The 1,153,433-nt window shown below is 35.4% G+C and overlaps 5 protein-coding genes, 2 long non-coding RNA genes and 2 other non-coding genes across 13 annotated transcripts; 5 read left to right on the forward strand and 4 right to left on the reverse strand.

Moving 5' to 3' along the window:
- Positions 1–171,403: 171,403 nt before the first annotated feature.
- LOC146996092 (uncharacterized) lies at positions 171,404–177,174 on the forward strand. Its single transcript, XR_015041939.1, has 4 exons — positions 171,404–171,540; positions 172,640–172,749; positions 174,863–174,900; positions 176,950–177,174. It is a non-coding gene; the product is annotated as an uncharacterized LOC146996092 (long non-coding RNA).
- A 73,737-nt stretch (positions 177,175–250,911) lies between these two features.
- On the reverse strand, positions 250,912–254,829 carry LOC118205127 (uncharacterized). The gene is made up of 3 exons (XR_015041859.1): positions 254,497–254,829; positions 252,801–252,838; positions 250,912–252,225 (listed from the first exon to the last, which is right to left on the reverse strand). It is a non-coding gene; the product is annotated as an uncharacterized LOC118205127 (long non-coding RNA).
- A 41,912-nt stretch (positions 254,830–296,741) lies between these two features.
- Positions 296,742–790,360, reverse strand: LOC118195454 (A disintegrin and metalloproteinase with thrombospondin motifs 6-like). Its single transcript, XM_085819861.1, has 26 exons — positions 789,686–790,360; positions 731,947–732,308; positions 568,683–568,836; positions 554,450–554,637; positions 546,846–546,935; positions 522,606–522,736; positions 517,063–517,212; positions 512,247–512,393; positions 504,678–504,822; positions 486,767–486,859; positions 477,871–478,016; positions 465,191–465,254; positions 447,516–447,621; positions 428,195–428,322; positions 418,386–418,506; positions 406,590–406,831; positions 402,520–402,649; positions 387,966–388,092; positions 364,447–364,669; positions 360,878–361,027; positions 357,467–357,713; positions 348,255–348,475; positions 315,051–315,221; positions 314,791–314,937; positions 312,880–313,030; positions 296,742–300,607 (listed from the first exon to the last, which is right to left on the reverse strand). The coding sequence occupies exons 1-26, from the start codon at positions 789,768–789,770 to the stop codon at positions 300,441–300,443; spliced, it is 4,086 nt and encodes a 1,361-aa protein (XP_085675987.1). The 5' UTR covers positions 789,771–790,360; the 3' UTR covers positions 296,742–300,440.
- Positions 631,493–631,565, forward strand: TRNAA-AGC (transfer RNA alanine (anticodon AGC)). The gene has a single exon. It is a non-coding gene; the product is annotated as a tRNA-Ala (tRNA).
- Positions 765,816–765,888, forward strand: TRNAA-AGC (transfer RNA alanine (anticodon AGC)). Its single transcript has one exon. It is a non-coding gene; the product is annotated as a tRNA-Ala (tRNA).
- A 65,087-nt stretch (positions 790,361–855,447) lies between the features above and the next one.
- LOC118181789 (dnaJ homolog subfamily B member 4-like) lies at positions 855,448–913,854 on the reverse strand. 3 transcript variants are annotated; one of them, XM_085819864.1, is made up of 4 exons: positions 913,665–913,854; positions 900,419–900,688; positions 881,546–882,009; positions 855,448–858,059 (listed from the first exon to the last, which is right to left on the reverse strand). In XM_085819864.1, exons 2-4 carry the CDS (start codon positions 900,666–900,668, stop codon positions 857,829–857,831), a joined length of 945 nt encoding a protein of 314 aa, XP_085675990.1. In that variant the 5' UTR covers positions 900,669–900,688; positions 913,665–913,854; the 3' UTR covers positions 855,448–857,828. The 3 variants fall into 3 exon arrangements, with proteins under 3 accessions (XP_085675990.1, XP_085675989.1, XP_085675988.1); XM_085819863.1 differs by having other exon boundaries at positions 900,404–900,684; positions 913,665–913,853; XM_085819862.1 differs by having other exon boundaries at positions 900,404–900,688; positions 913,665–913,852.
- Positions 913,855–947,264: 33,410 nt separating this feature from the next.
- Positions 947,265–1,029,403, forward strand: Hmt-1 (ABC transporter ATP-binding protein/permease Hmt-1). 3 transcript variants are annotated; one of them, XM_035372922.2, is made up of 20 exons: positions 947,267–947,895; positions 953,779–953,926; positions 959,002–959,203; positions 959,964–960,053; positions 965,608–965,710; positions 968,857–968,946; positions 972,856–972,977; positions 974,598–974,707; positions 974,910–974,975; positions 977,171–977,373; positions 987,994–988,057; positions 992,415–992,500; positions 992,593–992,650; positions 998,507–998,611; positions 998,989–999,062; positions 1,007,331–1,007,431; positions 1,007,981–1,008,093; positions 1,017,426–1,017,520; positions 1,020,318–1,020,386; positions 1,029,207–1,029,403. In XM_035372922.2, exons 1-20 carry the CDS (start codon positions 947,399–947,401, stop codon positions 1,029,286–1,029,288), a joined length of 2,478 nt encoding a protein of 825 aa, XP_035228813.1. In that variant the 5' UTR covers positions 947,267–947,398; the 3' UTR covers positions 1,029,289–1,029,403. The 3 variants fall into 3 exon arrangements, with proteins under 3 accessions (XP_085675991.1, XP_035228813.1, XP_085675992.1); XM_085819866.1 differs by having other exon boundaries at positions 947,722–947,895; positions 953,859–953,926; XM_085819865.1 differs by lacking the exons at positions 992,415–992,500; positions 992,593–992,650 and having other exon boundaries at positions 947,265–947,895.
- Positions 1,029,404–1,033,578: 4,175 nt separating this feature from the next.
- LOC118200931 (protein phosphatase Mn(2+)-dependent 1K-like) lies at positions 1,033,579–1,072,505 on the reverse strand. Its single transcript, XM_035372921.2, has 6 exons — positions 1,071,918–1,072,505; positions 1,061,628–1,061,836; positions 1,055,252–1,055,415; positions 1,053,730–1,053,879; positions 1,037,219–1,039,399; positions 1,033,579–1,033,920 (listed from the first exon to the last, which is right to left on the reverse strand). The coding sequence occupies exons 1-5, from the start codon at positions 1,072,223–1,072,225 to the stop codon at positions 1,039,133–1,039,135; spliced, it is 1,098 nt and encodes a 365-aa protein (XP_035228812.1). The 5' UTR covers positions 1,072,226–1,072,505; the 3' UTR covers positions 1,033,579–1,033,920; positions 1,037,219–1,039,132.
- A 36,325-nt stretch (positions 1,072,506–1,108,830) lies between these two features.
- Positions 1,108,831–1,112,023, forward strand: LOC146996094 (uncharacterized). Its single transcript, XM_085819867.1, has one exon. It carries the CDS (start codon positions 1,108,859–1,108,861, stop codon positions 1,111,709–1,111,711), a length of 2,853 nt encoding a protein of 950 aa, XP_085675993.1. The 5' UTR covers positions 1,108,831–1,108,858; the 3' UTR covers positions 1,111,712–1,112,023.
- Positions 1,112,024–1,153,433: the final 41,410 nt, after the last annotated feature.

The raw sequence follows: 1,153,433 nt of genomic DNA on the forward strand, positions 1-1,153,433 counted from the left end.
TTCCCTTCCCTTCTCCCTTGTGGTTTCTTTCTACGGAGTTTGGGGCTCGTCACGAGAGGCTGGAACAGACCTTGTTTCTAGTTCTCGAGTGGCGAGAAAACTGCCCACGTGTTTGCCGTGCGTGGAGACCCGTGTCGCTGGAAAGGAGGGTCCTGGTAGTTGAGGGGCGAGGTACTGTCCCCAACACACTGCTTTGGCCTCTGCTTCAGCTAAACGGGAGGCACCTTAGTCGTCCTCACGGGTGTCAATCGGCTGGTCACTAGTCCTTGTGTCAGTGGCTTGGGGTCAAGCTCTCGGGAGTACCTGCTTTCGGGAAAGCCGACTGTGGGGCTTCAGTTTGCGTATAGGTACGGTTAGCCCTAACACAGGAATCTGTGTTCCCTTGTTGGGATCCGTGGTGGGCGGGGCCGTCGGACCCGAATCTTATATTTTCTATCATGGCCTCCCTTTTCATTTAAAAAAAAACCTGAGTCAAATGACACCAATCAAGATATTGAAATCATAGACAAATCAGTGAGCAAGAAAATTCGTACCGATGCAAATGCCAAAGTAACTTCTGAATGTCCTCGCTTTGTTGTTGTTTCCAGTGCCTCTGAAGAATTTAAAAAGATGTCTCCTTTTCTGATAAACAAATATATCCATTCTTGCGTAGGCGAACGAAAGAACATAAAGCGTCTCCGTACTGGAGACCTGCTTATAGATACTGTCTCGCAAACCCAATCTGCTTCCCTTTTGTCACAAACGAAACTTGGAAATATAGCTATAACTGTCACAGCGCATAAATCTTTGAATTTTTGTAGAGGTGTGATCTCGGAAATCGACCTTCTGTGTGTTTCAGAAGAAGAGTTCGTTTCCGAGTTAGCCGACCAAAAGGTCTGTGGTGCTAGGCGGATCAAGATGCGTAAGGAAGGTCAGTTGATTGACACAAAACACGTGATCCTGACCTTCAAATCGCCTGATCTGCCGAAAAATATTAAGGCTGGATATCTAAATTGGCGCGTAAGGCCATATATTCCAAATCCCATGCGATGCTTCCAGTGCCAGCGTTTTGGCCATTCCAAGATGTCCTGTCGTGGGACCCTGACGTGCGCTCGATGCTCGTCGGTTGGCCACGATAGCGAAAATTGCACCGCTGCAGCACTGTGTATTAATTGCAAGGGCAACCATCCAGCATTTTCCCGTTCCTGTCCAAAATGGAAATTAGAAAAGGAAGTTCAGACCATAAAAGTCTAGAAACATTTCCTATGCCGAAGCCAGAAGACAAGTTCAGTCAAACAAATCATATGCCGGCGCCGTTAAATCAACACGCACTATAGCCACTCAAACTTCCATAAGTACACAGACTCCACCAAATAAAACCCAACAATCTGCAAACAAGAAAAAGGAAAATGCAACACATGTCGTACAAAATAAAGAAATAGTTATTCAAAGCACACCAAAACATATCCCTCCAAAACCAATTAACAAAAATAGAAGTCCCAGCAATAGTTCTGTAAATGAAACGGTCTCTGAATCCGCAGATTCAGACAGTATGGAAGTGGAGGATGGATTGGAAATTCCAGAACATCTGCTCCCGCGCAAAACTAAAAAGGAACACAGGAAGGACAAACATCAATCATAATGGCCACCCTCGTCTCATGGAACTGTCGCGGTTTCCACCGAAATTTCCTTGACATCAAAGCTATGATCAATACTTATCATCCTGTGTGGTTCGCAATACAAGAGGCGAATCTGAAACCAGATCAACATGCAAAACTTCGGAGATTTTCTCTCGTCAGGAAGGATAACCTTGCAGGTGAGCGTGCCAGTCGAGGTGTATGTCTCCTAACCTCACTGGACTATCCCTCAAGTTCCTTTCCTTTGACGACTTCTCTCCAATTTGTCGCTGTGCAAGTAAACTTTCATATTGTACTTTCAGTCGTTTCTCTTTATTTGCCTCCTAATGAGCACATTGATCAGCAAGATTTAAATGATCTTTTAGAGCAGCTGCCTGAGCCTTTCATAATAATAGGAGATTTTACCGGCCATAGTCCGCTCTGGGGTAGTAAAGATACTAATTGCCGTGGAAGACAAATTGAGCAGATGATCGAAGATCATAGTCTTTGTCTCCTGAATAATGGGCAGAATACTTACTTCCACGAGCCTTCAAGGACATTCCATGCTCTCGACCTTGCCATCTGTTCACCATATCTGCTGCCATTTTGCACGTTTAGTGTGGGAAATGATCTTTACAACAGCGATCACTATCCCATTTTTATATCTCTTCCACGAAGAGGAGCAAACCCCATGTCGAGATCCCCTCGATTCATACTCGATAGGGCAGACTGGGAACTCTTCTCTTCCTCCGCAGAGCTGACAGAGGAAATGGTAGAAGATGTGCATATCGATGACGCTGTGGAAGCTTTTACTAATACTATTATTCAGGCAGCTATGCTTTCGATTCCTAGAACATCAGGAAAAATAATAAAATATTCGACACCGTGGTGGAATCGCGACTGTCATGAAGCACTGAAAAAACAGAAAAAAGCATGGGGTATTTTTCGTAGATATCCTACTCTGCGAAACCTCATAGCCTTTAAAAAAGCCAAAGCAAATGCACGCAAAGTAAGAAGGCAGAGCCAAAGGAATTGTTGGGTTTCATATGTGTCGTCAATAACATCCTCCACGCCTAGTAAGCGGGTTTGGGAAAGAGTTCGAAAAGCATGCGGCTTATATAAAGACAACTCACTTTCCTTTTTGGAAAAAGATGGCCGAGTGATTAGCTCCATAGAAGAAATTGCGAATACTATTGGTGAGACATTTGCTGCCGTTTCTTCAAGCAGAAACTATTCACCTGCATTTCTCTCTATCAAGCAACACTCTGAAATAAATCCCATCGCATTCAACTCTTCCAAATCTGAGCCGTACAATAGAGACTTTACTATGGTTGAATTAAGGAGAGCTTTATTGCAGACACATACGTCTTCTCCGGTTTTGATGGCATAAATTACGAAATGCTAAAGCATCTGTCCTATAAGTCACTGACTGCCCTTCTCACTCTTTACAATAGAGTGTGGAAGGAGCGTATTTTTCCCAGTGCATGGAGGAGAGATGTTGTCATTCCCATTGCTAAGCCAGGGAAAGATCCAAGGAATCCCTCCAACTATCGACCAATTGCCCTTACGAGTTGCCTCTGCAAACTGTTTGAAAAGACGGTAAACAGCCGCCTAGTCTACTTCTTGGAAAAGAATGATATTATATTTCCTTATCAGAGCGGTTTTCGAAAGGGAAGAACAACTGTAGATAACATGCTCCTCTTAGAGACATCTATTCGAAAAGCATTTGTAAAAAGAAGCCACCTTGTCTCGATATTCTTCGACATTGAGAAAGCTTATGATAAGGCATGGAGATACGGTATACTCCGGGATCTTCACGAGAGTGGCTAGCGCGGCAACCTACCAATTTTCATTCAGAATTTCTTGAACAGTAGAACTATTCAAGTAAGGATTGGCTCTGTTTTTTCGGATGTTTTCCAACAGGAAGAGTTTGTGCCTCAAGGCTGTGTGCTTAGTGTAACGCTGTTCAGTTTAAAATTAAATTCTGTATTAAAAGAACTTCCTCCTACCATCTTGGGATCACTATATGTAGATGATTTACAGATTAGCTGTCGAGGAGCAGACATGAGATACATAGAGAGGCAATAGCAGATGGCTCTGAATAAGATCCAAGAATGGTCAGACAAACAGGGATTTACCTTTTCGAAACAGAAAACTGCGTGCGTGCACTTTTGTAGGAAGCGAGGTCTCCATCCTGAACCTGAGTTATATCTAAAAGGTACAATTATTCCAGTTGCCCCCGAAGTGAAATTTTTAGGAGTGACGTTCGACCAGAATTTGACTTTCCTTTCTCATGTTTTAAACCTGAGAAAGAAGTGTCTAAAAACACTAAATATTTTAAAAGTGTTGGCGAACACCTCCTGGGGTGCAGAGCGTTGCTCCATGCTTCGCATTTACAGAGCGCTTATCCGCTCTAGACTGGACTATGGCTCAGTGGTTTATGGATCCGCTCGCTCATCTGTTTTGTTAAAACTGGATCCTGTTCACCATCAAGGTTTGCGGATTTGTTCAGGAGCTTTCAGAACTTCTCCTGTCCAGAGCCTGTATGTTGACTCTAACGAACCGTCACTGTATCTGAGGCGTGAGCAATTGTCCCTATTGCAATATTTTAATATTCTATCACAAGCTGAACATCCCAATAAGCTCTGCTTACTTGATAATGAGTGTAACACTTTATTTGAAACACGTCCACCCCGTGTTCCTACCTTTCCTTTAAGACATCGCCTTATCATTGAGAAACATTCCCTCTCTGATATGCGCCCCCAAGCAGTACAGAACTTTGAAATCCCACCTTGGGAAAATTCACGGATTCAGCTTTTTGATGTTTTCAAACATCACGTCAAGGCAAGCACTAATGAGATCGTTTACAGACAACTCTTTGCTGAGCACAGGCACAAATATAGCAGTTATTATCTGATATACACAGATGGATCAAAGTCAAATGATCATGTCGGGATGGCTTTTGTATTTGAAAATTACATAGAGGGCAGATGCCTGCACCATGCTTTCTCAGTCCTAACATCTGAACTAACTGCAATATATTATGGTCTTTTGTACATCTCAAAGCTCTGCCACAAAAAGTTCATAGTTTACACAGACTCGTATAGTGCTGTTAAATCCTTGGAAGCTTTTCCCAACGCTCAGAATCCTGTGGTAGTGGATGTTCTCAAAATTCATATAAATTTAACGATTCGAGGTTATGAAGTCCTGTACTGCTGGGTTCCTGGACATGCTGGAATAAAGGGAAATGAGCTTGCAGGTATCGCAGCCAAATCTGCTGTTGAACTGTCCAGTCGCCTTATCCCTTTTAGAGATATCTAGTGTCATCAAGGAAAAGGTCCGAAAAAATGGCAGCAATTTCGGGATGTTCAGCATCACAACAAGTTGAGAAACGTCAAGCCTAGATTTGAGCATTGGGATTTTGTTGGAAATCGTAAGGAGGAAATTATTTTGACTCGCCTCAGAATTGGTCACACTAGAGTCACACATAACTATCTTCTCAAAGCTCAAAATGAGCCTGTTTGTTTTAATTGTAATGTTTGTTTTTCTGTTCGTTATATTTTAATTGAGTGTCCATGTTTTAATAGTCTTCGCCAGAAATATTTTAATACCTGTGACTTACCTCTCGACCGTTTAATCGGAAGAGAGGTCAATTCTAATTTATTTTATTATTTAAAAGAGATTGGCTTTTATTACCAAATGTAATTTGTTTTGAAGACTGTGTCTTGAATTTTAATATGTGCTTTTAACTTGTGTTTATATGACTTCATCCTCTGGATTTGGTACATTTATCTACTTGTTTTTATTTATTGAATTTTAATGTCATCAGTTGTAATCATCTCATCTTTTGTTTGGCGCGTCATAATCATCTCTGGTTTTTGCGCCATAATCACTCACTCACTCTTTAACATACATAATTTTATATTTATGAAACGCGTAAGCCCAAAGTGATTATTTTTCAGATATATAAAATTAAAACCATGGGTTTAAAATGAGCAGCAGTAAATCCTCTCCTCTAAGAAACTTTAATGGGTACATGTTACAATAATATATGGATGTGAAAAAAATTTGTTTTATTTAAAACATTTTGACGTTTGGAAAATAAAATAAAAGTAGCGAATACTGTATCAAGGGTATCGAAAGACGTATACAATTTTAAATGTACCGTGAGGTATTTTTCATTCTTTAAGCATAACATTTTTCTTAAAATCTATATTTTTGTAGTGCAACAGCTTAGAATTTTATAAAACAAATTCATAATCAAAATCGCTGTTGTTAGTTATCGAAAAATAACCAAGATGTGATTTTTGCGTAAATGTCACTAAACTATACAAATTGCTATTATCCATCACACTATGAATGTTTCTTTCATGCGAAAGTGTCCCTTTTTCGATTTCTATGGAACTGTCGTGTGTCGAAATACTATCAGAATCTTGTCAAGCGAGCTTCTGAATGTAAACAAAGACCACCCCATCTGGTGACCCAAGCTTCAAAGCAGTGCTTCACTTTTAGCGCGGGTTGGCCCCTCCTCCCTTTGCTACCTCCATGGTGAATTTGGGGGGGGGAGTTAGTCCATTCTGTTGAGGCGAAAAGTTCTCTCACCTCCTGCGGAGAACCGTGAGGTTTGTTGACTGTAGGATTAACTGGAGAAATTTTTCTAAGAGCGTTGGAAACTGTGAAAAAGACGGAGAATCTTTTGGGAGGAGTTAACGGGTTGAGCTTTGAGCTAAAGTGGTTTAAGTAGAAGGTAAAAATAGTGGAAATTAATAGGGAGAAAATATTTTAAGGGCAGTATTAAGTTCAAACTTTATTTTTATGAATTAAGTTAAATAAGGATTATTAAGTTAAGCTTTTAAAATTAAATAAGAAAGTTAAAATTAAAATTTTTTAAAATAGAAATATTTTAATGTATTGAGTTAAAACATTTTTTATAGTTAAGCTAAAAATGGATTAATAAGTTAAGCTTTAATGAATTAATTAAGGAAGCTAAAATTACGAATTAAGCTTTTTTCCTATTATGATTTTAATTCCTAATTGTCTGGACCGTGATATGTGAAAAGGTGAGGTCTTGGCAAATGGAGGAGCATAATATGGTTAGCAGCACGGGTAAATATGCCGGTTGAACGAGACCGGATTAGGTCCGGCGGGTAATTAGAGATAGTTAAGGGTCGCCGGGTTAGGCCCGTGAAGTGCTAGTTGTAATTTAATTTAGAAAGAATTCCTAGTCAAGCAAACACCTCCGCTTGGGCTTCCTAGGAAATCTGTTAAATATTCTATCTAGAACGCTCCTAGGTCGCTTAGCAGAGCTGGGCTCTGCTGGATCATATACAGGAAGTGGGTTTTCAATCTGTGATAATCTATTGAAGAACTTGGCCGAATTTTGCCGAAAAAAGGCATCAAGGGGTAAAATTTTGAGGTCATTATGTAGCACTTCATTACGGACGAAATAATGAGCATTTGTCAGAATACGAAGCGCGACGCTTTGGAATACTTGGATTTTCTTCAGGTGGCTGTTGGCTGCGGTGGACCAGACGACGGCTGCGTACGTCAGGATAAGAAGGATGGTGCTCTTGTACAGGAGGATCTTATTGTTGAGGGAGAGGTTGCTGGTTCTATTGATTAATGACATCAGTTGGGTCTGGGTATTTCCGGCTTTGGAAATGATATAGTTGATGTGTGTATTCCAGAGCAGCTTCGCGTCTAGATATACTCCCAGATATTTGTAGGAGTTGACTATGGACATACCTCTTTCTGGAAAAGAAAACTGGCGGCACTTTTGGCGACATTAATTTTGATTTTCCAGGTAATGAGCCAGGACTCCAAGTCTGTCGAATACAGCTGAAGTGTGATGCAGTGCTGAGTGCTACGAAATGATGGCTGTGTCGTCTGCATAAAGTGCTAGATCGACACTAGATGACTGTAGTATGTCAGTTGAAGAGAAAAGGACTAATTAGTCCTCCCTGCGGGACGCCGGCCAGGATAGGACGAGGAGAAGAAACAGAATACTTAACTTTAACAGAAAAGGTACGATTAGTGAGGTAAGAGTGCATTAAGTGCCCGAAATTTCAAGTCGCATGAGCTTGACTAAGATTCCGATATGCCAACACCTGTCGAAAGCCTTTGCTACGTCTAAATAAACGATAGCTGTAGGCTTTCCACTGCGAGATCCTGTGTGAATGATTTCTGCTACCCTTAGTAGCTGGGTCTGAGTTGAGTGTTTAGTACGAAAGCCGAATTGTTGAGGAATAATAATATTTCGGCTTCGGAAGAAATTATTCACGAATCTAAGCAGTATAGCTTCGTAAATCTTACTAAGTGAAGACAGGAGGCTGATCTGTCTGTAATTTTGAGGGACGTTTGGGTCCATTCCAGGTTTTAGAATAGGAATGAAGGAAGCATTCTTCCAGCTATCAGGATAGTATTTTAACCTTAGCATTGAGTTGATCAAAACTGCTAGGTAAAATATAAATTTGACTGGTAAGTTTTTAATCATGCGATTAGAAATCCTATCCAGACCAGGCGCTTTTCAAGGTTTGAGATTTTTGACAATAGTAGAAATCTCAGACATTGTTGTGGTAATGGGTTCCTCAGTGTGTGTATCTGAGGAGAGAAATTCTTCAACTTGGTGTTGAACTTCATGCGTGTGCTCTGCACAGGAATCGAACATGAGTCCAGTGTTAGGTGAAAATTGTGTTTGAAGACTGTCCTCAATGCGTTCAGCCTTCTCAGTGTCTGTTAATGCCATCCGGTCATTGACCGTGCCCATTAAGGGGGGAATGTCGTCTCTTGGTTTGCGGAGCCGAGCGCTAGCTTCCCAAAGGCTATTGTCAGAAGTTTTTAAGGACTTAAGATAATTTGAGTATTTGTCGTCTGCGTACTTCTTAATATCAGACTTGATCTCATTCTGGAGTCTTCGCAGTTGAACTCGAAAGTTTTCCAAACGTGTATTTTGCCAATCTCTGCGAAGACGTTTTTTAATTTTGATTTTTTCTTTAATGAAATCAGGCAACTTCTAGTGATTATGTTATATAAAAAAAATTATTTGGTGTTTAAATACCTTTAAACTTTAAACTTTGCTGCAAGGTGCCGGACAAAATTAACAAAAAAAAAAAAAAAAAAAAATCAAATATCAAATAATTCAAAACATTCAAAATCTATTTCATAATAATCAAATATCATATCGACATTCTTATAAACATTCGTATAGTAAATCTATCAATCAATCAATCGTATATCATATCTATCAATCAATCGTATAGTGGTATAGTACAATTTACTTTTAGGTTTGCGTTGTGAGTAACCTATGTAAAGGAAATATCAATAACTCCAAATTCAATTAAACTCCATGTTTCTAAAAGCCTCCCGGCTCGAAACAAATGGAGGGACATGACAGACCACAGTAAATTATACGCAGCATAAATACACAAATGCCATTAAATTTTAAACACACATTTATTAAATTCTTGACTATTTTATATAATTAAATAATGGATAACTGATCAGTATCCTACCACATATTTTCCAAGTCAAAATAACACATAATACTACACCAAATCACAGCTTACATTAATTAAGATTAACATTGGTTTTTTTTCGAATTAATTAGGTGTAACAAAATTTAATCCTCCAAATAACAGGTTCTTATTAATTAGAAAGTAACGTTTTTCTAGCTCACAAAATTCAGTAGGTGAAAAAAATTTTAATCTTCCCAAAACTGGCATTCACTTGAAATTATATATAACTTCTCAATTATTCTAACTGTAATATTTAATTTATATAAGTAATAACAATATGCTGGTAGATAAATCACTATTAACCGTTCTGCATTCGGGAAAACTAAGAAAGAGAGAGAGAGAATATATACTTAAGAAAAATTTCACTCACAGATGGAAAACAGTTTTTCCTGATTAGCCGGATCCTTAGTGTCCAATCCACATGAAAATGAGCCAAGCCCATATTTCTTTACTGTCCATTAGGTGGGAACCAATAGTCCAATTTAGAAGATCTTTTATCTGTCCATTAGGTGGGAACCAATAGTCCAATTTAGAAGGATCTTTTATCTGTCCGTTAGGTGGGAACCAATAGTCCAATTTAGAAGGATCTTTTATCTGTCCATTAGGTGGAAACCAATAGTCCAATTCAGAAGGATCTTTTTTCTATTCAATAACAGGTAGCTGAATATACACTAGTTTTTTAGCACAATCACGTGCATCATCGAAGCGTCGAGGCAACATTTATGCTGAATGTTTCGGAAAAAGGCTCTTGGAGATTAACCGGCGATTCAGGTGAAGAGAGAAAACCTGTGCTAAATTTTCTTGGTAGATTTTTCTCTATACTTCTCAATCAGCTCTCAGTAAAAATGCTCTTTGCAGCTCTCACACAGTTCTCCATACATCACGCAGGAAAATGTTCCTTGCATCTCGCACAAAACTTTTAAATATCTCGCAGAAAAGAAAACGGTACCCGGTCCCTCTTGCACAGGAAGCCCGCAGCAGAGCAAAGCGCCCCACGATCTTTCTTTCTCTTTCACATCGCGGCTGCTCAAAATTCACTCAAATCAAACTCCGCTACAACATCACCGCAGCCCGCTTGTACAAGTCGCTCGCCCCGCAAAACTTTCTGCTTCTCCTTTCCTTTTCGCTCAGAAATCTGAATCAGAAAGATCTCTAGCCTGGTGCAAGCACCCAGGAAAACTCGGTTTCTCCGCCTCTGTGAGTTCATAGGCTTTCAAAAAAATCATAACATTAAATCTTACCAATCCCGGAATTTTATGTTATCTAAATTGAGAAAATGACACACCCATGACGAATCAAACACCAGAAAATCTGACAATGAAATCCGAAAAACATCTGCACTCATAACGGGAGAAAAAAAATAGACCCCCCAACTAACAAGTGAAACTAAGCTTTTACGAAAATCCAATTACCAGCCACCCCCACTGTCTTGAAGTAATAAAACTGCAAACTTACAAAGCGACAGGAAAGCGCTTTCCGTTTCACACGCATTAGCTAAAAAAGACCCTACTGCCTCCATTGTTAGTAGAAAAAAGGCTATAACCAATAAACCAGATGTGTTTCCTTGCAACCGTCTCTCGCCTCTGTTACAATTCCTACTCAAGAATAATGAGTTAAATAAAACCTTAAGAGCTTAAGAATACTTTTTTCCGGATTAAAATACACATGAATACAAATAAAAATATTAGAATAATAATAACTTGAAACACATATTAATAATTGAAATTCTCGACATAACATATTAGACCTGAATTTGGGCTTGGAAGCAGCCGTGAACGCACTTCCCAGGGTTTGGTTGAGCCTGTCAATGGCTAAATAAACCTCCTGATTATCGTTAATTTTGATATGGGGGAGAATACCATTTTCCAAAACAAACCGAAAGTTGTCCCAATTTGTAGAGACTTGCGCCTGTAAATTTTGATTAATTTTGGTAGTTTTAAGGGTGAGGTGAACCGGATAATGGTCAGAGGACAATTCTGGGATCACTTCGATGGAATAATCTGCAGGAATATTTTTGAATAAAGCAAAATCAATAATAGAAGAAGCACCTACCCCCCCCCAGGATACTGGAAATGGGTAGGTGAGTTCGGCGCAATAATTTGGAGATGGGCGTCCTGAGCCCAAATTTTGAGTTTATCGCCATAGTTGTTGGCAGTGACACAATCCCAACTTCTATGGCGGGCATTTAAATCTCCTGCGATAATCAAGTTATTTGCAACACCAGAGTTTTCTGAGATCAGAGATAAATGCTGGTCCCTGTCTCGGAGCCTTCAGTGGTGGCGTGGGAATCCCAAAATGTTTTAAAGAGCGTTTTACATAAATGCTAGTACTGCCACTAGCACGAACAGTGTCACTGATGCATACCTCTCTATCATTTCGGTAGCAGAAATAATTCGCGATGTTCGCCCAAAGTCCCTCAACCAGATGTGTCTCCTGTACGAGGAAGAGGTCCATGTAGTGCTCATTATTATATGTCGGACTTCGTGAATCTTCTTGATCCCGATGGCGTTCCAGAAAGAGATCAGGAGGCTGTCATCACTCGCTGGACAGTTGAACTTGAGGACGTTAATTTAAGAGGCCACAGTATGCCTCATAGATGTAAAACGCACTCTCAGGCCCCGTGGAGACATTTCGGAGCTTTCGGAGAGCATTTCGAAAAGCCTGGAGGAGTATTTGGTGTTCAATTCCAAATTCAGAAGAAATTTGGAACACACTCCTGAGGGTATCTGTGCAGCTGGCATCATCTACGGTTGGGGCTGGAGCCTGGGCCGATGGTTTTGGCTGGAAGGCAGTTCTGCTTCTGCGCTTGCTTCGGAACTTGCTTCAGTGCAGGGGCTTGCTTCTGGTCCTTCGGAGATGATGGAAGTCCGGGATTTTTCCGTCCGGTAACGATTTCACTAAAAGAGGGATCCGTGCTGCTAAGAGGAGCTTTAGGCGGAGCCGGTACAAATTTTGATTTCCCGCTATCCGATCGAAAGGGGTGATTTTTATTTTTATTCGTAGGGTTTCCAGTGCAATGAAACCAGTTGGCTGCGTGGCGCCTAAGGCAGTTCGCGCAGGTGTTAGCTTCTTCTGGATCTTTAGTGCACTGATAAGCGTAGTGCGGCCCAGCACACCGCAGATACCTGATCGGCAGTGTAAACACTGCGGAACTGTGAAAGAAGCCCTGGCAGCGCCAACACTGGCTCGGACCCTTCTTCCCTATGTGTTTCTCAACTTTAATCTCAACCCCGAACATCAAAGTTTCCTCAAAAATATCATAAACATTGAGCGAGGGGTTGAGCTGTATCAGAAATAGTGGCATAGGATAGCGGGATCTGTGCCTACGGAGCTGAGTAACATTTATTACAGAATAACCCAGCATCTGCAATTCATTTTTGATTTTATCCTCTTTAGCGGTGTTAGGTAATCCACGCAGAATAGCCTTTACGGGCCGATCGTGTTTAAGGTTAAATGATTTATATTCGGCGCCCTGATTAGTGAGTATTTGGGCTACCGAACGATAATCCTGTACATGTGCATTTCTATCCTAAGAAACTTGCCTTTCATGCGGCAAATTGCCGTAGACACAGTGGCTTGAACTAGAGAAGTGAGAAATTGAAAATCCTTTGGTTTCACAAAGAAAAAAGGTATTTTTCTTTTACTATTGTCAGTGCTTTCAGTTGGGGATTGCTCCTCGGAAATTTCTTTCTCCCTCTACTGAGGGGGGTGATCAACAGGTTGTGTGGGAGGCAATTCCTCCTCTGTCCTTTCTCTTCAAAATGGAGGGATGTTGTTACCAGAAACCTGTTTATCTGGCGAATTTGGCGCACCTCGTGTAACGAGATGGCGAGGAGGCCGCTGAAACCCTTCTTCATCAATTTTTCGAATTTTTTTGGTTTTGGGCAATTCACTATTTTCCCTACTATAGATAGATAATTTTTGAATTTTTTGGTGCTATTAATTAATTTTTCCGCTTGTAATTTTGCGGGCTTTAATATTGGTTTAGAATTTTGAGTTTTGGCCGAAGTAGTGGATTTTTGAATAGTATTTTCTTTAGCATCGCAAATTTCCCTAGCTGAATTTAACAATTTCTGAATACATTCTTCTTCAGTAGGTGGTATGGCAAAAAGGGGCAAATTAAGGCGCTTGGCAAGCGTGGTAAGAGATAAAAGCGTTACCTGGCTTTCTTGCTTGACGCACTTCATGTCGAAGCTGGCGAGTGGCGTGGCTCTCCTGGCTCGACTCAGATTTTGCTCCAGGTCCGTAAATCTGGCTTTCAGTAAATACAGCTGCTTGATCTGTAGAAGGAGATCATCAGGATTCAATTCTTGGTCTGGATGGCTGGAATCAGAACTAGAGACTCCCCCCCAAACTTGCCTTTCATGCGTATTCTTTTCCTACCCCCATGAGGGTCACCCTGCGAATCACGTACCATGGAGCGTCGATAAGGATTCTTAAGGCCCGTTCCCACTAGGGTTTATCTGAGCTAACGAACACAACTAGCGTAGTCGACCCATCCCCAAAACCAGTTTTTTTTTCCATAGAGCAGCCAGTTGAAAAATCTGAATTGCAGGCACAGCGGAGCTAGTCGACACAGGGAACTGACTCCGTTAGCTCAGATAAACCCCAGTGGGAACGGCGCTTTAGGAGTATATTTTGCATTCGTTGAAGAGTTTGCCTATTATTTCTTGAAGTTGCTGCCTAGACAGGCGCAGCGTAGAGCAAGATTGGGCGAATGGCCTGTAAATAAATAATTCGTTTCGTGTTGAGGCTGAGGGATGAATTTCTTCCTATTAACGCGTATATTGCCATGAATGCTTGGAAGACTTTATTTCTGATATTAAGGATGTGGTTTCGGAAAGTAAGACGGTAATCAATATAGACTCCTAAGTATTTGATGATATTGGTTCTGGGAATATTTTGCTCTTCAATTTGTATGTTTCTTATATCTCTTCGAATGACGGTTCTTCTAAAATAGGTAAGTGCTGATTTAAAGGTATTGATTTTAATTTTCCATGCTCTGAAATATTCCGCTATTATATTGATGCTTTCTTGGAGGGTTTTTCGTGCGTTTTCAGGATTTATTGACTTGCTGAGGAGTGCTGTGTCATCGGCGTAACTTGCTATTAGTGTTCTATTGCAGGGAGTGATATCATTGATGTAGATACTAAATAAAATTGGCGAAATTACCGAGCCTTGAGCGACTCCAGCTTTGGTAATTCTGTTAGTTGAAAGGATATTTTTGATTCTGACTTGGAACGTACGATTTCGGAGAAAGTTGGAGAGTAAAATAATCATGCCTGGCTCGATATTGTAATTTATGAGTTTGATGACTAGCCCATCGATCCAAACTTTGTCGAATGCTTTTTCAATATCTAGGAATATACCGGCTACGGTTTCATTTTTGTTGAAACTTTCGCCGATATATTCTACAGTACGTGAAATTTGATGTGTCGTGGAGTAACCAGGTCTGAAACCGAATTAGTTATTGTTGATTATATTATTAGAGAAGACATAGGATTTGATACGTTCAGCAATTATTTTTTCAAAAATTTTTCCTATTGTAGGCAGCAGAGAGATAAGTCTGTAGCTTGTAGGTTGGTTGGGGTCTTTGCCAGCTTTCTTTAGGACAAAAATGATTGCATGTTTCCATGCAGCAGGAAAGTGATTTATTCTCAGGCAGGCATTAAAAATATTTGTGATGAGTACTATTGTTTTGGAGGGTAGATTTTTAACAGGGTTCGTAGCGGTCCGTACAAGTGCTTATAAGTCCTTATATTTGAAAATAAAATATAAAGGCCTTTATAGGTGCTTATTTTTTCTTTAAAGCCCTTATTTTTTTGTTTTTAGTGCTTATTTTTTGCTTTTAGTGCTTTTTTTTAATGAACGCGCATTTTTTCCCCGTACCAAAGCCGAAACTAAATAAACAACTTTTCTTCCTTCTGTGCATCGTTCTATTGGTCAAAGAATTGTGAAAACGGTATAAAATTCCGATACATTCAGTATTCTTTTCCTCCCACCCAAATACTACACACGTTTGAATTTCTATCAAGATTTTAATAATTTGCATTCTCTTTCCGCGTGGTCAGTTCATATTCGTGTTTATTATGATCATTATGCTTATATAATGAGCATATGAACGAATATTTATAATAATATAGTTGCAATAACTGTTGATGTATAGAAAAATTTCCAAAAATGGGTGTGTTTTCCAAAAATGGGTGTGTAGATTAGCTTTCTAAGGAATAATATTCGGAATGGCTTAAATAAAAGTCAAACTAATTTTTTTTTTTTTTTTTTTTTTTTTTTTTTACCAATATATTATACAGTACGGAGGTTGGGAGGTTCTCCCCTTTCTCCGCAAAATCTCTTAATATTGAAGCAGCGGACTTTTTTTTTTTTTTTTTTGTCACTGTCCAATCAGGATTGAATAGGACGGAAAAGTTTTTGCGGTCTACCCAACCCAAGCGAAGATTGATTATATTCCGGAAATTTAACGCAGTCGGTCGAAAATTAGAATCAGAAACACCTCAGATTAGTAAGTCTCTTTCTTTTCTTTTATTTAGTTCTTTATTCTCCGAATACTGGCAGCTGTTGATTCCGATTGCGTAATATCACATTTGGAAGAATAACGCCGCACGTACTGCGCAAGAACGTTTGCGGTATTGTGCAGAGATAATTAATTTTGATGTTCAGTCCAAGAATTGTTTATGGACACTTAAAAGAGTTTTATTATGCTTTCTAAGCAGAATATTTCTCAGTTCCGTTGGTCTATTTTTATATGATGTACATATTGAAATGTGAAATGTCAAAATGATTTAGTTAGCCGAGAAATCTAAAGAACGGCTACAATCTCCCCACTCCTCTTTTTCCAGTTACTATCCGGAATATTCGGCAATTTCCGAGTATGAAGGTTAGTTAAGCTTTTACTGTTAAAGGATGGCTGCATGAGGCAATTTCCCGTCTTCTGATTTCAGAAATGTGCCTCTTTTTCACTTAAATTACTTTGCTTGGAATATATGTTAAGGGAAAACTATTATGCAATGAAAATTTAGAAAATGTTCAGAATTTTGATTTAAGTTAAATTATTTAAATATTAATATGAGTGGAAAAATAAATTGTATTTATTATTAGCTGCCAAACGAATACAATTAATATGGCTTATTATTATTTATTTTCTATATTTTGAACTGAAATTCCATTACTCATTCCCTTAATAAATATTGCATTACTCTTATTTTAAATTACAAGTCTAATTTTTCTTTTAAGGTTATGCAGTTGTATATAATGTAATTAGACAGGTGCTTATTTTTTCCTTAATATGTGCTCTAAAAGTGCTTATAGGTGCTTATTTTTTTAACTAAAATGTGGCTACGAACCCTGTTTAAGTGCTTTATTAGAAATTTGATCGTACCTGTTGCTTTTTTGACATTTAGACTCTTTATGATGATTTGCACTTTTCTGGGGCTGGTAGGAGGGTTGAAGTTACTAGAGTTTTCTTGGATAAAGTTGTTGACGTGATTTGAAATATTGCAATCATTAGCACTAGGGTAATGATTATTGGAAAATTGCTCCTCGTTGTTATTAGGAAAAACTTCTGCTATTTCTTCGGGTTTGTTGATGACAAAATTATGAATTTTTATAGAGCCAATGCTATTATTATTATTTTTTAAGGGAAGTCATCACCTTTACGCAACGCAAAAAGTGAGAATTTTGGCTGATGTTCGAGTTTCAATAAGTTAAATTGTTTGAATAATAAATGTATGAAATTTTCAAAGATACATCTGTATACATAGATGATTATATTCCTTCATTTATTTTACTATTAGTATGTAAGAATTTGTTTTATACAGAAGAAACAAAATATAGTTACTGAAAATTTCAAATCTGTACCAAAGCACTGCGCGCAAACTTGCAGTAATCCAAATTTAACTACAGTAACAATTTTTACAATTTTGTGATGAAAAGTCATTAGGTATAATTCTTCACCTAATTAAATTTTAAAATATCAAAGAAAATTAATGTAATCACTATGAAATCTTAAAAAACAGCAATAGCATATAAAAAAAAATTAAGTCAAATTATATAAATAATTAAAAAATAATTTTTCAAAGAAAAAGATAGGTGCAGTTTTTGAATAATACCATCATGTACTTACCCTGAAATTTTTAAATGCTTTTCTATAATAGATTTTTTTAAAGAGTGCGCGCAAGTATGAAAATCACCATTTTGAGAAAAACGGTTTTAAAGTTTAAAGTTTCAAAATTATCAGTATATATTATTTCAAGTAACATTAAAACCGTTTAAAATTGTCCAGCTGCATATACCATTCCTTCCTGTTCTTCAGCAACTATTACTGCAGCCAGTTTGGCTCTTTTCCTTGCTCTGCGAGCATCTATTGTAGACATCTCTGCCTTTATTTCGGCTGATTGAATACGACGCTGATCAGTGTTTGCTGCAAACTTAATTGCATTATCACCAATTCTGTATCCAAGCGCATTCATAGTTTGTAATCTCCCAGGTTGACCATCGTTGTATATAATTACTGCCTCATTCACCGCTGTTTTAACAGTATTATAACCACATCCAGAATTTTTAGGACACAATTTCCAAATTAAAGCATTCAGGGATTCATTCGGATTCTGTGTGTGTCCTCCTAAGCACTTTTTTAGCAATGCTGGCATGCTAAGGTCTTTAAATATATCTTTGATTGCATCCATTACAGGTGGTGGAATTGAATTTTTATGTTTATAGGATTTTAGATTTCCAACTGCACTCGCTCTTTGATATTTACACCATGAATCCTCTCCTGTTGGGCAAAAATTATGAATAGGTTCCATGTCTGTTGAACGTTTGTGATAAAAAATTGCCCACACTGCCTTTTGCATATCTTTTACCGAATTGCAATGTTTCCTAATAGCATTTCCATAATAAATTGTCAACTGGTTTATTGCGTCCTCCGTAAAGCGACCTTTCCCACTGAGAGTCTTACCATCACTTAGTTTCTTCCCCTTCATTTCTTGCTTTCGTTTTCGTAATCTAGTGCCCATTCTTTTCTGAATGTGTCCGACACATTCAATTTTACCAATTGCTATATCTCTGCCATAAGGTTCTGATTGTTGAATAGCACTGAATGTTTTCGCATCACCATCACCAATATACTGTGTATACTGCACATTATGTATAACATTGGAACGATGAAAAATTCGCTGCATTCCAATAACCTCCATCATTGCTGCAGAACCTCTGTGGTTTTTTTTGACATTTACTGGAATGTTCTGCCTGCCACTTTTCATACTCTTCTCCAGATTTCGCACCTTTTGAATAATTGCAACCTTTGCAAAGGCCCACCAGCGGCCGAGCGGTAAAGTCTCTGAACACTGGTAGTTCGGTCCGAGGTTCGAATCCCGCGAACGGGCTGGCTGCATGGGCGTTTTCGTGGTTTTCCCCATGTGTAACGTGTATACGAGCCAGTTTCCCTTAGAAAGTCCTCCATGAAGGCATCCCTCCCCTTAGGCAGATAGCCCTCGAGGCTTTGCCATAATTACACAAACCAAACCAAACCAAACCAGCAACATTTGCAAAATGACGAAAGAACTTGAACATCAATCACTTTTCCACACGATGCTCCTATCACTGTACACACTCCAACTAAAGAAGTATGGCCACGGGTCTTCCAGGTACCATCTCCACTGACAGTCAAATTCGAATTATAATTATTATATTTAATTTCTTCTTTGACAGCAGAAGACATGCTTTTTTTAGCTACTATAAAAGAAGCATCTTTTATGTGTTTATTCACTGAGTTATAAGCTTTCAGTGTAATAGGTGGAGACAAATCCATTATTCCACAAAATGTTTTTGCCCCTGATAGTCCTTGACCCAGAGCACGCATAGCATAAATAAATCTGGAATTTATTTCTGCCAATTTTTTTTGTTTTCCTAGCATTGTTGAGTTTCGTGTTAATGACAGTTCACCGCAAAAATCACAAGAAATTCTAATTTTTAGACAGTCCGCCTATAATATTTGATGATATGATAACCTTTCCACCACAAATTTTGCATACAGAGTCTTCTATCATTTTGAAAACAATACTTTTATCAGTAAGTAAATAACCTGTAAAATCTGTATCATTCTACATAATAGGAGAATTATCTAATTTTTTACTGGAAGCACTGAGTCGTTTTTGAGAAGAGAACTTTTTAGTAAACTGGTTTCCACGGAACCTATATTTCTTAGGTCTACATCCAGACTTTCGCTTGTTTTGTTTATCATCCATATTTATAAATTAAAATGTCAGAAACTGTATCAATTTTAAACAAGTAAAATGAATGATAGCGCGATAAGCAAATCAAAGAACAAGCACTGTTTCAGCACGTAAATAGTAAACAAACACTCGAATGCACGTTTTTAAAAGTTGAGTTGTACGAATCCTGTTCATAGAAGAACATTTTAAAATAATAAACGTGGAGTTAACAGTAAAAATTAAAGCAATCTAAGTGTGAACATTCATAAACAGCTGCGGGTACAAATGTAAACAAACGTCAGGTGATAATTTAAATGGCCGATCTGACAATGTTGACTTCAGAATAATTTTTTTATTTCATAATTTTAAGGGTTCTAATTCGGCTATCATAACGCGGTTTGTTTTAACAGACTCAGAAATGTCTAAAACTCCTAAAAATGCAAAAAATAAATAAATAAATAAATAAATAAAATAAAATTCGATTTTTTGAATGTGTAATGGTGATGACTCCCCTTAAAGCTTTGCGATGCGCCAAACCGAGTGATCGTCATGTGACAGACTCTGCACAAAACTTTTCCAAGCTTGGTCTGTGTAATCTTTCATAATTTTCTTGAGGGATTTGTAACTTCTGTTGTAATTTCTCGTATCGTTGGGTTGTTGGGTGCTTTGTGCAATTTTCCGAAGTGTGTTCTTTTCTCTGATTTCTTGCCTAATATAGAGAGGAAGGGTAATGGAATTTTCTTTTTTGTGCATTTTGGAGTTATTAATAGCAGTGTGGATTTGATTATTAAATTGGAGTATTGCATCATTAATTTCAGTGGTATTGATAAGTTTGGTAGCAGCATTGGTAGAATTTTGCATGATATATTTGAAATTACTCCAGTTGATTTTAGTCTTCAGGGGGCAGACCGTGCTTTTAATCCATAGAGAGTGAAGTGAAGCGGCAGGTGATCAGATGATAAATCGTTGGAAACATGAGCGAAAGGAGCTTGAGAGATTTTTCTGGTAATTATGATGTCCAGAACGTCGGGTCTTCCTCGTAGGTTAGTGGGTATGTAGGTAGGCTCATTAGGTGCGTGAATTTCTATCTGGCTATTGAGGAGATAGTTTTTGAGGATTATTCCGTTAGCATTCGTGGTGGAGCTGCTCCAGTTCGGGTGCTTGCAGTTAAGGTCGCCTGAGATTATTGTAGGGTAACCGAGATTAATGATGTTGTTAAGATCTGTAATGCTGAGTATGTTATAAGGAGGTTTGTAGACAGACTATGAGATGTTCAGTATTATTGCTTTTCAGGATGCAGCCGCAAGCTTCTATACTTTGGAGGGGTGGTAAATTCTCCAGGTAGCAGTTTAAATATTTTTTCGTAGCGATAAGCGTGCCTCTGCCTCTGTTATGGAGTCGGTCGGATCGAAAAACATCATAATTTGGTAATTTGATAATATCTGTGGCTTTGAGGTGAGTTTCATTTAGAAGGAGTATGTCGACGCTGTGCTGGATGAGATAATTTTTGATTTCAAAAAGCTGTCTTTTCATGCCGTTGCAATTGAAGGAGACAAATTTGGCGTAGTTGATGTGTCGATAAACTGGGGAAATGCTGTGATGTGTACTATACATGATGTAATTCAAAAACCAGTAGTGCCTTTAAGGCGATATCTAATTTGGTATCCAAACTATTTGATTGCTTATAGTTGACATAGAGATTGTGTAGTGTTTTGATAAAGGCGCTGAATTCTTCGAAGGATTTTTCTTCGTTGCTGTTATTATTTGTTTTGACGGGAGCTTTTAATAGAGGGCTCGTCGGTTGCTTAGACCCAGAAATTACTGCTGCGTAGGATTGGCTATTGTAGATTGGTTCGCTGGCTTTTGATTGGCTACTAGGATATATAACGGTTTCTTTGATATTTTTCAGTTTAGGATCGGGCTTATTGAGAGGATGTTCAGGACATTTTTGTCACATGATGCGTGTGAGCCTTGACACAGGACACATTGTGGTGTGAAATTCTTTCCTTTATGTGGGCATTCGAAAGATTGGTGCATTTCTAAACACCTTACACATCTTGGGGGGTTATGGCATGCTTTTTGCGTATGCCCGTACCGCTGACACTGAAAGCATTGCGTCGGTCCGGCCCTACCTCTGTATGGTACAATTCTAACTTTCATATCCATAAGATATTTAATGTCAAATATACGCTTTCCTGCTGGGTTATTCGGTGCTTCAATATAGTACATCGGAAGTTCAGTTGGGATGCCATCTCTCATTCTAACCATTCTGATTAGTTTTATTATGGGAATTTGCAATTTCTTTATTTCTTCTTTAACCACTTCCCTGAGTGTTCGGGTACTTGGAAAGGGGCCTTCCCTGTTTTGCCCGAACGCCGCTCGTGCGACTGATTTTTTTCCTCTCTTGCAATGATTTGCCCGAATTTTATGCTTGATTAGTTTGCAATGCTTCTAACAGATGGCTCTAGTAGTCCAGGAAAGATCTGATTGCAAATCCGGTTTCTAGTTTATCTTTTACGCGGGAAAGTTGTCATTTGGTTTTGATTCAATCTGCTTACTATACAGCTTACATATATTTCTTTTGAAGCTGAAAAGTAGAAGAATGAGTGATTTTGAGCATCTCATAACAGATGATAACTCTTACAGTGGATCAGACAGTGAATCTGAAATTTCTATAAATGATTCTGGAAGTAATGAAAGTTCGTTTTCGGACTTTTCAAGTGATGAGGAAACGGAAAGTTCGGATGACCTAACTCAAATTCGAAACTTTTGTGAACTAGATGTAACAAATCCTCCTTTACCTCCACCTCGATTTCCATTCACAGCAAATCCAGCTGTTCATGTAAATATTGATCTAAGTAATGGAACTCTACAATTTCTTGATATTTTCTTTGATGATAATCTTCTTGAAATTATAGTTTCTGAAACCAATAAATATGCAGATCGGACCATTCGGAGTAGTAATCTACGAAGGAAAAGCGGAGCAAAAAAATGGGAACCAACAACAAAGCGCGAAATTCAAGTGTTTCTTGCTTTGAATATTTTACAAGGAATTGTGAAAAGGCCTGAAGTCGAGCAATACTGGAGTAAGAGACATTCAACATCAACTCCATTTTTTTCCAAAATTATGTCTTACCGACGCTTTTATCTTATTCACCGGTATTTACATTTTTCTGATGATACCGAATTTGATGCTAAAACACATGAGTGTCCAAAACTGCAGAAACTGTGCCCGATCATCAAGCATTTGAATACTCGTTACCGAGAAACTATCACACCTGAAAGAGATGTTACAATCGATGAGAGTTTGATGCTGTACAAGGGAAGATTACACTGGAAACAGTATATACCTCTAAAGAGATCACGATTCGGCATAAAAAGTTTTATTTTATGTGAATTGAAGTCAGGTTATGTGTATCAACTTATTATATACACTGGGAAAGATACACTTTTTGATGATAATTACCAGCATTTGTGCAAGTCCTCTCAAGTAGTGATGACACTTATGCAGCCACTGTTGAAAAAAGGTTACTGCCTAACGACAGACAATTATTACACATCACCAGAACTTGCAGATATCCTTATCAACCATCAAACAGATATATATATGGAACCCTCAAAAGTAGTATTGGCCCCACTGCGTCGGCGGAAGTGACGTCAGAGGTCACGTGGCCGAAAGTGCCGCCATTTTATTGAGTGGAGTTGAGTTGTTTCGAAGTGAAAGTAGAAGTGTTTGTTTTGAAAGTGGAAGTAGAAGTGCATGGATATTTTTAGGATTTAGGTATTTTGGATGGCAACGAGGATTTGGGGGGGGGAAGTTTCGTTTTGATTTTCTGGCAGCGACGATTTTACCTTGAACCACGTGTTTGGGGAAATATCCCTTTTTAATTATTTAAATCTAACAATTGAATATTAATTTATTTTTAATCTAACGATTGAATATTTATTTATTTTTAATCTAACGATTGAATATTAACTTATTTTTAATCTAACGATTGAATATGTAACGATTGAATATTAATTTATTTTTAATCTAACGATTGAATATTAATTTAACAAATATTGAATATAATAACAAAGACCATATACCTATAGATGATCCATCTTTAAAATTTGATGTAATTACGATAAGAAATCCTAGAGGTGGTGCCCATCATAAGCTGGTTAATGTTAATACTGATGGATTAAAGAAAATCAGTATAATATCTATACCTTCAACAGATGAGAACTTGTGTTGCGCGAAAGCAATAATTGTTGGTAAAGCAAAATTAGAAAATCATCCCCAGTTTAAGTCGATTCGGGATGGCCGAAGAGCCTTACAACGAAATATGGCACTGAAACTACATGCTGAGTGTGGAGTAAATTTAGGACCATGTGGTTTCGAAAAAATTAGGAAATTTGAAGATTATCTTGACATACAAGTACATGTGGTTTCTGCAGATGAGTTTAACAAGGTAAGTGTTCGTTTATGTTAATTAATCTGCCATTCATTTTCATTAATTAAATTTCGATATTCTAATGAACTCTAATGAATCTTACCTACACGAATTTTTTTTATTTTTATTTTTTTTTAGGTTATCTATCGAGGGCCATTGCGTTCTGCAAAAATATTTTTGTATTTGCATGACGGACATTTCGATTTGATAACCTCAATGAAGGCTTTCCATGGTAGAAAATTCTACTGTGAGATATGCGATAAAGCATACGATCACGTTCAAAGGCATAAGTGCGTATGGTATTGTAACGTTTGTTTCAGTAGAGAATGTGAGAGTACTATTCAAGAAAGACTTTGTAATGAGTGCAATCGGATTTGTCGCTCTGAGGAATGTTTTATCAGGCATAAAAACAGTAATGATAACGGAGAAAGTTTCTGTAGTAAATTTTATGAATTCAAATCTTGCTATAAGTTTCTAGTTATAAAAGAGAGACCTATCAATCTACATAAATGCTTCGAACAATATTGTACCATTTGCAAAAATTATTTTCAGATGAACATCAATGTTTTCTTCGTAATATTCCTGCAAGAAAGCATAGCAATAATTATATTTTTTTCGATTTTGAGACGCAGCAAAATACAGGGGAACACCAAGTAAATTTTGCAGTTGCCCAGTACAGAGATGAACAGGAATTCATTTTCAGAGGCAACAATGCCCTCGAAAAATTTTGTACATTTTTGTTTAAGAAAGAACATAAATCATTCACAGCGATATCCCATAATTTGAAAGGTTTCGATGGACAGTTTATTTTAGGATACTTGCTGAAAAATGGTCATCAACCAAAAATTGTACCAAACGGGTCCAAATTAATGAAAATCTGCCTGCCATCATTAGATATACGTTTAATAGATAGTTTCAACTTTTTACCTCTACCCTTAAGCAAATTTCCGAAAACATTTGGTTTTGAGGAACTCAGCAAAGGTTACTTTCCACATCTATTCAATATTCCTGAAAACGAATTTTATAGAGGTCCATTACCTGATGCCAAGTATTATAGCCCGGATACAATGACTGTTGAAGGCCGGCGCGAATTTGTCGTGGTACAAAAGCAGGAAAGAATACTTTTTCGACTTTCGGGAAGAAATTTACAAGTATTGCAAGTAAGTAAACTTTACAGTGTATAATATTTTTATTTTATTTTTATTTATTTACTTATTTTTAGACTTCTTTATCTATTTCTACATTTTTAGAATATTCTTTTTTTTATAGATCTGATGTAGACATTTTGAGACGGTGTTGTCTCAGTTTTACAGAGGAATTTATTTCTGCAACGAAGATCGATCCCTTTCAGTACACTACAATAGTTTCAGCTTGTATGGCTACTTACAGATCACAATATATACCTCCACAGACAGTTGGACTGCTGCCAGTTCATGGTTATGTAAATCGTACAAATCACAGCATATCAGGAATTCAGTGGATAGATTTTATTGCTTTAAAGGAAAAAATTCAGACCAGACATGCTCGAAATGGCGAGCAAAAGATTGCAAACATTTCTGTGGACGGCTTCTGTGAACCCCTCAGGGGGCTCACTTTTGTGAGTACGGGTGTGGCAATCCCGAGGTACCCTAGCCCTTCAGGGGATCATCTTCTTGGTGAGACGGGTGTCACGATCCTGGAGCCCCAGTCATCTTTCCTCTTTTCCGTCTCCTCTCCTCTTGGCTGGAACTTTTCCCCTTCCCTTCTCCCTTGTGATTTCTCTCTACGGAGTTTGGGGCTCGTCACGAGAGACTGGAACAGACCTTGTCTCTAGTCTTCGAGTGGCGAGAAAACTGCCCACGTCTTTGCCGTGCGTGGACACCCGTGTCGCTGGAAAGGAGGGTCCTGGTAGTTGAGGGGCGAGGTACTGTCCACAACACACTACTTTGGCCTCTGCTTCAGCTAAACGGGAGGCACCTTAGTCGTCCTCACGGGTGTCAATCGGCTGGTCACTAGTCGTTGTGTCAGTGGCTTGGGGTTAAGCTCTCGGGCCCCTCAGGGGGCTCACTTTTGTGAGTACGGGTGTGGCAATCCCGAGGTACCCTAGCCCTTCAGGGGATCATCTTCTTGATGAGACGGGTGTCACGATCCTGGAGCCCCAGTGATCTATCCTCTTTTCCATCTCCTCTCCTCTTGGCTGAAACTTTTTTCCTTCCCTTCTCCCTTGTGGTTTCTCTCTACGGAGTTTGAGGCTCGTCACGCGAGACTGGAACAGACCTTGTTTCTAGTTTTCGAGTGGCGAGAAAACTGCCCACGTTTTTGCCGTGCGTGGAGACCCGTGTCGCTGGAAAGGAGGGTCCTGGTAGTTGAGGGGCGAGGTACTGTCCCCAACACACTGCTTTGGCCTCTGCTTCAGCTAAACGGGAGGCACCTTAGTCGTCCTCACGGGTGTCAATCGGCTGGTCACTAGTCCTTGTGTCAGTGGCTTGGGGTCAAGCTCTCGTACCTGCTTTCGGGAAAGCCGACTGTGGGGCTTCAGTTTGCGTATAGGTCCGGCTAGCCCTAACACAGGAATCTGTGTTCCATTGTTGGGCTCCGTGGTGGGCGGGGCCGTCGGACCCGAATCTTTTCATCTTAAATATGGCTAATTCTCAAATCTTCTTAATTAAAGACTCCGAAGTCAGTCCCGTCACTCTAAGCTCTAGATCCGAAAAATCTGCTAAAAAAGTATGTATAGATGCAACTGCTAATAATCCTAAAAATAGTCCCCGTTTCCTTGTTGTCTCTAGTCCTTCTGGCGAGCTTCAAAAGATGTCTCCTTTTGTTATAAATAAACATCTATTCTTGCATTGGTGAGCCTAAAAATATTAAGCGTCTCCGCTCTGGAGACTTGCTGATTGATACAATTTCGGCCACCCAGTCTGCTTCCTTACTTCAAATAACCAAACTTGGTAATGTAACGGTCACTGTAACAGGGCATAAGACATTGAATTATTCTCGCGGCGTAATCTAGGAAGTCGACCTTCTGTCTGTTCCTGAAGAAGAGTTCGTTTCCGAGTTAGCTGATGAAAAGGTTTGTGCTGCAAAGCGGATCAAGATGCGTAAGGAAGGTCAGTTGATTGACACTAAACACGTCATCCTGACCTTCAAGTCGCCTGATCTGCCGAAGAATATCAAGGCTGGATATCTTAATTGCCCCGTGAGACCGTATATTCCAAATCCTATGCGATGCTTGCAGTGCCAGCGTTTCGGCCATTCCAAGATGTCCTGTCGTGGGACCCTGACGTGCGCTCGATGCTCGTCCGTTGGCCACGACAGTGATAAATGCACCGCTGCAGCACTGTGTATTAATTGCAAGGGTGACCATCCAGCATTTTCCCGATCATGCCCAAAATGGAAAACAGAAAAGGAAGTACGGACGTTAAATGTCACTAGGAACATCTCATATGCGGAAGCCAGAAAACTAGTGCAAAGCACACAGCCTCAATCAAACAAGTCATATGCTAGCGCCGTTAAATCAACACGTTCCATTGCCACACAAACCTCAATAAGTACAGACAGCACATAATAAAACCCATCAACCTGCAAGCAAAAAAAGGAAAAACCAACACATTCCACGCTCTCGACCTTGCCATCTGTTCACCATCTCTGTTGCCATTTTGCACTTTTAGTGTCGGAAGTGATCTCTACAACAGCGATCATTATCCCATTTTTGTGTCTCTTGCCCGAAGAGGAGCAAACCCCATGTCTAGACTCCCTCGGTTTATACTAGATAGGGCAGAGTGGGAACTCTTCTCTTCCATTGCAGAGCTGACAGATGAAATGGTAGAAGATGCGCACATCGATGATGCTGTTGATGCTGTTACAAATACTATTATTGAGGCAGCTATGCTTTGCATTCCTAGAACATCAGGAAAAATATTTAAATATTCGAAACCATGGTGGAATCGCGACTGTCATGAAGCACTGAAAAAACAGAAAAAAGCATGGGGTATTTTTCGTAGATGTCCTACTCTGCGAAACCTCATAGCATTTAAAAGAGCCAAAGCAAATGCAAGAAAAGTAAGGAGGCAGAGCCAAAAGAACTCTTGGATTTCATATGTGTCGTCAATAACATCCTCTACGCCTAGTAAGCGAGTTTGGGAAAGAGTTCGAAAAGCATGCGGCATATATAAAGACCACTCACTTTCATTTTTGGAAAAAGATGGCCGAGTAAATAGCTCCATAGAAGAAATTGCGAATACTATTGGTGAGACATTTGCTGCCGTTTCTTCCAGCACAAACTATTCACCTGCATTTCTCTCTATCAAGCATCACTCTGAAATAAATCCCATCACATTCAACTCTTCCAACTCTGAGCCTTACAATAGAGACTTTACTATGCTGGAATTAAGGAGAGCTTTGTTGCAGACACATAAGTCTTGTCCGGGTCTGGATGGCGTTTATTATGAAATGCTAAAGCATCTGTCCTATAAGTCACTGACTGCCCTTCTCACACTTTACAATAGAGTGTGGAAAGAGCGTACTTTTCCCAGTGCATGGAGGAGAGCTGTTGTAATTCCTATTGCGAAGCCAGGGAAAGATCCAAGAAATCCCTCCAACTATCGGCCAATTGCCCTTACCAGTTGTGTTTGCAAACTCTTTGAAAAGATGGTAAACAGCCGCCTAGTCTACTTCTTGGAAAAGAATAAAATTATATCGCCTTATCAAAGCGGTTTTCGAAAGGGGAGAACTACCATAGATAATATGCTCCTTTTAGAGACATCCATTCGAAAAGGTTTCGTAAGAAGGAGTCACCTTGTCTCGGTATTTTTTGACATTGAGAAAGCATATGATAAGGCATGTAGATACGGTATACTTCGCGATCTTCACGAGAGTGGCTTGCGCGGCAACCTACCATTTTTATTCAGAATTTCTTGAATACTAGAACATTTCAAGTAAGGATTGGCTCTGTTTTGTCTGATGTTTTTGAACAAGAAGAGGGTGTGCCTCAAGGCTGTGTCCTCAGTGTAACTCTTTTCAGCCTAAAAATAAATTCTGTATTAAAACAACTTCCTCCCACCATTTCAGGGTCTTTATATGTTGATGATTTACAAATTAGCTGTAGAGGTGTGGATATAAGACATGTAGAGAGACAGCTCCAGATCGCCTTGAACAGGATCCAGGAATGGGCAAAAAGACAAGGATTTACATTTTCGAAACAGAAGACTGTCTCTGTGCATTTTTGTAGAAAGCGAGGTCTCCATCCTGAGCCTGAATTATACCTTAATGGGTCTGTGATTCCAGTAGCATCTGAAGTAAAATTTTTAGGGGTGATGTTCGACCAAAAATTGACTTTCCTTCCTCATGACTTAACTTGAGAAAAAAGTGTATAAAAATTTTAAATATTTTAAAGTCCTGGCGAACACCTCCTGGGGTGTAGAGCGTTGCTCCATGCTTCGCATTTACAGAGCTCTTGTTCGGTCTAGACTAGACTACGGCTCAGCTGTTTATGGATCCGCTCGGTCTTCAGTGTTGTTAAAACTAGACCCTGTTCATCATCAGGCTCTACGGATTTGTTCTGGAGCCTTCAGGACGTCTCCTGTCCAGAGCCTTTATGTTGACTGTTACGAACCATCACTCCGTTTGAGGCGTGAGGAGTTGTCTCTTTTACAGTATTTTAATATTTTATCTCAACCTGACCATCCTTATAACTTGTGTATATGTGACAATAGCTGTGACCTTTTATTTGAGGCACGTCCATCCTGTGTGCCTTCTTTTCCTGTTAGAGTTCGTCTCCTCATTGAAGAATTCTCCCTGTCTCATATTTCCCCACAGGCAGTACAGCATTTTGAAATTGCACCTTGGAAAAATGCACAAATCCACATTCTTGACATTTTCCACAAATACGGAAAACAACTACTAATGAGAGCATCTACAGACAAATTTTTGCTGAGCACAGGCATAGTTACAGGAGTTATGTTCCGATATATACGGATGGCTCTAAGTCAGCTTGCCATGTTGGCATGTCATTTATAATTGGTGACCATATGGAAGGCAGACGTTTACACGACGCTTCCTCTGTCTTAACCTCCGAACTGACTGCCATATATTATGCGCTTTTGTACATCTCAACGCTGCCCCATCGAAAATTCATTGTATATACGGACTGCTACAGTCATTCAAAGCTTTAGAATCCTTTTCTAGCACTGAGAATCCTGTGATAGTGGATGTTCTCAAGTTGAATATTAAATTGACATGTCGTGGATTTGAACTTCTGTACTGCTGGGTCCCCGGACATACAGGAATAAAGGGCAATGAGCTGGCGGATATCGCAGCGAAATCTGCTGTTGAAATGTCCGGCCGCCTCATCCCTTTTAAAGATATCCGTTGTGTCATAAAAGAGAAGATCCGAAAGAAATGGCAGCAACTTTGGGACCTTCAACTTCATAACAAGTTGAGAAGGGTGAAGCCTAAAATAGAGCATTGGGATACTACTAGCAATCGCAGGGAGGAAGTTCTTTTGACTCGCCTTAGAATTGGTCACAGTAGAGTGACACATAACTACCTTCTGAAAGCTGAGAACGAGCCTATTTGTGCAACTTGTAATGTTTGTCTTTCAGTTTATCACATTTTAATTGAATGTTCATATTTTAATAATCTTCGTGAGAAGTATTTTAATAGCTGCGATCTGCCTCTCGACCGTTTAATCGGAAGAGAGGTCAAAAATAATTTGTTTCACTACCTCAAGGAAACAAGTTTCTATTATTTAATTTGATTTTTTTCCTGAGATTTTATGTTGGAATTTTAATTAATCAGATGTTTTAGGATTTTATATCTATACTGCATATCTCATTATCAAAGTTATAATCAGCATTTTCATCCCATCATTTAAATATATTTTTACTTGCCTCGATTTTAAAAGTGTGCTGTTGTCTTTATATTTTTTTGTTCCTTTGGTTTGTATGTTAAAAAAGAATCTTGTGTTTGGCGCATATGGCCTATTGAGCTTTGCGCCATAAATCTACTACCACCACCACCAAGCTCTCGGGAGTACCTGCTTTCGGGAAAGCCGACTGTGGGGCTTCAGTTTGCGTATAGGTCCGGCTAGCCCTAACACAGGAATCTGTGTTCCCTTGTTGCGCTCCGTGGTGGGCGGGGCCGTCGGACCCGAATCTTTATTCTTTCACTATGGCTTCTTCTCATATCTACTTAATTAAAGATTTCGAGGTAACTCCAGTCACTCAAGTCACTCCAGTCATTCAATCTAGTTCTGAAACGTCTACAGCTAAACCAGTCACTCAACCTAGTTCTGAAACGCCTACTGCTAAACCAGTCACTCAACCTAGTTCTGAAAAGTCTACTGCAAAAATTTACGTACAGATAAAAATGAAAAAAATCATAACAATTGTCCCCGTTTCCTAGTCATCTCTAGTCCTTCTGGCGAAATGCATAAGATGTCTCCTTTCGTAATAAACAAATACATCCAGTCTTGTATTGGTGAGCCGAGAAATATATAGCGTCTCCGCTCCGGAGACCTGCTTATTGATACAACCTCAGCCACCCAGTCTGCTTCTTTACTTCAGATAACTAAACTTGGGCAAGCGAATGTCACTGTAACAGCACATAAGACACTGAATTATTGTCGTGGCGTAATATCGGAATTCGACCTTCTGTACGTTCCTGAAGAAGAGATCGCTTCCGAGCTATCCGACCAAAATGTCTGCGGTGCTAGGCGGATCAAGATGCGTAAGGAAGGTAAGTTGATCGATACGAAACACGTGATCCTTACCTTCAACACGCCTGATCTGCCTAAGAATATTAAGGCCGGATATCTAAGTATTCCTGTAAGACCTTATATTCCAAACCCTATGCGATGTTTCCAATGCCAGCGTTTCGGCCATTCTAAGACGTCTTGTCGTGGCAGCCTCACATGCGCCCGATGATCACAGATTGGCCACGATTCTGAAAATTGTACCGCTGCGCCTCTTTGTATAAATTGCAAGGTTCAGCACCCAGCATTTTCACGCCTCTGCCCAAAATGGAATTTCGAAAAAGAAGTGCAGACCGCAAAGGTTACGAGGAACATCTCATATGCCGAAGCCAGAAGATTAGTTCAAAGCACACAGCTACGACCAAATACATCTTAGGCCAATGCGCTTAAAAGATCTCGCACAGTTGCCACCCAAACATCAGTTAGTATGCAGACTCCACCATTTAAACAAGAAGAAAGAAAACCCAACCCATACTGTACAAAATAAAGAAATAGTAATTCAAAGCAAACCCAAAACTACCACACAAAAAGAAACAAATAAAAATAGAAGTTCCAGCAATAGCTCTCTTGATGGAATGGTTTCTGAATCTGCGGATTCAGGCGGTATGGAAGTTGAAGAGTGTCTGGAAGTTCCCAAGCATCTACTTCCACGAAAAACCAAACAAGAGCACAGAAAGAACAAAAACTATTCATAATGGCCACCCTCGTATCATGGAACTGTCGCGGTTTCCACCGAAATCTGCTCGACATCAAAGCTATAATCAACGTTCATCAACCTGTATGCTTCGCAATACAGGAAACAAATCAAAAACCGGAACAAGCAAAACTTCGGAGGTTTTCTTTCGTCAGGAAGGATAACCTTGCAGGTGAGCGTGCCAGTGGAGGTACAGGTCTCCTCACCTCACTGGACTACCGCTCAAGTTCCTTCCCTTTGACGACACCCCTCCAAGTTGTCGCTACTCAAACAAATCTTGATATTGTTGTTACAGTCATTTCCCTGTATTTGCCTCCAAATGAGCATATTGATCAGTAGGATTTAAATGGCCTTATAAAGCATACTGTACAACTGCCTGAGCCTTTCATCATAATAGGTGATTTTAACGGCCATAGTAAGCTCTGGGGTAGTAAAGATACAAATTGCCGAGGAAGACAAATTGAGCGATTGATTGAAGATCATAGCCTTTGTCTCCTAAATGATGGGCAGGATACTTACTTCCATGAACCTTCAAAGACATTCCACGCTCTTGATCTAGCCATCTGTTCACCATCTCTATTGCCATTTTGCACCTTTAGTGTCAGAAGTGATCTGTACAACAGCGATCATTATCCTATTGTCTCGTCTCTTGCAAGAAGAGGAGCAAACCTCATGTCGAGAATCCCTCGGTTCATACTGGATAGGGCAGACTGCGAACTCTTCTCTTCCTCTGCAGAGCTCACACGGAACATGGTAGAAGATGTGCTTATCGATGATGCAGTGGAAGCAGTTACAACTGCTATTACTCAGGCAGCTATGCTTTCGATTCCTAGAACTTCAGGAAAACTTCTAAAATATTCGAAACCCTGGTGGAATCGCGACTATCATGAAGCACTGAAAAAACAGAAAAAAGCATGGGGTATTTTTCGTAGATATCCTACTCTGCGAAACCTCATAGCATTTAAAAGAGCCAAAGCAAATGTACGAAAGGTAAGGTGGTGGTGGTGGTGGTAGATTTATGGCGCAAAGCTCTATAGGCCATATGTGCCAAACGCAGGATTCGTATTTCGCATAGAAAGTATAAAAGAAAAAATCTAAAGCAACAGCACACTTTTAAAATGGAGGCAAGTAAAAAGATGGTGAAATGGTGGGATGAAAATGTTGATTATGATTCTGATAATGAAATATGCAATATAGATATATAATCTTTAAATATCTGATTCATTAAAATTCTAACAAAAAATCTCAAGACAAAATCAAATTAAATAATAGAAACCTGTTTCTTTCAGGTAGTCAAACAAATTGGTATTGACCTCTCTTCCGATTAAACGGTCGAGAGGCAAGTCGCAGCTATTAAAATACTTCTCACGAAGACTATTAAAATATGGACATTCAATTAAAATGTGATATACTGAGAGACAAACATCACAGTTTGCACAAACAGGCTCGTTTTCAGCTTTCAAAATGTAGTTATGTGTTACTCTAGTGTGACCAATTCTAAGGCGAGTTAAAAGAACTTGTTCCTTACGATTGCAAGTAGTGTGCCAATGCTCTATTTTAGCCTTCACCCTTCTCAACTTGTTATGTATCTGAATGTCCCAAAGTTGTTGCCATTTATATCTGATCTTCCCTTTGATAACACAACAGATATCTCTAAAAGGGATGAGGCGGCCAGACGTTTCAACAGCAGATTTTGCTGTGATGTCTGCCAGCTCATTGCCTTTTATTCCTGCATGTCCAGGGACCCAGCAGTACAGAATTTCACGAGCATGCCGTTCTTCTCGCATCAAGCACGTTTCTTCTTCTCGTTGCCAGATTTTCCCCTCTCCTTTCAGATAAACTGTTTATTCATACGAGCATGCCGTCCTCGCATCAAGCACGCTTCTTCTTTCCGTTGCCAGATTTTCTTCTCTCTCCTTTCAGCTATAAGTCTGTTCTTCCGGCAGGTTTGGTCTGTAGCATAGAGTATGTGCATGACACGCCCCTGCCAAGAATGAAATTTGTCCTTTCTTTGGGACGTATTTCATTAATCAATATCCAAGCAAATTTTCTGTACATTACTTTTACACAATACCAACCTCTTACAGTATTAAATAAAACAAAACAGAACAAGCAATAAATTATTACAATCATACAAATAAACAAAGAAAAAGAAAAAAACAATCAAATTATATTAATCATATCATATTAGATCCAGACGTGAGAGTGCATCTGCACTTTGGTGCTGGATCCCTGGCCTATGAGTAATCCGTAAGTTCCATTTCTGCAATGCCAGAGCCCACCTTGGGACTTCGAGGAGTAGTTTCATTCAAATATCTGAGAGGGTTGTGATCCGTTATAGTTTCTACCTGAGCCCCATAGATCCATTTATCAAATTTATTCAGGCCAAATAAGACTGCCCAAGCTTCCTTCTCAATGCTTGCCCAATTTTTCTGAGTTTGAGAAAGCTTTTGACTTGCAAATGCAATAGGACAATAGTCACCACTCTCGTCTATCTGGGTTAAACAGCAACCTACCGCCAAATTGGATGCATCACAATGGATCTGAAATGGTTTTCCTATATTTGGTGTGGCCAGAGATGTCACTTGGCACAAAGTATCCTTTAATTTGTTAAAAGCATTCTGTTCCAACTCCCCCCATAGAACAATATTGGCTTGCCTCTTCGTCAACTCTGTCAATGGTGCCGATATTTCTGCGTAACTGGGAATAAAAGATAGATAAAATCCCATTAATCCTAAAACCGATCTCACATTTTTTTTTGTGACTGGCCTGACGAGTTTTCTAATTGCTTTGACCCTTTCTTCATCAGGATCATGCTTGCCTCCTCCAATTATATGCCCCAAATATTTGATTTTTTTAGCTGCAAAAGTACATTTGTCCAAACGTACAGAAAATCCTAATTTTTCTAAAGTTTCCAGAACCAGAGAAATGTGTTTCAAGTGTTCCTCAAATGTTTTCGAGAAAATCACCACATCATCTATATATGCCTGAGCATAATCACTATGACTCTGCAAAGCACAATTCATTTCCTTCTGGAATGTCCCTGAGGCTCCTGATAAGCCGAAAGGCATTGTTCTCCACTGGTACACTCCATTACATGTTGCAAATGCAGTCAAAGGTTTGCTCTTTTCATCCATTCGGATTTGCCAATACCCTTTTCGAAGGTCGATGCTTGTCAGCCAGTTCGCTGCACCCGCCACAAAAATAAATTCCTGCATGTCTTTCATGGGAAATGTTGGAGTTTTCGTTACAGCATTCAATGATCTAAAATCTATACACATTCTAACTGTAGCATCTTTTTTCGCCACACAAACTATAGGATGAGCAATTTCTGACTCAGAAGGTTCAATTAATCCTAATTCTAGCAACTCACGTATCTGCTCATCTACTGCTTTGCGGTATGCCATGGGTATTCCATAGCAGTGGTTTTTCTTCCTAATAGCAGTAGGAATAAGTTCGATCTTGTGTGTACCTACTCGTGCTGGTTGCACTGGACGTGTAAATAATGTTTGATATTTCCTCAGTAGCCCTAAAAGTTTACTCCTTTAGACTGAATCTAAATTAGACATTTCTAATCCTTCCAGAGATTCAGAAAAACTCTTTTCTCCCTTGTTGACAGGTATAGATTCAATTTCCCCAAACTCTTCTTCCCCCTCCAAGATAACATTTACTGCTTGGGATCTAACTACATAAGGTCTAATCTTATTCTGATGGACATGTCTTGGTTCCATCGGGCATTTGTACTACAAATGAGTGAGAACTTCTCTGTTCCAATATATTTGCAGGACCCTGCCACCTAGCATAAAGCTTGTTATTAGAATCGGGAATCAAGACTATCACCTTATCTCCCACCTTAAATGTTTTTATGTTAGACCTTAAATTATGATAGTGTGCTGTCCTCTCTTGTTGAATTTTAGCTGTGAGCTTTGCCTGCTCCGCTGCCTTCTCAAACCTAGCCTTTAGATTTTGTAAATATGTATAAACAGGAGTTGCATCTAATTGTAAATTTTCATGTTTCCATGTCCATGATGATTTTAATATCGACAGAGGTCCCTGAGGTGTCCTGCCGTACATGAGTTGAAATGGAGCCACCCCAGTTGTTGAGTTGGGTACTTCTCTATAGGCCCACAACACATAAGGAATTTGCAAATGCCACCCTCTACCTTCTTCTCTGATGACATGATGCAACATTCTTTTTAAAGTACCATTAAACCGTTCAACTAATCCATTAGCTTGAGGATATCCAGGGGTCGAAAACTTAGGACTGGCCCCTATTCGTCTCTCAAGTTCTTGAGTCAAATCTGCTTTAAAATTTGTTCCATTGTCACATGCAATTACATTTGGAATACCCGTTCTTGAAAAAATATGTAATAACTCTTCAAAAGTCGACTTGGCGGAGAGGCTAGTTAGAGGTATTGCTTCTGCCCATCTGGTATGCTGATCAACTAAGCATAATATATACTTATGACCCTTAGAATTGGGAGGATCAATCGGACATATGACATCAATGTTTACAATTTGGAAGGGCAGATCTGGCCTCGTTACTGGGGTGATTGGTGTCCTATCAACAGTTTTAATTGGTCTAGTCAACTGGCACTCTTTACATGCCTCGCAAAATTTCTGAACGTCTAACCTCAGACCTTCCCAATAAAAAGAGTATCTAATTCTCTCCACAGTTTTCTTTACCCCCCATGTGGCCACTAAACACCGAGCAATGTGCTAACTGCAAGACTTCCTCCCTTCGACACTTAAGGTACAACTAATTGCTCCACACTTTCTCCAAGAATTTTGTCCTTATGAAAGAGAAAGTTATCCACTGTATAATAATTTCCCTTTCCTTTCTGAGCATTCTCCCATGCTCCTACCAGAGATTCACAAGTCTCCTGCTCTTTTCTAAATACATCCGCTGTACATAGTCTTCCTGGCTGAGGTTCTTGGCTTTCACTTGATTCCATCTTCCCTTTCTCATTGAGATTCCTTCCCATACTAGCGTTTCCTTTTAGTTTCCCTGTGTTTACCTTCACAGACTTTTCCTTTCTGCTAACCTCTGGGATGTTTGTGGTTTCTTCAGGTAAGTTTTCCACCCCTTCACCTGTGTCATATAACCGACCTCCTAACATGGTGAATACTTCCGGAGGAAGCAACACGTCCTCTGCCAGCGATTCTGCAACTGCACACAAAATCTCTTGATGTGTAACATTGGCACTTTCTCCTACAGTAATACTCAGTGGAATGCTTACCAAAGGGCATTTAACAGCTGGACCAAATATACCTTTCAAATATATACTAGATCCTTCCTTCAGTTGGAGACTTTTGGTTAACTTTTTCTTAACCACCATAATTTCTGTTCCTGAATCAACGAGGGCCTTTCCTATTGTTCCATTTACACTAATAGGAACCCTTTTCAACTCACACAGCTTATAGTCGTTTACATCCCCTGACTTCTTCAAAGGATCCACACGAGCTACCACAAATTTGTCCTCTAGGATATCATTATCCTGATCTTTCTTTACCCAGTTTACCCTGGCTTTATCCTTTTCCTCATTTCTGTTATACTGCCTAGAACCTCTAATCTGAGGACAGTGCCTTTTAAAATGTGAAGCTGAACCACATACAAAACATGTTAAACCTTTAACGTTCCCTGTTGTTTTCCCTATGGTTTCTGACGTATGCCGACTGCCTCGTCTTTCTTCAACCCTAGGTTTCTCACCTACTGCCCGATTTAAAATCTTAGTTTCACAAGCTTCCCTACGTACGTTGTAGGACTTCCCTTTAGCGGCAAAGAATATGTCACACTCCTTTCCAAGGTCTCTTGGCTTGAACCACGAGTCTCCCTGCCTTATACCTATGTGTACTGCAGTTTCCGTATCAAGGGTCTGGTAGATTTTGTCCGCTACCACCAACTGATTAAGACCTTCAAAGTCTGTCACCCCCCTTGATTTCACATAATTTTCCCACATGGCAGTAACTCTAGTAGAAAACTGGCCAAAGGTCTCTTCTGAACTTCGTCTTCCCTTTCTGAAATTCTCCAGGCATACCTGAGGTGAAGGTTTAAATTCTTTCAACACAGTTTCCTTTATTTCCTCACAATTCCCATACTTATCCTCGCTTATCAATGTTAATAAATTTGCCGCTTTATCTCCCAAAAGGTAAATCAGAATTTTGGCCTTATACTCATCAGGGACATTTTCATTGACATAAGCTCTTTCTAAACTGGAGAAGAAATAGTCCCAGCCATCTGCTTTACATGGAACCTTTACTGTCAATAATCTGATTGTCCTCGTTAACTCTTCTACTGATCTTTCCTTCCCATTCTCCCCCCGTTCGGGTGTAGTACTCCTATTCGAGTAACGAGCCTGGCAATCTACCTTATACTTCTCAATGGCAATCCTCTCCTCTGGCTCTCTATCTGTAATGATAACACTCAGAAGATCCTTTGCTACTTGCTCCTCATAGCTTTCACTAGCAAGAATCTTTTCCCTCAAGTCCAAAATCCTAAATGTAGGCAACACTTCAACACCAAACTCTTGTGCAAGGGCGACTAGATCAGCCTTTCTAGATTTGGCGAAAAATGACATTATGTGACTTTATGTTCATCTTAATTAAAATAACAGAAAATTAAAACTAAATTTCCTTACATAAAATTATACATTAAGTTAAATCCTTAACTGCTGTTGAATCATAAACACATAGTATCTGCATTAAATATGCACAACATCCAAATACTCAATAAATAAAAAAACATGTATGTTTATATATAAGCATTTGAAAATTAATGCAATCATATCTCATAAATTAAACACAAGTATTACTTAAATTAATAATCATTCACTCATATAATAAAAGGTAAATGCACTTGCAAGGTAATTCAAGTCTCATATGATAATCACACTGATAATTTTTGTCTTATAAAATACTTGTTCAAGTGTACCTTTACATTAACAGCAAATTTTTCATAAACAGAAAAACATAAATAAATCACTTAACGAGAGAACCTGGTAGATGATAACTATTCCACTTAATAAGCTTCGCAGCATCCGTAAGGAATTCACTTGAGCTTTTTCCGAGTCGACAAATATACATCCGACCAGCTGCCACCAGATCACTTCAATTCATCTTTGTCGGTTCGTTTCCATCCACTTATGAATGTTATTAGTCAACTATATTTGCAGGAAATAAACTGGGACACTTATGCAGGTTTAACAATAACATGAGCTATATTTTAATTTTGTAAATACAGTTTAACTTTTCACAAAGTATTGCTTTTATTCACATTTACATCAAACGCACAAGTAATACATTGCATCTCTCAGCTCTTAACAAAAAAAAGCAAGCTAACTTTTCTCTCGGAATACAGTCAAAACTAATTTCAAATTTTTTTTTCACGAGCATGCCGTTCTTCTCGCATCAAGCACGTTTTTTCTTCTCGTTGCCAGATTTTCCCCTCTCCTTTCAGATAAACTGTTTATTCACACGAGCATGCCGTCCTTCTCGCATCAAGCACGCTTCTTCTTTTCGTTGCCAGATATTCTTCTCTCTCCTTTCAGCTATAAGTCGTTGGCTTTCAGCTATAAGTCGTTGGCTTTCAGCTATAAGTCTGTTCTTCCGGCAGGTTTGGTCTGTAGCATAGAGTATGACAGTACTTAAAGTAGATTTTCTATTTAATAGAGGCCGCAAGGCCATTTTTGCAGCTGTGGCTTTTCAGAGAGAATATTCCACTTGATTTTTAAAAAGTAATTGTTAATCGAAATATATTCCAAGATATTTAATATTTGAGACTTCATTAACTGGCTGGTTATTAATTTTAATATTCATTTGAATAGGAGTATTTTTTGGTATCTTCGGATGATTAATACTTGAGTCTTTGAGGGATTAACTTTAATTTTCCAAATATTATAGTAGTGGGTTATTTGATTAACTGCAAGTTCCAGTTTGTCGGCTGTTAATTGTGGCTTTAAGGATTTAGTGACTATTGCAGTGTCATCAGCAAACTTGAAAACTTCAGAGTTAAGAGGAATTGCCATATCGTTAATGTAGATGTTGAAAAGGAGTGGACCTAAAACACTGCCTTGTACGACGGCGCTTTTAATTTTCTTCTTACTAGAGGTGCATCTGTTATCTTTCACTTGAAAACATCTTCCTTTTAAAAAGGATTTCAATAATTTGATAAAGTTGATAGGCAGTCGAGCAAGGTATAGCTTGTAGAGTAAACCCTCATGCCATACCTTGTCGAAAGCTTTCTCTAAATCTATGAAGCAGCTGGCTGTTGTATTCTTTTTGGAAATTGCTTCTGCCATGTATTCAGTTACGTTCAAAAGTTGGTGCAGGGTGCTATGCTCCTTTCTGAATCCGAATTGTTCTTTTTTGATGATATTATTGATATCCAGATGGGTAGTCAGATGTTTAACAAGTACTGTGAGTATTGCGTGTTTCGATTGCCCGGGGAAGTAGTTAAGACGAATGAAAGTGTTGATGATGTTGGTGAGCAGAACCGTGTATCTATGGGGGAGAATCTTAAGGATTTTGTTTGTTATACCATCATAGCCAGGAGCTTTTCGAGTCTTGAGGTTACTTATGATCTTTTTGATGTCTGCAGGGGTGGAAAAGGGAAGCCGTGTGAAGCTATTAAGCTGGTTAATAAATTTTTTACCTCATTTTCAGTCTCTTCGTCTTGGTAATTGTGGGTGGTAAAAGTGGTTTCAAAATGCTCAGCTAATGCTTCTGCCATGTCAATATCCGAATGAGCTGTCCTTGAGCCTGCATTGATGGGTCCGAAAGTAGTGTTGGCTTTTCTGAGTGATTTAGCAATTTTCCATACGGTATCTTGGTTTATGGCCATAGACTCTAAAAGTAGTTCCCAATTATTTGATTTATATTCGCTCATAAGATTTTTAATTTGCCTAATTTTCCTGTTTAAAATATTTTTGATTCTGGGGTCTGCTGTGATCCTCCATAATTTGGCTGTTCTATTTTTATCTTTAATTTTGTTCAAGATATCTTCGGGCAGCTTAGGTTTTTTTGTAGTCTTCATATTTGGTGGCGTGATAAAGGGCAGTGTTTACGCTTCTTGTAATTTGAAGCTCAATATCAGCAATGTTGGATAAAGCCGGGCGTGCTGGTAGTTTTTCTAGTGTGATCATTATAGGTGATATTATTATTGGGTGCGCTGTAAATTGAGATAAAAATAATAGGTTCATCTGTGTGCGAGTGTACTATTATTGCACAACATTCTAAGTTAGTAATTCCTGTTATGCTGTAGCTGGTAGCTTGAATGTGCGTCTTCGTAAGTATCATGGTACCCCCTCCACGATTGTATCTTCGGTCCGATCTGAAAGTATTGTATCCTTGCAGCTTAAATTTGTTGGCAGCACGTAGATGTGTCTCATTGATAAGAAAAATATCTATGTCATGTTTCGCGGTGAATTCTTGAATTTCTGTGCGCTGGTGCGCAACACCATTAGCATTGAAATATGCTACGTTGAGGCTGCTGGGTACAGCAGTATGAATATAGTTAAGATTAATAAGATTATTAATTATCACAAGTGGTAAGTAATTCAAAGGCTTCCCAGCCTATTTGGAATCTCTCCATTATGTTTTTAGCTTTGAAAAATCTTTCTAATAAAGATTCTCCCTTTTGGAATAGATTTTTTATCCACATGAACATGTCAGAGGTGGTGGTGGTATTTTTTGATAATTTCTTCAGGAGATTGGAAGCTTCTGCACCAGTAAATATTACTTTGCTAGGTAGATGGAATTCTGGATTTGTAACATCAACCTTTAATAAATCATTATAAGATGTGCACTCTATATTTTCTGGCTTCATAAAAAAAGAGAAAAATTTTGCCATCAATTTATAAATACTGGAATGTATTAAATGAAGCATTGGTTTTTTTTGTTTCAAATAATTTAATATATGTGTTGAACTCTGGTAATACTGCTGAATATAATGCCATATGCAATAAAGTTTTGTTTTGCATAAATAACCCATTTAGTATTCTTTTTTTTTCTGAGCTAAAGCATCCTTTGTGAGTTGTTGGGAATGCAAGCAAGAATACACCACTTCAACAATTTTTTTTCTGAGCTGCAGAAATATTTCTTTTATTGTATACAGTTTGAACATAAGAAAAATAATCCTCTTTATCAGTTTTATCCAAGTAGTGAAAATAAAATGCAATAAGAGCATCCCACAGATCTTTCATTCTTTCTAAAACACATAAAATGTACACCCACCTATGGTCTGGTCTCATCAAGGGCGTAAGTTTTTTAATGGCAAGAGATTCACAGATTTTGAAAAAATTTTCTATTTTACTGCAGCTTTTCATATCAAAATAGATGTCATCAAACAAATCTTCTAAGTATCTATCAAAACATGAAGCACATTTTTTTGCACAGTTATTAGCTGTGTGACATGTGTCACCATCAATATCTAATAAGTGGGGTGCTTTGTTTGATCGTAGTCTGGTTTCAACACCCTTTTTTTTCCACGCATGGTGTTACATGAGTCCATTAATACACTAATTAAGTTTGCCCATGGAATATTATTATCTTCAATAGTATTAATTGCTTTAAAAACAGCTTCTGAATTGCAAGATTCCATCTTTAGAGATGCAAAATGATGAACTACAACTTCATTTTGATTGTTGTCATAAAACTGCACCAATATTGCCAGTATACTTTCTTGAGCATTGCTAGTACTTTCATCCAAATTTAGAAAAAATGGAGTCTCCTTTAAAGTTTTAATGATATTTTCCTTAATAGTTTTTGCGAGCCCATATTTCATCTTATAACATGCAGTAGTCCTGGACATTTCCAACGAGTTTAGTGCCGTCTGATCGTGGCTCAACTGTTTGCAGAGTTCAATTAAATTTGGAGCTACATTGAAAGAAAGAGAATTCTCGGCGATAAACGAAGTTATTAATACCTCTTGGCGTGCTTTTCTTGTCACTATATCCAATGGCCGAGCATTAGTCTCCATCAGTATTTTTTGAATTAGCATAATTACTTAAAGTCATTGAATGTCTAATGCACTTTGAATATTTTATGTGCGTCACAGTTTTAGAATGATTTGTGAAAGCCTTGAATCCTTCCCCCACCCTACTTCAGCAGTGAGTTACAAAAAACACAATATGCTTGTCCAGCAACATTTATTTTCTTGCACCATGTGCCGATGGTATCCCCCGTTACCATCTCTCAGTTCAATCCTATTCCACCTAAATGCATTCCGGACACCTTCTTCTAATTGTATAATATCACTATTTATATCGAGAAATTTCATAGTGAAATTCACTTGCGTACATAAATAAAAAAATATTTCAATAAACGAAACGAAAAATTTACACGTGCATCAATAAATGAAACGAAAATTTTACACAGCGGAGAAAAAACAGTGGAAAAGCGATCAATGACAAATAGCTAATACGGCGAAAAATCACAGGCGTCTCAAGACCAGAAGAGGAAAATGCTTATCTTCACTGTCATTGGCTGTATACCACGTGACACTCCCGAAACGTTTAGGCAAAGAGATTCTTTGGTTTTAGGCGCTATTTCTGGTTTTTCGCCAACTGCAATTGTGTTTCTCGCCAATTGTTAGCGGTTTGTTTAAATCAAGGATATTGCTTTTTTTTTTTATTATCAAAATGGATATGTTTAAATGTAAATCTTGCAGTTCATCTTTTTATGCGAAAAGATATTTGAAAGCGCATGCACAAAGAATACACGAATTTAAATAATAAAGTTGCACCATTTTCGTGTACGTATTGTACGAAGCAATTTTGTACAAAAAATTCTTTAGCTAAACATAGGATACGTATCCATAATATAAGGCGAAGTAATATTAAATGCGGCGAAGACGAATGCCGGGAACTATTTTCTACTACAGGAGATTTAAGATCTCACTTAGAGACTTGCCATAATTACAGCAATATGACCAAATGTATAAAACTGGAGTTTCAAAAAAAAAAAAAAAAAGCAAGGTATGCAATGAACTTTTTATTATTTTGTTTTCCTAGTTCAATTATAAATAAGCAAAATATATTGCGTAACTTCTGTATATAGCCCTTAATCTTTTTACATTAAAATTAAATAGCTTCATTAAAGCTAGTTCAGCAATACATTTATTTGAAGAAACACCATATATATGGTATTATTAATTTAAGCTGTTTCAGCACACAAATATGCATTTATTTGAAAAAATTAACAAGTTAATTACTTTGAAACATGTAATTTCAGAACACTATAGTTTTAACAATTAAGATTATTTTTCTGTGTGGCTGCAATCTGCATATTTTTATTTACTAATCAGATACCCTTATTATGAAAATTTATACATTTATTTATTTATTAGACTTTTATTCATGGCTATCGGATGAAGAAAGAAAAACAAAGACTCATTTTGTAATAGATTCATCTGGGCAGAAACATAAAAATTACACCAGGACGCTGTTTTGCTGTAATAGAAGTGGGACATACAAAGCAAAAGGCAAAGGTGAAAGACAGCTAAAAGCACAAGGGACTTCCAAAACAGGTTTCTCTTGCACAGCTACTGTCATACTAAAAGATTTTGGCAATCGTTTTGAAGCTGTATATTTTAAAGAACATTACAAGCATGAAAAATCCCTTTGTCATCTCCCTATTCCTAAACAAGAAAAGCAAAGTATAGCAGGCAAGTTATGTGTTAGACCGTATTTTGATTGTATTAATTTCTCTTAAATAAAACTATAATTACTTATGCAGTTGGAGCCTTTCTAGCTGTCATTAATATACAGGTGGTTCAAAATTCCAAAAGTGAATGAATTTTAATATTAATGAAGTTGATAACGAAAATCATTCATGGAAAATTCAGATTGGGAGAGAAACACGCGAGTGTGAAATTTAAAATTAGGCTTAACAGCAGACTTAATTTGCATAGATTTTAAATAAAATTATCAGCTTTGAGGACAATCAGACACAGGTATCTCTTCAGGAGTACAAAACTTTTGCAAAATGGAAGGAGTGGGTAGAGCAAAGTAAAGATGAACGTAACACTGTCTGCTGTGGAAAATAATAATGAAGCATGTAAAACCAAGATATTACAATTCTAAATGTGTTATGAAGGAATTAACACATTTATAATTCTAATATCTTAATTTGTTATATTTCATTACTGTTTTATCTGAATGGTTCAATGTTTGTGTTTCTCTGTCAACTGCTTTTAATATAAATTTGGATAATTCTGTTGAAGAAGAGGGACCTTGAAAATGCTGAAGTTTGATTCAAAATCTAGATGAAACTAAGATTAATATTTTGCCTGATTTAAAATTATGGTAAATTGTTTTCTCTTGTATTTATGAACAGCATATTAAATATTTATATAAAAGTGATTAATTATCTATATTTAAGTAACCTGAGATTTGTAACAATTGTTTTTCTTATTATTAAATTAAGTATCATATTTCTTACTAATCTACTGTATAGGCATATTTGTAAATTTAAAGATACTTTTTTTATTCCATTAGTTAAGCTTTTTCCTATACAATGCTCTAAGTATCATCTACATGTTCTATTGGCAAGTAAGCTAAGGCAGAAATCATTCTACAGACATGTCTTATATCTTATATGTCTTTATATTCCTTTATTACACCCATTTCTCCCCATTCGTCTTATGTCACAAACATTGATTAAAATGAAAGTTACAACCGAATATAGTCAAACTGGGAAATTCTAACATACAGCTATTGATGGCTGCGGCTTCAAAATCAAATTTTATAATGTCCGGCTTCTACTTAGGGTACCAACATTTCACTTCCTGAAACATTGCAACTTACGTTGCTTGTGTCTTATAAGGCAGAAATGCAAAATGCGCTGGATAAATATTGGTCTCAGTTGCTGTACTCCTTAAGTTGATGTTCAAATTTCAAAACACTTACTATTTTATATATTGTTGAAAGAACTGATTAGGGCAATGAAATGTTCATTAAAAAAAATTTCAGTTGCAAGCTGATATTCTAATATCATACCATTGTTTGCATGGAATTCATATTTAGTAGGTATAAAATAATATAAAATTTTCTTTTCAAGTTCATATAAATGAAAAACTTTCTTTTGCATATAGTATATATAATTTTTATCTCCTAATTATCTTTTTAAATTATTGCAGGGGGTGGAAGAGAAACGAATTTTGCAAGATGCAAGATTCTCTTCGAGAGATGATATCGAAACAAAACAGTTAATAACGAGAAAAGACCTGCATAACATTAAGAGGGATTTTGGTCTGAGCATTAATTCTAAAGGATTAATTTTAACAGATGATGAGACAAGTCTCTGGTCCTGGGTTAATACGATGTCGCAAATGGAATTCAACCCCGTTCTGATGTATAAACGTCAAGGAGAAAAATATGCAAATGTAAACGAAAATGATTTCACGTTAGCAATAATGACAGAATTTCAAAAAAAAAAAAAAAAATGTTGATAGAATTTGGTAATGATAGAATCTGTATTGATTCTACACATGGAATTTCTGCTTATGGATTTGAACTTGTAACATTGCTTGTCGTTGATAAGCATGAAGAGGGCATACCAGTTGCTTTCTTAATATCATCAACAGTATCAGAAAAAATTTTGGTAAACTTTTTTAACTGCATCAAAAAGATCATTGATATCAAGCTAAAGGTTTTCATGAGCGATGATGTTCCCATGTTCTATAATGCATGGGAGCATACATTTGGTTCTTGCCAAAAATTATTATGTGCTTGGCATGTGGACAGAGCATGGAAAGGTCATTTGAATTCTGTGCCAAAACATAAAAGACAAGCAGTGTACAAAACTTTAAAAACTTTAATGTATGAATTAGATGAAGAAATGTTCAACAAAATGTTAGAAACATTTTCTGAGCAACTATGTGAAGATGAAGACATGCGAGAATTCCATAAATATTTTATGACATACTATTTTGAAAGAGCCAAAATGTGGGCATACTGTTTCAGAAAAGGGGCTAAAATCAACACCAATATGTATGTTGAAACATTTCATCGGAAATTAAAATATATTTATTTAGATGGGAAGACGGGAAACGGGTTGATAAATGTATCATCGAGTTAATTAATCTTGTCAATGATCAAAAGTTTGACACTTACATAAAATATCAGAAAGGAAAAATAACAAAGAAGACAACAAAAACATTTCAACGTCATAAAGCTGCTGAGCTTTTAAATGCTAACTGTGTAAAAAAAGATGATGTATGGGAAGTTTCATCAGAACTGGGAGAAAATTCTTATAAAATTATCAGAGATCATGTTTGTAATGATTTATGCCTCATAACTTGTAGACTTTGTTCATGCTGTTTAAAAGCTTATAAATGTACATGCCATGATTATTCTATTTTAAATAATATGTGTAAACATATACATTTTGTAATCATGTCTGAAAAAAAGACAGAACCTTATATAGGCCCTCTAAACAGAATACCTACTAGGAATAATTATGAATCTTTAACAGTAAGTAAAACATGCATTAGTGAACTTATTCAATCTTCATTTTCAATTTCTGAAAAATTAAACTGCATTGAAAATATGGACATTAATCTTGCTACACAAATAAAAAAAGCATTTAAATGCAATTGAACATTTATTAGAAGTTCCTTTGTTAGATAAAGCACATGCTTCAGTTTCAAAAGAACCAACAAATAAAAAAATTGTTCCCCAAAAGAGATTTTATTCAGTTAAAAAACGAAAAGTGTGTAAAAAAGTACAGTTTGGAAATCCTTCAACAGCAGAAAAAAATAATACCAAACCTATTTTATTAAATCAATTAATTGTTAATTCAGATCCCAGCCATGATCATTTGTATTGCAGTGAATTGAATGCCAAAAGTTTAAAAGAAAAGTCACTAAATAATGTTTCAGAAAATTATGCTATTTAAGTATTTTTAAAATTTGTGTATTTATAACAAATTATTTGATTTTTATGTAACTAATCTGGATGTCTTATTTTAATTTAATTATGTATCTTATTATAAATTTAATAAAATTGTTATAACTGTTCTACTGTATATCTAAGCTATGCATTTATCCTATACTTAATCTATGCATATATTAAATCTATTTATAAAGTCATGTTTTATAATAACTGTTCTACTGTAACTGTGAATTACGCATTTATCGTATATACGTAATCATTGTCCAGTTAGGTGATAGGATTGTTGATGTTTTTCTTTAAATAATGAGTCCAGATAAGCAGACATGTAATGAACAGTTTATTAGGAAAATAGGCACAATACTATTACACACAGAACAAAAATGGCTGAAAACAAATCAAGGAGAATTGGGATATTTAGCCATTCACTTTTAGCTCACGAAATAAATTCTAAAGTTTCCTAAATCACTCTCTCAGGATAAACACTAACTTGTAATTCAGCTAACTGCAAAGTCTGGCACCTGATTCACAAGCAAACTCTCTTGTTCTCAAACCCGTATTTATACTCTGCAGGATGCATTATGCAAGATAAATGCAACGTTCCTTATGACACGAAAACCTATTTTCGAAGCCCTGTGACCAATTCATCCAGAAGTTTCTAGAGCCATGCTGCAACAGGCATCTCAAGATAGATAACGCAAAATGCTTATCTTTACTGTCATTGACTATATCACATGACAGTCCTGAAACATTGTTGGCTCTATTTCTAGTTTTCCTCCAACTGCGTATCTCGTCAATTGTTAGCAGTTTGTTTAAATCAAAGAGCTTGCACTTCGCTTTCTTTCTTTTTGCTTTTATTACTGAGATGGATATTTAAACATATCCATATTATATAGATATTTAAACATAATGCTAACCTTGCAGTGCATCTTTCTATGTGATGAGATATTTAAAAGCACATAAACGTATGCACAAAGGTACCGTCGCTAAAGTTACGCCATATTCGTCATCAATTTTAAGCAAACACAGAATATGCATTCATAACGTAATGTGAAAAAAATATTAAATTCAGTGAAGTAGGATGTCTAGAACTGTTTCTCATCACAGGAGATTTAAGATCTCACTTTTAAGTTAGTTTTAAGTCACTTTAAGATTAAGATTAAAGACTCCCCATAATTATAATAACATGATAAAATGTATGAAACTTAGAGTTCCATAAAAAACAAGGTTTGTAATGATCTTTTCCTTATTTTGTTCTTTAGTTCAATTATAAATAAGAAAAATATATTACGTGACTTCTGTATATAGCCCTTAAACTTTTTATATTCAAATTAAATAGCTTAATGAATACGGTGTTATTCATTAAAGCTATTTCAGAACACTATAGTTTTAACAACTAAGATTATTTTTCTGTGTGGGTGCAATTTGTATATTTTTATTATAATGTCTTATAAAAATTTAACAAAAAACGCAACTTATTTTTTTTTATCTACTGCCATGTATAATTTGTTGTACTACTTGTTCCTTAATATGCAAAAGTTGTTATAAAAGTGAACACAGTATGGCTCATAATTTGATTTCAATGTCTCACTTTAACTTTTTTTTTTTTTTTTTTTTTTTTTTTTTTTTTTTTGTCTTTTGACCAGGAGAATTTATTATATTATGAATTATTATTATTGTTTTACATATATTATTATTAGTTACTGATGAAGATCAATAATGGTTTTGGTTTGGTTTATTTAATTACGGCTATCTGCCTAAGGAAAGGGATGCCTTCGTGGAGGACTTTCTAAGGGAAACTGGCTCGTATACACGTTACACATGGGAAAAACCATGAAAACGCCCATGCAGCCAGCCCATTCACAGGATTCGAACCTCGGACCGAACTACCAGTGTTCAGTGTCTTAACCGCTCGGCCTCTGGTGGGCTATATGAAATAACGAAAATTTGCTATCTTTGCTTTATTTCCAGCATAAATGCAAGTGTTTATTTTAGGAAAATAAAGCTGAGTAAAATTTGTATATTTTTGCTAATTTTTTGAAAGATAATTTTAACTATTTCATTTGTATTATGGAGAATAACGAGAATGAAACAAGTAAAAACCTTTCATCAGATAACAAATAAGCGAAGATGCCAAATTTGAATATTAAGCGATAAAAAATTTTGAGAGCACACTACTCATACTTATCTCAGATGTTAAAAATCTGTTGGTTTATATAAAAAGTTGACTAATTCTTAATACAGAATACTATAACAATGCAAGCACTGACATAGTTTTCATAACCCTACATTTAAAAAACATTATAATTTAAAGATATAGCTTTTCCTGAAAATACACCATAAAGTACCACATTTAACCAATTTGTTACAAGCTTGATACCATGTGAGCAAACTTCAAACTGAATATCAGTTAGATTAAAAATGAAGAACAAGAACTGAATATGAATAAGGTACTAAATTTTTAAAAGTCTATAATATAAACAGGCTAAATGAAATAATGCATAAGTGTATATTTAAGTATTTATGGTATTAATTTTAGAAAAACACCTATTGACTCAGGAAAGTTTCGTGAAATTTAAACCAAGTACTGAAGTTGCATTCATGCCAAAATGAAACCACACTTTTTATATGCTCATATTTTATTGTGGAATGTAAATACAAGTAATCAGGAATACAATGAATTCACAATATTAAAAAATCACAGGTGGACATGAAGAATAATCTTACGAACACTCTATAAAACTGCTTTTAATTTTTATACAACATATGAAATTACCTTGAATTATAGAAGAAAGGTAGTTGAACAAATATGAAAATGAGATTTCATAACCAGGATAACTTCATGCAAAATTAAGAAAGCAGCTGCTAGAAATATTGATACTCTTCTGTGAAGAGGATTGATTGTATGTATGTATATATATGTGCATGTCTATTTGTGTGTGTATGCATACATATATATATGCACATGCAAAATATATATACCAATTGTGGCCAATGTGCGGCTCGCGAGCCTTATACGGCTCTTGCAGGCAATTTGTGCGGCTCATGCATATAAAATATATGTATGAAATATGGTAAGCTAAAACTATTCAGTGTCCAAAAAGAAGTAATTAATTAGTTTAGACTCTTTTTACAAAGTTATCAGGGATTTCTTTCTATTTAGAACTTCCTCCACTACTTCTACGTATAATGATGTAAATATGAACTTGTGGCTTTTAGAAAATTTAAATGCAGCTCTCGAACATTCCTGAATTCAAATGTGCTTACTGAAATGAAGTTTGGCCAACTCTGATATATACATTTCTGAATCTGGTTCCGATAACAGAACAGGGCCAAAATATCTTGTGAAAGAATATATATTGAAATGCCTCACATTATTTATTAAGTGAAATGGATTTGAAAAAAAAAAAAAAAAGGTACAAAAGTTGTATCTTTAAAATAAACAATATGTTAATATGTAATTCCTTAACATCAGAAAACATACTGACAAATTATCAATAACATAAATGATATTCTAATGGAAATTATAAGTAGATACACTTATAACTATTAAACCAGTCTGCAGTTATAAAATATAGCAATTTTAATTTTGACATCAGTTGCAAAAGTATTGCATAGTAGAAATATACTTTAATTCACAATGGCATTACCATAATATTCCTGTCATTGCAACTTTTTTATTATAATACAAACCCAGTTATTTCAAATCAATTTCTATATAATTCCTGTGTAATATAGTACTTCAAATATACTGTTTGGTATGCCTGTTCACACCTTGAATTCTTAATTTTGTTTTATAAATCTTTAATTATGACCGGAGAAATGCATGCAAATAATTCCACACGTTATAAAATGCGTTATATATTCCATTTTAATGTGATCATATCTTTACTTTGAACATCAAAATATGATTTTAGTCTTTGAAATATATTCATCTCATAAAGTGGTAAACAGCACATCGCAAACTAATGAACTACAATATAATATAAACAGTGTTAAATAAACAAAATGTTGTATTAACATTTAGGCCTGACTCTGGCTCACTTTGAAAAAACTGACACCACTTCTGAACCTTAATGTAAATTTTTAAGCAAACTGTTGCTCCTTTTAATATTCCCCATCTTACTAATGAATTATTTTGGTAATTCATCACAAACGATGCAACTAGCAATTATGATATGGCGTTTTTATTTTGGCGATTCTAAATATTAAATTTTCGCCAAAAGTGGTAAACTTACACAGTTAAGTTCTAGTGTTAATGCTGACGTCCAAAGGAAAGAAAACCACGTGACCTGCAATAACCAATCAGCATTAGGTTACGCATTTTCCTCTTCTGGTCTTGAGACGCGTGTGAAAAATCCCCCTTCTCTACTTATTGGCGCCACGCCAGGAGAGAATATTTGAAATTAAATAACCTTTGAACCCAGAGTCACGTGATCGCACATCTGGTCGAAGGAAGTCTCTCCGTTTTTTTTTCTACCGCGCCTACTTGCCGAAAAGAATCCAGAAGAGAATGTCCGAGAACCGGGGGAATGAGTCATAACTCGCAATAAGGAAAGAACAAAAAAGAAGTTTCCCCCCCTTTTCATGCATTATCACTGCCTTTGGAAAAAGAAAAGAAAAGTTTTCACGACACACACTCACCGTGCGTTTTCTGCTTTCAAAGCAAACAAAATTACCCAGATCAAAATAAATAATTCATTATTATTCCTACTTCCTTTTATACGACGATCCCCGGAATTTCCGGGTATCGAAGTTCAAAATCCCCGGAATTCCGGGGTTTCCCGGAGCACAAACACCCCTGTGGATTTCAAGTGTCGGGATGACACGTTCCACGCAAGCAGAATATATCCAATGGAGGGTGTATGAACATCAGTTAGGGCGGCTTTCAGATTCAAATTATTGGAGAGGGAACTCACAAGAAGCACATTATCCCGTGTTGGAAACCAAGCCAGGGCGGCTATATTCCCAAAATTTATTGGAAGTGTCCGGTTGACACGCTTTCACTTTTGGTTCGTAGAGCAGTTGGGCGCCATTTATGCCCCTTGTGTTGTGACGAGACTCTTGATAAACATTGCAGCAAATGAAAATAACCATTTTTAGGAGCAGATATATTTTAATTAGATTTTAAGCTCCACATTCACAAAACTTAATAAACACGCGGACATAACAAAGAAACAAAATTACACTAAAACAAAACATAACTGATCGCTATGACTACATTAAAACTGACCGGCGTCTAGAAACTGAGAATCTGAAAGAGTGAAGTCACATTCACTACGGGAACTTTAGAAGTTGAAAGAATCAGATGGCGCCCTCTAGTGGGAGGAAAAATCGTTTAAGATGTCTAATCTGGGAAAAAGGGAGTACTGCTTTGTACAATCATTAATTATTATTTTTATTTAATTTTATAGAAAACAACCTGATTTAACATTATAATTCAGAATGTTAGACAACATTTTGTTAATTTTTACATTAGCTAGTTTAATTTTTATTTTTATTGAAAATTCTTTGAATTAAAAAAATAGATAAATATCATTTTAAAAAAATCATACTTAAATATCTTATATAATGCTCTTTAAATTAAAAAAAAACATAAAGCTAACAGGTTAATGTTATGGAAAATGATCAACAAATATTAAAATAAAAAGTTAATAATAAAAGCATTGTTTAAGACAGTATTTATAAGAAAAACAAAGTATACAAAATGTTTATATTATGATCAATATGTCGTAAATGAAATAATAATTGAAAAATGCAAATAAAATGCTATATGTAAGCAACGCAAGCGATTGTGGAACCGCAGACTACAATAATTTACTTAACAATAAAGTATCACAGAAGTTATACTAAGATTGTAAAGCAATAAATGATTTTTAAAAAGTGGAAATATTAATGGTTACAAGATATAAATACAGAATACAGTTGTAGGTTACTAACAAAATGCTGATTGCAACTATACACATTATTCTGGAACTTAGAATACTACATTTAAAAACATTATAAATATTCACAAAAGTTATACTAAAATTAGAAAACAGTAATGATTTTAGTAAATGATGTTGGAGTATTTAATTTTATAGAAAGTACCCTGATTTAAAATTATAATTCAGAATGTTAAACAACATTTTGCTAATTTTTACATCAGCTAGTTTAATTTTCATTATTAGTGAAAATTCTTTGAATTAAAAAAATAGATAAATATAATTTTTATAAAAATGATACTTAAATATCTTATATAATGCTCATTAAATTAAAAAAAAAACATATAGCTAACAGGTTGATGTAATGGAAAATAATCAACAAATATTAAAATAAAAAGTTATATTAAAAAGAAATAAAAATATTTATGATCTGAGCTCTTATAATTTTTAAAGCATACAAATATTTAAGAAATGTGTAATGTATTTATGGAAATAAATGGCTTAATTAAAAAAAACATAGTAATATTGAATAAATCATGTTTAAAATAATAATTTAAATATCACTTTCTTCTTTAGAATTTGAATTCTTGTTCATAATAAAGATAAGGCTATATTTTGTTGTTCAATAGGATTTGGTTTTACAATTGGATTTCTTGGTTTTTTACGAATTCTACGTGTAGAGTACAAAGGTCTCTGACAGGTAATGTTTTTGTTTGCAGGGACATTACCTGTTTGTTTTAAGATTATCTTGTGACGTAAGTGAACAATTGGTTGAAGTAATGGCATATAAAGTCGGTTCTATTGGTGAAATTAGTCTTTGAACTGCTTCAAAGTAACTATCTGATGATATAGAATCAATAATACTTGTAATTTTTTTTTTTTTTTTTTTTGAGTTTTTGTTTTTTAAGAGATAGGTTTAGGTTTCATACAGGGAAATCATTTTTACTTAGCTCAAAAAGTAATGAGTCTGACTCTTTATTTTGATCAGCAACATGCATATGTAATGTGGTATCATCATCGTTTAGAAGAATTACTTCTTCAGAATTATTTCCAGTGTTCATGGATTTTACTCGACATATTAAATGGATATGTTTGCACATATTCCATTTTATGCTGGAATCTATACAAGTACAAGTATAATTGTGAATACATGGCTTGCACTCCAAGCAAGTTAATTGGCATTTGCAATCAATGCCTGATTGCTGTACAAAATACACCTCTTGGATTTCTGATGTTGAAATTACATTCCAGCCATTTTCAGTTTTCGAGACTAATTCATTAGGAAGCTTTAAGCTAAGTCATGTCTCTTACGTAGCTCAATTAACTTATTTGTGAGCTTTCCTTTATGCATGATTATTAGTCTATCAAATAATTTGTCTTTGATAAATTGAATAAGTATGTTTATCGATTTATCCAATCTTTTTATGTGTTTACCTCGTAAGTAAACATGCTTGATTGTGCGATGCATACTTTCAACATGCATATTGGTATTCATACCACAGTGTAACCTGTGACAATATGCCCATGTTTCCACGCAGTTTGCATTATTAGATACAAAATATTTTCCAATATTTTATCATCATTTAACATCAACGAAATAGCTTCTGTTAACATTATATGAAAAGCAGTGGAATCTCGCTCTTCCAAAAGTGTGCGTACTATTTTAAACACCTCCAGTTGCTTTTCTGTTGAATTAATTTTTTTAAGATTATTTCTCCACGCACGGTCTACATGCCATGTATAAAATAATCTTTTCTTTGGAACTTCCATAACGTGGCACCAGGCACTGTAAAAAAGAGTGTGCCATATCAGACATAAAGATATTAGCCTTAACAACTCCAACTTTATTTTTTATGTATTTGAAAAATATCGAGAGGCAAATTTCATCAGTTCTATTGCACATGGAAAGCCTTGTCTGATATCATCGAGAACAAGAATTGTTATCAATTCAAACTGATATGCATTCAATCCGTGTGTCCCATCCACACAAACACAATCTGAGCCGTATTTTTTTTTTTAAATTTCAGATTGAGCATCTGTCATTATCATTAACACAAAATCTTAATTTTTTAATTCACTATGTTGTTGCCCCTCAGGGGGCTCACTTTTGTGAGTACGGGTGTGGCAATCCCGAGGTACCCTAGCCCTTCAGGGCATCATCTTCTTGATGAGACGGGTGTCACGATCCTGGAGCCCCAGTGATCTTTCCTCTTTTCCGTCTCTTCTCCTCTTGGCTGGAAATTTTTCCCTTCTCTTCTCCCTCGTGGTTTCTCTCTACGGAGTTTGGGGCTCGTCACGAGAGACTGGAGCAACCCTTGTTTCTAGTTTTCAAGTGGCGAGAAAACCGCCCACGTGTGTGCCGTGCGTGGAGACCTGTGTCGCTGGAAAGGAGGGTCCTGGTAGTTGAGGGGCGAGGTACTGTTCCCAACACACTGCTTTGGCCTCTGCTTCAGTTAAACGGGATGCACCTTAGTCGTCCTCACGGGTGTCAATCGGCTGGTCACTAGTCCTTGTGTCAGTGGCTTGGGGTCAAGCTCTCGGGAGTACCTGCTTTCGGGAAAGCCGACTGTGGGCCTTCAGTTTGCGTAGAGGTCCGGCTAGCCCTAACACAGGAATCTGTGTTCCCTTGTTGGGCTCCGTGGTGGGCGGGGCCGTCGGACCCGAATTTTTTCTCTTTCAATCATGGCTTCTTTATTTATTGTTAAAAAACCCGAATCGAATGAAACCAACCAAGATATCGAAATTGTTGACAAATCTCTTAACAAGTAGATACGAACTGAAGCAAATGACAAAGATATGGAAATTGTAGACAAAACGATTAGCAAGAAGATCCGTACCAATGCAAATGCCAACGAAACTACTGAAAATCCTCGCTTCCTTGTTGTCTCTAGTCGTTCTGGTGAACTGCAAAAGATGTCTCCTTTTCTCGTAAGCAAATACATTCAATCATGCATAGGTGAGCCAAAGAACATAAAGCGTCTCCGTTCTGGAGACCTGCTTATTGACACCAAATCGGCCACCCAGTCTGCTTCTCTTTCTCGACAAACCAAACTTGGAGAAATATCTATAACTGTGTCAACACACAAAACACTTAATTCTTGTAGAGGTGTGATCTCGGAGATCGACCTTCTGTGTGTTTCAGGAGAAGAGTTCGTCTCCGAGTTAGCTGACCAAAATGTCTGTGGTGCTAGGCGGATCAAGATGCGAAAGAAAGGTAAGTTCATTGACACGAAACACGTGATCCTTACCTTCAACTCGCCTGTTCTGCCTAAGAATATTAAGGCCGGATACTTAAATTGTCCTGTAAGACCTTATATTCCTAACCCTATGCGATGTTTCCAATGCCAGCGTTTCGGCCATTCTAAGATGTCTTGTCGTGGCAGCCTCACATGCGCCCGATGCTCACAGATTGGCCACGATTCCGAAAATTGTACCGCTGCGCCTTCGTGTATAAATTGCAAGGGTCAGCACCCAACATTTTCACGCCTGTGCCCAAAATGGAAATCCGAAAAAGAAGTACACACTCTTAAAGTTTCCAGGAACATCTCGTATGCTGAAGCCAGAAAACTAGTTCAAAGCACACAGCTCCAATCAAACAAATCTTATGCCAGTGCAGTTAAAACAACACGTAGCATTGCCACCCAAACATCAATAGGCACGCAGACTAAACCAAATAAAACCCAACCGACTACATCGACCAAGAAAACAGAAAAGTCAACTCATTTAATACAAAATAAGAAACAGTCATTCAAAGTAAACCCAAAACTGCCACTAAAAAGTATCAAATAAAAATAGAAGTTCCAGCAATAGCTCTTTTGACGAAATGATTTCTGAATCTGCGGATTCAGACACTATGGAAGTAGAGGAGGGTGTAGAATTTCCCAGGCATCTACTTCCACGAAAAACCAAACAAGAGCACAGAAAGCACAAAAACCAGCCATAATGGCCACCCTCGTCTCATGGAACTGTCGCGGTTTACACCGAAATTTGCTCGATATCAAAGCCATAATTAATACTTATCATCCTGTATGCTTCGCAGTACAGGAAACAAATCTAAAACCAGAACAACAGGCAAAACTTCGGAGGTTTTTCCTTCGTCAGGAAAGATAACCTTGCAGGTGAGCGTGCCAGTGGAGGTGTAGGTCTCCTCACCTCACTGGACTATTCCTCAAATGTGCTTTCTTTGACGACATCCCTCCAAGTTGTCGCTACTCAAACAAATTTAGATATTGTTGTTACAGTCCTTTCTCTGTATTTGCCTCCAAATCTGAATATTGATCAGCAAGATTTAAATGGTCTTTTAGAGCAGCTGCCTGAGCCTTTCATCATAATAGGAGATTTTAACGGCCATAGTCCGCTCTGGGGTAGTAAAGATACAAATTGCCGAGGAAGACAAATTGAGCAGATGATCGAAGATCATAGCCTTTGTCTCCTAAATAATGGGCAGGATACGTACTTCCATGAACCTTCAAGGACATTCAACGCTCTCGACCTTGCCATCTGTTCACCGTCTCTGTTGCCATTTTGCACTTTTAGTGTCGGAAATGACCTGTACAACAGCGATGATTATCCCATTTTTGTATCTCTTGCACGAAAAGGAGCAAACCATATGTCGAGACTCCCTCCGCTTATACTAGACAGGGCAGACTGGGAACTCTTCTCTTCCTCCGCAGAGCTCGCAGAGGAAATATTAGAAGATGTGCATATCGATGACGCTGTTGAAGCTGTTACTAATACTATTATTCAGGCAGCTATGCTTTCAATTCCTAGAACATCAGGAAAAATACTAAAATATTCGAAAACGTGGTGGAATCGCGACTGTCATGAAGCACTGAAAAACAGAAAAAAGCATGGGGGTATTTTTCGTAGATATCCTACCCTGCGAAACCTCATAGCCTTTAAAAGAGCCAAAGCAAATGCACGAAAGGTAAGAAGGCAGAGCAAAGGAAATCTTGGATTTCATATGTGTCGTCAATAACATCCTCTACACCTAGTAAGCGGGTTTGGGAAAGAGTTCGAAAAGCATGCGGAATGTATAAGGACACTCACTTTCCTTTTTGGAAAAAGATGGCCGAGTGATTAGCTCCATAGAAGAAATTGCAAATACTATTGGTGACACTTTTGCTGCCGTTTCTTCCAGCAGAAACTATTCACCTGCATTTCTCTCTATCAAGCAGCACTCTGAATTAAATCCCATCGCATTCAACTCTACCAAATCTGAGTGTTACAATAGAGCATTTACAATGCTGGAATTAAAGAGAGCTTTATTGCAGACACATAAGTCTTCTCCTGGTTTTGATGGCATAAATTAAGAAATGCTAAAGCATCTGTCCTATAAGTGACTGACCGCCCTTCTCGCTCTTTACAATAGAGTGTGGAAGGAACGTATTTTTCCCAGTGCATGGAGGAGAGCTGTTGTCATTCCTATTGCTAAGCCAGGGAAGGATCCAAGGAATCCTGCCAACTATCGGCCAATTGCACTTACCAGTTGCGTATGCAAACTGTTTGAAAAGATGGTAAACAGCCGCCTAGTCTACTTCTTGGAAAAGAATAATATCATATCGCCTTATCAAAGTGGTTTTCGAAAAGGGAGAACAACCGTAGATAACATGCTGCTCTTACAGACATCCATTCGAAAAGCTTTTGTAAGAAAAAATTCACCTTGTCTCAATTTTCTTCGATATAGAGAAAGCTTATGATAAGGCATGGAGATACGGTATACTTCGGGATCTTCACGAGAGTGGCTTGCGCGGCAACCTACCAATTTTCATTCAGAATTTCCTGAACGCTAGAAATTTTCAAGTAAGAATTGGCTCTGTTTTTTCGGATGTTTTTCAACAGGAAGAGGGTGTGCCTCAAGGCTGTGTGCTTAGTGTAACCCTGTTTAGTTTAAAAATAAACTCAGTACTAAAAGAACTTCCTTCCACCATCTTGGGATCTCTATATGTTGATGATCTGCAGATTAGCTGTCGAGGGGCAGACATGAGATACGTAGAGAGGCAGTTGCAGATAGCTCTGAATAAGATCCAAGAATGGTCAAACAAACAGGGATTTACCTTTTCCAAACATAAAACTGTGTGCGTGCACTTTTGTAGGAAGCGAGGTCTCCATCCTGAACCTGAGTTATACCTCAATGGTTCAATTATTCCAGTTGCGCCCGAAGCAAAATTTTTAGGAGTCACGTTCGACCAGAAATTGACTTTCCTTCCTCATGTTTTAAACCTGAGAAAGAAGTGTCTAAAAACACTAAATATTTTAAAAGTGTTGGCGAACACCTCCTGGGGTGCAGAGCGTTGCTCCATGCTTCGCATTTACAGAGCCCTTGTTCGCTCTAGACTGGACTATGGCTCAGTTGTTTACGGATCCGCTCGGTCATCAGTTTTGTTAAAACTCGATCCTGTTCACCATCAAGCTCTGCGGATTTGTTCAGGAGCTTTCAGAACTTCTGTCCAGAGCCTGTATGTTAACTCTAATGAACCATCACTTTATCTGAGGCGTGAGCAATTGTCCCTATTGCAATATTTTAATATTCTATCACAACCTGAACATCCCAATAAGCTGTACTTACTTGATGATGTGTGTAACACTTTATTTGAAACACGTCCATCCTGTGTTCCTACCTTTCCTTTAAGAGTTCGCCCTATCATTGAGGAACTTTCCCTCTCTGATATGCGCCCCCAAGCAGTACAGAATTTTGAATTCCCACCTTGGGAAAATGCACGGATTCAGCTTCTTTATGTTTTCAAGCATCACGTCAAGGCAAGCACCAATGACATCATTTATAGAGAACTCTTCGCTGAGCACAGGCACAAATATAGCACTTACCTTCCAGTTTATACAGATGGATCCAAGTCAAAAGATCATGTCGGGATGGCATTTGTAATTGAAGACCACATGGAGGGCAGACGCTTGCACCATGCCTTCTCTGTCTTAACATCTGAATTAACTGCAATATATTATTGTCTTTTGTACATCTCAAGGCTCTGCCACAAAAAGTTTATAGTTTATACAGACTCCTATAGTGCACTGAAATCTTTAAAAGCTTTTGCTAACACTCAAAACCCAGTCATAGTGGATGTTCTCAAGATACATATAAACCTAACGAGTCGTGGATATGAAATCCTGTACTGCTGGGTTCCCGGTCATGTGGGAATTAAAGGGAATGAGCTGGCAGATATCACAGCGAAATGTGCTGTTGAACTGTCCAGTCGCCTCATCCCTTTTGGAGACATCTGTTGTGTTGTGAAAGAGGAGATACGAAAAAAATGGCAGCAAATTTGGGATGTTCAGCGTCAAAACAAGTTAAGACATGTAAAGCCTAGAATTGAGCATTGGGATTTTGCTGGAAATCGTAAAGAAGAAGTTCTTTTGACTCGCCTCAGAATTGGTCACACAAGAGTGACACATGGCTACCTTTTAAAAGCAGAGAATGAGCCTGTGTGTTCAAATTGTAATGTTTGTCTATCTGTCCGTCATATTTTAATTGAGTGTCCATATTTTAATAACCTTCGTCAGAAGTATTTTAATAGCTGTGACTTACCTCTCGACCGTTTAATCGGAAGAGAGGTGAATTGTAATTTATTTTATTATTTAAAAGAGACTGACTTTTATCACCTAATGTAATTTGTTTTGAAAATTGTGTCTTGAATTTTAAATGTGTGATTTTAACTTGTTTTTATATGACTTCATCCTCTGGATTTGATACATTTGTCTACTTGTTTTTATTTATTGTATTTTAATTTCATCAATTGTACTCACCCCATCTCGCGTTTGGCGCACTATAATCAACTTTGGTTTTGCGCCGTAATCTCTCACTCACTCACTCACTCATTCACTATGTTGTTGATCAACAGTTCCCTGAGGTTTATAATAAAGGACAATGCTTTCATTGCTTCTCATTTCATTTACCCGTGCATTTACACTTGTACTATCATCTTTGTTTAGTATGGGTTAAATTGTAGCTATTTTCAATGTTCAGCAGATCTTTCCTTGTTGTGAGATGAATTCTGTCCAAGTTACAGCCAGATACCGTGTTTCGAATAACATTAAGGATAACATTCAATGGTATGTTTGAAACAATTTTTGTTGCTAGAAATTGTTTTTCCGTCTTTGATAAAAACACGTGTTTAAGTTCACTTTCGTGACCGATGTGTGTTTTCATAAAATAAACTTTGCATTGACCGTTGGCCATTTTGATAGCTTTTATTTTTGATGGACAATATGAATTGATTTTTTTACTTCCTTGTAATTTTAAATGTCTTTTACCCAAAGATTTTGTTGCAAAATGACTTGAACAGTGCCAACTGAAATAGTGATATTCTATACCAGATGAAGTTTTTTTAATTCGACAGTCTTTTATATATACATTTTTTGTTTCATTTTCAACACTGAGCTTCCATGCTTCAAACGCTTCAAAAGACGAAAACAAAAAATGTTTACATTCAAGCCTAATATCGTGTTTGGAATCGAAATGGGCTTCAAAATTTGTTTTCAACCCTGTAAAATCACACAAAGGACACTCAAGAGGCTTATTATCTTTCTCTTTATGCCCTAAGTGCGTTTTGCAAAAGTGCACTTTGCAACTCCCATTTGAAGCCACTGCGCATCGGTGGTTTTGAGATTCAGTGGTAATCCAAGTTTGTCGAACGTGATGGTTCAGGAAAACATATCACATCTCATATCAATAAATCAAAATAAATAATCACCAATCAATAAAATATAAATTGATTTAATTAAATATAATAATATCTCAATTTCAGAAATCGCACATCCTCCATCGAGCAACTTCCATCGAGTCTCAGAACACATTCTCAATGGCGCTCTCAGCGCCTTCTAGCGTTAGGCGGGTCTTACCAGCTACTGTTAACTTTATTGATGATGGGCAGTACAAATTCATTTTCTTCGTTTCATTTTCAGTATTATCTTTAACTCTCTGTTTTGAGCAATTACACACAAAATAAAAGTATTGACTACCCACTTTATTTTTCTTACTTCCACCACAGTCTTTGATGAAACATGAATTCGTTACACTTTCTAAGTTTGCTTTAAACTTTTCGAATTCTTCAAGTGAAGTGAACTCTAAATCATCATATTCAAGAGTAATGTTATGCTCGTTACACAAATGAATTTTAATCTCTTCCATTTTAGGACAGAAGTCACACAAACTGCATTTTATTTCCACCATCTTTGAAAATAGCGGGAAAAATATGATATTCTATCTTATTTTCACAATTTCCCCCACTAGAGGGCGCCACACTAAAATTCGGGTAGTGGATGTGACGTCAGTTTTTCAGATTCTCAGTTTCTAAACGCTTATTTAAACTAAGGAGGTTAAAATAGACTATTCTAACCTCCTTGATTTAAACAGGCGTCTCAAGACCAGAAGAGGAAAATGCGCAATTAATGCTGATTGGTTATTACAGGTCACGTATTTTTCTTTCCTTTGGACATCAGCATTAACACTAGAACTTAGCTGTGTAAGTTTACCACTTTTGGTTATTACAGGTCACGTAGTTTTCTTTCCTTTGGACATCAGCATTAACACTTGAACTTAGCTGTGTAAGTTTACCACGTTTGGCGAAAATTTAATATTTAGAATCGCCAAAGTAGAAACGCCATATCGTAGTTGCTAGTTGCGTCGTTTGTGATGAATTACCAAAATAATTCATTAGTAAGATGGGGAATATTAAAAGGAGCAACAGTATGCTTAAAAATTTACATTAAGGTTCAGAAGTGGTGTCAGTTTTTTCAAAGTGAGTCAGGTCCAATTGTTAATACAACATTTTGTTTATTTAACATTGTTTATATTATATTGTAGTTGATATGTTTGCGATGTGCTGTTTACCACTTTATGAGATGAATATATTTCAAAGACTAAAATCATATTTTGATGTTTAAAGTAAAGATATGATCACATTAAAATGGAATATATAACGCATTTCATAACATATGGAATTATTTGCATGCATTTCTCTGGTCGTAACTAAAGAATTATAAAACAAAATTAAGAATCCAAGTGTGAACAGGCATACCAAACTGTATATTTGAAGTACTATATTACACAGGAATTATATAGAAATTCATTTGAAATAACTGTTTTGGGTTTGTATTATAATAAATAAGTAAGTCGCAATGACAGGAATGTTATGGTAGTTTGTGAATTAAAGTATATTTCTGCTATGCAATACTTTTGCAACTCATGTCAAAATTAAAATTGCTATATTTTATAACTACAAACTGGTTTAATAGTTATAAGTGTATCTACTTATAATTTCCATTAGAATATCATTTTTGTTATTGATAATTTGTCAGTATGTTTTCTGATGTTAAGGAATTACATATTAACATATTGTTTATTTTAAAGATACAACTTTTGTACCTTTTTTTTTTTTTTTTTTTTTTTTCAAATCCATTTCACTTAATAAATAATGTGAGGAATTTCAATATATATTCTTTCACAAGATATTTTGGCCCTGTTCTGTTATCGGGACCAGATTCAGAAATGTATATATCAGAGTTGGCCAAACTTCATTTCAGTAAGCACGCTTGAATTCAGGAATGTTCGAGAGCTGCATCTAAATTTTCTAAAAGCCACAAGTTCATATTTACATCATTATAGAAGAAGTGGGGGAGGTTTTAAATAGAAAGAAATCCCTGATAACTTTGTAAAAAGAGTCTAAACTAATTAATTACTTCTTTTTGGACACTGAATAGTTTTAGCTTACCATATTTCATACATATATTTTATATGCATGAGCTGCACAAATTGCCTGCAAGAGCCGTACATTGACCACACTTGGTATATATATATTGCATGTGCATATATATATATATATGTATGCATACACACACAAATAGATATGCACACGTATATACATACATTTCTGTACATACAATCAATCCTCATAAGAGAAGAGTATCAATATTTCTAGCAGCTGCTTTCTTAATTTTGCGTGAAGTTATCCTGGTTATGAAATCTCATTTTCATATTTGTTCAACTACCTTTCTTCTATAATTCAAGGTAATTTTATATGTTGTATAAAAATTAAAAGCAGTTTTTATAGAGTGTTCGTAAGATTATTCTTCATGTCTACCTGTGATTTTTTAATATTGCTGCTTTTTAATATTGTGAATTCATTGTATTCCTGATTACTTGTATTTACATTCCACAATAAAATATGAGGATGTAAAATGTGTGGTTTCATTTTGGCATGAATGCATCTTCAGTACTTGGTTTATATTTCACAAAACTTTCCTGAGTCAATAGGTGTTTTTCTAAAATTAATACCATAAATACTTAAATGTATACTTATGCATTATTTCATTTAGCCTCTGTATATTATAGACTTTTAAAAATTTAGTAGCTTATTCATATTCAGTTCTTGTTTTTCATTTTTAATGTAACTGATATACAGTTTGAAGTTTGCTCACATGGTATCAAGCTTGTAACAAATTGGTTAAATGTGGTACTTTATGGTGTATTTTCAGGAAAAGCATCTACAGGTTTTATGGTCTTAAATACTTTTCACAGTTATATAGCTTTAATTTATAATGTTTTTAAAATGTAGGGTTATGAAAACTATTTCAGTGCTTGCATTGTTATAGTATTCTACACTCATATCCAAAACTATGTTTACATGCATAAATTCACGGATTTCTCAGAGACTATGACTTATAATTTAATGAATTTTCGTGGAATCGTACATAACATTATGACACAGAAATGCAAAAGAAAAAAAATTGAAGATCACCTCATATGATATAAAATTGTAGCATGAAACAATAAAAATGGTAATAAAGTGTGACAAAGAGAGTTAAGAAAAAAAGGAATGATTCAGAAAAAGAATTAAGTCCTACGAATTTAATATGGAATATGATCTCCCCTGACTTGTACACACATATCACAACGTGTTTTAAGGCTGGAAATAACGTTGTTAACCACAGTTTGGGGAATTAATCACCACTCTTTCAGCAATGCCGTCTTCAGAGCATTTACATCTCTAGGAGGAGGATGTATACGTGCAATTGCTCTTCCAAGGTAGTCCCATAAGTTCTCTATCGGGTTAAGGTCAGGAGAGTTTGGTGGCCAAGGTATTCGCTTAATGTCTTCACTTTCAAGGAATTCATCAACGAGGTTTGCTCGATGTGGACGGGCATTATCATCCATAAATAAAAAGTCAGGTCCATATGCACCCCTGAAAAGTCTTACATAAGGATCTAAGACCTCATCTCGATATATCTAGCCTGTCACAGATCCGCTGCTGAACACGTGTAGGGGCGTACGTCCATCGATCATTATTCCACCCCATACCGTCACACCTCCACTACCGAAACAGTCACGATCCACAATGTTCGAGGGATCATTTCGTCTTCCAGACTCCCTCCAGATGTAAACACGTTTAGAATCACCAGTTAAACTAAACCGCGACTCATTAGTAAAGAGATCATGGGACCATTGATGTTCAGTCCAGTTTTGATGTTCTTTACACCAATTAAAGCGATCCCTCTTTTTCTGTGAAGACATTCCATTCCATTGACGGAAGACGCGAGCACTGTACCTTTACCATAGGGTGAATCAGTTCAGCACCGCGCCCCCCAAGATCTATAGCAGCCAAAGAGGCCACATGAGAGCCGCGCACAGAGAGACCAAGCCCAACGCCGGATCCACCCAGGGCAGTTCAACTAAACAAAGGTCCATAGGGGACCCACACGCCGTCACCCAGGCGTCAGATTTATAAAAGAAATATTTACATGGCCAAACAAGGGCATAGAGAGATACAATTAAGTACATTAATAATATATAAAGGATTGTACAAATTTAACAATAAGAGGTAAAGATTACAAGATAAAGCAAGTTACAGGAAAATGAGTACAGAACACAGAGGGCGTGTTATAAGTTAAGGGCATCACGATAAGACAGAATAGGCCTATTACTGGTTAATGACATCACAATAATACTAAATCTGAATCAAAATTAAATATATTAAATGGGCCAGAGTACATTAGGGAGGATAAAGTAATGGCATGGGTACATAACAAATACAAATCAAAGATATGAGTGCATGTGAGTAATAGAAATATGAGTAAGTATAAGGGCAGTACACTAAATGCGTTACCAATTCAGTATAGAACAATTCAGTATATGATAATGCAGTTAATATTAATCAGCACATAACCGATACAATAAATAAATAAATAAATAAATAATAATATAAAAAGTCAGTATAAATCAGGTAATACAAAGTCAATGCGTAATAAATAGAATCAGAATGGATCAGCCCTTAACCAATACGAATAATATAAATATAAATAGTACACTACAAATGGCAATATGCAATAGATAACAGGTAAATCAAATTCAATGCTGTAGAAATGCAATCAAGATAAAACCGCACAGAACAAATACGAATAAAATAAATACAAATGCATTATAAATTCAGTATAGAACAAGTAATACAAATATAATAAGTGATACAAATTCAGTGCATAATTAATCTAATCAAGATGAACTCATATAAATGCAATATATAACAGGTAATGTAAATTCAGCGCAGATGCGATACAGATTTAGTATATGAGAGGTAATACAATTCAGTATGTAATAAATGCAACCAAGATGAATCAGCACATATCTAGTATGAATAATATAAATAGAAAGATAAGGGTAGTACACTACAAATGCAGTACAAATACAGTATATAACAATGTGATCAATAGAATTCAGCACATAACAAATACTGTGAATAGAAATATATACAGATTCAGTATATAATATACAATACAAAGTCAGTGCATATTATATGCAATCAGGATGAATCAGCACATTATAAAAATGAAGAATATAATATGAGGATAAGGACAGGACACGACAAATGCATTACTAATTCAGTATGTAACAATGCAATCTATATAAATCAGCACATAAGAAATACAAATAATACTATTAAATATGAATGCAACACAAATTCAGTACAGAACAGATGCATATATTATGAACCATTACTTAACTAATACAGATGATATAAATATTAGTACAAATGCAATATTTGAATATGAGTGCAATATAATTCTATATGCTATTAAATATGCTATTATAATATGCTATTAAATATAAATGCAACACTAATTATTGAAGATAAATGCAACACAAATTATTAAATATAAATGCAACACAAATATGAATGCAACACAAAAATTATAATATGCTGTTAAATATGAATGCAACATAAATTCAGTACAGAACAGATTCATTTATGATGAACCAGTACTTAACTAATACAAATGATATAAATATGAGTACAAATGCAATACAGAAAGAACTGCAAATTAAGTATGCAGTAAATAATATGTGCAAGAAATAGAAATCACAGATAAATTGTATTACATAGTGCAGCACTCGTGCGATACTTTGTGGTGCACGAGGATTTCTTTTTCTTTAAATAAAAAAAAAATAGTGCAGCATAATTCGTATTACTAACAGTATTGAAACAACACTCGACAATAAATGACAACATACTAATTCAAAATGCAAAGGATATGGTAACAATACAGCTAAATTAATTGATAAATGCAGTAAATGAAACAATTTGACATATAATATAGAAGGTGTAGGAACAGTAAGTAATTAGACAGGTTCACATAAGTCGGTACCAAGATGCATAAGTTTTGACATGATGGCAGTCAGTTTCCGAACAAGATGTCGTTGTTTGATTAAAAACTTACTAAAAGTCTGCTGATGTTGAGCAGGAAAAGGGATATGCAGTTCTCGTGTAAGTTCACAAGAGGATACATAATGCTCAGGCGTACCCGCCTGGCCACAAACACATTGATCAGTTGATGTGATGTTAAAGCGGGCAAAATATACGGGAAAAGGCCCGTGACCTGTGACATATCTTACCAATTGTGAATTGGCAAGAAGACGAGTCTCATCAACATAGCCCAGGTGATAATGCGCTCTGCGGCCAGTATCCTCTGCATCCCAGACGACCTGCCATTGCATAACTGACTGTAGGTGCAGTTTCCGAAGAAAATGTGATATGGGCCAAGCTAAAGGAGAATTAATAGCATCATCGTTCATGGCCGCTTGCTTAGCTAATTCATCAGCAAGTTCATTTCCAATTGTGCCCATATGAGCACGTGTCCAAAACATTTGAATATTAAGGTGAGCACCTAATCGAAGTAGTTCTTGAAGTTGCGAAATTATTATTGATGGATGCACAGGATTCATTGCAGCAGCCAAGACCGACTGACTGTCCGTTACAATGCAGCAGTTCAATATTTGATGTTCCAGAATATATTTAGTGCATTGACGATGGCAAAGGCCTCTCCCTGGAACACGCTGTTATGTCCATGGAGATGTGTTTTCCATTGATGCAATAAAGTGCCATGGTGAAAAACTGCAAAAGCACAACCAGTATTATCTTCTATTTTTGACCCATCAGTGTAAATGTAATAATCACCATCAGGCAGTTGTGTAGATTCACGTAATGTTACATGAACACCAAGTCCATAAGCAGCTGGATGGAGACGTAGTCGATTGTAGGGTCGTTCATAATCTTCAGGAGAATAATGTTCGCCATAGAAGGTGACCTGTTGATTTAGAAATTTAAGTAGTTGTCGTACTCCCTCCTGTTCCGTTCGGAGATGGAGAGGCAGAAGACCAGTTATTACTTGTAGGGCACTAGTTGAAGTCGTTCGAAAGGCTTTAGATATATTGAGAAGAAAAGAACGTTGGATTGATTGGAGAGACCTTACTTTACGGCCCTGCATTGGTTGACTCCAAACAGCTGCCCCATAGGTCACAATGGGGACAATAACCGTTTGGTACAGAAGTTTCTGTATATGGGGGTCAAGCCCCCACTGAAAACCACTCATCTGTCGGAGCCTATATGCTATGTTATAAGTTTTCTTTTTAATGTGCAAAAGATGTTGAGCCCAGTTCAATTTATCGTCAAAGACGATGCCAAGGTATTTTAACTGACGAACAATCTTTATTCTTTTATTATTAATATCGATGCGGGGTCGACGTGCCAGAGATCCACCCTTTTTCGGGATCAGGAGTATAAAAGATTTATCTTCAGAAATCTGTAGATTTATATTTAGACATAGTCTAGAAAAAAGGTTGCACGTTTCTTGAGCATGGCGTTGAAGCTCTTCTCTTGTTTTGCCACGGAAAATAAAAGCTACATCGTCGGCATAGGCATAAGTAGATATATGTGCAGGCCATTGTGCAGCTAGAATTTGATTGAAAGTGAGGGTCCATAAGTCAGGTCCCGCACAGGAGCCTTGTGGACAACCTCAATTCTGCAAACGATGGACTTGACCATTATTATGGACAAAAATAAGAGAGCGTTCCGACAAATAATTGCTGAAGGTCTGGAAGAGATTAACAGGGCACTTGGCTTGTTGCAAGGCTTGAATAATGGCCGGCCACCACAAGGTATCGAAGGCGCACTTCAAGTCGACACTGATAAAGGCCGTGTGGTAGCCAGCCAGTTTATTCGAATATATAGCATCGGTAACATCCTTCAGAGCATGCAATGTGGTCTTACCAGCACGAAAACCGTACTGTCAATCGGAAAGAAAATTGGTGTTATGAAGAGGATGTTTAAGGCGTTGTACTATTAGCCGTTCAAACACCTTGCCCATAGCAGACAAAAGGCAAATAGGACGGTATGATGTTGAGAGACGGGCATTCCTGTTCTTCTTCAAAAAGAGAATAACTTGACCAACCTTAAATTCAGGTGTAAACGTACCAGTGCGGAATAGCTTGTTAAAGAAGTCACGGAAGAAGGATAAATTAGATAGGATAATTACTTTAATAATGCCATAATCCACACCATCCAATCCAGGTGCTTTCTTCTTTGGAAGATGATTAACTACATAAGAGATTTCTGAAAGCGTGAAGTCAGGATCTGGTGTATTATTAGGAGGAGATGTATTCCGGCGAATGTCAGCTTGAAGATGTGTATCTGCTGAAGCATCATCCATTGGGAAATGTCATGCAGAAGGTTAGAAATCATTTCCTCCGTAGAGCAGATCGTAGGTGAGGCTTGTGATGGTGGAGGAAAATGCAAAACCGGAGGTTTGAATAATTTATCCGATGCTAACTTATGATGTAAACCATAAGTTTCGGTATTATTGGTGCAAAAATCACGCCAAGATTGAAGCTTAGCCTGTAGAATCATTTTTTTATATCGAGCGCGTTCGCGCCGGTAAACTTCTAATAGTCGGTCTGAGGTGCCGAGACGTCGCAATTGCTTGAGCTTCCGTCTCAAAGATCTGCATTTCTGCTGTTGTTGTCCTAAGGAAGAGTTCCACCAGGTAATTGATTGCAATTTCTTTGTATGTCGTTGCGGCAAAAGATCATTACAAATTGCCTGTATCGATGTCATTAGATGGACTGTGAATTCATTCAACTCCGTTGACGTCGTGCAACGATGCAAATGTGGAACTAAATTGCGAAGACGTGCAGTAACACGACGACGAAAGACAGCAATTTTATGCCCAGGCAGCCGATAGCGACGGACAGTAGATGTACTGGTTGTATGCTCTAATTGAAAGAGAATATACTTATGATCTGATAGGCCACTGATATCATCAACCGTCCAATTTTGTACATAGACAGCTGTTGGAGGCGTGGATATAGTGAGATCAGGCCATCCATATGTAGAAGCTTGTTCAAAGATCGGAGGAGCATCAATAGTGTTATGGGACTAGGTTATTTGAGTAAAGAAAATCCTCTAGAAGACGACCTCTAACATCTGTTTGAGGATAACCCCATATTGTACTATGGGCATTAAAATCGCCCGCTATAATATTATGTGGCACTGGATAATGTTGCCGGATATATTCTAGAAATAGAAGTACTGATTCCAATGACGCTGTTGGTGGAGAATAAATGGAATAAAGGATAATTTTAATATCAATTAATTCCAGTAATACAGCCACATGGTCACGATCAGTCTTGAGAACAAGTGGAGACCATAAGGGATTAAGAATTACGATTGCTGCTCTAGGAGGCTCTGCTTTATTTGCATGTTGATATATCGACCAGCGTAGTGGAAAGCCCACAATCTTACCATCCCTCGTGGAGGGTTCTTGAACAATTAATATATCGGCTTTAGCATTAACTGCGTAATCAACAGCATGTGCAGTAGCAGCACGAGATTTTTGTAAATTGATCTGGATAAAATTAATACGTTCAAGAGCTGGAGTAAAGTCTAGATTCAGGGTTGCCACGCTACCTGGAGAACCGGGAAAAGTCAGGGAATTCGAAAATTGACCAAAATATTCAGGGAAAAGTCAGGGAATTTAAGTATTTTTGTCAAAATCTGGAAAAGTCAGGGAAGTTCATACAACGATCCAGCCAAAAAAAGCGATTTTTGCGCCGACGTCGGAAGAGGTAACTTTTTTGGCGAATTATGTATCAGGTGAGTGTCATTCGGATAGCTGGCATAGAGCCAATTTTCGCAGCTCCAATTTGATTGGCTTTTAGAAAGGCAAAGCAACTTTTGGTTTCCAATATTCTCGAGAATCGCATGTGCAGTGCATGAACTAAAGAAAGTACCTGTTCTCATATAAAACAAAATGGGTTTAATCTTAGTATACGGTACCATGGAGGTTAGAATCAAAGAATATGTATTGTAAAGAAGGAAAACCTCTCTGCAACAGACGTGGCTGTGGCTCCGTTCCATCATAGAGGGAAAACAGCTGTGCATGTCTGATATATCTGTTGCCAAAGCTCGTAACCGGTGTCGAAGTTCGAAGGTCACGTTATCAAGAGTTCATAAAATGAATATCGTTTAAAATTTCTTTAACCACTTGCGCTAAAAAGACGTGCCACGCACGTCAAGATGCTTTTGTCTCAAACCGCGAGCGACGTGAACACGTCGATAAGCATTTATCGCAAAAATGAAAATAACGTGGTGCACACGTCGCCTAACAACGAGATTGTTTATTTCTCGAGTTACAGCTCTGGATTGCACTCGCAGATGCGGAGCGGCGTAAATGAGACACTTTACCGCTTGTTATATTGTAGCGCACGGCACCGCAACCGTGAAGTTTAGTCTTAGCGCAAGTGGTTAAACTCTAAAGGAAAAGAAAATATTTTTTGGCGCAAGTAAATTAATTCATGGATTAGTTATTTTCAGGGAAAAAAAAACTACGAAAATCCGTTTTTAAAATTATTGCGAAAAATCCAAGAAGAAACGTCCTTTGATAAAACGTTTCTTCTTGGATTTTTCGCAATAATTTAAAAACAGATTTTCGTAGTTTTCTTTTTGTCAAAAAGCGTTTCTTAACACGTGTTTCTCAATTTCCTGTACACATCGCGGAGAGGGAAATTCTGGCCGCTAGGTTCCGTCGCCAAATCCCTTGGCAAATTTTCCTTCCGCATTCTAGCGGCGTAATAGCATTTTACTGGTATGGAACCTTTTCTTCTTTACATAGACGTTCTTTGGTTAGAATAATAATGGGATTTGGCGACATCTTGATGCGCAGTAAACGGGTCATTTTGGTCTTGGCGACAATTTTCAAAATCGTGCCAAAGCCTTACCGTATACTAGAATTTTACCGCAAAATCTATTTAAACCTTTTTTTTTTCTTTTTAATAAATACCTTGCCGTTTTTCAGTAAAATAAAAAAATAGTAATCAGTCATCTAGGCTAGCCATGTAATATAACTATATTCGCTAAAATATCGTTGATTATTCTAATTCAATTTTTAAGTAATTATTTTTATGTTATTCATATAATTTAATGTCGCTTCTTCCCTCTAAATTTATTTATTATTAGTAAATAATATTCCCAAATTTCAGGAAATTTTCTCTGGCATAATCCTGAAATTAATTATAGCAGTATGATGACATACCAAATTTAATACAAATTTAATGCACACATTTTTTCCTTATGTATGCTGTGAAATAAATATAAAATACCTCAATTTATTAAAATAGATTTCTTTCTTTCGTTTAGCTGCATAATGTCTGCAAAAAAAGCCTTATTTTATTCCAGATTGGGAAGATTCTAATTTCAATCTTCAGTGGAGAAAACAACAACTATTATAATTATATTTGTGTTTTCAAGTGTTAAGGTGCCTTTTAAGAACATACCTCACGCAAATTAAATTTACCTAAAATCTAACCTAACTATTTAGCATTGCATTGTGATTTATAAGGACCGGATTAGCCTTGTGTTGAACTGGTGATGATCATGAGTAATAATTAAATAAAACATACATTTGTTATCCAATATATATATCTTAAATTTTATTAAGTTTCTTAAGTGGAAAACTAAACAAAATTATCAAACAAAGTATACCAAGAATAATTAAGAATAAATGTCCTCTGGGATTTATTAAATAATTAAGTGAATTTGCTACACAATACAAGTAATACCATAATTAATTTTACCTCTTAGTACAGCCAATGTACATTACGCGGATAGACTGGAATTTTCTTGAAACACACCTGGAAAACCTGGAAAAGTCAGGGAATTTCATTCTCCTGTTTGAGTGGCAACTCTGTAGATTCATGGCAGAACTTTTGACACCAGAAGGAGTAGAGGAATTAGCATTACTGTGTGAAGGCAGTGTATTAGAAATTGTAGAAGAGCTGGTAGAAGTACTTCTAGTATTGGGTGATACTTCGAATGTATTCTGCTGTGCGTTGATATGATGCACATTCTGAAGCATAGGTAGGGTGTCGGTAGTCATACAAGGTGCCATGATGGTGGTTGCTGTCTCGACAGTTGATACACTCCGGTAGTTCGGCGTGACAGTCTTTGAGACTGTGGGGGCCAGCGCAATAGGCACAGAACACGTTTGGTGATGTACAGCGCCCTTGCGTGTGCCCATAGTGCTCGCACTTGTAACATCTGAGGATGCCCAGAAATTCCGAGATGGGAAGTGCATTCCAACCGAAGATGAGCTTTCGAACTGCGATGACTGCCTGGAAAGTGGTGGAGTCACATTCGACAATCCAGCGTACTCTTTTAGGGGTACGTTCTTTAAGTTTAAACAAAGGTCGGATTCCATTGTTTTGTATATGAGCAGCTGCACTTAATTCAGCTATCAAATCGTCAGATGAAAGATCTTCAGAAACATTTTGAATCACACACCTGAGCTTACGACGCTGGCGACGTGTTACAGCAGTGTCCAGATTTGTATCTTGAAGTTTATGTTCAAGGCGAGAAATGTCAGATGGAGATCGACAAAAGACTTCTAAACTATCTTGAGGAAGAGAAGTACGTTGGACAGCAACTTGAAGCTTATTAAGCGGTGCGTGAACCTGTAGGTCCTGACGCAGTTGAGCAGCTGTTTTCTTTGATTTGGATTTTATTATAATGCTAGGTTGTACTGGCTGTCGAACCACTTCTGCAAAAGTAAAAACTTATTGGGCTGAATAGACAGCAGATGATGCAGGTGCTACAGTCGAGGCAGAAGCCAAAGATTTAACAGGCGTGAGAGTAGTGGAATCGTGTGTAGTTGCAATAGGGAGAGGTTGTTGATGCAGAAGTTCACAACACACCAAAGTAGAAGTATTTACTTCCGTGTCAGCTGTAGTCGGCGGAGGTATGTAATCCGGAACCTGTAAGGCAAGCTCTTTCAGAGCGTCTAAAGACCGGGTCAATTTATCTCGTAATTCAGATCGTAGAATATGCTTACCACCTCGGAATGTAGTAGCAATAGAGTGTATACAAGTGTACAATAGATTAACTTTATCACAATACAATTGTTCGGTAGTAATCAGTTCAAATGGGTCAAAGTCCTCAATAGGTACTGTGTCTACATGTGCAACAGATGATCGTGACATTGTTACACATATAAATCAAAATCTATATATATCGCATATAAATAAAAATCTATATATATCACTTATAACACAAAGTATATAAGAACTCAAGCAAAAGTAAAAGAAAACTATGATGTTAAGCATCGTTACAACGATATAAAACAATAAAGTCTAATAAAAACAATTAAATGACATAAGAAATACAGTTCATAAGGAATAATATAAAACAGTCAAAAAGTCAATAAATATGCTGAAAACACTATTTTTATTAATATAAATGATAGAAAACAAGATTTCGACAAAAAGTTTTGGTTCTCGACAATGTTCAAATATTGACAAAAATGAAGTGCCAAAAGGACAAACCCTTTGGAGCTAACATAAATTAAAAGTAGAGTTAAGCCTAGTATACAGGGTGCAAGGTAAATCGGAAGTAGACATAAATATAAAATTTATGACCTAACTCGTTAAATATCAATGATACAGTAATATAAATATTATACAAAGGAAGAACTTTTAATTTTGATCATTTTGATGAAAACCATGTAAAAATAACATAATTAGATAATTAGATAATTAATAATTCGATAATTGTTGTTTTGACTTCTGAATTAACATAATTAGATGCTGAGAAATTAATTTTTTAAAAACAATTGACCAATTTCTGGACTTCCATCGAAAAAGTTAGGCCTACCTCGGTGCCACGTGTTTGGCCAGCGGGAACCTTCCGTAGGGAGGCGGCAGGGGATGTGCACAAAAGTCCGCTAAAATTGCAGCAGCCTGAAATCCTTTGTGAATAACACAAAAACACAATTTCACAGAGAAATACTTAGCGCACACACATAAACGATGTATCAATCGATGCACTGCACATTCACGCACACTTTAAAACTAACGGCGCACTTCCGGCGGCACTTTGAACACTCGAAAAAGCACAAAAACCAGGAGCAGAACTGACACACGTCCGACGGCGTTGGTAGTCCACACGGCTGTCTTCTGTGAAGACAGTAAAACACATAGCCTTGGCTTTCTGGCATAAAGCCCTTTTAAGCCTTCTGTATATTGTTTGCCGTGGTGCAACAGTTCCAGTGGCGGCTGCAAGCTCTGAACTTAACTGGCGAGCAGTAGCCTTTCTGTTACGACGGGCAGTTAATGCCAGATACCGATCTTCAGAAGCAGTTGTCATTCGTTTCCGACCTTGTCCAAGCCTCCTTACAACACTTCCATCATTTTGAAACTGTTTCCATAGCTTAGAGACTGTCTGTCTTGAAATATTCAGACATGTGGCTGTTTCCATGATTGACTGCCCTGCTTCTAAACAGCCGATAATTCGCCACTTTACAGATTCTTCCAAATGATACTTCGAAGCCATAACAAATCGCTTTGAGTCCTTACACACTGAAATCAAACGCTATGTTGCAGAAATTCACTCAAATATTCAGTTTGCGCAAAGCGCTTCATTCACCCTTGGATGACGTAACGCCTAGATTTGCATATCACAAACCGTTTGATTACTTTTGATTGGATAATGCTAATTAGGCTTGGTTTTCACACATTCCCTGCAAATACGGATCACATTGATTCGATATTTCATTGAATATCATCATTTTTGGGTATGTAAAGATAATTTTGGACATGAGTGTATATTAAGAATTAGTCAACTTTTTAACCAGCAGATTTTTAACATCTGAGATAAGTATGAATAGTGTACTCTCTAAATTTTTTATCGCTTAATATTCAAATTTGGCATCTTCGCTTATTTGTTATCTGATGAAAGTTTTTTGCTTGTTTCACCCTCGTTATTCTCCATAATACAAATGAAATAGTTAAAATTATCTTTCAAAAAATTAACAAAAATATACAAATTTTATTCAGCTTTATTTTCCTAAAATAAACACATGCATATATGCTGGAAATTAAGCAAAAATAGCAAATTTTCGTTATTTCATATAGCCCACCAGCGGCCGAGCGGTTAAGACACTGAACACTGGTAGTTCGGTCTGAGGTTCAAATTCCGTGAACGGGCTGGCTGCATGGGCGTTTTCATGGTTTTTCCAATGTGTAACGTGTATACGAGCCAGTTTCCCTCAGAAAGTCCTCCACGAAGGCATCCCTTCTCTTAGGCAGATAGCCGTAGTGTGCTTTGCCGTAATTAAATAAACCAAACCAAAACCATTATTGATCTTCATCAGTAACTAATAATAATATATGTAAAACAATAATAATAATTCATAATAAATTCTCCTGGTCAAAAGACAAAAGACAAAAAAAAAAAAAAAAAAAAAAAAAGTGAAAGTGAGACATTGAAATCAAATTATGAGCCATACTGTGCACTTTTATAACAACTTTTCCATATTAAGGAACAAGTAGTAAAACAAATTATACATGGCAGTAGATAAAATAAATAAGTTGCATTTTTTGTTAAATTTTTATAAGACATTAGAATAAAAATATACAAATTGCACCCACACAGAAAAATAATCTTAGTTGTTAAAACTATAGTCTTCTGAAATTATAAGTTTTATAGTAATTAATGTATGCTAATTTTTTCAAATAAATGTATATTTGTGTGCTGAAACAGCTTAAATTAATAATATCATATATATGGTGTTTTTTCAAATAAATGTGTGTGCTGAAATAGCTTTAATGAATAACACCGTATTCATTAAGCTATTTAATTTGAATATAAAAAGATTAAGAGCTATATACAGAAGTCACGTAATATATTTTGCTTATTTATAATTGAAATATAGTACAAAATAAGGAAAAGATCATTACAAACATTGCTTTTTATGGAACTCTAAGTTTCATACATTTTATCATGTTATTATAATTATGGCGAGTCTTTAATCTTAAAGTGACTTAAAACTCACTTAAAAGTGAGATCTTAAATCTCCTGTGGTGGGAAACAGTTCTAGACCTCCTACTTCACTGAATTTAATATTTTTTCACTTTACATTATGAATGCATATTCTGTGTTTGCTTAAAATTGATGACGAATATGGCGTAACTTTAGTGACCATATCTTTGTACATACGTTTATGTGCCTTTAAATATCTCATCACATAGAAAGACGCACTGCAAGATTTGCATTATGTTTAAATATCTATATAATATGGATATGTTTAAATATCCATCTCAGTAATAAAAGCAAAAAGAAAGAAAGCGAAGTGCAAGCTCTTTGATTTAAACAAACCGCTAACAATTGACGAGATACACAGTTGCAGTTGAAGGACAACTAGAAATAGAGCCAAAAACGTTTCAGGACTTTCATGTGATACAGTCAATGACAGTAAAGATAAGCATTTTACGTTGTCTATCTTGAGATGCCTGTTGCAGCATGGCTCTAGAAACTTCTGGATGAATTGGTCACAGGGCTTCGAAAATAGGTTTTCGTGTCATAACGAACGTTGCATTTATCTTGCATAATGCATCCTGCAGAGTATAAATACGGGTTTGAGAACAAGAGAGTTTGCTTGTGAATCAGGTGCCAGACTTTGCAGTTAGCTAAATTACAAGTTAGTTTTTATCCTGAGAGAGTGATTTAGGAAACTTTAGAATTTATTTCGTGAGCTAAAAGTGAATGGCTAAATATCCCAATTCTCCTTGATTTGTTTTCAGCCATTTTTGTTCTGTGTGTAATAGTATTGTGCCTATTTTCCTAATAAACTGTTCATTACATGTCTGCTTATCTGGACTCATTATTTAAAGAAAAACATCAACAATCCTATCACCTAACTGGACAATGATTACGTATATACGATAAATGCGTAATTCACAGTTACAGTAGAACAGTTATTATAAAACATGACTTTATAAATAGATTTAATATATGCGTAGATTAAGTATAGGATAAATGCATAGCTTAGATATACAGTAGAACAGTTATAACAATTTTATTAAATTTATAATAAGATACATAATTAAATTAAAATAAGACATCCAGATTAGTTACATAAAAATCAAATAATTTGTTATAAATACACAAATTTTAAAAATACTTAAATAGCACAATTTACTTAAACATTATTTAGTGACTTTTATTTTAAACTTCTGGCATTTAATTCACTGCAATACAAATGATCATACCTGGGATCTGAATTAACAATTAATTGATTTAATAAAATAGGTTTGGTATTATTTTTTTCTGCTGTTGAAGGATTTCCAAACTGTACTTTTTTACACACTTTTCGTTTTTTAACTGAATAAAATCTCTTTTGGGGAACAATTTTTTTATTTGTTGGTTCTTTTGAAATTGAAGCATGTGCTTTATCTAACAAAGGAACTTCTAATACATGTTCAATTGCATTTAAATGCATTTTTATTTGTGTAGCAAGATTAATGTCCATATTTTCAATACAGTTTAATTTTTCAGAAATTGAAAATGAAGACTGAATAAGTTCACTAATGCATGTTTTACTTACTGTTAAAGATTCATAATTATTCCTAGTAGGTATTCTGTTTAGTGGGCCTATATAAGATTCTGTCTTTTTTTCAGACACGATTACAAAATGTATATGTTTACACATATTATTTAAAATAGAATAATCATGGCATGTACATTTATAAGCTTTTAAACAGTATTAACAAAGTCTGCAAGTTATGAGGCATAAATCATTACAAACATGATCTCTGATAATTTTATAAGAATTTTCTCCCAGTTCTGATGAAACTTCCCATACATCATCTTTTTTTACACAGTTAGCATTTAAAAGCTCAGCAACTTTATGACGTTGAAATGTTTTTGTTGTCTTCTTCGTTATTTTTCCAAACTTTTGATCACTGACAAGATTAATTAACTCGATGATACATTTATCAACCCGTTTGGTTTTCTTCCCATCTAAATAAAGCCGCTTTTCTGAAACAGTATGTCCACATTTTGGCTCTTTCAAAATTGTATGTCATAAAATATTTATAGAATTCTCTCGTGTCTTCATCTTCACATAGTTGCTCAGAAAATGTTTCTAACATTTTGTTGAACATTTCTTCATCTAATTCATACATTAAAGTTTTTAAAGTTTTGTTCACTGCTTGTCTTTTATGTTTTGGCACAGAATTCAAATGACCTTTCCATGCTCTGTCCACATGCCAAGCACATAATAATTTTTGGCAAGAACCAAATGTATGCTCCCATGCATTATAGAACATGGGAGCATCATCGCTCATGAAAACCTTTGGCCTGATATCACTGATCTTTTTGATGCAGTTAAAGAAGTTTACCAAAATTTTTTCTGATTCTGTTGATGATATTAAGAAAGCGACTGGTATGCCCTCTTCATACTTATCAACGACAAGCAATGTTACAAGTTCAAATCCATAAGCAGAAATTCCATGTGTAGAATCAATACGGATTCTATCAACATTTTTTTTTTTTTTTTTTTTTTTTTAAATTCTGTCATTATTGCTAACATGAAATCATTTTCGTTTACATTTGTATATTTTTCTCCTTAACGTTTATACATCAGAACTGGGTTGAATTCCATTTGCGACATCGTATTAACCCAGGACCAGAGACTTGTCTCATCATCTGTTAAAATTAATCCTTTAGAATTAATGCTCAGACCAAAATCCCTCTTAATGTTATGCAGGTCTTTTCTCGTTATTAACTGTTTTGTTTCGATATCATCTCTCGAAGAGGATCTTGCATCTTGCAAAATTCTTTTCTCTTCCACCCCCTGCAATAATTTACCTTAAATAATTTTAAAAGATAATTAGGAGATAAAAATTATATATACTATATGCAAAATAAAGTTTTTCATTTATATGAACTTGAAAAGAAAATTTTATATTATTTTATACCTACTAAATATGAGTTCCGTGCAAACAATGGTATGATATTAGAATATCAGCTTGCAACTGAATTTTTTTTTTTTTTAATGAACACGAATACTATCATTTCCCTAATCAATTCTTTCAATATATAAAATAGTAAGTGTTTTGAAATTTGAACATCGACTTAAGGAGTATAGCAACTGAGACCAACATTTATCCAGAGCTTTTTGCATTTCTGCCTTATAAGACACAAGCAACGTACGTTGCAATGTTTCAGGAAGTGAAATGTTGGTGCCCTAAGTAGAAGCCGGACATTATAAAATTTGATTTTGAAGCGGCAGCCATAAATAGCTGTATGTTAGAATTACCCAGTTCGACTATATCCGGTTGTAACTTTCATCTTAATCAATGTTTGTGACATATACAAGAAATGGGTGTAATAAAGGAATATAAAGAGAACGAAGATATAAGACATGTCTGTAGAATGATTTCTGCCTTAGCTTACTTGTCAATAGAACACGTAGATGATACTTGGAGCATTGTATGGGAAAAAGCTTTTAGCATTGACAAACTTACCACATTCATTGATTCTTTTGTCGATTAGTGGATGGAAAATCCAAATATGCCCATTAAAATACAGAATGTACATGGACAGCATCATAAGACAAATAATTCTGTTGAAAGGTGGAATTCTAAATTAAACACAATCACTGGCAGAAACCAGCCTATTGTGCACTTACTAGTTAAAATACTAAAAGAAGAAACACAAAAAAGTGTCTTTTAATTTGAAAGCCAAAGAATTAGGCGATCCTGTAAGTTTTGTAACTAGGTTGGACTAAATTGTAAATTATATTTATGCCTTTATAATAAAGGATAGCTAGTATTTATTTACTAGTATCTGTTTTGGATATTTTACTTCTAATATTTATTTTTACTTACATTAATGCAGCTAATTAATTTTATGGTAACTGCACCTGTTCTAATATTTGACTCTAAAATACAGTTTTCCACAAAATCCCTGAAGTTTTTATTTTTATTACATTTTATATTTACACAAAAGTTTTTATTTTTTATTACATTTCGCTATGTTTAAAATGCATTCGCACTATAATATCATAACAATTTAAATACATATAAATAATTCAATATGATTGGCAAAAATGTATTTATCCTTGTAATTCGATAATCGAATGCAAAAACAGAAAACGTCGGTAAAAGAGATTTGCCACTTAAAATACTGTTTTAAATTATATTTGTGATTTTTAAAAGTATTTATTTGCTTATTTATCTGCACCCTTTATCTGTTCTAAGATGGGGAAAAGATGTGCAGCTCTAACCACGATGAGTTTCGAAGTGTCCGCTCCCCTGATCGCGAAATTGTATGTGTCCGCTCTGGCAACGTCCGCTGTAGCCACACCACCTGTTCACAAATGTGAAAATAGATTACTGGCGAAAACTCTAAACTGACTATTAGCTCATTAGTATAATATAGTTACTGAAAAATGTAAATATCATGACAGAGGTATCTTATATACTAAAAACTAATGGAATAAAAAAAGTATCTTTAAATTTCCAAATATGGACTATACAGTAGATAAGAAATATGATACTTAATTTAACAATAAGAAAAACAATTGTTACAAATCTCAGGTTTCTTAAATATAGATAATTAATAACTTTTATATAAATATTTAATATGCTGTTCATAAATACAAGACAAAACAATTTACCATAATTTTAAATCAGGCAAAATATTAATCTTAGTTTTATCTAGATTTTGAATCAAACTTCAGCAGTTTCAAGGTCCCTCTTCTTCAAGAGAATTATCCAAATTTATATTAAAAGCAGTTGAAAGAGAAACACAAACATTGCACCATTCAGATAAAACAGTAATGAAATATAACAAATTAAGATATTAGAATTATAAATGTGTTAGTTCCTTCATAACACATTTAGAATTATATCTTGGTTTTACATGCTTCATTATTATTTTCCACAGCAGACAGTGTTACGTTCATCTTTACTTTGCTCTACCCACTCCTTCCATTTCGCAAAAGTTTTGTACTCCTGAAGAGATACCTGTGTCTGATTGTCCTCAAAGCTGATAATTTTATTTAAAATCTATGCAAATTATGTCTGCTCTTAAGTCTAATTTTAAATTTCACACTCGCGTGTTTCTCTCCCAATCTGAATTTTCCATGAATGATTTTCATTATCAACTTCATTAATATTAAAATTCATTAACTTTTGGAATTTTGAACCACCTGTATATTAATGACAGCTGAAAAGGCTCCAACTGCATAAGTAATTATGGTTTTATTTAAGAAAAATTAATACAATCAAAATACGGTCTAACACATTATTGCTTGCTATACTTTGCTTTTCTTGTTTAGGAATAGAGAGATGACAAAGGGATTTTTCATGCTTGTAATGTTCTTTAAAATATACAGCTTCAAAACGATTGCAAAAACCTTTTAGTATGACAGTAGCTGTGCAAGAGAAACCTGTTTTGGAAGTCCCTTGTGCTTTTAGCTGTCTTTCACCTTTGCCTTTTGCTTTGTATATCCCACTTCTATCACAGCAAAACAGCGTCCTGGTATAATTTTTATGTTTCTGCCCAGATGAATCTACCACAAAATGAGTCTTTGTTTTTCTTTCTTCATCCGATAGCAATGAATAAAAGTCTAATTAATAAATAAATAAATGTATAAATTTTCATAATAAGGGCATCTGATTAGTAAATAAAAATATGCAGATTGCAGCCACACAGAAAAATAATCTTAATTGTTAAAAGTATAGTGTTCTGAAATTACATGTTTCAAAGTAATTAATTTGTTAATTTTTTCAAATAAATGCATATTTGTGTGCTGAAACAGTTTAAATTAATAATACCATATATATGGTGTTTCTTCAAATAAATGTATTGCTGAAGTAGCTTTAATGAAGAACACCGTATAAGCTATTTAATTTTAATGTAAAAAGATTAAGGGCTATATACAGAAGTCACGCAATATATTTTGCTTATTTATAATTGAACTAGGAAAACAAAATAATAAAAAGTTCATTGCATACCTTGCTTTTTTTTTTTTTTTTTTTTTTTTTTTTTTTTTTTTTTTTTTTGAAACTCCAGTTTTATACATTTGGTCATATTGCTGTAATTATGGCAAGTCTCTAAGTGAGATCTTAAATCTCCTGTAGTAGGAAATAGTTCCCGGCATTCTTCTTCGCCGCATTTAATATTACTTCGCCTTATATTATGGATACGTATCCTATGTTTAGCTAAAGAATTTTTTGTACAAAATTGCTTTGTACAATACGTACACGAAAATGGTGCAACTTTATTATTTAAATTCGCGTATTCTTTGTGCATGCGCTTCTCATGCGCTTTCAAATATCTTTTCGCATAAAACGATGAACTGCAAGATTTACATTTAAACATATCCATTTTGATAATAAAAAAAGCAATATCCTTGATTTAAACAAACCGCTAACAATTGGCGAGAAACACAATTGCAGTTGGCGAAAAACCAGAAATAGCGCCTAAAACCAAAGAATCTCTTACAGATTCTTTGCCTAAACGTTTCGGGAGTGTCACGTGGTATACAGCCAATGACAGTGAAGATAAGCATTTTCCTCTTCTGGTCTTGAGACGCCTGTCTTATTTAAAACTGTGCTCTCAGAGGATCATGGGAGTGGCGCTAGCTGGCTAAGAATGTAGCGCCCCCTAGTGCGTCAAAAGAGAAGGTATTAGTAAATATACCCGTTATTATAATACAATTTTTTAAAATGTAATGTAATCATATCTAGCACTTTCGTGCATTAAGCTGCTGAAAAATATCAGGAAAAACATAAAGTAAAAAATATAGAACCAAATTTAGAAAGACCAAAATTTATGTATATATAGTAAAAAATTTACATTTAATTGTAAGTATGTAATATAGTAAGAAATTTAGAACCAATTTTTCACAAATCCCAAAAATTGAAATTCATAACTAATAAATTTCAAATATTCCTATAATCCCGAGGTAACCTAGCCCTTCAGGGGATCATCTTCTTGGTGAGACGGGTGTCACCATCCTGGAGCCCCAGTGATCTATCCTCTTTTCCGTCTCCTCTCCTCTTGGCTGGAACTTTTTCCCTTCCCTTCTCCCTCGTGGTTTCTCTCTACGGAGTTTGAGGCTCGTCACGAGAGACTGGAGCAGCCCTTGTCTCTAGTTTTTGAGTGGCAAGAAAACTGCCCACGTGTTTGCCGTGCGTGGAGACCCGTGTCGCTGGAAAAGAGGGTCCTGGTAGTTGAGGGGCAAGGTACTGTCCCCAACACACTACTTTGGCCTCTGCTGCAGCTAAACTGGAGGCACCTTAGTCGTCCTCACGGGTGTCAATCGGCTGGTCACTAGTCCTTGTGTCAGTGGCTTGGGGTCAAGCTCTCGGGAGTACCTGCTTTCGGGAAAGCCGACTGTGGGGCTTCAGTTTGCGTATAGGTCCGGCTAGCCCTAACACAGGAATCTGTGTTCCCTTGTTGGGCTCCGTGGTGGGCGGGGACGTCAGACCCGAATTTTTCTCTTTCAATTATGGCTTGTCTTTTCCTCCTAAAAACCTGAATCAAATGACACCAACAACGATATAGAAATCGTTGATAAATCTATTAATAAGAAGATACGTGCTGATGAAAATACCAAAGATATTGAAGTTACTGACAAATCCATTACCAAGAAAATCTGTACCAATGCAAATGCCAAAGAATCTACTGATTGTCCGCGCTTCCTTGTTGTCTCTAGTCCTGGTGAACTGCAAAAGATGTTTCCTTTTCTCGTAAGCAAATACATTCAATCATGCATAGGTGAGCCAAAGAACATAAAGCGTCTCCGTTCTGGAGACCTGCTTATTGACACCAAATCGGCCACCCAGTCTGCTTCTCTTTCTCGACAAACCAAACTTGGAGTAATATCTATAACTGTGTCAGCACACAAAACACTTAATTCTTGTAGAGGTGTGATCTCGGAGATCGACCTTCTGTCTGTTTCAGAAGAAGAGTTCGTCTCCGAGTTAGCTGACGAAAATGTCTGTGGTGCTAGGCAGATCAAGATACAAAAGGAAGGTTGATTGACACGAAACACGTGATCCTTACCTTTAACACGCCTGTTCTGCCTAAGAATATTAAGGCCGGATACTTAAATTGTCCTGTAAGACCTTATATTCCTAACCCTATGCGATGTTTCCAATGCCAGCGTTTCGGCCATTCTAAGATGTCTTGTCGTGGCAGCCTCACATGCGCCCGATACTCACAGATTGGCCACGATTCTTAAAATTGTACCGCTGCGCCTTCGTGTATAAATTGCAAGGGTCAGCACCCAGCATTTTCACGCCTCTGCCCAAAATGGAAATCCGAAAAAGAAGTGCAGACTGCGAAAGTTACCAGGAACAACTCGTATGCTGAAGCCAGAAAACTAGTTCAAAGCACACAGTTCCAACAAAACAAATCATATGCCAGTGCCGTTAAAACAACACCTAGCATTGCCACCCAAACATCAATAGGCATGCAGACTGTACCAAATAAAGCCCAACCGAACACATCCAACAAGAAAACGGAAAAGTCAACTCATTTAATACAAAATAATGAAACAGTCATTCAAAGTAAACCCAAAACTGCCACTAAAAAAGTATCAAATAAAAATAGAAGTTCCAGCAATAGCTCTTTTGACGAAATGATTTCTGAATCTGCGGATTCAGACACTATGGAAGTAGAGGAGGGTCTAGAATTTCCCAGGCATCTACTTCCACGAAAAACCAAACAAGACCACAGAAAGAACAAAAACCAGCCATAATGGCCACCCTCGTCTCATGGAACTGTCGCCGTTTCGACCGAAATTTGCTCGACATCAAAGCCATAATTAATGCTTATCATTAAATATAAAATTATAATAATTATAATAAATTATAATAAAATTATAATAATTAATTATAAAATACAGAAAGAAGCATGGGGTATTTATTGTATGCTTCGCAGTACAGGAAACAAATCTAAAACCAGAACAACAGGCAAAACTTCGGAGGTTTTCCTTCGTCAGGAAAGATAACCTTCCAGGTGAGCGTGCCAGTGGAGGTGTAGGTCTCCTCACCTCACTGGACTATCCCTCAAATGTGCTTTCTTTGACGACATCCCTCCAAGTTGTCGCTACTCAAACAAATTTAGATATTGTTGTTACAGTCGTTTCTCTGTATTTGCCTCCAAATCAGAATATTGATCAGCAAGATTTAAATGGTTTTTTAGAGCAGCTAAATGAGCCTTTCATCATAATAGGAGATTTTAACGGCCATAGTGCGCTCTGGGGTAGTAAAGATACAAATTGCCGAGGAAGACAAATTGAGCAGATGATCGAAGATCATAGCCTTTGTCTCCTAAATAATGGGCAGGATACGTACTTCCATGAGCCTTCAAGGACATTCCACGCTCTCGACCTTGCCATCTGTTCACCGTCTCTGTTGCCATTTTGCACTTTTAGTGTCGGAAATGACCTGTACAACAGCGATCATTATCCCATTTTTGTATCTCTTGCACGAAGAGGAGCAAACCCCATGTCGAGACTCCCTCGGTTTATACTAGACAGGGCAGACTGGGAACTCTTCTCTTCCTCCGCAGAGCTCACAGAGGATATGGTAGAAGATGTGCATATCGATGACGCTGTGGAAGCTGTTACTAATAATATTATTCAGGCAGCTATGCTTTCGATTCCTAGAACATCAGGGAAAATACTAAAATATTCGAAACCGTGGTGGAATCGCGACTTTCATGAAGCACTGAAAATAAAGAAAGAAGCATGGGGTATTTTTCGTAGATATCCGACTCTGCGAAACCTCATAGCCTTTAAAAGACCCAAAGCAAATGCACTAAATGTAAGAAGGCAGAGCCAAAGGAATTCTTGGATTTCATATGTGTCGCCAATAACATCCTCTACGCCTAATAAGCGGGTTTGGGAAAGAGTTCGAAAAGCATGCGGAATATATAAAGACCATTCACTTTCCTTTTTGGAAAAAGATGGCCGAGTGATTAGCTCCATAGAAGAAATTGCAAATACTATTGGTGAGACTTTTGCTGCCGTTTCTTCCAGCAGAAACTATTCACCTGCATTTCTCTCTATCAAGCAGCACTCTGAAATAAATCCCATCGCATTCAACTCTACCAAATCTGAGTCTTACAATAGAGCATTTACAATGCTGGAATTAAAGAGAGCTTTTTTCCAGACACATAAGTCTTCTCCGTGCTTTGATGGCATAGATTACGAAATGCTAAAGCATCTGTCCTATAAGTGACTGACTGCCCTTCTCGCTCTTTACAATAGAGTGTGGAAGAAGCGTATTTTTCCCAGTGCATGGAGGAGAGCTGTTGTCATTCCTATTGCTAAGCCAGGGAAGGATCCAAGGAATCCCTCCAACTATCGGCCAATTGCACTTACCAGTTGCGTACGCAAACTGTTTGAAAAGATGGTAAACAGCCGCCTAGTCTACTTCTTGGAAAATAATAATATTATATCGCCTTTTCAAAGTGGTTTTCGAAAAGGGAGAACAACTGTAGATAACATGCTTCTCTTAGAGACATCCATTCGTAAAGCTTTTGTAAGAAGGAGTCACCTTGTTTCGGTATTTTTTGACATTGAGAAAGCTTATGATATGGCATGGAGATACGGTATACTACGAGATCTTCACGAGAGTGGCTTGCGCGGCAACCTACCAATTTTCATTCAGAATTTCTTGAAGACTAGAACTTTTCAAGTAAGGATTGCGTGCATTTTTGTAAAAAGCGAGGTCTCCATCCTGAGCCTGACCCCTCAGGGGCTCACTTTTGTGAGTACGGGTGTGGCAATCCCGAGGTACCCTAGCCCTTCAAGGGATCACTTTCTTGGTGAGACGGGGTCACGATCCTGGGGCCCTTAGTGATCTTTCCTCCCTTCCTTTTCATCTCTCCTTCTCTCTACTATATTCATTTTTCCCGCCCTTGTGGTTTTCCTTTACGGAGGTTCGGGCTCAAAGTGCAATCCTGTCACATCCCTTTGTTTATAGCTTCTCACGGAGAGAAAACCACCTACGCGTTTGCCGTGCGTTGTGACCCGTAAGGTTGGAAAGGAGGGTCCTGGTAGTTGAGGGGCGAGGTACTGTCCCCAACACACTGCTTTGGCCTCTGCTTCAGATTGAAACGGGAGGCACTTAGTTGTCCCCACTAGTGTCAATCGGCTGGTCACTCGTCCTTAGGGTGAGTGGCTTGGGGATAAGCTTTCGGGAGTTTCTGCTTTCGGGAAAGCTGACTGTGGAGGCTTCAGATTGCGTATAGACCCGTTTAACCCTGTCGCAGTTATCTGCGTCCCCTTGTTGGGCTCCGTGGTGGGTGGGGCTGCCGGGTCCGAATCTTTTTTCATCTTCAATATGGCTCTCTCAAATTTTCAAACTTCATCAGAACATAGTTATGCGTCAAAAAGAGTAAAAACAAATGAAAATGCCAATGCTATTCAAAGCAAGATTCAACCACGTTTTGTTGTTATTAACGATCCAACAGGCGAACTGAAAAAAATGTCACCATTTGTAATAAATAAATATATTCAAGGAATTGCTGGAGAACCAAAGTTTATGAAGCGGCTACGACCCGGTGACCTTTTAATAGAAACTATATCTCCTATTCAGGCTGTAACACTTCTTGGCATAACAAGGCTTGGAAATCTAGATGTTAGTGCTTCAGCGCACAAAACTCTAAATCACTGTCGTGGAGTTATCTCGGAACTGGATTTTCTCTCTGTTTCAGAGGAAGAATTCGTCACAGAACTCTCCAGTCAGAATGTCTGTGCTGCTAAGAGGATTAAAATGCGTAAAGACGGTCAGTTGATAGATACCAAACACGTTATCCTGACCTTCAGTTCGGCTGATCTGCCCAAAAGTGTCAAGGCCGGGTATCTTCGTTGTCCAGTAAGACCGTACATCCCGAACCCCATGCGATGTTTCCAGTGCCAGCGCTTTGGTCACTCCAAAATATCCTGTCGAGGTAAGCCCACGTGTGCACGCTGCTCCGTGGAGGGCCACGACAGTGACAACTGTAACGCTGCGCCACTATGTATCAACTGTAAGGAGGAGCACACAGCATATTCACGTTCATGCCCAAAATGGAAAGCCGAGAAAGAAGTACAGGCATTGAAAGTTACTAGAAACATCACTTATGCAGAGGTTAGAGAAATTATTGCTAGTACACAGCCACGTTCGAATGTCTCTTATGCTAATGCTGCTGCAAAATCCGTTAAATCCGTTGCAATACAAACCAATCTGACCCTTAGAGGTAAAAAAGAAAATAGTGAACCAGTAAACTCAAATAAGAACAAACTTATACAGACTAATGCAACTAAAAATGTATCAGGAAGCAATATCTCAAATAAAAACATATTAAATTAAAAAAATACAGCCACGGAAAACCTTTCTATTACAAAGAAAAAACAGGAAGATATTCAAAACATTAAACATGGGAATCAAAGTTACAGCTCCCTCGAAAGTATGAGCTCGGATTTTGATGATATGGAAGTTGAGGCGGGATTGGAACTTCCAAAAAATCTCCTTCCGCGACAGACAAAGCAGCAGCATAGGCAAGACAGACATTCATAATGGCCACCCTTATTTCATGGAATTGTCGTGGTTTCCACCAAGGTCTCCTGTACATCAAGAACATGATCAATATTTATCAACCAGTCGGCTTCGCTTTGCAGGAAACATTTCTAAAACCTGATAACCAAGTCAGGCTTAGGAGGTATTCCTTTACGAGAAAGGACAATGTTGTTAGTGAACACGCCTGTGGTGGTGTAGGTCTTCTCACCTCACATGACTATCCGTCAACTGTCCTTCCGTTAGCAACATCCGTTCAAGTGGCTGCTATACAGGTTAATATCAAAGGATTAGTTTCCATCGTTTCCATCTATCTGCCTCCAAATGAAGCCGTTAATCAGAAAGAGCTGGACGAGTTGGTAGACCAGCTGCCAGAGCCGTTTATTATTATTGGAGACTTTAATGGACATAGTCAGCTTTGGGGAAGTAGTGATACAAATCCTCGAAGTAGACAAATTGAGCAGTTGATCGACGATCATTGCCTTTGTCTCCTCAATAATGGTCAGGATATATACTTCCATGAGCCGACAAGGACCTTTCACGCCCTTGACCTTGCCATCTGTTCGCCCTCTCTCTTGCCCTTCTGTACGTTTAGTGTTGGAGATGATCCTCACAATAGTGATCATTTCCCTATATTTGTTACATTTACAAGAGAAGGAATGAATCCCGTCATAAGACCCTCACGTTTTATATTTGAAAGGGCGGACTGGGAGCTTTTCTCCTCTCTTGCCCACATTACAGAAGAAGTAGTGAATGATGTGCCGGTCGAGGACGCAGTGAAAGCTGTTACTGACATTATCATCCAAGCGGCCACAGCCTCTATGCCATTGAGCTCTTCAAAACCACCAAAATACCCAAAACCATGGTGGAACCACGAATGCCAGGAAACTCTGAGAACACAGAGGAAAGCCTGGAGACATTTTCGAAGATGCCCCACTCTATCAAATCTTATTGCTTTCAAAAAAGCTAAAGCAAACGCCCGAAGAGTGCGACGGCAGAGTAAGAGGGATTCCTGGATATCGTATGTGTCTGGGATAAAGCCTTCAACACCCAGTAAACGAGTATGGGAAAGAGTAAGAAAAGCATGTGGAATATATAATGACCACTCACTTTCCATCCTGGAAAAAGATGGCCAAGCGATCAGCACTGCGGAAGAAATTGCCAACACACTTGGTGAAACATTTGCTGCAATTTCTAATGGCAGCAATTATTCCCAATCATTTCTGTCCGCTAAGCAGCGCGCTGAAAATATCCACATCAAGTTCAACTCTGACAACTCGGAACCTTATAACTGTGAATTTTCCCTCCTGGAATTAAGAAGAGCTTTGTTACAGACACATCGGTCATGCCCTGGTCCAGACGGCGTTAGTTATGAAATGCTAAAGCATCTTTCCTGTAAATCATTGAATGCCCTTCTCGCTCTGTATAATCGGGTGTGGAAGGAGCATAATTTTCCCAATGTATGGAAGAAAGCTCTTGTCATTGCAGTACCTAAGCCAGGGAAAGATCCGAAGAATCCTAATAACTACAGACCCATCGCCCTTACAAGCTGCGTTTGCAAGCTTTTTGAGAAAATGGTGAACTGCCGCTTGGTCTATTATTTAGAAAAGAACAATGTAATTTCCCCATATCAAAGTGGTTTCCGTAAAGGCAGAACGACTATTGACAATATGCTCCTTTTGGAAACCTCCATTCGTAAAGCCTTTGTCAAAAATAACCATCTTGTATCTGTGTTTTTTGACATAGAAAAGGCATACGACAAGACATGGAGGCATGGGATTTTGCTTGATCTTTACACCTTGGTTTACTCGGCAACTTGCCAATATATCTGCAAAATTTCTTGAAGGGTAGGACTTTTCAGGTGAGAATTGGCTCTGTAGTCTCAGATGTATTCTCTCAAGAAGAGGGTGTGCCTCAAGGTTGTGTGCTAAGTGTTACTTTGTTTAGCTTAAAAATTAATTCTGTTCTGAAAGAACTTCCTCCTACGGTTTCAGGTTCTTTATATGTTGCTGACCTCCAAATATGCTGTCAAGGTGCAGACATGAGATATGTAGAGAGGCAGCTGCAAATCGCTCTTAATAGAATCGATCATTGGTCAAAAAAGAAGGATTTATTTTTTCAAAACAGAAGACTGTATGTGTCCATTTTTGCAGAATGCGTAATCTTCACCCTGACCGTGAACTATATATTGGAGAATCAATGATTCCAGTGGAGTCTAAAGTAAAATTTTTAGGAGTGATGTTTGATCGAAAATTGACCTTCCCCCCACACATCTAATACCTAAGGAAGAAGTGTTTGAAGACAGTGAATCTTTTGAAAGTCCTGGCTAACACCTCCTGGGGCGCGGACCGTTGCTCGTTACTCCGGGTTTATAGAGCACTTATACGCTCTAAACTTGATTACGGGTCAATTGTTTATGGTTCTGCAAGGCATTCCATATTACTAAAACTAGATCTCGTTCATCATCAGGCACTACGTATATCTTCTGGTGCGTTTAGAACATCTCCAGTCCAGAGTCTCTATGTTGACTGCCACGAACCATCGCTTTGGTTAAGACGTGAGCAGTTGTCTCTCTGCTACTATTTCAATGTTAAGTCACTTCCTGACCATCCAAACCATATTTCTTCCTTCGATGACAGTTACAAACTCTTGTTTGAGGCTAGACCATCCCATATGCCTTATTTCTCACTTAGGGTTAACTCTCTAATTGAGAAATACCACATGACAGATCTCTCTACCCAGGCAGTAAAGCATTTCGAAATCTCACCTTGGGAAGATGCTCGGATTTCACTATTAGACCTTTTCCAGCATTTTGCCAAGCAAGATACTAACGAGTTTGTGTACAGACAACTTTTTTCTGACCACAGGCGCAAATACAATAGTTACGTCCCTGTATACACAGACGGATCAAAAGCAGCAGGACACGTTGGTGCATCCTTTATTATTGAAGACCACATTGATGGTAAAAGACTGCATGACGCCTGCTCGGTCTTCACCTCAGAATTAAATGCTATATATTATGCTCTTTTGTTCATTTCTAAGCAATATCGAAGACAATTTATTATATATACAGACTCGTTTAGTGCTTTGAAATCCTTAAATTCAAGTTATAAGGCTCAGAATCCCAATGTTGTTGATATTTTGAGCCTTAACCTCAAATTAAGAAGCCGTGGGTATGATATTCTTTACTGTTGGGTTCCAGGACATGTGGGTATTAAAGGGAACAAGCTAGCAGACATCACAGCCAAATCTGCAGTTCATTTTGCGCATCGCCTCGTCCCGTTTAATGACATCCGTAAAGTCATCAAGGACAAGTTGTTGTTTAAATGGCAGGAAGTCTGGGATACTCAGCGAGCAAATAAGCTGAAAAGTATCAAACCAAAAATTCAATGCTGGGAGTCAAATAGGAGCCGGAAGGAGGAAGTTTTGCTGACCCGTCTGAGAATTGGTCACTCATATATTACCCATAGTTATCTGTTAAAAGGTGAGAGTGAACCGGCGTGTCCAAACTGTTTTGCTGTAATGTCAGTTCGTCATTTCTTATTAGAATGTCCAAATTTTAAAAATCTTCGTTTGAAACTTTTTAAGAAATGTGACTTGCCTCTTGACCATATCATAGGAAAAGAGGTCAATCCAAATTTGTTTCAGTTCCTGAAAGAAATAGGTATGTTTTATCTAATATAATTTGTTTTTGTTGTATTACCTTATTGTTTTTAATAAGAAGTTTTGTAATTGAAATAATTATGTGATGTGTGTAGTATTTTATTTCAAACATTTTATCATTGTATTCATTAGCATTGTAGATAATCCCATCATTGTATTTTAACCTACTCTTGTGATTTTTATGTTATCTGTTTGTTTATATGTCTGTTGCTGTTAAAAAGTTTCTTTGACATGTGTTTCTTTGACATGCGCAGATAACCATTGAGGTTTTGTGCCAAGAAACCCATCACCATCCTGAGCCTGAATTATACCTCAATGGGTCTGTAATTCCAGTTGCACCTGAAGCAAAATTTTTAGGGGTGATGTTCGACCGAAAATTGACTTTCCTTCCTCATGTCGTAAACTTGAGAAAAAAGTGTACCAAAGTTTTAAATATTTTAAAAGTCCTGGGGAACACCTCCTGGGGTGCAGAGCGTTGCTTCATGCTTCGCATTTACAGAGTTCTAATTCGCTCTAGACTGGACTATGGCTCAGTTGTTTACGGATCTGCCCGGTCTTCAGTGTTGTTAAAACTCGATCCTGTTCGTCATCAGGCTCTGCGGATTTGTTCTGGAGCCTTCAGGACATCTCCTGTGCAGAGCCTTTATGTTGACTGTCACAAGCCATCACTCCGTTTGACGCGTGAATAGTTGTCCCTTTTACAGTATTTTAATATATTGTCTCAACCTGACCATCCTTACAAACTGTGTTTATTTGATGATAGCTGTGACATTTTATTTGAAGCACGTCCATCTTGTGTGCCTTATTTTCCTATCAGGATTCGTTCTCTAATTGAAGAATTCTCCTTATCTGATATGTCCCCACAAGCAGTACAGCATTTTCAGATCCCACCTTGGGAAAATGCACAAATCCAGCTTCTTGACATTTTCCACAGTTACGGAAAAACAACGGCTAATGACACCATATACAGACAAATTTTTGCTGAGCACAGGCGTAATTACAGCAGTTATCTTCCCGCATATACGGATGGATCTAAGTCAACTTGTCACACTGGGATGTCCTGTATAATTGGTGACCACTTGGAGGGCAGACGTTTACACGACGCCTCCTCGGTCTTAACCACTGAACTGACTGCTATCTATTATGCGCTTTTGTACATGTCAACGCTATGTTATAGAAATTTCATAATATATACAGACTTCTACAGTGCAATGAAAGCATTAGATTCCTTTTCAATCACCGAGAATCCTGTGATAGTGGATGTACTGAAGCTAAATGTTAAATTAAGAAATCGTGGATATAAAATTCTGTACTGCTGGGTCCCTGGACACACAGGAATAGAAGGCAACGAGCTGGCAGACATCACAGCAAAATCTGCTGTTGAAACGTCTGGCCGCCTCATCCCTTTTAGAGATATCTGTTGTATCATCAAAGGGAAGATCAGATATAAATGGCAACAACTTTGGGACATTCAGATTCATAACAAGTTGAGAAGGGTAAAGGCTAAAATAGAGCATTGGCACACTACTTGCAATCGTAAGGAACAAGTTCTTTTAACTCGCCTTAGAATTGGCGACACTAGAGTAACACATAACTACCTTTTGAAAGCTGAAAACGAGCCTGTTTGTGCAAATTGTAATGTTTGTCTATCTGTCTATCACATTTTAATTGAATGTCCACATTTTAATAATCTTCGTGAGAAGTATTTTAATAGCTGCCACCTGCTTCTCGACCGTTTAATCGGAAGAGAGGTCATTACCAATTTGTTTGACTACCTGAAAGAAACAGGTTTCTATTATTTAATTTGATTTTTGTCTTGAGATTTTACGTTAGAATTTTAATGAATCAGATATTTTTAAGATTTTATATCTATATTGCATATGTCATTATCTGAATCATAATCAACATTTTGATCCCGCCATTTCACTATCTTTTTATGCTGAAATACGAATCCTGCGTTTGGCGCATATGGCCTATAGAGCTTTGCGCCATAAATCTACCACTACCACTACCACTTTTTACGGGTATTTGGCCTACAGGTACCCGTAGAGCCGTGCAGGTTTCTTTCTATGGGTTTTTACGGGTATTTGGCCTATGGGTACCCGTACAACCGTATGGGTTTCTTTTTATGGGTTTTTATGGGTATTTGGCCTACGGGTACCCGTACAAATGTACGGGTTTCTTTTTATGTGTTTTTACGGGGATTTGGCCTATGGGTACCCGCAGAGCTGTACGGGTACCCGTAGACCAATTCCCCATAAAAAAATTTTATGGGTTTCTACGGGGCATTTTTAGCAGGGATAAGTCGCTATTGTATGAATAATTTTGCATATTTTTTCCATGGCCGCTCTGTTCTTAGACAGGAATTTGCGAAAAGCCGTGACGTTGTTTGCAGGATGTGGCAGGTTTTAGTTCGCCGTCAAGGGACATTGAAAGAGATAATGATCCGGAGTCCCTTCGTCCCCGCATACGCAGTTGTCTGTGTTGGAAATACCATGTCGATAGTAGTAACTTGGGAAAGGGCCGTTCCCCGTTATAAAACATACGATCGGCGGGATGGTCATTAAGCGCTCAGTAGAGACTTTCGAGTAGAATTCAAAAGTTCTTCGGCCAGTCACTTCTTGCTCCCAATCTTGCTGCCATGTTTGCATTGCTTTCCTTCTCAGATTCTGTTTGAGGTGTGAAGGAGGTGCAGGTAAAGTAACTGCTCTGCCATTGTTCTTGGCCGCCTCCTTTGCAAGTGCGTCTGACGCGTCGTTCCCGACATTACCGTCATGGGCTTTGACCCAGATCATGTCGATGTGAACTTGTGGGTTGCTTTGCAAAGTCCTCTGAAGGTTGGCTATAAGCGGGGAAGGGTGGCTGTAATTGCTTAATGCGTATAGAGCAGACATGCTGTCAGTGAACAGCTTGGCATTTTCTAGGTCGTTGTGAATGACATACTCAGTGGCGCTCGTAATGGCCACCACCTCAGCCTGAAAAACGCTATTGTAAGAGTTCAGGACCTTTTCCATTCCTGTCTTACATCTTCACAGCACAATGAAGGCTAAATATAAATCATATAAATACATGAATATTGAAACATGTGTGAGTTAGTTATTGCCCCCTGTAACATTCAATAAATAATACACCCAAAACACATTAATTTTACTGCCTTTTGAAATCAGGAAGAGTGACTAATGAGAAAGTACCTTGAAATTCCTTAAGTCGATACATGCTAAAGCAATAATGAGTTTGCACTGTGTGTTTAAGTGACCAAATATTATACATACTGTTAAATTTCTTGTTATTCATAAGTCATGTATTCTATGTAAATCATACATATGATATAATAATGTATTACTCCAAAAACAAACAGTGTACACTCTTTAGTATCGATGTTCATCAGTTATTTTTTAACTGTGTATTACATAACCAGCATAATATGCAAAGAACTTATCAGTACAACTGCTGTCAACTACATGATCATTGAGTGTATGAATTAGAAGTGACTTTAATTATACTTTTTGCCAATTTTCATTTTCATATAAACGTATAAATACACATCTAATAATTCATATATTTACATATACATAAAGATACGATAGTTTGTAGTTGTTCATGTATGTCTATTAATATAAAAGGAGATTTACATTAAAGAATGTATGTACAAATGCTTTTAATCATGTATTGATACACACAATTGAAATGTATCAATATGTAGAATTTACAATAAAAATACAGTTTCTTATGGATTTATAATCTAAAAAGTATTTTATTAATAACATAAAAAATAATAGTACACAAATTTAATGAGTATTGTTATCAATTTTTTTCATGCATCTTTGACGTTGTTTACATGTTTCTTATTATGCAGTAAACAGTTAAAAAGGTATTTAGTAGAAATATGAAGTCGTGCACATATAAAAAGATTTTCAAAAATTGTTCACATTAAATTTAGTAAAATAAAATTCAATAGTAAAGCTAACATTTCTACACGGTATCGCATTCCTGTCGCTGAGCCAAAAAGAGACGAAAGAGGAATTTCTCAGCTCCCGTGTCAGGTTTTGTTTTGGTGTATGCTTTTCGCTGCATTACGCTGTGACTCGCCCTCGTTTTGGATACTATCTCGAGGATACGTTCTGAATTACGGATAGAATCTACTGATCTGGATGTATCGGTAAGATTTCATCTTTTGCTCTTTCTTGCTAGTCAGGGTTTATACCAGGTTGGCAAACGGTCAAATTCCTACTCAACTAAATTTCGACTTTTCGCAATTTGGAATCAATGATTCCCACATTGAGGAATTTGGTCTTAATTCTACGGAAGATATGCAAGCGCTTTGTATGATCGGAGCCAGTATTAGCACGCCGACATTTGATAAAGCATGCCAATTAAAAGATCAGCTCCTAACTGAGAAAAAAATTCTAAACGAAGCTCCCACAAAAAATGCACAAATAATTTCTGATATAAATTTAATTACTTCCAAACTAAAAGTGTGTGATTTATTTATACGCATATACAACTCCTAATTCAAAAGATTGTGAACAACTCAAACGAAGCAATAGCAATCCAATACTAAATGTATCAAAAAATAAACAAACTGAAAACCAGCCCAGTAAATCTGCTAGCAACTCTCCTAAAAAAACCGCTAAAACCCAAAAAAACAAAGATGTCAAAACTGATCCCTTGGCCGCCTCTCCAAAAAACAGCACTATCAAACGAACAAATAGCGATAAAATTAAAAAGAAAAGAAATCGAAATAGATAACGAAGGCTTTAAAACTCCTCGAATTACTAACAAACGTACTTTCTCAGAAACTGATATCACCCCCCCCACCTCCTAAGCTACAAAATAAATTCGAAAAACTAAACAATGAAGAACCAATTGATAAGACTGTGACGATAATGAAAGCACGGAAGAAGAATTCATTTTTCCAAAGAAAACCGCTTCACACATCCCACCCATTGTTTTGCAGGATTTCACTGCAAATTGAGATAAAATGAAGGAAAAATTTGAAACAATCGGCATAAAGAAAATAAAATGCAACCTTTCAGGGGTCACCCTTACTATCAGGGTCTTTGACCCTGAAGATTATAGAATCGCAACGGAGTTATTGCACAAAAGGGAAATTTCCTTTCATACCTTCAAACTAAAACATGAAAAACCGTTGAAAGCAATTATTAAAAAATTTGCCGAGGACGTCAAATCCAGACTTAATTCAACAAGACATTGCGAATATGGGCATACCAATATTAAAAATAAAACAGGTGCAAAAATTCGAAGACGGAAAAATTGTTAAGCTCCCAGACTTCCTCGCTGAAGCTAAAAGGAACCCAGAGGGGAAGAAAATATTTGACATCAAGACTCTACGAGGTTTAGATGGATTAGTATGCACTTACAAAAGCCGCCCTCGCCCGGTACAATGCCATAAGTGCCAGCGATATAGCCATATAAAAGATAAATGTAACTATAAACCTCGTTGTCAAAAATTTGCGGAAACAAGATAAAAATCTCCATTCTGCTAAATGTGCTCTTTGTGGTCTCGACCATGTAAGCTCTTCTAAAATATGCAAATTTTACCCAGAAAACGTTAAAAAAGAAGAGGAAAGAAGAAAAATGGAAAAAACACAAAAGAAGAAGCCAGAATTCCAGTTAAACCAAGAAGAATTCCCTGCTCTACCTATCGTTAACCAAACTACCAGCGTACAAGCGGATGTATCCGCTCCTACGACCCAAACTAAAAACGAAGAACCGCCTTCATTCTTTGAATGGATTAAACTGCAGCTTTCAAAAGCTAAAGAATTTTTAACCCGCTTTAAAGAAGCAGAGAATATTATGACCAAAATAGAAGTCGTGATGGTAGCGATTGACTACTTTACCTCTTTAAATTATGACTTTTAATCTCACTCCGGACTACCATAAAATTATCGCAGCAAGTAATTGTTTTCTTAAAATTGCGTTTTTCAATGCAAATGGTGTGCATAAGCAAAAAGGAGAAATTAAAAACTTTCTGGTCAATCATAATATCGACTTCTAATCGAAACTCACCTACGTAACTCACACAGACTTAATTTCCCAGGCTATAAGACTCTCCGGGATGATAGAAGCCATAACAGAGGCGGGGAGTACCGCAATTATTATCAAAAACCATCTAAGATTTGCCAAATATGATATCCCTAACACAGGAAACATCGAAAAAACTGCTGCAATTATCTATAGTAGTCTCAACGAAGCTTATCTTTTCATATCAGTCTAAAATCCTCCCCATAATCGCCGAAACTCTACAGATTTAAATAGTCTCACTTCGTCTAATTTCCCAGCAATCATTGCAGGAGATCTGAATGCCAAGAATCAGGCTTGGAATTCCAAGTATAACAACACCAATGGAATTTTTTTAAATAATTATCTTCTAAATCAAGATCTCAAAATTGTTGCACCCACCTCTCCTACGAGAATTCATCATGACGGCACAAGAGACATCCTGGATATATTCTTAAAAACATCAATCAGTGCCTCGACTTGAACTCAGACCACCTTGTCTTGTTCGATTTCTACGGTTTTTACCCGCCACTCAAAATACATCTCACCAAAACTAACTGGAATCAAGTTACAGACCTTCTTAATGAATATAATTGCAATAATCACTTTCCCCATGGCTGTGCTATTGAAGAGGAAACTCATAAATTTACTAAAAATATTCAAAATGCCATCACCAACTCCTCCTTTCCTGTGAAAGATAAAAACTTTCAAACGCTTCCTAACTATATTAAAGATATTATCAAACAGAGAAATGAAGCAATTAAAATTTTGCAACTTTCTCGCAACCCTGCAGAAAAACGGCACCTTAATTATCTTAATAGGAAAATTAAATCAGAAATACAGGATTAGAGGACTAGAAAATGGGACTTTTTACTGGAATACCTGGAACCTAATCATGACAATGTTTGGAAGATTGCTAGATCTCTGAAAAATAACAACTCCAATAATCAACATGCAATAGAATATTTAGGAAATACTATTTTGACCAGGATATTGCTGAACTCATGGCTACAGAACAGGAAAAAATTTATCAACCTCTCATACTCTCCTCCCCCCAATACAGAAGCTACTGATGCTACCAACTTCATTTGCAATAGTTCTCCACAAAGGCACATCCAGTTCGCTTACCCTATACTGAAATTAAAAATATAATTAAATCTCTAAAACCCAAAAGAGCTAAAGGTTACGGTTAAATCGATAATGGAGCTTTAAAAGCCCTTCCGCACGGTTACAGCCGAAAACATCGCGGCAAAAACATCGCAGACGAAAATGTCGCGGAGAAAACAACGCAAGGCGAAAACGTCGTGCTACAAAACATCGTGGGAGAAAACATCGCAGTTCTAAAACATCGTGGTACAGAACATCGTCGTCGAAAATAAAGCGGTTCAAAAACATCGCAGTTTAAAAACATCGTCGTTGAAAATATCGTGGTAAAAAATAAAGTATCTACAAATCATCGCATGACGATAACATCGCAGACATGCTTTTTTCAGGCATGCTTTAATAAGTGTAAAGGGATATTCCCATAATGATTTGTGAGCGCAAGATGGAAAGAAGGATAATTTTTACTTTCATATTTTTTATTAATTAATAAATTTTTGCTGAGAAAATAAATAGGAAACTTAAGCATAAAAAATTAATGCAACTTATAGCACTTAATAGAATTTTAAACCGACATACTTAACTAACAAAGGCCATTAATAAATCATTTTTATAAAGTTTTACTGGTAATATTTCATGAAAAGTATAATCTATAAGTTACATTTAATTTTCTATGCTTAAGTTTCCTTCTTACGTTGTCAGCAAAAGTTTATTAGTTAATAAAATATGTGAAAGTAAAATTTATCCTTCTTTACACCTTGCGCTCACAAATCATTATGGGAATATCCATTTACAATTATTAAAACCTGAAAAAAGCATGTCTGCGATGTTATCGTCATGCGATGATTTGTAGATACTTTATTTTTTACCGCGATATTTTCGACGACGATGTTTTTAAACTGCGATGTTTTTGAACCGCTTTATTTTCTACGACGATGTTTTGTACCACGATGTTTTAGAACTGCGATGTTTTCTCTTTGCGATGTTTTCTCCCACGATGTTTTGTAGCACGACGTTTTCGCCTTGCGTTGTTTTCTCCGCGACGTTTTCGTCCACGATGTTTTTGCCGCGATGTTATCGGCGGACACCTTCCGCACAGATGTATAGTAAACCTATGTAACATTATCAATGGTTGTATAAGACTCTCGTACTTCCCTCAACAATGGGAGTACTCTATATTATTTTCCTCCTTAAACCGGTAAAAATCCAAAAGAAATATCAAGCTACAGGCCGATCAGCCTCCTTCCGGCTATGGGGAAGATCTATGAGAAAATCCTTAATTCAAGACTTAATGATTTCCTTGAAAAATATGATATTATTGACAACCTGCAATTTGGGTTTCGCAAAGGTCATTGCACTACTCACCAAGTACTTAATTTAGTAGAAATCATAGCCTTAGCCTTCCAGAAAAAAGTGCAGTCGCTGCATACTACCTCGATTTTGAGAAAGCGTTTGATCGAGTGTGGCATGCAGGACTTATTTATAAGCTCATTAAGTTATCACTTACTAATAATCTCATCAAATAATTTATTCGTTTATCAAAAACAGGACTTTCCAAGTACGGATTGGCAATATACTTTAAAAAAGAAAAGGAATGTTTTGTGGCGTGGCTCAAGGTAGCGTCCTGAGTCCGAAACTTTTTAACATCTATGTCAATAATTTGCCTCATCCTCTGAACGCAAAAGTCCTTAAATACGCTGATGATGCTGTTGTACTTGCTGAGTCTATGAATCCACAAATGGCTATCAATAACCTGCAAATTCATATAAATAATATCGCACACTGGTGTTCAAGATGGAAAATTAATCTTAATGCTAATAAATGGTGCATTGTACTTTATAGAAAATACAAGAAACTTAAAAGAGTAAACTCAGAAATTAAAATAAATAGTGTTCCTATTCCGCAAGCAGATGCTTATAAATACTTGGGAGTCTACATTGACAAGCAACTTACTTTTAAAAATCATCTACAATACATTGCCAATAAAGGAAACGCTGCCTACATGGCAATTTACCCTCTCATCGGCAGAAACTCTAAGTTAAATTTACATACCAAAAAAGTTCTCTACGCGTCACTTATCCGACCCATTCTGACCTACGCCACCCCGGCATGGGCAATCGGAAACAAAAGTGAGAGGGAAAAGATTAAAATTTTACAAAATAAGATCCCCTTCGATCGATAACAAATGCACCTTGGTTCGTTAGGAACCGGGATATTCAGAAAGACCTCAAAATACAACCTCTCATGGATTACGTTCTTACTATTTCTCATAACTTTTTTGAAAATATGAGGAAAAGCGACTATTCTACCATCCAAAGTATCACTGATTACGATCCATCTATTAAATATACGGTTAAAAGACCGAGAACAATTCACCACAATCCCAAGTGGTAATCATGTAAATATTGTATATATATTTCTATGTTTATTTAATCAAGAATTTTGCTTAATCAAGATTTCCATTTCCTAAATTGTATTGTATCATGTGACCTACCTGGTCAAATCAGGACTTTTGGATCATAATAATCTTATGTGACCTCTGTCACTCGCAGTCGAACTTAGAGCTCCGCTATCATTCAGTGGATAGTCGCCGCTAAGGTAGGACGTTGTGCATCGCAGCTCCACTTTTCTCATATTTATTGCAACTTCCAGATGCTTTTATGGACTGTCTTTTGCTATTCTGGACTGCATTGCTTGCTGTGTCTCAGATTATGACCGTTTGCCTATTCTTCTAAAAATTTCCTGACTACAAGACCGCATTTCGATCTTAGCTTACCTCGCACCGGCACTGCCATTGTATTGCTTCATTGGAAAATGCCATTCATGCCAATTGCTTATTAATTGCCATCTATGCTTGTCAAAACTGCTTTCTTGACCAGAAAAAACCGCATGAGATACTTTTGCCATATTCGCCTTCGGATGAGGTGTGTATGCACTGTTGATTTTCTTATAAACAGGCCATAGGCACGATTAAAACCGATAAGATGAAGACTCCTCGTAGTCAAGGCCTAATTTGTAACAGTGAAAGATCCGATCCAACACGGTATCAGATCGCTTAGCAGAAATGTGAGAATTTGGCGACGAATAATTTGTAAACAAGTCATCGAAAGTATTGACAATAAAAATGTCATAAAATACTGTCTACTCTGAAGCGTCTACGATTATGCCTTTAATTAGTATATAAACATTCTTAAAATGACTAGGCAGTTATATAATAAAAACTCAGTATTTTATATATACTATAAATATACATATATAAATTTTTGACTTACCATATTCAAAGTTTCGGGCATATTCCGGCCATCTTTGCTTCAAATTTTCTCCTATTTCGTCTGACTTTTTTTAATGTCTTCCTAGTGTAATAAGGATGTTTCACATAGCATAAATGTGGCTTTTTTTAAATTTCGTCAAAAAAATTGGCTTCTATTTCCACCGTCCACGGTCGTACTGTTCCCGCCATCGCCATATTGGAAGTTACCCGTGATCCTTCAGAAGCAGAACTTTCGTCTGATTGGTTGACTCTACCCGGGACACGAGACATTTTCGATCAGATTTGAAAAAATCCCTCGTAGCCGCAACACCACTTCGTAGCTAGGCGGGACTTCGCTTCAGGCACGGCTCTTTTTTCTAAGAATCCTCCCGGTTAAATCAGTGCTTCCAGAATCTCGTTTCTCAGAAAAGTCCCGTCTAGCCGGGACTGTAGCCAAGGGTGATAAGGGTTTTAGGAAACGCGAGGTAGAAGCACTGGAAAAAACGAAATGGCGCTAGGCCGCACGTGCGATGGTCGAAAAAAAAAACCGGTCCTTCGCAGCAAGTTGAAAACACGTCCTAAAAGCTAAGTCCGCACGCTAAGTATACAGCTAAGTCCGCACGTCCAATCAATAGGTAAATGAAGGTACAGTGAGGACTACACATGCTCTTAATAAAGAAGAAAACAAAGACAAAATATTGTGAGTACAAACTACAGTACCATTTCATCACAAGTACAGGCAATTATATAAAACATCACTGTGCAAATAGTAATGCTTTACTGATTATGCCAAAGCATTCAACCAGTTGATTTATACATATATAATGGAGCGAAAATTTATGTTGGGAGGTCCTTTGCAAATAATTAGCATACTTGAAATGAAATAATGGCTATATAATGACTGATAATAGAATATCACAAATAGCATGCTTTCTTAGATGACCATTCCCATACAACAAATCTATTTAAGTAAGAGGTTATTCTCTTTGGAAAGTAAGTTTTCCTGCATTTTCTACAAAAAAGCACACACTGTTTTGCATATCATTACATTAGTCTATATCTGTGTTGATAGCAAAAACTGAATCATAATATTAAATGATGAGAAATATGCTCAAGTAAATTGCAATACAGTTTAACTAATTAAATGGATGTACAAGAGAAATATAAAATTGCATGTTTCCACATGTTTCATAAAATTGCATGTTTCCACGAAATATAAAATTACAATAGAAATATAAAATTGCAAATTTCATTAAGAAATAAGAGCTAAAAATTCAATAATAGCGGACAGCATGCAGTTGTCATGAAAAATTTCACAGTTTATAAGCACTGTGTGAGACAATTTTGAGGAATAATAAGTACGAAAGTTTTTCTCGTCATCATATTCGAAGACATATGATGAGACATATGATGACATATGAATTTTTTTTTATATTTTGTACTTGGATCTGTTTGGGGAAGTGACTGATTTTGCCATCAGTAAAAGTTATCCTGCTTAAAACAGTTCATTATTGTGTTTTCTGAAACATGGTTTCAAGATGTGTATTTAGTAGATGCAGAAAATGCATCAAGGAGGTCAGTCCTTATTAATTAATTTGCACTTTCATCCAAATTTTCCACATTATGAATAATGCAGCTCATCTCACGAAGATCATAGTCTTTCATCGGTCTATAATAATTCGTTAATCACAAACTGGAATAATAGATATCATGTTTTCTGCAAGGAATGAAACTTCAGCATACTTTATGGGGTATGTTTTGTGACATGCAGTGTGAATCAGATCAAAGGTAAAATTCTTTTCATCATACAGTTTCTAAACTCATTCATTAAAAATTTCTGTCATCATCTACACCATACGTTATTTTTTCGCAATTTCATATTCATCAAGGAAAAAAATCAAATACATTGCAACATTTTGCTCACATTAAATGACATAACAATTACAGTAAACGATTAGGCAATTTCCGATGTTTTTGTACAAGTGCCGATGGAACGTTGACATTTTGATACGCTTAAAAACTCACAAAATATAATAAATTTTGATTACAGAGGGAGAAAAAATTTTAAAAATGATCACATTTTAATTTGGTGCATTCGCTTCACAAATGATGTTGAGTTATGCGAAAGTGCAGTCATTTTACGATTAACTAAATTATCAACAGAAAAAATGCGTTTAAAATTCAGTATTAAAATAGTATTTTTAAATATGTTAGTGTTTTTATTTCAGTGGTTTCAAAAAAAAGAAAAACTCAGTTTTGTATCTTATTTAATAGTTTTAAATCAATATGCACAAATTTTTTTCATACCACTAAAAAAAATGATATGAAGTGCTAACAGAGATATTAAAAATTGAGATTATTTTGTTCTTTTATTTATAATATTGTTACAGTTTTTCTTTTTATCCCACTTCTGACACCAGTTGTTACGTTATTTTCTTCCTTCACGTTCGTTCGGGGTTCGTAGATTTGGAGTGAATAACGACGACACTTGAGGAAGTATCGAAACACACTTTATTTACCAATAGTCTCAGGACAGCTCCAAAATCAGTTTTTACAGTCGTCGAAGATCTGCTATAAATACGCTGGAACAAACAGCGACACAGCCTTCACACTGTCAGGCAATAACGGTGAAGACAGCTTCACCGCAAAGCACCAGAGTACAGCTTCCGACTCTGCTTGGTCGTTCTCGGAACTCCACGTACTCTCGAGACTCTTCACGTGATTCACTCGACGATACACAAGAGTATAGCTCTCTACTCAGCACAGTCTAAGACAAAACTCGACGATTCACTAAAATACTCTCGATGCACTCAACGACCAACTCGGCGCTAGACTTCGAGACACTCGCTCAACGACTATCACCTCGCTAGACAAGGCACACACGCACTCGATGAGAGACGCACCCTCGATACTGACTAACTCTCCGCGTACCAGCAGCGTTTATAATAGCTCTCGGCTTGTGTTTGGGAACATTCTGGGGTCAACCGGTAAGAATTCGTTCCAGAAGGGCCCTCAGGGCCTCACTTTTGTGAGTACGGGTGTGGCAATCCCGAGGTACCCTAGCCCTTCAGGGGATCATCTTCTTGATGAGACGGGTGTCATGATCCTGGAGCCCCAGTGATCTATCCTCTTTTCCGTCTCCTCTCCTCTTGGCTGGTACTTTTTCCCTTCCCTTCTCCGTCGTGGTTTCTCTCTACGGAGTCTGGGGCTCGTCACAAGAAACTGGAACAGCCCTTGTCTCTAGTTTTCGAGTGGCGAGAAAACTGCCCACGTGTTTGCCGTGCGTGGAGACCCGTGCCGCTGGAAAGGAGGGTCCTGGTAGTTGAGGGGCGAGGTACTGTCCCCAACACACTGCTTTGGCCTCTGCTTCAGCTAAACGGGAGGCACCTTAGTCGTCCTCACGGGTGTCAATCGGCTGGTCACTAGTCCTTGTGTCAGTGGCTTGGGGTCAAGCTCTCGGGAGTACCTGCTTTCGGGAAAGCCGACTGTGGGGCTTCAGTTTGCGTATAGGTCCGGCTAGCCCTAACACAGGAATCTGTGTTCCCTTGTTGGGCTCCGTGGTGGGCGGGGCCGTCGGACCCGAATCTTTATTCTTTCACTATGGCTTCTCATATTTACTTAATAAAAGATTTCGAGGTAACTCCAGTCACTCAAGTCAATCCTGTCACTCAAGTCACTCAAATCACTCCTGTCACTCAACCTAGTTCTGAAACTTCTACTCCTAAACCAGTCACTCAACCTAGTTCTGAAACATCTACTGTTAAACCAGTCATTCAACCTATTTCTGAAACGTCTACTGCTAAACCACTCACTCAACCTACTTCTGAAAAGTCTACTGCAAAAAAATTACGTACAGATACAAATGAAAAAAATCATAACAATATTCCCCGTTTCCTAGTCATCTCTAGTCCTTCTGGCGAAATGCATAAGATGTCTCCTTTCGTAATAAACAAATACATCCAGTCCTGTATTGGTGAGCCGAGAAATATAAAGCGTCTCCGCTCCGGAGACCTGCTTATTGATACAACCTCAGCCACCCAGTCTGCTTCTTTACTTCAGATAACTAAACTTGGGCAAGCGAATGTGACTGTAACACCCCATAAGTCACTCAACTATTGTCGGGGTGTAATCTCAGAATTCGACCTTCTGTATGTTTCTGAAGAAGAGATCGCTTCTGAGCTATCCGACCAAAATGTCTGCGGTGCAAGGCGGATCAAGATGCGTAAAGAAGGTAAGTTGATAGACACGAAACACGTGATCCTTACCTTCAACACGCCTGATCTGCCTAAGAATATTAAGGCCGGATATCTAAATATTCCTGTAAGACCTTATATTCCAAACCCTATGCGATGTTTCCAATGCCAGCGTTTCGGCCATTCTAAGACGTCTTGCCATGGCAGCCTTACATGCGCCCGATGCTCACAGATTGGCCACGATTCTGAAAATTGTACGGCTGCGCCTCTTTGTATAAATTGCAAGGGTGAGCACCCAGCATTTTCACGCCTCTGCCCAAAATGGAAATTGGAAAAAGAAGTGCAGACTGCAAAGTTTACGAGGAACATCTCATATGCCGAAGCCAGAAGATTAGTCCAGAGCACACAGCTTCGACCAAATACATCATACGCCAGTGCTGTAAAATCATCTCGTACAGTCGCCACCCAAACATCAATAGGCACACAGACCCTAGCAAATAAAACCCATCCGTCTACATCCAACAAGCAAAAAGAAAATGCAACCCATATAGTACAAAAGAAAGAAACAGTTATTCAGAGTAAGCCCAAAACTTCTACACATAAAATATCCAATAAAAATAGAAGTCACAGCAATAGCTCTTTTGATGAGATGATTTCTGAATCTGCGGATTCAGACTTTATGGAAGTAGAAGAGGGTCTAGAAGTTCCCAGGCATCTACTTCCACGAAAAACAAAAGAACAGCACAGAAAAAACAAAAACCATTCATAATGGCCACCCTCATGTCATGGAACTGTCGCGGTTTCCACCGAAATTTCCTTGACATCAAATCTATAATAAATGTGTATCATCCTGTGTGCTTAGCAATACAGGAAACAAATTTGAAACCCGAACACCATGCAAAACTTCGGAGGTTTTCTTTCGTCAGGAAGGATAACATTGCAGGTGAGCGTGCCAGTGGAGGTGTAGGTCTCCTCTCCTCACTGGATTATCCCTCAAATGTACTTCCTTTGACGACATCCCTCCAAGTTGTCGCTACTGAAATAAATTTTGATATTATTGTTTCATTTGTTTCTTTGTATTTGCCTCCAAATGAGCACATTTATCAGCAAGATTTAAATAATCTAATAGAGCAGCTGCCTGAGCCTTTTATCATAATAGGAGATTTTAACGGCCATAGTCCACTCTGGGGAAGTAAAGATACAAATTGCCGAGGAAGACAAATAGAGCAGATGATCGAAGATCATAGCCTTTGTCTCCTAAATAATGGGCAAGATACGTACTTCCATGAGCATTCAAGGACATCCCACGCTCTCGATCTTGCCATCTGTTCACCATCTCTGTTGCCATTTTGCACTTTTAGTGTCGGAAATGACCTGTACAACAGCGATCATTATCCTATTTTTGTGTCTCTTGCACGAAGAGGAGCAAACCCCGTGTCGAGAGTCCCTCGTTTTATCCTGGACAGGGCAGACTGGGAACTCTTCTCTTCCGTTGCAGAGCTGACAGAGGAAATGGTAGAAGGTGTGCATATCGATGACGCTCTTGAAGCTGTTACTAATACTATTATTCAGGCAGCTATGCTTTCGATTCCTAGAACATCAGGAAAAACACTAAAATATTCGAAACCGTGGTGGAATCGCGACTGTCATGAAGCACTGAAAAAACAGAAAAAAGCATGGGGTATTTTTCGTAGATATCCTACTCTGCGAAACCTCATAGCTTTTAAAAGAGCCAAAGCAAATGCACGGAAAGAAGGCAGAGCCAGAGGGATTCCTGGATTTCATATGTGTCCTCAATAACATCCTCTACGCCTAGTAAGCGGGTTTGGGAAAGAGTTCGAAAAGCATGCGGAATGTACAAAGACCACTCACTTTCCTTTCTGGAAAAAGATGGCCGAGTGATTAGCTCCATAGAAGAAATTGCAAATACAATTGGTGAGACATTTGCTGCCGTTTCTTCCAGCCGAAATTACTCACCTGCATTTCTTTCTATCAAGCAACGCTCTGAGAAAAATCCCATCGCTTTCAACTCTTCCAACTTTGAGCCGTACAATAGAGACTTTACTATGGTTGAACTAAAGAGAGCTTTGTTGCAGACACATAGGTCTTGTCCGGGTCTGGATGGCGTGTATTATGAAATGCTAAAGCATCTGTTCTCTAAGTCACTGAGTGCCCTTCTCACACTTTACAATAGAGTGTGGAAGGAGCGTACATTTCCCAGTGCATGGAGGAGAGCTGTTGTCATTCCTATTGCTAAGCCAGGGAAGGATCCAAGGAATCCTGCCAACTATCGGCCAATTGCACTTACCAGTTGCGTATGCAAACTGTTTGAAAAGATGGTAAACAGCCGCCTAGTCTACTTCTTGGAAAAGAATAATATCATATCGCCTTATCAAAGTGGTTTTCGAAAAGGGAGAACAACCGTAGATAACATGCTGCTCTTACAGACATCCATTCGAAAAGCTTTTGTAAGAAAAAATTCACCTTGTCTCAATTTTCTTCGATATAGAGAAAGCTTATGATAAGGCATGGAGATACGGTATAATTCGCGATCTTCACGAGAGTGGCTTGCGCGGCAACCTACCAAATTTCATTCAGAATTTCCTGAACGCTAGAACTTTTCAAGTAAGGATAGGCTCTGTTTTGTCTGATGTTTTTGAACAAGAAGAGGGTGTGCCTCAAGGCTGTGTGCTCAGTGTAACTCTTTTCAGCCTAAAAATAAATTCTGTATTAAAACAACTTCCTCCCACCATTTCAGGTTCTTTATATGTTGATGATCTACAAATTAGCTGTAGAGGTGTGGATATGAGACATGTAGAGAGACAGCTCCAGATCGCTTTGAACAGGATCCAGGAATGGGCAAAAAGACAAGGATTTACGTTTTCGAAACAGAAGACTGTGTGCGTGCATTTTTGTAAAAAGCAAGGTCTCCATCCTGAGCCGGAATTATACCTCAATGGGTCTGTAATTCCAGTTGCACCTGAAGTAAAATTTTTAGGGGTGATGTTCGACCGAAAATTGACTTTCCTTCCTCATGTCTTTAACTTGAGAAAAAAGTGTACCAAAGTTCTAAATATCTTAAAAGTCCTGGCGAACACCTCCTGGGGTGCAGAGCGTTGCTCCATGCTTCGCATTTACAGAGCTCTAATTCACTCTAAACTGGACTACGGCTCAGTTGTTTACGGATCTGCCCGGTCTTCAGTGTTGTTAAAACTAGATCCTGTTCATCATCAGGCTCTGCGGATTTGTTCTGGAGCCTTCAGGACATCTCCTGTGCAGAGCCTTTATGTTGACTGTCACGAGCCATCACTCCGTTTGAGGCGTGAGGAGTTGTCTCTTTTACGCTATTTTAATATTTTATCTCAACCTGACCATCCTTATAACTTGTGTATATGTGAAAATAGCTGTGACCTTTTATTTGAGGCACGTCCATCCTGTGTGCCTTCTTTTCCTGTTAGAGTTCGTCCCCTCATTGAAGAATTCTCCCTGTTTGATATTCCCCCACAGGCAGTACAGCATTTTGAAATTGCACCTTGGGAAAATGCACTAATCCACCTTCTTGACATTTTCCACAATTACGGAAAAACAACTACTGATGAGAGCATCTACAGACAAATTTTTGCTGATCACAGGCAGAGTTACAGGAGTTATGTTCCCATATATACGGATGGCTCTAAGTCAGCTTGCCATGTTGGCATGTCATGTATAATTGGTGACCACATGGAAGGCAGACGTTTACACGACGCTTCCTCTGTCTTAACCTCCGAACTGACTGCCATATATTATGCGCTTTTGTACATCTCAACGCTGCACCATCGAAAATTCATTGTATATACGGACTCCTACAGTGCATTGAAAGCTTTAGAATCCTTTTCTAGCACTAAGAATCCTGTGATAGTGGATGTTCTCAAGTTGAATATTAAATTGAAATGTCGTGGATTTGAACTTCTGTACTGCTGGGTCCCCGGACATACAGGAATAAAGGGCAATGAGCTGGCGGATATCGCAGCGAAATCTGCTGTTGAAATGTTCGGCCGCCTCATCCCTTTTAAAGATATCCGTTGTGTCATAAAAGAGAAGATCCGAAAGAAATGGCAGCAACTTTGGGACCTTCAACTTCATAACAAGTTGAGAAGGGTGAAGCCTAAAATAGAGCATTGGGATACTACTAGCAATCGCAGGGAGGAAGTTCTTTTGACTCGCCTTAGAATTGGTCACAGTAGAGTGACACATAACTACCTTCTGAAAGCTGAGAACGAGCCTATTTGTGCAACTTGTAATGTTTGTCTTTCAGTTTATCACATTTTAATTGAATGTTCATATTTTAATAATCTTCGTGAGAAGTATTTTAATAGCTGCGACCTGCCTCTCGACCGTTTAATCGGAAGAGAGGTCAATAATAATTTGTTTCACTACCTCAAGGAAACAGGTTTCTATTATTTAATTTGATTTTTGTCCTGAGATTTTATGTTGGAATTTTAATTAATCAGATGTTTTAGGATTTTATATCTATACTGCATCTCTCATTATCAAAGTTATAATCAGCATTTTCATCCCATCATTTAAATATCTTTTTACTTGCCTCGATTTTAAAAGTGTGCTGTTGTCTTTATATTTTTTGTTCCTTTAGTTTGTATGTTAAAAAAAAGAATCCTGTGTTTGGCGCATATGGCCTATTGAGCTTTGCGCCATAAAACTACTACTACTACTACTACTCTTAGATGACCATTCCCATACAACAAATCTATTTAAGTAAGAGGTTATTCTCTTTGGGAAGTAAGTTTTCTTGCATTTTCTACAAAAAAAGCACACACTGTTTTGCATATCATTACATTAGTCTATATCTGTGTTGATAGCAAAAACTGAATCATAATATTAAATGATGAGAAATATGCTCAAGTAAATTGCAATACAGTTTAACTAATTAAATGGATGTACAAGAGAAATATAAAATTGCATGTTTCCACATGTTTCATAAAATTGCATGTTTCCACGAAATATAAAATTACAATAGAAATATAAAATTGCAAATTTCATTAAGAAATAAGAGCTAAAAATTCAATAATAGCGGACAGCATGCAGTTGTCATGAAAAATTTCACAGTTTATAAGCACTGTGTGAGACAATTTTGAGGAATAATAAGTACGAAAGTTTTTCTCGTCATCATATTCGAAGACATATGATGAGACATATGATGACATATGAATTTTTTTTTATATTTTGTACTTGGATCTGTTTGGGGAAGTGACTGATTTTGCCATCAGTAAAAGTTATCCTGCTTAAAACAGTTCATTATTGTGTTTTCTGAAACATGGTTTCAAGATGTGTATTTAGTAGATGCAGAAAATGCATCAAGGAGGTCAGTCCTTATTAATTAATTTGCACTTTCATCCAAATTTTCCACATTATGAATAATGCAGCTCATCTCACGAATATCATAGTCTTTCATCGGTCTATAATAATTCGTTAATCACAAACTGGAATAATAGATATCATGTTTTCTGCAAGGAATGAAACTTCAGCATACTTTATGGGGTATGTTTTGTGACATGCAGTGTGAATCAGATCAAAGGTAAAATTCTTTTCATCATACAGTTTCTAAACTCATTCATTAAAAATTTCTGTCATCATCTACACCATACGTTATTTTTTCGCAATTTCATATTCATCAAGGAAAAAAATCAAATACATTGCAACATTTTGCTCACATTAAATGACATAACAATTACAGTAAACGATTAGGCAATTTCCGATGTTTTTGTACAAGTGCCGATGGAACGTTGACATTTTGATACGCTTAAAAACTCACAAAATATAATAAATTTTGATTACAGAGGGAGAAAAAATTTTAAAAATGATCACATTTTAATTTGGTGCATTCGCTTCACAAATGATGTTGAGTTATGCGAAAGTGCAGTCATTTTACGATTAACTAAATTATCAACAGAAAAAATGCGTTTAAAATTCAGTATTAAAATAGTATTTTTAAATATGTTAGTGTTTTTATTTCAGTGGTTTCAAAAAAAAGAAAAACTCAGTTTTGTATCTTATTTAATAGTTTTAAATCAATATGCACAAATTTTTTTCATACCACTAAAAAAATGATATGAAGTGCTAACAGAGATATTAAAAATTGAGATTATTTTGTTCTTTTATTTATAATATTGTTACAGTTTTTCTTTTTATCCCACTTCTGACACCAGTTGTTACGTTATTTTCTTCCTTCACGTTCGTTCGGGGTTCGTAGATTTGGAGTGAATAACGACGACACTTGAGGAAGTATCGAAACACACTTTATTTACCAATAGTCTCAGGACAGCTCCAAAATCAGTTTTTACAGTCGTCGAAGATCTGCTATAAATACGCTGGAACAAACAGCGACACAGCCTTCACACTGTCAGGCAATAACGGTGAAGACAGCTTCACCGCAAAGCACCAGACTACAGCTTCCGACTCTGCTTGGTCGTTCTCGGAACTCCACGTACTCTCGAGACTCTTCACGTGATTCACTCGACGATACACAAGAGTATAGCTCTCTACTCAGCACAGTCTAAGACAAAACTCGACGATTCACTAAAATACTCTCGATGCACTCAACGACCAACTCGGCGCTAGACTTCGAGACACTCGCTCAACGACTATCACCTCGCTAGACAAGGCACACACGCACTCGATGAGAGACGCACCCTCGATACTGACTAACTCTCCGCGTACCAGCAGCGTTTATAATAGCTCTCGGCTTGTGTTTGGGAACATTCTGGGGTCAACCGGTAAGAATTCGTTCCAGAAGGGCCCTCAGGGCCTCACTTTTGTGAGTACGGGTGTGGCAATCCCGAGGTACCCTAGCCCTTCAGGGGATCATCTTCTTGATGAGACGGGTGTCATGATCCTGGAGCCCCAGTGATCTATCCTCTTTTCCGTCTCCTCTCCTCTTGGCTGGTACTTTTTCCCTTCCCTTCTCCGTCGTGGTTTCTCTCTACGGAGTCTGGGGCTCGTCACAAGAAACTGGAACAGCCCTTGTCTCTAGTTTTCGAGTGGCGAGAAAACTGCCCACGTGTTTGCCGTGCGTGGAGACCCGTGTCGCTGGAAAGGAGGGTCCTGGTAGTTGAGGGGCGAGGTACTGTCCCCAACACACTGCTTTGGCCTCTGCTTCAGCTAAACGGGAGGCACCTTAGTCGTCCTCACGGGTGTCAATCGGCTGGTCACTAGTCCTTGTGTCAGTGGCTTGGGGTCAAGCTCTCGGGAGTACCTGCTTTCGGGAAAGCCGACTGTGGGGCTTCAGTTTGCGTATAGGTCCGGCTAGCCCTAACACAGGAATCTGTGTTCCCTTGTTGGGCTCCGTGGTGGGCGGGGCCGTCGGACCCGAATCTTTATTCTTTCACTATGGCTTCTCATATTTACTTAATAAAAGATTTCGAGGTAACTCCAGTCACTCAAGTCAATCCTGTCACTCAAGTCACTCAAATCACTCCTGTCACTCAACCTAGTTCTGAAACTTCTACTCCTAAACCAGTCACTCAACCTAGTTCTGAAACATCTACTGTTAAACCAGTCATTCAACCTATTTCTGAAACGTCTACTGCTAAACCACTCACTCAACCACTCACTCAACCTACTTCTGAAAAGTCTATTGCAAAAAAATTACGTACAGATACAAATGAAAAAAATCATAACAATATTCCCCGTTTCCTAGTCATCTCTAGTCCTTCTGGCGAAATGCATAAGATGTCTCCTTTCGTAATAAACAAATACATCCAGTCCTGTATTGGTGAGCCGAGAAATATAAAGCGTCTCCGCTCCGGAGACCTGCTTATTGATACAACCTCAGCCACCCAGTCTGCTTCTTTACTTCAGATAACTAAACTTGGGCAAGCGAATGTGACTGTAACACCCCATAAGTCACTCAACTATTGTCGGGGTGTAATCTCAGAATTCGACCTTCTGTATGTTTCTGAAGAAGAGATCGCTTCTGAGCTCTCCGAACAAAATGTCTGCGGTGTAAGGCGGATCAAGATGCGTAAAGAAGGTAAGTTGATAGACACGAAACACGTGATCCTTACCTTCAACACGCCTGATCTGCCTAAGAATATTAAGGCCGGATATCTAAATATTCCTGTAAGACCTTATATTCCAAACCCTATGCGATGTTTCCAATGCCAGCGTTTCGGCCATTCTAAGACGTCTTGCCGTTTCAGCCTTACATGCGCCCGATGCTCACAGATTGGCCACGATTCTGAAAATTGTACGGCTGCGCCTCTTTGTATAAATTGCAAGGGTGAGCACCCAGCATTTTCACGCCTCTGCCCAAAATGGAAATTGGAAAAAGAAGTGCAGACTGCAAAGTTTACGAGGAACATCTCATATGCCGAAGCCAGAAGATTAGTCCAGAGCACACAGCTTCGACCAAATACATCATACGCCAGTGCTGTAAAATCATCTCGTACAGTCGCCACCCAAACATCAATAGGCACACAGACCCTAGCAAATAAAACCCATCCGTCTACATCCAACAAGCAAAAAGAAAATGCAACCCATATAGTACAAAAGAAAGAAACAGTTATTCAAAGTAAGCCCAAAACTTCTACACATAAAATATCCAATAAAAATAGAAGTCACAGCAATAGCTCTTTTGATGAGATGATTTCTGAATCTGCGGATTCAGACTTTATGGAAGTAGAAGAGGGTCTAGAAGTTCCCAGGCATCTACTTCCACGAAAAACAAAAGAACAGCACAGAAAAAACAAAAACCATTCATAATGGCCACCCTCATGTCATGGAACTGTCGCGGTTTCCACCGAAATTTCCTTGACATCAAATCTATAATAAATGTGTATCATCCTGTGTGCTTAGCAATACAGGAAACAAATTTGAAACCCGAACACCATGCAAAACTTCGGAGGTTTTCTTTCGTCAGGAAGGATAACATTGCAGGTGAGCGTGCCAGTGGAGGTGTAGGTCTCCTCTCCTCACTGGATTATCCCTCAAATGTACTTCCTTTGACGACATCCCTCCAAGTTGTCGCTACTCAAATAAATTTTGATATTATTGTTTCATTTGTTTCTTTGTATTTGCCTCCAAATGAGCACATTTATCAGCAAGATTTAAATAATCTAATAGAGCAGCTGCCTGAGCCTTTTATCATAATAGGAGATTTTAACGGCCATAGTCCACTCTGGGGAAGTAAAGATACAAATTGCCGAGGAAGACAAATAGAGCAGATGATCGAAGATCATAGCCTTTGTCTCCTAAATAATGGGCAAGATACGTACTTCCATGAGCCTTCAAGGACATCCCACGCTCTCGATCTTGCCATCTGTTCACCATCTCTGTTGCCATTTTGCACTTTTAGTGTCGGAAATGACCTGTACAACAGCGATCATTATCCTATTTTTGTGTCTCTTGCACGAAGAGGAGCAAACCCCGTGTCGAGAGTCCCTCGTTTTATCCTGGACAGGGCAGACTGGGAACTCTTCTCTTCCGTTGCAGAGCTGACAGAGGAAATGGTAGAAGGTGTGCATATCGATGACGCTGTTGAAGCTGTTACTAATACTATTATTCAGGCAGCTATGCTTTCGATTCCTAGAACATCAGGAAAAACACTAAAATATTCGAAACCGTGGTGGAATCGCGACTGTCATGAAGCACTGAAAAAACAGAAAAAAGCATGGGGTATTTTTCGTAGATATCCTACTCTGCGAAACCTCATAGCTTTTAAAAGAGCCAAAGCAAATGCACGGAAAGTAAGAAGGCAGAGTCAGAGGGATTCCTGGATTTCATATGTGTCCTCAATAACATGCTCTACGCCTAGTAAGCGGGTTTGGGAAAGAGTTCGGAAAGCATGCGGAATGTACAAAGACCACTCACTTTCCTTTCTGGAAAAAGATGGCCGAGTGATTAGCTCCATAGAAGAAATTGCAAATACAATTGGTGAGACATTTGCTGCCGTTTCTTCCAGCCGAAATTACTCACCTGCATTTCTTTCTATCAAGCAGCGCTCTGAGAAAAATCCCATCGCTTTCAACTCTTCCAACTTTGAGCCGTACAATAGAGACTTTACTATGGTTGAACTAAAGAGAGCTTTGTTGCAGACACATAGGTCTTGTCCGGGTCTGGATGGCGTGTATTATGAAATGCTAAAGCATCTGTCCTGTAAGTCACTGAGTGCCCTTCTCACACTTTACAATAGAGTGTGGAAGGAGCGTACATTTCCCAGTGCATGGAGGAGAGCTATTGTCATTCCTATTGCGAAGCCAGGGAAAGACCCGAGGAATCCCTCGAACTATCGGCCAATTGCCGTTACCAGCTGTGTTTGCAAACTGTTTGAAAAGATTGTAAACAGCCGCCTAGTGTACTTCTTGGAAAAGAATAATATTATATCGCCTTATCAAAGTGGTTTTCGAAAGGGGAGAACAACCGTAGATAATATGCTCCTCTTAGAGACATCCATTCGAAAAGCTTTTGTAAGAAGAAATCACCTTGTCTCAATTTTCTTCGATATAGAGAAAGCCTATGATAAGGCATGGAGATACGGTATAATTCGCGATCTTCACGAGAGTGGCTTGCGCGGCAACCTACCAAATTTCATTCAGAATTTCCTGAACGCTAGAACTTTTCAAGTAAGGATAGGCTCTGTTTTGTCTGATGTTTTTGAACAAGAAGAGGGTGTGCCTCAAGGCTGTGTGCTCAGTGTAACTCTTTTCAGCCTAAAAATAAATTCTGTATTAAAACAACTTCCTCCCACCATTTCAGGTTCTTTATATGTTGATGATCTACAAATTAGCTGTAGAGGTGTGGATATGAGACATGTAGAGAGACAGCTCCAGATCGCTTTGAACAGGATCCAGGAATGGGCAAAAAGAGAAGGATTTACGTTTTCGAAACAGAAGACTGTGTGCGTGCATTTTTGTAAAAAGCGAGGTCTCCATCCTGAGCCGGAATTATACCTCAATGGGTCTGTAATTCCAGTTGCACCTGAAGTAAAATTTTTAGGGGTGATGTTCGACCGAAAATTGACTTTCCTTCCTCATGTCTTAAACTTGAGAAAAAAGTGTACCAAAGTTCTAAATATCTTAAAAGTCCTGGCGAACACCTCCTGGGGTGCAGAGCGTTGCTCCATGCTTCGCATTTACAGAGCTCTAATTCGCTCTAAACTGGACTACGGCTCAGTTGTTTACGGATCTGCCCGGTCTTCAGTGTTGTTAAAACTAGATCCTGTTCATCATCAGGCTCTGCGGATTTGTTCTGGAGCCTTCAGGACATCTCCTGTGCAGAGCCTTTATGTTGACTGTCACGAGCCATCACTCCGTTTGAGGCGTGAGGAGTTGTCTCTTTTACGCTATTTTAATATTTTATCTCAACCTGACCATCCTTATAACTTGTGTATATGTGAAAATAGCTGTGACCTTTTATTTGAGGCACGTCCATCCTGTGTGCCTTCTTTTCCTGTTAGAGTTCGTCCCCTCATTGAAGAATTCTCCCTGTTTGATATTCCCCCACAGGCAGTACAGCATTTTGAAATTGCACCTTGGGAAAATGCACTAATCCACCTTCTTGACATTTTCCACAATTACGGAAAAACAACTACTGATGAGAGCATCTACAGACAAATTTTTGCTGATCACAGGCAGAGTTACAGGAGTTATGTTCCCATATATACGGATGGCTCTAAGTCAGCTTGCATGTTGGCATGTCATGTATAATTGGTGACCACATGGAAGGCAGACGTTTACACGACGCTTCCTCTGTCTTAACCTCCGAACTGACTGCCATATATTATGCGCTTTTGTACATCTCAACGCTGCACCATCGAAAATTCATTGTATATACGGACTCCTACAGTGCATTGAAAGCTTTAGAATCCTTTTCTAGCACTGAGAATCCTGTGATAGTGGATGTTCTCAAGTTGAATATTAAATTGAAATGTCGTGGATTTGAACTTCTGTACTGCTGGGTCCCCGGACATACAGGAATAAAGGGCAATGAGCTGGCGGATATCGCAGCGAAATCTGCTGTTGAAATGTCCGGCCGCCTCATCCCTTTTAAAGATATCCGTTGTGTCATAAAAGAGAAGATCCGAAAGAAATGGCAGCAACTTTGGGACCTTCAACTTCATAACAAGTTGAGAAGGGTGAAGCCTAAAATAGAGCATTGGGATACTACTAGCAATCGCAGGGAGGAAGTTCTTTTGACTCGCCTTAGAATTGGTCACAGTAGAGTGACACATAACTACCTTCTGAAAGCTGAGAACGAGCCTATTTGTGCAACTTGTAATGTTTGTCTTTCAGTTTATCACATTTTAATTGAATGTTCATATTTTAATAATCTTCGTGAGAAGTATTTTAATAGCTGCGACCTGCCTCTCGACCGTTTAATCGGAAGAGAGGTCAATAATAATTTGTTTCACTACCTCAAGGAAACAGGTTTCTATTATTTAATTTGATTTTTGTCCTGAGATTTTATGTTGGAATTTTAATTAATCAGATGTTTTAGGATTTTATATCTATACTGCATCTCTCATTATCAAAGTTATAATCAGCATTTTCATCCCATCATTTAAATATCTTTTTACTTGCCTCGATTTTAAAAGTGTGCTGTTGTCTTTATATTTTTTGTTCCTTTAGTTTGTATGTTAAAAAAAAGAATCCTGTGTTTGGCGCATATGGCCTATTGAGCTTTGCGCCATAAAACTACTACTACTACTACTACTCTTAGATGACCATTCCCATACAACAAATCTATTTAAGTAAGAGGTTATTCTCTTTGGGAAGTAAGTTTTCTTGCATTTTCTACAAAAAAAGCACACACTGTTTTGCATATCATTACATTAGTCTATATCTGTGTTGATAGCAAAAACTGAATCATAATATTAAATGATGAGAAATATGCTCAAGTAAATTGCAATACAGTTTAACTAATTAAATGGATGTACAAGAGAAATATAAAATTGCATGTTTCCACATGTTTCATAAAATTGCATGTTTCCACGAAATATAAAATTACAATAGAAATATAAAATTGCAAATTTCATTAAGAAATAAGAGCTAAAAATTCAATAATAGCGGACAGCATGCAGTTGTCATGAAAAATTTCACAGTTTATAAGCACTGTGTGAGACAATTTTGAGGAATAATAAGTACGAAAGTTTTTCTCGTCATCATATTCGAAGACATATGATGAGACATATGATGACATATGAATTTTTTTTTATATTTTGTACTTGGATCTGTTTGGGGAAGTGACTGATTTTGCCATCAGTAAAAGTTATCCTGCTTAAAACAGTTCATTATTGTGTTTTCTGAAACATGGTTTCAAGATGTGTATTTAGTAGATGCAGAAAATGCATCAAGGAGGTCAGTCCTTATTAATTAATTTGCACTTTCATCCAAATTTTCCACATTATGAATAATGCAGCTCATCTCACGAAGATCATAGTCTTTCATCGGTCTATAATAATTCGTTAATCACAAACTGGAATAATAGATATCATGTTTTCTGCAAGGAATGAAACTTCAGCATACTTTATGGGGTATGTTTTGTGACATGCAGTGTGAATCAGATCAAAGGTAAAATTCTTTTCATCATACAGTTTCTAAACTCATTCATTAAAAATTTCTGTCATCATCTACACCATACGTTATTTTTTCGCAATTTCATATTCATCAAGGAAAAAAAACAAATACATTGCAACATTTTGCTCACATTAAATGACATAACAATTACAGTAAACGATTAGGCAATTTCCGATGTTTTTGTACAAGTGCCGATGGAACGTTGACATTTTGATACGCTTAAAAACTCACAAAATATAATAAATTTTGATTACAGAGGGAGAAAAAATTTTAAAAATGATCACATTTTAATTTGGTGCATTCGCTTCACAAATGATGTTGAGTTATGCGAAAGTGCAGTCATTTTACGATTAACTAAATTATCAACAGAAAAAATGCGTTTAAAATTCAGTATTAAAATAGTATTTTTAAATATGTTAGTGTTTTTATTTCAGTGGTTTCAAAAAAAAGAAAAACTCAGTTTTGTATCTTATTTAATAGTTTTAAATCAATATGCACAAATTTTTTTCATACCACTAAAAAAAATGATATGAAGTGCTAACAGAGATATTAAAAATTGAGATTATTTTGTTCTTTTATTTATAATATTGTTACAGTTTTTCTTTTTATCCCACTTCTGACACCAGTTGTTACGTTATTTTCTTCCTTCACGTTCGTTCGGGGTTCGTAGATTTGGAGTGAATAACGACGACACTTGAGGAAGTATCGAAACACACTTTATTTACCAATAGTCTCAGGACAGCTCCAAAATCAGTTTTTACAGTCGTCGAAGATCTGCTATAAATACGCTGGAACAAACAGCGACACAGCCTTCACACTGTCAGGCAATAACGGTGAAGACAGCTTCACCGCAAAGCACCAGAGTACAGCTTCCGACTCTGCTTGGTCGTTCTCGGAACTCCACGTACTCTCGAGACTCTTCACGTGATTCACTCGACGATACACAAGAGTATAGCTCTCTACTCAGCACAGTCTAAGACAAAACTCGACGATTCACTAAAATACTCTCGATGCACTCAACGACCAACTCGGCGCTAGACTTCGAGACACTCGCTCAACGACAATCACCTCGCTAGACAAGGCACACACGCACTCGATGAGAGACGCACCCTCGATACTGACTAACTCTCCGCGTACCAGCAGCGTTTATAATAGCTCTCGGCTTGTGTTTGGGAACATTCTGGGGTCAACCGGTAAGAATTCGTTCCAGAAAGGCCCTCAGGGCCTCACTTTTGTGAGTACGGGTGTGGCAATCCCGAGGTACCCTAGCCCTTCAGGGATTCATCTTCTTGATGAGACGGGTGTCATGATCCTGGAGCCCCAGTGATCTATCCTCTTTTCCGTCTCCTCTCCTCTTGGCTGGTACTTTTTCCCTTCCCTTCTCCGTCGTGGTTTCTCTCTACGGAGTCTGGGGCTCGTCACAAGAAACTGGAACAGCCCTTGTCTCTAGTTTTCGAGTGGCGAGAAAACTGCCCACGTGTTTGCCGTGCGTGGAGACCCGTGTCGCTGGAAAGGAGGGTCCTGGTAGTTGAGGGGCGAGGTACTGTCCCCAACACACTGCTTTGGCCTCTGCTTCAGCTCAACGGGAGGCACCTTAGTCGTCCTCACGGGTGTCAATCGGCTGGTCATTAGTCCTTGTGTCAGTGGCTTGGGGTCAAGCTCTCGGGAGTACCTGCTTTCGGGAAAGCCGACTGTGGGGCTTCAGTTTGCGTATAGGTCCGGCTAGCCCTAACACAGGAATCTGTGTTCCCTTGTTGGGCTCCGTGGTGGGCGGGGCCATCGGACCCGAATCTTTATTCTTTCACTATGGCTTCTTCTCATATCTACTTAATTAAAGATTTCGAGGTAACTCCAGTCACTCAAGTCACTCCAGTCATTCAATCTAGTTCTGAAACGTCTACAGCTAAACCAGTCACTCAACCTAGTTCTGAAACGTCTACTGCTAAACCAGTCACTCAACCTAGTTCTGAAACATCTACTGCTAAACCAGTCATTCAACCTATTTCTGAAACGTCTACTGCTAAACCACTCACTCAACCTAGTTCTGAAAAGTCTACTGCAAAAAAATTACGTACAGATACAAATGAAAAAAATCATAACAATAGTCCCCGTTTCCTAGTCATCTCTAGTCCTGGCGAAATGCATAAGATGTCTCCTTTCGTAATAAACAAATACATCCAGTCCTGTATTGGTGAGCAGAGAAATATAAAGCGTCTCCGCTCCGGAGACTTGCTTATTGATACAACCTCAGCCACCCAGTCTGCTTCTTTACTTCAGATAACTAAACTTGGGCAAGCGAATGTCACTGTAACACCACATAAGTCACTCAACTATTGTCGGGGTGTAATCTCAGAATTCGACCTTCTGTATGTTTCTGAAGAAGAGATCGCTTCTGAGCTATCCGACCAAAATGTCTGCGGTGCAAGGCGGATCAAGATGCGTAAAGAAGGTAAGTTGATAGACACGAAACACGTGATCCTTACCTTCAACACGCCTGATCTGCCTAAGAATATTCAGGCCCGATATCTAAATAATCCTGTAAGACCTTATATTCCAAACCCTATGCGATGTTTCCAATGCCAGCGTTTCGGCCATTCTAAGACGTCTTGCCGTGGCAGCCTTACATGCGCCCGATGCTCTCAGATTGGCCACGATTCTGAAAATTGTACGGCTGCGCCTCTTTGTATAAATTGCAAGGGTGAGCACCCAGCATTTTCACGCCTCTGCCCAAAATGGAAATTGGAAAAAGAAGTGCAGACTGCAAAGTTTACGAGGAACATCTCATATGCCGAAGCCAGAAGATTAGTCCAGAGCACACAGCTTCGACCAAATACATCATACGCCAGTGCTGTAAAATCATCTCGTACAGTCGCCACCCAAACATCAATAGGCACACAGACCCTAGCAAATAAAACCCATCCGTCTACATCCAACAAGCAAAAAGAAAATGCAACCCATATAGTACAAAAGAAAGAAACAGTTATTCAAAGTAAGCCCAAAACTTCTACACATAAAATATCCAATAAAAATAGAAGTCACAGCAATAGCTCTTTTGATGAGATGATTTCTGAATCTGCGGATTCAGACTTTATGGAAGTAGAAGAGGGTCTAGAAGTTCCCAGGCATCTACTTCCACGAAAAACAAAAGAACAGCACAGAAAAAACAAAAACCATTCATAATGGCCACCCTCATGTCATGGAACTGTCGCGGTTTCCACCGAAATTTCCTTGACATCAAATCTATAATAAATGTGTATCATCCTGTGTGCTTAGCAATACAGGAAACAAATTTGAAACCCGAACACCATGCAAAACTTCGGAGGTTTTCTTTCGTCAGGAAGGATAACATTGCAGGTGAGCGTGCCAGTGGAGGTGTAGGTCTCCTCTCCTCACCGGATTATCCCTCAAATGTACTTCCTTTGACGACATCCCTCCAAGTTGTCGCTACTGAAATAAATTTTGATATTATTGTTTCATTTGTTTCTTTGTATTTGCCTCCAAATGAGCACATTTATCAGCAAGATTTAAATAATCTAATAGAGCAGCTGCCTGAGCCTTTTATCATAATAGGAGATTTTAACGGCCATAGTCCACTCTGGGGAAGTAAAGATGCAAATTGCCGAGGAAGACAAATAGAGCAGATGATCGAAGATCATAGCCTTTGTCTCCTAAATAATGGGCAAGATACGTACTTCCATGAGCATTCAAGGACATCCCACGCTCTCGATCTTGCCATCTGTTCACCATCTCTGTTGCCATTTTGCACTTTTAGTGTCGGAAATGACCTGTACAACAGCGATCATTATCCTATTTTTGTGTCTCTTGCACGAAGAGGAGCAAACCCCGTGTCGAGAGTCCCTCGTTTTATCCTGGACAGGGCAGACTGGGAACTCTTCTCTTCCGTTGCAGAGCTGACAGAGGAAATGGTAGAAGGTGTGCATATCGATGACGCTGTTGAAGCTGTTACTAATACTATTATTCAGGCAGCTATGCTTTCGATTCCTAGAACATCAGGAAAAACACTAAAATATTCGAAACCGTGGTGGAATCGCGACTGTCATGAAGCACTGAAAAAACAGAAAAAAGCATGGGGTATTTTTCGTAGATATCCTACTCTGCGAAACCTCATAGCTTTTAAAAGAGCCAAAGCAAATGCACGGAAAGTAAGAAGGCAGAGCCAGAGGGATTCCTGGATTTCATATGTGTCCTCAATAACATCCTCTACGCCTAGTAAGCGGGTTTGGGAAAGAGTTCGAAAAGCATGCGGAATGTACAAAGACCACTCACTTTCCTTTCTGGAAAAAGATGGCCGAGTGATTAGCTCCATAGAAGAAATTGCAAATACAATTGGTGAGACATTTGCTGCCGTTTCTTCCAGCCGAAATTACTCACCTGCATTTCTTTCTATCAAGCAGCGCTCTGAGAAAAATCCCATCGCTTTCAACTCTTCCAACTTTGAGCCGTACAATAGAGACTTTACTATGGTTGAACTAAAGAGAGCTTTGTTGCAGACACATAGGTCTTGTCCGGGTCTGGATGGCGTGTATTATGAAATGCTAAAGCATCTGTCCTGTAAGTCACTGAGTGCCCTTCTCACACTTTACAATAGAATGTGGAAGGAGCGTACATTTCCCAGTGCATGGAGGAGAGCTATTGTCATTCCTATTGCGAAGCCAGGGAAAGACCCGAGGAATCCCTCGAACTATCGGCCAGTTGCCCTTACCAGCTGTGTTTGCAAACTGTTTGAAAAGATGGTAAACAGCCGCCTAGTGTACTTCTTGGAAAAGAATAATATTATATCGCCTTATCAAAGTGGTTTTCGAAAGGGGAGAACAACCGTAGATAATATGCTCCTCTTAGAGACATCCATTCGAAAAGCTTTTGTAAGAAGAAATCACCTTGTCTCAATTTTCTTCGATATAGAGAAAGCCTATGATAAGGCATGGAGATACGGTATAATTCGCGATCTTCACGAGAGTGGCTTGCGCGGCAACCTACCAAATTTCATTCAGAATTTCCTGAACGCTAGAACTTTTCAAGTAAGGATAGGCTCTGTTTTGTCTGATGTTTTTGAACAAGAAGAGGGTGTGCCTCAAGGCTGTGTGCTCAGTGTAACTCTTTTCAGCCTAAAAATAAATTCTGTATTAAAACAACTTCCTCCCACCATTTCAGGTTCTTTATATGTTGATGATCTACAAATTAGCTGTAGAGGTGTGGATATGAGACATGTAGAGAGACAGCTCCAGATCGCTTTGAACAGGATCCAGGAATGGGCAAAAAGAGAAGGATTTACGTTTTCGAAACAGAAGACTGTGTGCGTGCATTTTTGTAAAAAGCGAGGTCTCCATCCTGAGCCGGAATTATACCTCAATGGGTCTGTAATTCCAGTTGCACCTGAAGTAAAATTTTTAGGGGTGATGTTCGACCGAAAATTGACTTTCCTTCCTCATGTCTTAAACTTGAGAAAAAAATGTACCAAAGTTCTAAATATCTTAAAAGTCCTGGCGAACACCTCCTGGGGTGCACAGCGTTGCTCCATGCTTCGCATTTACAGAGCTCTAATTCGCTCTAAACTGGACTACGGCTCAGTTGTTTACGGATCTGCCCGGTCTTCAGTGTTGTTAAAACTAGATCCTGTTCATCATCAGGCTCTGCGGATTTGTTCTGGAGCCTTCAGGACATCTCCTGTGCAGAGCCTTTATGTTGACTGTCACGAGCCATCACTCCGTTTGAGGCGTGAGGAGTTGTCTCTTTTACGCTATTTTAATATTTTATCTCAACCTGACCATCCTTATAACTTGTGTATATGTGAAAATAGCTGTGACCTTTTATTTGAGGCACGTCCATCCTGTGTGCCTTCTTTTCCTGTTAGAGTTCGTCCCCTCATTGAAGAATTCTCCCTGTTTGATATTTCCCCACAGGCAGTACAGCATTTTGAAATTGCACCTTGGGAAAATGCACTAATCCACCTTCTTGACATTTTCCACAATTACGGAAAAACAACTACTGATGAGAGCATCTACAGACAAATTTTTGCTGATCACAGGCAGAGTTACAGGAGTTATGTTCCCATATATACGGATGGCTCTAAGTCAGCTTGCCATGTTGGCATGTCATGTATAATTGGTGACCACATGGAAGGCAGACGTTTACACGACGCTTCCTCTGTCTTAACCTCCGAACTGACTGCCATATATTATGCGCTTTTGTACATCTCAACGCTGCACCATCGAAAATTCATTGTATATACGGACTCCTACAGTGCATTGAAAGCTTTAGAATCCTTTTCTAGCACTGAGAATCCTGTGATAGTGGATGTTCTCAAGTTGAATATTAAATTGAAATGTCGTGGATTTGAACTTCTGTACTGCTGGGTCCCCGGACATACAGGAATAAAGGGCAATGAGCTGGCGGATATCGCAGCGAAATCTGCTGTTGAAATGTCCGGCCGCCTCATCCCTTTTAAAGATATCCGTTGTGTCATAAAAGAGAAGATCCGAAAGAAATGGCAGCAACTTTGGGACCTTCAACTTCATAACAAGTTGAGAAGGGTGAAGCCTAAAATAGAGCATTGGGATACTACTAGCAATCGCAGGGAGGAAGTTCTTTTGACTCGCCTTAGAATTGGTCACAGTAGAGTGACACATAACTACCTTCTGAAAGCTGAAAACGAGCCTATTTGTGCAACTTGTAATGTTTGTCTTTCAGTTTATCACATTTTAATTGAATGTTCATATTTTAATAATCTTCGTGAGAAGTATTTTAATAGCTGCGACCTGCCTCTCGACCGTTTAATCGGAAGAGAGGTCAATAATAATTTGTTTCACTACCTCAAGGAAACAGGTTTCTATTATTTAATTTGATTTTTGTCCTGAGATTTTATGTTGGAATTTTAATTAATCAGATGTTTTAGGATTTTATATCTATACTGCATCTCTCATTATCAAAGTTATAATCAGCATTTTCATCCCATCATTTAAATATCTTTTTACTTGCCTCGATTTTAAAAGTGTGCTGTTGTCTTTATATTTTTTGTTCCTTTAGTTTGTATGTTAAAAAAAAGAATCCTGTGTTTGGCGCATATGGCCTATTGAGCTTTGCGCCATAAAACTACTACTACTACTACTACTCTTAGATGACCATTCCCATACAACAAATCTATTTAAGTAAGAGGTTATTCTCTTTGGGAAGTAAGTTTTCTTGCATTTTCTACAAAAAAAGCACACACTGTTTTGCATATCATTACATTAGTCTATATCTGTGTTGATAGCAAAAACTGAATCATAATATTAAATGATGAGAAATATGCTCAAGTAAATTGCAATACAGTTTAACTAATTAAATGGATGTACAAGAGAAATATAAAATTGCATGTTTCCACATGTTTCATAAAATTGCATGTTTCCACGAAATATAAAATTACAATAGAAATATAAAATTGCAAATTTCATTAAGAAATAAGAGCTAAAAATTCAATAATAGCGGACAGCATGCAGTTGTCATGAAAAATTTCACAGTTTATAAGCACTGTGTGAGACAATTTTGAGGAATAATAAGTACGAAAGTTTTTCTCGTCATCATATTCGAAGACATATGATGAGACATATGATGACATATGAATTTTTTTTTATATTTTGTACTTGGATCTGTTTGGGGAAGTGACTGATTTTGCCATCAGTAAAAGTTATCCTGCTTAAAACAGTTCATTATTGTGTTTTCTGAAACATGGTTTCAAGATGTGTATTTAGTAGATGCAGAAAATGCATCAAGGAGGTCAGTCCTTATTAATTAATTTGCACTTTCATCCAAATTTTCCACATTATGAATAATGCAGCTCATCTCACGAAGATCATAGTCTTTCATCGGTCTATAATAATTCGTTAATCACAAACTGGAATAATAGATATCATGTTTTTCTGCAAGGAATGAAACTTCAGCATACTTTATGGGGTATGTTTTGTGACATGCAGTGTGAATCAGATCAAAGGTAAAATTCTTTTCATCATACACCCTTCAGGGGATCATCTTCTTGGTGAGACGGGTGTCACGATCCTGGAGCCCCAGTGATCTATCCTCTTTTCCGTCTCCTCTCCTCTTGGCTGGATCTTTTTCCCTTCCCTTCTCCCTTGTGGTTTCTCTCTACGGAGTTTGGGGCTCGTCACGAGAGGCTGGAACAGACCTTGTTCCTAGTTTTCAAGTGGGGAGAAAACTGCCCACGTGTTTGCCGTGCGTGGAGACCCGTGTCGCTGGAAAGGAGGGTCCTGGTAGTTGAGGGACGAGGTACTGTCCCCAACACACTGCTTTGGCCTCTGCTTCAGCTAAACGGGAGGCACCTTAGTCGTCCTCACGGGTGTCAATCGGCTGGTCACTAGTCCTTGTGTCAGTGGCTTGGGGTCAAGCTCTCGGGAGTACCTGCTTTCGGGAAAGCCGACTGTGGGGCTTCAGTTTGCGTATAGGTCCGGCTAGCCCTAACACAGGAATCTGTGTTCCCTTGTTGGGCTCCGTGGTGGGCGGGGCCGTCGGACCCGAATCTTTTCTTATTTCAATATGGCTAATTCCCAAATTTTTCTGATCAAAGACTTCGAAGTCACTCCAGTCTCTCAACCTAGTTCTGAAACGTCTACTACTAAACCAGTCACTCAACCTAGCTCTGAACCACCTACTAATAAACCAATCATTCAACCTAGTTCTGAAAAGTCTACTACTAAACCAGTCACTCAACCTAGTTCTGAAAATTCTGCAAAAAAATTACGGACAGATGCAAATAAAAAAAATCATCACAATAGTCCCCGTTTCCTAATCATCTCTAGTCCTTCTGGCGAAATGCATAAGATGTCTCCTTTCGTAATAAATAAATACATCCAGTCTTGTATTGGTGAGCCGAGAAACATAAAGCGTCTCCGCTCCGGAGACTTGCTTATTGATACAAACTCAGCCACCCAGTCTGCTTCTTTACTTCAGATTACTAAACTTGGGCAAGCGAATGTCACTGTAACAGCACATAAGACACTGAATTATTGTCGTGGCGTAATATCGGAATTCGACCTTCTGTACGTTCCTGTCGCTTCCGAGCTATCCGACCAAAATGTCTGCGGTGCTAGGCGGATCAAGATGCGTAAGGAAGGTAAGTTGATCGATACGAAACACGTGATCCTTACCTTCAACACGCCTGATCTGCCTAAGAATATTAAGGCCGGATATTTAAATTGTCCTGTAAGACCTTATATTCCCAACCCTATGCGATGCTTCCAATGCCAGCGTTTCGGCCATTCTAAGACGTCTTGTCGTGGCAGCCTCACATGCGCCCGATGCTCACAGATTGGCCACGATTCGGAAAATTGTACCGCTGCGCCTTCGTGTATAAATTGCAAGGGTCAGCACCCAGCATTTTCACGCCTCTGCCCAAAATGGAAATCCGAAAAAGAAGTACAGACTCTTAAAGTTACCAGGAACATCTCGTATGCTGAAGCCAGAAAACTAGTTCAAAGCACACAGCTCCAATCAAACAAATCTTATGCCAGTGCAGTTAAAACAACACGTAGCATTGCCACCCAAACATCAATAGGCACGCAGACTAAACCAAATAAAATCCAACCAACCACATCCACCAAGAAAACGGAAAATGCAACTCATTTAATACAAAAAAAAGAAACAGTCATTCAAAGTAAACCTAAAATTGAAAGTCACAAAATAATTAATAAAAATAGAAGTCCCAGCAATAGCTCTTTTGACGAAATGATTTCTGAATCTGCGGATTCAGACACTATGGAAGTAGAGGAGGGTCTAGAATTTCCCAGGCATCTACTTCCACGAAAAACCAAACAAGAGCACAGAAAGAACAAAAACCAGACATAATGGCCACCCTCGTCTCATGGAACTGTCGCCGTTTCCACCGAAATTTGCTCGACATCAAAGCCATAATTAATGCTTATCATCCTGTATGCTTCGCAGTACAGGAAACAAATCTAAAACCAGAACAACAGGCAAAACTTCGGAGATTTTCCTTCGTCAGGAAAGATAACCTTGCAGGTGAGCGTGCCAGTGGAGGTGTAGGTCTCCTCACCTCACTGGATTATCCCTCAAATGTGCTTTCTTTGACGACATCCCTCCAAGTTGTCGCTACTCAAACAAATTTTGATTTTGTTGTTACAGTCGTTTCTCTGTATTTGCCTCCAAATGAGCATATTGATCAGCAAGATTTAAATGGTCTTTTAGAGCAGCTGCCTGAGCCTTTCATCATAATAGGAGATTTTAACGGCCATAGTCCGCTCTGGGGTAGTAAGGATACTAATTGCCGAGGAAGACAAATTGAGCAGATGATCGAAGATCACAGCCTTTGTCTCCTCAATAATGGGCAAGATACTTACTTCCATGAGCCTTCAAAAACATTCCATGCTCTCGACCTTGCCATCTGTTCACCATCTCTGTTGCCTTTTTGCACTTTTAATGTGGGTAAAGATTTTTACAACAGTGATCATTATCCCATTCTTGTGTCTCTTGCACGAAGAGGAGCAAACCCCATGTCGAGATCCCCTCGATTCATACTGGACAGGGCAGACTGGGAACTCTTCTCTTCCATTGCAGAGCTCACAGATGAAATGGTAGAAGATGCGCATATCGATGACGCTGTTGAAGCTGTTACTAATACTATTATTCAGGCAGCTATGCTGTCGATTCCTAGAACATCAGGAAAACTACTAAAATATTCAAAACCATGGTGGAATCGCGACTGTCATGAAGCACTGAAAAAACAGAAAAAAGCATGGGGTATTTTTCGTAGATATCCTACTCTGCGAAACCTCATAGCGTTTAAAAGAGCCAAAGCAAATGCACGAAAAGTAAGAAGGCAGAGCCAGAGGGATTCCTGGATTTCATATGTGTCGTCAATAACATCCTCCACGCCTAGCAAGCGGGTTTGGGAAAGAGTTCAAAAAGCATGCGGCATATATAAAGACCACTCACTTTCCTTTTTGGAAAAAGATGGCCGAGTGATTAGCTCCATAGAAGAAATTGCGAATACTATTGGTGAGACATTTGCTTCCGTTTCTTCCAGCAGAAACTATACACCTGCATTTCTTTCTATGAAGCAGCACTCTGAAATAAATCCCATCGCATTCAACTCTTCCAAATCTGAGCCTTACAATAGAGACTTTACTATGCTTGAATTAAGGAGTGCTTTATTGCAGACACATAGGTCTTCTCCGGGTCTTGATGGAGTGAATTATGAAATGCTAAAGCATCTGTCCTGTAAGTCACTGAATGCCCTTCTCACACTTTACAATAGAGTGTGGAAGGAGCGTACATTTCCCAGTGCATGGAGGAGAGCTGTTGTCATTCCTATTCCTAAGCCAGGGAAAGATCCAAGGAATCCCTCCAACTATCGGCCAATTGCCCTTACGAGTTGCCTCTGCAAACTGTTTGAAAAGATGGTAAACAGCCGCCTAGTCTACTTCTTGGAAAAGAATGATATTATATCGCCTTATCAGAGTGGTTTTCGAAAGGGAAGAACAACTGTAGATAACATGCTCCTCTTAGAGACATCTATTCGAAAAGCATTTGTAAGAAGAAGCCACCTTGTCTCGATCTTCTTCGACATTGAAAAAGCTTATGATAAGGCATGGAGATACGGTATACTCCGGAATCTTCACGAGAGTGGCTTGCGCGGCAACCTACCAATTTTCATTCAAAATTTCTTGAACACTAGAACTTTTCAAGTAAGAATTGGCTCTGTTTTTTCGGATGTTTTTGAACAGGAAGAGGGTGTGCCTCAAGGCTGTGTGCTCAGTGTAACCCTGTTTAGTTTAAAAATAAATTCTGTACTAAAAGAACTTCCTCCCACCATCTTGGGATCTCTATATGTTGATGATCTGCAGATTAGCTGTCGAGGAGCAGACATGAGATATGTAGAGAGGCAACTGCAGATGGCTCTGATTAAGATCCAAGAATGGTCAGACAAACAGGGATTTACATTTTCGAAACAGAAAACTGTCTGCGTGCACTTTTGTAGGAAGCGAGGTCTCCATCCTGAACCTGAGTTATACTTGAATGGTACAATTATTCCAGTTGCGCCTGAAGTAAAATTTTTAGGAGTGACGTTCGACCGAAAATTGACTTTCCTTTCTCATGTTTTAAACCTGAGAAAGAAGTGTCTAAAAACACTAAATATTTTAAAAGTGTTGGCGAACACCTCCTGGGGTGCAGAGCGTTGCTCCATGCTTCGCATTTACAGAGCGCTTATCCGCTCTAAACTGGACTATGGCTCAGTTGTTTATGGATCCGCTCGGTCATCTGTTTTGTTAAAACTGGATCCTGTTCACCATCAAGGTCTGCGGATTTGTTCAGGAGCTTTCAGGACTTCTCCTCTGCAGAGCCTATATGTTGACTGTAACGAACCATCACTTTATCTGAGGCGTGAGCAATTGTCCCTTTTGCAATATTTTAATACTCTATCTCAACCTGAACATCCCAATAAGCTGTGCTTACTTGATAATGAGTGTAACACATTATTTGAAACACGTCCATCCTGTGTTCCTACTTTCCCTTTAAGAGTTCGCCCTGTCATTGAGGAACTCTCCCTCTCTGATATGCACCCCCAAGCAGTACAGAATTTTGAAATTCCACCTTGGGAAAACTCACGGATCCAGCTTCTTGATGTTTTTAAACATCACGTAAAGGCGAGCACTAACGAGATCGTTTACAGACAAATTTTCGCTGAGCACAGGCACAAATATAGCAGTTATTATCCGATATACACAGATGGATCAAAGTCAAATGATCATGTGGGGATGGCTTTTGTATTTGAAAATTACATAGAGGGCAGATGCCTGCACCATGCTTTCTCTGTCCTAACATCTGAACTAACTGCAATATATTATGCTCTTTTGTACATCTCAAAGCTCTGCCACAAAAAGTTCATAGTTTACACAGACTCGTATAGTGCTCTTAAATCCTTGGAAGCTTTTCCCAACGCTCAGAATCCTGTAGTAGTGGATGTTCTCAAAATTCATAGAAATTTAATGATACGAGGATATGAAATCCTGTACTGCTGGGTTCCCGGGCATACGGGAATAAAGGGAAACGAGCTTGCAGACATCGCGGCAAAATCTGCTGTCGAACTGTCCAGTCGCCTTATCCCTTTTAGAGACATCTGCTGTGTCATCAAGGGAAAGATACGAAAAAAATGGCAGCAAATTTGGGATGTTCAGCATCACAACAAGTTGAGAAACATCAAACCTAGAATTGAGCATTGGGATTTTGCTGGAAATCGTAAAGAGGACGCTCTTTTGACTCGACTCAGAATTGGTCATACCAGAGTTACACATAGCTATCTTCTTAAAGCTGAAAATGAGCCTGTTTGTTTTAATTGTAATGTTTGTTTATCTGTTCGTCATATTTTAATTGAGTGTCCATGTTTTAATAGTCTTCGCCAGAAATATTTTAATAGCTGTGACTTACCTCTCGACCGTTTAATCGGAAGAGAGGTTAATTCTAATTTATTTTATTATTTAAAAGAGATTGGGTTTTATTACCAAATGTAATTTGTTTTGAAGATTGTGTCTTGAATGTTAATATGTGCTTTTAACTTGTTTTTATATGACTTCATCCTCTCGATTTGGTACATTTATCTACTTGTTTTTATTTATTGAATTTTAATGTAATTAATTGTAATCATCTCATCTTTTGTTTGGCGCGTCATAATCATCTCTGGTTTTTGCGCCATAATCACTCACTCACTCACTCACTCTTTTCATCATACAGTTTCTAAACTCATTCATTAAAAATTTCTGTCATCATCTACACCATACGTTATTTTTTCGCAATTTCATATTCATCAAGGAAAAAAATCAAATACATTGCAACATTTTGCTCACATTAAATGACATAACAATTACAGTAAACGATTAGGCAATTTCCGATGTTTTTGTACAAGTGCCGATGGAACGTTGACATTTTGATACGCTTAAAAACTCACAAAATATAATAAATTTTGATTACAGAGGGAGAAAAAATTTTAAAAATGATCACATTTTAATTTGGTGCATTCGCTTCACAAATGATGTTGAGTTATGCGAAAGTGCAGTCATTTTACGATTAACTAAATTATCAACAGAAAAAATGCGTTTAAAATTCAGTATTAAAATAGTATTTTTAAATATGTTAGTGTTTTTATTTCAGTGGTTTCAAAAAAAAGAAAAACTCAGTTTTGTATCTTATTTAATAGTTTTAAATCAATATGCACAAATTTTTTTCATACCACTAAAAAAAATGATATGAAGTGCTAACAGAGATATTAAAAATTGAGATTATTTTGTTCTTTTATTTATAATATTGTTACAGTTTTTCTTTTTATCCCACTTCTGACACCAGTTGTTACGTTATTTTCTTCCTTCACGTTCGTTCGGGGTTCGTAGATTTGGAGTGAATAACGACGACACTTGAGGAAGTATCGAAACACACTTTATTTACCAATAGTCTCAGGACAGCTCCAAAATCAGTTTTTACAGTCGTCGAAGATCTGCTATAAATACGCTGGAACAAACAGCGACACAGCCTTCACACTGTCAGGCAATAACGGTGAAGACAGCTTCACCGCAAAGCACCAGAGTACAGCTTCCGACTCTGCTTGGTCGTTCTCGGAACTCCACGTACTCTCGAGACTCTTCACGTGATTCACTCGACGATACACAAGAGTATAGCTCTCTACTCAGCACAGTCTAAGACAAAACTCGACGATTCACTAAAATACTCTCGATGCACTCAACGACCAACTCGGCGCTAGACTTCGAGACACTCGCTCAACGACAATCACCTCGCTAGACAAGGCACACACGCACTCGATGAGAGACGCACCCTCGATACTGACTAACTCTCCGCGTACCAGCAGCGTTTATAATAGCTCTCGGCTTGTGTTTGGGAACATTCTGGGGTCAACCGGTAAGAATTCGTTCCAGAAGGGCCCTCAGGGCCTCACTTTTGTGAGTACGGGTGTGGCAATCCCGAGGTACCCTAGCCCTTCAGGGGATCATCTTCTTGATGAGACGGGTGTCATGATCCTGGAGCCCCAGTGATCTATCCTCTTTTCCGTCTCCTCTCCTCTTGGCTGGTACTTTTTCCCTTCCCTTCTCCGTCGTGGTTTCTCTCTACGGAGTCTGGGGCTCGTCACAAGAAACTGGAACAGCCCTTGTCTCTAGTTTTCGAGTGGCGAGAAAACTGCCCACGTGTTTGCCGTGCGTGGAGACCCGTGTCGCTGGAAAGGAGGGTCCTGGTAGTTGAGGGGCGAGGTACTGTCCCCAACACACTGCTTTGGCCTCTGCTTCAGCTAAACGGGAGGCACCTTAGTCGTCCTCACGGGTGTCAATCGGCTGGTCATTAGTCCTTGTGTCAGTGGCTTGGGGTCAAGCTCTCGGGAGTACCTGCTTTCGGGAAAGCCGACTGTGGGGCTTCAGTTTGCGTATAGGTCCGGCTAGCCCTAACACAGGAATCTGTGTTCCCTTGTTGGGCTCCGTGGTGGGCGGGGCCGTCGGACCCGAATCTTTATTCTTTCACTATGGCTTCTTCTCATATCTACTTAATTAAAGATTTCGAGGTAACTCCAGTCACTCAAGTCACTCCAGTCATTCAATCTAGTTCTGAAACGTCTGCTAAACCAGTCACTCAACCTGGTTCTGAAACATCTACTGCTAAACCAGTCATTCAACCTATTTCTGAAACGTCTACTGCTAAACCACTCACTCAACCTAGTTCTGAAAAGTCTACTGCAAAAAAATTACGTACAGATACAAATGAAAAAAATCATAATAGTCCCCGTTTCCTAGTCATCTCTAGTCCTTCTGGCGAAATGCATAAGATGTCTCCTTTCGTAATAAACAAATACATCCAGTCCTGTATTGGTGAGCAGAGAAATATAAAGCGTCTCCGCTCCGGAGACTTGCTTATTGATACAACCTCAGCCACCCAGTCTGCTTCTTTACTTCAGATAACTAAACTTGGGCAAGCGAATGTCACTGTAACACCACATAAGTCACTCAACTATTGTCGGGGTGTAATCTCAGAATTCGACCTTCTGTATGTTTCTGAAGAAGAGATCGCTTCTGAGCTATCCGACCAAAATGTCTGCGGTGCAAGGCGGATCAAGATGCGTAAAGAAGGTAAGTTGATAGACACGAAACACGTGATCCTTACCTTCAACACGCCTGATCTGCCTAAGAATATTCAGGCCCGATATCTAAATAATCCTGTAAGACCTTATATTCCAAACCCTATGCGATGTTTCCAATGCCAGCGTTTCGGCCATTTTAAGACGTCTTGTCGTGGCAGCCTCACATGCGCCCGATGCTCACAGATTGGCCACGATTCCGATAATTGTACCGCTGCGCCTTTGTGTATAAATTGCAAGGTTGAGCATTTTCACGCCTGTGCCTAAAATGGAAATCAGAAAAAGAAATGCAGACTGCAAAAGTTACCAGAAACATCCCATACGCCGATGCCAGAAGATTAGTCCCACCAGCACCCAGCATTTTCTCGCTTGTGCCCAAAGTGGAAATTGGAAAAAGAAATCCAGACTACAAAAGTTTCAAGGAACATCTCTTACGCCGAAGCCAGAAGACTAGTTCAGAGCACACAGCTTCGACCAAATACATCATACGCCAGTGCTGTTAAATCATCTCGTACAGTTGCCACCCAAACATCAATAGGCACACAGACCCTACCAAATAAAACCCAACCGCCTACATCCAATAAGAAAAAAGAAAATGCAACACATATAGTACAAAAAAAAGAAACAGTTATTCAAAGTAAGCCCAAAATTGCCACACAAAAAACATCAAATAAAAATAGAAGTCGCAGCAATAGCTCTCTCGATGAAATGATTTCTGAATCTGCGGATTCAGACTTTTTGGAAGTGGAAGAGGGTCTGGAAGTTCCCAGGCATCTACTTCCACGAAAAACAAAAGAACAGCACAGGAAAAATAAAAACTATTCATAATGGCCACCCTCATGTCATGGAACTGTCGCGGTTTCCACCGAAATTTGCTCGACATCAAAGCCATTATTAATGCTTATCATCCTGTATGCTTCGCAATACAGGAAACAAATCTAAAACCAGAACAACAGGCAAAACTTCGGAGGTTTTCTTTCGTCAGGAAAGATAACATTGCAGGTGAGCGTGCCAGTGGAGGTGTAGGTCTCCTCACCTCACTAAACTATCCCTCAAATGTGCTTTCTTTGACAACATCCCTCCAAGTTGTCGCTATTCAAACAAATTTTGATATTGTTGTTACAGCCGTTTCTCTGTATTTGCCTCCAAATGAGCATATTGATCAGCAAGATTTAAATGGTCTTTTAGAGCAGCTGCCTGAGCCTTTCATCATATTAGGAGATTTTTAACGGCCATAGTCCACTCTGGGGTAGTAAAGATACAAATTGCCGAGGAAGACAAATTGAGCAGATGATCGAAGATCATAGCCTTTGTCTCCTAAATAATGGGCAGGATACGTACTTCCATGAGCCTTCAAGGACATTCCACGCTCTCGACCTTGCCATCTGTTCACCATCTCTCTTGCCATTTTGCACTTTTAGTGTCGGAAATGACCTGTACAACAGCGATCATTATCCCATTTTTGTATCTCTTGCACGAAGAGGAGCAAACCCCATGTCGAGACTCCCTCGGTTTATACTGGACAGGGCAGACTGGGAACTCTTCTCTTCCTCCGCAGAGCTCACAGAGGAAATGGTAGAAGATGTGCATATCGATGACGCTGTGGAAGCTGTTACTAATACTATTATTCAGGCAGCTATGCTTTCGATACCTAGAACATCAGGAAAAATACTAAAATATTCGAAACCTTGGTGGAATCGCGACTGTCATGAAGCACTGAAAAAACAGAAAAAAGCATGGGGTATTTTCCGTAGATATCCTACTCTGCGAAACCTCATAGCATTTAAAAGAGCCAAAGCAAATGCACGAAAAGTAAGAAGGCAGAGCCAGAGGGATTCCTGGATTTCATATGTGTCGTAAATAACATCCTCCACACCTAGTAAGCGGGTTTGGGAAAGAGTTCGAAAAGCATGCGGCATATATAAAGTCCACTCATTTTCCTTTTTGGAAAAAGATGGCCGAGTGATTAGCTCCATAGAAGAAATTGCTAATACTATTGGTGAGACATTTGCTGCCGTTTCTTCCAGCAGAAACTATACACCTGCATTTCTCTCTATGAAGCAGCACTCTGAAATAAATCCCATCGCATTCAACTCTTCCAAATCTGAGCCTTACAATAGAGCATTTACTATGGTGGAATTAAAGAGAGCTTTATTGCAGACACGTAGATCTTCTCCGGGTCTTGATGGCGCGAATTACGAAATGCTAAAGCATCTGTCCTATAAGTCACTGAATGCCCTTCTCACTCTTTACAATAGGGTGTGGAAGGAGCGTACCTTTCCCAGTGCATGGAGGAGAGCTGTTGTCATTCCTATTGCTAAGCCAGGGAAAGACCCAAGGAATCCCTCCAACTATCGGCCAATTGCCCTTACGAGTTGCCTCTGCAAACAGTTTGAAAAGATGGTAAACAGCCGGCTAGTCTACTTCTTGGAAAAAAAATAATATCATATCACCTTATCAAAGCGGTTTTCGAAAAGGGAGAACAACCGTAGGTTACATGCTCCTCTTAGAGACATCCATTCGAAAAGCTTTTGTAAGAAAAAATCACCTTGTCTCAATTTTCTTCGATATAGAGAAAGCTTATGATAAGGCATGGAGATACGGTATACTTCGCGATCTTCACGAGAGTGGCTTGCGCGGCAACCTACCAATTTTCATTCAGAATTTCCTGAACTCTAGAACTTTTCAAGTACGAATTGGCTCTGTTTTGTCAGATGTTTTTGAACAGGAAGAGGGTGTGCCTCAAGGCTGTGTGCTTAGTGTAACCATGTTTAGTTTAAAAATAAACTCAGTATTAAAAGAACTTCCTTCCACCATCTTGGGATCTCTATATGTTGATGATCTGCAGATTAGCTGTCGAGGGGCAGACATGAGATACGTAGAGAGGCAGTTGCAGATAGCTCTGACTAAGATCCAAGAATGGTCAAACAAACAGGGATTTACTTTTTCCAAACAAAAAACTGTGTGCGTACACTTTTCTAGGAAGGGAGGTCTCCATCCTGAACCTGAGTTATATCTCAATGGTTATATTATTCCAGTTGCGCCCGAAGTAAAATTTTTAGGAGTGACGTTCGACCAGAAATTGACTTTCTTTCCTCATGTTTTAAACCTGAGAAAGAAGTGTCTAAAAACACTAAATATTTTAAAAGTGTTGGCGAACACTTCCTGGGGTGCAGAGCGTTGCTCCATGCTTCGCATTTACAGAGCCCTTGTTCGCTCTAGACTGGACTATGGCTCAGTTGTTTACGGATCCGCTCGGTCATCAGTTTTGTTAAAACTCGATCCTGTTCAACATCAAGCTCTGCGGATTTGTTCAGGAGCTTTCAGAACTTCTCCTGTCCAGAGCCTGTATGTTGACTCTAACGAACCATCACTTTATCTGAGGGGTGAGCAATTGTCCCTATTGCAATATTTTAATATTCTATCACAACCTGAACGTCCCAATAAACTGTACTTACTTGATGATGTGTGTAACACTTTATTTGAAACACGTCCATCCTGTGTTCCTACCTCTCCTTTAAGAGTTCGCCCTATCATTGAGGAACTTTCCCTCTCTGATATGCGCCCCCAAGCAGTACAGAATTTTGAATTCCCACCTTGGGAAAATGCACGGATTCAGCTTGTTGATGTTTTCAAGCATCACGTCAAGGCAAGCACCAATGACATCATTTATAGACAACTCTTTGCTGAGCACAGGCACAAATATAGCAGTTATCTTCCAGTTTATACAGATGGATCCAAGTCAAAAGATCATGTCGGGATGGCATTTGTAATTGAAGACCACATGGAGGGCAGACGCTTGCACCATGCCTCCTCTGTCTTAACATCTGAATTAACTGCAATATATTATTGTTTTTTGTACATCTCTAGGCTCTGCCACAAAAAGTTTATAGTTTATACAGACTCCTATAGTGCACTGAAATCTTTAGAAGCATTTTCTAACACTCAAAACCCAGTCATAGTGGATGTTCTCAAGATACATATAAACCTAACGAGTCGTGGATATGAAATCCTGTACTGCTGGGTTCCCGGTCATGTGGGAATTAAAGGGAATGAGCTGGCAGATATCACAGCCAAATCTGCTGTTGAACTGTCCAGTCGCCTGATCCCTTTTGGAGACATCTGTTGTGTTGTGAAAAAGAAGATACGAAAAAAATGGCAGCAATTTTGGGATGTTCAGCGTCAAAACAAGTTAACACATGTAAAGCCTAGAATTGAGCATTGGGATTTTGCTGGAAATCGTAAAGAAGTAGTTCTTTTGACTCGCCTCAGAATTGGTCACACAAGAGTGACACATGGCTACCTTTTAAAAGCAGAGAATGTGCCTGTTTGTTCAAATTGTAATGTTTGTCTATCTGTCCGTCATATATTAATTGAGTGTCCATATTTTAATAATCTTCGTCAGAAGTATTTTAATAGCTGTGACTTACCTCTCGACCGTTTAATCGGAAGGGAGGTGAATTGTAATTTATTTTATTATTTAAAAGAGACTGGCTTTTATCACCTAATGTAATTTGTTTTGAAAATTGTGTTTTGAATTTTAAATGTGTGGTTTTAACTTGTTTTTATATGACTTCATCCTCTGGATTTGACACTTTTGTCTACTTGTTTTTATTTATTGTATTTTAATACATCAATTGTACTCACCCCATCTCGCGTTTGGCGCACTATAATCAACTTTGGTTTTGCGCCATAATCTCTCACTCACTCACTCACGTTCCAGAAGGTTCTCCAACCGTCCATGGTATATCGCCAATTTTGTCGCCAAATGTGGCAATCCTGCCCTCCTTGCTATTTTATGGCAACCCTAAAACTGCATTGTGGGGAAGCTATCTTACCGCGCCTATTCTGAACGCTCATTCTGAACGAAAGTGTAAATAATACAGGAAAGGGTAACTTAAAAATAAATTTGGTTAGTTTAAATTAAAACCTTATATTCTTCCCGCCAGAATTGGCGAAAGTTGAACTATACTAGTCCAAACGGACCTGATTGAAACTTTGCGATTCTAAAAAAAAACTAAATCTTCGCTTCTCCTAACCTAGGCCAATCTTTTACAGAAAATAGAATTTTCTACAATTTACAGACGAATGAACTGGACTTTACATACATCTTCATCTGTTTTGTGTTTATCTCTTTCGCATATTCCTTCCAGCAATATCTGGAAGGAATTTGCTTCATTATGTTTTACTAAAGTATCTTTCCTTCCAGCAATATCTGGAAGGAAAGATACTTTAGTAAAACATAATAACAATAAGTGCTAGGTAACAAAGACTTGTTTTCTTACCCTGTAACTTCACACACATAATCATTCAAGCAAAAATTTTAAATTTTTTTCAATTCTCTCCACCGGTGTTGGATGAAAAGCGAACCGCAATTGCGAGGGTTTTGTCTGGGGGTGTTCGACTCTACCACCTACGTTCGACTTAACATTAGTTAGAATTTGACATACGAAGACCTCAGAAGACACCCTATAAACAGCTAAACATGATGTTCTAACTAGCTTCAATTCTAACACTCTATGTGTATTTGGTGGAGAGCCTTCTGTTAACTTGCATACTATTGCTTCTAGCGCACATTTTTTCATGCGTACCATTCCTAGTTTACATAAAATTTGCTTCATTCCAAAATTAAATTTGCACCTAACGTGCATTGATACAATAAATCTATTTTGTTACAACATTTCATAACCTGTCTGGACCCCTCGGTGGATTTTTCCTTTGCTCCTGGAACCTCGTTCGTCGTTGCTCCGGCCTCCTGCTGTATTCAGGAACTGAATTATCAGGCTGCAACCGGGGTTGCTTGGTTTTCAGGCTCCTTTCTGACATTTCCGCCCCCATCTTTACTGCCTTGGCTTGGCCTTGTCCATTATTCTTTAGTCTTTTATTTCTGCTCGAAGTCCTATTCCCTTCGCTCTTCCTCTTTATTCCTTGGTCCACGGCGACTTTCGTCCTCTTATTTCTTGTACTTTGTTGACAAGGTGCTTTTTGTTTCTTATCCCTCGTTGCAATTGTTGCCGGTTCTGGTTCTTGTCGCAGAGATAAGTCCTCCGTGGAAGTCAGTCTACCCGGATCCAAAGCTTGCAGTTTTTCGTTCTCTTCTGCCGGCAAATGCTGTAGATCAAGCTCTGGGGGCTCATCGTCCTTCTTGTTAAGTGGTTGCATCGTGACTGTTAGCTTGGCTCCCTGAAAGTCAATTGTGGCTTCTGCCAATCTGAAAAATTCCACACCAAGGATAACACGTTTGCAGGTGTACTTGATTCTAAACTAATAAATGGACTGTATAGCAAATGAACTAACTAATTTATTAACAGTAATTAACTATTCAGATCTAATACATGCTCTGACATGTTGCTTAGCCGAATCTAGATGGCCAAGTGAGAGTTTCTCTACTTATCCAATAGGTGGCGCTGTATTCTAACTTAACATGCCGCCGCCCGTTGAAATTACAAATTTCAACATGTAAATTACAAGCAAACATACAATTTAACAATTCAAGAAAAAACTAATTCTACAATACAATATGAAAGATGATAGATAATTTCATCATGAATATAATATAAAATAATGCAACATTTTAAAAACATAAACATTCACTATGCTACAATCGAACTTATTCTTTAAACAGTTCCATTTTAATGTAAAGCACAATTTTCAATAAGAACATAATAATGTAAGCTAAGCATTATTATCCTGGATAGGTAATGAACAAATTTTACTAATACATCGAATATACACACCATTTGATGTTTTCATTTTAACAACTCTGGCCTTATTATCTTTACCAGGTAAAACTTCTAGAATTCTAGCTAAAGACCATTTAAATGGCGGAAGATTATCTTCCTTTAACACAACTAACATACCTGCCTTTAAATTTTCTTTATTAATAAACCATTTGGTGCGTTGTTGTAGATGATTTAAATAATCAGTTTGCCAACGTTTCCAAATAACTTGAATGAACTTGGTAATAACTTGCCATTTAGAAAGTCTATTATCTGTAAGATGAGACAAATCTGATTCAGGATATGATGTAATGGAACGTCCAATTAAAAAATGACCCGGCGTTAAGGTTTCAAAGTCGTTTGCATCTGTTGATAAGGGTAAAATTGGACGAGAATTGAGAATACCTTCAATCTGTGTGACAACAGTCCAAAATTCTTCTAAAGTTAATTTATAACTGCGGATTGTACATTGAAGATGATATTTAAATGACTTAATACCCGCTTCCCATAAACCACCGAAATTTGGTGCTCTAGGTGGAATTAGTTTCCAATTTATACCTTCAGATGTTAAGAAATCTGCTATATCAGAATTAGATTTAAGGACTAAACTATGCAATTTTTTCAGTTCCGATTTTGCACCAACCATATTAGTACCGTTATCTGACATTATGGTATTACATTTTCCACGTCTAGCAATAAATCTTTTAATAGTAGCAAGTAATGAATCTGTGGTTAAATCAGTCACTACCTCTAAATGTACTGCTTTAGTAGCTAAACATATGAATATAGCAACGTACACTTTTGCATAATTACCCTTTCTCTGATTTTTATACTTAATGAGGAATGGACCAGAAAAGTCGAGTCCACAAGTATTAAATACAAAATCTGGATTAACTCTCTCACCAGGTAAATTTCCCATACGTTGTTCACATACAATTGGTTTAATCTTAAAACATGTTACACATTCATGTACAACCTTTCGAGCTACATCTCGACCATTAATAACCCAAAATTTACTACGAACCTGATGCAATAGTGCTTGAGCACCAAGATGTAAATATTTAACATGGTAATAATGAAAAATTAATCTAGTAAATACATGATCTTTTGGCATTACATAAGGAAACTTTTGGTTGTAATTAAGATTACTATTGGCAAGTCTGCCTCCTACTCTCAGAAGAGAATCATTATCTAAAAATCGACATAAAAATTTTAACTTACTTTTGGAAGAAACACAATTCTTATTATTTAAAGATAGAATATCCTTGCTAAAATGTTGTAACTGTACATACCTGATCATGATTTTCTCAGCGTCATCCAATTCTTTAACTGTTAGAGAACCTATTAAATTTTTTCCCTTACAATTGGCTATAAATCTACAAACAAAACTTAGCACACGAATAATACGAATATAGTTATTACTAATGTTAAGAATATGAATATGATCTAAAACAAGGGAATTAGAGTTCACATTTAGATTATTCATTATCCTTAAGTTTGAGTTCTTTGACGTATTCCACATTATCCATATCATATGAAATTAATTCACAAGGATTAGTCAAAAACCTCTCCTTAGTCAAAAAAGTTGGTCCATACCACCATAAATCATTATGAAGAAGATTTTTAGGTTCAGCTCCACGTGATATCAAATCAGCTGGATTATTGTGAGTGCTAACATGGTACCACTCATGAACCGCAGTCATGCTTCGAATAACAGATACTCTATTAGCAACAAATGTCTTTAGTTGATAAGGTTCCTTCTTAATCCATGCTAATACTATTGACGAATCAGTGAAGTAATACACCTTGACAATAGGTAGCTGAATGGCCTCTAATATTCTTCTCATTAGTTTTACCAACAGAACTGCACCACAAAGCTCCAAACGAGTAATGGTAATTGACTTCAGAGGTGACACACGAGACTTGCTGCACAGAAGTCTTGATGAACATTCATTTGAAAATGACATACATTTCACATAAATTGCAGCACCATAGGCTTTCTGACTAGCATCACAGAATCCTATAATTTCTATTTGTTGTAATCCATTGGCTAGAACAAATCTAGGGATGCGATAATCGTTGACTATCTTGAGACTATGCAGAAATGCCTTCCATTCTTCGGAGTAATTTTTAGGAAGAGGTGTATTCCAATTTAATTTTAGAAGCCAAAGTTTTTGTAGAAATATTTTAGCTTTTGTCGTAACAGGTTTAATTAAACCTAACGAATCAAACAGGCGGCCTATCGTTGATAAGACATCTCTTTTCGTGCCTGTTTCTTCAAAGTCAGGTATCTTTAGATCGTAAGAAAAACAGTCTGTAGACGTATTCCATGACATTCCTAAGGCTTTTGTAATCTGAGGCTTATCCGTAACTTGAAAGGAGTAATCCTGAGTAGCACTTTCTTTATTCTTCAATAGTTCTGGATTGTTTGAACACCATTTGTGTAACTGCATTCCACCACGTTCTAGAAGACAGGTTAACTGTGCCTGCAACTCCTTGGCTCCTTGCATCGTATTAGCTCCAGTAATAATGTCGTCCACGTAACAGTCCTTCAGTATGGCTCTTGAGGCATGAGGAAAGTCTGTTGCTTCATCCATTGCTAACTGCTTCAGGACTCTTGTTGCAAGGAATGGTGCACTTGCTGTTCCGTATGTTACAGTCCTTAGACGGTAAGTCTGCACAGGACTACCAACTGATTCCTTCCACAAGATCAACTGCAGGTTTCGTTGAGATGGCTCAATAAGTATTTGTCTGTACATCTTCTGAACATCAGCTCCTAATGCATAGTTGTACTTTCGAAATCTAATAATAATAGAAAATAAATCTTCTTGAGGTATTCGCCCTTTCATTAATATTGAGTTCAGTGACTTTCCATTGCTAGTAGCCGCGGATGCATTAAACACAACGCGAAGCTTGGTAGAGGTTTTCTCTGGCTGATAAACTCCATGATGACTAAGATAATTGCAAGTCGATGTTTCAATTTCTTGAACTTCTTCCATGTGATTTAGATCCTTATATTCTTTAACAAAATTCTTATATAATGTTTTCATATTCGAATCACTTTCTAGTAGATTCCACACTTGATGCAATCTTTTCTCAGCCAGCGTTTTCGATTCTCCTAATTCTACACCTTCCCTTATGGGTAACTGAACTACGTATCTTCCATCATTTTGTCTATAGTGAGTACGCTTGAAATGTTCTTCACAGTATTTTTCTTCTTCACTCAAAGCATCCTCGATATTTTCAATGGATTCAACTTCCCAAAATCTTTGCAAAATTTCTTCAACTCTTTCTTCACTATTTTGAACTAAACCACAATAATTTACTTCTGAGTCACTCTTGCATGCACCAGACGCATTATATCCAAAAACTGTTTCTTGGAATATCAACGGTTGATTTTCTAATTGAAATTTTCCTTGTTTTAAAGTCTGAAAGAACAATCCGGCCCCTAATAACATATCTATTTTGTTAGGTGTTCCAAATTGCGGATCCGCTAATTCAATATCAATGGGAATATTTAATGACTGCACATCTAAACACCTTGATGGAGTTACATTGGTTATTTTAGAAATAACCAAGCAATTAACTGATCTTACATATGTTAAATCCTTATTCGAAATCTTTACGTCTAGTTGATAATTAATATTTATAACGTTCTCATTAATTCCGGATACAGATGCATAAATTCTTTCTTTCCTTATATTTAACAAATTAGCAACTCCTTCACACAAGAAACAACTCATGCTGCTGTTATCAAGTATTGCGCGAACTGGGATTCTTTTTCCTTCGGAATTGCAAATATATATTATTGCAGTCGCCAATAACACGTTTTTTTTGCGTGTCAAAAGACAACTTGATTGATTTTTATTAGAGACATCTGCGTTCTTGTTTATAATTTCGTCACTCGTTGCTTCCGTTTTTGTTTTGTCTAACTTATGTTGAATGGCGCCATTTCTGAGCAGGCGATGTATTAATGAATGGTGTTTTTTATGGCATTCCGAACACCTGAACTTAGAATTGCATTTTGCGATTAAATGCTCGTTACTGAGACAGTTTAGACACAATTTATGGGTTTTAACTATTTCATATCTTTGATTTGGATTTAATTTCAAAAATGAATCACATTTATGCAGTGGATGATTATTATTTTTGCATATAACACAAATCGAAACACTATCGGTTTTAACCATCAGAGCCTTTGATTTCGAACTTTTTTCTAACGGATATTTCATTTTATTAATACTACGGTTAATGTTATCCAATAACTGAAATCTTTCCTCTAAAAACGAAATTAATTCATCAAACGTAGGAACTTCCGTAGCATTAATGCTTAGTTCAAATTGTTTGCGCGTTTCAAAATCTAGTTTCTGAAGTACGATATTTAATAACAGAATATCCGATAAATTATTTTTCTCATATTTTAAAACATTCAAAGCCCTAACGTTTTTAGTAACATTGTCTATTATATATCTTATTCCTTTAGACGATTCGAATGTTAAAGTACGTAAATCCATTATTGACTTTATATGCGTCTCAATTAATATTCTTTTATTTTCATACCTATCTTGAAGAGCTTTAAATAGAGAACTAAAAGTATCATCAACAGTTTCAAGATTTTTTGCTTCATCAGTTAATGCAGCCTTTAAATAGTAGAGTTTCTGAACTCCTGTTAATTGCGTGTTATTCACTATGATGTTTTCGAATTGAAGCTTAAAATTATTCCATTCGGTATATTTACCAGAAAACTTAGGAATTGGTAATTCTGGCAAACGTATTTGTACTTTAGGATCAAATTTATTAGTCATTTTCATTTTCAGAATGTGCGATAGATGATAGAATTTCCATAATTCTTACCTCGAGTACTTCAGTTCTTTCTTCCATTTCGGCGATTTCTTCATCAATAGCTGTTACATCTTTTTCATCAACGCTTTCGAAATATCTAATCCTCAAGTTTCTAATATCCATTTGAATGCTTTGTAGCGATCTATACTTTATTTTAATTTCATTCTTATTCGAACTATCATCATATTCCTTCACTACATTTTCTAACCTAGTTAGTTTCGCTTTTAACGAAGTTTTGTTTCTATATAATGCCAGCATTTTGTTCATTTCTCCGGTTCTGCTGACCATATACTATGATTCTAAACTAATAAATGGACTGTATAGCAAATGAACTAACTAATTTATTAACAGTAATTAACTATTCAGATCTAATACATGCTCTGGCATGTTGCTTAGCCGAATCCAGATGGCCAAGTGAGAGTTTCTCTACTTAAGCCAATAGGTGGCGCTGTATTCTAACTTAACAGTAGGTTTCGCACAATATAAAATAAAATTTTTACCTGCTTATACCTTTAAATTTTGATACGCACAAAAAGTGACACTTTTCCTAGATATTTACACTTCTCTCTTTGGACCGCTATAACATTCGTGTCTTTCGCACTAAAAATTCTATAACGACGGAAGTGTTTCTTGAAAAAATTTTCAGAAATGAAGCTGTTTTGCGCACCTCTATCCAAAAGAGCCGTCGCCGGTATATTATTTATTAGTTAAATTCCGAGAATTATTAAAACTTCAATCTTCGATAAAGTTAAAATTTTTAACGACTACGGTGTTTAAACTAATCGCGGAAGGATTTTTCAGGACTTCGGTGTGTGTGTGTGAGTGAGAGATTATGGCGCAAAACCAAAGATGATTATTGTGCGCCAAACACGTGATGGGGTGAGTACAATTGATGAAATTAAAATACAATAAATCAAACAAGTAGACAAATGTATCAAATCCAGAGGATGAAGTCATATAAACACAAGTTAAAACCACACATTTAAAATTCAAGATACAATCTTTAAAACAAATTACATTAGGTGATAAAAGCCAGTTTCTTTCAAATAATAAAATAAATTACAATTGACCTCTCTTCCGATTAAACGGTCGAGAGGTAAGTCAGAGCTATTAAAATATTTCTGGCGAAGACTATTAAAACATGGACACTCAATTAAAATATGACGGACAGATAGACAAACATTACAATTTGAACAAACAGGCTCATTCTCTGCTTTTAAAAGGTAGCCATGTGTCACTCTTGTGTGACCAATTCTGAGGCGAGTCAAAAGAACTTCTTCTTTACGATTTCCAGCAAAATCCCAATGCTCAATTCTAGGCTTTACATGTGTTAACTTGTTTTGACGCTGAACATCCCAAAATTGCTGCCATTTTTTACGTATCTTCTTTTTCACAACACAACAGATGTCTCCAAAAGGGATGAGGCGACTGGACAGTTCAACAGCAGATTTGGCTGTGATATCTGCCAGCTCATTCCCTTTAATTCCCACATGACCGGGAACCCAGCAGTACAGGATTTCATATCCACGACTCGTTAGGTTTATATGAATCTTGAGGACATCCACTATGACTGGGTTTTGAGTGTTAGAAAAAGTTTCTAAAGATTTCAGTGCACTAGAAGAGTCTGTATAAACTTTTTGTGGCAGAGCCTAGAGATGTACAAAAGACAATAATATATTGCAGTTAACTCAGATGTTAAGACAGAGGAGGCATGGTGCAAGCGTCTGCCCTACATGTGGTCTTGAATTACAAATGCCATCCCGACATGATCTTTTGATTTAGATCCATCTGTATAAACTGGAAGATAACTGCTATATTTGTGCCTGTGCTCAGCAAAGAGTTGTCTATAAATGATGTCTTTGGTGCTTGCCTTGACGTGATGCTTGAAAACATCAAGAAGCTGAATCCGTGCATTTTCCCAAGGTGGGAATTCAAAATTCTGTACTGCTTGGGGGCGCATATCAGAGAGGGAAAGTTCCTCAATGATAGGGCGAACTCTTAAAGGAAAGGTAGGAACACAGGATGGACGTGTTTCAAATAAAGTGTTACACACATCATCAAGTAAGTACAGTTTATTGGGATGTTCAGGTTGTGATAGGATATTAAAATATTGCAATAGGGACAATTGCTCACGCCTCAGATAAAGTGCTGGTTCGTTAGAGTCAACATACAGGCTCTGGACAGGAGAAGTTCTGAAAGCTCCTGAACAAATCCGCAGAGCTTGATGGTGAACAGGATCGAGTTTTAACAAAACTGATGACCGGGCGGATCCGTAAACAACTGAGCCATAGTCCAGTCTACAGCGAACAAGAGCTCTGTAAATGCGAAGCATGGAGCAACGCTCTGCACCCCAGGAGGTGTTCGCCAACACTTTTAAAATATTTAGTGTTCTTAGACACTTCTTTCTCAGGTTTAAAACATGAGAAAGGAAAGTCAATTTTCGGTCGAACTTCACTCCTAAAAATTTTACTTCGGGCGCAACTGGAATAATTGAACCATTGAGATATAACTCAGGTTCAGGATGCAGACCTCGCTTCCTACAAAAGTGCACACACACAGTTTTTTCTTTGGAAAAAGTAAATCCCTGTTTGTTTGACCATTCTTGGATCTTATTCAGAGCTATCTGCAACTGCCTCTCTACGTATCTCATGTCTGCCCCTCGACAGCTAATCTGCAGATCATCAACATATAGAGATCCCAAGATGGTGAAGGAAGTTCTTTTAATACTGAGTTAATTTTTAAACTAAACAGGGTTACACTAAGCACACAGCCTTGAGGCACACCCTCTTCCTGTTGAAAAACATCCGAAAAAACAGAGCCAATTCTTACTTGAAAAGTTCTAGCGTTCAGGAAGTTCTGAATGAAAATTCGTAGGTTGCCGCGCAAGCCACTCTCGTGAAAATCGCGAAGTATACCGTATCTCCATGCCTTATCATAAGCTTTCTCTATATCGAAGAAAATTGAGACAAGGTGATTTTTTCTCACAAAAGCTTTTCGAATGGATGTCTCTAAGAGGAGCATGTTATCTACGGTTGTTCTCCCTTTTCGAAAACCGCTTTGATAAGGTGATATAATATTATTTTTTTCCAAGAAGTAGACTAGCCGGCTGTTTACCATCTTTTCAAACAGTTTGCAGAGGCAACTCGTAAGGGCAATTGGCCGATAGTTGGAGGGATTCCTTGGATCTTTCCCTGGCTTAGCAATAGGAATGACAACAGCTCTCCTCCATGCACTGGGAAAGGTACGCTCCTTCCACACCCTATTGTAAAGAGTGAGAAGGGCATTCAGTGACTTATAGGACAGATGCTTTAGCATTTCGTAATTCACGCCATCAAGACCCGGAGAAGACCTATGTGTCTGCAATAAAGCTCTCTTTAATTCCACCATAGTAAAGTCTCTATTGTAAGGCTCAGATTTGGAAGAGTTGAATGCGATGGGATTTATTTCAGAGTGTTGCTTGATAGAGAGAAATGCCGGCGAATAGTTTCTGCTTGAAGAAACGGCAGCAAATGTCTCACCAATAGTATTTGCAATTTCTTCTATGGAGCTAATCACTCGGCCATCTTTTTCCAGAAAGGAAAGTGAGTGGTCTTTATACATTCCGCATGCTTTTCGAACTCTTTCCCAAACCCGCTTACTAGGCGTAGAGGATGTTATTGAGGACACATATGAAATCCAGGAATCCCTCTGGCTCTGCCTTCTTACTTTTCGTGCATTTGCTTTGGCTTTTTTAAAGGCTATGAGGTTTCGCAGAGTAGGATATCTACGAAAAATACCCCATGCTTTTTTCTGTTTTTTCAGTGCTTCATGACAGTCACGATTCCACCACGGTTTCGAATATTTTATTATTTTTCCTGATGTTCTAGGAATGGAGAGCATAGCTGCCTGAGCAATAGCAGTTGTAACTGCTTCCACTGCATCACCGATAAGCACATCTTCTACCATTTTCTGTGCGAGATCTGCAGAGGAAGAGAAGAGTTCCCAGTCTGCCCTATCCAGTATAAACCGAGGGAGTCTCCACGTGGGGTTCGCTCCTCTTCGTGCAAGATATAAAAGAATGGGATAATGATCGCTGTTAAACAGATCACTTCCGACACTGAAATCGCAAAATGGCAAGAGAGATGGTGAACAGATGGCTAGATCAAGAGCGTGGAATGTCCTTGTAGGTTCATGGAAGTAAGTGTCCTGCCCATTATTCAGGAGACAAAGGCAATGGTCTTCAATTACCTGCTCAATTTGTCTTCCTCGTGAGTTGGTGTCTTTGCTTCCCCACAACGGACTATGGCCATTAAAATCACCCATTATGATAAAAGGCTCAGGCAGCTGAGCCACAAGGTCATTTAAATCCCGCTGATCAATGTGTTCGTTAGGAGGCAAATAAAGAGAAACGACTGAAACTACAATATGAAAATTTACTTGTACAGCGACAACTTGGAGAGATGTCGTCAAAGGAAAGGAACTTGAGGGATAGTCCAGTGAGGTAAGGAGACATACACCCCCACTGCCACGTTCATCTACAAGGTTATCCTTCCTGACGAGAGAAAACCTCCGAAGTTTTGCATGTTGATCTGGTTTCAGATTTGTCTCTTGTATTGCCCAGCACACAGGATGATACGCATTGATCATAGCTTTGATGTCAAGTAAATTTCGGTGGAAACCGCGACAGTTCCATGAGACGAGGGTGGCCATTATGTTTGATGTTTGTTCTTTCTGTGTTCCTTTTTAGTTTTGCGCGGAAGCAGATGTTCGGGAACTTCTAGACCGTCTTCCACGTCCATACTATCTGAATCTGCGGATTCAGAAATCGTTTCATTTACAGAACTATTGCTGGGACTTCTATTTTTGTTAAGTGGTTTTGGAGGGATATGTTTTGGTGTGCTTTGAATAACTATTTCTTTATTTTGTACGACATGTGTTGCATTTTCCTTTTTCTTGTTTGCAGATTGCTGGGTTTTATTTGGTGGAGTCTGTGTACTTATGGAAGTTTGGGTGGCTATAGTGCGGGTTGATTTCACGGCATTGGCATATGATTTATTTGATTGAGGCTGCGTGCTTTGAACTTGCCTTCTGGCTTCGGCATAGGAAATGTTTCTAGAAACTTTTATGGTCTGAACATCCTTTTCTATTTTCCATTTTGGACAGGAACGGGAAAATGCTGGATGGTTGCCCTTGCAATTAACACACAGTGCTGCAGCAGTGCAATTTTCGCTGTCGTGGCCAACCAACGAACACCGAGCGCACGTCAGGGTCCCACGACAGGAGATCTTCGAATGGCCAAAACGCTGTCACTGGAAACATCGCATAGGGTTTGGAATGTATGGACGTACAGGACAATTGAGGTATCCAGCCTTAATATTCTTAGGCAGATCAGGCGATTTGAAGGTCAGGATCACGTGTTTGGTGTCAATCAACTGACTTTCCTTACGCATCTTGATCCGCCTAGCGCCACAGACATTTTGGTCAGCTAACTCGGAAACGAACTCTTCTTCTGAAACAGAGAGAAGGTCGATTTCCGAGATAACACCTCTACAAAAATTCAGAGTTTTATGCGCTGACACAGTTATAGCTACATTTCCAAGTTTGGTTTGTGACAAAAGGGAAGCAGATTGTGTTGGCGAAACAGTATCTATAAGCAGGTCTCCAGAACGGAGACGCTTAATATTCTTTGGCTGACCTATGCATGAGTTAATGTATTTGCTTACTAGAAAAGGAGACATCTTTTGGAGTTCACCAAAAGGACAAGAGACAACTAGGAAGCGCGGATTTTCAGTAGTTTCCTTTGCATTTACATCAGTACGGATTTTCTTACTAATAGGTTTCTCAATTATTTCTATATCTTGTTTAATTTCGTTTGGGTCAGGTTTTTTTAGTATGAAAATTGAAGCCATGTTTAAAAGAGAAAAATTCGGGTCCGACGGCCCCGCCCACCACGGAGCCCTACAAGGGAACACAGATTCCTGTGTTAGGGCTAGCCGGACCTATACGCAAACTGAAGCCCCACAGTCGGCTTTCCCGAAAGCAGGTACTCCCGAGAGCTTGACCCCAAGCCACTGACACAAGGACTAGTGACCAGCCGATTGACACCCGTGAGGACGACTAAGGTGCCTCCCGTTTAGCTGAAGCAGAGGCCAAAGTAGTGTGTTGGGGACAGTACCTCGCCCCTCAACTCCCAGGACCCTCCTTTCCAGCGACACGGGTCTCCACGCACGGCAAACACGTGGGCAGTTTTCTCGCCACTCGAAAACTAGAAACAAGGTCTGTTCCAGCCTCTCGTGACGAGCCCCAAACTCCGTAGAGAGAAACCACAAGGGAGAAGGGAAGGGAAAAAGTTCCAGCCAAGAGGAGAGGAGACGGAAAAGAGAATAGATCACTGGGGCTCCAGGATCGTGACACCCGTCTCATCAAGAAGATGATCCCCTGAAGGGCTAGGGTACCTCGGGATTGCCACACCCGTACTCACAAAAGTGAGCCCCCTGAGGGCTCAGGACTTCGGATTTCTCCACCTTCCTTAAAGAAATCCCCCTTAGTTTAAATCTTGCTTAGCCGAATCCTTCTTTAATTTCCCCAGTTTCTGAGTTTTTCCCTGCTTTACGATGAAAATTTCGTCGGTCGTTTTGGGGGATCCATCTTTCTTCGGCCATTGCTTCGCTTTGTTTCCGTAATTCTGTTGTTGCTTCTGTTGCTGTCTTGGCGTATTTCACTGAATTCTTCGCTCAAATTGGCGACGTCTTTCGTTGTCTGCAGCTCTTCGACTTTCAAACTGCACGTCGAGTTCCAATAATTTATCCAAAGTCGTTGGGTTTTTGAGCTCGATGAAATCTTGAACTTGGGGCAGTAGTCTAGGGATTATAACTTGAATGATTTCAGGATCCGGGCGACTTCCACACAAAAGCTTAAAAACTTGAATCTTTCTTAAAATAAAATTTGACAAATCTTCGATTTTTTCTTGATATCTGCTAAAAAGTTCCGCCTCTATTCTGGCTCGATCTCGTACGATCGGGAGTGCTTTCACCAAAGAACTTTTAAAATTTTCATACGTATAGGTGGGGCTTCCTGGTTCACCCAAAAGATTCTTTCCAATATATTTAAACCAATTTAGCGCTTGGCACTTGGAAGCGCTGGTGGCACGCGTGACTTTCTGAAACTCGTGGACTGAATATAACATAAAATGTGCATCCAGTTTTACCAGGAAATTAATTACGGCTGTCCTGCCGTCGAAACTTGCTGCTGGTTTCATGGATGCCCGCATGGTTTGCACAATGTAGTCAAATCCTTCTAGGGCAGGAGGTGGTAATTCCGGGTTCTGTACAGGTACTGCTGGTACCTAAGGTTCATCTTCTTATTTTCCTTCGAGCGCCAGTATCAGGACTATGTGTACTGTGCATAATCTTGGCAAACATATTGGTGACAGTATCAAGGTCCTGTTCTCGAACAGTGAGCTGAATACAGCTATGTTCTTGTGAGTGCTAGTAGAACTACAACGTAAGAAGGGTGTAAAATACGCTTTTATTTAAATCACTATTTACAGCAACTCCCAGCTCGAGAGTTATAACCAAAAAATAATGACCGCACTTGTTTCTAAACTGAACTGAACAATCAAACAATTTAAAGTAAAGTAGAAATTTAAATAGTCGCTGTTCTCAGAGCTTAAACGCGAGATTTGGCCTATCTATGGTGCGTAGCAAGCCTTAGCTAAGTACTAACGCACTTAAATCATTTCAATAAGTATTAGAGTAATAGCGCTAAAGCCTAAGAATTTAAATACTAACTAGTCTGGCGAACGTCCACCGAACCGAAGTGGTCTGAGACTAAAAGCTCTCTCACCCTTGAGAAGTTTCTCACTAACCTTTTAAATACAAAAAACTTGGCTCCAACACAAACTAGCATAAAGCTGAACCGCGCGCTCATTCTGAAAGGAAGTTGAAATAAAAGTTTACAGGAAAGGGTAACTTAAAATAAAAAGAAATTTGGTTAGTTTAAACTAAAATTTTACCAGATGTTTAAGAAAACTTTTACTTCTTTTCAAATGCAGATTATATTATATTTGTCTTGTTTGTCTGATTACATCCAGTACAACTTTCTTAAAAATTTCATTTCTTTAGGAGAGTATTAAAAAAAATAAATACAAAGTGAATGTAACTTGTAAGTCTGAAATCAGTATGTTTATTTTCTTATGCAAATCAGAATCTTTATCCATAATTTGGAGGGCAAAAACCGCATGTTGCTATTTACCTTTTAAAGCAAGAGCACTTCTGATAGTTGATTAAGCATTACCCTGAGATACCTACCTCTAAAGGTGATAAGTATTTCTGTGAATATAAATAATGATACAGCATATCACTTCTTTAAAATGACCATCTTTATGTAAGATCCAATTTATCTGTAAATGCAAGCTATCACCTTGGAAGTTGTTGTCTGTAAATATGTATGATTAATTTTATTTGATAAGCTTAACATAATTTTCTCATTAATCTAATAGGAAATGTTTTAAATGATGCTGATATTGTGCACACTAAGACAATGAACCAATTTAACTACACATAATTTTTTTATTTAGTGGAGTTTCGATTATTAAAGATAAGTAATATATACAGATAAAATATATTTAAAACATCAATAACATTTAAAAGAATTAAATTTCATGTTTAAGTACATGTTCTTAAATACTTAGGTCAAATAAAAAATCTATTTAAAAATATTACCTTTTCCAATATAGCAGCTGCAGCTACATATTTAAAATATTATGGTTTTATAGCTTTTATTTCTTATTTTATGTCTTTACTGTCAAAATAATGACTATATGCATATGTAAAAATAAATAACACAATGTAAAATGCCTCTTACATATCCACTGACTAATTCATGGCACAATATATGTATATACAACACTATTATACACAATAAATAACACTATTTACATAGTAGTACACAGGTGTGTTATGCTCAATACATGGAGATGATATAAAATATACTTACTGCAAAATTAAGTCCAAATTTTAAGTATATGAGATAAAGTTTGTATTCATCATCACTAAAAACAATACACATTTAGATGCAGCTTATAAACTTGTATCGTATAAATTTCTTAAACCCAGTAAATACATGAAAACTATAAAAAATAAACATGAGCAACATTAGAAATACAAAATAACATGATGATGCAATTTAAACATTAACAGAAAAATTTATTAACGTTTGATACTCACAGAATCAGTTCTCATAACACCTGAGTGTAGATATCAAATACGCAAGTAAAAATTGTACATTCAATTTATTTTTACTACAAAATATGTAAATTTTTATTCAGACAACATTTTAATAAGCTATGTACATTAAATTTATTATACTACAAAATATATAACTTTTGATTCTGGCAATATTCTTATAAGCTATATAATTCTTGATTACAGTAGAACTGTATATATAAATTTAATACAAAAATAGAAAGCATAAACTATATAACAAAAATCATGCATTAACAAAACAGAAATATTTAGAATGTACCGGTGATATAAAGTTAATTTATTGCTAAAACTGAACATATAACTTACTATCAATGTGCAAAAATTGGAAATAAAATAATTGGAATAAAATGGTGACATTATATATTAGTAGATAAATTCATAAATAATAGAAACAGGTTTTATCGAGATTCATTATTACCGAAACTAAAGTGCACGTTAAAATTAATTAATTACGTAATGACTTTTTCATTTTTTTTTACTGCTTTGCGAGATGCATCTGTATCAAATACACTTTTGTGTTTTGTACCTTTCTGTACACTTTTCACATTCATTAAATTATTTAAATATTTAATTCGTATAAATGTCCTGATTTTTACATATGTCTGGATTATTTTCTCGTCAAGTTCTGGAAAATTTAATTTTAATTTTTCAACAATGTCTTTTATAACTTTGCCACCTTTTCGAAACTTTTCACCATGATAAAGTATGAAGAACTGTTCCATTTCATGTACAAATTTTGTCCATTTTTCTGATGGTTAAATAAGTCCACCATATGTTAGCTGGCATATCCATGATGAGATACTATATGAATGATCATTTATCATTTCATAGGTGTGGTTGTCAAGCGAAGGCTGATTTTTTTTGTGCTTTTTGGCAATCCACCCAGCTACATATGCAAGACCATCGTCTTCCATTTCAGTTCTGGTATCAGATATGCAGTAATCACCATGATAAACTGATATATCATGTGGCATTAAGGTATGGTACAATTTATCTGGCAGTCTGAATCATCTATATTTTGCCCCTCAGGGGCTCACTTTTGTGAGTATGGGTGTGGCAATCTCGAGGTACCCTAGCCCTTCAGGCGATCATCTTAGTGAGACGGATGTCACGATCCTGGGGCCCAGTGATCTATCCTCTTTTCCGTCTCCTCTCCTCTGAGCTGAAACTTTTTCTCCGTTCCTCTTCGGAAGTTGGGGCTCGTCACGAGAAATTGGAACAGCTCTTGTTTCTTGCTTTCGTGTGGCGAGAAAACTGCCCACGTGGTTTGTCGTGCGTGGAAACCCATGTCGCTGAAAAGGAGGGTCCTGGTAGTTGAGATAGGGTGTGGAAGGAGCGTACCTTTCCCAGTGCATGGAGGAGAGCTGTTGTCATTCCTATTGCTAAGCCAGGGAAAGATCCAAGGAATCCCTCCAACTATCGGCCAATTGCCCTTACGAGTTGCCTCTGCAAACTGTTTGAAAAGATGGTAAACAGCCGCCTATTCTACTTCTTGGAAAAACATAATATTATATCACCTTATCAAAGCGGTTTTCGAAAGGGGAGGACTACCGTAGATAATATGCTCCTCTTAGAGACATCTATTCGAAAAGCTTTTGTAAGAAGAAGTCACCTTGTCTCAATATTTTTTGACATTGAGAAAGCTTATGATAAGGCATGGAGATACGGTATACTTCGCGATCTTCACGAGAGTGGATTGCGCGGCAACCTACCAATTTTCATTCAGAATTTCTTGAACCCTAGAACTTTTCAAGTAAGAATTGGCTCTGTTTTATCAGATGTTTTTGAACAGGAAGAGGGTGTGCCTCAAGGCTGTGTGCTTAGTGTAACCCTGTTTAGTTTAAAAATAAACTCTGTATTAAAAGAACTTCCTCCCACCATCTTGGGATCTCTATATGTTGATGATCTGCAGATTAGCTGTCGAGGAGCAGACATGAGATATGTAGAGAGGCAATTGCAGATGGCTCTGAATAAGATCCAAGAATGGTCAGACAAACAGGGATTTACATTTTCGAAACAGAAAACTGTCTGCGTGCACTTTTGTAGGAAGCGTGGTCTCCATCCTGAACCTGAGTTATATTTGAATGGTACAATTATTCCAGTTGCGCCTGAAGTAAAATTTTTAGGAGTGACGTTCGACCGAAAATTGACTTTCCTTTCTCATGTTTTAAACCTGAGAAAGAAGTGTCTAAAAACACTAAATATTTTAAAAGTGTTGGCGAACACCTCCTGGGGTGCAGAGCGTTGCTCCATGCTTCGCATTTACAGAGCGCTTATCCGCTCTAGACTGGACTATGGCTCAGTTGTTTATGGATCCGCTCGGTCATCTGTTTTGTTAAAACTGGATCCTGTTCACCATCAGGGTCTGCGGATTTGTTCAGGAGCTTTCAGGACTTCTCCTGTGCAGAGCCTATATGTAGACTCTAACGAATCATCACTTTATCTGAGGCGTGAGCAATTGTCCCTTTTGCAATATTTTAATACTCTATCTCAACCTGAACATCGCAATAAGCTGTGCTTACTTGATAATGAGTGTAACACATTATTTGAAACACGTCCATCCTGTGTTCCTACTTTCCCTTTAAGAGTTCGCCCTGTCATTGAGGAACTCTCCCTCTCCGATATGTACCCCCAAGCAGTACAGAATTTTGAAATTCCACCTTGGGAAAATTCACGGATCCAGCTTCTTGATGTTTTTAAACATCACGTAAAGGCGAGCACTAACGAGATCGTTTACAGACAACTTTTCGCTGAGCACAGGCACAAATATAGCAGTTATCATCCGATATACACAGATGGATCAAAGTCAAATGATCATGTCGGGATGGCTTTTGTGTTTGAAGATTACATTGAGAGCAGATGCCTGCACCATGCTTTCTCAGTCCTAACATCTGAACTATCCGCAATATATTACGGTCTTTTTTACATCTCAAAGCTCTGCCACAAAAAGTTCATAGTTTATACAGACTCGTATAGTGCTCTTAAATCCTTGGAAGCTTTTCCCAACACTCAGAATCCTCTGGTAGTGGATGTTCTCAAAATTCATAGAAATTTAACAATACGAGGATATGAAATCCTGTACTGCTGGGTTCCCGGGCATACGGGAATAAAGGGAAACGAGCTTGCAGACATCGCGGCAAAATCTGCTGTTGAACCGTCCACTCGCCTTATTCCTTTTAGAGACATCTGCTGTGTAATCAAGGGAAAGATGCGGAAAAAATGGCAACAAATTTGGGATGTTCAGCATCACAACAAGTTGAGAAACGTTAAGCCTAGAATTCAACATTGGGATTTTCCTGGAAATCGTAAGGAGGACGTTCTTTTGACTCGCCTCAGAATAGGTCGCACTAGAGTCACACATAACTATCTTCTCAAAGCTGAATAATGTTTGTTTATCTGTTCGTCATATTTTAATTGAGTGTCCATGTTTTAATAGTCTTCGCCAGAAATATTTTAATAGCTGTGACTTACCTCTTGACCGTTTAATCGGAAGAGAGGTCAATTGTAATTTATTTTATTATTTAAAAGAGATTGGCTTTTATTACCTAATGTAATTTATTTTGAAGACTGTGTCTTGAATTTTAATATGTGCTTTTAACTTGTGTTTATATGACTTCATCCTCTGGATTTGATACATTTATCTACTTGTTTTTATTTATTGAATTTTAATGACATCAATTGTAATCATCCAACCTTGTGTTTGGCGCGTCATAATCATCTCTGGTTTTTGCGCCATAATCAGTCACTCACTCACTCACTCACCCTGGTAGTTGAGAGGCGAGGTACTGTCCTCAACACACTACTTTGGCCTCTGCTTCGGCCAAACCGAAGGCACCTTAGTCGACCTCACGGGTGTCAATCTGCTGGTCACTAGTCCTTGTGTCAGTGACTTGGGGATAAGTTCTCGAGAGTACCTGCTTACGGGAAAGCTGACTGTGGGGATTCAGTTTGCGTATAGGTCCGGCTAGCCCTAAATCAGGAATCTGTGTTCCCTTGTTGGGCTTCGTGGTGGGCGAAGCCGTCTGCTTCCACGCAAAACTAAAACTCCGCACCTAAAGAACAAACGTCTAGCATGAGTAAGGTAACACTTTGATTATTATGTAGGGCGGCGCCGACGAACTGTGCCAGTCTAACCAGTTGTTTGCTGGTGCTAAGTTTCTTTTAAAACCCGAATCTTTTCCTTTTTCAATATGGCTAACCCTCACATTTACGTAAGTAAAGATTTCGAAGTCGTTCAACATAGTTCTGAAAAATCTACTGTTAATAAACTACGTACAGATGTAAATACCAATAATCCTAATAGTGATCCCCTTTCGTTGTTATATCTAGTCCTTCTGGCGAGCTGCATAAGATGTCTCCTTTCGTAATAAATAAATACATACAGTCTTGTATTGGTGAGCCGAGAAATATAAAGCTTCTGCGCTCTGGAGACTTGCTTATTGACACAGTTTCGCAGCTCAGTCTGCATCATTACTTCAGATAACCAAACTTGGACAAGCGAATGTCAAAGTAACAGCAAATAAGACACTGAATTATTGTCGTGGTGTAATCTCGGAATGGGACCTTCTGTATGCTTCTGAAGAAGAGATCGCATCCGAGCTGTCTGACCAAAATGTCTCCGGTTTAGGCGGATCAAAATGCGTAAGGGAGGTAAGTTGATCGATACCAAACACGTGATCCTCACCTTCAACACGCCTGATCTGCCTAAGAATATTAAGGCCGGATACTTAAATTGTCCTGTAAGACCTTATATTCCAAACCCTATGCGATGCTTCCAATGACAGCGTTTCGGCCATTCTAAGAAGTCTTGTCGTGGCAGCCTCACATGCGCCCGATGCTCACAGATTGGCCACGATTCTGAAAATTGTACCGCTGCGCCTTTGTGTATAAATTGCAAGGTTGAGCATTTTCACGCCTGTGCCTAAAATGGAAATCAGAAAAAGAAGTGCAGACTGCAAAAGTTACCAGAAACATCCCATACGCCGATGCCAGAAGATTAGTCCAAAGCACACAGCTTCGACCATATAAATCATACGCCAGTACTGTTAAATCATCTCGTACAGTGTCCACCCAAACATCAATAAGCACGCAGACGCCACCAAACAAAACTCAACAGACCACAAGCAACAAGAAAAAAGAAAACCCAACCTATATAGTACAAAAAAAGAAACAGTAATTCAGAGCAAACCCAAAAATGTGAGTCAGAAAATAATAAATAAAAATAAAAGCCCTAGCAATAGCTCTTTTGATGAGATGATTTCTGAATCTGCGGATTCAGATAGTAAGAAAGTAAAGAAGGGTCTGGAAGTTCCTAAGCATCTGCTTCCACGCAAAACTAAAACTCGGCACCGAAAGAAGATAGTAAGAAAGTAAAGAAGGGACTGGAAGTTCCTAAGCATCTGCTTCCACGCAAAACTAAAACTCGGCACCGAAAGAACAAACGTCTAGCATGAGTAAGGTTGTCGACGAACCGTGCCAGTCTAACCAGTTGTTTGGTGGTGCTAAGTTTCTTTTAAAACCCGAATTGCTCCGGAGGAATCCTACTAAAATAAGGCTCTATGCTTTTAAGTATTATTCGTTCAAAAATTTTGCTGAAACCTGGAAGAAGGCTGATGGGTCTGACCCCATCAGGCTTGGTAATATCTTTTCCCGGTTTGGGAAGTAAAATCACATTCGCCGTCTTCCATTTACTTGAAAAGTAATTATTTTCAAGCCAAGCATTCAGAATACTTGTAAATTGTGTGATGATATTAAGAGGTAAATTTTTATAGTGACATTCTTGATCTCAGGTTCAGGTTCAAATTCAGGTGGAAATGTAGTAAGACACCCAGTGTTTACTAAGTAATGTAGGTATAGTCCCACTACACTTCGGTTTATTTTTAAAGTTAATATTCAAAATAGTACATAGTATAATATAACATAATATAAAAGTACAAATAGTATATCAACATTTTGATTGATATCATATCTATTAAATATAATTATAGTAGTTATAATAGGTATAATAAAAGTCCCCTCAGGGGGGCTTACTCTTGTGAGTACGGGTGTGGCAATCCCGAGGAACCCTAGCCCTTCAGGGGATCATCTTCTTGATGAGACGGGTGTCATGATCCTGGAGCCCCAGTGATCTATCCTCTTTTCCGTCTCCTCTCCTCTTGGCTGGAACATTTTTCCCTTCCTTTCTCCCTTGTGGTTTCTCTCTACGGAGTTTGGGGCTCGTCACAAGAGACTGGAACAGACCGTATCTCTAGCTTTCGAGTGGCGGGAAAACTGCCCACGTGTTTGCCGTGCGTGGAGAATTGTGTCGCTGGAAAGGAGGGTCCTGGTAGTTGAGGGGCGAGGTACTGTCCCCAACACACTGCTTTGGCCTCTGCTTCAGCTAAACGTGAGGCACCTTAGTCGTCCTCATGGGTGTCAATCGGCTGGTCACTAGTCCTTGTGTCAGTGGCTTGGGGTCAAGGTCTCGGGAGTACCTGCTTTCTTAAAACCCGACTGTGGGGCTTCAGTTTGCGTATAGGTCCGGCTAGTTTAGTTTAGTGACGGAGGACGCGAGCACCATCTCTCTACCATAGCGGTTAATTGGTATAGCACTGCGTCCCCCTTTATCTAAAGTAACCCAAGATGGTATGGGGAAGGGAGGAGGCCGCACGACATCCCCAGAACAGTCGCCGAGACCCAGCATATATTTTGAATGTCATGTAATAGAAATAAATAAATAAAAAAAAAGATGAATTAAGATAAAATTAAAATTTAAAATTTAAAAAAAAATGCCAAACAAGGGCCATGGCAGATAAGTACTTTGCTAGAATTAGTGCTTTAAGTGACATACATATGCAGTATGGTATTATATGAGACATTCAATGATACATGATATGTGATATTACGTGAAATATTACTGGATGAAACTCAATGGTACTGACATTGGTTAGTTGTATAAGTATAACATTTAGACTGTTGCATACCACACGATACATGAAATCTATATATTACATGAATCTTGAAGACATGACTATATACTACATAGGGACTACAGACCACATACTACATAGAGGTTAAAGGCTACATACTGCAAAAGGACTACATATTACATGATATAAGAGACTAAGAGATGGCAATAATTAAAATAATAATGATTTTGCACGATATAACATATTGCTGCATTATATATGGTATAAAGATATAAAGCTATATGAAAAGTAACTTTGAATGATATACATGATGCAGGATAACTTATTATGCCTGATACCATATGATGCGAATGATACCAAAAGTAATGTGCTGTATGACACCACGGAAGGCATAATGCAACATGGTAGATAATACTAGTGATACTATAATACAGCATGATTCTACATTATTCTACAAATACATTTATACTGTATAATTACATGATTATATGATGCCACATACATAGAATAACTTAGTACATGATATGTACTAAATAACAGGCGATTCCGTTGACACTATGTTGCTATTTGAAACTACTTAACAGACATGATGCATTTATTACTGCATAAAAATACGCCGAAGAGAGTATAACCTAGCATAATACACAATAGACATATCATAGTACAACATAATACTACATAAAATAATGCAACATAATACCACATAATACTAAATGATACTACACAATACCACATGATACATACAGGATACTTCCATTACCACGCATTACTTTGTGTGACAACAGGATTGTATGGACGATACCATGTTCCTACATAAAACTAATGGCATAACGTTATATGATACTACATGATACATTTTGGGTGATAGAGAATACATAAAGAGATACAAATCAATAATGTGTCCAATATTAGCATCATGATATTTATTACACTTTGTTGGAGTACCATATGTTATTACGTAAAACTAATGGCATAACATTCTATGACACTGCATGATACATATGGGGTGTTAGAGAATACAGAAAGACATATAAGTATGGGGAAGGGTGAGGGGCCACATGAACCCCTGACACCAGTCACCGATTTAAAATAGAGTGCCATACAAGAGCCTTGGCAGATAGTACATTGCCATACGATAATATTTTGATTCATACAGCATGTTACAGATGCGGTACATATTATGTATGATGGTGTATTACAAATAAGGTACACAGTACATAATCTTACATATACAAAGACAAATACATTTAAAATATGCATATTACATTACATTAATTTGATTATGTGCATGGGAATATTTTAGATATAGGAAATTATATTAAGATTTACATGTGATCCAAGGGCAATATCGTGTTGCAATGGTTCGTATGTCTTACATCAGAACTTATGGCATGTAAATTATGCATACACTATACGTTACATACACTATACTGATACATTATACACTATACTGATACATTATGCACTATACTGATACATTATACACTATGCTGCTATACACATTATACTATATATTACATACACTATACTGAAATATACATAATACTGATATATTATACATTTAGCTGAGATACATAGCACAGTTGACTTTTTATTATATATACATGGTTTTATACTGATCATTTATACACTAATATACTCACAATAACTCAATGTGTACTCAATATATGTACATTTAATAATTGTGCATGTTAGAAATAGCACGAAATATACTCTGTCTTGTTTTGTATCGACCTGAATAGTATGTTTGTATGCTGCTGCACACCTTTAGGCTGTTTGACACAGATCTGTGCCAAGCGCAGAGAGTTTATCCATTACTTTTGTTAGTGTGTATATGAAATGACGTTGCTTTATAAGAAATTTACAGAATGCTTGGCGATTGGTCTGCGAGATGGGTATATGTAGTCCAGTTGTTAGTGGACATGTTGTGACATAGTGTTCTGGAGTTCCCACTTCTCCGCAGCTGCATATATCCGTCTCACTGATGCCGTGTTTTGCAAAGTTCTCCGGGAAGGGACCATGCCCCGTAATGTAGCGTATGAGCTGTGGATTACTTATAGCCTTCCCGGATCAACATATGATAGGTGATAGTAAGTTCTGCGTCCTGTCTCTCCTTGGTCCCATTCTTCCTGCCATTTAGACGTAGCGTGGAGTCTCAAGAATTTTTTGAGGTGGTATATGGGCCAGGGGATGTTAACTGGACCTGAAGTTCCACCTAGAGCCGCGTCCTTAGCTAGACTGTCTGCCATCTCATTTCCGTAATATCCTACATGTGCCTTAGTCCATTCCAGCATGTACGACTGTTCATTGTTCTCTCGCAATCTTTGTTGTATGGATGCTATGGTGGGTGATGAATGTTCCGCATTATTAATGGCGTGTAAAACGGATAGACTGTCTGTCTTAATGGTTGCTTCCCTAATTTGTTTTTTTGTTGTAGATATTGTATGGCCTGTTCCATGGCTATAGCTTCACTTTGGAAAACACTATTAAAGTCCCTAAGGTCTCCTTGCCATTTGTGTATTATTATTGGTGGACACAAAGCAACGAAGTCACTGCCCACTTTGTTGCCAATTTTAGAGCCGTCAGTATACACTGTGATATCTGACGGTTGTTCCAATACCGTAGTGATACCCTTGATTCGGACGCCTCCGCCCTTCGTGCTAGGATGAATGTGCAGGTGTGTGGCCTGTGGTTCGAAATCCTCTGGTAGAAAAAGCTCGTCGTCGAAGGTTGCTGGACGTTTCAGTTGTTCGACGAGCTGCCGTGCGGCTTCTTCTTCGATACGTATGTGTAGAGGAAGCAATCCTGCTACTGCGTTTAATGCGGATGATGATGTCGTGCGATAAGCTTTAGTAATTTTAAGGGCGAAAGGTCTTTGTACTGTAGATAGGTGCCTTATCTTTCTGCCTTGCATGGGGTAGGCCCATATCGCTGCGCTGTAGGATGCTATTTTCTCAACTACTGTAAAGTACAGCGTCTTTTGTATGTGGAGGTTTAATCCCCATTGAAAGCCTTGATGTCAACGTAGTTGTTTTGCGATGATGGTCGTACGCTGTTTGATGTCTAATATGTGGAGTATTCACGTCATTTTTTCATCAAATATGAGCCCTACCCAGGCAGCACGTCTCCAAAAATATACGTATAATTTTGGTGAAATAAGGGTATGGTATTTTTTGCACGTTACTTTTACGAAATTTATACGAATGAAAAAGGCTGAAGTTACTGTTGACTCTTGATCGTTATTTTCCACACGTTATTTTTACGAAAATTATACGAATTTGAATGTACTGATAAAACTACCGCCGTGATGGTATATTTTATTCGTCACTTTTACGCATATTATACGAATCCGAATGTTCTGAAAGAAACTACTGCCTTTATGGTATATTTCATTCACCACTTTTACGGATATTATACAAAGTCTAAAAAGATTGAAAATGAAGTTTATTAATTCAAAATATTTAGTGTATTTCTGGCATTTCACTTTGTTTTCCTTGTCCACGAACATGAAAAAATGGGCATTCATATATGAGGCTAAAATTTTTCTATAAATTTTAACATGTGAGCTAAATTTTTACGTGCATTTTTACAAAAAATTATATTTTCTTAATTCAAACATCTTCAAAATAACTTATTTATTTTCTTATATCAAATTTGTTATTTTTATTCATAACACTTACATTAATTTACACAATTTAATTTCTTTTATGAAAATCCTATTACCCATTTAACTGGAATAAGCTGTATATTAAATTTGTGTACTTACTGAGTTTGGTATAATACTCGCCTTATTTTATTTAGCAAATGTGGGCAATTAAATTGGAATAAGACTAGCAAATCTTTCATGTCGAGGAAAAGAATAATAAATACAGCAGAAGATGCTAGAAAACGTTTAACTTCTTGAACAATAGTTTAATGTAGACCAAAGGATCATTAATTATAATCAAAGATATACTAATATTTTTTATTTAATAATAATAACTCTACGAAATTGCAAGCTGAATCCTGATATTTTACATATATTTCAGTTCCTTTAATCTTTGTTATAAAAATCATATGAGGCTAATTTTTTTTTTATTTTGTTTAATGTACGGAAAAAATGATATAGCGATTTTAGTAATTTTTATATGAGGAAAAAATTAATAAATAATGTAAATAAATAATTATATTATATTTTATATTTTTCCTGAAACAGTTAAAGACATTCTTAATATGGAGATCTACAGAATAAGTACAAGGGTCCAGTTAAATGAACTCAAAATTTGCATAGTTAATTTTACGCTAACTTTTAAAAATTAACCGGATTTACGATTATACACTGAGCATGCGCATACGCAGACATTTCTATTTTTCGTAGAAAAATTTAATTATTACCTTAAGACAGAGATGCTGTGAATATAAATTTATATAATGCAAAAGTAAGTTTATTTCATATGCTAATTTAGAGGCTTTCTTAATATGTTTAATTATAAAGAAAAAAAAAAGCGTTGCAATTCTTGTTCACTGACCAATCGCAAAGCAGACACTTTCTACTTCCGGTTGTGGCGGGATATTTGTGAAGTCAGCACTCAGCAATGGCGGTCGAAAAGAATGGTAAAGTCGCAAAGAATACTGTTTGTTCGTGGATTGGCGTTTGTGACTGAATCCATCGAAGTTACTAATTATTTGAAAGTAAGTGAATATTTTATATTTTCAGTGTTTAATACTCGTACTTTCTTCACCTATATAAAATTTTATAAATAGCGTCTGTGTAGGAAATGTGATTTTCCATGTGTTGTTCTTTTGTGTACGTGCGTAATGATTCATTTTCGGGATTTGATACTGTTAATGACATAGAATACCAAATCAATAAATTGAAAAAAAATTTGCACTAGTCTGTTTCTTACTGTTTGTGTCACTTCTGTTTGTATGTGTCTCACCTTTTTATAGTTATATTATTTTTACTCAAACGTTTTAATATTTATCTTAAAGCATACTGTAATTAAGCAGGAAATAGCTTTTAATGGAAAAAGAAAGGCAATATTAACATGACAAATTGTTCAGAAATCTGTTATGGAAATGTTATCTACCTTATGCCAAAAAATAAAGCATGTAACTTTCATTTATTTATGAAATTCAAAATTTTTTATTTGCTTAGTGTTTTCCCTAAAAATAATTTAATTTCTTATTTTTGAATTTAGTTTTATAAATTTGCTTTAATATATAATCTTTAACTCAAAGATATTGTGCTATTAAAAAAGGAAATTTTATGCCATAGAAACACAGGTACTTTGTTCCAAATCTGTGTTCATTTTTTTTTTTTTTTTATATATATATACTGAATTTTTATGCACTTGTAATTACTGAAATATATCCTTTTATGAATAATAAATAAGTCCTTTCATGAATGCATTTCTTTTTTGTTTGTTTGATTTTGTTGTTTTAAAAGATCTGCCATAGTTAATGAAAGAAAATAAAGTAAGAATACTTTACTTTCAGTTTTGAATAAATTTATTACTATTTACTGCAGCTTCAAGTTTCTCTAAACATAATTTTCGAAGTCAAAACTTGATAGTTATGTTGATTATTAGACTTGCATGAAAAAATTAGTATTTGATCTAAAATACCTTAAATTATTTGAATTATATTTTACTAAATCATGTATTTTGATATAACTAGATAGTTAAAAAAATTAAAATTGTAAATGTGCAGAAATGCTTATATAAAACCAAGAAATTGTTTATATCTTTGTTGCTTTTTCCCTTGTAAATTAATTATATATATATTACAGTCTGGGGAGTCAGCACCCTGCTGAATTGTAGTAAACGAGACGTCCAATCTACTAGACCATCAAAGATGCAGATTTGGATTTTCTATTTCATAGTTATTGAAATCATAATGGTATGTTTGTTTAAATTAGTACTGTTTATGAATGTGATAAAAATAAATTCTGATAAGCTAAGAAATTATTTATTTTCTATTAATTATGAACTGTAAATAATGTAACCAATTTTCTTCATAGTATTTACTAAACATTTTTTTTTTTTTTAAAAGGGAGGTAGTCTTATTTATACAATTCTTGCAGAGATACCAAGAAATAAAACATTTCAGGAATTTTCACTCAGTATATCTTGATGTGTAAAATCGTGTTGTTCAATGCCATATTACTTTTTCACAGGAAAGTAATTTTGTTGATCTAACATCTGCATAAATCAAACTTTTTTAAGAATGATTACAGTTTCTAAGCTAACATAAAATTTTCAGATTTAGAAAATATATGTTTAATGTAGCATTAGTTTTCCATGGAATAGAAAAGGTTTTCAAAATGTTCAGTTGTTAGAGGGAAATAATATAAATGAGATTGTCCTGATACAGTTTCAGCTGGAAATGAAACTGAATTTTCGGATAGTGAAGATTTCATTTAAGAATTCTAATAAAACTGATTAATGTAAATCCTCTGCATTTAAAAATTCTAATAAAACTGATTAATGTAAATCCTCTGCATTTAAAAATTCTAATAAAACTGATTAATGTAAATCCTATGATTCATGTAGGTATTCTTCTGTTATCAGGATCAGATTCAGAAATGTGTGTTTATATGCATGCATTTTTAAATGTAGGTGCTCGTGTGTGCATGTATATATTTTTTATGTATGTATGTGTATACTTTACACATATATGCGCATACATGCATATACACATGCTTACATATCTACAGTGGAACCCCGAGATACGAGTTTAATTCGCTCCAGCATTCAACTGGTATAGCGAATTTCTCGTATCTAGAAACAAGCTTCCCCATTGAAAATAATGGAAATTCCGTTAACCCGTTCCACACCCCAAAAAATATCAACATTTTAATATCAAGTCAATTTTTCCTAATAAATAACACTGGTAAATAATATAACAATAGTTTAACTTTGTTACCAACATTTTAACTCCTTCTCATTAATCCACACCAACAACAGCATCTCAATATGTTCTCTTTTATGTTGCTTGGAAGAAACGATAATTCCTTTGGCTACATCAGGTTTCTTAATTTCTTCCTGCTTCTTCAGAATAGTATAGATTTTCGATGTTGAAAGGCCGCAAGTCTTCGCCAATTCCGTCACCATGCTTATGTTTATCTATGATTTCTTTCTTGATATCGACGGCCATGGCCTCCTTATTTTTCTTTGCAGCACTATCTGAGGCAACAATCTTCTTGCGAGGCATCTTGAAATAATTATTTTCACGTTAAATGTCAAAACAATTAACTTACAAGTGCACAAACACGTATATAAAAGAACACTGAGTGATCTGTCGAGGGGATTCCCCGAGTTGAGCCAGATAGGGGATATGGCGCCACCCGTACCAACAGCCTGGCTCGCTACTGGAATTAATGCTCGTATTTTGCTCATACTTTCCTTGTATCTCGAGGTTTCATTGTACATTTCTGAATCCCGTCCTAATAACAGAGGAGTACCTTTGCCAGTATTGCAACAGAGCTAGAATGAATTATTGTGTTAAATATGTGGAAAATGCATGCTTAAAGTACTGTTATTTTCTAAAAATTTTCTGTATGTCTATTTTTTACAAGAAGAAAAAATAGCTAAAAGCTGTTAATTTACTTGTATTTATTAGTCCAAAGAGGCTTTGTCCCTAAAGAACTATTGTTTTTGTTTTGCATTGGTTCACTATAAATATGTTTCACTTTTCAAACTGTTCCTACCAAATATTAGAGTCCCTAGTGTGGGATTAATACTCTCTATCTTAGTGCCCTCTATAACCTATGTTAGGGTTAACCTGTATAACCTACAAGGATTGCCAGTTTAGGCGAGATATCTAGGTAGTCATCATAATACATACCTTATTTTTTATTATTTTTAAATTAAATTGAAAGTAATAAACTAGTTTTTAAGAATGGAGTTAAACTAGATTTGCATTCAACTCTGGTTTATTGTGTTAATGATGTTTTGCTGTAACAAATATGAATTTTTTGTTTAAGTATAATAATTTAAAATGTTTTTTCTAGAGAATGAAGTCACTAAGGTAAAGGTGCTAACTTGCAAGGTAATTTTCTATTCTACATTAACTCAATCTTTATGTCCTGTTACAGATATATTGGCAGAAATAACGAAAACCTGACATTCAAAAAGAAAAATAATAACGTTGAATGTAGTATATTAGATGGTTAACTGCGGTTTGGCAGCTCATTAATAATCTTACGCATACTGAGTACGAATAACTTTGACAATTACCGGTATTTTCAATAGTATAAAATTAGGCAAGAAAGCAGCTTTAGCTTAGCACCGATTTTAAATACAACTCTCTTACCAATATTGGTTTGACGAAGGTAAAATATAATTGAATTTAATAAGTTGGAAATACTGTCTGTCTTTCCATGAGTTAAAAAATAATTTCAAATAAAATTTCTTTTTTCAGTTTTTCATGTTATTTGTTTAATGTTATTATAATCTGATTTATCATATTTAGTCACATATTCCATCCCTCTGCACTATAGTATATAATTCAAAGGACTTATCAGTTTCAGCAATATTTTTTTTACCAGTATACATTTTTACCATAACTCTGTTTCTAAATCATATCCTGAAAAATTAAGGAGTAAAGTACACAAAGAAGGAAAATATGCAAGTAAATAATGGCATTTAGTGTTGTTTATGTGTCTAATATTTGTACTAGATTGTAAAAGTTATAAAATTCTATTAGCTTTTTTAAATTGAGATGCTTCTTTGCACCCAAATGGTTAAAGCCCTAGTGTGACTTTGGTACTTTGATCTAACTTCTATTCCTAATAAATAATCCAGCTGCATATAGTTTACTCAATTTCTGCCATGTGTAAGGTAAACAATATTAGCTTTTTTTAAATATATCTTTTACAACTATTCCATCAGGTAGATTTCTTTCATATTTTGCCTTAATTGAGTCATCCTGCTAATTAAGAATTTATTAAAGTTAATATGTTAAGTTTTTGTGTGTATAATTCATTTTAAGTATGTGCAAGCAAATGCATACATTAACAGTTATGTAGAATTATGTTTTAGGTATCAAATTCAGAAATTTTGGGGCTGTTTTTAGAAGATTTATTAATGATTTATACTATATTAATATTGGTAAAAAAATTCTGTGGCTTTTATATGAGAGTATATATTTTAAAATAGCTGCATGATATGGTAGAGGTAAAAAGCTTCATGTGGATCATAAATTAATATTATGTGGGAATTTTTCATTTATTTAATAAAGAAAATATTCAAGCCACAATTAAAATTTTTTCACTGGATTATTTGCATACAAAGTTTGCAGCAAATATTTCCTGCAACGGAAGTGACAATTTTTATTTTGCCAAGACAGGAAATTTAGTTAGTGTAAGCAGTAACTATTTTGAGATGTTAAACAGGAAGGCAAATTTTTTAATTTAAATTAATTTTTGAAGGAAGACTTCATTTTGTCTTGCTATCATTCTACGTGGCTCTTAACTTTTTTATGGTATTTATAATTTTATTGTTATTCAGCTTTCTGTTTGCTTATAATGCACATGAATGTAGACTTGAAATATTTTATATTGCAAACTGAGATGCCATTGTTATCATAATTAAAGATTTTTGCTCTGATTTTGGAGGAATTTACTGATAATACTTTTGATTGTGTATTGGTTTCTGGTTTATTGAAATGTGTAAAATAGCCTGTTAATGCATATACGTATGTTAATGACATGTATATGTTTATGAAGTATTCTGTTATATGTGTATAGTGTTGTGATTAGTTTTCTGCTTACTCTTTATTTAAGAAAAAGTTATCTGTAAGAAAGCGAATATTCTTTACTATATGTAGGAGTAAAATGAAAAGGCTAATGCAATATAATTAATACAAAATTAAGTTTTTTCTCATGTACTTAAATACTAAAGACTTTCTCAACCTTGCAGTTCTAAACAAATCTTAAGTATTTTTTACTTGAAATTATAGGCATTGTGTAAGGTATATAATTGAAGCTTACTGTGTGATAGTATAAAATTAAATTTTTAATTACTGAAATGTAAATTTTTAAAAACTGAAAACATCTGAAGTGTGAAATTATTACAAATTTTTCTTTTTCTTGTTTAGGAGCTGTTCTCAAAACATTGGGTGACAAAGAATTCACTTTTATAAAAATCGAGCAGGATATTAAAGACAGCGAACTATAGAACAAATATGGCGAAGCTGCATGAAGTCTATGTGGAATTTTATTATTGAAAAAAATATGTTCTTCAGATTTAATGTTAGTTTTTATTGTTTAACAGTAATTGCAGTTTTCGAATACCTGTAAAATAAACCTAATTCTTAAATTAATTTCATGTGTATTTCTTTTGCAAGTATTACAGTTCATAATACTTCAAACAACTTGAAATTTTATACTTGTTAATTTATGTGGGATATGTTCATAATAATTTTATAATTTAAATAACTCATTGTCATCTTATGAGCATAATCTACAATGCACAGCATTTGACAACAAATTAATGAAAAATTAGCCAACTTCTAATTGCTTTCTTTTGTCTAGTTGCCTCTTTTTAAATCATTTAATACCATAAAGCTATTTGATGAAAAAAATAATTGGTATGTGCACATCAACATGTACATTTATAATGATGTTATAGAAAAAGTCACATGAGATAAATATTTAAAAACTTAAATATTCCTAAACAAATTAACTTTTTAAAATTTTATCTGGTATATAAGATAAAATAAAGAACATATTTAGGTAATTTTGAATTTGCATAATTTTATGAACTTATTTATGAAATTAACAGTTACATTGTAAAAGGGAACTTTTTAAAAATACCTCAATAAAGCATTTCTTTTGTAGAGGTGAACTTTTAGTACTGATCTAATATAAGATTTTAAACTGAAAAAGACAATAATAATAGATTACAATACATTGCAAGATTGACTGATAAATGTAAAATTTTTACATATCATAATTATGTGTGTAATTAAAACAGAAGTTACTCGATTAACTTGCATGCAAATTAATATTTTCTTTAACATGTTTGGGATAAACTGAATTTTAATAAATAAATATGTATAGATTTGTGTATTATCTGAAGATATGAATGAAATATTTGTGACATTAAACATTCATCTCCAAGGAAAATAACAAAGTCAACTTGGTAAACTATTGGAAAAGGTAAGTTTTCTACAATTTCCTGGTCTATATTTAACAATTTTAAAATTTAGCACACTCATTCAAATAATCTAAACAAATTCAAATAATCAAAAAATCTAATTCAAATATCTAATGATGTTTTCTTTTGTGCTACATTCGTTTACTGAATTTGTTAATTAACTATATTGTACTTTAGATAGAAATTAACGTAGATATTCCCTGTATTTTACGGTACAAAAACTTATATATTTGATAATAATTGACCTAAATCTTCCCTATGTTTTCTGTGCATATACGAATGACTCTGGTAAAAATTTAGTCCGATGTCTTCTCCTCTTTACTGTGTATAAGTGCACATTTTTGGTAAAAAATTTGCATAAATCTCCAATTACCTATTTACTGCATTTTTCGTAAAATGTGCTTATTTTAATCTCTTATTTTTTATAGAAATCTATGCAAAAATGTTCTGCATATTATGATTAAAAGATAAAATTAATATCAAATTTTTACATATCCAACTTTTAGGTATGTACAGCAATATGGAATATATATAACTGGAAAATTTAAATGCAAAAAAATTAATTTCTATTCAAAAATTCCATAACACTAAAAGGCTGAAAATCACTTTGAATATTTCATTTCAAAGTGACTACAAAATATGCAATAAATTTTGTAAACCTGAGTTCTATGTTTTAAATCAATTAATGCTATCGTTCATTTACATGGCATAAGAAAATGCCCTTCAGAAAAGCAAATAATTTATTTAAAGTGTTATTTAGTAAACAACTGTTTGCTACAGTTTTTTACTAAATTTTAATTTATAAAATGAATTTAGTAAACAAAAATGCAAATGAACGATGGCATTAATTGATTTAAAACACAGAATTGATGTTTACTAAATTCATTGCATATTTTGTAGTCACTTTGAAATGAAATATTAAAAGTCATTTTCAGCCTTTAAGTGTTGCGTAATTTTTTAATAGAATTTTTTTTTTTTTTTTTTTTTTTTTTTTGCATTTACTAGTGCATTTAAATTTTCCAGTTATATATATTCCATATTGCTGTACATAACTAAAAGGCAGATATGTAAGAATTTGATATAAAAATTATTTTACCTTTTAATCATAGCATACAGAACGTTTTTGCATAGATTCATATAAAAAATATGAGATTAAAATAAGTACATTTTATGAAAAATGCAGTGAAAAGGTAATTGGAGATTTATGCAATTTTTTTACCAAAAAATGTGCATTTATACACAGTAAAGTGGAGAATACATCGGACTAAATTTTTACCAGTCATTCGCATATGCAAAGAAAACATAGGGAAGATTTAGGTCAATTACTATCAAATATATACGTTTTTGTACCGTAAATTACGGGAAATATGTACGTTAATTTCTATCAAATATATACGTTTTTGTACCGTAAAATACGGGGAATATCTACCTTAATTTTTACCTAATATAAACGTTTATATACAGTAAAAAATCGGGGAAATTTACGTAAATTTTTACTAAATATATACGCATACGTGAAGCAAAAATTTGAGATTTACGTATATGCGATAAATATACGTAAATTTTTACTAAAGATATACGTAAATCCCTGAAATTTACGTATATTATACGTAAAAGTTGCGAATGAACAGTAGTCTCTCGCGTAAATATACCTAAATTTTACGTAAAAGTTACGTATAGTATAACGTAAAAATATACGTAAATATTTAGTAATTGCCACTGGACACTTTTTATGATATTTTTACGTTCAACTTGAACGTTTTTTATACGAAAGGCCATTCGTAAATTGCACGTATTTTTCTCGTGCAATTTACGAATGCATGCTGCCTGGGTAGATACTTCAAGGATCTTACTATGGGTATCCATTGATCGTTGATAGTGATCCTTGGGCGGCGTGTCAGAGAGCCTCCTTTTTTAGGAATGAGAAGTATTTTTGATTTCTTATCTGCTATTTGCAATTTTTGGGAGTTGCATAGTGACTGGAATTGTCTGCAGACTTCGTTATGGTGTGTCTGCAATACTTCTCTTTTTTTCCCGCTGACCACAAGTGCGGCGTCGTCGGCATAAGCGAATACTTTTGTGTGCGATGGCCATGATGTTGTAAGGACGTTATTGAACGTGATGTTCCATAAATATGGTCCGGCACATGAGCCGTGTGGGCAGCCTCTTGTTTGATCTTTTTGGATGATTCCGCTGTTATGGATTACTATTAAGCGGCGTTCTGTGAGATAGTGGCACAGTGTACGGTAGATGTTGGATGGATAGTTTGCCTTGCGCAGTGCATGCTTGATGGCCGGCCACCATAGAGAAGCGAAAGCGCTCCGAAGGTCGATACTTATCAATGCTGTATGGAGGCTGTTGTGTCTGTTATGCAAAATTGATTCTTTGATGTCGTGCAGTGCGTTCAGTGTTGAGGATCCCGTTCGAAATCCGTACTGCCTTGAGCTGAGATTCCATTCCATTCCATTGACGGGAGACGCGAGCACTGTACCTTTACCATAGGGTGAATCAGTTCAGCACCGCGCCCCCACAAGATCTAGAGCAGCCAAAGAGGCCACACGAGAGCCGCGCACAGAGAGACCAAGCCCAACGCCGGATCCACCCAAGGCAGTTCAACGAACCAAAGGCCCATAGGGGACCCATACCCCGTCGCCCAGGCGTCAGATTTGTTAAAGAAATATTTACATGGCCAAACAAGGGCATAGAGAGATACAATTGAGTAAAGTACATTAATAATATATCAAGGATTGTACAAAGTTAACAATAAGAGGTAAAGATTACTAGATTACAAGATAAAGCAAGTTACAGGAAAATTAGTACATAACACAGAAGGCGTGTTATAAGTTAAGGGCATCACGATAAGACAGAATAGGCCTATTACTAGTTTATGACACCACAATAATACTAAATCTGAATCAAAATTAAATATATTAAATAGGCCAGAGTACATTAGGGAGGATAAAGTAATGGCATGGGTACATAACAAATACAAATCAAAGATATGAGTGCATGTGAGTAATAGAAATATGAGTAAGTATAAGGGCAGTACACTATAAATGCGTTACCAATTCAGTATATGGCAATGCAGTTAATATTAATCAGCACATAACCGATACAATACAAAATATATATATATATATAAAGTCAGTATAAATCAGGTAATACAAAGTCAATGCGTAATAAATGCAATCAGAATGGATCAGCACTTAATACGAATAATATAAATATAAAGAGTACACTACAAATGACAATATTCAATAGATAACAGGTAAACAAATGCAAACAAGATAAAACAGCACAGAACAAATACGAATAAAATAAATACAAATGCATTATAAATTCAGTATAGAACAAGTAATACAAATATAATAAGTGATACAAATTCAGTGCATAATTAATCTAATCAAGATGAACTCATATAAATGCAATATATAACAGGTAATGTAAATTCAGCGCAGATGCGATACAAATTTAGAATATGAGAGGTAATACAATTCAGTATGTAATAAATGCAACCAAGATGAATCAGCACATATCTAGTATGAATAATATAAATAGAAAGATAAGGGTAGTACACTAGAAATGCAGTACAAATACAGTATATAACAATGTTATCAATAAATTCAGCACATAACAAATACTGTGAATAGAAATATATACAGATTCAGTATATAATAGACAATACAAAGTCAGTGCATAATATATGCAATCAGGATGAATCAGCACATTATAAAAATGAAGAATATAATATGAGGATGAGGCAGGACACGCCAAATGCATTACTAATTCAGTATGCAACAATGCAATCTATATAAATCAGCACATAAGAAATACAAATACTATTAAATATGAATGCAACACAAATTCAGTACAGAACAGATGCATATATTATGAACCATTACTTAAGTAATACAGATGATATAAATATGAGTACAAATGCAATATTTGAATATGAGTTCAATATAATTCTATATGCTATTAAATATGCTATTATAATATGCTATTAAATATAAATTCAACACAAATTATTGAAGATAAATGCAACACAAATATGAATGCAACAAAAAAATTATAATATGCTGTTAAATATGAATGCAACACAAATTCAGTACAGAACAGATGCATTTATGGTGAACCAGTACTTAACTAATACAAATGCTATAAATATGAGTACAAATGCAATACAGAAGAAACTGCAAATTCAGTATGCAGTAAATAATATGTGCAAGTAATAGAAATCACAGATAAATTGTGTTACATAGTGCAGCATAATTCGTATTACTAACAGTATTGAAACAACACTAGGCAATAAATGACAACATACTAATTCAAAATGCAAAGGATATATTAACAATACAGCTAAATTAATTGATAAATGCAGTAAATGAAACAATTTGACATATAATATAGAAGGTGTAGGAACAGTAAGTAATTAGACAGGTTGACATAAGTCGGTACCAAGATGCATAAGTTTTGACATGATGGCAGTCAGTTTCCGAACAAGATGCCGTTGTTTGATTAAAAACTTACTAAAAGCCTGCTGATGTTGAGCAGGAAAAGGGATATGCAGTTCTCGTGTAAGTTCACAAGAGGATACATAATGCTCAGGCGTACCCGCCTGGCCACAAACACATTGATCAGTTGATGTGATGTTAAAGCGGGCAAAATATACGGGAAAAGGCCCGTGACCTGTGACATATCTTACCAATTGTGAATTGGCAAGAAGACGAGTCTCATCAACATAGCCCAGGTGATAATGCGCTCTGCGGCCAGTATCCTCTGCATCCCAGACGACCTGCCATTGCATAACTGACTGTAGGTGCAGTTTCCGAAGAAAATGTGATATGGGCCAAGCTAAAGGAGAATTAATAGCATCATCGTTCATGGCCGCTTGCTTAGCTAATTCATCAGCAAGTTCATTTCCAACTGTGCCCATATGAGCACGTGTCCAAAACATTTGAATATTAAGGTGAGCACCTAATCGAAGTAGTTCTTGAAGTTGCGAAATTATTATTGATGGATGCACAGGATTCATTGCAGCAGCCAAGACCGACTAACTGTCCGTTACAATGCAGCAGTTTAATATTTGATGTTCCAGAATATATTTAGTGGCATTGACGATGGGAAAGGCATCTCCCTGGAACACGCTGTTATGTCCATGGAGATGTGCTTTCCATTGATGCAATAAAGTGCCATGGTGAAAAACTGCAAAAGCACAACCAGTATTATCTTCTATTTTTGACCCATCAGTGTAAATGTAATAATCACCATCAGGCAGTTGAGTAGATTCACGTAATATTACATGAACACCAAGTCCATAAGTAGCTGGATGAAGACGTAGTCGATTGTAGGGTCGTTCATAATCTTCAGGAGAATAATGTTCACCATAGAAGGTGACCTGTTGATTTAGCAATTTAAGTAGTTGTCGTGCTCCCTCCTGTTCCGTTCGGAGATGGAGAGGCAGAAGACCAGTTATTACTTGTAGGGCACTAGTTGAAGTCGTTCGAAAGGCTTTAGATATATTGAGAAGAAAAGAACGTTGGATTGATTGGAGAGACCTTACTTTACGGCCCTGCATTGGTTGACTCCAAACAGCTGCCCCATAGGTCACAATGGGGACAATAACCGTTTGGTACAGAAGTTTCTGTATATGGGGGTCAAGCCCCCACTGAAAACCACTCATCTGTCGGAGCCTATATGCTATGTTATAAGTTTTCTTTTTAATGTGCAAAAGATGTTGAGCCCAGTTCAATTTCTCGTCAAAGACGATGCCAAGGTATTTTAACTGACGAACAATCTTTATTCTTTTATTATTAATATCGATGCGGGGTCGACGTGCCAGAGATCCACCCTTTTTCGGGATCAGGAGTATAAAAGATTTATCTTCAGAAATCTGTAGATTTATATTTAGACATAGTGTAGAAGAAAGGTTGCACGTTTCTTGAGCATGGCGTTGAAGCTCTTATCTTGTTTTGGCACGGACAATAAAAGCGACATCGTCGGCATAGGCATAAGTAGATGTATGTGCAGGCCATTGTGCAGCTAGAATTTGATTGAAAGTGAGGGTCCATAAGTCAGGGCCCGCACAGGAGCCCTGTGGACAACCTCGATTCTGCAAACGATCGATTTGACCATTATTATGGACAAAAATAAGAGAGCGTTTCGACAAATAATTGCTGAAGGTCTGGAAGAGATTAACAGGGCACTTGGCTTGTTGCAAGGCTTGAATAATGGCCGGCCACCACAAGGTATCGAAGGCGCACTTCAAGTCGACACTGATAAAGGCCGTGTGGTAGCCAGCCAGTTTATTCGTATATATGGCATCGGTAACATCCTTCAAAGCGTGCAATGTCGCATTACCAGCACGAAAACCGTACTGTCGATCGGAAAGAAAATTGGTGTTATGAAGAGGATGTTTCAGGCGTTGTACTATCAGCCGTTCAAACACCTTGCCCATAGCAGACAAAAGGCAAATAGGACGGTAAGATGTTGAGAGACGGGCATCCCTGTTCTTCTTCAAAAAGAGAATAACTTGACCAACCTTAAATTCAGGTGGAAAAGTACCAGTGCGGAAAAGCTTGTTAAAGAAGTCACGGAAGAAGGATAAATTAGATAGGATAATAACTTTAATAATGCCATAATCCACACCATCCAATCCAGGTGCTTTCTTCTTTGGAAGATGATTAACTACATAAGAGATTTCTGAAAGCGTGAAGTCAGGATCTGGTGTATTATTAGGAGGAGTTGTATTCCGGCGAATGTCAGCTTGAAGATGTGTATCTGCTGAAGCATCATCCATTGGGAAAATGTCATCCAGAAGGTTAGAAATCATTTCCTCCGTAGAGCAGATCGTAGGTGAGGCTTGTGATGGTGGAGGAAAATGCAAAACCGCAGGTTTGAATAATTTATCCGATGCTAACTTATGATGTAAACCATAAGTTTCGGTATTATTGGTGCAAAAATCACGCCAAGATTGAAGCTTCGCCTGTAGAATCATTTTTTTATATCGAGCGCGTTCGCGCCGGTAAACTTCTAATAGACGGTCTGAGGTGCCGAGACGTCGCAATTGCTTGAGCTTCCGTCTCAAAGATCTGCATTTCTGCTGTTGTTGTCCTAAGGAAGTGTTCCACCAGGTAATTGATTGCAATTTCTTTGTATGTCGTTGCGGCAAAAGATCATTACAAATTGCCTGTATCGATGTCATTAGATGGACTGTGAATTCATTCAACTCCGTTGACGTCGTGCAACGATGCAAATGTGGAACTAAATTGCGAAGACATGCAGTAACACGACGACGAAAGACAGCAATTTTATGCCCAGGCAGCCGATAGCGACGGACAATAGATGTACTGGTTGTATGCTCTAATTGAAAGAGAATATACTTATGATCTGATAGACCACTGATATCATCAACCGTCCAATTTTGTACATAGACAGCTGTTGGAGGCTTGGATATAGTGAGATCAGGCCATCCATATGTAGAAGCTTGTTCAAAGGTCGGAGGAGCATCAATAGTGTTATGAAGGACTAGGTTATTTGAGTTAAGAAAATCCTCTAGAAGACGACCTCTAACATCTGTTTGAGGATAACCCCATATTGTACTATGGGCATTAAAATCGCCCGCTATAATATTATGTGGCACTGGATAATGTTGCCGGATATATTCTAGAAATAGAAGTACTGATTCCAATGACGCTGTTGGTGGAGAATAAATGGAATAAAGGATAATTTTAATATCAATTAATTCCAGTAATATAGCCACATGGTCACGATCAGTCTTGAGAACAAGTGGAGACCATAAGGGATTAAGAATTACGATTGCTGCTCTAGGAGGCTCTGCTTTATTTGCATGTTGATATATCGACCAGCGTAGTGGAAAGCCCACAATCTTACCATCCCTCGTGGAGGGTTCTTGAACAATTAATATATCGGCTTTAGCATTAACTGCGTAATCAACAGCATGTGCAGTAGCAGCACGAGATTTTTGTAAATTGATCTGGATAAAATTAATACGTTCAAGAGCTGGAGTAAAATCTAGATTCATGGCAGAACTTTTGACACCAGAAGGAGTAGAGGAATTAGCATTACTGTGTGAAGGCAGTGTATTAGGAATTGTAGAAGAAGAGCTGGTAGAAGTACTTCTAGTATTGGGTGATACTTCGAATGTATTCTGCTGTGCGTTGATATGATGGACATTCTGAAGCATAGGTAGGGTGTCGGTAGTCATAAAAGGTGCCATGATGGTGGTTGCTGTCTCGACAGTTGATACACTCCGGTAGTTCAGCGTGACAGTCTTTGAGACTGTGGGGGCCAGCGCAATAGGCACAGAACACGGTTGGTGATGTACAGCGCTCCTGCGTGTGCCCATATTGCTGGCACTTGTAACATCTGAGGATGCCCAGAAATTCCGAGATGGGAAGTGCATTCCAACCGAAGAAGAGCTTTCGAACTGCGATGACTGCCTGGAAAGTGGTGGAGTCACATTCAACAATCCAGCGTACTCTTTTAGGGGTACGTTCTTTAAGTTTAAACAAAGGTCGGATTCCATTGTTTTGTATATGAGCAGCTGCACTTAATTCAGCTATCAAATCGTCAGATGAGAGATCTTTAGGAACGTTTCGAATCACGCACCTAGGCTTACGACGCTGGCGACGTGTTACAGCAATGTCCAGATTTGTATCTTGAAGTTTATGTTCAAGGCGAGAAATGTCAGATGGAGATCGACAAAAGACTTCTAAACTATCTTGAGGAAGAGAAGTACGTTGGACAGCAACTTGAAGCTTATTAAGCGGTGCGTGAACCTGTAGGTCCTGACGCAGTTGAGCAGATGTTTTCTTTGATTTGGATTTTATTATAATGCTAGGTTGTACTGGCTGTCGAACCACTTCTGCAAAAGTAAAAGCTTATTGGTCTGAATAGACAGCAGATGATGCAGGTGCTACAGTCGAAGCAGAAGCCAAAGATTTAACAGGCGTGAGAACAGTGGAATCGTGTGTAGTTGTGGCAGAGGTTGTTGATGAAGAAGTTCACAACACACCAAAGTAGAAGTATTTACTTCCGCATCAGCTGTAGTCGGCGGAGGTATGTAATCCGGACCCTGTAAGGCAAGCTCTTTGAGAGCGTCTAAAGACCGGGTCAATTTATCTCGTAATTCAGATCGTAGAATATGCTTACCACCTCGGAATGTAGTAGCAATAGTGTATACAAGTGTACAATAGATTAACTTTATCACTATACAATTGTTCGGTAGTAATCAGTTCAAATGGGTCAAAGTCCTCAATAGGTACTGTGTCTACATGTGCAACAGATGATCGCGACATTGTAACACATATACATCAAAATCTATATATATCGCATATAAATAAAAATCTATATATATCACTTATAACACAAAGTATATAAGAACTCAAGCAAAAGTAAAAGAAAACTATGATGTTAAGCACCGTTATAACGATATAAAACAATAAAGTCTAATAGATACAATTAAATGACGTAAGAAATACAGTTCATAAAGAATAATATAAAATAGTCAAAAAGTCAATAAAAATGCTGAAAACACTATTTTTATTAATATAAATGATAGAAAACAAGATTTCGACAAAAAGTTTTGGTTCTCGACAATGTTCAAATATTGACAAAAATGAAGTGCCAAAAGGACAAACCCTTTGGAGCTAACATAAATTAAAAGTAGAGTTAAGCCTAGTATACAGGGTGCGAGGTAAATCAGAAGTAGACATAAATATAAAATTTATGAGCTAACTCGTTAAATATCAATGATACAGTAATATGAATATTCTACAAAGAAAGAACTTTTAATTTTGATCATTTTTATGAAATCCATGTAAAAATAATATAATTAGGTACTGAGGAATTAATTTTTTAAAAACAATTGACCAATTTCTAGACAGAAAAATTCCATCGAAAACGTTAGGCCTACCTCGGTGCCACGTGTTTGGACGGCGGGAACCTTCCGTAGGGAGGCGGCAGGGGATGTGCACAAAAGTCTGCTAAAATTACAGCAGCCTGAAATCCTTTGTGAATAACACAAAAACACAATTTCACAGAGAAATACTTAGCGCACACACATAAACTATATATCAATCGATGCACTGCACATTCACGCACACTTTAACACTAACGGCACACTTCCGGCGGCACTTTGAACACTCGTAAAAGCACAAAAACCAGGAGCGAAACTGACACACGTCCGACGTCGTTGGTAGTCCACACGGCTCTCCTTGAGCTGAGATATTGCATTTGGTGTAGGTGGTGTCTTAGCCGGTTCATAAGTAGCTTTTCATAAATTTTTCCCAAGGCTGCGAGTAGACATATCGGCCGATATGAACCAGGATCTGTGGGGTCTCGGTTTTTCTTTAAAAAGAAGACCACCTGGCCGATCTTAAAAGCTCTGGGAAAGGTACCTGTGACCAGAAGTTTATTGAAGTAAACTACGAAGAACGTGAGATGTGCCGTCATGACGACTTTTGTAATGGCGTAATTAATCCCGTCTGGGCCGGGAGCTTTCCTTCGTGGGAGTTTGCGTAATATTTGTTTGATTTCAAGGTGATTGAATTCTGCATCTGCTGGAGCTGTTGTATTGGTGTCGCTATTCCTTATTGCTGCATGCTGAACAGTGTCATCCGCCGCATTGTCCTGACTAAAGACTGTGTCTATAACTCTTTCCAACGTATCTGTTTTGAGGTTATCCGATATATTTGTTGTGGAGAGGAGATGAAAGTGCGTCGGTTTGAAAAGTTTTCCTGTTGCAATTTTATGATGTATTCCGTATGTATTTGTGGTTGTTATGCATAAGTTCCTCCATGCATTTATCTTGGCCTGTATAATCATGCGTTTATAGAAAGCTCGGTTTCTTTGAAATGTAGAAAGGGTGTTTGTGGCTTGATTATTTCGCCGTTCCTGCTTGAGGCGTCTCCTTAGAGCCCGGCATTTGCGCTGCTGTGTGCGCAGCTCTCCTGACCACCAGTTTAGAGTATGCAGTCGTTTTGAGGTTCTGACTGGAAGATGTATTTCACACGTGGCCTGGATGGTTTCCATTATTTTGTTTGTGAGCCTTTCCATGTGCTCTTGTGTATAAGCGTGATCCAGCAGGGTTTCTAGGGACTTGAGTTTTGTGCGAATGTCTCGTGTAAATGGGCGAATTTTCCTGCCCGAAAGGTTATATCTTCTGACGATGGTGACGGAAGTGGCATTGTCAATATTGAAGGTAATATAGCTATGGTCTGATAGGCTGATTTCATCTGCCACCGTCCAGGCTTGGACTAGACGTGTTGCTGATGAGGTAGACATCGTGAGGTCTTGCCAGCCTTGTGCGAATAATGTGTCAAACGTTGGTGGAGCGTTGAGTGTGTTATGCACTACGAGGTTTTGTGAGGAGATGTAATCCTCGAGCAGACGGCCTTTTGAGTCTGTAGTAGCATAACCCCAGCCAGTGTTATGTGCGTTGTAGTCTCCTGCCAATAGTAACTTGGATACTTTAGTGTGATTTAGGATCTTGTTGGTCGATTCCAGAAGGATGTCTAGGTCTTCTGCTGGAGATGAGTACTGTGAGGCTAATGCTATTGTGAGACTATTAACTTCTAGTAGAATAGCTACATTGTCGCGTTCTAAGGTTATTATCATAGGTACCCAGTCAGGGTTGCAGCAGATCAATATAGCTCTTGGGGGTTGTTCGGGGTTCGGTTTCTGGAATTTATGCCATTGTAATGGAAAGCCCACTGCCTGTCCATTTCGGGTATAAGGCTCTTGTATGAATAACAAGTCTATATTTTGCTCAGTTGCGAAGACAACTGCTTGGGCAGTTGCGGCCTTTGCCCGTTGTAGATTGATTTGGAGACATTTGATTGGCTGAGGGTTAGTTTTGACCATCCTGTTAATGATGTTTTGCTTAGCTGTTTGAGGAGATGAGGTATCTTGTGGCTGTCTCCGCAGTATCTGGACAGGCTGTGGCTGGGTATTAGTATTCTGTGGTATCTCGTATGATCTGCTTCCTTCGGTTGTATTGTGGGCAGTTTGGGTGGTATGCTGGATGGTCGAACCTGTGCCTAAGGCCGTAGCGGGAATTGGCGTCTCCGCAGTTAATGCACTGTGGCTGTTCTACATGGCAGTCCCGGACTCCATGATTCCCTGCACAGTAGGAGCAGAATTGTCTAGAGCTCTTGCATTCAGACTGCATATGTTCGTACTGCTGGCATCTGTAACATCTCTTGATGCCAGTGTACTCTGTAACTTTGTGGCCTTTCCATCCGAGGAAGATTTTGTTATCCTGCGTGAGAGCTGGGAAGCTCGTGGGCTCACACTCGAAAATCCACTTGACTTTGCCGCTGTTGCGTTCTTTGAGGCGATGTAACGGTTTGAAAGTGCTGCTGGGCATATTTGCTGTCGCACTAATTTCTGCGAGGACTTCCTCTGGAGGTATGGACTCTGGTAAATCATGGACTGCGCACCTTGGCTTGCGTTTGGGTGGTCTGCTTGTGTTTGCTGGGATATCCTGTTGTATAATCTGTTTTTCGAGTTCTTCCACATCCTCGTTGGAATTGCAAATTACTTCCAATCCTCCTTTGTTGTACTTAATAATCCTGTCTACCCCGACCTGTAGTTTGGAGATAGGTACTTTGGCGTTCAGTTGTGTGCGGAGCTCTGTTTCCGACACGTCTTGCTTTGGGCGGATGATGAGGCTAGGTTTCTTAACTTTCTTTATGATTTCTGCAAACGTCAGTCGCGCAGCAGATGCTGATGGTGCCTGATGTTGTTGCGTTTGCTGATATGTTGACTGAAGTTGCTGTGTTAGCACTGGTACGGGGTGCACTTGTTGTGGGTGTGCAAACTCACTGCAGAGTACTGTGGAGGTGTTAACACCTATTCCTCTTGTGGCCGGTTTGACCGTGAATTCTGGACCTTCGATTGTAAGTTCCTGTAGTGCCGCTAATGTGTTTAGGAGTCTTGTGCGGACTACCGTGGTCAGGAGTTGTTTCCCGCGTCTGTTCGTAGTCGCTATCTGTTTTATATCTTCGCATAAAATAGTAACTTTCTTTATATGTGGAAGATCTGAGGTTAGAATATCAGATGGGGAAATGGCACTATGTGAGTCTGATGGATCACTGTCAGTTGGTAAAACTGAGGAGCGGGACAGGATAAAATAACAATGGTGGATAAAATAACAACGTGGAGCAGTTCACTGCACGCGAGACACTTTCTATGTTGTCTGTGGGATCTCTGCGTGTGCAAGAAGTAATGCAAATCGCTTATTTGGTGCTTCGTATTAGACACTTCTTATACACCAGTATGCACTTAGTAGATACTGTAACAGCTTTAAATAATATTAAAATTTTGTAGTTTAAACAATTTAAATAGATGAACATTAAGGTATTTGTGTAGGGCAATATTTGAAACCAGACTCGAGTGCCACGTGCGACTCTCGCACGAAGAATGTAATTTATTTTTAAATGAATATGTTTTCTCTTCTTGTTTGTTTCAGAATATGTTTTCTCTTCTTGTTTGTATGTCGCCATTTTTGAGTGTTAAATAAAAGTTATTGCTGTGTTCCATCATTGGAGTTGCTTCATATCGCCAAAGAAGTATCACAGTCTTGATTATTTTGGAGGCACCGACCAAGATCGAATAATCGTACGTATTTTTATTTTATTAGTTCATCACTGAACATAATATTAGTGATACCAGATTATTACTTCCTGTTAATATTGAATTGCTTTATTTTATTAGTTCATCACTGAACGTAATATTAGCCATACCAGATTATTACTTCCTGTTGATATTAAATTGCCTTATTTTATTAGTTCATCACTGAACGTAACTTCCTGTTGATATTGAATTGTCTTATTTTATTAGTTCATCACTGAACATAATATTAGTGATACCAGGTTATTACTTCCTGTTAATATTGAATTGCTTTATTTTATTAGTTCATCACTGAACGTAATATTAGTGATATCAGGTTATTACTTCCTGTTAACACTGAACTGCCTTATTTTATTAGTTTATCACTTGAATACTTAACTTAGTGATACCATTTTAATGCTGTCTCTACTAGAGCTCAAAAGAAAAGAGAAATAGCTGAAGAGAAGATCTTGGAACCGATGAAGGAAGAAAATAAAGCATCCAGAGATGTTTTTGAAGAAGAAGATAATTTACCGGAGCTAAATTCGGAAGATGAAACTCTCATGAAACTGGTAAACATTGACTCAGAAGATATTGTACAACTTCAGCTTGCTGATGAGGAACTGTCTAAAATCATCCAAGAAGTTAAGGAAGGTACATGCAAAAATGAGAACTATAGTTTGACAGGAAAAGAACTTTTAGTTAAAAAAACGACGGATAAAATGGGCTTTGAAAGACAGCTTGTCGTTATACCTGAAAAACTCAAGCCGTCAATTATAAAGATGTGCCACGAAGAAACTTCTGGTCATTTGGGTGTCAAAAAGACCAAAGACAGACTTGCTAGATATTTTTACTGGACGAGGTTTTACAAAGAAACTGAAGATTTTGTAAGAACCTGTGATGCTTGTCAGCGCGCTGGAAAAGGAAATGACAAAAAGAAGGCTCCAATGACATTAGTACCAGTAATTTCCGAAATATTCACTAAAATAAATGTCGATGCCGTTGGTCCGCTACCTATTTCAAAGAGTGGAAAAAAATATATTATTACAGCTCTGTGTATGTCGTCCAAATATCCAGATGCTGTTGCGGTGACAGACATTTCTTCGCCATCTGTGATTGATGCTTTCTTACAGATTTTCACTCGTATGGGTTTCCCAAAAGTGATCCAAACAGATCAGGGGACCTCTTTCGTCAGTGCTTTGACAGAGGAATTTTTGGAGCGTTTCGGCATTAAACATGTAAGAAGCTCTGTGTATCATCCGCAGAGTAATCCCGTTGAGCGATTCCATAGAACGCTAAAAAGAGTGTTAAGAGTCGTATGTATAGGAGCGACTTCAGATTGGGAGAATTATCTACCATCAGTTCTTTTTGCTCTCAGAACAGTCACATACGAAAGCACTGGTTTTACACCAGCAGAATTAGTTCATGGCAAAAATCTACGAACGCCAGTCACTTTACTTTATGAGCAGTGGCTAGAACCGATTGAAGAAAGTAATAATGGTGTCAGTTACGTTTTCGAACTTATTAATCGAATGAAGAAATGCCAAGAACTTGCCGTGGAAAACATGAAAGAAGCTCAACAACGGAGGAAAACATGGTACGATCAAAACGCAGTGAAAAGAGAATTTGCTAGAGGAGATTTAGTTCTTGTTTTATCAACGAATCGTCAAAATAAACTAGAAGTACAGTGGAAAGGACCTGGAAAAATAGAGGAGAAAATTTCAGAAACCAATTATATTGTAAGTTTCGAGGAACAAAATGAGCCAAATCAAGTATATCACATTAACATGCTTAAACCATATTACAAAAGACCAGAAATGATTAATATGATAACTGAAGTGGAAGGAGACTTAGAAATGGACATTCCTCGTTTACCTTTCAATCCAAGTATATTAAATTTTTCGGACATCATAGAGGAGAATGAACTCGAGAAAAGGTTGAAATCCGAGCAAATAGAAGATTTACGAAAGATTTTATGGAAATATTCTGGTTGTTTTTCAAATAATCCTGGACTAACAAACTTAGTTTGTCACGATATTGAGCTATTAAATAACGAACCAATACAAATAAAGCCATGCAGACTGTCACCCCGACAGACTGGGATTTGGTGCATTTGTCCACTTATTTTTATTTATTGTATTTTAATTTCATAAATTTGATCATCTCACCTTGTGTTTGGCGAGTCATAATCATCTTTGGTTTTGCGCCCAAAACTCCACTCACTCACTCACCCCGACAGACTGAAATTCTCAAAAGGGAAATACAGAAAATGCTCGATCTTAAAATTATAGAGCCGGGAGAATCGGACTATACATCTCCCATGATTTTGATAGAATCTTCATCAAAGGATCCTCGGCCTTGTATTGATTATCGTAAACTCAGTGCTGTTACTAAAACTGAATACTATCCTTTGCCTAATATTGAAGAACGTATCGAAACTGTAGCAAAAGCAAAATATATTACTTTATTAGATTTATCTAGAGGCTACTGGCAAATTCCGTTAACAGAAAGAGCCCAAAGATATGCAACATTTGTAACTAGTTTTGGAAGTTTCAGGCCTCTACGTTTACCCTGTGGATTAAAAAATGCCCCATATTTTTTTAGCAAAGTTATGACTAAAATCCTGGCTGGATGCGAAGGTTTCGCTGTACCATACCTGGATGACATTGCCATTTACTCAGAAAACTGGGAAGAGCACCTTAAAAACTTAACTTCTGTTCTAGAGAGAATACAGAAGCAAATTTACGACTAAAACCATCAAAATGTAAATTTGCACAAGATCAAGTGAGATACCTAGGCCATGTTGTGGGACAAGGACAACGAACCCCGGATGAAGTAAAGATCCTGGCTGTAAAGGAGTATCCTACACCTAAAACCAAAACAGAAGTACGTGCTTTCTTAGGACTGGTAGGGTATTATCGCCAGTACATACCGAGATTTTCGGAAATTGCTTCACCCCTCACGGACGCTTTGAAGCGGGTAACAAAAAAAAATATACAATGGTCTGAAATATGTGACAAAGCTTTTAAAAATTTAAAAGAGTTGCTATGCAAGAAACCAATTCTGTATGCTCCCGATTTTGATAAAAGGTTTATTATACAAACCGATGCCTCAGACAATGGCATGGGTATAGTACTATGCCAATTAGATGATGAACAACGTGAACATTCTATCTTGCATATAAGCAAAAAATTTACTAAGTTTGAAAAGAATTATTGTACTACTGAAAAGGAGTGTGCTGCTATCATCTACGCTATCAAGAAACTACATTTTTATCTGGATGGTCAGCAAGAATTCTTGATTCAAACTGATCATAATCCTTTGGTCTGGCTACAATCCAACGCCAAATGTAAATCTAGATTGATGCGCTGGGCACTCTCATTACAACCTTATAATTTTAAGGTCATTCATCGCAAAGGATCTTTTCACAAGAACGTAGATGTTCTGAGTAGAATTAAGTAATGTAATAATTCTTAGTGTATGTAACTACGTTCAGAATTTATTTTATTATTTAATGTATGATCAACTGATGTATTTGAACGTTCTCCATTTTTTTCTTTTTAAATGTGGTGTAAAAGTATTTGTTTAAAACTTTAAATTTTTTACCTGAAATCTGGAAACTTATGAGAGAAGTTACCTTTTCTCTTTAAGCAAATGAGAAAGCCGAGCTTATTAAACTGTCAAATTTTACAGAACTTTTCCCTTCGGAAAAAGTCTCTCCGTTGGGGGAGAGGTTGTAACAGCTTTAAATAATATTAAAATTTTGTAGTTTAAACAATTTAAATAGATGAACATTAAGGTATTTGTGTATGGCAATATTTGAAACCAGACTCGAGTGCCACGTGGCCCTCAGGGGAATCACTCTTGTGAGTACGGGTGTGGCAATCCCGAGGTACCCTAGCCCTTCAGGGCGAAATCTTCTTGATGAGACGGGTGTCACGATCCGGGAGCCCCAGTGATCTATCCTCTTTTCCGTCTCCTCTCCTCTTGGCTGGAACTTTTTCCCTTCCCTTCTCCCTTGTGGTTTCTGTCTACGGAGTTTGGGGCTCGTCACGAGAGGCTGGAACAGATCTTGTTTCTAGTTTTCGAGTGGCGAGAAAACTGCCCGCATGTTTGCCCTGCGTGGAGACCCATGTCGCAGGAAAGGAGGGTCCTGGTAGTTGAGGGGCGAGGTACTGTCCCCAATACACTACTTTGGCCTCTGCTTCAGCTAAACGGGAGGCACCTTAGTCGTCCTCACGGGTGTCAATCGGCTGGTCACTAGTCCTTGTGTCAGTGGCTTGGGGTCAAGCTCTCGGGAGTACCTGCTTTCGGGAAAGCCGACTGTGGGGCTTCAGTTTGCGTATAGGTCCGGCTAGCCCTAACACAGGAATCTGTGTTCCCTTGTTGGGCTCCGTGGTGGGCGGGGCCGTCGGACGCCAATCTTATTTTCTTTCACTATGGCTTCTTTATTTATTCTTAAAAAACCCGAATCGAATGAAACCAACCAAGATATCGAAATTGTCGACAAATCTCTTAACAAGAAGATCCGAACTGAAGCAAATGACAAAGATTTTCAAATTGTAGACAAAACGATTAGCAAGAAGATCCGTACCAATGCAAATGCCAACGAAACTACTGAAAATCCTCGCTTCCTTGTTGTCTCTAGTCCTTCTGGTGAACTGCAAAAGATGTCTCCTTTTCTCATAAGCAAATATTTCAATCATGCATAGGTGAGCCAAAGAACATAAAGCGTCTCCGTTCTGGAGACCTGCTTATTGACACCAAATCGGCCACCCAGTCTGCTTCTCTTTCACGACAAACCAAACTTGGAGAAATATCTATAACTGTGTCAGCACACAAAACACTTAATTCTTGTAGAGGTGTGATCTCGGAGATCGACCTTCTGTGTGTTTCAGAAGAAGAGTTCGTCTCTGAGTTAGCTGACCAAAATGTCTGTGGTGCTAGATGGATCAAGATGCGAAAGGAAGGTAAGTTGATTGACACGAAACACGTGATCCTTACCTTCAACACGCCTGTTCTGCGTAAGAGTATTAAGGCCGGATACTTAAATTGTCCTGTAAGACCTTATATTCCTAACCCTATGCGATGTTTCCAATGCCAGCGTTTCGGCCATTCTACGATGTCTTGTCGTGGCAGCCTCACGTGCACCCGATCCTCACAGATTGGCCACGATTCTGAAAATTGTACCGCTGCGCCTTCGTGTATAAATTGCAAGGGTCAGCACCCAGCATTTTCACGCCTGTGCCCAAAATGGAAATCCGAAAAAGAAGTGCAGACTGCGAAAGTTACCAGGAACATCTCGTATGCTGAAGCCAGAAAACTAGTTCAAAGCACACAGTTCCAACAAAACAAATCATATGCCAGTGCCGCTAAAACAACACGTAGCATTGCCACCCAAACATCAATAGGCAAGCAGACTGTACCAAATAAAGCCCAACCGAACACATCTAACAAGAAAACGGAAAAGTCAACTCATTTAATACAAAATAAAGAAACAGTCATTCAAAGTAAACCCAAAACTACCACTAAAAAAGTATCAAATAAAAATAGAAGTTCCAGCAATAGCTCTTTTGATGAACTGATTTCTGAATCTGCGGATTCAGACACTATGGAAGTAGAGGAGGGTCTAGAATTTCCCAGGCATCTACTTCCACGAAAAACCAAACAAGAGCACAGAAAGAACAAAAACCAGTCATAATGGCCACCCTCGTCTCATGGAACTGTCGCGGTTTCCACAGAAATTTGCTCGACATCAAAGCCATAATTAATGCTTATCATCCTGTATGCTTCGCAATACAGGAAACAAATCTAAAACCAGAACAACAGGCAAAACTTCGTAGGTTTTCCATCGTCAGGAAAGATAACCTTGCAGGTGAGCGTGCCAGTGGAGGTGTAGGTCTCCTCACCTCACTGGATTATCCCTCAAATGTGCTTTCTTTGACGACATCCCTCCAAGTTGTCGCTACTCAAACAAATTTAGATATTGTAGTTACAGTCGTTTCTCTGTATTTGCCTCCAAATCAGCATATTGATCAGCAAGATTTAAATGGTCTTCTAGAGCAGCTGCCTGAGAGTTTCATCATAATAGGAGATTTTAACGGCCATAGTCCGCTCTGGGGTAGCCCCTCAGGGGCTCACTTCTGTGAGTACGGGTGTGGCAATCCCGAGGTACCCTAGCCCTTCAGGGGATCATCTTCTTGATGAGACGGGTGTTACGATCCTGGAGCCCCAGTGATCTATCCTCTTTTCCGTCTCCTCTCCTCTTTGCTGGAACTTTTTCCCTTCTCTTCTGCCTCGTGGTTTCTCTCTACGGAGTTTGGGGCTCGTCACGAGAGACTGGAACAGTCCTTGTCTCTAGTCTTCGAGTGGCGAGAAAACTGCCCACGTGTTTGCCGTGCGTGGAGACCCGTGTCGCTGGAAAGGAGGGTCCTGGTAGTTGAGGGGCGAGGTACTGTCCCCAACACACTACTTTGGCCTCTGCTTCAGCTAAACGGGAGGCACCTTAGTCGTCCTCACGGGTGTCAATCGGCTGGTCACTAGTCCTTGTGTCAGTGGCTTGGGGTCAAGCTCTCGGGAGTACCTGCTTTCGGGAAAGCCGACTGTGGGGCTTCAGTTTGCGTATAGGTCCGGCTAGCCCTAACACAGGAATCTGTGTTCCCTTGTTGGGCTCCGTGGTGGGCGGGGCCGTCGGACCCGAATCTTTATTCTTTCACTATGGCTTCTTCTCATATCTACTTAATTAAAGATTTCGAGGTAACTCCAGTCATTCAAACTAGTTCTGAAACGTCTACAGCTAAACCAGTCACTCAACCTAGTTCTGAAACGTATACTGCTAAACCAGTCACTCAACCTAGCTCTGAACCATCTACTAATAAACCAATCATTCAACCTAGCTCTGAAACGTCTACTATTAAACCAGTCACTCAACCTAGTTCTGAAAATTCTGCAAAAAAATTACGGACAGATGCAAATAAAAAAAATCATAACAATAGTCCCCGTTTCCTATTCATCTCTAGTCCTTCTGGCGAAATGCATAAGATGTCTCCTTTCGTGATTAACAAATACATCCAGTCTTGTATTGGTGAGCCGAGAAACATAAAGCGTCTCCGCTCCGGAGACTTGCTTATTGATACAAACTCAGCCACCCAGTCTGCTTCTTTACTTCAGATTACTAAACTTGGGCAAGCGAATGTCACTGTAACAGCACATAAGACACTGAATTATTGTCGTGGCGTAATATCGGAATTCGACCTTCTGTACGTTCCTGAAGAAGAGATCGCTTTCGAGCTATCCGACCAAAATGTCTGCGGTGCTAGGCGGATCAAGATGCGTAAGGAAGGTAAGTTGATCGATACGAAACACGTGATCCTTACCTTCAACACGCCTGATCTGCCTAAGAATATTAAGGCCGGATATTTAAATTGTCCTGTAAGACCTTATATTCCCAACCCTATGCGATGCTTCCAATGCCAGCGTTTCGGCCATTCTAAGACGTCTTGTCGTGGCAGCCTCACATGCGCCCGATGCTCACAGATTGGCCACGATTCGGAAAATTGTACCGCTGCGCCTTCGTGTATAAATTGCAAGGGTCAGCACCCAGCATTTTCACGCCTCTGCCCAAAATGGAAATCCGAAAAAGAAGTACAGACTCTTAAAGTTACCAGGAACATCTCGTATGCTGAAGCCAGAAAACTAGTTCAAAGCACACAGCTCCAATCAAACAAATCTTATGCCAGTGCAGTTAAAACAACACGTAGCATTGCCACCCAAACATCAATAGGCACGCAGACTAAACCAAATAAAACCCAACCAACCACATCCACCAAGAAAACGGAAAATGCAACTCATTTAATACAAAAAAAGAAACAGTCATTCAAAGTAAACCTAAAATTGAAAGTCACAAAATAATTAATAAAAATAAAAGTCCCAGCAATAGCTCTTTTGACGAAATGATTTCTGAATCTCTGGATTCAGACACTATGGAAGTAGAGGAGGGTCTAGAATTTCCCAGGCATCTACTTCCACGAAAAACTAAACAAGAGCACAGAAAGAACAAAAACCAGACATAATGGCCACCCTCGTCTCATGGAACTGTCGCGGTTTCCACCGAAATTTGCTCGACATCAAAGCTATAATTAATGCTTATCATCCTGTATGCTTCGCAGTACAGGAAACAAATCTAAAACCAGAACAACAGGCAAAACTTCGGAGGTTCTCCTTCGTCAGGAAAGATAACCTTGCAGGTGAGCCTGCCAGTGGAGGTGTAGGTCTCCTCACCTCACTGGATTATCCCTCAAATGTGCTTTCTTTGACGACATCCCTCCAAGTTGTCGCTACTCAAACACATTTAGATATTGTTGTTACAGTCGTTTCTCTGTATTTGCCTCCAAATGAGCATATTGATCAGCAAGATTTAAATGGTCTTTTGGAGCAGCTGCCTGAGCCTTTCATCATAATAGGAGATTTTAACGGCCATAGTCCGCTCTGGGGTAGTAAGGATACTAATTGCCGAGGAAGACAAATTGAGCAGATGATCGAAGATCATAGCCTTTGTCTCCTCAATAATGGGCAAGATACTTACTTCCATGAGCCTTCAAAAACATTCCATGCTCTCGACCTTGCCATCTGTTCACCATCTCTGTTGCCTTTTTGCACTTTTAATGTGGGTAAAGATCTTTACAACAGTGATCATTATCCCATTCTTGTGTCTCTTGCACGAAGAGGAGCAAACCGCATGTCGAGATCCCCTCGATTCATACTGGACAGGGCAGACTGGGAACTCTTCTCTTCCATTGCAGAGCTCACAGATGAAATGGTAGAAGATGCGCATATCGATGACGCTGTTGAAGCTGTTACTAATACTATTATTCAGGCAGCTATGCTCTCCATTCCTAGAACATCAGGAAAACTACTAAAATATTCAAAACCATGGTGGAATCGCGACTGTCATGAAGCACTGAAAAAACAGAAAAAAGCATGGGGTATTTTTCGTAGATATCCTACTCTGCGAAACCTCATAGCCTTTAAAAGAGCCAAAGCAAATGCACGAAAACTAAGAAGGCAGAGCCAGAGGGATTCCTGGATTTCATATGTGTCGTCAATAACATCCTCCACGCCTAGCAAGCGGGTTTGGGAAAGAGTTCAAAAAGCATGCGGCATATATAAAGACCACTCACTTTCCTTTTTGGAAAAAGATGGCCGAGTGATTAGCTCCATAGAAGAAATTGCGAATACTATTGGTGAGACATTTGCTTCCGTTTCTTCCAGCAGAAACTATACACCTGCATTTCTTTCTATGAAGCAGCACTCTGAAATAAATCCCATCGCATTCAACTCTTCCAAATCTGAGCCTTACAATAGAGACTTTACTATGCTTGAATTAAGGAGTGCTTTATTGCAGACACATAGGTCTTCTCCGGGTCTTGATGGAGTGAATTATGAAATGCTAAAGCATCTGTCCTGTAAGTCACTGAATGCCCTTCTCACTCTTTACAATAGGGTGTGGAAGGAGCATGCCTTTCCCAGTGCATGGAGGAGAGCAGTTGTCATTCCTATTCCTAAGCCAGGGAAAGATCCAAGGAATCCCTCCAACTATCGGCCAATTGCCCTTACGAGTTGCCTCTGCAAACTGTTTGAAAAGATGGTAAACAGCCGCCTAGTCTACTTCTTGGAAAAGAATGATATTATATCGCCTTATCAGAGTGGTTTTCGAAAGGGAAGTACAACTGTAGATAACATGCTCCTCTTAGAGACATCTATTCGAAAAGCATTTGTAAGAAGAAGCCACATTGTCTCGATATTCTTCGACATTGAAAAAGCTTATGATAAGGCATGGAGATACGGTATACTCCGGGATCTTCACGAGAGTGGCTTGCGCGGCAACCTACCAATTTTCATTCAAAATTTCTTGAACACTAGAACTTTTCAAGTAAGAATTGGCTCTGTTTTTTCGGATGTTTTTGAACAGGAAGAGGGTGTGCCTCAAGGCTGTGTGCTCAGTGTAACCCTGTTTAGTTTAAAAATAAATTCTGTACTAAAAGAACTTCCTCCCACCATCTTGGGATCTCTATATGTTGATGATCTGCAGATTAGCTGTCGAGGAGCAGACATGAGATATGTAGAGAGGCAACTGCAGATGCCTCTGATTAAGATCCAAGAATGGTCAGACAAACAGGGATTTACATTTTCGAAACAGAAAACTGTCTGCGTGCACTTTTGTAGGAAGCGAGGTCTCCATCCTGAACCTGAGTTATACTTGAATGGTACAATTATTCCAGTTGCGCCTGAAGTAAAATTTTTAGGAGTGACGTTCGACCGAAAATTGACTTTCCTTTCTCATGTTTTAAACCTGAGAAAGAAGTGTCTAAAAACACTAAATATTTTAAAAGTGTTGGCGAACACCTCCTGGGGTGCAGAGCGTTGCTCCATGCTTCGCATTTACAGAGCGCTAATCCGCTCTAAACTGGACTATGGCTCAGTTGTTTATGGATCCGCTCGGTCATCTGTTTTGTTAAAACTGGATCCTGTTCACCATCAAGGTCTGCGGATTTGTTCAGGAGCTTTCAGGACTTCTCCTGTGCAGAGCCTATATGTTGACTGTAACGAACCATCACTTTATCTGAGGCGTGAGCAATTGTCCCTTTTGCAATATTTTAATACTCTATCACAACCTGAACATCCCAATAAGGTGTGCTTACTTGATAATGAGTGTAACACATTATTTGAAACACGTCCATCCTGTGTTCCTACTTTCCCTTTAAGAGTTCGCCCTGTCATTGAGGAACTCTCCCTCTCTGATATGCACCCCCAAGCAGTACAGAATTTTGAAATTCCACCTTGGGAAAATTCACGGATCCAGCTTCTTGATGTTTTTAAACATCACGTAAAGGCGAGCACTAACGAGATCGTTTACAGACAAATTTTCGCTGAGCACAGGCACAAATATAGCAGTTATTATCCGATATACACAGATGGATCAAAGTCAAATGATCATGTCGGGATGGCTTTTGTATTTGAAAATTACATAGAGGGCAGATGCCTGCACCATGCTTTCTCTGTCCTAACATCTGAACTAACTGCAATATATTATGCTCTTTTGTACATCTCAAAGCTCTGCCACAAAAAGTTCATAGTTTACACAGACTCGTATAGTGCTCTTAAATCCTTGGAAGCTTTTCCCAACGCTCAGAATCCTGTGGTAGTGGATGTTCTCAAAATTCATAGAAATTTAATGATCCGAGGATATGAAATCCTGTACTGCTGGGTTCCCGGGCATACGGGAATAAAGGGAAACGAGCTTGCAGACATCGCGGCAAAATCTGCTGTCGAACTGTCCAGTCGCCTTATCCCTTTTAGAGACATCTGCTGTGTCATCAAGGGAAAGATACGAAAAAAATGGCAGCAAATTTGGGATGTTCAGCATCACAACAAGTTGAGAAACATCAAACCTAGAATTGAGCATTGGGATTTTGCTGGAAATCGTAAGGAGGACGTTCTTTTGACTCGACTCAGAATTGGTCATACCAGAGTCACACATAGCTATCTTCTTAAAGCTGAAAATGAGCCTGTTTGTTTTAATTGTAATGTTTGTTTATCTGTTCGTCATATTTTAATTGAGTGTCCATGTTTTAATAGTCTTCGCCAGAAATATTTTAATAGCTGTGACTTACCTCTCGACCGTTTAATCGGAAGAGAGGTCAATTCTAATTTATTTTATTATTTAAAAGAGATTGGCTTTTATTACCAAATGTAATTTGTTTTGAAGACTGTGTCTTGAATGTTAATATGTGCTTTTAACTTGTTTTTATATGACTTCATCCTCTGGATTTTGTACATTTATCTACTTGTTTTTATTTATTGAATTTTAATGTCATCAATTGTAATCATCTCATCTTTTGTTTGGCGCGTCATAATCATCTCTGGTTTTTGCGCCATAATCACTCACTCACTCACTCACTCACTCACCCCGCTCTGGGGTAGTACAGATACAAATTGCCGAGGAAGACAAATTGAGCAGATGATCGAAGATCATAGCCTTTGTCTCCTAAATAATGGGCAGGATACGTACTTCCATGAGCTTTCAAGGACATTCCACGCTCTCGACCTTGCCATCTGTTCACCGTCTCTGTTGCCATTTTGCACTTTTAGTGTCGGAAATGACCTGTACAACAGCGATCATTATCCCATTTTTGTATCTCATGCACGAAGAGGAACAAACCCCATGTCGAGACTCCCTCGGTTTATACTGGACAGGGCAGACTGGGAACTCTTCTCTTCCTCCGCAGAGCTCACAGAGGAAATGGTAGAAGATGTGCATATCGATGACGCTGTGGAAGCTGTTACTAATATTATTATTCAGGCAGCTATGCTTTCGATTCCTAGAACATCAGGAAAAATACTAAAATATTCGAAACCGTGGTGGAATCGCGACTGTCATGAAGCACTGAAAAAACAGAAAAAAGCATGGGGTAATTTTCGTAGATATCCGACTCTGCGAAACCTCATAGCCTTTACAAGAGCCAAAGCAAATGCACGAAAAGTAAGAAGGCAGAGCCAAAGGAATTCCTGGATTTCATATGTGTCGTCAATAACATCCTCTACGCCTAGTAAGCGGGTTTGGGAAAGAGTTCGAAAAGCATGCAGAATATATAGAGACCACTCACTTTCCTTTTTGGAAAAAGATGGCCGAGTGATTAGCTCTATAGAAGAAATTGCAAATACTATTGGTGAGACATTTGCTGCCGTTTCTTCCAGCAGAAACTATTCACCTGCATTTCTCTCTATCAAGCAGCACTCTGAAATAAATCCCATCGCATTCAACTCTACCAATTCTGAGTCTTACAATAGAGCATTTACAATGCTGGAATTTAAGAGAGCTTTATTGCAGACACATAAGTCTTCCCCGGGTTTTGATGGCATAAATTACGAAATGCTAAAGCATTTGTCCTATAAGTCACTGACTGCCCTTCTCACTCTTTACAATAGAGTGTGGAAGGAGCGTAATTTTCCCAGTGCATGGAGGAGAGCTGTTGTCATTCCTATTGCTAAGCCAGGGAAGGATCCAAGGAATCCTGCCAACTATCGGCCAATTGCACTTACCAGTTGCGTATGCAAACTGTTTGAAAAGATGGTAAACAGCCGCCTAGTCTACTTCTTGGAAAAGAATAATATTATATCGCCTTATCAAAGTGGTTTTCGAAAAGGGAGAACAACCGTACATAACGTGCTTCTCTTAGAGACATCCATTCGAAAAGCTTTTGTAAGAAGAAATCACCTTCTCTCAATTTTCTTCGATATAGAGAAATCTTATGATAAGGCAATGAGATACGGTATACTTCGCGATCTTCACGAGAGTGGCTTGCGCGGCAACCTACCAATTTTCATTCAGAATTTCCTGAACGCTAGAACTTTTCAAGTAAGGATTGGCTCGGTTTTTTCGGATGTTTTTCAACAGGAAGAGGGTGTGCCTCAAGGCTGTGTTCTTAGTGTAACGCTTTTCAGTTTAAAAATAAATTCTGTATTAAAAGAACTTCCTCCCACCATCTTGGGATCACTATATGTAGATGATTTTCAGATTAGCTGTCGAGGAGCAGACATGAGATATATAGAGAGGCAATTGCAGATGGCTCTGAATAAGATCCAAGAATGGTCAGACGAACAAGGATTTACCTTTTCGAAACAGAAAACTGTGTGCATGCACTTTTGTAGGAAGCGAGGTCTCCATCCTGAACCTGAGTTATATCTGAATGGTACAATTATTCCTGTAGCGCCCGAAGTAAAATTTTTAGGAGTGACGTTCGACGAGAAATTGACTTTCCTTTCTCATGTTTTAAACCTGAGAAAGAAGTGTTTAAAAACATTAAATATTTTAAAAGTGCTGGCAAACACCTCCTGGGGTGCAGAACGTTCCACTATGCTTCGCATTTACAGAGCCCTTGTTCGCTCTAGACTGGACTATGGCTCAGTTGTTTATGGATCCTCTCGGTCATCAGTTTTGTTAAAACTCGATCCTGTTCACCATCAAGCTCTGCGGATTTGTTCAGGAGCTTTCAGGACTTCTCCTGTCCAGAGCCTGTATGTTGACTCTAACGAACCATCACTTTATCTGAGGCGTGAGCAATTGTCCCTTTTGCAATATTTTAATATTCTTTCACAACCTGAACATCCCAATAAGCTGTGCTTACTTGATAATGTATGTAACGCTCTATTTGAAACACGTCCATCCTGTGTTCCTACCTTTCCTTTAAGACTTCGCCCTATCATTGAGGAACATTCCCTCTCTGATATGCGCCCCCAAGCAGTACAGAACTTTGAAATCCCACCTTGGGAAAATTCACGGATTCAGCTTCTTGATGTTTTTAAACATCACGTGAAGGCAAGCACTAACAAGATCGTTTACAGACAACTCTTTGCTGAGCACAGGCAGAAATATAGCAGATATTATCCGATATACACAGATGGATCAAAGTCAAATGATCATGTCGGGACGGCTTTTGTATTTGAAGATTACATTAAGAGCACATGCCTGCACCATGCTTTCTCAGTCCTAACATCTGAACTATCTGCAATATATTATGGTCTTTTGTACATCTGAAAGCTCTGCCACAAAAAGTTCATAGTTTACATAGACTCGTATAGTGCTCTTAAATCCTTGGAAGCTTTTCCCAACACTCAGAATCCTGTGGTAGTGGATGTTATCAAAATTCATATAAATTTAACGATTCGAGGTTATGAAGTCTTGTACTGCTGGGTTCCTGGACATGCTGGAATAAAGGGAAATGAGCTTGCAGATATCGCAGCCAAATCTGCTGTTGAACTGTCCAGTCGCCTTATCCCTTTTAGAGATATCTGCAGTGTCATCAAGGGAAAGGTCCGAAAAAAATGGCAGCAAATTTGGGATGTTCAGCATCACAACAAGTTGAGAAACGTCAAGCCTAGAATTCAGCATTGGGATTTTGCTGGAAATCGTAAGGAGGACGTTCTTTTGACTCGCCTCAGAATTGGTCACACTAGAGTCACACATAACTATCTTCTCAAAGCTGAAAATGAGCCTGTGTGTTTTAATTGTAATGTTTGTTTATCTGTTCGTCATATTTTAATTGAGTGTCCATGTTTTAATGGTCTTCGCCAGAAATATTTTAATAGCTGTGACTTACCTCTCGACCGTTTAATCGGAAGAGAGGTCAATTGTAATTTATTTTATTATTTGAAAGAGATTGGCTTTTATTACCTAATGTAATTTGTTTTGAAGACTGTGTCTTTAATTTTAATGTGTGCTTTTATTTTGTATTGATATGACTTCATCCTCTGGATTTGGTACATTTATCTACTTGTTTTTATTTATTGAATTTTAATGTCACAAATTGTAATCATCCCATCTTCTGTTTGGCGCGTCATAATCATCTCTGGTTTTTGCGCCATAATCACTCACTCACTCACTCACTCGAGTGTCACGTGCGACTCTCGCACGAAGAATGTAATTTATTTTTAAATGTTAGAATATGTTTTCTCTTCTTGTTTGTATGTCGCCATTTTTGAGTGTTAAATAAAAGTTATTGCTGTGTTCCATCATTGGAGTTGCTTCATATCGTTAAAGAAGTATTACAATACCCTCTGTATAATCACTATGAAACACTAAACAGTTCACTTTTCACTAAACACTAAGCACCTTGCTTTCACTAAACACTTCACCTTTCACTGTGCACTACTTAAACACAGAAACGCCGTAAATTGTGCACTATTTAACTGTGCGTAACGTAACTTTTCACTGTGGGTATTAACGTATTTTTTACTTTCCGAACTTTTCACTGTAACGTAACACTTCACACTGTTTAGAACACATAAACCGTATATTGTAAATTGAAAGACAGACTCACTTACACTATATATCAAACATACGGTCCTAATAAGCTAAGGAAGAGTATATTGGCTGAGGTGTTGCTGTCCTACTAACACGCAGAAAATTGCTCTGAGTGCGTATTATGCTGATATAAATACTACATGTAAACAGAATGCCAGTAATTATTACACTTGTGCTGACACAGATTGACACTCGTTAGTACTCAAAGTAGGTTAAAAATGCAGAAAGGCTGTAACAGGGCCTGACTGTTCTAACGGAAAACAATAATGATAAAAATAGTCCAGATAAGCCTTGATTGGAGCTTAAGTAGCCAAATAGATGTTTATAATACAACCAATTGCTGCAGTACAAGAAATACTTGCTTCACCAAACCCGGTGTAGAAATTTACGATAAGTGTTGTATAGAAAGCTTATGAGTAGGGAAGTGACAAGCTGATGTTGTTTAAGTCGGGCGGTAAAGGGGACAGGGGGGCGCAGCAATTACACTTGGTTCAATGAGACATGGTTATGCACATAAAAATACATAATGCAGTGTTTAATTATAAAGATATGGAATGCACATTTACACACAGTTATTATACCGCTGTAACACGGTAGATACCAGTTGTAATCTGGTTTGAATCAGAATTTACAATATTTCAGAACAGTTAATTTGAAAAGTAATTAATCTTTCTATTAGTATAAGATAATTAAATCAAAAATCAAATCCTGAGAAGGTACACAGTTAAACATAGTAAATACATAGTTAAACTTAATACACAGTGGAACTTATGCACACTAAAACACAGTTATTAGATAAATAATTGTAATTAAAGAATAACCTTTTTAACAGTATAAGAAAAATAATTATGAAAGGTCTATTCCAGAGTATCTTGCGGGTATTTATGAAGCATTCATGTTAGCTTTGAAAAATGCAATACAGATGTTAAGCTAAAATACATTGCATACACGCGCTGCAGAATTAAATATTGTGGAACTTAATTAGGAGCAATTAAGTATGTATAGATTAATTAACTGGAATTACATTGAAAACGTTGTACTGCCACTCAGTTTGTTGCAGGATAGCTTTTAATTTAAAACTGACTTTCACTAGAGCTAGTAATTGAACTATATGGGATGTTAAGTAGTGACTCACTTATTGCCGAGTTAATTAAAATAATTAATTAACTTATAGAGGGTAATGCAAGTGCCTACCTTGGCAGTCAGTCTTCTCTGTTTTTCGCCTGTGCCTTTTTTGTGTTATCCATAGGGTAATGCACTAGTAAAAACACATACAAAAAACACTGTAAACACACGCACAGGCGATGAAATTTCCAAGTGCAATTAATTCGCACTAATTTGCTATCTCGGGAACTAATTGGCCGACGGGCTTCAAATTTAGAAACTTCTATCCGCGGGCTATTCTTAGGAAGAATGGCGATGATCTCAAGTCGATTCAAAGAAAAACTTCTTAATTATCCGTCTAATTGAAAATGCCCACTTGAAAGAAAAATTCCCAATTTGCAAATGTCCTTGAGGATTTCCTCCTGTCCTTGGGGGGGACGATTGTTGACAACGGTCACTCCACCGGTCGAATTCTTGGGAAGCAAAAATATGCTAACTTAAAATGGAAATAAATTCATAAAAAATTAGCCAGTTGTCCAAATCCGATGAAACCACTTTGTCTTGTAGTAAATGAGTTGCTCTTTCCAATGATGTAAGAATTAATCCACTACGTTGGCCGACGGTGTCTCGACGGAGCTTCAAAGTTGGCGATAGCTCAGAAAATGGCACTGAACAATGCGAGAAAAAATTAAAAACATAAAAAATTAATATCTCCCGAAACACTGTTCATAACCAGAAAAATCTGGTACCTGCGTGTTCCTTACACTCTTGCCTACACACAGCAACTACTTTTATGCTTCTGCGATGAAAATTTTCGCAGTTAGAGGCGAAAAACCAGGAGCTCAAAAGGAGCGTCAGTCAGTTACATAACATGTCAGTCCCCCCGGAACACAGTTTGAAGATCACTTCTAGGTCCGGCTAGCCCTAACACAGGAATCTGTGTTGCCTTGTTGGGCTCCGTGGTGGACGGGGCAGTCAGACCCGAATTTTTTCTCTTTCAATTATGGCTTCTCTATTCATTTTTAAAACACCCGATTCAAATGACACCAATCAAGATATAGAAATCGTTGAGAAATCAATTAACAAGAAGATCCGGACCGATGAAAAAGCCAAACATACTGAAATTATTGACAAATCCATTACCAAGAAGATCCGTACCGATGCAAATGCCAAAGAATCTACTGATTGTCCGCGCTTTGTTGTTGTTTCCAGTGCCTCTGGAGAATTGCAAAAGATGTCTCCTTTCCTGGTCAGCAAATACATTCATTCCTGCGTAGGTGACCCAAGGAACATAAAGCGTCTCCGTTCTGGTGACTTGCTTATTGATACCCTTTCGGCCACTCAGTCTGCTTCACTTTTACGTCAAACCAAACTTGGACAAGTAGCTATAACTGTCTCAGTACACAAAACACTTGATACCTGTAGAGGCGTGAACTCGGAGATCGATCTTCTGTGTGTTTCAGAAGAAGAGTTCGTCTCCGAGTTAGCTGACCAAAATGTCTGTTGTGCTAGGCGGATCAAGATGCGAAAGGTAGGCCAGTTGATTGACACGAAACACGTGATCCTGACCTTCAAATCGCCTGATCTGCCGAAGAATATAAAGGCTGGGTATCTTAACTGTCCCGTAAGACCATACATTCCCAACCCAATGCGATGCTTCCAATGCCAGCGGTTTGGTCACTCTAAGACATCCTGTCGTGGCACCCTTACGTGCGCCAAATGCTCGTTGGTTGGCAACGATAGTGAGAATTGCACCGTTGCGCCATTGTGTGTTAACTGCAAGGGTGATCACCCAGCATTTTCTCGCTCTTGTCCAAAATGGAAATCTGAAAAGGAAGTTCAGACCATAAAAGTTTCTAGGAACATTTCATATGCCGAAGCCAGGACACAGGTTCAGAGCACACAGCCTCAATCAAACAAACCATACGCCAGCGCCGTTAAATCAACACGCACTATAGCCACCCAAACTTCCATAAGTACACAGACTCAACCAAATAAAACCCAGCAACCTGCAAACAAGAAAAAGGAAAATACAACACATATCGTACAAAATAAAGAAATAGCTATCCCGACCAAACCCAAAACTGTGCGTCCAAAAATAGTAACAAAAAATAGAAGCCGCAGCAATAGTTCTGTAGATTGTTTGAATTCTGAAGCTCTAGATTCAGACAGTATGGAAGTGAAGGATGGATTGGAAATTCCTGAACATCTGCTTCCGCGCAAAACTAAAAAGGAACACAGAAAGAACAAACATCAAACATAATGGCCACCCTCGTCTCATGGAACTGTCGCGGTTTCCACCGAAATTTCCTTGACATCAAAGCTATGATCAATACTTATCCTCCTGTGTGCTTCGCAATACAAGAAACTAATCTGAAACCAGATCAACATGCAAAACTTCGGAGATTTTCTCTCGTCAGGAAGGATAACCTTGCAGGTGAGCGTGCCAGTGGAGGTGTATGTCTCCTCACCTCACTGGACTATCCCTCAAGTTCCTTTCCTTTGACGACTTCTCTCCAAGTTGTAGCTGTACACGTAAACTTTCATATTGTAGTTTCAGTCGTTTCTCTTTAGCTCTCAGTCGTTCTAGAGTGACACATAATTATCTTTTAAAAGCTGAGAATGAGCCTGTTTGTTTAAATTGTAATGTTTGTTTATTTGTCCGTCATATTTTAATTGTCCATATTTTAACAGTCTTCGCCAGAAACATTATTTTTTATTTTAACAGAATTTAATAGCTGTGACTTGCCTCTCGACCGTTTAATCGGAAGAGAGGTCAATTGTAATTTATTTTATTATTTAAAAGAGACTGGCTTTTATTACCTAATGTAATTTGTTTTGACGATTGTGTCTTGGATTTTAATGTCTGCTTTTACTTGTTCTTATATGACTGCATCCTATGGATTTGGTACTTTTGTCCAATTGTTTTTATTTATTGTATTTTAATTTCATAAATTTTGATCATCTCATCTTGTGTTTGGCGCGTCATAACTTTGGTTTTGCGCCAAAAACCCCACTCACTCACTCACTCACTATAATAAAAGTAGGCTAAAAGTGATAATTTATAACAGGTCATAACAGTTCCTTGAGATAAAATTTATTATACGAATGTGTATCTTCTTCCTCTTCTTTTCCGTTTTTTTACTAGATCATTATTATTGCAAGGGTTTATGTTTAAGATAATTAGGTAATAAAAGTTTTAGATGACTTGCAGCTTTAAAAAATGAATTTTGACATTAATTACGTTATTGCTCACATAAATTTTTGTCTATTGAAGATAGATATTTGATTGTATTTTCTATTTTATTTTTTAAATGTATGTTGGTAATTGCAAAATGAAGGAAGGCATTGATATTTGAATTAGGCAATTTAATATGAGTTGATTTAGTTAAAGGACATTGAGTAATATAATTGATTGGATCACCTTTATTTCCATATACACATTGCTCATAGTTTGAGATGTTCATTCTGAAGAAGTATGTGGGAAATGTCCCACATACCCCATGTCCCCATGTCCAGTTAAACAGGTAAGCGGTTTATATAACCATTGACCATTGTACATGTATCATTTACATGAGTTTCTATTTGATGTAATTGTCTTCCTGTATTTATTGTTGTCCATTTTTCTTCCCACATTTGGAGGCTGATTGTATGTAGATATTTCTTGAGGTATGATTTCGGCCAGGATATTTTTCTTGAAGGGATATTATTGTTGGAAGTAGCTGATTTGGCTGCTGAATCGGCTTCTTCGTTACCAAGAACTCCAACGTGAGCCTTTATCCAATAAATGTTTGGTGATATTTGAGGATATTGGATAATTTTGTTTAAAATATGTTGAATTATTTCATATGTGTGTTTGGGATTTTTGTAGAGCTAGTATTGCTGATTGACTATCTGAGAAAATATTGATTTTTTGTAAATTATTATCGATTGAGTATTCTATTGCCATTCGAATTGCTTGTAATTCTGCTTAGAAAATACTATTTTCCTTGGCGAGTCTATTAAAGAATTATTTTTTGGGTTTGATCTATTTGTATTATACATGGACAGCCAACTCCTATGTCCATTTTCGATCCATCTGTATATAGTATTAGTGGAGATATATGACTGGTTGGAGGTTTTATTGTGCTATACATTTTAGGATTAGAAGCACGATGTCTTCTGCAGGGGTTGACTGAAATTTCAAAATTCATTGTTGATCTCATCAAAGCCAGGGGCTTTTCTATTTTTTAATCTACGGGTAATCTTCTGCATTTCTCTGGGTGACGTATAATCAGTTTTGTTCTTCGCACTTGGATCGCTGAGCCAGTCTTTTATAAAATAGCGCGTGTCGTAAGAGTCAGAGCAATGATGTTATTACCATAAAGGGGTTTATTACACGCCTGCTTCCTTTTAAGATTCTTAGCAAAAGACCAGAAATAATTATTTGACTCGTTAAAACTGCTCATTTTCTCATTCCATTTTTCAGTCCTGAATACGCTAATATCTTTTTTAATCTCTTTATTTAACTTATTTAAGTTTCTTTTAATATTCGGGGCGCAGGAAGTATCAAACCTTTTACGGAGTTTATTCCTCTCTTTAATTTTATCTCGAATGCAACGTGGTAGTTTGTCAGAGTCATGATCCCAGGGGATTTTCTTAGTGGCGGCATTGTATGCGCTGAGAATGGAATTTGTTAAATTTCCAATCACATGGTCAATATCCTTTATGGCTTTATGTCTTTCTCACCGCAGGTGTGCAACTACTACGAGTTCTGACCTGTTCATTCAGTATCCGCCTATAAAGGCCATTCGCAGTATTAAAATCATTAGGATGCTACTGCACCACGCCCGGGGGCGTGACTTTGAAACAAAATTCAATCAGTCCGTGGCAAAGTCAAATTGTACTCACGAAAATTAGCGGAAAGGGAAATTAGTTCGTAGAAAATTCAAAAAGCATCCAGTTTTCAGTTTCAAGTTCAAATTCATGCATAAAACATTGTTACGAGTTTTTCTCGTTCGCCGGTTATTGTGTGGTGCAACATTGTCGCACAGTTCGTCATGTCATTGAAAAATTCTCCCTTTCTCATATGTCCTCACAAGCAGTACAACATTTTGAAATCCCACCTTGGGAATCCAGCTTCTTGATATTTTCCACAGTTACGTCAAAAGTTTCACTAATGAGAGCACGTACAGATAAATTTTTGCTGAGCACAGGCATAGTTCCCCTCAGGGACTCATTCTTGTGAGTACGAGTGTGGCAATCCCGAGGTACCCTAGCCCTTCAGGGGATCATCATCTTAGTGAGAGGGTGTCACGTTCCTGGAGCCCCGGTGCTCTATCCGCTTTTCCGTCTCCTCTCCTCTGACCTGATACTTTTTTCTTTCCATGCTCTCTTGTGGTTTTACTCTTCGGAGGTTGGGGCTCGTCACGAGAATTGGAACAGCTCTTGTTTCTTGTTTCCATGTGGCGAGAAAACTGCCCACGTGTTTGCCGTGCGTGGAGACCCGTATCGCTGGAAAGGAGGGTCCTGGTAGTTGAGGAGCGTGATACTGTACCCAACGCACTGCTTTGGCCTCTGCTTCAGCTAAACGGGAGGCACCTTATTCGTCTTCACGGCTCTCAATCGGCTGGTCACTAGTCCTTGTGTCAGTGGCTTGGGGATAAGCTCTCGGGAGTACCTGCTTTCGAGAAAGCCGACTGTGGGACTGTTGCGTATAGACTCGTTTAACCCTGGGGCAGGTTTCTGCGTCCCCTTGTCGGGCTCCGTACTGGGTGGGGCTGCCGGGTCCGAATCGTAATTTTTCATTCAATATGGCTCAAACAACTTTAATAAATACAAATGAGCATAATTTTGCATCAAAACGCGTAAAAAACAAATGTAAATGCAAATCCAGATATGAATCCAACAAGCCCACCGAAATATTTTCTTGTCATAAATGATATCACAGGCAATCTTAAAAAGCGGTCACCATTCGTAATTCAAAAGTACATCCAATCTTCGATTGGAGAACCGAAGAATATCAAACGGTTACGCTCTGGAGGTCTTCTTGTTGAAACTTTATTAGATACTCAGTCGGCAACACTCCTTGGATTGAATAAACTTGGAAAGTCGATGTTAAAGTGTCAGCACGTAAAACACTCAATGTTTCTCTTGGTGTTATCTCAAAGATTGACCTCCTCTACGTTTCAGAAGAGGAAATTGTCTCTGATTTGTCTGACCAGAATGTCTGTGCTACCAGCCGGATCAAGATACGCAAAGAAGGTCAGTTGATTGATACAAAGCATATAATCCTGACCTTCAAGTCGCCTGATCTGCCAAAAAGTATTCAGGCTGGGTACTTACACTGCCAAGTAAGACCTTATATACCGAAACCTTTGCGATGTTTTCAATGGCAGCGCTCTGGCTATTCGAAAATGTCCTGTCGTGGCAAAATCACATGTGGACGCTGCTCTGTTGAAGGCCTTGACAGCGAAAATTGCTATGCTGAGCCATTGTGTGCAAATTGCATAGGAAACCACACAGCTTTCTCACGACAATGTCCCAGGGAGAAATCAAAAAAGGAGGTGCAGACAATGAAACTAATGAGAAACATATCTTATGCAGAAGCAAGAAAATTGGTAACAGATGCACAGCCCCGAAAATGTTTGTCCTATGCCGGTGCATTAAAATCCTTTAAATCTGTAATTACGCAAACAGCAATAGGCTTGCCAAATAAACAGCCAATCTAGAATATGCAAAAAAAAATCACAAAAACCAGTATCAACAATTACAGCTCAACAGAACAAAGAAAGAAAAGATAACCAAGGTAAAAACAGTAAAGAAACTAGGAAAATTTTAAAACCTCTCAGAGATCCAAGTTTTAGCTCCTTTGGGAGCATCAGTCCCGATAGTATAGATTCTGAGATGGTTGTGGAAGAGGAACTAGATGTCCCAAAACAAAAACAAAACAAAAAAAACATAAGCCCACGAAAATCTAAAACAGCACCGAAAGAACAAACAAGCATAATGGCCACCCTCATCTCATGGAATTGTCGCGGTTTCCACCAAAATCTTGAAAATATTAAAAATTTGATAGATTTACATCATCCTGTGTGCTTGCCAGTTCAAGAGACTTTACTAAAACCTGTTCAACAAGCTAAGCTTCTGAGGCACTCTTTCAAGAGGAAAGATAATCTTGTAGGTGAGCAGAGTACAGGCACAAATATTTCAGTTATTATCCGATATATACAGACGGTTTCAAGTCAAATGATCATGTCGGGATGGCATTTGTATTTGAAAATTACTTGCTCTATCCTGAGCCGTAGACAATGAAGCCACACAAGCTCCTCGCACCGAAGCCCACCCAGAGCGCTGTCAAGTGCGCTGGGTGCGAAGGACCACCCAGAGCGCTGTCAAGTCGACCAAAAGCGCACTCTGGAGACAACTCAAACAAGGCCCGGGCGTTTATTAAAAATTAAAACATAATACATTGCTAAACAAGGGCTAAGTATTACATCAGTATAAAGTTGAATTAACATTACAAGTATGAAATAATAATACAGAATTTTGAAAAATAAAATATAGAATTAATACAAAAGAAATGAAAAACTAAAATTAATACAAAATAGATGAAGAATAATAAAATAAGTTATATACAGATGAATATTCGTAAAATGGAAACCTGAAGTTATTTATAATACATTGTACTTGAAATGGTACAGGATAAGATAAGTAGGAATCTTCACTATATAATAGAAGTACTACAACAGACACATTCTTTGTTAAAAAATCAAGGTTATACATACAACGGCAATATATGATACCTTAAATTCTATAATTCGAGAGTGAAAGTTTAATATACTGTATTGGGTAGAAACATGGTGACATACATATATTAATGAGTATTACATTTAGCATACTACCACATTACTCAAAATAATATAACATAGAAATGCCAAAGAAATATCAAAGAGAATTGTATAATAATTCAATATCGTCTACAAGTCAGTACCAAGAGCAAGTAAATATTTTCAACAAAGATATAATGCAATTCTAAGAGCTACAGGAAACCAAGTCATGGGAATACAATTTACTGCCTGTATACAGTAAGAATAAGTTCAGTACTATTGAGATACGAAAGTACAAATCATGGTGATAATACATATATTCTAAATAATAATGATAATGAAATATTGTACTTGATAGAAGTATGTTAAGGATTATAGTCAGATACACATTTTGTTGATTATAACATTCAAAATAACATTTCATTGCTCATAAAAGGATATAAGAGATAATTGAATAACAATTTGATGCTGTCTACAATGAGTACTATAATCAAGAGAATATATAGAACAGAGATTATACATACAATAGCAATATATGATACCTTAATCTCTATTTTTCCATAGTGAAAACTTAGTATACTGTATTGGGTAGAAATATGTTAACATACATATATTAATGAGTATTACATTTAGCATACTACCACATTACTCCAAATAATATTATATAGAAATATCACAGAAGTATCAAAGAGAACTGGATAATAATTCAATAATGTCTACAATTCAATACCAAGAGCAAGTAAATATGTTCAACAAAGATATAATGCAATTCTAAGAGCTACAGGAAACCAAGTCATAGGAGTACAATATACTGCCTGTTAGCAGTAATAATAAGTTCAGTACAATTGAGAGACGATAATACAAATCATAGTGATAATACATATATACTAAATAAGAATGATAATGAAATACTGTGCTTGATAGAAGTATCTTGAGGATTATATTAATATACACATTTTGTTGATTATGACATTCAGTATAACATTACATTGCTCATAATAGAATATAAGAGATAATTGAATAACAATTTGATGCTGTCTACAATGTAGTACTATAATCAAGAAGGTATAGAAAACATAGATGCAGTTCAATTATAGGGACTACAGAAAAACAAATCAGATAAGTACAATTTACCACCTGTCAGAAAAGCAAATCAGATGAAACGATTTACTGCATATATAACACTGGAAGATACAAGAAACAGTAAGATAAAATGACTCCAGGATATGTGATTGACTGGGTAATAAATGTTACATATATTGAAATACAACAATTTGTAGTACAGGATCTATAAGTAGAATATAAGTCTCTAAATTACAGCAAAATCAAATATAAATGTAGAATATTAACAATTATATAGCATTAAATAAGACGTGCAAATAAAAGATACAATGTAGTAACTGAAAGTACATAAGGATACTAAATATATGGCATACATGGCATAAAAAGAAAAAGATATAACTTAAGTAACTTGACATAAATCTGTGCCTATATCAAACAATAAATCCATAATTCTGGTGAGTTTTAGCACTAAGTACCTTTGTTTGATAAGGAATCTGTTAAAAGCTAATGTGTTTTTGGCAGGAATAGGAATATGGAGACGCTGAGTTAGAGAACAAGCTTTACATAATGTTCCGGATCACAGATGTCTCCACATACACATACATCAGTATTTGTAGTTCCAAATCTGTTAAAATAACTAGGGAATGGGCCATGCCCTGAAGCATAGCGTACCACTTGAGGATTAGTGATGTGCCGTTTAACATCGACATATAATAAAGCTGTATGTCCGATGACCAGTGTCAGAACTGTCCCATTCAGATTGCCATTCTGAAAGAGTTTTTAAAAGTACAGTAAGTTTTAAAAAGGAATGTGGCAGCAATAGGTGTAAATTATGTACAGTATAGTTTCCTGTTGTAATGCCTATTGCAGCCTCTTTAGCAAGTTTATGCTATATTGCCTACATCAGCAGCATGTCCTTTTGTCCATGCAAGCGTTATCTTAAGAGGAGTGGCCGAGAGCAATTCCTGTTGAATTTGCGTTATTGTAGGAGTATGTCTGAAATTTTGAATAGCAGATAAAGAGGAGAGACTATCTGTGATAATTATGCTTTCAGGCTCACCAGAAGTTTTGATAAATTTGACAGCCTGAAGAAGTACCTCTGCCTCGGCTTGAAATACACTATTGTGGGTTCTAAATTTACATAACCATTGAAAAATTTCTTCATTATCGTAATACGCGACCAATGCACAACCAGTGTGGTCATCATGTTGTGATCCATCTGTATAAAGTCTTAAATTAGGCATCGTAGGAAGACAATCATCTTTTAGAAAAACAGAAATACCACGTCCTTGTAACGCTGGATGTACGTCAAGAGGATTACTAGGTAGTTCAAATTCAGTTGGGAGAAAGATGTGATAAGGTCACATAAAAGAAGAAGAGACTGAAGATTAATATGGACAAGGATGTCTCGTGAGAATAAATTGAAAATTATTATTTTTTAACTTACAAACACGTTTTCAATAGTTGTTAAAATAGTCTTTATTAAAATAATTAAATCGTTGGCAATGTTAAAAACGCAAGCTTTAGAGCCACGAATTGCTCTCGCACGTAAAATGTATAGAATTTGATTTTTGAAAGAGATAGGTTTTTCTCTGCAGAATTGTATGTAGCCATTTTTTTAGCATTCAATAAATTTTATTATGTTTTGTTTTGTTTTCAACCTGATGTCACAACCCAGGTGTAACGGAAACTAGTATAAAAAAAAATATCAGAACTACGCCGAGACTACCCGTCAACAGTTGTTCTGCACAGGTTCTTAATATATACGTATATAAACCTTAATAATAATTAGACACAGTGAGTCTACTATTAGAATATCTGTTTACAATTTCAATATTTATAGAAAAAGAAATAAATCTTATCTACTTGAATTCTGCACATGCCTTCTTGACGAATGACCATCAGCATTAAAACAGTTTCTTTGAAGTAAAGCAGGAACTAGGATATTATTTAATAAACAGAACACAAATACAATATATATCTCAATTCAATTCATATCAACACTAAATTCATAGAACACTTCTATCACTAAGCAAACACGGATTAGAACGTGCATGGCAACGCCAAAACTGATGCCATCCACAAAAAAAGGATACATAAAACTCGCTTCATTAAAACATTAATACATTAAAAGTATCGTGTTCATTCAATAAAGTTATTCATAAAACTGTCTCGTGGATATTTTCCGAAGTTTATTGACGGCATTACGTAACATCCTCCCACCTTGATTTGCCACCTTCGAGGTAAATCAACAAAGTTCGAAAGTTCAGTAGCCCAGTCTCTTAGGTATCTTGATTACTCTGCCGGTTCTTGACGTCCGAGGAGCTGCTGAAACATCTTTCTGAATTGGAATGTCATTCTGTGATGTTGCTGGTGGGTCATTAGTAGTATGTTGATCTGGTATAATGGGATCTCCAGAAGAATTAACTTCTAGAGGGTAAATTATTTGGACTGGACCAACGAGATGACCAAGTAGTTTTGACTTTGACGACTCTCACATGGCCGTCTCTCCCTAATACAGTTCTTCAATCACTGCAAGTGGCCAATTAAGTCTCTTTTGGTTTTCAGAACCAACAAGGACCACTTCTCCAACTTTAAAAATTTTGTCAGATGTGCCAGCTTTTTGCACCAACTGACCTAAGTATTCTTTCCGGAATCGTCGCCTGAATTGTTCACGCAGTTCTTGGCAATAACGTTCTCTCTTTACTACCAGTTTGTTCCTATCCAAATGATCAAGATCAGCCGTTCCAATCTCTTTTACATCTTGGAGAAAGTTGGATGGTGTTAGAGGCCTCAACTCATCTGCATCGTTGGAGATGTATGTTAATGGGCGGTTGTTAACGGTGGCTTCTGCGTCGCAAAGAACTGTGAGCAGTTCCTCATACGTAACCGACGACTTACCAAGAACTTGAACAAGTATATTTTTCACTATGCGAATTAGTCTCTCCCACCAACCGCCCCACCATGCTGCGGTTGGGGGAATGAATTTCCAGTTAATTGGATTTAGAGTTTCAAGAGCAGCTATCTTTTGCCACTCAATTTGGTTCAATGCACCAGAGACACCGATAAAGTTCGTGTCGTTTTCACTATATATAACTGTCGGACGGCCTCGTCGAGCGATAAATCTTCTCAACGCGAGTGCACAGCAATCTGCACTTAAGGATGTCACGATCTCGAAATGTATTGCTCTGTAGACTGCACATGTAAACAGCACCACCCAGGCTTTAGTCCTTTTCCTAAGAATAAGGGGACCACACAAGTCAATTCCGGTGACTTCGAAAGTTCGAGCGTCCCGTACTCTATCTAAAGGTAAATGAATAGGTATGGTTGAAGGACACTTTCTTCAATCTCTTGCAGGTAATGCATTTCTTGATTATTGATCTAATTGTTTGTCTAGCTTAAATAATCCAATATTCTTCTCTAATCATTGACATGAGCATTTGAACACCGGCATGAGAATTCTTTTTATGGTATTCGAGCACTAGACTTTGCACAATATGATGCTTTGACGGAAGTAGAATTGGATATTTAAATCCAAATCCATCATCTCTTGCGAGAATCTTTGTTTTCACTCTTATCAGTCCTATTTCATCTCTGACGACTGAAAGACCATTTATTACATCTCCAGTCTGAGAAAAACTTTCATGTTGAACTAGTAGACTCAAAGTTTTCTTTGAAACTTTTAACTCGGTTGCAGACAAGAATTTTGCTCTATTTACAGATTTTGCCTGACAGCGTCTAATAAATCTTAGAACCCATGCTAAAATTCTTACAATTGCTGAAAATTTAGAATATTTTTCATACCACTTAGATGTATCAGTACTCACACTAACGTTTAATACTACAGTTTTCTTTCTGATTTCGGAAGAAATTAATGCCTCATTGGGTTTAAGTTCAAGGCGTGGCCAACTATCCATCGGATTCTTTAACCAGTTAGGACCCTCCCACCATGAATTCTTTAGAATTTGATGAGGGGTTCAACCACGAGATGGTATATCAGCTGGATTTAACTTGCTTGGCACGTAAGACCACTGATTTTCCTCTGAACGTGCACAAATCTCTTTGACACGATTTCCTACAAAAGTTCCCCATTGATCATTGCGCTTGATTGGTGGAATCAGACCAGTAATGTTTTTCAATTTCGTCTAAGGATAATGCCTCTACAACATACTTCGCTAGACGTACTCCTAAAATACAGGCTAAAAGTTCAAGACGTGGTATTGTCATCTTTTTTAAAGGTGCAACACGAGATTTTGCGATCAGAAAATTTACACTTGTGTCACCATTGTTTTCGCAGCGTAAGAAAATCACGGCCGCGTAAGATCTCTGGCTCGAGTCACAAAAAACATGCAAAGTCCAAGTTTGCCTGTTTCCATATCCTGTTCTGAGGGATATTTTGAAATCTGATAAGATCTGTAATTCACAGAACCATTTCAAAAATTTCTGTTTGACCTCTTCTGACAGTGGAGAATCCCAATCTGCTTTAATAGAACAAACTTCTTGAATCAATAACTTAGCCGGTTATAATACAGGAGCTAAGAACCCTAGCGGATCGAAAATCCCATGTGTTAATGACAAAATCTCTCTTTTTGACAGGTTGTCTAGATTTCGCACAGGCTTAATATGAATAGAAAGGCTATCACCCGTTCTGTCCCATAGAATACCCAAGACTGAAATCTGATTCTTAGATAGAGATTCCGAATTATCATTCCTCGAAATTTTATTAACGTCGTTTATAGGACCGAATGTCCACATCCGTAGGTCCATCTTAGCTTCTGCCAAAATGTCAATTGATTTATCCATAAAATCCTTCAACTCTTCCTCTGTGTCAAGAGACGTGACACAATTATCGACATAAAAAGAATTTCGAAGCTTTTCTGCTACGTGACTTTGGTCTTCATTTCTACCAAAGGAGCCTAAAAAATTTTCACAAGCAATATCTTCTTCCGCGTTCTTTGTAGAATTACTGCTGGAATCTGAAATTCCTCTTGTCTCTAAGTTCCAAAGATCGGATACGTTTAGGTCCCGAAACGTCGGACTTACATTCAGAGTAGATATACCACTACTTTGTGGTTCAGAATGCTCCTTAAGTCGACCACAAACAATCCATCCTAATGTAGTGTCAACTGCAGTCAAACCTTCATCGAGCTGTTTGACTTTCCCTGTAAGAGTTGAACCGTAAATGTCACTGCCGATTAGCATCTCTAACTTCGGGCAACCTATTCCTATGTCTGAAAGCCATATCTTTTTATACTTAAGTTCTTTTAAAATAGGGCCCTTAGGTACGCGTGCTGTATTTCCACATATAGCTTCCTGATCCAAAAATAAAAATTCCATTTCTTTTCTCATATACGGATTTAGAGAGCGTAGCTTGATCCGATACTTTTTATGTACGTTCGGTTCAATTTTAACCCCTTCAAAAAGCGTGTGAGCTACAGTTTCCTCGGCAATAGGAGTTAGTCCTAATTCCTGTACCGTAGACTTCAAAATGTATGATTTTTGTGATCCGCAATCGAGAAGAGCACGTACTTCTCTTGTGCCTGATTTTCCTAACACATTGACTTTAATTGTCATGAGAGCTACCTCCGTAGAACACATCTGTCCCGCCGTAGTTGCCTGAATGGTGTCTGGCTTTGTTGCCTTTTCCTGCGTTTCCTGTATCTGCAGATCCGGGCAGAGAGAAATTGCGTGAGCCTTACCACACACATAGCAACGTACAAACTGTTTACACGACTTAGCAACATGTCCAGGCGAAAGGCACTTTAGGCAACACCTCTTAAGCCTAATTTTACTCTTTTTGTCATCTAACGACAGAGAGCGTGCTTCGAAACAGTCCTTACTATCATGCAGTTTATCGCAAAAAATACAATTGTTATCTTTCGTCGTAAGAAACCCTACCGCCGTAGGGACATTGGTTAACTGTTTCGATTTAAATTTGCTTTTTAATAATCTTTTCGATTTATTGCAATACTTGTCTTTTCCCCCAAAAATGTCAAATCCACTCCGCGCTAACTTAAGTCTTTCCTCCCCTTCCACTTCACATCTCAAAAATTTCATCAAATTAGGCGAGAAATATTCTGACTTTCCTTTACTTCTCCAAAAAGCGGACTTCTTTGCCAGGCTCTGGGGACTTCCTCCGAGAGGCATGATTCTACCATGGGATATAACTTACAAGCATTGCTTTGCGTTTTAATATCTAAGGATTCGAGAGCTCTTAGTTGTGCTTCAGTCTTATCAAATAATTGCGGCAATGGTAATTTTTCACTACTGCCTGTCTTAACATTCGTTACAATCAACTTTACAAGCTCTCTCACGTATACCTCAATTAATAAATCCTGATTCCCGAAACTTTCCTTGAGAGCACTAATAGCTTTTGAATAATTTTTCGCAGACATTGGGTAACTGTCAATAAAATCTCTAGCACGCGTCCCTTGTTTCATGCTTTGCACAAGGTACTGAAATTTGTCACTTTCGTGCAAATCAGGGTCCTTGTGTATTTTTTCGAACTGAGACCAAAACGGAAGCCAGTTCAATAATTCTCCATCGAACTTCTTAAGCTCTATTTTCGGGAGCTTTAACGATCTAGTATTACGAGGTGAATTACTAGAAATACTACCTTGCGACCTAGTTTCTAAATTTATCTGTTCTAAGGCACTTAATTTCTCACTAACTAAGCGAGAAATGGTAATAAATTCATCCTTATAAATATCCCAGCTTTCCATTTCATCGTTAACTTTTTCAGGCGTTACATCAGTCGAAATTATAAAATTCAAAATCTGCTCGTTAAGTTCCTCAATATCTTTCTGTAACATTTGCAACTTTGTAAATTTATCTTTAGTTATACCTGCTGAAAAATCATCCTTACCGATTTCGCTTTTCAAAACATTCACAGTCTTGGTAAAGGAAGAAAGCAATCCTCCGCGTTTTGCAGTTAAAGGATTCATAATAAAACGATGAATAAAACCAGCTTTACTTCACAAAATAATATTCAACAAAATAATTCTAACAGAAACCTCACTGCGTCCTGTCACGGACGCCACTTGTAACGGAAACTATTATAAAAAAAAAATATATATCAGAACTACGCCGAGACTACCCGTCAACAGTTGTTCTGCACAGGTTCTTAATATATACGTGTATAAACGTTAATAATAATTAGACACAGTAAGTCTACTATTAGAATATCTGTTTACAATTTCAATATTTATAGAAAAAGAAATAAATCTTATCTACTTGAATTCTGCACATGCCTTCTTGACGAATGACCATCAGCATTAGAACAGTTTCTTTGAAGTAAAGCAGGAACTAGGATATTATTTAAAACAGAACACAAATACAATATATATCTCAATTCAATTCATATCAACATTAAATTCATAGAACACTTCTATCACTAAGCAAACACGGATTAGAACGTGCATGGCAACGCCGAAAACTGATGCCATCCACAAAAAAAAACGGTACATAAACCTCGCGTCATTAAAACATTAATACATTAAAAGTTTCGTGTTCATTCAATAAAGTTATTCATAAAACTGTCTCGTGGATATCTTCCGAAGTTTATTGACGGCATTACGTAACACCAGGGTTAGCATAGCGGTTTCGGCCACTACATCACAGCAGTAAATATTAAAAGTTGGTGGCAGCTTTTAGGGATTGTTCCTGAGAGTAAATTTAGGAACGGACTTTTTCGCCTGTGAACTTGAGTTTTATGTTAACAGTCAAGACTTTCTTCTCTTCAAGAACGATCTAATTTTGCGTGCAAGGACAGTTCGCGTGGTGAAGCCTCTTCAGTGACAAGTGACAGTGTGTCAGAAGGGAACGCCGGAGGAAGCGTGATCTAGTGCCGCAAAATAGAATTAGTGCCGCAAAATAGAATAGTGCCGCAAAAAATTCCCGGAAGAATATCCAAGTAGTGCCAGGAGAGTCAATCGAAGGCGTCTTCAAAATTGGTGAGTACCATTTTTGTGATTTTGGAGAAGTTATGCCAGTTATTCGAGACTAGGCTTATTTTGGATATAGAGCAGGAAAAGGTTGCTCTTAATTAGCATTTTTTATATACGCTTTGTTTGTAGGCATAGGTATTATCATTAAGTGTTGTAAGGCAATTTGTGTTCAGAATTGTTAGGGAATTATTCAGTTTTGGAGAGATAGACCTGTTGTTGTTTTTGTGTTATTGTTTTTCGAGGTAGGTTTTTTTTTTTTAATTTTTTTTTTTATTTTCCATAATGGGTGAGTTTATGAGGAAATTTACTAAAGCTCTGCTATTGGGGTTAGCGGAGAAGTTTGAAACAAATGTGTCTCAGGCAAATAGAGTAAGAGAAATTAGGCAGGCTATTCTAAATGCCGAGGACTATAAAGAAGAAGGTGCGAAAGAATACGCAGCAAGAATTTGGGCTGCGGCTTGCAGAGAAAAGCAGAAGAAATAGCCGAACAAGAGAGAGCAGAGCGGGAACGTGAACAAGAGAGAGCAGAACGAAAACGTGAACAAGACAGAGCAGAACGGGAACGTGAACAAGAGAGAGCGGAACGGGAACGGGAGCGAGTTTTTGAATTAGAAAGGTTAAAACTGATGAATGTGGTTCAGACTAATAGCCTAGCTTCCACGGTTTCGAAAGTTGAACAATCTAGAGAAAAAAAGGTTAATTTGAAAGATCTAGTACCGCGTTTAGAACCGAGTAATATAGATATTTCATTATTCTTTATGCTATTTGAGAAACAAGCTCAAAAAGAGAACGTTAATGAGATTGATTGGGTCTCGCAATTAATTCCTTTACTACATCACGATGTAGCCCAGTTAATAGTGAAAGAACCAGCGGATAAAAGGGATGATTATCAGCATGTTAAGAAATTACTCATGCAGAGATTCAAGCTTAGTTCTTGGGCACTAAAAACAAAATTTGAAGAACATTCTAGAAAAAACGGAATGTTATGGGTGGATTTAGTGTATGAATTGAGAGTGTATATAGAGAATTGGTTGGATTCAGTAGAAGTTCAAGATTTTGAAAGTCTTAAGGAACTTATGCTCACTGAGCAAATTAAGCGGCGAGTCCCTCTAGAAATAAGACAGCACTACTTAGACAATTGGGAAGAATTTAAAACAGCTTCCATTTTAGCAGAGATGAGCTGGCGGACATCGCAGCGAAATCTGCTGTTGAAATGTCTGGTCGCCTCATCTCTTTTAAAGATATCCGTTGTGTCATAAAAAAGAAGATCCGAAAGAAATGGCAGCAACTTTGGGACCTTCATCTTCATAACAAGTTGAGAAGCATGAAGCCTAAAATAGAGCATTGGGATACTACTAGCAATCGCAGGGAACAAGTTCTTTTAACTCGCCTTAGAATTGGTCACACTAGAGTAACACATAACTACATTTTGAAAGCTGAAAACGAGCCTGTTTGTGCATATTGTAATGTTTGTCTATCTGTGTATCACATTTTAATTGAATGTCCATATTTTAATAATCTTCGTGAGAAGTATTTTAATAGCTGCGACCTGCCTCTTGACCGTTTAATCGGAAGAGAGGTCAATACCAATTTGTTTGACTACCTGAAAGAAACAGGTTTCTATTATTTAATTTGATATTTGTCTGAGATTTTATGTTGGAATTTTAATTAATCAGATGTTTTAGGATTTTATATCTATACTGCATATTTCATTATCAAATTCATATTCAGCATTTTCAGCGCATCATTTAAATATCTTTTTACTTGCGTCGATTTTAAAAGTGTGTTGTTGTTTATATATATATATATATTTTTCATTTTAGTTTATATGTTAAAAAAGAATCCTGTGTTTGGCGCATATGGCCTATTGAGCTTTGCGCCATAAATCTACTACCACCACCACTACTACCACCACCATTTTAGCAGAGAAATACGACAAGTATGAGGCTTTGCGAAGAGATACGAGGAAGTTAGAACAGAGAGCGGGGTTAAAGAAACCATTTTAGAAAGATAGAGAGCGGTATGTAAATTCTAACTGTAGTTATAATCAGAAAAGTAGTGGTCATCAAAGAATTAAATCAAAGGAGCATAGAAAAGTGGAGGCTCCTAAAAAAAGCAAGTTTTCAATGAAGCAGGTTACGAGAAACAGCGGAAAATAAGGTGTTACCAATGTGGAAAGGACGGACATATCCGACCTAACTGTCCATCGCTGGAAAAGAATAAGACCAATCTGGTGAATAATCTAGGAACGGAGAGTTTAGGAAAATGTTTTGAGCCGTATTTCAAGAAAGGAGTCATTAATGGGATAGAGAGAGAATATCTGAGAGATACTGGAGCTGATATAGATCTGTGTAATAGTACTTGGATTAATACTAGTGACTTATTAGGAAAAACTGTATGGGTGAAACAGCCTTTGGACGCAGAATGTAAATGTTTACCTTTGGCGAAAGTCACCATTGAAGGTGATTTTGGTGTGGTAACCACAAAGGCAGCGGTTACTCCGGTAGAGTTAGAGAAAGAATAGTATTTGTTAGGGAATAAAACTGCACAGTTGATTGAGGAAATTAGGGAACGACCGGTTGTCTTGAATGCTGTGGAGACTCGTATTCAGGCGCATGTGCGCAGGAGTTTAGAGAGAGCGAGTGCAAAATACTTAGATTCCAGATGGGAAGAAAAGAAAGAGATAGAAAGTGAAAGGGCCGTCAATAATGAGCATTCGGAAGAAAGGAAGTTAACCAGTAATACGGAGGTGGACATTAAAATTCCAGACATCAGTTTAGAAGAAAGGACTATCCTTGCGGATGTTTCGCCAGCAGAATTCTCGGAAGCACAAGCAACAGAAAATCATGATAATGTTCAAAACCAAACAAAATTCATTATATCGCATACTGAAGGAACACAAGACCTGCAGAATTCGATATTCGAAAAACCCACTTCTATCAAGACGTTTTCTTCTAAGAAATTGCTTCCAAATAACCTTGCTGTAAAAATGATGTTCAATTATAATGCTGAACCAAATGCATATGCTATATGGCGTGCAATGTATAAGGAGACATTACCAGCCATTGGCGAGTTTTCTTTGGATGAACTGACAAATCATAAAGTCCGGAAAAAGAAATTGGGACCTCATCCAAATATAGTTGTAAATGTTGAAGAGTGTCCTATCTCAGTTAATAGTGAAAGTGGTTATTCGAGATCAGATCTACGAACAGCAGGAACTTTAACATATGAAGTATATGGAGGAGCCAATCCTTTTTGTTCTGTAAATTGTTGTTTGAAAAATGATTTTTGTATCGTTTTGGAATTATATTTTTGTAGATTTAAATTTGTTTGCATAGTGTGTTTCATTTTCAAAATGGTTAGAATCAAATGTTTAAGTATTAGCATTTTATAAACTGAAAAGGTACTTTGTGTAGATTCAAAAGTTAAATCTTTTTGTTGTATTTTTGCATCTATGTTATCTAGAAATAAGTGCAGGGTAATGTAACTGGCTTCTCTATTATCACTTAAATGGTTACCACTTGTGTTTTGAAAGCAGTAAAAAAGTATTTAGAATTTTTCCTTCCATAGTCAAGAAAAATTTCTTTATGAGGGGAGGAGTTGTGATAAGGTCACATAAAAGAAGAGACTGAAGATTAATATGGACAAGGATGTCTCGTGAGAATAAGCTGAAAATTATCATTTTTTAACTTACAAACACGTTTTCAATAATTGTTAAAATAGTCTTTATTAAAATAATTAAATCGTGATGTCACAACCCAGGGTTAGCATAGCGGTTTCAGCCACTACACTACAAAGAGTTCATTGAAGAAAGTAGCAGGTTTACGCAATAATAAAATTGCTTGAACAAAAGCTTCTTGTTGCGCACGTAAATGCAACGGTATAAGTTCTGCAGGAACGTTTAAAGCTTCAGAAGAGGTAGTGCAATAAGCACGAGTCATTTGCAAAGCGAATGGTCTTTGAATACTTTGTAAAAGTCTAATTTTTCTTCCTTGCATGGTATCAGCTCATATGGCTGCTTCATATAGTACCATTTTTTCAATCACAGTCTGATATAGGACTTTTAGAATAAATCATCCCCATTTATAACCTTGCATTTTACGGAGTTTATTAGAAATAATGCTCGTTCGCTTTTTAAGATCTTGTAGATGTCTAATCCAATTCAACTTCTCATCAAATATGAGACCGAGAAATTTTATATGAGTTTTTATACTGATACGCTTTCCATTGAATGTCCTCTCATCAACGAACCGCCCTTTTTTGAATAAGTAAGATCTCGGATTTTGTCTCAGAAATTGTAAGTTTATTACAAAGTTCATAGAATAAATTGCACGTTTCTTTGGAATTTTTCTCCAGGACTTCCCTTGTATGTATTGACAATAAAAGCAGTGTCATCAGCGTAGGCATAGAGTTGGGTATGTGTGGGCCATGCTGATGAAAGAACATAATTAAATGCTAAATTCCACAAGTCAGGCTAAGCACATAAACCCTGTGGACAGCCTCTATTATGATCTTTTAGAATAATGCCCTTGTTAGTGACATATATAAGTTTGCGGTCCTTTAAATAACTACAGAAAGTGCGAAAAATATTTTAGGACAATCTGCCTTACGTAGAGAATCAAGAATAACAGGCCACCACAGTGTATCAAATGCATTTTTTTAAATCTATACTGATGAAGGCACTGTGGCGACCATGATTCCGGTTATTGTCAGATTTTATTGGATGATATTTGTAAATATCATCCATGATTTTAGAGAGAATTTGGATTGTTGATCGACCCGGCCTAAAGCCATACCTGAAGATCACTTATTCTATGTTGCTTATGTAGATGATGTTTTAGGCTATAAGTCTTTCATACACTTTTCATACACTTTTGATAAGTCTTTCATACACTTTTCATACACTTTTGATAAGTCTTTCATACACTTTTCCAAGTGCTGATAATAAGCAGATTGGCCGATACGAATCAGGTTGAAGTGGTTCTTTGCCCATTTTGAGGAGTAGAACTATTCTGCCAAATTTGAAAGCTTTTGGGAAGACTTATTGAAGCAACTTTTTGAAATAATATAGAAAAAAGTAAAGATGAGAGTTGATTAATGCTTGTACAATTGTATAATCTAGTCCATCGGGACCAGAGGCCCGCTTTTTTGGAAGACCTTTAATAGTTGTTTTGATTTCTGTTATAATTATGGCCAAATTATCCGCAGTATCTGGAAGAGTAGTATTTCCTCGCAATGCCGATTGTTTTGATGTATCACTTGATGGGTTGTCATCAGGGAAAACAGTTGTAAGGATAGTATTAATAGTATCGTCAGTAGGTTGATCATGACTTGCATAGGAAGCCGGTATAAAAGTCTGGAGAGGTGTGAATAAGGCTGTGACCCTACGGATACTTTCAACCTGATACCTGTAGCAGGAGCAGTTGCTGGAAGATGTTGAGTGGTCGACCGGGATTGAGCTTCGATTGCTGTTATTATAGTCGATGCAATTGATACATCCTGGTAATTCTGCGGTACCTTCTTTGGTATCATGGTGTCCGGCGCAGTAGGCACAGTAATGTTGACGTCTGCAGTCCTTCTGCAAGTGTCCGAATCTTTGACACTTATAGCACCTTTTGATATTGAAGATTTGCCATCCGAGGTGTAGTTTAGGTGATCGCATGAATGCATAGTATGCCCTTGGGCTGCACTCGACAACCCACTTAACATTTTTTCGTTGTTTCAAACGAAATATTAATCGAAAGTCGTTTTGTTCAAGATCAAATTCAGAAGAGAGTGCTTCTTGTAATTCTTCTATTTTGAAGTCTGCATGAATATTTTGAAGGACAACTAAAGGTTTCTTGGTTGCTAGATATTTTATTTCAACAATAGAGGAGGCTTTTTCCGATGTTAAAGTGTCCTCAATCTTTTTACGATCAGTTTCTGTCTGACAAACTACAGCAAGTCCACCTCTTTGTATGGATCTTATAGTGGTAACGTGGGCTCCTGTTTGCGGCAATAGAAATTCCTTTGAAAGTTTTTTGTGTCATCAAAGAGAAGATTGGAAATAAATGGCAGCAACTTTGGGACATTCAGAGTCATAACAAGTTGAGAAGGGTGAAGGCTAAAATAGAGCATTGGCGTACTACTTGCAATCGTAAGGAGCAAGTTCTTTTGAACCGCCTTAGAATTGAGCACACTAGAGTGACGCATAGCTACCGTCTGAGAGCTGAGAATGAGCCTGTTTGTGCAAATTGTAATGTTTGTCTCTCAATGTATAAATATGTTCTATTATTAAAACATATTTATACATTACAATGAGATATGCGTGTTCTATTATTTAAACATATTTATACATTACAATGAGATATACATATCGCATATCTCATTGTAATGTATAAATATGTTTTAATAATAGAAAGTATCAGATGCATAATGGTAACAGTAAAGAAGAATTTATAGTATGGAATGTTTAGAACTGAATGTTTAATATTAAATGTGTTTTCAACGTAGAATGTATAGCATATATAATGTAACGGAAAATGGTATAAAATAGGAGTATCAATGGTAAAACAAACAGAAAGTATAACGTATCTATTTACCTCACGAATGAGTAACTAGTATAATATGTATAGCACACTCATAATCAAGTAAAGCGTATTTAAATCATGTATATTGTACCTAATGTAAAAGTTCATGTTCTGTCTGTATCTGGATTTAATAATAATGTATATCGCTATAGTATATCTAATGTAGAATATACTTAATACAATGTCAAGTTTACTATATAAGTAGATTCTGTGAATTTAGCTCACTGTATTAATAAGCAAGAGTGTAGGTTGTAGCAAGTAGTTCAAATAAGTTTGTTTTACGTGAATTATGTACAGAGTAACTGTAATCGCAATGCAAAGTAATGTATATATAGCTATGGTGCCTAAGTGAAGAGTATACTGTAATCGCAAGTGTTCCTTATCTAACACAATGTAAAGTATTTATGCATTTTTTTTTGTATATACTTATATTCCAGAGTTATTAATCTAGTATTATTTGAATGTAATGGATGTAAAATTAGCATGTCACAAAGGGCCCTATATCACCATGTTCTTATGTTTCTCTTTCATTTCAATAATTACTGTAGCCCGGGCAGCTGGATGGCACCGAAACATATCGAATGCTCTGGATAATGGTGGACGTGGTGCTGTACTGATTAACCACTATGGTAAAGGAACAGTGCCCACGTCCTCCTTCACTCTCAGTCTATCACATTTTAATTGAGTGTCCATATTTTAACAGTCTTCGTGAGAAGTATTTTAATAGCTGCGACCTGCCTCTCAACCGTTTAATCGGAAGAGAAATCAATACCAATTTGTTTCACTACCTGAAAGAAACAGGTTTCTATTATTTAATTTGATTTTTGTCCTGAGATTTTATGTTGGAATTTTAATGAATCAGATGTTTTAGGATTTTATATCTGTACTGCATATTTCATTATCTGAGTCATAATCAGCATTTTCATCCCATCATTCAATATCTTTTTACTTGCCTTTATTTTAAAAGTGTGCTGTTGTGTTTATATTTTTTTTTCTTTATCTAAGAGCTATAGTTTATATGTTGAAAAACGAATCCTGTGTTTGGCGCATATGGCCTGCAGAGCTTTGCGCCATAAATCTACTACCACCACCACATGTAGTATGATAATGACATTACAATCAACTTAGTATACTAAATACATGCTAAATAATACAAAAATATCAAGGTATTACATTATTTCTAAGTTCACAAGAATTCAGCTGTTTAAATCAAAATAGATAATTTTGTTACTGGTCGTTTCAACAGACCATTTGAAGTTCGAACAGTGACTATTATATTGCCATCAGTTCCAGGGAAAACCTCTATAATACGACCAAGGGATCATTTATGAACGGGAAAATGATCCTCCTTTATCAAAACTACAAAATTGATTTTAACATTCTGCTTTTGAAGCTGCCACTTTTTTTTTTTTGTTTTGTTTTTTTTTGTTGTTGTTGTGGGGTGATTTAAGTAGTCATTACTCCATTTTTTCCAAAAACCCTGAACAATTTTTGTAATTTTTTTGCCAGCGGCTTAATCTGTTCTGTAATAGGCTTCTCTAAACGTTCTGGTTCTGGAATCGCTGTAATAGGTCTAAAAATTAAAAAATGGCCTGGAGTTAGAGCTTCAATACAATCGTCATCTGCCGGGAGTGGTGGGCCTAGAATTTATAATATACCTCCTATTTGAAGAGTCACTGTCAGAAATTCCTCATACGTAAGTTTGTTTCCCCTACGACACGTTTAAGGTGATATTTAAATGATCTGACGGTCTACTCTCATTGTGTTATTGTAAACCATAACAATTTTTGGTTTCTGTTTCGTTTCAGAGCGGACCTGTATTTCTACCTTTGCAGTATTATGAATAGTAGACAGTAATGAAACATTCTTTTTGTCCATCCACTTCATAACAGTAACTTTTCCTCTCTGAAACGCAATGATTTCTCCTTTTTTTAGTTTTTTCTTTTGCATTTCCTTTGGGACTTCTTTTTTCTTTAGATTCAGGGTGCCATATGTATCAGTTCGACACGAAATTAATTTATCAGCTAATTCTGGCGACGAATAATAGTTATCCGTCGTAAGACAATATCCTTTATGCAGTAACGGATGCATCATTGTCATAACAACTTGTGACGAAATACATAGATTTGAAAACTCTGGTTTCAGAATCGTGTTTTTGCCTGTGTATATTATTACAGAGCATACGTAACCAGAAATCGATTCGCACAGCATGAAGCATTTTATTCCAAATCTTGCTCTTTTTAGGGGAATATACTGCTCCCACCGTAATCTTCCTTTGAAAAGCATAAGGCTTTCATCTATAGTTACATCACGTTGTGGTGTCACCGTCGAGCGAAACTTCTCATTCAGATGTTTCGAAACTGGCCACAATTTCGCTAATTTTGGGCATTCGTGACTTTGTGCATCAAATGCTGAATTATCCGAAAAATGTTAAGTATCGTTGCAAAAGGTGAAATCGACGATGAGTCATTATTTGGGGAAAAAAAGGCGTGTACGTGGAATGTCTTTTACTTCAGTACTGATCAACTGCGAACTTCCTTATAATTCCTTGCAGTATAACCAGAGTAAAAATTATATGCATCTCTTCCTGAGTTGTTTGTTCCCAAAATTTACTTCTTGAGAATTTTTTTGCAGTGCTTGACTGGATGCACTGTGTCGCATATCTGTTTGTTTCTTCCACAATTTTATTCATCAAAGAAGAATCAATAAATGCTTCATAAAATTGTAGTTCATCAGAAGTATCATCAATTTGTATATTTACTGCTGGAACACCAGTAAAATTGAACCTGGGACACGGAAGAGGCGGGTTTTCTACATCAATTTCAATAAAATTTCTAGCAGAAGTCAAGTCTTCATCGGAGCTGATCTCACTACACGTGTCATCTGAAGAAATATCCAGAACATTACAAGACAGTTCTGAATTTGTATCCGAATCATCAGAAGCATCTAACAATAGAGTATCATCATCTATTGTATCATCCATAACTAAAGAGCTTTGAATTCACAACCAAAAAACCGTGTAGCAAAACTTTCAAGAACCAAGAATGCGAAATATTTTCGACTTCCGGTAACAAAAGAAAAAACTGGTTAGAATGACTTTAAATAGTATGGACAAGCTACGCCATCTATTGAAATCTTCTAATACTAAAGCCTCTCTTTCAATATATTAAAAATACGGGCAAATCAAAATAAGAAAGGGGAAAATATCGATGCACGTAACACCGTACGGGCAAACCAGATGTGCCCAATGATCAGTAGCCCGTACACTGTACGGGCAAACCAGTTAAGGGGTTAAAGGGTGCACATATTCTCACCCGCTCCTGAGGAAGATGTCCCATTATTTGCTAGACTAGATTTTTTAGCCCTTCTACAAACTACACAATTGTGCATAATTTGTCGTGACAATTTCCGACCTCTAAGAGGCCAAAACTTTTGTCTGGCACAATTCAACAATGCTTGTGGACTTATATGCAGATATTTCTTATGGTAATGTTCCATTACTAATTTAGTGAACTGATGATTAGCTGGTAGAATAATGGGATACTTCTGTGTGAAATTTAAATTAGAAATTTTGCAAACGTCCCTCTACTTTTAGCAACTGATTTTCATTAAAAAATGGATTCAATGATTTCAAACAGCTTTTACCTGTAACCTGAGATGTCCCCTTCAGGTTTTTAATATCCTCCAAAAATATTTCACTTTGAGTTACCTTAATCAGATAGAACTCTGCCCCATTGACCTCCTCTACTGATAAAATTCCCCTTCTTTTTTCTTGGTTTCGACAGTTATAAATGAAACTGAAAATATAACTTACAATATGCAATAATTTAGTATAGTTATTTGTAATATTTTGAATATTATAAAACAGATCATTAGTTAATGGTTCGACTAGAAAGTTTTGCAAATGAGTTGAATTAAAGTCAAGTTGAGAGTCATTATTCACTGAAATTGTTTGATTAGATAGCTGCTTTAGTTCCTTGTGGTAAATCTTATCTAAATCTGACTGAGACACGGTTAGGGACAAATCAACTACTTCTGTTCTTAAGAATGAAGGTCCATTCCAACAAAGTTTAAGATGTTCAATTTGATCTGAGCTAACACCTCTGGAAATCAAGTCAGCAGGGTTTTCTTCTGACTTTACACATGGCTATTGAAACTCGTGTGTAAGTTGCTGAATTTTGGCAACTCGGTTAGCTACAAATGTCTTTAGCAGATGTGAAGAATTTCGAATCCATTCAGGAACTACAGATGAGTCACACCACATGTATATCTTATCTAAATTCAAGTGCTTTTCGCACCTTGTTCATTAACTGCGATAGTAACACTGCACCACAGAGTTCAAGTCTTGGGATAGAATCTGATTTTAACGGCGCGACTCTTGATTTACTGCGCAAAAGAACTGAACTGGAACCCGATTGCAATATCCATTTGACATAAATGCATACTCCATAAGCAAGCTAGATTAGCGAACCATTTATGAAGCTTCATGCCTCATCTACTTAAAAGATCCACTAACTGATTTTGCAGTTCCTTAGCCTTTTTGTAAATCTTCTGCTCCTGACAGAACGTCATCCATATAAAAATCTTGGAAGTGTGACTGAAACAGCCTAATGGGAATTCCCTTAATCTTTAACTACTTGTCGTAGGATTCTAGTAGCAAGGAAAAGGGCGCTAATAGTGCCATATGTAACGGTATTCAGCTGATATGTCTTGATTTCTTCTTGGGAATTTTTCTTCCAAAGAATTCGTTGAAATTTCCTCTGGCCTGGATCTATTAAAATTGGACGATACATTTTCTCTATATCAGCAATGAATGCGAAAGTGTGTTTCCCGAACCTTATCATGAGAGAAAACAAATCTTTCTGTACTATGCTTCCATTCAGTAACTGCTCGTTTAAAGATGTACCAGAAGCGTCAAATACGACTCTTAGTTTTGTCGAACTTTTGTCTGGACGATATATTTCATGATGCGGAATATAATATTTACATCTTCGTGTACTTCTTCCATATGGTCTAACGCTTCGTATTCTTTGAGAAATTCTTGATACAAGGATAGTAATTTTGGTTCCTTCAGCAGTTTGCTCCATAACGAATTTAATCTCTTTCACGCGGTATGTTTAGAATTTCCTAGACGTAAATGTCCTTCGCTCTACATAGGCATCTGGACCACATACCTTCCGTTTTCATCTCTGGAATGTGTTCTTAAGAAATGATTTTCGCATAATAATTCTTCCGGACTCTTCACATGTTTATCTTCGTCTATCCTTTCAATTTCCCAAAAATTCTTTATGCTTTGATTCAAATCGTCCAGTTCTTGGATTAATCCACAATATGCCGAATCTTCATGTTTCGTAGTGCTATCAATTTTTCCACTGATAATATAGCCAAATACTGAATTTTGAAGTATAAGACCAGAGTTTTTCAGCGCAATTTTTTCGCATTTTAATAAATCAAAAAGATTTCAGCACCTATTAGCAGATCAATCTTTCGAGGTCTGTAAAATTCAGGATCAGCAAGTTGAACAGAATTCAAATTTCCTAAGGATGTAATATCCAATTTCTTGGTAGGCGTAATATTAGTTATTTTAGGCACTATTAAAAATTCTAAGTTTCTGTAATATTCTTCTTCTTTATTAAGCCCCTCAGGGGGCTCACTTTTCTGAGTACGGGTGTGGCAATCACGAGGTAAACTAGCCCTTCAGGGGATCATCTTGGTGAGACGGGTGTCACGATCCTGGATTCCCAGTGATCTTTCCTCTTTTCCGTCTCTTCTCCTCTCTGCTGAAACTTTTTCCCTTCCCTTCTCCCTTGTGGTTTCTCTCTACGGAGTTTGGGGCTCGTCACGAGAGACTAAAACAGACCTTGTTTCTAGTTTTCGAGTGGCGGGAAAACTGCCCACGTGTTTGCCGTGCGTGGAGACCCGTATCGCTGGAAAGGAGGGTCCTGGTAGTTGAGGGGCGAAGTACTGTCCCCAACACAGGAATCTGTGTTCCCTTGTAGGGCCCCGTGGTGGGCGGGAACGTCGGACCCGAATTTTTTCCCTTTCAATCATGGCTTCTTTATTCATTCTCAAAAAACCCGAGTCAAATGAAACGAACAAAGAAATTGAAATTGTTGACAAATCTATTAACAAAAAGATCCGTACAGATGCAAATGACAAAGATACTGAAATTATTGACAAATCCAGTACCAAGAAGATCCGAACCAATGCAAATGCCAAAGAATCTACTGATTGTCCACGCTTCTTTATTATCTCTAGTCCTTTTGGTGAACTGCAAAAGATGTCTCCTTTTCTCGTAAACAAATATATACATTCATGTATAGGTGAGCCAAGGAACATAAAGCGTCTCCGGTCAGGAGACCAGCTTATTGATACCATGTCGGCCACCCAGTCTGCTTCTCTTTCCCGACAAAACAAATTTGGAGAAATATCTATAACTGTGTCAGCACACAAAACACTTAATTTTTGTAGAGGTGTGATCTCGGAGATCGACCTTCTGTGTGTTTCAGAAGAAGAGTTCGTCTCCGAATTAGCTGACCAAAATGTCTGTGGTGCTAGGCGGATCAAGATGCGAAAGGAAGGTAAGTTGATCGATACAAAACACATGATCCTTACCTTCAACACGCCTGATCTGCCTAAGAATACTAAGGCCGGATATCTAAATCTTCCTGTAAGACCTTATATTGCTAACCCTATGCGATGTTTCCAGTGCCAGCGTTTCGGCCATTCTAAGATGACTTGTCGTGGCAGCTTCACATGCGCCCGATGCTCACAGATTGGCCACGATTCCGAAAATTGTACCGCTGCGCCTTCGTGTATAAATTGCAAGGGTCAGCACCCAGCATTTTCACGCCTGTGCCCAAAATGGAAATCCGTAAAAGAAATACAGACTCTTAAATTTACCAGGAACATCTCGTATGCTGAAGCCAGAAAACTAGTTCAAAGCACACAGCTCCAATCAAACAAATCTTATGCCAGTGCAGTTAAAACAACACGTAGCATTGCCACCCAAACATCAATAGGCACGCAGACTAAACCAAATAAAACCCAACCGACTACATCCACCAAGAAAACAGAAAATGCAACTAATTTAATACAAAAAAAAGAAACAGTCATTCAAAGTAAACTTAAAACTGAAAGTCACAAAATAATTAATAAAAATAGAAGTCCTAGCAATAGCTCTCTTGACGATATGATTTCTGAATCCGCGGATTCAGACGGTATGGAAGTAGAAGAGGGTCTAGAAGTTCCCAGGCATCTACTTCCACGAAAAACCAAACAAGAGCACAGAAAGAACAAAAACCAGTCATAATGGCCACCCTCGTCTCATGGAACTGTCGCGGTTTCCACTGAAATTTGCTCGACATCAAAGCCATAATTAATGCTTATCATCCTGTATGCTTCGCAATAAAGGAAACAAATCTAAAACCAGAACAACAGGCAAAACTTCGGAGGTTTTCCTTCGTCAGGAAAGATAACCTTGCAGGTGAGCGTGCCAGTGGAGGTGGAGGTCTCCTCACCTCACTGAATTATCCCTCAAATGTGCTTTCTTTGACGACATCCCTCCAAGTTGTCGCTATTCAAACAAATTTTGATATTGTTGTTACAGTCGTTTCTCTGTATTTGCCTCCAAATGAGCATATTGATCAGCAAGATTTAAATGGTCTTTTGGAGCAGCTGCCTGAGCCTTTCATCATAATAGGAGATTTTAACGGCCATAGTCCACTCTGGGGTAGTAAAGATACAAATTGCCGAGGAAGCAAATTGAGCAGATGATCGAAGATCATAGCCTTTGTCTCCTAAATAATGGGCAGGATACATACTTCCATGAGCCTTCAAGGACATTCCATGCTCTCGACCTTGCCATCTGTTCACCATCTCTGTTGCCATTTTGCACTTTTAGTGTCGGAAATGACCTGTACAACAGTGATCGTTATCCCATTTTTGTATCTCTTGGACGAAGAGGAGCAAACCCCATGTCGAGACTCCCTCGGTTTATACTCGACAGGGCAGACTGGGAACTCTTCTCTTCCTCCGCAGAGCTCACAGAGGAAATGGTAGAAGATGTGCATCTCGATGACGCTGTGGAAGCTGTTACTAATACTATTTTTCAGGCAGCTATGCTTTCGATTCCTAGAACATCAGGAAAAATACTAAAATATTCGAAACCGTGGTGGACTCGCGACTGTCATGAAGCACTGAAAAAACAGAAAAAAGCATGGGGTATTTTTCGTAGATATCCTACTCTGCGAAACCTCATAGCCTTTAAAAGAGCCAAAGCAAATGCAGGAAAAGTAAGAAGGCAGTGCCAGAGGGATTCCTGGATTTCATATGTGTCGTCAATAACATCCTCCACGCCTAGTAAGCGGGTTTGGGGAAGAGTTCGTAAAGCATGCGGCATATATAAAGACCACTCACTTTCGTTTTTGGAAAAAGATGGCCGAGTGATTAGCTCCATAGAAGAAATTGCGAATACGATTGGTGAGACATTTGCTGCCGTTTCTTCCAGCAGAAAGTATACGCCTGACTTTACTATGCTTGAATTAAGGAGTTTTTTATTGCAGACACATAGGTCTTGTCCGGGTCTTGATGGCGTGAATTACGAAATGCTAAAGCATCTGTCCTATAAGTCACTGAATGCCATTCTCACTCTTTACAATAGAGTGTGGAAGGAGCATACTTTTCCCAGTGCATGGAGGAGAGCTGTTGTCATTCCTATTGCTAAGCCAGGGAAAGACCCAAGGAATCCCTCCAACTATCGGCCAATTGCCTTTACGAGTTGCCTCTGCAAACTGTTTGAAAAGATGGTAAACAGCCGCCTAGTCTACTTCTTGGAAAAAATAATATTATATCACCTTATCAAAGCGGTTTTCGAAAGGGGAGGACTACCGTAGATAATATGCTCCTCTTAGAGACATCTATTCGAAAAGCTTTCGTAAGAAGAAGTCACCTTGTCTCAATATTTTTTGACATTGAGAAAGCTTATGATAAGGCATGGAGATACGGTATACTTCGCGATCTTCACGAGAGTGGCTTGCGCGGCAACCTACCAATTTTCATTCAGAATTTCTTGAACCCTAGAACTTTTCAAGTAAGAATTGGCTCTGTTTTGTCAGATGTTTCTGAACAGGAAGAGGGTGTGCCTCAAGGCTATGTGCTTAGTGTAACCCTGTTTAGTTTAAAAATAAACTCTGTATTAAAAGAACTTCCTCCCACCATCTTAGGATCTCTATATGTTGATGATCTGCAGATTAGCTGTCGAGGGGCAGACATGAGATATGTAGTTTAGTTTAGTGACGGAGGACGTGGGCACCATCCCTTTACCGTTATGGGTAATTGGTAATAGCACCACGTCCACCCTTATCTAGAGACTAGTGGGACTACAGGTCATACTTTACAGTACTTACGATATCGTACAATATAAATAAACCATACAATTTCCTACATATGCATGATACAGTATATAATCAAACAGGATTATTAAAGCATAATGCTGGTGCGTATACAGTTAAAATGCAAAAGTTAAGATGTAAAATACTAAGTATCGTTTTAAGTTATATGACTAAATAATATTATATTATTCATGCATAAAAACCTTAAAAAAATAAAATAAAATAAATAAAAATAAAGAAAGAAAGAAAATTAAAAAAAAAAAAAAAGAAAAGAAAAAAAATACAATATCCTACATATGCATGATACAGTATATAATCAAACAGGATTATTAAAACACAATGCTGGTGCGTGTACAGTTAAAATGCAAAAGGTTAAAATGCAAAATACTAAGTATCAATTAATTATATGATTAAATATTATTATATTATTCATACATAAAAACATTCAAAAAAATTAATAAAATAAATAAATAAATAAATAAAAATAAGTAAATAAATAATGCGCTGTATATATATATATATATATATATATATACATAGAATATGCCATACAAAATAATACACATACACATTAGGAGCAGAATGTGGAATATAGGATCATACAAATACAGGATCAAGTCGTGAGGATCATTGAAAAGTACATACTTAATGTGCTTCACAAATTCAGCCATAAGTATCATTCATACAAATGTAAGCATTCTGGAACAACAAAAACCAATAATGGTGTACCCTCATATTTGCTACAATACACTACACTGGTACAGTAATTTCTTATGAAATATTTTACTTTTACATTTCAGAGACACAAAATTTGATAGAATTTGTACTGAGTGACTATTTGAAAGGGTACGTTAAGACTGTGGTAACTAATAAGCAAAGTAAACATATTGTTTTTCATAGGGGGTGCATAAGATACAGTACAATGATCATTTCATTATATCAGTCCGTTATAAGAATATCACTAAAATTTATAAATGTAGCATTAAACCAGAGTTTACCACGAAGATTATGTACTTTGCATCAATGCATTATGCCTATGAATGCTACACCTGGCACAGGTCTATTCCATGACCTTTAACCTTTTCCATAACCTTGTTAATTTTATTAATCAAGTGCCTCTGCTTGATTAGAAATTTGCAAAAGGCTTGACGATTTTGCGAAGGGAATCTGATATGTAAGCCTTCTGTAAGAGGGCATTTTTCAAGGTAATGCTCCGGAGAGCCTAACTCTCCGCAGGTGCAAAAGTTGGAATCGCTTATTTTAAATCTCTCAAAATAAAGACGAAAAGGGCCATGCCCTGAAATATAACGTGTCAGATGGAGATTTCCACAGCATCTATCTTGTGTAACGTAAGAAATATGGTAATAAGTACGACGACCAGTGGTACTATAATCCCATTCTTCTTGCCACTTACTGATTGCTTTGAGACGTAATGCAGATTTCAAATGTGAATGCGGCCAAGGTATGTGAATTTGTTCAGCAGCAATTCCTAAAGCGGCCTCCTTGGCGAGAGTATCTGCAACTTTGTTTCCATATTCACCCATATGTGCCTTTATCCAAGCTAAGTGGATGTCATGGCGTTGATGTTTTCTAAGGTCTTGTTGAATATCTCTAATGATTTTGGATGGGTGTTCTGGATTACTAATCGCATAAATAGCTGAAAGGCTATCAGACTTTATAGTAGCCTTTAGGATTTGGTGGGTTAGCAAGTAGCGAATAGCTTGCGCTATTGCTACTGCTTCCCCTTGAAAGACACTGTTATTGTTAGCCAAATGGCCCTTCCATTGTGCAATGACACTATTTTTTTGTAAGACAGCAAATGCGCTCTCCACATTTCCTTCAATTTTAGATCCATCCGTATAAATTACTATACTCGAGGGGCTACGGTATTCTGTAGGCGGGACATGTAGTCTAATGCCAACACCATAATCCGCAGGGTGAATGCTGTCAGATGTTAGTTTGGTTTCATATTCATCCGAAGTAAAATTTTCTTCAGCAAATGCTGAAGGCTTGTGTAGCTGTATTAACATTTGTCGTGCTGCTTCCTCCTCAGTTCTAATATGCAGTGGGAGCAAACCAGCCAAGACATTTATCGCATCAGTGGAAGTAGTAATATATGCCCGAGTTATTCCTAAGGAAAAAGGGCGCTGAATAGTAGAGAGATGCTTGATTTTTCTCCTCTGCATAGGGAGAGCCCAAATTGCTGCTGCATAAGTTACTAACTTTTCTACAACCGTTATGTATAAGATCTTTTGAATGTGGTGGTTCAAACCCCACTTGTATCCATAAAATTGTCTTAGTTGCTTGGCAATGGCCAGGGTACGCTTTTTAATAGAGAGAACATGAGGAATCCACGTAAGGTTTTCATCAAAGGTAACACCAAGATATTTTAATTCTTTTACAATTTTGAGCCTCTGACCATTGAGTACAATACGCGGTCTCCTTGCCAAAGAGCCTCCCTTCTTAGGCACCAGTAAAATTTGACACTTATTTTCTGCTATGACTAATTTCAGTTCGTCACAATTTCGCTGGAAAATTTGACAGGCCTCATTGCAGTTCTTTTGCAATTCTTCACGAGAATGTCCCTTGACAACCAAGGCCGCGTCATCGGCATAGGCAAAAATGTTCGTATGCGCAGGCCAGGAAGCATTGAGTAGCTTATTGAAGGTTAAATTCCAGAGTTGAGGACCTGCGCAGGAACCCTGCGGGCATCCTCTCGTCTGTGACTTTTCAATAATTCCCGCTGAATGTATAATCATTATTCTTCGATCCTGTAGATAATGATTTATAGTATTAAAGATATTGCTTGGGCAGCCAGAACTTCTTAGAGCCTGCAAGATCGCTGGCCACCATAAGTTGTCAAATGCGCTCTTCAGGTCTAAGCTGATGAGTGCTGTATGGAGACCGTGATATTTGTTGTCCATGATAGCCTCTTTGATATCATGCAAAGCGTGTAAAGTGGAAGTTCCTGGCCTAAATCCATATTGCCTGGGACTGAGGATATTATTAACGTGTAGATAATAGCGTAGTCTGGTCATAAGGAGTTTTTCAAACAGTTTACCAAGAGCCGGAAGTAAACAGATTGGTCGGAAAGATGTGGGTTCCGCTGGATTGCGATCTTTTTTCAAAAACAACACCACTTGTCCGATTTTAAACGATTTCGGGAATGTACCCGTAGCTAGCAATTTATTGAAAAAGCTAACAAAGATTGTTGGCTTGGCCAAAACGACTGTTTTAACGATTGCATAATCAATGCCATCAGGGCCAGGGGCCTTTTTCTTTGGCAAATGCGCTAATATCTGTTTTAGTTCTTTCAATGTAATATCCCTATCCGGTGGCACGTTGGTAGACATCTGTTCTGTACGTGTAGTTGCTTGTTGCTTAGAATCTTCGGTTGGGGCATCCTGACTGAAGACGGAATCCAGGATCTGTATTAATGTTTCCCTTGTGTAGTCCTGAGTAACATTTATTCGTGTAGGGATGTGTAACTGCGCAGGCCTAAACAGCTTTCCAGTCATAATCCTATGATGAATACCATAGATGTTTTGTGACTCTGTACAAAAAGCATGCCATGAATTGATTTTAGCCGCAAAATTGAACGTTTGTACTTCGCTCTTGCCTGTCGATAAATTGGGAGGGACTTAGCTGGAAGGTTTAGTCTACGCTCAGTCTTTAACCTTCGACGTAATGCGCGACATTGCCTCTGCTGAATACGAAGTTCACTACTCCACCAATTGATCGTAGTCAGTTTTTTAGTACTACGCTGTGGCAATATGTCATCACACGCTTGCTGTATACACTTTTGTAGAGTCACTGTGAAATTCTCCAATTCGTCTCTAGAGTTCGCTTGAGTTAGCTGTTGTTCAATACCTTCAAACAAATTCTTGACTCTAGTAGTAAAAGCACGTTTACGCCTACCAGGTAGGTTGTAACGACGAATAATATTAATTGTCGTCGGTTGCTCTATTGAGAAAGTAATGTAACGATGGTCGCTTAAGTTAATTTCATCATTAACCCTCCAGTTTTGTATTAATGGCGCAGCTGAGGCTGAGTTGACCGTCAAATCAGGCCAGCCTTGTGCGTAGATTCTGTCATATGTCGGAGGAGCGTCTGCTGTGTTATGTAAAACAAGATGATTAGCAGACAGAAAATCCTCCAGAAGGCTTCCTTTGTCATTCATAGAAGCATACCCCCAAACCGTGTTGTGGGCATTATAATCGCCTGTAATTATTTTAAGAGGAATTTTAATCTTTTGCAGAGTATCTGTAAGAAACTGTGTAGTAGCCAAAATATCTGCAGAAGGTGGAGAGTATTGTGAGATAAACAGTAAAGATGCTTCTTGTGCTTCTATAATGATTGCAACATTATCGTGTTCAATTGCAACGATAGCCGGAGACCATTTTTTGTTGTAGTTAATAATAATGGCCCTAGGAGGATATTCTACATTTCCTCCTAGGGATAAATTGTTGATTGTCCTTGTTTTGTCCTTGTTGATAAATTGTCCATTGCAATAGAAATCCCACTGCAATTCCGTCTCGCGTGTAAGGTTCCTGAGCCATTATCAGGTCAGCACCAAATTCTGCTGCAAATTGTGCTAGTTGAGCAACTGCTGCTTTTGCTCGCTGTAAATTTATTTGTATACATTTGATAGATAATGTACTGCATATTGTATCTTTATTTATGACGTTTGGTAAATCAAGATTAGCAGTATTCTGTATTATCTCGGATTGACTGTACCTTGCGCTGGTATTGTGGGCATTCTGGAGCATAGGCTGGATGGAAGTAGCTGTATTTGGTGCCATAGCGGGAGTTGGCCTCACCACAGTTGATACACTGTGGTTGTTGGGCTGTGCAATCACGGTTCCCATGTTCTTCTGCACAGTAGGAGCAATATTGTTTTCTACTTCTGCAGTCAGCTTGCTTAAGCCCATATTGCTGGCATCTAAAACATCGCTGGAGGCCAATATGCTCTGAGACTCTTATGAGCCTGCCAGCCGAGGAAGATTTTTCTGTGCTGCATGATGGCTGCAAAGCCTGTCGGCTCACACTCAAAAACCCACTTGATTTTGCCTTTACGACGTTCTTGTAATCGGAATAGGGGTTTAAAGGTGGTGCTAGGCATTCCAGTGACGCCGCTGAGTTCTGCGAGTACTTCTGATTGTGTGGATACCGGCAAGTCATGGACGGTGCATCTTGGCTTACGTTTCCATGGACGGGTGACTTCCGCTGGGATAACTTGTTGAAGCTGTTGTTCGAGAATTTCGACATCTTCAGTGGATTTACAGACAACCTCGAAACCTCCTTTGTTGAGCTTAGAAATTCTTTCTATACCTGCCTGTAGCTTGGAAAGTGGTACTTTAGCGTTTAGCTGCGCCTTTAGCTCAGTCTCTGTGACGTCCGCTTTGGGACGTATGTATAGACTTGGATTCTTATGTTTCTTTATAATCTCTGCAAAAGTTGGTCGAGAAGTTGTTGGCAAAGGTGGAGGTGCCTGTATCAGGTGGTTGTTGTGCTATCGGTAGAGGCTGAGAGCGAGCACATTCACAGGAAAGCACTGTTGATGTATTAACACCTGTGTCTATCTTTGTTGGTTTGGCTGCTAATTCTGCACCTTGCAAGGCCAGCGTCTGAAACGCAACCAGGGAATCTAATAGTCTGGTGCGAAGAACTGTAGGTAAAAGATATTTAGTACTTCTGGTGGGGGCCGCTACCTGTTTAATATCCTCACACAAAATAGCTACTTTCTCTGCGTAAGGCAAATCAGAGGTCAATAAATTAGTGGCGTCTACGTCACTTTGTGAATGCGCGGAATCACCGGCAGTTGGAATCACTGATTGACAGGACATGCTGTCCAAGAACTTTCTCAGAGTTGCAAATTATCACACTCGTAGTGTAACTCTTTATCAAATACTTAACGTAAAATAGCTATTGCTTATTGCTGTATAACAACCAATATATGATAAAATTTGGTAACAATAGGTCCCTTTCACACCCAGTAACAAGAAATTACAGTAATTAAAACATGTAGTAGAATAAGTAAGATACTAAACATAATTAACAGATGATCTATGACTAAAAATTCTCTAAATACAATCAAACTGACTGATTTTTAAGTGCAAGTAGAAACATAAAAATACAAGTAATTAAAATACAGCAATTAATACAGTAATTAAAAGATTAAATAAACATTTCAAGTAATTAAAGGTAAAATACAGAGTGCATAAAGATCAGTTCTCATGTAAAACACATCAAAAGCACGCAACTAGAGCTTTAAAACTAAATTTTTAGAGTTTGTCGAATAGTGTTCAAAGTTATCGAAAAGTTATTCGACGACGAGAGCTATAATGTCGAAACTGAAGATGAAAACAATGGAATTAAAAACACTATGCAAATCCTGTAAAAATGTTAAACATTTTGAAAAAAATAAACATACCAGTTCTTGAAATTCCTGGTTGCAATGGATCCGGAGATGTATACATATATTTTAATTAAAAATTAATTTCTGGACATGGAATATTTGGGGGCGAATTCAAGTGCAACGCTTGTCATGGTAATCGCACTTGCATTGCAAAACCGAATTCAAGTGCAACGCTTTTCGGACACGCCTACTGAAAATACGTCACTACCATAGAGGAATTTTGCGGCTACTCCTGACCTGCCGCAAACTCTTAACAGCGACTGTAAACAAGATGGATGAAGTGATTTTGCTCAGACCTTTAAGAAATCGGAGAAATGCTGATCGAATCCCTTGGCATTTAAGAGACAGTCGTAATGCTTTTGAAATGGTGGAGCGTGAATTCATCAGTTGATTCAGATTAAATCGGTTTGCTTCAATGAATTGAAACCTTTTCTGAAGGCAACTGCCAATGGATATTCTCTGCAAAAGCAGGTTTGTTTTTACTTCAAATTATGAAAACTGAAATACTTCTGGAAATGTTTCCGAATCAAAGACTATGCTTAAATGACCTATTTGAGAATGTTATATATTTTTATGCGTAAACACACAAATTTTTAATGTTATTGTATCAGGATTCTTTCTTTTTCAACCCCCTTTTTTTTCTATAGTAATGATCGAAATCGTTAATTACTGCGAATTTTGGAATGCAGTAATAATATCACCATTAATTTATTTTTTTAATTACTCTAAAACGTAATCTCGGAGAAATTGTTTTTCTAACAGAAATTATGCATATGCCTGTCTTTGAGATATATATATATATATGTATATGTTTGGGATTAGTTTTTTGGAATATTATATATTTTTTCATGGTTTTAGATACGTGCATTTAATTTACATATGCTCTCAGAATTTCAGTGATATAGTAAATTAGTTTGCAGCAATAATTAATCTTTGATATGTATGCAATTAAAATTTCATAATTTAAATTAACTTTATATGAATAGAGAATATTTGTTAAATTCAAATTTCATTCTTTGCAGTAATGGCACATGAGAATTATTTAAATTTAACTTTACTTTTTATTCTTATGAAACAATATATATATATATTCTGTAACTGTAGGGGGAAAAACCATGAATTTTTCTCAGCTGTTTAAACAGTTCCCATGTGTAAAATAGTATTTCATCCCCCAAAATATTAGTTAATTTTTTCCTAATGTATAATGTCTTGCCTGTTCGTACAGTGTGATTAATGTCATGATAATTTTGGATACTTTCTATAGATCTTGCATAATAACTACACATGTAAGTTATATACACATTCATAAATCTCTTATGATATGAAAAGTTATTGCAGACTTTCACATAACTATTAATAACTTGATATTCTCGATAACAGGTGACGTACCTTACTTCCGTAGAACATGATCAGAATTAAATAAACTTATAAGGTTATCATACTAAATTACACGAAAAGCAGCATGACATAAATAAATACAAAGAAATTAAATGTATTTACTGTACTAATAGATTATTATATTACATGACATTGGTTTTGCCCATGTATAATGGTAATGAAAGCCAGTTTTCCATAGAAAGTCCTCTACAGAGGCATATGTTTTCTTAAGCAGATTGCTGTTACCACATTTCAGTGACCTTGATTTAAGTATGAAACTGGATAATATTTTCTTTCTGCATGAAATGTGTTAACTGAGTTTTAGAAATATAAGCCATCTTGCAGTTACTGTGATAATACTAATTTTTGGTACCTCCATATTATACCATCAACCATGAAAGTTGTGCTAATTACTGCTGTGGAATTCTGAGCCAGATATTTGTATACAGCAGTTACAACAAACCATACAACAGTCTCTCTGCAGAATACATGAAATAACCCTGCTGTGAAAGTATTGGACCCACTTCGTGAAAAAACATTCGTTCATTACTACTGTTTTATTTGCGGTTAAATTTTACCAAAAGCTCATTTTAGAATGCTATGAATACAAGTTGTCCACAGGTAATTGTTCCAATTTCTTACTGTTTTGTTCGCTATTTCCACATACAGTAGATGTTAATTCTTTCGACCAGCTGTAAAAGAACTGGAGTGCAATCACAAATGTGATTCTACCTAGCTTACCAAGAATTATTTTGGGTTACATACAAATGAAACCGCAGATGTTGCGAGTGTGGTGATATTAATTTTTGTTTTGTCTTCCTTAATCGGAAAAATAAATTTTCCATTAATGGTGAAAAGGTAAGAAATATATGATAATAAGTATAATATTATAGTCATTTCAAATTACTGCAAGAATGTTTCATTATTCAAATAATAATAACAAAAAGCTATCTATACTATAATTATAGTGAAGTATAGATATTAAATAATACAAAATATTAAATAAATTTTAGAATCACCTATTTACTATAATTACTACAATTTAATAAAAAAAAAGGTAGCTGTAATGTTTTTGTGTGTGTGTGTGTGTGTGTGTGTTTTTTTTAACGTTTTATTGCATATTTTTTAATAATGAAAAAACAGTGACATATTTTTGTTAAAAATGGAAAGTATACTCCTTAAAAAGACTGATTTATTAATATATCAACTATATTTAATGTTAAAAATCTGTATATTAAAATTTCAAATGAAACTTTCTTTTGACTTAAGATTTATGTTTTTCTAGGTATGGAATGCTGGTCTGAGGGTTCTCTATGCTATAGGACAATGGCCAGGCAATACTCATTATGCATTTATATGGAGTGGACTGAAACAAAATCTAGATAGTATTTTGTTGCATCGTGCATATCTTTGGGAGATAGTGGATTATATTTCCATTTTATCACGGGAATATCTCTATAATGAGAAGCACAGAAAAGTTCGTGCAGCTATAGAGATCAAATCAAAATTTAGGGTACTGCACGATACTGGTGGAACACTATTGTATTCACAAAGTAAAATATGTAAAATGGTCATCTATGTAAAATGATCATTATATCAAATCTGTGAATTTCTTTTAAATAATTTTTATAATCACAAAATTTTATAAAATTAAGAAAGTAGTAAATTTTACAATTAAAATATGAATCCCACACTGCAGAAATACATACAAGAATGAAAACACTGTAATATTTGAAATGCATGATTTATTTTTTTAATAAATTAATAATTATATTTTGATTTTCTATGACAGCAGACTGATTTGCAACTGATTGCTTATACAAGTCACATATTTCACACAGTACATTAATATATTCTTCTGCGTTTTAATTATTTCCTTTTCTGCAGCTGTAATATCATCTCTCTTCCTTTTTTCTCTTCGGTCTCCTGTTTCAAATAGTTGAGCTTCTATCTGAGGGAAAATTTTAAAATATTCATTCAAATACAAATATTCTTAATTTTTATATTTCATAATGTAAAACACTTTTTATAATTAATTAAACAATGAAACTTCTCTAAAAAGGAACAATTCATAATATTGATTTCTTTAACTTTCAATTTTTTTCCCTTTATAATTTTTAAGACTGTTTATAGATCAAGAGGATTTAATGATTATTATTTTAAATTCTTAAAATCTTGTTGTTAATAAAAGACATACTTTGTATATAATGTTCGCAATAAAGAATTGAAATAACTCTTTTGTATGAGAAATATTAATTTACATCTGTTATAATTAATTTATACCAGCGGTTCTCAGCCGGTGGTATGCAAAGAAACAAAATATTTTTAACTATGAAATTCAAAAATCTCATAAAGAAAAGAATAGTTAATAGAAATTTCCTTTGATCGAAATTGACTTGAAGATTTAGAAAATGACACACTTGTTAACTTTTGGCTGAACCGAAAAAAAGAATTTAAAGGCATTTCAAATAAAGCTATCAAATTTGTATTGTCTTTTCGCACAACCTGTTTGTGTGAAAAATGATTTTTTCCATGTTAAATTTGAAATATAAATACTCATCAAAATAAAAAGTGGATCCTAATTTACCATTAAATGAAATAACAGCAGACATAAAAAAATTAAATATTAAAGTATTATAACTGAAATTTTGATAATCAAGTGAATAATTATTTTAATTAAATTTAATTTTGATAATTAAGTAATCATCAGTTTTTAATCTAATAGTTCTTTATGTGTACATATTTAATACAAAGAGTGTGCAAATGGCAATATATATATATATATGTTTTTAATATTTCTATTGAGGAATTGAAAAATAATCATTGTAAAATTAGTGGTAGTCTTAATGTTTTTCAGTTTTTGCTTAGATGGTACACTACAGTCAAAAGGTTGAAAACCGCTGATTTATACCATTAAAGTTTTTCTGTCGGGAGGAAAAGGAAAAGAAGAATGCAGAAAACATTAGATTTTATGTAATAGATACAAACTTGTCATTTCTAAATGCCATTGCAGATTTCCTCGTGATAAAGGTGTGGAATTTTCTAATGTAAAAAAGAAAAAAGCATAAAATAAGCACAATTTACTCAACAATCTTGACTGAAATATACATGCTTTCAGAGATAGCATAAAGCAAGAAAAGTTTACTCAACAATCTTGATTGAAATATACATGCTTTCAGAAATAATATACAAAGCATACTGCATAATCAAAGTTATGAGTTTATATACTATGAGATACTATACATGTTTATAATATACCACGTTCCTGTACACCTAACACCTCGTCCACAATTTTCTATACAATTCATTAAAGATAGTTCCTGAAACATAACTGACTTAAGAGAAACATGCATACTTCTAATTTATGCACAACAATTTGACAAACATTAATTTCAGGTAATGAGCTACATGTATTATATCAAAGAAAGAATGAATAAGCGTAATTTGCCTTTATCCTACAAATACTTAAAAACATTTACATTAAAAAAATGAATTATACATAATGGTAGCAAATTTTTAATAAAAAATAAAACAAGAGTTGAAAACTTAATGCAGTTTTTGTCAATATTTTACTCTCTTAAAATTTATATAAATGTATAGAAACTTGAAATGCATACCGCATTTGGCTGGAAAACTTGTGGTATTGTACTGCACTCTAGGGAAAGGGAAAAAGTATACAATGACGCAATCATAAGAATAAAAGATATTTGCATATTATTGAAACCAGCTTAATAAAAGTTACCAAATTTTCAAAAATGTGCCAAACTCTGACAACGATTATGTATCAAAATTTTTCAGGTAACATGCTCATGACAATTTTTCATTCAAGCAATGTCACCATTTTCATATGTGTTTCTTATGTTGTATTTCAAGTTCCAATGGATTTTAGATACGAATAGCTGTTTTAGATTAATTTCAGATTTAAAATACTGCTTGTGGAGCTTACCATCAAAAGACGAAGCTGTGTTAAAAGTTCTGCAGGAATAGAACATTTTAGTACAAAAATTTCTAATGGAAACAACTATGAGATGAATTTGGTACATAGACAAGGCATGCAGTATCAAGTTTATGTAATTCTCTGATTTTTTTTTTTAAGTGAAAACAGATCACTTGGCACAAGTGCTAAAAAATTAGACAAAAAATTTGTGGAAAATGTATTTTTTTAAACTATCATATATTTTTTATTTAATAATTGAAATTAGTATTTTAAAATTTGTTGAATGTTTTTTCCTTTGATATGTTGATAACATTTTGCCAACTTAGATAAATATTGATAGTTTGGTTATGCTAAAAGCAAGCTGCAAAAACAACGTACTTCTCCTGATAAGTATTTTTCTCTTTTCATTTATAAAGACCACCAAACTGATCCAGGTGTTTGTGTTAATACGTTAAGTACCAAAAAATATTGAAGAATGCACAATGAAAGATGGCAACCAGTATGGTAAAAGATATAATTAATATATGCAATGAAAGAAATCTTATTAAAAAACGACTTTCATTATCAGCAGAGAAGCATGACACAGTTACAGTAAAGAAATTAAGCTTTTGTTTCTGCACTTGTAGCTTTTAATAGCCAAAAATTGTTTTTTGAAATTTTATGAAATAAATAAATCTGAACATAACTGATATCAAATGAGAATGGGTCCAAACTTTCACTTAAGAGGAAGAAAGTGTACTGTAAATGCACAATATAATGAGCAGAACACAAAGCATAATTTATAAATTAACCTTTACTCTGGATGTATATATTACATTAATATCACATTAGAATTATCAGGGTTTCATATAATTTTTTATTTATTGTATTACATTGAAATACCTTTAATTTCATTTTTATATTTTCCCAACGATGTACAATATAAATCTAAAAATTGCTCTTAACTGTTTCATCACATAATGAATGTCTAAGGGAAGGAATGCCTGCGTGGAAGACTAAGTAAAACTTAGTATTCATGTTATACATTGAAAAAATGAAGAAAACACTCATGCAGCCAGCTTTTTCACCTGGATTTAAAGAGAGACTGGGATAGCGGTGTTCAGCAGGCTTATCTGCTTGTAGATAGATGGGCTTATTAATTTCTATGTAATTCAAGAACTAGTTAATTTTCATATGGTAAACATGCCTACTGTGACTGAAGAATCATGCATCTGCATTAAACAATAAAAATATAACACAAATTTGAATTGTAAATTAAACTTACTATTAGAAGAATTAAAACCAAATGCTGTAATTTGAAAATGGGAAAAAAATTTGGTTTATATTTGAAAAAGCAAGGATTTTTGTATGAAAAGTAAAATATATTTTACACACACCTGTTGCTGTAGTTTACTTTGGAGGGAATTTTCTATAGGATAAAGTAAATAAAGTTGTACACATTAAATACATGTTGTACACATTAAAAGAAATATATTTCTTTCGTTTTCAGGACTGGAACAATTCGTTACACAACACTACAACGCAGTAAACACTTGACCATAAGCTCAGAGAAATCATGGGAACTGATGTTTTTTGTTTACATCGACACGCAGTCTCATTGGATATTGATGTAGTTTATCGGACAAGCTCTCCTGGCACGAGAGCAAACCAGCTCCCCATTGCAATTTTGACGTCATCAGTTACCAGAGCGGTAAAGCGTTGCACTTGAATTCGACTTTAGGAGACGATAGCAGGAACGCCTCTTGCGAGCTAACATTTGCAATTTATCAGAGCGTTGCACTTGAATTCGCCCCTTGGCCGATTTCCTAGGCCTATCAGGGGAACCACGTGGTAGCTAGGCGAGACCCTTCCGTTGCTGTAGCGGCAGAAGTGGTGAACAAAAACACGGGAAATTGCGACTGCCTATTTTCTTTTGTTAGAAGCACTAAAACACAAAAATCTGGAGAAATATCACTCACACACACTTAAACGATGTATTCAAGGATGCAGGAGATATTCACGCACATTTGATATAAAATACACACGTCGCACTCAAAACCTTCCACTGAAAATTGGGCAAAAACCAAGAGTTCGGCCTGATGGCGTGTTTCCTCGTTGCATGCTCCGGCGTCTCTACATGAGATATGTAGAGAGGCAACTGCAGATGGCTCTGAATAAGATCCAAGAATGGTCAGACAAACAGGGATTTACATTTTCGAAACAGAAAACTGTGTGCGTGCTCTTTTGTAGGAAGCGTGGTCTCCATCCTGAACCTGAGTTATATTTCAATGGTACAATTATTCCAGTTGCGCCTGAAGTAAAATTTTTAGGAGTGACGTTTGACCGAAAATTGACTTTCCTTTCTCATGTTTTCAACCCGAGAAAGAAGTGTCTAAAAACACTAAATATTTTAAAAGTTTTGGCGAACACCTCCTGGGGTGCAGAGCGTTGCGCCATGCTTCGCATTTACAGAGCGCTTATCCGCTCTAGACTGGACTATAGCTCAGTTGTTTATGGATCCGATCGGTCATCTGTTTTGTTAAAACTGGATCCTGTTCACCATCAAGGTTTGAGGATTTGTTCAGGAGGTTTCAGGACTTCTCCTGTCCAGAGCCTGTATGTTGACTGTAATGAACCATCACTTTATCTGAGGCGTGAACAATTGTCCCTTTTGCAATATTTTAATATACTATCCCAACCTGAACATCCCAATAAGCTGGGCTTACTTGATGATGTGTGTAATGCGTTATTTGAAGCACGTCCATCTTGTGTTCCTACATTTCTTTTAAGAGTTCGCCCTGTCATTGAGGAACTTTCCCTCTCTGATATGCACCCCCAAGCAGTACAGAATTTTGATATCTCACCTTGGGAAAATGCACGGGTTCAGCTTCTTGATGTTTTTAACTATCATGTGAAGGCAAGCACTAACGAGATTATTTACAGACAACTCTTCGCTGAGCACAGGAACAAATATAGCAGTTATCTTCCAGTTTATACAGATGGGTCCAAGTCAAAAGAACATGTCGGGATGGCATTTGTAATTAAAGACCACATGGAGGGCAGACGCTTGCACAATGATTTCTCTGTCTTAACATCCGAACTAACTGCGATATATTATAGTCTTTTATACATCTCAAGGCTCTGCTACAAAAAGTTTATAATTTATTCAGATTCTTATAGTGCTCTTAAATCATTAGAAGCTTTTCCTAATACTCAAAATCCAGTAATAGTGGATATTCTCAAAATACATATAAACTTAATGAATCGTGGATATGAAATCCTGTACTGCTGGGTTCCCGGGCATGTGGGTATAAAGGGAAATGAGCTGGCAGCTATCACAGCAAAATGTGCTGTTGAACTGTCCAGTCGTCTCATCCCTTTTGCAGACATCTGTTGTGTTGTGAAACAAAAGATCCGAAAAAAATGGCAGCAACTTTGGGATGTTCAGCTTCAAAATAAATTAAGACATGTAAAACCTAGAATTGAGCACTGGGAATTAACCAAAAATCGTAAGGAGGAAGTTCTTTTGACTCGCCTCAGAATTGGTCACACTAGAGTGACACATAGCTACCTTTTAAAAGCTGAAAATGAGCCTGTTTGTTTTAACTGTAATGTTTGTTTATCTGTTCGTAATATTTTAATTGAGTATCCATGTTTCATTAGTCTTCGCCAGAAATATTTTAATAGCTGTGACTTACCTCTCGACCGTTTAATCGGAAGAGAGGTCAATTGTAATTTATTTTATTATTTAAAAGAGATTGGCTTTTATTACCAAATGTAATTTGTTTTGAAGACTGTGTCTTGAATTTTAATATGTGCTTTTAACTTGTGTTTATATGACTTCATCCTCTGGATTTGGTACATTTATCTACTTGCTTTTATTTATTGAATTTTAATGTCATCAATTGTAATCATCTCATCTTTTGTTTGGCGCGTCATAATCATCTCTGGTTTTGCGCCATAATCACTCACTCACTCTTCTTTATTAAGGATAGTGGCATTAAATTTTTGTTTTATATTGTAGTTTCTATCATTTAAGCAAGCAACCGAAACTTTAATTTTCTCGCGATCTGCACAAAGTCTGGTTGAACATTCAGTCATGAAGTTACACATCGAACCGCTGTCAATGATTGCTCAGCAAGGACAAAGTTCACCGTCTCTGTTCGTGATGTAAATTACAGCTGTCGCCAGCAAAACAGTTTCGAAATTCTTTCGGACGAGGGAAGACATCTGAGAATCTACTTCCGGTCGGGGATCTGGAGTGCGGGAATCCTTCTGAATTTCTTTTTGCGCGTCGACGGCGAATGTTTTCCGCTGAGGAAAATGCAACAGGCTATGATGGCGTGAATTGCATAAGCTGCACCAACTGTTTGATTTGCATTCTGTCATATTATGCGATGTTTTAAGGCAATTAATACAAAGATCAAATTTTGTACAGTCTCAAAACGCTTGTTGACAGCTAAATTTTTGAATTCATCACACAAATAAATTTCATGTGTCGATTTACATAATTTGCGACTGCTGGTTGAAGTACGTTTCGAATTAACTAAAAATCCCTTTGCCTTGATATTAGGAGTGAAAGGCTTGGAATTTGAATATGTAATTTTACTTGTGTTTTCAAGAACTTGACATCTTTTTTCAATGAATGCGATAAAGTCTGCCCAGTTAGGAGGCTCAGTAGTGTTCAAACTCATTTCGAATAATTTACGAGTTTCCTTATCTAATTTAGGGAGAATTAAATTTATCTGTATGAGATCCGAAAACGTATGCCATTCAATGCTCCAATGCTTAAGAACTCAAATACTTTGAGGAACATTATCAATTAACTTTCTGAGCTCGACCGGCGATTCATGATTTATTTTTTCCATGTTTATAATGAAATTAATGTGTCTGTCAGCAATTAAGCGCTTATTTTCAAAGTGATTTTCTAATGCTTTATATAATGACTGAAAGGATTCGTCTTCTGTTTCAATCTGTTTTGCTACACCTCGTAGAGACGATTTCAAATAATAAAGGTTTTCAACTTCCAATAAGTGAGAAATGTTAGAAATTATGCTATTAAATTAATTTTAAAATTGTTCCAATCCTCATATTGGCCAGAAAATGCTGGCAACGGTATATCGGGTAATTTAATTCTACTGCCAGTATCTTTAACAGTTGAATAATTCTGACTTTCTATTATTAGTTGCTGTCTTAACGACGTTCTTAACAGTCTGTTACGAATTTCGTATTTAAACAGCTAATCTTAGTTCAATTATAAATTAAATGGTTTTATTTCTCGCGCAGTGCAGTGCGTGACGAATATTAAAAGAAAGCTAAGCTGGAAAATTGAAAATACAAGAGCGCGTGCATTAAATAAATAAATATCTCTTTTTGATTTCGAGAAAGTACTGGAAAATTCTAGCGCGTGATTTTAAAATCTTATAAAAGGAGGAAAACATCTCAGTTTGCAGTAGTTGCTTAGTTTGTTGTTTAGAAAACTGCTCTTGTTGATTGTAGCGAATTCGCGGATTAGCTTTCTTTAGCTGTTTTGAATTACGTTCTATTGGACATTTGAGTAGTTAAAAGATAACTACTGTGATATATTGTAATACTGCATGATAATTTGAGAAAATTTAATCATTTTGTTGTGATAATAATCAATTTTTGTTCATTTTTCATCGGACTTGTGCATTCATTTCATAACGAACCCGTACGCACGCAACAAGTCTATGTGCTTGTCTAGTATTCTTTCTTTATACTGTTCTGTTCTATTAATTTCATCTTCCAAATCATCAATCGCAATAACTTTTTCTATTTCGCTGTTCTACTAAATATAAGGCTTGCTCTTTAGCTACTAACTGAGCAAGTAGTTCTTCAGTAACCTCACTGTTTGGATTTGAGTTTTCAGTTTCGATTTGGAGTTTATCTAATATCTTCGTGGTAATAATTCGCAAAGATGCCCTTTTTTTCTTTCTTTTTTCTATTTTCATATTGAATAGTCAAATAAAACAATTTTTCAGACAGTTCGAAAGTTAAAGCAATATATAAATTAAACAAATGCAATGATTAGAATACTTAAATTATACAGTTTTTAACTGAAAACAGTAAAATCAAAGTTCACTTACCCATTTTTCTCAGGGTAACGACGAGCTGATCACTATATAACGATATCCAGAGACAAAGAATTCTCAACAAAGCGAAAGTTCATCCATATCCAATGAGACAGGGAATTCTTAACGAAACTAAAGTTCTACACAAAATCTTCACGAGTCAATTCCAAGCTCCGGCTCGACTTGCCAAAAAATGTTGGTGTCGATATGTAGATTGTATGAGGCGATAATGTCTTTTACTAGTTTTATTAAAACTCAACAATAATATACGTGATACATTACTTAGAACCGAAGTTCTCGTCAAATGACACCGATGCGACTTGGTGTCTGCCGACGAACGAACTGACAATTTTCTCGCCTAGTTGGCGGCATTCAGTTTGAATTGTAAGATCGCCAAGTTTGGCGCGATTACAGTTAAAGGCAGCAACAGTCGTCACCATCGAGATAGATCAAGGAGGTTAGATAAGGCCTGCGCGCTGAGCTACTACGTCACTGCTAGGGGACCGGTCTTCGTGCAGTTTAGCTGCCTTGCTAAACACCCGTTTTTCTAAACTTATTCTAAGAAATTGATATCTCATACTATAAAATCAGTCTAAAACAGAATTACAAGCGGCAATATAATGTTTTACAAAGCTTATACGAACATGAAATATTTTCATTTTCTTTTGTTGGTATTTAGTTTCAAAACAAAATTATTTGAGAATGGTGTGGTGCTTTTAAAAGCAAATCATTTCTTTGAAGGAAAAATTAGTTTTAAAATTCAAGTAGCAAAAATTTTTATTTTTATTTTTCTGTACTGTCTTTGTGTCTCTCGTTGATTCTCACCACCGCATCAAATTTTTTGTTTCACCCACTACTTTAACAAAATGTTTGCCAGTGGGAACACATATTATCTCTTAATCTATAATTATTGCATATTTTTATTTATATCTATCATATTAATGTAGCAGGATTATAAATCATCAAACGAATGCAAGAGACTACTTAATATTTAGACTAACATTTAAATGCCTTATATCAGTCAGAAAATTTTTCTGAATGTAATAAATTACTAAATAGTCTATCTTTAAAATTATTTTTTACTTACATATTGTATGTTAATCTGTATTACAGTTAATGTTTTCCTCTTAATGCTACATAATTATTCGACAGAATCTGTAGTTTAATTGAGATAATGTTTATTACATAGCTCTGAAGACTATCAATATTAAAATTCCAAATAAGACAGGAAAAAAGTTTTTTAAATAAACTTATACACAAGTTTTTTTAAAATATTTTTTAAATATATGAAATACTTAAAAAAATTTTAGAAACTGAAATTTCTTGCAAATATTTACATTATATTTAGTTAAATATAAGCGTTACCTCTGTTCTGAAAATATCTTTTCTATTAATATCCACATGAAAAGAAAATATAAATCCTAACAACATGTTCAAAACTTTTTTGTATAATGTAAGCAGTTTTTTTAAACTTACCTTACATATCCTTTTGGTGGTGCCATGTACTCAACTTAAAGATTGTAATTCAAAAGATAATTAGAAAAAAAATTTTTTTAATTGCATTAAATTGAAATACAATGAAAACAAGTATGTCTACATATGAATTCAATTACTACTGCTTCTTCAATAACTGTACATTTTTAAAATTTCAGTTTGCAGTTTGGCAATTTAATTACCTTAATATGTATCTTACATACATTACTTTAGAAACTTTTCTATCATTCTCAGAAAGATTTATATTGCATAACAAATTTTAAACAAACTGATTGCATGGTAATAACATATATAGAAGTGAACAGAAGCTATATTAGCTAAACATATGCATTTAAGTTTCATCATGATAAAATGATATTTAATTATGTAATGAAATAAGTATTATGCTTTTAACCCCTTAGGACAGTTATTTCCTATAAAATTAGTTTCTAATTAAAATGAATAATCATAAATTTTGCTGACAATTTTTATATTACTAGTCTTAGTAATTATTACAAGGGATGATGCTTCAGATGTCAAAAGTAAACATAAATTCATCCCTTAAATCATAATGAATAAAAAATTACAACTTATAAAAGCCAAGAAAAAGTTTAAAAATAAATATGCAATAAAATAATTGATACTTTTTAAATTCAATGGAATGTTTTCTAAAATATAAATACCTTATTTTAGATATTTGCTTTCTGTAGTGTTTTTAGTTTTCTTTTTAAACAGGGTTTTCTTATAGTTATCATTTTTTTTTTTTTTTTTTTTTTTTTTTACAACAGTAATTCTTAAGTAAAATGTTTATGCACACCCACAAAATTTGCTTCACACAATACTCAGCAGTATGACCTAACTCACATATATCAATTGAATTAAATAATTCTAGCCTGTTTATAATAGAAAATACAAGAGTCACTGCAAAATTTCGTTGATTTTGAACTACTATATAGCAATGCACAATAATATTCACAATGTCTGGGTGAGGATACTTTAAACATCTTCTATCCATACTTAATATTAAGCGATATGAATCTTCGCATATCTGTTCTTTATCAATTGATAACTGTGACATACATGATTAACACTTCTGTTTTTTGCATATGGCATAAACACAATATCCTGCAAGGTATGTCAAAACTGGTATTACACTTTCGATGCCTAAAATATCTTCATTAGTTACATCAATAATCAAGTAATTAATTACTTCATCTTCCTTTTCACATGAAGACACGGCATTAAATTCATCAATAGTAATTTGACCAAAAGTTGCAGATCTCAATGAAAAAGTTTTTGTAATCTGAGTTTGGACTCGCATTCAAATATTTGCCTCACTGAGACATGATATTGCGATCCGGCTAAAAATCTATACTTTCCGAATTTCTCTTCTAAAGAATCAGTTTGTATTTTTCCATAGAGAAAATATTTCATTTTCAGCTCTTCGATACAATACTCCTTCATTTCCAACAAAGCATGAGTTGTGTGAGTAAGAGCATGATGATTTTCTTTGGTAAAATTCCCTGTAGTGCATCCCATGCTTTTCCAAACATCCAGCCAATTCAAAAATTTACTTAAGAACTTCACGTTTTCATCGTCAGGCAAATTAGTTAATGGATTCATAGTTTCATTTCTTAGTCGTATTCCTTTATGGGGACTTTTTACATTTATAATGCACCACCAAACATAAATTATTTTAATAAAATTTCCGCAATTTCTTTCTTTGGCAAATTGCAGTTTCTTTTTTTTTTTTCTTCTAGTTCTACTAGAGCATTCACTACATGTTCATTAAAAACTTGCAGTTCCAGTTTGACATTCTTCCTCTCTAAATTCGATGGGTTAAGAGGTTTAAAAGTCAAAGAACGCGTAAATGTAACGAAATTCTTTCTTTTCAGCTTCGTATAGTTTTTTGAGAGTATAAAAAGATGCAGTTTTCATAATAACATTATTTTCAAATGTTTCAAAATCTGGGTATTGAAAACACTGATTCAAGTTTTTCTGATTCAACCAGTTATTTCGTATACATTTTAATATATGTACTGCATCAATTACATAATATAAGGGTCTGTCTGTATTAACTTGATGAGGATAAACGATACTCAGTTTTGGTGTATTTGAGAAATAACACATAGCTTTACGATTGAGTGAATTATTGTCACTTACTACACAAGCCACGAAAAATCCTATTACAATCTTTTTAAGTATAAAGTGCAATATATCCGCTGTTATGGTTTTCACAAGTAAAATATGCACAACATCTTTATACTGGGAGAGTAAGCTCTGGATTCTAAAAACATAATTACTTGTTGCTGCATCCTGAGTGTTAAAAGAAGAGCCAACAATATTACCTCCTCTGAAATCTAAATATGGTTTAATATGAATTTCATCCATCATTACAGAAACAATTCTTTCATGAGGTTGAAGTTCCACAAATTTCTCTGTCGCATAATGAAGGAAGTTTATTTCAAATTGCTCTTTAAAGGGACTTGCATTAAAGTGAGTACAAATTCTTCTAACTGTTGCTGGATGGGAAAGAATTATATGTCCCGAATGTCGTAAAAACTTATACGCGTGTGGAGATATGGAATGCAATAAAGTTGGAAATATTAGCATTTCTGTTGAGTATCTCCGTTTAACTTTATTGACCGAGAAAAGTGAAACTTGCTCCACCAAAAAATTAATAACAGTTTCTTCGACTTCATCATTCAGTTTAAGAAGGCCCAATAATTCCAAAATTGTATCCAAAATTGACTGAATATCATTTGGAGCTACAGGTATTAACAGAGACTGTACACCATCTAGTATTTCTTGGAGGTTTCTGATATCTCCAACTTTCACAGGAAAGTTACGTTCTTTGCATGATTTTATTGCAGCATTACCAATAAATGCTGAGACACTTAAATCATATTTAAGAACAACAGAGGCTTCAATAACTGCTGCTGCTTGAGTATTGATGGGAATAAATAATATCTCATCTTCCTTTCTGATTATAGACCAAAGTAACGGGATTTGCTGAGTCTCTAAGCACTTTAAAAAGTTTGCATATGTTGAAAACATGTATTTTACTTCTTCTAATTTCGTTTTCATGCTTTTCTGTAGAGCTAAATGCAGTTGCTGATTTTGTAATCTTATTTTTTCATCATACGGAGATTCTCGATTCTGTTTCTGATAAGATAAATATGCAGGGAAACCCGGAAATAAAGATGGTATTGCTTCTTTCGTTAATCGAGAACGTGAAAGAGATGCACTTATTTTTTTTTTTTTTCAGAGGATGGATCATATGCACTTGTCTCCATCTCAATATCTTCATCTTTGAAATTCGCAAACTTTTTAAGCTTTCGTTAATTTAAAATTGCTCCGAGGTATAGCTTTATTTCCTTTGCATTGTCACTTACTACACAAGCCACGAAAAATCCTATTACAATCTTTTTAAGTATAAAGTGCAATATATCCGCTGTTATGGTTTTCACAAGTAAATATGCACAACATCTTTATACTGGGAGAGTAAGCTCTGGATCCTAAAAACATAAGCACTTGTTGCTGCATCCTCAGTATTAAAAGAAGAGCCAACAATATTACCTCCTCTGAAATCTAAATATGGTTTAATATGAATTTCATCCATCATTACAGAAACAATTCTTTCATGAGGTTGAAGTTCCACAAATTTCTCTGTCGCATAATGAAGGAAGTTTACTTCAAATTGCTCTTTAAAGGGACTTGCATTAAATTGAGTACAAATTTTTCTAACTGTTGCTGGATGGGGAAGAATTAGATGTCCCGAATGTCGTAAAAACTTATACGCGTGTGGAGATATGGAATGCAATAAAGTTGGAAATATTAGCATTTCTGTTGAGTATCTCCGTTTAACTTTATTGACCGAGAAAAGTGAAACTTGCTCCATCAAAAAATTAATAACAGTTTCTTCGACTTCATCATTCAGTTTAAGAAGGCCCAATAATTCCAAAATTGTATCCAAAATTGACTGAATATCATTTGGAGCTACAGGTATTAACAGAGACTGTACACCATCTAGTATTTCTTGGAGGTTTCTGATATCTCCAACTTTCACAGGAAAGTTACGTTCTTTGCATGATTTTATTGCAGCATTACCAATAAATGCTGAGACACTTAAATCATATTTAAGAACAACAGAGGCTTCAATAACTGCTGCTGCTTGAATATTGATGGGAATAAATAATATCTCATCTTCCTTTCTGATTATAGACGAAAGTAACGGGATTTGCTGAGTCTCTAAGCACTTTAAAAAGTTTGCATATGTTGAAAACATGTATTTAGCTTCTTCTTCTAATTTCGTTTTCATGCTTTTCTGTAGAGCTAAATGCAGTTGCTGATTTTGTAATCGTATTTTTTCATCATACGGAGATTCTCAATTCTGTTTCTGATAAGATAAATATGCAGGGAAACCCGGAAATAAAGATGGTATTGCTTCTTTCGTTAATCGAGAACGTGAAAGAGATGCACTTATTTTTTTTTCCAGAGGATGGATCATATGCACTTGTCTCCATCTCAATATCTTCATCTTTGAACTTCGCAAACTTTTGAAGCTTTCGTTAATTTAAAATTGCTCCGAGGTATAGCTTTAAGCCATTTCTTTTTTAAATTTCATTAGATGGAAAACTGTAGACTTTCACACGAGGACCATTATCATAATTTCCTTTGCATCCAGGAACAATACAATGGGAAGGCATAATGCTGATAACACAATTTCGCACGATAATATGCAGAAACAAAAATGTATCAATCAACTTGCAAAAGCAACTTGTTCAGCAATCAACTTGAAAAAGCAATGAATAATGCACAAATGTTAATAAAACTAACGAAATCTAAGCATCTAACAAGAGCGTGTGAAGTATGTCTAACAGTAACAGTTAAGTATGTCTTGCTAAGAGGCAGGTGGCTACTGGTAACAGCGTTAAGAGGTAGGTGGACAAAGAATACGGAGAAAGTTTCGGGGAGTGTCATTGTGTGAGTTATTGCTGAGGGTTCCTTACGAGGCCTACGTGATATAGAGGCCACGGCGCGAAACGGAGTTTTGCGTGTCACGTGATCAAGCAAGGCTGACTGAGAAGACTCGCCTTCCGCAATGCTCGATCGTTTCTATGAGACAGTTGCAACTTGCGATATTTTGTTAGCCTTTTTTTTTCCTTTCCTTTAAATACTTCAGCAATAACGCTTACACATAAAAAAATTTCCGCAATTTTATATTTATTTCTATATTTTTAACATTATTATTCTCTGGATTTGCATTTCTGCTGTCATTGCATTTGCTGAAAAATAGTTTTTTAATATTCTCTCATGATTTATATATATGTAAAACAAGCGAATATTTTTTCTTTTTTCCTCTCCTGAAACAAAGTACTGGTATTATTTTTATTTTATTGTATCTGAAATAACAGATAAGAGTTGTTTCAGATGAAAGAATATTAAAATTATTAGCGAATGTTTAACAGTATTTCAGTTCGTAACCTTGCTAATAAACATAACTGAAAACAATAATTAAATATTTTTTGGTATGAAATATTTAGTTCATTGATTCTTGATTTAATTTCCAGTTATTTTAAGAATTCAAATTACTGTATGTAATTAAGTGCACCTGATGAGAAATTATATTAAATTTTATTTTCAAAAGCATTAAAAACACTAATATAGACTATGTATACTTTTATTCCAAAATAACATTTCACACATTACAAGACATAAAACATTTTTTTCTACCTTTTAAGACCCCTCAGGGGGCTCACTCTTGTGAGTACGGGCGTGGCAATCCCGAGGTACCCTAGCCCTTCAGGGGATCATCTTCTTGATGAGACGGGTGTCACGATCCTGGAGCCCCAGTGATCTATCCTCTTTTCCGTCTCTTCTCCTCTTGGCTGGAACATTTTCCCTTCCCTTCTCCCTTGTGGTTCCTCTCTACGGAGTTTGGGGCTCGTCACGAGAGACTGGAACAGACCTTATCTCTAGCTTTCGAGTGGCGGGAAAACTGCCCACGTGTTTGCCGTGCGTGGAGACCCGTGTCGCTGGAAAGGAGGGTCCTGGTAGTTGAGGGGCGAGGTACTGTCCCCAACACACTCCTTTGGCCTCTGCTTCAGCTAAATGGGAGGCACCTTAGTCGTCCTCACGTGTGTCAATCGGCTGGTCACTAGTCGTTGTGTCAGTGGCTTGGGGTCAAGCTCTCGGGAGTACCTGCTTTCGGGAAAGCCGACTATGGGGCTTCAGCTTGCGTATAGGTCCGGCTAGCCCTAACACAGGAATTTCTGTTCCCTTGTTGGGCTCCGTGGTGGGCGGGGCCGTCGGACCCGAATCTTTTCTCTTAGAAACATGGCTTCACTTTTTATCTTCAAAAACCTGACTCAAACGAAACTAAACAAGAAATAGGAATTATTGACAAATCCATTACCAAGAAGATTCGTACTGATGCAAACGCCAAAGAATCTATTGATTGTCCGCGCTTTGTTGTTGCTTCCAGTGCCTCTAGAGAATTGCAAAAGATATCTCCTTTCCTGGTCAGCAAATACATTCATTCCTGCGTAGGTGAGCCAAGGAACATAAAGCGTCTCCGTTCTGGAGACTTGCTTATTGATACCCTTTCGGCCACCCAGTCTGCTTCACTTTTACGTCAAACCAAACTTGGACAAGTAGCTATAACTGTATCAGCACACAAAACACTTAATTCTTGTAGAGGTGTGATCTCGGAGATCGACCTTCTGTGTGTTTCAGAAGAAGAGTTCGTCTCCGAGTTAGCTGACCAAAATGTCTGTGGTACTAGGCGGATCAAGATGCGAAAGGAAGGCCAGTTGATTGACACGAAACACGCGATCCTGACCTTCAAATCGCCTCATCTGCAGAAGAATATAAAGGCTGGGTATCTTAACTGTCCCGTAAGACCATATATTCCCAACCCAATGCGATGTTTCCAATGCCAGCGGTTTGGTCACTCTAAGACATGCTGTCGTGGCACCCTTACGTGCGCCAGATTCTCGTTGATTGGCCACGATAGTGAGAGTTGCACCGCTGCACCATTGTGTGTTAACTGTAAGGGTGATCACCCAGCATTTTCTCGCTCTTGTCCAAAATGGAAATCCGAAAAGGAAGTGCAGGGGACAAAAGTAACTCGAAATGTGTTTTATGCTGAAGCCCGGAAAATAGTACAAAGCTCACAACTGCGCCCAAATTCATTTTTTGCAAATGCTGTTAAGTCCACAAGATTAGTTGCCATCCAAACATCTTTCATTTCATCAACAAAAAGCCAAGAGCCTCAAACTAATAACAAAAACAAGAAACACCCACTTCAAAGAATCCAGAAGAAAGAAAGTAATTCAAAAAAATCCAAAAACAAGCCTACAAAACACAGCTAAAAAAACCGAAATCTGAGCAGTAGTTCAACTGACGATTTAATATCTGACACCCTGGACTCGGATAATATGGAAATAGATGAAGGAATGGAAATCCCAAAACACCTGCTCCCTCGAAAGACAAAAAAGTAGCACCGAAAAAATAAACAGGAGACATAATGGCCACACTTATCTCTTGGAATTGTCGCGGTTTCCACCGAAATTTGCTTCACATCAAAGCTATAATCAATACCTATAATCCTGTGTGCTTAGCAATACAAGAAACAAATCTCAAACAGGAACAACAAGCAAAACTTCGGAGGTTTTCTATTGTCAGGAAGGATAACCTTGCAGGTGAGCGTGCCAGTGGGGGTGTAGGCCTCCTCACCTCACTGGATTATCCATCAAATGCACTTCCTTTGACGACATCCCTCCAAGTTGTCGCAACTTACGCCAAATATCTTACTGTTATCTCAGTGGTTTCTCTGTATTTGCCTCCAAATGAGCACATTGATCAGCAAGATTTAAATGATCTCATAGAGCAGCTGCCTCACCCCTTTATCATAATAGGAGACTTTAACGGCCATACTCCGCTCTGGGGTAGTAAAGACACAAACTGCCGAGGAAGACAAATTGAGCGAATGATCGAAGATCATAGCCTTTGTCTCCTGAATAATGGGCAGGATACGTACTTCCATGAGCCTTCAAGGGCATTCCACGCTCTCGACTTTGCCATCTGTTCACCATCTCTGTTGCCATTTTGCACTTTTACTGTCGGAAGTGATCTCTACAACAGCGATAACTATCCGATTCTTATATCTCTTGCACAAAGATGAGCAAACCCCATGTCAAGATCCCCTCGATTCATACTAGATAGGGCAGACTGGGAACTTTTCTCTTCCACCGCAGAGCTCACAGAGAACATGGTAGAAGATGCGCACATCGATGATAGTGTTGAAGCTGTTACTAATACTATTCAGGCAGCTATGCTTTCGATTCCTAGAACATCAGGAAAAATACGAAAATATACGAAACCATGGTGGAATCGCGTGTGTCATGAAGCACTGAAAGGACAGAAAAAAGCATGGGGAATTTTTCGTAGATATCCTACACTGCGAAACCTCACAGCATTTAAAAGAGCGAAAGGGAATGCGCGAAAAGTAAGAAGGCAGAGCCAGAGGGATTCCTGGATTTCATATGTGTCATCAATAACATCCTCTACGCCTAGTAAACGGGTTTGGGAAAGAGTTAAAAAAGCATGTGAAATATATAAAAACCACTCACTTTCCTTTCTGGAAAAAGATGGCCGGGTGATTAGCTCCATAGAAGAAATTCCGAATACTATTCGTGAGACATTTGCTGCCGTTTCTTCCAGTAGAAATTACTCACCTGCATTTCTTTCTATCAAGCAGCGCTCTGAGAGAAATCCCATCGCATTCAACTCTTCCAAATCTGAGCCTTATAATACAGACTTTACTATGCTTGAATTAAGGAAAGCTTTGTTACAGACACCTAGGTCGTCTCCGGGTCTTGATGGCGTGAATTACGAAATGCTAAAGCATCTGTCCTGTAAGTCACTGAATGCCCTTCTCACGCTTTACAATAGAGTGTGGAAGGAGCGTACTTTTCCCAGTGCATGGAGGAGAGCTGTTGTCATTCCTATTACTAAGCCAGGGAAAGACTCGAGGAATCCCTTAAACCATCGGCCTATTGCCGTTACCAGTTATGTTTGCAATTTGTTTGAAAAGATGGTAAACAGCCGCCTAGTCTAATTCTTGGAAAAGGATAATATTATATCGCCTTATCAAAAAGGTTTTCGAAAGGGGAGGACTACCGTAGATAATATACTCCTCTTAGAGACATCCATTCGAAAAGCTTTTGTAAGAAGAAGTCACCTTGTCTCGGTATTCTTTGGACATTGAGAAAGCTTATGATAAGGTATGGAAATACGGTATACTTCAGGATCTTCACGAGAGTGGCTTGCGCGGCAACCTACCATTTTTTTTAAGAATTTCTTGAATACTAGGACTTTTCAAGTAAAAATTGGCTCTGTTTTTTTCAGATATTTTTGAACAGGAAGGGGGTGTGCCTCAAGGCTGTGTGCTAAGTGTAACTCTGTTCAGCCTCAAAATAAATTCTGTATTAAAAGAGCTTCCTCCCACCATTTCAGGATCGTTATATGTTGATGATTTACAAATTAGCTGTAGAGGTGCGGATTTGAGACATGTAGAGAGGCAGCTCCAGATCGCTTTGAACAGGATCTAGGAATGGGCAAAAAGACAAGGATTTACGTTTTCAAAACAGAAGACTGTGTGCGTGCATTTTTGTAAAAAGCGAGGTCTCCATCATGAGCCTCGAATTATACCTCAATGGGTCTGTAATTCCAGTTGCACCTGAAGTAAAATTTTTAGGGGTGATGTTCGGCAGAAAACTGACTTTCCTTTCTCATGTCTTAAACTTGAGAAAAAAGTGTACCAAAGTTTTAAATATTTTAAAAGTCCTGGCGAACACCTCTTTTGGGTGCAGAGCGTTGCTCTATGCTTCGCATTTACAGAGCTCTAATTCGCTCTTGACTGGACTACGGCTCAGTTGTTTACGGATCTGCTCGGTCTTCAGTGTCATTAAAACTAGATCCTGTTCATCATCAGGCTCTGCGTGTCACGAGCCATCACTCCGTTTGAGGCGTGAGGAGTTGTCTCTTTTACAGTTTTAATATATTGTCTCAACCTGACCATCCTTACAAACAGTGTTTATTTGATGATAGCTGGGTCCTTTTATTTGAATCACGTCCATCCTGTGTGCCTTATTTTCCTATCAGGGTTCGTCCGCTCATTGAAGAATTATCCTTATCTGATATGTCCCCACAAGCAGTACAGCATTTTCAGATCCCACCTTGGGAAAATGCACAAATCCAGCTTCTTAACATTTTCCACAGTTACGGAAAAACAACCACCATCATATACAGACATCATATACAGACAAATTTTTGCTGAGCACAGCAGTTATCTTCCCGTATATACGGATGGATCTAAGTCAGCTTGTCACGCTGGGAGGTCCTGTATAACTGGTGACCACTTGGAGGGCAGACGTTTACACGACGTCTCCTCGGTCTTAACCACTGAACTGACTGCTATCTATTATGTGCTTTTGTACATCTCAACGATATGTTATAGAAATTTCGTTATATATACAGACTCCTACAGTGCACTAAAAGCTTTAGAATCCTTTTCAAGCACCGAGAATCCTGTGATAGTGGATGTACAGAAGCTAAATATTAAATTAACAAGTCGTGTATATGAAATTCTGTACTGCTGAGTCCCTGGACATACAGGAACAAAAGGCAACGAGCTGGCAGACATCACAGCAAAATCTGCTGTTGAAACGTCTGGCCGCCTCATCCCTTTTGGAGATATCTGTTGTGTCATCAAAGAGAAGATCAGATATAAATGGCAACAACTTTGGGACATTCAGATACATAACAAGTTGAGAAGTGTGAAGGCTAAAATTGAGCATTGGCATACTACTTGCAATCGTAAGGAACAAGTTCTTTTAACACGCCTTAGAATTGGTGACACTACAGTAACACATAACTACCTTTTGAAAGCTGAAAACGAGCCTGTTTGTGCAAACTGTGATGTTTGTCTCTCAGTCCATCACATTTTAATTGAGCATTGGCATACTACTTCCAATCGTAAGGAACAAGTTCTTTTAACACGCCTTAGAATTGGTGACACTAGAGTAACACATAACTACCTTTTGAAAGCTGAAAACGAGCCTGTTTGTGCAAACTGTGATGTTTGTCTCTCAGTCCATCACATTTTAATTGAATGTCCATATTTTAATTGTCTTCGTGAGAAGTATTTTAGTATCTGCGACCTGCCTCTCGACCGTTTAATCGGAAGAAGTCAATACCAATTTTTTGACTACCTGAAAGAAACAGGTTTCTATTATTTAATTTGATTTTTGTCTTGAGATTTTATGTTAGAATTTTTAATGAATCAGATATTTTAAGATTTTATATCTATATTGCATTTTTCATAATCTGAATCATAAGCAACATTTTCATTCCATCATATCAATATCTTTTTACTTGCTTCGATTTTAAAAGTGTGCTATTGCTTTAGACTTTTTTCTAATATACTTTATATGCTGAAATACGAATCCTGTGGTTGGCGCATATGGCCTATAGAGCTTTGCGCCATAAATCTACCACTACCACTACTACCACTACCTAATATCACAGGTGCAACATTTACACTTATCAGAGAAATGTGTAATTTTTCAGAATTTTGCTGAACATGCCATTTACTTGGGAACTCTTTTTCATTTAATAATTTAAAATGTGATAAAATACCAGAAACTTCTTTTATAGCTTGTTTTTCTTCATAATCCTTTTTTCCCTCAGGGGGCTCACTTTTGTGAGTACGGGTGTGGCAATCCCGATGTACCCTAGCCCTTCAGGGGATCATCTTCTTGATAAGACGGGTGTAACGATCCTGGAGCCCCAGTGATCTATCCTCTTTTCCGTCTCCTCTCCTCTTCGCTGGAACTTTTTCCCTTCCCTTCTCCCTTGTGGTTTTTCTCTACGGAGTTTGGGGCTCCTCACGAGAGGCTGGAACAGACCTTGTTTCTAGTTTTCGAGTGGCGAGAAAACTGCCCACGTGTTTGCCGTGCGTGGAGACCCGTGTCGCTGGAAAGGAGGGTCCTGGTAGTTGAGGGGCGAGGTACTGTCCCCAACACACTGCTTTGGCCTCTGCTTCAGCTAAACGGGAGGCACCTTAGTCGTACTCACGGGTGTCAATCGGCTGGTCACTAGTCCTTGTGTCAGTGGCTTGGGGTCAAGCTCTCGGGAGTACCTGCTTTCGGGAAAGCCGACTGTGGGGCTTCAGTTTGCGTATAGGTCCGGCTAGCCCTAACACAGGAATCTGTGTTCCCTTGTTGGGCTCCGTGGTGGGCGGGGACGTCGGACTCGAATTTTTTCTCTTTCAGTCATGGCTTCTCTATTTATTCTTAAAACCCCGAATCGAATGAAACCAACCAAGATATCGAAATTGTCGACAAATCTCTTAACAAGAAGATCCGAACTGAAACAAATGCCAAAGATATTGAAATTGTAGACAAAACGGTTAGCAAGAAGATCCGTACCAATGCAAATGCCAACGAAACTACTGAAAATCCTCGTTTCCTTGTTGTCTCTAGCCCTTCTGGTGAACTGCAAAAGATGTCTCCTTTTCTCGTAAGCAAATACATTCAATCATGCATAGGTGAGCCAAAGAACATAAAGCGTCTCCGTTCTGGAGACCTGCTTATTGACACCAAATCGGCCACCCAGTCTGCTTCTCTGTCTCGACAAACCAAACTTGGAGAAATATCTATAACTCTGTCAGCACACAAAACACTTAATTCTTGTAGAGGTGTGATCTCGGAGATCGACCTTCTGTGTGTTTCAGAAGAAGAGTTCCTCTCCGAGTTAGCTGACCAAAATGTCTGTGGTGCTAGGCGGATCAAGATGCGAAAGGAAGGTAAGTTGATTGAGACGAAACACGTGATCCTTACCTTCAACACGCCTGTTCTGCCTAAGAATATTAAGGCCGGATACTTAAATTGTCCTGTAAGACCTTATATTCCTAACCCTATGCGATGTTTCGAATGCCAGCGTTTCGGCCATTCTAAGATGTCTTGTCGTGGCAGCCTCACATGCGCCCGATGCTCACAGATTGGCCACGATTCTGAAAATTGTACCGCTGCGCCTTCGTGTATAAATTGCAAGGGTTAGCACCCAGCATTTTCACGCCTGTGCCCAAAATGGAAATCCGAAAAAGAAGTGCAGACTGCGAAAGTTACCAGGAACATCTCGTATGCTGAAGCCAGAAAACTAGTTCAAAGCACACAGTTCCAATCAAACAAATCTTATGCCAGTGCAGTTAAAACAACACGTAGCATTGCCACCCAAACATCAATAGGCACGCAGACTAAACCAAATAAAACCCAACTGACAACATCCACCAAGAAAACAGAAAATGCAACTCATTTAATACAAAAAAAAGAAACAGTCATTCAAAGTAAACCTAAAACTGAAAGTCACAAAATAATTAATAAAAATAGAAGTCCTAGCAATAGCTCTCTTGACGATATGATTTCTGAATCTGCGGATTCAGACGGTATGGAAGTAGAAGAGGGTCTAGAAGTTCCCAGGCATCTACTTCCACAAAAAACCAAACAAGAGCACAGAAAGAACAAAAACCAGTCATAATGGCCACCCTCGTCTCATGGAACTGTCGCGGTTTCCACCGAAATTTGCTCGACATCAAAGCCATAATTAATGCTTATCATCCTGTATGCTTCGCAATACAGGAAACAAATCTAAAACCAAAACAACAGGCAAAACTTCGGAGGTTTTCCTTCGTCAGGAAAGATAACCTTGCAGGTGAGCGTGCCTGTCTGCTCACCTCACTGGATTATCCCTCAAATGTGCTTTCTTTGACATCCGTCCAAGTTGTCGCTACTGAAACAAATTTTGATATTGTTGTTACAGTCGTTTCTCTGTTCAATTTCTTGACAAATTGAGCAGATGATCAAAGATCATAGCCTTTGTCTCCTAAATAATGGGCAGGATACGTACTTCCATGAGCCTTCAAGGACATTCCACGCTCTCGACCTTGCCATCTGTTCACCGTCTCTGTTGCCATTCTGAACCTTTAGTGTCGGAAATGACCTGTACAACGGCGATCATTATCCCACTTTTGTGTCTCTTGCACGAAGAGGAGCAAACCCCATGTCGAGACTCCCTCGGTTTATACTGGACAGGGCAGACTGGGAACTCTTCTCTTCCTCCGCAGAGCTCACGGAGGAAATGGTAGAAGATGTGCATATCGATGACGCTGTGGAAGCTGTTACTAATACTATTATTCAGGCAGCTATGATTTCGATTCCTAGAACATCAGGAAAAATACTAAAATATTTGAAACCGTGGTGGAATCGCGACTGTCATGAAACACTGAAAAAACAGAAAAAAGCATGGGGTATTTTTCGCAGATATCCGACTCTGCGAAACCTCATAGCCTTTAAAAGAGCCAAAGCAAATGCACAAAATGTAAGAAGGCAGGGCCAAAGGAATTCTTGGATTTCATATGTGTCGTCAATAACATCCTCTACGCCTAGTAAGCGGGTTTGGGAAAGAGTTCGAAAAGCATGCGGAATATATAAAGATCACTCACTTTCGTTTCTGGAAAAAGATGGCCGAGTGATTAGCTCCATAGAAGAAATTGCAAATACTATTGATGAAACATTTGCTGCCGTTTCTTCAAGCAGAAACTATTCACCTGCATTTCTCTCTATCAAGCAGCACTCTGAAATAAATTCCATCGCATTCAACTCTACCAAATCTGAGTCTTACAATAGAGCATTTACAATGCTGGAATTAAAGAGAGCTTTATTGCAGACACATAAGTCTTCTCCGGATTTAGATGGCTTTAATTACGAAATGCTAAAGCATCTGTCCTATAAGTCACTGACTGCCTTTCTCACTCTTTACAATAGAGTTTGGAAGGAGGGTATTTTTCCCAGTGCATGGAGGAGAGCTGTTGTCATTCCTATTGCTAAGCCAGGGAAGGATCCTAGGAATCCTGCCAACTGTCGGCCAATTGCACTTACCAGTTGCGTATGCAAACTGTTTGAAAAGATGGTAAACAGCCGCCTAGTCTACTTCTTGGAAAAGAATAATATTATGTCGCCTTATCAAAGTGGTTTTCGAAAAGGGAGAAGAACCGTAGATAACATGCTCCTCTTAGAGACATCCATTCGAAAAGCTTTTGTAAGAAGAAATCACCTTGTCTCAATTTTCTTCGATATAGAGAAAGCTTGTGATAAGCATGGAGATACGGTATACTTCGCGATCTTCACGAGAGTGGCTTGCGCGGCAACCTACCAATTTTCATTCAGAATTTCCTGAACGCTAGAACTTTTCAAGTAAGGATTGGCTCTGTTTTTTCGGATGTTTTTCAACAGGAAGAGGGTGTGCCTCAAGGATGTGTGCTCAGTGTAACCCTGTTTACTTTAAAAATAAATTCTGTACTGAAAGAACTTCCTCCCACCATCTTGGGATCACTATATGTAGATGATTTACAGATTAGCTGTCGAGGAGCAGACATGAGATACATAGAGAGACAATTGCAGATGGCTCTGAATAAGATCCAAGAATGGTCAGACAAACAGGGATTTACTTTTTCGAAACAGAAAACTGTGTGCGTACACTTTTGTAGGAAGCGAGGTCTCCATCCTGAACCTGAGTTATATCTAAATGGTACAATTTTTCCAGTTGCGCCCGAAGTAAAATTTTTAGGAGTGACGTTCGACCAGAAATTGACTTTCCTTTCTCATGTTTTAAACCTGAGAAACAAGTGTTTAAAAACACTAAATATTTTAAAAGTGTTGGTAAACACCTCCTGGGGTGCAGAACGTTCCACTATGCTTCGCATTTACAGAGCCCTTGTTCGCTCTAGACTGGACTATGGCTCAGTTGTTTATGGATCCGCTCGGTCGTCAGTTTTGTTAAAACTCGATCCTTTTCACCATCAAGCTCTGCGGATTTGTTCAGGAGCTTTCAGGACTTCTCCTGTCCAGAGCCTGTATCTTGACTCTAACGAACCATCACTTTATGTGAGGCGTGAGCAATTGTCCCTTTTGCAATATTTAAATATTCTGTCACAACCTGAACATCCCAATAAGCTGTGCTTACTTGATAATGTATGTAACACTTTATTTAAAACACGTCCATCCTGTGTTCCTACCTTTCCTTTAAGACTTCGCCCTATCATTGAGGAACATTCCCTCTCTGATATGCGCCCCCAAGCAGTACAGAACTTTGAAATCCCACCTTGGGAAAATTCACGGATTCAGCTTCTTGATGTTTTCAAACATCACGTGAAGGCAAGCACTAATGAGATCGTTTACAGACAACTCTTTGCTGAGCACTGGCAGAAATAGAGCAGTTATTATCCGATATACACAGATGGATCGAAGTCAAATGATCATGTCGGGATGGCTTTTGTATTTGAAAATTGCATAGAGGGCAGATGCCTGCACCATGCTTTCTCAGTCCTAACATCTGAACTCTCTGCAATATATTATGGTCTTTTGTACATCTCAAAGCTCTGCCACAAAAAGTTCATAGTTTACACAGACTCGTATAGTGCTCTTAAATCCTTGGAAGCTTTTCCCAACACTCAGAATCCTGTGGTAGTGGATGTTCTCAAAATTCGTATAAATTTAATGATTCGAGGTTATGAAGTCCTGTACTGCTGGGTTCCTGGACATGCTGTAATAAAGGGAAATGAGCTTGCAGATATCGCAGCCAAATCTGCTGGTGAACTGTCCAGTCGCCTTATCCCTTTTAGAGATATCTGCAGTGTCATCAATGGAAAGGTCCGAAAAAAATGGCAGCAAATTTGGGATGTTCATCATCACAACAAGTTGAGAAACGTCAAGCCTAGAATTGAGCATTGGGATTTTGCTGGAAATCGTAAGGAGGACGTTCTTTTGACTCGCCTCAGAATTGGTCACAATAGAGTCACACATAACTATCTTCTCAAAGCTGAAAATAAGCCTGTTTGTTTTAATTGCAATGTTTGTTTATCTGTTCGTCATATTTTAATTGAGTGTCCATGTTTTAATAGTCTTCGCCAGAAATATTTTAATAGCTGTGACTTACCTCTCGACCGTTTAATCGGAAGAGAGGTCAATTGTAATTTATTTTATTATTTAAAAGAGACTGGCTTTTATTACCTAATGTAATTTGTTTTGAAGACTGTGTCTTGAATTTTAATGTGTGTTTTTAACTTGTGTTTATATGACTTCATCCTCTGGATCTGGTACATTTGTATACTTGTTTTTAATTATTGTATTTTAATTTCATCATTTGTAATCATCCCATCTCGTGTTTGGCGCGCTATAATCATCTTTGATTTTGTCCCATAATCTCTCACTCACTCACTCTCTCACTTCATAATCCTTTTGATCTAATAAACTCTGTCTTGCAGCTAAATCGAAATTACTTTGTTCAACATCCACCAAACGACGAGACGGTTGACTATTCAAACTCAAATATTTTGGTAAATTGGGGAAAACACTTGGAATAGCATCATCTTTCAGTTTAGGAACTTTTCTAGAATATTTTTTAATATACCATTTACACGTACTTCATCCACACGAATAATGTTACATTCACGAAAATGTTCGATGCACACAAATGGATTTCTCAATCCTGAAAAATCTGTGGGTATATTCTGCAGCCACTTTTTTTTTTCTTTTCATCATCTTATGTTGGTGAAAACAATGTTTTATATTCTTTTTCTGTATCATAATTTGAACTACACCCAGCAACACTACACTTGTTTGGCATGACGAAGTCTCTGAGAAGAAGGAAATTAAATAAATAAATAAAAGAACACTAAAGAATAAAAGTTAGTTAAATCCTAAGCTTAACGATTTATTTATTTATTTATTTATTTTTAAATAACTGTTTAATACCTTTTTCTATGTTCGTAGTGGTTTTAACTGTTTGTTCAAATAAATTGCTAAAGAACAATTATTCCATATACAGAAACACGTACATAGTGTTTGTTGACAATGCTTTAATGAGCAAGTCTTAGTTAATATATACCTTTATCTGCACGCAGTTATGCTTTGTCCTTTCCGAATTCCAATAGCTTAAGTAATTTTAAATGTTTTAAAAATCAAAATGAAATAAAGAAAGGTTTACATACGGTTCAACATGAATACATTTATTGTTAATTGAATGAAATCATATTTTACTCATCTTAACTATTTTAGTTATTCCAATTAACATGAATTAAAAACTTATATAAAATGTACGCAGTATATAAACATGAAAAGAAAATTAAAAAGAATAAATTACTTATTAAAATGATATTTCAAGACGACGTAAATTTTCTTATTCCAACTGAAGACAAGTTCAAATCATAGAACAGTACAATCATGTATAAAAAAAGGTTATTAACCACACTAAGCTTACACGTTACGTTTAAGTTTGTTTAAAATGTTAATATTGAAACAGATTAAACAAATTCTAACTAAAAATATGTTTAATATAAATTATATAAACAGCAGGACAATACACGCATATAACAGAAGATGGAAGCTTGCCAGCCTTTCTCGATCACGTGACTTTTTCGCGCCGTGGCCTGTCTATCACGTAGGCCTCGGTCCCTTAACCGTGACGTCACAAGCCAGTTTCGATTCAGAGCGCAGGCCTTATCTACCTCGATGGTGACGCAACAGTTGGCGTGGCTCACCTTTACAACTACTGCAGTGTTGACGAAAAACTAGATATTGATAAAAGCTTAAAAAGTATGGAAGAGCTCGACTTATCAGTGGATAATGTGGAGGTAAGAATTAAATACTTTCTTTCAAATTAAATTACATAATACTTCAAAACTTAAAGATGGTGGTGTATCAGTTCATAATAAAAGTGAAACTTTCTGTACTTTAAAATTACCTGAAATTCCACTGCCAATATATACGGGAAATTATGAAGACTTTAGTAGCTTTAAACAGCAGTTTATTTGTTTAATTCTCGATAATAATAACTTGAACGATTTACAAAAGCTCCATTATTAAAGGTCCGCCCTAAGGGGAGAAGCGAAACAAATAGAAACAGATGAAGATAGTTATAATTCACTTTTTAAAGCTCTAGAAGCTCATTTTGAAAATAAATGAGCAATTGCTAATCCTCACATACAAAATATATTAAATCATGAAAAAATCAACGATGAATCCCCCAGGGAATTACGCCATTTATTGGATAATATAAAACGAAATTTGCGCGAATTAAAGGTTTTGAAATTTGAAAGAAGTAACTTATCTGATGCTATTTTAATGAATATATTGCTTCAAAAAATCGATAAGGAAACTTGTAAACAGTTCGAATTAAAACAAAAGAAATATCCGCTTTAGATGAATTCTTAAAGTTTCTGGAATTCTGGAATAGATGATTTCTGGAAAACAGAACTGTAGCATTAGAAAGTTTGTATAAAAACACTAATCAGAAACCAATACTGCGTAAAAATATTATTTCAGGTCAAGAGAATATAAAACCTATCATATGAATTTTGAAAAGAGTTTAATTCTAAATACAGCGAGAAAAAATATGAAACCCTGTATTCTCTTTAACGTGGAACATTCCTTACACAGATGTTCTAAATTCCTTAATACGAGTGTCTCGAAAACATAATGAAATAATTCAAATTTACTATGTACGGTATCATTATTTAATGAAACCAGGGGAAAAAGTAAAATTAAAAGGAAGATTGGACTGTGGGCGCAGTTGCGGCTGATGCTCTGGAACTAAATAAGCAAAAAATTAAATACAACCATAATGGGAATAAGTGGAGGAGAATATTTTGTGAAAAACAAAACAACCGGAAAAATCTCAAATGAAGATGGTGATTTGATGTAGGACTTTATCTTTTTTTTTTATTGTACCTCGTATTACGGGGCTTGCACCTACAAATAAAATTGATATTTCTAAAATAGATTTCCCAAAAGAAACTAAACTAGCAGATCCTACATTTCATATGCCTAGAAAAATTCATATATTATTGGGGTGTGAATTATTTTTTGAATTGTGAAAAGCAGAAAGATTAAGGTCATTTGATGGTACACTGGTGTTACAAAATAGTGTGTTTGGTTATTTAGTGACAGGCTCGATTAAAAATTCAAATTCTTATCATTTTTCTGGGTTGATTTCAGAAGATCATTTAGATAAGTCTGTCAAACAATTCTTTGAGTTAGAATCTTTTCCTGGTGATCACGCTAAAAATGTAAGCGATAAAACCTTTGAAAAGCAATTCTGTGAGGAGCATTTCATTTATACATACAAGATAATTGAAAATGGATAGAATATTAAGGTAAGGTTACCAGTAATTGAAGATAAACTGCGGACGTAGAGAGCATCGAAGGAAATAGGAGAAAGGCGATTAAACTTACTTTGAAGAAATTAGATAAAAATAAAACCATGGCAACATTATATAAGGCATTTATGGATGAATATCTGTCCCTTGATCGCATGGAAAGAATTAGAGACGATGAGTGTCCTCATATAGAATATTATATCTCCCACCATGCCATTTTTCGTCCTGAGAATATGTCAACTCCCCTTCGCGTCGTCTTTGATGCGTCTTCTAAATCAAGTAATGGGGTTTCGCTCAATTCTATGTTGTTAAATGGAGGAACTGTACAACAAGAGTTATTTTCTATTGTAGCTAAAATTCGCACTCATATGTACGTATTTAGGGCAGACATCAAGAAAATCTACCGTCAGATACTAGTGGATGGAGCTGATAAAGATTTACAACGGATATTGTGAGAGTCTGCTCCCTGGAGACATATAGATTGAAAACAGTAACTTATGAAACATCATGTGCTCCATTTTTAGCAACTAGAACACTGGGAGCATTAGCGGAGGATGAACAAAGGAAATTTCCTCAGGCACTAATTAACGACACATACGTTGATGGCATTTTATCGGGATCTAATAACTTAGAAGGACCAAAGAAATTGCATTTTGAGTTACAAAGCCTCTTAGCTGCAGGAGCTATGGAATTACATAAATGGGTTTCGAATAATCTAAATTTGGTAAATGACAGTAAAACCGAGGAATACAAATTCTCATCAGACGAACCTACAGTTAAGACTCTTAATTTATTATGGTGACCTTCGTCAGATTTTTTAAATTTAAGGTATCTGAACAAAAATTGTCCAACAATTTTACAAAACATGAATTCCTTTCAACCATTACTCAACTCTTCGAACCATTGGGCTTTGTCGGACTAGTTATTACCAAGGCCAAAATATTTCTTCAAGAAATGTGGAAGAATAAACTCAATTGGAATGATTCCATTCCATTAAGTGAGTTAAAAGTCTGGTTAAAATTTCTAAAGCAGCTACCAGAAATTAATAAAGTACAAATTCCTAGATTCATTCTTGTACCTGAGACATCAAAGCTATGATCAATACTTATCATCCTGTGTGCTTCGCAATACAAGAGACTAATCTGAAACCAGATCAACATGCAAAACTTCGGAGATTTTCTCTCGTCAGTAAGGATAGCCTTGCTGGTGAGCGTGCCAGTGGAGGTGTATGTCTCCTCGTCTCACTGGACTATCCCACAAGTTCCTTTCCTTTGACGACTTCTCTCCAAGTTGTCGCTATACAAGTAAACTTTCATATTGTAGTTTCAGTCGTTTCTCTTTATTTGCCTCCTAATGAGCACATTGATCAGCAAGATTTAAATGATATTTTAGAGCAGCTGCCTGAGCCTTTCGTAATAATGGGAGATTTTAACGGCCATAGTCCGCTCTGGGGTAGTAAAGATACAAATTGCCGTGGAAGACAAATTGAGCAGATGAGCGAAGATCATAGCCTTTGTCTCCTGAATCATGTGCAGAATACTTACTTCCATGAGCCTTCAAGGACATTCCACGCTCTCGACCTTGCCATCCGTTCACCATCTCTGTTGCCATTCTGAACCTTTAGTGTCGGAAATGACCTGTACAACGGCGATCATTATCCCACTTTTGTGTCTCTTGCACGAAGAGGAGAAAACCCCATGTCGAGACTCCCTCGGTTTATACTCGACAGGGCAGACTGGGAACTCTTCTCTTCCTCCGCAGAGCTCACAGAGGAAGGGCAGACTGGGAACTCTTCTCTTCCTCCGCAGAGCTCACAGAGGAAGGGCAGACTGGGAACTCTTCTCTTCCTCCGCAGAGCTCACAGAGGAAATGGTAGCAGATGTGCATATCGATGACGCTGTTGAAGCTGTTACTAATACTATTATTCAGGCAGTTATGCTGTCCATTCCTAGAACATCAGGAAAAATACTCAAATATACGAAACCATGATGGAATCGCGACTGTCATAAAGCACTGAAAAAACAGAAAAAAGCATGGGGAATTTTTCGTAGATATCCTACCCTGCGAAACCTCATAGCATTTAAAAGACCCAAAGCAAATGCACGAAAGGTAAGAAGGCAGAGCCAGAGGGATTGCTGGATTTCATATGTGTCCTCGATCACATCCTCTACGCCTAGTAAGCGGGTTTGGGAAAGAGTTCGAAAAGCATGCGGAATGTATAAAGATCACTCACTTTCCTTTCTGGAAAAAGATGGCCGAGTGATTAGCTCCATAGAAGAAATTGCAAATACTATTGATGTGACATTTGCTGCCGTTTCTTCAAGCAGAAACTATTCACCTGCATTTCTCTCTATCCAGCAACACTCTGAAATAAATCCCATCGCATTCAACTCTTCCAAATCTGAGCCGTACAATAGAGACTTTACTATGGTTGAATTAAGGAGAACTTTGTTGCAGACACATAGGTCTCGTCCGGGTCTGGATGGCGTGTATTATGAAATGCTAAAGCATCAGTCCTATAAGTCACTGAGTGCCCTTCTCACACTTTACAATAGAGTGTAGAAGGAGCGTACATTTCCCAGTGCATGGAGGAGAGCTGTAGTAATTCCTATTGCTAAGCCAGGGAAAGACCCGAGGAATCCCTCGAACTATCGGCCAATTGCCCTTACCAGTTGTGTTTGCAAACTGTTTGAAAAGATGGTAAACAGCCGCCTAGTCTTCTTCTTGGAAAAAAATAATATTATATCACCTTATCAAAGCGGTTTTCGAAAAGGGAGAACAACCGTAGATAACATGCTCCTCTTAGAGACATCCATTCGAAAAGCTTTTGTGAGAAGAAACCACCTTGTCTCGGTATTCTTCGACATTGAGGAAGCTTATGATAAGGCATGGAGATACGGTATACTTCGCGATCTTCACGAGAGTGGCTTGCGCGGCAATCTACCAATTTTCATTCAGAATTTCTTGAACGCTAGAACTTTTCAAGTAAGAATTGGCTATGTTCTGTCAGATGTTTTTGAACAACAAGAGGCTGTGTGCTTAGTGTAACCCTGTTTAGTTTAAAAATAAACTCTGTATTAAAAGAACTGCCTCCCACCATCTTGGGATCTCTATATGTTGATGATCTGCAGATTAGCTGTCGAGGGACAGACATGAGATACGTAGAGCGGCAATTGCAGATGGCTCTGAATAAGATCGAAGGATGGTCAAACAAACAGGGATTTACATTTTCGAAACAGAAAACTGTGTGCGTGCACTTTTGTAGGAAGCTTGGTCTCCATCCTGAACCTGAGTTATATCTGAATGGTACAATTATTCCAGTTAAGCCTGAAGTAAAATTTTTAGGAGTGACGTTCGACCGAAAATTGACTTGGAGGGCCTTTCTCATGTTTCAACCCGAGAAACAAGTGTCTAAAAACACTAAATATTTTAAAAGGGTTGGCGAACACCTCCTGGGGTGCAGAGCGTTGCTCCATGCTTCGCATTTACAGAGCCCTTGTTCGCTCTAGACTGGACTATGGCTCAGTTGTTTATGGATCCGCTCGGTCATCTGTTTTGTTAAAACTGGATCCTGTTCACCATCAAGGTTTGCGGATTTGTTCAGGAGCTTTCAGGACTTCTCCTGTTCAGAGCCTGTATGTTGACTCTAACGAACCATCACTTTATCTGAGGCGTGATCAATTGTCCCTTTTGCAATATTTTCATATTCTATCCCAACCTGAACATCCCAATAAGCTGTGCTTACTTGATAATGTGTGTAACACATTATTTGAAACACGTCCATCTTGTGTTCCTACTTTTCCTTTAAGAGTTCGCCCTGTCATTGAGGAACTTTCCCTCTCTGATATGCGCCCCCAAGCAGTACAGAATTTTGAAATCCCACCTTGGGAAAATGTACGGATTCAGCTTCTTAATGTTTTTAAGCATCATGCGAAGGCAAGCACTAACGAGATCATTTACAGACAACTCTTCGCTGAGCACAGGCACAAATATAGCAGTTATCTTTCAGTGTATACAGATGGTTCAAAGTCAAAAGATCATGTCGGAATGGCATTTGTAATTGAAGATCACATGGAGGGCAGACGCTTGAACCATGCTTTCTCTGTCTTAACATTCGAACTAACTGCGATATATTATAGTCTTTTGTACATCTCAAGGCTCTGCCACAAAAAGTTTATAGTTTATACAGACTGTTGTAGTGCACTTAAGTCATTAGAAGCTTTTTCCCATACTCAAAATGCCGTCATAGTGGATATTCTGAAGTTACATATAAACTTAACGAGTCGTGGGTATGATATCCTGTACTGCTGGGTTCCCGGCCATGTGGAAATAAAAGGGTATAAGCTGGCAGATATCACAGCGAAATGTGCTGTTGATCTGTCCAGTCGCCTCATCCCTTTTGGAGACATCTGTTGTGTAGTCAAAGAGAAGATCCGAAAAAATGGCAGCAACTTTGGGATGTTCAGCTTCAAAACAAGTTAAGACATGTAAAGCCTAGAATTGAGCATTGGGAATTAACTAGAAATCGTAAGGAGGAAGTTCTTTTGACTCGTCTCAGAATTGGTTACACTAGAGTCACACATAACTACTTTCTCAAAGCTGAAATGAGCCGGTTTTTTTAATTGTAATGTTTGTTTATCTGTTCGTCATATTTTAATTGAGTGTCCATGTTTTAATAGTCTTCGCCAGAAATATTTTAATAGCTGTGACTTACCTCTCGACCGTTTAATCGGAAGAGAGGTCAATTGTAATTTATTTTATTATTTAAAAGAGACTGGCTTTTATTACCTAATGTAATTTGTTTTGAAGACTGTGTCTTGAATATTAATGTGTGCTATTAACTTGTGTTTATATGACTTCATCCTCTGGATTTGGTACATTTATCTACTTGTTTTTATTTATTGAATTTTAATATCATCAATTGTAATCATCCCATCTTATGTTTGGCGCGTTATAATTATCTTTGGTTTTTGCGCCATAATCACTCATTCACTCACTCTTGTTTAAAGAGGAGCAATAGTATTAAGAATAGTAAATTAAGTAATCTGAACCCATTTTTGAATGAAAATGAGATCGTGTAAGTAGACGTTTACAAAATGCAGACTTTGATCAAAAGAAAAAGCATCCTAAACTGTTGCCTTCTAGGCACAAACTTACTAAAATTATTATGGAATCCTTCCATAAGAGATATTTACATACAGGTCCTGAAACGTTATTACATTGCGTGAGGCAGAAAGTTTGGCGAGTAGGAGGAAAAAATTTGGCTCGAAAAATTGTAAATGAATATATAACGTACTTTGAAAATAAACCCAGATCCTCTAAGCAACTTTTGGGAAACTTACCTGCAGAGAAAGTTAACCCTAGTCCTCCATTTTATAACTGTGTAATCGACTTCTGTGACCCATTTTTTATTAAACACAAGGGTCAGCGCAAGGGCAGATTTAAAAAAAATTATGTCTCAATCTTTGTTTGCTTTGCCACTAAGGCTATTTATTTAGAGTTAGTGGCAGATTTATCTACAGCCGCATTAATTGCAGCTCTAAAACGCTTCTTCGCAAGACGAGGAAAATCTTCTTGCTTATATTGGGATAATGCTCGTAACTTTGTTGGCGCAAATTCAAAAATAAACATGTTGCATAATCTATTGAGCTCTTTCCCAACCATTGTTTGTTTCCAGTGAATGATTGAATTTCCATTTTGCATTGATTGTGATAGTGTAATTGCATCGGTATATGTTTGTATTTTTTTTTACATATTTGACTTTATTCACTTAATTTCCGTATTTTTTTTAATGTGCATTTCTTTGTTAATTGTATCAATGTTGAACTGTGATGTAAATGCAAATTTGAAATTGAAATTTCAATGCGGGGTGTATATGTTACGTCATTAGCAACACCTACACGTCTAAGCCCTCCAGCGGCATTTTCTGTATATACTTAGGAGGAAATAAAATTATTCATTAGCGGAATACAGTCCAGTGACACTGAATAAGTAATGTCTTGAAAATATTATTAAATAATTTTTGAAAAATCATAATAATATGGTGTGTATGTGCATTTTATGTATATAGTCATCAATTTTAGAAATTATTAGAGACAGAAAAAAAGCATTAAAATTTTTAAGCTTCAGAAAATTTTATCCCAAATAATACTTTATATAACGTTTGTTGTAGAGTAACAATAAAACTTTATTTTGTTGTCCCCCCTCAATTCTTGCACTCATTTACTTACACTTTCTGTGAGCACGGGTGTGGCAATCCCGAGGTACCCTAGCCTTTCAAGGAATCACTTTCTTGGTGAGACGGGGGTCACGATCCTGGGGCCCTTAGTGATCTCTCCTCCCTTCCTTTCTAGCTCTCCTTCTCTCTACTATTTTCATTTTCTTTCGCCCTTGTGGTTTTCCTTTTCGGAGGTTCGATCTCAAAGTGGGATTCTGTAACATCCCTTTGTTTATAGTTTCTCACGGAGAGAAAACCACCTACGCGTTTGCCGTGCGTTGTGACCCGTAAGGCTGGAAACGAGGGTTCTGGTAGTTGAGGGGCGAGGTATTGTCCCCAACACACTGCTTTGGCCTCTGCTTCAGATTGAAACGAGAGGCACTTATTTGTCCCCGATAGTGTCAATCGGCTGGTCACTTGCCCTTAAAGACAGTGGCTTGGGGATAACCTTTCGAGAGTTCCTGCTTTCGGGAGAGCTGGCTGTGGGGGCTTCAGATTGCGTATAGACTTGGTTAACCCTGACGCGGACTTCTGCGTCCCTTTGTTGGATTCCGTGGTGGGTGGGGCTGCCGGGTCCGAATATCTTTATTTTATTATGAACTCCTTAAGGGATCAGGTACCTTTTGAATGGTAAAATATGTCAAAAAATTACTCAAATTACAAGTGATGTATCTCCAAAACTAATAGTTCCTTAGAAATGAAATTTCTAACGCATATAGTAGAACCCCTACTTATTTGTTTAAGATTACTAAATAAGTCATGTGCATTAGTAAAACTTTTAAATAAATATTTTAATGTAGAGCCCCTTTTTATAGCTAATATTTGGACATTCACTGCGCGCAGCATTGCAACTATATAAAGCATAAGAGGAACCCAATTTTTTTTCATATGGTAGAAAAATAATGTATCTTTAAAATGACGAAGATTTATTTTATTCAAATGTTCCTTTCCTGGAAAAATAATTTTTTAAAAACAAAATTCAAATTTTTATCAAATTTTTTAGGCATAAATTAGCTACAATTTTAAAAGTTTTTACATAAGAACCATTTTGGTTCGTCATATTAAGCATATCTAGCACATAAACATCCATGTAAAATTTAGTGCACTTTGGATTAGCCGTTTCAGAAAAATGCTGCGCTCAGTGAGTAAAATCATAGTTTTGAGAAAATTGACTTCAAAGGTAAAAGTATGTGTTTGCCAAACAAATATGCATTATTTAAGAAAACTAAGTGTTCATATTAAATCAAATACATGATATAATTATTTATATATGGATACTCAAGTATAAAAACATCTAAAAACAAAATAAGTTCACACAACTCATGAAAATATGAAACGAAAACTTTAACGCGATGACGAGAAAATTTACAATTTTTACACAAATTCACTTTTTATTCAGGCTAGTCATTTGGAGATTAATTTTTTTTTCATACTGAGTGGTATTTGAATAAAATTACTTAAAATTCTCTAAAATTATATAATACAGGCTGTAAAAATGGACAATATAAGTTACTGTCTAAAAAAAAAAAAAAAAAAAAAAAAAAAAAAAAATGTAAAGCGTATATATTTAAAATGCACCAGGTGAATATGTTTTGCCTTCATGTAACAACACATTCTTTGCAATAAGCCTTTTGTTTATTTCTCTTTTTCTTACGCATTTCTTTTGTGCTTTGCAAATGGCGTAATTTACTAGCTTTCACACGTTGCTCGTCTAATTTACATAGACATGCTCGACTACACGAACCAACTGACAGCCCAAGTTCCGCCATAACTTTTAATCTTCCCTGATTACCTTCATTGTAAAGTATTGTGGCCTCACTCGTTGCTATTTCAGCAATTCTTCTTCCTGAACCAAGGGTCTTGGGACACAATTTCCAAATCAAATTATTTTAAGATTCATTGCAGTTTTGTGTCTTTCCGCCAAGACATCTTTGCAATAGTGTCGGTTGTGATAAATCATTAAATATTGGTTTAATAACATCCATAACACAAAAAGGAAGTGTTGGTTTATGTCTGAATTCACTCACAGTTCCATTAGCTACAGCTTTTTGGTATTTACACCAAGTATTGGGACTTATTAGACAAAAAGTATGCAGCGGTTCGACATCAGTTGACCGTGTGTGAAAATAGATTGCCCATATAGAATTACGCATTTCCGCCAAAGAAGTTTTGTGTTCTCGAATTGCATTACCATAGTAAGCAGTCAATTTGTCAATTTCTGTATCACTCAAGCGACCTTTTCCTCCAATAGGTTTTTCATCTGCACATTTTATACCTTTCTGTTTCAATTTTCTGAGCCGCGTTCCCATTCTCTTCTGAATATAACCAACACATTCGATTTTAGAAACGGACACATCAGAACCATAGGGCTGGGCCTCCGTTATAGATTGAAACGTCTTGGAATCTCCATCGCCTATGTATCCAATATATTTTACATCATGCTTCGTTTCTGACCGCTGGAAAATCCGAACCATACCGACGACCTCCATTTTACTCGCAGAACCATTGTGATTCATAAGACACTCCGCTTCATGTTTTATTTTCCAGTTATCGTACTCTGGTGTACCTTCCATGGAATTCCATGTATCACATGCCTTACAAAAAGATGAAAGAACCTCTTTGTCGAGAACCTTACCACTTTTGTCTCCAATAACGGTACACACACCTATTCGTGATGTGTGTCCCCTGGTTTTCCATGAACCATCGCCGCTAACTACAACATTTGAAGAACCCGTTAGCTGAACTTCTTCGCAAGCAGCATTTTTCATGGATTGTTGTGCCACATTACTTGAGCACGTCATAAACTTCTTTACTGTAGCATTGTATGCTTTTTTTGATACTGGGTGTGGAAGATCCATAATGCCACAAAATAGTTTCATTGCTGAGTAGCCCATTCCAATTGTTCGCATGGCATAAGCATAACATATGCTAATTTCAGCAAAGTTGTTCTTCTTACCAATCATTTTTGAACTTTTAAATGTACGCAGTTCTATACAATTTCCACAATTTAAAGAAAATTTCGAACTTAGTCCTCACACAACTTCTTTTATAGTGACATCACTGCCACATGTTTTGCAGCACAGTTCTTTTTCGAAAAAAAGAAATCATTACGTTCAAGTCCAAGATCCTAAAACCTTTAAAATCATCATTAGTTTCATTTTCCAACTGCTTATTAGAAAGTTTTATTTTCTTTGCAGAAGCACTCACCTTCAGTTCTGCAGTAGAGGACTGGCAATGCTTTCGCGTGTGGATATTACCAGTAAATTTTCTCTTTTTATTTCTACTGCCAGATGATCGTTTAGGTGTCAATCTACATTCTATCGTATTCATGTTGATCTTAGGAATGACTTTTCAATATCAATATTTATTTATATTATTAAATGAAGGGAAATATAAGAAGAAATCTATCACAGAATACAGAACACGTTGTAAAATTCGCAAGCAAAACAAACTGAATGAATGAATAAAAGTTAAAGTTAATATATTGCTTTCTTCTTCTAGAAAAAGCAATGAGAATTAAATAATTATTAAATATATCTATTTCCAAGCCATCACAAGAAAAAAATGTTAGATTGCTTTTATAAACGGAATTTATCGCCACTCTTCACGAGCGCAGCTGTAAATATCCAGCTGTCAAAACAGGTAAACAGACGCCTCGATCCTGACTTTTGAAAATTGGGCTTCGGTTCTTCCTCGATATCTTTCGTTCTAGTGGGAATTTTTTTATGCGGTTTGTTTTAAAATGTTGCTATTAGTTAGCTCTTTAATATAAAACGATGAAAAAATTATTTTTTTACCCTAAAAGGGTACTTGACCCCTTAATTGAACCTTGTGTGCCAGAACAAAAAACAAATTGTACAAAAAAATAATAAAGACATGTATAAATGCTAATGAGGATGAAAGAAAATTGATACCTTGATTTGTTGTTATAGATAACACAACAGATGAAATTTAAAAAATGTCACCTTTTTTAATACAAAAACTTATAAAGTCATGTGCCGGAGAACCTAAAAATATCAAAAGACTTCGCTCAGGTGCTCTTCTAGTCGAAGCTGTACCTTCCGGCCAATCTGCAACTCTTCTCAGTTTAAACAAATTAGGAAATGTAAATGTAACAGTATCACCTCACAAATCCTTAAATTATAGCCGTGGAGTAATATCAGAGTTCGATCTTCTCTGCGTTTCAGAAGAAGAATTCGTGAGTGAACTCTCCCATCAAAATGTCTTTGCTGCGAGGCGAATCAAGTTGCGCAGAGAGGGTAAGTTGATCGATACCAGAAACGTTATCCTGACCTTCAACACACCTGATTTGCCAAAAAGTGTAAAGACCGGGTATCTTCATTGCCCAATAAGACCTTACATCCCAAACCCCATGCGATGTTTCCAGTGTCAGCGCTTTGGCCACTCAAAAATGTCCTGTCGAGGCAAACCCACTGCTGTGCTCGCTGCTCCGTGGAGGGCCATGACAATGATAATTGTAAAGCTGTGCCACTGTGAGCATCAGCCAGTTTGCTTCGCTTTAAAGGAAACACGTCTCAAAGGTAATAGCAAAGCCAAACTTGGGAGATCTTCATTTACGAGAAAGGAGAATGTTAGTGAACGCGTCTGTGGGGATGTGGGCCTTCTCATCTCACATAACTGTCCGTCAACTGTCTTTTTGTTAGCAATATCCCTTCAAGTGGCTGCTATACAGGTTAATATAAAAGAATTAGTTTCTGTCATTTCCATATATCTACCTCCAAATCAAGGTATCGATCAGAGACAACTAAATGAGTTGATAAAACATCTGCCAGAGCCGTATATTATCATTGGGGATTTTAACGGACATTGTCAGGTATGCGGAAGTAGAGATACAAATCGAGGTAGACAAATTGGGCAGTTGATCGAAGATCACTGCCTTTGTCTTCTCAATAATGGTCAGGATACCTACTTCCATGAGCCAACAAGGACATTTCACGCTCTTGATCTTGCCATTCGTTCACCATCTCTTTTGCCCTTTTTTACTTTTAGTGTTGGAGATGATCCTCACAATAGTCATCACTTCCCGATATTTGTTACTTTTGCAAGGGAAGGACTGAGTCCCGTCGTAAGGCTCACACTTTATATTTGAAAGGGCAGACTGGGAGCTTTTCTCCTCTCTTCCGGAGCTCACGGAAGAAGTAGTGAACGATGTGCCAGTCGACAATGCAGTGAAAGCCATTACTTACATTATAATCCAAGCGGCTACAGCCTCTATACCTCTGACCTCAACAAGGCCTCCAAAATACTCGAAACCGTGATGGAATCGCGAATGCCAGAAAACTCTTAAGACATGAGAGAAATACTACCAAATCGTATTGCTTTCAAAAACGCTAAAGCAAACGCACGGAAAATACCACGGGAGAGTAAGAGGAATTCCTGGATACCTTATGTATATGGAATAACAGCCTCAACCTCCAGTAAGCGAGTATGGGAAAGAGTTAGAAAAGCATGTGGAATATACCGAGACCACTAACTTTCCATCCTGGAAAAAGATGGCCGAACGATCAGCACAGCGGAAGAAATTGCAAACACCTTTGGTGAAACGTTTGCAACCATCTCTAATGGCTGCAGTTATCCCCCATCTTTTCTGTCTGCTAAGCTAGCTGCATGCTAAAAATATTCCCATTAAGTTCAACTCTGCCAACACAGAGCCTTATAATTGTGAATTTTCCCTTTTTGAGTTAAGAAGAGCTTTATTAACCCTGGAATACTATACTGGGGTACTAGATTCCCCAGATCATTTAGTTTTTCGGATTTTCAGGAGATGGGAGCACTTGTCTGATTGTGGTTGCAGGTATTCTCCTAACTCACAAACATCTATTCAGTTGCAGGTTTGTACTTGTTTTAGACGGTTGTGTTTCTGAATAATCGCAGTCAACGGGCACTCTATTCCCCAGTGTAGTATTCATGTAAGTATAATAGAGTATAGTTTTTTACGTTTTATCATTCAGAACTGAAAGTTGACTACATACAGCTGCTCAAGAAAGACTAGAAGATGGCCTCTATGTCTGTTCTATGGACTTATGAATATAGCTGCGGTGAATGTTGCTATTATTTATAATACTAATATGGCTGTAAAAGGAGAGCAAACCATACCAAGAAAGACTTTTCTTTTGCAACTAGGACGTGAACTAGTAATTCCGTGGATTGATCAGTGAATATATATATGATCAGTGAAACCGACATTACAAACAAAAGTTCGACAGGTGATAAATGAAGTATTGGGAATTGAAAGTACCCAGAAGGACAATTCAAATGGCAATCAACTAGCTGCGCAGGTAAACAGTGAAAAGAAAGCAGGACGTTGCAGTGTTTGTCCTAGAAAAAATGACAGGAAAACTACAGTAAAGTGTGAAAGATGTAAAGAATTTCTTTGCAACACATATAAAATTAGTTTATGTCCAAAATGCAAATGAAACTCATAGTTGTTCAGAAAAATCCTATCAATGTAATAATCAATATTGTATTTAAGTGTCATTATTAATGAAAGAGTGAGTATATATAATACAAACCTAATAAAAATGTTTTTTTACTCTATGGGGGTATAGAGTTCCCCAGTGTAGTATTAGTGTCCTCAGCAACTACTATAGTACTCCAGGGTTAAAGACACATAAATCTTGCCCTGTTCTAGATGGCATGAGTTACGAAATGCTGAAGCATCTTTCCTGTAAGTCACTGAATGCCCTTCTCACTTTGTATAATCGGGTGTGGAAGGAGCATAACTCTCCCAATGCATGGAAGATAGTTGTAGTCATTCCGATACCTAAACCATGGAAAGATCCAAAGAATCCCACCAACTACAGACCCATCGCCCTTACCAGTTGGGTTTGCAGGCTTTTCGAAAAAAATGGTAAACTGCCGCATGGTCTATTATTTAGAAAAGAACAATGTAACATCCTGATATCAAAGTGGTTTTCGTAAAGGCAGAATGACTATTGATAATATGCTTTTTTTGGAAACCTCGATTCGTAAAGCCTTTATCAAAAAAAAAAAAAAAAAAAAAAAAAAAAAAAAAAAAAAAAAAAAAACACCTAGTCTCTGTGTTTTTTGACATAAAAAGGCGTGCGACAAGGCATGTAGACATGGGATTTTGCTTGATCTTCACACCACTAAATTACGGTGTGAGTCCGGAATTCGAATTTGGGCCCTTCGGTGCGGCAATCAGCGTCGCTAACTGTTATCCCGGTTGGGCGGCACTTTATTTTGCGGCTGTTAATTTTCAAAAAGTGGTCAGTCAGAATACAAAAGCTAGAGAGAAGCAGAAGTTAATAATCCGTGCATGTAAAATTTCTGTCAGCATCAATACTGGAAAATAATTTGTTGTCCCAGTGTTTGTGAATAATGGAAATAAGCCAATTGATGATAATTCATCCGAAACTTTTTTTAAAAAAACATTTTTAAAATGAAATTTTAACTAATTTTAGTAAAACTAAATTTATAGTTTAATTTTTTTCTAGATGAAAATCTTGATACAGTGTCAGAACAGAAATTTCAGTTAACTTGCTATTTTAAATATGCTTAATATCGGTTTTTTTCCCTGTTCAGAAATGGGAAATATTTCAAAGAATATGTTCATCTGGGAAAAGTTTATGAGTGGATGTGTGCAGAATTAAAGTAATCGATTTTCTTTAAAAAATGTATTTGCAGTATTTTGTTGGAATACCAAGTTTTGTATTATTTTGTTGAAACCTTTTAATATATCTTATTGTTTGATTGAAGCCTTTTTGAAACATTATTTAAGCTTACCTTTTAAAGAGCAATATTGTTGGATAAAGATGTATTGAAGTGTTATTTAGCCATGTTGCCAAATTTTCTGTTTGAATGTATGGTTATTTGGTCAAACTTGCTCTTTAAAAATTTCTATGTTCATATAATAATATATATTGAAACTGAATAGTTTAATATATATAAGTATATATTATCAGCTAATTTTAGCAGTTATATATATTAAACTATTCAGTTTAATATATATAAGTATATACTCTACCAAGCTGCTAAAAAATTACAGATTTTGCTCTAAATATTGATTTGCCTTTTCATCAAAATGCAGCAAAAGTTGTTTTTTAAGAAATTCTTCAATGCCTTCAACACAGCTAAGCCAAATCCAAGAAGAGTGAGACGCAAAAGCCAGAGGAATTCCTCGATATCCAATGTGTCTGGAATAACATCATCTACGTCAAGTGAAGAGGGTGAGAAGAAGATAAAAAAGCATGAAGACTATGAAAGTTAAAAAAGGATGCGGACGATATAAATATCATTCACTCTTTCAGGAAAAAGATGGCCGAGCTAATCGTACAATAGAAAACAACGCAACTGCAAATACAATTCCTGAGGCTTTTGCTGTCGTTTCTAGTAGCAGTAACTACCCGCTAGCATTTCTTTCTTTCAAGGACGCTCTGAAAAAGCTCGCATTGCATTCAACTCTTCCAATTTTGTGCCATATAATGGAGAATTTACCATGCTTCGTTTAGAGGAGCTGTGATTAGGTAGTCCGTAAGTCTAGTCCGGGATTAGACGGTGTGAATTAAGAATATTTTATTTGTAAGTCATCGAATGCCCTCCTCACTCTTTACTACAGAATGTGGAAGGAGCATATTTTCCTCAATGGATGGATGAAAGCTGTTGTCATTACCATAGCTAAGCCAGAGAAAGATCCGATGAATCCTTTAAGTTATCAATTTATCGCATTTACCAGCTGTATTTGAAAACTATTCAAACACATGGGGAAACGCCGCCTTGGCTACTATTTAGAAAAAAACAAGCAATCTCGCCTTATCAGTGCAGTTCAAAAAAGGGAGAACGACTATCGATAACATCCTTCGTTTGGGAAACCTCTCTTTGTAAAGCCTTTGTTAAAAGAAACTATCTTGTATCTGTCTTCTTTGGCATTGAAAAGGTTTACGATAAGTCGTGGAGCTACGGTATTTTGCACTTTCTCCGTGTTAGTAACTTGCGAGCAGCCTACTATTTTTCAATTAAAACCTTTTGATGCCGAGGATATTTCAAACAAGGATTGACCTTTTTTTGTCCGACGGCTTTGAGCAAGAAGAGGGTGTGCCACCCGGTTGAATGCCGAGTGTTTATTCAATATAAAAATAAATTTTGTATTAGCGAGATTTCCTCCAACCGTTTCAGGTTCCTTATCTGTTGATTATCTCCAAATGAATTCTCACGGAGCAGATATGAGTTATGTGGAAAGACAGTTGCAAATCGCCCCACTTCGTATTCCATCTATACGGATTTTCGCGTCTTGTTAATTACATTCTCTGATAGAATTACTACATAAGAGACCATGTTGTGCAATGTATTTTCATTAATTTATTCTGGAATTTTATTAAGAAAGTTTCCATTTAAATCACAAAAATCAGTTATGTACGTTAAGCAAATTGTAATTTTTTTAATTGAAGAGCATTTATATTTAGTGCATTCACATCCAAAATGCATAAATTTAGCAGTTATCTCTTTGAAATAATTTGATATGCATTGTAAGAATATTTTCAGCTCTTGAAGTCACTATGAATGGACAAAACTGTGTAAAAATAAGAGGAAAACACAATCTAATTTGATAAATAATTTATTAGAACATATCTCGAGATGCGTCACATAAGGTAATTTGACACATTGCTCAGGTCTTTAATAAGCAATATATTTATACAACGCGACATATCACAAGCAGAATTCACCGGTTACTTTATATGGTACTTTTTGTCATTTGATAGTTTGCGTACATTTAAGAGCATGTATGTTCCTAATCTGAAATTCATAAAGAAATTTCTAATCTGAAGTTGATAAAAATTGAGTATCATCCAACTTTTTTCCCTTTCAAAAGGTAGATAATTTGTTAAACTCGTACACTGAAGTAAATGCTGAGTTTTTCGTGTTCTTAGAATTTATACAGTTAAGTTTACCTTACGTGATTCAGTATAATGTCAACTGATTTACCAGGTATAACATCCGCGATTAATTCAAAACCACAATTAACTTGACAGAAATGAATTCTTGGATTTTTGGGACGTTTCACAAATAAATAACTAAATAAAATAGTCTACTAAATATTGTTTATAGGTGTAGGAAACCTTCCTTCGAACATATTAATCAATTCCTACTTGAGTTGTAAAAACTAGGATGCCGTAGCAATTGCCAGCATTTGATCTCAAGGTAAAATATCGTTTATGTATATTATTTTACTAAATTATTATATTTATTTATAATTTTATTAACATTTATTGTACGTGGAATTTTTTTTTTAAAAATTTTCTTTATTGTCAAGCAAAGCAGATCTTTGCATTTTTCGCACTGGATACTCAAACGTCCTCCATAACTTTCCAGTTTACAGCGCTTGATAGTTGTGTGATTATGTAGGCTATCTACTGCAATACTTACCTGCTCACATGAATGAGCTCCGCAATGGGCACTGTGAAGAGAAGTTACATGAAGTAGTTCTCCAAACAAGATATCAGGAGTTCAAAGAATTGAAGCACTTTGTTTTGAGAGAGCTGAGAAAAACAATGACCTAGGTGGCAAATGTGTCTCCATCTCAGGCAGAGACACTTGAGCTGCACTGGAAAATCAGACTGAGGTTTGAATTCTGGGAACGCGGAACTGAGAGAGGTGTCAGAAGCTGGCATCCATTTCTGAACACGGTGAACATTATTGAGCACAGTAGTGATGCAGTGCGAAATGGCCTAAACACACAAGGTGTACTATGATGAATAGTTTACAGCGCTGTTCGTGTTCATCTTTACATATGGGCCAGTGTATAATGTTATCATATATTAGGACATGTACAGGAACTACGCGGAGCTTCTGACGTTTTTTTTTTTTTTTTTTTTTTTTTTTTTTTTGCAGTGATTAAATTCCTAAAACTGGATATCTTCTGATTGCAGTCTATCTAGTCTTGATGGAATTTTGACAACGAACTCAGAAAATGTTGAAGTTTTAGCAATTGCTATAGTGAATTGTAATTTGAATTATTCCGAGATATTGTGTTATCGGAAACAATTCTTTACTACCGATAAAATAGATCTCTACACATGACAGTCACAGACCAGCAGGGCAGAAAAAGGTAAAAATGCAGAGGAGAGAATAACTCATATTATAGGTAGCATAAAAAACGATTAGCAATTTACATGTATTTCCAGCGTATTAATCTAGAGAGTTCATTTGGTTACTTAAATTAAAACTTTGTTCAATATAAAAAGATGCGCTTTAAATAATGGATGAATAAATATTATTAGAAATGAAGAACCTAAGTAACATTACAGAACAATATTTTTGAGGAACTTGAATAAGTTCAAATTCGTGGAGACAGCCGCATATAATGTGCTGTTTTTTCTTGTGTTATGTTTGTAAATTCTGCATCACGTGCGATTAAATTACATAGTGTTGTGGGTAAAAATAGCGACCAAATGCTATGACATCCTTTGTTATTCTAGTGTTATTACATTAATTTTCCTTTTGTTTTCGGTATTTTCTGCTGGCAGTTTCTTACGCAGATGGTTGGCTTACAATCGCAATAAATAACCATAAACTTTTTTTTCTAAGACAGGACCAGATTAATTTAATTAGGAGTTGACCACATCCTTATTCGCTGCATCTATTCTGCTGTCTTCATGCCTGATACAAGAGCTGTAAATATTTTAATATTCTTTTGTTTACGTAGAACAAAAATACCTTGATATAAAATTTATGCGTAACATTAAAGGTTCCGTTTTCGAACGTCCTTTTTACGAATTTTCAGTATTCTTTATTAACTCCACCAATTTTCAATAGTATTAATTGAATCTAATTGCATGCAGTATCATGAAACAAATGACTAATGTTTGACACAGAAATCTCGTCATGAAAGAATAAACGGAATTTGATTTTTAATTATTAGAGATTTAATTTTTATTATCAATGATCTGATGATTAATAAAGGGAATATTATATATCAGTTTATTAAGATATATAGCACTCATTAAGCTTATATTTTTTAATTAAAACAAAAAAAATATGTGAAAATTTTATAAAAACAATTAAAGCAATTGAAGACCATGCACATAATTAGTTTTTATCAAATAATCTATTCAGATTATTCTTAACTGAATAATCTGAATAGATGAGTGAAACCTTTCTTTCACAGATACTCGTAAGATGTAATCTTCAATTAGAAACCACAGCAATTCAAAAATTGAAATGAACATTTCTTTAATAATTTTAGAAAAATATTTATGGCAAAATAATTCCATTAATGACACAAATTTTGGGCGAAATATGAGGAGAGACAACTTAATATTACCGTTATCAATTTAAAAAGAAATTATCTTAAACTCTTATGATACATATTGCAAATGCAGTGGTATTAATTCCTTATTTTTTAAAGAAATAAATTTTTCCTTGCAAAACTTTTATGTATTTTTCTTTTTTCATAAGTCAGAAATCTGTTATCGCTAACCTACTTAAGAAACTATTTGCTTTTTATATGGCATTGTCCTCACAAAATTACTCTGAACGTATTCTGTTTTACAAAGAGAAAACAAATTTTACTGCATTAATTATTACGATGAATACATTACATTCTTTTTTCTTTTATTTTTTCTATGAATAGCAATAAGAAGCAATAAGAAATAGAAGAAGACAGACATCCTAGAAGTAATAGACAATAACAAATGATTTAATTAATGTAAATATATTTAAGAATTTTTACTTATTTTGTTGAAGTATTTAATCTAAGAAAATACTGAATTTTCGAGATGGAAGTAGAACTGTATATTTTGAATAGCTGATATTTACAAGAATTGTTAAAAATGAACTTGAATGAAGTTTAACGATAAATTTGAATATCAGAAGAATTTAAATCCAAACTTTTTCCTAAAAATATATTACAATTGCGATATAACTAGCATACATACATATCTATATAAATATACTACAGTGTATGCTGTTGTATATGCTCCTATGACGTTTGCTTACATCAAAGAAACAGATACCTTAATTTCTTTTGTATTTTAAATGCAAACGCGTGAAACTAAATATAAACTTTTTAAATCTAACAATACTTTACTCATACATGTAAATTTTTACATCAGATCTATTTACATTGCAAATACATAAAAAGCTAAGCGACTGCTATAAATTTCAAAACACCTGAATATGTGGGAAATTCTACCGATTTTTTACTTCAAAAATAGCGTTTGTTCATCATTAGAAATTTATTTTTTACTAGAGACTGGAGAAAAGAGACAAATGCTGCGGCTAGAACATGCAAACTCATTGCTACGAATGGGAATGCTTGCGGTCCCTTAAATGGTGCGAAGGCCTCTTTGCTTTATTCTTCCTCATACAAGTAAGACAGCATTTCTCCTTAAAGTACCACGTGCCACACATATGACGTAATGATTTACAGAGACCACTCTCCATCTTGTCACGACATTCGCTGAAAGCTGAAAAATTTAGAAGATATGCAATAAGTTTAATTAATAACACAAAATCATTGCAGAATACAAAAATTGGATAAAAAATAGTAGCAATACGTCGATAGTTTCAAAACGACTTTATAATAATAGATACAAAATTTGCAGTATGTACTGTACACGCTCACGTAATGTCCGCACTTTTTTTACTAAAATTACATCACTAAAATGCAGGTGCTGATATTACACGGGTCGTTCAAATGTCGCGCTTTTTCTCGTGAGTAATTTTGGGTGTAAATTTCATTTCAAACAGCCAAGTTAAGTTCTATTCTAAGTGGAAGAAAATGACATAAGTAATAAAAATATCGTAACCCTGGAAAGGAGGGTCCTAGTAGTTGAGGGGCGAGGTACTGTCCCCAACACACTACTTTGCCCTCTGCTTCAGATTGAAACCGGAAGCACTTAGTTTTTCCCACTAATGTCAATCGGCTGGTCAGTGGCTTGGGGATAAGCTTTCGGAAAAGCTGACTGTGGGGCTTCAGATTGCGTATAGACCAGGTGAACATTGGCGCAGATTTCTGCGTCCCCTTGTTGGACTCCGTGGTAGGTGGGTCTGTCGGTTCCGAATAATTTCTCTCTTAAATATGTCTAATTCCAAAATATATTTAATTAAAGACTTTGAAGACAGTCCCGTCGCTCTAAACGCTAGTAGTTCTGAAAAATCTGCTGAAAAGTATATATAGATGCAAATGTAAATAATTCTAACAATAGTTCCCGTTTCCTTGTTTTCTTTAGTCCTTCTGACGAGCTGCAAAAGATGTCTCCATTTATGATAAATAAAAACATCCGTTCGTATATTGGTGAGCCCAGAAATATTAAGCGTCTCATCTCTGGAGACTTGCTTATTGATACAACTTCGACCACCCAGTCTGCTTCCTTACTTCAAATAACCAAATTTAAAAAAGGAACTGTCACTGTAAAAGGGCATAAGACATTGAATTATTGTCGCGGCGTTATCTCGGAAGTCGACCTTCTGTCTGTTCCTGACGAAGAGTTCGTTTCCAAACTCTTCGCCAGGAAAGACCTTATATTCCAAATCCTATGCGATGCTTCGAGTGCCAGCGTTTCGGCCATTCCAATATTTCCTGTCGTGGAAACTTCACGTGCGCTCGATGTTCGTCGGTTGGCCACGATAGCGATAATTGCAGCGCTGCAGCACTGTGTATAAATTTCAAAGGTCACCATCCAGAATTTTCCCGATCATGCCCAAAATGGAAAACAGAAAAGGAAGTACAGACGGTAAAAGTCACTAGAAACATCTCATATGCAGAAGCCTAGTTGAAACCACGCAGCCATTGCCACACAAACTTCAATAATTACACAGACTAGTTCAAAACACACGGTTTCAGTCAAACGAATCACATGCCAGTGCTGTTAAATCAACACGTACCCTTGCCACCCAAACTTCAATAAGTACGCAGACTCCACGAAATAAAACCAGCACCCTTCACGCACGAAATAGGAAAAATCCAACACACGTCGTACAAGATAAGGAAATAATTATTCAAAGAAAACCAAAAAATGTCCCTCAAAAAGCAATTAACAAAAATAATAAATTAACTGAGCAATAGTTGAGTAGATGAAATGATTTCTGAATCTCTAGATTCAGATAGTATGGAAGGGGAGGAGGGACTGGAATTTCCCAAACATCTGCTTCCGCGCAAAACTAAAAAGCAACACAGAAAGAAAAAACATCAGTCATAATGGCCACCCTCGTTTCATGGAAATGTCGCGGTTTCCACCGAAATTTGATCGACATCAAAGTTCTAATCAATGCTTATGATCCTGTATTCTTAGCAATACAGGAAACAAACCTGAAACCAGAACAAGAGGCAAAACTTCGGAGGTTTTCGTTCGTCAGGAAAGATAACCTTGCAGGTGAGCGTGCCAGTGGAGGTGTAGGTTTCCTCACCTCACTGCACTATCCATCAAATGCACTTTCTTTGAAGACGTTCCTCCAAGTTGTCGCTACTCAAGTAAATTTTGATATTGTTGTTTCAGTCGTTCTGTATTTGCCTCCAAATGAGCACATTGATTAGCAACATTTAAATGGTCTTATAGAGCAGCTGCCTGAGCCCTTTATCATAATAGGAGATTTTAACGGCCATAGTTCGCTCTGGAGTAGTAAAGATACAAATTCCGGAGGAAGACAAATTGAGCAAATGATTGAAGATTACAGCCTTTGTCACCTGAATAATGGGCAGGATAATTACTTCCATGAGCCTTCAAGGACATTACGCGCTTTCGACGTTCCCATCTGTTCACCATCTCTATTGCCATTTTGCACTTTTAGTGTGGGAAAAGGTATTTACCACAGCGATCATTATTCCATTTTTGTATCTCTTGCACGAAGAGGAGCAAACCCCATGTCAAGATCCCCTCGATTCATACTCGATAGGGCAGACTGGGAACTATTCTCTTCCACCGCAGAGCTCACAGAGAACATGGTAGAAGATGCGCACATCGATGATAGTGTTGAAGCTCTTACTAATACTATTATTTAGGCAGCTATGCTTTCGATTCCTAGAACATCAGGAAAAATACGAAAATATACGAAACCATGGTGGAATCGATTCATCCTTGATAGGGCAGACTGGGAACTCTTCTCTTCCACTGCAGAGCTCACACAGAGAATGGTAGAAGATGTGCAAAATAATGACGCAGTTGAAGCAGTCACTAATACTTTTATTCTAGCCGCTATACTCTCTATACCTAGAACATCAAGAAAGATGCTAAAGTACTGAAAACTATGGTAGAATCGTGACTGCCTGGTAGCGGTGAAAAAGCAGAAAAATGCATGGGGGATTTTTCGCAGATATCTTACTTTGGGAAACCTCATAGCATTTTAAGAGCCAAAGCAAGTCCATGAAAAGTCAGAAGGCAGAGCCAGAGGGATTCCTAGATTTCTTATATGTGCTGTCAATAACCTCCTCTACGCCTAGTAAGCGGGTTTGGGAAAGAGTTAAGAAGCGGATTATATAAAGACCGCTCATTTTCCTTTTTCGAAAAAGTTGGCCAAGTGATTAGCTCCATAGAAGCAATTGCGAATAAAATTGGTTGGACTTTTGCTGCCGTTTCTTCCAGCAGAAATTATTTCCCTGCATTTCTTTCTAATCAAGCAGCGCTCTGAGAGAAATCCCATCACTTTCGACTCTTCCAACTTTGAGCCTTATAATATTTTACTATGCTAGAGTTAAAGAGAGCTTTCTTACAGACTCATAGGTTTTGTTCGGGTCATGATGGCGTGTATTACGAAATGCTGAATCATCTCTCCTGCAAGTCACTAAATGCCCTTCCCACTCTTTAAAATAGGGTGTGGAAGGAGCGAACTTTTCCCAGTGTATGAAGGAGAGCTATTGTGATTCCCATTGCTAAGCCAGGGAAAGACCCGAGGAATCCCTCGAACTATCGGCCAATTGGCTTTACTAGTTACGTATGCAAACTGTTTGAAAAAATGGTAAACAGCAGCTGAGTCTATTTCTTGGAGAAGAATAATATAATTTCGTCTTATCGAAGTGGTTTTCGAAAGGGAAGAACAACGATAGATAACATTCTCCTTTTGGAGACATCTATTCGTAAAGCTTTGTAAGAAGAAATCACCTTCTCACAATTTTCTTTGATTTAGTAAAAGCTTTTGATAAGGCAAGGAGATACGGTATACTTCGTGATCTTCATGACAGTGGCTTGCGTTGCATCCTTCCATATTTCATTCAAAATTCTTTGGGAGCTAGAACGTTTTAAGTAAGATTTGGCTTTGTTTTGTCAGAAGTTTTCAAACAGGAAGAGGGTGTGCCTCAAAACTGTGTGCTTAGTGTAACCCTGTTCAGCCTAAAAGTAAATTCTGTATTGAAACAACTTCCTACCACCATTTCAGGATCTTTGTGTGTTGATGATCTACAAATTAGCTGTCAAGGTGAAGATTGAGACATATGAAGAGGCAGCTCCAGATCGCTTGGAACAGGATCGAGGAATGGGAAAACAGACAAGGATTTACGTATTCGAAATAGAAGACTGTGTGCACATTTTTAGAAAGCGAGCTCTCCATCCTCAGGCTGAATTATATCTATATGGGTCAGTGATTCCAGTTGCACCTGAAGTAAAATTTTAGGGGTGGTTGTTCGGCCAAAAACTGACTTTCCTTCCTCATGTCCTAAACTTGAGAAAAAAGTGTACAAAAATTTTTAATATTTTAAAATTCCTGGCGGACACCTCCTGGGGTGCAGAGCGTTGCTCCATGCTTCGCATTTACAGAGCTCTTGTTCGCTTTAGACTGGACTACAGCTCAGCTGTTTAAGGATCCTCTCGGTCTTCACTGTTGTTAAAACTAGATACTGTTCATCATCAAGCTCTGCGGATTTGTTCTGGAGCCTTCAGGACATCTCCTGTTGACCTGTCCAGAGCCTCTCTGTTGACTGTTACGAACCATCACTCCGTTTGATGCATGATGAGTTGTCTCTTTTACAGTATTTAATATATTGTCTCAACCTGACCATCCTTATAAACTGTGTTTACTTGATAATAGCTGTGACCTTTTTGAGGCACGTCCATCCTGTGTGCCTTCTTCTCCTGTCAGAGTTCGTCCTCTCATTGAAGAATTGTCCCTGTCTGATATGTCCGCAGAAGCAGCACAGCATTTTGAAATCCCACCTTCGGAAAATGCACAAATCCAGTTTCTTGATATTTTACACAGTTACGTCAAAGCAATGACAGCATCTACAGACAAATTTTTGCTGAGCACAGGCATAGTTACAGCAGTTATGTTTCCATATGTATGGATGGATCTAAGTCAACTTGTCATGTTGGGATGTCATTTATAATTGGTAACCACATGGAGGACAGACATTTACGCGACGCTTCCTCGGTGTTAACCTCCGAACTGACTGCCATACAGTATGCGCTTTTGTACATCTCATCGCTGCAGCATGGAAAATTCATTATATATACAGACTCCTACAGTGCAAGTGAAAGCTTTAGAATCCTTTTCCAGCCCCGAGAATCCTGTGATAGTGGATGTACTCAAGTTGAATATTAAATTAATAAGTTGTGCATATGAAATTCTGTACTGCTGGATCCCCGGACATACAGAAGAAAAGGCAATTAGCTGGCGGACATCACAGCGAAATGTGCTGTCGAAATGTCAGGCCGCGTCATCCCTTTTAGAGATATATGTTGTGTCATCAAAGAGAAGATCAGAATAAAATGGAAGCAACTTTGGGACATTAGCTTCATAACAAGTTGAGAAGGGTGAAGCCTAACATAGAGCTTTGGGATACTACTAGCAATCGTAAAGAGGAAGTTTTTTTAGGCTCGCCTTAGAAATGGGACACTAGAGTGACACATAACTATCTTCTGAAAGCGAGCCTGTTTGTTTAAATTGTAATGATTGTCTCTCAGTCCATCACATTTTAGTTGAGTGTCCATATTTTAATAGTTTTCTTGAGGAGTATTATAATAGCTGCGACCTGCCTGTTGACTGTTTAATCGGAAGAGAGGTCAATACCAATTTGTTTCACTACCTGAAAGAAACATGTCTCTATTATTTAATTTGATTTTTGTCTTGAGATTTTGTGTTAGAATTTTAATGAATCAGATGTTTTAGGTTTTTATATCTATACTGCATATCTCATTATCTGAATCATAATAAGCATTTTCATCCCACCATTTCAATATCTTTTTACTTACCTCGATTTTATAAGTGTGCTGTTATCTTTAGACATTTTTCTTTATCTAAAATTTGTAGTCGAGTTTGTACGTTGAAGAACGAATTCTGTGTTTGGCGCACATGGCCTTTAGAGCTTTGCGCCAAAGCTCCATTACCACCACCAACACCACATCTAGCTACGTCACTGGAAAGCCTAACACGTCATCTGCATTCACCCCTTCCTCAAGATCTTGACTTTGAGATGTGCTGAGGATCTTTACTTTTAGATGTTCTGAAAACGTTTATCCTCAGATATTTTAATGGCATTGTCATTTAGCATTCTGAGGATTATTTTCAGAGAATTCCTTTGTCAAACATTCCCAAGACGTTTATCCTATGTTATTCTATAAATTTATGTGTTTTTTTTTTTAAATTCACTTGAAGGTATCCTAGAGATATAATTTGATATCATTTTAAGCGCACCGAAATATATTGATCATGCAGGGCTATGCTTGCCGCGCAGGAAATATATCGCCAAAATTGCTCGCGTCAGATGTAGCTGTTTTTGACACAATCGGTTTAGCGATCAAACAAGTACGACACTTAGAGTCCGGAATTGTATGGTTCACAGGCGTCCTATCTTGGAAAATATCGCCTGAAACCCTAAAGTGTATTTCTTCTCCTAATAGCATAACCGTTGAGATTCAAGGTAACATAAAAACCTAAAATAAAAAACATGTCGGTTGCATCTTCATCTGTTCATGAACGTACGGAAGTTGTTGTGAATGAACGCGCTGATATTCTTGCAAAGGCTGCCACCAAGCACGAAATTAACATTCTTATAAATATCCCTAAATCCTTTTATAAGAAGGTCTTGAATGATAGTGTTATGGAGTCGTGGAATCAGGAATCCATACTTCAAATCTAGGAAAATTAACTAAGAGATTTTTCCAGTCCATCAAAATGAAATTGTCATGCCCTCATTGTTTTAAATACGAGTATTATGAAATGACCCAGTATATTACTAGCCCCGGGAACATTAAAAGTTACCTGAGCAGATTTAAATTGGGTCCAGAGCCTTTTTGTGATTGCAACGTTGGTGGAAATCTTGAAACTGGTACTGAAAAATATTAATATTAATTGGCCTTCACATTTTCATGAGTTTACTTCCCAGAGAACTGCCCTTGACTATTTTAGTCAACTCGTAAATTTCTGTAATCCTTCATACTTCTGTTTCAAATTTTTCCTTTGCTGTATTTCTTGGTATTGTTTTTCATACTTCTAATGCCCCATGTGATACTTTGTGAAACACTGGGAATTCTTTGTGTTTTTAATTTTTAAAAAATGCATGCATTCGTAAGAAATCTTTCTGAAGCTTTCATTGAATTTCTATTTAACAAAAACCGCGGGGGGGGGGCAATAATACACTCACCGACTCACCTCCATTCCAGTCTAAAACAGGAAAACTTAAACTGCTGGCCATTAAAATTGCAACACCATGAAGGAAAGTAAATACGAAAAAGATATTTATTGCACTTAAACACTATGGCATGAAGACTAAATGATTAAATTTGTAAGCACTTTGAAGGTTTACAGGGATGCGAAATTAGTAGAAACAACTGCCGCCCCTGGCAGCTAAAATGGCATTTACAACATTAGGCATGGTGTCATACTGGTCTTGGATGAAAAATGGGCAATTCATTCCATGCTGCTTCAAGTCTGTGCGACACTTCATCAACCGTGTTTGTTGGAGACGGGTGGCTGGCCAGTCTCTCAGCAACATATGACCAGTTGTTTTCAGTGGGTGTCAGGTCTGAAGACCCTGCAGGCCAGGGCACCATTCGAATACCCTGTATATCGAGAAAGGTCAGAACACGACGTGCAACATGTGGACTTCCATTATGTTGTTGGAACATTGCGTGGTCTCCATGCTGATAGTCCACGCTGCTGCGAACGTCGATGCACCTTACGAACTGATACTGAGCGTGCTGAAAACATGACCATTTCCTGACTAGTAGTCCGTGATGTGATCGTACGGTTTTGCAGGGCTGACCTCACAATATGTCTGTCCTCTCTTGCGTTAGTCATGGGAGGGCATTGAGGTCCTGCATGCCGTTCAGTATGAACCTCAGCAATTGATTCCATATTCACATGACAGTGGCTGGGTGCCGACTAGTTCGACGGACGGTATCACGCAAAGAATAATCTACATTTGTATATCCCAACTTCTTCCTTTTATGTGATTTTGACGTTCATCAAATCATTCCTTCGTGGTGTTGCAATTTTAATGGCCAGCACTGTATTTTTTGTCAGATTATCAATCTGAATTTAAGAAATTTTTAGTTCATGATCTGAGCATACGAGATAATATTTTAGTCATAGCTGTTACAAACCTTTATAATATATCCTGATACTTCGAGAAATAGCCGAAGAGAAACTGCAGAAAGAATGAGAGAAAATTACACATACGAAAAAATTCTGAGAAGATTCAGATTTTAATTTCTTTCCAAAGGTTTTGCTGAATTTGATGCTTTTTCAAAGGGTTTGCTGAGTTTTATGCTTTCGATCAGCTCGCAATTAACCAATCTACTTTGGATGGCTTCTGCTAACACAATTTTTTTTTTCTTTTTAACTTCATTATTAAATATCACTTTTTTTTGCGTAAAAATTTTCTTTGCATTTTTGCGACGTAAAATTCAGCAGTAAAATCACCATCTTTTGAAAAGCAGCATATTTTTAGAATTTTTGATGCAGTGTTAAGTGTTGCTATTAATACTTTCTGTTTTTTCTCGTTTACTATATCAATGTTCATTTTTTCTTAGTAAGATGACTTACGGAACTTTTTCTGCCTTTTTATTATTAAAGTTTGGTTTTTTCAAACTTTAGATTATTAAAAATTATTAAACTATTATTAAATATAATTTTCTTCGCATTTGCGCTTAAGAAAATGCAACGGAAAATTGCAAAATACTTTAAAAGCAGCATATTTTTGGAATTCCTCATAGAAAAAAGTCATATGTATTTTTATATTCATTTTGTTATTTTAAAAATAATACAAGACCATAACATTTGGTGGCAACATCCTCTTATTTGTGTTGACATACTTTTTATATTCAATATATTATTCCTTAGAAAATAATACATAGTGATAACATTTGTTGGTAACAACGTTTTATTTAAAAAGTGATAGGGACACAGAAGTGTTATGGACAACAAAGTACGGATCGAGACTAATAATAAATACCTTTAGTACTAAAAAGTAAAACCGAACGTAAGAAAAACTATATTAATGGCGTAGATTTTATTTTAATAGAAGGATTTTTACAGTTGTCTTTTTCATCATCGACTAAACATTGTTATTTTCTTCATCCGCAACGAAATGAAAACAAGTACCACAAAGAGAAGGAGAGCAATCAATTTTTTATAACTTAATAACTGACGAATTTTCAGAGCTTACTAGTATCGCTATCAATGATGTCCAGTGTTACGTCCGACTACTAGTAAGTATTTAAAAATCCATTACAGTACCTGCCGCTTATTCAAATCACTTCAGTTCCAAAATACATCCGAATTTATTAAATAGCTGAGTTTAATGAACAGAGATTTGTATACTGCAAATTGTGATAACAATTTTAAACTCTTCAAGTAAAATTATAACTAACAATTAATTGACTAATTCAATCCTAAAATAATAATTAAAAATTAATACTGAAATTAATACTGAAAAATATTTACGCAATTTTAAAATTTATTTATTTTATTTTATTTTTATAAAACGTACTTTTATAATTACGTTCTTGGTGAAATTCAGTCTCTTACGTGTTTGTTTCAAATTATTCAGGAACAGTTTTTTAATTTCATTCTCAGCTTCGTAAAACTGTTGGAAGCTTTTTTACTCGCGTTCAGGAATCTTCTTTCAGTTCAAGTACTTCCAGTGATTTTTGATTGATGACGGTATATTATCGTATTTTTTCTCTATCACTTTCGCGGTCAGTCTCTGTAGTTAACACTTTCATATTCAGTTATTATTATTATTGTGTTTTATCATTGTTTTGAATTTACACATATTTTAAAAACGAATCTCTTAACTTCTGTTACTGATATCTGAAACATTAGCTTGGAGATTAATCCCTTGCATGGACTCTAATACAGGGTGTCTCAAAAGATCGTTGCCAAACTTAACATGCTAGTCTGTCGTACCATGACAAACAAGATTTACATAGTAACTTGCGCCCGAAAATGCACACGAGGACTGCTAGAAGGCAAGTTCGCAGGTCTAAGAGGGAGAGAAAGAAAATAAGTCCAAATAGGTTTTAATATGATTTTTATTAAAGAACATGGTTAAATCACAGCAGATTTTCAAAACTCCTTCCATTTGCCACAATGCATATCACATCGTCGACGCACGGTTTCACGGACACGTTCAAAATGGGCAGGTCTGTTACGGACACATGCTGCCGCTTCCACGATCCTAGCTTCGAGATTTATGTTCGATGTTGGTCGTCTCATATACATTGGACTTCATCTATCCCCACAGATAGAAATTCAAGGGAGTCAGGTCGAAGGCTTGCGGTGGTCATGCAACTCGCCCGCGGCAACATTAGAGTAATACATATCAGCAAATTCTGAGTTAGTAAACCGATTTATCCTTGTCCTGCAATGTCCTAGCCTGAAAATGATCCCGCTTCCATTCTCCCATAAGTTTGCGAATGTTGCCCTCTAGCTGTCTCCGTTCGCATTTTTGGACACAAGTTCCTGTGTAAATCTTGTTTGTTATGGTATGACAGACTAGTGTGTTAAGATTGGTAATAACCTTTTGAGACACCCTGTATACATATCCTCTAAGAGATATGGACTTACTTACCTCCTTCGATGTACATGCATTTTTATAAAATTATTTCTGTTCATCATTTACTAAACATCTTTCGTATAGTATCATGTGAAAGCTTATGATACCCTATACTGAAGGACTGAATGTTAAAAGTTGTATTTGCAGAAAGAGACACTAATGTTTTTCAGGGAGAGATGTGTGAGCTGCACAATTATCTAAATAATAAAGCTATGTTTTTCATTTCTCAGTTTGCTGTCCCTTTTAAAAAATCAGCAAAACTACTACTCGTCATCCATGAGTTCTTGTTGTTATGGTAAATTAGCAGTAAATTTTATATTTCTTTCAGTCATCAAGATGTTTCTGCTTTTATAAATAACCAATGCTGTCTGCTTAAATGCTGTGTCTATATTGTACATTAATAAAACAGTAAATTCCTTCCGTTTCTTAAACCAACTGCTGTTTCACTTTTAAATATCAATATGTGTTCTTACAACTTTCTGTTACGCAGTTCAGTTTCGTCTGTATTATAAACTCGACGTTTCATTTAGCAGCTTAAGAAAATGTCTTTTATCCAGTTCAGCTGCATGGTGATCCGTTTCTTCTCATCATGCATTTTCTGATGAATAATGTTGGACTTCTCTTTTCAAACTTATGAGCTATATGTCAGTTGGTATAAAATCCTCTCCTCGCATTTAGTGAATTAGTGATAAAGCTTTAGAAATGGAAACATTATTTATCTTTATAGCCTGAAAAAATTCTATAAAAGCAGTTCACAACTTCTCTCGACTTTTTGTCTGTTCGCTGCTTCCTGGAGATACTTGCATGCTGTATCATTTCTTCATTAATTATAATTCCTTTTTAAGTAAATTGCACAATGGTATTGAGAAATTCCTACGTTAAATATAGTTCTCGTCTGGCTGTAATTAATTTCCAAGAATATTAAAATCTTTTAACAATTTTTTTTCAGACTTAAATCTTTTCGCTCGACATTTCGGCCAGTTATAAGTTAAAGCACACAGCAAATTTTTAAAAAAATTCTTCCAGTGATTTATTCATATTTCCAAATTTACAGTTCTAGCCAGTAGAAAGCTTGCCCTTTGTCTGCTTTGTCGATCTTCCATTTCATAGTCAGCAGAAATTTTGCCCATTTTGTATTTAATAGATCTTCCACTCCATTATTACAAGCATGACAGATACTTTTATTACTTTCTCTTCAGCCTACAATTACCACTCCCATTCCATTGAATGCTTAGAACCATTTCGTGAACTTCTTTAAAGCTCTCTAAGAACATAATATATCTGTGTCAAGCGGTGGATTTTGTAGGTGGAAACCTTAAAAGATGGGATAAAGAAGTTGAACTTATTATCATCTGGTATTCGAGAAGGTGCCCTCACTCATTTTTAATGTTTCCAGAGATTTGCTTTTGTTAACCTTTTGAAAGGTACAAGTAGGTTATTCTGGCATTGAAGAATCGGTCTTTTGCCAATCTAAGTTTAATAAGCGGCGGAGATGAATTTAATAAACGATTGTTTTGCTATTAATTAGTGTATATTTATTTTTTGATTTCTGGACATTTGAATAAGCGTCGGGTACTGCACTCTGTTTTTGTTCGTGCTTTCAATTAAATGCAGCTGAAGAATGCGATTTGTTCAGCGATTGAAAGCACTTCTGCGAAAACAAAATTTTGGCAATTAAAATTTTTTTTCCATTCAGTAAAAAGAGAAAATTAGATATGATGAAACGGTGCATACATAAAACACCCTACATACCCGATTTATTCTCCGGACATGGATCGAGATTACAAGGCTGTCGATGATTAGGTTTAAGCTCCAAAGAACATCCGGTGGCTGGATTTTGAGAAGTCAGGTTGACGCATTTAACATGCCGTATTTGGACACCATCGCCGCAAGTGGTTGAACACTAAAATATAATAAAACTGAGTGAAAAAATTAGCAGTTATTCAGAATTTATTTATTAACCAATATGAAAATATAATGAAATGTATATATAATGAAATATATATGAAAAATATAATGAAAATATAATGAAAAATATAATATGCTACTTTTAAATTTATTGTTCTTTCAAAATGTTCCAGGTAAACAAACAGCGGATTGAAGAATATTATTTCTGTGCTTCCCAAAGTGAAATATTCATATTCCATATTAAGAAATTTTGTGAAAAGCTTGGTATTAAATTTTTGAAGTGCAAAATAAGCAACATTATTAATCACAAAGGGAAAAACCGTCAGTCGTTGCTTCTGCATGGGACGAAGACTCAAAGCGAATACCCGAAAAGGGTACGTACTGCTTCTAATGTTTCTAAAGTTAAACCGTTTGTAACACCCGTTGATAAGAGAAAGTCTGCTGATGCAGAAATCAATTGCAAAGTCTTTAAATGCATCTGTAGCAATGAAATAATAAATCAAGATTTACAACTTAAAAACGGTAAAAAACGTAATGTTCACCAGCGTTTGCCGAGACATGTGACTCAATGCAGAACGGTTTGTAGAACACTCTATGAAAACTATTTATCAGGATAAAAATGCAAACAAAAAAGGTGTATTTATTATCGAAAACGAAGAGAATAAAATGTAAAAACCTGGTGCCGTCAATACAAAAGATGTTTCAGTAAGGGGTTTATGATTGCCGCAGTATTCTTTTACAGGGGAAGAAAACCAGCTCAACGTAGTATGAAGATTTTATGCCCATTTCATTTCTTTACCCCAATGACTTTCAAAGAGTGAAACTTCATCAAGACAAGGCAACAAGTCATACTTCGAAATGTACCATGCATTCCATGAAAAAATGAAGACTCATAGGATTACTGCATATATACCTTTTCAACGTATTCTTGCGAAGTCCCCTTGTGTTTCACGTATCCACTGTTGCACATTTTCTTAGAAAGAGCTCTTTATAAGCGCAAAGCCACCACGATGGATGGACTCTGGCAAGTAGTGGAAGAGGAACGGAAATCAATACCGCCGAAAATTTTACGAAAAGCCTTTCTGTCACAAAAATCACGAAGCCACTTACAGTATAAGAAAAAAAAAAAAAAAGCTATCAAATGAAACATTTAAAAAAATAATCTTTACAATTTAAGCATTCGTTAAAGGTCCGTGAATCCATTCTAAAACTGTTTGAACACCCTCGACCACGCCTATGATCAATCAAAAGACCCTTATATTCACAAAGTGTCATGAGTTTCAAGTGTGGAGACTGAAAAACCGAGGCTTTGCGAAACGATATCAATCGCTAGTGACGGTAGAAGACAATCATACAAGACAAAGTATAAAGAAATGATTTAGCTCCCGACTTTTGAAGAAAGACATAAGGAATCTAAAGTATGAAATTAAGAATCCTGCCTATGCTTCAAATTATATATAGTAGAAAATAAGGAATTTTTAAAAAATATTTCAATTTTTAACTCTTTTAACTATTGTTGAAAAACATGAATCACCATGCTGAGCGCACATTCCTATTTTCACTTCTGCAAATCAAACCCTGACTGTGTTAGTCAATCTAAACGCAATTTTTGTCTACTCGAAACTACTACAAGAATACATTCAGAGTTCATAAAGCTTCAATGTATAATTTCAGATGATTTTTTATAGCTGATCTAGTTAAAACAAATGAAATAATACTTTTTTAGACATATTTTAATGCGAAATTTGTTGTCACCTTGCTCCATGGTCCTTCTACCCAATCAATGCATGGTCTCAAAATGCATTTGGCTTTTTCTTCGGGTTTAGTGTCTGGATTACAGTGGTGACTCTTTGGACAGGTAACTTCTCGATGCATTTCGCCTTCATTGCATTTCGCTGAACACTGAAATGAAGGAAGGAAAAGAACATAGATTATTTAATGATTTACTGATTATAAACTGGAAAATCTAACTTCGAAACATATTTCTTGTGTACAGAAATTCTGAAATCACACACCACGCTCCATTCGGAAATTATCCAATCTAAGCAGGGTTCTGTGTTACACGCTTCAAGTGTATCCGGCCTCCGATAGGGGTCGCAGAGTTCTTCAACGACTACGTGCTTTGAAACTGTGTCCAGACAAACTGCCTCGCGTTTGCGGGAACCACCATCACAACGACTGGAGCACTGCAATTAGAACATAAAAGAAAATGTTTGGTACTAGGGAAGGGGGGGAGTATACATTTGCAAAAAGGAACTAAATCCTGATAACTGTAAAAATAAATGTTAATCATTATAGCGAAAGAAGTGAAATAAATATTCTGCATGTTTTGTTCTGTAAATCGGGAACTATACTTATAATCTTTCGCTGTTAAAAACATATTTTCCTATCATTGCCAGTAACGTATGAAGCTTCCTCTGAATGGTTCTTCAATCAAGAAATGGCACTTGAAATACCCGTTGCTATCACGCCTCAGTAATGAGGCACCTACACCTTAACTACAATCGTACTCACCCCGATGATATTGTAGAAGCATTCAGCAACTAAATAGCGCTGTAAACGGAACTATTCCTCAGCATAATAAGTGGTATAATGTATAAAATATGTAAACTAAATTTTTAATGCTGCAGCTTATTTCACGGTTCATAACGCATTTATTTTTATATAGATGATAAAACTTCGTTAAAAGCGCTTTGTTTAGTATTTTTCCGGTTTCTACTCTATGGCGCAACTAGAGCAGAAACTGTTTCTTAGGAATTATCGAACAAGGTATTAGTATAAACGAATCAAATCGTAACAATGAACAGCTGTACTTATTCGTTTCTGGTGATAAACATTTGCTTGGGTGTTATGAAAAAAAAAAAAAAACACTTATGGTGAGTGGCTGTTAATAAGCTTAAATTTAAAAGTTGTTATAGTTTCATATGTCCATATATTCAGCGCCTCGTGGAAAAGGGAAAAAAAAAAAAAAATCTGGTATGGCCAGCACATGGTGCACCAGTTCAACGTTTTAAATAACAAAGCGCTTGAAGGAAAGTATCAAATACTTTATATAAAGCTTATTGCTATTTAAAGCATTGAACTAGTTATTTATAAATAAAAGTTATATGTTTACACACTTTTATGAAAATTTAATATGTTTACACACTTTTATGGCTTACTGTTAATTAATTAAAAATACTATTCGTTTTTTATTATTCATTTATCCCATACAATGCAAAATAACAACTACTGATAATGATGTGCTCATGTACATATGCGTTCTCATACTTTTATTTGAAAATGTCGTGTTGGTCATAGTATATATCCTCTAGTGATAGAAAGTTTCGCGGTCACAAATCAATGACTTAACAATAAAAAAATTTTTAAAAGTTGTAGAGTCGTTAAGTTGTTTTGAAGCAGGAGATGCGAAAAATGCACTATGCCCTCATCCAGCTTAGAATTTCGGACCTTCCGATTGCTAACCGGACGTGCTTTCCAGTTACACTCCGATGGCACCTGATAAGGAGGAAGAAAATACTTTATAAAGTATCATATTAAAATTCTCGATAGTGTGTTAAATGTTGTGCTACATTTTTTGCCATACGCTTTTTTTTATTCGCTATACTATTTACATTTACAGTATTATTTCTTTAAAAATTATACATAGCGATAACATGCTGTTGTCAATCATATACATGTTTTAAGTACCAAATTTGCGAAGTTTTCGATTATCTCATATGTTTTCAGGAAAATCTGTTCAGAATTTTAAGTAAAGTATCTCCGCTGATTTATCATTCTAAGTCAAAATGTCTATTTCGGTGATACTGAGTTGATTTTTGACATGGATTGGGGAGCAGATTTAGTTACTATATCGCATGCTGTTTATGTAAATGCTTTGGTTTTTTTTTTTTTTTTTTTTTTTTTTTTTTTAATCTCCTGCCTGATTTTAGTGTTAAAGTTAGAAGTCTTTAACACTAAAATTTAAAAGTTTTGTATTGCATTCTAATAGAGATTTTTATTAAAAACTCTTATGGGCTTTAAATAAAATGCTGTTTCCGGTTTACATTTTACTTGCTTCATATAAAGTACCGCTTCTGTTTGTAGAATTTTACCAAAATCTAATAAACTATTTATACGAATGTAGAAAGCTTAAATACGAAAAATGGAAATTTTTGAAAGTTTCATATAAGATATATCGTTCAAGGAAAAATCATCACACATACACCGACAGAGAAATCATTGTAAAAATAATCAAAACATCTTGTTTGGACCCTAATTCGTACTTATTGAATCAAAATTAACTATTGATTTTTTTGGACAGAAAGCATTTCCTCTCTTACCTAGGTAAAAGGTTGGCAGGAGGTTTAAAAAACCAAAGCATTTACATAAACAGTATGCTATAGCAACTAAATCTGCTCCCCAATCCATGTCAAAAAAACAACTCAATATCACCGAAATTGCATAGCAAGGATATACAAGGTTTTTCCGGGAGGTAGTAGGACTGATTTATTCCCTGCTAAAATGGGGTGAAGAAGGGGGTGTTACTGCGCTTGTTGAGTTGTAGAGGATCTTAGCTACCACCGCACCAGTCGCCTGTTGTCTCCAAGCCTTCACGGAGTATAGATCGAGTTTAAGGTGAACCCCTTTCAAGATTCCTTATCATCTCCATTATGAACCGTTTGTTAAAGTGGTGAAGAATTAGTTTTGCTCCAAACTGGATAAACCTGCGAGTGAGACCCATGTTTTGATTAAAACTGCTTATGATAGTAAAGCCATGGGTCGATCAAGTGTTTTTGAGTGGCACAATTTGTTTCTAGAGGTAAGAAAGCAAGTTGAAGATTAGCAATGGTCAGGACACCTTTCAAAGGCCAAAAAAATGTGACGAAAACTTAGCGAAAGTGCGAAATCTTTCAACTGTTACCGCCTCAGACACAGAAAGTCGCCCGCGTCCTTCCAACAATCTCTGGCTCATGGATGCTCCATCACGACCAATGCTCCGAGCTACACCGCCTTTGTTGTCATGGAATTCGTAACCAAACATGGATTCCTCTTTCCCCAACTTTAAAAGGTCATGAAAGAACAGCACAATGGCTCCGTCCAGGCCATTCAAAAGGTTGTACCGAGGGAGCTGAAGAGCATTCCAGTTTCAGCGTTCCAATGAACCTTCAGTGACTGGAAAAACGCTGTGTTGATGTAGAAGGGGCATATTTTGAAAACTATTAAGTCGATGTATCAAATTTTTGAATAATAATTTTAAAAAAATCAGTCCTACTATTTTCCGTACAAGCCGTGTATTTTTATGCGTGCATGACTGTAACGCGAAAGGAAGATTAAATTAATTTTCCTCTAACCTTAAGGAAACCCGATACTGTCAAAATGTTAAATGCATATAAAGAGAGTGAAGCTGTTCTGTTTCTGTAATACCGTTTCTTACCATAGTGAAGCTTGTAGGAGCACTGAATGAAGTCATGATGCAATGGTACATAAAGTTACTTCAGTTACGCATTTTCGTTAAATCGAGTTCTTAGTTCGATTTCATTTTATACTTGTCAGAAATATCAAAGCATAAAATAAAGTTATAATAAAATATGATGTGCCGATGCATCATGTAGACATGGAACTGACAAAATAGCAAGGAGTATTAACCAAACCAAGCCCCTCAGGGGGCTCACTCTTGTGAGTACGGGTGTGGCAATCCCGAGATACCCTAGCCCTTCAGGGGATCATCTTCTTGATGAGACGGGTGTCACGATCCTGGAGCCTTAGTGATCTATCCTCTTTTCCGTCTCCTCTCCTCTTGGCTGGAACTTTTTCCCTTCCCTTCTCCCTTGTGGTTTCTCTCTACGGGGTTTGGGGCCCGTCACTAGAGACTGGAACAGACTTTGTCTCTAGCTGTCGAGTGGCGGGAAAACTGCCCACGTGTTTGCCGTGCGTGGAGACCCGTGTCGCCGGAAAGGAGGGTCCTGGTAGTTGAGGGGCGAGGTACTGTCCCCAACACACTGCTTTGGCCTCTTCTTCAGCTAAACGGGAGGCACCTTAGTCGTCCTCACGGGTGTCAATCAGCTGGTCACTAGTCCTTGTGTCAGTGGCTTGGGGTCAAGCTCTCGGGAGTACCTGCTTTCGGGAAAGCCGACTGTGGGGCTTCAGTTTGCGTATAGATCCGGCTAGCCCTAACACAGTAACTGTTCCTTTGTTGGGCTCCGTGGTGGGCGGGGCCGTCGGACCCGAATCTTTTCTCTCTTCAATATGGCAAACTCTCATATTTATCTCATAAAAGATTTTGAAGTCACTCCTGTCACTCAACCGAATTCTGAAAAGTCTACTCCTAAACCAGTCACTCATGTAGACAGAACTCACTAAACCAGTCACTCATGTAGACAGAACTGGCTAAACCAGTCACTCATGTAGTCCTGAAAATTCTACTGCAAAAAAAATACGATCAGATGCAAATGCAAATAATCCTACTAGTAGTCCCCGTTTCCTAGTTATCTCTAGTTCTTCTGGCGAGCTGCAGAAGATGTCTCCTTTCATAATAAATAAATATATTCATTCTTGTATTGGTGAGCCGAGAAATATAAAGCCTCTCCGCTACGGAGACTTGCTTATTGATACAAACTCAGCCAACCAGTCTGCTTCTTTACCTCAAATTGTAAGGATCTTAAGTTTTACTAACGTTTATTTTATTTTAAATCTTTACTATCACTTCTTATTTTCTACTTCCGGCCAGAATTATAAGCGTGAAGGATTTTATGCAAAGTTGTCTGGCGAACGCCAAGTATTTAAGTGTGGCCTTTTTGCCAAGCAGGGGAGAGGAAGCAGTGAGTTCGAAGCAGGCCGCTTACCTTAGAAGTTACGCAGTTGCTATTTGCCTTCCAGGCCAGAGGTTTTAATCCTCTTGATAAATTAAACGTATTGTAGTGTTCACAGTCTCTGTGCTACATACGCTTCCTGTTATTATAAGGCCAATCTTATTCTAAAGTTAAATTAGAGTTTAGTTTTATTTTTATACCTTTTACGTTAGACCCCGAGTGGAGGGTCATTGTATTCCGAAGTACGGAAGTCATTGTATATAAAGAAAAATAAAGGGTCTTGTATACCCTTCGTCTGTATCCTGTCTACTTACTACAATTAGTGAACATAGCTTTAGTAAGCTCTCTGTTCCTAGTCAGGTCATTGTATGTTTCCGAAGAAGGTTAGAAGAAACATTGAACCTGATAGTGGCGCCCGACGAAGAATAACCATGGCCGAATTTCAAGAAGAACCTGTGCTGCCTGCAGAAACGGCTCAGAATCCAGAAATGCCAGCTGCCGCTCTGGAAGGATTTGGGTACATCGTCCAGACCATGCGCGCTTCGATGAAACCAGAAGCAACGTTTAATGGAAACTCACAGGTAACCAGTTTTTTGGAAAAATTGGATGACCACTTCATGCTCTACCCCGTGCACGAGTTTCAAAAAGTTACCTTAGCTACCAGCGCTTTGAGGGGCCAAGCGATTAACTGGTTCAAATGTATCGGCAGAAGTCTCTTGGGTCAAGCAGGAAGTCCCACCTATACTTACGAAAATTTCAAGACTGCCCTACTAAAAGCCTTCCCTGTTGTAAGGGATCGTGCGAAATTAGAAACAGAACTTTTCAGTATATATCAACAAAGAATGGAAAACCTCTCGAGCTTTATTTTAAGAAAAATTCACGTTTTCAAGCTCTTGTATGGAAACCGTCCGGATCCTGAAATAATTCAAGTGATTTTGCCGAGGTTACTACCCCAAGTGCAAGACTTTATTGAATTACGAAATCCGACTACACTGGAAAAGTTATTTGAGCTAGCAATGCAGTTTGAAAGTAGAAGAACGGCGGACGTCGAAAGAAGACGCCAATATCAACAGAGAAACCAATTTGGTACGCCAAGACTACAGCAAACTCAAGCACATGGCTACGGAGAAAAAGCGAATCAGTGGGCAAGGAAACCCGAGCATTCAAAAACAGCCGGCGAACGTCGACAGTTCAATAGCAACCCAGGAAAAAAGTCTCAAGGCCAGTGGAGAAAGAAGGAAAGCACCGAAAGGAAAAATAATTTAAACTAAAACGGATTTCTGCTGACGAGAGGGTGCGGAAATCTGAAGGCTATGAAAACCCCTCTTCCTACAAGTTAAATACAGTAATGGTGAAAAATTTAACTCTTCCGAAGATTGAAGTCTTGGTAAATAATATCCCGGCCACCGCACTCCTGGATACCGGCGCGCAGTGTTCCTGTGTGGCAGAAGTCTTTTTTAGAAAGTATTTTCGCAAATACCGCATATATAATGCGGATAATACAACAGTATTAGCGGCGCAAGGAGAACAATGTAAGTGCGTAGGTAAAGTACCTTTGTACATCCGTATCAAGGACGAACAAGTAAAGGTGATGTTTTTTATAGTAAAGAATTTGCAAGCAAATTTAATCCTAGGAATAGACTTTCTTTCAGACGCACAAGCTACACTGGATTTTAATGCAGCGTCCCTTAAGCTGACGATGAAACCAGTGCGTGTAGAAAAGGTTGAACCGCCAAGGTTAAATCTTGACCACCTGCCTAATGACGAGCAAGATAGAATCCGACAAGTGGTAAGTGAATTTGCTTCCTTATTTAGTGATATTCCAGGATTTACTCAGGTTACTAACCATAGTATTGACACCGGAGATGCATTGCCGGTTCGTCAAAAACCATACCGGTATGATAAGAATAAGGAAAAAATTATAGAATGGCATATTACCGATATGCTACCTAAAAAGATCATAACGCCTATCTCAAGTAGTTATGCTAGTCCGGTGGTTTTATGTAAGAAAAATAATGATTATGCTTTGGAGCATCCAAAAAGGTGGAGATTCGCTATTGATTACCGTAAATTAAATTCCATAACGAAATATCCGGTATATCCGTTACCGATCATAGAAGAAATTTTAAGGAACATAAAATCAACCAAATTTATGACGACTTTAGACTTAACGAATGGTTATTTTCAAATAGGGGTCAGGCCTGAGGACGTGCCTAAGACTGCTTTTATAACCAAGTCTGGCACTTATGCATTTTTGCGTATGCCGTTTGGCCTTTCAGGCGCCCCAGCAACATTTCAGCGATGCATGGACATTGTGTTAAGACCTGTTCTTGGAAAGTCCACATTTATCTATTTAGACGATATCATTATTACTAGTGATAATCTCGACCAACATATACAGGATTTAAGACAGGTGTTTTCTTTATTAAATGAGGCCGGTCTAAAAGTTAATGTCGAAAAGTGCAAATTTGCAGCCCCTGAATTAAAATATTTAGGTTACAAAATATCGCAAAAAGGGATCGAGACAGATGAATCACAAATAATCGCTGTACAAAAGTATCCGACTCCAAACACGGCAAAGAAGCTCTCTTCTTTTCTAGGACTTTGTTCATATTATAGGTCCTTTATAAAAGATTTTGCGGCTATCGCTGAGCCATTGTTAAAATTAAAAAGGAAAAAGGCAAGATTCTCGTGGACGGCTGAAGCCAATAGTGCTTTCGAAAAATTAAAACAAGCATTAACGCAAGCCCCTGTGTTGAAATTTCCTGAAAAGGATGAAAATTTAGAAATTTCAGCGGATGCTTCGGATTATGCGGTAGGAGCGGTACTTTCGCAAAATCAGCAGCCCGTGGCATTTTTTAGCCGAACTTTAAATCAAACACAAAGAAACTATTCCGCGACCGAGAGAGAGGCACTTGCAGTTCTGTTAGCAGTGCAAAAGTTCCGAGTCTATTTTGGAAAGGCGCCGATAACAGTATATTCTGATCATGCGGCGGTAACTAGATTGTACTCAGGGAAAAATTTATCCCCAAGGTTAATAAGATGGGCACTCAAGCTGCAAGAATATAATCTGGTAATCAAGCATACCCCCGGAAAGGAAAATATCGTAGCAGATGCCCTATCACGAATTAAATTAGACGAACAGGGTAATACCGTAAAAGTTGCAATGCTGACAGCGTGTACAATAAATTCCCGAGAAACTGTAATAACCGAACTGGGTAAGAATCCTGAGTTTGGAAGTATTTATGAGTATTTGAAGGATCCTGAAAATTTTAGCCACCAAGATATTGTGGCGATAAGAAATAGGGCGGCCCATTACGAACTAATAGATGGTCTATTATTCTACACAAAAACTACGAATTCCAACAACGAATTTCGACCTGTTATCCCAGCTAGTCTTAGATTAAATATCCTGCAAGAGCTCCATGACAGCCCTTTAGCTTCTCATGCTGGTATTCGAAAAACTATCCAACGCGTACGCGAGGCAGTCTACTTTCCTGAACTGCAAAAGTTAACAAGGGCGTATGTCCAGTCCTGCCCAACATGTCAAGCCGTTAATTATATTAATTTCCGCGCGGCCGGGTTTCTAAATAGTATTAAATCCGAATTTCCAAATGAAATAATCGGCATCGATTTATTGGGCCCTTTCCCAAAAAGTCAGTTAAACAAAAGTCGCTATCTCCTTGTTATGGTTGATCATTTTAGTAAATGGACCGAAATTGTTCCCTTAAAACGAGCCTCCGCGAAATTAGTTACTGATTCTATTTTAAATAAATATATTTTAAAATACGGGGCGCCCCTAAAAGTTATATCGGATAATGGTCCTCAATTTGTAAGTAATATATTTGAAGACATGTGCCAAAAACTGGGCATACGTCATTTAAAAATGGTCCCGTATCGGCCGCAATCAAATATAGCGGAACGGGTCAACAGAAATATAGTGAAAATTATCCGTAGTTATGTTAAAAATTTTCATAAAAGCTGGGATAAGTATGTCAATGAATTTGCTTTCGCCCTTAGGACCGCAAAACATGATACAACGGGCAAAACTCCTGCTGAGTTATTTCTAGGCAGAAAGGTTATAACACCGTTAGATAAACTATTTTATGTGCAACAAAGAGCCCCAGAATTTAAAATGGGTGATATAGAAAAACTAATAAAAGAAGCAAAAAAGAATACGGAAGTAGCACAAAGAAAACAGAAGTTATACTATGATCTGAAACGACGGGGAGTAACTTATAAAGTAGGGGATGAAGTTTTAAAAATCAAGCATTCACTTTCTTCAGCACCAGAAGATAAAACTGCCAAATTTTTTCCACGCTTTGAAGGACCATATGTTATAGAAAAAATAACTCACGCTGTTGTAGTGTTAAAGGCAAGAAATGGTGAAACCTGTTCCGCAAATATTGATCAAATTAAACCCTACTTCGATCGTAATAAAATGAAAATCTTTTCAGATCTTTTGCAGGATCCGGTACGGCAGACACCGCAGGTACAAGTTCCAGAGGTGGAAAAACGACAAGTAAAAGGGCGAGCCAATGAGAGACAGAAGCAAGTGAAAAGAAAATTGCCCCGCGGAAAAACTGAAGGTAAAAAGAAAAAGAAGCCGTTCCACCGTCCAGAAAACAGAGTGCACGAACACCCCCAGAATGAAGAAGGGAGAAGGACGACGTATGTGGAAAGGACCGGGAAAAAGGACGGCAACTATAACCCGGCTGTGAAACGGAAGATTGACTCATCCGACAGAACTCTCCGCAGCAAAAGTCGCCGAACTGCGGAAGGGCCATCAGCGGCGGAGGAAAAAGTACAAGAAAAATTTGAACGGCCAACAACGAGGTCCAAGCAGGATCACGACAGAAGTTTCCCGGTTCCACCAAGACCAGCTGCCTTCAAACGGCCAAGACCACAAGCAGAGCACAAAAGGAAGGTGTTCAAGGGTGGCCGTACTGGTGAAAAACGGAAGCTTCCAGAGGAAAGCACTGAAGGGCGAGCCCGTACAAGAAGGAGGATCAACCAAGCTACTATCAGCTATACCTTTAAAGACTGGGCCCAGAAAAGGATGTCTGAATATTACAAAGATAAGTAAAATTTTATGTTACTTTACAAACTTAAGTTAATCTTTCATTCTTACTGCAAGTGGCAGATTTCAAGAAGTTTTACCTCATGCGAGGTCTACCTTTATCGCCAAAAGGGTGAGAAATGAGTTGTGACCGATTTTCTTATTATGTTTTTCAATTACTCGCGCGTAAAACTAAAGTTGATGTATAATAGCGTTGTGTAAAGACTTAAATATTGTAAAAAGTTATTGTATAAATTTTATTTAAAACATTCTAGCAAGAAAGAAGTTTTAGTCTGAAAGACTTTTTGAAATGTAGTATTATTTCAATGTAGAAAGAATTGGCACTTGCTTTGAAAAGAATAGAAGTTAACAATGTACTACTAATGTATGTTTTCAAATGTGTAAAATTAACGGCATGTTGATATGTTCTTGTATACATGTGAACTGTTATTTTGAATGTTAAGAAATACCGTGATATGGTAAAAGTGAAAGTAATGTTAAAAATTTGTTATTCGTGTGACTGTAAAGATTAAATGATGGTGAATATGTGTTAAAGGTTGAATGATGTAGTTAGGCTCTCTGACGCTACACTTTAGAGTTAACCACTTTCAGAATAGTACCTCAGGGTTTAGAGTTGAAAGTAGGGTGTGTTAAGAGGTCTCGTATGTTGAATTGTAACACGTTAGTGTTTTGATTGTAGGAGGAAGTGTGGCACACGTAGACAGAAACACATACGTGTTTGGTGTTCTTTTACAACACATGTCAGAGAGCACGGGGAGAGATAATTAAAATAGTCATGAATGAAATAAGAATGTTAAGAGAAGTATATTCTACTCGTATATGTTAATTGCAATGTCATTCTGTAACATTTCATTAAACTAGTTTTCCTTCCAGATCTCTGGAAGGAACCAGAATTGAATAAAGCTCCTGTTTAGATGCAGTAGAGATGAGAAAAAAAAAAAAAAAAAAAAAGATTGTTGTATATCCCGGGAGCTGCTATTGTAACAAATTTCTTTCTTTTAAATTTTCTAGTTTCTAGCTAAGTTATGATTGTAAAAGGTTGGCCTCGCGTTAGTTTTTAGAGCTAAAAGTTTTCAACAAGGTCGTTTTAGACCTCAGTTTCAAACAAATTAACTCTGGCGGGAAGTATGTAAGGATCTTAAGTTTTACTAACGTTTATTTTATTTTAAATCTTTACTATCACTTCTTATTTTCTACTTCCGGCCAGAATTATAAGCGTGAAGGATTTTATGCAAAGTTGTCTGGCGAACGCCAAGTATTTAAGTGTGGCCTTTTTGCCAAGCAGGGGAGAGGAAGCAGTGAGTTCGAAGCAGGCCGCTTACCTTAGAAGTTACGCAGTTGCTATTTGCCTTCCAGGCCAGAGGTTTTAATCCTCTTGATAAATTAAACGTATTGTAGTGTTCACAGTCTCTGTGCTACATACGCTTCCTGTTATTATAAGGCCAATCTTATTCTAAAGTTAAATTAGAGTTTAGTTTTATTTTTATACCTTTTACGTTAGACCCCGAGTGGAGGGTCATTGTATTCCGAAGTACGGAAGTCATTGTATATAAAGAAAAATAAAGGGTCTTGTATACCCTTCGTCTGTATCCTGTCTACTTACTACAATTAGTGAACATAGCTTTAGTAAGCTCTCTGTTCCTAGTCAGGTCATTGTATGTTTCCGAAGAAGGTTAGAAGAAACATTGAACCTGATAGTGGCGCCCGACGAAGAATAACCATGGCCGAATTTCAAGAAGAACCTGTGCTGCCTGCAGAAACGGCTCAGAATCCAGAAATGCCAGCTGCCGCTCTGGAAGGATTTGGGTACATCGTCCAGACCATGCGCGCTTCGATGAAACCAGAAGCAACGTTTAATGGAAACTCACAGGTAACCAGTTTTTTGGAAAAATTGGATGACCACTTCATGCTCTACCCCGTGCACGAGTTTCAAAAAGTTACCTTAGCTACCAGCGCTTTGAGGGGCCAAGCGATTAACTGGTTCAAATGTATCGGCAGAAGTCTCTTGGGTCAAGCAGGAAGTCCCACCTATACTTACGAAAATTTCAAGACTGCCCTACTAAAAGCCTTCCCTGTTGTAAGGGATCGTGCGAAATTAGAAACAGAACTTTTCAGTATATATCAACAAAGAATGGAAAACCTCTCGAGCTTTATTTTAAGAAAAATTCACGTTTTCAAGCTCTTGTATGGAAACCGTCCGGATCCTGAAATAATTCAAGTGATTTTGCCGAGGTTACTACCCCAAGTGCAAGACTTTATTGAATTACGAAATCCGACTACACTGGAAAAGTTATTTGAGCTAGCAATGCAGTTTGAAAGTAGAAGAACGGCGGACGTCGAAAGAAGACGCCAATATCAACAGAGAAACCAATTTGGTACGCCAAGACTACAGCAAACTCAAGCACATGGCTACGGAGAAAAAGCGAATCAGTGGGCAAGGAAACCCGAGCATTCAAAAACAGCCGGCGAACGTCGACAGTTCAATAGCAACCCAGGAAAAAAGTCTCAAGGCCAGTGGAGAAAGAAGGAAAGCACCGAAAGGAAAAATAATTTAAACTAAAACGGATTTCTGCTGACGAGAGGGTGCGGAAATCTGAAGGCTATGAAAACCCCTCTTCCTACAAGTTAAATACAGTAATGGTGAAAAATTTAACTCTTCCGAAGATTGAAGTCTTGGTAAATAATATCCCGGCCACCGCACTCCTGGATACCGGCGCGCAGTGTTCCTGTGTGGCAGAAGTCTTTTTTAGAAAGTATTTTCGCAAATACCGCATATATAATGCGGATAATACAACAGTATTAGCGGCGCAAGGAGAACAATGTAAGTGCGTAGGTAAAGTACCTTTGTACATCCGTATCAAGGACGAACAAGTAAAGGTGATGTTTTTTATAGTAAAGAATTTGCAAGCAAATTTAATCCTAGGAATAGACTTTCTTTCAGACGCACAAGCTACACTGGATTTTAATGCAGCGTCCCTTAAGCTGACGATGAAACCAGTGCGTGTAGAAAAGGTTGAACCGCCAAGGTTAAATCTTGACCACCTGCCTAATGACGAGCAAGATAGAATCCGACAAGTGGTAAGTGAATTTGCTTCCTTATTTAGTGATATTCCAGGATTTACTCAGGTTACTAACCATAGTATTGACACCGGAGATGCATTGCCGGTTCGTCAAAAACCATACCGGTATGATAAGAATAAGGAAAAAATTATAGAATGGCATATTACCGATATGCTACCTAAAAAGATCATAACGCCTATCTCAAGTAGTTATGCTAGTCCGGTGGTTTTATGTAAGAAAAATAATGATTATGCTTTGGAGCATCCAAAAAGGTGGAGATTCGCTATTGATTACCGTAAATTAAATTCCATAACGAAATATCCGGTATATCCGTTACCGATCATAGAAGAAATTTTAAGGAACATAAAATCAACCAAATTTATGACGACTTTAGACTTAACGAATGGTTATTTTCAAATAGGGGTCAGGCCTGAGGACGTGCCTAAGACTGCTTTTATAACCAAGTCTGGCACTTATGCATTTTTGCGTATGCCGTTTGGCCTTTCAGGCGCCCCAGCAACATTTCAGCGATGCATGGACATTGTGTTAAGACCTGTTCTTGGAAAGTCCACATTTATCTATTTAGACGATATCATTATTACTAGTGATAATCTCGACCAACATATACAGGATTTAAGACAGGTGTTTTCTTTATTAAATGAGGCCGGTCTAAAAGTTAATGTCGAAAAGTGCAAATTTGCAGCCCCTGAATTAAAATATTTAGGTTACAAAATATCGCAAAAAGGGATCGAGACAGATGAATCACAAATAATCGCTGTACAAAAGTATCCGACTCCAAACACGGCAAAGAAGCTCTCTTCTTTTCTAGGACTTTGTTCATATTATAGGTCCTTTATAAAAGATTTTGCGGCTATCGCTGAGCCATTGTTAAAATTAAAAAGGAAAAAGGCAAGATTCTCGTGGACGGCTGAAGCCAATAGTGCTTTCGAAAAATTAAAACAAGCATTAACGCAAGCCCCTGTGTTGAAATTTCCTGAAAAGGATGAAAATTTAGAAATTTCAGCGGATGCTTCGGATTATGCGGTAGGAGCGGTACTTTCGCAAAATCAGCAGCCCGTGGCATTTTTTAGCCGAACTTTAAATCAAACACAAAGAAACTGTTCCGCGACCGAGAGAGAGGCACTTGCAGTTCTGTTAGCAGTGCAAAAGTTCCGAGTCTATTTTGGAAAGGCGCCGATAACAGTATATTCTGATCATGCGGCGGTAACTAGATTGTACTCAGGGAAAAATTTATCCCCAAGGTTAATAAGATGGGCACTCAAGCTGCAAGAATATAATCTGGTAATCAAGCATACCCCCGGAAAGGAAAATATCGTAGCAGATGCCCTATCACGAATTAAATTAGACGAACAGGGTAATACCGTAAAAGTTGCAATGCTGACAGCGTGTACAATAAATTCCCGAGAAACTGTAATAACCGAACTGGGTAAGAATCCTGAGTTTGGAAGTATTTATGAGTATTTGAAGGATCCTGAAAATTTTAGCCACCAAGATATTGTGGCGATAAGAAATAGGGCGGCCCATTACGAACTAATAGATGGTCTATTATTCTACACAAAAACTACGAATTCCAACAACGAATTTCGACCTGTTATCCCAGCTAGTCTTAGATTAAATATCCTGCAAGAGCTCCATGACAGCCCTTTAGCTTCTCATGCTGGTATTCGAAAAACTATCCAACGCGTACGCGAGGCAGTCTACTTTCCTGAACTGCAAAAGTTAACAAGGGCGTATGTCCAGTCCTGCCCAACATGTCAAGCCGTTAATTATATTAATTTCCGCGCGGCCGGGTTTCTAAATAGTATTAAATCCGAATTTCCAAATGAAATAATCGGCATCGATTTATTGGGCCCTTTCCCAAAAAGTCAGTTAAACAAAAGTCGCTATCTCCTTGTTATGGTTGATCATTTTAGTAAATGGACCGAAATTGTTCCCTTAAAACGAGCCTCCGCGAAATTAGTTACTGATTCTATTTTAAATAAATATATTTTAAAATACGGGGCGCCCCTAAAAGTTATATCGGATAATGGTCCTCAATTTGTAAGTAATATATTTGAAGACATGTGCCAAAAACTGGGCATACGTCATTTAAAAATGGTCCCGTATCGGCCGCAATCAAATATAGCGGAACGGGTCAACAGAAATATAGTGAAAATTATCCGTAGTTATGTTAAAAATTTTCATAAAAGCTGGGATAAGTATGTCAATGAATTTGCTTTCGCCCTTAGGACCGCAAAACATGATACAACGGGCAAAACTCCTGCTGAGTTATTTCTAGGCAGAAAGGTTATAACACCGTTAGATAAACTATTTTATGTGCAACAAAGAGCCCCAGAATTTAAAATGGGTGATATAGAAAAACTAATAAAAGAAGCAAAAAAGAATACGGAAGTAGCACAAAGAAAACAGAAGTTATACTATGATCTGAAACGACGGGGAGTAACTTATAAAGTAGGGGATGAAGTTTTAAAAATCAAGCATTCACTTTCTTCAGCACCAGAAGATAAAACTGCCAAATTTTTTCCACGCTTTGAAGGACCATATGTTATAGAAAAAATAACTCACGCTGTTGTAGTGTTAAAGGCAAGAAATGGTGAAACCTGTTCCGCAAATATTGATCAAATTAAACCCTACTTCGATCGTAATAAAATGAAAATCTTTTCAGATCTTTTGCAGGATCCGGTACGGCAGACACCGCAGGTACAAGTTCCAGAGGTGGAAAAACGACAAGTAAAAGGGCGAGCCAATGAGAGACAGAAGCAAGTGAAAAGAAAATTGCCCCGCGGAAAAACTGAAGGTAAAAAGAAAAAGAAGCCGTTCCACCGTCCAGAAAACAGAGTGCACGAACACCCCCAGAATGAAGAAGGGAGAAGGACGACGTATGTGGAAAGGACCGGGAGAAAGGACGGCAACTATAACCCGGCTGTGAAACGGAAGATTGACTCATCCGACAGAACTCTCCGCAGCAAAAGTCGCCGAACTGCGGAAGGGCCATCAGCGGCGGAGGAAAAAGTACAAGAAAAATTTGAACGGCCAACAACGAGGTCCAAGCAGGATCACGACAGAAGTTTCCCGGTTCCACCAAGACCAGCTGCCTTCAAACGGCCAAGACCACAAGCAGAGCACAAAAGGAAGGTGTTCAAGGGTGGCCGTACTGGTGAAAAACGGAAGCTTCCAGAGGAAAGCACTGAAGGGCGAGCCCGTACAAGAAGGAGGATCAACCAAGCTACTATCAGCTATACCTTTAAAGACTGGGCCCAGAAAAGGATGTCTGAATATTACAAAGATAAGTAAAATTTTATGTTACTTTACAAACTTAAGTTAATCTTTCATTCTTACTGCAAGTGGCAGATTTCAAGAAGTTTTACCTCATGCGAGGTCTACCTTTATCGCCAAAAGGGTGAGAAATGAGTTGTGACCGATTTTCTTATTATGTTTTTCAATTACTCGCGCGTAAAACTAAAGTTGATGTATAATAGCGTTGTGTAAAGACTTAAATATTGTAAAAAGTTATTGTATAAATTTTATTTAAAACATTCTAGCAAGAAAGAAGTTTTAGTCTGAAAGACTTTTTGAAATGTAGTATTATTTCAATGTAGAAAGAATTGGCACTTGCTTTGAAAAGAATAGAAGTTAACAATGTACTACTAATGTATGTTTTCAAATGTGTAAAATTAACGGCATGTTGATATGTTCTTGTATACATGTGAACTGTTATTTTGAATGTTAAGAAATACCGTGATATGGTAAAAGTGAAAGTAATGTTAAAAATTTGTTATTCGTGTGACTGTAAAGATTAAATGATGGTGAATATGTGTTAAAGGTTGAATGATGTAGTTAGGCTCTCTGACGCTACACTTTAGAGTTAACCACTTTCAGAATAGTACCTCAGGGTTTAGAGTTGAAAGTAGGGTGTGTTAAGAGGTCTCGTATGTTGAATTGTAACACGTTAGTGTTTTGATTGTAGGAGGAAGTGTGGCACACGTAGACAGAAACACATACGTGTTTGGTGTTCTTTTACAACACATGTCAGAGAGCACGGGGAGAGATAATTAAAATAGTCATGAATGAAATAAGAATGTTAAGAGAAGTATATTCTACTCGTATATGTTAATTGCAATGTCATTCTGTAACATTTCATTAAACTAGTTTTCCTTCCAGATCTCTGGAAGGAACCAGAATTGAATAAAGCTCCTGTTTAGATGCAGTAGAGATGAGAAAAAAGAAAAAAAAAAAGATTGTTGTATATCCCGGGAGCTGCTATTGTAACAAATTTCTTTCTTTTAAATTTTCTAGTTTCTAGCTAAGTTATGATTGTAAAAGGTTGGCCTCGCGTTAGTTTTTAGAGCTAAAAGTTTTCAACAAGGTCGTTTTAGACCTCAGTTTCAAACAAATTAACTCTGGCGGGAAGTATGTAAGGATCTTAAGTTTTACTAACGTTTATTTTATTTTAAATCTTTACTATCACTTCTTATTTTCTACTTCCGGCCAGAATTATAAGCGTGAAGGATTTTATGCAAAGTTGTCTGGCGAACGCCAAGTATTTAAGTGTGGCCTTTTTGCCAAGCAGGGGAGAGGAAGCAGTGAGTTCGAAGCAGGCCGCTTACCTTAGAAGTTACGCAGTTGCTATTTGCCTTCCAGGCCAGAGGTTTTAATCCTCTTGATAAATTAAACGTATTGTAGTGTTCACAGTCTCTGTGCTACATACGCTTCCTGTTATTATAAGGCCAATCTTATTCTAAAGTTAAATTAGAGTTTAGTTTTATTTTTATACCTTTTACGTTAGACCCCGAGTGGAGGGTCATTGTATTCCGAAGTACGGAAGTCATTGTATATAAAGAAAAATAAAGGGTCTTGTATACCCTTCGTCTGTATCCTGTCTACTTACTACAATTAGTGAACATAGCTTTAGTAAGCTCTCTGTTCCTAGTCAGGTCATTGTATGTTTCCGAAGAAGGTTAGAAGAAACATTGAACCTGATAAAATAACTAAACTTGGGCAAGCGAATGTCACTGTAACAGCACATAACTCATTAAATTATTGTCGTGGTGTAATCTCGGAATTCGACCTTCTTTACGTTCCTGAAGAAGAGATCGCTTCCGAGCTATCCGACCAAAATGTCTGCGGTGCTAGGCGGATCAAGATGCGTAAGGAAGGTAAGTTGATAGACACGAAACACGTGATCCTTACCTTCAACACGCCTGATCTGCCTAAGAATATTAAGGCCGGATATTTAAATTGTCCTGTAAGATCTTATATTCTCAACCCTATGCGATGCTTCCAATGCCAGCGTTTCGGCCATTCTAAAACGTCTTGTCGTGGCAGCCTCACATGCGCCTGATGCTCACAGATTGGCCACGATTCTGAAAATTGTACCGCTGCGCCTCTTTGTATAAATTGCAAGGGTGAGCACCCAGCATTTTCACGCCTCTGCCCAAAATGGAAATTGGAAAAAGAAGTGCAGACTGCAAAGGTTACGAGGAACATCTCATATGCCGAAGACTGAAGATTAATCCAAAGCACACAGCTTCGACCAAATACATCTTACGCCAATGCTCTTAAAAGATCTCGCACAGTTGCCACCCAAACATCAGTTAGTATGCAGGCTCCACCAAACAAAACTCAACAGACTACAAACAACAGGAAGAAAGAATACCCAGACCATACAGTACAAAATAAAGAAATAGTAATTCAAAGCAAACCCAAAACTATCACACAAAAAGAAACAAATAAAAATAGAAGTTCCAGCAATAGCTCTCTTGATGGAATGGTTTCTGAATCTGCGGATTCAGACGGTATGGAATTAGAAGAGGGTCTGGAAGTTCCCAAGCATCTACTCCCACGAAAACAAAACAAGAGCACAGAAAAAACAAAAAACATTCATAATGGCCACCCTCATCTCATGGAACTGTCGCGGTTTCCACCGAAATTAGCTTGACATCAAATTTATAATAAATGCGTATCATCCTGTGTGCTTAGCTATACAGGAAACAAATCTGAAACCTGAACAACATGCAAACCTTCCGAGGTTTTCTATCGTCAGAAAGGATAACCTTGCAGGTGAGCGTCCCAGTGGAGGTGTAGGTCTCCTCTCTTCACTGGATTATCCCTCAAATGTACTTTCATTGACGACGTCCCTCCAAGTTGTCGCTACTCAAATAAATTTTGATATTGATGTTTCATTTGTTTCTCTGTATTTGCCTCCAAATGAGCACATTTATCAGCAAGATTTAAATAATCTAACAGAGCAGCTGCCTGAGCCTTTTATCATAATAGGAGATTTTAACGGCCATAGACCACTCTGGGGTATTAAAGATACAAATTGCCGAGGAAGACAAATTGAGCAGATGATCGAAGATCATAGCCTTTTTCTCCTAAATAATGCGCAGGATACGTACTTCCATGAGCCTTCAAGGACATTCCACGCTCTCGACCTTGCCATCTGTTCACCATCTCTGTTGTCATTTTGCACTTTTAGCGTCGGAAATGACCTGTACAACAGCGATCATTATCCCATTTTTGTATCTCTTGCACGAAGAGGAGCAAACCCCATGGCGAGACTCTCTCGGTTTATACTGGACAGGGCAGACTGGGAACTCTTCTCTTCCTCCGCAGAGCTCACAGAGGAAATGGTAGAAGATGTGCATATCGATGACGCTGTGGAAGCTGTTACTAATACTATTATTCAGGCAGCTATGCTTTCGATTCCTAGAACATCAGGAAAAATACTAAAATATTCGAAACCGTGGTGAAATCGCGACTGTCATGAAGCACTGAAAAAACAGAAAAAAGCATGGGGTATTTTTCGTAGATATCCTACCCTGCGAAACCTCATAGCCATTAAAAGAACCAAAGCAAATGCACGAAAGGTAAGAAGGCAGAGCCAAAGGAATTCTTGGATTTCATATGTGACGTCAATAACATCCTATACGCCTAATAAGCGGGTTTGGGAAAGAGTTCGAAAAGCATGCGTAATATATAAAGACCACTCACTTTCCTTTTTGGAAAAAGATGGCCGAGTGATTAGCTCCATAAATGAAATTGCAAATGCAATTGGTGAGACATTTGCTGCCGTTTCTTCCAGCAGAAACTATTCACCTGCATTTCTCTCTATCAAGCAGCACTCTAAAATAAATCCCATCGCATTCAACTCTACCAAATCTGAGCCTTACAATAGAGCATTTACTATGCTGGAATTAAACAGAGCTTTATTGCAGACACATAAGTCTTCTCCGGGTTTTGATGGTATAAATTACGAAATGCTAAAGCATCTGTCTTATAAGTCACTGACTGCCCTTGTCACTCTTTACAATAGAGTGTGGAAGGAGCGTATTTTTCCCAGTGCATGGAGGAGAGTTGTTGTCATTCTTATTGCTAAGCCAGGGAAAGATCCAAGGAATCCTGTTAACTATCGGCGAACTGCCCTTACCAGTTGCGTATGCAAACTGTTTGAAAAGATGGTAAACAGCCGCCTAGTTTACTTCTTGGAAAAGAATAATATTATATCGCCTTATCAAAGTGGTTTTCGAAAGGGGAGGACTACCATAGATAATATGCTCCTCTTAGAGACATCCATTCGAAAAGCTTTTGTAAGAAGAAATCACCTTGTCTCAATTTTCTTCGATATAGAGAAAGCTTATGATAAGGCATGGAGGTACGGTATACTTCGCGATCTTAATGAGAGTGGCTTGCGCGGCAACCTACCACAATTTTCATTCAGAATTTCTTGAATGCTAGAACTTTTCAAGTAAGATTTGGCTCTGTTTTGTCAGATGTTTTTGAACAGGAAGAGGGTGTGCCTCAAGGCTCTGTGCTTAGTGTAACCCTGTTTAGTTTAAAAATAAACTGTGTATTAAAAGAACTTCCTCCCACCATCTTGGGATCTCTATATGTTCATGATCTGCAGATTAGCTGTCGAGGGGCAGACATGAGATATGTAGAGAGGCAACTGCAGATGGCTCTGAATAAGATCCAGGAATGTTCAAACAAACAGGGATTTACTTTTTCCAAACAAAAAACTCTGTGCGTGCAGTTTTGTAGGAAGCGACATCCTCAACCTGAGTTATATCTAAATGATACAATTATTCCAGTTGCGCCCGAAGTAAAATTTTTAGGAGTGACGTTCGAACAGAAATTGACTTTCTTTTCTCATGTTTTAAACCTAAGAAAGAAGTGTTTAGAAACATTAAATATTTTAAAAGTGTTGGCAAACATCTCCTGGGCTGCAGAAGGTTCCACTATGCTTCGCATTTACAGAACCCTTGTTCGCTCTAGACTGGACCATGGCTCAGTTGTTTATGGATCCGCTCTGTCATCAGTTTTGTTAAAACTCGATCCTGTTCACCATCAAGCTCTGCGGATTTGTTCAGGAGCTTTCAGGACTTCTCCTGTCCAGAGCCTGTATGTTGACTCTAACGAACCATCACTTTATCTGAGGCGTGAGCGATTGTCCCTTTTGCAATATTTTAATATTCTGTCACAACCTGAACATCCCAATAAGCTGTGCTTACTTGATAATGTATGTAACACTTTATTTAAAACACGTCCATCCTGTGTTCCTACCTTTCCTTTAAGACTTCGCCCTATCATTGAAGAACATTCCCTCTCTGATATGCGCCCCCAAGCAGTAGAGAACTTTGAAATCGCACCTTGGGAAAATTCACGGATTCAGCTTCTTGATGTTTTCAAACATCACGTGAAGGCAAGCACTAATGAGATCGTTTACAGACAACTCTTTGCTGAGCACAGGCACAAATATACCAGTTATTATCCGATATACACAGATGGATCAAAGTCAAATGATCATGTCGGGATGGCTTTTGTATTTGAAAATTACATAGAGGGCAGATGCCTGCACCATGCTTTCTCAGTCCTAACATCTGAACTAACTGCAATATATTATGGTCTTTTGCACATCTCAAAGCTCTGCCACAAAAAATTCATAGTTTAAACAGACTCGTATAGTGCTCTTAAATCCTTGGAAGCTTTTCCCAACACTCAGAATCCTATGGTAGTGGATGTTCTCAAAATTCATATAAATTTAAGTCCTGTACCGAGGATATAAAGTCCTGTACTGCTGGCTTCCTGCACATGCTGGAATAAAGGGAAATGAGCTTGCAGACATCGGAGCCAAATCTGCTATTGAACCGTCCAGTCACCTTCTCTCTTTTAGAGACATCTGCTGTGTCATCAAGGGAAAGGTCCGAAACAAATGTCAGCAAATTTGGGATGTTCAGCATCACAACAAGTTGAGAAACGTCAAGCCTAGAATTGAGCATTGGGATTTTGCTTGAAATCGTAAGGAGGACGTTCTTTTGACTCGCCTCAGAATTGGTCACACTAGAGTCACACATAACTATCTTCTCAAAGCTGAAAATGAGCCTGTGTGTTTTAATTGTAATGTTTGTTTATCTGTTCGTCATATTTTAATTGATTGTCCATGTTTTTATAGTCTTCGCCAGAAAAATTTTAATAGCTGTGACTTGCCTCTCGACCGTTTAATCGGAAGAGAGGTCAATTGTAATTTATTTTATTATTTAAAAGAGATTGGCTTTTATTACCTAGTGTAATTTGTTTTGAAGACTGTGTTTTGAATTTTAATGTGTGCTTTTAACTTGTGTTTATATGACTTCATCCTCTTGATTTGGTAAATTTATCTACTTGTTTTTATTTATTGAATTTTAATGTCATCAATTGTAATCATCCCAATTTTGTGTTTGGCGCTTCATAATCATCTCTGGTTTTGCGCCATAATCACTCACTCACTCACTCACTAAACAAACCATGATATCCTGTTGTTCTTTTTTAAATAAAATCTAATTTGTTTATAAACTTTATCCCTGATCGTTAATTACATGTAGTATTCGTTTGCTTATAGTCTCTTCGCGCATACAATGGACAATGATAGCTATATGTGTTCATGTTGCATGGGTTCTCAATGCTTAGTATGAATGTATCGCACCGATCGTAGTAATCCTCTGGTGTTTCGGATTCATAAATTGATACTTAACGATCACAAAATGATATAAAGTAGCATAACGTTAGAATTTCTGATACAGTGTTAAAATGTTGCCACATATTTCTTTTTCAGTCTTTTTTTAATTTATGATATCAGTGTTCAGTTTCTGTAATTAAGATAACCAACTCTTTTTACTTGTCATTTTAGTTTTATTTACGAAACATCACTTTTTTCGCACTTACGCCACTTAAAATTCAACAACAGAATCACAAAATTTTTTAAATCAGCAGACCTTTAGAATTTTCAATCGAGTGTTATTTGTCGTTAAAACTAATGCATAGCGATAACGTTCGGTGCCAGCATTCTTCTATTTGAAAAGTGATTCGACATAAAAGTGAAAATAACACTGTCATGCACATACTCGGTAAGGGGATGCTACTGACCAAGCTTAGCGGAATAGCAGTTAAGCCAACGACTTATAGCTGAAAGGAGAGAGGAGAAAATCTGGCAACGAGAAGCGTGCTTGATGCGAGAAGGACGGCATGCTCGTTTGAAAAAAACAGTTTATCTGAAAGGAGAGAGAAAAATATCTGGCAACGAGAAGAAGAAACGTACTTGATGCGAGAAGGACGGCATGCTCGTGAGAGGAAATTTGAAATTAGTTTGGCTGTATTCCGAGAGTGGAGGTTTTTTTTTTTTTTTTTTTTTTTTTTTTTTTGTTAAGAACCGAGAGATGCAATGTCTTACTTGTGCGTTGGATGTAAATGTTAATAAAAGCAATACTTTGTGAAAAGTTGATGTATATTTACAACATTAAAATATAGTTCATGTTATTGTTAAACATGTATAAGTGTCCCAGTTTATTTCCTGCAAATAGTGTTGACTAATAGCATTCATAAGTGGATGGAAACGAACCGACAAAGATGAATTGATCAAAGGATCGATTTATGACAGTGGTGGCAGCTGGTCGGATGTATATTTGTCGACTCGTGAAAAGCTCAAGTGAATTCCTTACGAATGCTGCGAAGCTTATTAAGTGGAATAGTTATCTTCTACCAGGTTCTCTCGTTAAGTGATTTATTTATGTTTTTGTGTTTATGAAAAATTTGCTGTTAATGTAAAAGTACACTTTAACAAGTATTTTATAAGACAAAAATTATCACTGTGATTATCATATGAGACTTGAATTACCATGCAAGTGCATTTATCTTTTAATATATGAGTGAATGATTATTAATTAAGTAATGCTTGTGTTTTATTTATGAGATATGATTGCATTAATTTTCAAATGCTTATATATAAACATACTTTTTTTTTTTTAAGTATTTGGATGTTGTGCATATTTAATGCAGATACTATGTGTTTATGATTCAACAGAAGTTAAGGATTTAACTTGATGTATAATTTTATGTAAGGAGATTTAGTTTTAATTTTCTGTTATTTTAATTAAGTTGAACATAAAGTCGCATAATGTCATTTTTGGCCAAATCTAGAAAGGCTGATCTAGTCGCCCTTGCACAAGAGTTTGGTGTTGAAGTGTTGGCTACATTTAGGATTTTGGACTTGAGGGAAAAGATTCTTGCTAGTGAAAGCTATGAGGAGCAGGTAGCAAAGGATCTTCTGAATGTTATCATTACAGATAGGGAGGCAAAGGAGGAAAGGTAAGAAAGGGAATATAAACTAAAGTTAGAGGCAGAGGAGCGGATTGCCATTGAGAAGTATAAGGTAGATTGCCAGGATCGTTACACGAATAGGAGTACTACACCCGAACGGGGGGAGAATGGGAAGGAAAGATCAGTAGAAGAGTTAACGAGGACAATCAGATTATTGACAGTAAAGGTTCCAAGTAAAGCAGATGGCTGGGACTATTTCTTCTCCAGTTTAGAAAGAGCTTATGTCAATGAAAGTGTCTCTGATGAGTATAAGGCCAAAATTTTGATTTACCTTTTTGGAGATAAAGCGGCAAATTTATTAACATTGATAAGCGAGGATAAGTATGGGAATTGTGAGGAAATAAAGGAAACTGTGTTGAAAGAATTTAAACCTTCACCTCAGGTATGTCTGGAGAATTTCAGAAAGGCAAGACGAAGTTCAGAAGAGACCTTTGGCCAGTTTTCTACTAGAGTTACTGCCATGTGGGAAAATTATGTGAAATCAAGGGGGGTGACAGACTTTGAAGGTCTTAATCAGTTGGTGGTAGCGGACAAAATCTACCAGACCCTTGATACGGAAACTGCAGTACACATAGGTATAAGGCAGAGAGACTCGTGGTTCAAGCCAAGAGAGCTTGGAAAGGAGTGTGACATATTCTTTGCCGCTAAAGGGAAGTCCTACAACGTACGTAGGAAAGCTTGTGAAACTAAGATTTTAAATCAGGCAGTAGGTGAGAAATCTAAAGTCAAAGAAAAACTTAGGTCGACGAGGCAGTCGGCATACGTCAGAAACCATAGGGAAAACCACAGGGAACGTTTTAGCATGTTTTGTATGTGGTTCAGCTTCACATTTTAAAAGGCACTGTCCTCAGGTTAAAAGTTCTAGGCAGTATAACAGAAATGAGCAAAAGATTAAAGCCAGGGTAAACTGGGTAAAGAAAGATCAGGATAATGATATCCTAGAGGACAAAGTTGTGGTAGCTCGTGGGGATCCTTTGAGGAAGTCAGGGGATGTAAACGACTATAAGCTGTGTGAGTTGAAAAGGGTTCCCAATAGTGTTAATGGAACAATAGGTAAGGCCCTCGTTGATTCAGGAACAGAAATTACAGTGGTTAAGAAAGAGTTAACCAAAAGTCTCCAACTGAAGGAAGAATCGAGTATATATTTGAAAGGTATATTTGGTCCAGCTGTTAAATGCCCTTTGGTAAGCATTCCACTGAGTGTTACTGTAGGAGAAAGCGCCAAAGTTACACATCAAGAGATTTTGTGTGCAGTTGCAGAATCGCTGGCAGAGGATGTGTTGCTTCCTCCGGAAGTATTCACCATTTTAGGAGGTCAGTTATATGATATTTATTAACATTGATAAGCAAGGATAAGTATGGGAATTATGAGGAAATAAAGGAAACTGTGTTGAAAGAATTTAAATCTTCACCTCAGGTATGGCCCTCAGGGGGCTCACTTTTGTGAGTACGGGTGTGGAAATCCCGAGGTACCCTAGCCCTTCAGGGGATCATCTTCTTGATGAGACAGGTGTCACGATCCTGGAGCCCCAGTGATCTATCCTCTCTTCCGTCTCCTCTCCTCTTGCCTGAAACTTTTTTCCTTCCCTTCTCCCTTGTGGTTTCTCTCTACGGAGTTTGGGGCTCGTCACGAGAGACTGGAACAGACCTTGTATCTAGTTTTCGAGTGGCGAGAAAACTGCCCACGTGTTTGCCGTGCGTGGAGACCCGTGTCGCTGGAAAGGAGGGTCCTGGTAGTTGAGGGGCGAGGTACTGTCCCCAACACACTGCTTTGGCCTCTGCTTCAGCTAAACGGGAGGCACCTTAGTCGTCCTCACGGGTGTCAATCGGCTGGTCACTAGTCCTTGTGTCAGTGGCTTGGGGTCAAGCTCTCGGGAGTACCTGCTTTCGGAAAAGCCGACTGTGGGGCTTCAGTTTGCGTATAGTTCAGGCTAGCCCTAACACAGGAATCTGTGTTCCCTTGTTGGGCTCCGTGGTGGGCGGGGCCGTCGGACCCGAATTTTTTCTCTTTCAATCATGGCTTCTTTATTTATTCTTAAAAAACCCGAATCGAATGAAACCAACCAAGATATCGAAATTGTTGACAAATCTCTTAACAAGAAGATCCGAACTGAAGCAAATGACAAAGATATTGAAATTGTAGACAAAACGATTAGCAAGAAGATCCGTACCAATGCAAATGCCAACGAAAGTACTGAAAATCCTCGCGTCCTTGTTGTCTCTAGTCCTTCTGGTGAACTGCAAAGATGTCTCCTTTTCTCGTAAGCAAATACATTCAATCATGCATAGGTGAGCCAAAGAACATAAAGCGTCTCCGTTCTGGAGACCTGTTTATTGACATCAAATCGGCCACCCAGTCTGCTTCTCTTTCTCGACAAACCAAACTTGGAGAAATATCTATAACTGTGTCAGCACACAAAACACTTAATTCTTGTAGAGGTGTGATCTCGGAGATCGACCTTCTGTGTGTTTCAGAAGAAGAGTTCGTCTCCGAGTTAGCTGACCAAAATGTCTGTGGTGCTAGGCGGATCAAGATGCGAAAGGAAGGTAAGTTGATTGAGACGAAACACGTGATCCTTACCTTCAACACGCCTGTTCTGCCTAAGAATATTAAGGCCGGATACTTAAAATGTCCTGTAAGACCTTATATTCCTAACCCTATGCGATGTTTCCAATGCCAGCGTTTCGGCCGTTCTAAGATGTCTTGGCGTGGCAGCCTCACATGCGCCCGATGCTCACAGATTGGCCACGATTCCGAAAATTGTACCGCTGCGCCTTCGTGTATAAATTGCAAGGGTCAGCACCCAGCATTTTCACGCCTGTGCCCAAAATGGAAATCCGAAAAAGAAGTACAGACTCTTAAAGTTACCAGGAACATATCGTATGCTGAAGCCAGAAAACTAGTTCAAAGCACACAGCTCCAATAAAACAAATCTTATGCCAATGCAGTTAAAACAACACGTAGCATTGCCACCCAAACATCAATAGGCACGCAGACTAAACCAAATAAAACCCAACCGACTACATCCACCAAGAAAACAGAAAAGTCAACTCATTTAATACAAAATAAAGAAACAGTCATTCAAAGTAAACCCAAAACTGCCACTAAAAAAGTATCAAATAAAAATAGAAGTTCCAGCAATAGCTCTTTTGACGAAATGATTTCTGAATCTGCGGATTCAGACACTATGGAAGTAGAGGAGGGTCTAGAATTTCCCAGGCATCTACTTCCACGAAAAACCAAACAAGAGCACAGAAAGAACAAAAACCAGCCATAATGGCCACCCTCGTCTCATGGAACTGTCGCGGTTTCCACCGAAATTTGCTCGACATCAAAGCCATAATTAATACTTATCATCCTGTATGCTTCGCAGTACAGGAAACAAATCTAAAACCAGAACAACAGGCAAAACTTCGGAGGTTATCCTTCGTCAGGAAAGATAACCTTGCAGGTGAGCGTGCCAGTGGAGGTGTAGGTCTCCTCACCTCACTGGACAATCCCTCAAATGTGCTTTCTTTGACGACATCCCTTCAAGTTGTCGCTACTCAAACAAATTTAGATATTGTTGTTACAGTCGTTTCTCTGTATTTCCCTCCAAATCAGATCATTGAACAGCAAGTTTAAATGGTCTTTTAGAGCAGCTGCCTGAGCCTTTCATCATAATAGGAGATTTTAACGGCCATAGTCCGCTCTGGGGTAGTAAAGATACAAATTGCCGAGGAAGACAAATTGAGCAGGTGATCGAAGATCATAGCCTTTGTCTCCTAAATAATGGGCAGGATACGTACTTCCATGAGCCTTCAAGGACATTCCACGCTCTCGACCTTGCCATCTGTTCACCGTCTCTGTTGCTATTTTGCACTTTTAGTGTCGGAAATGAAATGTACAACAGCGATCATTATCCCATTTTTGTATCTCTTGCACGAAGAGGAGCAAACCCCATGTCGAGACTCCCTCGGTTTATACTAGACAGGGCAGACTGGGAACTCTTCTCTTCCTCCGCAGAGCTCACAGAGGAAATGGTAGAAGATGTGCATATCGATGACGCTGTGGAAGCTGTTACTAATACTATTATTCAGGCAGCTATGCTTTCGATTCCTAGAACATCAGGAAAAATACTAAAATATTCGAAACCGTGGTGGAATCGCGACTGTCATGAAGCACTGAAAAAACAGAAAAAAGCATGGGGTATTTTTCGTAGATATCCTACCCTGCGAAACTTCATAGCCTTTAAAAGAGCCAAAGCAAATGCACGAAAGGTAAGAAGGCAAAGCCAAAGGAATTCTTGGATTTCATATGTGTCGTCAATAACATCCTCCACGCCTAGTAAGCGGGTTTGGAAAAGAATTCGAAAAGCATGCGGAATATATAAAGACCACTCACTTTCCTTTTTGGAAAACGATGGCCGAGTGATTAGCTCCATAGAAGAAATTGCAAATACTATTGGTGAGACTTTTGCTGCCGTTTCTTCCAGCAGAAACTATTCACCTGCATTTCTCTCTATCAAGCAGCACTCTGAAATAAATCCCATCGCATTCAACTCTACCAAATCTGAGTCTTACAATAGAGCATTTACAATGCTGCAATTAAAGAGAGCTTTATTGCAGACACATAAGTCTTCTCCGGGTTTTGATGGCATAAATTACGAAATGCTAAAGCATCTGTCCTATAAGTCACTGACTGCCCTTCTCGCTCCTTACAATAGAGTGTGGAAGGAACGTATTTTTCCCAGTGCATGGAGGAGAGCTGTTGTCATTCCTATTGCTAAGCCAGGGAATGATCCAAGGAATCCTGCCAACTATCGGCCAATTGCACTTACCAGTTGCGTATGGAAACTGTTTGAAAAGATGGTAAACAGCCGCCTAGTCTACTTCTTGGAAAAGAATAATATTATATCGCCTTATCAAATTGGTTTTTTAAAAGGGAGAACAACCGTAGATAACATGCTCCTCTTAGAGACATCCATTCGAAAAGCTTTTGTAAGAAAAAATCACCTTGTCTCAATTTTCTTTGATATACAGAAAGCTTATGATAAGGCATGGAGATACGGTATACTTCGCGATCTTCACGAGAGTGGCTTGCGCGGCAACCTACCAATTTTCATTCAGAATTTCCTGAAGGCTAGAACTTTTCAAATGAGAATTGGCTCTGTTTTTTTGGATGTTTTTCAACAGGAAGAGGGTCTGCCTCAAGGCTGTGTGCTTAGTGTAACCGTGTTTAGTTTAAAAATAAACTCAGTACTAAAAGAACTTCCTTCCACCATCTTGGGATCTCTATATGTTGATGATCTGCAGATTAGCTATCGAGGGGCAGGCATGAGATACGTAGAGAGGCAGTTGCAGATAGCTCTGAATAAGATCCAAGAATGGTCAAACAAACAGGGATTTACTTTTTCCAAACAAAAAACTGTGTGCGTGCACTTTTGTAGGAAGCGAGGTCTCCATCCTGAACCTGAGTTATATCTCAATGGTTCAATTATTCCAGTTGCGCTCGAAGTAAAATTTTTAGGAGTGACGTTCGACCAGAAATTGACTTTCCTTTCTCATGTTTTAAACCTGAGAAAGAAGTGTCTAAAAACACTAAATATTTTAAAAGTGTTGGCGAACACCTCCTGGGGTGCAGAGCGTTGCTCCATGCTTCGCATTTACAAAGCCCTTGTTCGCTCTAGACTGGACTATGTCTCAGTTGTTTGCGGATCCGCTCGGTCATCAGTTTTGTTAAAACTCGATCCTGTTCACCATCAAGCCCTGCGGATTTGTTCAGGAGTTTTCAGAACTTCTCCTGTCCAGAGCCTGTATGTTGACTGTAACGAACCATCACTTTATCTGAGGCGTGAGCAATTCTCCCTATTGCAATATTTTAATATTCTATCACAACCTGAACATCCCAATAAACTGTACTTACCTGATGATGTGTGTAACACTTTATTTGAAACACGTCCAACCTGTGATCCTACCTTTCCTTTAAGAGTTCGCCCTATCATTGAGGAACTTTCCCTCTCTGATATGCGCCCCCAAGCAGTACAGAATTTTGAATCCCCACCTTGGGATTATGCACGGATTCAGCTTCTTGATGTTTTCAAGCATCACGTCAACGCAAACACCAATGTCATTATTTATAGACAACTCTTCACTGAGCACAGGCACAAATATAGCAGTTGTCTTCCAGTTTATACAGATGGATCCAAGTCAAAAGATCATGTCTAGATGGCATTTGTAATTGTGAGGCCACATGGAGGGCAGACGCTTGCACCATGCCTCCTCTGTCTTAACATCTGAATTAACTGCAATATATTATTGTCTTTTGTACATCTCTAGGCTCTGCCACAAAAAGTTTATAGTTTATACAGACTCCTATAGTGCACTGAAATCTTTAGAAGATTTTTCTAACACTCAAAACCCAGTCATAGTGGATGTTCTCAAGATACATATAAACCTAACGAGTCGTGGATATGAAATCCTGTATTGCTGGTTTCCCGGTCATGTGGGAATTAAAGGGAATGAGCTGGCAGATATCACAGCCAAATCTGCTGTTGAACTGTCCAGTCGCCTCATCCCTTTTGGAGACATCTGTTGTGTTGTGAAAAAGAAGGTACGAAAAAAATGGCAGCAATTTCGGGATGTTCAGCGTCAAAACAAGTTAAGACATGTAAAGCCTAGAATTGAGCATTGGGATTTTGCTGGAAATCGTAAAGAAGAAGTTCTTTTGACTCGCCTCAGAATTGGTCACACAAGAGTGACACATGGCTACCTTTTAAAAGCAGAGAATGAGCCTGTTTGTTCAAATTGTAATGTTTGTCTATCTGTCCGTCATATTTTAATTGAGTGTCCATATTTTAATGATCTTCGTCAGAAGTATTTTAATAGCTGTGACTTACTTCTCGACCGTTTAATCGGAAGGGAGGTGAATTGTAATTTATTTTATTATTTAAAAGAGACTGGCTTTTATCACCTAATGTAATTTGTTTTGAAAATTGTGTCTTGAATTTTAAATGTGTGGTTTTAGCTTGTTTTTATATGACTTCATCCTCTGGATTTGACACATTTGTCTACTTGTTTTATTTATTGTATTTTAATTTCATCAATTGTACTCACCCCATCTCGCGTTTGGCGCACTATAATCAACTTTGGTTTTGCGCCATAATCTCTCACTCACTCACTCACCTCAGGTACGTCTGGTGAATTTCAGAAAGGCAAGACGAAGTTCAGAAGAGACCTTTGGCCAAATTTTAAAGCAGATTTGACTCAAGAATTTAATAGACGAATAGGGGCTAATCCTAAGTTTTCGATTTATGACAAACACAAAATATAGTGAGGTTTTTTTTAAAATTGAAAATCACAGCTTGTTCTGCTTCTCGTGGTCTCGTTACTAGATTGCTATATTAGATAAGAGTTCTTTGACTGCATTATATTTGTCGATAACTGAATTCCACGCCGGTAAAATTTTGAGCCAACTTTGCGTTAAAGTGATTGCATAGCCTTCAGCATATGGTTTATTTGACTTTAAATTTATATTTGACTTACTTTTACTCAAGTTATCTCGCCACAAGTGGTTGGCTGAGTTGTAAGCACGACCTGTGCCTTCGGTTCTTATTCAATTATAAATAAAGGGTCTTTTAAACGTATCTCAAATTTCAGTTGTTACATAGCGATAATTCACTTAACATCTACCCAGAGTTCGAACACTTTGGATGATAGCTAAACATGCAAAACTGTATGCTTTAAAATGCTTTATAACGAGAGCTCTTGGAGCTTATTCTCGTTGCATTTCGCGTAATTCAAAGAACATTGAATGCTTACAAATATAATATGTTATTCTCAAACATACTTATTTCAAATACCAAATTTGAGAAATTTTATTTTATATCTATGTATATATATTTTACGAAAATAAAAGAACTTTAAAAGAAAGAATTTGGAACTTCAAGTAAAACATCATTTCCGATTTATCAATTTTAGCGGAAATTTAATACAATGAGATAAAAGTCTTACATACTAAAATTAAAAATTGTGCATTATATTTTAATTGTTATAGTCTTCAAATAAACTACTGTAATTCTGGTTGTTCATTAAAGAGTGCTATAGACTTCTTGTAAAGTACTATTTCTGAGTGTCATATTTTACCCCAAATCTAACCAACTTTAGGAGAACTCAGAACGTTTAAATGCGGAAAATGAAAATTTTCGGAAATTTCATATAAGAATAACATTCACTAAATAATCGGCACACTCATACTCACAGAAAGAACTGAGAAATAGTCAGAATGTGTGTGAACCCTAATTCATGCTTATTCATTTAAGACTCACTACAGAATTTTTAAACCGAAAACATTACCTCCTTTGCCCAAGTATATAGGTTGGCGGGAGATAGATATAAAGTGCTTAGTAAAAAAAGTACTCAGCTTTTTAGAATTATTTTTGGAATAATAATTAGAATTCAAAATTATGAAAAACATTTCTAAGAATTTTCATTATGTATTAAAGTAAAATCAACTAAATAATAACAGAATTATGTTACTAACAAAACAAAGCTTTAGATGCAAACGAATTTTTAAGAATATTTTTATCTATTCTATTTTTATTTTTCTGTGGCGCTATATTGTTGTAAAAGAAGTTACTTTTGCTAAGAAAACTGACCTTGGACCAAACGCTCACTTTCCATGCATATTTATTCCCACCTTCTTCTGGATCATTTTCATCATCATCATCATCATCGTTGTTATCTTCATCGAAAAAATAAGGGATAAGGGCTGGTTCTTTTCTGATTATTGGAGGCCCGATTTCGTTGTCGATTTCACTATTTTCGTTGTCCGTTTTTGAGTCTAGATCCATCTCCACAATTGGAATAGGCATCACATCTGGGAGAAAATCATGAAATGTTTTGTTTAAAAATTGGCCGTGTAATTAATTAAATGTACATGTTAGAAAAATTATTACAAATTACAAGAAAAGATTAAATTAATATACAAATTTCGAAGAAATGTTCTTTGAGTAAACTGCTTTTACTAAATAAACACTTGTTAGTCTTTATTTTTATGACAGAATATGGCTCCAGTATAGAATATTAATATCTACAGCATGTTTTATCTAAATTAGCATAAAAAATGTTCAGATGGAAGAATTTTATTGAAGAATAGTTAAATAAACAAAAGTCATTAGCATAGTTAAAATAGCGTGAGCGTTATGGTCTGTTATGGTAATAGCTGATAATTGGTTTAACAGCTATACAGCATTTCAATATATTTTTGAAAACTTATAGCTTCAGTAAACATAATTCCAAATCACACTCTAAGAAAACCAGAGATATAATGTATGAAAGTTGTTAACTATAACCTGACGTCATGAAAGATAATTTCAAATAAGGATCATAATCTGTTGGCACAGCCGTAGCTAGGGTTCTCAGCGCCTGGAAACAACTGAAGATTTTGCATTCCTTTCTGTGTGCCAAGAGTGAGTAAGTGACGAGGGACCTGGGCACCATTCCTCTACCATTGTGGTTAATCGGTTTAGCGCCACGTCCACCATTCTCTAATACATACTTGACGTGATATAGTACTTGACACAATACAATATTTAATGCATGCTTGACATGATATAATGCTTGACATAATACAATACTTAATACATACTTGACGTAATACGATACTCACTTAGCTCTTGCTAATATTTGACAGTAATGCCTGACATAATATTTGCTTCTAATACGTATTCTTGACATAAATACTGGCTTCTAAGAAGGTCTTGAGATGTTAGTGCACTTGACACAGGTCTGTAACTATATCTGATAGTTTGTTCATTATCTATGTGACTTGCCTATGTGTCTTTGTTTGATCATATATTTACTAATTGCCTTCGTGTTTGTTTGAGGCATTGAGATATGCGTGCTATTTGTTATAAGACAGTCCAGTATATAATGCTTAGGGATGCCAGTGTCACTGCAGGAACATTGGTCTGTATTTGTAATAGCCACCCGCAAGGGTTGACTCAGGCGAACGCCTGGGAAGTACTGGTTAGGATCTGTACCTAAGCAGTCTCAACCACGGGGGCATAATAACAGACTTCACAGAAGGCCTGAGGACTCTCGAGACAGAGTAAGGCTCGGCAGAGACCGTACTGGTACTGCCTTGTCTGCCCTTGCTCTGTGGGGTCGCAACATTGTGAATTGATCAAGGGCTGGGCGGCATTTAATTCCGATTGGCGCCTATTAGGGCGCATTAGGACGGAAGCTGCCCGTTCCATCAGCGTTGAATTTGTAATAGCATGCTTAGCATAGTACATAAGAAAGGGACCGTGTCCTGAGATATATCTGATGAGCATTGTATTCATATAAATCCTGTCCGTGTCGCATAGGTGATATGATCGTAGGTACGACGGCCAGTGTCACCGATGTCCCATTCTGCCAGCCATATTGATACTGCCTGAAGTTTAAGTTGCCTTTTGAGGAAGGAAATTGGCCAGGGGATTGCACTATGTTCTGCTTCCACATTCATTACTGAGTCTTTCGTGAGGAGGTCTGCTGTTTCGTTTCCGTGGCCTCCTGCGTGCGCTTTTATCCATTCCAGCCTTGTTTCCAGGTGCTGTTTTTGACATAGTTTCCATGTGTTCTGGCTTTGATGATCGGAAACCTGTGTGAAGGTTCCAAAAGTGCATAAAGACTGTCCGTTTTAAGAAGACTGTTTCTCAAATTGTTGTTATTGAGATCTGTATTGCTTTTACTATTGCAGTGGCCTCCCCTTGAAAGACGCTATTATGGCTATCAAGCTGTCCCTTCTATTGATACACAACGTTGATTTGTCATAGTTCCACTAAAGCATATCCTACATTGGTACCTACTTTTGATGCGTCCGTGTAAATGACCGTAACTTTATCTGTCAGAGTATTTGATGGAGTCTTTTCCTTCAACTTTACTGTAACTTCGATTCCCTGAAGAGACGGATGGGTGTCGAGGCAGCTTACCATTAGTTCATAGTTTGTGGGGACGTAGTGCATGTATCCGAAAGATGCATTCTTGTATAGTTGTTTCACTTGCTGAATGACTGCTTCTTTTCCGCCGTTGTATATAGTGGAAAGAGCCCTGCAAGAACTTTAACGGCAGCGGTCGAAGTTGTGCAAAATGTCTTCGTTATGCTTAGGGCAAAAGGCCTTTGAATACTTAGCAGGTGTCTGACCTAGCACCCCTGCATAGGCTGTGCCCAGACTGCTGCACAATAAGTGACTGTTTTCTTTACTACAATTAAATATAATGCTTTTTGAATGTGGGGATTGAGACCCCCAACTGTAGCCCTGTGACCGGCGCAGTTGCTTTGCTATTTGTGTAGTCTTTTTCTTAAATTCCAGAATATGGGCGATCCAGAAGAGATTCTCATAAAAGACTAGAACAAGGTATTTAAGATGGTGGACTATACTTCGTCTATTTCCATTTAGAGTGATGCGTGGCCTGCGTTTAAGCAACCTCCTTTTGGGGGGATGAGAAGAACTTGTGACTTGTGTTCTGCCACTTGCAGCTCCAAGTTTTGCACCAAGTGTAGGAGATCGCGCTGGATTGCTCCGAGTTTGCTTGCAGCTCATCTCTAGTGCGGCCTTTTACTGTTAGGACGGCATCGTCCGCATAAGCAAAAACGCGTGTGTGTTCTGGCCACGTATCGGTGATCACACTGTTGAATTTGACATTCCACTGGTACGGTTCTGCACAGGACCGTTTTGTACAGCCCCGCATCTGTATCTTCTGTATAATGCCATTGTTTTGTACTGTTATTAGTTGTTCTGTGAGGTAATGCTGCAAGGTGCTGTATATATTTCTGGAGCACTTTGCTTCTCGTAGTATGGCTTGCCACCACAACGTATCAAAGGCCCTTTTCAGCTTTTTTTTTTCAATTTATAAACGCTGGATGGTGGCCGTTGTTCCTATTATCCAGTATTTGATTTCAGATGTCGGTAACAGCGTGCTCGGGGGAGCTGCCGGACCTGAACTCATACTAATTTGTACCTAAAAAATGGGCGGTGCTTAAATGATGCCTAAGCCTGTTCATTAGAATTTTTCAAACAATTTGTCAAGTGTTGATAGGAGGCATATTGGACGGAATGAGCTGGCTCTAGAAGGGCCTCGAATCTTTTTCAAAAACTGAATCACTTGTCCGATCTTGAAAATCTTGATCCACCTAGAAAAAGTGCCGGTGACTAGAAATTTATTTAAGTAATTTCTGAACAGGCTTAAGTTTTTCTGTGCTATTCATAATGCTGTACGAAATCCCGTCCGGAAATGGCGCTTTCTTGTGCGGAATTTGTTTGAGAATATGTTTGATTTCTAGAGTAGTGATGTTAATGTCATTCTCCGTCTCCAGGTCTGTCGGAAGGTCTCTTACTTGTGCATGTGTTAGAGAGTCTTCTGTATAGTCTTGCAAGAAAACTTCATCAAGAACTTGTTGTACTGGCAGATGCTCTTCGCACACATCTTGGATAGTAGTCGTGAGAACTTCCGTAAAATTCTCTAAATCATCTTTTGTATGTGCTTGACGTAGCTGGTCTTGTAGTACACGGAATTTTCCTTGTATTTTTCTGAGTAATGATTTAATTTTCCTTATTGAAAGATTCAATCTTTTAATTATGGTTAGGGTGGTCTGGCTGGCAAGTTGGTATGTGATGAAATTATGATCTGAAAGAATACGCCTTCAAGCACCTCTTATTCTTGAATAAGATGAGCTGCATGCGGCGTTGTGATTATAAGATCGGGCCAGCCTTGAACATAAATGCGATCAAAGGTGGCGGGTGCGTTCGTGGTGTTGTGAGTGACCAGGTTATATGCTGACAGGAAACCTTCCAGGTGTCGACCCTTGATATTCATTGTGAAATAGCCCCAGCTGACGTTATGCGCTTTGAAATCGCCTGCAAAGATCATGTTGGGTCTTTGATATTTCCTAATCAGTTCTGAATATTCTTCATCATCTGTCGTAGGAGGTGAGTAAATTGAAGTAAAGACTAGACTAAATTTTATACCTCTAGAAGCACTGTAACGTAGTTCTCTCTCCTGTTTGATGATGATCAGGGACCAATTTCAATTACAACAAAAGACAAGGGCACGTAGTGGGTGTAGTTTGTCTCTAAATGTGAACCCTATAAGGCGATAATGTCTCTGTTAGTTTTATTAAACCACAACAATAATATATGCGATACATTAGAACCGAAGTTCTCGACAATTGACTCCGATTTGACGTAGTGCCTTAGACGAACGAACTAACATTTTCCCCGCCTAGTTGGCGGCGTTCGGTTTAAAGTGCAAAATCGCGAAGTTTGGCGCAATTACAGTTAAAGGCAGCAACATTCTGCCCCCCCCCTTTCAATGATTTCATTCAACAAATAATGTACAAGTAAATGTCAATTCAGTTATAACGGTAAATACGTTTTACATAATATTCCGTACTGCTTGTAAAACATAACAATAAACATGCATGATAACGACATTACAATCAACTAAATATACTAAATATATGCTAAATAATACAAAAATATCAAGCTATTACACTATTTCTAAGTTCACAAGAATTTAACTGGTTACGTCAAAATAAATAATTTTGTTACTGGTCGTTTCAATAGACCATTTGAAGTTCGAACAGTGACGACTCTTACATTGCCATCAGTTCCTGAAAAAACCTCTACAATACGACCCAGAGACCATTTATTTAGGGGCATAATTAATTTGAACATTATTTTTGAGTGAGTGATGGGCCTAGAATGTTTGGAGTGATGGGCCTAGAATTTAATATGCATTCTCTTTGAAGACTCACTGTCAGAAATTCTTCATACGTAACTTTTGTTTCCCCTACGACACATTTAAGGTGATACTTAAATTATATGACTCCTGCCTCCCAAAAATCTCCAAAATTGGGAGCTCTAGGAGACAAAAAGTTCCATTTTACTTCTTCAGAGGTCAAGTAATTTCCTAAAGATTCATCTGGGTTTTTAATAAGATTATGCAGTTTAGTAAATTCTAAAATGATGTTTAGTAAATGATCGAGCTTCTACCCCTACGAGAGAGGAATCTTTTTAATGCAGCAATGAAGGCATCAGATGACAAATCTGATACTAATTCAAGTTGTACTGCCTTAGTAATAAACAAACAAAAATAGCAACATATATCTTTTGAAATTGTCCCTTTCATTGATGTTTATATTTTATATAAAATGGGCCGGAAAAATCGATTTCTGTGTAATTAAAGGGTGTACTTATTCTCACCCGCTCCTGAGTAAGAAGCCCCATTATTTACTCAACCAAAATTAGTTTATCCCTTCTACAAGCTGCACAATTGTGCACAATTTGTGGTGCCAGTTTCCGACCTTCTCTAAGAGGCCAAAAACCTTTGGCTGACACAATTCAACAATGCTTGTGGCTCTACATGCAGATATTTTTTATATTAATGTTCCATTACCACTTTAGTGAACTGATGATTAGCTGAATAATAGAATAATGGGATACTTCTGAATGAAATTTAAATTAGCATTTTGCAACAGGCCCCCTACTCTTAGCAACTGGTTTTCATAAAACAATGGATTCAGTGGATTTCAGACAGCTTTTACCTGAGATGTCCATTTCAGGCCTGTAATATTCTCCAAAAATATTTTACTCTGAGTTACCTTAATCAGATACAACTCAGCCCCTTTGACTCTACTGATAAAATTCCTCCCCCTTTTTTTTTTCTTGGTTCCGGCAGTTTTAAATGAATCTAAAAATATAACTTACAATACGCAATAATTATTATAGTTTTTTGTAATATTTAGAACATTATAACGCAGGTCATTAGTTAATGGTTCGACTAGAAAGTTTTGCAAATGTGTTGAATTAAAGTCAAGTTGAGAGACATTATTCACTGAAGTAGTTTGATTGGATAGCTGCTTTAGTTCGTTGTGGCAGATCTCATTTAAATCTGACTGAGACTCAGTTATGTACAATTCAACTACTTCTGTTCTTAAGAATGAAGGTCCATTTTACCAAAGTTTAAGATGTTCAATTTAATCTGGGCTAACACCTCTTGAAGTCAAGTCAGCTGGGTTTCCTTCTGATTTCGCATATCTCCATTAAAACTCCTGTGTAAGTTGCTGAATTTTGGCAACTCGGTTAGCTACAAATGTCTTCAACACATGTGGAGAATTCCGAATCCATGCAAAAAACTACGGATGAGTCACACCACATGTATATCTTGTCTAATTTAAATTTAAGTGCTTTTAGCACCTTATTCATTAACTGCGATAAAACACTGCACCACAGAATTCAAATCTTGGTATAGAAACTAATTTTAACGCCACGACTCTTGATTTACTACATAAAAGAACGAACTATTTAGGTGGAGCCTAATTGTGATATACATTTGACATAAATGCAAGCTCCATAAGCCAATTCTGAAGCATCAGAAATTCCACGTAATTCAATTGTAACAGCGTTGCTAGACAAGATTTTTTTATTAATAATCACACCTTTAAATTTAGGCATCGCCATGATGAAATTCTTCCACTAACGAGATTCCTTTTCGGGGAGGACATCATTCCAGCCAATTTTTTAGAAGCCGAAGCTTCTGTATAAAAATTCTGGCTTTCGTAATTAACTGGTCCAATTAAAGCAAGTGGACCAAATATTCGAACAATAGTTGATAAAATCTGTCTCTTAGTATAGTAATCATGCAATTTTGTAGTTACATTGAATGGGAAAGAATCTGAATCTGGATTCAATAAAATATCTAACACCTTCCTTTCATTTTTTATTTCATTACACAACGAATAATCTTCAGCCTTAGTATCAACATTAATCAGCAAGTCCCTGTGATTAGCGAACCATTTATGAAGCTTCATGCCTGCTCGACTTAAAAGATTCACTAACTGATTTTGCAATTCCTTAGGCTTTTTGTAAATCTTGTGCTCCTGACAGAACATCATCCATATAAAAATCTCGAAGTGTGACTGAAACAGCCTAATGGGAATTCCTTCCCTCAATCTTTAGCTACTTGTCGTAGCAAGGAAAGGGGCACTAGTAGTGCCATATGTAACGATATTCAGTTGACACGTCTTGATTTCTTCTTGGGAATTTTTCTTCCAATGAATTCGTTGAAATTTCCTCTGGCCTGGATGTATTAAAATTTGACGATATATTTTTCCTATATCGGCAGTGAAAACTCGTATGTAAATCTAGAAGTTGAAAATGTCAAAATTCATTTTAAAATTATTTTTCAATGGGTGATCCGATTTCTTAGGCAATTATATCGCTATGTTGTATTTGAGCAGAGCTTTAAAACACTGTATAATACGATGAGGTGTAAGTATTTATTCCGCAATTCCAAAATTGTAATCCAAGAGCTCAATAAAAGGCGTCATGCACTGTTAAAAACTAAAATACGTTATCTGTGTGTCAAGAATAGAAAACATAATGCATGAAATTATATCCAATTATGTGTATTCTCTATCAAAGATTATAGGAAAGTTACAAAAGTTTTAAAAGCAGCATATGTTTAAAACTTCTGATACAGTGTTAAATATCGCCATTACGTTTTTCGCTGTTTTTTCAGTATGTTATATATATGTTCAAGTTTCTTAGTAAGATGACTGACGCATGATTAACTTATTGCGTTTTTAATGAAACATCCCTTCTTCGCACTTACGCCTCATCATAAAATTTAAGAACAAAATCGCAAAATATATAAAAGCAGCATGTGTTTAGAATAGAATAGCTTTTGGAGTGTTGTCATACGCTTTTTTATAAGCGCTCATTATTTTTCAAAAGTAATATATAGCAATAAGAGTTGTTAGCGACATCTTTTAATTTCAAAAGTAATAAGAACAAAATAGTGAGAATCCTCTACTAAAAACTTTCTTATACAGCTAATTAATATTTGTAAATTAGAAGCACCTCTAAAACTTAATTTACAGAAAAGATATTTTTCTGTGTTTTCAAAATTCTGTATATCATTTGATTAAGGTTAATGATCAGTATTGTGCACAACTATTTGTGAGAGCAGAAACAACTTCTTTCAAACAAATCCATCAAGGAGAGCATTTCAAACACCAGAGAATGAAAAGCGTTTTAAATTTGGAGAAAAATAAGGCATTGCTTTAGAAGGGAGTAATATGAAATATTGTCTAAAGGAGCAGTAGTATACAATGAAGAAAAGCTTCAATTCTACTGAATTCGGAGCGAGAGGGAACTAAAGATTCGTCTTGATAAGGAATAAGACTCATTTATAATTTTTCAAAGCCAGGAAACCGAAAAATCTGCAATATCATCGCCGGAACTCTAAATCTGGACCTACAGATTGTTAAACTGATGTGCTTCCAATTACACCACGACGGCATACTGTAAGTAGGCAGAAAATACCTTACATTCTGCCCTGCTTAAAGGTCGTCTGGGAAACCCAAGAATCAGTCTCGAAATCCTAGTGGTGGCGAATTATGGTTCACCACATCTTAAATGTATCGCCACTTGAAGAAAAATTTAGAATTTTTGGGAATACGAAATGTAAGAAAACGAGCGACGGATTCGCCGGGATTTGAGCTCAGGATCTTCCGATTGCTAACCGAACGTGCTTCCAGTTCATCGCGAAGGCGCGCGGGAGGGAGAAAATAGTTTACAGGATTGTCTAAACAAAGGCGACATACCGACGGAAACCATGTGCGTTTTAAAAATAAATTTAGACTAGTTCCGTATGAGCTACATTATTGTAAATTGATAATATATATAAAAACTGGTGTAGATTAGGAGGCAAAGCCTGAATAAGTACTGTTTAAGCTAATAATGTTTGCCATCTCCTGCAAAACGATAACGGTAGCAAAAGTTCAAATATCACATATGAGGAGAAATAAATGGACAAAAACCTTTAGCAACGAAGCGTGGTCTCGAGCTTTTCTTAGGATTCGATTTCTGGTCGTGGCCGTGTCTGTGCTTGTGTTTTTTCGGATATTCTTCGTCGACAGGTATAAAATTTGAATCTTCGTTGGGTGCGGGACAAGGTACACTATGACATATTTCCACAGCCGGAGGCTCCGTCGCTCTATGACACTGTGACCCTCCACGACATGTCACATTACGCTTTCGAAGACCTTGACCACAAGAAGCAGAACACTGAAATAAAAAAACACTCTGTCAAACTGTTAAAGTCAAGCATGAGTCTACACATTAGGTAAGAATTTGTAATACAAATTTTATTTCAAGAACTATGATACTTTTACCTTAGATTTGAGAAATAAATTGTAATACCTAGTTGAAATAAAATAAGCACTTCAGCTTTTTTAATTTAACTTTAAAAGTATATTTGTCATCAACAGATCTCATTTGAGATTTTACTTAAAATTTATAGTGCAACTTAGAAAATCTTTGCTTATAAATGAAAAGCGTAGGTTTTTACTTTATGTTCCCAAGAGCTACTTTTATTTTATAACAAGCCTTTTCCTTCTCCTTCTAATTTCCCACCTACTTTTCCCTTGACAAAATAAAGTTTCAGTATTACGATTTATGCAAATAAGGTAGAAATGAGTATTTAAGCTCAAGTCTGGGTTACTTCAATAAGAGAGTTTGTTCTGCCCTATCGGCCACGTTGTTGCTATTAGTTAAAGCTTGCTATCCTACGGCCGTACGTATACGTGCCGGTTATCCTGAATTAAAGGCCAACTCCACGAGTTTGATTCTGTACAGCTCCGGCTAATTAAATTTTATTTAGCATTAGATTAGTTTATATTTTCTATGTTGAGTTAAAGTCCCAGCAGAGGCTTCTTTTACGGCCAAGAGGGGGGCCATCTGTAAATTTATTTTGAGTCTGAATAAAAGAATAACTTGAACCCTTCTCCGGAGTTGTGACTTGGATAAAAGTACTCAGCGAATAGTCGCTGCATAGTTCTTCAGTATTCTAACTTTCAAAGAACTCTGTTTTAGCCAGGATGCTGCAAAAGAATTGTATTTTAACTTTGCGAAATTAAAAAGCCTATTTAAGATGCATTTAATCAAATATAATTCATTAATGCTGATTCAAGATGCCTTTAGAAAAAAGGTTTAAAAACAAAGGGGGGGAGAAAAAACACTTGCAAACCTGCTCTTGAAATTCTAGTCCAATATACCAAAAGGACCGCTACTTAATTAGCTTTAGATCAGGATTTATTTTTTCCCAGCTTCTCATCGTATCTTTTTTGTTTGATACATTAATTTTTACGATATTCCTGTAAATTTTCGTAGAAGCCCCATTTTACGATATCTATTCTTGTGCTTTGACTTGCAAATGAGGGCCATACTGGTTCAAGAATCTAAGTGCTAATCTGTAATTCCCTGTGAACTTCCACTGAAAATTCTGTACGCATTTTACCTTAACTTCATTTAACAATAATTCCTGAGTGCTTGTCTCAATAATAGTGAACATAAGTGCCATTTACAAACAGTGCAACTATTTCTATGACTAAAGCAAACATTATACAGAAGATTGTTCGCACTTTATGGAAAGATTTTGATAATGAATTTTTATGGAAAATGGAACTCATTTCTTGTGACGGTTTGCTTTTATCTGACAGCCTAAAGCTCTAGCTTGAATTTTTCATGAAAGGATACTTTTTCTTAGCAGTATTACGCCAGTTTTATCCCACGCCTCTTGGCTCATTTTCCAACGTCCATACGAGAAGCATCAAGTGATTTGACAGGTATTTCTTCAAGTAGGATAAATTTTATTCCTGTTTCTGATTTTTCCCAAGTACTCGGCAGTTCACTTAAACATGTGACATAAGGATGTAGGCTCTAACCTGCGTCCTTTATGAAGTTCAACTTTATGGATATCCTTTCCATATATGAATTATAGTACAGTGAATTAATTTTAGCTTTACATGAGATTTCTTTGAGTTTGTCGTTATAACAAAGTTCTGCGGCTATAATGCCTTCCTTTGGGAACTCCTCTGTACATCGACGAAACCATTTCCTACAGTCATTTTCGTCAGCTGAGTAATGGAAAACTGGTCTTTTTACTTCCTGGTCCGAATTAAGTATTGTAATTGCGAAAAAATTTCGGGTATCGTATTTCAATGAAAATATCCATTTCAACCGCTCTTGAAACCATTTGAATGATGTTTGGGGGTGATATCTGTACATACGGACAGAATAAAGGACTGCTTTTGCCAAAAAAAAATTGTAAATTGGATTTAAAATGGATTCACAAAAGATTTTATTCTTGCCGTTTGTACATACGTACTTACTTACATATGTATGTATCTTGCATAATTCAAGAACGGTTAGCCGTAGAACGTTGAAATTTTGTATAGGACTTCTACAACTTGTAGTTATGCACTTCCCTTTTTCTTTGCAATCGGCTGCACCAATCGTATATAAATATATCTATTTCCGCTCTGTTGCCTGGTTCAGTGAGCTTAGTTTTATTATTTTTATATGTTGGTAAATTATGCTTTTTTTTTTTTTTTTTTTTTTTTTTCTTTAAAAGTAATTGAATTATGTAGTTTTAACGTTCTGGTTAAGATTTTTTTTGCCGTTAGTCAAGCTACATGCAATAGTTGTAGAATTATCAATAATTCAAATGTTAAGTCGAGTGGCGAGTTAAGCCTATCGAACCGCCATTTGTTTACATTTGAAACTCGGTAGAATAGTAAGAAGAATACAGTTTCTGCATCTTCAGTGTCTTTTTGCCAAATGGGTTCAAAAGTAATCTTTCATTTTTGTGCTCCGAAAAGTCTCTCTTCTTGCCTGCTGTCCGAATTGCTTGTTTTTGCGTAGAAAGTCTAAATATATTAGTAAAAATTGCCTTTTAACTGTATTTGGTGTTTTATATTTTGCTGTATTTTGCAATTTTTAATAAAAATGTTTTGAGATTTTAAATATTTTTGCTTTGTCGCGAAATGACAACTGAATTAATTGAATGAGAAACATATCTCTAATAAAATTCGAGGAATAAGTTTAAATGAAATGGAGCAAAAATATATAGGCCATACAAGGCAATCATGTGGTTTTCACATCAGGTTTTTTATTAGTGATTTTACTGCAGTTTTTTTTTTTTTTTACGGTGAACGAATTTTAGATCATAAAGTGCGACCTGCGTATAACTGTTCTTTCCATGATGAAAGCATCGTATTTATATGATTGCTATTTCAACAACATTTGCTTCACATTTTTATCACAAATATAATTTCATCTAAAACTGATTAAATATGCAATTATGTAATTAATTCCCTTCTCGCTCCTGGTCTTTTAATTAGCATATCATGAATCAGCAAACTTTGATATTTTTAAACTCATAGACTCACTTGTGACCAATTTCCAACAACCCATACTCCGCAAGTAACATTAGCACATGGTCGGCGTGTCTTTGGTTTTTCCTCTTCTTTACACTTGCCATCTGGATGGCTACAGTATACGTGTCGATTTTGGAAGTTGCAAAGATCTTTGCTGCAAGCCTGGAAACATAAAAGTTAAAAACATTATAAACATTAGTCCTCCACTGCAAATGGACAGAATAAGAATCTTTAAAATTTTATGACATTTTCCTACCACCACTTTAAACTCGCGATCTAATTAATTTGTTAAACTGTATGTGAACTATTAACGAATTAACAATAAAAGTGATGGTGAACAATTAAATATCAAAGACTATAGCCTCTTTTCTCTTCTTTATTCAACTTCTGCAGAATGCTGAGAAAAAAAAGCCCTTAGAAAACATACAACAAGAAAACATAGAAGCAAATAAGAAATGCAGTATAAAAGAGACAGCATAAATATAAAAGAAATACAACACAAAACATAGATACAAAATACCAAAAAACGAATAAAATCACAAAATTCATCATGTGGTTCCTCGCTTCCCAGAACGATGTAAAGAACTATGGCAAAGGGAGTAGTACAGCTGATGGCAGGAGGAGACACCATAATTCTACCAAAGGCTTAACTGGTATTGTCTCGCATTCCCGCATACCTAAGATTAGGAGATACATCAAATGATATTCTTAGATATTATTACCATCGTGGTTCAGAACATAACGACCAGGAAGCACTACAATGTGCAAAATTGAAGGTGTTCATTAATGATTCCTACAGAAAGAGCACGAAAACAATTTTAAATAAAAAGAAAAAGGCGGAAAAGCAATCGTGTCTAGTCTGCAAACGAAAGGCATTGCTACATGACGAGAATTTAAATGGTTTTGTATGTTGAGCAGCCAGTTTTCTGCTCAGAATCCATTCTTACAGGAAATGTCTTACATATGTTCAGAATTCTTTGGCAAGAAATGGCAAATGTAAATTGAAAAGTGATATTGCTAGATTAATTTGTTTGCTGAAAAATTACTAGGGATTCCAGAAAGAGAAATAATCCAGTATTTGCAGTATATCGATTGATTTGCTTCCTGGTAGACCACCTTGTGAAAAATATTTTGCTGCTAAATAATCTATTTAAATCTTTGCAGATTTTTTTTTGGGGGGGGGAAAGTAAATTTCAGTGTAAAAAGATTACTATATAATAATTCAATCATTGACAGTTTATATATGCTTAAATCGCAAATAATAAAGAATTATCCTCTTGCTCTGACCTAGAGTAAAATAATCATGGAAATTATAAGAATGGTATTAGGAAAATATTAATAGCAAATATATGCGCCTGAACATTTAAATTTCAGTTCACTAATTGATATTTATAATGTTATAATTTCGTTTCAATTATTTTCAGCGTTTGATGAAAGATAATTGAGGTTTTGGATGATGGAGAGGGCCATCAGTGCTCACTTTTGCTTTGCCTAAAATAAATATTTATCGTAATCATATGACTTAAGAACATTTTAGAAGATAATATATCCATCTTGGCATTTACATTTCATACCTGTAACTGTAATTTGCATTGTTTCGGCTTTGTTTCAATTATTTACGTGACTCAATTAAAACTGTTTGAGGCATTATAACCTGAAATCTTTAAAGGGCTTTAAAATAATAATAATAAATAACATAAAGAAAAGGGGCAGTGCCCCCTTTTATTTTTATGACAGAAAATAAAAATATAAAAAAATCACATCTGAAATGTGACTCTTAAGAGCCTAAGGCATAATCAGGCCCTGATTATCCCTCCGAATACACTTTTCGAATACCATCAGTGCTTTTAGGACACAAGTGGAACCTAAGTTACCGACGTCTTTTATCTAGTGGCGCCATTTGCATTTTGTGAACTGAATAGACTGACCGAGTATTAAGTCACCCTGTACCTTTGCAGCAAGACTGTCGGTTTTTAAACAGGAACTGTTAAAAACATATCGTAACACGTTTAATTAAGTGCACTTCATAAATTTATAAATGCCACTGAATAAAGACAGCATCATTCATATAAATTCTGGCCTGCAGGCACGTGGATACTAATTTGTTACTTTAGTAGCCATTCATAAAAACAGCAGTCCCAGAAGAGCCTATCTGATACGTCAGGCTTAAAGAGTGTAAAAAAGAGCAATAGCTGTAAAAATGTGAAAGAAGTGTATGCTAAAGGCGTTTTGAATACTGTGAATGCCAACAATACTTCTCTACATTTCGACATGGCGACCTTGGCTGGAAAGTTGCCTGCCCCTGTGGGCACCTTGTCTTTTTTCAAAAATGATGTGTTAAAAGCTTCAACGGGAAAAAAAATCCTTACGCAATCGTTGAAACGTTGGCAGAAGAGATTGAATTCGCAACCATCAGCTGTATATCGTTGTTTCAAGTAATTTGGAATCGGGACTAAGCTTGGCAAGTGGGTTTTACATGAACTTACTGACACACTACACAAAGAAAATGTGCGACATCTGCACTCCTCTTCATTCACGTGAGAAAAATTATCCTTATTTATTACCGTCCAGTGAATAATTGTTCGCAGTATTTTATTGACGAAAAATGAATGCAAATCCCATGAAGCACTTGAAAAGGGACCTTCAAGATTTTATTTCCAATAATCTCATTAATTTCTTTAAAAACAGCATAAGAAACCCTATTTATTACTGCGCTGAAAGAATGTTATTGATTCAGGTGAAAAATATACAGTTGCTTAAGTTAACATCTTACTTACTTTTAATTTATTTAATATCTAACGCAAAAAATAATATCACATATTAAATGTTAAATTAGTAACACAACAATCTTGAGTTTGACGTAGATTAATGTGCAAGATCTGAATTGATTTCGAGGGCAAACAGGTACAGGTTCCTCTTCGTCAGGAGCTAGATGTTACCTTCTCGTTTCCTTTCATTGTGAAGTACAAATATGACCATTGTTTTCCAGTTTTGCATATTTCTTTACTCCGAAGAGGGGCGTGTACCTGTTTGCCCTCGAGATTGATTGAGATTTTGTTCTTAAATCTACGCCAAACTCAAAGTTTCTAATTTAATGATTCACGTGGCGTGTTTTTATTCCGTTTCCACTTATTCTTATTAAATGACCACCTGATAAGTTTTGCTTTCGTGAGATGACACCATGATAAGGCTGGTAGTCGATAATTATTTTCTAATCCTCAAAAACAGACTTTTGGATGCCTTGGATCGCAGTTTGATGGAACAAAAACTATCTCTAGCTTTGCCCTTTGCTAAAAAAACCGATATAATTCAGATGATGCAATATTGCTGTGTTAGCCGCAAGAGCAAAATTCACACTATTCAATGGAACTGGTATCACATCTGATGGGTAATATCGTTACATTATCTACAAGGGTAGAATCTGTAGTAGAAGTGATTAAGGAAACATTAACTCCTAGACGAAAAGCACTTTAAGATATCGATAAATGTAGACGAGCTGGTAGCCTTAACACTGACTTAATTTGTAATGAAGATTCAGCCGAATTCTGTATTGATGAAATAAAAGCTTGAAGACAACTTACATCTGACCACTGTGATGCAGACCATGTCTCACGGCCGCCGTGGCAAGGTCTCTTGTGAGGACAAGGTTCAGAATCGGTAGGCCTCAGTAATGGGTCGCAATCTTCATCCAGCAAAGCAATCTGTTGATCTTTACTAAGCGAGCGTACACAAATAACGGTTCTTTTGCGAATTCCTCGTTGACCACAACTGGTTGAGCAATGCTGCCAGGGCCCTGACCACCATCTATAAAGAGAGGAACAGTTAATGATATATAGAGAAAAAGTTGTAGTCGGAACCCGCTGTAGTAAAGCTGGCTTACAACGAACCTTGGATATAACGAACGAAGTCCTGTCCTATTTCCTATACACTTACTGTTATTTTATACTGCTTTAGCGAACTTCGTGATATATGAAAATCGGATATAACGAATTATATGGATATTTTCGATTAAAACATTTTTGTATTTTTCGTATTTTTTCCAAATTTCTGCGAAAGTGCGAAGTTTTAACGAAAAAATTACTATCCCTTAAAATCATCCATATGTAGGATGTAAAGATTCACATTCTGTCAGTAAAGGAAAGCATCTTTTTTGCATTGCTGTTCTTTTATGCACAACCCCACTTTTCTCTGAGTTCTAAACAAAGAATTTGCAAACCAGGTATTGACGCCCAATATAATAAGCAAATCTTAGGACCTATATGGCGTTCATTGTATGTGGTGCATGTAACGAAAAACATAAAATTAGAGTCAAAACAACATGCCGAATATTGATTATTAGAGAAGCAACAAGAGCCAGATTAACATTCATAAAACTGCAGAACTAGTTTCAAAGTTTAAATACAGAATCTTTTTCTTATCTTTCGTCTTTTGCATTTCTGAAGCCGAAGAGGAATATTCGGTATTTAAACCTTCGAGCCTAATCCTGCAAATTTATGAATATTGCCCTGATCCTTGTTGCATTAACTCCTCCAATAATAAAAGAACATAAGTAGGTTCTATGATTCCATTCAAATTCTTTGACTGTGTTGTCAAATAAAGCTCTATACAAAGCTGATGTTGCGATGGAAATTTTCTTTAATCAAGGCAAGAGGAAGTAGGGACTTGTCTGAGTCGCAACAGTTAATTCATGTATTAAGGAGTGAAAATATTTTATCTTTACCTCTTTTTGGTTTGAATATAAACACTACCCACATTCTGTCCTCCAAATGGGATGAAAAACATACGATATTCTTTACTAAAGTTATTTAATCTTTTCATTGCAGTGATATATATTTAAAAAAAAAATTAAAGGAAAATTCGTCCGTATTTTTTGTTGTTTGTTTTCGTACAATTATAAAAACACTGATTTTATATTTCTGTGAGACTACTTCTGTATACGTAAAGTAAATAAACTGTATACTGTAGATACGAATGAATTGGTTTGTGCTTATATTTCTTGCCAAGGCTAAAACATACTAACTACCGTTTCTCGGCAAAACTAATATAACCGACCAAGTACTCAATTAACCATCTGATTTTTTTTTATTTCATCTATGTTTTTTATTGCTTTACCGAATTTCGGAATCATTCAGAGGGTAAAAATTATATTTCTTAATAACCATGTACAGTATGAAACAATTTTTTTATCAAAAGTATTCGTCAATTAATAGGTACTTACGCATTAACGCAACTATTTTGACTCCATCTGACAATTTTTACAGATAAAAAATATTTGCTTATCAAATGCAAGTTCGCGATACTGTTTTTCGAAAAAGTTTCTAAACTATCGATATTTAACGTAAGTCTTCGGATATTATCTAAATGTCAAAAGAGAAACACACATACAACTCTTATTTAATAGTTAAAATTTGTATTTAATAGTTAAAATTTGTATTTCAAATTTTAACTATTAAATAAGGATTTTATGATACATAAAAAGTAAAACAGATTTTTCGCGAAACTCTTCTGTAAATTTTTGCTCTTTTCTTCTTCCCGTCTACACAGCTATCTGTTTTCAAGGGGGAGGAAATTGCACAAACTCGGCATTTCTAATAGACTCTCTATGAAGTGAATCTCATCATTGTTCGATTCACTGAATTTGTGACAAAATGCTGTATTTCTTTAGAAACTAGATTGAAGCTTCTTCCATTGCTCATAAATTCCACATTTTAAAATTGAGATTAAGGCAAAAAAAAATCATTATTTATCTGTAAAAACCGTTAGAACATTGAACATAACAAAAGAATGCATATGGAAATGGCGACATCGCTCAACTGAAAGATTGTTATAACTATGGTTATGCGCATAATTGCCAGACTTTGGCATAGTTGGAAAATTTACGACTTGTAATAAGGTGGTTGCGGTAACACGTAAGTACAAAACGCTTTTTTGTGGATTTGAGGTTACGATAATTGCATTTAGAAGGTAATCAAAACGTTCTTGCCGTTTTGGGCAGTCATAAAGAAAAAGGTCATAAAACAAAAAATAATCACCGCTATTCTCAAAGTAATCACCATCGGTATCCACTATCTTTTGCCAACGAACGGTTAGCTGTGCGATGCCATTCCGGTAGAACTCAGGAGTCTTGCCGCAAAGAAGTCCGTGAGGGTCTTTTCGAGGTCTCCCCCGGTTATTGAAGAATTTCCCACAAAGATGGTTGTTCAGCGAATGGAAATGGTGGTAGTCTGTTGGCGCGAGGTCTGTGGAATATGGTGGATGGGGTAGTGCCTCCCAGCTCGGTCGCTGGATCATCTCCCTGGCCTCCCGAGCCACATGCGGCCTCGCATTGCCATGGAGGAGGAGTACCCTCTTACGATTGACCAATGCTGGCTCTTTATGCATCAGTGCCTGATGCACACGTTCCAGTTGCTGCGAGTGCAGGCGTGCCATGATGGTTTCGGGTGGAGGGAAGGTCTCGCAGTGTTAGAATTGTAAGAATTGGAGGCTCCCTTCAGCCCATTTGGACACGAGTGTCCCCATAGCTCAAAAGAAGGGGCTCCGTATCTCCACAAACGAGGGCAGCCAGTAACCCAGCCACCCCCAAACAACAAACAAAAATACTAAATCAAAAATAAGTAAGCACATCTAACACAAAATTACAGACCAACAAACAAACAAAAAAATCCATAAACACAAATTCACACCATAGAACAACCACAGATATCTAAAACCCACAAATACAAAATTCAATTTTAACAGAAGATTCCTACCAGCGCCCTATTTTCATTGATAAACTTTATTAGAGCAATAGAATATGATTTAAAAACTTTAAAATTAATGACATTTACATTAAAGTCAGTAATATTAAAAATCTGTCTAATAGGGGCTGTTAAACTACAATCAACCACGAAATGCCTAGCATCACCATCATCCTGACAACTATTACATAATTTATTTTCCTTCAGATTAAATCGGTTGAAATAGAAAGGTCTCGCAGTGTGACGTACAAGGTCCCGTGGTGATAACCAATGTGTGGAACTGTTGGGTGTGTCATATTGGACCCACTTTTCATCGTTGGTGAGTACTCGATCAAATTTGGATGCATTGCAGTGCCGAGTAAGCAATGACAAACAGGCAGCGGCACGCTGTTGCTTGTTTGCATCGGACAGTGTGTGGGGTACCAACTATGCCTTTCCTAGGTGGTGCAAATGGAATCTGATCGTACCTGGAAGTGTGCAGCAAGTTCACCACATGTTTTCCGCGTGTCACTCTCTATGGCTGCTTTTAGGGCCATATTGTCAGTGCTTGTGGACGAACGCTTGTGGTGTATTACTAAGAAACATATTCCCTGACCTGAACTTATGGAACCATTGCCTAACAGTTCGTACGTGAACGGCATCATCCCTACAGGCCATGCAAGTTCGGCGACTTGATTTTGCTCCTGACAGGCCCACTTAAAAATCATACAGCAAACAACTCCGAACGAGCGCCTTTGACTCCTACATTTCAATTAGTCGCTGTCTGAGTTATGTTTGAAGTGAATTGGCGGTGAATAACAGTGAGTGAGAATATTCGGCCTGACCGCCTTTACTCCAAACTTATTTAACCTGCTAAATATTCGTAGTATGAAATCGTAAAGTCCACAAGTGGAACGCAAATGTGGCGCCATCTATGGGCACATCTATGTGCAGTTGTTCAATTTAGAGATGGCTATTGTGTCGCCATCTGTAGCCAATTTTGTGTAAAGCAATTATTTGAAGGTAGCACATATCTTGATGATGGATGAAAAATAGTAAATAAGATTGTAATGTTGCACGCTCCCAACCTGCACGCAATAATAGTGGTGACTGCTATGAACTGGAAAGTATACAAAGTCTTGAGAAGGGTTTAAATCCCTTTTTATTCAACTTTAGAAATTACAGATGCGTGCTCTTGACGCTCACAAACTACGCCGACCCGGCGGTAAAATAAAAATAAGCAACTAAAAATGAATAATAACCAGTGACTACCTACGAGGCTCTCTAAAACGTAACTAACCTAACCACGTTCTAAGATACCGCTGACAATTCAGCAAACTTCTGAATATTACGTTGAAAAATTTAACTATCTGCCGAGGCAAGCACACAGGCCGAAACGCGTGGTTCTTCAGTTTCTACCAAGCCACCTCCACGCTCGTGAAGCAAGAAAGCACACTTTCGAACTCGTTTCCCTTCTATTTAACTCAGATTACTTCCGCTGACAATTTTGAATACTTTGCGCGTTCTACTAAAATTTACATACTCTGGCATTGGCAATTCCAGGGGAAAGAAAGGCTTGACAGGAAAGATAGTTTAAACTTAAACTAAATGTTAGTTAAAATAAATATAAACCCTACATTTGCCGCTGCCAGAATTTGGTAAACTTGGAACCAGGTCCTAGAAACGACCTGTTGAAAAGTTTCCACAATTCTGAACTAAAATTTAAGAGCCTCGTTTACATAAAAAAACTGTTTTCTCACAAAAGGTAGAATAAATTTCTGTAGATACTTATTTAACCCTCTCTTCTTACAGCAACCTTTCCTGGACTTCAGCAATCAATCTGTTCTCTTCCTTCCAGCATTTGGAAGGAATAAGTATCAGTATCTTTCTAAATACATTATAATTTACACTTTCATGACACTGAATAAGTTTTTGTTTTTGATCGATTTATTTTCCTTAGTTACTGCTTAATTCACATTCATTCAAAGATTCAAACATGAATTTAACTTTACCCTGGCTCTCCACCATGTGTGGTGTCAAACGGGAATATTCGTGTTTTAGTATTTTAGTATTGCAACACTTCCCCTAACCACAATGATTTGTTAGAATTCAACGACCAAAAGACACACCTTACTCGACATTATAAAACTCGATGAGCTATTTTAACATTCTTAAAATTCAAGTGTAGGTGGAGAACCCTACAAAACACATTCATTCTAAATTCCCCCTCATTCATCTTTAGACATGCAGGCTTTCGCTCTAAAGCATGATTTTATCTACAGTTTAATACTTAAATTTTGAATTCATTGCTTTTGAGCATTTTACTTTTAGCATCTAAAATTTTATGCTTCTAGACTAAATTCTACTTTTACATAACTTTCAAGTATTTACGTATATTTACAAAATTCTAATACATATGATTTTTACAATTTACCATAAAATGAATAAGAGAAAAATAAATTTTTCCTTCACGCATTCTTCGCCAACCTGGCGGCATTGAAACTAAATTTCTTATTAATACAAGAATACGAAGTTATTTTTATGTTCGGGCAAGTTTTGGCTTTAACATAGCAGAATTAGTCTTTTGACCAACAGAAACTGCTTGTTCTTAGATTTTATACTTAAAGAAAATAATACTTTTGCCTTAGCTAAATAAAGTAAAACAAAACTAAGTCTCAACCGAGACAAATTGACTTCCGTCAAAACATAGGACTTTGTATTTACGCATAACATTTCGGAACAAAAGAAAAAAATTTTATAGAAGATTTTAACTTATCTTTGAGTATTCGATGATTGGAACTCCGACATCCTCTTCTGGCAGAACTGCCTCCACGATATGGAATTCATCGACGTCAGTCGTCTCCTTTGTGTCCTTCGAGTGTCGTCGATGCTGATATTTCTTTTTCGCCCTCTGCATGCGGGCCTCTTGGAGTGGTAGTCGTCGGGTTGCTGTCTTCTGTTGGTGGTGGTCTTTTCGTTCCTCCTGCTGACTTTTCGTTCTCGGGAATGGCGGCCTTGTTTGCACCTGACACTCTGGCCCTGGAAGCGTTTTCCTCGATGCAGAATTTCTACTGCGATACGTTGTAAGTGGTCTTTTCCTCTTTACCAAAGCTTCTTTACGCGGCGGCGTTGCTTTCTTTTATTTCTTAAATGCTGGAATCTGAACGTTTTCATTTCTTCTTTTCGGTACCGTCGCATTACTTGTAGAAGGGCTAGGTTTCTCTTCAGTTCTCTGGTTCTTGGGTGGTGGAGCGGGTGACGTTACTTCTGGACCTTCTACTTCTTTTACGCTTGAGTCCTGCAAGAAACTTTTAAGGATTTCAAAATCATTTTGATTATAATATTTTTTCACCTCGTCGGGACTTGCTATGCAGATTTCCCCTCTCTCGTTCTTAAGGTACAATACGACTCCCTTTATTTCCTGAATTACATAGGGGCCTTCAAATTTTGAAGCTAACTTTGCAGTAAAATTATCTGGGGCACTTGATAAAGAAAATTTCCGTTTCAACACTTTATCCCCAACTTTAAAATATGCTTCACGGCGTTTTCTATCATAGTATAATTTTTGTCTATTTCTTGCCGTATCCGAGCTTTTAACCGCCTGGTCAATGAGTTTTTGCACATCTTTTTGTTTAAATTCTTGCTCTCTTTGTTGCACGATATAACTGCCTCCACGATATGGAATTCATCGACGTCAGTCGTCTCCTTTGTGTCCTTCGAGTGTCGTCGATGTTGATATTTCTTTTTCGCCCTCTGCATGCGGGCCTCTTGGAGTGGTAGTCGTCGGGTTGCTGTCTTCTGTTGGTGGTGGTCTTTTCGTTCCTCCTGCTGGCTTTTCGTTCTCGGGAACGGCGGCCTTGTTTGCACCTGACACTCTGGCCCTGGAAGCGTTTTCCTCGATGCAGAATTTCTACTGCGATACGTTGTAAGTGGTAATAATTTATCTAATGGCGTAATTAACTTCCGTCCTAAGAATAATTCTGCTGGAGTTTTTCCCGTAGTATCGTGATTTGCCGTTCTTAAAGCATAAGCTAACTCATTTATGTAGCCATCCCAGCGCTTGTGATGTGTGCTCACGTAACTGCGAATTATTTTTACAATATTTTTATTAACTCTTTCTGCTATGTTTGCCTGTCGTCTATACGGAACCATTTTGATATGGCGTATGCCAAGTCCAGTGCAAATATTTTCAAATATTTGGCTAACGAATTGTTTACCGTTATCGCTAATGACTTTTATCGGTGAACCGTATTTTAAAATGTATCTGTGTAAGAATGCATCTGCGACTGTTTTGGCTGACGCGCGTTTAAGTGGAACAATTTCTGTCCATTTTGAAAAATGATCTACAATTACTAAAAGAAAACGATTTTTATTTATTTCACTCTAGGGGAAAGGACCAAGAAGATCTATGCCTAAAATTTCATTCGGAAATGTGTCGCGAATGCTATTTAAGTACCCGGCCGGGCTGTAATTAATATCATTTATTAACTGACATTGATTGCAGGACCTGACATACGCAGTTACTATTTTGTATAATTGCGGGAAATATACCGCCTCGCGTATCATTTTTAAAGTCTTTCTGACCCCTAAATGACCCGCTGTTTTCGCGTCGTCTAATTGCTTCAAAATGCTTAATCGAAGCGAGGCTGGGATGACTGATTTGTACTCGAGATTTTCGTTTGTTGTTTTCGTATAAAATAATAAATTATCTATTATTTCATAGTTTTCTGCTCTATTTCTTATCGCATCGATATCTTTGTGCTCAAATCTTTCGGGGTCTTTCAAATATGCATAGATACTTCCAAATTCACGATCAGCTTTCAATTCAGCAATAATTGTTTCTCTGGAATCTAAAATTTTTGAAGTCAACACAGCGAGCGCATTTGAGTTCATTTCCTTCATCGTCCAGTTTTATACGAGAAAGTGCGTCAGCTACATTGTTTTCCTTACCCGATTTATATTTAATTATGAGATTATATTCTTGAAGTTTTAAAGCCCATGTTATTAACCTGGGCGTTAGGTTTTTCGCCGAGTAAAGTCTACCAACAGCCGCATGATCTGAAAAGACTGTTACTGGCGCTTTGCCGAAATAAACTCGAAATTTGTGTACAGCCATTAATACGGCTAATGTTTCTCTCTCTGTAGCTGTATAATTCCTTTGTGTAGAGTATAATTCCGTTGTGTAAAAAATGCCAAAGGATGGCCATTTTGCATGAAAACAGCACCTACAGCATAGTCCGACGCATCTGCTGCAATTTCCAAGTTTTCGTCCCCCTCCGGGAATTTCAAAACAGGGGCATTGATGAGCGCTTCATTTAACCTTTCAAATGCGGTATTTGCTTCTGCTGTCCACGTGAATTTACTTTTCTTTCTTTTAATTACTAACAAGGGTTCAACAGTATTAGCAAAATCTTTTATGAATGACCGATAATAAGAACATAACCCAAGGAAAGAAGAAAGTTTCTTGGCGGTGTTGGGAGGTGGGAAATCCTTGATGGCTTTTATTTTTGAATCTTGAGTTTCTATCCCCTTTTGCGAAATTTTATAATCCAGATATTTAAGTTCTTTATTTGCAAACTTGCATTTTGAGGCGTTAATTGTAAGACCGGCCTCTTTTAATAATTTAAAAACTTCTAGGTCTTTAATATGTTGTTCCAACGTACTACTCGTTATAATTATATCATCTAGATAGATTAAAGTCGATTTTCCTAGGACAGGCTTTAGATCAATATCCATAGCTCTCTGGAATGTTGACGGGGCCGCACACAACCCAAAGGGCATGCCTAAAAATGCATAAGTGCCCGATTTTGTTATAAAAGCGGTTTTATGTATGTCTTCGGGTCTCATAGCTATTTGATAGTAGCCAGACGTTAAGTCCAACGTAGTCATGTATCTTGTAGATTTAATCCTTCTAATAATTTCCTCTATAACCGGCAAAGGGTAAACCGGAAATTTAGTAATACTATTTAGTTTTCTGTAATCGATAGCAAATCTCCAAGCCCTTTTATCCGAAGGAGGAAACTCGTTCTTTTTCCTACATTGTACGACTGGACTCGCGTACTCACTATTTATGGGCGTTATTATTTTATTCTTTAACATTTCCTGAATATGTTCTTCTATGATTTGCTCTTTCTCTTTATCATAGAGGTAAGGTTTAGTCCTACAGGGTTTGTCGGCAGTTAACGGTATCTCATGCGTAACTATTTGACAACTACCAGTCCGTTCTGAAAACAAGTTTGAAAAAGTACTCACCACTTGCTGGATGGCTTGGCTTTCATGGTCATTCCAATGGCTAAGGTCGACTTGCGTTTGTTTAACTGGTTCCACCACCCTCCGATCCATCTCCAGCACAATAGAACTTTCCTGAAAATTCAGTTTGGCCTTCGCGGCTTTTAAAAACTCCATACCTAAAATAAGTGGACTTTGCAAGTTTTTTACTACAAAAATTAATACTTAAAGGCTTTCGTTTTCAACCTGTATTTTTAAAGATAATTTTCCAATACAGTGACAAGTTTGTCCTGGCGCTGCTATGATTTCTGTGTTTTTATTTTTAAATAATCGTAACATATTAAAATTCTTCTTAAAAAAATCACTCATAAAATTACCTTCTGCTCCTGTATCGATGAGGGCTTTTACTGGTACATCGCCAACCAAGACTTGTATAATTGGTAATTGTGAGTTTTTTACGATGACCGTATTTAAGTATCTTCTTGAGGGTATTTTCAAAACTTCCGGGGTCTGGACCGTCGCTTTCACAGGCCCCTCTACTCGTTTAAAACTTTCCTTTCAACTTCTGCCTTCTGGGTACGCGGACGGTGTTTTTCAAATTTCCTTTTCGGGCCTTGACCTTCGAGCTTCGATGAGTTAGCTTGATAGCTCTTTCCCTCATAAGAGCGGTTTGCATTTCTGGTCTGCTCATTTGAAGATTGCCTTCGGATACTTTGAGAATACGATGCCCCTCTAGCTTTTTCCGCTATTCTGCGATTATGGAACTTGACCGCCCATTCGAAGAGCTCCTGCAATGTGCTTGGGTTTCTAATTTCGAAGTAATCTTGAGCAGCAGGTAGCAATCTTGGTAAGATTATTTCAATAATCTCCACGTCGGGTTTCTTCCCATACAGCATATCCGTCAGCTTAATTTTTCGCAGAATAAAGTCCGTCAACTCTTCTATATTCCATTGATAGAAACTATATATTTCGGCTTCTAGCCTTGCTCGATCTTTCACTATGGGGAAGGCCTTTAATAACGATTTTTTGAATTTTTCAAATGTATATGTCTAGCCTCCGAATTCCCCTAATAAAAATTTGCCTATATTCTTCCACCATAGCGAGGCCTGTCCTCTTAGTGCAGATGTGGCGATGGCAACTTTTTGTCATTCAGACACAGGGTAGAGCTGGAAGTGGTTTTCGAGGCCTTCTAGAAATATCGCCACCGAATTTTTCCGTCGAAATTGACGTTTGGCTTGATTGACGCTCTCATCTTCTGGACCAGGTATCCAAATCCTTCCAATTGGCTTGCCATTTCTTGTTGTTGTCCAGCAGCTTCCATCCAGTTTTCGGCCGTTTCAGTTCGACAAGTGTTCGGGCGCCAATGTAATGTTGCGCGCTCCCAACCTGCACGCTACAATAGTGGTGACTGCTATGAACTGGAAAGTATACAAAGTCTTGAGAAGGGTTTAAATCCCTTTTTATTCAACTTTAGAAATTGCAGATGCGTGCTCTTGACGCTCACAAACTACGCCGACCCGGCGGTAAAATAAAAATAAGCAACTAAAAATGAATAATAACCAGTGACTATCTACGAGGCTCTCTAAAACGTAACTAACCTAACCACGTTCTAAGATACCGCTGACAATTCAGCAAACTTCTGAATATTACGTTGAAAAATTCAACTTTCTGCCGAGGCAAGCACACACGCCGAAACGCGTGGTTCTTCAATTTCTACCAAGTCACCTCCACGCTCGTGAAGCAAGAAAGCACACTTTCGAACTCGTTTTTCTTCTATTTAACTCAGATTACTTCCGCTGACAATTTTGAATACTTTGCGCGTTCTACTAAAATTTACATACTCTGGCATTGGTAATTCCAGGGGAAAGTAAGGCTTGACAGGAAAGATAGTTTAAACTTAAAATAAATGTTAGTTAAAATAAATATAAACCCTACAAGATGATGATAAGCAAGTAATAGATCATACAAATAAATATTTACAAGTCGCATAATTTTCTGCATTCGCATGAGAACGCACAGTAATTGCGAGTTGAAAACAGCTAATCAAATTTTTCCCTGTATGTCATGTGAGCGAGAATTAAATACTATTTACAATCATTACTCTGAGATCCCCTCAGGGGGCTCACTTTTGTGAGTACAGGTGAGCAATCCCGAGGTACCTAGCCCTTCAGGGGATCATCTTCTTGGTGAGACGGGTGTCACGATACTGGAGCCCCAGTGATCTATCCTCTTTTCCGTCTCCTCTCCTCTTGGCTGGAACTTTTTCCCTTTCTTTCTCCCTCGTGGTTTCTCTCTACGGAGTTTGGGGCTCGTCACGAGAGACTGGAACAGACCTTGTCTCTAGTTCTCGAGTGGCGAGAAAACTGCCCACGTGTTTGCCGTGCGTGGAGACCCGTGTCGCTGGAAAGGAGGGTCCTGGTAGTTGAGGGGCGAGGTACTGTCCCCCACACTGCTTTGGTCTCTGCTTCAGCTAAACGGGAGGCACCTTAGTCGTCCTCACGGGTGTCAATCAGCTGGTCACTAGTCCTTGTGTCAGTGGCTTGGGGTCAAGCTCTCGGGAGTACCTGCTTTCGGGAAAGCCGACTGTGGGGCTTCAGTTTGCGTATAGGTCCGGCTAGCCCTAACACAGGAATCTGTGTTCCCTTGTTGGGCTCCGTGGTGGGCGGGGCCGTCGGACCCGAATCTTTCTTTTCTTCAATATGGCAAACTCTCATATTTATCTTATAAAAGATTTTGAAGTTACTCCAGTTGATGTATCGCTATTTTAGGGGATCTCATATTCGGAATTTTAGTATTTATCAAGTCTGCTGCCTTTTCTATGTTCTTGATGATGCGTTCTAATTTACAACGTCCTCTTCGGTGTTGCATCTGATTGCCAGACCTCCTTGTTTTATGGGAATAATCTTTTTGTTTTGTGCTTGCACTTTTTCTATGGGTAGGATTTTCTGGAGGTTGTCTTGGAGTTTAGAGACACATCGAGCATCTTTGGCGTAAACTATGTTGGTGCTTTTTCTTTGGCGTAAAATGTTGGTGCTTTTTCTTTGAAAAATGGATCCTTGTGGTGAACTTGCAGCTATATTAGTAGTATGAGGCTGAGAGTTCTTTTGTTCTCTTGTAGTTGGCAGTTCTTGATTGCATGCACGATCCTGGCAGTGTCTCTTGACATGTTGGTGTCGTCTCGCTGCTGTCTTTAATGACGTGATAAAAAAGTGAAGTGACGACTATGTCGTTTGCGTAAATTAAGACAGTTTTCTCATTCCTATTCTTAGCTAAATCCTCTGGAGTTTCTACTTGACCAGAATTATGCTTGTTTTGAAGGCTGTCATGACTTGTTAATAGTGGTTGTTCATTGGTAGGCGTCGCGGAATTAACTCCTTGCTGTTGGGATGTGTGCTGTACCTTTTCGGTAGTGGGAGTTTCATGTGTGCCATCTTTTATATAACAGGCGGCGAGATCTCGAAGTGTGGTAAATAGAAAGATAAGCTCTTCGCGAAGCTCTTGCGGTATCATTGGCTTGGAGCTAAATCTTGTATTACAAATCTTCAGGCAACGTGCGTGGATTTCGTCAACATTTGTTGGATCAGATGTGAAATCCGTGTTGTATGGGACGTCGTGAATAATTGTTCCATTTAAATCAAGTTGGACGTTCCGGGATTTAGTGGGGGTGCCTTCTGTGTAAGTGTGTGTTTGTGATCTTGTGTTAACAGGCATATTTAAGCAAGTAAAGGAGCTTATACACTACAATATTAATTAACACCCAAATAATGCACAATGTTACCAAATAAACCGTACAGTAGTAATGGAGAAAGTAAATTGCTCAATATCGGTTAAAAACTAATTTTGACTAATTAATAAGTTAAAATATATTAAAATACAATCAATCAATACAGAGGGTGGAATTAAAGTCCTAATGGGGGAGAATATGCGGAAGAAACAGGTAGAAGCAATTAATTAAGGACTGGCATTACGCCGACTGGGTTTATACATATACACTGCAGAAACATTTTAAAAGCATAACAAAACGTATACAAACAAAATACTTATAAAAAATCACTTTTACAAAGTGTTGAAGCAATTAAGTGCGTAAGCTATGAATAGCAAAATAATACGCCGCACTGAAATGTGCAGCTAGTAGTAAAAATTAATTATGCGAATAGAATTAATATTATAACATGAATATCCGAATAGTTATGTAATAGAATAGAATTAATATTATAACATGAATATCCGAATAGTTATGTAATAGAATAGAATTAATATTATAATATGTGGGAACTTGAACGCAATTAAGTATCACTTTAACAAAATGTTACAGCAAATTAAGTGCGCAGAAATGATTGGCTAAATAAAGATTGGTACTGTAAAATGCAGTTAATATTAAAGTTAATTAAGCAGTAAAACAATCAAATAAAATTATTCTTGAGGGAATTGAAACGCAATTCAATATCGCTTTTACAACATACTACAGCAATTTAAGTGCGTAAGCAGTGAATAGCAGAATAAAACGTGGTACTGAGAGATGCAGCTAATAGTGAAACTTAAATAAGCAGTTAAAAAATATAAATTTGAGGGAATTGGAACATAATTAGAATTGAATATAACAAAAGACGTGTTAAATTTGGAAAGAGGTGGTGAACAGAGCATTTAAGTTATGTTAATTACACAGTGTAGAACTGTAGAAATTTGAACTGGAAAATGTTACATTAATTAATTTTTTAAACATTACATCCTACCTTGGAAGTGTTGCATTTTCTGTAAATTATCTGTAACGTTAGGTGGCATCCATTTAAACACATTACGATTAGTTCACAAGCACTTAAACCACACACACTGTTTAAGTATGATTATCTGTTAAAGAAGCTGAAAATTCTAGGTCCGTATAAATCGGTGAAAAGTGATAGAATCCGTACTAATTATCTGATTTCTCTGAAATTTTGAAACTTGAGACTGCCGGAAGATGAAACAGTGGATGGAATTATTCTGGAGGATATATGATGATTACTTTGGAAGATACGCAGATGCTGATAATTAGCCCAGTAGCTATTGTTGGTGCGAGGTCGAATGGTCATGAATAGCACTGTTAATGAATGAGAATCCGTTGAAGAAGCTGAAAAATTTTGAGTCCGGAAAAATCGGTGAAAAGGTGGTAAAATCCGTACTAATTGACCGATTTCTTTGAAATTTAGAAATTTGGCTTCGCAAGGCAATGAAACAATGAATGGAATTAATTAGGAGCTTCTATGATAATTACTTCGGAAAATATGTAGCTGCTGAATGTATGCCCAGTGCTTATTGTTGTTGCAAAGTCGAATGGCCTTGAGTAAACAGGATGTTGGTTTGAATGGAGACTTGACTGTTGGAAGCTAACGCTCAGTGAGCCGACCTCGTGCTTAATTCGTAATTCGATTAACGCTAAAGACATAAAAGTACTGTTTTCGTTGTTGTCTCACGCATACGATGATATAACTCTCATGCGAATCCAAGCATCGACTGAGCCGTTATAAGATGAGATCTGCAGAGATCAGCGACTTTGCATTGTTAGCAAAGTGCAAAAACTGAAATATCAATAACTTTTGATCTATTTAACATACGTCTAAAAGTTTTCGCTGACATAGGTAGCTGAGCGTGCTCTTTCAGGAGATATATGATTTACGATGGTAATTGCAGACATTCCATAGTAAAGAGGTTGATTTGCGGAGCAACGATAATGTGTCTTACTCACACAAGTGATAGCCACAATATACACCTATCATGATAAAGCCCCCAAACAAAATCAAACAAAATGTCTATCTGAAACAACTTGCCACTCAATCCTCTACTAAATTTTACAGCAAAATTAGCGGCGAATTTCTTAAAGTCTTTCCAAACACTTCTGATGACCACAGAATACTCACTACATATCTTAAAAGTCACTCAGTCGAACATTAGCTCATCAATGCACAACACAAAAAACCAATTAAAGTTGTAATTCGAGGATTATCTATCGACATGGACACCACAGAAATTAGTGACATTTTAACATAACAAGGATATAACTCTCACAAAGTAGTTCAAATGACACGTTTACGTACACAACAACCCATGCCACTGTTCCAAGTTCAAATTCTTCCTATACCCAACATTGATTCTATCTATAACATCACACATTTCTCACTTTTCATAGTAGAAGTTGAAAGATAAATACACAAAAATCTCATTTCACATTGTCACAACTGCCAAAAATGGCACCACTCCTCAGAAAATTGTTTTCTAGCCCCACGCTGCGTTAAATGCGCAGAACACAAAACTTCACTTTGCCCTAAAAAAGGTTTCCTAGAAAATCCTATCTGTGTAAACTGCAGTAATTCTCACCAAGCGTCTTATCGTGGATGTTTAAAATTCCCTAAACCAAAAACTAATAATGCAAATCAACACAAAAAATCTTACTCGGAAGCAATACTAAATAAACCACAAAATAATAAGACTCAGCTACCAGAACTTAACTTAAATCAACCTAACCTCACTTCCACCGCATCCAAATCTAGTCAAACTCAAAAATTTTCGAACAACTCCCCTTCAGCCTTTCTAGAATTTTTCAACGCATTAAAGAACTTGAAGCAATTTTCGGTATTCAACTATCCAAATTAACACTTCTCATCAACCAAAAACTAAATGAATTAAGAAACGGTGAAACAATTATGGAAAAATTTACATATTATTTCTAATGCTTGGTGAAGCAAATAACTCAAATTCTAATTAATTAAATATTCCAACAAATAGTGAGTGAGTGAGCGCCACTAAGGAAGAACACTGACCTGGCCTTAGCCTCACAGTGTGATATCTTCCTGGCAGAAACCATCTACTCTCTGCTCCACCTTGCTCCGGGAACGCAGCCGAATAGACGGCTAAGAGCCTCATAAAGTCTACATGTAAGCTTGGAAGTTGTTGTACGGGGAAAGAGTATCCTGTTAGGAACTAATTAAAACTAAGCAAAGAAGCAATCAATAGACTGTTAAGAATCGCTGTTAGAATAGACTCTTAAGATAACTTGTGTTAGATAAAGTAAAGATAGGAGGACTCTGCCTGAAAATTTAACTGCCGTGGATTATCTGGACTTGCTAAATGTCTACATGCGGGTGCTAATCCTGACACAACTGTCATATATTTATGGGGCTTTTGTAAAAGTCGTTGTTCCTGCATGGAGGAAATATGTAAGTACCTGTTATCACTAAGATAACAAATTCCTGCATAATTTAAATCTTTGAGCAAACTTAAACTGGAAACCACTGCGCAGGACACATCTCGCTGGGATTTCTGCTTTACCTTTGATGGGACATTGGTAGCTTTGATGAGATTCTAGGCAACGAACACATCTAGGAGTGTTGTGGCAAGCTCTCTGTGTGTGTCAATAGCGTTGGCATCGGAAACATTGTATCGGCCCCGGTCTGCTCATGTAACCAACGATGCGGATTCTCATATCTGCTATGTGAGTGATATTAAAGACTTATTTTTCCTTAGCATTTCTAGGAGTTTTTAAATAAAATACAGGGAGCATGGTTGGGACGCCATTACGCATACGCCGTAACTGGTGCAGTTTAAATACGGTTATACTCTGATATTTAAGTTCTTCCTTAAATTTCTTCTATTGGCGTGTGGACTGTAAGCTCCTTAATTACAGATTTGAGGTTTTTCATGTATGAAATGGAATGGGTGCTTTCTCCAAATAATCTTGAACAGTACGGAAATCATCTTCGCTAAAAAGCTGGATCCTGATGTTGTCATCTTCTACTTTGCTTTCTAAGTTGGTTACCTTTAATTCTCTTTTATGTTCTTTCTAAGCTCATGCCAATTTATTTCTTTATCAGTAATAATAAGTGGAGGAATAGATCTTTTTTAATCTCTTTCGTAATTTTTTTGTGGTTTTTTAACTGTCTCATTGGTCTTTTGACTTTCACTAGTTTTAGTGACATCCTCTTCCATTCTGTCATAAAGCAATTCCTCATTATTGAGGGAGTCAAAACGCGAGTTCGTACTAAGTGTTTGTGATTCTATTGAAGAACGGCTATCATGTCTGGATCGTTTACTACGTTTAACCGTAGTCCACTCTTGTGTATTGGAATTGCTCGTACTGTGTTGCGGGAGCTGCCTGAAAATCTTATCTATCGCTTTCATAGGCATATGCGTCATCAGAAGCGATTCCTGTATTTTAAGCTCAGCTTGCAACGATCGTCGGAATTCCTACGCTTTCGCGAGAAATCGGCATTTTTTTAACTTCGGTAACTGCATTACGGAGTTCTGCAATTCGTTGTAGAACAGAATCATTTTCTTTAGGGTCATGAGCTAATTCTTTTGGTTTGTTCAAGCAATTGCCTGCGTTATCGATATCTCCTGTCGTATGTTTCGACATCTCAGCTGGCTAGTCGCATATCAAAAGTCATACTTACAAACAAGAGAACAATTAGGAGCGCAGAGAAAAGGAACCATCTCCTAGAGTTCAAAAGTTCCTGATCACTGATGATCTACACAACAACCGATGAAATGCGCTCTTGGTCAATGTCCGGACTCCCATCCTAACCACTTCATCGCCAGGTTTGCCAACGATTTTTATGTTGGGGTTCATTCTTCCAGTGTCATATCAGAAACGGCAGGAACATTTTTGGTTACCTTGCATTTTTAAGATACTGCAGGTGATCATTTAACAGGTAATCTGTACTTAAAATTATACTTACGATAGCGAACCCCCCATAGTAAGATAATGAGGTTTTTTTATTTATATTTCTGTTTTATTTACTTACTTATTAATAACATTTGGTATTTGTAATTTTATTTTTTATTAAATTTACGTATGTATTACATGACAACAGTTATAACTCACTCTATAGCCATTTCACTTTTAGCATTTCTTTGTGCCGGTCCTTTCTGCTACTGATAACTAAGTATTTATTGCTTCAGTTAGAATAGTTATCAGGTTATTAAGATAAAGTGATAATATATTGTTGCGTGCGTACGGGTTCGTTATGAAATGAATGCACAAGTCCGATGAAAAATGAACAAAAATTTATTATTATCACAACAAAAATGCTTAAATTTTCTCAAATTATCATGCAGTATTACAATATCTCACAGTAGTTATCCTTTAACTACTCAAATGTCCAATAGAACGTAATTCAAAACAGCTAAAGAACGCTAATCCGCGAATTCGCTACAATCAACAAGAGCAGTTTTCTAAATAACAACAAACTAAGCAACTACTACAAACTGAGATGTTTTCCTCCTTTTATAAGATTTTAAAATCACGCGCTAGAATTTTCCAGTACTTTCTCGAAATCAAAAAGAAATATTTATTTATTTAATGCACGTGCTCTTGTATTTTCAATTTTCCGGCTTAGCTTTCTTTTAATATTCGTCACGCGCTGCACTGCGCGAGAAATAAAACCAATTAATTTATAATTGAACTAATATTAGCTTTTTAAATACCAAATTCGTAACACTGCCCCCTTCCCAAGGACTGCACGTCCCGGGCAGTACAATCCCTGGACAGGAAGCTAAACTTACAACTGTGGCATAAATGCATTAATAAGCATTACATTACAATAATAAACAACATGAACAATAAATGCAATACATAAAACAAATCAAATGCTATCAAATTCAAATAAAATACTAAATACACATTTAGAAGCAAAAAGGACCATGGTCTTACACTATTTACAATTATTTACATTACGTACTATGGCCATAGTAATAAGCTAACCTGTCGTAAGAGTTCGAAGACTCACGGATCCGAACCACGACGTCATTCGTGTTCAGCACTGTATATGGATCATCCGAAGGTGACTGTAATTTAGGACTCAGTCCTTTTCGTTGAATCGGGTTCCACAACCACACCTTGTCTCCTTTGTTGGATCTATGTCTAGTAGCTCTTGTGTCGCATCTGGTCTTCATTTTATCCGTCGCCAAGTTGACTCGCTTTCGTGCAGAACGATGCATCCTCTCAAACCGGGGCTGGGCATCTTGGATGTGTTCCTCAGGCGATGAAGGCGCACCCGTATGTCGACTAAACAGGCGGTCACAAGGCAGACGAAGGTCTTGACCGAAGAGCTTCTGAGATGGAGAATAGCTGGTAGTCTTGCGTTTCTTTTCGACCCTGGTATGATTTCGGCAGCTTCCCGAGCTCGATCTTTCGGACAAGGCGTCGACATTTCCAGGCGAGGATCCCTTTTGAGGATGGATAGTCATGCCATCAGATGCTGAAAGCAGCTTATTGTTTTTGAAATCTAAGGAAAAATTGTATTTCCTTAAAAAGTCCAATCCGAGTATGCATGAATCTGTAATATCCGCCACATATGCCGTGTGATGGTAGGCGACACTTCCAAACGTGATGTTTACGTTTAACTTCCCAGTTATGTCGATCTTGTCACCAGACGCAGTCTGAAGGGTAACACAGGATGGCGTCCAAATAAGTTTATCTTTAAAATGCTCAGCTAAATCTTTCCTAATGATGGTAACATTAGCTCCTGTGTCAATGATCATATTGCAAGGAACTCCATCGATATTCCCATTGATGGTCAGTCCGTTATTGTTGCCACTCACTAAAGAGATCTTAAGCGCTTTAAAACAGGGTTTTTCATTATCTGGCAACCTCCGTTCCTTGATATGGTCATTAATTTGTTTCCTGCGTCGTTGCTCAGAAATTGTCTCAATTTTCGTACCCTGGGGTGTTCTGCAATTCTTTCGTACGTGGCCTTCAGCTCCACAGTTCCAGCACTTTGGTTTCTTGTCAGTCCTTTTCCTTCCCGTGGCATTTAATTGTCTGTTTAAATCGTATGCCTTATTTTCCGTGCTCTGGGGAGTTCTGCAGTTCCTTCGTAGGTGGCCTTCAACACCGCTATTCCAGCACTTTAGAGTCGGTTTCGTTTCACCACTATTCCGTCTTAAAGCATTCACTGGTCTTGTCAACTCATCCGTTTTATTATCCGTGCCCTGGGGTGTTCTGCAATGCCGTCGTAGGTGACCTTCAGAACCACATCTCCAACATCTTACAGCCACTTTGTTCTCACTGCTACTCCGTATCAAAGCATCGAATTGTCTGGCTAAATCATCTAAACGAGCCATCAATTGGTCCCCTGGGTCGTGGACTCGCACAGCTCTGACTGGGTAGCGATCTCTAAGAGTTGCTTGCTGGGCTGCCTCCAATTTCACGGCGTACAACAGAGCGCTTTTTACATCCTTTACATCTGCCATTCGTAGAACCTTCTGTATTTCGGGATCCCGGATCCCATCGATGAAATATTGCAGGGACAGGATTTCCCTTGTTTCTGTCGGGCACTCTGAAAAGGCGTGATGTGACAGCCTTTCAACATCCGTGGCGAGCTCTTGAAGTGATTCGGTGGGCTTCTGTTGACGGGATTTTAATTGAAGCCTGCTGTAGTCTTTTAAACATTTCTCGCTAAAGCGCAGCTCCAAGGCGCCGGACAGAGCTTCGAAATCTAACCTTTTGTTTTCGGGAAGAGTCTGAAGAATATCCGCTGCGTCGGCTCTTAAAGAAGCGGCGAGATGACAGGCCTTAGCTTGGGAATCCCATCCATTTGCATCCGCAACGATAGAAAATTGGGTCTTGTACACTTGCCAGGATGTCTTCCCATCATATGTGGATAGCTTCAGAAATGGACGAGCAGGCATCGGTAAGAATTTAAAATCATCACTCTTGCTCCCTGCCGTCGCTACGAATTTCTTTAGTTTCCATTTCTTTGGCAACTGCAGAAACTCTCTCATCAATTTGTTGTTCGATTTGGTGTTGGACGGCACAAACTCTTCCTTCAATTCGTTCCTCCACAGCCGAAACTCTCCCTTCTATATGTTCTTTTACAGAAGAAACTTTTTTTTCTATTTCTTCTTTCACCGAAGAAACTCTTTCTTCAATTTGATCTTTTACGAAAGAAACTTTTTCTTCAATTTGTCCAACTTTATTTTCAACTGTGTGAATTCTGCCTTCCATAGCTTCAAATTTATTTTCTATTATGCAGGTAATTTCTCTTTTCATTTCTTCTTGACATGCTTCAATCTTTTCTTGACCAGCTTGAACGGCTTTCATTTCGTCCTTAACAGATTCCTGGCCCAATTTCATTTCTTCTTTAAATGAGGCAAAGGCTGATATTAACTGCCTTAATTGCTCTTCCATCGCTCTTGTTATTGGCATTCAAATCCCACTTCTGACACCAAAAATTGTTGCGTGCGTACGGGTTCGTTATGAAATGAATGCACAAGTCCGATGAAAAATGAACAAAAATTTATTATTATCACAACAAAAATGCTTAAATTTTCTCAAATTATCATGCAGTATTACAATATCTCACAGTAGTTATCCTTTAACTACTCAAATGTCCAATAGAACGTAATTCAAAACAGCTAAAGAACGCTAATCCGCGAATTCGCTACAATCAACAAGAGCAGTTTTCTAAATAACAACAAACTAAGCAACTACTACATACTGAGATGTTTTCCTCCTTTTATAAGATTTTAAAATCACGCGCTAGAATTTTCCAGTACTTTCTCGAAATCAAAAAGAAATATTTATTTATTTAATGCACGTGCTCTTGTATTTTCAATTTTCCGGCTTAGCTTTCTTTTAATATTCGTCACGCGCTGCACTGCGCGAGAAATAAAACCAATTAATTTATAATTGAACTAATATTAGCTTTTTAAATACCAAATTCGTAACAATATTATAATTCAATAAAATGCTTTGTAAATACGAGGGCTGTAAATTAAGTAATGGCGACATAGGTATAAATCAATTTTTAATGAACTTACAAGTACAAATGCATTACATTCCTTCTATGTAATCACCAGCAAAGCTTATAACCTTTTTCCAAATGTCGGGAAGCTGTTGTAGACCAGTGGCAAGGTGTTGATTGTTGATGTGAGCGACCGAGCGCCCTACTGCGCGGAGTACAGATGAAACGTCATGAAATCGGTGACCTCGGAGGGGTTCCTTCCACTTCGGAAACAGATCGAAGTCACAAGGACTCATGTCGGGTGGTAGGGAGTGTCGAGGATTTCCCACTTCCACCGTCGCAAAAGGAGAGTGACATTATTTGAGACATGGAAACGAGCGTTATAATCCAATACGATAGGAAGATTGTTGTGCAATAAACGTGGACGTTTGCGCCGCCTAGCCGGGCGCAGATGGTGCTGTAATAGTTTGCCTTTCAGGTACAGCATGTGTAAGGATCACACCGTCCCAGTCGTATGCCATAATCAGCATAACCTTCACCCGACTGGGTTCCTGTCAAAATTTCTGTGGACGTGGCGAACCTTGGTGACGTCATTCATTTGATTGACGCTTTAATTCAGGCTCATAGGCTCGTGCCTGTGTCTCATCAATGGCGACAATACGCTGCAGAAATGCGTCTCTATCATTGCGGTATCTCTCCAAGTGGGTGCCAGCCAGTGCATACAGGTGCCATTTCTGTACTTCGGTTAGTCGATGTGGAATCCAGCGGGAAGCAATTTTCCTCATGTTGAGAGATTTCTTCATTATGCGCCACACCATTTGATGACTCGGACCAATTTCTAAGGATAATTCTCGGACAGTCCATCGACGGTCTACGGTAAGGAGACCGCTCAGGATGTCAGTCTGCCCTTGAGGAATGGAGGGCCCACCTGTACGTTGCAAATCCACAGTCTCATGCCGACCCGAACGAAATGCTTGAACCCATCGTGCTACTGTCCTATACGGTAAAGCATTTGTGCCACAGGCTTCTACTAATCCTCGATAACATTTTGTTGCATTTTTACCACGGGCAACCTCGATTTTAAGCCAGGACCGCTGATCACCTTTTGAAAACATGCTTTAGACCGATAGAAACGAAACTCCTTACTTTAACACCCCACAACAACTACCCTTCTAAGCAGATATACTGTTTTTTGCACTCTACACATCGACAACAGCGCCACCTCACCGCTCCCATATCCTATTTGCGCATGCCTCTCCTTCTGCGAGTCTCAAGGTTAAGTTGCCAATATTTAATTTACAACCCCATATTAAAATAATTTGATTCATGTTATTTTATCCCATCTTTTTGAAAAAACAAAACCACTAGTTTTCTCTATTTTTAACCGTAAGTAAAAGCATAAAACTATTAAATTTCAAGAATATAAATAAGAATACACACTTGGCGGGACACTGGTGCTTATTACAGGATCTTGATTTTTCTTCTGGTTTTAATGAAAGATCACAATATTTGTCGTCCACAAGCCCAGCTTCTTTTTCTACACATTTTGGTTTGGATACTTGTAAACCTACGAATAAAAACAGAATACTTACACCAACATAAAAGCATGAACTATCAATAATATACACTAAATATTGCTCTGTGTTATTGTATGAGAAGACCTAATTCATTTAAGTTAGGAAAAATATTTCATTCTTTACGTAACTTTTATCAAATGCTTATATTTATTAAGTTCTAACATTTAACCATTTTTCGTAAATACGTTCCCTCTAAAATTAAAATTTCAAATAAAGGAATGACCAAAAAGAAGCGACAACTATAATAATGATATTATATCTAGTGCGATTTGTGTTTTCACAAAAAATTGTATTTAGTAGCAACTGTTCATTTATAAAGAAGGGAGGAAAAGTGACCTTTTCACGCTATTGATAAATCATGTCCTGTCGGAATATGGATTCCCCAAATTTACCAGAAGATAAATGGATTGCATATTGAAATTTTATTCGCCCACCAGTGCCGAGCGATAAAGTAGCTAAACAGTGGTAGTTTGACTTGGGATCTCGTGTGTGAAAGCATCTGATATGTATTCGGCGCAGATACCTATAGAGTTTTGCACCAGTAAACTCGCTACCGCTACCACTCGACGTGGGTTCAAATTCCAGCAAATGGGATTGCTGTTTGAAAGTCTTCGTTGTCTTTCCCATGTATAATGTTTCCCTTATATTCTCCACAAAGATATCCCTCCCCATAGGAAGATAGCCTTCTAGATGTAAATCTTCTAGTGGCCTCATTAATTTTTCGTATTGAAAATGGTAATTAAAAAAATCATATTTCTTAATTACAGTATGAAACATGTACAGTATGAAAAATTCTTTCATCAAAAGTATTTGCCAATTATATAGCAGATTAAATAGGTACTGAAAGTTTAATGCAACCATCTTGGCTCAATCTGGTGATTATTTACAGATGAAAAGGTAACGTTACTTATCAAATGTAAGTTGGTGAGACTGATTTTTACTTTCTTGAACAAGTAAAAAGGAAGTATTATAATCGTGAAAAATTTCGGGCATCATATTTCAACGAAAATATCCATTTTCACCGCTATCGAATGCAATTTAATGATGTTTTTGTGTGAGATCCCTATGTAAGGACAGAATAAGGGATTCTTCCCCCGCCCAAAAAAAATTATAAAACTGATTTAAAATCAATTCTGAAGAGAATTTTTTGTGGCGTCTGTGCGTACGTACGTGTATCTCGCATAACTCAAAAGCGCCTAGCCTCAGAACGTTGAAATGTTGTGTGTAGGACTGCTATAACATGTAGATCTGCAACTCGTATTTTGGTTGCAGTCAGCCGCACGAATAAATAAATAAATACATGTATATATACAGGGGTTGGACAAAAATATGGAAACACCTTTAAAAAAACATGTTTCTTTGCTTAATATGGTGTAGGAAACCCGTTGGCATCCAAAACAGCTTGCAGTCTTCTCGGAATGGATAAATACAGTTCCTGTATGTTTGCCAAGGGAATATTATACCATTCTTCCTGCAAAACGGTGGCAAGTTCAGATAACGATGTTGGCGGTGGATAATAAGAACGCACTTTCCGTTCCAATGTAGACCACAAAGGTTCGATAATATTCAGGTCTGGTGATTGTGGTGGCCAGGGGAGATGGGACAACTCATCCTCGTGCTCAGAAAACGAGTCCTCGACAATGTGAGCTGTGTGAACAGGGGCTTTGTCGTCTTGGAAGACACCATCACCATCGGGGAACAAAGGTTGTACCATGGGATGAACTTGATCGGCCAAAATGTTCACATAAGTCTTGGCAGTCATGTGCCCTGACACAGTTATCATGGGGCTAGCAGAGAACCACGATGTGGCTGCCCAAACCATGACAGAACCCCCGCCATGTTTCACTCTTGGCAACAAGCAGTTTGTATTATAGGCTTGAGATGGCGTTCTCCAGACGTAAACTCGGCCAGAAGTGGGAAACAATGTGAAAGAAGACTCGTCCGACCATATTACTCGCTTCCACTGCTCTATAGTCCAGGCTTTATGACATAAACACCACCTTTTCCTGTTACGCGCATTAGCATCACTGATGAGTGGCTTCTCAATTGCAGCACGGCCAGCAATTCCCTGTTTATGAAGCTCCCTTCTAATTGTTTTGGTACTCACAGGGTTCGGTAACACAACATTCATTTCAGCAGTAACTTTTGCAGTTGTGGTCTTCTTATTTTTCGTCACAATTGCCCTTAATGATCGTCTGTCACGATCACTCAGGACACACTTTCGTCCGCGCTGTGATTTAGCAGATGATGTTTTTCCGCTTTTCAAATATGCGGAATAAATCTTCGATACAGTACATCTTGAAACACTAAACACCTCGGCTACCTTGCTTACGGAAGCACCTACCATACGTGCTCCAACAATTTACCCACGTTCGAAGTCTGCTAACTCTGACATAATGCAATGACAACCTCACATAACAGTACTTCGACAACAACTGAACTGTTTAGCACATTTACGAAGTTGTATAGGTGGCGTCAGTAGTCAAAAACGCCAGCGCCACCTACATATTTCATTAAAATCAATCTTTCTTTTCAAACATGCATTTCACAAGGTGTTTCCATATTTTTGTCCATCCACTGTATATATCCACTATGTTACTCGGCTCAGTGATCTCAGTTTGTTTGTAAATGTGCATTTTTTGCTTTAAAAGTGATTGAATTATGTTGTTCTTATCTTTCGGTTAAGGTTTTGATGCCTTTAATAAATCTGCATGCAATATTTGTAGAATTATTAACAATTTAAAAGTTGTTTAAGTGAGGCTAAGAGCCATAATTTTTTTCATGGCGGCCATGTTTGTGTACATTTGAAACTTGTCACAATAGTGGATTTGTTGCCAATCTAGAGAAACTAAGCTTCGCAACAACAAAGATAACGCCTTCTTTTATTATTGAGATTAAATCATGCTTAATCCATTCTGGAATTTATTCGAGGAAATAAGTGCTTAAAATTTACTTCGTAATTTTTAATATAGATATTTTGAGTTTTTATGTACTTTCGCCTTGTCGTGAAGTGAGAACTGAATTAATTGAATGAGAAATATTGAATCCTCTGTAATGTGTGTGTGTGTTGTTGTTGTTGTTTGCTTAATTCCTTTTATACATTGTTTCAGGTTTATTATAGTATTTGAGTAGAACATGTGGCAACGATTAGAAAATTCTTTAAATAGTATAAATTTTGTGCTTTCTGAGTTATAATATGAATCAAATGTAACGCTGTTAAGGTATCCGTTCGAAACACTTTTTTTTTTTGAAAAATAATTTTAAAAAGATATTTTTTTTCAATATTTTGAAACATCTTCAATAAAAACCACATAAAAATTTGTTTTTAAAAGTTTTCTAAAAAATTTTAATTTTGGCTTAAAATTTCAAAACAAATTATTATTCAAAAAATCCTCATATTTAAAATTTTCATTTTATTGAATGTTTTGCTTTGTTTATATATTGCTCTGACTTTTGTCAAGGGCCTGAATTAAGAGTTTTGATGTGTTTATATTATCAACTGGAATATTACAAATTGAAACGGTGATATAGGAATTTTCAACAATTTTTTTTATTTTTGTTAAAAGTGCATAAATTTACTAAAAATCATTGTATCCAAAAACGCCTAATTCAGGCTCTCAAGTATATTATAAAAAATAGTTATGCCAAATTTTATATGAATTGATCTAGAACTGTTTCATTTATCACTTTTTAAATGCTGAAATACGTGTGAAAACGTAGTTTCTCAAAAAATGCATTTAAAGTATAAAATTACGTGTACAATCTTTATTTTATACACTTAAAACCCCCCACATTTATATGTTAGACCTTCTACGCTCTCAAGTTTAGAAGAATTTGACTTTCTTATACCTCTCAGTTTTTTCCTGGCTTGTTTTGCTATTGGTAACGAATGTCATTTAGATACGTCAACAATACGTTCATTATCAAGAGTTTTGAATCCCTCGATAGTAAAAGGGCCAGGAGTAATATTTAATGCTCGTAACATAGCCAAGATTCCTTGAAATCCTTCATTAAAATACACAACAGCAATATATGTAAATGTTGGGAGCTCGACCAACACATCTTTTGGCACTATTTGCCATAAACATCCATTGAAATTTTCATTTGCATTTTGAGTTTTCCCATGAAGGCATTTTTTCAGCAGCTTTTTGTCACAACGTTCAAAATACAAAGGCCTTTATAGAGTTAATAATATTTTGTGGAAGGCCATTAGACCTTTCAGTATATTTTTTGCCTTCAGCTACAGAACGTTGATATTTGCACCAACTACCGATGCCCTTCAAACGCTGTCCATGCATTGTTTTATTTACTCCCGAACAACTGTGATAAAGGGCTTCTACAACCGCAGCCTGCATTGCAAGCAAATTATTTGAATTGCTACGAATAGCAATTCCGTACTAGTTTTGCAATTTATTTTTAAATTTGTCTCTCAGTTTTCCTTTACCCCCTACCCCTTTATGATTGATTAGCTTTGAATTTAAGCAGACGTGTCCCAACTTTTTTTTTAATATGCCCGATACATTCATATTTTGTGACGCTGTCTTTCCCATATACATCCTTGACAACCGAATATTCTTGAGAATCACCATGACCATAAAATTCTGTATACCTCAATTGCCTCAATTGGCTCGAGCGTTCAAAGATCCTGTATGCACCGACTGCCTTCGTACTCGATGATGAACAGGATTGGTTTGAAGAACACATATGGTCTTTAGTTTCGTACATTTTACTTAATCGATTACAAATCCTACAGCTTTCAGACATTATTTCGACATCTAGGACTTTACCTGTATCAATCGATAAAACAACGACACAGCCATTCAAAGAACAATGTCCTCGACGTTGCCAAGTGCCGTCGCAAGATCTACCACAAACTGTTTCAGAATCATCATTTGCTTTCAAGTTCTTGATTTTTGATGTAGCTTCACTCATCGAATCTTGAGCAACAACCGAAGCAATATGCAAAGTTTCTTTTTTTTTTCCCCACAACTTCTATAACCTGCTTTTGACAAGCAGGGCATATTCAATGTTGCACATAGTTTTTTGCTAACTGAGTATCCTTTTCCTATTAGCCTCATAGCAAAAACAAACTGCATATTTGTGTTATTCATTTTATTTTGTTTTTTACTTGTTGCAAATGAATTACAAAAACTGCAGGTTTTACATTTGATAGAGATATATGAAGTGAAACATAAAGTGGAATCTTCTAATAGCTCTAAACATGACGATAAACGTAATGGGCAAAACAATGTTTTAAATACATCTGCAAGTATTTCGATGTCAATTATACGGTTTCGAAAGAAATTCGATTTATTAATCATATTTTCATCTTTAATTTCCTGTATAGATTTAATTTTCGTTTCAGTCACTGTTATTATACCAGTACTGTTATTATACTTGTGTTTTCAATAACAGTATTTGATATAGCAGTACGATGTCCATGGAATTTTCGCTTTCGAGTCACACGCTTATTTTTAGCATTACCCGTGCTAAAGTTAAAACAAAAGTACAGAAAAAAAATAAAAGATTAAATTCAACAACTTTAAAAAAAATTTAATAAATACAAAACGACAGAATCATAAATAAAAGTTAATATCAATCATCGAACCGCAAGCAAATCGCATACACTACGCTAGAAATAGTAAACAACATTTGATGTTGCGAAACAGTATTTCAGAAATTATAAAAGGTTGAAATGAGGCCAAACATGAAAATACAAGCATTATGCAGATATTACTTAAACCTTTTAAACTTTGCTGAAATATAAAGAAAACACACGTAAATTATCCAAATGACAACAACTTCCGGTTATTTTGACAGCTACCGGCTTGCCCTAAAACGGCTATAATACGATTTCTATTTATCGTAGAATTAAAATAAAGACGGTTTTAGAAGGCCAAGATTTCAAATATTTTAAAAAAAGAATAAAATAAAATTCGATATTTTCGCCAAAATTCGTCATTTCAACGCATTCGGATACATTAAGTGAACCTAGCGCCAGAGTGTCGCTAAGGTAAACAAATATAGTGAATTTTAAGGAGTGTGTTTATTCTATTGTAGTTTATGCGCTATCGACGAAGTAGATTTAATTCAATCCAATAACTTTAAATGAAAGGCAAGAAAAAATGTGTATAATATATTCCGTGCAAGGAAGTCATGTGTACACATCAGATTTCAAAAAAAAAAAAAAAAAAAAAAAATACAAACTATCGCAATATTTAAGTCTTCAGCTTCTCAACATATAAAACACACACACACACACATTTTTAGCAATTTCAAATACTAATTTTAACATATAAAAAATAAAACACATTTTTTGGCAAATCCTTCTGTTAACTTTTGCTTTTTTCGCAATTTTCGTTGGTTTTCTAGTAATGTGAATACATTACTACAGAAATCATACGTTACCACATGTATAAAGTTAATACAAGCCAGTTTCCTTGAGAAAGTTCTCCATGAAACATCCCTTAGGCAGATATCCTTCGTATGCTGCTTTGGTATAATCAAATAACCTAACCTAACCCTTGAACTGTTTTTCCATTCTTCTTTCCTTTTAGTATCTTCATTAGCGATGTCGTTTCGATCTGTCTACACATAGCACCACCTATACAAGTATCTGAAGCCGTGAGTACAGTAATTGTTTAGCTCGACGGAGGGATTTAAGGGATATAAATTTTGAAATTTTAATTTTTCAAAGGAGTACATAACAGACGTGATTCAGAAATTATTAGACTTTCATAATTGAGAAACATGAAAAATTTATCGTGTTTTTGCCAAAATTCCATTTGCAAATTTCCGGTTGCTTTTATGGACATGCGTACACCACTTATGCAGGTAAACTATTTTTTAAAGCTTGCTTTATCATACTTCACAACATTACTCTCATCTCGCAAACGTTTTAGGTTTTCTTACTGTGAAGAAATGGTATGATAACAAAATTACAAAAAATGGAAGAAATTCGTAAAAGATTCTTGAGTACTATATGATGCATTGAACTGGAAGACACTAGAGTTAAATATTTTAGCTGTTTAAACATTTTAAAGTATGATTTTCTCATACTTTGTAAGTCTTATTTTAACACTTCCATCAGACATTTTAATTTTATTAGCCTATCGCTTACACCCCTCAGGGGGCTCACTTTTGTGAGTACGGGTGTGGCAATCCCGAGGTACCCTAGCCCTTCAGGGGATCATCTTCTTGGTGAGACGGGTGTCACGATCCTGGAGCCCCAATGATCTATCCTCTTTTCCGTCTCCTCTCCTCTTGGCTGGAACTTTTTCCCTTTCTTTCTCCCTCGTGGTTTCTCTCTACGGAGTTTGGGGCTCATCACGAGAGACTGGAACAGACCTTGTCTCTAGTTCTCGAGTGGCGAGAAAACTGCCCACGTGTTTGACGTGCGTGGAGACCCGTGTCGCTGGAAAGGAGGGTCCTGGTAGTTGAGGGGCGAGGTACTGTCCCCAACACACTGCTTTGGCCTCTGCTTCAGCTAAACGGGAGGCACCTTAGTCGTCCTCACGGGTGTCAAACGGCTGGTCACTAGTCCTTGTGTCAGTGGCTTGGGGTCAAGCTCTCGGGAGTACCTGCTTTCGGGAAAGCCGACTGTGGGGCTTCAGTTTGCGTATAGGTCCGGCTAGCCCTAACACAGGAATCTGTGTTCCCTTGTTGGGCTCCGTGGTGGGCGGGGCCGTCGGACCCGAATCTTTTCTCTTATAAACATGGCAAATTCCCATATTTTTTTACTAAAAGATTTTGAAATCACTCCAGTCTCTCAACCTAGTTCTGAAACGTCTACTACTAAACCAGTCACTCAACCTAGCTCTGAACCATCTACTAATAAACCAATCATTCAACCTATTCTGAAAAGTCTACTACTAAACCAGTCACTCAACCTAGTTCTGAAAATTCTGCAAAAAAATTACGGACAGATGCAAATAAAAAAATAATAACTAGTCCCCGTTTCCTAGTCATCTCTAGTCCTTCTGGCGAAATGCATAAGATGTCTCCTTTCGTAATTAACAAATACATCCAGTCTTGTATTGGTGAGCCGAGAAATATAAAGCGTCTCCGCTCCGGAGACTTGCTTATTGATACAAACTCAGCCACCCAGTCTGCTTCTTTACTTCAGATAACTAAACTTGGGCAAGCGAATGTCAATGTAACACCACATAAGTCACTGAACTATTGTCGGGGTGTAATCACAGAATTCGACCTTCTGTATGTTTCTGAAGAAGAGATCGCTTCTGAGTTATCCGAACAAAATGTCTGCGGTGTAAGGCGGATCAAGATGCGTAAAGAAGGTAAGTTGATAGACACGAAACACGTGATCCTTACCTTCAACACGCCTGATCTGCCTAAGAATATTAAGGCCGGATATCTAAATATTCCTGTAAGACCTTATATTCCAAACCCTATGCGATGTTTCCAATGCCAGCGTTTCAGCCATTCTAAGACGTCTTGTCGTGGCAGCCTCACATGCGCCCGATGCTCACAGATTGGCCACGATTCTGAAAATTGTACCGCTGCGCCTCTTTGTATAAATTGCAAGGGTGAGCACCCAGCAGTTTCACGCCTCTGCCCAAACTGGAAATTGGAAAAAGAAGTGCAGACTGCAAAGGTTACGAGGAACATCTCATATGCCGAAGCCAGAAGATTAATCCAAAGCACACAGCTACGACCAAATACATCTTATGCCAATGCTCTTAAAAGATCTCGCACAGTTGCTACCCAAACATCAGTTAGTATGCAGACTCCACCAAACAAAACTCAACAGACTACAAGCAACAGCAAGAAAGAAAACCCAACCCATACAGTACAAAATAAAGAAATAGTAATACAAAGCAAACCCAAAACTACCACACAAAAAGAAACAAATAAAAATAGAAGTTCCAGCAATAGCTCTCTTGATGGAATGGTTTCTGAATCTGCGGATTCAGACGGTATGGAAGTAGAGAGTGTCTGGAAGTTCCCAAGTATCTACTTCCACGAAAAACCAAACAAGAGCACAGAAAAAACAAAAACCATTTATAATGGCCACCCTCATCTCATGGAACTGTCGCGGTTTCCACCGAAATTTACTTGACATCAAATCTATAATAAATGCGTATCATCCTGCGTGCTTAGCTATACAGGAAACAAATCTGAAACCAGAACAACATGCAAAACTTCGGAGGTTTTCTATCGTCAGAAAGGATAACCTTGCAGGTGAGCGTGCCAGTGGAGGTGTAGGTCTCCTCTCCTCACTGGATTATCCGTCAAATGTTCTTTCTTTGACGACATCCCTCCAAGTTGTCGCTACTCAAATAAATCTTCATATTGTTGTTTCATTTGTTTCTTTGTATTTGCCTCCAAATGAGCGCATTGATCAGCAGGATTTAAATAATCTAATAGAGCAGCTGCCTGAGCCTTTTATCATAATAGGAGATTTTAACGGCCATAGTCCACTCTGGGGTAGTAAAGATACAAATTGCCGAGGAAGACAAATTGAGCAAATGATCGACGATCATAGCCTTTGTCTCCTGAATAATGGGCAGGATACGTACTTCCATGAGCCTTCAAGGACATTCCACGCTCTCGACCTTGCCATCTGTTCACCATCCTTGTTGCCATTTTGCACTTTTAGTGTCGGAAATGACCTGTACAACGGCGATCATTATCCCATTTTTGTATCTCTTGCACGAAGAGGAGCAAACCCCATGTCGAGACTCCCTCGGTTTATACTGGACAGGGCAGACTGGGAACTCTTCTCTTCCTCCGCAGAGCTCACAGAGGAAATGGTAGAAGATGTGCATATCGATGACGCTGTGGAAGCTGTTACTAATACACTCACGTTTGTGAAAATTGCAACACCAAGAAGGAATCGTCATAATTGAATGCAATTTAATACACAGTTGAGTGGTAGTGGTACAAATAAATGATTAAATGTTCAAAGCAAACAAACAAGGACAAGAGATCAGAATCAGTATTTTGTGTGGCCACCACGCGCCGCAATAAGTGCTGCTACACGACGTGGCATGGAGTCAAACAAAGTTTGAATGTCTGACTGAGGAAGAGCATTCCATATCGTTTGTACGCGTACCCAAAGTTCGTCTGCAGACGCAACAGGACGAGGAAAACGAGCAAGACGCCGACCAATGACATCCCACCCATGTTCAATTGGCGACATATCCGGGGAACACGCAGGCCAAGGAAGAAGCTGTACCTGCTGCGCTGCAAAGAAGGATTTAACAATCCGAGCAGTATGAGGGCGGGCATTGTCCTGTTGAAATACAGCGCCTGGCAAGCTTCGAAAGAAGGGAACAGCTTCGGGCTGTAGAACTTCACGGATATACCGGTTGCTGTTCAGATTGCCCACAATTCGTAGCAATTGAGATCGTCTATGATATGCTATGGCGCCCCAGACCATAACTCCGGGTGTTCGTCCACTGTGGCGTTCGATAATGCACTCCGGAAGGTGGCGTTCACCGGCATAGCGTCTGACACGAATGCGGCCATCATGGTACCACAAATTAAAGCGGGATTCGTCAGAAAACACGACATGCTGCCAATCAGCACGCCAGTCTCTATGCTGATTGGCCCATTGTAGCCGCAGGCGGTGATGGTCGTGCGTTAGGGGGATCCTGTATAAAGGAGTCCGTGCGCGCAGTCCACACTGCAGCAGACGTCTACGAATTGATGAAGCACACAATGAAACACCTGTAGCTATTGACCACAGTGCTGCCAATTGTCTAGAGGAAGCTGTACGGTCCGTCCGCGCTATGCGGACCAGGTGTCTATCATCGCGAGCTGACGTCACATTTCGGGGTCCACTCCCGGATTTCCGAGTTGTCCGACACTCGTCCATCCACTGCTTCCAAACGCGCATCACTGTGCTGCTGTTACGCTGCACACGAGAGGCTACTGCACGATACGACAATCCAGCTTCACGAAGGCCGATGATTCTCCCTCGTTCAAACTCTGTAAGTTGTTCAAATCTCGCTCTCTTTTGTCGACGAGGCATAAGTACAGATTGAGTTAACGTTTACCACTAGCAGATAACCACCGATAACCATACACGCCTCGCTACAGCCGTCTATTTATTCGGATCCATCAGCCGTTCAGAGGGCGCTGCGCAGCATACGCATGCGCTACGGATTTGCAATTCTAATCATTTGCATATCATGCGCTACTTTGCATTTCCTGAAAATTTCAGCTCAATCGCGTAAGTCCTTCATGGTGTTGCAATTTTCACAAACGTGAGTGTACTATTACTCAGGAAGCTATGCTTTCCATTCCTAGAACATCAGGAAAAATACTAAAATATTCGAAACCGTGGTGGAATCGCGACTGTCATGAAGCACTGAAAAAACAGAAAAAAGCATGGGGTATTTTTCGTAGATATCCTACTCTGCGAAACCTCATAGCCTTTAAAAGAGCCAAAGCAAATGCACGAAAAGTAAGAAGGCAGAGCCAAAGGAATTCTTGGATTTCATATGTGTCGTCAATAACTTCCTCTACGCCTAGTAAGGCGGTTTGGGAAAGAGTTCGAAAAGCATGCGGAATATATAAGGACCACTCACTTTCCTTTTTGGAAAAAGATGGCCGAGTGATTAGCTCCATAGAAGAAATTGCAAATACTATAGGTGAGACATTTGCTGCCGTTTCTTCCAGCAGAAACTATTCACCTGCATTTCTCACTATCAAGCAGCACTCGGAAATAAAACTCATCGCATTCAACTCTTCCAAATCTGAGCCTTACAATAGAGCATTTACTATGGTGGAATTAAAGAGAGCTTTGTTGCAGACACATAGGTCTTCTCCTGGTTTTGATGGCATAAATTACGAAATGCTAAAGCATCTGTCCTATAAGTCACTGAAAGCCCTTCTCACTCTTTACAATAGAGTGTGGAAGGAGCGTACTTTTCCCAGTTCATGGAGGAGAGCTGTTGTCATTCTTATTGCCAAGCCAGGGAAAGACCCAAGGAATCCCTCGAACTATCGGCCAATTGCTCTTACCAGTTGTGTTTGCAAACTGTTTGAAAAGATGGTAAACAGCCGCCTAGTCTACTTCTTGGAAAAGAATAATATTATATCGCCTTATCAAAGCGGTTTTCGAAAGGGGAGAACAACCGTAGATAACATGCTCCTCTTAGAGACATCCATTCGAAAAGCTTTTGTCAGAAGAAATCACCTTGTCTCAATTTTCTTTGATGTGGAGAGGGCTTATGAAAAGGCATGGAGATACGGTATACTTCGCGATCTTCACGAGAGTGGCTTGCGCGGCAACCTACCAATTTTCATTCAGAATTTCCTGAACGCTAGAACTTTTCAAGTAAGAATTGGCTCTGTTTTTTCGGATATTTTTCAACAGGAAGAGGGTGTACTTCAAGGCTGTGTTGTTAGTGTAACGCTTTTCAGTTTAAAAATAAATTCTGTATTAAAAGAACTTCCTCCCACCATCTTGGGATCACTATATGTAGATGATTTACAGATTAGCTGTCGAGGAGCAGATATGAGATACATAGAGAGGCAATTGCAGATGGCTCTGAATAAGATCCAAGAATGGTCAGACAAACAGGGATTTACTTTTTCGAAACAGAAAACTGTGTGCGTACACTTTTGTAAAAAGCGAGGTCTCCATCCTGAACCTGAGTTATATCTAAGTGGTACAATTATTCCTGTAGCGCCCGAAGTAAAATTTTTAGGAGTGACGTTCGACCAGAAATTGACTTTCCTTTCTCATGTTTTAAACCTGAGAAAGAAGTGTCTTAATACACTAAATATTTTAAAAGTGTTGGCGAACACCTCCTGGGGTGCAGAGCGTTGCTCTATGATTCGCGTTTACAGAGCGCTTATCCGCTCTAGACTGGATTATGGCTCAGTTATTTATGGATCCGCTCGGTCATCTGTTTTGTTAAAACTGGACCCTGTTCACCATCAAGGTTTGCGGATTTGTTCAGGAGCTTTGAGGACTTCTCCTGTACAGAGCCTATATGTTGACTCTAACGAACCATCACTAACTTTCGTGAGCAATTGTCCCTTTTGCAATATTTTAATATTCTATCCCAACCTGAACATCCTAATAAGCTGTGCTTACTTGATAATGAGTGTAACACATTATTTGAAACACGTCCCTCCTGTGTTCCTACCTTTCTCTTAAGAGCTCGCCCTGTCATTGAGGAACTTTCCCTCTCTGATATGCGCCCCCAAGTAGTACAGAATTTTGAAATCCCACCTTGGGAAAATGTACGGATTCAGCTTCTTAATGTTTTTAAGCATCATGCGAAGGCAAGCACTAACGCGATCATTTACAGACAACTCTTTGCTGAGCACAGGCAGAAATATAGCAGTTATTATCCGATATACACAGATGGATCAAAGTCAAATGATCATGTCGGAATGGCTTTTGTTTTCGAAAATTACATAGAGAGCAGATGCCTGCACCATGCTTTCTCAGTCCTAACATCTGAACTAACTGCAATATATTATGGTCTTTTGTACATCTCAAAGCTCTGCCACAAAAAGTTCGTAGTTTATACAGACTCGTATAGTGCTCTGAAATCTTTGGAAGCTTTTCCCAACCCTCAGAATCCTGTGGTAGTGGATGTTCTCAAAATTCATATAAATTTAACGATTCGAGGTTATGAAGTCCTGTACTGCTGGGTTCCTGAACATGCTGGAATAAAGGGAAATGAGCTTGCAGATATCGCAGCCAAATCTGCTGTTGAACTGTCCAGTCGCCTTATCCCTTTTAGAGATATCTGCAGTGTCATCAAGGGAAAGGTCCGAAAAAAATGGCAGCAAATTTGGGATGTTCAGCATCACAACAAGTTGAGAAACGTCAAGCCTAGAATTGAGAATTGGGATTTTGCTGGAAATCGTAAGGAGGACGTTCTTTTGACTCGCCTCAGAACTGGTCACACTAGAGTCACACATAATTATCTTCTCAAAGCTGAAAATGAGCCTGTGTGTTTTAATTGTAATGTTTGTTTATCTGTTCGTCATATTTTAATTGAGTGTCCATGTTTTAATGGTCTTCGCCAGAAATATTTTAATAACTGTGACTTACCTCTCGACCGTTTAATCGGAAGAGAGGTCAATTGTAATTTATTTTATTATTTAAAAAAGATTGGCTTTTATTACCTAATGTAATTTGTTTTGAAGATTGTGTGTTGAATTTTAATGTGTGCTTTTGACTTGTATTGATATGACTTCATCCTCTGGATTTGGTACATTTATCTACTTGTTTTTATTTATTGAATTTTAATGTCACAAATTGTAATCATCCCATCTTGTGTTTGGCGCGTCATAATCATCTTTGGTTTTTGCGCCATAATCACTCACTCACTCACTCACCCCTATCGCTTACAAATCATAATTTTTTATATGTGCATTACAAAGTATAATACAGTTTGGCGAGTGGAAAAATAAAACAGTATTACCTCCTCCGCAAGAGGCTGAACACACAGTCCAATCTGCAAAAGACCAACTGAATTCAGGTTTCCGTGTAATATTCTTATTTGGGATAGTATATTCATAAACAAGTCCAGGATTTTCTGTCTGGTATAACAGCTACAGAAAACAGAAACAGAAAGTGTCTTTTTAGATATCGCATCTATTAATATTCACACATCAACAAATAATACCTGAAGAATAAATATAAATTAAAAGCCCAAAAGACAACAAAATATTTACATTTGATTAATATGCATGCTGCTTGTGTGATGTTGTTTGTTGAAGTTTCATTTGAATTTTAACTAGCACACTTCACTAAGCTGTGTTATTTTAAATAAGGTTTGCTTGCTCCAACCTGTATGATAAGACTTCTAAATGGAATCTGTTTCGAGCTAACTGAATTTCATAATGGTAATATCTTCACGTTTGGCAATGTTTATGATAGGTAAAGTCGTTGGCAATGCTGTCTACCGTACTGATGGATCCACGTTTGAATCCCATAGAACATGGATGTTTTGCAAGTGTACAGTGTCTGTGCACCAAGAGGGCGCTTAACATGCTAACGAGGCGAAAATCCTCTCAAATGATTTGTTGGTTGGAAAGGAAGGTGGCAGACCAATGGATGCGTCCAAAAAAAAAAAACCGTGGTACTTTCTTTGAATTGGGGTGAAGCTGCCTAGGGAGAGTGATGGGAATGTCTGCACAACCGAAGGTTAAATTCTGATACCCTAACCACTTCAGCCTGTACTTGTTCAAACTACTTACGCAGTTCTTAGATGGTAACTATTATACCTTAACATTTTCTAACAGAAATCTTGTCCTTATGTCTTCATCCAGTACTGAGAACGAAGAAATGAATAACTCCACTGATTACAATGGAAAAGATCTTACTACAATCGGTGTAAAGAAAAATGGAATGTGGTGTTCTGATACAGGCTCGAAAGATGTTAAAAAAAATCGCCAACAAAAGACTACAGAAATGTTTTTAACGGCATTGGCAGAGAAGTAAGTATGTACCGTATTTACTCGAGTATTCTTTTAGCACAAAGTTCTGAACATTTTTTTAATATTCACGTAATTTTAATATATTCAAGCCGTTTAGAAAGCGAGCTTCTCTAAATTTTAAAATGAATCTGTCCATGTAGTGGTCATTTTTCTCTTACTAATGATTTGCTCGTGGATTTTGGGTGCATGGGCTCATATTAATTGAGCAATAATAGTGAAGTGGTTTAAGAAAACTGCTCTAATCTTGATGATTGTGAAGATCACTGCATGTGGAAAGATAGATAGAATGGTGACAAAGATGATGATACTGGTTAACTATGCCGACAACTTGCAAGCTGTAAATGGCGGCGTAAGGAGTAACAGTGGACAACAATAAGAGCTTTGCGAATTCAAGATACAGGGAAGTACTTAATAAAGATATCTAATTAAGTATTGTAATGTTAATATTACTATGTATTCTTATTACGAGGTAAATTTCTTTTAAATAAATAGTATTGTGATAGTTACCGGTACATTATCAACGAATACTTTTAATTTTTGGCATTCTTATTGTAACTGCTTTCTTCGAAAATTAAATTATTAGCAAATTTTCCTTTCCCAATTTTCCGTAATAAAACTGGTAAGAAAAAGGAGGCGAAAAACATGAGTAAAATACGGTTGTAGGGATTTATATTTATTTTAACTAACAAATTTAATTTTAATTTTAAACTTTCCTATAAGCCTTCATTCCCCTAATTGTCAACGCCAAAATATTGAAATTTGGTAGCACGCGTGAAGGTATGCAAATTCTACCTTGTAAAGAAAGAGTTTAAACCGATGTTCAGTGGAAAAGTTAGAGAGAGTTCGGCTGTTGCCGTCCTCTAAGTAACGTGAGCTTCTACTCCGGGAGTTATTGCTGGTTTGTGTGGCCTAACAGCATTTACATTGCTGCCACAAATTTCGACGTGTTTAAAAAACGAGTATTTATTGTACGAGTTTAAAAAACAGGAATATCTGAGCCTTGTAATTTGATTTTCTACTACTTGTGAACATCTTCGAATTTTTATTTAGTTCTGTGATTTCAGTTAACGCCCTAGAGAGGCGTAGTGTGTTAGCGTCGAGTTGACGCATTGTTAATTTTAAAGAGTTTAATAAAGGGTACTTTTAACCCTTCTTCTGTGTAGTTCCTACCAGAATTTACTACACGTACAATTGTCACTTAAGAGATAAGCAAGTGGACCGTACACGGTAATTATGGAAATTTAACACGTTGAAGGTGGCTATATTTCAAATATTTTTATACCAATAAAGATGACTAATAACACAGTTTCTATGTCTGTCGCGCATTTAACTGCTGCTTTGATATGCTAATCACATAAAATATGTTGATCTGAACGCTAAGCCATAATTAAAGTTCTCATATTCTGGGGTGCCTACAACGGTAACTAGGCATCATAAAAGTCTGTGTATGACGCAATAAAGGAATGGGTTTGGTTTATTTAGTTATGAAAAAGCACTAAAAGGCTATCTGTCTAAGGGAAAAGATGACTTCATGGAGAGCTTTTTAAGGGAAACTGGTTCGTATACACGTTACACATGGTGAAAATCACGTAAACGCCCATGCAGCCAGTCCGATCGCTGGGATTCGAATCCTGGATCGAACTAGCAGACTTCACCGCTGGGCCAATAAAGGAATGGGATCGCCAAATTAGTTCCAGAGCAACTCAATAGAACACTAGAGTTCGTCTTAAAGCCTGAACCATGACCTTCTGTCCTACTTCCGTGAGAAAGGGGTTTCCTTTCTCTTCCAGGACGGGCAGTCAATGATTCTGTTGCTTTTAATTTGCACTATCATTGTTTAGGAATGCTTTAGCAGTGACTGAATCCTTCCGAAGCCTCTTGAAGGATGTCCATAGGCAAGTTCGGTGATTTCGTAAACGAATTTAACCAGCAAAGCGTAATCTTACAAACTTAAAGTCAAGTTCTTCAAGAATGTTTGTAAATTTTGTAGTAGCTGTTGCATGGCAATGAAAATACTTACACGTGTATGTACTCAGTCCCGTCTGTGCTTTCAAGTGCAGTCTCTTTGTGTACTGAATTCTGGTGCATGGTGACTTTCTAAATTTAAAAATTTTGTTGTCCCTAAATTGTGCTAAGGAATGTCTCCCCTAAATTCTAAAAATAGTGTCATCTCTCAGTTTTTCAGCTCATTGCTTCTCTAAATTTAAAAAAAAAATTGCAGCTTTTAGATTCCACGACCCTACGTGACACGCCGGTTACAAGTCTGTTTGTAGTATGAATTTTCCCAGTAATACACTCTATAGTGGCGATAAGTGGAACTAATGTGATTTGTTACGAAATGCCTTTTGCATCCTTTTATTGTATCATACACAAATCCGCGCACTATTCTGGTTACAGCTGTATGTAGCTCTGAGTTGGAGAACTTTAATTACAGATCCCTTCTATGTTTCCTTAATAACAATATATTTTCTTTGATTATCAATCAGTTCATAATTTCGATTGGTTTCCTATTATTTTCTGTAACATGACTCGCATTTTACTAATACTGTGCAATTCACAAGTTCCTATGAACATGAATTTTTTTTTTTTTTATCTTACTTTAAAAATTGTACTGGCTAAGTTCTGTACCTGATAGTCTGGACTGTGCAGCCATAAAATACATGAGATAGTTACACGAATTCGAGGGCTAACGTGACGGGCCAGTTGTCAATGCAGACTGGTTCTAGCATCTTCAAAGCCTGTGTGGTTTGTTCAGAAGCCACCTTCTCAGGACTAGGTAGTAGGCAGACGAAGACCTCGAGCCAGTGTTTTAAGCGCCGCAGAGTGCGGCATCTTTAGTCGAAAAGTCATCCCGCCCAGTAAGGTGGTTTAACAATTAATGGGTAAGGATCCCATAGTTTCACTCATTTATAATGAGCTTTGTTGTCACCTTATGAAGCGCCTCACTCATTTGTAATGAGCTATGTTGTCACCTTATTTATTTTATCCTTTGCTCAACATCAATATAACGAGCAGTAAATAATATTAGAAAATTACTGAATTCTATACTTACTAGAATTCTTAGTGTCTCCTTTGTGGGTCCAGGGATATGAAGCGATTCTTTTTCTCCATCCCTTTGGTAATAAAGAGTTGTCCCTGCAGCTCTGTATTCTCCACTCCATTGTATAAACCATCTGCCGTTCAAATAAAATTCCCCTGTCTCTCCTTGGACTGCCAGATAGTTAGTGGCCTCTCCTTGTTCTTCCAGTCTAATATTTCTTGCATCTTGGGGTACCTTAATTATCTCCACATAACCTGACAAAATACATGTCAGCATATTTCAACAGCACAAACAGTATTTAAATAATGAATTAATCTGTATTTGAGCACATGCTATGGGAAGCAAATATTGAGAACTGAATATAAATATATGTCTTTTACATTCGTTTTACGTTTTTGGCACCTATTTGATTCTTCCATTTATAAGCAAATGTTTTCGGGAAGCGCTATAATATAACCGAGAAAAGCCAGGATGGTATTTCTCGATTAAATACGGCTTAATTATTCATAGAAATATTTACAGCATTTTACAATAGCAATAACAGCCCTGATCGGTACAATGGTTACCGCTGCAAGCATCCATATCGCTGGGCTCGGGTTCGAATCCTGGAGAAAGCTTAATTTGTACTTTTCTGCGCGGCATGAAGGTGCTTAAAATGCTTGCAAACCGAAAGTCCTCTCGAGAGACTTCAATGTAGAGAAAAAGCAATGGGAACCTCTCATCCTTCTCTTGGAGTATTCTCCATGAAGAATGGAATTAAACCTCTCCATTCTCGCGAGCATAATATCGGTCGCCCAGTGTGGTGACCTTGAGCAACACTTTTGCTAATCATTCGAATAAATGACCAATGGAAATCGGCCATTCTTGATGAGCGCATTAATATGCATATGTCTAGCTATTCGAAAAAGCAGTGAAAATATGCAATCGGCATGACTGGCAAAGATTCAATGCACAAATTTTCACGTTCACTTCTATAAATGTTTTGAGAAATCTTTAAGTATTTTGTTACTGTATTGTGTAGTGAGTTTTGAATAGCAATTTGATGCAGTGCAAATGCAATACATGTCGAAGAATTTTAGCATTCTCCGGGGCAGTCTACAAATTACACTCAAAATCCATCCATTAAATCACATTTAGGAGAGCAGGGGGATGTTGAACGAACTTGAAAGGGGCATTGACCATAGTAAACTTCAAATAAGGGTCCACGAGCAAAAAAGTTTTGGAATACTTTGTCTTGTATTTTATGCTTCAAATCGTGAATTATCACGACTCTGCTAATCGTTTGCGCTGCATTTAGTAACAAATTTATGTATATAAATTCTGGTCAAAATATTCACAACGCGTTGATGTCAAATCAGAATCTAATTTTATCTTTTATAAACCATATTAACAACGAAATGTTATAAGAAAATTAAAAAAAAAAGGGAAAATTAAAAACACTATACGCCGAGTGTCTAAAATAAACGTGGTCAAATCAAAATTCGAAAAAACTTTATAATATGCTATGTGAACTACAAAATGAGCCGCCAGAAATAATTAAATTAAATATTTTTTGTATATATTGTAATCGATACCTAGTAGTGGTAATAGCGGAGGACGTGAGCACCATCCCTCTACCATTACGGTTAACCGCTTCTGCCCACGTCCGCCTTTGTCTAGTATTTATTATTAATTCTTGAATTTGGCATGGCCATATTGTGGCTGGTTTGCAGATAAATTGTATACAATAATTGTATTCACATTAACATAACTTATTACATAAAAATTTTGGTTGGAGAATTTTCTCTAACACATAATAATATAAATTTTGTTAATACATGTTAATGTTAATATATATATATAATAAGTAAATAAATAAATATAATAGTAGAAATATACGATAGTTCAAGGTAACTTAATTCTGTTAATACAGTTTATGTTTCTGAATGCTTTGAGTTTAGAATTACCTTCTGTCATTTCGTATCGAAGTAGACATGCATAATGCTATTTCTTTGACGTTTTAGCAAATTATCGATTAATCAAATTAAATTATTAATAGATTAATTAAATTATTATTAATAGACACCTAAAATAATCCGAAGCAAATCTGTTTTTATGAACAAAATAACGATTTTTTCCGCTTTAATAATGATTTTTTACATAAAGCCTACGTAGTATTTATATACACCAGTAAACAAAATTAAGAGATGGGAAACATTTTCCCGCATTTCTCCTAAAATTCCACACAGAACCTAGACAGATGATTGCAATGTCACTATAGTGCTGGTGTCGCTGAGATGAGTTTATGTATTCCTTTGGATATCGCTGTGCCAACAGGAGGTATAAAAGTTCGCGTCCTGCAGCTCAACTCATTCCGCTCTGCAACACACTAGTAATTTTTACTATCTTTCTTGAATAATCTTGTTTTTTGTTGTTTTTTAACTTTAATGAGTATACATCATCGCTTAGTCGAAACGGAGGCTTGAGGGAGGGCAGTTCTAAGCTCAGGTTGCAAGAGAACTTGATGTAACACCAAGTGTCATCTCCAGTTTGTGGAATCAGTTTAAAAACAGCGGAATAATGTCCAAAAAGTCCATGATAAGATCACCCAAGAGCCATAATGACCAATGACGATCAGTATTTCGTACTTTCAGTAAAGTGCTAGAGAATGTCTACAGCTACACAACTGTCTTGTGAAATCCATACTGTCACATGAGCACCAGTTGCAAGTAAGACAGTTGCCAGATGGCTCTATGATACAAGACTATATACTAGAAAGTGAGTGTATCCCACTCACTCGCTCCCTCCCTCCCACAAAAGAGAGCGTTTACAATGGTGCATACAACACCAACAGTGGACACAGCTCCAGTGGGCTGTGTCCACCACAAACTAGGAATGTTTTGTGGATTTTTGCAAATATAGCAGAAGAGATGCTAATTCTACTTTTCTTTCTTCAATTCGTTTCTAAGCATATTATTATATTATACACCAGAGAACAGGGGCTCCGTTGCCTTGCAGTCTAGCAGACTGCCTTACACGGATTAAAGCCTCTGCCTCCGGAAGCTATCTACTACCCGCTCCACCACAACTGGAGTGGGTAACAGGTCAGACGGCAATTACTGAGTCTTAAAACAAAGAGATGCATGGGCAAACAAGGCCAGTGTGCAACAGAGGTTTCAATACATAGTCTGGATTTACAATTTTTTCTTCTAATACATACGTCATACATTTATCACAACTTATTTACAATCATTCCTTTGCGACATACTTCAGCCATTAATATTGATTTCAGACATGCAATTTTACACAGTTCTTTAAAAATTCCCGTGACCAGGGTGACAATTACCGTTTTCAGAAAAATAAATAGTCTACATAAACATACATCTTAGATATACAATTATAAGACATTTCTTATTCACACAATTATATACAATTTAACATTAGAGTCTTAGGGATAAAATGAAAACATTGGTACACCAGTCAATTTTAAAACAAATCTTTTTTTTTTTTTTTCAAAAAGAACTTCCTAAATAGCTATATAGGACGTAGAGTTAAAACCCTCTAAATGCATCTTACCGTAAGATAGCAGAATTATGTTAGATTTACAGCATACCATAAGCAAAGTTCCTATTAATCATTACTGTTAACTTCTTTAACCTATCAATAATTGAATAAATACTGTTGTTGCAATTTAAACCAAGAGTACCAATTAGTTACATGAGAACTATACACCACAGTATTTGTGATATTTTAGTACATATTTTACTATTCTATTAAACTTATATTCAACTCAGATACTTCAAATACAAAACAAAAAAAATTAATATATATATATATATATATATTATATATACATACACATGCAAGTGAGTTCAAGAGACAGTTAATAATGAAATATGCAATGAATAGAATATAAAAATCAACCTGCAAGTACTTAGATACAGTTATTACTACTATACAATTGCTGTACGTAGCAATAATACTACCTTTTCTTTTAAAACACTAATATATACAGGACTAAACAACACAGTATTTATGATATTACATACAGTTACTATACTATTAAATATGATATTACATACAGTTACCATACTATTAAATATGATATTACATACAGTTACCATACTATTAAATATATAATCAACACAGATTATTCATTTACAAACTAGATGCGTGCGATAGACTTCAAGATACAGTGAATACTGGAATGAATAGTAATTTCAATACCAATCTTAACTAGATTGTAATATTAACTTCATTCTCCTGCAAATACTTAGTTACAATTTTTACAAATACTATACGTAGCAGTGATACTACTTCCTCTTTTACAATGCTGATACATTAGACTATACTATAAAGTATTTACGATGCTATAGTACAAACAATTACCATTCTACTAAATTTATATTCACACAGATAAATATAATAATAAAAAAAAAACCTAACTTAGTAGTAACATCAACTTCATTAACTTACAAATACTTAGATACGGTTATTACAATTATTCAAATGCTATACAGATCAGCAATACCACCTTCTCTATTTCAGTACAGATATATACAAGACTATACAACTTTGCATTTTATAATTATATTAGTGCATACAGTTACTTTGCTATTATGTTCGGCACAAATTCTTCAGGTGCCAAAAAGATGCATACATGAGAATTCGATGAACAGTTATTGATGGATTGAACATTAAATATAATACTAAAAGTCGATCTAGTCATTATCATAAGCCTCATTTAACTACAAGTGCTTATATTCAAGTTATTGCAAATATTCAGATGTTGTACATAGTAGTAGTACTGCTTACATTTTGAAATACAGATACATACGAGACGATACAGCACAATATAAATGATACCATGGTTGTTGAAACTACAATTCTATTAAATTTAATTCAATATAGTTGGTTGGCACCCACTTGCATTCAGGATTGTAAAGCTTCTTTGTTAAGAGAATTCTGCTGTGGATTAGTGCATTTCAGAAATTGCGATGAAATTCTAGTTCAAATCAAGTGATAATGGGACGTCCACGTACTTGACTTTCATTTAGTATTTTCATGAGGTGGGCAATAAAACTGTTCTCTTCGCGGAAACAATGCTTGACAAAGCGTCTAATAAATTTTTCCGGTGTTAATTTCTTCCGTATAATCTAACTTTTCCAGGGAGCTCGCTGATATAATCATTGAATACGACACTTATTTTATTCTGTGAGAGCATGAGCTTGTGTAAGTTAGAGGAATACTAACTCTACTCAATCACTGGTTTCCCCTTGAAGTTACCTCCACTCATGGAAGAGGTATGTTCTTGAGAGAATTTTATTATATCCTTGATTTTTTTAAGATCAGAGAATTTCTTGGGGAGGTGCTACACCCATTTCGAACGAAATTGTTCCTGTGGTTTCTTTAGATGTAAACTGGCTGTCATTGGGAAGCTAAAGAGGTAGTGATCAGTATCGCCAATCTCTCCACATGAGCAAATGTCCGTGTCCGTAAGTTTGAATCTCTTAAGATCGGACGGAAAAGGGCCGTGTCCTGAGTAGAATTGCGTTAAGTAATTTGCTAGGCCTCGCTGAAGCAATGAAACCTTTGGGACGAAAGTATGGACCCTTCGTCCTGTGGTTTCTGAAGTCCAACGTTGCTGCCATACCTCCATAAGTTCCTTTAGCGTCATCTTTTTAAGGTAAGAGTACGGTACTTTTTCCGACCGCTCCTCTCTGTAGACGTTATTTCCTGCTTGTTTTGCGCCTTTGCCTGCCTCTTCGTTGCCGAAAATTCCGACGTGAGCCGGAACCCATGACAAAGCCGGCCTATTCTCTTCCTGGAGTGCCAGGAGCTCTGACTAGTTTGCTTGTACGATGCGATTTCTGTTCAGATAATTCTGAATAGCATGTAGACTGGAAGTTGAGTCACTGAGAATTCTGAGCTTTCCAATGTTGTTCTGTTTTGAGTAAGCGACTGCGGCCCTTAGAGCTAAAAGCTCAGCCTGGAAAAGTGTTATTGCTGTCAAGCCTTCTATTCCATACGAACAGTACATTGCCTCTCTGCACTAAGCAAAAAGCGCTGCCAGTACCATTAGGTGTTTTGGAACCGTCAGTATAGATCGCTTTTTCATTATGGAGAGGGGGGATATGTATTAAGCTGATCGATTTGGAGATATTGAGGCTGGCAGGGTGACTAATTGTATGATATATCCTATTTTCAAAGTCAGTGGCTATATACGTTTTTGCCCATAACGTGCAGTTTTGGCGTAATCTTAAGACTCTGGAAATCGCAGCTTCTCTTTGTACCATGAGGTCTAGGGAAGGAGTCCCCGCTAGTACTTGGAGGGCAGCGGTTGATGTGGTTTTGTAGCCTCTGCAGATTAGTAGTAGGTGCTGTCGTTGGATTGTATTCAGGAGGCCTCTCATGTTTTGATTTAGTTGCTTTGCCCAAATTGCCACTCCGTATAGTAGGATTCTTTCGAGAATCGTCTTGTACCAAATTTTTACTATTAACGAGGGAGTTCGCCAGTCAAGCCCCATCGTCTTTAGCATGTGATTTGTGAGGTAACTGCTACGAAATTTCAGTTCTTTCAGATGCGGCATCCAGGAGAGGGTGTTGTTTATAACAAAGCCTAAATATTTTATTGACCTTTCGCACTTAATTGGATGACCATTGATTTTAACCGAAGGATTACGTTTCATCTTTCGCTTTCGTCCAATGAAGAGTAGCTTGGTCTTGTCCGCTGAGAGGTGTAGTTTGTGATTGCTTGCCCATTTAACGAATTTATTGAATGCCTGTTGCGCTCTTTGTTCTATGTCTTTTACTCCAGACTCTATTATTAGGAAATCATCCGCGAAGGCTTGCAGTCTATTGGATCGAATAGGGAAAAGGCTGTATTTGCGACAATGTTGCATAAAGTGGGTCCCAAACAGGATCCTTGTGGGCAGCCTCTCTATAGGTCTTGTGTAACTGTTGCATTTTCCAGGGGGATTTGGACTTTCCTTTCCTCCAAGTAGCTTCTAAGTATTTTTAAAAGTTCTTGTGGGCAGTTGGCTTTGTCTAATTCTTGCATAATATCCGGCCACCAGACCGTGTAAAATGCTCCTTTAATGTCGAGGGAGATGAATATTGTGTGTTGATTCTCGTTTGTGTTACATTGTATTAAGTCTATGAGGTTGTTGACAGCCATGTCTGTAGATACTCCTTTCCTAAACCCATATTGATTGTTACTTAAAATTCTTCCTTTCTCTAAGTAAAAATTTAGTCTCTTTAGTAGCAGTTTCTCTAGGAGTTTGCTGATGGAAGGCAGGAGCCTTACTGGGCGATAGGATGATAGATTGCCTGGATCGTTCCCTTTTTTTATTAAAAAGTGCGACCTCTGCTATTTTCATCTGTCTGGGAAATGCATTCAGTGTCCAGCAAGCATTACAGTGTGCCTGTAGGAGCCTTGGGTGTTTTTTTTTTTGGATGGCCTTTAGAATCGCATTATCTAGTCCATCTGGCCCCGGAGCTTTCTTCGCTGGTAGGCTTCTTATTTTGGGGTCCATTTCTTCGAGGGTAAACATTGCATTGTCTCGTGTCTTTGTGTTCCAATTTTTGTTGTTGAACTTTTCCCTTATTTCTTGTTGTTGCAACGAGTCATCATCTTCTGAGTCTGGTGGAAACATCGCTTTTAGTATCTCTTTGACTTTATCGCCTAGAGTTGGACAGTCAGTAGCCACTTCGGCAGGTATTTGAAGCGGTCGGAAAACCTTATCACTGGCGATCTTTTGAGTTATGACATAAACATTCTTAATATCAGCACAGAAAGTTTTCCAAGACGCTGCTTTAGCTTTTAAAATATTCTCTTTGAATTTCGCTAGTTCTTTCCTAAAACTTATCTTCTGGGAGAGTTTACGAGTGGGATCCTTTTCCCTTTGCGACCTTCTTCTCAGAGCTCGGACTTTGTTCCTTTGCGCCTTCAAAGAAGGAGTCCACCAGTTAATTGAGGATGGAGGTTTTGGGGATTTGATCCTGTAGAAAGTTTAGCCGCCTTGGTTAAAGTATGAATGAGGTGCTGATAAATCTCGTTCAGGTCTTCCTCCGTTTCTGCATTATCCAAATGTTGCAAAAGGTCTGGAATTTCAGGCCTTAGAAGGTTGAGAAACTTATGATGTCCTCCGTGGGACGTTTTTTGATCTGATAATTGCTTGTGATTCCAAGAGTGAATTCTATGAATAGGTGGTCGCTAATTGATGGAATATCAGGTAGTTTCCAGTCTGAGATGTGATGTGAAAGTGGCGGAGATGCCAAAGTTAAGTCAGGCCATCCCTCTGCTCTGTCTGTCTGGAAGGTAGGCTGCGAATTTGTAGAATTAATTATGCAGAGCCTGTGTTCTGCTATGAATTCCTGAACCTTTGCACCTCTATTGTTCTCTCCACGAGCTCCCCGTAGACGGCTTGACGCGTTGAAGTCACCTACCAGCAGGATATGGCTGGTATATTAATGTTTAAATATCTACGATTTCTTTTTCTAGTCTACTTGTGTACCTATTCTTTTTTTATTGAATCTAATTCAATAATAGTTTCACGTTTAACATTGTCATAAAACACATGAATGAGATCCATTACTCCAGAGTTGTTTCTTGGTAATGAATATCCTTGTTGTTGAAAAGACTGTCGAATGAATGAACTATTTGTAATGCTGTAAATAGAAAATCCATCCATAGCTGCAAATTTGGATGTCATTTCTTCTAAACTACTCCTTTTCACTTTCAGAAATTTCAAATATTTTTTTAAAGAGGAATATGTAGGCGTTTCTTCTTCGCCAATCGTTTCTGATTTCTTGTCGATAATTCTTTTATGAACTGCTTTGAAATGATTATGTAGATTGCTCGTAGATGATCCTTTGCAGCTCAACATTTTATTACAATGATTGCAGACTGCCTTGTCTAACCATAACTTTTTGAAACTATCCCAAACTTCCGACTTATTCATTTTTATGTAAAAATGAAATGAAAGTTTATAAATAAATATTTTTGAAGTTTATTTTATTATTTTAACTATTAATATTAATCTAATTTAAATAAATCTAATCTGTTTTAGAAAGTTTGAAAAAACACCTATCTTTTTAATCTAATTCCGAAACTTGATAAAGACATAATTTATGTTGAAATGTTGTGAAAGAAAATATGGATTATTTTAACACCCTGTTTTTTACATAAAATCCCATTAGACAAAAGCCAAAGCTTTTTATTTTATATTAATTTTTGAGAAAACAAATTATATAATAAAGTTTTAAAATTCAAAATAGCAAATACAAGGATAGGAACTTACCTAATACTTATATTATTTTTACCAAATATAACAACTATATATTTTTGTTTCCAGTTTTCACTTTATAGTATTAAGAAAAACTGTTGTGACTCGTGACGGATTGCACATACGTGCTAACATAAATAAATCGGTTAGGCACATTGTTTCCACGTGCTCAGGCGCAATTGTGCAGTGCACAATGCACAAGCACTGGCCAACGTTGAAAAAATGTGTTTGCTGCCAGCTGCATAGAATGAGTTACAAATCAAATGAGTTAAAAATTAATTTTTACATAAAAATATCAATTTTTGAAACCAGTTATCGAATGTGACAAATTTACTTGAAAACCCGTCAAACCCTAGTTCTAGTCGTTCTTAGTCGTGATGAAATTTTAATTTATTGTCTATACGGAAATTCCCAACCGCCTAATGAAGAGTATCCATCAAGTAATTTCCAAGTGAATAACATCTGAAAGCGTAGTGCTTGGCTCCTTCCTGAATGATAACACACTGGTGCATTCAGCATCGTCTGTGGCACAAGTAAGAAGTTCCCAAAGATAGGTGTTTTTTCAAACTTTCTAAAACATCCGATTTTCTGTCTGCATTTCGTTCCTACCGACTTTTGTTTCCTTACCCTAAAAAATCCCCCCTCCCCGAGATCGTGCATACTGGTACTATATTCTCACTATTTGTGCTCTGGGGGTATAAAATGCATGACCTTGCTTTCTACTATCCAAAAGGGTAGCCTCTGCTGTTCTAGAGGGTAGTGGTTTCGGCCATCTGGCTGGGTAACGTAATGGCCACTTTTATCGTCTGTTTCAACATGTTTTACACCCTTCCTTGTCTGTCTGAGATTTTATAACCCTCATTCCTGAGATTGGGGCTTTTTGGGTAAGCAGTGCAGCGAAAATTTCTAAATCACTCTGGAAACTTAGCCCGCGTTTCCTACTTCCAATGTAAAGCACATAAAGGCAAACCGTGTAGTGAGGTCCATAAGGGACATGCATAACGCGTTCTCATTTACTACCGTAAGAAATAAAATAAAATTGATATTAACAGACTATGTGCCCAACGAAAGTGGAGGACAGCAAGAAAACCATGACTTAACAGTATTTTAATGTATGATTTCAGAATAGGTTTAAAGGCCTGTTGGAGCGATCATATTTGTGCATCGAGAATAAAAAAAAATATTTTTAATAATCATGACCACAGTTTACTGCAATGGCTTTAGCTTTGATCACACGATAAACATTTCAGGAACTTCAAAGCCAAACCTTGCAGAATTATCTTTATAATCTTTTGTTAAGGTTATAAGGTATTTTCTCCCTCCTTCCTGCATGCCTTTGTGGTGTAACGGTAGCACATTCGGCGCGCATTCGAAAGGATTAAGTTCGAGTTCCGGTGAGAGCATTGTACATTTTGCACGTCCCTAATGACTCCACAAGGTAACCAAACAACTCTCTTAAAAGAGTCATCTGCAATAAGTAACATTAGCACTGTATAGCTTTGAATGTCAATACAACAGCAATTTAGCCGCTGATAGATTCATTGGTTACAGCCGAAAACATCGCGGCAAAAACATCGCAGACGAAAATGTCGCGGAGAAAACAACGCAAAGCGAAAACGGCGTGCTACAAAACATCGTGGGAGAAAACATCGCTAAGAGAAAACATCGCAGTTCTAAAACATCGTGGTACAAAACATCGTCGTCGAAAATAAAGCGGTTCAAAAACATCGCAGTTTAAAAACATCGTCGTTGAAAATATCGTGGTAAAAAATAAAGTATCTACAAATCATCGCATGACGATAACATCGCAGACATCTTTTTTCAGGCATGCTTTAATAAGTGTAAATGGATATTCCCATAATGATTTGTGAGCGCAAGATCGAAAGAAGGATAATTTTTACTTTCATATTTTTTATTAATTAATAAATTTTTGCTGAGAAAATAAAAAGGAAACTTAAGCATAAAAAATTAATGCAACTTACAGCACTTAATAGAATTTTAAACAGACATAGTTAACTAACAAAGGCCATTAATAAATCATTTTTATAAAGTTTTTACTGCTAATATTTCATGAAAAGTATAATCTATAAGTTACATTTAATTTTCTATGCTTAAGTTTCCTTCTTACGTTTTCAGCAAAAATTTATTAGTTAATAAAATATGTGAAAGTAAAATTTATCCTTCTTTACACCTTGCGCTCACAAATCATTATGGGAATATCCATTTGCAATTATTAAAACCTGAAAAAAGCATGTCTGCGATGTTATCGTCATGCGATGATTTGTAGATACTTTATTTTTTACCACGATATTTTTGACGACGATGTTTTTAAACTGCGATGTTTTTAAACCGCTTTATTTTCTACGACGATGTTTTGTACCACGATGTTTTAGAACTGCGATGTTTTCTCTTTGCGATGTTTTCTCCCACGATGTTTTGTAGCACGACGTTTTCACCTTGCGTTGTTTTCTCCGCGACGTTTTCGTCCACGATGTTTTTGCCGCGATGTTATCGGTGGACACCAGATTCATTACTGACCTACCTATTCCCAACCTTTGAGTGAAGTTGCCACGGACTGTGACACACTGTGTACCGTCTCCATGACACAAGCCGCAACGGTCCTCTTGAGCTTCTGAATCTATGGCCCAGTCGCAGGCTACATGCTGAAATATACATATGAAACAGTGAGTTGTGTTTCATTTTGGTCAAATAAGAACAGCAAATATTAAATTAACCGCTTTTTTTCTTGAAAATTCTGGTTAAAGTTTGAAAATTTTACCCATTAAGAATCTTACATCTTGTTTTCGTGCCTTGGTAAACTAGATTTTTTTCAATTACTTAATTTTTCAATTACTTAAGTATGATTAAGACCCACGTTCACATTATTTTTATATTAAATTACGCATTACATCAAAATAATTTTAAAGAAAGGGGAACTGATGTCTGATTAATTTCTGAACCAGCAACATCGATTTCTGAAAGAGGAAGATCGATCTTTGAAAGATAACGTTATTTTTCCCTGAAAGAGGACGACAGTAACAGTTACATACATCGATCCCTCAAGGAGGAAACTGCTTTCTGAAAAATACCAGCGTCAATCTCTGAAAGAGAAGTGGTGATCTTTGAAAAATACATTTATCATCGCTCTCTGAACGAGGAAAAACATTTCTACATCTTAGGTCACTGAAAGAGAAAGATCGATCTCTGAAAGACAGCTGCGTCAATTTCTGAAAGAGAAGGATTGATCTCTGGAAGATACCTGCATCGATCATTGAAAAATAAAGAAAAATACCTACATTGAAGCCAAAAAAGTTTATTGTTTGCTAAATAAGATTAGAAAACGAATACATCAGATTTCAGGAAATCGCACTTTAGGGAAGAACGGGTATGAGGATTGTAAGTAAGAAGAAGAACATAAAAGGTGGTGCATTGGATACGCGGATTTATATTTCTACCATTTTTTATATTTAAGTTGGCAAAATATATGTTTGACTTTTGTTATCTGCAGTCATTGAGGTTAATAAAAATGGATCGCAGTTGGATTTGTCTCTTTTGAGATTGAGTTGGTTAACTGTAAATGAAGTACATTATAGTGACATGTTATCGAGCTTCTTGAGGATTTACTTGTACGATATGAACCTCAAAGAAATATGGTGTCGAAAGGATTGCGCCACATGTCGTACAGCAAGAAAAACCATCGATTTGCTGAAAGTGCTTTTACTGGTTGTGTGATTTTTCAGAAATGTTGACGTTAATTGGCTACCCATATCTTGCAACTTAACACCACGCCGGTTTTTCTTGTGGAGTCAAAGGTCAGTGCTTCCCAAGTAGCACATGACGTAGCAAAGACGTTTCAAACTGGTCCGAGAGGTTGCAAAGTGGTCGTAGTAACATCTTTGCTACGTCGTGTGCTACTTGGGTACAAACAATTTTTGAACTGAAAACAGAAACCCAACGCGCTATTGCTAAAATAGAGCTAACTGACTTGGAAAACGTCTTTCTTTTGCCATGCTCTTTCAAATGTATTTTTGAGATGCATCTTGAAGTGGGAGCTTTGCCATAAAACGGTTGGTTTCGTTGCATTTATAACTTTGGCTGCTTCTTTTGCTACGGCGTCCACTTCCTCATTGCCCTTGCTGCTAAACGTACTGAACTTTGATCCATGATATTATGAAAAGCTGGTTGGTTATGTTAGAGGCAGTGTTGAGTATTTCCTGGATTATTGAGAATCTATTCGTTGGGAGGCTATTGTGTGCATAACGGATAAGCTATCTGTAAAAAATAGGAGGTTTTAAAGGGTGGTGAATACTGTATTTGATGGCTTCCAATATTGCAATCGCTTCTGTCTAGAAAACACTATTTTAGTTGAAACATTTTCTCTTCGGTTGACTGGCTACTGAGATATACTTTTAGAGCACATCACTTTCACATTTTAGGCCGGAGTCATCTGTGCAAATTTGTGGGAATTTGTTCATGAATGGCTCTTTGTTGATGCAGAGAGTTATATTGGTTTTCCCTGCAGGATGTTGCTCATACGGGTGTGAGGGAGTTGAGTAGCATTCTGCTTTGAATTCGTTTCTATTATGGGTGCAGTTCTTCCCTATGTGTAGTACAGCTGCTTTTATGGACTCTTTTTCTGCTGCTATGAAAAGAGGGGAAATTTTAGCAATCTGGCACAATGCAGAATTCGATGTTTTCCTATATCCTCTATTGTAACTGAGAAGAAAACGTCTTTAAATTATTTGGAATTTTTCTTAGTTTACGGGAATACATTGGGTTTGCCCAAACTTCTGCTTCCGTACAGAGCTATTTTTTCTATTACATTTGTATTTTCGTGTTTATGCTCCATCCAATTCATCCATCCCATCCAATCCAAAATATTAATAATTTGAAATAAATGCCGCTGGACTGTCAGCCCCTACCTTGGTGGCTGGAGGCTGCTGGTAGTAGATATATTTCCACTGAGCTAATTTTTTCCATTTGGCATTTCGCCTAAGGTCGGAAGTCAGCTCAGTGGCTCAAATACACAAATAAATAAATTATCTTTTGGGTTTTTTGATAGGAATATTTCTAATTTTATGATTTTAGATGCATATGCTCTTTGCAGATTTATTTGTGCAATTTTAATTGGGTCTGACTTTGAGTGCACTTTGGTAAGTATTATAAAATCTTTCTGTGGTACGGAGTCTTGCAGCTGACTGTGGGAGGCTTGGAGACTAAAGAAGAGGAGTTAGTAGTACATGGTGCTGCGCTTGACGCGTCCAACGTATTTCTGATTTGTGGGGTATGTTGTTTAGTGGGCTGGGTGGTCACATGGGTGTTACTTGTTTTGCTATTGAAATCAGCGCAATTGGTGCATGTGGGTCATCTTTCACATTGTGCCCTTCTGCGCAGAATGCGCAATATACTTTGTTTTTGCACTGCTGCTGTGTGTCCAAGTTTCTGATACCGGTAACAGCGTTTGGTGTTAACGTGCTCGGTGATTCTATACACTTTCCAGCAGGTGCAAAGGCGTGGGGACTGCAGTATGATTCGGAAGGCTATTTAGTTTGCACCCCTGTAATCCATTTGACCTTGTTGCCGCGATCTTTTAGCCGATTTAAAACCTTTACTGAGTTCTTGCTAATGCTGTGTTGTGATTCTAGAGCACGTTCGAGACTTTGTTGTTGAAGTGTTGGTAGTAGATATCTCCACTGAGGCTGTCGTGAATGGCTATTCTCGGGAGCCGGCCTGTTGGAGGTTTGATGTTCACCAGAGACTTTCCTTTTTCGCTAATAAGAGTGTTGATTAACTTGGTTATGCCACTCAACTGTTGTGCTACCTTTCTGGATATGACGCACAATTTGAACTTTAATTCCTATGTCGGTGAGCGGGAATTCCTCAGCCAGTTATTATTCAAGCCTATTGCTCGTGGATTCTGTTTGCGGTTAGATGAAAAGCGTTCGGACTGGTTGTCTATGGACTGTCACTGCTTGAGAATAGGTCTTTACGCCTAGAAACCGCGTGACTGATGTAGTCGTGACGTCGATATTTTTAGCCATTTTCTGAACCTGGCTGATGCTGCGTGTCTTTACAGCTGTTAGCTGTTACAAGCTTTGCCAATTTTTGCTTCAGATCCTCTAAAATGTCGCTAGGGAGGAAAGATCTGTCACAGCGCTTCGTGTGGGCAACTTAGAGATAAGCTTCGTGGAGTTTGACGATAATCGCTAAGTAGTCTGTTAACGAATTTGATGATGTTGTGAAGGTTGAAACATGTTGTGGGAGGCAGAGTGGTTGTTTCGAGAAATCAGCTTCGGAAACAGAATTACACATTAAGTTGTTTGCAAGGCGATTAAAATTCCGAGTGGTTGAGCTTCGTAGTGATCTCATTGAAGAGTAAAGTGTGCCAAATATCAAAAGAAAACTTTCTGAGGGTAACACTTATTAATGCTGGCACAATCGAGACTGTTGGATGTTATGATGCATAGCGATGACTATAAATGTTAACTGTCACATTTATTCACTGGTGACGGTAGGAAATATGTAACACCAGTAACACTAACTCTAAACACCAATAAATCACTGAATGTGAGCCCAATTAATTCACTGGTAAAAGCTTTCACTGATGGCTAATAAATCACTGACATTTCACTGATAACACAATAAACCAATTAACAGTACTAACACTTATACGGAGTATTAATATTACACAGAATTTTAACACGAATAGTTCACTGTTGAGGACTTCCGAGGATAACTAAGACTTTAAGTTGCCTAACGCGAATATCGCTGAAACTGGACTTTTTTAATAAATTGAACTTGATCACTGACACTGATATTTCTCTGATGACACAGAAGATCACTTAACACTACTAACATTAATATTACATAGGGAACATTAATATCACACAGAATTTGAACACAAAAAAAAATTCCCTGTTGAAGGACGTTCGCTGATAACAGGAGTTTGGCTGACAATATGTCACTGAGGACACTTTTAATTGCCTAGAGTGACTGTCTCTTAAACTGGATTGTATAAATACATTGAACTTTATTACTGACACTGGTATTTCACTAACGACACAAAAAATCACTTAACACTGCTAACACTTATACGGAACATCAATATTACGCAGAATTTGAACACATTCGCACGCATAAAAAATAAGTAAAAGAATAAAAATTAGAAAATAATAATAATAATCACTGTAGTGGACTTCCGAGTATGACTTGAATCTGCTGCTACTATTTCACTGGTGACACTTTAAATTGCCTAACGTAAATATCGGTTAAACTTGACTCTTAATATTTTAAACTTGATTACTGACACTGAAATATCACTGAAAGTACAATAAATGTAATCTACTGCACTTGAACAGAGCATTAATATTACGCAAAATTTGAACATAAATAATTCACTGTTGAAGGACTTCCTCTGATAATTAGAATTTTGCTGAAAGTATTTCACTGTAGACCTTTTGACCACTAATTTGAAATTAGTCTGTGCTTATTATATAATATTAATATAAATGAATTATTATAAGTTGGTTACAATGATATTATAGCTGGAAAAAATCATTTTACTTGTGAGTCACCTTCGCACAATCTAAGCAATAAGCGGGAGATCCGTTGCAAATTTTGCAAATATAAATGGTCTCTTTACGTTTTCTCTGGGAATAGCAACTTTTACACTGCTTTCGCACTACATTTCCACCTTTTTATTCTTCCCGCGCTTTGAGCACATGTTCTCATTCAGTTGGATCGCGCACAGGAGCACGAAGGACAGGCTTTTCAGTAAACACCGTATTACCAATTAACGAAAGTCATAATGTGACATAATTCCAGTTGAATATTTGTTGTAGAGTAAGTGAGAATTTGAAATCATTAATTGCAAATTATACAGAAATATTTTGGTAGGCCATCTGATGGTGTTTCTTTCACATTGATAGGCAAGCATCTGATCTTGTTTATCAGTACTTGCCATAAATTTATTATACTGAATGGATTGGATTGGATTATTTAATTATGGCAGGTATCCCTCCCTTTAGGCAGAGGGCTATCTGCCTAAAGGGAGGGATGCCTTCGTGAAGAACTTTCTAAGGGAAACTGGCTCGTATACACGTTACACATGGGGAAAACCACGAAAACGACCATGCAGCCAGCCCGTTCGCGGTATTCCAATCTCGGACCGAACTACCAGTGTTCAGCGTCTTTACCGCTCGGCCGCTGGTGAGCTTATTATATTGAATGACAGCAAGTGGTTTTGATTTCATTTCGCCTCTTTGGTATGTCGTTTTACAATTTCATTTTTGTATTCATTAGAAATGTAAGTTGCGTATCTTTTATCTTTCCATTTGCCGATCATAACAGCATTAACATCCTTCGCTATAGTTTCCCCTTTCTTTAGTTTTTTCTCTCTGACCTCTTTCGGAAATGTCTTCCTGTTCTTTCTGATTGTTCCAGTACAATGAGTTCTTTTATCGGCAAGACATTCTGCCAGTTCATATCTATTATGATAATTGCCCATAAGTATACTATGCCCAACATCTAGCATTCCTTCCAATAAATTAAACACTGCATTTGTGCATGTCCTTTCCCTTCAGAATGATCCATCATGCCGGTATACACCATAATTTTGATAACCATACCATTAGGTGTTATGATCATGAATAACTTGATACCATATTGATGGCATCTGTTTGGAAATATACTGTTTAAAAATGAGCCGTCCACGCCACAATATCATCGACTCATCTAAACTGATCTCTCGTTCTAGGTAGTATATTTCAGCCGCCTCTTGTACGTCTTTCTTCATCTTCCTTCTCAGAATCCGAAATATCATGGACACCTTGGAAAGGAATGAAATCTTTATCGCTGTCATAACTAACATCACTTGGGTACTCGTCCGAAAGTTCAGGCGACAAATTTGCTATTTCATCATCTGTTAGAGGCTTATTACGTTGCATGTTTCTTTTTTGGAGGCGTGAAGGCCCTGCAGAAATATCATCTCTACAACTCATATTGCAAGATTTTTTAATAACTAATAAAGCTATAAATTCAAAACCCATGCTCTCACAACTAGTTTCTAACCTTTACTCCACGCCAATACCAGCAGACACACCTAACATATAATGCTGATTGAAGCTGAGACTAAATATTAAGGCGCCGATTTTCCCGCACGAACGCGTAGTTGGTTACTGGGACATCTCTCCACACCCGTGCTGACGCGTCATTGGCTCTTTAGCATAGACGCCACATCCCGCGCTCGCGTGCGATCGGCAGCGAAAGTGCTAAAGCGTACTAATGCAGATACTGTTCTGCAAAACTGGCGTTTGAGGAATTAGTTATTATTACTGGCATTCTTTGAACTGTTCCTGTTCTCTGTTATGTACATTATTGCACAGCTGTCCAAGTCTCCCGTGAGATTACAAGAAAAGAGATGATCAGCTTCGCCTTCCTCACTACATTCGCAGTCGTCATTGTCACGGAAGCTAAAGCAAAATTTGTATGTGAGGAACGGGCCATGTCCCGTTAGAAAATGTGTCAAGTAATAATTTTTTATCTGTATTTATATCGATACCTTTGGGATAAATCTGTAGACCCGACGACCGTAGGAGCCCTGATTCCATCGCTGTTGCCACTGTGAGATCAGTTGCTCCCGTATCCTTTTTTTAATATATGAGACTGGCAATAAAGTGACGTCCTTTTTGAATCGGCCTTCTCATTTCCGTTTCTTCCGGTGTGTGCTTCCACCCAGCTGAACCTTGACTTATTTCCTTCTGGAATTTGTAGGAGTTGCTTTCTAATTCTTTGTGCAGTTGAGTTGCGGGAGTTGTCTGCCGCTGTTGCTGCTAAGCTGGACGCCGAGTCCGTGTAAATTCGTCTAGATACTCGAGCATTTCCGTCACAGTATGTGATTGTTGCGCTGATGGCTAAAAGTTCGGTTTGGAACACAGAGTTATGCTGCGCCAGCTTTCTTTACGTATATTACTTCTCTGTCCAGAACGTGACAGTATGCAGAGCCAGTGCCTGCTGATTTTTCGATCTGTCTGTGAAGAGGCCGTCGGGCAGTTTAGTGCTTTGTCACGAGAGATGTATGTAAGTTTATTAGGTTGTTATCAGCGGGGTCGCAAGGATTTGTGGACGTTGTAGCTCATATTCGCTAAAATCGTAACTCTGCCCCATAGCATATGCGTACTACGCAGCCATTTGTCTTTATCGAGTGCCGCTTCCTGCTCTACTATTAAATTGAGGGATGGCGTCCCCACTGAGTACGTGAAGAGCAGCAGTGGGTGCGGTTCTGCATCCTTTGCATACCGTAATTATCTCTTGCCTCTGGATTATAAGGAGCATGCGCCGTATGTTGGTGGTTAAATGTGCCCCCCCATGCGGCCGCTCCGTAAATCACAATTTTTTCCGTCACCGTCTTGTACCAGATCCGGAGTAATTTTGGTGATAGTCCCCATCTCGCTGCTGTCATACGCCTCATTGTGTTGGTCAGGTTGCTGATATGTTGTTTTGACATTGATATATGCTGAAGCTAGGAAAGTCTCTGATCGATGATGCCCAGATATTTGAGTTCTCACTTTATTCTGCTGTCTACTAGACAGAAGCTAGGATTCCGTTTCAGTGGAGGACAGCGCTCAATGATAAGCGCTTGCATTTTTAACACTGACGGCTCAAGTCTGTGCTGCCTTGCCCACTGTGCAAAGATTTTGAGGCACTGTTGCGTTTTGTCTCCGGGTTGCTACGACCTGACACTATCAACAGGAAATCGTCCGCATACGTTAATACCGTAACGCCTTCTAAAATGGCATAAAAACATCGCAAATGCATAAAAAAGCATAAAAAACATCGCAAATGCTTAATCTTAGTTTTCAATATGCAGTTGTTATATTTGCATTTATGCCTTCACACGCTTTGTTTATGATCATACAGCTGGTTAATTCTTTCGTAGAACACCTCTTTTATGATATACAGAGTATTCATTAATCATAACACATTAGATATATAGAGTATTCATTGGCAACTTTCAGAAACAAATTCTTTTGGAAGTATCCCCTTCCAGTAAAACAAAAGTAGCCATCTTTTGCTCCGAATTCATGCCTTAGATGTTCATTGGATCAAAGCAAAGGATTAACTGCAAGGAAGATTCCTGTCTGTAATTAGAAACGGTGTTTTATGAAACTCTGCGATATTTTAGGAAATGTCATAATAATGTTGTCAAATATAGTTTGGTAGGTATAATGGAATTTATCAATAAATATTAGTCCTTATACTCTATAGACGCTATGTGTACATCAGTAGTCTCTAAGTGGTGGAACCCGAACAATTTTATGCAGTCCGCTAATACATTTTATTTATGTATTTCTTGCAAGATTTTAGTTATTTAAAGCCCGAGCTTACATTGTTTTCGCTATCTTAAAAACGAAAGTGAATAACGTATGAGAAATTCTAAGTGTATTCTGTTTTAAAGTGTATGTTTTTTAAAGTGTCATATAAATCTAATTCAAAGATATGAAGATACAGATTTAATTAACTTGTCAAAAAATAAACTTGGTTGTGAATTTTATTTTCCTCTAATAATAATCTCTTTGTTTGAGAATATGCGAACGGCCTTTCTTTCATAATTGAAAATTAATACGACTGAGCGATGAACATTTGCAATCCATGATAAAGATAATTCCTTGTAATTTATCCCCAAGGCTACAAACTTTATTAGAATCGAAACGTCATCCAGTATTAAGCTGTAGTAAGAAATAAAGACGTTTGTAATTATTTACTCACAAAACATGTGTCGAAGAAACATAATAAATAAGAGAAGGAGACTAAGTTGTCATTATTTGTCGGAAAATTTAATAGTTATCTCTCAATGCATTGTGCAACCAACAAAAATGTCTTGCAGGTGCCGAGCTTTAGATTTCAGATAGAAAATAAGCATGAATTTGAATTTTTACCCTTTGCAATATTGTTATTTTTGTGTGTATCTTTTGCTAAAATTTAGTAAGCGAAATTTAAAACTCATTTTACTATTTTTCCTTCTGTTAAAAAAAATTATCCCAGCTGCTATTTTCAGACTGCGCATTCGGCCAGCATGCAATTTGAGTTTGAGACCACCAGTGCACACTGTTGTCCATCTGAATGCACTAGACCCTTTTTTTTACCAAAATAATGACAAATTAAATTTAAATTTTGCGAAATTTCAACTAAATCTCTCATATTTTACATCTGTCAGGAGCTACATCATCTGCTTTTATCTTACGTGATATATTACCCATTTATAGAGTCTAATGTTTCGTTCGTTACCTTAAAAATAAAAGATGGCATGATTTTAAATCTATTGTGCATACAAAATAAGAGCAACACACTTACTCTGCATTTTCCATTGATGCAAACATCTCTGGTGCCGGGATTACATTCGGTGCCATCTGCAACCGTATCGGACAGCATTACGGAGAAAAATTTGCCATCGGGTTTGCAATGAAGTTGACAAGGAGTCACTGTGAAATATCACCAAGTTCAGTATTTGATGCTATTAAATAAAACTCATATGGCAAATAAATAAATACATTTTTAGGATTATGTGTTTTGTAAAACCAGTTAATCTAGTGTACACCCTCATTTCGCTGCCTCCGATTTATTCTAGAAGTAAGTACACGTACGATAAAATGCCAATATAGCTGAATTGTTTTAGTACAATCAATTGACTAATATTTTTCTGGGTAGATAGTTTTGAAAGTGATAGTGTGAGATGCAGTCACTAACAAAAATAAATAATAATTAAATTCATATGTAAAAATAAATATAACAAATTTTTAGTTATATATGTTTTGTAAACCAGTTAACCTATTTTTCACACCCTTATGTCCCTGCTTTTAGTTTATTCCAGAAGTGCACGTATTCTAGAATCTAGCACGTTTCAAGTATTCTAGAAGTACATATATATTATGTGTGTGGCCGTACCGTTGGCAATTATTGCGCTGCGCGGGACCTGGTTGAGGGATAGGGTTCGACAAAAACATCTAATCTTCTAAGGGAGCTAATTTTATATGGCGGCACTTGGGAATGGGACCGATAATGGACCGATAATTTTGATATCTAAGATTCAAGAAAAAAGACCATTGCTAAAATGGAAAACTGGATTTATACAGAACGGAATTTTTGCTGGGAGTCGTCTAATAAGAAGAAAAAAAAGTTAATGAAAAATATAAAGCTAAACAAGAAAATTAATATTATAAATAATGTTGATATAAATCAGGTACTGACTAATCAAGGGCGTTTCCGGGCTTATTTTAATCCGTTCCATATGCAGAATTATGATAAATGCTTAATGTGTGATAAGTCTAGGGACGCCCGCCACTACGATGAATGTACGCTTACCCGGAGTGCAAGAGAGAAATATAGAAAGAATTTTAAAAGGAACTATTCAAATTTGAAAGATTTTGCAGAGACTGTAATGAAGATTATAAATACAAACAAAGACAGAATTGGAATTCGGCACTGAGACTCAGATTTTGTATTTTATATGTTTTTTCTTATATTTGTTTTTTCCTGGACAGTCCCTTTTTTTTTTATCATACGGCCGGCCGGCTTGTGCCGGCTAGGAGAATCGGGGATTATATAATAATAATAATATTTTCTTCCCCTCCTGGTTCCTTTTTACTTCTACTGAGAAGAAAAGGAGATTAACTACTTTACCGTCTTTAAAGCTGATAATTTGTTTTATTTTAATGACTATAATTCGATTTTCGGTTAATTCTCTTTGCATAACCTCGATGTTAATGTTCCTGGAAGGTTTCTTTATCGTAGCTTTAATAAGCTTTTCTGAGTTTATTTTATATGTGTGAAAAGGAACACTTCTATCCAATAATACTTTTGTAGCAGTGCGATAATTTATTTTCATACATTCGAATATTAAATGTATCACCTTTAAGATTGACTCTGATCTTTTTCATGCCGAGTTTGTCTACTTCTTTCTTTAGAACATCCCAGTTTGCAATAAAATCGGCTAGGACTATTGACGGGATATGCTCTGTGTTTTTCTTAGATTAAGTGAGATTCGTGGTGTGTTCACTCGTTTCCTCTTCTGTATTATCTTCTGTGTTGAGCTCACTAAATTTATTTTTATGTGCAGGTGCTTCATTGTCTGCGTTGGATAATGAGCGTTTGTGTGTAATTCTTGGAGTTTGAAAACCTTCATTATCAGTCAAAATTTTCTTTTTCGTGATTATGCATTTGAACCACGAAGGAGTTTTGAGCTTTCCACAGCCGAATTAGCTTGTTTTGTAGTGTTGCTAAAATTTTCATGATTAAGAACTATCAAATGCTGTGTTCTAGTTTCTGAATTCTTCGAATAACATTGTCAAGCTTTGCAGCGGAATAACATTGTCGAGCTAAGTTCGTGATATTCTCTTTGGAAATTAAGTTTAGTTTGAGTTAAGCTATCCGTAGCAATTACGACATTAGTGCTCTAATAGTATTATCTAGCGATCTTATACGCCGCATCTAGATCCATGTTAAATACTCTTTGTAAATCGCTTATGCTCGTGCCTAGTCATGTAAGCTAGCCTGTGCTGCATCCCGTGGAAAACAAAGTAATCTTACCAAATGTCAAGATACGCTGAAGTTCTGCTTGATGTCAAGATACGCTGAAGTCTTGAATCAAAACAGCTCTTGCCACTCCAAGCTCCGTTGATCGTTGAGATTAGCTAGCAAATAAGCTAGCTGTGTTCCAGCTCGATGAAGTTTAGTGCCCATAATGGCGATAAAAGTATAAATTACCGAACAAGTAGAACTCTAAGAGATAATCGTGAGGTGTAAAAAAGGCCAAAACATGACTGACCACAGCTAGAAAAAGTATTGAAGCTTGAAGAGACGAATACTGCCTGAGAAATGGCGCCTCTAGATTACCCGAGAGAAGTTATTCACAGTCATCTTATAATAGAGGTTCAAATTTATATCTTACGATTTCAGATTGTTGAGAATCAGTCTTGAGAGTGGCATCGGATGTCTTAGAAATCGTATCTGAAGTATTCAAAGCAATTTTATCATCAGGAGTGGGATACTAGGCTTTCTTGATGAGTTGTTTAGACAAGGGTGAATTGCATCACGCTATTACAGAACCTCAGATAACCTCGTTGAGGGAAGCCACACGTAAATATTCCGCAAATGAGAATCCTTATGGGTGAATTGCATGTAAGATGAAAATAAGAAAAACAATGTACTTGTGAACTTTTCGACTAGTATCGACTTCTAAGAGTCTTAACTAGTAAATTATACTGGTGCCCAAGGCCAATCGCGGTATTCATAAGAGATGATGCCGTTTCACTACAATTTCAACCATGGAGTCGTAGTCGATAATGTTACGTATAAAAACATACGGCGAATTCTTCATTCCTTAAAAAAAATTGTGTGCAGTAATAAGAAGCCGGTTATGAATAGGCTTAATATCAAGATCCTTATGAATTTATAAATTACGTAGAAACCAGGGTGCGTTTACAGTCGTGCGAAGTATTTTATTCTGTAGATCTTGAAACGCTCTGTCTTGTTAGCTGCGGCCGAAGCAGGCATAGCATAAAGTAAAATTAGGCGAATTAGTGAGACATATAGCATATTTTTAACTTTGAAGCTTAGTTTAGATTTACGTCCGATGAATGCATAGATTGCCATGTAGGCAGCATTAGCTTTATTCAAAATGTAAGTAATGTGGTTCTTGATTTTTATCAACGAAATCTCCTAGATATTTATAAGAGTCTGCAACCGGGATAAGGGTGTTGTTAATTTTGATGTCGGTGTTGACCCGTATGCGGGTTTTATATCGGCGGTAGAGCACAACACAGCATTTAGCAGCAGTCAATCTTTCAGATGTTACACCATTTTGAAATTATATTGACATGGAGTTGAGGATTATTGAGGGCAACTTGAGCTTCTGTAAGAATGACGGTTTCATCCGCGTAATTAAGAACTTTGGCGTTTAGAGGATAAAGCAAGTCATTAATATATATATTAAATAATTTGGCCCAAGTACGCTACTCTGTGGTACGCCACTGTAGATGACTTTTCTAGAAGACAGGATGTCGCTACATCTGACTTGAAATGTACATCTTTTTAAGTAAGATATTGTTAACTTGATGAAGCTTGCAGGTAGCAGAAAATTGTCAGCTCATGAATGAGGGCTGCATGCCACACTCTATCGAGAGCTTTTCAAATACGAGAAAGCGTGCAGCAACCCCATTCTTTTTACTGAAAGCTAGAGCGATATTTTCTACTAAGTTGAGAACCTGATGCATGGTGCTGTGTCCCTGCCTGAAACCGAATTGCAGCTTATCCAGTAAATTCAGTCTTTCTTTAGATGTTCAGTAAGTCTACTACAAAGTATCTTTTCAAATAATTTTCCCATGACAGAAAGCAGACTTATAACGGCGATAGCTAGAAGCAAGCTTAGGATTTTTGCCCGGTTTTAAAATAGTGATAATTACGGAATGCTTCCACTGTTGTGGAAAATAGCATAATGTGATGCAGGCATTGACAATATTTGTAATGGTGATAAGGCAGTTCCTTGGAAGGGCCTTGAGTGCTTCGTTATTGATTTGGTCAAAACATTAGGCCTTTCTAACTTTTAGGTTTTTAATGTGATTTTTGACTTCGCTGAGGGCGGTGAATTTCATAAAATTGGTAGAGTTATTGCTATTGATGCTATAAATGGTAAATTGAATCTTACTTTCATGCTCGTTATTATTAATTTCTGGTTTTTTAAAAAACGTTTCCAATTCATCAGCCTAGAGATTTTGCAATTTCAGCTTCCGATTGGTAGACGCGGCCCACGTGTTCGATCGGATGAATTTGATTGGTGCGTTCCAAACTGTGTTAGAGATTTGGCTATTTTCCACACTGTGTTAGGTTGATTATCCATTTGCATCAGATTATCCCATTTCTGTGATCTAAATTCAGAGATTCCTTGCTTAATTTTCCTATTTAGATAATTCACGTTACTTTTAACTCTAGCGTTACGAGTAAGTTGCCACAGCTTCTGGGCGCAGTTTTTGAGTTTAATAAGATTTAGGATATTGTCCGGGAGGGTAAGAAAATTCTTTGCTTTGCATCTATAGGAAGCATCTTTGATTGCAAGTTGCATCTTGTTAGTTAAAAGATCTCCTCAATGTCCCCACAGTGGGTATATTCAGTTTTTCCAGAGATATTACTTAGAAGGTTAGCAAAAGTGTTCCAGTCAACTTTAGTAGTGTATTTTGGCAAAGGAGGATAGAAGTCGTAAAAGTCAAAATTAACTCGAAAATTATCTGAGGAGAGTTCTTCACAGATTTCGAGTAGAGGGATATGTGAGATGTTTTTAAGTAAAACCATGTCCAGTATTTCACCATTTCCGTTAGTATGTAATCTAGTGGGAGAACTAGGAGCAGCGAATTTGATGTCATTTCTTCAAAATATAATTATTGAGAATATTTCAATTACTATTATGGCCTCTTGAATGCCAGGATGGGTGTTTGGCATTGAAATTACCCGCAATAATAGTTGGATAATTCGTAGAGGTAATGGTATCCAAGTCTCTGTCAGAGATGAGGTTTGAATGTGGATTATACAGTGAGATGAATAAAAATTCTTCATTAAGTCTACTATCTATGATAGCAGAAGTTATTTCGACGTTACTATTTAGTGAGACGTTGAATTTATGGAATTTAATATGGCTTTTGATAAGAATCGCCGTACCACCTCCTCTGTTATGAGCCCGGTCACTTCTTATGATGTTGTATCCATGTATTTTGAAACGGTCATCCCTTTTAAATTGTGTTTCATTAATTAGCACCACGTCAATTTTATGTTTATCGAGATATTGTGCAATTTTATGTATTTGATTACGCACGCTGTTAGCACTGAAGTAAGAGATCCGGAGGAAGTTGTTGCTAGCTGAAATAATACTGTTAAAGTCAATATAATTTCCATGTCAAAATATTCCAAGACGCTCATGTTGACTTCAAAATTTTCTAAAATGTTTTTAGCTTTTTTGAATTTATTAAAAAATTCTTTCATTTTAACTAGTTTCATTCTTAACCAACCAAAAAACGAGGTTTCTTTTGGCTTCTTTTCCATTGGGTTAGATTCATTATTATTATTAGCCGGTGGGAGATCTGGCTTCGAGCTGGGAAGTGCAGGAAAATCCTTAGTATTTAGGTCAAATTTAGGCGGTGTATCTTTAGATTTATTTCCTTTTAAATTGTCTGCATTCATTGTGGATGGTTTTGGGGTAATAAACATATCCACGATATGAAGAGACGTGGTTTCCATTACATAGGGCGCAAACAGGTGGTTTGTCACTTTTTTTAAGATCACATTGGAAGCCTTCGCGGGGGCCCGCGCATTTCTGACACCTAGGTTTATATTTACAAAGGTTTCTTACGTGTCCATAACGTTGGCATCGGTGGCATTGTACAGGATCTGGTCGAGATCTATAGTTGACTGCAAAGACATCAAGTCCTCTGAGAGTTTTAATGTCAAATATTTTCTTGCAATTAGCATGACCACGCTTGGTTTCCACTGAGAAAAGGGGTAATTTCTTCACAGTTCCGCCTTCAAAACGAGTCATCTATTTGACACGCGTGACAGGGTTTTTAAAACTTCTAATTCTTTCTTAACATGTTCTATGTTTGACATCTGGGGAAGCTTTTTAATAAAAGCTTTAATAGGTTTTTCTGAATTGATTTTAAATGTATGGAAAGGTACCCCACGGTCCGAGAATAGTTTTGTGACTGTCCGATAATCGTCTACGTCCAAACGTCCGATGTTAAGGATATCACCCTTTAGATAGCTTTTAACTTTTTGAATTCCTAAACCTTTTATTTCCTGCTTTAGTTTATCCCAGTCGGACGTAAAATTGTCTAGTACAATTGGAGATATGTGAGTGGCTGTTTTCTTTGGGAGAATAAAAGGATTTTCCTCACTATTTTCTTGCACTTTTGTGAATACGGGTGTGGCAATCCCGAGGTACCCTAGCCCTTTAGGGAATCATCTTCTTGATGAGACGGGTGTCACGATCCTAGAGCCCAGTGATCTATCCTCTTTTCCGTCTCCTCTCCTCTTAGCTGGAACTTTTTCCCTTCCCTTCTCCCTTGTGGTTTCTCTCTACGGAGTTTGGGGCTCGTCACGAGAGGCTGGAACAGACCTTGTTTCTAGTTTTCGAGTGGCGAGAAAACTGCCCACGTGTTTGCCGTGCGTGGAGACCCGTGTCGCTGGAAAGGAGGGTCCTGGTAGTTGAGGGGCGAGGTACTGTCCCCAACACACTGCTTTGGCCTCTGCTTCAGCTAAACGGGAGGCACCTTAGTCGTCCTCACGGGTGTCAATCGGCTGGTCACTAGTCCTTGTGTCAGTGGCTTGGGGTCAAGATCTCGGGAGTACCTGCTTTCGGGAAAGCCGACTGTGGGGCTTCAGTTTGCGTATAGGTCCGGCTAGCCCTAACACAGGAATCTGTGTTCCCTTGTAGGGCTCCGTGGTGGGCGGGGCCGTCGGACCCGAATCTTTTCTTTTCTCATTATGGCTAACTCTCAAATTTTTCTAATCAAGGATTTTGAAGTTACTCCAGTCACTCAACCGAATTCTGAAAAGTCTACTGCTAAGCCAGTCACTCAAAGTCCTGAAAAGTCTACTGCTAAACCAGTCACTCAACCTATTCTGAAAAGTCTACTACTAAACCAGTCACTCAACCTAGTTCTGAAAATTCTGCAAAAAAATTACGGGCAGATGCAAATAAAAAAATAATAACAATAGTCCCCGTTTCCTAGTCATCTCTAGTCCTTCTGGCGAAATGCAGAAGATGTCTCCTTTCATAATAAATAAATATATTCATTCTTGTATTGGTGAGCCGAGAAATATAAAGCGCCTCCGCTCCGGAGACTTGCTTATTGATACAATCTCAGCCACCCAGTCTGCTTCTTTACTTCAAATAACTAAACTTGGGCAAGCGAATGCCACTGTAACAGCACATAAGACACTGAATTATTGTAGTGGCGTAATATCGGAATTCGACCTTCTGTATGTTCCTGAAGAAGAGATCGCTTCCGAGCTATCCGACCAAAATGTCTGCGGTGCTAGGCGGATCAAGATGCGTAAGGAAGGTAAGTTGATCGATACGAAACACGTGATCCTTACCTTCAACACGCCTGATCTGCCTAAGAATATTAAGGCCGGATATTTAAATTGTCCTGTAAGACCTTATATTCCCAACCCTATGCGATGCTTCCAATGCCAGCGTTTCGGCCATTCTAAGATGTCTTGTCGTGGCAGCCTCACATGCGCCCGATGCTCACAGATTGGCCACGATTCTGAAAATTGTACCGCTGCGCCTCTTTGTATAAATTGCAAGGGTGAGCACCCAGCATTTTCACGCCTCTGCCCAAAATGGAAATTGGAAAAAGAAGTGCAGACTGCAAAGGTTACGAGCAACATCTCATATGCCCAAGCCAGAAGATTAGTCCAAAGCACACAGCTACGACCAAATACATCTTACGCCAATGCTCTTAAAAGATCTCGCACAGTTGCCACCCAAACATCAGTTAATATGCAGACTCCACCAAACAAAACTCAACAGACTACAAACAAGAAGAAAGAAAACCCAACCCATACAGTACAAAATAAAGAAATAGTAATACAAAGCAAACCCAAAACTACCACACGAAAAGAAACAAATAAAAATAGAAGTTCCAGCAATAGCTCTCTTGATGGAATGGTTTCTGAATCTGCGGATTCAGACGGTATGGAAGTAGAAGAAGGTCTGGAAGTTCCCAAGCATCTACTTCCACGAAAAACCAAACACGAGCACAGAAAGAACAAAAACTATTCATAATGGCCACCCTCGTATCATGGAACTGTCGTGGTTTCCACCGAAATCTGCTCGACATCAAAGCTATAATCAATGTTCATCAACCTTTATGCTTCGCAATACAGGAAACAAATCTAAAACCGGAACAACAAGCAAAACTTCGGAGGTTTTCTTTCGTCAGGAAAGATAACATTGCAGGTGAGCGTGCCAGTGGAGGTGTAGGTCTCCTCACCTCACTGGATTATCCCTCAAATGTGCTTTCTTTGACGACATCCCTCCAAGTTGTCGCTACTCAAACAAATTTTGATATTGTTGTTACAGTCGTTTCTCTGTATTTGCCTCCAAATGAGCATATTGATCAGCAAGATTTAAATGGTCTTTTAGAGCAGCTGCCTGAGCCTTTCATCATAATAGGAGATTTTAACGGCCATAGTCCGCTCTGGGGTAATAAAGATACAAATTGCCGAGGAAGACAAATTGAGCAGATGATTGAAGATCATAGCCTTTGTCTCCTCAATAATGGGCAAGATACTTACTTCCATGAGCCTTCAAAGACATTCCATGCTCTCGACCTTGCCATCTGTTCACCATCTCTGTTGCCTTTTTGCACTTTTAATGTGGGAAAACATCTTTACAACAGTGATCATTATCCCATTTTTGTGTCTCTTGCACGAAGAGGAGCAAATCCCATGACGAGACTCCATCGGTTTATACTGGACAGGGCAGACTGGGAACTCTTCTCTTCCATTGCAGAGCTCTGAGATCAAATGGTAGAAGATGGGCATATCGATGACGCTGTAGAAGCTGTTACTAATACTATTATTCAGGCAGCTATGCTTTCGATTCCTAGAACATCAGGAAAAATACTAAAATATTCGAAACCGTGGTGGAATCGTGACTGTCATGAAGCACTGAAAAAACAGAAAAAAGCATGGGGTATTTTTCGTAGATATCCGACTCTGCGAAACCTCATAGCCTTTAAAAGAGCCAAAGCAAATGCACGAAAAGTAAGAAGGCAGAGCCAGAGGGATTCCTGGATTTCATATGTGTCGTCAATAACATCCTCCACGCCTAGCAAGCGGGTTTGGGAAAGAGTTCAAAAAGCATGCGGCATATATAAAGACCACTCACTTTCCTTTTTGGAAAAAGATGGCCGAGTGATTAGCTCCATAGAAGAAATTGCGAATACTATTGGTGAGACATTTGCTTCCGTTTCTTCCAGCACAAACTATACACCTGCATTTTTCTCTATGAAGCAGCACTCTGAAATAAATCCCATCGCATTCAACTCTTCCAAATCTGAGCCTTACAATAGAGCATTTACTATGGTGGAATTAAAGAGAGCTTTATTGCAGACACATAGGTCTTCTCCGGGTCTTGATGGCGTGAATTACGAAATGCTTAAGCATCTGTCCTATAAGTCACTGAATGCCCTTCTCACTCTTTACAATAGGGTGTGGAAAGAGCGTACCTTTCCCAGTGCATGGAGGAGAGCTGTTGTCATTCCTATTGCTAAGCCAGGGAATGATCCAAGGAATCCCTCCAACTATCGGCCAATTGCCCTTACGAGTTGCCTCTGCAAACTGTTTGAAAGTTGGTAAACAGCCGCCTAGTCTACTTCTTGGAAAAAAATAATATTATATCACCTTATCAAAGCGGTTTTCGAAAAGGGAGAACAACCGTAGATAACATGCTCCTCTTAGAGACATCCATTCGAAAAGCTTTTGTGAGAAAAAATCACCTTGTCTCAATTTTCTTCGATATAGAGAAAGCTTATGATAAGGCATGGAGATACGGTATACTTCGCGATCTTCACGAGAGTGGCTTGCGCGGCAACCTACCAATTTTCATTCAGAATTTCCTGAACGCTAGAACTTTTCAAGTAAGAATTGGCTCTGTTTTTTCGGATGTTTTTCAATAGGAAGAGGGTGTGCCTCAAGGTTGTGTGCTTAGTGTAACGCTGTTTAGTTTAAAAATAAACTCAGTACTAAAAGAACTTCCTTCCACCATTTTAGGATCTCTATATGTTGATGATCTGCAGATTAGCTGTCGAGGGGCAGACATGAGATACGTAGAGAGGCAGTTGCAGATAGCTCTGAATAAGATCCAAGAATGGTCAAACAAACAGGGATTTACCTTTTCCAAACAAAAAACTGTGTGTGTGCACTTTTGTAGGAAGCGAGGTCTCCATCCTGAACCTGAGTTATATCTCAATGGTTCAATTATTCCAGTTGCGCCCGAAGCAAAATTTTTAGGAGTGACGTTCGACCAGAAATTGACTTTCCTTCCTCATGTTTTAAACCTGAGAAAGAAGTGTCTAAAAACATTAAATATTTTAAAAGTATTGGCGAACACCTCCTGGGGTGCAGAGCGTTGCTCCATGCTTCGCATTTACAGAGCCCTGTTTCGCTCTAGACTGGACTATGGCTCAGTTGTTTACGGATCCGCTCGGTCATCAGTTTTGTTAAAACTCGATCCTGTTCACCATCAAGCTCTGCGGATTTGTTCAGGAGCTTTCAGAACTTCTCCTGTCCAAAGCCTGTATGTTGACTCTAACGAACCATCACTTTATCTGAGGCGTGAGCAATTGTCCCTATTGCAATATTTTAATATTCTATCACAACCTGAACATCCCAATAAACTGTACTTACTTGATGATGTGTGTAACACTTTATTTGAAACACGTCCATCCTGTGTTCCTACCTTTCCTTTAAGAGTTCGCCCTATCATTGAGGAACTTTCCCTCTCTGATATGCGCCCCCAAGCAGTACAGAATTTTGAATTCCCACCTTGGGAAAATGCACGGATTCAGCTTCTTGATGTTTTCAAGCATCACGTCAAGCCAAGCACCAATGACATCATTTATAGACAACTCTTCGCTGAGCACAGGCACAAATATAGCAGTTATCTTCCAGTTTATACAGATGGATCCAAGTCAACAGATCATGTCGGGATGGCATTTGTAATTGAAGACCACATGGAGGGCAGACGCTTGCACCATGCCTCCTCTGTCTTAACATCTGAATTAACTGCAATATATTATTGTCTTTTGTACATCTCTAGGCTCTGCCACAAAAAGTTTATAGTTTATACAGACTCCTATAGTGCACTGAAATCTTTAGAAGCTTTTTCTAACACTCAAAATCCAGTCATAGTGGAAGTTCTCAAGATACATATAAACCTAACGAGTCGTGGATATGAAATCCTGTACTGCTGGGTTCCCGGTCATGTGGGAATTAAAGGGAATGAGCTGGCAAATATCACAGCCAAATCTGCTGTTGAACTATCCAGTCGCCTCATGCCTTTTGGAGACATCTGTTGTGTTGTGAAAAAGAAGATACGTAAAAAATGGCAGCAATTTTGGGATGTTCAGCGTCAAAACAAGTTAAGACATGTAAAGCCTAGAATTGAGCATTGGGATTTTGCTGGAAATCGTAAAGAAGAAGTTCTTTTGACTCGCCTCAGAATTGGTCACACAAGAGTGACACATGGCTACCTTTTAAAAGCAGAGAATGAGCCTGTTTGTTCAAATTGTAATGTTTGTCTATCTGTCCGTCATATTTTAATTGAGTGTCCATATTTTAATAATCTTCGTCAGAAGTATTTTAATAGCTGTGACTTACCTCTCGACCGTTTAATCGGAAGGGAGGTGAATTGTAATTTATTTTATTATTTAAAAGAGACTGGCTTTTATCACCTAATGTAATTTGTTTTGAAAATTGTGTCTTGAATTTTAAAAGTGTGGTTTTAACTTGTTTTTATATGACTTCATCCTCTGGATTTGACACATTTGCCTACTTGTTTTTATTTATTGTATTTTAATTTCATCAATTGTACTCACCCCATCTCGCGTTTGGCGCACTATAATCAACTTTGGTTTTGCGCCATAATCTCTCACTCACTCACTCACTCACTATTTTCTTGTTCCATCTGATCTTCAATCAGCGAGTTCTTGAAATTTGTTTTTGTGTACAGGAGAGACAACTTTTGACTGATATAAGGTACTTCTGTGCGTTTTCGTAGGAGTTTTGAATCCCTCTTCATCAGTTGAGACTTTCTTTTTGCGATATTTATTACTAGGGGTTCTTTTAACAGAATCGATATCTGAATTTTGTTTGTTAGACACATTTTGGATATTTTGACTTGAATTAACAGTATTTTTTTTTAAGCTATATGTTTCTTTAGTGGCATTCTGACTTAGATTCGCATTTATTTTAAACTTTTCTTCTTGCATCACTATTGATATGGCCCCAATGCAATCTTCTGTATCTTTAATTGCATTTGTGATATCAGAGTTGAGTACCTGTGCGATTAACTGATTATGCCTTTCGATTAATAGAAGCTTATGTTAACGTGGTGAGTGAATCACCATCATTAGGGATTTTAAAATCGTTACAGTATTGTTGTACCAAATGGTACCACCTTTCTACAGTGGTATGAAAATTTAAATTCTCCTCAATGCCTGATACTTTGAATTAAAGTAGAGCCATGCCGAGAATAAAAATAGACAGACTTACTATAGTAGATCAGCCCGAGCAACCAAAGCAGCAGCAAAGGTCAGACCCTAGAAAATCAGTACACGTAATCCAAAAGGATGCAGGACCTGAAAAATTGCCCGTCTAGTCTCCAAGAGCTCAGCGACAGGAATGAAAAAAAATTAATAATATAGGCCTATGCCTGCGTACAAACTCCCGCGACGAAATCCTATGCTTTCTTCATAGTTTCAAAAACCACTTTTACTCTTTTACTATGTTTCCTTTGAAGGTCTTCTCTGTGAAGCAAGGTAATCAATATGCTGCTCGTGTTTGGTGATGAAGAGATGTTCCCCCAACAGCATGGCACGTCGTTGCAACATTGTAAGCGTGTCGGATTGTGACTACCTCAATGTCGCAGTAACGTTGTAGGAATGGCTTAATGTCCGCTTTTTGCGACGTCACATTGCGAAGTTGATGTGAAGTCGCATTATGAAATTGTTATCAAGTCACACTGGGACATTGATGCCTAGTCGCGCTGCAACGTTGTCATGAAATTACACTGTGATATTGTTGTGAAGTCACACTGCGACATTCATGTAACAACTCATTTCGTCTTTAATATAAAGCCATAGAGTGACATGAATGCAGCATAATAAAGTGTCATGAATATAATGTGACTAAAGATGTAAATGAATGTCACGCAACACTAGATTACTTTCTAAATGATTAGAGTGATGAACTCCTATTTTAGAGAACAGGTAACTACAACAATGTTTTAACGATCCAGTAAGGTATTATACTTTTCAAGGTATTAAAATACTTCCGTAATATTCGAAATTTTTAAATAATTGAAAATATCCAATATAATCATTTGAAATTTTCTCATGTTACTGAGGTTGTATCTCATCCTATTAAGGTTATATAACTGTAATCCATTTATGTTTATTACATATCTGTATAAACTAGAGTGTACAGAAAATGGAGAATATATATCAATCAAAATATATTGCAATATATATCATGCAAAAGTGATCATATGGTCATTTTCTAATCGTATTACATTGCTAATACTTTTGAGTATAAGCTGTCGAGAAGTTACATAATTTTGTTTTCATTCTTTAGAATTTAATATTTAAAGACAATTCATATTTTTCCAAAATTTCTAAATTGTATTAAAAACCTGAGTTCTTATTATAACTTATTAAAAATTTAATTTTATTTCTTAATTTAACACTTTCTTCCCCCTCTTTCAAAATAGAAATATTTCAAAAACATATTCTTTGGCTTGAATGTTTATAATGACTATATTTCTTATAATAATAACTATATTTCTTAATACCTTCCCCTCATTCTAAACAGACATACTGTAAAAAAAAAAAAAAAAAAAAAAAAAAAAAAAAAAAAAAAATGCTACTTGGCTTGGAATATTTTTTTTAACACTTTAGCTTAACTGCTTTCCTTCCAGAAAAAGAGCTAAATTATTTTGATAACTGGATGAAAGAAAAACCGTTTTAGTACTTTATTTATAGAACATTTGCCTATTTTATTATCTTGTTATATAACGAAATGTTTCGTTTTGAATTAAATGGGCGATTTCGTGTTTTCCCCATGTGTAACGTGTATACGAGCCAGTTTTCCTTAGAAAGTCCTCCACGAAGGCATCCCTCCCTTTAGGCAGATAGCCCTCGAGGCTTTGCCATAATCACACACACGCGCGCGTTTTGAATTAAAAGCTTTTATAAATTAACACAATCATAGATTCCAAATGAGTTAACTACAATCTTCGTTTCCAAATTAGCGATTTGTTGCTTAATCTATAATACTGAAATAATAGTTATGGGTACAAAAGTTAATAGCTGGGAAACGTGGTTATAGAAACTAAATTACAGGAAATAAATATTTATACTTAGTTATATTAGTTATACAAAACGGGCATTCTCTTTCACCATTATTACTCCATTGACAAATTACAATTTTATGAGATTTTTAAGCTATAAATTTAAAATAACAATCTTTTTAACACTGCATAGCTTCAATATATTTAAATAATTGTACCACGGTAAAAATGTCGTATAATTTGTTTCATTGGATGATTAATGTGAATGATTTGTTTTAAATATTTCAGCATTTCCTGAATGCTTTTTTCTGTTTTCTTAACAAATAGAATATTATGCAAAAACATTACAAATTTGCATGAATTAATTATTACAGTTCATAAAACAATTATTGTTATCGAAGCTGATTTACGGAAAATCTGTATTACTCACTTCTGAGAACATACACTATACTATGACCTTCACAGCAATGCTTAAATACTATTCGTAGCTCCTACGGTAAAGTGAATGAAACTCGGCTGCTTATGCGTTAAAGTTCACAAGTTCCTTTATTTAACATATCACATATGGGGAGTAAACACCTATTGTATACTGACTTGAATGATAACAGTAATAATTAATATATAATAATTGAAAATAAATTTAAAAATTGTTATTAAGAATGAAGCGATTATCGACGAGAAAAATACCAGAGATGCATGAACTTTATAGAAGCGCGAAAAGAATCAATGAAGATTTTTTGCTATCCACAAATTTCTGCAAATATAAAATGAAATCAGGGCATTTAGAATTATTTTAATACGATTTTCCAGAGCAAAGATGAAGATTCGGAAAATGTGTTTTGATGCAAATATGAGGTAACATGAGATATAGTCAGTCTTGCTATCCTTCTTCCTTAATATCAACACGATTTAGTTTTTTATTTAATTTAAATAATATGAAGATACTATATTTTACAATGAATACTTTCAAAAAGTTATTAATTTAATCTAAATGAATCTGTACAACACAGAACCGTACTTTTTTTTTTTTTTTTTTTTTTTTTTGGAATCAGGCATTCGGATATAATGGGGCACATATACTGTATAAATCAAAATTTGGAACGTAAGCAGTTATGGGATTAGTTTCAGATATTAAAATCTGATGATAAGGCCCTGATGCTTTACTATCTTTAAAGTACTTCATTTTTTTTTTAAAGTTTTCATTTGATTTCAAACCGTTAAGATGTCAAAAAGGCATCAATTACATGTTTTAGCAATGATGTTATAGTTTTTTTTACTAGACGAGAATTTAAGAAACAGTTTCCTTAGTATATTTTTAACTGAAGAGAAATAGATTATTTGAATTTTTAATATAAAAAAATGAAAACACAATGGGAAATGAAATATGAAAACACGTTTATGCCTTTCAATTTAGAAACTACGCAATTAAAACTGAATTTCAGTAACATATTTAAGTTCAAATTCAAAGTGGCTGTATTTATGAAAATAAAAGTATTTCCACTACTTAATTTTGTAGGAATAACTTTACAACTTTTGTTAAAACTAAAAAATAATGAAAATATAAAACTCCTCAACTTAACATTAAAAGAAATATTTGTTTGTCCCACAGTATAATGCAGCGCAATTATACGGAGTTTGCAGAACCTTCGATTGACTCTCCAGGGAATGGCTTTCTCTTATGAAATTTCCAAACAAATTTATTTGCTTATTTAAATGCGGCAAAGAATTGAAGTCTGTCCCAATAAAAAGAATTCCATGAAGTTATATTTTACCTTAAAATCATTTTTTCTTACCCTGTTTGGCAAAGACTTTACTTTAGATTATCAGTGTTTTAAAATAAGCAAATTTGCAAGTTATCACAATGAAATTTTTAAATTCCTTTGTGAAAGATTTCTTTCTTAATTTTTCTAAGCTTTTTAAATACGATTGCAGAAATTAGTATCTTTTCAGTGTCTATTTCTGCAAATGATACATTAAAGCAAAGGACCGACCAGCGGCCGAGCGGCAAAATCGCTGAACACTGGTAGTTCGGTCCGAGGTTCGAATCCTATGAACGGGCTGGCTGCATGGACGTTTTCGTGGTTTTCCCCATGTGTAACGTGTATACGAGCCAGTTTCCCTTAGAAAGTCCTCCACGAAAGCATCCCTCCCCTTAGGCAGATAGCCCTAGTGTGCTTTGCCGTATTCTCAATACACCACATTAAAGCAAAACTAAATTTAAACTTAGATAATTAAATTAATGAAGCTTAAATATACATTTCGATTTATAGTAATTTTCATTACATTTATAAAATTGTCTGCAATAGGTTAAATTTTCTTAAAATACAATTTGAAATTCGGTTTCTTTATAACATGAAGTAACTTGTACTTTTAGAGACAAATTAATATTAATTTATACTTTTTTGTCACAAGTGAAATTTTAACTTCCTTCGTATATAAGTAAGGATGAAATGTAATTTCCTTATTTTTATATTGTTATCGTTTAAATAATTTATGTATCTATTTAAAAAATTAATACCATAAATATATTCTCTTAACCTCTCAAGTAGCAAATACTTTTGCACAGATTTTCATGTTTTTCTTAATATATAAAGTGAATACGAGTTAGTTTCCTTAAACAATCCTCCACAAAGGCATCCCTTCTCTTAAGTAGGCAGCCCTCGTATGTTTTGCCGTATTCAAATAATCTGACCTACACTAGGAAATACTTTTCTCTAACTAAACCTTTTAATAAGGAAATTGAGTTACTTTAACAACACAAATATATTATACGTAAAAGTGTGACATAATTTTCGAAAAAAAAAAAAGATCTGATATAATGAATTTTAAACCTAATCTCAGAAATTAACGTATAGGAAACATGTAGAAAAGTTCGGTGTTTTAAATTAATACACCATTTGTAAAGTTATAATAATTAAGTTAATAAATAAAGTTATAATAATTAAAAGACGTGTTCTATATAACTAAAACGTGGTTAGGGAAGTATGGCATCATTTATAATGTGGCGCTCAGTACCACGCATGGAAGTAAGTAATTATTTTATAAATAATTCGAAAAATAGCTGAACACGATGAAAGTACTGCAGTAAAATGCATAAAATCAATTCTTTTTTCACATTATCTTTTAACATTAAAAAACAACAAAAAGTGAATTATATCTACCAAATAAACCTGACTCCCTAAATTAAAATTTCTAAGTAGTGAGACAAAAATAAGATGACTTTTGATAACGGCCTTTGCTTCCGCACTCTTTGTAATATAAATAAAAGTTAATCTACTGCCATTATTCCTTTTTATTCATAGCATTTAAATTACGCTTTTATTATTACATATTAATTATTACTGATATCATTCACTTCAATGTACAATAAACAGTGCTTACCTGGAAATGTAGCACAGACGTGTTCGGTGAACAGAACTAAAAAATGGTCGCAAAAATCCTGAAGACAAACGAACGCTATGCAGACAACAAACTCTTTCGTCAGTCTCTTTTGATAACACTAGATACGGTAGAACGTGAATTCATTCACCACAGGATATAGTTCAATGATTTCGAAGTACCACATCAATAAAAACACGCTAAAAACTGTTAATAGTTTTAATAAAAAAGAAATAACTAAACTTGCTATTAGCATAAAAGAATCATTTATTTAGAAAGGTTTACTGAAACACATAGCAATGAATCGGGGGTAGGGAGGTCAGCGCGCAAGGACTACAGAAGAATCCCATTACAAAAGAATTACGTGAGCAATGTCTAGAAAGGTCAGGGTGGGTAAGACTGCGAATTTTTTGTCGACACTTTAAACGTTTGCTGCGACGTGCATGTGACATCCGTACGACATTCATATCCACATCACAATGCGACATTCTTGCGACGTTGCACCGTGGTCACAAATGTAATGTGAAGAAAATGCATCATTGAGAGGTCACTGCAACGTCATAGCAGCTAAGTGTGTTGTATGAGCCCGGTCCGCAATCAATGGGCAATTTTCAGTGGGAGGCACGTAGTCATGCGTGTACGGGTGTCAGTGAAAAATTTGAGATATATAAGTTAAAAAAAGGTATCAGTATAAAACTTAATGTTATGGTGCTAAGATATGAGCTGGGTATTTATGCTTTTCATGTGGAATGGGTGAGTATCTGAGGCTAGCAATTTCTATATTGTGATGGAATTTCACTGTGTGGAAAAATTTTGTGGCTAGTGTGTGTATGTATTCTTGTATAGTGTGATTTGGAATGTATCAAGCGCATAGACGATCTCACGTAACAGTTTATTTTGCAGAATTTTTAGACTTTAGATTTCTTAGCTCTTTTTATTTTATTTCCATTTTAACGCAGGTAGTTAAACTGTACGAATAAAAAGTCCAAAGGGAATGAGGAAAATTATTTCAGAGGAAGATATATGACGCGTATTACAAGAGAAAACAAAGAAGAAAGCAGTAATTTTGAGATGTTTATTTAAAGAGTACCGTATAATTTTAATTAGCTTATGTGCTATCGTGCTAAATGGCCTAGCTTCACATAAATACTTCGATTTAAGATGAATTCAACATACTTGGAGTGGCAACCGGCAGCCAAGTGTGGAGCTCTTCCTTGTAGGGCACGTCATCATAAGCACTACACTGTACAGCTCGAAAACTGGGAACATTTTCTGGGCAGGGCTGCAATAATAAACAGAAATAACTCAACAAAATTAAAAAATTCAAAATGTAATACAATGGATCTTCGTGACACGGGTGCATCAAAAAGTTCCCGAATTAGCTTTGTTGACGATAAAATACATCATTTACCTACCCTCTATTTACCTAAATTTGAACACGGTTCCTTTTGACATGTAAGTTTGTGGAAGGTAAGTACATGTCTCGGTGTTCCTGTCATCAGTGGGAAGTCCTGAAGTCATTATGCATACGCAAGTCCATTATTTTTAGCCATTCGCGCTTAATCTATAAAAAGTTGTGAAAACTGCGACATTTTATGTGCGTCTCCATATCTGGAAAACGGAAGGCGTCGCAAAAGCTTAAATGTGACGAAAAGATACGGAAGCAGTGTTTGGCGAGGAACTCATTAAAGGGGCTGCTCCGCGACTGGGAATATTGCTGCAGTAAAAAATGCAATGCGAATATATTGTAACCACCTTTGCAGTACCGTTGATCTTTCTTCAACGTTCCATATACGGATACTTTCAGAAGGTAAGGAAACCCTCCTCCTGACGATAGTCTAGCCGTCATTATCGTCATACTCCTCAGAATCAGAATCGTCATTCTCACACTAGGTATTAACCACCACGGGTTTTAACCTATAATTATTGCGGCTTAAGCCATTCACTTTTATTTTTCTTAGCTCAGTGGCGCGTGAGCGCCGCACCCGAAGGCGAAAAATGATCGAGGTGACAAAGTCATTAGGGAAGGCGTACATACGTATAAATACTAGTTATTCTTTTGATCTGATAAACAGAAGATTAATTAAAGTTGCGCTGAAAGAGTTGGTGCTTCGGAGCGTCGCAAAACTGCGTGTAGCCTGTTCGGAGATTCTTCGCTGACTGGAATGAGCAGAGATACGTCAGAGTAGCTAGTTGAAGTCATGTGACTGGGAGTCACGTTCTCATTGGAGGTGCAGATATAAGCATTAATTCAAAGTTTTACAATTAAATGAGAGTTATAGTATAACTTGCAGTAATTTTGCAGAAAACACAGTCTTTTTCTTGACATAAAAAAAATTGAAATGAAGCAATAAAATAAAATAATTCTTGAGTAATAACTGAAAATGTAAAGTCCTCGCTGAGTGGGCGTGTCAATCACGTAAGGCAGTAGGAAGGCACTGTGTACAGGAGAAGGCGAAGACGACACCCGATCATTAAAATAAGTAATTAAAAACATAAATAAAGTAAAGGCAAAGTCTTTATGGCTAAGCGAAATAAAAAACAAAATCCTTGCTTTGTAGAAATCACAGTATTTAGTCCATGGCTTTACGGATGTATACATAGAAAACACTAAACATGATGAACACAGTCTTGAAAATCTTAGTTAAATAAGGAAGGAGATGAAAATACTTACAGTATATACAATTACCATTTAGAATTATGGTTATTATTATTACCATTTAGAATTATGGTTATTATTATTACCATTTAGAATTATATTATTATTATTGATCTGGGCCGTTTCACTAGTGACTCTTCATCAGGGTCATAATTTGAGAGATTTCGAATAGTATCATAGCGAGAATTTGCGATGTTGTTGAAAAAATTGTGCGCAGTCATTAGTATAGCATCTTGAAACTCAGGAATTTTAAGTTCTTGGTAAATCTGAGTGTTCCGCACAAACCACGGTGCATTTGTTATGGCTCGTAGAATTTTATTTTGTAAAACGCTAAGTTTTTTACTAGTAGTCTTGTTAGTGGTAGCCCAGGTGAGTGCAGCATAGAGTAGAATTGGCCTTATTAATGTAAGATAGAGCGTCCTTTTAGTATTCAGGTTAAGCTTCGAATTCCGTCCTAATAGAGGGTAGATTGACATAAATGCAGCATTAGCCTTATTACAAATATGATCGATGTGTTCTTTGAAGGTAATTTGTTTATCGATATAGACACCAAGATATTTGTATTAGTTAGCCTGTGGGATTAAAGTATTATCATTTCTAATGTCAATGTTCACAGGATGATTTTTCTTGTACCTTCTGTATAAAACAATGCAGCATTTAGATGGGTTTAAATTAATTTTCCATTTTTCACACCATTCATTAATAATATTAACTTGAACAGAGAGTTTTTCTATGGAAAGCTGAGGATGAAGAGAATTTGTGAGGATAACGGTGTCATCCGCATATTTTAAAATTTTTGCATTATTAGAATTAGGCGTATCATTTGCATATAAATTGAAATTAGCCGGAGAGATAACTGAGCCTTGAGAGAGCCTTCTATGAAAGTTCTTGTTATTAAAAAGTGCGTCTTCGCAGCGAACTTGTAAGGTTCTGTCTTTGAGATATGAAATCATAAAGTTAAGAAAATTAGTCGGAACTTGAAGTTTAGCTAATTTAAAGATAAGTCCAGCATGCCACACTCGATCGAAAGCTTTTTCGAAGTCGAGGTAGCATACTGCGACTGCGTTTTTCTTTTGGAACTCCAGGGCTATGAATTCTATGAGGTTGAAAATTTGATGTGAGGTCGAAGGACCTTTTTTAAAACCGAATTGCTGGTTATCCGTTACATTTAGGCTGGCGGTGTGGAGATTGAGTCTAGAAGCAATTATACTTTCAAACACTTTGCTTATGGCAGGAAGTAGGCTGATAGGTCTGTAACTAGAGACTTCTTTAGGATTTTTTCCTGGTTTAAGGATCATGATAACTATAGAGTGCTTCCAGATTTTGGGAAAATAATAAAGTCTGATGCAGGCATTAGAGATATTGCATAGAAGGAGGATACAATTTCTGGGGAGGGCTTGGATGGCTTCCTTGTTAATTTTATCGAATCCGCGTGCTTTTTTCTTTTTAAGATTTTTAATGACTTCTTGGATCTTTTTGGGAGAAGTAAAGTTAATGTAGCTTCTTGTGTTATGGAGTTTAATTTCTTCAACTTCATTAGTGACGGTATAATCAAAGGGGGAATCTTCACTATGTTTTTCAAAACTTTTTTCGAGACTATCGGCCATGGCTTCTGCGATATCAGTTTCTGAATTTAAGATGTTTCCCATATAATTAATTGGATGTAGATGATTTGTCTGCGAGCGGAGGGACTTAGCTATTTTCCAGACAGTGTTTGGTAGGATATCAATATTTTCGAGAAAGGAATCCCATTTATTGGAGCGGTTAGCTTTGATTTCTTCAGAAATTATTCGAGTAAGATAATTAACTTAGGTTTTTGTTCCTGGGGTCTTGAGATAAATACCAGTATTTCTTGCATATATTTCTTCTCTGAATTAGGTTAATAATATTTTGAGGGAGATCTTGATAAGTTTTGGATTTTTGAATATACGAAGCAATGCTCATTGCCCTTTGTATATTATTATTTAGGTCTTGAATAGTATTTTCGATGTTTTCAGTGTTATTCATAATCTTCCGGCAGGGGATATTAATTAACTCGTTCTTGTAGATGGTCCAATTTACATTAATGTTGGGTCTGGTGAGGGGTGGGTAAAACCCGTAAAAATCGAAATTTACTGGAAGATGATCTGAAGAAAGTTCGTCAGTGACTTCGAGATAAGGTGAGGAATGGATATTCTTCAAAATTAAGATGTCAAGTATCTCCGCTCTTCCATCATAGTTATATCTGGTGGGAAGTTCGGGTGCCATAACACGAATTTCGGAGTTAAGGACGTAGTTATTCAAGATGTTGCCGTTACGATTGCTAACATTGCAATTCCAAGTCCTGCTCTTAGAATTCAAATCCCCTGCGATAAGAATGGGGTAATTAAAATTTGTAAGTCTATCAAGATCAGTACTTTTAAGGATTTGATTTGGAGGATGGTAGACCGAGATGGAAAGATATGGCTCATTGAATGCAGAGTATACTAATGCTGCTGTATTTTCTATACCGTCCTTGTGAATATTAACACAGGTAGATTTTATGTGATTTTTAATGATAATTGCCGTGCCTCCTCTGTTGTTGTGACTTCTGTCGGTTCTGAGAGTATTATAGCCTTGGATATTAAACCGAACTTCTTTATAAAGATGGGTTTCACTAATCAACATGATGTCGATTTTGTGGTTATTTAGATAGTTAATAAGCTCGTCTTTTTGTCTTAAGATGCCATTGGCATTAATGAATGCAACTTTTAGAAAACATGTAGTTGTTGAGATCAAATTAGGGTTGTATTGAATTGACCTAGAAGTCATAATCTTGGTTCATAAAATACTCAATTGCGGCCACGCCGACTTTCTATAAGTGACTTAGCAGCTTTAAATTTTGCAAAAAAAAGGTTTTAGCTTGAGTAAGCTGAGCTTTTAGCCAGGTGAAGAAGCTTGGAGGCTCCTGGGGAGTGGTATTCTGTGTATTCCAGTTTCTTGTCTGATTAGCCCTACACTGCATGATTTTTTATTTTTCCTTGAAAAAAATATATATGTAGTAGAATATAATGAGAAAACATGAAAAAATATTTTAAAAAATTTAAGTCTAAATTTTCATTATTTTTGATTAAATGTTAGTTTGTTGCCAAGTGGCAACATCGTGCAGTTAGGCATAAAAAATAAAAAAACAAACTGTGACAAATAGCTACACCGTGCATTCAAGAGAGAAAAATTACTGTAAATGATAGTCTCTAAAACAGTTCTTCTCTTTATAAAAACATAGAGGTTTTGAGCATTTCATGCACTGTACTCTTATAAATCCTTTGCAATTCAACATTTTGCATCGTCGTTTATTTGTAGAATGCTCTGGCCAGTGATCAATTCTGTCAAATCTTTTGGAGGCTCTTTTCGACAAGCTTTTTTTGATTGTTTTCCAACTGTTTCCTCTGCACTTGATGGTCTCCCTCTTTTTAGTGATTTCACTTGTCCATGTAAGCACAAAGTTTCTGCTAACTGCAATCTGAAAGTAACAAGTTTCATAGGCTTTTCACTATTACACTTTTGTTTGTGCACTCTCTTATACAGCAACCAAGCATTGATAATTGTCAGGTCTAATAAATGGTAAAACAACCGAAAATACCACTTTTGCTTCGCATTATTATTTTATACCTTCCAATCAAACTGTCAAGTGCGTCCACAACTCCCATGTGCTTGTTATAAGTTGTTATAACGTAAGGACAATTTACTTTCACATGACATTTTTGTTTCCTGTCAAAGCGCTGTACTTCACTTACCGGGTTTGTACCAGCAAATGTAGAGAGCATTGTGACACTTTTATTATCTTTCCATGATACATTTGACAGTTCACAACCATCATATTCAGCCACAAACTCAGTGATGGATCCACGAACTTGTAACTTCAGCTCCCTTTCAGTTGGAAGTTTGCAGTCTGGAATTCTATTTCTTCTAATAGTTCCAAGAGATAAGATTCCTTTTTTCTTCAAATGCAGAGGAATAGAATCGTAATGATTATCAAAGTAAAGTTTGTGATTAACATTTTCTTGAACAGGACGAGTTAATCTAATAACTACATTACTACTAGCTCCTAAATCAGGCTTTTTGAGGTATATGTGCAACATCAAGTTCTTTGCCACCATAAATATCGAAATTGTATGCAAATCCGGATATTTCACTCAAAATGAAGAGTTTGTAACCGTATTTATGGGGCTTGTCAGGCATATACTGTTTTAAATGGTGTCTAGCTTTAGTAGCACACATTTGTTCATCGACACACAAAGATTCTTCCATAGGAATGGAAAGAAAGATTTTTGAAGTTCATCAATCAAAGGTCTCAGTTTGAAAAACTTATCCTGGCCTCCTTGCAAATCAGTTGAAAATGCATTATTGTCATTGAAATGAAGATGTTTTCTTATTTTTTTTCAAATTTGTTAACTGGCATAGAATTTTGAATGAGAGATATTCCAACAACAGGATTCCAGTACAATCTAAAGTCTTTAACACTTGATGCAGAACTAAATATACAAATTCCCAAATATTTTCTTATATCAGATGATGTTACATTGAGAGGTTTCTCAGGTGTCTGTTGTATACTATATAGAATACTTTGTTCAGTAATAAAAGTTATGAAATCCGGATGAAAAAATATGAAAAAAACTCATAAGGTTGTTGTTGTTTGACTTCTGAATTAACTCATAAGGTGTTTCCAAATTCAAAATATTTTGAGGTAACTGTGTATCTTCACTGAAAGTTATGAGTTCAGGATTTACTTGCAAAGAGTTTCGTTTGTGTTTATCCTCTTCCATTCTTGATTCATTATTTAGAATTTCAAATTTATTCTTTTGGGTGGGATATTCCACTTCATGATTATATAGGTTACGCTTGTGCGTTAGGTTACGCTTGTGCGTTTACGCTTGTGCGAGGTAAAACCTTCGCTGTCGGTTAATTTCTTTTTTCTGCTTTTCCCGCTTGCGGTACGTTTATGATTTTTTGAGTTTTCTCCCTTTTCCGGATTAGCTGGAGTTTTGAGATATTTAGCATTTTCTTCTGTGTCATTGTTATTTTTATTTAATTCTGTTTCTGGGTTTTTCCCCATTATTTCATCTGCGGGTGTATCGTAAGGTATTTGAGACGCTCTTCCATTTGAAGGAGTCTAGGATCTGATTTTGGCATGCTTGAGTTTTGTAAACTCACTACTTCATTTTGCAAGGAATTAATCCGTAAGGATAAATTCAGATAGTCGATTTCACCACCATAATTCTCACGTATCTGCTCATAAAGGCTACGTAAGTTATTATTCTCTTCTGAATTGCTCATTTCTAGCAGCGTGACCTAACCATCGGCTCGGTAATGCATGCTATCGATAAACAATAAGAAAAGAACTTACCAATTGCTCAGTACGTTGGATCAGGTAATCCAAAGGAAGCCCCAAGACACTACAAAAAATTCGACCTCGTCTCTACGAGCTCAGAGGTCGAATGATGAATGAGAGTCATACTCCTGATCTGATCTTTTTCTTTCGCAAAAATGGCCTTGGCTACAAAGAGCCTTAATCCATTCGATTTTTATCATGCCAGAGGCCAATTAATTAGTAGAAAATAGTGGTGTAAACACCCGCACAGAGGCGAAAAAATACGAAGACTTGAAGTCCTGCAGTCATATTTGAAAAGCAAAATAAGCAATTTGGCATAATGTGCAATGGCATGTAAGGTACTGAGTCGATGGTCGGCTAGATCTCATAATCTTGTAGTCAGGTAATAATAAGAAACTAAAAGAAATGCAAACGGTCAGGTCAGAAGTAAGAGCCGTCCTATTACATCGGTGTCCGTCCCCTGAATGAGGGAGGTCAGGTCAGGTCATAACATTTTCATTCAAGTACCGTACTAATTAAAGTGCATTACTCGACCTGTTTAAAGATATCCATTTAAGGCTTTGAAGAATGGTGGAGTATTTATCCATATTGGGCATATATGAGTAAAAAGGGAAACATTTTTTTGTGTTGAGAATTGTCGGAAAAGTAACCAGAGGTGGCACCACCTAGGTGCGAGAGAGTGAACTAAAGGAGGATGTTTAGCATCCAGTCGAAGTGTTGATCACGTGGCCTATCCCATTGTGGCGTTCCGACAGATACTTCAACTTCTATTCACGAGATGGCGCCATGTGTAAAATCCAGTTCTTAATCGGAGCAGCAAAGCGACATCATTACTCACTCAGACTTCTCGCAAAACAACTGTACGCGACGATAGCATGAACTGTGTTCCGAGCTCTGTGTTGATCTCTGCAATGTAATTTAAATTTTGTAATTTAGTACTTAATATATTCTTTTGTTATAGGAGATTGTCTACTCTTATTTTCTTTAATTATATCATGCATTAAGCACACGAACACCAAACCATGATGTTGATAGGTCAGGGAAAAAGAGCTGTAGTATTCATAATTTGCGCATTTTTTAAATAATATAAGCCTATTTACAAATGCAGATGCATTTTAGTTGAGTAATGTAGAGTAAAATACTTGAAATAAATAAAAGTTTCGTAAACTGATGCATAATAGATAAAAAAGAGATAAATATCTTGAATATAAAGGTGTGTCCTCCTGGATTAATAGTAAGGCTTGAATATAGGAACATTTTCTTGATTAAATAGATGGTTTAACTTATGCTTCTAAGTTCAAAAGTTCAAGTTGAAGCAAAAGTTAATAATTAAAATGAATATTTACAGATGAATATATACAACTCTACCAGCGTACATTATGATGGATGGTACGTGGTCGCTTATAAGGTTGATCTATAGTAAAATTGTAGTTTCCTATATCTTGAATTATGACAGAATGATGAGTAGCAAGGTTTTCATAGAATTTGTGTACAGATTTAAGGATCTCTTCATCTATTGTAGTAATTTTGAGGTCGTTGTGGAGTACTGAATTTCGGACGAACCAAGGTGCTCCAGTCATGATTTTGATTATCTTGTTCTGTAATACTTGAAGGGGTTTTCTATTATTCCTGGCGGCAGCCGCCCAAACTGGGGAGCCATACAATATAATAGGTCGACTAAGTTGAAGATAAATAGTACGCTTGGTTTGTAGACTAAGTTTAGAATGTTTATTGATAATGGCGTAAACATTTATATATGCTTTTCCGGTATTTTCGCATATACAGGAGAGATGTTCTTTGAAGTTTAATTTTGCATCTAGAGTGATGCCAAGATATTTGACAGTATTGGTTCTTTAAACAGGGCTATTGTTGAATTGAAGAGGTTCACAGATAGGACTTTTATTGCTACGTTTAAAGATAATATTGATACTTTTGCTTGCGTTAATTTTTATTTTCCAATTTTGTAACCAGTTTTGCATATTATTAACAGCTTGTTGAAGTTTATGTTGAGCATGTTTGGAATTTATAGAAATGGAAAAAATGGCGGTATCATCTGCATATTGCGCAATTTCTGTGCCAGGATAATTTGGAAAGTCGTTAACGTAGATTAAATAGAGGTAGGGAGCCAAATTGCCTCCTTGAGGGACCCCAGCTGTTATTTTTCTTCGAGTAGAGTAGTCTGAGTTAATTTTGACTTGAAAAAAACCTATTTGACAGGTAGCTATGAATAAGAATGATAATTTCAGTGGGAAAATAGTAATGAATAAGCTTATAAGTTAATCCAGTGTGCCATACTTTATCAAAAACCTTTTCCACATCGAGGAAAAGAGCGGCAACAGTTTCTTTTTTGTTGAAGGCTTCTCCTATCTTTTCCACGATGCGGGAGACTTGATGGATGGTGGAGTATTTCTTGCGAAAACCAAATTGATAAGGTGAAATGATGTTATTATCTTGCGCATATTGATATAGCCTCTTTTGAATAATTTTCTCAAAAATTTTGGAGATTGAAGGAAGTAGAGATATTGGTCTGTAGCTGGCAGTATATTTACTTTCTTTTCCTGGTTTATTGATAACAATAATTGTTGCAATCTTCCAGGCCTGTGGTATGTAGTTATTTCTCAGACAAGCATTGAAAAGATTAACAAGATAAATAACTGCTTTTTTAGGTAGGTTTTTAATGGCATTATTGGTAATTTTGTCATAGCCACAGGCTTTCTTTGGATCGAGAGATTTGATGATTTGATTGACTTCAGTGGGACTGGTAGGGGTATTGGCTTTGCTCCTATTGGAATGAATAAAATTATTGACATGTTCTTCAATATTAACATCAGAAGGGTGTGGGAGATTATTGATCTGAAATTGCTCCTCAAAGGCATCAGCAAAGGCATTTGCAATATCAGCAGGATGGTAAATAGATTTGTTGTTGTGCTCTAAAGGTCCTATTTTACTATTGGGATTTCTGAGTTTTTTGGCAAGTTTCCATACAGAATGGTCAGTATGAGAAAGATTTTCTACATAACTGTTCCATCTGTCTTGCTTGTGATCAGCACAGAGCTTCTGGACACGATAATAGGCGCGTTTATAATTGATCTCTGGGATTGTCTCTGGGATCTCCGGTTCTCTGCCATATTTTCCTGAGCCTATTTTTATTCTTAATTTCTTCTTTAATGTAATGAGGAAGCGAATAATCTTTTTTCTCAGTATTTAAAGTAGCTTTATTTATGGCTTCAATGATTTTAGTATTAAATTTCTCTGTGGCTTCTTCAATTAAGCTGTTGGTGGTCATTTTAGTCGTAGCAGAGATATTATTATCAAGAATATATTTAAAATCACCCAACTGACTTTGGTGGGGTTTGGAGGCATAAAATGAATGAAATTATACAGAGTAAACATGATAGGATTATGATCTGAATCAAGCTCTTTTAAGTTGACTAATTCTGGAATCTGTGAGATATTACAGGTGATAAGAATGTCCAGGACGTCCGGAGTATGATTATAGTGGGAACTGATATGTGTAGGATCAGTGGTAGCCAAGATATTGATGGTAGAATTTTGCATGAAGTTAAAGAGCCTGATGCCATTACTATTAGTAAATCTAGAGTTCCAAGCAGGATGTTTACAATTTAGGTCACCAGCTATAATAGTTGGATAGCCTAAATTACAGATATATTCAATTTCTGCAGTATTGAGGATTTTGAGAGGAGGTTTGTAAATCGAAACAATGAGATATGGAGTATGGTTATTGTTGTAAGCAAGGCATGCACACGCTTCTATACTATTAAAGTCAGGCAGTAGGAATTCTGTGTGCTTAATTGAATTTTTTGCAATAATAGCAGTGCCTCCACCAATATTATGAAGCCTATCCTTTCTATATACAGAGTAATTTGCAATTTTGAATTTTTTGTTTGGTTTCAGATGAGTGTCATTTAAAAGCATGAAATCTAGATTTTTATTGAAGATAAATTGAGTAATTTGAAGATGTTGCCGAGTAAGGCCATTGCAATTATAAAACGCAAAACGCAATTTTAGAACAGTTGAGTCTATTGCAGTTATGGTAATTTCTCGTATGATTTGTATTATTCATGGTTAATAGTATCATAGATCTTTAATGCTTCAAAAGCAACCATCATTTTTTCTGTAGTGGTGGACGCTTTACAAAAATCGTCGTATAATTCGTATATTGAGGACATAAACATAATAAATTGATTTAAATTTTCTTCTGTGTGTTCAAAATTTCCAGTGTTTCTGTTGTTTACATTAGATTTCAGAGTGGGGTTAGAAGGCTGATTATTTTGCTGCTGTTTAGTTGTTTTTCTAAGACGGCGGAATGCGTATTGATATTTCCTGATTGGTCCATTTGTTCACGTGACCTATTTTCAGTTTGTGGAGCATTGGCATAGTTATTTGAACGGATGGTATTGTTGTCAATATTTTTCATTTCAGAATATTGAATATTTCAAGTGTTTGCAATAGTTTTACCATTATTTTGATTGTTGCCTGGTCTTCTAGGACAAGTTATTGAGGATGCTGGATGTGGTCCGTGACAAAGAGCACATACAGCATCATAATTTTGCTTGCCCTTAAAAGGGCAGAGATGGGAACGATGGTTCTGAGCACAGCGTACACAGCGAGGTTCATTATGACACGCACGCTGTGTATGGTTGTAGCGCTGGCAATTGTAGCATTGCGTAGGTCCTGGTTTAGAATTATATTTAATTACGCGAACGCAGAGGCCAATAATTTTCTCGATATGCATAATTTTCTTGCCTTCCTCTATACGAGGGGTTCTATATAATAAACAGGGATATAATTTGATTTTCCTTCTGTTATTTTGGTAAGACCTTTTACTTTTATAATAGGAATACCTTGAGCTTTGATGTCTTCTTCAATCTCTTGCTCGGTAAGATCATTAGGTAGGTCTTTAATAATTGCTCGAACAGTTTTTTCTGAGTGCAGTACGAATTAATGATATGTAATTTTCTTCTCTTTGAAATATTCTTGTATTTTCCTGTATTCCTGTAAGTCGAAGACTTTGATAATTAAGTTGCCTTCTTTTAATTTACCATCTATTTTAGTTATATTAAATTTATCAGCTAACGTTTTATTTAGCTCCTTCCAGCTAACATTAGTATCAGTAATTACAAAGGGAGGAATTTTATTTGCATATCTTTGAGGTTGCTGAAATTGATTATCATTACTGTCAACTTCAATTGCAGTATTTTCGGTATTACTTGGCTTGGAATTATTAGTATTTATTTGAGCGTTCAGCAATACATCTGACTGTAGCGCTTCAAATTTGTTGGTAGTCGTTAGGGTGGATGAAGTTTGGCTGTTTATTTTCTGCGGCGATTTTTGTTTAGGAATTGTTTTCCATCTATTGCTTTCAAGCTTAGTAAATTAAGTAGGTGTAGTTTCATAATTAGTATCGTTTTTGTTTTCAGGATTATTAGGTTTACATTGCATATTTTTTGCATGTCTATCTGCAGTGGTATCAGAGGGTGTTTGTTGATTTTCACGTATTCTTATGGGTGACAGTTCATCAGACACAGGTGTGTCAAGTATGGTATTGTGGACTTCGATTTCATCCTCTATTTCTAAAAGGCTTTTTCTTTCCTCGTGTGTGAGGGAATCACCGTTATTTTTGGATTCTAGGTATTTTTCACTTTCATTTTCGAGTTCTTTTAGTCTATCTAGCCGCCAAAAGGGGGAGCCAGGTGTACGTGCAGGTTTGGTGCTCTGTGCACCGCTTCTGGTGAGCATGTTACTGCTAAAGTTTGCAATCAAGATGAGTAGTAAAAATACGCTAATTCACGTAATGCCAAGATGAGTCCCTAGCATGACCAGCTGTTTTTTCTATGTTGCCAGTATTTGGGATGTCCAATTTTGCGAATCGGAGATAATTTTTAATAATAATGGCAGTGCCACCACCTCTGTTGTGACTTCTGTCGTCACGAATGATTTTGTACCCTTGAAAGTTAATCCTGTGAGATTTTCTAAGGTGGGTTTCATTGAGGAGCATGATATCGATGTTATTAGTAATTAAAAAATTTTTAATTTCTTCTTTTTGTTTCTGGACACCGTTAGCATTAAAGAACGTAATTTTGAGGTAGCAGTTACTAGTAGCAATTACTTTATGAAAATTCTTATTAGGATCAGAAGTCATAATTCAAAGGAGAAAAATAATCGATAGCTGCCATAACAACTTCTATTTTGTTCATGATGTTTTTCGCTTCTTTGAAGCTGGTAATGAATTCTTTTGATTTGGTTAGCTGCTTTTTTAGCCACTCAAAGAATGAGGGTGTTTGGGAGAGAGGGGAAATCAGCTTGATTAAGCTGAAATTCAGGTTGCTGCTGTTGACTTTTTTCTTTTTTGCGGCTTTCTTCGGCTTTTTTAATGTTATTCGGGTGGAATTTACAAATTTTGGAGGAGCTAACGTGGTCAAGTCCACACAGGGCACACTTGGCGGGGTGTAAGTTTTTATCCTGTTTGCAAGTATAGCCTTCATGTGGGCCTGCACATTTCTGGCATCTAGGCTTGTAATTACACTTTTCTTTTATGTGTCCATACCGCTGACACCTGTGACATTGCACTGGCCCGGGGAGGCTTTTATAAGTGCAAACTAGGACATCTAGGCCACGTAAGGTAGTGATATCGAATATTTTCTTTCCCTCATTATTTTAGTTTCGACAAGTAAAACTGGTAGTTTGACAACTTTACCGTCTTCAAATTTTTCAATTTGCTTGATTTTAGTGATCGGAATGCCCATGCTAGCTATTTCCTTTTGTATCATTTCCAGATTGGAGGTTCTCGGTAATTTTTTAATGATAGCCTTTAATGGCTTTTCATTTTTGAGTTTGTAAGTATGGTATGGGATTTCTCTTTTACTTAATCGATCCGTGGCTATTCTGTAATCTTCTGGGTCGAATACTCGAATAGTAAGTGTGTCTCCTTTTAGGTTGCCTTTGATTTTAGTGATACCCAATTCCTCGAATTCCTCTTTCATCTTATCCCAGTTTGCAGTAAAGTCCTGCAATACGATGGGAGGAATATGAGTCGCGGTCTTTTTGGGGAATATAAATTCTCCATTGTTCTCCTCTTCTTTCTGATCAATTAATTCCTCGTTATTAAGTTTTTCATATTTGTTTTGTTGTATTGGAGGTGTTATATCAGTTTCGGAAAACGTACGCTTGTTCGTGATACGTGGCGTTTTGAAACCCTCATTATCTATTTCAGTTTTCTTTTTCTTACTTTTATCACTATTAGTGCGTTTGATAGTGCTATTTGTAGTTTGGACTGGGGTATCATTTTTTAATTCCTTTGATTTCATATTTTTAATCGGTTTTTGGGTGAATTATTATTAGAATTGCATTGTTTCTCAGTTAGTTTACTGTTAGCGTTATTAATCAAGGGATTGCTATTGCATCTTTTGAGTTGGTTGGTCGGTTTGTTTACGCTTATAAACATATCACACATTTTAAGTTTGGCTGATATAGTATCAAGATCACTAATGATCTGCTCATTTTTTTTCGGGGGGGGGGGGCTTCGTTCAGGATTTTGAATTCATCAAGAAGCTGATCTTTCAGCTGACACATGTTTTCAAAAGTAGGATTTCCTACCCTGTTTACAACCCATACAAAAGCAGAAAAAATGCTATCATTTCTGAATTCGTATTCCTCAACGTGGGAATCATTTATTCCGAGTTTAGTAAATTGTAAAAGATCAAATATCTGTTGCGAAATCTGACCGTTTGCCATCATGCAGTCAGGTGTTACCCTGACTTACAAGAGAACAAAAGGAGAGATCTTACCGCATTTCCTGTTGAGTGTCCAAGCCGTAATCCTTTGGTTCGATCCGTAACCGGAAATCCTCGAGAGCGAAACCAAAACGAGGGCCAGTCAGTGCCGGATTGCTGCGAAGGCAAACACCAAAGCAAAGCTGAATCGGGAGCGGAGAAATTCCTGTCTCGTCTCTAGGAGCTCAGCGACAGGAATGAGTCATACTCCTAAGGCACAAAATTCATGATCTCCGTCCATACTCGAGAAACAGGATTTTTACTGTAGCCAATCAGGGAACTTAAAATTGTGCATTGATGAAACTTCAGCTAAGTCAGCGAAATCTTCGATCGAATGTAGTTTTTGCTTCCCTGTGATTCGTCGGTTCGTATACTAAATTGGCATAATATTCTATAGATAAAACATTTAGATATAATGCGAGATGAAATATGTTAACGCAGGTAAGGCTTTCAACTACGTCATTAGCCGCTGCACGCTGAGTAGAGGCTAGGGGAACTATAAATTGAATTGATTAACAAAGCAATTCGAGACTGTGGGAGAAGAAACAAAAATCTGTGAGTACAACTTAAGATGACCAACAGTGAATGCAAATTTATGGGGTAGGGGACACTTTTCGAACCATGCAAATTGCGAAAAAAATTATTAAGAGGAGGAGAGACAGTGAAATAAGTTAAAAAGTCAAGGTAAAGAAATTTTGTTATATATCGATGAATAGCAAGAAGATGTTCACTGTTATGATTGCTGTTGTGATCAAACTTAAGTCTGGTATTATTGTTATGGGTCAGGGGTATTCTTCTGCTTTATAAGTTCTTAAGGAACTTGAAACATAGCGTACGATTGATTTAAGTTTTTTTAATGTGACCCATCTGTCAGAAATAATGCAGAATTTCCCTTTGGGTATTTGTTTCAGATTTTACCCATGATGTTGCACAGACTACAACACGTGATCATAAAAAACACCACTTCAGAAACGCGATGAATTGCCTTATCAGAATTGAAGGTTAGTATGGTTGCAATCAGAACACTGTACTTTACTTTTGTTGCCATTCTACAGAGTTAATCCTGGAACTTTTTGATACAGCTCTGTAATTAGAACCTATTATTATTACTAAAAAAATTGTTAGACTTATAAAAAGTATTATTTAATGAAATATAAAGGAAACTTGGAGAGAGAACAAAATTTTATAAACTGTAAAAGTTCATTTGCTTTAGTTGACAAGATAAATCCACCTGCTTTTCATACATACTTTTAATTACAAAATATAGGGTGTCAACAGTCTTTGAACAACTTTAACAGCTTGTTGTTTGGGAATGGAAGGAGAGACAGTGAAATAAGTTAAGAAATAAGGTCAAGAAATTAGGTAATATATCGATGAATAGCAAGAAGATGTTCACTCTTAAAATAGCTGTTGTGATCTAACTTAAGTCTGATATTTTTATGGGTAAGGGTATTTATGGGTAAGGTATTGGTCTTACTTTCACAAGGAAGGTTCAAAGTTTTGTGACAAATAACAGCATTTCTCGCAACTTTCATATATGAGCAACTCACTCACTCACTTTCGAACTGTCTCACTTTAACTCTCTTGTGACATGAGGATTTCAGATCCCCAAAATCCTCACCTTATGTGCATAATAAATCAAAACAAATTATCTGAAAAACACTTTGATATATGATTAATAACACTACAAAAATTTTTAGCAGGTAATCATATAGGTTACTACAGTAATAGGATAAAGTTATTCAAGGACTTCGTGGACGCCCTACACATTCTAATAACTAAACTCTTGTAATGCTTATTATTATAAATTATTGTTCTAGTCTAATATAAACTAACTTGGCTCATTTAAAGCCTTATTTATTTAATGGAACCATCATATTATATTTAATCAGTTCTTTAATATATCTTCCAAAAATGATGATTATGAACTTAAGGAGAATTATGATAGATTAAATCCAGATTAGAGATTCACACGAAAAAAAAGTCTTGATGAGTCTATTTGATCTCGAACAGCTCGATTTATAAAAAGGCGCCGAATTACTTGCTAATGCAGCAAAGCATGGTTATTTAAATATTTGATTTCGTGTAGCTTTTAACTCTCTTAACTGATTAAAAAAAGCTCACGGAACTCTTTGAATAACAATATATTTAATTACGCAATGGTATAACAATGTTAAAAATTTGTAATATAAATTCTCTAAAAATTACGGCAAAATTCTGAAAATGTTTCACATAATGTAGTTTTGATGTTACTGATGTAATGCTAAAAATATGAATAACAAAAAATATTGACTAATTTACCTTTAACTTTTATTTCCTGTCTGAGTACAAAAATAACTTGTAAGTTTCTGCTGGCGTGATGTAGACTGTAGGAAAATTTTATCCATATTTATGCCGAAAAAACTGAAAAGATTCCATCGTTTTAGGTTCTAAGGTTTATGTAAATACCTGAAACTTGAAATATACCATGTATGGAATCAGAGAATCAGTTTATTTTTTCATTGGCCACTATGTCACATAAATGATTCGCATACGCTTTGTACGAGTCTTGGTTTTCGAAGAACTGAGAGCACAGAAAAAGTAACATAATGGTGTTTTTCTCTTTCTACCAGCTTAAACATAGATGATTTTAAGGGTTGGTAATTTTTTATTTAAAAACTCGCAGAAAGTGTAGACAAATTTATGAAAAATACAAAAAAGCATTTCAGACGAGGATATCCATAAAATTCTTGACTTCCGATTTTGATACATTTGGGAGTTTGCTAACCTTTTGTATATACGAAAGTGTATGTATACGAAATTTCACTTTCAATTTACAGAAACATAAGTATTACATATCGAAGTATAAAAATAGGGCTTCATTATCTAAAGCCAACTTTTTTCGACTTTATATAAGGGCATAATCGTAATGTTCTTCCCTAATAATTTGAAATCTTTTTTAAAGTGAAGTAATTCACTCAAATATTAAATAAATTTTATTACGAATCATTCAAAGCAAAAAAACTATAAACATATTAATATAAAAAATCATATTGAAAAAATATCTTACTTGATTATTGCAGATTTTGTACCTCTTTCTTTCACCTATGCAGTAACGACCACCTTCTGCAGGCCTGGAAATGAAACCAAATACGTTGAACTTCGAATTATTATATCTAACTACACAAAGCTGTAAGAAAAGTAGCGTTTAAACAAGTCAACCAATAAAATAACATTTTGAGTAATATATATATGTAATAAAAACGAGTTTAGTCAATTACTGATGAAGGAATACTGAGACGTAGAAACGCTGAAAATACTGATAGCGAAGCACGTACATGGCATATTGTAAAGGAAGAATTTTCTTTGCGTAGAATGTCCCTCAGGGGGCTCACATTTGTGAGTACGGGTGTGGCAATCCCGAGGTACCCTAGCCCTTCAGGGGATCATCTTCTTGGTGAGACGGGTGTCACGATCCTGGAGCCCCAGTGATCTATCCCCTTTTCCGTCTCCTCTCCTCTTAACTGGAACCTTTTCCCTTCCCTTCTCCCTTGTGGTTTCTCTCTACGGAGTTTGGGGCTCGTCACGAGAAACTGGAACAACCCTTGCGTCCAATTTTCAAATGGCGAGAAAACTGCCCACGTGTTTGCCGTGCGTGGAGACCCGTGTCGCTGGAAAGGAGGGTCCTGGTAGTTGAGGGGCGAGGTACTGTCCCCAACACACTACTTTGGCCTCTGCTTCAGCTAAACGGGAGGCACCTTAGTCGTCCTCACGGGTGCAATCGGCTGGTCACTAGTCCTTGTGTCAGTGGCTTGGGGTCAAGCTCTCGGGAGTACCTGCTTTCGGGAAAGCCGACTGTGGGGCTTTAGTTTGCGTATAGGTCCGGCTAGCCCTAACACAGGAATCTGCGTTCCCTTGTTGGGCTCCGTGGTGGGCGGGGCCGTCGGACCCGAATCTTTTCTATTTTCAATATGGCAAATTCACATATTTTTTTATTAAAATATTTTGAAGTCACTCCAGTCTCTCAACCTAGTTCTGAAACGTCTACTACTAAACCAATCATTCAACCTAGTTCTGAAACATCTCCTACTAAACCAGTCACTCAACCTAGTTCTGAAACATCTACTAATAAACCAATCATTCAACATAGTTCTGAAACGTCTCCTACTAAACCAGTCACTCAACCTAGTTCTGAAAATTCTGCAAAAAAATTACGGACAGATGCAAATAAAAAAAATCATAACAATAGTCCCCGTTTCCTAGTAATCTCTAGTCCTTCTGGCGAAATGCATAAGATGTCTCCTTTCGTAATAAACAAATATATCCAGTCTTGTATTGGTGAGCCGAGAAATATAAAGCGTCTCCGCTCCGGAGACTTACTTATTGATACAAACTCAGCCACCCAGTCTGCTTCTTTACTTCAGAACACTCAGGGGCTCACTTTTGTGAGTACGAGTGTGGCAATCCCGAGGTACCCTAGCCCTTCAGGAGATCATCTTCTTGATGAGACGGGTGTCACGATCCTAGAGCCCCAGTGATCTATCCTCTTTTCCGTCTCCGCTCCTCTTGGCTGGAACTTTTCCCCTTCCCTTCTCCCTTGTGGTTTCTCTCTACGGAGTTTGGGGCTCGTCACGAAAGACTGGAACAGACTTTGTCTCTAGTTCTCGAGTGGCAAGAAAACTGCCCACGTGTTTGCCGTGCGTGGAGACCCGTGTCGCTGGAAAGGAGGGTCCTGGTAGTTGAGGGGCGAGGTACTGTCCCCAACACACTGCTTTGGCCTCTGCTTCAGCTAAACGGTAGGCACCTTAGTCGTCCTCACGGGTGTCAATCGGCTGGTCACCAGTCCTTGTGTCAGTGGCTTTTGTATCTCTTGCATGAAGAGGAGCAAACCCCATGACGAGACTCCCTCGGTTTATACTGGACAGGGCAGACTGGGAACTCTTCTCTTCCTCTGCAGAGCTCACAGAGGAAATGGTAGAAGCTGTGCATATCGATGGCGCTGTGGAAGCTGTTACTAATACTATTATTCAGGCAGCTATGCTTTCGATTCCTAGAACATCAGGAAAAATACTAAAATATTCAAAACCATGGTGGAATCGCGACTGTCATGAAGCACTGAAAGAACAGAAAAAAGCATGGGGTATTTTTCGAAGATATACGACTCTGCGAAACCTCATAGCCTTTAAAAGAGCCAAAGCAAATGCACGAAAAGTAAGAAGGCAGAGCCAGAGGGATTCCTGGATTTCATATGTGTCCTCAATAACATCCTCTACGCCTAGTAAGCGGGTTTGGGAAAGAGTTCGAAAAGCATGCGGAATGTATAAACACCACTCACTTTCCTTTCTGGAAAAAGATGGCCGAGTGATTAGCTCCATAGAAGAAATTGCAAATACTATTGGTGAGACATTTGCTGCCGTTTCTTCAAGCAGAAACTATTCACCTGCATTTCTCTCTATCAAGCAACACTCTGAAATAAATCCCATCGCATTCAACTCTTCCAAATCTGAGCCGTACAATAGAGACTTTACTATGGTTGAATTAAGGAGAGCTTTGTTGCAGACACATAGGTCTTGTCCTGGTCTAGATGGCGTGTATTATGAAATGCTAAAGCATTTGTCCTATAAGTCACTGAGTGCCCTTCTCACACTTTACAATAGAGTGTGGAAGGAGCGTACATTTCCCAGTGCCTGGAGGAGAGCTGTTGTCATTCCTATTGCGAAGCCAGGGAAAGACCCGAGGAATCCCTCGAACTATCGGCCAATTGCCCTTACCAGTTGTGTTTGCAAACTGTTTGAAAAGATGGTAAACAGCCACCTAGTCTACTTCTTGGAAAAGAATAATATTATATCGCCTTATCACAGCGGTTTTCGAAAGGGGAGAACGACCGTAGACAATATGCTTCTATTAGAGACATCTATTCGAAAAGCCTTTGTCAGAAGAAGTCACCTTGTCTCAATATTCTTCGACATTGAGAAAGCTTATGATAAGGCATGGAGATACGGTATACTCCGGGATCTTCACGAGAGTGGCTTGCGCGGCAACCTACCAATTTTCATACAGAATTTTTGAACGCTAGAACTTTTCAAGTAAGGATTGGCTCTGTTTTTTTCGGATGTTTTCCAACAGGAAGAGGGTGTGCCTCAAGGCTGTGTGCTTAGTGTAACGCTGTTCAGTTTAAAAATACATTCTGTATTAAAAGAACTTCCTCCTACCATCTTGGGATCACTATATGTAGATGATTTACAGATTAGCTGTTGAGGAGCAGACATGAGATACATAGAGACGCAATTGCAGATGGCTCTGAATAAGATCCAGGAATGGTCAGACAAACAGGGATTTACCTTTTCGAAACAGAAAACTGTGTGCGTGCACTTTTGTAGGAAGCGAGGTCTCCATCCTGAACCTGAGTTATATCTAAAAGGTACAATTATTCCAGTTGCCCCCGAAGTGAAATTTTTAGGAGTGACGTTCGACCAGAAATTGACTTTCCTTTCTCATGTTTTAAACCTGAGAAAGAAGTGTCTAAAAACACTAAATATTTTAAAAGTGTTGGCGAACACCTCCTGGGGTGCAGAGCGTTGCTCCATGCTTCGCATTTACAGAGCGCTTGTCCGCTCTAGACTGGACTATGGCTCAGTGGTTTATGGATCCGCTCGCTCATCTGTTTTGTTAAAACTGGATCCTGTTCACCATCAAGGTTTGCGGATTTGTTCAGGAGCTTTCAGGACTTCTCCTGTACAGAGCCTATACGTTGACTCTAACGAACCATCACTTTATCTGAGGCGTGAGCAATTGTCTCTTTTACAATATTTTAATATCTTATCCCAACCTGAACATCCCAATAAGCCGTGCTTACTTGATAATGAGTGTAACACTTTATTTGAAACACGTCCATCCTGTGTTCCTACCTTTCCTTTAAGACTTCGCCCTATCATTGAGGAACTTTCCCTCTCTGATATGCGCCCCCAAGCAGTACAGAACTTTGAAATCCCACCTTGGGAAAATTCACAGATTCAACTTCTTGATGTTTTCAAACATCACGTGAAGGCAAGCACTAATGAGATCGTTTACAGACAACTCTTTGCTGAGCACAGGCACAAATATAGCAGTTATTATCTGATATACACAGATGGATCAAAGTCAAATGATCCTGTTGGGATGGCTTTTGTATTCGAAAATCACATAGAGGGCATATGCCTGCACCATGCTTTCTCAGTCCTAACATCTGAACTGACTGCTATATATTATGGTCTTTTGTACATCTCAAAGCTCTGCCAAAAAAGTTCATAGTTTACACAGACTCGTATAGTGCTCTTAAATCCTTGGAAGCTTTTCCCAACACTCAGAATCCTGTGGTAGTGGATGTTCTCAAAATTCATATAAATTTAACGATTCGAGGTTATGAAGTCCTGTACTGCTGGGTTCCTGGACATGCTGGAATAAAGGGAAATGAGCTTGCAGATATCGCAGCCAAATCTGCTGTTGAACTGTCCAGTCGCCTTATCCCTTTTAGAGATATCTGCAATGTCATCAAGGGAAAGGTCCGAAGAAAATGGCAGCAATTTTGGGGTGTTCAGCATCACAACAAGTTGCGAAACGTCAAGCCTAGAATTGAGCATTGAGATTTTGCTGGAAATCGTAAGGAGGACGTTCTTTTGACTCGCCTCAGAATTGGTCACACTAGAGTCACACATAACTATCTTCTCAAAGCTGAAAATGAGCCTGTTTGTTTTAATTGCAATGTTTGTTTATCTGTTCGTCATATTTTAATTGAGTGTCCATGTTTTAATTGTCTTCGCCAGAAATATTTTAATAGCTGTGACTTACCTCTCGACCGTTTAATCGGAAGAGAGGTCAATTGTAATTTATTTTATTATTTAAAAGAGACTGGCTTTTATTACCAAATGTAATTTGTTTTGAAAACTGTGTCTTGAATTTTAATGTGTGCTTTTAACTTTTGTTTATATGACTTCATCCTCTGGATTTGGTACCTTTATCTACTTGTTTTTATTGATTGAATTTTAATGTTATCAATTGTAATTATCCCATCTTGTGTTTGGCACGTCATAACCATCTCTGGTTTTTGCGCCATAATCACTCACTCACTCACTCACTCACTCTTTACTTCAGATAACTAAACTTGGGCAAGCGAATGTCACTGTAACACCACATAAGTCACTGAACTATTGTCAAGGTGTAATCTCAGAATTCGACCTTCTGTATGTTTCTGAAGAAGAGATCGCTTCTGAGCTATCCGAACAAAATGTCTGCGGTGTAAGGCGGATCAAGATGCGTAAAGAAGGTAAGTTGATAGACACGAAACACGTGATCCTTACCTTCAACACGCCTGATCTGCCTAAGAATATTAAGGCCGGATATCTAAATATTCCTGTAAGACCTTATATTCCAAACCCTATGCGATGTTTCCAATGCCAGCGTTTCGGCCATTCTAAGACGTCTTGTCGTGGCAGCCTCACATGCGCCCGATGCTCACAGATTGGCCACGATTCTGATAATTGTACCGCTGCGCCTTTGTGTATAAATTGCAAGGGTGACCACCCAGCATTTTCTCGCTTGTGCCCAAAGTGGAAATCAGAAAATGAAATCCAGACTACAAAAGTTACAAAAAACATCTCTTACGCCGAAGCCAGAAGACTAGTCCAGAGCACACAGTTTCGACCAAATACATCATACTCCAGTGCTGTTAAATCATCTCGTACAGTTGCCACCCAAACTTCAATAGGCACACAGACCCTACTAAATAAAACCCAACCGTCTACATCCAACAAGAAAAAAGAAAATGCAACCCATATACTACAAAAAAAAGAAACAGTTATTCAAAGTAAGCCCAAAATTGCCACACAAAAAACATCAAATAAAAATAGGAGTCGCAGCAATAGTTCTCTTGATGAGATGATTTCTGAATCTGCGGATTCAGACTTTATGGAAGTGGAAGAGGGTCTGGAAGTTCCCAGGCATCTACTTCCACGAAAAACAAAAGAACAGCACAGGAAAAACAAAAACCATTCATAATGGCCACCCTCGTGTCATGGAACTGTCGCGGTTTCCACCGAAATTTGCTAGACATCAAATCTATAATTAATGTGTATCATCCTGTATGCTTCGCAATACAGGAAACAAATCTAAAACCAGAACAACAGGCAAAACTTCGGAGGTTTTCTTTCGTCAGGAAGGATAACTTTGCAGGTGAACGCGCCAGTGGAGGTGGAGGTCTCCTCTCCTCACTGGATTATCACTCAAATGTTCTTTCTTTGACGACATCCCTCCAAGTTGTCGCTACTCAAATAAATTTTGATATTGTTGTTTCATTTGTTTCTTTGTATTTGCCTCCAAATCAGCACATTGATCAGAAAGATTTAAATGATCTTTTAGAGCAGCTGCCTGAGCCTTTCATTATAATAGGAGATTTTAACGGCCATAGTCCGCTCTGGGGTAGTAAAGATACAAATTGCCGTGGAAGACAAATTGAGCAGATAATCGAAGATCATAGCCTTTGTCTCCTGAATAATGGGTAGAATACTTACATCCATGAGCCTTCAAGGACATTCCACGCTCTCGACCTTGCCATCCGTTCACCATCTCTGTTGCCATTTTGCACTTTTAGTGTCGGAAATGGCCTGTACAACAGCGATCAGTATCCCATTTTTGTATCTCTTGCACGAAGAGGAGCAAACCCCATGTCAAGACTCCCTCGGTTTATACTGGACAGGGCAGACTGGGAACTCTTCTCTTCCTCCGCAGAGCTCACAGAGGAAATGGTAAAAGATGTGAATATCGATGACGCTGTGGAAGCTGTTACTAATACTATTATTCAGGCAGCTATGCTTTCGATTCCTAGAACATCAGGAAAAATGCTTAAATATACGAAACCATGGTGGAATCGCGACTGTCATGAAACACTGAAAAAACAGAAAAAAAGCATGGGGTATTTTTCGTAGATATCCTACTCTGCGAAACCTCATAGCCTTTAAAAGAGCCAAAGCAAATGCACGAAAAGTAAGAAGGCAGAACCAGAGGGATTCCTGGATTTCATATGTGTCCTCAATAACATCCTCTACGCCTAGTAAGCGGGTTTGGGAAAGAGTTCGAAAAGCATGCGGAATGTATAAACACCACTCACTTTCCTTTCTGGAAAAAGATGGCCGAGTGATTAGCTCCATAGAAGAAATTGTAAATACTATTGGTGAGACATTTGCTGCCGTTTCTTCAAGCAGAAACTATTCACCTGCATTTCTCTCTATCAAGCAACACTCTGAAATAAATCCCATCGCATTCAACTCTTCCAAATCTGAGCCGTACAATAGAGACTTTACTATGGTTGAATTAAGGAGAGCTTTGTTGCAGACACATAGGTCTTGTCCTGGTCTAGATGGCGTGTATTATGAAATGCTAAAGCATCTGTCCTATAAGTCACTGAGTGCCCTTCTCACACTTTACAATAGAGTGTGGAAGGAGCGTACATTTCCCAGTGCATGGAGGAGAGCTGTTGTCATTCCTATTGCGAAGCCAGGGAAAGACCCGAGGAATCCCTCGAACTATCGGCCAATTGCCCTTATCAGTTGTGTTTGCAAACTGTTTGAAAAGATGGTAAACAGCCGCCTAGTCTACTTCTTAGAAAAAAATAATATTATATCGCCTTATCAGAGCGGTTTTCGAAAGGGAAGAACAACTGTAGATAACATGCTTCTCTTAGAGACATCTATTCGAAAAGCATTTGTAAGAAGAAGCCACCTTGTCTCGATATTCTTCGACATTGAAAAAGCTTATGATAAGGCATGGAGATACGGTATACTCCGGGATCTTCACGAGAGTGGCTTGCGCGGCAACCTACCAATTTTCATTCAGAATTTCTTGAACAGTAGAACTTTTCAAGTAAGGATTGGCTCTGTTTTTTCAGATGTTTTCCAACAGGAAGAGGGTGTGCCTCAAGGCTGTGTGCTTAGTGTAACCCTGTTTAGTTTAAAAATAAACTCTGTACTAAAAGAACTTCCTCCCACCATCTTGGGATCTCTATATGTTGATGATCTGCAGATTAGCTGTCGAGGAGCAGACATGAGATACGTACAGAGGCAATTGCAGATGGCTCTGAATAAGATCCAAGAATGGTCAAAAAACAGGGATTTACTTTTTCCAAACAGAAAACTGTGTGTGTTCACTTTTGTAGGAAGCGAGGTCTCCATCCTGAGCCTGAGTTATATCTGAATGGTACAATTATTCCAGTTACGCCCGAAGTAAAATTTTTAGGAGTGACGTTCGACCGAAAATTGACTTTCCTTTCTCATGTTTTAAACCTGAGAAAGAAGTGTCTAAGAACACTAAATATTTTAAAAGTGTTAGCAAACACCTCCTGGGGTGCAGAGCGTTGCTCCATGCTTCGCATTTACAGAGCGCTCGTCCGCTCTAAACTGGACTATGGCTCAGTTCTTTATGGATCCGCTCGGCCATCAGTATTGTTAAAACTGGATCCTGTTTACCATCAAGCTCTGCGCATTTGTTCAGGAGCTTTCAGGACCTCTCCCGTCCAGAGCCTGTATGTTGACTGTAACGAACCGTCACTTTATCTGAGGCGTGAGCAAATGTCCCTCTTGCAATATTTTAATATTCTATCCCACCTGAACATCCCAATAAGCTGTGCTTATTCGATGATGCGTGTAACGTTTTATTTGAAACGCGTCCATCCTGCGTTCCTACGTTTCCTTTAAGAGTTCGCCCTGTCATTGAGGAACATTCCCTCTCTGATATGCGCCCCCAAGCAGTACAGAATTTCGAAATTCCACCTTGGGAAAATTCACGGATTCAGCTTCTTGATGTTTTCAAACATCACGTGAAGCCGAGCACTAACGAGATCGTTTACAGACAACTCTTTGCTGAGCACAGGCAGAAATATAGCAGTTATTATCCGATTTACACAGATGGATCAAAGTCAAATGATCATGTCGGGATGGCTTTTGTATTTGAAGATTACATTGAGGGCAGATGCCTGCACCATGCTTGCTCAGTCATAATATCTGAATTAACTGCAATATATTATGATCTTTTGTACATCTCGAAGCTCTGCCACAAAAAGTTCGTAGTTTATACAGACTCGTATAGTGCTCTGAAATCTTTGGAAGCTTTTCCCAACACTCAGAATCCTGTGGTAGTCGATGTTCTCAAAATTCATATAAACTTAACGATTCGAGGATATGAAGTCCTGTACTGCTGGGTTCCTGGACATGCTGGAATAAAGGGAAATGAGCTTGCAGATATCGCAGCCAAATCTACTGTTCAACTGTCTAGTCGCCTTGTCCCTTTTAGAGATATTTGCTGTGTCATCAAGGGAAAGGTCCGAAAAAAATGGCAACAAATTTGGGATGTTCAGCTTCAAAACAAGTTAAGACAAGTAAAACCTAGAATTGAGCATTGGGAATCTACCAAAAATCGTAAGGAGGAAGTTCTTTTGACTCGCCTCAGAATTGGTCACACATAACTACCTTTTAAAAGCTGAGAATGAGCCTGTGTGTTTTAATTGTAATGTTTGTTTATCTGTTCGTCATATTTTAATTGAGTGTCCATGTTTTAATAGTCTTCGCCAGAAATATTTTAATAGCTGTGACTTGCCTCTCGACCGTTTAATCGGAAGAGAGGTCAATTGTAATTTATTTTATTATTTGAAAGAAACTGGCTTTTATCACCTAATGTAATTTGTTTTAAACATTGTATCTTAAATTTTAAATGTGTGGTTTTAACTTGTTCTTATATGACTTCATCCTCTGGATTTGATACATTTGTCTACTTGTTTTTATTTATTGTATTTTAATTTCATCAATTGTACTCACCCCATCTCGTGTTTGGCGCACTATAATCATCTTTGGTTTTGCGCCATAATCTCTCACTCACTCTCTCTTTGCGTAGAATGCTGATCCATAATGAATAGGAAACTTGGCAGTCGAGGCAGATTAAATTCCATTTTTATTTAACTTCACATTTGTGGCCGCAATTTACTTGACACTCTAATCGTGCTTATTCAAGAACATTTACATTTTTGATAGTATTGCGATAGGAAGAAAAGCATACCGAAATAACATCCAAGCAGTAGAAAAGGTAGAAGCGAAGTGCGTATTTACCCAGTTTTGAAAGCTTACGAAGAGAAAAGTTTTGGTTTAGGTTAGAAAAGTTTCACTTCTCAAAATTCTCAGTTTAGGTTCCGAATTAGTTACGTAATCAGCGCTACGCAAGCCATGTGACACAGATCAATTTAGAAACTGCACATCTCTATCCCTTGGCACTCTGTCGCCTGCGAGAGTCGGGGATTCAGATTTCCTGCGGGTGAACATTGGTTAGGCCAATTGCAAGGATTATTGCATTTGAAAGCCTTATCACTAAACCTTGAGTGATAATAACATAAACTTTCATTTCCGCTATTACGCCTATTAATAGAATTACTTCTAGAGCGAGATCTGAACTGTTGACGTCTAGAATAATGTCTTTTATTCAGTTCCCTAACTTCTAGGGATGACTCTGAAATCTGCTTGTAGTTTAACTAACACATTCTCATCTCTAGAGCAAGCTACAGCGGCATTCTTATGTGAGGTGGATTTTATTTCCCACATTTTTGGGGCTATTTGGCTAAATCAAATCGCCGCTGTTGGATAAAATGCTCGAGATTGCCGTAGGTAATCTTTGAAGCCAGGGAGTTTTAAGAAAAGCTTCACCTACCTTATCTGAAGCTAAATTCTTCATTTCACCTAACAACTGTGAAGGTTTTCTATTACCCAATTCCACCTCAGTTAATAATTTTGGTGTCTTTTGCGTTTCGGTTTTGGCAAAGATGGAAATTAGTCTGTCTTTAATAGCCACGTACTTGTCGTTCCTTGGAGGATTGATCAGAAGGATTCCTTGGAGGATATTTCAACGAATATTCGCTTCGTCAAGGGAAAAGAATACGTTGTTGCAGATGCTCTTTCCGAAATTTCAATACCCTCTCCACACCATCTCCGACTCATTACGCAACTATTGCATAATTTCAAGCGGATAAAGAGTTAACAATTCTAAAAAACAACCCAAAGCTGAGAATGGCTCAGATTTCCATTCCAGGTACCGACAAATCGATTCATTGTGATATCTTCACCAATCATCGATTTATTGTGATACCTCCCATACATTCCCTGAAACATTCGCCGACAGATATTTTCTTCTATTTATACCTTATCTCATACAGGGATTAGAAGCACAAGAAAATTAATTAAGAAAAGATTCATATGGCCAGATATCAATAAAGATTGTCAGTTATGGTGAAGGGAATTCATAGAATGCCAACGATCTAAGGTTCAATGACATACAAAATCAGCTCTTATGGACTTCAAGATTCCCCTTGAACGTTTTCAACACGTTCACATTGATATTGTTGGACCCTCGCTATCATGTCAGATACTTACTAACGATGGTTGATCGTTTTTCAAGATGGGTTTGAAGCCCTTCCTATGGCGGATCAATTAGCAGAAACAATTGCAAAGAGGATGATCTCAACCTGGATTTCTCGTTTTGGAATACTACAGCCTATAACATCTGATCAAGGATGTCAGGTTGAAAGTCAACTCTTCTCATCTTTGAGCAAATACTTCAGTTTTCAAAAATCCAGAATAGCAGCATACCATCCACAATCGAACGGATTAATTGAGCGACAACACAGGATTATGAAGGCAAGCTTCATATGTCATTTATTCATATGTCATTTATAACAAAGCAAATCTTGGGTAGACGCTTTGCCTTTGGTTCTTCTCGGATTACTCTCTGCACTGAAAGAAGATATAGGATACTCTTCAGCCGAGCTTCTTTACGGAAGTTCCCTTTGATTACCTGGAAAATTCGTTACCACGATCCCTAATGTTACACACTCGGAGTTCATGCAAAGGCTACAAATTATTATCTGTAGCATAATACCTTCTGCAAAGACTACCCATGGCAATACAGCTGAATTCGTTTCAAAACACCTTTTCAATTGCTGCAATGTTTTCATCTGCAATAACATGGCCACTTCATCTTTGCAACCAGTTTATCTTGAGCCTTATGTTGTCAAACACCGAGCACCAAAATATTTTAACATTGAAGTTGATGGAATTCTCGAAAGAATTTCAATTGATAGACTGAAACCATGTTTTACCATAAAAGATGAGCAGCCTCTTGAAACTCACAGGGACATGAATTATCTAGATCTGCACACACAGTGCGAACCTCGGAGGTTCACACTGTGTGTGCAGTGTTCGGAGAAAATTTCGCCGTATACACTATACCACACGCAGTGGGAGGAATGTTAGGTTTCCACCCCATTTAAAGGATTATGTCTGCTAATCGTTTTCACTGGGAAGGGAAGTATGTAGCGTCCTCTGCTTTTCCTCTTCATCTTATCTTTAATTTCTGTACATTTTAATTTTCATAAGATGGCCTAGCAACAACTGGTAATTTTATTGATTTGATTTCATGAAAAATAAGCGAGTTGTGGGTTTCCCCCCCTTAAGTTTTCGTGAAATCTAATTTTGTTCATTTAAAGAGTTAAAAGTTTATTACGGGTAAAAGATTAACGTAAAATATCCACTTCAGATTCATACTACAGAATGTATTTTATTGCTTTATTCATCAGAACAAGAAAACTCTCATGCCAATTTCAGACGTAATTCTGTCTATAGGAACTAACACGTTATTTGAAAGTTTCGTGAATAAATATCATTGAGTCATGGAAAGAAGACTTACATTGGGTTATCGCAGTGTCTTTGCGATAGGCTGACTCCAGCTCCACAGGACCTGGAACACTGGGACCATGGCCCCCACTCTCCCCATTCGCCGTCAATGGCTTCGGGTCTTTCTCCGATTTCGGTACAGCGTCCCATTTGACACCACTGAAAAATAATTCACTGCTGTAAGAATTCATTTTTTTTAATAATTATTTAGAATATGCCAGAACATATATTTATCCTTCTAATGAGCACATCGACTTCTATGTTCGATTTACGTTTAAGATATAATTAAATGCCCAGTTTTAAGAATTCTTCGTTATTCGTTACATACTATATAGATTAGGGGAATTCTGAATGTTTGGAATTTCCCTTAAAATTAAGTTTTTAATGTTTTAATGTGAAGAATTCCTTTCTACTGCAGGGTGCCCAGGGTTGGGGTTTTGTTTGAACCCTTTTCCACTTTATTCTCCGTTTGGTTAGAGTTTTCTAATTCGTAATCCAACCATCGAAGCCAGTACCTTTCTCCAACAAGTTTCCTCTTTGGTTTGTAATTTGAAATTTTAAACGTTATAGAAGCACAAATCATTAGTCAAATGTGCTTAGCAAATTTCGCGCAGTTAATTTTAATGTATTTGATATCATCGTTCTGTTAATATATAATTTATGTAATCTTTATTATGTCTATGTCGCCACAAGCCACCAATAGAAATCAGCGGCTTTTGGATTCTTGGTTTTTTTTCCTCACGACTTTCTATTCAAAAACAGCAAAATTGTTTATTAGGAATTTCATTCAAGATCAGCAAAATGAGGTTTTTTTACTCATAACAGGCTAACTCTAGTGAACCAGTAGTGACTCCGGTAATTCAGTCCAAGTTTCAGAGCCATGCATAAGTATGGCTAATCACGGTCTATTTTTATAGACACTTAAACTACAACACCGTGAAAGAGTTGTTGGAAGTGAATGAAATTTATTCCACATATGCTGATAATGGTACAAAAAAAATGATCAAATTTACAATATAGAACTAACATCGGAAATCAGTACTTTGTGTCTGTGCCACGCCGTGCGATGAGAGCCTGTATACATCGTGGCATTGAATCATACAGGTTCTGAATGTAATCCTGGGGAATGGCATTCCATATGGCGCCTAAGTTCAGTCTTAGTCTGTGCCCCAGCAGCTGTACGAGCGAGTCGCCGACCAATGAAATTCTAGACATGCTCAATGGGCCACATATCTGGGTAAAAGCAGTATCACTGTTGAGGTTTCCCGCAATCTGCACTAGATGGGATCGACAGTTATACCCAATAGCTCCCCAGACGTTTGTGTGATATGACGCTGGATAACACTGTGGGAGCAGACGATCCCCTCTGTAAGATCTGATGCGTACTTCTCCATTATTGTACTCCATAGTGTAGCGAGATCCGTCGGAGTAAACACCTTGTTGCCACAGGGCACGCCACGATCTGTGTTGCCGTGCTGATTGAAGTCGGAGGCGTCTGTGATTCAACGATAGGGAAATCCTGAGAGGAACCCTGTCACGCAGTTCATGCTGCAGCAGACGGCAACGAACCGTGAAGCTAGACAACACCTATAGCCGTACTGCAAAGTTGTGCTAACACACGACAGGACACTGTACGATCCGTCACAGCCATGCAGATAAGGCGTCTGTCGTCCCGTGCCGTTGCGCTACTACGTACCCCACTGCCAGGATTTCACCTTATTTGATTCTCCTATGTCCATTTTTTCCAAAGCCGCGTCATTGTTGTGGCATTGCGCTGCGTGCGGGCTACGATTGCTCGATACGAAAGTCAAACTCTTTCACCCAGTGCCGCCCTAACCACAGGGCTAAATGGGCTATAGCCCCAGGGCGCAAGCCTTTTGAGGCGGCAATTTTTTATTTGCGATATAGTAAAAATTTATTTTTCACTTTATTAGTTTTTACTTATTTTTAAATTAAAACACTTCTTAAAATATTAAACTGATTTTTATTTCTAACTAACTAGACAACCATGGAACATAAACGAAAAAAATTATCTGGTTCCGCCAACCGTAAATTAAAAGATGAGCAACACAAAGAGGGAAAATAAAAAATTCAACAACAGTATGACAATAATGCCCAGCAATCAAATGTGAAAGAAAAAGAAGAGGACCAGAAACAACAAAACATGGAACAGCCACAGCCAGAAGATCAAGAAAGAGAATATTTAGATGAAGATGAACTTAGTAATATGTTGAGTGTTAATTATACTGATCCAGCATTATAGGGAAGATTAAGCAAAGATAAAATTATAGATATAATGAAGAACATATCTAACGTAGAGGTAGACATTCAAGAACTAGACTTTTCTGCATCTAAAGTGGTCTACAAATCACAGAGCAAGTATGCTACAAAAATGATATTTTATAGACGTTTACAAAACGGAAAACAACAAAAAAAAAAAAAAAAAAAAAAAACTGGCTTTTTATACTCAAATACTTCAGGAAAAGTATATTGCATCCCTTGCAAAGTGTTTGGTAGTGCCAATAATCCATTTAGTGCAGGTTTTAACAATTGGAAACACAGTGAAAAAATTTCGGACCATGAAAATTCAGCCCTTCATAAAGAAAACACCTGTATAATTGTGAACAGATCTACAGAAAAATGGGAATATTTCAAAAATTATTCTATTATATCAATGGAAAAAATACGAATTACTGGAAAAATATTTTAGAACGTATCATCGAAGTCATAAAATTTTTAAGTTCAAGGGGTTTGGCTTTTAGGGAAGAAAATCAAACTATTGGTGATAAACATAATGGGAATTATTTAGGGTGCTTAGAACTTTTAGCAAAATTTGACCCTATTTTGTAACAACACATATTTAATTTTGCAAATAAAGGTACTGGGAATATTTCTTATTTATCTGCAAATATTTGTGATGAGTTTCTAAAAATATTGGGCAGAAATGTTAGATGTTTTATTATCACGGAACTAAAAGAGGCAAAATATTACTCTATTATAGTAGACTCGACGCCCGATATTTCCCATATGGATCAATTAACCATTGTCGTAAGATATGTCAATAAAAATGGAACACCCGTTGAAAGGTTTTTAAAATTTTTGGAGAATACGGGCCATAAGAGCTCATAAATGCAAGACTGTATTTTAAAGCTATTATCTGATTTAGATATTAGTTTGGAAGATTGTAGAGGACAATCTTATGATAATGCCTCTAATATGTCGGGTATATATAATGGCCTCCAAGCACGCATTAAATCTAGAAATAATCTTGCCATTTACGTGCCCTGTGCGGCACATTCTTTAAATTTAATTGGACAATCAGCAGCTGAATGCTGCATACAAGCAACTAAATTGTTTTTGTTTCTACAAAACTTATACAATTTCTTTGCCGCATCAACATCAAGATGGGAAATTTTAAAAAATACGCTAACAGCAAAAAATAAAGTTCCCAAAAAATTAGGCGACACTCGTTGGTCAGCAAGAGCTGATTCAGTGAAAGTAGTGGTTTCGGGCTATGAAAATTTTAAAAATGCTTTAACTAAACTTTACGAAGATAATTTTCAAAAGCCTGCAACAAAAGTTGAAGCCCAGGGGTTGTTAAATGAGTTCAACTCATTGGAAACTGCTATTATGATAGCATTTTGGAGTGAAATATTGGAAACCATCGATAAAACTAATATATCGCTTCAAAAAGTTGATATTACAATTGAATGCATTGTTTCATTATATGCTTCTTTAGAAAAATTTGTACAATCGAAACGAAATATAGATTCGTTTAACCTTTACAAATCAGAAGGTATAAAATTATCTGGCTGTTATGAATACAAACGGTTACGGAAAGGAAAAAGACAGTTCAACGAAAATACGTCGGAAGAAGTGCAACTTGATGCAAATGACGAATTCCGCATAACATATTATGCTATTATTGATAAAATTCTAGCAGAAGTACAAAAGAGAAAATGTGCATATGTTGACATTTATTCAACATTTGGGTTTCTAGTTAATTTAAAAAATATAAATGAAGACATAATTAGAAATAATGCTGCAAAGTTGTGCAAAATATATCAGAATGATTTAGAAAACAACTTTATTGAAGAATGCCTACATTTTAAACATGTGAATTTATTGGAAAATACCGAAAATATATCTATCGCAGAACTAAGTTTAAAGACAATAATCGAGTTAAAAATTGAATCTACATTTCCAAACGTAACCACAGCACTGCGCATATTTTTAAGTATCGCCACAACAAACTGCAGTAGCGAAAGATCATTTTCAGCAATCAAAAGAATAAAAAATTACTTACGATCTTCTTTGGGACAGAGTAAACTCAATGATTTAAGTATTTTGTCTATTGAAAGAGATTTATTTGAAAATTTAAATACTAGTAATATTATTGATCAGTTTGCCAAAGAAAAAGCTAGGAAAGTAAATATATAAGTTACATTTGTTTAGATTAAGGTGTGTTTTTGTTCTTAAATGGTTTTTTATTTAATTAAATTTTATTTTTGTTTATGTTATGCACTGATGGAGAATCATATAATAGTTCCGATCAAGTTCTAAGGATTAGACTAAAAACTGATCGGAACTGTCATTATTGAGATAATCCCCTCAAATCTGGGTAAACATTTATACCCATCTTTTAAATAAGTGACTTTAAAGAAAAGTTACAATAAAGATAACAGTTTATTATAAAAGTAATAAATAGTTTTTTTCTAGTTCTGTCACTTTTGTTTTGTATAACTTTTCCGACTCCCATTTGCCATTCTGTGTATTTTCTTAGGAAGAAGGGCGCATTATTTTTAGTAGCCCATGGGCGCCGAATTCCTTAAGACGGCCCTGCTTTCACCCATACCGACGATGCGGCCTCCTTCGAACTCCGTTAGTTGTTGGTATGGCACGCGGCAAGAAAGTTCATTATTTTACGGATACGAAATTAGTTTGTTTTCAAACCGAGTAATTTTACTTTTAGTTTTCTATTTGCTTTATATGTTTAAATGTTATTATGGGTATATTTTTGGTGAGCTAATCATCCCTTTTTTAAACTTTGATCATCCGCATTTGGCATGGTGGCGCCATCTATCCATAACGTTTCAAATTATAATTTAAAGAAATGTTCAGTTGTAATTGAATATTTATTTTATTGTGCTTAAGCAAAGGCCTGAGAGGTAAATTTTAGTACCTTTTATCCAGCAGTATTTTATTTATCCAGCAGTATATGACTACCAGATTAGTAATTATATTCTACCATATTTACACAAATGTTTCTGAATAAAAATATATTTTAAATATATTAAACAGTACAATACTTACAATTCTTAGCACTGGTTCATGTAAATAGACTCGTCAAAGCTATATCATGAACTCTTAACTTTATTTGAAATTTCTTTCAATTTACACAAAAAATTTTGCATGCTAAACTCTGTTTCTCCCTTTAAATATATGTTTTCGAGCCAGTAATATAAACTTTAAGCATTTACTCCCTTATAAGTTTCAGGTTTCTTAGTTGTAACACGAATATTTCTACATTCCTCGTTTTGTTTTCTGTAAGTATACTGTAGTTAACACAAAGAGAAATAGATGGCGCCACAACTATGACTTTACAAATAAATTCTAATGCTGATACGATAGTCGAAGATAAATTAGGAATTGCGGCGTTGTATTAACAATCGAAATTTCCGGCATAAAACTGATTTCAAACACTATTTCATTATTATTTGTTAATAAAAGCATTAAAGCACGAAAGATCTAATGCCAAATTTATATTTACTTGTATGTTTTTTTAAATTCTTAATTTAGATTTACTCGTATTATAACTGGAATTAAAACTGTTTTTCAGCTTGCTTTAGGCCAAAATTAGTTTTTTTTTTTTTTTTTTCCCATACATTTGTTTTATAGGATAGTAGATCAACAGATTAAAGGTAAATTCTGAATAACGCCAACCGCATGTTTATATATTTTTCCATATATTGGTTTTTTAACTTTTTGCCGTTTGCTTGCTTTCAGAGTTACCGTTTCAAGCATAAAATAGTTCAGATATTAAAGCTCAAATACCTACTAAAGTCGCTGAACACTGGTAGTTTGGTCCGAGGTTCGAATCCCGCGAACGAGCTGGCTGCATAGGCGTTTTCGTGGTTTTCCCCATTTGTAACGTGTATAAGAGCCAGTTTCCCTTAGAAAGTCCTCCACGAAGGCATCCCTCCCCTTAGGCAGATAGCCCTCGAGGCTTTGCCATAATCACATACACCACACCATCAAATACCTACAAAAGGTCAGTTTAATGTATCTAGAATTTTAAATGAAATACTTTCAGTTTAAATTAATTTATAGAGACTAGAGGAAAATATCTTGTAGCCACTCAGTTAACCGACAATATCAAAATAACGAATTTTGAAGCTTTGAATTTAAATACAAAGGTATTATAGATCCGAAGAGATGCTTGAGACAAAATATGCAATCTGAAGACTTAAATGTGGAAAACACTTGTGTTATGCTTTTGCCACCCAATGTTACAAATCGTTTGAAGAAGAGGTGCATGATTTTTTCAGAGACAATTACTTAGGCAGAGGCCAGATTTACTCTTCCTCTTGCTTGGAATGCTACAAAGGCATTACTTTACGTCGCTGCTGGCGTAAACTGGGTCCAATTATCATGTTTGTAGACGAACAATCAAACAGCAAAAATTGTCTTGGTTTTAAAGGCCCTGTTGTTATTATTAGAACACTATTTAGGATTTAAATACAAATGCGGTGGGTGAAACATGAACTTTTCAAGATGCTCGAACATCTTTAATGTTTGTTTGGCAATCGATTTCACCCTTTTCGCAAAGTTGCCGATTTAAAAATGCAAGATTGCCGATTTAAAAGCGTCTGTTTTTTTTCCTCGCAATCCTATTCGACATACGGTTATGTAACAACCAAGTGCCGGATACGTATGCCATCATCATACTTTTCAACAATCTCTTTTTTTCACTTTTATGATGATCCTAACCATTTTCTTCGTTGCTTGACTTGTCGCATTAATTTTGCTCATTGTTAATGAATTTACAAAATCTTTATGCGAAAAAAAAGCACAAAATCGTATGAAAATTTATATTTATAGCACGGACTGTTTACTAGTCGCAACAAGCGTATTAGCACTTATCGACAACCGTAGCATTGTCCATATATTGTGAGCAAAAGTAGTAATTCATCGAACTCGAGTCGTATTGCAAACAGATGCCGTATTCCGAACGAACGTTCGGTTCCAAATAGGATAACTATTCGTTAGTTGGACGTATTTCAAAGCAGACGTATGTCGAAGTAAAGCTGTACCTTGCAAAATTACTGAACAATACATATGGTCAATTTATCAAACAGCACGGTACGATCATTATAAGAGCATTTTTAAAGATATGAAGATATAAACACACATATTTTACAAATCGTTCGCAAATATTTATTACCATGTTCTACATTTTGTATTTCTTAATGTTGCTAACAGAACTATAGATTAAAAACAGAACGTTTTCAGTCTTGGAGAGTTCTTTGTTCTTGATAAAGAGGGACTTGTACCTCGAAATAGATTGAGTTATTGACTGAATCTATGCCAAATACAAGGTTGTTGCTGTCCTAATTTTATAGAATTATAGATTATTTCTTTTATAAAATTCTGTTCTTTTAAAAATTTAAGGCTTTTATCCTAAATGTAATAAAAATTAAATTAAAGTAATTAACATCAGATATTAATTAGCTTTAATAATTTTAATGACAACGGACCAGCGAATTTAGTTCTTGAAAAGTAGAACTTCTTTTGTATATGCACTAACATATACAAAAATGCTGTGGACAATGTGTTTCCAAATTTATGCGAATTTTCAACAGTTCCCCCCCCCTGACTCGAGAATTTTTTTTTTATCTTTTACTAACTTTTATTATAGGATGCCATCGGTGCAGGTTATATCTTGATTGATTAAAAGCTAATTGTATTAAAAAAGCTACAAAATTCTCCTTTATTGTATTTTAAATGACTTTAATTTAATAATGTTATTAAGTTAATTTTTATTTTATAATTTTCTTTTATTTCAAGAATTCATAATCATCATAATTCAGAAATGTGACTATGTTGAGAGTTCTTCGGCTGCTCCTTGAAAAAGACCAAAGAAATTTCAACAACAGTTTTACATTATGCTGTATTAATTATATTTTATTATTTTATTGAATTGTTTTTGTTACAATTTTATTGAACCGTTTATACATAGAGTCCATGTGGGCGGCATAAGTTAAATCTGTGGGGCTTCTCGATTACAAATGCATTTTAATCGAACTGAACACACAGCAAATACAAATACGACACACAAAATACAAAATGCAAGATACTAAATAGAAAACTGCTGATATCTTACATCTAGCTTTTAAATTTTAATTTTTAGTGGCAACTCTAAGAAGCATTCCTAATAAGTCTAAATATGATCAAACTGTATATTGCTCTGATTTATTGCTGAGCCAATTCATTTTTTGTCAGTTCCTACATACATATTTAAATGTCTGTGCGTGTATGTATACACATTCATATGTAGTATATATAGATAGATATAATGTAGATATAGATGGAGATAGATACATGAGCTATATTAAGATAACACATAAGATAGGTATTAAGACAGATAGATAGATAGATAATATAGAGAGACAGGCTGGAGAAAGAGAGAGACAGACAGATAAAACGTGTTAGAAACAAAACTATCAGAATTTTATTACATTTATTTTGTTATTTCCTGAGCACGAGCTAAATTTATAACTGTGCATTTAAAAGCGTATGGATACTACATGAATCAATTCGCTTTATAACTATTCACATAAATACACTGATAATTATAATATAAATATACAGAAATAAAGCCCAATTGTTTAGCAGTTGCAATAGCTTACCATGTTTCTATCGCAGAGCGTTCCTTCTGCAGCAGGTTCTAAGCGAGTAACACATTTATTGTCTTGTCGACACCAAAGCGTCTGGCATACATCCTGGGAAATAAAAAAGTATCCTGTAATATACACATAACAACAAAAGGGAAAAATTCTCTCAGAAGATAAAGGTAAAAATTATTTAAGTAGTACTCATGCTCACAACTTTGATAAATTGTGTATAGATTTTGAGTTCAATTATAATTTTATTTAATAAATCTTTAAAACTTAATAAATCTTTTAACAAAAGAAAGTACAAAAAAATATTCCGAGCTCCCGCGGACGTCTGGTACGTTTGGAAGCTTTATTTCAAGGTTCTTTTAAAGCAGAAGAATGTTGAGAAAGACTGCTAAGGTAGCGATAGTTTTGAGGATATATTCATGCAGTAAATTTAAAGTATTTAAAAGCGCATTAAAAATTAAAATAATCACTGAACACTAGAAAATCTAATTCAGAAGCACACAAGTTAGTTTACGCAATTTTAGAACAATTTCGGGGCCGTTTAATTATTGTTTAAAATGTAAAGGCCCCTTTTTTTTTAATGTTTTGATCTTAATGACAGAAAAGCTTTTCTTAAAATTTTCAGTGGTTATTGATTTGCATTTCTCTTCTACTATTTTTCCAGAGTTCATCCATAGTGGTAGGATTACGCATAGAAAGAGCTCTTTTCAAGAGACCAAAGACACAATAGTCCATAGGTGAAACGTCAGAAGACATTGCTCGGACAAGTTCATAAGGTATATACACCTGTATCAAACTTCATTTTTCCAAGTACTGCAGTGATACTTTTCAAAGCATGACTTGTTTCCCTCATGACTTGATGAAGTTTCACTCTTTGAAAGGTCACTGGAATAAAGAAATATAATTTCTTCTGTAAAAAATCGGATCTAAAATTTTCTCTTGATTGTGCATTGAATTAATTTTAACATTTTTTCCCCCAGTCTATACTTTTAATTTCCCACTGTAAGAGTTAATTATAAACTCCTTATTGAAGCTTTCTTTGCCATTGCCGTAACCAGGTTTGCGCATTTCTTTTTCCTTCATTTTGGTTAATAAATAAACCTTTTCTTGTTGCAGTCGTTTAGGTAAACCCATGCTTCGTCGAGAATCACAAAGTATTTCCATTCATTTCTTGCTAAGTAGTTTTCATACATGGTTCTACAAATTGTTTTGCGTTGAACCACATGCTTCGGCAAAAGCTGGGGAACATTGTGTTTTTTTTAACTTTTTTAAATAGTAAATTTTGGTTCATTATTTTATTTATCGTTGCTACAGATGTATTTAAAGATTTTGCAATTGATTTCTACGTGGACAGATTTTCTCTTGTTACCAACGATTTAACTGTATAAACATTAGAAACATTAGAAACAACAAACTTTCTGGGTATTCGTTTGGAATCTTCTTCTTCTTCAAAGGCCAGACAGCCCAGGATAAGCCTTTGCCTCCCTCAGAATCGAATTCCAAGCTCTTCTATCCCTGGCCATGGACATCCAATTGGTTATTTTTAAAATTCTTAAGTCTGTTTCCAAACAGTCGAGCCACCTAAGTTTAGGTCTCCCTCTTTTTCGGGTGCCGAATGGTCTGGCCGATAAGATCTTTTTAGTTACTCGATTTTCATCCACTCTGCACAGGTGTCCTGCCCATTTAATTCTCTGAATCCTTATATATTTTACTATATCTATTTCTTTGAAGCACTTATAGAGTTCAGAGTTAGTTCTTCTTCTCCAGATATTGTTGCGTTTTATTCCACCAAAAATACTTCTCAAAATTTTTCTTTCAAAGACAGAAATAATACTTTTAGCTTTTTCTGTCGTCGCCCGGGTCTCAGCAGAGTATGTAAGAATGAGTCTGATTAAGCTTTTGTAAATTAAAATCTTCGTTTTTCTGCTAATGAAGTTAGACTTCAAGTATTTTTTTTAGACCTAAAAACATCGGTTAGCATCTGTGACTCTACTACGGATCTCGGGCATTAAATCATTGAGAGTATTAATCTCTGATCCTAAATATTTAAATTTGCTAACAGTTTCAAATTTGTAATTCCCAATTTCAAAATAGGGATTGCTGTTATTACCACATGGCATGTATTTAGTTTTATTTTGGTTGATTGCTAGATGCATTTTGCTGGCTGCAGCCTCTAGAGATGTAAAAGCCTCTCTAAGTGACTGAGTTCTGAAGTAATTAAGGACTGCGTGCGACTATGTCAATATCGTCAGCAAACGCAAAAATCTGAACAGATTTGTTAAAGATTGTTCCACAAGTATTAATTTTGGAGTCTTTTATGAGTTTTTGGAGGTCAAGGTTAAAAAGCAAGTAGGCCAGTGCATCACCCTGTCTGAGCCCACTTGAAACAACAATAGACTCAGAAAGATTATTCTGGATTTTAACCCTAAGTTTTGTTTCAATAAGAGTAATGGAGATCAAATTTATAAGTTTTTCAGGTATTGCAAATTCTCTCATAGCTTCAATTAAATATTTTCTGTTTATTGAATAGTAGGCAGTCTTAAATTCAACAAAAAGGTGGTGCGTTGCAATGCCATATTCATTTGTTTTTTTTTGTTTTTTTTTTCGAAAATTTGCCTAATGTTAAAGATTTGTTCTGCTGTAGATCTTCCTTTGCGGAAACCACATTGGTAATCACCCACAATATTTTCTGTATAAGTTACAAGTCTACTAAAAAGTATATTGGAAAATAGTTTGTAGAAAACAGAAAGGAGACTGATTCCCCTGTAGTTGGTACCAAAATGTCTCCTTTTTTATGTATAGGACAGATGATGTTCAGTTTCCAATCTTCGGGTAAAACTTCTTGGTTCTAAACTGATTCGACGAGGTGGTGTATTTCCTCAATGTTTTGACCTGCAGCACTTTTAATGAGTTCTGAAGTAATTAAGTCAAGGCCTGGGGCCTTGTTATTTTTGAGCTTTTTAATTCCTTCTCTAACTTCTGCCAAAGATGGTGGCGGGATACTATCGGTGTTTACAAAGGTATTTGGGTAGGTTGAAAACCCATCCCGTGTATGGTCATTCAACAAATTACTAAGTGCTCATTCCACCTGTGGAGTACCTCTTTTCGGTCATTTAGGATGATGTTGTTTTTATCTCTACAGGCAGTAGTTCTAGGCTTAAAATCTTTATGGCCAAGATTAATTTCACGATAGAAAGCACGGCTTTCATTGGACCCCCTCAGATGTTCAGCATCCTTAAATAAGTCCTCGTGACAAAGTATTTTCTTAAGCCGGTGGATCTTCTCCTGTTTCCTAGATCTCTTATATTCCTCAACAGAGAGTCTTGAATGTCGCTTTTGGACCATAATTTTATAAGCAGCTCTTTTTGCCTGTGTTACAAGGAAGCTGTCATTATTAAACCAATCCCTTGATTTTTCCACATATCCAGTGTGTTGTCAGTTGAGCGTATGATCGAGTCTTTGAGCAAGCTCAACTTATTTTCCACGGTTTCCAGTTCAATCATGTTTTTAGATCTTAGTTCTCCCCTGAGTGAGGAATGGAAATTTCGTTCAATATCCTCAATTTTCAGCTTTTCACAATCAAACTTTTCCTGCCTTTCTCTCCGAATCTTTCGAGCGTTTGAATTGGAGTCTTCTTATTAAGTAGCAATGACTGACGGTTTTTCCCTTTTTGATTAGTAATATTGCTTATATTGACTTCGAAATTTTAATAGTATATTAAAAAATATTCCTATTCATAATATTATTATAAAAATTAAATATTATATATATTTAATATTTACTTTTTATAATAATATTATGAATAGGAATATTTTTGTATATTAAAAAAATATTCTTATTCATAATTCAAAAACGTTGTGAGATGCATAAATGCATTTCACAACGTTTTTGAATTTTGAATAAGAATATTTTTTTCAGAAAGCGCAAAACACATCCTTCAATCCACAGCTTGCTTACATGCGACATTTTGGCAGAAGAATGAATTTAAAAGTAGCAGGCGATATTTCTCATTTGAAATAATTAAACTGTTGTTATAAATTTTTATTCCAAAACATTTGCCTTTTTTAATACTTTATTGAAATCGTTTTTAAGATATGTAAACACCCAGTGAACAGTGGAACCTTGGTTCACAAACAAATCGGTTCACGAACAAATTTTCCAAACGTAAAATGCTTTGGAGGACAAACAGTCTGTTGAGATACGAACACGTAAGCCGGAAACAAATAATAATATAAAGTATAATTAATACAGTGGAGGAAATGTCTTCAGAAGAAGAAGACGGATGTGAAAATGTTTTTAATTATTTTATTCGCGAAATTTGTACAGAGATTCCTAGCATATTACCACCCATAAAATGCTGTAATAAGCTGTTGTATAAACATTTGCAATGTAAACGTCCGTGTATGATTATGGCAAAGCCTCGAGGGCTATCTGCCTAAGGGTAGGGATGCCTTCGTGGAGGACTTTCTAAGGGAAACTGGTTCGTATACACGTTACACATGGGGAAAACCACGAAAACGCCCATGCAGCCAGCCCGTTCGCGGGATTCGAACCTCGGACCGAACTACCAGTGTTCAGCGACTTTACCGCTCGGCCGCTGGTGGGCATTGCGATGTAAACGAAAAAAAAAAAAAAAACAGAGACAGGATTTCCCTTTCAAGAAGTAACACTTTCCTACGTAGAGATACAATAAATTTAATTCCAATTTCCTTATTTTTTCATACATTTAGTATTGTGTTAAATATTGTGTATGTATTAGATATAATAAGTTCCTTTGTTTTTGCATTACGAACTTACATACAAAGTACTCTTTACTAAGAAATCGGTTCTCTGTAGAGGTTGATGGTAGGAAAAGAGGGGTGAGAGACCCTCGGACCTGTCCCCCCGTCCCCGATATAGGGGGTACACTCAGACTCTCGTGGTCAGAAATAAAAGAGCGACCCGAACGAATGCAAATACATAATACAAATACAACATATAACAAACACTCACGAACATACAAACAAAAATTAACACAAAGGGTAGCATGAGATCAAAATTCCAATTACATTTCGATTTGCAATGATAAATTTGAGGATATCTTGTTCAAAAATTAAAAGCACTTTGATATCAAAATTATCACTATATATAGCATTATCAATTTTATAAAGCTTCCTCTGATCAGCAAAGATAGGACAGTCTTCCATGAAGTGTTTCACGTCTCCGATGACATTGCAAAAAATACAAAGTTCATTATTTTGTAAATTGAATCTCTTTAAATAATAGGGAAGTCTACCGTGGCCCTTGAGAATTTGGTTTAAATCAATGTTGTTAAAAATAGCCATTTGGTTAGAAATTCTGATAATTTTCATGTATCCTTTATTTTTTGGTGAATTTTCCTACCGGATTTTCTATTTATCAATATAAAATTTCTTCATATGTGTCATGGCTATCTGTTTCGATCCTGAAATTTCAATAAAGGGGAGATCCGTAGGCTGCGTCCTTGGCCAGACAGTCGGTCTCTTCGTTTCCAGTATGGTCCACATGAGCTTTGATCCAGTGCAGTTTTACATCTGAGTAACCATTCAAAGTTTGTAAACAATTTTTGATTTTCAAGATAATAGGATTGGCGTCGTCTGGGCGGGAGAGAGACTGAAGCAGCGACAAAGAATCTGTATAAATATTAATCACATTTTGAAAAACAACACATCTCTTAATCCAAATTAGGGCCTGATATAGAGCTTCACATTCTGCCTGAAAGACAGAGTTATAGTTGTTTAAAATTTCATATAGTCGATTTCGACGCCGAAGAAATATACAACAAATACTGCTCCAACCCTCCCCTCGATCCCAGACCCATCTGTATATATATACATCGTATGCATCTGAATGAGCAATTTCTTTGTCATAAAAGTGCCCAATTCTTTTAGAAGGGTGCTGAATATTAAAATGCCCAAAAACATATTTTGTGACAATACAATCATTATATATTTTAAAATCAATTCGGTTGGTGCGTAATAAGAATTTATCCAAAAAGAATTCATAGAAAATTGAAAGGGGCGGCCATCCGGCAAAGACAAACACAGCCTCAGTGGGGACTGTCCTGAAGTATCTCGTGACCACTAACGCCCAAGCTCTCTGTATGCTATCAGTTTGTCTCTCCCCCGGATGTGCCCTCCATCAAAATTGGGGGTGGAGCTGAGCAAAGTCGTACTGTCACCTGTATGGTGCCCAAAGAGCTTGCCAACGACAGAAGCAGTCTTGTACTCCTTGCCACGATGAATTTTGTGGGCATGTGCTGATGTTACTGTCAGATAAGCGAGTTAAGTCACAACAACAACACTAAGGAATCATTTAGGCTCCGGAAACAGATCCATTTATTTGACATCAATTCCTGTGGGAAAAATTGTTTGGCTTTACGGATATTTCGTATGACGAACGAGCGAATTAAGTTCATAAACCCATGTAGCCCCAATACAACGGTTTCAGTGTGCCCCATATATAAACTTTTACTTTCTAATTAAAAAATAACAAAACTTTGATTGTTTTATCGTAAAACGTCTGATGCTACGTTTATTTTATTTATATTAGGTATAGGTATCCATACTTCTATACGGAATTTCATCGAGATATTAACAGCGAGTAGATTACGACAGGAAGCGGCACTCATGTCTGACGGACATCTTTATTTATCCAGTTTAGACGATCCGAATAATTATTAAGAAATTTTTAATAAAAACAAAATACTTTTGTCAGATGACTTGAGTCCAAAGCAGATGATTAACCTGCGATGGTCAACAAGAGCATAAAAAAACCTAAGACCCGTCAGCTGCTTTCAGATCGAATTTTCGGTCCGCGTGTAATTTGAGTATGAGACTTTGCAAGCTACAGACATCTAATTCGGTGTCTTGTGTTTGTAGATAGCTTGTTATTCGTCAAAAAAAAAAAAAAAAAAAAAATCTGAAATGTTTCAGATTTTAAATTACGTCCAAAGGGGCGTGTTTTAACATTTTGTGTGTTACCTTTCTTTATTAAATACCATGTTCCTCGCACTTAAACCATAAGATCCAGTGCAACAGCAATATCGCAAAATAGTTTTAAAACGAGCATATCTTTAGAATTTCCGATACAGAGACTCACGCGCTGGAGATAAAAATGTTTTTTCTGCACAACGTTGCCATTGCTCGCTTTGAAATCCTTGAGTTTGTTAATCAAAAATTCGTCAAAGTTTTAAAAAATAGGAAATCGATCATAAAACAAATTTCAAATTTCAAATTTGGTCTTCCACATGCTCATATTCGTTGGAGGATTACGTTATTCAAAATTCGATGACTCTATGTACCGTTGTTTTATCACAATACGAGAAATATACATACATTTATGCAGATTTTTCATTATTTAATTTCTTCAAATATAATGCAGGACTCTAACATTTTGTGGCAACAGTTTGAAAAGTGAACCGACATTTATGAGTCCGACGCAAAACGCCAAAACGAAACTAATAGTCCTTCGGGATTCAAATCCCTTTGGACTAAAAACATTACATTTAGTTAGTACATTAATTGTTGAAAGGAATTTAAACAGCACTGACCGGCAGAACGCGTTAGAATGGAACCGCGCGTAACCTCGAATTGCCTACGCTTTTCATTTTGTTTCACACCTACGACATAAACCTTGTTCTAATTTCAGTGATGTAGCCCACAGGTTAACAATCATGATGTAACAAAGTGTATTTTAGGTAAAGTTGAGTTTTGTTACATTATTCACAAAGAAAAATAATACGAAGGTCTCGACATTGCTTTCGAGAATCAGCATTTCATGATTTCAAATGACCAAAAGTGTTTTTAGCTGCGCAGCTGCTAATATCCTTTTTCTTACGCCGTCTCTTACGCGTAAGAAAAGGATACGATCGCGAAAATTTAATTCAGCTGAATGAATTTAATAAAACTTTAGTTATAGTTCCTTCATTATCTTTAATTCAATATATTATTTTTCTGTACAGTGCAATTATAAAATCATATTAACGACAAATTTAGTTGTAAATTATATTTACATGTTGAAAAATGTACTACTAAGTGCATTACAATAGCGGCTGCATTATTGTTTCATCATACAAGTTATTTCTGGAAAAAAAAAAAAAAAAAAAATTATCGCAGAAGCGCAGTATATAATGTTTTGCATCGACCAGGCATGCCGACAGTAAATCGGGGCTGTTGTCACTACTGTACTTACAGCGCTTTTCTAGTGTAGTTCAATTTTTCTCTTTCATCGCAACAAATTTCGCAGGAATAATACAGTATTGTATTTTACTGTTTTACTCGTTACTTCGTTTTTTTTTTTTTTTTTTTTTTTTGTTTGTTTGTTTGTTTGCTTTTGTTTAATAAATAAACAGTCTTTTTTGTTTGAATAACTATTATGAGAGATGTTATTGTAGCCTAAAAGGGCGTTAGCCCGAAGGGGCTATTAGTTTCGAAACGGCATTCGGTGGCGTAGCACTCTAAATGTCTGAATCACTTTTAAAATTATTCCCATGACATATTATCGCCCTGTGTTACTTTTAAAGAAATGAAATAATGAAGAATCTGCATGGATGTGTGTATGTTTCTCGCACTGTGAAAAAATGACGGTACCTAGGGCCATCAGATTTTGAATAACGTAGTCCTCCACCCGAACATGTGCACCTGGAAGCCCGAATTTTCAATTCCGAATTTTACATTTCATAAGTCTTTAATGAATTTTAACAAACTCAATGATTTGAAAGCGAGCAGTAGCAACACTGTACGAATTAAACAATTATGTCCAGCGCACGAGACTGTCTGTCAGAAATTCTAAAAATATGCTGTTTTTAAATATTTTGTGATTTTGCTATTCAACTTAATTGCATGGGGCGTAATTGCGAAGAAAATGATTGTTAATTAATACATTTAGCACATAAAACGTCAGTAATAAAAAGACCATTAAAAAAAAAAAAAAATTTTGCATCCATTTGGTGGATATGATAAACTGAGAAAAGACTGAAAAAAATACAAAAATATATAGCAACACTTAATATTTCGTCAGGAATAAAAATGCATATTTCTTTCACGTAACGTTTTGTAATTTTGCTGGTGAATTGTATATGGCGTAAGTACGAAAAAAATTACGCTTAATAATTAAGTTAAAAAGACAAAAAGAAGTGGGTTAGCGTGTGCAAGTGAGTGAGTGCAACAGCAGACTGGTAGACTGCGAGCTGAGCGAGAGCGTAGAAAAACCTTAGCAAACCCTTTGGGGGCAACCGTTAAAATGTCCTTTCATCTTTTTAATTCATGTTTTAGGATAATATATTTTTTTACGAATGGTTCAACTTAAATAACAAAGGTGATGACAAAGATGGCAATGGTACATATTCTATTCAAGCAGGATCTAGTAATCAGAAGGCGGCATCTAAGATGCGAAAAAAAAAAATATGATGGGCCATTTCTTCAATTTGGCTTAACGTTTAACAATTGTGATGGTAATAAGCAACCTCTTTGTTAATAGCATTTTCAGTATAAACAATCAAAATCAGTATAAAATAGCATTTTCAGTATAAACCATCAAAATTAATAAAGTATCTTGAGGCTATGCATTTTTTATATGTAAATGAACCGAAATAATATTTCAAACGTCTGTTAAAATCTTCAATTAAAGAAAAATAATATTTTGAGAAATTTATGACTGTTAACAAAGTTATACGCCATTGGAGAAATTATTGCATTACCTGATGATATTAAAAATGGTAGAAATATTTCATGGAAGTAAATGTGGTGATGGAATTCCCGAAAATTCTTTTGTCAACCAACCATGTCACCACTCTGCAAAGATTAATATCGCCCTGGTTCTCGTCTCTGCGCCGTCAGGAAAGTGTAGCTGCCAAAATTTCGCCACAGCGCTTCATAGCTGTAACGAACACTGTTGTTAAAATAGTTAATTTCATAAAGCCTCGGCAATTTAAATATCTTGTAAAAGAAATGAAAGGCGAATATGTGGCCTTTATACAGCCATGTCTATCGGCTTTGTTGAGGTAGTGTCTTGAATAAGTTTATGTCAGAGTTTTTCTTAATGAGAAGAATGAGCATTTCCCCGAATGGAACTATGAAGAATGGTTATGCAAATTGATGTTCCCGATTGGTATAATTAAACATTTCAATGAATTAAGGTTTGCTAGGAAAGGCCTAAACAGTGCTTGAAACGACTTTCTTAACATGAACGCTTGTTAAACCCAATTATTGTTCAGTGCTGAAACGTCAAATATTGCACCAAGATTTAAGTACTTACGATACAAAAAAGAAACACCTAACGCCTCATTAAAACGTCTTTTTTTTTCATTAATTTTTGTATTCCTGAAACAAATTCTAAAAATACTTTTCATGTGTATAGTATTTACGAAAGATATACATTATTTATGAGAAAATATTAATTTTGATGTTTAATATCTGGAGGTCGCGAAAAAAATTTGAGCTGGATATTTAATTTCAAAATTTGCAAATTTTGATGCCCTATTCTCGAGTTGCCTTAAGGGCTCTGTTAAAATTAAATTAGAATAATTAGAGGAAATAAGTTTTTATGAATGATAGAAATGACGGAAAGAAATCATGATCACGAATAATTAATTTCAAAGTTCTATTATTTTTTTTTCCTGACAACGCAAAGAATTGACGCATGATTGCTAAATTATACTGAAACATATAGAAGTTTTGCACTTTTATTCAAAAAAAAAAAAAAAGTTAATGCTGTTTTGGGATTTTACTTCTACAAAATCGAAATGCTACTTGAAAAGAATTTATCAGACAACTACACACAGACAATATTTCTCTGTAAGGGTTAACATATCACAAAAATGAGCTTGTTAGTTAAATATAAGACGTCTGTGCAGTATATCATAATCAGGTGCAAGGAGTTTTGTAGTATCGAAAACAATGAGAAACTTAAAATCCCAAGATTAACAAAAAGACATAATTTTTAAAACGCTTTGGAAATATACTCGAAATTCCTTAAGACTCTGCCCATGCCTAGAAGCATTACGGAATAAAGGCGTTTTCAAAAATGATAAGTAGGCGTTTAAGGCAGAATCACTCTTAACATAAATAACAGGAAAAGTAACATTTTCAGATAAAAGTAATTTACACCAGTCATGAAGAATAACGCAAGATCACGACTACAGAATACTAATGGAAAGATTTTTTAAAGATTATGTTATCATCCTGTGTTAAAAAGCATTTTACTAGAATTATATAGTCAATCCAAAAGTTTCCGGCCTTACATACGAAAAAAAAAAAAAAATTACTTGGCGATAAATCCATTTTGCAGACATGTAATTTCAATACTCGATTAAATTTGAAAATTTCTTTTAAAAGAATCGTCTACCCTCTATTTTGAGTGCTGATTGAATGAAATAATGCTGTAGCTTGTTCTGAAATGTTTAAAATTGCGTATCGTTCTTTAATAAATCTTTGAATAAAGAAGGTCTTAAGCCCAAAGAAATGATTATTTGATTATGGTAAAGCACTAGAGGGCTCTCTGCCTAAAGGAAGGCATGCCTTCGTGGAGGACTGTTTAAAGGAAACTGGCTAGTATACCCGTTACACATGGGGGGGAAGAACTACGAATACGCCCATGCAGCCAGATCTTTCGCCAGAATTTGAACCGCAAACCGAACTACTAGTGTTCGGCAATTTTATCGCTCGGCCGCTTGCAAGCATCCTAAAAGAAATGAAAAAATGCTTCGACATTATGTATGCTGATTCGTATGCTTCCTGTTGCTCAACGGACGGGTTCAACGGAAAGAAATGCCTTCGTGGAGGACTCTTTAAAGGAAACTGGCTAGTATACCCGTTACACATGGGGAAAACTACAAATACGCCCATGCAGCGAGATCTTTTGACAGAATTCGAACCACGGACCGAATTACCAGTGTTCGGCAACTTTGTCGCTCGGCCGCTTGTAGGCATCCTAAAAGAAATGAAAAAATGCTTCGACATTATGTATGATGATTCGTATGCTTCCTGTTGCTCAACGGAAAACCATTTCGCATGGGCCAAGAATCTGTAAAAGATTATTCTCGTGAAAATCAACTGTACAAGTCACTGACATCGGAAAATATTGTTGTTGTCTAAAAGGATATGGGATTAAAATTTAACAATACAGACGAAAGATTGGATCTACCGGAAACAACTGTTTTGCTTGTTCTGCATAAAGACTTTCACAAAGTCTCCGCAAAATGCATATTCCAACTTCTTTCAGCAATTCAAAAACAGCTATAGGGTCTTAACTGTAATATCAAGTACCTATTAGACTACGAAGGTAATTACCGCTTCGTCTGAAAATGTACAACAAAGTCTTACTGATATTGCCTTTCCATACTAAAATTGTGTCGTTTTTAAGAGTTTACAAAGAAAAGGATGAGTTCGCCTAGGAGATGTAAATTTTAAGCTTTCCAAAGGATCTAGAGTTTACCTGTAATGGTACATCATGCAATCCCACCGTACACCTAGTATTCAGTATTTATTAAAAATGATGATTTAGGACATAATGAGATAACAATTTCAATACAATATGAAATTCACAAATTAAACTGACAACTTTTGTCTGGATGAAATAAAAATAACAGATAAACATAATGAGATATATATAATAAGTACTGGGAACACAATTTTGCAATGAATTGTACTAATGATACTAAATATGTGTCCAAGGGTTCAAAATCGATAAAAAAAGCAATATCGAAAAACACTGTGAGTAAGAATAATAGATTTGAGAATGCAGTAAATAATTTTAACAAAGTTGAATTTGCAATTTTAAAAAGGATCGTAGCCGGAGAGTACATAAAGTTGGCCTAACTGAGCCGACTCAGACATAAATGGTGAGCACTTTGGCTAGTAAATGGCTAATGCCGAAACACTAACTGACAGAGCTAATAGAGTATAGAAAGTAATGCTGGGAGCATCACTGTCAAAATCTGTACATCTAAAACATTCAGAAACCCTCGAATTCAATAGTTTTCAATCTCCATTTGCATCCTTTTAAGGACTAACCGAAAAGGGAGAATAATAGTACAGATCCAAATTATAGAAACTGGTTTTAACGCAAAGTATCTTACACCACAGCGTATCAATGTAAATCACAAGCAGCAATGTGAGTATAGGAAGTTTGTCCACTTCTCTTACAGTTCAAATAAGCCCCGGGGATTATTAGCTGTTTACCAAACTTAAAATTTTCTTTACTTTTACTTCTTAAACTTTCTTTTAAACTGTTCCTTTTTAAACTTTCCATGGAAAGAAATTTAATGATGATTATAGTATGAAAAGAGCAACTATGAAATATTTTGAGAAGAAATCATCAGCTTACTTTTTCAGGAGCATAGAGCTGCGCATGAAAAGATGTGAAAAGTGCATCGAGGTACAAAGCGTCCACACTAAAAAATAAACTATCGAAGTTTTCTCTCTTTCTTTTCGAAGTACATCAGGCGGGAAACTTTTGGGTCTACGTACCCAAAATTATTTAGAGGATTTATGACGATTAGTCAATTTTGACCAAACTTTCTACTGTAGATCACGCACAAATAAGTAAAAGTTAAGAAAGCATAATATAGATGTTTCTGAATGAGCCCAAAGACAGCCTGGATGTGCATCCTATTGAAAAATTTTGTAATATTCGTATTTTATGAAATATTTTTGCCAATAAAATTCTGGAAATGTAACCACAGAGAACCATTCTACAGCTGAAGCATTAATAGGAGCTATATCTAAGCATCGAATTAAAACTGCATCAAATAAATATGTAAAGTTAATACTTTCAATGCTAAAGACATCTCTTCGTGTCTTGAAAGCAGTAGTTGGTGAGTGCACTCAAATTTTAGTTGGCAACCGTCTTAGAAACTTGATGGAATTACTATGCATGAAAATTTAATAGAACTTATGGAGCTTAATGGAATAACAATTGGAAACTTAATGGAACTAACTACCTTTCAGTTTATAGAGCAGATAATAACTTTGTCCTCGGATTAACTGCACAAAAAATATATTTTATGAAATGAAAATTTGTAAGGTATTTTCTCCTTCCTGTCCGCATCCCTTCATGGTGTAACTGGAAACACACTCGATGCGTAATTGGGAGGTCTGGAGTTCGAATCTCGGGGAGGGCATTGTACATTTTTCACGATCCTGACTTCGAAAATGAAATAAGACTAATGGCTCTACTTTATATTTTATTCTAAAATTTCATCAATTTTGTGTTTCAATATACGAGATGAATTGCATAAAATGGTTTCGAGTAAATAAATGTAATAAATAACAAATAAGTAGCGTTTAAATTTTAAATTCAAATGAATTAAAAACTGCTCTAATACATTCAGTAAGTGTTACAAGTGCTTTGGTACAGATTTGAAGTTAAAAATGTCAGCAGCCTAGTAATCCTAATTTTTGCGATCACAGTACGTTACATTACGTTACCATTCCATTAATACTTCACACGACCTGATTTATTTATTGCCAATTGAGACAGTTCTTATCCCATCTTAAGACGAAGATAATTAATGTTATATGACTTTTCGATTGCTAGCTGGAAGTGCTTTCCAGTAACACCACGAATACAAATGGCAAGGAGGTAGAGAAACCTTTTATTTTGCCCACACAAAGAGCGACTAGGGAGCATTGGACTCAACCACGAAATACTGACGGTAACGAATTATGGTTCACTACCCTTTATAGTTTTTTACTTTAAAATAGGTATTTCAAGGTCATTGTAAACCTAGTTGTTTATTTTCTTCACGTCATTTGAGACAGTAGTTCAAATCAGTTTTCATTGGCGTGCTTTTCATGAAGCGAAAAACTCTAAACAGAGATGAAATGGGGTAAAAAAATTAAGCGAATCCACATTTTTTCCGCAGCTGTTTTTCCCATTTTTACTAGAAAAATCGAGCGGTGGGAAATTACTCAGAAGTTTATATTTTAAAGTAACACTGGTTCCGGTGCCACTATAGACATCATTAGGCATGTAATTTTAGAGCAGGAGACGTGGAAAATGAACAGCGCGCTCTCCGGCATTCGAATTCCATCTATTCTAACTGCATATCCGAAAGGCTTTCCATTTGTACCACGAAGGCACGCACGCGGTAAGGAGGGAAAAACCTTACACATTTTGCCAATGATTTCTTCTGACTGATTACAGGCGACTTCTGTTGACAGAGGCCCGTTTAATAGAGGTTATATTAAATTTTAAATACAAAGTAAATATTTCTGGCTGCCTAAAGCCAACATAACTTCGTTTTTTTAATATTAATTTAATTTAAATTTTAAAGAATTTTGCTTTCCTTCCAGATCGGTTAGACCAAAGGAACACATTATTATAACTATTATTACTCTTCATAATTCGTTTAAAAAGCAATTGAAAGAGAAGAGCAAGGAAAAAGAAGCAAAGACGATCCAAATGTTACCATCTAACTCCAGATAGTACGTCGTTAGAACTCACTGGATAATTTTTTTTATTTCTTACTCTAATCAACAAATCTTTAAACATATTCAGCCTCTGATCCTAATTCTGAAAGCTTATCTTAATAAATGTTCTTTCAGATATCTGGCACCATTCTCAGTGACATGATCCATAATTATAAGATTTAAATATTCAGATCATTTTTCTGTGGTAATTTTTTGCCCATAGCAATGAGCGATTACGGTAATTAGTCGTGATTGCTCATGCCTACCACCCACCAGTTATCGCTTTGTATCATTTTCATATTTACATAAACACGAATTAATAATACATTTCACGTCCTGATAGGGAAGGAGAGCGTTTATGTCTTCAATTTGTATGTCAGCTTTTAAAATAATGTTCGTATTTTGATTTTATTTTTAAATTGTAATAACTTTGGGATTGTTTCTCTCAATTCTGTAATTCAGGCACAAGATAAAAATATGTGTAACAGACAGGCAATATCGACATTACCCTGGATTTTTAAAAGTATGCAAAATCAAATCTAATAATGTAGGTAGTTTTACAGTTATATACGTATCGTCTGCTTTCTTATTACAAATAACTTAAATAGAAATATGTCAAAAAAGGATTAGTACCATTTTCCACATTATATATTGATCTTAGGCATATACTTTGAGTTCTAAAGTTTCTTAAAATTCTGTGTAACATTGTATGGGAACTTGACGTAACGCTTTGGCCAAATTTCTAAGAAGAAAAATACCTAAATCTTTAAGGGTCTTTTTTTAGTAAAAGAAAAAAAAAAGTTCCAACTCTTTTTATGCAACACCTGGTGTCTAACAAAGGTAAGTAAATTTATGTCCCACGCTCTATGAAGTCGCATGAACACCTGGGACCTGGATGATGTTACATGAATGCGTAAACTGCATGAATATATAAGCATTAGCTATTAGATTGCATTGATGATGCTCTTGAGCCGCACGTTGCCATAGTTCTTACATACATTAAATACTACTACTACTACTAATAATAATAATAATAATAATATCATCCAGGTCCCAGTTTGTTCATGAGACTTCACAGAGAAGCAAATACATTCCCGAGGCAGGCCTCCTGGGTCTCGGGAGCTGTCGGCTTAAGATAGTGAAGGGCGTGGGACATAATGAAACGTGACAACATTTCAATAGGAAAAAAAAACCTATATCCATCTTTTTCGTACATTCTGTACACAGGTATATACTCCAAGCCCATAAAAGTCCTTACCCATTCTATTTTCACAATTGTCGGTCCAAGAAATACACTTCCAATAATAAAAATGCTTTGAATGACACAAATATTTAACTCTTAATATTTTTAATTAAAAATAAAAACATTATTGTAAAAACTACGATATCACTTTTTATACGCTCCCCTAATCCCTATACTTATACTATAAATTTCAAAACTTGCTTACAGTTTTTGTACAATTCAAAATCATGAGCTTCGACCTCAAGAATAGCACAATTACCCAGCTAATACTCTTCTTTTGTAACAATTAGCATCATTTTAAGATGGACTTTTGCCGCCTTTCACACGAAAAAAAAAAAAAGAAAAAAGAAAAAAAAAAAAAATCTGAAATGTTTCAGATTTTAAATTACGTCCAAAGGGGCGTTTTTTAACATTTTGTGTGTTACCTTTCTTTATTAAATATCATGTTCCTCGCACTTAAACCATAAGATCCAGTGCAACAGCAATATCGCAAAATAGTTTTAAAACGAGCATATCTTTAGAATTTCCGATACAGAGACTCACGCGCTGGAGATAAAAATGTTTTTTCTGCACAACGTTGCCATTGCTCGCTTTGAAATCCTTGAGTTTGTTAATCAAAAATTCGTCAAAGTTTTAAAAAATAGGAAATCGATCATGAAACAAATTTCAAATTTCAAATTTGGTCTTCCACATGCTCATATTCGTTGGAGGATTACGTTATTCAAAATTCGACGACTCTATGTACCGTTATTTTATGACAATGTGAGAAATATACATACATTTACGCAGATTTTCATTATTTAATTTCTTCAAATATAATGCAGGACTCTAACATTTTATGGCAACAGTTTGAAAAGTGAACCGACATTTATCCGTCCGACGTAAAATGCCAAAACGAAACTAATAGTCCCTTCGGGATTCAAATCCCTTTGGACTAAAAAACCCTGTAAATGTTTTGGACGAATATCCCGCTGTTTATAATTACACTTGACTCTCGCTACTTTCAATGGAATAAAGGGGGATACTTCCAAGGACTTAAAGATACTATATGTTCTTGAAAATTATATTTTAGTTTTCGACCTATCTAAAATTGGAATTTCTTTAGAAACATAAGAAAGAAATGTAGTAATATATCAATACTTTTATTTTTACATTAAATATTTCACTTGATTTTAGCTTCGTATTGTAAAAATGTTATGATACAACTTAAACTTTTCATTTTGCAAAGTTGCTTTCTTATTACCTCAATCCCTTCACAGTGCTCAGCATCAGGTCCATACTGCAGACGGCACTGATGGTCAGCATCATACATGGCACCAGGAGGAAGCTCGGGGAAAAGGAACTCATGATCCGAAGGCTCATCATCCAGGCAATTACCCCAGTCTCGGCTGCAAAATATTTTAATGAATAAGTCACAGCAAGAATATGACCCATGGCATTGAAAACAGAATAATCATAAATCATACTATTTTCTTTGAAAGTAAACTTTTCGTGAATTTTAACTTACAAACTGCAATTTTCTCCGCAAACTATGTAAATCGTCTCTATGAATTAAAGCTTAATGCCGTAGTTTAAAACGCTTTTTGCCAGCAAAATCTTTTCCAAAAGTTCGTAAAAACTCTTATAAACCCGAATGTTTACGTACCTCGTATTAGAATGGCGCCGACATGGATGACGCAGTTTCGACTTTAAACATACTTAATAAATTCAGTCGACTCTTGGTCTATTTCAACCAAACTGAAGACATTTAATGATATAACATTCACACGTAAACATTTAGTAATAATTCAGGAGTACAGATAAGCATAAAATAATAATTATAACTGTTACAGGCCAGCTACGCTTTTAGCGACCGAATCCTATGAACGACAAATCTCAAAAGCGTGTTGCCAACGCAGGGCAACGAAAAGGTAGAAATTAATTCGACAGGCGTGGAAGTGAACATACTCCCACCCTATCAGGTTTAGTCTTGATACACAGGCAACGGTGAAAGTTTATTAATTCCTCTTTTGAAATACCAGTTTTAGTTTTGACAGTGGCTACGCGAGCTAAGCCGTCCTTGCCCGGATGGACATCGATGATCCGTCCTATAGGCCAAGCTAGCGGTGGAGATCCATTTTCAATGATAAGAACAAACGTGTCGATTTTTAGATTGGGTCTGTTGTACTGCCACTTGGATCTCTGCTGAAGCGATGTCAAGTATTCCTTTTTTCATCGCTTCCAGAATCCGACACGTAGATTCTGTACAAGTTCCCACCTAGAACTCCTTGTGCGTAAATTCTGATGGGTCTCTGAAAAGGAAGTTAAAGTATCACCTGTAATGAAATGAGAAGGGGTTAAAACATTAATACAGTCAATATCAGTATCGTTCACGTAAGTAAGTGGACGTGAATTCAAAATAGCCTCGATCTGGGTAAGTAGCGTTGACAACTCTTCGTAGGTTAAAAGAGTCTCTTTCAATACTCTTCTCAGATGAAATTTCGCTGAGCGAATGCCGTCTTCCCATATTCCTCCGAAGTGGGGCGAAGCAGGCGGTATAAAATGCCATTCAATAGATGACTTTGTTAGTTCTCGGGAAACCGATTCCGTTGCATACAAGGAAGACCAAATCTGATTTAGTTCTTGTAGTTTTCGGCATGCTCCCACAAAATTGGTACCGTTGTCACTGTAAATGTGCCGTGGTGCACCGCGACGTGAAATGAAACGTCTAAGTGCAGCGATAAACGAGTCTGCCGTCAGGTCACTGACTGCTTCTATATGCACAGCTTTAGTCGACAAGCAAACAAACAGAGCTATATAGCCTTTCGTTGTTTTAGAGCCATGACCCTTATTAAATTTCATGGTAATAGGACCAGCGTAATCCACACCATATGCGTAAAAAGGTCGTTCCAAAGTCACACGATGTTCAGATAAGTCACCCATCAATTGCGGATTTGAAGCAGCTTTAAATCGATGACATATTAAGCAATGGTTGACACAACTGCGTATCAGTTTCTTTCCTCCAATTATCCAGTAAGATTGTCTGATGAGGTGTGATAATAAAGAAGGACCAGCATGAAGGTAAGTAATATGAAGTTCTTTCACTTGTAATTCGCTAAATTTATGTCGAGAAGGAAGTATGATAGGATGTTTGATGTTAAAGAGACCATCTTTATCTATGAATGGATACAAAGAACGTAGTTGGCTCTTCTTGGATAAAGGTTTCTCTTCTTTAATACATTGTAAATCATCTTTGAAATGATGATTCTGAATCCAACGAATAATGAAATTTTCTGCTACTCGAATCTCTAGAAATGTTAGCGGCATAAGGCAGCTGGAGTTAATGCCACTACGTGAAATGTTCCGAGTAACATGATGCTTCTTGCAATTAGTAATAAATCTTTGGCAGTAAGCCAGAATACGAACAATTTTACAACGCGAAGAATAATGCTCGAACAAATTAGCTAATAAATCATTCGATTCACGTATATGAGAAATAAAAATAGGATCAGATCTTTGTTCGGCCTTTACTTCAGCATCATCTTCAGATTTTAATTCATATTCAGGCCATTTTTCCTCTTCCTGACGCAACCATGGTGGACCATTCCACCACAAAGTACAATTTGGTAGGAGTTGAGGTTCAATACCACGAGAAGCAATGTCTGCAGGATTCTGTTTAGAGGGAACATGATTCCAATGTTTAATAGGTATCACTTCTATGATTTGAGATATTCTGTTTGCCACAAAAGTTTTCCACTTATGTGGATAAGCTGATAGCCAAGACAGAACTACCTTGGAATCCGTCCACGCAAAGATTTGAAAATCAAACTTCTTTAAAATGTTCAATAGAGATCGCATTAATCTGGTCAACAAATACGCAGCACAGAGTTCTAATCGAGGAATGGATACTTGCTTTATAGGCGCGACTTTAGTCTTTGGTACCAAAAGATTAACCTTAACCGTACCATTGCATTTTTGGCGACAGTAAATGGCTGCCGCATAGGCCTGCGAAGATGCATCAGAAAATCCATGTAGTTGGATAACACTGTCCGTTGTAAGTATGACACATCTCGGAATTTCACAATTATCGATTTGACTGAATGTCTCTTGAAATTTAAACCAATCATCTGAGATATGCTGGGGAACAACTGAATCCCAGTCGCCTTTAACTAATCATAGTTTTTGATAGAATATTTTAATCAATATAGTGCAAGGAGATAAGAGACCTAAAGGATCGAAAATGTGAGCAGATTCTGCTAATATGCGTCTTTTTGTTATAGGTGCGTTGATGTGCAGTGTAGCTTTAAAACTGAAGGTATCAGTAGTTGAATTCCAAAAAAGTCCTAAGACTTTCGAACTCGAATTAGGAGATATCTCAAAATCAAAATTCAATGAACAATGTTCCTTAAATTCAGTTAAGAATTCTACAGAATTTGAATTCCACTTCCTCAAATCAAAACCACGTGCATGTAAAATTGAAGATATTTTCTTGCAGACAAATACTGCATCATCAACTGTCAACAACACCCGACAATAAGTCGTCCATATACATATCCTCTTGCAATATACGAGATACATCTGATTCCTCTTTAGACTCTAAAGCTACCTGCTTCAGACATCGAGTTGCTAAAAATGAAGCAGAGGAAAGACCATAAGTAACTGTTTTCAACTTGTACGTGCGCATTTTATCACTGGAATTGTATCGCCAAAGTATCAATTGATAATTCTGATCTTCAGGGGCTGCCATCACCTGACGATACATCTTCTCCACATCGGCTGTGAAAACAATTTTAGGAAATCAAAAATTAATCAAAATCTCAAAAATATCTCTTTGTAATTTCGGACTACCCCTAAAAGAGAATTCAATGATATACCATTTTCAGATTTGCAGGATGTATCAAAAACTACTCTTAATTTTGTCGTTGTACTAGAAGGTTTAATTACTGCATGATGAGGAAGATAAAACTTTTCTGTATCCGATTTGTTAGATAAATCATCATTAATCACAGTCATATGTTCTAACTGTTCATATTCACGTATGAAATCTTTATACTGTTTTTCAAATTCCGGATTATCTTTGAATTTTCGTTTCATGGAACGCAACCTAGAAATTGCTGCCGGTTTTGAATCACCCAACTTCAAATGCGATTTATAAAATGGAAGTTTTACAACAAATCGCCCATCTGAATTAACAGCATGAGTGTTTTGAAAATGTGATTCACAAAATTGTTCCTCAGGTGTCAGAAATTCCTTTTTCCGAACATCGACAATATCCTCCATTTCCCAGAAACGCTTAAGTTCGTAATCAATATTTATATTATCTTCTAACTTTATGAAGTGTAAATTTGCTGTTTTGGGGGCCTTCCATATTATTTCCAACCTTCCCAGCAATCACCCAACCGAAAATTATATTTTGAGCTACCGGCTCATTTTTCGAACCATATATTTGGCCAGATCTTAAAACGGAGAAAAAAATAATCAGCTCCTAAAATCAAATCAATTTCTTTGGGTTGAGCAAAATTCGGATCCGCTAACGGAATAGATTTAATGTATTCTATATGCTTTACATTAATCACTTGTTCCGGCAATGGCAAAGTTAACCTATCCAAAATGTATGCGTTAACATCAATTACTTGATTATTTAACTTTGACCGAACTTTAAAATCAACAGAACCACGAGTTTTGGAAGCTGGCACTCCGCCAATTCCACGCAAAAGTAACCTTTGATTTGTTCTTTTTAATCCTAATCTTCGAACAGCTCGTTCAGAAATAAACGAACTTTCACTTCTGGAATCCAATAATAATTTAATTTCGATAGTTTCTCCACTGGATGAAAATGCGAGTGCGAGAACTGTAGGCAAAATCGCCGAGTTGCAATTTTGAATCGTATTACTGACAACTACCTGACCTTGACCCTCGCATGATTCATTCGAAATTCTCTCTGCAGTGCTTTCGTTTTCATTTGGCGCTTTTAAAAGCTGTACGTTGTTAGCTTTAATATCTTCATGCAACAAACTATTACTAATATGAATGCAAACTACGATGCAGCAGCAAAATTCATCAAAATGCCGGTTGTTAGCACTTTTTTTCTTTCTGAAAAAGAGTTATCAGCTCCCACTGATACCAAAAATATCTACAGAAAAGAAGGAAAGAAAATCTGACAAAGGTAAGATTTCAACGTGGCACCAGAGGATTTGTTACGTTTTTTTATGCTCATGGAATCACTTCTGCCAGAAGAATTTTTTTTATCTTTGCAGCTTTGTTATTAAGAATTGCGCTTACGCCATATAAAATTTGAGGGCAAAATTACAAAATATTTAAAAACAGCACATTTCTAGAATTTTTGATAGAGAGTTAAGAGTTAAAACACATATTTTTTTATATTCGCTGTATGATTTCTTTGTAAACCGCCTAAAAGAGTAATCATAAAAAAATGATGTTAGGTTATTTAATTACGGCAAAGCCTCGAGGGCTATCGGCCTAAGGGGAGGGATTCCTTCGTGGAGGACTTTGTAAGGGAAACTGGCTCGTATACACGTTACACATGGGGAAAACCACGAAAACACCCTGCATAGCCAGCCCGTTCGTGGGATTCGAACCTCGGATCCAACTATCAGTGTTCAGCGACTTTACCGCTCGGCCCTGCTGGTGGGCTTCCTAAAAAAGGAAAACTATATAAAAATTTTAATGAGCCCAACTAGTGTCATTTCATAAAAATATTTAATATTTCTAATTAGACATCTATTGTTTTAAACGCATTTTTATTTAAATTAATCAGATTAAAAAGTAAAAAAAAATATTTTTAAGAACTGTTTTTAAACCATTTGGTTTGCTACTCAGTAATAGAAAGATTAAATTTGAAAATACTGAATAGCAACAGGCTGGTCCGTGGAAAGATAATAAGTACTTTATTTGAATCTTTGGCAGCACATCAGACAGCCGAATTTGTGGATTGCGATTGATAGTTATATATCTTATATTTAGCCAAACAGTCCGACGTAGCGGAAATATTTTGTTTCGAACAGTGTTGCCACTTCTCATTTTCAAATTGCCGAATTTAATTTTGTACAAAATATAAAATAAATCAATAACGAATTCGAAATTCAAATTTCGGCCTTCGAGTCGGGTGAAGGATTACGTGCATTAAAAATTCGGTGACTCTAGATGCCATCGTTTTTTCACAATGCGAGAAACATGTATATAGGCATACTTGCACACAGATTCTTCATTATTTAGTTTTAAAAAATAATGTAGTGCTGTAACATGTGGTGGCAACAATTGAAAAGTGATACGGCAAAACGTAAGTTTCGAGACTAATAGCACCTCTGGGGCTAAAAATCTATGCCGATCTAAGCATGTCATGTAGCCTAATTTTACATTTTGAACACCTGAAATAAAATATTATTGTTTTTACTGAGCGAATCTCGTGTCTTTGCAAAACAAAACTGTTGGTCCTTTACTTGTGAGGGCTCTACTCTTATATTCGCCTTAAGATCACTAAATGAGGCGATATATGTTCTGCACTGGTTTTGGGCGCGATTGCGGTGGTTTGGGGGACGATGTTGTTTGTATGGCAACCCTTTTGACGTTGAAACTTTAACTCTTTTGGTGCAGTGGTTTAATTGCTCATTGGTTCGTGTTTTGAATTGGCCTATGTTGCAATGATAGACGTGGTGGCAAGATTTCAGTCGCGTATTTTAGATTGTGTGGAAAGTAAATTTAGTATTAAAAGGTACGATGTTGGAGTTGTTAACGAGTCTTTTGTTCACGGGTGTGTTTATAAGGATCGAAGTGTATTTTTTGGAATTTCTGTGGGACTTTTAAAATGGAGTCCGAAATGCGGAGCTGCTATGAGAACTCGGACGAAGAATGGCGTTTCTGATAGTTCCTGTGTGGATTTACAGTTAAATGCTTGCTGGTAAAGTATGTGGCTGTCAGCGGAGTTTAAGATTTGGTTCGTGGTTTTCGTATAGTAAGTTAAGGAGGAAGTTTTTATTACTTTCGAAATTTTGAATCGCAGAAAGAGATGTGATATAGCAAAATGGTGGAACGTTTGTTCACAGACGTTGTGTGACTGGCGAAATTTTATTAACGAATGTATTATGGTAAGTGCATTTTATTTTACTGTTTTTATTTTGTAGAATGTTATGTTCATTGTTTTTATACTATGAATTTCTGTTGTTATTGTTGCTTTTTGAATTGTTTGTAATTTTAGTTATTTTACTTTATTTTGTTGATTTGTGCGCAATGCCTAGATTGTGCAATTCGTAGATTTTTTTTTTTTTTTTTATTTTATTTTTTTTTTTTTTTTTAAAGTTAAAACATATCGCTGTGCACATGGATTCTTGTCAAATATTTTTGGTTAGAAACTTTACGTTTTGGCTATCTAAATTTTTTGTTTTTGTTTTGGATTTTTAGCTCAAATTGTGTGTTTAAAACGTGGTTTTTGCATGTGCGAAAACCGCGTTTTAGAGACATTTTAGGCTTAAAGTTCGAAATGTAGACAAAAAATTTAGATAGTAATATGCCAAGTGGAGAGTTTTGGCGAGAAATTTGTCGCCGCATTTGGCGACCTGAGGGCGCATATATAAGAGTAGTTCCCTTGTGAGAAATAAAATACTTTATTCTTGAATAATTAATAAGCAAGACATTTGGCATTCTAGCAAATTTTTTTTATATTTCTTACAGTTTAGTGTTGCTTTCTTGAGCAGCTTGCTTTAAATATATGATAATTTTCATTCATGATTTCAATTCTGATGCTATGTACTTAATTGTTACAATGTATATTTATTGTTATGCACATTTTAAATTATAAAGGAAAAACTCCACGTACTCGAGGAACTTCGTGATCTCGTTCCTGCTGCAGTTAGACCAGACTAATGGACTAGCATCAGAATTTAGATGTGGAGACATAACATGCTGACGTTCTCCAAAAGGTGCTTGGCATCCGTTATGGGGACCATCATGCGCCATTCCGAAACTGAAAGAGAAAAATAATTTTATAAAAATAAAAGAATATGAAATATATATTGGCCACAAACTAGACAATCGGACATTTGTAGATTTAAATAAAAACAAAAAAGAACAGAAAAAAAAATTTTAATTTTGATTATCATACCAATTAGTCAGTTTCTAGTTTAAAATTTAATTACTGTATTTTCTCACGCATTTTTCTCCGTACCATTTTAGCGCCGGGTTCTGAAAATTGTTAAAATATTCCCGTAACATTCCCTTTCATTAATGAGTTCAGAGAACGAGCTTCCCTAAATTTTAAAATGGATTTGTACATGTAGTGGTTTTTTTCCCTCACTAACAAACTCTCGAAAACTAGCTTCGACGCTCACGCCGAACCTTTTCCTCCCAACAATTCAATTTTATGCCTGCTTAATACAAGAAACGACTTATCACAACGAAGCAAACACAAACTGACATTCAACTTACGATTCCTGTGTATCGGATGCAAATTCACCTCCTCAAATTATTTATGCATCATTTGAAGCCTAAGGAAAAGCAGAGACAACAACAGGTTTCTTTTAAACAGAAAATATTGTGATAGTCACCTGTACCTTATCCATAACTAATTTTCATTGTATGTTCTTCTGTAATTGCGTTGTTTGGAAATTAAATTATTAGCATAAGTTTTTCCGTCTCGGTTTTCGGACGATAAAAATAGTAAAAAAATGGAAAGAAATTATGATAGGAAATATGCTAATTAAATTAGAATTAAAATAAGATAATTTAAAACTTTTGGCTGAAAAATATTTAAAAAATTTCAAGCGAAAAGTTCTAGAGAAGCTTATAAAATCTGACTAATTATATTTCCAATTTATCCTCCCGGATTTCTTTCCTATAAGCTACAATCGGAAAATACCAGAACTGTATTTAACACTTCCAGCTTAGAAGTTTATAATAGTAATTTCACAATGCTAGAACTGAACAGAGTTTTCCCGAAAACCGATAAAACAAGTCTAGGCTTGGATAGCATTAACTATGGGATGATAAATCATTTCCCCCATAAATCATTGACTTTTGTCCTTGCACTGCATAACAGAATATGGACAGACAGGTTTTCCCAGAAGCATGGTGAACCATTAGAGTAATTCCTATGGCAAAGTTAGGGAAGGATCCTAAGAATACCTCCATTTGACCAGCTGCATATGCAGAGTTCTGGAAAAGATGGTAAACTGCCGCTTAGTCCACTGCTTAGAACAAAATGGTTACTTGTCACCATATTAGAGTGGTTTTCTAAATGGAACATCAACTATACATAGCATTGTGACCCTAGAAACAGCAATACGAAATGCTTTTGTGAAAAGAAACCGCTTAGTATCATCTTTTTCGATATGGAAAAAGTATGTGACAAAACATGCAGATATGGAATACTTCGCTATTGGCACGATACTGGATTACGTGGATGGCTATCAAGCTTTGCGGAGAATTTTATAATGTAGAGATGTTTCCAAGTACAGATAGGTTCATTGCTGTCAAATGAGTTTACTGAAGAAGATAGCATGCCCAAAGTTGCATACTCTTTTTAATTTAAAAATTAACTCTATTCTCAAATTCCTCAAGCAGTTCTTGGCACATTATATATCGATGACTTTCATATTAATTGTTAAGATTATGGTTCAGTCGCATGCTGTATTTGAAGACAACTGCAGATTTGTTTAACAAAATTACTAAATGGGCCATTAGAAATGGAGTCAAGCTCTCGAACCAGAAAAGAGTGTGTGTGGATTTTTGCCGCAAAAGAACCTACGTTCAGAACAAGAGCTTTTTTCTGGATGGAGCTTTGATACCAGTGGTGCGAGAGCTCAAATTCCGTGGGCTGGTATTTGACGAAAAGTGTACTTCCTCGTCCCATTTATCAAGCCTGAAGAACAAGTTCCTTAAGAAATTAAATATTCTATAGGTCTTCTCGCGAATGGTTGTTGGAGAGCCGATCGATATTCCAACTACGTATTTATATACGGTTTATTGTACGATTGAAAATTGAATATGGTTCGACTGTCTATGGATCTGCACAGTTTTTTGTGTTGTTGAAAGTGGATCCTATCCATCACCAAGCTCAGCGGATTTTTTTCGGTGCATTCAGAACGTCTCCAGTGCAGAATCCATGTTTAAGCTTAAGACGTGAACAGTTGTCTCTAGAGTGCTGCTTCAGTGTTAACGCTCAACCATTTCATTCTGTTCGATCATTTCTCCTTGACGATCGGTACCCCATTTTTTGTACTGAGCATGAGCTTCGTGTATTCCTTATTTTGCTTTAAGGATACGCTATTTTGCTTGTTATAGTTTGATTGACATGCAAGTTAAAGCAGTAAAGTTATATGATATTCCATCTTGGACATCTGAAAATTCCTATTCGTAATGTTTTTGATAATTTCTACAAGAGCAGCATTTGTAATGTTTTGTTCCGGAAAACTCTAGCAGAGCACAGATGCAGGTATAATAGCTATATCTCAACAGTTCAAAGACCCACAGTCAGGCTGGATCGGCATTTGTGTGCGGAGGTACTGTAAAAAGCTTTATATTGCCTGAAGCCTTTTTGTCTTCTTTTCAGAAATAATTTGCCATCTTTAATACTTTGGCCTTTACTTCTAGGCAGCATCGCAAGAAATATATCTTCCATACAGATTCAAGTGCCCTGATGTCGATAAAAGACTTTATGAGCTTTTACTTGATCTGGAACTGGTAATAAGCCCAAAATCCTTAACAGACGTGAAGCGAATTATCGCTATGTCTAAAACGTAACGACAAAGTCTTGGAAAGGTTCAAACAACCAGTAAGGTGTTTATTTATTTAAATTAACCAGCTATTTTATGTTTACGCATCTTTCCTGTCACATCTCCTTTTCCGTTTTTCTTCCAGAAAGCAAATTATATCTCGCGCGTATTTTAAGTGAGGGTTTGAGATGGCTTTAGTCAAAGTGTATTCCGCCTGTTGAAGATTTTCTAGTTGATATTCTACGACAGCATTACTGTCTACGGCGTTGCTTTAAGCTTGCAGATAGCGTTATAACAGCAGTGTAGGTTTGAGCGAACTTGCGTGTTAAACACTTCTGCGTAGCCTTTGGCTCATTTAAGACTTATATTTAAATCTGATTTCTTACTTTTGAGTTTATGCTATAAATGCTGGCTGGGTTCCCGAGTATCAAGACTTCTTTCTGTTCAAACATTTGAGTTCTTAATAAAAGGGTCATTTATAGCCTTCTTACGTTTCTGTTTGCACTCCAGACATAGGGATAATTTGCATAGTTTTAATGTAAAGCCTTAGTGCATATTACCAAAGAGAGTGAGACTGCACGAACCTTTTTACTTAAATAGACTTTAAAACATAAAGCACTTTCTTGTGCTAACAACGTTAACCACAGTTCGTGGTGGTGCAGTTAAAGGAAGAGTCAAATTCAAGTTAAGGCGTGAAATAGACACTTTATTTACACTTTATATACACTTTATTTTTTTAATAATGACTGTTTTAGTTTGAGAAGCAATTAAGCTAGTCAAAGTTTGAAGGATCGGGGCTATAACATCTTTTACTGCTGAGTACCTGGGCACGTAGTAATCAAGGGGAATAAATCGGCTGATATTGCTGCTAAGTTGCCTGTTGAAAATGTCAATGTCCACCAGTCTATTCCCTTTGGAGATATTCAGAAGGTCGTCAAATGCAGGTGTTAGATAAATCGCAGCAATTATGGGAGACTCATGCGAACAATAAACTGAGACTTGTCAAACCTAGGATGCGGTGTTTGTTAGGAACTGAACAGGAATTATAAGGAGGAAGTGCTCTTGACTCACCTGCATATAGATTCCTCAAGCTTGGCTCATCAGCATTTATCAAATGGAGGAAATGATCCTATATGCAGTACATGCAATTATCTTTTATCCATTGAACATATTCTAATTATTTGACCTGTTTTTAATCCTCTTAGATTACTATATTTTCATAAAACACATCTTACATTGATAGACTTCATTGAGAAGTATCCCTATTTTAATATATTTAGATTTTAAAGGCTGTCAAATATATAATGGCGTATACATTTTAATATTGAATTTTATGCATTTAACACATACTCATTTCAGACAAGTTCTTGAACACACAAAATAGTTTCAAACTTTGTTTCCAACTTTCTGTCATCCTTGTCCTTTTTACATACTTTAGTTTTTACATTTTTTTTTTTTTTCCTAAGTCATTCGGTTTTACTGATATTTTATGTTATAGTTTTCTGTGTATTTGTGCATATATCCCCATCTTTCTATGCATATGATGTGTGTGTGAATTTGAAAAATCTATTTGTGAGTCTTTATTTTATTCTCTTAATCTATCGTGCCTAAGAGTAGCCTTACGCTTGGCCATCATAATCTTTAGGTTATGCGCCAAAACAATTCCACTACAACCCCTTGTGGAGGACCTTGGGCAATATTCTTTGTGTTGAGCTAGAGTTAATAAGAGACATTAGTTAAATAACCAATGGCTCTGGCCATTCCCGATAAATGCATTAAATTTATTCAGCTATTTGAAACAGGAAAGCTAACTTTTTATCCAACCCTTAGCAATATAATCAAGAATTTACTTAAACAACAAGAATACATAATACAAAATAATTTTAGACACACATCTGATTTAAAGGAAGACGTGAAGCTTACTTGTGTCCCATTTCGTGAGCCACTGTGTACGCCAATGCTAACCCAGTGTCTTCATTAACATTGCAGCTTCGGTGCGGTTGGCACATCCCTGCAACTTCTGCTAGACCCAACGTACTGCATGGCTCGTTGGTTTTTGTGCAAATATTGTATCTGGAATAAATAACAATATTTTTTAAATAAGTGCTTTTATAATTATGCATTAGTGAAATGGAAAGCGAGATACCTCTTCAAGATTGCGAAAACAAAAACCTGCAGAAATTTTCATTTTTGCTTTTCAATATCTGCTGAGAACGCATGTTTGTATTGTCTGAACCGCAATATCAAATCCAAAACAGAAGGATTCAAATTTGGTCCAGGCATCAAACAATTGTTCAGAGATATCCCATTGTTACACTTCGAAGATGCGTCAAACATGATACGGACTTTAGTTTTTGATACATTTTGTCTTACCACTGCAGAATGTGGCATGTAATACATTTTATTATTGTCACGACTTTCAATTTCGCACTCTTCAATTATTTCACTTTTTAACTGTTCGTTTATTCTGCTATCATAATTCTCCCTAAGCCATTCATCATTTTTTTAGTTTATTAACCAAATATACTAGACGTCGCTTGGCATTTTCTAAATTATTACCCAAGTTTTCATGATGTGATTTCCATAACAAACAAGCTACATACATATCTAACATTAATAAAATGCAATTCTTTTTCAAATTTTTTAATGACTATTACCCAAGTTTTCATGATGTGATTTCCATAACAAACAAGCTACATACATATCTAACATTAATAAAATGCAATTCTTTTTCAAATTTTTTAATGACTGATTTATTATCAGGATTCTCCTTCTCCTCTAAACCCAAGTGGTCCAAAGTCCAAAACCTTCGTAACAGTCATTAACTGAATTATTATATTTTTTCAAGCAATGAGAAACACCAGTTGTAAACATACAGGCGCTGGACTGATCACCTTCCAAAGATCCAACCAACCAAATATAGAAAGATACTTCAAATAATTTATTACTTACTCTTTTCTTTTCGCCTGTTTTCCCGACATGAATCAGATCCTAACAATATTTTTATTTCAGCTGCTTCACCATTATCGGCTAATTTTAAATTTTCTAATTTTAATATTTCTAAAATGGTTTTGAGAGGTTATTTATGATCGCTCCAGAAATAGTGTCTGTAACAAGAGCTTCAACCGTGATTGAGTCATTAGCGCAGTGTATAATTTTCAGGGTAATTTCAAGAACATTATTTTCCATTAGTCTACCTTGGATACACCCAAAAGAATAAATATATAACCTTTCTTTCCTTAAAGTTCTTAATTTTAGTTCTTTAGCTAAATCAGATCTAATAAATGACCTCTGTGATCCCCCATCATTTAGGATTTTTACTATTTGTCTTCTAGTATTATCGGTATCTGAAGCGTAAACAGTGCAAGTTTGTAAAACCTTTATCAGCAGTTTCAGAAACAGTCGTAGAGTTAAACGACAGGGATACAACCACATTCTGATTAGAAGCTGATACTGTAACTATTTTCTGTTTAACATCTGAGAGTGTTTCCGCTTCAGGAACAGTATTTTTACAATATAACTTATTATGATTTAAACCATTACACAACTCACAAGACTGAAGTTTCACTTTACATCTGGACGACACATGTCCTTTCTTAAAACGATTTGTAACAACGTCCATGGTTTTTTAATATCGCTGTTTTTTGCTCATTTGTTTTCTTACATTTTCCTACATCATGTGTATTTTTATTATAATAGAAACAGCACGGCTGTGGCTAACGCCGAAGCAGTAGGAACGCTTGCCCCTTTTAAGTAATTATTTTTATTCTTGCTTAACACCGTAATTTGTGTCCCTTTTCTTTGAGTTTATTATTAAATTAGAAGGTTCCCGACTCTCAACTTCCAATCTAATGAATTCGTGAAGTTCTGTTAGGTTATACTGCTGTTTAGAGTTTCGTTTTTTATGAAACTAGAGATTCATATCGTCCGGTAGAAGCTTTAAAATAACAGGTCCTAAAAGGCTCCCATAAGTTCAGTGCAAAGGAATAATTTTTCAACAACACTCCATTTCGGGTTAACAACCGCTTTTAAACTGTATTCTTAAATCAAAAAAACTATTCGTGCGCAACTGTTGGGCGCCAAAAATATAAAATAATATAATAGAACCCAAAAGATTTCATGTTATCTCGGCTCAAGAAACATTATTCAATTCAAATCACACACAAAATCGCAAAGTAAATGAACATTCGAATCAGGTTTCAAACTTCCAAGTTTATTCAGTTCTAACACACATTTAACTGGCGCTGCCAGATCCAAGAACAAGACAGACAGAAAGAAGTACAGGGGGTACTAAAACATCGCCATGGGCAAAACTGGTATCGCCCCACTGCACTAACCATCTATGGAAGTGCACTCTGACGGGGCAAGCTAAGGCCAACTCGGGCATTTGTTTACCCTGCAGCATTCATAATTACATAATATATTAATGGCGCATACTTTGCATTGCAAACAAAATTGTTTAAGATATACTTTATATACGGGTACTTTGCAGTTGGATGGATAAACACAATAATTACAAAGGTGTTGTGGTGTATTTAATTATGGCAAAGCACACTAGGGCTATCTGCCTAAGGGTATGGATGCCTTCGTGGAGGACTTTCTAGGGGGAACTGGCTCGTATACACGTTACACATGGGGAAAACCACGAAAATGCCCATGCAGCCAGCCCGTTCATGGGATTCGAACCTTGGACCGAACTACCAGTGTTCAGCGACTTTACTGCTCGGCCGCTGGTGGGCCCTAATTACAAAGGATAATTACAATAAGTTATTAACAGATGTATATATATATTTCTTTTGCGTCTCGGTTTGGAGCTTTGTTGCCGGGGGGGGAGTGATTATGGTACGGGATTTTTTTTTTTTTTTTTTTGTTACATGGTATATTTTCAGATAAATTTTTTACAACCTTAGTTATAAGTCGCCAAACTTTGGCTACCATGAGCATAACAGGCCTTAAGGTATATGCATTTTAAGTTGCAATTCGAAAGTTTGCCGAATCACCGTTTTCTTCAGTTAAAAATAGCCAAACTGTGCCAAGGTGGTTGCGCTAATACGTAAATACCATTTTTACAAAATTGATTGGTTTAAATTTAAAAATGCCAAAACATAAATATCTACGTTATTAAAAATATTTTTATGTAATTGAAAATATATGTTCATGACGAATGGCTGCAAAATTCAAGCCGGGTAAGGACTTAAGTGAAACTTATGCAGAACTGGGTGAATATATTTGCTCAAGCGAGAGAGTAAATACATCTCGAACCTTCCAAAAATATCATTCCAAAGCCTAAAAGAGTGCGTTTTTGGAAAGCTTGTAAAATATTTTTATATTCACCAGATTTTTGTCAAAAAGTTTCGCCAAGTAGTCCGGTCTTTACCCATATCTCTAATTCTACACTGGTGAAATAAATTAAGAGAATTTGCCAGTTTTATCGAATTGCAGGAAAAGAACTGCACTGAAGGAAAAACCACTGCTTCTAGATAAAAATGCAACTCTTGTACAGCAAATATGTAAGCGTACACGTGTGTGTAGGCGGAGCCAGCAGAAAAAGAGGTTTTATAGGAGCGTGGAGGGTAAGACGAATTGCGTTCGTTAGCACACCTCGGTGAATTTCTTGATGTTATCTTGCAGCAATCGGGGAATTCACATCGGAACAGTAAAAATGAATAACTACCAACGTTTAGATGATGGAATGAGGTGGCGAATTGTGGGGAGGCTAGAGGCAGGCCAATCGTAAGTCCAGATATGCAGAGATTTTGATTTAACGCTCCGCTTCGTGGGCAACCTATGGAAACAGTTCCAGGTTACTGGATCCATCGAGAGAAAGCCTGGGCAAAGTCGTCCAAGAGCCACGACGGCCAGAGAAGATCGCTATTTGTCCATTTTAGAGGGGCGTAACAGAGGGCTACAGGTTCTCAGCACTTTCGGGAACTGTATGCAGCCACAGAAACCCGTGTAACAAGGGTGACTGTTTCCAAAAGACTGAATGAGAGAGGGATATTTGCCAGAAGACCGGCTGTTTGCATCCCGCTCACGTCTACGGACGTGAGAGTCCGATTAGCATGGTGCAAGCAGCATAATGATTGGAGTACAGAGCAATAGGCGACCGTTCTGTTCAGCGATGAATTCTGTTTTAGCCTAAACACCGATTCTCGCCGTTCTTTCATATGGGGAGAGCCAGGGACCCGCTACCTGCCTTCCAATGTCCGCGAAATCAACAGTTATGGCAGTGGCGGTGTCTGGGCAGGCATCATGTTGAATGGTCGCACAACTCTCCACGTCTTTGACAGAGGCTCTGTGACTGGTGTGAGGTATAGAGATGAGGTCTTGGAGTCCTATGTTCGCCTTTTCTGGGGTGCATTGGACCCCGAGTTCATCTTACAAAACGATAACGCGAGGCCACATAGAACTCTTCTGGTCGACGAATTTCTCGAGAGTGAGGATATTCGCCGGATGGATTGGCCAGCCAGGTCTCCAGACCTCAACCCTATAGAGCATGTCTGGGACACTGTTGGGAGGGCAATTGCAACTCGCAACCCCCCTCCGAGAACCATTCGGGAACTGAAAACAGCGTTTCTGAATGAGTGGGACCATTTGCCATAGGTTACTGATAAACTGCCTTATTTCCAGTATGACATCACGCTGCGAAGCCTGTATGGCTGTAAGAGGGGCCATACCCCCTATTAACCCATTTCTTTTGTGCAACCGCTGTTTCAGACCTTCAGACTCCCATAAATGTTATACACGAACAAATGTGCCTATTATAACTGTTGACTGTTTATTTTGTTTGTATTATATCAACCTATGTTCACACCAAATTTTATTAAAATCTCTCCAGTGTTTCTGGAGATCGTAGATCAAATATTAAAATTCTCTTAATTTATTTCACCGGTGTACTTCATGTATCCTTAAATTCCAAATTCATTCTTAAGAGAATTAAAATTTCTATAAAATAATGTATTAAGTAAACATATACATGCACAAATGGCCGCAGACTTTTGATAAAGATACGTTGGAATAATATAATTTCGGTACTTTTATCACGCAACTTTAAGACAAGCTTTATCTGTCTCTCATTCTATACTTGATCTAGTTTTCCTAGAGAAAAACGAGGAAAAAAATTGCTGGTCCTTTTTTTTTTTTTTTTTTTTTTTTTTTTTTTCTCCACACCTGACAGAAAGGAAGAAGAGCGGAAGGGCTGCTAATGATACAGATAACCAAAATAAATTCCAGAGAGCCCTTATCATATCATGGCCACCCTTATCAGAGCCACCCTTATCATATCATGGCGTTTCGTGCTGAAAAGAAAGACAAAATCATCTTTTCTTTTCAGCACGAAACGCCATGATATGATAAGGGTGCTGATTATATCATGGTATGACCAGGAATGCCACTTATTAGTGTAGCCACCCAATCCTGATTAACTTACGTATAGTGAGGGAGGTTTGTGCTTACCGCATTCGTACCTGGTGAGTAAGACTGCCACATCATGATGGTTGGGGTGGGTATCGTCCTTTGGATTTACGAACTTTTGCCACCGACAGAAACTGCGTAAGGTGTCATCTGCGTGCTGACTGATGCTCAGCTCCTCTGTACGCTGAAATAGAACAGTACCCAATGTCAATAATCGAAAGAAAGGCAATGATACAGATTTTAAGTAAGTACAGGAAAAGAATATGAAACGTCATTTTATAATACATTATTCCACTCTTATCGAGCCTGTTCTTGCAATATAATAAATGGTTATCACGCCCATATGAAATGCTGTTGCTCAAATTCAGGGGTTGGATGGTTTTTTTTTTTTTTTTTTTTTTCCCGCAAAACCAAAAATGAGTTATTCTGCGACAAACAGTCGATTAATATTTCAAATGTTGAAACTATGCAATCTATGATTAAATTAGAAAGTATTTCTAAGCAATACACTAAAATTCTTAACGTTTTCTCATAATAGGGAAACTTAATGGACATAGTCCGCTGTGGGGCGGTAAGGACACAAATCCTCGAGGAAAACAAATTTAGCAGATAATCGAAGATTATTCTGTCTTTTCAATAGTGGACAACACTCGTACTTCCACAAGCCAACAGGGATATTTCATGCCCCTGACCTTGCCATGTGTTCACCTTCTCTTTTGCGTTGGGAATGATCTTTATAGTAGCCATCAGTTCCCCATTTTTCTGTCGTTCGCACGAGAAGAAGAAATCCCACGCGACGCATATGGCCTCTGAAGTAAATTTATGCAGCCTGCTAATATATTTCAATGACGTATTAGTTGCAAATACAGTTTTGCAAAAATTTCAAGATTTTAGCTTTTAGAAGCCCGAATTAACATCAGTTTTATTATCACTAAAAATAAACATGAACACCATAAATATCTAAATGGATTAATGACACAGTGTGATTACAGATTACAGATTTTATTAACTTTTATTTATACTTGCCAAAAATACATGCTCTCAATTACAATTTTTGCATTAAGAATAATTGTTTTGTTTGGAAACACATTTATATGCGCGCAGTGTTTTTTCACAATTGAGAATTATTAAGAAAAGAACTCGACTGAATGATGACCGTCTACAATCTGTGATGGAGATAATTTCTGGTAAGGGCGAATTCTTTCCAGGGCTACTATCTTTATCAAAAATCGAAGTGCCATCAAGTGTTAAACTGTATTAAGAAACAAAAGAAGTTTACAGCTGTTTGAATACAAATGTATGCATTTTTATCTACGCATGGTAGAAAAATTTAATAATTCTCAAATTTTTACCGAATCATATAATTTTCTGTGAAATCCTAGGAAATTTTCAGAATTTGTTTATGTTTAGTTTAAATTTAAAGAATAAAAGAAAACATAAAAATCCGAAAGCTTTCAGATTTTACATTACGTCCAAAGTGGCAATTCGCTCATTACCAATTACCGATTATCATTAGAATTGGTATCAATGGCATGGTTTCTTTACTACTGCCTTTTAAGTTTTATTGACGACTGTTGACTATTCTATTCTTCCATATAAAGGAAAGTGGTAACAAAGCGTACTCGTGTGTACATGATTTGATATGAAAAGATTCCATCGATCATCACATATCCTCTGATAGATGTGTTTGGGATTAATCCGCAACTCGAGATTCATATATCGAGATCTCCGGAGAATGCTTTCGTTCCGAAGAATCTAAATGGATATTGAAATCTCCGTCCAAGACCATTTTACATGCTTCGTCGTATTCCAAAGTCCGGAAAATGGCATCGAGCATATGAACGATACTGAGATTCGGTTTTGCGTACAGGACAGTAAATCTAACTTTATCTTGTACGTAGACCACGTACATCGTTATAATTCTTTTTAATATACTTCGCGTTTTTATCACTCAGTTTGTTTTTCTCATAAACCATGACTACGGAAAGCTTTCTTTTTTGTTGAAACTGTCTAATCTTTCTATGAAGGTAAATTCCGGTATTTGACAGTCATCGGAAAGTAAAGTCCAAGTTTCTGCCAACAGGACTAAATGGCTTTGCATGAACGCCGAGTCCACATCTTCATAGTGAACTAGAAGCGATTGGATGTTTTGATACAGGAATTAGATCCCTCTATAATTATTTTCATGCAGGAAACCCTATATTGGAACAGGACAGGACAGACTAATTGTGGGAAGCACCAACACATCGCCATTGGCAGAACTGGTGTTGTTCCTTCACACTAACCGTCTTGAGATGAACACCTCCACAGGGAGTACTTATGCCACGCATCGGTGTTAATTGAAACGTTAATCTTTAGGGCATAGATAACTTGTGGTACATAGCATGGCCGGGAGATACAGTTGCTGATGACAATGACATTACAATACAATACCATACATTACAGTTGATGGTGAAATTACAAATATAAATATATGTACACAAATAAACACAAAGAATTGAATGGAAAAACATTAAACATTATTATCTTGGCTAAGTTATTGTGATATTAATGTGATGTTTTTGGGACAGTGTAGCAGTTCATGGTTCACAGTTCATTGACAGTTCATGAAAAGTTCATGGATTGGGTCAGAGTTCATACATACAGTAGAGTTCACCTGTTCCAGTTGTGCCATTTTTGATGTGCATAACTGTGGTCGTATTGTCTAGGCGCTAAATCAGTACTGACCTTGATACACTAAGATAAACTATTGTAATGACTATAAAGGCACCCCCATTGGGAAAACTGGCGTTCGTACCAAAGAAAAAGAAGCACTTATAACAGTTGTGGTGCACACAGTTCCAAGCCGTGACGATGGAGTGTGTCAATTATGTTTATGATACTAATGTGGATTTTCCGGTGCTTTATCAGGAAGCGTTTGAAGTCTGTTCCCGGTGCTGTTGGATGGCGGATATGATAGTCTGCTGTTATTAGGCATTGGAATAAATAATGGTCTGGATCACCCGGATTGCCAGAAACGCATATTTCAATCTCTGAAAGATTTCGTTCACAGAAGTACTTTGGGTACGGTCCATGACCAGAGATATATTGAGAGAGATAATAATTATAAATAGTGCGCTCACTATCGACATATGGGAGAAGTGAATGCGTCCTTCTGCCTCGCAGTCCTTGGTCCCATTGTCTCTGCCACTCTTCTTTGGCCATCACTTTCAGCGTAAACTTCAGTGTGGAGCGTCGCCAATGGATGTGGATGGTAGTGCCTAACTGTTCGAGGGCTGCCTGCTTTGCCAGAAAGTCCGCTCTTTCATTCCCGCGCAATTGCTATGACCTTCCGTCCATGTAAGAACGAAGTTCGTTTGGCTGGAATTGATAATTGTTTGTATTTGTAGGGCTATTGGTGAATTTGTGCAGGGATTTTTAATAGCATAGATTGATGATTGGCTGTCACTGACGATATGGACTGTGTCCGTTGATAGTTGGTGGAGCTCTTGCATACTGTAGAGGATTGCTGTCAGTTCAGCTTGGTGCATGCTGTTTAGATCTCTAAGGTGCCCTTGCCATTCTGTGTGTGAGCTAAGGTTATATTGGATGGTTGCAACGCTACCAACATTTTGTTCGATCTTTGAGCCGTCAGTGAAAGCCGTGTATTCCGTTGTGGGTGGTGGTTTGTCGAAAATGCAGTGCAGGTTTCGAAGATTCAAAGCTGGGTAATGAAAGTAATTTTTAGGCTGATCTTCGCAGTCTGTTGGGTGGAATATGTTATCATTAAAGTTAGTAGTTTTCTTGAGTTGGAGGATTATTGCGGAGATTGCGTCCATTTGTGCTTGAACTGGCAGTGTTTGTGGGGTGTTGTAAGAGGTAGTTGAGAATGCTCTGGTGATAATTATAAAGAAAGGTCTTTGTATGGCGTTTAGAGCTCGCACCTTTCTGGTGGTCATATGTATTGCCCAAATAGCGGCTCCATATGTGATGATCTTGTTCACCGCGGTTGTAAGTAGTATTTTCATAATTCGGTGGTTCAAGCCCCATGAGTAACCACGCATTGTCTTCAGAGCTTGTGCTATTTTCATAGTGGTGAGTGTAAATGCTGAATCCAGTTGAACTTATTATTCAATGGTGAGGCCGAGGTAGTTAATCGTTTTCACGCATCAGATCCTGTGGCTGTCTATTTTAAATGTGGGATTTCGAGTTATAGTTCGTTCCGGTTTGTGGACAATTAGTGCCTGCGATTTTTGGTGTAAGATCTGTAGTTTTATTCTTTTGCATAGAGCGTTGAAAATTTGAAGAGTGCTATTGCAGTTTTCCTGGAGTTTTTCTCTGGAGCGGCCGTTGATGATGAAAGTTACATCGTCTGCAAATGCTACGATTTGTGTGTGGGCAGGCCAGTGATGATCGATCATATGGTTAAAGGTGAAAATCCAGAGATACACGATCCCTGTGGACATCGTCTTGCTTGTTGCTTTGTGATGACCGAGTTATTGTGGAGTACTATGCTTTTTCTATTATGCAGGTGAACCGTTTATGGTGAACCACCGCAAAATCACGTTTCGAGTTTGTTAATGCAAAATAGTCATTAATATTGAAATGGGATTTGAAAATTGATACAGACATTACCGTTAGACATTGTAGCGTCTTTGCGTTGGTACACTACCAACATAATACCAGTAAGGAATGTAAAGAAACCTCCCGCATAAAATATCCATGCTTGAAGACGCACGCGATGTTAATGTTAATGGAACGCTTTGAAATTGTTAATTAAAAATTTGTTAAAGGTTTGCAAAATATGAAATAGATAATAATACAAAAAATTCGGGCTTCCAGATGCCCATATTCGAGTGGAGAACTACGGTATTCAAAGTTTCATGTGTCTGGGTACCGTTGTTTTTTCACAATGCGAGAAACATACATACATTCATGTAGATTCTTCATTATTTAATTTCTTTAAATATAATACAGTGCTCTAATATTTAGCGGCGACAATCTGAAAAGTGATTCAGACATTTATGGTGAACCAATGCAAAATGTCAAAACGAAATGAATAGCCCTTCTTGGCAAATTGCTCCTTTGAGCTAATAAATTATTTAAGGATTCATTAAACAAATTAGATCTATTTTAAATAAATGTTATTCTGAAAATTTAACACTTAGCAAGCAATATATAATAAAGTGTAACTAACAAAAATGTCTTGTATCAATCTTTAGATTTCAGATACAAAATAAAGGTAAATTTGAAGTTTTTACTATATTGTTATTTTTTCTTGCGTATGTTTTCATAAGCATTTAGTAAAAAAAATTCAAAATTTATTTATTGAACTTTTATTTTGTTAATAAAAAATTCTGGCTCGTCAACTGTTTTTCAGATCGTGCACTTGATCCGCATGCAAACTGAATTTGAGACCACTGCATTAAGTTTTACTTTAGTAATTTAAAAGCACGTTCTTCACGCATGAATAGAATCTTCAGAAAACTCTACATCAGAATGTCGAAATAGCTGAGGAGCAATTACCGCTTGAACTTTTTCGCGATACCGAGTGCACGAAACTCTCCCGTCGGACGGAGATCAAATAGAAATCTTAGAAGCAATAACACTTTTATCGAGTTATGGTAAAGTACATTCTGACCTTCAAAATTTCAAAGGTTGTCTTTCTTTTAAAAACAGACTTACTTCCTGACAACGAAAATATAACTTAAAAAGCAAAGTAACGTCTTCGCGGTAAGGGCAGTAACTAAGTTAACCTTTTATATAAAGCTGGCATTGAGCATGTTTTGAATGTGCCCCAGACGAAGAGCCAGACATCCATTTTAATTTTTCTAAACCTGAAAGAAAGATATTGACTGTTGCGAGCGAAGGAGAATACGAAGCATTTTTAAAGTTAGATGTTATTTTTCAAAGAACAAAGGAGATGTTTAACTTCGGTTTGCAAAACGTGTTTCACAAGCCACTCTTATATCAAATTAAGGCATCCTTTCCCTTAGGCGGACAGCTCACGTGAGCCTTGCTGAGCTGAATTAAAAGAAAAAGAAAAGAAAGGAATCGGAGCAGTCTCTTAGTAAATCAATATTGTTAAAAGCAGTGATCTGAAACTGCATGCGAGCTGAAATCACGATCTAAAAGCAGCTAACGAGCTGAATTTTTTTTTTTTTTTTTTTTTTTCTATTTTTACCAAAATAAAAGTTTTTTAATAAAACAATTTTTAAATTAAATTTTAAATTTTATTTACTAAATATTTACCGGAACAAACATAAACAGTAATAATAATAAAGCAAAACAAAACATTCCAATTTATATTTACTTTGTGCTCGAAATCTAAAGTTTGCAATACATTTCTGTTGGTTACACTTTGTAATTCAAGCGTATTGAAGATACAGATGGTATTAAATTTCTACTATAAAATACTGTTAAATTTTCAGAGTGACATTTATTTCAAATAATTCTACTATGCTCAATTAACCATTAAATACCAAATTTAAATGAACAACAAGAAAACTACGAGATTAATGTAAGATCTATTAAATTAAGAAATTTTCTAAGTGGTACAAAATTTCAGATTATCGTCCTTTTATTTATTAAAATTTTCTTTGACACACACAAACACAAAATTACATATATTGTAATGTGAATACTCAGAAACTTCTTGATTAACTACAACAATTTCAGCTACAACACCTGATGGCGTTTCGATTTCGATAAAATTTGTAACCGTGAGTAAAAAATACCTAGAAACTATCTTTACCACGAATTGCACATGCTCAACGATCAGTTTAGTACTTTTTCAGATTTATTAAATTTTTCAGTTGCGATAAAACATTGATTACACATAAATGTGTCTCAAAACAAAGCATTTATTCTTACTGCAAAAATTCTTAACTGAGGCTATTTATCTTTTGACAAGTTCAGGAAAAAGCGAATCATATCTTTATCTTCAAATCTTTGAATAAGATTCTTATCATAATCAGTTATTGGTCAGTGCGAAATTTCATTTTCATTTTGTAGATTTGTAGGTTTTGGGGGACGTTAATCGCTTTCTTTTTTAATGACGATCAGTAAAAGTCTTAAACCTTCCATTAAATTTTTGCCATAATAATTAATTTACGGGAAATGTATTAGGACCGCTAGTTTGAGACCATTGATCTATAAGGTTTATCGACACTTGCGCACATGGCATTTTACGCAAAAATCTAAAAAGCAGGAAGCTTACACTGATGGATCAAAAATCGAAGGAAAAGTCAGATGCTTAGCATTCTTTCCAATGCAACAACAACTGGACTCTGAAATAAAATGGAAGGGGTACTTAAACAACTCCAATAGCATACATACATCAAGCGGAACTCTCAGCAATAAAAGCTGCCATCACCATTGCGTCAATAAACAATTTCTGCAAAATGTCCGTTAACTCAGACAGCCAAGCAGCCGTGCTCTCCATCCGAAATCCAGACAACCGTTCTCACCTGGCCCATGAAATTAATAAAATATCTAAATATCTCAATACTGAAATAACCGTAACTTGGATCGAAGGCCACAGCGGCAACGATACCGCGCCGATAATCTGGCAAAAACAGTAGCTCTTTAAGGCGATTTCCTCAACATCGAGCTTCCGAAATCGCAGCTACGACAACTCCTAAACAAACATCTAAGGCACGAGTGGCAAGAAAAATGGAATTATGCTACAACGGACCGGCGCACTGACCATTTCTTCCCCAAAATCGGCACAGAAATCAGAAGCTCCAAGTCTTTTCTCACCGGTCATGTCCCATATCCAGATTATTTCCTTAAAAGGAACCTCTCCATTAGCGTGTGTGTGTGTGTGTATTGAGAATACGGCAAAGCACACGAGGGCTATCTGCCTAAGGGGAGGGATGCCTTCGTGGAGGACTTTCTAATGGAAACTGGCTCGTATACACGTTACACATGGGGAAAACCACGAAAACGCCCATGCAACCAGCCCGTTCGCGGGATTCGAACCTCGGACCGAACTACCAGTGTTCAGCGACTTTACCGCTCGGCCGCTGGTGGGCCTCCTCTCCATTAGCGACAATTGTATCTGTAAAGTCAAAGGGGATGCAGACCATTACCTATTCTTCTGTCCACTTACAACTGACCTACACATTTGGAAACCCACAAATTTAGATCTTAACTTTAAAAGACTGGTAATAATCTCAACGCCCCCTATATCCAAAAATCATGAAAACACACCGGAAGCTTAGTTCTCTGGGACTAAGCCAGGTCATATTTTAGGACCGAGAATAAAAAAGCGGAAAGAACAATGTCTAAGTTACACCCCAATAATTTACTCCGCACAGTTTTCCATAATGCTCCAAAATACCGAACCTACTGAGCTGAGAACATGAACTTTGGACTGAAAGATCTGAGCTCAGTACAGTTTTACCTGTAACAAATATCCCTACATAACAAGAATCAGACTCTCAATACATTAGCAAAATCAAATCCCATATATTTATCCCCTTACAAAAAAGTGCAAAATTTTCAGTGCAATTATCTTCAAAATATCAACTTTACTATTTTCACGTAATCCAATATTTTAATGAATATATTACTAAACAGTTTGTGTTATTTATGTAACTTTGTGTGTAATTTTATATTATTTTTCTCTTTTGTTTAAATGTAACAACTCCGGTATTACTTAGAAATAGCATATAGTCAGTTCAAGTTTTTCATATTCTAGCTAGTTAGTGTATTGGGGTAACACCTGTTCAATTCTGTAGTGAAGTGTCTGGTGCCCTATGCACTTTTAAATGTTTATCTGCGCGCAAGAAGTTTTAATTGCCGAATGGGTATAGTTTAGTGACAGTTCTGTACAAAACTACATTTCCTTGATTATCTTTCTATGACTTGGTGTATTAAGCTTTAGAGAGACCAAAAGTTTTAATCAACATCAAAAATAAACACTTTAATCAAAATGCGTGAATTTTTCATGATATATTACACATTTCCTATTCTGGATATATTTTTACCTTTCGTAAAATTAGCCCACCAGCGGTCGAGCGGTAAAGAAGCTGAGCACTGGTAGTTCGGTCTGAGGTTGGAATCCCGCGGACGGGCTGGCTGCATGGTCGTTTTCGTGGTTTTCTCCATGTGTAAGGTGTATACGAGCCGGCTTCCCTTAGAAAGTCCTCCACGAAGCCTCCTCCCTTTAGGCAGATGGCCCTCGTGTGCTTTGCCATAATTGAATAATCCCAAATCCCTTTCGTAAAATTCTGAAAGTTATAAAACTTCGAAGAAAGAATCCAAATGTCAAATACCAATTATTTAACCATTCACAACATAAACAAACCACTGCACCAGGTCTGTAGTGTATTTTGCACCAGGTCTGTACGTCTGTATGAAATCTATAAGCAAAGTGTGATTACGATAGAGAATTTACTGTAATTTAGTAAGTATTGGGTTAAGTAAAGTTTGACTAAAAGAGATAATTTACCGTAATGTAAAGACTGAATAACTAATAACTAACCAAGCCACAGAACAGTTGAGTTACTAAAACAATTTTTGGTATATGTCTAAGAGCTTTACATTTAAGAATTGTACGTATTCGTGTATTAAGAGATTTTATGTCTTTTGAGCTCAGGAATTTTAATCCAGTTTCCAGTGCCTAAATAACTTCAAATAACTAACCCGAAATTACTTCAAATGAACTCATTCTCAGAAGAATATAAGTGGTTAAACCCTTGAAACTTTATAGTACTTCTCGTTTTCGCTCAGATAGCATTTCGTAGAAGCACTTATCATCATATAACCGCAGACAAATTCTCGTAAATGTTAAGTGGCTTGATTAGATAAACATGCCAACTCTCAAATAGTAGTTTTAATTAGCTCTGTGGCGAACTAAAACTTCACTTACCTTTTCATTCAGTTTTGGTGACATTCTTAGTGACGTAGCTTGTTGACATGATCAGTGACGAAATTTGTCGAAAATTGTAACGTTGTAATAAGACTTACGGATAGCGGATTGGATTATTTAGATGGCGACATAGCACAAAAGGACTATTTGCGTAAGTGATGCCTTCGTAAACGATTTTTTAATGAAAACCGGCTTGCGTTCACATGCAGAGTACCATGAAAACGGTAATGCAGTCAACCTACTGCCCGGAATACTTACAAATATTATTAGAAAATTAAAAAGGACTTTTTAAACATAAATTACGTTTACATTGTAGGGTTTATATTTATTTTAACTAACATTTATTTTAAGTTTAAACTATCTTTCCTGTCAAGCCTTACTTTCCCCTGGAACTGCCAATGCCAGAATATGCAAATTTGAGTAGAACGCGCAAGGATTCAAATTATCAGCGGAAGTATTCTGATTTAAATAGAAGGAAACGTGTTCGGTGTGAGATTCTTACTTAGCGAGCGCGGAGGTAGTTAGCGAGAATTGAAGAACCCCGCGTTGAGGCCTATGTGCTTGGCGGGAAGTAGTGGAAATTGTTCCAGTGAGCTTCAAGTCTGCTGAATTAGCAGCGGTATTGTAAAACACGGTGAGTTAGTTATTTTAGAGAGCTTCGTAGTTAGAATCTTGTCTTTACTTTCTTTTCAGGTTATTATTTTTATTTGATTGCCAAGATGGCATCGTCTGTAAGCGTCAAGAGAACGCAATTGTAATTTATTACGTTGAATAAAAAGGGACTTAAACCCTTCAAAAGGCTCTATCTTTTATACAAGTTTTCACAGTCACCTCTTGGTTGCGTGCAAGTTGTAGGCGCGCAACGTTATATTGGCGCCCGAACACTTATCGAACTGAAATGGCCGAAAACTGGATGGAAGCCGCTGGACAACACCAAGAAATGACAACGCACTTAGAAGGATTTGGATACCTGGTCCAGACTTTGAGAGCATCAGTCAAGCCAAACGTCTATTTCGACGGAAAAAAATTCGGTGTCCGTATTTTTAGAAGGTATAGAAAACCACTTTCAGCTCTACCCTGTGCCTGAAAGACAAAAAGTTGCCATCGCCACATCAGCACTAAGAGGACAGGCCGCGCTATGGTGGAAAAATATAGGCAAATTTCTTCTAGGTGAATTTGGAAGCCCGACGTATACATTTGAAAATTTCAAAAAATCGTTAGTAAAGGCCTTCCCCATAGTGAAAGGTCGCGCACGGCTGGAAGCCGAGCTATATAGTTTCTATCAACGGGATACAGCAGATTTGACGGACTTTATTTTACGAAAAATCAAGCTAACGGATATGCTGTATGGGAAAAAACCCGATGCGGAGATTATTGAAATAATATTACCAAGATTGTTACCCGCTGTCCAAGACTACTTTGAAATTAGAAACCCAAACACATTGCAGGAACTTTTCGAATTGGCGGTGAAGTTTCAAAATCGCAGAATAGCGGAAAAAGCGAGAGGGGAAACACATTCTCAACATACCCGAAGGAAGGAGGAAACCAGAAATGGAAATCGCTCATATGGGGGAAAGAACTATCAAGCTAACGCATCGAAACTCGAAGGTCAAGGCCCAAAAAGAAAATTTGAAAATAAGCATCCGCGTACCCAGAAGACACAGATTGAAAGGAAAGCTTTAAACGACTAGAGGGGCCTGTGAAAGGGAGGGTCCAGACCCCGGAAGTTTTAAAAAAACCCTCAAATAGACATTTAAATACAGTCATCGTAAAAAACTCACAGCTACCAATTATACAAGTCCTGGTTGGCGATGTACCAGTAGAAGCCCTCATCGATACAGGAGCAGAAGGAAATTTCATGAGTGAAAAGTTCTTCAAAAAGAATTTTTATAGGATACGACTCTTTAAAACCAGAAATACGGAAATTATAGCGGCGCAAGGAAAAACATGTCACTGCATCGGGAAAGTATCATTAAACGTACAGCTAAAAGAGGAAAATCTCAAAGTATTAATTTTTGTGGTGAAACACCTGCAACACTCTCTTATTTTAGGTATGGACTTTTTAAGGGCCGCGAGGGCCAAATTGAATTTTCAAGATAGTTCCGTGGTGCTGGAGATGGACCAGAGGGTGGTGGAACCTGTGGAGACACCTGAATTGGACCTTAGCCATTTGAATGACCAGGAAAGTAAAGCAATACAGCAAGTGGTGAGTAATTTTTCTCATTTGTTTTCAGAAAAACCAGGAAACTGTCAAATCGTGACTCACAAGATTCAATTAAATGCCGAAAAACCTTGTAGGACTAAACCGTATCGCTATGATAAACAAAAAGACTTAATCATCGAAGAACATATTCAGGAGATGTTAAAGAATAAAATAATAACGCCCATGAATAGTGAGTACGCGAGTCCAGTCGTACTATGTAAGAAAAAGAACGAGTTTCCTCCTTCGGATAAAAGGGCTTGGAGGTTTGCTATCGATTACAGAAAACTAAATAGCATTACTAAATTTCCAGTTTACCCTTTTCCGGTTATAGACGAGATCATTAGACAGATCAAATCGACAAGATATATGTCTACTTTGGACTTAACGTCTGGCTACTATCAAATAGCTATGAGACCCGAAGATATACACAAAACCGCGTTTATAACAAAATCGGGCACTTATGCATTTTTACGCATGCCCTTTGGGTTGTGTGGGGCCCCATCAACATTCCAGAGAGCTATGGACATTGTTCTAAAGCCTGTCCTAGGAAAATCAACTTTAATTTATCTAGATGATATAATTATAACGAGTAGTACGTTGGAACAACACATTAATGACCTCGAACAAGTTTTTAAATTATTAAAAGAGGCCGGTCTTACAATTAACGCCTCAAAATGCAAGTTCGCAACTAAAGAACTTAAATATCTCGGTTATAAAATTTCGCAAAAGGGTATAGAAACGCAAGATTCAAAAATAAAAGCTATTAAGAATTTCCCACCGCCCAACACCGCCAAGAAACTTTCGTCTTTCCTTGGATTATGTTCTTATTATCGATCTTTCATAAAAGATTTCGCTAATATTGTTGAACCACTCTTAGTAATCAAAAGAAAAAAGAGTAAATTTACGTGGACAGCGGAAGCTAACACAGCTTTTGAAAGATTAAAAGAAGCGCTTATTAATGCCCCTGTTTTAAAATTCCCTGAGGGGGACGAAAACCTGGAAATTGCGGCAGATGCGTCAGACTATGCGGTGGGTGCGGTTCTTATGCAAAATAACCATCCGCTGGCATTTTTTAGTAAAACATTGAATCAGGCACAAAGGAATTATACAGCTACAGAAAGAGAAAGAAACATTAGCCGTATTAATGGCTGTACACAAATTTCGAGTTTATTTCGGCAAATCGCCAGTAACAGTCTTTTCGGATCATGCGGCTGTTGGTAGACTTTACTCGGGAAAAAACCTAACGCCCAGGTTAATAAGATGGGCTTTAAAACTCCAAGAATATAATATCACAATAAAATATAAACCGGGTAAGGAAAACAATGTAGCTGACGCACTTTCTCGTATAAAACTGGACGACGAAGGAAATGAACTTAAATGCGCTGTGTTGACTTCAAAAATTTTAGATTCTAGAGATACGGTTATTACTGAACTGAAAGCTAGCTGATCCTGAATTTGGAAATATCTATGCTTATTCGAAAGACCCCGAAAGCTTTGAGCACACAGATATCGATGCGATAAGAAATAGAGCAAAAAACTATGAAATAATAGATAATTTATTATTCTATACGAAAACAACAAACGAAAATCTTGAGTATAAGCCAGTCATCCCAGCCTCGCTTCGATTAAGCATTTTGAGGGAGTTGCACGAAAAAAAAACAGCGGGCCACCTCGGGGTCAGAAAGACTATAAAAAGGGTACGCGAGGCGGTATATTTCTCGCAATTATACAAAATAGTAACGGCGTATGTCAGGTCCTGCAATCAATGTCAGTTAATAAATGATATTAATTACAGCCCGGCCGGGTACTTAAATAGCATTCGCGCTACATTTCCGAATGAAATTTTAGGCATAGATCTCCTTGGTCCCTTCCCCCAGAGCGAGTTAAATAAAAATCGTTTTCTTTTAGTAATAGTAGATCATTTTTCAAAATGGATAGAAATTGTTCCTCTTAAACGCGCGTCAGCCAAAACAGTCGCAGATGCATTCTTACACAGATACATTTTAAAATACGGTGCACCGATAAAAGTCATTAGCGATAACGGAAAACAGTTCATTAGTCAAATATTTGAAAACATATGCAATGGACTTGGCATACGCCATATCAAAATGGTTCCGTATAGACCACAGGCTAACATAGCAGAAAGAGTTAATAAAAACATAGTAAAAATAATTCGCAGTTACGTGAGCACACATCACAAGCGCTGGGATGGCTACATAAATGAATTAGCTTATGCTTTAAGAACGGCACATCATGATACTACGGGAAAAACTCCAGCAGAATTATTTTTAGGCAGAAAGTTAATTACGCCTTTAGATAAATTATTCTTTGTGCAACAAAGAGAGCAGGAGTTTAAACAAAAAGACGTGCAAAAGCTAATTGATCAGGCGCTTAAAACCTCGGATACGGCAAGAAATAGGCAGAAACTTTATTATGATAGAAAACGCCGTGAAGCAGCTTTTAAAGTTGGGGATAAAGTATTGAAGCGGAAATTTTCTTTATCAAGTGCCCCAGACAATTTTATGGCAAAGCTAGCTCCAAAGTTTGAAGGCCCCTATGTAATTCAGGAAATCAAAGGTATTATATCTTAAGAACGACAGAGGGGAAATCTGTAAAGCAAGTCCCGACCAGGTGAAAAAATACTATAATCCAAATGATTTTGAAATCCTTAAAAGTTTCTTGCAGGACTCAAGTCTAAACGAAATAGAAGGGCCAGAGACTGCAACAACTATTCCACCACCCAAGAAACGGAGAACTGAAGAGAGACCTAGCACTTCTACAACCCGGACGTCGGTATCAAAAAGAAAAAATGATTTTCAAACTCCGGCGTTTAAGAAAAACAAAAATACAGATGAACCGGGTAAAGAAACCGTGGTAAAGACGGAAACACCACCTGCAAAGGATGGCAGGAGAAATTACACATCAAGAAGAACGCGCACACGGCCACAGAGTCAGGTGCCAGCAAGGCCGCCGTTCCGGAAACTGAAACGACAACAGGAGGCACAAAATTACGACGAACAGAAGAAATTCAAGAAGGACTCCAGACCGGAGGACGTCAACACCAGCCGTCCCAGGCAGAAACGCAAAGGCCAACAACCAGACGATTACTCCGTCAAGAGGCCAGCATGTAGAGGACGCAAAAGAAAAAGCAACGGGGACGACACTCGGAGATCAATAAGGAGAAGATTGACATCCATGAAACCTCTAACTTGGGATCAATTTTGCCAAAAACGGATGACGGAATTTCAAGCATCGAAAACTCAAAGATAAGTTAAAACCTTCTATAAATTTTTCTTTCTGTTTTGTTCCGAAATGTTATGCATAAGTACGAAGTTCTATGTTTTGACGAAAGTCAATATGTCTCGGTTGAGACTTAGTTTTGTTTTACTTTATTTAGCTAAGGCAAAAGTATTATTTTCTTTAAGTGTAAAAGCTAAAAACAAGCATTTTCTGTTGGTCGAAAGACTAATTCTGTTATGTTAAAGCCAAAATTTGGCCGAAGATAAAAATAACTTCGTATTCTTGTATTAATAAGAATTTTAGTTTCAGTGCTGCCAGCTTGGCGAAGAATGAGTAAAGTAAAAATTTATTTTCTCTTATTCATTTTATGGTAAATTGTAAAAAGCATATGTATTAAAAATTTGTAAATGTATGTAAATACTTGAAGGTTATGTAAAAGTAGAATTTAGTCTAGAAGCATAAAATTGTAGATGCTAAAAGTGAATGCTTAAAAGCAATGAAGTCAAAATTTAAGTAGTAAATTGTAGATAAAGTCATGCTTTAGAGCGAAAGCCTGCATGTTTAAAGATGAATGAGGGGGAAGTTAGAATGAATGTGTTTTGTAGGGTTCTCCACCTACATTTGAATTTTTAAGACTATTAAAGTAGCTCATTGAGTTGTAGAATGTCGAGTAAGGTGTGTCTATTTGGTTGTTGAATTCTAACAAATCATGGTGGTTAGGGGAAGTGTTGTAAGACTAAAACACGAATATTCCCGTTTGACACCACACACGGTGGAGAGCCAGGGTAAAGTTAAATTAATGCTTGAAAAATTGAATGAATGTGAAGTAAGCAATAACTAAGAAAAACGAATCGTTAAAAACAAAAATTTATTGTGTCAAGAAAGTGTAAATTATAATGTATGTAGAAAGATACTGATACTTATTCCTTCCAGATGCTGGAAGGAAAGACCAAGATTGATTGATGAAGTCCAGGAAAAGTTGCTGTAAGAAGAAAGCTTTGTAACGAGCAAAAACATTTTAGTATATAATTGTTACATAAGATTTTTTTTTTTTTTTTTTGTGTGTGTAAACGAGGCTTTCGCCAGTTAGTTCAGAATTAGATAAACTTACAACAGGTCGTTTGTAGGACCTGCTTCCAAGTTTTCCAAATTCTGGCAGCCGCAAATGTAGGGTTTATATTTATTTTAACTAACATTTATTTTAAGTTTAAACTATCTTTCCTGTCAAGCCTTACTTTCCCCTGGAACTGCCAATGCCAGAATATGTAAATTTGAGTAGAACGCGCAAGGATTCAAATTATCAGCGGAAGTATTCTGATTTAAATAGAAGGAAACGAGTTCGGTGTGAGATTCTTACTTAGCAAGCGCGGACGTAGTTAGCGAGAATTGAAGAACCCCGCGTTGAGGCCTATGTGCTTGGCGGGAAGTAGTGGAAATTGTTCCAGTGAGCTTCAAGTCTGCTGAATTAGCAGCGGTATTGTAAAACACGGTGAGTTAGTTATTTTAGAGAGCCTCGTAGTTAGAATCTTGTCTTTACTTTCTTTTCAGGTTATTATTTTTATTTGATTGCCAAGGTGGCATCGTCTGTAAGCGTCAAGAGAACGCAATTGTAATTTATTACGTTGAATAAAAAGGGACTTAAACCCTTCAAAAGGCTCTATCTTTTATACAAGTTTTCACAGTCACCTCTTGGTTGCGTGCAAGTTGTAGGCGCGCAACGTTATAACATAAACAAAAGCTAAGTTAAAATACCGTTAATTGCCATCAGATACTTTTAAAACACTAAAAGACGTTTCACAGTATTTATTCACATAAATAAAAAAAAACTCGAATTTATTAATTATTAATAAAAGTGATGTTTTCAAATGCTTCTTTCATTAATAATAATTAGAACAATAATTTCATCGCACAAAAAGAAGCAGTGTTTCTCAGATGACTGCAGAATAGAGAATGGAAATTCGCGAAACTTCGACGGCCGAGATTTACTTTGAAACTTCGCTGTCTTGGGTTTATGCTAACATTTCGGGGCACCAGTGTACCAGTGGTGATATAATTCTACAAATAACTAATGCGTAACTAAATAAAAAATATTTGTTGAAATTTACATACCATTATATACCATATACATAATGGTACATAAACATTACAAATTTTTAGTTGAAATTTACATATATAAACCTATCAGATTCTGCTGGAATTCTTCGAAATCAAAATCATTTGTCTGTCAGCAAGCATAGACTCGATGTAATTTTGTGAAGCGGTTCTTTCAAAGTCAAAAAAATCTTAGTATAGTTTAAATGGTAATATACGGTATGTTTGAGTACCGCAGAGCTCATGATGGTTGTCTGCCTAAGTAGATAGATATATTCGCGGAGGAATTTCTGGAGAAAAACTGTCTCCTATCCACGTTACACTTGGAGAAAATGGGATTGCAGCCATTCTGTTCGCCGGTATTCGATTGGTTTGGTTTGTTTGATTATGAAGCATGCAAGGGCTATCTGCATAAGAGGAGGGATGCCTTCATGGAGGACTTTTTAAGGGTAAATGGCTCGTACACACGTTACAGGTGGGGAAAACCACGAAAACGCCGATACAGCCAGCCCATTCTCCGGATTCAAACCTCGGACAGGTCTACCAGTGTTCAGCGAGTTTATCGGTCGGTCGCTGATGAGCTGTGCGGGATTTGAACCTAGCTCGAACTCTCAGTGTTCAATGACCACCGCTTGCCCCTCATGAGCGCTATGGTAGTCAAAGATTAATCCTCTAGCTTGAATTTTTGGGATAAGAATAGTCTGTAATGATTTTTGAGGAAATTCTAACAGAAATTGCATGGCAATGATTTAAATATAAAATAATATAACATTTAACATAATAAAAATTTTAAAATAATAGTAGAAGAGGAAGTATTTTTTTAAAAAGTTGAAAGGATTCAGATTTTAACGGTCGCTTAAAAGGTTTCTATTGAAGTTTAATATGTTTTTTGGGTAGAAATCATCAATAGTGATGGCCGAGGTGGAACAGAATTTTCTAGAATGAATATATATATGAATTTTGAGATCATATATATATATATATATATAAAATTTAACAAATATTCTATTCGTATAAAGCTAATATAAATTAAAAATATTAAGAAATTTTAATTGCAAAAATAAAAAATTAAATTAATTATTGCTGCGAACTAATTTCTAAGAGCATGTGTAAATTAAGTGCACGTATCTAAAACCATGAAAACATATACCGTATATACCCGCGTATAAGTCGAGATATTTTGGACAAAAAAAAAAGACTTCAAAGTGGGGGGGGGTCGACTTATACGCGGGGCCATAAAAAATTAAAAGAATGAAGTTCAAAAATTTCTTTATATAATGCAGTTGTTTTCTTCCCGCACTAAAATTGGACGACTTATCAAATAAGTCACTTACTTGAAGTAATTTCATGACTTAAATTATGTGACGAACTAATTAATCACAGAGTTTCATACTTTAACTAGAGTAAGTTTCGATTAAACCAAAGAATTTTCGGCCCCCGAACAACCGATCAGTATCGAGCAATAAAAATGTTTCGCCAACACGCCAAGAAAAGAGAAATGCAGATAGTTTTTACGTACTTATAAGTCTTTATAATAGTTATTGTTCATTCATGAAATACTTCTGTTAACAGGTGTACACTTCAAAATTTTAAAAAATAGCCCACGCAATAACTGAACGGTTTTGAATATTTCTTTTAACTTTTAAAAAGGGAAAAAGCAGATAGATTTTACATACGCGTATCTTTTCCGGAACAAATTCTAGAAGGTTACTATATACGATCATTTTTCCCGAATTAAGTCGATTTCGGAAGTGGGGGGTCGACTTATACGGGGGTTTCTTATTTTGTACGAATTTGTTATGTCGAAGTGGGGGGGTCGACTTATACGCGGTATCGACTTATACACGGGTATATATACGGTATATTCCAAAAAATTAATCTTAAAAAAATTTTAATGTATTTTTAAGACCGAATTAAATTGCATAAGTGACGATTTTTGAGCAAGCAGGAGACAGACTTATCAAGGAGAAGTTGCCTCCAAACCTAACTCTTCCAATTACTCAATTCGTGTTTCGTCATCCATATAGGCAAGGATATAGTAAAATTCAAAACCAAATATATATATATATGATGTTATTCTATAAAAATAAAATAATAATAAATATATTCTTATTGTTCTATTTTTCATAGAATGAAATGCATTTTTATTTAAATCTATTCCATTAAAATACTTTAAAAAATTGACGGGAGGCTGTCTATTGCGTTTATTCCAAACGGCTTATGGGTTTAAATGCGAAGGACTAGTTCCTAAGATTATTAAAAAATTGTGCACGCAACTGAATTTTTTGTTATTTGACAGACACCGTTGAAGAATCTCTGTAATAATCTGGTACAGGTACACTCAAATTTGATAATTTATTATTGGCAACAGTAGAAAAAGTCGAGGCATCTTAATTTATATTTTATATTATTTTTGCACAAACAAAATGATTACGTCACTCTCACAACCGCTCGCCGTCGACTCCAGCATAGACATGTTTTGCGTCATAAAACTTTTTTGCCCCTGAGACCCTCTTTAAGGCATAAAGTCCTACGTTCAAAAAGTCTTTAAGATCTGCAGCTATTGCTTTTCAATAGCCTACTAACAATCAGATTCAATTTGAAAGGTAAATAAATTCCATTTTGCCAAAGATTCGAATGAAAATGAAATAATCCATTATATTTGAACGACATTTAAAATGAATCAACTTAAAACCGCGGTCTGGGACAGCCCTTTTGCGCTAAAAATCTATAATTTGCGATTTTATCCTGCCTTCACGATGTCTCGGAAATTAGGCTGCTTGTAGTGAATCGAGACACTTCCCATCAGATTCCGATTCTAGAGATTAAACAGTAATTGGCAACTAGATCTTAATTTGATTAACTACTTTGAATAATCTTCAAGCAGAGGTACAAAAGGCAAAATACGCTAATTATGAACACTCCTTTTGTTTTTATGGCTACAATATATTCTAACTCTGCATGCTCTGGCTGGTATCAGCACAAACTAAGTTTAAAAATAAATTCTTTTTTTCTAATATCATCGAAGAGCGTATTTTTACTCCCCAAAATATCCTTCAAAAACACAGTGGTACCACGTTCCAGAGGCACATTTTTAACTTCCATAATTCGGATGTCAGATCGATGTTTAAATTTAGAGACGGAACTAGGTCTTAAAATAGGATTTTCTTCGTAATAAATCGCACTGCCGCCGTCCAGTCGCTTTGTGCAGTAGTCGGAAGTGTCGAAAGAAACACTTATTTCGTGAAGGTATCCCTGCTCTGTGAGCATCAAATCTGAGTAAATCACATCGAAATCTAAATAAGTGATACTTTAAGCTAACAAATCGACGGCTTAGAATTCCTGAAGGAAATGAAAAGAACCAGGCTGAACTGTTCGTGGTGTTAATTTTCGAAAGATGGGGAAGAAGTATATATTTCTTTCCATCGGTACCTATTCCATACGTACCACATACTTTTTTTTTTCAGTTTCTTCAGGTCTGTTGTAAAAAAAGTAGAGGCATAGCTATAACTTTTGCTGTCCTTCTCAATGTACGCAAAAAAATGAAATCTACAAAATGTCAAAACAACATATTGGGAAATAAGTAAATGCTCTGTGTTAATTTTTGAAACAAATCTTTAATTCCAATATTTCAAAGTTCTATGTTGCTTGTTTTTCTGTTAGCAAAATTATCGAGGATATTCTAAAAATTTATTTCATGATTCCATTTGCTCTTCTCTAGACATAGTGCAGTATTTACTAAATATAAGATATACAGTTTTAGGTCTTAGGTTACTTCTTAACAAATTTATATCTAAAAAAACTGTTCTGGAAAAGAGTAATACCTGCAATTAATGAACAAAATTCGAAGTAGAATTAACAGTATTTGGAGTTTCGTTTGAGAGCCTGTATTGTAAAATAAATTGCAAAAGTTCAAAGCCACTGCCCTTCTACCTCTCGGTTTCGTCTTCCCAAGCAATAACAGGAATAAAACTCTGGGGTATTTTTTTTTCTCAGTGAGGACCTATCTCTTATTTTTGTCAATAGCTTCGGAATTTAAGTGTCCTTTGTATTTTCCATTCAAAAATTTCGATGGCGTAAGAAAGGCATAGCAAAAAAAGTGAATCTATTGAAATCTTTTCGTAATTTCTTTGAATACGCTGTCCAGTGTGAAAACAATTCGCTCGATTAATTTCAATTTTTTATCACAATTCAGCATTTCGTGATTTTTCACCTGCCCAGTGATCGAATGAGAAGATGGCTGAATACTGGTAATACCACCTTGGGTTCAAATCGCAAACAACAGACTGGCTACGTTACATGGTTACTTAGGGCATGTAGCGTTGTATTTACGCATGCGTGATATGAATACGAGACAGAATCTTTTTCTTAAAGTGAATACGAACCATACGCTCTTCGCGGAGAATTGTAGAGTTCCACGAAGACATACCATCTTTTACTTAAATATCTATAGCGAACTTTGCTTAGAATACAATAAATCTCAATTATTTTTCCTGCTCTGAAGATCCTACAATATGTTTCATGTAAAAACTGCCTCGCCAAAAAAAAATGTGCTGCAAGCTTCTGTTACACTGCAAAAAAGTCCAACAGACAAGAATTTTAGCTATTCTAGTTGTAATTCTAGTTAACTAGGACATCCGAAAAATCGGAAAACTCACACAATATTTTCGTTATTTACAAATCAATTACATATTTATTGTTACAAGTTAGAGAATTACATTTATTTTCTTTTATAGTACAAAACGTTTTTTAAATAATTCATCAGGTTTTGACGTCCTTTAATTTCCCAAATGATGGATCGAAGTTTTTCTCGATATTCAAGCAATGTAACAAAATACCTTATATATATTTTTTTAACACTCGGCTTTTTTGTGAGGCTTCAATACAGCAAATATGAGTTCCATTATTAAAATGGCAGCATAAGGCGTTTCGTGTTTTATAATATGAAATTTATATGTTTTATAATATGAAATTATGTTTTATAATACGAATATTATCCCTTGTTGTTGTGCAACGCGAATTTTGAAGGCATACCATACAGATATACGCGCTATCAGACTATTCTACGCCGAAAACAGAGCGAAGGCAACAACGCAAAGGTTAAAACGTCGTGGTACAAGAGCATTGTGGGAGAAAATAAAGCGCTGTAAAATTTTCGAAGCTTTAAAACATAATCATATAAAATGCCGTGATAAAATATATAGCACTTACAAATTATTGCATGATGATAACAACGCAGATATGCTTTTTCTGACTATAAAATAGTTTAAGTGAATTTTGGCGTACTGATTAGGAAGTACAAGTAATATTTTACTTCTATTTTTTCGCCTGAAAAAAAGGGGAGGGAAATTAGGCATTCAGAATCTAGAAGTTATTAAAACTTAATGCTACATAAAGAAATTAAGGTAAATTAAAATTTATATTACCTCTCTCCTAAAGACATATTAGTAATTTTTAATGTGAAGATGTAGTATAAAAAAAGAAAGGAGAAGATATATAACATTAAAATTATGTTATTTCCTAATAATATCATTAACTTTTAATTTTTCCAGATTTTGAATGTTTAAATTTCCTTTTTGTTTCTTCAATCAAAATTTTTTAGTTAATACAAAAATAAGAAATATAAAGGTGAAAATATTACTTCTTCTCGTTCTCATAAATCATTGCACGATAATTTTTTTTTTTCAATCAGAAAACCCATATCTGCGATGGTTTGTAAATATTTCATTTCCAACCCCACGATATTTTGTACAACGAAAAGGAAGATTTTGCATCACTTTGTCTTCTACCACGGTGCTTTAGAACTGCGATGTTTTTCCCTTGGTTTCTTTTCTCTGAGGCCTTTTTGTAAAGCTATTTTTCCCTTCCATTGAACCACCACCAGCCGAGGGGTAAATTCGCTGAACACTAGTAATTCGGTCCGTGGTTCGAATCCCGCTGTCTATATGGGAGTTTTTGCGTTTTTTCCCATGTGTAACGTGTATACCAGCCAGTTTACTTTAGAAGGTCCTCCACGAAAGCATCTGTTTCCTTAGACAAATTGCCCTCAAGGCTTTGCAGTAATCATATAAACCAAATCTTCGTGATGTTTTCTGCTTTCGTTGTTTTCTAATTGACGTTTTCGTTTCAGCTATATTCTTCTGGAAACCTTAGGAAGATATCGATATTTCGAGAATACTGGTTGCAGGGAAAAAGCTAAACTTTTCTTTCGTTTGATCTATTTTAGAGCAATAAAAATTTAAAATAAAAAAGTATTATGAAATGTAATTCAAAACACTCATTTTTTTCCTGCAAATTAAAATTAACATTAATTTTTATTTCCTGAATTGAATTTTAGTGATAATAAAAAATAAAACGTAAAAACGCGCCGTAAAAATAAAACATAACGTAAACGTAAAACGTAACTTTATTCATTCATATTTATCTATTTCTCTTCGACTAAAATGAAGCTATGGCTTTATATTGACGAAAGAAACTTATTGCCCAAACTAAACTTCAATTGCTTTTTAAGAAAAATTGCCTGTGTGAAATTCGCGTTGGGCGGTTTGATACCACCATAAGTTTTGCATAAACTTTTGAAAGTTATGAATTATTGCGATGAAATCCAAGAAAAAATTAAATTATTAAAGCTTAATACTTAACTTAATGCCATAATACAATTCTCTCAATTGTTTACACATTAAGAAACAAGACTTCTTCAGGTAAGAAATGCTAATTTGGTTTATGATAGTAATAAAAATTCTCATATTCTGTTCCTTCAGACGCCATATATAATATCTAAAACATGTGTGAGTTAAAAAAGAACGTATTCTTTTATATGTACATGGAAACGAAATCAAATGCATTTAATATTTATGCTTTGCTAAACAAATTAAATGAAATCTATTTCTCAAAAAGCTTTACCTCTTGATCTTCTGTTTCCAAAAGTATTAGTCTGACTAGAACAATGTTAATGGCATTGCCAATGCTCGCATCGTGATACAAAGAAGATACCTGAAATAAAAGAAGACAAGAAATGTATCTGAAAGCAATGCGATTTAAGTTCTCAAAATATATATAATGCACATACATATTTTCCCGTTTACCGTCTTCGGCAGCAAATCCAGTGTGATTTAGCGCGAGTAAAGGATGAGCATAGTGTCATAATATTCATACGATCTACCTTTTGTTTTTCTGTGACCCAATCCTCAGTAGGCCAGTTGCTTTAAAGTATGAATTAACTCTATTTCTTCGTTTTTTCTTGCATGTTGAAAATAATCTATGTGGTCAGCACACTTCCCGCAAATTCCGTGTTTTAAATAGCAACCAGCTTTAAGTACAGCATAACTTTCTGTTCATCTTTTGTAAACAAAATTAGCTGTTCCAATAAAAAGAAACAAAAAAGAAAAGAACAAAAGTTACGCCCAAAGGAGCGTTTTTTTAACGTTTCCTTTATGTATTAAACGTCATGTTCTTTGCACTTAAATCATAAAATTAAATTCCACAACAGTATCATAAAATATTTAAAAAGAGCATATCTTTAGAATTTCCGATACACACTCTAGCGCGCTGGAGATAAATACTTTTTTTTATACAGTGTTGCATTGCTCGCTTTGGAATTGTTGAGTTTGTTAATTAAAAATTCGTGAAAATTTTGCAAAATATGAAATAGATAATAAAACAAATTCCAAATTATAAATTCGGGCTGTTCGAATAAATAGAAAAGTCTCTGATACGAAATTGAAAATTATGTTTAGTTGCCAATGTGTGAATGCTGGTTTTTCTAAATTTTATAGTAATATAATCAAATTGCTTGCACCTTTATTTATTTTTACTACGAATTGTATTTCATAAGCCAGTTGAATAACATATAATGTAATTGTTTCCTAACTTTGGAAACCATAGAAACGCCTATGCAGCCAGCCTGTTTGCGGCATTCGAACTTCGGAAAATCTGTTCAGAGTTTCAAGTAAAGTATGATTTCCGGTTTATCCGTTTTAGCCATAATCTGATAACATTGGTACTGAAGTCTCAAATACTTTTCTTTGCGCCAATCGACGGAGCAAGCTGGCCCACTGGGTCAGGTGCTCTTCAGCCTGTTTAATCCCGTTGATGGAATTCGGGAATTGACTACGTTAAGTGAGGAACACTGAAAGAAGGACCAGAACATGGAAAGAAAATGGGGACTGTTGAGACTAAGGGGACAACTTTTCACTATTATGGTACACGTTAGGCATACAAATATAATAAGAACAGGGTATAGACAGTCTTAGACAAGTCTCAAATACTAACACTGAAAAGATTTGGGTTTTAGTTTAATCTAGTTTCTTGTTAAAACTCTTATAAGTAAATAAAGTATCACTTCCGCTCGTCCATTAAAAAATTGTTACGGGTTTCCTCTAAAGTACCACTTCCAGTTGTCCAATTTTACTCTAAATTAGTTCTTTATACTGTAAGGATCTTAAGTTTTACTAACGTTTATTTTATTTTAAATCTTTACTATCACTTCTTATTTTCTACTTCCGGCCAGAATTAAAAGCTTTAACTTATTTATGCAAATTTGTCTTGCGAACGCCAAGTACTTAAGTTGTGGCTTTGTGCCAAGCAAGAAAGAGGAAGGAGTTAGTAGAAGCAGGCCGCTTGCCTTAGCAGTTTTACTCGGCTGCTGGTTGCCTTCAAGGCCAGAGGTTTAATCCTCTTGATATTTTTAAACGTATCGTAGTGTTAGCAGTTCTCTGTACTATATACGGCCAATCTTCAAGTAGACCCTTGTTTATTAATCCAAAGTTAGTTTAGTTAGAATTTAGTTAATATTTTTATATTCTTACGTTCAGACCACAAGTGGTTGGTCTCTGTATTCCGAAGTCCGGAAATCATTGTAAAGAAAGAAAAATAAAGGGTTTCGTATACCCTTCCTGTGTATCTTGTCTACTTCCCACATTTATTGAACATAGCTTTAGTAAGCTCCCTGTTCCGAGTCAGGTCATTTCATGTTCCCCAAGCAAGTAAGGAGGAACACTGAACCTGATAATACGAATGGAGAAAGGTTAAATACGGAAAGGGGAAATTTTTGTAAGTTTCCGTATGAGTTACTGTAAACGAAATAATCTTCACAGACATATATACACACAAACAAGACAGACATTATGGTAGAAAAAAATAATAAAAACGCGTTCTAGGAAATCTAATTCGTGGTTATTCCCTGAAAACTCACTATCGAATTTTTGGACTGAAAGCATTGCCTTCCTTATCTATTAATTAGGTTGGCGAGAGGTTAAAAAAATTAGTTAACAAAAATGACGATTAGTATTTTGTTGCTGTTTTTAATAACTTTACTGAATTGTCACCGGAATAACTGGTACAAATTTTAATGTATTTGTTTGTCATATAATCTCAAAGTAAATACTGTATTCCTCATTAAATACGGTTCAAATAGTACGGAATATAGCGGAACCGATTCCCCGAGTATGCGAAGTATTGCTGTATCATTGTCACTCTTCTCGCCTATTCATTTCACTCGCAGTTGTTTACTAAACAAATCACAGCTTTAAAGTCTTCAGTGCAAACTAAATTAAAAAGTATCTCTTTCCAATTAGCATAAACAATTCTTGTCGAAATTCGTATCTCGTTAGTATGTAAAGATCCGTCCGCCTTTGATATTTCAGACATGTTTGAGAATCATACATCAAAACGAGAGAGCTGTCATCCAATCCTTTCATTCCTCGGAAGAAATTTATTTAAAAGAATAATCGAAGGCGTTTGTTCTTCGATTAGCACTGCAGCTCGGAGCAGACATTCCCACGATTAACGATCTATTTAACTAGGCGTTGTTGACCCTAGGTTAAATATGGTTGAAAGGTTAAGGTTGAACCCAGGCGGTTTCTTTTTCTTCAAGTACTTTTAAGTAGTTTCGGATTCATTATGTAAGATGTGAGAGAGATAAAGATCTGCAGGGTTTAAAAGAAGGAACACTTAAATTATCCGTAATATGAGTTTATGAGGAACAGGGTGTGAAGTTTACGGAAAAGGTTTCATAATTTAAAACAAAAATTTAATTTTAAAAGTCATAAAATTCTGTTAAAACTATTTCATTTTCAGAAAGAAACAAAAGTTTTCTGGTTGAAAGCTTTTTATAAAAAAGATTTACGGTCCTTATTTTCTTTATTTTATTTGATACATTTATCCCTGTAATTAATTTGAAATTGAAATTGCTAGTCATACCAGAAATGTTGATAAACAAATTATTATTCTGCTTATGTATATTAGAGTTAGCTCCTAAGAAATAATATGCATCGATGCATATCAGTTTATGCTAAATGCTCTAAAACTCAAACAATCCTCTTCAAAAATTGGAGTTAAGTTATGACTAAGCAATTATTCGTTTGTTTTTATTTATTTGATTATAGAAAAATGCGTTAGGGCCACAGGCGGGCTCAACGCAATTATTCCACGCTTATGTATAAAGTGCTCTTATTCCATCGAATTGGATCATCCTACCTCATGTTTGGCGCATTATAATCATCTTTGGTTTTGCGCCAAAAATCTCACTCACTCACTCACTCATTATTTTTGCGAATGTAAAGATAAATTTAGACATGATTGTACGACGAAATTTAAGTTAGTTTAAAGTTTTTATTTAGATTTTACATCAGGAAAATGTTGCTGCTCATTTTTACAGAAATTCCAGCTGAAAATAACAAAAAAATTATTTAAATTGTAAAATAATCCAGCATAGAAATAACAACAGAAATGAAAATTGAAAGAAAAAATTCCAAAATTTCGTTGCTTTTATTAGACGTTTATGAAAAACATCCGATATACACGAAACGTTATAAAATCCCTCCCCCAAATATTTTATTATTAAAATATTGTAAAAGAAAAGTGTCTAAATTTGCAATGCTTACGAAACAGGTCAAAATAGTTAATTATTTGTTATATCTAGAAGTCATGGTTAAGTTTATTGTATTGCAATCAAGCACTTGTCTTCCTACGGTTTGCTTTTTATCTCCTTGTAGAAAAGTAAAGGAAGTATTGTTAATTGTGGAAATTTTCGGGTATTATATTTCAACGGAAATATCCATTATGACCGTTCCCAATTTCATTTTGACGAAGTTTTTTTTTTTTTTTTTTTTTTTTTTTTTTTTTTTTTCCCTGTGATTTTTGTACGGACGCACAGAATAAAGAATTTTTTCCCCGAAATTAATTGTAAAATAAATTTAAAATGGACTCAAAAGGGATTTTTTTTGTGACGTTTCGTGCTTACATACGTATGTATGTATATATCTTGCAAGACTCAAAAACGATTCGGAGTTTAATTAATAATTAAGTTAGAATAATTCGAGGAAATAAGTTTGAATGAAAAACGAATATAGTTTGAATGCAGCAAAAAAAATGTGTATAATTTAATAGGTCGTACAAGGAAGTCATATAATGTCCACATGAGATATTTTAAAAAGATATTCATGACGTACCTCAACATCTTATTATAAAAATTAATAGTTTGGCAGTATGCTTAGAATGCATTTGTTTTTCTTTCTTTTATTGTTGGATATTTTTACCCAGTTCCCAACAATGCAGTCATTAACTGAAGAATTTCGTAGAAGTCTTAATAGAAAATCTTCTAGACTACTGCACGAAATTTTGTTTAAAGCAAAAGAAAATCACAATTACTGTTCTTTGTTATACTTCAGATACACTAAATCACGTTTTCTATTGTTAAGGTTCTAAATAAAATGCATTTTGATGATTACTTGATGTAACCACGAGGAAAATAAGCTAAACAAAAAGTAATTTCCTTAAATTTTTATTTCATCGAACTGTTGCTGTATAACTAGGACATAATTATAAACATTTAAAACCTTGCATTATGGGACCTTTAAATTGCATGCTAAACTAGGCTAATGAGAATTCTTATAGAACTGGGTTAATAATTTGGCTATGTAAAAACCATTTCAAATCTTCAGAAAGAATTCAGAACACTGGAAATTAATGAAGTTTCTAAATAATTCATTGTTTTAAAATTTTATTTTCTAACGATTATTCCCAGGATTATTATTTAGTAATAAAGTACATCCGCATTTTTAAATTGAAAAATTTTTTCTTTTGTTAAGGGAAATTCGCTTCGTTATTGATAATGACAAAGTAATTTAAAAAATTATTGAAAATGTACAATAGTTTAGAAGCAAATCTATAATTTCAACAATCTGTATATATAAAGAAGAATGTCTGTTTGTGTCTTTATTCGAGATCTACTAAGTCACTACTATATTTATCGTCACCAAACTTTCTACCATTCTCTTCTGGGTCCTGGTAAAAGTCGACGTCCATAAGCTAAAACCAGAGACGCTAATTAAAATCTTTGAAAACGTTAATTTTTGCTCTCATTTTTTCCAAGTGCAAATAGTTTCCCATGCTGGAGATAAAAATCTGCTTTATTTCGAGAAGTGTTGCCACTGCTCACATTCAAATCATAGAGTTCGTTAATAAAACATTTCTCAGTTTTACGATGAAATAAAAATAGCATTGCCAAATGTTAAATACATTATTCCCGATTCCAAAAATCCATGCGAAGCCATTTCGACTGTTCTCATCTTCGTTAGACTCAGCCGAAATATTAATTAAAAACTCTGAAAGCACTAATTTTCGTACTCATTTTTCCGAGTGGCAACAGTGAAGATAAAAATTCTTTATTTCGTAAAGTATTGCTGCTGCTCGCTTTCAAATCGTAGAGTCGGTTTATAAGGATCGTAAGTTTTACTAACGTTTATTTTATTTTAAAACTTTACTGTCTTCTCTTATTTTCCACTTCCGGCCAGAATAAACGCGTTAATCTGTTTATGCAAATTGTGCTTGTTAACTCTTAAGTATTTAAGTTGTGGTCTTGTTAACTCTTAAGTACTTAAGTTGTGGAGAAGAGTTAAAAGAGAGAGTGAGCCTTCTTGCCACTTTATTTCACGCGTGCTTTCAGTCAGTTGCTATCCGCCTTTAAGTCCAGAGGTTTAGCCCTCTTTTTATTGAAGACGTATTGTAGTTTTCCGCAGTTTCCATTATACATACGTGAAAATCTAAAAGGCCAATTTTAGTGTTATTCGTTTGTGTAAAGTACTCGAGTTTAGCTCTTATTTAAATTTAGTTAGCTAATAGTTCGTATTTTCTTACGTTCAGCCCACAATTGTTTGGTCTTTGCATCTCGAAGTGCGGAAGCACCTGCAGAGTGTGGAAAAATAAAGGGTAACTAAACCCTTCTCGTCTTGTTATCTCTTCTACAATCCATAGGACATAGTTTTTAGTAAAACTCGCTGTCTGCTCAGAACACTTCATGTTCGCAAAGCAGACAAGGAGAAACAATAGTCCTGACAAGTTAATCAAAAATGTGTAAGTTTTACGAAATCTGTATGTATAAAGAAGAATGTGTGTTTGTTTATTTGTTTGCGTTATTGATTTCTGATCCATTATGATAATTTTTTTGCCACATTTAATCGATTAAAATTGAACATACGTGAAATATTCGAAGGAACTTGAGCTTTTACGACCATTTTTGATTACAAAGAGGAAACTCATTGAAAACTGCTTGCCATTGTTGCAAATATAATGAGAGAGAATTAGTTTATTTTTCTATGGAAATTTTTTATGTGGGTTCCATATCACATCCGACTGAAAAATATATGACTCTGAATCGTAGTTTTTGCATCGTTATTAGAGAAGGATTACAGCGGTATCGTTATCTCTGTTGTTAGATATGTTATTCTCAATCTAACTTAACTGGCATCGGATACTTTCGCTAATTTAATATATTTTTTATATAATATTTTCTTCTTCAAAAATTGGTTTTAAAGTATTTTGATGATAGTACAGTTAATTCATTATAGTCTTACTTGAGACGTTTTCGAGTTTTAATTTGCCATTATAACAAGATTCTGTTAGGAACTCTGAATACTGATTATGACATTTTGTACGGTCAATTTTCGTCAGCGAAGCAATAGATAATTGATCTTTTTTAATTTGACTTAAATATACCCGTGCTTTATCGATTGTTGCCATTAATTTCTATTTATCAGCAGCTAAGTGTTTTTCGTATCATTTTCTGTAATTTGTTTGACAAAAGTCCTTTATTCTTTCCTTACGTACAGATGTCACGTAAAAACATCGTTAAATTGCATTCGATAGCGGTCAAAATGGACATTTTCGTTAAAATATGATACCTAAAATTTTTCGCGATTACAATACTTCGTTTTTATTTCGTATTGCGGTAATTAGATAACAACGTTATTACGACTCTCAGTTCAATGATACATCGAACAAGCAAGTAAATCGCAAATATTAGAAACTTACCATGTTTATAACAGTGAGTATGCAGTATAATAATTCTTAGTTACTTAAAGCATACTTAAACTTCAAACGAGCAAGTAAATTTCAGATATTGGAAACTAACCATGTTCATAAAAGTGAGTATGCCGTAATTCCTAATTAATTAAGCGTAATTGATGATACTTCAAACGAGAAAGTAAATGCAGATATTCGAAACTAACCATGTTCATAACAGTGAGTATGTAGATTTCTATATCTTCTTCAGAATAATAATCCACCATCATTTTATCAGCTACTACTAAAGTCTCGACATTCCTTTCTGTGCTCACCGATCTTTTACTTCTTCTTATGCTCCCAGGAGAGGCATCCTGATTTGATCCCCTGTCCTTCATTGGGTAAACAGTTTTGTCTGCAAAATAAAAACCATCGAATTGTATCAAACAACACTGTAAACACATATGAAAAATTCTTATAGTAATGAGGAAACAACATTTTATTTATAGAATAAAATTATTAATAGAATATATTCATTTCATGATAGTTTCTTTTTAAGTGATAGACGAATAAAAATATAATACCCCATTTTCTGTCGCAGCGTATAATTGAAAGATAAGAGATGGCAAGTTAACTAACAGGAAAGCAAAGTAGCATAAGGTTTATTTGATTTTTCTAAAAATCCCTGTTTCGAGTCACTTCGATATCGATCTTCCGTTTGTGCCCAGTGTCTTCTTCAGAAGTATGAGAAAATGTAATTTATGAACCAAAGCTCTTGGGGGAAAAGACTCCAATGGGGCATTTTGAAAATATCTAATCTATTTATCTATCTAACTGATGAGTAAGAAGATCGTCAATTTTTGTTGTTTGTTTGTCAATTTTGTAAGATTTTTTTTCTAGATCAAGGATTCCCAAGGGGTTTGGTACTGATCCTCTGAGAGTCGATGAAATTTCCATTGGGAGTCAATGATGTTCAACTTTCTGACTGGGGGGGTCGACAACAGAATAAGTACGCGAAGCTAATTGGCATAATCAAGAACTCATTGATTATAAAACAATAATAACTGAATTATTTATTGGCATAAGGTTTTACCACACAAAGTCAAATTTTATTCAAAACACATGAGTATGCTAAGACTTGGAATTTAAAAGTCATCCGGCTAAAAGTTTTAAAGTTCTTCCCGGATCAAAAACACATTTTCCTCAAAATCCTTCTGTTACTCATTTTGCGTTCTTTCTTGTAACTCGTGCTCTATTTTTGCTTAACAAGACATCAGCACAAACGCGACATTGCGCACCGGCTGTCTGCCAAATGCATCATACCATTCCATCCAGAACAGTAACCGTATTCGCGATTCGTTCCATTCCCCTGCAAACCGTAACACAGAAAACTTCTCTTTCGTTCATTATTTATGCAGAAATTTTACCTCAGTTTCTTCAGTTGCTGGCGAATTCCACAAGTGCATATTTTAAAACAGAGTTTAAGGCAAAAAATACCAAGATTTGTGTATAAAAACTATTGGAACTAAGCATACAACAAAAAGAAATCATACAAAAATAGCAAAGTTGCTTGGCTAAAGAATTATTATCAGCATGGATGCCTGAAGAATGTTTATACGCATGGTTGCTAAAGTTTGGCACATTCGAAAATTTCGCGACTTTTTACTAAGATGTTTGCGATAATGCATTAATACCAGTAAACATTTATTATTATTATATATAGATAGATAGATAGATAGATAGAGACAGATAGATAGATGATTAATTATATATTGGTTAGTAAGTAAATGTTATTAATTATTATTATTAAAAAAGTTTATACTAGCAGCTATTATATATCAGTAAGATATTAAATAAGAAGAATCTAAATATCTAGTCATTTTTAAGTACCTAAATGGGTTGTGATCCTAGTTTATCCGGATATTTTAATTTATACTGTAGCTCTAGCCATGTGCGATGCATCGGAAAAACGATTTGTTGGCTTCAATGCCGCAAAGCGAGTTAAGTAACTTCTTTTTCCCATTCACGAAAAAAGATGTTCACAGAGTTCACGTATCGTTCACTCGAACCGAAATGTAGATAGCATCAAAGGTCACTTCATCCGACATTTGACGCGACCGCACCCCCCACGTGGCGGGAGAGTGATAGATTAAGAAGGAAATTCGAAACATTTCAACCGTTTAGTAATGTGAACCCCCATCAACACTCTTCGTCTCATCTCAGACGAAATTGCTATTTATTTTTTATACCTATTTATCTCTCACGTATCACTTTCTTCCCCCGCTTCCTTAATAGTCAGCTCTCCCCCCCCTCCTTTAAAGATGCAATAAACATATTCTTGCCGGAAACGGAACGCAAATTGAAACTGATATCTCTCTCTTCGTTACTCATCCCTAAATCACAGTTTGGTAGAATTAGAAGTGTTTGTTTTTCACATTTTTTCGAAGAAAAAAATTGCAAGTGAGCGTAAATGAATTAAGTGCTATTTTAAATTGATAGCTGTGGCTTGCTACATTGTGGCTACTTGTTGTACGAAGGATAATTAAATGGGACATTATCGTTTACAGTCAATTTCTGAGTACCGTGAAACCTTTGTTCATGAACTTAATTCGTTCCTGAAGTCCGTTCGTAGACTGAAATGTTAGTCAGTCGAAACAATTTTCCCCATGATGCAAAATGTATTATTTCTTTCCTGAAAACTGTTCATCAACCAAAATTTTCGTAATCCGAAGCAATTTATTCCAGAGGAATTAATGGAAAATGGATTAATTCACTACTGGACCACAGATGATTGTTTGTTTAAACTTTACACCAGTGCTTTGGCACAAGTTGGTCACCGAAAACGATAAAAATATTAAATATACGTAAAAAAGGATAAACACAATATTAAACAGGTAAAATAGACGAAAACTTAAGTTAATTTTGCTGTACCTTTACAATGGAAAGCGTACGAAGATGACGACATAAGTGGTAAATAACGAGGAAAATGTCTGGATACGAAATTTCTTTCCATGAAAATATCAAATAGCTCATTTAGGGCGCATTGTCGTTTACTATTTTTTTAAATTTGTTTATTTTTATGAATTTTTTTAAAAATATTTTTCAGAACGTTTTAAAGCTAAAACTGGTATAGAGAGAGGGTGATTATTTCAAGAGTTAATATTGATAAGCAGTGCATATAAAATGCTAAATTCTGCCCAGAAAATGAAGAGCGTGGAGCACACTCAGTTACAAGATGGCTCTGGCGATCCGGGTCCACTGAAATTGCGACAGTCGATATCTTGATTTAATGAAATTTTCCACTAGACGTAAATAAAACTAGTCTTTCTAATGTTCTGAGTGAAATCGTTAAAGGGTTTTTTAGACAGTTTAAAATAATCGAATGACGAAGAGAGCCCATCATTCGATTTCTCTTATCTCGTATTTTTCTCAAGATTTACAAGATTCAAGGATTTCAGAATCCCGGTCCCTAGTTAATACTATACAAAAGAAACTTAGAAATGAAAATCAATATGGTTCTTTTTAAAAAAAATAGTAAAATATAATGAGATGTTTGGAATGTTTAAAATCTGAAGAAGTCTCAAACCATACCAGTAATAACAGTACACGAACAAATAAAACAGAATATAATAAGTAGTTTATATCGTTATTTTCAGAAGGAAATTCTAGATTTGTCGTTTTTTCAAACACGTACTAGGGAAGCTCAAAATTTTAGACGGGAGTATTACGAAATCCGAAGGGAAAAAAAAGTATATTGTTACTACTAAGAGTAATGATGCGTCAGTAATGGCTTTCACATATAAGAATAAAAAAACACGATTTCAAATACTTTAAATTCAAAGGACATGGCTGTTTCCTATGTTGACGTGATTTAGTATTTTTATTTCAAATTCGAATAGCAAAATGCTAATGCATTTATAATAACTAATATGTTTTTTCAGGGACATTGGAACTGATCTTTGGGCTGAAGAAATTGTTTCGGCCTTTTCAAACAATAGTTAGGTAACGTTTCATTTCCTTATGAAAGCTGCAATATTTTTTTTATACCTTGTAAGTACCAAAAACCAGGTATTACGAATAATTATATTTTATTATTTTTACTGATTGTATAATTTCTTGAAATGATTTTTGAGCTCGATTTTTTTTTTTTATATATATATATAAATGATTGAAGGTTTTGTTTGTCGATTAGTTTGAAATTTTCTTTGGTAGAACCTTCTTTGTCCACTTAGAGATATATCAGTCATAAGAAAATGGATCCTTGACACTTAGCCGACAGTACATTTAACCGACAAGTGCATTTAGTCGACACTTTCATTTAGCCGACATAGGATAGACGACATTTTATCCGACAGGGCATAGATTCGACAAGACATTCAGCTGATAAGGCAGTTAGCCGACAAGGTTAGTTAATTATAATTATTGTATAATAATTATAAGTATAATTAGGTAAAAAAAAGTGCAACAATGTTTTTGTAAAATTTTCCCCTATTTCCCGACAATTATTTAATCTTTCTATCAAATACAAACTTGCGCGGATTCTCCTTAAGTTTTGTAAGGTATTTTTCCGGCGTTTTTAGCATGCCTTCGTTGTGTTATGGTCAGCACGCTCGGCGCGTATTCGAGAGGTCAAGGTTCGAGTCCCGGCGAAGGCGTTGCTTATTTTTCATCCTTCCTTTTTCGAAATAACCAAATGTCTCTACAGTTTAACTTTCAAGTCATCTTCTCATCTGTCAGAAAAATACGTTATTTTATTCTTAAAGATCCCATCTCTGATTTTATGTCTCGCGAAGTTTTAGCATATCGTGTCTTCTCATCAGACAGCATGAACTATATTTTCGAAAGGAAAAACTAAATAATTGTTAAATAGCTAATCACAACTAAACTCTTCCTTATCGGCAAAAGTCATCCTAAATGTTCTTCAGTTAGTAAACTGGATTTTTTTTTAACCTTTTACGTTAATAAATTTTTTCTTCTTTAGTCTCTAAGGTATTTATTTATTTTAATTAACTAGCTATTTTATGTTCGAAAGTCTACTCTCACGTCTCCCTTTCTGTTTTCCTGCCACAATGCAAATCTTAGCTGGAGCGTATTTAAGCAAGGATTTTAAATTTAAACTAAATCTAAGTTTTAATTAGCCAAAGGCTACAGAGAAATATTGAACGCGGAAATTGGTTCTAACCTACACCGGCGTGACAACACTATCTGCAAGATTAAAGCAGCGCCATAGACAGAAATGCTGTCGTAGAATATCAACTAGTAACGTGGCCTTCAGCAGGCGGAATATGCTCTGACTAAAGGAATCTCAACCTTTACTTACATACGCGCAAGCTAAAATTTGCATTCTAGAAGGAAAACGGAAAGGGAAAACTGGCAGTAAAGTTTCGAAACATATAGTAACTGGTTAATTAAAATAAAAATATACCTTATAAGTTAATGAGATTTGCTTCCCAATTTAGCTCTTTCCGACGCTTTCAAAATTCTGATATATTAGCTTTATCACATTTCATTACTGTTTTCATCGAGAGATCACTCTACATTCGTTTTCGTTTTGCTTCATCCATTCCTTTCCATTTAAAATTGTTTTGCTTCATCCATTCCTTTCCATTTAAAATTGTTTTGCTTCATCCATTCCTTTCCATTTAAAATTGTTTTGCTTCTCCCAATGCTGAACTTTTCATTTTACCTTCTGAAATCTATACCTGATCGCTATCTAAAATTGATTTCGTAATCTAGGCCAACCTAAGGTTGCTTTTCTAGCCTAATTTTAAATCTGTACTCTATGTAGTATCTTATGTAGTATTAAAAGCAGATAAAAATACAATACTTGTCCATAAACCTTCTTGTTGCGCACCCTGAAAACGGCCTTTTATCAAATAAATGTGGACAAATTTTACTAAAACATTGTCGCATATTTTTATTTAAATGTAGGTGTTGTCATCTAAACGTGTTGTCGATTAAACGTATTCTTGGCTAAATATCGGTAAGCTAAATGTCGGTGATAACTAAATGCTCTATTGTCTAAATGACTTTCTCGGCTAAATGTCCGTCTCAACTAGATGTCTTGTTGGCTAATTGTCCGATAAGCTAACACTTGGCGGCCAAGTGCCTGTGACCGTACGAACGTTATGAACTCAGTACTACTTGTTTTAATTAGCTTTAAATTCAGTTATATATTAAGTACTCTATCAGTCGAGGTGTAATTAGGCTTTAAGCTATGTTATTAATATTTCTCATTTTATCTGTCCTTGGGAAAATGTGCTTTCGTCTGAGCTCTTTTACCAATTCCATTTTAGTTACATTTTCGTGTTTTATTTACTGGAGCAGCGTCGATATATACGGGGTTCATTCTTTCTAGGCCATGTCGCGAATAACACGAACGCTATGCTTGGTTTGGTTTGGTTTATCTGATTATGGGAAAACACTCGAGGGATAAGGAGAGAGATGTTTTCATGGAGTATTTTTTTTTTTTTTTTTCCTAATAGAAACTGTCTAGTATACACCAAACGCTGTGTAGAGCAGAATATACATGTAAAACACATACGAATTCATTTGTAGTGTAGTTGATAAATTTTGCAGTATGCGACACTATCAATGATGACAAATAATAATAAAATATATTGTACATTATATCGCTTCATATACAATAAATAAATACTATTAATAAAATAAGGCAGAATTTACTTTCCAAAATTTAAAAAAAAAAAATATCCTGAGTACCAAAGCTACCACAGAATGTTTGTAATCTTAATAGGAAGATTGTCAAAAGCAGACGTGAGATAAAATCAGTGTACATGGGGGAAGAATCAGATGTTTTGATCGTTGATAGCCGTGATCCCCTGCTGATATTTTTATAGTCGTCACAGATAATATATTAATAATCAAAGCGGAAGTTCTGAATACAGACCTGTAATCTGGAAACGTACTTGAGGTTCCTAAAGATGACCATTCGAAGATGAACATTTTCATAAGATTAAGTTGCTTCTATTAGAAAAGTACCTATAATCGTAATTACTTGGAGATAGATGGTCTATGATGACCATGGACGGACTACAATGGACTATTGATAAGTTCTATTCTAATGGACTGATTCTATTCTTATGGATTATTGATCAATTATATTTATGAACTATTGACAAATTTTATTCTGTTGAGATGGACAATTGACTAATTCCAAAGATTGGTCATGACCACTCAAATGGACTATTGACAAATTCTATTAATCCTGATTAATTGTATTGTTAACTACTGATTTGTTCTATGACGCTTCTAATACTATACCCATATTCAGTTCTAATGGATTGTTGACCACTTCCATTGACAATTGTAATGGATTATAGGCAAACTCTATTCTAATGGATTACTGACTAATTCTATGATTTATCGACTACATATGAAATATTTATGAACTGTTTTTAAAATACTGGCATGACCATTTATAGCCTATTAAATATATTGTATTCTGTAAACTATTGTACGCAATAATTCCGTTGCAGATCACCCCGCACAGGTTACAGAAATGGGTCGGAAAGACATCGATTTGTTTTCTGGAAACAGAAGACTGCATGCACTTTTGAAAAAGCGAAATCGCTATCCTGAGCCTGAGCTTCATTTTCAGGGATCATGGATTCCATTCATCATTGAAGTTTCTAGGAGTGATGGTCGATCCAAAATTAACTTTGGTTCCATATGTTCTGTACTTAAAGAAATGTTTCAAGATACTAAATCGTTTAAAAGTCCTTGCAAACACCTCCTGGGATGCGGAACGTTATTCATTACTTCACATCTGCAGAGCTGTAGTGTTCTAGATTTGATTATGGCTTAGACGAGTGTGGATCAGAGCAGTCTTCGGTTTTATCGAAACTAGATCTGATTCATCATCAGAATGTGCGGATTTTTTTTTTTTTTTTTTTTTTTTTTCTGGAGCTGTTTTAGAACATCTCTAGTTCAGAGTCTATTTGTCTACTGTTTCGAATCTTCGCTTCAATTGAGACGCGATCAATTGTCTCTCTATCTGTATTGCAACATCATGTCGCATCCCCATCACCCTTGCCTGCCTCATACGCTAGATGATGGCTATAACCTGTGATTTTTGCTGCGCAGCTTCCCTATGCATCTCGATTCCTCATAAAAGCTCATGTGTTTATGGAAAAATGCTACATATCCGATGTGAATGCCTATGCAGTTCATCCTTTTGAAATCCTGCCTTGGAAAATGATCAGATTTAGGTGCTGGATGTTGCTGCTGATGTTGACAGAAGAAATACTAGCGAGGCTGTATATAAACAATTTTCCCAAGAGCATTAGATATAAATACAGCAATTGTACTCCTATATTCAGTGATGAATCGAAGACAGCTAGTCGTGTGTAAGCATCATTTGTTATGTGGAACGATATGGTAAGCGATTGAATGAGGCTTGTCAGTACTCACTGCTGAATTAACTGTTGTGTATTATGCCCTATATTTTGTATCTAAACTTTACAAGAAAAATGCTATTATTTTACTGACTCACGTAATGGTTTAAAAGATCTAGAATCATTTTCGAATACCCAGAACCCTGTGGTTGTTGAAGTTATACGAAAATACGTGGGAAAAAGTGTTTAAACATTAAATAAAATAATCTAAATCGAATTTTGAAAACATCGCTTCACTATATCGCATTGTCATCGACAAGCAGTGTTTGCAGAAAATTTGAACTCGAAAGTTTGTCAGGAAGAGGTTAAAAATCGGTAATAAAATCCCGCCGCTAGTGAAATTTTATGGGTAAACTAAATTAAAGTTTATATAAATACAGGTCCCATAGAGCCATCTAATTCTGAATAACAGAATCAATAAAACAAATGTTCGTTATAGTGTTTTCAAACCTATTTTTTTAAATCCTTTGTACGAGAATACAATATGTATACTAGTATATATATCAGTATTGCATGCATAATCAATACTGTATGCATATATCATTGAGTTGTCACTGCCTGAAACAAAATATTTTTCTCTTCCTCGCACTGGCGTGTTGTTATTCAGTAAGGAATAAGATATTTAACTTTTAAATTAATACCGATTAGCAAACAAACGATCCAAAAGCAATAAACGCAGCTTTTAAGAATACTTTTTCGATTTTTTTAAACTTAATGATTTCAATAAATATATATTTTACACTTAGGATGTCTAGTTATAAATGTTAAATATTTTTATGAAATTACCCTAACTGGATTCATTAAAATCCTTATATATATATTTCTTTTCTTGTAGTAACTTTAGATAGCTGGCCTGCAAGCGGCTAGTTAACTAAAAAATTAAAAGTTTGTAAACAGTGAAATAAAAATCAAACTGCAGTAAACAGTATAAATACATATGTGGATTAATAAAGTCTCAGTTAGAAGTTTGGAATCATTTTTCTGAGAAGGTAAAAAATGTAAGCAAAAATATATTAAACTTTAAATGTCGTTAATTATAAGATTAAAAGCATAGCAAATGGAAAATCCGAGTTTCAAGTCCGTTGTAGAAGAGTATACAGAAGTGGCATTGAAATCAAGATACCAGATTAGGAACAGATTCGAAATCTGTGTGAAATAAATGCAGAAACACGCACGAGTGAAATCTGACGCATATTAATTCCTTAGAATCATCAGATGCACACATGCTTTGTATTTCATCACATCTGCTAACCAACTGCCTGAATTTCTTCACGAAATTAAAACACTGCACGCGTATTTAAAATAGTTTTAACTTGCATAAAGTTACTAAGCAATCAAAAGAGATTTTAAAGACATCTTTCCTTCAAAAAATTACTAATTTACGTAAATAAGAAAATTTTAAGATAAATGCAAAGGTACCTTTGCATATATATACAGTATATATACAGTATATATATATATACATAAAGAAATCATGTGGATTTTTATATTTCAATATTAATAATAATAAATTAGGTGATTTCCGTGTTAGATAATCATTTTACCCTAGTAACTCTACTTCAGTGGTGTTTCGTAATATTTTATTTTGACAAACTTATTTTCAATTATTCATTTTTATTCTTTATTATTTTTTTAGTCCAAAGGGGCTTCGTCCCTGAAGGACTATTGTTTTCTTTTTGCGATTTTGCTTTGAATCACTATAAATGTCCGTTTCACTTTTCAAACGGTTGCCAAAAAATGTTAGAATTCTGCATTATATTTAAAGAAATTAAATAATGAAAAATATGCATAAATGTATGTCTATTTCTCACATTGTGATAAAACAACGGTACATAGAGCCATTGAATTTTGAATGACGTAAACCTCCTACGAATACGGGCATATGAAAGAATTGGAATTTGTTTTATCATCGATATCATATTTTCTAAAACTTTAAGGAATTTTTGAATAACAAACTCAACGATTTTAAAAACGAGCAACGGTAACACTCTACGGGGAAAAAAAGACTTTTTTATCTCCAGCGCGCGGAGCTGTGTATCGGAAATTCTAAAGATATGCTCATTTTAAAATTATTTTGCGACATTGCTATTGACCTGAATTTTATGGTTTAAGTGCAAAGAACATGATATTTAATAAATAAAGATAACACACAAAACGTTAAAAACACGCCCCTTTGGAATTTAAAATCTGAAACCTTTCAGAATTTTTTTTTATTTTTTACTCTTTATTTATATTTTTTTTACCAGCCCAAAAGGGTTATTAGTCTCGAAACGCGATTTTGCACTGAATCACTATAAATGCGTCTTTTCACTTTTTATTCGAGTCTAAACAGAGAGCCATTTAACAAAATGTAAGATATTTTATCTTTAAAACTTATTTTGTCTGTTGAGGTTTAATAAACTAAGCTTTTTCAAAACAACTGATGAAATTCTTAAGAATATTCGTTTCTTAATTTTGAATCGGATTGATTTAAATAATAAAAACGCATTTAATTCATTATCTAACTAATTAAAAATAGTCAGTATTTTCATAAAATGACGTTATATAGTTTTTATTATTTATTTCATATTTTGTAAAACGTCAATGCATTTTTAATTAACCATATGCGGAGAAATCAAAGAGGACCGGCCGGCAGAATTTAAGGGGGCAAAATTTTTTTTAATTTAAAGAAGCATCCAGAAACAAAACTTAGAAATGTTAATTTTTTTTAATTTTAGGGGAGACACTGGGTAGCAGAATTTACGGGCAGCAAATTTGCAGAACTTATAGGATCACCGAGGAACACAATTTAGAAATGAAAATTTTTTTTTTAATGTAGGGGGGCACTGGGAAGCGAAATTTACAACCCGCGGAGATTACACCAGGCGGCATACCTCCGCCCTGTCCTTTTTACACATTGAACATGTACACAACAGACTATGTATGATAAGATCAAGAAAACTAACGGCAAAGTATTGTCGAAGTATAAAGTATAAGGACTGAAATTTGGTACGACAGAAATCACTCGACTTCTTATTTAACAGAGTTCAAATGTATACACAAAGGAGCTACGAAGAAAAAAAGTAATCGTATATGTTTTTAAATCCGATGGCGAAGCAATACTCCCTGGAAATCAATAACCCAAAATTCCTAAAATAATGATTGCTTCTACTTCATTTCTCAGCGGACCCATTAACGGCCAAGCGGTAAAATCGCTGAATATTGGTCGTTCGGTCCGGAGTTCGAACCTGGCTGCATGGATGTTTCCGCGGTTTTTTTTTATATGTAACGTGTGTATGAGCCAGTTTCTATTAGAAAGATCCACGAAGGCATCCCTGCCTTTAGGCAGATAGCCCTCGAGTGTTGTGCTGTAATCAAGTGAAACCAAACTAAAACCATTTATCAGCGAATTTAGCAATAGAATGAAGGGGGGAATTAAACGAGACGAACATTGTCCGGAGAATTTTCCGCAAAGAAAGGTTTGCCTTAAAATGTATCCCCGGCCCCTCAGTGGCAGGCTTTAACCGTTTATAGGCGTTGACCACTAGTAAAGATGGAAGCGGTGGCCTCTTTATTATGGAGGCACCTAGTACGTGGCCCACTGTTGCCTGTTACGAAGAGACGGATAAATTACACTGCTCGACATTGAAAATGCAACACCAAAAAGGAGTGGTCAGAAATTTATGCAAATTTTAGAGTAGACGCACGTCACTGAGTTATGCGAATGATGTGAAAGGCGCAGCTCTCCGACGCATGTGAAGTAAGATATAAGGGAAGGAACGTGCAGAATGTACAATATTTGTATCGTTATGTCTGCCAGACGAATTATCAAAGTTGAGTTGGTTTTTGTCCCGGAGGATACGTGTAATAGGAGAGAATGCCAGCCCGCTGTCAACGAAGGCACTTCGAGCAGATAGACGATTTTACGAGGGGTATGGTGATCGGACTGAGAAGGGCGGGTTGGTCCTTACGTCAAATCGCAGCTGATACCTACATGGATGCGAGCACGGTGCATCGGCTATGGCGAACATGGTTGGAACAAGGAAATGTGGGAAGAAGGAGGGATGCAAGTGCAGCCAGAGTGACGTCAGCACGCGTGGATCGACGCATCCGCTGACAAGCTGTTGCGGTCCCGCAAGTCACTTGTACCGCGATTCTGCAGCATGTGCAAGATACCCTGGATGTTACAGTGTCGACCAGAACCATTTCCCGTCAATTGCTTTAAAGTGGCCTGCACTCACGGTGTCTGTTAAGAAGACTGCCATTGACCCCACAGCACAGACGCCAACGTTTAGAATGGTGCGGGACTGGAGCGATGTGGATGACAGAATGGCGAAACGTCGTGTTCTCAGATGAGTCACGCTTCCGTTTATGCAGTGACAGTCGCCAGTCGTACGTATGTGGCTTCGACATGGAGACAGATCTATTCCGGCAGTAACTGTGGAACGCCCCACCGCGCGACAACGTGGCATAATGGTTTGGGGCGCTATTGCCTACGATTCCAGGTCACCTCTAGTTCGTATTCAGGGCACTATGACGTCCAGTGATACTTGGATAATGTACTGCGGCCGGTAGCAATCCCCTACCTTCAGGGGCTGCCTAATGCAATTTTTCAGGAGGATAACGCCCGACCACACAGTGCTCGCATCGGCCAACATGCTCTGCTAGGTATACAGATGCTTTCCTGGCCGCCGTACTGACCTGTCACCAATCTAACATGTGTGGGATGTGATTGGACACCGTTTGCAGACTCTGCCCCTGCCTCGTTCAGAAGACGAACTGTGGTAAATGGTTGAAAGGGAATGGAGAGCCATGCCTCAGGACACCATCCGCACTCTTATTGACTCTATGCGTAGACGTGTTTCTTCGTGCATCAGTGTCCACGGCTGTCCTACATCCTACTACTGAGCCCTGCTTACTTAGGGTAAATATTAGGTGGCTCCCTGACTTCTACATAAAATAACATAACATAACATCCTACTAAGCCGACGCCGTTCCCGTTCTGTATTCTGACTGTGAGTTTAAAATAAAGATCACTTGTTGCTGCTTGCTGTCTGTGCCTTTTTTCCAAATTTCATCACTTTCTGACCACTCCTTCTTGGCGTTGCATTTTCAATGTCCAGCAGTGTATATACATGCCTTCTCTGAACTTCGAACCCGGGTCATTCAGTACGGTAGTCACAGTCACTAACCGCTTTTCTGTGATGGAATATAGATATAGTAATTGGCCTGAATTTCATGTTGAAATAATATTAATGATATAATATTAAGAAGCCGCCCAACCCGCATAGTGGTTAGCGTCTCTGACTGCCGTGCCGAAGGGTCTGGGTTCGAATCCCGGAGAAGGCATGGATGCTTGTAAATGTATAGTGTCGGTACGGCACGGCGGCACTTTAAATACGCGGATAGCCGAGAGTCCTCTCGTGTGGTTTGGTGGAAGGGGAGAGGGGTGGAAGACCTTCGGACCCCTCCCATCAAAATTGGGGACGGAACGGAGCTAATTTAAAGTAATTAAATAAGGCTCAAAGAAATTTAGTTTATTATGGAAATTTAAAATTTGCTATTTAAGGCAAAGCAGAAAAGGGTAGAACTTGTGGATTTGTTTTTCTGTTTCTTTCTGATTTCTGAATGCCTTCAATACATAAAGTTAGTTTCACATGAGGAAAAAGTTACGGAAGGGAGGAAGAGAAAGAACATTACCAAAAAAAGTGAAAGAAATAAAAATATCCTCTTTTTCTAGAAGAATCGAGAATAGTTTCTAGGAACTGTCGAATATTATCAGAATCAGAGGTGATACTTCTGGCGATGTATCAGCAGGTATCAATTAATTTTCATCGATCTGCTTATATATATAAAATATATTTCATCGCCAAAATGCGCCAGCAATACTTGGCGATATACTGTAGGATACTGGGTAATACACAAGTACCATGTTTCCTCCTCAGTCTATGGAGATTCGAACAGAAATGAAGACATCCGGAAGGAAATCTGTAAATTTAACTTCAACAAAAATTGCTCTAATTTATGTGGCATAATTAAAGAGAAATTTTTGTTTTTTATCTCTTACCTACATTTCCACAAGTGCCTTCGTTTCCAGTTTTTAAGCTTTTCAGAGCAGATCTTTTGTACAGTACGTGCGTCTGTCCAGCAGAAGGGCTACCTTGGTGTCCATGATACGGTTCTATGAAATATTCCTGGTTTTCTGTTCTGATCAGACCTGTCTGAAGAAGTAAACAAAAAATAATAATAATTTTACTTACTGGTATCATCTACAAAATGTATTAATTAATGAATTTCATTCTATGCTTAGATTTATAATATTAATCATAGTACTATTATACAATGATATTAAAAAATAACCCTAATTATTTTAAATTGTTATATACGTCGTGTCCATGAACATCCTTACCCGACCTTTATATCCGTCGTATTTTATTTCGCCATTCGTCATAGACATGTACTCCAATTACAAAACTGTTTTAAGTGATGTGAAAATTTATGTTTTGGCATTTTTAAAGACATCAGTAATATTATTAATATTATGAAATCTAACTTTTTAACATGCACTGCCTATTCCTACACTTATGAAAATTTTTTACTCGTTATGAAAAAAGTAAAGCGTAAAACATTTGACTCCCGTACCACAAAAATTAACCAAGGTATTTGCTAATAAAATCCGGAATCATACTCAGGAACCACACACACACACACACACACACACGGGAAAAAAGAAAAAAAAAAAAAAAAAAAAGAAGGAAATGTTTGCATTTCTATATAACTAAATATAAAATATCAGGTAAGAGATGAGGTTTCTGTTCTTGGTAGATATGTGACGAGCATTTCATGGTTTTCCACATGTGTAAAGTGTACACGAGCCAATTTACCTTAGAAAGTCCTCCACGAAGGCATTATTCCTCCCCCGAGTGCTTTGCCATAATCAAATAAACGAAGCCAAACCAGATCTCGACCAGCCTTAAAAAGTTAAATGAGTTGTTGAAATATGCACAAGAACTCACTGATTTTCCAATGCAACCCAAATTAAAAAAGAAAAGGAAACTTTACGAAAACCTCTGTGCTCTTTACCGTAAAACTGTTAAGGAATTGTTTCTGTCATCGTCTCGAGCAAAAATCAGAAGCTTTTTAAGAGAATAATTGTATTACGTACTTATTAAGCAGCAATAAAAATCCTTTCAATTAACATTTTTTTACAACAATATTTAGATTTGTTTAAATTACACGTACTTTCTTAATCTGAATTATATTTAATATATTCTTTCTAATCGAAAATAAATTTTGTGGAACTCGATTTTGCTTTACGCGCTATGTATTAAAGACGTAACCTCAACGCAAGAGTTTACTGCATTTTTAAATTTCATTCCCAAATAAAGACTTGGTAGTCTGTTCTTATACAGCTTCTTCAGAGTCTGCGTAATCACTTAGTTTCCTAAAAAGATAGTTAAATTAGACTTTGAGCTCGTTGCCACCCATAAGTTTCAAATATTAATTATTGAAATGAAAACAAAAACTGAAATCCTATTTTACAAGTAATTAATATCCTTAGAAGTTGCCACTGTGTCTGAGACAAAAAAAAAAAAAAAAAAAAATCCTCCTTCCTACATGCAAAAAAGAAAGCCATTCTGTAACATTTCTCTACAAGAAAGGAAAATTAATAATTTTTTCCTCCAGTTTCAAACTTCCTTGAATGATCCCGAATAAAGCCGTAGCCCACACTAGTCGCGCGATTCTAGATTTTTATTATATTCCTCCACACGTCACTTCGAGGTACTTTCCCCATCATTTATCTAGGAAAAGAGAAGTCTATGGCAGGGCTTTATTTTTGTGTTAAATACAATTTCTTTTTATTCGCTTCAAAAGATGGATGACGACGGTTTAGAATGACGAGAGCGTGTTCTTTTTCCCACTAAATGAAATTCGAGATTGCCTCGTAGCAAGTGACTGGCGGTTACAAATTGAGGTAAAATCAAAACACTTTTCTTAAATCCAATAAGCTCGAAAGAAGGATTTTTTTTTCTTTCTGAGACACTCGATTCCTTGTTTTAGTCTCGCAGAAATGAAAAAAGGATTATTGAGACTTTGATTTCATAACCTGTTCTCGATTCGTATTATGGTGGCGTACGTTGCATTTGTCACGTCTGGATTAGATGCCAGTCGGACAGCTTTAGAGCTTTTATCTAATGTTCAGTTTTCATTTTGATTACTTTATCTCCTAGCTGTTATCTTTACTTGAATTAAATATGAATAACTAAACAATTAAGTGGATATAGAAGTATTTTAGAATTTCACACATACTGTTTACACTTCTATCAGATATCGCTTTAATTTTAGCAAGCCTACATCTAAGGAAATTATTCGACTATTATACAGCAAAAATATGCGGTTGAAGCTTAGGAGCTAACTAATTGAGTCGAACCTCACTATAACGAATCCGGTTGTCGGATATAACGAATGAAACCATTTACCAGTTTTCTGTATATTTATCCTATACTATGTATATCTTTGTTAATTTATACTGCTATAGAGAACTTCCAAAGGTATGAAAATCGGATATAACAAACTATGGATATCTTCTACTAACAGTTTAGTGAATTTTTCCTATTTTTCCAAAATTTCTGCAAGTTTTAACGAAACATTACTGACCCTTAAATCATCCACGTTTAAGATGATAGGATTTACATTCTGTCCGCAAAGGAAAATGCATTTAAACTGCTTTTCTTTTATGTTCAACCCCACGTTTATCAGACTATGAGAAACAGGTGCGTCACTCAATCTAGGAGCTCCAGGACGCAATAAGCCAAATAGGACACCACATAACTTTCTTTGTAAATAGTGTTAATCCAAACAACGTTAAATGGATTCTTTGATTCTTTTACTGAGTTCAAACCAAGGTATGGATATCTTCTACTAACACTTTAGTGAATTTTTCCTGTTTTTCCAGAATTTCTGCAAGTTTTAACGAAACATTACTGACCCTTAAATCATCCACGTTTAAGATGATAGGATTTACATTCTGTCCGCAAAGGAAAATGCATTTAAACTGCTTTTCTTTTATGTTCTATCCCACGTTTATCACTCAATCTAGGAGCTCCAGGACGCAATAAGCCAAATAGGACACCACATAACTTTCTTTGTAAATAGTGTTAATCCAAACAACGTTAAATGGATTCTTTGATTCTTTTACTGAGTTCAAACCAAGGTATGGATATCTTCTACTAACACTTTAGTGAATTTTTCCTGTTTTTCCAGAATTTCTGCAAGTTTTAACGAAACATTACTGACCCTTAAATCATCCACGTTTAAGATGATAGGATTTACATTCTGTCCGCAAAGGAAAATGCATTTAAACTGCTTTTCTTTTATGTTCTATCCCACGTTTATCACTCAATCTAGGAGCTCCAGGACGCAATAAGCCAAATAGGACACCACATAACTTTCTTTGTAAATAGTGTTAATCCAAACAACGTTAAATGGATTCTTTGATTCTTTTACTGAGTTCAAACCAAGGTATGGATATCTTCTACTAACACTTTAGTGAATTTTTCCTGTTTTTCCAGAATTTCTGCAAGTTTTAACGAAACATTACTGACCCTTAAATCATCCACGTTTAAGATGATAGGATTTACATTCTGTCCGCAAAGGAAAATGCATTTAAACTGCTTTTCTTTTATGTTCTATCCCACGTTTATCACTCAATCTAGGAGCTCCAGGACGCAATAAGCCAAATAGGACACCACATAACTTTCTTTGTAAATAGTGTTAATCCAAACAACGTTAAATGGATTCTTTGATTCTTTTACTGAGTTCAAACCAAGGTATGGATATCTTCTACTAACACTTTAGTGAATTTTTCCTCTTTTTCCAGAATTTCTGCAAGTTTTAACGAAACATTACTGACCCTTAAATCATCCACGTTTAAGATGATAGGATTTACATTCTGTCCGCAAAGGAAAATGCATTTAAACTGCTTTTCTTTTATGTTCTATCCCACGTTTATCACTCAATCTAGGAGCTCCAGGACGCAATAAGCCAAATAGGACACCACATAACTTTCTTTGTAAATAGTGTTAATCCAAACAACGTTAAATGGATTCTTTGATTCTTTTACTGAGTTCAAACCAAGGTATGGATATCTTCTACTAACACTTTAGTGAATTTTTCCTGTTTTTCCAGAATTTCTGCAAGTTTTAACGAAACATTACTGACCCTTAAATCATCCACGTTTAAGATGATAGGATTTACATTCTGTCCGCAAAGGAAAATGCATTTAAACTGCTTTTCTTTTATGTTCTATCCCACGTTTATCACTCAATCTAGGAGCTCCAGGACGCAATAAGCCAAATAGGACACCACATAACTTTCTTTGTAAATAGTGTTAATCCAAACAACGTTAAATGGATTCTTTGATTCTTTTACTGAGTTCAAACCAAGGTATGGATATCTTCTACTAACACTTTAGTGAATTTTTCCTGTTTTTCCAGAATTTCTGCAAGTTTTAACGAAACATTACTGACCCTTAAATCATCCACGTTTAAGATGATAGGATTTACATTCTGTCCGCAAAGGAAAATGCATTTAAACTGCTTTTCTTTTATGTTCTATCCCACGTTTATCACTCAATCTAGGAGCTCCAGGACGCAATAAGCCAAATAGGACACCACATAACTTTCTTTGTAAATAGTGTTAATCCAAACAACGTTAAATGGATTCTTTGATTCTTTTACTGAGTTCAAACCAAGGTATGGATATCTTCTACTAACACTTTAGTGAATTTTTCCTCTTTTTCCAGAATTTCTGCAAGTTTTAACGAAACATTACTGACCCTTAAATCATCCACGTTTAAGATGATAGGATTTACATTCTGTCCGCAAAGGAAAATGCATTTAAACTGCTTTTCTTTTATGTTCTATCCCACGTTTATCACTCAATCTAGGAGCTCCAGGACGCAATAAGCCAAATAGGACACCACATAACTTTCTTTGTAAATAGTGTTAATCCAAACAACGTTAAATGGATTCTTTGATTCTTTTACTGAGTTCAAACCAAGGTATGGATATCTTCTACTAACACTTTAGTGAATTTTTCCTGTTTTTCCAGAATTTCTGCAAGTTTTAACGAAACATTACTGACCCTTAAATCATCCACGTTTAAGATGATAGGATTTACATTCTGTCCGCAAAGGAAAATGCATTTAAACTGCTTTTCTTTTATGTTCTATCCCACGTTTATCACTCAATCTAGGAGCTCCAGGACGCAATAAGCCAAATAGGACACCACATAACTTTCTTTGTAAATAGTGTTAATCCAAACAACGTTAAATGGATTCTTTGATTCTTTTACTGAGTTCAAACCAAGGTATGGATATCTTCTACTAACACTTTAGTGAATTTTTCCTGTTTTTCCAGAATTTCTGCAAGTTTTAACGAAACATTACTGACCCTTAAATCATCCACGTTTAAGATGATAGGATTTACATTCTGTCCGCAAAGGAAAATGCATTTAAACTGCTTTTCTTTTATGTTCTATCCCACGTTTATCACTCAATCTAGGAGCTCCAGGACGCAATAAGCCAAATAGGACACCACATAACTTTCTTTGTAAATAGTGTTAATCCAAACAACGTTAAATGGATTCTTTGATTCTTTTACTGAGTTCAAACCAAGGTATGGATATCTTCTACTAACACTTTAGTGAATTTTTCCTGTTTTTCCAGAATTTCTGCAAGTTTTAACGAAACATTACTGACCCTTAAATCATCCACGTTTAAGATGATAGGATTTACATTCTGTCCGCAAAGGAAAATGCATTTAAACTGCTTTTCTTTTATGTTCTATCCCACGTTTATCACTCAATCTAGGAGCTCCAGGACGCAATAAGCCAAATAGGACACCACATAACTTTCTTTGTAAATAGTGTTAATCCAAACAACGTTAAATGGATTCTTTGATTCTTTTACTGAGTTCAAACCAAGGTACAGAACAACTGGTTGTTCAGAGGTCTGTTGCCTTTCGCCACTGCGAGGCCAGTCGCTTCACCCATTTCTCTACTTCAACGCTGGTATATAAACTAAAGCCTTTTTTTAGGCCAAAAGGGCTTTCTTCCTGAGGGACTATTGTTTTCGTTTTGCGTCGAATCACTCTGAATGTCCGTTTCACTTTTCAAACTGTTGCCACCAAATATTATCGCTCTGTATTTTATTTGAAGAAATTAAATAATTAAGAAATTGCATAAATTTATGTTTTCTTCTCGCTCTGTGTAAAAACAACGGTTCCTAGAGACATACAATTTTGAATGATGTAAACCTCCTACGCATATGGGCATGTGAAAGACCAAATTTGAAATTTGGAATTTGTTTTATTATCGATTTCCTATTTTGTAAAACTTTAACGAATTTTTGATTAACAAACTCGAGGATTTCAAAGCGAGCAATGGCAACGTTGTACAGAAAAACCTTTTTATCTCCAGCGCGTGAGTCTCTGTATCGGAAATTCTAAAGATAATGCTCATTTTAAAACTATTTTGCGACATTGCTGTTGAACTGAATTTTATGGCTAAAGTGCGAAGAACGTGATATTTAATAAATAAAGGTAACAGACAAAATGTTAAAAATGTCCCTTTGGGCGTAATTTAAAATCTGAAAATTTTCAGATTAATTTAAATTTTTTTTTAATCTTTCAGATTTTTATTTTATTTTATTTTTTTAACCAGGAGACATGAAAAATGAGCAATGCCCTCCCTCGTCGGCACTCGAACCTGGACCTTTCAAATATGCGCCTGGTGTGCTATCGTTACACTAGGAAGGCATGCTGCGAGGAGGAAGAAAATACCTTATAATGTTACGGATTCTCGGATCCGGATATCTAATGAGTTTTGCTTTCAGTCTCAAGAATTCTATATAATCATCTTCGTACCTTAAGTATTTTTAATTAAATTATTATTTAGCATATTTTGTATTAAACTAAATTTGCTTACCTTTCCGAAGAGTAACTCATTGTCAGTTCGAAAATATACTATTTCATAAAACGTACAATTATATCCAGAGATTCCTACGATCTAAAGTGTATACGAGCCAGTTTCCCTTAGAAAGTCCTCCCCGAAGGCATCCCTCCCCTTAGGCAGATAGCCCTCGTGTGCTTTGCCATAATTAAATATACATTAAATACCTACGATCTAACAATGGCGAACAATCAGAGAAATTTACCTACTTAAGTAGCTTCTAGTTGATTCTTTCTCGATAAGCTAGTTTTGAGTCGGTTTGGTTTATTTGATTATGGCCAAGCATGCGGTGGCTATCTGTTTAAGGGAACGGTTGCCTTCGTGGAAGATTTTTTTAAGAAAAACTGATTGGGTCTACGTTACACATAGGGATAACCACGTAAACGCCCATGTAGCCAGCTCGTTCAGCCAGAATTGAACCCATATCAAACAATCAAGCGACTTTACAGCTCGGCTGCTGGCGGGCATAAGCCGAAGTTTTTTCTTTTTCCGTCTTCCCCCCCCCCCTTTCGTAAAGAAGCATGTAAATTAACTGCTATTTCTTTGTCTTTCTCTCGCATTTTGAGAAAATTATGTAAAATTTAGGACCTTCCTTCTAAAGTATAGCAAGCATCAAAACATTTTCACAGCATCCTATCATCATACTCAAAACATCAAAGACTCTGGAAATTTACAAAATAGCGGAATTAAGGACATCGTTACACAACTCAGATTCGTTTTGAAATGGATTTATATGGCACCATTAGCCGCCGAAATGATTGGCGAAAATTTTAATAAATTACTTTCCTCGACAATCAAATATTTATTTTCTTGGGACTTACACAGGCGCATCAGCGGGCGAGTAGAGTTCCTCAACACTGGTAGTTCGGTAACAAAGTTCGTATCCCGGTGAACTGGCTGGCTGCATGGGTGTTTTCGTGGTTTTCCCATGTGTAACGTGTATATTTTTCCTTAAGAAGTCTTCCACGAAAACATGCTTTGCCTTAGGCAGAGAGCACTCGAATGCTTTTCCTGTTGTTAAATAAACCAAGCCAAAACCTATTGCTCTTCTTTAAACAGTACAGTATTCGTGAAATTCAAGATACTCATATTTAGGTCCTACATGCTTCTTAACCGAATTATATCCCGAAAAACTCTTCTCATACTCTTCAGAAATTGTGAGAAAAACTCAATGTAAAATTCCAGCGTCTGGAATTTCATTTTGGAAACTGTAATTTAGAATAAATTGTAAAAGCTCAAAGCAACTGCCGTACCAAGTCTCCGTTTCGTCTTCCCAAGCGATAACAGAAACCCGCCTGCGGCCGAACAGTAAAAGCCACTGAACACTGGTAGTTCCAACCAGGTTTCATGTCCCGGCAAATGGGATGGCTACATGGGCGTGTTTGTGGTTTTCCCGATGCATAATGTGGATGTGACTTTTTTTTTTTTTTTTTTTTTTTTTTTTAAAGTTCCTCTACGAGGCATTTCTTCCTTTCCGCCTAGTTTCAATACAGAATGTATTTAACGTTGTATTCAAGCATATGCCACGTGATTATGAGCTAGTGTCGCTTTTGTGACGTGAATATGAGCCAGTTTCCATTTTTAAAGGCCTTCGCAGAGAATTCTATTTCTCCATGAAGACATCCCGCCCTTTTAGACAGATAGCCGTTAGCGTGTTAAATATAAGTTTATGACTATGTATCCTTAGATTGCCAATAGATGGCGATAATATTTGTAAAAAGAAACTGTGATGTCATAATTATGTATATGTATCAGTTCATCTTTGGTATTCGTCAATAAACGTTGTGTGGAATAACACTCTCTGTCTATTACTATACATTCGATCCAGTCTGATTTATTAGAGACTTACATATATTTTGTTTATAGTGAACATAACTATAATTTAATAAATCTCAATTAGTTTCTCTGCTCCGAAAAACCATATGACTATAATACGTTTTACATGAAAAATGCCGTTCTAAAATATGCCGCGTGAGGCTGACCTCTTCCTCCATTCCTCTACTTACGCCCCTGGTTGGCGCAGGCCATGTGGATTAATTGCAGTTTTAGAGCACTTTTGATTTGGATTCATTCATTCATTCATTCATTACAATTTATGCCGAAATATTGCATTTGATGTAACGTGTCCGGCTCATGAGAAGTATGCCCGAGGGGCACATGACATAAAAGTGTCTGGACCGAGTGATAGGAGGCAATAGGAAATGAGATAAAGAGGGGGTGACCACAGGACGCCACCAGCAGAGAATCGAACTTAAAGCCCAAGACCAGGAGAGGCAGCAAGGTGTGGAGTGTCAGAGTTAAAGTTGTTCATGATAGGTATGCTAAGAAAAAACATGATATATTAGAAAATACAATTTTATTACATAAAATAAATACAATAAATGAGCATATACAATACAAAATACAAAAGAGTTCGAGTTGGAATACGAAAGTTTATGTACAATATATACAGAAAAGATGATGTTGCATGAAAAGACTGATTAAGTAGGAAAATTAGTGTCCCTGGTGAGGAAGGCCGCTAAAGGTCTGATTTTGACATCTTCAGGAAACACGGTATAGTCGAAAACTTTAAAGTATTTCATGTGCGAGCAGTTTCTCGCCTTATCAAAAAATTTCCGATATGCATTATGGAGGAAATTCTCGATATTCTCTATTTTTAAATCTCTATGAAGAGTTTCATTAGAAACATAAAAATGAGCATTCGTGATCTGTCTTAAAAATTTGTTTTGTGTGATCTGTAATTTCTTGAGGTCATTTTACGTCAATTAATTTTCTTGAGGTCAATTAAGTCGCCCAGGCTGGAGACGCGTAAGAAAAGATAGGCCGAATAATGGCAGTATCAATATGCCTCTTTCTTCGTAAGTCGAGTTTTGAATTTTTTCCGATTAATGGAATAAGATCTCTGATAGCCGCAACTGTTTTGATTCTAACTTTTTGGATATGGTCTTTCCATGTGAATTTATTGTTTAATACAACACCAACGTAGGTAGCTTTGTTCACAAGCGGAACTTCGACATTAAAGATTTTAAGTTTATTTACAAAAGGACTTCTAGAGTGCCTTTTACCTATGATTATAAGCTGGGATTATCCGCGTTTTCCAAATATTTGTGCAATAATTAACATAAATAATGGTGAGTACCCAAAATTCCGTATACTTCAATTTAAAATAACATATAACAAGCATCCAACTTTTTGTAAAACAAAAATGCATATAAAATAAGAATAAAGAAACAGAGCAAGATGAGAAACCGCTCAAACATAACGTGCTATTTCGTAAAGTAAATCGAAATCCAAGCATATTACTTCTATATCATAAGTATAATGTCCGTGTAAATACCGAGGGGCATATTTCTTAAAAGATATTTATATTCCCATCGTGCAATGAATTTTGTAAAAAAAAAATAATGATTAGTGTATCAGAAATATAGTCGATCATTTATTTGACAGTAAACAACATTATTCGCTGTTTACGATTTAACGACGTGTCAATAAAATTGTTCTTTAAAGACTATTCCTAGAAGAAATTAAAACGTATTTCTAAGGACAAGTAATTGATACTTAGTTCACACGTTAACAGCTAAATGCACTGCATTCTTTTCAAGCCATACAAAAACTTAAGGTAATATAGCTGCATAAGAAAAAACTGGACATCGTTCAACTCTTAGCTATCTCTTATGTTTGTAAACACATGCAGCAAACTACACTGAAGGCAGCAAGTGAACCGAAAATTGCAAAAGCATGTTTGCTTGCAGGAATTTATTTATAAAAGTGTGATAAGCTTTAAAAGGAAAACGGGAGTTAATAGAAACACGACAATGGGAAAACAGGCCTTTTAGTTTTGCACAATTTCTTTTTCTTCTTTCAGCGCGAATTTAGCTTAAGTGAACTTTCTTGTAGCTACGAAAACACTGCTTGTCCCATCCATCACTTATGTATCATATTTTGGCATCCAAGGACGAAGGAACATAACGTAAGATGGTATTTTTCGCGTCACGCTAAAGTGAAATAGAACTTTCAGTTCGGGAAAAGAACGAGTCGAAATTCAACACTTCCCGGTATCGATCACTTTCCAAAAACAAATAAATAAAAAAGAAGATGTCTAACAACATCGAAACAATGTCTCGCTTCCTTCTGAGAATTTGTACTTGACATAATACCATTTGGATAGGGCTCTGATAAGTTATGATAAATCGGACATACCAGGTATAAAACAAGAAGATGTTGGTGGCACGTCAAGAGTGCATGCCTACACTGTAACAAATTTAATCGTTTGGGATTTAAAATGCTTGTAATTCAGGTTTACTGTAACATGAAATGAAAATGTATTAATTATCCAGACCGCTATCAAGCTAAAGCAGCACGTTACTAAGTCTCGAAATCACTTGTCCATATCACTTTTGTCTCTGAGTCACTTTTTAGATAGTTGATATGCAAAATGTCATCGCGATTTATTATTTTTTAAAAAAATTAAGAATCTGCAATTATACAAGTTGACTGCTAATTCATGGTACGAAATTTGAGGGCTGATACAGGACACTGTAACAATCACATTTTGTAAATTAATTTTAAATTAGTTTTGTAAGTTAATTGATTTTGTAAATTAGTCACATTTTGTAAATTAATTTTCACTTGTAAACGAGGTATGAAAATAAAACACTTTCCCTATCATTTGTTCTTTTCCTGTATTTGCGCTTTGACGCTACACTTTTGACCATACATTCCTACACAAAATGTGATTGTTACAGTGTCCTGCACCAGCCTTCAAAGTTTGTACCATGAATTAGTAGTCACCTTGTATACGTATGAAATCACCCTATATGCGGTCAGGTCGTAAATTTAGAACCCCTTTTTTCACGGGGGGCCTGAAAAGGAGGGGATAGTCTTGCTCGTGGTCTTGAGAAAATGTGGGGGTCGTTTAAACATCTAACTTCTCTACATTCAGCTTTTATACAGAGGAAAATACAAATTGAATTCTTCGAAGGAATGTAATTTTGTACAATGAAAATGTATTAGTGAACTATAAAGCAAATAACATCTTTTTTTAAAGTAGGAGTAGAAAGACTATTTGTTACATCAATTAATTTGTAGTAAATATTGAATTTTTCATTTTGAATGCTGTGTTACATGTATGCGAAGTAACTGAGTATCTGAGAAAATAGTCTTAACCCAAATGGCTTTCAACCTTTTCACTTCTAAAGGACTGAAGTGTGGAAATAGCAGTGCACTAGGTGGAAATAAGGATGACATTGTGTTTTAGAAAAGTGGCAAATCTAGTTACAGTGACAACCTAAGTGGAAATAACTATGATTTTAGCAGCAGTGATGACGAATTTCTGGGATTCTAAGAAACGCTCATATATTTGCTAATTTTTTAATGCAAAAGTTCCGTTTTCGTTGTATAAAGTGTTATCATTAAAATAGGTACTTAATTCTTTTCTAAGTATTTTTCCCAAGTTTTAACCTGATAAATCACTGCGCGTCTTACAGGCCAGGAAATTGAGGTATAGTATAAATCACCTTTCATTTCGTATCAGTGTCGACGATTTCGATGAAAAAGGGTACCTTTTTAAAAACGAACTTCTTAACGAAGAAAAGCCGTTTTATGTACAGCATAATGTCTAAAAATACCGTCAAATTAAACAGTAATCTTGACTTTAATGCTTTTGTATGCATTTCTTGAATTGATTAATAAATGTAAATTTGTAATTTAAAAAAATGTATAATATTTTACTTAGTTACATGCTAGTTATCTGTGTTATTGCTTCGTTTCTGGTATAGACCCCCGCCTCCCAGAAAAAAGCGTTTTGCTCCTCGATCGCAAAAATTTCGCGATTTTTCATTACTTAACCAGTGGAATTTCCTAGTTTTCCCCCCAATAAAATTACAACTCTGGAACAACTGAGTAAAATATTTGCAGATGAAATTTCAAAATTTAACGAAATCAGTTAATGAAATACTTGCAAGTAATATAATGTTTTGCGTGCGAAATATATTCTTGATTCCAAACCCTTATTGCTAGGCATTAGCCCATCGCTCTTAGAATACATTATTAGTTCAAAGGGGCAATTTGACCAGAAGGATTATTAATTTCATTTTGGCATTTTGCGTTGAAAACTATAAACGGCGAATCACTTTTGAAATTGTTGCCACCAAATATTATCGGCCTGTATTATATTTAAAGAAATTAAATAATGAAGAGTGTACATGAATGTATGTATGTTTTGATAAAACGACGGTACCTAGAGCCATCAAAATTTGAACAACGTAATCTTCCATAGAATATCGGCGTGTGGAAGCCCTAATTTGAATTTAAAATTTGTTTTATTATCGATTTCATATTTTATAACACTTCAACGAATTTTTTGATTAACAAACTCAGCGATTTCAAAACAAGCAATGGCAACACTGTACGAAAAAAAAAAAAAACATTTTTATCTCCAGCGCGCGATATATATTCCTGATATACAGATACTGAATGAAACCTAAAAACACTTTTCTTTTAAAATATATCTCCCCTTATGATCCCTGACACAGCCGTTTACTTTCCCCTTCCGTAATGAACGTCAGTCTCCTGCTCTTGACCGCATTTGCAAAGACACCACATGGATGTATATTTCTCGCATTGTGAAAAACCGATACCACGTAGAACCACCGAATTTTTAATTCATGTAGAGAATTAATAGAATTTTTAATATACGTTCCCACCCGAACACAAGTACCTCGAAACCCGAATTTTGAATATCGAATTTGTTTTCATATTTTATACAAATTTAATGAATTTTCGTTTAACATACTCAATGATTGGAAAGCGAAAAGTGGCAAAACTGTTAGAAACAAAACATTTTTATCTTCGCCACGCAATACTGCTGCCATTCGGCAAAATGTAAGGTATATCTTTCAGTTTTAATCCACAAATTCGGATATTTGAAAACAATGTGTTGCTACCGCTTCCTATACAATACCTACGATCTCCACGCATCAGCGTATTGCCATTCAGTAAAGCGTAAGCTATTTAACTGTCAAATTTGATATTTCTGTGACTGAGTAGCAAACTAAGTAACTGAAAAGCAATAAACACTGTTATTAAAAATATTTTTTCTATTTTTTAATCTTATTGATTTAAACAAAAATGCATTTAAATCATGAGATGTCAATATCGTACAAACCATGACAATGTTTGTCAATACCATGACAAAACAATACCACAACAAATCTTTCAATCGAACAGGAAAACATGCGGACATTCATCTGCATAAATATGTGCTGTAATTACAATAATTAAAAAGTACTCATATGGTTTACATCATGCAGAGGATGTTAAACATTCATACAATCTACATATTCAAATAAACCTATACATTATTTGAATATCATATTCTGCTTGACCAGCTGCCGAGCTGCAAGTCGCTGAACACTGGTAGTTCGGTCCGAGGTTCAAGTCCCTCAAACAGGCTCGCTGCGTGGCCGTTTTCGTAGTTTTCCCCCATGGGTAACTTGCATACGAGCCAGTTCCCCTTAAGAAGTCCTTCACGAAGGCATCCCTCCCATTAACACTTTTACAGGTAGCCCTCGAGGCTTTGGCGTAATCACATAACAAATATCTGCTTGACCAGCAGAAATCATTAAAGGGTTGGAAGAAGTGATTATTGAGTTATAGATGAGCAATCTAAATAGCTTCCTTCGAAAATGTTCGATTTTCCCTTCTACTAAATGATTCCAGAGAAGAGTTAACTCTGAAGAAGAGCAGTTCCTTCAAAAGCGTTCTACTTGCGGTCGAGTCAAACTTCCTACAAAAATCGACTGAATTCTTTCATGTTTCTGGCATTTAATCTTTTTGCGTCTAAGAATTTATATTCTAAATACAGTAGAGCCTGGATTATCCGAGATAACTGGAACCGTAACTCCCTCGGATCCACTCGGTTAATAGAGAAAACATTGGGACAAAATACTCATAAGAAACATGGAATGAAGAAAATTCCACCAAATTTTATACAAACTGTGTAATTTTGTTAAATTTCTTACATGTATTTTTATAAGGCATTATTATTATTTTTTAAACACTTTTTACCCTGTTTTACGACTCTACCATCCTATGCAAAATCACGCCAGTTTCTAACCAACTAAAGATCCATACGACAGCTGGATCATCTGATCCGAAACGAATCCAAAAACCGATTCACTTTACTTAGCAAATGAGCTATTGACTCCAGAAAACGGAGTGGTAGCTGCTTTCCGGTTCACGGAGAACATCTTATTGCAAGCCTGCCAGGAATGGAGATTTGTTATTAGTTCACGAAATGATTCATTTTATTGACAGATCGAACCCCTAATTCGCCAAAAAAGAGTGGATCTCTTGTAATACTTATATCCACCTACCGAGAGCTCTTGGAAGCGTGCCAGAAAGTTCGATTCCCGTCTGATGATGTTTTTTATTATATGATTATGTTTTTTTATTTATTTATTTTATTATTATTTTCCTTCTATTTAATTTTATCTTTTATTTATTAATAACTGATTACTTTACTTTTTATTCTAATGTTAAAAAAAAAGCCCTGATTGTGTACGATTATGCTTGTATAAAATCTGAAGTCAACGTTCTTCGGGCACTACTCGACTGACAGGCGAATTATCACTCTAGTCTGAAGCAAAATGACGAAATCTTACGAAGTTCAAAATAACTTTTGAAATTTAACAGATGGAACTATTTGTGCTACAGGACAAAATTCTGCCACTAGGAGGTGTTTAAATTAACGTAAGTGAAAGTTAAAATTCACATGACATAGTCTGAAATTACACACAAAATAGTCTACTTAAGCTGGCTTAAGTAATTAACGGCGCTCTTTTAACTTCGGTTGACAAAATGGCTAAAGCCGGAATGAACTTTGGCACCACTGGCGATATTATGCAAACTCCAAGAAAGGACGCCAAAAAGGTGCGACTCTAAAGCATTCAAACTCTCGGCTTAAATACTCAACAAACTAACTTGCCTTCTGGTAAGAGCTACGGAAAGAATAGGTTATAGTGAAGTTTCAAAGTATAATAATTTGTTAATTAGCATAAAATCCTGCAACTTAATTTAATGTCATGTGATAAACTTGCTTTCAAAATTTTTATTCTAAAATGCAATTATTTGCAAACGAAGGTTAATCTAGTACATTTAAATTAGTTTAAGATTACACGTTTAAGTTAAGCCAGAAGTGTTGGCTTGTGTAAACCCAAGCTGGGTTATTGTTATTTCCTTGTGTAAAAATAAAAGGGCTATATACACCTTTCTTCTGACATTGTCTGTCTACAGTTCAAGACAAGAGGATTATTCTACTGAAGTCTTTCTAGAGCTCACTAGTTTATGCTACCAAAGAAAGTGAGACAAAAATCAAGAGCGAATAACAGTAGTATAAAAGTCAAGAGCAAAATAACACAGTATTGAGAAATAGCGTATCTTTAGAATTCCCCATACAGTGTTTTATTAAGTATGTTTGAACTGCGGCCAGAAATTTTCATTTTCCCTAAAGAGGAAGGATACAAAGATGCAAAAGATTTTGCTGATGCCGACTTTTTAATCAACTGGCATATTTGTGCGACATTTTTGAAAAGCTGAATTACCTCAATCTCTCTTTGCAGGGAAAAAACATACACCTTTTGAAGTCAACGGGAAAACAATATCTGATTTCATTTAAAAAAAAAAAAAAAAAAAAAATTCTCAAACTGTGGAGAAGATAATTGAATGAAAATGCAGGGAAACATTGTTTTTTAATACTGCAGCCATTTTTGACGCCAAATGAAACTGATCTTTCTCAAGATATAAAAACTCTGTTTGAAGGGCACTTACAGTTAGTTGTCACAGCTATAGATTAGTTTGGAAATTACTTTCAAAATGAAAATTTGGATAAGTTTACATGGATTTAAGATCCGTTTAATACGTCTCCATCTGAATTTACTTCTGTGGAAGAAGAGAATCTTATCCAGTTATCTTGCGACAACAGTTTGAAAGCAAAATTTGGCAGCATGGAACTGATAGAATTTTGGATTTCACTAAAAGATGAATATTATTTATTTATTATAACACTGGTTTTTGTTATAATTGCGTTGCACACTGTTTCGTTGAAGAAAACCATTCTTTTAAAGAGGGTCGATGCAAGAAAATGGAAAGGTTGAAAACGCTGCATTGATATCTAAGCAAAAAGACTATAATAAATTTAATTTGTAATAGAGTAAATGCTTGTATGTGTCCACAAAATCAAGAGAATAAAAGGGATTAGTGCAATTCAGAATCAAATTGTAAATAAAATTACTAGGAGAATTATATAAAACCAACCGAAATGCTTTCATATTTAAAAAATAGTAACGACATCCTTAAAAATATCCAGTGGAAAGAAAACTTTTTCTAGACTACAAAATCGCCCTCTACATTAGATGTATTGTCTTAAGGAAAGATTATATCAACGCTATAATTCAGTTTCTGTAAAGGTTAAAAGTCACCATTGTTATTCAAGGACAGTCTAGAAACTGCCCCTGAGCACCCCCTTTAAGAGTAGACGCTGGCAATTGAACCTCAAGTTGAGTCATCTATCTCTTCATATCCCTCTTCACTTAATCTCCGTAATCGCTACTTCATATCAATAGAAAAGGAAAGTTCTGCAAAGGCCCTCTACAGTTTTTCAAAGCAGAACTGAAATTTTTAACGGTTGAGAGCAAGAAAATGCTTTTAACGTGGTTATAGTCGTATAGTAAGAAAGTGAGATTCTGAAAACGTTGAGGGCGTCTGTTTCTTAATAACATGCCAGAGTCTCGTTTCCTCGCTTTTTTAGTACTTCCTATTTCTCTTTGGTTTCGCTTTTCCAATGGCCTATTATCGTACGCATAAATACACTCCCCTATTTTTTCCTCTTTCCCCCCCCCCTCCGACTTTCCTCCCCAGCTCTCAATGGTACAAGGTCAACTTTCGTACTCACGACTCCCTTTTTGATAGCTGAAGTCAACATTTGATGCTTTTAATGGGTGTCGTTCAGGAAAGGAGAAGCAATTGTGCAGTTCCCTTTGAAAGTGAAATAAGTCGAATTTACTTTTACAAACTTTAATGATGGAGCTTGATGTTAGTTCATAGGGTAAAAAAAAAATTCGGCCACTTAAAATATGTATGTATATTTTAAATATTAAATTTTAATACAAAGTAAGTATATGATTAGATGTAAAGAATATAAGTATGAGATTAAATACAAGATTAAATGTATTTCAATATAATATTCAGTTTTAATTGCTAAAATACTTTGCTAATTTTTTTCAAAAATCTATTCAAAACTATTGTAACTAAAAGTTACGATAGGTTTTATTATTATCATTATTATTTCAAGAATAGTATAATCTTTTTCTAATAATCTAATTTTTCCGGACTTAGAAATATTTGTCTGGACTTATTTTTTAACGTGTTTTATCAATGAAACAGGAAAAAAGTGTAGAAAATGTTGATAAATACTAAAACTTGAATAAAAGTAGTTTTTTAAATTCATAAACTAAAACTAAATACTTAAGAGATAAATAAAAGGCTGATCGCTATTCACCACCTGAACTATGAAATTCCCCTTCCCGTCTAGAAACCCTGATTTAGACTAACATGGCAACGTTCTATATCTTTGGTATATTTAAAAAGTCAAAAAAATCTAGAATTCTATAATTTATAAAAAAATATAATAATAAAATTTTATAAATGTTAATTTATAAAGTAATATAAATTAACATACCTCTAATTTATTATATATCCAACTTACTTTTATGATTATTGTGTTATTATTTAGTTGGCAACTTACCACTGTACTAATGAATATTTATTTGATTTAAAATTTTAATTAAATGCTTGTGCTGAGAGTTAAGTGACAGAGCTGCAAAGAGCGTTCAATTCAGCTCAATTCAGCAATTCAGGTAATTCTCTGTTAGCCATTAAGTTCTAAGGACAATTTAAATTAATCCCATGATAGAAATTATAAATATCCTTCTCCCCGAGTGCTTACATGTTGCAGCCCCATGGTTCCAAATGATCTCTGCCTTATGATAAGGTCTAACGGAACTCGATGATATTCAATACCAGCCTTTATTTTAACTTCTCAAAAATACTGTCAATTTTTAGTTGTCGCCATGAAAGATTTGACTGTATTTATTACTGAAATACACTGTTGTGTAACTGCAGTTTTTCCCATAAGCGGAATTTAATTATTAATATTACATTAAAAAGAACATCGTTGTTAAAAGAAAACATCGTTGTTCTGATTTTTGCACACCATGTCAAAACCATGTCAATCAAACACCATGTCAAAACCATGTCAATCATGTCAAACCATGTCAATCAAACACCATGTCATTGAATTTCCGTTTAATACGCGGCTAATTGTTTCACTTTTTGGGTATTACATATATTTCCAAATGCAATATTTTATTAAATAACTTATCATATAATCTATACTATTAAAATCTGTTCGCGTCTGTCTGTCTGTTTGTTTGTGGCACTATATCCTCCGGAACGACGGGAAATTGAATTTCGAGAGACGTACTTCCGGATTCTAAAAATTCGTGGAGAACCCATTCGACTCATCTTCGTACAATCAACCGAGATATTAATTGAAAGCTCTGAAAACGCTGATTTTTGCATTCATTTTTCCAAGTAGCAACAATCTCACACGCGGAGGTAAAAATTTGCTTTACTTCGAAAAATGTTGCCACTACTCGCCTTCAAATCGTAGAGTTTGTTAATAAAAAATTTAAGTTTGTTAATAAAAAATTTAAGTTTTATAATATATGAAATAAAAATAGCATTGCCAAACAATAAACGTACCATTATTAAAGAAGGTCGTATTCTGACGTTGAAGAAAGCACACGATTGCATGTGACGTCATTTATGTCGAAAATGTTTCGTTAATGTCAGCATTTTAAATAAGTAGCTGCTGTTGACAGCTTTTTTGTTTCAGGTAGAAAAATTGACGCAATATATCATTGCCTCGTTAATTGAGAAAAAGTTATTATATCACATTAAGTTATGACGTTATGCATATTAATCTGAAGAATGAAAAATTTTTGTTTCCTGGTTTGGCAATAAAAAAAAATTGCGCATTGCATTGCTTGGAAAGAATGAACTGATTTCATTCATACTGAAATATTTTTTGGCATTTTCTTTTCAGGTGTACAGAGAATATATAAGTTTTGTTTGGGTCGCAGCCCGAAAGTTATGCTTTATAAGAATACTCTTTTTCGGAAGTTTAACTTTCTTTTACATGTTAAACTTCATTCCATAATGCTTTCCAAAAGGGCTGTCTTTAAAATTTCCCAGATGATTTGACTTCAGCAACCATTTTCAATTCTGGAACGCAGTTGAAATAAAAATCCGGAAATTCTTTCGCCGTTCATTTTTGCCTAACCTCGTTAATTCCTTGAAACGATTATTTGATTATTGAATATATTTCAGACCACAGAAGTACCTTCGTTGAACGTATAAAGGAGAACTAATAAAATTCATGTCAGCTATAATTTAAAATCGGGGAACATTTATAGACAAAGGGATCATATGAGTGCGCTGGTCGGTTTACATAGACAATGCCATGGATGGAATGTCTAGTTCCTGACAGGTGCGGCCCTTAAGTATAAGAAAATAAGAAATTCAATTTGATGAGTAATTATTTTATTACAAAGTAAAATATATTTCTTTTAAACTAAAAACGCGATATTTTACAATGGGAAATTTGATAAACAAACAATTTTATAAACAATGGGAGAACATATGTAAAAGTACTCCAACTGGAAGTATCTCACTATAAATGCAAATTTTATAGCAAAAAAAAAAAAAAAAAACTTTTGAGAAAATAATTTTTTTGAACTTAGTTATTGTTTTAATTTGTCTTTTTATTTATTTATTTCATTTCTAAATAATTTTCACTTGTAAGCTTTACATATAAAATCATATGTATATAAAAAAAAAATTGGCGACAAAATCAAGCTCTTGAGTTTTTTTAAGCACAAAATGGCTTAACCCGAAAACGCTATTATTCTCAAAACGGTATGTTTGCGTTGAATAACTATAAACGGCGTATAAAGTTTCAAATTGTTGCCACCAAATATTAGCATCCTGTCTTATTTCTAAAGAAATCAAATAATGAAGAATCTACATGTATGTATGCATGTTCCTCGCGCTATGAAAATACGGAAGTATCTAGGGCTATCAAATTTTGAAAAACCTAGTTCTCCACCCGAACATGTGCACCTGGAAGCCCGAATTTTGTATTTCATAATTTATTAAATTTTAATGAATTTTTAATTAACAAATTCAACGATCTGAAAGCGAGCAGTGGCAACACTGTACGGAATAAAACATTTTTATGTTCAGCGTTCGAAACTGTCCATTGGATTTCCCCCCCCCCCCGGTGTCTTTAAGAGAATAAAGTCCTGGTAATTTTTACCTGCTCTCTCACTGTATAAATCACCATTTTATTATTTTATTTATTGAATGTTTTAATCTGAGTAGACCATATGAAAATTATTGCATATTTAATCAACTCTCTTATTAATAATTTCATGAAGGTCTCTAATACTGTTGATATTTCAGCAAAATTTATAATTAAATGCACACATCTAGCATTCATATTTAAGAAAATAAATCCTACTGCATTTTTATGGCATCTGTAGACCCGACAACCGTGTTAAAATTTCATCTTTTGCATATTACTAAATTAGTAAATAATCTTGTGATTCCGAATGATAACACTCAAAACATGCAAATTTACCAGTATAATAATGGTGCCATAGGTGAAGCAAAATTTTTTTCGTTAAAATTATTGCAGCGTCTGTTTTTTGTGATGTTGAAAGCTGTCAGATAATTCCATCATTTAGCATGCATTTGATATCTCAGCTAGAAGCGGGAAAACAACTTTAATTTTAACATTTATCAACGTCATAAGAGCTATTATAAGCGGTGTAAATGTCATCATGTCCTCATACTAGGCGCCAAGAATATCCTAGAAACGAAACTAGAGGAAAACATTTCTAAAACCTAAATGACAGACAGTATTAAGTGAAATTACAAGGAAAAGGATACATTTGTTATTCATAAATGTTATCCGAATTTATCCTTTACCGCGTAATAAAATATAATAAAAGTGAGAAACATCGGACAAAAGCTTCATCTGTATATATTTAGTGGATTAAGTTATAGATATATATAAAAATTATTTATAAAATATAATATTCCATAGAATATACATAAATGATTAGATTAACACCTAGGAAATGTGAAGGAAATTTTAGTTGGTAAAAGTATACTATTGTGTAAATCAAAAAGGAGAGTTTGTAATTTATAAACGCTAAATTAATAAAAAAAAAGCAAATTAAAACAATTAAAATCGTTGTTCATTCCACGGAAAGATCCCGACTCTTCAAGGAAAATTTGAATCCCTATCTACAATCATCAACAATTCATAAAGATCGCGTTTCATCTTTTTCGCCTTTTTGACAAAAATCCCAATTCGAATTTTAAATTTGCTAATCACTTTAATAAAATGTCCGAATTTAAGTCTTAAATTATTTCAAAATGCCAAAAAAAGTTGGCCAATGTTTATCAAGTTCCAATTTATTGTTGTAAACTGAATCAAGGCATTCAGTTTATAAGAAGAAGAATGCAACCTTCACCATTATATGCCCATGGGCGAGTTTTTATTGTAATGAATAGTCATCGACGTGAGTAAAGTTCCTTATGAAATTTAGTTTAAAATTTGGGGAAAGCAACTTCCATAAAGCGCTGGCCTTTTATGATGGTTTCTGTCTTGGCAAAATCTTCGCCGTTAAAAGTGCCGGCGCCTTTATGCAAATGAGCCTCTGTATTCAAAGATGTCCTGGCGTAAAGGTGCTCCTACCTTTATATCAGAGCATCTTAATTAGGAGCCGTGGCGAAATCCCCTCATAAAAGTTCCCGCATCATTTATAGAATTCATTTACACTTTGGAGAAAGTGTCTTTCGTGGATGTGACAGCAGCTTCATGTTGGCTTGGGAAACTATAGCGAGGTTGCATAAAGGTGCTGGCACCTTTAGTGACAGGATGGAGCTATAGCAAATGGTGGCTGGAGAAATTTCCGACAGCTCAGTCTGACCCTGAATAGGTTCGAGGCGCTATAGTATGTGTTTCCATTCGTCTTGCGATTCTGCTTTAGCCAAAGCGCTGAAGTCTCATTTGAGATGGGGGTACGGTAGGGACAGATGTAGACAATTTGCTCTCATGTTGCGAATTGCCCCCCTCTGCCAGTGCATCTGCTAGCTCATTTCCTCAATTTCTAACCGTGTTTTCTCACCGAAAAGTTTACAGAGCTCTACTGCGGAGTCCGAACTAACATGTGTTATAAATACCACATAATATGAATGATAATTCTTCACGACCTGGATTGGGTCGGCTAGTTTTCATCCCTATCCACAGTCGCCCTTTGCGAGGAATGTAATGTAACTATCGGATTACCCTAATGTACTTTCGTAATGTATAACAGCTAGCAGATGGAAGATGCATGGTTTCAATATCAGCATAGTTTTCTTTTTCCACAATAATTTTAATCATTTAAGCATTTAAATAAATGACAGAGGAAATAAAGCCAAATTACTAAATTTTTATTTTAGCCTTTCTTTGAAAGAGTTAACTGAAACCAAAAAAGGAAATTACTTAAATAGAAAAACATTTAAATCACTTAGATACCTTGTTTTCAAGGAGACAAATCATAAAAGACACCTCTCATTACACAGGAAAATGACAAAAAAGGAGACAATAAGAAATGAAGGACATCTTCTGCGGGGAGCAAAGAATTTCACTTAAAAACAGCGTAAAGAAAGCCATTCGACTTCCTGAGAGCACAGAAAGTCATTAAGAGATTAAAACGCCCCATAATTCGAATGTATCATTTCACAAAACATTGTTACTACCACATTTTTTTTTTTTTTTTTAAATTTCTGTGTACATAACACACCCTTCAAGGTCGCGTTGTTACTCGCAACCGTAATGAGAGACCTGATTCGGAACACCGGCTGGTGGGAGAACAACTGTTTTTATGGAGAATTCGGGAAGTCGAGTACGGATGGTACGCGCGTTTCGCATTTTTCTTAATAAGGGACAATCGTCACTCCTGTTGTCGTCGCAGGACAAGACGACGCCGAACAATGTACGAAAAAAGAATTGCCGAGCGACGAGCTGTCGGATGGTTGGTGGGAAGGAAATGAAGATTTAAGGTTTTCGTCTGTGATGTTTTTTTCAGGAAAACAGAAACTCCAATAAAGCATGTTGTTCTTGGAATGTACTTTAATGATTCATTTGTTATTCAAAATCGTTACCGAATAAAAAGCGTTTGATGAATAAGGCTGTTACAAAAATGATGCCAGAGAAAAAAGAATATTTCTCCTTGCTTCCCCTTCTGTATCGTTTTTACTTTTTTTATAGTTTGCTTTTTATTTCATTAGCATCAGAGGTGCTATTAGTCTCAAACTTTGCATATTTGTCCGTGTCACTTTTACGATGTTGCCACCAAATGTTACCGCCATGTATTATTTTTAAAGAAAGAATATATAAAAAAGAATACATTCACTAATAAAAGGATGTTTCACTAAATGTTATCTCTATTTATTATTTTTAAAGAAATAATAGAAGCAAATATGAAAAATGTATAGCAACATCATAAACTTTATAAGGAGTTCTAAAGATATCCGATATAAAATCTTTGTAATTTTCACGAATCACTTTGTTGCCGTTGGATGAAGCGTACGATATTTAATTATTTCTTTTAAATTTAATCTGCCTGTAACTCATTCAGAAACTAATCGATTTAAAAAGAATTAAACGCAGCTTTTTCTTTTATTTTGTAGGGTCTATATTTATTTTAACTAACATTTATTTTAAGTTTAAACTATCTTTCCTGTCAAGCCTTACTTTCCCCTGGAACTGCCAATGCCAGAATATGTAAATTTTAGTAGAACGCGCAAGGATTCAAATTATCAGCGGAAGTATTATGATTTAAATAGAAGGAAACGAGTTCGGTGTGTGATATTCTTACTGCACGAGCGCGGAGGTAGTTAGCGAGAATTGAAGAACCCCGCGTTTCGGCCTATGTGCTTGGCGGGAAGTAGTGTTAATCGTTCCAGTGAGCCTCAAGTCTGCTGAATTAGCAGCGGTATTATAAAACGCGGTGAGTTAGTTATTTTAGAGAGCCTCGTAGTTAGAATCTTGTCTTTAGTTTCTTTTCAGATTATTATTTTTATTTGACTGCCGAGTTGGCACCGTCTGTAAGCGTCAAGAGCACGCAATTGTAATTTATTACGTTGAATAAAAAGGGACTTAAACCCTTTACAAGACTCTGTGTGTTATACTGTTTTCACAGTCACCCCTTGGTTGCGTGCAAGTTGGAGGCGCGCAACGTTATAATTTATTGCTGGTTAAATCAATAAAATGACACTAGCTGGATTTATCACAAGCGTTACATATTTTTTTCTTATTTATAGTAACTAATTTATTGTATTTATTGTTATTATTTATTAGAGTTATTAGAGTTTTATGATTCTGCTGCTAAGTACGAATAAAGTGACGCTTATCAATAAAACCAAAAATGTTGCGTCAGCATCAGCAGAAGCGATTCTAAAGAGTAGCTAGATAGACTGCGAGATGACCTAGAGAAGAAAAAACGTTAACAGACTCCCTGGTGCATCCCTTCTTTTCATTTACTTGTTTATTTATTTCATTTATTTATTTTGTTTGATTTATTTATTTACTTAATAAATTTGAAATTTGGTTAATTTTTTTTCTATCAGGTTACTTGTACGAAATAAAAAAAAATTTATAATCGCGAAAAATTTCGGGTACCATATTTCAACGGAAATATCCATTTTAACCGTTTTCAAATACATTTTGACCTTTTTTTTAACGTCTGTATGTACGTACAGAATAAAGGACCCGGTTATCCAAAACAGATTGTAATATATTCAAAATGGATTTCTTTCGTAACGTCTGTGCGTACGTACGTATGTATATCTCATAAGTCAAAAATGAGTAGCCGTAGAACGCTGAAACTTTGTATATGGGACTGCTATAACGTCCAATTGTCTACCTCTCATTTTTTTATTGCAATTCGCAATATCAAATGTATACCTGTCATAAAAAGTTTTGCCCGGCATTCATTTTACAATCGTTGGTCGTAATCATATATTTCCTAATACAGAAGTGCTTGAGATGACAAAAATGGTCATGTTTTGGCAATGTCAATTTTTTTTAATTGAATTTTTGACAAAATAACGAAACCTAGCTTTTAATGAGAACTATAGTCCTATGCATATATCTGGGAAAGTTTTATATTCGTTATGAAAAAAATAAAATTATAAGAAGTTTGTCTCCCGTACTACAAAAAACTAACCAGTATATTTTAATTCAAATTTTGCAGTTTTTTATGTCAAATTCAACTTGCCCTAAGAAATTTATTAAGTTAGAATAATTCCAGAAAATAAGTTTAAATTAAGTGCAGCAAAAAATGCGTATAATTTGATAAACCATACAAGGGAGTCAGATTTTTTAGATCTGAAATTCGGTACACTAATAGACAAATACAGATTACAAGCATTTACAGTATGAATATGATTGATACTATATTTTAGAAAAGATGGATTCCCATATTCATGCGTTAAAAGAAGTTCCGTGGCCATTTTATATAGGTATACCCAAAATGAGCCGGATTTAATATCCCCAGTAAAAAAAACTTTATTTTTAAATAACGAAGAATATGTTTACATATATACGACAGGTAAATATTCCAATTTAAGAATGGAAAATGATGTATGGCGTATGTCCTCTAAGAGTCGCTCAGCAGCGCAGCATACTCTCGTTGAAATTCGTAATCGAGTGCCGCAGTTTAGACCCATCTCGCAGGTGTGATCGGAACTCCCGTATTTTATGCCCTTATGACTATGCCTCTGTGCCCTTTATGCCCTTTATGCCGGCCGTCTGAACGCAGCCTTATGTGATTCGTAATGACGTATCTGCTTATCGAGGTGGCTGATGACACGCTCGATTCCCTCTTTAAGATCGGATCTTTAAGGACTTGCAGTAACACTGTAACGCCTAATCGCGCCCGTGGTGATATGGGAACTTGTTTAATTACGAGATAAAATTATATGTTCAAAGGCCATGTTTATCTTCAAAGTGTCATTCGTTTAGGCAGCTGCTTAGCTCGAATCCTCAAATATCATCTATACCGAAACATCACACATACAGATATGCATGTAAGAAGTACGTCCAGCCAAAACTTACGTCACTTCCGTTTGCTGCCAGCGCAGAGGATTAGATGAGTCGTGGTCAAAAGCAGACGTGCTTCGGAGGTCGCAAAGCGTATGATCACACTGACGAGCCTAACAAGAGTTTTGGAGGAATGACGATCTTCAAGCAAATTGACAATAATGTTCAGGAATCGTTTACAATATTTGAACTTTGTACAGAGGTGATACATTGCAAGGACTACATAAAACTATCCTGTGAACCATATATAGTCTATCACACTCTTGTGTGTGCACACAGAGAGTGATGTTTTTTCTTTAGCGGAGCTGTTAAGTTCATGGGCGTTTTTTGGGCACAAAGTCCTTCACGGGTTCTCAACTATGGGGGAATTATCCCCACCAGGGGAATTTCATAGTTTCAGAGGGCAATGCAGTCAATTTTTATTTAGTTATTAAGTATTAGTTTTAGTTTATGAAATAAAAAGCGACTTTTATAAGAGTTTTCATATTTATCAATGTTTTCTACACTTTTTCTTTTTTCTTTTTTTTTTTGTTTGATTTATAAAATACGTTAAAATAACCTAAATGTAAATAAATGGAACTTCGACTTTTGGAAAGCAAGGGAAGGAGTGATCTTCTAGCAAGCTGAAAGGAGTGCTTGAGGCAAAATAGATTGAGGACTACTGCGCTAGCTAAGCAGACCTTTATGGCTTCAATTGAAGTACCATTTCCGGTTGTTCAGTTTTACTCAAAATCTAGGCAACTCTTTGTATGAATGTAGGAAACTTAAATACGGAAAACAGGAACTTTTGGAAGGTTCATTTAAGAGTTACCGTGGACGAAAAAAAATCTTCACACGCATTCACACAGACAGAAGACGTCTAGTAAATAATAAAAATAGTGAAAATATCCTGTCGAGACTGTAACTTGTGTTTATTCACTGAAAACACAATATCAAAATTTTGGACCGATAACATAACCTATCTTACTTATGTATAAAGGTTGGTGGGAGGTAATTAAACATTTTTAATTTGATATGATATTTCTCAACCATTTCTAGTCGATAAAACAGAAGTACCTTCATTGCAATCTCTAGAAATAGTCTCCACCAGGCACAACTTATGTGGCACTGAGCTCAGTCACACTTTAGTTTAAAAGCAACTTTCACAACGTGAATATGCTGTTTCAGTTTGTCCTCAGTCCGGAGGTTGGACTGAGGTAACCTTGATGCTTATCATATTGGAGTCCTTGAACATGATACGAAAGGTTCAATGATGGAAGAAATGCATTTCGAGCATCCTGTAACAGGTATGCAAATCCAATGTCCAGCTCAGCTAGTTCGGTTTATCGTGGTCCACCTTGAATCAACCCAAGCAAACTCAGGTAAGTTCTTTACGCAAATACATATGCGGCTGTTCACTTTAATAGGCAAAAAGAAAAATTGAGACTTTCCGCTCATTAAACCTCCTTTTTGAGTTTCTTGCGCTGAGCAATATTTGAGGTTGTTACTGAGATACGTGAGGTTTCTGGATCTCGGTCCTTGAATTCTTTATAATGAAGGTCTGCTACATAAAAAATTTACTTCGAGAAATTTCAACCAATTCTCAACTCAATAAATTTCAGAAAACTGTCCCAAAATTATATATTTTTTTACAGAATTTGAATGAAAATCTCCTTTTTAGATGACTTATTTGTAAAAATTCACTTATGCATAAAAAATTTAAAGTATATATCCAGATTAGATTAGATTAGACCATCAGATAAGCAGCTGCATAGCCTTTGAGACATCCAGCTTTTATGCTCAACTGATGGAATCATCTACCAACTGCTACGTCCAGCCTCGGGACTGGCTCGGCAATCAGCGGTGTTTATTAAACAAATATAGTATTATACATTTACATTGATAAATACAATAATAGTGCCGATGTTATAATAGTAATTCAGATCTCGACGGGATCCAACAGGCTGAAAAGCACCTAACCCAGTGGGACAGCTGTTCCGTCGATGGTGAAAAGAAAAGTAATTCAGATTATGCGTTACATACATTTTTTAAAATTTTGCTAAATTCCTAAATACAAACATGAATGTTGTTATGTATAAAATTTAATAGAGTTTTATAATTATGATAATTACATAATAAAAATTAAGTATCAAGAAATAAATATATAAATACATACAACAAATAAAAATTAAAAATTTAGAATTAGATAAATACCTAAATACAATAATGAATGTTGTTATATATGAAATTATATAAATGCATAATATCTAAATAAATATATAAGTAAATGAAACATAATTAAGAAGATCATTGCAAATTATGAAAATGGTCTAGTATATAATGTATGAGAATAGTGGGGTTTGAGAAAATAAGTTATTGTAAAGAGTTTAGTTTTTGATTAGAGAGTTCTTAAATGAACAGTGAAGAGTAGTTCTTAAATAAAAGTTGAAGGAAAATAGTTTTGAATGAATTAGGATGACCTTGAATGAAAAGTTCTTGATAGAGAGTAATTCTTGAGTAAAAATCTTGACTAATAATCTTGAGTTGAGACTTGATTAATATATTTATGATTAATATATTAAGGAGATGGAGTTAGAAAATTTTCTTAAATTCTTGAACTTTGTAAACTTCTGTGAATGATTAGGCTTTTCTTGAATTTATTAGCATTATCGTATTTAATGATTTTTAAATGTTCTTCAAATAGGAGGATGATCTATAGTAAAAATCTTGACTAGGCATGAGAATGGAGATGAGCTTGGGAGATCTTGAAGGTGTACTTAAAGAATGATGGTCTTGAGTGAAAGCATGTAAATATATATATTTTTTAAGAAGTAATTAATTAAAATGAAGTAGCAAAAAGAATGGCGTATTAATGGAGGGTTTGTGGCTGGTTTATTTTTGAGGAGTAAAACAACTTCTGCATTTTTTAATATATTAGGTTTGGTTTGGTTTGGTTTATTTAATTACGGCAAAGCACACTAGGGCTCTCTGCCTAAGAGGAGGAATGCCTTCGTGGAGGACTTTCAAATTATATATTAGGAAATATTAAGTAATTCCAGCAGGCGTTAATGAATGTTTTAATAGTTTGTTGATTATTATAAAAAAGTGGAGTGATGATAACTGTTGATGGGTTAGTACGATATGTAGAAGAACTGTTAGCTGCTTCTGTATCTGTGATTTGATTCGATCCGTTTTTATCATGAGGAAACAGTTTTGATAAAATTGCTAACGCAGGTTGGGAAGAGAAAATTGATTCAGAGAAGCTGTACATTGATAATGCAGCAGGTGTGAAGATTTTATTGTGTGCTATTTTGAAGGCGGAGGCTTAAATTTTGGAGAGAGAAGAGCAAAATGTTTCCCAACTATTAATTTTTGATATTTTTTTTACACTGCGCTCTTTTTGGAATGTTATTTTATAGTGAGTTCTTTCTGTATCTTCTACACAAGCTTTGTATCTTCTGAGAGCTCTTACTTTTTTCTTTCTGTTGCAAGATTTGGGTTCCACCATGGAATATTTAATTTTTTGGTAGTTGAGCATTGTTTATATGAGGCGTTGAATATCTCTATTACACTATTTATGAGGTATGATACAGAGATATTGACTTTTGAAGAGGCTGTTTTTAAGGAATGAAGAATTTGACAGGGTTATTTTGTAGATTAAATATTATTGTGTCCTCTTCTATATTGGGTTTTGAAGCGACTTTATTTATTAAAACTGAAATCGGATTGTATTTCAAAGGTGATGAATTGGTGCTCAAATTAAGAAGCATTCGGTGAAGTGGTACGAGCTCTTTGTAAAGTTATTTGTATTATTTTTTATGATAATCCATTAGTAGTACGTTCTTGATTTAATTTTGGAGACTTCTAATTGATAAGTAGAGCAGTGAACGTCATTTGCAGCGTGATAGCTATGGAAATTGGTGTTAAAATAGATGTTATTAACTTGACAGTTAAATGCAAATTAGAGCTGGAGCTTGGCATTGCAAGATATGATGATTATCTCCGTAGTATAGACAATGAGTTGAATAAGTGCAGAATTTGCTTGAATGTGCGAAATCTTAACAATTGTTGTATCGACGAATTCCGAAGGGTTCGGTGATTCGAATAGTTTTCCAACTTATTGCAATTGTTTTCATGCTGGTAAGAAGTTAAAAAACCGTTGGGTTCCCATTTTGTTGTAGATTCCCATTTTCCCATTTTGTTGTACATTCTGATCTTTCTGAATGTTTGAAAAGTGGGGCGAAAGAGTGGTTCGATGTATGTATTATCGAAGATATCAAGGCAGAAATGTCTTTCCGTGTAATGGGCTGGAACATTGTGAAGGTTACATCTTGAAAGTCTTGGTAAGGAGACTCGTAGAGAAATAATACTTATTGGACTGTCTATTATTGTTCTTTTAAGGAGTTTGGCATCGTTTTAAGATTCGCAGGTGACAACCAGAGCTCCTGTTTTAAACCAGGCCTTTTCATTAGTATATATACAGAGAAAAAAAAAAAAAAAACCAAACGGGCGTTTCCCCCCCCCATGTTTTGTGTGTTACCTTTATTTATTAAATATCATGTTCTTCGCACTTAAACCATAAAATTCGATTCAACAACAATATCCCAAAATATTTAAAAGAGCATATCTTTAGAATATCTGATACACAGTCTTGCGCGGTGGAGATTTAAAAAAAAAAAAAAATCGTACAATGTTGCCATTGCTTGCTTTGAAATCGTTGAATTTTTTAATCAAAAACTTATAAATGCTTTACAAAATATGAAATAGATAATAAAACAAATTCCAAAGTTGAGCTTCCAGATGCTCATAGTCCGGTGCAGAAGTACGTTATTCAAAATTTGATGGCTCTAGGTACCGTTGTTTTATCACAATACGAGAAACATACATACATTTATGCAGATTCTTCATTATTTTATAAGGCGTTTGCTTATGCTTCCTCTTTCCTGCTTCCAAATTACCTAATGTCTCTGCAGTGGCGCCCGAACAAAAAGGTGGATGATGATTCTCCACACCCAGGATTTGGTTATTGAGTCCCTAAAAACCCCAGTCGCCCTTTAAAAGGGGGGGGAGTATATAAGGTATTTCTCCCGCTTTCTTCGCATGCCTTTGTGGTGTGGTGGTCTGCACGTTGGGCGCGTATTCGAGAGGTCCGTTGTTCGATTCCCGGCGAAGGCGTTTGTCTCTACAATTTAATTTATTTAAATATAATACATGATTTACAATTATTTTGATTACAATATATATTTGATTACAACATTTAAAAAAGTTATTCACCTTTTATAGTGAATCAACGCAAAATGCTAAAACGAAATTAATAGCCCTTCTGGGCAAATTGCTCCTTTTGGGCTAATAATACAGACTAGTGAAACACTAAATCTTTGTAGAAAATTTGTACCGGTCAAATTAAAATAGTATTAAATATGCAGCAGCACTTGCCTAAATAATCTTTGCATCGTTCCTAAATATTTAACGAAGCAAATGCGACTAGCGATGTCAAAGCCGATAAATCAAGTAGCAGGGAGATGAAACAGAGAAACCGGCTAGTGATACTTGACAAAGTCTCTTTCCCGAACGCAAGAATTCTGCGTTTATATACATTTGCTGTTTGGTGGGAACTGCTGTATGTAACAGTATCGACAAAACAATAAGGCAAGTGTTAGCATAACAACCTGCAGAAATACATTGGGTCCAAAAAACTGGGTCCAAAAAAACATTCGTTAAATTTCATAAAAATCATTAAATTACTCCTGGTAATAATTCTTCCTCATTTCAATTCTTCAACACTTTGGGGAAAAAAGTATGATGTGGATACAGAAGACTTCTTGTATGGCCTATTAAATTATGCGCATTTTTTCTGCACTTCATTTAAACTTATTTCCTCTAATTTTTCGAACTTAATTAACCTATTCTTTAAGAAGAGTTGAAAAATGACATCAAAAAACTGAAAATTTTGAAATTAAATATTAGACAAATTTTTTTCAAACTTCAAAGTCAGACAATCGAACTTCTCGTAATTTTATTTTTTTGATAACAAGTGTAAAACTTTCCTAAACATAAGCATAGGAACAGGAAGACCGCATTAAAAGTTAGATTTCATTATTTGTGGAAAATATTTTTTTTTATTCTTTGATATTACTAACACATGAATGTTTTCATCATATAAAACACTTCTGTAATTGGAAGTATATGACTACGACCAACGATTGCAAAAATAAAGGTCAGACAAAAATAGAGGAATTCAAGCTGGGTAAGGGACTTTTAAGCCGGGCAAATATACGTATATATATACAACATTATATATGTAAAATGTAATAAATACAATGGCTTTGCTCTATGCGAACAGGCAACCTCTAATTAACTTTCCGCAATTTCGGGATCTTTCCCCTAAACCAGTACTTTCGAGACCATTCTGGCATGTTACGTAATCGCTGTTGTAAATGAAGAGTTCGAGCCATTTTTCGTCAGATTGTTTTTCTCCTCCTGTCGCTAAAAGACGCTTACTGCCGCTCTTTTTCTCTGCCTTCCTTTGTTTGAACAACATGTCGCAGTAAATTTAAAGTTAATATTATTTTGTTTAAATTACTATCGCATATGTAATCTTGGAGAATTAAAAAGAACAATGATTTGCCATTTTTAAGTGACTAAAGATATGGAGTTTTAAAATTTAAATTCTACTGTGTCTTCAATTCGGATTGCCTTTCCACTCTGCAACGAGCACACCCGGATTCTGATGTAACCAGATTGCTAAGCTTCATCATTTCCATTGTCGATCTCCTGCAAATATTACATATATATATATATTCAGTACTGCTGATTGCAGTGAAGGAGATGCACAACTACATGTTATAGCAGTTCCATATATAAAATTCCAACGTTTCACTACTAATTCTTCGTGAGATTTGCCAGATACATACCTACCGTACACCGTACGTACATACAGGCGTTTCTAAAAAGATCCCCTTTGCATTCATTTTACAATCCGTTTTGGGGAAAAAAAGTCATTTATTCCCTACCTACGCACAGATGTGAAGCAAAAAAATCTTTCAAAAGGATTTGGGAACGGTCAAAATGAATATTTTCCTTGAAATACGATACCCAAAATATTTCGTGATTACCATACTTCGTACAAAGATTACCATACTTTCGTGATTACCATACTTCGTACTTTGCTTCGTACAAAGAAATAAAAATGCCGCCATAGCTTTACTTTTAATGGCGAATCCATTTTCCGAAACGCGTATAATGATGACTGCAGAGTAGTCAGTCGGTGTCTTCCTTTTCCCGCGGCTGTCAAAAACGTTCCTGTTTCCGCGAAATCATCAATTTTCATTACCACCTTCCCAAAGGGGTTACATAGTGGGGAGGCCGAGTAAACCTTGGCCTCTCCCGAAATGTAAAAAAGCAATTGTTAGATTTAAAAAGAATTTTTAAAAGAAATAAGTGAAAAATATTTACGATCTCAGATCTTTGAATGAATGAAGCGATTACTGTATTTAAAAGGAGAGAGAGAGATGTTCAAACTCTGCGATGATTTTGGCAATGAATTAAAAGATTGTTTCTTAAAGTAAAAAACAATATTCTTCCGAAATTCTGCATGAAGGTGAGTTATAACAAAATCTTTCAAAATAAATATTCATTATAAAACGACGTTCTTTCTTCTAAAAAGACAATAAACTACATTTTCCTTATTTTTATTCTGAATTCGATACTGATAACCTTTTATAAAGGGCTAAAGGTTTTTTCCTTTTAGTTCCAATAATGTCTAAAGCATCCATATTGATTAACATACGATGTGAAAATTACAGCTAATATTGTAGCAGAATTACAAATGTAATGAAACTAAATATTTCCAGAGGAGCCTAAACTAGGACATGTCTTCAATATAAAGAAGACTAATTTATTCACAAAGAAACTGCCCAGTTCTTCTGAATGACTCATCGCGACATCTCCTGAGGAGCTGTGGGAGGGGGACTGTACTCTCCGATTTGACGAGAACAGGAAGAATTTTGAAAAACGCGGAAAGAGGAATCGCAGAAACAGAACTAATTCAGTTAGTCTACTTCAGGTTAACCTGATTGCCCTAATCTGACACTAGGTGATTTTACTGGCCTTTTGCTGAAAATCGAGACTTCCCTTTACTGACGCAGGGTGATTATTAGTTCTCCTTGAAAACAAAACTCCAGTGCTTAAAAAAGTACATAAATACCGAGATTTCATTATCGGAACAGGTCAAGAACAGCTAAACAGCTAAACTGGGGAAGCCAACTTTCATAATTGTGATCTTCCGATCTACTGCCTGAAGAAATTCGTTTAGAGCACAGATTCCTAAACTTTTTCTTGCGTCGATCGTGTTTAAAAGAATGGTTTTCTTCATCGAGACCTTACGGGCCCACCAGCGGCGGAGCGGTAAAGTCGCTGAACGCTGGTAGTTCATATTACATAGGTCTGAAGTTCGAATAACGCGAACGGGCTGCCTGCATGGGCGCCTTCGTGGTTTTCCCCCATGTGTAACGTGCATACGAGCCAGTTTTGCTTAGAAAGTCCTCCACGAAGGCATCTCTCCCGTTAGGCAGATAGCCCTAGGGTGCTTTGCCATAATTAAATACACCAACACCATCGGGCCCTTACATTTTGCTCTATAACATACAGCATGTAAGGTAATGGAAATAATTGCATACAAATGTCTGAACAATTAAACTGAAAATATGAGCAAAGTTTTGAAAAAATGGTTTATTAGATTTACGTTTTATTACTTTTTGCATTATTATTATTATTACTTTTAGAAATATTAAAAAGTTCACAGAATTGAGAGATAAGATCAGTTTTAATTAAGGTGATGGCTGCGCTTGATATGTATACTACATATATAGCATATTAAACACAAAGCATGTAAAATTAAAAATTAAATTAAATTGGAAACAAGACAAGGCAATTCCCTACTAATATTAATAATTTCCTACTAATATTAATAATTCCCTACTAATATTAATAATTTAATTAAGGTGATGGCTGCGCTTGATATGTATACTACATATATAGCATATTAAACACAAAGCATGTAAAATTAAAAATTAAATTAAATTGGAAACAAGACAAGGCAATTCCCTACTAATATTAATAATTTCCTACTAATATTAATAATTCCCTACTAATATTAATAATTTAATTAAGGTGATGGCTGCGCTTGATATGTATACTACATATATAGCATATTAAACACAAAGCATGTAAAATTAAAAATTAAATTAAATTGGAAACAAGACAAGGCAATTCCCTACTAATATTAATAATTTCCTACTAATATTAATAATTCCCTACTAATATTAATAATTTAATTAAGGTGATGGCTGCGCTTGATATGTATACTACATATATAGCATATTAAACACAAAGCATGTAAAATTAAAAATTAAATTAAATTGGAAACAAGACAAGGCAATTCCCTACTAATATTAATAATTTCCTACTAATATTAATAATTCCCTACTAATATTAATAATTTAATTAAGGTGATGGCTGCGCTTGATATGTATACTACATATATAGCATATTAAACACAAAGCATGTAAAATTAAAAATTAAATTAAATTGGAAACAAGACAAGGCAATTCCCTACTAATATTAATAATTTCCTACTAATATTAATAATTCCCTACTAATATTAATAATTTAATTAAGGTGATGGCTGCGCTTGATATGTATACTACATATATAGCATATTAAACACAAAGCATGTAAAATTAAAAATTAAATTAAATTGGAAACAAGACAAGGCAATTCCCTACTAATATTAATAATTGAAACCGTGGAAACAAGTCTACATTGCAGCTAAACATAATCAATTTTTTTTTTTTTTTTAAATGGGTTCATCAGTAGAATAAAACCGAAAAATAAAACAACAGATTGGTAATAGAAATAAAACCCTTGTAGTTTTTATTTCTATTTCCAATTTGCATTTTATTTTTATTTATGTAATTTTTAATTTTGGTTGCTTTATGTTTAATTTGCTTCAATCTTGCAGCTATAGCGCAAGATAGTGAAATTTTTGTTTTTGGCATATTACTTTGTTTTTCTTTATATATATAATAAAATTTTGAACATATGCATTCTATGTATTCTATATTAATATGCATTTTATATTTTATATTTTGAACATATATTCTATTCTATTCTGATATGCATTCTCTTCGTGCACCACAAATTACAACACGGGACTTACAAAAGTAAGTTGACTGCAACGGTAAACCTTACATGTATTAATAAAACAAACAAAAACAGAGAACAACAGTCTAGACTTCACAAAAACAGGTAAGTTCACTGGCCAAGTCATATCTAGTTTTTTAAATCGTTCTACAGGCATAATCTAGGGTCACTGAAAGTGGGGCAGGGAAAAAAATTGTATATTCCACATGAGGTATTTTTTTTTAACACTCACATAAACTGCTTGACGTTATGGGATATATTGGTATGCTGTTTTAAGTATATGATATATAAATATAATTTAGACGACACAGAATTCATATAATTTATATGACATATATCATATATGATTTATACGCTTGATTTATTAATACAATATTTTAATTATTTCACATAAAATTGTTTAATTTTACTATTATATTATCTCGTACAAAATATTCAACCTTGTTTTTTGTTTTTCGTTCTAGTTTTGCATTTTCAGTTTTTTTTGAATAGATTTTGTTTTCTTGTGTTCTGGCATTTGCTTAAATATTGCAGTTATTCTATAAAAATATGTATTTTAAAAATTATTGATTTTCAAAATATATTACGTAATCTTAGTGCATTTTTCCATTATATTTATTTCATATTCTTTCTTCCTTTCTACGTGATATAGATTTATATAGATAAACAACTATTAATTTTATTAACAATTATTTATAGTTAATGGAATTTTGATTATGCTGATCAATTGCTATTGCATATCCGGCTATCGACCCTTTGATCATAATTGACCCCTTTTTAAATTCCGTCGATTGGTGTCATAGCGACCTCGCTGGAAGCCTCTGATTTAGAATTATTGGTTAAATTGTGTGATTATATTAAAAAATGCTGAATAACTGTTTCAGTGATATATATATATATATATATATAATTAAAAAAAAAGATTAAAGGAAAAGAAATAAAGAAAATCTCCAGCGGCACCCGTCTAAAAGAAATATTGTAAAAAAGGAAATGTATATAATGATTTTAATAAGTCTAGCTAGTGTCATTTCATAAAAACGTTTAACATTTCTAATTAGACACCTCATGATTTCAATACATTTTTATTTAAATAAATTAGATTAAAAAGGTAGTGAAAATATTCTTAAAAGCTGAATTTTTCATTCACCTGGTTGGATAGAAATATTAAATTTGAAAGTTAAATATATTGTGGTTTACTGAATGGCAACGTGCTGTGACATGGAAAAATTAAGTTCTTAAGATAGTAGTCTCAAACTGGAGGCCCCAAAGTAACTTTATGTGGCCCCTCGAATATTCCCGTAAATTAATTAGCTTTATTATGAGAAGAGTTTGAAGAAAAAGTTTAAGATATCAAAGGTTTGGAGTCCAGTTAAAATTATTTTCGCGACCGAAAACGAACATGTGAGTAAACCTTCGGAAAATTTAGAAATGGATCTAATTAATTTACACCGTGATATTAATCTCATTCAGAGATTTTGAAAGTATAAATTTGGTTAACATTCATTAGTACTTGTCAAATTTTGCCGTTGTGTTTGAGTGCATTTATTTGCATGAGGAGAGCTTCTTGAATCAAGACTGCCGATGAGTATCTGTAATTTATGATGATACTTCCTAGCAATTTTTAAGATTACAAATTTTAGGAGAATTGAAACGTCATGAGGTGTTGTAGCTGAAAGGTATAGCAAGAAACAAAGAAGCTTATAATAATTTAGATACAGATGTTATTTTTTATGTATGCGACATAGAAAAATCTAATAAATTTTTAAAAAAGGGGGGAAGAAAATAGGTTATTATTTATTCTCAAGTTTCGTTCCTCTTAAGAAGCTTCCGTTTAAATTAATTTAGACATTACTTCAATATAATTATTCGAAATGCATATCTAAAAATTTTTTAATATTTAGCTGTCAGTTCGTTTGCATTAAAAATTGTTACCAACAAAAATTTCTTGAAAATACCAACTTCTACATTTCGGGAAAAATATAAGTGTAAATTTGAATTTTTTTTTTGTGTTAGATTTATACGTATGTCTTGACAAATAGGTAATAAAATGTTTTAATTTAGGTAACAAATTTTGTTTTGATATAAAAAATGTTTCTCTTTTTTTTTAAGCTTTCTTGTCCCTTCCCCCTTCCCCCTCCCAAATTTCGGCCGTCAGTTACTTTCACTCTATGCCTTTGGCCCGCGGGCAATTTGAATTTGAGGTCACTGTTATTAGAAAAATACATTGCTTTCAAATAGCCAAATATATGGATTAAAATCAAAAGATAAATATCTTAAATTTTCTCGAATGGCGTCTGGTGCGCTGGAGATAAAAATGTTTGATTTCAAACAGTGTTTGCCACTTCTCTGTTTCAAATCGCTGAGTCTGTTAAACAAAAATTCGTACAAATTATAAAATAAATCAATTCGAAATTCAAATTTGAGACTTCGAGGTTCCCATATTCCGATAGAGAACTACGTGTATATTAATAATTCGGTGGCTCTAGGTGCTGTCATTGTTTCACAAGCCGAGGAACATACACATAAATTCTTCATTATTTATTTATTTTTTTAATAATACATCACGCTAACATTTGGTGGCAACAATTTGAAAACTGTTTCGCGCACAAAAGTGATGTGGCCAAAAAGTGGGTTTCGAGTACTTCTGGTTTAATCGGAAGGGAGGCTAATCGAAATTTATTTTATTATTTAAAAAGAGACTGGCTTTTACTACCTAATGTAATTTGTTTTGAAGATTGTGTCTTGGATTTTAATGTGTGGTTTCACCTTGTTTTTATATGACTTGATCCTCTGGATTTAGTACATTTGTCCATCTGTTTTTATTTATTGTATTTTAATTTCGTCAATTTTGATCATCCCACCTTGTGTTTGGCGTGTCATAATCATCTTTGGTTTTGCGCCAAAGTACTCTGATTCTAGAGAAATTACCAAGCGCTTTAAATTATTTCTCCGAAATTCACCGGAATTTTCCACATCTTCCTGCTTGTACATGAGTCAGCTGCTGTGGTGAGCTTTCATAATCTTAACCCATAGCCAATATTAAAGGTAAACATTCAGTTGGAGTGTACATATATTCGTGAGACACAGACATACTACTGGTTCACTCTGAATCATTCCCTGGTGTCGAGGTTACCACCCTTTTCCGTCGTATGGCCAGTGACTCACGCACAGCGAAAACAAACACCTCAACTCTTTCCCAAACCTTAGTTCCCGAAAGATTTAATTCCACCCACCTTCTCTTTGCAAACAATCCCATCTGATATTTGTTCTGAAAACAAAAAAGAAAGAAAGGAAATCTTCCGAGCTGCTGAGAAGATGGACTCCAAGTGGACGACCAAATGCTCAATAAATAAACCCGTCCGACTGGAGTTCATCCCTATCTCTCTCTTTCTTTGATTGTAACCTTGACCGACGCTCGAACCTACCGCCCCCCCCCTCTCTTCACTCGTATCCTTTGTGATGTTCGCCGCCGTTCCCAATCACCGCGGACGTGCGGAGTTTAACTGGAACATTTAAATCTCGCAAGGTCGGAAGGCCTTTTTCCCGAAGCTCCGATCGTCTGACCTCACGTAGTCACGTAGGTCACGCAGCTCAGTCACCTTTTTTCCCTGTTGAAGAAAGGGTGACGTAATTCTCCCGTAGCTTTCAAAAGCAGAAGAAAGGGGAGGGAAAAAAAAAAAAAAAAAAACTCCCGTGTTATTTCGCACGTAATAACTTCATTTATGCAGAGAGTTATGGAAGGTATTAACTACATGTTGCATCACCAGTTGCGGAAAATGGAGGAATAAATCCACAGGGAAAATCTTCCGACAAGTAAAATTCATTACAATGGATAAAAACATACAAAAGAAAATGATTTCAACCCTTTGGAATAAGTTTTTTAGAAACCTCAGGTTCATCTACTCTTGAAACTCCTTGGATGGTGAAGACCATGACATGAAGGGGAATATTAAACTAAATTTTATTTTAAGCAATGGTGACATTTTGGAAACATCACTTTTTTTCCACAAACTGATCTCAAATATGTTCAAGAAAGTTAAAAGACCAAAATGTTAATAATAAAACACGAAATATGTTGTATACGTCATTTTACTAAGAAAGCTGAAGATTGACGAGGATGAACTGAAAAAAAAAGAAATAGCAACACTTAACCCTTTCCGGCACGCTACCTATTAAAGTTAGAGTTTTGATTTTTTTTTTTTTTTTTTTTTTTTTTTTTTTTTTTAAAGTAGGTAGTCTAATTAGGCCTAGAGGAGTACACAAGTAAAATTTTGTGAAGCTAGCACTTATCGTTTAATTCTGTGGGTGTGCCCCCTGGGCACACTGATTGAATAAAGCTTCTAAAAGAGTGCTGAAACGAGCGTTGTTGTCAATGAACTGACCGATGAGATGCGGAGAAAAAAAGAATACAGACTCTCAGTTGTCCCAGATTATCGGTGAGCCCAGTCTGGGCACACCTAGGGTTCGCTGTTTGATTTTAGGCAAGATTTCAAGGTAAAAATTTAAAACTAATATAGAATAAGGAGATTAGCATATAGCCAAAAAAATAACATAGAAATTTCTTTTCAAACAATTCCTTTTATACCCTAAAAAAATCTGGAAGATTTCTTTGAAAAATGAGGGTATTAAAAAACTAAACATGGTTAAAATATATGGACTGGTTTGTGTTGAGCTGCCATCTACTATAAATAAAGAAAGTTCAGAGTAACTTATAGTAACTTATAAATCCTTTTTCATTCAATTTTCCTGTGCGTACAGAAGGAAATTTTTAGGTGTGTCCTGACCGAACACACTGTGCCGCAAAGGGTTAACAGTGTATAAGCAGTTGTAAACATATGCAGCTTTAAAAACAATTTTCAGTTTGCTGTTGAATTTTATGTGGCATAAATGAGAAGAAAGCGGTATTTAATATATATTTTATCTGAAAGTGGTGTTTATTATATATTTAATATATATTTTATCTGAAAGTGGTGTTTATTATATATTTAATATATATTTTATCTGAAAGTGGTGTTTATTATATATTTAATATATATTTTATCTGAAAGTGGTGTTTATTATATATTTAACTAGCTGTACCCGCCCGGCGTTGCCCGTGCATTTAGAAAATGCAGATAAGTGAATAGCGCAGGAATAGTAGTGTAGGACATGTAAACTGTCTCTCTCTCTTCCCCCCCCCCACAAGCTACAAAAAAGAAATGAATTGTAATTAATCGATTTAATGTATCGTCAAAACATCAAACTAACGCTAGAATAAAGAAATGAATTGTTACAATCGAACGTTATTTGAAAACAAATAATAATATCAGTGAGTCAAAAAAACCGTGATTAATTAATTATAAATAATAAGCTACAAAAAAGAAATGAATTGTAATTAATCGATTTAATGTATCGTCAAAACAGCAAACTAACGCTAGAATAAAGAAATCAATTGTTACAATCGAACGTTATTTGTAAACAAATAATAATATCAGTGAGTCAAAAAAACCGTGATTAATTAATTATAAATAATTTTTTTAAAATTTTTCTAATTCAAAAATCGAAAATCGGGCTTCGAGGTCTGGTGGCCAGCCCCTTTGTGCTTCCGTATAAAAAATTCCAGGTCCCTGCGTGCGATAGATTTGGCTGGAGAGCTCGGTCAGACAGACAGACAGACACATTACACTTGCTTTTATTATTATAGATATATATTTTAATCTGAAAAGGATTCAGACTTCAGTGTCGCACCAGGAGTGTTAAGGTTTTTTATGCACTCGCAGATTAGCAATCTGCCCTTGCATTTACTCCTGCTAATGCAGTCTTTTTTGTCTTTTTAGCTTGTTGTCTTTTTTGTCTTGTTGCTAAATATCACTTCTTCGGCCTTATGCAACATAAAATTCACAGCAGAATCATGAAAGTTTTAAAAGTAGCATATTTTCAGAACTTCCGAGTGTTAAATGTTGACGTACACTTTTCTATTTTCTTCAATCTTTCAGTTCATTGTATCTATGTTCAATTTTGTCGAAAAGATGAGCTACACTTTTTTTTTTTTTTTTTTTTTTTTTGTCTTCTGAATTTATATTAAAGACTGGAGGAAAAAAAAAGAGTTTCTCGTGGAAAATTGCCATCTTGGTGCATTCAATGACGAATTGACGGCGTCACTTTTTCATTTTAAGTTCAAGTAAAATGCCTGTTGTAACATTCTTATTACATCCAGATTCCGAAATTGAACATTCAAAGGGATTTCTTCATTTTCTGAATGGCATGCAGTTAATTTTCTTTATTTCGTAATTTTATGATAATTTATTGCTTGTATTTTAATAACGAATAAAAATTTCACCGCTTGTAATTGAGATTAAGAAACAGAAAATAAAATACAACCAAAAAAGAGGTTTTTATACCATAAGCTTTTATTTAAAATGGGTATGATAATAAATGCAATAAAAGGAGAAAAATAATTTATAACATAGTTTAATGAGATAATAGATCAACTAATTATATTCATAGAATACATCTACAGTTTTATATATTGCGAATAATAAAAGCGTGGGGCAACCATAATAAATTAAAAAAGATATTGGGCTTTTGCATTTGATAATGCAATTAAATTATAATATTTTGTTATTTAGGTGCTCCAAGTTTTTATTATTCGCGATATAAAATAGATGAATTCTGTAAATAAAATTATTTAATACATTATTTCCATTAAACTAAATAATAAATTATTTTTCTCCCTTTAGTGCATTTATTATCATATCTATTTTCAAAAAAAGCTTATTCTGCAATAAAATTTTCTAAGGTATTTATAATAATTAAGCAGTTATTTTCTGTTACGAATTTACTGTTACTTCTCTGTTATACTCTCGTTTCTGTTATACTTTCTAAGACTTAGCGATAAGTCGCTGATAGTCTCAGTTAAGTTTCTTGACTTAGCGTATACAAAAAAAAAAAAAAAAAAAAAAAAAAAAAAGAGACCCTTCAATTTTTTTAATTGCATTTTATTTTGAACTTTGTTTTTTAACATTTTAACTTTGCTTTTCAACAATGTGTCTTTTTTGCTGGTACTCCGCATCTAATATAATTAACCTATTTTGTTACGGTTTATTAGCTATTTCTTTCTGAAATTTAAGTCGAAATTTAAATTTTGGAAATTGAAGTTGCCATTTTACTTTTTATTTCTGAATGCTCTTCGATTTTCAGACTTACGAAGCTCAGGTAATTTTGCCTTTTTTGTAATTTTGGTTTTTCCATTTGTTTTATTCTTAATAATTCTCGGGCATTCTAACTATTTGGTATTCCAGATTACTAATTTTTAAAAATTTAAAATTTTCTTTCCATATTTCATCCTTTTCTGTATACTCTGTACATATTTCCATTCGAGTCGCGTCGGAGCAGTTATATGTTATTTCATCATATTATTTATCATATTATCATAATATCTTATATTGTTTATATTTCTTAAACTTTCTTTTATTAGATTTTAAACTTTGTATTCTCATTTAATTATTTATTCTCATTTCATGTTATTATTAAGTATTCATTTTCTGATTTAATTATTTCAAAATAAAAAAAGTTATTTGATTATTTTCTTTTGCAATTCAATAAAATATTATTACCAATACAGCAGTTTTGAATATAAATTTCATGTTATAGTTATGGATCGAGACATTAAGTGAACCTAATGTTTTTATATAAGCTTTTATGACTTAAGCATTTAATAATACCCTTTCTCATTAAGACTAATGTATAGCTTTAATTGACGGTAGGTAATCTTAATTAAGACCAAAACACATTTTAAGTGACAATAATAAGCACTTATTAGGTATGAATGACACAGATATGAATTACCAACACATGGTCGCTTATACTTTAAAGAGTTCTGAGAAAACAATATTTCACTTTGAGAAATATACATGTTTTTTCGCTCCCCTCTCTTTTTAACATCAGAGTTGCTGTTGCTCTCGAAAGACACTTTTTCTTCTTATCAGTTTTGTGTTCGAATCACTTTTGAAGCTGTTGCCACCAAATGCTGTTGCAATGCATTATTAAAAAATTAAATAATGAAAAATCTGCATGTATATGTTTCTCGCACTGTAAAAATAACGTCTCCTAGAGCCACCGAAGTTCTCCAACCGAACATGGGCATCTCAAAGCCCAAATTTTGAATTTGCTTTTCATTTATTTCATATTTCGTACAAATTTAACTAATATTTATTTAACAAATTCAACGATTTGAAAGCGAAAATGGCAATACTAAATAAAACATTTTGATCTCCATTGTGTCAGACTGTTGCCATTCGGCAAAATGTAAGATATTTATCTTTCACTTTTAATCCACAAATTACGCTGTTTGAAAGCAACATTTTGCCACTGCCTCACGCAGAGAACACTTATTATGCCGACACATCAGCGTGTTGCTATTCAGTAAAGCGCAGCATATTTAACTGGCAAATTTAATCCTTCTGTCACCGAGTAGCAAACTAGGTGCGATAAACTTAATAAACTTACTTTAAAGCAATAAACTTAGTTCTTAACAATATTTTTCTGCTTTTTAATCTGATTGATTTAAATAAAAACGCGTTTAAATGATGAGATGACTTCCTGGAGATATTAAATATTTTTATAAAATGACACTACCTTGACTCCTTAAAGTTATTATATACTTTTTTAAATGGTAACTCTAGTCTTCAAAGAAATAATATAAGAATACAAAAAAAAAAAAAAAAAAAAAAAAAATGTATGACAACCACTACCACTCTATTGTGAATTCTAAAGATATGCTGTTTTAAAATATTTTGCGACTGGTGTAAATGCGAAAAAAGGAATGTTTAATAATAAAGCTAAAAGAAAATTTTTATTCGCGGGAGCTCAATCGAATAGCAGACTGGTAACGCGCAGTGTTCAGTGAGATCATAACAAACGCTCACAAATAGTCTAGTTCGATATTAAAATCTGAATCCTTTCAGAATTGATTTCTTTTTCCATTTATTTTGATAGAGCGGTAATTTAACGCCAGTTATGGAAAAGCATGACGTAAGTTATGCACGACGTAAGTTAAGAACTCAAATATAACATCTGCAATTTTTTCCTCAATAAGTCCTTCTTTTACTTTTATGAACAAGGATATAAATTAACTGTTATTGTTGTATTTCTTCTTACATTTAAAAAAATAAATAAATAAATAAATTGGGACTTGCTTTCTACAGAATGGCAAGTAGTGAATTGTTTTTAAAGTTGTGCTATCCTATCATAAAAAAGTGTATCAGTGGACCTGAATATGGCCGAGAAAATAGTAATACGTAGATTGTTACAACTAACCTTCAGGCAGTTTGTACAGAGAGCTTCCGTTAAAATCGCGGAGCCTGACAAAGCACTAAAAATCCACGGAAGCCTTTTTACGAAGTACGGTACCGAAACTGGTCGAATGCTAATTGCTTATTAAATAAGGAGAAGATGATTCCTTCAGAATTCTACGGGAATTGGGTGATCTCCGCCAAACTTACCCGGTTTGATGGTAGCCACGTTCGACGAGATAATACACTGGTGTGCAAACATTAAGGACGAGACGGTTTTTTCAATATAACTTTGAACAAAAGCTTTCCAAATCAACACATTTAATACCGTAAGATCCCCAATACGTAAGGACATGAGTAATGTAAGCAACACTTACTAAAAGAAAAATCAGAGGGATAAAAAGAAGCTTTATTGAAAAAGTAGCATGGAGCGCAATGCGACTGAAGGCCAAAACAACCCTGTGATGGGTGTCCAGCAAGAAACATCCGGTCTTTAATAGGGGATATGATCTTCCCTGACTGCTAGGCAGGTTTCACAGCGTCTGCCCATGCTGAGAATGAGGGTGTCAATGACTTGTTGAGGCATTGCTGCCCATTCGTCTTGCAGCGCCAATCGAAGCTCCGGAATCGTTACTGGTGGTAAGGTACGAGCTGCCAAGCGTCTGCCTAGAAAATCCCATACATGCTCGATGGGATTGAGATCCGGAGATCGTGCCGGCCAATCCATACGTTCAATATCCTCACTCTCTAAGAGCTGTTCGGCAGCTACTGTGCGATGACATGGTGCATTGTCGTCCATGAAAAGGAACTGCGGATCCATAGCGCCTCTAAAAAGACGCACATATGGAAGAAGAATCTCGTTACAATAACGGGTCCCGTTGACTGAACCTGCGTCGAAGATGTGAAGGTCTGTACGACTACCAAGCATGATGCCTCCCCAAACGAGAACACCGCCACCTCCATACCTGTCTCTTTCAATGATGTTCGAGGGATGATTGCGGCTTCCCCGTTGTCTCCAGATGAGTATGCGACGAGAATCGCTACTCAGACTGAATCTGCTGTCATCTGTAAAGAGTACTCGTCCCCATTTATTGTACCTCCAATTCCGGTGTTCCCTGCACCACAGAGAACGCCTTCTCCGATGGGCAGGCGTTAGAGGTACACACCGTACAGGGCGTCGTGCAAACAGACCATCACCGTGCAGTTTTCTGGCGACGGTAAAACGCTATATCGGTCGTCCAGTCGCCTGTGTCGTGTGTCTAGCGATTTCTCCCGCTGTCTGCCGCCTGTTTCTTCTGGCCTGTAAGGCAATATACCGGTCATCTGCGGATGTGGTTCCTCGTGGACGACCAACTACTAAACCCCCGGATAGCTATTCCTGTAGTTTGAAATTGTCTCCAAAGTCGTGAAACGGTGCTGTGAGCAATTCCGAACTCTGCAACCACACTTGTCACACTGCGGCCTTCCTCCAACTTCCCAATGATTCGACCTCGGGTAAAAGCATCCAGATGTCGTCTAACAGATTGATTATTCGCCATTTCTCGCTGAGGCAGCAACTGGGTGTGATTTTAACTGTTATACGGCGTGAATCTCTTTGCCAGAAATACTGATTTTACACCGACAACATGCTTTATACTACTCAGACACTCCCCCATTACGTCTACCTGCATATCTGCGCATGTGCTACCGTACATCACCTTACTTAATATCCTGATTGGTCTTTCTGTCCGCTCTGCCTCTTCGTTCAGCTGATATGCTAATTTTTCGACTTCGTCCTTAATTTTTGCACACCAGTGTATGTAAGTACCCAAATGTTGTGCTAAAAATATGTTTATAAACAAATTCTAAAAGCTTACACTGAAAATACATAAAAATGTCTTAACGCATTAATTGTCCAACGAATTTAAAGAATAAGTCCTGTGGTGCAGCAAATGTAAGCAGAATTTTCTGTATGAACGGGGAAAAACTCTCTCAGTTCAGTGCACCACAAAACTTAATACAAAAGGTCGAAACTGACCAGTGCGATGCTGTGGCAGCCTCGTTAAGCTCACCGAACAAGCAACTGAAAACTTCTTTTAAACAATATATCAGCTAAACAAGTACCTTATCTTTACCATGATAGATATGGAAACATTTAAAGAACACAATGCGTACAAAATTAGCACTTGAATATATCCAAAACCAACAAACTAAAGCAAAATTTTAAAAGCTTACTGTGCACGACCAATAACCCCTCCCAGACGTTATACTATATACAGATACAATTAAGGGTATTCTAAAGATGAAAGAATCGGTATTCTTAAAAGATGAATGCTAATATGGAATCAAGCGCGATCATAGTATGAATCAAACGTTATATAGAATTGTACACTAACGGCGACGAATTGAGAATAATATCATTCAATATTTTCGACCTTTTAAAAACTTAGTGCTTTTTACAAAATTTGCATATTTTCCCAGAACGACAAATTATTTTGGTGAAATCAGTAAAGTTTCCAGGTAATCAGGAATCTTATTATTTAACCAGTAAAATATCATCTAAATTCATTTTGTTATATATCTAAATTACGGTGCACCTGCCTACAAAAAACCCTGTCGCTGCGAGTTTTCGACCACGCGATTTGGGACCTCGTAGTCGCATTACTGCAAAAAGTTTTATGTTATACACTCAGTACGGGAACTTTTGAATCCTACAACGTAGTGAAATTGTAATATTTTTTGTGTAATGTAATATGAAGTGCTTGAAAGAGACAGTACCCTCTCTGAAAAATAGGAATACAGGGGCAAGTGTAATTAACATTGCGTAAATTGCTATCTGGCTAGATATCGCCAAGGTGGCGATAGTTTTCGTGACTAATTTGTGTCACCAAATTTAGCAAGAAACCGCTAAAACTTGGCGACATTTTGGTGCAGTCCTTGTATAACTGTAACTGCTACTGTAATTGGATGACTGTAATTGATATCTATATGTAACCATCATAGCCTCGCATGCCTTCCAGTAATTTCGAAAAGTGGAAGTACTAGAGATTTCTCGGCGGCCGGGGAAAAACTATATATGACCGGAGAAAGCGTCATCTTTCAGTTTTCCTCAGTTGTTTATTTTAGTGTGAGTTCGGAGTATTGAGATATCTCCGTGTTAGCTTTGCTCCATAGATGCGCTTTGCATTGCGTAGTGTTTAACGTTCTTAGTAGTTTGAAGTGTAACTACTGATAAACTACTGTGGTACTGTGAGGAGTTGCACGACTATTTTTGTGGAAAGTTCCAGAACTGTGAAGTGTTTCTTTCGGACCCGTGTGCATTCAGTCTATAATGAAAGGTGAACTCAGTCTGGCTTAGACTTGGGTAGAAGCATTGAAAATCGTAAAGGCTGGAGGAAAAGGATAAGCTATCCCTTGAATTTAAAGCTAAAAATCTGCTCTATAAATAAGTAAAAATACGTTTTTTGAAAACTTTTAATTCAGTTGGAAAATAGACATGAAATAATTAATAAAAATTATTTTTAATAGTCTTATAATTCATTATTATTATGCAATTGGAATATTTAGTCATCACGATGGGAGGTTCGAATCCCACTAATTCTGGAAATAATTTCGTGTTGGAAAACACGAATCTTCGAGCTTTTTTCTTGATTCGAAATTTTCGAATTTTAAACGCCGTACTAACAGCCGAGCTGTAAAATCACTGAACACTGGTAGTTTGATCCGCTTGAAATTTCGGCGAAGGGCTAACTGCCTGGAAGTTTCTTTGGTTTTTCCCTGAACATAATGCGAATACGAGCCAGTTTCGCTTTGAAAGTCATCCACGAAAGCCTCTTCGTTTAATCCCGTCACCAGTCTGAAGATAAATGCACAATTTTAAAACTGAATTTCTTTTCTGCTTTTCAATTCTTTCATTATCATTTCCGCCCAACAGCGGCCGAGCGGTAAAGTCGCTGAAAACTGGTAGTTCGGTCCGAGGATCGAATCCCGCGAACGGGCTGACTGCATGGGCGTTTTCGTGGTTTCCTCATGTGTAACGTGTATACGAGTCAGTTTTTCTTAGAAAGTCTTCCACGAAGGCATTCCTACACTTAGGCAGATAGCCCTAGTGTACTTTGCCATAATTAAATACACACCATTATCATTTCCGTGCAGTTTCACACGTTCACAAAGTAGCGAGTTTCACACGTTCGCCTTTTTTTAATACGTTAGAGAAGGGGTTTACTGGTGTAGGAATTAATAACAATACTGGAATTCTCCCATTTCAAATGAATATATTTTAGTCAGCAATTCATAACGTAGTGAGTTTCCCCACTGTCGCTTAATGCATTAGACAATTGGTTTTACTGGTTAAGAATTAACAACGATACTGGAATTCTCCCAAGTGAATACGGATCATATTCTATGCAACTTTATCAGGCTGATTGCATCATAAAAGTTAGCCAATATATTTATTGCTTGTACAATCTGAACTTCCGTCAGCTGACAGCAAGGGCGTCATGCAAATCATTCATCTTCCTACGTCTGTTGCACGGTATATCAGCTTAAATGATTTAACGTCTTATGAAATGACCGTTAAATTTGTGAAAGCAATTAATCATGTTATCTTCGCATAAAGAAGCCGCCCACGAATTAGGAATTGACGCACTTCGTGCGTTCATTCACGCAAAAGGCGGAATCTTCCGCTGCTAAATTCGTTCCGCCGTTTCCGATACAAATCGATCAAAGGATAGAGCGGAATCTCGACACATCGTTGTCTATGGAATTTGCGACGGTTAGTGTAAAGTACGAATTTTTTAATTACTTTCTCATGCGTATAAAGCTCTTTACGTCTCAGATTCAGGGATCAAAAGGATTGATTAATCAGCACCTCGGTTTATTACTATTGAATCTGTCGTTGTCTAGATATTATGCATATCCTAACCAATGTGACGTGACAAGATTATAAATTTGTGTAAAATAAGTCGAAGTGAACACGGATAACCGAACGCAATGGTCTCAAACGGGCTGCCTCTGAAACAGTATCATGCGGCCCGCTAATACGTTTCAACTATGCATTTGTTGCAAAAAATTCAAAATTTTAACTAAATGAACTCCGAATTTGCATTATTTTCATTACAACTAAAAATGAACGTAAACAATGCATCAAAAAATCTATAAATTGAGCTAATTAATTATCAGTGTGATATAAATCTTTTTCAAAGATTTGAAAATACAGATATGATTTACTTTCATTGATAACTGGCGAGGAACAAGTATGCTCCGTTAAGAATTTTTGCACTAATAACTATTGTTTTGTTTGGGAATGCATTCCTATTGGGCCGACTAGTGGTCGAGCGGTAAAAGTTGTTGAACACTGGTAGTTCGGTTCGAAGTTCGAATTCCGCGAACGGCCTGGCTGCATGAGCGTTTTCGTGGTTTTCTGCGTGTGTAAGTTGTATACGAGCCAGTTTCCCTTAAGAAGTCCTCCAAGAAGGCATCCCTCCCGTCAGGCAGATAGCCATCGAGGCTTTGCCATAATCACAGAAAACAAACCAACCATTTCTATGTGAACAGCTTTTTTTTCCACACTTGAAAATTAATAAGGAAAGAACTCGATTAACCGATGCAATCCATGACGAAGAAAATTTCTAGCAAATTTTTCTCCAGCATACGGACATCACATTAACAACGAATTTTTTATTTAAATACAAGATTTATAATTATTTACATACGTGTTATATAAATATATGCATTTTAATTTATACGTAGAAGAAAGATCGAATAAATAAGGGAAAGAGACGAGGTTGCCGTTGTTTCTTCTCAAGTATTGTCCCACCTGGAAAGCTTACTATGAGAACTTAGAAATTTTTCATAGTTCGTTTATTTTTAGTTAAAAAAATCAAAGTAACTCATTTAATGATTAACTAAGCATTATTTGAAATAAATGTCAGTCTAAAATATTAAGCTATATTAAATGTATATTAATATATTAGTATATTAACAAACTAAATATTACCATGTGTGAATTACAAAGTGTAACCAATAAAAATATCTTGCAGATAACAAAAGAGAAAATAAACGTAAATTTGTTTTTTTTTTCCCTTTGCGTTATTATTATGGTTGATATATATATCTGTTTTGATAGATATTTAGTAAGTGCAATTTAAAATTTAGAATTCTTTTTGATAAAAAAAAATTATTTCGCTAAAAAAATTCTTCCCGCCAGCTGTTCCAAATCTTGCATTCGGCTCGCATGTGGTTTGAGGTTGAGACCATTGATATTACGAGTAATTATAATAGTTATCTTAACCTGACTGATAATAATCTGATATTAAGCTACGGATTAGTTATCTTAACCTGATGAATAATTATTGTTATCTTAACATGACGGATAATAATCTGACATAACGAACAGTTATTTCAACCTGCTGGCAACTTATTGTTCCTAACATCTAACATACACACGAACCAAAAAAAGGGGGGGTCAGAGTAAAATTTGAATCATAGTTTAAATAAAAATACGGCAAAACAAAGCAGATTAACTTTTTTATTATTTACTTAAACTGTTAGTATTCAATTTATTAAACTTTTATGCAATTGTATGTAAATATGTATTTTTCGAATTCATACTTTCATTTTTGATAATTGAAATGAAAGTATTTCATTAGCACTTTTTGTATAATTTGACATGAAAATCTAAAGAAGGAAAGCTTTGCCGAGAGAATAAGAATACAAGATTAATCTACTTAACACTGAGTAAATAACTCACTAAATTTGCGAGATATCGATGGTCTTGGTGACTAATTTTCGTCGCCAAATTTGGCGAACATCGACAGTTTTGGTGGCCATTTGCCGACATTTCGGTCCAGACCCTGTATAATTGTAATTAGTATTGTAAATGAATAACTATAATTGATCTTCTGTGTAACTGTAACCGTTACACAGAACTTCTGTGTACACCGTTAAACAGAAGTACTCATATGCCTTTGAGTAATTTCGAAAAGTGCAAAAGGTGCTGGAGATTTCTCGGCGACCGGGAGGGAAATCTATATAAGACCAAGGAGATCATCGGTAATAACCGTTTAGTTCAGCGTGAGTTCGGAGTATTGAGATATCTCCGGGTTAGCTTCGCTCTTTAGGTGCGCTTTGCATCGCCTTGTGTTGAACGTTCTTAAGTGCATCTACTGATTGTATTCTGTGATAGTGTGAAGAGCTGTTCGAGTATTTTTGTGGTTACGAAGTAAGAGTTACTTAAAGTTTCAGAACTGTAAAGTGTTTGCTTCGGTAAAAATAAATTTTATCAAGATATCATCAGTTTTGTGTGCATTCAATCCATCGACGACCCCGTAAGCACGCAACAATAGTTTGTCTCTTAAAAATAGCATAGATACTTACGTATTATGCCGTCGACCGTGGAAGCGGGCAGAAACTCAGCCGAAGTTGCGCTAATTGTTTCTACAGAATTCTAAAAGAACTGACTCATCTTTGGTAAACAATCAATAATCGATTTGCTTTGTTTTTGTGCTTCGTAAAAAGTCTTTCAACATTTTCTGTCATTTTGTTTGGCTTTTTGATTTTGCCAGATGCTTTTGTATAGAACTGTGTACGAACTTTCCATAGATTATTTTTTCAATTTTTGTCAGATATATTCAGCTAATCACATAGTATCCGTTAATACATACTTTTTTAATGGATGCCATAGCTTTGAAATTAATTAATTGCTTGATGTTCTGTACAAGATTGCTTCCAAATTTTAATAACTTTTCTTTTTTAAATACAGCAATAACAGTTCAAAACAAAACGCGGTTTATAGAGAACCCGCAGATTTACATCAAACGAAAGCGCAATCGTTATATTTGTGGTTTGCTCACTAGCCGCCGAGCGGAAAATTCCTAAACACAAGTAGTTCGTTCCGAATTCGAATGTCGACGAAAGAGCTGGCTGCCGAGGCGTTTCCGTGATTTTCCCCATATGCGAATTGTATACGTGCCAGTTTCCCTTATGAAGTTCTCCACGAAAGCATCTTTTCCCTTAAGCAGATAGCCGTCGAGTGCTTTGCCGTCATTACATAAACCAAACCAAACGTTCTCTTTTATCCAAAATTGCCTCTAAATCGCTTTGTTTGCCAACAGTTTCGAGATCCATAGGATAATACATAAGAAAAATAATGTAATGTTACATTATATTATTATTTATATACGATATATTATCGTGTAACTTTAAGAACTCTGATTTCACCACATTAAGGGGAAAAAAAACAGTTATAAATTGACAGTTTAAAATAAAATACTCGGTTTAATGGCTTCATGAAGTAGAACTTAAGAGAAATTAGAAAGATTAAAATATAAATGAATCCGTTAGCGAAGGTTATGTGTGAATCAGAAGTAAGTGGTGTATTTAATTATGGCAAAGCACATGAGGGCTATCTGCCTAAGGGGAGGGATGCCTTCGTGGAGGACTTTCTAAGGGAAACTGGCTCGTATACACGTTACACATGGGGATTAACACGAAAACGCCCATGCAGTCAGCCCGTTCGCGGGATTCGAACCTCGGATCGAACTACCAGTGTTCAGCGACTTTGCCGCTCGGCCGCTGGTGGGCGAATCAGAAGTAGATGTTTTGGAATAGGAATGATTACCCCCCCTCAAAAATAAGGCTCTGGTTTCTCTTTCGCAGCTCATTAAGTTATATTTACCGTTTATATGATTGGCAATTTAAGAAAAAACAAAAATTTACAAGCACTTTAAATGTAATCTAATTTGGTAAGCAGATGGTTTGAAAACACATGCGCATCATCACTGAGTATCAACAACCTGTTAAATGCAGTACTTTCCAAAAGCTAAGTGTGTGAAGCAAATTCTCAGCTTCGCCACGCATGTTTCACTTTGGTCGCACAAAATCCATCGTGATTGTAGAAAGGGGGAAAAAAAGATCCACTTGGATAGAATTTCCACCAATATGCAAATCAGATATCACTGGAAACGACGCTCTTCTCAAGCCTTTAAATATGACTGCTAGTGAAAATTTTCCTAAAGATAAATTCTGGTTATTTCTTGATTACGCAGTAGGTGTCTTTAATGTTTTATCGTACGGATAATGTTACTGAATTGACGATGTCTTTCCGTTTGTATGCGAAAACGTGGAAAATGTATCGCTTATTGTGATCAACAATTATATAATTATATGTTAATATATAAGTTAATATGATCAAAATATTATAGAATAAAATAATTCAAACTGCACTAAAGTCGCCAAATAAATTCAAAATTGATAGCAAATTTTGCCAGGTGACACACAAATAACGCCAAGTAAGGATTCAGTTGACAAACAACTTGTTTTCGATTTTAGTCAATCATTTCAAATCAGCTTATACGCGTAGGATGTAACTCAGCGAGCTCTTCGAGCACTCTGATTTTTCTAAACCTTGCATAGTGATTCCTTCGTGTCTCACCAGCTATCATGACCTTCTGTGGAACACTCAACTGTGATGATTATAATGACTATGCAGATTCTAAACAATGAGCAATTTCATTACCTACCTCTTCACGACGAGATGAATTTATGAAAGATATCACGACTCGAGAAAAAGGGAACTACTGTTATATGCGCCCTCAAGTCGCCAAATTTCTCGCAAAAAATTTTTGGTGAGAAACTCCACGTTGCCATATTACTATCTAAATTTTTTTGTCTACATTTCGAACTTTAAGCCTTAAATATCTTCAAAAACGCGGTTTCGCAAATGCAAAAACCACGTTTTGAACACACAATTTAAGCTAAAAATCCGAAACAAAAACAAAAAATTTAGATAGCTTTTTGCTATCTAAATTTCGTGAAGTTTCTAGCCAAAACTATTTAACAAGATACTAAATTTCCTTTGCACACAATCTAAAATACGCGACTGAAATCTTTCCACCACGTCTCTCATTGCAACATAGGCCATTTCAAAACACGCACGAAACGAACCAACGAGTAATTAAATTAACCAGCAAAAGATTTTTCAAGGTCAACAGAGTTGCCATACAACACACAATCGCGCCAAAACCCAGCGCAGACCACATATCGCCACATTTGGTGATATTAGGGCGCATATAAGAGTAGAGCCGGAAAAAGGTCTAAAGGGATGTCTGATTGTGAACGACAACCCAATCCCTGATCGAAGGAGAATGATATCGAAGATGCCGAACTAGGAAAATTGATTCAATTACATGGAGCCAATACCGTTATGAGACACATCCATAATTGGCTGTCGCAAAAACTCCTGAGGAACGAGAAAGAGTGATGGAACAGTTTCTAGATGAAGCTTCCTACCTGTAAAGAACCAACGTACTGAACAAACTACTGAAAATACGAAAAGCAAAGGAGAATGGAACTAACAAAGACTGTCAGAATTACCGAAAATACAGAGCCGATGGATATTCCCTAAGATAACCGATACCAAGCACTTCGAAATTTTACCGAAGAAAATCCGGAAGGAGGAGCTAACCCTGAAGTACAACCGCCCCCTGAAGCTAACCCTGAAGTGACATTGTGTTCCCGCACTATGAAAGTGATTGGATGAAACTAGACGAACTTTTTAAAACAAATTGTACCGTACCCCAGGAAAGTCAGATAAAAACGAAATCTATTTTTGTCTACACGAAAAACTTGAAAGATTACAGTAAAATAAGGAAACTTCTACTGGAGCAGAATATCCCATTTCATTCTGTTCAATTAGAATGCGAAAAGCCGATCCGAGTCATATTGAAGAACCTCCCCGCCTCTGTGAAAGAAGAAGCCATCTACCAGGATCTGGAACGAAGAAACTAGCCAATTCTTAAAGTAAAGCAGTTCACCAGAAATCGAAAAGGAGAGACAGCAAAACTACCAATATTCCTGCTAGAGTTTAAAAAAATGCTGAAAGAAACCTGATTTATCACTTAAACGATATGTTCAGTTTCTACGTGCTCATGGAAAAATGTAACCCGAGAAAAAGTGTTATCGATGTCAGCAATTCGGACATTCTCAGTTCTACTGTAACAATCCAGCGAGATGCGTGAAATGCGGAAGCCAACATCGCAGCAACCAGTGCCTCATGAAACCTGAAGATAAACCAAAGTGTATCTTTTGTGGCCAAAGTCATGTTAGCAGCTACAGAGGATGCAGCGAGTATAAGAAAAAATTCTAGAGAAAATCCATCAACTACAGCCTAAAGCTCCTGAATTAATTGAAGAAAATTTCCCCAACACGAAAATCTCCACCGAACCAGCTCATAAAAACTTCCCAAAAATTAAATACAGCGAGAAAGTTAAGGCAAAATCAGACCTCTGCCGAAAGACCTGACTGAAGCTTTATCCTGGCCAAAAGACAAAAAAATCAACTCGTTCCTGACTTCAATTAGTTCCTATATCGGAAAAATAAAATCAGCGAAAACATCAGAGGAAAAATTCCAACAGGCTTTCAAACAGCGATGCTACTACTTCAATTCCCCGAAGCTGATGACTAGTGATTTCATGTAGCGAATCACGAAGAACCAGTAGCTCAGTGGTTAGAGCGCAGTGGTAAGCCTTTGGACTCTGAGATTGTGGGTTCGGGCCTCGATTCGGCACACTCACTTTCTTCTAATTAATTACACCTTTTTCTTCAGTACAGCTACAGTATTGCTATTACATCTTGGCATCTTTATCAGGAGTGACTAATATGCGAAGACTTACTACGCATCATTAAGAATATTTTCTTCGCTTTAAGAATTCCTGTATGTTATGCCAGGGAAAGTTATGCAAGTGATACTTATTACATTCAGGATGCGACTTCGCCCAAGCGCCTGTTTTCAAGTGACTTTGCACCTAAGTCTTCAAATCAGCCGGTTGTAACGATCCTCGAGTCAGGTTTAAACTAGAGGACTTTCTGTTCTCTTGAGAAAGAACCACGGGGTCCGCTAGATGACCAGAAAGTAATCAATAAAGGGAACTTGTTAAGGACACCTGCAACCTTTTGTCATTTCCTTGCGAAGATAACGTAAGAGGATAGGAAGAGGCCTTTGTCAGAAAAGTGCCATATGTATAAGTCGCGGAAAGCGACTGGCGATCCGTATCACGGGGAAGTGTTCTCTGTTCGTTCTGAAGCTCTATAAGGTACTTCTCCCGCCTTCTTAGCATGCCTTCGTAATGTAGTGGGCTGCACGCTGGGTGCGTATTCCGGAGGTCCGTGGTTCGATTCCCGGCGAGGGCGTTGCTCATTTTTCATCTCTTCGGCTTCAAAAATTCCTAATGACTCCACAGCTGTACTGATGATTTACTTTTATATAACCCAGAAATCATTGTTTAAGTTTTAAAATAAGTATTTAAAAGGCCACTGGTCTGATTATTTTCCATCTCGGAAGTTCACTTACGGTACACCTTCTTCCCCCCCCAAAAAAAAAAAAAGAAAAGGAAAGAGAAACTTAATTTGAAGTGGATTGCTCTATTGATTTTGAGAATTGATCAGATACAGGTTTGTCTTCTTCAGAAGTTCTTCTAAAATAAAAATTCTCTGAAAACATCTATGCATGCTTTTTTGTTGCTTCTTCATTTTAAAATTTACGTTACAAGCTCTCTTCTAATGAGGGAATATTAAGATTCTCCGAATATTAAGATTAGGGATGCAGCATCGGTCAATTAATTTCCAGAAATTTTTGAAACCGTTCATAAATTGAGGTTATTAAACAGACCTTTACATTTTTCTAGTTAAAATATCATGAAAGTATCTATTTTTATGTTTCTAGCTATATTTATATTAAATTAGTTAAAATATATCGCTATTTGAAGGCTATTTTTTTTTCTCATCGTTTAATGTCTTCATCATCGTTATCATCGTTATCATCATTCTCATCGTATAACGTTATCAAAATAGTCATGGACAAAAGTGATCATATCAAGTGCAGCCGTCACATTGATTAAAATCAAACTTTTGGGCAATTAGAATATATGATACTTGTTTACATTTGTTTGAAATTACAAGTAATAATAATACAAAAATAACTAAGTATAAATCTACTAAACCATTTTTTCAAAATTAACTATTTCATATTCTTAATCTAATTGCGTTTTTTAAGTTATTTATGTTAATTATTTGTATTTTGATTACGTTGTACACTGTAAATTATAGAAACAAAAGTGTAAAAGAGTCAACGAACGAAATCATTCCTTCATTAACCGATGCAAGAAAATATAATTGGGAATCCTTACTAGATATGAACGTTGTCTGAACGACGTCTATTCAAGAATAAGAGCACTGAGATTTTGCGTAAAAGAACATGAATCTTACATTTCCATATGCCTTCCAGTTTAGTTTGTTAATTTGCCTCCCATTCCATGTTGGTTTCCCAATAACAATTTCAGTTCTGTTGCAACTAAAGTACCATAACGTAAAATAAACCAAAACACATAATGGCGACTTATATTTCCATGAAGACCTCTACTACCATAAAATTTGCTAGTTTAGTAAACGGTTCCAATTCGATGTTTTCTTGTTTTATTATCTATGTGTTTTCGGGCTATTTATTTTTATGGTTATTTTTTGCTTACTCTTATTTTCTTTCCTCTTCCTGCTTACAGATATTAAACAATTCTCAAGACACACTGTAATACACTCTTCCAAAAAAATCGAAGAACCAAGAAGGTGACGACTTTTGCAATCGTGACGAAGTTTGGTATGCAAAAACATCTTGATCGAACATGCAAATTATCAAAATTTCAAGGCAAATGAACAGGAATTGCGACCATAGCGCGTATTTCTAGTGCGCAATTCGCAAATTATAAAACCAGTAACAGAGCCGGAAAATTTATCTTTTTTTTTTTTTTTTTTTTTTTTTTTTTTGCTACCGTTATAATTTCTTAAAGAAGCAGCTAATGATGCCATTAAGACAATATCGAAGACTTTACAGACTTCGAATGTGGTCTCATTGTAGGGTTGCGTGAAGCTGGGTGGTCATACCGAGCAATAGGCCGACACTTGCTGCGCAGAGACACTGCTGTGCAAAGATGTTGGCAGCAATGATTGCTACAACGAAATTGGCGGCGAAATGAAGGCTCTGAAAGGCCAGGATCACAAATGCGAGGCAAGATAGGATGATTGTTCGCCTGGCCCGAACCGTCCCAACGGTATCATTGTCGACTATTCAACTCACTACAGCCACGTCTATACCTCTCGTGGTACGGTCCACCATCGCACGGCGCTTGTCTGAAACGGGGTTACGCTTGCAGAGGTTTTTTAAGACGTTTGCGTTTGACCCCACAACATCGGCGGAGTCGTCTGGAGTGGTGTCGCAGCCGATCATCATGGCTGCCATCAGACTGGCATCGTATAGTGTTCAGCGATGAATCCCGCTTCAATCTTGAAGCAGATGACCACGGTGTTCGAGTCTGGAGAGGATGGGGCCCAGTGGTCCCAATCAGTCTTTGCTTTACAAAGGCATACAGCCATAACCCTAGTGTGATGCTGTGGGGCGCTATTTCTTATGACAGCAGGTCATCTTTAGTCATCCTGAGTACATCATTAACAGCTCAACGATTTGCTGATACCATCCTGTGATCGGTTGCATTACCCTTCATGGCACGTTATCCTGGGGCCATTTTCCAACAAGATAATGCCAGGCTACATACCGCTCGCATATCTCTGGACTGTCTCCGTCCGGCTGATACTTTTCCTTGGACAACAAGGTCACCAAACCTTTCACCAATCGAACATGTCTGGGACACAGTAGGCTGCCAGTTTCGGGCACCACAAAATATTGCAGATCTGGAGCGACAACTGATGAATGCCTGGCAGAATCTGTCGCAAGATGACATTAGGAACCTCTACGACTCCTTGCCTCGACGAATTCAAGCATGCATTGCCGCCAGGGGCGGTTTGACCAACTACTAATTTGAAAACTCAATGGGTGATTGGGAGCCGTTAACAGGTACTATGATCTTGATTTTGTAATCATTTTATTATCTGTGTATGAGCTATACCTATATTCAGTTCCATCAAAACCAATCACTTCCTTCATCGTACTTCGATTTTTTTGCAAAAGAGTGTATTTTAGTACCGCATTTCCTTGCGTATTTTCCTCTCTTTTTTTACTAATTTTACTACCCCAAAATCGATACGGGGAGATTATGTGAATAATTTAATTTCCCTAGGACGTGGTTATAGTTAGAACAAAACAAATGAAAGCAGACATAGGTAAACTAAGGTAACTATCACAATATTATTTCCTTAATTTTACCATTTCAATAATACATAGCATTATTACTGCAGTGTCTCATTAGATATATTTATTTCTACTTCCCCGTTACTTGAATCTTTCCCGTTCTTATTGTTGTTTCTGCTACTTCTGAGGCCTCAAATCAACCATAAATAATTAGAGAAGGAGAATGTGCAGATGACTATACGAAATCAAATCATAAACTAAATGTAAGTTTGTGTTTGCATCGCTGTGATCAATCAGTTCTCATATGGCTGGCATAAAGTTCAACAGTTAGATGGGAAAGGTTCAGCGTGACTTTTGCTTGTAGTTTGCAAGGACTTGTCTTTTTTAATAAGATGGAAACAACCAATGCGTTGACGAATCCCTTTTAAAAGTCAGGGAAGCTTTTTCTCTCAGCCCAATGAGGAAGGGGGAAATTACGCCAATATTTTTAAAACTTTCAGAACCTGGCGTAAAAAAGCTACATTTTAAGCAAGGAAATAGTAAAGTGTATTTTTCCAGAGTTTTTCGAGTCAGACTCGAAATTAATTTCGCTCTTACACACAGAAACAAAGGAAAAAGTGTATGTTAAATTACTTACTAAACTAATATACCTTTTAGCTATACTTAAACGTATTCTCTATAGTATTTTAGTTTATATCTATATTAATTAAAAAAGAAAGTAACGTTAGAAAATGATTCTCTTAAAATCCACTTATGGCTCAGTTCTTAAAAAGCTTTATATTTATCTTTAATCGTTGAACCTTTAGTGGAATAATTTGTATCACGATAAAGTAGAAGAAATTCGCTTCATCAAAACAGCAAAATCTCACTTCGAACCAGGATACTTATTATTATTCATTACTAGGCGTACTGCAAACACAGCTGTTAAATGACATGACGATTACGAAATTCCGCGAATATAAAACAGTTTACCTGGCAAATTCGTAAAATATCAAACATAAATAATAATCAACCTTTGTGGGGGCGTAGCTCAGATGGTAGAGCGCTCGCTTAGCATGCGAGAGGTACCGGGATCGATACCCGGCGCCTCCAACCATATTTTTAAACCATCAACGATAATTATAAACATCGTGTTATTTTTATTAGCTAAATATATATATATATATGTATTTATTTTACTATAATTATTTTATATAGCCGAATTCGTTGGTCATTTAATTGAAGCCATGACCGAACACATCGCTCGGGATGCACAGCAAAGACAGGGGGTGGACAAAACACATCTTTACATAAAATTAAACTCCCCGCCCTTCGTTTCGGGCACGTAGTTAGCCTTTGTTAACCACTATACCATCCAGGACGATATACATGGACCTTGTAAGGACGCTATACCGTAGTGGACCCTGACGATATAACGTCATAGACCTTATAAGTAACCACGACATAACTTGCATTTTTCATGTCTCGAAAGCGCGACTTAGGCTGTATATTAGATATCGTTACAATGTAGGTATTTTGACACAAAATCGGACTTTTTCTTTAACGACATACACATTTTTAGTCCAAAGGGATTTCAGTCCCGAAGGACTATTGCTTTCGTTTTGGCATTTTGCGGACTCATAAACGTCGGTTCACTTTTCAAACTGTTGCCACAAAAGAGTCCTGCATTATATTTGAAGAAATTAAATAATGAAAAATCTGCATAAATGATTGTCTATTTCTCGCATTGTGATAAAACAATGGTACATAGAGCCATCGAATTTTGAATGACGAAATCCTACTGCGAATATGGGCATCTGAAATCCCAAATTTGGAATTTGTTTTATTATAGATTTTATATTTTGTAAAACTTTAATGAATTTTTGATTTACAAACTCAATGCTTTAAAAGCGAGAAATGGCAACGTTATATAGAAAAAAAAAAAAAAAAAACTTTTATCTCCAGCTCGCGAGACTGTGTATATCGGAAATTCTAAAGATATGCTTAATTTAACATTATTTTGCGATATTGCTCTTGAACTGAATTTTATGGTTTAAGTGCAAAGAACATGATATTTAATAAATAAAGGTAACACTCAAAACGTTAAAAAAACGCCCCTTTAGACGTAATTTAAAATCTGAAAAATTTCAGATTTTTTTTTTTTTTTTTTTATGAAACGTACTTGATTCCTTCGTTCAGAGTTCACAAGTTAGGTTCAATCCAAATAAAATGCGCAGATATTTTCTGATTATTTTTTAAATTTGTACTTTTTAATAATTTTTATAAGATTTAAGAAAACATTTTGAATTTACATCATTTTAAAGTAGACGTATGGCATACCTGCAAACAATTAGAGTTTTTAATTCAAAAATTTCTCAAAATTTTACGTGCATATTGGAACGTTTTGCAATTTGGCATATTTGTTATAAGCGGTAATAACGCCACATATGGTTTACACATTTTCTTAAAATTATTTAAAAGAATGAACGATGCACCTTTTTTCCCGTTGTACACAGTTAAAGGGAGCCCATCAGCGGCCGAGCGGTAAAGTCGCTGAACACTGGTAGTTCGGTCCGAGGTTCGAATCCCGCGAACGGACTGACTGCATGGGCGTTTTCGTGGTTTTTTCCCATGTGTAACGTGTATACGACCCAGTTTTTCTTAGAAAGTCCTCCACGAAGGCATCCCTTCCCTTAGGCAGATAGCCCTCGTGTGCTTTGCCATAATCACACACATGTTAAAGGAAAATAGGTTACTATAAATTAAGAATTTTGCCAAGTGAATAATTTTTGGCTCGTTCTGAAAAAGGTGCGCCAAGATAAATTTTTAAACTTCTCGGTAAATTTCTTACCCCATTTTACAAAATTTAATATTTATGCATAATTTGAGTGGTAGATTCAAAGTATGAAAAAAAATAGGTATGCCATTTCAGAAAAAATCTAATTTTGTGTCAAAATACCTATCTTAAAACAATGCTATATATAAACTTGATATATCCCAAGTCACGCTTTCGAGACATGAAAAACGCAAATTAAATTTCGTCGATCGGCGCGATAACACGCAAGATATAAAACTGTTTCTCCCCTTTTTTTTAGCCCGAACGAGCACTCTGCCCAGAAGGGCTATTAACTTTTTTGGCATTTTGCGTTGGTTAACTATAAACGGGGAATTACTTTTCAAATAATTTCCATCAAATATTATCGCCTTGTATTACAGTTAAAGAAATTAAATAATGAAGAATCTGCATGAATATATGCATGTTTATCGCACTGTGAAAAAACAACGGTACCTAGAGGCGTCCAGTTTTGAATAACATAGTTTTCTACTGGAGTATGGGCATCTGGAAGCCTAAATTTGGAATTTGTTTTATTACCTATTTCATGTTATGTAAAACTTTAACGAATACTTGATTAACAAGCTCAACGATGTTAAAGCGAGCAAAGGCAACACTGTACGGAAAAAAAGAAAAAAATATATATATATATATATCTCCATTGCGCGAGCCTATGCTGTTTTGCTATTTTTTAATATTTTATGATTTTGTTGCTGAATTGAATTTTATATGGTTTAAGGCCGAAGAACATCATATTTTATATGTAAAGGTAACACACAAAACATTAAAAAAACGACCCTTTGGGCGTAACATAAAATTTGAATGCTTTCAGTTTTTTTTTTTTTTTTTTTTTCGTGCAGAATGTACAGACCGTTTTTTGACGTTCCAGCACATGATGGAAATAAAGTATGGGTCAGTGAAAATGATTCCGAAGGAAGAGCAATGGAATACAAGGAGCAAAGGGAAATGTAATGTACGCCGTTTTCCTCAGAAGTGCAATAAATGACCAAAAGCATCCAGTTAGAGGGACGGAATGCAGTTACAGCTAACTGGTAAATCTCTGTTTCACCATGATAATGCATCTTCTAGTTCAGCAAGACTAACAGTTCAGATTCCTGAACAACCTGAAAATTTAATCAACTAATCCGGATTCTAGTTCATTACCATGTTTAACAATAGTTTCTTTGCTTTAACCTTTTAACTGTCATGCCCGAGATTGCACTGGTGTTCGAAAATGTCACGCCCGAGTATTTCTCGGGGTAATTAGTCCAAAGGGACTTGAGTCCCGAAGGACTATTGCTTTCGTTTTGGCATTTTGCGTCGGACTCCTATAAATGTCGGTTCACTTTTCAAACTGTTGCCATAAAATGTTAAGAGTCCTGCATTATATTTGAAGAAATTAAATAATGAAAATCTGCGTAAATGTATGTATATTTCTCACATTGTCATTAAATAACGGTACATAGAGTCATCGAATTTTGAATAACGTAATCCTCCAACGAATATGAGCATGTGGAAGACCAAATTTGAAATTTGAAATTTGTTTTATGATCGATTTCCTATTTTTTAAAACTTTGACGAATTTTTGATTAACAAACTCAAGGATTTCAAAGCGAGCAATGGCAACGTTGTGCAGAAAAAACATTTTTATCTCCAGCGCGTGAGTCTCTGTATCGGAAATTCTAAAGATATGCTCGTTTTAAAACTATTTTGCGATATTGCTGTTGCACTGGATCTTATGGTTTAAGTGCGAGGAACATGATATTTAATAAAGAAAGGTAACACACAAAATGTTAAAAAACGCCCCTTTGGACGTAATTTAAAATCTGAAACATTTCAGATTTTGTTTTTTATATTTTTTTAATTTTTTTTTATTTATTTTATTTTATTTTATTTATTTATTTTTTTTTTTTTTTTGGAGTGCATCGTATTGTCATACCCGAATATATATCGGGAGATGTTTATTTCGGCTACATTTGGTTTTTCCAATAAAAAAATTTGACAATTTGTGTACCCAAATCATCAAAATAACTTGACAGTTAAAGGGTTAAAAGGCAAGAAAACTGCCAGTTTCCATCATACTCTGGTCAGGGGTTAAAACTGTACTAAATATCCGTTACTTCGAAGAAGATCCAGCAGTTTACTATAAAACAGTGTCATTATAAACGACAAGATTTCTGTACTATTTGAATTTTGTACTATCATTATGTTTTATAACCAACAACTGTTGTTCTGTCTGACTCCATAAGCTCGGCCTCATTGCCATCTTTGCCTTTATTTATAATAAAACAAAGAAAAAAACAAGTTTCTGTTTATCATTCATACGTTAATTGAAAAACTCCATAGAAAGCATTGTTAATTATTACACTCAAATAAAATGAAGTGTGCAGAAGACCTTCATGATCGCTGTAGGAGTTGAGTCATTCTCATCAAAAGAGAAATATTTCAGCCTTCGTCGGGAAAAACATTCATTGCATTTTTTTCGATATTTATTTCCTTGTGGATTGATGTCTGTTGAAATAAAGACCACCTCCGAGTATAATAATTACTCGCACCTTGATCAGAAGTCACTATCATAGAAATTAGAACTATTTAATATCTCAAGAAAAAGAGACAGTTTCATCTCGTGGACAAGTAGTTTATAAGACAGTATGTTTTAGTTTCAATTAAAAGTAATTTTCTGAAACCTAATTTTAAAATGTGAAAAAAAAAAAAAAACTAAAAGCTTTCAGATTTTATAATACGCCTTCGTTTTTTTAAAGCTTTGTGTATTACCTTTATTTATTAAATATCATAATTTAATTCAACAACAATATCGCAAAATAATTTAAAAAGAGCATATCTTTAGAGTTTTCGATACACAGTCTCGTGCGCTTGAGATAAAAATGTTTTTTTCTTCCGTACAGTGTTGTCATTTCTCGCTTTGAAATCGTTGAGTTTCCTTACAAAAACTCATAAATGCTTTACAAAATATGAAATAGCTAATAAAATAAATTCCAAATTTTAAATTTGGGCTTCCAGATGCCTATATTCGAGTGCAGGACTACGTTATTCAAAATTTAATGGCTCTAGGTACTGTTGTTTTATACTAGTGCGAGAAACATACATACATTTATGCAGATTATTCATTATTTAACGTCTTTAAATGTAATTAATACAGGGCTCAAATATTTGGCAGCAGCAATTTAAAAAGTGAAACGCCATTTATAATAAACCACCTCAAAATGCTAAAACGAAATTAATAGCCTATGGCAAATTCCCCTTTGGGCTAATAATAATGAAAACAGTGAAAAGTGTTAGTAAATGTTAACATCTACTAGTATTAGTTAAAATAAATAAATATGTAAAACTGCAAATTTTATTGAAAGACGTTTAAGGAAGGAAAAGATTGGTGTAATATTAAAGGATCATTTTAAAGATAAATGATACGAAAAGTTTCGGTAAAAATATATTCAGGGGCACCCCATGGCGAAAATTGGCGATTGCTGGCGGTACATGGATACCTAGTTTGTGCAGTTCTTTTTGACTTGTTATTTTGGCTTTGTGTAGCTGCGATACGAAGACAAAATAAGAAGTTAAAGAATTGCACAAACTCGGTATCCATGTACACATCAACCTATTTTCACTTGAAAAAAGACATCAGAGAATTTCAGAAACTTGGCATTGCGCACTCCCTTCACTTTATCCATGTACACATAGACCTATTTTCACTTAAAAAAGGTCAGAGAATTGCACAAACTTGGCTTTGCGCACTCCCTTGACTTTGTCCATGTACACATTGATCTATTTTCACTCAAGTCAGAGGAGTACCTAATTCTACAGTAGAGCCACACAAAATATACATAATCTCAATAAACTACGTTTTAAATGAAACAGTAAAATAACATAAAAAAGGAAACTCATCTTATGCATCTAAGTACTACACAAAGCAAATATCCCCTTACCTTATTTAGAAATTTCTGAGTCCTTCAAACTGTGGCACACAAAATTCCTTAACAGCATCTAAAAACTTCCTAAAATTATCTAAACTAGAATCCATATATCGGCGTCACCTCATAAATTCACAAAAATAAGAATAAAAAATATCCTCCGTGGTGGATACCATACGCATTTCCTTTCTACAAACAGGATATTTATAATGGCTACTAAGTAAACCTTCATTTACACACCAATCAATTAAAGCACTTTTTCCCCTTTCGTTCCAACTCATACAGAAATTCAAATTAATCTTACAACATTCAGCCATTTTACCGTCTAAACCACAAAACAAGCAATGTATTTCCTAACCAACACACACAACAAGCCCTTAGCAACATTTTACAGGCACTTATGAAAATAAAATTAATCTTGTAAAAAATAATTATTTCCAGTCTAAAGCAAATCTTCAAATAAAAATCAATTAAAATATTCATTGAATTCGATATTATTTGAAATTTTGAGTGTTATTTCGATAATTGGTTGAAGATGAAGAAGGAAATTTTAAGTTCGAAATGAAGCCGGCGAGCTCAAGTTTTAATAGTTACTTAAGATTATGTTCAAGATCAATAATGCAGTAGTCAGTGCATTATTGATCTTGAACGCAGTATTGAATCAATAATGCAATCAAGAAACGGTCATTTACAATTTTTATTTTAAATCAAAGAACATTATCAGTAAGTAATATTTTATTTACCTTACAAGATCTTGATATCGACATTCATTTTGCATACGTTCGAGGACACTGTAGAAGTTCTGGAGCTAAGGGTCTAGCTAAGCTAACCACAAACCGTCGCATTGATTTCAATCTCCGTGTTTCTGTTTCACAGTGGAAGCTGTTTTATACAGGGTGTATCAGTACAGCGCTGACAAACTTTCAGGAGGGATAGAGTACATTTAGACGATGGCGAAATTACATAGAAATGCATGGTGGGAATACATAGAAATGCACCGCTTTCCTGGTGCGGTAGTGACGACACAAAAAGAAAGGACACGAACAGTGTAAGAAAACATGTTTATTATTCGGAGTACAACAAAACCAAAAAAAAAAAAAAAAAAACAGCAAAGAGACAACAATCATCATCAATGAATGTGTTCGAAATTGCGACCCGGACTGTGATGCAGGAACTGCGCGTCATGCGTCTTCCATTCGTGATGTATATGTTCCATGCGGAGATGTGACGCCTGCATCGGTGTCGTAATTTCGAACACCTTCTTTAATGACGATCAAGGTTTATTTTTGGTCTTATTTGTAGGTCTGTACTGTACTAAATATAATAAAACATGTTTTGTCTCACGGTTTGTGTCCTTCCTTTTCTGCTTCTTTTGTCGTCACTACCGCGCCAAGAAAGTGTTTCCGGCCATGCATTACTGTGTGATTTCCCACCGTCTAGATGTACTCTATCTCTCCTGAAAGTTTCTCAAGGCTGTACTGATACACCCTGTAGAAATGATGCTATCTGCATTTCGAACAGAGAATATCTGGCCTGACCAAAAGCAAAATGGACCAAATATTTTTTTCTCTATAATTTTGTATAGAATAAAATTATTCAATTTTCAACTGATTTTAAAGTAACTCAATTTTTAACTGACAATTTAAAGCGATTTGGACTTGCTTCAGTGGATTTTGCAGCTGCGGTAGAGGAGATCAAGATGTAATGCGTATTCTTCTTGAAAGCGTTCGTCATTTCCACCAGATGAAGATATTTCAGGTAACTTTGATTCGCCTGTCTGTGTCTTGGTCGCCAATGTTTTCTGAATTTTTTCGGAGTAAAGAGATAATTTCTGCTTTACCGAATTTTATCCTTAATTTAGACTACTGAGTTATTTTTCTTTTACTTATTTTTTATATATTTATTTTTATTTAATTTTTAATAATTTTTCCCATTTGCAGTGCTGTTGCACATTTTTTATTTATTTTGCTAGTGCTGTAACTTACTTGTGCAAGGTCGTACACTTTGTGTAACAGGAGGAGTTAAAATTATAGTTAACAAAACAAAAAAAAAAAAAAAAAAAAAAAAAAAAAAAACATTTATTTAAACCAACTACTATTTAAATCAACAAGTATTATCGTCAAAGGATTAGCCATGGGAAAATCCGAATTAGTCCTATTCTCACGGATGTCAACATGCATTTAATAACAAAACCTAAATTTTCCCTTTTGCGTTCCTTATGTCGATGACACATTCGCTTTTTTTATGGTAATTAGCATGATTTAACTTAAATTGTGCCAGTTATAAATTCTATAAATCCTACCATTCGGTTCATCTTCGCAGTTGAAACTCTTTCTTTTCCTGAAATTTTTGTCACCAGAAACAACTTTCATTTCCTCGATATATCATTCGTTAGAGGTAAATACATTTTTACATTTTTTTAACAGTTGAATGGTTTAGAAGAAATGATTTCGGTATTTGAACTCCAAAATACGAATTGAAAAATACAAGTGTTTTCAAGTCTGGGTTCAACTGTGCTGAAAATGACTTTGAGTACCTGCGTTCATTGAAGAACATTGTAAATTAAAATTCATGTTAAACGAAGAATGGTCCCCTGGGAGTTAGTAAACTGTCGGAAACGGAAAATTAATTATTCCAAGTATGAAAAAATTTTGCAAACTACCCCAAGTTAATTGTTACAGTTCTCTGAGGAAATTAATCAGTAGCCAATTCCTGCTGCTGATAGTACTCGCGAAAAAGACTTTTGAAATTGCAAACCTATATTCAGAATTCTTACAGTAAGCAGGAAGTATTTAATTCCATTGGGTTGGTAAGAAACTAATTTCATTTTGCGCAAATAGATAGCGTTATGTTCGTTTTGTTATTCTTCTGCCAATCTTATAACTTTTTTTTCTTTTGAGATTTCGCAGCTGACACTCTTCGGTTGCTATAGAAACAAATTCAGTGTGTTTTTGCTTATAGCTGTTAGTTTACTGTCAGTTTTAACATGGAATGCAAAAATAAACATTTTAGACATATTTTACTTTCCTATTGCTTTACAAAGCAAAAAAGACAAAAAAGCAGCTGAGGTTGCTTAACAGAACGCGTGTGTTTGAAGTGGTTTATAAAATTTCGTTCAGATTTTTCACTGGAAGTTGACCAACGTTCTAACCGACTTTTTAAAGTTCATTATGAAAATATTAAAGCCACAAATGACACAGCATTGCATCATACAGTTATCGAACAGTTATCATCATATACCTATGCGAGAGATTGCAAAAGAATTAAAAGATTAACAACTGAAAATCATATAACATGTTTTGGACTTGTTAAGAAGCTCGATATTTGGGTTCCGCATGAATTGAAAGAGGTTCACTTAATACAACGATTCAATATTTGCGATACGCATTTCAAACGTTATGCAGTCGACCGTTTTTTGAAACGAATTATCACTGGTGATGAAAACGGATCGTTTACGATAACATTAGTCGAAAAATTCATAGTCCAAGCATGATGAATCGGCATAAATCATATCGAAAAAATATCACTCTGTCAATTTGGTGGGATTAAAAAAGGCTATGTGTATTTTGAGCTGCTTCCAAGCAACCAAACGATCAACTCAGATGTTTACTGCCAACAATTTACGAAACTGGAAGAAGCAATCAAAGAGAAAAGGCCAGAATTAGCAAATCGAAAAGGAATTGTGTTCCATCATGACAATGCGAAATCCCTAAGTCTTTAGCAATACGTACGAAATTCCTAGAGCTTGGCTGGGAAGTGATGTCGCATCCTTTATATAGCCCCGATCTTGCACCAATGGATTATAATTTATTTCGAAGTTTATAAAACTTCTTAATGGTAAAAATTTCAGTAATAACGATGACCTCAAATACCACTTGGTTGGGGTTTCTGCTGATAAAGGCCAGGAATCATGAAGTTACCAAAAAGATGGCAAACGTCATCGAACAGAACGGAAGCTATTTGACTATCTTTTTATACAGAAAAAAAATTGAGTTTTATTTTGTACTAAAAATCTGGAATTTCTATCTTGTCACTCCGACGAAATTGTGGATAGGACAACGAAAGCAAATGCTTTGTTGATTTGAGTTATGTCTCGTTAAAGAGAGAGAAGAATTTACATCAGTTCGACAGTGACATGATACTGTTGGTAGTAAGCGCTGTGAGGGGGGAGATCAAGAATAGTTTACAAATAGTTTTGTAGTCAATTAAGTGTTCTGAAATATAAATGCACTAGTTTAATTACTGTGTTTTCTAAGCATCATTAATCAAGGTATATACCTCTATATATCTACCTTAATTGGAAAATATAGGTATTATGTGTTATCCGAAACGTTTCCGCTGCAGTTACCTAATTCGAATAAAAGGGCATCTGTAGTATCTGAAAAATGCTCAACAATGACTACTAAATACAATTGGCAATACATTGTATTCCATTATCTAATTCAAATATAAATGTTATATGTAGCGAATTTTTAAAAATAAGTGCGCATAATTTATGCTTAGCTTTACTCCTAATAACATTAGGACTCCTAAGTAACATAATAAATATCTAATAAACAACATAAAGAATCTAATAATAACATAAAGAAATAACTATATAATAAAAGAAGCATGTTATCTGAATCTTCTAAAATAGACAATGATGAGCTATCATCATATCGATCTCATTTCATACTGTACTTAATTAATATAATTAGTTATTGTTAATAACAGTAGTTCAAGAAATAATCTGATTCTGGTCTCTCCTGATAGAATTAGGTTATTTTGAGTCTGTTTATCAGTCATCTGCAGAGAAAAAGATTGACACCCAGATCAAATCTTGAGTCATATTGAACTTCCTTTCAAATTGTAAATATCTTTGTTTGTATAATACTAGCTGATACCCGCCCGCTTTGCTGGGCACACTATCTATTCGAATGTAAACCTAGACTTGTTATATGGAGCCAGCCAGTGAATCTGTCATACACGGATTTCCCCATCACCCATGATGTACTGTGTATTGGGATGCGTTCCCATTATTTGTGGCGGGATCCCCAGCAGGCCTACACCACGAAAAACAGCCAACATAAAACTAAGGTTTACATATATTTAACTGTTATTATAAGTTAGTCATCAAATATTATTATCTTTGTTACAAAATTTTTTAATCAATTATAATTATTTGTCCTTGATTTTTTATGTATGGCAATTTTTATAAATAACAACAATATTTTTATTTTTCATCACACTAATTTATTTCTCTTAATAATAACATTTATTTTCGTGAAAATTATGATAACAGTTAAATATAAATGTTATTATTAACCTTATCATTTAAATGTTGTTTCTATTCATTGGATACGTGCAAGTTATTTACCAATTTAATAATTTTAAAGGAAAATGCATTCATTGGCAACATTGTATTTCGTATCTAGTTTTGGCAATAATTCTGAACTTGGATTTGAAAACCAAATGCATGAGAAACTTCTGTTGTATAACAAAAATCCATTTTGAACGTTAAAAAAAAAAGCCATTTTGAGCGTAATATTAAATCTGAAAGCTTTCAGGTTCTATTTTTTTATATTTAAATTTTTTTAGTTTTGTCTTTCTAGGTATGTTTATATTAAATTAGTTCAATGCCGTGGATATTTTGAAGAATATTTTTCCTCAACATTTCATCTTATAATTTGGTTAATGTTATCAAAATAGCCGTCGACAAACTTGATCATATTAAGAGGCGTCTCTTGTTTTAGAATAAATAATTAAAAAAAAAATCCGAACACAATTTCTAGTCGGATGTCAGATCGAAAAGCAATCGTCTTCGGAAATCGGCAGTACTTATAATTTTGCGAATTCTAGAATCAAAGAGACTGGAATGTGAATCTCAAACACACACCTTAAAAATTACACTTTAAATTTACATACTGTATATCTTATCAGATATAAATTTAAATTTTTCAGTGCGACCTCACAAACCAAGGAATGGGAAAAAAAATTATTTGAAACAGGCAAAACATGACAGAGGAATACAACAGAACCTGGATATCAAGTTACTTCGGCATAAATTAATCCATCAAAACGACAATTTAATGACCACTTAGACCATTTTGGATTTCCCCGATGCTACATCTATCATAATAAAACCGGTGGTCATTTTTTAAGTTGTTTACCAATGTGTAATGGATGACTATTGTAAAATGCTAATTCTATTTTGAAATAAATGCCGCTCTTAATTCCAATGAGGTCGCCTGAGTGCCAAGATTTCCAAGGTTTTTGTGGTTTGGAGTTCAAACCCTCCGTAATTATGAAGACAGATTGACAAGCTTTTAACGTGAAGAATGTTTATATTTTTTCTTAATAAGCAAGAGTACGAAACAAATACTATTATTACAATCTTACACTAGGCTTGTAAAACACAAGAAAGGCTTAACTACGGATGTTGATCATACTCATTACTATCATTAGCCAGAACTAGCAGTAAAGCGAACTTAAAATAGATGCACATATTTCTCAATAACTGTTTACCTGGAAATAACTCCTCGCATTTTTTCCTCTTTAAAAAAATTTCTAGGAAGTTCTAATGAGATAAGTAAGCCTTTTCATTTTATTTTTTCTGTCTTTGTAGATAGAAGTCCATGGCAATTTTCTTTATAATAGACGTATTCATGACAATTTAGTAAGTGGTTTCATATAAGCAAATTTCCCGGAAGCTTCTGTAATCAAGTTGACATATAATTCACCTTCTATCTTAGAACAATAGAACTAAAATAAGACAGTAAGATAAATATGTAATAACGACTCATAATACAGATCATCTTAAAAATAATAAGGGAAATACGGTATAAATCCAGACATAAATCCTTTCTGCATCATTAAGATATTTAAATATGGCAAAGTACACGAGGGTTATCTGCTTAAGGGGTTTGGTTTGTTCTGGTTTATTTGATTACAGCAAAGCACTCGAGGGCTATATTCCTAAGAGGAGAGATGCGTTCATGGAGAATTTTTCTAAGCGAAACTGGATCGGACACACGTTACACATGGGGAAAATCACGAAAACGCTCATAGGGACAGCCCATTCGCTGGGATTTGAACAGCGGATCGAACTACACGGGTTCAGCGACGTTACCGCTCAGCTGCTTGTGGACATCTGCCTAATGATGAAATGCCTTCGAGGAGGACTTTCTAAGTGATGTATAATTTTTAAAATACGGATGTTAAATAAACTGATATTATTAAACTCCTTGGACAATAAAAATGTAATGAAACTTTTTTATGGAGAAAACGTGCGCCAGCATTTCCCAAAACTTTATTCAAGTGTTGACTACTTTTATAAATAAGATTAATAAATTATATTATCCTGCGGACCGCCTTACTCTCGACCCTTTCGAGAGAAATTGTTTAATATATATTATTACCTTTATTCACATATTTTTAAAATACAATTAATAATAATTCTTTTAATTTCATACCGATATTAAATTAATAGAAAATATATATTTGTTTTTAAAAAATCAAGCCTACTTTTAATCTTTTTATCTAATTTTTTTATCTTTATAAACCCTACTTTTTTTTTTTTTTTTTTTTTTTTTTTTTTTTGCTAAGACTAGAGTATGAAGTCCTTAGGTAATAAATGCTGGTAATAAAGATCGGTAATAAATTTCAATAAAATGTTAGTTTTGGAGGGAAAAGGTGATAGAGGATTGTCATCTGTAATTTTGAAGCTCTGAGATTTTTAGTTATAGTGTGATATACGCAGTTAATTTGCATTTTACTTTTTATCTTCTTTTTGAAATCCAGGAGGACCACAAACAAGGGCAACCTTTGAGGACTCCTTGAAGTCCGCAGACCACAGATTCAGAAACGCTGACCTACCCGGTTCCAAGGAATTTTGATCTTTTATGGAGATGATTTCTTTGGAGATATAATGCTCAAAACCGATGTTCATTTATATTATAAATACACTATTCACTTTCAGCGATGGTGGTCATGAGATTCTCTGTATTTGATGTACAAAAGAATTACATATACAGTGTTTTACGATGCTTGGGCATATTTAGGCTACTTAATCCCTAAAAAGCTGATTTTTAAAGAATGAGGAATCTATATGTAAGTATCTATATGTGCCTTGCATTGTTGAAAAACGGCGGCTCTTAGAGCCATTAAATTTTGAACACACATCGTCCTTTACCTAAACCTGTTAACCTCAAAACCAGAATTTGAGAAATTTGAATTCTTCTTCTTCTTATTATTATTTATTTATTTAATATTTTGCGTGAATTTAATAGATTTTTGATTAGCAAACTCGGAGATTTAAAAGCAGCCTGTTGCCACTCGGTAAAACGTAAGCTATTTGTGCTTCGAATTTAATCAAAGGAAATGTTTTGCTACTCGGCAAAGTGTAAGATATTTATTTGTCTTTCAAATTTAATCAACGAATTCGGCGATGGCCAGTGCGTGGCCGTTCCGCAAAGCGTAAGATATTTAAATTTTCTTTCAGATTTAATCTTATAAGGTATTTCTCCCGACTTCTTAACGAGCCTTCGTGGTGTATTGGCCTGCACGCTCAGCGCGTATGGAGAGGTCTGAGGTTCGATTCCCGGCGAAAACATTACTAATTTTTCATCTTGCCTGCTTCCAAAAAATACAGGATGTCTCTACGATCTGTCTGTTGTCAGTCAGCAAACTTAGAGATTTAAGAGCAATAAACGTAGTTTCTAAGATCCGCGAAATAACGTTTGCTGGACACATTAAAATTATTTTGTATATTTTCTTTTTTTATAATTTGGTTGTAAAAATTGGAAGTAATGCCTAAAATTTAAAAAAAAAAAAAAAAAAAAAAAAAAAAAACCAATAGAAAAGTCGCCGAAACGATTAATTTGAAGCAGTTAACAACTTCTGATAAACTAAACATTTATCACCGCATCATAGAACTGGAAATGAGTCTAAACTTGGAAGGTTATCAAAGAACTGTACTAGATTACATAAATAATTACAAAGTACTAGAGACGACCTACACTGGAGTACTATCTGCTTATGGGGATGGATGAGTTAATGAAGTAATTCACTTCTAAGTTTTAAAAGAGCATCGTATAAAATATCGTGGTAGAACAATAAAGTATCTGAAAGTCATAACATGATTAGATACTCGTATAGCAGATACTTTTTTTCAGACTCTAAAAGTTTTGAGCCCTCAGGGGCTCACTTTTGTGAGTACGGGTGTGGCAATCCCGAGGTACCCTAGCCCTTCAGGGGATCATCTTCTTGATGAGACGGGTGTCACGATCCTGGAGCCCCAGTGATCTATCCTCTTTTCCGTCTCCTCTCCTCTTTGCTGGAACTTTTTCCCTTCTCTTCTCCCTCGTGGTTTCTCTCTACGGAGTTTGGGGCTCGTCACGAGAGACTGGAACAGCCCTTGTCTCTAATCTTCGAGTGGCGAGAAAACTGCCCACGTGTTTGCCGTGCGTGGAGACCCGTGTCGCTGGAAAGGAGGGTCCTGGTAGTTGAGGGGCGAGGTACTGTCCCCAACACACTGCTTTGGCCTCTGCTTCAGCTAAACGGGAGGCACCTTAGTCGTCCTCACGGGTGTCAATCGGCTGGTCACTAGTCCTTGTGTCAGTGGCTTGGGGTCAAGCTCTCGGGAGTACCTGCTTTCGGGAAAGCCGACTGTGGGGCTTCAGTTTGCGTATAGGTCCGGCTAGCCCTAACACAGGAATCTGTGTTCCCTTGTTGGGCTCCGTGGTGGGCGGGGCCGTCGGACCCGAATCTTTTCTTATTTCAATATGGCTAATTCTCAAATTTTTCTGATCAAAGACTTCGAAGTCACTCCAGTCTCTCAACCTAGTTCTGAAACGTCCACTACTAAACCAGTCACTCAACCTAGCTCTGAACCACCTACTAATAAACCAATCATTCAACCTAGTTCTGAAAAGTCTACTACTAAACCAGTCACTCAATCTAGTTCTGAAAATTCTGCAAAAAAATTACGGACAGATGCAAATAAAAAAAATCATAACAATAGTCCCCGTTTCCTAGTCATCTCTAGTCCTTCTGGCGAAATGCATAAGATGTCTCCTTTCGTGATTAACAAATACATCCAGTCTTGTATTGGTGAGCCGAGAAATATAAAGCGTCTCCGCTCCGGAGACTTCCTTATTGATACAATCTCAGCCACCCAGTCTGCTTCTTTACTTCAAATAACTAAACTTGGGCAAGCGAATGTCAATGTAACAGCACATAAGACACTGAATTATTGTCGTGGCGTTATATCGGAATTCGACCTTCTGTATGTTCCTGAAGAAGAGATCGCTTCCGAGCTATCCGACCAAAATGTCTGCGGTGCTAGGCGGATCAAGATGCGTAAGGAAGGTAAGTTGATCGATACGAAACACGTGATCCTTACCTTCAACACGCCTGATCTGCCTAAGAATATTAAGGCCGGATATTTAAATTGTCCCGTAAGACCTTATATTCCCAACCCTATGCGATGCTTCCAATGCCAGCGTTTCGGCCATTCTAAGACGTCTTGTCGTGGCAGCCTCACATGCGCCCGATGCTCACAGATTGGCCACGATTCTGAAAATTGTACCGCTGCGCCTCTTTGTATAAACTGCAAGGGTGAGCACCCAGCATTTTCACGCCTCTGTCCAAAATGGAAATTTGAAAAAGAAGTGCAGACTGCAAAGGTTACGAGGAACATCTCATATGCCGAAGCCAGAAGATTAGTCCAAAGCACACAGCTACGACCAAATACATCTTAGGCCAATGCTCTTAAAAAATCTCGCTCAGTTGCTACCCAAACATCAGTTAGTATGCAGACGCCACCAAACAAAACTCAACAGACTACAAACAACAAGAAGAAAGAAAACCCAACCCATACAGTACAAAATAAAGAAATAGTAATTCAAAGCAAACCCAAAACTACCACACGAAAAGAAACAAATAAAAATAGAAGTTCCAGCAATAGCTCTCTTGATGGAATGGTTTCTGAATCTGCGGATTCAGACGGTATGGAAGTAGAAGAGGGTCTGGAAGTTCCCAAGCATCTACTTCCACGAAAAACCAAACAAGAGCACAGAAAGAACAAAAACTATTCATAATGGCCACCCTCGTATCATGGAACTGTCGTGGTTTCCACCGAAATCTGCTCGACATCAAAGCTATAATCAATGTTCATCAACCTTTATGCTTCGCAATACAGGAAACAAATCTAAAACCGGAACAACAAGCAAAACTTCGGAGGTTTTCTTTCGTCAGGAAAGACAACATTGCAGGTGAGCGTGCCAGTGGAGGTGTAGGTCTCCTAACCTCACTGGATTATCCCTCAAATGTGCTTTCTTTGACGACATCCCTCCAAGTTGTCGCTACTCAAACAAATTTTGATTTTGTTGCTACAGTCGTTTCTCTGTATTTGCCTCCAAATGAGCATATTGATCAGCAAGATTTAAATGGTCTTTTAGAGCAGCTGCCTGAGCCTTTCATCATAATAGGAGATTTTAACGGCCATAGTCCGCTCTGGGGTAGTAAGGATACTAATTGCCGAGGAAGACAAATTGAGCAGATGATCGAAGATCATAGCCTTTGTCTCCTCAATAATGGGCAAGATACTTACTTCCATGAGCCTTCAAAAACATTCCATGCTCTCGACCTTGCCATCTGTTCACCATCTCTGTTGCCTTTTTGCACTTTTAATGTGGGTAAAGATCTTTACAACAGTGATCATTATCCCATTCTTGTGTCTCTTGCACGAAGAGGAGCAAACCCCATGTCGAGATCCCCTCGATTCATACTGGACAGGGCAGACTGGGAACTCTTCTCTTCCATTGCAGAGCTCACAGATGAAATGGTAGAAGATGCGCATATCGATGACGCTGTTGAAGCTGTTACTAATACTATTATTCAGGCAGCTATGCTCTCCATTCCTAGAACATCAGGAAAACTACTAAAATATTCAAAACCATGGTGGAATCGCGACTGTCATGAAGCACTGAAAAAACAGAAAAAAGCATGGGGTATTTTTCGTAGATATCCTACTCTGCGAAACCTCATAGCCTTTAAAAGAGCCAAAGCAAATGCACGAAAAGTAAGAAGGCAGAGCCAGAGGGATTCCTGGATTTCATATGTGTCGTCAATAACATCCTCCACGCCTAGCAAGCGGGTTTGGGAAAGAGTTCGAAAAGCATGCGGCATATATAAAGACCACTCACTTTCCTTTTTGGAAAAAGATGGCCGAGTGATTAGCTCCATAGAAGAAATTGCGAATACTATCGGTGAGACATTTGCTTCCGTTTCTTCCAGCAGAAACTATACACCTGCATTTCTTTCTATGAAGCAGCACTCTGAAATAAATCCCATCGCATTCAACTCTTCCAAATCTGAGCCTTACAATAGAGACTTTACTATGCTTGAATTAAGGAGTGCTTTATTGCAGACACATAGGTCTTCTCCGGGTCTTGATGGAGTGAATTATGAAATGCTAAAGCATCTGTCATGTAAGTCACTGAATGCCCTTCTCACTCTTTACAATAGGGTGTGGAAGGAGCATGCCTTTCCCAGTGCATGGAGGAGAGCTGTTGTCATTCCTATTCCTAAGCCAGGGAAAGATCCAAGGAATCCCTCCAACTATCGGCCAATTGCCCTTACGAGTTGCCTCTGCAAACTGTTTGAAAAGATGGTAAACAGCCGCCTAGTCTACTTCTTGGAAAAGAACGATATTATATCGCCTTATCAGAGTGGTTTTCGAAAGGGAAGAACAACTGTAGATAACATGCTCCTCTTAGAGACATCTATTCGAAAAGCATTTGTAAGAAGAAGCCACCTTGTCTCGATATTCTTCGACATTGAAAAAGCTTATGATAAGGCATGGAGATACGGTATACTCCGGGATCTTCACGAGAGTGGCTTGCGCGGCAACCTACCAATTTTCATTCAAAATTTCTTGAACACTAGAACTTTTCAAGTAAGAATTGGCTCTGTTTTTTCGGATGTTTTTAAACAGGAAGAGGGTGTGCCTCAAGGCTGTGTGCTCAGTGTAACCCTGTTTAGTTTAAAAATAAATTCTGTACTAAAATTCTGTACTTCCTCCCACCGTCTTGGGATCTCTATATGTTGATGATCTGCAGATTAGCTGTCGAGGAGCAGACATGAGATATGTAGAGAGGCAACTGCAGATGGCTCTGAATAAGATCCAAGAATGGTCAGACAAACAGGGATTTACATTTTCGAAACAGAAAACTGTGTGCGTGCACTTTTGTAGGAAGCGAAGTCTCCATCCTGATCCTGAGTTATATTTGAATGGTACAATTATTCCAGTTGCGCCGGAAGTAAAATTTTTAGGAGTGACGTTCGACCGAAAATTGACTTTCCTTTCTCATGTTTTAAACCTGAGAAAGAAGTGTCTCAAAACACTAAATATTTTAAAAGTGTTGGCGAACACCTCCTGGGGTGCAGAGCGTTGCTCCATGCTTCGCATTTACAGAGCGCTCGTCCGCTCTAAACTGGACTATGGCTCAGTTGTGTATGGATCCGCTCGGTCATCTGTTTTGTTAAAACTGGATCCTGTTCACCATCAAGGTCTGCGGATTTGTTCAGGAGCATTCAGGACTTCTCCTGTGCAGAGCCTATATGTTGACTGTAACAAACCATCACTTTATCTGAGGCGTGAGCAATTGTCCCTTTTACAATATTTTAATATCTTATCCCAACCTGAACATCCCAATAAGCTGTGCTTACTTGATAATGAGTGTAACACTTTATTTGAAACACGTCCATCCTGCGTTCCTACCTTTCCTTTAAGACTTCGCCCTATCATTGAGGAACTTTCCCTCTCTGATATGCGCCCCCAAGCAGTACAGAACTTTGAAATCCCACCTTGGGAAAATTCACGGATTCAGCTTCTTGATGTTTTCAAACATCACGTGAAGGCAAGCACTAACGAGATCGTTTATAGACAACTCTTTGCTGAGCACAGGCACAAATATAGCAGTTATTATCCGATATACACAGATGGATCAAAGACAAATGATCATGTTGGGATGGCTTTTGTATTTGAAAATTACATAGAGGGCAGATGCCTGCACCATGCTTTCTCAGTCCTAACATCTGAACTGACTGCTATATATTATGGTCTTTTGTATATCTCAAAGCTCTGCCACAAAAAGTTCATAGTTTACACAGACTCGTATAGTGCTCTTAAATCCTTGGAAGGTTTTCCCAACACTCAGAATCCTGTGGTAGTGGATGTTCTCAAAATTCATATAAATTTAACGATTCGAGGTTATGAAGTCCTGTACTGCTGGGTTCCTGGACATGTTGGAATAAAAGGAAATGAGCTTGCAGATATCGCAGCCAAATCTGCTGTTGAACTGTCCAGTCGCCTTATCCCTTTTAGAGATATCTGCAATGTCATCAAGGGAAAGGTCCGAAAAAAATGGCAGCAATTTTGGGATGTTCAGCATCACAACAAGTTGAGAAACGTCAAGCCTAGAATTGAGCATTGGGATATTGTTGGAAATCGTAAGGAGGACGTTCTTTTGACTCGCCTCAGAATTGGTCACACTCGAGTCACACATAACTATCTTCTCAAAGCTGAAAATGAGCCTGTTTGTTTTCATTGTAATGTTTGTTTATCTGTTCGTCATATTTTAATTGAGTGTCCATGTTTTAATAGTCTTCGCCAGAAATATTTTAATAGCTGTGACTTACCTCTCGACCGTTTAATCGGAAGAGAGGTGAATTGTAATTTATTTTATTATTTAAAAGAGATTGGCTTTTATTACCAAATGTAATTTGTTTTGAAGACTGTGTCTTGAATTTTAATATGTGCTTTTTAACTTGTGTTTATATGACTTCATCCTCTGGATTTGGTACATTTATCTACTTGTTTTTATTGATTGAATTTTAATGTCATCAATTGTAATCATCCCATCTTGTGTTTGGCGCGTCATAACCATCTCTGGTTTTTGCGCCATAATCACTCACTCACTCACTCACTCACCCCTAAAAGTTTTGAATGCATGTTCGCACTACGAATCCAGCTTTATAAAAGAGATTAATTAAATAATGACCTCTAATAATTAACTACATACGTTTAAAATAATGTTAACGTAGAATTCTAAGTACAGTTACATTTCTACTTTTGAATTATTCATGTTAATTTTTGAATTCTTAGGTTTCCTTCAAGCTTTTTTAGTAAAACTTTGTAAGTTAATTCAAAAAGATGAAATACAGAAGTAAAAATATTCCTCATTTCTTCTTGCGCTCACAAATCATTATCTGAACATTAATTAATAATTTTAATAATTAATTAATAATTTAACAACACTAATAATTTGAAGTCTGACAGCATATGTCTGCGATGTTATCATCATGATGTTTACCGCAATATTTTCTCCTTGCTTTCTTTTCTTCTACGATGTTTTGTGTAATGATGTTTTCCACTAATGCTAACGATCCACTAAACGTTGGCGCCGAATTTTACTAGATTATTGCAGCCCAAACGATACGTAAAGCTTCATAAAAGAATATCTACTTTATATATAATGAATATAATATTTGTTTAATGTGCTCAATGCCAAGGCAGCGCGCGGAGCCTAATTGTGGAATTCCTTTGGTGTTTTATAAGCGAAAACACATCGCTTTGCACATGGGGCGAAGGAAATCGTTGTTTGATGCATAGCGGATTTGTTTTCGCTTATAAAACACCTAAGAATTGCACAATTAGGCTACCTCATTTGGATATTTGATGCACCTTTGGCGACTGGACGTTTCGATCGACCCTCACTTTTGTACTCGTATCACTTTTTAAATTAAAGGATGTTGCCACTAAATGTTACCACATTGTATTATATTTAAAGAAATAATATAGCGAATATAAAAAGATATGTACGTTAACAGAAATTAAAAGATAATGCCACCAAATGTTATCGACGTGTATTATTTTTGAAGAAATTAAATAACGAATATAAAAAAATATATGGCAACGCTTATGGCTCTTTCGGGAACACTTAAGTTATGTTGCTTTTAGAAATACTGCGATTTTACTATTGCATTTTTTGTAGCAAAAGCGCGAAGAAAGCTAGATTTATTAATAAACTATAAAAGACAAGAAAAGTCATGCCAGCGGGTGTGAATCCGATAACAGATTTAGTAACTGCGAGCTCAGAGAGAGCATAAAAACTTTATGAAAAAAATCGTTAAAATCTGAATCTTTCCTATATTCTTTCTTTCTTCCAAACTTCGCTTTAGAGATTTTTAACGTCATAAATGATAAAATAATTGATATTTAGAATAGCAAAGTAGAAGAAAAATTTCACATAACCTCAGGCAAATTTTTCCTGAAATAAGCTTGACATACGACGGCAATGTGTCTCAAATGTTGACACTTTACGAAACCGCACGTCTTGGATATAGAACTTTCTGAGGTGTACACAAGTGACCAAACTTAGTGCTTCGCTGTCAGGTAAACGAGCGTTAAACTACTTTATTGCTGTCAAAAGTCTCTACTGCGGTTTTTAACCACAATAAATAAATAAATAAATAAATAAATATTTCGATGCCATTAATGACGAAGCCTGTTTCTGAAAGCAGTTCGGACGTTTTCGTGTGGTTTAGCAAAGTTCGTTTAAATAATGAACAGGAATACCCGCATATTTTTTATTATTTCTTTTTCAATCCCAGAAAAATACAAAAAATCCTGTTCTACTGAAATAAATGACCTTACTACAAAAGCTGTAACTAGTTAGCGACTCACGCGTTTTTATCTTCTTCCAAACGATAATTCTTCTTCCAAACTATAATGAGGCAATGCTTATTAACACACAAAAATGCATTATTTAAAAAATAATGTACTTCTTAATAATATAATAGTTTTATATTTCAGTATGTTATATAATAATATAATAGTTGTATATTTCAGTTTTTTAATTGAGATACGTAAAAGATTATCTGCTGATTGTATTCCAACTTCCAGGCAAACTTCCAGATTTACAGACTTCCAAATTTACAAACAAAATATCTCATTTTCATGGTTTAGTGCTAATTGACTCCGTTAAAGAAACAGCTTTAACGGTGTTTTAAGATTCTAGCTAAATTGAAGTTACTTTGCTGGCTAGATCTTTACTTGCGAAGCGACTTTTCGCTAAGTTCCAACTATATCAATGATTAGACGTAGGAAGGGTGAAAAGAACCTTTTATTCAGTCCAAGAAAGGATTTGCAGTCGGCACTCCTGGTACTTACAATACTTATGGTTGTAACTCAGAGGAGAAATATAAAATTAAAAGCCAAGTTCAGCCGAACCTGCACAGAGTTGATTAACGCGGATTTGCGCTTAGCCATACATGGACCTTATAAGAAATAGACTTATAAGAAATAGACTAACCCAAATGGGTTTCTTCCTCGTCTGAGGCGTTCCCGGCTGTCACCTTGATCACATCCGGATGAGTAGAAACGACTTGCAGAAATTTAACAGTGGTTGCCTATTGCAGCGTGTATAATTGTCAAGAAAAAGCCGGTTGTAGCGCCTCATTTCACAAATTAGAATTTCTACTTATTTTTATTTTTGAAATTGAGATTGATTTTTTAAAATTTAGTATATTTATCAAGCATAATTAAAGTTCCAAATAATTATAAAGCTATTGCATGCTTTCAGGGCTGGATATTTTTTTAGCTTTTCCTATGCTGTGAGAAAATTTGTAACTACTTCTTTTAGAAAATAATATTTTAAATCTGAACTAATAGAAAATTTCAAACAAGCAATTTTCTCTTGCAATTTTTATGCTTTTTATTGGTGTAAATAAGTAAAAAATACTAAAATACTTTAAAATGAATTTTTGAAAGTTTTGTTTAAAATTATAAATTGTGCTGCTTTTTTAAAATTACAGATGAGTATTATAGCACAATTTCTATAAAGGAATTTTATTTCAATTACATTTCATAATACATATTTCATAAATAGTGATAAACACTTCTCCTTAAAAATTTTTATACATTTAATTCTAATATTAAAATTGTATTTAACCGTAATAATTAATTTTGCTTGTATTTTATAGTGATTATTTTTTTTTAATTTATTTTTAGTTCTGCATAAGATTTTTTAAAATTTATTGTTAATTTAATTTATTAGCTCAAAGGAGCGGTAGCCTAGAAATGCTGTTAGTTTCGAAGCAGCATTTTGCGCTGTTTTACTATAAATGTCCGTGTCTCCTTGCAAATTGTTGTTACCAAATATTATCGTCCTGTGTTATACTTAAAAAAATTAAATAATGAAGAATCTGCATGAATGCATGTATGTTTCTCGCACTGTGAGAAAAACGACAGTATCTAGAGCCATCAAATTTTGAATAATGTAATCCTCCACCCGAACATGAGCATGTGGACGGCCGAATTTCGAATTTGTTTTAATCTATTCCATATTTTGTAGAACTTGAATGAATTTTTGATTAACAAACTCAACGAGTTCAAAGCGAGCACTGTACGGAAAATAACAGTTTTATCTCCAGTGCGGAAATTCTAAAGATATGCTGTTTTCAAATGTATGGGGGTTTACGGGGGAAGAACATGATATTCACTAAATATAGGTAACACACAAAACGTTAAAAAAAGGTTCCATTTGGGGGTAATATGAAATCTGAGTGCTTCTAGATTTTATTTTACCTTTTCTTTTCCACTTCATTACACTCAGAAAATTTTATGTTCCGAATTTTAGAAATTACTAAAATAAATATTCCACTTTAATGTTAATAAGTCAATGATGATATAATCAAATAAATGATTGTTTTGTAATGTTATTATAGTTTTAAAATTCACTGCCTGAAAATGGTTATTAAATTGAAAAAAAAATTATCAGATCTTGTTTAATTATACCTAATTTATTTCAAAGCATCACGTACTATCAATCTTACTTAATTTTGCGTTATTTGTACGCAAAATTAAGCTCATAAATTTTGTGCTTAGAGTTTTTACCGTTTTACCAAAGTAAAGATGTTTGTACAAGAATTACGCGTGAAAACAAATGCGCGAAATGCAGTAAAAAGGGCTTTAATGAGATATATTAAATCATATTTGGAAAAAACTGTGGCTTTCATAATCTCATCACTATACAACGTTTCACATTTAATAATTAAAAAGCGTTATGTGATACAAGCGCCATAGGTTTCAATGTTAAAGTAAACCAGATCGTCCCTACTCTTTCTTGCCGACATGTCGGTGACGCGCGCCCCGCCCACTGGGTTAGTCTATCTCTTATAAGGTCCATGTAGCCCTATCATTGACGTAGACAAACCGGGAATCAATATAGCAATTAAAACGGCCGTGAAATAGCAAGCTTAAATTTCAGCGAAACAACGTGGTCGAAAGTCAGAACACGCTCTGTCTGAAGTAACTAAGGCATCAGCTTAAGTGGTATCTTTCTACCCTACTTTGCATAACGCTCGAAACTGAAATATCATTCTGGCAGGAAATGGAAATGAGAGAAAATAGAGAAGGTAAATAACAAACTCGTCAGTTTAAAACTAAGTAAGTCTTTACACGGTTATGGTCCAATTTGAGCCTTAGAGAGGAAGATTCAGTACAGTAGGCACCGCTGAATGCTATCACGCTTGTCCACGGATATTTTGATTGGTTTGCTTTAGTTAATTATGGCAAAGCACGCAAGGGCTATCTGCTCAAGGAGAAGGGTGCCTTCGTGGAGGACATTCTAAGTGGGAAGTGGCTCGTATTCACTTTACACATGGGAAAAACCATGAAAACGTCATTTACTTCACGTTAAATAGACTTGCCCCTGTAATTTAATTTTTTCCGGGAAACTCCAACTCTTCAGACATTTCATGTTACGTGTGTGTGTTTGTGATTATGGCAAAGCCTCGAGGGCTATCTGCCTAAGGGAAGCGATACCTTCGTGGAGGACTTTCTAAAGGAAACTGGCTCGTATACACGTTACACATGGGGAAAACCACGAAAACACCCATGCAGCCAGCCCGTTCACGGGATTCGAACCTCGAACCGAACTACCAGTGTTCAGCTATTTACCGCTCGGCCACTGGTGAGGCCGTTTCATGTTACACTATACAAAACTCAACGTAATGTGGTAACATTATTATTAATTTTTATTAATAATGTTACCACATTACGTTGTCTTGTCTGTACATTTTATTCATTATTATCAGCCATGAACTCCCAGTATAGTTCAACATAACGTAAAAAAATAATGATAACAACAGCACAATTTGACAAAAACTGTTATTAAATAACGTTAATTTTATATTATTTTATAGTTTTTATTAACAATACTCCTTTAATAATACTTAGTCGTTAATTCAGCCATTAAGCGTGCGAGTCCTGTATTTTAAACCAAGGGAAATTTTTAACTCGTTTATGTCAAAATTGCAGTTTTCAAGTTATGACAGTATTTCAGCCCAAGAATCAAAATTCCTAATAGAGTAATATCAGCTTTTAGTAGTAAAGGCATAAGTGGAAAAGTATGCATGATATAAATTTTCAATCAAAAAATAGTACTGCTGAAAAAGTGATCATTAATGCGTGTAACAAACTTCTAGTCTGCGTTGAGAAAGTATTAAGCTGCCTTCCAGAAATTTCTAGCACTTTTCTGCATGAGATGGTTTTCTTAAATTTTAAAAATAGTTGATACATGCTAGATAGTCTATTGAACAGTTTTTTATAATTTAATCAGTTAGCTGGTTAGTGTTTTGCAGGCGAGAAAAATTTGAAAAGATTGTGATGTAATGTGGATAGATAATACGTTGCATTAGAAGTTACATTATGTGCACAATTCATCAGATAGTTGCGCTTGAAAGACCCCAGTGAGTCATAATGCATAACAACTTATCTGTCTTCGATATTTATGACACTATTATCTCAAACTCATTGACAGTACTTTACGACAACTTGGAGTAACAATAGCTTTTAAGAAGATATAGTGAAGAGAGACATTTACCTCGAAATTTACCTATTTGAGAAAAGCATGAGTATAGGGCTTTGTTAAATATTGTGTAAAGTCATAAGTTTTTTTTTTTTTTTTTTTTTAGTTTTTTTTTTTTTTTCAAATGAAGGAGTACATAAAATTAGCAATGCCTTCACCTGGGCTCAAACCTGGACCTCTCGAATACGCGCCAAGTGTGGTGCCGTTACACAACAAAGACATACAGAAAGAAGGGAGAAAATACCTTATATACTCCCTTTTAAAGTGCGACTGGGGATTAGGGGACCCAATCGCGAATGTTGGTGAAGAATCATCATATACTACCTTTTAGTTCGGGCGCCAGTGTAGAGCCATTAGGCTATTTTGATGCTGGAGATATGAAAAATGAGCAATGCCTTCGCCGGGACTCGAAACCGGACCTCTCGAATACGAGCCGAGTGTGCTACCGTTACACCAAGAAGGCATGCAGAAAGGAGGGAGAAAATACCTCATAATTGCTTCCAGAAATATACTTCCAAACACGATGTTTCTTAATGAGTTATAAATTTTTACCCATGCTGTTGACACGTTGGATAGGAAGAGTTCCGTTTTGACTCGATTCAGAAGTCTTGAATTTAAGTCGATAATATGCAACGCGTATACGAGCCCATTTTCCCTAAAACGTCGTTCACAAAGGCATCCCTTCTCTTAGGCAGGTCGCCCTCGAGTCAGTTGATTGACACGAAACACGTCATCCTGACCTTCAAGTCGCCTGATCTGCCGAAGAATATCAAGGCTGGATATCTTAATTGCACCATAAAACCTTATATTCCAAATCCTATGCGATGCTTCTTAGTGCCAGCGTTTCGGCCATTCCAAGATGTCCTATCGTGGGAACCTGACGTGCGCTCGATGTAAATGTGACAGGTGTGAATAAACTCGCTCTCGAATATGTCATCGAATTTTTAACGTAAAGATATGAAACCCTTTGTATCTGATTAAATTATAACGAAACATTTGTAGTAAACCGTTGCCGAACACGGATTTGCGGAACGCAATTTTTCATTTAAATGTTATCTTAATTGTTTCTATTTAATTTGTCCAATAGCTCGAATTTAATTTACATGCTGTTCAGCGTTCATTCATCAACGCTGAATGTTTACTGGCATCAGCTCTCGCCGGAAGTTATCAACAGTTTTAAACGATTTCCGTCGATTGAAAACGAAGCCGAAGAAGTTGTATAAATCGGAAAAGTAACTGGCGACCAGAGATTTTTCAAGTATGGCAGAAGAAGAAGATGAAGAATTAATCGAGAAATGACGAATGAAGAGCTGGATGATTTTAAAATACCAGCGGAAAGTGCTTAAAATTTATAAACTCTTAGGGCGGCTCTTTTGTTGTCCCTGGAAGCTATTGCTCTGGATTGGAGAGGCGTGGGACCTGTTTACCTATGTCAGACATGAGGTGTCCTCGCCCTCCGTGGCCAGTCACTAGCTCATATTTCATTGTAACCAATATAAGTACCATTAACTATGCAAAGCTTATGCTCAAGATACATAAACTCTTAAAACAGCACTCCTGATGCTCCTGCGAGGTTTTGCTTTGGATAGGAGAGGGCGTGGGACATACACCTGTGTACCTATGTTAGACATCAGGTATCTCCGCCCTTCGTCACCAGTTACCAGCGGACGGTAAAAGCAGTAATTATGCAGAAGATAAAGCGACTTTATTTACAAGATGTTAAACGAATTATTAAAAAAGGAACAGGAACTATCTGATTTCGCAATGGAGATTGATCTAGATATAGAAAACAAAGGACATTTTATGAGAGGCACTGGGCTTCCTAGCGACCGAGTAGTAAAATCGCTGAACACTAGTAGCTCTCTCCGGGGCTCGACTTCCAACGAACGGGCAGGCTGCATGGATGCTTTCGTGGTTTTCCCCCATGTGCAACGCGTATACGAGCCCATTTCCCCTAAAACGTCGTCCACAAAGGCATCCCTTCTCTTAGGCAGATAGCCCTCGAGTGCTTTACATTAATGAAACAAATCACACCAAAACAAACCGTGAATGGAATTGAAAAAATTTGCACTCTTTATTGCGAAACTTTTGCGTGAGTCATTGTCCTAAGAAAAAAATCAGCGTCTTTTTGAAAAAATGTATCACGTATTTATTAAGCATTAATAAAAATCCTTTTAATTAACATCTATTTCTTTCCATTTCCCCTTTTAATTATGATGGTATTTAGATTTGTTTAAATTATACATACTTGCTTAATCTGAAGTATACCTAACGCGTTTTTCCCCTAGAAAAGTAACTTTTATATAAATAAAATCTATAACATAATGGGTATTTATACTATATGTAGTTCTTGATGTAAAAAAGATTAATTAACTTTCGTACTGTAAAAATTCCATCTCTGTGAATAAGTATGAAGATACTCATATACACGCAATTATTATCTATTTATTAAATAACTAATTTAATTAAAGTAAATTCCTATAGAAAAAATATATTGCTTAATTGCTTTTAATTTGTGAAGTTTATTGATTAATTTTGAACAACAAATATTTTACTCTTTGACAAATGGCAACACATTACTTTTAAATCGCTGAATTTTCTGATTAAATATTGAAAACTTTTACTCTTTGCCGAGTGGCAATACATTTGTTTATACGGCTGAATTTTCTGGAAATATTGGAAACATGAATATCTTACACTTTTCCTTTTAAATTGTCCTTATTTTGATCAAGAATTCATTAAATTTTCACAAATTATGAAATCAAAAAATCTGAAAGAGTTTAAATTTTAACAGTCGCTCAAAAGGCCTCTTTTAAAGTTTAATATGGTTTATCAGTAGAGATTATCGACAGAGATGGTCCAGTTTGGATGGCAAAACATTTGATAGGATGTTAGATTGAATATGCATTTAGACTAATATGGGAACATTCTATATCTTCTGTATATTTAGAAAGTGCAAACATACGTAAGCCATATCTATAAAATATTTAATGCTTTTAATTGAATGTATAATGAATTAAATGCAATTAAAAAAATATTTTTACATATATTAAATAGTTTAGTTTGTTAATAACAGAAAGATTAAATATGAAAGAATAGCTTCTGTTTCTGCGAATGGCAAAAGACTCGAATGTAAGGGAAACAAAACATTGAATGAAACAATGTAAACTCGTGCAAATAATTTGCGCGTCGATGTGCACAAATTCGGGTGAAAAACTATGTGTGTTCCAAGTTTAGAAATGCGAGGAACATACATATACACATACATATTCTTCATTATTTAATAACAGAGATAATAAGCAAATTAAACATTTTGTTTTTTCAGATCATCAAGTTACTTTCCAAATACCATATATAGCCACGAGAGCCGTTTCGAGAGCATTTGGGTTAACATTCCTTTGAGCTTAAAATATTTAAAAACAGCATATCTTTAGAGCTCCCGATAGAAAAAAAAAATGTTTTACTTCGTACAGTATTGCCACTGCTCGCTTTGAAATAGTCGAGTTTTTTAATGAAAAATCGTTAAAGTATTACAAAATATGAAATAGCTAATAAAACAAATTCCAAATTCGGGTTTCCAGGTGCCCATATTCGGATGGAGAACTACGTTATTCAAACTACGTTATTTGATAGCTTTAAGTACCGTTGTGTTTTTAAAATGCGAGAAACATATACTACATTCATGTAGATTAGTAATTTTTAATTTCTTTAAATACAAGACAGGGCGATAATATCTAGTGACAACAAGTTGAAAAGTGATTCAACGCTTTTAGTAATTCGATGCAAAATGCCCTTTCGAGACTAATAGCCCTTCTGGGCTAATGCATCTCTGGGCTAGAAAGTTTAGCAACTCCTAATACTCTATCGAGAATTGTAAAGCTGCTCGTCAAAATGTTGTGATTTTGCAGTGGAATTTTCTGTGACGTAAGTACAAAGAAAGCAATGTTTAATAATAAAATTATAAAGACAAAGTAAAGTTGCTTTAGAAAGTTGCTTAGAAATAACGAGTCCAAGCACAGATTGGTCAACCGTAAACTCAGCGAGAGCATAAAAACCTTCACAAAACTTCTGGTGTGGCATTAAAATCTGAATCGGTTCCGAGTTTTTAGTCCAAAGGGACAATTTGCCCATAAGGACTAGTAATTTCGTTTTGGCATTTTGCTTTGGTTGACTACAAATGGCGGTTCACTTTTCAAATTGTTGCCACCAAATATTATCGCCTTGTATTATATTTAAAGAATGACGAATCTGATGACGAATGACGAAAAATTAAATAATGACGAATCTGCATAAATGTATGTATGTTTGTGATAAAACAACGGTACCTAGAGCCATCCAATTTTGAATAACGTACGTTTCCACCCGAATTTGGGCATCTGGAATTTGTTTTATTACCTATTTCATATTTTGTAAAACTTTAACGAATGTTTGATTAACAAACTCAACGATTTAAAAGCGAGCAATGGCAACACTCTACGGGGAAAAAATTATCTACAGTGCGCGAGACTGTGTATCGGAAATTCTACAGATATGCTCAATTTAAAATTATTTTGCTATATTGCTGTTGAACTGAATTTTGCGGTTTAAGTGCGAAGAACATAATATTTAATAAATAAAGGTAACACTTTAAAACGTTAAAAAAACGCCCCTTTGGGCGTAATGTGAAAGCTTTCAGATTTTTTTAAAAATTTTATTTATTTCTGTTTTGACTTATCGAGTTCAAAAGCAAATCTCATCTATTCCTGTGTACTGCTGAACTGTATTTACCATACGAAGACCTTTCGCTTGCTTTTCTGTTGGTACACGATAACATGCGCGAAATGGAATCTGCATAATTCAATAAGAATTTTGTTTGGGAGACAGCAAGGACGTCTGAAGACCACATGTAGATAATTGTGGTCTTCGGGGGACCGCAAAATCCGCTTCCGAAACATTCCATCCACATTTTTCTGCTCACCTTTTTCCCAGAGCATCAGATTACCGGTTATCAGTGGTTACTTTGTACCTGTTTTTAAATTGCTGCAAAAGAATTTTGTTTGCAACGCAGGCATTTTTATATATTCTTTTTAATTAAAGTATCACAGATATGCTCGAGTAAATAAACATCTGCAAGCGCTAAAACCTCCAAATGGATTATTTTTACGAAATCTGTATCTTTCAAATTATTGAATCACTCAGAATTTTGGAAAAATTAATTCTATTGATGCCTAGTATTATTCGTAAATAAATAAGTTAAATTTAAAAACAAATAAAATAAAAACGAAAAGAAAATCTGAAAGCTTTCAGATTTTACATTATGCCCAGAAGGGCGTTGGGGATGCCTTCGTGGAGGGCTTTCTAAGGGAAACTAGCTCGTATACACGTTACACATGGGGAAAACCACGAAAACACCCATGCAGCCAGCCCGTTCGCGGGATTCGAACCTCGGACCGAACTACCAGTGTTTAGCGACTTTACCGCTCGGCCGCTGGTGGGCGAGAATGAGGGAGGACTTAATTTACTCAATACGACTGACTGACTCAACTGAGGAACCAATGTTTACACTTAATTTACTCAATACGTTTAATGTGAATATTAACATAATAAAGTGTAGAAAATTCTTAATTTTTAGAGGATTCCGCCCTTCAAGTGAACAAATCAGGTAATCTGCAGATAAACTAGGTAAAGCGCACATTACAGGCTTTCAAATTTTAACGGCAATATATGCATAAATATATTAAAAGGAACAAAAGCTTGCCTTTAAACTTAAAAAATATGATCGAATATACAAGCTATTGTTCTAGTTTTGCTTTCGTATCGACAAAATTAAGTTACGTCGTTACGTTTAGACACAGCATTTACAATTATCCCTGCTTTTTAAAGCGGTTTTTTATTTAATACGCTTGTAATTTTTTAAGCTTACTACCATACTTGTGAGATGACAAACACGTTGTTGACACCAAGCCAAAAATCACGAATATGAAAAAAATTAATATTTGACTGAAACAGGTTCAAAGTTTAGACACGCCTTTGGTTTTGATAAAAATTTCATTTTTTAAATTAAAATTTTGCTTTCGTATCGGCAAAAGTCAGTTACGTCGTTACGTTTAGACACAGCATTTACAATTATCCCTGCTTTTTAAAGCGATTTTTTATTTAATACGCTTGTAATTTTTTAAGCTTACTACCATACTTGTGATATGACAAACACGTTGTTGACACCAAGCCAAAAATCACGAATATGAAAAGAATTAATATTTGACTGAAACAGGTTCAAAGTTTAGACACGCCTTTGTTTTTGATAAAAATTTCATTGTGCCATCTACACGATAATTATCATACGTTTTCTATCGCACAATATGGATTTCTCCGTTTTAGCACAGTTTAAAATATAAGTAAAACGTAAATATAAGATGTATGCAAGCAGAAATATCAAAATATGCCGATCTGTGATTTTGGCATTGATCCGACATCATGAATTCTGTTTATAAGTGAAAACGATTGAAAATGTAGATCTTCTAAAAGCAGAAGGAGCCTATAGCTAACTGCTAATAAACTGATATTTAATTTTACACTAGCAACTAAATCTAGAATTAGAAATATTTTACTCAAATAGGAAAACAAAGATTTTCTAACCACAAAATTTGAAAGTTTGCTTTAATATTTATTCATCTAAAAAGTATAATTTTACAAACGTAACACCAAGCGCTAAAAATATATTGATACTAAAGACAGGTTAAACGTCATGTTTTATCCAATAAAAGTTTCAAAATTTCATTGAAACTAACAAAGCAACCAACTGCCCTAGACTTTTGCCTGACGTTTTGTCCCGTTTTAACTTTAGAGTACTTAAAACACAACGTTCGTGGTTATAAACGAAAAGCCTCAGCAGACTGAAAACAAAAGGAACAAAAATTGAATATCTTTTTCTATTGAAATATAAACAGTTAGTGAAATCAAACGCACATAAATTATATTAATTCGGTGTAAAACGATCTATTTGTGTGTCTGTGTGTATATGTGTGACGATTCTTTTGTCCACGATAACTCTTATACGAAACTTCCAAGAATTTCTCTCTTTTTCGCTTTCTGCATTCCTGTAAATTAGTTGATTTAGATTACGAGTTAATTAGATTTTGGGTTAAAGTGAAGAACAGGGAGTGTACTTTTCTTGAAGCCCATAACAATTTTCAACAATCAGAGTAACATATTGTTGATATATAAACCATAATATACAGCTGCAATTGAAGCAGCATCGTTTACTTATACTTAAATATCGCGGGAATATACTTGCACATTCAAATTAATTTAGAAATAACACAGAAGAAGATTTCAAAATATTGTTACAAATTTTGTAGTATATGTAAATAATTTTAGTTAAATTGTATGAAAATTAAAGTATGTTTTGTATAATGTAACATAAAATGCTTCAAGAAGCGAAACTCTGCTGGAAAAATGAGGTTTAAAGGGCTAGTCTATTTAACATTGACGTAAATAGTTATCTCGTTAAACTGGCGAGATACTGACAAGCTGGCGATGGTTTTGGCGACTAATCTTTGTTGCCAAGGAAGGTACTAGACACTTCTCTGCGGTCGAAAAAAAGCCCAGATAGCATCAGTTCTCAGTTGTTTAGTTCAGTGTTGAGTTCGGAGTACTGAGTGAGAGTTTCGCCTTTTAGATGCATTTTGCACTGCGCTGTATTTAGTGTCACTAGTTTGATCTGTAACTACTGCTTATACTCTGTAGTACTGTGAACTCCGATGAAAAGTAAATGAAATTTATTATTATTACAACAAATAAAACAAAATGCTTAAATTTTCTCAGATATTCGTACAATATTGCAATATCTCACAGAAGTTATATTTTAAACTACTAACACGTTCAACAGAACTTAATTCAAAACAGAGAAAGCTAATCTGATTTCACCGCGAATTCTCTACAATATACACAACAGTTATCCAAACAACAACTGAATTGAGATTTTTCCTCCACTTTTATAAGCGTTTTAAATCACGCACGTGACTCTTCTCGTGTTTTCTCGATCCTTCTGGGTAGCGAAAGAATACAATTACCAGACATCTATTATTAAAATGTTAAATGCGCATGCTCCTGTATTTTTAAGTTTTCGGCGTAGCTTTCTCTTCAAATAAGTCTCGTGCTGCATTGCACGGGAATGTAAAACAATTTTAATTACAAATTCTACTAAAAATAAGCTAAACAAATACAAAAGCCGTAACAATATACTAAGGATCTAGAATGGATTATCAGCCATTCCAGATCCTTGGACGAATACCATGCTGGTCGTATACTAAACGAACTTTTCAGTGAGAAATAAAGAGGGAATTTTTCACCTTACAACAAAATCCTGCTGTTCTTACTATAATACCGTTTAACATTAAAATACAAATATAGTGGGTGAATTATATAAATGAAATGCGTATATAAATATTGCACATGCAATATTGAATAAATGAAATATTGTGCAGACTACTATACATAAATGTTTTTCTGTTACCCAAATGAAAGATAACTTGTCAGAGTGCTGCAGTGTTCTGATCTTTGTTTGGTAATCGGTTTCATCTTTCTTCAAAATGTTAGTCGATTTGACAGCGACTTTGGTTTTCACAATAATGAACACCATCGTACTTGGCGTACGGTAGGCAATAGCCAAGTCCCGGCAACGCATACAACCTTCCTACTTTTCAACAATCTCTTTAATTTTCACCTCAATGGTGATTCTAACTATTTTCTTCGTTGCTTGACTCTTCTCATTAATTTTCCTAAAGTTCATTGTTAACGAATTTACAAAACTTTAACGCAAGAAAACACAAAAGTTCGGAGTTATAGACCGGTTTGGTTACTGAATAGTAGCAAAAAGCGTACTGACGTTCATGGATAGTTATTGCTTTAAAAGAGGTAAACAAGAGTAGCGCGAGCTGTCGTGATTCATCGAACTCGAGTCCTATTCCAAACACAAACATCGAATACCAAACGAAGTTTTTGCGTCTAAATAGACGTATATCAAGTTGGACGTATTTCAAAGCGGACGTATACCGAAGTACTATTATATTTCAGCCATCATGCGACTACATAAAACGCAGAGTGTCCGCAGTGTGAAGAATGTTACGTGTCCATAATTTTTGCTTTTGATGTAAAACCTCGTATTAATTTAGAGACGTTTTCTGCAACTTCATTTTGGGACATATCCTGTTCCTAATATTTCAGAAAATCTACTAACCCATAAACATACGTGTAGAGAATTTACACATATTGTTAGACAATGTTTTTCTAGGCAAGAGCATTCCATTATCATCTGCTAATTTCAGGCCACGTCAGACGTTTAAATATCCATTAACTAATGATATTCGTGATGTGATGTTTTGTCCTGCAAACCTAAAAAAATGTTCTGAAAGGAAAGGAAACGACTGTTTGCCCATTTTCTGCAAAATCTTCGTACTGTAAGCCACCCACAGACTTGGTTGGTGCCACCTTTGCTAAACGCTCTTGGGGGCAATTATCCACCTACGGAATCCTAGAATTATGTTTGTGAAAACACTGGGAAGTCATAAAAATGATTTCCTCGATTTGTTCTCACGCCTTGCGCTTTCTTTACATTTCATCTTTGCGTTCGCCTTTTGTGGCGAAGTGGTAAATTCTCTTAACATTTCAGGGAAGAGAAATGTCAGAAAAATGCCATTCGGCTTGCTTATGCTTCGCATTGTTTGGTTTCGTTGATAACGGCAAAGCACACGAGAACTGTGTAAATGGAGGAATGCTTACCTGCTTCCAGTGTGGAATAAAACAATATAGTGGGTGACACTCAATGTCATTACGTTTCTCCACCACTATTTTGATAACATTACGCCAGTCTCTTACATTAAACACTGAGAGGTAAGACCATTCCGAGAAATTATCCATTCCGAGAAGGCTGCAAAGTTGTTTTAAATTCCAATGAACCTACACCATTTTAGTCACAGCTATTTTGGTATTTCCATATTTTTGTCCAATCCTGTATATTTTTTCACTTTTCGAATATAGAGAAGATATGCAGGGTTTCCAAGTTAGACTCAATGTATATTCGTCTAATATTCTATAAATGTTTCTCTATTCCATCTGGGCTATCTCTATTTAAAATAAATCATATTAAAATTTAAAAGAGGCATTTTTTTGGCTTTCACGTTAAAAACTGAACCATTTCAGATATTTTTCCGTTTATTTAAAAATACCTTTTTCGCGAATTTCGGATAATAATTTAGTTATTTCAATTACTACTTCAGTGGAACTGTTTTTACTGCAATGTACGAAATAAAGGAAGTATCGTAATCGCGAAAAATTTCGGATGTCATAATTCAGCGAGTGTTGACCGTTCCCGAATACGTCGGGAGGATTTTTTAGTGTCACATTTGTACGTACGGCCAGAATAAAGGACACTTTTTTCTAAGAACCATAAAATGGGATTTAAAAGGGATTTTTTTCGTGACTTCTAAACGTACGTACGTTATATATTACCTGGCATAACTCAAAAACGATTAGCCTTAGAACGTTGAAATTTTGTTTAAGTCACTGCTATAACACCTAGTTGTGCAACTCCTTTTCTTTATTGCAATCGGCGGTACCAAACGGGTATATATATATGTATGTAATAATTGTACTTTTGGCGGAAGATGAAAACAATTCCCTTTTAGTCATGGCTGGAAAAACTGCTGCGTAGATGGATGGGCGTAATGGATGATCAGATGAATTTTTAGAAGCACGACCAACTTAATTGTTAAACATCATTTATTCTAGAATGGCCTATTTCTTAATACATAAATGTAGTAGATTAAGGGGTGCTAAACGCGCCCCGTAATTTTAAATACGCAATTACATTTTAATCAGTGGCGAATAGTTAGCAGAAGCTGAGCAACAAGCTGTCAGCACGCAGGCGAAAGAGAGAGAGACACTACGCAGTTATTACCTATTTATACAAGATAGGTGCGCAAGTACAGCTAATCTATTTGGTTAAATTTTGCATTTCAGTTCCATTTACATTATCAGAATTAGATTTTTCTGGAAATGAGGCAGTGCAAATAGAGGTTACTATTTTTTTAATACAGAAGGGAAATACACTTTTAAGCTGCTAATTTAATCTTTTACGTATTCTTTACTTTTCTTACATATATATATGTAATATGATGATTTGGAATAAGTTGCAACAGATTGACGATGGTTTTCTGCGTTATTGAGCTATATCCTTGGGAGACTTTACTGCGTATTTAGAAAGATGATACTCGAAGGAAAGATTTGTAGACAGGCGTGACCGAATTGAATGTAACTTTCATTGGCAGATCCGAACTAATTAACAAAAACATAATTTTCATCACACATTATCATGGGCGTACCCCACAATTTCATATAGAGTATCAGATTTTAAATAATGGCATAGTCAACAGCACGGTAAAGCAAACGGGGCGAAGTAGCATTTTCACTGCAAGAGAGCTGAAGCTAAAAGGTGCGCAATTATCCAATATGGAGGCTCACCAAAAGTAGGTTTTTGTTTAGATTAGAAAATTTCCAGTTCTCCATATCTTGAGTTCAGGTTCCGAGTTAGCTATGTCATCAGTGTTACGCATGCCATGCAAGATGAATTGATCTAGAAATGGCACAGTCCAAAGAACCTATTCATATGCTTCCAATTACAGAAGTGTTTTTAAATGACGGAAATATTCCTGTTTTTAGCAATGCTAAATTAAAAATAAATAAATAAGTAAATAGTTTTCGGCAAATAACTAAATCTAACTGTATTTATAATAACAGTTTATATACGTATTTAGTCTAAAATAAATATCTAACAATTTTAATATCATTTTATTGTTGTAGCAAAATTGTCTATTATTTAGTAGGCTGTCTCATTAAGTCATACAGTGTCCACGTCAGATTTTTTTTAATAACTTACTTGAATAAAATGTAATACATGATTATTTATTATGCATTATTTATTGAAATACAGTTTTTGATTTGTTTTAATACTTCTGATTTCTTTTAAATTTAGACATTGATGTTACAGAAATTAACGCAACTAATTTGAAACTTAAATGAATTAATTATTCAGGAGTAAATTAGTAACAATCTAAACGTTAGATTTATATAGGTTCTGAATAAATTAAAATATTGGTGAAAAAGTATAAATATATGCTAGATTGTATTCGCATTTCCTCAATAAGTCAACACTCCTCATCTTCAAAAAAAGAAACAAACTTTTGAAGTTTTTTTTCTAATAGTTCTAATAGTTCTTCTAATAGTTCTTGTGTTCAATAAAGAGTCATGACAGAAGACCATCAATAGGGCAAACGCATCATCATTTAGACTTCCGGCTTGTACACTCTATTGATGGGTACTATCCACCATCTGCAGCTCAGCGGCATTTATTACAATAATTTAGTGTACATGTTACATTACAATTGGTTGATGTACAAAACATAAGTAATTAGAAATGTTGAATACATAATATAACTTTAAACTTAGATAACTTTTAAAATAAAAATGTAAATATAAAGTCCATATGTAGAAGTATATATCTTGTAGAATGTGGAAGAATGTTCATATGTAGAATGTCTATATGTAGTAAAATTAATAAAGGTAATAAAATAAAAATATAAAGTCTAAGTAAAAGTCCATATAATTATTTGTAGAAGCTCATACGTAGAAGTCCATGTCTTGAAGAATATGAAAGAATGTCCATATGTAGAAGTCTATATCTCGTAGAAGTCCATATATCTAGATTTGACATGTGTTTCGGCGCATATAACCGTTAAGGTATTGTGCCAGGAAATTCACTACCACTACCATATATGTAGAAGTCGATAGTTTAACAATAATGTTAATTAGATCAGAATCCCCTGTTCAATCATTTTTATGGAGCTTTTAAATTTTCACAGTTGTAAGGATAAATAGTTTATGACATTTTGAAGTTTATTGCGAAGGAAATTACTTTTTAGTGTTTGTCTGAACCAGAGTTGTACTGATGTTGTGGTAAATGGCTTGAGGTGGAGATCCTTTGTGATTTCGCAGTTAAAGAGGTAGTGATCAAGAGTGCCAATATGTCCGCAGATACATAGGTTTGAGTGATGGAGAACGAATCTTTTAAGATATTCTGAAAAAAGACCATGTGAGGTGAGAAAGATGGTGATTGCTCTATCGGAGGATGATAATTTTCTTGAGGGTACCCGGTAGGAACAGGAAAGTTCTTCTACCTGTATTTTCCAATGTCCATTACTGTTTCCAGAGATCAAGTAGATCTCCTCCTAGTTTCTTTTTTAAGTAAGATAAAGGATTTGGAAGAAAATTGTGCGGTAAAGACGGATTATTAGCTGCATATTTGGCTAGTTCGTTAGCTATTTTGTTTCCTATTATTCCAGCATGCGCTTTTGTCTATTTGAATTTGGGTACTAGGTTGTGAAGAAAGTGAGAGAGAAAATAATGAATATTGCAAACTATTGGAGATCGACTATGGTCAATTATTGCATAGATGCTGAATGCACTAGCTGTAATTATTAAGCTAGGAAGGCAAAAGTCCTTGGCAAAGGTGATGGCTTCTTTTTATCGCAAGTAACTCTGCTTGAAAGAGTTTGTACGAGAGAGTCGTTGGCTTCATTTATTGATTAGTTTGTTATTATAAAAGACACAATATGCACAGCCTACTCCTAGTTCAGTTTTGGATCCATCAGTAAATATTTGTAGAGTGAAGCAATAGGATAGCGATGTAGTAATAAGTGATTTTTTATGAAATCAGATGGATTTAAATCAATATAGTGAAACCGTTGTTTATATTTATCCGTGAAATACTGATTATTGTCCAGACTACTATGGTCTTGTTATTTGTACTAGTCTTGTTATTTGTTAACTAGTCTTGTTATTTGTACTTTTGCAGTTTCTTTTATGATTGAAAGATAAATAGGTGGAATTCCTGTTATTACTTGTAATGCATTCGTAAAAGTAATTCTATATGCTTTTGAGATTAGAAGAAGAAATGGTCTTTGAATAGTTGAGAGATGACCATTTTGCTTGACTATTTAAGTGGTTGCTCCATTTTAAGACTCCAAGTAGTATTATTTTTCGATGACTGAAAAGTACCAATGTCTGGTAAGTATTAATTTTCAAGTAGTTTGCCAAATGTAGGTAAGAGGCCTTTCGGTCTATAGGAGAGTGGATTGTCCAATGATTTGTTCTTTTTCTGAAATAATACGATGCCAGATATTTTCAGAATTGAAGGAAAAGTATGGAATTTTCCAGCATGCCATAATAAAAGTTTTGATAATATTTCTGTTTGTATAAAAGATTATCAATCCCATCTGGCCCGGAAGCTTTTTTATTATTGAGCCGCTTAATAATGTAATTTATTTAATTCAATTTTGGATAGTTAGTGGAAGAAGTTCTTGAAGAGTTTGTGTAATTGTTTGAAATGGATGATACATTTGAGGATATGTCTTGAGGAAATATTTCTGATAAGATTTTATGTGCTACTTCAGTTGAAGAAACAGTGCCTGGGAAATTGAATATTGATAAAGAAGGAGGTGTGAGCGTTTTATCATATGCTATTTTAAATGCCGAACCAAATATATTGGAAGTATTATTGCAAAAGGATCTTCAACTGTTGATTTTAGAATGTCTGATGTTTCTCTTGTACATTGCTCGAACGTTTTGATATTGAATTTTGCAAAAAATTCTTTCGTCGTCGTTTGAACTTGATTTGTATCTGCGGCGAAGTACTCTGGCTTTACTTCGTTCTATGGATAAGTTTTTGTTCCACCAGTTTAAGTTTATTTGTGAGAGAACGTAGTTTGTATGTTGAATTGCAGATATTTATAATAGTATGTATAAAATTTTCGACACTATTATTAACTTCTTCTTTTGTAGATGCTGAGTTGAAGGATGATATTTTATTTTGAGAATTATTTTGAAGCTGGGATTTAAATTTTCTATGTCCTCCATATTGAATTTTGAATCTTCGTTTCACTTTATATGATATTTTTGGTTGAAGTTGGAAGGTGATGAAACTATGATCGCTTAGAGATTCTTGTATGTATATTGTCCAGTTGGTTATTAAAGAGGCAATATCTGGTGTGAGGTTTATTCTTCCTTGAGCAATAGTTGTATGAAAGGTAGGTGGGCTATAGTAATGGTTAAGAATAATCAAGTATTTTTCATATATGTATGTGATAAGACTGCGTTATTATTGAAATAAAGATGACTTAGTGAGAGTTGCAACGGGTTGGCGTTGGAGAGGACATGCATCATAAAATGAAGACTTTGCTGCGTAGTTAGCAAAAAGGATGCATAAACCAGAAAAACTTGCAGACATGGCCTAAATTTCACAAATAATTTTATTCCTGGATGGCAATGCACATTATCACTATAGGTGCGCTATGCACGCCAGAATTTCGTTCAGCTAACATCTTAAACAATGGACAAATCGAGGAAAGTAAACTTTGCGTAGCTAGCGACACAGCGGAAAGCAGCAGAAGAGACGAACGAAGAGAAGAGGAGAGAGTTGTGACGTAATTACCCTTTTTATACCGAATTTCATTTCAAGTCACATGACAGATTCATGTACAGGATTTTGGGTTCAGATTTCACTGGTAAGTGCGCATCAGAACTGTAGGGAGAAAATTTTATTGCTGTTATTTTTAGAATGAAACGGAAGTTAAAGGGCTATTAATATATTATTTGGAAGCTAGATTTTATATTTTACATATTCGATATTTGATATTTTACATGTATTCTATTAGAACGCTGCCTCTACTTTTATCTGTGGAGGCACCCCGCACTGGGCTTTGAGCATTAATGTCTCTGGCTATTATATGGTGCGACTGTGGCAGAAGTTGCATATAGTCCAGTTCTTGAAGTATGTCTTGAAGATTGATAGATGGTGGAGCATAGACGGTCGTGCAGAAAAGTAAATATTCATTAATTTCTATTTTGACTGTGGCAGTATGTAGAGTGATATATAACGCTATATGTGTTAGAGGACCATTATATATTATTGCAGAATGTAAAAATTGTGAATAAAGGCCCGATAGAAGTTCTAGTTTTCTGTTAGGTAAAATATATGGTTCTCGTGGAAAAATTAAATGAATACTTCTTCTTTGGCAAACTTGAGTGAGTTAGGTAATATAATTTTTGCTTTTTGGAGGGTTTTTTGCAACATTTTTAATTCTGTTTGTGCATCACTCAATATATTGTTTTTGATTTGATTTTTTCTACTTCAGTTTGATATGAGGAGCAGTGGACATCATTGGTGCTATGGAAAATGAAAGTCTGGAGAACATACAACATTCCAGACTAGAAGAGAAACACGCTAATGTGACAATCAAAATCGTAAAAGCAACCTTGTATTTAGCGTAGGTATAATGGAACACTCAATCGATTTCGAGGGCAGCTAAAGGTCCCTCCTCATCAGGAGAAATAAATACCTAGAAAGAAGAAAATAAAGGAGAAGGAGTCACAGAAACACGTGGTCCTTATCAGCACTGAACGTGGGTATAACTAGATTTTTAATCAGAGTTGCACTGGCCGCCTATTTTTACTGAGCCAGGCTATCTGATCAAGCATAAAGGACAAGAAAAATTAGCGAAGTTAAAATAGGGAGCGAGGGGCAAATGCACCTTACGCTCAAAATCTGAACTTCAAATAATGGAAAGCAACCATTGAACGGATTTTTATACCCTCTGGTTGTACCAAACGCGAGGAGGTAACGCCATCTATCGGCAAAAATAACTGAATTAAGATAGTAGAATTTCAAAGGCATTAGGAAGGACTGGATTGGACTTCAAATCATTAACTAAACCTGCTAAATCATTGTGAATGTGAAAAGCCTCAAGAAAATCCAATTCACCTATGGAAAGAAGCCTTTTGGATAATTTTTGCAGACCCCAAATCAAAATTATGGTTAAAAGTCCAACTATGATACGCTATTGAAGACTTGTTAATTTCGCCTTTTCGGACATAAGATTCATGTTCCTTGATACGAAACTTCAATGCTCTTTTTGTTTGGCCAATATATCTTAAACCACACTGACACGATATACTATAAATTCCCTAAGAATTCAAGACAGAAACACAATCTTTTAGAATCGAAGGGTGAATTTTATTAATAGGGAAGAAACCGACTGATGAGGAGGGACCTTTAGCTGCCCTCGAAATCGATTGAGTGTTTCATTATACCTACGCTAAATACAAGGTTGTTTTTACGATTTTGATACAACATTCCACTTTGAGGTAGATTCTTTGCGTTGAGAGCGTTTAAATAAGAGAGTGAATTCTTGAGTTGGGAAGATTGGTTGACGAAGAAAGAAGTTTTATAATATCTTGTTCAAAGTAGTGTGCAGGAACATGATGAAGGTTGCATTTAGGAAGTCTTGGTATTGAAGTTCTGAGCAAACAATCTTTTACTGGACTATTAAATATTTTATCTTTAAGTTGAAAAACGTCATTGCTATTGTGGCATGAAACGGCAATTCCACCACGTCTGAGTTTAGAGATTTTGACGAAGTTAATATTAAGGCTACTGAGCGGGAGATTCTGATCTAAGTCTCTTCTGATAGTTTCGTCGTAGTATTATTATCTTTGGGTTAAGTGAGAAGAGCTGGTAGTCTTTTATTAGAGTCTTCGTCTTTATTCTTATAATTATTTATCATTAAAGTAGTTAGCTTGTGAGTATGCGATGTATTTGTAACATGATCTTGATGTTGGCATTTGATAATATCAGCATAAGAATGTTCATCAGTCTGGGATTCTTGAAATTTAGAGTATGAGATTATTTGATGTGATTTATCTTCTTTGGTTATATTTGATTTATTTAAATCTGGAGAAACTTTTGTTGGTGTAACTTGAGTGTCTACTTGGGTCTTCTTATCCGTGAAGTTGAGTACAGCGTCCTTCAGATTGTCTAGGACGTTCTTAAATTTATCTTGTCTAGGACGTTCTTAAATTTATCTTGGCGTTTGCGAGGTATAATTGTTTTAGATTCTTTTTTCATTTTTAGTAATTTTATGCCTTGGTTGTAGTAATGGTCGATGATAGTTGCCTTGTCTGAACAATTTAATAATAAGCCTTGTGATTTTTATAAGATTGAATCTGTATTAAAGTCAAAATCATAATCTGAGTTCGTATCAGACATCGTTGCATCGGTATAACTCATACTGTAATGAAAAACGGTGGACTGATTTGCTAAATGAACTTGCAATTAAATGAAGAATAGTAAATAGAAATGTTTTCTTGCGCTATTAATGTTAACAAGTAAAAATAAGATTACAAGCAATATTCAAAAATATAGGATTATATTTAGATTTATGAAGATCCCCCCGTTTGGTGCTACTTTGGTAGACCAGGCGCATGGTTTTCCGCGATTTTTCTCAGCGCAATTGTCGGCATTGTTTTTATAACGCCTGCCATCTTGAAAATGCCGTTATGCATAGAAAAATATTCAAAATTTTAAAAATATATATCGTTTGAAGTAATATATAAATTTTTTGTTGAAAACGCAGTTTTTATCATATAGCATGATTATACAAATAAATGCAAAGAGTTTTTTATTTATATGCAGAGAGTCCATGCAGAAATCATTTTGTATATGAATAATTTTTCAGAATATTTTAGACTTTCTTTTGTTTTATTGGATGCAAAGAGGTGTTGTATGGTCCTCTAGTCTTTTTGTCAATTCTAGTCTGTACTTTTGTCAAATTTGTCCTTCAGTTTTTTGTCAAGTAGGTCGTTTAGTCAATTCTAATTAAAATTTTTGAAAGTTCCAGTGTGCTCTTACTTGCTTATCTCGAATTCCACAGTTCTTCTCCTCTACTAGCCAGGAATATGACTGAGAGTTCTATTTTTCTTCTTAGTTGTTTGACTTTTAATGCTATTTGCAAGCACTGGTATGGTCTCAGGAAGTTTCAAGTCATAGTTTGTTGTTAATGGATATTTGAAGATGTAATGGTTAGGGTCGCCCTTTTCCCCACATATACATTGCTCTGAAGGTAACATGTTTCCACGTTCGTAAAAATACGGGGGAAGGGGCCATGTCCCGTCATAAACCAATTGATTAGATGGTTCGTACTAAGTCTGTCCGTATTGATATCAGGTTTGAGTTGGAAGTATCTTCTCCTCTTATCGCTATTTTTTCCATTCTTCTTCCCATACTTGTTCCCGTAGGCATTCAAGTTGGTGTTTTAGCTGCTATTTGGGAAAAGAGGGATTTTTTTAAATTCTGCGTCAATGTCAGTAATAGCAGATTTTGCCGCTTCATCTGCTTCTTCATTTCCACATGGGATTTAACCCATGAAATAGTAGGATGTATATCGGTATTCGAGTGGAAATGTTATAGATATCTTGAATGATCGGAGAATTATGTTTACTATTTTTCATAGCTAGAATCGTGGATTGACTATCTGTATATATTTGAATTATTTTTAGTTCGTTTTCGGTACAATATTCCAGGGCCATTTTTATTGCTGATAACTGTTTAACTTTTCGTATTATTTTAACTTGAGAATTTATATAAATAATGCATACACATCCGACACCTTCTTCTATTTTGGAGTCATCCGTGTATGCGCATAGTAGTAGTCTTTAGTTTGTGTGTCTTTTGCAATACAGTTGATTTTTGGATTAACTGCTGGGCGCTTTCTGTATGGGTTACAAGGAGATTCATAACTGGAATATTCGAAGACTCTATCTTTTATGGAACAGTTCTTTTTAAGCCTTAAAACCCTGCCATTGGTATGTTCCATTTGAGCTGTTATATGCAAGGAGCTATTCCTGCCGACACACAGAGTGCCGCATTTGATTGTTGTTTTGTAGCACCTTGTAATGCATAGTAAAAACGGGCGTTGTATTGCCTGCAGCTGTGTTTTCTTTCTTTTGGTAAGTAGTTGGGCCCAGATCACTGCCCCAAATAATACAATGTTTTCAATAACTGTATTAAAAGGAGTTTTTTGACAGGCATGACAGAAAAAAGAAAAGTCTAAATGCAATGGCATTTGGGGAATAAATAGTAAGAAGGGAAGGACATACAGAATCGAACACTTTGGCACTTTTTTATTTCTTGTAAAATGCGTTTAACATCTGAAGAATGTATTTTTAATGCAGTAATCCAAACTGAAGCATTATTTCAGCACAGTAGGAAGGTATATTATATAACCCGGCAGTCCAAATTAAGCTTATATAGCGGTTTATCTGCCTAATCGTTATCGCAGTATGTAGAGTCATTAGGATTTTTTTGATATGGGAGACGTGAAAAATGAGCAATGCATTCACCGGGATTTGAACCCGGATCTCTCGCATACGCGCCGAGTATGCTACCGTTGCACCACAAAGGCATGCAGCAAGGGGGGAGAAAATACTTTATATACCCCCTTTTAAAGGCTGACTAGGGATTAGGGCACCCAGTTGCCAAATCCACCACCTTTCAGTTTGGGCGCCACTGTATAGTCATTAGGAGTTTCTGATACGGGAGACGTGAAAAATGAGCAATGCCCTCGCCGATACTCGAACCTGGACCTCTCGAATACGCGCTGATAGTGCTACCATTAAAGTACGAAGGCATGCGGGAAGGCGAGGAAAAATACCTTATAAGTACTACGTTTTCCTATCAAAAACTTGAAACGAGTTTTTCTCAACACACACTCTTGCAGTGCAACTTAGCTCAAAATCGAACAATCTTTCTCCATATTTCCCTCAGATATTTTTTAACTCAATCAATGCAAAAGGCAACTGAATCAATACAAAAGGCAAAAATAACTGTTTTTGTTTTCATAAATGGAATTTAGCCGGAGTTTATTTAACTTCTAATTTTTCGTTATTTGCTTATGAATCCCTTCCATATAATGGAGGGGGGGGAATCTGAAATATTCAGATTTTAACGATTGCCCAAAAGTGCTCATCTAAAATTTAATATGATATATCAATAGGGATGCCTCAGACGGAACAGCGATATTTTAGAGGATATGAGATGAATATGCATTTATACTAACATGAGAACGTTGTATATCTTCTATATACAGTAAGACAGAGCGTAATGCGAATCAGCGCTAAACGAGAATATCTTAACATGTAAATAATGGAGTTAGGGGAAGATGGATAGAAAATTGGTTGGGTATTAAATTTAATAATGTTTTTTTAATAAAAATAAAACCAAACATTTATTTCTTACAAAAATAAAAGCAATATAAACGAATATATTTATAAAAACAAATAAAATTCTAAGCCAGTCAGATCATTCTGTCTATTCTGTGTTTCCAATTTTCTGCCTTTTTGTCAAGAAGGCTTTATGATAGATTGGCTTAATGGCATACTCCGTTCAATTTCGTTGTCAGTCCATATAGACAGTCGTTTTTCCACTTCCTCTATAATGTTTTTTCTAGAACGGGTAATTCTAGTTGCAGAGCTCGACGTAGTTGCAGTTGCCGATGACAGTATTTTTTCTTTATTCTTAAGAATTGTCCTTATTGTTGAAGTTGCCAAAATCAATGCAGCACTAATTTGAGATTGACGTTCACCAGAATCTAATCTTCTAATCACTTGCATTTGAGTTTCCAGTGAAATGCTTTTTCTGGTTGCTTTCTTTTCTTGTTTTTTATTATCACCCATGATAAAAACTAAAGATCGTAATATTTCTCACTGTATTAATCGTTATAGTATTATATAAATTTATACTTACAATAATGTTAACAGATGTTTCAAATGATAAAAATGCTTCCGTACAGCACCTCACCGCACCAAACAAGAAACATAACTACAAAGTTTCGGATATGTTATTTGGAAGCCTACCGCTGCGCACAATTTCGAGGAATCCCCGTAGTTCATGCTGCGAGCAATTTCGGGGAATCCCGAGGTTGAAATAAAAGAGCGCTAAACCGAAACAGCGCTAAACGAAACAGCGTTAAGCGGGGTCTTACTGTATTTAAAAACTGAAAAATATGTAATGGAGTTCTATAAAAAAAATTACTATTTTTAATTCGTTATATCATGAATCAAATGCATTTTTTTAAGTGAATTATATTCAAAAGCAAAATAGTACTATTCTTAAGAACTGCATCTATTGCTTTTAAGCAGCCTAATCTATTCATCAGTAATAAATAGAGTTTCCCTGAAAAGTAAATACCTCTGTAACAGACCTATTTAAGTGTAATTGAACTGTTTTATTCACGCCATGAACTCATGAACTGTAACCGAACTATTTTATTTAAACGCCATCTCGTGGCGATATGAAAAAACGTTAGTCGACCTCCAGCCGCCATGATGATAGCTTACTATGTTATGTTATTCTCAATGTCTGATGTTCCATTTCGTTTATGTTTCATTTATATATATATTTCTTTTGTTTGTAACCGTTCCTGTGTGCTCTGTTAATAAATCCTTTTAAAGGTAGCCGGCATTAGTGTCTATTGAGGAACGGCTACATCACATTGGCGCCCAACTAAATTTGAATCCAAAATGGCGCAACAAAATGTTTAGAATTTCTGTTTGGCTTTAACAAGCTCTTACTCCCGAATTTAACTTTTAGTTGCTGGAGATCGGCTCAGTTTCTTTTCAGGTTTGGACTGCTGGTCAAAAATTCTGGAAACCAATTCTGGAATTAAAATTGTCATACCGTGCTGCTAGCACATCGAATCATCAACTGGACAATTTCAACGGAAAAGATAAGTTTGGTTTACATTATCGTTTAATCTGAGTTTAAAGTTCTTTTAAACTGATTAGTTATTATAAGCTGCTTCTTAAAGAAAATGTAAATTCTTTACTGAAATCTCATTTATTGATACTACGTAAGAGTATTAAACGAAAGCAAACGGCTTTCTGTTAACCAAACGTTATTTCTTGAATTGTAATTTGTTATTTTAAAATGTTAATGTGCATAGTAAATTAATTTGTGAATAATATTGTTTCACTGAATACATGTTTTGATGTATTCATGGACGTTGTTCATTAGAATTTATTAGTTTCGATTCTGACATACAGCAGCAGATGTTTTCCCCCCGCGGAAATGTTTAGACTAGCGATGATTTATGATGTGTTTACGTCAAATCTTTTATTATTTTTATTTCCTTTGAGTGCTGTTGTTCCTTACTAAATGTTTTATTCTACGAGGGCTATCCAGAAAGTAGATTACGTTTTGGAATAAAAAAATAAACAAAGTATAGGAAACAAATTTTATTATATACAGATGAAAGCCACACTCAAATACTACTTTTCTACATAGTCACCATACAAATTAAGGCATTTATCGTAGCGATGTACGAGCTTGGAAATTCCTTCGTCGAAAAATTCGGCCGCCTGCGCCTTCAACCACTTCGTTACCTCTTCTTGCAGCTGTGCGTCGTCATCAAAACGCTGCATAGCCAGCCACTTCTTCATTGCTGGGAATAGGTGGAAGTCGCTCGGTGCCAGGTCGGGACTGTACGGCGGATGAGGAAACAATTCCCACTTAAAAGATTCAAGAACTTTACGAGTGACATTTGCCGTGTGGGGCCGGGCGTTGTCGTGAATCAACAAGATCTTAGAGCTCAACATTCCTCTGCGCTTGTTTTGAATTGCTCTTCTGAGTTTTTGGAGAGTTTGGCAATACCTTTTAGAGTTTATTGTAGTGCCTCTTTCCAGGAAGTCCACCAAAATTACACCTTTTCTGTCCCAAAAAACAGTCGCCATCATCTTCCTTGCCGACATTGTTTGCATGCATTTCTTGGGTTTTTGGGGAGAACTTGTGTGCCCCCACTGCATTGATTGCAATTTCGTTTCACAGTTCACATGTTTCACCCATGTTTCGTCACCAGTAACGATGCGATCGAGTAAAGAGTCACCATCCTTATGGTAAGCGTCCAAAAAGTTCAACGCTGCAGCCATTCGCTGATTTTTGTGGTCCTCTGTCAAGATTTTTGGAATCCATCTTGCACAAAACTTGTGGTAACCAAGCTTTTCGCTGATGATTTCGTGCAAGAAACTTCGCGAAATTTGTGGAAAACTCAAAGAAAGTTCCCTTATTGTGAAATTTCGATTTTCACGGACTTTAGCATCGACTTTTTCGAGAAGTTCGGCGGTCACTATGCTGGGTCTCCCACTTCGATCTTCGTCGTGAACATTGGTTCGGCCATTTTGAAATCTTATGACCCACTGACGCACTCCACCTTCAGTGATAATGTTGTCCCCATACACTTCACGAAGCTGCCGATAGATTTCTATCGGTTTACAGTTTTTTGCAGTCAGAAACCTTATTACTGAGCGCACCTCGCAGCTCGCGGGATTTTCAATTAACGCAGACATTTCAAACCGTCACAGTATCTGAACGGAGCACAGCACGAACCTCTCACTAGCACGGCTAGATGCAGACTGAGCTGCGCAACGCTCTGACCCCAAGATGGCCGCGCTAGCCCCGCCCCTAGCGGACACAGACGGAAACGTAATCTACTTCCTGGATGGCCCTCGTACATAAAATAAAATATTGTACTTGTAGCTTTACCTTTCAACGAACATTTTGAGAAAATGATTATGGTATAATACTTTAAGAAAATACGATTGTTTTCCTTTAATGAATGCATGTCTTGAAAATATTTCTTGAAGCGAAAGAAAATAATTATGAATAAAATCGAATGACTATTTAAATAAAGTAAAAGAGTTACTAAGTGTGTGTTGCTTAATCAGCTTAATATTTTGTTAAGATTAAGATTTCGAAGAACTCAGCTTAAATATAAAAGCTTATGGTAAGACATTTATGTATGTTTTGTATGTTTTGCTAAGTAGTAAACAATTTTTGAGCAATTTATTATATGTTATTTTCTTGATACAAGTTGAATTTATGAGGGCATTTTATGATATTTTTACGACTCCGAAATAATAAACTTTGTGAGTATTATTGTTTACATTTATAAATCCTGTTTAATAGTGGTATATAAATGTACGAGTAACATTGTTTACATTCATACATGCTGTTTAATAGGGTTATATACATTTTACTTAAAGGTATAATTATTAATTCTAAAATACTGTATTGCGAATAAAATCGAAATAACAACAAATTCAACTTCATCTTTTCCCTCCCCCCCTGACCTCTCATATAATTATGGCTTACCTTGCCAAAGCACGAAAAGAGGATTTAAAAACTCTCGCTACAGAGCTGGGTTTCACTGTAAACGACACTATGCGAGTAATAGATCTTACAGATCTTATCGTAAATTCTGACACTTATGATGAGGCTTTTACCAGGAATCTTCTGGAAACTTTAATCGAAACTAGACAACAAAAACAACGTGAAAGCAACGATCTAGAGACACGTCAAAGAAAAGAACAAGAACTTTTATTAGAATTGGAACGTGTACAATTAAACCTGGCAGCTGCTAGCTCAAATCCTAACTATGCCGCCTTTGCTTCAAATGCAGCTATTGGAACAAATATTCAACACCTAATCCCTAAATTTACAGGAACTTCTGACATTGCAACCTACCTGCAAATTTTTGAAAGACAATGTGAGAAAGTTAATATAAAAAAAATAGATTACATCACTCATCTCCTACCTCTTCTGCCTATAGACATTTCGCAAATTATTTTAAGAGAACCAAAAGACAAATTAGAAGATTATTCTTACATCAAAAAGATTCTGCTACAAAGATTCAAATTAAATGCTGAATCATTTCGAATTAAACTTGCTACACACCAAAAACACCCTGGGTCCTTAAGGGAAGATTTTGCTTACGAATTAAACAATTATCTCGAAGAGTGGCTTCATAGTCTCGATGTTACAGACTTTGAATCACTCAAAGACTTGGTCCTGACGGATCAGCTTAAAAGAAGAGTCAGTAGTGACGTTAAGGAGCATTTTATTGATACTTGGGGAAAAATAAAGAGTTCATCTGAATTAGTACAGAAATTGGATGATTATGAAGCTGTACGTGTTAAAAATACGAACTATAAAACACAACTTCCTGGCAGGCGGAACTATTCTTACAAACCGCCCAAACACAAAGTAGAAAATCGAACAAGTGACGTACAGGGAACTCATAAAACCTTTTTAAATCGTAGTCAGCAACAAACAGAGGAAAAGCGACCTCCTTTAACATGCTATGGGTGCGGAAAAACTGGTTTTATCAAGTCTAAATGTTCAGACTGTAACCCCCCAAAGACTTCAAATTCATCAAATTTTGGCACTATCCAAATCCGATCCTGTTTATCTTCCACTCGGACTGCTGTAGTTCCAATTAGTATTGGTGGTGTTTCCGGTACAGCTTTCGCCGACACTGGTGCTAGTCACTCAATTGCAAGTGAATCCCTCTATCATATTCTGCAAAAACAAGATGCAGTATTTGAAAAGATATACAAAAACAAGATGCAGTATTTGAAAGGTGTCTTTCGCTGATGGTTTGGTATCTGAAAACGAGGTACTTCGCACCGAACAAATCATTCTTCTCGAAGGCAGAGAGTTCAAAACTCCGCTCCTTGTGTTGCCTGATGCCAAAAATAATTCGACTCTGTTAGGAACTGACTTTCTTCAAAAAGCTAAAATTGTTTTAAATCTTGCTGAAAATAAGTGGAACTTTTCTGATGAACCTCGAAGAAAATATAGCTTCGTGAAACCTCATCAATCCCAAGTACTGGAAGAAACCCCAGTTGTTGTAAACAACTGCCGACTACGAGAAAATGAAGGACAACAATTAACTACAGCCCAACGGCTTGCAACTGATGCATTGCTTAACAAATATCACACTGTCTTCAAAGTAGGGGGAGAAACCACTCCATTCATTGAACACCATATTAACACAAGAAACAGCCCCCCTGTTTCAGTCCCTCCATATCGGATGAGCCCAAGTAAGAAAGAACTGTTGAAAAAGGAACTTGATTCCCTTCTAAAACAAGGTATCATAATAGAATGTGAAAGCCCCTATGCCTCTCCTGTGGTTCTGATTCCCAAGGCAAATGGAAAAGTACGGTTATGCATTGATTATCGTAACCTAAATGCTCAAACCGTTCCAGACACTTATCCTTTGCCACGTATAGATGATTTGTTGAGTGAAGCAAAACCGACACCTTATATGTCAACTATTGATTTGAGATCCGGTTATCATCAGGTGAGAGTAGCTGAAGAAGATCAAAATAAGACTGCTTTTGTTTGCCCTTTTGGTACATATAAATTTACCCGAATGCCCTTCGGATTGAGAAACGCTCCTGCCACTTTTTCTAGATTGATAGATAGGTTCCGTTCTGGACTTAATAATGTGTTTGCTTTGACATATTTAGATGATATCATCGTGCTGTCATCTAGCTTCGAAAAGCACCTTTCTGACTTAGAACAAGTTTTCCAACGTCTATTGTTATTCAAGCTCAATGCTAATCGTGAGAAGTGCCACTTCTGTTGTGAAAAAGTGAAATATTTAGAGCATTACATTACTAAGCATGGTATAGCTGTTGATCGACACAAGACTGCTGCCATTGCAGACATGCCATCGCCGAAAACTGTTAAGCAAGTGCAATCGTTCGTACAAACGTGTTCCTGGTATCGTCGATATATTCCAAATTTTTCTCAAATAGCCAAACCGTTAACGGATTTAACAAAGAAGAAAGCGCTGTGGAAGTGGGAAACACAACAAGAAAATGCTTTCCAAGAGCTGAAATCCAAATTAATTAGCCCGCCGATTCTTAAGCAAGCTGATGGAACGAAGCCTTTTATCATTCGCACAGATGCTAGCAATATAGCCATTGGAGCAGTGTTGCTACAAGGGGAGAAAAATGAAGAACACCCTATAGAATATGCCAGCCGCTTGCTGACTGCATCAGAACGAAACTATTCCACCATAGAAAAAGAAGCCTTAGTAGTAGTATGGGCACTCAACAAATTTAGAGGATATGTTGAAAGCCAGTCTATCACAATCACCTCTGACCACCAACCATTGAAATGGCTGATGTCTTTAAAGTCACCAACTGGTAGGCTCGCAAGATGGGCCTTACAAATCCAATCCTACAATCTGACTATCAATTACATTCCTGGACGATTGAAATTTATTGCTGATCTATTGTCTCGTCCTATTTGTGAACACTCAAGTACAGATTGTTGTCAAGTATGTGCTGTCTCTGTCGAAATCCCTACTATTAGCCCTGCAGAATTAAGACAATCACAGCTAGAAGATGATGATCTTCGGAAGATCATCGAAACTTTTGAGCGTCCAGAGAAAGAAGCAGAGTGTGCAACTTGGACTGGAAGAGGCTACGTTATGAACAGAGGAGTTTTGTACCGATATTCCCCTGATTCAGAAGAGGAAGAAGCTCAACTAGTTATACCTCAAAAAAGAAAAGCAGAAATCTTGAAAGAATATCATGATTCGCCAACGGCAGGTCACTATGGATCTGAAGGAACATTTTATCGAATAGCAAAAAGATACTACTGGGTTGGAATGAGAAAGGATATAGCAGAATATGTCAAAAGCTGTCTCGAATGCTGTCGTTATAAAGCCACTAATCAAAAGCCATCTGGCTTACTTCAAACTCCAGTCTATGCTCAACGTTTTGAGACCTTGTCAATTGATCTTTTCGGTCCCCTTCCTGAAACACCGTCTGGTGAAAAATGGATTTTTATTGTGCAGGACTGTACTACGAAGTGGACAGAACTATTTGCTTTAAAGAAAGCCACGGCCAGAGAATGTGCTACTATTCTTTTGGAGGAAGTCGCCCTTCGATTTGGGTTACCCAGGAAAATAATAAGTGATAATGGTACCCAGTTTACTAGTGCTGTTATGCAACAACTATGCTATATCTTGAACATTGATCAAAGTCTTACTCCTGTCTATCACCCACAATCTAACCCATTTGAAAGGAAGAATAGAGATCTGAAACCACGTTTAGCAATACTTGTTGGTAACGACCATCAGTCATGGAAGGATAAACTGCCATTAATAAGGTTTGCTTTGAATACAGCCAAATGTGATTCAACTGGACATTCTGCTTCTTTTCTTCAATTTGCACGAGAGTTACGAACCTTAGATGATGTAAAGCATGATATAAAAGCCGTAATTGAGAACGATAATTTTGTTCCCGAAATTACTCCATATTTGAAACGTTTTGCAAGAAATGTACAACAGGTACGAGAAAGAGTCGAAATGCATCAAGATAAGCAGAAACGATATGCTGACAAAAAACGAAGAGAAACACCGAAATTCGTTCCTGGAGATAAAGTTTGGGTCACCGTCCACCCAATCAGCAAAGATCCACTGAAGAAAACTGCTAAATTCATGCCCAAGAGAGATGGTCCTTATGTGATAGTGACTACAAGATCTCCAACCACTTATGATATTGCCGATCCTCATGAACCAGACAAAATTCTCGGCAAGTATCATGTTTCAGCCTTGAAACCATATCAAGATCGAAATAAGCAAATCTCAGCTCGTGTAATTCCAGTGGTTCCCTTAAAGAAAAGAGGACGCCCGAAACGTGTAATACCATCCGAATCTGCACCTGTTGCACAAGGTGCTGGTGACGCAAAATCTACTCCTCGTCAAACTGGAGCCCGTCCATCTGATTCTCCGCCCGCTGCACAAAGTAGACAAATGTCAGTTCCTGACTTCTTGCCGAGACGTCTACGAAGTCAGAGGGGGAGGATGTAACAGACCTATTTAAGTGTAATTGAACTATGTTATTCACGCCATGAACTCATGAACTGTAACCGAACTATTTTATTTAAACGCCATCTCGTGGCGATATGAAAAAACGTTAGTCGACCTCCAGCCGCCATGATGATAGCTTACTATGTTATGTTATTCTCAATGTTTGATGTTCCATTTCGTTTATGTTTCATTTTTATATATATTTCTTTTGTTTGTAACCGTTCCTGTGTGCTCTGTTAATAAATCCTTTTAAAGCTAGCCGGCATTAGTGTCTATTGAGGAACGGCTACATCACACCTCACATTTTTCCAAAGGTCAACAGATTTAAATGAAAAGCGAAAGAACGCAAAATCGCATTTCGATACTAATAGCCATTTTGGCTTTTAAATATTAAATCGATTTATAATAAACAATATTTATTATAAATTGATTTATAATAAACAATAAAGTAATCGATATATTTTTAGTTCTGAATTTTTAGTTTTCGATTTTTCTTACTGAAGTTTACATTCAAGATCTGCGCAAGGTACATTTTAACGGAAACATTTTGGATTTTTGATATCATATAATTAGCATGACCTGTAGTAGGCATCTCAGGGCGGGGAGTCATTTTAGAACAGTTGCACCGCCATTATTTTGAATTTATATGATGTCGAAAAAAAAATTTCTTACTTCATTTATTGTCAACATTACTAAGTTTATTACAAAAATTTAATAAACCTTTCCTATTTTATAAATAAATCCATAAAAAAAGGCTTCTTTGCCTCTCGCCCCTCTTAAACAAACGCAATAAAAAATTCCATACAACATATTTTAAAGTCGTACTAATTTAACATTTATGTGTAGCACTTTCTCTTATGATACCTTGACTTTCGCCAGTCATTAGCGTTTTTGCCGCATGACGCGGACGACACACAAAGGTACATGAGGGTTACTACTGAACAGCCTAACAGGTTATGATACCTTGTTTTAAAACGTGTAATATCCACAATTAAATATTGAAGAATCTGTATGTATGTGTGTATGTATTTTCTTTGCATTGTTAAAAACGGCAGATCCCACATCTGCCAGATTTCGCGTAGTTCTCCAGTCGAGCATGTACACCTCGGAACCGAAATCTGAATTTCGAATTTGTTTTTCATTTATTTCGTATTTTGGGCAAATTTAAGAAACTTTTGATTAAAAACTTGTTTTGTCACATTGCGAAACGCAATATATTTATCGTACGAATTTTTAATTAACAAACTCTGTAATTAAAAAAAGAAAAAAAATATGTAGCGAGTGGCCGAATTAAAATATTTTTTTCTTTCACGGAGCAGTATGTTGTCTTTCAGTAAAGCGTAATAACATTTAATTTTTTAAAATATTTTCTGTTACTATTTAACAAACTATACGGTTTAAAAAAATAAACGCAAATTCATTTCAATTATTATTAACTGTTAGCTGAACGCGTGAAATTACAGTAGCCGGATTCTTTCAAATTATAGTATGCATATTTTTTTCTTTCTTATAATAACTATTTTAGGTGGTTGGCCGCGTAAGCGGCTGATGAAACAAAAAAAAAAAAAAAAAAAAAAAATACGAAAAACAAACTAACAAAATTGTAACTGCAACTGTATTTAGTGGGTCAACAATTAGGTAAAAGCATTTATTATGTACATCGATATGTTTCTTTGGATCTCTTGAGCTGGCAAAAAAACTGTGGCAATTTACTCACAAATACGTACTTAATATCGGCTCGTATGGCACTACGATTCGCACCATCAGGATGAATGAAGCTTAATTCCGTTTTCTATCTCTGCTGAAATGTTTTCCCATCGCCATCGCAAAAGAAAAATAACTTCAACAAGAATGAAAAGAAAACTAAAAAATATATATCATTTCTGCTCGGCGTTTGCTACGCGACCCGAATATCGATGACTTTCGAAATGATCGATTCCCGGTAATCATATCGAAGCATGTCTGTGACCCGCGTTAATCGAATTAGCGGAAAGAGGCGCCATATTTATATCTAGATCTCTGATCTATCGGAACGTGATGACCGCAGGGAGTTGCCGACGATAATTACAGGGACCGTGCGTCTCTCTCTGTTCTCCTAAAGAGGGCCGGCGAACGGGCTCCCGCTTTTCGTAGGACTGTCACACGATTTTTTTATTATTATTATTCATTTAGATCAGTTTTTCTAGTAAGATGTTTTTGAGGAGATACCATTGCTTTGGTTTTTGTTGACTGCGGTTTAGCGACGCCAGGGATGGGGGTCTACAATAAATCTGTCGTCTGCGATCTGTGGGAACAAAGGGGTGAAAATACTTAGAAATATACAGCCGGATGTATCACTGGAACTTTTTTCTTCCAATACTACGTTCGAAACTTCTGCCATGAGATTTAACGGAGTAAGACGTTTCTGTCATTTCTTTTCGGGGGGAGAGGGGTAAAATACTTGGAATTATGTAGCCGAATCACAGGAGTTTTTTCCTTCAAAAACAACGTTCGAAACTTCTGGTATATATACAGATGTATATATGTTTACAAACTTTTATATACATGTTACGCATGTTTAAACTTTTAGAACGATTTAGTAGCTGTTTAATTCATTTTTAAAATGTAAAGATTATTTTTCGAAGTTACCGATCTGATAGCTTTTCGTCTGGTGTATGTCTACATGGTGATTTCCGTGATAGAAGGTATTTTCATGAAATTTTTAGGTGTATTGATTTCAGCTCCTCTTCCACTATTTTCTAGAGTCTATTAAGGGTGATGGGTTTGCACTTAGAGAGAGCTCTTTTCAACAGACCAACGGCACAATATCTCGTTCTGCATTACACATCTGCATACAAAGGACTGTTTTCTAAGCAATCATATGAGATCAGGGAACGGATTATTTCATTTTACATTCAGTCCTACGCAGAAAATTGCTTCGGCTTACGAATATTTCGGGTGGCTAATTAGTATCTTCAGGAAAAAATGAAGTTTCATGAACCACAAGTTCATTCTATTTGGAAACCATCCACGTTTAGTCCTCTAATGTTTCGTCTGGTTAGTTTATGCAGTTGTTAATAAATATTGGGGTTTGTTGCTTTTCCGGGTAAATTATCTACCCTTCTCACAGGCTATCATCTCTAAAGCAGCGAAAATTATCTCCCCTTCTCACAGGCTATCATCTCTAAAGCAGCGAAAATTATCTCCCCTTCTCACAGGCTATCATCTCTAAAGCAGCGAAAATTATCTCCCCTTCTCACAGGCTATCATCTCTAAAGCAGCGAAAATTATCTCCCCTTCTCACAGGCTATCATCTCTAAAGCAGCGAAAACGGGAATTTAGAATAGCTCTTATAAAAACCTGGAATGAAAACAATGTTCTTTGCACTTAACCCATAAAATTTAGTTCAACAGCAATATCGCAAAATAATTTTAAAATGAGCCTATCTTTAGAATTTTCGATACACAGTTCCGCGCGCTGAACATAAGAAGTTCTCCCCCCCCCGTAGAGTTTTGCCATTGCTCGCTTTTAAATCGTTGAGTTTGTTACTCAAAAATTCGTTAAAGTTGTACCAAATATGAAATCAATAATAAAACAAATTTCAAATTTCAAATTTGGGCTTGCAGATGAACATATTCGCAGTAGGATTACGTCATTCAAAATCGGATGGCTCTAAAATACCGTTGTTTTATCACAGTGCGAGAACCATATATACGTTTATGCAGATTCTTTATTATTTAATCTCTTCAAATATTATACAGGGCGATAGTATTTGGTGGCAACGATTTGAAAAGTGATACAGCCTTTTAAAGTTTTCAACGCAAAATCGCAAAACGAAAACAATAGTCCTTCAGGGACAAAGTCCCTTTGGACTAAAAATAGAAGTTGCATTATGTGAAAATAGCACTCGAAAAGTAGTGTTCCAACATAAGGTCAGCGGAATATCTACAGTGTTTTGTAGATATTAGATTGTAAAATTGGTTAATAAAACAGCGTTATATTGGTAGAGATTATATATGATCTGACATAGATCCCCCTTCTTCAGTAGCAGAAAAAATTTTCTCGAAACTCAGTTTGGACAGTTATGACCTAACAATTTGGTGAAGCCTCGATTCAGTCTTTATAAATTATTTCCAGATCAACCCAAATAAGAAATATCCCTTGACCATCACTTCCAATTCAGTTTTCATATCCCCTCTCGTATAAACGTGAAGGAAGGTGAATCTGTAACTCTTCGCTTTCCGTTCTTTATCAGTCATGTAATTTGCATTAGCATAATTTTGCATTTGGTTACGCTGTCTATTGACGATACGAGTTCTCCTTAAAAAGGTCTAAGAAAAATGATGGAAATACTGAAATCCAGAGAGGCCATAAAGACTTAACTTATAATTATACGGGTATTCCAAAATGAAATAGGTCCATAAAAATAGATAGAACAAGAGAAGAAGAATTTGGCGGGACACTAAAACTCTATCATTGGTTTTACAGATAGAGTCACAGCGCACGTGCTATACAGCTTTGTCCGTAAGTGATTCTAGCGGATACTTTGTAGCATATACAGGTAATGTTAAAATCGAAAATAGAATTAATTCAAGACTAAAATTAGTTTCTTGTTTGCATTGCAGTATTGAAAGCTCAAGACTGAACTCATTTAATTATTCTGCTAGTTATTATTTATAAAAACGTAACATTCATATCCTAAATTAATATAAAAAGCAATTATCTGATAGCAATTACACGTAAAAAGTAATTAACGGTAACTGATAATCATTCATAAGAAACAATTCATTAATTAACAAACAACAGTTCATAAAAACAATTAACACTGGTAATTATTCACAAGACTATAATATTCGGAATTCATACTGCGGCAATTAATCATAAGAATAATTACCAGCGTTATTCAAGGTTTTTTTTTCTCCCCCTTCTACTCGCGTTGAAAAAATATTACGCCACAAACAAATCTGTGAATTCTGAAATAACAACAAAAATTGAAAAAAATACAATTAAGCCCATACGTAATAGCACATAAAATATTACTACGATAAATTTTGTTGCTTCTTTTGTGAACGAAACAAGGAAATTGGAATTTGGAACATGGAGGTGCAGTGGGTGTGAATTAATAAAAATGTTTACTCAGAACTTGAGATGTGTGCCTTAAGTTGGCCTTTAATAGTAAATTCATGCGAGAAATGTATCACATACTCAGGTAACTTAATGAAGTTTTACACAGATTTGATGAAGGTTATTATTTAAATTAACCAGTTACTTATAATTTCAGTCTTTACTATAACTTTTTCTTTCCATTTCCTCATCAGAGTGCAAATCAGTTTGTAGTATTTAAACTGACGTTCTTAATTGTAAGACAGAGCGTGTTTCTGATTTCCGCGATCACTTCAGGTTAGCCCTGCCCGCTCTGACAAGTTGTAATTATCCGGCTTTGCGGTATCGCTATGGGCATTTGAATTTGATTCGAATTTCTAAGCCAGCTTAGATTAAAATTAAGCTGTGTAGTCTTTGACTACTATTTCCATACGCTGGGTATTCTAGATGGAACTGCCGAGAGAGGTCAGGGCATTACGCTGACTATTAACTGTAATTAAGTAGGCTTCTTAATTGTTGTAGAAATAATCATATACGAGGACATTTCAAAAAGTAAAGATACAATGGATCGCATTCCTTAAAAAAACATTTATTTAGAAAACGTCATAAATATTAACTGGATTATTTATTATTAACTGGATTATTTATTATTTTTCGACATAATCACCCCCTTTATCCAAACATTTGTTAAGTCGGTGCACAAGCTTTTGTATCTCACAGTCATAGAAAGTTGCCGCCTGTTGGAACCCAGCGCGCACACAATTTCCTGTACTTGACAGTCACAATTTCATAAAGAGTTGTCATTGACACCTCCGGTATGATCTGATGCAATTCTTTCAATTTGAGACGTCTATTCGCACGAATTGCTTCCTCTGTTCTCTGAAGAAGGGCATCAGAGATCACAGATGGCCGACCTGTTCTTTGTTCATCATGAACATCGGTCCTACCTTCAGAGAAATGACGACACCATTTCGTTACATTTTGTCGATTCATAATGTTCCCATAAACAGAAACAATTTCTTTGTGAATATCCGCTGGTCGCTGACCTTTTGCATGAAGAAAACGTATGACGGAGCGCACTTCGCATTTGGCGGGATTCTGAATCGGCGCAGCCATTTTAAACACGACCTACTCCAACCAGAATCAACGTTGAAATGCCGAACGACCGCGAGGAGAAAGCTAACGGTTCAAGGTTAACACATGTGTTGCCATCTTGCTCACCAAAACTTTTCTTTTCCTCTGGCGTACGGTGTATCTTTACTTTTCGAAATGCCCTCGTATAATTAAAATAGGCATGAACACGTGTTCACAAGAATTGAGAAAAATCCAATCGTCAAGAGAAACGTCAAGAGAAAAAAAACCTTTATGACACTAATTCGGGATAAAGAGGTAGGCATTTTTTGAAGATCATTTTTTAACTTGACAAGATAACCTTCAAAGAGGTGTGCCAGCATCTTTATGCAAATGGAATCTTTGTTTATTTTATTAATCGAAACAGCAAATTAAAACCAACTCGCATAATGGTGCCTCAGCATAAAATCACAAAGTTCCGGACACTGCTTTCTGAGTTACTAAACACTAACCAATCCGCATAAGAGTGTCGACCCTTTATGAAGGCGGTCCAGCTCAGCGACTGTTATTATCAAGACATTGTCTAAGGTCGATCATAGTGGGTGAACAGATATTAACCTGCAAACTGAGATACCGATATCAAACAAGCGCTAACCACATAACATAACAGATGTTAAGTACATTTTAAACTTAATTTTCAAACAGTTCCCATTGCTTTTACACGGCGTACATCAGGCATGTCAAACACTAGGGTTGCAAGTGGTCTTTGACTCCCTTTTCTGCAGACCAAATTAGAAAATGTTCGAGTTATAATATATTAATAAAATTCTGGAACTCCACTGCACAGAGAGTATATAAAACTTCGGGTGCTAAAAATGACTCTTGGAATGGTCACTTTGCAAAAGCGAACTTGAGAAAGTGCCAGCCCATTTACACATGGAATTTAAGTTTATAAACACCTGGCTTCATTGTTTTCGGAAAGCCAAATTTTGCATCATGCATTCATTTCCATATTGTGGAGTACATATCAGTGTGAACAACTTTCGTCGCTTATGAAAAGGAACAAAATCCCAACGAGATCCAAGTTAACAGACATATTCATCTGACTTCTGAAAATGTTGCATGTCTCCAGACATCTGAAAGACAGTTGCCAGGGAAAGACGCCAGAAGCCGAGATAGGAATGACAGGTTACCCATCTGATATCAAGATTTACTTACGCTCTTTCTGTGTTTTTGTAGTAATAGTTGAATACAGGCATTTATTCGCTGTTCAAATACAGTGGTATCTCGGGTATGCGTAGGTTCTGATATACATCTAACTTCTCACATGTCTTGTTTGGACGTTTTAAATACGACTTGAGTTCATTGAGTTACAGTTGACTTGTTTACATCTTTTCTGGCAAAGCTATGAAAGGCCCAAAGCCAGTGCACCTATTGCTACTATTGTGTAAACAACTTACGCTGTAACAGTGTAACAGTGTATTTTCAAGCGCTTTTTGCGCTTTTTTTCGTAAATGTTTTGTAAATTCATTAATAATGAGTTTTAGGATAGTTAATGAGAAGAGTCAAGCAACGAAATTATTTTCCCTTTATTTCTTATTAGCAAAGTTCATTTGGAATACACACAGTTTGGTATACGTCCAAGGATCTGGAACGGATTAATGACATATACCGAGGTATCGCTGTACATGATTAAGTACAAAAACACTTTTTTTTTGTTTGCTGCCCGCCATATACTAAAATGATGATTATTAAATTATTATTGATGAGTATTATTGTAAAATGATGATTGAAAAAAGTAAGTGCTTGAAAAGAAGTAAGTGCTAGGCAAATGTAGGAAAGTTCACAGTCCTTAGAATTTGTGAATGATACCTCGCATGACGCTGTAAAGCTTTGTTGGGCAGAGACAAGTTTTTCACTCTGCGGTGGACGGTAAAGTTAATCCAAATAAACAAACATTCAGAACGGACGGAAGGACTCTGTGAGGGATGGCAAATTAATTGCTTCAACGAAAGAAACTAGTAAGCTTTTCTCAGAGAGGGAAGGCGTCCAACTGTCTGCAATCCGCAAGAAGTGATAAAGCCGTCAAATGAAATGGGGTCAGTTGCCGTTTTCTCACAAATCGCCAGGATATATTTCTTTCGTTTCCGACATAAATCGGAAAGATTAACCCTCAGAATTGACTAGAGACGAAAGCGAGATGTAGCCATCGTCTTTCTGATACCTCATAATCAATTTTTGTCACTGAAACTTGTCAGCAACTATATACTTGATAACAGCAGATGTGTTTGATACAAGATGTAAAAACGGGGATTTTTGACAGCATGGAGAAACAGTTTAGGATGGAGAGCGGACTCACGCTTCTTTAGGTTATGATCTGCATCTTCCAATGGCCTTCCTCATAAATTTATAAAATTAGGCTACTGTCCCGAAACTTGCTTTTGTCCGAATCACTTTTCAAATTGTTGCTACCCAATAATATCACTATTTATTATTTTTAAAGAAATTAAATCCTGAAGAATCTGCACGTATGTTCTATGTATGTTTCTCGTACTGTGGAAAAACGATGGCACCCAGAGCCATCAAATTCTGCATACATTCAATCCTGCACCCGGATATGTACATCTGGAAGCCCGAATTCTGAATTTTTTCTTATTTATTTCACATTTTGTAGAAATATATTATATATTTGATTAACAAATTTAGCGACTGTGGGGGAATAAAAGATTTTTGTCTCCTGCTATTGCCATTCGGAAAAATGTAAGATATTTAATTTTCAGTTTTAATTAAAAAATTCAACTATTTTAAAGCAATGTGTTGCCACTGCCAGAAATAAAATATATTCATGCATTTATTTCACGCTAGCGTGCTGCCATTCAGTAAAAGCCTAATGTATTTAACTTTCAAATTTAATCTGGAAAATTCTTCAGTAATAAACTAAGTGATTTAAAAGTAATAATAACATAGTTTTAAAAAATATTTTTTCCACTTTTTAATATGATTGATTTAAATATAAAAACATTAAAAACGTGAAACGTCTAATTATAAATATTAAATGTATTTATGAAATTATGCTAGCTGAACCCACAGAAATCATTAAATATTTTTTCTTTTTTATGGTAAGTATTATATGTAAGTACTTTTTTATGATAAGTATTATATGTAAGTACTTTTTTATGATATGGGAATATAAAAAAAAAAAATGTGTGGGAACAATTAACACACTATCGAAAATTCTAAAGATACGTTGTTTTTAAATATTTTGTGATTTGCTGTTGAATTTGATGTGGTGTAAATAAGAAGAACGGGATTTTTAATTAATAAATAAAAAACATAAAATTTAGTAATAAAAAGACAAAAGTTTTGCAAGTCATCTTAGAACATTGATACGATGAACTGAGAAAAGATTGAAAAAAAAAAAAATTGGAAAACTATATATACACTTAAAACTGTATCGGAAATTCTAGACATACGCTTCTTTTAAAAATTTAGCGATTTTGTTTTGAATTTTATGTTGCGTAAGTGTGAAGAAAGTGATGCATAATAATAATACAACTCAAAAGACAAAGGGGGAAAAAAAAGTTGTATTAGGAGTGAGCCCAAAGGCAGACTGATAGACGGGCGAGCTCAGCGAGAACATAAAATACCTTAACAAATACTCTGGTACGAAGTTAAATCTGAATCCTTTTAGATTTTCTCTTCTTTTTGCTCCCTATTTTAAAATTTTTAAAATATCTGTGTTTCTTTTTCTAGTCTTTATTGACATTTTTCTTTTCGAAAAGTGTTTGAAATTTTCTATTCTCCTTACTAGAAACCGATATGAACATCAGACAGTTTAGTTTTCAATGCATTCGTTAAATTCCGAATTATGTGCTAATTTTCTACGTTGTGACATATACATCGATATGATTCCTTGCCCACATATGTATGTGGTATAAATTTAATAGACATATGTAATGAAAAAGACGTAGCAATGTTGTTGGCGTAGAAGTAAAATGTTGTATCCGTAATGAACAGCAAACTTGGCAGTCGAGGTATATTAAATATTCATCTTTACTTCAATTGGCATTTGCAGCCACTATTTACTTGGCACTATTCAAGAATGTTGACATTTTTAATGCTTTTGCGATAGGAAGAGAGCAGTCACGCAGCATCTTAACAGAGTTAGAAGCAAAAAATGCAGAGTAATCCAACATGGATGCTCACCAAGAGAAGGTTTTCGGTTTAAGTTGCTTATAAAGAGAAAGTTTTAAATCTCGAAATTTTCAGCTCAAGCTCCGAATTAACTACGTCATCAGCGTTACGCAGTGCAGAAAAATGCGTTCGTAATTTTAGAATAGAAAATGGGGGAATCAAGAGGCTACTGTAATTTAAATTATAATTTTGATTTACATATTTTTTATCTTACATATTTCCCCTTCAAAGGGTAAAGTGCTAGGCTACAAGAAAGACTATTTAGGAGAAAGGATTAAAGCATTAGAGAAACAAGGAAAATAAATTTAAAAAAAAAATCATAAAATTGTCGTCTAAATAATTTTTTTAAATAAACAGAATCTTGTAGATATGATTTTTAACAACAAATGCAAACTGAAAATTCTATTGAAATTTTGAAAGTCTGCAAGTTCATTTTTCTGTGAAAATACTACAAAACGTGTCCTAATATTTTTCAAGAAATAACTAGAAAAGTTTACAGTTCTGGAAAATCTTTGCTTGAATATCGTAATCATAATCATAATATTTTACAGTCCTTTTCTTGAAAGTCTTTCGCAAAAACTGTTGTTGTCGATATAAAACCAAAATTTTCTTATACATATTCATGAAATTTGTACTAAAATTATCTAACTCTTGTAAAACTATCCATGTTTTCTTAATTGTAAAGCTATGCAAAATGAAATTTAGAACTTAATAAGCACAGAAAAGTAACAAAATTCAGTGCAGTAAAATAAACTTTTCTAAAAATTATCAGGTACTCTACAATACAATTCAACGTAACGAGTTGCCGATGGCTGTGAGACGCTCAAATACAATTGCACCTAATAGACACGTCTGGATAAAGTGTTAGGAGTTGCCAAACTTTCTAGCCCAAAGGAGCGTTAGCCCAAAAAGGCTATTATTCTCGAAATGGCATTTTGCGTCCAATTACTAAAAGCATCGAATCCCTTTTCAGGTTTCTGCCAACAAATATTAGAGCCCTGTATTAGCTTTACGATTTCTGTTCCAAATATTTAAAGAAATTATATAATGAAGAATTTGCATTAATGTATGCATGTTTCTCTCATTGTGAAAAGCGACGGAACCTAGAGTTCATCAAATTTTGAATAACTTAGTCCTCCACCTGAGTATGGATACCTGAAAGCTCGAATTTGTTTTAATATTTACTCTTTTTTTGTAAATCTTTAAGGACAAAAAATAAAATATTTTTATCTCCAGCATACGAGAGAGAATCGAGAATCTAAAGATATGCTCTTTTTAAATACTTTTTATCCAAAGGGGCGTTAGCCCAAATGTACTCAAAATGTGTATGTGTGTGTAAATGAAAAAAAAAAAAAATTACCCCTTCGGGCGTAATATATAATCTAAAAGCTTTAAATTTTTATTTTATTTTTATTTATTTATTTATTCTTATTTTTGCCCGTAGCTAATACAGTAAAGTGAAACCTGGAATCACGAGCAATTCCATTTACAAGTAAATTTTCTAAATAAAACTACAAACGGTGTACGAAAGACGATCATTCGAGTTGGCAACATATAATTTTCAAAAGTGTTTTGAGGTAAATTCTGCCGCATAGTTCACACTCATACACTTCCGAAATATCTTTTAAAATTTTCCATTCCTTAGCTGTCATTAACCCTTTCAAGACTAAAAATGAAATCTGAATTGGAATGTATTGTCCCGGTAGTTTCGAAAGGATTAACGACGCTTGGCAGCAAGTGATCATGAATCATGAATTTGGACTTACAGGAACATGAATCTGGACTGGAAGAGATTATGGCCAGACCGGTTTGCAGACAGAAACTTTGAGCACTTTAACCCTTAGGACATTTTTTGTTAGTTGTGATACTGTGTCTCTAGGAAATAGCATGGGATAGGAAGTAAACATTGGAGACGTAGAGAAGTTTCTAGAAGTTGCTGAAAAGAAAGAACTACAACACGTTCAAACACAGCAACAAATAACAGCTGTGGGACAAAGCAGGGGAAAAAAAAAAAAATTCTAGCTTTCTGATCGATGAAATTTTGCGCAAAAGGCATAGGATGCAAAGTTTTCACGCATCGATATCACCTTGACAAAACAGTAGCAAGCTACAGAATAAGCATTTTCAATAGTAATGCCATATCTCACTCAAGAAGTGTTATAAAACTTAGGCAACAACACATTACTTTGGACAAATTGTGATTGAATCGGAGACCCAGTGATTCTCAATTAGAGTCGAGTGGCACTTAGATACAATGAAAAGATTAAAGAAGATGTCCCTAAAGATATGATGTTTTTATGAGAAAGGAATTCCATGTTCAAACGATAATAGCATCCTTATCATTTTTCACTTATGCCCATCCACTTTTCATCCGACGAGTATAGAAAAATTAAAGTAAGTTTTTTTTTTGCCTTTTGGGAGGGGGGCTTTAATATTGTGCTTATCTTTTTAATTCCTTGTATGAAGTAAAGGAAGTAAAAGAAAAAAATCGCGTAAAATCCAAAATTTTGTAATGCATATCATATTTCAATGAAAATATACGTTTTGACTACTTTCGAATCCATTTAGACGATTTTTTCCGTAACATCTGTACTTGCGGAAAAAATAAAGATTCTTTTTTCAAAACGGATTGCAAAATGTGTTTAAAATGCATTCAAAAGAGATTTTTTTCGTGACGTCTGTACCTGCGTATCTAACATAACTCAACAGCAAAATAAAGGAATATTTTTTTCCAAATCGGATTGTAAAATGGATTCAGAAGGAACTTTTTGTGACGTCAGTATGTACGTACATACGTATGAATGTATTTCGCATAATTCAAACTAGAAGGTTGAAATTTTGTATATAGCACTGCTATTACATCTAGCTGTGCACCTCCCACCTTTGCGGTAATCGGCCGCACCATATTTTAATTAATAAGTAAAAAAATTATGAGTTATTTAAATTATGAGTAATCACATTTGCGTGAGAAAGTGCATTTATGTTTCAAAATTGGATTTTAAGCTGTCCATTTCCAGCAATTGAACCTTATAGAACGGAACATAAAGTTTCTATGACGATTCAAAGTGTGTATACATTTTTTGACGCACATTGTATATGTACACATATGTTGTTAAAATCTGCATTTTCATCTTTAAAAGTGATTGAATAATGTTGATCTAATGTTCCGGTTCAGGTTTTTGCCTTAACCGGTTTATATCTTTAGTTAATCTGCCTTTAGTTTATGGTTTATGCCTTTAGTTAATCTGCATGCAAAAATTGTAGAACTATGAACAATTTAAAATTGTAAGTTGCACTAGACCTAACCACGCGGCTGTTTGTTTGCATCTGAAACTTAGTAGTAAAGTGAATTAAGTCAGTTGGTGCATCAACTCCAGTGTCATTTTGCTCAGTGGAGCGTAAAGGTAACTTTCATTTTTGTGCACCAAAACTTTTTTCCTGCCCGTTGGCCAAATTGCTTGTTTCCCCGTACAAACTTTTAAATCTGAATTAGAATGTATTAAATGAATTTTAATACATTCTAATTCAGATTTAAAAGTAATTGTAAAAACTGATTTTTTTTAACAGTATTTAACTGTATTTGGTGTTTTAGGTTTTTCTGAATTTTACAATTTTTAATGAAGATATTTTGAGCTTTTATGTATTTTTTGCCTTGCTGCAGATTGAGAACTGACTTGATTGAATGAAAAATATATCTGTAATGAAATTGGAGAAAAAGTATGTATAATTAATTAATTTAATAGCCGTACCAAAAAAGTTATGTGTTGTCCACATCTCATTTTTTTTTTTTTTTTTTTTTTACATTTACTGATTTCTGTTGGTTTTAGAGTTGTGAACAAAATACTGTTGTAAAATTTAAATAAGTCAAGAGCAAGCGATACCCTATTACATTAATTCTTATTGGAAAAAAAATGTTTCGGTTCGCGAAAATTTAATTAACGAACAGCCTTCAGAAACGAATTAAATTAGTGAACCGAGATTTCCCTGTATTACGAGTAATAAATTGTTAAAATTTCCTTTCCAAATGAAAAATTTGAAAAAGCACTCTGCTTTTCCACTCGAGTTCTTTAATTACAGAGTGAAGTAAATATGTCTGCATGTAAAGTATCAATGTAGAGGCTCAGACAATAAAATATAGGCTGTAAACTTTCAGTCTAACAACAGTAGCTTTATTAATATGTTGTCATAAATACTGTTGCGTGCATACGGATTCGTTACTAAATGAATGCACAAGTCCGATGAAAAATGAACAAAAATTTATTATTATCACAACAAAAATGCTTAAATTTTCTCAAATTATCACGCAGTATTACAATATCTCACAGTAGTTTTCTTTTAACTACTCAAATGTCCAATAGAACGTAATTCAAAACAGCTAAAGAACGCTAATCCGCGAATTCGCTACAATCAACAACAGTAGTTTTCTAAACAACAACAAACTAAGCAACTACTACGAACTGAGATGTTTTCCTCCTTTTATAACATTTTAAAATCACGCGCTAGAATTTTCCAGTACTTTCTGGAAATGAAAAAGAGTTATTTATTTATTTAATGCACGCGCTCTTGTATTTTCAATTTTCCGGCTTAGCTTTCTTTTAATATTCGTCACGCGCTGCACTGCGCGAGAAATAAAACCATTTAATTTATAATTGAACTAACATTTGCTTTTTAAATACCAAATTCGTAACACTGCCCCCTTCCCAAGGACTGCACGTCCCGGGCAGTACAATCCCTGGATAGGAAGCTAAACTTACAACTGTGGCATAAATGCAACTGAGGCATAAACATTACATTACAATATCAAACAACATGAACAATAAATGCAATAACTAACTTGAACAAATCAAATGCTATCAAATACTAAATATAAAACAAATACTAAATACAAATCAAATACTAAATACAAATCAAATCAAATACACATTTAAAAACAAAAAGGACCATGGTCTTATACTATTTACAATTATTTACATTATGTACTATGGCCATAGTAATGAGCTAACCTGTCGTAATGAACGACTTTAGGTTTAGAGTTCGAAGACTTACGAATCCGAACCACGACGTCATTCAGCCTGTTTAGGACTGTGTACGGCCCATCCCAAGGTGACTGTAATTTCGGACAAAGTCCTTTCCGTCGAGTCGGATTCCACAACCACACCTTGTCTCCTTCGTGGAATTGATGTTCAGTAGCTCTTGTGTCGTATCGGGTCTTCATCTTCTCCGTCGCCAAGTTGACTCGCTCTCGTGCAAAATTGTGCATCACTTCAAACCGGGCCTGGAGATCTTGAATATATTCCTCAGACGATGAAGGAGCATCCGGAGGGCGGCCAAACAATAGATCACAAGGCAGACGAAGGTCACGACCGAAGAGCATCTGTGATGGAGAATAGCCGGTAGTCTCGTGGACAGCACTGCGGTAAGCCAGTAAAAAGAGTGGTAATTTCTTGTCCCAGTCCTGTTGGTTTCTGGAAACCACTAATGAGAGGTTATTAAGGATGGTTCGATTGAACCTCTCTACCATGCCGTCCGACTGGGGATGCAATGGCGTCGTTTGAGTTTTGTCAATGTCAAGTAGTTTGCATAGTTCTTTGATTACTGCCGAGGCAAAATTCCTTCCCTGATCGGAATGTAACTGAAGAGGCACTCCGAACCTGGAAATCCAGTGCTGTATCATTACCTCAGCTACTGTGACTGCCTCTTGATCAGGAACAGGGTACGCTTCAGGCCACTTGGTGAAGTAATCAATGACAACGAGTATGTATTTGTTGCCATCAGCAGTTCGTGGCAGAGGTCCTAAGATGTCAAAGGCGATACGTTCAAACGGCGCACCTACGTTGTAACGTTGCAGCTTGCCTCGGCTGCGTCTCTTCGGTCCTTTCCGACCTGCACAGGCATCGCAGGATCGGCACCACTTTTGCACGTCATCCTTTGCATTATTCCAGTAAAAGCGGTCACGAACTCTCTGTAAGGTCTTCATTATTCCAAAGTGACCTCCCGTAGGGCTGTTATGTAGTTCTTTAAGGACATCAGGAATGCGGGATCTTGGAAGTATCAGCTGCCATCGGAACGTCTTCCCATCATCCGATTCAAATTTCCGGTATAAGACGCCGTTTCGAATGTGAAGTGAATCCCAGAGTGCCCAATACTGTTTGCTTGTAGGACTACAGATAGAAATGTCCTGCCAGGTAGGTTTTCTGGTTGATGACTCCATTAAATCAATTATCGGTTTAATGTCGCGGTCTTCCAGCTGGTCTTTCCTGACTTCATCATCACTCCACGGTTCTCGATCAGCCGATGTTGATGTTGTAATTTGTCTTGCGACCGGAGTCAGCAGCTCGTATTTCGCTTCCACCCTGGAACAATATCGGCAGCTTTCTTGGCAAGATCTTCTAGACAGGGCGTCGGCGTTTCCGTGTGATGATCCCTTACGATGACGGATAGTGATGTCATATTCTTGGAGTCTCTGTATCCACCTGGCTATTTGACCCTCAGGATTTTTGAAATTTAAAAGCCAGGCCAATGAGGCATGGTCCGTGCGGAGGAGGAATTTTCTCCCGTATAGATAATGATGGAAATGTTCTACAGCTTTGACTATGGCGAGCAACTCTTTCCTTGTGACACAGTAATTCCTCTCCGGTTTAGACAGGCACTTGCTCCAGTAAGCTACTACACGTTCTTGGCCGTCTATTTCTTGGGACAAAACAGCACCGACACTTTCATTGCTCGCGTCGGTGTCGAGAATAAATGGTCTGTCGACCTGAGGATACGTCAGGATTGGAGCAGATGTTAAATCTTCCTTTAAGTTGTTAAATGCATCCTCGCATTCCTTTGTCCACAAGAATCTTTGCTTGCTCTCTGTCAGCTTGTGAAGTGGTCTTGCGATGGAAGAAAAGTTCTTCACGAATCTCCTATAGTAGGTGCAAAGCCCTAGGAAGCTTCTCAGCTGATGGACATTTTCGGGACGCGTCCAGGATTTAACCGCTGATACCTTTTCAGGATCCGTGCGCACACCTTCTGCAGAGATGACATGTCCCAGGTAAGTCACTTCCTTTCGAAACAATTTGCATTTAGCGGGAATCAGCTTCAGATTGGCCTCTTTCAGTTTCTGAAGCAGCTTTCTTAGATTTTCTAGATGCTCTTCAAAACTCTTTCCGATGATGATGATATCGTCCAGGTATATCAGGCAGGCTTCGTAGGAAAGACCTTTCAAAACAGTCTCCATAAGACGTTCGAATGTTGCTGGCGCATTACACAGTCCAAACGGCATCACTTTGAACTGCCAAAGTCCTTGTCCCGTAGTAAATGCCGTCTTTTCTCGGTCATCAGGATGGATTTCTACCTGCCAATACCCACTCTTTAAATCAAGTGTTGAGAACCACTTGCTTCCAGAAAGAGTGTCTAGAATGTCATCAATTCTAGGAAGAGGGTAACTGTCTTTCTTCGTAACCTCATTCAACCGGCGATAGTCAACGCAAAATCTTGTTGAGCCGTCTTTCTTTCTGACGAGAACGATGGGAGATGCCCATGGACTCGCTGAAGGCTCGATGACATCGCCTTCTTCCATATCTTTTAACAGTGTTCGCACCTCTTCCTGTTTAGCAAACGGTAGACGTCTTGGATGTTGCTTGATCGGGGGATGATCGCCAGTATCTATTCTATGTTGTGTCAAACTAGTTCGACCCACGTTAGAAGACGAGCGGGAGAAAACAACTTGAAGATCTTTAATGACGCGATCGGCAGCATTTTTCTCTTTATCGTTTAATTGTGCATTCTGCAATAACTCCGATGTAATGCTCTCTGAGGACACGGATTCTGGGATGTTACTCTTTCTTTCAACGCTGGTTACTGGAGTACATGTTGCAACCACTTCACCTTTCTTAATAACTCTCGACTTTTCAGTTACATTGGCGACTCTCACCGGGATAACCGTTCTGGATAGGTCGACGAGTGTTGAGGCTACTAGTACTCCTTTTGGGATATTACAGTTATTGGGATATTCTATGATGCCGTAGCGGAAATTTCTATTTTCGGCTATGGATCCAGGAAGTAAAATTTCTGTTCTTGCCGGTATTGTGATATAGTCTTGTGCTATGATTTTATGGACAGATTTAACTTCTTCATCATTAACGAGAAATAACGCTATGTCCTCAGATGTAGAATGCAATTCGTTATTTTTAAAATCCAAGGAAAAATTGTATTTCCTTAGAAAGTCTAATCCGAGTATGCAAGAATCAGTGATCTCTGCTACATATGCCGTGTGATGGTAAGCGGCACTTCCAAACGTGATATTAACATTTACTTTTCCGTCGATGTCGATCTTCTCACCGGACACAGTCTGGAGGGTAACGCAGGGCGGCGTCCAGATAAGTTTGTTTCCTAGTTGTTGAGCCAAATCTTTTTGGATGATAGTGACGTTGGCTCCTGTATCTATAGTCATATTGCACGGAACTCCATTAATATGTCCTATTATGAAAACTCCATTACTGCCGCCTCTCATTGCAGAAATCTGAAGCGCTTTAAACGGGGGCTTTTCATTATCTGGCAACCTCCGCCCCGCGAGATGGCCACTAATTAGTTTCCCTGCTGCTTGTTAGAAGCGGTCTTAACATCAGTACCCTGGGGTGTTTTGCAGTTTCTTCGTATGTATCCTTCAGCACCGCAGTTCCAGCACTTAACGGTCGGTTTCTTCTCACCAATATTCCGTCTCAAGGCGTTCAGTTGTCTAGTTAAATCGTCAAGTCGAGCGGTGACTTGATCCCCTGGCTCCTGGACTTGAGCAGCTCTGACTGGGTGGCGGTCTCGACGAGTGGCTTGCTGGGCTGCCTCAAATTTCATGGCGTACACTAGAGCGCTTTTTAAATCTTTTACATCCGCCATTCGTAGAGCTTTCTGTATTTCAGTATCTCGGATGCCGTCGATAAAGTATTGCAAGGACAGGATTTCCCTTGTTTCTGTCGGGCATTCCGAAAAGGCGAGATGGGACAGCCTTTCAACATCCGCGGCGAGCTCCTGAAGTGTTTCGGTAGGCTTCTGTTGACGAGATTTTAATTGGAGCCTGCTGTAGTCTTTTAAACACTTCTCCCCAAAGCGCAACTCCAAGGCGCCGGACAGAGCTTCGAAATCTAACCTTTTTTTTTCGGGAAGAGTCTGAAGGATATCCGGCTCTTAGAGAAGCGGCGAGATGACAGGCCTTAGCTTGGGAATCCCATCCATTCGCATCCGCCACGATAGAAAATTGTGTCTTATACACCTGCCAGGAGGTCTTCCCATCATATGTGGATAGCTTCAGAGGTGGACGAGCAGGCATTGGTAAGAATTTAAAATCATCACTCCTGCTCCGTGCCGACGCTACGAATTTCTTTAAAGTATCCATTTCTTTGGCAACTTCAGAAACTCTCTCATCAATTTGTTGTTCGATTTGGTGTTGGACGGCACAAACTCTTCCTTCAATTCGTTCCTCCACAGCAGAAACTCTCCCTTCTATATGTTCTTTTACAGAAGAAACTCTTTCTTCTATTTCTTCTTTCACCGAAGAAACTCTTTCTTCAATTAGTCCAACTTTATTTTCAACTGTGTCAATTCTGCCTTCCATAGCTTTAAATTTATTTTCTATTATGCAGGTAATCTCTCTTTTCATTTCTTCTTGACCTGCTTCAATCTTTTCTTGACCAGCTTGAACGGCTTTCATTTCGTCCTTAACAGAGTTGACGGCCCCTTCCATCTTTCCTTGGCTAGATTTCATCTCTTCTTTCATTTCTTCTTTAAACGAGGCAAAGGCTGTTATCAATTGCCTTAACTGCTCTTCCATCGCTCTTGTTATTGGCATTCAAACCCCACTCCTGACACCAAAAATTGTTGCGTGCGTACGGATTCGTTACTAAATGAATGCACAAGTCCGATGAAAAATGAACAAAAATTTATTATTATCACAACAAAAATGCTTAAATTTTCTCAAATTATCACGCAGTATTACAATATCTCACAGTAGTTTTCTTTTAACTACTCAAATGTCCAATAGAACGTAATTCAAAACAGCTAAAGAACGCTAATCCGCGAATTCGCTACAATCAACAACAGTAGTTTTCTAAACAACAACAAACTAAGCAACTACTACGAACTGAGATGTTTTCCTCCTTTTATAACATTTTAAAATCACGCGCTAGAATTTTCCAGTACTTTCTCGAAATGAAAAAGAGTTATTTATTTATTTAATGCACGCGCTCTTGTATTTTCAATTTTCCGGCTTAGCTTTCTTTTAATATTCGTCACGCGCTGCACTGCGCGAGAAATAAAACCATTTAATTTATAATTGAACTAACATTTGCTTTTTAAATACCAAATTCGTAACAATACTGTAAATATTCAGTCTCTTCAGGTTTTATATTTGCTTTCCTGTATTGTTGTGAAGTTTTGTATTTTATAGTTATTTAAGTTTATAATTTTGGGGTTTATTTTGTGTTGTAGCCGCACGTTTTGTAATTAAGCATTTATTTGTTACATAGAAATGTAGATATTATAATTCTGAGTGCAATAACGTTGCATATAACGTAATACATAATATACAACAATTGCAAATAACGTTTCAGATAACGTAATATACATGCATAAATTTCTGAATCTGGCGCCGATTATAGAAGGGTAGGGAACTGTGCTTATGCACAAACAGAAAGAAAATTTAAAACTGTTAATTAAAAATATTCAAGACTTTTATAGAATTACATTATATACTTTATCAATTTTTAAATAAACAGAACATACATAACGTCCCCATGTCAGTCTAAATGCATATTCATCTAATATCTTAAAAATTGCTTCGCTATATTACCTTGGCCATTTCTATAATCTCTACTAATAAACCATATAAATCTTTAAAAAAGCGAACGTCAAAATCTCAACCCTTTCAGACTTTTTTTTATTTTACTTTATTTTATATTAATGTTCATATTTTTTTCCGCTTTAAAAGCGTATTTCATTTATTACATATTATTAGACATGCATTTTGCCGTAATAAAAAAATAAGCTTGAAAATAATATTTAAAAAAAATCATTTTAAATTATTTTTGCTGATGTTTTAGATCCGGAACGGATCTTCTCTTCTTTCATAGATATGAGGCCCACCAGCAGCCGAGCGGTAAAGTCGTTGAACACTGGTAGTTCGGTTCGAATCCCGCGAACTTGCTAGCTGCATGGGTGTTTTCGTGGTTTTCCCCATGCGTAACGTGTATACGAGCCAGATTCCCTTAGAAAGTCCTCCACGAAGGCATCTCTCCCCTTAGGCAGATAGCCCTAGTGTGCTTTGCCGTAATTTAATACACCACCACACCTTTCATAGATATGATATTATTTTTTACATAACTTATGTTTTCAGGAATGTATCTATAGCTTGAAACCAGGTGTAGATTAAATCCATTATCTTTACAGCCACCAATTATTATAACGTTGTTTTTTCAGGACGTTGGAAGATGTAATAATGGAAACATCTGCATTTCGATATTTTGATTTGATGTAAACTTAAAAACTGCTTACGATACAAAAAAAAAAAAAAAAAAAAAAAAAAGATCACTGATCATTATTTTTATTTATTATCATTCGAATTCTTTTAATATAATAAATTTCCTATAACAAAATGTAAAAACAACATCCGTTTCAGCGGCGTCTTTAAAAAAGATCTCCTTTGCAACTCATTTAAATTAACTGTGTCTGTGTATTATCAAATATTTCTCATTTTCTATAAATTATTCAATTAATTAACAACTTCGTAAATCACATTACTCGCCCTACGACCCAACCGTCCTCCAGCAACAAAACTCAAAATGGTTTCTCACCAAGCGGTTAATGATCGTAGTAATATCTTTCCGTGATGGTTGCTGTGCTTTCCCAATTGATGAAGTCTGGCGCGTGCCGTTGGCGCCAGAATGGCATGGGGTCTCCCGGACAGGGGTCGCTAGGAAGGAAGCCACGCCAGGATATGAATACCGTGTCCTTACAGACACCCGTGGCATCTTTTAATTAGGTGTCCAATTTGCGGTGACGACATTGCGCAAAAAGCACGAGAAGGGGTATTTTTTCCTGTTCTCCGTGAACGTCGAAAACACGTGAGGTTAATTTCTGTTAAACAACACATCTATAGTCATTTTTATGACGTCACACTCTTTTCGCATCAGATGTAATAGACATAATATCTGCTTACATATATGTACCATGTTTGGATCATTCATTTCAATAGAAGCGAAGGGATTTTTCTCAATTCATTTAGCATTTTAATTAGAAATTTTGATAATTTTCTAACTAAAATAAGCTGGCTCAGTAAAGAAATTTTGATATTTTTCCTGTACCATATTTTCTCGCATTTCCCCCCCCCGAGTGTTTAGCGTCAGATTTTGAATATTTAAAAAACATTTTCGTAATTTTCCCCTTCTTAATGCGTCCACAGAATGAGCTGCCCTAAATTAAAAAAAAAAAAAAAAAAAAGGAATGGATTCGTCCCCTTAGTGATAGTTTTCGTCTTACTAACAAAGCCAAATTCTCGCAAATTACCCGCGAAGGTCGTGCCGAACTTTACCTTTCTAACTGTCGACATGTTCATAACAGCCTAATACAAGACCTGATCCGAATCTTTCTTATATTCGAGTATTTTGATAAATGGTTGGTTTGGTTTATTTGATTATGGCAAAGCACTCGAAGCACTATCTGCCTAAAGAGAGGCCACGCATTATTTTTGAAGAAATAATACAGTAAATATTAAAAAAAGTATGGCAACACTTAACAGTTTATCAGAGATTCTAAGGAGATAAATTAATTTCTAAGTATAAATTAATTAAATTTTTTAAATATTTTGTGATTTTGCTGTTGAATTTATTTTATGTATGTTTAAGTGAGAAGAAAGTACTATTTAATAATAAAGTAAGAAAAAAGAAAAGAAAAAATTTCTGTAACTCATCTTACTAAACTAAATATTGATATGATGAACTGAGAAAAAAGTGGAAGGAAAATAGAAAAGTGCTTAGCACACTTAACAATCTATTTAGAATTCTAAAAATATTTCGCTTTTAAAAATATTAGTGTACGAGTAGAATATTTTGTGGCGCAAACGCGAAGAAAGAGATGCTTAATAATGAAGTTAAAAATCTGACGTGAACACCACATGACTTCCTTGTGTGACCTATCAAATTATGCACATTTTTTGCTGCATTTCATTTAAACTTATTTCCAGAATTTCATTAGAGATAAATTTCTCATTCAGCCAATTCGATTCTCACTTCGCAGCAAGGGAAAAAATTCATAAAAACTCAGAACATCTTCATTAAAAACTGTTAAATACAGAAAGACCTAAAGCATCAAATAGAGTTAAAAATCGTTTAAAACCAATTTTACAATTAAAATTAGAGTTTAAATTAATTAAAATTAGGTAGAAAGACAGATTTTTTCCGTGCACAAAACTTTTGGCTCCACTCGGCGAAAAGACACTGTAATTTGTTTGTTGCAGAAACTGATTTAATTCACTATGCTACTAAGTTTAAAATATAAACAAATTGCGGTGTCGTTAGGCTTCGTGTAATTTAAACAACTTTTAAATTGCTGATGATAATTCTACAGCTGTTGCATGCAGATTAAATTAAAGCATAAAAACATTAACCAGAACATAAGAAAAATATAATTCAATCATTTTTAAAGCAAAAAAAAAATGCCCAACTCACCAACATATAAGAATAAAAAATGGAGCTCACCGAGCCGGACAACAGAGTGGGTATATTGGTATATGTTTGGTGCGGCCTGTTGCAACCAAAAAAGGGAGGTGCACAACTACATGTTATAGCAGTTCCAAATATAAAATTTCTACGTTCTGAGGCTACTCGTTTTTGAGTTATGCGAGATACATACATATAGACGTCACGAAAAAAAAAATCTCTTCTGAATTCATTTTAGAATCCGTTTTGGGAAAAAGAATCCTTTGTTCTATCCGTACATACAGATGTACGTAACGCAAAAGTATCGTTCAAATGGAATCGAGAGCGGTCAAAATCGATAATTTCGTTGAAATACGTGACCCGAAATCTTTCGCGATTACGGTACTTCGTACAAGGAAGTAAAAAATACGAAGTATACTTCCTTGTACAAAGTAAAGCTTTTTACTTGTACGAAGTAGCAAGAAAAAAAAATTACTTCGCTTAGCTTTACTTCTAACAAGCTTTACTTCGTACAAGAAAGTAAGAATAGAAAAAAAGCGGGGAATTAGTAGAGGTGTATCTAAAAACAGACTAGTAAGCCACGATGCTCAGAGAGAGCATATAAACTTAATAAACCTGGTGTGACGTTGAAATCTGAATTCTTTCAGATTATCTTCTTTCTTATTCTAATTATTTATTTATTTGTTTATTTGCCGTCACCGTTATTTATTTGCTTATTTGCCGTTTTTACAGCCATTTTGTAAATCTACAGGATTGGCAGGTTTTTACAGCCATTTTGTAATCTGTCCGAAAAGTCCGTGTATCCCTGGGTTTGACTATCACAAAGAAAAATTTGAGAGTAATCTTAGTTGCGGTGTTGTTGTGATATTTTAGTACTACAGCACAGCTTTCATTTTCGGACCATACTTTTTTATGACCATGTGAATGAACATTCGTATTTACACATGTTGTCTTTAGTACCTCAGCTGCAAGAGAAGGAAACATAGATCGTGTGTGGTTACAACAGGAGGATATTGCAACCATTTTCATGTTCAGGTGAGTGATTTTTCTCAATGAATAATATGCAGGTCGCTGGATTGGACATGGTTTTCCAATGACTCCATCCCATTGAAACGCCGCTCTCCCGGAAACCCGTACTTTTCTACACCAGAATTTGTTGTGGGGAATAATCAAATCACATGTCTCTCATCGTCGGTACAGAGCAGATGAAGAACTGCATGAAAATAGGGAGGAAGATTTTTCAACGTATCAAGGAGGACACGGAGACGCATACCTGGACATAGCACGATGGAGCATAGTTAGACCAGTCCACGGGATATATAGTTCGGATACGTAAGTACTCAATTACAGTACGTACTAAATAAATAAACTAAAATTACACTGAGATTACTTTCTCTCACCAGAAAGTCAGAGAAAGCAATGTACTCAGTCAGAGTTACGGAAACGTCTCGGACAACCTGTATTTTACAGTTTAGTCTGATGGCAACTTTATATCTGCTAGAATTTCGGCATTTGCAGAACCCACTCTGGCAAATGAAGTATAAACTTCCAGAAAATTATGCCTAAACTAAGATAATTGATTCTACGAGAAAATAAAGACAATAACTTTGTAGTACAGGTTTGTCAAACTCAGTGAAAAATAGATCAAACAGTCATCAGTGTACAATACAGTGGGCCGCACCGGAGGAAAAAGTACTATTTTCCTTCTTAATGATGCATTTGAAAATGCAACTAGTTCTTCAGTTCTTTAAAAAAAAGTAGAAGGAATATAGGAAAGTTCAGGAGGTATGGATATTTACAGTTTCTTTCCCAGTACCACCATCTTTTTTCCTGCAGTCGGCTTTCGGATATCTGGAGAATTGCTGTATTTGCAGAAGTCTGGTAAATGTCTGTTAACTTGGATCTGGTAGGGAATTTTTCCCTGTCCATAAGCTGTTCGCATTGATACATACTACCGAACATGGAAATCACGTACGACAAATTTGTGTCTTCCTCCACACACGTACGTATTTGAAATATTTGAGGATACCCATTTCACTGAAGATTTGCTTTTAGAGTTGAGCTGCGCTGAATTTCTATAAATTTCATCTGTAAATAGGCTGTCAGTTTATCAGCATCGGTTGAAAAGGATGCAAAAAAACAAAGATAACTCATCTTCTACAGATCTGGTATTGCGGAACCTTTCTTCGAATTTCGTCATCAAAAGTTGAAGCATTTTCGTCTCCTATTTTATACAAAACAGGATCCCTTGAACTTTTCTTGTACATTTTCCCCTCCGGAAATTACAAGTTGGAAATGGTGTCAAGTCCTTATTTTTTTAACCGTTTTTCCCAGAATAGTAACTTGTGTTCAATTTTTTTTATTTAATTATTCGTGCTCATAATAGTTATATCTTTTTCTTACAGTTTCAAATTGAAATCTCACAAATTCACAAATATTTTATAATACAACCATAAAAGAAAGTTCTCTAACCACAAGCGACCCGTCAGTAAACTGGTCTTTTTATTGTTCTATGATTTCCAAAACGCAGCGGATTGCACTTCTGGGTAATAGCGAAACCCAGATTATTCGCTTTCTAAACCTACTGTGGCGGCCTGCGAAGCCAGCCAAAGCTTGCAAATTCGTAAGTGTTGAATTATTATAATTCATCTGTGGTCAGATGGAGTATTTTACTCCCATGAAACGGATTTAAGCTCTGTCCCCAAGGCCCCATGGTCTCTCGCATGCCGCCATGAGCAAACCTCCTCTTAACAACGAAACAGAAAACAGCGAGCCATAACTCAACCACAGCCTTCGCGACCGCCACACTCCCAACCAGAGCACAAAACTATCGTTGTTTAAACCACAAATTAATATTTTTTGCGGGTTTTACAACATTCTCAATGCTAATGAATATTTCTGTAAAGAGGATTGTCTCAAGAATCCTGAGGTTGAATATACGCCATGATATCCGGTATAATTCCAGTTGTTATTAATATATTATAATTATATATTTTTATCATTTTGGATGAACCGAGGGCTGCCGAAATATGAGTCATAAACAGCAAGTTTTGCATGCCTTATCTGGTGCAATGATGGCTTTGTACTAGAGATTAAAGATCATAAATAATGCTCTGTTCAAAATCATTGACATAGGCTTTGGATATCTTACCTTTTAGAATTAACAGAAAGAATAAAGAATCACACTAACCCATGTAAAGGTTAGGGATACGTACCAATAATCCCTCAGGTTACTGGTTATAATTCATTATCTTTTTTGGGGGGAAGGTAGGTGTAAAGGAACAGAGACTCAACGATTTATTGATTGTTCTGGTACTGGAATATAAATTTTAAAACAGCAAGGGTTCTAAAAATGTTGCAGAATAAACGGTTATTTAATGATGAAAATTCAAGAAACGAAAACCGAGAAGGATAAATTATGCGAATAATTTCATTTCCGAATAGCAGGGTTTCAGTAAGAACATAACAAATGGAAAGTAGTCCTAGATAAACTATTGGTAACCAGTACAATATTATTTATTTAAAAGAAACTTATATTCCGATAAGAATACTTTGTGATATTAATATTGTACTATCTAACAAGATAGCTTCAATTCTGCTTTCATTCTTCTGAATCTCCCTCGCTCATATTGTTGCCCTCTGCTACTCCCTAGCCCACCATCATTTAATGTTGCTGGACGTGCTGTCTTTTGTCGTCTGCTATAGTTTGCAAGTTCGCCATCGTCAACCTTTCAGTCTGTTTTGTCACGATGATCTTCGGAACCATCAAGTGTATCCCCGTTTTCTTGAAGCTTTTCACTATTATTCCTTCATCAGTTACACATCCAAAAATCTATGAGAAAATCAGTTAGTAAGATGAAAATAACCACTGCGTGGACGATTTCAGTTTAAAATTTACGGGAGCTTGTTTTCTGAACGTCTTGAAAAAGTTGAAAGTTTCGTGAATACTTAGAAAATAATTTTCAGAACTTGTGCTAAAATGCTAAGGGGAATATCCGCCAATAAATATAGTAATTTTTTAGAAACACCGACAGGTTCAAGATAAAGCTATTTCAGATATAGAAGATCTACTACATAAAGTAATTATGTACTCAGTACCGCAAAGCCTCCGTATTTGCTGCATGAAAACCATTACAGGCACATAACAAAGTGAGAATTAAATCCTTTTCTGTGGTTGATATGTGCTGGTCAGCAAAAAACTTAAATTGCCGTTACGTCCGTTAATTCGGGAAGCTGCCGTTTTGTAGCATCTTCAAAAATGTTGGTTAGCAAAAGGTCGAAGCAAAATCTACGTTACGCAACTCATGTACTGTGTAATTCGGGAGGCCGCTATATTTCATTGCGCAAACTGGACATCTTGTTGATCAGGTAATAAATAACGTGACTTTTTTTTTTTTTTTTTTTTTTTTTTTTTTCCAGTCCACGCCTCGATGGAGGACATCAATGAGAAAATGCTCTTGTCCCCAAAATGTCAGCACTTTCATTCGAAAGTCGCTCTCGTCTTTTGGTACGAAATGCCATTTCTTCTTATAACAAGTGTTTTATGGATGTTTTCGAAATCGGGAACAAGGTGACAAGGTCAGGGTTGTCAACGACATAAGGAAAACAAAGTTTGAATAATGGTACAAGATATTTTATTTCGCATTTATTGAAATTCTCTTCGTTAATGTCAACCACTTATCACTGGCAGCTTTTTCTGTTTTGGAAACGCTTCTGTGTATAAATCAACTATATCAAACTCGCTTTCTTTACTTTTAGCTTTTTAAATGGTGTACAGGCAGCATATTATTTTGAATTAAACGCTCTGAATTACACATAAAAATAATAATAACAACATAACGGAAAAAATTAAAATTTGTATATATTTCCTATCTGATTTGGTATTCGGAAGAAATTGCTATTCTTTATACTGTGCAATTCAAGCTCATTGACATCATGTGTTTGGCGCATTATAATCATCTTTGGTTTTGCGCCAAAAACCACACTCACTCACTCATTGACATCTAAACATTAGATTTTAGACTTACATTTATTTCAGGCGATTCTAATATATTGAAATTAACCACTAGACATCTTATTTTTAACCTTAAACGGAAAAGCAGAAATTTCAGGATACTAAAGTGCCATCAGCTGTCAGCTGGAAAGCTTACTGACTGTAACAACGTTGGAAATTTTTCCACATTATTCTTAGTCATGTAACCTGAACACAAAATGTACAAACACAAAATGATAAAGCTCCTTGAGACGATTGGGTTAATGTTCAAATTTTTGTCAGCTGATAACACATTAACAGAACTATAAAAATAACGTGATACAGTAATGGAGATGCTAAGCAAACCCAAAACTGTAATATTTTTATTTAATTCAAGAGAATTTGCTCAGAGATCAAAATTATTTTTAACGAATAAAAATATACAAGATGAAATAATTTTTAATGAATGAAAAATAAAATATCAAATTAATATCTGGAATATTTATTATTGCATATATCTGTAAATATTTCAATCCTTTTTATTGCCTTGTTATATTTATTTATTTTTTGTATTTCTAGCCACATATTTTTTTTATATCAGTATTTTGTTTCTAATATGGAATTATTGATGCTGTTGATCTGAAAATGACAACTTTCAGAATGCAAAAATAGTTCAAATGAAACGAGAGATAAGCTCTTCACGCGACAGATGTTTTTTGAAATTTATAGAAGCTCGTGTCTATATAAATATGGATAAGAGACCTCCAACGGGTCGTTCTCCAACTTCATTCTTCTCAAAGACTAAATTCAAAGAGCATCTCCAGCCAATTGGTTAAAGAAATCATAGAATCACATCTAAAGATAACCTTGATCAAGAAGTTATCAAGCTAACTGAAAATATTAAGATGACAATCCATACCTTCAGCAAAAGTGTTAAATTGAAAAGACCTCACAAAAGCCTTCCCCCTCCCCAAAACTCAAGAAGCTTATAAAACATCAGAACAGAGCTAGGAAAAACTGGCAAACTACTTGGGATCTAGAGTGAAAGCATCAATATAATCACTTACAGAATAAAGTTAAAATAGAACTGAAAACCTTCAAACAATAGAAATGGGAACAGTTTTTGAAATGGCTGATGACAGGATAATTCCTTATGTGACATTAATAGAAAACACTAAAATCCCTCCACTCCACGGCTCAGCGGGAGTAGTTTATTCTGATGCTAATCAATACGAGCTGTCTTACTAGTGAACAAAATGACACCTTCCACACAAAGCCCTGGCCATATGATGATAAAAGCATCATTAAAATAAACTCAGAAATTAACACCTTCATGGAACAGCTTGGAACACCGAACTCTCCTCCGATTGTCAATACAGCGGAAATTGCGAACAACATAAAGAAACTCAAGAACAGTAAAGCCGCCGGACCTGACAGAATCAGTAACAAAGCTCTGAAGGATCTATCTCCTAATATTATCACCAGTACTACCAAAATCATAAATTCCAGCTGTTTCCTCAAAACTGGAAAACAGCCGCAATAGTTATGTTGCCCGAGCCCAATACAAACCATACGCTCCCGCATAACTATAGGTCCATCCACTTACTCAGCACCCTCTCAAAGATTGCCAAAAGATTCATCCTGCATCTGCTACTCCACCACTGCAACATTACCAAGAACTTACCTCCTCAGCAATTTGGCTTCCGAGTAAGTCACATTACCAACTTTCAACTGCTATAAACACAGCAACAGAGAGGTTCAATTGCAAATTACTCATTTTCGTTGTCTTTTTAGACATCGCTAATGCATTTGACAGGGTATGGCACAGTGGCTTGCTCTAGAAGCTCATTCAACTTAAATGGCCAGACTATATAACCAAGATCACCAGTTCCTCCTACAAAAACCTTTGAAGAACGTTCCACTTCCGGTTTTTTCAGTTTCACCCAAAGTCTAATAAACTCTTTATATAAATGAAGAATGCTTAAATAGGAAGAACAATAATTTTTGAAAGTTTCATACATGAGGTATCGTGGATGAAAAAATCATCACACTCTGACACCTAGACAAACAGACACACTTCATTGCAAAAAATGTCAGAAACACGGTATGGAGGCTTTAATTCATGTTTATTCACTGAAAACTGACTGTCAAATTTTTTGACCCAGAATATTACTTTCTCTTACCTACATATGTAGCTAAGTGAGAGGTAAAAATAGTAAATTTTTAAATTATTTAAAGACAACATTTTACAAGGTGTCCACAAAGTTCCTGATCAACTTTAACAGCTTGTTGTTTGGGAATGTAACAACTTGATAAGGTATTTCTCCCGCCTCCGCATGCCTTCGTGGTGTAACGGTTAGTAAGCTCGGCGCATATTTTAGAGGTCCGAGGTTCGAGTCCCAGCGAGGGAATTGCTCATTCTTCACGTCTCTCAGCACACACACACACACACACACACACACAAAAAAAAAAAAATCCTGATGTCTCTACAGTGGCACTCGTACTAAAAAAAGACGGTAAATGATGATTCTTCACCACCAGCATTTGGCTTTTGGGTCCTTAAATCCCCAGTCATCCTTTAAAAGAGGGAGTATGTAAGATATTTCTTCCACCTTCTTAGCATTCCTTCGTGATGTAATGGTTAGCACGCTCGGCGCGTATTCGAGAGTTTCGAGACCCGGTGAGAGCATTGCTCATTTTTCATGTTTCCTGCTTCGAAATAACGTAATGTCTCTACAACTTAAACCCATGGTACTGGTCGCACTTTCATGAGAAAGGTTCAGAATTTTGCTGACAAGTGACACGAGTTAAACAACTTCGTTAGCGACAAAATGACCTCTGGTTGACTATTCGCCAACAAAAAGCAAATGTAATTAATCAATGTATCGGGGTAAACTCCGGCTTTGTTCATTAAATAAAAAATGGTTCTAAAAACTTGTCATGCAATATCTCAACATTCACTTTTGGGCTGTTCCGTTTCAATTCTCTTGTAACACGAGGATTTTCGTATTCCCCAGCCCTCACATTATGCTTATATTAACCGCCCCCCCCAAAAAAAAAAGCTGTTGAGAAAACACATTGATATAAGTATTAACAGCACGACAAAAATTGATAGCACTGCTTCTTACATGGTGCTTACAAGAATAGGGTACATTTTTCAGGGACCTTGTGGCCATCGTATATAATTCGCCACAGTGTTATTTACTGCATTGAAAAGGCACAGAGCGGGAAGGATACGTAAGACAGATTTTGATTTTGCACTGGGCCTTCAGTTTTAGGAATGTAGCTCTGTCCAGAATCGTACAAATGGACCACGGAATGTTCTCATTGCTATATTTGCTATGTAAGTTGTTGAATAATCACAATTAACAATAACTTTGTCGAGATATTCTCTCTTGTATTTTGAACTAAGCATATTAGATTTGGGCTAAAGCAAGAAACAGTAGGCGTCTGAAACTTCTTAATACTTATTTAGAGAATTTGGGGCGGGAGGAAACTACAGTTTCTTAAATAAATTTCCCCCTAAAAAGTGACAAAATTTATCACATCTAGCAAGATTTGTTCCCGCAGGTCCCACTGCTTTAAACGAGAAAGGGAGCACGGACTACTCAGATATGGAACGTAAGATAACATGACAAAAAAAATTCTTTTTTAAACTCTTTTTTTTTTTTTTTTTTTTACTTTGATCGTTTGGCTTTAAATCAAAATTTTAATCTGGCTAACCTGTACAGGATCACGAGCGTCGTATTTAAGTTACTTTTGACATGCTTATCCGCTTCTTTGAAGATACTGAAGATTCGATGTGACGTCAAATACGAGCTTTTCCGGCCTTCAGAACCGAAGATAACCTTGGCCCATCCCGCAATAATCCGTGGCGCGACCTTGAGGTTATGATTCACACATGCTCACGAAGATTGCATTCGAGGGTATCAACCCCAGATGAAAATGTATCTGGGATGTATTATGATTCATTAAGCATTTTAGTGATTGTAGGCCATGCATGCTTTCAATCACTGTAAAATCGGCAAGGAAAGAAAATGGTTTTTACATCTCGGAAGTAGCAGCTGTGTGTAACAACAGTGCGAAATAAAAATTGACGTCAATTGAATGTTTTCCCCGTATTGCAGGTTAAAGTTAGACGCAATTTGTGGTTACTTAACATAAAATCTTTACATTCTGGCTTGATATGATAGGATTCTAGCTTTACATTCTGGTTTATTAAAAAGATACAAAATTTTATTTTTAATAAACACAGCAACAAAGTAAAATTTAATTTATTGAATAACACTATTTTAATTTTACAAATACAATAGTATATAAACAGTAAAAATTTAACAATTTATAATTTAATAAAATTAAATTATTTCTAGATAAGTTTCCAACTGAAAAATTTTCAACCCTCGCTAAGAAAGCGTTTAAAAATTGAAGAGTAATTATGAACTCAACAACTGCACATAACTAAATAATATTGGGCCTAAATTCATAAATGTATGTATGTTTCTTGCATTGGGATAAAACAACGGTACCTAGAGCCATCCAATTTTGAATAACGTAATCCTACTGCGAATTTTTAATACTGGAAGACCCAATTTGAAATTTGGAATTTGTTTTATTATCGGTTTCATATTTTGTAAAACTTTAACGAATTTTTGATTAACAAACTCAAGGATTTAAAAGCGAGCAATGGCAACACTTTACTTTTACGGGGGGAATCTTTTTATCTCCAGCGCGCGGAATTGTGTGTCGGAAATTCTAAAGATATGCTAATTTTAAAATTATTTTGCGACATTGCTGTTGAACTGAATTTTATGGTTTAACAGCAAAGAACACGATATTTAATAAATAAAGGTAAGACACAAAATATTAAAAAAAAAAAAAAAAAAAAAAAAAAAAAACCGCCCCTTTGGACGTAATTTAAAATCTGCAACTTTCAGATTTTTTTATTGTTTTTAGTGACTTTATTTTTGTTTAAAAAATTTATTCTATAATAGTTTGAGAATCTTAACCGAATTGTAGATCACAATAAGCGATCGATTTTCCATGTTTTCGTTTGCGAGCGGGAATTCGACAAATCGATAACAGTATCCGAAAGATAACATTAACCGCGATCACATAAGCATGTACTGTAGCTCTGGATCATAAGAATGTGTTAATTAACTTAAATTATACATTATACAATTTATGACCCTCTAATCTAACCCTGAATTTTTTGAAGGGCTGAAACTTTACTAACGCAGCATGGGAAATACCCATCTGATTATGGTTTGTACCCGGTGATATTTCTGAGATATGCCATTAGTTTTATGCTTAAGAAAAAAACACAAACTGTTCCATCAAAAGCATATCCAGTCATGCGGCTGGCAGAATTTCCTCTCATAGTTAAAAATTGGAGTTTCACTTCTCGGAATGGCATTGGTCTGAAAGTGCTTTCGAGAAATATGTTGATAAAAATGGAAAAGGTGTATGAGATTTTTCTATTGCTGATTATTTGATCCATGGAAATGTTCTCGTAGAGAACATTTGATACCGTTTGATAGAAAATTAAGTCTCAAAAGTAAGCTTAGTTTGACGTAGATTTTCGACAAACTCATTCTTTCATATTCTTGTGGATCTTATCGAAATCATAAAATAAACCAAAAAAAAAAAAAAAAAAATGTGAAAGGAATCAGATTTAACGTCGCACCAGGCGATGTGTTAATTTAATTTATGCTCCCAGTGAACTCGCAGTTAACCAATCTGCTCTTGAGCTTACTCCTACTCACATTATTTTTTTAGCTGAAAAGTGTCGTTAGCCCCGAATGGGTTATTAATCTCGGAATGATATATTAGTCTCGGGACTATAAACGTCATATCACTTTTAAAATTCTTGCCACCGTATATTATTGCCTTGTATTATAATATTTAATAAGAAAGTAAATAATGAAGGGTCTGCATCAATGTATGCGTGTGTGCCACACTGTGAAAATACCACTGTGCCTGGAGCCATCAAATTCTGAATAACGCAAACCTCCACCCGAACATGTGTAACTGGAAGTCTGAATTTTGACTTTCGATTTGTTTTATTACCTATTTCATATTTTGTAAAACTTTCATGAATTTTTGATTAACAAACTCAAGATCTGAAAGCGAGCAGTGGCAATATTGTATGGAATAAAACACTTTTATCTACAGTGAGCAAGATTATCTATCGGAAATTCTAAAGCTATGCTGTTTTTTAATATTTCGTGATTTTGCTGTTCAATCGAATTTTATGTGACGTGAGAGCCAAGAACGTGATATTTCATAAAAAATGTGAACGCACGCAAAAAGTTAATATTAAAAGGTGGAAAAAAAAGCTTTGTAAAGCCATCTTAGTAAGAAAACCAAATATGGATATAATGAACTCAGAAAAGACTGAAAAAACAGGAAAGTGTACGCCAACACTTAACGCTGCATAGGGAAATCTAAGCGTATACGGCTACAGTGTTTTTAAAATTTTGTAATCTGGCTGTTGACTTGTAAGTGGCGTAAGTGCGAAGAAAATGATGTTTAATAATATAAAGCTAAAAAGATTTTTTTTTAAAGGGGTTAGTAGAAGTGAGTGTAAGAGCAGATTGGCGAGAGCGTAAAAAGCCTTAACAAACCTATTTGGCGACCGTTAAAATCTCAACCTTTCAGTTTTTTTGGGGGGGAGGAAAGGGGGTAAACTATATCATTAAACATCGCTTTCTTCACACTTACGCTACATAAAATTCAACAGTAAAATAAAACAATTTTTAAAAACAGTACATTTTTAGAATTCCCGATACAGTATTTTTGTTCTCTACAATTTTTTCCCCCCAGTTTTTCCAAAGTTCATCATATAAATTTTCAGTTTTCTTAGCTAGATAACCTACACAACTTTCTTGCCTTTTTAACTTTGTTATTACGAATGACTTACGAATACGCCACATAAAATTCAACAGCAAGTTCACATATTTTTTAAAAGTTACATATGTTTAGAATTCCTGATACACTGTATTAAAGCGTTACCATTAATTTGTTTTTAGTCTTTTTTCAGTTCATCGTATCAGTGTTCAGTTTTCTTGCCAAGATACAGTACTTACACAATTTTTGTGTTTCTCTTAACTTTGTGTTTTTAACTTTATTTATTAAACATCATTTTCTGACCAGTTACGCCACGTAAAATTCAACAGAAAATTATAAAATACTACTTAAAAATAGCTTAGTTTCAGAATTTTTGATACGGTGTTAATTGTCGCCACATTTTTTTTTATTTGTTGTATTATTTCTTTTTAAAAATGGCGACAGCATGTGGTGGCAACATCCTTTTATTAGAACCAGATGTGCTATTAGTCTCGAAACTCACTCTTTATCAGTATCACTTTTGTGTTCAAATCACATTTTAGATTGTTGCTGGCGTATTATATCGCGAAGTATTATTTAAAAATATCTGAAGGGGACTTCCGTGTATGGCCTACTAAATTATACACATGTTTTGCTGAACTTTATCTAAACTTAATTCCTCGAATTTCATTAGATATATATTTCTCATTCAGTCAATTCAGGTCTCATTTCGCGGCAAGGCAATCCATGAAATCTCAAAATAACTTCATTAAAAATTGTAAAATACCAAAAAACGTAAAACACTAAATACAGTTTAAAACAATTTTTACGATTAAAATTAAAAGTGTTTATGCTGTAACAAGCAATTTGGCCAACGGGCAAAAAGACCAAATCTTCGGTGCATAAAACTGAAAGTTAAATTCTGGTACCACTGGGTAAAAAGACACTCAAGTTGGTGCAGCACACTTAATCCAGTATTCTACTAAGAGTTTCAAATGCAAACAAACAGCTTCATTAGGCCTAACACCACTTAAATTTTTAAATTATTGATTACAGTACTTAAGCATTAAATAATGAAGAATCTGTATTTATGTTCGCCACACTGTGAGAAAACGATGGCATCTACAGCCACAGTTCTTAATGTACGTAATAATTCACCCAAACTTGTGCACTTTTAAACCCGAATTTTAAATTTCATTTTTTTTTATTCAGTTCATGTTTTGTACAAATTTAATGAACTTTTTGTTAATAAACTCAGCGATTTGAAAGCGAATAACACAATGATAAGATATTCAATTTGAATGCTAAAAAATTTCAAATTTTCAAAAACCTGATAACAAAATTTATACTGTAAGTATAAAAAAATACGAGTAATTTATTACAAAAAATTGATTATACGCCCATTATCCACTAAAATAATGCACCTTTTGAAACACCAGAACAATAAAAATGCAATGCCTTTAAGAGGAACTACAATAGAATGGAACTAGCTGGAACATAATTGGCTTTGGTGATTATAAATAGTGTACAGGCTTTTCCACCAAATTAATCGTAAGAGAAAATACGTGATGTGTCGGACTTTGGGAAAAAAGTGTTTATCGTGGGAGCACGTTTAGCATGAAGCACGATTGAAATCTTGAAACTTATAATTAGTTTCCCAAAGGCACCCAAAGGTTTTTTAAAGATTAAAAAACAAGCAATATATGCCATATCGAAAGCTCAAGCATGGTAAGAATGAGGTAGTTAAATTGGGAAAAAGGACGGACTGTTAAACGCGACTTAAATATGCATATATCTGGAAATTAACACACTGTATCTCTCAGATCATATTTGAAATAATGGCAAAAAATTAATTTACGTCTTAAGGTAATGTAGTACATAAGATTATTATTGTTCAAGCACAACTTTTGCTTCCTTATAAGTACCGTAATCCTAAAAATTTCAGATTTCAACGGAAATATACATTTGAGTATTTACACTGCTGGCCATTAAAACTGCAATACCATGAAGGAAAGCAAATACAAAAAATATGTTTATTGTGCGTGTACGGTACGGCATGAAGACAAAATGATCGAATATGTAAGCAGTCTGGGGTTTTACAGGGGTGCGAAATTAGTAGAAACATCTGCCAACCCTGGCAGCTAAAACGGCCCTTACCCGGTTAGGCATGGAGTCGAACTGGGCTTGGATGACAGAAAGGGGCAACTCATTCCATGCGTTGTATTATAACAAATAAATGGTAAAGGCGAAAGACCATCCAATAATATTTCTTAGCAAAAAGTTTTCACCTACTGAACAGAAGTACAGTACAATCGAAGGAAGTGTGCTGCTATTGTCTTTGCAATACAAATGTTAAAATTCTACCTAGATGGACCTCGCAAGTTCCTAATCATAATCCTTTAGTATGGTTGGATAAAAACACTGGGACTAATCCTAGACTGTTACGATGGGCTTTGATCTTTTAACTATGATACCGCGCGTAGAAAGAGGGAGCACCATCAAAATGTTGACATATTAAGCCGTTGTATCCATACATCACACAACTAAAAATATATATTATAGGAAGTTTAAAACTTCGCTGTTTAAATTTTTCTAATATCAGAATATTAAATTTTATACATTTATTTAAAATGCTTGTTTGAGAGGCACATGTACTCATTTGTTCTGATATCTAATTGTATTTGGTACAGATATGCTTGAACATGTCTTGTAAACAAACTTAATGTAAACTAAAAAATTTTCTTGAAAGTTCCATAGAACGAGAAACTTTTCTTCGAAAAGTTCCCCGTGAAGGAAGGAGTTTTAAGACTGTAACGTATTAGCTTGCTGCGCTACCAACATAATTACTAGCAAAAAATGTAAAGAAACCTCACGCATAAAATATCCGTGCTTGAAGATGCACGCCCTTAAAATGTTTTTCAGTTATTCTGTAAGTTTGACTAGCAAAGTTGGCTGTTCGATCAAAAATGACGAGATTTCTTTAAAACTTCATTACAATACATTTGAATTTCCTTTCTTGTAATACCCCTCCATATTTTACAATAAGAGCTTTTTTCCCTTATTTTTACAAACAATTTCAACATCAGTATTAGTACTTAGCATGTAATTAGAAAAAAGTTCTAAATATAATAGTAGTTATAAATATAATTAGAAATAAAGTTAAGAAAAATTTAAATAAAATTTTAATAAAATAAATTTAGAAATAAATTAGAAAAAATAGAATTAGAAGAAAATACTAAATAGTAATAATTCCTAGACATATGAAATTGTTAAATAGAATAATATCTAGATATAAAAAATTTCTGAATATTTTAAATAATTTTCTTGATTTAGAAATCCTTCTCCTTTATAATGAATAAACAGTATAACTTACATGACAAATTTTTACGACTGAAAAAATATTCTAACTAGTTCACAGTACTCAGAACTGCTATCTAATACACAATTCTTGCCTCTGTTGTATGATTTAAGTATAGGAAAGAAAATAACAGAATTCATGTGGTAAGGCTCCAATTCATTGCAGTTGAAAATTAGCACTGCGTGCTTGAATTCGAAAAGTAAATAAGGCATGCAACGAACGCCGATAACGTATTACACTAAGCCTCTTAAAGTAAATAGCGTGTTGCCCTAGAATTGAAGAAGTGTTATACGAAATCCAGTTAGTCAACATTTCTTTGGAATTTTCCATTAAAAATACATAAATGAAAGCATGAGCTTTCACGAATCCTAATGATTTTAAATGTTAATCTCTGGATCCATGAAAACAGACAGACGACTTATACACTTCTCAAAACAATTAAAGGATATTGCGGTTTTAGGTGGATCTTGTGGCTGGGAAACATTTTAGCTGATTGATACATGGTCGACAGACGTAGTAGGTTATATGAGTATAAATTACACATGTTTGGCAGAAAAAAATGCATTTTATTGCGCATTTGTGTACAAAAGGAAAAAAACACAATTTGTGCATATGAGAAAAAAAGAATAGGAAAAGGTGTTTTCTTCAAAGGAAATCATTTTCAGTAGGGAGTATGGTTTCCACGGACGGGCAGCAACGTTGAACACCATTGAGGCATGGAGTCAATGAGGCTATTAATCACGAGTTGGGGTATTCTGTCCCACTCTTCCGGAAGAGCTTTTTCCAGTTCTTGGAGAGTTTGTAGAGGTGGTTGGCGGCCAGCAACTCGTCTTCCTAGAGCGTCCCAAACGTGCTCTATTGGATTCATGTCTGGAGAACACGCTGGCCATTCCATTCGTACGATTCCTTCCTCGAAAAGGAAATCCACCACCAGGTTAGCACGATGTGGCCTGCACTTATCGTCCATTAAAATTAAGTCATCTCCGATTGCTGCAGCGTAAGGGACTACAATAGGTTTGAGGATCTCATCTCTATATCGGCGACCAGTCAGAGGTCCATCTCGAATGATGTAGAGGTCTATGCGCCTGTCAATGGAGATGCCACCATACACCAACACTCCCCCACCGCCAAATCTGACACTTTCGTGCACGAACGCAGGATTATTTCTACTGCCACGGTCCCTCCAGATGAAAATACGCCTATTATCAGGATGAACAGAAAAACGGGACTCGCCAGAAAAAAGAACATTGCTCCATTCATTTCTTCTTCAGTTCACATGCTCTGTTGCCCACTCCCTGCGGTCGGGACGATGCCTTGACGTTAGTCTAACACATACTATCGGTCGGCGAGCACACAGACAGGTTTCGAACAGTCTGAGTTGGAACTGTGGTGCCAGTAGCCGAGCGAAGGTGTTGTTGGAGAAGAGTAGCATTCATATTTCGGTGTCTCCGAGCCATTAACACTAAATAACGTTCATTCATTGGGCGTTGTTACCCGTCTACGACCTTGCCCTGGTGTTTGGCCTGCACTTCCAGTTTCCAAAAATGGATTCCAGATCCTGGAAATCACACTTTGTGACACTCCAATGGCTTGCGCTACTTCGGCTTGAGTTTGGCCCTCTTCTAACCTACCAACAACTCTCCAAGCTTCTGGATCGGTTAAATAACTTCGCTGAGACATCGTACTCATCGAAACAAAGCAGTCACTGAATGCCGATTATCCTTGTCTTCATTGTCTTTTATTCAACTGAAAGTCAAATTTCATTCACTGCAGCTGAAGCGACGTCTTTGACGTCAAACTCAAAATTAGCATACTCCACAGTTTGAAAATCAGAAAAATTTGCATTTGTGATTCTCTTCTTCCATTTTCGGCAAAAAAAATTCTCTTATATCTTTATTTTATATAAAACTTACAATATCCTTTAATTGTTTTGAGCAGTTTAGTTCCATCTTAATCTCTCGCTTAGGTGATTCCAGTGTAGATGAAGTTTTAAATAAACTTTTTATTAATTCGTCTGCCTAACTTCTATACAACTAGTATAAAAACAGTGTTATTCCGCTGCTTGCAGGAATAACAGAACAAATGTTAAATTTAAATATTTTATTTACCAGACAAAGTGCGTCTACAAGCTTTTGTTCAGACCCTCAAATCTCGCCAGCAATCATGACTGGTAAAGTTAATGTCGATTCCAATAACTCAGACGGTGGCGGAAAAAAGTAGCGAGACAATCAGCGCAGTTGACAAAAGCTCTTTCTCGAACTCAAGCACCCTAATACAATAACTAATTTTAATCTTCGCAGATGAAATTAGAAGTGACATTAAAGGCAAAATGAGGTAAGTAGTCAAATAAGTATAAATCTTACAAGTTTTCCACGAACAATAAGTAGCAAATAATTTCGCTTTCGTGATAGTGGTGAAACTCAACAAATATTCTATAAAATGTTGAAAAATAAAAGAATTTAAATAAAATATACAAACGTGGTCCTTCGATGCAGAAACCATTGTCATAATACGAGAGGAAAATATGTCATCCAATTTAATATTGTGGAAACACTTTCCGAGCCCTGCGGTATAGAAACCATCGTCATAATATGAGAAGATATGCCATCTGGTTTAACATTATGGAAACCTTTTTGCAATTCGGATCCTTCGGTATGGAAGCTATTGCCATATACGGCAAGAAGACATGCCATCCAGTTTAGATTTGCGGAACACTTTAACAATTTCGGCCTTCGGATACAGAAACGTATTCATGTATCTTATCACTAAATGCACGATTATTGTTGTACTTTAATATCATACATTGATGTTTTGCTTGCTGTCATGTGTAGCAACTTATGCAAGATGTCTTGTAATCATTTTTGTAAAGTACTTTTCTGTGACATTCCAGATTAAGAGCAATTAATGGTGTTTTGGTCTTTCAGCCACTGCCTTGTTGTGGTGGCTGCTTGTTGTTTTTTCCACATCAGGCATCATTCCGTTCGGTTATATCTCAAGTCGAAAGCCTGGTCAGTGGCGCATAACCATAACCAAAGAAACCATCGTCATAATACGAAAAGACATGTCATTTGGTTTAGCACTATAGAAACACTTTTACAATTCGGGTCCTTCGGTATAGAAACCATCGTCTTAATACGAGTAGGGCATGCCATCCGGTTTAGCACTACGCAAACAATTTTACAATGCAGGGACTTCGATTTAGAAATCATCATCATAATACGAGAGAAAGGCATCCATTCGGTTTGTCAATATGGAAATATTTTCTCAATTCGGATCCTCTGATATAGAAACCACTGTCTTAATACGAAAGGAAAACTTATCATCCGGTTTAACGTTATGGAAACACTTTCTAAATCGGCCAACTTTCTCTTCCATCGATGCTTCAACTTATTGAACTTTCAAAGCACAAGAACTAGGATTATGAAATCCAACTGTTTGCATACATCATTCACTTTAAACAGGTGCCAAATGGCTACGGTTGCCAAATGGCCGTACTACTTAGAGTAAAAAATGAATTTAAAAAAGTTTTCTAAATCACACAGTTTTAATTAAAAACACTAAAAAGTGAAAAAATATTTTTACTTTTATCAATTTTTCTAATTAAAAAAATAATTTAAATTTTTGTAGTCATGAATTACTACATTTATGATTAAACTTAAAATCATGAGGTATTAATAATGGTAAATTATAAAAAAATGTCAAAGAGAAATTATTATTACGTTTTCCATTTTTATGTTTTATTTTTTTATTAAAAATTCGTTTTATTTTCAGTCAAATGTTACCAAACTAACAAGACAGCTAAAAATGTTCTTTTATTTTCTCGAGCATTTAATTAAAATAAACCATATAATTAAAGAAAGGTACATTTTATTTTATACATCGATAGAAAATACAAAATTTTTTACAAATTATTTATTCTGAACGTATGAAAATTATTCCCTTTAATCAGCACAGCAATGAAGCACTGCACTGCAGCTCTTTCCTTTCAAGATCTTCCCATCTATCTAATAGTATGTATGTGTATTCAATTCATCTCGGTTCCTTTTTCATATTTTGACTTGCAAGTCTCTGATTGTAAAGAGCCAATCCATCAAAGGGGCCAAAAATAGGTGTATTACAATAGAAAATGACATTTAATCAAAACTTCCATTTAAATAAATTTAACTCAGCTTTGGAGGCAACTCATTTTGGCTTCAGATTTTGTTTGCTAATGAGCCAAATGTCGGTAAATTGATTCCGTGAATATCTCTCCATCTTAACATTTTAACCTGTTGTTATTCATGACAAAATAATTTCTCATAAAATTACACAAGGGAAAAGAAAGAAAGAAATGTGTGAATATACTTATAAAATAATTTATGATAAGAACTAATATTTGTAATAAAGAAAAGTCTGTCACACCTTGCTGCCAGCATCAATTCTTGGATCAATTCTGTTCCATCAAACTTAAAAACTTGATCTAATAAATAGCTTGACCATTATATTTGCGTTCAGCATACAAAAATCAGAAAAAGTTGGTTGTTTTGTTTCAGATGCCATTTGGCGTTTCGGTGTTACTTACCGGTGCCTGCAGAAACTTAAATAACCTTAAGAACTACGACTACTAATGTATTTACTGACTTTTAAGAGTCCTAAATTTCAGTTCATTACGACCTCGTATTCCTTGATAATAGTTTTAAGTAAAACTGTATGCTTTAAATGGATTCCAAACTAAATTTGGAAAATTATTTTTCGATCTATTCGATGGTTCAAAAATCGAAATTTTGCGAGGATTTGTTTGATTGTTAAACAAGGATACGTAAAAAAATCGTAAATGTCCCTCCAACATTAAGAAATATCCATACCACATTCTGAAAACAAAAATCACTCGAAAATATTACATTATCATTGCAAACACATATGTACACAAAATTTTGAGAAAATGAGTTTAGTAGAAGTGAATCAGAAAATGTTTTCGATTAAAGCAATCAGAAATGAACTTGAACAAAACCCGTCTTAGAAGCTAATATAAATAAAATGTAAGAAAATGGTGGACTTACCAGGCCATCGCATGTTGACAAAGCGGCATGAGAATATGTACCATTTCCAACAATGTTACCCTGGAAGAAGCAGTGTCCTTTTGTATGATTGGACAGCCCGATACGGGCCATTTTACCCTTTCTTTCCACAACCATACCAGGACTGATGAACCTGTGGTTAGGCCTCATCTGCAATACAGCTCGCTTGCCCTCAATATGCACTTCAAAGTGGACACGGTCTTCTTCCACAGACCTTGCATAACGGGAACCTCTATGTGATTGCGCATAGTGTCTCACATCATGGGAAAGAAAATGTCCGTCTGATGTTACCTTGACGGGTTTAACTAAATCATAGTTGAAAAGTTCATTGGTCAGGAACTCCGCTGCAAAGAAGAAAGAAAGATGCTTAACATAAAATTAAATACTGGAAACATGCTCATACAGCTTACGTCATTGATTTGAAACTGGCGGCCACTGAAGCAATTTTATGAGGCCCGCGAAGACGTTTCAGTTTATAAACTCATTGCAAATATGATGTTGCAAAGAATTCAAGATTTATTTAAAATCCGAATTACATATTTTCATTATCATGTGATATAAATCTCATTCGAAGACGGAGATTTTATTAATTGTTATTCATGCTTGTCAAATTTACTTAGAAATCACTTACAAATTTCTGCACTAAGAATAATCGTTTTTATCGGGAATACATTTATATGTGAACAAGTTTTTTTTTCATAGTTGAAAATTAATGCGAAAAAAGCACAATTGATCGATGAGCATCTACCATCCGTTATGAAGATAATTTTTCTCCATGCCTACAAACTTTATTAGAATCAAAACGCCAACAATTGTCCAGGTGTAGTAAGAAACAAATTTTATAATTATTTACATACCATATGTATGAATTTTTTTATGCGTCGAAGAAAAGTTTAATAATTGAAAGAGAAAGATTGTCATTATTTTCCCTGAAAGTTTGTCCCATTTGGAATATTCTCTCTGAGAAAGATTTCATTATTTGTTTCATTTTAATTTTAATTTAAGAAATTTATTAAAAATGTTAGAGTTATTTGAAATAAATGTCAGTTTGAAAATTTAATATTTGATTATCAGAATATTTGAATTATAAAATGTAACTAACAGGAATGTCTAGGAAACAGCAAATTTTAGGTTTCGGATAGAAAATAAATACAAATTTGATTTTTTGTGTGATATTATCATTATTATTATTATTTGTGTGTTTGATTGATGTGATGTATTTTGATAAATATTTTGTAAGCTAAATTCAAAATTTATTTAAAATATTTTTATTTGGTTCTAAAAGATTTTAATGTTTTTAAAAAAATCTAGCCTCTCAGCTAGATTTTTTTAAAATAATATTGAAAGAAGAAGAAGAAATATAAAGTCTGGTTTTGATTACCGATTACTACCCTGACATTTTAATGAATTTCAACCTATCTTAAATGAGTTACGGCAAGATAAACCCGCAACCAGTAGCTTAAAAAATGGATATAAAACCGCAATTCATTTAATTAAAATGATTCAATGTCCTACTTCATCGCAAAGCTCAGCTTGACCATTAACCTTCAAATAGCTATGCTGCACAATGGCATTTATAAAAGTCATCTGAACTGGCGCAGGAGACACAATAAAAATTAAATTTTATAGCTAAGCTTGCAAACATTCAAATTCAGTCAGCATTAAAATCTCTGCCACAGCATATCTTGTAGAAGATGCCGATATTGAGAACACTCAATATCCTTGAGTGGAAAGAAGGCCCCCTAAGGTTTACTATTGGCGATTACAGGGCACCCTAATACTTAGCATCTTTAACCCTAGATCTTCCTCTTATTTTAAGTGGAATGTATCCGCGCTAAGTTCAAAGATGTTTAAAGGACCTCTTATCTCTTCCGATAAAAAGAAAACCCTTTGAAAAGTAGATTTTCCCTTCCCTTTGGGGGTGAGGCGCAATTCTAGCCAAATGCGAAGATTGCTGAGAGGTCTTTTCTTCTAAGAGGTTAAAATAAAACCGCTTCATAGGTTCGCGAACACTATCCTACAGTTGCCAGTTGGTCTAGGAACTTTCTATCCATTTTCCATTCCATCCAAGAAAGAGGGAAAATCCCACTTGATCACATGTCGGGTCAGCGTATATGACTAAGTCATATTATTTAATAAAATCATACAAGTTATCCACAGCTGTCTACTCATTACAAATTATCCAGTTGTCATGAACAGTCTTTAAGTAGAGTAGAAAAATCCTGAGCTCATTTCCCAACCCAAGATCAGAATGCTATAATACGAACATAAATTATAACATCTTTCCCAACAAGTGCTGCCTTATTATTACCATTACGTAAACTATCAAATTCCGCTGCGATTTTTTACACTGAACTGAATTTTTTATTAATAATTTCATCCTATGATAACTTCGATGAAAACAGAGTGTAATCTATGATTCCAAAATTATGGTATTAGATTACTGTTTCATTATACATTTTATCTTTATATGAAAATAAAATACTGAAGTCAAAATTGTTGAATTTTATTTCAGATTATTGGTTTGAGCTATTCATTTATTTCGGCTTGATTGATGAAGACCTGTCCTTTAAAAGCGAAACGTAGCTTTCAGAAATATGTCTGATAGTGCAGTCAGAGTATGATCTAAGCAATGCAACAGATAAAATAAAATTTCCCTCTCAGCGCTAATGACAGTTACTAAAATGTTACTCGAAGCATCAGCGATCTTACAGGAATCGAACAACACATAGCGTCTCAACGAGTTTACCGGCGAGATGCTCTTAATTCCTAACAAAGCGGTTTGGTGGTAATGTTGATATCTGTGGGGAGGGTCGTTTAAAAGACTGCGCTGACGGAATCCCAGAAAGTTTTCTGGGATTTTCTGGGATGTAGATGGATCCCTTATTGGGACTGAGGCCTAGGCAATTCATTTTTCTTCAAAGTTCATAAGGGCTTTGCAATTATACAGTGGGCCCAGTCTTCATACCTCGTGACAGTGGAATCGACTCCAATGTTTGATGGATAGATTAAGATGACAGAGAAGCAGAGGCTTCTGCACACTGACTGTGCGTGGGTTGATTAATTCATTGCAGAAACTGGGTATCAAAGCCAGGCACACATGTATCTGATGACGATGTTATTCTGTACATAGTATAAGATATCTGCCAGTTTATGCATAGATATACGTGGTCCTGCTGTGATCCGCACTCGAACGCCATCATAAATGAAGTCGCTATTTCCATCCAAAAAGTGCAGGAGCAATTCCCGTGTAATGCAATAAAGTGGAATGTGGAGTGGTTTAAATTCTTTTCAATCGCATTGAAACATTGAAACCACTTATGAAGCCGAAAAGCAGACATCTGCAGGCAAAGGACTTATTCAAAGGCGAATAATCATTCAAGAGCTAGAATATGCGTTTACATTTAATGCACTCTCATCTCCTTTTTTCACATACACCTATAATATAAATTTCAAGAATTACAGATAAAGAGGATTTTCTCTGAATGATGAAAAATCAAAATTTTCTCAGTGGTTAATATATAGCTATGTATTTGAAATAGTTCGTATGCGTAAAAACAAAGACATAAATAAACAAATATGGATCTCAATGATCGCTCTTATTTTATAAAAAATACACGTAAGTACAAAATATATCAAAATTGTGAGTTAGATAAACAGTCGCTCGTATAAAAATTTCCACAGAATTCCAAAGAAATAAAAAAATTAACTCATTATTTCTTACTTTATTCATTATCTTTGCTTAGTAAAATTATCGCAAGTAAAATTTACAAGGAAATGAAATCAAATTGAAAAATATTGCATAGTTATCTTTAAAATTAGAACAGGAACATTTAATCAAAATAAAATGATACCATTGCTATAATGCCAAAAACAGTTTTATGTATGTCGCTGATAGAATTGGAGCAGTTTTGAAGAAAAAAATATCCTTCATTGCCACTAGACGTCATATAAATACTTTTAAAGTAAGAGAAGCTAACGCAGACTATGAATGGTTTGGGACTTAACGTTGTGTCAGCTTCCAACAACGTTTAAAAATTGAACTAGAAAGATTCATGTGGTTCCGACTTTCAGAATCGTGTGAATAAACGAGGTCATAATTTTATTTCGTAATCCTCATATCGATTTTTTTTCCACTTTCTTGCTTTTAATCAGATAAAACCAATCTTACCTGCAAATACGATAAAATATTAAAAAGTATTTATTACCTTCACCTAAATTAGGTTACATTTCCGAGCTAAGCTCTAAGTCGCTTAGTCCTTTACATTTGAAATGAACGGATGTAACTTTCTCTCGGCAGCATGTAAATTGATCTCACACAGTTTATTAAACAAAAGAATGAAAAAAGAATTGTAAAGAAAGCTTTTTAAGTTCGTTTTCCTATTTCGTAAAACCTACTTACCATAAAAACAAATCTAAATTAACACTCAACCTATAGTCTGAAATATGCACTTACAGATTATCTTTCTTCTTGTCTCGTAATCATGGGAACGACTGTGAAGGACACATTACAATCATAAATGAGGGGAGGGGTGGTAAGACCTTGAGTGTCTATATTAAGTAACAGAGTGTAATCAGTGATAAATTCTACCTTAGAATTCTGAGAAACAGAACTGAAACCTTTTAAATTTCTCTACCTTCCAAATCGACACTTTGCTAATTTTATGTAAAAAATATAAAATACAATTTAAAATTAGAATTAGAACTCAAAGAACAAATGCAATGTGATTACCATATTTTAAAATATTTTGACATCTTTTCTTTCCCTTTTAAAAAATCTGTGAACGATTTAAAAAATAAAAAGTTCTCCAATTTAAGCGGCTTAGTTGTGTTCGATAGAGTGAACACTTGTGAACTCAGATAGCTTGTTCTGGAATTGTGTTCCTGGCGCAGACAAAATTGCGATTTTCGTGATTTTCCTAGCAGGTATAATGGCCAATATTTTGATATCACTGCTTATATGATTTCTTAACAATCTCTTTATAACCATTTGATAGGTCCTGCAATTTACATCATTTGTTACTTCCGTCTACGAGGTAACGGAAGTACAGTAATCGCATTTCGGTTATATTTCAACGGAAATATCCATTTTAACCATTCCCAAATCCAATCTTTTTTTTTTTTTTTTTTTGTTTTTTTTTTTTTTTTTTGAATGATGCCTGTACGTACAGACAGAATAAAGGACTCTTTTCTGGAAAATGGATTATAAAATGGATTCAAAAGAGACTTTTTCATAACGTTTGTACGTGTAATGTACGTATGTATCCCCGCACTCCGCATAACTCAAAAACGTAGTCGTAGAACAGTAGTCATTAGTCGTAGAGCTTTAAAATGTTGTATACAGGACTGTTATAACATCTACTTGGGCACGTACCTTTTTATTGAAATCGGCAGTACCAAAGTGTATATATATTAGTGTATATTAGAGACTGAGTTAAAAAAATACAGATTTTTTTGACTGATTAGCCTGTATGAGGAAAAAAGTTTGCGGCCTATTTATCATGACGTTATATTAAAAGTGAAAATGTACTGTAGTCAAAGTTGGAAACCTAAAATTTTATAAGGAAAGTTACATATGTATATATAGCGCCACTCCCTTCCCCCTTACCCGGTTAAAAGTCCTTCCTGACCTTTATTTTTGCAATCGCTGGTCGTAGTCATACATTTCCAATTACAGACGCCTTTTTAATGATGAAAGAATTCATGTTCTGACAATTTCAAATTCAAAATAGTAACAATATTGCCAAATAACGAAAGATAACTTTGAATGTAGTCTTCCATTTCTTATACTTATATTTGGGAAAATTTTATACTCGTTGTGAAAAAAATAAAATTATAAGAAGTTTGACTCCCGTAAGAGAAAAACTGACCGGGATTTAATTTCAATATTTGTAATTTTTGATGTCATTTTCAATTTGCCTTCGGGGATCGGATTAAGTTAGGAAAATAAGTTTAAATGAGGAAATAAGTTTGGAGGAAATAAGTTTCAAGGAGATGCATGAAAAACGTGCATAATTTAATAGGCCGCACAAGGAGCTCAAGACGTGTCCACATCAGAATTTTTTTCCCCCTCTAAATATCATGGAAAACTTTTAATTCGGTTGCACACGCTATTTTCAAGACTTTCTTTTGCAGCAGATTCACAAATACCTATTACTAAATGCTATAGATCTGTTTGTCCTTTAGTACTTAAATAATGGTGATAAATTAATAAATTGTCACCATTGTTATTATCATCATTAATTAATAAATTATCACTATTACTTAAATAAATTTTAATACTGTTAAACAGTTTGTCACCATTCAGTATTAGTATATAACTGACTGGCTTCTTTGTATGATTACACAAAGTGCTCCTGTATAGATCTTCAGGAAGTTAGTGCTGCATATTACGTACCTATTTGTCTTTCAGCAATCTGAAACAGTCTTTTTACATCACTTTATAACATTTGATTTAAATTCTATTAGAAGTTAGCTTTATGTTGTTTTCTTCCTTTTATGCCTTGTTTCGTAACATACTCTCTCAATCCAGGGGGTTATGCAAATCTTTGGCAAGTGACGTATGCTAGGAGGAAATTGAAAATGGTATGATTCGACATTAATTTCGTCGTTAGTGCTGCTGGTAGATAGCGACTTACCCACGTCAAAGTGAATGCTGAATGCCTGACGTTGTGACATTGATAAGTGTTGAAAGTTTGCAATATTTTTGTTTTTCTCGCTTCGCTCGCTTTTTTTCAGATAGGCTGTAGCGTCGTGTCGATTTGTACGAATTGTAACCCAGGCGATGTACTGCAGTGTTCCAGAGAATAGCTATTAACAAGAAGTTGAATGTCTTATTTTGTATTGTTTTAAATTTTAAATCCTACAAATGGTGACTAATTAAGTTTTATATTAATTAACCTTTTTCTTTTGAGCTGTACCTCGTTTTCAAAGGAAGCAGAAATAGAACCGATGCCTCGCTAACCAGGAGTTAATACCCTTTAATTATAAATAGTTTAATTAAGTAGTTAAGACAACTTTAGAGATTTCAAATTATCTAAACCAAGTGTTTAAATATATTTTTTTTAATTCTCGTTATTTACCAAAAAAAAGGGCTTTTGTATATTTCTAGATTCAGATTTCTTATCAAGGGTTCATAGAAAACAAAACTTATTGAGAAGTCATCGTTTCTATAAGATGTTCTGTAAACCAGCGACCTATGTATTCTTTACAGAGATCATGTGAAATCACACCTAAATGTTAGCTGTATTGGGAAAAAGACAACAATGCAGATAGTCTAGTACAGCGTTTCTTAAACTGTTTCTTAATTGATTCCCAAACGAGGCCGCAAAGATAAATGCTGAGGTCACGAAAATTGAATTCAAAGACATGAATTTAAAGAAATTATATTAATGAGATTTTTAAAGGAATTACATTACTGAGACTTTCAAAGGAATTCTATTAGTTGACATTAATGGGCTTAATAATCACCTGCCATTAACCACCCAGATAGGAATTTGCTGACTACCGAGTGACTCAAAACTTGAGTTTCTACAAAAATACTTGAATGAATTTTAGATCGGAACTAGAACTGAATTTTCCACAATTTCTGAAAGGGCATTAAATGCAATTAAAAACACATATATATGTGGAACGATATTTTCAGCTTTAAGGCTTATTAAATCCAACGTCCAGTACCAGTAATGTATTAAATACTGCAATAAAATTTAATTTGCTATGCATTTGCTTTGATAACGGCAGGTGATTAATTCCATTAATGTCAACTAATATACTAATTTCTTTAAAAGTCTCAGTAATGTAATTCCTTTAAAAGTTTCAGTAATGTAATTTCTTTAAATTCATGTATATGAATTCAATTTTCGTGACCCTAACATTTATCTTTGAGGCCTCGTTTGGAAATCGAAACCCACAGTTTAAGAAACGCTGTACTAGACTGTCTTTTGCTCAATAACTATGGAGAGACATTAGGTATTTTGAGAAAGCCGGAGCTGGAGAGATGAAGAATTAGCAACCGCCTTCGCCGGGAATCGAACCACGGACCTCTGGAATACCGGACCAGCGTGCAGAACCACTACACCACGAAGGCACGCTAGGAAAGTGAGAGAAATACCTTATAACTATGTAACAAAAGCCAAGGGCATCCGTCTAATTAAAAGGTAATAATTCTTACACTAATTTTTATATACTTGAAACAAATACTAAAAACTACTACTTTCATACGTTTGTTGCTTACTAAATAAATAAATTTTTCATGGGAATTTTTTTTATATCTTTATTCTGTATTTAATATCTGGAGTAGGGAGAAAAATCTCGGTCATAAAAACAGATCATACATGAAAAAAGTTTAAGAAGCGTTGGTCTAGTACATGCTTCTTAAGTACACGATTCTAATCTCGGATACCGGATATAATAAAAGCTATTAACAATATTACAATTACTTAATGTTAGTCCCCTCAGGGGGCTCACTTTTGTGAGTACGGGTGTGGCAATCCCGAGGTACCCTAGCCCTTCAGGGGATCATCTTCTTGGTGAGATGGGTGTCACGATCCTGGAGCCCCAGTGATCTTTCCTCTTTTCCGTCTCCTCTCCTCTTGGCTGGAACTTTTTTCCTTCTCTTCTCCCTCGTGGTTTCTCTCTACGGAGTTTGGGGCTCGTCACGAGAGACTGGAGCAACCCTTGTTTCTAGTTTTCAAGTGGCGAGAAAACTGCCCACGTGTTTGCCGTACGTGGAGACCCGTGTCGCTGGAAAGGAGGGTCCTGGTAGTTGAGGGGCGAGGTACTGTCCCCAACACACTGCTTTGGCCTCTGCTTCAGTTAAACGGGAGGCACCTTAGTCGTCCTCACGGGTGTCAATCGGCTGGTCACTAGTCCTTGTGTCAGTGGCTTGGGGTCAAGCTCTCGGGAGTACCTGCTTTCGGGAAAGCCGACTGTGGGGCTTCAGTTTGCGTATAGGTCCGGCTAGCCCTAACACAGGAATCTGTGTTCCCTTGTAGGGCTCCGTGGTGGGCGGGGCCGTCGGACCCGAATTTTTTTCTCTTTCAATCATGGCTTCTTTGTTCATTCTCAAAAAACCCGAGTCAAATGAAACGAACAAAGAAATTGAAATTATTGACAAATCAAACAAAAAGATTTTTTAACAAAAAGATCCGTACAGATGCAAATGACAAAGATACTGAAATTATTGACAAATCCAGTACCAAAAAGATCCGAACCAATGCAAATGACAAAGATACTGAAATTATTGACAAATCCAGTACCAAAAAGATCCGAACCAATGCAAATGCCAAAGAATCTACTGATTGTCCACGCTTCCTTGTTATCTCTAGTCCTTCTGGTGAACTGCAAAAGATGTCTCCTTTTCTCGTAAACAAATATATACATTCATGTATAGGTGAGCCAAGGAACATAAAGCGTCTCCGGTCAGGAGACCTGCTTATTGATACCATGTCGGCCACCCAGTCTGCTTCTCTTTCCCGACAAACCAAATTTGGAGAAATATCTATAACTGTGTCAGCGCACAAAACACTTAATTTTTGTAGAGGTGTGATCTCGGAGATCGACCTTCTGTGTGTTTCAGAAGAAGAGTTCGTCTCTGAGTTAGCTGACCAAAATGTCTGTGGTGCTAGGCGGATCAAGATGCGAAAGGAAGGTAAGTTGATCGATACAAAACACGTGATCCTTACCTTCAACACGCCTGATCTGCCTAAGAATATTAAGGCCGGATATCTAAATCTTCCTGTAAGACCTTATATTCCTAACCCTATGCGATGTTTCCAGTGCCAGCGTTTCGGCCATTCTAAGATGACTTGTCGTGGCAGCCTCACATGCGCCCGATGCTCACAGATTGGCCACGATTCCGAAAATTGTACCGCTGCGCCTTCGTGTATAAATTGCAAGGGTCAGCACCCAACATTTTCACACCTGTGCCAAAATGGAAATCCGAAAAAGAAGTACAGACTCTTAAAGTTACCAGGAACATCTCGTATGCTGAAGCCAGAAAACTAGTTCAAAGCACACAGCTCCAATCAAACAAATCTTATGCCAGTGCAGTTAAAACAACACGTAGCATTGCCACCCAAACATCAATAGGCACGCAGACTAAACCAAATAAAACCCAACCGACTACATCCACCAAGAAAACAGAAAGGTCAACTTATTTAATACAAAATAAAGAAACAGTCATTCAAAGTAAACCCAAAACTGCCACTAAAAAGTATCAAATAAAAATAGAAGTTATTCCGAAAATTGTACCGCTGCGCCTTCGTGTATAAATTGCAAGGGTCAGCACCCAACATTTTCACACCTGTGCCAAACACAATAGCTCTTTTGAACAGCAATAGCTCTTTTGACGAAATGATTTCTGAATCTGCGGATTCAGACACTATGGAAGTAGAAGAGGGTCTAGAAGTTCCCAGACATCTACTTCCACGAAAAACCAAACAAGAGCACAGAAAGAACAAAAACCAGTCATAATGGCCACCCTCGTCTCATGGAACTGTCGCGGTTTCCACCGAAAATTGCTCGACATCAAAGCCATAATTAATGCTTACCATCCTGTATGCTTCGCAATGCAGGAAACAAATCTAAAACCAAAACAACAGGCAAAACTTCGGAGGTTTTCCTTCGTCAGGAAAGATAACCTTCCAGGTGAGCGTGCCAGTGGAGGTGTAGGTCTCCTCACCTCACTGGATTGTCCCTCAAATGTGCTTTCTTTGACGACATCCCTCCAAGTTGTCGCTATTCAAACAAATTTTGATATTGTTGTTACAGTCGTTTCTTTGTATTTGCCTCCAAATGAGCATATTGATCAGAAAGATTTAAATGGTCTTTTAGAGCAGCTGCCTGAGCCTTTCATCATATTAGGAGATTTTAACGTCCACAGTCCACTCTGGGCTAGTGAAGATACAAATTGCCGAGGAAGACAAATTGACCAGATGATCGAAATTCATAGCCTTTGTCTCCTAAATAATGGGCAGGATACATACTTCCATGAGCCTTCAAGGACATTCCACGCTCTCGACCTTGCCATCTGTTCACCATCTCTGTTGCAATTTTGCACTTTTAGTGTCGGAAATGACCTGTACAACAGCGATCATTATCCCATTTTTGTATCTCTTGCACGAAGAGGAGCAAAACCCATGTCGAGACTCCCTCGGTTTATACTGGACAGGGCAGACTGGGAACTCTTCTCTTCCTCCGCAGAGCTCACAGAGGAAATGGTAAAAGATGTGCATATCGATGACGCTGTGGAAGCTGTTACTAATACTATTATTCAGGCAGCTATGCTTTCGATTCCTAGAACATCAGGAAAAATGTTTAAGTATACGAAACCATGGTGGAATCGCGACTGTCATAAAGCACTGAAAAAACAGAAAAAAGCATGAGTTATTTTTCGTAGATATCCTACCCTGCGAAACCTCATAGCCTTTAAAAGAGCCAAAGCAAATGCACGAAAAGTAAGGAGGCAGAGCCAGAGGGATTCCTGGATTTCATATGTGTCGTCAATAACATCCTCCACGCCTAGTAAGCGGGTTTGGGAAAGAGTTCGAAAAGCATGCGGCATATATAAAGACCACTCACTTTCCTTTTTGGAAAAAGATGGCCGAGTGATTAGCTCCATAGAAGAAATTGTGAATACTATTGGTGAGGCATTTGCTGCCGTTTCTTCCAGCAGAAACTATTCACCTGCATTTCTCTCTATGAAGCAGCACTCTGAAATAAATCCCATCGCATTCAGCTCTTCCAAATCTGAGCCTTACAATAGAGACTTTACTATGCTTGAATTAAAGAGAGTTTTATTGCAGACACATAGGTCTTCTCCGGGTCTTGATGGCGTGAATTACGAAATGCTCAAGCATCTGTCCTATAAGTCACTGAATGCCCTTCTCACTTTTTACAATAGAGTGTGGAAGGAGCGTACCTTTCCCAGTGCATGGAGGAGAGCTGTTGTCATTCCTATTGCTAAGCCAGGGAAAGATCCAAGGAATCTCTCCAACTATCGGCCAATTGCCCTTACGAGTTCCCTATGCAAACTGTTTGAAAAGATGGTAAACAGCCGCCTAGTCTACTTCTTGGAAAAGAGTAATATTATATCGCCTTATCAAAGCGGTTTTCGAAAGGGAAGAACGACCGTAGATAATATGCTTCTTTTAGAGACATCTATTCGAAAAGCTTTTGTCAAAAGAAGTCACCTTGTCTCAATATTCTTTGACATTGAGAAAGCTTATGATAAGGCATGGAGATACGGTATACTTCGCGATCTCCACGAGAGTGGCTTGCGCGGCAACCTACCAATTTTTACTCAGAATTTCTTGTACAATAGAACTTTTCAAGTAAGAATTGACTCTGCTTTATCGAATGTTTTTGAACAGGAAGAAGGTGTGCCTCAAGGCTGTGTGCTTAGTGTAACGCTGTTCATCCTAAAAATAAACTCTGTATTAAAAGAACTTCCTCACACCATCTTGGGATCTCTTTATGTAGATGATTTACAGATTAGCTGTCGAGGGGCAGACATGAGATACATAGAGAGGCAATTGCAGATGGCTCTGAATAAGATCCAGGAATGGTCAACCAAACAGGGATTTACTTTTTCAAAACAGAAAACTGTGTGCGTGCACTTTTGTAGGAAGCGTGGTCTCCATCCTGAACCTGAGTTATATCTGAATGGTACAATTATTCCAGTTGCGCCTGAAGTAAATTTTTTACGAAGACATTTTACATTAAACATTACGAAGACATGAAGTAAAATTTTTACGAAGAGTGACGTTCGACCGAAAATTTACTTTCCTTTCTCATATTTTAAACCTGAGAAAGAAGTGTCTAAAAACACTAAATATTTTAAAAGTGTTGGCGAACACCTCCTGGGGTGCAGAGCGTTGTTCCATGCTTCGCATTTATAGAGCGCTTATCCGCTCTAGACTGGATTATGGCTCAGTTGTTTATGGATCCGCTCGCTCATCTGTTTTGTTAAAACTGGATCCTTTTCACCATCAAGGTTTGCGGATTTGTTCAGGAGCTTTCAGGACTTCTCCTGTCCAGAGCCTATATGTTGACTCTAACGAACCATCACTTTATCTGAGGCGTGAGCAGTTGTCCCTTTTGCAATATTTTAATATTCTATCTGAACCTGAACATCCTAATAAGCTATGCTTACTTGATAATGAGTGTAATACATTATTTGAAACACGTCCCTCCTGTATTCCTACCTTTTCTTTAAGAGTTCGCCCTATCATCGAGGAACATTCCCTCTCTGATATGCGCCCCCAAGCAGTACAGAATTTTGAACTCCCACCTTGGGAAAATGCACGGATTCAGCTTCTTGATGTTTTCAAGCATCACGTCAAGGCAAGCACCAATGACATCATTTATAGACAACTCTTCGCTGTGCACAGGCACAAATATAGCAGTTATCTTCCAGTTTATACAGATGGATCCAAGTCAAAAGATCATGTCGGGATGGCATTTGTAATTGAAGACTACATGGAGGGCAGACGCTTGCACCATGCCTTCTCTGTCTTAACATCGGAATTAACTGCAATATATTATTGTCTTTTGTACATCTCAAGGCTCTGCCACAAAAAGTTTATAGTTTATACAGACTCCTATAGTGCACTGAAATCATTAGAAGCTTTTTCTAACACACAAAACCCAGTCCTAGTGGATGTTCTCAAGATACATATAAACCTAACGAGTCGTGGATATGAAATCCTGTACTGCTGGGTTCCCGGTCATGTGGGAATTAAAGGGAATGAGCTGGCAGATATCACAGCGAAATGTGCTGTTGAACTGTCCAGTCGCCTCATCCCTTGTGGAGACATCTGTTGTGTTGTGAAAGAGAAGATACGAAAAAAATGGCAGCAATTTTGGGATGTTCAGCGTCAAAACAAGTTAAGACATGTAAAGCCTAGAATTGAGCATTGGGATTTTGCTGGAAATCGTAAAGAAGAAGTTCTTTTGACTCGCCTCAGAATTGGTCTCACAAGAGTGACACATGGCTACCTTTTAAAAGCAGAGAATGAGCCTGTTTGTTCAAATTGTAATGTTTGTCTATCTGTCCGTCATATTTTAATTGAGTGTCCATATTTTAATAATCTTCGTCAGAAGTATTTTAATAGCTGTGACTTACCTCTCGACCGTTTAATCGGAAGGGAGGTGAAATATAATTTATTTTATTATTTAAAAGAGACTGGCTTTTATCACCTAATGTAATTTGTTTTGAAAATTGTGTCTTGAATTTTAAATGTGTGGTTTTAACTTGTTATTATATGACTTCATCCTCTGGATTTGATACATTTGTCTACTTGTTTTTATTTATTGTATTTTAATTTCATCAATTGTACTCACCCCATCTCGCGTTTGGCGCACTATAATCAACTTTGGTTTTGCGCCATAATCTCTCACTCACTCACTCACTTAATGTTAGTCGTTCCTATAAGTAGTCTTGGTTTTTTTTTTTTTTTAAATTTTGCCGAGTACACTGAGGAACGTATCACGCTAAAAACATTTAGAACTGAAGAAACGGTGTCAAGATCTATCCAATGATTTTTCTCAACGCTGAATTATATTCTTGTTAGCCATGAAAAGTTGACTATGCTACCAGAAAGAGAAAAAAAAATGGAAACTTTAAATGTGTGAGTGTTTTGGAACTAAGATGAACGCTTCAAAGCTACACAGAAACCATTTGAAGCGTAAAATGGTGAGTCAAACTGCAATGCAGAGGAAAAAATATCTGCAATATTAGAGCCGGTTCCATTACTTAAAAATGATGAAACATTATAGAGTACTCTTGTTACAAAGCGTCGCGAGAAACAAAATGTTCTACATTAACTTAAAATAACATTGGATGATTGCTGGTTCGAAGCAGTATTTTACATTTTTCAAACGGATCTATAAAATATGTTAGATCATGAAGAAACAGATTTTTTTTTATTTCTTTAAATTCAACAAATACCTGCTTCTCGAACTTTAACAATTGTAAAGTATCTGTTTAGTTTCATTAACCAGGTATTTTATGTTAATTTCCTTTACTGTCCATATCGTTTCCCATTTCTCTGTCAGAATGTAAATTTCTAGCTCGCGCGTATTCAAATGAGGTGGAAAGGAATTGAAAGGAAGGTTTTAGACGGTAGAATTAGAACATGTTCCGCCTGCTGAAGGCCGCGCTGCTAATTTGATTCTCTTGAGATCTGTATTCTGTGGCGTTGTGTTATTCTTGACAGTAGGCTTGTCACGACGACTTTAGGTCAGAGCCAACTTGCGCGTTCTCTAACTGTGAAGCTGTTAGGCTAATTTAGATTTACTTAGTTAAGACATTCTCCTTACTTATTTAAGGATTACTTATATCCTTAGTTAAGACATTCTCCTTACTTATTTAAGGATTACTTATATCTTTACTTATTTATTTTACTTACTAATTATGATTTAAGCCACAAATTCTGGCTTCTGTAAACACGAGAGGTGCTTTCTGTTAACTTTTATTTGAGTTAAATGAAAGGGTCCTTTACATCCTTCCTCAGTCTATGTAGTATTTTACAAGAATATAATGATAATTCACTTTAAGGTCTTTTAGTAGTTTCGTACGTTTCATGCTACGAAAGGAAACGAGACGCTATACAGCGATTTTTCAATGCTGCAAAGTACTTTTTGTAAGTTAGTATCGTAGTCACTTTAAGTACGTAAGAAAGTACATAATAATTTACTTAAAATGGCATGAGCGCTTTAAATACCATATAACAGGATAACTTATGAGATGTAATAGTTATTATATTTATCTACTGTTTATGCTTAAAGTGGTCATTATTACTCATGTCTAGAGGCACTAAATATCTAGTTTTAATCAGCTTGCATTTGAAGGTACATCGGGAAGTGAAAACATCAGATTTTTAGATGTCTTGATAAAATTATGATTCACGCCCAAGAAATTCCATTATATTTTTTAATCGATATCACATTTTTTATAAACACGTTGATAACAACAGAAGTAGTTCTATAACAGGCGGTCAGGTTTTACATTTAATTAGCTACTCTTGTAAATACCAGACAACTCTGTGGTGAGATATTAAGTAAATATTTAGGTTAATGACTAACACATAATCTTAACGTTATACAAAACTATTTCACTGTCAACACACTCACAAGTCAAATTAAAATCAAAATAAAATTTATTACGCAACTCCTGGTGACAAATGAGAATAATAACACAAGTTAAAAAAAATGACTGGTACTAAAATTATCACAAAGATGAGGCTGCTTGCTGCCATGTAGCTAAATTTCAGATATACAATATACAAAACAAGGTTCTAATTTACAGTTAAACACTACCTCTAAACTCGTAAATAACTTACCAACAGCACAGCTAATTATTTACCTTTGGCAGTAGTTCTCCCCACAAATGTATACATTTGTTGTATAGGCACTACTGCCTATACAACAAACGTATTGTATAGGCAGTAGTTCTCAACTAGACAGCGGTAATGTAGGTAGGCCACAGTTAATTATAAATTCCTACTTTTAAATCATATCACATGCCTTTAAATTTGCATAACTTTCTGTTGCATGATTAAAGAAAAATTGGGACTCGTTATTAGGTAGGATATTCGTAAAGCTGGAACATTATATGTTACTAAAAGCTTGAGAATAATTGTCACAACTACATTGTAGGTGATGTTCAGGAAAGGAGATTTTTTTTTTTTTTTATTGTTTTCCCTCCGTAATGAATTTGAAGAATCATGAAGTTATTATTTCCGGATGAATTAACATCGAAGCAATTGAAAAAAAAAAGAAATAAAATATTGGTATCTAGCAAATGCAACGAAATTTATGTATCAAGTATGATGCTTTATTAAAAAATGATATACGGCACCTGTGTATTGTGCAGAAAATCATAAAAATTGTACATACCATAAGCACTCTAATCCCGTGCAGCATGATAAGCTTACATGCATTAAATCGATTAACTTCAATGTTAGTCTGCTAATTTATTTCAGTGATGGCAGCAATCAACGATCTCCGAAAAGAAGAATTGTAAACTTCTTGCCAATGACTGGAAAGAGTGCAGTTATCTTCCACGCTTAGCGATGCTCATTACTATGATTTCTATTCTTCTTGTGTTCACTATGACAGATATATTGAAATTTATCAGCAATGAAATTTCCTACTGCATAAAAACTTTCTGGTAGCGAATATCCAGAAAAACTTACCTAATATTGTTAAAAAACCATCGAAACTAGTCCTGTGAAAATTTGAAAATATAACGCTGATTTTTGTTGTTTGACTTTTGAATTAGTATCTTAAAATTTGTTTAAATAAAGAGAAATAAAAAAAATGATGCAGATTGTATTACATATTTATTTTAGCTTTAAAACTATCGATGTAATGATGTGTCAGACATGTGTTTTTTCCCACCAGTGATATAAAAAAAATCAGTGTTTCTCAGAATGTGGTCCTCGAAGCCTGCCTTCATATATTTCTCCTAGATTTCCGAAAGTTGTCCTGATATTTGCAAAAAAAATTAACAAGATTTTGCATAATAACTTGTTGATGATACGTAGCTACATGTACTGGCATATCGTTTTCAATATTCAATGTATTTTCACAACTAAATGAACTGAATCTCTGTCTACAAGGTTATTCTTGAACTGTTTTCAACGCCAATGAGAAATAGGAGGTGTTTAAGAGAAAGCTTGTTTATTAGTTAATTGTGTAAAACAGAAACTGTTTCACCACTTTCCTATCTTAAAATCATTTTTAGTAGAAATTTGTATCGTTATTGGAAGATAATGAATGACATAGGTTCGCATCTCGAAACTCTGAAGTCACAGTTTGAAACGTATTTTACCAAGTGATAAATATATCGAATTTTCGTGGGTACTTGACTCCTTCTACTGTGAGTTTGAAAGCAAGAAACTGACGTTGAATGAAGTAGAACAGTTAACTGAATTTTTAATGCCACCTAGCTTAAAATAAAATTCCACGCAGATGTATGATTAATTTCTGGGGCCCCATTACCAATGAAAACGGAATGTAGTGAACTGTGTAATGGTGCTTTATATCGAAGATATAATTTAATTTACTTCTACGTATTTCTGTAAGAAAGGGTTTTAATCACAAACTCGAATAAAAACAAAGGACCAAAATCAATTTAATGTATGTGTCGATCCTGTATGTTCATGATATTCATCCATGTAATGACATGAATGTTCATCAGCATGCATCCAACCATGGAACAGCTGTGCAAGAATCTGCACGCTCAAACATGCCATTAATTGTGAGTACCAACATTTATTTAAATTTTAGTTAATATGATAAAGATTATCCAAGCCTTGAATTATTAAAAACAAAGCTAACTTTTCTTCTATTAATTGATTAATAATAATAATTAAAAGAATTTTAATTAACTGTATTTTTAAAATATAAGTATACTGGTAATAACATTGGTGAGAACGGTAAGGTGGTCCGCAGAATATTTTAGTTTATGAAAGTGGTTCCCACCAGGAAAAAAGTATGAGAAACACTGTAGTATAGCATTTCTCCAAATCACCCATAAGTCATATGCTAAATGCTAAGAACGGATTTATTGTCTAAATGTATTTATGTGGAAACCAACAGCTTTATAGCAGATGTAATTCGATATTTTAATTTTAATTAAATTCAATCCCCAGTACGTTTAATCATGCATTTATTGCATATTTTATGAGTGAAGAATCGGAGTAATTAGATATTAAGGGTATGAAAAATAAGTTATCATTCTTTGAATAATTGAGGATTGTAATTCAGAATGTTTAATGCATGTCGTTTTAAGAATGAGATGCATTTCTGGTGAAGGTCAATGCGGATAATTAAGGCAGCACCTTCAGAGAATCGTGATAAGCGTTGCGACATCTTACTTGAAAACCGTCCCGAATTGTTTCATAGGATAGGAAAAGAAGACTTGTTTGTGCAAAATAATACAAAATGTTTTGAATTTAAAGTCTGAATTTCAGTAAAACAGTTTTGTAGAATGTAGGAAAATTCAAAATTGTCTAGCACGTTTTTAAAGTCTCTTAAGATTTTCGAAACATGAAAAGTCAGCGATATCCTCGCTGCGATTCGAATTCCTGATAACTAACCGAATGTGCTTCCAATTACAACATGAAGGAACGCGGTAAGGAAGGAAAAAATCCCTTACACATTTAGAAGCATATTGATAACTATCAAACAACATTTATCTATCTCATTACTCATTAGATAACTATCTGATTTAGACTTCCAATTTAAGTATTAGACCATAAAATATATTAAACAATAATAAATACGTAACATCTAAGTTTCTAGGAATTTGTATTCATTCCTATTTGCTAGGGTGCTGAAAATGGACGTCACGAAGATCTGCTATAAAAGAGAGTGGCCGTGGACTAGTCCTTGCCTACTTGTAATTGAGGTTACTCGGCACTGCTGTTCAATGCCTGTTGCAGAGTCCATGGTATATACTACATGTCTTCTGTTTCTGTGATGTGTGGGCCGGTCTTATAGCGGTTGTCCAAGCTTACTAGATTGTCCTGGCTTGTACTGATGTCTCAATAGCTGTATGAAAGAATAAAGTTCTTCTGACAAAGTTCTTGTACAGACTTGTGTTCTTGACTTAAGTGCTGGAGCTAAGTTGAACTAAGTTTGGCTTTAAAGATTGTACTGACAACCATTATACTCTGTTGCCTTATGAACCTTCTACTATCATGGACTATGATGAACTCTGGATTGTCTGAAGTCACTCCCTTTCTACTTTTTATCTCTTTTTGGCATAGACATCCCTTTTCTATACAGCAATAAAGTTGCACATATTTTGCAGAAATTTAACTTTCGAATCGTTTATTCTCCCATCAATAAAATTCCGAGTTCCATACTCAAGGACCCCATTCCGGATATGAATTCCTGGGGTATTTATACGATTCCTTGCCAGTGTGGTTTAATTGACATTAGCCAAACTAAGAGAGCCTTAAAATTTCGCGTCAAGGAACATGAGGCATATGTTAGAAAAAGGAAACACAGAAGTATTCTGTTGCCCAACATTGTTGATCCGAAAATCACATTTTCAATTTTTCTGCTGCCAAAACTATTCAAAAAACATCTTCCATTGGAGAACTGGTGTTTCTAGAGGCATTTCACATTCAAAAAAATCTTTCTGTTCTAGTTAAAGATCCTAATTCCAATTCATCTTTGCCTTCGGTCTTTAAAAAATTATGTTTTAGTTCTGGTTTCATCAACAGATGGCGCCACTAGCTTATTTTCTGTCCAGGGTTTCTTATCTTGTCTGATCATTATATCTTATCTGGCTCATGTTTTGCAGCTGAAGATGGTGGTTCGGTAAAACCATCGAAACTAGTCCTGTGAAAATTTAAAAATATAACGCTGATTTTTGTTGTTTGACTTTTGAATTAGTATTTTTTCGGCGTGTTATTGTGTCTTAAATTTTAAGATATTTTTAATACGATTTCAAGGAAAAAAGTCATGGAACTTCTTCAGTAGCTTAACTATTATGAAATCCAGATATCTGTTCTGCAACACTTCTTTAAACATTTTACTAATCTCGTTTACAAATTCTTAATTCTGTTGCAAAAAATCTAAGTTTTTATTTACTTCCAATGGCTAGGCAAAAATTTATAAAGTTATAAATCTTATAAAGCAGAGGTTACAAACAATAGAACAAAATGACCGAAGTCATTGCCTAAAGACCGATCTTCCCTCCCCAAAATCAAAGTATTTTCACGCAGTTCATACCTTTTGCAAATAAATCAAAATTTTGGAGAATTTATAAACAGTGTGATTAACATTTTTTCCGACGCCCAACTGGTATAGTGGTTAGCGTCGCTGACTGCCGTGACGAAAGGTCCGGGTTCGAATCCCGGAGAAGGCATGGATGCTTGGAAATGTATAGTGTCGGTGGGGCATGGCGGCACTCTGAAGATGCGGGGAACCAAAAGTCCTCTCGTGTGGTTTAGTGGAAGGGGAGAGGGTGGGAGATCCTCGGGCTGAACTGAGCCAGATCGCTTGTCACTTATTAGGTGACCAACGACAGGCTGTTACAAGCCAACGACAGGCGTAATCTTGATCTCTGTTAATGAAGTTTAGAAATAATTGTCACAGACATAAAACTAATACCAGAAATGTGTGTGTGTCTGTGTGTGATTATGGCAAAGCCTCGAGGGCTATCTGCCTAAGGGAAGGGATGCCTTCGTGGAGGACTTTCAAGGGAAACTGGCTCGTATACACGTTACACATGGGGAAAACCACGAAAACGCCCATGCAGCCAGCCCGTTCGCGGGATTCGAACCTCAGACCGAACTACCAGTGTTCAGCGACTTTACCGCTCGGCCGCTGGTGGGCAATACCAGAAATGAACCATAAACATGAGAATAAAAAGTAATATATACGATGTTTTCGAATAAATTGCTAGAAAGTAAGATATATGCGAAAGGCTGAAAAAAAAAATTAATGTTACATAGTAAGAATCTATAAATTTCGCGTGGAACGTTAAAGTAAAGTCTACAAATTTTCCAGAACTTTTTGTTTATTCCATTGTAAATTTTAAAGTGTGCAATTCAGATTTTAACTGTAGCCCAAAAGGATTTGTTAAGGTTTTTTACGCTCTCGCTGACCTCGCAGTCTATAAGTCTGCTGTTATACTCACTCCTGCTAAGCCTTTTTTATCTTCTTTTTATTTTTTCAGCTTTATTATTAAGCAAAACATTTTTTTGCGCTTACGTCATATACAATTTAAAAGCAAAATTGCAAAAAAAATTTAAAAGCACCATAGCAGTACACGTTTCGAATTCTCGATGCAGCGTTAAGCTTTGGCACACATTTTTCTGTTTTTCCAGTCCTTTCTCAGTTCATCATATGAATGTTCAGTTTTCTTACTAAGATTGCTTTACATAATTTTTTTGTCTTAATTAATGTTTAAATGTTAATTAATAATTAACATGTTTTAATGTTAATGTTAATTATTAATGTTTTGCATGTTAACTTTATTTATTAAAGATCACGTTCTTGGCGCTTACACCACATAAAATTCGATTCCACAGCAAAATCACAAAATATTAAAAAAGAGCATATCGCTGTTTTAGAATATTTTGTGAAAATTGATTTGAAATCGTTCAATTTATTAATCCAAAAATTAAATAACAAATAATTTATGAATGTATTTATTCAAATTTATTTATTTTTTCTTGCATAAATTACCTTGAAATATTTTCACTTGCTGGTCATTATAGTTTGAATGCTATATTTAATGATTTAATGTTAAATTCAGAACGAACATATATATAAAATTACTCAGATTTTATTTGTAACTTTGTGTTATCTTTACTATTAAATAACGAAAAATCTTTACGCATTTATGGATGCATTAAGCATGATGTGCACCTTGCACAAAAAAAAAAAAAAAAAAAAAAAAATCACGGTTTTATATCTGCCGTTCTATTGGACCAGTCGTCTAAATTTAACATACGTTTTCCATGTCTCGAAAGCGCGACTTGGGATATCTATTAGATTTATATATAGCATTTTTCCAACACATGTATTTTGACACAGTATCGGACTTTTTCTGAGATACCCCCCTTTTTTTTTCTTCATATTTCGATTTAAGACAGTGTGTGACTAAGTGTCAAGTTTTGTAAAAATCGCCCGAACAGTTTTTAAAAAATTAACTCTCAAAGTCCGTGTTAATTGATTCTTCTCCGTGTTAATTGAGTATTAATAGCTCTTTTTTATTAAACTTATTTGGTTCGTCCTTTCATATTTCGAAATCTAGGTTCATTCCAAATAAAATTCGCCCATTTTTTATGATTTATTTTTGAAATTTGTATTTTTAAGTAATTTTCATAAATTTTTCAACAAAAAATTTGAATCATAACCTATAAAACTTTTACCATCATCTTAAAGTATAAATATTTTTAAGCACGCCTGCAAAAATTAAAGTTTTTTATTTCAAATTTCCTAAGATATACGTGAATTTACATATTGGCGAGTTTTGAAATTGGTCATATTTGTCATAAGCGATAATAATGCCAAATGTGGTATACACAGTTTGTTAAAAATTATTTGAAAGTATGAACGATGACATTTTTTCCGTTCATGTACAATGAAAGAAAGGAAAGGAAATTATGTCGCTATAAATTAAGAAGTTCGCCGAGTGAATTACTATTGGCGTAAACTGAATAAATGCGACTTGAAATAATTTTTTAATTTTTCCACAAATTTCTCACCAAAAATTTACCGAAATTTAATATCTAGGCATAATTTGAGTGGTAGAATCGAAATATGGAAAACAAGTGGTATATTATTTCAGAAAAAGTTTGATTTTGGGTCAAAATACCTATGTTAGAACCTATACCTATGTCAGAACAATTTGTCAAAATACCTATGTTAGAACATAAATTTAATATATATCCTAAGTCGCAGTTTCAAGACATAGAAAACGCAAATTAAATTTCGACAATCGGTCTAGTAAAAAACGGGATATAATAAAACTGTCTTTTTTTTTTTTTTTTTTTTATTCGAAATAAACTTCTCTCCACACAGCATTAGGAGCTTATCTTTCAGCAAAATTTAAGCTATTTTATCTTCCAGTTAAGACCAACAAACTCGGCTGTTTGAAACCAGTGTGTTGCCACTGTTTGAAATAAAAATACTTTTGTCTTCCCCACACCAGCACGTTGCCATTCAATATGTAAGATATTTAACTTTCAAATTTAATCTATCTGTCACTGAATAACAAACAAAGCTGTTTAAAACAATAAACTCAAGAATATTTTTTCTACTTTTTTATCAGATGGATTTAAAAATGCATATTAATCATAAGATATTTAATTAAGAATATTAAATATTTTTATAAAATTACACAAGCTGAGCTCATTAAAATCATTAAATATTTTTTCCCTTTTTATGGAAACTGCTGTAGGCGGCTGGCCGCAAAAGCGACTAGTCGTGAAAATTGAAGAGAATGAAGAGTCGTGAAAATTGTTTGCTTTTCCTTTTTATCTTACCAATACAAGATGGTACTTTATCAAATTAAATCTGTTTCCTTATGAATTTTCATTACTACTGGATCTTTCACGCAGAAATGTTAACTTGCGCTAAGACATCAGCAAAGAATTTTAACTTTATCTAATTAACTTTAGTTAGGTACCCATGATAAAACTTTGAATGAATCTGAAATCAAGTATCTAAAGTTTCAGGTCTTTGTATTTCATTCAACATCAATTGCTCCGAGTAATAAATTTCAGTGAAGAAGATTCTGGAAGAAATAACGGGATGGAATTATTCATAGCGTTATCACCAACCGTTAAGTCGTACTTTCACGCTCGAAGAAGATTTACAAATTCATGAGGAAAAGATTCCGTAAAGCATCTCGTTAAAATTAATACTACTGTTTCAAGGACGATAATGTGATAAATCTACTTCATCCTCTGTATTTATGATCGCAGAATCATTCGGATTCCAAACAACTAGAATTTTCATTAACAGTCTAAATCTTCGAATGTAGATTCATTGTTTGAAGCAATGTTTCTCGACCTGTTTTGCTCCGTGAACCATCGCTAGACTATCATCCTATCCTCTCCTAACCAACACTAAAAAAATACATATATAAATTTGTTTAAATTATTTTCAACTTGTTTTATAAATTAAGCAACAAAAGGTAGAAAAAATCTTTATTTAAGTCTAAACCTTAAATAAAAGTAGTTTTTAAATATTCATAAACTAAAATCAAATGTTTATAATAAATAAAAGGCTGACAGCATTCCTGTCTGAAAGTACCAAATTCCCTACAGAGGGAAATTCTCCCATGGTTGAAAACTCTTGCTTTTTTTTTCAGTCGCGACCCCTTTTTATCAGATTTTTTACGCGGCCCCCAGGACCCCATAATATTTACAAAAATTTTGTGGGACCACATAAGTATTGCGCAAATCCGAAACACGCGTGAGTGAAACTGTCAATATTTTCACATGTACTATAATATGCTATTGTAGTTTTAGGTCATTAACTTCAATTTCTAATTTTAAGACATAGATCAATGTGAAAATTTTAAATGAGTAACAAACGAAATGAAAGCTTATATTATAAAAAGAATCCGTCGAAACGTTTTCTTTTTTTTCTTTGTCTGTTTTGTCTTATCTTTATCTATTTCCAGATACATTGTGTAAAAATATTAGGTAATTGTAAAATTATTATTATAAGTTAAAGAAATATCAAAACTGCTAAAATTTTTTGGCGATCCCCTGCTGCAGGACTCACATTTTAAGAAACCCTGCTTTAAAGCTATACCCTATAACTTTATAAAAAGGAATCCAATAATTAGTTTGTGATAATTTTCAAACAAATTCCCTTTCAAACCTGAAACTTTTAAAGTTTAAGTTTTTTAGTTTGTCTAATTAATCCGCATACGAAACAACATTCTTAGTATTATGTAGAAAATCACATGCAGAAAGTTATAAAAAATGATACGTGTGTAGAAAATTATATAAAACTACATGCACATAATTATAGATTATTATTAATATACCTTCTATACGTATAAAATTACATGAAGAAAATATTTAATTATTAACATAATATCTTGTATAGGTAGAAAATTATAGGGATTAAGCTTAACTTTAACTGATTATTGATAAAATTCATTTTTATTGTGATCACAGCTTCAAACGTTTCATATTGTTAAAGTTAAAGGAAATAAATGCATACTGAAAATGAACGACAGTGTTTTTGGTCTCTCAAACTTTACTGACCCTTTTCATTTGATATTATAATTGAATTTTATGGATTATTATCGAAAATATCTTGCAAAACCGTTCATAACTATACTCTAACGAAAACAAAAAATAAAGTAAAATTTGCAAGTTACAATTTCGATATTGTCTGACTCAGACCCATAGAGTGACGAAGAAATCAGAGAAGACCAGTTGGAAGACGGCGACATAAAACTCATAACTGAAATAATGGATTGGATTGGATTGGATTATTTAATTATGACAAAGCCACGAGGGCTATCTGCCTAAAGGGAGGAATGCCTTCGTGAAGGACTTTCTAAGGGAAACTGGCTCGTATACACGTTACACATGGAGAAAACCACGAAAACGCCCATGCAGCCAGCCCGTTCGCGGGATTCGAACCTCGGACCGAACTACCAGTGTTCAGCGTCTTTACTGCTCGGCCGCTGGTGGGCCTTGAAATAATGGCGGCATCAAACAGGAAACCTACCTGCCATGATATTTCCATCTATAGTATTTCGACAAAATAATATTGGATTTTGAAACTCACTCCATATTCGAAACGGCATCTTGTACCGGAAGTTCGAATCGGATGATGGAAAGGCATTTCGATAGCAGCTGATACTTCCAAGATTCCTGATCCCGGACGTCCTTTTAAAGAATTACACAGCAGTCCAACAGGAGGCCGCTTCGGAGTAATGAAGACTTTGCATAGAGTTCTAGAATGCTTCTACTGGAGTAATACAAGGGATAACGTGCAAAAGTGGTGCCAATATTGCGATGCCTCATGTGGTCGAAAAAGACCGAAGAAATGCAGCCGAAGGAAGCTGCAACAATATAGGAGCGCTTTTTTGAACGCATCTTATTCGACATCGTGGGACCTCTGCCAGGAACTGTTGATGGAAACGAATTCATCCTTGTTGTCATTGATTATTTCACAAAGTGGCCGGAAGCGTATCCTATTCTTGATCAAGAGGTTGTCATGGTAGCAGAGGTATTGGAGCATCGAATTTCCAGGTTCGGAGTGCCTCCCTGAGTTACATTTCGATGAAGGAAGAAATTTTGAATCAGCTGTAATTAAAGAACTCTGCAAGCTAAGCGACATCGGCAAAAAACTAATACATGCCCAGTCAGACGATATGGTAGAGGAATTTAATCGAACCATCTTTAATAACCTCTCGTTGGTGGTTTCCAGATACTAGCAGGATTAGGACAAAAAGTTGCCTATATTTTCATATTCTATCGCAGTGTTGCCCACGGCTCTCCCCCTTCCCAGATGCTCTTCGATCGTGATCCCAGATGCTCTTCGTAGTCTGACTTGTGACCTCTTGTTTTGTCGACCTCCGATTACAGATCCATGCATACTCGGATTGGACTTTCTAAGGGAATACAATCTTTTTCCTTAGACTTCAAAAACAATAAACTGCTTTCAGCATCTGAAGACATGACCATCCATCCTCAGAAGAGATCCTCACCTAGAAAACGCCCACGTCTCATGTGAAAGACCTTGCCCAGAAAGCTACCGAAATCATATTAGGGTCAAAGAGAAACACCAGACTACCGGCTATTCTCCATTTCAAATGCTCATCAGTCGTGGCCTTCGTCTGCCTTGTGATCTTGGTGTTTAGTCGCCCTCCAGATCGCCTTCATTGCCTGAGGAAGACATTTAGATCTCCAGGCCCGGTCTGAAGTGACACACATGCACGTCAGCGAGTCAACTTGGCGAAACAGAAAATGAAGACCAGATACGACACTAGAGCTACAGGACAAGGAAGGTGACATGATGTGGTTCTAGAATCCGATTTGACGGAAAAGATTGTCTTCTAAACTCACTTTGAGATGGTCCTTACACAGTCCTAAATAGACTGAAAAACGTCGTAGTTCGGATCCATTAAGTCATTGAATTCTAAGTCTAAAGTCGCTCATTACGACAGACAAGCCCCTTACTATGGCCATAGTATGTAACCCCATAGTGTATATAATGTAAATAGCGCACCAAAACTTTGGTTCTATCTGTATATATGAATTCGTAAATTTACGCATTTGATTTGTTTTAAGAATTATTGTTTTGCATTAATTTTGAGTAATTACAGCTTCCTGTTCAGGGATTGTGCTGTTCAGGCGCATACAGTTTTGGCACTTCCGATTTTAATAAAAATGGATGGTGCACAGCTCGATGCTATAACAGTTTCATATACAAAACTTCAACGTTGTACTGCTAATCGTTTTGAGTTTGGCGAGATATATACAGACAGACAGACAGACGTCACACAAAAAAATGCATTTTAAATCCATTTTACTATCCGTTTTGAAAAAAAGATTCCTTTATTCTGTCCATGAATACAAACCTGACGCAAACAAATATTCACAATGGATTCGGGAACGACCAAATGAATATTTTCTTTGAAATAGAATATTTAAAAATTTTGGCAATTATAATACTTTCTTTACTTCATACAAAAAAGAAAAAGCTTAAAACAGTCGCGAAAATCGCCGCTGCAGCCAAAAGTGGTAAGGTTGCTCTAATGCGTAAGAACCTACTAGTGCTCAATGGTCTTATCCGCTCTGTGGCTGATGGGCACTAAGTTATTGGTGTTTCTGACTACAAAATAAGTTTTTGTAATGAAACCTTTAAATTCTTTAAGGCCAGAAAGTCCTTTTGAAAGTCGCGAAAAAGACAATTCTCATGCGAACAAAATTCTCATATTCCATTTTAAATATTTCTTTGATTAAAGTCGGAAAAAATATTGATGCTTAAGTCAACTAAATCAAATAAGGCGCTTTCTTGGGTGATTTGTGATAGTATCAACAGACGATTCATAGCCTGGATATGGGATCACTCACAGAAAGAGCATTTTTAATTAACTTGATAATTCATTTTCAATAATATTGTTACGAATTTTACACTTAAATAGGTAATTTTAGTAGAATTATAAGTAAAATGATTGTATGTTTCTGTGTAATGTAGCGCGAGACAAATTTTAAGAGAAATTTATGTCGGAAAAGTAAAGATAGAGGGGCGAGTGCATTTAACATTAAGTAAACGGGGATCTCGGTAATTTGGCGAGATATAGCCAAGCTCACAACGGTTTTATTACTTATTTTTCCTCCACATTTGGCGAGAAATCGCCAAAAGTCGCCAAAATTTGGCTACAAGCTGTAACCGTAATTCCACCCTCGTATTGCTTTCCAATAATTTCGAGAAGCAAAAAATACTAGAAATATCTCATGGCCAGTTGAAAATTATTTAAGGCCGAGAGAGAATATCTGCTCTCCATTGCTTAGTTATTGATGTTGCGATTTGTTAGTTTCGTGTGAATTAAGATATATCCGAGTTGTTTTCTCTTTAGATGCGCTTTGCATTCCGTTGTGTTTGTTACTAGCTTGAAGTGTAACTACTGATTGTAGTATGTGATACTGTTAACACTTGTACGAATATTTCTGTAGAAAATTCCAAAGTTCTGAAATATTTCTTTTGATAAAAATACATTTTATTAACCTATTATCGGACTTAAGCATTCAATCCATTATGAACCCGTACGCGCGCAACAATATCTATAACTACATTACTCGGAAAGTCTTAAACCTTTGTCCTTGGACTTCCGTCGCAGTGTCCAGACAGATGTTTTAAAAATTTCTCATCAGCTGTAGATTTTATTGAAAACAATTAGGGTCATATAAAGGAAAAAACAGTTTAGAATAAGGTGCTTATGTAAATGTAAACTGCTGCAACAAATTAAGAGCAAACGGAAATGGTGAAATGAATTTAAACAAATTTTACAAGGATAACAGTGAAAAATCTCTCTGCAACCATACTATATAAACTAAAGAATAAATAAAAAAAATGAAACCAGTTAATTTAAATACACTATTCCTGTTATCCGCATTAAATATTCAACTCGCATTACAAACTGTCAAAAACCATTTATCGGAACTTGCAAAAAGCAGTATTTTACAGATCTCTGAATAAAATAAACAGCTTGAAAAGTTATTCTTTCCAGCAAGAAATGTGGTAATTCAATGTAGTAATGGACTCTGATAACGAAAATGATGGAAATCTATGCTGGTTTTTCCAAACTTCAAAAAACAAATGCAAATATTTTTGTTTGAATTAACCTTAAAAAAACCTCTTCTTTAAAAAAATGGTAATGAAACACATAACAAGTAAAATCCTAATTACCCAGTCCTGGAGTGATCAAATTTCCCAATATTACGAAAGACTTGAGGAATTAAAAAAAAAGTTATAAATTATAAAAAATATAAATTCTGAAAGCTATCAGATTTTTATATTACGCCCAAAGGGTTTTTTTAACGCTTCTTGTGTTACCTTTATTTATTAATATCATGTTCTTCGCACCTAAACCACATGAAATTCAATTCAACACCAATATCACAAAATATTTAAAACCAGCATATCTGTAGAATTTCCAAACAGACAATCTCGCGCATTGTTTTTTATTGCCATCGCACGGTTTGAAATAGTTGAGTTTGTTAATCAAAAATTCTTTAAAGTTTTAAAAAATGTGAAATAGATAACAAAACAAATTCGAAATTAAAATTCGGGCTTCCAGGTGCCCATGTTCGGTTACGTTATTCAAAATTTCATTGCTCTAGGTACCGTCAATTTTCACAATGCGAAAAACATACATACATTCATGCAGATTCTTCATTATTTAGATTCTTTAATTATAATACAAAGCGATAACATTTGGTGGCAACAGTCTAAAAAGTGAATCGCCGTTTATAGTAAAACGCCAGTCTTATTTTGACTAAAACTATCAGTTTCGAGGGCGATCAAATAAAAGCCCATTTTCTTCTGAAGCAAAATGAGGATGTTGGATAAACTGCAACAAAACTACAATCTAGAGTGTTCAAACAGAAATGGTCTAAGATTTTTCATTTTATCACAGTACTCCAAAAACCTAAAAAAAAGTGATAAAATAATATTTTACTAAAGTTTAAAGAAAAGGATATTGTTGGCCGGAAGGGGAGAAAGGATTGAGATTTTGACGTCGCACCAGAGGGCTTGTTAAGGTTTTTTCTTCTCTCGTTGAGTTCGCAAATTATTCGTTTGCTCTTCTTACTCCTGCTGATACAGCTTTCCTTTTATCTTTTAAACTTTACTATTATACATTCGCACTTATGCCACAGAAAATTCAACATCAAAATCTTTAAAAACATATCTTAAAAATTCCCGATACGGTGTTTAATGTTGTAAAAATCAAGACACAAGAGAAACAGCCGACGTGGAAAATGAAACAGGCAAATCGACAACCTTGTATTCGCGGCGTAGATTTTGTAAAATTCCAATCGATTTCAAGGGCAAAACGAGTCCCCCTTCGTCAAGAGAAAAAATCCTGCAAAAGCGAGAAAAAGAAAAAAAGAAAAGAGAGAGAAAGCGCTAAGTGCTCTTTTTTTTTTTTTTTTTTTTGTGTGTGTGTGTGTCCTGACCCGTTTTACCCTCGAAATCGATTGGGATTTTACAAAATCTACGCCGAATAAAAGGTTGTCGATTTGCCTGTTTTATATTTAGTGTTGTAGTTCATAATTGTTTTCAGTGTTTTCTCAGTTCATAATATCAATAATTGGTTCTCTTAGTAAGATGACTTACATAACCGTTTTTTTTTTCTTTTTGCCTTTTTAGCATTAGCTTTTTGTCTTTTTACTGTATTTATTTGAATATCACATTCTTCGCACATACGCCACATAAAATTCAATAGCAAAATCATAAAATATTTAAAAACAGCATGTATTTAGAATTTCCGACACAGTGCTAAAAATAACCGTCCCTATTTTATATTCGCTCGATTATTTCTTAAAAAATAATACATGGGAATAACATTCGGTGGCAACATCTTTTTATTTGTATTGCCATACATTATTTTTTTATGTTTGCCATATTATTCATTTAAAAATAATACATAACATTTGGTGGCTACATTTAAAAAGAGATAGTGACAAAAAAGTGAGGCTCGAGGCTAAAAGCAGCTCTGGTGCTAGTAATATTTAGAAAGCTTTTTTTTTTTTTTTTTTTTTTTTTTTTCTCTCTGGAAGTAGAGAGATTCTGTGTTTGATCCACCTCGAAACAGTTAAGCTTTGCAAGTATTTATAAAAATCCATAATTATTTCTTTGCGAGTATATAGAAAACTCCCTAATCATTTCTTTGCAAGCATATATAAAATTCATAATTATTTCTTCGAAAGTATATATGGAAATCCGTAATTATTTCTTTCTTGTATATAATTATTTGCTTGCAAATATATATACGAAAAAATTTCTCTCATTTCTAGAACTTCATTGAAAACTTTTAGCCTCACATGTGATTATTAGAATAATAATTAAAGTCTAATTAGGGTATCACATTAAAATGTTGTTTAGAAAAAATGCATCCGCATACTCTTCCTTTTTCTTGTTCGTGGAAAAAAGAACAACAAATGTGAAATGGCAACAAATCACTAGGTGTTTTGAATTCTTAAACTTTTCTTTAAATCTCTTTAGAGGTCGTATAATATCCGTAAAAATGACAAATAAAAAATACCACGAAGCCGATAGCTTTTTTTTTTTTTTCTAGTACATTGGGATAATATTTGTAAAAGCAACGTTCGGAAAACATGATAAAGCGTCCACAATATCTTTTAGTTTTTCTCGTATAAATTTCGTAAAAGTAATATGCAAAAAAGTACCATATCCTTATTTAACCAAACATATATGCATATTTTTGGAGGCGTGTTGCCTGGGACGTTACACTGTACTTAAAGAACAATTATTTTTATTTATATTTTATCTAATGTATGGAATTCACTTCCTTCAAGTGAACCATCGGTTCTAAATTGGAAAACTTTTTTATAGACGCATAAATCTTTTGGCAATGTGCTTTGGCACGAATGCATAGGGAACAGCTAATAAAAATTTATTATTATATTACTGTTATTAAATAAAAGGCAAGACGACATATTTGAAATGAAACGTTAAGTTATCCGCATCCCCCCCCTCTCTCGAGAAAAAAATAAAATAAAATAAAAGAGGAAAGTTTCCGCATTTAATTTCGCTCGTTATCCCTCAATTAAACCCTTCATCTGAGTATTGCATATGGCAACTACAGACCCATCTATTCGCGGCAATGAAATGAAAAAAAAGTTCATTTGGATGAGGAACTATTGGCATTTTTCACCTTGATCAGACCACATAGTTAGCATACTGCGTGAATCACTTGCGGCAGCTGTGGGTAACCTGCAGTTTCTTAGGATGCCACAATCTGCGTTCTTTGTCTAACACTCAAGCAGAAAAAAAAAAAAAAAAAAAAAAAATTTCGTGACATCACCAAAAATAAAAAAAGTAAAACCAATTCAATCAAAGGCTTTTAAATCGAATTTTGAGGTTTTTTTAGTCCAAAGGGGCTTTGTCCCTGAAGGACTATTGTTTTCGTTTTGCGATTTTGCGTCGGACTCATAAACGTCGGTTCACTTTTCAAACTGTTGCCACAAAATGTTAGAGTCCTGCATTATATTTGAAGAAATTAAATAATGAAAAATCTGCATAAATGATTGTCTATTTCTCGCATTGTGATAAAACAATGGTACATAGAGCCATCGAATTTTAAATGACGAAATCCTACTGCGAATATGGGCATGTGGAAGCCAAAATTTGGAATTTGTTTTATTATCGATTTCATATTTTGTAAATTTTTAACGAATTTTTGATTAACGTACTCAAGGATTTCAAAGCGAGCCATGGCAACGTTGTACAGAAAAAAACATTTTTATCTCCAGCGCGAGGGACTGTGTATCGGAAATTCTAAAAGCTTTGCTCAATTTAAAACTATTTTACGAGATTGCTCTGGAACTGAATTTTATGGTTTAATTGCGAATTATCTTTAATCGTTGAACCTTTAGTGGAATAATTTGTATCACGATAAAGTAGAAGAAATTCGCTTCATCAAAACAGCAAAATCTCACTTCGAACCAGGATTCTTGAACTTATTATTATTCATTACTAGGCGTACTGCAAACACAGCTGTTAAATGACATGACGATTACGAAATTCCGCGAATATAAAACAGTTTACCTGGCAAATTCGTAAAATATCAAACATAAATAATAATCAACCTTTGTGGGGGCGTAGCTCAGATGGTAGAGCGCTCGCTTAGCATGCGAGAGGTACCGGGATCGATACCCGGCGCCTCCAACCACATTTTTAAACCATCAACGATAATTATAAACATCGTGTTATTTTTATTAGCTAAATATATATATATATATGTATTTATTTTACTATAATTATTTTATATAGCCGAATTCGTTGGTCATTTAATTGAAGCCATGACCGAACACATCGCTCGGGATGCACAGCAAAGACAGGGGGTGGACAAAACACATCTTTACATAAAATTAAACTCCCCGCCCTTCGTTTCGGGCACGTAGTTAGCCTTTGTTAACCACTATACCATCCAGGACGATATACATGGACCTTGTAAGGACGCTATACCGTAGTGGACCCTGACGATATAACGTCATAGACCTTATAAGTAACCACGACATAACTTGCATTTTTCATGTCTCGAAAGCGCGACTTAGGCTGTATATTAGATATCGTTACAATGTAGGTATTTTGACACAAAATCGGACTTTTTCTGTAACGACATACACATTTTTAGTCCAAAGGGATTTCAGTCCCGAAGGACTATTGCTTTCGTTTTGGCATTTTGCGGACTCATAAACGTCGGTTCACTTTTCAAACTGTTGCCACAAAAGAGTCCTGCATTATATTTGAAGAAATTAAATAATGAAAAATCTGCATAAATGATTGTCTATTTCTCGCATTGTGATAAAACAATGGTACATAGAGCCATCGAATTTTGAATGACGAAATCCTACTGCGAATATGGGCATCTGAAATCCCAAATTTGGAATTTGTTTTATTATAGATTTTATATTTTGTAAAACTTTAACGAATTTTTGATTTACAAACTCAATGCTTTAAAAGCGAGAAATGGCAACGTTATATAGAAAAAAAAAAATACTTTTATCTCCAGCTCGCGAGACTGTGTATATCGGAAATTCTAAAGATATGCTTAATTTAACATTATTTTGCGATATTGCTCTTGAACTGAATTTTATGGTTTAAGTGCAAAGAACATGATATTTAATAAATAAAGGTAACACTCAAAACGTTAAAAAAACGCCCCTTTGGACGTAATTTAAAATCTGAAACATTTCAGATTTTTTTTTTTTTTTTTTTTTTTCTTTAAAACATCGGTATTGTTGCCACACTGATGATGTAAAAGGTCTTTTATTTATTTTAAACAAGAATTTCATTGTCTGCGAAAATGAATAATCCAAATGATTATTAGTCCAAAGGGGTTTTGTGCCCGAAGGACTACTGTTTTCGCTTTTGCGATTTTACGTCGGAACCCTATAAACGGCGTATCACTTTTCAAATCGTTGCCACCAAATACTATCGCCCTGTATTTTATTTGATAAAAGTAAATAATGAAGAATCTCCATAAATGTATGTATTTTTCTCGCATTGTGATAAGACAAGGGTACCTAGAGACATCCAATTTTGAATGACGTAATCCTACTGAGAATATGGTCATCTGAAAGCCCAAATTTGAAATTTGGTATTTGTCTTATTATCGATTTCATATTTTGTAAAACTTTAACGAATTTTTGATTAACAAATTCAACGATTTCAAAGCGAGCAATGGCGACACTCTACGGGGGGGGGGGACTTTTTATGTCCAGTGCGCGGACCTGTGTATCGGAAATTCTAAAGATATGCTCATTTTTAAATTATTTTGCGACATTGCTGTTGAACTGAATTTTATGATTTAAGTGCAAAGAACGTGGTATTTAGTAAATAAATGTTAACACACAAAACGTTAATAAAACGCCTCTTTGGACGTAATTTAAAATCTGAAACCTTTCAGATTTTTAATTTTTTTTAATTCATACTTTTAAATAATAATCTTACAACAAATGTTATTTATGCGCAATAACAGCAAATGTTAATTAATAACACAACAAATGTTTCAACAACATTTATTGCGTTATTAATTAACATTTTTGATTAATAACGCAACAAATACAACAAATGTTAATTAATAACGCAAATTTTATTTGGCGGGACAAACAATATAAGTTTCTAAATACAGTTGTACAATAGTATACGTCATTAAAATGTTCCGGATGTTTGGACACTTTTCTGATAGGAAATAAATGAAAAATAATTAATCTTTTTTCATAAAAATAATCTCTTTTATAACCTATAACCCATAAAATATGACTTTTTAAATATAACACTATTTAATACTAAAATACATATACAGCGGGTAAAATACATGACTGCACATAAATGAAGCAATGCACATGATACTATATATAAATATTTTTCTGTTGTCCAGATCAACAGCAGTTTTTCAACATGCTACAACAGCTCTGATCTTTGTTTGGTAATCGATTTCAGCCCTTTCGCAACTTTAGCGTGCGTCTATGTTTATCACGATTGTAGACACCGTCGTACGCGGTGTATTGTGCAAGGACCACGTTCAAGATACGCAGGCCATCTTCCTGTTTATCGATAACCTCTTTTTTCACTTCCATAGTGATCCTAACAATTTTCTTCGTTGTTGACTCTTCTCATAAATGCATTCTCTCATCTTCTTTATTCCAAGACTCATTATTAATGAATTTACAAAATATTTACGCTATAAAAGGAAAATTACTTGAAAATTCGGAGTTATAGGTCTACTTGTTTAATAAATGACATAACAGGTTGGCAAAATGTCAGGAGCAGTCGTAGCATTTTCTCGAAAGAAATAAACAATAATTGAGCGCAGTTGTGACTCATCGAGCTGAGTCGTATTCCGCATATCTGCGCATTATTTTTTTTAACCAAAATAAGATCAAATGGCGATGACGAAATTTTCTTGACGTACAGCCTATAGTCATCAATATATTATTTTAAATATTATTCAAGAGATAATATGCATTTTCAATATTTTGAAAGTTTTCTGTTTATACCATTTTACGTTAAAAAAAAAAAAAAAAAAAAAAAAAAAAAAAAAAAAAAAAAAAAAAAAATTCAAACAGTGAACATTTAATTTGATAGTAGTAGTTATTTTTATTTGGGAAGAACCGAAAATTGTGCAACTTTTTCACATTCTTAAAATTTTTAATAATTTTTAATGCTTTAAAATTAAGTTTTCCTTATTAGTACGTTCTTTTTGGTGGCGTGAGATTTTAAGATAAAATTACAAGCAGCAGACTTTTTTCTTGATAAAATATAAATATTTTTTTCTCTCCCAAACGCGGGGGATGCCTTCTCCGGGATTCGAGTCCGAGCCCTTCGGCACAGTCAGAGTCACTAACCACTTTCCTATCCGTGCTGCATATATATATATAGTCTAATTATTTAAAGACTGAACATTTCTTTGCAAGCATTAGGTCGAGCTTTGGTGTGGGCCGGATAGTTATAGTTACATATATGGATGAATTATAGTTACTCAATTACAATACTACTTACAGTTATAAAGGGACAGGACCAAAATATCTCCAAATGTGCGCCATGTTTAACGACTTTTCGCGATTTCTCGCCAAATTTAATTAAATCGCTTAATTTGTTAGTTGCTAACAGAATAAATTTGAAAGAAAAATTAAATATCTTACGCTTCGCTGAACGACAAAGCTCTAAAAAATCTGATGTGTACACCACATGACTTCCTTGTACGGAATATTAAATTATACGCATTTTTTCTTGCATTTCATTTAAACTTATTGGATTGAATTAAATCTACTTCGTCGATAGCGCTTGAACCACAATAGAATAAATGCACTCTTTAAAATTCACTATATTTGTTTACCATAGCGACACTCTGGCCCTAGGTTCACTTAATAGCGTTATATTTCGTTCATTTTTTAACTCAGAATGCACAAAATTTATATCATCTTAAGAATTATCTAATCGTTGCCACATGTTCTATTCAAATACTATAATAAATCTAAAACGATTTATAAAAGAAATTAAGTAAAGAAGAACAACAACAACAAAAGAAACAGTTTTTCACAGACGATTCAGCATTTTTTATTCAATTAATTCAGTTCCCACTTCGCGACAAGGCAAAAATACATTAAAATTCAAGATGTCTGTATTGAAAATTATGAAGTAAATCTTAAACGCTTATTTCCTCGAATAAATTCCAGAATGGGTTAACATGATTTAATTCGCAATAATAAAAGAAGGCGTTATCTTTGTTATTGCGAAGCTTACTTTCTCTAGATTGGCAACAAATCTACTATTCTCCTGTTTCAAATGTAAACAAGCAATGGCCGCCATGGAAAAAATTATTAGGCTTAGCGGCACTTAAACAACTTTTAAATTGTTGATAATTCTAAAACTATATTATACAGATTTACTAAAGGCATAAAATTCTTAACCGGAAGATAAGAACAGCATAATTCAATCATTTTTAAAGCAAAAAATGCACAATTTACAAACATATAAGAATAAAGAAACTGAAATCACTGAGCCGAGTAACAGAGTGAAGATATATATACATGTATTTACATACTTTTGGTGCGGTCGATTGCAACCAAAATACGAGGTGCACATCTACATGTTATAGCAGTCCTATATACAAAATTTAAACGTTCTGAGGTTTTTGAGTTATGCGAGATACATACGTACGTGCAGACACCACGAAAAATTCTCTTCAGAATTTATTTTAAAGAAGTTTTATAATATTTTTGGAGGAAAAGAGTCTTTTATTCTGTCTTTACGTACAGATGTCACGCAAAAACATCGTTAAATTGCATTCGATAGCGGTCAAAATGGAAAGTTTCGTTGAAATATGCTGCATGAAACTTTTCGCGATTACAATACTTCCTTTTTACTTCCTTGTACGAAGTTCCGTTATTATCGTTTTGAAATAACGGAACATATTCATAATATTCATTTAAAAAACCTACCAAATATAGATGAAAGATGTTTATACATCTTTCATCTATATTTGGTGAACTATTGGATGAATTAGATATTTTAGATTACTATTAGAATAGATTACTATTAGATGAATAAGCTATTTTAAAGGCTAAGAAGAAATATTTTAATTATAAAACTTTGGATGTATTGTTTCGATTCATTATTCTTTTCCTCAAACAGATATAGGCAATTTTATTGAGATAACTAAGCGAGAAAAGCAGAAAAGTTGCCAACATTTCTTTTAAATAGTTGAGTTTGTTTATTAAATTCGAAAGTCAAATATATTGCGAGCGGGGCAATATCACGGAATATTTTTCACGGAATGTCTTACTGCTGTCATGAAAGTACTGCATCCTGAGAAAAGCAATGAAATGGGAAAGATAGGCCTATATCCTTGGTCAAAAACCCGAAGAAGCGATGAGGCCAATGACATAAAATTAAACATATCGTATCAAAATTTGAAGCATTTTCCATTGCTCTTGATGAGAGCGCAGATAGTACTGATACCATTTAGTTGGATGTATTTAACCGCAGAGTTGACGCCAACTTCAGTTGCGCAGAAGACCTGCGTGCTTTCTAAATAATAAAGTACCCAACAAGGATAAAGACATTTTTCAAGAAGTAAAAAATGCTTTTACTAGACTCAACCTAAATGGTATAAGCTAAGCGGAATATGTACTGATGGGACTATCAGTAATTGGGTATAGGAATTATGGAACTATTCGGTTTTGAGGGCGTAAAAAATCGCCAAACTATTGTTGATGCCAGTGCTACCAAAAAAATTGCGGCAACCTTAGTGCAAGAAAGAAAGTATAATAGTAAATAACTAAGATTGATGTTTTAAATTTAGATGAAAGGTTAATTTCATATAATCCTTTTTTGTTATTGTAATTTATTTTAAAAAGGCTAAACATGACTGAATGGAAGTATAAGAGTATATAACTATTTCAGATCATTATTATAATTTATATAAAAATTGCTAAACATAACTGAATGGATGCCTGCATCGCTATTTCGCTGCCGAGTTATCGCTAAGGCATAATTTCATCTCGTTGGTTGTTCAATCATAATTTTCAATAATGAATGATGTTTTTCTTTGAAAAAATTCTCAGTAAAGTGCAGAATCGCCCACTTATTTGCTTGCCGCTTTTTACAAGGGTAAAAACAATTGGATTTTTGTCAATTTTTTTTTACTTTTTAAGTGAAAATAGGTCGATGTGTACATAGATAAAGTCAAGGGTGTGCGCAGTGCCATTTTTGTGCAATTCTGGGATATTTTTAAGTGAAAATAGGTCGCTGTGTACATGGATACCGATTATGTGCAATTCTTAAAAACGCGTCAAGCAGTGGATGATTCTGCACTCTACCCAAAATTCTATTGCAGACTCTTCGTTATGGGCAATTCCCAAATTGTTAAATCCATAGGTTATCAAAAAAGAGTTTAAAAATTAAACTAGTATTTCAATGGCCTCTTAAGAAATATAGAACTATATAAACTTACGCAATTTGAAATCAGCGCGTACGCTAGATTTGGCGCTTTTGCGCATATATTTTCGCTGAAATTTTTTTGCGATCCTCAAAACGGAATACTACCGGAATTATTGCCCAGATAAAATCAGAGTTATCTGATAATAAAATCGGTACGGAAGATTTGTCTGTATTTCCAAAAATCATATAATCTCTTTCATCTAAATTATAGGACTACTACAAGCTCTTTCATGCTCTTCGTAAAATCCTCTGGCTGCTGGAACTGCCTCCGTTGACGGTGGCTTGGCATTCTCTGCTATTGCACGCGTTCTGTGAGACAAGAAAAAATTTTCTACCATGAACCCTGGCAGAAATGAATTGAACGTAAATTGAGCATTCTGTAGGTTCCATCCCTTCTTCAACGTGCCCTGGAGAGCTGCGCATTTCACATTCGCATAACTTGGTGACGTTCGTCTACCTGAAAATTTGCACAATTTTCTGGCCACTCTTCCTTGGTATTGCATTTTCCCCGTCGGGTAGTGTATTTCAACGAAAATATCCATTTTTACCACTCTCTAATTCATTTAAACGATGGTTTTGCGCGACATCTGTACGCATGGATAGAATAAAGGACTCTGTTTTCAATTGCAAAATGGACGGATTGCTAAATGGATGTAAAATGGATTCAGAAGAGAAATTTTTCGTGACCTATGTACAGAACGTGTCGAATAACTCAGAAATGCATAATCCAGAAACTCGCATATATATAGATAAACTCTCATAATACTTTTGATCATAACTCAAAAATCTCGTATAACTCAGAAACGAGTAGCCGCAGAACGTTGAATTTCTGTGTATGGAACAGCTATAACATATAGTTGTAACTTCCCTTGTTCGTTGTAATCGGCCGCACCAAACGTACATGTACATATATATATATGTACATGTATATACATATATAATGTAAGAAAGGCAAACTAACTAAACTAAAAAGGACTTGTGAGGTCAAGAATTTTGCGCATTGAGCTGCACAATTTGAAATAAAATTAAAAAGGAAATTCTTCTAGCTATTGCCTATGAGCTAAAGTGATACTTCGGTTCCTTTGCAAAATAGTATAAACACAAAGTAAAGATCCAATCAAAATGTAAAAACACAATATGTATGAAATACTAATTAAGAAAATTAGAAAAAGGTGAAAGCTTAACTTGATTCAAAATTAAAAGTTAATATGCATGTAGAATAAAGTTTAAGCTATCTCAAAACATATTAGGAAAAATACTACAATAACATCATGTTAAAAAACAATAACTACAACTAAGCAGAGGAAAATGGAAAAATTAGCCTAATTCGAACATCACCGCGGACCTTTCAAGGGAAATGCATAGTGAGCTTCGAACTCTGCTAATTCCAAAACGCGTTTCGTCAGACAAGACATTGAGATTGATTGCCAATAAATTTTTTATTTATTAAAAAGATCCAAATATTCGTGCCCGCTGGCCGAATTGCTTGTAAAAATTGTCTTTTAAACTGTCTTTAACTGGCACTGGTGTTTTAAGTCTTTCTGTAGATTACAATTTTTCATGAAGATGCTTTGAGGTTTTATGTATTTTTACCTTGCCACGAAGTGAGAATTGAAATGATTGAATGAGAAATACTAAATCTCTAATGACATTCGAGAAAATATGTTTAATTGAAATGCAGCAAAAAATGTGTATAATTTAATAAGCCGTACAAGGAAGTCACGTGTCAAATATTGTTAACTAATTTTATAATCCGAATATCGAGGGGAGGAAATTATGCGAGTAATTTAATTTCAGAAGAACGCGGTTACAGCAAGAACATAACAAGTGAAAAGTAATCATGGATTAAACAAGTGGTAACTATCACAATACTATATTTATTTGAAAAAAATCTGTATTCCAGTAAGCATACATAGTACTATTAACATTGCGTATAATATCTGAATGACATTGAGCTGACATCTGACGATCATTTAGGTGGACACGCCGTCCATGAATGAGTCTTCACCTCACTTCCCTTGAGGGATATCGGAGGAATGAAGAAGAAAGGATGAACAAAAGACCCGTATTTGAGAAAGAGAGAACGCATCAGAAGTAGAATAAAGGTGTGATCAGTTGAAACGTAGATAACAGAAGTAAGATGAAATCACACGTTTGGAAAGTTTCTCAAGTGTAAGAATACCTGCCACGTCCGGGTAGCGTAACGAAAATTCTGCGCGAATTGCGTTTCAAATAATAAATGCAATAGGAAATAAAATAGATGAAATGCTAATTCAAAAATTCAAATAAAAATTGAATACACCGAATAAAAATTAAAATAATTAAGGGAATATAATTTACCAGAAAACTATGTGCAATAAAAGAAGGGATAAAATATGGGAATCTTTTTAAAATTTTCAGAACCTAGCGTTTAGGGGGAAAATACGCAAGAAAATAAGGTACCTACTTATATTACATAAATCAAAGAAATATTTAGATGAACGCTAATAAATTAACAAATTTCAATTTGTTTTAGAGCTGGAAAAAAAACGCGAATAGCGAATAACTGGGTTCCGTATAGCTGGATTCCGATAATGAAACTTTACTTTTTGTTAACATCATGAGTTCATTGCATGTGTCAAAGTAGCATTTATTACATGTTTTGGTAAAAAATTCATTTAATTATGTAGAACTAACTGCGGAAAAAATATCTTTATTACACTGGAAGAAAATCTTTGATTTCATCTTCAAAAAATCAATCAATAACTAAATCGCGAAATTATTTTTGTAGCAATTAAGCAACTCAAAACCCATTTTGCACCTTTTACAGTTTGGAGTATCGGTGCTCACTTAAATGGTAAGAATTACACAATAACTCTGTTGAAACAATAGTATCAGTACAACGGTACTAAATGTCGAAATTAAAGCTAATTTTTTTTTTTTCAAATAGTTCTTTAGTAATGAAAATCGTGTTTTAAATACGAAAACGACGACAGCACTCGATGAAGTATCAAAACACACTTTATTGACCAGTATTATTCAAAACAGCTCCAATAACACATTTACACAGTCGTCGAAGAACTACAATAAACACGCTGACACGATCAGCGACATAACCTTCACGCTATCAGGGTATAACGATGGAGACAACTTCACGGCAAAGCACCAGAGTACAACTCCCGACTCTGCTCGGTCGTTCTCGGAACTCCAAGTACTCTCGAAACTCTCCAAGCTACAACTCGCGATGCACTTGACGATACACTAGAGTGCAGCTCCCGACTCCTCGGTTCAGTCGTTCCCAGAGCTCAACACACTCTCTCTACGATGCACTAACCGCGATACAAAAAACTAAGAGACTCTTTCGGTGCACTCGACGGCCAACTCGACATTCACTGACTGACTATCAACTCGATAGACTCCGCACGGACTAACTCCGCAGTGACTGACTAACTGACGCCGCGTACCAGCAGGGTTTATATAGCTTCTAGCTTGTGTTCGAGAACATTTAGGGCTAAACCGGTAAGAATTCGTTCCAGAAGGTACTCCATCCGTCTCATGGCATATCGCCAATTTTGTCGCCAAATGCGGCAACCCTGCCTTCCCTTGCCATTTTATGGGAACCCTAAACCTGCTTTGCGGGGAAGCTATTTTACCGGGCCTGAACATTTCGTAACAATAGCAATTGTCATTCAATAGAATGCTTATGCTTAGGAATGTCAATGCTTAGGAATTCTCAAGGGTGAGTGGGATACATGAGAAGTAAAAGTGAAGTTTTGAGGAAGTTATGGGGCTTTCCAGAGAGAAACATTGCTATTGCATAATTAAAAACATTGCGAAATACACGGAATTAAAATTTCTGTGTGCAAGATAAGCAACTTTATTAATCGGAAAGGGAAGAACTGTCAATCATGACTTCTGAATGGAAAGAAGAGTCCAAACCAATACTCGAGAAAGGTACGTACTAATGTTTCATCTTATGTATCTAATGTTTTCAATGTTAAATCGTTGATAACAAGAGAAACTCCGCCTTCTCAGAAATTATTTTCAACCTCTTTAAGTACATTTATAGCAACAATAAGTAAAACAATGAAGTAAACCAAGATTTACAACTTAAAAAGCTAAAAAACACATATGTTAACCAACTTCTGCCGAGGCATGTGGCTCAACGAAGAACAATTTGTAGAACCCTCTATGAAAAGTATTTAGCCAAAGGTAAATGGAAATGCACTGTGACCCTTGATGAAGCATGGGTTTAGCTAAATGAATACAACAAAAAAGGGTCTATTTACGATCGAAAATGTGAAAAAAATAATTGTACAAACCTGGTTTCGTCAACGCAAAGAAAATTTCAGTAAATGGTTCATGATCATCGCACGATTCTCTAACAATGAGAAATTAAAAATAAGAAGAGTGGGGAAAAATTCTTAAAATGAACTCAATGTACTGCCAAGACTAAGCTTTAGGTTCGATATTTACAGAAGAAATTCAATGAATTTCAAAGAGTGAAATTCATTGAAAGCGTGATTGATGAAGTGTGAAACTTCATCAGTCCAAGGCAACAAGCTATACTTCGAAAGTACCACTGCATTCCTTAAAACAATAAAGACTTGTATAGGTATTGCATATATACTTTCCAACGTATTCCTGCAAAGTCTCCTGACGTTTCACATATTGTGCTTTTGGTTTCTCCAAATGAGCTCTTTCTAAGACCAGGAATGGAAAACAGTACCGCTGAAAATTTCATGAAAAGCCTTTCTATCATGAAAATCGTAATGAGGACTTGTTAAGTCCAGAAAATAGGCTATTAGATCCAACATTTAAAAGAAACAAGTGTTTACATTTTAAACATTAATTAAACGGTCTCGACATTGCTCTGAAATCGTGTAAGTGTTTCTGCAGTATGATTCTGATGAAATATATTTTTCTACATTTAATAAATAGTATTGATTTCATGTTCTTTGTTTAATATAATTGTGTAATTTTCTTGCAGTTTTATATCGATAAGAGAAGAAGAAATTTTAATGATCAACGTACTTTTAATTATGATGAAAATAAGTTTAATAATTAATGTACATACTGGTTATGGGAATATACTTAATTATGTACCATATATTTATGTAAAACAAACATATAGGGTACATATACCCCTGCCGAGCTCGGATTCGCGGAAAGCGATTTTGCATATGCGCATCATATTGATTGCTTTTATTTAATTTGTCCAATGCTGTAATTTCATTCACACGCACTTCAACTTAAATTTATCAACATTAAGTTCTCGCTGGCTTCAGCTGCAGCCAGAAGTTATCAACAATTTTAAAATATTTCCATCGACTGAAAATGAAGCCGAAGAAATCGTACAGATGGCAAAAGTAATCAGTTGCGAAGAATTTTCAGATATGCAAAAAAAAAAAAAAAAAAAAAAAAAGAAGTCAAAGAATAAATCGAGGAATCAAAAACTGAGTAGTCTTTAACAGCAACCGACAATGAAAACAGTGGTAATGAAGAAGATAAAGCATCTTTAAATTAAAAGAATATAAATGAATTGTTAAAAAAAAAAAAAAAAAAAAACATGAAAGCTTTCAGATTTTAAATTACGTCCAAAGGGGCGTTTTTTTTCCTGTCTTACATTTTATCTGTTACCTTTATTTATTAAATATCGTGTTCTTTGCACTTAAACCATAAAATTCAGTTCAACAGCAATATCGCAAAATAATTTTAAATTGAGCAAAGCTTTAGAATTTCCGATACACAGTCCCGAGCGCTGGAGATAAAAATGTTTTTTTTTCTGTACAACGCTGCAATTACTCGCTTTGAAATCCTTGAGTTTGTTAATCAGAAATTCGTTAAAGTTTTACAAAATATGAAATCGATAATAAAACAAATTCTAAATTTCAAATTTGGGCTTCTAGATGTCCATATTCGCAGTAGGATTACGTCATTCAAAATTGGATGGCTCTAGGTACCGTTGGTTTTATTACACTGCGAAAAACATGCATACATTTATGCAGATTCTTCATTATTTAATTTCTTCAAATATAATACAGCGCGGTAATATTTCAATACAGTGCATTCAGTTCAGTTTTAATACAGTGCGATTTTGCGTTGGTTCACTATACACGTCCGTTTCACTTTTCAAACTATTGCCACCAAATGTTACAGTCCTGCATTATAGCTGAAGAAATTAAATAATGAATAGATAATGAAAAATCTGCATATATGTATGTATATTTCTCGTTTTGTGATAAAGCAATGGTACATAAAGCCATCCAATTTTGAATGACGTAATCCTATTGCGAATATGGGCATGTGGAAGCCAAAATTTGGAATTTGTTTTATTATCGATTTCATATTTTGTAAATTTTTAACGAATTTTTGATTAACGTACTCAAGGATTTCAAAGCGAGCCATGGCAACGTTGTACAGAAAAAAACATTTTTATCTCCAGCGCGAGGGACTGTGTATCGGAAATTCTAAAAGCTTTGCTCAATTTAAAACTATTTTACGAGATTGCTCTGGAACTGAATTTTATGGTTTAATTGCGAAGAACGTGATATTTAATAAATAATTTATTTAATAAATAAAGATACCAGACAAAATGTTAAAAAAAAGTCCCTTTGGGCGTAATTTAAAATCTGAAAACTTTCAGATTATTATTATTTTTTTAACGTTTTGTGTGTTACCTTTATTTATTAAGTATCATGTTCTACGTACTCAAACCATAAAATTCAGTTCACGGGCAATGTCTCAAAATAATTTTAAAATGAGCATATCTTTAGAATTTCCGATACAGAGTTTCCCGCGCTGGAGATAAAAAGTTTTTTCTGTACAACGTTGCCATTGCTCGCTGTGAAATCCTTCAGTTTGTTAATCAAAAATTCGTTAAAGATTTACAAAATTTGAAATTGATAATAAAACAAATTTCAAATTCAAATTAGGGCTTCCACATGCCCATATTCTATGGAACATTACGTTATTCAAATTTCGATGGCTGTAGGTTTCGTTGTTTTATCACAATGCGAGAAACATATATACATTCATGCAGATTCTTCGTTATTTAATTTAAATCAATAGTAATTTTAAAACAAATCAAATGCTGCCAAATACTAAATACAGATCAAATCAAATACAAATTTAAAAACATTAAAAAGTGTGCGTACCGGGTCGTAATAGATTGAATGCACAAATCCGATAAAAAGTTAAAGAATTTATTCTAATCACGAAAATAAATAACAAAACTCAGGATTTTTCCTCAAAGATATTCGTATAATATCACAATATCACGCAATATTATCAGTAGTTATATTTTAAACTACTAAAACGTTAATTAGGACACAATCCAAAGCGCAGAGAAAGCTAATCCGATCAAAATTTACAGTAGCTAACAACAGTTGTTTATGTGAGTATCGTTTGCTTCATTTTATTGTTGCAAACAGCGTAAATTCCTTTTGCTTTTCTTCCTTTAGTTTTGAACTTTATGTGTGGCAACAAGATAATTGATTGATAGAATTGTGTTTGTGACAGCCATGTAGAATGGCTCGCTTATTTTGTATCAATTATTTCGCATCGCTGACAAGTGTAATTTAATAAAAGTGTAGGAATACAGTCCATTTTTTGATTGATTATTGTTTGTGAAACATATTAAGTGTAAAGAACATTTATTGTTGGTCAAAAGTCTAGCCGGAGAGCTAGTGAAGATAGTGACTGTTCTAAGTGTATTCTAACAACGCAAATATGCAAATGGTTTGTGAAAATTATCCACTTTGTGAGGTAAGTGGATTTTGAACAAAAATGTTTAATTTATTGTTAAATTTTAAGAACAATGTTGTAATACAACATAGAATTCGATTTCATTTTAATAATAGTGTTAAGTGATTTAAGAACAATTTCTGTTTTTGAATTGATCAATTATGAGTGAACTTATAACTTTTAAAACAAAAAGAGCGGTCTTACGCAGGAGTGTTACTAATTATGTAAAGAAAATTGAAACTATTTTAACTGCAGATGAAATTAATTTAATAGAACTAGAGGAATGTGTCGAATTATTGAAACAAAAAGAAACTGAGTTAAGGAAGCTTGATTCTGAAATCGAAAGTTTAATTACAGATACTAAAGAATTAGAAAACGAAATAGATAATGTTCAGGAGTACACAGATAAAATTTATTTGTGGAAATTTAAAGGTGAAAAAATATTAAAAAATAAAAATAATAAAAATAATTCTAATAGTGTAATTTCAGAACAGGTTCTTGACAATATTAAATTACCCAAGTTAACATTACCGACTTTTGGTGGTAATATTACAGAATCGATAGCTTTTAAAGATCTTTTCAGTGCTTGTGTAAGAAATAATACAAATTTATCTAATGCTCAAAAATTGCAGTATTTGAAGGCTTCGTTGAAAGGTGAAGCATATCGCATTATTCAAACCATTAAAATTTCGGATTGTAATTTTGAAATAGCATGGAATCTGTTAGACGAAAGATATTCAAATAAGAGAGAACAAATTTTTGCACATATTAAACGTTTTTTAAGTTTACCAACTATTCAAAATGAATCAGCATTTGCTATTTTAAATTTAGTTGACAATATTAATGAAATAATTCGTTCTTTAGAAGTATTGAATCAAACCATTGATAATTTTGGTGACACTTTAATGACTTATTTAACTTTGCAAAAATTAGACCCTGCTACAAAATTATGGTGGGAACGTCAGTTAAAATCTAATGAAATTCCAAAACTTACGACTTTAATTGAATTCCTAAAAAACTATGCAAGAACACTTCAAAATAGCAAATCAACAAGTAATAAGGTACCTAAATCTGTGTTTCAAAATAAGAATAATGTTCTGGTTGCTACTTTGGGTTGTGGTTATTGTAAAGAAGATCATAGTTTAGCCAAATGTTCGAAATTTCTAAATTTATCGGTTCAGCAAAGGATAGATTTTGTAAAATCTAATCGTTACTGTTTTAATTGTTTATCTAATATGCACTTGCTCAAAAAATGCAAGAGTTTAAATACATGTCAACATTGCTTTAAGAAGCATCACAGTATTTTGCACATTGTAAATAATTCAAAGAATAAAACTCAGTTAAACAGTATATCTCCGCCTACGCAATCTATCATTAAAAGAGATGAATTAACGAGTCCTAAGGACGTTTCAGCCACAGTTTGTGCCTCTCATTATGATTCGAATGCAAAAGGTAATCAAACCAGTCACATTTTATTGTGTACTGCTTTAATAAAAGTTCAAAATTCTAAGCAACAATTTGTGAAGTGTAGATGTTTATGTGACACTGGATCTCAGAGATCATTTATTTCAAGGGATTGTGTTAAGAAATTAGGATTACGAGTGAAAGATAATTCCATTTCTGTATCATGTCTAGGAGAATTTAATACTATAAGTAATGGGGAAGTCGATTTAGTATTCACTTCTCATTTTAAAAGTTGATATTCGTGTATCAACATCAGCGTTTGTACTGGACAAGGTGACAGATAACATTCCCTATGTATCTTTGCCATCAATCATCTTCGATAACTTCAGTGATTTACAATTAGCTGATCCATTATTTTACAAGTCACAACCAGTTGACATTTTATTTGGAGTAAATGTATTTCTGCATTTAATGACGGGAGAAATTGTCAAACGTGGTCCTGATCTACCATTTGCTCTAAATTCGAGGTTGGGATGGATAATTTCGGGTACTACAAATTTTGAATCTACAAATTTTGAGCCAGTATATGTAAATCATTTGAATACAAACACAGATGAGTTAGTAAATTCTTTCTGGGAGTTAGAAAAGTTTCCAAATGTACAACCTTTAACAAATGAAGAAAAACTTTGTGAAGAACATTTTAAAAACTCGCATTTTAGAGACACATCAGGTCGTTATTCAGTTGCATTACCATTCAAACATAATAGAGATATTCTAGGTGACTCCCGTGAAGTGGCGTACAGAAGATTTCAATACTTGGGGAAGAGGCTGTTATCTATGAAAGAAATTTACAACCAGTATATTCAGTTTATGAAAGAGTACTTTTCACTAGAACACGTAGAATTAGTGCCAGACACAGATTATGAATTAGAGAATAAACACTATTATATCCCACATCACTTTGTGTTGAAGGACTCTAGCTTAACAACAAAATTGAGAGTTGTTTTCGATGCGAGCGCTAAAACAACCACAGGTGTTTCTTTAAATGATACGCTAATGATAGGCCCAAAAATACAAGATGACTTAATTTGTATTTTACTAAGATTTAGACTTCATAACATTGCAATAACCGCTGATATTAAAATGATGTACAGACAGATAAAGGTTCATGAAAAAGATAGAGATTTTCAGAGAATATTATGGAGAGATAGCCCATATAAGCAAATACAAGTTTGTCGTTTGAAAACAGTAACATATGGAACTGCAGCTGCTCCATATCTTGCAACCAAAGTGTTGAGTCAGTTAGCGATTGATGAAGGATTGAACTTTCCAAAGGCAAAGAATATAGTTTTAAGAGATTTTTATGTTGATGATATGTTAACTGGTGTAAAAGATAGTTCGGAAGGTATTGCATTGATAGACGAATTGCAACAACTGCTAAAAAGTGGTGGCTTTGAGCTTCACAAATGGTCGACAAGTGAACCGTCATTGTTAAAAACCTCTGGCTTAACAAACACAGATAGTGACAATATTCATTGTGTAATAGAAGACAAACCATTGAAAGTTCTGGGATTGGAATGGCATCCGGACAATGATGAATTCAAATGTAATGTAGGTGTAATAGAGTATCAAAGTGTTCCGACTAAAAGAATTATTTTGTCATTCGTAGCAAAACTATTCGATCCATTGGGGTGGATAGCTCCGTTTGTAATTCTCGCTAAAATGATCCTTCAGCAATTGTGGAAATTACAGTTATCATGGGATGATCCTGTAACAGAAGAGATTGATCGAAATTGGAGAAATCTATGTAGAGAAGTTAAACTTTTGAATTCTATAAATATACCTAGGAAAATTCTGCTACCTGATTATTTTCGATGTGAACTTCACGGATTTTGTGATGCGTCTGAAAGAGGTTATGCAGCAGTTATTTATATCAAAACTTGCAATAACTCTGACATTAATGTTAAACTCGTAACAGCTAAAACTCGTGTAGCACCATTAAAATCTATTACGATTCCAAGACTGGAATTATGTGCAGCAGTGTTATTGGCACGCTTAATTCAGTCTGTAAAAGCTGCCTTAGTTATAAATTTTGATTTAGTGCAAGCTTGGAGTGATTCACAAATCGTGTTGTCATGGCTAAGGTCAGATCCTAAAAAATGGCAAGTATTCGTATCCAATAGAGTTTCTGAAATACAATCCATCTTACCACCTGAGAACTGGAGTCATGTTGATGGAAAGGAAAATCCAGCTGATTGTGCTTCACGTGGATTATTTCCTGCAGAACTATTATCTCATCAATTGTGGTGGAATGGTCCTTCTTGGTTAAAGTGCAGTGAGATTGCCTTGTCTAAAAATATTCTTATAGATGAAAAGGCATTACCAGATGCACGTAAAACAGTCTCATTTGTAGTTTCTGAACCTGTACAGGAACTTGCTATTATATCAAATATATCTTCATTTCCAAAGTTACAACGCATATTTGCTTGGATATTAAGATTCATATCGAATTCTAAAGTAGCATATCTAGAAAGAAATACGTCTTTTTTATCTAGTAATGAAATTCGAGCTGCAACTTTCTGTATTGTCCGAATAATACAGCGATTTCACTTTTTTAAAGAAATTCAATGTTTGGAGTTGGAAAAGGACTTACCTACAAACAGCAACCTCCTTAGCTTGTGTCCAATTTTAGATGACAACAAAGTGTTACGTGTAGGAGGAAGACTGAAAAATGCGCAACTATCAGAAAATGAAAAACATCCAATCTTATTACCTTCAAAACACAATCTGACAGAAATCATAATTAGACACTTTCATGTCAAATATCTGCATGCAGCACCGGAACTTCTTCTATCTTTAATTAGACAGCAATTTTGGATCATAGCTGCTAGATCTGCTATCCGAAAAGTAGTGAAATCTTGTATTACGTGTTGCAAACTTAGAGCTAAAACTGCAAGTCAAATAATGGCTGATCTACCGGAATCTAGAGTAACACAATCGCGACCATTTCATCGAACTGGAATAGATTTTTCTGGACCGTTCATGATTAAACATCGTGCAGGACGTGGACAAAAATCATTTAAATATTACGTATGCTTATTTGTGTGTTTTGTAATCAAGGCAGTACATCTTGAAGTGGTAGAAGATTTGTCAACAAAGGCATTTTTAAGTGCATTGAAACGATTTATTGCAAGAAGAGGGAAACCATTTGAGATTTATAGTGACTGCGGTACTAACTTTAAAGGTGCAGACAAAGAAATCAGAAAATGTTTTTTGCAATGTAAGCAAAATCAAGAAATTCACAAATTTTTGTCTTTAGAGGAAATAAAATGGATATTCAACCCGCCATCATCTCCCCATTTCGGTGGACTATGGGAATCGGCAGTAAAGTCAATGAAATTACATCTAAAAAGGACTGTTGATGATTCTGTGCTGACCTATCCGGAATTTCAGACCTTGATAGCGCAGGTTGAGGCTTGTCTCAACTCTAGGCCATTGTGTCCAACATCGGCTAATCCAAATGATTTAACTGCATTAACACCTGGTCATTTCCTAATAGGAACGTCTTTAACTGCCATACCTGAACCAGACCTAAATTATATTTCCTTCAATCACATTGACAGATGGCATGTGAGACAGTTTATTTTTCAGCACTTCTGGAAAAGATGGAGTCGAGAATACCTGTCTCAGCTTCAACAAAGACCTAAATGGCAAAAAAGTCAAAACAATTTAGAAGTCAATGACTTAGTCCTCATCAAAGAAGACAACCTTCCGCCTCTTAAATGGAGGTTAGGGAGAATAATTGCTGTTCATCCGGGCTCAGATCAAAGAGTCAGAGTTGCTAGTATTAAAACTGGTCATGGTGTCATTAAACGACCAGTCGTGAAATTGTGTCCTCTTTCTATTCAGACTAAAAAACTATGAACTGCTTTGCATATAATATTTTGTATTATTTTTCTTATGTTTATCTTTATTACAGACTAAGAAGTTTCAAAATGCTCCAACTGTTGAAATCCCCTGGGATTTCAACGAGGGCCAGGATGTTTATGTGAGTATCGTTTGCTTCATTTTATTGTTGCAAACAGCGTAAATTCCTTTTGCTTTTCTTCCTTTAGTTTTGAACTTTATGTGTGGCAACAAGATAATTGATTGATAGAATTGTGTTTGTGACAGCCATGTAGAATGGCTCGCTTATTTTGTATCAATTATTTCGCATCGCTGACAAGTGTAATTTAATAAAAGTGTAGGAATACAGTCCATTTTTTGATTGATTATTGTTTGTGAAACATGTTAAGTTTAATTAGAAAACAACAGTTCACTAAAAGAACTGAGCTGACATGTTCTCTCTCTGGCTTTTATAGCTTTTTAAATCAGTCGCACGAGAGAGTTCTAGCAATTTCTGGAAAGGAAAGAGCGTAGAATTATGGTTACAGTTAACTTTGTAGTCAACTACATTTATTCAAATTAAATGTCAATTACTGAGATAAACTTTTATTTTTTAAATGTTAAATGGACTTGCTGATGTGTATTTTTACTTTTTCCGGTGTAGTTTTCTCTTAAAATTCATCACGCCCTGAATTGTACGAGGAAATAAAACAATTTTAGCTACAATTCTACAAAAAGTAGCCAATTAAATACGAAATCCGTAACAATATAAAGCTAGAAGAAATTACATAAAATTACAAATATGTACTAAAATTATTTAATGTATTTTTAAAATGAACGTTTAAATAACACATTAAAATATATAAATTTTTAGCCCAAACGGGCATTAGCCCGGAAGGGCTATTAGTCTCGAAACGGCATTTTGTGTCGAATCACTATAAACGGTTGTATCATTTTTCAAATTGTTGCCACCCAATATTATCGCTTTGTATTATATTAAAAAAAATTAAATAGTGATGAATGAGCATGAATGTATGTATATATCTTGCATTGTGAAAAGACAATAATACCTAGAGCCATCAAATTTTGAATAACGTAGCCCACCATCCGAATATGGGTACCTTGAAGCCCGAATCTTGAATTTCGAATTTTTTTATCATCTATTTCATATATTTTTTAACTGAATTTTTGATTAAGGAAGTAAACGATTTCAATGCAACTCACTGTAGGGAATAAAATGTTTTTATCTGCAGCAGGTGAGACTGTCTATCCGAAATTCTAAAGATATGTTGTTTTTAAATATTTTTAGCCCGAAGGGGTGTTAGCCCTTATGCTCTCGACACGGCTTTCAAAACGTGTATGCATGTGTAAATGAAACAAAAATGCCCCTTCGGCTGTAATGTCAAATCTGAAGACTTTCAGATATTTTTTTATGCAATAAGTGCAATATGAAAAAGTAAAAAGGCAATAACACAAGAAAACACACTCGAAAAAATACAAAGAACACAAAACTAGAATAAAGAAAAAGAGTGAATACTTTTCAATGAAGTGATTTAAAAATTATTTTAAGCAGTTCGTGCAAAATATTTTTAAAAAATGCATCAATACATCGAGCGCAGCGATCACATTAATTAAAATCAAACTTTTATTAGAATCTGTGATTTTGTTTCCGAAAACTTTGTTTATATTTGTAAAATTAAAAATATAATTATACAAAAAATAATTAAGCATAAATTTAATAACTTTTTAAAATTTTTTTGTTTATATTTTTAATCTGATTGTTGTCTTTCAGCTATTTATGTGCAATTATTTGTACTATGATTATGTTGCATGCTATAGATTTTAGAGAAAATGTAAGTGAGTCGATGAAAAAGGGGTCGACACCAAGTAAAAGTTTCGGAATTCCTTATCTAACACCTCAATTAAGAATTTACCACAAAAAGTGTGAAAATTTTTTTAAAAAAATACATCAAACTTTTTTAATGTGAAAAAATCATTCAATTTCTCTTCTTAAATAACTATATTAATTAAATTATTTATTAAAATAAATATAATAGTTGCTGTTACCAAATCATAAAATTAAATCTTTATAGATGAACAAAATTAAAATACAGCTCAAAACGAATTTCAACTTTAAAAGCTTAACCCAAAGGTTGGATTTTTGCCTACTTTTAAATCTCACTCTACGTGTTTCTTTTCTAGAAACTAATCATAATAGTCATACCATAAAATAGCACTTATAAAATATTGTTCAGAAATCTAACTAAAATGGCTTTTTAACGTAAAGAAAATGAAATGATGTCATTTCGCAACAACATGTACTCATTATTTTTACTATCAAAAAATTAATAATAATTGTAACTAGATTTAACAGGTAGCAGGATAATCTTTAAAATTAAAACTGAAATGAAGAAAATATTCATAAGAATTGAATATTTTAAAGTTGTCTTAAATTCGTTACTTAACTCACAATACCTCAAATTTGTTTTCAAACCTTTGAGTTTTCTGAATTATTTTATAAGAACCATCTAGTAGACACTGAAGAAAATTGGGCTCCTGATTTTCTTTTTCACGTATACTAATATTATTTATCCACTTCAAAATCTACTTCTTGTGGAAAAATATATTCATGCCATACCTTAGAATAAAAAGTATTGTTAAAATAGCGCTAAAAAGTAACTCGCATGTTAATTCGAATATTAAAAGCTTAAATGAGATTTTTTGCAATCGATGATTTTGGCTGAAATTTTTTATGGCTTTTGTTATGTATTTTTCTTTAATTTTAAATGAAAAATACCCCAATTATTACCTTAAGTTTGAGTTTATTAGTTTTTTAGCAAAGTATTTTAGTAATTCCAGATTTGATTTGAATAGGACAAGACATTACACATAAAATGCAAATTCTGACAACATTTTAAGGCAATAAAAGCATTAGGAATATCTCAAAAAGCATTAATATAAAAAGTTCAGCTGTCTTTAATATTTCGAAGAGTTGACGTGGTATTAACGTAGGGATCACATTTTAAGCTACCGCCAAGGTATTAAAGATTTATATGGTGGAAAATCAAGCCAGAAATCAAGACTTAGTGCTGTAAAACTGGCAGTAGGATTAGATAAACGTTTTGCAATGAAAGTCAAACTGTCAGACCAGTCATCAAAGCAAGAAGTATGTAATAGCAGAGTGGCAAGAAGAGCATTCTTCGTGAAAAAAAAGTTGTACCTGGCGTTTACAAAATCCACGGCAAGCAAAGATTTATAATATTCTTAAAATTAAGGCTTGCAGACGAATCAAAATTTAATAATTTTGCATCCTATAGACGAATTATTGAGTGCGAAAGACCAGCGAAGAATTGAATCTGAAAATTCTTTCTGTGTATTGTTAAACTGCGAAGGTGAAAACATAGTGTATTGCTGCTTTTGAAATAAGAAAATTTTAGGGAACACTACAAATCAGTATAAAAATACCAAATTTTCTGAATTAAAACTTGAAAATATTTAAGCAAAAACCTAGAACGCGAAACGTACTTAAGTTCTATCAATTTTTTAACGTGCTGTATAGAAAACGTACAGCTCCAAATGTTTTGCTCGTAGCTATTGTAGATCTATCTTGAAGTTATCAAAACTTCTCAGTATTATCAAATTTAAATCTCATTTCAAACGTATGGAATTAACTGCTGAATACAAGAAAACATAATATTTCTTCGAATTCTTTCCCCCTCCTCCCAAAAAAGTGCACAACTGAAAGTATATTGAGGGATGAATGGAAAACAATTTATACATTCTTTTACAAAAATATTATTTGAACCCACGCCAATAACTTTTAAAAATATCTATTTCAGCTGAAAGGCATCCAAATAAACAGCAAATACTACTTGCACTCTTTTGTTAAACATTAATTGTGCCATCTAAGTATTCCAATATTTATATGAATTAATTTGCCACACTTATTAAATATATTATTTTTTTTAATAAATATTTCGAACATATATTTTAGCAACAAGCAGGTATTGAAATAGATAAACAACATTATATGTGGGTGTGGAACTGAAGTTTCTTTTTCAGTATTTAGTAGATGAATTTTTGTAAATAAATTCCAAAATACTATGTCTGAAAACAGATGTGAGCCGCTACAGAACGTAAAGTAATGCAAAATTAATTTTGCAATAATTTACGACATTATTACCATCACATTTTTCTTTCTGAAAATTTTTAGATTTTTAATAATAAATTATGCAGTCATTATACTTTTTACTGAAAAATTGTGGTAACTTGTGGTAATTGGTAACTTTCTTATTAGATAAACTTAAAATTGTTCAATACGGAAAGTACAAATAAAAGTTCTCAAAAATTATTTTCTTCCATTATAAAAATGGAAGAGAGAATTCAGTTAAAAAAATGATAATTTATTAAAAACATAAATTTTAATTTATAACGAAACTTTCGAAAATACTTATCCAAAATCCAATAAAAAAAAAGTACTCTCGTAATGAATTATTCTTACCTTGTCTTCGGTTCCTGAGTAGGCTACCGTAAACTACGGAGCAAGCGAAAACGATCGTCGCGAAAGCTGCCGCAGGTAGTTCCATGCCTTCCCTACTCTTAGGTCCTTTCCCAGAAGAAAAAAATCGTCTGCCAGAAGAGATGACTCAGTCTTTCATGCACACACACTTGCACGCAAAGTTATTACCGAAAAAAAAAAAAAAAAAAAAAAAATCACAAGAACTGTGGTATAAATAAGAATTAAGCGACCGAATACACTCACACTGAGACATAAAAAAAAAAATTTGCACGAAGTGGTCAGGTTAGAGTTCGATGGAAGTGCAAGAAATAATAATAAAAAATATATGTATATGTTTTTATAATAACAGTCAAGTCACAGAATCGAATGCTGAGAATATATAACGAAACACCGGCAAATAAATAATAAGTTGTGGAAAATAAATAAGATTGGAAAAACTTTGCACGAAGTGGTCAAGCGAGCTGAATGAGTGCAGAATTAGGAACGCGCTTGAAGGCGAAACTTCGTCTGCTGTTGGAGCGAATCCATAGCTCCCTAGCGGCAGTACATCTTCGATGAGAGAAGGCAGCGCCAGTAGCGGCTTTTTTCGTTTTTTTTTTTTTTTTTTTTTTTTTTTTTTTTTTCCTTTCTTTCGCCTATTCTTTTTCTTTTACTCCGAGGAAGTTTTTTCCCTACTTTTTTTCAGTGAACTTAAACGCCTTCTTATTTTTCAGTATTCTTCCGTAAGATTAGAACTTGTTAAAAATTGATACGTAAAAGAATTAACTGTTTTGCAATTTATTTGTTTGACATTTCGCTTCTTGAACCTGCGTTAGGATTAGGGATATTAGACTTTTTCTCTTGTCGGTAATTTGGTAAACTAATCAGTGTACTTATAATTTTGCGGCATTTTTTTGTTTGCAAAAAAACTTAGAGTAAATAATATAGAAGTAGCAAAAAAACTTAGAGTAAATAATATAAGCAAAAAAACTTAGAGTAAATAATATAGAAGTAGAAGTTTTATTCAAAGTTTATTAAGCACTATCAAAAATGTATAAAAAATAGATTACAGCGTCTTTTCGGTCACGTGCTTTTCAGTTTTATTTGGAAGTATTAGTTATTAAATATTAGAGAAATGACTTTGTTTTACTTTCAGGTATATTATTGATAATTCATTTTAAAACCTGCTTGTTTTGGAAAAAAAATCAAAACTATTATTGTAAAAAAAAAAAAAAAAAAAAAATCTGAAATGTTTCAGATTTTAAATTACGTCCAAAGGGGCGTTTTTTAACATTTTGTGTGTTACCTTTCTTTATTAAATATCATGTTCCTCGCACTTAAACCATAAGATCCAGTGCAACAGCAATATCGCAAAATAGTTTTAAAACGAGCATATCTTTAGAATTTCCGATACAGAGACTCACGCGCTGGAGATAAAAATGTTTTTTCTGCACAACGTTGCCATTGCTCGCTTTGAAATCCTTGAGTTTGTTAATCAAAAATTCGTCAAAGTTTTAAAAAATAGGAAATCGATCATAAAACAAATTTCAAATTTCAAATTTGGTCTTCCACATGCTCATATTCGTTGGAGGATTACGTTATTCAAAATTCGATGACTCTATGTACCGTTATTTAATGACAATGTGAGAAATATACATACATTTACGCAGATTTTCATTATTTAATTTCTTCAAATATAATGCAGGACTCTTAACATTTTGTGGCAACAGTTTGAAAAGTGAACCGACATTTATCCGTCCGAGGCAAAATGCCAAAACGAAACTAATAGTCCTTTGGGATTCAAATCCCTTTGGACTAAAAAAAAAAAAAAAAAAAAAAAAAAAAAAACTAATAATTTATCCAAAAAGTTTTGAAAATGAACTCACATAAAAATTCGGGCATTTTGGATTAACTGTTTATGTGTAACAATAGAGAAATTGAATGATTATAGAGAACTCATAAAGTTAAGCGCTACAGTGTGAAAAGAAAATTCTGGAATAAACATGTTAAGAAAATTAGATGAAGAAATAATCCTTAATTTATTGATATCCATATAAATTCTATGCTTTTGGGAAAATGTTACATATAATTTGCACCAAGATATCAATCATCGAAACCGAGTTAATTTCTTTCATTATTTTTTTTTTTTTATTAGAGGGCTTTGTAAAAAGATATGCTAAGGTAAAGGTGAAAATTTTTGTAATATTTTTAAAGAATAAATTAAAAAAGTATTTTTACTTCATTAAATTTCAAGTAATTAATTTTACAAATAATTCAGCCTGAAACTAGGTTGGAAAATAAGCTACATGCTGAAGATTAAGCTTTGCACAAGGTGTTTAGAAACATCTTTCGTTAACTAGAGTTGTGATGCAAGAATTTGTAAAAATTATCATTTAAATATAAATTGGCATAAATACAATACAAAATATATAAATTCTACATACATGAAAACTTGAGTACAATACAACAATATGTGAAAAAAAAAAGGATTAAAAGGAAACTGAAAATCCCAGGATATGACTATAAGGGAGTTTGATTTTTTTTTTTTTTTTTTTTTTGTTTGTTTGTTAATTATGAAAATTCCGCTGACGCTCATAATTATTAATTTATTAATTAAATGTGTATTAGAAATTAAATGTATGCCAAAGTACATCAGGTGGAAAACAGAATAAATATTTAAACGTTTCTTGTATTAAAACATGGAATTATTAATAACATGGAATTATTAAAAATAACTTCATTGATTAAAAATGGAAAGCTTAATACGGGAATATATTGCAATAATATTAGTGTGAATTTAGAACGACTTGAGAAGTCCAATTTTTAGATTTAATAAAGAGAATTTTTTTAATTAAATTAGAACTGTTTACCTAAAATGATAAATTTAAAAGTTAAAACCATTCTGCTATCTAAGAAGATTTGTTAATATTTATCTAGACAAGAAACTCATTTAAGGTGACCTACAAATCCGATATTTGATACGTTGATCATGTATCAGTTTTGTGTATGTCATTAATCTATCAATTTTACTATTCAAAAGTGATATATATATATATATAAATAAGCGATTAAAAGCTACAACTTGGAAAATTTTTAATTCTTACAGAGAATAAAAAAGATCTGGCTCACCATTCCTTTAAGTATCATAAAACTTTAAAATGAGTGTAAAAGAAATTTATTTTTACTTTAGCACACGCCAGACTTTAAATTAATATTTGTTTTGCATGCACAATTTTTACAATATTGATAAACGAAAATAAAGGCTTGCAGTGTCAATAGAATGTTCCATTAATGGCGATAAATGACTTTTTATAGCACCCAATCTTCTTGGGAAAGAAATAGGGGACAGGAAACGTCGCGCAGTTCGTGGATTAGAAAACAGGGGGACGAGGATCTTCGATCAAATTTGGCGCAGTTCGTACCGTACCGGCGTGACATCGGCTAATAGCGAGAATAACGCAGCCCTGCAGACGCACTGCTCTCAAGAGAATCAATTAGCAAACGTGGCCTTCAGCAGGCGGACCACGCTTTGATTATATCAACTAAAACTTCTTTTTAATACTATCGCTTTTTCTACGTTATTTAAGTACACGCGAATTAGAAATTTGTATTCTGGCAGGAAAATGAGCAGCGAGGAAGATAGCGAAGGTAATTAACATAAATTAACTGATTATTGGAAAAGTTGAACAGCAACAATCAGCGTTATATTTGTAATTTTTGAAAATAACGCTGATTCGTTTTGTTTGACTTTTTCAATAATCATTATTAGGTATGCTATTTTAACCTAAATAAAATAACTGGTTAGTAAAACTAAATAAATCCTTACACTATATATATATATATATATATATTCAGAATTTATGCATTTAAATTGTACATTGGAATTTCAGTAATGTAAAAACATAATGCACTTTAATAACAGATTCTCGTTAATGAGGAATATGAGACAATGTTTGTTAACAATTGGTAAAGAAGAGATGTTCTGTTTTATCGTCAACTAAGCAAATTACCCTCCATGTGCATCGTGGTCTTTTACTTTACTAATTCCAAAATCCTTCTACTGAAATGAAGATTAAGGGAAGCAGGCTGTGAAATAAATTAGTTCGCAACAAGTTAGGCAGACAGAGAACAGTAGAAGCGAACTTATAGAGGTTTGATGCTTAAAAAAATTAAGTGAGGTTTCAAATCTTTTATCAAACCTTATAACGTAAATAGAGCATGCCATGTCATTATCTCTACCGATTTACGAATGAAATAAAATATGCCTAAAAAGGGTCCAAGCTCTTTGAAAGAAACGATTGTCCAGCGTATTACACAGTGCGAGTGCTTTACAAATACCACGATCTGTGAGCAATAGAGTATTCGGAACATAAAATGTGATTCCTATTGTCTAGCAGGAGAATAAGAGGTGGAGTTTACAGATGGGACAGAGCACCGACCTCGATCGGCGTCTAGACTTCTTTATACTAACGTTAATATCAGGAATTGTGAGAGTTAATGTTCGATGCATGTTCCTAGAATTTACCTAAAAATAAAGTAAAGTAGAATTTTAGGCAACTGCGGCAAACGGATAATGAAACAACGGATTCCGGGAACTTTCCGAAATTAGCTGAATTCTCGTTATAAGAATATCCATTATTTTTTAAGATTATTTTAAGCAGACTGAGCTTATATGAGTAGTTCAATCAACCAATACTCAATCGTAAAAAAAAAAAAAAAAAAAAAAAAAAAAAAAAAAAAAAAGAAGAATAAAATATACCAGGTGAATTGACTTATTCTATTTCCCGTCGATAGCTATATATCATAATAAAATAACACCACACACATTACACAGTTTCAATACATTTATTTTCCATAGCGACTCTCTGGCGCTAGGTTTCACCTTACAGCGTAACATATGAATCGCAACTTCTAATGTACCACAAAAATCACGTTTCTCACACGAATACATTTCAACACACAATACATTTCAACACGAATATATTTCAACATACACAGAATACATTTCAACGCGAATTCCGGCGGCGCATGCGCCATTAGCCAAGATTCCGCTCTGGAGCCAAGCATTTCTCAGCTAATGCAAAACACCAGGCGATCGGGGGAAAACATGCCTAAATTATAAACGTATTCGACGTCAACTATTATATTTAGGCTGTTACCAAAGCTGAGCTCTAGTTCAATTCTTAGAACTTTTAGACACCGCTATCGGCCAGAGATAAGTCTTGCATAAGTATAAGACATAAGTATGCAGATGTCCCTTGCAATATTGTTTAGTCAGCTTCAGTTTATAAAGTTAGATCTGCTTAGGGAGCATAAACTAGATCCAAACTCTAAACAACTAATGGTGAATTATCGCCATATCATGTAAATAAAACAGAGACAAGGAAAGGGTATAAAGTCAAATAAATTTTAACAGACGGCACCAACTCGTGCTTACAGAAGCCATTAGTTTTGGCTTAAATAAAGAAATAATGGATGAACTAAAACGCATAAAAATAAGTTTAGCCTAACGGCTTCGCAACTGGAATAACGCGCATGCTGGTTCTGGCCTAAGGTAGGCGTAACAAGCCTAATGCCAAGAACAACTCAAAGCCGCAGAATGCTAATCGCAAGAGAATCAGTTTAGCAACGTGGCCCTCAGGCAGGCAGAACATGTCCTCATTCAACCTTCTAAAAACCTTCCTTTAAATACTCTGTTCATTCTACCTCATTTGAATATAGAAATTTACATTCTGGCGGGAAAATGGAAATGAGATCGGTAGGAAAGAATAATAACATAACGTAACTGGTTAGAAACTTAACCGAGACTTTATAAGTTGTTTGACTGCCACAGGCGCTTTTCATAGCACATTTTCGCATGGAAGATGCGAAGAGCATTTACTTCCTTTTTGTTCAACGTCTAGGAAAAGTATTCTAGTCCCACATTTGAATCAAACCTTTACGGGATGCACGATTTGAGAGCTTAACCATGCCATAAATGGGTGGATTGAGGAAGCAACGGAAACGTTCTTTGAGGAGGGCTTAAAATATTAGTTTTTTGGTTGGTATAAGTGTGTTTAATTAAATGGGGATTATGATTAAAAAAACTGAATTCTTCCACTGACGAAATAAAAAAGAATTATGCTTAAATTCCTAAAACTTTGGGAACATTCCTCATGTAAATCATTATGTTTTAAATGTAAAATAAATTAACACATCAAGCAATATACGTTTTAGTAGATGGGGGCAGCAATGTTAATGAGAAGTTCTCTGATTCCTTGCTTGGCGGACTACTTCATTCTTTATTTGTAGGTGAGCCTCGATTTTATCTAGCCCAGTATAACAGTTTTAGACGATGCTGTCTTCCGTCGATAGGCTTATTTTAAAGGAATTAAAAAAGGGCATGATGTAGGATGCAAAGAATTCGCGATCTTAGCATTTCGCACACCCGCAAGCCTGTCAAATTAGCGCCACGCATGATTTCAGCCTTTCAGCTACGCAGCTTCAGGCAAGCTGTATGCGGCCCTTGACTCCTGTTTCTGCGGTCCTTAGCTCACCCTAAAAAGTAACAAAAATTTGGAATTGCAATACATTAGTAAAAATTTCCAGTCGCAAAATTTCCAGACTCCAGTCGCTAGTGACGCGTATATAGTACAATCTCAGGCAATTGAAAAGGATTCTTGAGATGGTATCTTTACAAATGTATTTTCTCAACCAATTGAGAAAGTGACAGCCCATTTACAGGTGGAATCAACAGAAGTTCAGTGCGACTCAACTGTAAAGCAAAAATTCAGTGAAGTAAGTATACCCGAAGTTTATCAATACCAGCCTGTGTGGATACCAGAAGGCCAAAAATTTTCATTATACGTGGTTTTCATTGATACATATCAGTATGAGTAACTTTTTTTATTTATGAAAAAGGGCAAATCCCCAAGGAGATCCAAGTTAACAGACATGTGTGTATCTTACTTCTGAAAATACAGCATATCTGCAGACATCTGAAAGCTAGTTCCAGGAAAAAGGATACTCGGTGTCGGGAAAGAAACAATAGGTGTCCACCAACAACCGAGATATCCTTACATTCTTCTATTTTTTACTTCTATTTACTTCTATTACTTCTATTCTATTACTTCTATTTTTTTAAAGAATTATTACGTAAGATTTTATGCATTTATTCTCTTTTCAAAAACATGGTTAGGTATGAAAATCACTTTTACCCTTTGCTGCTCGCATTATTGTAAGATGATGAATTTCCCGCAGGGTGTCGACTGAGAGCAATCCCGGTGTTCTGGCTAGGTCAGTAGCTAGACAGACTCGACTTCTGGGGGAAAATTAACAGTCTTCACAGTGACTAGAACCATCGTTTATTCGGTGGTAAATTCAGGCTCGGCACGGACCATATGGAACTGTCTTGCCTGTCCCTTGGTTGTGGGGACGTTACATGGTTTGATATTGAAAGTTGTCCTTAGGGGGGTTGGCTTCTCTTGGTCAACACTGGTGGGCGGTCGATGTCTTACTATGTTCTCTTTGTGGTGGATGCGTTGCCGTCCACCCTTAACTTGTGTGCTTTAAATCCAGACTGTGTGAAACAAAATTTGTTCCCTCACCCTGGGTTGACCGGGGGTTATGCCTTCTTGGATAGCCTCTATGAGTTGGGGAGTTTAACTGTGTAAGGCGGCCATTCGAGTTAGCCAAATATTCATAATTTTACAGTACAGTATACTAGGAGCTTCCCCCTAATGCACTACACTGTAAAGATGATGAATATTTGGCCCACTTGGAGATACTAAGTTTACATCTCATGTGTACATACATAGCATTGTTTGCGGATGAATGCTTAAAACTTCGCAGCAATATGGAAAGAAACGAGCTCGAGAAAAATATAGATGAAGGTTTACAGTTCTCAGAATTTGAGAATGATACTTTACATAAGACTCGTGAGTCGCATGAGGCCCATATGACTATTTGGCATACTTGGGGTGTTGAGTTTAATGTGCCTGTTCTACAGCATAGTTTACAAGAATGAATGTTATCCCCCAATGATAGATTGGTGTAGTCAGAGGCTCTGCCGCCCGGGGCGATCCCTTAGTCCCTGCATTTGTCGCCCTCCACTGTGCAAGTATTTGAAAATGTCAAAATAACATAAAGGGAAAAAAACTCTGTTAAATTTTGAAGTAAAATTCTAATTCCGATATTTTAAAATTATATTATTATTTTGTTTGTTTCTCTCTTTGCGAAACTATCGATGTTACTCGCAAACGTCTTCTTCATGCTCCAGGTGCTGTCATGCAGAAGATTTCTTAAATAAAAAATACATATTTGTAGTTTCTGAACACTTCTTAAATGAATTTTATTTAGACAACACTTCCTACAAATAACAGCACGTGAAGCAGTTGCGAGAAAATTCTCCATCTGCATTGCCATGTATGGAACTCGGAACTAAAAATTTTATTTAAAAACACACTGCAGATGTCAAAAACGGATCATTCTTCCTTTTTTCTGTTTCGCTTTCCTTAGCAAAGGCAGAATATCACTCGTAAAAGAGAAATATTTCTTTTTTATCATGAATTCTTCCTTATTAATGTTATGGTGATCATAATTTATACGATATCATATTTTTTATTCAAAAATTTTGCCAGCGCATTGAAGACATAGCAAGAGTATATAGTAGTTGTTGAAATGTCACAATGAGTCCTTTAAAGATCATCTAGTGTAAAAATAGTTTGCTTTCTCAATTTAATACCACATGACATTTTAAAATTTCATTATTCTATGCCTGCCTCGATGTTCTACATAACTGTTATAAAAAAATGTTTCATATGAAAAATGTCGTCCGGAGAGGACCCTCCTCTGCACCCACCCCAGCTACGCCACTAGCTGGTGGGCACTGAGAAGTTCCTGGCCTGAGGGATAGTAAAGGTTCACTGAAAACCAAAAATGGGCAATAAAAATATATTTCGAAAATTCAGTTGCTTAAAGCTTTCAAAACAAGCATTTCTGCATTCACTTGATTATATAAATGCTAGTAAGTCCCCGATTCTCTGGAGAAACCAAAAAGCGAACTCGTAAAACTCTGTCAAAATGATGATGTCACTGCTAAGGCTGAAAATAATAACTAAAGCAGGCAACTCATGCCTCAGAAGTAAATTTTCTTATAATACAGTAAAAGAAACATACAAATAGTTTGCAGATTACAAATCATGAAATTAGAACATAATAATGTTACGTGTGTACAAGTTCGTAACAGATTGAATGCACACATGTCCGATTGATAGGTTAATAATATTTATTTTATCAAATGCCACTCTTCAAAATTCTGGAATTTTCCGCAGAAATACTCGTACAGGAGTTCACATTATCACAGACAATCAGTAGTTACGCTTTAAACTACTAAGGTCGTTAAACACAACGCAATGCAAAGTGCATCTAAAGATAAAGCCAATCCGGAAATATCTCCGATCTCCCATTGAACTAACAACTTGCAACAATAACACTGGGAGCAGATGCTCTCTCCGGCCTTACTTATTTTTCAACAGGCCGCCGAGCTATTTCTAGTACTTTCTGCTTCTGGAAATTACTGGAAAGCAATATGAGGGTCGAATGACGGATGCAGCTAATATAGTGATCAATTACATTTATTCAATTACAATACTTATTACGGTAATACAGGTACCGCACCAAATGTCGCCAAATGGTTGCCAAGTTTCGCAACTTCTGGCGACTTCTCGCAAAACTTGCGACAAAATGAGTCGCCAAAACTGTTGTCAGCTTGGCGATATCTCGCCAAATTACCTAGGTAGCTATTTACACAATGTTAAATGCATTTGGCCCAGTAATTTTACTTTTCCGGCATAGCTTCTCTTTTGAGATTTTTCGCGTTACATTACACAGAAAAATACAACAATTTCACATATAACTGCACTAAAACCATCTATCTGAGTAAAAAATACGTAGCAATAATAAAGCTTTTAACACCCTATGGATGGTATTACTAGAATCTTAAAATATGCAATTTTAAATGCTTATATAGTATTTATATAGTATGTTACTTTTATCATTGGATTCTGTTTTAAATTGCTTTACAAATCTTAGCAATCCCCCGCTTTAAAACAAACAATCATTAAACTAAACCTTCTGATATTTTCTAGTGTTGTCAAATACCAAATTAGTACTTTTGCGTGTTACAGTTAATATAAACTTTGTGAATAAACATACCAGAAGTGCAAAACAATAAACCAACAGTTTTGAACCTTTAACTCCAGGCAGTTACAATGTTTACAGGTGAAGATATCCCATATGGAAATAGTACAGTGAACGTAAAAAAAAAAAAAAAAAAAAAAAAAAAAAAACATGATAACACACTGTAAACGTAAATATTGATCAGCTGGAGTATGTGCACGCCACACACATGATTTTCTCTTCGCTTTTTCTAATAAAAGATTACAGTCCCACTTTTATACCCAAATAACATCAGTCTATTCTGCGCATGCTTTAATTCAAGTTGCGTATTTTGGACTTTTGGGTCAATATTAGGAGTTTCCTTTTTCTATTCCAAGAGTCGGAACTTAAACTATTCTTAAAACATGGGGGCTTCCTGAAAGCTCAGAGAGCGTGTTCTTTCAAAACACACATACAGCAATCTATCATGTTTTTCTCAGCTTCGTTACTAGAAATGTTTTGAGAAATTAATAAGTTACAGAGCAAGCCTCTATTATTAAATAATGAAGAATATGTATGCATGCAAGTATGCATTTATGTGACTATGTATGTATACATGCAAGTATGCATTTATGTGACTATGTATGTATGCATGCATGTATATATGTATGTATGGATGTGTATGTGTATATGTATGCATGTATATATATAGTCTTCGCATAGTGAAAAAAACGGCGGCACCTAGAACCACCAAAGTCTCTTTCATATTCGAGCGTGCTATGAAATGATGGCGGAAAGAAATGATTATAACAACAGCCAATTTTAGTCATGTAAAAAATAAATAATTAGACAAAAGGGATGGATCACATGCTAGATGATTTCCTAATCTTTTGATTGTATTTTTTCCAATGGCAGATTGTGAACAATTACAAATGTAACCCAGTCCATTAATTTATATAAAACCGGATATGGTGGTTTCTTTATTATGGAGGCACCTAATAGGTGGGCCACCATCGCCTTTCCTATGAAAGGACAGATAGTTACAACCATGCCTTCTTCGGGATCGCAGTCTCTTCGGCATCGCAGTCAGCCTTCCTGACCACTATACCGACTGGGCGTCTTTGATTGTATTTTCAAATGAGTATAAAATTTTAAAAAGCGAAAATATGTCAGTCAGTTTGCAATTTTTTCTTTCATTTATATATACTGGGCACATTTAAAATTATGACAATTTCAAAAATGTATCCCTTAATGTTATTAATGAATATTATATAAATAACATTCATTTTTTAAATCACATTAGTCGATGAAATTCTTAACACTAAATAATTTACTTAAATAAATTTTATCACCAAAATGGACCATTTCCGGTAAAAAAGGATTATTATTTAATTAACGTCACTACTAAAATATGCTGCATTTCTAAACACAAAGGAAAAAAGAGCGAAATGCATGTTGCAAATAATGTAAATAGTTTTGTATAGTATCTTCTGCGTGAAGGGTAAGAAAACAATCAATTATAATATTTAGAATAAAACTAAATTAGGATGTTGCGGCTGCTCTAATTTGCCTTGCCTCAAGAGCACAGCAACAAGCAAAAATAAATAAATAATTTGCGTCTTGTGGTTCTGAACCTTATCAAAACCCAGTCGCTTTTTCTGAGAATAGTAATTACGAAAGCTGCATAACTCTGAAAAAACAAACACGATAATTTATCAGCTCAGGATCTATAAACTTTGAGGCCGCTTTTGAAGTACCCCCTATGATTTAAACGCGCTATTCACTTACTTCCCAGAAATCGATCATTAGCATCTAACAAATCATAAGTACAAAGATAAATAAATTCTAGTCTTTATTTCTTCCTAATTACAAAAGATTATAATGTTTCTCGATACTTTAGATATAACATCGAGGAACCTAAGTGAACTAAGTAGCGAATTATCGCTGAGTTCTAATAGTTACTACATAGACGTGAGAAGGGTTAAAATACCCTTTTATTCACTCAAAGAAATAATAATAGATGGACCCCTTCTCGGGCTTACAGGAAAGCCTCCACTCGGGCTTTTAAATCAGGGTAAGAAAATAAGAAACTAACCTAATACTAAACTAAATAGACTTAGCCGAAGCTAAACACAAATACCTAGCTCAGTTGGCCCTTAAATTAACCTAGCCGATGGTTCTCAGCAGGCATGCTCCTACACTACGGCCGAGCGCAATAGATTTAAGAACGAAGTAGCCAGAAGACAAACACGCGCCACTAAGAACTCCTAAGCACCCTCTTTCGAAGATGCTTTGGTTGCATATTCTGGTCCACAGCTGGAATTAATTCCTCTCTTACCAGAGCTTATCACGAAATCCCCCGAGAGGCCCACACATAAGGGCACATCAAGTTAGTTGTTCCACCGTAAAAGTGTGTATAGTAAGATAAAATAAAATAAAAATAAGAAAAAATTTACGGATCGTCTCTGAAATCTCGCTGGCGGGTGAGGATGCGATGACAGAAGACTAGCATTGTCCAGTCAGGGGTGTGGCGGCAGTCCCGTGGCTCCTGCTGAGCTACTGAAAGCTTTAAGCCCGAAATTTGCAATAAAATTAAAACGAAGGTTACACATGTTGATCTTGTCTCTGCGTGTCTGCGCTATTTAAGAGAAAAGCCTATTACACTCATGTCCATAAATTAAGGATAATGCAAAATCAAGCAAAACAAGTGTTAGAAGCAAAACAAATTTGACTTATTTGTAAAGCTTATTTATTAAACAAAAGGTAAAGAGCAAAAAAAGATGTTATATGTTTGATAATTATTAAAAAAATTAGCGATTTTTTCTCCCTGGAGCAAATTAAAAAAAAACACACCTATTTACAAAAAACTAATATTACATGGTTGGTATGATTGTCAATACATTGTATGTCTCCCAGACGATGCAATACAGTCCGTACAACGCCTAGGCATGCTGAATATCAAATTATCGATCTGATCTTGGGGGATATTACACCACTCAAAAAGCAATGCTCTCCGAAGTTCCGGTAGACATGTAGGAGGAGGTTGACGGGCTGCAACTCGTCGGCCAAGCATGTCCCACACGTGCTCTACTGGATTCAAGTCCGGTGAGAATGCTGGCCAGTCCCATACGGGTGATATCCTCCGATTGAAGGCATTCGCTTACGATGTTTGCACGGTGAGGACGGGCGTTGTCATCCATAAACACAAATTGTGCGTTCATGGCGCCCCGAAACAAACGTACATGTTATTCCAGAATGACGTCCCGATAGATTTGGCTTGTCATGGTTCCAATTTGAACATGCAGCTCAGTTCTGGAACCCAGAATAATTCCACCTCAAACGAGCACTCCTGCGCCACCGTAACGGTGTCGTTAATGATGTTTTCTTGGTGGTAACGGGTACCTGGAGCTCTCCATATGAAAGTCCGGCGAGAATCAGACTGCAAGCTAAACCTGGACTCGTCGGAAAACATCACACAAGCCCACTGTTGCGGTGTCCACAATGCATGCTCTCTACTCCAGGCTAACCGCAGGCGACAGTGAGTTGCAGTAAGTGGAACGCATCTGACAGTTCTACGAGCATATAGACCAATCTGCCCTAAGCGTCTGTACCCGGTCTGCCTTGAAATTGTCGTACCAGTGGCTGAAGAGAGTTGACGAGACAGGTTTGAGGCTGTGCCCCGCCTGTTTCTTTTGGCAGTAACTGCCAAATACCGATCCTCATTCGGCGTGGTAACTCTGGCGCGACCTGTGCTATAACGTCTACTCAGATTACCATCATCTTGGAATCGTTGCCAAAGCCTGGAGATGACACTCTGGACAATTCCAAGTTCGTCTGATACTTCCAGTTGGGTACGCCCACATTCCAGACGGCCGATAATTCTACCACGTAAAAAATCATCCAAATGCGTCCTTTGTGTCATAACTATTCGGTTATTGCACTGAAATGCTTAGAAAGCGCCTGCGAACAATTTTACTTCTTTGCCTGTATTCCTTATATATCACTCTCTTACACTCTCTTCATTGTGACGTACCATCGGTGTCATCTGGTTACTTCCTGAAATTCGCATATTATTCTTAAAGATGTGTGTAGTGATTTTACAGGTGATATATTTATTTTAGAGTTCGATTTCCGGGTGACTCCGAATTATCCTTAATTTATGGGCATGAGTGTACTTATCTTCTTCAAGTATTTCATAAGCGAAAATATCTGCAAAGACAGCCGACATGTTCTGTGCAGCTTTGTCATAAAACTTAGCATTCATTCTGTGCAGAAAATCAGAAATAAGTTCCACTTTCAGGTCAGCATGCAAATTTTTGTTTCTAACTTACTCTGGGGCTCCGATGATTATCCTGAGAATCTTGTTTTCAGTTTTTTGTAGGGAATAGATGTCACTTTCTCTCGCACTTGCCCAGGTAAGCGAGGCCTATGTAAGAATAGGCCAGATGACTGACGTGTAAATTTGCCTTTTACGATATAGTAAAAGGAGCTGATCCTTTAGAAGAGGATATAATCTCAAGGCTACTTCCCACGCCTTGCTACGCACTCGTTTGATGTGAGAAGACCATATGAATAAGCAATTTAACGTCTCCAAAGTAGACAGATTGGGTAACTTTAGAAGCCTGATGTCCGAAGAGGGTGATGTTATTGGTGATGTCTTTGGTACGAAATTTTCTGATAAGTAAGACTTGCGATTTCTCTGGATGAACGCGGGTCTTCCATTTAAAGCACCAATCGTCGATAAAACGGTTTTTTCCCTTGTAACTTTATAAAGTATTTCTCCCGCTTTCTTAGCATGCCTTCATGGTGTGGTGGTCTGCACGCTGGCCGCGTATTCCAGTGTCCGTGGTTCGATTCCCGGAGAAGACACTGCTCATTTTTCAAGCTCTCTTCCTTCCAAAAAATCCTAATGCCTCTACAATACAGCCCCAACTAAAAGGGTGGTGGATGATGATTCTGCACACCCAGTATTTGGCGATTGGGTTTCCTAAAAACCCCAGTCGCCCTTTAAAACGGGGAGTATATAAGGTATTTCTCCCGCCTTCGTGGTGGAGTGGTCTGCACACTGGACGCGTATTCCAAAGGTTTGCGGTTCAATTCCCAGCGAAGGCGTTTGCTCATTTTTCAATCTCTCCTGCTATTAAAAAATATACCTAATGTCTCTACAACTTGGCAAAATTGTGGATCGGCCGACGAGACTTTATCAGGAGTGCCGTGTCGTCTGCAGAGCAGGCGAGCAAGGCGTTGTGATCATTGCTGGAGTCCATGAAATCATTTATGTATAAAATGTACAAAATAGGACTGATGACACTTCCCTGCGGGAACCGCTAAGCATGTTTCCGGTACTTGAGATGATGTTTCCTTGCCGGACAAAGAAGGTAAGATTTTGCAGAAGAGAGTGGAGCATGAGAATGGTCTAGCGCGGGAAGTCCATTTGAATGAGCTTGTAAATAAGACCTGTATGCCAGACGCTGTCAAAAGCTTTTTTCACGTCTAGCATCAGGATGGCAGTACTCATTTTATTGTGCAGTGCGCTTCCGATGAATTCTGTGATTCTCACAAGTTGTGTTGTCCCTGCGGAATCCATGATGTTTTAAAGTTATTACGCTGAGGTAATCCTTAATGCGATTTCACTTTCTTTAAGTTGAACTTCCTTTAAATACTTCTTCTGACTCATTTGCATTCAACGCGATACTATGAACTCATTCTGATAGGGAGTTGTAAGTGGGAAACAAGAATTGAAAGGAAAGGGTTTCAAAATTAAAATAATTGTTATAAAATTAAAATACACCTTATAAAACAAAGAAAAATTTTTAAAAGTAGAAGAAGAAAAATTTAAAAAATCAGTCAACAATAACAATAGGAGGAGGGCAAAATGCGCTACAAAGCGTACGAGTCTTACAAACTGTTTTTCATTCAGCTTCGTAAAATTAATTAAAGATGAACGACACAGTTAATGTACAGGTTTCTTCCAGTGCAGAAGAATTCCTGTTATGAGCCAAAATAAAAGTAAAACCAATCGCGTCGCTAGGCTCGCTGGCATTAACCCGTTCGAGCCGGGTAGCGAAAACGCGCGCTTATCGCTGAGGCCGGCAGTATCTTACGCGAACGTCTCTCAAGGGCCGGGGGCTTTTTTGCTACTAAGCCTAAATCCATGAAATTTCCGAAGTATCAACGCATTGTTTAATAATGCTCTATAGAGTATTTAAATGGCTTATGCTTTATAAATATTTTTATATATATACTTTAATTACCTTATTTCTTGTTTAAATGCATATTTTACACATTTTATTTTAATTACTCACCATTTTATGAATTTTAACATTATACATCTGAAAACTAAATATATTACTTAAAATTCTCTTTTCGTATGAAAAATTTGAAAACAGGGATCTACACACAGTCCTACGTTACATTCCTTGCACTCGTAATAACTCATTTGCCGTTTTGGAGGATTTTTCCGGGAATGTGAACAAACGAAGCATCGTCGTCTCATTTTCTTATCGGTCTCTTCTGAACAAAGTTTTGGAAAATGTCTTTCATTTAATCTTTCAGAATCAATATCAGAATTTCAGAATCAATATCAGAATTTCAGAATCAATATCTGAAATATTTTGCATCATTTCTGCTATTTCATGCTCTGTTAAACATTTTCGACGCTTCGACATTGCAACGGTAAAAACAAAGAATTCACGTCTAACAAGATCTAATTATTTTCTAAAAACTGAACTGCAAACCGAAATACCCAACGCTTTAGAGCAAATAAAACTTCTCTGCTTACAGTAAACAACTACCACGTGCGAATAAAGTGCGATTTAAAGAGATGTCATAAATCACGCCATTCGGAAACATTTATTTCCCCGTTTGTTTATATAATCAAAAACACGTGTATGTGAGTCATGCTTCTCTCATTTCGAGTAGAAGGTCTAATTTATATGTATCTGAAACCATATGGACATACAGTGCCATCTTGTGGCAGAAATTATAGTTTGAAAATCGTTCCAAAGTACTGGCACAAATACGTGACAGTCGGTAGAGAACGCAACAATCCTCTGGCACGCCTGCGTGTCGGCCGGTAGATAAGTGCGTTCGTTGCTGGCACGTATACGTGACAGTCGGCGCGAAGGGGTTATTGGTGACATTCTACAAGGTTCTTCACGGCAATAGTCTAGGATTTAGGCTACATTTTATACAGCGATGCAGTTAATGTTTTTGTAAGCTATGCGGACGAGCTATTTTTAACACTAGCTGCCTGCGCGGCTAACTGCCTAAAATTGTTATCATATAATGCCCGTTTCTAGGTGCGTATGTTCGAGTGGAGAACTAACTATGTGTGCTCAAAATTTTATGGCTCTAGGTGTCAGCGTTTTTCCACAGTGCGAGGAACATACAGATATACATGCATGCATACAAATTCTTCATTATTTAGTAGTAGATATAACCAATCACTTTAACATACCATTCAAACTCAATTAACATGCTAAACATAAAAATAATTTACAGAAGGTTGATCGCATTTTATGGAAAAGGTTTTCCGTTTAAATTTTTTCGTTAGTATTCTGTGTTAAAGACTTGACATTTTCAATATAAAACATCTGTTACTTTTTGTTTTTTGATAGGAATGTAGAATAAGAGATTTGTTTTGGAAATGGCCGAGTTATATTCGTATCAACAAATTGTAAAATGGAGTAAAAGACTGAGGTTATTTCAGGCTTTCTTCCCTTTCAAAACTGAAAAAACTCTCGTGTGGATACCATATGACTTCCTTGTATAGCCTATTAAATTATATACACTTTTGCTGCATTTCAATTAAACTTATTTCCTCGAATTATTCTAACTTAATTAACCAAGTCCTCAAAGAAAGTTTAAAATGACATGAACATTGCACATTTTAAAATTAAATATTCTGGAAAATCAAACGTCTTATAATTTTATTTCTTCATAATGACTACAAATCTTTCCCAAATTTTAGTGTAGGTACCGGGAGACCACATTAAAAGTTAGATTTCGTTATTTCTCCATTTTTTTTTTTATTTTTTTTATTTTTTTTTAACTTTGGCATTGCCAAAACAAAATGGAAGTAATGGTACTGCCAACTTTAATAAAAAAGGGAGGTAGACAACTAGATGTTATAGCAGCCCCATATACAAAATTTCAAAGCTCTACGGCTAATTGTTTTTGAGATAATCGAGATACATGATGTATGTAAATAGCATAGGCATCACAAATATGGAAAGAAGATTAATAAAGATGAGCTTCATGTAGGCAAAGCCTCTAGTCCCATACCTAAATCACTTATTTAGCAATCAAGGAATCAGAAAGAGAAATAAAATGTACTCTGTTTAAAGTAACACCAATAAAATAACCTGAAGCTTTTCCTATGGACTGTTGCGTTTTCGAATTTTTAAAAGAAGCCTTGAAAAAAGCGCATCCAAGTGCACTATATAAGATATTTTATGCTTAAAATATAACCTAATGCCTCCACAAGTGGCGCCCAAACCAAAAACAAAAAGGGGTTTGGACTATAATTCGTCACCACCAAGATTTGGCAAGTGGGTCCCATAATCCCCAGTCACTCTTTAAAAGAGGGAGTAAATTGCAAGCTAGGCGCGGTATACAGCATAATTTTTCTCCCTTCTTTTCGCATGTCTTCATGGTGTAATTGGAAGCATACTCCACGCGTATTCGAGAGGTCCCGGGCTCGAGTCTCGGCGAGGACATTGCACATCTTTCACATCTCTTGCTTCATAAGTAATCTAATGACTGAACGGACTTAGGAAAACGTCCCAAGAAAAGTAAGATAAAATTGACATGACGGTACTAAGAAAAAGTTTACTTTCACGAAAATTTCGACCTAGAACTTTAGCCAAGAATGAAGAATATCAGATAGAAACATACCACCGCAAGAAACGCATTTTTTATCCAGAAAAATTAATTATTAAAATCGTTTATGTAAAGTACATAAGACCTTCCATATACAAAATTCGAGGCATCCCTTATAAAATTATTCTACAAATCATATTGAACTAATTAGCTATTTCTTTACGTCCTCTAATTTCTTAATTAAAAGAATACTTAATTTTCTGAGTTAAAGAACAATTAATATAACAAGCATTAATTTACAACGGAAACTTTTAGCACAATTCGTTGCTAATAAGTACTCAAAGTAACAGTTGCTTGAATGATAGCAGTTATCTAATTTACCAAACATGACATATCACAATTAAATCGATCATCGTAAAGTTACGATATATAATAAAATAGTGATACTTTTGATCTGCAATTAGTTGTTAAAATTTTCTTTTAAATAAAATCATAAAGAATTATGTACTATTATGCGTTTTTTAGGATTCCATATTTTCTCATAATTTTGTACAGCTTGTGCCCCGTATAAATTAAAAGTATTATAGAGTCTTTTAGTACATTTTGGAATAATACAATGCAAACTTTTACGGTCGCGGGCCAAAAATCAAAAAAAAAAAAAAAAAAGTTTGACGGGCCAAGATAAATTTTTCTAAAAATTTAAAAACAATATACAAGTATTATGTTAATGAAATGAATGAAATTACGATTTCATTTTTAAAAGTCCTTATATTGAGGTTTGAAGTGAGATGTACTGAATCTAAGGAACGAGGCTAAATGCTCATCTGTCAGTCTACTTCTGAAATAATTCTTTCTAAGGTTCATAGTAGAAAACACTTTAGCACTGATTTTCTGAGCGTGAGATATTAAATTTGGGAAACTTACTTTCGATAATGATTTGTAACACTCTAACTTTGGCATATTTAGAAACAACTGCTTGAGATGATGATTGTAACTCTATTAATTCAAGCTACAAATCTGCTTCACAATTTACGTTGAAAGGCATGGTAAAGATATCCAATTCTGTTTGAATGGCACTGAAATCTTGAAATTAGCGTTCGAACTCAAAATGCAGTTTTTTTCAAGCCATCTTCATAATTCTTAAGCTTCTCTTCATTTACTGAGGGTATTGAATTTAACATCGGAAAATGAGACAAGTTGTTCTTAGCTAGCTGCCCAGCAAATAGATTAAGTTTTAGTTTAAAAGCTTTCAGATGGGACCAGATATCATTGATAAATTCCTTTTTCCCTTGCATCTTGACATTCAAGTTGCTCATATGACAAAGAAGATATGTGAGAAATGCAAAGTCCGAAAGCCAATCTGTGTCTTCTAACATTTCGCACTACGCAGAACACCGTTTCTCATGGAAGAACGACACAATGTCGTCTTTCAGCTGCCAAACTGGCTCGAAAACACATCCTGCAGTAAGCCACCTTACTTTCGTGTAATACAGTACATCAGAACATTCAGATTGCACGAACTGAAGAAAATCTCGAAATTGCCTGTAAGTAAGCCCACGAGATCGAATGGTATCTACAAGCTTCACAACTTCATCAAGCATGGGTTTTCATATTCAATGTAGATTTACACAGAGCATCTTCATGTAAAACACAATATTGAAAAACAACATTGTTCCCGGGATAGTTTTGATTAAAGCTTCCAAGAAATCCAGATTTTTTTTCCTGTCATATCTGGTGCTTCATCAGTCGTAATATCGCATATACTAGTTGTTATAGCCAATTTCAAAGCTAAAAGCCCTTCCTGAAATTCACGGAAAATATTACATACCGTTATAGTTCCTTTTAAAGAGCGCATGCACGCCACTTCCTCGGTAATTTCAAAGTTCTCATCAACAGCTTTATAAATATACTAATTGAGCATTATCATTTATATAAGTGCTTTCATCCATACCTATGAAGCAGAATTTAAACTGGCCAGTCTTTGACTTTAATTGTGATGTCAAATTTTTACCGATGTTTTCGTTTCTAGAAGTCATCGTTTTTCGAGATAAGCTTACAGTTTTAAAATTATATTTCTTGTCTGGACATAAAACATCACAAACTTGGAGCATGCCTTGTTTAACGAATTCCCCATCACTGAGAGCTTTATTATTTTAAGCAAATATTGTATGCTACAATGTAACTTGCATGTGTAGCTGCTTCTTGGATACTGTTTATCTTCTTGAAATAATTTTGTCTACCTGATAATTTTTTACAAATACTTTCTGCATTTTGTTTTCTTTCATATTTGACATTGCTTCGTAATTGGAATTTTTATGATTGGATGTGAAATGACGGGGAAATGTTATATTCTTTGAAGACTGTTACAGCTTCATTGCAGATGAGACACACTGGTTTACCTTTTACAACTTTAAAAACTATTTCTAGGTCCATTTATCATTAATGCACTCATTATCAACTTTACGTTTTTAGTACCCATTTTGGGGTTGAAATATTTTACGAATAACCCGAGCAAGCACTAGCTACGCTATACTTTTAATAATTTTACCACTTTTCACGATGCTGCTAATGTCCGCAATCTTTCCATACGCAGTCAATAATATTAGAACTCGCGCCAACAGAAAAAGCTGCTGGCTGGATCGTAAAATGCGCAGTCTGTCACATGCGAGTTCTATAATTCACCCATATTGGATTCACATATGTCTGCTCCCCGAGAAAAAAATAACGCTTGGTGGCGCCTATCTACAGCTATAACTAACAAAGAACTTCCACTTTTAACACTTTACCGATTGAAAGCTGTCTGTGCTTGCTATTTCCGTCGATTTATGTTTTGTAGAACAAAAATAGAGAAAGTAAAAAGATCATCAGTCCTTTAAAAAAAAGGAAGAAAAAAATAACATTTAAACATTGTAGAAGCTATAATATATGTTTCTTTTCATTTTTCTCGGACCGGCAAATTGAAAGTCTGTGCGTGGGCCGGATAGAACCTTCCGGCGACCCGTAGTTTGCCCATCCCTGCTGTAAACCCTACTGAAAAGTCTAAGTAGCGAATTCTCGCTCTGTCTTGGAAGAACAGATGATTGCAGAAGAAGGTTTAAATAACCTTTCCATTTGAACTAAACTTAAACGCACTCACTCGGTGCTCACAATCTACCACCACTTGTGGCTAAATAAGATTTGTAATAAGATGTACAATCACAATAAAATAAGATTGGCTACACGACCGGCTCCTTCTTTATCTAAATCAGCTGCACACAAATCCGAACCTATAATATCAATATAATCTAAGCAGACTGGCTAAGCACCACCTATTCACGTACAAAGCTACAATCGCGCGGCATAAATTCGGAACTAACTCCCTTACCTCGAACTCTTACAGCCGCTGCTTAAATACTGATTTCGAACTCACTTAGATTTGCATGCACGTCATTTGGTTATAATAAAATAATTAATAAATTTTTCATTAGAATAAAATAAGGTCTTTACAGTATTAACATTTTTAAACCGAAATGTATCTTTTACTCCATCCAGAATTCCATCTCGAATATTCTTTTCGAAATAATGAATTTTTCCCACTGTCCTGCTGTGATTCTCCAAATGTACTCTAAGACGTCTCGAAACGTACTTTTCGAAGAGATTTAAAAGAGTTTAGAAGGTATTAGTATTACAAATGCTGATCATATTAATTTCATACACGATAGACATTTTTCAAGTGTTAACGTAATTCCTCAGCTTTGAAAATTTCTCAAAAATGAATCGAAGTTTTTACCGCGAAATTTTCACGATTTTTTCCAACAATAAAATTACTCGAGACATATAGCAAACTAGCATCTCATTGACTGACCAGCGACGGAGCTGCTGCCATCTGGTGGAATAACGAAAAAGCAATTCAATAAGAGCACTAATTGTTGATAAGTAGTACATTCACTAAACCATACTATTTAAAATGCCCCGAGAAATTTTCAATACTTATAAGATTTAATTTCATATTTAGAATAGGTTTATTAATTTTTCTGTAGTGAATATACGAAAAATTTAATAAAACAATAATCAGAAATATTTTAATTCAAAACAATTACAGAAAATTTGCAAGAAACCGTACGTAGAAGTATGATGAGCCAATTTTCAGTTTTCTTAAATAATAATAATAAAAAAATCGGAAATAGTCCAGTAATAAATTAGGTAATGTCCAGTAATAATTTAGGTTGTCCAGTAATAACTTAGGTAGCATCTACGTCTGCATTTGTCTGCAAATTTGATCATTCTTTCTATACAGCAAATCATCTCCAATCGATTACAGCCATCTGCCTAATTACAGCTATATTTATATATAACAAAAACGTAAAAAATAAACTGACATTTTGTAATTAAAATAACGTACGTTTATGTTAAAAAAAATCTGGTACTATTCGGTTTTGAGGATCTGTAAAAAATCGCCAAAGTATTGCTGCCAAAAATAATTGCGGCGACCCAAATGCAAGAAAGGAAGTATAATTGTAAATAACTATCTAAGATTGATGTTTTAATTTAGATGAAAGGTTAGTTTTATATAATACTTTTTTATTATTATAATTTACATAAAAAAGGCTAAACATGATTGAATAATAAGATTGAACATAAGAGTAAATAACTGTTTCAGATCATTATTATAATTTATATAAAACTTGCTAAACATAACTGAATGAATGCCTGCATCGCTATTTGCTACCGAGTTATCGCTAAAGCAAAATTTCATCTCGTTGGTTGTTCAAACATAATTTTCTATAATGAATGATGATTTTTCTTTGAAAAGTTCTCGGTAAAGTGCAGATTAGCCCACTTATTTGTTTGCCGCTTTTTACAAGGGTAAGAACAATTGGATTTTTGTCAATTTTCTTTTACTTTTTAAGTGAAAATAAGTCGATGTGTACATAGATAAAGTCAAGGGTGTGCGCAGTGCCATTTTTGTGCAATTCTGGGATTTTTTTTTTTTTAGTGAAAATAGGTCGCTGTGTACATGGATACCGAGTATCTGCAATTCTTAAAAACACGTCAAGCAGTGGGTGATTCTGCACTTTACCCAAAATTCTATTGCCGTATTTTTGTCATGGGCAATTCCCAAATTGTTAAATCCATAGGATATCAAAAAAGGGATTTAAAATCAAAAAAGGATTTAAAAACTAAAGTAAATGGCGTGTTAAGAAATATAGAACGTTCAATGGCGTGTTAAGAAATATAGAACTGTATAAACTTACGCAATCTGAAATCAGCACGTACGCTAGATTTGGCGCGCTGTTAAATGTCAACGTTTGCTAGATTTGGCGCTTTTGCGCATACATTTTCGCTGCAATTTTTTTACGGTCCTCAAAACGGAATAGTACCGGAATTACTGCCCAGATAAAATCAGAGTTATCTGATAATAAAATCGGTAATAAAACAGTACCAAAAATCCTCCAAAACAATGCGAAAATCACAAATTTTCGGTAACTAATCTAAGAATTAAGAATAAATTACATTTAATAACTATTTGCCTACATATGTTCCTATTTTAAGAATATAGCTCCTTTCGCCCTCAATGATCAGCTCCCGGTTTAATAATCCCGGTTTAATAAGCTTTGAAAGTTTTACTGACTTTTTGTGCACGTAAGAATATCAATTGAGTTTAATCGACATTATTGTTTAACTTCGCTAAACTTATAATTCGACTTCACTGGAAAAGATGAGAAATTAACGAGACAAAATTCTAAAAAGAACACGAACTCATTCCATATTCGATTTCATTTTCAGAAGCGCTACGAAACCTTCTTTGGTTTTGCAAGGTCGCTAGGATAAAATTTTAGTGCTCAGCTACGTGCGTTCTTGCAAAAAACCTTTGCCATTTCTCAAAGGTCTTATTTACGATTAGTTTCAGAATATAAGGAAGCCATAAACAGCTTGGTAATTTACGTGCTCTTTGCAAAGAGAACATTACATATATTTAGAACAAGATATTCAAAGTTCCATCTCATATCTCAGCTAACGCCATTCTCTTGGGAGACTGCCCAGATACTGTTCTATTTGGACAGCCAATCATAACACAAGAAATAAAAGATATTATTTTACAAGAATAACAGCATATGCAGAAAAGAACGAATGTAAATTATGTAAATGGTGCAGCAGGTTTTAAAATGTTTCCTGAGAGTAAAATTACTCATGAATTTAGTAGGGATTATATATAATGCCAATAGAAAGATTCGGACAAAAATATTCTTGCGAAGTAAGGTGTCTTTTAAACTTTTTTTTTAATTTAAAATTTCTTTTACATTTTAATACACAGTAATAGTTATTCAATTTCAGAAAAAATAGATATAATTTTCCACAGTTTTAATTTTTTATCGCAGTAACACTTATTAAATTTCAAATAAACAACATATTTTCGACACTTTTTTTTTTTTTTAATTTTGATAAATTAGTGAAGTCCAACGGTGCACTTTGCTAAATTTTAGAGCACTGGTCAAGGTTTTATATCTTTGTACAAAAGCTTCTTTTTTAAACTCTTCGCCGCTTACATATTTGAGAAATACTTCGCTTATTCATTAATCCCTTTTACCCCCCCCCCCCTATATGCATAGGTAAGGAAGGTAATAGTTTTGGTCCAAAAATTTCATAGCGAGTTTTCAGTGAATAAGTGCGAATTGGAGTCTCCACAACATGTTTTAACTATTTCTACGATGATGCCTCTCTGTCTGTCTGCGTATGTATATGTGTGACGATTTTTTCATCCACGATATTTCTTATATCGCACAACCAAAATTTCTTTTTTCCGTATTTAAGCTTTCTGCATTCATGTAAAAAGGTGATTAAAATTTGGGCAAAATTGGGCAAATGGAAGTGGTAATGGAATGGTTGAATTTTATGACAGCGTTTAATGAAAAATTATATTTAAATAGAATTCAAAACTTTTCAGTTTTAGTATTTAAGACTTTAATATGAATGGAAACAACACATACATTACGCATATATGATGTGTATGCTATCATGATTAAGAGCAGCATATTAGATTTTCCCTATGTACGATAAATAGAAAGCGATATTTTCCTTGAAACTCTGAACAGATTTTCATGGAGAAATGTAGAAGCATTATCATACGAGTTTAATCTAAAATAATGCAGTACATATAAAAGCTATATAGTGGTTAGTGATTCTGACTGCCGTACCGAAGGGCCCGAGTTCGAATCCCGGAGAAGGCGTGGATGTAATTTGTCTGTCCATTCATAACAGGCAACGGTGACCCGCCTTTTATGTGTCTTCCTAATTAAGAGACCACAGCTTCCGGCCTTAGCAGTGGCTAGCGTCTATAAATGGCTATAGCCCGCTCTTGGGGGAAAATATTAAAGCTATATTAAAAATATCTAGACATGATATTTCATGTCTAGATATTTCAAGATATTCAAGATTCTCATGATCAAGGCATAAAAGAGATTGATTTTTACACTAGCGTATTATTTGCAGAACTTCAAAACTCTTGTAATGCAGGCATGTTATCAAAAACTGTTGATGATGAAGAGGCACTGGAGCAGACCAACAAATTCGAAAACACTTATTCCTTTACTTTTTACTGATGAGCGCGCTATTCAGTTGCCATTCAAAAACTAACCAGCATTGTTACTGGTATCGCGGAAATATATGTGTAGATAAAAATTAATTTAGATTTTTTTGTTGCTATAGAAATAACACAGAAGAAAATTAAATTGTGGTATTCATTTTAAATATATTAAAAACAATAATTTTCTTTAATTAAAAAACTGATTGAATTATAATGTATTCAAATTCCCGATAAAATAACTTCTTAATAAAAAATAAAGCTTAAAACATTTAATTATGTTGGTATAAACTCAGAAAAACCAGTTTTGATGCATGGTCAATAATACTGTTGCGTGCGTACGGGTTCGTTATGAAATGAATGCACAAGTCCGATGAAAAATGAACAAAAATTTATTATTATCACAACAAAAATGCTTAAATTTTCTCAAATTATCATGCAGTATTACAATATCTCACAGTAGTTATCTTTTAACTGCTCAAATGTCCAATAGAACGTAATTCAAAACAGCTAAAGAAAGCTAACCCGCGAATTCGCTACAATGGACAAGTGCAGTTTTCTAAACAACAACAAACTAAGCAACTACTACGAACTGAGATATTTTCCTCCTTTTATAAGATTTTAAAATCACGCGCGAGAATTTTCTAGTACTTTCTAGAAATCAAAAAGAGATATTTATTAAATGTTTAATGCACGCGCTCTTGTATTTTCAATTTTCCGGCTTAGCTTTCTTTTAACATTCGTCACGCGCTGCACTGCGCGAGAAATAAAACCTTTTAATTTATAATTAAACTAACATTAGCTTTTTAAATACCAAATTCGTAACAATACTTAATAAAATATAATGCAAAATTTCGTAACGCAGATCTCTATTTATTGGAAAAGCGAACTAGATTTTATTTGCAAACGATCCGTCTGAAGTGATATTCTACTTACAGCTCTTTGTTGCTAAAAACATGAAATTGGCGGGAGATCATATGCTAACCACGTCAGATTTTTTTTTTTTTTTAAATACTTGTTTTACTTTGTTTTTAAGTGTAAACAGTAAGCATGGTTTAACTTCAAGCAGACCACATCATTTCGGCTGAAAGCATCGGAGCCCCAAATAAAGCAATACCCAGTACTTCTTTCTATAATTGAATCACAAAATTAAAAATATATTATTAATCCAAAACAAGCGTTAGTCCCGAATGGGATATTAGACCAGAAAAGGCATTTTGCTTTGAATTACGATAAACGGCATATACTTTTCAAATTGTTGCCACCAAATAGTATCGCTCGGTATTATATTTAAGGAAATTAAATAACGAAGAATCTACATGAATGTATGTATGTTTCCCGCATTGTGAAAAAACAACGGTACCTACAGTCATCAAATTTTGAATAACGTATTTGAATTTCAAATTTGTTTTATTATTTGTTTGATATTTTGTAAAACTTTAACGAATTTTTAATCAACAAACCTAACGATTTTAAAGCGAGCAGTAACACGACTGTACAGAAAAAATAATTTTTATCTTCAGCGCGCGAGACTGTCTATCAAAAATTCTAATATGTTGTTCCCATTCATATCGAGATAAGGGGTTTAGGCGATCGTTAAAATTTGAAACCTTTCAGATTAATATTATTACAGTACTTTATTTAGATGTTAATAAAACTTATGCTGACTATATCTCTCATGATCTCTGGCTGAGCGAAACACGCGAGAAATCTTCAACAGCTCAGGAAGGAAAATATATAATTATTTTAATCGGTCTGGTTATCGGTCTGGTTCATAAAAATATTATTTGTTTTTAAAATTACATACATTTTTATTTAAATCACTCTGATTAAAATTGTTTTTTAAAAAATGTATTATTAAGAACTACGTTTATTGCTTCCGAATCGCTTAGTTATTTAATCAGTAACAGACAGATTATTTTACAAAGTTAAATATCTGATGCTAAATGGCAACACAATAGCGTGTGGAAGATAAAAGCGTTTTACTTCCAGCAGTGGAAATACATTTCTTTTAAATAGGCGAGTTACTGGTTAAATTTAAAAGATAAATAACTTACACTTTGGCAAATGGCAACAAGCTGGCGCGCCGAAGACAGAAATGCCTTATTTCAAGGAATGACAACACATTACTTTTAAATCTCCTAATTTGTTAACCAAAAATTCATTAAATTTGCATCAACTACGAAATTCATAAAAAGCAAATTTGAAATTCAAAATTCGGACTACGAGGTGCACATATTAAGATGGTGAATGTTCAAAATTTGCTGGCTCTAGGTGCCGCAATTTTCTCAAAAAGCGAGGAACATACAAGAATACCTACGTACATATTCTTCATTATTTAATAATAAACAAATTTGGCAGACATATTAACATTAGCTTAAATGTCAATTTCGTTTTATCTTAATTTTGTTTGGTACCTACGTATTATTCCGTCGACCGCTGAAGGAAATTTCGGCAGTGGTCGCCAATCAACTGTAGAATTCTTAAGGAAGGGGTCATCCATTATTGGCCCTAAATCGTGCTACTTAGCCAGTCGACGGGATAATGCGTAAGCACCTTTTGTTTTTATTGAAGAATTTGATGATCGAAAACAAAATATTCGTTCTAAAGCAACTGTCATATATACTATTTTTACAGCGAAATTCATTTTTTCCTCTACCTAACCTGGCGAAACATTCTCAAAAAACTGAAAAAAAAAAAAAAAAAAAAAAAAAAAAAAATCAAGAAAACGCCTTAAAGTAATATCATCACAAGATATAAGATAGACTGGACTGCCTAAACATAATGAAAATTGAAGAATTTCCTTACGGAATTATGAACACGAATTGGGCTAGACAAGAGAGCTAACTACACTTTTATGTGAGTAGCTGGAGTGCGACAACTCAACACGACTAACGGTATCGATGGACTAACGGTATCAATGTCCAATAAGATGGGCGATGGAAGAGAAGAATAGTAGTCACGCTTTCGACTAAAGATGAAACAACAAAGATGTAACCTCCCAATCATCACTCTTTTTACTTCCTTGTACGAAGTAAAAAGGAAGTATTGTAACCGCGAAAAGTTTCAGGCAGCATATTTCAACGAAAATATCCATTTTGACCGCTATCGAATGCAATTTAACGATGTTTTTGCGTAATATCTGTACGTAAGGACAGAATAAAAGACTCTTTTCCTCCAAAAAAATTATAAAACTGCTTTAAAATGAATTCTGAAGAGAATTTTTTTTGGCGTCTGTACGAACGTATGTACGTACGTACGTACGTATCTCGCATAATTCAAAAATGAGTAGCCCCAGAACATTGAAATTTTGTATATACGACTGCTATAACATGTAGATGTGCACCTCGTATTTTGGTTGCACCAAACGTATATAAATATATTTATATATATAAATATCCACTCTGTTAGCCGGCTCAGCGATCTCAGTTTCTTTACTCTAATATGTTTGTAAATTGTACATTTTTTGCTTTAAAAATGATTGAATTATGTTGTTTTTATCTTCTGGTTAAGGTTTTTATGCCTTTAGTAAATCTGTATGCAATATTTTTAGAATTATCAACAATTTTGAAGTTGTTTAAGTGCCGTTAAGCCTAATAATTTTTTTTTTTTTTTTTTGATGGCGGCCATTACTTGTTCACATTTGAAATAGCAGAATAGCGGATTTGTTGGCAATCTAGAGAAACTTAGCTTCGCAACAAAAAAATAACGCCTTCATTTATTATTGCGAATTAAATCCTGCTTATGATCCTTTCTGGAATTTTTTCGAGGAAACAAGTGCTTAAGATTTACTTCGTAATTTTTAATACAGATATTTTGAGTTTTTATGTATTTTTGCCTTGTCGCGAAGTGAAAACTGAATTAATTGAATGAGAAATACTCAATCGTCTGTGAAAAACTGTTTCTTTTTTGTTTTGTTTGCTTAATTTCTTTTATACATCGTTCTAGCTTTATTATAATATTTGAATAGAACATGTGGCAACGATTAGATAATTCTTTGAATGATATAAATTTTGTGCATTCTGAGTTATAATATACTTATCGTGGTTGTAAGGTATACAGAAAAAGATTCAATAATTTAGAGCAGATAGAAAAACCACAAGAAATTCCTACTAAAGATGGATTGGATTGGATTGGATTATTTAATTATGGAAAAGCACACGAGGGCTAGCTGCTTAAAGGAAGGGATGCCTTCGTGGAAAACTTTCTAGGGAAAACTGGCTCGTATACACGTTACACATGGGGAAAACTACGAAAACGCCCATGCAGCCAGCCCGTTCGCGGGATTCGAACCTCGGACCGAATTACCAGTGTTCAGCCTCTTTACCGCTCGGCCCCTGGTGGGCCCCCACTAAAGATGACTTCCCGAATTCATTCAAGCTTCAGGCCAAACTAATCAAGAAATGCCTAAAAACCTTTACAGTGACAAAGTTAAGCAGAAAAAACCGCAGGAAAAATTTAGCAGAAATCATTAACATTTTCAAAGATCTGAAAACCCTTTATCTCACGAAATCAATAACCACAATAGTTCAGAGAATTAAATCAGCTAAATCAAATATGCAGATGATTTTGAACTTTGCAGATCAAGATTAATTCGCAGCTTCTCTCAAGACAAGTATAGCCGAGCGTCAGTAATCCTCAAGCTGCAGATCCTCACATCGTGGGGCCACGTTTACTTCTCTTCTAGAGACTCTGCACTAGGTGCTACTTTACACTAAGTACGTTCCATCTTACTGGATTCAACTCATCATTAAAGACACCCTACTTATAATATATTGGTAAAGGCCGCACTAGGCCGATTGCCTCTTAATTGTGTTATGACATAGACATAGTTATAATATGAACGAAATATAATACTGTTAAGTGAACCTAGCGCCAGAGTGTGGCTATGGTAAACAAATAGAGTGAATTTTAAAGAATGCCTTTATACTATTGTGGTTTATGCGCTGTCGGCGAACTAGATTTAATTCAATCCAATAAGTTTAAATGAAATGTAAGAAAAATGCGTATAATTTAATATTCCGTACAAGAAAATCATGTGGTGTACACATCAGATTTTTTTATTTGTAAATAGTCACTAATATACCACCACCATTAACTAAATAAATACTTTAGTCACCTAGATGTGTGTCGTCAGCCTAGAAATCCCCTAGACGCAGGGCTTCCATTTATTTAAATCAATTAGATCAAAAAGTAAACAATAATACCAAGAACTTCGCTTATTTATTTATAAATCGATTAGTTTGTTAATCAATAACAAACAGATTAAAGTTGTAAATTAAATATCTTACGCTTTGTTGGATGGCAACACATTTATTATATTATTAATTATAAGATTAAAAGTAAATTCCCGGCAGTGGCTTTTGTACAGCAAACTTTGCTGATAAAATTTGAAACATAAATTTTTACGCATTCGGAAACGAATTGCAACACACTGCCGCACTGAAGATAAAATTGTGTTACATCGAGCAGTGACATCACATCGCTTTAATATCAATGTGTCTATACATGAAAAAATTCGCAAAGATATGAAATAAATCATAAATAAATTCAAAATTCGGGCTTCGAAGTGCCTATGTTCGGACAAAGAACAATCTGGTGTCTCCACATGCCGCGCCGTTTTTCCACAATGCTAGGAACTTAACATACATACGGATTCTTCATTATTTAATAATATAGAAGAGATGAGCCTGACGACGAATAATTGAACAATATCCGAAATAGCTCTGCCCAAGCTACTCAGGATAAACTATATCCTTCCTCCTCCTTTATAACATTAATTTAATAATAGCTTAAAAGTGATAATAGTGAGAAAAATAAAAATCTCATAACCTTTTCCTTAAGAAAGAAACCTTATGTAGACACCACGACGTCCTTTTACGGTCTATTAAATTATACACATTTCTTTGTTGCACTTCATTTAAATTTATTTCCTGGAATTATTTCAACTTAATTAACCGATCCCTTGAGATAAATTGAAAATGACATAAAAAATTGCAAATTTTAAAATTAAATATCCGGGTCAGTTTTTGTTGTACGGGAGTCAAACTTCTAATTTTAATTTTTCATAACGAGTATAAAACTTTCCCAAGTATAAATATAGGAACCGCATGATCAAATTAAGAGTTAAATTTCGTTATTTGTTTCAAAATTATTTTTTTTTAAACTTGACATTGCGAAAATATGAATATTTCGTCATTTAAAACACTTCTATAATTGGAAGTATATGGTGTGTGACTATGATTAACGAATGCGAAACTAAAGACCGGGTTCACTTATGTTTTTTTCACAGTGTACAACTACGAAGAGTTTTTACCTGTGCATTAAAGGTCGGGTGAGAGTGTGAGTACCATATATGTAGGATATCATCTTCCTTTATTGTGACAATTTCTCTGTAAGTATTCATGTTCCTGTCGTCCATTTGCATAGTGTTTAAAATCCCGCTGATATTTTCTGTACGTATTCATGTTCCTGTCATCCATTTGCATAGTGTTTAAAATCCCGCTGATATTTTCTGTACGTATTCATGTTCCTGCCGTCCATTTGCATAGTGTTTAAAATCCCGCTGATATTTTCTGTACGTATTCATGTTCCTGTCGTCCATTTTCATAGTGTCTAAGAACCCGCTGATAGTTTCATTAAATGTACAAGATAAAATGTAAGTTGGACTAGTATTTACATTTTTTCTAGACATTAAATTGTTCAACCATTTGTGAAGTAAGTTTACAGACGTCAAGAACAGTATCTCCCCATATAATGGAAACTCGGTCCGAGATGAGTCTAGGATAACAAGCGAATACGAAGACTACGATTTTGGAACGAGTGAGTTTGTTTCGAACTATTTATTTGCATATTGTTACTTGTAAGAATAATAAACTACTGAAACTGAAGAGATCACCGAAGAGGAGGACAAGGCTGAAATGCAGAAGTCTAATTGAAAAGCGGATGATAAAGACGCTCATACAGGAAGCAAAGATGGAACAAAAGAAACTCTAGAAGGTGAGAATAAAGAAGCGAAAAAGCAGATTTAGAGAACACAGGAAGAAAACGAAAGACTTTACTAATACAACACCGATTTTGATGGTTCCTGATATTTCCAACTTGACAAATTTCTGCCATTCTGAATAAAAGACTATTGTTTTAAAGATGTGGACCATTTTAAGAATGAAGAAGATGTTTAAGGATGAAATGTATTCAAGAAGACAGCTTAAAGAAGACGCATTTAGAAGACGTTTCCAGATGGTGTTTAAGAAGACTCATTCAAGCTTTTTCTCTCTGTTTTATTATTATCATCAATATTTCATTTTACAGATCCCCAAACGTAGGTGACCTCTTTTCCAGAAAGCGAGGACAAATGCCACGAGGTTGGTCGAGCATGTGTGGGATATCATCTGTACGCCATTGGATGGAATGTCTCTGTGTCTTTGTCAGACGTAAAACAATGTGTACGTGTTCTAAAGATAAAAAGACCTTTTACCTATTTTTCTTTACTGAGAATTTCCCTGTAAATGCATCCATCCTGTCGTCTATTTTCACAGTGTGTAAAAAACAGTAGTGTTTCCATTTTTCCCTAGACATTAAATTCTTCTGCCATTTATGAAGTAAGTATACAGACGGTAAAAATAGTAAGTATCTCCCCATACATATATATGTACGTTTGGTACTGCTGATTGCAGTAAAAAAGGGAGGCGCACATCTAGATGTTATAGTAGTCCTATATAACCCTATACGAAATTTCATCACTCTACGGCTAATCTTTTATGAGTTAAGCGAGATACATACATGCTTGCATACGTAAAATCTTCACGGAAGAAATCCTTTTTGAATCAATTTTAAATCCATTTTACAATTCAATTTTGGAAAAAATAATTCTTTACTCTGTTCGAGGTACAGACGTCACACAAAAAATCGTCGAAATAGATTCGGGAACGGTCCGAATGGATATTTCTCTTGAAATATGATATCGAAATTTTTCGCGATACTTCTGCGGCGGAACGGTTGGTTGTCAGGGGATGATAACGATGGGATTTTAGGATTACTGTGTTTGTCACCAAAGCCTCTCGATTTCAGTAAGGCTGAGAATCAATTGTCCTGTTGCTCCTCTGATATCATTTCTATATGACGAATCAGAGGACGTAAAATACGACGAAAAAATTAAAAGGGCATGACTAATTCATCTCCAAACTGCCAAAGAACTCAGAATGCTCTTAAACTCTCAACTAGAGAAACTTTTGCCGCTAGCAGTATCCTCTCATAATGAGAACAATAAAATACAATAATTGTTTCTATGCCTTTAATGTTGTTTATGAATCGTTAATAGAATGTCTCGTAGATTATATTAATTTATTTAGTTCTATATGCAGTAAATAATACGCAACCACACCAATTACCACATGGAACAGCGTCATCAGCGCAGCATATCGCCATCACCCCACTTTCTTTACTTCGTACAAGGATGCAAAAAGTCAGACACAAATAATTCTCAGTCAGACACATAAATAGCTTTAAATTAAAAGAACGCAAACTTTTTGAAATTTATTTGATTTAAATGTGTTTAAAAATTAACATTTTTAATGTGCACGAAAACAGGCCATTTTCATGACAAATGAAAATGGTTTGTTTTCGTACAAACTGATGAATTGAAAATGAGCCTAACGAAAAATCAATTATCTGAAAGAAAAAAAGGCTATATTCATCCCATCAACGTTCAAATTAGTTTTGAGAAATAAATTTCTACGGTATTTATAAACGCACAGTGAAAATTAAAAGGATTTTAATAACATTTAATAATAATGAATAAATATTATTATTAAATTTAATATTATTATTTTAATAACATTTAATAATAATGTTATTAAAATCCTTTTAATCTTTCACTGTGCTTTCACTTTTAATCTTTCACTTTCACTAAGATTTAATAATAATACCCTAATACTCTACTGGATCTGCTTTATTGTTCAATTCTGCTATCTCTATTTAAGTATTTGATTTTATTATATTAAATCCAGTCAAGGAAAAGGCAAAAGGAAAATAAACTGACATTTCCACTTCCTTAATTGTAAAACTGACAACGTTGAATTAAAAAATATACATATTTGCATTCAGGAATACATTTTATGAGACTAAAATAAATAATTCTTTATTAATTCTTATGCATCACTAAAATTCTTTATACTTTCAAGCAAATGTACAGGGTTTTCTATATGTAAATTCCTTTTGCTTTTTTCTCTCTTGATTACACTCTGTTACGTAACTATGAAACATAAAACCAGCATATGATTCGTCAAATGAAAAGCTGTTGTGAAATTACTGTAATGGTACCACTACATTGGAAGTATCGAATTCCTTTCGATGCATGTAACAATTCAATTTCAAAATGCCAACTGTCAATGCTTATTTTTTCGACATTCGAAAGGCTTCATTTATTTAAGCAAAGCTTCATATTTTATTAAAATAAATAATATAACGCTTCATTTATTTAAGCAAAGCTTCATATTTTATTAAAATAAATAATATAACGTGAGTGTAATACAACGTGATCCTATTTTCTGTTTTGTTGCATGAAAATTTCACAATCCTTTGTGCAGTAGAAAACATGAAACAGAAAAAAATATATATATAGCTGTTAGTAAAGATTATTACTTATTCATGACATGAAGGTCACATTTTGAAATAAACACGTCACAAAAATACATTTAGAAAGATTTTATTAAGACTAAAGTTATCCCAAATTCATAAAATTGCTTAATTAGAGCTGACAGCAGAGTTGAGATCTATGCATTACAGTTGACAAAACAGGACTTTATTTCTGAATATCATATAACGCTGTCAACTGTTCTTTCAATCTCAATTAACCTGCACCGTGAGAATCTCAGAGTTGTTATTCGAAAACTTAAGTTTTTGATCAGTTAAAAGAAGAGAAAAATATAAAATTTAGTTTAAGAATGCAAAAAAAGCTGTTATTCTCTTCATGTGTGCCTATGAAATTAAAATTCTAATTTAAAATCTAGCAATAAACAAACATATATATATCGCTTGTTCTTACAACCTTACTTATATATATATATATATGTTAAGAAGTATTGCGAGGCTTCCAGTTTGGTAAAATCAGGAATTGTAAATGAAAGATGATAACGGTGAAACCATTATTTCTGAAGCTTACTCCTATTATTATATGGTATTAAAATATAATTTATCAATATGAAAATTAATATCATAAATATTTATGTGCATTACATTTAATTATAAGTAATGATTATGTAAAAGTTTATTTTGTGATATTCTGCAATAACAAGAACCTTCCCTGAAGAATTATGATTATGTGAACTCTCAAACAAAAAGACTTTTGGACCGAAATGCTGAAAAATTCAATAGGACTCTAAAAATTAAAAATTTATTTAAAAAAAATTGATATTGTTACGAATTTGGTATTTAAAAAGCTAATATTAGTTCAATTATAAATTAATTGGTTTTATTTCTCGCGCAGTGCAGCGCGTGACGAAATATTAAAAGAAAGCTAAGCCGGAAAATTGAAAATACAAGAGCGCGTGCATTAAATAAATAAATATCTCTTTTTGATTTCGAGAAAGTACTGGAAAATTCTAGCGCGTGATTTTAAAATCTTATAAAAGGAGGAAAACATCTCAGTTTGTAGTAGTTGCTTAGTTTGTTGTTGTTTAAAAAAAACTACTGTTGTTGATTGTAGCGAATTCGTGGATTAGCGTTCTTTAGCTGTTTTGAATTACGTTCTATTGGACATTTGAGTAGTTAAAAGAAAACTACTGTGAGATATTGTAATACTGCGTGATAATTTGAGAAAATTTAAGCATTTTTGTTGTGATAATAATAAATTTTTGTTCATTTTTTTTCATCGGACTTGTGCATTCATTTCATAACGAACCCGTACGCACGCAACAATTTTTGGTGTCAGGAGTGGGGTTTGAATGCCAATAACAAGAGCGATGGAAGAACAATTCAGGCAAATGATGACTGCATTTGCTGCTTTCCAAGAAAAGATGGAAGGAGCCGTCAAATCCGTTAAGGAAGAAATGAAATTGGGCCAGGAATCCGTTAAGGAAGAAATGAAATTGGGCCAGGAATCCGTTAAGGACGAAATGAAAGCCGTTCAAGCTGGTCAAGAAAAGATTGAAGCATGTCAAGAAGAAATGAAAAGAGAAATTACCTGCATAATAGAAAATAAATTTGAAGCTATGGAAGGCAGAATTGACACAGTTGAAAATAAAGTTGGACAAATTGAAGAAAAAGTTTCTTTCGTAAAAGATCAAATTGAAGAAAGAGTTTCTTCGGTGAAAGAAGAAATAGAAAAAAAAAGTTTCTTTTGTAAAAGAACATATAGAAGGGAGAGTTTCGGCTGTGGAGGAACGAATTGAAGGAAGAGTTTGTGCCGTCCAACACCAAGTCGAACAACAAATTGATGAGAGAGTTTCTGCAGTTGCCAAAGAAATGGAAACGTTACAGAAATTCGTAGCGACGGCAGGGAGCAAGAATGATGATTTTAAATTCTTACCGATGCCTGCTCGTCCATTTCTGAAGCTATCCACATATGATGGGAAGACATCCTGGCAAGTGTACAAGACCCAGTTTTCTATCGTTGCGGATGCGAATGGATGGGATTCCCAAGCTAAGGCCTGTCATCTCGCCGCTTCTTTAAGAGCCGACGCAGCGGATATCCTTCAGACTCTTTCCGAAAATAAAAGGTTAGATTTCGAAGCTCTGTCCGGCGCTTTGGAGCTGCGCTTTGGCGAGAAATGTTTAAAAGACTACAGCAGGCTTCAATTAAAATCCCGTCAACAGAAGCCCACTGAATCACTTCAGGAGCTCGCCACGGATGTTGAAAGGCTGTCACATCACGCCTTTTCGGAGTGCCCGACAGAAACAAGGGAAATCCTGTCCCTGCAATATTTCATCGATGGCATCCGGGATACTGAAATACAAAAAGCTCTACGAATGGCGGATGTAAAAGATTTAAAAAGCGCTCTAGTGTACGCCATGAAATTCGAGGCAGCCCAGCAAGCCACTCGTCGAGACCGCCACCCAGTCAGAGCTGCTCAAGTCCAGGAGCCAGGGGATCAAGTCACCGCTCGTCTAGACGATTTAACTAGACAACTGAACGCCTTGAGACGGAATATTGGTGAGAAGAAACCGACCGTTAAGTGCTGGAACTGCGGTGCTGAAGGACACATACGACGAAACTGCAGAATACCCCAGGGTACGGATGTTAAGACCGCTTCTAACAAGCAGCAGGGAAACTAATTAGTGGCCATCTCGCGGGGCGGAGGTTGCCAGATAATGAAAAGCCCCAGTTTAAAGCGCTTCAGATTTCTGCAGTGAGAGGCGGCAGTAATGGACTTTTCATAATAGAACATATTAACGGAGTCCCCTGCAATATGACGATAGACACAGGAGCCAACGTTACCATCATCCGAAAAGATTTGGCTCAACAACTGGAAAGCAAACTTATCTGGACGCCGCCCTGCGTTACCCTACAGACTGTGTCCGGTGAGAAGATCGACATCAATGGGAAAGTAAATGTTAACATCACGCTTGGAAGTGCCGCTTACCATCACACGGCATATGTAGCAGAGATCACTGATTCTTGCATACTCGGATTGGACTTTCTAAGGAAATACAATTTTTCCTTGGACTTTAAAAATAACGAATTGCATTCTGCGTCTGAGGACATAACGTTATTTGGAATTAATAATGAAGAAGTTAAATCTGTCCACAGAATCATAGCACAAGACAATATCACAATACCGGCAAGAACAGAAATTTTACTCCCTGGATCTATAGCCGAAAACAGAGATTTCCGCTACGGCATCATAGAATATCCCAATAACTGTAATAGCCCGAAAGGAGTACTAGTAGCCTCAACACTCGTCGACCTATCGAGAATGGTTATCCCGGTGAGAGTTGCCAATGTAACTGAGAAGGCGAGAGTTATTAAGAAAGGCGACGTGGTTGCAGCATGTACTCCAGTAACCAGCGTTGAAAGAAAGAGCAATATCCAAGAATCCGTGTCCTCATCAGAGAGCATTACATCGGAGTTATTGCAGAATGCGCAATTGAACGATGAAGAGAAGAATGCTGCCGATCGCGTCATCAAAGATCTTCAAGTTGTTTTCTCCTGCTCGTCTTCTGACGTGGGTCGAACTAGTTTGACACAACATAGAATAGATACCGGCGATCATCCCCCGATCAAGCAACATCCAAGACGTCTACCGTTTGCTAAACAGGAAGAGGTGCGAACACTGTTAAAAGATATGGAAGAAGGCGATGTCATCGAGCCTTCAGCGAGTCCATGGGCATCTCCCATCGTTCTCGTCAGAAAGAAAGACGGCTCAACAAGATTTTGCGTTGACTATCGCCGGTTGAATGAGGTTACGAAGAAAGACAGTTACCCTCTTCCTAGAATTGACGACATTCTAGACACTCTTTCTGGAAGCAAGTGGTTCTCAACACTTGATTTAAAGAGTGGGTATTGGCAGGTAGAAATACACCCTGATGACCGAGAAAAGACGGCATTTACTACGGGACAAGGCCTTTGGCAATTCAAGGTGATGCCGTTTGGACTGTGTAATGCGCCGGCAACATTCGAACGTCTTATGGAGACTGTTTTGAAAGGTCTTTCCTACGAAGCCTGCCTGATATACCTGGACGACATCATCATCGTCGGAAAGAGTTTTGAAGAACATTTAGAAAATCTTAGGAAGGTGCTTCAGAAACTGAAAGAAGCCAATCTGAAGCTGAGTCCCGCTAAATGCAAATTGTTCCGAAAGGAAGTGACTTACCTGGGACATGTCATCTCTGCAGAAGGTGTGCGCACGGATCCTGAAAAGGTATCAGCGGTTAAATCCTGGAAACGTCCTGAAAATGTCCATCAGCTGAGAAGCTTCCTAGGGCTTTGCACCTACTATAGGAGTTTCGTGAAGGACTTTTCTTCCATCGCAAGACCCCTTCACAAGCTGACAGAGAGGCAGCAAAGATTCTTGTGGACAAAAGAATGCGAGGATGCATTTAACAACTTAAAGGAGGCTTTAACATCTGCTCCAATCCTGACGTATCCTCAGCTCGACCGACCATTTATTCTTGACACCGACGCGAGCAATGAAAGTGTCGGTGCTGTTTTGTCCCAAGAAATAGACGGCCAAGAACGTGTAGTGGCCTACTGGAGCAGAGCAAGTGCCTGTCTAAACCGGAGAGGAATTATTGTGTCACCAGGAAAGAGTTGCTCGCCATAGTCAAAGCCGTAGAACAGTTCCATCACTATCTATATGGCAGAAAATTCCTGCTCCGCACCGATCATGCATCATTGACCTGGCTTTTAAATTTCAAGAATCCTGAGGGTCAAATAGCCAGGTGGATACAGAGACTCCAAGAATATGACATCACTATCCGTCATCGTAAGGGATCATCACACGGAAACGCCGACGCCCTGTCTAGAAGATCTTGCCAAGAAAGCTGCCGATATTGTTCCAGGGTGGAAGCGAAATACGAGCTGCTGACTCCGGTCGCAAGACAAATTACAACATCAACATCGGCTGATCGAGAACCGTGGAGTGATGATGAAGTCAGGAAAGACCAGCTGGAAGACCGCGACATTAAACCGATAATTGATTTAATGGAGTCATCAACCAGAAAACCTACCTGGCAGGACATTTCTATCTGTAGTCCTACAAGCAAACAGTATTGGGCACTCTGGGATTCACTTCACATTCGAAACGGCGTCTTATACCGGAAATTTGAATCGGATGATGGGAAGACGTTCCGATGGCAGCTGATACTTCCAAGATCCCGCATTCCTGATGTCCTTAAAGAACTACATAACAGCCCTACGGGAGGTCACTTTGGAATAATGAAGACCTTACAGAGAGTTCGTGACCGCTTTTACTGGAATAATGCAAAGGATGACGTGCAAAAGTGGTGCCGATCCTGCGATGCCTGTGCAGGTCGGAAAGGACCGAAGAGACGCAGCCGAGGCAAGCTGCAACGTTACAACGTAGGTGCGCCGTTTGAACGTATCGCCTTTGACATCTTAGGACCTCTGCCACGAACTGCTGATGGCAACAAATACATACTCGTTGTCATTGATTACTTCACCAAGTGGCCTGAAGCGTACCCTGTTCCTGATCAAGAGGCTGTCACAGTAGCTGAGGTAATGATACAGCACTGGATTTCCAGGTTCGGAGTGCCTCTTCAGTTACATTCCGATCAGGGAAGGAATTTTACCTCGGCAGTAATCAAAGAACTATGCAAACTACTCGGCATTGACAAAACTCAAACGACGCCATTGCATCCCCAGTCGGACGGCATGGTAGAGAGGTTCAATCGAACCATCCTTAATAACCTCTCATTAGTGGTTTCCAGAAACCAACAGGACTGGGACAAGAAATTACCACTCTTTTTACTGGCTTACCGCAGTGCTGTCCACGACACTACCGGCTATTCTCCATCACAAATGCTCTTCGGTCGTGATCTTCGTCTGCCTTGTGATCTATTGTTTGGCCGCCCTCCGGATGCTCCTTCATCGTCTGAGGAATATATTCAAGATCTCCAGGCCCGGTTTGAAGTGATGCACAACTTTGCACGAGAGCGAGTCAACTTGGCGACGGAGAAGATGAAGACCCGATACGACACAAGAGCTACTAAACATCAATTCCACGAAGGAGACAAGGTGTGGCTGTGGAATCCGACTCGACGGAAAGGACTTTGTCCGAAATTACAGTCACCTTGGGATGGCCCGTACACAGTCCTAAACAGGCTGAATGACGTCGTGGTTCGGATTCGTAAGTCTTCGAACTCTAAACCTAAAGTCGTTCATTACGACAGGTTAGCACATTACTATGGCCATAGTACATAATGTAAATAATTGTAAATAGTATAAGACCATGGTCCTTTTTGTTTATAAATGTGTATTTGATTTGATTTGTATTTAGTATTTGATTTGTATTTAGTATTTGATTTGTATTTAGTATTTGATTTGTATTTAGTATTTGATTTGTATTTAGTATTTGATTTGTATTTAGTATTTGTTTTGTATTTAGTATTTGATAGCATTTGATTTGTTCAAGTTAGTTATTGCATTTATTGTTTATATTGTTTGATATTGTAATGTAATGTTTATGCCTCAGTTGCATTTATGCCACAGTTGTAAATTTAGCTTCCTGTTCAGGGATTGTACTGCCCGGGACGTGCAGTCCTTGGGAAGGGGGCAGTGTTACGAATTTGGTATTTAAAAAGCTAATATTAGTTCAATTATAAATTAATTGGTTTTATTTCTCGCGCAGTGCAGCGCGTGACGAATATTAAAAGAAAGCTAAGCCGGAAAATTGAAAATACAAGAGCGCGTGCATTAAATAAATAAATATCTCTTTTTGATTTCGAGAAAGTACTGGAAAATTCTAGCGCGTGATTTTAAAATCTTATAAAAGGAGGAAAACATCTCAGTTTGTAGTAGTTGCTTAGTTTGTTGTTGTTTAAAAAAAACTACTGTTGTTGATTGTAGCGAATTCGTGGATTAGCGTTCTTTAGCTGTTTTGAATTACGTTCTATTGGACATTTGAGTAGTTAAAAGAAAACTACTGTGAGATATTGTAATACTGCGTGATAATTTGAGAAAATTTAAGCATTTTTGTTGTGATAATAATAAATTTTTGTTCATTTTTTTTCATCGGACTTGTGCATTCATTTCATAACGAACCCGTACGCACGCAACAATATTTATAAATTATACTTTACAGGACAAAAATTTTATGATTTATTTTTCTTTTAAAACATTTGCTAGTGCTTGAACTCTTTCTCTTTAAAAAGGCTTCTCTGTCGCTACGCCTTTTTTTTTTTTTTTTTTAAGGGGGGAATATGTAAGATAAAAATGTATGAATCAGAATTATAATATAACTATAAACATTAATTCTTCGTCTCTATTCTAAAATCGTAATAACTTATCTGCATTGCGTCATTCAAATTAATCATGCGATCTTACGTAACCGTTAATACCAGATGCCTCTTTACGACCAATCACCGAATTGTAAACCAAAACTTTTCTCTTCGCGTGCTTCCATCTTTCATAACTACGCACTTCAGCTTTTTCTCTCTACTGTGCTAAGATGTAATTTCGCTGGCTTGCTTTCTATCCCAACAATATCAAAAATGTAAATCTTCTGTGGAAAGGCACGACTAGAGTGCCAAGTGATTGTGGCCACAAATATCAATTGGAAATAAAAATGGAATTAAAACTGCCTCGACTGCCATGTTCTTTAAATATTACGCAATCAAAATTCTTCTTCAATATGGATCTAAGCACGCATCTACAGTGCTCCGTCTTTTCCTGTGCTTTTATTATGACACACACACACACACACACACACATATATATATATATATATATATAATTTATTTACTAAAGAAATATTGATTATATTATCTCCTAATAGAAATTTAGCAGAATGTATCAAAATGAGTGAAAATAATAATCAAATACTATGAAAAAAACCCAGAAGTATGACATTTAATTCCGAAAAAGGTTTTTAAGGGACTTGAATTTAAATCATGGTAAAATAATTTTTAAAGGGACTTGAATTTGAATGATGAACGAAATTCCGAAAAAATTTTTAAAGGTACTTGAATTTAAATCATGAAAAAAAGAAATTCAAACTTTGAAAAAGAAAATTAATAAACCAAGCAATTATCGTCATTGATCGGAAATTAGTTGACTTTTCAAGGGGAACAATCCAACCCCCGTTCAAAGAACAATAATTAATAAATGCGAAGATGTTTCGTCTTTTACTCAAGTAAGAATGATGATGTCAAACTGGAAAATTTAGTTAAGGCTAATTGTAGTTCCGTTAAGTTACTGGATTTTTAGAAAACTTGAGATATTAAAGCCAAATTAAGTAGAGTTCTAAAGAATTCATTTTGAATGTAGCATTTTCATTAAGTCAATGGATTTTTTAGAAATCTTGAGTGAATAGCCAAATTATGCAGTAAAAATTACATGATACTTGATTAAAGTGTTCCCCGACACCCTTGCTTTCATGCATGTTAATTCAAAACTATTTTATTACAAATACTATCATTGTAGCGTCGCTTCAGTTCCTTCAAGTTTCTAATTTAGTTAAAGCGAAATGGCAACACTTTTTCTTGTGTCTGCGAAAAACAAAGGTTGGTATTCTATCTTGCGATTTAATGTACATGTAAAATGTAAATAAATATTATGAATGAGTATATATAATGTTTTAAGGAATAAAACATTGATTATTTTGGGGTCAGAGAAGTGTTATTTTCCTATATTTGCATACGAGACACTTCACTGGTGTATCCCGGCGTGATCAAATTCTACAATGGCTGACGACGAGGAAACCGAAATTAAAGCAACAACTGCGTCTGTCGCCAAGGTAAGCATTAAAGGTTCCTCCTTTTTGGAAGCCAGATCCTAAAATATTGTTTAATCAACTAGAAATACAATTTAGAAATGCAGATCAAACAAAATATGATTATGTTATAAGTTCCATTGAACCCGATATTTTGTCACAAGTATCTGATATTTTCTTAAGTCCGCCACAAGATAATTAATATCAGGCAATTAAAAATAGACTAATTTCATTATATGCAGATTCAGAGACTCAAAAAACCCAAAAATTACTGAGTGAATTAGAACTAGATGACAAAAAGCCATCTCAATTGCTGTGTGAGATGCGTAATTTGGCGGGCGATAAAGTAACAAATACTTTCCTAAAAACGGTGCTACTTTAGTAGACGGTTGCACGGATTTTTGGCGATTTACGTTGGCGCGGTTTTTACAATCGTCAGCCATCTTGAAAACGCTGTTTTTACGCATAGTAAAGTATTCGAAACTTTAAAAAAATAAAAATCGTTAAAAGTAATGGATTAATTTTTTTGTTGAAAATGTCGTTTTTTAAGATGGCAGGCAAGTGTAAATAAATGCATTTACTATGAGTATAAAATACTAATGTAAGGTTATTATTATTTTCATGTAGCAAAGAAGAGAATAAAAACACCGCTATAAAAACATTGTGCCAAAGTTTAATTAGATTAAAATATTACTTAAACTGAATATAGAATTAAAAACATTATACCAACATTTAAAAGATTTAAAATATTACTAAATTAAAATACTTTAAAATACGTTATATAGAATATAATTAAAATTAAAACATATGTGACAATAATTATCTCAGCAATTTTTTAAAATAGTGTATTAATTTTTTTAACAAAAATTGAAGTATACAATTATAAAATAAAAGAATAATATGTACTTACATTTTTGAGTCGTTTAACCTGTCGTTTATTGATAAGTACCACAAAAAAATCGGAATCATAATTTAGATAGCAATGAAAAAAATTTGGAAAATGTAATATCAAGGGTAGGAATAAAAAAATTTAAAAAAAAAATTATAAATAGAATAAAGCAATTTAGAGACAAATTAATGGATCATAAAGATTAAAAAAAAATTTGGGAAAAAAAAAAAAAAAAACCCTCCAATAACAGGTACTGTTTTTAAGATATCAAAGATCCTTTAATCGCCCCTCCCTGAAATGCAAAGGACAATTTTTTTATTCCGATACCAATAATTCTTGGTACTTACCAATAATAACATTCATCTTTGAAACAGACATCTTTAAAGGAATTCAAAGATATGAATTAAATTTAAAAATGGCGCGGTAATGCACAAATTTTCAGTAACCAATCAGGGAGCTGATTACAGCTTGTTAATGGACAAATATTCTATAACTAATCAGAGAGCTGATTACATCATGCCTAGAATTAAAATTATTTATATAATCATAAATAATAAAATCATTTTTCAAAAAAAAAAGGCAATATTACATTGTATTTTAATATTTAACAGTCATAAATAATATTTAAAACATTAGATTAAATTTCTAGATATTAAAACGAATTACTTTTAAAGTAAGGTGACGTCATTGATTACATCATCCACAACATAAAATTTCATACAATCTCATAAACAATTAAATTTTTATTTCAAATAAAAATGTAAAATTAAATTGATTTTTAATATTTAGAAGCCATAAATAATATTTAAAACTCGGAATTTATGCATAATAAAACGCATTATTTTTTAAATAAAATGACAACAAAGTATCGGTTACCATGAATAAATTATCCAGCAATGGGTTTACCATAAGTCGTATTACTCGCCAAAAGAAAAATCGCCAAAATCCGTGCAACCGTCTACCAAAGTAGCACCCTTAAAACATTGTGGCTACAGCATTTACCCCTCAATATGCGTAGCATTATATCTGTTAGTCGTGAAGATTTGTCAAAAGTGGCTACAATGGCCTATAAGATTAAACCCTATTACTCCTCAAATAGCTGCTGCTTCATCTATAATGGTAAAAAAGAAAGTGATTGAAAGTTTACAAAAGCAGGTTAGTGAACTTAGCTTACAAGTTTCTACTTTATCCAAGCAACGTCACAGTCGTCCCTATGGTCGTTACCGATCCAAAGCAAGAGATAGGAGTTACAGTGGTAAAAGATCTAGTGATATTTGTTACTATCATAAAAAATTCGGTGATAAGTCATTTAAGTGTAAACAACCGTGCAACTTATCATCAAAATCACAGGCAAATAGTCCGGAAAACCAGCTCCCTGTCTCTCATTGACGATGGAGGGACAAAGCGTGCAGCTGAGTCGTCTTTCCATTAGCGACAAAGAATCGGCTACCCAATTTTTAATAGACACCGGGCAGAAATTTCTGTCATTCCTTCCTATCAGATAAAAAAAAACCATCTCAAAATTTTAATTCTTTCCTGCAAATGGCACGAAAATTACTCAAGCACGATCTTGGACTTATCGTTCACATGGCCTTTTGTAATTGCGGAAGTAAACAAGCCGATAATAGGCATGGATTTTCTTGCAAATCTTAACCTTTTGGTAGATTCCAAAAATCGCAGGTTGATTGATGGTACTACATTGTTAACAACGAATGGAATTCCTTGTTTTCAAAATAATAATAATAATATTCCAATTTTAAATGCCGTAAATGATCCATATAAACGTATCATTAACAATTTTCCGGATTTGTTAAAACTGAATTTAGTTAATAATAATAAAGTTAAAAACCATAACATCGAACATTATATCGAAACCAGAGGTCCACCAGTTTTCGCTAAAGCTAAAAGACTATCAGCTGAGAAACTCAAAGTGGCTAAAAAAGAAGTTAGAATTTATGCTCCAAATGGGTTTATGCAGGCCATCCAAAAGAAACTGGTCGAGCCCACTACATCGCGCTATGAAGAAATCAGGTAGACACCTTACAGAAACTATCGAAGTTTTCTCAATCATAGACCTCGTTAGAGTGTACCATCAAATTCCGGTTCGCGAAGAAGATACACCGAAAACGGCCATTCTCACTCCCTTTGGCTTATTTGAGTTCCCATTCATGACATTCGGCCTACGAAATGCGGCCCAAACGTTCCAACGTTTCATGAACAGTGTGTTGAATGGACTAGAATTCGTGTTTTGCTATTTGAATAACATTCTAATAGCCTCTCCTGTTGAAGAATCTCATCGACAGCATATATAACATTTGCCTTCCAGCAAAATTTGGAAAAAGCTTCGCCACGGCAAGCTAGGCAACTGTCATATATTGGCTAGTTCTCAACCGATATCCAATTCATACAAGAGGATGAAAATACCATCGCTGACGCTCTCTCTCGCATAGACACCATTTCTGTACCACCTGTAATAGACCTAGAAACTACAGTAGACTGCCAAGAAGATGTAGATTTGGAGACACTGAAAAGCAACCCAAACTTAAAAATCCTACAGATCCTATGCCAGACAGCGACAAGAAAATTTACTGTGATACTTCTACAAATTATAATCGACCATACATCCCTGCAAAGTTTCGGCAGAAAATATTTTCGTCAGTCCATAATTTATCTCATCCTGGAATAAGATCCCCGATAAAATTGATAACAGCGTTTCAAATGGCACAATATGAATAAAGACTGCCAACTATGGACTAGAGCATGTTTATCTTGCCATAGATCTAAAGTTCACAGACATACACAGTCATCTTTGGAAAAATTCAAAGTACCTCCACACAGATTCCAGCATTTAAACATAGATATGGTTGGTCCGCTACCTCCTTGTAAAGGATTCAAATATCTTCTAACAATCATCGATCGTCAATTACGATGGATCGAAGCGGTAGCGTTAGAAGATCAGTCTGCAGAATATATTGCTAAAGCTTTGATTTATACTTGGTTTTTTCACGCTTTGGAATTCCGAATCGCATAACATCTGACCAGGGTCGGCAATTTGATAGTCAACTTTTTCAAGCTTTAGGAAAATATCTTGGCTTTCATACAAACACTACAACTGCGTACCATCCACAGTCAAATATCTTGATCGAAAGATAGCACCGAACTTTAAAAGCAAGCCTCAAATGTCATCTATTCGAATCAAAATCATGGCTGGAAGCATTGCCTTTCGTTCTTTTAGGCATAAGATCTGCTGTTAAAGAAGACTTAGGTTGCTCATCCGCTGAACTTGTATACGGAACCGCTTTAGCATTACCAGGAAGATTCTTTTCAACAGTACCTCATATGAAAGTCTGAATTTTCTCAAAACCTTTAGAAAATAATAAGGACATACCACCCATGGAAATAAAACTGTCTTTATTTCTAATCTTTCCAACTGTTCTCACGTATTCCTATACAACATTAATAATTCTTCACTACAGCTTTTTATTCATGATTTAAATTCAAGTCCTCTTAAAACTTTTTTTCATGACTTACATTCAAGTTACTTTAAAACACAATTTTCAGAATTAAACTTCCTACATATGGGTTCACAATTTTTTGATTACTTTGTAGCTATTGCGCAAGTATTAGATGATTTTCGAACTCGGTGAATTTCAGGTCATTCGTCATATCATATGATGTCCTGGAACTGTCGCGGTTTCCACCGACATTTCCTTGACATCAAAGCTATGATCAATGATTATCATACTGTGTGCTTCGCAATACAAGAGACAAATCTGAAACCAGATCAACATGCAAAACTTCGGAGGTTTTCTCTCGTCAGGAAGGATAACCTTGCAGGTGAGCTTGCCAGTGGAGGTGTATGTCTCCTCACCTCACTGGACTATCCCTCAAGTTCCTTTCCTTTGACGACTTCTCTCCAAGTTGTCGCTGTACAAGTAAATTTTCATATTATAGTTTCAGTCGTTTCTCTTTATTTGCCTCCTAACGAGCACATTGATCAGCAAGATTTAAATGGTCTTATAGAGCAGCTGCTTGTGCCTTTCATCATAATAAGAGATTTTAACGGCCATAGTCCGCTCTGGGGTAGTAAAGATACAAATTGCCGAGGAAAACAAATTGAGCAGATGATCGAAGATCATAGCCTTTGTCTCCTGAATAATGAGCAGAATACGTACTTCCATGAGCCTTCAAGGACATTCCACGCTCTCGACCTTTCCATCTGGCCATTTTGCACTTTTAGTGTCGGAAGTGATCTCTACAACAGCGATCATTATCCCATTCTTGTGTCTCTTGCACGAAGAGGAGCAAACCCCATTTCTAGACTCCCTCGGTTTATACTAGATAGGGCAGACTGGAAACTCTTCTCTTCCATTTCAGAGCTCACAGATGAAATGGTAGAAGATGCACATATCGATGATGCTGTTGATGCTGTTACTATTATTGAGGCAGCCATGCTTTGCATTCCTAGAACATCAGGAAAAATACGAAAATATTCGAAACCATGGTGGAATCGCGACTGTCATGAAGCACTGAAAAAACAGAAAAAAGCATGGGGTATTTTTCGTAGATATCCTACTCTGTGAAACCTCATAGCATTTAAAAGAGCCAAAGCAAATGCACGAAAAGTAAGGAGGCAGAGCCAAAAGAATTCTTGGATTTCATATGTGTCGTCAATAACATCCTCCACGCCTAGTAAGCGAGTTTGGGAAAGAGTTCGAAAAGCATGCGGAATATATAAAGACCACTCACTTTCCTTTTTGGAAAAAGATGGCCGAGAGATTAGCTCCATAGAAGAAATTGCGAATACTATTGGTGAGACATTTGCTGCCGTTTCTTCCAACAGAAACTAATCATCTGCATTTCTTTCTATCAAGCATCACTTTGAAATAAATCCCATCGCATTCAACTCTTCCAAATCTGAGCCTTACAATAAGGACTTTACTATGCTTGAATTAAGGAGAGCTTTATTGCAGACACATAGGTCTTCTCCGGGTCTTGATGGCGTGAATTACGAAATGCTAAAGCATCTGTCCTATAAGTCACTGAATGCCCTTCTCACTCTTTACAATAGAGTGTGGAAGGAGCGTACCTTTCCCAGTGCATGGAGGAGAGCTGTTGTCATTCCTATTGCGAAGCCAGGGAAAGACCCGAGGAATCCCTCGAACTATCGGCCAATTGCCCTTACCAGTTGTGTTTGCAAACTGTTTGAAAAGATGGTAAACAGCCGCCTAGTCTACTTCTTGGAAAAGAATAATATTATATCGCCTTATCAGAACGGTTTTCGAAAAGGGAGAACGACCGTAGACAATATGCTTCTATTAGAGACATCTATTCGAAAAGCTTTTGTCAGAAGAAGTCACCTTGTCTCAATATTCTTCGACATTGAGAAAGCTTATGATAAGGCATGGAGATACGGTATACTCCGGGATCTTCACGAGAGTGGCTTGCGCGGCAACCTACCAATTTTTATTCAGAATTTCTTGAATACTAGAACATTTCAAGTAAGGATTGGCTCTGTTTTGTCGGATGTTTTTGAACAAGAAGAGGGTGTGCCTCAAGGCTGTGTGCTTAGTGTAACTCTTTTCAGCCTAAAAATAAATTCTGTATTAAAACAACTTCCTCCCACCATTTCAGGTTCTTTATATGTTGATGATCTACAAATTAGCTGTCGAGGTGTGGATATGAGACATGTAGAGAGACAGCTCCAGATCGCTTTGAACAGGATCCAGGAATGGGCAAAAAGACAAGGATTTACGTTTTCGAAACAGAAGACTGTCTGTGTGCAATTTTGTAGAAAGCGAGGTCTCCATCCTGAGCCTGAATTAGACCTTAAATGGTCTGATTCCAGTAGCATCTGAAGTAAAATTTTTAGTGGTGATGTTCGACCAAAAATTGACTTTCCTTCCTCATGTCCTAAACTTGAGAAAAAAGTGTACAAAAATTTTAAATATTTTAAAAGTCCTGGCGAACACCTGGGGTGCAGAGCGTTGCTCCATGCTTCGCATTTGCAGAGCTCTTGTTCGCTCTAGACTAGACTACGGCTCAGCTATTTATGGATCCACTCGGTCTTCAGTGTTGTTAAAACTAGACCCTATTCATCATCAGGCTCTACGGATTTGTTCTGGAGCCTTCAGGACGTCTCCTGTCCAGAGCCTTTATGTTTACTGTTACGAACCATCACTCCGTTTGAGGCGTGAGGAGTTGTCTCTTTTACGCTATTTTAATATTTTATCTCAACCTGACCATCCTTATAACTTGTGTATATGTGAAAATAGCTGTGACCTTTTATTTGAGGCACGTCCATCCTGTGTGCCTTCTTTTCCTGTTAGAGTTCGTCCCCTCATTGAAGAATTCTCCCTGTTTGATATTCCCCCACAGGCAGTACAGCATTTTGAAATTGCACCTTGGGAAAATGCACAAATCCACCTTCTTGACATTTTCCACAATTGCGTAAAAACAACTACTAATGAGAGCATCTACAGACAAATTTTTTCTGAACACAGGCATAGTTACAGGAGTTATGTTCCCATATATACGGATGGATCTAAGTCAGCTTGCCATGTTGGCATGTCATTTATAATTGGTGACCACATGGAAGGCAGACGTTTACACGACGCTTCCTCTGTCTTAACCTCCGAACTGACTGCCATATATTAGGCGCTTTTGTACATCTCAACGCTGCACCATCGAAAATTCATTGTATATACCGACTCCTACAGTGCATTGAAAGCTTTAGAATCCTTTTCTAGCACTGAGAATCCTGTGATAGTGGATGTTCTCAAGTTGAATATTAAATTGACAAGTGGTGGTTTTGAACTTCTGTACTGCTGGGTCCCCGGATATACAGGAATAAAGGGCAATGAGCTGGCGGACATCGCAGCGAAATCTGCTGTTGAAATGTCCGGCTGCCTCATCCCTTTTAGAGATATCCGTTGTGTCATAAAAAAGAAGATCCGAAAGAAATGGCAGCAACTTTGGGACATTCAACTTCATAACAAGTTGAGAAGGGTGAAACCTAAAATAGAGCATTGGGATACTACTAGCAATCGCATGGAGGAAGTTCTTTTGACTCGCCTTAGAATTGGTCACAGTAGAGTGGCACATAACTACCTTCTGAAAGCTGAGAACGAGCCTATTTGTGCAACTTGTAATGTTTGTCTTTCAGTCTATCACATTTTAATTGAATGTTCATATTTTAGTAGTCTTCGTGAGAAGTATTTTAATAGCTGCGACCTGCCTCTCGACCGTTTAATCGGAAGAGAGGTCAATACCAATTTTTACCTCAAGGAAACAGGTTTCTATTATTTAATTTGATTTTTGTCCTGAGATTTTATGTTGGAATTTTAATTAATCAGATGTTTTAGATTTTATATCTATACTGCATATCTCATTATCAAAGTCATAATCAGCATTTTCATCCCATCATTTAAATATCTTTTTACTTGCCTCGATTTTAAAAGTGTGCTGTTGTCTTTATACTTTTTTTCCTTTAGTTTATATGTTAAATAAGAATAAGAATCCTGTGTTTGGCGCATATGGCCTATTGAGCTTTGCGCCATAAATCTACTACCACCACCACCATATCATATGATGTGATATCAGAAGATATTTTTTCGTGACGTTACGTACAAACGCATTTATATCACATACTCAAAAACGAGTAGTCGTAGAACGTTGAAATTTTCTATATGAGACTACTATAACAGCTAGTTATGCACCTCCCTTTTTTGTTACAATTAACCGCGCCAAACGTATATAAATATATATCCCATTCTGTTACATGGCTTGCGGAGCGCAGTTTTTTTTTATTCTTATATCTTGGTTGATGATGATCATATGTATATATATATAATATTTAAAGAAATTAAAATTTTAACAAACATGTATATACGTAAAAAAGCAAATTTAAAGTTAAATAATTAAAAAATGTGCAAACATATAAACGATTTAATTTTCGAACTAATCTACAATATCATTTAAATTCAGATATGCATAAGCAAATCAAGTGCAAAACCAAACCATGAAAATAAATTCACCAATTTAGCAAATTAAAATTAATCTAATTTTTTTTAAAAAAATACATAAGTGAATGACTGTTGAACAGGCAGGAGATAGACTTATCAAGGGGAAGTTGCCTCCAAACCTAACTCTCCAATCATTCAATTCGTGTTTCGTCATTCATGCAGGCAAGGGCAAAAGTCAAAACCAAAAGTAAAGAGTGAAGAATGTCCAAAAAGAAATACCAATAAAGTGGTACCTTTAGAAATTAGCAATTAAAAATTAAAGTTCTAAAAGGAAAATACCAATGAAGTTTTTTGAGAAATAAGCAATGTAAAGTCAAGTATTAAATTAAACTTTTTAAAAAATTAAATTAAAAAAAATTAATTTAGAAACCAATGCATTTTAGAAACCCTTGTCTACAGAAACCTCCCCGACACGAATATGCATATCAATAAAAAGAAACTAAAAAGGAACTAGATATAATTAATATAAACCAATAAGAAACAAAAAGAACTAATTCACAATTTTTAAAAAAACAAATATATACGTAAAAATATAATTTCATATCTAGAAAATACTTAAATACTACATAAAAAATATTTAAAAAATACTTAAAGCAAGTAAATAGTAAGTTTTAATTCTAACTTACCTACTATATTACCGTTGGGGTCTGCAAAAGTATTTTCAAAGTGATGTAAGCGTGTTCTTCAAATTATATAGATGCCGCTTATATGATCATTAATAATAGAAACATAGTTTTTGTTTCAGTGTCTTGCCCCCTAAGTATTATTGATTCGCATGAAGACTCAGAAATAATTATTTGCGAAGATTTCAATGCCAATAGTACCCTATGGGGTCCTTATGATTACTCAATAGATCCAAAAGGTGATGCTATAATTGAATTCTGCTCGACAAACAATTTGAATGTTCTCAACAGTCCTGATAGCCCGGATACGTTTTCCGGTGCCAGAGGCGAAAGCTGGATAGACCTTACCATTGTAAGATCTTCTTTTGTCTTGAACTGGTCTGTTTCTATGGATATATCATGTAGAGATCATCGCTACATTGAGATTGGACTTTTAAACAACTTACTTAGAGAGAAGAAATTTGAACGTTTCTATATTTGGGATTTGAATTGGCTAAATTTTCGTGCAGAACTGTATAACTTTATAAATCAAGTTTCTGAAGAAAATTTAGAAAATACTTCTGATTTAAATATTTATATTAAAGATTTACTAACTCAATAGTGGATATCTGTAAGAAAATTAAGAAGATGAACAAATTTAAACAGAGCAACGCTCTGGGTAAACGGGTCTATTGGTGGTCGAAAAACTGGCTGTTTTAAGAAGTCAAGCTCGACTGTATCGAAGGAAATTTCAGAGATGTTATTAATCGTATAGAGAAAAATTTGCGAAAGATTCAATAAGAAGAAATTAGCTGAATATAAACGAGAAATCAACATTAGTAAAAATTGTGCTTGGGAACAACTATGTGACACTTTGAATATTCATCAACCTTTTGGCATTCCTTACTATATTGCTGTTAATAAATATAAACCAGCTTTACAAATTTCCTCTTTGAAATATCAAGATGGGTCTTATACTAAGAATATAGACGAAACAGTAAATTACCTCCTACAATATTACTTTCCTTGTGATACTAATACTTATGGTGATCTAGCATGTCATTATCAATATAGATCAGATTGTAGGATACCTCCAGAGACCGTAAATGATTATGATTTTACTTTGGATGAAGTGAAATTTACTCTTAAAAAGTTAAATAAAGGGAAAGCTCCTGGTAAAAATGGCCTGACAATATTTTAGAAATATTGATATTATTTTAGAAATCTTTGAATGTAATAAAAAAATTTTTGTAGCTATTCTGAATGAATGTCTTCGGAGGGGGATTTTTTTCCTGAATGTTGGAAAGAGGCTAATTTGGTTTTGTTCAACAAAGAAAGAAAGGATCAAGAAGATCCTTCCTCTTTTCGCCCCATTTACTTACTGCCTTCCCGGGGCAAGGTGCTGGATAAGCTCATGACACAACGGTTACAATATTATTTATCATCAAATAATCTTTTAAATAAAAATCAGTTTGGTTTTATGCCGGATAAAAGTACTACCCAGGCTATAGATAATTTAATTTCTGACATCCTTCGAAATAAAAGGAATGGTAAACATACTGCAATTTTATCCTTAGATGTAAAGAGCGCTTTCAACAATGTTTGGTGGCCAATTTTATTAAAGGAATTTAAAAATATGAAATGTCCAAGAAATATCTTCTAATTAATATGTGATTTTCTGAATGAAAGAAAAGTTTCCTTATATGATGGCAATAAGTGGCATCACAGAAATTACCAAAGGGATTGTCCCCAAGGCTCAATATCTGGTCCACTTTTGTGGAATATTATTGCTAATATAGCTTTAAACATAACCTTACCACAAAATGTTAGTATATAAGCTTATGCTGACGATTTTGTGAGGGACAGTGATTAGGAGTCATTAATGGCACGTGTTTGCCTTCTGCCTTAGTTCTTGAATTTACTATGCAAAGCCATATTGTACGTGCCTGATGACAATCGTCGGCTAGGTTAATTTAAGGGCCAACTACATTATGCATTTGTAGGTATCTTCGGCTATATATTTAATTTAGCATTAGTTTCTTTTATTCTTATCATTATTTAAAAGCCCGAGTGGAGGCGTTTTTGTAAACCCGAGAAGGGGCCATCTGTTATTATTTCTTTGAGTAATTAAAAGGGTATTTTAACGCTTCTCGACTCTCTGTAGTAACTACTGGTACTCAGCGATTATACGCTGAGTTCCAGTAGTTACTTAGAATTAGTTCACTAGGGTCCTCGACATTTTATCATAGACAAAGTAGTGAGGATCATTAAAATATAATTAATTCTGTTATATATATCTGCAGTTTCTTTTTTAAACGTAAAAGAGCATAAACGCGAAAATATCAAAATATTTTAAACTTTTATTTCCATATAAATAAAATTTTTAATATCAAATGATCGACTTGCAGTTTATATGTTACACCTTAAAACCCATAAGATCTTCGAATATGTGACTGTTCCAAGAATTGGGATAACTTATTTATTTTAAAAGCAATTACTTCCAACTTTTTACAACTGACTACATAATATAGCTGCTTTCTGAAATAGTAATCATAAAGTTTGTGTTGCCACAAATATTTTTATAATTTAATACACTTTGTAACAAAAGTTTTTGTCATGCTTCCACCTTGCGCGCACAGTTTAAAACATTCTGTTGCATAATTTGATTGCATATTTAATATGTAGCTTTCATAACATTTTCAAACTATTGTGAACCAAAAATTCTAAGAATTTCATGTTAAATTTTTATTTTATTTGTAGTTGAGTTTATAAAATGTATTTTATTAAAAAAATCTAATGTTTTTGTGCATAAAATTTTTTAATATTAAAATTTCCATCAAATTTTTGGTTCAGGTAGAAGATAGTGCCCATATAAAGAATTCCATCAACTTTCAAGTACGTACCATTAGCCATTTTTAAAATATCATGCGTGCAAGGTGGAAATATGACGAAATATTTTGTCACAAAGTGGATTAAATTACAAAAATATTTGTAGCAACACAAACTTTCTGGTTACTAGTTCCCAAAGCAACTATATTATGTAGTCATTTGTAAAAAGTTGGAAGTAATTGCTTTTAAAATAAATAAAATATCCTAATTCTTGCAACAGTCACATATTCGAAGATCGTAAGGGGTTTAAGGTGTAGGAGCCCCCTTAACACAAGCTTAAATCACAACCGTTAGTTTATTTCGAAATTATGTGATAGAGAACAAAATTCGAAAATTTTGCATTTGACCTCTTCTGACTTCTCAGAACCCATATTTTTTACGACACAAGTTGTGTAAAATAACATTTCTTGCAAAACGTTAAGGTTAGGTTAAGCTAGACTAGGCTATTTGAATACGGCAAAGCCCACGATGTCTGTCTGCTTAAAAGAAGCGATGTGTTCGTGGAGGCCTTTATAAGAAAAACTTGCTCATGTCCACATTGCACAAAGCAGAAAACCATGAAAATACCCATGTTTCGCCGGAGTTCAGACCCCATGAAAAGTTAAGTAATCCAAACAATATGGCTGTTTAAATAAATAGCTTTAGCTGTTCTCAGAAAGCACTTTAATATTCAATTAAAAAAAATATCTTAAGGATTGCCGATTGGCAACATCTGTTTATAATGCACGTAATTTTATTGACGCTGGGAAAAGAAGGATTGTGAAGAAATTTTTCTTTAAGTTGTTAAAAATGGCAACTAAATTAAGCGTATTTTTGATTTGTGGGATAAATCCTGGCATTTTTATTCTTATTATTTTGGTGGGCAGAAAGAGGAGAACAGCCATTTCAGTTCTCATGATTTCTCAAACAAAATATCATCTCGAGTATATTAAAGTTGAACGATCCACTCCAGAACTGATTCACTTTATTGAGCGAATAAACAGTTGATTTCAGAAAACGGAATTGTAGCTATTTTACGGTCCATCGAGAGCTCTTTTCGGAAGTATGCCAAGAATAGACATGTCCTATTCGTTCACGCACTGACTCTTTTCTGAGAGAGTGAACGCTTGATTCGACAAAAAAGCGTTGTTGGAAATGTTCCAGGAAAGTTAGATTCCTATTTTAGGGAGAAAAGTTCGTCCATTCTAAAAGTGAGTAAAAGCTTAAACTATTTTAGCTTATTTTTTATTCCAGAATTTTACTGTTGGTTCTGTGCAGAAAGTTGTTTTAGAGAATCTTAGACCTACAGTTGAAAGAAATCAGTTCTGCGAGTCAGCGTTTGAAGAAGAGGATTCTTCCGACTCCACTGCTCGTTCAATTCTTTCCGCTCTTCGCTCCTTCCTCGTTAGCAACTTTTGATTAACTCTCGTTCCCGATGTTTTTCTTCAAGGTTATTGTTAGTGACCGATGAGGCATAAAAAAAAAAGTAATTCAGTTCAGTGAGTGAACGGTTCTGATCTGATTCTATAGCAGAGGGGTTTTGTCCATCTCTAGACTGTACTATAGTTAAATGAAGTTATCTCACGTAAAGGCAGAATTGATGATCTGTTCATTTATTCGGAGGTTAAACAAACAAACAAACGAACCAAAAATTGGTTTCTGAATTTTGGAAGAGCTGAAATCTTAGATGTTTGGACGGGTTTCATTGTAATAGACACGTCCAAAAAGTAGTTCTCTTTCGAAAAGTAAAAAGTAACCGAGCTGAACAAAATCATTCTTCTTTATTTTGGAAATACATGCTTTGGATATTTTTCTATGCAGACAGATACGGGAATTAAAGTACTCTTGTGACACTGAAAGAAAGACAAGATTTCCTATATCCGATAACTCTTCCGGACACAGTTGACACAGCCATCCGCTACTACGATAGCGGATGGCTGTGTCAACTGTGTCCGGAAGGGCTACCAAGACAGGATAGCGGTTACTGACACTGACTGCCGCACCGAATGGCTCGGATTCGAATCCTGGAGAAGGCATGGGTATTTGTAAGCATCAGTGTCTGCGAAGCGAAATCCTATAAAGAAGCTGGTGGTAGGGAAAGAGGGGTGGAGGATTCTCGACCCGCAACCGGGGTTGTTCTCCCTCGGAATTCTATATAGCCCCGTTCACAAGAGCAGATTCGACCAGCAGCGGTTCTTCCAACGTGTCCCATTCACACAGCGAACAAACATTATCTGCCTCTCAGAATTGGAGGTAGAACTTGGTTGAATGTTCCTACCTCTCCCGGAAAAGCGCAAATGGGGAGATTTCCCATACTGCATTGCGCGATTGCGGGACTGTCAGCGAAACAATTCCTTTGATAGATATCTGGGGATGCGATATCATCGAAAAAAATTAGATGGAACCGTACGAAATACGGAAATTTGTAAACAAGTGCAGACAAGATTATCTGATGCTGGGTATTCCACAAATACCGTTCAAATTAAAGCTAAAGACGCGCATATCGGCTTTAACGCGACCAGGAGACTCGGTACCTTTTGAATGATTTAAAAAAAAATTATTTAAGAACTTTTTATGAATATTATTAAATGGTTTTGTAAGACAAAATGATTTTAAGCTGAAAAAAAAAATTTTGCCAGTATTTTAATTAAAATTTTTGGAAGAAATGTTTAATTCTTCTCTACAATTTTCAATGTTTTTCCTCCAGTTTTTTTATTGTATTTATTATACTGTTCTTAATAACCTTAAGGATCGATTTTGCAAATAATGAATTAGTTTTTGAGAAAAATTAAAGCATGTTTTCATGTATAACTTTGAAACAAATATGATCTCAATGACATTTTCACTTCAAATAATTTTTCTTTTCAATATTTTGCAAAACCCATTCTTGTAATTTTAGAAAAGCGGTAAAAATATTAAATAATTTACTGCATATCAATATAAGTTTTAGGACCTTAGTAAAAGGATTTATCAAAAAAATGCAAACTAAGAAAACTCAGTTTAAAGAATATAAACTGTCTAAATAATCATTAAAACCACTTCAAATTTCTTAAAAATTTTATAACTGAATTTCAATATGTACATATATACATATATGCTATTCAACTGGTTAATATAAACAAGCTTTTATTTTAAATCTTTGTAAAACATGTTCAAAATAATTTTAATACATTAATTATAATAATAAATTAATTATAATATAGTTTCTAAAACATTTATAATCAATCATTAAAGATTTATAATAAATAATATTAATTGGTTTTATTCATTTCTTCAAAAAGCAAAGTTTGAAATTTTAACAGCCACAAACCATTTTATTTAAAACCGTTCAGTAGCATAGGTGATTTCTTTTCTTCTTTTATCTATTTGATCTTGTACATAAATTGCATTTTAAATTAATTTAGGTGCATTTTCATTAATTAAAGAGTTAATGGCGCTCCGATAGCGTTCTATAGCAATAGTAAACAATGTCAAAAAAGATGTAAGCAAACGTTAGAAATTCCTCAATTCATTTGTTCTTTTCGCGTGTGTGACATCATTGTTCGCAGTGGCTTGGTTAAGGGATGGAAGACGACGTGCATCTGAACCGGTCCTGAGGGCAAAACTGTTTCCCCGTTTCTCTCTAAAGTCCCCGGCTACGCAGAACTTGACGTCGAAAGGGACAATTCTCAGAACCCGCACAATTCCAGGAAACACACGTAGCTAGGTTACCATTCTCACTTACTACAAAGACTTGAACGCCAAACAATAATCGATTATCGCTCAAATCGGGATCACATGATTGTTCAGAAGCAGAACTTTCGTCTGATTGGTTGTTTCTACCTGGGACCGAGACATTTTCGGTGAGGTTTGAAAAAATCGCGTGTAGCCACAACATTGCTTTCGTAGCTAAGCGGGACTTCACTTCAGGCAGGTGGTTTTTTCCTAGGAATCCTCCCGTTATACCGGTGCTACCAAAATCTCGTTTCTCAGAAAAGTCCTGTCTAGCAGGGACTGTAGCCATATGTGATAACCTATAGCCCATATCACACGGCATTTGTTTCACACGAACAACTGTTTCCGACAATTTTTCTACTTGGCTTACTATTGAAAAAAAGACGTGCGACTTTTTCCTTCCTTTCCAAAAAAATTGCAAATTGTTTGTTTTCAACCAATCAGCTATCAGCTTGTTTCTAATGGGGAACCAGTTTTCCCTGCGTTAACCCCAAAGCGATCTATGGTGATTGGCTGTTGCGACAAAGCACAAAAATTGTTCTAAACAGTTGTTCTTCCGAAACAAACAGACGTGTGATAGCAGCCTTAGTTCCATGCTGGCAATGAGACGTTGTCAATGATGACTAATTAATCTTACAATGTTATAGTTATCCAGGCAGATGTTGTCTGCTATTTACTTACCTCAGCCTGGGATAGAGCCAGCAAAGTAAACAACATTTATTTCTACATAAAAAATTACACAGCCATGTAAATTTTTTGTGTACAGAAGTTATTACAATTATAGTGCTTGTATAATATTGCAATTACCTTAAAAATAATAGACTATATTTTTCATGTCATACATTTTTGTTTTTTATGTACCTATGCTTAAATACATACGTACACTGCATATTAATTCTGATATAATACAAAGAGAATAAATAAGTTAACATCGTAATAGGAAGAAAAGTAATACAAAAGCATTTGTAGCTAAGCAAATGAAGCATATGCTCCAAAGAAAGCTTTTACTTGTTGCTCAAAAATGCAGGGTGGCCCTACCTGTAAATTTTTAATATATACAAGTGACATCCGTTTATATATATATATACAGTATACTTTTATCGAACGTGGGGTCACGTCATTAATACATTGCATGTACAGCAAAGTCGTGTCTGTGTTAAAAAAAGTGTCTTAGGTTCAGATTAAGCCACTCAAGCGGTTAGTGACTCGGACTACCGTCCGAAGGGCTTGGTTTGGAATCCCGGACAAGGTATGGATGTACATTGCCTGTCCCTTCATGGGAGGCAATGGTGATCCATCTATTAGGTGCTTCCACAATAAAATGCCCATTTTGCAGCATTATACAGATTACTATAATCCTCTGTATATACATTTCTTTTTAATGCTGCGTGCCGAAAGTTTGTCCTGGGTTCGAACCCATTCCAGTTGGCTGGCTGCAAGGTTTGTTTTCCACATGTGTAATGCTAATATGACCCAGTTTTCTTTAGATAGTCCTCCATGAAGGCATCCCTCCTCTTACGCAGAAAGTCCTCATTAGCTTTATCAAATTCCAATAAACGACAAAAGTACTTCTCATTTTCATATTCTTATCAGAGCAAAATAAAAATAAGAACATTCTTAAGGTATCAAGAAGGGCAAATACCACAAAAAAGTGATTACAGACACAAGCAAAAAGACAGTTTTGGCTAAATCAAGACCAAGAGAGAAAGAGTGACAAAAAGACGTAAATGCACAGCAAAATCTTTTAAGTACTTATGGCTTCTAATGTCTAAATCCAGCCCTGCTACTATCAGATTAAGAATGGCTTCCAAAGACTTGCTCAGTCACCACATTTAATCGTGCTTGACTATTCCCTCTAGGAAGCTCCCAAAGATCAAGCGGATGGGTAATAGCAACATATGTCTTCAAACCATTATTCAGTTAAAATACGAAATTTAGAAATGTATGCAGTGGAATTTTCAGGCAAAGTTTCAATGCACAATAATGTCTTTGAGATCTTAAGCTGAAATAGTGTATTTTATGTATTCAACAGCAAAGGGGTCGCTTTCCCAGAGATATTCAAAACATAATGGTATCTTAACAAATTTAGTTTCTGCAATAAATGTATGAGAAAAATACATATTTTCACTTCCCATAGCTGTTTTATTCTTTTTCAAAAACTGTCAGCTGCTTTTGAGTAAGTAACCCACAATGTGAAAAAGTGCCTTGGAGTATTTCTATTCCGAAGACAATTTAATTATCTCTTGCTCAGTGAATGGGTCATATCATTAATATTATGCTTTACTAGAAACGACAATTCTTCAAAGAAGTAACTCGTGCAGCAATTTCATCTTGGTGCTTGCCAAATACCCGCTCTCACCAGATGATGGTCGTACCAGAAATTTTAAATTATATTAAGTATCTCTATTTCAAAGACATGACAATCATAAACATCTTATCGTCCAAGATTTGAACCCAAGCACAACGGAAAAGTAGTTAACCACAGTGGCAACATTCAGCCAGCTCACCACAAAAACTTCTAAAAGGAATTTTAGTTTAGAGAACCAACTGCTGAATTACCATATTTAGGAAATTTTTCCTTGTTTAATTTTATTTAGATATAGTACTTGTTAAATGTTTAAATCTCACCGCTGATTAAATTCCATTAACCACCAAAGTCCTAGCTCTCAAAGTTAAACAGCACTTTTTCTAAACGAAAAATTTAAAAGAGGAAAAAAAATTAACATTTCCCCCCCCCAATTGCTTCATTATTTCAACATAGTGTTGCACAAAAAAAGGAATGTATATCATTCAAATGAGTAGTAGTCTGGAATGCGTAAATCGGTATGAAACCTTTTCACTGCTTATGAGTAGCCCAGAGATTTCAGTTATAGTAGCTACATCACAGTAGAACATGCAACATCCTATTTTTGACATTCAGCATTGTTGTGAACATATAACATATTTTCTATTGATAGTTTAAATGCTCCAAATGTCACAGCAATCTCTCGGTAAAAGACTGTACTTGAACAGTTCACACGTTATGCATAATTGCCTTAGTTTTGGAGGAGAAAATCAATTGGCTATCTCTACATAGCAGGAAATAACAAGAGCATGAGAAGGTCAATTCTTCAGAATCCTTCCACAATGTGAAACTTTACAGATTAGCATAGAAGAAATGTGATTCTAACCAGATGGAGCCACAATTCACATTGACAAGGTCTTTGATGCACATTGTTAAAAACGTGTTTTCTCACCATGTAATCTTAGATCTTTGCAATATTTATTGATCTCCATTATCACCAAATTGATCTGTCTGTAATTTCTTTCTGTGGTGTCACTTAAAATCAAAAGGTCTTAAAAATTTTCAAATCTTGTACAGTAGATGAGCTGAAAGTTGCCATTCACGAAGGAATTTTACCTTGCCAAAAGAAATGTTGACAAGTGCAATACAAAATTTTGACGAAAGCCTCTAATGTGTGTACAGTCAAAAGTCGTTAATTTGGACACCCATAATCCGGACTTCAAAGCTACAAACTTTCTGCACATGCGTCGCGTCGACGCATGTGCGCAAGACCTTTATGGCTGCGAATATGTGTGTGTGCATGCGCATAATATGTTTACGCATACGCGTTTAATGTATAACGGAAGGTATAAGCTAAGCTAAAATTATCTAATTCAGTTACTGTTGCAGATTGCGTTGTTCCTTAATCTTCGAATTGGATCCGGCTTATTATTTTTTGAAGACTCTTAGAGCAATTTTATAAAAGTAAGCTTGAACTTTCGATTATGTCAAATAGAATTTCTTATATATATTCACTAATATGTAAAGGATCTACAAAGTGAAAGTATGTTTCGAAGTCCATCAAACAAAAAGTGGAATTGCTGCAAAAAATGGATAAAGGCATATCCTTCGTTTCTCTAACCATTCTGAAATCTGTTTATCAATTTCACGCTTTGGGGGAGGACGCGGCGGCGCGCAATGAATTGGAAGTTGATCTGTCAGCACTATCCTTATCTTCAGGACAGACGTTTTTATTTTATTTGGCTTATAATTCCTTACTAAATGTAGTATTTCATCTCGATGTACTCCGTCTTTGATATGATTTAAATCAAATTTCTCGTCATCATAATTCGCTTCCGATAGTGAAGAAAGTGACACAAAGGTTATTGAAAATGAAAAAATTTCTATTGACAAATTAGTTGGTATTCTCGACACAGCAATTATAGGACTTGAACAGCGGAACTTTGTAACTGAAGAAGAAATTATGTCTGTTTATTGAATTAAGGAGAAAGTATTAGCACAAAAAACGAAGCAACTTAATCAACTTACATTGAAAGAAATGTTTACTAAAGTAAACAAATAAATATTAAGCCTTTCCTTTTTGTAAATTTTGATACCCTTTAGATCATAAGTGTTCTTTATTTCATAAATAACATTTTCAAATTTTTAATTTTGTAATTTCTGCATGCCATCTTACCATATTAAACTGATGATCTATAATCCAGAAAAATCGATAATCCGGAATCGCCGAAGTCCCAACGATTCCAGATTAACGACTTTTGACCGTATACGCCTTCATTATGACCGTTGCTTCAACGTAACACAAGCGGCTAATGGGTTACAAAAAGTGTACACATACAGTTCTAACTTTTTAGCAATTCAGTGAACATTAAATAAACTCACAGTTTATCAAAATAAATACCTTATGTTTACCAAATGGAACTAAAGTAAAAGCCTCTATCACAAAATTGGATTACAATAAAAGAACATTAAAATCAAAGCTGAAAATATAACTTTACTTTCACATATGACTAATATTACAAAGACATATATATATACAAACACTCAAAAAGAAAGACATAATCTATAGTCAAAGAAATGACTACATGCATCTGGAATATTTATATAATATCATACAATGAAAATCAGTGCAATATAAATTACTAACGCTAATTACTTCAGTTAATTTATACAAACAAAGAAATGAAATATCATAAGATTTGACTTTTTGGAACTTTTTCTTTATCACAAATAACATATTAATGTTGGAATAACATTTTTTTTTTACATATCATTGCATAATTACAACCATAAGTTTATAAAACCCTACTTGTACATACATTCTTAATTTCAGATATTTCAAGAGACAATTTCTAAAACTATACAAACATTAATCTTGAAACAGAAATTACTTTGTATCAGTTACTAATATACAGCATCATTATTTATAACTTCCAATCAACCAAACTTTTCACAAAGAGTCGATATTAAAAATTAAATATTTATAACCAAAAAATCATAACATAAATTTAAGTATTAATAGTCTTATCTTTATATAAATCAAAAAATTAAAGTAACCACTGATGGTGAAATTAATATTTTGACTAAATTTGTAATGCATATGCAATAAATTCCCACTAATTTGAACTCACAGAGTCCAGCAGAACACTTAAAATATATCATGTGAATTGTAAAAAATATTCCAGAAATAAGATTCCTAGTAATTTTTGGAAATTTTGTTGGAATAAACAGAGTACAGAGTATTTGCATACACAGCAGTTCCTCAAATATATTCTTAAAGAGATATTTTGTTAAAATGTTTGTTTATCTTGCTCTCAATTGCATATATTCACCAATAATTAATGAGTATTTGGGCTCAATTTTGGTGACAGAAATAGATTAGCAAATATTTATGCTTAAACTTAGTATTTTGTACTTCTAATGTAACAATGAATGTATTTTCATCTAGCTATGGCTGCAGCATTACATTATCGATCTCGTAAAAAAAAGGGCAAAAAGGAGGGGACATTCAAAATAGCACTGAAAACTGATCGGTTTTAAAAATATGCTAAAATGGTTACCTTTTTGACTTGAGAATTCCTAAAACTATTTACTAAAATTTGAACAAGATGCTCACGCTTTCATATTTCAAAACATTTTCCAAAAATAAATTGTAAAATCATACTAAATTTATTAAATCTGAAATCTATAATCTTATAATTGCACTAGAGTATTTTGCTTGATCACCTGTCACCACAGCAAGAGGAGGGGAAATGGCATTACGATGTCTAGTTGCCACATTTGCTGTCATCTAAAACTGAAAAACGAATCATTGCTTAGATAGAAAATCACAAAGAAAGCATGGCACTGCAGCGAGAATTATATCATCAATTGTGTAAAAGTGACTTCCCGGGTTGCAGAATTTTTTGACAGTAGATGCTATGTCTTGTTAGAAGTTCAATGGATTATTTTGATTGGGCAAAGGTATATAATCTACAATGTCTACTGATCTATAATCTTATACAAACAAAAAATAGCACAAAAATTTTTAATTTAACTATAATAAAACTACATCTGGTTAGTGATTCAGTTTAACATATAGAAGCATACATATCAGTCTTCAAATGTATCAAATATTTCCTTAAAATCTTCATTAAATATATACATCATCATACAGAGCTTTTTAACTTGATGTAAACTTTTAATGCCTTTGATTTATAATAGCATAATGCTGTTAAAAATATTGAGGTTAGAATACAGGTAAATATCATATAGATAATACATCTATAGGACACCATTTAAAGCATAATGCTGTTAAAAATATTGAGGTTAGAATACAAGTAAATATCAGTACCTCAACACATTAAATATCAGATAAATAATACATCTATAGGACCATATAACTTATGATAAGACTACAGAAATTGTAAAAGTCTGCAACAATAATTAAAGGAGGAAGTAAAAGAAAAAAAAATAAAACAAAGATATTCCTGGAAATATTATTTCAAAGTATGAAAGAAATTTATTCACTATCAACACACAAAACTACAATAAAAATTTCAGATTTTAAAATCAAATCATATTTTAAAAAATAATATGTTCACAATCTCAACTTCACCCATTGCATTATGACAAACTACATGACTCTACAGTTTACCAATCTGAAGAATGAATAAAAAGTTATAATCCTATAGATGGGAGGCACCACTTTAGACATCTTCAATAAGCAGATGACACCAAAAATTTATTACAACATTTATTAGTTTGCTATTCAGTTCTTTCTTTTACGTTTGGCACAAGGATGTTCAAAAATGCACTCTCCATTACTGAATTTATGATTTTCAACATCATTTGCACCAATAAATTGCATCTGGCGTCATGATGGTAAACATTCTTTTAAAATTTTCTTCGAAGTATCTGTTAAATTATCAGGAAATTTTATTCGAAATGTAACAATGAGATCGCCTCTTTTGGAATTGTCTTTGGTTAATGGCAGTCCCCGACCAACAAATCTCTGTTCTGAGTCTGGACGGATTACCTCTAGAAGGGTAAAAGGAATCTTTTCTCCTGTAAGAGTGGGTATTTCAATTTCTGCTCCGCATAAGGCCTATGGAAGAAAAATACAATGGAATTTAATTTTCCAAATTATTATTGTATATAAATACTGTTAACATTCAGGTTTCAATACATTGGCAAGTTCTGGACTTGAAAATAAAAGGGGGAGACAGGGATGAACTGAAGAAAAGGATTAGAAATTATGGCAATTTTATAGCTTTTGATTAGAAGAGTTAATGTTGATTCTGGTCCGTTTTCATATTCCTTGATGCAAAGAGTGGGAAAAGCTAAAAAGACTTTTAATTTTTAGTATACTGCTAACATTAGCAACTAAATTTTCTAGCACACAAAAATGACAAACTGGTAATACACAATTTATGCAAGTTTTGAGTCTCACACTATCTTTTAATAAATTTTAAAAGCTCCAGGGAGCAACTAAATTTGTGCTCTCTTTCTACACTGAACAGTCAAAATATTATGACCACCTACTCACTAATGCATTATGTAACCTTTGGCCTGTAATACAGCTGCAACTCACCTTGCCACTGATGCCACAAGTTCCTGGTAGATGGACACAGGCTGTATTAACCTTTTCCCGGGGGCTGGGACATATATGTCCTGCACGTTCACTACTTTAAATGTGTCAAGAAATTTCAGTAATTTATGGAGATTTAAAATTAACTCCTTAATATGGATTAGGAAGTGCAAGATCCTGTCGATTTGTTTTTCTGTTCCTTTCAGTTAAAATAAGTGACTAAATGGCCAAAATACATTCGAAATTGGACCCTATAGCCCACGGGAAAAGGTTAAATGTCTAAGCAGCGGTCACGCAAAGTCAAGATCTTCCGATATGGTGGTGTTTGAACTCTGAGCTGCTGCTCCATGATATCCCAAATGTGCTCCATCAGGTAAAAATCCAGCGAGTCAGAAAACCAGGACATTAATTGGAATTCACACTTATGCCCTTCAAACCACTCCAACATAATCCGAGCCTTGTAAAATGGAAGAATGCCCTGCTGGAAGATTGAATTTGCAGTTAGGAAGACAGATACCATGTAAAGATGCAACTGATCCACAATTATGTTCAAATAGTCTGCAGTTTTTATGGTCTGTTCTACAACTAAGGATCCCGGGGACGCCCATAAGAAAGTTCCCCAAAGCATAATACCAAAGCCACCATCAGCCTGTGTACGACCTGCTGTACAGGGAGAAGGAACAACTGTTTGCCTGGAAGACAGGATACCCTGACATGGCCATCGACATGATGAATGAGAAATCGTGATTCATCCAACCAGGCAACCATCTTCCACTCATTCATGGTCTAGTCTCGATGTTCCCAGACCTATTTTTCTTTTCTTTGCTCTGCCAGGAAAGGTGCTTATCAGCCTGTTTAGGTCCCATCAACGGCTAAAATCATTTCATAGTGCCTTGGATTAAGTTCCCCAAAGGCTTATTCTGACTGAAATTCTGATTCTGAAGAAAAATAAAATAAAATAGAAAATGAAGGGGAGTTGGTGAACTAATTTGAAAACATAGGCGAGATGAGAAGATACGTGAATACAGTTCTATATAAGTGCCAAAATTTTGGAAAGCCACATGACATGCAAGCATGGCACTACGGCGAGAATTATATCATGGCTTCGAGTGTTGGAAATCAGAAGTGAAATGTTAGCGCATTCCTTAATATGCTTAGTGGCATATAGGTTATTAGAAGTTTTTATAGCCCAAGCATAGAAGTGTTCATTAGCTGGCTTCCGAAGGTGAAATCTGGCTGTTTCCCGGCAATCGAAGATATAATGATCCGAGGCTTCAGCTGCTCTGCTGATGCACTGCTAACTGTCACAAAGTCTGAAGCAGTTTAAATGACTCAGGAGTCATGACCAGCGAGAATTGCATTAACTCTGCTATTCTGCTCTCGACTTCCCTGCTGACTCTAGGGATGTATTTATACACTCTTCTTCCTGTGGAGTCCTTATTCCAGCTAGTCCGCCATTGTATCATGAAATGACAATTTGTTGCGGCCTTCATATGCGAGCTTGGGGCTTGCAACCCAGACCCATTGTAGACATAACTAACAATGACACTTGGTCAACAGAGGCACACGATGAGTGGGACACCTGCTGCACAGTCCCATATCTTGCAGTGGCCGCTGAACTGTATGCTCTAAATCGCTTGCACTTGGACCTGCACTGTATTGGGCTGTCGGCTGAGCCACTAGCTGTGCCGATTTTGCTGTATTAAGCGGGAGAGTCTCCGATGTCCTTTTTCTTTGAAGATGTGCATATGCCCAATACCTAGGCATCTGCTGCCGGTTTCACTGTTATTTATCCACTCTGCATAAATACTAACAATGGCAGATCGTGAACAACCTACTAGTAGTTCAGTTTTGTAGATACTCGTTCAGAGTGTCCGGGCCATTAGGCCATTACAATCTGCCCTCTATCAAATTCACCTAGATCAGCAGCCTTTCCCATCACTCACAAAAATAAGTGCAAGAATGATTCCTTACCTTCTCCAACAGTAGTTAAATACCATCACAGTTATATGCCTTACATATTATCCAAACGAATTCATTGAAAAATGTGGGGATGGTCACAATGTTTTTGTCTCATCAATGTATTTAAAGATCAACAGAAACATACTGTCATGGAAGTGTCTAGTTAATTCCAGTTAAATATTTAAAGAATTATTACAAGATAAAAATTTTTACTAACAACAAGCAGAATGAACTACATTGTATTTAATATATGTATCAAAAACAAATTTACATAATTTTAGTTATTTTATAGTTTAAAACTGGGGGAAAAAAAAACCTCAAATGATATCAAGTTTTATTCTTCAATATTTCAAAAACTTAATGCTACACTATTCTCAGCTAATATAAAATATAGGGTATTAAAACTTAATGCTACATTATTCTCAGCTAATATAAAATGTAGGGTATTACTACATACTTCAAATAAATAAGAGAAGTGACAGTACCTTTCACAATAAACAGTATTTACAGCAGAACTAGGACTACATTCCACTGATAATAAACAGAAAAGGCATACAATTAACTTCTTAAGTTGAACTTTCAAGAGTTAAAAAAGGTGAGGGGGGGGGGAATTAATGAAACATAATATGAAGAATCTCTTTTGCATCACAGAAAAACTCAAAGTAAACTATTTAAACTAGCATTTAAGTGTACTACTGCCTAATTCACATAAGCAAGTGAAAGATGTGCATTTCACACAACAAATGAAAGACTAGCACACCCTCTTGTAGACTACTGAAGTTGTTTCTCTTTTCTGCTACAACAATGATTGTAATGTAGAAATCTTCCATGTAGTCTATGGGTGTCTAATACAACAATGATTTTATGTGCCCTTAAAAGAAATCCAGCAGATTCAGCTCTAGGAAACATACAAGGTAGGTCACAGATCCACCGTGTTCAATCCTTGGCCAGTATATAAGTATTCACAAAGCATCAGATTTAAGTGGCAAAGTGTTCTTGAGCTCTATAATGCATAAAGCATATTCTTTTCTGAGAAGAGCAGAACTGCCTGCAGCAAATTTGGAAGTAGCTGATTTGAAAGGTAAGGAGTGTTTTGCTAGCCAGATGTTCTAGCAACAGGTAAGGACTCGGCAGGTAATCATCAAGGAAATCTTAACAAATGCTCACTATAAATCTTTATTGGTGATTACAAGGTCAGAGACATGACGATTACTTTCAATGCAAATATATTCATTGCGACTGTTGAAAATGCCCACTTGGTAAATGAGGCTGCTAAATAACATGAAGGCAGAATACCGCCAGTTATTGTCTGAAGTTCCCCACCCCCTCCCAAACTAGCAGGCAGGTATATTCATTTAAAGACTGAAAATTTTCTGCAGGGAAGAGTGGATGCATGCCTCATATATAATATTCTGTGCCGTATTGTGACAAACACCAATGTCAGATGCCATCACTGGAAATCTCGCAAAAATCATCACAAAACGTGTCCTTTCATTTTACACATCCATGCATTTTGCTTGTATCCCATATCTCTTTTTGAGATAAAGAACTGGTTTTATGCAGTATTCTATAATGCCGGCAAAAATAGAATGGTATAGAATATGCAGTATCCAAAATCTCTCATAGTACAAACACTGTGCTTCATGTTTGCTCCCATTTACTTCATCATACATTGAAATCATATCTGTCACTTTCTCACGCATGTAATTTATCATGGTATTTGCCGAGTCATTTCAGACGATGTTATAAAGGTAATCATCTGAAGCAGTGAGGATAACCACTGAGCATGTTTGCTTTGGCTACCTTTCTTTTCTTGTAGTTCATTAGGAACTAATCAGCTACTATAGTGAATACATTTTCCCAGAAATTTGCCTACAGTAAATATTGATATTGACATTCAGAAGATGTGCTATTTCTCTAGCAAGACAAAAAAAAAAAAAAAATTATTTGGATTTGTTGGACATATTTTAACTCTTCTGATACTCTGCTAGGGATATGGTCCTAGATTCCAATCTAAATACTCTTTGTCTAGAGCAGCGGTTCTCAACCTTTCAACTAATGTGTTCCCATCTAAACAAAAATTCAAAACCTCTAGTACTACCACTTAATTTTTGAATTTAATAGTTAAAAATACTTTGTTTCTTTCATACCATCTATTTTTCTCTCTTGCGTACTACCGGTTGAGAACTGGTCTAGAGGAATACTATCACTCATGGTTACAACAGTTTACAAACACTCTGTAATTTCCATCAGAATGCATAAACTGAGCTCTTCCAACTGAGAGTTTTAACAAAATTATGATTTTGACTAAAACATATTACTATTTGATTAAATATATTAAATTTTACTGTAATTGGTTAATTTCTTTTTTTGATTTTCTTATACTTAGACTGAGAAAAATCTAAGCATGAAGGAAAAACTATATTTCATCAAAGAAAGCACAGTGAAAACAAAATTAATAATAATCGCACATACTGTGTGAATGAACTTGTAATGGATGTAAAACAAAATTAAATACAAATATTACTTACAGAAGAATGAAATTTGCGTATCTAACTAGCAACTGTAAATACATATCACCCCATCTCTCTTGTGTTGTCATCTTAAATCTATATATATATATAAAGAAGAAAGTATGTTTGTTTGTCCTCTGATAACTCAATCACTACTACAGCTAGCATCACCAAACTTTCTACAATTCTTTTCTGGATTCTGAAAAAGGTTAACATCCACACATACACACACAAAAAAAAAAAAAAAAAAAAAAAAAAAAAAATTAACCGTTTGAAACCGGCGCGCGCTTCACTTGTCGTATGCCCAAAATACAGCGCAGCACGATAGCGCTTCTCTTGCTTTGTATCGAGAATGTGAAGGCGCTGCTGTTGGTTAGTATACTTGAAAAAAAATTATTGAAAATTGAAAAAAAATTATTGAAAATTAAAAAAAAAATTATTGAAATATTCAATTGGTTTCGCATACTCATCAATAATATCGTCATCGGAGGAACTTGCAGTTACTTCTTCATCATCATCACTGCTATCACTAATAACTCGTAATTTCTTAGAACGAGTTTCGCATACTCATCAATAATATCGTCATCGGAGGAACTTGCAGTTACTTCTTCATCATCATCCTGCTATCACTAATAACTCGTAATTTCTTAGAACGAATGATGATGTCACTTCCACTTTCACTTTCAAGGTCATTACTATACTCTTCATTATCACTTCTCATAACATAGTCACTTTCAAATGAATCAGAACTTGACATGGGTTATTTCGTAATTATCAGTATAACACTTGGTAAAAAAATGAAAACAATTTCCAATTCCTATAAAACAACTGCTACTGATATCACTACAACTGCTCTCAATAATTGCGTAAAGTATACTAACGAATAGCAGCTTCTTTGCATTTTCGATACAAAACAAGAGAAGCGCCATATTTTTGGCATACGAGAATTTAAGAGCGATAGCACCTCGCCGAGCTCAAATGGTTAATTAAAAACTCGTGAAAATGATAATTTTCGCCCTAATGTTTTTTAGTGGCAACAGTCTTGACAGCTGGAGATGAAAATTTGCTTTATTTCGAAGGTTGTTGCCACTGCTCGCTTTCATATCCTAGAGTTTGTAAATAAGAATTTTCTAAGTTTTACAATGAAATAAAAACAGCATTGCCAAACATTAAGTACATTATTCCCGATTCCAAAAATTCATGGGAAGCTATTTCGGCTATTCCCATCTTCGTAAGATTTTAATGAGCCGAAATATTAATTAAAAACTCTGACAGCGCTAATTTTCACACTTATTTTTCCGAGTGGCAACACATGTTGGAGATAAAAATGCTTTATTTCGAAAAGTGTTGCTACTGCTCACTTTTAAATCGTAGAGTTTGTTAATCAAAAATTGGTTAAGTTTTACGAAATCTATACATATAAAGAAGAATGTCTGTTCGTTTGTTCGCGTTATCGATTTCTGATCAATTATGATAATTTTTTTGCCACATTTAATTGCCTAAATTTAATATACAGTACAAAGTTTAAAATCCAGATGTCCAATATCCGGAATAATCTCAAATCCGTACCTCAAAACCCCCAACAAAGTTTTTCTCGTAAGCTTTACGCATGCACACATTTGATTAACCTCCTCCATGCATAATAAAACATCTAGAGAGTCCCGATTCTTAAATTCACATCAACACTAAATAAGACATTAAATAAAATATTTTGTTATTGAAGAAACAATCATTTTAGCATAAATTTGTGCAATCAGTAATTTGGCTCTGTCACTGCGTGCCTGCTTCACACACATCTCAAACCAAAACATTCCCCATAGATACATCGTTGATCTGGTGAATCATTATTTATTATACTTTCCTTTCATCAGCGCACTATCAAAATGTGACAACTTGAGTAATGACTCATGTAGCGATGCCTAAACAATTTTTTATGTTAGTAATTGAATAATAAAGGAGTATGGTAACCTTTTATGTTGACATTACACTTGACAATGATTACAGATTCAAGTTAAATGTGCTAAAAATGTTGACAAGGAAACATTTACCAAGAATTTCTTTTCATATGCTAAAAATAGATTTTGTTGATGATACTCATAAACCCAAAGATTACATTTAGGTCTATTTGAATTAAGAATAACTGATTTGTTTATTCACATAAACCCAGAACCAGCGCCACGGCTCGTATGGCTGCGCCGAGTCACAGAATTTAGGACTCGCAGAGACCACATCAGGCAATGAGATATCTACTGCCGGCCCTCAATAAGGCTTAAGTATATGTGGGAATTTATTTATTCAGAACTCTGATAACCCTTAAGCATGTGCAATAGACATAAGTATAATAAATAACTAAACTTATACAATTCAGGCTTAATTGTCTCAGTCCGAAATAAAGTTTAACGGAACAACTTGTGGTTAGTCGCCAAACTCATGATGCACAGCCAAATATGTATAGCGAAAAACAGCTAAATTTGTTGATGATAGTCGCTAATTTTAAAGGATTTTAGATATCGCAAAACAAAGGTGAAATTTTCCAGTTAACAAATTTTGTAAAGAAATTTGGAGAAATGAAGATGATATAAAAGAAGTTTTTATATCATGAATGGCAAAATCCGTAGTATGGTTCTAGATCCAGAAAATACCGCTATGGATAGCGAACAATGTGACAGAGAAGTTACTGAAAACGAGAAATTTCGATTGACAAGCTATTCGGAATTCTCGAAACAGCAGTTACAGGACTCCGACGATGTAACTAAACAAGAGATTATGTCTGTCTACAGAATTAAAGAGAAAGTATTAGCACAAAAAAACGAAGAACTTAAAACAACTTACATTGAAATAAATACTTAATAAGGTAAACAAATAAATAGTAAGCTTTCTTTTGTAAATTTGGATACCCTTTAGATCATAAATACAGTCAAAAGTCATTAATTCGGACACCCATAATCCGGAATGATCTATAATCCGGACCTCAAAGCTAAAAACTTTCTGCGCATGCGCCGCGTTGGCACATGCGCACAGGCGTTTTACGCGTGCGCGTAAGACCTTGACTACTGCGCATATGCGTGTGCGCAAGTGCAGAATACGTTTTCGCCTGCGCGTTTAATGTATAACGGATGGTGTAAGCTAAAATTATCTAATCTATTTCAGTTAACGTTAATGATTGCGTTGTTCCATAATCTTCGAATTGGATCCCACTTATTATTTTTTGCAGACTGTAAGAGCAATTTTATAAAAGTAAACTTGAACTTTCGATTATGTCAAATAGAATTTCCGATGCTGGAGCTCCCAAAGGATCTACAAAACGAAAGTATATTTCGATGTCCAACAAACAAAAAGTGAAATTGCTGCAAAAAATGGATAAAGACATGAAGAATGTGACAGAGAGGTTAGTGAAAACAAAAAAATTTCGATTGACAAGTTAGTCGGTATTCTCGGCACAGCAATTAACGGGACTTGAACAGCGGAACTTTGTAACTGAACAAGAAATTATGTCTTAGAATTAAAGAGAAAGTATTATCACATAAAATGAAGCAACTTAAACAACTTACATTGAGAGAAATGTTTAATAAAGTAAACAAAAAAATATTAAGCTTTTTTTTTTTTTTTTTTTTTTTTTTTTTGTAAATTTTGATACCCTTTAGATCATAATTGTTCTTTATTTCATAAATTACGGTTTCACATTTTTAATTTTAGAATTTCTGCATGCCATCTTACGAGATTTAAACTGATGATCAATAATCCGGAAAAATCGATAATTCGGAATCGCTGAAGTTCCGACGAGTCCAGATTAACGACTTTTGACTGTACTTCATTATTTCATTAATCATGATTTCATATTTTTAATTTTATAATTCTTACATGCCATCTTACTAGATTTAAACTGATCTATCATCCGGAAAAATCCCAAATCTGGAGTCGCCGAAGTCCCAACAAGTCCGGATTTCAGACTTTGTACTGTAGGTGAAATACTGGATGGAACTTGGGTCTTTATGACCATTTAATTAGAAAGACGAAAATCATTAAAAACTGCATGCTATTGTTGCTAATATAATGAGAGAACCTTATTTTTCTATCAAAATTTTTTTATGTGGGTTCCATATTACATCTGACTGAAAAATGTATGACTACGAATCGTATTTTTGGCATCGTTATTAGAGAAGGATTACAGCAGTGTCGATCTCTCTGTTGTTAGATGCACCCCCCGGGGGAAAGCGATTGGAATACGATTAGAAATGCGATTTCAGTATAATTAGTGCTTAAAATCGTAATTTTACGAATTTTGTTTCTTTGTCTTTGACTTCTTGTGCTTTCCCAGGAGCTCAGGTACCTTGGCGTGGTCGGGGGCTCCCTCTTTTCAGAGGGTCGAAATCCTGAGCTTTACGAGCCTACTACTTACTGACTTGGTGTGAACCCTAGGGTACCAAGTCAGTCTTACCCTGGCAATTGGACATTCTTTATCTTGGCATATTATAGTGATTAATCCTAATGGAATCAAAGGACATTCTCAAAGAAGGTCAGGCTTACATAGCCAACCTTGAAACTATTCTTAAAAATAAGGCCAGTGGAATAAATAAAAATGTTGCCGCAGACATCAGACATCAGTTCCAACTGATGTTCAACTTATTAACAGAACAATGTGTTGAAATGGCCCAATTAGAAGGCCAACTACAAGCCTCTGTAAATAACACTCGAGCAAAGGACTCATACGCAGACGTTTTAAAACGTCCAAAAAGAGATCGTTCTCGGTCTAGAAAAAGACCAGACAAACAATTTATCACCATCCTACATCCCACAAAGGATGGGGACAAAACAGACTCGATAAAGAAAAAAGTATTAAAATCAATCGGTCCTTCTAAACTCCACATTGGAGTTAAACGTGTTAAACAAGTCTCGAAAGGAGGACTTCTCAAAGAAACTGATCTTGAGATATTGGAAAAAGAAATAAGCTCTGTCCCAGAACTGAAGGAGGAGCTTCAAATAGTCAGACCATTAAAACGGTCTCCTAGAATCATTATTTATGATATCCCAAAGGATATCACAAAAGAAGAGTTATTAATATCATTAAAGGCTCAAAATGAAGGACTTGACGGGGAAGGTTTAGTAGTTAAATTCCCCATTAAACAAAAGCATAAAAATCACTGGGTATGCGAGGCCACTCCAGAATTATTCAAGCAACTCCTAAAAATTAAAAAGAACGATTTAGCATCAAAGAATACTTAAGACCTACACAATGCTTTAAATGTTGCCAATTTCGGCACATCTCCAAGCAATGCCAGACAGAAGAAGTATGTGGTCAATGTGGTGAGGTGGGCCACTCTCATAAAGACTGCGATAGTTCAATTCTCAAATGCATAAATTGTGCAGAATGAAATGCAAATAACGAGCAACAATATGACGAAGGACATTCAAGCTTCGATAAAAACTGGCCATGCCGCATCTTAGAGATAGACGAACTTAAGAAACGCATAAATTATGGATAATTTATCTCAAAAGAACTTTTTAAGAGCACTACAAATTAATTTAGCTCGTTCTCATGTTGCAACCGCACAACTTAAAGTGCACATTTTCGACTATGATTTGGTCTTCGAGCAAGAACCATACTGTATTGACAACAAACCGGTTGGTTTCCCATTACAAACTAAAGTCATTTCAACAACTGACGGACATCCAAAGACGGCCATTGTGGTCGTGAATCCTAACCTTACGGTTCTTAACACGCTGACCACTCCAACCTTGAATATTATAAAACTGAAATTTAAACAAAGATCATTAACGATCTTTAACTGTTATAGCCCACCAATCACTGACCTTACAGACTTAACTTCTCTCCTAGACTTAGTCGAGAAAAATCTATCGGATAACACAGACAATATTATCCTGGGTGATCTCAACGCTAAAAGTGAACTATGGGGTTCTCCATTTGAAGACCCTAGAGGCAGAATGGTCAGAGAATTTGATTTCTAGACAATTTATTATTGAAAATGACCCAAATGGTCCCCCAACATATAACTGTTCCAGAGGAAAGAGCTGGATAGACTTAACAGCAAGCCAAGGAAATATTATTCATGATTGGCGAGTTTTGGATGATCCATCGCTCAGCGATCATTGCTATGTATCTTTTGAAATTTCTCGTGACAAAAGCACAGATCAGATTATACGAAGGAAGTATAAACTGAACAAGATGGACTGGCTTACACTTAAAGAAAAGCTCGGTAGTTATTTTTCTACCTTTAACCCTCAATATGTGAAAGATACCGTTGACTTAAACGCCTTAATTAAAACTTGGACTCAAAAGATCCAAGATATTTGCGACCTGGCAATAAAAGCAAAGGGAAAATTCCTCAATGTACAGCACAAAGGGGTCCCTTGGTGGACTCAATTGCTTAATATCATGAGGAAAAGAATTCTAGCTGAAAGAAAACGCTATCAGCATTGCAATCAAGATGATAACTTAAGAGCTATTCATAAGAATATTTATAAGAAAGACTTAGCCAAATATAAACAAGAAATCCTCTGTTCCAAAAGAACGTGTTGGAAAAATCACTTAGAAAGTATAGATCCAAAATCTCCATTTGGCATTCATTACGATATGGCGAAAGGAAGTATTTCCTTGCCTTTTCAAATCAAAGCGCTTCTTAAACCTGATAATTCTAAAACCGAAACCATTGATGAGACTCTAAAACTGCTGCTGGAGCACCACTTCCCAGCTGATGACCGTAGCACAGATTCCATAGAACATAGTCAGATCAGAACTCAAATCAAGACCCGATTTGGTGCTAAACAGGATCTTCCGTTCAACAGACAGGAAGTTGAATTCACGATTAAATCACTTAATTCTGGTAAAGCTCCTGGCTTGGACAACCTTCCTAAAGAAATAATTTTAGAAGCATTTTACGCCAACCCACCAGTACACACGGCATTATTCAATGAACTTCTTAGACGAGGTATCTTTCCTGAATGCTGGAAAACCGCTAAACTAGTTCTCTTCTCTAAAGAAGGCAAAAACTCAGAACTTCCAGAGGCATATAGACCAATATGTCTATTAAATACATGGAGCAAAGTTTATGACAAATTAATAACTAACAGGCTAAACTATTACCTATTTTCAAACAACAAACTCAGTAATAGACAATATGACTTTATGGCTGGAGTTTGTTCCATGGACGCCATTAAAGACATAATCGACACAGTCGAAGGAAACCGGAAAAATAACTGCTATACGAATATTATATCTCTCGATATTAAAAATGCCTTTAATAACATTTGGTGGCCTTTTCTTCTACAAGAACTAAGAAATCTTCTATGTCCAATCAACCTATATAAAGTAATAGAATCAATGCTGGAAAATAGACAAATTATCTATGAAGTGAACAACATTTCTCTTACCTTTTCAAGAAAAAGGCTGTGTCCAGGGATCAAATTCCGGACCACTGTTCTGGAATATTGTCATGAACACTGCACTTCAAATAGACTATGGAGAGGGAGTACAAATACAAGCTTATGCAGATGATGTACTATTTATCGTTTCGGGAGCTACCCACCAACAAATTCACACTAGAGCCAACAATGCCATGATTCAAATAACTGAATGGGCGAAGAAGAGCAAACTTAGCTTCTCCCTGGAGAAATCTAGCTCAATGTTTATTGTCGTCAAAAAGAGGGGCGCAGCATATTCAGCCCCTACAATAAAGTTGAATGGCACAACTATTAAAAGGCGCAAACAAATCAAATACTTAGGTATAATACTAGATGAATGCCTTACCTGGCTTCCACATTTGGATTACATTAAAACAAAAGTCTGCAAGATTATAAATCGGCTTATGAAATTTCCTGGCCTCTCCAAAGCAGTTATGAAGGAACTTTACAAACGAGCCATAGAAAGGACTGCAGTATACGCTTGTGCAACATGGTGGTTTCCACCAACTGTTAAAATGTGAAATAAAGTAAATACTATTCAAAGAGTAGCCCTACCAGCTATGACAAAATGCTACAAAACTGTTCCGACCTCAGCTCCACAGATTTTAGCCGGCCTGATTCCTTTAGATATTAAATTGGATCAAGAAAGCGCAATCCAAAGAACTAAAAGAGGCTGGTCAGACTTTTCATTTGAAAATCTTCATTTCTTAAAAGAAGCTCTCGACTTTCCCAAACATAAATGGTTTACCCATCCAGCATCAATAAAGACATGTGAATGGAATGATCATCTTCCATTAAATAGAAATTATGAATTATTCACGGAGGGCTCCAAAACTGAAGATGGCACAGGAGCGGGATTTTGTGTCTATTGGAATGGCACTTTAGAAGCTGAATTTTCTTTTCAACTGAACCCCAATTGTTCAGTATATCAAGCAGAAACTCAAGCGTTGAAATCAGCTCTACACTGGCTACAAACACACAAGCATACAGCCCACATTTATACGGATAGTCAAGCTGTATTGAAATCATTGGAAAAATTCGACATTCTAAATCAAGAAATCATTGAAGTTAAAAAGCTCATATATCATACTAAAGCTAAATTACATTGGATAAGAGGCCATCAAGGTTACAGAGGTAACGAAAAAGCGGACGAACTTGCCAAAAAAGGCATATCTTCTGAAGTGCATCTAGACTGCAAACTTCCTCCGAGTTTCATAGTAAGAAAAGCTAAAGAAAAATCTCTCAATCTGTGGCAACATCGATGGCAAGAAGATACGGGCAGATCTACATACAAGATTCTTCCTAGAATCTCTGAAAAAAGACACTTCAATGATTTCTTTCTTAATCAACTGCTTTCTAATCACGGAGCCTTTCCTAGTTACTTTAATAGATTCAAACTCAAGACTCCACCCAGTCGCTGTATATGTGGACTAGAAACAGCGGACGCACTGCATATGATTCTTAACTGTCCGAGTTTGGACAGAAAAAGAAAAGAACTTTTTCCGCAAACCTTGACTTTCGACCTTCTATGCAAACTAATTCTATTAGCATACTTGCCAACCTATGACACTCAAAAATCAGGAGACTTTTTTAAGAAATCAGGAGATTTTTCACAATGTTAAAAAGACTTTTTAAATGATAAAAATATAGATTTTAATAATGAATTAACTTTAAATAGTTACTAAGTCTTCAATGCAAGCAAAACAAAAATACCTTAGACATAAAAAAACATTTTTATTACTTTCATCGTTAAAAAAAAAAAAAAAAAAAAAAAAAGGCACTTTAATCAGTTTTCATACAAATGTTATGGACAGTGGCAGATTTTGCTCTTGTTAAGAAAGAAACTTCATAATTTTGTTCATAGCAATTGCCACGTAGGCCTGCTTTCGCTAATAAAAGTTTTTCTAATGTGTCATCACTAATATTAGATCTAAATTTAGCCCTAGTTTTCGCAACAACACTGAAAATCCTCTCACACTCTGCATTACTATGGGGAACTGTCAAGATGGCCAACATAATTCTAGAGAGTTCACTATATTTTAAAATTCCATCAGCACCTTTCAATTTTCCAATTAACCTCCACTGGGTGTCAATCCTAGCTGATTTTATAATTTCATCCAAGTTTTCTAATTGTAAACTGCAAAATTGCTACTGCAGTATATCAGTAGCAACATCAATATCATCATCTTTCATGACTAAACAAAGTAACACAGGAAATCTGTTCAAAAAGTACCTTATATCAAAAAAAGATGCATTTGCTAGAGCAGAAACATCAGCAACTTTAGCATGCAAAATCACTTCATCGTTGACTGGAAATTTATGTAGTGTGTAATCACATACTCGACAGAAGTAACTTCTAACATGAAGATAAAACTTATTTTTGTCTTCTTCTGAAAGTTCTTCCACTACTTTTGTAGTTGCAGCTCCTATTACCAAATCTTCATCTTCCTTCTGATTTTTTGTTTCACCATAAATCACATCATATATAGAATTACAAGACAAAACACAGACTGGTTTTAAAAACTTTGATAAAATGTCTTTAAACAGATCATAAATTACTGATTGCAAAACATGAATTAATGGAATTCTGCTTTGTAGAATTGTGTTCAGAACATCGAATGATGGCAAAATGAATTGTAAAAAAAAAAAGCAAAAAGCTTTGTTAACCCCTTAACTGCCGCGGGCATATATATACGCCTTGCTCAGCCGATGCATTAACTGCCCCGGGCGTATATATACGCCCTTACAAAATACTATCAGTTGCTTTGCGCTGCTACCCGTTAAACTATTCGCAAACTTTTGGAATGCAACACCAGAATGACCTTGACGAAGTATGTGAAGAAGGACATTATTTCAGAGAAGTGTGGGGAGAAATTGGAGAGAGGGACGTGTCTAAAGTGCTGAAAGTAATGACTGCGTGGTATTGGCTAGTGTTGTTTGAGTAAAACGTATTTTTTTTTTTTTTTTATTATTATTCTGTGTCCTCCGTTTTCGTTTACTTTTTGTAGTAGGTTCCAGGAATAAAGAAAGATATAACGGATGTTTCAAACCCATTTATCTTTCTTGAATTATTTTTTGATGAACTGCTCGTGCTTTATATTACTACTGAAACTAACCGTTTTGTAGACGAGTATATGAACCAACAACACCTTGCAAACGAAAAATCAAGAACAATATCGTGGCATTCAACCAATTCAGAACAAATATATGTTTTTATAGGCATACTGATTTCACAAGGTATATAACACTGAAACATGATATTACACTTTACTGGTCTAAAAATGAATTGATCGAAACCCCATTATAGGGACCTTTTTTATTATAAAAACATCATTTTTATTATACTTACATCTTTTTATTATATTTTTACTCAAAATATTAAATTTTGTGCATGCATTTTTTTTTTTTTTTTTTTTTTTACTGTTTATTTTGTGAAACTAAACAATTTTTAGAAAGTAAAACTTGCTCTTATTTTCCCCCTAATAAATCGCATAACTACGCGCGGATATGTGAAAAACCGTGGCACTGGGGAATGAATCTTGTACGTTTTCCGCGGCAGTTAAGGGGTTAAGGTCCGAAGAAAAAAACATAAATATTCGTTCTTCACAAGATAAACTTACAGTAATCGGAAAATGTTTCGTGTGTTGAGCAATTTTTTTTTTTTTTTTTTTATTTTGAGAGAAATTTGTATCAGCTTTATGCTTATATTTTGCAGTATTATTTTGAGATTTGCCAGTTGAATTGCTGAATGATGCAGAAATTACAAAAAATCAAAATTTTTCTCATTTCAGTATTATGCAGCTGTTGGAACTGTTTCAATTTTTTCCTTTCTTTTAGAACTCCTTTCAAGATAATAATAAATATCAACAATGTGTCCATCCACATTTAATGGTAAAGAAACTGTCCCTTTTTCAGCTGCTAAATTTAAGAGGTGACAGGTGCACCTCATAATCTGCAAATCTGAATTTGCCTTTCTTAAGATGCCTGCAACACCAGTCTTCAAGCCAATGCCCTTCTAAAGTGGGGACAGAAAGTAAACTGCACTCAATTTCTGAAGACTCTGGATTAAAAAAAGAAACAGCAATTGGATACAGTTTTGAATTGGTATTATTGCTTCCATCCGTAGAGAGGCAGAACGGAGCTGTTTTAATGCAATCAATAACTGAAGATTTATTTTCAAACCCATTTCTTTAACAATTGCACCTGTTTTGGTCCTTGCACTTGAGTATTTCTTAGCGATTTCACTATCGGGAAACATTTTTCTAAATAAAGCTGCAGCGTGATCCGATGCATTCAGTGGCAGGTTGTGCTCCAGTAAAAAGGCAGAGAACAGACATTCTGTATTAATCACTTTTTGGTCTTTTGTTTCCGAAGAAAAATCTAATTTTTCGTTTTTTCAAAATAACTCATGTTGTCCTTGTGTTTTTGTGTACGCACATGTTTGAGAACATCTGCCCTTCCACCAAGCGAAATCGAAAAATCGCAACTACAGATGGTACACATCGCAAATTTATTAAATTTCCTTGAAGAAATAATGGAAGGAAAGGCAACTGTGTACGATTTTTGAAACGTGCACGAGTATTTCACCTTTCTCGCAGACATATCAAAAGACGATAATTTCTAAAACTATTTCCTAAAGGCACGTGTACTCACACAACTCAGGACAAGATGAACGAAATAGCGAAAGAACATCCAAAGAACAGCCAACGGCCTTGAGCTTGCTTTGTGCTCATTGGCTAATATATGCCAGATGACACGCAGTGGAGCTCGATGCCCATTGGACAACTGGAAAACGACGTTTCTGGATACGTATGCTGTCAATCACAAAGCAGAAATTCTCATCTGATTCGCAAGGTTTCATTTTAGATATAATCTAGAGAAAATTCAGTTGCTTTCAGACGTCCAAAATCACTTTTTTTTTTTTTGTTCATATAACGAAGTATTAAGCTAAGTTCCATAAAAATCGTGAGAAATATTAAGAATAAGAAAAAGTCGGGAGAAATATATTGTAAATCGGGTTGGCGGGAGAGCGGTTGAAAATCGGGAGTCTCCCGCCTAAATCGGGAGAGTTGGCAACTCTGTATTAGACAAAGGTCGCCAAATGCTTTCCAAATTTATGGAATTCTTGTATTCTAATGAGAACACAATCTATGTATAACATAAAATATTTATCGCTTGAAAATGTACTTCTAATATTTTGATTTTCTTTTATATGCTTAATTTTGTATTCTATTTTCTGTTCGAATTGTAACAAAGCTTATGATATTTTTCAATTTTGGTCTTGTACACTGTTATTGTATTATCTATAATTCTGATGTCAAAAAATTTATCACTGTACTTATAAATTTTTGTAAATAAAGATGTTGGCGAGGTCAATACATCTTTCAGTTAGCGGACCTCAAAATTTGCTAGGACTTAATTTTAAAATAACTGATTACTAAATTTATATTTTTAGCTTAGCTTTGGCTGGACTAGTTAATATTCTTAACCTATGGCTCCGGTGATACCTCAACACTGAGGTGAGGACTGGATATTCCATTCTTACGTTGTTAGATGCATCCCCTCCCCGTAGGAAAGCAAATTAGAAATACGATTGAAATGTGATTTGAATCATGTGAAATGTGATTTTGAGTTTCTAGCTTTGTTTTTACTTCATTTTTCTTACGCTTTCCCAGTACTCGAGTACCTTGGTGTGGTCGGGGGGGGGGGGCTCGCTTTCAAAAGAGGGTCTAAAACCTGAGACAAAGTGCTTGCTACTTACTGACTTGGTGTGAACCCCAGGGTACCAAGTCAGTACAATTCCTAGTGGCTTCTTATTCTTTATGTGATCTGATAGTTTTATCAAATTGGAATCAAAAGACATTTTAAAGGAAGGACAGGCTTGCATAGCCAATCTAGAGACAATTTTGAAGAATAAAGCTTCTGGTCTTAATAGAGCAGTTGCAGCCGATATTAGACATCAATTCCAACTGATGCTTACTGAACCTGCTTAGTGAACAATGTGTCGAAATGGCACACTTGGAAGGTCAAATTCATAAAATGAATGACAAAGAAAAAGACTCATATGCGGACGTCATAAAATGTCCTCCTAGAGACAGATCGAAATCTCAGAAAAGACCAGAAAAGCAGTATGTCACGATTCTATGCCCTACTAAAGAAGGTTATAAATCAGAAAGCATCAAGAAGAAAACACTTAAAACTATTGAACCATCCAAACTGCGTACTGAAGTGAAAAGAATCAAACATGTCGCCAAAGGAGGCCTCTTGATTGAAACAAACAAAGAAGCAGATTTAGAGATCCTTGAAAAAGAAATCAGCACAGTCCCAGAGCTAAAAGAGACAATTTGCAAGTTGTCCGACCATTGAAGCGTTTTCCAAAAATCATAGTTTATGATATTCCTAAAGACTTCACAAAGGATGAAATTAAAGACCCATTTCTAGCTTAAAATGAAGGAATAGATGGAAATGGATTGATAATCAAATTTCCAATCAAAGAAAAGAATGCCAATCGTTGGGTTTGTGGAACTTCTTCAGAAGTATTTGAGCAATTGTTAAAGCTCCGTAAAGTATGTGTAAACTGGAAGCGATTTGATTTAAGAGAATATATCCATCCTATGTAGTGTTTTAAATACTGCCACTACAGGCATATTTCAAAACAATGTCAAACTGAAGAGGCCTGCAGCCATTGTGGAGAGGTGGGACACTCCCACAAAATATTGTGAAAGTAATTTCCAAAAATGTATCAACTGTGCACAGCAAAATGCTAACAACGACCAGCAACTAAATAATCAGCATTCGAGCTTCTCTAAAGATTGTCCAAGCAGAATGTTAGAAATAGAAGAATTAAGGAAAAGAATAAGGTTATATAAAAGCACTGCAAATAAACTTAACGTGATTTCACGCAACTACTGCACAGTTAAAGGCTTGTATTTTTTATTATGATATTATCTTTGTACAAAAACCATATTGTATTAATGGTAAACCAGCAGGTTTTCTAACTCAGGCAAAGATAATTTACTCATCAAACCAACTTCCAAAGACAGCTACTATTGTGGTGAATCCACAAATTATGGTGTTAAATTCCACACCAAACTTAATTAGTATTACGCTGATGATTGAGCAAAGAACTCTTTCGTTATTCAACTGTTATAGCCAACCAATTATGGACTTAACAGATCTACTTAATCTTCTTGACTTAGTGGAACGAAATTTCATCGCCAAAAGTGAATTGTGGGGATCTTCCTTCGAAGACCCTAGAGGCCAAACTGTAAGAGAATTTTTAACATCTCAAAGATTTGTAATTGAAAATGATCCAGATAGTCCCCCTACTTAATTGCACAAGGGGCAAGAGTTGAATAGATATCACGGCTTCTAGATCCTCTTCTACAGAAGGCATTATCAAAAATTGGAAAGTCATGAACTGCGTCACTCTGAGTGACCATTGCTATATCAACTTTGAAATCTCGTATACTAATATGATCAAAACATCACGACATAAATATAAACTAGAAAAAATGGATTGGCTACTTCTCAAAGAAATGTTCGGCAAATATTTTGCTGGAATTAACCCACAGATTATTAAGGATACAGTTGATTTAAACGAGCTCATAGTCAAATGTACTAAACAAGCACAAGAACTTTGTGATTTGACTATTAAAGCCAAAGGAAAAACTATAAAGACTCAACATACAACATACATGGGGACTCAAGAATTCTCTATTATGAGAAGAAGAATAACAGCTGAAAGAAAATGTTACCAAAGATGTCTTCATGACGAAGAACTTGGAAATTTTTACAAAAGAACATATAAGAAAGACTTAGCAAAATATAAGAGTGAATTGCTAAAGGCCAAAAGAAATATGTATAAACTGCACTTAAAAAAAAAAAAAAAAAAAAAAAAAAAATGTCCCAGTTCTCCCTTTGGCATCCACTACGATATGGCTAAGGGGAACACTCAATCAACCCTCCAATCAAAAGCTTTACTAAAACCAGATTTGACAAAGACTCAAACTATATTGAAGAAACAATCCAATTACTAATGGAGTACCATTTTCCAAAGGATTTTTGTCAGGATGATCTAGAGATACATACTCAAATTAGAAATAACTTACGAAAAAGTTATGGAGAACAGGAAGATATTCCTTTTACCCAACAAGTAGCTGAATTTACTATTAGATCTCTAAATCCTGGAAAGGCACCAGGGTTGGACCTCTGGCCAAGATAAATTATTAAATTATATTATGCAAATCCTCCTCTTCAAACAGCCTTATTCAACAAACTCTTCAGAAGAGGTACTTTTCCTGAATATAAAAAAATCACAAAATTAGTTCTCTTCGCAAAAGAAGGGGAAAATGGTGAACTACCAGAAGCCTACAGGCACATTTGTTTATTAAACTCTTGTAGCAAAGTTTATGACAAGTTGCTTACTAACAGATTAACCTTATTTTCTACAGTCCGATGAAAAACTAAGTTCAAAACAATATGGGTTCAAGAATAGACTCTGTTCTTCTGATGCAATTAAAGACATCATCTCAACAATTGAAGAAAATAGAAGATATAATATTTACACAAATGTTATCTCACTTGACATAAAAAGTGCGTTCAATAACATCTGGTGGCCATTCTTGTTACATGAATTACGTAATCTTAGCTGCCCTATTAATATACACAAAGCTATCGAAAGTCTACTGGAAAATCGACATATAATTTACGAGATTAATAACGTACAATATTCTCAAGTTGAGGAAAAAGGTTGTGTTCAAGGCTCAAATTTGGGGCCATTATTTTGGAACATTGTAATGAACACAGGTCTTCAAATTGATTATGAAGAAGGAATTTAAGTTCAAGCTTATGCTGATGACGTTCTCCTATTAATAACTGGCTCAACTCATGTGCAAATACAATCGAGAGCAAAAATAGCATTACAGATATTTTCTGATTGAGCTAAACAGTGCAAACTGAAATTCTCTCCCGAAAAATCTAGTTCTATGTTTGTTTCAATAAAGAAGCGTGGAGCAGCTTATTCTGCCCCCACAATAAAAAAGGAAAATAAAACGATTAAAAGGCAAAAACATATAAAATATTTGGAGGTCATTATTGATGAATGTCTTACTTGGCTACCTCACTTGGATTATACCAAGTCTAAGGTCCGTAAAATGGTTAATAATCTTCTACAAATGCCTGGTCTTCCCAAACCAGTCCCGAAAGAGCAACCAAAAGAGCAGCAGTATATGCTTGCCCCGCTTGGTGGCACTCTCCAGAAATCAAAATGCAAAGCAAAGCAAGCTCTATTCAAAGAATAGCTCTCTTGGCCATGACTAAAAGTTACAAAACAACCCCAACCTCCTCCCTCCAAGTTATTGCGGGTTTACTACGTCTAGACATAAAACTCGACCTAGAACGTGCCATCCAGGGCACTAAAAGAGGTTGGACTGCATATTTGACGACATAAATATTTCAAGGAATAAAACTGAGTTTCAAGTTCATACATGGCATTCTCATTCGGCACACATACGAATATTTAATTGAGACAATAAACTACCAACAAATAATGGACTGGAAGTTTATACACATGGCTCTAAGAATAATGATGGTACAGGTGCCGATTTCTGTCCCTTTTGGAACAGAAAATTTCAAGAACAATTCATGTTTCAACTTTACGAAAATTGCTCAGTTTATCAAGCAGAATCACAAGCTACGAAATCAGCGTTGATGTGGCTCAAGGTGCATAAGCAATCACCTCATATTTTTTCGAACAGTCCAGCTATTCTCAAATCAGTTGAAAAATTTGACATTTATAATAAATGCATTATCGAAATTAAAAAACTATTATCAATTACCAAAGCCAAACTCCACTGGAAAATTCACATACACATTAAAATCTGTTGTAACCCAGCAACCCAGCAGTATTAATATAATGTCATTTTTGAAGGGCTAAATTAAAATCCCAAATTTTGGCCAATGGTATAAAGTATGTAATAGGCTAACTGAAGACTTTCTGCCACCCAATGTTAAAATCTTTTTTCAACAATAATTATCCAGAATAATTGATTTATTTTTATGCATTGATCACACAACAACTTAAAAAACTTTAAAAAAAGATAAATAATTTGTATTGAAAGACAGAGTATTTACTTTGACTTAAATTGGCTGTAAAAATGTTAAGACTATTATTTCATTGCTGTTGATACAAATTGTGCCCAGTGATCATGCTCATACATGAAGAATCGATTGATGAAGATTCTTCTGGTTTTAACACACATATGCAATATCTTAGATTTAGTTACACGTTCAGAGAAGATTAATGTTAATGAAAAAATGTACATGCTTAGATGAATGTAGACAATTCTCTTCCTGTTACACACTCTCAAGATAACAAAAAATAATCACAAGTTCTGGGAAAATGATGACATGTTGAGTAAGACAGTATTGTAGAAGAAGGCTGACATAAGGTTACAGACTTCCATAAGCTTCGTCAAGCAATGTTAATCTTTATCAGTATATGTTGTTATGAAACTTCACCACATGTTCAGCTAATGTTAAAATTCTCGTGATTATCTTATAAGATATTCAATATCACACTAAGAAATTCATAACTTTTACATAATAATATATGTGGTAATTTAAAACCGTTGTTTGATTTTTTTTTAAATATAAAACTATGAGTATGTGTTTAAAATGACCTGTATGATATTCGGTACTATTTCATTAATGACCAATGGATCAAAAATGCAATAATTGGAATCTGCATGCTGCGATTTCTACTGAAGGCGTAGACATGAGAAATACATACTCAATTATCAGGAAAAATCTCTTAGCTGAAACTGCTGCCGGTTAAGAGAGATTCTACTGCACCTAATCAATAAGTTAAGCAATGAAAGTCAAGCAAAGGGTTACAGGCTTCACATGACTGCAGTATATTACTCAGACTAAAAGATACCAAATAAATTGTACCGCCACTCCTTTTTCACATAAGTTTTCATGCAATTTATGTGGTTATGCTCTACAATATTATACCGTGTAACTTAATATGCTATATTATTACTCAATTTCAAATTTATTGCATGAAAAATCAGTCAAGGAAATGTATTCATTGCATAATGGACTTACCTGTTTAAGGGTTAGATTGCAGTTATATCTTATGTTACTCCCATCTCTTTCAAAGATACTGTGCACCTTATCTTTCACAATAAATACAATGTCTGAAGGAATGGCATCCGGATTTTCATCACCTTCTTCTTTAAAGGTTATCTTTGTGCCAGCCTTCCAGCCAGGCTTAACATTAATAGTTAAGACCTTAGTTTCCCTGTGATGTGTTTTTCTATCTGGGTTCAAGACATTTCGTTCAATTTTCATTTTCTTTGTACAACCAATAAGAACATCTTCTAATGATACATACAGATCATGTGTAATGGGTGGATCTTTTTTTAAAGGTTGCTGGGGTTGTTGTGGTTTCTTTGTCCTGTTACGAGTTGACTGACTTCGACAAAAAAAGGGATTACTAACAAAGCCAGGAAAATCAGGTCCATAAAATGTGTCAAAATTGTTTGAGTTATTAAACACATTATAGAAACCTGTAAAGAAAGAAAAAAGATATTGAAATTCAAACAGATTATATAATTTATTTTATAGTCAAAAATGGAATGCTAGTTCTGAAAATTCTTTTGACAGTTATGTATTATAGATAAATATGTATATTAATAGCATTTAAAAATAAAATCAACTTCATATACCAAAAGACAGAAAAACTGCATTTTAAATAAATGTTGTTTTTTGCAAAATGTCTCTCATATGGCAAGAGATAGTTAATTCTGCCAAAAACTTTTCTACACAATAATCTCACTAAACACTGCTTTCTTCCCTTTTAAAATACATTATAAATAATAAAATCATTTAAAATACATAATAATTTTCTAAAAACACTGTAATAAAATTTTATTTAATTTTACATACTATATATAAAAATTTACAGTAACTGTTCTCAATTAAGAAGAATATATTGAAAAATGAAACTTTTTATCACTCTTCTGGTAAAATAAAAATTATATCAAGTAATGCGTCTTCCACAAAATAATACATGCTATTAATTAGAATACTCCATGAAAAAATAAGTTACATAATGAAAGTTTCATTTCTAGAAATGCCCTCATTCCACTCAAATTTAAAGATATTGCTAGATTACCTAGTATTCCTTCATGAATTTCTTCTTATCTAATCTATTTCGGCGCCCTCTTCCAATACTTTTGGAAGATTATATTTCTAGAATTATACAAAAATTATGAAGTATTTCCCTACTCTGTTAGCCAAAGTGCAAATCTAATGTCTGCTAAATTGTTTAACATTTTCTTTCAAGTAAATGAAATAAAATAGCACATGAAAATTGGCAAAGGAATCTAAAGCAGACCTTGCAAATCACAAAATATTGTAATATCTTGCTATTTAATAAATTTATTTATTATTTAATTAATTTATTGTTGAAGTGGCAACGCCATATTTGTATTATGTAACCATTGCTCAGCAATGTGGGAAATTGTTTTAAAAATGAGATTCTGAAGTTTTCACCAGCTAGTAGTAGTATGAAAGTTTTGCCACTAAAGAACTTCTTCAAATTATCTATCTTCGTGAACTGGAAATAAAATTTATGTTCTAATATGAAGATTGCCTGTTTTGTCAATTCCTGCAAAATACATTACAATATACACATATATTTTCATTTGAAAATTTTCAATTTAATAAGAAAAATGTAACTTCTTTCTAGTATTTTGTGGCTCCAATACTATGGTTGATTACCATAGTGGATTAGTAGAGTGGTCTCAATTTCAAACTGCAAGTACGCCAAATGCACAATCTAAAAATAGCCGACTGGGCAGAATTCTTTCTTTTTTGAACACACTGAAAATTTTTATTAATATAATAGAAGATATTTTAAATTTTGCTTACATAATATTTATCAAAGCATAAACAAACAGGGGGGAAGAACATTTTTCTATCCGAAAAGAATTTTTTTTCCCTTTCTCTTTTTTCAAGCTATCATGATCATATAAGTTAAATATAAGCTAAAGTAGCATTCAAAACCAGACCATACTTCAGAACATAAAGAAATATTTTTTTTGTTGCTCTTGCAATTTGATAGGAATCAATGGGAAACAAAAGCACACTTCAAGAACAGAAAAGAACCACACTAAAATAAAAAAATAAAAATTAGCAAAGTAAAAACCTTATGTTTGGCATAGATAGTCAAGACTCAAAAGTCGGATCTATGCCAAACATAAGGTTGTTGCTCTGTGAATTTTATGATAAGTATACTTATTTGAAAGATTTAGCAATTTATTTTTAATGGATAATTTAACAATTTTCATGTATTCTACAATATGCACTATTAAATAGCATACTGTAGTGGATAAAAATAATTCCTAAATATTGTGATGTCCAACTCTTTATCAATACATTTTCTTCTCCTCTTGGTATGTCCCATGGAAATTTTGCTTCAATCTGATGGTTTGTGATACAGTAAAAGTCCAGAAATCAGCAAAGCTTGGGACCAGATTTTAGGATTTTGCGGATTTCAGGTCAGAAAAGATAAAGCATAATATTTGGACTAAAAGTGCAATATAAATAAGGCGTATTAGATACATTTAATTTAATTATTATATACATTATTGCAATAATTTAATATATGCATTAAATTATTATTACATACATAAATTGATTATATTATTCACTATATTATTCACAGCATCGATGTTCGCCGACTTCGCCTCATGCAAAGATTTCCGGTTTCAGATTCTGGTGTTAGAATCACTGTTACTGTAAAATTTCAACAGCTTCTCTTTTTTTTTTTCTGTATATCATACACAATCGTGTCGCAATTCCATACGATTCTGCTATAAATCAAGGAGTAGCACCTGCCTCCACCTTTTGCAGAATTTGCACTTTTTGCATTACCATCAATGCAACCTGTTTATGTTTTTCAATGTTGCAAGCAGTAAAATCATGAGCAAGTTTCTTATCTGTCATTGTATTAAAATGTGCTGAAATTTAAAATATTCTTAATTTATCCACAAAATATCTGAATAACAAAACAATATCACTAAACAATCTCGTGAAATAACAAAGCTCATAAAGTACAACAATGTGAAGCATGAACTTGAAAGAAAAGTTAATCCTCTGTTTTTTTACCTCAATGCAGATTGGAGGGGAAAAAACTTTTATCATGATATCAAGAATTTGGTATTTTCGTTATGACTCATTATTATTCGGTAATTATGACGTCATTATTCGGTAAGTATTTTTTCTTCGATATTTCGTACTCAATGTTACGGTTTCCGGAACCTATAAACTAAATGTTTATATTTTGAGAGGCAACGCGGATTTTCGGTATTTGACTGTAGTGGTTTTCCCACTGCTTTTTAATAAGCAAACTTAATTTTTTTTTAGGTTTGGTACCTAGAAGCCATTTTTGTTGGTTACACTTTCTTATCCAAATATACTTAACAGCTAAACATTTAAGTTTTTAAATAACACTTATTTAAAATATTTCTAACATGTTTAATTAATCATTAAACAACTTATTCAAATTTAAACTAAAAATTAACAATTATGAAAACTTTATAATATTTCAGAGAAAATTTTCTAAATGTGGCAAAACTTCAGAATGCATAATGACAGCCTTGTCTCTTATTAAATTTTTCTTTGATGCATTAATAAAAATACAGTACAAAGTCTGCAATCAGGACTCGTTGAGACTTCGGCGATTCGGGATTAGGATTTTTTCCGGATTATAGGTCATCAATTTAAATCTGGTAAAATGGCATGCAGAAATTATACAATTAAAAATATGAAAACATAATTTATGAAATAAAAAGCAATTATGATCTAAAGGGTATCAAAATTTACAAAAAAAAAAAAAAAAAAAAAAAAAAAAGCTTAATATTTATTTGTATACTTTAGTAAACATTTCTTTCAATGTAAGTTGCTTCGTTTTTTGTGCTAATACTTTCTCTTTAATTCATTCTATAAACAGACATAATTTCTTGTTCAGTTAAGAAGTTCAACTGTTCAACTCCTGTAATTGCTGTGTCGAGAATATCGACTAACTTGTTAAACGAAATTTTTTCGTTTTCAATAACGTTCTCTGTTACTTTCTTCACTATTGGAAATTCGCATAGATAAATGTTTTACTGGCTTTACGCGCATGCATAGCGGACACGCAATGTAAGCTTGTGGCCATGAGGTCCGGATTACGGACTTTGTACTGTATACATGTTTGTATGTAATTAATTATGAAATTCTCTATTTCTCGACAGTTGATGGCACTTCAATTCTAATAAAATTTGCTGTTTTGGAGAGAAATGCGAGACTTTGTATCGGAAATTCTAAAGATATGCTCTTTTTAAACATTTTTTTATGTTGCTGTTAAATTGAATTTTGTGGTTGAAGCGCTAAGAGCATATTTGATTAATAAAGGTTATTAAACGTTAAAAAAAAAAGCCCGTTTTGGGCATAATATAAAATCTGAATGTTTTTAGATTTTTACTCCCCCCCCCCTCAAAAAACATTGCAACATTAAAGAAATTGCCTGAGAACTCTATGGTGAAAGAATCATTAACTGCATTTAAAATTTCCATGAATGGACCTGAACCATTATATTTAACTTTGCACTGAAGTAGGTATTCGAGTAAATGGTCACCTAGACTTTTCTTGTAAAGACCACATCTTTGTAATTTTACTTACTGTAAAAATAACAATAAATAAATAAATGAACACTAAATTACACATGTGAAGATAAACCATGCGTGTCATGCTTCAATGTGCAAAATGGAAATTTTGCTTCAATCTGATGATTTGTCATAGTAATTTTTCCACTGTTTTTCAATAAGCAAAGTTAACGTTTTTGGTACAAGGCCAAATTAACTGGAAGTCCATTATATATGTAACAGAAATTCAGACAATGTAATGAAAATACTAGTTCTCCGTAGATTTCTTATGATGAAGATGGAAACATGATTCACTGTAAGAAATTGTATCTTCTGATCATTCACATCTTCACTGAAAAGTTGCCAAAAATTATGCATGATGCAAAGCAGTATGTTGCCAAAATAATTGTGTCACAGCCAATAACATCGCCAAAAAGTATTTATGTGCCATAACCAGGTATGCGCTTAGCACATGTATGTTTCGGCCATGGTGTAATGTCAATATCGTATAGATGCTGAGTTTATGCAATTCTCTGATTAAATGAAGTGATCCCTATACACACGGAAAACATAACAGTGGAGGGGTGAGGATTTCATTAAAAAAAGGGTCAGTGTTTTATTACCAATGTTTCTTGCTTTTTTAATTTTATTGATTCGTGACTCTTTTACAAAATTCTTAGTTCATCACCATTTTGTAAAGTAGTGATTGATTTCAGTAAAAAATTAGTTGCCACTGAATTCCTGAATGCTCTCCAAAGTAACCAATGAATTCATGACTGTTTGGTGGACGTGTGGATAATCAGAATGCAATTAAGGAACCGTTGGACTGGCTTTATTATAACATCTTAAATTGCATTAGATGAACGCAGAAGTTCATGTCTAATTTTCCTAGATGGCAGATATTTGATAAGATTGATGTTTTGCTTATAATCACATTGTTAAATGACAGTTATCTAAATATGCCAGGAGTAAACCTTAAAAAAAATTATTTAAATTTATTTCTTCGCAAGGTTAATATTTAAAACAGAAAATAAAAAGTTACCTCTTTATCAAGTTATATTATATGAGTTTAAATAACAAGAGAATGCTGGAACTTCAAGATAGTCAGAATTTATTGCTATGTATTCATGCTTTTAGGACAGTTAAAAAGTGATTTAGTTAATTTTAAAATGGTGGCATCAATCTAAAGGATAAACTTTACTCTTGCCAACCTTCCAGCACTGATGTGATGTACAATAACGATCTATGGATTACCACTGAAGAGATTCCCAAGAGACTAAATGCTGTCAATTTGACTGCATTTTGCCATTTAAAGCAACTTAAATGCACTTCAAAACTTCACATACGAGTTCCATATATTTCGTCAAAATAGAACAAACAGAACCCCATTTATGGAGATTGAAAAGGACCAAAAAGTTTGTTCATGACAAACGGGAATTGTATGCTGGGTTCGACTGTATTTTATTTTTCATATAAAAAAAAAAGGATTCAGGTTATGCATGGAGCAATAACAAAAGTTTTAATCAGCTACTCATTTTCCAAAATTAATTGTCCATTTGAGTCCCAGGGGTATTGAAAAAACACCGTCGAAGAATCCCAAACAGCACAGCTGTGTTTTCTCTAAATGAGTAAGAAAAGACCCCGCGGCAGTGCTTGCTTTATTTTATGTTGAGAAATACCAAGCGGTGCGATAGTGCTTTGTTTATTTTACATCAGGTTTTCTTAAACTTTTTTCAGTCGTGACCCCCTTTTATTGCTGAGACTTTTTTGCGACTCCCAGGACTGCATTAACTACAAAACTTTTGTGGGGCTCCGTAAGTATTATGCAAATCTGACACATGCATGAGTGAAACTGTCAATTTTTTCACTTGTACTGTAATATACTATTGCAATTTTAGGTCATTAAATTTAATTTCGAATTTTTAGACATAGAACAATGTGAAAATTTTAAATAAGTAACAGACAGAATGACAGTGTCACATGCAAAGCAAGGAAATTGAACATTTATATTGTAAAAAGAATACTTCAAAACGTTTTCATTTCTTTCTTTGTCTGTATTGCCTTATCTTTATTTTCAGATACATCGTGTAAAAATATTTGGTAACTGTAAAATTATTATAATAAGTTAAAGAAATATCAAAACTTCAAAAATTTTTGGCAACCCGCTGCAGGTCCCGTGACCCACACTTTAAGAAACCCTGTTTTACATTGATGAATCCCAATCAGAGCAATAGTGCTTCTTGTATTTCTTAGGTAACATGATTCTCGTCTTTTCTCATCACTCCGTTACACTTATTGCAGTTTGCAAAGCAATCGGATGCATTCTTGAGTAAGTGTTTCTAATTTTATACACAATGTTCGAAATATACTGGATTTTCTTGACATAAAATCTCAACAGCGTGACATCGCTGCTTGGGACCCAAACGGTTAATATTGTGCAATAAATTTCATACTTTTACGTTACAGCTATATTACACGTTGTAGTTTATTTATTTGCCCATACCTCTGACACAATACAAAATATCAGGAAAAGCAACATGGCAACAGTCCCCAATTTCGCAAAATCCTCCAAAAACCCACTGTTGGGGAACAAAATTACTTATTCTATTTTGTTTCCTTTCATAAACACACATTTATCAATTTTCATTATTTTTTTGCATCCACTGATTTTTAACATTAGAAAAAGAAATAACAAGGAATTGGTACATATATCTCTTGTGCAAATATTCCATTAACAATTCATTTAAAGTAAGCTTTGGTTTGCAAAACTCAACACATATTAACCCCTGATGCCTTATGTAAATTAATTAGCTATACTGAAAGGAATGCACAATAGACAAATTGCATTAGGACATCTTTTTATTTCCATCAAATTTCAATATTATTAAGCAACAAAGACTATACCATCATTTCAGCTATTTGAGTCACATTTTAATTTCTCGAAATTTCTATTTAAACATAAACGTTTTCTGGGAAGAATATTTCTCCTTGAAAATACAGGGTACCTGCTCCTCCACCTCTCAACAAACCTCAAGTCATAAAAGCCCTTCCAGTTTGAAAGAAAAATGATTAGATGACCATTTGTGCGAGTGATTGTCACATAGACAACTGACGATATTTGACTACGATTAAATAGACATGGCAACAGTCCCCAATTTCACAATAAAATCCTGTCCCCCCCAAAAAATCAAAAAAGATGGCTAGAAGTATGGCTTTAGTGGAAAAGTCCTTTAAATTTTTGTTGAAATAAAGTAAAATATGGAATATGTTAAAACTAGAGCAAACTTGGAGCAAAAGAAATTGCCTAATTAAAAATGGGACCAAGGGATCTAAATTAATTTTTTATTCCAGATGTATACATAACAAATTTAGGAGATATGATGAAGATTTAGAGATTTTATGACGATGAAGAAAGTGCAATCATATCATAATTAAGCACAGCACACAGGTACATAGCAATGCACTCATGTAGCAGGATGTGTACCCATTACTTAAAGCATAAGTTTCAGATCTTTCCTCATTATATCTAATAACAAACAGGAAGGCTGCAACTAATACACCACCACTATAAGATAAACCTGCATATGATGAAGTGTGCATGGTAATATGTCCAGCTGATAACAGTAAAATCTTGGTTTGAATCCTAAACAGCACAGCTGGTTTTTCAATAACTCCCTTTTAAAAAAGCTAGTACAGTCAAAAGTCATTAATTCGGACACCCATAATCCGAAATGATCTATAATCCGAACCTCAAAGCTAAAATCTTTCTGCGCATGCACCGCGTTGACGCATGCACATAGGCGTTTTACGCGTGCGCGCAAGACATTTACTGTTGGAAAATATAGCTTATTTTTAAACCTTTTACTGCATCATCTCTCCTCCTTGAAATGTTTATTTAGTTTAGTCCTTATTTTAATGTAATATAGTAGTTACTTCTACTTCTTTTTCTTGCTGCCACTGTTTGCATTGAGAACGGACTGTTTCAACCTAATTGAGATGCAAAAACGAAACATGATGTTACGTCATCTGAAAAGCCGATTCGTGCCGATAGCTGATTGGTTGCCGTGAGATGACGTCATTCCTACTTCTGCTATAAGTATCTCGCGTCGCTCTGGCTCAACCCTTCTAGTTCCTGCTTTCCCGGCACTTGAGTGAGCGGTTTCCAGCCCCTTCAGAAGGATGCACGCAGTCCGGTGATTAAAGTGCATTGGTTCCGGTTTGCGAGATGATTGTTCCAGATTAAAGTTCTTTGGTTCCAGAGGCTACCATGTGAGTGACTGCTGGGGGTGGCATCCATGTTCTTCAATGAAGGCGGAATTAAAAATACGTGAGCGGCGACTCCTTGTGCAAACGGGGTTAGGCCTGTTTTAAGTGCTTTCAAGAACTTCATTTAAATTTTCAGGTGTTTTTCTTGACCATTGATTATGGACTTATTGAATGGGTAGCCAGCTTTATTTTTAGGCCGCATAACTACTGTTTAGGACATTTTTGTTTGTATAGAATGCCAGTGTTTTGGAGACCAGGTAAAAATATTGTTTGATGAATGATGATTATATTATATTTTTCCTAAGACTCTAATATTGTTGACATTTATTTTCTGTGTTTTTATTCTTTATTATATTGTTAATAAATTGGTTAAGTTCAAAATCTTTTATTGTCTTCAATGTCTGCACAACATATCTCAGGGAGCTTTTATTGCTACTACTGCTAAATGTTTAATTTCTTTAAACTTTAAACTTTGCTTTAGCATCATTTTGGTTATGGGCCGCCAGCTCCTGAGTTATTTTTAGTGCAGACTTTTGAAGTTTAAAGTTAATTTAGGACTTAAGAGATTGGGGGGGCGGTTTTTGTTAAAATTCAAATATGGCTACTGTTAGTGTCATGCATAATATTGCTAAACTTGATGCATGTAATTATTTTACATGGTCCAAAGATATGAAGTTTGTCTTGAATGAAAAAAATGCATGGCTTTTGGTCAAAGGTATTGAAAAATGTCCTGATTTAGATGATGTTAAGGGTATTACAAAAGAAATTATTGCAGACTATCAAAATAGAAGTCGATTGGCATTATCGTTAATTTATATGAATGTAAGCCCTGAATATAGAAATTTGATATGTGAAATTGATGACCCGGTAGTGGCATGGAATACGCTTGCCAAATATTTCCAGCCAGATTATCGGTCAAGACATATGTCCCTGTTTTCAGAGTTCTTAAATTGCAAAATCAAGCCAAATGAAAGTATTAGTTTCTTTTCTTCTAGATTAAAACACGTAACTGAACAGTTAGCTGATATTAATCAGGCTGTAAGAGACGTATATATATGTTTCCAGTTTCTTAGGTTCCTTCCAGATAAATTTGATCAAGTAGTTCAGAATATTTTGAGGTGGCCAGATGAAAAGTTCATTTTTAAAAATGTAGAACTTGAAATTCTAGCAGAGGAAATGCGTCTTAATTTAAGAGAGATAGATAGGGAAAACTTCAATAAGACTATAGAAGTTCAAAGTACTCACTGTGAACCCAAATTTAAGCAGATTAAAGGGCTCAAGTGTTATAAATGTGGCTGTCCAGGTCATATTCAAAAGTACTGTAGAATGAGAGGTAACTTTTCCAGATCACCCTCACCTGCTTCTTCTGTTTCCTCAGCTGTATTTACTAGTAATAAAACATCTTCTAAATGTAAGAATAAACCCAAGTTGAGTAAAAGTAAAAATAATTCCCATGCACAGTCCCATTTTATAGCTCAAGCCAATGTTAACAATTTGAAAGAAAATGATGATAGTTGGATTTTTGATACGGCTGCATCTCATCATTTTTGTAAAAATCGTGAATTGTTTGATACTTTTTCTCCTGTGAAAAATGAGAATATGTTAGTAGCTATTGATGGGGTATCTTTTCCAATTCATGGGAAGGGTACTGTTAAAATGAAATTTGGGGATACGGTTATTTTGCTTAAAGATGTGTTATATTCATCTGAACTGAGACGAAATTTAATATCTGGACCTAGGGTGGATATCAATGGAGCAAGATTTTATGGTAAAAATGGGTAAATTAAAGTTACTGATGATGAGAATTCAACTTTGTACAAGGCTAAGTTGATAGGAAGTAACTATCATGTATTCCCGAAAATAATCAAAAAGGGGGGCAAGTCTGTAAAATTTGAGGCATCCACAGTTCAGCATAATAATAGTGAATTATGGCATGGTCGGTTTGGTCATATAAATTATGATACTATTGTCAGGACTAGTAAGAGACATTCAGCTTCCTGTGTTAAAGCACTCACCTAATTTGTTTTGTGAACATTGCCAAATCAATAAGCAAAGACGAATCTCCTATAGACCCTTAGAAGGTATTCAAGTAAAGAGACCGCTTGAAAGGGTTTTCTCTGATGTATGGGGACCTATTAACATTCCAGGTAGGAATGGTGAACGTTATTTCGTTTCCTTTATTGACGAATATTCTCGTTCTGTGGTAGTGTACCCCATTGTGGAGAAAAGTCAGGTGTTTGAAGTATTTGAAAGGCATATAGCACGTGCAGAAAGATCTTTGAACCTTAAGTTGAAATACTTTAGGACTGACAATGGGCGAGAATATGATAATGATCAATTCAGGTCATATTGTAATAAAAATGGTGTAAAGCACGAATTTACAGATGTCTATACTCCAGAACAGAATGGAGTTTGTGAGAGATTTAATCAGACAGCTCTCAATAATGTACGTGCAATCTTACACGATAGTGGAATGAGTTCCGAATTTTGGTCAGATGCAGTAATGTATTTTGCATATTCATTTAATAGAATCTGTCATAAGGGCCAAGATAGGACCCCATTTGAATTATACACTAAGCGGAAACCATCAGTACGTCATCTTAATGCATTTGGAACGATTGCCTATGTGGGAATTCCAAAGGCTAAAAGAAATTTTAAACTTGATCCAAAGGCAACGAAGGGCCGATTGATTGGGTACAGTTTACGAACAAAAGGGTACAAGATTTGGTTGGAAAATGAGCAAAAGGTGGTAGAAACCCTAAATGCTACTTTTAAAGAGTCGATTGGAATGCAGAAAAGTAGCAGTGGAGCTGCACTGGGCACCCTTCCTGATTTGGAATCTGAAGAAAGGGTAGAGTTCCAATCTACTGACACTCCAGTTGGCTATTTTCCTGAAATAGAGGAAAGAACCGATACCAATATACCTTCTTCTACAACTGGCCCTGACACTCAATCTACATTGAGACAAGTAACTTGGCTTCATAAACCTGTTCCAAGGCCAGACGGCACTCGTAAGGATGTGTATTATTTTGAGAGGGGGTCTAATCAAAGACTACGATCACCAAATGATGTAGAAAGGTATTGCACTGAACATAATATTCAGTATGATCCTACCTTGTTTGATTTCAAGGGAAGCAATACTTATAGTGGTGAAATCAACCCAACTGGTACTCCTTCAACGTCGTATACCCGAGATAGCTGACTAGATGTTTCAATTCCAAACACTTATAACCAGGCAATGAAATCTGCAGAAAAGCTTAAATGGATAGAGGCAATGGAAGAGGAAATGGCCAACATGCGAAAGCATAAGGTATGGCATCTTGTTCCACTTCCTAAAGACAAGACTCTACTTAGGTTGCAGGTGGATTTTCAACATTAAACGTGACGAATTTGGAAACATTGTTCGTTTTATAACTCGTTTAGTGGCTCAGGGTTATCGGCAAATTAAATACGATACCTATGATGAAACCTACTCTCCTGTAGTCAACTTTTCAGTAATAAGGCTCTTTTTCTCCCTTTTAGTTGCACACCTTGGATGGGCAAATATACAATGTGACGTGAAAAGTGCCTATCTCTATGCTCCTTTATCAGAGGAAATTTACATGTCCCAACCTCAGGGTTTTGTGGAGCGAGATAAAGAAACTTTTGTGTGTCGCTTAGATAGAGCCTTGTATGGTTTGCATCAGAGTGGCCGATTATGGTACTACGAGTTGGATAGAACACTATGTAACCTAGGGTTTATCAAGTTTGAGTGGTGTAATTGTGTCTATCGTTTTAAAGATTTTGTCATTCTGTTGGTTTATGTTGATGATATAGTAGTGTTTGGGAAAAGTGAAGTTCAGGCCAAAAGGATATTAAAAGTCCTGAGTTCACATTTTGATTTGAAAATTTTAGGTAAAACAAGAAAGCTTCTGGGTGTGGAGTTTGAATATGAGAAAAATAGTGTTTTAATTCATTAGCAATTATATATAGAAGATATAGTTGATCGATTTAAGTCTTTTAAAATACAAATTACTTCCCTTCCAATAGTTAAAGGTGTGAAATACTCAAAGTCTCAAAGTCCCAGTACACAAGAAGAAATGACTGAAATGATGAATTATCCTTATAGAAATGTTTTGGGATGTCTCTCATTTCTTTGCAATCGTACTCGTCCGGGTATAGCTTATGCTGTTAATATATTTTCTCAATTCCAAAGCAATCCTGGTAAGTTTCACTGGGAAGGATTACTTAAACTGTTAGGGTACGTTTTCAATACCAGACAGCACAAACTCAAACTGGTATGCAAAGAACTGAAGCTCAATATATATTCAGATTCGGATTTTGCTTCAAGCAGGGATGATATGGTGTCTATTGGTGGACAAAAGCTTTGTTGGGAGAATCACCTGTATCTTGGCGTACATTTAAAGAAAGGGGAGTGAGTTTATCTACTATGGAGGCTGAATTTATCTCCATGACTGAATCAGCAAAAGAATTAGTTTGGTTTAAAAAACATTTTGGATGAATGCATTCAGTTTAAGATTGCAAGTAACTATGTTTCGAGGCCAATATTGTTTGCTGATAATATGGCTGCTATATGTTTTACAAAATCACCCATTGAAAACTCGAGGACAAAACATATAGATGTGAAACTATTTTTCATTCGTGATCTATTGAACAGGGAAATTTTTGATTTAAAATATGTCCCAACTAAAGATAATCTGGCTCATCCCATGACAATACCGCTCACTAAGCATAATCTGATAAGATTTTGTGGAACAATTTTCTTATGAAATTTGTTTTTGTGTGTATTTAAATTAAGAGTTTTGTTAATTTGAAAATATGTTATAAGTCATATATGATAGATATTAGGTAAATGTAAAATTGTATAGTATAGAATGTTGTATGAGTGACCAGGGCCCTGGGTAAATGTATTGAGTGTGTGATCATATATATGTCTTTGTATTGTTCTGTAACATGTTGGACTTTCTTGCTACGGTAAAATTTTTGAATAATGGGATAAGATTTTCCCAAAGAAAAATTTTCTTAAAAATTTCTGAATGAAATTGTGATATTTATTTATTCTTGTTTTGAATTTTGTAAAGATACTGGCATTCGGTTTTTATTTCAGGTCGGAGATAATGATGTGGGGGGCATTTGTTGGAAAATATAGCTTATTTTTAAACCTTTTACTGCATCATCTCTCCTCCTTGAAATGTTTATTTAGTTTAGTCCTTATTTTAATGTAATATAGTAGTTACTTCTACTTCTTTTTCTTGCTGCCACTGTTTGCATTGAGAACGGACTGTTTCAACCTAATTGAGATGCAAAAACGAAACATGATGTTACGTCATCTGAAAAGCCGATTCGTGCCGATAGCTGATTGGTTGCCGTGAGATGACGTCATTCCTACTTCTGCTATAAGTATCTCGCGTCGCTCTGGCTCAACCCTTCTAGTTCCTGCTTTCCCGGCACTTGAGTGAGCGGTTTCCAGCCCCTTCAGAAGGATGCACGCAGTCCGGTGATTTAAGTGCATTGGTTCCGGTTTGCGAGATGATTGTTCCAGATTAAAGTTCTTTGGTTCCAGAGGCTACCATGTGAGTGACTGCTGGGGGTGGCATCCATGTTCTTCAATGAAGGCGGAATTAAAAATACGTGAGCGGCGACTCCTTGTGCAAACGGGGTTAGGCCTGTTTTAAGTGCTTTCAAGAACTTCATTTAAATTTTCAGGTGTTTTTCTTGACCATTGATTATGGACTTATTGAATGGGTAGCCAGCTTTATTTTTAGGCCGCATAATTACTGTTTAGGATATTTTTGTTTGTATAGAATGCCAGTGTTTTGGAGACCAGGTAAAAATATTGTTTGATGAATGATGATTATATTATATTTTTCCTAAGACTCTAATATTGTTGACATTTATTTTCTGTGTTTTTATTCTTTATTATACTGTTAATAAATTGGTTAAGTTCAAAATATTTTATTGTCCTCAATGTCTGCACAACATACCTCAGGGAGCTTTTATTGCTACTACTGCTAAATGTTTAATTTCTTTAAACTTTAAACTTTGCTTTAGCATCATTTACGACTGCGCATATGCGTCTGCGCAAGCCCAGAATACGTTTTCGCGTGTGCTTTTAATGCATAACGGACGGTATAAGCTAAAATTATCTATTTCAGTTAATGTTGATGATTGCGTTGTTCCTTAATCTTCGAATTGGATCCGGCTTATTATTTTTTGCAAACTGTAAGAGCAATTTTATAAAAGTAAGCTTGAACTTTCGATTATGTCAAATAGAATTTCCGATGCTGGAGCTCCCAAAGGATCTAGAAAACGAAAGTATGTTTCGATGTCCATCAAACAAAAAACGAATTGCTACAAAAAATGGATAAATGCATATCCTTTGTTTATCTAACCGTTCCGAAATCTGTTTATCAATTTCACGCTGCTCTGTGCGCGGGGGGGGGGGGACGTCGCGGCACGCAATGAACTGGAAGTTGATCTGTCAGCACTATCGTTATCTTCAGGGCAGATGTTTTTATTTTATTCGGCTTATAATTCCTTACTAAATGTAGTATTTAATCTCGATGTACTCCATCTTTGATATGATTTAAATCAAATTCCTCGTCATTATATATTTCACGAATACAAATCAAATAGTTTTCTGGTTGCAATTTTCTAATTTCGCCTATGCGTAAAGTATGCTTTACGCATGCATAGACTCCAACCTTTAGCAAACTTTGTCAGTAGTCAACGCGCGGACGACATTTTTACAACTTTGAAAATGTGCGTGTAGCGTATGTTGTAATTAACCATTCATTAATTTTAAATTAATAATTAATTGTAATCAATTTTATTACATTTAAAATCCATATACATATAAAACTGAATAATATATATATACCTTGTAATACCTTGTAAATTATATGCACATTTAATTAGAAATTTTCTTTTAACTCCTCAAGCATTCACTAATAAAAAGTACTTCAAATCACTACTAATCATAGAAAAAATCAGAAGCTATAAATCATATCTTTATTCTGGATATGATTTCTACAGGGAAATAAAATTTAAATAACCAAGAATGATACATATAAGTATTAAACAAAATACGCATAATTTATGAATGCAAAGATTTATATGTCGCATTCTTAGCAAGCTTAAGTTCTGATTTTGAGAATGTTTTTTTATAACACAGTTCTTCATTTGCCTGCATATTTATTTTTTCAATCAAAACTGCTTCAAGAGTTTTAAGACCTAAATTTGGTCGAAATTCCGTCTGATTTTTTTTAACAATAGAAAAAATTCTTTCGCAAGCTGCATTTGAATGAGGTATTATTAAGACAGCAAGCATTACAAAAGGCAATACTTTGTATTTAATACACCCATTCATATTTTTTAATTTGGCAATTTCTCCCCATGCTATATCAATACGCAAATCTACAATTTCTTTCAAATCATCTACTTGATACACGGAAAATTCAATTTCTACTTGATTAAGACATTTTTCATCAATAATGGATGGAAAAGTATTCATCAAGTAAAGAACAGATGAAAATGAGACTTCAGTTCTCAAGTTGATGTCAGCAACTTCAGCATGTTTTAGAAATGGATCACTCAGTGGAAATTTATCAATTATATATGAACATGCAGTTACAAAAAAAGCTCGCACAGAATTGAAAAATGATTTCACTTCACTTTCATTCAACTTGGCATTTTTTAAATATAGTCTTGTTTCCGCACCAATCACTAAATCTTCATTTTCTTTTTGTTTACTATACTTCTGAAATGGAATAGACGTTAGAGTAACATCTTCATTTTCTTTAGAAATTACTGATGGTTTTACGAATCTAACAAATAAATTCATTAAAAGTTCAAAAAGTTCTCTTCTCAATTTATGTATATAAGGAGCTTGTTGTTGCAAATTAATATTTACTGTTATAAACAAAGGCAAAGTATTTTTCAAAAATAAAGTACAATTTGGTGGTCAGTGACTGTAAAATTTTTTTAATGTTTTGCAATCTCTTTCCTTCATTCTCACTGTTATCTGGTTTATCTCCAAAAAAATTTATCACAGCATCCCACTGTTCCAAAATCCTTGTTATAGATTCTAAAAGAGACAACCATCTCGTACTGCAATATTTCAAAATTTTATGAGATTTTGCATTCTGTCCCAAAATTTGTTGAGAAATTTTGAAGCTATGCTTCCATTTCGAACTTTTCTCCAAGTAAAAATATATATCTATTATCAACATTTCAATTTCTGAGCCAATTAATTTTTCAGTAGCTTTTTTTTGCAGCTATATGCAAGAGGTGGCACGGACAACCTCGGGTGATTATACTTGGTTGATGCATTTTGATAAATGATGCTACACCTTTAAACTTTCCAATCATATTACTAGCATTATCTGAAGAAAATGATAAGCAATTTTTCCATTCTAAACCTTTGTTTTTAAAGTTTTCATTTATACAATTAAAAATACCTTCTCCTGTATTATTCGTGCATTCTAAAATAGAAATCAATGAAGTAATTATCACTCCCTTTTCTTTACTGTAGTATGTTATAACCAATGGGTACAGTTTGTTATCATTGTTATCATTACTTCCATCAGTACTTAGAGAAAATGATGTACTGCACACTGATTTTATAATATCAGCAACAGTATTTTCTGCAAGCGTTTTCACAATAGCAGCAGTTTTGGTATGACCGCAGCTAAATCTTTTTGCTACGGCAGAATCCGGAAACATTGCTTTGAAAAGCTCTTTGGAATGATCCGAAACAGAAAGCGGTAGATTATGTTCAATTAAAAAACGAACAAAATAGCATTCAGCTTTTATAGGATCTGTTTCATCATCTTTTATTAAGAAATTTGTTATTTCTTTAGATTTTACGGTGCCAAGTTCTATATGCTTTTGAGAAAACACATGCCGTTTACAGTCATCTTTTCCGCCATGAGCAACCGAGAAGTCTTTGTTGCATACACTGCAGTGTGCGTGATTCACAGAAATTTCGGACGCTTTAATGCATGGAAATTCTGAAGAATATGAATCTTTAAACTTCTGCTTTGATAATTTTGGCTTCTTCGTTCGAGGCAGCATTATGATTAAAAATCTTTCACCTGATTCACAGTTCACAAGACACACGCTAAGCTCTCGCCGTAAACTACACAATGCAGCCGAATGCAGCCTAAACACGCATCAGCGAGGAACCTGGGAGACAGACAATTGGGTGGAACTATTGATAAGTCGTTAACGGTTGGAGTTACTGATCTACGATTGGCTAATTCTTCAAAACTAGGAACGCACTCAACACGTGATATATGATAACACGAGTATTCAGCCAATCATCGGATGAATTAGTTGGTTCCGTTTTGCGTACTGGTTCTCCTGCTCTTGTTTCTGTAAAATCCGTAGTTTTTTCCATACTTTTCGTAGCTCGTAGTTTTTCATGAATTTCCGTAGAAACTACGGAGAATCCGTAGTAGTTGGAGTCTATGCGCATGCGCGCGTTGAAAGAAATGTTTAATAAAGTAAACAAATAAATATTAAGCTTCTTTTTTTGTAAATTTTGATACCCTTTAGATCATAATTGCTCATTATTTTATAAATTACGGTTTCATATTTTTAATTTTATAATTTCTGCATGCCATCTTACCAGAAAACTGATGATCTATAATCCGGAAAAATCGATAATCCGGAATCACCGAAGTCCTGACGAGTCCTTATTAAAGACTTTTGAAAGTATATTGATATTAAGGGATCTAAAATTACATTTTGTGTCAAAATTCAGTCATAACTTAAGGTTTAATTTCAAGTTATAAAAGGCATCATTTTTTTAATAACGCTAACATTTCTTAAATGAAAAGTCCCAAATATTCATCACATCTCATTCCTGTGAATAAATGAAGCCTGAAAGTCAGATTCATGTACAAAGTTTAGAAAAACAACAAAATGCCACCAATAATTTTATAAGCCACATCTCAAATTACAATAAATATAAAAGACACGAAAAATAAATAGTTTCAAATACCTGGAAAATGATTACCAAATGAAAAATCTTTAGCTGGATATTCAAATTTGACAGGATTATCTCCAAACTTATCATACTTATCCCTTTGTTTCTTATCACCCAAAACTTCATAGGCTTCTGAAACAGCTTTGAATTGAGCTTCTGCGCCTGGAGATTTATTTTTATCCGGATGATACTTTAATGCCATTTTCTTATAAGCCTTTTTAATATCATCTTCAGTTGCTGTTTCAGGTATACCAAGTACTTCATAGAATTTCTTTCCCATTTTTCAGTATTTCAGTCTAACTGAACAAATACAAAAAAATTACCACTAAATATTGCATTAGGAAACAATATAACATGAATACACAGAAATTGGCAAACATTATTTGATAATGGTCCAACAAAAAATCGTGTCCTATATATATATATATACAGTCAAAAGTCGTTAATTCGGACACCCATAATCCGGAATGATCTATAATCCGGACCTCAAAGTTACAAACTTTCTGCGCATGCGTCGCGTTCACGCATGCGCACAGGCGTTTACGAGAGCGCGTAAGACCCTTACGGCTGCGAATATGTTTGTGCGCATGCGCGTTTAAATTGTAACGGAGTTATACGCTAAGCTAAAGTTATCTAATTCAGTTAATGTTGCCGATTGCGTTGTTCCTTAATCTTCGAATTGGATCCGGCTTATTATTTTTTGCAGACTGTTAGAGCAATTTTATAAAAGTAAGCTTCAACTTTCGATTATGTCAAATAGAATTTCCGATATATATTTACTACAAAGCGAAAGTGTGTTTTGAAATCCGAAATCTGTTTATCAATTTCACGCTGCTCTGCGGCGGAGGGGGGGGGCAGAAACGTAATTATTAGATTATGATAGATTAGAAAGATTATGTCAAATAGAATTTCCGATATATATTTACTAATATGTAATTTGTATCTACAAAGCGAAAGTATGTTTTGAGATCCGAAATCTGTTTATCAATTTCACGCGGCGGATTGGAAGTTGATCTGTCAGCACTATCCTTATCTTCAGGGCAGATGTTTTTATTTTATTTGGTTTATAATTCCATACTAAGTGTAGTATTTCATTCTGTCTTTGATATGATTTAAATCAAGTTCCTCGTCATTATAATTCGCTTCCGATAGTGAAGAAAGTGACCCAGAGGTTATTGAAAACGAAAACATTTCGATTGACAAATTAGTCGGTATTCTCAACACAGCAATTACAGGACTTGAACAGCGGAACTTCGTAACTAAACAAGAAATTATGTCTGTTTAATAGAATTAAAGAGAAAGTATTATCACATGAAACGAAGCAACTTACATTGAAGGAAATGTTTAATAAATTAACAAATAAATATTAAGCTTTTTCTTTTTGTAAATTTTGATACCCTTTAGATCATAATTGTTCTTTATTTCATAAATTACGGTTTCATATTTTTAATTTTGTAATTTCTGCATGCCATCTTACCAGATTTAAACTGATGATCTATAATCCGGAAAAATCGATAATCCGGAATCGCCGAAGTCCCGACGAGTCCGGATTAACGACTTTTGACTGTATATATATATTTTTTCCCCTTCATTTTGCATACTTATATTACTCATACTTTTACAGATTTAGAAATTATCAGCTTATTGTCTAGTTATTTACATGCTTAACATTTACAGAAAAAAGAAAAGGCAATGATCTTAAGATTTTAAAAGTCTGATTAGATACATTTTTTATATTATTCCACTTATAAACGGGGGGGGAGACTTAGATGTAAGCAAAACTTCCAGAAATAGAAAATTTATATTATTTGTAAACAAGTACATACACATACATAGTTTGAATAAACACAACACATACAACACAAATACTTATTTTTGAATTCTTCTCAAATTCAAGCTAAGACTTTTAAAATTCACTAATTATAAAACTGCTACACTTACCTCATTCTAATAGGAAATAATACAATTTCATCTTCAGTTAATAGGTCAGATCCGGTTAAAGGAGAAAATTCTTTTAAATTTGGGTACAAAGAGGACTTTTTTTTAAAAGGGAAGGAAGAAAGGAAATATTTAAGGAATTATTAATATGAAGGCTGTTAACTCTAAATCTACAAAGGTATAAATATCTGGTCTGATAAACTCTCTTTATCAAACCAGAACTGAAAACTTTTATATCCAAATCACTACTATAACCGGCAAGAGGCAGGACACACAATTAAAATTTTTTGCCACAGCTAATAATATCCACTAGACAATATAGTTAATTCTTACAGCTTGAAATGTTTCTGTAGCACTAAAACTTTTATTTTTTATATGACAGAGATGATGAAATCATAACTGATGGTTCCTTTTTTATCCATTTCAACTTTACACTTTTTTTTTTATAACTTTCAAGGCTGAACTTACTTCTTACATGAACTTCAACTTTCCCAGCAGCATTATTTGGTAAAATACCATTTTTATTTCCTTCTTCATCACTAGCTTCTGCAATTTCTAGTAAAACAACAATAATATCAGTTTCATTCTGGTCATTATCATCATCTGGTTCTTCATCAAAACATCTTTAAAGGTCTTTTAATGTAAGGTAACTCATTCTAGATATTTTTAAAGCATAGAATGTATATCAACCAGAGCATCTAAAGGCATGAGTTAGAAAAGGGGGAATACTCTTTTCCCCGCTGAGGTTGCCTGTTTTCCCTTTCATTCCCACAAAAATACAAACAGTTGATTAATGAAATGTTCTGATAAGCAGTGACCTTGGCTAAAAATATATCACCCCTAAAGACTGCAATTTTTTGGCTAAATGTTTTTGGCAAAAATACCTGGCCAGAAATTTTACTTAAATCTTGCTTCAAGTACGAGACTAAAGTTGAAGACAAATATTTTTTTACACAAACACTCTTCATAATATACCCTGCACAAAATCATCTGCTAGTTTAAAATATTTTTAGTAGTTATATTTTTATATGCAATTATTTTGAATGTTGCATCAACACAACACCAGCGGCTAACGTGCCAAGAAAACTGCCAAAGACAACGAGGAGCACCCCTATCTTATCTTATCTTATCCTACATGGAAACAACCTTTAATTGCATATAAAATGTCTGCAAATGGATCTTGGACATAATGTTTCACTTCATGCTGAAATAGATATTTGAATCAGTGATAAGCTAGCTTTTCTTTGTGAAGACCACTTTTCCCAAATTTAAATTTTAGAGGCTACTAGCTAGATTACATTGACTGTGTATGTGCACCAGATGCTGTATTAACAAAATCTGTGGCATAATAAATAGTCTAATGCACATAATACCCATGCCTGCCTAAGAATGAGTATGTCTGCCATTCATCATTCATAATAGCAGTTCCTTCTGCCACATACTTCTTAATCAGCGGTAATGTAATTGGCTGATAATAATCTGCCTCATGGTTAATGCAGCACAACCAACATAGATTAAAACAAAAAAATTGTTAAAAATATCAGATCAAAATATCAGCATGTATCGTCTTTACTGATCTATTGTTTGCTGGATATTTTTCAACTCGAAGTCTTTCATTTCTCAGTGAAACATTTCAATTAACCATGTCCCTTCGATTATTCTTCCCACACTGTATTTTCTTTTTTCTAATTAATTTATTTTTATTGATTTCTACAATGCAGCCCAAATCACAGACTTTTGCTGATTGGATTCATATACCACCTTATCCATAATTAGCTTAGCATTACTAATACAGTACAAAGTCCGTAATCCGGACTCGTCGAGACTTCGGCGATTCCGGATTAGGGGGTTTTTCCGGATTATATATTATCAATTTAAATCTCGAAAGATGGTATGCAGAAATTATACAATAAAAATTTGAAATCGTAACTTAATAAATATGAAATAAAGAAATAAATAACAATTATGATCTAAGGGGTATCAAGATTTACAAAAAAAAAAAAAAAAGCTTAATATTTATTTGTTTACTTTATTAAACATTTCTTTAAATATAGGTTTTTTTTTTTTTTTTTTTTTTTTTTTTTTTTTTGTTTGTTTGTTTGTTTGTTTGTTTGTTTACTTTATTAAACATTTCTTTAAATGTAAGTTGATGCTACCCCAAAAAATTCAAAAAGTTCCTTTTTCTTGTGTCATATATAATAGACTTCTAATGCCATACTTCTCGCATAATTTTGAGACAGATATGCCTTTATCCATTTTTTGCAGGAATTCCACTTCTTGTTTAATGGACATCGAAACATGCTTTCGCTTTGTAGATCCTTTGGCAGCTCCAGAATTGGAAACTCTTTTTGACATAATCGAAAGTTCAAGCTTAATTTTTATAAAATTGTTCTAACAATCAGCAAAAAATAATAAGCCAGATCCAATTAGAAGATTAAGGGACAGCGCAATCTGCAACATTAACTGAAATGCCTTAGATAATTTTAGCCTAGCTTATACCGTCCGTTATACATTAAACGCGCATGCGTAACGCATTATGCGTTTACGGAGGATTTTTTTTTTTACTTATTTTGTGAATTTATGTGGTGATGTCTATTATACAATTCTAGTTCAGATAATTTTAAGAAGTTTTTGGATGCTGTTAAGGAATTTTGTTTGACTGAAGACGTGTTAATTTGTAAATAATAGAAGTGGATATTTTCTTTGTGTAGTGCAAAGATGAATTTCCTTTTTTATGTTATTTCATTGTTTGACTTAAAATGTAGTTTATTGAGATTATATATTTTCTTTGTTGGCTGCTCCTTTGACTTTTAAAGTGAATACAGTTTGATGTGTACATGAATAAAGTCAAGGGTGTGCCCAATGCCTAGTTTGTGCAATTCTAGGATTTTTTTTTTTTTTTAAGTGAAAATAGGTTGATGTGTATATGGATAAAGTCGGGGGAGTGCGCAATGCCAAGTTTGTACAATTCTGGGATGATTTTTCAAGTGAAAATAGGTCGATATGTACTACTCTTACATACGCCCTCAGATGCATGGCGTCGCCAAATGTGGTGATACGTGTTCTGCGGTGGTTTTTGGTGCGATTGTGTGTCCTGCAATGGTTTTGGGCGCGATGTTGTTTGTATGGCAGCCCTTTTGACGTTGAAACTTGATTTTGGAGTGGTTTTATTTGCTGGTTGGTTGGTTTGCTGGGCGTTTTAAAATGGCTTATGTTGCAATGAAAGACGTGGTGGCAAAATTTCAGTCGCATATTTTGGATTGTGTTCAAGGTAAATTTAGTATTAAAAGGTACAGGCAAAATTTTATTCACGAACGTATGCTGGACTTTGTATGTTCTGTGTCTCAGAAGATAGGGGGGTCAAAATGGTGGAAATTATTGAGTTTTGCTGATGTTTGAAACTGATATGTCTGCTGTAAATAATATTTTCCATTTGAATACATATTTTCTTGGCTCTCTTTTCGTATTAAATAAATTTGAAAAAAATAGATTACAAATTTTAAAAATGTTTTAAACTGGGGGAAAAAAAAAAAGATAACACAAAATTGATTGGGTATTTTCATATTTCTAATTAAAATCATTTGCAATAAATAAAAAACAAAATTTATAGGAATTAATTTGGAAAACGAGGCAAAAAAAAAAAATTATTTGCTTTTAAAATTCGAATTCTCTTTTTAAAAAATATTAATCATTTTAATGTTTTCTTGCAATGCTAATTTTAATTTTTTTTTTTTTTTTTTTTTTTGCTATTACAGTACAACGTCTGTAATCCGGACTCGTCGGGACTTCGGTGATTCCGGATTAGGGTTTTTTCCGGATTATAGATCATCAATTTAAATCTGATACGATTTCATGCAGAAATTATACAATTAACAATATGAAATTGTAATTTATGAAATAAAGAGCAATTATGATTTAAAGGATATCAAAATTTACAAAAAAAAGCTTAATATTTATTTGTTTACTTCATTACACATTTCTTTCAATGCAAGTTGTTTAAGTTGCTTCGTTTTCTGTGCTAAACGCGCATGCGTAAACATTAAATGTATATGCATAACATTAAACGCATTACGTATGCGCGTAATACGTTTAGAGTTCATGGCTTTGAGGTCCGGATTATAGATCATTCCGGATAATGGACGTCCGGATTACGGACTTTGTACTGTATTAAGCATTATGAGAAACAGAATAGCATTCAAAACGAGACCTGAAAACCATCCAAATTATCTGATGGAACGAAATGCTTTCGGTTAGTCTATATTTTAGGGTACCCCTTGGATTACCGCCAAGTTGTTGTTTCTTTTATGATAACCCAAATAGTTGAATGTTACGGAAACCCTACTATGATATGATTTTTGACCGACGGGAAAATATTTGTAAGGGCTTATTTATGTGTTGGATATTGGTTACGAAATATGTTGCTTATGTTGTGCTTTACACCATGAAATGCCTGCTGGTGGTATGATTAACATGAAGCTTCTCTTACACTTACAACAATTGGGAAAGAAAACATTGATTGACTGGTGTGTAAATGAAGATTTAAATGATTTTGTTCACCTCTCAGTAAATTACGCAGCGAGATTTAAGGATTTGAAAAACAGAGCTCATATCAACACTATAGAAGGTATGTGGGACGTAATAAAAACGGAATTTTTGGAAAGAAATATCATTGACAGTCTCAAGAACATTTTTCATATTTACTTTCACGAATTTATGTGGCTATAGCAGTATACAGATTCTAGTTTAAATAATTTAAAATACTTCTTGGATGTTGTTAAGGAATTCTGTGTGTCTCACATACCGAAGAAACAGAAATTTTTAAATAAGGTTAAGTCAATATTTCCTTTTTGTACTGTGTAGATTATACAACATATATTTCCATTATTATGGTATTTCCTTGTTTGATTTAAAATGCATTTTATTGAGATTGTATATTTTTGTTTTAATTATGTTTTATTGCATTATGTTTTGGATGCAATTTGACAGGGGAGGGCATTGGAAGTACACACGAATGGTGCCAAAAATTCGCCAGGAGGTACCCTGAAATATATTTCTGCCATGCTTTATTCTAAGGAATACTATTAAGAATCCAAGACTGAGTGCTCCTAAACTTTTTGCAGAACTTCGTGAATAATACGGAATATGTGTATATCCGGAAACTAAGAAGAGTAATGTGATCTGCAGGATATTATAGGCAAGTAGCAAGAAAAAAGTTTTGGTACTTTTCCATTTCGCCGGCGCAAATCTCGCCAAGCAGACTTCACTGGTGACAACATACAGTACACACATAAAAAATTTTAACAAATGCTAGTTCTAATAATTTTTTATTTTGAACGTATAAACACTTTAATACCATTTAAAATTTTGTAAAAAGCCAATAAATAAAGACAATAAATTTGTAAAAAGACATTAATTTAAGAATTTGCCATGCTTTCATCGTTTAACATCCTGATTCACCGGTTCATATCACATGACCCCAAGCAATCTCATCCGACGTAAACTACACTACAAAAGTCTAATTCTCTCACTAAATATCTACATTAATTTCAAGTTAAATCTTAATTTGGAATGCAAGTTTAAAATGCAAGAATTATTTCAATTTGTACGAAAAGTTTACTCAGAAATTATGTAAAGCCACAGTGCTTTACTTCACCAGTGCATTCTCATTAGAATAGATGAATTTAACCCTTGACTTTGCCTTTTCTATATTTTCACGTTCAGGTGAGCCGTGTGATTGCATCCTAATTGACTTAATTACAACGAATGGCCTTAGGGCATAAAATTGAACTATCTGGTAAAAATTCTATGTAATTGTCATGGAGGTAAGAAAGGAAGAAGTGGCCAACCGGCACTAGAAGTGAAGCACTGCTTCGAAGCTTCAGTCACCAGATGGGGTGTTCTTTGTTTACATTCAGAAGCTCGCTTGACAGTGTTCTGATAGTATTTCGACACACAACAGTTCCATACACATCGAAAAAGGGACACTTTCGCATGAAAGAAACATTCATAGTGTGATGTGATAATAGCAATTTGTATAGTTTAGTGACATTTACGCAAAAATCACATCTTGGTTATTTTTCGATAACTAACAACAGGGATTTTGATTATGAATTTATTTTATGAAATTCTAAGCTGTTGAACTACAAAAATATAAATTTTAACAAAAATGTTATGCTTAAAGAATGAAAAATACCTTACGGTACCTTTAAAATTGTATACGTCTTCCGATACCCTTGATAGAGTATTCGCTACTTTTATTTTATGTTCCAAACGCCAAAATGTTTTAAATAAAATAAATTTTTTTCACATCCACATATTATTGTAACATGTAAAATTTTTTAGAGGAGAGGCATTACTGCTGCTCATTTTAAACTCATCATTTTAATTTTATATATCTGAAAAATAATCCCTTTGGGCTTATACGTTTTACTTATTTCGGTTAATTAAAAATAAAATATAGTGAATGCACAGAAATTAAAGATTTGCACATGCCCGAAATGAAAAATATGAAATATGTATGGGTATTTTTGCATGTGCTTGCAAAAAGCATGTATCTGCCTTTAACAAAATACATAAATATTCATTAAATTATTTATAAATGTATTTGAAACGAAGAATTTATTCATTTATAAACAACTGTGAAGAAATCTAATTATTAAATGTATCTAATTTATAATGATTATAAATGTTATTATCTAAATATATAATAACCTTAATATTGAATTGTAAATATAAACTGAAATCCTGTTCACGAATACCTTCTAAAACTATTTAAGCAAGAATTGTTCATACTGGAAAGCAATCTGTTAAAAGCCATTCTAAAGCAAATGCTATGAGATGCGCACTTAAGAACATAATAAAGAGTTTTGGAATATGTATTGTTGAAATTAATGGTAAGAAAATATGATAAGTATAATTAAAAGAATTATTCCCCTTACATTTTATAATAACTCAGTTACAAGTTTTAAATAATACTTTAAAAAAATCCTTATTATATTCCCTTTCAGAAATGTTCAGAGAAAGTTAAGTACTATTTAAAGTATCTCGCTAATTTCTAATAATTCTCTAATTTAAAATGAACCGAATAGAGCATTAATTATAAATTGACTTATATTTTTCGATTTAAAAGCTGCCTCAGAAGCCAAAAAAATCATGTCACATTTGAGAAAATATTTTAGAAAGAAGCTCTGTAAATAGAAAAGAAATAATGCGTAATTTTAATATTAATAATACAATAAACTTTGATCTTAATTTTTATAATCTTTAACCGAATAAAATCGAATTACCTTAAATTTTTTTTTCTAATGTAATTAACGAAAACTTATGAAAATATTTCATTCAAATTAAACTGTTCTGCAAAAAGTATAGCATTTAATTCCGTTCAGAATGAAATGTTTAAAAATATATTTTCATATACTTAGGACTCTGAAGTGTTGTAGAAAAAGAAAATACATACATTTATATGTATATTTGGTACTTTTCCGTTTTGCTGGCGCAGGCGATAAAGTCGCCAATAATAGCACAACCGATGCTAATTTGAATATCCTGGCTGGTAACCTTTTACTTGTCATTTTCAAAACAAGTCGCATTCATTTTCTTATCAGATTGATTGTTTTTGTTTTCAATACTGGCATACAGTTACATAGAATTTTTACCAGGTAGTTCAATTTTATGCACTAAGGTCATTCGCGTGCGGTAATTAAGTCAATTAAAATGCAACCACACCGCTCATCCGATGGCGAAAATATAGAAAAGGCAAAGTGAAGGGTTAAATTCATCCATTCTAATGAGAATGTACTAGCGCAGTAAAGCACTGCGGTTTTATATAATTTCTGAGTAAGCTGTTCGTACGAATTGGAATAACTCTTGCATTTAAACTTGTATTCCAAATTAGGATTTAACTTGAAATTAATGTAAATAATTACTGAGAGAATTAGATTTTCGTAGCGTAGTTTACGTGATATGAGATCACTTGGGGTCACTTGATATGAACCGGCAAATCGGGATGTTGTACCATGAAAACGTAGTAAATTCTTAAATTAATGTCTTTTTACAAATTTATTGTCTTTATTTATTGGCTTTTTTTTTACAAAATTTTAAACGACATTAAAATGTTTATACCTATAAAATAAAAAATTCTTCCAACTAACATTTGTCAACATTTTTTATATGTATACTGTGTGTCGTCGCCAATAAAGTCTGCTTGGCGAGATTTGCGCCGTCGAAATGGAAAAGTACCGTATATTTATGACTTAATTACAAAATATTTACATCCGATTGCGTCAAAACCCACTGAACTTAGTGATAAATGACCCAATGTTTTGGTCACCACGTAGGGATCACCAGTGCTTCAGAGCAGGGTACGGGAGAAACCTGTTTAGGGCTACTCCATCTTACTTCCTATCTCCATGGTAATTGTATGCCAGTATTGAAAGAAAAAGTCAATCGATAAGAAATGGCTGCGACTTGTTTTGAAAATGAGGTGTAAAAGGTTACCAGCGAGAATTTTCCGTTTGGCATTGGTTGTACCATTATTGGCGACTTTTATCGCCTACGCTGGCAAAACGGAAAAGTACCAAAGTTTTATGTCAGTCAAAAACACCAAAAACTTTGACTTGCTTTTGCAAAATTAATGAAAAAGACACTCGACTAGTGGGGAAAAAAAAGAGTTGTTGGGAAATTTCAGATAAGCGGCACTTGACGCAATTTTTTCCACCACCTCGAATCGCGAAAAATCACCATATCCTCGATAGGAATTTTGATGCCAGAGGGAAATGGCATCAAAAGGCACTTTCCAAAAATTCCCTCTTCAGCCCAATATCGGGGAAAAAGCTCTATTGGGCAAAAATCGCATAAGGCAAAGTGTAGTGTTTGCGTTGAGAAGGTAAACCATACACATAGAACAAATTGTAAATCATTAGTTACTGTTGTAATTAAGTAAATCTACGTACTTTTCCCATCTTAGTATTTTAGATTGTGATATATATAACTCCAGCATTATTAACTTTTACACTTTTTTGATTCTGACCATTAATTTGAACAATTATTGGTAATAATGGCTATATATGTTTGAAAGCATGTTCTTTATATAAATGCACTAATGATCACGAAGATGCAATATATATCACATAGTTAAAGATGAAATTTTTTAAAAATGAAGTATGCATGTATTTCCACAACAATATTACATCCTCAAAATGTACTCCTGGCTATTCAATCATCATCCACACTCTGGTTTATATTGGACATTCCGGATTTGATGAAAGCAAATTTAACATCTTCGGCTCAGATGAATGAGTGCTGATATGGAGAAAACCCAAAGAATTTCAGTAGCAAAACTTAGTATTGAGTGTTAAACACAGCGGAGGAGCCGTTATGGTATGGGAATGTATGGCACATTCCAATGCTGGTAATATCGAGCTTTGTATATGGTATTATGGATCAGTATAAGTACAGTAAGACCCCGCTTAACGCTGTTTCGGTTTAACGCTCTTTTATTTCAACTCGGGGATTCTCCGAAATTGCTCGCAGCGCTACGAGGATTTCCCGACATTGTGCGCAGCGCTAGATTTCCAAATAACATATCCGAAATAGTGTAGTTGTGTTTCTTGTTTGGTGCGATGCTTGCTGTACGGACGCATTTTTATCATTTGAAACATTTGCTGACATTATTGTAAGCATAAATTTATATAATACTATAACGATTAATACAGTGACAAATATTATGATCTTTAGTTTTTATCATGGGTGATAATAAAAAACAAGAAAAGAAAGCAACCAGAAAAAGCATTTCACTGGAAACTAAAATGCAAGTGATTAGAAGATTAGATTCTGGTGAACGTCAATCTCAAATTAGTGCTGCATTGAATTTGGCAACTTCAGCAATAAGGACAATTCTTAAGAATAAATACTGTCATCAGCAACTGCAACTACGTCAAGCTCTGCAACTAGAATTACCCATTCTAGAAATAACATTCTATACGGATTGACGACGAAATTGAATGCAATATGCCATTAAGCCAATCTATCATAATGCTTTCTTGACAAAAAGGCAGAAAATTGGAAACACAGAATAGACTGAATGATCTGACTGAGAATTTTATTTGTTTTTATAAGTATATTCGTTTATATTGTTTTTATTTTTGTAAAAAATAAATGTTTGGTTTTATTTTTATTAAAAAAACATTATTAAATTTAATACCTAACCATTTTTCTATCCATCTTCCCCTAATCCCATTATTTACATGTTAAGATAGCCTCGTTTAACGCTGTTTCGCATTACACTCTACTTTGATGGAACGTATCCCCCGCGTTACTGTACCTTGACATCTTGAAGGGAAATTTGGCTTACTTGGTCTTACTGTACCTTGACATCTTGAAGGGAAATTTGGCATCATCAGCACAAAAACTTTATATAGAGAGTAGTTTTAAATTCTACCACGACAAGAATGCAAACCAAATTGCATACAATATTATACTGGCTGTTATATAAGTGTCCATAAGTAATCAAGGCACCATCCAATTACCAGATCTTAATCCTATTGAACATATTTGGCAGGAACTAGAATTGAATATTCGAAAACAGAACGTATCATCATGGCAGCAACTGAAAGCAGTGATTCAAGAGGAGGGCATAAAATAAGTCCAAAAATAACTAAAAAAAAAAAAAATTATTAAATGTAAAGGTAATCCCACAAGATATTAAAATCTTAAGAAAAACAATGTAAGTTTTTGCCATTTTTGGCTGTTACTAAAAGTGACCGATTATTTTTGTGAGAATATTTTTCTTCATTAAACAAACGATACTGATTTTTGAATTTAAATTTTACCTTTTCGTTTTAATTGGCTTTCGTCTCGTTTTAATTTTAGTTTATAAATTCATCAAAGAATACAAAAATTCAAAGTGTCCGATCATTTTCATGAGCCAAGAAAGTCATCTAGTCTTACGAAATTAAAATTTCATACATCCCACTTCATTTACAACTAATATAAATATAGTTATCTGATACAAATTTCTAGAAAACGCAGATGAAAATATTTTTATTCAAAGCTTATTTGAAATTCTTTTCAGAAATTTTAATGGTTAAGAGTGCTCAACAGGTGATCACAACAGAACACAGAAGCGTATACATACAAAGAGTGATAGTAATATGGATTAAAAATTTATTTGACATGAAACAGTTTCTTCACGGATAAAAGAAACAAGGTCATTAGATGAAAATTCTTAAATGAGCAAAATTTCAAACATTTTAAATTCATTAAGACTAGCTCTTCCTTTGTTCACAGAATGTTAGCTATCTGTATAAAAAGAAATATAAAGAAAAGTAAATAAACATACTTGATATCAAAATGGAAAGTGGGAATTTCAGCTACTTCACAAATAAGAGATGTTCAATCCACACAAAAATTTTAAACAATTTCAGTTTTCGCTTAGGAAGAAGGTGATGGTCACAGTTTCACACGGTTTAAAATCTATCAAAGAATTTGGTTAAATGTAGGAAGCTCCCAAGGTGCGTATTTCCAAACCCTACAACACTTTTCGAATTTTTGACGTCACGGAAATATCGACTAGTTTCACCTGGCAAGACGCCTACCCCACTTTTGACTACTACGGCGCGCTTTCGAAAGAATTGTACTGCTGAATAATGTGTTTAGGTGCTAATTGTGAAATTTTCGCAATTTAAATTATTATGAGTGGGAATTTACGCAAAATCTTTAGTGAATGGTTATTGTTTATCGCCGTAGTGTAGTAAAGAGGAGAATAATTCACTGCTGATGTATACATTAACACTATGAAAAATCTGGAAGGTGATACTCGGCAATAAATGTGCTGCATTTCATCGCAAAATTCAGCGACGCCAGTAAAACAAACGAAAGTGTTCGAAAAACTTATCCACATCTGAAGGCACTATACAAAAATTGTATGTGCCAATACAGCAAATTAAATTTAGAAAAAAAAAAAAAAAAAAAAAAAAATTGCAGAAAACTTCAGATCAAGGAATAAGAATTGCAGTGCCTCTATGTGCTTATAAACTACGAAGCATTCTGCAGACTTTCGTGCCAAAATCAAGGGTTTTCATCCGCAGAGAACCCGTTGGCGCTTCGGGAAAGAACTCGTTGGCCCCGTTGCATTTTTACTCGCCAACCTCGCGGTTCATCGACGATGATCTAAAGAGATTCTTTGGATGATCCGAGCCGTAAACAGATTCTTTGCCGTAAACGTGATATTTTGTTAACGTGATTTTTAGTGCATGTAAATTCAAGTTAGCAGACAAAACAATATATTGTTACGAATTTGGTATTTAAAAAGCTAATGTTAGTTCAATTATAAATTAAATGGTTTTATTTCTCGCGCAGTGCAGCGCGTGACGAATATTAAAAGAAAGCTAAGCCGGAAAATTGAAAATACAAGAGCGCGTGCATTAAATAAATAAATATCTCTTTTTGATTTCGAGAAAGTACTGGAAAATTCTAGCGCATGATTTTAAAATCTTATAAAAGGAGGAAAATATCTCAGTTTGCAGTAGTTGCTTAGATTGTTGTTGTTTAGAAAACTGCTCTTGTTGATTGTAGCGAATTCGCGGATTAGCGTTCTTTAGCTGTTTTGAATTACGTTCTATTGTACATTTGAGTAGTTAAAAGATAACTACTGTGAGGTATTGTAATACTGCATCATAATTTGAGAAAATTTAAGCATTTTTGTTGTGATAATAATAAATTTTTGTTCATTTTTCATCGGACTTGTGCATTCATTTCATAACGAACCCGTACGCACGCAACAATTTTTGATGTCAGAAGTGGGATTTGAATGCCAATAACAAGAGCGATGGAAGAACAATTAAGGCAGTTGATCTCAGCCTTTGCCTCGTTGAAAGAAGATATGAAATCTAATCAGGAAAGGATTGAAGCGGGACAAGAATCCGTTAAGGAAGAGATGAAGGCCATTCAAGCTGGTCAATTAACTTTTAAAGCCGTACAAGTAAAGATTGAAGAAAGTCAATACGAAATGAAAACAGAAATTGCCTGCATAATAGAAACCAAATTCGATGCTATGGAAGGCAGAATAGATGTGGTTGAAAATAAAGTTGGGCAAATTGAAGAAAAAGCTTCTTCCGTAAAAGGTCAAATTGAAGAAAGAGTTTCTTCGGTGAAAGAAGAAATAGAAGAAAGAGTTTCTTCTGTAAAAGACCATATACAAGAGCGAGTTTCTGCCGTCGAGCAACAAATTGATGATAGGGTTTCAGCCGTTGCGAAAGAAGTTGACACTTTAAAGAAGAGCATAGCGAACGAAAGAAGCAATTCTGAGGGTTTTAAATTCTTACCGATGCCTGCTCGTCCATCTCTGAAGATATCCACATATGATGGGAAGACATCCTGGCAAGTGTATAAAACACAATTTTCTATCGTTTCGGATGCGAATGGATGGGATTCCCAAACTAAGGCCTGCCATCTCGCCGCTTCTCTGAGAGCAGACGCAGCGGATATCCTGCAGACGCTTCCAGAAAACCAAAGACTTGACTTCGAAGCTTTATCCGGCGCACTGGAACTGCGCTTTGGCGAGAAATGTTTAAAAGACTACAGCTGGCTTCAATTAAAATCCCGTCAACAGAAGCCCACCGAATCACTCCAGGAACTCGCCACAGATGTTGAAAGGCTGTCCCACCTCGCCTTTACGGAGTGCCCGAGAGAAACGAGGGAAATCCTGTCCCTGCAGTACTTTTTCGATGGCATCCGGAATCCCGAAATACAGAAGGCTCTACGAATGGCGGATGTTAAAGATTTGAAAAGCGCTTTAGTGTACGCCATGAAATTCGACGCAGCCCAGCAAGCCACTCGTCGAGACCGCCACCCCGTGAGAGCTGCTGAAGTACAGCAGCCAGAGAATCAAGTCACTGCTCGTCTAGACGATTTAACTAGACAACTCAACGCCTTGAGACGGAATATTGGTGATAAGAAACCGACCGTTAAGTGCTGGAACTGCGGTGCTGAAGGACACATACGACGAAACTGCAGAACACCCCAGGGCACGGATGTTAAGACCGCTCCTAGCAAGCAGCAGGGAAACTAATTAGTGGCCATCTCGTGCGGCGGAGGTTGCCAGATAATGAAAAGCCCCAGTTTAAAGCGCTTCAGATTTCTGCAGTGAGAGGTGAGAGGCGGCAGTAATGGACTTTTTGTAATAGGACATATTAATGGAGTTTCCTGCAATATGACAATAGATACAGGAGCCAACGTTACCATCATCCGAAAAGATTTGGCTCAACAACTGGAAAGCAAACTTATCTGGACGCCGCCCTGCGTTACCCTACAGACTGTGTCCGGTGAGAAGATCGACATCAATGGGAAAGTAAATGTTAACATCACGCTTGGAAGTGCCGCTTACCATCACACGGCATATGTAGCAGAGATCACTGATTCTTGCATACTCGGATTGGACTTTCTAAGGAAATACAATTTTTCCTTGGACTTTAAAAATAACGAATTGCATTCTGCGTCTGAGGACATAACGTTATTTGGAATTAATAATGAAGAAGTTAAATCTGTCCACAGAATCATAGCACAAGACAATATCACAATACCGGCAAGAACAGAAATTTTACTTCCTGGATCTATAGCCGAAAACAGAGATTTTCGCTACGGCATCATAGAATATCCCAATAACTGTAATACCCCGAAAGGAGTACTAGTAGCCTCAACACTCGTCGACCTATCGAGAATGGTTATTCCTGTGAGAATTGCCAATGTAACTGAGAAGGCGAGAGTTATTAAGAAAGGCGACGTGGTTGCAGCATGTACTCCAGTAACCAGCGTTGAAAGAAAGAGCAACATCCCAGAACCCGTGTCCTCAGAGAGCATTACATCGGAGTTATTGCAGAATGCGCAATTAAACGATGAAGAGAAGAATGCTGCCGATCGCGTCATTAAAGATCTTCAAGTTGTTTTCTCCCGCTCGTCTTCTGACGTGGGTCGAACTAGTTTGACACAACATAGAATCGATACAGGCGATCATCACCCGATCAAGCAACATCCAAGACGCCTACCGTTTGCTAAACAGGAAGAGGTACGAACACTTTTAAAGGATATGGAAGAAAGCGATGTTGTCGAGCCTTCAGCAAGTCCATGGGCATCTCCCATCGTTCTTGTCAGAAAGAAAGACGGCTCAACAAGATTTTGCGTTGACTATCGTCGGTTGAATGAGGCTACGAAGAAAGACAGTTTCCCTCTTCCTAGAATTGACGACATTTTGGACACTCTTTCTGGAAGCAAGTGGTTCTCAACACTTGATTTAAAGAGTGGGTATTGGCAGGTAGAAATACACCCTGATGACCGAGAAAAGACGGCATTTACTACGGGACAAGGCCTTTGGCAATTCAAGGTGATGCCGTTTGGACTGTGTAATGCGCCGGCAACATTCGAACTTCTTATGGAGACTGTTTTGAAAGGCCTTTCCTACGAAGCCTGCCTGATATACCTGGACGACATCATCATCGTCGGAAAGAGTTTTGAAGAACATTTAGAAAATTTTAGGAAGGTACTTCAGAAACTGAAAGAAGCCAATCTGAAGCTGAGTCCCGCTAAATGCAAATTGTTCCGAAAGGAAGTGACTTATCTGGGACATGTCATCTCTGCAGAAGCTGTACGCACGGATCCTGAAAAGGTATCAGCGGTTAAATCCTGGACACGTCCCGAAAATGTCCATCAGCTGAGAAGCTTCCTAGGGCTTTGCACCTACTATAGGAGATTCGTGAAAGACTTTTCTTCCATCGCAAGACCCCTTCACAAGCTGACAGAGAGCAAGCAAACGTTCTTGTGGACAAAAGAATGCGAGGATGCATTTAACAACTTAAAAGAAGCTTTAACATCTGCTCCAATCCTGACGTATCCTCAGCTCGACAGACCATTTATTCTCGACACGGACGCGAGCAATGAAAGTGTCGGTGCGGTTTTGTCCCAAGAAATAGACCGCCAAGAACGTGTAGTAGCGTACTGGAGCAAGTGCCTGTCTAAACCGGAGAGGAATTACTGTGTCACCAGGAAAGAGTTGCTCGCCATAGTCAAAGCTGTAGAACATTTCCATCATTATTTATACGGCAGAAAATTCCTCCTCCGCACGGACCATGCTTCATTAGCCTGGCTTTTAAATTTCAAGAATCTTGAGGGTCAAATAGCTAGGTGGATACAGAGACTCCAAGAATATGACATCACTATCCGTCATCGAAAGGGATCATCACACGGGAACGCAGACGCCCAGTCTAGAAGACCTTGCCCAGAAAGCTGCCCATATTGTTCCAGGGTGGAAGCGAAATACGAGCTGCTGACTCCGGTCGCAAGACAAATTACAACATCAACATCGGCTGATCGAGACCCGTGGAGTGATGATGAAGTCAGGAAAGACCAGCTGGAAGACCGCGACATTAAACCCATACTTGATTTAATAGAGTCATCAAACAGAAAACCTACATGGCAGGACATTTCTATCTGTAGTCCTACAACAAAACAATACTGGGCACTCTGGGATTCACTTCACATTCGAAACGGCGTCTTATACCGGAAATTCGAGTCGGATGATGGGAAGACATTCCGATGGCAACTGATACTTCCAAGATCCCGGATTTCTGATGTCCTCAAAGAACTACATAACAGCCCTACAGGAGGTCACTTTGGAATTATGAAGACCTTACAGAGAGTTCGTGAGCGCTTTTACTGGAATAATGCAAAGGATGACGTGTAAAAGTGGTGCCGATCTTGCGATGCCTGTGCAGGTCGGAAAGGACCAAGGAAACGCAGCCGAGGCAAGCTGCAACGTTACAACGTAGGTGCGCCGTTTGAACGTATCGCCTTTGACATCTTGGGACCTCTGCCACGAACTGCTGATGGTAACAAATACATACTCGTTGTCATTGATTACTTCACCAAGTGGCCTGAAGCGTATCCTATTCCTGATCAAGAGGCTGTTACAGTAGCTGAGGTGATGATACAGCACTGGATTTCCAGGTTCGGGGTGCCTCTTCAGTTACATTCCGATCAGGGAAGGAATTTTACCTCGGTAGTAATCAAAGAACTATGCAAACTACTCGGCATTGACAAAACCCAAACGACGCCATTACATCCCCAGTCGGACGGCATGGTAGAGAGGTTCAATCGAACCATCCTTAATAACCTCTCATTAGTGGTTTCCAGAAACCAGCAGACTGGGACAAGAAATTACCACACTTTTTACTGGCTTACCGCAGTGCTGTTCACGAGACTACCGGCTATTCCCCATCACAGATGCTCTTCGGTCGTGACCTTCGTCTGCCTTGTGATCTATTGTTTGGTCGCCCTCCGGATTCTCCTTCATCGTCTGAGGAATATATTCAAGATCTCCAGGCCCGGTTTGAAGTGATGCACAACTTTGCACGAGAGAGAGTCAACTTGGCGACAGAGAAGATGAAGACCCACTACGACACAAGAGCTACTGAACATCAATTCCACGAAGGAGACAACGTGTGGTTGTGGAATCCGACTCGACGGAAAGGACTTTGTCCGAAATTACAGTCACCTTGGGATGGCCCGTACACAGTCCTAAATAGGCTGAATGACGTCGTGGTTTGGATTCGTAAGTCTTCGAACTCTAAACCTAAAGTCGTTCATTACGACAGGTTAGCTCATTACTATGGCCATAGTACGTAATGTAAATAATTGTAAATAGTATTATGAAATGACACAGAAAACAATATATTCCTTACACCAGCAGTGGTTTGCTAATTTTGATAACCATGGTGATGCATCAAACTATTCTGTCATCTTAGATAATCAATACTATTTTTGATTTCAATTTAATCATCTATTTATGTCACACCTGCCATCCTCTGAAAGGTTATTGTTAAAAAAAGCATTAACATTATCTCGTTAAAATTTTACGCCATCAAAATTGATTTATTCTCATATTTTTAGATGACAATAACTAATAATAAAAATAAAAGCATTATTTATTTATTTAAAATGCACATGCACATTTTTGCGGCCTACGGAAACAAATTATTTTAGAGGTTGGAAACCTCATGATTCTGCTCATGGTTCTTAAGAGCTGTTAATAATTAAGAACACAACGTGAACAGCCTTGTTACAAATTAGCATTCACCCCTCCCGCCGTATTTTCTTCCTTCATCCCCGAGGAGAACCGGCATCTATCTACGAAAATATTTCTATCTATTCATTGTTAAAAAATTCAGAAAAAATAATAATAAATAAGAGAAGAATAATATAAATCTGTAAAAGCGAACAACAACAGTGATAATTCAACAAAATGAACGCAAGAGGAATGGTTGCAAACTTCGAACAAGCGAATAGGATAAATCTGCTGGGTTACCAGGTTTGAACTATTATCGCCAAAGTTGGCGATGTTTACATTTACCGGGTTCTCTGCGGAAGTGCTTCCAAAATCAAGGTTGACAAATAGATTAATACATTTTATTGTTTCTTTTAGTGTATATATTTCAAAATTATTAAAATAACTTGAACAGTTGTTTAATTGCTTAAAACAGCAATAAAGTTCATTTATAAAGATATACAAGGAACTTCACAATTCATTGCTTTGGTGAACAACTGAAATTTGCTAAATTACCTAACTTTATAACATTAAATATCTTCGTAATGCTCTGTTTTATAAAAGCTTAACTACTTCTAAAAGCTAACTACTAACTAAAAGCTTAGCTACTTACTATTCATTTGTTATACATTAAAATATTTTCTGATTTATTTACTAAATGCGTAATCAATCATCAGGATTATTAAATGTATTAAGAATTTCATACTTGCTTGTGCAGTGTGAATGCATGTTTGTGTAATGAACTTTGATTTTCATGAACGAAAAAGAAATACAATCTCCAAATAAATACTTTTTTGTTTTCCAGTTCCTGTGTTTAGCTGTAAAAGTAAATTCACTTCAAGTATGTGCCTGTACATAGTATGTAATTTTGACGATGTAAATGCTGAAATGTATGTATAGTAAAAACTCAACAAAAAAATATCCAGAAAGCTCTTGAAATTTTGGATAGCTGAGCATATAAGAAATGAAATATTGTAATAAGTGAATGGAAGAATAAACTACTAGTCTAAAATCATAAAAACAGTTCATCTTATTTGTATAAACTTGATTATCAAAAGCCAATATTTAATATTATGCACGATTTTGAAAAAAATATATGCTGCTGATCTTTGGAATATGATAACGGGTGATTTTTTACAATGGTTGTTATGTGGATTAAGACTGCAAGTTGAGACTTTAAATATGAAGAATAGTAATCTGAAAATTTAAAGTAGTAATTTTATATCCAACAATCTCTGCCAAATAACTTCCATGTTTTAAGTAATTAAAAAATATATTTTTAACCACTTATTATTAATTCTTTAAAGTACATTCTATAATTTAAATTTTATTTACTTTCATCTATTTTTAATGTTTGCCATTATAAATTTCATACTATGTACTTTTTTAAGATTTCATAGTTATTTTATGTAAGAAAGGGATTTATGTGCAACAGATATATAGTGAAAATTATTTAACACAAAACTGAGGGGACTGAAATATTTTTTCGTGTTAAAGAATATTGAAAAAAAAAAAATATTCAACAAAATTAAGCTTATTAGAGTACATTTTATTTACATAGATATGTATATATGCATGTATTTAATAAAAACCAATGAAACAAAAACATCCACAAAAACTTAATGGAATTCAATACAAAATTTTCAAGTTTTTGAAAAACAAAACATTTTTTGAGTTTTGGGAAAATAATCTGATATTTTTCTTTGCATTGTCTTTTCTAGCATTTTCGCCTAGCACGGGTTTCTCCCCTATATCGAGCTCAAGAGGGAAATTTTGTAAAGCCTCTTTTCACGTCATTTCCCTCTTGGCGTTAAAAAAATCCTTCCGAGGATTTGGCGATTTTCGCCGATTCAAGATGGCGGAAAAAATTGCACCAAGTGCCGGTTATCTGAGTCTTCCCAACTACTGCAACGAATTCTTCCGATAGTTCAGTAAGACAGTTCATTAATACAGAAACTTTCTCAAACATTTCATTAAGTGTCAGCTCAGTTTCAATATCCTACTTCTCCATTTCTTTCGGCGCCGAAGAATCTGATACTTTTGAGAATCGTGTGTAATGAAAATAATTTTCATTCATCCTTGGAGTTGCTGAATTCTGTGCAGTGCAACATATGAGCCAAACTCACTAATTTTTACTGACACTGCCATGTATTCATCACTGAATTCCAAAGCTAACTGATGAGAGATGAGATGTTTGTGTGGCGTTTGTAGACGTGGAAGGCGAAAGTACCGTAGATAAACAAAATTGGCTCGTGTCACAGGCTATTCCGAGGGTATTAGCCTTTTTCTACGAAACATGTGAAACCACCTTTCATTTCACACCCCGTTTAAATCTCACCAGCGATACCAGTGTTTTCTGTATTTTGTTCATTTCCAGAAAGGATATCTTTTCATGTTAAGAGAAACAAAATGCATGAAAATACATAGTAGTTTGTCGGGACCGTTGCATTATTTCGTGTTCAACGATATTTCGCGTTAAACGTATTCCACTGTATACAGATGTGTTTGGACTATGTATATACAAATAATGTTTTAAAAGGAAAATTTATAATCCTTCCAAAAATTTTTGTGCATTATGCTGCTAAAAATTGATCAGTAAATATATAAAGAAAGAAATTTAGAACCAATTTTTCAGAAAGAATAAAAATTGAAATTAAAATTAACTTGATAAAATCCTGTTTAGACTAGTAAAATCTTTTTAAATTGGAAGATATTTTTAACTTTTGATTTTACTTCCCCCTCATTTTCCTTTGCTACTGCTGTTTGATAAGAGATTCTAGTAAAGTTTTGTGTTAAAATTATTTTGAACTTTCACTGCATTTTTCACTGCAGGATTTTAATTTTTTCTACATTTTTAAGGGCATGTTTTCTTTTCTTTTTTTTTGGTGAACTATTAAGATAAAAATATATTGAAATGGTTCATCAGCTGATTCTGGATACAGAGAAGCGAGGATTTTGTTTTAGAAGGGGAAATGTAATTAAATTCGACATACCTCCTCTTGATGATATTATGTTAAAGTTGGTTGGATTCCTCACCTTTCTTGTTCTTTTATACTACTTTTTTGGTTTTTCTTGTGATGGTTTATTTTAACATGTTGACTGCCGTGGGGATCACCGGTGACCTGCACTCGACTTGGCCACAGCGCCGTGGGTGCCACTGACTACGCGACCAATAGTAAAATACATAACTAGAATAAACATTGATACTGATAAATTTTTAAATAGTACCATTGTTACTATAATGGTTTGAAGAATAATAAATCGTAAAAATTTAAATTATAAATCACAAAAATGGTCTACAGATGTTTGGAGGTCGCTGGTGACCCCCAGCATGAAGCACAATTATATAACATTATTTTCTGTAGATAATATTTCGACATAATATATATCGCATAATAAAAATTTCAAGTTGCCGTCATGGTGATCGTCAAGATGGGTGCCGCGTATGTTGACAGAAGACCACAAACAGCAACGGGTTTATTCTTCCCGCGAATTTCTTCGCCGCTATGGAGACGAAAAGGACAACTTCTTGGTCTTCTTGGAAAGATGAGGGTCAGCACTTCCTGAAGGGCATGACGGCAATCTGGTATGACATGGGCATTGTAAAACTGCCACAGCGTCTACAAAAATGCATCGATTGAAATGGCGATTATGTTGAAAAATAAAGCATTCTTCAATCTTTAAAGAGATGTAGCAATTATAGAAAATAAATGTTTCTTTGTATATCTAAAAATATAGGAGACCTTTTTTTTTGGGATTGCCCTCGTGTGTTTGATGATTTTTGTTTTCGTTGCAATTTTGTTCACGATGGTTGAATGGCCCAAAATCTCATGTAAGAGAAATGGGATGGATGCACCAACATCAAATAAACTTAGAGAAAAACTATTAATGAAAATGCAAACAAAAATGTAACCATTGGCTCTCTTTCTACTTCTAAAAAAAATTGAGTAAATATCAAGAAGAGTTTATTTTATACTGTTTTACATGTTGCATTATCAATGGAAAAAGAATATCCATTGTGTGTTAAATGCAGTGAAAACTTGGCACATGGAAAGCATGACACCTGCGAAATTAAAAATACATTTAGAAACGGTACTTTTCCCGTTTTGCCGCCGCAAACAGTAAAGTCGCCAACAACGGTACTACTGATGCCAAACGGAATATCTTCGCTGCCAATGTTTTACGCCTCATTTTCGAAACAAGTCACAGCCATTTCTTATTAGATTGTTTCTTTCAATACTGGCATACAACTACATAGAAGTTTTACAAGATAATTAAAATTTATGCCCCAAGACCATTCGCGGTAATTAAGATAATTACACTGGTGTGCAAAAATTAAGGACGAAGTCGAAAAATTAGCATGTCAAATGAACGAAGAGGCAGAGCAGACAGAAAGACTAATCAGGAGATTAAGTAAGGTGATGTACGGTAGCAGATATGCAGGTAGACATAATGGGGGAGTGTCTGAGTAGTATAAAGCATGTTGTCGGTGTAAGATCAGTATTTCTGGCAAAGAGATTGCACGCCGTATAGCAGTTAAAATCACACCGAGTTGCTGCCTCAGCGAGAAATGGAGAATAATCAATCTGTTAGACGACATCTGGATGCTTTTACCCGAGGTCGAATCATTGGGAAGTTGGAGGAAGGCCGCAGTGTGACAAGTGTGGCTGCAGAGTTCAGAATTGCTCACAGCATCGTTTCACGACTTTGGAGACAATTTCAAACTACAGGAACAGCTATCCGGGGGTTTAGTAGTGGTCGTCCATGAGGAACCACACCCGCAGATGACCGGTATATTGCCTTACAGGCCAGAAGAAACAGGCGGCAGACAGCGGGAGAAATCGCTAAACACGACACAGGCGATTGGACGACCGATATCACGTTTTACCATGGCCACAAGACTGCACGGTGGTGGTCTGTTTGCACGACGCCCTGTACGGTGTGTACCTCTAACGCCTGCCCATCGGAGAAGGCGTTCTCTGTGGTGCCGGGAACACCGGAATTGGAGAGACAATGAATGGGTACGAGTACTCTTTACAGATGAGAGCAGATTCAGTCAGAGTAGCGATTCTCATCGCATACTCATCTGGAGAGAGCGGGGAAGGTGCAATCATCCCTCGAACATCATTGAAGGGGACAGGTATGGAAGTGGCGGTGTTCTCGTTTGGGGAGGCATCATGCTTGGTAGTCGTACAGACCTTCACATCTTCGACGCAGGTTCAGTCAATGGGACTCATTATTGTAACGAGATTCTTCTTCCATATGTGCGTCTTTTTAGAGGCGCTATGGGTCCGCAGTTCCTTTTCATGGACGACAATTCACTATGTCATCGCACAGTAGCTGCCGAACAGCTCTTAGAGAGTGAGGATATTGAACGTATGGATTGGCCGGCACGATCTCCGGATCTCAATCCCATCAAGCATGTATGGGATTTTCTAGGCAGACGCTTGGCAGCTCGTACCTTACCACAGGTAACGATTCCGGAGCTTCGATTGGCGCTGCAAGACGAATGGGCAGCAATGCGTCAACAACTCATTGTCAGTATGGGCAGATGCTGTGAAACCTGCCTAGCAGTCAGGGGAGATCATATCCCCTATTAAAGACCGGATGTTTCTTGCTGGACACCCATCACAGGGATGTTTCGGCCTTCAGTCGCATTGCGCTCCATGCTACTTTTTCAATAAAGCTTCTTTTTATCCCTCTGATTTCTCTTTTAATAAGTGTTGCTTACATTATTCATGTCCATACGTATTGGGGATCATACAGTATTAAATGTGTTGATTTGGAAAGCTTTTGTACAAAGTTATATTGAAAAAACCGTCTCGTCCTTAATTTTTGCACACCAGTATAGACTGCAATAACACCACTCACCCGAAGGCAAAAATATAGAAAAGGCAAAATCAAGGGTTAAATTCATCAATTCTAATGAGAATGCAGTAGCGAAGTAAAGCACTGCGGTTTTACATAATTTCTGAGTAAGCTATTTGTACGAATTGAAATAATTCTTGCATTTAAACTTGTATTCCAAATTAAGATTTAACTTGAAATTAATGTAGATAATTACTGAGAGAATTAGATTTTTGTAGCGTAGTTTACGTGAGATGAGATCACGTGGTGTTACGTGATACAAACTGGCAAATCAGGATGTTGAACCATGAAAACAGTAAATTCTTAATGTCATTTTACAAATTTATTATCTTTATTTATTGGCTTTTTACAAAATTTTAAAAGATATTAAAATGTTTGTGCCTTCAAAATAAAAAATTCTTAGAACTAACAGTTGTTAACATTTTTTATGTGTATATTGTATGTTGTCGTCAACAAAGTCTGCTTGGCGAGATTTGCACCATTGAAACTGAAAAGTACCTCAGAAACTAAACATAAAGATTAAATAAATAAATCTGAAGAATTTTTTTAAGGAATGAGCTGAGAGCATGAAAAATTAAAATGTGTTTTTGAAAAAATATACAACAGTTCCTGAGAAGGATTTACAGGCATCCTTAAAAGTTTTGTATGTAATTGCAAAAAATTTAAAACCTCATACAATTGGAGAATCACTCATTCTTCCTTCAGCAATTAAAATGACATCATTTATGCATTTAAAAACAATAGCATTAAAAAAAGATACTGTTTCTCACCAAATTTTTGTTATATCAGACACTACAGAATACAAAATTCAGTCTTTACTATAAAACTTGAAACTACCGACATTACTAAAATGTTTCAATTTATCGTTTATGTGAGATATGTTTTTGAAAATGACGCAGTAGAATATTTTTTATGTTGTAATATTTAGGAAGGAAAAGCAACTGGAGAGAAATTATTTGAAATTATTAACAGACATTTTGAAACAATGTTACCTAGACACACTGTGTCGCAGTTTGTACTAATGTAAGCTTTTAAAACTAAGACAATACTTTGGCAAGGAGAATTAAACAAAAACAAAAAGAAAACAAAAAAAAAAGAAAACAGAAACATGCTTTTTACAATTTACTAAACAAAATAATACAGATTTTTTGTTTAAAAGGACATATGATAAAAGTTACAGAAAGTTTTTTGAAAAATTTCCAAATAAGGAATTAGGTTGGATCTGTGACCCATTTTGCCTTTGGTGTTTTCAATTCCGATGTATTTCTAAATGAAAAAGAACAATTAATTGATATTTTAAGTGACGGAATACTGTGTGTTAAGTCTCTAACTTGCCAAAAATTTTAGTTGATTGGAAACTAATATGCCGATTTAAAAGGAATGAAAGTAAATTATTATGTTTCATACATAAAATTGTACAGTAAACCTTTAGCTTCTATTTAAAACTTCTAAAATGCTTATGTTACATTTTTCTGTTATATAAGCATTGAAAGTGGATTTCTCACTGAAATAGAAATAATTTTGCTATTGAATTAACATGGAGAACTTTTTTATTGAAATATTTTTTCTCTGTGACATTAGTTGCATCTACTACAAAATAAAGATTAAAGAACTGTTTTTAAAACATTTTGAATTCGTTGTCATATTGATCTATGAAGCACTATATTAGTGAGTTTTTATTATATTATTGACAAATATAGTTTTTAAACAATCAAAAAATTTAAAGCGAGATAATTATTTGTCAAATATGAATGTGTTTTCAAAGAGGAAATAAATAATAAGTGACAAAAAAAATTCAGTCAGAACATTCACACCTCTAACAAAGTAATTTGCTTTGATTTAATCTTTATAATACAATATATTTTAAAATGATAAGGCAAAATCCAATGTGAAAGGTTATGCGAAGATTACGATAGTACCTAGAGTATTCAGCATTTCGTATAATCCTATAACCAGATAATAATAATATTAAAATAAATTTTATCTGAATGAAGTTTTCTTATTACAGAAACAGTAAAATTATGCAATTACATAAACGAATACACTTTCAGACAATTTAATATACACTTTCATATAATATTGTTTACAAGCGCAAGCCAAAGTTCTGTTTATGTTACATCTCGCCCTTCAGCGCATGCTCAAGAATTACCATCCAGGCGAAACTAGTCGATTTGTCCATGACGTCAAAAATTCGAAAAGTGGGGTAGGGTTTGGAAATACGCTCCCAAGGTCCGTAGAAAGAACAAACAAACGAAAAGCCAGCGACTCGTTCGGCTGTGACGTCACTGAAGTTCGCCGTAGCATCTCCTAATAGTAGTTTCGTATTTCCTTTTGAAATATTTTCTGTTTTTCAGCGGAAAAGTAAAAATTCTAATATTTGGAGTTGAAACTTAATTACCTAAAATATTGTTTACTGTATAGAATAAGTTTTAATTACGAAAAGTTCCCTCAGTAATGTATTGTTTCACCAAAAATCTCCCAAACTTCCTTACAGAATTTGCTATTCAAGATTCAGCTGTTTATACCATTACTCATTTTAGCTTCAACAGACTGAAAACCTACATTTCACAAGAACTGGAAAATATGTGGTGTAGTCAGAGCTTAAATTGTGCCGGCTCCGGTACTTTTCAGTTCATGGAATAAATGATAATTCTAGCCGGAGCGCATCGGAGCCCTATATAAGAAGGCTCCGGCACTTCTTTTATGTAATTAACGAAACTACAAATTCAGTAGAAATTTAATCTCAAAAATTTTATTTTTAGCAGCAATAAAATTATATTAAAAATCGCTTATTAAATGTTAATTTACCTCTTAACATTTTATTGAATTATTTTAATAAATAATAATCAATTATTGGTTCGATAATAATTAATAAATATTAATTGCTAATATTAATTAAATAATTATTTATTAATTTGATAATAATTAACTATTTAATTTTTAAATGATAAATGATTTTAATACTCATTTTATTTATTTATTTACTCTTGTTCCTCTTTACTAACGGTCTTCCATAGGGTTCCGGCACTTCTAATTTTAGAAATTAAGCCCTGAGTGTAGCGATATAGAAGAAATTCAAATTAAGAATATTTATTCTATAAAGCTGTACAAACTTGTCCCTAATGTTTGGAATCTAATTTGGCTGAAATTTAAATTAATTTTTTGCTAAAGCCTACTTTCGGTCCAATTGTTTCTGCAGTACTTGTTTCATTTAGAAATCTTAGTTTACTTGTGGCTTTTTTTTTTTTTTTTTTTTTTTTTCAGATGAACTCGCATGAGCTTTTCCTGTAATATATGATTAATTTTAATAGATTAAAAAGGAAATTGCATAAAATTATAAGTCGCTAGATTCTAAAACTTGTTTGTAATTTCTTGATGTAAAGCAGCAACAAGAAACATAAACAAATGAACTATTCAAGCTATAACTGAAAGGAAGCGTAATACGTAATCAGCAGACTCTTTAAAATCAGCAGCTGCATTATGTAATTCTCTATAAAAATTGAGATTTAATTTTAATTTAAATCTTAATTCTTTGAATTTTACTTTTTAACAAAAATAAATAATAATAATAAAAAAAAATCTGAAATGTTTCAGATTTTAAATTACGTCCAAAGGGGCGTTTTTTTAACATTTTGTGTGTTACCTTTCTTTATTAAATATCATGTTCCTCGCACTTAAACCATAAGATCCAGTGCAACAGCAATATCGCAAAATAGTTTTAAAACGAGCATATCTTTAGAATTTCCGATACAGAGACTCACGCGCTGGAGATAAAAATGTTTTTTCTGCACAACGTTGCCATTGCTCGCTTTGAAATCCTTGAGTTTGTTAATCAAAAATTCGTCAAAGTTTTAAAAAATAGGAAATCGATCATAAAACAAATTTCAAATTTCAAATTTGGTCTTCCACATGCTCATATTCGTTGGAGGATTACGTTATTCAAAATTCGATGACTCTATGTACCGTTGTTTTATCACAATACGAGAAATATACATACATTTATGCAGATTTTTCATTATTTAATTTCTTCAAATATAATGCAGGACTCTAACATTTTGTGGCAACAGTTTGAAAAGTGAACCGACATTTATCCGTCCGACGCAAAATGCCAAAACGAAAGTAATAGTCCTTCGGGACTCAAGTCCCTTTGGACTAAAAATTTCCAAAATTATTCAGATAGAAGATGTTAACTTTTTATATAAAATATGAGTAAAAGATATTAAAAGTACAGTTGCATATCCTCTATTATGTTTTGTTATTAATATTGCATATTTAGAATTTTATCTTTTAGGTTTCTATATTTATTTCACTTATGTATTATATCTAATTTATAAAAATAATAACGAAATGAAACATGTAGTCATTTTCTGGATTGTCATCCTCATTTTTTATTTCAGAGAAGTAAATCCTAGATATTAATAGGTGGTGTGGTGTGTGTGATTAAGCCTCGAGGGCTATGCGCCTGAAGGGAGGGATGCCTTCGTGGAGGACTTTCTACGGGAAACTGGCTCGTATACTCGTTACACATGGGGAAAACCACGAAAACGCCCATGCAGCCAGCCCGTTCGCGGGATTCGAACCTCGGACCGAACTACCAGTGTTTAGCGACTTTACCGCTCGGACGCTGGTGGGCAGATATTAATAGGACTGAATGCTGTATGTGTTTGTTTTGGTATCAAAAAAGAAATATGTTTATATAATAACTTAAATATTACATTTCATTTAGCATATTCAGTTTGACCATTCTATGAATAAAAAAAATAGAGTTATCAGTTTAGTTGTGGAAAAATATTATTCATACACAGATAAATGCACTCATAAAAACATTACGCAGTTTATCTTAACGTCATTTGACTGTCATCGTACTTTCTGTGAACACATGGAAAAAGAGTGGATGTTTATTTAATATGATGACCTGCGTACAATATCCTCACAGACATAATGATTACATTCGTAGATAATAGCAAAATATAATTCTGCAGGTAAATTTATATAATTAAATGCAAAAGTCAAAATTGGTACTAAATTTTAAACACTACATTCAACAAAATCTTAGTAAATATGGATCTTAATTTTATAAATGAAATTTTGTATGAAATATATCATGGTGCACTGTATAGTAATGGAATGCAAATTTTAAAACTATAATAAATAAAATATTTGCTTAAGTTATATTATTCATTCATAATACAAATCATAGCAAATTATAAGTACAGATAGAAAATGAAATTTTATATTTTACAAGAATTTTAGCATATTTGTTTTTTGAACGTTTCTATATTCTTAAATCATACATTTCCTAAATTTTGATTGCATTTAAATGCATGCTGTGTATTACTCTGTTTTCAAATAATATGAAAGAAAAAAGCCTTAATAATTAGAAAATTAATATTGCTGAAGGAACTGCTTTACTATCTTTGCAAAATTACTGTAACTAAATTATCCAGAACTGATAGCCTTAAATATAATAATAAAACTTAATTTGCTCGCCAAATGTATTGTGGACTTCTAATATGTTGCTTTCCGTACTCTGCGGTGTTGTTAGTCCTTCTTATTGCTTACATGTACCCCGTGTATTAATGATATTGTATTTCTGGTATGTACCATATTAACAGCACAATAGGCTCAAATTCTAAGTAATTGACAAGGCCCATCAGCTGAACACTGGTGGTTTGACTTCAATTCCTGGAGAAAAGGCTGGTTGCATGGCCATTTTTCCATGAGTAAAACGAGTAATTAATGCAGTGAGCTACATACACATAATTTAAAACTATTTTAATGTTGCGTGCCTACGGGTTCGTTATGAAATGAACGCACAAGTCCGATGAAAAATGAACAAAAATTTATTATTATCACAACAAAAATGCTTAAATTTTCTCAAATTATCATGCAGTATTACAATATCTCACAGTAGTTATCTTTTAACTACTCAAATGTACAATAGAACGTAATTCAAAACAGCTAAAGAACGCTAATCCGCGAATTCGCTACAATCAACAAGAGCAGTTTTCTAAACAACAACAAACTAAGCAACTACTACAAACTGAGATGTTTTCCTCCTTTTATAAGATTTTAAAATCACGCGCTAGAATTTTCCAGTACTTTCTCGAAATCAAAAAGAGATATTTATTTATTTAATGCACGCGCTCTTGTATTTTCAATTTTCCGGCTTAGCTTTCTTTTAATATTCGTCACGCGCTGCACTGCGCGAGAAATAAAACCATTTAATTTATAATTGAACTAACATTTGCTTTTTAAATACCAAATTCGTAACACTGCCCCCTTCTCAAGGACTGCACGTCCCGGGCAGTACAATCCCTGTACAGGAAGCTAAACTTACAACTGTGGCATAAATGCATTAATAAGCATTACATTACAATATTAAACAACATGAACAATAAATGCAATAAATAAAACAAATCAAATGCTATCAAATACAAATCAAACACTAAATGCAAATCAAATACTAAATACAAATCAAATCAAATACACATTTAAAAACAAAATGGACCATGGTCTTATACTATTTACAATTATTTACATTATGTACTATGGCCATAGTAACGAGCTAACCTGTCGTAAGAGTTCGAAGACTCACGGATCCGAACCACGACGTCATACGTGTTCAGCGCTGTATATGGACCATCCGAAGGTGACTGTAATTTAGGACTCAGTCCTTTTCGTTGAATCGGGTTCCACAACCACACCTTGTCTCCTTTGTTGGATCTATGTCTAGTAGCTCTTGTGTCGCATCTGGTCTTCATTTTCTCCGCCGCCAAGTTGACTCGCTTTCGTGCAGAACGGTGCATTCCCTCAAACCGGGCCTGTGCGTCTTGGACGTGTTCCTCAGGCGATGAAGGCGCATCCGTATGGCGATCAAACACGTGGTCACAAGGCAGACGAAGGTCTCGACCGGAGAGCTTCTGAGATGGAGAATAGATGGTAGTCTTGCGTTTCTTTTCGACCCTGGTATGATTTCGGCGGCTTCCCGAGCTGGGTCTTTCGGACAAGGCGTCGGCATTTCCAAGTGAGGATCTCTTCTGAGGATGGATAGTCATGTCACTAGATGCTGAAAGCAGTTTGTTGTTTTTGAAGTCTAAGGAAAAATTGTATTTCCTTAAAAAGTCCAATCCGAGTATGCATGGATCTGTGATATCCGCCACATAAGCCGTGTGATGGTAGGCGGCATTTCCAAACGTGATGTTTACGTTTAACTTCCCAGTTATGTCGATCTTATCACCAGACGCAGTCTGAAGGGTAACACAGGATGGCGTCCAAATAAGTTTATCTTTAAACTGTTCAGCTAAATCTTTCCTAATGATGGTAACATTAGCTCCTGTGTCAATGATCATATCGCAAGGAACTCAATCGATATTCCCATTAATGGACATTCCGTTACTGTTGCCACTCACTGTATAAATTTTAAGCGCTTTAAAACAAGGTTTTTCATTATCTGACAACCTCCGTTCCTCGATATGGTCACTAATTTGTTTACTGTGTCGTTGCTGGGAAATGGTCTTATTTTCCGTACCTCGGGATGTTCTGCAATTTCTTCGTATGTGGCCTTCAACTCCGCAGTTCCAGCATTTTAGAATTAGTTTCTTTTCACTTATATTCCGTCTCAAGCCACTCACTTGTCTGGTAAAATCATATGCTTTATATTCCGTACCCTTGGGTGTTCTGCAATTCCGTCTTAGGTGACCTTCACTACCACATCTCCAACACCTTAGAGCCACTTTCTTCTCCCTCCTAGTCCGTATCAAAGAGTCGACTTGTCTGGCTAAATCATCTAAACGAGCCATCAGTTGATCCACTGGCTCATGGACTCGCACAGCTCTAACTGGGTAGCGATCTCTACTAGTTGCTTGCTGGGCTGCCTCGAACTTCATGGCGTACAACAGAGCGCTTTTCATGTCTTTTACATCTGCCATTCGAAGAGCTTTCTGTATTTCAGGATCTCGGATGCCGTCGATGAAATATTGCAGCTACAGGATTTCTCTTGTTTCTGTCGGGCACTCCGAAAAGGCGAGGTGGGACAGCCTTTCAACATCCGTGGCGAGCTCCTGAAGTGTTTCGTTAGGCTTCTGTTGACGAGATTTTAATTGGAGCCTGCTGTAGTCTTTTAAACACTTCTCCCCAGAGCGCAACTCCAAGGCGCCGGACAGAGCTTCGAAATCTAACCTTTTGTTTTCGAGAAGAATCTGAAGGATATCCGCTGCGTCGGCTCTTAGAGAAGCGGCGAGATGACAGGCCTTAGCTTGGGAATCCCATCCATTCGCATCCGCCACGATAGAAAATTGTGTCTTATACACATGCCAGGAGGTCTTCCCATCATATGTGGATAGCTTCAGAGGTGAACGAGCAGGCATTGGTAAGAATTTAAAATCATCACTCCTGCTCCCTGCCGACGATACGAATTTCTTTAAAGTATCCATTTCTTTGGCAACTGCAGAAACTCTCTCATCAATTTGTTGTTCGATTTGGTGTTGGACGGCACAAACTCTTCCTTCAATTCGTTCCTCCACAGCAGAAACTCTCCCTTCTATATGTTCTTTTACAGAAGAAACTCTTTCTTCTATTTCTTCTTTCACCGAAGAAACTCTTTCTTCAATATGATCTTTTACGGAAGAAACCTTTTCTTCAATATGTCCAACTTTATTTTCAACTGCGTGAATTCTGCCTTCCATAGCTTCAAATTTATTTTCTATTATGCAAGTAATTTCTCTTTTCATTTCTTCTTGACCAGCTTGAACGGCTTTCATTTCGTCCTTAATGGATTCCTGGCCCAATTTCATTTCTTCCTTAACGGATTCCTGGCTCAATTTCATTTCCTCTTTAATTTCTTCTTTAAAAGATGTTTGGCCAGCTTCCATCTTTTCTTGTACAGCTTTTATATCTTCCTTAACGGAGTTGACGGCTCCTTCCATCTTTTCTTGGAAAGCAGCAAATGCAGTCATCATTTGCCTGAATTGTTCTTCCATCGCTCTTGTTATTGGCATTCAAACCCCACTCCTGACACCAAAAATTGTTGCGTGCGTACGGGTTCGTTATGAAATGAACGCACAAGTCCGATGAAAAATGAACAAAAATTTATTATTATCACAACAAAAATGCTTAAATTTTCTCAAATCATCATGCAGTATTACAATATCTCACAGTAGTTATCTTTTAACTACTCAAATGTACAATAGAACGTAATTCAAAACAGCTAAAGAACGCTAATCCGCGAATTCGCTACAATCAACAAGAGCAGTTTTCTAAACAACAACAAACTAAGCAACTACTACAAACTGAGATGTTTTCCTCCTTTTATAAGATTTTAAAATCACGCGCTAGAATTTTCCAGTACTTTCTCGAAATCAAAAAGAGATATTTATTTATTTAATGCACGCGCTCTTGTATTTTCAATTTTCCGGCTTAGCTTTCTTTTAATATTCGTCACGCGCTGCACTGCGCGAGAAATAAAACCATTTAATTTATAATTGAACTAACATTAGGTTTTTAAATACCAAATTCGTAACAATATTTATATGCATCTGTCACAATTCACAACAATATTCACAACCGTTGGCATTTAAATACACCTAATAAAATGCATAGAAGTTTCTATATTTATTAATGAATAAATTAATTTAAGTAACCCGAAAATTCAAAATAACTTGCATCAAATCAAAAAACACTACAAGTTTCTATACCTATGAAGTAATACATTTTGCTGATTATTTTTTATTTTGCCTGCATTATTGGTGCATAATGCAATCGCGCAGTGCGTACCAACCATTATACTACATAAATTTAATTATATTTGAGAGAAAAAAAAACGAATGAGTTTCTACAGTCGCGCACAAGCTTACATTCAGCTTAAATCAATGCAAAAATCTATGTTGATCTGAGGAGAGAAAACTTCAGTGACGTCACAGCCAATAGACAGCGAGAACGCATTTTCGTTTGTTTAGCCCAAGTGAGCTAACCAAGTAAGCTAACCTGTTCTTTCTACGGACCTTGGGAAGCTCCAACGTATTTCTGAGCTGTGATTGGTTTAAAATCAGGTATACGGAAACTATATTTGGCGATAATATCACCAATGGGAAAATTAAAGACATGTCTTGTTTTGAAGCTTTTAAATCTTTTTGTGTATGGTGCCTTAGTTTACCGATTGTAACTGAAACTGAAGTGTACTTGATTAATTATATTTTTGGCAGAATCCTGAATTTATTTTTTATATTAATTATATAATATTTTATATTAATGAAACCAAATACATTGGAGTCAACCCTGGATCAAAAACTTACTTTCAGAACCCGCTTCCGCTGAGTAGCACAAAAATTTAAAATCACCTCAGCTACTATGCAATCTCTTCTTGGTAGAAGAAGCAACTTATCTACAACAAACAAATTAATTTTATATTGCTCCATACTTCGTCCAGCCCTCCTTTATGCAGCTCCGATGTGGGAACTTGCAGCTAAAACCAATATTAAACAATCGGAATACTACAAAAGTACTACAAAATAAAATCTTACGAGAAATTATCAATGATCCTTGGTATATTCCAAACACTTACATTCACAGAGACCTACAAATAGGGTCTGTGTGCAATGTTAGTCGTCTAGTGTGAAGGTGTGTGCTTTCTGAGCTCCTGCCTGTACGATGGATTCTGATTGAGACACGGCGGACGGGGATGATCTTCCCGCATTACCTCAGCCGATGCTATTCGCACCACCGGTGCGATTAGCCGCTTAAGCTAGTTGCGCCAACATTAACCACGCATGCGCATTGAGTTATCAGATCCGTCAGTTGCACCCCATCCAAAGGAACGGAATCTACGTACGCGAACAACTGTTGTAGTGAATCTTTTTTTTTTTTTAAAAAAGGCGGGTTTCTACCTTGGCGTAGTTTATCATTTTTTAAGCGTTGGCAACTTTCAAAAGTTTAGAACGGAAAATGGGTTCCTTTTCTTATAAAAAGAAGAAACACATTTCCTTTTATTAAAGTATATATAAAAAAGGGCAGATTTTTATGTTCGCAATGTTTATTGTTTTTCTGAACGGTTGAAATAGTTTAAATGACTGATTTGGGGGAGGGGGGGACAAAATCTTGCTAACATATTTTGTACTTCTTATAATACATTTAGCTTCAAAGGTGTGTTTTGCGCTATCAAGACTTTAATTCATTCCTCTTTGAAAAATTTCGTCTGATAGAAGATACTAAAAATTAGACAGAGTATTTCTGTGTAGAAAATTTAGACATGAAATAAGTTAAAAGCGATTATGTCAACTATTAAATAAATTATTCTGTATGCCTGCTTATTTTTTTATGGAAATACTTGGCATTTTCAGGACACAAAAAGTGCTTCAAAGAACTTTGAAATGTTAGTACAAACACATTAAACAATTAAATTGAAATAAATAATGGGATGTAATTTAAAAGACAAATAATTTAATGTAAAAGATTTAGATTTAAAAATTTGCACACACAAATGATTTATCAGATTTTGTAAGGTTTTCAACTTTGATTTTGAAATATGGCATTTGAACCTATAAACCTGAGTGGATACTGAAAAAGTGATCAATATATAAGAATATTAATTCAGAAGACAACCAACAAAAATCAGCGTTATATTTACAAAATTTTCATAGGACTAGTTTTGATGGTTTTACCGAACCACCATCCTCAGCTGCAAAACCGCAAATAAACAAGATAGGAAAAAATGATTAGATAAGATAAGAAAGCCTGGACAAGAATAAGCAAGTGGATCCATCTCTTGGTGAAACCAGAACTAAAACATAATTTGTTTAAAGGCCGAAGGCAAATTTGGATTGGAATTAGGATCGTTAACTAGAACAGAAAGATTTTTATGAATGTGAAATCCCTCTAGAAAATCCAGTTCTCCAATGGAAGATGTTTTTTGAATAATTTTGGCAGCAGAAAAATTGAAAGTGTGATTTTCGGACCAACAATGTTGCGCAACAGAAGACTTCTGTGTTTCCTTTTTTCTAACATATGCCTCTGAGGATGGTGGTTCGGTAAAACCATCGAAACTAGTTCTGTGAAAATTTTGTAAATATAACGCTGATTTTTGTTGGTTGTCTTCTGAATTAGTATTTATTCGGCGTGTTATTGTGTCTTAAATATAAGAATATTATCATTTTCAGTAAGTTTACTTATTGAATGATGAATTCTCACAGTCCTATGCTATAAGAATAGGGTCTAAGTTTGCATAAAAATTCCTCTGTTAAATAAAAGAATTTTTAAGTAATTTCTGTAGACTTTTTGTCAATACACTAAAGATTTTTAACTAATTACTCGTCCTCGCTTGCAATTAGAACCATCATTAAATCCCTATTTTATCTAATCATTTCCTGAACATTATCATGTATATAGATTGACCTCGTCTTTGTAACTGATAATTATTACTTGCAAATTATTCTCTTGCTGGTGAACTATTAACAACATTCGCTCTCACTACTGCCTGCCTTACGGAAATCGGTGTAAAATGCTGGTACCTGGGCTGATTGTGCGCATGCGCGAACGTAGGTAGTGTGAATAGCCTGTTAGCTATTCGCACCATCGGTGCGATTAGCCACTGCGCATTACCTCGTGTCGATCTCGCTACCTCTGCTCAAGTGAATTTGGATATGAACTTTATTACGGGTTCTCCGACTGTTAATACCAGTGGATCTAGTTCAAATTATGAATGTGTAATTTCAGACTGAGGTTCTGCTTCTGATTTAGAGAATTTTGACTATGATGTTGCACAAGCTAAAATTGCTAAACTAAAACATCAGCGCGATATTGTGAAAAATACTCTGCATGAAAGATGGGCTAAAAGACAAATCTCCGAATTAAAATGTAAGTGCAATTTATACCTAGCAGGTCGTTCCATATTAACCTCTGATAACTGTAATGATGGTACCATAAGTGTTAAGCATAATTCTGTTGCACGTGGTTCTAGACCGGACAGCACATCTAAGAGGAAAAGTAATGTAAGTGACTCTGATCTTTCTGAAAATGATATGTTTAAGAAACCTAATAAAACTGCTAGAACTCCTAAAGCTAAGACTAAATTTTGTGCAACTACATTTAATACGTTTGAAGTATTAAGTCATGCAAATATTGTTGATAACAGTGTCTCTTCAACCTGTGATAGCAATTCTCAGCCTGAAAATAATGATGTAGCTAATTCAAACTCAAATGTATCTGCAAATATTTCATCTAATAATATTTGTAATATAAATGTAAATGCTAGTAGTTCTCAATAGCACGCCCCTACTGTTGTTCAGCGTGTAATTCCTCCCATAATGGAAAGGCCTGAGGGAAACGTAAAGTTTAATGATTTTGCTAATGACTTAGACCTGAGTGGTGAATTTCTAAAGGTTCTACCCCGCACTGATAATAATCATAGGACTCTGAGTAAATACTTTCTCAAAAAAGGCATCGATCATTTTGTAGTCAATCTTAGGCATGAAAAGCCTGTTAAGCTGCTACTGAGAGGTCTACCTTCTGATATGGAGGTCTCCGAAATCAAAGATGAGTTAGTTAAGCAAGGATTCAAGGTTCACAAAGTAGTGCAGCTGACAAAAAATGCCTTTATCTCAAGCACAGTTATTTAAAAATGAAGTAATTGATCGAATCGATAAACTGACTGGCCTGTGCCTATGTTCAATTACGGTGGAAAAATTCGGTGTTTCGAAATTCCAAGTTCCGCAGTGCTTTAACTGCCAGAAATGGCACCACTCCTCGGAGAATTGTAATGTTTCCCCACGATGCGTGAAATGCGCTGGACATCATAAGACTCAGGACTGCGATAAAGGACGTTTAGACGTCCCTAGGTGCTGCAACTGCGGAAAAGAGGGTCACCCAGCCTCGTATAGGGGTTGTGAAAAATTTCCTGAACACAACCTTAAGGCTACTTAAGATTGTGTTCAGGCGGCGCCGTAAATTACTTCTCAAAAGTATGCATTACTATCAGTAGCGTAGTTAGAAGTCATGGGCCCCTATGCAAAAACTTTTCTTAACTTTTTTAATATGTTAAATATTGGTGCTAATTTCCATGTATTTAACTTTCTATAAATATTTCTGAAAGGGAACCAAAAAAGGATTATTTTTCTTAATATTATTTAAAACTTATTTGAACTTATTTATTTATTTTAACTTGAGTTATTATAGAATTTAAGGAAATAATTCTTTTAATACTTACGATATTTAAATAAACAAAATCACGATTTTTTCTGATTTATATTGGAGTTTTGAGATGGTTTCCACTGTTTAAATGCTTTTAATATTTGCCGGCATCCTTGAACAACCCATTTTCGAATACAAGCCACGTTACATGATAGCAGATTAGGTCACCGACGACTGTGCGGTGCCTGTGGGCCATCACTGGTAGTTCGATCGGGGTTCGAATAGCAGCGAATGGTCTGGTTGCATGCGTGATTTTGTGATTTTTCCCATGTATAGCATGGTGCAAGCCAGTTTCACCTAGAAAAGTCCTCAACGAAGGCATCCCTCCATTTATGCAGATAGCCCTTGTGTGCTTTGCCGTAATGAAATAAGTAACCAAACCAATGATGATAACAGATACCAAATAAAAAAATCTGTGGGGCGTACAACGTATTAAATTATATTATCACCTTAGATCGAGATCTTGATATCTTGTAACGATTCTATTAACACTGGCAAAGCTTGATTGTTTGAAAATAAATATAACTTAATGCGTCGTTATCTAACAGATTCTTTGAAAGGAAGTGTAAGTGAAAATCCTCGGCTGCGAAATATTTGCCGAATTTCACGATTTATCTCTCGAGATGTTCCTTAATTTCCAATTATGCCATCCTTCCGGCGATGAAATAACTTATACTATGTGATGCAAGAAAAAATATTGAAATATTAAAGAGGCAAAATTTACTTGAACGAATCTTTATATAAAACAACACACTATCCCTAATATTTGAATACTATTTTAAATCCGTTTTATTTATACTTAAATTCAATGCATTCAATGAAGTGCTGACCTAATATATAATGAGTTTATTAAAAAAAAATTGAGTATAATTTGTACGTATTCTTTTTCTATGATTAAGTTCTATAAATTACTCCATGTAAATATCAGTTCAGCATTCAAGATTTTACGTATAATGGTTGAAAATTAGTAACTGAGGCAATTTTAAAGATATCCCTAACGCTCTCTGAAAAAATATCGAATGATTTTTCCACGTTCTCGCATCCTTAGCTGAATATTTATTAATAGTATTAGTCAAATAATTAATCATTTGAATTATATTTAGCGGAGAGCCAAACGTTGCTCTTGAGAAATGTTTCGTTGAATGCACTAACTCGTTATGGTTTCCAGACTCTGCAGATGGCTATTGAAAGCGTTCAACGTTTCGTTATCTTGATTGGCTAATGAAAGCTTTCAACGTTTTGTCCTCCTAAATTGCTTTTTGCGGGGGGTTATAATACATTAGAAACCTGTTCAACTTTGCAGACGATCTACAACACAGGCGTGAAAAAATTCGCCAAATTTCCTACTTGGCGAAAGATGCAATGACGTTACAGAAACCTTTAGGTTTGCAAAGTATTTGAATATAATCTATATATGTGCACATTTTGTGCCGTAGAAATAACGTTTTGATGAATAAAACGGGTCATGGTGAATCTGTAAATGTTACTTCGTTTCCTAAGATAAAAATATTAACCATTTTAATGCAGAAAAATTAAATATTACCCCAAAATGATAATTGACTATCCCCGAAATGGTGTTGTGGCGCCCTCTATTTTTCAATATTGATACTAATCGAAAAACGCTAAAAAAACAAAAGTGATATTCGGCAAATATTTATTTATAACATGATAAAGTATGCTGGCAGACGAATAGGCAGACATTTGTCAACAAACCGCCTTAACACCGCAAGATCATTTATCAAGGTAAGGCTCCTCTATAGCCTTAGATCAAGGAAATATCGAATCTTTTCGAAATTCATGATGTTATATTATTATGAGGGTACACTTTTAGCTTTTAGAAACTATTTATTTACAATCTTAGAATGTATAATCACAGAAAACTGCAATACCAGTATAGTTCTATTTTTGATCTGTGTCCAAAGTGTTGCCAATTACAAGTTACTAAATATTAAATTTTACCATTTACAAATTATTAAATATTACATCTTCCGTTTTTTAAAAGAGTTCAAAAGTTTTAACAGTCTAATATCAGTCCAAATACCTGGTCGGCTTTCTAATCACTCTCCCACTTCTAGTTCTTAACTCACCGTTCCTGGATAAGAAATCTCTCAAGTCGTTGAGCTGGTGATCCTAGCATCTCATTAGTTGGAGTGTTCCTATGAGCTAACAATGCTAAATAATGATCAACATGATCTACTTGAGCTTTCTTTAACAATTTCTTCGCCGTTTGTACTGAACGCTCTGCTAACCTGTTCGACTGTGGATGGTATGGACTGCTTGTTATATGTTTAAATTGGTATTTCTTTGCGAATTCTGCAAATTATTTACTTGCAAACTGAGGTCCATTATCAGATATCACTATTAATGGCATACCGTATCTTGCAAAATGAGATTTCATGTAACTGATCACTGTCTGACTTCGAGTATCCGGTAGTTTGGAGATTTCAAAAAAGTTGAAATAGTAATCTACAATTAATAAATATACATCTTTGTTAATCTCAAATAAATCTGTCGCAACTTTATACCAAGGTAAATTGGGAATTTCATGTGGTATCATAGGCTCTCTTATGTTTTTGTTTTGGTATTCATTACATATAGAACATTTTGAAATTTTATCTTCTATCTGCTTGTTCATAAGTGGCCAAAACAAAACGTCTCTAGCTCTTTTCTTACATTTTTCTATACCAAAATGACCCTCATGAATTAAATTTAACATTTCCTTTTGCATAGATAAAGGAATAATTACCCTTCCTCCTTTGAAAAATAAGTCATTTTGGTACTTTTCCGTTTTGCCGGCGCAAATCTCGCCAAGCAGACTTTGTTGGCGACAACATACAGTATACACATAAAAAATGTTAACGAATGTTAGTTCTAAGAATTTTTTATTTTGAAGATATTTTAATACGGTTTAAAATTTTGTAAAATGCCGATAAATAAAGACAATAAATTTGTAAAAAGACATTAAGAATTTCGAATGAATTTAAGACATGAAGCCTTATTCGCCGTTTCGTATCATGTGATCCCCAAGTGATATCATCTCACGTAAACTAAGCTACAAAAATCTAATTTTCTCAGTAATTATCTACATTAATTTCAAGTTAAATTTTAATTTGGAATACAAGTTTAAATGCAAGAATTGTTTCAATTCGTACGAATAGCTTACTCAGAAATTATGTAAAACAGTAGTGTTTTACATCGCTAGTGTATTTTCCTTAGAACTGATGAATTTAACCCTTGATTTTACCTTTTCTATATTTTTGCTTTCTGGGGAGCGGTGTGTTTACATTCTAATTAACTTAATTGCCGCGAATCGTCTTAGGGCATAAAATTTAATAATCTTGTAAAAATTCTATGTACTTGTATGCCAGTATTGAAAGGCACAATCAATCTGATAAGAAATGGTTGCGACTTGTTTTGAAAATTACGCGTAGAAGGTTACCAGCGAAAATATTCCGTGTGCATCAGTAGTACCATTATTGGCGACTTTATCGTTTGCGCCGGTAAAACGGAAAAGTACCGTCATTTTCTATTGTCAACTGATCTCTGTAGTCCCAAAATACTTTGACTTGAGGTTCTACCTGATGTTTTTTTTCTGGCCAGCCTCTCAGAATATATTTTTTTAAGCACTGTAGTGTAGCATCACATTCACTTTCTTTCGTCAATTCATAAATTTTGTCATCAGATGCTGGAATCAGTGTACAAATTTCTGTATCTTCATCATTATCTTTTTCTGTTGTATTCAAATATCCTCTACTCAAAGTGTCTGCTATTAATAAGTCTTTCCCCGTTTTGTATCGTACATCTAGATCATATTTTTGTAAATTTAACAGCATTCTTTGCAATCGCTGTGGTGCTTTAAAAAGAGATTTCTCAGTTATGCTTTCTAATGGTCGATGATCAGTTTCAATTGTAATACGTTTGCCATACATATATTGATGAAATTTAGAACATCCAAAAGTAATAGCTAAAAGCTCTTTTTCTATCTGAGCATAATTTTTCTGACTTTTTGTCAGAGCCCTGGAAGCATAAGCAAATGGTTGGTTTTCTTGTAGTAAAACAGCACCTAATCCTTCAGAACTTGCATCTACTGAAAGAGTTACATCTTTATTAACATCATAGAATTTTAATACGGGTGCTTTTGCAATCAGTTCTTTAAGTGTTTCGAAAGCTTTTTGATGCTTTTCAGTCCAGTGCCAGAGAACATTTTTCTCAAGTAACTGTCTTAATGATGCAGTAATAGTAGTTAAGTTAGGAATAAATTTGGCTAAATAATTAATCATTCCCAAAAATCTTTGTAACGAAGGCACATCTGTAGGTTCTGACATTTTAACAATTGCTTCCACTTTAGAAAAATCAGGTTTTAGTCCATTTTCACTTAGCTCGTGCCCTATATAATTCACACGATTAACTTTTGTTTTACATTTAGCCTTATTGAACTTCAAATTATTTTCTCGTGCTCTCTGGAATACTTTTTTAAGTCGTAGCTCATGTTCCTTTTCATTATATCCCCATATTAAGATATCATCTATAATACATTCAACGCCTTCTAGACCTTCTATTATTTGGCTTAATTTTCTTTGGCAAATTTCTGGAGCTGAACATATGCCAAAAAGTAATCTTTTAAATTTGTATCTGCCAAAAGGTGTATTGAATGTACACAAATTACCACTTTTTTCGTCAAGCTGGATTTGCCAAAAAGAACTATTAGCATCTGAAACAGAAAATATTTTTACGTTAGGCATTCTAGTGATAACTTCGTCAATGGTTAACATCGGATAAAATTCTCGTTTTATAGCTTTATTTAAATCTCTAGGATCTAAACATATTCTTATTTTGTTCGGTTTGACAACTGTGACCATTGAATTTACCCATTCAGTTGGTTCTCTTACTTTTTCAATAACATTTAAATTTTCCATTCTTTGCAATTCTTTCTTAATTTTATCACGTATAGCTATGGGCATTTTTCTTGGAGGATGAATGACTATTGTTACATCTTGTTTTAACTGGATTTTATATTCTCCATTCAAACAACCTAAGCTTTCAAATACATTTTTGTATTCTTCCAGTAAGTCTTCAGTGTAAACAGACATTACTTTCTGAATCAAACCTAGTTGCAAACATGAATTTAATCCTAATATAGAAGGTACTTCTTTGTCAATAACTTGGAATTCCACAACATAATTATTTTTTCCATATTGGCAGTTAAGTACTACTTTTTATAAAGTATCCATTTTATTCCCAGAGAATGTAACTAATCTTTTAATTTCAGACTTCTGTATCGGAACATTTAGCAATTTCACTTTGCTTTTAGAAATAACATTGCACATTGCTCCAGTGTCTAACTGCAAATTTAGTTTACTTTTATTTACATTAACGTCAACAGTCCATTTCTCTTCCTTGTTATCTGAATTAAGTTTTAATGTGCCAAGATAAAATTCTAACTCTTCCTCAGAGTCATGATTTATTAATTTAATTTGTCTATCTTTTTTGTTTACCTTGACTGCTTCATTTTTTATTATATAGTTTTTACACTGATTCGCGAAATGATTTGCCTTTTTACATTTATGACAGATTTTTCCATATGCTGGACACTTTTGATACTCATGAGATGTTCCACATTTAGAACAAACTTTTGTCTTCTGTTTATCGGTATTTACCTCTTTGTAGGTATTCTTATTATGTTTACTTAGTTTCTTTTTCACTAAGTTTACAGCAGTTTCATCATCTTTTATTATTTTCAATTGATATGCACTTATTTCAGCAGATCTGCATATATCAAGAGCCTTTTTCTAATGTTAATTCTGTTTCATGTAACAATTTTGCTCTCACTACATCATCTTTAATACCACAAACAATTTTATCCTTTATTAAACTATCCGTTAATTGTGCAAACTCGCATGTTCTAGCTTTATTTCGAAGGTCAGTTACGTATTCATCTATGGTTTCTGACGCGGTTTGATTTCTGACGCGGTTTGATTTTACATATGAAAGAATAAATGTCTTTCATATGTAATATTTTTCTTAGGAATACAATATTCCGTAAATTTTGTTTTAATTTCACTTAGTTTAATTTCTTTACCCTCTGCTATAGGAAATGTATTATATATTTCAAGACCACGAATTCCTATTACATGAAGAAAAGTATTAACTCTTATCTTCTCTTCTTTATTTATGTAATCCACTAGCTACTTCATATATTTCAAATGATTGCAGCCATCTCTGCCAATTCGAAGCTAGATTTCCCTCAAATTTCATCGGCTCTGGTGGTTTTAAACTTTCCATTTTGAAACCAAAATTTTCATGACACCATATATTATTATAAGGGTACACTTTTAGCTTTTAGCAACTATTTGTTTACAATCTTAGAATGTATAATCACAGAGAATTGCAATACCAGCATAGTTCTATTTTTTATCTGTGTCCAAAGTGTTGCCAATTACAAGTTACTAAATATTAAATGTTACAATTTACAAATTATTAAATATTACACTCTTCAAAATTGTTTCTGGCCTTTTATTCGACCTCAACATTACTTTTTTTTCCACTGTGGAATGCAGCTTACCTTTTCTTATTTTTCTACATCTTGACATTCGAGAGTTAAAAACAAACAAACAAACAAACAAACAAACAAACAATAAACAATACGATCTGTGTTGACAATTCGACACCAAATTTTACCTCTTTGCCGAACCGTCTTTTTGATTATAATTATTTAATCTTTGATGATGTGGACCTTCCTTAATTTGTCCAAAATAATCTGTAATGTTTTTTTAGGAATTTTCTCTTAATTTTTCATACAACTTCAAAACTACAACTTTGACTCGCAAAATATAAACAAACAGCGGCACCGTAAATTGTTTTAGTTATGCTATCCATATAATACCCTTTAGAATTTTTATTAATTTATTATAAACTCATTTTTTGTGTGCAAAATGTTGTATTGCCCTCGAAATATTACATTTTTAAAGCCATGGGTGGACCACAGTTTATCACATTGTTTTATCGACACAATTTCTTCAGCATTTATTATGTGCTTTGTTATTATTTTTGGCGGAGTTCAAATACGAATGTATAAGCGATATTCCTCAGATTTGGATCCTCGAATTTTTCCACATTCATTTATGTATAAATTACAGATTGCGTGCCATTTCTTCCTCTCAATTTCTGCCTTGATTCGTCTAATATTACAAATTTCAGTGCTTTATGATCTTTATGTTTACGGGTACATGATTCTAAGTGCGTGCTTCTATTTCTCTTCCTTTCCTTTCGCATTGTATCTGCTGTTTTTGGAGAGACATAAAGCTCTTCCAAGTATACCTACTAGAGGCCATGGTCTGGTTCTACTTATATTCTGGACATCTGTATTTATAACCGAAAACCTGACAATTTTGAACATTCAGAATGAAAAATGGTGGTTTAATTTGCAGAGGTGAGTATGGTTTCTGACATGTAAAATTACTTTTAAGTTTTTGACAAAACATTAATAATTTATAAACAATTTAAGGATCATTATATGAAAGGGGGGAAAATATGTTATGCTTGATTTCAGTTTTCCAAATTATGATGATGGTTGAATTCGCAAATATATATGTAAATTTCTGTGTTTGCGTTTCCCTTTAATATAGATTTTTTTTTAAAAATGATTGACATTGTTCTGTACATGTCATTTTGCTTATATCTTAATTGTGTTTTACTAACATTTTGTAGTACTTGAACATTATCCCACTAACCATGAAACTGTTCCCAAGCAGCAGGATTTAGCACCAGTTGTAGATAAGCATGACTTCATAAACCACCTGTGCTTTCCTTCGATGTAACCCTGACCGATTCCTGATAAGCTACCTTTTGTTTTTATATGTAATTGTATAAGTTAACTGTTATTGCTGTATTTGTTTATTGTTATTTTGAAAAAAATTTTTTTTGAAAGCTGTAAAATTGTGTTCGTGACAACATTTACAGCTGGGCGAGAGAATAAACATCCGTGAAATGGGCAAAAGAAGCTGAATATGGGCAACAAAACAGTAATGGATTGGGTACTTAGGTATTATTGAAATCACCTTAGTAGAAGTCACCAAACTCTGGTAAACATGCATATAACATTTCTTCAAGTAAATATATATATTATAAATTGCAATCTGAAAAACCACTGAATGGTCTCTGTAAAATTTGTCGAACTCCACTAACGTGGTTGCACTGATACACAAGTATCATCGATTGGAACAATCACCCAGTGGAAGTAACATTCTAAACAGAGTTTCTAGTAAAATCGGAGTTCCTAACAAAATAGTAGAAAATGACCGAACCCTTTTTATAAAGTGCAAAAGTGAAGCGGGTTGAACTCTTCCACAGAATATTTGAAGATTATGCTGAGAGACTGAAGAATGCTTTATTGTAAGAGTTACATACATGAGTGTGGATCAGAATTCTGCAGGAACAATTGTACCAATTTGTAGGAAGGCAAGCATGATTCAAATGAAACACAGTATTCATGGTTGTCACACTTTAAAACCATGTTTTAAAATATCAGTAAAATACAAGCTTTTACTGATGATCTGTCTACTTCATCTCTGGGAACTAGAGAACAGATCGTTCTATCAGATTGTTTTATTGTTATGTGTTTGTAACAAAACTTCTCTGCCAAAACATTTTCTTAGTAAAGTTAGGAAAAAAAAACATTAAAGTAAAACCTTTAGTGTGGGTAGTAATCACCACCCAAATCTATGATTTTCTGCCAATGTTTCGGCAGTTTTTCAAAGCCTTCGGCCTAGAAACTTGGTGGCCATGAATCCAAAAACAGATGAACCTAATTTTAGACGTTCTGTGCCAAATAGAGGATAGCACAAGCAAGATGTAGCTGCAGGTATGAGAAAATGCAGAAGTCCAAAGGAGTGATGTCGGAGCTATATGGTGGGTGTTGCAAAAGATCCCATTCGAGTCCATCTGGACTCTATATAGAGTCCAGCTGGTGAATGCAGACACATGTAGTCTTGCATTATCTTGATGGAATATTACCTGGTACAACTCTGATAAACGCCCTAATTTTACCAAATGTGGCGATATGTGTTTTGCACTGGTTTTTGGCGCGATTGCGGGTTGTATGGCAACTATGTCGACGTTGAAAAATCTTTTGGTGGAGTAGTTTAAAATTCCTAGTTGGTTCGTGTCGCAGGTGTTTTTGAAATGGCCTATGTTGCGATGAAAGATGTGGGGGGAAGGTTTCAGCCGCGTATTTTAGATTGTGTGCAGAGTAAATTTAGTATGAAAAGGTACAATGTTGGAGTTGTTAACGAGTCTTTTGTTCACGGATGTATTTATGGGGATCATAGCATATTTTTGGAATTTATGTGGGAGTCAGGACTTTTAAAACGGAGTTTGACATGTCCGAAATGCGGAGCTGATATGAGAACTCGGACGAAAAGTGGTGTTTCTGATAGACTTGTGTGGGTTTGCAGTAAAATTGTTGCTAATAAAGTATGTGGGTGTCAGCGCAGTTTAAGGTTTGGATCTTGGTTTTCGTGTAGCAAGTTAACGTTGGAGGAAGTTTTTATTGTTACTTTCGAAATTGTGAATCGTAGGAAGGCATGTGATATAGCAAAATCGTGGAAGTTTTCTTCACAGACGTTGTGTGACTGGTGAAATTTTATTAACGAATGTATTTTGGACTTTGTATGCTCTGTATCTGAGAAGATAGGGGGGAAAGATAAAGTGGTGGAAGTGAATGAAATCGAAATTCGGCAAAAGGAAATATCATCGTGGCCATCCTGTTGAGGGGCAGTGGGTATTTGGAGGTGTGGAAAGAGGGTCTGGGAGATTATTTTTAGTAGCTGTGCATGATAGAAGTAAGGAAACGCTGATGCAGTGTATTAAAGAGTGGATTGAGCCTGGTACAACTATTTTTTCCGATGGCTGGAAATCCTACAAGGATTTAAGAAAAGAAGGTTTTGAACATTTATTTGTGAACCATAGTTTAAATTTTGTGGATAGCGAGTCTGGCTGTCATATAAATAGTATAGAAAGTACGTGGCGCCATGTGAAAGCTTCGTTACCTACTTATAACAGAAAATGTGTTTTTGAATTTTATTTGGCTGTGTATATGTTTTTCCGTTACTGTCATGAAATTAAAGAAGATGCTTTTAATAAATTTCTAGAAATTGTAAGATGTGTTGAATGGGAAAAATTAAAAATTTCTTTGTAGTTTATTTGCAAAAAGTGTTTGTGTTTTTTGTTTTTGTGAAGTTTGAAAGTGATATTTCTGCTTTTAAAAGAAGCTTTCATTATGGTAAGTGCATTTCATTTTATTGTTTCTATTTTGTAGGATGTTATATTCATTGTTTTTTGTATGAATTTCCGTTTCTGTTGTTTTTTGAATTGTCTGAAATTTATTTTAGTTTATTTTCTTGATTGTTTTTAGTGTAGATAGTGCAATTTGTAGATTTTTTTTTAAAGTTTAAACAGGATACTGTGTACATGGTATTCTTTGAAATTTATTGTTGTTATGTTAATTTTTTAAAGCGAGGTGTGTGTGTAGTTCGTAAATTCGTTTATTGCCTACAGTGTGCAATTCGTAGATTTTTTTTTTTAAAGTTTAAACAGGATACTGTGTACATGGTATTCTTTTAAATTTATTGTTGTTATTTTAATTTATTAAAGGGAGGTGTGCGTAGTTCATAGATTCGTTCGTTGCCTACGTTGTGCCATTGGTAGATGTTTTTTTAAGTTAAAATATGTCGCTGTGTACATGGATTCTCGTTAAATATTTTTGGTTAGAAACTTCACGTTTTTGCTATCTAAATTTTTTGTTTTTGTTTCGGATTTTTAGCTTAAATCGTGTGTTCAAAACGTAGTTTTTGCATGTGTGAAAACTGCGTTTTTGGAGGCATTTTAGGCTTAAAGTTTGAACTGTAGACAAAAAATTTAGATAGTAATATGGCCGCGTGAAGTTCAAAAATATTTGGCGAGAAATTTGGCGACTTGAGGGCGCATATCAGAGTAGTTCCTATTACCTTTTTGCGCCAGAACTCAGTTTGACATTTTTCCTTGATAGCACCATCAACACAGACTAGCATCTTGTTGTACACCGTACTGTGGATGATTTTACGTTTTTCCAGATACTCTTTGTGGATAATACCATGACTTTCCCAACAGATACAAAGCATGATCTTTTTGTTAGTCAAATTGTGCTTTGCGACTCTGCCGACGGGCTCACTGGACACAGACCAATCCCCTTTTTGGCCTTTGTTGTTGAAGTAAATCCACTTTCATCACAAGTGACTATGCAGTCCAGAGTTTGTATTTGCCAAAGCTACTTCAAGAGAAGTGTCTGCACACCCAGATTACAACCTGCTGCCAACTGCAGTGCCAATCCAGTTTGCAGCGGTTACGCTGTTACCTAAAACCCTTGCCTTCTCCTCAATTCAGTGACCTGAAACTAATGAAATTACTAAATTAATTATATTAATTTATATCTGAAGAAACAGTGTATTTCATTATATTAAAAAAAATTCCTTTTTTTCTCTCTCTCCCAAAAAATTTAAGTTGTAACTTTTGCCAATTTGTTTGAAATATCCAATAAAAAATTTTCAAAAATCAGATGGAATACTTTTCTGTAGATTTCCTATAGAATAGCAAAGGTTAGTACTTGATAATTTTGCACTTTTGTTATTTGTAAGCAGATTATAAATGGGATTATTTTATATTTAAATATGTTGTAATGACACACTCATAACATCTGCACTTTCATTTAATATAATTCTAGTTAACTCTTGATAAGCCACATTTTGTTTTTATGAACAAGAGTGTAAATTAAGTGTTATTGCAGCATTTCTTTCTTGCAGTTTGAAAAAAAATGATTAAAATTTGGTGCCTACCTCCTACAAAATAACAAGCAGTTGGTTGTTTTCAAAGTTATAGGATCGTACCATCAAACAGTATGTACTAATGGCAGTAATATGATGAGCTGAATTTGGCTGATAAAACAGTAACAGACTGGCACAGTTACCAGCAGGAAGTTTGTGCTCCTAACCTTCTGAATAGAGTTTGTGGTAAAATGAAAATAATTCTGCAGGAATGATTGGTGAAACATTAGTTTGGTGAAAATAATTCTGCAGGAATGATTGGTGAAACTTAAGTTTGGTGAAAATAATTCTGCAGGAATGATTGGTGAAACTTAAGTTTGATGAAAATAATTCTGCAGGAATGATTGGTGAAACTAGCTGAATTTGCCAGCAGCCTCATAAAGGCAATAAGTAACAATATTGGCAGAAGTAGAAAAATATAAACAGTTATCATTACTTATTGCATGTAATCATTACTTATTGCATGTAATTATCATTACTTATTGCATGTAATGGCTAGGCCATATTCACCAGTTATGTAAAATCAATCAGCCAGGTTAGGTTACTGCTCTGTAGTAATTGGTACTCATATTACTTCCAAAATTGTTTTGCTGCTTTTCACACCTTCTGACTCCAGAAAAGACCATTATTTTTTAGGCTTCTTTCTTCTTGATAACTTCTTCGTACCCATCATTCATGTAAGCATTGTTTTATCTAATCAGTTTTCTCTCCTGTCCTTTTTATTTTCCTGTGTAATGGATTTCTTAATTCGAATTTGTCAAGAAATCAGTAGAGACTATCCTGTTTCTTCAAGACAGAGATATAATTCACAAAAATTATGTTCAAATAACCACTTCATGAAACTGATATACGACTTAAATCTGAAATGACTATGCAGTCTTCATTCCTGACAAGACTGAAGATGTGCAAATACAAATGTGATTTGTTAGATCATATGTTCCATTCATTATTGCTGATTATTTTATTTATGGTGTCAGGTTAATTTATGTTGCGTTTTGCAAACCAAAACTTATTTTAAATTAATTCAGAGAGAAAGGTTTACAGGAATAATTGAAGAGGGGTATGAGTGAGTTCTTTATTATCTTGCCCTATCGTTAAAAATCTATGGACACTGCAAAAATATGAAAACTGATGAAAGGTTATTTAAAGAAAGAAAATATAAGCCATGTTCTTTCCCCGCAGTGATTTTTTTGAAGATTTTTGTCATGAAGAACATGAATAACAACAGGAATATATCTTATTGCTATTCCCAATCATTCCACGTCATCTAGTATCAAGCCCAAAGGTGTCCAGAAAGACATAAATGTACCAATATGTCACCAAAAATATGTGGCGTGGCTTTAATGGAAAAATATAATTTTTTTAAACATAAAATCTAATGATTTTCTCCCAAAAACATTTTACTAGAAATACTGGGTAATACTGAATTGTAAATGAGTTCTTTTTTTTATTTTCAGTTCATCTGATAAAATTGAATTTGGCTTCTTTGTGTTTCGATATGTATGTAGTTGTTTTCTATTTGTTTTGGGTTTGAAAGCTCCAGGCATTCCCACAGCTGAAGATTACTCTGCATACCGTCAGCTACATTTGCAAATTGAATCAGGAGTAAGTATTATGATAGCTTTTCAATCAACATTTGTTTCAGTTTTGTATAGATGTAAGATAAAAAATATGTAAGTGGTAACAATCATTATTATTTTTTAACTTTAGGTATGACATCCTGTTTTCATGGAAATACCAAATCCAAATTTATAGGATTAGAAATTTAAATTTGTATAATTATGTTGAATTAATTCATCAATGAATTAAAAAAATTTAAAATACTTTTGTTTAAAAGTTAGGGAATGTTATTAAGATTAATACTTCCTTGTTATGACCTCCATTTTGTAAATGACAATAAGATTATTGATAAATTGCCAATACGAGTAGTCTTCAAATGAATGATTAGAAGAGCTCAGAATGAGCCATAAATTCACGATATTCATAATTCTCTCATTGCAAGATTAGCTGTGAGTACTCTATGTGTTTATATATTTTCTTTTTTTTTTTTCCAGAAAAATGCTAAATTGTTTGATTTATTGAAAAGTGAGAAAGATGCTATATTTTTCTCCCCCCCCCCAAAAGGTGAATTTTACGTCACATTGGAATGTGGCCATTAAATGAAATGGCAGATTAATGAAAGTATTTGGAGGTACAACATAAAATGAAGGAAAAGCATACGTTTTGAGAACTGGTTTAGTAGTTTCTAAATACTGTTTTTAACAGTACGGTGATAGTTATTTCTAATGCAATTTAAATCACCTGAACAACAACTTTTGGTGTTAGAATGAATATTTTTATGTGAAAGTTTCCTTTTCAAAAAAAAAAAAAAAAAAATAAAATAAAATAAAATAAAATTAGTTGAATTCATATATATTAATTGAGAATTGTTGAAATTTAAACGTGGGACCAAATATGTCTCACCGCGCATGTAGCAATTGCTGCTACTAGATGGCAGCATTGTTCAAATATTTTTAAATTCAAGTGTGTTCGTTTTATATGTTGATAATGCAAATTTATATTTTTAATAAATTGCAATAATGTTAAAACTTGAAAAATATTTAGTATTTTTTCTGAAAGAAATGAAAATATAATTCTGTAACATGAAATGTCATTGAATACTGAATGGATATGTAAGTGTGATTCACCATAGAAAAATAGCCTAAGTAGAGGAAAGAGAGGTGAATGTAAATCATGACGGCCTTCTAAATCTCTTCCTTTTCAAACCTGTAGCAAATAAAGTACTGGAGCGAAAATCTTCTCTGTTTCAAATCTATTATGAAATCATTAAAAAATATCTAAAAAGTCGTACAGAGATAGATTTAAAAAAAAATATTTTTTATTTTGCGAATATGATCAATATTTTTTAGATAATTGTTCAAAAACGTTTTTATATCTTGCATTTTCATTTGGTTGCTAAAACTAGCACTTTAGGTAAGCATGTTAGGAGAATTTATGCTGTGGCAAAGATGCCATTTTACTGCTGTAGGTGCGTGGTGGGACAAGCGGTATCCCACCATGTCATAAATTACCTTAAAGGTTTAACCATTTTTTTTTGCATGAAATAACATTGTCTATCTATAATTAGCCCCTAATACAATGTTAGTAAAGTTATTTTTTCCCCGAAAAATTTTTTTTATACACCAAACCTCAAAGGGTTAAGCAAATATGTAGCCATGAAAGAACTATGGACATAAAAAAAAAATGTCTGTTTATACAGGAATACAGAGCCATCCAGATTCTTCCACAATACTGAATATTTGATGCCCAGATACTTGTGAATTCTTTTTCACTCAGGTTCTGAATGAAGAGCAATCACACTCATGGCAAAAATTATTGACTATGTACAAAAGGAATCAACGATTTATTCAGACTATTGTAAACAGAGGAAATAAGAGACTATATAAACAGAGGAATAGGGCTAGACACATTTTACTCCAATAACAGCTCTCATACATAAAATATTGAAAGACTGTGACACTTTGCTAAATGGCTGAATAAAAATCACTGAGGCTTGATCCACCATCATCATGAGCATTGCGGAATTCACATGGAAACAATCTTTACTTTGCGGAGGTGATGTGGCAGAAGTTCTTGAGATGAGCGAATGCATCTGATGCCATATTAAAGGCAGTCATGGAAACATAGCAGCCACAGAGTATTTATGAAAAGTAAACAAAAACTTGGCATATTTATGGTTTTGGATTATTTCAAGATTAAAATAAATGCTTGTTGTTTGACTTGAAAAAAACTGAGTATTATAGAAAGTGGTATAAAAATTCTGTTTATGAATATTTATGTAGAAAATATTATTAAATAGTGTTATAATGATTATGAAATGTTAATGACTTCCGAAATTGAATATGGGTAATGTAATTAAAAATTGAAATGTATAAAAAAGTAATATAAAATGATGATAAGTGAATGTTTTAATTATGTAATGAATGTAAAGATTAGATATAGTAAGGAGTATTGGTTAATAATTAGAGAATTAGTTTTACTTCTAAATAATTTAATAAATCCTTTAACCCTCTCATACAAGAAAAGGTAATAGATACCATTTTTAAGAAAGAAAGCAATACTTTTGTATGTAATTAATGTTTTATTATGGTGTGTTGTAATACAGTTCTCAAAAGCCATTTACCTTTTCCAAGGAATGAAGGTCTTTTCAAATAACTGTTTGAAGAGCACTTACCGTTTATGAAATTATACATCAGGCAGTTAAGGAGGATTTGCCTAATTTCTGCTGGAAATGTTTGGTTTTAGAAAATTGTAAAGTCTTTAGTTTGTGTAAGATTAGGAATTGAAAATGAAATGTACTAACATTGTAGTCATAATTTTAATAGAATATTACAGTATTTATGATGTTAAAAGGTAACTTGTAAACATGAAACTTAGAATATTGTATATTTTGGTTATTTGTTACAATATATTGAAATGTGGGGATTTTTCAGAAGTTTTATATTTTTTGTATTGTATAATTTAAGAAAAATTTGTAAAATCTTGCAAGAAGAATCATAATCATCATTTGATGTTTTTAAAAACAAGGTTTCTCAAAGTGAATTGAAATTTCAGTAGGACTGTACAAATTTTGGTTATTCTCAAAAACTAAAATGGAAAAAAAAAAGAAAACCTTATAAATGTAGTATAAACGTTTTCTTTATATGTAAAGAATAAAGGCTGCAGCTACTTTTTCAAGCATTCTATATGAGTTATATCAACATAAGTTCAGCTGTGTAGGTTTTTTTATGTTATTAATGGTTATCAATAAAAAAATGCAGCACAACTATTGTTTTTATCTTCTCTTTCGTTTTTCCTTTTCTTTTATGTGCTGTAACTGAAGACATGCATTTTTTTGATTGGAATTTTTTTAATACTGTGTTTCTGTTAGCACTGATAATAAATCATTCTCAGCAGACTGTTACTTTTCCTAAAGAAATCTGTAGGTACTGAATTATGCACAGGGGTTGGAAAAAAACATAGAAACACTAAGATAAAAAAATATATTGCTGTAACTAATACGCTGTAGGAAAACCATTCACATTCAAAACAGCTTGCAGTCTTCTCAAAATGGATAAGTAGATATCTTGTTTGTTTGCCAGGGAATTTTGTATCATTCTTCCTGTAAAACATTGGCAAGTTCAGTTAACGATGATAACAGGGGATGCACTCAGATTTCTCTCCAAAGTAGCCCACAAAGGCTCAATAATATTGATATATGGTAACTGTGGTAGGGGTGAAAGTTCATCCTCGTACTCAGAAAAACAATGCAAGCTGAATGAACAGGAGCTCTATCTTCTTGGAACATGGCATCACCAGAAAAAAATTTGTACATGAAATGGATATGATCAGCTAGAATAATCACATAATCTTTGGCAGTAATGTAACCTTGCACAGTAATGATGGGTCCATAAAATGCCACAATATGCCTGCTTAAACCCTGACTGAACGTCTATCATGTTTCACTCTTCGCTGCAAATAATCTCAATCATACTTTTGGGATGGCACTCACTCAGAAGTTGGGAACAGTGTGAAGCAAGACTCATCTGATCAAATGATTGTCTTCCATTGCTCCACAGTCCAGTTTTATAACTTTGGTGCTATTTTCTCCTTTTATGGGTGTTTTAATTACTGATGAATGGCTTTTTAATTGCAGCTCATTCAAAAGTACCCTGTTTGTGGATTGCTGTTTATATTGCTTTGGTGCTGACACGAGTTGTGAGTGCAACATTCAGTTCAGCAGTCATTTTTGCAGCTACAGCCCTCTTATTTTTCATCACAAGTGTCTTCAGTGAACATCTGTCATGATCAATCAACATACTTTTTACATGTGCCATGAGGATGTGGTTTTTCTGGTTCTCCTACATGATTTAAAAATATTAGATACTGTGCCTCTTGAAATACAAAACACTTCAGCTACCTTGGTTACAGAAGCACCCACCAATTTACCCACATTTAAATTCATTTAGCTCCAATTTGATGCACTCATAACTATACTGAAAACTGTATTTATAATGAATAACACTTGCAACTTAGGATGTTGTACAAGTGGCATTAGTGAGCAAATACATCAGTGCCACCAACAGCTTTTGCTAGAATAAACATTTCAGTTCAAGCATGCATTTTCATGGTTTCCTTATTTCTATCCAACCCCTGTATATATATATATATATATATATACAGGGGTTGAATAAATATATATACAGAGGGGATTTTGTTGTATATATATATATTCTTGACCACAAAGATCTTTCGTAGTTTGTTCTCATTTCTTAAATTATATATATATATATATATAAGTAATTTTCTGCAGAAGGATATATATGCTCAACTTGATACTTCATGCTAATCATACTTTATTTGATTCTTACATATGTGAATTCATTTGAAGATACTGAAGTAAAGACAAAACCTATATGGACACGTTATAGGCAATATTTTTGCCATAAAAATGGATTACAAATATGATGGGATTAAAAATGTGATTGGTTTTGTTAAAACTATTTAATTAATAAAGGTTTTGTAATTGGTAAGTTAACCAATATTATTTTATTGTACTCCTTTAAATAGCTTTGCATTTCTTTTATATTTATTAATCTGTAAAATTGCATGATTGGTTTAAATATTCACAATTTTTCCAGGTTTTACTCGAAAGTGGAAATCGGCAGACATCAAGAAATCGTTCTACATTTTCTGAATTTGGAAAAAAATGTAAAAGATTGATACCATTTTTGTGGCCAAAAAAGAGCATTGTCTTGCAGCTGAGAGTTGTGATGTGTTTTTTTATCCTTATATTAGGCAGAGTTATCAATGTTTTTGTTCCTCAGTATAATAAGCATATAGGTAGGTAATTTATGTAGAGTATATTTTAAAGTTTCTGATATATAGTCATTATGTTATTTTGGTTAAGAAAATAAAAACTGTGTTTTCATTGAAATAGAAGTCAATTTTGTTGTATTTGATGGCATATGCTATGTTATTTCCCAAATAAAACTGTACATTTAAGGTATTTTAATATATATATGTAAAAAAGGAGAGAAAATTATTTTTTTATTTCAGCTAAAAAAATCAAAACCACAGAAACATATAAATAAGAAAGTGAAAATTATTTCCATTTTCTCTTGATTTGACAATGATTTTCACAACATTTAAGTCATGTGTTCATTTATAGGATGGTGAGATTCAAATTGATCAGGACATTTAGTTTATAATATAGTCACTCCTTTTTTTTTTTTTTTTTTTTTTTTGGTAACAATGTTTGCTATTATATGTATGAACTGTAAGTAAATAAATAAAAAACATAGAATCTTTTTTTATGTACTTCTTAGGAGAACTCTTAGAACTGTTTGATAAAAAAAAGTGTAATTTCTGTTTAAGCCTTGGATATCTAATAACATCATTCAAAAAATTGTGGGCGATGATGATAAGAAACTCATATTTTAAGAGTTTGAAATCATTAAATACAGAAATAAAATAAATTATGTTTTATTTCATAGTAAAATATGTCAGTCTGCCTCTTTATACCAGTTTTTAATCATTATTAAATGCCTGTATATTTTTCATTGCATATGAAAATTGTAACTTTTATCTTATTGTTTTACAGTTGATAGTTTAAGTTTACCAGTGAGCCAGATAACATTTAGGTGGGACTATATCTTGATGTATGTCTTATTTTGGTTCCTTCAAGGACAAGGTAAGGTATTCAGAATTGTTTAGTCCTTATAGATTTCATTTCTTTTGTTATCTTAGGTATATAAGATGAATCAATAAAATAAGTGATTAAAAAATTAAAATTGTTTTTTTAATACACTATTTAACTCTCATACATATAATTATTTTGAATGCTAGAATTTAAAATTAACTGCATTTTTATGCACACTCTCTAAAAATTGAGCCTTTATGTTTTATGTTATGTTAAAATTAATTTTTATAATTCCTTTCATGTGTGTCATTTTCACTACAGTTATAGCAAATTCATTAGGTTTTTTAAAAATATTTGATGTTTCATAAGTATAGATGAGTAAACACTTTATTCTTTAAGCATTCCTGTAAAAGAAAAACTTCTTGGATATTTTTCACTTAGTGGAGTCCCACATAATGACAAATATAAGTTGGTAGCAAATCTACCTAGAAATAAAACATATATTTTGGCACAAAGTGTTACGATGAGTAGGAATAATTCTAATAATACATATTGCTTCAGAAAAAGAATGGCTATTTTATTAAGCCCAAAATATTAATTAAAAGAAAAAGAAGCAGGGGAAAAGAAAACTACAGAAATTCACAAATAAAACATGTAATTATTCCATATGCCAGTTTTTATCGTGTTTCATTTCCAGGTGACAAAATATTACCAATATGAGCTCTTGACATCAGAAATGAATAAGCTAAATAGTTATCAGAATAGGAATGTGCAAGCATCATACCAGCATCCATCCTATAAACCTTCCTTTTCAAGCTGACATCTTTCTTATCAGCAGTAGTAGTAAAATACAATTTTATTTTGTGATTCTGTAAACAAAATCTTTTGGTATTGTTGATCTTAATTTTAGAAGAATTTAATTTTGCTGACTTATCATTTGGCAGTTACAAAATCATATAATCTGTTAATTCTTTCTGCAAAAGAAATTATCATTGAAATAAAAAAGCTACTAAAAATCTCTGAATGAAAATTACTGGATCAATGATCATTCATTCTCCTTATTCACTATGAGATCATTGCCTAGCTTTACACAATTACAACTGGTGCCTCAATTAAAAAAAGAAAAAAATTCTCATTCTTTGTTGTTGAATCTGATGTTTGTGATTGCTATTGATCAGGTTGCTGTTCCTTTAAAATCTTGGAATATTTACTGTTACACAAATTGTTTTTTGTCACAAAAGTGACAAAAAAGGTATGCTTTTGTCCTAGGCTTGTATCTTACTACTGGCAAAGCAGGATATTTCCTACACTTGTTTACACAGCATACAACGTTTAAGGAGTTCCCCATGGAATATTGTTATATGGTGAAATTACCTGACTTGTTAACATACACTTGAATACATAATAGATGGTATATCTGCATTATTGTAACTCAGTCCTGTTAAAACCATACATCTCGATTCATTGATTGGCTGACTTTATAAAATAAATGTTTTCTACTTTTTTATTTAAATATTTTGGTGATGATCTATTATATCCTTTAGCTAATGAATTGGTGGTGTATCTAGAAGATCATACACATTATCTTTAGAGCATATTTCCGTAATGTGTACATAGAGCTGCATCTACAGCAAAATGATTGTCTTGATAAATATCCTTCATAAATACTTGAGTCTCACAAGATGCTATGTTTCTCTAAGCCATAAAATTAATATTTGCCACATATTTTTTAGTGGATTTTTGTAAAGTTGTTAGATTAATGGAGCTAATTTCTCATGGAAAATAAATATCTACCTAAATTAGTGTATGAACTATAGTAGATATTGTGAAATATCAAAGAAATTTCTTTAAAGATAATACATGGTCAAGAATGTGGGAACTTGCTCAATTATAAATTTTCTCAGAAAATTATGGATTGCATACAATCCAACTATAAGGTGGAAAATCCAAATTTAGAAGCAATGTAAATTTACTCTCTACTCTGTCTATAAATTTCCTTATGCAACTTTTGTTTTTGTAGTCATGGGTCTTCTGACATATACTTGTAGTTACAGAACTATTTGAAGTGATACGAGTATTCATACTTTGGCATAAAATTTTGTAAAAATTATTAAATCTAGCTTTTTGTATAATTTCTATTGTTATATTTAGCATGTGCTTATACTATAAAAAATAAAACACAAAGGTTTGATTCTTGTTTGACAAATATGATGAGCTATTTACTTTTAAAACTCTGGTTTTCATGTATTTTATAATGCCAGAAAAATCAAACTTATCATCTTCCTTTAGGGGTTAATTAAAAAATAAACTAGAATTATTAAAGGTTAATTTTTTTTAAATTTATGTCATTCAACAATATTTTTTTTCTGATTTATTAGTGTGTAACAATCTTTAATTTATAATTAATTGTTACATTTGGTGTGCTGAAAGCACTTTTTGCTCAAGTAATTTATAATTTTACGAATACTAAAAATATGCAAATAATTTGTACATGCAGTTAAGATCATAATCTTTAATAGTCATAGAATACAATTCATTGGATTAGAATTTTTGTTATTTTTGCAAATGATACTACAAATTGTCTATGTGTCAGTGCTTGAAGCCTGCCACTTTTTTCTTGAGTGTTAGACTCAGATTGCATACAGGGCAAATGCATGATCTGAAAACATCTGACAGGCCAAAAATTTTCCTGTTAAAAAAAAAAAAAAAAAAAAAAAGAAAAAGAAAAGAAAAGAAAAAAGAAAATTTATGAACAGAACAAAGACTGTTTTAATTAAATTTTAAATTTGGCTTACTAAATAGCTATCAGAACATATATGAACAATAATAATAAAGGAAAAACAAAAGATTCAGATTTATATTTATTTTCTATCTGAAATCTAAAGTTGTTACAGTTTGTAATTCAAACTTGTTGAGAGCTAAAAATTTTAAATTTTAAGACTGTCATTTATTTCAAGTAATTTTTATATGTTTAATTAATTAATAAATAATTTACTGAGAGGGAACCAAAAATAAACTAATTATGAAAACTTGTTGCAATATATAACTTAAGTTTTGAGAGAAAACTTTCTGTGTGGAAAGAAACTTAAGAATAAATAATGGAAACTTATTTTCTTTATTTTGTTTTATTAAATTTGGAACTAATCTGGTATGTGCCTTCAAGTCACAAAATTTCTCACCAAACATTTTTGGCAAGAAACTCCACGCTGCCATATTACGATCTAAATTTTTTGTCTACATTTTGAACTTTAAGCCTAAAATGTCTCAAACGCGGTTTTCGCACATGCAAAAACTACGTTTTGAACACACAATTTAAGCTAAAAATCCAAAACAAAAACAAAAAATTTAGATAGCAAAAACGTGAAGTTTCTAACCAGAAATATTTGACATGAATCCATGTACACAGCAATATGTCTTAAATTAAAAAAATTCTACAAACGGCACAATCTAGGCAACGAACGAATCTATGAACTACGCACACCTCGCTTTAATAAATTAACATAACAATAAATTTCAAAGAATACCATGTACACAGCATCCTGTTTAAACTTAAAAAAAACATCTATGAATTGCACAATTTAGGCAACAAATGAATCTACGAACTACGCACACCTCACTTTAATAAATTAACATAACAACAATAAATTTCAAAGAATACCATGTACACAGCATTCTGTTTCAACTTTAAAAAACATCTACGAATTGCACAATCTAGACACTATGCACTAATCAACAAAATAAACTAAAATAACTAAAATAAATTTCAAACAATTAATAAAACGACAATAACGACAGAAAATCATACTAAAAAAAATGAACATAACATTCTACAAAATAAGAACAAAAATAAAATAAAATGCACTTACCGTGAATTAATGCTTTTTCGAAATACCAGCAGAAATACCAATTTCATACCGCCTTTAACATGCCGCCAAATAATTACTATCGTATTTATATGACAGCCAGACACACTATCCAGAAAATTCATACTATGGTTGACAAATAAATAAAATTACAAATCCCTCTTTCTATCATTCACAGCCACTAAAAATAATCTCCGTGACCACACCTTCAAATACCCACTGCCCCTCAACAGGATGGCCACAATGATATTTCCTTTTGCCGAACTTCAATTCAACAACTTCCACCATTTTATCTTCCCCCCCATCTTCTGAGACGCAGACGCGAACCAACAAACCAATGAGCATGACGCGAACCAATGAGCTCTAGCGAAAGATTTTTCAACGTCAACAGGGTTGCCATACAACACACAATCGTGCCAAGAACCAGTGCAGAACACATATCGCCACATTTGGTGAAATTAGGGCATATATTAGAGTTATACTTTAAATTTTTATTTGATGCATGAATAAAAGCACTTGTCTGTAAGTAATTGTAAACTTTATTTCTTACGACAGCTTGATACTTGATGGTGTTTTTATTATTCTAAAGTTAGTAGCCTTGGTGGAAAAATACTAGAAAATATCTGCATAACAGATTGTATATGCTCATTGGTCAATTAGGTTAAGTTTCTACTGCGAAAAAAAGCTTTTCACATATAAATGCATTCACAAAAACACAAATGTTCTTAGTGCAAAAATTCATATCTGAATGTATTTATTTTTTGACAAGTGCAACTAAAAATTAATCAAATCTGCATCTTAACATCTTTTAAAAAGCTTTATATCACACTGTAAATTCATTAGCTCCGTTAGATTTTTCTCGTTTTATAGATTATGCATTATTCACATTTGTTTGTAATGTTAGTAAAGGTACTATAAACTCGTACTTGAAATAACTAAAATCTTGAAATCTTTGCAACACCATATTTGTTGCAAATGCATACTTGATGTGTATTTGCAGCTGCACAAAATTGCTTTGGGAGCCATGTGCGGTCCGCAGCCACCAGTTTGAGATATTTGTTCTAGAGCATAAATTCCATAAGTAGGTGAATGAGTTCTTTTTTGAAAGTATTTGTATTGAACAAATCTTTTCATGACAGTCTGTATATCCATGCTTGTCACTCAATATGTTAAGATCAGAAACTTCTTAAATTAATGTTTTAATTTTTAATTACATGCAAATTTATATATTGTTCTTTGATGTGTGTATGACTCCTAAAGTTTGAGAAAGCATGACCAAAAAGTCTCAGTTAAAAAAAAAAAAAAAGAAGAAGAAGTGACTATTTATTAAATATAGCTATAGGAATTGAGGAACCATGTGAGAAGTTAAATTTTGTCATTTTTTTAATTAAAAATTCTAAACTATGAATATCTGCATCATATAAAACATTTTTATAATTAGAAGTATATGTCTGTGACCAATAGATGTGAAAAGAAAGGCCACAGAATGGCTTCTATGGACACAGTGTTTGTAAATTTACACTTAATCATTTTGTTTGTACATCATTTTTTTCTAAGGTAATGCATGTATATGTCTTACAGAAAAGTGTCCTGGAAATAACGTATGAAGTCATCTTGAAATGTAAAACAATCTAAATGAAATGCTATTGCAGTGTAAGAGGTTATGTTTCTTATAAAAATGGGTCTTTCTACAGCAACCATTGATAATTATTAAATTTTTCCATTTTCCATTTCTTCTTCAGGAAACAACAGCTTTTTAAGTAATATCCGGTCATTTCTGTGGATTCGAGTTCAGCAATATACTGTAAAAGAAGTTGAACTGGAGATGTATGAGCATTTGCATAGGTTAGAAGAAAGCTTTTTATGTCTCTGTTTTAATATTTTTATTAAAATTTCGTGTATACATATATTTTTATCAATATAGATCTGAACTGAATATATATATATGAGTATATATAATTACAAAACAATTCTTTTGAAAACAAAATTTAAACATGCCTAGTATTTTTGCGCATTAAGCTTCAGAAAAATTATCATTAAAAACATAAATTAAGAAATTTAGAATTAATATATATATACATACATATCAATTTTGTTATGAATTTTGTACATATGTTAATACTGTTAGTAATCTTATATGTAAAATCATAGCATCTCTTGTACAATGTAACACGAAAGGCTTAAAGAGTTTGAAGTTCTATCAGAAAAATAAGGCTACAGAGGCAAGTTCATTTAACATTAGGTAAATGGCTATCGCCAAGCTGGTGATGGTTTTGATGACTTATTTTTGTTGTCAAATTTGGCAAGAAATCGCCAAAAGTCGCCAAACTTGGCAACCATTTGTCGACATTTTTGGTATCATCCCTGTATAACATTTCTGATGTCTGATTCCTATATGTAACTGTAATTGTTTATGCTTTCAAGCAATTTTGAGAAATCGAAGTTACTGGAAATTCCTCGGTACATAAGGGATAACTATACAGGGTGATTCTAAATTGCTTTTGCGAATTAAGAAAGGTGTTAGAACTCATCCAAATGAGCAGTAATTACCATAGAACATAGGGACACATTCCACTGCAGAAAGAAGAATAATATAATTTCAATCTGAGCTTGCAACAGTGTTGGGAGAGCGAATGAATGAGACCAAAAGTTTTGCAATCAGTTTAGTGAAAAACTCTCAGAGTGCACAAAACGGATAAAACCGAAAACTTGTCATGCGAGTGTTTATTCGAGCCCAAACTTTGAAAGCAAACACTCAAATGCACATTTTTGGTTCACAAGGTCTCAACCTCGCAACCGATTGCAACAAGTTAATTATGTAATCAAGAACTGAATATTATTAACTAACTCTAACTCAGTGTAGGTATGATACTGTCGAGGTAGCAGTCTCCCCCCTTCGCCATCTTCTATTCTGTTCTCCTGGATTTACTGTGCTGCATTCATCCTTCTCGAAGCGCCTTCTATCGGACGCAAAGTTCTGACAGCCGGAACACAGCATGAACTTTTCATTCTAATCTCAGCATACAGAAGAAGTTGGAGTTAGTTGATAATATTCAGCCTTTGATTAGATAATAAACTTGTTGCAATCATTTGCGAAGTTGAGACCTTGCGAACCAAAGATATGCATTTGAGTGCTTGCCATCAAAGTCTGGGCTCAAATTAACACTCAAATGTCAAGTTTTCGGTTTTATCTATTTTGTGCATTCTCTGTGAGTTTTTCACTAAACTGAATGCGCAACTTTTAGTCTCATTCATTCGCTCTCCCAACAGTTCAGGTTGGAATTCTAATATTCCTCTTTTCTGCCTCTCAGAGTGGAATGCAACCTTATGTTCTGTGGTAATTATTGCTCATCTGGATGAGTACTATCACCCCTCTTAATTTGTAAAAGCAATTAAGAATCACCCTGTATAAGATCAGAGAGAGCATCGGTTATCAGTTTTTACTTTGGAGTATCAAGAGATCTCTCTTTAAGCTTCACTCTTTAGATTCGCTTTGTATGGCCTTGTGCTTAACTCTATTAGTAGTTTGAAGAAGTAACTACTGATTGTGCTCTGTTATACTGGAAGAGCTGCAGGAGTACTTTTATGAAAAGTTCTAGAGTTGTAAAGTGTTTCTTTTGAGAAAATAAATTTTATCAAGCATCAGTTCTGTGTGCATTCAATCTCTTATGAACCTGTAAGCATGTAATAAATAAAATAGAAGAAATTCATGAACCAGTACTCAATTATGCATGGTAAGCTGAAATAATTGGTGGCAGTTAAGTCTCGCTGTTGTTTTATAATATGGTAGTGATAAATTATGATTGCTTTAGTTGAGAAATCTATTAAGCCCGTGGTTTGCCAAAATATCACTGTTAGTTTGCTGCCAGTGCACTGACAAATGTATTGCGATCTTGAGGTGGATAGTAGAATTATAGGAATATCACAAAAAAAAAAAAAAAAAAAAAAAAAAAAAGGAATATTAAACTTTAAAAAAAAATAATAATATTTTGTATAAGTGCATGCGAGAAATTTGACAAAATTTTATGATTTGTGTAAATTTTAATACAGTTTGTTTATTCTAGTTTTTTTTTTCCATAAATATTTTTATCATAGAATTAAATCATATATAGATTTTTCATTTAATTAAAGAAAACAAGTTTTATCTATAGAGTTTATTAAAAAAAGTTAATTGTAGTATTTGTGCACTAATTTTCCGAACTTCAAATAAACAATTACAGAAAACTTTGTAAAAGGGAAAATTGATAAGATTTCCGATTTAGCCTCTATTAACAGAACTTTCAATTGTCCACTTACTTCAGATAATTAAAGTTGTGCAGTATTTCAGGAAAAGTAACCTGAGGTAACTTGTGTGTGTCATGCTTGGTGCATATCAATATAATTCATAAAGTACTGAATAATTTCCTGTATATTTTAACTCTTTCTCTCTGATAACTAACTGATTTAACTGATTGGTCAACTATTATCTTGCTGAGCAATCATTTTTAGTCAATTTAAAATGTTAAAGTTTTTCTAACTGTTTCTCAGAATCTTCTAATCATCAGGTTTAAATAAACTTTATACTGAGCATTTTTTGTAAGACAGTCTCCATGTTTTAGGAATTTTTTTAATACAAAATCTTGGAAACAGTGACTAATGTACTTTTTTTTTCTCTTTTAGAAAATATCATATCTCTTGGTAATCATATCTCTTGGGTATCATTGAAATTATTTGGTACTTAAAATTATGGTACTAAATGCATTAATACACTGTTAGAATTAAAGAATAGCATAAACTTATATAAAAATGAAGTTAAAAAGCCAGAAATTTAATGCATGAATTTAAATTAATTTTTCATTTTGTTTTCTTTTTCACTGGTGAGCTAAATAACTGTTATATATACCTTATTATATATTTATGTGTAGTATTTATAGAAGTTTATTGTGTATTTTGTAGAAATGAAAGTGCAGTTTGTATTTTTTTTATAAATATATTATTATTTTATATTGCAGTTTGTCATTGAGTTGGCATCTGAGTAGGAAAATAGGTGAAGTTCTACGTGTCATGGATCGCGGAACTAGTAGTATTAGTAATCTTTTAAGGTAATTTTTGGTAGTTTAGTGATTTTATTTTGATGAAAGTTTATATTATGTGTCATAAGTTGTAAACTAATCAATCTAAAAGGTTATTTGTTTATTTGGAACTATTTGTGAGCGTGTAATTTATTATATGATATAAATTGCACACTCTTTCATTGTGATAATGCTTTTTTTAATTATCTGCATGTATTTGAGATTTAATCTTTAATCTGAAATTAGTTTCAGTGCTATTTTATGCTTGTTGTTATTATTATTTGAATATAAAATTTATTGCAAAAAATGGTATTATATTAAAGTTGTAATTATTCAGCTTATATTTTATTATCAATTGTAATGTATCAGTTTAAAAAAACATATAGTCTTGTTAACAAAAAAAAAAAAAAAAAAAAAAAAAAAAAGGTTCATTCAACCCTGAAAAGAATTCAAAAGGTGACGTGCTATGTTGCCAAGCTAGCCCATGACATTGCCAGAATGTTTTTTGTAACAATTAAATATGACAAGCAATGGGCGTTAGTGTTTATTTATGTGGCATTGAGTGCATTGTCTTCTTTTCTTTTTTCCTACCTTGTAAAGAATTGTAATGAGATTGTGAGGAGTGAGTGAGTGAGAGGTTATTGGCGCAAAACCAAAGATGATTAAAACGCGCCAAACACAGGATGAGATGATTACAATTGATGAAATTAAAATACAATAAATAAAAACAAGTGGACAAATGTATCAAATCCAAAGGATGAAGTCATATAAAAACAAGGTAAAAGCACACATTAAAATCCAAGACACAATCTTCAAAACAAATTACATTAAGTGATAAAAGCCAGTCTCTTTTTAAATAGTAAAATAAATTACAATCGACCTCTCTTCCGATTAAACGGTCGAGAGGTAAGTCAAAGCTATTAAAATATTTCTGACGAAGACAATTAAAACATGGACACTCAATTAAAATATGATGGACAGATAAACAAGCATTACAATTTGAACAAACAGGCTCATTCTCAGCTCTCAAAAGGTAGTTATGTGTCACTCTAGTGTGACCAATTCTTAGGCGAATCAAAAGAACTTCTTCGTAACGATTTCCAGCAAAATCCCAATCGTCAATTCTAGGTTTGATATTTCTCAACTTGTGATGCTGAACATCCCAAATTTTCTGCCATTTTTTCCAGATCTTCCCCTTGATGACACAGCAGGTGTCTGTAAAAGGGATAAGGCAACTGGACAGTTCAACAGCAGATTTTGCCGCGATATCTGAGAGTTCGTTTCAGTGCCAGTTTATGTGTCACCATTTTTATTGGATGCTTGAATTAATTCTTGCTGTTTGTAGAACAGAAAACACATGTTTATTTTAATAGAATCATATATAAGATAATTTACTGAAAGTAGTATCTTTCGGCAACTACAACTTTTTCCCACTTTTCGGGTAACAAATGGATTTTGTGATAAAAAAATTCAGGTCCTTTTGAGTTAATATGGAGCTGGTTCTTGAGATCAAGTGTTGCTCAGGAAGCCATTGCTGCATGGACCAAAACAAACAGTAATCAGAAGATGCAGTATATGGGGGGAGACATACGATTTGAAGTCCTTTCAAAATGTCCTTCATTCGGTTTGCAACACATGGTTTGGCATTGTCATGAAGCAGAGTTACTTTGTTATGTCTCTGAGAATATTGCAGGTATTTGTCTATTTGTTTGTAAGTGTGAGATTCAGATTCAGTAATTGTGCTTTGTAACATTCAGTATTCATCATTTGACCCGGTTGCAGCAGCTCATAGTACATCACACTGGCCTGATCCCACCAAATGTACAGCATATTCTGCTTGCCAGGAATATTTTGCTTTGATATTAATGGTTCGCCACGGCCATGATTTCTTGCACTTCTGATTGCCGTAAAAATGACTTCTGCTTTTGTCTTTGAAGCAACACTTCATTAATGGTTAAGCATTTTGCAGTGACTTTTTCTATCAGTTCATGTAATACCAGTTTCCCAATTTCTGAACCATTCACATTGCTTTTCAAGGTTTACTAATAGTTGATGCATCCACATTTAGTGTTTCAGATAACGGTATAAGCGTCTGAGATGAATCCGTGCTAGGAATGCTTCTAACTATTCATCTGCAAAATTTTTCGACTTGTTACTTACCTCAAAATCATTATCTTTGAATCATCAAAACCAATCTTTGCACGTTTTTTTTTTTTTTTTTTTTTTTTTTTTTTTTTTTTTTTTCCGACAAAGCACGCTCTCTATACACTTCTACTAGCAAACAATGCTTTTCTGCTGCAGATTTTTTTATATGAAAGCAGAAAAGTAGCACTTCCTGCAAATGCTGTTTTGTAGGTACAAACCAACATGTGCAAGGCACCAAATAAGTACATTCTTTCCACTCCACTCAAAAATTGCACACAGATGTCGCACACAGCCTAATGTTTTTACTCCTAAATACATCTTGTGTTATTATCTGCTATGCTGCACTAGTACAGGTACTGCCATCTGTGCATCAACAGCAAGGATTAATTCAATCTCCGAATAAATGGCTGTTGTTTTTTTCATCTTAGGTTGTTGAAAAATTAGTTGTCAACAATTGTTGACTTTTAATGAGAGGTGGGCAAGTAATCAAAAAGTATCAATTCATTCAATCAATAAACAACATAACTCATTGTGTTTAATATCATTTTTAGCTGCTTATCTGATAATATTGTAAGGTATATCCTAATTTTATAACAATTATTTTTAAGTGTATATGACTTTCTTGTTTCTTCTAGTTTCAGCTTGCAATTCCTTACCAGAATGAGTTTTTAAAATCGCGTTAAATGCAAATGAAAAAGAGTAGTATTTAAGTCGAAGTTTCACTGACTTCAAGAGAGAGAATTAAATTTCCTGAATAGCGTGTGTTTGCCTTTTGGCTATGTCTCTCTAACTTTAACTATGGTTGACCGTATTACATGCCTTTAGATAGCTTAGCTAGCTAATTTAATATTATAGGCCAATTTGCTTAATTTGTGTTAGCTTCAGATAAATCTCTTTAGTTAGTCATTAGTTAAGTTCTGATTTCATACATTTTTTAGTTTACGTCCAAGTGGGGGCTTTGTTGTATGTTTTGAGAAAGGAGCCATCTGTTAATCTTTATTTTGAGCAATAAAGTATAATTAACCATTCTTGAGTTTATGTTTCTATTTTCAGACTTAAGTGATTATTCGCTTAGTAGTTCACTAGGTTCCTCAACACTTAATTAATGGTTAAAAAGGTGGAATCCTACAATATAAACAGCTAAAAATTATAATTTTATGATATTTATGTATACATTTATTATTTTATGTTGCTGTGATATCTTTTGCAGTTTTTCTGTAATTAGTATAATTTTTATAATCAAACCCGTATGGGTTTTACACACAGAAGGTTACAAATTTATAGCATGAATTAAGTTTCTGACTAGCATTAGCATGCATCAAAAATGAAAGAGAAACCTAATGATATGAGCCTCTTATCTGCAGCCAAGCTAATTATTGTGTTGCTGTTATATTGCTGAGTTGACCTGGTTCAGATTCCAGTAAATAGGCTGGCTGCATAGTATTCCCCCTCTCCTGTGTAGGCATGATTATGGGTCAAGCTAATTATTATGTTGCTGTTATATTGCTAAGTTGACCAGGCTCAGATTCAAGTTAATAGGCTGTCTGCTTAGTATTTTTTTTTTTTTAATTTTTCCTGTGTACTCACGCTTATGGGCCAGGTTCCCTTGAAAATTCCTTTGTGAAGGCATCTTTTGTTCTTTGCTGTCTTACTTTTTATATGTTCATTGCAGTAGCATTATTTCTGTACGGTTTCTATATTTCTTGTTTTAAAACATAATTCTATTGTTTAGTAATAAATGAAAATGGAGCTGTTAATAATTACATGTATTTAATTACTTTTTCCCCTTTTCAGTTACATCGTCTTTAATATTATACCCACATTTGCTGATATATTTATAGCTGTCATATACTTTGCTCTTGCATTCAACATTTGGTTTGGTGTAATTGTCCTTGTAACTATGCTTCTCTACTTAGGTATGTGGCTTCTATTTATATTAATTTTTTTATATTGTAATTTTCTAATTATGTTGTTTAAATATAGAACTTTTATTTGAAAATGTGCATATTTTCTTTTAATTAAATCTAATTTTAACCTTTTTCTTTTTTTTTCTTCTCCCCTTTTCTCTCTCTCTCTCTCTCTCTCTTTTTTTTTTTTTTTTTTTTTTTTTTTTTTTTGAGAGAGAGAGAGGAGCATTTTAAATTTGACTTTTTTTAAAAGGAATTTTTATTGTTAGATAAGTGAAGCATCTTGACTTTTTTCTATGTGTAATCTCTTCTTCTTCAGTTTGAGTTTGTCAGGTATCAGAAATCTCTGCTAAATAGCATTTTGTGCCAAATGCACCAAACCCAATGCTTCCTAGCTATATTTGTTTGAGTTACCCACTTTGTTTACAAAGTCTAACAGCCCTGTAATGGAGCTCAGGTGTAACTTTTAAATATTAAGAACACCTAATGTAGTCAACGCTATCAGATGTTCAAGTTCAGTAACCTGTTTCTCCGATAAACATTTTTCAGGATGTCCTTCAATCAGTACAGCCATCTTGGCCACCATTAGACCCTCCGGACATTCTCTTTTTGATTTTGATTTTATGTAGAGGGGCAGTCATGCTTTTAATAGCTTCTTGTCCTTCTCCAGATGTTGTTTGAGTAACTTGAGTAGATGTCATTTCTACCCCACTCAATGAAGGATTCACTTCTGCTCCTTCGATTGACTTTAATATTTTTTTGGGGGGAGGCTGAGAAAAAAGATCTGCCTCAGAGATTTTGCCTGCAAAAGCAGAATTTCTAGTTATATTGTGACTTTCAGCCATATATGAACTAAAAAAGAAAGTACAGGATAAAAAAGGTCCCCACAGTATTGCCTGTTGCTGGGTAAGGAAAATACTGTAGAAGCTGCCAGGCATGCTAGAAGCTCTGTTAAGACACTATAACCAGTATCCTAGACACAAGTCGCATAACATCAGGGTTACAGGAGGGAGTTCACGGCTTCTTATTTATTATTTGAAGCTTTTGTGTAATAAAATACAGGACTTCCAGCTATCTAACACCTGCCGATGTACCTGGCGGCCATTCAAGCTCCAGGACTAGATGTAATACTTAATTATGTAGATTATTGCTGGTATATGAAGTGTTTTTGGTGCATATTTCTCGATTGAGGCGTTTAACATTTTGTCTACAAACAGTTGCTGAGCTTTTTATCTATGATGCTTTTATTGCTTTTAAAAACTTTCAGTATGTTAACAGCATTAATTTCTTCTTCTATTGGTTACAGAATATATAGATTTAGGTCATTTAATAATTTATTTGATAAGATAAAATAATGCTTACAAAAATTATTCATAAATTTTCTAAGACATACCCTTGAAAATAATGGATTCCAAAATATAAAGAACAGGAAAATTTCTCAAAAATTATAACTTAATTTTCTTGTAAATCTTGAAATCTTTCACAATGGATTTCTTGAGTACAACTGCTAACTGATAATAATCTAAAAATTAAACATTATTTTGAATTATCAATACTTACTAATTATCAGTAGTACAGATAAGTATTTCTTGCGTCTTATTTTTGTTTAAATTTTTTAATTTGTTTTAGGTTTAACTATATACCTTACGGAATGGCGAACTAAATTCCGGAGAAATGTGAATCGCTTAGATAATGAAGTAGAGGCCAAATGTGTTGATTCTCTCCTTAATTTCGAAACAGTAAGAGTTAATGTAAAATATCTTAAATTACGTAGGGAAAAATTGACTGAATATAAAAATATTTGATTAAGGATTAAAATTCTTATAGTAACAAAGAAAAAATTATTTGCATTATATTTCATAGCATGTTTTCCATGATTATAGTTTTTATATAAAAATTTGTGTATTGATTTCTCTAATATAATTTCTTTTTAAATTTTAGGTGAAATACTATAATGCAGAGAAATATGAATTGGAAAACTATAAAAATGCTATTGACAATTACCAGGTGAAATATTAATTTAATGCAGTAGATTTGTGTGATCTTAAGTTTTTTACTTCCATAAAGAATTGTCTTCAGAATAATGAATACTATCTTTGGATTTGGCATGATGTTTTAAACAGAATTATGTTCTTGAAAATAAATGTTTATATGAGATGTTATCTAGATTTTCCCCCAAAAGCTGTGCTTTTAAGGCATGTGCTTGCTATTTCCTTGAAATGTGCTGTGCAGTTACTTATATTCAACTAACTGGCATATTATATAGCATTCAACTAACTGGTATATTTTAGAATTTTAAAAAACTTTCTTTCCTCTGAAATATTAAACAAGTGAGTGACGGGTCCGTGACACTTAGCCGAAAACCACTTAACCGACACCAGTTAGCCAACAAACATTTAGCCGACACTGACACTTAGTCAACACAGACACTTAGCTGACAGAACATTTAGCCGACAAGTACACTTAGCTGACATGGACATTTAAGCCGACAAGGACACTTAGACGACAAGGACATGTTCGATACATCTATCTTGAGTATATGGGCCTGTTCTTTTTGCAAACTCTTGTTTCTTTGAAACATACTTCCAAAAGTGCAAGATCAGAGCCACTCATATGACGGTTCCATAACCTAATACTGACTATTAATTTGTATTTTAAATATTTAATATTGTTCGAGTTAATTTTTCACAACATTTTTGTGTGCATCAGTATTGCAAATAACCTTTGATTTTTCATATAAAACATTGGATCATCTGGACATTTCTGCATTTTGTGATGATAAAATGCAAACAAAACCATATAAAATTATAAGACCAATGTGACCAGTCTTATGCAATTCAATGAAATTCAAAGTACCATTATGTTCTATGACTTTTTACCATCTCTGGAAAATTCCTTTTTTTTTTAAACTTGTTAAGTTTATTAATAAAGAAGCTATCAACATTCTGTTTGACAGTCTCCAAAGAAATGAACTCAGAGGCCATTTGGAGAGCTTTGAAGTGACCTGAAAAAAAGAAGAAAATCTGAAGGAGCAAGGTCTGCTAAGTATGGCGAGGGAAGAATAAAACACCCCAGGCATACTCAGTCTTTCTCTGACATCCGTCAAAATGTGGGAGTGAGCATTGTCATGATGGAAAACATCTTAATGACTGATCAGTTGTGGGTGCTTTGCTTCAAATTCTGCTTTTAAAACTGCCATTTATTTGATAACAGTATTTTTATAAATTGGTCTGATTTGGTGACAACAATTCTTAATGTACAATTCTTTTGCAGTGCCACCATATGCAAAACATTACTTTTTTGTAGTGCATCTCTCCTCTCCATGTTACTAAAGAAAGTTCATTTGGATTATCCCATCTTGTTTTTCTTGTAACAGTATTGTATAGCATCTGCTTCTCTCTTTCCATTGAGCCATTTCAAAGTTTGTTTGGTAGGTTTTTTACCTGAATAATTTGGATTTTCAGAGTTTTTTAAAATAGGTTCTTGTCTACAGATGATGATATTCCAAGTGGGCATCATCGTCGAGGCTGAAACATCTGTGCTTAAATTTCTCAGACAGTCTTCAAACTGTGTCATCAGAAACAGCACTTTATCCATATGCAACACAATTTTTAAGAGTAATCTATCTATCTATCATTTTTCTCATCTTTTAAAATAAAAGTTCTTTGTAAGACAAAAATGAATTTTTGGTTTCACGATTCTTAGCACTGCACTGAAACAAAAATTACACCATAACACATGCTAAAATTATGCAGTGTGAGCAGGAAAGAATATATTTGTAAATCTGCTTCAGTCGATTTCACATCTTATCTGCAGTAACAAAAGGATAAGAAAATGTGCTTTAGTTTTAAAAAATGCAGAATTTTCTGGATGACTTAAGCTTTAGAAAATTCTTTAACTAAGTCTACAGTTGAATGTTTTCTTAGCACACATTCATGGGATCAGCCTTGTCCCGTGAATAAGGTTGATCCATTATCAAAAAGTGCAAGCTAAATTCTATTTAGCGATCAATTAGATCAGAGTGCTCTGATCAAGAACCTGGTATTTAAGAATTGTCCTTTTAAATGGGGAATGTCTAATCAAGTTGCATGTTTGTTCATGGAGGTTTTACTGTGTTTGTTAAATTTAATTTGATTTTAAAAATCTTATGTTAAATTGTATTCTTTAAAAATGTAATTGTTTGTTCTTTCCAATTTTTTTAGGTAGCTGAATGGGCTAGTACTGCATCTCTGAATCTCTTGAATACGGTTCAGAATATTGTGATTACAAGTAGTGTTCTCTGTGGTGCCATGTTGTGTGCTCATTATGTTGTTGAAGGAAAGCTAACAGCAGGAGACTGGGTTCTCTTTAGTACATACATATTACAACTGTATATACCTTTAAATTTTTTTGGAACATATTATAGGTATGTATCTGAGATATTCATAAAGTCAAGACAGAAGAGAAACATGTCAAAGTAAAATATAAAATTACGCAAAGCAACAACCTTATGTTTGGTGTGAATTTTAGTCAAGACTCAAGGACAAACAGGTACACCTCTTCATTAGGAGTAAATAAATCTGCAATGAAGAGAAAGCCAGAATTGTATTTATAGCTAAAGGAGTAAAGTGGATGAAAGGGTAGCACCATCTATCAGCAGATATAGTAATAAAAATTAACAAATTAAGTTAATAGAATTTTAAACGCACTAGGAATGACTGCATTGGAATTAAATTTATTAGCTAAAGAAAATCTTTTTTTAATTCCTCTCAAAATTAATAGAATTTTATTTAAAATCTACAATTAAATCAAGGCTGCTTTTTTGCCTAGTTTTAAATTTTATGTTAGCATGTTTTTCTTTCAGTTTGATCAAAATTTTAGAATGGTTTTTTATAAATGAAAATATACAAAATTTTCAGCTTTAATATTTTCAAACATTTGAGTTTCAAAATTATTAATGATTTAACAATCATTTTAAAATGCTGTTGTGTATGGAACCATTTGCATAAAGACAATGTCTTTTTCTGACATCCGTTAAAGTGTGGGAGTGAGCATTGTCATGATGGAAAACATCTTAATGATTGATCAGTTGTGGGTGCTTTGCTTCGAATTCTGCTTGCCGATTGTTGTGCTGGCCGATTGTTTTGTATGTGCTCGCTAGCCCGATTAGGTACTATGAATAAAAAGTATTTTAAAAATAACCATTCATTTATATTTCTTAATTGTTAAAATATGGTAAGCATTTATAGTCATAAGAGATATATTGCAAGACAGTATAAAATAATTGATTTATTAATATAAAGAATTGGACAATAATAACTAGTTATCCGATCTGTATTTTCTCACGGATATAATAGCTAAGCTAAACTGATTGAAGATCTCCAGGGAAAAGAAAAAAAAAAAACCTTTTCCCATTGGCTGGGACTATAACTGCTTTTCAGATAAAATTTGTGGATAAATCAGATGAAAGAAAAACCATTTTCAGAATTTATCAAGCCATATTAATAACCACAAGGCAATTGAAACAGAGAAATACTCAGAAAACCCAAATGGACTGAAAAATAATTTTAAATACTCAGAAAACCTAAATGAACTGAAAAATAAGAAAACCTAAATGGACTGAAAAATAATTTTAAACTCTGCTTCTCTGATTTCCATAAAGTTCAATCAAAATTATTATTCATCTCAAACCCATTTTCTGAAATTAATATTTCAGATGTATCACATAAAATTGGAAATATGTTTAACAAAAATGTTGATGTTTTGGAAATGTGCTTGCGATAGGCCAAAGGTTGGGCACCACTGTTCTACACTAATTTACTTTTGTATTCTACCAATCACTTCTATCAGTATTTTGATATATTTACATACATTTTATAAAACATTTTAGCTTGCATTTTTATTGTAAATTGCTAATATATTATGGAAATTTCTGACATTTCTCTGTCTTCTGTTTTACAAGTAAACATTTAAAAGAAATGTAAAGTAGCAAAAGTTAATAATCATTGTCAAGATAAATTTTATGAACCTATATGAAAAGTGAACTGATCTCTTTTTGGACAAAAGGTGAAAAGGGAATAACGTCACATTATAATAATAGTTTTTATAATGTGTAAAATATTAAGTAAAATTTCATTATGATATGTATGATATTCTGCCATAACTTCCCTCTTAATAATTCTGAACAATGTGTATAACTTTATGGAATAATAGGCATTGTTGAGGGGGGAATAGATCACAAAAACAAATTTATTTAAATATTTACATGTGCTATTGCATTGTATTTCAGAAAATGAATCTGCATGTTACCATATTTATTAAGTTTTATTTTTTCTCTTCATTCACTTTTTGTTACTTTCAGTGAACAAAAAGTGAATGAAGGAAATGAAGTATGAAATTAATGAAAAGTACATAAAGGAAAACTATGAAAACAAGAGTAATAAAAAGTATGAACTGACAGCTCTATTTTTGCTTGATTATTAAATATAAAATACAGACTTTTCGCTTTAATGAAATGATTCCAAGGAGATCCATTTTTTTCATGTTCATATATATTTAAAAAGATAGTACAGTACAAAGTCTTTAATCCAGACCTCAAAGCTACAAACTTTCCGCGGATGCGCATAATACCTTTATACATGCGCATATGCATTTACGCATGTGCACAATACGTTTACGCATGCGCGTTTAATGTATAACGGATGGTATAAGCTAGGCCAAAATTATCTAATTATCTATTTCAGTTAATGTTGCAGATTGCGTTGTTCCTTAATCTTCTAATAGGATCTGACTCATTATTTTTTGCAGACTGTTAGAGCAATTTTATAAAAAGTCAGCTTGAACTTTCGATTATGTCAAAAAGAGTTTCCGATTCTGGAGCTGCCAAAGCATCTACAAAGCAAAAGCATGTTTTGATGTACCGCTTCTGATACATCGAAACTCCCAATACTTCTGATTTGAAGAAAGTGTCAGAGACGTTATTGAAAACGAAAAAATTTTGATTGACAAATTAGTCGGTATTCTAGACACAGCAATTGCATGACTTGAACAGTGGAACTGAACAAGAAATTATGTCTGTTTATAGAATTAAAGAGAAAGTATTAGCACAAAAAATGAAGCAACTTAAACAACTTACTCCGAAAAAAATGTTTAATAAAGTAAACAAATATATATTAAGCTTTTTTTTTTGTAAATTTTTATACCCTTTAGATCATAATAGCTCTTTATTTCATAAATTATGGTTTCATATTTTTAATTTGATAATTTTTACATGCCATCTTACCAGATTTAAATTGATGATCTATAATCCAGGAAAAACCCTAATCCGGAATCGCCGAAGTCCTGATGAGTCCGAATTAAAGACTTTACTGTAGCTGTGTAATTGGTCAGTATGAAAAGAGATCTGTTTTTACATGACTATAAATATCACAGATCCTTAGTTTTAGTGAAATGATTGTAAGGAGATCTATTTTTCCTTGATCATAAATATTAAAAAAGGTAGTAGTTTTGTGCTTGGTTAATATGTTGTTAATCTAATGTTTAATATTTCCATAGTCAAATCTTAGCATCTCATTATAACTCAAATTATTAGATAAAGTACAGGATTTTCAGTCATGAACCTGAGATGAATATTTATGTTTTTCATCACATATCTTTCTTATTCAATGTTACCTCCATATACGTCCATTTTTAAGTATGTATTAAATATGTATTTTATATTGGTATGCATCCTATTTCGATGTGAAACTTTTTTTGGGTATATCATATTTGTTTAGAAAATGATATGCAAGTCTGATGAATTATGATTGTGTGCATTGCATTCTTTTACCAAGAGCACAATGCTATAACTGGCTGTGAGCATCATTGTTCTTGTGGCTACTATTCAGTAAGCAACCTATGCTATATGAATGAATTTTCAAGTGATTTTATGTTTTTCTTCATAATTTTTTTTGTAAATTCGTTAATATTGAGTTCTAGGAAAGTTAATGAGAAAAATCAAGCAAAAAAGAAAATCGTTAGCATCACCATCTAGATGAAAAAACAGGTTCTTGAAAAGTATGCAGATGTTATGCATTTCTATAAAAACTTTCCTATTTAAACTTTTTCTTATCTACTGCTTACCATATGCCGAGTATGATGGTGTCTAGAATTATGGAAACCAAAGACACTATTAAATAGGCTAATGTGAAGAAAGTGAAGTCAATTACCAAATAATGATCAGAGAATTATAGCATGTTTTAAAAATGCTGTTTTTCTGGATAGCAGAAAAACATTCTTGTACATTCTTTTGCCATTAGAAGCATAAATTAAAGATTCACATTTCTTTCATAAAGCATTCATATTTTTAATGGTGATGCTACAATCTGAAGGACTACTTGATGTGACATGCTGAAACTGATGTATAGGTAACCGTGTAACACAGTAGATAGGTTCCTAGAAAATGCCATGCTGTATGAGACCCAGAGCCAGTATAAAAAGGGGGAGTTATGTTCAGAAAACTTATTAAAAACATATTTTTTTAATTCTACATAAACAAAAACATATATATGTATGCGCAACACAAAACAAATATATTACACATTTTAATTTAACACAACTTTAGTTTAATAAATTTCTTTGCTGTCACAGTTCAGTATAATCAACCGAGAACGGGTGGTTTTTTTTTTTTTTTTTTTTTTTTTTTTTTTTTTTGGGTCTGTGTGTGTGTGGAATGAGATCACTTTCAGAATTTCTTTCTTCATTTAAAGTTCTGGCATTTCCTTCCTTCTTTAAAAAAATCTGTAATTTTACTTTGCTTACTACCTCTTACCAGGTCAATGTAAATTTCTTGATATGGAGCTAGACAGTTTTGCACCTCCCTTTTGAATTTTCAGCTTATTTCAGCAGTAGGGTCAGCAGTCAAGAAAAATGATTCGATATTTTCAACTAAGCTTAGGCCTTATTTTAATTTTTTTTTAATGTTAAATTATTAGCTGCACAATCTTCATCAGTGCTAGTGTCCTTAGAATCGATTTGGTTTATGGCTTCGGATGCCATTTCCATCAAATCTGCTTCGTCAATTTCTTCTTCCGCTAATAAATATTGAATGTCCTCAATAGCCGTTCGACGAAACCTTCGCCTCCGATTGATTTAGCAAGTTCTAATAAGCCACCAACTTTTTTTTCTGGCGATTCAAACATGTTTTCTATTTCAACTGAAGAGGGCCATATCTTAGTGTTGATGCTTTCAGTTCTTTCAGAGACAAAGGTACGATGTTGATACAATGCTGTCTTGTATGTCTTCCAAGCTTCCATTACATTAATTGATTTTAAATCGGTTATGTCTAAAATCCACTGCAATGCTCTTCTTATGTAATATGTTTTAAAGGTACAAATAATACCTTGATCCAATGGTTGTAGTAGTGTTAGGTGGCAATATTTTGATGTTGGGATTATTCAAATCTTGTGGGTGACATGGAGCATTGTCTAATAGTAATACAGCCTCAAATTTTTCTGCCCTAAATAATGTTCAGCGTCTGGCACAAAACAATTTAAAAGCCAATCTTTAGCTTCGTAATCAAAGTCCTAACAGCTTCATAATCAGCCGTTGCAAATTCTCCTTGAATTCTTATGCTGTGAATTGCAAGACACTTTCTAAAATTTTCGAACTAACCTTTACTTGAAAGAAAATCTGTGTTGATAGAGGATTCTACATGTTATTTAAGGTGCTTGACAATTTTGAGTGCTTTTTGTTTAATGACATTAACATCCAATAGAATTCTTTTTTGACATCTATCATCAATCCAAATGCTGAATGCTTTTTCCATCTTCTCAATTATTGGCACCCGGGGGCGAACTGTACGTTTTGCGGATATCAAAGATTCTACAGAAACTGCACTTCTTATTTCTTTTTCGTTTTTCATAATAGTCAGACTGTTGCTTCATTCAAATTAAAACTTTTTCCAATGTAAGATACCTTTTCTCCTTTTAAAAGACAGTCCAAATTTTGTATCTTCACTTCTAAAGAAGTGAATTTCCTGTTAAGCTTTTTTTTTTTTTTTTTTTAAATCTTTCTTGGACGTGTTTTGGGACTGAAACATAATGTCTTAAAAATGAAAAAGGTATTCTGTAACACACCGTGGCTAGATGCAGACTGCCGACCAGCAGCGTGAGACACTTTTATTTTCAGGCCATGGAGATGAGGATTCGAATTTTGGAAGCCCAAACGTGCAGGTTGGGCAGTTTAGAACACTTTATGTGACCTCATGTTGTTCACCTTCTGTGATAGTGAGGTTTCGTCATTGTTATCTGGTGATTGTGCTCTCTTGAGATTGGGTATTGTTTGGCAATTTTCTTATCATGTTAGCGAGAAACCATGTTACAGAATGCCATGTTGTAGGAAGGCTACCTGTATATGTATATTCGTTCTAAGCACATTAGATAGCATAATTTGTGTGAAGTAGTACCGAACCTTGTAGAACAGTGGTTCTCAACCTGTGATATATTCATACCCATGGTGGTATGTGGTGGCATAGTTGGGTATACGTGGAAAAATTATCAATAATTGTAGAAAATAATAATGTGCTGATAAAATAAAGCAATATAATAAGTTGTAGCTAAACCTGCCCACACTTGTTGAATAATTAAATCAGTTATATAGCTCTATTTCTTAAAATTGTGGTATGCAGAGTGTGAGTATGGAGCTTTGTTTTAAATTCATGTTGTTTCAAGTTGTGAATTGTAAAGTGTTGTTTATAAGAAAATGGATAAACGATTAGGAAGTAGATCTTTGCAGAGGATGGAAATTACTTGGCTCAGATGGTTTCAATTTGACATCTGAACCAAGCAAATTTTGGAATTTCACCCATTTAAATGAACTTTAAAATTCACAATGGTGAATGGCTTTAAGGACTTGCATAACTATCTGATATTTTTTCAAAATTAAATAAATTGAGCTTAAGATTATCAAACAGTTCTTAACTGCTTACAAAGCGTCTGACATAATTGATTCTATGCTCAGTACTCTCAGAAAAATTAATTTGAAAAAAATGAGACCGAAATATTCGAGACACTTTGCAAATTCTTGTCAGAAAAATTACCTTCAGTTTGTAGAAGTCAAAGAGAGAATAAGAATCCACTTAAAAGGGCTGCAGGGGATGTTCAAGCATTATTTGCCCAAACAAAGTGAAACGAACAATTAGATTTCAGATCTTATCAATGAAAATTCCAGTAAAACAGCCTCAAAATAAATATTCCCTGAAAAAGAAACACTTATACTACTTTTACTTTATTCATTACAGTTTATTGGTTTTGTGGTATTAAAATAAAAGCATTGTAAGATATATTGCAAGAATACTGATTGAGTGTCAGGGGGTTGTAGATTCTTAAGGAGGAGGTTAGGGGTACTTTATAAATACAATCTGTCTTATTAAGGGGTGTGTGAAAGAAAAAAAGTTTGGGCCTGCTGTTGTAGAGTTATGCATTTGTATCAGGTTCTAGGAGGTATGAGATGTGCTATGGAATTATGTCATAACTACTGACTGTTTCAGAAATCATCAGTATTTGTGGAATTGTTTATATATAAACAGTATGTATGGAGTGGCATTAAAAAAAAAAAAAAAAAAAATTCAACCTTTTTTGGAATTGTTAGGTGGAATATTCTAATACTATTCTATTTCTGTTCTTCCTTCAGGGAATCTTAGGTAGACTAGTTCTATTTCAAGAATTCTAGTTTCCTCTTGAGTGGAATTTAAAAAAGTTCATAAAGTCAACAATGATGATTATGCATAACTGAAACCTCTCAAGACAAAGTTCAGTTTCTCAAGTTATTTGAGGGAGCTATAGAATAGTCCCTTCTTCCTGTATCATAGATCTTACTAGAGAAATTCTATTCCTTATACCTCACTATCTTTTTCATACCGACAAGACATTTCGAAACAGGATATGCTAATAAATATGACATTTACTCATAATTCACTGTGTAGAAGTTAAACAAGGACAGTGCATGGTACTGAGTTGTCAGCAGTGATACCTGTGTATATGAATAAAATTTAAAAAACACAAAATGCAATCTTGTATATGGATTTATTGCAGCTTGATTGACTGAATATTAAAATAGAAGCTTTGATCTAAAGATAAAGTATATCTTTATCTTTTGAAATATCTGTTATTCAAAATGTGAAAAATACTATTCTCATAATATTACAGTACTAGTTTCTTGACACTGAAAATGACCAAACATCTGTTTGAATAATGCTGTAATCAATAATAGTTGTCTGCTGATGTTTCCATATTTTACATTAGCAATCGTGCATATTTTTCACAGAGGGCATTCTTATGGTAATCTATTTAATTGATTTTTTTCTTTTGAGAATCACTTTAAGCTAATTATGTTGATTTTTTAAAGAAGAGTAAGTAGAGCTGTTGTGTATTATACAAACGATTTGCAAAGAGTTATGTTTCTTAAAAAGGTTTATTTTTAACTAAATTATAGTTGAAAATGCTCTTTTATGTGCTCTTCTAACTTACTTCTGCAGAAAATAATCTAATTAATTTTCAATCCTATATTTTTTACATTCAGTTTGATTTATCAAAGCTTTTTTTGTCTGTACTCATAAATATTTAAACTACAGTTTCATTAATCTTAAACTGTGTTAGTTTAACTATGCACTATTTAGTTCAGAAAGGGGAAATTAATACACATTTGAAACATTTAATGTCAGAACTTAATGCAGGTACTTATTTGAAATATGGTGTATTCTACAGGGTGTTTATAAAGTCCCAGATCCATTTTGATGTTTAATAACTCATAAAATAATGAAGATATAAACAAAGTTATAGCATTTATTGATGGAATAGCTTATATATTTTTCTTTTCAGGTTTGAATATCTTTACTTTTGTAAATATCGTCTGCACGTGTGGTTAATTTCAGATAATTTCATTTTCCAGTCTAAATATCTGTACTTTTCTAAATATCATCTGCTTATTAATTGCATTTTTCTCTCTTTTGTTTTTGGCAACTATTGCAATGTTATGGTGTTGGTGTATTTAATTATGGCAAAGCACACTAGGGCTATCTGCCTAAGGGGAGGGATGCCTTCGTGGAGGACTTTCTAAGGGAAACTGGCTTGTATACACGTTACACATGGGGAAAACCACGAAAACACCCATGCAGCCAGCCTATTCGCAGGATTCGAACCTCGGACCGAACTACCAGTGTTTAGTGACTTTACCGCTCAGCCACTGGTGAGCACAATGTTGTGGATTTTTTCCTTTGGGGATTTGTAAAGGACAACGTTTACAGGAGGAGAGTGTCGAACATTGATGACCTAAAAGCCAGAATTACAACTGCAATAGCCTCTGTGGATGCTGACATGTTTGCCGGTACCTGGCGTGAAATTGAATATCGACTTGATATTCTCTGTGTGGCGAAGGGGGCACACGTGGAAGTTCATCGACAAGGGTCATGAAACTTTTTTAGTCTATCTAACATTTATGTTATTAATTTTAATCTATATTTATTATTTTATGAGTTATTAAACATCAAAATGGGTCCAGGACTTTATAAACACCCTGTATTATATGACAATATATTATTGTATGACCCTGTATTAAATTGTATGACCCTGTATTATTGTATGACCCTGTATTATATGACCCTGTATTAAATGACAAAGACCTGTAAATTGACCTGTAAATTGTATGACCCTGTATTATTGTATGACCCTGTATTATATGACCCTGTATTAAATGACAAAGTCTACCATATGTTTACACAAATTAATTCAACAAATAACTGGTTCGGTAATTCAGCATTCCTTCTTATCTTCTTAAGGTAATAAGTTACATGTTTTTATAAGAAATATTGAATATGATATAACAGTGGAACTTTCTAAATATTCAGATATGCATTTCGTATTTTTAATATTTAATTTTGCACATCAAATTTTGAATCGGGATAATTTTTATAACAGTTAACTAGGCTCATGTAAGCAATGTTAACCTTTTAACTGTCATGCCCGAGCTAATCTCGGGCACAGCACTGGTGTTCGAAAATGTCACGCCCGAGTATCACTCGGGGTAATTTTTTTTGAGTGTATCATATTGTTATACCCGAATATATATCGGGAGACGTTTATTTCGGCTTCATCTCTTTGTCAAACCCGACTGTATTTCGGGAAAAGTTAATGTGCACTCAGTTCAATAGATGACAGCACTTTACTGAAGATTTCAAAGGTTAGAGGATGTTGATTGGATTTTTGCAATAAAAAAAATTGACAATTTGTGTACCCAAATCATCAAAATAACTTGACAGTTAAAGGGTTAAATAGTTTTAGACATTCAAAACAATAAAAAATTGTATGAACAAATAAATGAAATAATTTTAAAATTCTGAAGTTGCACCTGCTTTCTTTTATATCTGTGTTATACTAAAAATAGAAAATCTGTAACTGCCTGAAATTAAACTGTGCTTTCTTTAGATCCATTTCATTGGTGCTACAAAAATCAGTATAGAAAATCAGAAACTGTTCTTAATTTTTTATCAATGAACTCTGCCAAGTATATGAGTTATGTATTATAAATCTGTCAAAAGGTATAGCAAAACAGCCTGACATTCCATTACTTGCACATATATCAGCTATCACAGGAGATTCTATGTAGACCCACAGTCTGTAAAGTTTGAATCTAATTAGTGTATTTATGCCATTGTAGTATATTTTTCACTAGGAAAGTAACAAGCACTCATGTAAGTTAAAATTTTGTAACTTAAGGCATTTCACCAAATACAATGGGTGAAAATACAATAAAAATATGAGCTCTCTAAAAAATATTTTTAAAAGCTCTCAGATATAGTGATAATAAAAGAAGTTTTTGTTAGAATTTTTTTTAATTGAAGCTCTTAAATCAGATTTTTTATTAATATTTTAGGAATTCCAATATTAGGAATCTTCCCCCTTTTTTAAATGTGTGTTAAGCATTACATCATCGAAATTGCCATCCATATAGGCATTAAATTTCTTTGCTGTAGATGTTTTAATGTTATATATAATATATGTTTTCTTTCTAGAATGATCCAGACAGCTTTTGTAGATATGGAAAATATGTTTACTTTATTAAATACTGAGCCTGAGGTAAGCATTTTATTATTATCAGTTGGAAACTCTTTATGAATATTGTTTTATCTGTGTATTAAAATGGTTCATTGAAACACAATAAAGAAAGGAAAATACTGTAAGATTTCGAAGATACTTCAGAACTACAGAAAAAACAAATGTTCCTGATGTCTCATAGGGAGAAAAGATCACATGCAAAAGTGTGATGTGTAACATTTCCTTTTGTTGGATGATACATATCTTCGATCATTGTGCTGCTTGAAAATTACCAGTATTTTTATATGCAGTCATTCACTTTTTATTAGTTGAAGATGACAAACTGGAACTTTTTAGAAAGATAGTCATTGTATAACAGGAAAATTGCATTCCATGTAAACTGTTCACGAATAGAATGTATATTTTCTTAAAAACCACTGAAGTCTGTTACACAATACATGACCTGGACAATTAAGCACATTTGTCACATCTGAACTCATAATAAATAGATAAATGCCTGAAAGTGGATCATAAGTTCTAAGCAGCACATACATTAAATATACCTAACATCTGATTGGAGGCAAACCAGTGCTGTGCAGCATACTATTGTGCACGATCATTTATCACTGCTGAGTATTGATAGTTTGACCCTGTATTGATGCCTAGTTTGGCTTCACATGGGTGTTTTTATGGTTTTGCCCCACATGTAGTATGCATACACGCCGGTTTTCATGAAAGTCATCGCTCCTTTTAGGCAGATAATTGCCATAATCCAAATAACCTGTTTCTCGCTGAACAATCTTATGACCATGTTTTTCACTCATAAATACAGTAAAATGTATGCTGCAATTGAAAATAGTTCACTGTTCCATAATCTCATGAGGAAGCTTTTTATTGTTACTTTTACCTTTGAGAAAAAACTCCAAGTGTATGCATATATGCACTTGGTTTAGGTGTTTTAAAAATACCTGTTAAAAGTCTAAATGCAGGTAGACAGAATCTAGAATAAGTAGACTTTTTTTAAATGAAAAGTATGTACAGAAATGGTGCAGTTGAGAAATGACACTGTTGAGATCAATGAGGGAAGCTTTCCACTGATGTAAATCATAATTTCCTTAGCTGATTTCGAGCAGTATTCATCATTACTGGCACATGGATCTTGTCAACATGCATTTTGTTGATATCATTATAAAAAAAATGAAGTAGCTGCTTAAAGATGTACAGACAATGATACCCAAGTATCCAGCAGTTAAACTGCCGAACATTTGAGCATATTTAAGAGGACACTCATGAGATTGGATTATTCCATGCTTTCAGGCATGATGTGCTCAGGAGAAGATATTGGAAGATCATTAAGATTGGATTGGATAGTATAGACATGTTCTTTGGCTATCAAAATCACTAGATTTAATAGTTATGGATTTATTCTTTTTGGAGCATATTAAGAGTATGAATTTGATGAACACCTAATGGTATTTTCAGTTCCTATGTGTAAAATGCCTGAGATCTTTGCTAATGTCTCCCAATTCAAAACTTGTATTACAATTTATACCTTTACACTCAAAACTTGTGTTACAACTGACAGTCATATTTTCAAATGCTTTTAAAAATTTGAATCATTAAAGTATTTGTTTCTTTTGACTCTATCTGTGTTTCTTAGTCGTCTAATTCTTACCATCCTTATATGTCCTGACACATGTTATTTTTGCACACATATTCTATGACAATTACTTTGTACACATTTGCCCATTATTAGAATCACTGAGTTTGTTAAAATTTTTGTTTCAGTGAAATGCTAAGAATGGAAAACCCAAAAGTTCATTTTCATCATCTTATGCTCTTTTATTTAAAGGAAAAAAGAAAAAAAAAAAAAGAAAAGAAAGAAAGAATATTAGCCAGACTTCTTGTAAAATTTGTGTTATATACAGACAAAGTCCTATTTCTGATAAATTAGTTCGAACATGGTTTGAGAAGTCTGAATATGAAAAATGATGTTTTATTCTGAACCGATGATGATTCTGAAAGCAGTTGACAACTCACAATGTTATTTTTTTCCCCTTATTTTTGAGATTTTCATTTGAAATATTAAGCCAAAATTTAAATGTAGGAAATGTATGAAATTTTTTTTATTCAAGTTGTGTTTCCCGTAACTGCAATTTAACTGCAGAAGGTTTAATACAAGCATGCATGTCAATGATATTTTATTCTTTAATTGCAGATCTGTAATTGAGAATGTTTAAATGTCTGGTTGCATCAACAATAAATGCTAAGTCTATTATTTATTGTTCATGGACTTGGTAAAATGAATCTCCAAGGTAAAGTTCTGAAGAGTTTATATAAAAGAGCTATTGAGAGAAAGATTTTGTATATGGCACATGGTGGACTGCAACGGTCCGAATGTGTAACAAAATTTTGCAAATTCAAAGAATCGCTTTATTGAGGATTACTAAGTGTTTTAGAACTGTTTCCACAGTAGCTCTTCAGATTTTGGCTGGATGTCCTCCGATCGATATTTTAGCGGAAAAAGAATATGCTATCTTTAAATAAAAAGCTGGTAATAAAACTGTCGATTGTTTCAGTGAGATCTTCTCAGCTAGACATTTTGATTTGAGAAAGGTTTAGACATTCACCCAGCTTTGTTGAAACGGTTGAATTGGCATAAAGGCCTGCCCAATATGACAGGCTACACGATTTTTACAGATGGATCTAAATTAAATGGTCATGTGGGGGCAGCATTTTGTGTGTTCTCATATGAGAAACTAAGCTTACAAAGGAAATATAGACTTTCTGAAAATGCCTCTGTCTATCAGGCAGAGTTAGTAGCCCTGCGAGAGGCCTTGTTTTGGCTTATTTCTAATTCTGCTATAGATCCTGTAGAAATCTATAGTGACTGCAAAAGCGCAATTGTTTCAATTATGGATGTTTGTCCAAGTAACGATCTAATTAGACCGATAAAAGACATGCTAATTTTTCTTAGCGCTTTCAGAGATATTAAACTCTTTTGGACGAAGAGTCATATTGGTGCCATTGATAACAAGTTAGCAGATAGATTGGCAAAGGCTGCCACTGAAAATCAAATTATTGATTTTGAAGTAAAGACTTCCTTTGACAGTTTGAAATCTTTGTTGAAAAGAAAAAGTTTGACTCTATGGCAAGCAAAGTAGAACGACCCAGATTCTAAAGGAAGATTCACTTATAATTTAATCTCAACTGTAAATGAGAGAAGATGCCTAAGTGACAAGTATCTAAACCTAGCTCTAACTAATCATGGACACTTTCCCTTTTATTATAATAGGTTTTCAATTAAAAATTGTGTTTGTCCATGTGGCATGAGTAATGTCAATACTGAGCACTTGTTTAAAAACTCTTGTATGAAAAATATTGTTCTAAGATTTATTCCAGATATTGCTAAATTTAATACTTTAAAGGATCTAAGTAAATACAGTGACTAAATTGAAATTATCAAATTTCATAAAATATGTATCTGTAAATGAAATGAATTTATATATTGATTATGTTTAAAATTTCCCTGTCTGTTTAAAGAAAACTAGAATGTTTATGATATTCTGTTATTTTATTTCTTTGTATATGTAAGTAACATGTTTATATTAAGTATGTAATGTGCTTTTGTTGGTGTAGCTGGTAAATCTCACCAGCTCCTAGACTATTTCATATTTTAGTTGTTTATTCTATTTTAAGTTATTTCAGGTAGTAAGGTGGTAGTTCTATCGCTTAATGGGCCTGATTTAAGCCTTGTTTTAGATCTGAATGTTTCTTTAATTAAATAGCTCTACTAAGCCTCTAATGGCAGTACAGGAAGTTCAACCAGTCATCCATTGTTCATTAAATACTGCATCGATGATTTTATTTATTTATTAATTTATTTGTGTTATGAAAATTGGGATTTAATTTATTAAATCAATAAACTGTTTTCATATATCATCTTGTTATCCTAAATAGTTTCTCTCTAATTACTTTCAGTTTCTGCAAGCCATGCAACAATCTCGGTGTTTCAGAGCTCATCCACAAATAAAATTTACTTTCTTAGTTATTGTTTTCATGATCTTACCATCTGCAATTTTTTGGCACCTTATATACTACAAATACATGTTTGCAGACTGCATAATATTGCTTTGGGGACCACATGAGGTCCTAGTTTGAAACCACTAATGTAGTACATCAGTTGATGACTAGATTGTTATGCAAGTAATAGATAATAATAAAATAATGAAATTCATGTTTATTTTCATGTTAATAAAAACTTATTCCAGCTTTGAGGTCTTTAAAAGTTATCTATTTTAGTCTTTCATCTATGATAACAATACCAATACCTTGTTTCATTTATTTAAAATCCATATCCCTAATATTACTTATTCTTAATTTTTTTAATGTGCTTTAGATAATTGATATTCCTAATGCTTTTCATCTGAAAGTTGGCGATGGATGTATAGAATTCAAGAATGTGCATTTTTCGTATGTACCTGAGTAAGCATCATTTTCTACTCAAGGAAACTTAGTTTTTCATTTTTTTATATAAGTATTTTAAAAGAAAAAAAATAATAGCGTTTTTTCTTTAGGAGGCAAATTTTGAAAAATATATCTTTTGTTGTGCCACCAGGACATACAGTAGCCTTGGTAAGATTATGAAGTCCATATTTTACTTTATGGCAATAATTAAAATTTCAGAATCCAGAATTTTCTATTTCTCTTCTTCATTTCACATTAGTAGTTAGTTCTATAATAATAAATTATTACCAGCCAAATTTGAGCAGAAATATGTTTTGGCTAGAGTTTTTGCAGTTAGAGTTAACTAACAATAGGTATTTACTGTAAATTTCAGCAAAAACATTCATGACAGTTGCTGTGTATTACTACTTTGGAGTGTTTTTTTTATATTTTCATTATGCATCATATTTATGTTTTAATGTAAGCTGGAATATTAAGCATATTATTGTAATTAAATGTATATTTTCAACTCTGAAGAAGAATTTTTTTAATTAGGTATATGATATTTGCTTGCAATAGGACTCGAGTTTGATGAGTCACAATTGCTCGCACTACACTTGTAGACAATATTGTGACTGTCCTTGAGCGTCAGTATGCCCATTGCGATTATTCAGTAAGCAACTTGTGCCAAAACTTTGAGTTTGCAAGTGATTTTGTGTTTTTTGCATAATTTTTTGGTAAATTCATTAACAGTGAATTTTAGGAAAGTTAATGAGAAGACTCAAGCAATGAGTAAAACTATTAGAATCACCATCTAGGTGAAAAATGTAGATAGTTGCAAAATATGAAGATGGCATGCATATCCAGGACTTATTTGGCATGTATATCCAGGACCATGCATATTCATGGCTATTACATATACTATATGCCGAGTATGATGGTATCTATGATTGTGAAAAACAAAGATGCTATTAATTAAATAATAAATTTGAGAAGGAGGTACATCTTTCACAAAAAAAGGAGGAGAAAGTTCTCTCTCTTATCCATTCTACTGGACTGATTGTTGAAATTTAACTTGCGTTGTCCATGTTTTAAAAGCCCAACTTTGGATATATATTAGATTTATATATAGCAGTTGTTCTAACATAGGTATTTTGACACAAAATCGGACTTTTACTGAAATAACATACCATTTTTTTCCATATTTCCATTTTATGACTCAAATTATGTCAAAGTGCCAAGTTTTGTAAAAATCGCACGAGTAGTTTTTAAAAAATTAGCTCTCAAAATTTTAGCTCCTCCATGTTAATTGAATTTGAAATATATTTATTAATATCTGTTTTTTTTATTAAACTTATTTGATTCTTCCTTTCACATTTTGAAATTTAGGTTCATTCCAAGTAAAATTCACTTGTTTTTTATGACTTATTTTTTAATTTGTATTTTTTAATAATTTTTATAAATTTTGCAAAAAAAATTGAACTATAACTTTTAAATCTATTACCATCATCTTAGATGTATTTCTAAGCATACCTTCAAAACATTAGATTTTTTTATTTAAAATTTCCTGATGTACCTGAATTTACATATTGGCTTATTTTGAAATTTGCCATATTTGTTATAAGCAATAATAATGCCAAATGTGGTTTATGCACTTTGTTAAAATTATTTGAAAGTATGAACAATGACTTTTTCCCACTCATATACAATGAAAAAAAGGAAAGGAAAATAGGTTGCTATAAATTAAGAAGTTTGCCAAGCAAATTATTCTTGCTGCAACCTGAAAAAAATGTGCTAAGATAAATTTTTTAATTTCTCTCCAGAAATTACAAAATTTAATATCTAGGCATAATTAGAGTCATAGAATTGAAATGTGCAAAAAAATTGAAATGTTATTTCAGAAAAATTCTGATTTTGTGTCGAAATACCTATGTTAGAACGATGCTATATACACCAAAGAGCCATTACATTATCACATTCTTGTTAATAACATGTAGGACCACCTTTAGCCCTCATAACTCACCCAGGATGGCATTGACTTCACAAGGTACTGACTGATACATAGTCGGAGGTATCTGGTACCAAGTGCTCACCAACTGGTCCTACAATTCCTGCACATTGCGAGGGGGTAGTGTGGCAGCACAAATTTGGTTTTCTAGGTGGGATCACAAATGCTTTGATTAATGTCAGGTGAATTTGGAGGCCAAGACATGACTTGAAAGTCACTAGAATGTTTCTCAAACTATTCCCTGACAATTTGACCCTTTTGACAAAGTGCATTATCCTGTTGGTAAACATCATCCCCTGCCGGAAATATTGTTGTCATGAATAGGTGAACCTGATTTGCAACGATATTAATGCAGCACACAGACATCAAGGATTGTTCTATGGGGATTGTGGGCCCTTATGTGCTCCATGAAAGCATTGCCCACACCATAATACCGCCAAAACTGGCTTGTCTCTGTCCAACTGTGCATCTCGGAGCCAGGGTTTCATTAGAAATCAGCATATTAACACACACCCATTGATGTGATGGACAAGAAAATGTGATTCATCGGACCACACAACTTTCTTCCATTCTTCTAATGTCCAATTCTGATGTTTCTTAGCCCATTGCAGATGCAATTGGCAATGACGAGCCGCCAGTGCAGGGACGTGCTTTGGACTTCAGCTGCATAGGCCCAAATGCAGCAATGCACGCTGCACAGTGTGTTGAGAAACACTGTCTGAGTTACCACTGTTGCAGCTGGTGGTGATTTTCGAGCTGTTGTACCTGTTCGGTCAAGACGAACGATGCATAGCAATCTCTGCTCTTCCCTGAAATAAGTGTGCCACAGATGACACACTGCTAGCCGGTGACTTGTCATTTCACCATCCATACAACACTTTCGATATGTGCTCACAACAATTACACATGAACAGCCCACTAAATGTGCCATTTCTGATATTGATGTTCTCAGCCAAGCCATAATGATTTGATCTTTATTGAAGTCTGATAAATCAGCTGCTTTTTCCATTATGCTGCTAATCGCACTATATTTAGAAAGACAACGCATAGCGGCTTTATATACTCCAACATCAGCTGTGCACGCGCAGTGGTTTTGCTCCTGGGCGAGCCCATTGTTATGTATGGCAGGTGGTCATAATGTAATGGCTCTTCGATGTATAAATCTAATATATATCCTAAGTCATGCTTTCAAGACATTGAAAACGCAAGTTAAATTTAGACAATCAGTTCAGTAGAATGGGAGATACAGAACTGTCCCTTTTTGGAGGGGGAGAGGGGTACAAGGTCAATTACCAAGCAGTACAATGAATTACTAAGCAAAGATCAGAAACATTGTTGAAAAATTGGTTTTGATCTGGGTAGCTGAAATATTTTTATGTGATGTATCATGTAGTGATTCATTTATATACAGTATCATGTCTAGTATATATTTCACCCACTGCATCTGTATTTTAATATTAAGCAGTGTAAGAGTAATAACAAAAGTTTTAAATAAGCATGGATTAATTATTTTTGGTTTATTTCTTATTGGAAATGTTCATTTGATAGATGTCCAAAGATTTGGAACGGATTAATGATGTATACCAAGGTACCACTATAGTTTAATTCTAGTTAGCTTTGTTTATTGTCCTTACTTAGTAAAATGAAGTTTTATTAAATGCTTCTAAAAATGTCCTAGCCTATCTTGGATGGTATTTAAAAACTGAATTTCTTTTAGTTCTGAGAATAAGATTGAAAGTTATGTTAAGATGAAGTTAAATAAAGAAATAAAATTTTGGTCTATGGTGAATAGGAAGGGGTTAATATTTGATATTTATAGAGGATATTGCATAAGTGAGTAATTCATTTTAAGAAAAGTATACCGTATTTAGAAGAATTCATTTAATTATATAAATATGCGTGCATAGAACTGTTCAAAATGGAATTTTAAACATCACAGAATGATTAATAGCTTAACTACTAAAAAAATGTTGAAATCGCAATCACAATAGTTTAATGTATTACATAATAAAACTGTATTAACATTATTTAAATATATTTATTGGTATCTGTTTTAATCTTTAGGATTATGCAATTCCCCCCCCCCAGATAAACACTTCTCTTTATGGAAACATTTCTTCCAAAATTGTTAGATTTGCATGAAATTTATACAAATATATACATTTTATAAATAGCAATAAATTGCTATAGATAAATTTTATAACCATTTTATAAATAGCAATAAATCCCTGTTGATTATATATACATTTTCTAAAAATGGAAAAGTTTTATCTGTACTATACATAATAATATTTTCCCCCATACAAGTTGATTATTGCTCATCCAAATTTACACATGCATATGTTACCATGAAAGACTGAAATCTGGAGAATGTCAGCATTCACATATTCACTTAGTGTGCATCCAAAGTATTTGCTAGATATTTTTAGTTCTCAATTACAACCCCAAATGTTGACATTCACTATGCTGTGATGGTGAATGTTGAATAAAAAAATTTTTGTTGTGTTTTTAAATCATACTTTAATATTAAAACATATGGTACATGTCAAAATAGGAGTAAGCTTAAGTAAAAGCACGTGTAAATAAACTGAACTTAAAACCTTCTAAATGAGAAAAGAAAATAATACCAGTGATAAACTTACTTAATTATGTGATTGACATTATACAATCTTATTATTTGCAACAACTTCAATGCTATGACACTTTGAATTGCACAAGAGTCCCTGCTTTTACAGTGCCTCTCTGTTTGTCTTCTCAGCTTTCGTTTCAACTTCCACCAGAGGATGTTTGTACTTGTCAACATACATCATTTATGGTCCAAATACATAAGAATATAACCAAATATTCAGTCTTTCACCGTTTCACCGATGTGGTTGGTAAATGTTGACATTCACCAGAGATTGTCAGCATTCTCCAGTTGCAGACTTTCCAGTTAACACATAAACATTAAAATTTTCTAATATCTCCTAAGCATTTGTTGATATATATTAATTTGCATTTTACTGACAAAATGACTTATGCAAATAAAATGAACATTAAAGCATATCGGCAAGTGTATGAAAGTTTATGCAAATTTTTATTTTCTATACTAACTTGTACTAGAAACGAGTAACTTTTAGTAGAAAAATAGTATTCTGAATTACATTACTTTATATGAAATCTGGTATTATTAAGGCCTCTCAAAATGCCATTAATAATAGTCTTTCACACATACATTTTTATGCTATATATCTCATTTTATAGTATACTTTTTAATATGATATATTGCAGCATTTCATATCCACATATTTGGCATAATTTAAGGATTTATTTGTCAAAGAAAGAGTTTTTTGTGCATAATGATTCATACTGAATACAGATCTTAGTGGCTACTGTTTTGTAGTGGAATTTTAATTTTAATTTTCGTTATATAGTCTCTTATGTAATTGTTTACTCTTTTATACTTTATGTACTTTGCGTGCCAGTTAACTTGTTAATATTTTTGTGTTGTGCGTACATTGCATTTGCAATCTGTTATGTGCACACATATACCTATAAATTCAATAATTAATATTATACATGCTGGAGGTTAAGTAAAGATACCTTTTTTGTTTTGCAGGATGACTTTAATTTATGTTGACAAACACAAGGGATGCATAGAAGTATCAGCATAATAACTTCAGAAACAAACTGTGATCCCAAACTAATCTTTAGTTAATAAAAGCCTCTGAAGAAATTTTTCCGCTTAGTTATATGAAGGAATTAAAATAGAGTCACAGAATATGAAGTGACTTAAATTTGGTTATGGCCTAAGTTGTTTGTGAACCTATGTGCACAGATAATGAGCATCCATAGTATAATACTAAAGTACTGTGTGAATTTAACGAAGATCACTGTCAGTCCATTCTGACATCTCTCGACATCTCCCAGTATCTCTCGACATGTTGTGTTTACTCCTATGCTGTAGCTCCTAACATAATTACATTGCAGTGCTGAAAAAAATATTTGAAAAAAATCACTGATTCTGGAGTTTAATTATTTCATGTAAACTTTTGCAGGTTGGTCCTACAGGAAGTGGTAAAAGTACTATAACCAGATTACTTTTTCGCCTTTATGATGTTCAGTCTGGTGAAATTCTTATTGATGGGCAGAACATAGCAAAGGTTAGCATATTATTCTATCTTATTTCAAATAGTTAAATATGATTCTTGATACAGGCTTGATGGTTATTTTGGTTTAAAGATTAAATAAGCTCTTTCTTAATAATAATTTTCAATAAGACATGTAAAATCTCTGTAGTGACACATATTTTCAAAAAGTTTCCTTTTTTTTTACTTTGGTGTACTTTGAAATTAATTGAAAAAAATGTTTGCATTGCTTGAGTTGAAATGAATTTGATAAATATTAAAAAATATCGAGAAAGAAGCTGATGGCTTTCATTTTCAATTTTTTACATATGGATTCAAATTCCAATTGACTTTTTTAAAAATATTATGTTAAAAAATGAATTTATGGGAAGAAAATTCTCTTCAAATTTCAGGTGACACAGAAATCTTTGCGTCAGAGTATTGGTGTTGTTCCTCAAGATACTGTGCTCTTCAATAATACTATAAGGTTTGAACGAATTTTTAGTTATCATAATTTTTCTGTTTTTAGTTAAAAAAATATTGTGATCTATAAGTAAAATATTTCTAGTGCTTGAAATTTACATGCAAGTTATCCAAAAGTTGTTCTTCACCTCCTTAATATACTACTGCATGGAAACATGATATCTCACATCTAAGCATTTCATGACCAATGTCCTCATTTATGAGGAATATTTTTAAGAATTGACCAAAGATGAGATTTTACTATGTTTTATAGTAGCTGTAAAATTATAAACTATTGATCTTAGGTATCCTGTATTTTTAAATGCATAAAACTCACTGATATCTTTTTTTTTACTCTGCACCAATCCTTTTTACTTTGACATCCAAAATTCTATTCAGAACCTTTTCTTGCAAAGTGTCTACCAGCATAGATAATGACTTTATCATTGGCTGAAACAGAAAAATTTCAATAATTGACAGATAGCCCGGATTAAGTGAAGTCCGGGTTAATATAATGCGAGTTGACAAGGAGCATATTCCTTTTGGGTAGTGTTCCCTTAATTTCTGCTATATGAGCAGTTGAGAAACTTATTTTATGCTCTTTAGTCAGCTTACCAGTCAGTAACTAATATAATTAGATGACTGATCTATTGCTGCTTTTGCATCCAGCTGCCTAAATAGTTATTGTAAAAAAAGAAATATATATAAAGATTTTTCATGACTTCAGGTAGTGCAGTTTCATAGGTACAGTTAGTAATTAATAATAATAGGGATGAAGAGCTGCATTTATCGCTTTTAATTTGCATAGTTTTTTAATCAAAAGTAGATAGTTTTAACTAGAGAAAAAAATTAAATATCTTATGCTTAACATACTAGCTTTTAGAAAATAAAAATGTTTTATTTCAGGCAGTGACAGCACATTTCTTTTAAATTGCTGAGATTGCTGATTAAATTCGAAAGACAAACACCTTTTGCTTTGTGGAGAGGCAACAGATTTCTTTTAAATCATCTAGTTTGTTTATTGAATTTAAAAAAAAAAAAAAAAAAAGCTGAGTGGTAATGCACTTCTTTTAAATTGCTGAATTTTCCTATTAAATTCAAAACATAAATATCATATACTTTGCTAAATGGCAACACATTGCTACTCAGTTGAGTTTGTTAATAAAAGTTCCATTAAGTTTGCAGGGAGCATAAAATAAATAGATAAAAAGAAAAGTTGAATTTTGGGCTTTGAAGTGCTCTTTTTCAGGAGGAAGACTAGATCTGTTCAAAATTTGGTAGCTCTAGGTACTGCATTTTTCCACAGTGCGAGGAGCATAAATATATACATACATACTCTTCATTATTTAATGATAGAGATATTGTAAAGTTTTCAGGAACTTATAAAAATTGAACAAATGTTTAAGTAACAAAATGCAGCTTGTACCAGAAAATATGACAAAGAAGAGTTTTTTAAAAGAAAAAAAGAAGAAAAAGAATGGAATAGTAAATATTTATTTAATTCAGATGTAGAGATAGTAGGTATTTTTGGAAGCAGGCAAGGTGAAAAATTAGCAGTGCCTTTGCTGGGAATCAAACCGCGAACCTCTCAATCATGTGCTGAGCGTACAGACCACTACACCATGAAGGCTCACTAAAAAGGCGGGAGAAATACCTTATACAGTTTTAACAAATGTACTGATGATAATCACTGAATTGTACTGATGATAGTCACCACCATCATTACAATCATAACAGCATTGGAAATAATACTGAATTATTTTTTCTATAACTGGATATCTGGAACCAGTGGCTCCCAGCTTTTTTTCATTTGCGTACCCCTTGCTATGACCTCATAATTATATAATATGCCTAACTCCCGTTTCAGAACTTACTTTTAAAGCCCATACCGCCTTCAAATTTTCCTGCAATATGTCTTATTATTGTTTTATCTTAATGCTATAAAACTAAGACTCCAATGAATAAAGTAATAAAAATGTAATCAAGTAAATATTATTTCATTATTTATTTCAAATAAACAGTTGTTTTTAAACTGAAGCATAGCATTTTAATGAACTGCGGTGATTTTGAGTATCAGCTGTTGTAAAAAAAAGGAAAGAAGAAATTGAGTGAATTGATGAATTTATTGACTTAATATTTGATAAAATTTACACTTTTACCAAAAACTATAAGCATTAAATAGTGCTATACCACATTAAAATACTAAGCATGTAATAAATTTAAAAGGAATAAATGTATATAACTTCATTCCTAATAAATTAAAGTCAAAAATTAAGACTCAATATAAGAAAATTCCAGTAGCTGTTGCACATAAACACAAAACGAAAAGTACATCATCATATTATGTATCTAAAACTTAATTTTAAAAAAAGCATTTAACAAACAGCTGTAGTAAGGCAATCTTTTAAATTTAAGGCTCATTATTAGTGTGATTCTTGAGCCAAATTGCTTAAGTTCAATGTGTTAAAGTTGAGATCAAATCTGCAAAGGTTAGGCATTAAATTTCGTTAATTAAGTATCCAATTTATTAGTGTGATTGTTTTTTAATGCATATGTATAATGAAAACTTTCTTTGTACAAATCTTTTGTTTGTAAATGAAAGCAAACATTTTAATGCCTTTTCACTTATTTCTACTCTTCTGTTGTTGAAATCCCATAAGAAGCAATATACTCAATTTGAAGGATGGCCTTCAAAGAGTAATCAGTCAGCAGCCCAATAAGTTGCTGTATCTCAGAGAATGATAGTTTTGAAAGAACCTTAAAGAAATTTTCCTTGGAAGATTCTGAAACCCAGTTGTCTTCCTTATGTCATTTAGGAATGTAATGTTTGAATGATCCTTGGAGTCCTTTTAAGTGGATTATTATATCGATCTGAACTAGAGATGTGCGTGTCATGTACCCAATGGCTGCCCAAACCATCACACCAGGTGCAGGGCCCCTATTCCAATATCGAATGCAAGGAGACGACATGTCGTCTCTTAGGACACTCTGGACACATGCAGCCATTAGAATATTGCACGTAGAACCGGTACTCATTTGAAAAGGCAACATTGTGCAACTCCTGTAATCAGCTTTGTCGTTTGGCACACCAGAGTCGTTGTCTCTCTCTATGCTGCATTGTCAAGGGAAGCTGAATTAATGGTCACCTTGCTGATAGCCCATGCTGCTGCAAACATGCCCATTAACTGACTAAATGCTGTTCAGTATGACCCTCAGCAATCCATTAATTCCATATTCACATGACAGTGGTTGAATGTCGACCAGTGCAACCAGCGATATCATGTAACAATAATATACACTTTCGAAACTGCCTCGATCAAATTTCGAAACTTGCTGGTAAGCATTTCTTCTTATTATTTGAGGCATAATACAATATTCTGAGCAAATTCCTACCTTACAAAGCACTTTCCGAATGAGAAATCCACTACACAACCTTTCTTACACGACACTCACATCTCTAGTTCGGATTGACATAATATTTCACTTAAAAGGACTCCAAGGATCATTCAAATGACATGAGGAAGACAACTGGGTTTCAGAATCTTTTAATGAAAATTTCTTTAAGGTTCTTTCAAAACTATCATTCTCTGAGATACAGCAATTTACTGGGCTGCTGATTGATTAATCTTTGAAGACCATCCTTCAAAATGAGTATATTGCTTCTTATGAGATTTAAGCAACAAAAGAGTACAAATAAGTGAAAGGCATTAAAATGTTTGCTATCATTTACAAACACAAGACTTGTACAAAGAAAGTTTTCACCATTACATGTGCATTAAAAACAATCACACTTATAAATTGGATACTTAATTAACAATCCAGTTACAAACAAATAGATACAAATTTTTTTCAGTGGCTTTCTTAAGGTCCAAATGTGAAATTTTATCTGTTATCTGGTGATAAAAACAATGAAAATCTAGTTCAACCATTCTGCAGAATAAATTATGATATCATTAAAATTAGCAAAAATCATATAATTAAAATCGTAAAAACAACCTTGTATTTAGCGTAAGTATAATGAAACACTCAATCGATTTCGAGGGCAGCTAAAGGTCCCTCCTCATCAGGAGAAAGTAATACCTAGAAAGAAGAAAATAAAGGAGAAGGAGTCTCAGAAAGACGTGGTCCTTATCAGCACTGCACGTGGTTATAACTGGATTTTTAATCAGAGTTGCTCTGGCCACCTACTTTTACTGAGCCAGGCTATCTGATCAAGCATAAAGGACAAGAAAAATTAGCGAAGTTAAAATAGGGAGCGAGGGGCAAATGCACCTTCACGCTCAAAATCTGAACTTCAAATAATGGAAAGCAACCACTGAACGGATTTTTCTACCCTCTGGTAGTACCAAACGCGAGGAGGTAACGCCATCTATCGGCAAAAATAACTGAATTAAGATAGTAGAATTTTAAAGGCATTAGGAAGGACTGGATTGGACTTCAAATCATTAAATAAACCTGCTAAATCTTTGTGAATGTGAAAAGCCTCAAAGAAATCCAATTCACCTATGGAAGAAGCCTTTTGGATAATTTTTGCAGACCCAAAGTCAAAAGTGCTGATAAGGACCACGTGTTTCTGAGACTCCTTCTCCTTTATTTTCTTCTTTCTATGAGTGTTTCATTATGCTTACGCTAAATACAAGGTTGTTTTTTACGATTTTGATTGTCACATTAGCGTGTTTCTCTTCTAGTCTAATCATACAATTGTTGAAAATTCAATAGTTATGTTAAAGATGCTGTTCAATGTGTGTTTGAAGAAGAACATGTTAAAAAAATTAATAGCATCCCTTTCTTACATGATACAGTATCTTGGAGGATTGTTTGGTATCTAAATGATGGAAATGCTTCATATTTGCATTTGATAAAGCCTTCCCACATACTACACCACAGGATTGGATGCTTTCATAGTAGTTTCAGTTCTGTGCATAGATCTACTTTAAAATGAATTTTTTGAATGTCACTGTTGCAAAGCAAAGTAAGAGAGTTACATAATTTACTCAATCGTTAAGTCAATAACAAAAAAAAAAAAAAAAAAAAAAAAAGTTTGGTTTCCAGTAATTTTATACAGTACATTGTGACAGAGTTAGGCAAAAGGTGCTATATGGGATGCATAAGAAATTGAGCAATATGGCTGATGTTAGTGGTACTAGATACAATGAACTGTATCTAGTACTACTAAAGCCTAACTATCTGACATTCAACTAAGTGAAAAAGTTTAGAATTTTAGAAAAAAAAAATATTTTCCCACAAAATTAAGTAAATGGGAGATTTGTAATGCCATTATAGAGCTTGTTATACTATTAGCATGTATACATCGTCACCAGACGGTATGATTTATTATCAAAATGGAAAATATGATATGACTATATATGGTAAGAACTTCACCTTGGTTTTATGTAAACCCGATTGATTCTCAACGAGCTGGTTAATTTTGGTGAAGACGGATATAGTTCTGTTTTTCTTGCATTTTGAAAAAATTATTAATATCTAGAGTTTCCCATATATGGGACAGCATGCAGTAGAATTATAGGATCTTGCCATCAAAAAAGGCCTAGTGTGTGACTTTATTTGATAATGGATAACAATGGCAGTGCAATGTGAAAAATTATGATAAACAATTTAAGTTTATGTGCTGTATCTGTTTATTATCTAATTATATGATCTTTTATTAAATTTCTACAGAAATGATGGCACACACATGATGACATCTCCAACGGCTTTCATGTTTGGTGGGATTTTATACTCGAATAGGTTACTTTCAAATTTAAGTCCTACATCAGCTTTTATGTTTGAAATGTGTCCCCCTCCCCCAGTCTTATACAGAGGATGTTCGCACATTTTTAGACGAATTTGCTTTGCTATGAAAACAAAATCACCTGCTTGGAAAATTTGTTTTTATCTGCAACTATATTTTTGAAAGTATAAATTACCATCTGCTACTTGACAATTTTGTTTTCATGCGAAATAGCAGTTTTAAAGACTATGTTTGTGCTCTTACTGAAGAAAATTATTTGTATCTAGTTTTTAAAAAAGACTGTGAAAGCCATTATTTTTCGATATGTAAAGCAAAAATAGATACTGTCAAAAAGAAAGGAGAAAAATTTTGGCTTCAAAGAGAAAAATTGTTCAAAATACATATCCAAATAAAAAATGGCATGCTTCAAATGTTGCAAAGGTAAGAACTTTAATGTTAAAAGAAAATCCATAAAGTAAGGCTAAGTGTCAACTGTAAACAAAGTGATTAATGTTTATTTGAATCATAGAAAGGCAAAGAAAACTTATTACTTTTCTTCACGACATATTGCCGAATACAGAATGTGCTGCAGAATTCTGTATAAGAAACAATTATTTGGTCAAAAATGGAAAAATATTGTCACTATGGATGAATCTTGGGTATATTTAAATGACTGTAATAAAAAGAGATTAATTTATTATCATCAAAGAGAAGAAAAAAAATCTTAGAACAGGTTTCAAAGAATCTAAAGAAATTTTCAGAGATTTATGATTGTTGCTGGTTTTTGATATAACACAAAATAAAAATTAAAGAGAGCGCAGAAAACTGTTAAGGTCAATTCCACATAAGAAATTATGTTTCTTTACCCACAGTGCCATCAATCAGTAGAACTGCATCAAGACAAAGCAAGCAAACGTATGTCAAAATCTACTTTTAATTTCCTGGGAAAAAATTGAACAACAAACAGGTATCAAAACCATACCCTTCACTTATATGCCTACTAAATCTCCTGATGTATCATCCCCGGATGTTTGCCTTTTTGGATTTTAAAAAAGCGAATTGTCCGAACGTCAACCTACAGCTCTCCTTGGACTCTGGGAAGCTGTTCAAGAGGAATGGGATAAAATACCTCTTTCGATACTAAAAGAGGCTTTATTATCTTGGAAATTATAGTGAAGATTAAGGGTTATCAAATCGAACGTTTAAAGCGCAAAAATTTTAAGTAAAATATTTCTGTAAATACAAAGAAAATCATCTGAAAATGTGCGAACAGCTTCAGTAGGATTTTAAATGTAGGCTTTTGATATTTTAGTTGGTAAAAAAATATGATGACTGGTTTTATAATTTTAGACTGGGAGTTTTTTCTATTCATTTGACTTTTCTAAAATGAATCTCCTTTTTTATACACTCAGTTATTCGGAATTTTCATGTGTCTGGTATTTGGCATTTTTTGAGCTTTCCGAATTGTCAAGCTTTTACCGTATTTGTTATATGTGTACTTTTTATTTAATAAATTAAAAATTTTGGAATATTTTCCTTTTTTTATCATTGATTTAACATTTTCCCTCCATTATTGATAATTTTTTCTCCCATTCCTGACTCTCTTTTATTCATCACATAACCCCCCACCAGGGAATATTATTACCACAGGTTGTGAACCGTTGCCTAGAACAATTACCTTTGTGCCTTATAATGAGCTTCTTGAATGTGAATAAATTATTTTTTTCTACTGTTCTTATTGTGATCATTATTATTTATATGGTGCAATGTCCCTTACTTGTACAATGTTGAACTGAATATGTAGCCTTAAATCCTCTCTTCTTGTCATTCATTTTTATTGCAATTGCCATTTTTTCAACTTATATAAAGTTTTTTAAATCTATATTAAGTTTTGGCTACCTTTTTATATTTACCGGTTCCAAATCTTTGAATATTAAATTCATGAAATTATTTTTTATTGCTTGTATTAATTATAGTTTTTGCTGTAATTTATAATTTAATCACAGAAGTCAAATAATAAAATTTTCTGTGTTTTTTTAACTTACTACTTTTAAATATATTTTCTCAAAATAATAAAATAGCATACATATGTACATTTGCAGTTACTTTGTGACACAAAATTATCCTAATAATATTCTCTTAACTTTTAAATGACTTTATGTATAAAGTCATTCAAAAGTTAATGGAATAAAAACTGTAAAATAAGAAATATAGTATTTGCATGAGCTATAATTGAAACTTATATTCTAATTGGAAAAATTAAAAATAAATTATAAATCGAAAGAAAACTTTATTATCATAAGTCTTTTGAAGTTGTTAACCAAAGCGAGAAATATAAATCGTATGAAATCCCAAAATTATGAAATGTAATTTAACATGTATTTGAGAATCTGGAAATTTGTCTCTGCTAAATTATAAAAAGTATTCTTCTGCTAAATTATAAAAAGTATTCAGCCTTCAGTTAAGTGTTAGTTATGTAAGAAACTGACTATATTTTTAAGTATTTATGTACTGAAATGAAATGTGTATGTTTTGTTGACTTATTGTTTAATGTGATGTTAGATATAATATTGGCTATGGGAGGCCAACAGCTTGTGATGAAGAAATAGAAGAAGCAGCTAAAGCAGCAGATATGCATAATCAAATTTTGAGTTTTCCTGAAGGTGAAGACTGTTTCATATTAATTTTTACTATTTTCTAAACTATTGAATTTTTTATGCAAGAATTCATACTGCAGATGATAATTTTTAATTCTGTGGTTGTTACTAAATATTTTTCTCATAAACTTACTTGATACATAATATGTATTATTTTGGTTTTATATGATAGATTTTATTGCATATATTCAAAATCTTGTATATATTGTGTCACAGAAATTTATGAAATTGATTGCAAAATAATTAAATTTTTTAGAATATTATTTTAAGGATATTAGTTTTGTAAATGTCATTTCTTAATTTTATTTCAAAATATTTGTTGATTCTTAAGGAGGAATAAAGCCATCGCATATTTTCTGTAGTAGAAATAACCTCAACTATTAATTAACAGTAATTAAATTTTGAAATTATTATGCACGATCTACACATAAAATGCTTTTGTGGGTTGCTAAAACTTAGATGTATTTTACTGAGTGTTAATTTTGCTTTAGAGTTCTAGCTTATAGCTCAAAATTTCTTTTTATGAATTAATTTATTGATAATATATTATTTCAGGTTATGATACAGTTGTTGGAGAACGTGGACTGAAGTTAAGTGGAGGTGAAAAACAACGAGTAGCAATTGCAAGAACAATTTTGAAAGCACCTTCATTTATCATTTTAGATGAAGTACTAATTTTGAATTTATATTAAATCTTTTCACAAAAAAAAAAAAAAAAAAAAAAAAAAAAAAAAAAAAAATGTCTGAAAAGCATGCGAAATATTTTTCTGTTATTTATTTATAGGTAGGACAAAAATATATTTATAGATTAGTGTGCTTGATATTTGTGTCTTCTATGTAAATACGAGGGCCATCCAGGAAGTAGATTACGTTTTCGTCTGTGTCCGCTAGGGGCGGGGCTAGCGCGGCCATCTTGGGGTCAGAGCGTTGCGCAGCTCAGTCTGCATCTAGCCGTGCTAGTGAGAGGTTCGTGCTGTGCTCCGTTCAGATACTGTGACGGTTTGAAATGTCTGCGTTAATTGAAAATCCCACGAGCTGCACTCAGTAATAAGGTTTCTGACTGCAAAAAACTGTAAACCGATAGAAATCTATCGGCAGCTTCGTGAAGTGTATGGGGACAACATTATCACTGAAGGTGGAGTGCGTCAGTGGGTCATAAGATTTCAAAATGGCCGAACCAATGTTCACGACGAAGATCGAAGTGGGAGACCCAGCATAGTGACCGCCGAACTTCTCGAAAAAGTCGATGCTAAAGTCCGTGAAAATCGAAATTTCACAATAAGGGAACTTTCTTTGAGTTTTCCACAAATTTCGCGAAGTTTCTTGCACGAAATCATCAGCGAAAAGCTTGGTTACCACAAGTTTTGTGCAAGATGGATTCCAAAAATCTTGACAGAGGACCACAAAAATCAGCGAATGGCTGCAGCGTTGAACTTTTTGGACGCTTACCATAAGGATGGTGACTCTTTACTCGATCGCATCGTTACTGGTGACGAAACATGGGTGAAACATGTGAACTGTGAAACGAAATTGCAATCAATGCAGTGGGGGCACACAAGTTCTCCCCAAAAACCCAAGAAATGCATGCAAACAATGTCGGCAAGGAAGATGATGGCGACTGTTTTTTGGGACAGAAAAGGTGTAATTTTGGTGGACTTCCTGGAAAGAGGCACTACAATAAACTCTCAAAGGTATTGCCAAACTCTCCAAAAACTCAGAAGAGCAATTCAAAACAAGCGCAGAGGAATGTTGAGCTCTAAGATCTTGTTGATTCACGACAACGCCCGGCCCCACACGGCAAATGTCACTCGTAAAGTTCTTGAATCTTTTAAATGGGAGTTGTTTCCTCATCCGCCGTACAGTCCCGACCTGGCACCGAGCGACTTCCACCTATTCCCAGCAATGAAGAAGTGGCTGGCTATGCAGCGTTTTGATGACGACGCACAGCTGCAAGAAGAGGTAACGAAGTGGTTGAAGGCGCAGGCGGCCGAATTTTTCGACGAAGGAATTTCCAAGCTCGTACATCGCTACGATGAATGCCTTAATTTGTATGGTGACTATGTAGAAAAGTAGTATTTGAGTGTGGCTTTCATCTGTATATAATAAAATTTGTTTCCTATACTTTGTTTATTTTTTTATTCCAAAACGTAATCTACTTTCTGGATAGCCCTCGTATATTGTTGATTTTATATATATGTACAGTTTATAAAGATATCAGAAATACTATAGGCAAGAGATTATGAACAAAAAAACAGATTTCAGAACTAATTCAGAAGACAAACGGTTTATTTGCGGTTTTGCAGCTGAGGATGGTGGTTCGGTAAAACCATCGAAACTAGTCCTGTGGAAATTTTGTAAATATAATGCTGATTTTTGCTGTTTGTCGTCTGAATTAGTATTTATTCGGCGTGTTATTGTGTCTTAATTATAGAAGCCCCAAACAGATTTCAGAACATTAATATTCATAATATTTCCTTGTTTTACCGCATAAAAAATTGTGGACTTTATTTTTTAAAATTAAGTTTTTTTAGGGGGATTATAGTTATTATTGTTTGCCCATCTAATGTTGATTGTAAATTTTTAATATCTTAGTTCTTCTATATACTGTCATTTATAAATAATTCTATAAAATTATATATAAGTCTATAAAATTCAATAAAATTTGGCTCTAATCATTTATTATAGCCTACAAATTGCAATCCTTCCTATTTGAGAGTAACTTACTTGACTAGAAGAGAAACACGCTAATGGGCCAATCAAAATCGTAAAAACAACCTTGTATTTAGCGTAGGTATGATGAAACACTCAATCGATTTCGAGGGCAGCTAAAGGTCCCTCCTCATCAGAAGAAAGAAATACCTAGAACGAAGAAAATAAAGGAGAAGGAGTCACAGAAACACGAGGTCCTTATCAGCACAGCACATGGTTATAACTAGATTTTTAATCAGAGTTGAACTGGCCGCATATTTTTACTGAGCCAGGCTATCTGATCGAGCATGAAAAATTAGCAAAGTTAAAATAGGGAGCGAGGGGCAAATGCACCTTACGCTCAAAATCTGAACTTCAAATAATGGAAAGCATCCACTGAACAGATTTTTATACCCTCTGGTAGTACCAAATGCGAGGAGGTAACGCCAACTATCAGCAAAAATAACTGAATTAAGATAGTAGAATTTTAAAGGCATTAGGAAGGACTGGATTGGATTGGATTTCAAATCATTAACTAAACCTGCTAAATCTTTGTGAATGTGAAAAGCCTCAAGAAAATCCAATTCACCTATGGAAGAAGCTTTTTGGATAATTTTTGCAGATCCAAAATCAAAATTATGGTTAAAAGTCCAACTATGATACACTATTGAAGACTTGTTAATTTCGCCTTTTCTGACATAAGATTCATGTTCCTTCATAAAAAACTTCAACGCTCTTTTCGTTTGGCCGATATATCTTAAACCACACTGACACGATATACTATAAATTCCCCAAGAATTCAAGACAGAAACGCAAACTTTTAGAATCGAAGGATGAATTTTATTAATAGGGGAGAAACCGACTGGAAAATTGAATTTCTGGAGAATCTGTGCAATTTTCTAGCTAACAGAAGGATAAAATGGAAGCACGATGAGGTCATTAATATTATTTCTAACAGTGGAATGTCTTCTTTGATGGGAATCTGAAAATTTTTTAACAGCTTTATCAATAATCACGGGAGAAAATCCACGGTCAATCGCAACTGCTCTCAAATAATTAAGTTCATTGGTAAGCAAAGATTCAGAGGAACAATCTTTAAGCATGCGGAATACATAATAGTAAAAAGAAGCCATTTTTTGCTTAATAGGGTGGCATGACGTTGCATGGGGTGGTAAACAAACTGCAAAGGGTTTACGGTACACAGTGGTGCTAAAATCAGTTTCATTGCGAATTATAAGAATATCAAGGAAGGAGAGGGAATTGTTGCATTCAATTTCAAGAGTGAATTGGATGGCTGGATCAATTGAATTCATAATAGATAGAATCTCGGATAAATCCTCTTTATAACTGTCAAAAAGTAACGAAAGTGTCGTTGTCAGCAAGTACCGGACTGAGAGGATTACCCATAGCCAATCCTTCAACTTAACGAAAATATGCATTTTGGAAAACAAAGTGGGTTTGACTTAGAGAAACTTTAGTAAGCGAAAACAACTCATTAATTTCAGTATGTGTAAAGTGAAATTCCCGAAGCCTAGTTTCAAGACAATTTAGTCCTCCTTTGACCGAAACATTAGTAAACAGTGATTTGACATCAAATGAAACCATAATGGAATGAAGAGGAGAAATATTTTTAAGTTTATCAATGACTTCAACAGAATTTTTTACAGTGTGAATATTGTTAGCAAGTAGAGGAGAAAATCTGGAAACTAAATATTTGGCCAAAGGATATGAAGCAGTACCTATGTTGGAAACAATTGGTCGAAAAGGAATACCGGTTTTGTGGACTTTTGGAAGAGCATAAAGTCCAGTGCAATTAGTAATAGGTGGAATAAGTGATTTCTTCAACTGAGTTGGCAGAATGTGGGAAGATTTAATGGCACTTTTTACTTTCGTGAGGTCCGAAGTTGAAGGATCTTTAGGGATCGAGCAGTATGGGCCTTCATTTATCAGTTTAGGGACTCCAGTAATATAAGTATGTTTGTCCATAACAACAATCTGTCTGCCCTTATCAGCTTTAGAGATAATGATATTAGTATCAGAATGAATTTCGCGTAAGGTCTCATTTTCCTTTTTGCTAAGATTCGAACCCAAAGATTTGTTGTTAAAATTAACGTTATGAGTAATTAGGTGGCGGATTGTATCCTTCTGCTTTTCCGAAATATTGGAGAATTTAAAGGCTTTCTCTATAGGGGCGATGATTTGAGGAATTGAAGGTTTAGATGTCTTTGAAAAGTTGAAATTATATTTTAATACTTTTAACTGATCCTCCGAAAGATTCCTATTGGAGATATTAACAATGGGGTTAACGTTTACAGTGGGAAGATCAGCTAGATAGTTGAGAATATCCGACTGGTGTGTGAGTTTAAAGAATTTAGAAATAAGCACATTTTTATGCTGTTGACAAACGGTATCGGTTCTAGACCAGGATGTATGTTCAAATGAGGAAAAAGTTCAGTGGAATTAGCAATTTCTAAATGGAGGTAATATAATTCAAATTCAATTTTAGATAAACGTTTGCGTGTGTCCCTTATAATGTGACGAAGAAGTGCCAATTTGAATTTATGCAAAATTTTTGAAACGTGAACGGAAGCTTTAAGGCTACATTTCACATGTATAAATTTGGGAATGATATTTTGATGTTTGCATTTAATAATGCAATGTAATTACTTGTTTAATGCATAAGTAATAACTTGTTTGGACTTTCGGAATTATATTTCTTTTGTTCACTTGTTTCTTGCTTGTGCCCTTTTCACAATATGTCCACTGACAGGATCCAATTTTGTAAGTTACGCCTTTAACTTACGAAATTCTTGAATCATCTACAGTTTCTACTTAAATGCAAACATCAAAATATCATTCCCAAATTTATACATGTGAAATGTAGCCTTAAAGCTTCCTTTCACATTTCAAAAATTTTGCATAAATTCAAATTGGCACTTCTTCGTCACATTATAAGGGACACACGCAAACATTTATCTAAAATTGAATTTGAATTATATTACCTCCATTTAGAAATTGCTAATTCCACTGAAACTATTTCCTCATTTGAACATACATCCTGGTCTAGAACCGATACCGTTTGTCAACAGCATAAAAATGTGCTTATTTCTAAATTCCTTAAACTCACACACCAGTCGGATAGTCCCAACTATCTAGCTGATCTTCCCACTGTAAACGTTAACCCCATCGTTAATATCTCCAATAGGAATCTTTCGGAGGATCAGTTAAAAGTATTAAAATATAATTTCAACTTTTCAAAGACATCTAAACCTTCAATTCCTCAAATCATCGCCCCTATAGAGAAAGCCTTTAAATTCTCCAAAATTTCAGAAACGCAGAAGGATACAATCTGCCACCTAATTACTCATAACGTTAATTTTAACAACAAATCTTTGGGTTCGAATCTTAGCAAAAAGGAAAATGAGATCTTACGTGAAATTCATTCTGATACTAATATCATTATCTCTAAAGCTGATAAGGGCGGACAGATTGTTGTTATGGACAAACACACTTATATTACTGGAGTCTCTAAACTGATAAATGAAGGCCCATACTGCTCGATCCTTAAAGATATTTCAACTTTGGACCTCACGAAAGTAAAAAGTGCCATTAAGTCTTCCCACATTCTGCCAACTCAGTTGAAGGAAACTTATTCCACCTATTACTAATTGGGCTAGACTTTATGCTCTTCCAAAAGTCCACAAAACCGGTATTCCTTTTCGACCAATTGTTTCCAACATAGGTACTGCTTCATATCCTTTGGCCAAATATTTAGTTTCCAGATTTTCTCCTCTACTTGCTAACAATATTCACACTGTAAAAAATTCTGTTGAAGTCATTGATAAACTTAAAAATATTTCTCCTCTTCATTCCATTATGGTTTCGTTTGATGTCAAATCACTGTTTACTAATGTTCCGGTCGAAGGAGCACTAAATTGTCTTGAAACTAGGCTTCGGGAATTTCACTTTATACATACTGAAATTAATGAGTTGGTTTCGCTTACTAAAGTTTCTCTGAGTCAAACCCACTTTGTTTTCCAAAATGCATATTTTCATCAAGTTGAAGGATTGGCTATGGGTAATCCTCTCAGTTCGGTATTTGCTGACATTTATATGCACTATTTTGAGATGAAATTATTTGATAAACTATCTTTTTGTCTTTGGATTCTGTATGTTGATGACACTTTCGCACATTTTGACGGTTATAAAGAGGATTTATCCGAGATTCTATCTATTATGAATTCAATTGATCCAGCCATCCAATTCACTCTTGAAATTGAATGCAACAATTCCCTCCCCTTCCTCAATATTCTCATAATCCGCAATGAAACTGAATTTAGCACCACTGTGTACCGTAAACCCTTTGCAGTTTGTTTACCACCCCATGCAAAGTCATGCCACCCTGTTAAGCAAAAAGTGGCTTCTTTTTATTATTATGTATTCCGCACGCTTAAAGATTGTTCCTCTGAATCTTTGCTTACCAATGAACTTAATTATTTGAGAGCAGTTGCGATTGACCGTGGATTTTCTCCCGTGATTATTGATAAAGCCGTTAAAAAATTTTCAGATTCCCCCAGAAGACATTCCACTGTTAGAAATAATATTAATGACCTCATCGTGCTTCCATTTTATCCTTCTGTTAGCTATAAAATTGCATGGATTCTCCAGAAATTCAATTTTCAAGTCGGTTTCTCCCCTATTAATAAAATTCATTCTTCGATTCTAAAAGTTTGCGTTTCTGTCTTGAATTCTTGGGGAATTTATAGTATATCATGTCAGTGTGGTGTAAGATATATCGGCCAAACGAAAAGAGCGTTGAAGTTTCATATGAAGGAACATGAATCTTATGTCAGAAAAGGTGAAATTAACAAGTCTTCAATAGCGTATCATAGTTGGACTTTTAACCATAATTTTGATTTTGGATCTGCAAAAATTATCCAAAAGGCTTCTTCCATAGGTGAATTGGATTTTCTTGAGGCTTTTCACATTCACAAAGATTTAGCAGGTTTAGTTAATGATTTGAAGTCCAATCCAGTCCTTCCTAATGCCTTTAAAATTCTACTATCTTAATTCAGTTATTTTTGCCGATAGATGGTGTTACCTCCTCGCGTTTGGTACTACTAGAGGGTATAAAAATCTGTTCAGTGGTTGCTTTCTATTATTTGAAGTTCAGATTTTGAGCGTAAGGTGCATTTGCCCCTCGCTCCCTATTTTAACTTCGCTAATTTTTCATGCTCGATCAGATAGTCTGGCTCAGTAAAAGTATGCGGCCAGTTCAACTCTGATTAAAAATCTAGTTATAACCATGTGCTGTGCTGATAAGGACCTCGTGTTTCTGTGACTCCTTCTCCTTTATTTTCTTCGTTCTAGGTATTTCTTTCTTCTGATGAGGAGGGACTTTTAGCTGCCCTCGAAATCGATTGAGTGTTTCATTATACCTACACTAAATACAAGGTTGTTTTTATGATTTTGATAGTAACTTACTTGTTTACTTTTCAAATGTGTGCACTTAATAAGTTGATATATTCTTTTTTATGCCATTTTATATTCCAAAAAGGAATGCACAAACAATGTTTTCAAAATGAAATTTTTATGAATTAAGTTTTAATAATGGTAAAAATTTTGTTTTCAGTTGGTAAGAATACATATTATTAAATGGTAAAATCCTCTCTGAGATGAGATATTATGATGTAGTTTTCAGAATGCAAGTCCATCCTCCCCTAACTGTGAAAATACTTAACTAAGTAAATCAGATTACAAACAGTCATCTTGATTAAAGGAAATTGTGTGAAATTTATTCTACAGCCAAACTTCTGTAAGTACTGTTATGTGTGAGCATAATAGCTCCTCTGAAAGATGTCATGAATAAACTTCATGAATAATCATAGTTGAGTTCGAATGTATCCATTATCTGCTTGAAGCCTTGGATTCCATCTAACTATATCCCAGTTTTAATCAAAAGCACATGGAAAGAGAATCCAAAGGTCTGTAATCCTCTTTCTCTACTATTAATCTCATGATGGGATGTTTTTCTCAATGGATTTTTAAGTGCTTCTATGTTGCTAAGACACTTCATAAACATTCATTTCTTCTTTTGATTCAAACTTGAGCCCAGTTATAAGGTAGCCACATTTGTCAATCATCATCTCATTCAAAATGGCTTAATTAGACCACTGGTAGTTTGATATGACTTGGAAGTCATGTGTCAGTATTTTGAAAACAACTGTACTTGTAAGCTGTTTTTGTAGACAACATCAGCATTGTATGAGATTGAATTAGCCTTAAGTAAACATTATAAAGGGCCAAAATTGGTCAGCTGGCCATACAGCTGAGTATTGTATGTTAAAGTTGTTACCTTAGTCAAGAACTTGGATAGCCATATCTAATCTTGCAGTACAATAGTTTTACTGTGATCTTATGTATATTTTTTGTGTGCATTGCATCTGGCATCACCAGTGTTTCACTACCAAACAGAGAATCTGTTGATGACCTAGTATCAAAAACGGTGCCTAACATGGATAATGGATCCTTGACCAGATATGAAAATATTGTTGTTGGTGAGGAGATCTCATTTTCTTTTGTACTGGTCTGATGGTTAGATTCATATACAGCAGAGACATTATTAAGCCATATATCATGATTTAATAGGTCTTAATAATTTGCTAGAGGTAATTAGTGTTCTTGTTTGAAAAAAATTTGCTCTGTCATATTATAAATCTGTTGATTGTCATTCCATAAAATGCTATTAACAGTAAATACTACAAGCATCCTTTCAGTTGCTTTTCTGCACACATATTACCGTACCTTCTCTAGTCATTTCTTCATCATGTGAAAAATCTGTCTGGACCACAGTGAAATTTTTTTTTCCAAGACAGTGTAGTTTGTCATCAAGCTTGACAGCTACTGGATGTTTCTGATGATATAACAGATTCAAATGATTGCTTTAATTGCCAAACTGCAACCTAATGAACTTTGTGGCATTTAGAAGAATGAGGTGCAGCAGCCACTGATGTATCTCTTTATGAAAGAACATAGGTGAACTATGCAGCAGGTATAAATAAAATAAAATGAAGAAAATGCTAAAAAAATTTTGAATCTGTTTCTAAGCTTCTGTCAGTCTTGATCTCAAAATATAAAATCAATCTCTCTCTCTCTCTCTCTCTCTTTTTTTTTTTTTTTTTTTACATACAGTGTTTCTATTATTGTTTGAAAAAGGTGTTCTTTATTATTATTATTATTTGATTACTCTAAAAATATGCAAATAACATTTGATTGTTTCATTTCTTTTGCTCATTTTCATTTTATCCTGTAGGCAACTTCTTCATTGGATACACAGACTGAAAGGAATATACAAAATTCTTTGGCTGCTATCTGTTCTAACAGGACCACTCTCATCATAGCACACAGGTGATTTGAAAACATGCCTTATAGCTTTTTAACACAATATAAGATTTGTTTTAAATATATAGAATGTTCAGTTTAAAAGCAGAACATTTATAAAAACAGTAAGTTAGCATTTTTATGGGACATATATTATCCATTGCATATGTTGGATATGAAGCCTCTCCAGTTAAGTGTGTATGTTAACATACTTTATCTTGTTACTAGTATTATTATGAAACTTTTCCTTATCTGTACTCTAGGTGCCAGCAGTTGCATTCATTTTCAATTCTTTCAGGATGTGTATATTTATAAATACAGTTTGGGTTAAGTATGCCCATAAAATGTAGTCTAGATTGGCAAGAACTGCAGATATCAGTGGTCATGATCTTTAGAGGTAATTCTGCTGGCAAAAAAATTCCTTCAGCATTTCCTTGGTGCAGTCTGCTGATGAAATTTTACATCAGTTCTCCTGCAATAAAACAATGAACTTCTTGATAAGTCTGAACATTAATAGTGTCAAAGAATAGAGAGTCAATAATTTTTCCCCGTGATATGACAGACCAAATAATAATTTTCAGTGATCCATATTTGGTAATGGAATGTGTATACAGAAATGGGGCATTGAGATTGTGCAGATGACTGTTAAGAGGTAGATGAAAAACTCTGCTGGTATAAACTGTTATTCAACAAGTGTATCTCAAACAGCATACATTGCTACTTGAATATGGAACTTGGTAGCATGTCTATTACTTATAAAGCTACAGACATAGCAGCTGCTTGAAAGGGATACTTGGGAATCATTCTCTGTACCTCCTTCAAGTAGCTATTCCATTTTAACCACAGCCACATAGGTGAAAGCTCCATATTCATGTAGCAATGTATACCACTCAAAATTTGCATGGAAAGTTATGACTCTTACAGCAGAGCACTTTTACATATCACTCAATAACGCTTTATATCAGCTGAACATGCCATGCCTGCATACTTATTCCACTATAAAAGTTGCTTATTTTAGTCTCTTCTACCTGCCTTTACATTTTTGTGGCATATTTTTAATCACCCTGTATATATTTCAATTAAACAACTTAATCTGTGAGAAACATCAAATTTAAAATAGAAATGCTGCCATGAATGAAGTTCTTATAAAACAGCAGTCAGAGACCTGATACATAATCTGGCAGCTTCCCACTAAAGATTCACCATAAAATCCTTTTCACGCTTCTTACATATAACGAAGCAATGCAGGAGTCGGGGAATTGCTGCAAGAAAGTATACATAAAATTATATAGCCATAAATAAATTCTCTTTTAAATTAAACACCCTATACCAGTGAAGGTGAACCTTTTTTTTTTTTTTTCGGGGTGGGGGACAGTGTGCTCAAAACTTCTTTGATTAAATCCCCATCGCTGAGCGGTTCACCATGTTTTGCCAGGCAAAGTGAAATTTGAAAGCTGCCCATTGTTAGATGGTGTGTTTTAGAAAGATAATTGCAAAATCATCTTTCTGATAATTTTAATTCCTCAATTTCCCTTCAATAAACACCTTCCATTCAGCTGTCTCACATTCGGCAACAATCGTGTGGTTGGTGTTAAAGGCTTAGGCCCTATGCCAGTGGCATTATGCGATAAATAAGTAAGTGAAACGTTCAAGAATGGATTAAAACATTTATTTAAATTACATAGTACAGTCAAAAGTCTTTAATCCGGAATGATCTATAATCCGGACCTCAAAGCTATAAACTTTCTGTGGATGCATAAACGCATGTGAATAAAACCTTTACACATGCGCATTTAACGTATAACGGACGGTATAAGCTAAGATAAAATTATCTATTTCAGTTAATGTTGCGGATTGCATTGTTCCTTAATCTTCTAATTGGATCCGTCTTATTATTTTTTGCAGACTGTTAGAGCAATTTTATAAAATTAAGCTTGAACTTTCGATTATGTCAAAAAGAATTTCCGATTCTGGAGCTGCCAAAGGATCTACAAAGCGAAAGCATGTTTCGATGTCCATCAAACAAAAAGTGCAATTGCTTCAAAAAATGGATAAAGGCATATCCTTTGTTTCTCTAACCATTCTGAAATCAGTTTATCAATTTCACGCTGTTCTGCCGGGGAGGGGGGGGGGGCACATTGCGGCACGCAAGGAACTGGAAGTTGATCTGTCAGCACTATCCTTATCTTCAAGGCAGATGTTTTTATTTTATTTGGCTTATAATTCTTTACTAAATGTAGTATTTCATCTCGATGTACTCCATCTTTGATATGATTTAAATCAAATTCCTCGTCATTATAAATATCACGAATACAGATCAAATAGTTTTTTGGTTGCAATTTTCTAATTTCGACTGTGCATAATGTATGCTTTACGCATGCGCGCATTGAAAGAAATGTTTAATAAAGTAAACAAATAAATATTAAGCTGTTTTTTTTTTGTAAATTTTGATACCCTTCAGATCATAATTGCTCTTTATTTCATAAACTACGGTTTCATATTTTTAATTTTATAATTTCTGCATGCCATCTTACCAGATTTAAACTGATGATCTATAATCCGGAAAAACCGATAATCCAGAGTCGCCGAAGTCCTGATGAGTTCGGATTAAAGACTTTTGACTGTATTACTTTATTGTGATTATTGATTAAGGAAGTAATATTTTAGTCACGTGCCGGCTTATAAGACTGTGCGTGCTGACTGTGGCACACGTGTCATAGGTTCGCCATCACTGCCCTATACTATAGAAAATTAACATTTATTTTAATAATCTATAGTTATTTTTTTATATTTATTTTATGTTATTTTCATATTCTTTTTTAAGATTGTCGACCATTATTCATGCTGATGAAATTTTAGTCTTGAAAGAAGGAGAAATTATAGAAAGAGGAAGGTAAGTTTCCTATCTATTCCAGTGTTTGTTGCATATTTGAATTTTAAATTGTTTTAAAGATATATTAATTACTTGGAAGAATTAAATAAAATGAATTTATATTGCGATTAATTGTTAATCATTATTTTAACTTACTGTACAGAGGAAAAAACATCTTATATTATCACAGCTACAGGTTATTAAATTATAGTAGACACATTGTTATTTTGGCTGCTAATGTTTAGAACAACTATTAGATTACTTTGTGTTTACTTATCAAAATAGCTTTTTGTTCTTTTTAGGTCTAGTAAAACAGAATCGATTTCAACTTTTTTTTTATATAATTCTGTGTAAATATATATTGATTTTTTGTAATTATTATAAACAGAGCCAGAAATTGTCGGAGTCTTTTTTATCAAATTTGTGATTTTTTAATCAAATTTAGTGATATTTGGGGAAATTTTAGAGATGGGATTTCACAAGTATGGAACCACATGGAAAAATTCGTTACAAAATATTCCGTTAGTCTTTCTTCCATTGCTGAGAACATAAAACAGAAGCCTTAAGTTGCTGCAAACTGCAGAGCTCTGCATTGGGAGGAGGGGATTTGTTCAGCTTCAAAATTTCACTAATTTTAGTCTTGCATCAAATATGCTATATGCTGAAGTTCGGCAACTGCTATATACTCAAGTTCAGATGAAATCACGTAACCAAAAAGCACAGAAAATGTTAAATGTGACCTTCCTGTAAATGCAGAAAAATTAATACAAATATTTTCTCATTTTATTTTATTAAATATAAAAATAATTTATCAAAGAATTTTTGTTTATTATGCATAAAAAACTTAAATTTATATCTATTTTTATAGCACATTCAAAAGAAATATTTTCAGTTTTAAATATTAGTTGGAACATACCTCTTAAATTAAAAAAATATTACGTGAATTAAAAACATTCTGACATGGTTGGAAGTGGGAGTGCTGCATAAAATGTTGAAAATTACTGGTGTAGTCATTTCAGTTTGAGTCCAAATGTTCTGTGTTTCAGCTTTTGCTCAGTGAGAAAATTTAAAGAGCAGACATGCATTTTTTTAACTGCATTGTGGTGAATTTTTGAAAATGATTGATCTTTGGATCAAATATTGCAGCATTCATTCTTATATCAAGAAGAATTAAAGTTAAATTTTTGGCTCTGATAAAGCTGTTTTTGTGATTTATGTTATGCAGTTTGATTTATAAAGGTCATTATTCAATAATACATTTAAGTCCAAATCATTTAGGCTTCTTTTCAGAATAGTAACCTTTACATTCTGTATATTGTATATAATTTGCAGAGATTTTCAGACACAGGCTAGAGACTATTTTCTGCGAGTCATTCTAAGATAACAAATATAGCAACTTCTACATGTTTGTGCATGCTAAACTTCCATCCCCAGAATTTTATAGATCTTCAGCAGAGAAGATGGTCTACAGGATGTTTACTAATTTTCTGCAAACCTTTTACAGTTATCATGCCTATGCGGACTAATGTTATTCGGAAAGAGAAGCTCCAATCTCATCTGCAATCATTATAAAACATACTGCAATTTGACTGTTACAGCAAGCAAAGAGATGACAACTCGACATTTGTTTCGTTACATTAACAAGCGTGACGCATGTTATCTAACTATTATAAAATGTCTACAATGTTGCCAGCTTTCAGAACAGTCTTCATAATTGTCATTGCTTCTAGTTGCAATAATGGTTTAACTTTGCCTGTTCATGCAGCCTGCTTATTTGAAAGATTTGCTCTTTGTACATTGTACACAACAATTTGTATAATATATTTAGGGGCACTTTAATATACAAGGTGCCCACTAAAGTCCAGTACCACCCGTTTAACTGCCAAATGGCTGCAGTTATATATTTATAAAATTGGTGTCTAGGTCTAGTACAGTGGCTATGTGCTACTTGATAAGATAGCTTACAGCGCCACCTGGTGAAAAAAGATGAAGTTAGCCTTCTTATCTTGAAAATGATACGAGATAGAAAGAAAAAGTGAATTACTAAGTTGTAGAGAATCATTTATTTAGTACAAATACTCACCTTATGGGTGTTGAATGCTAAAATCAAAACACTGAAAATGCACATTTGTTTCTTTGTGATTTCTGAAACTGTGACGTCATGAAATTTGAACAAAAGGAGGAAAGATTATCTTTCGGATAAAAACTTGCCCGTATTGCGGCACAGTGATGTCACTTGTAATTCACATTCGAGAGGACTGTGGTTCAGACCCTGCAGGGTGCATCCTCGTACTGATTATCTTTACAAATGGAGGAGAAAACATAGAGACCATGCACAATTAGTGTTGCAAAACACATCAACCCAATGCAACTTGAGCTTGGTGTGCGAATTTGTGCATTATGTAAATAGTGTATGAAACGTCACACCTGTTCACCTAAAACAGCTGTAAAAGAGATATCTCCTGGTGGTTGTATGTTTAAGCTCATGGTCATAGAGCAATTTTCAAAAAATGATTATTTCGAGATGGTTCTACTTATGGTGAATGTGAGCACAAGGCACGATCGGCAGTGCAGTTGTATCGGGAACATTTTCCTGCAGGCCTACAGCCTTCGTACAAAACCATCCTATGGGTTGTGAAACGTTTAAGGGAGACAGGTTGCGTGACTAGCCAACTTCGATCCAGCAGACCAGCTACGGTACGGCGGAAAGTACAACCAGAAGATGTCTCATCATACACCTTCACATATCCAAACAGTAGCAGAGATATAAGTGAAAACTGTGGCCTCTCAAAAAGTCACTTTTCGAAAGTCGTAAATGAATTAGGTGCTCATCCATACCATCTAACACCTAATCAGGCATTACTGGATGGGGATGCTGAGAGATGTTTCGCATAGTGCAACCTTGTCATGAACCAGATACAGATCCAATATTCTTGGCTGGTATAGTGTGGATGGATGACTCATGCTTTTCGCGGAATGAAATATACAATAGGCAGAACACCCATTACTGGGCACTGGAAAATCTAGCATGTTCTGCTGACGTTTGACATCAAATACGGTTTTTTATTAATGTTTAGTGTGAAATTTATTGCCTTAATATTTTACCAGGTTACATTAACAGCCACACAATATTTAGAACTTCTGCATAACATAATACCCGATTTTTGTTGAGAACTTGTTGTTACTTCAACTCCTGAATGGATGGTTCCAACATGATCTTGCAAGTAAAGCAGTACCTGATGGAGGAATTTGGAGAACGAATAATTGGGTACAGTGGTTATGAAGAGTGTCCTCTACATTCACCTGATCTGAATCCAATTGACTTTTTCCTGTGTGGATACCTCAAATAGCAGATGTATGCAACTCCTCCACAAACATCACAGGAACTACAATGATGTATTTCAGATGCTTGTGTCAACGTGTCACTCGCTATGCTACAATGTACAACATGAAGTTCTAAAACAGGTCCAGATGTGCATTTCAGCTCATGAAGAGAAGTTTAAAACATCGAAAATAAAGGTAACTTGTGATAACTAGTTCCCCTGCAGGTTGGTTCGTGACGTCGTGGTTTCGGAAATCGCGAACAAACAAATGCTCATTTAAAGCGTTCTCTTTTTAACATTCATGTCTATGAGTCGTCTTTTTGTACTAAATCAACGAAGTTCTACAACTCTGTAATTCACTTTTTCTTCCTATCTCTTATCATTTTCGAGATCTGGGACACTAACTCCGCTGTTTTCCACCAGGTGGCACTGAAAGCTATCTCATCTAGTAGCGCATAGCTGCAGCCATTCGTGTTAAAAGGGCGATACCGGACTTTAGTGGGCACCCTGTGTATGGTACAAATTAATGACAAAGTATTATTATACTTTAATATATAATGCTTTAAAATATATTTGGGTGCAATATTTTTAGAGACCTTTAGTATAAAATAAAACCAGGTGTACAGATACACATATATAATACAAAGTCCGAGATCAGGACTTCAAAGATTCTGGATTTAAATCAAGTGAGATAACATGTAGATATGGCAACACTGGAGCTTTACTTATTGTGTAGGTCAGACTAATGCTAATCCACACAAACATTCAGGGGCCAAAAGTGTGATCATAGCCAACATCAATATGTCTTCACAGTATGATTCCCTAACCAGCAGGTATTTGAAAGTTACATCTTGGGAGAAAAATCACATTTATAGCATACTTGCTTTTTTTCCCCCTTGAGTATTTTATTCTCTATTCCTAGACTTTATAGAGGGATTTTTATTTATTTAGTTAGTTTAATTTGTTTGCTTATATATATAAGCAAATAAGTGTATAGTTTGTGTACACACACATGTATATATTTATTTAGTTTTGTTTATTTGATTATATATATATATGCAAATAAACAAAACTAAATAATTATATACATGTGTGTGTGTACACAAAATATATACATGTGTGTATATATATACACATATATATAAATGTGTGTAATATAAATGTGTGTAATTTATATATATATATATATATAAATGTGTGTAATTTATATATATATATATATAAATGTGTATATATATATATATATATATATATATATATATATATATATAAAATGTACACAAAATATATACATGTATGTACATACAAAATATATACATGTGTGTATATATATATACACACACACACACATATATATATATATATATATATATATTCTGTAAATGGTGCAAAGAATTAATTAAATTTGTATTTAAATTCAATTTATTCTTTAGAAACTATAAATGATATTGTAGATTAGTTCGAAAATTAAATCTTTTATATGTGTGCATTTTTTTAATTATTTTAACTTTAAATTTGCTTTTTACGTATATACATGTTTGTTAAAATTTATATATTCTGTAACTCTTTTTTTTACTCTGGAACTGCAGTATCAAATATACTTTAAAGCATTAGCTATTTTGAACTTTCCTCTTGTGTGCAAATATATATATATGGGGGCATATTCTTCGACTTCCTCTACTTCTACTTCTACCCAGCAAGATAGGACGTTATCACAGCTTAGCACAGTGTGGAGCAATCGAGACAACGCCCAGATAGCTTCCAGACGAGGAAAGGAACAGAGGCAAGCAAACGGCTTGCAGATCCTCCAAGAGTTGGTGGAAACAGACGGTTTCCTTCGATGCTCAAGTTCCTTGTAACTAAGCTAATCATTATTGAATGTAGTTAATCATGGATCGATGAAAATAGACGTATTCTCTTAAGGCATGAGCCTACATGCCTATAGAACTCTTAGAGACTGATAATGTGTGAGAATGTTCATTACATGAATCGAATCCTGTTTGGACTGAAACTTTAGAGGGGTGAGTTGCTGGTAACCTCACTAACTCTTCAGTTAGTGAGGTTACCAACTGTACTGTTCACTTTCACCTTAACTCACCTTTTCTTTCATTTTATTTCATATCAGTAAAATAAAGTAGTTTAGTTATGTTTAAGTCGTGCTCTACTTTATTCTTATTGAGAGCAATCTTACAAAAATATGGTGCACAACAGTGGCGCAAACTCAAAAGTATGCAAATCCAAAATTAGTGTTCCAAGTTGAACTGTTTTTTGCTTAACTGTGTATTGCCATACTGTGAATTTAATGGACTGTTCTCACAAGTTGTTGGATTATTCTTACAAAGTGTTTGGATTACCAATTGAAGACGATCGTCTGTCGGGTACCTCATGACGATGGTGATGTCCACTCGGCAATGTCCTGCAGGATAGCAGAGAATGTGGAGGCATATTCTTTGACTTCCTCTACTTCTACTTCTACCCAGCAAAGCATGACACTATTGCAGCTTAGCACAGTGTGGAGCAATCGAGACCATGCCCAGATAGCTTCCAGACGAGGAAAGGAACGGAGGCAAGCAAACGACTTGCGAATCCTCCAAGAGTTAGTGGAAACAGACGGTTTCCTTCGATGCTCAAGTTCCTTGTAGCCAAGCTAATCATTATTGAATGTAATTAGCCATGGATGGATGAGAATAGACGTATTCTCTCAAGGCATGAGCCTACTTGCCTATAGAACTGTTAGAGACTGATAATGTGTGAGAATGTTCATTACATGAACCGAATCCTGTTATGACTGAAAATTTAATTGTGAGGTTACCAGCTATACTGTTCACTTTCACCTTAATTCATCTTTTCTTCCATTTTATTTCATATTAATAAAATAAAGTAGTTTAGTTGTATTCAAGTCGTGCTCTACTGTGTTCTTATTGAGGGTAATCTTATATATATATATATATATATATATATATATATACACACACATGTATATATATACAAGATCCAGCTATTAATTTTCAGGACTCATGAAATAACTCAGAAGAAAAAAAGTTTAAACACATAGCCATTTAATATGATTCAAAGTAATCCCCATCAGCCATAATTGCACGTCTGTGCTCGGCTGTACAAATTTCAGAAAGAAGTTTTAAAGTCCTCTTTTGGAATACCCTTTAATAGTGACGTTACAGTTTTCTTGATGGCTTCAACATCCTGAAATCTTGTTCCCTTCAGCGAATTTTTCAGCTTAGAAAACAGGAAAAAGTCTGCAAGTGCTAGATCTGAAGAGTATGGTGGATGCTGCATTTCAATGCCACCATGCTGGGCTAGAATCGCCTCACAGGCAACGAAGTGTGTGGGCGGGCATTGTCATGTAGCAGCAGCCATCTCCCATTTTGTTGAAAATGAGGCCTCACTCTACAAATTCGTTTTCGAAGTCGGTCAAGAACTTCTGTGTAGAACTGTCCATTGATAGTCATGTTAGGAGGAAGAAATTCATGATGAATGAGTCCATCACAATCGAAGGAAGCGATTAACATGACCTTGGTTTGGGAATTTTTAAATCGAAATTTTTTCTGCATTGGTGAATTTGGAAACCGCCATTTGGAGCTTTGACGCTTGGTTTCAGGGTCATATTGATAACACGAAGACTCGTCTCCCATGACTATCTTATCCAGGAACGCAGGGTCATCATCAGTGTTGTCGATAAGTTCGCCACATGCGTCCAGTCTCAATTGCTTTTGTTCGTCCCTTAAATGGTGAGGACCGAATCTGGAACAAATCTTGCATTTGCTTAGGTCTTGCGCCAAAATTCGCCGAACCGTCTCTTTGTCGATGTTGAATTCATTGCCGAGTACTCGAATAGTCAATCGACGATCACATTTCACCATATCGCGAACTTTTTCAACTGCTTCCGGCGTTCGTACAGACTGCGGCTGACCTGTGTGTGGATCATCTTCGATGCTTTCGCGCCCATCCCAAAAGCGTTTAAAACATTCAAAAGTTCTTGAGTGGGATAATGCTTCCTCGCCGTAAACTTGTTTTAACATTTCATAGGTTTCCGCAGCTGTATTGCTCAATTTGAAGCAAAATTTAATGTTAATGCTTTGCTCCATTTCCACTTCGACAATAGGAATTTAAGAGCTACATTTTAATGCACCTTTCCATGAGAACCACTTACTTTAGAATGGTGCCGATTGCACTGCACATACGCAAGAAAATGCTCTTCAATATGCAATCATTAGCGCCATCTTCCGACTTTTCGTTCTCCTACAGTTATGTCAGTCCTGGAAATTAATAGTCGGACCTTGTATATATATATATATATATACACACACATGTATATATTTGTGCCGATGATCCAAGTATTAGATCATTCCGGGAATTGAACTTCTGGATTTGGGACTTTGTAATGCATAGGTAATATCATTTTTAATATCAGAGTAGATGCATGATATGAAAGTTGATTCATGAAGAAATCTATATTTGCAATCATAGCCTGCTGAAAGAAGTCTTTTTCTTTTGACCCCACACGTTTTGAAACAGACAAGGATAAAATTATGCAAAATGTATGCCTGTTCTTTAATGAATTTTCACATTTCTCAAGTAAGCAAGAGAAATGATAACAGAGTGGTAAGGCAGAAACCGAATGCAACATATCTGAGGATCCGAATAATTTAGCTCTGGTTCAGCTTTATCCCTATTGATTGCTAAAAGTTTCAATATTAAAATTTTAAATTATTAATAGCTGAAAAACCGAATGCAACATATCTGAGGATCTGAATAATTTAGCTCTGGTTCAGCTTTATCCCTATTGATTGCTAAAAGTTTCAATACTAAAATTTTAAATTATTAATAGCTGAAACATTATATAAGCATTTGCATCATTGCTGTTATGTGAAAAGGATTAATTTTGAAATGATGCAGTGTAGAAAATTTAATGTAAGCAGTTGTTATTTTTAGGACAGAAAGGGGAAAATAACCAAATTAAAATAGAGAGTTAAGATACTACTGCAAATTAATTTTGATCTTTGTATTTTTATCTTACACAAATGTATAATGCAGACATATACACACATTTCTTTCCCTGCCCCTTTTTTAAGGCCCACCAGCGGCCGAGTGGTAAAGTCGCTGAACACTGATAGTTCGGTCTGAGGTTCGAATCCCGCGAATGGGCTGGCTTAATGGGTGTTTTTGTGGTTTTCCCTCATGTGTAACGTGTATACGAGCCAGTTTCCTTTAGAAAGTCCTCCACGAAGGGATCCTTCCCCTTAGGCAGATAGCCCTAGTATGATTTGTCAAAATTAAATAAACCAAACCAAACCCTTTTTTAAAATTTTCAAGTGTGGAAATTTTTAAGAAAACTTGATTTGATATTTTTACCTTTTTTGCTTTAAATTTTACAAATATGTTCATTATATTTTTAATTATTTTTTTACTCTGTTGTAAATCTTTACTGAAATTACTTTTTCTTAAAAGTGTATTAAAATTTATAGCTGCAGCATTTGTTTGTTTGAAATTTTCTTTTCAGGCATAATGAACTCTTGGAGAAAAATGGCTTTTATGCTACTATGTGGCAACAACAATTAGAACCAGAAAATGACAAGAGTTGAGGGAAATATAAATAAAGAAAGAATATGTTGTGTATATGTTATAGAGATAAAAATATGCAGATATTTATATAGTTCTATGTATATTCTTATGTTAATAAATTTTTTTAATTAAGTGGTTGAAATTTCAGATGAAAATGCATAGTTTGAGTACAATCTTATGTATTAGTTTAATTCACTCATTTGTATATGTTTCAGTTAATTGGAGCATTTTGTTTTCACTTCACTACGATTAGTAACAATAGTAAAAAACAGAAAATTATATATGCAGGATAAAAAAATTCACAGTAATTTTAATAATTAGTATCTCTCAAATTACAGGTACTATAGACCAAAAAGATAATTGTTTTCACTGAACAAATATTTACATGTTTCTATAAAATCTGAACTTTTCTCACCAGGAATACTGAACACATTTTTATCATACCATCAAACACAAGAGTAGAAGGCACCAGCGTGATTCTATTTTTCATACTGAAACTGGTAGAGAGAAATATGAAATTATAAATGTGAGATCATTCTTTACAGTCTGAGTAATTCCTGAACAGTTTTAATGGAAGAAAGATCTCTTCAATAAAAAATATCTGTGACATTAATTTTGTCAAAATGCTCAGCGTAATAACAGACTGTATTTAACCATATTCCCCACCTCATCAAAACTTAATTTGGAGGCAGCAGTATAACAGTTACAATCTCTCTGGAGACTCTCACTGTAGCAGCAGTTTAAGAAAGATCTTTTAGGTAGAAAAGAGATCTTGTATCTCCAGAACAATTTGAAAAAATGAAATGGCAAATGCAGACAATGCCTGCAAAAAATAGCAGTTATTTATGATTTTTTACAAAAATGTCACTTATATGGTATTGAAGGCCCATGACAATGATAGAGGCAATCTCTCATGGGCTCAAGGCCCATGATAATGATAGATGTAAGTGTGGCATTTTGTCACTGTTTCCTGACTATAATATAAAGAACAGGAATTGCCAAAACCCAGTTTGTCAAAAGAAAGTTAAATAGTAATGTAAAACGCAACTATTTTGTATCAAATAAATTTGTTTGTCAATAAAATTTTAAAAAAAATCTTCACTAGCAATCCATTGGCCATGCTATACATATAAGTACCTAAACATTAATATGGAGGGATTCATATTACAGAACAATTTGAAAAAATGGTTCGGAAGGCAGACTTCGAGCTGATTGGTCATGTCTGTGTTAGCTCCTGTGCGACCAGTTTTTCGATCGTTGTTTGTGTGGCTGTGGCCATTTAGTTTTTTCATACATATTTGACCATGTGCTACGCTGGATTACGGAATTTTGTTGTTATGTGAATTTAACATGATTTTGTGATTTTTATGTGTTGGTTCTTCAAGCATATTTCCCCACGTATTTCAACTCCTCTGGTTTCAACTGTATCGGAATATGGATTTTGAATTAACGGATGATATTACTGCTTATAGAAATTTGACTCTTGGTGATAACTGGACGGAACTGATTAATAAAAAAGTGAATTTGGATTAAATGATTATGGACAATTGTCCAAGAGGATTACCTGTGATATTAATTTGTGAAGACAAAGAATGTGCTACGACTCTAAAAATGATAGACCATGAAGAAACTAGAAACAGGATTGAGGCAAAGTTCCAGACTACTAGAGGGATTGCAGAAGGTTTGTTTGGAATATTAAAAGGTAAGTGCGAATATTATGGCAATTCGAATCCAAATAGTGTTAATATTTTCATTAATGATGTTCTACTAAAACGTATTGAAAATGATGCGAAAAATGCTAATTGAAATGCTCTAAATAATTCTAAAAGTGGTGATTTATCTGATATTAATGAGAAATCTAAATCAAAGGCTAAACGTGGTTCTAAAAAAGTGTATAAACGTTAAATTAATGATACAAGGGATGAGGATGGATTTATCCTACCAAGGAACCTCTCATACCCAGCTAAGATTGTTGAAAGAAATGCTTATCTGCCACTGGCCAATAAATTTAAAAAATTCTCATGTAATAATACTAGTAATACTGACGATGATGTACCAGGGTTCGTAGCAGTCCTTATAAGTGCTTATAATTCCTTATATTTGAAAATAAAATATAAAGGCCCTTATAGGTGCTTACTTTTTCTTTAAAGCCCTTATTTTTTATTTTTATTTATTTATTTATTTATTTATTTTTTGTTGTTTTTGTTTTTTGTTTTTAGTGCTTATTTGTTGCTTTTAGTGCTTTTTTTTTAATGAACACTCTATTTTTCCCCGTACCAAAGCCGAAACTAAATAAACAACTTTTTTTTCTAATAAATGGAATGTCAGATGGTGAATCATACTCCCGGAAATAGCTTTTCCCCCTTTCTCTGCATTAACATAACCTTTAGTGTGCAGGAAGAGTACAGACAGGTGCCCGTCGTTCTATTGGTCAAAGAATTGTGAAAGCAGTAGAAAATTCTAGTACATTCGGCATTCTTTTCCTCCCACCCTAATACTACACATGTTTTAATTTCTATCAAGATCTTAATAATTTGCATTCTCATTCCGCTTGGTCAGTTCATATTCGTGTTTATTATGATCATTATGCTTATATTATGATCATATGTATGATTGTTTATAATAACATAGTGGCAGTAACTGCTGAAGTATAGTAAACTTCCAAAAATTGTTGTGTTTTAACACAGATTAGCTTTCTAAGGAATAATATTCGGAATGGCTTAAATAAGGGGAAAGTAATTGAATAGTCAAAATAATTTCATCTTTTTGGCCAATACATTATACAGTACGAAGATTGGGAGGTTCTCCCCTTTCTCCGCAAAATCTCGAATATTGAAACTGTTACAGTTCGCTGTAAAACAAGCAGCAGGCCTTTTTTTTTTTTTTTTTTTTTTTTTTTTTTGTCTTTTTCCAATCTGGATTGAATAGGACTAAAAGTTCTGCGGTCTACCAACCCAAGCGAAGAATGATTCTATTCTGGAAATTTAACACGGTCTGTTGAAAATTAGAATGAAAAACACCCCAGTTATTTAGTTCTTTATTCGGCAAACGTATTGAGCAATAACATTTACGATATTTTGCAGAGATAATTAATTTTGATGTTCTGTCCGAGATTTGTTTATGAACACTTAAAAGAGTTTTACTGTGCTTGCTAAGCAGAATATTTTTCAGTTCCATTGGTTTATTTTTATATGATGCACATATCGAAATGTCAAAAGCATTTATTTAGCGTAAAAATCTAAAGAGTGGCTACAGTCTACCCCCCCCCCCGCTCCTCTTTTTCAAGTTACGCTCGACTGTCCAAATATTCGCCAATTTCCAAGTATGCAGGTTAGTTAAGCTTTTACTGTTAAAGGATGACTGCATGAAGCAAATTTCAGTCTTCTGATTTCAGAAATGTTCTTCTTTTTTTACTTAAATTACTTTGCTTGCAATATCTGTTAAGGGAAAACTGATATACAATGAAAATTTAGAAAATGTTTAGAATTTAGATTTAAATTATTTAAATATCAATATGAGTGGAAAAATAAATTGTATTTATTATTTATAATCCCAGTGAATACAATAAATGTGCCTTATTATTATTTATTTTCTCTATTTTGAACTGAAATTTCATCATTAAATCTTGTAATATAGTTTAGTTCTGCATAGTTTTTTTTTTTTTTTTCTCTCATTGTAAACTAGTTCTGTAAATTGAACTGTTATTTAAAATTAAAAAAAAAAAAGTAATTATTTTCCATGGTTGAGGTAACGCTTATTCACTCTTAATAAATACTGCATTTCTCATATTTTAAATTAGAAGTCTTAATTTTTAAGGTTGTGTATAATGTAATTAGACAGATACTTATTTTTTCCTTAAAATGTGCTTATAGGTGCTTATTTTTTTAACTAAAATGTGGCTATGAACCCTGAAATTATCGATGACAATATGGATATTCAAACTGGACTTGCTAAAGATAATGTTACCATTCAATCCCCAAAAGTTAAGCCAATTATTATAAAACTGGAAGTCAAATACAATGATTTCCTAAAAATTCTAAAAGCTGAAACTAATTTTCAGTTAGGTCTTTCCTTCTGTTGGTTTTTATGCATGGTAGTTTGATTGGCAATATTGAAGAAGGGCGAAAGATAACAATGTTGCTTGTAGAAGATCAATAATAATGTGGGAAAAGGTAAAAACTTATCTTTTTCTTCTTCATGGTGGGTCACTAAAAGAATTATTCTGATAAGTGAACTCATTATTCCAGTCTAAAAATGGGAGGCTTCCTTTTAACAAAAATGTCTAAAAATGGGAGACTTTGTTTAACACCTTTAACAACACAATATATTTATTATTTACAAAGAATTTAAATGATAAAAGGAGACTAATTACAAATATGGTAAGCAGCATTCATTTCTGCTTCCGTTCATTATTGACTCCACTTTCTCTCCATAGTTTATTTTATTCTTCAGTTTGTAAGGAATGAAAACTGCCGAGAGGCTGGTTCAGCAGTGACGTCCTCCTATCTTGCAGAATAGTAGCTAGGTTTTTAAGCACCCGGGGGACTGTTGAAGATTTCACGCCCCCTTGTCCTTCTAGTGAGTCATCAGTTGTAGTAGTTGGCTGTGGGCATTTCCTCCCAAAACAGGACCTTCAGAATCATCTGACAGTTCTAAAGGATAAACACGTTTGCATCAGTGGTTTTAAGATTCAGTGGTAATCCAAGTTCAAAGTTTGTTTGGTGGTTCAGCAAAACATAATATCACATCAAATATGAATAAATCAAAATCAATAATCACCAATCAATAAAATATAAATTTATTTAATTAAATATAATAATATCTCAATCTCAGAATCTCAAATCATCACTGTGTCACACCTTCCATCGAGTAACTGCACACTCGATGATGCTCTCAGCGCCCTCTAGTGTTACGCGGGTCTTACCATACGTTTTATAGGTATTCAATATTGACATTTGAACAGCTTGTTTTTTTACGACCGGTGTGTTTAGCATCTCCAACTGATCCAGTCTCCACGATTTTTTCAATTAATCTTTTCTCAGTTAACGAGGTTAAAACACTATTTTTACCATATTTTGTATAAAATTTTCGAACTGCAGCTGCCGAACTTTCATTATTTAAAAAATATTATTCAATAACGAAGACATGTTGTCGTATAGTATAACGCTCCATTTTCACTAACCCTAAACTCTCGGCTTTTAAACTGTTCTTTTTTCATTTTTGCCAACAACTTAATGCAAAAATGGCGTCAAATTCAAATCTTACGTTAATTTTGGGACACCCTTTACTTTCTGATAAAGCTTAGAAAACTATTCTTTAGAAATATTTAGCATTGTCCAGCAAGGTATTATCCCACAACATGTGAGATACCACATGGTTACAAAAAGCGTGGCAATTATTCATCGATTGTAGTAAGGTTCTGACTCCGGTTGGGATGATTTTTAATCATTCTGAAGAAATGAAGTTCTTAAATGAAAAAAGTTTCTTGTGGATTGTGAAATGCTTAAGGCAGTGATTCAGGGACCAGCCAAGAGAATTCTACCCTGCTGAAATACAAAACTTATGACCAGATGGGGAAAATATACTGCAGTGATAAGACTATATTGAAACATAGTTTCAGTTTTCTTGTTACAGTTGCGTAGAAATTAAACAAGTCTTGCTAACTACTGGATGCTTTATGTATAGTTTCAGCACTCCATAACAGTGAATTGTTCAAAATTGTTTTATTTGTAGACCTTTTATTGCAAACTTGCCAACCTATGACTTTTTTTTTTTTTTTTTTTTTTTTTTAAGTAATCAGAAGAATTTTCTCAATGACAAAAATATTTTTTTAATGTTAAAAGTATGCTTTTTCTCTTATATAAAAAAATATATATTTTTAATAATGAATTAAGTTTTAATAACGACTAATATATGAAAATTCAGTTATTAATTCTTAAATGCAAATAGTACAAAAATATTGACATGTTAAAAAACAGTTTTGTTATTTGTACCTTTTAACAGAAAAATATTATTTTAATCAGTTTTCATACAGATGCTAAGAAAAGAAATTGCAAATTTTTCTTTCATTATGAAATTTTGTTCAAAGCAATTACTACGTAGGCCTGCTGTTGCTAATAAAAGTTTCTCTAGTGTTTCATTACTAATATTGAAATAAATTTAGTCCTTGTTTGAGTAACAACACTGAAAAATCCTTGCGCATTCTGCATTATTAAGGGGAATCGTCAGGATGGCTGTTATTCTAGATAGTTCACTGTACTTTAAAATCCATCATCACCTTTCAGTTTTCCGATTAAACTCAACTGGGTGTCTAGTCTTGCAGGTTTTGTAACTCTATTCAAGTTTTCTAATTGAAGATGCAAAACTATGACTAATTTATCAGTTGCAACATCAATATCATAGTTATTCAAAACTAAATTAAGTAAAACTGGAAATGCATTTAAAAAATATCATATATCAGAGAAATGCATTTACTACAGAAAAAACATCTGCAACTTTAGCATGTGCGATCGCTGATCGAAAATTTAAATACTCTGCAATCACATATTTGTCAGAAGTAGCTTCCAACATGGATATAAAACTTATGTTTGTCTTCCTATAAAGTTCTTTCACTACTTTGTTAATTGCAGCCCCTATCAAATCTTAATCTTTTCTTCTGATTTTCTATTTTACTTTAAATTATGACATATGGAATTAGAAGACACAACAAAGGTTGGTTTTACAAACTTTAACACAGTGTCTTTAAACAGATCACTAATCATTGATTGATGCAATTCTACACTGTAGAATTGTGTTAAGAACATCGAATAATGCCAAAATGGAGTGTACAGAACACAAAAAGCTTTGTTAAGGTCCAAAGACGAAAACATAAATATTCACTCTAAACAAGAGTAATCGGAAAATGTTTCTCTTCTCGAGGAATTTTTTTTTTTATTTTGAGAGAACTTTGTTTACGCTTATATTTTGTAGTATTATTTTAAGAACTTCCAACTAAATTACTCACCGGTGCACACATTACTTTTTCTTACACCTATTTTTAACAGTGATAGAAGTAATTACATCTTCATTTACTTTAGGTATTTTATAACTTTCAATAAAGCCTTTTACATTAACTCTAGAAGAATTTATTTCTTTCTTAAAATATAAGAAGTGGGTTACACTGATCGAAGATTCTAGATAAATGTTTCTTTAACCGTTTGACTGCTACGCGGCACAAAAGTGCTGCGTTCATTTGTCTCGAAAACCACAACGTAGTTAGTTATTTTAGGATGCACTCATGTTACAAAGTACGCATAAGGTCAGACTATGCAAGTTCACACCCATGTAGCAACAAAGACACGCTGAAACTCGCAGCACAAGAGTGCTGTGTCGCAGTTTTCGAGACAAATGAACGCAGCGCTTTTGCGCCGCGTAGCAGTCAAACGGTTAAAGATAGCCAGCATGTACAAGCATATTTCAAAATGTTTATTATTTCAGGATTATATGCAGCAGTTGTTGTTTCAATTTTCCCTTCTTTCAGAACTCTTTTGAGGATGATGATAAAAATCAACAATGTGTTCATCCACACTTTTACTGGTAAAGAAGCTGCCCCTTTTTCAGTTGCTAAATTTAAGAGATGACAATTTGAAAATCTAAATTTTCTTTTTTTAAAATGCCTGCAACACCAGTCTTCAAGCATACCATTACTGGTGTATTGCCCACATCAAGTGCTAAGCAATTATTCAGAGGAATGCATTTTCTTTTAAAGCTTTAAAAATTACCTGTGCTATATCAAATCCTATCAAGCTCCTTCTAAAGTGGCGACAGAAAATAAACTACACTAAATTTCTGAAGACTCCGGATTTAATAAAAGAAAAAAAGGGGGGATACAGTTTTCCATCAATCCATCTATAGAAAAGCAGAATAGAGCTGTTTTAATGCAATCAATACCTGAAGTTTTTTTTTTCATACCTGTTTCTTTAACAATTGTAGCCATTTTTGTCCTTGTACTTGAGTATATCTTAGTGATTTCACTATTGTGAAGGACAAATATTCTGCATCAATAACGTCTGGGTCCTTTGCCTGCACAGAATTTTTTAAAGTTTTTTTCAATACAACTTATGTTTTCATTGCGTTTTAGCGTATGCACATTTTAAACATCAGCCCTTCCACTGTGATGAAATAATAGAAGAAAAGTCATCTGTATACAATTTTTGAAAGGTACATGAGTATTTTGCATTTTTTTTGCAGATTCACAGACATAACTAAGACAAAAGATTGCAATTTCTTAAACTATTTATTCAAAGCATGTGATGCTTGGAGCACTCGGTGGCAAGATGCTACATAAAAATCATGAGAAATTTTAAGAATAAGAGAAAGTTGGGAGCAATATGTTGTGAACTGGGAATCTTCCACCTAAACTGGGAGAGTAGGCAACTTTGTTATGTTAATGTATTGATTAGTTACAAAACATTCTCATAATTTTTATGCAAATGGAAGTATTTTTATTTAAAATAAATTTAACTTAGTATCATCTTAAATACATCAAGTTATCACTGAGAAAATATAGATCTCTTGATTGTGATGATGAGTACTTGATTTAAGAGTAGAACTTAGAATAATGAATGTAAATGTTTAATCTGCGCATGATTTTAGAGTTAATGAAACTACAACTATGATAAACGTTTATCTAGTGTCCCATGCAATTAAAGAATAATTTCATAAAATCATGAACAATTTATTTTTGAAATTTATACATAAAACTAATTAGCAATGGAGTGAGTGGACATATATAATTAATATTAATGACAATAGTTTTATTATCATACTTCAATTCCATGTAGAACTAATTACAGTACATAATAATTTAAAGATAACTAATATTCTTTTTTGAATATGCTATCTACAACAAAGTAAAGCAAATATCACAGAAATTAAGCACTGTACAAAATATTTACATGAATATGAATTGGCCAACTCACTTTGCTTTAAAATAAATGAGTATAAACTAATTAGAAAAAATTAACTGCATACTTATAAATTGTGTCTAATAAAGTATAACAAATAAGCAAAACATATTGACACTTTACTAATTAATTAATGCTTGGAATTAATAAAATAACGTTTTAAAAATATCAAAAGAATTAGAGCATTTATCAGTTTGCGAATTGTCCAAGTTAGCAATGCTTTAAAATAATGGTACTTTCTGATTATCTACACCTCCAGTTTCAGCATTCTGTAGAATTATAATTTTTCGAGTATTACGCTGCAATGTGCGTATTCGAGCATACATGTACACACATTTAAGTGCACATAACTTTACATGTTTTCTGTTGAACACTGATCAGCGAAATGATAGTCAAAGTCCATTTTTGGGGATGGGATTAACAATTAATCGTTATGGAACAGTACTTACGTATGAACAGAATATAGCTATTATGAGCTTATGTATGAAAATACCATTCATACACATACTTATGTATGACCAGAGTATTCATGAGCCATAAAAGTAGCCAAACGTGTTTTGCCACTGAACTAGCAGTTTTCCATGTCAATGCAGATAATCAGAAAGTACCAAATTAATATACAAACTGAGAAAATGTTTGGAGATACACCTTTTCTGCAGCTTTTTAGTGTAAATTTTTATTACCTTCATTTCTATTGAAATATTATGGTAAAATTATCTCTCTGTTATTTCACCAAAGTGTTATAAATAAATGTATTTAACAAACTATGAGCTATAAAAACTTCAGAGGTAAAAATAATTACTGTGATTACAAATAACTGATTCATTTCTGTAATTTGTTTTACATTTCCTACACACTTTATTCAATAATATAAACTATATACAATTTTATACAATTTAACTGTACACAGATGATTATTTTAATATCGACTACTGCGCAACAGACTGCGGCCAAAGTTTAATGCAATTTTTTTATGATTTTGATATTTGCCCCAAGCTCCGAATGGTACTATCACAGCAGTAGCATTATCTTCTGAACCAAACTGCAAGGCTTGGTCGGTGACAAACCCAGCTCCTTCTGCAGGATCATGACAAGTGTTAACTGCATCACAGATTTCTTGATCACTCATTGCAAAATTTACCCCATCTGTAGTCAGTATTAAGAAGGCATCTCTACCATGTTTTATCTGAAAAATATTAAATAAAATGATCTGAAAAATACAGACCAAAATGATTTAAAATATATGAAACATTTACTATGAAATTATCTTTATATACACATTTTATGATTGTAAATTTTAATTCTATTTGAATTTTTATTCTTCAGAAAACTAGACTTAATTTCTCCTTCATATTACTTTCTCTTTTTTTCCAAACACACATAAAAAATTTTGAAAATAATGTTTTATATTGCACAGTTCTCATCCTGGCAGCTGTTGATTTAATCCTGATTATTACAGAAAAGGATCTGATGGTGGTACAATCAAAGTATAGCAAATTAATTATTATTTTTCATTTTTCAGGAATGGAAAACTAGAATCCTAAATTTTCCTATTAACAATTTCATCTAGAAAGGTATTTAACCTGCCAGAATACATTCGGTTTTACAAATTATCAGAATTTCAGCATGCCCTTCTCATCATTTCAGCATCCCTTATTATTGATTAAAATTTACTCATTACTAAATTTGTCATTTTATTTAATATTTCAAAAATATTCAGAATTATTAGTAATAATTTTCAATAGTTCAATTATAAATTTTATTAAAAATTAATAAAGTTTTAATGGACATTTTTGTGTATTTTGTATATATATTTTTCTGTATACAGTCAAAAGTCTTTAATCCGGAATGATCTATAATCTGGACCTCAAAGTTACAAACTTTCTGCGCATGCGCATAATACGTTATGCACGCGCGTTTAATGTATAACGGATGGTATAAGCTAAGCTAAAATTATCTAATTATCTATTTCAGTTAATGTTGCAGATTGTGTTGGTACTTTATCTTCTAACTGGATCCGGCTTATTATTTTTTGCAGACTGTTAGAGCAATTTTATAAAAATTAAGCTTGAACTTTCGATTATATCAAAAAGAGTTTCCAATTCTGGAGCTGCCAAAGGATCTACAAAGCGAAAGCATGTTTCGATGTCCATTAAACAAGAAGTGGAATTCCTGCAAAAAATGGATAAAGGCATATCTGTCTCAAAATTATGCAAGAAGTATGGCATTGGAAAGTCCATTATATAAGACACAAGAAAAAGGAACTTTTTGAATTTTTTGTGGAAGCATCAACTTACATTTAAAGAAATGTTTAATAAAGTAAACAAAAAACAACTTATTTTTTAAAGAAATGTTTAATAAAGTAAACAAATAAATATTAAGCTTTTTTTTGTAAATTTTGATACCCTTTAAATCATAATTGTTCTTTATTTCATAAGTTACAATTTCATATTTTTAATTGTATAATTGTGTGTGCATGCGCTACGTTTATGCACGCACGTTTAATGTATAACAGAAGGTATAAGCTAAGCTAAAATTATCTAATTCAGTTAATGTTGCAGATTGCGTTGTTCCTTAATCTTCTAATTGGATCCGGCTTATTATTTTTTGCAGACTCTTAGAGCAATTTTATAAAATTAAGCTTGAACTTTCGATTATGTCAAAAAGAATTTCTGATTCTGGAGCTGCCAAAGGATCTACAAAGCAAAAGCATGTTTCGATGTCCATCAAACAAAAAGTGGAATTGTTGCAAAAAATGGATAAAGGCATAATCCTTTGTTTCTCTAACCATTCCAAAATCTGTTTACCAATTTCACACTGCTCTGCGGTAAGGGGGCGACGTCGCAGCGCGCAATGAACTGGAAGTTGATCTGTCAGCACTGCCCTTATCTTTAGCGCAGCTGTTTTTATTTTATTCGGCTTATAATTCCTTACTAAATGTAGTATTTCATCTCGATGTACTCCGTCTTCGGGATGATTTAAATCAAATTCTTCATCATTATAAATATCACGAATACACATCAAATAGTTTTCTGGTTGCAATTTTCTAATTTCGACTATGCGTAATGTATGCTTTACGCATGTGCGAGTTGAAACAAATGTTTAATAAAGTAAGCAAATAAATATTAAGTTTTTTTTTTTTTTTTTTTTTTTTTGTAAATTTTGATACCCTTTAGATCATAATTGCTCTTTATTTCATAAATTACGGCTTCATATTTTTAATTTTATAATTTATGCATGCCATCTTACCAGATTTAAATTGATGATCTATAATCCAGAATTGCGGAGGTCCAGTGGCGTAGCTAGGGTGGGGCAAGGGGGGACATCTGTCCCCGGGCGCAGTATCCAAGGGGCGCCAAATTGATGCTACGGAATTTTTTAATGAAATTTTTTCCATTCTTGGCACATAGAAAGGGGTGCAAATTCTTCAGTTGTTCCCGGGCACTGGAAACTGTTGCTATGCCCCTGCCGAGGTCCCGACGAGTCCGGATTAAAGAGTCGTTAATTCGGACACCCATAATCCGGACCTCAAAGCTACAAACTTTCTGTGCATGCGTAGCGTTGAAGCTCATAATTCCTTACCAAATGTAGTTTGGCTTATAATTTCTTACTAAATGTAGTAGTTCATCTCGATGTACTCCGTCTTTGATATGATTTAAATCAAATTTCTTGTCATTATAATTCGCTTCCGATAAAGAAGAAAGTGACATTATTGAAAACGAAAAAATTTCGATTGACAAATTAGTCGGTATTCTCGACAAAGCAATTATAGTACTTTAACAGCGGAACTTTGTAACTGAAGAAGAAATTATGTCTGTTTATAGAACTAAAGAGAAAGTATTATCACATAAAATGAAGCAACTTAAACAACTTACATTGAAAGAAATGTTTAATAAAATAAACAAATAAATATTAAGCCTTTTTTTTTTTTTTTTTTTTGTAAATTTTGATACCCTTTAGATCGTAATTGTTCTTTATTTCATAAACTACGGTTTAATATTTTTAATTTTATAATTTCTGCATGCCATCTTACCAGATTTAAACTGATGATCTATAATCCAGAATCGCCGAAGTCCCGACAAGTCCGGATTAACAACTTTTGACTGTATATACAAAATTCTGTTATATACACAGAAACATGGAAAACATAAGGTTAATAATACTCAAGTTAATGATTCATTTCTGTAATTTGTTTCACACACAAAGCTATGCTGTTTTAGAACCATATTTATATTCTACATGATCACTTTTACATAAAATTGAATAATAAAAGTAAATGTTTTTGGGCTATTAACAGCTTCTGGTATAACCCTATAAAATGCCAGATTGCATCAAAGTTTTACTTTAAATATACAGTGTAATCTAGAATCACAAATGTCTCATTTCACCAATAATCCAGTTCACAAACAAATTATCTGAACAAAAAAACCCTTGGATACCAAACGTAGTCTCAAATTACATTCAATTCAGCAACGTATTATTTTCAAAGGTTTTGGGGGATAATCAAGTGGTTCTTAACCTTTTAACTAAGGCATGCCATCTAAACAAAAACTGAAAAACTTTAGTGCCACCACATTTTTATAAGAATTATTTTTATTTTGCCATTTGCACAACCTATTGGCTATTTGTATTAAATACACTGCATAAAAAAATATATAATTAAAAATTGGTTACCATTTTAATTATCAAAATTTAAGTTATAATACTTTTAACTCTAAAATTAGTTTGAAGTTTGGCCCTGTGTTTTGGCCTCCTCGGTGATTGCGGTGATTTGTGCCCAGAGGGCGCACCGCACAAAAAGTTAGTTGCGTTACAGAACGTAAGGGAAGCGGACACGCCAAAATGTCGGGCGTATTACCGCTAATTGAGGTAATTGCATCGTATCTGTCAGGTGGCAGAAAACTAATATGATGTATCAATTCACATGCCAGGTGGCAGAATATGTCTATCATGTACATGCCAGGAGGCATAACGCTTGTAAATATGCCAGGTGGCATACGACTTGTAAATAAATGTACAGTAAGATATCTTGGTGCAATATATCAAGGAACACGCATCAACAACCTTCTGATCATTTGGATACGTACATTTTTTTCTGGTGACACCGGACTTGATTTGTGGAGATGAAGAATGGACGAAGAAAATTAGTGAGTTCATGACTGAAAAGCCAGGATTTAACGCGAAGAAATTCGAGGTAGGCCGTTTTTCATTTTTCCAGTTTTGAATAGAATTGTTGAATAAAAATCTTGGTGATTATTATAGTTGATAGAATCTAATGGTAAAATGGAGGCTATGAATAAGGCAAAGAAGTTGCGTACGGTGACGCATAACTTAACTACCAAGTTGATGAGTAAAATAGATTCTGCATTGTTAGAAGAGGGTGAAACCGCGGATGAGAAATTAAAAGAATTACTCGAAATGTTACTTGAAAAATCGCAGTTGTTGAAACAATATGATTCTGAGATTGAAAAACTTATAATTACGGAACAGGAGTTGGAAACAGAAGTAATTTCCGCGCAGGAATATCAGGAAAGAATTATAAGTTTTAAATGTAAAATTCAGCAAAAATTAAGAAAAAACGCGTGTAAAGTTGAATCTAGAAATTCTAGTGAGGAAACTATATCTCCGAAGTTGAAAACTTGTGAAGTTAATATTTTAAAATTGCCAAAATTAACAATTACAAAATATTACGGTGATCCTTGTTCTTGGCTTGAATTCTGGAATCAGTTTAGTAATTCCATTCACCAAAACGAAAGTCTCAGTTCGGTTGACAAGTTTTGTTATTTAAAATCGCTTTTGGGAGGTTTAGCTTTAAATGCTATTAGTGGATTAACATTTACTAGTGAAAACTATACGGTGGCTGTTGATATACTAAAAAACCGTTTCGGCAGAGATGACCTGCTAATTAATGCACATATGAATAAATTGTTGAGTTTAGAACCTGTAAAATATTCCGGAAATACGGCTTCTTTGAGGAAGCTTTATGACGATATAGAAATACAAATAAGGAATTTAAATTCTTTAAATGTTACTAGTGGTTCTTATGGACATTTATTATCCCCTATTTTGTTAAAGTTAATACCCGAGAATTTAACTCTAGAATTCACTAGGAAAAGAAGTGATAAACAAAATTTCGATGTTAATGAACTACTAACGTTCTTGAAAACTGAAGTGGAATGTAGGGAAACATCAATGATGTTAGCGCGTTCTAAGAATTTTGATGTAAATGAAACACCAATACGAAACAAAAGTTCCCATCAAGGTTATCAAAATAAATCTTACATGCATTCTAAAAGAAATATTTACAGTACGAATAAGCAAGGTGCTTCAGTATTAACTAGTCAAAGCGAAACTCCCTCTAAATACTTTCAAAAATCACATTTTAATCCAAATCGAAAGTTCTGTACCCCGCCTAAGAAAGAGAATCAAAATGTCTGCATATTTTGTTTATCTGCTTGTCATATGAATCATGATTGCGCACTTGATTTAAAGGCTCGCCGAAAGGCATTAATGGATCGAGGTTTATGTTTTATTTGCTTTTCGAAAGGGCATCCAAGGCGTATCTGTGCTCATAAAGATGAAAAATGCAGACTGTGCAATGTCCAAGGTTTACATAATTCGTTAATATGTGACGCTGCATCGAAAAATTTAGAGACGGATACTTCCAATCAGACAAAACAAACGCCAATCCCTGAAGCTTCTCTTTCGCTCTTATGTAATGAAAATAATAACAAAATTAAACCACCGACTTCCGTTCTTTTACAGACGTTTTCGGCAACAGTTAGGTGTAAAGGGGGGAACGAAAAGGTATTACGTTGTATGCTAGATTCAGGGTCAACAAAGTCATTCATCTTACGAGAAGTGGTTGATTCACTGGGGTTGAAAATTATTAATAAAGAAGCGCTTATTATTTTCACATTTGGATGCAAAGATGCAAAAGAGCGCTTGTATGATATCGTAGAAATTGTATTGCAAAATGTAAGCCATCCCAGTAAAAAGATAAAAATTAACGCAATAGTCATTGATTCTATAACACTAGGGCAAGTAAAAGTTCCTTCTCGGTGGATACGAAAGATGGCGTTTGAGAAGGGAATAGAATTAGCAGATGCTGGTACGAGTGACGAAATTCAAGTATTAATAGGTTCGGATTATATTTGGGAAATTTTAGGAGAACAAAACGTGAAGATTTGTAAAAAATTAGTCGCAACAGAAAGCACTTTCGGTTTTGTGATTCAAGGCAAGGACGAAGGATCAAAGTGTAAGGACGCAAGAGTTAATCATATAACCGTTGTAAATGAGGACTTAGATTATGAAAGAGTTAAAAAATTATGGGAATTAGAAGCAATTGGGATAAGTTCGGATAAAGAAATATCTCTATCAGATAAAGAAATTTTAGAGTCATTTGAACGAAATACAACTTACAAGAATAAAGGGTATGAAACTCGATTATTGTGGAAAGAGGGTGTTGAAGGTTTAAATAACAATTATGAAATCGCGAAACAGCGTTTACTATTTTTAAATAATAAATTTCAGAAAAATAGCGAGTTATATTTAAAATATAATGAGATAACTAATGAACACTTGAGAGATGGTATAGTGGAACGGGTAGATACGTATTTAAATAGTAGTTTGAAAACGGGGTATTACATGCCTCATCACGCGGTAGTGCGCGAGCAGAAGGATTCTACAAAGGTTCGAATAGTTTTTGACGCTTCTTCTAAAAGTAAGGGAAATTTATCACTTAATGATTATTTGGAAAGCGGACCTAATTTAAATCCTGATTTGCTAAAGATTATCATTAAATTCAGGGTACATTCAATTGCGTTTTGTGCCGACATTCAGCGTGCATTTTTAGAGGTAGGCTTAGCTAAAGAAGATAGGGATTTTTTAAAGTTTTTGTGGATAAATGAAGAAGGGTCAAATCTCGATCACAGTAATCCCAACTTACAAGTTCTCCAACACAATCGAGTTCCTTTCGGGGTCAAGTGCTCACCTTATTTATTAACAGCTACAATAAGACTGCATTTAAAAAAGTATGAAGATGCCTACGAAGAGGCATGCAGTATGTTAAAAGAGCTTTACGTAGATGATTTAACTTCTGGGGCAGTTAATGTAGCAAAGGCCTTACATTTAAGCAAGGACATGATTTTCATTCTTAGCGAGGCCAGTATGAATTTACGTAGATGGGTTTCAAACTCACCTGAGCTGAATGAACTATGGAAACTTAATGGAATTGACTCTCGTGAAACATCTGAAGACTCTTTGGTACCGTTGAAAGTTTTAGGTCTTATCTGGGACAATGTCAATGATAATTTGAAAATAGATGTATCTCAGTTTGAGAAGTTACAAAATCTCAAAGTAACTAAACGCATCATTTTAGCAGCATGTGGTATGCTCTTTGATCCCTTAGGAATTATGAATCCATTTACTGTTCGAATTAAACTCTTAATGCAAACTATGTGGGAAAAGGGTATTCAATGGGACGAAAGTGTTCCCCTTGATACAGAATTCATATTTCAGGAATGGTTAAAAGAAGTTGAAAAAATAAAGTTTTTCGAAATTCCCAGACAGTATTTCAGTGATATGTGTTGGAAGTTAATAGAAGTTCACATATTTTCTGATGCCAGTCCCAAGTGTTATGGTGCCGTAGCATATTTTAGATTTAAGAAGAAAAATAAATGTAAAACAAGTTTCATAGTGTCGAAATCCTGTTTGGCTCCATTAAAAAGGGTAACACTCCCTAGGCTTGAACTTTTGGGAACATTAATTTCTGCAAGATTAGGTTCGTATTTGCAATCGATATTTCCGCAGTTGGATAAGGGAAATATATTTTACTGGACTGATTCCCAAATTTGCATTCACTGGATCAAGGGATCTGCCAACGAGTGGAAACAATTTGTTAGAAATCGTGTGGTAGAAATCAAGGAGAAAACAATTTTAAACAACTGGTACTTTTACAGTGGGAAGACAAACCCTGCTGATAAACTTACGAGGGGCATGGATGCTGAAGCTCTAATTAATGATAGTGATTGGTTTTCTGGGCTACCCTGGCTTTCAGAAGTAGATATTCGACATCACATAAACGAAATGAATACCGAAGCTGACTTGCAAAACGTTAGTGAAGAACGTAAATGTGTTACTTTGAAAACACTTGTGGAATCTACAGAATTGTTACTAAATCTTGAACTGTACGGAAATTTAACCAAAGTACTGGGAATAATGGCTTATGTTCTGCGCTTCGTGAACAACTGTAAATCCGCTCGTGAAAAGCAATCTGGTGTGCTTACCGCCAATGAGTTACGGAAGGCTTCAGAATTTATTATAAGAAATGTTCAACTTAATGAATTTTCAGAAGAAATTAAGGCTTTAAAGACAGAACAACCGATTAAAACTAAAAGCAAAATCATTTCACTTAATCCATTTCTAGATGAAAACGAAATTTTAAGAGTAGGAGGTAGATTAAGAAACGTAGAAATTACCAGAGAAAGTAAACATCCCATTATATTGCCACATAATAATCACTTCACAAAATTAATGATACAGCATTATCACGAAAAACATTTACACGGAGGGTTGCATTTAATGTTATCCGCAATAAGATAGAAATACTGGATAATAAGTGCAAAGAATGAAATTAAAAAATTCATTTGGAAATGCATAAAATGTTGCAGAGTACGAGCAGTAACATCTATTCAATTAATGGGAGAACTACCTGCAAGTAGAGTGATTCCAAGTAGAACCTTTTCAGAGGTTGGCGTTGATTATGCCGGCCCATTTTCTGTGAAAATGAAAAGGGGAAGAGGTATAAGACCAATTAAATGTTATATCTGTATTTTCGTTTGTTTAGCTACAAAGGCTATCCATTTAGAGATTGCTAGCGACTTATCAAGTGAAGCATTCCTAGCTGCTCTAAACCAATTTGCTTCGAGGAGAGGAAAACCTCAAGAAATAAGAAGTGATTGTGGAACTAATTTTATAGGTTCAAATAAAATCCTCAAGGAAGCAGTTTCATCTGTCCAGTCAACCTCAGAATTTCAAAGGTGGTTAGCAAATGAAAACATAAGGTGGATATTCAACCCACCAGCTGCTCCACATCATGGTGGTATATGGGAAGCAGCTGTTAGATCTATGAAGCTGCATCTAAAGAAATGTGTTGGAACTCAAATTTTGACTTATGAAGAGTTTCTAACTCTAATTGCACAAATTGAAGCATGCTTAAATTCGAGGCCAATAACACCGGTCTCCAGTGATCCCAATGATTTGACAGCTTTGACTCCTGGACACTTTATTATAGGGACTTCTTTAACAGCTGTTCCGGAACAAGATTTAACCGAAGTACGAGTGTCTCCATTGCAAAGATGGCAACTAACACAACAGATGTTCCAAGGGCTTTGGAAGCGGTGGTCTAAAGAGTACCTGTGCCAACTACAGCAGCGTAGCAAATGGAGACAGCCTAGCAGAAATATTCGTCTAAATGACTTGGTTCTCATTAAAGAAGATAATATGCCTTCATTACATTGGAAACTCGGGCGAGTAATAGAAGTGTTTCCTGGAAGAGACAATAATGTCCGAGTGGTTAGACTAAAAACTGTGCACGGGGACATTAAACGTCCTATTACCAAACTGTGTCTTTTACCAGTTGAAGAACATTAACTTAAGTGTTTGGTTTATATTGAATATGTTTTATTATTATTTTCATTTCTTATTGTACTAATAATTTTATTTGTTTGTTCTAGTTTAACCCTCATAGTTAACGTTTCAATATAGTAAGATATAAGATGTTTTGCTAGAAGATTGGTAAGTGTAATATGTAATTTTATACTTTTTGAAGGTTCTTGTATGTTTTCAGTTTCTATATTTTTCATTTACTTGTTTGCATATATTGAAGATTGTATTAAGATGAATGTAATTCATCGGGGGGGGGGAGGATGTTTTGGCCTCCTCGGTGATTGCGGTGATTTGTGCCCAGAGGGCGCACCTCACAAAAAGTTAGTTGCGTTACAGAACGTAAGGGAAGCGGACACGCCAAAATGTCGGGCGTATTACCGCTAATTGAGGTAATTGCATCGTATCTGTCAGGTGGCAGAAAACTAATATGATGTATCAATTCACATGCCAGGTGGCAGAATATGTCTATCATGTACATGCCAGGAGGCATAACGCTTGTAAATATGCCAGGTGGCATACGACTTGTAAATAAATTGTAAATAAATGTACAGTAAGATATCTTGGTGCAATGTATCAAGGAACACGCATCAACAACCTTCTGATCATTTGGATACGTACACCCTGTTTAGAAAGATCAATTTATTTATATCCAGTCTTATTTCACTTACTTTTAACTTTAATCCACTTTTAATTTTGTTCTGTTTTTATTTTCCAAATATAACATTGAAAAAAAATCCTTGTTCACACAAAGAGGTTGTGCAAAAATGGTAATAAAAATTTAATAGATTTATTTGAAATGCCTTTAAATTCCCCCCCCCCAGTTCAGCCAAAAGTTAAGAAGTGTTTTATTGTTGAAATCTTCAATTAGAGTTCGATCACAGGAAATTTCTATCAACTATTCTTTTTCTTTTCACGAGATACAATTTCAGGTAAATTCAAAATGGATTCTAATCCAATTTTCTTTTTCATAATCCTCGGGATAATACATTTTAAAATTTTTTATCAACAAAAAATAAGGATTTTTGTTGTTGGATGCTAATTCTTCTTTTATTTTCAAATTACTTTCAATTAGAAAACTTTCTAAAAGTGGTAAAAAGGCTTAAAATATAATTATCCAATTCTTTTATTATTAGATCGAGATTTTTTTAATCATTGCATTTATTTAGTCTCTAATTGTAAACAAATTACACTTGTCCTTGCAATTCTAAATTTAATTCATTAAACTTTCCAAAAATATCAGTTAAATGTGCACCAACCACAATTCACAAAATAAACATTTTTGCAATTCAAATTTTGAATCGCAGAGAAAAATTTGATTTCTGACTGAAGTTCAAAAAGATGATTTAAAACTTCGCCTCTGGATAGCCACCTTACTTCGGAATGGAATGAAAGCATTTCATGTTCATTGCCCATCTCTTGGCATAAAATCATAAATATTCTTGAATTTAAAGGTCAGCTTTTAACAAAATTAACAATTTTCACAACTTGATTCAAAACGATTTTCAAATTTTCCAGGATTGTTTTGGCTACTAAAGCTTCACGATGATCACGAGAAATGGAGCAGTGAGTAAATTTAGTTTCAGGTGATACTTTCTTTACTTGAGAAATAACACTGGAATATATTTCCTACTAAAGGCCAAACTCCGTCACTGCACACTGCATTGCTTTATTCCAATGAATATCACTCTCATTAAATTGTCAAATACGTTGAAAATTTCATTTGCAGTAGCTCTATCATGACAAGATTCACAAAATAAATGCTCTTTGGCAATTCGTTCATCTTCCTTGAAATGCACGTAAACTAATGATTCAACAAAATTAGTTATATGAGTACTTTCATCCAACTGCAATGCAAAATACTGTGTTTTGTTTTTTGAATAAGTGTCTCTTTTATTGAATTTGCAATTTCATGAATTCGTTGACTTACTGTATCATTTGATAATGGAATATTATTAAGTTTTTCGCTGCATAATATTAAAACGATATCCTTAGCTGCTGCTAATATAAGATTTTCTCCAATAGTATCAGCCTGCTCAGTCTTGGCAATTCTTTACTATTTTTGAACTCTGAAAATTTCCTCTTAAAATATTCTTCAGATTTATCCTTTAAATTGGCATATTTAAATTCAAGATATCTTATAAGAAATGATGATTTCATACTTTGATTGGATAACAGTTCACCAAAAACAACACATTAAGGTTGAGGGTCCATTTCATCTCCATTCCAAGTAAACCCGAATGATAAATAACTTTCATCATATTTCCTATAAACAATTTTTCTTTTCTTTTCAAAATTGTTAGTGCTAATAGATTGTCTTGCATCCATCACCTGTGAATCATCACTGTTCCACTTAATCAATCCAAGCCATTTTTCCAATTCGAAAATCTACTTTTGTTTTATTATTTTTCCACAAATATTTAAATGCACAATATATTACAAATTCTTCAAAAATAAAAGACAACATTCTCAAATTGCATAAAAGAGTATCAAATACAAAACAAGAAGACAAAATACCTTCTGTTAGACAAATCGATGTAAAAAAATTATTGTAATTGAAAGAAGAGCAAATGTGAGCCCGAAAATGGTGGTGACATAGAGTGCAGATATGCTAATAAATCAGTCAACTCTAAAAGAATTAATAAGATAATATTATTTTTTATAGGAACTTATTTCTATTTCCTATTAAATATGACATCCATTGCTATTACTCCTTTTAAAAAAATCATTTATGGCAAATATTGTTATATCTATGGCTAAAAGAAAACAAATTATTTTGCTAAAGTCTGCGAACGGCTGTTGACCTTAGACAAAGCTCAGATCGAATAAATGAGTATTAGCAGAAAAAAAACAGTATGTTGGTGTATTCAGTTAATTTAATAGTTAAAAATACTTTGCTTCTTTGAGTACCACCGGTTGAAAATCACTGGGATAATCTATGGCACATAACTAACATTCAGGGACTTCTGGAAGAATCATTTTAATTTCTTCCATTGCTTAACTCTCTTTAACAAAATCTGACAATAAGTGACGTACAGGACCATGATGGCCAGATTGGGTAGCAGGTTGAGAGACTCCCTTTTTTTTTTTTTTTTTTTTACGTGTCACTGTGTCTTTAGACAAAACCAAATTAACAATGAATATGTGGAGAAGTTATTAATGAAAAATAAATGCACTCAAAAAGAAAGAACTATAACAGCTTTTAAAAACAGCAAGAAAAGGCGATTTGGAATACACGTCTTCTGAATGACAGGAAGAAAGAAAAATAATTTTAGTTTTCTGATTTGCAAAGTTTGTGCAAAACAGGATCAGATGCAAAGTTTCCGTGTAACAATATTACCCTGATAAAGTAGAAGCAAGCTACAGCATAAACATTTTTAATGATAATGCAATATCTCACTTTAGAAACATCTGAAATGAAGGCTACAAAAATTCCCAATGAAAAACTTTTGAGTGAAACACATGTCCAGTGAGCCCCAAGAGGCTGAATGGCAGCTCACAAGGAAACATGACAAAAAGATGCCCCTTAAAGATAGTTGTATGATACTTTTATGGAAGAAAATTTTGCATCCAAACAATAACATCTTCATTTCCCACTTATGCCATTTCCTTCATACATTCTCATTTGCAGAGATACAGTAAAATTTTAGTTTAATTAAAAGTTGTGGTCCAGACACAAATTAATCCATTTTACATTAATTCCTATGGGAAAAAACTGTTTTGGTTTCCGAACATTTCACTAGACAAATGGCTTTCAGAAATAAACTAAGCTCATGAACTGAGGTTTCGCTGTATTAAAAACAACTTTGAATGCTGAGATTATGAATTCACTTTATTAAAATTTGTTAAAAAATTTGTAATTATTAAAAAAACTCATGTGGACATCACAACTTCCTTGTATGGCCTATTAAACTATGCAAATTTTTTGTTGAACTTGGTTTAAACTTATTTTCTTGAACTATTCTAACTTAATTAACCATTCTTTCAAGCATTCAATTAACTATCAAAACCGTGAAAAACAACCTTATATTTAGCGTAGGTATAATGATATACGCTAAATATAAGGTTGTTTTTCACGGTTTTGATTGTCACATTAGCGTGTTTCTCTTCTAGTCTATTCAATTAACTACTTTTTCTAATTTTAAGTTGAAAATTATATCAAAAACTGCAAATTTTGAAATTAAATATTCCAGTCAATTTTTGTCATATGACAGTTAAAGTTCTCATAATTTTATTTTTCCATTCAATTTGAGTATAAAACTTTTCTAAATATAAGTACAGGAACCAAGACACGGCATTAAAAGGTTGTCGATTCATTGTTTGTCGAAAATTAAATTTAAAAAAAAAATTTGACATTGCCATAACATTTTTGTAATTTAAAACACTTTTATAATCCTGTCTGTATGACTATGACCAACAATTTCAAAAATAAAGGCTAAGGATTTTTAAACTGGGTAAGGGGGTAGGTATACATATATATAATGTTTAATTTTGCCAAATGAAATAAAAAAAGGAAATGCGCAGATAGATGTTATAGCAGTCCCATATGCAAAATTGCAATGCTTTACAGCTAATCATTTTTCAGTTATGCGAGATAATACATACGTGTGCATACAGATCTCGCAAAAAAAAAAAAAAAAAAAAAAAAAAACCTTTTCGAATCCACTTTAAATCCATTTTACAATTTGTTTTGAGAAAAACAATCCCTTTTTTCTCTTTCTGTGTACAGACAGAAAAAAATTATCCAAATGAATATTTCTGTTGAAATATGATGCCCGAAATTTTTCGCAATTACAATACTTATCTAACACCTGCGACATTTAAGATTTATCGCATATGACTATAACCTACCTCCAAGGACCTGGTGTCTGGTTGAGCCGTAACTCCATATGGTTTAAGATCTAAATCTCCTAAACTGCGAGTCATGGCAAGTCTTCCATTTACAAGATGCCTTCCTAAGTTGTCTGTATTAATCATACCACCAGATTTTAATATTCTTTCCTTCAAAATAATAATTAAAATAAATATAATATATATATAATAATTAAATTTTAATACAATAAATATTTAGCCAATATATTAACTAAATATAATTTTAAAGTAAATGTTTATACATTATATGATTTGCATATTATTTAATAAATCTCAAATTCAGTATTAGGCTACGTACATACACTTCACGAAAATAACTTATACATAATAGATCAGGTTCAGTATTAAAATTCATTACATCATAACTGAAATACTAACATATAAATACATCATATTAATTTTATATTCATTATTATAATGATATAGCATATTGTAAATATTTTTCTTTTGGTGGTATAATACACTTTTCCTCTATCATATAATATCATATTATACCCATAACATTTTTATTTAATGCTAATTGTATTTTTCTTTCATAAATACATTTTTCATATCTTCAACATTACTTTATTAATCACACTCGTACCCTGTGTGACACACTTTTTCTAATTTTAAGTATCTAACTTTTTTTTTCACTTTTTTTTTTTTTTTTTTTTTTTTTTTTGTCTACAGCTTTGCAACTTCTCACATTTTTATGTTTACTACAATAACTTTAGAATTATAAATGCAGAATTTCTCTCAACTTCAAATTATTTTATTTTAATATTATAGGCAATTTCAGTTTCATAAAACTGTTATCAGATCTGAAAGATATCCACGACTACTTATCAAAAGAAACATTTCTGGGAATTTTTGCTTCTGGGATACCTGATTGGTTGACCTAACGTGAAAACCAGTTCACTGGGGAAGCCAAGGCATCAGTTCTGGCGAGACCATTTCGGCTAGGAACCCTCCAATGGTATAAGCGGGAGTGACCTTGTAGAGAAATGAAGAAGAAAAAAGAGACAAGTGTGCACTGCCCTTGCCAGGACTCGAAGTCATGTAGGGAGGGAAGAAGTATCAAGTGACAGCGAAGGAGAGGAGGGTGAAGGTAGAAGCAGTTTGCTGATAATGTCACGCATGCAGCTGCACTTTATCACATCAAGTACCTTCTGAACTACTTGGGCAAGAAGATAGTGTGCTGACTGACAAAATAATCTTATACAAGATAAAATCACAGATCTTGAAAAAGTCAGTGAAGAAACAAAGTTTTCTGACTGATTTTTTTAATGAAAATTTGAACTGTCAAAGTGATAAAGTTTTTTTTTTTTTTTTTTTTTTTTTTTTTTTTGGCATATGTTACCACACTTTAATTTTAGTTTGTTGATAAAGTTGATGTGAATTTTTTACTGGCTTTGGATTAACTGTGATTTTGAGTTAACCATGCATATCCCCTCCTATATTACCCCGGTAAATCAGGAGTTGACTGTAACATGTAATTATGCTAATTCTTAGAACTTACTTTTTCTGACTTTAAATCAGCTGTGTGATCAGTAGTAAGTCTTTTAGTGTCTCCATTCCTGCACAAAAGAGCTCGACTATCTCCAGCATGACCCACCACCAATTCAACACTGTTCCTTAAAAGGCAAACAGTAGCTGTTGTTCCAGAAGTAGTAGCCTCTTTTCCTAAATTAAAAATAATAAATAAGCCAAAAACTAATGTTTATACAGTATTTAAATCCTAATTGATTTCTTTTTTTGTCTATTGAAATACTAAATTTGAACCCCTCTATTATGAATTTCAAGGGACCAGAAATTTGGCTTGTTATATCTATAATTCTTGTTATTTCTATAAGAAAAGTAGATTATCACACAAAAATACAGTGACTTTATATTTGTATGAAAATGAGTAACAATAAATGCTTACAAGTTTTACTTAGAATATGCAAAGTTGTGAAAGAAAAATTTAATAAATTTTGCACAGAATATCATATTTCCCTGTAAAGAAGATGCAATTTTTCTTTAAAAATTATGTGCCTAAAACTTACACAATGATCACTGGCTCGTCTTACAAAATGGTCACGCACCACTGCCAATGGAGACATTTTGTTCGGCACATCCATGTTTAATAAAACCAAGAGTGAAAAATAATCAACAATACATATGAGCCATGCATGTTAAAACCGTTATAAACGTTTTACATTTTATCCAGAAATGGCTTAAGAAAGATTATCATACAGCACTAAATTCAAGTGATCTAGTTTGCAAAATTGAATAGAAGTCATTCTTATTGCACATTTTTTTTTTTCCTTGCATTTTCAAAAATTGATTAAAATTTGAGACCTGCCTTCTACCAGACATCAAGTAGTGCATTATTTTCATAGTTACGAGATCCTTTCATAAAAAAAAGTGTATTAATGAATATGATATGGTCAGCTCAATATAATCAACAAAACAAAAATAGGTTGGAGAAATTACCTAAGAAAAGTTTGCATTCATAGCATTCTAAACAGAGATTCTCATGAATTTGGAAGGCTGAACAAAATAACAGAAATCAGCAAAAGCCTTTCGTTCAAATTCTGCACAAACAATTTGTGCAGCTTTGGTGAGATCACCAAATTTCATTGTTTAATGGCAGCCAACTTTTATGCTTAACAGAATAATACATAAGTACCAAATAACATTAGGCATAAAGGAAATTAGATGGGACCAAAACGTTCATTCATTATATCCAGGAATTCGCTATAAGCCAGGTTTGTTATGGTGGGATTTGAATAGATTTTCAAAAGTTTTAACCAAAGTATTTCAAAACTTGCTTATTAGCAAACCACAGCATGCAAAAGCATTAAAATCTTCAGAGATATATTTATGGTTTAATGCAGGAGTTCTCAACCGGTGGTACCGGATGTAATTTAAAATGTGAAACCTTTGAGATTTTTTTTATAAATTAAATTTTTTTAATCTATTAAATTTAAAAATTAAAGCCCCCAACATCCTGACTGAGTTTTTTCTCTAACACTCGTAAGTTTATGCACTTATGAGCTTTGTTCAAGAATGGTGGTGGTACTAGCACTTTGTAGTGGTGGTACTAAAGGTTTTCAATTTTTGTTTAGATGGTATGCCTTAGTCAAAAGGTTGAGAACCGCTGGTTTAATGAATTGCTTTAATTTTGCTAAAAAAAAATTACCTTGGATTCCTGGAGCAATGGAAAGATTTTGCATTTTATTTTAAAATTACGATTCAAAAGACTAAGATAGTACAAGCAATAACTATCATGGATACTATGCACAAATTTCATATTACTAAAACAAAATTTTACTATTAATTTTGGAAAATTGAATTATATCTATAACATATAGCTCATCTATAAATTATGTTACATTTACTTTTCAACTAGGCTGTCTTACATAATATTTTACCTAAAATATAAATAGAAACATCAGAAAATAAACTTTATTATTTAATAAGTACCTTTAGAACTGAAAAAAGTCATGAAGCAACAGTTTCTCAACTTATTTAAATAATCACCATGGAACTACTCTGATATGCGCCCTAAAATCGCCAAATTTCTTGCCAAATATTTTTGGCGAGAAACTTCACGCTGCCATATTAGTATCTAAATTTTTTGTCTACATTTTGAACTTTTAGCCAAAAATGTCTAACGCGGTTTTCGCACATGCAAAAACTACGTTTTGAACACACAATTTAGCTAAAAATCCGAAACAGAAACAAAAAATTTAGATAGCAAAAATGTAAAGTTTCTAACCAAAAATATTTGACAAGAATCCATGTACTTTGCGACATGTTTTAACTTAAAAAAACATCTACGAATTGCACAATGTAGGCAACGAACAAATCTACAAACTACGCAGACCTCGCTTTAATAAATTAACATAACAACAATGAATTTCAAAGAATACCATGTACACAGCATCCTGTTTAAACTTGAAAAAAATTCTACAAATTGCACAATTTAGGCAAGGAAGGAATCTACGATCTACGCACTCCTCGCTTTAATAAAATAACATAACAACAATAAATTTCAAATAATACCATGTACACAGCGTTCTGTTTCAACTTTAAATACATCTACAAATTGTACAGTCTAGACAATAAACAACAAAATAAACTAAAATAAATTTCAAACAATTTAAAAAAACAACAATAACGACAGAAATTCATACTAAAGAACCAATGAACATAACATTCTACAAAATAAGAACAAGGATAAAATAAAATGCGCTTACCATGAATTAATGCGTTTTCGAATAGCAGAAATATAAATTTCATACCGCCTTTAACATGCCGCCACGTAATCACTATCGCATTTACATGACAGCCAGACACACTATCCAGAAAACTTATACTATGGTTCACAAATAAATAAAATCACAAATCCTTACTTCTATTATGCACTGCCATTAAAAATAATCTCCCAGACCCTCTTTCCACAGTTCCAAATACCCACTACCCCTCAACAGGATAGCCACAATCATATTTCCTTTTGCCGAACTTCAATTCAACAACTACTATTTTATCTTTCCCTCCCATCTTCTCAGACACAGAGGCAAACCAACGAGCTGCAGCGAAAGATTTTTCAACGTCAACAGGGTTGCCATAGAACACGCAATCGCGCCAAAAACCAGCCAGAACACATATCGCCACATTTGGTGAAATTAGGGCGTATATTAGAGTTGTACCATCACCATTGCATTAAATATTAAATCAGGGCAGACCTGATAGAAAACTTGAATTGGAATTAATCCCATTAACTAAAAAAAAGCAAGTTACTCTCTTCCCTCCCCCTTTCTCCCCAAGAAAAAAAGAAATGGCAGAAAACTTAAAAGCAGTACTAGTTTCTCCTCACTTTTTCTGAAATACTCATTTACAAAAATGACTACCAGAAATACCACTTTACTTTGTTTTTAAATGCTACATGCATTTTCTTGATGACTATTCAGAGTCATTCTATTATAAATAATTGATTCTATTTATAAACCCGATGTATAATTGATTCTATTATAAACCCAATGTAAACAGTTCTTAGGAATTTAATACAGAAAATATATATACATACAAGTTAAGACGCATTTCAGAACAACTCTTACACATTCCCCCCCCCAAGAATAAAATTACACTACTTAAATAGCTATTAACACATTTTCATACATTACATATGGCTACTTCATTAAAATCTATATTGATATATTTCATTACTTAAATATTGTAGCAAAAGTAATATTCCTCTAAAGACATTTTAAAATAGTGTATGATACATACGATTACATTTTCCATGATAAAGAAAATAAAAATATCACAACAGATGGAACTAAAATCGATTAATTGAATGGAAAATGAGTTGAATAACAGTTTTAACACAATTTGCTCGCTCAATAAAATGTATTATCTGAAAACAGACGTTGGTCCATAAACAACTTTAAACATCTAAAAATTTAAATTTCTGTCTGGAAAACTCATTAAAAATGTATGAGGAGCTGTATACGTTATGATCAAATTTCTATGAATTTTTCAAATGACTTTTTTTCGAAAAAATATTTCCAATATATGGTTCCATGGATTATCCCACATAAATGTATTAAATGAATATATATTTCTATTGTTTGTTATTCATGTATTGAAAACAATTATATATTATACAAAAAGTGTATATATATATACTTTTTGATTTTTTATTATTATATACATGTGTGTGTAATAAAAAGGCTTTGCAATATTGATGGTGTAGAATGTAGAAGGTTGAATTTGTAATGAAAAGCAAGAATTTTGATTTCATATAATGCTAATCCATAATGAACAAGAAACTGGCAGCTGAGGCATATAGAATCTTTATTTTATTTTTAGTAAACATGTTGCTGTCACAAACAACTTCACATATTATTTGCACCTATTTTTAAAAATGTTTACATTTTTTATAGATTTGTAATAAGAATGGAGCAGCAGACAGCAGTCCAGTTAGGCTGAATAGTATAAAGTCAGTGCCTTATATTCAGGATGAAATCTTAATTCACCGACTTAGTTTTGGTTCTCAGTGCATTTTGATTGGATAATTAATACTTCTGTAAAATTATTATTGGCTGTTTCAATTTTAGTTCCATTTACATCGTCAGAATTACGTAAGAGTCATGTGCCAGGGATTAGTCTTGAAATGATACAATGCAAAGAGAAATAACTATTTTTAGAACAGATTGTGACGCTAATTTAAATTATAATTAATCTTTTACATGTTCTTTATTTTTCTAACATAAACTCTGAATTTAAATTAGCAAGTGCCCCTTAATTCCTCTTTTTAATTCGAACACTTCTCCCTTTCTATTCTAAAAAGAACTTTTTCAAAATTGCATCTAACTGAAGCATGATGTCCATTTTTAACCTTCTGCACTGTGTATAGTTCTTAGCCACTCAGATTAATGAAAAATGTTACTATAAATACCGCTGCAATCCAACTATGCACTCTCGTTTGTTGCCTTGAATAACGCACATCTCTTCACTTATTCAAATTCTTCTATTGTTCTAAAATGTATCTGCATATAAAAAATTGTGCATGGCTAATACATCCATAATTATGAGTAAGGAAAGTATTGCATCTTCAATACTATCCAATGATAAAATTATGTTGAATTCAGCCACATCTGTCTGCAAGTCCATCATTCTGCCTAGGTAGTAAATATGTTCAAGTTACATCTACGCTACTATTGCCAGTTCATTACAACCATCGCCTACAAAGTTATCTCCGCTGTGACAATAAAAGTGAATTGGTTTCATCTTTTGTCAAAACTACAACATCACACACACATATATATATATAGTTAGTGAGAAGCTTTAAGGAAACTCAATTCATCAATTAAACAAATATTATAGATAACTTCTGCAAAAACAAATTCAAAATTGCACTCAAGCAATCACCAACTATGATTAGCTATCAAAGATTTGTTTACCTATCCTTTTTTTAAAACACAGAATTCATATTTTTTACTGTGAAATTGGAATTCTGTTTGAATTTGGCTGATATATGTTAAACCACAAGATGTGCTTAAATTCCCCAAGAATTAAAATCTGGGATGGGAGCTTTAAGAATCAATCAAATTTACTAATAAAAGAAAAAATAACCTGAGAGTTGAACTTCTGTAAAATATAAAAAATTTTGCAACTGACATGAAAATCAAATAGGATAGCAAGTGACATGTCTTTTATGATGGCAAAAAAAGAATATTTTAAATGCCTTATCAATAACCATGGTAGAAAAATTTTCAGTTAACAGTACGATTTCAGTAATTAATCTTCAAGAAAAAAAATTTTGAGGATCAAACCTTCAGAGCATAATATATAGAAAACTAGAAAGAAGTCCCTTTTTGTTTTTCATTTAGCAGAGTGATTGATTTTAGATGACAATTTTGCTTAGATTTAAATTTTATTTTGGTATGTTTTTCTTTCAATTAAATAATCAAGAATTGGGTTGCAGAGTGATTGATTTTAGATGACAATTTTGCTTAGATTTAAATTTTATTTTGGTATGTTTTTCTTTCAATTAAATAATCAAGAATTGGGTTGAAATTGTTAGTCACTAGCCTGAAGCCTTAGGCACCACTGAAGACAAAATGGCTTAGCCCAACTCCTTCCCAAATATTATCTATGTTCTACTCCTCCCTTCCCCTGTCATCAATATCTTTATATGGACTTTTGGTTTAATACATTTTAAACTTTGCCATGCTGCAAAGATTTTATACCTATGCCTTTCCCATGACATGAATTAACAATATATCAAACAGCTTTGTTAATTATCATATTGTCACTAAATCAGCATAAATAATAATAATAAAATACATTAGCCAGTTGCATAATCTTATATGAATTTTAAATGATTATTTAAAAATACATACTGGAACAATTAAATATTATGTGTCTAGCATAAGCATTGTTGACTTCTTGAAAAGAAAACTGTAGAATGGTTTGTAAATCTTTCTCCCCTCGAGCTAGCCAGTACAGGATGTTATCTTCCATATGCTCGCTACAGAAATCAGCACATTCAGGCCCACCATGACCATCATATACAGCAATATACAACAATTCAGGTTTCAGTTCTTTCACTCTAAAATTAAAATAGGAATATATGCATGCACTCTGATCTAAAAAAAAAAGAAACATTGGTATTTTTCTGTTAACAGGATCCAAATCAACTAACTGTGCAGCAAACATGGCAGCCCTACATCGCATCATGAAAAGCTGCGCAATGATAACATATAAAATGTTTAATGCACAATATGCTAAAATTACATGATGCCGAATTTGTACAATTCTTTGATGTTTTTTAAGGAAAATATCAGAATTGTACAAATTCGGCACTGTCCACATTAAATGTCATATATACTATATCATTACATTTGAAACAGTTATTTTTTTCATAAAGCTTTATTTACTGTTCGGGTTGCTACCATCCAGATTTTTGCAGCAACGTTTATGTTTGGTGACAAGTAGCATCCTGTTAACAGTTAAGTGCCAAGAAACCATTAATAACTCACAATGGTTAATTTTTTATAGATACGTTTATTTAATAAGAGTAACAAAAACTGAAGTTCTATAATGCTACACAGCATAAATATTTAATGGTCTATAATTCTAGGTTGAAACACTTTACATTAAGGAAATATTATACCTAAACAATTCTGAATAAACAAAAATAAGATTTTGAAAAATGTAAAACAGCAAATAAGATTTTGAAAAAAGCAAATTAAACCTCCCCCTTTTTTCTTTCTTGTATGGTACATGGCAAATGAAGTGTACAATGCAAGGGGTGCAAGGGAAATGAAGTGTACAGAATGAAGTGTACAGGTTTCTTGTACAGTGCAAGGGCAGGGAAATGAAGCTAAATTTACAGTTTAATCCTTTGGTAACATTCAATTCAGATATCATCAAAAGCTGACAATCTGGCGAACAGTTTGAAGCACAAAAATAACTGCCAAAATATTAAGGAGGCAGTTAAGTTGAAGAAAAATGCAAGGAAAAAATAACACAACTGATATTTGTAAAATTAGAAATCTTTAAGGTGAATTAAACAATTTGCAAAAAAATCAGAAAAAAAAAAAAAAAAAAAACTTGATTAGCAAACTAAGATCAACTCTTTTACATCAAAGTTGCCCCAAACGCCTGAGCATTCAGACAGCATCAGGTTTCATGACTGCCTGAATAATTTCCTACCCAGTGCTTTCCCCCCATCACGTTACTGCATTTCTCATTGCTTTCAGGAGTTGTTAAATGACATGTCAATCATTTCTTTCAAGTGACTAAAAGTAATTCTGTTATTTTAATGCATCTTCCTTTTTCCTTTATTTACTGTCAATGTTTAGCTATTCATGCCCGAAGTTGCAATCCCATCCCAAGGGGGAACTTCACACAGGGTGAGAGTCCAAGAAAGAAGTTGTGCTTTACTTAAGTAGGTTATTGTTAGTGCTGTAGTATTCAATTTATCATGGGGCAAGGAAAAGCATTCCAACAGAAATTCGTATAGACAGGCGTTTTCAACGTTTCAGGAAAAGAGATTTGGTCCTCTTACGATGTGAAACACAGAGGCATGAAACTGCAGACATAATTTTAAATGTCTAAAAACATTTGCGTTTTAGGAATGTTGCTGCTGACGCATAAACTCAAAAAGGATCTAATTGGTTACAATCAGTGAAGTACTGACCTTTATCTTACCATTTCACATTGTCCCATAACCTTTTAATGGTTTGCATAGGACAACCAGAATCAGGAGTGATAAAACTGTATTTAAGGTTAATACAGAAATGTTCAAATTCAGCCTCTCATTATTCTTTTAGTTATATACTTTTCAACAGTCTGAGTATATTCTAGAGCAGAGTTTCTTACATTTTTTTCAGTCGCGACCCCCTTTTATCACTGACATTTTTTCATGACCCCCCAGGACAACATAATATTTACAAAAATTTTGTGGGACCCATAAGTATTGCACAAATCCAACGCACGCATGAGTGAAATTGTCAATTTTTCACTCGTACTGTAATATACTATTGCAGTTTTAGGTCATTAACTGTAATTTCTATTTTAAGACATAGAACAATGTGAAAATTTTAAATACGTAGCAGATGAAATGACAGCATCACGTGCAAAGCAAAGAAAATTAACATTTATATTATAAAAAGAAATGTGTCAAAACGTTTTTTTTTTTTTTTTTTTTTTTCTTTGTCTGCATTGTCTTATCTTTACCTATTTTCAGATACATTGTGTAAAAATATTTGGTAATTGTAAAATTATTATAATAAGTTAAAGAAATATCAAAACTGCTAAAAGTTTTGGCAAACCCTGCAGCAGGCTGGGGGTTGCGACCAGTTTAAGAAACCCTGTTCCAGAGCCATCAATAACATTTTCTTCAATAACTTTAAGCAAAGTTCTTGTACAGCTGTTAGGCACAGCAACTAAAAAACACTTTTTTGTTTAACTAGGATACAATAACACACCGAACAAGTATTAATTTAGAAGTCAAACAACAAAAATCGTTATATTTTCAAATTTTCACAGGACTAGTTTCGATGGTTTTACCAAACCATTACCACCAGGGCGGAAGGACACGACCAACTTTTTTTTCAATGCAAAAACAGACTTCCATTAATTTCGATAATACACAGCTATGACAAAATTCACCATTGGAAGCACAAATTGTACAGCTCACTTAGTAGGTGAGTGATAATTAGTAGGTGAATCATAATGGGTGCAGAGTTATTCCAGAGGATGCTATAAAGAGCTTTCAAACAATGCATTTATCATACGAATTTTGGCTCTAATGCTAAAAAATTTGCTTTCCCATGGTCTTCACAGCATTAAGGAAACTAGTTTGTGATTGCATTTGGCCATAACTGTGACTGCATATAAACTGCAGTCTTTTGGCTGATCCTTCATCTAAATTAAAATTTTTGATTGACACAGTAGTAGAAATTTCCATGCTTCCAGTAAATCATATCAAATACCCTACTGTGAATGAGGGATTAGTTGTTTGTCACAAATGGAACAGAAATCCGAACCTTTGGTGTCTGAATGTCTCATTCTCGATTTAAATGTGCAGCGAATGTTCACTTAGTTTTTCATAATTGGCTAAGTTAGCCAACCTACCATAGGCACTGGTTTTCTAAAGAAGTTTAATTTATTTGTTGGTGCTCAAAATAATAGTATCATTAATACTAAGACCATACTTCATTAATACTAAGACCATGCTGGGTTGCAGTGCCTTAAATATATATTCAGATCTTGCTAAACTTCATATATAGCCAAACAGTCACCAAATCATACTGTCTTTCAACACATAGAGACCAAGAGGCCTCCAGTATTTTCTAAACTGCATCAGCTGTCACCTGAGCTCCTTGTGGCTGCTCACCAGGAATCTTGAGTTTGTCTTGGTAAAGGATGTCATGAGTCTGTCAAAGAGCGATTGGGAAAAATCCCTTCATACAGTTTAAAAAAAAAAAACAAATGGTACATGGTGTCCCTACAATGATTAATTAGAATGCCATCACTGTTCCAGACCATTATCCCCTATCCCATATCCAAAACTTTACCTACATATTTTGCAGCGAAAGAGTATTTATAACATTGGATTTATATCAAGTGTATTGTCATATCCTTGTTAATCCAACTGACATTTGTAAAATTGTAAAAACTACTGTAACAACCACATTTGGTGTATCTGAACTTCTGTTTATGCTATGGCCTCTGTAATACAGGGCAGACTTGTCAGAGGTACGTTCATAGGTGTTAGGTGACCCAGATTTTTGTATACCCTATATGAATGATATTCTAATCACATTCTAATCACATTGTTAAATGAAGAGAATCATGAGAGCCACCTTAGACAAGTTTTAGATCACCTCACTGAAACTAAACCCAGATAAATTTGTTACAGAAAAATTCTCTGTAACCTTCCTGGGATACCCCATAACATCTGAGGGAAAACAGCCCACAAAAAATTTAAGAAACAGCTGAATTTCCAAAATCAGACATTATTACAAAGTTAAGACATTTTTTGCAATGCTTAATTTCTGCCATCATTTCATTCCAAATGCTGCCAAAACTCAAGCTTCCTTACATAAACACTGTTTAAAGTCTTAAAAAATTACATAAAAGACAAAGGCTGGTTCCGTGGGATGATAGTTTAATGCACGCATATAAGACTGATCTTTTGAATTCAACAACTCTAACTTACCATGCTCTTCATCAACAGCTATTCCTGATAGCTAATGCTTCTAAAATTGCTATCAATGATACATCAAATGTATTAACTAGTAAAGACTTGCAACCTCTAGTATTATTTTCAAGTAAATTGAGACTTACCGAGCAAAAGTCAGCATCTACAAGAGACAAGCTCTTAGCAATCTATTCGCCTGTAAAACACTTTTGACATAGTTTTGTAGGCAGGCATTTTACAGTACACACAGACCATAAATTCTTGATCTTCACTTTCCCAAAACAGTCTGACTCAAGTTTCCTTCAACAACTCAGGCAGCACAATTATGTATCACAATTCAGTAAGGATATCAGATATGCTACTGGATCCAATAACAGTTTGGCTGAAAATTTCAGTAAGTATATCAGACATGTTACTGGATCCAAAAATATTTTGGTTGACACTTCACTCATATAAAAGAGATCCACCTGGCTTTAACCGATTTTTCCACTGTGAACAGCACACTTAAGATACCCAGTTATTTGACCTACTTGCCTAGTCTGATGCATCAATTCCAACTTTTGCAAATGTGTCCTAATTTAAAACTTACAATCTTAGCACTGGAAAAGTTCAACTGCATGTTCCAGAGAACTTAACATTACTCAGTCTTCTTTACAGACCTGCACTGTCTCATCCAGCATTAAAGCCTCTCATCAACTTATTCAAGAATGATTAGTATGACTAGGAATGCTAAAAAGACATACTGAAATGGGCTGGACACATCATGCACAGACAGTCAGAGGCTGAAAATTCATTGGCACACTCTTAAGCCCTTAACAATCGTTTGCTGTTTTGTACCCCTCCATGGGTCCTCCTTTAAGGGGGAGGAACGGTAACATAGGAGTCAGATGTTATGCAGACGACACAGCTTTAGCTGTGAAGTCTGCTAATGCTTTAAAGAAGCTGCAGGACATTATGCTAAATATTGAATCCTGGTGTACTAAATGGAGGATATCGATCAATGCGCAAAAATCGCAACTACTGGTCATCAGGAGAAAACATACACGGACCCCACTCAAAAGAAAACTTTATCTTTTCAATGAACATGTGCCGCAATTCACAAAAGCCAAGTACCTCAGCGTAGTACTGAATCAAAAACTAAGTTGGAACGACCATATCACTAATGTGAGGAAAAAGGCTTTCACTTTAATCAACAATTTAAAGCCCCTTCTTAACAAGTTTTCAAAATTGGATCTGCATCGAAAGCGGCTTGTGTATATAATGAACATACGGCCTATCATTACATATGCTTCGCCAGCCTGGAATGCGGCTTAAAAGAGAGACCTGCACATACTGCAAGTAATTCAGAATAGAATACTTAGAAGATTACTAACGCTCATTACTACATCAGCAATGCCACTCTACACAGAGACTTGAAACTTAGTACAATTGAGCAGCATTTGCACAAACTTGACAGGAATTTCTTCATGAAAGCTCTTAACTGTGCACATTTGTCTAATTTAAACACACTAAATTATACAATTCCAGACGAGGACTGTGAAATTTGACCACTAGCGGCCCACCTTGCAAATGACTCTTTCCTACTTTCCTACTTAATGATTGGTAGTGTGCAATATAGTGCAATATCCTGTATATAGTGTGCATATTGTATATATTTTTCCATTATATTTTTACTCTTCCTGTGTTTGTATTGTACTGTTACTTTAAGACATTATGCTTTTTCTTCAATTAACTTAGGATATTCCACTTGCTGTCCATGATTGCGTGATCCCTCAGTCCCCCCCCCTTTTTTCCACCTCCTCCACTCCCTCTAGATACTACGGGCAGATTTGATTGTGGGAAATTTGATTGAGCCAGAAAAACTGCACACTGTGTGGTAGTCCAGCAATAAATTAATCAGTCAGTCGCATAGGAATTGGCTCTCCTGCTTTGGCAACTAATCAGACACAAACCTCTCCCCCAGACAGTCAGTCACTCCGTTTATATGTCAGGAGTGGATAGTCTGAGAGAGATTAGCTGCCTTCACAAGATTAAAAACCAGCATTCTGTTCAGTGGTCTGACCTGGCTCAACAGAGACTGTAAAGGTACTGTCACGTCCATCTCGAGCTGATGTTCTGTGCTATAGCACATTTAGATAAATTTCAGTGTTAGCAATGATTAGTGCCAACACTGAACGGATGGAATGGTCGGCGACTCTAGTCTCAGCCATCACTCTGGTTCAATGTTGTTTCTTAAAGTTTCAAGCACGTTTACATTGACATTGTGGGACTCCTGCCTCCATCCCTTGTCACCGGTGCTTAAATTGCGCCGGAGCCCACTAGAGCCCAGCTCCGGTACTTCTAAAATTTTATGATAAATTACGATTTTAGCCGGAGCACACCGGAGCCCTAAATAGAATGAGCTCCAGTACTTCTTTTTATAAAACTGAACCACAATTTAATGGGCAAAAAATTTAGAATTCCTAACATTTTAGTTTAACAATAAGCAGACCTTGCAATACTCTATTTTCCTAGAAATACGAACTCACGAGAACATGAGACCTTCAAGTAAAGTCCCCTCACTCACACGTGGAAGCCTTTTCCTTTAAGAAGGGCAATAAATTTGGGGAAACTTGTTTAAGAATGGGTAAATTTCTCGCCCTGCCATCGTATCTAGTGTATTGTTATAGATGCTTACAGTTAGTTATCCTCACAGAAAGGAAAATTTGTGTTGTTAAATGTGCGTTATGTGACAGCGAGTACAATAAGAGTGAAATACGGAGATAAACTGCTTAAGCACGTCCTATACATCGTCTTCCCACAGTATCCAGTAATGAGGGGGAAGCGTAACCAGGAACTTTACATTCATCCTTAGGAGTCATTTTACACCTGATACATATCTGCTTGATGGCATAATTGTATCAGCAGAGAGCCACGGTCAAAGAAAATGTTCTTTCTCACCAAGATTCTCCTCATTTTTTGTTTCCACCCACTCATACCCTCATTCTGTTTCGCCCTGGAATTTTCATGAGCTATATACTTCAAGTATATTTAATTTTTGTGTTGATAAAAGAACTCCCCCCCCCCTTACGATCAAAGAAATTGGGCCGGAGCCCACCGGATTTAGGCTCCGATGCTTCTTAGTTTTTGTAATAAATCATAATTCTAGTCGGAACACCCTGGAGCACTGAATAAGAAGGCTGCGGCACTTCTTTTATGTAGCTGAATAACAATTTCAGTAGAAATTTTATCTCGAAAATTTTATTTTAACAATAAAATTATATTAAAAATTGCTTATTAAATTTCAATTTATCTCTTTACATTTTATTCAATTTTAATTATTTAATTACTTCAATCTTTAATTATTACAATAAATAATAATTTATAAACATTAATTAAATTGATAATAATTAACTATTTAATTTTAAAATTGTTAATGAGTTTAAGAGTCATTTTATTTGTTTATTTACTCTTGTTCCTCTTAGCTGATGGTCTTCCATAGGGCTCCGGTACTTCTACTCTTAGAAATTAAGCCCTGCTTGTCACCCTTCAAGATTGTATTTCTCCAATGAGTTTAGGAATGCTCTACAAAGTTTCCAATTATATAGCATCTTTTTGGCGAAAGTGCAGATAATCAGAGTGTACTGAATGATTATTAACCTTATTACACATATGTAAACATTTAAAAACTGTTCTCTTAAAAAATGTATATTTAAATTCGAGTAATATCACATAACAGGAACATTAAAATGCACCTCTTACTTCAATATGAGAGATGGAGTTATTCTCATATCGGTGTTACAATGATTTTTCTTTATTTATTTTGTAAAATTTAGTTAAGGGGAAGCAAAAGTTAGCTGGGGGAAGGAACAATCTCCAGTTAACCTTCATTAGCAAAAAAATTCAGTGTTCAGTTAAAAAAAAAAAACACTGCATCATTCAATGCAAATAAAAAAAAATTTAGGGTTTATAACAATGCAATCTTATATAACCAACGGAATATATGACATTGCATCATTCATTTACATGGATTACTTATATAGTTCATAAGATACTTTGTACTGATATCATTTGGAACAAAGACAAGATAAATTTTAGAACTAAAAGTATACTGACATTTTAATGACAACATTCAATGCACTTAATCAGCAGGTCTAATTTAATAAATAAATATATATATATATATGTCATAATTGTCATAATTAAAGCACAAGGAAAGGACAGAGCAGTGTCGATGCATGCCTAAATCCATATTGAAGAAGAATTTTGATTGCGTAGTACAGTCAAAAGTCGTTAATTTGGACACCCATAATCCGGAATGATCTATAATCCGGACCTCAAAGCTAAAAACTTTCTGCGCATGCGCCGCGGTGGCACATGCGCACAGGCGTTTTACACGAGCGCGTAAGACCTTGACTACTGCGCATATGCATGTGCGCAACTGCAGAATACGTTTTCGCCTGCGCGTTTAATGTATAGCGGATGGTGTAAGCTAAAATTATCTAATTATCTATTTCAGTTAATGTTAATGATTGCATTGTTCCTTAATCTTCGAATTGGATCCCGCTTATTATTTTTAGCAGACTGTAAGAGCAATTTTATAAAAGTAAACTTGAACTTTCGATTATGTCAAATAGAATTTCCGATGCAGGAACTTCCAAAGGATCTACAAAACGAAAGTATGTTTTGATGTCCAACAAACAAATATTGGAATTGCTGCAAAAAATGGATAAAGACATGAAGAATGTGACAGAGAGGTTAGTGAAAACGAAAAAATTTCGATTGACCAGTTAGTCGGTATTCTCGGCACAGCAATTAACGGGACTTGAACAGCGGAACTTTGTAACTGAACAAGAAATTATGTCTTTTTATAGAATTAAAGAGAAAGTATTATCACATAAAATGAAGCAACTTAAACAACTTACATTGAGAGAAATGTTTAATAAAGTAAACAAATAAATATTAAGCTTTTTTTTTGTAAATTTTGATACCCTTTAGATCATAATTGTTCTTTATTTCATAAATTACAGTTTCATATTTTTAATTTTAGAATTTCTGCATGCCATCTTACGAGATTTAAACTGATGATCTATAATCCGGAATCGCCGAAGTCCCGACGAGTCCGGATTAACGACTTTTGACTGTATTTAAAGAACTTGGCAGTCGAGGCAGTTTTAATTCCATTTTTATTTCCAATTGATATTTGTGGCCACAATCACTTGGCACTCTAGTCGTGCCTTTCCACAGAAGATTTACATTTTTGATATTGTTGAGATAGAAAGCAAGCCAGCGAAATTACATCTTAGCAGATTAGAGGGCAAAAGCTGAAGTGTGTAGTTATGAAGGATGGAAGCATGCGAAGAGGAAAGTTTTTGTTTGCAATTTGGTGATTGGTCGAGAGGGATCTGCATTATGGGTTAAGTAAGATCGCATGATTAATTTGAATGACGCAGTTTAGACTTAAGCGCTATTTTTAGGACAGATAGAGGAAGTTCTCAAATGAAATAGAAAATAATGGAAGTTATAGTGAATTAAGTTTAGAAGTTTGCTTTCATATTTTTTATCTTACATATTCCCTGTCATAATAAAAGCAAAGGAAATAACGGTTACGTAAGATCGCATGATTAATTTGAATGACCCTATGCAGAGAAGTTATTACGATTTTAGAATAAAGAGGAAGAATTAAGAATTAATGTTTATAGTTATATTATAATTTTGATTCATATAATTTTATCTTACATATATATGATAAAATATGCATAAGATACAAAAATCTCAATAAAAATAATGCAATAATTTTTTTACAGCCACATTATATGCTTATTTTTTAACTGCTGAAAATAATTCAATAAATATTACCAACGAACAAAAATGTAATATTTTAATATAAAATTACAAAGCTAATATATAAAAAAAATTCTTAAAATTAAAGGAGAATATATTTAAAATGAAACAAAATATTTATTCATTACACAAACAATTTAAATACAATTATTTTCACCTGTATCTATCTTCATTTGTAGTTCTCCTGCCTATAACACTTGCAGTACCTACATTCTCTATTGAAATTTTTGGTATAGGTTTACCATGCTTTATACTAGCTTGTAGAAGTAAAGGCAAATCAATTCGGTTATCCCATGTACCAAGAGTATCAAAGTTTTCAGGTTCAGCACGGGGATTTGAATATGCCTGAATAGAAAGATTCTGATTCAATATACGTGAAGTTGCATTTATAGTTTTAGAAATACAAAATGTTTTCAAATGTCTTCTAAGTAAAACTTTGTTCCGCAAAAATATATTTGAAGCCATTCTGGAGGTAAACTACGAATAGATATCACTCAAAGTAAGCTCACTAACCAAAACCTACTATATGAAGTACGAAGAGAATGTTTTCTTTCTTTTATTGATGAGTGATGCAACCTTCGTTTATATTACAAATGAAGAATAAAAATTTATTTTCTATGAACTATAACCAATTTAAATCTCTTTACACTGCGTTTACGTTTTATTTAGTTCTATGACGCACACAACCAATACAATTCAACGCAATTAACGTGTCATTTTTAAATTTTCTTTCTGTTTGTGCGTAAACAAAATTCTTAATTAGAGTTGTGTTGTTTGGGATCAACTTGCGAGAGAATTTTCTTTGGCGGGAAATTCATTGAGCCTTTTATATATATTATCTTTTATATTTTTAATTCAGAATCTTTAATCTTCCTTTCATCAATATATAGCATTAAACTCATGATCTTCATTAAAAATGATTAAAAGTTCGTTTACAGGTCATAATTTAATAGTTTAATGTGAGAAATAAATGTTCGTATTTGAAAGAGAAAGGCCCTGACAAAGAGAAATCAAGACCTTTTTTTTTAACCATGAGAGCTTTTATTCCGTACATATAACATATTTTAAAGATTCTTTTATTCTATCTGAACGTATTAGAAATGGAACTAAACAATTTTGCTTCATGTGATTTGTTGGAAAATTGTCTGGTTGTATGCTTTGCATTTTACTAATTGATATGCCAGTAAAAATATATTTACGGGTGCCCCTTTTCAAAAATTGGCTATTCTTGGCGGTACATGGATACCGAGTTTGTGCAGTTTTTTCACTTGTTATTTTGGATTTGTGTAGACCAAGTCAAAGAATTTCAAAAACTTGATATCCATGTACACTTCGACATATTTTCACTTAAAACAAATCAGAGAATCGTAGAAACTTAGTATCGAGCACACCCTTGACTTTGACCATGTACACATCGATCTATTTTCACCTTAGTCAAAGGAGTACCTAATTTTACAGTACAGCCAAACAAAAAATATATAATCTCAATAAACTATTTGTTAGATTATGAGTAGCAGGTTTAATTCTAAAACAAATCAGAGAATCGTAGAAACTTAGTATAACTTCACTTAAAACTTCACTTAAAACAACTTAGTAACTTCACTTAAAACAAATCAGAGAATCGTAGAAACTTAGTATCGAGCACACCCTTGACTTTGATCATGTACACATCGATCTATTTTCACCTTAGTCAAAGGAGTACCTAATTTTACAGTACAGCCAAACAAAAAATACATAATCTCAATAAACTATTTGTTAGATTATGAGTAGCAGGTTTAATTTGACTATCAGTTTTCGTAATTTGTTTGGCGTATCTAGCGGGCTTAGTAAATCCATCCTCGTTTTTACAGTTGTCATCCGAGTTATCAGATATTTCATGCTGCTTTCGTTTGGCCTTGGTGTTAATATTAGAGTTTAAATCTTTTGCGATGCTATCTATTGGGTTCCTAGCACACTGTAAGGAATAAAAGTCTAGCTTATCCTTTAGGTGCTCCATCTTCTTTTTCATTTCCCGAATGTTTTTTACCAAGATGAGAGTATGCTGGTCTGAGTCAGCAACTGATCGTATAGCGTCCATCCCTCGTTTCAGTTGTTTATTCTGTTCAATGCTTGCTTCTATTTGTTAATTTCCAGCATAGTTTCGTAAGCAGCTTGGGCATAGTCAATATCATCATTATCCTTGTTTCCGTTCTCCATTGATGGGGTATCCGGGTTCATTTCGGTCGTGTTTGTAGGCAGACTCCGGTCATTAGTCGAATTCTTATCAGGCGGAGTAGCGATGCTCGAAGACGAAGGATCATGACTGTTCTCCATCTAACAGAGAGCAAGAAAAAAGAGAGACCTCTACCCACGGAGGCTGAAGTCAAAATCCCTCAATGAGTTAAGTTCATAGGTATTTATTACATTCACTTGATAGAACGATCACTGAGGATCCCTTATTCGCTTAACCTCGGCCTGCAATGGTCTGCTACCGGATATTATGTTGAAATGTAGATAGATGTTTTGCGGTAATTATATCAGAAGGTTGCAAATTATTGCGTGTCTTTGAAATAAAATAGTATATACTCCAATTTGTGTTAAAACCATTAATATAAGGGCTCAAAAAATTTCAAGACATACCCTTTTGGTGATTTTCTTGATGCTGGATTACATTCTGGATAGCTGCTAGAAAAAACTAACGTCTTCTTTAATAAACCATGCATCACGTAGAAATAATCATAGACATGACTTAGCTTTTCTTATTTTTATATTGATATAATATTATTTGGATTTTTAGTTTAAAAGGATAATTATTTAAACAACAATATTCGATTACAGCTGATTCAAAAACTTCCAAAGCATCGAGTTTGAGTTAAAGTACTAAATAAAAATGCTAGTTCTACGATTTTCTTCTGGTGTTTCTCTGTTGCCAAAACGCTCGAATTAATAACTGTTTTCTTCTCCTCCTTCTTCCTCTTTCTTTTAACAGAGTAGTTGCTGACATTACGCCCTCACTAGTAACTACGTTACGATACTAAGTATACGTGGTGAGGAAAGGAGAGACTGTAGGATTAATCTCGAAACCAGACGGGCAATTTTAGCTGTCCACTGGAACGGGTCTTGGCTGCAAGTTTTGCTGTCGTCTATAATTTGGGAAAACTTTTCGTTTGAATATTGGTTAGTTTTGTTATCTACAATCATTTTGTCAGGAACAGCATCAAAATCAGTAGCTAACATGTATGCGCGCTTCAGTCTGTCAACATACATATTAACTGTTGTGCCTTGAACGAGCACATAAAAATATTTCTTATTTCTGTCAAATACTTGAAATGGTCCCGTATAAGTTGGTTCAGGTGGTTTTTTTCACTTTGTTTATTCTCACAAAAACATGGGAGCATGACATGAAATCTTTGTGGACAAAACCTTTCTAATGGGTAGCGCACCGTGTTTTTGTCGGTTTTAAGTTATCTATGTAGTTTAGCAGCTTACCCATAAAAGTAGTAGGGTCAACTTTGAAATTGGGTGGATCAAAAAATTCATCAGGTAGTTTAATGTTTGTTCCATATACCATTTAAATAATCGAGTGGTTTGTGTCACATCGTAAAGCAGATCTAAGACCCAACAGAACTGTTGGTAGTGTTTCAGTACATTGAGCATTATTATGCGCTTTTATAGCAGTCTTCAACGTTCTATGAAGCCTCTGAATTTTCCCATTGCATTGGGTATGGTACGCTGTAGTGCGAAGGATATTAGCCCCCCACTTTAAAACCAAACTCCTGAACAACTTTAATTGAAATTGTGTTCCTTGATCCGTAATAATTTTATATGGGACGCCAAATCTGCAAATCCTATGCTCATAAAAGGCTTTGCCTTAAACTTCTGCAGTGATGTATGGCAATGTGATGACTTCCATGCAGCCTGTAAATCGGTCGATGATGGTTAAACAATGTACGTACCAATTTCAAGGGAGTAATAGTCCAATAATACGTACCAATAAACAATATACGTACCAATTTGGAGGGGACAAAGGTTATTTTAAACTTTCTTCATATTTTGTAGTAGAGCTTGTAGTAGAGCTTAAGACGCAGCGATAGCCTACTGCCAGACTTTAACCTCAGTTCCAGTTATCAATAGCAACTCTAGAAGCGTTAGTAATTCTTTACTTAAACCTTGTAGAAATTCTGGGAAAATATGAAAATTAGAAAAGCATTTCAATCGAAAATATACCCCATAATTAGTTGTATCCGATTCCTTTAGACAGTATAAAATATTTACGTATTATCTCGTCGACCCGTTGGCGGAAATTTCGACAACAGTCGCCAGTCACCAATCGTTACTGCGAAATTATAAAGGACGTGGTCATCCACAGCTGGTGCTAAACCGCGGTCCTTGGCCGATCGATGAGGTAATATATTAAGTACAAAAATTATATAATGTGTGTAGGGAATTAGACAGGTTTAAAAGGTGTGTGCTTTACATAGCACGGTTCTTTATAGTGGGTTTGAACTGCAGTTCAAAAATCTTTTCTACAGCACCCGATGCATTCAGCTACGAAATTGACTACATTGACAATCATTATCATTTAAGAACCCTGGACATTTATCAATCCCGGACAGTATTATTTACACCGTCGAAATGACTTCCGACCCAGACATGAGTGGAGGAACCCATAGAGGGAGGAAGTAAAAGGTCATTACATATTTAGATATTTATAACTAGGTTTTGCCCATATATTGCTTTGAAGCACTAGCGATCCCTTTGTGAAGCCCAAAATATTCAGTACTTGCCATTAAGATCAATGGGTTTTGACACCGGATGTAAACATTTTGTAATTACATCGTCAATAGCTACCAATGTACATATTTTCTTTTTTCTTTTTTTTTTTTTTTTTTTTTTTTTTTTTTTTGCAATATTTCAGAGTCTAAGTATGTGAAAAGAATACATTTTTAAACGACATTTCATTCTGACGGAATTAAATGCTATACATTTTACAGAACAATTTCCTCAGAACAGTTTAATTTGAAAGATAGTTTCACAAGTTTCCGTTAATTATACTAAAAAGAGTTTTTAAGGTAATTCGATTTTATTCGGTTAAGGATCACAAAAATTAAGATCAAAGTTACTGTATTACGCATTATTTCTTTTCTATTTACAGAGCGTCTTCGTAAAATACTTTCTCAAATATGACATAATTTTTTAGCTGAGGCATTTTTTTAAATCGAAGATCTAAGTCAATTTATAATTAATATCCTATTCGGTCCATTTCAAATCAGAGCACCTTTTATTTTAATCGTAAAATACGTTACTTATTGGTGCTCATTTAAATATACTTATTTTTTTCTGAATATTTCTGAAAAGGGAATAAAACAAAGATTTTTTTTAATATTATTTAAAAATTGTAACTGGGTTGTTATAAAATAAATGTAAGGAAATAATTTTTTTAACACTTATCATATTTTTTTTTGCGCTTAGTTTCAACGATACGTATTCTAAAACTCTTCTTTACTACTTCCTTAAGTACGCATCTCATAGAATTTGCTTTAGAATACCTTTTAAAGGATTACTTTCCAGTACGAACAATTCTTGCTTAAATAGTTTTATAACGTATTTGTCAACAGGATTTAAATTTATGTTTACAATTCAATGTTAAGGTTATTACATATTTAGATAATATTTATAATCATTATAAATTTAGATATAGGTAGACTAGATTTCTTCACAGTAGCTTTCACAGGAGTTTATGAATGAATAAATCCTTCATTTCAAATACATTTATAAGCAATTTAATATATATTTACGTAGTATTTTGTTAAAGGTAGATACATGCTTTTTGCAAGCATATGCATAAATATCAATATATGTTACAAATTTTTCACTTCCGGCTTGTGCAAATCTTTAATTTCTGTACATTCACGATCTTTTTCTAGTAAAGTAATTTACAATAGTTTAGCATATACCAGAAATTTTTACGTAAGGGGAAATATGTACAAATATAATTTGAATGAAACTTATATGCATTATTTTTAATAACCACTCAAAGGTCAGCTTTTGTTCGAATACTCTACCAAGGGTATCGAAAGACGTATACAATTTTAAAGGAATGTTTCATTTTTTAAGCATAAAATTTTTGCTAAAATCTAAATTTTTGTAGTTCAACAGACAACTTTTATAAAACAAATTCATAATCAAAATCGCTCTCGTAAATTATTGAAAAATAATCAAGATGTGATTTTTGCGTAAATGTCACTAAACTATACAAATTGCTATTATCCCTCACACAATGTTGCTTACACAATGAAGTGTCCCGTTTTTCAATTTGTATGGAACTGTCGCAGGTCGAAATATTATCAGAGCGCTGTAGGGAGCTTCTGGATGTAAACAAAAAACACCCCATCTGGAGACCGAAGCATCGGAGCAGTGCTTCACTCGTAGTGCGGGGTTGGCCCCTCCTTTCATGCTTACCACCATATGAACGCCGCACAAAATCTGAGCGTCATCCTAGCGAGTATAAGCATAATATCTGCCATGCGCTCGCGATTGCAGACAAGACTGTATCTGATGTTATATTGCATTGCTATCCCTTGCAAAAAGGTGTTACATTTCTTAACGCTATGAGTGTTACAAAGAAGTATGTTCATTGCGTTAACACAATAGTACACATTATATATAGTAGACATCGCTTAATGTGATCACAGTTAATGTTAGCATTCGAATATTTTTATCGACTATTACGGGGGACTGTTTCCTCCCGCCTATTTCCATACGAAAACATGGAAAATACATCGGTTACTGTGATCACCTGAAATATTTATGAATTGTTTTAATATTAGATCTCTTGAATCCTTCAAATGAAAAGAAGAAATAAAAGAATAAAAGACTTTTACTTAACATTATAAGTCTTAAACAAACGAAAAATAAAAGAATAAAAAACTTTTACTTAATATTATAAGTCTTAAAATAAAGCTATAAGGGATATCTCTCGCCTTCTTAGCATGCATTCGTTGTGTAATGGTCAGGACACTCGGCGCGTATTCGAGAGTTAAGTGGTTCGAGCTCCGGCGAGCGCATTGCTCATTCTTTACGTCTCTCAGTATCCAAAAAACCTAAACAGCCGTTCAGACTGGGGTTTATCTGAGCTAACGGAGAGAACTGACTTAAGGCCTCAATTGAAACAGCGATCGTTGTTATCAGCATTAGCGATCACTTTTGAAAACGAGGGATTTTTCGTATTCATTTGAAACACTTCCCTACCAGTCGAACTTGTAGGGGTTGCCAGAGGTTATTTGATGCGCGATGCTGTTTGTCACGTGGTCGGAAGTTGCGTTGGTTTCGAAATAACCAATGAAAGAGCTACCAGATGTGCAGGTTGACTCCTCGTAACCGTTCTTTAGGGTTGCAGTTCACGTTTGGTGTGCCATCTTTGGCATTTTCAGCGCTATTGTTTCAAAGTTTTATCTATGAAAATTCTTCAAAGGTATTATTTTATTTTAATTCCTTTATGAAAACAGCTAACCTAAAAGACACATTCCATTCACATAAATCATATACATGTGAAAAATATAGGTCAAGTAAGTTTTACGTGCATACTGAAAAAAAAAAGTGATTCAAAAGACCTTTTGAAGCGAAAGAAAAGAAAAATGTACCTAGTTCTATTAACAACTCAAAAAATACAATGTAATGTATTCTAAAAGGAAAATTGTATAATACACAGTGACGTATATTACATATATTTAATAAATACATAAAACTCTATAATGACTCTAATGTTCATAACTATATAATAAACGCCAACACATATCACATCATGGTACATAACACTGCTATGAAAGGAAGAACTTTTAATTAGAAACATACCTTTTATATTTACTTGATAACATAGACGAATAAAACATAAAGATGACAAGAAGTTATGAAAACACGTTATGCAACTTAAGAAACGGTAAGAAGCCTTTTAAGTTATTGCAATATCATAAGGCACTGATTAGGAAGTAAATATCATTTTTTCATTCTTTTACATCAGTAATACTTTTTTCATTAAAAACTTTAGCAGTGAAAGCCAAAACAGATTTATTATTGGCGCCTCTGATGCAAGGTCACACAAAAATAAACTTGATTTAGCAAATTTCTAAAACATTAAAATCAAAAATAGTAAATTACAGTAACATATAATATTAAATTATTTTAATTACACATAAAAAATTGTCTGAATTAAATTAAGAATAACTGACTAAGCTTGTACAGCATTTTAAAACATATTTTATGTTGATACATTGGAAATAAATTGACAGCAATCGCAGTTAAATGAAAGAGCTGGAAATATAGTCTACATGATGTATAAATACAGTCAAAATTATTCGTTAAATACCTATTACCTTCTTCAAAAGGAATATAAATACGATATATTTATGTTACTTTAAGGGAAACATTATATAATGCATAATTTCAATCATATTATCCAATATACCTTTTTTTTTTACATTGGAGGCCGACTGACAGATTTGGCGACAATATAATAAGGTAAAAAAATAACATACGATTTTAAACCACGAATCTCACATTAAAATTTAAATAAAAAGTGCACTTCATAGTTAAAATCACGCACAAAATTGAAATCAAATGTATAATATAATTATTTAAACTTTGTCCTTTCGCGATAATAACAATAAAGAAAATCACATCAGCATCTACTTATCGCCGTCGGTATCTGTGTATTGACTATACACATTCTGATATTCATTTTGTACATATAAATCAGTTTGTCATTAATTAGCAATACTTAAATGATAATTCACATTTCGCTGAAACATAAACACTTATTTTTTTAACAATTATGAAAACATACGAAGCTGAACTTACTTCAAAAGCGCACGGTCTTGCGATCGGAATCTATTCCAATGGACAAGAATTAATTACCCATTTTCTTCGTATTTCTTCATTTCTCGGGAAATAGAACATACTAAAGTTATTTCTGGAACGATATGAATAATTGATGCAGTGCATCCACGCATATTTCTCTGAATTAGGTAGCAATCCATCAACACAAATGTAAACAACACAACCCTAAATCAATGTCCACTAGCAACAAGTGCACTTAATTTGGATACAACACAGATGATGTGTCGGCTCCCCTTGCTAGGATCCTTATACACCCTATACTTTGATATAAGTTGCTGCTCACTCAGCAGATCTAAAGCATTTTCTTTAGCACACTTGATTTCTGTTCTCGTGAAAGCACAAACAACACAGCCGCCATATTGACTCGATCGTTTTTCGCCGCGGAATGATGGGTTCCAAGTGATCGCTATGAGAACGAGCGATCGCGAGCTTAGAGTGATCGTTGCGTTTCAATTGAATACCAAAACAGCAAAATCAATCGCAACTGATGACGTATGACGACTAACGATCACTAAATGTTTCAATTGAATGAGGCCTTTAGCCGACTCATCTCCAAAAGTAGTTTTTTCCCATTGCACAGCGAGTTGAAAAATCTGAACTGCACGCATAGTGGAGCTAGTCGACACCCGGAACTGACTCCGTTAGCTCACATAAACCTCAGTCTAAACGGCCCTTAATATCTCAACAGTGGCGCCCGAACTAAAAAAAGGTAACGGATGATGATTCTGCACCACAAGGATTTGGCGATTGGGTACCCTAATCCCCCGGCGCCCTTTAAACCCTTTCGTAGGCCGTGGGAAGCTTACTTCCCACCTACATGTTCCTGGGAAATACACCTGTGGGAAGCGCAAAACCCACTATAATATATTGGCTTTGCTATTATAATGTTGGGAACTCTAATTCCCACTTCAGTATTGTGCTGCCACCTGTGTTCAATCGATTGAAAACAGAATTACCACATTTGTTTTGAAAGTTCGAACGCGTTGTGTCAGATATGTTCCACTGAGACACCTGTTTTGATTTGACATTTGCATTGCTGTACGATTCTGCTACAAATGTAAGTAAAACACTGTTTATATTATAATAACGTTTTCTTATTTTGTATATTTCTGCAGTAACTATCTAATATTGAATAATAAATAATGGTTGAAAAGTGAAAATGATATTGCATCATGTATAAAAACCACGTGCAATAGGTATGTTGGAAAAATTAGAATATTTTTGAAAATACATTTGAAAATATCATTCCATTCTACTGAGAAAAAAAAAAAAAGATTATTTTGGCATGATTTTGACCGAGGAAATTTTACAGAATATTGTTGACGAAACAAACTCATATGCAAAGCAGCCTAAGAAAAGGAAGAGACTGGGTCAAACTACAAAAGACATTATCCTGAACTGGAAAGAAATCACATTGGAAGAACTGAAAGCATGGGTAGGTATGCATATACTCATGGGTATACATCAATTGCCTGAACTGAAAAACTACTGGAGCACAGACCATATTCTCAATGTTCAATCAGTAGCAAGAATAATAATCGCAAAGAGGTTCAAAAAAATAACTGACTTTATATGTAAACGATAACAGCACAAATCCATGTCGGCAATTTGGACATGATAAACTCCATAAAGTCAGGCATCCTCTCACAGCTCAATGATTCCATACCTAAAGTCTACGAAGCTTCGTCAACATTATGAATTGATGAATGTATGATAGATTTCAAAGGGAGAACTTCATTGAAGCAGTATATGCCAATGAAGCCTATAAAAAGAGGTTACAAGATGTGGTGTTTATCAGACTCTAAGACTGGATATATTCAAAAATTTGAAATTTATTGTGGAAAAGAAACTTCTGATAATAAGGATAAAATATTGAGCTTATGGGAAACAGTAATAACTAAACTAATGGGAGATGTGAAACAGACAGGTCATCTTATAGCCTATGATAACTATTCGACATCTTTTAGGCTTGCAAAAAGTCTACTTATAAGTGGTCTGTTTTCTGTGGGGACTGTGAGGATCGCAAAGGAAGGATCTTCCACCAATACTGAAAGCTAATAACAAACTACAAAGAGAGGAATCAGTGTTCCTAACTAATGAAGGTGTTGCTGCAATAAAGTGGATGGACAAAAAAGCTGTTACATTGTTGACTACTGCACATAATTCAGCGATTATTACATCTGTAAATCGTACAGAAAAGGATGGTACTAAAACAGAAGTACCTTGCTGTAAAGCTGTTGCCGTATATAATGATATCATGGGAGGGGTTGATTGCTTCGATCAAAGAAAAGAAAGGTACCAAATAGGAAGAAGATCTGTAGAATGGTGGCATCGTATTTTTTATTTTCTTATTGATCTTGGCATCGTAAATAGTTTTATACTGTGGCAAGGAAACAAGAGAAACAGAAGTTTAGACTAGCTAACATTCCGTATAGCATTAGCTCGCCAACTAATAGACGGATATTCCTCGAAAAAAGAAAGGCCGTCCTGCTAGCTTCCAAGAAAAAAGGTGTGATGGACGTTTGATGGACGTCCGGATGATGGACGTTTAGTCAGTGTGGGAAATCATATGCCAAAGATGATTTTTAACTATAGACGATGTAAGAAATGTAGCGCAAAGGCCCAAGAAAAGAGGACCCGCTATATGTGTGCAGTATCTGAAGTACCCTTGGGCATTGCAACATGTTTCTCATCTTTTCACGGCAAATAATCGCCTTTAAATTAAATTTTCTCTATGACCATAAAAGGTTCCGTGTGAAGTATACTTCCCACCCCTAGAATTTAAATGTAAACAAAAAATTTGGCAAAATAAAATATATTTCCTTAAATGCTATTGTTTAATTGATAATTAAACATAAAAAAACGGGAGAAATTCAAAAGAGAAATAAATGGCCCACGAAAGGGTTAAACGATGGGGTATATCAGGTATTTCTTCCGCCTTCTTAGCATGCCCTTGTGATGTAATGCTCGGCGTGTATTCGAGAAGTCCAGGGTTCGAGTCCCGGCGAGGGCATTGCTCATTTTCATGTCTTCTGCTTCGAAATAACCTACTGTCTTTACAAAGCAAAATCTGAAATTTTATTTAAATAAAAAAACATTTTTAAAAATACGCCTTTATTATTGACTATTTATTACATAAATGTCATTTATTAAACTTATCATTTATTTACATTTAATTTATTTATAAACGTATTAGTTATTTGTACTATTTATTAAATGAAGTACATGATTAATGACCATGAATTTTCAGGTTAATGTTTTCAACACAATTTGATAAACATATTTGAGTGGCGTCTCAAATTTCAACTAACAGTTCAAAATTCAACAACCATGAATGAACAGTACAAGTGGTAGACGACTGGAGTCATGTAGCGTTTATGTACCATACCATGAGTTTTTAGAAATGTGCAAGACCTATTGGTAGTAGGTTATTCTATGTTGAGAACTATGGACATGATTCGAGAGCTAGCTTCAAGAATTTTCTACAAAGCGCTTAAAGCACAGATTACTAGGAAATTCTGTCATATTTCGTTGGATGCCGTATTGAAACAGTGTGGCACCCACAGCCTTTACGAATTTTATGATTTATTTGTCATTATGATTTTTATGATTCATATGTCACTGCAATTGCAATAATGTAATCGCGTTTTTTTTTTTTTTTTTTTTTCCCTAAATGAACGTTTCTATTAAGCTTTAATTAAACAAATCCTTTCAACCGGTTCCCCCCCCCCCAAGTTAAAATATTCAGCAATTTCTTAGGTTAGGATTCGAAATTTCGAAAGACAAAAAAGGACTCTTTTAAGATCCCAGCTTTGAAACTTCAAACATTTCTGAAGATTCGCGGAATCTGAAAACTCAGATATCAAATCCTTAAAAGAAACTAAATTCTATTAATAAAAATTATCCCGTTTGCATCTAAATAATTAAATCAGTTAATTGGGGTAACTTTTGATCGCGATATGTCGGTTAACTGTATGGAAAAAATTAAAATTATTTTTTGTACAAAATCCTGAAAATGTTGACAAGTTACTTTAAAGCAATTTGCTTTCTCGAATACCGTATGTACGAGCTAATTTACCTTAATGTACTCCACGAAGGTATACTTCCCTTAAGCAGACAGTCTTCGTGTGTTTCGCCATATCAAAACAAAAAATGCAAACAAACTTTTTTCGAATAGAAGTTGCTCCATAGTATTGGTTCTCCCATTTTATATAGTTTCTTGTTTTCGGAAAATAGTGTATAAATTAAAAAAATTAAGAAAAATCACTAGACCTATTTTTCAAATTAATCCTTTTTACGCTTCACTCAAATGAAAAGCTCTATTACGCTTTTACATTCATAGATTTTAGTTTACTTCTGGTAAGACCAGACAAGAATTGAAATAAAGGGAATAGAAATTTTGGCTTCTATCTGAAAGACAAATGTTCATTTGCATCTTACAATCTTAGGTATAAAAACATTTCCGAATATTTAGCAGAAAATTTATAAAAATTCGTATTTTTATATAACCCATTAATTACAATAATAGAAAAAAAGATGAAAAAAGGGGAAAATGCGGAATTGACATTAATCTACTTCAAACGTTTCTAAGAATACGTGTTTCTTTTTCTTTTTTAAAAAAAAGATGTGAACACGAAATTGTGGCTTTTAAAATGCAGTTGCGGCTCTCGAAATTTCTTAAATAATAATATGCGGCTCTTACTGTTATGAAGTTTGGCCACGCTTACTCTAGACAATTTATTATTGTATGATTGTTTTTTGTAACTGCAATAATTTTTCATGTAGAATGTTGCATATTTTTTTTTTTTAATTTGCTTAAAATTTCACGTATATTTAATATTTTTGCAGGATAATAATATACAGTGGTGGCCAAAATTGTGGACACTTTTGGAAATTTTTATGTTTTTGAACTTTGTATGCTTATAGAAAATGTTACGTTTCGCAAAATGCAAACTTGTATATATCATTTTAAAGAGAATTTATTATTGAATTCAATACAAAGCATAAAATTCAATTATTTTCAATACAAAAAATGTTATATGTACTTTAATATAAATAAAAAAACACAGTTATGAAGTGGTTTGTAATGTCTAGCTTTCCTGCTCAATCACTGTTCTTGTTCTGAGAACCAATCAAATGTTAGTAACTGCCAGTAGAAGCTGACATCATGTTTACACTTGAAAGAATTCATTATTTTGCTTTGTTCTGTAGAAGGAGTACCTGTTTCTTATACACTGCAATTACAAGTAGGAATTTTTGTAAAAATGTTTAATATTTAGTCAAGAAGCAATGACATCAAATAAAAGAGTAGATTGGACACCTAGAAAGAGATGTAATATTATTATGTTACGAGAAAGTGGTCTTTCCTATGCTGAAATTGCAAGACAGGTGGGGGGTTCAGTGACTACATCTGGAGTCCGAAAGTTTTGTTTACGATATCAGGAGACAAATTCAATAAAAAGAAAGAAGGAAAAGGCCGAAAAAGGTGCACCACATCTATTGATGACAGAAGAATAAAAAGACTATGTCTTCAAGATAGAAAAATGTCATCAGCGGCCATCAGAAGTGATCTGAATGATGCTGGTGTTTCTGTCAGTTCAAGAACAATCAGGAGAAGATTAACAGATGTTGGACTGAGATATAATTTTCAGCAACGAAAGAAAAGACTACAGTGGGCAAAGGAACACATTAATCAGACAGATGATCAGTGGTCACAAGTTAATGGAGTGATGAAACTAAGATATCGTTATTCGGCAGTGATGGGCGAAAATATATGAGACGTAGAATAGGAGAAGAGCTACATCCTGACTGCATTCCAGCAACTGTAAAGAACCCAGCTAGTGTTATGATTTGGTCATGCATGTCAGCAGATGGTATTGGTCGCCATCATGTCATCGATGGGACCCTAAATGCCAAAAAATACATTGACACTATTCTAGAACCAAAAGTTCTACCTTCCATTAGAGGTCTCTTTCCCAACAATGCTTCGTTTATTTTTCAACAGGATTCTGCTCCTTGCCACGCGGCCAAAATATCGAAAGAGTGGTTTCGTACAAAGAGCATTAAATTGTTGTCATGGCCAGGAAACAGTCCTGACCTCAATCCTATCGAAAATTTGTGGCACCGTTTGAAATCTCTTGTCCGAATGAGGCGCTCATCAAATAAAAGGGAACTAATTGAGGCTATAATTGTTTCCTGGCATCATGTAATAACGAAAGAAGAGCTTAAAACTCTTGTCAGCTCAATGAAACGTCGATGTGAAGCTGTAATCAAAAATAAAGGGTACCCTACTAACTACTGATAACTCACTGCAATCATCGCTATCTAATGTATATCGATAACTATTATCGTTTAACTTCTTTTGTATTGCAAATAATTGAATTTTGTGTTTTGTATTGAATTCAATAATAAATTCTCTTTAAAATTATATATACAAGTTTGCAGTTTGTGAAACGTAACGTTTTCTATAAGCATACAAAGTTCAAAACATAAAAATTTCCAAAAGTGTCCACAATTTTGGCCACCACTGTATATTAAATTCTTGATATTACATAGTTAATCTTTGCAAAAAAAAATAAATAAAAAAGTGTTTATAATGTACCTATATTGCGTTCTTGGGGGAAAAAATTATCCGAAAGCAAGACCTTAAGAGAAACTGACTGATTTATACGTTATATATGAGCAGAACAGAACAGAACGCCGCGAAGTAGGTACCATATTGGCAATCAGTGCGTAGCTAGGGTGGGGCAAGGGAGGACATCTGTCCCCGGGCGCAGCATCCAAGGGGCGCCAAATTGATGCTACGAAATTTTTTAATGAAATGTTTTCCATTCTTAGCACACAGAAAGGGGGCGCAAATTCTTCAGTTGTCCCCGGGCGCTGGAAACTCTAGCTACGCCCCTGTTGGCAATCATCCTTCCACGGCCCTGGCGTAACCGTAGAAGGATGATTGCCAATATGGTAGACGTATTATATCTTGTATGAGTTACATTAGAACATTAGAGGTGCAACCGTACACATGTACACACATATAAATATCATAAGCAAAGTTAGATTATTTAGACATGAATAATTACTTATGATGTAGACTAGGTATGTAACAAAGAAACTACTTTTGCAAGTACCTATATTGTGATATGCACCATATGTATGTATGTGTGTGTGTGTGGTGCATATCGTAAGAACAAAACGTATGGGACTATTATAGTTTTGCATACTTTTGATGCATGCACCAAGCAGTGGCTTACCTTACCTTACCCGAGGCCCGGTTTATCGCGCCTCTCTCCACCAGCTGACTCGTCTCCATGGCAACTATTCACGCTCTCTGCGTTCCGGTTGCCTCTCCATTGTATCCGAGCGCAAGCAGTTGACTCGCGACGGGGAGCTAAATGCCTTCAATTGTGATCAATGCTTGTTCTCTCCTCCTGTGTCCAAACAAGAGGACTCTCAACGAATCTTGAATTTTAGCTAATCTGCTTCTTTCGATTACTTTAGCTACTGCTTTCTCTTATTCATTTCTTTTTTCTGAACGAAGATGTGGAGGTAATTGCATTTAATTGCAAAGGTACTCCGTAATTCAAACGCCTTGGTCCTTGGTCCAAGCAGTGGCGGACTAAGGCTAAAGCGGGCCCTAGGCAACATTGTAATTCCGGACCTATTTTTCAGTCATGGCACATACTTTGCATTTGGTAGTTTGGTTTTAAAGCATATAGTATGTAGTTCTATTTAATTATCGGATTCCAAGGAAAAAAAGGGAAAAAATAACATACATGAAAAAAAAATTAAATAAACATAATTTATTAAAACAAACAAACATAAACATAATTTATTAAAACAAACAAACATAAACATAATTTATTAAAACAAACAATAATACTTAACATACCCAGATTGATTAGTTACATTGCTTTTTTCTCACTTTTAATTCTGCAAACTCGTCAATTAGTTTGTCATAATTAATAGAGTTATTTAATAAATCTTTTTCTATGTAAAGTAATGATAAAGTATTTAATTTTTGTTGGACTAATGTGGATCTTAAAAAAAATTTATTCTGGCCACATTACTGAGAATGATCTTTCACCGCTTGCATTGCTTATTGGAAGTGTTAAATAAATTCTCAGAATTATGCTAAATTAGGGAATGTTGCAATAATATTATTTTCCTGAATAATATTTTTTTTTTACTTATAAAAGTCTTAAATTGTGATACTTCATTTTGCAGTTCTGCTAGTTTAAATCTTGTTCATAACATTTTAATTCCTCTATTGAAGAGTCACTATCGTGAAAACTTGTTTTGAATTTATTGTTAATAGTTTTATATCCCTCAGATCTTTTTTTAATGTTATGTTGCTAATTAAAGAATCGCATACAACATATATATATATATATATATTAGTTTTAAAATGTTCTTTGCCACTGAATCTTATTTCATGTTCTGGAATTTCATCATGAATTTGTTTTCGTACTTTCTGCCGTTTTTTTATCATTAGTATATGCAATATTTTTAACTTTTTCTGCTTCTTTTTCTAAATTGTCAAAATCATCTCTAGCAGTTTCTAGGAAATCTATCAATGAATCATATATTAAAACTGCTGTATTTAGGGATTAGTCTTTTTGTTGAAGAATCTTGTTTGAAGCATCTATTCTCTCTAAAATCTTTTCCCATATAGTATGTAACAGTACATACTCAAATGTATCAAGCTTTTTATGTAAATTTTATGTACATTGCATTACATCAAACTATTATTACCACATCAAACTATCAGAGAGCTCTTTATGGGCGGCCGTTAAAGTCTGAACTCTTTTAATAGTACATATACTTAAGTTTAATAGTATATATAGTTTTATATATATGTTATATATATTAATAAATTAAAATTATTTTTTGTACAAAATCCTGAAAATGTTGACAAGTTACTTTTAAGCAATTTGCTTTCTCGAATACCGTATGTACGAGCTAATTTACCTCAATGTATATATATATTTATAATGGAAGAAATTTAGAAGCATTTTTTCACGAAGACAAAAATTAAATTCAAATAAACAAATTTCAAAAATCTATAAATGTAGAATTAGAATTCTGAAAATGTAAATGAAAAAGCGAAATAAACCACCGCAAGAAAAACCAAAAATAAATGAAGTAAAAGAACAGGAAAAAGAGGAACCCAATCAGCTCCGACAAAGCATCTTCAAAAGGATGATACGCCGAAATTAATTATATTTCCCTTTCAAAAGAAAATCTTGCTTTTGTGTATCCAGAATTAACTGATGGACCGTTCCAATAAATTTTTCTTAAACTCAATAGTTCACCCGAAATTCCTAATCATCCCCAAAGCAAGAAAAATTGCAAAAATACGAAGTAAAATCATTAATGATTTTTTAATGAACTTTCAAAAAATTCAAAACTTACACTTAATATGTAGAAAAAGTTTAAACATAAGTGAGAAAAATTTTTAAACCAAGAATAATCACCATAGAAGCAAAAATTATTTTTTTGTATTTATGTATCTATATATGTATATGTATATTACAAGGCTTCAAAATTGCTTGCTTTGTTAACAAATAGCAGAAAAAATTTGAAAAAAAATTAAATGTCTTACGCTTTATGGAACAAGAACATACTGCCGCTTGGAAGATAAAAATGTTTTAATTCGGGCAGAGGCAACACATTTCTTTTAAATCCCTGAGTCTGTTTATTAAATTCGAAAAGACAATTTATTACGATTGGCATCATCCTTCTTTTATATCGCCGAGTTTTAAATTAAATTTGAAATATAATATACCTTACGCTTTTCAGAGAGGCAGCACAAAGCTTTATCGATAATAGACTGACCGAGTTCTATCATAGATTTTAAGCGTCTAACGCCACAACCGGGTAGTGCAACAGAGAGAAGTATAAGGAAATTGAAGCTCGATTCGTTTCGTACTAAAACGTTTTACAATATGTTAATTTTACTTGGCTTAGAATGGTATGAGAAGTGATCAAGTTCCGCGTATCTGATCGTTACAATTCTTATTGATGCCATAAAATAGCCCATAAAATTTCATCCTGCTTTCACATGTTAATTTGCGGAGCGAATTCTAGAGAATCGTGAGGATAATTAGCATAATCAGCTATTCGTTATACAACATTTATTGCGTTCGTGGGTCTTCTCGTGCTGTTTTGAAACTGTAACCGTGCGTTATCATTGACGGCTCAGCTGCTCAAGAATTTTAACTCCCACTAACTGAAATCAAAAAGACGATCTCGCCTTGAAACCGAAATACTTAAGAACTTTAAAAGAATTTATAGCACTACTGTTTGTGAAGTGAAAGGACTGGAACGAAGAGATGACATTTATTTAAAAAGTAACGACTTTGAAGTCTTAAGGATTAGTATTAAGTTTATAATAACCTCGCTTCTTTCCTGTTTTTAACAGCGCGATATCCGTTAATACGCGAGTGGAAAAGACGAAACACTCCGCTTAACTCCGTAACTGCTGAAGGCCATTCATCATTAAAAATATTCGTAAACCGAAGCTATTTTCTTTGTAGAAATTAATATAAAATGGATTAATTTGTTCCTAGATCACAGGTAACTGTTTATTTAATTTTGCAATAGCATTTTGTTAGTGAACAAGGTCATAGCAAAAAGGAACTCGCTCGGCCAAAATATGACCTTCCACCAATTTCATATTTTGAATACCAAACGAGCTTTAAAGACTTTCCCTAGATGCTAGGACATATATGCCCTTACGTTCACTACATTAAATAAAATTCAAAGAAATTTAGTTTATTGTGGAGATTTAAAATTTGTTCCTTAAAGCGAAGCAGGAAACGGCAAAGGCTTAGTGCCGATTGAACCCGTTTCAACAGAGCCTTAACACTTACTCGCGTTTGAGCCTTAGATGATGAAAAAGTTAACTTATTTAATTATATAATTATTAATTTTAACAAGGTAATGACTGTGCTTACAGGATTTCAAAGTAATTTTGTTTTTCAGTAAAGATATAAATCCTAAGCGATTAGTTATCAGTTACATAAATTATTTTGTTTATTATCAACTACATAAATTATTATTTTCAATTACCTATCACATAGACACACAAAGTCTATCTGGAAAAAGGTAAAACCTTCGACAGTAAGGAGTACAGAGAGATGCTAGTCCGTGTTGACGCTGCTATCAAGCAAAAACGTCGAACTGAGTTCCGAGCAAATAATGTAATGTTCCATCAGGATAATGCAAGACCACATGTGTCTGCATTCACCGGCTGAACTTTGTACGGATTCGAACGAGATCTTTTGCTACGCCACCATATAGCCTCGACATAGCTCCTTCGAACTTCTACGTTTTTTCACACTTGCAGCTACAACTTGCTAGTGCTATCTTCCATTTTGCACAGGAAGTCCGAAATGAGGTTAATCTGTTTTTGGACTCGCGGGTCACCAAGTTTCTGGGCCATCATAGATTTGGATGGTGATTACCAGCCGCATCACTAAAGGTACTGCTTTCATGTTTTTTTTTTTTTTTTTTTTTTTTCCTAAGTTTATTAAGAACGTTTTTTGGCGGAAAACTTTCGTTACAAAGAGATATTACAGCATTTATTGCCGATATCTATCAAACAAGCCTTTCTCCAAATTTCTCTGTCAGTTGATGATAGGGATGCAGTGAGATTTTTGTGGGCAAATAACCTTGCAAGATAGAAACTCAACAGGAAAGTGCTTAGGATGACTTGCGTTTTGTTTGCTGCAACATCTAGCCCTTTTTTATTTATTTATTTATTTTCCGCTACTATCAAACACCATATAAATATCTTAAAAGAAACGAATCAGAAAACAATTAAACTATTGAATGGATGTTAATACGTAGACGATTTAATAGGTGGTCATGAAGACATTAGAAATATATTGAAAGATGCCAGTTTCAACATGGGAAATTGAAAGAGAGCAATTCGAACAACAGGCAAGAAGGCAGATTTTTCGGTGCACAAAACTCAAAGTTTCCTTTTGGTCCCACTCCGCAAAAAGACACTGAAGGTTCAGAAAGAATTAATTCACTATTATTCTATGTTTCAAATGTAAACAAATATGGCTACTATGGTAAAAAAATAGGGCTTAGCCGCACTTAAATGACTTTTAAATTGTTGAGAATTCTACAACTTTTGCATGCAGGTTAATTAAAGGCATGAAAAACCTTAACCGGGAGATAAGAAAAACATAATTCAATCATTCTATTTACCAATATACAAGAATAAAAGATCTGATGTGTACACCACATGACTTCCTTGTGCGGAATATTAAATTATACGCAATTTTCCTGCATTTCATTTAAAGATATAGAATTAACATTTAACGAATTTTGAATTAAATCTACTTCGTCGATATATACGTCGATATAACCCCAATATAACAAATACACTGTATAAAATCCACTATATTTGTTTACCATAGCGACACTTAACATCATTACATCTCATTCATTTTATAACTTATGCGCTAGGTCCACTTAACATCATTACATCTCATTCATTTTATAACTCAGTGTACAAAAATTATATCACCTGAAGAATTACATAACTCAGTGTACAAAAATTATATCGCCTGAAGAATTACCACAACTTTTATTCAAATACTATAATAAATCTAAAACGATGTATAAAAGAAACAGTTTTTCGCAGACGATTCAGCGCCGCTTACCTAATGCGCACGCGCTACTAATGAACTCAGTTCCCCCTTCGCGGCAAAGCAAAAATACTTAAAAATTCAAAATATTTTCATTAAAATTTGGAAGCTGTAGAAAAACACAAAACGAGAAGTACAAGTTTTTTCTACAAACAAGATGAGCAAGTTTTTTCTTTCATCCGCGTACTTACATTTTTAATTCAATTATTATTTTAGTAGAGTACTATTTTTTAATGTATTAAAATGCCCAAACGCAAAAGAGGCATTACGGGCGATGTAGATGAGAGCGATGTATTCGGCTTCTGTCGAAGATAGGGCGACACAATTTTGTATCTTGCTTCCCCATGATACCGTACTGTCTAGTCTAGTCTAGTCTGCGCGACTATAGCCGAAATGTCGCGCGGCTGCGCAACTTGTCCGGCTCTTGAAAATAAGCCCAAAGGGCACATGACGTTGCAGTTTCTTGACAAATTTAGAGAGGTCAAAGGTGATTACAGGGGGCGACCATGCGTCGCAAGGCCTTTAAAGACCCGCACACAAGAAATTCGCAAAGCAGGAGCCGTGAGGATCTGTGTGAAGTGTTTGTGTTGTAACATCAAAGAAAACACAGACAAAAACCTACAGTATCAGTCTTGACATCTGAATTTAAAACACATCATAATAATTAAACATATCATACTTTATTACATACATGCTACAGTAACGTGAAAAGGAAATATATAAATTACAAATGAGAAATAAAAATATATACACTATATACAATATGTACAAGAGCAGTGCGTACCCATCATGAAAATCTTACGTGGGGAAATTTAAGTCCCTGGCGAGGTGGGCCGCGAGTGGTCTTAACGAAGCATCTTCATCAAGAATCACATAATCCAAGACATTAAGATCAGTCATGTGTTCACATTCCTGAGCCTTATTAAAGAATTTGTTATTAGCATTATGCAAATACGTCTCGACGGAGTCCATTTTCAAGTCACGGTGTAAAGTGTGATTTGAGACGTAATAATGTGCATTAGTTATCATTCGAAGAGCTTTATTTTGTAAAATTTGTAATTTGTCTATCTCCTTCTTCTGAACAGTTGCCCAGGCGGGAGAGGCATATGAAAAGATAGGTCGTATGATAGATATATATATATGTCTTTTCCTCTTTAAATCCAATTTGGAAGTCGCAGACAGAAGCGGCGTGAGACTTCGTATGACTCCAATAGTTTTTCCTCTAATGCAGTTAATATGTTCTTTCCAGAGGAAATTTGAACAATATTTTAGTCCGAGGTAGGTAGCACTTTTGACAACAGGCACTACAGTGTCAAAGAGTATTAGCTGTGTTGTCAAGGGATGATTCATCTTGTTTTTCTTAAAGATTAGTAGTTTGGACTTATCAGCATTGATTGCTATTTTCCATTTGGCGCACCAATGTTCCAGCTTGGGCATAAATCTCTGCAGTTTCTTTAGGGCAAAATTCGGTGTCCCAGACTTGACAGCGAAATCTGTGTCATCTGCATAGCACCCCATGAAGAAGTTTTGATCAAGGTGTTCAGCAGGTAAGTCTGCTACGTAAAAAAGATAGAGTACTGGCCCCAAAATAGATCCCTGTGGGACCCCGGCCTTTACTTCTTTCGTAATAGATTTACTTTCTCCAATTTGAATGTGGAAAGTTCTGTTTTCAGGAAAGAATAAATAATTTTAATCAGCGCATCACTGAACTTTAGGCTGATTAACTTGTAAGTAAGACCCTCATGCCAGACGCGGTCGAATGCCTTCGCCACGTCTAGCATGAGTAAGGCAACATATCTCTTGTTGTGCAGTGCACTGCCAATGAATTCGTTGAGTCGAACTAGCTGTTTAGTCGTGGAAAGTGCTTTTCTAAAACCAAATTTATCCATGTGAGGCTGAATACGGCTAAGGATAATTCTTTCTAGTATTTTACCCATACTGGGTAACAGGCTAATGGGCCTGTACCCTTCTGTTTTCGTAAGATTTTTTCCCGGTTTAGGGAGTACTATCATTTTAGCAGATTTCCAGATTTGCGGAAAATAACTGTTATAAAGACAAGCGTTTAGAATGCCTGTGAGCCTGTTGACCATGTTAATAGGCAGCCATTTAAGCGCCACATTATTTACGTTGTCCTTCCCTGGGGCCTTCCTGTTCCTGAGTTTTTTGATGATGCTGAGTATTTCATGGGGTGAAGTGAGCTCAAGATGACTCTGCGTATCATAGTTATCCATCCAGTCAGAAACAGTGGAGTTTACTAAGGTAGAAAAATCCTGGTTAGATGGTGATGTGTTCTGAGTAAATTGCTTTTCAAAATGTTCAGCAAGCGTGTTACATTTTTCACTATTTGTAAGTGCAATCCCATGCTCATGATAAATTGGTCTGTTTACCGTATTCTTATTTTTTAAACGTCTTACAAAAGACCAAAAAGAATTACTTGGCTCATTAAAGCTTTCTATCTTTTCGTCCCATAGTTCCTTACGGTAGATACTGATCTGTTTTTTGATTTCTCTACTGAGCCTATTCATGTTTTTCTTTGTGTTCGGGTCATAGGTAAGGTGAAACCTCTTTCTGATCTTGTTCCTGTCTCTGATAAGATTTTTAATTCTAATCGGTAGTTTATTTGTGATGTGCTTTCTAGGAATCTTTCTGGTGGCTGCGTCATAAGCGTTTTGTATATCTGTCGTCAGCTGCCTCGCAGCACGCTCTATGTCATCGGGAGTGCGTAACATAAGGTTTGTGCGACTTTCTGAGAGTATTTCATTATATTCCCTCCAGTTCGTCGTATTGATTAGCGCTTCCATGACTTCTTCAGTCGTGCCAAGAGTCGCAATGACTGGGCAGTGATCCGAGTCCAGATCCTGTAAGACCTCCAGGCTAAAAGACAGTGAGATGGTAGAAAGGAAGATGTCAAGTATATCACCCGAATTACCGTTATTGGGCAAATAAGTGTGCTCACTCGGCACATGTAAATAAACCGGGTAATTATTAATGAATTCCGACAATTTAATACCGTTGTTATTAGTCCTCCTGCAATTCCATTCTTGGTTCTTTGCATTTAGGTCACCTGCTAAAATAACCTGCTTGTTGATATCCAAAATCTTTGCTAAGTAATCGACATCGAGAATATTCTTCGAAAGATTATACATAGAGTTAAAATACACATTCCCATAGTGCGGGAGACGGACAGATACCGTGACCAGTTTACACAGACAGAACAGATACCGTGACAGTACCGTGTCCATTAAATCGCTCGTCATTGATAAGACAGGATTGTAGGGAGTTGCGGACAAAAATTGCGACCCCCCCCCACCTCGGTGACTTAGTCGATCGCATCTATAGCAAACATAATTCTGAATTTTCATCTGGGTACTCGGCGTAGCAAAAGTCTCTGTAATCATCGCCACGTCAATATCATGATCCCTGAAAAAGGTAGAAAGTTCCGTAATTTTATAAGCAATGCTTCTAGCATTCCATGTCATGATCCTAATAGGAGCAAACGTAGGTCTAACTTGACCCATTAACGATTGTAGTGGAAGTTTTTATCTCCCGATTGTTTTCATGAATTCCTCTGACCTGCTGTGAAATTTGAAAAACCAGCAGTTTTTATAACGGAAACGAGTTCCGCCAGGTCAGTGAAGACTTGCTTCGCTTCACTTGAAATGTCAGAATAAAGTCCAGAGGACAACGCCTGTGAATAAGTTTTGTTTTCAATAACCCTACTGGGGAAATTGATTGTTTTATCAGTTTTTATTTTCGGGAATTTCTCACACCCCCTGAAACTGGAAGTGTGGGAACCCCCGCAATTTACACAAACCGGAGGCTTTTCTCTATTATTTCTATCAGGGCAGTCTTTCACATAGTGTTCTTTGCTGCATCTGACACATTTGGGTGCATAATTGCAACCCGCCTGTGTATGATTGAACCCCTGACAACGAAAACATTGCAGGGGTCCTTGTCTTCCCATATACTCTTTAACTTTGATTTTCATATGGCAAAGAAATCTTTCATTATAGATTTCTTTAGATTTCTCATTTTTTGGAAAAGATATTAAGAATAACGGTAGTTTAGTGACTTCCCCGTTGCGTCGTCTGGTCATTTGCTTGATTTCCTTTATTTGGTAATTTAATTGCTCTAATTCGAATTTAATGTCCTCAATTTGGGAGTTTACAGTGAGTCCTCTGAGGACAACTTTTAAGTATCGGTCCTCTGGGAGGATATATGAATGATGTTCCACATGTTTTTCTTTGAGAATTTGGACAACTGTCCGGTAATCATCTGGAGTTTGCGTAATCACTTTGATACTCCCATTAGGAATCTGTTCTCCGTGAAATTTAATCTGTTTTTGTAGGAAAATATCACTTATTTCCCTCCATTTCAGTAAATTTTCTCTTAACGTAATTGGGGGAATTTTGGAATTTTTATTATTTTGCTTTGGATTATTTGTGGCAGTGGAGTTATCATTATCCGGTTGTGTAGTATCCATGCTTTCATTATTTCGTGTGTTTGTGTTTTCATTGGCTGCTACTAGTGTAGCTGATGTATCAGCATTTCCCTCCTGACTTAGTGGTTTTTGTGGAGTACTTTTAGCAGGACTACCAATCTTAATTTTCTTAGCATTGGGTCTTTGGGTACGTATTCTGACAGTTTGGTCACCTTTAGTTTTAGGAAGATCTTCGTCAGAACTTGTGGGTTGATCTAGAGAAATTTCCTTTAAGGAATCAAAATTATTATGTATTTTAATAGGGCTTCTGTCCCTATCAGTTTCAACTTTACTTTCATATGACGTGTTTTGCTGTGTTTAAAATTAATTTAAAATCTGATGTTTTAATTTATAATGCAAAAATAATTACGCAAAATAAAAGCGCCGAAAATCGGTAGCAGTAAAGCGCGGTATCACTCGTACCAGCAATTAAGCTAATTCGCAAGAAAAGGCATAAATAATATAAAAAATCCTGAAATAATTCAAAATAATAAAATAATAAAAGCATCCAGGCTTTTATAAAATAATACTAACCGAGGATTAGCATTTAAAAATGCTGATGCAAGCGGATAGTAATTAGCACGTGGTCGCACTCCGCAACACACGGAAAATCAGACAGGGCGTACACGTGGTAACAGGACCGGAAGCAGGCACAATCTCGACGACGAACCTTCTCCTATGGCGTCCACCCCTCGAATGATGATACCGTACTGTTTCCTATTTGAAATATATATCCGGATGTGGATTTTCTGTCAGAGGTATCTCCTGCCCAATCAGCGTCACTGTAAGCTTTGATGACTGGTGCACCATTGGATTTTAGATGTAATTTGTAATTAATTATCGCTCTCAAATATCGTATGATTTTAATGATACCGTTCCAGTCCGATGTTGATGGATTTTCTACTTTTCTGCTAAGTATTCCAACAGAACTTGCTATGTCAGGTCTTGATACTGTTGCTAAATATAAAAGTGCTCCCACTGCTTCCCTATACTTCCGATTATCGGGAAAAACGTCATCCTGGTTGTTTTGGTTCTTCGTAAAATTCGTAGTCATGGGTGTATAGCTTAGTTTCTTTGGTGACTCTCCGTCGAATTTTTCGATCATACTATTAATCTTGTTAGCTTGATGAAGTTTAAAGCTTCCGTCTTTTTCTCTTTCGATTTCAATTCCTAGATATGTAGACACTTCTCCAAGATTTCGAATGTCGACATATTCTTTGAGAATTCGTTCAACTTCTTGAATTGATTCACACTTGTCGCTCGCGACTAATATGTCATCAACGTAAACGATAATGTAAGTTCTTGCGTTTTTCTCGATTAGTGTGAAGGAACATGGATCAGCCTTTCCTTGAACGTATCCTTGTTTGCGCAGGATTTCAGCTATCTTGTGATTCCAGTTTATGGCTGCCTGTTTTAGTCCGTAGATACTTCTATTCAGTTTACAGACTTTATTTGCTTCTGAAGCAGAGATGTACCCTTCTGGTTGCTTCATATATATATATCTTCTTTCAGATCTCCATATAGAAAAGCTGTTTTTACATCGAAGTGATTTACGTGCATTTTCTTTTGAGCTGCTATTGCCAAAATAGTCCTTATTGTTGTATACTTTGCGACTGGTGCGAATGTTTCGTCCTAGTCGTGCCCAAATTTTTGGCAATATCCTTTAGCTACTAAACGAGCTTTATATCTGATAACATTTCCTGAAGCGTAGGATTTTGTTTTAAATGTCCATTTGTTTCCAATTGCTTTCTTTCCTTTTGGAAGATCGACTAGCTCCCATGTTTTGTTCCTCTTCAGTGCTTCCATTTCTTCTTTCGTAGATTTTAACCACAGTTCCTTTTCTTTGGTAGAAAAAGTTTGAAGTTCTTCCCAGTCTTTAGAACTTTGATTTCTTCATTCTTAGCCATGTATGAGAATCTGTTTGGTGGGATTCCTTTAGTCGTTCTGTGGGATCTTCTCGGTAATGGGGCAATTTCTTCTGTTTCAATTACTTCTTCTGTAATATCATTTGGACGTGGTTCTGTCAATTTATTTTCTTTAAAAGGCCATTCTATTTCCTCATGCTGATCATTTAATTGACAAGGCATTTCTTCTTTTTTGTTTTCATCGAATATTACGCTTCTTCTGATCACGGCGTTGTTTGCATGTGGCATGTAAATTCTGTATCCTTTAGTACGGTCACTGTATCCAACAAGAATTCCTTTTTCTGCTCTTTCGTCTAGTTTGCTTCTTTTCTGCTTTGGAACTTGACAATAAGCTGTGCTGCCGAAAACTCTGATATGGATTAGGTTCGGCTTCTTATTATTCCATAGTTCATACGGTGTTTTTTCGACTGATCTTGATGGTAGCCTGTTTTGTAGATAGGTGGCTGTCATTACGGCTTCACCCCAAAATTCTCTTTTGAGTCCTGAATCGAGTAGCAGGCATCTTGTCATTTCCATTAAGTATCGATTTTTTCTTTCTGCTCTACCGTTCTGTTGCGGTGAATATGCTACGGAGGTTTGATGTTCGATTCCCTCTTCCTTTAGATAGTCTTCAATCTCTTTGCTTGTATATTCTCCTCCATTTTCTGTTCTTAAGACTTTTGGCTTCTTTCCAAATTTGTTCTTCGTCATGGTTACAAATTATTTTAACTTGGAGATAGCTTCATCTTTTGTAACTAGCAGATAGATCGTTGTGTATCTCGAATGATCGTCGATGAATGTTATGAAGTATTTCTTTCCTCCTAGTGATGTTGAACCGATTGGTCCACAGATATCTGAATGTATCAAGTCTAGAACTGGTTTTGCTCTATAGTTGTTTAGTTTGGGATACGGCAATTCAGTCATTTTGCCTATGATACAGCATTCGCATTCTTTTTCCTTTTTGGCTTCTCCGTCAATTCTTAATCCGGTTGCCAGGTCATCATTCTTTAGCCTCTTTATTGCTTCATAATTTCTATGTCCTAGCCTTCTATGCCAAAGATCTATACTATTTTCTCTTCTTTCTGAAGTTGCAATTTTGGCTTTTCTTCTTTGCGATTCAACTACGGTATATAAATTTCCTTCTGCTTTAGCAATTCCGATGGTTTTATTTTTCTTCTTTATTCTGCAAATATCTTCTTCAAATTCAACTGTAAATCCTTTCTTTGTAATTTTTCGTACGGATATCAATCCTCCTTCTAGATCAGGAACGTACAGAACATCTACGAGTCTCACTTCTATTTCGTTATCTTCGTCGTCTGTACAGTATAAGTATCCTTCTCCTATACCTTCGGACTTCATCTGCGTGCCGTTAGCAATTGTTATCTGCTCAGTTTTGCTTCTATCCAATTTGGTGAAAAAGTTTATGCTATCGGTCATATGACAAGTAGCACCTGAGTCAACTGACCAGTTTGAGTTTTGAGATTTTCTTTCTCTGGTGACTTCGAACGTGTAATTCTCAGTCTTCTCATGATTCTTATTTTCGTTTTCATCTTCACGTGTATCCTCGTTTACACCAACTTTCGTTTTCTGTTTATTTCCATAGTTTCATTTATTCGTTTGATTTTCATTCTTGAAAAATGAGTTACTTTCGTTTTTATCTTTTTCTTTGTGGTTATTTAAGAATCTGCACTCTTTTTCCAGGTGTCCTATTTTTTTTGCAATAATTGCATCTTCGTTGATTTAAATGCTTGAATTTTGTGCTAAAATTCGTTTTGAAGGCAGTCGTTTCTTCTGCTCGCGTACTTCTTTTCTTCTCAGGCATTCGTCGATGAGTTTCGCTTTTACGTATTCCAGCGTTAGTTCTTCTTCTGGGCGTGCTTCTAAAGCTGTAATGAGATTTTCGTAGCTCTTTGGTAAGCCGCTTAGTAAGAGCGCTGCAATGGGACTGTCCTTTATTTCTTCACCGATTCCTCGCAGTTCGTCTACGATTTCGAGCATTTTGTTGACGTGTTCTTCGAGTTTGTATTCGTTTTCTGCTTTTAACGTATACAGCTTTCTCAGAAGGTAAAGTTTGCTGGAAAGATTCTTTCTTTCATGTATTTTCTTTAATTCATTCCATATTTCTTTGGCTGTTGTTTTATTTCTTATGTGTACGATTTGGTTGTCTTCTACTAGTAAACTAATGGTAGCTTGTGCTTGTTCATCTCGTTTTCTCCATTCGACGTTTATTTCTTTTGGTGTATCATCTGCTATTAAATCCCATAAATTTTCCTTTTTCAGGATCATTTCAAGTTTGTATTTCCATACTTGATAGTTGTTATTGTTTAGTTTCATGATCGAATATTTATTTTCGCAGTTAGTAGCCATTTCTGCTTCTGTATTTCGAATGCGCAGTACGCAACTATGCAGTTTTGTTTCGCTTTTGAAGACAGGCTTGGCTTTCCTTTTTCGGATTATATTTTTTTATTCTTAATGGCTTATCTCGATATATTTTATGCGTTTAGTTGAAGTAAACATATTTTCGGTCTCATAATCTTTTGTTGAAGGTATTCGTGGTTCATTTTTGTTTACTGTTACAACTTCGCTAAATCGAGACGAGCAGATGAATAAAACAGAATTAAAGTTCTTACCTTAATAAAGTGTAGTCCAAGCTGCCGATGTAAGGAACACGATCATTATATTAGCAAACACAAAATAACATATTTATTAGGTATTAGAAGAGAAAAAAATAGCGATGGTCACAAGCGTTGTTTACTATCCATTGCATAACGCGAGAAGTGAGTCATACAAGGAGACAAATGTTTCTCCTTCCTTTTTTTTTTTTTTTTTTTGGGATCAAGTCCAATCACAGTTAGTGGGGGTGAGGGGGAAACTAACGTCGGAGTTGTACAGCCTCATCGCTGTCGTTATGAATTGCTCCACAGATTCAATGCAAGCTTCCTGCAATCTCTACAGTGGACTCTTCTTTCCAGGAGAAAGGAACATAAGAGGAACATAAGGGACTGTTATAACAATGAGAAAATTATAGAAACTGAAAGAAGATATCCAGAAGAATGACGTAATTTAATGAATGAGAACCACAAATTTTCTGAAGATTTTTTTGCTAATATACGTACTTACAACTAACTGTCTTCTTACTTTTGCTTCATTGGGTGCCAATATAGACATTCCTATAGGTTCTGGATTTTTAGGATTCATGGTGCCGTATATCATCGAACATGCCATTTTTGGTCAAGCATCAGGCGTCCGCCCTGTAAAACCAGTTATATTTCCATCAACATTTATAGGAAGCCCTCGCTATATGCAGCAAACCTATCAGGACTCTATGGTCATTGTACGTCCCTTTGGTTTGAGTTTCACATGCAACTCTAAATGGTCAGAAATAACAGAAAACCTCTTCTCAGAACAGAAGGCTCACGATCGCCCGGACATTGTGTCAAGAGTATTTGACTTGAAGAAAATAGCTTTGTTACATGATTTAACAAAGAATCACATCTTGGGTGCAACAGTTGCAGATATATACGTCATCGAATTTCAGGAGAGAGGATTGCTCATTTGTACCTCTCGTTGTTTAGCAGAAGAAGATAAAATAAGATATTCAGAGTGCATCGACTCATTGAACTTCCAGATGCTACTCAACATCCCGTGCTGCACAATATTGTGAAATCATCGATGATTTACGGACCCTGCGGTGAACTGAATCGAAACTTTCCTTGTATGTGTGATGGTGTATGTTCAAAAGGATTTCCGAAATTTTTTCAAGTTGAAACTAAAGAGAACGTAGATGGTTATCCACTTTACAGAAGAAGAGACGAAAAACTTTATCGTAATCAAAGGTAATGTCATCGATAACAAATGGGTTGTTCCTTACATTTCATATTTATCAAAAAAACATAATGTCCACATAAATGTTGAAGTATGCAGCTCCATAAAATCAGTCAAGTATTTGTTCAAATATGTGTATAAGGGTCATGATGCAGCTAAAATTGTTCTGGAAGAATTTGGAGAGAGAGAACTTTAATGTGGGATGAAATCAAATGCTTCTTAAATGCAAGATATGTGTCTTTCCTTGAAGCAGTGTGGAGGCTGTTTGAAAAGAGAATGCATTCGAAGTCATACGACTACCAGTCGACTATCAGTTCTACTATCATACGACTACCATTTCATTTGGAAAACCCACACCTGAGGCCCGAACCTGTAGGCCTGTTTATTTTGCTGAATCAGAAGAAAGGAATGCTTTGCAGAGAACTGCTCAGAAAAATACTACGCTTACCGGACGGTTTGAACTGAACAAGACAGCTCCCGAAGCAAATCATTACCTTTATTCTGAAGTTCCTAAACATTTCATTTGGAGAAATTATGCCTGGCAGACACGAGTTAGACATCATTTCAAGAATGTATTCTGTTAGCCCAAAAAATGTTGAACGTTTTCATCTGAGGTTGCCGCTGTGTCACGTTAAAGGAGCAGAGTTTTACCGACTTAAGAACTTATGAAGGTGTGGAGTATTCAACATTTAAGGAAGCCTGCTATGCAAGACATCTGCTGCAAGACGATGAAGAATGGAAAAATTCTCTGGCAGAAGCATCAGCTTTTCAAATGCCATCTCAGCTAAGACATCTCTTTTACTTCATCTGTGTTTTTTGCAACCCTACAGAACCCATCGCTTTGTGGAATGAATTTAAAGAGTCCCTTTCTGAAGATTTTGCAAGATCTCACTCCTTAGAAGATAGTTTTAGTCTTGCACTGAGAAGTATAGAGGGCCAGTTACAAGTGCACAGCGTTTCGCTGTCTGCTCTTGATCTCCCTCAGCCAACATTTAATATGAAAATGAACAAGTGTCGACTTGAGTTTTTGAGTTATGCGGAAGACATACATACATACGCCATGAAAAAATAATTTCTTTTGAATCCATTTTTAAATCAATTTTATAATTCGTTTGGAGAAAAAGAGTCCTTTATTCTGTCCTTGCGTACAGATGTCACGCAAAAACATCTTTAAATTGCATTCGATAGCGGTCAAAACGGATATTTCGTTGAAATATGATACCCGGAAAGTTAATTTCGTGATTACAATACTTCCTTTACTTTGTACAGGGAAATAAAAAGGAATTTAACTGTTACCATAAAAGCCCGAAGTCTGGTAAATCCTAGGTTTTACCGGTAAAACCTCGCTTTTACCAAGCCTTTGCGGTGAAAACCAGGAGTTACCAACGCCTTCCGGTAAAAGCCTGAAACGAAGGATTACTTATGATAGGATTTTCCATTCGCAGATATATTGTATACAGTGTGTCCCAAAAAAGTTAAAACATTTTAACATTTTAATTGGTAATATAAATTGTAAAAGTTATCAAAATAAGGTATGATTTAAGATCATGTCGATGAAGCTGTTTTACAATTATTTTTAAAAGAGTTACAAAAAATAAAAATAAAAAAAAAGCAATATTTATGTCATCTCATAAATAAGATCTCATGTGAAAACTGAATTAATGCACAATTCTCTCGATAACTATTGAAGGGATTTCAATAATTTTTAAAAGTAATTTTGGGTATAGTTAAAAAAAATTAACTTGATAGCTCAGGAAAAAATTAATAAAAATTATGAAATTTTAAAAATAAGAAAAATGTAGTATGTTTTTCTTTAATACATCTAATACTTCTTACTACCGGTTACAACAAGGTTGACTGTTACGGCATTTTGAATTACAAAGTAAAGTAGATCAGCTGATTTGCACAAACACATCTTCTTAGTACGCTACTTTGAACAGTTGCATTTTTCTAAGTCCTTTTGCTCTCAAAGAAAGTTTTTTACTACTTCATGTACACCTATTTCTCCTGTACCAACTTCTTCGATGTTTAAAAAATTTTCTTTGCAAAAGATAACCTGGTTTTCTTGCGCCTTTATTTGGTGCCTTTATTTTCCGTATTAACCATGCATTCATTATTAATATTTATAATTGTTTTTAAGCCCTCTTCGGTGGCCGTGCTACTAATCAAATTACATGGAAAAACTGAGTTAGCAAGTGACAGCTTCATAGGACAACCAAACATAGCTTTGTAAGGTGAACATTTGGATTCCCTCGTGATATGCTTTGTTTTTAATTGCTTGAACAAATTTTAGTCCTTCCGACCACTTTTATGTCTTATTTGTTTCCATCCATATTGCCAACATGTTCTTAACATCTTGGTTCGCTCGTTCGACATAAACCTTGCGATCGATTGACTGCGTCTCACAATTTTTATAGCACTCCACATTTCACATAAACTGGTAATAAATTGGTTGCAAAATTCCCTCTCATTGTCGGAAAGGAGAATGTTCGAGGTTCCTAAAGCTCTGGAAATATCACGAAGGTGGCATGTTACTTCATTAGCTCTTTCACTGTGTAGACTTCGGAGTAGGACGAATTTTGTAAGATTATCTTTATAGACTAAAATGAATTTCATATCATGATCAGGATTGGATAGACTTGGCATCAAGAATTCGTTTCGCTATGCACAACTAACTGGTTTGATTACAATCCTCTTTTTCACAGATTTATTTATTTATTTATTTATTTTAATTTATTTTTATTTTTTTATTTTATTTTTTTATTTATTTATTTTTGGTTTGTTTGTTTTTTTGACATGGTTCACATAGTCCTAAATAAGTAACGATAGATTCTACTATCACATTCTTGTATTTACGATTCAGATTATTCATCATACGGGTTCTTCCACCATGACCAACTGCGATATGAGCGTTGTGTATGACGTTGAAGATTTCATCAATTGGTAACATAATACAGGATTTCTGATTTTTCTACAGATAGTGGTACTATACGTTTGTCCTCTCCTCCAATATTTAGAATACCATAGCGTTTCAACCTGCTGTAATGAACTGATTGTTTTTGCTTCATAAATTTTGCTTTTTTCACTTCAATTATTGAAGAAAGGTATTTATCATTTGTTAAATAAAAGCTACCGTGCTTCTTCATTTATTAAAAGAGTGTATTTCTCATTTGTTAAATAAAAGCTGCTATCGTGCCTTCAGACAAATTGTCGTAGAACCTTTTTTCGCATAACATAACTCATTTCCTTTCAGCACAATAAAAAACGCAAAATATGTTGAAATGGAAACAAGATTTCAGATCGTAGCCGCTTACACTTGTTTGGATTCGCTCAAAGCTAGATTGCAAATGGCGCAAATAAGAAGGTGCAGGAACAGAAAAAGTGTCGCAACGGAATTTGCGTGATCAATTTTATTCACAGTCGATTTAAATCCCTCGTTTCGGGCTTTTACCGGAATGCGTTGGTAATTCCTAGGTTTCACCGCAAAAGCTTGGTAAAAGTCTGAAATGGTTTAAAGCATACGTCAGACTTTTACCAAGCCACTTATGTAAAAACTAGGTTTTACCGGTGAAACTTAGGTTTACCAGACTTCGGGCTTTCACAGTAATATAACTACAGAAAAAAAAAAAAAAAAAAAAAGACTGGTACAGAACAACCACTGTGTTCCATCTTCAAATTTTTCAATTAAAAACAAAAGCAAAACAAAATGAAAAAATCCATTAAAGTTTTAGAAAATCTGAAATAATAAAAAAAATATTTTAAAAAATTCTGAAAAGTTTAATGTTTTAACGCTCGCCCAAAAGGGGCCTTTTTCGCTCTCACTGAGCTTGCAGTCTATCAGTCTGCTTTTGTAATCACTCCTGATAAACTTCTGTGTGTGTGTGTTTGTTGTTTTTAGCTTTATTATTAAGCATTATTTTTTCCGCACTTACGCCATACACAATTCAAGAACAAAATCAAAAAAAAAAAAAAAAAAAAATTACAAGCAGCATATGCTTAGAATTCTAGATGCAGCGTTAAATGTAGGCAGCCTACACTTAACACTTTCGGTCTTTTTCAGTTTATCGTATCAATGTTCAGCACGTTCTTCGCGCTTACGCCAGATAAAATTCAATTCGATAGCAAATATTTAGAATTTCTGGTAGACAGTCCCTCGCGTTGGAGATAAAAGTGCTTTATTCCGTACAGTGTAGCCACTGCTCGTTTTTAAATCTTGATTTTGTTGCTCGAAAATTCGTTACATTTTTACAAAATATGAAACTGATAATAAAATAAATTGGAAATTCAAAATTCGGACTTCCAGATACACATGTTCGGATGGTGGACTATATTATTCAAAATTTGATGGCTCGAGATACGGTCGTTTTTTCGCAATACGAGAATCATACATACTTTCATGCAGATTCTTCATTACTTAATTTCTTTAAAAATAATAGTAATATAGGGCGATAATATTTGGGGGCATTTAGGGGCAACAATTTAGAACGTGATAAAGTCTTTTATAACGATTTAACGCAAAATCCCATTCTCAGATTAATAGCCTATTTGGACTAATAGTTTATATATGAGTTAATATCAATACCACCCATATATACTGATAAACACAATAGCATTCCAAAAAATAATATAAACATAGTTGGAAAAGTCCTGAAAGAAAGAAATAAGCCGATAGCGTTAAAACAAGATGATTTTGTGCACTGAAAAATGACATTGATTTTAAATTACTATTTTCATTTCCCTCTTTTTCGGGGCATAATTAAGCGTCGTTATTATATTATTATCATATTAAAGAAAATAGTTCAATGAGATCTAGTTTACTGCATAATTTCTATTACATTTAAAGTCAGAATCTTTGGAGTAGAACGATTTATAGCACGATAAAAAGAAGCAATGTTTTTGCTTTAGTATTATTAAAATAATTAAGTATATTTTTATGAAATTATACTAACTGGATGGATTAAGACCATCATATTTTCCTCTTTTGTATAATATCTATTTTAAACGGCTAAATATAAAAACGTAAAGCGTAATTCAGTAATAAATTAAGTAAATTTTCGAACTTTTCCGTATCTCTTACTTTTATTACTTTCACTCCCAAGACTAAATGGTTACGATTTGCTCTTTATCGGCAATGAATAAAACAGCTGTTTAAACAAGATCCTAGGACCAGAAAGTTACAAAGTCAACATTCTAACGCTTTATGATAGGAAGGAAACGGAATATTTTAAATCCCATGCGCGTTTCTTTAAATGCCATTAAAAGAGATAATAGAATTTAATCGCTTTCAGAACTACTTTATATAGCAGACGATATTGTTCACGAAGAATAGGATCTGTCATCAAATGTAGAAGTGACGATGAATTTGACAGCAGCCATGTTAAGCTTGCTTTTCGGAGTGCTATGCCTCCAGCGTATTTTGGCAAGAAGCATTGACGGGTATGGCAACAATCAGATTTTCCAAGCGTCTGAATCAGTTGCAATCGGTGGGAGTATCGAACAAGCTTTTAAGGAATCCTTGTACTCTCAAATGATAAATAGTGGTTCTTTCGGCATTATGTTCGGTGGCAGTGTGACGGACGTCGACATCATCAACGTGGGACGAAATATTGGAACAGGTATTGTTTCTGAACTAAACTTACAAGACTATGATCTAATAATTAATTTTATGATCGATACATTGCGTTCCGTTTACCCAGTGGGAAAAGTAGATGATTATGCTTCGGTAATCGTGCAAGCAGTTCTTGAGATTCTATCGACGTATAACTTGTTGAACGAATACAATTATTTCGATTTATCACTTAGAATCGGAAATATTATCGATAGCACCCTAAATTTGTATGTGTTTGTTGATGGTTTTGGTAACGCTTACGGTGGAAATGTAGATGTTGGAGCAGGACAGATAGCGCAAACGGGAATAGGATTAGGGTTGAATGTTGGTGCTGGAACAGGAATAGGTCTGGATGTTGGTGCTGGATTAGGATTGGGGTTGGATGTTGGTGCTGCATTAGGATTAGGGCTGGATGTTGGTGCTGAGATAGGGCAGACAGCAGGAATAGGGTTAGGACTGAATGCTGGTGCTGATGTAGGTATAGGAGCTAATCTTGGAATTGGAGTAGGCCGAGAAGCAGTTGATGGATCAATATCTGTCGATTTATTAGACATAATCCCAGTGTTCCAGGAAAAATTATCCAAACTGATCCTCCGAAACAAATATTTTAGAAGCATTTTTTCAGATTCTATACCTCCGACAGCATTTAGTTCCGTTTCATCAGTAATATCTCAGTTTATTGCTCAAGCGTTTAGAATTCCTCGTTCATACTTGATACCATTAGAGAAAAACTTAACAGTGTTAGGACAAACGGATGAAGTTTCCGTAGAATTATACGCCCGAAGTCTTGCATCGAGTTTAGGAAACATTTTAGTCGCAGCAAACAAACTCTCGCCTCGCATTATCGATCTTCAAGTATCTATCGCATCGAAAGCTACGGCGTCAGCTGTCGAAAATTTCCTCTCGACTTACACAATTCCAGGAGTTGGTTTGAGCGCGAATGGTAACCCATATAATTCTTACTTTTCCCCTTTAAACGGTTTAGGGATACTACCTTACGTAGGGACGGACGCATTATCGCGTAAGCTACCTACGGCATTAAAAGCTGCGAGAGCTTCAATATTCGGCACTAAATTCACAAAAGCTTTGTACTTAAATTTGATCTCTGCAGGCGGATTTTACGAATCGCTCCAGTTCCCTTCATCCTACAAAGCGACAGCTGTTGCGTTAGGCAAGTACGTTGCGGAAGCTTTCGGATCGACCGATCCGTCTGTCTTTATCGATGCTTATTCGAAAGCTCTGTCGTATCTTAAAAATTCGTGGAATCACAAGAATTCTGCCCGAATTTTAGCTCAAGCTACAGCAGAAGCTCTATATGTTCTAGGATATTTTGTATCTGGAGATCCCATCGTTCAGGCTGCTATTGCTGCAAACGCTATAACTAAAGCAATGTCTGGTTCATCAATTCCCATTCTCAAAGGCGCAATCCGGACAGCGTCCCTTTTGACACCATTAGACGGAGTTCCAGACATCGACGTCGAAACCGATTTGGGTGTTGATGCAGATTTAAACCTCATATCGGGGACAGATTTAGGATTAGATATTGGAGCCAATGTCGGTATCAACGCAGATGTAAACGTAGACGCCGAAGTGGGGGCTCAAATAAATGGAAATCGTATATTTGGAAGAAAGAGAAGAGCTCTTCCCGATAACTACGACATTGACAATTTTCTTAGATTAGCTGCTAGTCTAGGAGTTGATGCTAGAGGAGATGTTAATGTTGGAGCAGGCGTTGGGGTTGCAGCTAATGCTGACTTGGGTGTCGGAGTAGATGCCGGCCTAGAATTAGATGCAGGTGTGGGACTGAAAACTGGTTTGGGAATAGGCGTTGGTACTTCAATAGATACAAATAATACCCCGCTTTCGGTTGAAAAAGTACTCCCAGTACTGTTAGCCGAAAAACTACGACTCTCTACTGCAGTGAATACAGCTGTCACGCTAGTTGGAACACAGAGAGTCGTAGATTTGATCGCCCAGAGCATTGCCGCACAGTTCGGATTCGAAGTGGCATCAGCTTTCATCGACACCTACAGCAACTCTGCCGTCGATACTTTCGACACCACGTTTGGACCAAACATATTGCCATTAGCCAAGGCGACTACAGATGCCCTGGCCAAGGCTGGAATTTTAACCGACAACTTTACTTTACTGACTGTTGACCAGTTGGCTGCAGCTGTCGTCGCAAAATACTCCTCATTGATTGCCACTTCACTGGAAGCCAAAGACTGGAGTAACACAGAAAGACTACCATACTTCTCCGATAGCGATTTTATACAGCCACCACTATCCCCGGGTTATGCCTATTTCAGACCCTATGATTATGGCAAAGGACTCTATGATAATGGTGAAAGATTTTACGGTTATGGTGAAGGACTCCATGGTTATGGTGAAGGATTCTATGACAATGGTGACAGATTTTATGGTTACGGTCCAGGACTCTACTCTGGTGAAAGATTCTATGGTTATGGCCCAAGAGACTACGATGAAAGATTCTATGGCTATGGTAAAAAACTCTACGATACTTATGAAACTTTGACAAAAGGACATTCATATGTCAGTGCTGATGCAGTGTCACATGAAAATCGTGCAATTAATTTCTAAATAGTTAAGTTCACAGAAATAATAACTTGTCAAAAAGTAGATTTCGTCTGAGACAAAATATTTATAAAAATGTAAAATACTTTTGAAAGTTTCTTGGAATAAAAATATTTGCTTTTCCTCGCTTTTCAATACATTTTTAAAACTCTTTTATGTTATAAAAGAGAATTATAATCCTTACAAAAGAAATTTGAAATAGGAGTGATATGATTCGCTTATTATTCTGAACTATGTAATTATATATATGCGTATATAATGCTTTTGTTGTCATAAAATAGAAGTGTATCAAATAAAAGACTTTTCTCAAGCATATAATTTGTATTTCTGAAGAGTTATTCATGAACATTTACATCTTTAAAACTTTGCAAAGATGAGACTTTTTACATATTTTTACCATATATATATATATATTTCGTATTTCTGTAGTGCATTTACATGTATACAAAATCTAGCTTTATATATTAAAATTGTGTCGATTTGATATGAAATATTATGATTTCTAAAAGTTGCTTGTATATATGTTACCTCAATGGTGTACCTAAATGTTGCTTGTGTGTATGTTACCTCAATGGCGTAGAGCTTTTGCCTCCCAAATTTTCCACGTCTCTTGATATACAAATAAATAACTTGAATAAAAAAATAACATATAGGGTCATATATTCAACTCCATGTTTATTTTTGTAGAAAAACTTTAATTCCAGCACTTTAAAACTGTATAATTACTTTGTTTTTTGTTCGCAAAACCATGAATGACATTGTGGAGGTCGACTTGTTTGATTGATTCTGTTGCTGCTATGTAGATAGCATAGGAAGATTTCTTAAATGCAAAATAACACTCAGTTACGCTAATTACACTTAAATGCAAAATATACTAGTATTACAATACCTGGAACTTCGTTTTGGAGATTCTATTTTTAGAATAAACTGAAATTAAAATAATTCAAAAGGATCACATTGTAGAGTTCCTCACTTTGTAATTTTAGTAATTACTGTTGTTAATGTAATTACTATTGGAAGTGAAGAATCTTGAGAACTGATAAGCGAATAATCGCTTGAGTTCGTGTGACAGGAAACAACAAGATAGAAAGCTAAAATAACCCTTTATTATTCGAACTAAAGTTTAACAGAACTCTGTCTTGGAGTTAAACCCTAAAGCCGACACTTGGGCTTTGAACTTAAAAAGACTAAGAATAATACTAAACTAATCTAAAACTAAAAAGGAGGTATAGCCGAAGGTATCAAAATTCTAACAGAGTTGGCTCCTTAACCAAAGAATATACATAGACTTCTTTGCCTTAACTTTAATAGGCTGCTAAGCTATCAAGAGCCTAAAGTACGGCCGAACGTGATAATAGCTTACGAGAGAGTAGCCTATGAAGGCGGAAGCGTGCAGCCAGAACACCTGGTATCTCTCTCTCTCTAAGACCTAAGAACTTCGCGGTTGAATACCGCTCTTCCTCATTATGTATCCAGGCATTATGTATCCAGGATTCTAAAACTACTTTCTGGCCGGAAGTAGTAAGTTGAAGTTAAGAATTAATAGGAAAGGAACTTTAACTCAAAATTTAACTGTTAATAAAATTAACATAATCCTTACAACACTTCCACGTTACTGTTTCGCTTACCCTGGAAAAAACAAAAATAGAACTTTGAAATACGCAATGAAATTATCCTTAATCTCTTAATCAATGTTATCCTAATTTATTTGATTAGAATCTATTAAAGTAAATTATGATTAGATCCTAATCATAATTTAGTTGATAATCGTAATTTTCATTCAAAAGTCTCGACAGAATAAAAAATGTTTAACAACTGACAAAACGAAGTGTATCAAACAACATATTTTTTTAAAGGCATATAATTTTTATTTCTGAAAAACTACATGTTGAAGCAATTCTATGCAGTTGTTGAAGATTCTTGGTGATTTCTTTAAAGATTTTACATAGAGTAACAACAGTGTTTCTTCTCAATCGTTTAATTCGAGAAAGCAATTCAGAATCTCCTTATTCTTTCATCTACCTCGGCGAATATGTGAACTTCGAAGACTGAACTTTAGAATTCGAATTTATTCTTTATTTTTTATTTATTTGTTCTTTATTTATCTTATGGTTTGTGTAAACTTAATGATTTAAGAAACTCAGCAATGTAAAAACAATGCCACTGCCCGAACAAAATATTTTTATCTTCCAAACGCAAGTGTGTTAACCATTCGGCTTTGCCGAATTTATTTAAAAGTATCTAAATTTTTTTTCATATGTAATCAGTGTTACTGATTAATAAAACGGTGTGCTTAAAGGCGATAGATGCAGCTCTTGTTGTGTAGTATGTTGTGATCACAAAAGGGTACGGCGTATATAAAGAGGCTGTCCGCACATTTGTTTAGAGTTTAGACGATTTTGCTTTGCAACTACATTTCTTGAAGGTATAAATAATCGTCTGCTACTTGAAAGTTTTGTTTTCATGCAAAATGGAGCTATTAAAAAAGCAATGGACGGAAGGCTATGTTTGTGCTCTTTCCAACGAAAATTATTCGTATCTAGTTATTACAAAGCACCATGAAAGCCATGTTTTTTCGATATGTAAAGCTACGATAAGTAATATTGTAAACAAGAAAGGAAAAAAAAAAAAGTCAGAGTTTGGCTTCAGGTGGAAAAATTGTTCCAGATACATATCCAAGGGCAGTGGCGTAGCTAGGGTGGGGCAAGGTGGGACATCTGTCCCCCCAGGCGCAGCATCCAGGAGGCGCCAAATTGATGCTACGAAATTTTTTAATAAAATGTTTTCCATTCTTGGCACACAGAAAGGGGCGCAAATTTTTCAGTTGTCCCCGGCCGCTGGAATCCTAGCTACGCCACTGGGGGAAAAAGGCATGTTTCGAATGTTTCAGAGGTAAGATTTCTAATGTTAAAAGAAAATCTTCCAAGTAAAAGGACAGTTGCAAAATCCTTAAAATGTCAACTGTAAACAAAGTGGTTAATTCTGATTTGAATTCTGAAAAGGCGGAAAAACACAATGTGCATTGTTTTTCTCCACGACGTAGCGGCAAACGCAGAACGCGCAGCAGAATTCTTTAAGTGAAACATATATCCGAACAAAAACGAAAAAATACTGTCACAATAAACGAATATTGGGTGTATTTAAATGACTGCAATAAAATGAGATCCATTTATTATCATCAGAAAGGAGAAATAGTCTTAAAACATAGTTCAAAGAATCTAAAGAAAGTTTTTCAAATGGATTTATAACTGTTGCTGGTTTTTCATATAACGGCAAATTAAAAATAGAGAATATGTTAAGAACAACTCCACAAATTATTAGGAACATATTTTATGTCCAGTTTACAAATATGAAATACCTACTCTTCACACAGAGAGACATCAATCAATAGAACTGTATGAAGACAAAGCAAATAGCCCCACGTCAAAATGCAGAGTTAATTTCCTGTAAAAAATGGAAAGAGAAATGGACTTCAAGGCTATAATACACTTAACCTCTCTACTAAATCTCTTGATGTATAAACTCATTTTTTTTTTTTTTTTTTTTTTTTTTTTTTTTTTTTTTTCGTTTTTGGACTTTTATTAAGGCTACTGACCAAACGTCGACCAGCAAACCTCCTTCGACTTTGGAAAGCTATTCAAGAGGAATGGGGTAACATAACTCTTCCGATACTACAAAAGGATTTATTGTCTTGGGAAATCACGGTGTAGAAAGCTAGAGGAGAATAAGGATTATCAAACAGAACATCTAAAACACAAAAATTTTAGGTAAAATATTTCTGTAAGCACAATGAAAATTCGTCTTAAAATGTGCGAACAGCCTCCGTAGTCAATGTAATAATGTTTCATGAGTTAGAAAAGTTGCAACTGCGAAACCCACCCAAATAAAACGTAATTAAGAGGCTAATTTAAAAAAAAAAAGTATAATTTCATCGAAATATAAATCATATTTCTGTTTCTCAAAAGACTTTTAAAAAATTAAAATAATTGCAATGCAATTTTGAAATTATACGTGTCTTTCCGCTTGTAGGCTAGACCAGAGTTTCTCAAACTATGGATTCGCCAAAAATTTTAGCAGCTTTGATATTTCTTTAACTTATTATAATAATTTTACAATTACCAAATATTTTTACACAATGTATCTGAAAATAGATAAAGACAATACAGACAAAAAAAAAAAAAAAAAAAAAAAAAAAAAAAAAAAAACGAAAACGTTTTGACTTATTCTTTTTATAATATAAACGTTCATTTTCTTTGCTTTGCACGTGACGCTGTCATTTCGTCTGTTACTTATTTAAATTTTTCACATTGTTCTATGTCTTAAGTAGTATATTTATGGCGCAAAGCTCAATAGGCCATATGCGCCAAACACAGGATTCCTTTTTAACATATAAACTAAAGGAAAAAAATAGAAAGAAAACAGTACACTTTTAAAATCGAGGCAAGTAAAAAGATATTGAAATGATGGGATGAAAATGCTGATTATGGCTCTGATAATGAGATACGCAGTATAGATATAAAATCCTAAAACATCTGATTAATTAAAATTCCAACATAAAATCTCAGTACAAAAATCAAATTAAATAATAGAAACCTGTTTCTTTCAGGTAGTGAAACAAATTGGTATTGACCTCTCTTCCGATTAAACGGTCGAGAGGCAGGTCGCAGCTATTAAAATACTTCTCACGAAGTCTGCTAAAATATGGACATTCAATTAAAATGTGATACACTGAGAGACATACATTACAATTTGTACAAACAGGCTCTTTCTCCGCTCTCAGAAGGTAGCTATGCGTCACTCTAGTGTGCCCAATTCTAAGGCGAGTCAAAAGAACTTCCTCCTTACGATTGCAAGTAGTATGCCAATGCTCTATTTTAGCCTTCACCCTTCTCAACTTGTTATGTATCTGAATATCCCAAAGTTGTTGCCATTTATTTCTGATCTTCTCTTTGACGACACAACGTATATCTCTAAAAGGGATGAGGCGGTCGGTCATTTCAACAGCAGATTTCGCTGTGATGTCCGCCACCTCATTGCCCTTTATTCCTGTATGTCCGAGGAGCATATAAGCAAAATGTACACTGTTAGGACAACGGCTTGAGTTTAGCCAATGACAATCCAGATAAGGGTCACCATTAACTCCGCCCACATGAGTGATGTCACATTTCTGACGTTTGTTTACATTCTGCTATTCGACGTTAAAAAGTGCGTTGTTTGAATGAAAAACATTTTTACTTTGCAATGTAAATTCGTTCTAGTGATACTATATTTTAAAATTTTCCTTTAAAGTATTATTTCCTTACTGTTCCAGAAGGAATATAAATTTATGTCTCAAACTTTACAAAATTTCTCACTATATACGTGAGTGTGTATACATACGCATGCACACATACATATATATTCAATATATAATTAATCATATGTGAATTATATCTATCAATATGTGTGTGTTTGCATATAAATATGAGTGAGTGTGTGTGTATGCGTGTATTCATTTTTCAGAATGTCAGATTTCTAGCAAATAATCTACAAAGCTTTTTTCTCTTAATTTTTCACATCTTCACATTGCTTTTTTTAAAATAAAGATGATTGTATTCATATTTAATATTTTTGCACAACTTGATTTATCACTTAAAAATGCCTTTATTTAATTTGGGATAAAGTGGGATGTTAATTCCAGTAGTATATGATTTTTAATAGTAGAATAATTTCTCTAAAGAAGCTTTTGCTTGTTTTTATTTTTTAATTCCTTTATAAGAAAATTACTTAATAATATTAGAAATAATCTGTTATTCCTTACACGTGTCTGAAATATGTTAACAGAAAATTTTCATTCAATAGCTTTATAAATTTATTTTATGCAGTATTTTAATTTAATAAGAACTAGTGTTGATAAGTGAATTTCCATTGCTTTCTTTATACATTTAGTTTAGAATTCAGTTTTCAGTGCATGTAATAATTCTCCTTTATGGCCCTCGAACCCACCAGCAGCCGAGCGGTAAAGTCGCTGAACACTGGTAGTTCGGTCCAAGGTTTGAATCCCGCGAACGGGCTGGCCGCATTGGTGTTTACGTGGTGTTCCCCATGTGTAACGTGTATACGAGCCAGTTTCCCTTAGAAAGTCCTCCACGAAGGCATTCCTCCCTTTAGGCAGATAGCTCTCGAGACTTTGCCGTAATTAAATAACCTAACCTAGCCTAATCTTCATGACCCTCCACACACAGCGTCATTGAAACGCTGTGTGTGGTGACTGGAACGCTAATAGTTCGATCTGAGTTTGATTCCAGTTGGACAGGCTGGCTGCATGAGCACTTACCTGGTTTTCCACATGCGTAACATGAATATGAGAGCTTTTCCCCTTAGAAAATCCTCCACAAAGACATCCCTCCCACATAGACCTTGCATGCTTTCCATAATCAAACAAAGCAAACCAACCCTACAAGCAAAACAGCTCCTCAAAAGAAATTCTTCATCTCTGTCAAGCAAATGACATTCACTAATGTAATAAATTGTCATCATACACACTAAATCAAAATCGAAAGTGTTATTAATTATTCTTACAGAAACAAAGTACTTAATACCAGATTGTGTTGATTAATTTGCATTTTTAGAAATAGTTGAATACATTTCTGACCTTTAATAAATACAGTGAACCCTCTCTAAAATGACCACCAGCAGTTCTACATGGTTTTAATTTTGTGTACAGCTTGTCATCTCAAAGAGATGTTCGGTACCAGAATTTTTTGTATATTGAGGAGAAGTGTCAGTTTCAGAGGTGATCACAAAGAAGAGGTTTGCCATGTTAAAATGATAATCTGTTCCTAACTTTTTCGCAGGGTTTGGTTTATGTGATTATGGCGATGCCTCGAGGGCTATCTCTCTAAGAGAGAGGGATGCCTTTTTGGAGGACTTTCTAAGGGAAACTTGTTTGTATACACGTTACACATGGGGAAAACCATGAAAACATCCATGCAGCCAGCCTGTTCGCAGGATTCAAACCTCAGAGCAAACTACCAGTGTTCAGCGACTTTACTGCTCGCCGCCGATGGGCAGCTTTTTTGCAGGGAAGGAAGTGTTTCCTAAGTGCAGGACATAACATATCGGTTTAAATGCTCCACATTAAGATTTGATCTAGGAAAAATGAATAATTTTGAAGCTGAAATTAAAATTATATAAATTTGAATGCCATGCATGTAATGTGAATCTCAAATTTAGTTTCCTGCGATGTGATTTTTAATGTAAAGAGCAGGCTCTGGTATATATATATATATGTATATAATACTGTCTTAGGTTCTTGCATATTATCCCTTAACAGGAGGGATGCTTTTATGGAGGACTTTCAAAGGGAAACTGGCTCTTAAACACATTACACTTGAGGAAAACCATGAAAGCGCCCATGCAGCCAGCGAATTTGGCAAAATTTGAACCCTGGACTGAATATCTAGTATTCAGCGACTTTACCACTCGGTGATAGTGGTTTGGCCTTCGGTCCTATTAAACTAAAATTCATCTATATTTATAAAATGCCTATCAGAAAAATGCACACACTTTAATAATAAAAGAAAATTCTTGTGCTTTAATATTGAACTTAATTATAAGCTAATTAAATCATACATATCATAGGCTATACTAGGTTTAATAATAATATTTATGAATATGTACCTGTACAATTACTTAATTTTAAATGTAGCATGAAGTTTTATATTTGAGTATAATACTGGAAAATACGGGAAAATAAATACATATGTTTTTTTCACATGTTGTGAAATATTCATCCCTGACTTAAGGGAACGTGAAGTTACACAGTTTTAAATCCACCAGAAAAATGTATGATAGTCACAAGTTTGACAAAAGATCCTTTGCTCAAAAGATAAAAGGCTTTGGAGTACATAGATGCTAATTAGAAATGTGTGCTAAATACGAGGCAGTTGGCATCCACAAAAATGCAGTGTATTCATTTTAATACTGTCTTAGGTTCTTGCATATTATCCCTTTGACCGGCCAAACAGCATGATTTAGTGCCCTCGGTTTAGTGATTTTTTTGCCCTTGGTTTGGTTTGGTTTATTTAATTATGAAAAGCACTCGAGTGCTATCTGCTTAACAGGAGGGATGCTTTTATGGAGGACTTTCAAAGGGAAACTGGCTCTTAAACACATTACACTTGAGGAAAACCATGAAAGCGCCCATGCAGCCAGCGAATTTGGCAAAATTTGAACCCTGGACTGAATATCTAGTATTCAGCGACTTTACCACTCGGTGATAGTGGTTTGGCCTTCGGTCCTATTAAACTAAAATTCATCTATATTTATAAAATGCCTATCAGAAAAATGCACACACTTTAATAATAAAAGAAAATTCTTGTGCTTTAATATTGAACTTAATTATAAGCTAATTAAATCATACATATCATAGGCTATACTAGGTTTAATAATAATATTTATGAATATGTACCTGTACAATTACTTAGATTGCTCAGTCACAGCAGTAGCCATTAACAGCTAGAGATATAGCACAATACTGAGCAGTTATTTGAACAATGTTTAGTCGACGTGTCTGAGGCGACTGCTGCACATTATGCCATAATGTTTTGATGAAGGACCTCTAGCCTAACCGATTTCTTGTACTACAAAATATTCCTCAAAGTCCTCCAAATCCATTTTGGTTCACTGTCATGTGTTACATATATGTGAGAATACGAACATGTTAAGGAAATATCGTACTACATATTATAAAGATAATTCAACTTTGAAACCAATATATAGATATCATCTGTTAAAGTTTCTATGTATTTTTCTGACAGATCCTGTATGTGAAGTTGTACTTTTCATTAGTCCCACCTATTAATTAACTTAGAGGTTTTACTGTACGGAATATCTATGAAACTGAACTGATGAATTTTCATATCTTTTCATTTGTCTGCTTTTCATATATTTTTTATGTTGCTTTACATGACGTCAATTTAAACATAAGATAGGAGAGAACAAAAGAAGTTCATACTGAAACTAAATTTAAAATGAGTCTGACGATTACTGATGTAAAATAAATAGTGGCTAATTTATCAAAATTACATAAGAGGGCAAATAAATAATTAGCATATTCAGATATTTATTATAAGTAAAAATTTTATATTCCTAACAGTAAAAATGCACATATTACAATGCAATTAATTTATTACTTGCAACCACCTCAGTAGAACTCGTCAAATTTTTAAAATGTGCCAAACTCTAGCAACCAAGCTCATAACAATCCTTTAATAGGGCAATGTCGCCATTTTCGTATACAGTAAGACCCCGCTTAACGCGGGGGATACGTTCCATCAAAGTAGAGCGTAATGCGAAACAGCGCTAAACGAGGCTATCTTTACATGTAAATATTGGGGTTAGGGGAAGATGGCTAGGAAATTGGTTAGGTATTAAATTTAAAAAGTATGTTTTTTAATAAAAATAAAACCAAACATTTATTTCTTAAAGCCCAAATTAATACCACATTATTATTTCTTGCAAAAATAAAAACAAAATATAAATAACAAAACGAATATTCTTAAAAAAAAAAACAAATAAAATTCTCAGTCATATTTAGTTAGCCTTCCGCGTTTTCAGTGTTCTGCCTTTTTGTGACAAAAGCATCTAATGTTGTTTGCCTTTTTCTTTTGCGCTCTCTTAAAAGTTCTTCATAAACGGATAGATTCAATTTCTCTAACACCACGCCTTACTTTTGAGCTCCTGTCAAAATTCGGATCATTTTCAATGAATTGATCCATTATTTCAGTTATGGTAGACAAACTCCTTTTTACAAACGCCATCGAAAGTTCTTTTTGCTCTTCTTCTGAATCACTGCTGTCAACATTTTTGTTTTCTTCTTGTTCAGTTAATTCCTTGAGCTCATCATTAGAAAGACTAGCCGCTGCTTCTTGAATTATTTCTTCGACATCTTCCACATTTACCCCTTCAAAATATGTCTGTACAATACCGCACCAAACAAGAAATACAAGTACACTCTTTCGGATATGTATTTGAAACCTATCGCTGTATAATATTTCGGGGAATCCCCGTATGCTGCGAGGGATTTCGTGGAATCCCCGGGTTGAAATAAAAGAGCGCTAAACCGAAACAGCGTTAAGCGGGGTCTTACTGTACATTCTTTGTGTTGTATTTCAAGTTTCAACATTTTTTATGAACAAATTGTGATATTTTTTGCCTTAATTTTAAAATGTGCTCTTTGGAATTTATCAACAATGGAGAAAACTACAGTGGAAGCTCTACAGGAAAACAAAATTTTGCCACAAAATTTCTAAAAGAAACAAAAAGGAAATGCATTTGGTAGATAGCCGATGCTGCTGAAGTTTGTGTGATGCCGAGTCTCTGAAATTATTTAATTTTTTTTCAAGCAAAAACCACTTAGGGAAAAGAACAGGGCAAAACAAATACAGAAAGATTTGGAGATGAACATGCTTTATTTCCTTACTGATTAATTAAAATTTATATTTTAAATTCTAAAGTATGTTTTCTTTTCATAATTTGATAATGTTAGCCAACTTATGATAGATATCAATAATTTGGATATCTATTTAAGAAAAGTTGTGAAAACCATCAACTTGCACCCAATGAATAATTTTTACCTCTTCATGTGTTAAATCCAAATTGAGCTAAGGTGGTTGTGTTAATATGTCAGTATCATTAATTTTACAGGCAATACACTATATTCTTTTATATACTGTAATATTTAGTCTGTGCTGAAATTATGTAGTGGCAATAATTTTACTTCAGAGAGAAATTTTTCAATATTACAAGTTTATATTTTGGTTATTTTTTTATGCAATAAAAAGCAGCATGTTAAAAGTTGGAGTTCTTAAATTTTGTAATAGTACTAAGTATTTTATTTTAAATTACTCGATGACTAATCCAGAAATAAATAATTTAATTCTGTATACTCTAAGAAAATCATTTCTGACTGGCATAAAAATCAGAATTTGAAACTGTAGTAGAAAAATCATTAAAAATATTTATTTTTAAAACTCGAATGTAATAAAAACAGGTTAACATGAAATGTCTGAGTAAAAGACAACTTGTGATCGTTATGTATATACAGTCATTCTTATGTAAATAAATGTTACACAATTTCTTAGACCTCTGCTTTTCAAACTCTATCTATTAATCTGAGAATTTGATTATTTTAGTATAATAAATAAGTTTTAATAAATGTATTATAGACATCAATATGTTTGTTTTCTGTAACATATACTTTGGACATTTTAATTAAATAATTTTTCATCAGTAATGTGTGCATATATTTTACTTATGATGAAGAGAATTTAACATTTAAAAAAGGAATTATAGACAAAGTATTTTGTGAAAGAAGATATTGGAAAAGGAAATTATTGCAATTCATAGAACTTGTAAATAAATAAATGTAATAATTAGTATCATATTGTTCTTATTTATTAAGAATGAATATTAAATTATTGATAATAGAATGGACTTCTAAATTTGAAGCACTTATGCGAACAATAATACTAATTCATAAAATTCTGATCTTGATTTCAGTACTTAATGTAAGTATAAAGCATTATTGACAGCTTAGTGGAACTCATATTAAATAGTTACAGTGCAATCTTAAGTCCAATGTATTTATTACAAGACAATGAAATTATAGTCTGGATTTTAATTCAAAACTCTTTTCACATATCTTTAAAAGCCCAATTTTAACCGGTACTTTTCTGTTATCGGGACAGGATTCAGACATGCAATGTATGTATCCACGAGTGGTTTGGGTTTCATTTTAGTTTAGTACGGCAAAGTACACTAGGTCTATCTGCCTGTGGGAAGGGATGCCTTTGTGGAGGACTTTCTAAAGGAAACTGGCTGGTATAGACTTTACAAATGGGGAAAACCACGAAAACACCCATGAAGCCAAACAATTTGCCTGGATTCGAACTCAGTGTTCAAAGATTTTACCACTCTGCCACTGGTGGGCCTATGCACGTGTGTATAAGTGTATGTGCATACACACACGTAACATGAATACATACATCCATACAAAATCTGGTTCCGAAAATAGAATAGTACCTTTTAACCAGATATCTTGCAGTTTTGATTAATTTCATGTACTGTCATCAATAATACATCTTATTAGATACATCAGTAATGCATCTTATTATCATTAATTGCTTACTAACAATTCAATTTCAATTGCCATGAGTTGATGCATGACTCATACATATATAATATATAAGTTGTTTCAATATATATATAGAAAGATTGAGGTTCGAATCCAGCGAACGGGCGGGCTGCATGGGCGTTTTCGTGGTTTTCTTCCATGTGTAAAGTGTATACGAGCTATTTTCCCTTAGAAAATCCGGTACTATTCCGTTTTGAGGGCCGTAAAAAAATTGCAGCAAAAATGTATGTGCGAGAGCGCCAAATCTAGCAAACACGCTCATTTAACAGCGTGCCAAATCTAGCGTATGTGCTGATTTCAGATTGCGCAAGTTTATATAGTTCTATATTTCTTTAGACGCCATTGAAATACTAGTTTAATTTTTAATTCTTTTTTTGATATCCTATGGATTTAACAATTTGGGAAATGCCCATGATGAAAACTCTGCGATACAATCTCGGGTAAAGTGCACAATCCCCCACTGCTTGACACGTTTTCAAGAATTGCACATACTCGGTATCCATGTACACATCGACTTATTTTCACTTTAAAAAAAATCTCAGAATTGCACAAAAATGGCACAGAAAATCAATATGAAATGTTTTTTCTCAGAAAAAAAAAAAAAAAAAAACTGTCGGTGCAAGACATATTTTATCAAGTCCAACCATCAGTGGAAATCCAGGTAATCAGTCTTTAATACGACAAAATGTAAAATTCGAAATACAAGTTTAAGTTATTTTTTTTAATCCATTCAGTTTTGGCTTATGTAAGTTTTACTGTATTTAACTAGATGTAAAGAACTATAAACACACATTCACACAATTCACTTGAAGGTACGTTTCCAGAAAATAAAAGTATACTTATTGGATTCAATTCAGCATTACACCTTAGAACACGTAATGATAACTCATTGTTAGGCATTTTCGATAGTCTTGAAATAGGTATTATAGCTGGTAACATATCTTTCTAAAATCAGTTCTTGTTAAATTATGTTCAGCATCATTTAACATTCGCAGTGTTAAAACTAAATTAGATTTTAGTACGTCTATTACACACACAGTTATTCACTATTATTTTCTTAACATTTAAAAAAAAAAAAAAAAAAAACAATGAACTTCCTTTCTAAGAATGCATACTGAACAATGAAAATTCCAAATATCATATATGCTTTACCAGAACTATAATGTCAGTTAATAGTGATTATTTTTAATTGAATTTGATTAATTCAAGTAATTCACTTGAAGGTATGTTTCCTGGAAATAAAAGTATACTTATTCAGTTCAGCGTTACACTTTAGAACAGGTAATGATACTTCATTGTTAGGCATTTTCGATAGTCTTGAAATATCATTACTGGTAACATATCTTACTAAATTCAGTTCTTGCTAAATTATGTTCAGCATCATTTAGCATTTGCAGTTTTATAGCTAAATTAGATTTCAGTAGGTCTATTACATTAAGCACTTATAGTTATTCAGAATTATTTTCTTTACATTTCTGAAAAACAATGAACTTCCTTTCTAAGATTCCAAATATGATATATGCTTTACCAGAACCATAATTTGTCAGTTAATAGTGATTTAATCTTCATAGATAAGCATATCCAACAGTCTTGAAATATCAAAGCTGGTAGCATATCTTAAATATATTCAGTTCTTATGAAATAACATGTTCATCATTTAACTTCAGTAGTTTCCCAGCTAAATTACATTTCAATATGTTCATTAGAGTGGACACACTTTTTCATCTTTTATACTCTTTACGTTCTAATAATGAAATGAAGTTTATTTCTAAGAAAGCATATTGAATCCTGTAAAGCATATTGATTTCTTAATCAAAGCGCAGTTAATAATGTTGTAAATATTCAGAGAGATATATATGAAATGTATTTTAAGGATTTCTTGACACACACTATGTCAATTCATTGCAATAGTTACTGGTGGCATTTTGATTCAAAATATTTACTGCATTAATTACTGACACAAAATAGCATTTGGATTCACCAACTTAACATTAACTTCACTTGGTTTAATTCCCGCAGGTACATTTTATATATTAGATAATTTAAGTCGTTATCAGTTAAAAGTTTCTGATTATCAATATGCAGAATAATTTGTAAACCACACTTTACATGTATCTTCCAGCCATCAGTAACTTCCATCTGAATAGATCGAATTTTGTATTGGAACAGTAGAATAATCCTTAATATTCCGAAACAAACATTAAATCGTTATATACAGATATATACGCATCCGAAAAACTAAATGTACATTCAAAAAACGCACTTCGTAACTCCGAACAGTTAGAATGTAAACAAACGTCAGAAATATGACATCACTCATGTGAGCGGAGTTAATGGTAACCCTCATCTGGACAGTCATTGGCCAAATTCAAGCCGTTGTCCTAGCAGTGTACATTTTGCTTATATGCGTCCGGGGGACCCAGCAGTAAAGAATTTCATATCCACACCTTGTCAATTTAATATTCAATTTGAGGACATCCACTATCACAGGATTCTCGGTGCTACAAAAAGATTTTAAAGCTTTTAATGCACTGTAGGAGTCTGTATATACAATGAATTTTCCATGATGCAGCGTTGAGATGTACAAAAGCGCATAATATATGACAGTCAGTTCCGAGGTTAAGACAGAGGAAGCGTCGTGTAAACGTCTGTTTCCATGTGGTCACCAATTATAAATGACATGCCTACATGGCACACTGACTTTGATCCATCCGTATATATGGAAACATAACTCCTGTAACTATGCCTGTGCTCAGCAAAAATTTGTCTATACATGATGTCACTAGTGGTTGTTTTCCCGTAACTGTGGAAAATGTCAAGAAGCTGGATTTATGCATTTTCCCAAGGTGCGATTTCAAAATGCTGTACTGCTTGTGGGGACATATCAGACAGGGAGAATTCTTCAATGAGGGGACGAACTCTGACAGAAAAAGAAGGCTCACAGGATGGACGCGCCTCAAATGAAAGGTCACAGATATCATCAAATAAACACAGTTTGTAAGGATCGTCAGGTTGAGGCAATATATTAAAATACTGTAAAAGAGACAACTCCTCACGCCTCAAACGGAGTGATGGCTCGTGACAGTCAACATAAAGGCTCTGCACAGGAGATGTCCTGAAGGCTCCAGAACAAATCCGCAGAGCCTGATGATGAACAGGATCTAGTTTTAACAACACTGAAGACCGAGCCGATCCGTACACAGCTGAGCCGTAGCCCAGTCTAGAGCGAATTAGAGCTCTGTAAATGCGAAGCATGGAGTAACGCTCTGCAACCCAGGAGGTGTTCGAGAGGACTTTTAAAATATTTAAAACTTTTATACACTTTTTTCTCAGTTTAGGACATGAGGAAAGAAGGTCAATTTTCGGTCGAACATCACCCCTAAAAATTTTACTTCAGGTGCAACTGGAATCACAGACCCATTGAGGTATAATTCAGGCTCAGGATGGAGACCTCGCTTTCTACAGAAATGTACGCACACAGTCTTCTGTTTTGAAAACGTAAATCCTTGTCTTTTTGCCCATTCCTGGATCCTGTTCAAAGCGACCTGTAGCTGTCTCTCTACATGTCTCATATCCGCACCTCGACAACTAATTGTAGGTCATCAACATATAAAGATCCTGTAATGGTGGGAGGAAGTTGTTTTAATACAGAATTTATTTTTAGGCTGAACAGTGTTACACTAACCACACAGCCTTGAGGAACACCCTCTTCCTGTTGAAAAACATCCGACAAAACAGAGCCAATCCTTACTTGAAAAGTTCTAGTCTTCAAGAAATTCTGAATGAAAATTGGTAGGTTGCCGCGCAAGCCACTCTCGTGAAGATCCCGAAGTATACCGTATCTCAATGCCTTATCATAAGCTTTCTCAATGTCAAAAAATACCGAGACAAGGTGACTCTTTCTTACAAAAGCTTTACGAATGGATGTCTCCAAGAGGAGCATATTATCTACGGTAGTTCTTCCCTTTCGAAAACCGCTTTGATAAGGCGACAAAATATTATTCTTTTCGAAGAAGTAGACTAGGCGGCTGTTTACCATTTTTTTCAAACAGCTTGCATACGCAACTTGTAAGCGCAATTGGCCGATAGTTGGAGGGATTCCTTGGATCTTTTCCTGGCTTAGCAATGGGAATTACAACAGCTCTCCTTCATGCACCGGGCAAAGTGTGCTCCTTCCACACTCTATTGTAAAGAATGAGAAGGACAGTCAGTGACTTATAGGACAGATGCTTTAGCATTTCATAATACACGCCATCTAGACCCCGAGAAGATCTATGTGTCTGCAACAAAGCTTTCCTTAATTCAAGCATAGTAAAGTCTGTATTATAAGGCTTAGATTTGGAAGAGCTGAATGCGATGGGATTTATTTCAGAGTGCTGCTTGATAGAAAGAAATGCAGGTGAGTAGTTTCTGCTGGAAGAAACGGCAGCAAATGTCTCACCAATAGTATTCGCAATTTCTTCTATGGAGCTAATCACTCGGCCATCTTTTTCCAGGAAGGAAAGTGAGTGGTCTTTATATATTCCGCATGCTTTTCGAACTCTTTCCCAAACCCGCTTACTAGGCGTAGAGGATGATATTGAGGACGCATATGAAATCCAGGAATCCCTCTGGCTCTGCCTTCTTACTTTTCGTGCATTTGCTTTGGCTCTTTTAAATGCTATGAGGTTTCGCAGAGTCGGATATCTACGAAAAATTCCCCATGCTTTTTTTTGTTTCTTCAGTGCTTCATCACAGTCGCGATTCCACCATGGTTTCGTATACTTTAGTATTTTTCCTGATGTTCTAGGAATGGAGAGCATAGCTGCTTGAATAATAGTATTAGTCACAGCTTCAACAGCATCATCGATATGCACATCTTCTACCATTTTCTCTGTGAGCTCAGCAGAGGTAGAGAAGAGTTCCCATGTGCAGTTTTCGGGCCATCGCAGTGTAGAACAGTCGTTTTTTGAATCTTAGGAAAGCATTTGAGAGAAGAAAGTAGTCGTAAATTCAGTTGCACTAAAATGAAAATGGTAACTGATATTAAACTTAACAGGTGCAAATGCTAGAAGTTTCTTATCCAGAATTGTCAAAAACCCCAAGTCTGTGTCTCAAGGTCAGTGATTTCATTCAAGATCGATTTGCTTTTACACATGCAGGTGCAAATGCTAAACGTTTCTTATCTGGACCAGGGTGGGAGTGGGTTACAAGACGTTTGTTAGAGTGAGTGAGTAAGTGATTATGGCGCAAAAACCAAAGATGATTTTAGCGCGCCAAACACAAGATAAGTTGATTACAATTGATGACATTAAAATTCAATAAATAAAAACAAGTAGACAAATGTATCAAATCCAGAGGATGAAGTCATATAAAAACAAGTTAACAGCACACATTAAAACTCAAGACACAGTCTTCAAAACAAATTACAGTAGGTAATAAAAGCCAGTCTCTTTTAAATAGTAAAATAAATCACAATTGACCTCTCTTCCGATTAAACGGTCGAGAGGTAAGTCACAGCTATTAAAATATTTCTGGCGAAGACTATTAAAACATGGACACTCAATTAAAATATGACGAACAGATAAACAAACATTACAATTAAAACAAAGAGGCTCATTTTCAGCTTTGAGAAGATAGTTATGTGTGACTCTAGTGTGACCAATTCTGAGGCGAGTCAAAAGAACTTCCTCCTTACGATTTCCAGAAAAATCCCAATGTTCGATTCTGGGCTTTAAATTTCTCAACTTGTTGTTAAGCTGAACATCCCAAATTTGCTGCCATTTTTTTCCGTATCTTCCTCTTGATGACACAGCAGATGGCTCTAAACGGGATAAGGCGACTGGACAGTTCAACAGCAGATTTTGCCGCGATGTCTGCAAGCTCGTTTCCCTTTATTTCCGTATGCCCGGGAACCCAGCAGTAGAGGATTTCATATCCTCGAATCTTTAAGTTTACATGAATTTTGAGAACATCCACTACCACAGGATTCTGAGTGTTGGGAAAAGCTTCCAAAGATTTAAGAGCACTATACGAGTCTGTATAAACTATGAACTTTTGTAGCAGAGCTTCGAGATGTACAAAAGACCATAATATATTGCAGTTAAGCCATCCCGACATGATCTTTTGACTTTGATCCATCTGTATATATCGGATAATAACTGCTATTCTTGTGCCTCTGCTCAGCGAAGAGTTGTGTGTAAATGATATCTTTAGTGCTTGCCTTCAGGTAATGCTTGAAAACATCAAGAAGCTGAATCCGTGAATTTTCCCATGGTGGAATTTCAAAATTCTGTACTGCTTGGGGGTGCATATCAGAGAGGGAACGTTCCTCAAGGACAGGGCGAACTCTTAAAGGAAAAGTAGGAACACAGGATGGACGTGTTTCAAATAATATGTTACACTCATTATCAAGTAAGCACAGCTTATTAGGAAGTTCAGGTTGAGATAGAATATTAAAATATTGCAAAAGGGATAATTTCTCACGCCTCTGATAAAGTGATGGTTCGTTAGAGTCAACATATAGGCTCTGTACAGGAGAATTCCTGAAAGCTCCTGAACAAATACGCAAACCTTGATGGTGAACAGGATCCAGTTTTAAAAAACAGATGAGCGAGCGGATCCATAAACAACTGAGCCATAGTCCAGTCTAGAGTGGATAAGCGCTCTGTAAATGCGAAGCATGGAGCAACGCTCTGCACCCAAGGAGGTGTTCGCCAACACTTTTAAAATATTTATTGTTTTTAGACACTTCTTTCTCAGGTTTAAAACATGAGAAAGGAAAGTCAATTTTCGGTCGAACGTCACTCCAAAAAATTTTACTTCAGGCGGCGCAACTGGAATAATTGTACCATTCAGATATAACTCAGGTTCAGGATGGAGACCACGCTTCCTACAAAAGTGCACGCACACAGTTTTCTGTTTTGAAAAAGTAAATCCCTGTTTGTCTGACCATTCTTGGATCTTATTCAGAGCTATTTGTAATTGCCTCTCTACGTATCTCATGTCTGCCCCTCGACAGCTAATCTGTAAATCATCTACATATAGAGATCTCAAGATGGTGCGAGGAAGTTCCTTTAATACAGAGTTTATTTTTAGGCTGAACAGGGTTACACTAAGCACACAGCCTTGAGGCACACCCTCTTCTTGTTCAAAAACATTCGATAAAGCAGAGCCAATCCTTACTTCAAAAGTTCTACTGTACAAAAAATTCTGAATAAAAATTGGTAGGTTGCCGCGCAAGTCACTCTCGTGAAGATCACGAAGTATACCGTATCTCCATGCCTTATCATAAGCTTTCTCAATGTCAAAGAATATTGAGACAAGGTGACTTCTTTTCACAAAAGCTTTTCGAATAGATGTCTCTAAAAGAAGCATATTATCTAAGGTCGTTCTTCCCTTTCGAAAACCGCTTTGATAAGGTGATATAATATTATTCTTTTCCAAGAAGTAGACTAGGCGGCTGTTTACCATCTTTTCAAACAGTTTGCATAGGCAATTCGTAAGGGCGATTGGTCGATGGTTGGAGGGATTCCTTGGATCTTTCGATGGCTTAGCAATAGGAATGACAACAGCTCTCCTCCATGCACTGGGGAAGGTACGCTCCTTCCACACTCTATTGTAAAGAGTGAGAAGGGCAGTCAGTGACTTATAGGACAGATGCTTTAGCATTTCGTAATTCACGCCACAAGACACGGAGAAGACCTATGTGTCTGCAATAAAGCACTCCTTAATTCAAGCATAGTAAAGTCTCTATTGTGAGCCTCAGATTTGGAAGAGTTGAATGCGATGGGATTTATTTCAGAGTGCTGCTTCATAGAGAGAAATGCAGGTGAATAGTTTCTGCTGGAAGAAACGGCAGCAAATGCCTCACCAATAGTATTCGCAATTTCTTCTATGGAGCTAATCGCTCGGCCATCTTTTTCCAGAAAGGAAAGTGAGTGGTCTTTATATATTCCGCGTGCTTTTCGAACTCTTTCCCAAACCCGCTTACTAGGCGTTGAGGATGTTATTGAGGACACATATGAAATCCAGTAATCCCTCTGGCTCTGCCTTCTTACCTTTCGTGCATTTGCTTTGGCTCTTTTAAATGCTATGAGGTTTCGCAGAGTAGGATATCCACGAAAAATTCCCCATGCTTTTTTTGTTTCTTCAGTGCTTCATGACAGTCGCGATTCCACCAAAGTTTCGTATATTTTAGTATTTTTCCTGATGTTCTAGGAATATAAAGCATAGCTGCCTGAATAATAGTATTAGTAACAGCTTCAACAGCGTCATCGATATGCCCATCTTCTACCATTTGATCTGTGAGCTCTGCAATGGAAGAGAAGAGTTCCCAGTCTGCCCTGTCCAGTATAAACCGAGGGAGTCTCGTCATGGGGTTTGCTCCTCTTCGTGCAAGAGACACAAAAATGGGATAATGATCACTGTTGTAAAGATCATTTCCCACACTAAAAGTGCAAAAAGGCAACAGAGAAGGTGAACAGATGGCAAGGTCGAGAGCATGGAATATCTTTGAAGGCTCATGAAAGTAAGTATCCTGCCCATTATTCAGGAGAGAAACGCTATGATCTTCAATCAATCGCTCAATTTGTCTTCCTCGGCAATTTGTATCTTTACTACCCCAGAGCGGACAATGGCCGTTAAAATCACCTATTATGATGAAAGGCTCAGGCAGCTGCTTTATAAGGCCATTTAAATCTTGCTGATCAATATGCTCATTTGGAGACAAATACAGAGAAACGACTGTAACAACAATATCAAAATTTCTTTGAGTAGCGACTACTTGCAGGGATGTCGTCAAAGAAAGCACATTTGAGTGATAATCCAGTGAGGTGAAGAGACCTACACCTCCACTGGCACGCTCACCTGCAATGTTATCTTTCCTGACGAAAGAAAACCTCCGAAGTTTTGCTTGTTGTTCTGGTTTTAGATTTGTTTCCTGTATTGCGAAGCGTACAGGATTATAAGCATTTATTATGGCTTTGATGTCGAGCAAATTTCGATGGAAACCGCGACAGTTCCATGAGACGAGGGTGGCCATTATGATTGGTTTTTGTTCTTTCTGTGCTCTTGTTTGGTTTTTCGTGGAAGTAGATGCCTGGGAACTTCTAGACCCTCTTCTACTTCCATACTGTCTGAATCCGCAGATTCAGAAATCATTCCATCAAGAGAGCTATTGCTGGAACTTCTATTTTTATTTGATACTTTTTGTGTGGTAGGTTTGGGTTTGCTTTGAATAACTATTTTTTTTGTATTGTATGGGTTGGGTTTTCTTTCTTCCTGTTGTTTGTAGTCTGTTGAGTTTTGTTTGGTGGAGTGTGCATACCGACTGAGGTTTGGGTGGCAACTGTACGAGATCTTTTAAGAGCATTGGCGTAAGATGTATTTGGTCGAAGCTGTGTGCTTTGGACTAATCTTCTGGCTTCGGCGTATGAGATGTTCCTAGTAACTTTTGCAGTCTGCACTTCTTTTTCTGATTTCCATTTTGGGCACAGGCGTAAAAATGCTGGGTGCTCACCCTTGCAATTTATACACAACGGCGCAGCGGTACAATTTTCAGAATCATGCCCAATCTGTGAGCATCGGGCGCATGTGAGGCTGCCACGACAAGACGTCTTAGAATGGCCGAAACGCTGGCATTGGAAGCATCGCATAGGGTTTGGAATATAAGGTCTTACAGGACAATTTAAATATCCGGCCTTAATATTCTTAGGCAGAGCAGGCGTGTTGAAGATAAGGATCACGATTTCGTGTCTATCAACTTACCTTCTTTACGCATCTTGATCCGCCTAACACCGCAGACATTTTGGTCAGACAGCTTAGATGCGATCTCTTCTTCAGAAGCATACAGAAGGTCGAATTCCGATATTACACCGCGACAATAATTCAGCGTCTTATGCGCTGTTACTGTGACATTCGCTTGTCCAAGTTTGGTTATTTTAAGTAAAGATGCAGACTGGGTGGCTGAAGTGGTATCAATAAGAAAGTCTCCAGAGCGGAGACGCTTTATATTTCTCGGCCCACCAATACAAGAAAGGATGTACTTATGTATTACAAAAGGAGACATCTTTTGCAGCTCGCCAGAAGGACTAGAGACTACAAGGAAGCGTGGACTATCAGTAATTACTTTGGCATCTGCATCGGTACGTATTTTCTTAGTAAGAGTTTTATCAATTACCTCAATACTTTGGGTTTTCGTTTGTTTTAATAATAAACATAGAAGCCGTGATTAAAAAATATAAGATTCGGGTCCGACAGCCCCGCCCACCACGGAGCCCAACAAGGGAACACAAATTCCTGTGTTAGGGCTAGCCGGACCTATACGCAAACTGAAGCCCCACAGTCGGCTTCAGTTTGCGAAAGCAGGTACTCTCGAGAGCTTGACCCTAAGCCACTGACACAAGGACTAGTGACCAGCCGATTGACACCCGTGAGGAAGTCTGCCTCCCGTTTAGCTGAAGCAGAGGCCAAAGCAGTGTGTTGGAGACAGTACCTTGCCCCTCAACTACCAGGACCCTCCTTTCCAGCGACACGGGTCTCCACGCACGGCAAACACGTGGGCAGTTTTCTCGCCACTCGAAAACTAGAGGAAAGGGATGCTCCAGTCTCTCGTGACGAGCCCCAAACTCCGTAGAGGGAAACCACAAGGGAGAAGGGAAGGAAAAACGTTCCAGCCAAGAGGAAAGGAGACGGAAAAGAGGATAGATCACTGGGGCTCCAGGATCGTGACATCCGTCTCACCAAGATGATCCCCTGAAGGGCTAGGTTACCTCGGAATTGCCACACCCGTACTCACAAAAGTGAGTCCCCTGAGGGGAGACGTTTGTTAAAACCAAAGAATCTCTAAGGAGATAGGATCTCCTTAGAGATCTAAGGATCTTAGATATTCTTTGGTTAGAACTGTCTCAGAATAGTTGGAGCGGGAAAGGGAGACAAAAAAACAAACAAAAAAAAAGTAGTGAGGAAGAATCTGTATAAAATTTTTTGTTTCTTTACATACTCGTTGTTCCTTCAGTTCCCTCATCAACATGTTCTTTGGTCCTGCCTCATAATGTCCAAATACAAGGGCTTAAAAGATATAGAAAAACTTATGAAGCGATATGATGCTTTACCAAAATGCAGCCAACATGAAGCTTCTGTACAACTTGAGATTTCACAGTCTTTAAACACAACATTAAATAGATAAATTTTTTAATAATGTTTTCATATGCTTATATATTGTATTAATCTGTGTAACATGTTAAAATAATTATAATTTTTCTGAATTAGGATGGCTTTTGTAATCTACAGAAAAAATAAGTTTTATTGAAAAAAATGTATGTAACTTACACATTAAACAGCATATAAAAAAGGAGTATTAATCTCAACAGCAAGGCCATATGCAATGAGAGAGAGAGTTATATGTACATTTAATTCATAAAAATTTATTGAAATCTTATATAAAATAAGTCTATTTAAAAAAAAAAATTATTTTTTTATCCCAAAGAATATCCCAAACTGAAATGAAATCCTGTCGTGCGGGCCCATCACCACATATAACACTTTATAAAATAAAATAACGTCGGAACGGATATCAATTTAAGCACTATCCACTACCATTTTGTTCAGGATTATCCTTAAATCTTTTTTTTTTTTTTTTTTTTTTTTCAATTTTTCTGTGCCTTTTTATCATTTCAGTTAATCTTTTGCTTAAAATTTGTCTTTATGCAGCGTTTGTTTTATTTATTTAGGATGGTTTCGAAATTTGATAAAATTATTTATAAGGAAATGAAACGGAAACCTGAATTCGGCCAATTGATAAAATAGCTATTTTAACAATTCACCAGAAGCTGAATAATATTAATCCAACCTATGGATTAAATTATTCAAAAATTTAAATGCAGATATAGGTAATCTTTTATGCAAAATTTTTCGAAAATTCTGATTGTAGTGTCAAGGACATTCAAACTAAATTCAATACAAAAGAATGTAATTTTAAGTTTTAAGGCTACTGTTGCTTCAAACATATAAACAATACAATGTTGCAAAAGGCTTGGTGAAAATTGTTACCAAACGCCCTTGAGCAAAATTCTCTAAAAACAAGGTGTCGCTATTGATAATCCAAACCAATCATTCTGAGACACTGAAAACAGTTGAAAGTCTTCCTTTGAGCTATCTATTAATTACATAATCAGAAAATGAAATTATAAAATGTTGCTTACAAATGCCAAGAACTCTTGATGCTATTAGCTCTACACTTTATACGCTGGAAAAACTGTGACTTCAATAAGTATAAACTGTTTAAATATATTTAAATTATGAATAAATTTATTTATCACAGTCAAACCTCTACTTAACAAAATCCCACGAAAAGTTTCACTAAATGGTGGTTATGAAAAAATATGATTTAAGATGAAATTTTTTTTTAATTTCAAATGTAAATGAAATATACATGCAAAATTACATACATTAATGTATCCGTTCCATTAATGTATGAAAATTACATACATTAAAGTATCCATTCTATCAAAGTTATGTATGAAAATTACATACATTTATTTCTAAAAATAATCAGTTACTTAGTTTGTTTTAATTGTAAGGAATAGTATTTCATGTCATAATACATCTCACATCTTTGTAATGCATGGCAAACATCTTCTGGTTCCCTTTCTTCAAACTGAAAAACCAAGTTATAAAGTATGAAACACATTTAAAATATCTTCTGCTGAAGATTTTGCATGTATTAATTTTCCTGGATTGTTGTTAAACCATTTTGCAATACATTAAATTTTGTGGCGTAATAACAAAGTAAGATTTAAAAAAATAAATCTCACTCCTTTTGTAACAATATTTAATTGAAGTTTTCAAAAAACAAAATTGGTTATATATTTATTTTAAATAATAACTTATCGACATTCAAGTGGTATAAAACTATCTCTATAATATTATAATGTTATAGTAGTTCTGGTTACATAAATTCAAAAATGATGCCTTCCTAGTGAAACGTCTAATCATATTTGCTTTTAAGCATGCAGAGGTTTGGTTAGTACTTCTAAATAGTAGAATGGACTCAAATAACTTCCTAAATAGTAGAATTTTTAGTCATTGATTTAGTCATTTAATTTTTAGCGATTTAATGATCTGCCTCTTAGACAGAAGTCAGCAGCAATATTGTGGGTGACTTTACAACTCCTGCTCCTCTTGAGAGAATGTTTCTCAAGAATAAAAATTAAAATCTTCCTCCAGCAGATGAAAAAAAAAAAAATATGTTTACTCTTGTTACACTTAGTTTGGCGTTTATGTGATTATGGCAAAGCGTGTGAGGGCTATCTGCCTAAGAGGAGGGATGCCTTCGTGGAGGACCTTCTAAGGAAAACTGGCTCGTATACACATTACACAAGGGGAAAATCACGAAAACCCCATGCAGCCAGCCCGTTCACGGGATTCGAACCTCGGACCGAACTACCAGTGTTCAACGATTTGCATTCAGAGAAAATTTTAATAGAGTGAAATATCAAGATATTTTTAGTCCATTTTGTAAAAATATCACTGAAGGAGCTAAGGCTCAGGACCTGTTCGAGATTCTTGATACATTCACATCTGAAAATAATATGAATTTGCGTAAGTGCGTTGGTATTTGTACTGATGAGAGCTCGCTCCATGTCTGGTTACTATGCAGGATTACAAGCTCTTATTTGTAAGAATATCATGAAACAGCTGAACAATACAGTTTTGGAAAGACTCAAAACTAGAGACTGGATACTTTGCATTTTTCTACCTTACCTTCTGTTACTATAACACATTCAATCAATTAAATTCCACTGATGTTCGAATAGCTGTTGTTCATACCAAGACAAATTATAATGCACGACTGGATGAAGAGATTGTGTACCTGTTTCTCAGTATATTTGTGTACATGATACTCAGACAATATTCTGAGTATAATGCGCAGAAATTTTCGCATAGTTTCTGCATCTTTCAGGATGTCTTGCTCAGTAAGGAGTGGAATGAATTTTTTAATCTTGTTCTCATCTACTGAAGTTCTTCCAAGATATCAGTTTTTTTTTTTTTAAAAAAAAAAAGGCATATAAATAAATATTAAGTATTGAAGTTTCATGTTAATAGTTGCAATGTAATTAAGTTTTAGAAAACAAACAAACAAAAAAAAAAGGTTTATTTCTTTGCAAGGGAGATTTAATGGTTAAAATGTCAGAATAACAAATTTAGTTGCATAATTTCTTTTTTAATAATAATTTTTCTTACTGCTTAAAACTTCCTTTATAATATTGTAACATTGCAGTAGTGTTGGTTACATAAATTTAAAAAAAAATATGCCCTTCTGTTGACATGTCATAACATTTATTAGAAGTTCAAACAACAGAATAGAATTTGTAATACTTCAGCCGCAAGAGTAAAAATGATGAAAGACAAACTTGTGCTCGTGTAACACCAGTGTAAACAATGGTTAAACAATGAAAAACTGTCAAACAGTCCTGTTAAACTCATTAATAAAAATATATAAGTTCAAGCAGTTTTACTAATAGTAGATAGAATAAGGTTGTAGACATACCTTATTCTACTATTAGTGGAAAAGAATGAAGAGTTCCGAAAAGAACTTTTCTTCCCTCGTTAAAGAAATACGATAATGAAAATATTATAGAAAATATAATGAAAAAGGCTGATGACTTCTGAAAAGAACTTTTTTATTATTGTTGTTATTAACACACCTGACAGTAGCTGGCAAATGAAATACGAAATGTTGGTGACAAATATAGTAGGTTTACCATCACTTGTTGGTGATAGAAAGAAACGACGCATGCGCAGTTCATTTAAACATTTAACGCCTAAGGAGCTGTTTCACGGCCATTCTGATTTGAAGCTCTTTTCAATATTTATAAATGATATGCCTCTGCCATTTCATTCAATCATTCTGAAATATGCCGACGATACAGTTCTAGAAGCCCAAATAACGCCCTAGAGAAACTTCAACTCCAAGTCAACATTATTATAATAATCACTTCCAAAGACTGGAAAATCAAACTGAACACTGAAAAATGCTGCGTAGTCCTGTACCGTAAATACAGGAAAAATGTGACAGTGAATATCAATATCCGTCTTAATAATCAAGAAATTCCTGCTGCAGACTCCTATAAATATTTAGGCGTCTACATGCAGCCAGCCCGTTCACGGGATCTTGTTATCCCTTAATCCTTAATTTCAAAGAGCATCCTTAATTTCCAACTTAATCCTTAATTTCAAAGAGCATGACAAATCCCTTAATTTCAAAGAGCATGTACAATATGTTACAAACAAGGCTAACGCTGCTTTCATCGCTCTCTACTCTTTAATTGGAAGAAACTTTAAGTTAAACCTCCGTACTAAGAAAAATCTCTGCATCTCACCTTATTCGCCCAATTATTCTCTATGCAGTTCCTGCCTGGGCTACTGCCCGAAAAATAGACAGACAAAAATTAAATGTTCTTCAAAATAAAATCTTACGAAGTATTGTAAATGCACCTTGGTTCGTAAGAAAATCTCAAATCCATAAAGACCTGGATGTAAATCCCATTCATGACCAAATATTAATTTCTGCGCACAACTTTTTTGGAGAAATTCTCCCTATAAAGCTATTAAAACGCTTACTGATTACGATCCCACTACTGAGCACGTAGTGAAAAGGCCTCGAACGATCCACCACAACTCTAAGTGGTGGTAGTGTATTATATGTACATATTTTATTTTTACTACTCATTTATTTATCAAGGAACATGAACTTTTGCAAAATTGCATTACTGGATTCCACTTATTCTTATTATTATTCAAAAAACAATTTACTTTTACAATGTTAGGATATCGTTTTGATGAACTTTCGTCTTTATTATTTAACCACCCATGAATTTATCGCATATTAAGAAGTTTCCATGTATTTCAATAGATTTAGAACTTTTATTCTCAACATATTTTGTTGTGTTTTACCATGTTTGTACTTTATGTTTTTCTAAAAACATCAATTTATTCTGACAGAACGCTGATCATGTGATTTGCTCTTCTTGACTCTCCTAGATGCCCCATTCTTTCGTTTTGCCTCTTGCCGCCATTGATATAGCTACGCTTCCCATGATATGCATTTTAGCAAACTTAGATTATGAGTTCTCTCATTTATTGATCTCGCCCTTGGGCTCGGTGTGTTTTCCAACACACCTTTCAATTTTACAACCTTAATGACCTATGGTTTAAAGATTATTTATTGGTAAGAGTTCTTAGTAGCTGAAGCCAAAAGTATAGAAATGATCCAAGATCCATTCTATGAGACGCTAGTCGCGCGTCAGCGCAATCCCAGACCAGTCGTTAGCGATTTTCTATCTGGAATGTAACTTAGCATGAGCAAAGAATATGTATTGTTAGACTTTCTTTGGCATGAGTGAGTCCTAAAAAGTTCAAGTGAGTAAAGATGGCAGTTAGATCAAAGAATATGTATTGTACTTTCTTTGGTTAGATGGTAAGTGTTTCATGGTTATTGGCTGCTTTCTATCACGTGGCAAACCGCATAATTTGCACTGAACAATTGCTTTGGAATGTTTTAACATTCGGTCCTTGATCCTTGTACGTGAAGGTGCGCATCATGAGCGCTCCGACGGAGACGGGCTCTACTGCCGAAGTTACTGTACGGATGGCCATTAGCGTCCCGCCTGAGGCACCTGCTACCACGGAGAGTTGTGTTGGACTTCCCCAGCAACCTCAATCGAATATTAATGAAAATATGGACTATTATACGGAAAAGCTGATGGACTTGGAAAAGGAAATTGACGCAGTGAAGACTGCAATTAAAGCATGTCAACGACTACGACCGGTTTCTGACCTGGATATGACCATGGATATTATGACGAAGAATTTACGCATGCTCCAGGCTCAAGCAACAGAAATAAGAGGTAAGTGCAATTTATCTTGCTCTTCAGGCATTGTTTCCCCTGCTATTTCTAGTATTAAAAGAAAAAATGAGGAAATTAAAGCTAAGAGTAAAATTAGTCATGGTAACATAATTATTGATAATGATGGTTTTAAGTTACCTGTAAAAACTGCAAAGCAACAAAAATTAGACAAAGTCCAATTGAATTTAGAATCTGTAAACCGATTTTCTGTACTAAATGAAAATTCTGTTAATGATGAAACTGTAAATGTTGGTAATAACCCAGACGGACAGGCCGTGCAGCAGCAGCCAACCAACAGCCAATCACAGGCTATTCCCCCCATAATGGTGAATCCAGGAAAATTGACCCACGAGGCTTTTCTTAAGGAATTAGCTCTGCAAACCGAAGCCAAATTTTTGGGAAAAGTTAACGGTGAACTTTTGAGAGTCCTACCACGCACTGCTGACGACCATAGAATCCTGACATCTCTTTTCTTGGAAAAAAAAGTAGAGCACTACGTCATCAACGCCAATTACGCTCGCCCAATCAAAGTGGTTCTCAGAGGACTGTCCATAACCACAAAACCGGAGGATGTAGCCACTGCCTTGTCGGACAAGGGGATCGGATAAGCAAAGTCACGCAACTGACCAGAAGAAGAACCAAAGCACCTATGCCGTTATTTCTTGTTCAAATCATCAAAAATGAAAAAGCGGACGAGATCTATCAAGTTACCGACCTCCTACTCTTTGCTGTAATAGTCGAAAAATATATTTCAAAGAACTAGGTGCCACAGTGTTATAACTGCCAAAAGTGGCACCATTCATCTGAAAACTGCCACTTCACACCACGCTGCGTCAAATGCTCACTTGACCACAAAACTATGGATTGCCCGACCAAAGGACGGATGGAAGAGCCAAAGTGCGCCAACTGCCTCAAAAACCATGTAGCCTCATATCGTGGGTGTGAGAAATTCCCGAGAAATAGACCAAACCAGCAAAAAAAGGATAGTCTACTCAGAAAAGGAATCTCCTTCGCTGATATGGCCAAAAACCAAAACAATATGTTTAATGGAAATACTAATTTCAATACCCCAAAATCGGCTACTGCTGCACAAAATATGCCCTCAAAGGCAACGGAAAATATTAAGCTTAGTGACCTAAGCAATGCTCTAAAAAATCTAAATATGTCGCATGGCGATAACTCTAATAATAAAACAAATGAAAATGTTATGTATAACCAGGAGAAGCCACAAGGCTCTGAATTCCTAAATTTTATGAAAACCGTAGCTGAATTTAATAACATTCTAGGAGTCAATAATATCAGACTGATGAACAATATCTTTAAAAATTGTTTGCCAAAATTGAAAACCTTGTCTGATCCTGTAGATAAACTATTTATGTTTTACGAAATTGTTAATGAGATCAACAATCATGTATCAGAACAACCATAATATGCCTCTCACTCTTATCACGTGGAACGCAAATGGATTGCTCCAAAAAGCCTACGAGCTTAAGGAGTTTTTACATGAATTCCCCCGATATTTTACTCCTACAAGAACACATGCTTGGCACCCACAACTATTTCAGAGCTTCCAATTATGTTACTCATCGATGGAACAGGCCTACTGAAGGTAGATTTGCACCCAGAGAAAATGCACGAGGAGGTCTACTAATCTTAGTTAAGCGCTCCATCCCTCACTATGTCACTCCATTACCACAGCTTTTAGCTATTGAAGCCTTAGCTATTACACTCACGCCAAACACTTCACGATCAGTCACTATTATCTCCACCTATTTTCCTATACACTCACCTACAAATTCTGTCAGGACAGATTTGCAAACACTATTAAATACTAACAATCGAGTCATTATAGGTGGAGATTTCAACGCACACCACCGCGAGTGGAACTGCTGCGATATTAATCAACACGGACGCGTTATACACGACATTGCCCAAACGGCCAATATTAACCTTGCAGTTCCAGATAAACCAACACACTGTGGGATAGGTAGACCATCAATTATGGATTTTTTCATTTTAAAAAACATCAACCCTCCAAGTTACGTCGAAAATCTGACAGAATTGTCTTCAGACCATAACCCGGTGATGACGGAAATATCTACCGATTCCTACAGTACACCACACAAAAGAGCCCTTTTTACAAACTGGGCAGGATATGCCAAAGCTCTAAACAACACTCAGTACCCCACCACCACGATACATTCAAGGGATGAGTTAGACGCTTACACTGAAGAATTCACAGACGAGCTACATGATGCCTTCTAAAAAACAGTAAAACAATGAGAGCTGACAGAAGATATAAGAACAGTGCCATCCGGGAGATGATCAGAAGCAGAAATCGTGTACGAAAGCAATGGCAGCGTTTCAGATGTCCCACGGACAAAATTCTACTGAATCAATTAAACAAGTCAGGACTCTATTAAAAAAACATGCACTGGGCCAGACATTTAGAATCACTATCCACAGATGATAACTCACTGTGGAGCGCTGTTTCTAAATTTAGAAGACGCGACACTAATATTCCGCCCATTAATGGCCCCAACGGGATCGCATACACCGATTTTGAGAAAGCTGAGTCTATTGCAGATCACTATGCGTCTCAATTTCACACTCACAACATTTCTAACCCCCATACAGAACTCGCGGTTTCGGCACTCATCACACAATTCCAAACAAAAACACACACAAACAACACACCCTTAATTATGCCATCAGAGGTTATTAGTTATATAGAGAAGAGAAAGAACCGGAAAAGCCCTGGTCTTGACAAGATTAGTAATAAGATGATTAAGGAAATGGGAGCAAAAATGTTATGCAAATTTACCAAGCTACTGAACGCCATGCTCCGCCTTCATTACTTCCCAATTAATTGGAAAACTGATTGCACCGATCCTGAAACCCGGAAAAGACCCAACTCTGGCTACTTCATACAGGCCGATCAGTTTACTGTGGACCTTAAGTAAAATAGCTGAAGCAGTCATACTGAAAAGGATTCAAGACTTCCTTGAAGAAAATAAAATTCTCATTCTGCAGCAAAATGGATTCCGGAGCAAACACTCCACCACGCATCAACTTTATCGAGTCACGGAAATGATAGCTGAAGGATTTCAGAAAAGACTCATCACAGGAGCTCTCTTTCTCGATATTTCCAAAGCCTTTGATTGTGTATGGTTACAGGGCCTCACATACAAGTTAATCACTCTGGGTTTCCCAGATAACATCATTAACATCATCAATTCTTATCTTTACGATAGACACTTTGTCGTACGTTATAACAACACTCACTCTACACGGAAAGTAACTTTCGCGGGCTTACTGCAAGGAAGTTTACTTTCGCCTACATTATTTTCAATTTATACGAACGACATCCCTCACAACCCTCGCACTACACTTGCACTCTATGCGGACGACACTGCGATCCTCTACCAAGATGCGTCTATGGCCGCAGTTGTACAAACACTACAAGAACACATTCACGCATTAGAGTCCTGGATGATCAAGTGGAAAATTAAGACGAATGTGGAGAAATCGGTTTATTTCACAAGGAAAAGAATTATTGACTTAAATACTACCCTCAAGATGTACGATGTCAATATCCCCTGGTCCAAGCAAGCCAAATACCTCGGTGTCATTTTAAGCCGTTATCACATTAGCTGTTTGTTGCCGGGACAAAACGTTTGTAGCAACAGTTCTGAGAAACGGCCTTTGGTGAAATAGGGTTACCATCTTCACTTGGCAAACAGGCTGAAAGCCAAACAAGAATCAGTTATCGCTCAGATTGGCGAAAGTGACGTTTCCTTTCAAGTGACATTCGCTTCTTCGTGTTGTTTTGTATCGCTCACACGCTTTTCGTTTTAAACTTTATTGTTAATAATGGAAGATAATAGAAAGGTGATTGCTATCAAGTTAATCACTTTGATCTCCACTCTGGCACTTCATGTAACAGATAAACACACTTCTGGTTATAGCAATCAATTACATCAGTAATAGCCAAATTCTGTATACACTCTAAGAATAGTTTAAAAACATGTGCTGGATAAGTCTATTTATCACACATCGCTTATGTGTATTTTCTGTTGTCTGCATTTCAATGAAAATTTGATGGCTCACTGGAAAATTTGTGACCTGGTGAAAGCATTTTCTGACTAACTTTATGGCTCATAATTACTGTTCTGTTCATTCAAATGACAAAAATCTATATGGCTGATATTTATATATGGCAAAAATCTATATGGCTCCTCACAGCCAGCAGATACTATTTAGCAAAATGAAGATCAAATAAAGCATATGAATACATGAGCAATCAAACATGTGCGAGTTGTTTACTGTCCCATAGAACACTCGGTAATATACCTAAAACACATTAATTATACCAACTCTAGAAATTAGGTGTTCACATCATGAGTTTGTTTTATGGTTTGATTTATTGAGATTACAGCAAAGCACACTAAGGCTATCTGCCTAAGGGAAGGGATGCCTTCGGGGAGGACTTTCTAAGGGAAACTGGCTCGTATACACGTTACACATGGGGAAAACCACGAAAGCTTCCATTCAGCCACCCCGTTCGCGGGATTCGAACCTCGGATCGAACTACCAGTGTTCAGCGACTTTATCGCTCGGCCGCTGGTGGGCTCAGTTGGTTTTATGTGATTACCGCAAAGCCTCGAGGGATAACAACAGGAGGGATCCCTTTGTAGAAGATTTTTTAAAACTGGCTCGTACACCAGTTACAAATGGGGCAAACCAAGGAAACGTCATGTAGCCAGCCCGTTCGCGGCATTCTAACCTGAGACAGAACTACCAGTGTTCAACGACGCTTCGGCCACTAGTAGGCCCGTGCACTTAATTGGAAAGTGCAATTCATTATGTAAACAGACATGAAGGTGATAATCAGTTGTGCGCTGTTTTAAGTAATCAAATGTTATAAATGCACAGCTGTTACATTTCTTATTATTTATTAGTCATGTTTTTATTACGTAGATCATACGTATGATATAATTATGAATTAACCCAATAACAAAATGTGTACACTCTTTAGTACTCAAATACTCATCAATTATTTTTCAACTGATTATTACATACCCATAATAATTTGCAAAGAACTGATAACTATAGTTGCTGCCAATTACATAATCGTTATCTGAATTAAAAGTAACTTCAAATAAACTTCTTGGCAATGTTAATTTTTGTATTCATACATACATATATATATACACATCTAATATGTCATATATTTACATACAGATAGAGAGATGCGATGTTTTAGAAGTTGTTAATATATATTTATTGGTATTAATGTAATGAATAAGATTTATATTAATGAATGTATATACAAATGTTTTTCATCATGCATAATAATAAATCCATAAATTTTCAATGTTTCAATATGTAGCATTTCCAATAAAAGTATAGTTTCTAATGTATTTATAATTCAAAAAGTATTTCATTAATAACATGAAAATAATAGACAAATTTAATGAGTATTCTCATTATTACATAAGCTATGCTTTCCTTTTTTATGCATCTTTTATGCTGTTTAAAATGTGTCACTGATTATGCAGTTAACAATTTAAAAGATAAGTAATTAGGAGAAAAGCTGCGCATATACAAACGGATTTTAAAAAATTATTCAACTTAAATTAAAGTTAAGAAATAAAATTCTATTATATAACAGTGTTATAATACACGATCAGCACGAAATACGACAAATTTGGCGAACTTTTGGCTACGAACAATTTGTAAACAAATCCGAAATGCAAGAACGTCGTAAAATAATGTCAACTCTGAAATTTCTACGATTATATATTTAACGAATATATACACATTTAAAAAATGACTCAGGCAGTTGTATTACAACAAAACAGCAATAATTAAATCGGCCTCTATTTCCACCGTCCATCACTTCACAGTGAGAGCCATTGCCATATTGAAAGTTACCCGTGATCCTTCAGAAGCTGACCTTTCGTCTGATTGGTTGAACGTTCGAAGAACACGTCTCCAGCCGGAACATTTTGGGAAAAGTTTTAAAATGTTGCTCGTAGCCGGGACACGTTTCTCCTAGCTAGACGAAACATTTCTCGGAAGCCTGCCGCTTAAAGCCGTGCTACTAGAATCTCGTTTCTCGGAATTGTCCCGGGTAAGCGCGCGCGTCTATAGATGTGATAACAGCATTAGACCAAAAACTCACACGGGCCCCACACATCACATTTGTTTTGAATAAGTTTCGGGGTACTAAAGTTTTACTCAACCCCCTAATTGCCCGAAACTCCGTTTTATCTATCCAAAACAAATTTCATGTATATAGATCCATGCTGCGACCTATTATCACTTACGCCTGTCCAGTCTGGGGCTATGTGTGCAAAACTCATATGCTGAAAATACAGCAAAGTCAAAATGTAATACGAGGCAATACACAATGAGCTGAACATTGAAAGCATTAGCATTCACATTGCAAAAATTGCACGAAAGTTCTTTAACAACATCGAAAAAATTAATAACAGTTCCATCCCAAGATTAAATTATGATTACACCAGCGAAGTAAACAAAAAAAGACCCGGAGCAGTTCTCCGGCACTTAATTTAATTGTATCAGCTGTTTAAAGTACTGTAATTTGCATTTCTATGTTTGTTCTACTCTTAAAAGCACACGCACATGTGTCGCCATCTGTATTTCAGAACGTGAAACACTAAATTGTAACATCACTACCTTGTCTTATAAAAAATTCCTCATGTACATTTATTTAAATACTTAGTCCACAACACATTAATTGATTAGGCCAACTTATTTCAGTTCAGGATCTTTTTACTTGACATTATTGTATTTAAATCCTAAAACTTTTCTTATTTTTATATAAATTAAAATTACTCAGGATCTGCATTAAATTAAATATTTAAAGTTTGCCCCCACCAATGCCTGACGAGCAAGAAAATGCACTCTCTTTCTAGGACACCGATTGGCTCACATGACCAGTAGCTCCTCCCACCCCTCCATGGACCTGCCCTGCAGCTTGTTTCTCACTCATTTGAGCGCCGGAAGTCGAAGCAGTAACTGTTACGCTTATCTCTCCTGGAAGGACGTTCTGACTGTACGATTTGTATATACGCAAGGCTCATGAATTGCTTATCGTCAGGAATTGCTTATCTTAACCAATGCCATAATACGACGCCCACTGAATCTTCTTGAGGAAAAATTTCCTCAGTTACAAACTTCAACATGTTATGCCAGGAAAGATATGCTTATCTGCACGTATTCTGCACAGGATGTGGCTGTCCCAGCCTAGGAGCTGCACCTGAGCCTTGGAATGTTTTAAATGCATAATAAAATCTGATACACACAAAGAAATGAGAACTTTTCTTTCTGTTCTTTTGTTTGCCTATCACCTGTTTAGTCATAACATCCTGAGAGCTTAATGCCTCCCGTGACGGGTTTAGCAAATGTAAGCATTGTATGTGCATCTGATTCTTGTATTTTTCTATACCTAGCAACAGGGATGGAATTAGGAATTATTCCACAATACGCGATCTATTATTATTGATATATCTGTAGTTTGGAGACTAATATCCCATTAGGGACAAATGTTCCTTTTGAAGCTAAAAAATTACGAAATCTAACCATGGCTTCTCGTCACCTATACTTACATTTAGGCACCTTTTACACTCATTAAAATAATAAAAACAAAAGATTTGACAAAAACTGAAAGAGATATTTCATTTTAAAATTTGCAATTTTGGCATCATTTTAAATTTTCTTTCGAGAGTCCTTTAATAAATAAACTAGAATAACTCAGTGATTTATTTTACTTAAACGCTAACTGAATCTAGAGATGTTCCTTCATAAATGACTAGCGTATAATATTCTTTATTTTATAGTTTTGTTGCAAATGGTATGGGGAAAAATTTTCGCTCAAATTATTGATAACTTTTAAAACTTTAAAAATAAGATATTAATTTTCTCATACAGTTTTATTACTATACAGCCTTAGTCCAAAAATTACACAAAAAGCTCATTAAACCAGAAATATTTTTAATTAAAATTTATGAAAAACATATTGCGAGCTCCAATGCGACAATATTAGGAACAAGAATTCTGTAAGATCCTGAGAATAAGATCGCATTTCTTTAAACAAATTTTAGTGATCAGTAAGTTCACTGTCATACGCATAGAAATGCTAATCAACATCAAATGATTCTCAAAATTATTATTTATTTTTAATTAAGTACAAATGTAATTAACACCAAGGCAATAAAAAAAGAAAGAGGAATAACTCACATATGATTAACAGAAAAATATTATTGATAATTTATCAGTATTATGAAGAGCACTGGAGTACATTTTCATTAGTTTCTTAAACTGGGAAACTTATTATACTAGAGAAAATGAAAAACTTATTTTTTCTTAAAAAAGTGACATAAGTGATTAATACACCAATAAAATTTTAAAAAAACTAATCTTTTTTTTTTCAGGTTTTTTATTATTATTTTAACTCAGCATTTGTTAACTTCTTTGTTTATTTTAATTCAAAACTATGACTATATATTGTATTCCATTCATATCTAAACAACATAAATTAAAAAAATTAATATAAATGTGGAAGGTTTCAGATTTTAACGGTCAACCAAAAGGGTTTGTTAAGGTTTTTTACGCTTTCGCTGAACTCGCAGTCTACCTCCCTCCCTTAGTTTATTACCCAATAAAATTTCAGGATAAATTTTAACGTAGCTTAGTCTTTACTGAATGGCAACAAGCTGAATCGTGGGAGATAAAAATTCGGTCGCAGCAACGCGTCGCTTTCATAGAACCGAGATTGTTAACTATAACTTACATTTTTTTTCGAATGCCAACAGTCTCGCGCACTGCAAGTAAAAATGTTTTATTTCAAGGTGTTGCCACTGTTTGCTTTCGAATAGTTGAGTTTCGCAAAAACAAATTCATTGATCATTTACAAAATAGGAAAAAAATTGCAAAACAAATTTGACGGCTATAGGTAGCTTCGTTTTTCTGTGAAAAATCTGCATGCATGCGTTGCAGATTTTTCATTAATTTATTTCTTTAAAAATAAAACAAGTCAATTACATATGATAGCAACAATTTGAAAAGTGTTACGCCATTTATAGCGAACCAAGGCAAAATCATCTTCCGAGAATAATAGCCCGTTTCGGGCTAAAAAAAGCATTCTTGAATATATTTATTCAGATGCGCGTAAATAATTTAATTGAGATGCGCCTGTAACACGTTTGAATGCCTTAAGAAGTTAAATTAATTTTGAAGTGATAAATTCCGGTTACTTAATTAATTATTCATATAGATTGTGGTATAAAATATATCAATTACATGTTTAAAATATCATGTTTTCTGATTAATTGCATTTTATAATTTTCTTACACTTTTATACCGAGAAAATATCGTCAGTAGGAAAGAAATGAAGCTTACTTATGAAAGTATTTTCAAATACGAATAATAATATTTTAATAATCAATTCAAGTATTATTGTGTTTACATTAGTTATTGATTTCATATATTTATAATTGCGTACATAATCTCATAAACTTAGTAATACTCCTAAAATCAAATGAAATTCAAAAATAAATAGATTGAATATTGACTAAATAAAATGCTATAAATGATAACATTAACAAAGCCATTTAATAAAAAAAAATTTAAAAATAAAAAAAACTGGGAAACTTTTAGATTTTACAATACGCCTAAAGGAGCGTTTATATTAACATTTTGTCTGTTACTTTATTTATTAAGTATCATGTTCTTCGCACTTAAACTAAATAAAATTTAATTCAACAGCAATATCATAATACATTTAAAAAGAGCGTAGCTTTAAATTTCCGATACACAGCCTCGACCCCCCCCCTCCCGTACAGGGTTTGTCACTGTTCTCTTTGAAGTCGTTGAGTTTGTTAATAAAAAATTCGTTAAAATTTTACAAAATATGAAATAGATAATTAAAAAAATTCCAGTTTGAGCTTTCAGATGTCCACATTTGACAGACAGAAAATGTTATTCAATTTTTTTTTTTTTTTTTTTTTTTTTTTTTTTTTTTTTTTTTAACAATTTAACAATGCGAGAAACCTACGTACATTCATGCAGATTCTTCATCATTTAATTTATTTAAATATAATGCAGGGATGTAATATTTGGTGGCAGCAATTTGAAAAGCGGAATGCCGTTTTACAGTGAACCAATGCAAAATGCCGAAACGAAATTAATAGCCATATTAATTTCCAATAGGGGAAAAAATGTATAACTAATAATTAATTTCCAATAGGGGAAAAAATGTATAACTGGAGTCTTTCAAATTTTATATGACTCCCAAAGGAGACGGTTTTTTACTTTTTGTGTCTTACCTTTATTTATTACATACCATGTTCTTCGCTCTGAAACCATAAAACTCAATTCAACAGTAATTAATACCACAGAATAATTTACAAAGACTACATCTTTAGAATTTCCTTTTCTTTTTTTTTTTTTTTTTTTTCTTTTTTTTTTTTTTTTCGCATACAGTGTTGCCACTGCTCCCTTTGAAATCTTTGAGTGTGTTAATAAAAAGTTCGTTAAAGTTTTACAAAATATGAAATAGATAATAAAAGAAATTCCAAATTTGGGCTTTCAGATGCCTCTATTCGGGTGGAGGACCACGTTATTCAGAATTTCGTGTACCTAGGTGCTGCTGTTTTTTCACAATGCAAGAAACATATATACATTCATGCAGATTCTTCATAATTTAATTTCTTTAAATATAATGCAGGACTCTAATATTTGGTGGCAACAATTTGAAAAGTGAAACGCCGTTTATGGTGAACGTAACCAAAATGTTAAAAAGAAATTAATAACCCTTCTTGGCAAATTGCCCCTTTGTGCGGAAAATCGGGAAAGTGTTATATTTTAGAAGAATTTGTTAAGGTTCTTCTAGGCTGTCTCTGACCTCGTAATCTACGAGCGTGCTTCCTAACACATTCTTTCGAACAACTTTTTTTTTTTTTTTTTTCCTTTTTTTTCCAAGGGAAAAAAAAAGCTTTATTTATTTATTTTTTTTAAGACACAAGCACATCAACAACGAAATCACAAAGTTTTTAAAAGCTGTATAACGGCATAATTAGAATTCTGGATGCAGTGTGAACTGTTGACTTAAGTTTTCATACTTTTTTCAATGTTTTCTCAGTTCATCATATTATTATTATCTTAGTAATAGGACTACCAAAATTTTTTCTTACCTCTGTTTATTATTAACATTTTGTAGGCTAACTTTTTTATTTTATATGATCTTCTTCGCACTTACATTATAAAATTCATTTCAACAACAAAATCACAAGCTATTTAAAAGTAGCTTATTTTTAAAATTCCGGACAGATACGCAGTTGTATATATTTTTATTTTTATTTAAAAAAATATGAATAGCCTAAAACAATTATCGTAAAAAGAAAAAGTATATAATGATTTTCATAAGCCCAGGTAGTGTTATTTGATAAAAATACTGAACATTTGTAATTATACATCTTATTATTTTAATACATGTTTATTTCAATACATCACATTTAAAACTAAAAAACAATATTCTTAAAAATTTTCTGTACTGCTTTCAAATCACGTAGATTATTACTCAATAACTTTCCAGGTTATATTTGAAGGCGTCTTAGGCTTTACTGAATGGCTGACCCATGGAAGTACTCATACAGCCGAGTTTGTTAACTACTCGTACAACTGAAAGATTACATTTTTTTCGAGTACCAAAAGTCCCGCGCGCTGCAGATAATCGAGCGGTGTTGCCACTTGCTGTTCGCTTTCGAATAATTGAGTTGTTAAACAAAAATTCATTAATGTTTTACAAAATATGAAAAAAAATTATAAAACAAACTCGTAATTCGAAATTCCAGGTAGCCATGTTCGAGTGATGGACTACATTATTCAAAATTTGACGGTTCTATGTACCGTCGTTTTGTCACACAATGAGAGGAATATACATACATACAGGCATGCAGATTTTTCATTATTTAATTTCTTTAAAATAAAACAAGTCAACAAAATATATGGTAGCAACAATTTAAAAAGTGATACGCTATTTATAGCGAATTTTATTATATTTATAGAAAATCAAGGCTAAAGTCCTCTTTCGAGACTAATAGCCCCTTTCGGCCTAAAAAGTATTCTTGAATGTATTTATTCGGATGCGCGGAAATAATTTAAGATGCATCTGATTGACTCGGTTGACTATCCCCGCATCCTGAAGGGTGAGGGAAGGGGCAGAATTTCTCTGACACGGGCGGCTAAAATCAGTACCTCCTATACATGGTGTCTTTGCAAATGCGGTCAAGAGCAGGAGATTGACGTTAATTGAGGAAGGGGAAAGTGAACGGCTGTATCAGGGATCATAAGGGGAGATATATTTTAAAAGAAAAGTGTTTTTAGGTCTCATTCAGTATCAGCATATCAGAAATAAAATCTTCAGTGGAGCTAGAGTTCACTGTAAGTCAGTAATGTGTATAAGAATGCACATGATATCAGAATGGAGACAAATTACATAGGATACGAAAACTATATTTATTTGTTTATTAACATTTCATTATTACATTGTTTTCGTTCAGGAAATTCCTTCCACCCCCCCCCTCTGAGCAATACATACTGGTACATGAAAGTCGGCTGAAAAGCACTGCTA

The sequence above is a fragment of the Stegodyphus dumicola genome, chromosome 7 (genome assembly GCF_044657685.1).
Source record: "Stegodyphus dumicola isolate Sdum_Otavi_A_Nest chromosome 7, ASM4465768v1".
NCBI lineage: Eukaryota > Metazoa > Arthropoda > Arachnida > Araneae > Eresidae > Stegodyphus > Stegodyphus dumicola.

Excerpts from the sequence above, each read along its gene's own strand:
- Hmt-1 (XM_035372922.2), top strand. The coding sequence starts at position 947,399 with ATGTTGTATTGCCCTCGAAATATTACATTTTTAAAGCCATGGGTGGAC. Across the intron at positions 953,927-959,001 it reads ATTTGCAAATTGAATCAGGA|GTTTTACTCGAAAGTGGAAA; the intron begins GTAAGTATTATG and ends CAATTTTTCCAG. Across the intron at positions 974,976-977,170 it reads ATGCTATTGACAATTACCAG|GTAGCTGAATGGGCTAGTAC; the intron begins GTGAAATATTAA and ends CAATTTTTTTAG.
- LOC146996094 (XM_085819867.1), top strand. The coding sequence starts at position 1,108,859 with ATGAATTTGACAGCAGCCATGTTAAGCTTGCTTTTCGGAGTGCTATGC.
- LOC118200931 (XM_035372921.2), bottom strand. The coding sequence starts at position 1,072,225 with ATGGCTTCAAATATATTTTTGCGGAACAAAGTTTTACTTAGAAGACAT. Across the intron at positions 1,061,837-1,071,917 it reads ACAAATGAAGATAGATACAG|AGTGAAAGAACTGAAACCTG; the intron begins GTGAAAATAATT and ends TTTTAATTTTAG. Across the intron at positions 1,039,400-1,053,729 it reads CAGACACCAGGTCCTTGGAG|ATAAAACATGGTAGAGATGC; the intron begins GTAGGTTATAGT and ends AATATTTTTCAG.
- LOC118181789 (XM_085819863.1), bottom strand. The coding sequence starts at position 900,668 with ATGGGAAAGAAATTCTATGAAGTACTTGGTATACCTGAAACAGCAACT. Across the intron at positions 882,010-900,403 it reads ATTTGGTAATCATTTTCCAG|GTTTCTATAATGTGTTTAAT; the intron begins GTATTTGAAACT and ends CTTTCTTTACAG. Across the intron at positions 858,060-881,545 it reads GCAATCTAACCCTTAAACAG|GCCTTATGCGGAGCAGAAAT; the intron begins GTAAGTCCATTA and ends TTTCTTCCATAG.
- LOC118195454 (XM_085819861.1), bottom strand. The coding sequence starts at position 789,770 with ATGGAACTACCTGCGGCAGCTTTCGCGACGATCGTTTTCGCTTGCTCC. Across the intron at positions 402,650-406,589 it reads AGGAGACACTAAGAATTCTA|CTGTTATACCAGACAGAAAA; the intron begins GTAAGTATAGAA and ends TGTTTTCTGTAG. Across the intron at positions 313,031-314,790 it reads TAGAAGGACCATGGAGCAAG|TGTTCAACCACTTGCGGCGA; the intron begins GTGACAACAAAT and ends ATTATATTTTAG.